General features: G+C 34.1%; 2 protein-coding genes and 2 pseudogenes across 2 annotated transcripts; 2 read left to right on the forward strand and 2 right to left on the reverse strand.

Annotated features, from left to right (window-relative positions):
* Window positions 1–18,560: 18,560 nt before the first annotated feature.
* Window positions 18,561–22,161, reverse strand: LOC117032832 (asparagine synthetase domain-containing protein 1-like; annotated as a pseudogene).
* Window positions 22,162–43,820: 21,659 nt separating this feature from the next.
* On the reverse strand, window positions 43,821–934,583 carry NAALADL2 (N-acetylated alpha-linked acidic dipeptidase like 2). The gene is made up of 14 exons (XM_033130693.1): window positions 934,413–934,583; window positions 717,203–717,704; window positions 566,710–566,980; window positions 555,836–555,955; window positions 494,252–494,402; window positions 376,261–376,404; window positions 353,619–353,711; window positions 350,820–351,025; window positions 347,055–347,174; window positions 242,620–242,766; window positions 194,880–194,975; window positions 103,758–103,851; window positions 89,505–89,703; window positions 43,821–47,402 (listed from the first exon to the last, which is right to left on the reverse strand). The coding sequence occupies exons 1-14, from the start codon at window positions 934,453–934,455 to the stop codon at window positions 47,204–47,206; spliced, it is 2,385 nt and encodes a 794-aa protein (XP_032986584.1). The 5' UTR covers window positions 934,456–934,583; the 3' UTR covers window positions 43,821–47,203.
* Window positions 155,568–157,292, forward strand: LOC117037619 (probable ATP-dependent RNA helicase DDX5; annotated as a pseudogene).
* LOC117036086 (heat shock protein HSP 90-alpha-like) lies at window positions 904,662–907,375 on the forward strand. Its single transcript, XM_033130705.1, has one exon. It carries the CDS (start codon window positions 904,707–904,709, stop codon window positions 906,906–906,908), a length of 2,202 nt encoding a protein of 733 aa, XP_032986596.1. The 5' UTR covers window positions 904,662–904,706; the 3' UTR covers window positions 906,909–907,375.
* Window positions 934,584–1,153,433: the final 218,850 nt, after the last annotated feature.

Genomic DNA, 1,153,433 nt, shown 5'->3' on the forward strand with positions numbered 1-1,153,433 from the left:
CATGTAGTAACAGTCTTAGTTACATTTTTGTTACAAGTAGATGGTCTCCTAACAAAATATCTTCTGGCCATAAAAATCGGCTCAAATGTGTTTTATTGGAAACAAGCATTCAACTTATCTTTGAAAATGATCAATCCTGCAAAGTATTTTTATTTACAATTTACCACAAAGGATATAAAGGCTCAAGACGGAAATTATCTAGTGATACAGGGATCACATATGGTCTAATCAGGGTTCCAACTTAAATCTGTTTGACTTAAAATCCATGTTCTTTTCTCAGAATTATGCTGCTTTTCCTGGAAAGTGAGCACCATGTAGGCAAATATTATACCTGAATTTTTGTTTTTCTTTGTTTCACTGACATCTAAGAAAGTAACATATTACAGACACTCATTTGGAATTTTGCTGAAAGAACAAAATGAATGAAGCAATGAAGAATTTCAGCGGCAAAAAGCTCACTGCCTAGAACGTATTTATTCCATGTCCATACATGTTCAAAATTTTCTATCATGCACTAAAGTAAATCTGTATTATGAAATTTATCTTTAGCTCCCTGAGGGGGGGAACCATGTCTTATTTTGCTTTGTTTCTACAACTATAGTGACTGGAATTTCAATTAAAATTTCCTGAGTTGATGAATAGTTTTATATGTGGGTCAAATGGAAAGCCAAGTATGCATAGTGATGTATTGTGCATTGGGGACATTATATAAATATTTTCGGATGCAAATGTGCTGTATATGTTTCTGCTTATAATGCAGAAAGTCTTTAACATAATTATATATTAACAACCACTAATAAACACGGCAACATTTATGGGCTACTTAATGTCTACCGGTAAAAATAAAATGTATCATGTCTTTAACTTCTATTTACTACCTCATAATTTATTCAGATGATATGATCTTCACTAAGGTAGTTGTCACATATAAGTAGCTTTTAAATTAAAAAAAAATAAACTAAGGAAGAAATATAGAAATGCAGGGAATGATTTATCTCTTTATCAAGACCATTATAATAACTATTTTCATGTGATATGTAATCTTAATAAGACTAGTAGCCTGCAGTTAAATAATTACACATTTAGGCTGTAAGCAAAAATACAAGTATAGGTAAAATCCATTAATGTATGAATTGCTGATAGTCTCACTTTATAATTTAAATTGAACCACAGGATGTTGTGATACTTGGCCATTGTTTTTCCTATGAAACCAGCAATTTCATGTGGCTGTACAGAGAAGAATGAAGGGTATTTTGTTATTGTTGTGTTGTTAGTTAATCTAAACTTAATGTCACTTGGGTTCAGAGCTATGACAAGTGGGATCTCAGTTTTGTTTTGAGGATTAAAAGACTGTTGGAGAATAGTGAAAATTCAATAAGTGGTGGTTTTATTATTTTTATTGCTAATAAATTAGAATTTTAGCTATCACTTTGTCAAAGAATGATTTTCTTGTGTTAAGGAACTAGCCTTCCAGTACTGGTCTTTTTCTAAAACATACATTATGCCCATATTGTTCTTCAGCTGTTCTGAATATGAACTAGCCCAGATGAGGAAAATATGGACTTTACCAAAGGTTTAGTGTTTGATTTTCATTTCTAAATGTCACATCGACACACGCAGAAAAGATTTTCTTCAGGAAAATTCCTAAGAAGAAGCCCAAGAGATTTATTGCTCAATTCTTTGCTAAACAAAACCTCCAGACCTTTCAAAATTCGTTTCAGCTGTACTCCCAAGGACTACAATTTTCGGATCTGCACCTTGAATGGGTTATAAGCCATGCTGACCAATATTGTGTGTGCTGAGTGTGGATCTTTTGGGGATATCAACAGAAGTTTTGTACATCACACAGGTTCAGAATGGACAGGAGAACTCTCCATAGTAGAGAAGGGAAATACATTTTTAATTTAAAGTGATGTTAATACCTCTAATTTTTCAAGTGTCAAGAAAATAAAATAATGAATGCAGTATGAAGTATATTTTTGCAAATGAATTTAACTGAAAATCAGTTATAAAGCCCAACCATAGAAGACAAATTTTCAAGTGTGAAATAAGCAAAAATGTCTTTCACCTAAAGAAACCATCATTGGTATAATAATTTAGAGTTAGTTTTCTACTCTGTTTTTCTCTGTGTTTGCCGAGTATCACTCAAAAGCATATTCTGGGTTTATTCTCCAAGCACTGATTTACATATATTCTGTCTTGTGCATATGTTTTTTTTTTTGTTTTTTTTTTTCCTTCTCCTTTTAAAACATCTGTTTTTTCCTCAGTACTGGGTGCAACAAGGCATGTGGAAGATACCAAACCCAAATACTTCTTTTGGCATCTGGCTCCACTCTGCCAAAGAAAGTTGTGCTGGGAATTATTTTTAAGTTCTCTCTTTTATGACTCTTCACTTGGTTATTTCCCAAATGTCAGCCTTTCCCTCCAAACCATTTCCCTAATGGCTGTCAGCTTCTGAAAGGAATGAGGAAAGGGGCGATTAATGCCATCCTTACCTGCATGATCCCCGAGGCCAGACAGGATCAGGCTTCAATTCCTCGAGCTTTCATTCAGTAAGGGATGGCAGCTCTGTTGCCTGGGTCACTTGCTAAGGACAGAAAAGAAAAATAGTACTTGAATAGTTCCATGGCACAAGGAAGCAAAGCTGTCAAGTACAAACAGAACTGAAAATGGCATTTTGCAGAACCAGAAATCACTGCTTGAAAATGAGATGCATGGCTGTAGGCAGGTGATACGACTAAGTGGTAAGCTGTTGTCACCTACAAACTGGAATTACCTGCACGTCAGACAAGCCAAGACCATGGAAACTGCGGCATGGCAGACTGGAATGAACACACAGGTGAAATTTTTAAATTGTTAAGTAAGGGTCATAAAATACCTTAAGCATGGAAGCGACTGTCTTTTTTTTTTTTTTTCCGATTTATCCTCATTTTAACCATATTTGTATGTAATATGTAAACCTTAGTTGAAGGAACTTATTGGGTTAATCCATTATCACACATTATCACTAAAGTAGAAGTCTGAACAAGGATTCTTAGGACTGTTATATTAACCTAAAACCAGATTGTCAGTTCTGTGATGTACAAGCTTCATTTACTTGATGTATGAGAATGATTAAATGTTAGAACAGATGGGGGCCTAAGGGACTCTGGACTCCAGTCCTAGCACTTTTTTTCTTTTAATAGAAAAATTGAGATCTGACTTGAAATGACAGGATAGGAAACAAACTGAAATTCCTGACCCTAAGGATAATATCTACTGCTCTTTCCATTTTTATAGTCAAATTTTAAACTTCAGCCTTCCAAAAGAGTTTATGTTTGTTATTCTGTTTGTTATTTTAAGAATCACGTAGAGAGAAATGTCAATTGTAGTTAATATAACTATAGTGTATTAATTTTGTTTATTTTATAAACATTTGTAGGTATGTATTATTGTATGTAATTATATTTTCATATATAATTTAATTACTATATTAATAAAATATGCTTTAGGGTTTTAAGCTTTATTTATAAATATATATGTATATATATAGTTATAAATATTTATATATTTATAAATATATGTATATTATCCCTTTATAAATATATATACATACAAATATACATATACACATAGGGGTGTGTGTGTGTGTATGTGTGTGTGTGTGTGTGTGTGTGTGTCTGTGTACAGGACCTTGGAATTCCCAAGACGTTTTGAGAGGGTCCATAAGGTCCTTCCATTTCCAACATTTCATCTATGTGAAGCTAGATTTCCTTCATATACATCAATTAAAACATTGTATACAACAGATTGAATTCAGAAGCAGGTATGGGAATCCAAGCAATTATGGAGATTTGCAAAAATGTAAGATGATGCCATTCTTCTTATTAAATATGTTGTTTTGGAAATTATAACTTTTTAAATAGAAAAATGCTAGTTATGTCAATGTGCAATGAATTTTTATTGTTACTTTTCAATTAGTAACTATTTTTAAATTTCTTAGTTTTAATATCTAATACAATAGCTATCAATAGATGCAAGCCATATAAACAAAACGTCTTTGGCATCCTTGATAATTTGTAACAATGTAAAGAGGTCCTGAGACCAAAAGGTTGAGAACTTTGGACTAAAACATCCATGAAGTGACCTAGAGTGAGAGTTCTGGGTATGAGAGTGTCCTACACTGAATAGTAACTTGTTACTCATCAGATCCTTGGTTTGGAAGGGTTTGAGAGAGGCCAGCTAACAATACAGAATGCAGAACACAAATGCACACAGAGAAGCAGTAAACAAAAGCCAGGTGGCAATAAAGAAACCATGAATGCACCAAGCACCTGAGTGGAAAATAGATTCCAGGGAGAGCTGACCCGGAAGCAGCACAGGTACAGACAGGGCCTCTGAGTCAGTGAGCAGTGGCCACACCCTTCCCACGATGAGATCCCTAGACACACTGAAAATGAGCTACTATGTTCCCTTGGGGACAATTCCACTTTCAGGGAAGCTTGCATATGTGGCCACGGAGACTGTCCCCAGCTCTTCCTTATTTTCTTATGTATCTGTGACTCAAGCAAGACTTGACGAAAGCACATTATAAAAGTCAGTTTACTTTTGTATTCCACACAAACATTTTTACACTTGCTTTGTGGGAATAGTCACTCCTCTCCTTCTGCATACAAATGCAGGCAGCCCCATGATTTCTCTTGTCACTCTTAAGTAAGAAAGTGTCTTATAATCACTTTAAACTGTAAACATAGTGTCAACGAAGTGGTTGAAAAAGGAAATGTTTAGTTACATGGAATAAGCAGACCTACAACTAGATTTAAAGTTAAGTCTTCTTCTCTCTCACTTGCTCACCAATTTGAAACCTGCACAGAACCAGTTTCTTGCAGTGGAACAAGCACTGTGGTCTTTCTCTCTTTACACACCTAGCATCATTTCTCCTTGCCTAGTAAGTAAATGCTTGTTTCTGATCTCTCCATGTTCCGGCAGGGGTACCAATGCCAAGGGATTTTCTTTTCTCTGGGCTGGCAAATGTTTAAAGGTGACTCACATGGGAACGCTTTTGTGGATGTGTTGGAGACTTTTCTGGCTGCGTCTGTCTAACTGTGACTCGTCATGTAGATAGGATGTCTTCTTAAGTGGACTACTATCAGTACCTCCTCAAGCTCTGCTCCCAGGGCTTCACTCCACATCCCACTGGGGTCACCCCAGGATTTAAAGGGGAAAAAAAAATGATTCCAAGACTGAAATTTCTGCCACAAGTTGTGTCTATTCCCTTGGGCCATTTACATTTGACCCGTCATCAAAGTGCAGGTACACTCTACCATTACAGAAGGCTTCAGATACATTATGTGTGTGCGTATGGGACGGGGAGGCTTCAACTGCAGTGGCTCCTTCCAAAGAAATCCTCTCTACTCTTTGATCTTTGTGTACTGCTGCTAATAGTAACAGGGTCCAAAGTCAAATAACTAGTTTCTGCTTATCTAATCTGAAACTTTGCTTTTGATGCACACCTCCTTTGCGAAGAAGCATCTATTATAGATTGATGCCTTAGTTGAAGCTTTCCAATTTAAGGCTCTGTTGCACATTCTGATAATGAGTTTCCTTTAATTGAAGAAATCTGCTTTCCTTTGCAACATGAAAGAACCTTTTAACATTAAATGCCTTATGACATTAAATATAAGTAATGTACCTAACATTATGACCCAGTACATAAGCATAAGTATGTATGCACACACACACACACACACACACACACACACAACACACACACACACCCCAAAAGTTTCTCAAAATCTTCTCTCTCAAACTTTATTATCACATCTTTTCTTAACATTCATTATAATTATTCATTTCTCATTTGTTTTCTTTTTTCTCTCAAGCCAACAGTGGGGGGAGGGGCATCAGGAAAATTTTTCCCTCCTTGGGCCAAATCATAGTTACCAATACAATGGACGATATATTTGGGGGGCTTACTCTTCTCTTTTAGAATTATGAGAGTTTGTAGCCAGGAACCAGCCTGAAACAGCATTTTTAAACAAGGTTTCTGAGAGACATTATTTTGAAGCCTGTAAGGAACTTTTAAAATGATAAAACCCCCATGGTTTTTTTCTTCCAGAGTAGGTAATGGAAATTTTTTTCAGCTAGGCTTAAATAATCGCTGTTATATATCTTAAACATCTCACTCTGAAAGTATTATTCTGTCTCCTCTACCAACCATCCAAATTATGCTTAAGTATTTTGACAATATGTGATATACTTTCTAGGGAGCAGCTGTGTGTGTGTGTGTGTGTGTGTGTGTGTGTGTGTGTGTGTCCTCCTATGTCCAAAGATGTACCAAAATAAATGACCCATGAAAGTTAATGTAAAGATAAAGCTCACCTGCAAAGAACAAAAAATTCAGAAGGCTGGGAAGTGGGACCCACCAAAGCTGCTATTCTTACTTTGTGATTATCCCTACAACTGATTCTGCTTAAATGCAAGTGTGGGCAAACAAGAACTGATGTATTTACCCATGTCCTATTCACTGTCAAAGAATTATTATAATATTTTGACCCTTAAATAGGTATCTCTTACGCCCTGTATTCGTTTTTAAAGGCCGCCGTAATAAGTACCACAGACTTGGAGGGTTAAAAACCAGAAATTTATGTTTTCACAATTCTGGAGAAGTCCCAGCTCAAGATGCTGGCAGGTTGTTTTGTTCTGAGGTCTCTCTCTTTGGCTTGTAGGTCTTCTCCCTGCATCTTCACATGGTCTTTCCTTTGTGTTCTAAACTCTTCTTCTAACAGTATCAGTTATATTGGGTTAGGACCTAATCTAAAGACATTATTTTAACATAATAAAACTTTATCTCCAAATGCAGTCACATTCAGAGGTACTGGGGGCTAGAACTTTAACAGGAGAGGGGGTATAATTCAGCCCATAACACTCTCCCTTCAGTTACAGACCTCTACTAACATTTTGCTCATACTGCCCTACCTATCAATGATGTTGGTTTGTGGATAATATAATAATCTTTATTTCTTCTATCCTGGCATCATCATGAATGACTTCAAGATTCACGTAAACAATGGCTTCATCCCAATGATCATCATATGTATGTCACATTAGCAGTTCACTTCTATTGCCAACCCCCAGTGGTAGCATTGCTATCCAGTCACTGCTGCATTCATGCATTCTAAAACCTACTGTCCAACCAAACCTTCCCACCCTGCTAATTCTCTCAAACTTTATACTTATTCCACCTTTTCTTCACCTTCATTGTATTATTTCTTTCTTAACTCTTCCTTTTTTTTTCTTTCAGTATAAATCTCTTTTAATTCCTTCTCTCCCGAGCCGTTATTTTGTCTTCAAACCACAGGAAAAACTAAATTAGATCAAAATTTCCCACCTCTTCTCCCACTATAGGCTGTTAAGTACGTACATTTTTTTTTATTGCTGTGTAACAGATTATCACAAATTCTGTGCTTAAAAGAACACAAATTATGAGATCACAGCATCCATAGGTCAAAAGTCCAGGAGAGCATTAGCTGTATCCTCTTCTTAGGGTCACTGGACTGAAATTAAGATGTTGGCCAGGACTGCAATTTTATCTGAAACTCAGGGTTCTCTTCCAACCTTACCAATTGTTGGCAGAATTCATTTCCTTGTTGTTTTCTGATGGAGTCCCTGTTTTCTCGCTAGGTCTCAGCTAGGGACGCTTCTCTGAACCTACAGGCCTTCCTCAGATCCTTTCCATGTGGCCTCTTCCTCTCAAAACTGTCAGTTTACTTCATCTTGATACAGGCTGGAGCATGTCTCTCTGCCACTTCATCTTCTTTCAAAGTCTGGACAATAAGGTCCCTCATGTGGGATACATTTTCTTTTGTTTAAATCAAAGTCAACTGATTAACAACCTAATGATGGACATGATATCTCATTATATTCACTCTTCTGTCCACCCTAAAGGGATTTTATAAGGTGTGTACATCAGAGGATATGAATCTGAGGGACTGTCTTAGAATTCTGCCAACCCCAATGTCACCAGAAAACATCACAAAACTGTGACCAGAGACACTTCAACTACATTATATACAGAAATGTATTATATCCTACCTTATTCAAGATAAATTTATATTGGCTGGGGACTGAATAAATATTTGTTTCGATGAATTAATGAAGAGATGAATGTTGTGATTCAGAAAAAAACAGGTCTCAAGACTTTATTTTTCCTTCAAATCCTCTCCAATTCTAATATGAAATGATATGATTACCTAGCTTCAATTAAAAGAAAAATGTTTGCCTTTTGAAACAATAAAATACAAATAATACCCTTTAAAGTTAGTTTATACAGGTTGTATAAGTTTTCTTTTGTATTTACAGTAAAAAATATATACATGAAAAACCTAGATCTCATTGCAAAATAATAATTGGAGAACAAGAGTTAGTATTTATAAATTATTTCTTGGCTTGTTATGTTGTAGTGAGAGAAAAGCAGTATACAGACATTCAACCAATCTGTAAGAATTCATTAATCCCCTTACACACTGTTTTGTAATTTATATTTTGAATATATACGTTATTATTATTGGGGGCGAGGTATATATCTTAGTACCAAATAAATTATCTAGAACATGAAAATTACTAGTTGTTTACTGAATAAAATAATGAATTAAGTAATGAGTGAGTAATTTATGTACAGAAACTAAAAAAAGTTTGTAAAGCTAAGATACATTCTTAAGTCATGATTTTCAGCAGCATTTGGAAATGTAGAAAAAGAGTTCCAAAAATAACTTAGTGCTAAAGATAGACTTGTGGTTTATCCACAGATAGTTTTGCTTTATTTTTATTAATTAGTGCTAATATTATGAATAATTTTTCTACCCCAAGACCTGAACATATCATAAAAATATCTGTACACATACCTTCTTGTTCTGTTTTATCAAGTGGAAATGGATTCTCTCATCACCACATTAAGAAATTTTAGCCTTTAAACCTTTTTAAGACCTAACGCATATGTCACCTCTTTCTGGACATCTCTTTAAAGTTAATAATGAGACGTATGTTTTTCTTCTCTTGTCTTTTAAAATGTATTGTTTTCAACTTTCTTATAGCACATTTTATTTGCTATTATGTGCCATAGTTTTTTATACATTGTAAAATTTTTCTATTGAATAGAAAACTTTTTTTTTTTAATCAGGGATTTTGTGTTTTGGAACCCACATTTTCATGAGGTGGTATGAAATAGATCTAACAAATTATATAAATACTCCAACACACTCACTGAGATGGTGGTAGAGAAGGTTAGGTAGTCGATAATGAGCCTGGTGCTAATGAACCTCCCCTCCCTTAAGCTGTCAGAGGAGACCACATAGGGAGCCTAGGCTTCTATCCCAACCTGGTAGTAATAAAAAGCCCTTCCTTTTCTTCACTTGGGTGATGTTAGAGGAAACCTAGAGAATCAGAACTTTTACCATTGTCTAATAGTAATAAAGCCACCTTATCCTCACTCACAGAAGCACCAATAGAGGTGATACAGAGAGCAGTAACAAGGCAACATTATCCTTCCCAGTCAGGGAAGTATCAGTAGTAGGGAGGCAAAACTCTCACTTCCATTCATTTGTAATAAGGAGCCCCCTGCCCTCCATCAAGTGTAAATGGAGGTCTGGGGGAAATGTGGACTTCTACCACCAAAAGTGATAATAAAGCTCTACTCATTGTCCTCTGTAAGAGCAATGTCAGAAAACTAGTTAAAACAGGAGGTTTAAATAAGATTCAGCCTCATAACAACAACAAAAAATGTAGATTTTATTATTTTTTTTTAAATCACTCATTATCCCAAGAATCAAGAAGATCTTCAACTGAGTCAAACAAATAATCAATAGACAACAATGCAGTGACAAAATATTAGGATTGTAAAGATAAAGCAGCCATAATAAAAATGCTTTTGTAGTAATTACGAACACGATAAAAACAAATGAGAACAATTCTCAGCAACAAAAAGAACATGTCAGCCAAAAACAGAAGATGTAAAAAAAATGTAAGTTTTAGAACTGTAAATATAATAACAGGGATGTATGAAGAACAATGCAAGGAGTAAACATATGAGTAAATAAAATAACTTCCTCCTTGAGTACCTAAACCATGTTTGATTGACAGAGTAGTTATAACACAATCTAACATGATTCTAAATATATTTAAGCTGATTGTATTATAAATGGAGGAAAAAGGCTATAAAAAAAGGTAAGGGTTCTGCACATCCCTTGAACTGGCATCGCCAGTAGAATGTGATAATTTTGTATATATAATAAAAAACTAGAGAAATACTAAAAAAGGTACACAAAAAATACACTGATAAATATTGTGGGTTTACTATACATAAATTAAAATTGAATTATAAAAAAATATTCAAATAACCCAAGAAAGTTAGAAAAAAGAAAACAGAAAAAAATTTAAAACAGAAAAAATAAATAAAATGGCAGATGTAAACCCTAACATATCATTAACTACATTAAATATAAATGGTCTATATATACCAAATAAAAGACAGAGATTGACAAGGTAGATTGAAAAGCATGACCCAACTCCACAGAAACTCACTTCAAAGATAATGTTAGAGACAGGTTGAGATTAAAAGGATGGAAAGGATATACCATGCAAACAATAATGAAAAGAAAGCAGGTGTGGTTATATTAATATTAATTGCAGACAGCAGAGCTAATACAATTATGAGAGTTAGCATGCTACATTATATAATGGTAAAAGGGTTAATTCTCTCAAAATATATGTAACAATTCTTAATATGTATTCAACACACAAAAGAGCAACAAATCATGTGAAACAAAAAACAATAGATTTGAAAAGAACAATAGACAAATTCATAATTCTAGTGGAAATTTTGATACTCCTCTCTCAACAATGGTCAACCAACTAGACTGAAAAAGTAAACAAGAATTTAGAAGAACTCAACAATACTATACACCAACAGAGAATAATTGATATTTTTAGAACACTACACCTCACAACAGCAGAATGCACATTTTTCTCAAGTGCCCTTAGAACACATACCAAAATAACTCACATCCTGGGTCATAAAATAAATCTCAACAAATTTCAAAGAAGTAAAATTGTACAGACTATGTCTCCGATCATCCTGGAATCAAATCAGAAATTAATAATGGAATGATAACAGGAAAATCTCTAAATACTTAGAAACTAAATAACACATTTCTAAATAAAATGAACTAAACTGAGAAAAAAATGAAATAAAACATAATTTTTTGTGGATTACAGATAAAGTGGTGCTGAAAGGGAAATTTGTAGCAGTAATGGCATATACTAGATAAGACAAAAAGGTCTCAAATCAACAATCTAAACTCCCACCTCAAAAACCTAGAAAAATAATGAGGCAAGATAAACCCAAAGCAAGGATACAGAGAAACTAAATTATTCATAAAATTCTGGTGGCAATATAAAATGTTATAGCCACCGTGGAAAATAATTTGGTAGTTTCTTAATATATTAAACATTCAGCTACCATACAACCCAGCAATTTCACTCCTGTGCATTTACTCCAGAGATGGGAAAATTTATATTCACACAAAACTCTGTACATGAATGTTTATAGCAGCTTTATTTGTACTGAACCAAATTTAGAACAACACAGCTGTGCTTCAACTGGTGAATGGTTAAACAGACTGTAGTACATTCATACCATGGAATACTGCTCAGCAATAAAAAACAAACAAACAAAAAAACACAATGAACTATTGGTACATAACATGGGTGAATCTCCACATAAAGACACTTAGTAAAAAACAAAAATAATCAATCTCCATGAGTTAAATACTATATGATTCAATTTATATAACACTCTTTAAATGGCAAACTTAAATAAACATATTTGTGGTTGACAAAGACCACAAGAGAGGTTATTTCCCTTATGGTGAAGGGAAATTCATCATCTTGATAGTGCAATGTCAATATCTTGGTCGTGATATTGTTTTATAGATTTAAAATGTTACTATTGAGGGAAACTAGGTTAAGAGTTTCTCTTTGTGTCATTTCTTACATCAGTGTCATGGGATCTCTTTGTGTCATTTCTTACATCAGTGTGTGAGCCTATAATTATCTCAAAATGTCATTTTGTTTGATGAAAAGCTGTATTGAGTTAGTTCTCTCAGACACTGACTGACAATAAAGGGATCAAAAGAGTAATTCATCAAAGTAGTGTAAGGCTTTCTCTGCATTATGCCAGAATTCCAGATGAAAGTCCTTGGTTAATTTACTAAAGCAATTTTCAATGGTGTGAGTGATGTTTTGATAATATCTATTTGGTTAGAGTACCTAGGAATACCCAAATTCTGTTTGGATAGTCACTTCTTATCCTCATAGTGTTTCCAAAGAAATGACTCACACATAGATAAAACAGGGCAAATTTTATCCAGAAGTGAAGTGCTTAAAATCTTTCAATTCAGAGCTTAGGTAAATGTGGGCGAGCTAGTACAGTGGTCAGTTCTTAAAGAGAGTGCAGTTCAAGAACTCAGGGAATGTCCTCCGGTGATAGCCATGCCAGAGGCAGGCAGTGTCCTGAAAACCCATGCCTGAGGCCTAATCTCAGCTGTGCATGTCTCCTTTTCTCTCTGCCCATTCTGAAAGCTGGTTCTCTAGAACTTCCATTGACATTCTCACCATTCTGTAGTTGCTAAATGTGTTTATAGTTTGTGTACATTAACCAGACATGTTTCTGTTGTTCATAATCAAGAACGCTGACTGGTACCATAAGTACATGACCAGCAATGGATTCTCAAAAAGTCTGGAATTTGTTATCTTGCTTATTTGGGTGTGAAGCTAAGCAAAGTCCTGCTCTATTTCAGGAATATGATTCTGGCAGAAAATGACTTGTAAAGATGATTTTTCTAATTAAATTATCAACTGTGTTCTCCTGAAATAAAGTGTCATTTGAAAGCAAGTCTTTCTAAAACTGAGTGCCCTCTGCTTTAGCACAATAATAAGGAAAAGATGAATTCCAGAACAATAGAGTCAGCTGGGTATTTTTGGACAACAGACAGGTTTTTTTTTGTTTGTTTGTTTTTTTGTTTTTGTTTGTTTTTAAAGAGAATGGAAAGCTCAAAAACTTAAATTCTCAATGCATAGCCTGAAATCCCAAAATTTTCTATGAAAATATTACAGTTATGTTTGTAGGCCTTCAGGAGCCAAGAATCAAATGCAAAATTTGACAGTATAGTCTGCCAAATTACACCACCAGTTTAATTCACTTTATCACCAGATCTCTTCTGGGAATGCTAGAGCTTTAATTAAAATACAGTATGAGTCCAAGAGCTGATGTTGGGCCTATATGGAAACACTCAGAGAACATTGTATGTCCTTAATCCGAAACCCCATAGAGCTTCCCTCGCTATTTGAAACAATCCTTCTTTCCTCGGTTGTGACTGCTTCTCTTTGCCTGTAAATGCTGTACCCCTTAAACTGAAGAAATTATTTAGATAATTTAATAATTGAAAATAAATAGATAATTGACTTGAGTTTCTATCTTTTACATTTCATTATCTTCAGTTTCTTTCTTTTTTTTTTTTTTTCCCATTAACTGAGTTTGTAGACATGATAGGACATACTATATTCTGGAATAATTATGTTAGTTCTAACAGCTGGACGTATTTTATTTATACGGCTTGCTGTTCAAAACCTGGACTCAATGATAATACACACTAAATGAAATTGAAATAAGATATTTTTTATTGATATAATGGAGTTCAAAGAGTTAGTAGTTAGAAATGCGAGAGAACATTTGTCACTTGTGACCTACTCTTTTACTATGTTCTCTAAGATGTACACGACAGAATCTTTGCAAAGTGCTTTAATAGCTTTTTTACTTGCATTGTTTTTGCTTTGTTTTTAAAGCACCATGCATTAGTGGGAAAAAAGACAGTTGAAGTGAGCTTCCTAATAAGAATCCTCAGAGTCAGAGTGGTCATGGTTACCATGAGATGAAGAAAGTAATTGTGATAATTAGAATGGTCTGAGCTCTTTGATGGTAGCTATTTGATCATGGAGTTTCATAGAATCACAACACACGGACAATACACTAAAGCTTGCAGTACTTAGGGTAGGTCAAACTGTGAAAATATGTACCAAATACACACACACACCAAACCTATACCCAAATATATAATGTCTTAACACCTTAAAAATTTATTTCTTGCCCAAATAACAATCCAAGTTAGTTCTGAGCTGGAGGATGAAGGAAGAGGATATGGGTGTCACAAAGCCACTTAGTGATCCAGGCTGATGGTTCCTCTGCAAACCTAAACATGCAGCATCCATGGGGCATCCTGGCTTGCTCTGGAAGGGAAGGGAATACAAAGGAGTCCATGTGCGGGATTTACATGAGTCAGGCCTAGAAGTGGCAGAAACCACTTAAGGAAATATTCGGTTGGCTTTGATTCAGTCAAGTGGCCACAAGCAGTCACAGCGAGAGCTGTGACCCTGCTGTGGTCCAAAGGAGAAGTCAGAGTCTATTTTGTTGAACAGCTAGCAGACAAAATTAAAAATAAAAAAATAGAAGTTTAACGAGAGAAGGTTGACTTGAATCACAATGTTAGACTGTTCCTTCCAATGTTCACATTTGAAGGAGTTCTCAAATCCAAAGTCCTTTACATTATAAGGAAGCCAGAGCCTTTGGCAAGTCACATCAAATATATACTTGGTGAATGTTCCTCCTATTGTTCCTTAGAAATTGGTACATTTCCATAGGAAACTCTCTGCTGGGAAATAGAAAATATCCAAACCTTTTGGAAATTATTGATCACTAGCAGAGAACTAACAGAATTTTCCCAGAGCAGATACAGAAAATAGCTATCTTTAGGAATTATCTTCAGGGGACAGGAGAATCCCTGCTTTGGCTCCTTGAGCTGTGAAATAAGGGAGGGCTATTTTGGTAGAAAAGATGAAGTGGGAGTATCTGGTAGGAAAAAAAAAAGTCCAGTGGAGTCCTATTTACAAAAAAATAGTAAATCAAAAGCAATTTTTAATACCTTCATTAGTGACTTGAAGATACAAAATAGTGATTCCTATCACAGTTCCACCTTACTCAGACGTTGGACTGAGTCCAAATTTAGATGTGGCGTGAAAAATAATACTAGATTATAGTTATTTAATCAGGAAGTGAATCTGATTATAGCTGCTATTCCAGAGTTTGTTTCCTAACAACTCTGGGCAAATGTTATTCAGCTTTTTATTTGATATTAGTTTTATTCTATCCCATTAAGTGAAAAATACCAGAAACATTATGCGTTTACTTAGAAGGAGGTTTGTCACACCTTCACCATCTTGCCTCATTGTGTTCCATATCATCAACTCTGGAGAAAATTTAACCATTTAATAATTTTGCAATAGAATACACTGGTTCCTAAAATTAATGTCATCATTCTGATAGGAAGAGTAAAGCAGGTCATAGAAGCATCCTGAATGATGTGGTGTGGCGTATATATAGGCAGATAATGCAAGGTAAATTCTACGAAAACAAATTCAAATAGTGAAGTGATGGGAGGGATACAGGGACTATCAGACTATACCTCAAAACACAAGAACCAACTCACACATTTTGCATCCCTTTCCTTATTTTTTTAGAAGAAAGATTTGTTAATATTGTAATATTTTAACTATTGAGGCTCCAGCTTTGAAAGGTATGGTGACCTATGTGTAGTTGCATTTGTATAGCTTGCAAAGCCATTTGTAAATAATGCTCATTTTTTTGTTTGTTTGTTTGTTTCTTTGTTTCTTAATCATCTGAGTATAGATCTTCCCAGGAATAGTGCCACACTTGTTGTGATTCTGAAAGAAAAGGGATAAAGTAATCACCACAGTGATGTTTCTTTGAAAAGTATACAGTGTGTGTGTGTGTGTGTGTGTGTGTGTGTGTGTGTATGTGAGTGAGTGTGTGTAACATATTCTATATACATGTTCTATACACTTCTATACACTTTTTACTAGAAGGAGATGTGGCCTGAATTAAGGATCCTTGACAGTTCACAAGCAAACATTGATGGTTTGTCCAAAGTCAAGAGACTTGGAAGGATTAAGATAAATGGATGATTTACAAAAATGTCTGAAGATAGATATATGACTTTAACTTTTAGAACAGGCCAAGGAAGTAAGAATATTTGAGGCCCATGTAAATATTCTATTTTTAAAAATTCCTAAACTCCAGGAGACCTTGTTCATAATCTGAGTGGAACAGTAAATTGTTTTATGGAGGTCAATAGGCTTCCTTTCCCAGTTTCCAACTTAGCCCCTATGCTCACTCAATAGGCTCATGAACAAATGATCAGAAATACCAGGGCAACAAGTTCAGAGATCCATTGTCACCACCAAAGAGTCCTCACTTTGACAGCTGCAGGAGACACCTCTGATTCTCCAGAGCAATGCCACTTCCCATGGAGATCAGCCTGGTGATGATGATGTGTTTATTTGATTCTACTGGACTTTTTGGACAGTAAAACATTTTTTCTTTACTGAAATAGACACTGGATTTAAATTTACTTTCCCTGCCAGTCAGCCTTCTGCCAACCTTGCAATATGTGAACTGATTCATCGTCTTTATAACTTCATCCAATCTATCACAAAATATTACTTCCAAGAAATTAATTTTAACTATGAAATTAAAAAGGCATTGTTTTTGGTGTAATGGAAGTCATGGTCTTCTCTTATATTTCCTAGAAATAATGACTTACAGAATGAGAGAATAGCTTATTGCAATTCTGTCACCTGCTTTGAGACAATTACTTGAATAACTGTCAAGATGAATAAAACATATGTTCTTAACCGGGAAGTAATATATGTTGTTTTTTCCAAAGTCAAAATGCCTATCTAGGAATCAAAGGATGGAAGTAGGAGTGTTATCTGTCATGATTAATTAATGACCTACTTGAGGAAATTTTGCTCTCGGTACCTAAGACTGGGTTCTGCTTGTGATAGGTCTAAGTACTGTTGGCATTCAGCTTCTAAGATGACTCCCTATGATCCATGCCTTCGGATATTGAACCTCTGTACAATCCCTTCCCTGTGAGTTTGTTCTAGACCTAATGCCTTGCTTGTCATGAACAGAACTCAGAAGAAATGCTGGGATGCCACTGTCTAACTTAGGTTACAAAAAGACTCTGGCTTCAGTCTTGCTTCCCTTTCTTGCTCCCTCCCTTGCTCTTGATTGAAAGTGGATAATCATGTTGTGAGTCCCACATAGCAAGGAACTGAGGCCCTCAGTCTAGCAGCCCATGATAAATTGAATTCTGCTAACAACCGCATGAATTAGCTTAAAAGTGGATCTTCCTCCACTAGGTACTTCAGACCTCCCACAACCCAGCCAAAACCTTTATTGAAGCCTTGTGAGATTGTCAGAGGACCCAACTCCGTTCTGACTGAATTTTTATGAAATGTGGGATAATAAATGTTACTCATTTAAGTTGCTAAATTCTGGGATAAATTTTAAGTAGAAATAGATAACTAATATAGTACCTTAAAGAGATATGCTTTTGTCAGGGTACATAACAATGGTTATTGAATACCAGTTTGAATTTCACATGCTCCTGGGCAAACAGACAAAAAAAAAAAAAAAAGAAAAAGAATAAAAAAGGTGTGGTTTTAGCTGGGATGATGTGAATGTGAAATTGGTAATAGAGCAAAAAGATCATAAATACTAATTATGATTTATAATCAATTGTACTACTATTTATAACCAATTCTTGAATATGAAGCTAGAGCAGGTAACTATTTTCTTTCTTACTAAAATGTGCATGTTTACCTATTTTATACAGATGATTTTACTTGTTTTTTTAAAAGCAGCAGTGTTCTATTTTTATATCATCGTTATTCAGTAAATATTACTATGTTATGATGTCACAGCCTGCGCGACAAGGGTTGTGGGGACTGAGAAGGGCGGTTAGGAAAAGACAGTAGCCATGAATAGAATTTAAGCGGAGCCAAGGGACCTGCAGCCTCAACGTCTGGGCTGGGCGCATAATCGGGCCTACACATTAGCTTTTATTAGTTAGGTGAGGAAGTAAAGGAGATAAAGCTTGTCAATCTCAAGATCTGTGAATCCTATACATCATAATAGGAAACTGATTTAAGCCAATCACCCTTGCCTGCAGGCAGCTGAACACAAAGTCTCAGGATGTATGAACTTCCCTGAGGGACAAAACCTATATGCATATGAATAGATGGAGAGCACACCATTGAATCTCTTCTCTAGCAGGTTTTGGGAATGAATGCAGCCACAGAGGCAGAGGCTTTCCTTAGCCTGGGGAAGGTGGGGGCTGTGCCCACCTCTATGAACCCCGTGGGTGCTCCTGTTGGTCCCCACTCAACTGCGCCTGGCTTGAGTTGTCCCCCACACCTCCCCCCACCCCCGTGGGGAATCTTACTCATCATTTGCTGACCAGCCATCTTTTTGGGGCCAAACAGGGAGACATAAGGTACAAGCACAAAGGTGAAGCAAAGTCCCTGAAAGGATCTGTCTCACAGACTCTCCTTTCTTTGGGGACAGGTAGAAGGAAACAAAACGGTTAAGCTGTTGCATGGCAACATCATGAAATATTATGTTCTAATCGCCTTTCAATAGAAAGGTTTTCTAAGGAAATGACTTGGAGCCTGCCACATTTATCAGCTACATTTTCATTATTCTTCTCCATTTTTGCAATTCTGGATCCAAATTGCTTGGCCTGTTTGGCAGAAGAGCAGAGTTCATAAGACCAAGTTACATTGCTTTAAGAAGTAAAATTAGTTTTTCACCAATTACACAAAGTAAAGTCAAGTTTGCCTTTTTCCAAAATGGTAGGGAATTTAGAAAGAAGACATCATTCAGGAAAGAAAATCTTGCTTCTTTTCCATGATCATCAATAACCCTGTCATTACAATCAAGATTTTTATAAGAAATTTGACCCAGCTCCATCTCAATTTCCTTATTCAATCCTTCCAGATTATGGATCTGAAAGGGGACACGATGACGAGAATAACCTTCACTGTGTTCAGCTGCACCACTTCCAGTAAGAACTACTTTTGCATTTCTCTGATATGATTTCACTTCATCCAGTCACTAACCAACCATTTCCTCTAGAAGCAAACCAGACTTTGCAGCCAATGCTATCATCCAGCCCTGTTGTATCCAGGGCTGAACTAAGTGTCATCATCGACTTCTTAATTTTTGTGGTTCGCGCAGAGAAGCATTAATTTCAAGAATATTCCAAATCCAGACAGATTAGCAGTTTGTATTTCCTTCAGTCGCTCTCTTTCTGTGATTCGATCTGGCACACTGAATTGTCTGTCAGGACCAGCAGCAGCAGCAGCAGCAATAGCAACAACGACACTTTTAGAGGATACTTCAGAAGATATTTCGCCTTTTTGTTGTTGTTGTTAAAACTAGTTGGTATGATTTTCTCTTTAGTCATGAAAGCCACGTTAAGATCAATTAATTGGTTTATCTAGAGAAATAAGAGGGTCAGCAAAGATTGTAATAACCATGGAATTGATATCCCCAGAAAACAGGCCTGCAGTATTTGCTTTCCTATGACAAGTTTTCAAAACTTCACTTGATGTCAGGTTTTCATCTCTAGGTAAACACAAGACACATCTTTTGACTACAATACACAGGACATCAATGAACTGCTGAACTCCTGCCTTCACATGTCCATCATTAAGATAGACCTGAAGTGTCTCTCTTGTAGGTGGGATGCTGGAAACGTTACTGCAATGAAAATCAAATGAAGCTTGTGGTAACATCATATGTTAAGGAATGACAGGTTCTTCTAGACATAGTTTGGGTTCATTTGCTATCACCAACACAAATCTTGGCAAGTTTGATGAATTTTGCATCAGGCTATTAACATGTTCTTTGATAACATTCTGCTTTTAAATATATTTCCAAAGATATAATTTTAAAACCACAGATTTGGAAATGGAATTGGATTTGAGATCAATTCTGAAGATTCTGGAACTTCTTGCCACAGATTGGCCACTTTGGATGTTTGCACGCTGACTGAAAAGAGGCAGAAACTCTTGCCCAAATACCTAAAATGCCAAAGCAAGCTATGGCAACCCAAAAACATCCCTGCAGAATCATAAATAACGACCTGATACTTGATAATATATGAAAAACCAAGGACCTTGGACTCCTGAGAAAAGTGACAAAATATAAGATACATTTTTACAAGAAGACAGATAATTAAACATTATTTGAGTATTAGTAGTCTTTTCGGTTTCCACCTCTATTGCACTAGGAACACATTGTCTCTTTCCTCTTCCATACTCAAAGCAGTCAAAACACCTCTTAAGTGAAAGAAATGACCAGAAAATAAACACTGATAATCAACAACTACGAGTTAACAACTGTTGGTTCCCCATCGTGTAAGATTATACCGTAAGTCCCCTTTCAAATCTTAGCTAAAATATTTAGCAGGAAAACTTACAGAAAGAACAACAAATGCCACACACATTGTTATGTGAAAACAAGTTGACTTATGTCTTGATTTTAGTCTCCTGCTGCTTTTCTGTTTCTTGGTGTTATTTTTTCAGCTCATTCAATATATTTTTGCTTTTAAAAAGCATTTCTGTTTGATTTGCAGGAAAGAATATGTTGTTCTGTTGTTGGCTATATACTTTCCTGTTTTTCAGGTTAGAAAGTTAATCCACAGAATTTTTTTTTGTTCTTTAATTTTGCTGTGAAGATCTTCTTTATGAGGAGCTAAGCTGTCATTAGGAACCAGCCTATAGCCATTCTCTCGGCATGGCTCTGAGAAATGTATGGACATGGAATGCAGCATACACAGGCTGGGCAGCCTGGCTGGCGCCCCAGCAGCCCCCTGGCCCCAGCCTCAGCTTGTACACGCTCCCTGATAATTTTACTTTTCTTTAACCCTACCACTATAGGAGGTTGGTGGTGGTTAGCTTTACGGGTTTGTTTGTTTGTTTGTTTGTTTTCCTACACAGTTTTCAGCATCTTCAGATGGGAATCACAACAGATGTAGGGGGAAAGAAAAAAAAAGGATGTTAATCAGAAGTGAACTATTAAGTGCCCCCCTCTGGGAGGAGTGTAAATATACATAAGACATAATAGCCTATGCTTGAGTCTACAATTATTATTATTATTATTATTTTTAATACGGTGTGAGAAGAAAGATATTGTGACTATACAGCAACTAAAGGAGTAGATTATAGTGGACATTTGCTTTAGTATGTCCATCATCCAAACATCCTTCTGAATTGATTGGGACCGTAAATTTAGTGGAAAGTCCTTGCTTCCCACAATGGAAGACGGAAGGGGACAAACAGTCTCTCTTTCAGTTCTCTAAGTGTGGTGGTAGGGCTGTGACCTCGGCTCAGTCTATCAGATACTCTAGTAAAGGACCTTGAATCTTGAGGGTTTGAAATGAGGCTCAGAGGAGAGTTAAAAAATTATTCATTGAGCACACAGGCCTGTGTGAGTCAAAAGCCAGTGAGTTTTGCTAGAATTATTAGAGACTGTTTCTGACCTGATTTGGTTGTACATTTCTGCCCTCATTTTCTGACTTTGATTCCCCAACACTTTTGTCAATTCTGTGAGTGCTTCAGTGTTTCCTGAATACATTTATTTTCTTTTTAAATTGTCCCGGTATAGTTTCTGCTTCTTACAAGTACAAGGTCTCATTGATTAAAAAAAAAAAAGTTTATTCATTTATTCATTAGTCGGGATGAAAGGATCAATTGGAAAACATATCTGAGAGGATGGATGTTTCTAAAAAAGATGACCAAATAACTGTAATATCTTGAAAAACAGTATAATGATGATACATGAAACAAACTAAAGGAAAAATTTGAAACTCTACTTAATAAATATTATGAAAAAATAAAATGGAAACAACAATCCATTATTTTTACTTAGTTTTATATATATATATATACACATATACATTTATATTTATACTATATATGTATATATATGTGTGTATATATATATATGTATATATATATACACACACACTTTTACCTTTTGTCACACACACTGCTGTGCAGTTACTGTGGTATCTTATGTAATAGTCTTAAGAACCATGAGGTTTATACTAACACTACTTTAAAGATTAACACATGCTTTTTGATTCGCATTTCCCTAATAGCTAGTTAAGTTGAACATTTTTTCATACATCTGTTGGCCATTTGTACGTCTTCTTGAAAGAAGTGTCTATTTATTTATTGCTTATATTTGGGTATTCTAGTTAGGCCTTTGATCCATTTTGAGTTAATTTTGGTACATGGTGACAGATAGCAATCTAGTTTTATTCTTTTGCATATGGCTTTCCAATTTTCCCAGCATGATTTATTAAAGAGGCTTTCTTTTCTCTATTGTATGTTTTTTGGTTCCTTTGGCGAAAATTATCTGCCCATATATATGTGGGTTTATTTCTGGGTTTTCAATTCTATTCCACAGATTTGTGTGTCTGTTTTTTGGCAAATATCATGTAGTTTTGATTATTGTCACGTTATAGTATAAATTGAAGTCAGGGAGTGTGATACCTCCAGCCTTGTTCTTGTTTCTTAAAATTGCTTTGGCTATTCACGATCTTATGTGATTCCAAACAAATCTGATGATTTTTTGTTCTATTTCTTGAAAAATGTCATTGGTATTTTAATGGGATTGAATTAAATCTGTATATTGCTTTGGGTGATATGGCCATTTTAACTATGTTGATTGTTTCAATTCATGGACATGGAATATCTTTCCATTTTTTTGTGTCTTGTTCAATTTCTTTTAATAATGTCTTATAGTTTTCAGTGTAGAGGTCCTTCAAATCCTTTGTTAAGTTTATTCCTAGATGTTTTATTCTTTTCATTGCCTCACACCTGTTAGAATGGCTATTATACAAGACAAGTAATGACCTGTGTTGGAAAGGCTGTGGAGAAAGAGGAATCCTCATACACTGCTGGTGAGAATGTAAATTGGCACAGCCACTATGGAACACAGTATGGACGTTTTCAAAAAATTAAGAATATAATTACCATATGGCTCAGCAATCCCTTTTCTGTGTATCTACCTCAGAAATCTAAATACATTTATCTGTAAAGATATATGTATCCCTATGTTCATTGCAGCATTATTCACGGTTGCCAAGGCATAGAAACAACCAAAATGTCCTTCAATATGTGATTGGATAAAGAAGATGTGGTACATATAGACAATGGAATATTACTTGGCTGTGAGAAAAGGTGAAATACTACCATTTGTGACAACATGGATAGATACTGAGATTACCATGCTAAGCGAAAAAGGTCAGACAGAAAAAGTTGAGAACCATATGACTTTATTAATATGTGGAATATAAAACTGAAAGCAACAAACAAACAAGACAACTAAGAAACAAAAATTCATAGACACAGACAATAGTTTAGTGGTTACCAGAGGGTAAAGGGGGAGGGCGGTGGGAGATGAGGGTAAGGGGGATCAAATATATGGTGATGGAAGGAGAACTGACTCTGGGTGGTGAACACACAATGCAATATATAGCTAATGTATTATAGAAATGTAAACTTGAAACCTATATCATTTTACTAACCAATGTCACCCTACTAAATTTAATAAAGATTGAAAAAATAAATAAAATATTTTTTTAAAAAGATGAACACATAATTCTGATAATTTTTATGGCTTTGTTTTAACCATCAGGGTGAAAATGAGTCAAGAGCATGATCTTGACCTTAGCTCTTAATCTAACTTTGTTTTTGTATAAAATTTTAGAAAACCTCCAAAGTGAGATATTTTGCCACAATGACTAATGTGGCAGACTAACTGAATTGACTATCCCAAAGAATAGTCTCTCTATATACTTTGAAATAATATATTTAAGCAATTTCTATTAAAGGTGAAGTCTATTTCTCACCCCTTAGATCTAAACTAAACTTACAATTTCTTTTGATTAATAAGATATGGCAAAAATGACATTGTAGTAGTCATTTTAGTCAAGTTATTAGTCATTTTGGCTAAGTCATTAATCTCTACCAAACCTAGGTCAAGAGACTTTACACTCTTTTCTCTCTTTGGACACCTGTGGCCACTATTTGAACAAACTAGGCATATCTCCTTGTCCTTGAGGCAAGCCGTTCCAGCCGAGGCAAAACTAGAACAGCCAGACGATCCCTCAGCAACCCTCCAGCAGACCACAAATGTATGAAGGAGTCCAACCTAAATTAGCCATGTTCAGCCTGAATCAGATCACCTAGCCAGCTCACAGATTCTTGAGAAATAATAAAATGGTGGTTGTTTTAAGCCAGTAAGTTTTAGAGTGTTGTGTTACATAGTGGAGGGTGAACGGGGTCTAATATATGGTGATGGAAAGAGAACTGACTCTGGGTGGTGAACAATGTGATATATAGATGATGTATTACAGAATTGTACACCTGAAATCTATGTAACTTTACTAAGAATTGTCACCCCAATAAACTTTAATTAAAACAAAAAGTTAGTTAATATAAGCAGTAATATTTAGTATTCATAAAAGTGTTCTTAAAGTGCTAATATGCTTACTGGATCACCGAAACTAATTTATGGCCTTTGCAATATGAATTAAACACCTCGAATTTGGGTATTTTATGGAAATTATCTATACTTACATAATATTGTGATTAACAAAAACTAATTTAAATAGTTTAACTAGTTTAGACAACTAAAATATTTTCATATGTTCAAGATTTAGGTTAAACATCCTATACAGTATTGGTTTCCTTGGGTTGGGATCAAGGGAAGAAGAATATATGCAGTCCATCCAACAACAGAAATATTAATAATTGGCAATATTTATTGAATGTTTACTCTGCATGAGGTTCTATGCTAAGTACTTAGTTTTCATTCCTATTTTTAACCCTGGGTGACACCCAGTCTGTACTTTCTACAGGGAATCCTTACATCCTCAGGATCTAGTCTCATTAAGGATAAACCCACAGAGCGTGCGCTGTCACATCTCATCAGAGTCAGTTTGCAGACTGCCAGTACCTAGAGCTGTTCTAAGATTTGGCAGAAACAGCTGCCTCAGCACCTGTGAAACAGAAATTCAGAGAGCATCTAGACATAGAGACAATAGGACAACCTTTCTGCAGTGACTTTTGCTTGGAGGAAATAGCATGGAGATGTCTGGGGTCCATTGGAGAGGTTTCCAATTTTCCTAATAGCCCAAGGAACCAAATTCGGGAAAAACATTCGAGTGAGAGTCTTCTATTTAGGTACAAGGAAGGTGAACTATTGCTTAATGGAGTCACAAGCTCAGACAAGTGGCCACTGGAGGAAGCAATTGTCCTAAAACAGATAGAACAAATTGATTTTACTCTCTGTTCATGGTGCTCTTACTTACCTTCCTCAGAATCATCTGGGGAACTTGTTTAAAAATATATTACTGAGCCCATTCTTTACAGTTTCATATTCAGTAGATCTAAGGTTGGGCTTAAGAATTAGTATATATTTTTTAATAAGCACCTTCATTGAGCTTTAGAGTTAAGCATGTTTGGAAAACACTGCTTAGGTAAGAGGATCAAGATTTCTTGAAGCAGGAAGCAAGGAATGAGTTAACTAAGTAGCAGGTTTGCAAGGCTGAAGCAGTACAACCATAGATAAAACTGGACAGGCTAGGTAGAGGAGATTGTGTGAAACAAGGGGCAAGTATTTCCAGACCAAGGAATACTGAGAAACAACTGGACTCATACTTCTCTGTGTGGCCTATGTTAATAGTTCACTCATTTATTTATTTACTCTTCATATACCGAGAGTTGTGGATCAAGCACAGATCTGGGTTTTCCAAATTAAAACATTTTGTTATAATTTGCCCGTGTCCTCAAGGGTTTCACCGTTAATAGGAGAGAGAGAGAAACATAACCAAGCAATTGAAATACTCACGGCTTTAGTGTTATTATAAGAGTATAAACAAATTGAGATAGCAATAGAAAGGGGAGTAATTAACTTATTGGGAGAAAGGAGAGGTCAGAAAATACTTCAGTGGGATTTGGTCTGAATGGATGAATCAGGATTTATCTTAATGCAAAGGGGAGAAAATGCATCTCATGTAAAGGGAACAGTACGTGCAAAGGCATTGACAGAATCAGACATTTTCAGTGAAGGGTGAAAAACAAATTGTGACTAGAGAGTAGATGCTAGAAAGGAGGGGAGTGGAGAAACCAAGTAAATTGGGGTCAGGGGTCAGATAACAAATGTATTTTGTTATCTTATGCTATGAAACTTGGAAATTATCCAGAACTACACAAAGAATCAATTCAGCCATCTAGACATTTTTTATCAGAACATTAATTGTCAGTTTTATTTTCAGGAATATTTTGTGTTTTACATTTAATGCAATGCATATAACCATATATATGACGTAGGTATACGCTACAGATTGAAGTGTTCCCCTAAAATTCATATGTTGAAGCTGTAACCACCAATGTGGCGGCATTCGGAAGTAGGTCTTTTTGAGAAGTAATTAGGCTTAGATGAGGGTGTGTCTCTAAGATGGGAGTAGTGTCCTCATAGGAAAAGGAAAGGAGACCGGAGCTCCCTCTCTTGCCACCGTAGGAGGACACAGCAAAAAGACCGTCCGCAACGAGTCTGGAAGAGAGTGATCACCAAATCTGCTGGCACCTTGATCTTGGACTTCCCAGCCCCCAGAACTGTGAAAAATAAATATCTATTGTTTAAGCAACCCAATCTATAGGTTTTTTTAATAGCTCCTTGAGCTGAATAAAACAGCGTAGAGATTGGCTCTGTTTATATTTCTGCGCAGAAGGTGGGTAGGGAGCCAGAAGAAGAATTTAGAAAGTCAAAGAATGCCTTGACCCCAGAAGACAGAATTTGAAGCCTATTATTGTATCCTATCTGATTACAGGAGATTGTAGTATCATATTGGGAGCTCTAAAAGATGCCACCATCCCGCCATCCCTTACCTTGCCTAATTCATAGGTAAACCCCATTACATGAATGACATGAAGGAATATGTGAAAAATCAGGGTGCCACAGAGTAGGGAATCGGGGAGAATTAAAGTTGAAAACAACATTTTTTGAAGTGGAAGAAATATTGAAAATAATGCTGATAAAAGAATAGACAATTACATGTTGGGTGAATCAGATTGTTGCACGGTGAGGATTAGGATAACCGGTGACACACCCATTCCATTTTTATTATTACTCTTTCCATTATTTTCATTTTTACACAGACATTTTCATGTGAATGGCCATCTTCCATTAAGGGCTATATCTATTCTTACAGTACTCTCAGTGTCAAGATTCATGAGGTCAGATGTGAAGATGAATTTGATGGTTAAGCTCTTCTCTCCTGAGGGCAAGATGCTTAATCATTTTTTTTTCCCCTTTGTGCTGACCTTGTCTTGTCTGGAGATGAATCAATGAATCAAGTTAGGAATGATAAATCATGAATAAATGATTTATGCTTATTTTGATCAAATATGATAGATTGCTTGGGTTCCTGACCATTGCTGTATATAAAAATTTATATAATATACAAGTGACTGTGGATTGGAGGAAAACTGAGATTTTTCTCCCAGGATGTAGTCCTATGTAACACCGTAAATGTGACTTCTAGTGAGCTAGTCCTTGGGAGAACAATGGCTGGTAAAATCAATTCAATCATCAGTTGCAATCTATATCAATACATTGTGTTTTTTCTGATATTATGGCACCACTGAGTATAAACTCTGGTTCTCAGAACCCGTCTTGGTCCAGACGGGCTGATCGCTCCAACACTGTACTTTCCTGGTTTTCTCACAGGATGCCATCAACTAGTGACCTGGAGCTTGTCATATTTTTCTGAGCTCTGCCTCTTTTGAGTCCCCTGAATAATCTTCAGGCCTAGTCTCTTTCCTTCCCCTGTGCTTAAACTCCGCTCCACCTCAGCAGAACTCACAGACTTGCCTCTCTGATAGGTCTTCCTACTTTTTTGAGTGTGAATATTTTCTAGAGATTTCTGAGATCATCCATTGATTAGACCCCTTTGCAATCCCTTTTGGTTCACAGTATCATTTCAACTTCCTATACGGGCTTCCTGCCAGCCTCTGACTTTGTTCACTTGCATGCAATTTGGACTTGTAAGTTTTCTTCAAATTTAAATGAACATATAATTGGCATTTGCTTTCTATGTGTCTTTCTTTTCTTTTTTTTTCCCACAAGAACACAGGGATATTAAAATCTAAGCTATTGCCATGTTCCTATTGTCAGCACGTCTTAATTAAATTTTATGACTGCAATATCCTCATATATCTCTTAATTTTTAAAATATATTTAATGTAACACTCCAATCTGCTAATTTTGATACCTGAAATTCTCTTTCAGAACCTGTTGCCTCTAAATTGGACAGACTGGAGTGGCAGAGATGGACAAGAAGGTGAGTTTGTGAGAGTGGCAGTGTCTCGGTGTGCAGGGGTAGACCACCTTGGTCTTTTGAGCATGGGTACTTTCCATATGTCCAGGGTGTGGACAATTTTCTAGAATGTTCTTACAGAATGCTCTGACTCAATTTCCTTCACTTATTGCTTAAACATGGAGATGGATACCCCAGAGGGGCTGTACGGACGGACGAGGGAGAGATAGTGCGTATGGATGTTGACCCACCTGGATGCCGATGCCGTTGGTTCCGGTTTATACCCTCTTAGTTGCTCCTGGCTCTCCTTGAGCTCTGCTTATCCTCAATGAGGCTATAATGCTGACTTATTTGATATTGCTATTCTGTATGCACTCTTGGAATTTCTGGAATTTCTTATGGTTTTTTGGTCTACTCAGGGAACATCTTCCAGCTTGGGGTAACTTTGTTTTCCTTGTTTTGTTATTCACTTCTTTTCTTTCACTTTTTTGGGATACAAGATTGATCAGAAAGGCTACAATGTATCTTTAGATCTCTACCTTTGGCTGGGAAACAAGGTTTCCTTCAGTTTTCAACATTTGGTTCATGTTTCTCTGGATAAAGTCCGGTTTATCAGTGTTCTTCTTTTAAATTTGTACACAGTACTGAATAAAACAAGTCTATTTGCTATCATGAAAAGTCGATTTGCTCCATCATGTCTCTTGCCCTGCATTATACTTCTGTGAATACAGTATAAGATTAAATTAACACGTTTTGATAGCCATAACACATTTGCTCTTATACAAGTTAAAATCAACTAACACCATTAGATCTTTTTTATTTTTATTTATTTACTTTTTGTAGATATAGTGATGCTAAGCTAGATATCCTATATGTTATGCAGTTAAATTTTTGACCTATTTCACTTTTTCATTCCAGTCTTTGGATTTGATTTGTAATCCAACTTATCACTTCCTGTTTACATATAAATTATTATCAATATGACCAAAGCAAAAACTATGTTTTTAGAAGACAACTGTATTATATTTGTTGAACATGCAACTCACATATTACGTTAACTAAATAAATATTTGTGGGGATGGATTTTTAAATTTTTGTTATTTTCAGCACTTTTGAAAGAAACTTTTATTAATTCAATAACTATTTAATGAGCACCAAATCAAGTTCTAAACCCTGAATATAAGATAGGTCAAGTAGACCTATCTCATGGATCTTATTGGTTAGAAGTGTGAGTCTATTTACACAAACACACACACACACACACACACACACACACACACACATTTCAAAGAACAATATCAGTGAGAGATTATTGTTCTGCCGAGAATTAAATAAGATGATTTGAGAGATTCGCTATTCTAGAGAGTACTTGTCTTTCTGTTTTAAAGCAGTGTTATATACTCATAAGAAGGCTTCAGGTACACATAACTTGAAGAAAAGTCCCAGAATAATTTCTAGCTACAGCCTTTCACATATCAGGACACCCTGAAGAGACTAAGGCTTCAAAATAAAATTTTATCAAGGATCCCTAGCCACGGGAACCCTAGGTAACTTAGAGAAATTAGAATTATACTTCCCAAATCTTCTGTGTTAAGTGCATCATAAATTTAGTTGTAACCATTAAGCAAATAGAGCCAATATGTTTTATGCTTACTTTGTTTATGATCAAAATAACTCCTGTTTTATCTTGAGTGGTCAAAATAATTTCATGTTAGAGAAATTGAGGCAACATTTTATCTATCTATCGTCTATCATGTACGTCTTTTATGTAGATAATTAGTTTGCCTTAGGAGAAATTGAGAGTTTATAGCTTCAAATCTATTTACTTCCTACTTGCCTGAAGTTCTAATATTGTTTCAGATTATGTTGCCCAAGATTTGTTCATAGGTGGTCTTGGTTTAGAATTCCTCATTTACATTATTTTTTTACCCTTATAACTTTTTTTTTTTCCATTTTAGTATCTCCTTAGAAATCTCCTCTTCCATAATTTTCATTCATTGTTAGGTATGGGGAAAATATGTGTTTTTATTCACTGTCAGTTGCAGTAGAAATTGGTATTACTTTGTAAATCGACTTGAAAATAACTGTTGAAATTTAGAATTCATGGATCTGCATTTCAGGATGGCAGATTAAACATGAGATTTTCCACCTTACCATTGTAAGACTCTATTAAAATGATAAAAGCAAGTTAGAAGCAAGTAAAATTTTATAGCAATAAATAGACTAGGAGAAATGGACTCCCGGACAAGTGTTTTCTACGTGTTTCTTAAAGTAGCAAATGGAGTGATTTCCAAGGAAAAGGCACAGACGCATGTACCTCTGAGGATGGAGGTGACATTGTTCATGATTTGAAGAAACAAGTACATACACACGTCCCTCTTACCCTTTGCTTCTTAGCACTTCTCGCCTGAGAAGGAGCATTACTACAGTGCCCAGCTGAATTGACACTTAACTGATAATGTGAGACACACATTTTCCTAGGGCTATTGAAATGTTCAAGCACATAGAACTCTCTTTCTCTTCCCTTCTCCAGGCAGGAGGTGTAAGGACACCCAGACTTCTCCAAGGAACTTCTTGTAATTATTTTTTCTTTTCATCATATATTGAACAAATATATACTGGGTCCTCACTTGGTGCCAGATCCATGAGGCATTTGGGATAAAATGGTGAGTAAATAAGACACCGATGCTATGTTCTTGGTACCTACTTTCTAGTGGGGAAATCAATCATAAAAAAGTAAAAAAAAAAAATACTACAATAATTTCTATGACAGAAAAGACAACAATTTGTAGTGTTTGACATGTCCTGACACAATTTCACTAAAAGCTGCATGTTGTACTGGCAATCTGATGAATGAACAGGAGGAGGTAAGTAGAAAATAGAGAAAGTAAGAGCATCCCAGCAGTGACAACAGTATGTGTAAAGGAAGGTGCTGAGAAAGTTCAAGATTAAACAAAAGGCTAATGAGTCTAGAATTTGGAAACATGAGTCTAGACATGTAGGTAAGTCCAAAATATACAGGGCAGCGTAGAACTTAGTAACAATTAATTTTATGCGTATATCACTTTAACTGTGCCGCAATGCTATGTCGATTAAACATTATTTCTGATGTGTTTGTGAGGGTGGTTCTGGAAGAGACAAGCATTGTAATTGGTGGACTGAGTAAAGCAAATGGCCTTCCACCAGGTGAGTGGGCATCATCCAAATCCTGAAGGACCTGAAAAGAACAAAAAGACACAAGAAGGTTGAATCACTCTCTGCCTGACTGTGGGGCTGGAACACCAATATTCTGTCCTTGGTGCTCCTTGTTCTTAGGCTTCTAGACCCAAACTAGAATCTACATTATCAGCTTTCCTGCTCTCAAGGCTTCTACTGAAATGAGCTTTCCTACGTCTGTACCTTGCAGATGGCAGATCATGGGACTTCTCAGACTCCATGATCATATTAGCCAGTCCTTATAAGAAATCTCTTTATATGTATCCTATTGTTTATGTTCCTCTGGAGGACACTCATACAACATATTAAGAATTAATTGCTCATAGAATTATAAATTTTCCTTATCGCTTGGAAGGTGTCATTGATGAGAGTCAATGAACTATAGATTATTATTCATTCCTTGGTAGAGGACCTGTTATGATTTGATTTTTTTTAAATGCTTTTTCTTGTTTTACATTCTGGAACTTTTAGGATTTTTGTTTGTTTGTTTGTTTTTAATTAAAGTTTGTTGGGGTGACAATTGTTAGTAAAGTTAAAAAGGTTTCAGGTATACAACTCTGTATTACATCATCTATAAATCACATTGTTGATTCACCACCCAGAGTCAGTTCTCCTTCCATCACCATATATTTGATCCCCCTTACCCTCATCTTCCACCGCCCTCCCCCCTTACCCTCTGGTAACCACTAAACTATTGTCTGTATCTATGAGTTTTTGTTTCTCATTTCTTTGTCTTGTTCTTTTGTTGTTTTCGGTTTATATACCACATATCAGTGAAATCATATGGTTCTCTGCTTTTTCTGTCTGACTTATTTCGCTTAGCATTATACTCTCAAGATCCATCCATGTTGTCACAAATGGCCTTATTTCATCTTTTCTTACCACCGAATAGTATTCCATTGTCTATATATACCACAACTTCTTTATCCATTCATCTATAGAAGGACATTTTGGTTGTTTCCATGTCTTGGCCACAGCAAATAAAGCTGCAAAGAATATTGGAGCACATTTGTCTTTATGGATAAATGTTTTCAGATTTTTTTGGGTAGATACCCAGGAGAGGGATTGCTGGGTCATATGGTAATTCTATTCATAATTTTTTGAGGAACCTCCACACTGCCTTCCATAGCGGCTACACCAATCTGCATTCTCATCTTTTTCTCCAGAGCCTCTCCAACACTTGTTACTATTTGTCTTGATGATAGCCATTCTAACTGGGGTGAGGTGATATCTCATTGTGGTCTTTATTTGCATTTTTCTGATGATTAGTGATGTTGAGCATTTTTTCATGTGTTTATTGGCCACTTGTATGTACTCTTTGGAGAAATGTTTCTTCAGGTCCTTTGTCCATGTTTCAATTGGGTTGTTTTTTGTTGTTGAGTTGTATGAGTTCCTTGTATATTTTGGATATTAGCCTCTTATCGGAGGCACTGTTTGCAAAACTCTTCTCCGATTCAGTTGGTTGTATTTGTATTTTGGCAATGGTTTCTTTTGCTGTGCAGAAGCTTTTAAGTTTCATATAGTCCCATTCATTTATTTTAGCTTTTACTTTCCTTGCCTTTAGAGTCAAATTCATAAAATGCTCTTTGAACTCAAAATCCATAAGTTTAGTACCCATCTTTCCTTCTATGTAGTTTATTGTTTTAGGTCTTATGCTTAAGTTCTTGATCCACTTTGAATTAACTTTGGTACATGGTGACAGATAGTCCAGTTTCATTCTTTTGCACGTGACTTTCCAATTCTGCCAGCACCATGTATTGAAGAGGCTGTCTTTCTCCATTGTGTGTTTTTTGCTTCTTTGTCAAGAATTATCTGTCTATATTTATGGGGTTTTATTTCTGGGTTCTCAATTCTATTCCATTGGTCTATGTGTCTGTTTTTCTGCAAATACCATGCTATTTTGATTATTGTTGCCCTCTTGTACAAGCTAAAGTCAGGGAGTGTGATACCTCCAGCATTGTTCTTTTTTTCTTATGATTGCTTTGGCTATTTGGAATCTTTTGTGGTTCCATACAAATCTGATGATTATTTTTCTATTTCTTTAAAAAATGCCATTAAGAGTTTGATGGGGATTGCATTAAATCTGTATATTTCTTTGGGTAATATGGGCATTTTAACTATGCTGATTCTTCCAATCCATGAACACAGAATGTCTTTCCATTTTTTCGTGTCTCCTTCAATTTCTTTTAAAAATGTCTTATAGTTTGCAGCATATAGGTCTTTCACACCCTTGGTTAAGTTTATTCCTAGGTATTTTATTCTTTTTGTTGCAATTGCAAAAGTAATTTTTTTTATTTCTTTTTCTGAGATTTCATTGTTAGTATATAGCAATGCAATAGACTTTTATATGTTCATGTTTTAGCTGGCAACTTTATTGTATTCATTTATTGTTTCTAGTAGCTTTTTGGTAGAGTCTTTAGGGTTTTCTATATATAGCATCATGTCATCTGCAAAGAGTGACAATTTAACTTCTTCATTCCCAATTTGGATGCCTTTTATTCTTTATCTTGCCTGATTGCTCTGGTGAGTACTTCCAGCACTATGTTGAAAAGCAGAGGTGATAGGGGACAGCCCGGTCATGTTCCTGAACGTAGAGCAAAGGGCTTCAGTTTTTTACCATTAATTATGAGATTAGCTGAGTGTTTGTCATATATGGTCTTTATAATATTAAGGTATTTTCCTTCTATCCTTATTTTATTAAGTGTTTTAATCATAAATATTGTATCTTGTCAAATGCTTTTTCTGCATCAGTTGATATAATCAAATGATTTTTGTCCTTTATTTTATGTGATGTATCACATTGATGGATTTGTGTATGTTGAACCATCCTTGTGTCCCTGGGATGAACCCCACTTGATCATGATGAATAATCTTTTTATTGTATTGTTGCATTCGATTTGCTAGAATTTCGTTTAGGATTTTTGTTACGGTATTCATCAGAGATACTGGTCTGTAGTTTTCTTTTTTTGTGTTGTCCTTACCAGGTTTTGGTATTAGGGTAATGTTGGCCTCATAAAATGAGTTAGGGAGTACTGTCTCTTCTTCAATTTTTTGGAAGAGTTTGAGCAGGATTGGTATGAGATCCTCTTTGAAGGTTTGGTAGAATTCACTAGTGAAACCATCTGGTCCTAGACTTTTGCTTTTGGGAAGGTTTTGGATGACTGATTCAATTTCCTTATTCTTGATTGGTATATTTAGATTTTCCAGTTCTTCATGATTCAGCCTAGGAAGGCTATATGTTTCTCAGAACTTGTCCATTTCTTCAAGGTTATTGAATTTGATGGCATATTGTCCTTCATGGTATTCTTGGATGATCCTTTGTATTTCTGTGGCATCCGTGATAACTTCCCCTCTTTTATTTCTGATTTTGTTTATTAGTGTCTTTTTTCTTTTTATCTTAGTGAGTCTAGGCAAGGGTTTGTCAATTTTATTAATCTTTTCAAAGAACCAGGACTTTGTCACATTATTTTTTTCTATTTTATTTTTGTTCTTTATTTCATTTAGTTCTGCTCTGATTTTTGTTATTTCTTTTCTTCTGCTGACCTTGGGTTTCATTTGATCTTCTATTTCTAGTTCTTTAAGGTGTAATGTGAGGTTATTTATTTGGGATTTTTCTTTTTTCTTCAGATAGGCCTGTAATGATATAAATTTCCCTCTTAAAACTGCTTTCGCTGCATCCCAAAAATTTTGACAGCATGTATTTTCATTGTCATTTGTTTCTATGTATCTTTTGATCTCTCTAATGTCTTCTTTGACCTGGTCTTTCTTTAAAAGTATGTTGTTTAATCTCCACATACTTGTAGGTTTTCCTGCTTTCTTTTTGCAGTTGATATCCACTTCCAAAACCTTATGATCAGAGAATATACTTGGTATGATTTCAATGTTCTTAAATTTGCTGAGGCTAGTTTTACGTTCCAATATATGGTCTATCCTTGAGAATGTTCCATGTACACTAGGAAAAAAATGTGTAGTCTGATGTTTTAGGATGAAGTGCTCTATAAATGTCACTTATGTCCATTTCATCTAATGTGTCATTTAGGGCTGCTATTTCTTTATTTATTTTCTGTTTGGATGATCTATCCATAGCTGTCAATGATGTATTTAGGTCCCCTACGGTAATTGAACTTTGGTTAATTTATGCCTTTAGTTCTGTTCGTAGTTGCTTGGTATATTTCGGTGCTCCCTGATTGGGGGCATAAATATTGATGATTGTTATGTCTTCTTGTTGTATAGTCACCTTTATCCTTATGAAATGTCTATCTTTGTTTCTTGTTACCTTTTTTATCCTGAGGTCTGTTTTATCTGATATCAGTATGGATACACCTGATTTTCTCTGGATATCATTTGCTTGGAGTGTCAATTTCCACGCTTTCACTTTGAATCTATGTTTGTCCATGTAGCTGAGATGTGTCTCTTGGAGGCAGCATAGGGTTGGGTTTAGTTATTTGATCCAATCTGGTACTCTGTGCCTTTTTATTGGTCAGTTCAGTGTATTTACATTTAGGGTGATTATTGATATGTGAGGATTTCCTGTCATTCTATCTTTAGTTTTCCGGTAAAACTGTGTCTCCATTGTTTCTTTGCCTTTTTGTTGTTGTCCATTATTTCTGAGTGGTGGTTATTCTATGATTTTCCCCTCTGTTTCTTCTTTTATTACGTTATATATTTCAGTTCTGAACTTTTTAAATTTTTTTTTTTTGAGTGGTTACCATTAAGTTTACGTAAAAGAAAGTTTGATATTTAGAATATTCCATTTTCTTCTGCATGCTTCCTTTCTCCATTCCTGTATTCCAGTTCAGGCCTTTACTCTCCCTCCCCCTGTTATGTTTTTGGTTGCCACAATTTATTCCTATTGATGCTGGTCAAATAGCGTCCTTTAGTATTTCTTGTAGTGCAGGTCGTGTGTTAGAAAATTCCCTCAGCTTCTGTATGTCTGGAAAGATCTTTATTCCTCCTTCATATCTCAAGGATGTCTTTGCTGGATATATTATTCTTGGCTCATAATTTCTCTTTCAATTGTTTTAATATATGATTCCACTGCCTCCTGGTTTGTAGAGTTTCTGCTGAAAAATCTGATGATATTCTAATGAGCTTTCCATTGTAAGTTACTGTCTTCTTTTCCCTGGCTGACTTGAGGATTCTTGCTTTGTTGTTGATTTTTGACAGATTCAATACAGGGTGACTGGGAGAATGCCTGTTGGGGTTGAGGTAATTAGGTGTTCTATTTAATTCTTGGATTTGAGGATCCGGTTCTTTCCACAAGTTTGGGAAATTCTCATCACCTATTTGTTTGAATATATTCTCTATTCCTTTCTCTCTTTCTTCTCCTTCTGGTATGCCCATTATTCTTATATTGCTCTTTCTGATGGAGTCAGAAAGTTCTTGTAGAGTTCTTTCATTTCTTTTAAGTCTTAAGTCTCTTTCTTCTTCCATTCATATCATTTCCAGATTTCTATCTTCGGTGTCACTGATTCTTTCCTCCATCTGGTCAACTCTACTACCTAAGCTGACTATTTCATTCTACATTTCTTTTATTGAGTTCTTAATCTGCAGAAATTATATTTGGTTCTTTTTTAAAATTTCAATCTCTTTGGTAAAATGTTCATGTTGTTCTTTGATTGTGCTTCTGAGTTCAAGAAACTGCCTGTCTGTTAATTCAATCAGTTTATTGAATTAAATTTTAACATAAATTGACAAGTTTAAACTATACATTTGATGAAGGTTTTGCAAATTTACACAGTTGTGCAACCACCACCACATTCAAGATAGGGAACATGTCCATTACTTCAAAGTTGCCTCTTTGCCATTTTGCGATAATTCCCTACCCCCTACGTCCAGCCCTTAACACACTCTGTTCCAGTTCAGTCACTATAGATTTTCTTTTCTAGAATTTCATGTTAATGCAATTTTACATGATATAATTGTGAAGAACTTTCTAAGCAGTAATACAGTGGTAGAAGCTGCTAAATTTTCTTGCCACTTGCCCTAATTCAGCTGGTAAGGAGACAATGCCTTAACTGGATTTTAAAAGTTTATTACACACAGCATTGTAGACTGTATAAGTTTCATGTCCTCATCCATTCACTTGCTCCCCCCCCAAATTCCATGAGGTGGCGTGAAGGAGGGTTGAGGAGGGTGCTGCTCACCAGTGAATGTTAACAACTGAGAAACTCTGAGTTTAGGATACCTCCGATTTCTTAAACAGGCTGTGAGCAAATGTACCCAAATTTTGCCCCAAGGAGAGACAATATCTTTTTTATACAGGTTAGGAAACAAATCTCTTCTCTGACCTGGAAATAGATACTGTGTCTTGCTTCTAAGGACTTTGAATAGCAAACATCGTTAAAAAGAGACTTCTCAACAAAAGATATCACAAAATATGTAGAAATGCTACGGGGAATCGTCTCCCAACACTATACTTTTGACATCAGTTTATTTCACTTAGCTTAAAGCTCGTGCGAGTCATCCGTGTTAATGTGCATATCAATTTTCACCTTTTTATCCCTGGGCAGTGATCCACTGTATGGATCTAACACAATGAGTTGTAACATTTTAACAATTCACAAATATTTGGGTGGTCTCTAGTTCATAAAGGTCAAACAATTGTGGAAAGTTTTGTTGTTCCTGCTTCTTGTAGGGGAAGCAGAGGGAGGGCAGGCTCCCAGACTTCTGATTGATCCTTTTTGCTAGCCCTGTGAGTAGTGGTTCCAATAGCAGCAGCAGCCAAGTTTCTGGATGTGTCAGTAGAATCTTGGCTCCTGGATTATCACAGCTTTCCTCTTTCATGCTTCTCCCGCCCTAAGGTCCATAGCAGCTTCCTGCAGTTACTAATCTCTGTGAAACGTTACCTTATTTTGTTTTGTTTTTCTTTCTTACATTAGCCTTTTCAACACTTTTATAATCACTTTCTTGTTTTAAAATCCCTTTTGCTTGAAATACTGATGCCAAGTGCAATGTAGGCAATGAGTAGGATGGTTGCAGTGGCGATGGAGAGACAGGCAGGTTTGCACTATATTCTGTGCAAAGCCAAAACAACCTGCCGTTAGATTGGATGTAGGGACCGAGGGAAATACAAAAATCAAAGGTGATTCCTAATTTTGTTTAAAGTATTCGGTCTATTTCCAGAGATAGGGAAAAAATCAAAAGGAACAAATTGGGCAAGAAATATAACTGCTGACATTATATCTGTGAGCATTTAGGATGTCAAAGAAGGCCTTGTAATAGTATATTACTATTCGTGGATAATATATAATTTTGTATATTGTTTTCATTTTACTTCATGGGTAGAATAACATATATAATATTATTCTGCAGACTGTTTTTCTAAACTTTTATGTTTCTGTGTGTGTGTGTGTGTGTGTGTGTGTGTGTTGTGTAGCTGATGCAATGGTAAGCTGTCAGTAACTAGAAGTTATCTTACATCAAGACAACTGGAGAAAACAAAACAAAACAAAACTAAACAAAAAAACAAAACACTCTTATTTAGTTTTAATGAGGCTTAAGGAAGGCCCAGTTGAATCAAAGTGTTATCTCATATTCAGCTGTGGAGTCCTAGAAGGTAAAACTGTGATAATCATCTTTGTATCTCTAGCACTTAATACAGTAACTGGTCTAGAATAAGCTCTTAGTAAATGTTTGCTGAATGAATAAATGAGTAAAATCCACTACATCATGCAAATAGACATCCCTTCTGTGTGACACATAAATGACAGCATTTTTTTAGAGCAAATTTGAGAAACAAAACTCCTTAGCACTGAAGTTGATACAGATGCTGTTACTTGATGCGGAACTTGGCACAAACTGCAGCTCTAAATGGCCCAATGTGAGAACTGCATGTTTGAGAAAAGAATAGAAGGCAAAGAAGAAAAAGATGATAAAGCCTTATAGAACATTTCCTGAACAAGGCTCATTCCTGTTGGGGTGTAAAACACATTACATAAAGATAATTCATTAATGATACATAGTAATAACTAATTCATTTTGCATATTTAAAATAATATATATCTTAGGACAAAACACAGTATGGCAATGATTTTCACCTGTATTTAATATTTTTTAAATGGGTGTTTTAAACATTACCATTTCACTGTACATACTCATTGCATTTAGAATTAGAACATATTTCTTAAAACATGCCTTCATTTCATAGTACTATGTTTGTAATTATGTGCAAATATTTAAGCAAGTGAAATATAAAATACTCACTCATATTCTTAATGCATGTGGTATCCCAGTACAAATTTGTCACTCCAAATCACAACATACTTTCCTAAATAAGCTGCATATTGAGTCATTTGAGTAATACATAAAAAGTTGTAAAATAAATTGAGATCACACTTAGCCTAAACATAGAACACACTAAATTCCTGATGGGTATCCATACATTATAGAAATTAGACATTCAACTCTATAATTTAAAAACTACAGACACATGCTTCTAAATCAATGTCATTAAAAATCAGTCACAACACAGAAAATAACCATGAAAATATTTTTACAATAAAGATTTCCAAATCACAGATGATAGTCAAATTATTTTGAACAATATTCGACACTATAACAATTCAGTGTGATTTAGTCATTGGGACACCCCTTGAGAGATATTTGGTTTTAATCAAAGCAAATTTAATTGGTGAGACTGCCCTCCAAATTTTATCCCAAGTTAATTTATATATCTCCTGATCATCATCATAATTTATTTTATGTCTTTTTAATTTTTATACAACTGAGAAATTGTATTTATTATATAATTTTATATGACTAAATATTGCTACACTGCAGACATGATTTTAAAAATGCATGGTTTATATTAACATCCCAAACACATACATGAAACTATTATTAAAATTATGTGTTGATTTTTCTAGATGTCTATAAAAACAAATCAGCCCTTCAAAATGACCTAGAAAACTATTTTTCTTTTTGGAATACAATTCTATTCATATTCTCCAAGTAGCAAGTGAGAATGCATGAGATGTATCTGCCATTAAACCTTGTGTGAAATATAAATACTAAATCACCTAACAGAGTCCTACCTCAGCTTCTAAATGGAATAATTTATAACATCTTTGAAGTCTAATCATGTGGGCTACACTTAGCCACCTGGACATTTTCTTTCCTGCAGACAATTTGCAATGGTGTAGGAAAATATTTTGTTTGTTTATTTCTTGTTAAACAGATATGACAAAATTATCTTTATAGAGTGATAGCATTTTTTATTTATTTTTTTTTTTACTTTCAGAGTAAAATAGTCCATTTGCAGCACCTTGATATAAAGGTAAACAAATAATTATTATTAATATTAATAAAACACTATGGCATATACTGAAAGCATGATTCAACAATGACTAAGAATTTCAAAAGAGAAAACACTCCAAGTAGTGTCCATCTGCATTGTAACATATTGAATAAAGATTCTTGGAAGAAGTTGGAGAGTTATACTTACTGAGCAGTCTAGACAATTAAGTAATTACACAGTTTGATTGAAAAATATATGTGGTTCATTAAAATAGAGACTCTAGCTCCACTTTTCTAGCTCAGCTTCTATTCACATGCCAAATTTATACTTTAATTAGAACAAAAGATCGACATTAACTTCAATGCAACCTAATAATTCATAATAATGACTGTATATTAATCTCTTGAGCTTGCTGGAATATAGCACATGACATATGGTATAGTACAGGCACCTGTGTGGTCCTTTGAGGACTGAGGTGGTACATACTCATTAGCCCTTGGAAAATAAAATCTGTCTCCCTCTGAGAAAAGCTACCTCAGTGTTTATTGGCTTAAGACATCAAAGGAATTAGACATAATACTGTTTGGCTCTGTCTATACTCATTAAAGCTTTGTCTAGATGTAGGCACTGTATCAAGTGCTCCTGAGTTAATTCTTGACAGAATCCTGCTGAAGAGATTAGAGTAACCATGCATTTCTTTGGCTTCAATGATTGAATTTTGGCAAAAACATCAAAATTACGATTTTGGTTAAAGAAAATGATATAACTATATACTTCAAACAGAAAATAATCTAACCAGATACATTATTAAAATTTGAAGCAGCTTCTTTTTCTTGAATGTTACCTAAAAGTGCCTCAATTTAATCATTTGCTTTGTAAATTCAGATACAATCTGAATATGAGATTGTAAGTGTCATTAAGAAATAGGTCGCCTCACAACGAGCAAGCTCTCTAGATTCTTGGCATTCCCAAGTATGCTAAAGTTACCTCCATGCACATCTTCGAAGGGTAATGTAAGGTATTATGGAAATAAGACATTGGCTGATTTACAGATAAATGAATATTGAGACAAATAGATCTTAAAATTATTTTATCAGGGAAAAAAATAAAAGTCAATTTAAAAAGCCCAATCCCATAGCTAAAGTACATCTAGTAAGAAAAAAACAGAAAATTGAGTGGCCATGGTGATGACCAAAAGAGGTTAGATTTAAAAAAAAATTTCTTTGCAACTGTTCTTTTAAATTCATGTCATTTGAAACTTTGAATTGCATAAAACAAACCGACTTAACTGAAAAATATTTGCACTTTAAATAGAGTGCTTAGAATTCTGTGAAGTTTTTTAAAAAATCTTTCAGAATAGCAGATTCTAATGAGGCTCTTTGAAGCTAGCAATTTAAACTCAGGGAAGAAATATAGATTCACTAGTGCAGCTAGGCAGAATATTTTTCTCAAATATCATATTGCTTGTTTTTATCCACTGAGTGGCCTCTGTGCGCCTATGATGGAACTATTCTGTTGTTGATATATTTACTGGAATATGCGGACCCATTTCCCTTCTGATAAACACATGGATTGGCAGTTTAAAATAATTCCTTTCTATTAAGAGACATAGATGGATGTTGAAATCATCATGCTAAACAAAATAAGTCAGAAAGAAAAAGTCGAGAACCATATGATTTCACTCACATCTGGTATGTAAAACTGAAAGCAACAAACAAACAAGACAAACAAAAACTCATAGACACAGACAACAGCTTAGTGGTTACCAGAGGGTCAGGAGGGAGGGAGGGTTGTAGAAGAGCGAAAAGAGGGTCAAATAGATGGTGATGGAAGGAGAACTGATAATGGGTGATGGACAGACAATGTGATATACAGATGATGTATCATAGAATTGTACACTTAAAACCTATATAATTTTACTAACCAATGTCACCCCATTAAATTTAATAAAAAAGAGAATGTGTGACTAAAACACATTTAAATAACCTAGTAAATCAAATAGATGACAATGCATTACTCTCAGAGAAACCTTAATTTTTATAGCAATTATACATTACACATACCACATGACGTCTCCTGAGAACATTTTTGGCTATGTCTACCAATTTATTTATCACAGTTTTTCATTTGAGGCAAAGATGCTGATTCATCATTAGGCAGATGATAAATCACCATTTGTTTTTGTAACGTTTATCTTTCCAGTGGGGAAACCTACTGTATGCTCTCTGTATATATCTATTTAATTTAAAATGTGAATTAGCTATTCAGAGTTTTTGAGGCTGATATAAAACTGTGGTTGTCAATCCCAGCGCATGCTTTTTTTTTTTTTTTTTTTTTTCAGTGAAATTACACAGGCATTTTGAGGAGGAAATTGTGTGACATGTGGCTTCTGTTCTCTTTTTACTATTTTACATCTAGTTGCCATGATATTCTACAAAGGTGCATTTATTTTTAGTGCTCTTATAGGTATCTTCTAATTTATGTACATATGTACACCATTGTTGGGGTAGGTCGGCTACTATCATAATGAATGATGCAATTTCTTTCTTCAAACTCCTTCATTAACCAGTGAAGTGGCAGACTACACTGTCTGATCAGTTATGCAGAAATACGTTAAATTGTCAATTCTATCACTTTCTATAACTAAACAATTCTTCTGTTTTCTGCAGCACTTGTTGTGAAGTACATGGGACTTGATACCAGAGGGCCCGGCAGAGAAATATACTTCAGCCATTTTTATTAGCTGTGGAACTTTGGATAAGTCACTTAATCAAGTTTCCTCATTTTTTAAAAATAGATTGTTGTGGGGTTTCAATCAGTAAAAAACAAATATGTGCAAAAATCTTGAACAATGCCTGACATGTAGCCGGCACAGATATTAGCTTTCCCTGCATCCCCTTTCTTTGAGAAATACAATGGTTATTCTCTTTCTCTCTCTCTTTAATGGTATTATTAATAGCAAAGCTTTAGGTACCTCTTGTTACTGTGATTACCTACTGTGTGTTACCTAGGATTAATGTATGTTAGAAATTCTTAAATTTCAGTGTTCATAATGATCATCTGGGAAATCTTTCGGCAGATGAAGATTCCTAGGCCTTACTCCCCAAATCCACATTTGAGAAACATTGATTTAGATTGCTGATTTAATACTGCATTAAAATATGCTCTCATGAAAGCATTTAACTCAATGCTTTCCTTCCTGACTTCTGGTGTCATGTAGAAACTCTGCCCACTTCCCTCTGCCCCCAAGCATGCAGTCCTTTGCCTGGATTTCCTGGCACAGTTTTTATTGGTCAGGTACAGTCAGAGAATGAGCTAGTCCTTAATTAAAGCAGTGATTCCAGCCCATACAGCATTTGATAAAATGGTCGGTTGCATAGGATGCACTGGAAAAGATTATTTATAACCATAGCATCTCAGGGAGAGAGCTGGATTTACTGCATGAGAAAGCAGAGAAGCTTAAATTCCAGTAGTGCTTTTGCTACTATGGTACTTAAATATGTGACAATAGCCAAGTTTCTTAATCACTTTGGCTTCAGTTCCTGCATCTGATGGGCTGATGATGTTTTCCCTGGTTGAAGGTAACGTGCTAGGGCTTAGACTGGAATGTCTCCTGGGCTTCCTTTTGACTCCAGAATCTGTGCTTTTTCACAAAGGACAGTGTCCCATGTGTAACCTTCCTGAACCTAAGTTCCAGTGGTATGAATTTGCCACATTTTCTTGGCAGAATAACCATTTATGAATTATGTCTTGATATAATTCTACATACCGTAGGAAGGATTATGAGAATTATCAGACACTCAGATATCTCATCAAGAATTGAAACCTACTACTAGTTCACCAAAAAACACTTGTTATTAACTTGCATAGTATTTTATTTACTTGGATCTATTGGGAGGGAGAAATTAATTATGTAAATTTGGAGGAACCCTGAGGTATGAGACCATAGCAGTAATATTCCTAGTTAAGAGGTTTGTTGCAGACAAAGATGTAGAACTACATCTATTGAACTGGTGGACATTCGTTGCTTCACATAATCTCTTCAATAGACTAATAAAAACATGTTAATCCACAGTTAACTTCAGTTTTCAAATATCAAATACCATATAATTTAGAAGTGAAGAATACATAATACTGTGATTTTTAATTTGCATATGTGGTAACTAGGTAACTAGGTAACTACGTACATAATCATTAAATAAAAATGTACAAACAAAAATATTTTGTGCTTCAAAGCTCTTATAGACAAAGGGAGTGAATTTACCTAGGATTTTGTTCTAAACTGATAAACTGTCAAACTGATAATTATTTATCTTTGCTTTAACTTCAAGTCCAAGTGAAAAACTGGAATTAACCCATAAAGCTTGATTAAATATTTAATATCCTTTGGAAAAAGGTAGTCTATTCTTTGGCCAATACATGTCTGTATGTGTACTCCCACCTCTTTTCTGTTGTTGGTTTCTATGGAGCAAGAAGGGGCACTAGAGCTGAGGTATGCAGGAGCCTTGTCCTCTTAGCTCTTTTCTGTAGGCACTCCTCAACATGGCAAATGCTTTCAAACAAACAACTATATTGGAAAAAAAAAATAAAAAAGAAGAAGAAGAAGAAGAAGAAAAAGAATAAAGAAGGAAAAGTAAGGTAGTTTCATTTCCTATGTAAAAATATGTGCACACAAGCAATTCAGATGAAAATGGATTTCTGCTTGAATTATCTAGCTAATTTCCTCAATTCTCTTATTTGCTTTTAGCAAATAAACATTACTTATGGTAAAAACATCTGACCCTTATGAATCAATTAGTCAATACTGATTCATTTCTTCCCCTCAACTTTAGGTTTCCTTTAAACTAAGATTAGGCTTATACTCATCCATGATGAAAAGCAAAGACTAAGATATACAAGAAACTGTCAGTACGTTGCTCTGGAGGTGTATAACAGGAAAACATGTTTGAATGTTGTGTTAAGTAGAGGGGAAAAAAAATCATGTGAAATAGTCTGAAGATATATTTCCTAAGGCAATTTGCTTTATCCAATATTAGAAGAAAAAAATACCAAATCAATTTCTAAGGGCAAGCTAAAAGTTTAAACTGTCACTTAACAGAATTCTAGGGTTTCCGGGAATAATAAATGCCAGAGCCATTCAACAACGATGTCAGTGTGAAAAGTTTCATTTTCCTCATGAGAAAAGAATTGAAGTGTGGGAAAGACATGTTCTTATGTTAACACTATCTTATCTGCATACAATTTGGAACCTGAATATCATCTACATTTTCATCATAGTCACAATTAAGGATAAAGAAGGAAAAAATATCAAAAGTTTCCCCATAGAATTAAGAAGCTTTTTTTATTGACTAAAACAACTATTTCTTTCATAAGCCTTTTTGTCAGTGGCAGAAGTGGCAATTTAATGCTTTTTAAGACATTTGGGATTTTCAAAGAAAAATCTTTGCTACTTTCCTGTGGAAATTATATGCCTTACAGAAAAGAGTTTCTGTGAAAAGTGCCTCACAGAAAAGAGTTTCTGAAAAGATACAAGAAGGAAAAGCAATGTGAGATGCTTTAATTTTAGAGTAGCTCTGTTTCAGTGCTTCCAAAAGAAACAACACAAAAAGAAATAAGAAATATTTTTTCCCTCATTAAACATATATCATTTCAGAAACTTTTAAAAAATCAACTGAGGCAAATTAGAGGTTTCAAAGCAAGTCACCTTTTAAGTTGTTAGGAAAAAAATTTGCATTTAAATTGCTCTATACAGCTACCTTGAGATTTTCCCCTGGAATGTTTATGGCTCTTTTTTCATTAATACTTAAAAAAAAAATACGATTTCATAACCAGTGTATTACTACATCTAGTTGTGTTAAGGACAGGCACTTCATTTCATAAAATAGAAACATTCAAAGTGGTTTTGGTCAACCAATCATTCAGTCAGAATACTTGAATTCTTCATATTGAATACTTAATAGTGAAGTTAATCTGAAACCATATCAACTCTCCATTTCTATTACAGAAACTAGGTCATTAATAGCTCTAACATAGGGAACAACTTCTGTTCCTACGTATTTTATCCATAGGAGCAAAAATTGTCCAAAACTTCTTGAAACTTTTCCCCCCAAATATTTTATATATATAAAAATACAGCAGATTTCTTTTCAATAGATAAATCATAAGCATTATTTCAATAACTTGCTTTTACATATTCAGAAATGCAAATATAAGAAAATATTAAATGTGCAAAATGCTCTGTTTACATGTCCGTTAAAAAATACAATGTGATATAATAGCTGTAGATTGGTATAAAAAGCCATTGGGGGAAAAAGTCTTCAATGTCTGAAAATCTGGTCATATTAGAGCTTTTGCTTGAGGAATTGTAAACAAACTTTTTAAAATGCCGAGAGTTTTCTCAGTTCTTTCCAACCAAGACACTCTCAAACACATCAAGTCCTGCTTTGAAGTAAACCTGAGCTGAATTAATGCTGTGCAACACCTCTGACACGGCTTCTTGAAGGGTCTCATTTGATGCAAGTGACTTGCAGTGCTCCCAAGCCTCCAGGAGTATTGAAAACTGGCTTGTCTTCTCATCAAGATGGTATAGGATGTTTCTAAAAAGAAATATGACATTTGTAAATGGTTGATGCACAATGCCATTTTCATATCGAACATTGTCATGAATATTTCCAGTGATGTTTGCAATACAAGTTATAAAATTATAGCATTTTTCAACCTCTAATGAATTAATGAATATAGACATTGATCATCAAAAGTTTCCCATAGTGATGAGAGAGATAATCAGACATTATGCGCATCCTAACTACTTTAGCAAAAAATAGGTTGTTTAAAAAAAAAATTCAATCTGAATCTGATGAAGCTTCTAAATCTAATTGCTAATAAATATAAGAGACAGAGAAATATGTAAACGATACCAGAGTGTATCATCCACAAAATACAGACTGTGGGAAACTCTACAGGACACCTGATCCAGTTTATTCAACAAATATGCATATATTACAATAAACACAGACAAACAAACAAACAAAAAAACAGGTGAAGGAGGATCTCCTCTACACCAGGATTTCTTATCCTTATGCTATTAACATTTGGGGTTGGATAATTCTTTGTTGTAGCAGCTGTCCTGTGCATTGTAGGATATTTAGCAGTATCTCTGGCCTCTACCCACTAGATACCAGTAGCACCCCTCCTTTAATTGGCTCAGTCACTTTGGGCTGCTATAACAGAATACCATACACTGTGTGGCTTAAACAACAAATATTTATTTTTCACAGTTCAAAATGTTAGAAACTCGAGATCAGGTACCACCACAGTCCTGGTCACCAGGGTTCTTTGTGAGAGGATTCTTCCTCATCATTGTCTCCTATGGCATTCCTTGTTGCATTGAGAGAGAGAGAGAAAGAGAGAGAGAGAGAGATCCTGTCTTTTCTCTTTTTCTAAGGGTATTACCCATCATGAGGGTCCCATACACATTACCTAATCTAACCGAATTACCTTCCAAAGGCCCCAACTCCAAATACCATCACATTGGTGTTATGGTTTTATCATATGTACTTTGGGAGAATACAAACATTTAGGTCCATCACAGTTATAAAAACCATACACGTCTCCAGACTGCCAAAATTGTCCGTTACAGGGCAAAATTGCCCTCAATTAAGAACTATGGCTTTAGACTAAACGAAACATAACAACCAATCACAAAATATAGGTTCTACTAGGCCTTCAAACAAACTCTAAAAATTGGAAGTTGTGTAAAATTGAATATTAATTGAAGATCTGCTAATATTATAAATTGTTTGTGTTTTAGGTGTGATAATGGTATCAGTACATTTTCAAAAAGTGTCAGTACTTTCTAGAAATACATACAGTAACATTTGTAAACGAAAGGTTATTATGTCAGGGATTTGCTTCAAAATATTTGGGAGGAAAAGGAGAGTGGAGCAATGGACAGAATAGTGGAACAAGATTAATCATTAGCTAATAATTGTTAAAATTGAATAATGGGACTCATTATACTATTCTCTATTTGTTGTCTATATTTGATATTTAGAATATAATCTTCTCATAAGTGTGGAATGTGTAATAAGATGATGTCCTGAAATTTATCCAAATTTCTAAGAAAGAGGAATTTGGCCTTGAACAAGTCTAATGAGGTTACTTTTATTTATTGATAGATAGAAAGAGGTGCATTTTGGTGGAAACATATGGATTATTTCATTATTTGACTTATTCCCAACCCAAATTAGCTGAAATAGCTGAGATTCCATGACCTAATAAAAGAGGTAAAATACAGTCATCAAATTGTCATATTAGAAATGTAAGGTCTCATGATAACAAATAAGGATTTGCTACTGGGAAAGTTCAGAAAAAAGTTCATAATGGAGAATATTTGAATTTCATCTTGAAAGATGATGAGAATTAAAAGTTATACATGTTGGGGTGGCCGGTTAGCTCACTTGGTTAGAGTGTGGTGCTAAGGTTGCGAGTTCCATTCCTACATGGGCCACTGTGAGCTGCGCCCTCCTTAAAACAAACAAACAAACAAACAAAAAAGTTACAAATGTTTGGGAAAGGAAAGAAGCTAGAAAGTAGTGACAGCATCCCATGTAGGAAGAATAGCATATGTGAGGGTCTGGATTTATGAAACACCTTGGTGTTCTCAGTGGATCAATGTCAGTGTGTCTTCATGACCAGAGTGCAAGGCAAGAGTGGTCAGCTATGGAAAAGCCAGGAGCGCAATCCATGGCCGTATCACATAGGGCCTTCCGTACAAAGCTAGGGAGATCACACTTTTTCTTATGGACAATCTGAAACCAGAGAAAGGTTTTCAACAAAAGAAAGAGAAAGGTTATAGATTTTATTTTGGAGTAATTGATTGGTTATAATATACAGCATGGAGAATGATTTAGTCCAGACGAAAGGTCACAAAGATGTGAGTTATACAGTGACACTTAAGTTTAAGAAGATGGAGTAAGGGCCACAATATAAGATTTCATTGGTTTATACTTTTTCCTAGCATTAACCTCAGTTTTATATGGAGCTCTAGATCATCTTTTTCTATCTCATCAAGGCTCCTCTACCTCAGGATTCCACTGAAACCTACCTAATGACACATGCCAGAACGCTGTAAGTCATCTCTTTTCCTTACATACCCAGCTGATTTCTGATGAAATTCACTTCATCTTTTCAGTGTCTTTTCTTCTATGTTGTGTGACCCTAATCCCTATAACTTCAAGGATATGCTATGATATCCTTATATAATATAAGGCAGGGTTGAGAAATATGTTACTTTTCTTATCAGGTCTAATTCAGTGTTGTGAACAGAGGAGGTCTTCAATCATGGTGATTTAATGTACTTACATGTTTGTGAGGCTTAGTTCAGTGATGGGAACTTAGTAGACCCTTGATAATGCCAGCATAGTTACATAATTTCAGGTTATTTTGCATTATAAGCAATAACAACAATAATAATTTAAGAACAACAGACATATCTTAAAACAAATCAGTTGACGAGTACATGGTGGGTGTCAGTGGGGTAGAAGATCCTTAAACTCAGAGGTGATTTCAATTAATTTTTCTCCCCCAAAAGTTTCTTTTAAAAGGGAACTGTCTCTCCAATATTCCAATATCATCGATCTTTGTGCCTATGAGTAAACTTGGCATTGCATGAATTAAATAGAGCACAGCAAGAAAGATACTCTCCAGATTGCAAATATTCTTGAATTCAACTATACACTTTATATTGAGAAACATATATGCCCTGGATGTGGGAGGGGAAAGTAATCCTCCAAATGAAGTGGCACGTGGATTATAAGCGATGCTCTGGCCATGGACTGTATTTTGAGGAAAAATTCAATCTACTTCCAGGAGTAGAACACTCTTTAAAATAGAGACTTCCCTTCTGCTGTTCCCACATTATTTATAAAATTAAAGGGATCTTCGGAAGCGATTCAAGCATGCTAACGTAATCAAATAAGCAATTCTATATCTATATACATATACATATGTATATATGTATTTTATGTGTAAAAGTTGCTTTGATTATATCAAAGTGACTTAAAGTAGTAAGAATTAGCAAAATAAGGAATGGAAGTTCCTCTCAATGTTAGTTTTATATCATTAAAAGGGAAAATACGAAAGAAACCGAATAATACAGGGAAAGCTTGATACAACCACAGAATTTTCCCAAATGGAGGTGAAGCTGCCTCAAATAGTCTCGCGTATTCTCTTCTGCATGACCATACCTACACAAAAGTTACTTTTTTCATGTTAACATCATCTTTCTCAATTGTCTTTAAAAAATTAATAATAAGGGAGTGGGTTTTTAGTGTCAGGATACAGATCAAATATGTTTAAATTCATAGTGAATCATTTAAACAAATATATGTAGTAATGGAAAAAAATGGTTTAGTAATCAAAGTACTTCGAAGATAAAAAATGTTTAAAATATAAATTTCATTATTCAATCTTTAAAAAACTTTTAGACAAATGATTTACCAATAAGAATAACTAAATTAGTACAGTAACTATACTAAATCATCTTTAATGATATTTATAACTTTGAATTCTCTCCCTCCGCTTGCTCTGTTTCACGTCTAACTATAAATCGTTTCATGGCACATGTATTTCCAGAATTTAAGAGTGCAATACACATTTTCAAAAGCTATACCACATACTTCCATTCCCTGAGGGATTATTGCTCAGCATGCTAACAAACAAAAATATAATCTTTGTTATCCAGAGTTTCCCCTTAAATGAATTGTCAGAGTGCAATTAATATATTATGGGGTGCATGTTTAATGATTTTCAGGCTGTTATAGTGACTTTTCTACACTTTCAAAACCCACTGGCATGAAATACATTCCCATCTAACATTCTATGATTATTAAATGTTAAATGTTATTAATATTATTAATATTCTATTTAATGATCAGATTATATTAATAAAACATGCTCATAAAGGTTACAGGATTAATCTTTCAATGATAATTCATTTAAGCATGAGCCCGGTCTCTACTATATGCATGTAAAATTTCAACCATAACTATTATAAAATATCTAGAAGAGAGATAAAATGAAAGAATAAAAATACATCTTAAAAAGAATGTTTAGTTATAAAGAACAAGAAGTACGATTAGTGCTTTTTTTTTAAAAAAACTGGAAAGCAATACATAATTTCTTAAAGACCAATGAAATGGAGTCTGCAGTGTGACAATATTTGCTTTTTCTAACTAGTAAGAAACACGGTAACATACTTTTAAAATGACTGTAAACAAACCATGTGAATCGAAATGAATCCTTTTTTGGTTTGTGAAATTCTACAAGGAGCTAAACACATTTTCCATATGCTACATGATTCAAGTAGTAGGCTGTGGCAAGCTATTATGTAAGATAAACACTCATATCCATTTCTACCCAAATTGGACACAAATCAGAATAAAACCACAGATACTAAGATTCTAGTTGAAAATAAGCAACCAGAATTTTTCATCATAATTTAAGAGAAAAACATTCATTTTGGGTAGCTGCTGATATAACTTAAGTTAGTTGATCTTTAACTATAATAGAAGCTTTTCACCTTGATAGATTTCTTTACCTTAAAACAAATTGAATACAACAAAAATATTTTCTTTACATTTTCATGAGAAGGATAATTTCTCCTATTGATTTTCAGACGTAGCTCATCTTTTCCCATTTCTGTTTTGTGTACTGAAAACCATTTAGTTTCCTGCTTACATAAAATACATTCCTGTATTTGGAGCCCTTTTCCATATTGTTTTAATATTGAACAGAAAAAAAAAAGACAAAACCCAGCCATGTTTTTACATTTCATCACACATATTTCCATATATTACTTAGTTCTGAGAACTTTCTTACATATTCAATCATTAACCCTAAGTAGTCCAGAATCATTACCGGGAAGCAAAACTACTATTGTACCATTTTTTGACATACAAATACTCTGTCTTCTAAAATATTTCAGTTAGGTCAATGCTTCCGATGGAAGTTTCTAAGCCCCAAATCTTTTTATTCCTACGTAATGTCACCAAAATTGAACCTCGTTTAAATGAGGTAAGATTTCTAAAATATGTACTATATCAGAGGATCAAATGTGTCTCTGCTTCTCAGTTATGCACCCATATTTTTCAGATTAGGGCAGACTGGGAGTGAACCACTAGGTAGTCAAAAAGCACATTTATGGTAGACAAAAAAAGTAGGTGGAAAGAAACTGAGAAAATACATTGAAGAGTTTCCAAATCAAGAGTCTTTTTCAACCACAATGAATTATTCCTTAGTGAACCACTCCTGGTCTTACACACACCTGCTTTAGTCCAATTCAGAAAATTTCCTTGCAGAAAGAATGGACTATGTTATCAATTCAATAAATCATCATTTTATTTGCATATACACAACATGTACCTCAGTATGGCATGTAGAGACATCAGACCTAATTAATATAGTATTTAATAGAAATCATTTTAGTAGTTATCATGTTTAAAATAACATTAATTCCACCCTCATGCCTATCTTCCCTCATCTGTAACCATTTGGATCTTATAAATGTAATTCATACAGTCATCTTGACCCACACAAAACACAGAGCCTACTAGAAGGAAAATGTAATACATTATTGATGACACTAATGAAATTACAACACACATCACTCATTTTAATGGGTCTGTTTCAATGACACATCACGGTGACCAGGAAAGAGCAGCACCAAATTCAGAAACCTAATTAATAACTCCCGGCAGCATCAGTGAAGGAGATGAAGTGTCTCTACTCAACTGACAAATCTTCTCCACTCAGCTAATGCAAAGGAATACTGAAGAAAATGTATTTTGAAACAAAGGTATCTAAAGTCTTCATGAGTCATTTCCTTGTGTGTGAATTAGCACATTGATGATGGGAATGATGACTCTCTTTTAACTGTTCCTTCTTATATTCATAAATGGGCACAGGATGCCACCCATTCTAAACTTGAATTAACATTCGTTACACCCCATGTTGAGAAACTCCAGAGTGCAATCACACTAAATAAGGTCATATCTTTCAAAATTGACTGGATATACATGTTGAATGCAGAGGAAAAAGGTCAGCTCAACTTACAATCACTGCTAACTCTTCTCAGGGACTACCTAAATGTACCCCATAGTTAAATTGGATTATTTATATCAACATTAGAAAATATTATTTGATACTATCTCCATGAGAATTCACAAAATATATAGCTGTACTATGTATAGTACACGTTTTGAGCTAAATTTGAATTTGGTCTATACTAGCAAAGGCAAAATGAGAATTAAGATCATTGTTGATATTGTCAAGCCATCAACTCACTCTGCAGACAACTCTGAGGCAAAAAGACATGCGTGGTAGATTGTTTGCAAAAATGGCTACAATGTTCTCCTTATATGCAGATCAATTCAAAATATGACTCTACAGCTCTTTCTATAAAGAGATGGAATTTATTTCCTGACCTCTTGAATCTGGTTTGGCCTTAATATTTGCTTTGACCAATAGCATGTGGCATACTTGTATGTGTTGAGCCTATGCCTTAAAAGGTCTTGGCATGTTTCCTCCCGTTCTGTGGAACCTTGCCAAACCACCACGTGAGCAGTCCTGTATTAGTCTGTTAGAGAAAGAGAGAACACAAGGAGCAGGGAGGAGCTATTCAGCTGAGGCCTTCTTATCCTAGAGCCCCAAGCCAAGTTGTCAGGAGAAGCATTGGGTTGCAGACATAAACACAGCCAAGAGATATCTAGCCTGAAGTAGACCAGAAGAATCACCAGCTGAGTCCAGCCTAGATGGTCATATTAAAGAATTATGAACAAACTATATAGTTGCTTTAAGCCACTAAATTCTGGGATGATTTTCAATGGAAGAACAATTGATATAATTTGGTAGTGTTTTTCTTTCCTGTGGCAAAGAAAGGACTTAGGTTGCTATAGGCATCAGTTCTCTCTTTCTATTAATATCATTGATACAGTGCAATGCATGATGTGGATGTGACAGTTCTTTAAAAGACTGGATAAATTCAGAATACACTTTTGGAAAATTGTGCCAAACATTTCTCATGAAGTATGCATTACAAAGTTAGAATATTTACATTGATTCATTAGAAGTTGAAAAATAATATAAGTTTGTAATGGTAGGTGGGATTTTTACCACTAAACAGAAATATAAGTTAACGACCACAGCATCATATATTTTTTTTCAATATGGATCATCTTACTGAGTTACAGCCCAAGAAAGGGATAAAATGATTGATTCTGCCTGTTCCTATTATGAGTACATATGAAATAAAACAGACAACAGTAGACAGAGTAAACAACTGTATTGTATACAGTTAATGTCTCAAGACTTCTCAGTCCATCCAACTACATTTTTCCTCAAGAGAAGTTTGCTGAGAAAGAGAATATCCCTTAAGATATTCAAGGAAGACTCCTCTTGAAATCACAATACTTGATGGTTTATAAACAAAGAAAAAAATTCCATTTCTACTCTCACAACTTTCCATTAAATCAAAAAGGGACACATAAATCAGACATAAATAAATAAATAAACAAACAAAACAAACAATCAAACAGACAACAATCTTTATCACCTTCCAGAATTTGGATAAGATGATAATACAGTTGACAACTTTTTATTCACACTCATGTAATTGTTTTCTCGTTTTATTTCAATTTCATCATTGCTGTTTTCTTTTATCTTACTCTAACTATATACATGACCTAAATCTCAATATTTAGATCACTTTTTTTTTCAGCTTATTTGGAACTCACTTTCTTTTGGTATTTCAGATTCTACTCAACAGCAGGTAGGATCTATCACCTTCCAAGGACAACTTTATTTGAATACTCTATAGGCACTTGGCAATTAACACAATTTATTTTCATCTATATCCCAAATATTTGCATTATTCTGTCCTTACCTCATTACCTTTAGTAAACAGCAGTGGGAAGGTCACAATACCAAACAAACTTCAGCTTTTTTAAAAATTTATTTTCTGATCCCACAATGAAAAGGATGTGAGCTATTTGTTTTGAAAATACAAAAGCAAAAGTTTATAACCTAGTCTGTGTCTATTTCAACAAAATGAGTAAGTAAGCCAATATTGACCTTTTTTGCTTTATTCTACTCAACTGCCCTTATTAAACATAATATAAGTAAGTCATTCTGTTAGTTGTTCCAGGGATAGAAAACTTTACAGTCTATGTTGAAAGACAAGTACAAGTTGAAAGACAAGTACATAATGAATATATTAAATAATATAATATAATGCATTTAGAATATTACATGGTATAAAATTATTTAATTTTATATTTTACAAACCTTTCACTTTATTCTCTTCTATATACATTAGAAAATACTGCTTTGTAATAAGTGTTTTTGTGTATCTTGTCTCTATAACTATATCATTTACCCTATGTGCATATAGTGCAATATTCTGTAAATATTCTATGCCATGTTTACCATATGCCTTGTGGTTTGTGGGTAAAGCTCCAGGAGTAGATCCTAAAGATATCAATTTAACTTCACTCATCTGATTCCAATTAACATAATGTTAATTTTGATAACACAGTCCCAATTAAGTCAGAATAATTATTAAACCAAATTGATTATTTCTGCAATGGGCATATGACCAAATCTTGGAAACAAAATTTAAGGGAGATTTTCTGCAGGACTCTAAAAGCAGTAGTTTCTTGTTTTTCTAAGACAACCATTGAAAGTTAATCATTTTTCTCCTTTTGAATAGTGTGGGTCATGGACATCAAATCTGTAAATGCAATATCCATTTTTTCCTATTGGAAAAAAATCAGCCTTGATATGATACCATGGAAGGCAGAAGAGAAAGACAGAAAGAAACTTGTTTGGTCATATGATAGAGATGGTGAATCAAACCAATTTAAACTCTGCTCTGCCTCTTGACTTTCAGTTATGTGAGTTAAGCTACTTTACTCTTTAAGCCAGTTTAAGTAGGGTATTATTATATTTTCAATCAAATGTATCTACATATAATAACTATATAATCAAGTGATTACTAATATATTTGATTATATATTGATTATATAGCTGTTAACTGTATAGTTATTAACTACACATATATTCTCCTTAATAACTATAGATTGTTTTTTCTTTTGACCAGAAAAATTTAGATAATACACTTAGCTGACATTTCAAAATGACTTTCTTGAGGTAATAACTGTATGATTTCTCTTGAATAGCAAATATATTATTCAAGATGATTTTATAAGTTCAAAATCAACAGAATGTTATATTTGTTTAATTTTACCTAGAATGAAAAATAAGTACAAAGTAGAATGATTGACCTATTGAAACTATGAACATTGATCACAAAGGATAAAGGTATTTAATAAAATTATGTTTAAAGGTAAAATTACTCTCAAAAACTAGAGAGATTACCTTTCACATTTTACAGAATTGTTACACATGTTAAATTACTAAATATTCACTTTTAAAATGTAACAAAAATAATGTTTTAGAGGCACTATGTGATGCTCCTCTTTAACTCAGTAAATTTTCTCACAATTTATTTGAGTATTACTATCTGTAACTATTTTTGCTACATAAGGAAACAAAATGTAGTTACACCTGTAAACAAATGGATACATATACAATTTACTAAGCAGATTAAAAGGAAAAACTAAAATCATTTGACTTTAGAAGTCCTATTAATTTTTTTCAAAATGTAAGTACTGGGTAGGCAAATTGCTATTGATTATGTTGAAGCTTATGGTAAAAAAAAATGCAGAACAAGCATTTGACAAAAATAATATCCATTTGTGATTAAAAACAAACAAAACAAAACAAAAAAACTGAACAAAATGGGTATAGAGGGAATAGACAGATGTACCTCCTCAACATAATAAAGGCCACAACTGAAAACCCCACAGTTAACATCATATTCAATGGTGAAAAACTGAAAGCTTTTTCTCTAAGTTCATGATCAAAACAAGGCGTTGACTCTTGCCACTTTAATTCAACATGGTATTGAAAGTCTTAGCCATAGCAATTAGGTAAGAAAAAATAAATAAAAGGCATTCTAATTAGAAAGGAAGAAGTAAAATGGCCACTGTTTGCAGATGACATGATATTACCTATACAAAACACTAAAGACTCCATCAAAACACTGTTAGACCTAATAAATTCAGTAAAGTTTCAGGGTACAATATCAATACATAAAAATCTGCTGGGTTTCTTTATGTTAATAATGAACTATCAGAAAGAGAAATTAAAGCAATCTTATGTACAATTGCATAAAAAAGGAATAAAATACTTAGGAATAAATTTAGCCAAGGAAGTAAAAGATATATATATATATATTGCACTAATAAACAAATTGAAGAACCAGCAATAAATGGAAAGAAATTCCATGCTCATGAATTGCAAGAATTAATATAGTTAAAATGTCCATATTACACAAGCAATATACAGATTCAATATGATCCCTATCAAAATTCTCAACGGTATTTTTACAGAAGTGAAACAACAAAAAAATCCTAAAACTTGTTTGGAACCACAAAATACCCCACATAGCCAAAGCAATTTTGAGAAAAGTGAAAAACAAAAAACAAAGCTGGAAGCATCACATTCCCTGATTTCAAACTATACTACAATACTACAGTAATTAAAACAGTATGGTGTTGGCGTAAAAACTGACACATAGATCAATGGAACAGAAGAGAAGTCCCAGGAAAAAAAAAATCACATATGGTCAATTAATTTATGACAAAGGAGCCAAGAATATACACTGGGGAAAGAACAGTCTCTGATAAATGGTGCTGGGGAAATTGGACAGCCTCTTGAAAAAAAATGAAACTGGACCACTATTTTCCAGCAGACACAAAAATGAACTCAAAATGGATTAAAGAATTGAAGAAATACCTGAAACCATATTTTATGAAGAAAAATAACATAGGTGACAAACTTCTTAACATAGATCTTGGAAATGATTTTTAAAATCTGACACCAAAAGCAAAAGCAACAAAAGCACTACCCCAAACTAAAAACCTTCTGCAAAACAAAGGAAACCATCAACAAGATAAAAAGGCAACATATTGAATGGGATAAAATAATTACAAACCATATATCTGATGCAGGGCTACTATCCAAAATATATAAAGAACTCATAAAATTCAAGAGCAAAAAACTCCACAAATTATTAAAAATTAGCAGAAGATCTAAATATACAGATGGTGAACAGGTACCTGAAATGATGATTAACATTCTTAATCATCTGAGAAATGCTAATCAAAGCCATGCGCTATCACTTCCCACCTGTTATACTGGCTATTATAAAAGAGACAAGAAATAAGAAGCGTTGGTGAGGATGTGGAGAGAAGGAAAACCTTGTCCACTGTTGTGGGGAAGTATATTGGTGTAACCACTATGGTAAACAGTATGAAGTTTCCTCAAAAACTTAAATGTAGAACTCTCATATGATCTAGCAATTCCACTTATGCGTATTTATCTAAATAAAACAAAAAACACTAAATAGAAAAGATATATTCACCCTCATGTTCATTGAACATTACTTACAATAGCCAAGACATGGAAGAAACCTAAATGTCTACTGATGGATAATTATGGCATATATATATATATATATATATATATATATAAATATATATATATATACCATTATATATACATATATATATATATATATATATATACACACACCATTATATATGCATATATATATGCGTATATATATATATATACGCATATATATATTCATGTATAATGTTATTAAGCCATGGGGAATAATGAAATCTTGCCATTTGTGACAACATGGATGGAGCCCAAGGGCATTATGCTATGTGAAATGTCAGACAGAAAAAGACAAATAATGTATGATCTTATATGAGGAATCTAAGAAACAATGATCAAAACCCAAAAATATTAGCTCATAGACACACAGAACAGATTGGTGAATGCAAGAGTGGAGAAGGTGGGGTGAGAGACACAGGTTAACATTTTTATTTTGTTTCTTTATTTAGTTTAAATAAATTGAATACGTTTTTAAAGTCCGGAGTCCAGATTGCAACTAAATAGTGAAAATGTAAATTTTTTGCCTTAGGAATTCTAAAAGAAGATTCATTCACTTGCCCTCTCAGCCATGGGTGACAGAGTGTTGAAGAGGGTCACATTTACTCAATTCAAAGTAGGTGTAATTTGCTTAACCTAACCATATTTAACTTAAGAAAAAAAACAAAAACTTACTCTAAGCATGTACACTGAATGATCTCACTTATAAGAGGCATCTAAACAACAACAACAACAACAACAACAACAACAACAACAAAACCCAAACTCAGACACAGAGAACAAGTCGGTTACTTGATAGAAATAGAAGCAAGAACATCATAACAGTTATGCTAATCTCATCATATTCAGAAAATCTAGGAAGAAATTTGAAGTAGAAGTCCATAGCAACCAAGGGAAAGTAATTACTTTGAGAGCTCATTCATGATTTATTAAGTACCAAATACTACGTGGGATACAGAAGAATGAGAAAAAGAGTCTCAGTTCCAAAGAGACTTTTGAGTTTTCATTAAATGGAAAGAGTGGATAGTTTCAGAGCTACTGTTTTCTGCATATGTGGCTAACATACTTAAAATTAAACAAAACCTTGAACTTAAAGAATTCTATCAGTTTTTCTTACACCGACTTCAAAATAGAAAATACATTTCAAATAATTTTGTTTTATTTTCCCTCCCTCAGTAAGAGACAATTTACAGATGGTGGAGATTACTTGTCTAAAATGTGAAGATACTGAAAAGTGATAGACTGGTAAAGATTTGAATGCATATCATAGCTTATTATGCAATTTCTATTATTTTATTTTACACAATCACATTAGATAATTTTTCACTTTTATATAATTATTTGAGTAAGATGTAAATATTGTTTTCAAAAACATCTTTATAACACTAGCAATAATTACTACTATTAATGGCTATAGGCTTAAAATTAAATTATAATGTATATTTACTTTTTCCATTATTTTAGAAACACTCGTGAATATCAAATTAAAACCAAATGAAAATAGTTTATACATACATATATATGTGTGTATATATTTCTACTAATTTGAGAAATAGCTGGAATATAAGAGGATATTAATTTCAAACAAGTGCATAATAGATTTTATTTAGGTTTTTTAGTTTTTAACTAAATTTTTAGGTATTTCCCCCTTTAAAATTGGCATTGACTATAAAATTCAAATTACTTATTTCAAAGGAAAGAAAAAAATCAGAAAAAAGTATGCTGGAACTTGCAGTCAATGATTAGCTTCAACACTAATCTCTCATGTATCTATAAACTATAATGAAGATTTTGAACACTTGAACTCAAAACCAGGTAAATACATGGAAAGGAAAGAGCAAAAATAATATTTTAATCCTTAAAGTAAACCAAATAATTATGCTATAGATACATTATCATGGAAGTTTTTAAATGATGTCTAGTTTTATTCTTAATCTTGCAAAATTTTGACATTACATTAGTTTTAAAAGACCTCAATGGACTTCTCTACCAACCCCCATATAGCCAGGAAAACTTTGCTTTTCCTTTTAAATGGAATTTGAAAATTTTTATTCACTTTCTAAATGGAGCTGAGGAACAGTGATAACAATTGTTATTGCCACTATTGAACAGCTGTGAATAAATGAAAACTTTGAGGATAAAACATACCAGCTTTGCCCTCCTGTGGTTTATTAACACATAAAACATCAGCTCAGAGAAAATCCTGTCTGACTGTATTTTGGAAACATTTCTTTTTCATTATTGCTATTTAAGTAATTATCACTTGCCTATAAATGTTTTAAGATACATGTATATGTACATATATGTGTATATGTAAATTCATGTATATGTAAAATTATATGCATGTGTATATAAATAGATATATATACATATTCATACATGTGTATATATATTATATAAATACATATATATTAAATACATACATATATATGTAGAACAGATTACATAAGCCTCTCTCTATATATATATATCTATATAGATATATATAGATCTATATCTATATACATATACATAGAGAGAGAGAGAGAGAGAGAGAGAGAGAGAGAGAGAGAGAGAGAGAGAGAGAGAGAGAGAGAGAGAGAGAGAGAGGCTTATGTAATCTGTTCTACACTGGACTGTGAAGACAAAAGTCTAATTTTATGTTCTCCTAAATTATATAACTGAACAGTAAGCTGCTTGTTATACTGTAAAACATTACATGTATTAGTAATACAAATTGGTAAGAATAAAGGACAAAGCAGACTAACCAAATGTATGATGTTCTAAGAAATAAAGGGCTGCTTATAATATTTTATGGGCACAAAAGTAATTATGTCAAAATAGAAATCCCTGCATTACACTAGTCATGACTTATCTGCACTTTCGCTCTCTGCTATTTCAGTTACCTGTGGTCAACCACGGTCCAAAAATATTAAGTGAAAAATTCCAGAAAAAAATAATCCATAAGTTTTGAATTGCGAGCCATTCTGAATATCCTGCCATCTTGTCCAGAAGAGGTATCATTCTTTGTCCAATGTACCCACATTGTATAGAATACCTGCCCATTAGCAGCTGTCTCATTTCTCAGATCAACTGCTGTGGTCTCACAGTGCTTGTATTGAAGTCACACTTATTTTACTTAATAACAGCCCCAGGGCCATTCACATACCTTTTACTACAGTTTACTATTATAATTGTTTTATGTTTTTAACACTTATTGTTAGTAATCTTACTGTACATAAGTTATACATTAAACTTTATCGCCTGTATGCATGTCTAGGAAAAACCATAGTATATATAGGGTTCGGTAGTATCTGGGGTTTCAGGCATCCACTGGGAGTCTTGGAACCTATGCCCCATGGATCAAGAGAACTACTGTACTTGCAGGCTGCAGCACATTTCCACTTAAGCCTGTCTGGATATCTATTCTCAAATTACCACACTCTTCTCTGCATTTCAAAAGTAATGCCCACATTTTAACTCTCATGATACTTGCTTTATCAAAATAGGACTTTGTTTACAGAAGTGTAATTCCCTTTAATCTTCCTACTTGACTGAATAGTGTGAGGTTCACCTGGATACCTAAGTTTATATGCTTAATGCTGTAAAGGACCCACTGTGATCTTTGCTGAGGAAGAAAGGATAATTTAAGAAAGGGAATTGTTTGAAAAGAAAACAAATTACATCTAAAAACTAGTTACAACAATAAAGATAAATGGAAAAATATGAAGGAAATAGTAAATGGTCAGTGGCAAAATCATTTCTATCTGAGTCTAAAATCCATGTTCGAATTTCCCACAACACTAAGCTGTTTGACCTTTCAAGACCTATTCCTTGTTCTATGATCTGGAATACATTATAGTTATTTAACTTCTCTGAAACTCTTATTTCTCACTAGTAAAACAAGAAATATTACAGTGCTGCATTGTTTAACAATGAAGATCTGTTCTGAGAAATGTGTTATTCACAACTTTGTCATTGTGAGAACATAATAGAGGGCACTTACACAAACAGATGGCACAGCCTACTGCACACCTAGGCTACACCTATTGCTCCTAGGCTACAAACCTATACATATTGTTATTGTGCTGAATCCTGTAGGCAATTGGAACACAAGGGTAAGTATTCATGTATCTAAATGTAGAATAGATACAGTAAAAGTACAATATAAAAGGTACAAAATGGTACACCCGTGTAGGGCAGGAACTTGTGGGAATGGAAGTTATTCTGAGTGAGTCAGTGAGTGAGTGCATATGAAAGTCCAGGGCATTGCTGTACACTATTGTAGATTTTATAAACACTGCCCCACAAAGCCCTCCCCCTGGTTCTTTTGAACAAGTTCAGAAAAAGAACATGGAAGCTGTCAGTACTGATCCATGATCAGGGATATGGGCTGGATTGATTGGAAATATTAAGGAGAAACTGGCTGTGGGTAAGGCATAGATCATCATAATAGTGACTGTCAGGAAGGAGTGAGAGGTGGCCTGAGCATCAGAAATAAGAAATCAAGGTGGAAATGTAAAGGGAAATAGGGGATCATTGAGGCAATGGAGTTTTGGCTACTGCATATCGGAGCAGTGATCAGAATCAAGGAACTTTGTGCTATTCATAAAAAAAATAATAATAATAAAAAAAGAGAAAGAGGGTGTTTAACATAGACAGGATGTAGAACTGACAACTCAATTATTGTGACTTTAAAAATATGTGTTTCGTTCTATTAATCCTGTCTGGCACAAAGGGCTCTCTCTGGCATTCAATTGTTGAAAGAAATACAACTTATCTATGCTTTATGTCATTTCAACCTGAAGAGATTTCCAAAGTACAGGGACAGGCCGGCTCCACACTATCACAGAAAACTTATTAAAGTGGCTGTCGTACTTCATATTTGTTAAGGGAGCTTCTGTGAGCCTGTGTCCTTGTACAGAATCTTAGGTCCTCAACAAAGAATTTACAACAATATGCTCTGAAGACCATCAAGCTAGATCTGGGAGGGCTGTAGTGCCCTCTCAATATGTAGCCCTGAGGGGACAGGCCCTTCTCTGCTGAGACAGGTCAGTGGCTGACAGGCTGGAATGTAATCTGGGCACTCAAAATCGAGGTGCTGTGAGTGAGAGGGAACCTATTGCTAAGCCCACAGATATTGCTCTCATCACAGGGGGCAAAAAAAAAAAACACAAACAAACAAAAGAAACCTTCCTGAACCACATATCCTTCCATTCCTCAGGAAATTCAGCTCCATTATAATCTTACGGGATTACCGTGGTGTATGTGCTCCATCATTCACTGAAATGTCATTATGAGGCACATGGCTGTATTTATACTCTAGAGTTTTTATAGTCATTAAATGAGGTAAACCAGGTAAAGTGCTTTGCCAGTGCCTGGTATCTACAGTAAACATATTATGAATGGTAGCTACAGCTATTATTTGACATTTCTGGGTTTTTCTTCCTTGGGCACATACCCCTCCCCCATTACCTTAATTTTCAACTGACTTTCTCTCCTCAGTATCACAGAGTTGTGAGATCATCAGATGACTTTTCCTTCCCAGGAAAGAGTTCATCTAAAAGGAACTTCCAGAGAACAAGGAAATGACCACATCTAAGGATTTGCCAAGATGTATCACCCCCTACAAGAGTCTGTACCAATAAAACCACCTGCTCTTTTACATTTGACCATACCTTTCACTATCAAAAATGCCACCCATTCATTTTTGTTATAACCATTGTATTTCCCCAGTGCTGCTTCCCTCCCCTCCCCAGAATGTGTATATATAGAAAAGACTATTTTAAAGGTATATGTGCAGGTAAGAATAATCGGATGACTGATAGGGATGATGCACACAGACTCTTGTACACACGTGTCTGAAAATATTTTGCTAAACTTTATTTTAAATTATTAGGGAAAAGATATCCTGGACCATTGTTAGACTGATAAAAGCAGATTCCTATTATTTATAATTTTTAAAAGATTACGGGAAATTAGTGAATAAAATTTCTTTATTTTCTAACTTGGAGTATAGAAGGAGATCCAGCCACTGACTCTGAGAGATACCAATGAAAAGACATGTTTCTTATCATCTGGATGAACTAGACCATAAAGTTGATGAATCTCAGAGAGGAGCACAATTATTCATGTTTTGCCAACAACCCAAGGCAAACTTTGTTGATTTTTCCTCAGTGCGACCATGGCATGTGGCCAATGGTTTCATCATAGCACGGATCACACAGCACTGTTACTCTTCGATGGATACTTGTCTCTCCATAGGCAGAACTCCTCAAGAACAGTTTCTTTTTCATTATGTATTTCCCCATGTTTCTCAAGAGTAAGTCCAAACTAAATTTGATTGCTACATGTAGGAAACATTAATTATGAACACAGAGTGGACTCTAATAATTCTGATAGTTATGTCACAAAGTGACAGTCATGACAGAGGATCACAGGAAAGGTGTACCCAGGGAACACCCTAACCAGATAACTTCGGACACAGGGTGGAGTGTGAGCATTTGGAACGCCTTATCGGGCTGCAGATGGGTGCACTGCACCCCGTCTTGAGCGTAAAAATCAGAGCTCTCTGATGGCTCCTGGCTCAGGCCTCAGCTGATGAGCTGACAGCCACATCTGCACTCCTCCCAGACAGACCCATTGAAGCCTCACCTCCTGACTATCTCACCAGCCTGTTCAGATGCTCAACTCTAGGCACCATAGGGACTCTCGCTGAACACCAGACTCTCTCTCATTCTTTCTAAGACTCTGTTTCCTTTGTCTGGCCCTATTGCTTGCAAACCTATGTGACCTTCTTGTGTGAAACCGCTTTTCATATATTTACCTTGCTTTGGGTTCAAGTGTTCAATAATCTTCATTATTTTTAACAGATACATGAGAGATTAGTGTTGAAACTAATCACTGACTGCAAGTTCCAGCATACTTTTTTCTGATTTTTTTCTTTCCTTTGAAATAAGTAATTTGAATTTTATAGTCAACACCAATTTTAAAGGATGAAATACCTAAAAATTTAGTTAAAAATAAAACCACAAAAACTAAATTAAATCGATTATACACTTGTTTGAAATTAATATCCTCCTACATTCCAGTTATTTCTCAAATTAACAGAAATCAAATTAGTATAAATATATACACACATATATAGCAGCCCTTTATTTTTATTTGGTTTTAATTTGATTTTCATGAGTATAAAGTATATATACATTATATTTTAATTTTAAGCTTATAGCCATTAGTAGTAGTAATTATTGCTAGTGTTATAAGTATTTTTTTGAAAACAATATTTACATTTACTCACATAGTTATATAAAAGTGAAAATGTATCTAATGTAACTAATTGTGTAAAATAAAATAATAGAAATTGCACAATAAGCTATGATATGCATTCAAATCTTTACCAGTCTATCACTTTTCAGTATCTTCACATTCCCGACTATTGGAGACTATCCTCTGCTCAGAGCCTTGGTTAATACCCGTGGTAAACTGAGTCAGTAGGACTATATCCTACTGGCTTTATTCTAATAAGATCTGATATTGTGGAAAGACACAAACATGTGTGAGACTGCTACTTTGAGTCACGTTCCGCCCACGACACTCCATTAATAATATGATAATAATTTTTAGTATTTGTTGAGCATTTAATATATTGTAAGGAATATGTCACCCCAAAACATGCTACTTTGGCATAATAAGTATTTTGAGCAGCAGATAATTGGGAAACTGTATATACAGACAAGCTCTCCATCATCCCTCAACTCGAATCACTGGACAGGAATCTAGACTCTCATTAGCCCAGAGATTGTACCAAGAGGAATCTACATAACAAACCTTACCGAGACAATCTTTATCATCCATTTGTTTGCCCCACCTATTTACCTTTCCATAGTTGGCCACCCTTGGAAACCTAAAATCATTTTTTTTGTTGTTTCTTCTCACTTCTCTACCAATTTATTATTCTTTGTTAAAATGCTGTATAAGTGCAAGTTCTAACAAACCTTTTGAGTTATTCATCACTGAGTTTCTCGTCTCTCTCTGTGTGTGTGTGTGTGTGTGTGTGTTTCATGTGTTAATAAACACCTTTTCTCTTATTAATCTGTCTTTTCAGTTAAATTTGCAGGGCCCCAGTCAGAGAACCTAGGAAGATACAGGAATAAGTTGATTTTTTTCCTGCCTTACAACGTGCTTAATAATATTCTAAGCATTTTGAATTTTAACTCATTTAATTCTCAGAACAACTTAATGTAATAGGTCCTACAATGATACCCATTTTATAGAGAAAGAAAATGGCTACAAAGAGATTAGCTTATCCAATATCACACAGCCTTTAAGTAGTAGAGCCAATATTTAGAAAAATATATGGTTGAAAGGGTTTTAATTTGAATTTCTGTCTCTGTTTTTGGATTGATATCAAAAACCATACTCCAACAAGTACTAAACTTGAAACTCATGGCTAACAAACAGAAAAAACTTCCAAAGGAAACATGATAGACTTTTCCGAACTGCCAGAATATACTAGCAAACGTCAAACTTAAGATATTCAGAGCTTTGCCAATAGAAAAACAGCAAATAAACTTGTCTCTCTATTCTATGGCAATGATTCCAGTTCAGAATCAAGTTAGATGGTCAGCCTGAGGATGTTGTCCAACAAAAGGGGGAGCTGATCCAGAGACTAAGCACTTTTCCACCCACCCTGGACACTTACGATCTGCGTCTCTTTTAATGTAACAATAGTGCTGGACCAGCAGGTTTTTTAGAGCATAATAAAGACATTGTTCTAAAAGCAAGAAGAAAAATAAATATATAATTTTTGTGTATGTGCTTCGTAATCTTTGACTCTATTCCCTTCTTACCCACTGTATGTCTGTTAACAATGCCTGTATCTTGTGACGAAGAAGGAGAAAGAGGAGAAAGAAGAGGAGAATCAAATAATTAAGATTTTATCACTGAGAAATTTTATAACATAAAATGTTTTAATGAATTTGTCTCAGTACAATTGAGATCTAAGTCCAACCTGTAGACTTTGGGATAACTGTTTCTTAATTTAAAGATAACACAGCAGGTAAATTGATGAAAAAATTCTGCTAAAATACAGTAAGCAATTGAAGACAGAATGGGAAAACTGAGACACCCAAAGCTGTGACCACTCTACTAGGGAGGACAATAGTTTCCAAAAGAAAGGTCCAAATAAATGAGGACTGAAAAAGAAGATTGTGTTTTCTAAGTGGAAGTCACTGGTGATATGGAGGAAATAACAATTAGAATGCCGCAGGGGTAAAGTCCATGTGACAGGGATAAAGAATAAATGGGTGGCACAGACAACAAATAAGCATGCCTGTGGGAAAGCATGTCAGATGAATGGAGGAGAGCATGGCAGTGGAGAGTTGAGGGGGGCTTTTTTTTTATTTGTTTTAAGATATGTCTTGGGAGTATGTTTTCAAAGCAAAAGGCAGAAATCACCGCAGCAACTAAGACTAATCATAAATAGGAAAAATATGAGACTGAAAGGATTTGTGAAAATGGATGGCGCAATGCTGGGAGGTAGGAGAGAAACGGATCAAAAATAGAGGCTATCAGGTTAGCTTTGGAAAGGTTTGGAAAGGTCAACTTTTTAGCTTAGACAACAAGGAGGGAAGAAAAGATACATATAGTAAGAAATAATTAAGATATAAACAACAGCATTGGAAGCAGCTGTGTTAATTCAGTTAAAATACTTTTGCACTCGATTTTAGCACAATGCTTGTGTTGGGGCCTAGGGAATTCTGCCCCAAAATATCCCACGAAGGAATTGATGGCATATTGTATTACTTTGAATGAAAGTTACTTGACAAACAGCTAGTGCAAGAAGGGCACGTTGACCCTCTCTTGTCTCTTTGAATGCAGGAAATAAATCTTCCCTCCTTGCTCTGGGCATGGGGGTGGGGTGGCGTCAGTAGTTAGGAGAGACACCCTATCACTGAAGTTAAGGAATCCAGGACAGAGAAACTTGTATAAACAAACCTTTTTGCTTCTTTACTAAGTTACTATAACAAGCCATCTTTCTATTTAGATTCCTCACTTTTGAGCACCCAAACCTAAGCATCTTTGTCCTGTCAATTCTTCAAAATGTATTGTTTCTTTGTCTAAAAAGTATAAAAAACTGGCTGGTTCATTATTTCTAGGAGAATCATTTATGATCTCCCATGTGCATTTATTAAATTGCTGTTTCTGCTATTAATCTGATTTTGTGCCAATTTTATTATCAGTCCAGCCATGAGAACTCAAGAGGGGCGAAAGAGGGGATTGCCTTCTCTCTCCCACTTACTATTGTTTACTAATACTCCAAGAGTGGTAATGCCCTGCCCACCCACTGCTGCAACTCTTGTACCACAGGGACTCCCATGATGCTCACACTTCATTTCTCAATTGACCTTTGTGACATTTTCGTAGGATAACATATTGAGGTTAGGTGTATATGATTCTTTCTGACAGAGTGTCCAAAGCAATTTCACTCATAATTATAGAGTTGAATGAATTCAGGCTAACAGACATTGCAAATTAGCAGAAGAATGTGAAAGAACTTTCCAAAGAGGGTCGCAAGAAAAAAAAAATACTTTATCTTTGGATCTTAGAGTTCCAAGAGTAATGCCCAGAACAGAATAGGCACATGAATGTTTTCTGAATTATTGAATTTAAATAATGAAGCAAATAGCCAATTTTAGTGAGATTCTAGAGAAATCCGATTACTGTTTTAAAAGTTAAGTAGCTACAGGTGAATTTTGAATAATAGTCTAAATGTTAATATTACTACAATTAATTTCACCTGAAAATGTATTTGTATTATTCCAAGGTAAACTAAATATTCTTCCATTCTGTCTTATTAAGCATCACAGATGAGTACATTTACATTTAACTACAATATTTTCAGATTATCTGAATTTTGTTTTGTTTTGCTTAATACCTTATATACTCCTATGGTCTCCAGTATGTAACTTTTCTTCTTGTATTTTCCTGGTTCTATATTTGTCATCTACCATCACAGACACCAACAGCATCACCACCATAGTCAGAGGAGGGAGAATTTCTGAAGATAAAATGGCCTTACTACTATCTTGAAAGTTTGATAAACTATCCTGCTGTAAGTCAATTCTAATCATCTAGCCATTTCATCTACAAGAAAAGATGGAGAATCCTTGGGAACATCTAGAGTAACATTGTTCAACAGAACTATAATGAGTTACCTATATAATTTTTAATTTAGTTACACTACACTACACAAAAAGATAGGTGAATTAATTTTACTATATTTAGTCGACTCAGTACTATCATTTCAATATGAATCAATATAAAATTATTAATGTCACAGTTTTTACTTCCTTCTTTTTATTGTAATAAGTCTTAAAATCCAGCATGTATGTTCTACTTTTCATATTTCAATTTGAACTAACTACATTTCAACTTATTAATAGTCACATGTTGCTAGTGGCTATCTAATGGAACAATATGGATCTAGAGGTTCAGATCACATAATTAGACACTATTTTTAAATTAAACAGCTAATTATTTGATTTAGAAAACTTTATTCAAGATGTTTTTGTTTTCCTATGAACAAACCGATGAGTCAAACTTGTTTCTACTTTACTGTATTGTTAGACATCTGATAAGAGAGTAGAAAGAAGCCAGACATTAAAAAAAAATGATTAAAAATAGTTTTTAGCTTGTCTTTTAACATGAATATAAGTAATAAACTGAAATCTGAAATAACAGTTTGTTAACATTCATGTGAGTCAAGCATTTGGGGATAAAAATATGTGGCCTATTTGTTGTTGCTGTTTTTGAGTTATGACACTGCTGAAAGCTAGCTTACCCTAACTTTTATTTTTTTAGCACTTTAATAGCTAAAAGAAGAAAGAAAAAAAAAAGAAACAAGAAATAAATATCCTATAATCTTGTTGAAAGAACTTAAAGATGTCTTCTCACAGCTGAGGCCTTGCATCAATCACATAATTCAAGAAAGACCACATTATCAAACCCTGAAATACTGGTGTATGTTAGAAATGTTGACAGATTTTTAATTGTTGCAGCACAAAGTGCACTTCTATATGTACCATACTTCATCAATAAACAGAAATTTAGGATCTAGTTTCTGCCTTGACCTTCAAGCTCCAACTGTGTTTTCATCATCAAGAGTCCATAAATAATATAATTTACAATCTCTGAAAAAAGACTATGTGGACACAATAAACCACATAGGAGAAAGGGAGATATATAGGTGGCCTCACAGCCTCAAATTCAGTCAACCTTACTGGCAAAATTCACTGATGTTAACACATCACTTTTCGGTCAGCATCAAATAGCTAATGTTTATCCTCGGTTCTTTTATTTATGATCTTAAAAAGCAGCAGGTTCATTGTAGAGAACCTTAGATATCGGCCTCGTCAGTTTACAATATTTGGGTCTTAAAGGTCTCTCAGCAAACTTTTTTTCCCCTGAATATCACTATAAGATTCATATTCTTGAGCTACATAAAATGAAAAATTGTACTCTCCTATTGTGGAAAGAGACAGCAGAGATGAGATAGGGATGAGTTTATTGATGTATAGAAATAGTCCTACTTACTCTGAGGTCATACGTCTATAACACAGCAATCAAACTAAAATAAGCTAAAAAAGCATCGGGGTGTGCAAACAACTGTCACAAAGCACGACAGATGATGAATGGAGGTGGAAGTACACTGAATAAGTGAGGCTGTCACCAGCAGATTCTACCTACTAGACAAAAGGATATCAATTTGAAGTAACCAATAGAAACATAGGAATAAAACAAAGAAACAACAAAACACTGAACTGTTCACTCAGTTTCTTAGTTTTCAGCAGCATATCATGTATAGTTATTTAGTAATAGGCACAAATGACTCATTAGTCTTAAAGGGCTTTGTTGCATTACAAAAGAATCTGTAACTGATGACTTTTCAATCAACAAGAGAATGTTAAATATTATTAAGTAGATTTTGAGAAACATAAATGATACCTGTTAGAAAGATTTTCTTGAGAAATACCCTTGCATTCTCCCATTCACATCTCTCGTAGACCAAAGTCTACTTATTTATAAGACCCTACTAAAGTACGAAATGACCACATCTCTCACGATGATGCTTAGATCCTACCCAGCTGAAAATAATTAAAAAAAAAAAATCCTTTTATTCCTCTGAATAATTGTAACTATATGTTTCTTTCGTAGGATGTATTGCTTTTAACCCCATTCAACATTTATTTTTGAAGATATTTTGTATCTGTGTTAGATAACAAAGTCAGAGGAAACAATAAATTACCACAGAGATTATAACAGCAGAAGGGGCTACTATCCCCCGGGCTGGGAAATGGAAAGATCGGAATAATTTAAACTTGGAAGTTTGAAGGAGGTGTTCTATGAAGCTGAAACTCAGATCGGAATAGGGGTCGTTGCTCAGCTATTATTAATGTCTCTGAGCTCAGACGTTGAACCCCATGAAACTGTGAGTCAGACCTATGAGGACGGGGCTGTAAATCAGTAGGTGTGATGTCTCTGATAAGCATCTCGAGGTTGGTTTAGCTATTGTTTGAAAAGTGCAAATTAGAATTAGCAGCTGCTACCAATGTGAACTGTCACTACCTGGGTGAAGGAGCCTTGTTAGAGGGGCAACAACAAAAAACTAAAGTGGAAACAGGAACAAAATGCAAACAGGAATAAGATTCATGTCTTCCTCCTCCAGGCTTTTGGGTTTCCTTTAGTGCCTCCCATAAGAAAGTCGAGTGGGGAGTTAGACGGCCACGTGGAAATGTAGTTTGTGGAGTCCCGGGCCCAGGTTTACAGCATAGTCTACAGAATGGGATTGATATGCAAAGACTAAATCTTAATAACTGTCACATAAATGAAAATAAATCTATTGTCGAATTCATATCTGTCATGAGGAGTGTCATGCGGGGTGTCATGCGGGGTCTCTGGTCCCGCTCCCCACACAAGAACACAGGATATGGTGAGGCCAAAAAGGAACACCCACGGAGCCATAGATAGGGGAGTCATACCACTATATTCTCGCTGGCGGCTGGGTTGGAGACACAGGAAGCAGGAGCCACACTATTCGCAACCTGCCGTCCACTTCTCTCTGCCAACCCACCTCACTTGCTAGCTGCAACCCGCCGTGTTACTGCAATCCACTCTTGCTAGCTCAGACATCATCTTCCTTCTAGCCCCCATTTCCTGCTATCGTAGCCAAGGCAGTTATATTAGTGGCTAATGGCTCACTGGTTACAGCTGACAGCCAACTAGCCACAGCTGATGGCCATCCAATCACAGTTGATGGCCATTTACTACCCAAGTGAGCACCTTTCCACGTGACGGCGAGAGCCTGGAAAGTGCACTCCTGGCTCTGTCCCCACAATATCCATATCCTTTATATTGTCTGGTGCAGTAGGCTGAGCGGTGCCCCCCAAATATTCCACGTCCTCATCCCTGGGACTGATAACTGTTCCCTTACTGAGAAAAAGTGTCTTTGCCGATGAGATTAAGGATCTGGATAAAGGGAGATCATTGTGTATTGCCTGGATGGGCCCCCGAATTCAATTGCAAGTGTCCTTACAAGAGAGAGGCAGAGGGAGGCGACATAGATACACAAAGAAGAGAAAAAGGTGATGTGGAAATTGCAGTAGAGGTTGGAGGGATGCAGCCACAAGCAAGAGAATGTCAGCTGCTAGCAGAAGCTGTAAGCGGCAAGCGACAGATTCTCTCTCCCTTAGAGCCTTTGAAGAGAGTATGGCCCTGCTGACACCTTGATTTGAGACATCTGGCCTCCAGACCTATGAGAAAATAGATTTCTGTTGTTTTAAGCCAAGTTTGTGGTCATTTGTTACAACAGTCACAGGAAACAAGTAAACTTAATTTATGCCTTCTATATAAGACATACTACAATTTGATGAAATAAAAAACATGGTAATCATAAAACTTCTGATTTACTTCATTAGAGGAAATTTTATTTATTTAGAAAATTTACAAATATAAAATAATGAACAGAGATTGATGAAATTTGCCTATACCTTGTCTAAATTGTATGCAAAATCAAATCATTTAAAGGTTTGAAAAAACCTTTTGACTTTATGGACTATCAAGCTTTTCATTTGAGATTTATAGTAATAAATATATAAAATAGAAAACAAATATTTTTTTCAAATAAAATGAAAGAAAAGTATTCATCTACTTCCAGAAATTTAACTAGAAAACTATTTTACTATATTTTTAATTCTTAATTTTCAATGTCCAGAATGATTTTCTGTTCATCCATTTTATATTCTATTTTAGGCATAAAATTGGTACCATGAATTAGCTTTTAAAAATATCTACTCTTTATTTTTTCAGAACTGTCTATTTAACTTCATAATTAATAGTTAAGAAAAGGACAAAACTGGGAACAAGGGGGATTTGCAACAACTTACAGAGAGAATAGTTAATATTTGGTGAATGTATTACTTTCTTTCCACCTAAACTTTGTATGTGACATGGCTACATTTTATTGGCTTTTCAGTGATATTCTGTAAAATTAGATTGAGTTAGCATATTTTACCAACTCCCTGGTGGAGCATATGTAAACTTTGATTAGAAAATGAGACCTACTATGATTAGCAGTGAAAAAAAAATAGAGACATTTTAACTGGCACATTTGAAAGCTATTCGTTCCAAAAATATTTGGCCATGTTTCCTCCCATTTCACATGACTGTGTAAAGAGCTGATTACTATTTGCATGTAATTATTTTTGGGTGTGAAGGAGAAGGCAAGGTGAATTTTTAGTCTACAGTTAGATTATTCAAATATAACTGGAAAGATACAAACAAAATTTTTCCCCAAATTATTTAGCTATTTAAAGTGCTTTTGAAAAGTAATCTTAACTTGTCAGATTACTTAAACCGAAATCAGAAGAATCTCTATTACAAAACAGAAACTCATTCGGTCCATACCATAGCTATTAAAATCCATTGCTCATGAAAGAAATTGGTAGTTTTTGATTTCTCTCCTGTTTCACCCTCACATCTAATCCATCACTAAGTTCTATACCTTCTATCTCTAACATGTTACAAATCTATCTTCTCTTCATTTCTAGTTCCATAGTTAATTGTATGTCAACTTGGCTGCTCAGTTGTTTGGTCAAACACTAATCTATATGTTGCCATGAAGGTCCTTTGTAAATGCAATTAACATTTACAATCAGTTGACTTTAATTAAAGGATATTATCTTTGATAATATTTGTTGGCCTCATTCAATCCAATTGAAGTCCTGAAGTCCTGAAGTCCCATTCAATCCAATAACAAGAACTGAGGTTTCCTAGAGAAAAGGAATTCTGCCTCAGGATGGTAATATAGAAATCCTTTCTGAATTTCCAGCCTGCCCAACGAATCTCAGACCAAAAACTAGAACATCGACACTTCCCTGAATTTCTAGTCTGCTTGACCTGTAGATTTTGGACTTGCAAACTTCCATAATCTCATGGGACAATTCTTTAAAATCTATCTATCATCTATCTATCTATCTATCTATCTATCTATCTATCTATCTATCTATCTATCTATCGATCTATCTATCTATCGTCTATCTAATCCAATATAATCTATTCTATTGGTTCTGTTTCTGTGGAGCACTCTAACTTTTTAAAATATCACATTATTTTTAATCTCTGTTTTTTCAATTACCTCTATAATCCCTTCTCTACCTAGGGGACAGAGATAGATAGAAGATGATAGATAGATGATAGATAGATAGATAGATAGATAGATAGATAGATAGATAGATAGATAATAGAGAAGGAGAGATAATTAGGTTATTTTCTGCTTAAAATTAGATTTCAAATGTAGTGAAAATAACATCTAATCCCCTCTTCATTGTCTCTATGTCCTTTTCTAATTTTCCAATCTCAACCCAGATTGCTCTACCTCAATCAATTTGGCCATCTTACGAAAAAATCCTATTTATCTACATCTAGACACTTTTAAAGTTTGTAATTACATATTTGTTTGTTCATTTTTGTCTGTCTATTCTCTGTACTTCCTACTAAAGGTGAGGTCTACAGGGGTAGGGTTGATATTTATATTTTTGAGCATTGCATTCTTAGTGCCTGGCATAATTCTGGCATTTGGTGGACACTAAAGTGTTTGCTAAATTAATAAATAGAATCAGTAACAATGGAATCAGTATGGATTACTCCTAGATAAGTACTTGAAGAAGTGGCACCAATTTCTAACTCACAGAAAAAAAAGACAATAAGAACAATATGAGAATCAGAGGAAAAACAAGAAACAAAATGTCACTCAATCCATAGGCATTCCTCCTACAGCCCAGGACTGAGCAGTGTCAAAGGATTAAATATCCAGTGTGTGTGTGTGTGTGTGTGTGTGTGTGTGTGTGTGTGTGTGTGATAAAATATATTCTGTGTCTGCTTCTTATTGCTTCTTATTGTAAATAAAATAGGATCATTTTATTTACCTCAACTTTAAAAAAAACACACCAAAAAAAAAAAAAACAACAAAAAACTTCTTTGTTTTATCCTACTCCTGTCTGTGAAGCTACTACAAAAATGGCCATGAATTTGCTTGAAAAAATAAAACTCAGAATGGCTGCAACCAGGTTTTATTGCTCACTAATTTATGTCAATTACCAGTTCTGGTAACTCGGGAGGAAATTTTAGTTTTTCTGAATTCAGAGTTCTTATGTGCAAAATGGGGAAACAAAAACAAAAACATGCACTGGGATGAGTGATTGACAGATCAGAAAAAAAAGTATATTATAAAGCATCAAGGAGAAAAAGGAATATTCCATAAACACCCCTGGAGAGTATAGCAGAATAAAGAGAGGGAGCTTTGAAGAAAGAAAGCCCTGTGTAGAATTCCTAGCTCCAATTATTATGCATGTTGTTGTGAAGATCAGAGATCAGCACGAAGTATATTAAATGCCTGACACATGACTAATATTTCATTTTTTTTTTTAAAAAAGTTTATAGGTGGTATCCTTGAGTCCTTAACATGTCCTTGACAGAAAAAAAAAAAAGGAACATAAATTGAACATTCCCAATAAAACCTGGTGTGGGATACACTTCCTCCTCACCTACAACCATCACTACCGCCACCATCACCTTCACCACCGACACAAGGTAAATTCCCAGTTCCTTTAAGATCCAGAGAGAACATGATAAAAGACCAAGTTTTTTTTTCCCCTGAATAATGTAGTCAGCAAATGTTTTCAAAGCATAGAAAAGGATACACACAACTTAAATCATTCAGGATTGGGAAGGCCGAAGAGAAAATGAAACTGCACTGTTCGGCAATGGTTGCAGGCAGACAGGTAGAGAGATGGCAGAAATGAGATTCACAAAGTTTCTCAGAGCTCCTGGAAATTGCTTTCTTGAGAGGAGCAGGCACGTGATTCTGTCACTGAAGGTTTTTCTCTCAGTTCTGCTTAGTTCTTGATTCCATGAATCTTAGAGGATGCTTCCTATTCGTCTCCAACACTTCTAGTGGGCATACAGACCTCCAATTCTCTTTATTGAAATGATTCCTACTTTGAATAACTAGATTGCCTTCTAGTTTTATCTTTGAAACTTGTCTGGTAAAGATATATTAAAAGGAAATACGTGAGTTGCACCATATGTAATTTAAGAGCTTGTTTTTTTGTTGTTTGTTTTCTAATTAGGATTACATACATACATATTAAATTATATATTATATTTAGTTCTAACTATAGACTGTGGCGTGAGTATTTCCATTTCATCCTATTGTATTTATAAATCTCCAAGTTGAAATCATCTCAGTAGGGTTATGAATTTACAGCCTCTATTTTTTCCTCCATTAGTTAAAATGTTATAGTCTTGGGACCTTAGTAAACAGACTGGATAAGAAGCACCACTAAAAGTAGTGGTTGGCAAACCATGAAGGCCGTTTGTGTAATCAAGGAGTAGAGACATCTGTGTCTCTTTCCTCCATGTAACTCATGTAAGCTTTCATTTGAACACAAGATTCCACTGGAGTGTGGTATAGGGATACTATGTACTTTACAGAATCATGTCTATCAGCTGTCAGTCCTTTATATGTGTGCCTTCTCAATATGTTATACCTGTTCATAGTTTGTGTGTGTGTGTGTGTGAGAGAGAGAGAGAGGGAGAGAGAGAAAGATCTACTTCTGATTATAAGAAGAAAATGTTGGTACTACTATCTAGATATTGACAAACACAAAATGATTTCTGAACATTCGGTCTGCTAAACATATGATCTATATAGCAATCAAGTACTTTCGTTTCATTATGTAGTAAAATGATGTGCTAGTTAGGTGCTTCAGTGGGTGCAAAGACATTACCAAGCATGATCCTTTGTCTTGATTCTCTTTGCATCGTATTAAATCAACAAGATATTTATATACACAGACACTCTAAACTCTGTTGTATCGATGATAGATAAAATTGGCAATTAGATAAAGTAGAGAGAAAACAGGTGATAAAATATTTAACATGGTATCATGGAGAACCTAGATTTTATTAGTTTTCTTTTCATTGAAATAATTACTTCAATTATTTTTCAAAAAAATCAGGTCAATTCATGTTAGGTATAAATACTTCCTCAACTAATATTTCTATTATCTTAGAGATCTGCCAGTTTATCTTTCCTTAGTTAAGAGAAGGAATGTTATGGAAGTCAACTGACTTGTCGGATACTTGATCAGTGTCCCTTTTAGGTGTTAGGTGCACATCTCTAAATTCCCAGTCTAGTGACCTTCTGCTATATCACACTATTATTTATGGAAAAACATTTCTAACTGATATGTGAGATTTAGCAGATGCATTTCCCTCTCCTTTTAATTACATTTAAGAGTTATAGAAACATGAAAGGGTAGGCAACATTTTGGGATAATTTTATTGATTCGGCACAATAGGGCATATCTTTTTTACAGAAATATGGATACATTTGGTGCCTCACAGATGTACTTTTGCAACAGTTAGGGTTAGTAGAGGTAATTCTGCAAAATTGGAACAAATGAAATTTACCCAGCCCTTGTGAAAATTGACCTATTGGATTGTATTTGCACCACAATCTAAGTAAATTTATTGGTGACTTATAGCAAACTATGAATAATTTGGATCAAATGTATGTAGCACTGTCTAGTAGAAAGAGCAGGGTTGTTTTTTTTTTTGTTTGTTTGTTTGTTTGTTTTTGAGAAAACGAGACAGTTTCAAATCCCATTTGTGCCACACATTCACCTTTCCTAAGCCTCAGTTTTCTTATCTGTATAAAAGGGATAATAAAACTAATCTTGCGATATTTTTAGAAAGGTTACAGATAATATATAAAAATGTACAACACAGTGCCTGATACAAAGTAAATCCTCCTCTGTGAGACATACTGTTATTATTAGTCTTAACATAATGAAGCACACCATAATGTCACAAATTACCCTCAGACTGACTCTGTGTCTTGACTTGTAAATATAATAACAGTAATTTTTTCTCACTTTAGATGGAAAGAAACGTCAAACCTGAAAGAACTATTTTTGTAAAACCCAAACAGTTGTGCACACATGGATTTCTGTTTTTATACTACCAGACTGGATCTCAGGCTAATTAGTCTGATAAAGTGATCATGTCAATTGAAACATTTTAAACAAATATTTCAATGTCTTACCAAATTGCAGTGAACATTACCTGTCACAATAGGATACACTCTTTTTTTAAATATTAACGAATAGCGCTAAAGAAAAAAAAGGAACTTGGATTTCAGTATATTAAATTGGTTTCTTTTAAAATTTGGGAGCTATTTTTTGTTCTTTTTAGAAGAAGAAGCCTTAAAAATATGAAAGGGATATGTAATTATAAAGTTGATGTATATGTTTATTCATAAAAGCATAAGAGGGAATGTACATAATGGTCAGCATTATAAAGATTTTGTATATGAGCCAAGGTCTTCAACTTTCTTTTCGAAATTTTACATTGTGTAGATTATAGAACTCTGTATTCATACATAGATTCTTTTGTGCAAGTGGCCGCTATTAAAAATATTGTAAAAGCATTATGGTAATTCTTAATTACTAGTTATTTTTTTATAGTCTAAGGAAATCAAAGGCATTGCTCATAGAATTAATGACAAGAGAAACAATGGTGGGATTTTAGCTCCATTTAGACCACCCACACCTCTCTGAAAGAAAAAAGTACAACCCTAACAAAGTAGTCATTATCCCAATCAAACAACTGAACATGAGTTGTTATTAGTACTTATATAACTAACTCTAATTTAAACACCATGAAAACCATGTAATGAGATCACTGTTATGCTGAAATGGTTTAGAGGGTTTGGGATTTAGTCTCCTGTAATTCTTAAAATCAAATGTCTGTATGGAATCAAATGTATGGTCAGTGGGAAACCTGACTACAGGGTATCTATGAAATTTGTTTTTAATAGTTCTGTCTAATGTCTTTGCTTGCCTAAGTGTAAACTAGTTCCAACATCTTTCAAAAGCAAAGTTTGGGGAGCTTATGTGTTTGAAAAGTACTTTTAATGGATTGTTTGTTTTGTTTATTCTTGGCTCAAGGCAGAAGCATCTTGACATTTACATTGCTGTTTTCCTGCTTTCCAGGATGCTAACAAAAAATTGTTTTGGCCTGAACTGGCTTGAAATTGTCCTCTGAACTTCCACAAGGCCATTCCAGGTATCTTGGAAAGGACTTCCTTTATTATGAATCTGCTTTCAAAGCTTTCATAAGGACACAAGGCCAGCGACCCATACCCACATTTACTGGAAATTACATATGCTGTCCCTTGGCTCACAAACGAACTGTGCTCCTAAAACTTCGGATTAAGGCATTGTTTGTAACTCAGAAGTATCTTGCCAAAGAAACAGTGTTATAAATGTAGTTGCTTAGATAGCCTCTAACAGACTATTTAACCACAATGTAGCAGAAATATTATATATTTGAAAGAACAACAGGACAATATTGCAGCATGACCAGTAGTTTTATTTTAAAGATAATAATGAGACTTCATTTTGAATGGTGGAGCTTCAGGATGTTCACTTTCCCAGAGTCCTTTTTCTATCTAGCAGACAGTACTAAACTGGCTCATTCTACACTGGCTCATGGTTGCTTCCCTCTCGATTTCCCATATCCTCAAATCAAAACCTTTGCAATACAAATGAAGTGGGTGGATGTCTGATTCTCCTCCCCAGAGCAACACTAAATTTCCTATTCTTTTGTAAAATTATCCCATAATCCCATCTAACTACAGTTAATAGAGCAGCAAGGGGTACGTATGTGTATCTCATAAAGGGAAGGGAAGGAAACCCTTATTAGCTTTTACTGTTTGACTGCTGTCTCTTTAAATGTGTAGAGACTAAAAAAGCATTTTTATGCAGATATTCTCTCCCAATATATAAATGTGAGGTCATATTGATACATTTTGCTCTCAGATATGGGAGTTGCCGACTAATAGAAAACCTTTGCCAATCAGATTTTTGATGAGAGGAGTTTTGAAATTCCATAGTTTTTCTATTTGTACAGTAAAGGTTTAAAATCAAAGACCTTTCCATGTCTGTGCAGTTTTGTTCAGTCACTTAAATAAAGGGTGTGGCAACAATGAGTGTTCTCCCTTTTTAAAGACTCTTTAGTCTGGTATAGGGGTAAGTGAGGAAAGGGACAGAACAGCAGCCTCAGGAACTCACACCCTTAAGCATTGCAATGATTTGGGACAAGGCCAGGAAATTTTGCTGAAATTTGCTAAAATAAGCTAGGAAAAATACATATTCATAAGATATTAAGTTTTAAGCATGAAATGGTTAGTGCCAAAATTCTAAAAAGTGGTTCAGACTTCAAAACTTAAAACATGGGAGAATCTGCCCCAGAAGACTATGATGCTTACAAGAGTGTTTCCTGAACACCTAAAAAGTGGTTTGAGAGAAGGCTTACCTACTGGTTTGAGGTTTATCATTTAGAGTGCCCGCAATTATCTGGGAAGCTCATGCTATCTAAATATTACATTTACTCCTTTAAGCACTGCACATCTACTTCCATGACCCCCCATTTTCTATGGGATGTTGCAATCCCTCATTATGCAACCTTTTAACAAATGTTTAAGGGAAGGAAGGGACTGTTTATTGAAAATTAAAAATGAAAGAAATTCCTCACTGCAGTGACCCTATGGAAAGAGTACTTTTTGCATTTCTATACTTTAAAGTATTTCTCCCTCTGTTAAGAGAGATATGGGGAAGAAGCTTTCAAATCCAGAACAGCATCATATTTTGAAGTAAAATAGCAGAATGGTATAAATATTACTTTTATTTTCTAATATTTGTATGAAATTCTGTAGTTTATAAATCACCTTGTCACATTTTATCCAATTTTATCTAAACTTATCCTACTATTAATAGCCCTTTGAGAGTTCCTATTTTAGAGATGAGAAACTGAGTGGCTAATTAGCTTGCTCCAAGTCATTCAAGTAGTAAAAGATAAATGCTTCTACTCACACCTCATTGTCATTTTTATAAATCCTTAATCCCATGGTCTTCCTAAAATACCATTGTTACATAGCATTCTTAATTCTGAAATTTATTCTATTATGGACAAGTGAGATGCTGATAGTAAAAGGCAATATAAAAATTATATTTTATGACAAAAGACGAAAGACAATCCAATGGAGAAAGGATAGACTTTTCAACAAATGGTGCTGGAACAACTAGACATCCAAATGCAAACAAAACAAAACAAAACAAAACTTAAGTTTGATTTCATTGCATTTAAAAACTTCTGCTTTGCAAAAGACACTATGTAGGGAATGAGAAGGCAGGCCACAGCCTGGGAAAAAATATTTGTAATATACATATCTGAAAAAAAATCCATCCAAAATATAAAAAAGAACTCTTAAAATTCAACAATAAGAAAACAACTCAATTTAAAATACAGGCACAGTATCTGAAAGATCACTTCACCAAAGAAGATATACAGATAGAAAATCAGCATATAAAAATATGATCAACATCATATATCATTAGAGAATTGAAAATTAAAACAAGATAGCAACACACATCTATTAGAATGACTAAAATACAGAATATTGATAACAAAAGCTGGTGAGAATCTGGGACCTTACTAGTGGGAATGTAAAAAGGTACAGCTAGTTGGGAAGACAGTTGGATAGGTTTTACAAAGCTAAACATAGGCTTACCATATGATCTAGGAATTGTGCTCCTTAGGATTTACCCAGGGGAATTAAAACTGTACATCCGCATAAAAATCTCCATACAGATATATAGCAGCTTTATTCATAATCGTCAAAATCTGAAGGCAATCAAGATGTCCTTCTATGGGTGAATGGATAAACAAACTGTGGTGCATTATATAGTGGAATATTATTTAGTGATAAAAATAAATTAATATGAAAGAAACTTACATTCATATTGCTAAGTGAAGAAGCTAACCTGAAAAGGCTACCTGCTGTATGTTTTAAACGATATGACATTCTGGGAAAGGCAAAACTCTGCCGACAGGAAGAAAATCAGTGGTTGTCAGAGGCTCAGGGAGTGGGGACAGAGGAATGACCTGATAGAGAAGAGGTTTTAGGGCAGTGGCAATACTCTGCGTGATAGCCTAAATGTAATGGTGGGTACACGCCATTACACATTTGTCAAAACCCGTAGGATACGCAACACAAAGAGTAAACACTAATAGTACCTATGAACTTTAGTTAATAATAATGTTCAGTAGCGGCTCATCAACTGCAACAAATATACCATACTATTTGCAAACTTAATAATAGGAGCGGGGGCTGTGTGTGGGAGGGAAAACTATGTGTGAAGGGTTATAGGTTATATGGGAACTCTGTAATTTCTGCTCAATTTTCCTCTAAACCTAAACTTGCTCTAAAAAATAGTCTTTAATTTATTTTTTTTTTTTAAGAAAATATACTGTAGTGGAGAATACATAGGTTCTAGGGATCAGACTGCTCAATCTGCTTTTGCAGAATAGTAACTATAGAGAATTAAAAATAATCCAATAACAAAACACAGATGCCACAAGATCTCTTCTCCAGACACACCCAGTCCTCACGAGTAGTAGAGCAGTACCTACTTGAATCATAGGAAAGGAAGGAGAGAGAAAAGACTCAGAGTTCTCAAGAAAATACATACTACCCTTCCTACTCAGGCAACAACTCAGATTTTACATTGCTGCATTTTGGTAGTAGCAATATTTTTGTGATGATTTGTAGTTTTCAACACATTTTCACTTATATAGTCCCTGATCATATATGTAGAGTGTCATATGCTGCCCATTGCCTACCAAGCTCAGTAAGTCGGGAGCACTTTGAAGCTTTTCAGTATGCTATCACAGTCTATCACTGTGCTTTTCCTGTTCCATGTACTCAGAATTAGAAGAATTCTTCAACTCTTAATACAGGGAGTGTCCATCCATTGAATCAGATTTTTTTTAGCGCAGTAAGGGACTTCGAAAAGGATCTTTAACTACAGATTATCATATAATTACATGGAGACCCAGAGATACTGACACGCTTTAACTAACTGACTAAATAAATGGACAGAGAGAAATCTCTTTCCACTACCAACCCTGCTTCATCTACCTAGCCCCAGAGGCATCGTAACAACCAGAAATAAGACTTCCATGGCCACTCAGTAACTAAATTCAGCAATTTTTCCTTAATGCCATCTCCCCAAGTCAACCTTTTGCTCTTCTTTGACACCAACATTCCAAATCATTTTCTCATCCCTCCATACTTTCGCCTTCCTGAAGCTTTCTGGTCTCTCTCAACTGCAGTGCACCCTATCTGTAGCATCAGATAAGTTTCCCAACAATGCAGATTTCTTCATGGCTTCTTTTGTATAAAACACGAAGCCCAAACTTTGCAACAGAGTGTTTAAGGGACTCCATAATTTGATTCCTTCCTGCTCTCCATAACGATGAACCTAATAACCACTCAGACTAGTTCCATTTCTTGTTCCCCACTCCCCCCTACATATCACAGGCAACTTTTCCTTTGTATCTTTATTCACACTGTCCTCTTCTGAAATTCTCCCTGTCTTAGTCAGTTTAGGCTATTATTAAAAAAAAAAAAAAGAAAGAAAAGAAAAAGAAAAAGAAAAAGAAAAAGCTGTAGACTGGCTGACTTATAAACAACACGATGTGTTCCTCACAGTTCTGGAGGCTGGGAAGTCTAAGAGCAAGTCACTGGCAGATTCAGTGTCTGGAGAGGGCCTGTGTCCTTGTCCATAGATGGTAGGAGGGCTGAGGGAACTCCCTAGGGTCTCTTTCATAAGGGTACTGATCCCATTCCTAAGGGCTCTGCCTTAATGACCTAATCATTTCCAGAAGGCCCCACCTCCAAATATCATCATATTGGAGATTCGGTCTGAACACATACATGTTGGGAGGACACAAACATTCAGCCTATAGTACTCCAGAATTTATTAGACGTCTTCCCATTTCCTCAAGCCCACATACATTTCTGCTTTTCCCTATAAAGTCCTTCTTGACTGCCACAAGATAATAGTTTCTCTCTTTACTGAATCCCAACAGTACTTCTTGCCTATAGCACTCTTTGGGTATTTTGCATAAATATATTGCAGATTTATTTAAATTATGATTTATGTATCTTATTTCTGGAATTAGTGTAAATTCCTTGAAGGTAGGGATCTTATACTGCCAGTTTTCATCAGTATGCTTGCACAGAGCAATGTTCAATTAAGGTTTATTTATAGGAATGTCAGTCAGTTTTAGACACAACATCATAGGATTCAAAATCTTTGAATAGTCTTATGCCAAATTATAGGGAAATTCTGTTGCATATTCCGAAAAAAACATATGTCAGTGTTTAGTGACACTTTTGTTGAGGCAGTATCCTTTGGGACATGATCAAAATTCCAAATGCAATATTTTGTACAATGAACTTCTGTCAACAACTTTCTTAAAAAGCAAATCACTTTTGACTTCCTCCTTGTATATTTGACGAGAATTGTCATAACACCATCAGGTTGAAGGGTAAGATTCTTACTTGAATGCTATCTCTAAAGGTTGTTTAACATTTAAAACAAAAAAAGACCTCTGTTCACTAAATGTTCTTTGGTACTATGTAATTAACAATTTTATCTTTTCTCTGTATAGCTGTCATTATAAGTAATCAACTTTCCCATATTCTTAAACTGCATGTCATTCTGTTACACCCATCTTTTTACTTTGAACATTTCCTCTCCCATAGAAAATGAGCTTAGAAGGATAATGAGTACAAAGTCTATTGCAATTTTGAATTTTTTTGCACCAAGAATATTTAGAAATGTGACTTTTCTATCCAGAAAAAAATGAAGTAGAATGATTTGTTATACATTTCAGAAATGAAGTAAAATTCATGACAATCTTGAGATAAAGTTCAGCCAGATATCAAATCAAAATGAAGCTATTGAATGTATTTGCACTGTTGGCATATACATGAATTAATACAGCCAAGGAGAAGAATAGCATACATGTATTCCTTCAACAACTATAGTAATAGTTTAAAATAATGCTAGAATATTGGACCATAAGCTTTCAATCCTAAAGTTTGCCATATGAGTTAGAATATTATTATAATCAACATTTTCAGTCTTGTACACTGGAATACAAGGTATCCTGTAATAATGTTATTAACAGGAATAAAAATCACTTGCTTAATCATTATGAACTCAAAACAAGACAAATTTTACTTTTCGATTCAAAATGAGTTCATAAATATTATTGAAGTGGTAGTACAAAATTTACTAGACACATAAGTCAGACCACAAAGGGTCTTCTATATCTAGTGTAAGTGGCAAGAGGGCAAATGGAGAGTTTACTATATCATAGCATTCAAAACTATATATATTTAACATATAATTTTATTAATTTCTGAATTTTCAGAAATTAAAAGTAAAGAAAATAAAATGATCTTGCATTTTGTATTCCATAAATATACATCATATATTCCAAAAATAGAGATGTTATCTTAAAACATGTATACATTTTTTTGGCACTCTGTACTTTACTCTGATTAAGACTTTTTAGTAATGCTAGATTTCATATGTGGTTTAATTTTTCTCTTTAGCTCTTATTATATCATATACTAATATCTTACTTAATTACCTTGATCATTCTGCTTCCACCTCCCCACCACTGGTATATAAACTCATCAGGGCAGGTGTTTTTAACTTGAGGCCACTTTTTATGTCTCTGATGATTACAAGAGTACATGGAGCATACAGAGTGCCTTAAAGATAGCTATTGTAGTAAATGAGCATTTCCCAAAGACTTACGACACAGAGTCACAGTATTAGAAGCCATGATATAAAATAAGGATTTTAAATGTGAATTTGGGTTTGAAGTCATGACAAGAAATCATTAAACATCATAAGGAGACAAAGTTTCTTACTAGAAAGGGGTCTCATTCCATCATCTCATTTTATCGATGTAGAAATTAAGGTGTGAAGAGATCAAGTGATTTGTCAGACAACTGAATTTTTGTACTAAAAGATACCTTAAATCTCATGTACTCCAAATATTCAGGTACTTAGGGCAACTCAGCCTATGTTTTAATATCTGCAGTGATAATGGTTTCACTACCCTATTAAAACATCATATTTAGTCTTTAAAGAACACTACTTGTTAGCAACTTCTTTCTCATATATAATTAAGACTTCTGTTCCTATGTTTCAAATCTTTAGTTCTTGTGATATCCTTTGGTAATACATGGCATGTCTAGTACAGCATATTATTTTATACATAGAGATAGATGGATAGATAGATAGATACATACATACATACATACATACATACATACATACATAGACGTGGTGTAAAGGCTAAATTTGAGGCCCTTTATATATGACAGTTCTGGGCCAAATAGTCTTCTTGCCTTCACTCTTTCTCTAACACCTCTTTGTCTCCTGACTTGTCTCATGATAAACCTTGGAATGAATATACACATATATATGTGTATACACACATATGTGTATATATGTATATATATACACACATACATATATACACATACATATATAAAAGAAACACATACACACACACGCACACACACACAGAGGGTATAAAAAATGCATACACATTTTAAGAAAGGAAAAAAACTATTGTAATTGTACTACTCAATACAAACTGATAACAAAAGATGAATACAAGTCACGATTGACTTCTGCAATTACAAGAGGTGCTCAAAGTGGTTACCATCAGTGTTCAGACACTTCTGATTACGGCAAACTACTGCGTGAGCAACGTTGATAAAAGTGTCCACTTGTTTACATTTTTTCGGTGTCCCTGGTATATATAGGTGTGTGTGTGTGTGTGTGTGTGCGTACATATATACACATACATATATATATATAATATATATTACACATACACCCATTATATAAGCACAGAAAAGTATGTATATTTATATTTTGTGTCTTATAGAAGAATCAAACAGTTAAAAACATTTAAAATATGTAATAATCTTTTAAACTACATTCTCCCTCTTTGTTTAGTTGCTGATATATCAGGAACCTCAAAAATAAAACCATGTCATATTCATCTCATCCTTTAAAAGTCTAAAACGAATTTCCTTCCAAATGAAAATTGTTTGATTAAAATATTTGTTAAAATGTTTAAATGTTTTTCAAAAATCACTCCAACTAAATAATCCCATGGTTGCTTCAATATTCATCTAAATACTACTCTCCCTTCAATATTAAACTTTGTGAAAGCCCACTTAGAATGAAATTTTTAGGTCCTACTAGGACAGAATGGCATGTGTTTATATCCTGATTCACTCATGAAAGTGTATTTCTCCCAATATAACCTACAATACCATTTTGTTTTTTAGTATCCATATCATGTTCGACCCATTTTGTTAATGTCAAAAAAATTCTTAATCATTTTCTATATGATACTGCTACACCAAGTTTCCTTTCTTGTATATTTATGCAGTTGAACTTTTCTTTGGGGGAAGAGAGTGGTCCTCAAACTGGAGCTATAATAACTGCTTTACATTTAAAATAAATAGTGTTTTTTTCACAGAGGATACATGTTCTGAAAGTCAAACATAAAAAAAAGTGTAATTGAGGGGTATAAAAATATAAATGTTGAGACACATATCCTACCTATAAAACCCTGGTGGCACTTGCTGTACCAGGAAGTTCTTCTCCATGTCTTGAAGAATGTCATTTAGCATTCTGACCCGGACAGGGTCTCTCTCCTTTGGATCATTAGCAGGACGCATCTCGTCCGACTGAAAGAGTTCAGCACTGTCCCGCAGGCGTGTGGCCTGGGCTAACAGTTGATGAGTGTTGGGTTGATAACCTGGTGAAGATAAATAAGCTCATTTCAGAAGAGATGTTTTCAAAGGAGTAAAATAATCATTTTATAATCATGATGTATTCATTTCATCAAAAATATTCTGTATAAACATATTATATCCTACGAAGAGTATCGGATTTATTACTACCACTAATACTACTACTAATAATTACCTCTAATAGTAATATCAGTAAATAGGTACAAATAGCTGAGAGACTGCTATGTTCCAGACACTGGGTTAAGCACTTGATATAATTATCTCACTTAATATTCACCAAACCTTGTATTGTCATGTCCATCTCATAGAAACAGAGAATTAATTAAAGTAAGCAAATTGCCATGAGTCATCAAGAAGTAAGTGACAGGCCAGAATTAGTAGACTGATCTTTCTGATTCAAAAATCCATGCTCATGGTGGAGTACCTGTATTTCTAACGGCGGAGGGGGGATTCCAAGAATAATTATCATTGTCTTTTCTGAGAACATGAGATATATGAGAATGTGTTGCTATGAGTCGATTGGGCCCTTTCTTCTTTACTAAAATTCTGTAATTTGAAGTTAAAATACATATTTGATTTGCACATACACTGAAATCTATCCTGTATACTGTTTGCAATGTTTCGTTTTGATTTTGAGATGATTTTTGTCTGTTTATTCGTTTGTCTAACTTACTGGAGTAATCCTGATGTGAATGGTGATAGCAAAGGGACTGCAGGTCATTCCACTAACTAAGAGAAAGGTAGCATTAGTATAATGATTACAGCCGCCAGATCAGGGAGCGAGACCACTGTAGTGCATTCCCTGCTCTACCACTCAGCAGCTGTGTGACACTGGGCACGTGTTCTCATTTGTAAAATAGACATAATAGTAACACCTGCTTCATAGATTTGTTATGAGGATTAAATGATAAATACTTAGAAAACATTTGCCTACATATAGGCAGTTCCCAGCTGATGTGGTTTTATACCTTATTTAAAAAGCACTCTTTTATTACACTATAAGAGGGGGCATTCCCTCATTATCTTCTTCCAGATATCCCCACCATTAGAGTCAGTCCTTGGGTGAGGCAACAGTTAGAGGGTCATTCTCAGGAGATTAGGTACAACTGACTCCAATAAGTTCAGCACATCATTACAAAGGATTACTTCAAATCAAAGTGATGAAATGAGATGTACTTAGTAAGTCTAAGCGGGCAGTATGTCATTGAGATAAGCAGATAGAGGAATAAAAAGAGGCCTTATAGCATCCTCATTTGGGGATGTCTTGGGCAAAAGGGAAAGATCACAAAGGGACTCTTTCTCCAAGTGAAGTCCTAGGGTTACCAGTTCTCAAAACACCTGGTCTTTGCGGAAATGCAGATTCTCTGATCTTCTGACTCTCTCTAGGGGTTGAGCCTAGGAATCTCCATTTCAACAGGGTACTCAGATTATGCCATACCATTTCAAGTTTAAGAAGCACTGCAGAGAGGTGATATAGCTAAGAAAAGGAAAATTAGGTTAGAACTATAGCTGATGTATAAAATATGTCTGCGGTAGATTTACCAACCTCTAACACAATCGTCTTTTTGTCTCTCATCTTCATTTGATGGGGACCATTTTACATGTCAGTGTTTTAAAGCCTAGCATAGTTCTGACACTCAGTAACTGCTTACTGAATAAACAAAATCAATTTAATAAAGTCTTTTTAGAACAAAATTCAACAACAGAAGAAAACCATATACAGATAGGTGTTTTTTATGAGGGCTACAAAGAGATAGCCCTCTTTGTAACTCTCTATTCACTGATATTAACAATATAAATAAAATCAGTTGTAGGAGTTCACATTTTTTGGCATTTTGATGTTTTTATCGTGCATTTCACATCCATTAATCATCCTTTGATTTCACAACAAAACTTGAGGTTGTGTGAGAGGATATTTTTGTTCATTGAGAAAACCTAGCCTCCCCCAACCCCCGAAATCAATAAGAAAACTAATGTTATATTAGAAAGAAATGCTTTATCTTAAATTATTATGGTTCATTAAAGTTAATATATGGAGAACTTTCAGGGAACACTGTGGCACAAGGAAAGAAAAAGATTTAGTTCATACTGGAAGTGAAAGACTGAACAACAGAAAAAACAAGTTTGACATCCTTAAGAGTCTTCCATTTAAGAAAGAAAAATCTGTTCTGATGTAACATACACTACAGAATTGAAGACATTACTACTGAATCAAGTGAGACAAATTGTACCATTCTACCTTATTTAGTTTAAATGAATTTATCTTTCATGGTGGTGTGGACGTTGAGAATTGACAGCTTTAGGACCTGGCTGGACCCAGAAAGGACCCTGATAGTGGAAGCCTGCCATCCATTACATACCCTATGTATTACTTTGAGGATTTGAAGCTATAAATTGAAAAGTAGCTTTACTCTCAAAGTTAACACAATCATTCTGATACATAACTAATGTTCCAAAGATTCCTAGTAATCATTTCTGTGCCAATTAAAGCTTGTTTTTCCCTTTAAATAAGGCCCAGAAAGTAATGTCACCATTTTCATATAGGTTTCTGTGACCCCCAAATGATCGGTCCTTCATGATCCTTAGCAACCCTATTGGAATGTTAGCTCTATGAGGGAAAAGATTCTTCTATTTTGCTCACAACCATTTCCCCAGCACCTAAACTGTGCCTAGCATATCATTTAATGAATGAACATGTAAATTATGTATGTTGATCATAGTGTCATAGCATTTGTAATATTTTAATCATTATCTGCCTTGTCTCGTTCCTTTCCTTGACTGAAAAGAACCCCACAAGATCAGCAAATATGTTTTATCTCTATTTGTATCTCCAGATCTTAGCACAATACTTTGCCTATGGTAGTCATTTATGTATTAACATTTTTGTTGAATTATAAGATGTCTTATTTAAGATATATTAAATAATGCATATAAAATAACTCAGGCAGATGTTTGGCACATAATGAGCCTCAACAAACATTATTTCCTTTACTCTCTTGCTGAAATCAATAACAGTTGCAAAGGAAAAGAAAACAAATAAAAAAGAGAAGAAGCTATTTTAGGGTAATGGTAAGTTAAACTGAACTAAAATTTGGACTACCAATAACCCATAAAAAGTAAGAATATATAAAACTTCATTGAAGGCACAGTGACTGTCAGAAAACAGAGAACTAACTGATGCTCTTAACAGTTCAGATTGAATAAGTAATAAGTCTTAAGAAAATAAACTAGGAGCTAGAGATTTCTCTCAGAGAGGGTTAATACAATTGTCTTGAAGTAATATGTACATGGAGTCTAAAAACCAAGGAATTGATATCAAAAAACAGAGAAGAGCCTGCTCTACTTAACTACCATCAGTATGGTCTTGAAGAGATTACTTACTATTAGTGTCCTTCAGTGGAAAATGGGAAAAATGGTTATTTCTAAGCATTCAGATAAATGCAAGTTACTGTCATCAAAGTGCAAAAACTAAACACAAATTACTACCAACTTATTTTTTTAACGGCATGCCAAAAAAGAAAACAAAAACAAACAAAAAACAACTGTAACAACTTCACTAATGATTTTATTCTTAGAAATGTTACTTCTTATCACTTCCTCCAATCCATGGCACCGCCCCCCCCCCCCCCCCCCCCCCCCCCCCCCCCCCCGCCACCCGGAAACTGTATCACACTCCTCTCATACAAACTAATCAGGATACCCAATGTATTTTACAGTGTCTGTGAATCTGGAGCCATTTTTTTGTTTTGTTTTGTTTTTCTTCCCATGGGCTGGCATATCAAACCTCTGAAGAATAAAGGGATAATATAAAGCGTAAAGGAATGAAACAATCTTTAAAAATGATCCATCTGCATCTTTGCTCCCGATGAAAAGCCAACCATTAATAAGTCTTTATAGTATGGCAGAACAGATAGATTTGTGATAAATATTTAAAAAATCAACCTTCACACAATACAAAATAATTGAGACTGTCTAGTGAAATTATCTTGATATTATTCAAGAGACAATTGAAATGTACTTCTATATTTCCAACAAAAAACAATTTGTATTTTTTCCTCCATCTCAAAGCAAAAAAATAAATGTGTTTTTAGTAAGTACTTATTGAGTCCTATTTTTTGTGTTATTCTGTAAGTACTGGGAGAGAGACAAAGACATATAAGGTCAAGTCCCTAACCTTAATAGGTTTCTAAACAAGTTAGAAACAATACACACACGAAGAATAAATAGCGTCAAATACAATAAATGTTCATGAAGATGACTGAAGAGTTCGTTGTATATAAGACTATTCCAAGTAGATACCAAGAAAAAAGTAAACTTGAAAGACAAATCATAAAATTACCCAGAAATCAAGGGCATCTCAAATGGAACACTTGAAAGTTCTGGGACTTTATTTACATTAAAGCAAGTTGAGGTAGGTGTTCCACCTATAACCAGTAATATGATTAGTCTCCCCTTCCTCTTCCCTCAGTCCTCACACTTCTAGAGTTTGAATCTACTTCTAACTTAAACCCATTCTTTTTTTTTTCAGCTTGTTATGGAAAAGACAGAGATGGATATTATACGCAGTGTTCATATTAATTGAAGAGGAAGGAGAGAGAATAGAAGGAAGCAATGGAGGGAGGGAAAGAAAGATTGTCAGTCAGTAGATATTGAGATGGATTTTGAGATCTAAGCAAGACAATTCAGGAGAGGCTTTAAAATACACTGGAGTAATCATATTACTACTACTCAGAGCATCACCTGTCTTCTAGCCAATCATCACTCTATAGCATCCTCCCCTCAAGATAGTGTGGTGTAGTGGAAAGCTCAGGGGTTTTGGAATCTGCCAGACCTATATTCAAGCACTAAACCTCCAATTAAATATATACACCTGAGTAACACACACATATACACATACAGACACACATGCACATATCTCTGTCAGGAGGTCCAGAGGCTCAGTTTCTTCATCTCGAAATTAGTTTTAACAATACCCAGCTCAGCTCATGGGGCTAGAGTCAGGTTAAATGTCACAATGAATATAAGGCATTTAGCACAATACTTGGGCTTCGTGGAGCGACTGCTAAAGTGCCAAGGTGTTTCCCAGAAAACTTGTTCCTCCTGAGGACCTTTGATACAGGACTCTAAAACACCTTCCGATAGTAAATCAGAAGCTCAAACTGACTTTATACAAGTCCTTTTCACAAGGCCTCTAAGACTTCTGGGTAAGACCAGTGATTACAGTGCTGACTGCACCACTCTATCTACACATGTTCTAGCCTGCCAGGATCTGGGACCTGCACAAACTACTTCTTATCCTGAGACACGTCATAAATTGATGAGTTTCAGCTTGGCATAAATCTGCGTGTATTGTCGGTTCTACAATTCTTGGATGCAGTCATAACTGTCTTATTTTAAAGAATGAGTTTCATATCTGTTATTGTGGTCCCTCTTAAGAGTTTCAAAATCTGAAAAGTTTTAAACTTTAGTTTATTTCCATTTTTCTACCTTTTGCTTCTCTTTTCTGGCTATATTTTTAAAGACTCACTCAATTTCATTTCAAATTAAGAGTAAAATGTACTGGTCATACCCTAAAACTACATTTTTTATATCAAACAAACACAACCTTTTACTTTAATAGTATTTCACAGAACCTATTCTTATATAGATGAGCTTATCACAGTTTCAAAGGTGCGAACAACCGTACAATCACAGTGAAGAGTTTACTGATTTATAGTGACAAGAAAAAGTATGATTTATGTTCCACAGAACACAGTTGTTAAAAGCAGAATAGAAGATTATTTTTGAGGAAAAAATGTATGTCAATTAATGCCATCTTTAAAATATCTTGTGGTATCACTAAAGGGAAGAAAATAAATTGCCAAGGGAAACAACAGTCCTTTATTGTCTTACATTTTCTATTCCTTCTACTGCCTTTTTAAATATGATTCACAGTGAATCATCTCAGCTGGTTATTTAAAAAAGTTAAATAAACATTGGTGCATGTAGAGAAATGTGGGAGCTAGTACACTATTGATACTCAAATAATCTAACATTGATTTTACAATGCATAGATAAAAATATATTATTTAAAGATGAAATACACCAGGAGACAGTGGATAATTGTGTCTAAACTGAATACAACAATTTATTTATTTATTTATTTATTTTTTGCAAAGATTACAAAGTGGTATGTTTACAAGAATCAGGTTGGCCACTTTTTTAAAAAAATAAGCATCGCATTCTAAAGATTATCTAGTATTCTGCAGATTATCCAATGATCCAGCTAGCCAAGGAAGATGAAAATCTAGCAAGACTTTCAACATATTGCATGGAATGGGTCCATCTGACTGGTGCAGAAATTAACCCAGGGGCTCTTTTTATGGACCACAGATGCTGCACTGTTTTATGTTTGCAACTGCATGATCTGGTTATTAGCTGCTTTGGAAGAGTGAGCAAAAGCTTTCTTGAATGAATTAAATTCACATGGGGTTTATTTTTTTATCACTCTCTTCCTGAGGCAGAAAATTGGAGTTGTATATATAATAACACGTGTGAGTTTAATTATGTTTGACCAAACCAAGAAACTGAAAAAATAAAAAGAAAGACTTGGATAAAATGAATCAACGTGAGGGCAAGGGGACTCTATGTTCTATTGCAAGCCAAGATTAAAAGTATAAAAAAACAAACCAAAAAAAAAAAAAAAAAAAAAAGCAAAAAACAAAAACGTTTAAAAGGATGGCCAGGGAGGTGATGCTCATATAATAATGGACTCTAGTGCTATCTTGTCATGGACACAGGGTTTATCCCGGAAATAACACTTAGGAAAAAAATTCACCACATAATAAATCATCACTCTGTTGGGAAAGTAGGAAACCTTATGTCACTAATACTTCAATTACTGTAGCCATACATAAATTGTAGGTACTGAAAAAAAAAAAAAAACACTGAAAGAATTTGGATGAAGTACTTGGAATAGGTAAGGAAATAATGATCACCAAAGGAAGCTGCATGAATTGCAACAAACTGTGAAGATGGGAATAAACAAAAGACAATGAAGTGTAATTCTGAGGAATACAAAAAGGGATCATGTGCTTAGGATAATAATTAAGGGATATTATACAAGAAAAATATGAGTTCAGAGAGAAATGTGAGGGAAAAAAATAGTTTGAGGAGACAAACACTGACAAAGTAGAGACAATCAGATTTTATTACAGACACAGCTGTCTCAAATCCTTTTTTGAGACTAAGCGTAGAATATCAATAAATGAAATACAATCTTTAGCACAGTCAGAATCCTTACAAAAATATAAGGGAAATTGATACTAAACATATTGTGGGGACAGAGCCCCAAAAAGCAGTTTCCAGGCTCTCGGCCTCACATAGAAAGGTGCTGGCTCAGGTAGTAAATGGCCATCGACTGTGATCAAATGGCCATCAGCTGTGGCTAGTTGGCCGTCAGCTGTAACCAGTGAGCCTTTGGCCACTAATATAACTGCCGTGGCTAGGCTAGCAAAAAAAAAAGGGGGAGCTAGCAAGAAGATGGTGGCTGAGTCTGCAAGCGGCGCAGTGAGGGTTGAGAATTGTGTTGCTCCTGGTTCCTGTGTCTCCAACCCAGCCACCAGTGAGAGTATAGTGGTGTGACTCCCCTACCTATGGCTCCGTGGGTGTTCCTTTTTGGCCTAGCCATATCCTGTGTTTTTGTGTGGGGAGTGGGACCAGAGACCCCGCCGGATGCCCCGCACGACACTTGGCGCACGACACTTGGCGTAGTCGGCAGGACCCCCTGCACTACAATATTTTCAGGAAATTGTACTCAAGGGTTGGCCAATCTATCAATTTGAGCAAGCAATGTAAGATACTTCTCAGAGAATGCTTTTGGGTTTAAGTTTTTGTCACACAAAAAGGTCAGTTCCAGAAATGTCAGTTCAGGTCAAACCACTAGAAAACTAGCAAGATTCAGAACTCCGACAGGAAAAAAAACCTTCCCTTAGAATGTTTGGATTTTTAGATGGACTGCTTTGCATTTCTTAGGGAAAGCACAGAGCCAGGTATCTAGTGTACTCATCCTTTACTCTCTCAGGCCGCTCTAGAGTTGGAATTGATGGTCATTAAAACCAAGATTGGAGACAGATGAACTGAGGACTAGACTCATACAATGTACACAGTCACATTTTTAATTTTACCAACTGGGTAATTTATCTTATATTTCTCAAAAAGAAAAAAAAAATAGACAGGTCTCCATCACTTGTGGTTGTAGAAAAGAAGCAAAGTGATGTTTGAAAATATGAAAGCACAAATCTAACAGAAAACAGAGTACTTTCCTCAGTGGTATTATCACCTTGAAATACTATCCTTCCTTCTAAAATGAAGTGATTGCTTCTACTGCATTATCAGAGCTAATAAGAAAAAAAAGTCAGATAAAATCAGCATTGCCGGTTTTTCAAAGAACCGGAGGAAACGCTGCCAACAACCATTTTACGTTTAGTGAGACAATTGAGAGGTGGCAACAAGCCACACAGGTTGAAATTATGTTTCCTGCTGAGTCTGGCTTACACTAAATAAATGTGTACATAGCCAGATCAAATGAAAATGACTTGTACTTTATTTGTTCATTTGTAGATTTTATAATCATGCTAAATAATTAACATCTAGAACTCCGACAAAGAAAAATAGCAGATTAACAAAAAGCATCAGAATTACATAGTCATTGATTAGTTTGTAGTGCTGTTTTATACATTTAAAAGTACATAAATTGAGAAACAGTAAACCTAGTAGTTATTAACTGCTCACTCCTTAGTCTGCTTCAAGGGTCAACGGTGTGGTGGTATTCTATTCTTGACACCACCTTGTGCCCCTGCAAACTAGTCCCATTGCCTTGTATGTGAATTTTTTGGACATAACGTTTGTCACAAGTACATCTGAAGCATATCAGTTATCTTATCAGTCACTATTTACAGTACACCTCCATGCACTGCATATAAATATTCATTCTCTAACTATTATGTGTTTGGCATTGAACACATATTAAGAGCCAAGGTCACTCAGTCAAAATGAGTTTTCAAGAACCACCCAATAAATCAACTCAAAGAAATTATTCACTTGTAAATTATCCTTCTTTCTGGTGGTTGTGAGAATGGTAGAGAATGGTCTGCTGCTATCGTAAACTAGTGTAATAAATAAACAAGATGGCCCCTTGTCAAGGGGTAAAAATTACACCATTGAAAATGCAATTGGGTTTCAGAGACCTTCATACTTAAACTCTTTGCAGAAAGGAGAAACAGTATTTTATAGTTCAGCCTTGAAGGTCTTTTTTTTTTTTTTTAAACTGTAATTGAGAACTGAAGACTAATCACTGTTAACTGTCATACAAAATAGAAAATATATCCACAATTAAAGCTTGTATTAAGCAGTAAAATTATATGTTTCATTTAGCTACAGGAACTCTGTTTAGCTAATGAAATAATCTATCATCGTAGACAAAACTGAAATTGAAATATTTACTCAGTTGTTAAGAGGTGTCCATTATTCACACATTAGCATATTAAAGTATTCATTTTAGAAATAAGGTTATAACCAAAATAGCCAAAATAGAACAGCTAATCCGAATTGCCTACAATTCGGCAAGCATTTGAATAACCTGTGACTATGAGACAGAGAAAATAATTTTAAATCATGATTACTAAAATACAAAAAAAATGTATAGCTTAAAGGTGACATATCATATACATTTGATCAAATATACCTAAGCCATGATAAAAGAAAAAAAAATCGTGCATTTTGTTTATTTATTTATTTATTTATTTATTTATTTATCATCATCATCATCATCATTTTGTATTGGGAACATCTCAAGCCCGGCTGCATCTTTCTGAGTGAAAAGTGACAGGAAGACCCAAGGAGATTCATATCAAAAGAAAACAAAACTGAAAAATAACCAACAACCAAATAAAAAGCTCTTCACTTAAAGCAGAAGTAATGTGATGATAGAGCAGCAAGAAGCCAAAATTCCCCTGGCTCCTCCACTGAGAACCTTGGGTTTCAGGGAGAGGTTCACATATACTTAGAGGTATCTGGGATTCAGTAAAATCTCCGTAGAATGACTACAGTTCCCTCAACCCCATGCCCTGTGTTGACATGCTTTTAGATATAACTATTAAAGAAAGGATTAATAACCCGGCCTAGTCTCAGAATATTTTCTTTTTACCTTGTTGCTTTAACTGAAATATGGCTCTCCCCTAATGACATTGCTTCCACTGCAGTCCGGTCAGGCAGTGGTTCGTTCACTCCTATGTCCTTTCTACCACTAGCCCTTAGAAGAACAATATGAAATATGAAATATTGAGGTCACTGCTCATTTTCTGAAAATTTAGCTCTTGGTTCAATTACTCCCTCTTACAAGAATTACTCCTGTGTTAATTCTTGGCGATTTCAGTATGCGTGTAGACATACACTGGTTTTTCTTTTCTTTAGCCTCTTTTCTCCAGTGATCAGCTACCACACTTCCATGGTCATAACTAGCCTGCACATTTTCATTACCAATATCTGCACTCTTCATATAATCACACTTTGAATAATCCCACATGCTGGCCACTGGCAAATAAGTATTCTTAGCTCACTCCCTCTCAATTTTTTTGATCTCATGGAGAAATAACGTCTATTCACCCTCTTTCCTTCTTTTTTGCTCATCCTTATTCCCATCATATCTTCATTTTATTCCATAACCCAGTTTAGATACTCTGGTCTATCACTCCTTTTTTTGCATGCAACTTTCAGTTTCCTGTACTTACCTAGTTCATCGTCCATCTCCTAGCAAAGACCTAGCCCTGATTTAGTACACTTCTTCCTGTTCTATGCCTGAATTTCTATCTGAAGGTTGGAAAACAACAGCAACAACAACCAAAAAACCCCAAAAAACCCCACAATTATGCTGAATATAGATATATGTATATACATATATGTGTATTATATGTGTATTATATTAGAAATAAGGTTATAATATATATATACATATATATGTATATATATGTCTACATATATACGTATATATGTACATGTGTATATGTACGTATATATGTATATATACATACATGTATATATATACATATATACGTGTGTGTGTGTATATATATATATATATACACACACACACACATATATCTTCTGAGCTCTTAATGCTGTTCAAAATACTTACCACATTTTCATAATTCATTACTCTTCCTCCCTCCTAAAAAAGTACTGTATTGTTTTCCAATCTAAAAATGACTTGGCATATGATCTTCCTTCCTTCACATTTTCATGGATGTCTTAATATCTAAGGTAAAGCCCTTTTCCCCTATGCTGCTGTTACTCAAGAAAATCAGGCCAGCATTCCCCCTTCACTCTCTTTGATCAAATCTTGACCCTCTGCGGGATCATTCTCATCAAAATAAGAACATGCTTATCCTTCTCAACTCCATACTTACCACCTACCATCACATGTTCCTAATTTATCTCCTCCCATTCTCTTTGGAACCCCTCTAATTGGGCTTTTTCTTATACCACTTCTCTAGAATTGTTGTTGAGGAGATCACCAATGATCTGTAAATTGCTAAATCCGATAGTCAATTCTAAGTCCTCATTTTTCTTGACCAATCAGCAGTATTTGACACAGTGAATTATTCTCTTCTCTTTGACAGATTTTGTTCTCTTGGATTAAAAATATCAAATTCATCTGTTTTTTTCTCTTACTTTTTGGGTACTCCACCTCAGTCTCCATCTCTGATTTCACCTTTTGGCCCAGTTTCTGAATTTATGAGTATCCCCCTCCCAATTCTTAGACCCTTTTCTTTACTTTATCTATACTAAATCTCTTTGTTATCTCATTTGGGACAACTCCCAAATTTATATTCCCAGACCAGATCTCTTCTCTGTACTCTGGAGAAAACTACAGTCAGCTCTGCTATAACACGTATATTGAGAATGCAAATTTGTTCCAATTACTTTGGAACAAATTAAACTAGAATAATGCTAATTTAAAAATTGTTTTGACTTATGGCAATTTTGTTCCACCATGTATGTATGTTTCTTAGGTTCAGGGATTTTAATTTTGTTTTATGTGTTTATTTAGCTGCTTGATTTTTTGTTTGTTTATTTGTTTTATCATAGAACTGTACCAGGAATAGAGTACATGGATACTCAAAAAGTATAAGTTAAATGAATGAATTAGTGGATTCAGGAGGTCTTGTAATGTCAGTGAGAACTATATGCACATTTTTTTGTATATAAGTAATTCTCTGGGGAGAGAGACTACACTAATTTTTAGATTATGAAAGGGATCCCTAAATACCCACAAAACCAGAGTCATAATTCTAATAATGACTCATTAAGACATTATTTGACTTTCAAAGTAGCTGATGTTACTTAAAATGCTCAAATTATATGTAATTATAATGCTAAAATACTGTGTTTACTTATGGATTTTAGAAAGTAAACCCAATTGTTTAAAAAATAATAGAACTTATTATTTCAAATGGCAATAGTGCTAATACATTTGTTTTTGTTGATTTTATTTCTTTAAATTTTTTAAAAAAACTTTTTATGTCTTTATTGCAAACATAGTATACATTTATCATAGAACATTTGGACTCAGAAAAGCAACTTGTAAATCATTTTTAATTCTATCATGCAATGTTAGTATTTTGCAATATACTTTTTGAGGCTCCTTCTTTGCATGCCAGTTATTCCTTTATAGATGAACTAATCTGTTACATAAATAATGATATCTTCCTTTTGTTCTCTGAAAAAAAATTAAATGTTTACACAGTACCAGCTAAATTTTCTTAACTATGAAAATTAGAATTAAAGAAAAAGCAGAACAGGCTATAGAACCAGTAAAATAGATGCTTAAAAGAAAGCCTTACAGAAAAGGATAATCCTTAATATTCCCAGAACTTTACAGTCCTTTATTTATACCAGCTCTATTCTTTTTTTGCAAAATGTCATATACTTGGTGACTCTGTCTCAAAGCGCAAAATATTCTAGATATAATAAATTAGAAGTGGAGGACACAGTGAGTGCTACAAGTAGTCACGTTGAGAACAGTAAGATAGAACTTTGACAAAAGTAGAAAAGAAGAAAGCTATATAGAGACTGACTTAAATAAACCAAAGCAGAGAAATATGAGATCATTTAGTATGGGAACAAATAGAACTCAATATTAGCTCAATTGTTCCCAAGATCATGGTTTTATAGCCACTATAATAAAAGTCAAAAGAATCACTGGGGGATTAAGTATTACACTTCCAGATACTGGAAATCTTTGGATCTTTAGAGTGATCCAGTTAAAATATCTGCTTTGGTTTTAAAAAGTACTTGTCTACAAATGACTCATTACAAATCTGACAGTAAAATGTGTGACTCAAAGAGAAGGGGGAGGGTACATTCTTTAATGACAATACTGACCTGTGTATTTGGTTAATAAAGGCAAATTATAAGCTTAATTAAAAGATTTATATGTAGATAAAGGGGAAATGAAGGTAATTATTTGGGTGGTATCAGAATTCTGCAGAAAGAGATATATTCAAATATGTAGGAATTGAAATAGAGACTATGAAAATAATCTTCTTCTTGTCATCCTTAATCTAGGATGAGCCAACACTTCACTGAAATGGGTCGGACCCATACCTCAGAGAAACCAATCCTCAAGGAGAATATTCTAAGCAAATCTTGATTAACTGACTAAATGTTAAGTACAAATGTTAAAAAAAAAAAAAAAATCCCTGAACTATATTTTTCCATATGGAACCTGTAAATAATAACAAAGGCTTGAAATTATAAATCTCTTTGATTAAAAAAAAAGAATAGTAGAACATCCTTTAAAATCTGATACGTGACCTTACGCTTGCTGACACATAAGCACACCTCATTCCTGTTGACATGTCAGCCAAAATACTTCCCAGTTCTTCTCATGATAACCCTCTGTAGGAAGTACTTCCATATTGGCGTAGTTAGTATAGCAGATAATTTTATCCATTCTTGTTGAAAATTAGTCAAACAATTTTTCATTTGCTGAAATTACTATAATTCAAAGAAAAATTACCTTTAAGGCTGTTTTGAACTTCTATTGCTATATCGAGAGCATTAAAGGGCAGAACGGGCTCATTGGCAATTTGCAAAATCACCTCTCCTGAGAGCTGAAAGAAATAAAAAAAGAAATGCAAGCATTCAGTGTTAAGGGTTTTAATATGTTTGTTTTTTATTATTTCATACACTCATACATCCAGAGTAGCAAAAACACAAAGGGTAGAATAGACTTTTATAAAATCTCTTGTTCTTTTAAACCCCATTTATTTTATTTTTCTAAAAGAAAAACAAATGTCTCAGTATCTTTTTCATGTCTCAGAATATCATGGAAATATAAAATGCTATTGCTTTTTTAGCTAAAGATTAAGAAATGTCTTCTCTAGTTGGAGTTATAGTATTTAAACTTTAAAACAATTCCTCATAAAACAGTTCAGAATGTCACGTGATAAAACAATAGAGAGGAACTGAAAATCAATATCTGGTTATTGAACTAAGCAGAGCTCAAGACAAAATTAATGATCCATTTATTTCATTTAAAATATAATTTAATCTAAAAAAATTCCTTTAAAATTTTAGGTACTATTTCCCTTAATACTTTACTATATTCCTAATTACTTTTCTAAAATTTATAGAAACTAACACCATTTACATATCTCTGAGGGCAATGTTTAAATTAATTTTTTTTAAAAAAACTTCTAAATGTCATCTCCAAAACTCATACCTGGAATTTTCACATATGAACCACAGCACTCCAACACTGTGTTTGAAAACCAGCATGTGCACTACAGCTGAACTAGCATCTGCTTAGTAGATTGAATAAGTCATGTGCATTCATATACATCTCAAAGGATCTCAGGACTTGTAGCAAATGCTATTGTTACTCTCCCTCTCTTTTAACTGATCTTTAATATTTACCAGGGCTTAACAAATGTCCCAATATATCTTACAGCCCTCAGCTGGCACACAGGGAAATGTGGCCATGTTGATGTTATTAATAAACTATGAAACATTAGTGAATGAAAATATTGTTTTGTGAAACTACAGGGGAAATTAACACACTAACTTGAGATAGGACAGAGCACATAAACAATATAACTTACAGGGAAAATATATTAAATATTCAAATCTACATATTCAACTAGGGTGAAATTCCATTTAATATTTTAAAAAATTATATTTCCCAGTTGTTTACACAGTATGTATTATGATAAAAATACAATTCAATTTGATTTTATTCAATATGCTTGGAGAAATACATTTCTTAGAAATAAAGAGAAGAAAAAAAACTTTGATATCCCTTTATTTCTTTCAGATATTTTTTCTCCCAAATGTAACAACCATTTCTCCCACAATGCCTAAAGTATCTTTGCAGTTTTATCCCCAGGACAGTGATCACAAAAATCCTGGGAAACTGCCTACTCGGATTATGTTTTTTCAGGGGAAAAAAACATTATCTGCAATAGGTTGATATGAATCCTGTTTCTATTCCACCCCACCCCATCCAAATCATGCAAGGAATACTGATAACACTGATATTTGGAAATAAATTATTTGCAAAAAGGAATTTTTTAAAGAAGATTAAGAAGCATTACAGTTTATTTTTCCAATTTGCACTAGATAATAGAAACTACAGAACGGACATGTTTTGTTTACACTTTTGGAATCTGGAAAACACATATTACAAAAGATTAAAATGAAAGAATGGGGAAGGAGGAGAAAGGTGACTTTTCTGTGTGCTGCTGGAGAAATTCGTTTTGTTTTGCTTTTTTAGTCATTTGGTAACTCAAGCAACTGAAATATAAGCCAGCTAGCCACCTTGCTATTTCTTTCAAAAAGAACCTGGCAACACATATTGGGATTTCTAAGTCAGCTGGCACACAATAGACTGTTTAGACTAAATCGGCTTTATTTGCAGCTTCATAAGGAAAAGGGAGATTTGTGTAAGCTTTGCCATGAAGTGAGAAGAGATTAAACATACTGCAAACTCTTCTCACCCGGTTTGGAATTCACTCTTATTCAGTCATGTCAAAGCAACCTTTCCTTATATTTAAATAAGGCCCCATTCTTTTCAAAGTGTTTTATACCTAAATGTCTCATTTCATTGTCTTGACAGGCCTAGAAGCAGGTTGTAAGGGAATTAATCCTGTGTTAAAAACCATTGAATATAAGACTTACTGTTCCAGTCTAAGGTGACAACATAGGGGACTCCTTAACTTATCTCCTCCCAAGGACACACTGAGTCTATGGCTACAAATGGAACAATCCCCTCTGAAAAAATCCAGAAACTAGCTGAATGCTTCCTATACATTGAGCTAAAGAGAAAAAGCCCACATCAAAATGGATTATAAAGTCTGAGATATACTCTGACCATAAAAGCCACACAATCATAGGAATATACAATCAGGAGGGAGCTCACAACTCTCATCTTCTCCCTGAGGAGAGAAGGGTTTGGAACCTATCTGCATATCTTAAAATCTGTAGTCAGAGTGTCAGGCTTCTAATTTAATATACATCTAGGTGCCAACTGAAATCAACTTTGGAAATTAGGGAGATTGGCAAGTGCCATCTTTGTGTTCTCCCTCTACTCTACTCACTTGTGTACCCCTGAAAGGAGCTTGTGCACATGTCTGGTGCCTGCTTTTGTGGCTGACACCCAGGAGATGCATCCCTTGATAATCTGGTTGTGGTGGCCAGTGGGTCTTGCATTCACAGGTTCCACAGGATATAGCAAACAAATAAACATTTCTTAACTATGTTAGCCCTCCAGAGCTCAGAACAGAGGTAGCAGAGAGAAATACTCATATCCTAGTTTTTCCCTGAAAGAGGTTTATTTACATACTTCAAAAGTTTCTTCCTGGGGGTCTGATTTCCAATCAGCCTACACCTAGGTGCTGATGGAGATTCTCCCCTTTTGGACACTGACAAGTCTTGGCACACCCTCAACTACTGGGAGCTACCAGAAACAAAAAGGAGGTTTGGTCAATTACAAAGATTTGAGGGACTAGGTCCAGGCTGAACAATAAAGTTCATCTTCTACAAGAGATCACTCCAACGGGAGAGATAGCTGTTTTATCTGATGCACAGAAACCAACACAGAGAAGCAAGGAAAATGAAGAAAGAAATAAGTTTCAAACACAGAACAAGATAAAATCCAGAAACAGACCCTACAAAAGTGGAAATAAGTGATTTAACTGATAAAGAGTTCAAAATAATGGTAATAAGTTTGCTTACCAAGATCAGGAGAACAATGCATGAACAGAGTGAGAATTTCAATAAAGAGATAAAATATAAGAAAGTATCAAACAGAAATCACAGAGCTGAAGAATGCAATAACTGAACTGAAAAATTCAATAGAGGGGTTCAACAGCAGAATAGATCAAGCAGATGAAAGGGTTGGTGAACTCAAAGACAGGACAGTAGAATTCATCCAATCAGAAAAGAAAAAAGAAAAAAAAAAAGGAAAAAGAGTGAAGATAGCTTGAGGGAATATATGGGACACCATCAAATGGATCAATATTTGCATGATAAGGGACGTAGATGAGATGAGAAAGAGAAAGCAGCAGAAAACTTATTCAAAGAAATGATGGCTAAACTTCCAAAATTGGGGACAGAAACAGACATCTAGACCCAGGAATCCTAAACAGTTTTAAGCAAGATGAATCCAAAGAGACCCACACCAAGACACATAGTAATTAAATTGTCAGAAGTTAAAGACAAGGGGAACATCTTAAAAACAGCAAAAGGAAAACAACTTGGTACATACAAGGGAACCTCCATAAGACTATCAGTAGAGTTTTCAACATAAACTTTGTAGTCCAAGATTGGGATGATATACCTAAAGTGTTGGGAAAAAAAAGGCCAATCAAGGTACTCTACTTGGCAAAGTCATCCTTCAGAATTAAAGGAGAGAGAATTTTCCAGACGAGCACAGGCTGAAGAAGTTCATTACCACTAGACCAGCCTTACAAGAAATGTTAAAGGGAATTTTTCAAACTGAAAGAAAAGGACACGAAATAGGAAAACATGAAATTATAAATTTTACTGGTAAAGGTAAATATATGGTTAAATTCAGAATAATCTTCTATGATGGTTTCAAGGAACTCACTTATAAATGTAATATAAACATTCAAAGCCAAAAGTATTAAAATGATAATTATAATATTTTTAATGGATATACAAAGTTAAAGACGTAAATTGGGACATCAAAGATGAAATGTGGGAAAAGGGGGAGAATTAAAAATGTAAAGTTTTAGTATGCATTTGAATTTAAGTTATCAGCTTAAAATAGGCTGATATAAATAAAAAATGTTTTATAAAAACTTCATGGTAATCATAAAATCACAAGCCCTTAAAAAGATACACAAAAATAAAGAGAAAGGACTCTAAGCATGATCACTAAAGAAAATCCTCAAATCATAAAGGAAGAGAACATGAGAAGAATAAAGGGACAAAGAAATTGCAAAACAGCCAGAAGACAATGAACAAAATGGCAATAGTAGATCTATCCTTATCAATAATTACATTAAATGTAAATTGACTAAATTCTCCAATAAAAATATGTAGAGTGGCTGAATGAAGAAAATAACAAGACCCAATTATATGCTGTCCACCAGAGACTCACTTCAGCTTTATGGACACATACAGACTGAAAGTAAAGGGAAAACAGATTTAATGCAAACGAAAACCCAAAAAATCAGGGGTAGCTATACTTGTATAAAAAAGGGATTGCAATAAAAGACAAAGAAGGTCATTATATAATGTAAAGGGATCAATCCAGCAAGATACAGGATTTGTAAATGTTTATGTACCTAACATAGGAGCGTCTACACATCTACAACAAATATTAAACAAACCTGAAGGGAGGAAATAGATAGCAATATAATAATAGCACGGGACTTCTATATCTCAGTTTTGACAATGGATAAATCACCCAGATGGAAAATCCACAAGTAAACATTGGACTTAAACGAGGTGTTAGACCAGATGTATTTAACAGAACTTTTAACAGAACTTTTATAGAATCTAACAGCAGAAGAATACACATTCTTCTCAAGTACACATGGAACATTATTCAGGATAGATCACATGTTAGGTCACACACACAAGTCTTGATTTAAGAAGACTGAAATGATATCCAGCATCTTTTTCTGACCACAATGGTATGAAACTGAAAATCGGTGACAAGCAGAATTGGACTATTCACAACTATGTTGAGATTTGGGGGGTGAAGTGTTTCATTGTCTTGTGCAGGTCAGGTCCATACCATCAACAATTGCATGATCCTTGACAGTAAGCATTGGAGGGGGTTCTGACTGGCTGCAAGGGTTATTGGGGTCCTCAGAGGCAAGGTCCTAGGGTCGATGGTGGTGGTGACCAGAACCAGTGGTGTACATATGAATGCTTGGCTGTAGAGCTGGCTGAGTTGTCTGCATGGTGGCAGGGGGCATATACACATTGGCAAGAGCCTCATGCAGGGGCAGGGGCTGGGGCCAACTGTGGGCACGTGAGCAGCCATGGGACCTAAGCTGTGGGTGTGCACTCATGTGGCTGCAGGGGCTAGCCATGGGTGCACACACAACAGCAGAGACCAGTGACAGGAGTCAGGACCAGTAGTGTGCAGGTGCATACCACACAGTGGTTAGCTGCTGGTACACATGGAGGTACAGGCCAGTGACGGGGGGTGGGCCAGGTCCTTTGTGCAGTTTCCCAAAAGGCTGGAGAAGCTAGTCACTCATTCTGTCCTCTGTTTTCCTGCAATTAGAACTCTCTCTGGCCAGGAAGTTCCCTCTTGGCACTGAGCTGTGCTGTCATAAGGGATGGGATGAGGAAGGCAAAACAAAACTGTTTTTACAACTGTTTTTGTGTGGTTATTTTAGGTTATTATGTTTTGCTGCACTGTACTGTTCAAGTTGCTTAGGGGGTCTCCTGAGCACCCCAGAGCTATCTTTGTTCTTGTATAGCTGTGTGATTGTTGGTCTTTGTGATTCCTACTGGAGGAGGAATCACATTGTGGGAGGTTGTGATTTCTCCTCTGTCCTCTTGGTGACATCACTTCCCTGAGCTAGCTGAAACTCCATTATAATAATTTTACAAGTACGCAATCTGCCTCAAAATCCCTGTGTCCCTCTTTCTACTCTCGTCCCAGACCATCCTCGTCTTGGCCAGAGAATAAAGGAAGAATACATTAGAACGAGAAATAACGTTTTATAGAAGTAAAAGTGTTAAAAAAAAAAAGGAGTATTTTATTGAACAATGAATTAATGAACAGCATCCATTGCAAAGGCTTTCCTCTCTCACTGAATAATATTGATAACTTTAGAGTTAGTGGTTTCGTTGGTGTTAGGCTAGATCATAATACAAATAATAAAGCCTTCTAGATTTCAAGGTTAATAAAGGTTAATGATAGTTATCCCATATAAAAGATTCTCTTTCTTCAGCCTGATATAATTTTAGTTGTAGTGAAAGTTTTAAAAGAATGCTTTTAGAAACTTAATAAAGGAAAATATCCAGTAAGATATTTTTTCTTAAATTTTGTACATAATAATCTGTTGCCTCGTTGCCTGTATATTCTCTTTGTCACAGTCTTTCCTTTACCAGTCTAGAGAAAATATATATATTTACTAAGGACCTTGCCTCTGAGGACCCCCAATTGTTGATAAAAATATATATATATTTACTAAGTTATGAATATCTAGAGTAGGAATATCCAACCCCTCCCCAAATAATGTATCTCATTGACCAGTATGGTGACCATTACTGCGATAAACGCTTTCACTGGATTTATTAGTTCATGCATGAACAATGCAGTTGGCCGTAAATAGGTTCACTAAAGCAATACCAAACCATGGTTCTGTAACACATTTTTTTTTAATTACAGACAGAAACACTCAGTTTCTTCCATTTGTATAATTCCAAATTGAAATAATCATAGTTTATACCTCGTACTAAAGCTGTCAGTTAAACTATCATACAGGGATTGTTTTTATGTCCTCAGTCAGACTTAAAATGTAATATATCCCCACTTTAGAAGGGAAGGCTATGAGATATTCATAACACCTGTTTTATAGGTTAGTGTGAGAAAGAAATTGAGAGAGATTGGGTTGCTATGGCATGGTGTGACATAATATGACAAGCAGTGGATGAACCAGGAACCATCCCACTAGCATCTATTGAGCCTTCATTGTGTGATCACCACAGTGCTACGGGAGACGAAAGAGAAGGATGAGACAGTTTCTTCTGTTAGGACTTATGTGACTGATAGAGACAAGTCATACCACTGTCGCACAATTGGAGAAGGAAGTTAACAGTAGAAAATTAATAAACAGGAATCTGCTGTTTCCTAGAAAGCATTTTTTTTATTCTACATTAAACACACCATGTGATTATACCCCATGTATATATTTTTGGCTCAAGAATCTAGAGTGTAAAGGGGAAAGATATGCCAGATGAGGGGAACAAAATGAGCAAAAACCTTGGGGTAGAAAGAAACATAGACTTTTTAGAGAAACATGAAGAAACCAGTGTGACAGAAGTGGAGTCCTTGAAATGGAAAGTAAGTTCGTATGTGGGTTGTAGGGTGGGGTGTCAGACAACCTTAAAATTCAACCAAGGCATATACCCATGATTCAGCGATCTGTAGGGAGCCCTTCCCCCTTCCTTTAACGTTCAGAGCAGAGGCATTGCCTGCTACATTATGGTCTGGTGAGAGTCTCCCTTCAGGCTACTGTATTCCTCCTGAAGTGACCTGATTCTGATTTGTGTCACTTTATAACAGAAAACTCCCAATTCAGCAACAAATGCCCTGTGGATAACAACCCTCAGGGCAGCTAGCCATGGGCAAGGGGACTTGGGGACCTTGGAGATGAACAGAGCAAAAAGCAGCATAGCAGACCTCAGGATTGCTTTCTAAAGATGGAACATAGACAGAGGAGAGGAAGCACGAATATGAGGCTGATATACACAGACTATTTTCCCAACAAAAGGAGATATTAAGTGGCACTACAAAAAATTCATGCACAGAATCTATGTACCCCTAAATCGTACCCCTAAAATTCAGTATTAAAACTTTCATTCTCTCTCATCTGGAACACTCCACAAACCCCTTAATTGTTCTAAACATCTGACTCTAACCCATTCCCCATCTTGTAGCTGAACTATAGTGCAATTACTTATTCAAAATATATTTCTTGTGTACCCCAAAAAGCAGAACTGACTCATGTCACTTTCCTTCTGTTGTTCTCTTTAGCTATTAAAAAAAAATGGTATCTAGCACTCAACTCAAAAACCTATAATCTGGCAAGCTTATGGAAAAAATTGCTTGAAAGTAAGACTGTCGTAGAAAATTAAAGACTTATATATCCCCCACAACTACCAGAACATATCACTTCAGGCCAAACTCACATTACAGAAACCAGTGAGCAAAACTCAAATGCCACCACTGCTCCCTCAGTGCTCCTAGGGATTGCCTTGGAATAGTGGCATGTGGAAGTGGAGACACCAATCACCTTGGAAGGGAGACCCAGTTGTTGCCAGTGAGTGGTGAAAGGGCTGCTTTCTGTGGAGAGGTTTTAATGGCATGTTTAGGAGGTCTTGTGTCCATTGTTCACACATATCTGTGAAGCTCAATAGCAGAGGGATAAAGAGATAAAAATCAGTAGAGAATTACTAAGCTTCCAGGAAAGATGAGTCAAGACTCCTCCATTGGGAGGGAAAAAAGACCCCCATCCTTTCCTGCTTAAGATTTTAAAGATATCAGAATAGTTTTGATGGACTTAGGAAGTCTCAAAAGAAGTTTCTTGATAGCAAAGGGTTTAACAAATCATTGAAGAATTCCGAAAGCTACCGAGAGTGAAATTCATTTAAAGGAGGAGAAGGATTCTATCCATGGGGGATATACAGGATGTTTGGTTCCTAAAACTTGTTACCATTAATAGGAACTTCTGGCGTTGGATCCTCTGGCCCATGGGCCTACTACAGGGAAAGTACTGTGAACTTGTGTTAGCACACAGGGGTGAACTTGGGAACCCATCGCTGTGCACAGACATCCCAGGATGCCACAGACATCAGTGGAGGAAAGAAAGTCCCTTTTACTCCAGCACCCTGAGAACCTGATGTTTCAGGCACCACCATGCCTCCTACAGCTGCCAAGGGCTGAGCAAGAACTCTGGGACACAGTTTGTGGGATAGCACAAGCCTTCATTGCAGAGTTGCCACAGCTGACAGACCATACAGAAGCTCACTGGACACCTTGGACATTGATGGGATATGGAGTGAATAAAGGAGGTATAAATGGAGTATGTTTCCACAGTAATTTAACTTGATTATGAAAGAGATGAGCCTCTACTTTCTCTCCCAAACTGATAAATGTGTACTTTTTTACAAACACACACTAACCATCTGTGAATGCCAAGCCATTCAAGAACTGAGACAACCTCTGCTGCCAAGAAACTATCCCTCAGTGCAAGCTCCCTGATTCAAACCCCGCTTTGAGCCTCCGTTCCTGCTATAAGCCCCATCTCTTCCCTGGGTTCTCAGCCTAAACTCTGACCGCACAACCTGGAGTTAACCATGAGCCTTCCTTTGGGTTCCCTGTGAAACAGATCTTGAGACAACATTTGAGTGCAAGTAGTTCGTTAAGAGGTGAGGATAGCATAATGAGGAGAGACAAGACAGGGAAGACAGCCAGTAGGAGGCATTTTATCAAGCCAGCTATCAGTGTGGGTGACTGGAACTCAGGGCTGCTGGGGAAAACCTGAGGGCCACTATAAAGTAGGTTGCTGAGAATTTTTCTTCCACCTGGCAAGGAAGCTGGGTGTTGACTCCCCAACTCCCATCAGGCACTGGGTGAGAGTGGTTTCATGGAGGTGTTAAAATTTGAACCCTGGGCTGTTGTATATTGGCAGCTCTCCATGGCTGAAGAAAATCTAAGGCAAAGAGATGCAAATCTCTTGGTGAAATAGAATCCTTACTTTCTATTCCTAGACCACAAAAGTAACTGATATAATTTTTTTCAATGTTAAGATATCTTTTCTTTTTTAGTGACTGCCATCACCCATCTGTTAGTAATATGTAGCCGAGAAAATATATTTACACATTAAATTGGAAATAATCAGGTTAGCTTATTGGTATTTCTTTATGATTATTTTTTTAGTGCATGTAGTCATAGTTTTGACTTTGTAACACAGTTGTATCTACTGTTAGTCATATTGTTCTTAGAGAAGAAACGCAGTAAGTTTGTATTTCCTAGCATATTGGAAAAGGATAGCTTAAGATGCCGACTTTCTTTTTGTACCATGGTTAGTAGTAATTTGCATAGAAGTATATATGCATTGATTGACAAATAAAAAATTAAGTATTTTTATTATGTTTCACTAATAACTAACTTTTCAATACAATGTTAATAATAATAAAAACAACTAACATTTATGAGTTATTTCCATGTGTCAGGCATTATTCTGAATCCTTTACATTAATTAATTAATTTAATTCTTACAATAGCCTTATTCTGTTTTGCAGATGAGAAAACGGAGGTATGTTCAGTTAAGTAACTTTCCTAAGGCCATTTAGGTAGTACAAGGCAATTCTGAGATTTGAGACCTAGCATTCTCCCTGCAGAATCTGGACTCTTAGACTGATATGTATCTTTTTCTTTCATTTCCAACCACTCTCCGAATTTTAACAAATCAGGAATACCGCTGACCACTAAGGCAACATTTACCAAATGTGAACAAATGATAATTACAGGCTGATTACACCTATCAGAGATATTTAAAATCAAGAGCACAAGTAGTCCTATCAGGGATTATAACTGTTGGGACTGAGCCTAGAAAAGGGATGTAGAGATTTGTAAAGCAAAATAATTCTCTAAGATGTCCTTAGCGAATAAAGTATTTTTCTCATTTTTCTTACAATAAACTGCATTGATTCAACAAATCTATAATACAACTGGAAGAGAGAGGGTAATAAACTAGGAGGGTCATCTGGTTTGCATAATGATTGGTATTTTTCTGTTTTAGTGGACTGTAAGTTATTATTACTCCAACTTGAGGTTCTTTGAACAGGTTTATGAAAATACTTAAAAACTAATATGAACATTTACAAAATGGTTATCAGTGATCACCCATCCATCCATACTCATACTGCTTGAGGGCATTTCTATGATTAAATACAGTTTTATAGGGTACTGCTATATGTCAGAGACTATTTTGGGGATTTCCAGGTTTTTCTCATGAGAGGAGACAGATACTATCATTATTAAAAAGTTAAATGCTACAGGGTGCTATGAGAACATATACAGGGGTCCTAGTGCAGCTGAGGGTATCAGGTTAGACTTCTTTGAGAAAATTCTTTCTGTGGGAAGGCACAGCACTAGGCTGCATGTCATACAGGAAAGAATCAGAAGCAGATTTGGTGCCAAGCATTTGCTCTTACACGAGTGTACACAAAGTTTCTTAGTTGGGTATTACATATCTTTATATAACCATAAACTTAAAATATTAAAAATGTATTTTATTGTTTATCTACATCTATTTCATGAAATTCGTGTGTTTGGGTGGACAGACAGAGCTAACTATCCTCCCCTCAACACACACACTCCCTCCCATCACTACCACAACAGAAATCAAGTTCTCTGTCATTGCTGATACCACTACAGGTCTGGTGTGGCGAACAGTAGGGGTTGTTCATTTTTAAAAGGGTGATGGTATGTTTAGCAAATCATGCACTTGGTATATTATCCAAAGTAGTCAATTATGGAAAGAAAGATTACAGAACCGATTTAGCAAAGTTTATAATAATGCTAAAGAAACATACATAAAATGTACATAATGCAGGAAGAGAAATGAGGCCAATTATTTTCTATTTATAGCTTATTTTCCGAGATTTTATTTTCATAGCATAACACCAGATATCTGTACATGCAATAGAACACTGTCTTAGTTTATCCTTGAAGAATTTAATAAAACAGTGCTTTAGTAAAGGATAAAAGTTACATTTTTTTCCTAACATGCAATCATTAAACAAAGGAGTATTGATCATAATGAATTCAATAACATACAAGTCAATTATTTAATTAACACATTAATGTTATCATTTTGATATAAATTGTTCATATAATTATTTCCTTCTGTATATCCTAGTTGAAAAACCAACAAAAATTAATTAAACCTCTGTCCTACTATAGATTTGATATCAGGTAAAATTTTGTTTCTCTAAAAATAATATTTTCAGAATATTAATTATTTTTTCACAAAATATTAATATAGAAAAATAATATATCACATCTATAATATATTCATGGAGGCAACGAGGGCAATAGAGAGGGGCTAAGATATAATAAAATAAAATAAAAAACAGATTGTTCTTCTGAACTTGTTATTTCTACCTAGAGCTCCTTTGAATAATGGCCAAACTATATGTGATCCTTTCTGTATGCAATTATATTGTTAATGCAATTATATTGTTAAAGCACACTGTCTAGCTCTAGAATTTCCATGATTTCTCTTTCTTCCTCACATGTTGCTGAGTGATAGACAGGAATCTTACAGCTCCTTTCTTCTCAAACATCCCAGGATGCCCCATAGAACAACATGACCAAAAATTATAGAAGTTTGTAACATTATCAGTTACAAGTGTGGCATGATCCTTATATTTATAATTTTAGAACACTTTATCTTAGTGATATTGACTTTGAAGAAGTGCTTATAAAACACCTACAGACCAAGAGTCCTAGAAAAAAATGCTAAAAATGTGCAACAATTTTTGTAGTTAAGGGGTTTATAGGTTGGAAGCCAGTATATTAGCAAAGAAAAACAGAAGAGCACATATAATCGTGCATCCAAATGGTCAAATGAGCAGGGACATGGTCACGATGGGCAGCAATAGCACAAGAACACTTCTTAGAGATTCCCATTCTGTTGGGCCTTAAAGAAAGGATGCAATTTAGGAAGGCGGGCAGAGTTTAGGGCAGTACTCTCAGCAAGACGAACAGGCAGGCACAAGTTCTGACTTCAACCACTGGGAAGTCAGTTTTGATAAAAGGATAATTCTTTTAAAGGAACAAAGGAAAATAAAGTTGGAGAAGAAAAGTTATATTGTCAGAGGCCTCTTTCCTTGTCAATGAGTTCCTTATAAAGGGGAATGATATGCTATTTATATTGAGATGTCTTGATAAGCTACCTGATTATAAATCAATTAACCTAGAGAAAGGCTTACACCATTCCACATGTAACAGGTCAAAGCAAAGCCAGATCTGGAAAGGTAAAGATGATTTTTTTCATTTCTTTATTTCATCTGGTAATGGGTCATTTGTGTTTCCATGTTACCACTATCACCAAAAATCATAATGTCTGCACGCATGTTGTTAAAAATACAATGGGTTCCAATTTAGAATGTATAGATTTCGACCGGGCACCTCTGTGGGCCTGGGTTTCCTTATCTCCGACCTTACTCTCTAAAACCTGATCACAATATTCTCTTGTATTGTTAATTTGTGATTAGTTATGGAGGAATCCTGAGAGTCCTGAGGGACTCAGTCTAACAACAAAAGTTGGGGCTGTCAAAGAGCTTCATGTCACTAGTTTCTAGAAACTGAAGTAGATTTTAACCAACTGCCGTGTTTGCCATGACGAACTCCATGTTTTGTAGATCGATTGCTTATAAAGATGCTGTGAAAGGAGCAGTCTCTCCTATGTGGGAAAAGCTTGTGTAAAGGCCAGGGCTCTGCAGAGCCTGCCACTAGTGGCTGACTGAGTGAGTGTGCACATTCTCTCCATAAACTTCAGGAATCTTTCTTCCTTTGCTCTCTAAAGTTTGTGTGGCCATTGTATTTTTAGTTCCTCAAGGAGACTAGGAACAGTATTCTACCCATCACATATATAACTGCTCACTCTTTGCAAAAGCTCCAGGCCAATAAAGCGGTGATACGGTAAATTTGTCAGTTTTGCCTGTTCCGAAGGAGAGTAGAGGAACGGAGCAAATTTTAGCTGAAAATGTACTCTGTGTCAGAACTTTCATTAGAACTGTGAATACATGATTTCATTTATTCCTACCAATAAACTTGCCAGATCACATTAAGCAACGATGCTAATCACCGGAGCCAGGCAGACTGGAGCAAAGCTGTGAAGGGTCTGCTAGGTTACAGTGAAGAATTTGGGCTGTGTACTGCAGACCACAATAGCTCAGTGTCTGGTCTCTGGACTATCTGCATCAGAATTACCTATGAAACTTTTTAAAATAAAATTTTCCAAACATGAATCCTCCCTACCACATGTAGACACATGATTCTAACTCAGCTGATCGGCATAGAGAAGCTGGAATTAACCATTTTAAAATAAGCACCCTTCGTTCTGATGCAGGTGGTGGAGGGAGCAGACTGGAAATTGACACTATAAACAAAAGAATCTAATAAAAGGTCTTTGTGTGGGGAATTGACGCAAACAGATTTACATATTTCTATAAGTATATACTTGAAAATGTTACCAAATTTCTGTGTAGAAAGTCTAAAATGCAAGTATGAATATGATGTCATTACTGGATTGCAGCCAAGTACATATATAAATAAGAGGAAGCATAAGAAAACATTCAGCAAACTTGAAGAGAAAGCAATTCTGAAAAGCTTATCAAAGCATTCAGGTGAATTTTAACAATGGAAAAATGTATAAATTAATAGAAATATAGTTTCCCCACTTAAATATATATATTAAGTGGAAAACAGCATCAAAAGAGGCTATGCTTAGTAATGTGCCTGTTTTATTTTTCATTCCGTATATGATAAGTTACTAACAATACGTTATTTTTAAAGGGGATGGGGAAACCAGTGCCTCTCCATTCAATTTATTTAGAAGATTGGGCACACCAACTGGGTCATGCTGTGTGAACTATCTCATTTAATTAGTCAGATTAAGAACTGCTGGGGTTTTATTATCTCAGATCTATATTATGGCATTCATGCAATAAATAAGAATACTTTATTTGTTCTCATCTCTTAATGGAAAATAATTCATTGCTAGGCAATATGCCATTGTGAAATATATAATTCAAATATACATTTATAAGTCATAAATCTAATCACGAAATGGTCAACCATTTTACATAAATTTATGGAGCAGCAAATGATGAAAGAAATCTTGGCTGCCTGATCTTATCACCTCAATTTGCAGATAAGAAAATAGAGGTTGAAAATTGAAATGAGTTGCCTAACATCACACAGCTGTTTAGAGGCAAAACTAGAACTGGTATTAAGATCTTAGAACTCTCAGTACATTGCTTTTTACACAACAAAATACTAGAAGTAGAGTCCAAATTGTGTGTCTGTGTGTATGTTTTGTGTGTGTGTGTGTGTGTGTGTGTGTGTGTGTGAGAGAGAGAGAGAGAGAGAGAGAGAGAGAGAGAGAGAGAGAGAGAGAAAGAGAGAGAGAGAGAGAGAGAGAGAGAGAGAGAGAGAGAGAGAGAGAGAGGGAGAGAGATGAAAATATGACAGAAGAATGGGAAATTTGGTAAACACGTGATATACACCAAAAGAACACAAGCGATAGTGGGCTCTGAAATTTGCTCGTTGCATAATTATGCTGCAGTCAATATAAAACATTAAAAATAATCTCCTGAGTCCATTATGTTCTCTAACTTCTCTAGGAGTAAGTCACAATCCTCCCTAAGGCACCAACATCTCTTTTCTAGGTACCCTGCCCTATCTAGTCACTTCTGTTTTCATCTTAGCTGTTGCCCTATACCAATATATCCTTAGTTTCTCTGTACTCTTTAGATAATTTCTGATCTATCACTTTCTGAGAGAAATATATTAAAAATCCTACATTATGCTTCTGGATGTATTGATTCCTTCTTATAATTTGATCTTTTTTTTTTTTTTTTAATTTAGTATATATGTTTGTTGGTGCCCACATATTCAGAATTGCTATATCTTCCCGAATAATTATTCCTATTATCCTAATGAGATAATCTTCTAATTAAACTTCTAATCTAAATTTGAGTTTTAAAGTCTATTTTGTCTGATGTTGATAATCCTACATCAGTTTTCTTTGTTTGGCATTTGCATGACATATCATTTTTTAATCCCTTTACTTTCAGGTTTCCTGTCTCAAAATATGTTGTATAACTTGAAATTAGCACTTCACTGCATTTCTTAAAATTGAAATATTGTCTGACAAACTTTCTTTCAACTCATTTGACCTACTTATAATTGCAGATATAGTTGCATTTATTGTATCTTATTTTGTATTTCTAGAAAATGAGCTCTTGGCTTTCTTTTTCTCCTTTTGAAGTTTGAATTTTCTGTTTCCTTTCCTAATTTCCTTCTATTAAAACCTCGCTTCCCTTTGCACTCACAATGCGAGCCAGCATCCTAGAAGCCTATGGGCAATCTGATCTTCAAGCTCAGTTTGAGCCACTTGCCCTCCCAGTCACCTTTATTTCCCAGAACATGATAAGGTTTTTCCTGCCTGTAAGGATTTGCATATGATTTTCCCACTGATGAAAATGTTCTGTTTCCAATTCTTTGAAGAGCTGACTCCTTCTCATTCTTTAAGCCTCAGTTTAATTTTGAGCTTCTTAGTCAAGCTTCCATGTGGACCATAAGGAAACAGGATTTCTTTCTACTTTTCCCAACATTTTTCTTTCTTAAAACTCTCTGTATATTACTTTCATAGTGCTTCTATTTATGTGTGTGCATATTTACTTGTTTGTTTTTGTCATCATTTAATAAATATGAGTTCTTTGAAGGCAGCTATCTTGCCTGTTTGTTGATAACTCTACACTCAGTACCTACCACAGCTCATTGCTCAAATTAGGTGTTAAAAGTACATTTATTGAATGAATAAATAAAAGATTTGCAAAGCAAGTCATTTCTACATCTTCAAATATTTGCATGTCCATCATATCGTCATTTGTTAAATGTTTTGACTCCCCAACCTTCTATGATAATTATCATCATATCCCAAAGACATTGGAAAATATATGTAAAGGCATCTAGTAAGAGTATTTACCATGTGCATGCAAAATAAATAAATATATTATATTGATAAATTTGGTACTTACACATAAAAATACCAACTAGAGATAGATACAAACAAAACAAAACAAAACAAAAAAACAATGTGATCTTTTGAAGACACTACTATTGCATTAGGCATTTTACACACCACCCAAAGAGTTTATACGTATTGAACAGAACAGAGTAGAATGAACTCGGGGGTAGCAGTCAGTGAAAATGGATCTCTAACCCTAGTTCTGTAACTATCCATGTGGCTCTAAAACTACTTCTCAAGGCTTTGGTTCTTTTACTTCTTGACGGATGATGTGAGAATAACTTACGTAATACTACAGAAATGATCGACTTATACTTAAGGCGTTATTGTTATTAAAAATAATGTAAACGGTATTGGGGAAAATCTGATCTTTCTTAAATATTTGTACTTATAATGTGAATTCAGGAAAGAGAAAATACTGATTCTTTTAAAAGTCTGAGTTACACAAAATGTCAGTCATTTAGGAACGCCTATCAATTAAATAACATCACATGTACTTGATATCTACAATTTTGAATTGTTTTCCTCAAAAATCCCTATACTAGTACCCATAGAATACTGTTAAATATATTTTCACAGCCAATTCCATATACACACTATCATACTATTTGCATTTCAGGGCAGTAGAAGACATTCTGAAGAATTAATTGGATTGGCTAGTCTAAATAACAAACTGTATATGAATTGTATCACAAACTGCTGTGATATTTTATTCTTTTCTCCCAAACAAAAACAATATGTGTACTTAAAATAAATTGAGTTCAAAATTGGTGATAAGAAAAATAAGGGTTGGATGGGCAAGTAAAAGCTTGCAAAACTATCACACTCTAAATTGTCATAGATTTTAACGATTAAGCATTTTACCAATTCAGAGTAACATTGTGATCACATATCTGGAATCTTAACTTTGTTATTACCACCTTACAGGAAATCTACAAATTCAGTTTATATATGAAAATGAAACCACTGTTTGACTTCTAATTTCAGACTGTAGGAGAAATAAAATAAAATATTAAGTTGTATTTGGATTATTTTCCTATAAAATCACAGCAACTATTACAGCATTTAGACCAAGTACATAGATTTGGAGATTTTATTAATTACCTCATGAGCTAGCGTTATGGACTAGGTTATGACGCAATAATAAATTAACTCCCAAATCTCAGCGGCATAATGCAACAATATTGGTAAATGGGGTTGTATCCCATATGGTCACTTGTGGCCTCAGAACCCTTTAGAATACACCGTTGGGAATCTTGTTGGTTGCCATGGCATGTAAAGTGAAAAAGCTGGAGGATCATTAACTGATAATAATAATTTTTAATTATTATTTTTAAAATAAATAATATTGGGATGACACTGGTTAACAACATACATAATTTTCAGGTATACAAGACTATAATTGGGCATCTGAGTACTCTATTGGCCTGCTCACCACCCAAAGTCTAGTTTCCTTCTGTTGTCATATATTTCATCCCCTTTACCAACTTGACTCTCACCATACCCTCCCTGCCCTCTGGTAACAACCATCTATTGTCTGTATCTATGAGTTTGTTTTGTTAGTTTATTTGTTATTCTTTTATGTTACACATATGAGTGAAATCATGTGGTTTTTGTCCTTTTCTGTCTGATTTATTTCGCTTAGCATAATACTCTCAAGTTCCTTCCATGCTATTGAAAAAGGCAGTATTTCACCTTTCTTTTTTATGGCTAAGTAGTTAAGTGCTGTGGCTCAGACTGATATAATTGTCTTATATTCATAGCACATTAGAACTAGTCATAGTACTCAAACTAACTGCAAAAGACCTATGCAATACGCAGGAAATACACAAATATGTGATCAGCAGTAAATGTTACTACCAGTAAGTCCTGTGTTTATGTACCAGCGATGCTAATTGTTTGCTATGCCAAAGTTAAATAACTCAACAATCTATGTAACCTCGTCAAGCTCCAACATTCTCATCAATGACTAGAATATATGTCTTTAAAAAAAAAATAAATACATGAGATAATGTATGCAACACACTTACTTTTGTACCTAGTGTTATGATAGCAGTTTGGGCAGATACAATATATATTTTCCATAAACTATTAAAATGTAGAGAATCAGATGTATCTATTATATATAATAAGTATATACATATATATGAATATATATGTATATACATATATACACATATTTGTTATCTAATTTCTACTTTTTAAAAGAGACAGTAAGGAAAGAACTTTATTTTTGCTTTCATACAGGTGATCCAAGGGTCAATGTGGATTTTAAATTATGTAATAACATATATATATATATATATATATATAGAGAGAGAGAGGAGAGAGAGAGAGAGAGAGAGAGAGAGAGAGAGAGAGAGAGAAAGAGAAAGTATACACATTTTAAGAAGGGTACACTGATGGTAACCACTTTGAAAACCTCTGTAATTGCAGAAGTCAAATGTGACTTGTATGCATCTTTTGTAATCTGTTATATTATTATAATTTTACCACAGTTTTTTCCTTTCTTAAAATGTGTATATATTTTTTTGTCCACATATATACTGGGGGTGCAAAAAAAATGTATACACATTTTAAGAGATGGTAACACTTTGGTCAACGTTGCTCAAGCAGTAGTTCGCCATAATCAGAAGTGTCTGGACGCTGTATTCATCTTTTGTTCTCAGTATATATTAATACAGATTTTTTCTTTCTTAAAATATGTATGCATTTTTCTTTTGGAGCAAAAATTAATATAAGACCTGGTCTTATTTTACTATAATATAAGACAGGGTCTTATATAATATAATAACAGGGAAATAGGGTATATGCATGCATATGTACACTCACGTACACACACACACACAGACACACACACACACACACACAGACATGGTCCCAGAATTTATGCAAATATATAAATATTAAGTTGTTTCTATGCTCTTTTCTACATTTTTTCAGAAGTCAGCATAGTACTTAACATAATGACTTTTCAGCAAATGTTGAACTTAAAGCTTTGTACCTTATATACAGATGTCAGTTATGTAAATGCAGAATGCAGTGATATACATGTCTATAAAACTGTATTAGAAAATTAACATCTTTCCCCTGACTTTTTCTATTGTTCCAAGAGACTAATGCTACTTTCTTCTTTATTGAACATATTAGGCTCTCACATATTTCAAAACTTATATTGATTTGAGTTACCTGCACGTAAGCAAAAAAAGGGTCCTTTGCTTACAATCTCTTTAACTTTATATCCTTGCCTCACTCTGACATTTCCTGCTTTTAGACTGACTTAATCAGAGCAAGAAAGAGATAGGGACTACAGTTTATGTATCCTTTTTACAGTGATTACATGATAGGCAGAATGTGTATTTCAGCATTGCCTGGCAGACTCATGATGTAAATATAACAGTGATCTCAATGAATTGCCAATCAACAAGGAAGAAAGGAAACAGTTTAAGTCATACCTTTAAACTAGTTTTTACATATTTTTTAATATAAACAATTTGATAACAGCTGTAAATGTGTTTTTATTTTTAACTATAACTTCTGATCTAGGCAAAATACGTTTTTATATGTATTCTAGCAAAAAATCAGCATTACTCTATAAATTCAAATACTGTCTCAATGCAATATCCTGTTATCATTATGACAAGTAGAACGTAGTGTATGTTTTTCCTTAAAAAAATATATAGTGTGACTTTTAAAAATGTAAACCTCTTGTGAATGTATATTTCTCTAAAATGAAAGTCACTTGTATATAGTTGAATATTTTATCTATGGTAGAGATAAATGTATATTGAAATAGCATTTGAAATAGAGTTTAAAATTTAGTACTAACTTCTATTTAAAAAAATACTAAAAGCCTTGTGTTCTTGATGACAAGTAAAGGTATATCATTTTACCCTGTAATACTTTATATATTTCCATAACTCTAATCATCCTGGTTTTTTCCTGGAAGAGAACACAAGAGCAACAATAATTTTATTCAAATATTATCCAGTCAAATACCTTAAATATATATATATATATATATATAGAGAGAGAGAGAGAGAGAGAGATACACACTAATTCTGAAGCTCATTCCTCACTAATTATAAGGCTGACTGGCAGAGATGGCTGTCTTTTGTGAATAAATAAAAATTCCTTAAATCCAACAGTAACATTAATTCGTAGCTTGATTAAGACATACAATTTAATCATTCTTAAAATCCTTCCATTAATTTTGAGCACTGTAGTCATGTAGTAAATCATATTGCAGAATTTTAAAAATAAAATAGATTCTTTGAATGATGACTCAAAGTATGATTCTGATAGCGTATCACTAATCACTCACCATTATTGAAATGAAGTTGATTTAATTTAACCTGTAAAAGAGATTGCATTTTCTAATCATACCTCATCTGTAGATGCTTATTATTCAAAGGAAGCCATATGTATTTTCAAGCATCCTTAATTAAAATAATACATGTAATCTTAGCTATCTTTTTCCCTTGATAGTTATTCTAGAGTGCTTCTGGTCTATCATTTTTTTATTCTATTTCTTCTTTATTCTATGTAATGCATGATCAATATTTCATTTTTATCATTGAACAAAGAGAAATTTGATAATAATTCATTAATACTTACACGGCTAATCATTTGACTAATATATTTGTATATTAATGGTAAACAGTAACATTGTGTTAGAACATGAGTTCATAGAAACATCAAGAATAATTCTGAGCTGTATTCATTCTTGAACAATAGAAACAATGGAATCATGGGATAATTTTTCTTGATCAGCTTCATATAGACCAAGCCTTTTTTTAAAGAGTACAACTGTATAAAAGACACAATAAATAATATACTTTAAAAGAATGGTGAGGGTACTGAAGAGAATGTATATATTCATCCCATAGAAACTGTTCATCATTTACTCACCCCATAGAAACTATTTATGCAGAACATATTATTTGCCAGGGATTTCTTAGTTTTTGGAGTTTTTTTTACACTTTATTCATTTATTTTGACATTCAATATTATTTTATATTAATATCAGTAGTACAGTGTAGTGGTTAGACATATATATAATTTAAGAAGTGATTTCTCTTACTAGTCTAGTACCCACCTGGGACTATGCATAGTTATAACCATGTTATTGACTATGTTCTCTATGCTTTATATCCATATGACTATTTTGCAAATACCAATTTGTTCTTCTTAATCCCTTCACCCTTCACCCTGCTCCCCAAAGTCTGGGACTTCTTTTAGGAAATTATTAATGTTATATTAATTCATGATCACCAATGTATGTCTGACCTTTTCTTCTATTCAACATCATACTATCCACTGCTCCAAAAATATTACCTAAATATTAAAACCTTGATCATCCTACTTCATTCCTCTCACTTTTACCTATTTCATAATAAAATCTTCAGAGGAAAATTATCTTAACTGTCTGATGCCTGGCCTACAAGTATATCTACCATACCATATCTTTCATACTTCCCCATTATTTCAATGTAAGCAAAGGGTGTTCATTTTGGAAATACACCTTTTTATCTATTTCCTAGATTTCTTTCTCTCCTGCTTTTCCAGTGATCTCTATCACATCTCTCCACAAATCAACATCTTTTCCTGTTGGCTCTTTTTTTTTTTTTTATCACTACTGGAATATGTTTAGTTTTCTTCCAACTTTTAAAAAAAAAAAGTACAGAGAAACAAGCCCCTTTCTTATTCCCTTAGTGGGACAAACTTCTTGAAAGAGCTATTATACTCACAAGCTGGGTTTCCTCCTTTCACTTATTCCTTTCCTCACTGCATCCGAGTTCCAATCATACTATCGATGCCATTTTGGATCAGTTTATATAAATCCAATGGCCCTATGTGGAGCTTTTGTCACAATATACGTTCTTGAAACAAGTTTTTCTTGGCTTCTGGTACTGCCAGCTCTGGATTTACATTCTTCCTCTTGCACTCCTCAATTCCTTCTGCTGATGTTTTGTTTGTTTGCTTGTTTGTTTGTTTTTCTCCTCATCTCTCAAATGCTAATACTTGTCCAGATAATTTCACTAGGTAATTTTATTCACTGCCATTGTTTCAAGTGTCATATACAAAAAGAATAATTGTGAAGTCTATTATTTCCAACCCAAAGTTTATTCTTGAGGATCAGGTAAGTATATACAACTGCCTAGAGAAGATATCCACTTCGGACTTCATAGGCACTTCAAAAAAGATCTCTCTTTGCTAAGTGTCTCTGTTCACTTAACTAGTATAATTTATAATGACTCCACCTCTAGCTCTGGAGTATATGGGAAATGCTATTTATAAATATGATTTTATTGTATGTGACAAGCATAAAATATAAGGCTATTTGTGTTAGTCCAACTTCACACACACATTCAAACACACACACACACCATCTATATTCAACTCTGGAAACCACTTACATTGATGGCAGGATAATCATCAGCTAAAAAATTGCTGAAGTTGAACTATATTTATGGGTAAAATGTCATTCTGAGGAAAATTATCTGTAGTACTGACTATTTTCAAATGATCCCAAAGTACAGAAAAAGCAGATAGGGTGGTCCTTGTTAGACTGGCGAAGATCTTGACAGAAACCACATTGGATGAAATGTCACCCCAACAACCTAAGTTTCTAACTGTCAATGCGGTCAATTCAATTAGTATATAAAGCTCCAGGTAAATCATTTTAAATTAGAACTGCTGCCACCTTAGAGAAAATGTCTATTTGGGGGGATGGGGGAGGAGACATAGTACATGAGATTTCCTCTGGTATCTGGTCCTATCAGACATGTCTGCTCTTATGTAACTCCAGTCATATATTCCATCTCTTCCTTTTCTTTTTATTCTCTGGTTATAAAAGGAGAAAGCTGAAAGAATAGTAAAGCCATTGTAGACAGCCATAAGCCTACTGTTTCTTTATTTTTGTTTCTGGTCCTAAATAGCCTTAGAGGGAAAAATGCACTAAGAAAGAACTATAAAGAATTTTAGCCAGGGTTTTTAATCAATACACACCAAATCTGTTTCCTTCTAATTTTTCTTATCCAAATTCATGTTATCACCATCCATTCAGTTAATAAAAGCAAAATCCTGGAAGTAAATTTTAACTCTACATTGTCCATCATTCTTACAATAGGGCAGAGATGTTGGCTTGTTTTGTTTATTGTTATAATCCTCACACCTCAAACAGTGGATAGTATAAGTAGATATATGATAAATAATTTTAAATGAATCAAATTATTTACTATTTCTTGAATCTGATCATTACTTTTAATTTCATCTATCATTACTCTAATTCAAGCCACCATCATCATTCATCTGGACCATAGCATTCACATTTCAACTGGTCTCTCTAGACCCATTTTTGCCATTCTCCAAATTCCAGTAGAATTGCTTTTTCAAAATGCAAGTCTAATAGTATTTCTCCATTGCTTATAACTCTTTAGGACTGTCCTTTGTTCTTAAGATAAGGTCTAAACTTATTAATATGTCTTTTTATGCCTTTTGCATCTCTAGCATTATCTCTTGAACTCTTTTGTTTATATCTTGATCTTTATGTTGTAGTCATATGGAACTTCTTTTATTTTCTTAATGACCAACTCTCTTTCACCTCTGGGATTTAACCATAGGATTGTCCTTGCCTGTAATACTTGTTTTGTTTTTCTTTTTTTTTTTATTTCAGTAAATCATTTCATGAGTCCATTTGTCACCATTGTTTTCCAGAAGGCTTTCCCTGAAAACTGGGGTTAGCACCTGTGGTGTATATTCCCCTACACCTATATTTTTTCTATCAAAGCATCAATCACATTTATTACAATTTTTAATTGACTATATATCTTATAAACTTAATTGGAAGCTTCATGTGGACAAGGTCAAGGTCTGCTTTACACACTATGTATCATCTAAACTTTAGTATTTCAGGGAAGAGTCTGAGACTAGGAATAATTTAATAGTGCTTGAATAAGTAATTTAACTTAATCCCTAGTATATGTGATTATAAATAGGAATATTTCTTCCCAGTTTACATATAAAAAAAACTAAGACTTAGGTCAAGAAAATTGTCAGAGTGTTGACAAATTCACTTGCTATGTGATGTTCAAGCCATTGTAATGTTCCTGATACTTAGTTTCATCACCTATGCAATAGAGATAATAAATCTTATCTTTAGATGGGTGACAGAGATTAAAATGAGAAAGGTAAATTTCTGGGACATTGATGGGAAAAAGACCGACAGGTAAATCCAGCTACAACCTGTTTTTGTATGGATCATGAGCTCAGAATGTTTTTTTATTTTATTTTTTTTTAATTAAAGTTTTGGGGTGACAATTGTTAGTAAAGTTACATAGTTTTCAGGTGTGCAATTCTGTAATACGTCATCTATATATCACATTGCGTGTTCACCACCCGGAGTCAGTTCTCCTTCCATCACCATATATTGGATCCCCTTTGCCCTCATCTCCCACCCTCCTCCCCCCTTACCCTCTGGTAACCACTAAACTATTGTCTGTGTCTATGAGGTTTTGTTTTGTCATTTGTTTGTCTTGTTCTTTTGTTGTTTTCAGTTTTATATACCACATATAGGTGAAATCATATAGTTAATTGAAAAAAATCAACAGAAGAGTGATATTTCATGATATATAAAAGTTATATGACATTTAAATGTTACCTTCCATAAATACATTTCACTGGAATAAGTCACATTGATTCAGTTACATATCATTTGTTTGCTTTTGTCCCAGCAGAGTTGAGCAATTGCAACAGATTGTATATGGCTCACAAAGCCAAAATATTTACTTTCTGCCCCTATTCTAGAAAAATGCCTGTAGGCACTTAATATATCATACTTAAAATGTTTAGTATTGCTTTTAATAACAAAAGCAATCACTAGTGACTTCTTTGTATGAATGACTTATAGCTCATCTACTAGCAAAATTTCTAGTTAATAAAAAAAATTGACAAGTTTCTTTGTTCTTATTCTAAGTAATACATTATATATAGATGGTTTAGGAATCAAATATATTTGCCTTTAGTAAGATAAACTACTTATAAATACAGAGAACTGAATATGGTCTTTATTATGAGTGCTCTGGAGATGGGACTCTTTTTTTTTTTTTAACTGACCTCACTTTCCACCTTTGTACATTAAATATTTATTACACAAAAATATTCCTCTAAGATTAGGATCCCGAAGAAACATAACTAAACACTGAAGAATCAACTTAAGTATTCAAGATTTATGGAAAAGCCTCAAACAGGGATTAAAGCCCTCTTTCTTCGATGGTGAGCACTCACTCAGACACTAAAGGATTCCAACCTAGGAGCTTCAATGAATAGCCTCCTCCAATGAAGTACCAAGGTGTTCTAGAACTTAGCTTGGCTAACACTGATAATTTTAAAATGTTTAGCTGTTTGTGATTCTGAGACAGAATCTGACTGTATGAAACACTGATTCTTTGAGAAACTTGAAATATTGGGTGTTGGGTACATTCACAAATGAAATATAATTTGTAGGCAAATGAAGACATTGAAAATCAGATATTCAACATCCCCTGTTCACTCACTGTTTCATCTTCATGCTTCTTCCTGTCTTACATGTCATCCACATGCTCCCCTGACTTCATCATTCTTTTTGTAAATTTGGAATCTAAAATCATTCAAATGCCAGGTACTTACATGATTCACTTGAATACCCTGTTACTTTCTTTGTCTAAGTATGTCCTTTCTTGAAGACATTTTCCTAAAACTTTTCCTCCACCAATGTTTTTAGAATATCTAGTCACCTTGTTCTGAGCATAATGTTGAACTCATTCATGAGGAACATATTGGATAAGTTCATGAGATGAGTTTGGCCTGGGCAAGCAGACCAAGATTCCAATCTTAGCTTTTCACTTAACTGGCTGCATGACCTTGGACATGTTACTTTGGAAAGTTTCTCATATCTCAGTTTCAGAGACTTCATTTGTAAGAAGTGGATAATAATATCTAACTTAAAGAACTGTTGTGAGCACAAACATAATATGTAAAACATCGAGCATAGTCCCTGCTTACAGGTAGACAAGCAGTATTACTTTCTTTCCTTTCTTCCCTTTCTCCTCACTTCCAGTTGTTTAAAACATCAAGATACATTCAAGAAAATGTTCCTTTATGAGTAAATGGAAAATTGGGTCATTTGTAAAAGAAGCTTTGTCAAAAACATGCCTTCAATATATGTAGGACCAGAGTATAATATCTTACGTCTAAATTAGAGATGTAATACTTCATTAAGACAATTCTAACTAGGCATATAATGCAGTAGAAAGAGTGCAAGATGGTAGTTGGAATGAGACCTGGTCTCAAGTTTGTGCTCTACTGTTTACTTTCTATGTCATTTATGCTCAGTGAGTCTTATTTTCTTTTTCTGCAAAAGGAGGATACAATCAACCCTACATGCCTGGCAGGTTGGTGTGACATCCTTTTATATTCTCTCTCTTTCCTCTTCTCCAGTCTTTCTCCTACTGCTCTCCTGTCAAGTCACAGCAGACAGTTTTGTAAACTAGTAAGGTTTGTGAGCAAATGCCTCTGAAAATTTTGTTTCCTTTATTTGTATGGCTTTCCACCTAAGACTCTGATTCATCTTTCAAATTTTCCTCATCTAGATGGTGGCTATAGATCTCACCATTTGAAGTAGAGTTGCTCTTTCTTTTTTTGCTCTCTTGGCTTTTTGTGCACAATACTTTCACATATTTCTTCATGATTCAATAAAATTATCAGTTACTCCTGGGAGGCAGATTTCAAGGATGGATTCTAGAGCTCATTCAGCTTTGATACTTCGATACATAGGAGAATGTCAGCACATAAATCTCTTGTTCAAATAAAATGGGAAAATGTGAGCATGCTTAGTAATCTTTAAAGTCATCAAAATATCCCAAGTTTAAATATTTAAGGGAACACAAGTATAGTTCAGTGCAGAGCAAAAGGTTGTATGAGGAAAAAGTCTATGAGTAGTTAGGACCAGATTATATTCTACAAGGTCTTTCAAATGTTTGTATTTAATGACAGAGGACAGAGGAAACTCTTCTTCCCGCAGCAGAGCCCCACTTTCTACTAATAATGGCTAATAATTGTGGAGTGTTTGGTTTATTGCAAGCATTGTACTTAATATTTTATATGCATTAACTATTTCCATCCTCACAAGTCCATGAAGTAAATATGATTTCATTCTCATATTATAGAAGAAAAGAATGCAGAGAGGCAAAATGTCTTGCCTAGTTCATACAACTTATTCATGTTAAAGTCATGATTCAAGCAAAGACAATTGGGTTGAAGTCTGTGCTTTTAAACTCTGTAACAGTGGAATTCGCTAGAAGTCTTGTTAAAGCACAAATTGTTGGCGCCATACCCAGAGTTTTAGATTCAGAATTTTAGATTTGCATTTCTAAGATGTTCCCTGGTGGTGCTAATTCTGCTTGTTCTCAGACCATACTTCAAGAGCCTTGAGACCACTGCTCTATTCTAACTCACCTAGGTGAAACCGTTGTTTGAGACTCTCTCACTGTCTGACTTTCATATCTTACATATGAAGGAAAAGAGGTGACAAAGCATACTGTTTAAGAAATGGGCTTGGAGACAAATGTTGAGGGTGAATTCTCACTTCCCTATTCTGTAACTCACTAGTTGTGACCTAAGCCTCAGTTTCCATATCCATAAAATGGGTACAAAAACAGCCACTTCATAAGGTTACTGTATAGAAAAAAGTGAAATAATATATGTGTATAGTAAACACATAGTACATAATACAAAGGGAAACATTTAAAAATGCATCCTTTGTTATGATGTAACACTCCTGGCATTTCCCAAAGTGTGCTTTTCCTGGGCTCCTGCGGACAAGTGATTTGCTTGAAATCAGCCACATGATTCAGGGCTAAAACTGCAGCAGGACACTATTTCATAAAAGACCAGACATAATTCTAGAGAATCTTAGGGATAAGAGATTTGGAAAAAGAATAAAAAAAAGGCAATTTTTCCTCACAGAACCACTACTTATCAATATTATTTTCTTCCTTAAGCCAAGAATCCAATGCTATTTATTTATTGTTTTTTTTCCAATAATAACCGGATCAGAATTTCATTCAAGCCTAGGCGTGAAGTTCCAAAGGAAACTCAAGAGTTAATTAAGTATTTAGATCAATTCATGTCATAATACTCCATATGAATGAAAACATTTAAAGAAAACTAATATAAAAATGAAATGTATTCATCACATCAAGTTGAGATGAAAAAAAAAGGCAAAATGTATATCGGTTGATTTATTTAGTTCCCAGTTAACAACTTAGGTTAAATAATAAAAAAAGAAAGGTACTTAAAGAAAACATTAATTATAGTACATGTACTGGGGACTCCCCAGTTTCTCCTTACACTAGGAAAAAATGCCAAAGCTGTTAGATTTATAGCACCTTGGGGAATCTCTAGACAGCTTGATGGACCTCCTGAAGTATTTTATAATTACTCTGCTTGTTCCCAAGTTTTAATGATTCAGTTACCAAAAAAACAAGACACAAAAAACAAAACAAAAAATCCATTTCTGTCTACATTTAAAAATAATCTGTTTATGAGCTGAGAAAACAGGACTCCAAGAATGCTTTACATTTAGGGTTATTTGCAAGAGAAATGCTGTGAGTGCTCGTGCATTTTGATCATTATTCTAACCCTAAATTAGATCTCCAATGGAACATTTTTCTAAGCTTCCAGAAGACATGTCAATGATGAGGCTAAGTTTAATTAAAATAATTTATTCAGCAGATAAAACTGCAAGCATATTGCATAGCACATTCTATAGTACTTTGGTTGAATTCCCATCCTCTTCTAGTTATGAGAAAAAAATCTCTCACCTACCTCTGTTTTCTATTCTTTCTTTTTTCTTTTCTTTTCTTCAATGTCTTCCTTTTCAGATTTAAATACATAATCTAAGGATCTACTCTTCTGACCCATAATAATATTTTCTTCCAGAGATTCTTTTGCTGATAATTTAATTCACAATACATATTTAGCAGGTAGGGGAGGGTCTTTAAGTAGGAACTAAATTGTTGCTTTCCTTTTCTTCGATTCATCCTTTTGCCACTAAGAAGTTTAATTCTTAGAGTGTTTGCTCTAATTCTTAGAGTGTTTTAATTTAGGAACATTTGATAACTTCTATTAGGAACTTGCATGGGCTGGAAGACAAATTCCACTTATTTATTTGACATTTTTAATATACAGATGCTTTTTTCTTTTTACTTAAGTACCCTTTGTTATTCTGTATTTTTGTGGGTAGTGATAGGTCTTGTCTTCCATAAAGTCCAGTAAATCTTAGATATAGTAGATCCCTGTATAGATATTTCGATTGAGTGATTTGGTAACAAAAGTAAAATTAACACTATTAAGATAAGCTATTTTGAAGGAAACCTCAACATTAACCTAATTTTCCATATTCTTCAATGAAGATTCCTTTCAAAGATATGTGGACAGATTGTCAGTTTTGAATAACAGTATATTTTGCACTTTGTGACCTGCAGGGAAGAATACAAAACTTTGACTTCAGACCTCTATAAACTAATGTTAGAACAGAATTACAAGGTTAGCTTTGTATTTCTTTCCTTTAGTACAGTTTTATAATACTATTTATTATCTTATTAAATGTTTGAATTAGCATGTTTGACGTATTCATAATTTATTTTCCCAACGTGGGGGGAAACTTCAGAGAAAACTCCAAATAAATATTGGAGATTTGGAGGGTCTAATAAATTTAGCTGAATACATTAGCTCTGATGGCAGCTAAAATCCATTATTCAGGAAATTGAAATTTGGATAAATTAGTGCGGTATTCATCTAGTTTTTAATAAGCATAAAATAAAATTGAAAAAAACGTGCAATTTGAAACAAAAAGACAGAAAAATTGAATGTGTAGTTAATATTACCTAAATGTAGAAGTTGACTTAATTACCCCATCATGTTAGTACAGTTTTTGAAATATGAAATGCAAATGAAGACACCACTTAGAAAAACTGGGTTTTGGAAATAATTTTTGTGTTTTTCTTTTTATACAAACAAGTACAGTCATGATATTAATATAATAACTTTTACTTATAGAGTTACATTGGTGTTAGCTTCTGCTGCTGTTCAATTCTGCTTGATACATCTAACATGGTAGAATCATAGTCAGTTAGCCAGTTGGTGCAATTTTTTTCTCCTATGTCCAGAAGTGCAGTTTCTCAATGGAATATATCATATTTCTGGGAAACACATATGTGAAGTCATTGGCTAATTATATGTGCACGTGGGAAATCAGAGGCATGTGTCTATAGAAAGAGACTGAATATAAAGCAATGACCATGGCCAGACCATACATAAAAATAGACAGTGACCCACCAATTAGTCTAGGAAGTCAAACCACAACTTCTATAGCCGTCAAGCCCCAAACAGCCAGATTTAATCAATAACTGACATCTTCTCTAATTTTCGCCCTCCACTTCCAACCCAGGACCTATCAGAAAAAGTGAAATATGCTCCAGTAACCTATCAAGAATACCCTGCTTCCATGAAGCTCGCCTCCAGCTTCTCCATGCCTGCATCCTTCAGTCAGGGCATACCTGAAGCCTTCCTTTTTTTCTACTACGAACCTTTCCTATTCCTCTGCTTGCCTTTGAGGCTCTGCCAAGGGCTACTGATAATGGGTGGCTCCCTTGGTATAGCGAGCTCCGAATAAATAGCCTTTGCTTGTTCTCATTTGGGTGGTCTTCGTTTATTTCCACAGTGGTAATCTTTCATGGTCAATGCTGCTTAGCCTGGAGCACGCTAAAACCAGGATGTCTCCTTTTTCATGCTGCCTTTCCATTGCCACAAAGAAAAACATTACCGCTTGTTGGACTGATACAGGCAATGCTTCAATTTAAAACTCAGTAACTACTCCATTGCTTTTACATACTTTTTCAAGTTAAATGTGCATTTCATATAAAAATTAAAATATGCATCAATCACAACTGAATTAAATGCAAAAATACAAACAAGGGTGAGTTTAGAAAGGACAATGAAACAGATTGAAGCTTATTTTATATTGTTTGTAATAATTCACATAGTAAGTCAGGAACATTGATGAGATTTCAAAGATTGCTCCTTAAAAAACTGTGATTCCATACTTTCTTTTTATATAGTCTCCTGTAAGCAATTCTAAATCGTAACAGTTTTGACTTTTAAAATGTCATATATATTGCAAATCTCATATTCATTACAAAGAGCAACACGATCTTTAATATTTATATGATTCTTCCATGAGTTTCAGAACAGTCAGTTACCTTTGTTAGAACAGCTTTGGATAACTCTTTTCCTAAAGGAAAACCTCTGTCTTTTAATTAAATTTTCTGCCATAGCCTTTTCCTCAGAACATACAAAATTTTATAGTCTTAAATTTCATTCATGGAAGTTTTCTGTGCTTTTTCAGAACTCATATCCTATTGGCCTGAAGGCAATATTGATTCTTCTCAATTTACTCCAATCAGTTGAAACTGGGGGAAACTTATCATTTAGCATTTTTTTAATCGAGGCTTGTTTTTACGCACAACTGAAATGTTTGAGTAAACATAATCCAAAAATATAATATGTATAATAAAGCCTCACAGACACTATCAGTTCTCTAAAAAGAGCGCTGTAGACATAGTTGATTACAAGGAACATAAATCCTACTGGACATGGAAAATTGATATGACAAAATTTATCTTTAAGAGCAAAATCCCAAAATTTAACTTGAAAAATCATAAAAATTCACTATCTCTGGTATTCTAACTGGACTATGGAATGCCTTTAGGTATGCTGTTAATTCTTTGAATCTCTTGTCCTCTGACATAACAAGTGCAACATTGTTTAAAATGTCTTGAAACTAAGGATTAAAGGACTTGGCATTTATCAATTATTTAAAATGACCTATTACAATAATGACTATGCTGAGAAAAAACTCCTATGATTTGCTTATAGCATATATAAAAAAAGTCTTTCTAATTGTCACTCAGTGGCACTCAATAAATACACGTGTGTGTGTGTGTGTGCGTGTGTGTGTGTGTGTGTTCTATCATAACCCTACATTTAATTCGTCTACTTCTGCAAAAGGTAAATAAATACTTGTTGAATAGAATTTTTTTGTAATAGACCAAAGTTTAGGTTTACGAATCTCCTGACAGATTATTATAGCAGATATGAATGTCTAGCCCCTCAAGTAGACATGAAAGATAGAGGGCTTATGGAACAGGAACACCTTATAGAATGTATATAGAATGAATGGGAGACTTTAAACATATCCTTGAATGTAGAAGTCAGGTCCTACATTGTTCCTGAAGAAAGATCAGGATAAAAGCTAAAGAGTGAGCTTCATGTATGTTAGCAAACAAGGCAGAGAACTACTGCAGGAAACAACTTCTTTACTCTTACACACTTGTTGCCTGTCATCTATATGGGTAATAGGAAAAAACACAAAGACTGGATTCAGAACAATTATACGTATGGCTTTATGTTAACATTTATTGTCCTCAGGGTTTTTTGAAGATCCTCTGATTTCCCAAATGAGTAGCTAATGGATTCAAGTCAGATCTTTCTAGCATAAATCTGCAAAGTTGGGCCTAAACATTTTGCCAAAACATTCCTCACTTGAAATGACCCTGGCTTTTTAATCACATAACTGAAAAATATATTATAAACAATATTTGAAAATATAAAGACATATTGTTCTTTGGGGGAGACTTTATGAAGTGGTTCTCTACAGAAAAGTGTTGAGCTCAAAAAATCAGAAGTTTTAGAACCTATCATATGTTTGAGCTTCAAAATTGTATATTTCTGAATGCTGTCAGATAATTTTATGTGTGCCTAATACTCTTTTTAGCATTTTGATTTCTATCTTGCTTTGTAACTGTAAGTTATGTATTTGATGTAATATTTGAATTAATGGGAATCTAGTGCTCCATGGTTTCTGAGACCAAATATTATTTGACCAAATTCTTGGTTTTCATGAAGATAATGAAACTAGAGATTTTCATATTCATGTGGATAAATGGTTATAATGTCATATGTTAAATAAGTATAAGTCATGGAACCAGTCAGAAAATACTCAAAGGTCCATGCATTTTAATTTTTAATGAATTTGTCTACTGAATAGATAATATCAGAAAGGCTGACTCTACTTAACTCATAACGGATATGAAAATCTCACTACTCTCTCCAGGTACTCAGTCATCAGAATCAATCTCTTGCAATCTATTTTCACAGAATTTTGCTTGGACTACATATACACCTGTCTGGCTTGTCTTATTCTATCACTGATTTGCTATCTTTCTTTCTTTCTTTTTTTTTTTTTTAATTCAGTTGAGAACCTGGCCTTGGGACAGTTATGATTTACAAAATTATGAGATTAGATGGTGGGCGGGTTAGTTTTCGGAGACTAATCTTACTCTCAATTCCAGAGGTATCTCACAACTTTGACTCAATTTCTACATCTGAGAAACAAAAATAACACTATAGCTTTACGGGCAGTTTTTGCACAATTTTAATACTAGCATATTGCAAGTAGTTATTCAATAAAGTGGCTAGAAAACCCTATTCATAAGACACATATTGTGTGAAAATAGGATTTTCTATATCCTCCTTTAAGGCATGGGAAGAATTACATCTATTAGCTTTCCACAGCTTCTACGTTCTGCCTGCACAAGCTCAAGAAGGCAGGCAGAGTTACGTTGCTACACATCTAGTTTGAGCCTCTCTATGCGACCCAAATTCTGAGGCTCTCCTGACTGAGGTTGTCTTCAGATTGACTGACACCTCCAAAATGTCCCTAGACAGGGTGGAATCCATTAGTGAGTGACAAGTAGGCCACCTCCTTAAAAGAATATCTCGAACACACAATCTGGCCCTAGCCAACACTTTTTCAATACTGTCCCCTAATGTTCCCCTTCATGTCCCTTACAGTGCAGTTAACTCACGTTTGTGTCCCACAAACACATCCTGTGTATTTACATCTCTGGGCTTTTGTTTACAATTTTTTACAATTGAGTGCCAATTACCTCAATTTTTCTCATAAATCTTTTCTCCCAAGCCTAGCTAAATAGTACTTTCAAACTATCCCTCAAGCTGGGAAACAAAAAGAAATCCTCCCCTGAAGTCTCATTTATTTTTATTTCTTTCTTAACACTGATTTATTTCTCATCTTATGATTTGGTGTGTATGCCTCTGCTTGCTTCAAGGATACTAACTTCATCAAGGGAACACCTATGTTTGGCTCATTTTTATCCTCATAGCATCTAGCAAAGTGCTTTGTATATGCTAGATGCTCAGTAATACCGATTAAATACATGCTTTGGGATACAAATTTTTCCCTAGGAACACTGTAGATCAAACTGATTTTCTGAGAACATTGGAATTAATCTGACTATTTGTCACTCTTGCTATAAAAATTAATGGCCAAACTAGAAAATGTTCCAACATGTTTTTCTTTCAGAGGCAGGCTTGCAAATATCAAGATCAGAGAATAACAAGAAGAGTAGTGTCATTTATTTTCTGTTTTACATACCTAGTGGGACAGTCTATTATTAGCTTCATCCTTTTTAATTTTTTTTTTAAGTAGGACATGATATTATCGTTTTAATTTCAACAGGGACTAACCATTATTAATAATGGTTAATCATTATTAATAAAATGTATCAGCATCTATGGCATCTTGAGCACTACATCATATTAAGTTTACTGATTACAAATAACAGAGACATTATATAGTTGTTTATTCCTCAAAGGATACTCTAAAAATATCTCCTGTGCATTTAAACCTATTTTTGGAAGTATTATGCATATCTAAGGAAACCATTTTTTAAATTATTTTATCCTTTTTTTTAAATACTTTTGCTGAAAAGGATGGTGTCTGCTCATTATAGCAGCTTTGATACTAAAAGAACAAATGACACTAATTGCACCTGCACAGAACAAAAAGGGTGACAACTGTGCCTACTAAAGCTCAGCATATGTCACTAGACTCAGAACAAGTATTTTTTTAACAAGTATTCTTTTAAACATCACTATGAAAGTCACTAAAACAGATGTTGGAAAATAAACTTCAACAACAAAATTACAACGTGAAGTCAATAATCTGAGAGTATTTTGATGGCAGGAGTGGGAAAATGGAAAAGTCCCTATTCAAAACCTGAAGGGATCTTGTTGGAAACCATAGTTTATATATAATTGAAAAAAGTCACTCTAGATAAAATTGCAAGTGTGTATTGTACAAAAATGCCCAATTATCCCAGAGATTGGATATTTTTTGTGTAGGCATCTATAAGGCTCTCATCACAAGTACATCAAATTAGGCAATGCAAACACAGCAAGCCCCAGAAAGTCTAACAGCACTGAAATCAAAACTGCTCGTTAACAACAGAGCACTGAATCTAATTTTATATTTACTGATTACATTGTTGAAAATCCCCTAAAGCTTCCCCGTAACACTACTGGGAAGGCCTAACATTGGATTAAATCATTTATTTACCTGAGTTTCTGTTTTTATAGCCTTAAAAATAAGATAGGTGAAATGAAAGAGGACTAATTATTTTATTAAATACTGACAAAGGATTCAAACGTGATTCCAAACGAGAATCCCTAAAGTCAGGGTTGCGCTTTTTGTTTTTACCATGGACATCTCACAGAGGTTAGAAGCGCTTTCCCTTTTCTCTTCAATGTTAATTCCTTCCTTATCCCCAGGGAACCACTGTGGCATACAAAATAGACACACTGAGAGAAAGTATATAGCACTGCAGCTACTAAACAATCCATTGACTGTGCCCACTAAAACTCACTTTTCCAAGAGAACGAGAACAATGAAACACTACAGCCTGTGTTTCGTATTCTTTTACCTATCTTCAGTCAATAAGTTTACACCAACGATTCGTTACTGCCCTCAAAAACTTGTATATAATTCTGTATTTTATTTTATGATTTATTTATTATTTATTTTTGACTTCTTAGATGTGATTTCACTGCTAGAAATAAAACAATTTCCCTATTACAAAATGACCTGTTATTTTTGAAATGAAGACTTAGATAAACTGTAAAAGTGGATTGGTTTGCAAGTTTACATTGGGTCGTGTTTGCTATGTCTGTTGGAACAAGTGAAAATTCAAGAAAGATGAACCACAGCTAAAGAGATTATTATTTATTTATGGAAAATAGATTTGAATTTATTCATTTAAATTTATTTTCTTTAACTCACCAAGATAATTAGACATATATACTTTATAGGTTTTTAAAAATTCCTGCAAGCCCCTATAGAAAACATGTTTCTCCATGATAATGTTTTTGTACTGCATTAATTTGTTTTTATGGTTTCAGATATTTTTTTAAAAGCAAAACAACATGATTAAAATACTGGTTGTCATAATACACATATTAAATAACTGATATTGTTATTGTTTCCTCAAATAATTGAAAATTTTGAAAAAGCGTATGTCATGGGCAGAAGACTGTTTTATAAAAAGATACAGAGAAAAAGTGGTAATATATGCAATATTCATTTGTTTCAAGGAACAGAAACCCACTTTTTGTTTACATGTGGTAAAGAATTTAACTTTGCCTGCCTGTTTTTTGCCCTTGGGTTAATGATAGATAGGTAATATCTAAGTCCTTGGAATGCCAGGCCTTGTAGGAACGTCTTTGCTTGTGTGGGCACCTTGAGTCATAGCAGATCATCTAACAATGTGTGTTGGGGTAGAGGTGGGCATACCAGATAGTGGAGCATTGTGATGTAGGGTGGCGTTTTTAAGTCTATGGTATCAACTTAACCTCTGGAGGGTCTAGAGATATCAACCCCAAGGGCAATCTGCCATGTCTACATAATAGAGCCTCAATAAAATCTCTTGACACAAGGCTCAAGTGAGCCCCCCTGGTTAGCAACACTCCATGTGTATTCTCACACATCATTATTGGGAAAAGTAGCACACTCTATGATTCCAGTGGAAGAGGACCATAGAAAGTTTCACGCTTGGAAATGTCCTGGACTCTGCTCCATGACTCTATGCCCTTGGCTGATTTTAATCTGTATTCTTTCATTATAATAAACTATAACTGAATATAACAACTTTTTGTGAGTCTTCTAATAAGTCATTAAACCTGAGCTCGGTCTTGGGGACACCCAAATATATAATTAATATTATGGGTAAAGGAAATGTTGGGACCCCCAAATTTCTAATTGGTGTCAAAATTCAGGGGGTCTTTTGTACTACTACCTAATTTTGTACCCGCCCCCCCCAAAAAAGAACTAAGTTAAATAAAGATTATTAGCAAATATTAATGAAAAACTGAAGAATAAAGGGAATTTCAGGTTTATTTTGTTCCCATAGTTCAATTATGATTCCAAAAACTTATTTTTTCCCCATATTTCCACTTTTTCTCCAATTTCTTAGCTCCATCCTAAGCCTGACTTTTCCTCGTGACTGCAAGGTGGCTGAAAACTTTCTATGTATAAAACCAGAAAGAGGGAAAATCTTTCCTTCCCCACCACTAGATTGCTAACCACAAATAAAAATCTGATTATGTCTATTTGGGTCACATACCTTTCTTTGAAAAGAAAAAGCACTATGGCCAGGATAATGCCATACCTTCTCTAGTTTGGACCAATTAGATCTGTAGCAAAAATAAATTGTGAAACCAGTCCCATGGAAACCTCAGGCTTGCCACACAATGGGAGAGGGCTACAATGAATATTGGAGAGAGGACAACAACGCCCACTATAGAATTCCATTGTTTATCAAAAACTCATTTATGAATAAAGAGAGTAGGTTTTGTTCTGATAAAATTCCCCTTCTAGGCCCTGGTTCTATGTCATTGAAGATGGAATTCACAATGATTTGTAGTTTTAAGAGACTTCATATGTAGGAGAATCCCATATGGATGTGTCAAATTGTCACAATAAGTAAGTTCTCCACATCACAGAAATGCAATAATGAGGAAAACCAAACAAATATACACAAAAAAACACACAAACACCATTTTCAGAAAATCCTAGATACAGATAAAATTTCAGATTCTAAAAATTCATAGATAGGTTACCAAAACTGAGATCAGACAGAAGTGACACAAAAATAAATGAGAATATAATTATGAAGAGTAGTGAAAGACCCAGCTACATCATTTCTCAGAAAGTAGCAGCAAACTATAATTCTTAAAGGTGAAAGATTTGCCTTGAAATGCACAAGGTATACCCTTTAAATAGCAGAAAATTCCACTATTTATCAACTGTTTTAGAGCAATATATATAGGGGAAACTTCTGAATTATTTTTGATACATTTTAACACGGATCCTAAAACTTAAAGGGAATGTATTATAAAAATGCAAGCCATTCTAATTTATGAATGTTATTGCAAAAATCCTAACTAACATACTAGCAAATACTAAAATGTATAATAAGGATACACGAAAGGCATTCACACTGAAATCAGAAAGAGGTCAAAATGTTTAGTATCAGCACTATTATTTTTATATTCCTGTAGGCACTAGCCTGTACAATTAGGAAAAAGATATAAATTAATGATATAAAAATTGACAAGCAAAAGGGATTTTAAATCTAAAAAACCCGATATCAATTGAAACAAAGAATGATAAAAAGTGAGAATTTTAGTGACACCTTTAACTACCAAGTTAATAGTTTCATAATACATGAAACTCTATAGAGGCAGAGATTATACAGTCATACACTCTAGACAAGAGGGGGTTTCTAAATCTGCTAGCATTTTAGAATAACCTGGAAATTAAGAGCTAAAGAGAGAAATACTTTTAAGACTGGAGTAGACCTGAAGTGTGGCCCAGGAAACTAAATTGAAAATCTCCCCATGCAGTCTGCAGTTTTCTTTGGGGTGAAGAAAGAGATACAGATAAGAAACTGTACAGCTGTAACTTACTGCTAAATCATTCAAACCAACGTAATACTTATTTCCTGAGTTCCATATCTCTGACCACATTCATATTGTAAGTAGAGTGCCTAAAGTTATGAAGCCATAAAGTCTTACCCATCTCAGAATCTCAAGTGGTATTTTGCATTTCACCTTTTCAACAAGTTGAAATATTCAGCCCCTCTATTTGGTGTTTTCCCCAAAGTTGTCAGATCACTCCCCCCAAAAATTTGTCATTCTTATCATCTGCAACTGGTAGGAGGAAAGGCGACATTAAAATCCCCAGGCTACGAAAGAGAGCACAGAAGCACACTGAGAGCAAATCAGTTCTTGGGGTTCCCTTACTGAACACTCTTCATAAGGTTTTCCAAATAAACTATATAGTTTGAGACCAAAATGCATACTTTTAACCCCCTTATATTGCTCATCTATTTATTCTAAATTGTAGTCGAGAGGAAGGAAGTGTACCCGAGTGGTATAAGTATTTTGGAGTCGATGTGCCTCAAGTACCAATCCTGTGACATAATCTACATGCCAAATGTGGGCAACTACCTTAACTTTTCTGACCCTCAATTTCCTCATTTGTTAAATGCGGATAATATTTATTACAGAAGTATTTAAGTCATAACTCATAAATATAATTATTACAAAGAGGTTCAAGCACAAGGATAAAGGCATATTTTAAAGGCAATATGTGGAGTGATAACAGGCCTCTCTCAAACGTAAGAGTTAGGATCTTGAAAAATTACTAACATAGGAGAACTGTCAGTGGGGGTATTTAAGATTTTACAAAGAAAATAGAGTTTGAGGACTATGATAATGAGAAAATCCATTAAAAAAAACCTTATCACTATTTTTACACTGATATAAAACAATAAAATAAAATAAGCTTTTTAAATAAAATGTTATGAATGATATTTTTTTACACCCTAAATTATTAATGTAATTAATTCCCGTTGATCATCCTTCAACTAGTAGAAACTTTTCTTAATCTCCTCGCTCTGTAATTCCAAAGAGATTTTTAAACATCCATTTCCTGAAGTTTATAAAGGGCTGTGCTATTAAGAGATTTTCCTCATGCCATATTTGGCAATTTATCTGAATTCTCACTACCTTTCTAATTTTATGATTCAGGGTTCTTGAATTCTGTCTTCTAGGTCCTATCACAATCCAGGAAGCAATGTGATTTGAATGGTTGTGATGAAATAAAACAACAAAAAAACAGCAATAATAAAAATTTGGGGTGATTATTAGAATTTTCTCAAGTTTGCTACATGATAGTAAGATTATATAATTATAATACATGCCTTCTGACTCTCTTGCGATTTATCTCCCTCAATTGGTAATAGATGTGGGACTGTTGTTCGAAAGCCCTGGATATTTTTCTCCACTTCCTGTATCCCTCTAAAGGCAAAATACGTTTGTGTTTTACCTTGTATATTCACAACCACATTTTTAATTTGGCCAGATATGGGTGACCCACAAATCATAGTAGGAGTTCTGGAATAAAAATTATCCCAGGTGCCATGAAGGACTACACAATCAATCCTTCTATGTATGTTTGTATAGTCACTATATCTGCATTCTCTATACATTTTGTTTACATACTAAAATTCTTCCTAAGCATAATTTTCAGTGCAGGAAGTATTACTAAAGGCCCAAGGTGTTTTAAAGAGCATTTCAATATATTTGTTTAATAATTCAATTAAATTCAGTTGGTGATAATTCTAAAGATAGAATTTAGAATTGGAAAGAGAAACAGCTAAAAGTGATAGGAAAAGGTGTAAATACTCTTGAAATTTAGCTAATAATGCCCCCTGGGTAAAAGGGTATTTCAAAGTCACAGGTTCTTTTAGCAGAAAGCTTGTGGAAATTTTGAAAAAAAAAAAGGCTAGAGTAAAGAATATGAATGTCAATGTCAGAATGACAATTCTCTAAATATCAGGGACAAGTACAACTTTCCTCATCAAAAAGAAAAGAGACATTTAAGTCACTTTATCCTGCAAGTTGTATTAAGTTGCAGCAAGATTCATTAGGAATGTTTGTAGTGTCTAAGAATTATCCTGCATTTACCAGATAACCATGTGATAGGTATGGTTTGACCAATTATATATTTAAAGTCATCTGTGAGGAGTTCAGTCCTGGTTAACAACAACAAAAAAATATTGTGTGATTTTTCAGGCCTGGACACAGGCAATTAAAAAATGCTTTCTTTGTCAGGCCTCATGGGGGAAGCTGCCCTTCCCACTTGGGACTTGGTGCACAGCCATTGGCTGCAGTCCCTGGAGGGAGTTGCTCCCTAGAGGGAACTCAGGCCCATTGTCAGTCATCCTCTTCAGTATTTGCATTCTTAGCCTCCGTGCCTTCATTCCTAGGCCTTTTTTTTTGACCTTTTTTTTTTTTAATTAGTTTCAGGTGCACAAAACAATGTAATAGTTACACATGTATCATTTATATCCCTAGGCCTTTTAATCTGAGGATCTGAGCACAGGTCCTCTTCAGGAGTCTCTGCTAAGGCTGCCATGTTGGAGGGATGGGTATGGATGGGGAAGACAAAGGAGGAAACTTGGAGAAACTTCCTCACTCTAAGTGCTCAGAATTTACCGCTCTAGTCATTCCTTTTCATCCTCCTCTCTCCCCAAGGTCCATAAAACTACCTGAGCCTTTTGTTCTGTACTTTCCCAACAGTGAGACATCTGTGCTGATCACTTGACCCTTGACTAGTGCACCTTTCCATGGGGGAAAATGGAAGCCAGTGCTTTCTCTGGTTTTCAGCTCTTGCTTATATCATCACAATAAGTGATTAAAGGCTTAAGTCTTTCATTTTCAGCTTGTTGCCTTAATTGGGTATTCCCACACCTGATAGTTCAGCGCTGTCTCTCTCATTTTATCTAAGCGCCTGACAATAAGTTGACATAAGACTCTACAATATTACTCAATAACCTTGGCATTTTTTTAACATAAAAATACAGTTAAACTCTCAATATGATTTATAATTACTCATAGAAAATGCAGTGCATATTGAGAAAACAAATACTGAGAAAAACTATTATTTAGTTACTTTTATAGCCTCAACAAGAAGTACTCATTAATTTCTCATCCTAGGGAACCCATAAAATCTTTGTGATAATAAAGTTATTTCATCGTACATCACAGAGCTTTCATAAAGCATCCTAACCTTAGGATTACTAAAGATGCAGAGTACTAATTTGTGCTTTGAGAATCTTTGTTACTTTTCAGTTTCATATAGTATAATAAACACTAACACAGTGTGGGGCATGGAAGAGTATAAGTTCTGGACCTGATGCTCTGACTCTGGTACTTACTAAACCCATCAGCCAGGACCAGTCAGTAATCACCTCTGACTCTTCTACCTCCAAGATTGTTAGGAAGATTAGGTGGAGCTACTATGTAAACTGCTTTACGTTCGCATCAGAATTTATGATACTCGTAAATATATGCATAAACAATAAAAAATGTAATGGATATTAGCAATAGTGCATTTGATCTCTCTGGGGGCCATACCTCAAAGATATGTTATCAGATGAAAAGTGCTAATACACATATGGTACTTAGAAGAGTGAAAAGAACATAGCTTATTATGTTCCATATATTGATCTTACACCATCATCGGCAAGATTTCATTATCAATACATATGTAGGGTAAATGGAACAGACTGGAGAAGAAACGTAATTTAGAAGAATCTATGATCAGTGACCATAAATTAATAAGATTATTTTTGCTTCTATAAATCTCTACAAATTTTACAGTTGGATTACTGTCATCCTTCAAAGTATAGTTTACCCTTCTGGAAAATAGTGGTATTGCTCAAAATATTTTTGGAACATGCTACATTGAAAATGCCCTCATAATCTAGAAATGGAAGTTATTTTATTAATTTATAATTACATCTTACTTTTAATAATTTAATTTGTAATACTCAATTTCATCTGCTTTATTTCCAAAATTACAATTATGTATTTATTCCAGATTACTCGTCATTGTTTTCAGAATCAGATTAACCATTTAAAGATACCGTTTTGTAACTATTCAAGAGTTTATGACATATTCATTAAAGAAAGTTTTTATCTGTCGCAGAGCAAATCATTTATGTAGAATGAGATTCAAGTTCAGGCTCTGCCATCTCATAAGTCTGTAACTTAGACCAGTTACTCAAACTTTCAGATTTGATGTCTTCATATGATAATGGGAATAATAATCGTTTAAATGCCATAGACTGAGATTAAATAAAATAATATGTGCAGAATGTAGAAGAGGATCTGTTCAAAGTAATTATAGCTATTTTGGTAACTTGTTTTATTTTGGTCTTTTTCTAACATGAGACACCCTTCAAATAAAGGTATATTTAAAAATACATATTTTACAAACAGTCATGGAAATACTGATATAGTTTTTTAAAGAGTAAACATGATGGGACAGACATTTGAGACTGTTATATAAATCTTCATAAAGGAAATGACCTAAAACTAAAATATAATTACATTATTTAATCAAAGTAGGACTTTTAATACTTTACTTAAAATTGTACTTAATATATTTATTTACAAATATCTACTGATAGTCATAGAGCAGGAAGTTTCATTAAAATACAGATTAATTTAAAATTACTTGCTTCCTGTTAGATCTAATTATTTGTTAGCCTTTAAATGTTTGCACATTTACTGTACATTTGCAAATGGCTGCAATTTTGAAGTATGCAAGTAAATTTGATCAGGGCCTCTTTTATATTTTATAAAATGGTCTATATCCAAATGAGGAATTAAGACCTACAGTTATTCTTTTTTTTAAAAATTTTATTATTAGTAGTATTATTTTTTAGGATTAGAAAAGGGAATGGCTATTGAGGTGCTAACAACAAACCAAATAAGCCAACATCTCTACTCTCTAGGAGCTTACATTCTACTCAGGAAGACAACTATGTTAACAGATATTTTCAACATGAGATGGTAGATGTTGTGATAAAAGTTTACAGGTTAGAGGGACAAGTAAATTTAAGCTGGAGGCCAGGATAATGGCTAAGGAAGTCCCAGAAGAAGACAATGCCTCAGTCTAGAAAGATTCATAAGTCTTTATGAAGTATAGGAGAGGGCTTAGGGTGATGTAAGGATGTTTCCAAACATCCTTGACTTATTAGACTTGATCCCCTTGAAGGTAGGAATCATGTCTTATACTTGCTTCACCGGAATCCAACCTAGCGTCTGGCATCAAGAGGTTGCTCTATAAGTATAAGTGTTTGTTGAATTTAGTAATATTCCCTAATTTTGTCTTTAACAAAAAATTCTGTGGGAATCTGTAAGGTCAATATTTAACCTCACTGTTCAGAGGAGGAAACTGTGATAGAAAGGTTAGATCATCCAAATCATGGTGCCAGCCAACAATGGTGCCAAGGTAACCCTCATAGAGGCAGGGACATATCTGAACCAACTCCAGACATGAAGAAAAACACCACAAATTCTGGCCTTGCATTACAGCAGTAGAGTGAGAAATAAAATAAAAGTTTTAGTATGGTTAGCAGTTCTTATAAAGCCCAAAACACCAAATTTTCTTCTAATGATTTCAGATGTCAAGTGGTAATAATTTATTTTGCAATGTCCTTGAATAAATAAGGACTGGGGGAAAAATTGAACGGGAAACATGTTTGTTTGAGTGGGTTACTAAGCAACCCCACACATGTCAGAGACTTCTTTTGAAGATGGAATCTGCAGGACAAGCAGTTTCTTCAGCTTGTGTCTACTTCATTGGTTTACCCCGGAAAATAAAAACAAAACAGGAAACAAACAGGCAATTCTAATTATACCGAAGTGAGGTGTGTGGAGAACATTAAGTATTAAATAAGACTGGATTGTTTTTAAAGTTGCCCTTTAAAATGGCTTTTCTGAGTTTGCACCATGGTTCTGAGACTAAGAGGTAAGGTTTATAGGGCATGTCCCCAGAAGAACCTACCACACAGATGAAATAAAACCAAATAGCATCCAGGCTTTGTTATCTATCCAACATGGTATTTCAAGTCCTATAGATTACTGAAATTTGTAGTATGACAATAGGATTGCAGCATCCAAATGAAGAAAAATATGAGTTTGCACTTCTGACTTATGTAATAAGGGAAAACTTCACATGAGAAATAGGGTTTTAAGATGGGTATTGAAGGAAGGCGAGGGTACAGAGAGAAATTGATAGCCTCAAGGCCTGCTTGAGGAAAAGCTAGGAGCTCTGAAGGGGGAAAATATGTCAAGGTAAAAGCACGAAAGAGAACATGAGTAAGCCAGAAAGAATGAATAGGTGGAGGGTTTATGACAACTAAGATAGAAATTGGTAGTGAAACTCCTAGAATATAAGGTTTAGAACAAAACAGACCAAATACTATTCAAGTCATATTACACAAATTGCTGTGGATTTTTTAAATCACATTTCTTGCAATGGTTTGTGATTAATATTTTGCATCAGCACACATCTAATTCTGAATTAGGTATGTGTGGACACATTTTCAAGCAACCTGAATTCTTTTCAGAATTCTTTTCACATGCCTGTGCTCCCGACCCACCAGCCCTGCCTTTGAGAAGCTCACAGTTAAGTGAAAGATGGACACTTAAAATAGATAAACTGCAGTATCCGGTACTAGCCATGGTTACCTATATACAAGCAGCATGTTATGAGCGCACAGGTAACCAACAAAGGATGCTGCACTGGGATGTACAGGACAATGGAGGATAATCACCATCTATAAGCCAAAGAGAGAGGCCTCAGAGGAAACCAACCCTGCCAACACCTTGATCTCAGACTTCCAGCTTCGAGAATTGTGAGAACGTAAGTTTCTGTTGTTTAAGCCACCCAGTACGTGCCTTTGTTGTAGCAGCCCTAGCAAACAAATACAGAAGCAGATTATGAAAATTTACTGAGCCAAATTATGGAAATTAAATTTCATCCCATAAACTGTCAGAAGTCCCCCAGAGGAGGTATCTAAGTATCAATGTGCCATGAGCAGCTTCGGTCCTGGAATACAATTTTTCCAGTTATTCTTTAATAACCTGTTAATACCCTTCATAATTAAAAAATGTATGTATATAAACCTAATTATTAATTTTGATTATTGTTACGTTTGTAGCGGTTAGCCATCATTTCATCTCCACAACTACTGCATATTATTACAGCATGACAAACGCCTAAGATATTTTTTAATCCGTTTTTAATAAACTGAAAAAAAAAGTCATTGAACATCTAAGAATAATGGGACACAATCTTGTGGTGGAAAAGCAGTGAAGAGAAAGGAATGAAGAAATGGTGGTTGGGAGAATTACTCCTTTGCCCATTGTGATGGTTAATTTTGTCTTGATTGGGTCACAGGGTTACCAGATATTAGCTCAATTATTACTCTAAGTGTGGCTATGAGGGTGGTTTTTAATGAGATTAACATTTAAATGAGCAGACTGAGCCAAGCAAATTGCCCTTCCTAATGCCAGTGGGCCTCAGTCAATCCAGTTCAAGGCCTGATTGGAAGAAAAAAGCTGAACCTTTTTTCAATGAGAGAGAATTATTTCCTGCCTGACGGCCGTTGTTCTGGGACATTGGCTTTTTCTCTTGTCTTCACACTCATACTGAAACACGGGCTCTTTGCAGTCTCAAGTCAGATGCCCTTCAGATAGGAACTACGCCATCAGCCCTCCTGGTTCTCAGGCCTTCAGATTCAGACTGGAGCTAAACAATCAGCTTTCTGGGCCTCCAGCTTGCTGACAATTCATCCAAAAGATCTGGGACTTAACTACCTCCATAATCATATGAGCCAATTCTTGATAATAAATCTCTCTACATAGACAGATGATATAGACATAGAGATAGTGACTTATATATAGATGCAGAGAACAAACTTCTTATTGCCAGATGGAATGGAGTTTTAGGGTTGGGTGAAAAAGGTGAAGGAGTTAAGAAGTACAAATTGGTGGCTATAAAAATAGTAACAGGGGTGTAAAGTACAGCACAACAAATACAGTCAATAACATAATAACTATGTATGGTGTCAGATGGATACTAGACTTACCAGGGTGATCATTTCATAAATTATATAAATGTCTAATCACTATGTACACCTGATACTCATATAATATTGTATGTCAAAGTAATTGAAAAAAAAAAAAAGAAGAAAAAAGAACTTGGTCTGAAATTCAACAGGCCTGGATGTGAATCCAGGCTTAGGCATTCTCTAGCTGTGTGATCTTGGCTCAGAATTACAGCCATTTTGAACCTCAGTTTTCTTCTTTGTAATATGAGGATAATGGCAATAGCTACCGCCTAAGAATTTTGTAAGGGCTAAATGAAATCAAATATGTAAAGCACATAATACTGTCTGGCACAAGGTTAGGATCAACAATTATTATATTGAGAAATGGGACAAATTAACAAACAATTTGCTCTCCATTAACATAGTGTAAACCTTTACTAGCATTTACATTTTGACTTTTAATATGTATATATACAACTATCACTGGCACTAGACCATGCGTTCTTCAAGGAAAGGCCATTTTTGAATCTTCAGTGCCCAGCACAGTATCTAGAACAGATTGAAGGGGTTCAGAACAGGCCTCTCCAAAACGTGCCACTTTAGCATGTGGATTATTTTGAGCAGAAAGCAATCAAGATCCTGCAGGCTCACGAGAAACTTTAACTCTCCCTTAAACAATTTAAATTAGGGGCCTTGCCCATAAAAAGAATGATCATCAGAAATAATTTTTTATGACCTATCTATAGGACAGGGCAAACTTCTAATTATTGAATATCTGCTCTTCTTATCAGCCTGTGAACGACCTTTTCTCCCCCCTGAAACCCCTAGTACATTACTTCATTCTTAGCTCAGAATGCCATATATACCTCATTTTCTCTTTCTGCCTCTGCATTTCACATTTATGTGGGGATCTCTGACTCCGATTCTGTCATGTCTGTTCCCATACATATGTATGTATATTTTCTCTTGTTAATCCGTCTCATGTAGATTTAATTATTAAACCAGCTTAAATAATCTTAAAAGGTAGAGGAAAGTTTCTTTCTCCCCTACAGGATAAATAAAGGGAAAGCACAGATACATTCTTTTAGAGAGTTCTCAAATAGAAAACAAAAAGCTATTTACTGAAACACTGGACATTTCTTATGCATTAAAAATCACACTAGTACATTTTTTCAGTGTATAGTACATTTTAAAGATACTGAATGATCAAAAGAGCAAGGCTTTCCTGAAACTTGATGTTAAGGTTAAAATACATCTGAACCTATAACATCTCAAAGCAATTGCTGTAAAACTCAGGGCACTTCTGAGCTCTTCAAAGCTCCCAAAGATTTGATACCAGTGATCATAATTTCATCCAAAGGTAAGCAGAATCTTTTTACCTCACCATTTGTTTCTTTTTCCTTTTCTTCCTTATGTTTTACTTTTTTCAGGCAGGTGAAAATATGCATGAAGTCATCCTTTTTTTCTCATCATTTTCCTCCTATCAATTTGATTCTATACTTTACTATCTTGAGTGTCTGAGTTCATGTTCCAAATTCTGTTTCTGCTTATTTATTATACTCTTCACTGAGAAATCTTTGCTCAAATCGAGTCTCAGAAATGCATGACATAGGCAATTTTCATGGTAAGAAAATCACTAGCAAATACAGCCTTCCCTCACTTCTCAGGCACAGCAATCGCTAATGTTAATGGAGCCAGTCATTTACTTATCACGGGTAAAATGGATTTCATATTGAATGGTTTGACTCAGGACTATGGTATTCCAATTAAGATTGCTAAAAAGAACTACAGAATTGTCAAAAAAAAATAATATGAACGGAACCGCGATGAAATAGAGCTGGAGCTGCCATCCCAGAGGAACTGTGTAGCATCATCTTACACCTTAAACCTCAGTTAAAAGTGGGCAAACTCATTGTTGGCCCGGGTCTGAAAAAGCATTGTGTTACAAACAACTGTGTGCAAAGCTAACAGGGAAGCAGATAGTATGACTACCTGATTAAAGACAATGTAGAATTAGCACTGCTATATTAGTGTATCTGCACCTATAGAAATGCCTCCCATCTGTTCAGTTTATCCCCTTCCCTTTCTCATATATACCCCTCGCCTCCACCGCATAATGGGAACACCACTTGGGTTTCTGCCTGAATCATTTCTATGTTATTCTGTGTTTCCTGAATAGTTATTCTTTTGGATCAAAAATAAATACTTTTTGCCTTTCACTTCGGCCTTTTATTTTGAGGTTAACAACTAAATCCCAAGTTAAAACAAGCAGTGATGCATTGACAGACAGATATTTATACTCTGATACAATTCACAAGCAATTTTACACTATAGATGATGTTCAGGTTCATTTCCAGAAAAGACTAGAGAGGAATGACAGTGGATTTTAGATTATAAACATCACATTTTACTGCTGTGATTTCCTTTCTTACTTGACAATCATTGTGTGTCAGCCATTAGCCTACACCTCAAATCTTACTTTCTTTTCTAAAAGAAATTGTGTTTTATCAAGTGCATTCCTTCAAAAATACCTAATGGCCATAGTAGCAGACATCAGCAGAAAACTCTCTTACAGCTGATTCTGAAGTTCTCCCGCTACAGCTCCTGTTGTGTTTTCCACTGTTAAATAATATCACAAGGTCATGAGTACACAGACCATGTCACCAGGGTCAGGGAGCAGGTGACAGCAATAACCCACTCTTTTCACTTGTACTCATTTATATTTTGTCAAATATCAAGTTTAAGCAAAATATTGTGTTTTCTGCTTTAAAAAATACTTGTTTTCATATTTTTAATGATAAAATCACACTTTTTAAGAGATTAAAAGAAGCCACCAAAAAGGAAAGAAACAAAAGAAAAAATAAATAACCTAGATGGGAGCACACACCTTAATGAAAACAACAGTGCTGCTATTTTGTTATTTAATGGCCCAGCTACCATGCTCTGTCTTACCCTTTGAACCTTCCAAATTCCTCATGAAATCCCTGAGCTTCTGAGTCTTTTGGTGAGGTCTGATTTAACTATGAATATATAGAGACAGCTGAAGAACGCCTATTCAGGTAAAGTGGAGACCTGAGGCAATTATCAGAGTAATTCAAGCAGAAAAATTTCCTACAGAGAGAGAGATAATGTTTGCTTGAACTGTTCAGTTTGGCCATCTATAATAATTAAATTCATTAACGCGCTCCTTCATGTCACTTTGCCTATGAAGACACAGCCTTGTTGCCATTAAAAATACACACACGAGTCATCTCAAATATTTATTTGTGAGTTTACAAAATACTCTATTGATTACTTGCAAAATAAGTTTGCAGGTTTAATGAACTATAGTTCCCAGAGAATTAGAGGACGGCATTTCCAGAGGGGTTATAAAGATGGAGAAAAGGATAAATCATAACAATAAGCTGTTTCTAATTCTCTAAGATCTATCCCCCATCAAAGCGACCCAGCTCTAGGTGAATCTTGTGTACACACACACACACACACACACACACACACACACAATTATTCCATTTGTCAGCCACCAGAAATCCATATTACAAGTTTAATAAGTTCAATGATTTAATAATAATTATGATAATAAGAGAGTCAGTGACCCTTCAACTTTAAAGGTAACAGGCAGTCTTCTTTAGCATAGAAGAATTTAAAGACCAAAATACTTATAAACCCTTTTTAAAACAATAAAATAACCTCATATATTTTCACTGGTCTCTGAAGCTCTGATTCTTGTCTTTGCTGTTCTTCAGGTATCACAACACCCAATCCTTCAAGACTTCACTGTTACTTATCCCATCTCAAGGGGCTCATCACATTAGATTCTCTCTAGATTTTTCCTCACTAACTACAACCATTGACATTATGTTTACTTACTTGGGTAACCAAGATTGCACCCAGGATATAGAGTTTGATGTAACTTTATTAGGAGGAAGAAGAAAAAGGCTCCTATCTAGAAATAAGTATGGAAACTGAGGAGAAACTAGTTAAAAAGAAGGGAAATCATGATGAAATGCCAAAATTTGAAAAGTTTTTCTATCAAGAACATACTAGTTTGCCTAGAAATAGCATAAGAGTGGGAAGCACACCAAAGAAGCAAGGAAATTATAGTGAGAGGTCGTAAGTGTCCAAAGCCAGTTCTGAATTTCTATGAAGCAACTACCCTGAAAATGTCATGGATGTAGCTGCAAGATATACCTTTACATTCAAGCTCAGGAGCCTCCAGTTGCTCTAACCAGGTTGGGCAAAACTGGAGTAGCTCAGATAGATTTGATCATTAGCCACTTCTAGAGAGAAAGAGGATAGGCTTATTTTCTTGGTGTTGGTGCCAACTTAGGAACTGACCACAGGTAAAGCAAGTAGTTGCCGAATACTGTAAAACATAGCTTGTAGTCTAAACGCATCTGTGGTGATGCTCCCAAGGAACCAGAAATGTAATTTGGAGAGAGGTTTGGAAATCTGTTTTGCTGCACCAGGAAACCTGATTAACTTTTAGTGTGTGAGAAAAATCCGTCTGAGAAAAACAACCTACTTTTTCCTTGATGAAGCACACAGAATGCCTGTATATGGGATTTACCCCATACAAGATCATGTAGCAGTTAAGACCTGATAGGCAAATCCTAATATAGAGTGCAACTTGTCCGAAAGAAGAAAGACAGCTTGCTGAAGACTTCCTAAAACATTATATTTGTATAAACACCAGTGCACTGAGACTAACAAAAAACAGAATATTCTTCAGATTGTGGATGTACGTAATGATGTACGCAAGAAAGAAAAATTTAATGGAAACTAATGGAACAGATCTTGAGGAGAGGAAAAGAAAACCATAGTTTCTATGAAACCAAATGAATATGTGATGAACTTATCAGAGCAATGAGAAGAGTGGCCTTTCATGGGTACCCACGGTGACAAGAGTAAACAGGAACATGACTGGGCTCTAAATTAACCCAAATATGGAAAAGTTCCCATCATGATTGCTATAGGTATGGTTTTCAAAGGGCTCGATGTGGAAGATGTAAACTTCGTCATCAATTATGACTACCTAACTCCTCAGAGGGTTATATTCATCTAATTGAAGAACTGCTCACAGCAGTAAAATACTTTCTTAACACCTAGTAACATAAAGCAAGTAAGTGTCCTTATCTCCGCTTCATGAAGCCAATCAGGCAATCAATCTCAAATTGCCTCAGAGGTTCAGGTCATTCTAGGGGTAGAGGAGGCATGAAGGATGACCCTAGGGCCCATTATTCACACAAAAGGGGTGGATTTAATACCTTTATATACAGGGAAAATTATAACAGAGGTTACTTAAGTCTGCTGAAGAGAGATTTGGGGGCAAAAACTCAAAACGATGTTTATAGTGCTTCAAATTACATCAGTGCTTTGAAAGTCATTTTGTGTGTGTTGGTATATAGACTGGTTTTAGGACTGGTAATTCAACAGACACCAGAATGGTTATGATAGCACTCAGCAATATGGGATTAGTGTTCCAAATATGCACATGGTATGAACCAACAGGCTTATGCATATGCTGTTAACTGTGGCTGCACCTGTGATCAGTGTCTAGTGCCAATAGGATGTGCTCAGTAAGGCTGGTGAAGTAGATGTAGATGTCTGTTTTTCATAACCACTCTTTATAGTGAATGTTATCACATAAAAGTTATTTAATAAAAGCAGAAATGACTGCAGTTTATCAGTATTATAGTTTACTTTTTGCTATTTAAGTTGGACATATTCCAACTTAAATAGCAAAAAGTAAACTATATTCCTGAAATGATTTTTAGTGGATTTTTTTGTTTGTTTTGTTTTTTGGTACTAGAAAATACAGTTTTTTTTTTTTTACAAAAACAAATATACAGTGTTTTGAAATAAAATAATTTACAATGCCTAGCTTTCCAAGAAAAAAATATTTGAAGACTGAATTAAGTGGATATTGCATGATATGTGTGTATATATATATATATATATATATATGTATATATATATATGATGTCATGTAAAACTTTGCTTAAATTATCTGCATTTTTAAATGTAAAAAATAAAATAAAATGTCAAAATGTGAAACAAAAATCCAGCCAAATAAGAAACTACTCAAATAGCACTTAGAAACGAAGCGAATTTGGTAATAAAATTGTTATTGAGCAGTTAATCCATTTCAATTAAAAAACAAACTGATAAATAATTGGAAATTACTATTACAAAACAAAATGTATACTTGAAAATATAAATTACCTAAAATAAATATTGGCTATGAAGGTTTGGGGCTCAATGGAAGATATAGTATGTATGGCATTTTTAACATCTTACAATCAAGAATTTAATGGATGTCATCTTAAATTGAAACAGGTGGCAAAAAGTGCATAATGAATCCAAGCTCTCACCATTTCATCAAAATGTCGTCTATTCATCTATTTTGATTTTCCAACTGTATACCTGAATCAGGGTTATTAAAACAGTGTTCACAAAATATTAGCAATGGCTATTGGGAAGGTGGGATTTGTGTTAACTTAAAAATGTTAATCTTTATACTTCTCTGTATTGATTGAAATTATTATAGTAAGAATCTATGAGAAGATACTGGCAACACTGGTTTCCATGATAAGAGAAACTTGGTGAATAAGGAACATAGATATGAGGAAACTGTTCATAATCTTCCCTTTGGTAACGTTAGCATTTTGAATCTCACTAATTGAAAAAAGCAAATTGAGTTAAAATTATTTTAGAGATTTTATAAAATTCACACACACAGAGATTTAAAAAGTTAAAGTCAATATTTAAAACCAGTTGAAATTTGAGATCCAACTCTACTCCAAAAACTCTATGGTTGTATTCATATGTATTGATATGTGGGTGTATCAGTATCAGTAAGTTTTGCCCTTGGCAGAACTTACTATAAAATAAATTCCCATGACTGGTAGAAGTATAGAAACATTGTTTTTCCATGGAAACATTGTATAATTATCCATCTCCATTTAGTTAGAAGATGATGCTCTGATCTCCCCTTTACTCAGCAGGCAAAGCAACGTCAAGTTCAAAACAAGATGGTTTGCAATGTGAAGATGATGTAAATTGTTTACAGACGTGTACAAAAGTCTTATTCTTAGAAGAGAGAATATAAACGAGTCTACTGGCTAAAGGAATCTTGGTGTGAGTAAGATAAAGTTAAAAGTTGATAACAGAAGTGACCAAGCTAGACACAGGATGGGCAATAAAGAGGTATCAAAAGGTAAACACCTTCTAAGGCCAGATTCCTGCTCAGTATAAACAAATACAAATATTCATACAAGATTCATTAACATTTTTGATAAAGTCATTATAACTTGAATTAGCAAATTAATATATAACTGAGAGCTAAGGAAGATAACTCATGTTTGAATCCCAGAATTTTAAGAAAACAATTTATATACAAAATAGCTTATATACCTCAGAAAAGCTTTATAAAATACATATTAAATAAATTTTAAAAATTTTGCTATATTTACAAGACCATCGACAGATTTATAAAAGCTAGGAGAGTCACGAATCATGACAATAAAACCTAAATTAAAATTATTTTTGATTTACACATCTTTCCTGTGTACCTTGAGTATAAAAATGACAGATGTATAAGTCCATGCTTCTGGACCCATGACATTTTGATTGAGTTTAAGTCTTGCTCTCTAATTTTAGTTCAAAGTTTTGATTTATGAATCCTAACTGGCTCTTCTACTACTAGTTCAGTTTTTTGAAGTTCACATTTTGCAATGAGCTTCATAAGAAGTTATGCAATACTTTCCCTGTCTTTTCCTGAAACTAAAAAAAAAAAAAAAAAAAAAAAAAAATCACCCTATTTCTTTTGTCTAGGTGCCAAGAGTAAGCAGTCATGTTCAGCAGGATTTTAGGGTAAAGGTACGAACAGATTATTTTTTCTCCATATAACCCACAGGGTAAAAGGATCAACTTCCCATCATTAGAAAGATAACTCTGCAGAAGAAAAGCAAAATAAAGCCAGGGTTATTATTTATGCGCACTACCCATTATCTGGCACTTGATTTAGTCATAAACCGATGTTCCTGGATGGGGTTAAGAAGAAAATGTGTTCTGGCAGTTCCCACCAGGCACCATTAAGAAGCCAGCACAATTTCTAAAAATGATTAACTCTTGACTCTGGTTCAAGTTCTAATTCAGCAACATTTTCCTCCCTCAGTAACTCCTGTTCCACCAGGTTTTGGTAATTACACTTATGTTTAAATCCTGGTGGGAAAAATGATCTCTTTTGGTAACATTTTAATAAAAGAAATCATAGATTAAGAGTTTAGCATTGTAAAACATTGCCTTAGACATGGGAAAAAAAAGTAATTTCATGAGAAATTGTCTAAGAATAGATTGTTGCATTTTAATAATATTGTAACAGAAAAGAATTGAAACAATTTAAACTCATTAAACAATCATTGACGTTTTCAACCATTCATTCCAGAAAAATGAGAATAAAAACATTTCTTTAATATTAAAATCACCCCCATTACGGATGAGAGCTTAAAGTAGTTTCAATTTTGGAGACAAATGATTTTCTCTTTAAAATAAAAAATAGTAATTTAGTATACATAATTTGATTTCTTCCAACAAAAATTTCTTATTCTTTCTAAGTAATTATAAAGGAGTTTAGCTATTTATTTGTAGCAAGCTGACAATTAAATAACAGTAAAAAGTAGCTTAACCATTTAGAGTCTTGTTTGAAATCGTTTGTAAAACTGAGACACAAAATCCAGGGAAAGGCTCATGTAATATATCTAGAGATTAACTCCTTTGGGCAAACAAGAAACCAAGCCAAAACAGGTTTAAATTTCACTCATAAGGAAATCTAAATACATAAGCGTTATTAGTTTTATTATCTCAGCATATAACAATATTTCATGTTAACATTACTTAAACAACAAATTACAGTATATCAGAAATTATTACAAGTAAAGATAGCAGATAGTAGCAATTTAAAGTGAAAAGTACTAGGTTAAATTTGTACAAATAAATACTATTGCTGACAAGTATAAACTTTTTCTTCAGATATTTTGGAAGCTTAGTCAAATTAACCAAATTTCAGATATACCCAGCAAAGTAGTTCACAGTACATTTTAATTTTCCAAAAAATGGAATTAACGTTTGACAGAAACTGATGGAAGACATGAAGTAAGGGGAAAATGCTGAAATTATTATTTTAATGTCCTCAGTAAAAGCTTCCAAGTTTGCAACTCCTAAATCATGGGTGAACATTATAAATTGATGTGTTTAAAACAAAACTGAAATAATGTTTTCCTGGGAGACACATTTAAAATATCTTTTTGTTGTTTATAGTTTAACTTTTGTTTTTGTTCTTCTTTTATAAACTAGTTTACATATGTACTAAGGATATTCAAAATTGCTCATCAATTACATTAAATTCCTCCGGTAACCCAAAAATTATTATGTTTGTCAAAAGTATGTTTTGAATTTTGACAAATAGTCTTTTATTTATAACATTCTTCATGTATATTGCACTTTAAAACAAGATTAACAAAGAAACATAGTTTTTAAAGTGCTGGACCAATTTGCATGGATATTTTAAAGTGCCATGAGTCAAGAACAACCAGAGATGTTTCTCTATTATTCCATTTAAACAAAACTTACAGGTCTTGAAAAACTTTTAAAATTCCTGTTAGTAGGCAACAGGAATATTATATTGGAATTATATGAAAATAAAATCTAACTAAATGTTGTTAATTTTGATTAAAACATAAAAACACAATTTCAAAAGTTATTTTAATGAACTGTATTTAATTATTGTTAAACTTTATTTCATAATCTTTGTAAATCAGCTAATGAGGCCCTATTCTACTTTAAAGTGGTTGTTGCTGATTTTCCCCAATTTTGGTTGTGAACATGGACTCTGTAGCCAGACTCCCTAGGTTCTAATATTAACTTTGACACTTACTGACTCTGCTCCCTTATTCAAGTTACCTTTGAGCTATGTGCCTTTCTTTCTTCACCGGTAAAATGGGGATGATAATAATTGAGCTTATTCATGAAGTTATTGTGAGGAGACAGATTGGTGTAAATAAACAGTGCCTGGAACACAGTATGCTCTACCTAAGTGTTTGATATTATGATTACTTCATTTTTATATTAATGATTGTAAAATTATTATCAAGCACAGAGCAGGGTGTTTGCTACAATAGACTAGGCCTAATTATTCAGATGAATAGTGTCCTGCATTGTACCACTTGGAAAATCAGGCAGTTACCTCATAATGCCACTAATCAAATAAATTTTAGATTTTTCTCCTTTGGAGCTGTCTGCAGAGTCATTTCAAAACCAACTGAGAAAATCAATCTTACCACTCCCAGTACTGCAAACAGCATTTCCCAATTTGGTCTTTCAACGTAGTTATCAGAATTATCCTCAAAATATTAATATTAAAAATAATAACAAAACTTCCATGTACTAACTAATTTATATGCCAAGTATAGCACTGGTGATTTTGTAGTTATAATTTCATTTGATTAATTTTAGCCAGTTTGAAAAATGTTTTCATCCTCATTGAATAAAGATGCATATTATTGGGTACATTCTAATAAAATTGATGAAAGCTTTGGAGGTGATTTCAACAGAAGAGGCCACAAACAGCTTTGCATTATGATACAACTTACGTCATAAGTGACCAATGGGGCTAAGAAAGACACTACTTTCAGGATGTTGTTGTATATTATTGTATTTTGGTAAAAATAGATTCTCATATGGTTTCAAATTGATAAAGTATTAATTACCTTTAACTCACATGAAATTCACAACTGGCAATGAATAGAAAACTAAAGTAACCCATACTTAAGTTAGGCTACTTTTTACTCTTATTTAATTGCTTCAAGATGTTAAAAAAGCATGAAGGAATATACGGTAATAAGATATGCTTTGGTTCTGCTGACTTTCAGTGGACTATAACAGGATAATCTGTACTCTAAAACTTTGGTTAAATCCCCAAAAATAGATTTTTTTAAGCCTCTGTTTACCAGTGGTTAAATGGGGAGGATGCCCAACAAAAACAATGAATTATAAGTCACATAATACAATGCCTGGCAAATAGTAAATGCTTAAGAAGTAAAAGTTGTTTTTAATAAATATTTTTAATAAATTTTGGTTATTAACAGTCACAAAATTTGAACCTGATAAAGAATGTCATAGCACAAAGATATAAGACTTTATTTTATTTTATTTTTTTACTGCATTCAAATCCTTCTTGGTCTTTAGCTATTCATTATACCAAATGGAAAACTGAGGCAATCTGGTGGTTTTGTCAAAAGAAAAAATAAAATAAAATAATGCACAAACACCACTGACATTGCTACCAAGGCAAAACCTGATGAATGAAGCAAAATTACTTGTAAAGGAGACAGCTGTGGTGAGAATGGAAGAGGAACCTTATTAAGATCTGTATACAGACACAGATTGAACATAAAACTACAAAAATGGCTTCAAGTATCATTTTCTTTCCCCTCACTAATGTTTCCTTCTATTGCATGATTGCTGTTATTTGTTTTGTGGTCACTTAAACAAGACCAAGACTCATTTACACATAGTACAACTGCAGGTTTCAGACAGTCTCATTTTTGTGCCTGAAAAATGAAAATATCTGAAAATGCAATAAATGCAGTCTGTAATACTAAACTCAAATTACAATGCTATCCTAAGGTTATCATAATAGAGTAAACAATGGCTCACAAAAGAGATTCATGGCCATGGCCTAAAAACTTATCAAATACAACAAGGGTCCTCTCTTGGGTGGCCACATCAGCCAAACTGAACGGATATTGTAGCGTTTTAGTAATTCTAGCCCCACCGAAAGTTCATTGTGAAGAAGAAAGGCACTAAGAAGACTAAGGCAATCAGGTTTCTCCATCTTACTGGGTGATTATTAGAATAATAAGCTCCAACTAGAGGTCACATATTGCCTAATGAAACAATTCATCTGAAGAGAGGGTACAGTAATTTTACTGAAGGAGAGTGTGGTATTAAACCAATCTAATTACCTAGCAGCACTAGTATGATGAGGGTGCACTTTCCACACTGCAGGCTGGACAGTCCAGTCTGCAATGAATGCCCAGCAATTAATCAAAGGATAAATGAGCTATATTAATATACATTGTCTTCAAATAGAAACCGTGGTAGATTTCAAGGATACCAAAACCAATCAACCCAACACTTCAGACAGATATTCTGAATGTCCCTTCACAATAGACTCACAAGTGGATGGAGAAGCACCTACTCAAGTCTAACTTCATCCTTTTGCAACCGAAAATAAATAAATAAATAAATAAATAAATAAATAAATAAATAAATAAATAACAGATGTCTGAGGTTACATGAACACCTGAAGACACCAAAGAATGTTAAGGACAGGTTAAAGACCAACCTGTATATTTCCTAACTTCCAGTTTAGTGTTCTCTGGCTGCTCAATCTGATACTATTTACACAGAAGTTATGTTAGTGGATCGTTGTGACCTACTCTCTCTGTCCTAACACCAACAAAATAGTAGTCTAAGAAACAAAAAGAACAACTCCTCAGCAACAGAGTTCAACATCGTCATGGGACTTCAGTCATCCTTTCCATTCCTAATCTCCAAACCCAGGCAGAAAATAAAGTTTTCCAGTTGACAGACAAGGAGATCTATTGAACTGTTAACATGAATGACACTTTGAATCTTTGTTCATTTTTTTGTTCCCTGAAATATTGGAATTTGAAGCTTCTGACTCAGAGAAATTAGCCAATTTAATTCCTACAGATATTTCCCCCTTCTTCCTTGCTAGCACAGACATAAGTTCCACAATTTCTTCTACATAAACAGGAACATTTGAAAAACTGGAACTGAGGAGAGGTACCACACTATCTCATATTATAAAAAATGTACCCTATATTATATTTGTATGCAACTTAAAAATGGCTGTTACAGGAATAAGATCAATTGACTTGAGTCCTATTATTTGAATTAAATGCTGATATATTTAAGATCTTATCATCAATATTAAACTTTGATTTCCTAAGCCTACCTAAAAAGGGATTTGGTATTTTTATCCAACTACTTATTTATATTAAAATATAGTCTACATTACCAAGGTGCTGAAACTTCCAATTGTAAGCTGAAATCAAAATTTAAGGATTTTGTGTTCACCTGAAGTAATACACCTAAGACTGTGTAGTTATGACCCAGGGACTAATTCTGCTATCTACAAAGCTAAGACAAAGAGTAAAAGGAAATTTGGACTCATCCAGTGGGTTCATGGTGTGTAAGAATGATGCTTTTCATTTAAATTTCAAATCAGAAGTTTTTCTTGTTAGATTGGTGCCTGGATATACACACGTTTTGAAGGTAGGCGCTTAAAAAATCATCTATCATATCCTGGTTAGAACAGTTTGCCTGGAACATGGCACCTCGATAAGTGCCAAAATAGAGACAATTACTTCACATAGTTCAACATGAGTAAGTACCATACCAAGTATTTGAGGAGAAGCTTGTTTTAGTAGAAAGAATATCTCATGGATGAATTTGGGCACCTGAGTTCTCTAAGATCTATGCTCTCACTCTGAACTTAACTTTTTATTTGTAAAATCAGATAGATTAAACCCGATGGTCTCCAAGGTTCATTTCAGCTTTTTCTGAAACATATAAGTGCCACAGAAGGTAGACATGCATTGTGGGGCGGGGGCGGGGGCGGGGCGAGTAACAGTACTAGTTTCAGAAGATCTAGATTCTGCTCTTAGTATTTTCAGTAGTCAGTTTTGTGACTTTGCCCAAGAGTTTCTTAACCTGTCCAAATTTCAGTTTTCTCATCTGTAAAATAGGGATATCATCTGTCTGCTTCAAGTACCCATTCTGGGGAATACATTTTTGAAAATAAAATGATATATTAAAGCATTTTAAAAATGTTAAGATGCTACCATAATGAACAGTAAAGGTATCAGTGATTATTGTGCTAGGACTGAATAATGTTACCATTTATTCTAGCATTTAAATTCTACAAGAACATGAAAATGTGATGGAAACACAGAAACACAACAAAGATCTCTATTTGCAGTCTGTCTTTCTATGTATCTAGGATTTAACCACCATGCTTATAATTCAAAATTGAAAGATTGTAAATATTTTTAAGTGTTTCTACAAATTCATGTTATTTTATTGGAAAATTATATTTAAAATCCGTAAAAATAATGTGTTGAGGTCATAATGTGAAATATATATTTCAAAGGATATTTATTTTCAAATTCACTTGACTATTTAGATGTTGACAAATAATTGGTTTAAAATTTGGCCTTGTAACTGTGTACTCTATGTCACCTTGCATATAATCTTGATTACACCAATTTCATTTTCTTATTGTAAGTTTCAAATTCCACTGAGCTTAGATCATGAACTTTGATGGATGAGCTAGACTGTTGTGTCTGTCTGGGCAGGTGTGAGATAAATTGCTGGGCAGGCTATGATCTTTGGGCAAATTACTCTCTTTGACTACAATATATATCGATGAGATGTGTCAGTGCTCATATACAAACTTGTCAGTTGCATTACTCAGGTGATGAAAATACAAGTTAAGGGACAATCAAAATGAAGAGGGAGAAATTCACTGTGTCATAGGAAATTAGTAAGAGAACCATTACCTTAAGCTGGAAACATAATGAGGTAAAACCTTTGGTAAGTTTTGATGGGGAAAAAAATTCAAGCCACTTAGTCAGGTATAAGTAATTATACCTTTTCATTTCTATCCCAAATTAGTTTTACTTAATACAAATTAAAGTAAACACGACAATAATTTAGGATGCATTAAGTGGGAGGGAACAGGTAAAAAGCCTTATAATTTTAATTCAATACATGTTGACAACTCATTCAAATTAAGAACCACTTTGTTACTGCTTGTCATATAATACAAAAAACAAAACAAAACGAAACATTGATTCATTAGCTCTATTAAAGAGATCTTTAGAATATATGGATATTTTGTTTAGAATCTTTTCAGCAGATGTATCATATGCACTCTGGAATAAGGCATTGTTCAAAGCAGTGAGGATTAATGTAGGAGATTAAAAAAAAAGAGACAAAAATGTCTTCCCTAATGAAGTAATTATATTTTTAATAAAATAGTCTTTGAATGTTTCTGCTCCTTAATGAAAGCATGAATCAATGTTAGCTTCAAGATACAGAGTATTAGATATGTCATATACAAAATATATCTAAGAAAAAAAGCACAATAAGCACCATTCGGGAGGAAGCCAAATGTTTCCCAACATTTTGTGTTTCACCAAACTAACTCCTAAATGATATTATTGTACCCCGTAAAGCCTAAAAGGGTCATCCGATCTCTCCCTTAGACTAGGCTACTTCAGACTACTGAATTGATGTAGACAGACAAAGACATAATTACTTTAGAGAATGAGTATTTAGGAGAAGGAATTAGAAGCTGCAAGAAAATTCTACAACAGACTTAATAGTGGAAAAATTTCAAAATTCTCCAAGAATTGCTTTACCTATCCTCACTGTTGTTGCTTAACAAACTGTGCACTTCCTTATCCCCCATTTTTTTCCTCCCAGATAGACCACATTCCTAAACACTGGTGAGCAATCTAATCTTAAAAGGAGGTTCACTACCCCAGGAAACATATCGTGCAAATAATCACTTTACTTATCTATGTATATTCTTTAGGTCTGATACTCAAGTCAAAAATAAGGTATTTTTTTTCATATTTTTCTGAAATTGGATATTATTTTATATTACAAATACCAACACCCCAAATTAACAAATTTCAGATTTAAAAGCTATATATACATATATATGTGTATATATATATATATATATATATATACACACACACATATATATATTACTATAATAATATGTAGTAATTTATTTCAGTAAAGCAAAAGTTCTAAATCTGCTCATTTTAACTTGAAAAAAAAAGTTGGATCTCATTTTAATTATGTCAAGATTTCTAATGCATTAGATCATTCATAAAACTCTCAAAATAATTTTGTAAAGAAATATTGTATGTACTTCAATGCTATATTACTCTTTTTTCATGACAAATAATAGAATGTTCCTTTTCCTGATTAGTATAAAAGTTTAGCAAAGAGTAATACTTTTAAAATGTTAAGAGTATCTGATAGTCAATAAAAGACTGACTTTACTTGAGAAGAATAATTTACAGTATGAAGACCGCTGATTCTAGCATTACACGAAGATTAACAGGAGCTATATATCCCCAATGCCACCCCTTGCAATTCATGCTTTTGATAGATGATAGATAGATAGATAGATAGATAGATAGATAGATAGATAGATAGACAGATAGACAGACAAAATTAAAATTTCTATTCTGATCGTCCTGCAAATTTCTTACATCCTAAGTTTCTAGAAGCTTACAATACTATTTGGTATCATTTGTCCTGATGATAAACAAGAATAATATAGTTATTTCTGTCATGCAAATCACCCCCAAATGGAATGTTTTAAAAGAGTCTGACATAATATTATCATGCATTTTTTTTCAGTCATTAAAAGATTAATATTGTGTGTCGTCTTGATGCAGGCACACCCTAAGCATAGCCCAAATTTGTCTTTGACAGTACACAGCTGAAAGCTGAATTCAGTTTCCTTGGAAACATGCTGAATAACACAGCATTGAAAGACAAAGAACCCAAATGCTACCTATAGAAATGTAGCTCCTCTTTAGCCAGCTAGTTGTGACACAGCGATCTTAAAATCAAATTAAATTTTATAAATAAATTTATTTTAAGAATTTCTTAAGCATCTAACAAAGACTTTATTAACTGAATACTCTAAATTTAATAGTGAATTTAATTAATTATATTGTACAAAGTTAAATGTTTGCTTTTTAAAACTATAAAACACTGATTTTACCAGTGAGACCTAGTGATGTCTATGCTTTTGGCTCAATAGTGATCCAACATTTCAATTACTAGAAAAGCAAGTAATGGGAGGTCAGAGAAATTTAAAGAATTACAAAATGGATTGCAAGTTGATAATTGTCAAGAAACAATGAACATTTTAATGAATATACTCCTATAACATGCAAGGAATGGGATGGCCTAGTTTAAAAATCTAAACTAAAGTTTGAATTCTCCTTGAAATGCCATGACGAATCTGATGTCCTATTAAGAAAAACCATGGGAAATATTAATCACTGGAAAATATTAATATTTCCATTATTATTATTGTTCTTATTTTTATTTACAGTCAGACTTTGGAAAAAATAAAAATATTAAAGGCTCTATCAAAGAATATACAAAATTAACTAATATTTATTATTTATTTTGTGTGAGGCTGATGAGCGTCTCGGCAACCCCATCTGGTAGGTATTATTACCACCAATTAACATATAAAGCACCAAAGATTTTGAGAGTTTAACTAAATTTCTCAAAGTGGCATAGTAAGGAAACAGTGGACTTATTTTTAAAATCATGTCTGCATCCAGAGCCTTAACATCTACTCTTCAGCTGAGCTTGGCAAATGTATAATATAGCAAATACAATGTGTGCATGTTGTGTGTATGGACCTATTGTCTTTGGTTAAGTAGAATGAAAAAAATGGTAAACCCTATGAAAAATAATCATCTGTGGGATACTCTGGGAAAGATTGATTTGATAATTCTGAAGTTAAATAAAGACAAGCATGCAACTTTATTTAAAAATAGTTATATGTTCAATTCAAATTATGATGAACTTTCAAAATCAAAATGGTTTGGATACATCCATACGTTTTCTAGTGTCTATTTTTCTTATTTGTGCATACTAAAAATGATATATATATAAATCAATCCTGACACTGTAAAAAACATTTGTGGGTTCAGAGAATTTCTGATTGTCTCTTGTTCCTTGTTTTGCAAAGGGCAACAAAGCTATCATGTTTAGTTTCTACCCTGTTGTATAATATGTTTTATCTATTCATCTACTAAATCTTTCCATATTCCTCACTACGAGCTGACAACCATCTCTACTTGAACAGAAGAAAGCAAGGCAAGGGAGCACCACAGTTTCAATCTGAAAAATAATATATCACTCTTAATGTTCAGTGAGTTTATTTCAGGTTATTTTCCTTAAAGTCTCATATTTTTCTATAGAGTAATTAGCAATGGGAACTCCTATGAAAATCTCAAGAGACTGTAGTATGGGCCCTGTAATTTGGGTTGCATGACCCATAGCAACCCTTGGATTTGGAGAACCTAACCTACAACAACTGCGGTAAGTATGGAATGCATACGTGAAAAATAGCTCTTTGCTGATGGTGACAGGATCAAAGGTTAATTTTATTCTAGTGGGACTTAGGATGAGGAAACAAAAGGGCCTACCTCTCACTAAGAAAAATAAAAATACTGGCATTCTGAAGTAGTTGTCTCTGAACGTCCACTCACATACCTTTGTATAGTGGGCCAATGCCTGTATCTGACAGGAAACAAAAGGGATGTACTCAATCTCTCAGCTGACTACCACCACTAAAGAAAATTCCCTTAACTAGTATTTAGGTTGAGAAGGTAGCACACTGAGTAGTTAATAGTATGTTAGGTTAAAATAATTTTGGGAGTTGATTAGCTTTGCGATTTTAGCCAAGTGACTTTAGACAAGCCATTTCAAAACTCTGTATCTCAACAAAACAAACACACTCATACCGTGTTTCCCTGAAAATAAGACCGGGGCTTATATTCATTTTTGCTCCAAAAGACGCATTAGGGCATATTTTCAGGAGATGTCTTATTTTTTCATGAACAACAATCTTTATTTATTCAAATACAGTCACGTCATCTTCTTCTGGAACATCATCATCATGTAGTAAATGCGTCCGTCTGGCTGACAATCTTAACTGGGGCTTATTTTTTGGGGAAACACAATAGATACAGAGAAAAAATTAATGGTTGCTGGATGGGAGGGGTTTTGAGGGGAAGAGTGAAAAAGGAGAAGGGATTAAGATGTACAAATTGCCAGTTATAAAAACAGTTACAGGGATGTGAAGTACAGTTTAGGGAATATATCAATAATATTGTGATAACTGTGATAACCCAACCGGTGTCAGTTGGGTACTGGAATTACAGGGGTGATCACTTTGTAAGTTATATAAAAATGTCTAATTATTATATTGTACATCTGAAACTAATATAATATTGTATGCCAACTGTAATTAAAAAATAAAAAAATAAGCCCCTCTATATATCAGCTACCTATATTTAAAATTAGGGTGTTGGAATGGACAATTTCTAAAGCGCCTTTCAATGGACATAAGAATGCCAGTAGCAAGCTATTTATGATACACAAAAAGACATATTATTTGCTTTCCTTTTCCTATAAAATTTTCTTCGATAGGGAACCAAGTATAAATTCCAGTATCTAGACCAGGCATCAGCCAAATCTTGAAAATAGAAAATAGGAAAATAATAGTAGTCTAAATCAATAAGGCAACCTGATTTAAAACTTTGAAGTACTTTAAAGGCTTTTTTTTTTTTTTTAATACAGCTGCAGTGCCCTTTGTTTTATAATGCTTAACTCTGAAGTATTGCTACACATCGTTGGGGTAAGAGAAAAATTCTCTTGCTGATGAATGTTTCTGTGTTTTTCAAAAATGATTTTCCAGTGATATTTCAAAAGACTTTTTCTTCAGCAACTACAAAGAATACACCGAGCAATCCGAGACTATAACAGCATATGTGTTCTTCATTATTTAGGAGGAAACACACATAAACATTATAATAATGTTGCATAGTTTGACTAACTCAGGGTAAGAAAAACATTTGGATATTTACATATGTATGAGTAAATTATATGTAATATAAGTATATATCTGTAATATGCAAATATTTTATGAATATGTTATAGATACACATAAATGATCTGATGAAATACTGAAAAGTAGCGTCATAAGTTCAAATGATGGTTTGTCTTTCAATAGAATGGCTTTTCTTCTTATTTTTTCTTCTTATTTTTCTTCTATTTCCAATAGCAAGAATGGCATGCATTTGTCTATGTACTTCCTCACCAGTTTTGATACTTATGTTTATGGTACTTGATGTAAAACTGTAATTCTCCATGTCACCTTGATCACAACTCTAAACGTTTGTGGCAAAATATTTTGTCACATATCTACTGCTGACAGATACCTCAGGGAAAAAAAAATCACATTTTTAAGTGTATAACATCAGAAAAATCGTATATATATGTGTAGCATATATATCACATCTTTACAATCATATATAAAGTCATTGTCTAGATACAATTTTTTAATTTCAAAGAAGAAAATAATGTGAGCATGGTATATTATTACTATGGCACATTTTGATGGTTCATTTCATCAGTGAAGTCCAAAATTCTCATATGGGATTTGTGTTTGGGTGGGGTTGGGAGGGAGGTTTGCTGCCAAAAAATCTTTAAAAATCTCAATGTAAGCTCATGTTAAAAATGAAGAACAATGTCTTAAGCCATTCATCCATCCTGACATCTGCTTTTTCCTTCACTATCTCCCCATATAAATAATTAAAGGCCATGGTGATGTTTGGAAAAGGGATAGTAAAGAAACTAGGCTTTATTGTTCAAAACAGTGGGGACTCCTTAAGATTTGTTTACTCTTTCAAAACGCTTTTAGGTACAAGAGAAGTTATACAGTTATTTCCATTTTATTATTAGGTTATTAGAATGAAAAAAAAAGACAAACAGGTTAGATCACATTAAAATTCGACGTACTGTGTCTCATCGCATAATTTTTGTTCAGGAACCATGAACTTTGATAGAAATAAGGCTTTTATGTCATGAGCAATCATGGCAGTCAAAATCCAGAATGAAGTTTTAGTTAAGAGCAAGCTTCTCTTTTGTTCGTTTGTTTGCTTTCCTTTGTAAAAGGCATTTAAAAGTCCATTGAATAGAAAATGGTTGCATACATTGTTTGTGCAGTCCTTTAACTTGCTGAAGGACTCGTATTTAAATATTTGACACAAGATTAAGAATATGATAAACAAGAACCTGAACATATTATAGAACTTTAGCAGAAAGCTGAGAAACAGATTGGAAATATTTCATTGAAATTATATGCATTATGACAAGTTTAGTCTCTGTTATTGAAGGAATAAAAATATATTCATACCTAAACAAATCTAGTGGGATGTGGCTAAGAACTTATATAAGCTGTTAACAATATTTGAATTAGTTATGTTGTTCCTATAAATCCCAAAGGACTGTTGCTATCCTATTTTTAAATAACTGAACTCTCGTTTTCTTAGGATTAACTGTGATAAGAACCTCTCTAAAATGAATTAGAGTGAAACCAGCCAGTCACTTCCCACAAAGTCTCATGTTAATAGATTGTATCATTTAACTATTAAATGCTATATGTTCATTCAAGCCCATAACATTGACCAAAAAGACTTAAATCATATGACAAATACTTGACTTAATCTGTCTTTTTACATCGCCCTTAAAAAAGGTTTTTTTGATGTGCTCATTACACTCAAAATAATGGTTTTGTTGTTGATTTTGTCACTATACTTTTTCACTGATTTAATACTTTTCTTAAATTATCAAGAGAAATCCTGTTAAGCTAAAGACAGTACAATTTTGAATTAGTGAAATATATGAAGTATGCAAGTATTAAAGAAATATTTTCCGGAAACGAAAGAACACACATTTAATGCTCAAGGACTATATAAACTATGCTACAGACATTGTAGTAAAAACATCTACCAATAATTTTTAATTTATATTCCCAGTAATACTGATAATGTCATCCTTATTTTAGAGATGGAGAGAGAAACTCAGAATAGTTAGGTAAGTTAGATGAGGTCACTCAGCTAGCATGAAGTAGACAGAGCCAAGACTTGAATCCAGGATTTTACAGGCATTTTGATCTATACCATCTTTCAACACCCAGACTCTCATAAATGTTCTCTTTGGTTTTACATCTGTCGGGTGATCTGAATGTCAGAGATCTTAGATAAGAGAAGAGAACAATGTTTCACATAAAGAAATACTAAGAAATTGAAGTCCTCTATGGTAAAATAATATTTAGAGAGGATAATTCTTCCCTGAAAGCAGAAGGGACAGAGAGAACACTGAGATGGGTTTCAGAAATCAAAGGTCATTTCAGAGGAATAACATGACTGAATCTTATTGAAAACTGGTAAGAATTTGACTTGATACTACCGATATGATACAGAGACACGCATTTATATGAGAGAGCTTTAATTGTTAACAGCTTTATTAAGGTATAATTTACACATCATAAAATTCACTCATTGCAAGCATAGAATTCCATGATTTAAGTCAATTTATAGAGTTGTGCATCCATCTCCACAAACTAGTTTTAGAATATTCCCCTCATCTCCCCAGAAATTCCCTGGAATACCTTTTGTAATAGTCCTGCTCCCACCCTCAGCCCTAGGCATCCTTTTCAAAGTCCATTGAATAGAAAATGGTTTCCTTTCTTTGTTTTTTCCTGAACATTTTATATAAATATAATCACGCAATAATATGTAGCCTTTTGCATCTGGTTTCTTTCTCTTAGCCCATTGTTTCTGAGTTTCATCCATGTTGAAGTATGTATCAGTATTTCATTCTTTTATACTAAAATAGTACTTACTTACTCGTATATGGATATACCACATTTTGTTTCTTCAATTGCTATACTGATAGAAATCCGAATTGTTTATAGTGGAAGGCTCTTCTGAATAATGCTGCTATGCATGTTTGTCTACATGACATTCTGTGGATAAAATTTTCATTTTCCTTGGGTAGGTTCCTAGGATTGGAATTATTGGGTCATGAAGTAAGCTTATATTTAACTGTTTGATACACTCCCAAACTATTTTCCAAAGTACTTGTACCACTTTACATTGAGAGAGCTTTAATTTTTATCTTTGGAGATAAATACACAAAACTCATGCAAACCTCCTTTGGATTTCTAAAATTTAGATGCCAACACTGTTATGAACTGAATGGTTGTATCCCCTCAAATTTTATTTGCTGAAGCCTTAACCCGCAGTGTACCTGTATTTGGAGAGGGGGAATCTAAGGAAGAAATTAAGGTTAAATATTGTAAATATTGGGACCTGATTAGATGGGATTAGTGCCCTCATAAGAAGACACCAGATAGCCCCCTGCTTCTCTCTCTCTCTCTCTCTCTCTCTCTCCCTCCCTCTCTTTCTCTCCACATGTACCTACAGAGGAAAGGCCATGAGAGAGCACAGTGAGAAGGTAGACTTATGCAATCCAAGGTGAGGCTTGCACCAGACACCAGTGACTGACACTTGGTTCTTGGACTTCCCAGCCTCCAAAATTATGAGAAAATAAATGTCTGGTGTTTAAGCCATCCAGTCTGTGGTATTTTGTTATGTCAGCCAGCACAGACTAATCCATACACCAACAATTTACTCAGGGCCACTAAAGGGACAGTTGAGAGCTTGGCAGTTATCTAAGTTCCAGGGGAAAAAATCTCTCTTCACTGAAGGTCTCTGAAAAAGCCAGTAGAGTTTTGGAGTCTGGCAATTCCTTTGAGTAGCTGGACTATTTCATATGTTTTCTTAGTCACATTTCTCTCCTAGAATCATCTTAACTATAAAGAATTATAAGTAGTCTTAGATTAAAGAGACAATGGTACTGAGGTTGGAGAACAGAATACAGTGAGTTATAAGGCTATGAAATACATTGCTGATGTTATATCTGGAATTGTGAACCATTTGTAGATATATATTTTTTTTTTTTTAGAAATTATCTTGTTCTTACAGACATCCAACTTACCAATTATATGCAAACAATAAGAATCAAGCTTCTGCCAAAAGAATTAACTCTGTAACCAATAGTAACTTACTTCAGTAGGACAGATGTATTCACTAGCATTCAAACACTTAAGTTTTTTCCCTCCTGAATTAAATACTTATAACTAGTTTCCAAAAGGGACAACTGAAGATATGAAGAGAGAAGACTAGTGACTCTAGACAAAATATTTGATTTTTTCTTATTGAAAAAATAAAAGGTGAGCCTTATTATTTCAGGAGTTGGAATTTATAAATAGAAAAACAAATACTTTTTTAAAGCTGCACTGCTTTCATGAGATAATAAGTTCAGTATCGATGTTTTTCAAATAGAAAGTGTTTGGATCTAAAGAAAATTCTCTGAATTACACATGGAATGGACCAGATATCCAAGAGTAATTAAGAGTCAGTTGAAGTGAGAAATACTGTTTGGAAGCATTTCTGGTAAACTATAGAAGTTTAAGATGTATGTGATATTGGCACATATTCGAAAGTAAAGTATTCTTTATAATTCAACAATGATTAAAGTATGGAAGAAAGTAAGGGAAATACAATTACCTGAATTTTAGAATGCTTCATTGGAATCATTGCCAACAAGAGTACTATGGCTCCAAACTCTCATTTAGTTGTGTATTTTACATATGAATAATATTCATTTTTTTAAAATAGCTTTTACATCTAGGGCATATTCATGCCATTAACTTTTATATAAATTATCTAATAAATTCTCCCTAAAGAACCCTGTCATGTCTGCATTTTATGACCATTTCTTACAGATGAGAAAGCCAAGGGAAATAATGAAAATAGAGAAACTGTCATAACACAGTGGAAGTAGAATAAAGATAAGGTGGAGCTTATTATAAACATGTGTAGTTCTTTTGTCCCACTCCCCATGCTTCGATTGTTCTCTCAGCAAAGTACCTAAAGCATATGCTTAATTTCCAGTCAGTGACTTAGGATATGATAATGCAGCACCAGTGAGACAGAATGGAAAGACAAAGGGTGACTTTAATGCTCACCACTTTGTGTTGAATGTTATTACAAAGCTCCACCAGATCTAGACGAAATCTACATTGTAACCTAATTGCTTTGTCTCTGATTGCTCTAAAGGAAATTTATAGACAATAAATTCAGAGCACTAACAATTGCAAGAAATGAGAGCTGCTGGTTAGAGCCTTTCGTCTGGCCATGATGCCATAGTAACTGTCAAAGAAGTCCTCTGTGGACAGTTAATCTAAGTGCTGCTAAAGCTCATCTTTTTACTTGGGTACTTCTTACGTTTTTACAGTGCTCCAGGTACAAAGCACTTCACAAACATTACCTGGAATCATTTACTTCCCAGTGAATGGAGCTTTCTTCTGAAGCTTAAATAGCAAACATATCAACTAAAAATCGCCTGTTAGATCTTAATCCTCACAAACTATTTAGGATTATAATTTCCAGTCCTCTATCTAAGTGGATCCTTCGAAAATTATAACAGGAGATTCTGTAATCATAGATTCAAAGTGAATTTAATTGCCATTAAGATAAAATAGTAGGAAATAATCTAAATATAATATTTATGGTCTGATAGAAAGTTATAGAAATCTGCATCTTAATGAAAAACTCTCAACTGAAAAATTGGACTAATAAATATCCTTGTGTTTTTCTATAAAGTTTATTTTTGAGAGCTTAAATAATATTCTAAAGAAAGATATCTTCTTTCCTTTATGTCATACATTCAAGACTTTTAGAAACACTTTTTTGAGGTGAAAATACTATGTTACATTTAGCAGTAACATATATGTGGGTTTATATATTTGAGCTTTCAATAAATTATATGCAAAATCAATCTATTCCTATTGAAAATAAACTTAACTGCCAATTGCCTTAAATAACAAAACATTTCAACATAAATTTTGAAGATTTTTAATGAGCATTTTACAGAACTAAGTTCTCAGCATTTTATAAACCATTATATAATGTAAAAATGTGTTTATAATCACTACACATGATTTTATATTTCAAATGTATTTTCAAAAATATATATCAGACACTCTTTGTGGTGATTCTAAGTGTAGGTACACATTTTCATTTTATATGGATGCATATGTGTGTGTGTGTGTGTGTGTGTGTGTTTATGTGTCCAACTATATGTATGTCCGTCTTCAGAAAACATTGTTTTAATAAGAGAATAGAATCACACATTATTGACAATATAAGAAACTAAGTTATTTCATATAAAATTAATCCATAGATATGGATTGGAAGTTTATTACACTGCAAGAATTTTTCTATAGGTAAAATTATAAATTGTATACTTTCAGCTATCTTTTTAAAAAATCTGTTCAAAGACACAGAAAGCAATGTTAACATCTATTTATAGTGTCCTTTCACTGCAGAGTTCAAAAAGCCTTATTTTATATTAGCAACCTCAATCTAATAGAATTTTTATAGTTTTTTTCTTGTTGTTATTGTTTTTCTAGGATAGAAAAGCATTAAGATAGAGGGATTTATTTTTTATGTGATTATGAGACATCTGATTTATGTATAATAATAAAAGATCTTAACTTCAGTGTACAGACTGAATTGTGAAGGAGAGCCTTACCCTTAAAAATGACTGTACACTAGTATTTTCCAAAATATTATCCATGAAAAAAAACTAGTGTAATTTTGGAAATACTGGTCTAAACAAAGTTAAACAGTCATCCTACATTACGGCTTTTCAAAGTCTCTGATTTGATAATACGCTTTGTGAATATCCAACAGTGTGGGATATGGCATGCAGCCTTTTCAAAAATTAATTGACCCTAGATTCTCTTTCTTTTTTTCCATAGAGAATCTGAACTGATTACTGTGCTGAAGGGTCCACTTTGAGACTGTAACTATAGGCTTTCATGATTGGGAGTTCTAAAAGTCACTATAATAACATTGCCATTACAATTTTCAGTATAAAATTAAAAAAAAAGGATATTATTAAAAAAGTAAAACCTTGTGATGTTTAAATCAAGCTGGTTACACAAATTTTTAAAATAAATATTTTCTAGATCTACCCATTTGAATTCTAAAAGTAATATCACTTCATTATTAATGATCACCTTCAGTGGCCAGTTATTACTCGCTTTCATTTTTTCTGTGCCCCACTAGAAGGAACCAGATATTATAGAAATGGCTCATTTCAGATCTTGGGCAGAGAAAGTAAATCTGGGAAACCTTGTGCCAAAAAGCAAGGATGCTGTCAAAGATTAAGGCGGTCATGTCAAACAATCTTAGGAGAAAGCTTGGAAGAGTTTTCTCTTGTCAAAGTTGTGACAATTTGAGCATCTAATACAAATTATTTTAATTTATGGAGATACATTGATTCTATGAAAATTTATTAATATGTAAAAACACCTAAAAGGGAGAAAACCACAAACACTTCTTATTTCCATTCAAGGCAGCTATTGCACCAACTCCATGAAAATTTGTTTTTAGAGAAAAAGAATTAAACACATAACCTGTCTCTCAATAGAAACAATATGTCAGGATAACCAAATAGACTGATTTTATATAAGAGTATCAGGTAATAATGACAGAGCATATGGATAGAATTAGTAAATCATCATTTAAAAATCTTTAGCAAATCTTGTGATTCAACAAGAATCATTGATCATCATTAAAATTACTAGGTAAATGGATGATGGATGTGATTTGTGCTGATCACAAATACTTCTGTTTGTTTTCTGTCGGGATGCTTTTTCTAGTTTCTTTGCCATTAGGCATAGCCATGTGACTCGCTTTATCCAATGACAAATGAGTAGAAACAAGAGGTGTAATATATGGGCAAAATCATTTAAGAGCCACTGCATACTTGCCATTTCATTTGGTGATTATAAAGAATGCATTGATATGAGATATATTCTGATTCATTATGCAATGAGATATTGCGGGCTTTAAATAAATAAGATTTTTTTTTTTTTTTGGTCATTTTAAGCCCCTGAGATTTTGGAATTTTTTGTTACTGCAGTATTATCTACTTTTTCATGACAATTATAATGGGGAATTGAACACTTAATTGTGACAAAGTGATATCATAGATACAATTTTCTGGTAAAAAGGGAAAATATAACTACAATGGAGAGATCATTATTATCCTCATCAAATGATTAATCTTGCAATCATTGATGTTGCCAGTATGTAAGACATGTCTCTGACGGAATGTGATATGATGTATACATCCTCTACGATGTAGTCTAGCCAAGAAAAGCTTAAAGTTAAAGTGTGATCAGGACTTCAAATTTAAATTCCCGTTTATAGGAGACTGTGTTTCCCCGAAAATAAGACCTAGCCAGACAATCAGCTCTAATGCATTTTTTGGAGCAAATATTAATATAAGACCCGGTATTAGACTTTTTATTATATTATATTATATTATATTATATTATATTATATTATATTATATTATATTATATTATATTATATTGTATATTATAAAGGCCCAGTCTTATAGTAAAATAACACCGAGTCTCATATTAACTTTTGCTCCAAAGGACGCATTAGAGCTGATTGTCGAGCTAAGTCTTATTTTCGGGGAAACAAGGTAATCAGGGGATAGAGAAATGTGCTGACACCACAAAACCAGAAGGTAAAACTAATAATGGGACAATTGGCCTCTTCTCTATACCAGGTCCCTGTTGTGGGGAAAGCTGAAGGGCTGCTTTGCATAAAGAGGCTTAACCCAGCGCACTGTGTAGTCTCACACTGAATCCAGGTTTAGACAAATCAGCTTCAGAAGGTATAAGAAAGACAATTAGAGGCATTTGAATATGAAATAGGTATCAGCTAGTATTGTGTGATTGCTGAGAATTTTGTTAGATGTGATATTATTTTGAGTTCTTAGGAACAAGTTCGTATTTTTGAAATAGTGAATCTGAAGTGTTTAGCAGTAAAGTCACTTTTAAATACATCAACCTATTAAAAATAAGTCTATAAATATCTCAAACAAGTTCAACACAGGGCAACAAAAGTGTCATTTTAAAGGTTCTGAAAATAAACATGTGAAAGAAAAGAAAACAAAGTTGAAAACGGCAACAAAGATTAAGATATAAACAGATGATTTATATTTGCATCTATCATTACATTTTGTAAATTAATTTTAAATTATTATATATTTCTAGTGTAAGGTTTTATAGATTTAACAAACATTAATTATTTTACAGTGGATTCTCTTTCTGCACATCCTTGTCCTGTTTTCTTTCTTTAATCATTGTCAGAGCATCGAATCAGTTACTGCTCACACTAGTCAGCTCTACTGTCTGAGGCAGTTTACTGCCAGATGAAAATCAATAGAATCACCCATCATTATTCCAAAGAATATAAGTATTGATTTTGAAATCTCCCATATACTTGGTTTTGGAAGGCTTCTCCTACTGCCTTGGGCACTTCCTTTCTCTCACAAACAGTACGATGCATCATAACGTCCCATTTTATCAACTAACACTACCCTGCAGTCTGACTCATACCATCATTACTCTAGCTTTCTGGTTTCCAACGATTCCTTTTCATTTCCGAGAATAAGCTGCACTCCCACTTTCTTCAGAGACTGCAGTCATACAGGTTTCTCTGCCGGACTCCTTTTCCGTTTCCTCTTTAACTCAATTCTTACAAACACTTTAGATCAAACACTCAAAGATGGTTTTTCCAGGAAAAAGTTCCTCGATACCCCATTCTAGGTCAGTACTTCCACAGTCCTGGTTGCGTTCTGATCGTACTTCACACTGTGTCTCAGAGACTTAGCATAGTTTGTATTTGTACGTATATTTTTCTGATATCCATTTCCTGTAGACTCCATTTCCTATAGATGAACATCCCTCTGTTATTACTGCTATGTCTGTTACAACTGAAACAGTGTCCAGCACCTAGAATGTGGTTAATAAGATTTGCCTGAGGGCTTCTGTGCATTTTGGTGGGTAAGACAGGATGATGCAGTGAAACACTGGGCAAGCACAGTTCACTATTGTCTTCATTGCAATACCCCTGGACATATAGAGATGCTGAACACATATTTTTGTAAGAATGAATGGGATTGGAGTTTTGTCTGAGTCCTATTTCAGCTACATACTTGCTGTAATCTTGATCTTCACTTCTACGGGTAGTAGTTAATTATCTATAAAATGAGTTTTCAAAGGATGAATTTTAAATATATTTTCAGCACCAAACAAGCTTTAAAACTAGGATATTCAATTATTTACCTTGTTATTACCATTACTACATTGGTGCTAGTAATCGTGAAACAGGGCCCGGTTGAGACCCCCAGGAAAGAGGCTTTGCACTGTTCCTGGCCTCCCCTCTCCCTGCCCTAGAGCTTAACAACTGAAAAACTCCCTCCTTGCGGTTTGAGCTCAGAATGTCCTCTGTCCAGTTCCTTGCTTTAGATAATTACCCTGAAACTTGTGCTTGCTTATGATCACAATACCCCTTGCTTATGATCACAATACCCCTTGCTTGCGATCACAATCTCTATGGCCTAGCGTTCTTTCCAGGTTACTGTCATCACTGCTTCTGGGTTGATGACCACGTAGGAGAGCCACATCGCCTGAGGGGAGACTCCATGCAGACTTCCGGAACCATCACATGGCCTCTGGAAGAATGTCCAGGTTTTCCCTTAAATATTCCAGGCTGGTCTGAGAATGTTAAGGCCATTTTTGGAGGTGTTAACCTGCTGCCTTCTCAGACCACCGGTGCTCTGATAATAAATGATTATTGTATGGCCCAACTGCTGTGTCGCAGGCAGCACGAGCCCCGGACTCATTTGGACTCTGGTTTCAATAGAATATCCCTCTTAGAACAAATCAACATTATTGGATCAAGCAAATATTTACTAGACAAGTATATACTGCCTTTAATTCTAATCAAATCCCAACAAGGCTTTTGTGGAATTTGACAAGCTAATGTTTTACATTTATAGGGAGGAACAAAGGGTAAGAGCAGTCAAGGTATTCTTACAGAAGAATTCAGCAGGCGCCATAAACTACCAAAAAGGAAAACTTATTTGAAAGACATAAGGCTAAAACAGTATTCTGTTTGTCCACTAAGGGACAAATAGATTGAGAGATAGAAAGGAGAGCCCAGAAATAAACCTATACAGAAACTTGATATATAACAGTTTTAGTATGTATTATTGGGGAAGGATGGAATTCTCAATAAATTAGGTAGAAAAATAGAAACTGTACCCTCTAACTGAATCATCATCATCATCATGGTAAATTAAATATTTAAATGTTAAAGAAAAAAAAATTAAAAATTATGAAGTAGTACAAGAATATTTTCTCAGGGTATGAAAGAATGTCTTAAAGCCTGAAAAACATTAAACATAAAGAAATATATTGCTAACCTAGATTACACCGAAATGAAGACCTGAAGAAAAATACAATAAAAAGAGTGAAAAATAAATGTCAAAATCTGGAAGAAGATATTTGCAACACATGTAACTCACAAGTTCATGGACAGAATAACTAAATATCTCCTATGAATCAATAAAGAAGACAATAAAAAAAATGACTTTACCTGGAACTTAGAAAACATACACACAAACAAATATCTAGAAAACCCAAATTGCCAATATGAAAAAGCACTCAAATTCATTAACAATCTGAGAAAGGCATGCAGTTTAAACCAGAATTATGCAGCATTTACACATATGAGATTGGCAAAATTGAAAAAAAAAAAGACTAAGTTTGGTAGAGTGTTGTATAAAAGAGATTTGTCACGCATGGTTTCAAAAACTGAGACTACATAAATTCACTTAGTTTATCAGCACAGAAAATTAACGCCACCTGTGTCAACATAACTTTTTTATTCCCCAGGAGAGTCTTATGAAGATAAGGCTTTAAACTAATAAATAACTTCACCATTTACTTCAAGAAATTTCTATGAACCAATATATCCAGACAAATAGCTTGCTCTTCTGTGCAAATACTTCTCCTCTCTGGAAAATACATTGCTTACTTGGATAAATTGCTTGTTTATCAAACAATCCTCTCTTTACCATGTCCACCAATCTTAATAAGTTGTCATAAATTTTTCCCGTTAACAATCATTTCTCTGAATTAAATCACTTACCGTAAAACTTGAACCTCAACACTCAAATATTCTAAAAATATTTTCCTACCTGGTACTCCCTCCTGAGCTACTACTAAGATTCAGTCAAGGAGTTGTCCTCCCTTTGTGAAGCCGCAGTAATCAGCTTTGACTGATCAGGAGATTATTCTGGTGATTTTGGGGGACTTAGCATTCAACCATCCTAGCAATTTAGTACTACCTAATAAGGCTAAAAATATTCATACCCTATGAGGCAGTAATTCCATTCCTGGGTATATATCCTAGAGCAACTCTTATACATGGAGGCATACAAAAATGTTCTAAATAGTTGTTGAAAACATCCCAGATGCCCATCAACAGTCATATAATACATAAACAAATTTTGGTATATTTATGCAATGGAAAGTTATACAGTAATAAATATAAACAAGCTACAGTTATACCTATCAATATGGATGATGAGAGAAATCAGTTTCCCTTCATTACCAATCAAACTTTATGTTACTATTCTCAAACTTAAAACCCTGCTAACATATCTTTAACACTTGTTCTTCAAAGGCGCGCACACACACACACACACACACACACACACACACATTACCACTCTGATAATATGCATCTAGATTTCCTATCAGAGATATATATTTCCTTGTTTGCTCTCCTTCTTTTGGTTTCAAAATACCTATATATTTGGATCCCTTTTCATAAGTATATCTGACATCCCATATTGTTACTCTCTCTCTGCTTTCAAAATCTATACGTGTGTCACTTTTCAAATGTATGAGTATATTAGCAGCCATTTGACACTGGTTTACTTTTAAGTAGGGCTGCTCTCCCTTGATGATCCCAAAACTGTTTTGTAAAGGCTGTGGGATGGTGTATATCTTAGATATATTTATGCATAAAAGAAGACTTGAAAATTCAGTTAAGTTTGAGATGCTGATATGCGTAGTGGTCCATCACCTTTACTTCTATTTGTCTACAGATCTTAAATAACAAATAAAAGCATTATTTCAAATGCTTGAATCTGTAGTATGATGCCCACATGGTAAATCTGGTGGAGCAAATCACAAAAGAATACATACTCTATAATTCTGCTTTTAGAAATTTAAAAAATGGGTAAATCTAAACAATACATTGCTTAAGAACACATATAGAAGAGATGAAACTATAAAGGAATACAATGAAAGAATTCACAAAAAACTAAACATAATGATGTATCTCTCTCCTACGATGACTGAAGATGGAAACCTAGGAAGGGACTGGCATTGTTCTATTTCACTCTTTTATTTTTTCATCTCCTGTCCCCTTTCAGGTGGTTATAATGACTAGACATACCAGAAATACAGCATTTCTTTTAGCAGAAATTCCTCCATTGTTTAGCACTGGTTTTGCCTTTTCCAAAATACTGGTTCTTACTTATGTGTGGATAGAAACATTGTTATAATTGGTAGCAGATTGGGTGGTTGTCTCTAAAATACTATTGCTACTTTCCAATTTATACTATTTTATAGCAGTCACATATTATGAATGGGATTGACTCCAGTTTCAAGGAAAACATGATTATTCTACATTGATTAGGATAACTATAACTCCTTCACCAAGAGATTAGTTCAACTAAACCAGGCTTAACCCAATCACCACAGCTATTTCCCTGGTCACAGGAATGATACAAATTAAGCATAAGACCAATTCAGAATAATAATATGGGGGTCCATTTTGCTGGGGCTTTATAGAAATCAGCATTAAATCTCGTTTTGACAGAATTATGTACAGTATGATTCCAAGGTCTGATAGCAGCATTTTTCTACAATGGAAGAATTCCACTGATTAAAAGTCCAACAGTGAAAAGGGCAGAACTGAGAGGATAATAGGTAAATAGCTCTGGGACTGTGTTTGAAGCATGCCTGGAGTGTGCCTCATCCAGACTTTTCAGTTACATGAGAAAAACAGAATTTTATTTTTATTAAACAACTTTGCATATGGCTCTTTATTAAATAGCAAGCAAAAACATCCTAACTGATATATACATTTTTCACTTTTGAAAGAAATGTCTCTAAAATGGTTTACAGTCTTCCTTGCTTTCTTAAATGTCTATAATTATAAGGATCATAATTATTTTTCTTCATGACTTGAAACCATAATTATGATTGTTTGCTATTGTTTTATTTCAGAATACAAAAATATTACTATTTGACCCCCAGTAAATAGTTCCAGAACATTTTAATTTCAAATATAATGATGTACTAAATATTAATTTTATAAAGTTAAATAGATTAATAAATAAACCCTAATTGAGTCAAAATAAATATTGCTTTTCTATTACAATAATTTTCAAGCAAAATTTTGTTTGATTTCTTCTAATCTAATTCTTGATCAGTTCCTAAAATTCAATTTAATATCATGTAACCATTCATATTTTTGGGATACACTTATTCTATCCTAAAATACAATTTGCTGTGAGCTCTTTAAGGGAGATACTGCAAAATTCAGATGATTCCTATACTAGATGTTAAAAAATACCTGCAATTTTTAATATTTTCTATGTCACTCCAACAATAGCAAAATATACCGGTCTAAGGGTTATAAAAACAAAACAAAACAGTATGACATTTAGACATTTCTGAAAAAGAAGACATGCATACATACATACTTACTGAATTATATATAATTCAGAGTTTTCCAAGGAATAATACTGACAGTGATTAGCACTGAAAAATCTGTATCATTGATTAGTTCACACCACATGATGTGTGTGTGTGTGTGTGTCGTGGGGGTTTGGGGGGCGGATGTTGTATTATATTCACCCACAGGGGCAGTGGGTACTGTACCTGGGACATTCAGGCAGCAGAATCAAAGTCCAGCAGAATCAAAGTCCATTATAACATACTCCAAAAGACTGCCCTGATTCTTCTGCTTTGTTGTGTTATTGTAGATATTTTGTAAATAAGTGGTTACTGCATGGGGTTTTTTGATTTTTTTTTTTTTAATACGCAGAGGCATTGTATAAAGAGTATTTTTAGAAAGACAATTTGACCTGCCTCCCTGAAGCTAATCTGCTATCCGTTGACTACTCTGCCCTTGACTCTGTACTTCTATAGCATTTTGCAAATGATATTATCTGAGAATGGTATAAAAAGACAAAGACTCTCTTGTTCGAAGTGAGGAAAAAATGCATAAATTCACATTTAAATTCACTTTCAACTTATCAAAAGATCCCTGAAATAAGAAGAAACACTTATATTTAGAGCACACAAAATTCAGTTATCACCAAAAATATTCCTTTATGAGATGAGGCTACTGCTTCCTGAATTAGACATGGACTCTTCGTGAAGCAGGTTGACTGTGCCTTTAAAAGATTGTCATGATCTATGGATGGTGTAGATGCCTGACCACTGCAGTGTACACCTGAAGCTGAAGCTCAATAATATTGTATGTCAACTATAATTTATACACACACACACACACACACACACACACACACACACACACACACATAGTCACGGGATATGGACTACAGCATAGGGAATAGAGTCAATACAATTGTAATAGATATATATAATGTCAGAAGGGGGGAGGAGGGTTATCACTTTGTGAGGGGTGCCAATGTCTAACTATTTCATTGTTTTGTACACCTGAAATTAATTTAAAAAAAGAGAAAGATTGTCATGTTCTATACAGGTGATCATAGAGCTTCTGATGCTGATTTATATCACTAGTATATTTATATTCTGTAACAAACACATGTTCAAATCAGTCTTTTTGTACATATAAAAAAAAGCATATGTTTAGAGAATAACAACCTCTCTACTTATTCGTATCTTAATATGCAGTAATAATTCTTTTAATATGTTGTAGTAAACTAGTTACTGTGATGATTAACATCTCTTTAAAACGGGAGTCAGATTTTGACAATCTTATATTGTGTAATAATTCACTTTTGAGTAATAAAGACCAAAAAAAAAAAAAGAGAGAGAAACTGATAGTAAAAGGCATGCCTTTAGAATGTATATTTGTGCCATATAATTAAAAACAATAAACCAAACCTCTATAGGCAATAGAAAATATAGTCAGCACAAGCTCCAATTTTAGTAAATGGAGATATTGTGTTTAATTATACATTTATGAAGAAAGTACGCACCTATAATATTTTCTTTTCAAAGTGTAAGAGGTTGGTTTTAATATCCCATTAGCTCCCTTGAGTAGTTTCAAACAACATTCTTTATTACAAAGTACAATCTCTGCATTGTAAATACCTATTCGGGATATTTTCTGGTTTAGTTCATGTCATGAAAACAGAGTGTAGATTTCTATGGAGACATTTTGCATTGAGGAACAATAATTTGATATAGCAGGAAAAAAATTCCAAGGTGTTTTTAACAATAAAAACAAAAGCTTTAAGTATCCATCTTCAGAATAACCTCAAATGTACACATACGTAGGTTTAAAGAATATAATTAGCCTTGCTTTGCTAAATAGAAAACTGTATTCTCATATTTTATCCAAACAATATATCAACTTTAGAAATACTTGGAGGACACTCAGATTTGCTCATTCAGATTAGAAATCATAGATGGTTTTTGTAAGCATTTCAAAGACTGAGCCAGAAATCCTATTAGCTCATGAATACAACTTGCCTTTGAAATTCAAGAAACTGAATAAAATATATTTGGTCTCTTCCCTTTTTTCTTAATTTATTTATATAAGGCTACTGAGCTGAGAATGCTATCACAAGAGAAATTTAAAAAATATGTATTTCAGTCTGCCTCTCTATTATGTAGTTATGAAATGAGTAGGTTGTTTCAAGTTTTCAATTACCAGGCTCTATGAATCTTAATATTATAACAACTAGTACAAACATATTTTAATAGTGACATTTAATAATAATCACAGATTTATATTTCACAAGTCAGATATGTTTAACATAATACATTAACAGAACATGACTCTTTTAATCAAAGTGATCCTGGTTAATCATTTCTAAAGGATAACTGACAGCCAATTGCAATTAATATTAACCGAAAGTGTTAAAAACTAGAATTATTAAATATTTTTCATCATGAAGACACCTCCACTAGCCTTTATTCATACCATGGCGAAATTGGGTTAACACTTATAGCTGTAAGTAAGGGCAGATATAACTACATTGCTAGAATACGAACTATAAAAGAATCACTAGCCTTGATTAATAGGCTTTACACAAATACTGTCTTATTGTGCAATTTAATCTCATTGTGACACTTTCTCCGCACAGATAATGGGAATAAATACCACATTATTCCTACTACTTTCTTTTTGGTGTATGCTGATATCCAAATAAATTTAGTAAAAGATCCCTATTTTGACATTGGAAAGGAAAGGAAAACAAATGTATGTCCATTTAAGAACAGCATTTTTAAAACCTTATATTAATACTAGTTAAAAACATATGCATATCCTATAATATTAAAAAAAACATATTTTTATTCATAAGGTGAGGGGAAAAAAAGAAAAAAAACAATGAAAGGACTAAAACTGACATTCCTTGAAGAAGCTCTAAAGCAGAATTAGGTAATTTGCTGGTTTCCATGGTAGCACATGTATAAGGTATTTTTTGTTTTACTGGATGCACCATTCATACTCAGAAATGGAAAAACACAATATAGAGCACTTGGGATTCCAGAGGAATAGTACTGTTAATCCAATTATATGGTAAATAATACCTTTCCTCTGCTACCCCAAGAGCTCCATATTCACATCTGATTTTGCAGCCCTTTCCTTCTAAAACATAGCCACAATCTTTTGTTTTGCTTAAAATACAAGTTATAAGTCTTCGTTTATTGGAAAAAACATTTAACAAGAAAATGCTAATAAATACATTAAATCCAAAAACATATAAAATAAATACCATTTATTGTATCTATCAAAAGTAGAACAAAGAAGTGGGTAGCAAGCCATGTGAAGCTTTTTATAGAGAGTAGCAAAGTACTAGGATCAGGCATAGATGAAGAGAAAAATGATTTAAAAACCTGAAATAACTGTTTCCAAATTTATAGTGAATGAGCTGTTGTTTGGGTGAATATATTTCTTTTTTCCAATTAAAACAAATTGTGGTAAAATACACCTAATATAAAATTAGTAACCTTAACCATTTTTAAGTGTACAGTTCAGTGGTATTAAATACATTCATTATGTGTAACCTTCACCATCATCCATCTGCATTACACTTTTCACCTTTCAACATAAAATCTCTATGCCAATTAAGCAACAACTCCCCATTTCTTCCTCTCCTAGCCCTTGACACCACCATTCTATTTTCCGTTTCCATGATTTTGACTATTCTCAGTAGCTGACATATGTGGAATCATACAGTATTTGTCTTTTTGTGATTGGTATATTTCACTTAGAAAGAAGGCCTCAAATTTCATTCATGTTGCAGTATATGTCAGAATCCCCTTCCTTTTTTAGGCTGAACAATATTCCATTGTATGCATATACCACATTTTGCTTATCCATTCATCCATGTATGAACAGTGAGGTTGCTTCCACATTTTAACTATTTGAATAATGCTGCTATCAGCATGGGTGTACAAATATCTCTTCAAATTCCCTCAGTTTTGTGGGTATATACTCCGAAATGGAATTGGTCTATTGTATAGTAATTCTATTTTTGTTTTTTTTAAGGATTTTACATACTTTTTTCCACAGCAGCTGTACCATTTTGCATTCCAACAAATGATGCACAAGGGTTTAAATTTCTCCACGTCCTTGCAAACATTTGTTAGTTTCTGTTTTGTTTTGATTTCTAATAGTAGCCATTCTGTGTAAGGAGTAAATAAACTTTTGAACATTTTCTTCTTTTTATAATCTTTTCCTGTAGATTACACGAACCACTCTACCCCAAGTCTTTTGTCCTCTCCTTTTTTGCTCTCCCTCCTCTGCATAAATGTTGCCAGGGTAACATCATCTGCTAATCGGTGATGGTGAAAATGTTCTATATTCTGTGCTTTCCTCTGTAGTAGCCACCAGCCACCTGTTATCACTAAGCATGTGAATTGTGGCTAATGAGTTTTAGGAAATGAAATTCTAATTTCATTTTTAATTTAACTTAAATCCACCTGTGACTAGTAGTTACTATATCAGATAATAGATTTCTAGATCCTACTTCTTTCTGAGATCCAGCCTCATGTATCAAACTGTCTCTTTGACAAATCTGCCTAGATGTCCTATAGCATTCAGAGTTCTACATGTCTAATGTTGAACTCATTGTGACTTTCTCCCAACCCTTAATTTGGTTAATTTAATAATATCAACTTTGCTCAAGATAGAATTGTTGAAATTATCCTTTACTTTTCACTCTGCTTTATGTCCTATACCCAGTAAACCACATATCCTGCCATTTAATCTCCAAAATGTCTCTGAAACATATCTTTTGTTTTTCAAAATACACATCACCATTTCTTATACACTACCACCAACAATCTTCTCTTTTTAAAGAATTCTCAAAGAATTTTCAACTCGTTGACATTAAAATAAAGTTGAAATTTCTTAAATTTCTCAAATGTCACCTCTCCAGTAATTTTGCGAATCTCCTAGTTAGAGACAAAAGCTCCATCTTCTTCCCTCCTATACCTTGTCCATATTACTGTCATCTCTTTTTAGTATGTTATATTAAAATGATTTGCTTACCTGTTTACCTATTCCTGTGTATTAATTATGTTTGTATTTCAAGTGTTTTTCTTCATCCTTGGCTTATAGTAGGATATCAGAAAGCTGAGATAATTAATAACAACTTATGATGTAAATGTTGAAGATTTAAAAACATAACTAGACAATTCCTTGGTGGAGAAGGAGAAATAAGCCTATTTCAAAACATAAATGCATTGGGATTTTTACTCACTTATTAAAGGATTAAGCAGTTAAGATTTATATTGGTATTTTATTCATGTTTAGATTTTGGAGGAATTAGTTAGGTTTTTATGATAATTTTTAAAAAATGCTATTTTTAAAGGTAACTATAGAGGATAAGGAAACATCTCAAACATTGATGCTGCATGTGTTGCCCTCTGGCAACTTTATACTATACCACCTGGCTGACAGTGAAGCCATGATAAATTACACATTCTGGAATCAATATTGAGTCTCATTCATTACTTTCTTTGGTTCTCTGCTTTATATCAAAAAGACAAATGCCAAGATAAATTTAAACTTCGGAAAAAATTTCTCTTAAAGAACTATAAGACTGCATTGGAAAACTATTTAAAAGGAAAAAGATTCACAGGTCACATTCCATGTATAAGTGTGGTTGATTGATTAATTGATTTTTTAATTCAGAAAAGTACCAATTATACTTGTAAATTATTCACTTTGGATCCTTAGAAATTACAATTTAATTTAGGACATAAATCATGTTTGTGATCTATAATAAAAGGTCGAGAACGTAAAGTTACTAACCTGGAAAAGATGATGGATTGCATTGCATGAATAAATATTTACATTAGATGTATATATTGTACTTATTTAATTAGATAACATAAAATATAGCATGATAGTGTGATGGTGTATATCCATTTCAAACTTTTATTGGGAGAAATAAAAAAAAAGTAATTCTAATTTATTGAAATATTTTAGTATTGGTGTAATACCAATTACTTCTGATTTATTGAAAATGTTTTAATACTGGTGTAATACCAATAATATTTATGGTTTGTCATTGTACAAAGTGCCTTTCATATTTCATAACATTTTTTACTAAATGACAGTGGCAGAATTTATACCTAGGTGGGTCTTGTTATTCATTGTCGTGTTATTTCATAATATCACAATGCTATGTGGCACAGGAATGTACTAAACTTGTGATACACTGTGATAATACCACAGTTATCCTTATTGAAACAAAATACTCAAAAGACCATAACCCTTCACAAATTAAATTGTATGCTCCAATTGTACACACTAATTTATCAGTGTATTTTCAACATTTAATTATTGGTTTAGTTGTATGCTTTCATGTCTTTTTTTTTTTTTTCCTTTAAAGTGAAAACAGAATTTCTTTAAAGTGAAAACAGAATTCAGAAAATGCAGGTAAGGGCTTACTTTGAAGACTTTAGCACTAGTACTGTGCTAACAATTACTAGTACTGTGTTAACAATTATACTCAATTAAAAATATGGCATTTCTAGAGAAAATGTATACATTATCTTTTCAATCTCACAGAATCTTGGTAAGGAAAGCCATTATGAGTATACTCCTTTTTGTTGTAGAAAATGAAATTAATTTATACTAAATAATAAAACAAGTTGGTAGTCAAGATAGAACTGAAATTCATGCTCCATATTTCTTAATATATACTCTATTCAACCCCTCTATGTTTACACGTTTATTTTGTTCTTGATCAAAGAAAATTTGACTTTAAAACACTGTATCTATTAAATATCTAATTTTATGGTTCCAAAAGTTTTACTTTTGGTGAAATAAGATTAAACTCTGAAGCGCAATATTTTCCCTTGGCCTTTGTCTGCAACATGAGTGGTGAGCAAAGGTAAAACGATTACTGGGATAACAGAATCGACCTTGGATAATTATAAGTGGTCATAAAAAATGTCACTGAACTCTTGCTCCTGCTTTTAAGTAGGTTTTATTTTTCCATAAACATAGAATTCTTCCAACACCCACTTAATATATATTATACATATACACACACACACACACATATATACATATATATATATATATATATATATATATATATATATAACTATATATTATATACCGTGTTTCCCAGAAAATAAGACCTAGCCGGACCATCAGCTCTAATGCATTTTTTGGAGCAAAAATTAATATAAGACCCAGTCTTATTTTAATATAATATTAAGACCTGGTATAATATAATATAATATAATATAATATAATATAATATAATAATATCGGGTCTTATATTAATTTTTGCTCCAAAAGACACAGTAGAGCTGATGGTCCGGGTAGGTCTTATTTTCAGACCTACTTATATATATAATGGTATCTCTAGCTACATATATATATCCAATGGATATATATAAAGATATCCATTTATGGATAATAATATATATACATATATATATTATATGTATATATATAGCCTATATATAGACACATTTATCCAAATGTATATAGATATATGTATTCATTCAAATAGATATATAGATCTACCTATCTATCTATCTAGCACTCTATCATCTCTTCAAGTATTAGAAATGCCACTGAAATTTTGAACACCAAGGAGTTATTTTCCAGAGTCACTTCTATCTTGCTACATCCAAATAATAAAAGAAAATCAAACGATGGAGCTATTGAAAACTAAATCAAGAAGCTGGAATAGATTAGAAAGTAAAATGTTATAAATGTTGTTAAGATTTAGCTATTTTGAGCTTAAGGGATTTTAAGTAAAATGGGTCCAAACTCTTCTTATTTCAAAAGTTCAGAAAAAAGCCACACAGCTCTTAAATGTCAGGGATAGACCTGGGATTCTAGTCTTTGTCTTTTGAGTTCATTCTATTGCCATTCTTTGAGTTCAGTTCCTTATACTACATTTCCTGTGTCTAAAGAAGAAAACCAGCCTTGTAAAATTTCTCTAAGATTTAACAATGATTCAATATTTCAAGTAAGCATTTATAAATATAGATTATTTTAAATGTTCTGAAATGCTAATTTTCTCTACAAACTTTATCCTGAAAAGGCAGGTTATGACAGGTTAAACAAATATTTGATAAATGTAAGGTTAAACAAACAGTTGGTAAATGTAAAAATTCATATGACATCAGGCATTAAGTTTATTTGCTCTGTATTGCAGAATTTAATATCCTCCATATGATAAACTTATAGCTAATGATACACAGTAAAAATATGCATGACAATCATAGAGTAATAATATCTATTATGCATGCAGTCACATTTTTTATTAAACAAAGGAGCTTTTTTTTTTAACTCAAACAACCAAGTGACTTAAATACTGAAATAAAACTTTGAAGATACAGAAATTCAAAGACTCATTTTGTATTGCCCTTAATCAAAAATGAAGGGCTATGCTTGAGAACATACTGCAAATCTACTTTCAGATTAAGATAAAAAAGCTGGTTGTTATATCCGACTTTGTATACGGATCTTCAGTTACTGGTATGTGATCTTGATTGCATTGCTTATCATCTTTACTGCTCAGTAAAATAATAGGAGTACTTAAAATCCTTTCTAGTATAGTCTACAAATAAACATATATAGATTTCCCTCAATTGGTTACTTTACTTTCCTCCATCTACCAACAAAAGGGAACACAACTTTCCCCACACTCATGAATGAATTCCTCTCCTACCTTGGTAATGGTTTCATGAAGGCTGAAAAAGGGATCCATTTCTTCAATTTTCATTGCATGGTTAGGGAAAAGAGCCTCAGAGAGAAAACTTGGACCCTGTGGAAAATCAGAATAGAAACACTTAAAACTCTTCATTGATTTTGTCTTTCAAGTGCTTATTGGATTTTCTTTAAAAATTAAAAAGAACTCTAAATTGCTTTAAGGTTTCCAATGATTGTTGGACTTCATTATACTTATCTAATTATCAATTACTTTATAATTATAAATTAAATTGAGTAGAATTCTATAACTCTTGACATTTGTAATATTTATAAAATAATGTTTTCTTACTTAGAAGAGATAATTCTTTGATCCCCTACCATTTTTTTAATGATTACTTACACGTAGAGTAAGATACCTTGACTATAAAACCCATATCTGAAACCTCTTCTCTACTTTATATGCCAAAATCCATGTTTTAAGGCGAGTAGAATGGAATGCTTTAAGTAAACATGATTGCCGACTAGAAAAGCCTAGGCTAAATGTATATGGTACTTTAAATATTTCAAAACTCACTTCAAAACAATAGTAAGATATATTTTGGCTAGGAGAGTATCATGTCTTTTCATGCTACTAATACAAAGGTAACATGTTACATCAAAATCTTAGTTAGGATGGTTGAAATGAAAGATACTGGAATTAGGCATTTTGTACTGGCAAGTGTAGACAAATTTCAGGATGCAAGAAGACATGGGATGCTAATAATATTTTTATCTGCAGTGGTCTGAATATTTATATCACCCCACCCCCAATTCATATGTTGAAATCCTAATCTCCAATGATTGGCATTAGGAGATGAGCCTTTAAGAGAAGGTGATTAGGTCATGAGCACTTCATCCTCATGGATTCATTAGTGCCCCCTATAAAAGAGGCCCCACAAAGCTTCCTACCCGCTTCCTCCATGTGAGGATACAACAAGAAGTCTGCAACTTGGAAGACGGCCCTCACCTGACCGTGCTGGCACCTGGATCTTGGACTTCCAGCCTTCAGAACTGTGAGATATAAATTTCTGTTTTTTATAAAATACTCAGTCTGTGATATTTTGTTATAGCAGCCCGAATAGACTAAGACATGATCTAAAACAATACTCTGTAAGTATCAGCATTATTAGCATTCTGTGAAATGATTATTATTTACCACACAAGTATAGCTTTTACTTGAAAACCTGAAGTAACTAGGATGATTTGTCTAGAAAATAGAAAACTTGAAATAGGTATATGAATGTATGTAGATGATTAATGGACAGATACATACATACATACATACATACATGCAAACATACATAGATACATAGATATATAATCTTTCTGAAAGATAACATGGAAAAGACTCAACCCAGTCTACACAACAATGACCACACTAGGGTAACAGATTTAAGCTGAATTTTATCAGAACTATTTATTAGAGCAATCCAACAGCAGAACAGAGTATTTTGGGATACATTGATGGTGGAAAAGAAAGTAAGATGATGTAGTTGATAGATTCTGAGTCAAACAGATCAGAACTGAAACCAACATAATTGCAATTCCCTCTATATTAAACAATTCTGTGATCAGGCCTACTCTTCACCCCCTATTTTGAGCAATACGGCAATCAAACAAAAATAATTCAGTTGTTTGGTCCAGCTGTATGCTCTGGCATGCACCCACTTTTGGATGATAAGACTATAAATCAACCAAACAGCTGACCTATCAAGGTTAACAGCTTATTTACCAAAACTTGTGTTATGTTCCTCTCCTCATTTTGTCTGGCAATCTAAACTAATTTGTTAGAAACTCTGCCCAGCCCAAACCAGTACTTCACTTTGTAAGACTTACCATAAAAGCTAGTCAAGAAGATTGAAACAGATGCCCTGGCATAGCCCTCAAAGGGAACCGACCTTGATAACACCTTGAACCATCCAGACAATAAATTTCCGTTGCATAAATCTCTCAATCTGTGTGCTTTGTTATGGAAGCCTAGTAAACTAACTCACTCAGTCTAGGTGGTATTCTTCCTTACTGCAATAGGTCTTTAAATAAAACTTAATTTTGTTTAGCAACAGGGCTTTTTGGAAGTATTTTGGACAGTCAACATAGAAACAGGTTAAAATTTTGGTCTTGCCACTTAATAATTGTGTCATCTTCAGCATCTTAATCTCCAGAGGATTAGTTACCAGATCTAAGAAATTTGGAGAACAACATAATTCACAGACATGTTGTGAGCTGTCCAATGTCTGCCGCAAAGGAGACACAATGGTAATGGCATTGATGGTGTTGTTAAAAACTGTAAGTATCATAATGATGATGGTTAGGGTGGTAGTGACAGGATGGTGATTACCGTAGGATGCTGAACTAAAGGAAATCCAAAAACTTTATTTATGATCCTACCAGAAACAGTGCACAGGTTGCATTTCGATTGGTTTATTTTTCCAAATGGAAATATCTTTGAATCAACTTTAGGTAAAATATGACATGGATAATTTGTGGTGCTCATTTCTAGTTAATAATGAAGCTTAAAGTTCTTAAAACGTTTGCATCACAAATAGTTTGAAACAAACTCCTTGGATAATTTCATCTTACCGGTTTACTTAGCAAATCAAAACTTCACAAATAGTGCAAAGGTAAAATGTCAGCCAGCCTCAAATTATTAGGTTGGTGCAAAAGTAATTGCGGTTTAAAAAGCTAAAAATTGTACATACTGCAATTACTTTTGCACCAATCTAGTGATCACATAAGAACATAAATTGGAAGTTATAATTAATGAGGTTTTTATTGAACTTTCAATTATTCAGTAGCAGAACATATTAAATTATCCATATGCACCTTATTCTCCAATGTAATCCCCTTCTTTCTCTTATTCCTTCAGCTCTCTCTTGCCATGTCGTTCTTTGTTTCTAGTACCTTGTTTATTTTATCACTTAAAAAATACCCATTTAACAATTACCAAATGCTAGGTGTTGCATGCCCTAATTGCAACATGGTCCTTAATCTCAGGGAGCTTAATCTAATGGGGTTTAGACACATAATATATCAAACATTATTAATACACTACCATTCTTTTTCATATATACATAAATATAATCATCATAATTCATAAACAGGTATTTATATATCCTGACTTTAAAATAATGAAAAGATTAAAAAGAAGGACATATGCTTTGTAAACGTTTCTACTGCTATTACATTACTCTGAGTGATGGCTGCTGAATAACAGCTCCGCTCTGCAGCTGAAGGACAGGAAGTAAAGCACCATTAACCATATTGAAAGTGCTTTGGTGTAGAACAATTCATTGATAGATTGAAACCAAGTCTCCTTGAGTAAATTAAGATATTAAAAATAATACTGTTTGTCTGCCAGTTGGAGATCACAGTTAGACTATTATAGAAGACATACTGATAAGAAAAGTCTATTTAGGATCTAGTCAAAAATTCAGTTTGTCTCCCTGGTACCTAGTTTACTTGTGTTTCATGTAAAATTTAACAGTATTTAGCATACCTTCCTTCTTTCAAGTTCTTTTGCCTAATATCCATGATTTCACTCAGCTGCTTCTCCATTTATATATTATTCTCTACCTGTAACTGGTTGTTCTTTTCCTTTTTGAAGCTTCCTATAGTTTCTAGATGGCCTATCCTCATTTTTTCTCCTAGTCATAGGCTATCTATGTGGTTTTATCTACTATTCTGGCCTTAAGTATCAACTTCAGATTGATTGCTCCCAAATAATTATTTCTAGCCTTGATCCATATTTTTTGTTCATCATTTCTGTTTATCTATGAGATCCTCCAGATACATCAACTTTTATTCCAAATCTTGATCATATGTCCCCCTTGTTACCTTCATTTCTTAACTTGGATAATAACATAATACCTATATTTTGCCCAAATGTGGAATCTTAGGCCATTCTTGACTCCAATGTCTCTCATCTTTAGTCCCACAGAACTGTATTAGCCAATTTCCTTCTAATTTATATATTTAGGCAATTCTCTACAAGTTCTTATCCATTGCCCTAGTCCAGTTACTTATTACCTTCACCCAGTTGCTCCTACTGTCTATAGACCAAAGTCCAACCTCCTTAGTATGGCATTTCACAAACAAGTCCTAACCTATCTTACCTCTTTCACCTTTAAACAGTTATTTCTTTCTCATAAAGTCATTTAAACCATTTCCATCTAGCTTCTGCTTATGTCATAGAAGGCTATTCACTAAACTCTGAATCTGTACATACTTTTACTATCTCTGTCCCTTTATTTTTGCCATTTTGTCTGCTGCCTGGAATGTTCTTCCTCTATCTGTTTACCAGTCTTCTTTCTATAATTACTTTCCTTTACCCTCAACAACTCATTAGTTTATTGTTATCTTGTCAATGTTTCTGTATCACTTTATATTTACTTTGGGTCATAATTTATTAGACAACATTTTTGTTATATTTCTGTTTTTCTCATTATGTCCTGAACCTTTTAAGACTTGGGATCATTTTGTTATTAAAATGGTCTAAAATTGCCAGACAACCTTGAGGAGGTCATTCATCTCTCTGTCTTAGTATCATCATCCATAAAGTTGAAGTACAAATATCAACATCCTTCTCACTTCAGAGAGTTCATGTCAGGATCAAGCAAAGAAACAAAACACGTAAAAGTGCTCAGTAAGGAGGAAAGGACTACACTAATACTGGATGGTGTTTGATTTTTATCACACTTGCTGGGAATTGCTTTCCTGTGTAACCAAGAGCTGTAGTTTTACAATTTACATTGCTAGAAATATGTATTTGTACACCAAATTCTACGTGTTATTTCTCTTTTAAAATCTACAACTGTTAAAACAAAGTTTGAAAACCACTGTTGTAGATGACAGGAAGACCTTGGGGGGTTTTGAATAGAGCAAGTGATACTTTCCAGTATGTATTAGGATAGCACACACTGACACATATGCGGGGATAAATTTAAAAGAGACATCATGAGAAACAGAATGTTTAGACAGAAGGCTATTGCAATAATACAGTAAGAAAGAGTGAGAGATTAAACCAGTACTGTGGTAGTAGAAATCCTTGTTTTCCTGAAAATAAGACCTAGCTGGACAATCAGCTCTAACGCGTCTTTTGGAGCAAAAATTAATATAAGACCCGGTATTATATTATATTATATTAATTACATTATATTATATCTGGTCTTATATAATAGTAAAATAAGACTGGTTCTTATATTAATTTTTGCTCCAAAAGACGCATTAGAGCTGATTGTCCGACTAGGTCTTATTTTTTTGGGAAAAAAGTAGATAGGAGATGAGTTTGATAACTGTTTGAGACAACATTAATAATTAATTGGATGTGAAAGTCTTAAAAAGGAGTCAAGATTGCAACTATTTCTAGATTTGATAAACTGAGTGGATACACATTTCATTAACTTAGAAAATGTAGAAACTCATGAAGGTTTAGAACAGAAAATAAATTAATCTTTAAACATTTGAGGTGAGGTGTTTGTGGGACATTTGCATGAAGTTTTCCAGAAGATGAGTGACTATATTGTTTAAGACTGATTAGGTTGAAGACCTAATTCTGGGCTGGAGGTATAACCATAATTTGAGAAGCATGTGGATGGGAGGTAAAATGTGAAGGGGACCATATGTAGACTTAGAAGTGTATTGTAGGTAATACAGCTCTCAGAGGGACAGGAAGCTCTCTAAATGGCACTGCTATTTAAGGAGTAGAAGTATTGAAACAAAACCCATGAAGACATTATAGATGGGAGCATCAGAGAAACGTAAAGAGAACCATGTGAGTGTGGTTTCATGGGAGTCAAAAAGGTAGAGAATATCTGGGAATGAGTATTACATGCTTCAAAAGATGTAAAGAAACACACTAAAATGGAAACTACCCATTGGAAATAGTATTTCAGAGATTCCTGGTATCTTTTTGTCAGAGGGGTCTATGTGGATTCGTGAGCACAAGAGACAGAATGCAATCAGTTAAGGGGTACGTGTGAGGGGAAGTGAAATGTCAGTTACGAACTATATTATTCTGTCTAGAGATCAAGATTATGATGAAAAGTTAGAAAAACTAAACGCTTGCTAAAAAATGAAAGAATCAAGGAGAAGTTTATTTGCGTGTTAGATATGACTGGTAATAGATACAGTGGTAATGTGAGAGAAAGCATCCAGAAGATTTAAAACAAAAATAATTTAAAAATACAGGAAAATTTGGGGAAAATAAATGGATCATAACTCAGTCAAGTTTAAAATATGTAGTTTATGTAGGTTTCGTGGGCATTGAACTAGTCCAAAACATTCTGCACATGCCTTCGCTACATAGTTGTGCACCCAGTGTTTATTCCCTGAGACTCGAAGGGAGACTTATTCCTCGCTTCGTCCAACTTCTGGTGGCTCCAAGCATTTCTGGATTGTGCTACATGACTCATATCTCTGCCTCTGTTTTTGCATGCCCTCGTCTTCCGTGTCTTCTGTTGTTGAGATAGTTATTAAATTTAGGATCCACCCAGGTATTCCAGGATCGTTTTATGTCAAATGCATACTTTAATTACAGCTGCACAGACCCTTTTCCCACATCTGGTCACAATTACAAGTTCCCGGGGACATATTTCTGGGAGTCCATCATTCAATACTAAGCAATCCCCATGTCTCCAAAGGGTATTCTATACTATAGCCTAGAAAGGTTGTTTCGAACAACAGGCATCAAGATTTCAATTACAATTCAGACTTGATTCTTGCTTCCCTTTTTAAAAATTAACTATACAATTGAAGGATTTTCCATTTGTAAAAGAACATTTACTTGAGGCGCGTGTACACGCACACACACATGCACACACAAAGCTGTTCTAATTAAGTAGTTGTGGATTAGCTACAAATTAGAGGTGTTTTCTAGTTTGGGAAAGTATTTACATTGGTATTCAATTGTCAAAACCTATTTATCTTAAGATTTGTGTATTTTATTGTGTATAAATTATACCTTAAAGGAAAACAATCTTCCTAGATAAGGGACATTATTATCATTCCATAGAGATTTTTCTTGTCCGTTTTTTATTGTGAGTTTTGGTAAGTTCCTTTACAAATTTATTCAATGTTTTAAAGTTTTCTATATTGCTTTAGAACTAACATACATTACTTTAGAACATCCATGACTATTTAAGACCAATAAAGTGGTGTTATTATTACCCTCGCTTTATGGATGAATAGACGAAGATTCAGAGACATTAAATGACTAGATTCTGCTGGTAAGTTGTATAACCTGGATGAGAATTCAGATCTTCATCTCTACTCTGCTGCTACTGACATTTCATAACCCTGCATCTCAAATGCTCAGATCAAGAGAGACTGGCAGTCAGTCCTAGATAACACACAAGACATGATCAAAATAGCAAGACAAAAATAATAAGTGTTCAAGCTTGTGAAACTAAACTGAATACAATAAGGATTGTTTTATGGTTTAAAAATCCATGATAAAGATTTGCACGTAAATCACTGATTGATGACTTGTTTTGAGGTAGTTGTTGAGTAAACAGAGCCATAGACAAATTCTTTCGGTTCCATTTCTGGTCTCTATACTTTTCCAAATTAAGCTAAGTGAGTATTATATATATGAGGCTTTTATTAATGAAATCAATGAAGTCCTTCTTAGTATCCACAGGAAAGGAAAGTAAATATAGATAATCTCAAAGAATAACATTTTATAAATTTAACAAGTGTTAATTACTAATAATATCAAAAAAATTCAAGGATTTATAAAATGAATGCATTATACATAATATTCTCATGTTTAATTCTCCTGAAACTGCAAATGAACATAAAAGCTGAAAGCTTTGGTATGCAGGAGGAATATTAAAAAAATTAAACAAAGTCTATCTTGCGTTGCGAGTTCAATAATAATGATTTGTATAGGTATCATTTACTGAATGTCTACTATGTACTATACCGTCAGGAAGTGAATATTTCTGCATGGTTAGGATTTTCTGAGCAAATTTGTATTAAATATCACCTTTGAAGTTATATAATGACTGAATATATAGTTATAGAAACCTGGAGAGATTTATCTCTCTGGAGGTATGTGTTTATTTGAAAGAGGCATAAAACCCATAACCCTGGAAACATAACATTATACTGCATTCAGCACATTACATAACATATATAACCACTGAAATCCAAAGGATAAGAATCCCAGACCTTCCCCTTCTGTTTCCAAGGAGAACTTGTTTACCTTAGGGAAATTGTGTTTCTCCCCTTTCTTAGAAGGGGAGGGGACCGATGGGTGTATAAACTCTCAGATTCCTATTTTCAGGATTCCTGTACTTTGTTACTGCATACAGGTCTGCCTGCCTGGATCTTACTGCCTCACACCATAAGTAGAAGAAAATGAATGTAGGGAACAAATGAGGTTATTACTGTAAATAATAACTTTGATCTCTGCTCAAGAAACCTCATGTTTCCATTCAGGATAATGTAAATAAATATAGATAATAAAAACAGATTGCTACTAGGTGCTTTAACAATTATAGTAATGTTCTTATTAAATAACATAAGTAAATATAATAAATGTATAAACATTAAATAAATACAATAATAGTTAATTTTAAAATACCAATATTAATTGAATGTTTATATATTTGAACATGCAATATTACTTATATTAAAACAGAAATGCATTTATATTATATAGAAAGATATACTATTTATACAATAAATATACAATACATATTTGTCTATAACAAATAATGATAATGAATTTTATAATATCTATATATAATAAATACATAAGATTTATAAATATTATTGAACGTTTAACAATATTTATTAAATACTTGGTATCTGGCTAGTTACCTAAATTCCTGTGCCTCAGCTTTCTCATTTGCAAAATTAGTACAATAATTTTACCACTCATAAAATCATTGTAAGGATTTAATAAATTAATATATATAAAACTTTTACAATAATGTCCAGAACTGTTAATCCATATAGCAAATATGTCACAAAGGTATTATTATCCTTGATGTGCAGATGAAGGAAATTGAAGATCAGAAGGATGAAGAAATTTACCTAAGGAAACACATTTACTCATTTGCAGTGTTTTAATCTAAGCATATGACTCACTCACTCTCATTTAATCTCTTGATCTTTAAAAGTCAGTCCATAAAGTGGTGCTGTAGTCTAGCCCACAACAAAATGAAACAAATAATATTGCAGAAAGTTAACATTTTTCATAAAATTAACTAATTCCAATTAAAGAGCTGTACTTTTGTATAAAATTGTGTTCTTTCAACTGTCTTTTAATATTAAAATGTTTTATTTTATGAAATGAGTTGAAATAGCAGTTTTTGTTTTTTATTTGTTTTGTCTTAACTTACTTACATGGTCAATTTAAAGTTGGCACTCTAGGTCAGTCTTAGCATTTTTATTTTATGTTTCATGTTATTTGTCCTCAAAAAATTTAACATCTGAAAAACATTGACTAAATCCTTTAGATTCTTTCATTGTTCCAGTTTTAGAGATAAAAAGATTGATTGTTTCACTGTATTCAAGTTTTGCATGGTTGCATACCTTGTGTCAGAGCTGAAATTTCAGTTTTGGTCAGCTGAATCTTACCCCTATGCTTACATTTACAACACTATATCCAATTATACAATTCTATTACAGTCATGTGCCACATAAGGTTTCATTCAAGGATGGATGGACCAGGTATATGATGGTGGTCCCATAACATTATAATGGAACTATAAAATTCCTATCTCCTAGTGACGTCATAGCTGTCCCAACATCATAGCAAATGTATTGTTTGTGTGTTTGTGGTGATGCCGGTGTGAACAAACTTACTGAGCTGCCAGTCATGAAACAGTATAGCACATACAATTAGATATACAGTACATACTATTTTACAATGACAATGAACAACTATGTTGCTAGCAATGTGTTTACTATACATTTTATTATTGTTTTAGAGCATACTCTTTCTACTTACAAAAAAAAGTTTGCTGTAAAACAGTATGCCATGATAAGCTGGCAGCGGCCTCATACATCACCTGTTTCCCTCATCTCTCAATTGCATCATTTTCTCTTGAGCTTGATTTCATCTGGTATCGATTTGTACAGTAACATGCTGTACAGACTTGTAGCCTAGGAGCAGTAGGCTATACCACGTAGCTTAGGTAATGTAATGGGCTATCCGCCTGAGTTTGCTTAAGTGCACTCTATGATGTTCACAGAGTGGAATTGCCTATTGGCATATTTCTCAGAACATATCCCTGTTGTTAAGTCATGTGTGACTGTACTGCAACAATACACAGCCTCAGAAGGTTAGTAGGCACATTCACGACTTCGAAATAATAAAAATAATTAAATTACTTACCTGAAACACTTTTCTACAGAAGTAATAACTACACAGCAAAATCTCAAGATAATACAGATTTTCTGATTGGTAGGAGGTGCAACAGAATTTTTAATATAGATGCTAAATACTACTTAGCAGAAGGTCATAACAATCCCAACACTTAAATATAATATGCTTATAACATATGTTTTATAATTTAAGCCAGAGTTCCTAAACATATCTAAACCAAGTACAACTTAAAATAAATATTAAATATTTTAAGACTCTTTCAGAGATTCTGGCATGCCTACTCTGTGTGGGTATAATATTACACTCCCCTTGAGAATCACTGATAAGTAAAAGCATATCCATATATAGATTTTCTCCAAAGTAAATATCTATAGAAGGTTATACCCTAAAGTACAGGAATTATATCAATCCCTGTGTTCTGTAATATATATTGAAAAAATGTTTTATGTATTATGAATAATATCTAATGCTAATAAAGCACACTGCAGGTATTCGTTCAAATAATCCTCATTAAAAAACATATGAAGTAGGTAATATTATTATCTCACTTTATAGGTAAAGAAACTGAGACACAGATAGTTTTAAGTATCTTGCCCAAGCAGTAAAGCTATGAAATGAACCCATGAAGTATCTGTGCTCTTAACCATTATAAAATAAACTGTCTATAGCATACTGCTTATAAATTGTAATATTGTATTAACTTATACATTTTTGAGAATCTTTGCAGGTGAGAAAAAATGAAATCCACGTTTACCTCATATACTTTTTATATATAAACAAAATACACAACTGTATATAATATTGTAATTTAAAATCTTTGCTTACCCTGAACTTCTCTTGGTCTAGAAATTCATCTCTTCTTTAGTAGTTGAAATCCATGCACTATTCATCATATTTTAGTTTTTAGAACAGAATATATGAAACTAAAGCTCCCCAAAATACGTTGGATCTTTATACTAACTGAGTTAGGCAATAGAGATGCTATCTCCATTTTCATATGAAATTTAAATAATGGTTAGCTGAGTGCTCTTTTCTTTTCAACTTGCTTCCTTTCTTTTGGGAGATAGATATTCTCTTAAATATCAGATGCACCAATAAGTGATTATCAATTATTTCACAGTCGGGCTGGAATCCTGGAGGAGCTGCAATGGACAAGGGACAGAGACTTATGGAGCTCAGAGCAGCAGTTCTTTCCCAACTGTACTAACATATTTCAGTTATAACTGATTCACCTCTAGCAGTGCATACGGGCGACCTGTGGGGGTAGGTTACCCAATGGCATTGATGGTAACACAGTTAGCATTCAATATGTCACTGAGAATGCAGGATTTATAAAAATAAATTTGCAAGGTAGAAAAAGAAAAACAAATAAACAAACAGGTACTCTCAGATCTTGAAAGGAAAGATGTTTTCTCAATAATGAGGAATCCAAACTTTAATATGGTCTTTAGTAAAACATTATCTTTCTGGTTAGGTCTCAAGTCAATTTAGCAATGACATTTCTTTGCAGTCAGAGCCTGTTAGCCTCCTGAAAAGCTTTCTGTGGAACAGTCAGTGTTTTTCTCAGGGCTGTATTTAATCAACTGTGAAAGAAATGAGGTATTTAAAGGTCTTACAGTTAAGGGCAAACAAATCTAAACATCAGGTTAATAAGAAACATGTACATTATTGAAATCCTGGGAGAGATGTTGTAGTCCTTCCAAGTCCTTTTGCTATATAGGGAGAGACTTCCTTTATAGTCATGACCTCATGTTTCATAATCTTGGCGAAAACACCTATGGGAATTAAACCTGAAACATTAACCTATCTGAAATTTTACCATCCATTGTATTACTCTGATTATTATTTTTAAATCTTTTTGTTTTTGTCAAATATTAAACCTAATGTAGGTAAAATTGTGGAGAAAGCAGAGGAGCAGAATTCTGTAAATGATGGGTGTTTAAAGCCCTCAATTTTCCTCCCCATTTTCTTTCTCTTGGCCTATCCCACTGATATTTCATTTAACAATATATGAATAACTTTACATTAATACAGTCATATATCCATGGGCAAATTTTGTATTTCTTTTCCTGTTACTACTTACTAAAAGCTAAATGAAAGTCTTTATTTCCCTGTATATTCCAGGGTGCACAGGTAGATTTATTTTAAAGGAATGGAAATGACTTTGGAATATCTTTAGTTTGGGGCACTGGTTTCATTTAGCTAAATGCATTCATTTTAATCATTCATTCAATTTATTCATTTGGAAATCAATAAAGACATCCTATTAATTCTGCAATTCACTAAAGCAAAAGTCCCAGTTAATTGAATAAATAAGCATTAAAGAAAAGAGCCTCGGTGTATAAAACATGTATGGTTATATTTGTCTCTTCATAAAAGTCTCTAAAAACTATACTAAGCTCCACTTCAAAAAATTATCCAACCTCCAGCACAGAATAGACAACTTCCTTTGTGAATTAAAAATATTAAAAATATGGTTTAGCTGATTTCTGATATCATCTTTTCTTAATTTTCATTTGAGCATAATCAGTTATCTCGATTTTCCTGCATCTTCATTTAAAGACAGTGAAACTAAAAAGACATTGATGTTCTACCTTTCAAACAATGGGTCACTTCTGATTAAACTTCGATTGAACATTAAACTTTCAAACTTAATACAAATTGCTTCCTTTTCTGTTTAATTTGAACCCAATTTCACACTGCCCTCAGGTCACTCAATGCTAATTAACTGATTTATGAATCAACTGAAGGGTGATGCAAACTGAAAAAAAAGGGGAAACTAGAAAAACTGTATATATTTTTTTAATTTATGAACAACATTTTAGAAATGGCTCTATCTCTTTCAAGTTATATATATTCGTGCTTTAACAAATTTCACATTCAGAAGGTATATTTAGGAACACTGGATGCTCAAATTTAACTTCATGTACGGTTATTTATTACTTTCCTTTGGGGAAGAGTTCTAACCAAGATTACCATGTCACACTCTACAATCATAAAGTTATTCCATTGTGATTTGATAGACTAATCAAATCTGAAGAGTAGAAGTAATTCTCATCAATCTTTCAATATAGGTGGGATGGTCTACTAGGTTAAGTAGGGATTTTGGATCTACATATTTGAATTTTGACTCTGATATTTACTGTGGTGACTTTAAACAGACACTTTAGATCTCTGACACTCGGTTTGTTATGTGTATCATTGGAATCTTCATATAATACACTCAGATTATCACTGTGTATTACTATTATATTTATCTACTAATGATATATTTTAATAAAACTTATATTAATAGTTATATGTTGTTATTTGGTATAATTAAATGAGATAACATAATAAGCAAAACAGAACGGTAATCGGCACATAGCAAGTGCTCAATAAATGCTAACATTTACTATTTTTATATTAGTGGATTTTATAAAACTGTATCTCCAGTGCTTATTATGACTTCAGATACATTAATAAATACATCTTTATTTAAACTTCGTATCTTTGAATCTTTATCAGAATTATAAATGATCAAAAATTACTTAAAAGCGAGGAAAAAGTGACCTTTCTATTACTCAAAAATATCTAGACGATTTTAGAGAGTTTTTTAAAGCATCATTTGAGGATTAAGAGCTCAAAATAGCAAATAATAATAATATATTGTTAAGACTAATAAGCAGGAAGACAAGGGCTTAGGATGTGTGAGTGAACGATTACAGCCACCCCTGTGGTTGTCTTAAATATTTCCATCCTTTCTCCCTCATCTGTAACAATTAAACAACTGTTTACTTTGCTACATGTTATTACTCATCCATGTACAAAGAAGACTACAGCAATTGACACTGAGAGGCAGACAAACAAGAGAAGAGAAACATAAAGACATAAATACACAAAAATGTATATAAATATGTGTATGTGCATGTTCGTGTGCGGAGACAGAAATAAAGAGAAGATGAAATCTACTTAAGCACACAATTTAGAGAGAAAGACATAGGCACACGTGTGAGTATACAGTAACAGAAGATTTACATGTACATATGTTATACAAATATGTGCATGTTTGTTTATGCATTTGCGAAGAAATAAGCTTTACATAAAGTAAATGATAAAACAGAGGTATGCATAGATGCTAGTCCCAAATGACAGACTAGGGATTCAGGGAAGGCATATTGAGTAAAATACTTTTAAATTTAATCCTGAATGATAAGATGTAGTCAGGAAGAAAGGAGGTTAGCATAATTCAAGAAAAAGGAAAAGCATGCTAAAAAGCAGACAGATAAAGAACTCCTTGCTCTGTAGCTGCATATTCTGAGTTGGGTGTTAATGAACTAAAATATTCAATTTGGCCAGTGGCAAGGAAATAAAGTAATGAGATGTCGTTCAGGATCTTAATACACCAGCAAGAGGTTTGGACTTTATTTTGAAGATAATCAGGAGAAATCTTTAAAGTTTTAAACAAGGAATGGGGAAGTTTGATTAGATTGTTTCAGTGGTATCTCAGTTCTAACATTCTATGATTTTATCATAGGTTATATATAGTACTTGAAAGATTTTTTTTTTCCAAAATAGTTTGCGTATATAAACTCACTCTAAAAAGTACAATAGAAACTTATAGCCATATATATTTACCAATTTTATATATTATGTCTTGGCCACAGTGTGGTTATAAAGTGAAAAATAAGTGTTATTTTTACAGTTTTTATGAGTGTATGCTGGAAAAGACACTAGTTACACAAAGCAGTAACAACTATGAAAGAAGTCATATTTTATTTTAAAATTGTCAAAATGTTTTTATGATTACAGTTCAATAATACAAACTATTACCAACACAATGTGAAGATAAAATATATTTATAGAAAGTCCTCATAAATTACTTTGGACAAAATAAAGCTCTTTTCCTATGTTAGCCCGAGTGCAGAAACATAATTTTCTTTAAATAGTTGTATTCGGTAATGTACAAAATATGTAATCCAGTTCATCAATGATTATTTTAGTCTTTATCCATATAATTATCCATCTTCCATAATGACATGGAATCAGATTTTATATTGTTTGTAGAACAACTCTCACTTTTTAATTTATTAAGAAAGAGGGAAAGCTGACAAAAATCTGCTTTCATTAGACGATCTTCTGTTTTCTCATTTTAAATTAAATGGGATAATGATAATGTATGGTTATGTCCTAACATGTGAAAGGGATGACAGTAAAATCTCAACAAATGTAAATTTATTAACAATTTTTAGAAATCATTTTTCAGCTGCCTATCTTAATCTTTGTGCATATATTTCAGAACTCAAGAAGAAATTAGGAAATAGGTAAATCTCTCTTTTTTACATTGGAAGAAACTGTAGCATAAGGAAGGTGACAATTCGCCCAGTAAAAAGAGAACTAGTTAGTGGGACATCTAGAGATGGACTCTAAGGCCAGCACTGCAGGAACAACACTTACTCCAGTCATGATACTGCCATTACACATCACCAGGTAAGTTTTCTAAGCTGCCCATCACAACTAGTCATTCACAACACAAAATGGCTAACCACTTGCAGCGGAAAGGGAGGTGGGTGAGTGAAGGAATGTGTAAATAAATTTTCTCTCAGCTGTGCCATACAGCATCTACACTTTTATTCATTTTTTGTTCATTGCTAAGTTCACACACTTTAATGAGGAAAAAAAAAGAAAAAGGAAGAAAGAAAAAGGCTGAGATAGTAGAAACATAAACTCTAGCAATGTACTTATTGTTAACAGTATTCCTTCAAGTGGAAGAATCATTTACCAGTAACAAACACGCATACAAGTTCTGCCAATTAAGTTCGTGAACGCATCCTAGAAAAAGTGCTACATACTTCATTGCTGAATATCACTACCATCACCTTCAAAGTACTCCCCTTGGGAAGCTCTGCACCAACGCCAGCGCCTAGTCCACCCTTCAAAGCAATTGTGGAATTCTTTTTCTGGAATGGCCTTCAGAACTGTCATTGTATTATCCTTGATGTCCTGAATGTCATCAAAATGTCTTCCTTTCAACATTTCCTTTATCTTTGGGTGAAGAACAAAGTCAATGGGGGCCAGATCAGGTGATTAGGGAGGATGTTCCAGTACAGTTATTTATTTACTGGCTAAAAACTCCCTCACAGACAGTATTGTGTGAAGTGGTGCATTGTTGTGCTGCAAAAGCCATGAACTGTTGGCAAAAAATTCAGGTCGTTTTTGTCTAACTTATTCACACAGCCTTTTCAGCACTTTCAAATAGAAAACTTGGTTAACTGTTTGTCCAGTTGGTATAAACTCATAATGAATAATCCCTCTGATATCATAAAAAAAGGTTAGCAACATCCTTTTGATGCTTGATTTGGACTGACAGAACGTTGTTGGTCATGGAGAATTGTCTGACTTCCATTGTGCATTTGACGCTTTGTTTCAGGGTCATATTGGTACACCCATGTTTCATCGCCAGTGATAACACCACCCGAAACATCGTCTTGCCTCTCCAAAAGGTCTTGGCAAACTTCCACTCTCCTTTGCTTTTGTTCATCAGTGAGCTCCTTGGGACCATTTTTGCACACAGGTTTCTCATGCCAAGATTTTCAGTTAATACTTTCCTATCTGTTTCTCTATCAATGTTTACTTGGTCTGCTATGCTTCTCAGTCAGCCAATGATTTTGACGCACAATTCGACAAATTTGTGCAATGTTTTCATCAATTCTGCTTGTTACTGACTGCCCTGACCTTCCTTCACCAGTGAAGCATTCTCTCCCCTCAGAAAAAATGTTTAATCCATTTGTACACTGTCATTATCTTCATGGTATTATCCCCATAAACTTGCACTACAATATCCCTGATTTCACTTCCACTCTTTAACAAGGAATTTAATGTTTGTTCATTGTTCTAATTCAAACTCAGACATTCTCGTGACAGGACACAAAAACACGCAACAACAATAATGAACACCACTCAGCAATATACCACCACACATCAACACGAACACAGCTGTAAGACACTGATATACCAAGGTTATGAAACCTCACCGAGCTGTTTGTACAGTGCTGCCAATGTAAGCGCAGGGTGACAAGTTCATGATCTTAATGGTCAGACCTCTTATACATATATGTAGAGTACAGAGATAAAAGAGGTAAGCATAGAAATGAATTCCATTTCTTTAATAAAGTTAATGTCATATTTTAACTTTATTTAATGATTATCTTTCCCCATGCACCCTTTACTGGTGCATTCTGGAATCATTCTCATTTTGAAATAGAGGTCTTTAGTTATATGAACATCCTTGAAACTTTTTTTCCACACTTTTCACTGTTCACAATGTTCCAAACTATACACTTTTTTTCCCTACTATCTGCTAGCTCTGATGGACTGTGAGGCTGAGGGGAAAGCCATGGTTTGATCCCCATATGGGCTAATAGGCTTGTCACTGAAAATATTTCCTTTGTGAGTCTTCATTTTTATCCTTCTTAGCAAGCTTGAAACTATGCACTGCTGTCCAAAGGTAAACTGGCTCAACACAGAAAAATAACTTAGTACCAAGCATCATCACTACCATGAGAAAACAAATCCCATGGGGCTTAGGTCAATAGGGTTATCTTTCGGTATGTATGTATTATGGTGATGTCAGGGGAGAGTGGTACATGTTAGCATTTGTTTTGATTTGTAAATATTTTAGAAATAATAAAAGTCACTGGTATAAACAATATCTAACTTAGACATAGTGGCAAAATGTTAATATTTGTTATTTTTAATATGATGCCACTCTGGAAGTAATTTACAATTTGTATAGAACAGACATTTATTAACCTATGATGGAAAAATAAAAGATCATTAGAGTTTCCATGAATTCAATCCATTATAAAACCTGTAATATTATTAAATAAACCTGTATTTAAAAGACATATTTAAAAGACAAATTTCACACAACTGCTATAAAAACCCTTAAAGGATTGTCTCATTTTGCATTCAAGGGGTATGCCAAAGTCTGTGCAAGCATGAAGTAGAAACACTGGGAGAGAAAATAAAAAGAAAAGCAGAACAAAAATACTTGTGTCTGCACAGGGGGCTCTTTAGAAAATGGATTTCCTTTTCAATAAATAAAGCACTGGGAAAGGGACTTATCTTGCAAATAAACTTCTTGCAATAAATAATATATCCCAGAATTAAATAAAAATATTATATATGTACATATATGTATGTATATATGAAATGTAGATTTTGGAAAAAATGAAACTAATATATCTTATTTAAGAGATTAAGAGGGAAAATACTTTAATATAAATAAAATTTTAATAAATTAACCCATAGCCCACAATCTGAAATTACAAAGTATTAGCTTCTGTTAAATGAAAAACAACAACAAAAAAACCTATTAATATTTTGCAGAATATGACACATAAGAGACTGTACATTTTGTCAGCAATGGGGATATAAAGATAGGATTCTAATCCAGGCTTTGCCATTGACATGCTCACCTTAGTAAAGTTCTTAACATTATTGCACTTTAATTTCCAATTTTTGTTGGGCTCCTCTTTCTCTAAATTCTAAAATTCTCAGATTTTAGACTCTATCACCTTTTCCTCTGACTCTAACCATTGTTTCTTGATACCATCTGCACATTAGAATCATCCAGAAAGTTATTAAAAAGTCATTGATGGCTGGCCCCCCTCTAGAACAATTAAATTAGAATAAGATTGACCTTGAAAGACATCTTTTAACAAAATCCCTATTATTGGGAGTCAACTTCTTCTCTCTTTTGGAGGTGTGATGGAGAAGAAAGACTTAACCACAGGTTTTTCATAGATGCTAGTTTATAACAAATTTGAACTACATAGCAGCTGTTACCTGATTTAATAGCATTTCAAAGTACTTTTACTTACCCTTGGGGGGAACATATAAAAAAACTAGTAAATAATGTGTTGAACTCTCTATTTCTATAAACTCTCTATTTCTATTGTCTTTACCAATATTAAAATAGAGATGAGGTTCTATTTGGATTATATATGTGAATCTATTGAGGAGTACACAAATGTGATCCTTTCTCCAATTATGAGTGGAAGAAAGTTTTCAACAACAACAAAATGCTTTAATTTAGCAGAGCGGAAGGGGAAACTGTAATTATAATTTAAATATATACAACCAACATCCATGTGAAATACTGAGAAAACATCTGAAACAATATAAGAAAATTTAACAATGGATATAGGATTATAGATGACTTTTTTATCTTTATACTTTTTTCTCTTTATACTGTTATTTGTTTTCCATTTTCTCGACAATGTGCGTGCATTACTTTTATAAATAAAAACACTTGAATTGAGAAAATGCATTGCCTAAGTTTTTGTGGAACTCTCACCTGAAACACATTTGGCTTAAAGTTAGAATTTTCTTCATGCTCAGAAAAGAAGCCACATTTCACAATATACCTGCTTCCTCTTTGTGTAATTTCTTTTTATAGTCACAGAGTGAACTGCAATTCAATAGCTTTTGTGGTCTTCTTCTCTTTTCTCCCCATTTGGTGTGACATGAAAGACATTTCAAAACAAAAAACAAAAACAACATAAACAACTCAATTGCTTGTTAAATTTTATGTTAAGGATATGCACCGACCCAGAAAAATCACCATAGACGTCGTGGCATGCTGCTGAAATTGAAGCATCCCTGCCTATCTACTTGTTTACAGAGAAAGCAACTAGTGACCTGAAATTACTTTGCTCTTCTCTGACATTTGAGCTAGAGAAACCAAACCAAGAGAAAGGAATGGAAGTATGTTAGACTTTCCCTATACTATTCTATTTGTGTTAAGTAGAGCCAAATTGTAAAAAGTATTGAGAACAAATTCAACAGTCCATTCATGTATCTTAATGCAAACCTGGGGTTTAATGACAGTGGGGACCAGACCCATTGTGTCACAATGTCTTGCCCTACCAGGGAGACACTTTAGTGAACATGCAGTGGTTTCAGCAGTAACATGTTCTGCGATGTTTTCTCAAATATTATGAATATTTTAGCTAAATTTACATTAAAGGAAAATATCTTTATCCTGAATGTGACCAAAAAAAAAAAAAAATCTCTTCCTTTCATTAATCCCTGAACCTCTCAGTTCTTTTCTGACATCCCAGAAGCAAAGTCTTTGTATAAGAAAAATAATACTTTCCAGTTACTCTCATCGTGCTTGGACCATCAGAAAAGGGAAACCAATACTCCTTTGTACTCCAAACATTAGGATTTCTCTTCCAGTGGCTTTGCTTTTTTGCTTTTCTATCCGGCAACCCTCACTGAATTCTTAGATACAGTACCTGCTTCTAACCAATGTGCTGGTGCATGAAATATTCATCTGTATTGTGAGGAGTTCTTTCTCAGATTTAAATCCTTGGCACTTTAAAAAGAACTATCTCAACACCCTTTGGAGCTACAAAGCGTTTTTTTTTTTTCCCCGTTCTATTGGTCTTCAGCCTGTTCTCTTTGTCCCTTTAGGAAACATAAAATATAGTGGCAGTGGAAGAAACAGTTGATAAAACTTGCTGAGAGGAATAGATGGCTATGTTCCTGGCTTAGAAAATGTGGTTATGGGTTTAAGCACTCTTCCTTGCCAGCCTTGTGAGAAGAAAAAAAAAAAAATTTCCTTTGGGTTCTCTCTCACCAAGAGATGCTGAGCTATAAGGCATTACTCTGAAGAGAGCAATGCTTTTGTTCACTTTGATGACATGCTCTAGTGATAAGCTTTGTAATTCAATAATTTAGCATAAAACATAGAGACAATATAGGCTGCAACTGATTACTCCATAACACCAAACTGACAGGCTATGCTGTTTAATTATAGTTCTACGTTGGTCAAAAGAGGTGAAAAGCAAGCAATGTACGTCTTAGGTGTTCTCTGGCTGGGGAGCAAATGACTAATCAGCTACCTGAACAGAAACTCAGAAAGGAGGTTGGGTAAAGCAGTGATCAGAACTATGCTAAGATGATTAAAGAAGAAGGTAAATGAACCTGGTTTTTGCTCCTGACTTTGAATCATCTTTTTTTCAACCAACCAAGTTACAGCAGCAAAGTCATCACTCTGCATTATCCATTCACGTGCAACATAATTTCTTCAAGAAAATTTCCCTACTTCCTATTGATGCATCCCATTTATTCTTAACGGGAATAAAACCTTCCCTGTCCATACCTAGAAGTACTGGCTTAGAAAACAAATGCAGATTTGACAAATACATTAACTAGAAAAATGAGTTTCACAAAATTTCTAGAGAGTAGCACCAATGACTCATCAGATACCTGAACAGAAAATCAGAAAGCAAGACACTAAATAGTCTGCACTGAGGGAGGAGGAAGCAAACAGCAAAGGCTCTAGTGGCATTGATGTCACAAGTAGATGATTGACTTCACATCTCTGCTGATTCTGACAAGAGGTTGGAGACTAGATAGCATGAAAAGGAAGGGGTTTCTCCTTCAAAGAGTACCAAGGAGAAAAAATGATTTCATGATTTGAGGATGTGTGACTTAGCTCCATCTCAGTATCTATAAGCAGAACCTGCAAGTCTGCTTGAGCCATAGCTTTTCCAGAAAGCTATGTGCCTCATGGCAACCAATGTTGGCACCATATTCCCATCATCACTACTGTAGGTCTACCTTCACTCTCTCTTGTCTGGAACATTGCACTAGCCTTCTGACTGTTCTCAATGATTCTAGTCTGTCTGCTTTTTCACCACTGGAGTCACCTTTCTGAACTGTTGATCTGATGAGGACGTTTCCATGCTGAAAATGTTTTAATTTTACCATATCATATAAAGAATCAAACCCTACACGTCATGTACATAAAAGTTTAGCCAGAAATATATAACTCAAACTTAATTATAAGGTAGTGTCAGACAACCCCAAAATGAGGAAGATTTTATTGAAAACAGTGGGTTGAGGGAAAGAAAGACTGAGTGTTTCAAAAGTTTCAATGTCATAAAAGATGAAAAATAAATTACAACAGCCTAGCACATTACATCTAGTAGGATGGCTACTATCTAAAAAAGAAAATAACAAGTGTTGGTGAGAATGTGGAAAAGGTCAACAATGTGAAGTGTAGAAAAAATGAACCCTGTGAATTCTGGCAATGTAAGATAGTACAGCTCTGGAAAACACTATGGAGATTCCTCAAAATATTAAAAATAGAATTACCACATGATCCAACAATTTCATTTCTAGGTATAACTCAAAAATAATTGAAAGTGGGGTCTCAAAGAGAAATACTCATGTTCATGACAGCATTATTTACAACAGCTAAAACATGGCAATGACCCATGTCCATAGGTGGAAGAATGGAAAAGATGTGGCATATACATACAATAGAATATTATCAGCCTTTAAAAAGGCAGGAAATGCTGACATATGCTACAACATGGATAAATCGTGAGGGCATTATTTTAAGTGAAATATGTCAATCACAAAAAGACTGTATGATTCCACTTATATGAGGCTTCTAAAGCAGTCAAAATCATAGAGACACAATGCAATATATAGATGACGTATTATAGAGTTATATAATAGAAGCCTATATAGTTTTATTAACCAATGTCACCCCAAGAAATTTAATTAATAAATAAATAAAATATTTCGCAACAACAAAAATATCACAGAGAAAAAGCACAATGGTGGTAGTCAGGGAAAAAGGGGAAGGCAGAATGGGAGTAATTGCTTAATGGGTGTAGAGTTTCAGTTTTAAAAGGTGAAAAGCATTATGGAAATGGATGATGGTGACGGTTGTACAACAATATGAATGTATTTAATATCACTGAACTATATACTTCAAAATAGTTAAGATGCTAAATTTCATGTTGTGTGTATTTTACCACAATAAAACATCTTTTTGATGTAAAACAAAACAAAACCAACAATTAAGGAATGTGCAAATATTCCAGATTGAGACTAAAAAGCATAATGAAATGCAACACCTGATCTTTTAATGATTCTTGTACTGGAGAAAAATAAGGCTATAAAAGATATTATTGGGTCACTGAAAAAACTAGAATGTGAAGAGCAGATTGTTTTAAAAAATATTAATGTTAAATTTACTGAAATTGATACTGCATTGAGCTATGTAGAGAACATTTCTATTTTTTTTGGGGGGGATACATAACGACATATGGTAAAAATGACATGATACATATAACTGATTGACTTCAAGTGAATTCACCCCCATTTGTGCCTAAAAACCAACAGAGACTGAAGAAAAATAGAAACATAATTGAGAAGATAAAACTAAAATAAAATTGAGAAAAAAATCTTACATACATATTAATAAAGTTCAGGTCTACATGAATACACATTAACAGACATCAGTGTGTGTGTGTGTGTGTGGGTGGGTGTGTCTGTGGGTGTGTATGTATGTGAATAAATAATCTGGTTTATAAAATTACTTGTTTATTATTGTGTTTTACAATTGATGGGAATTCAAGTAAATACTAAGAAGTTCCATGGAACACAGAACTTAATTCTGTTAGAGTGAAAATGCTATTTCTGTAATTACTTCTGATAAATACTCTTCAATATAACTATGGCTATATATACCTTCACTGAAATCATGTTTCATAGCTACAGAAATTATAAAACCATAATCGAAGTTAATGATTTGATTTTTAGTTTTGGCGTTTTCTATTTCTGGAAGGTACTGAATTTATGTGTTAAATTCTTGGTTCAGTTATTGTGTGGGTATATACCTAGCCATTTTATCAACTAACTTCAAATTTTACATAGAACAATAAATATTTCTATGGATGATAGCATGATTCATTCACTGTGTTCAATCAATTCAAGGTAATTTAAGAGTAAGAAAATCTAAAATTCCAGATTCTGACACTCTTCATGTCAGTATATTGCTGTGAACTTATAAATTGCCCCAAATCACTAGATATTCTGTGCTCCTGAAGCATATATTATATTCAATCACTCTATCAAATAAAGTGGGACTTTTCATATTGTGCCCAACATCACAGAGCTAAAAATAATATATATTATACATATTATATATATAATATATATTATATATTTTATATATATATATATATAATATGTATATATATATAAAAGTAATGAAGAAAAACAGTCACTTTGCCAAGTACATAAATAAGACCTTAGAAATAACTTTTAAACAGAGAGGGTGCTAAAAAACATGTATACACATTTTAAGAAAGAAAAAATAAACTATTAAAATCGTAATACTTAATATATACTGATAACAAAAGGTAAATACAAGTCACAATTGACTTCTGCAATTAGAAATGGTGCTCAAAGTGGTTACCATCAACGTCCAGATACTTCTGTTATGGTGAACTACTGCAAAGTTGACCATCTCTTAAAATGTGTATACATTTTTTTGGCACCCCTGGCATTTTATTTATTTTTTTTGGCATCTCTAGTACATGTGCCCACGTGCGCGCGCACACACACACACACACACACACACACACACACACACATAAAGATCTGACAACTGAGTTCACAAACTTGTCACTATGCGCTTAATATGGCAGCACTGTACACACAGTTCAGTAAGGTTTCATTACCTTGGTATATCAGTGTCTCACAGCTGTGTTTGCGTCTTGCTGAGTGGTGTTCATAACTGTCGATGCGTGTTTTTTTGTGCTGTTGTGAGAATGTATGTGCTTCAATTAGAGCAACAAACAAACATTACATTTCTTGTTAAACTTGGCAAGAGTGGAAGTGAAATAAGGGACATCTCAGTCCAAGTTTATGGGGATAATGCCATGAAGAAAAGAGCAGTATACAAATGACTAAACATTTTTATTAAACATTTAATGAAGGGAGAGAACAGATGACTGATGAAGAGAGGTCAGGGTGGCCAGTAACAAGCAGAACTGACAAAAACATTGCAAAAATTTGTTGAGTTGTGCGTCAAAATCATCGGCTGACTGTGAGAAGCATAGCAGACCAAGTAAATATAGACACAGAAAAAGTTAAGAGAATCTTAACTGAAAATCTTGGCATGAGAAAAGTGTGTGCAAAAACAGTCCCAAAGGAGCTCACCAATGAACAAAAGCAAAGGAGAATGGAAGTTTGCCAAGACCTTTTGGAGAGGCAAGATGATGTTTTTGGCTGTGTTATCACTGGTGATGAATCATAGATGTACCAGTATGACCCTGAAACAAAGCATCAAAATGCACAATGAAAGTCAGACAATTCTCCACAACCAAAAAAGTTCCATCAGTCCAAATCAAGAGTGAAAACCATGTTGCTAACATTTTTTTATATCAGAGTGATTATTCCTTATGAATTTATGCTAACTGGACAAAAAGTTGTCCAAGTTTACTATGTGGAAATGCTGAAAAGGCTGCGTGAAAAAGTTAGACAAAGATGACCTGAACTTTTCGCCAACAATTCATGGCTCTTGCATCATGACAATGTACCAGCTCACACAGCACTGTCTGTGAGGGAGTTTTCAGCCAGTAAATAAATAACTGTATTGGAACACCCTCCCTACTCACCTGATCTGGCCCCTAATGACTTCATTTTTCACTCAAAGATAAAGGAAATATTGAAAGGAAGACATTTTGATGACATTCAGGACATCAAGGGTAATATGATGACAGCTCTGAAGGCCATTCCAGAAAAAGAGTTCTGATATTGCTTTGAAGGGTGCAGTAAGCACTGGCATGGGTGCATAGCTTCCCCAGGGAAGTATTTCCAAGGTGACCAAAGTGATATTCAGCTATGTAGCACATTTTTCTAGGATGAGTTTGGGAAGTTGTCACACTTTATGTGTGTGTGTGTGTGTGTGTGTGTGTGTGTTACATTTGTATATTAAATAATATTATGTTATTATTTTAATTTTAGTTATTTTAAAACATTACAAATGCTTATGTAAACTTTAAAAGTATACTTTAGGTACCTAAAAGAAAAAAAATCAATAAAAAATGATTAGAAGGCATGTTTAAGGTGTGAAATGAAAATGCTGTCCTTCATTTAATCATATGCCTAAATTTGTCCTTCCTGAAAGGGGAAAAAAACAACAACAAAACACAAGTCTTTGTTCAACACAGGTTTTTCTGTATCGTAATTAGAAATGCAGATGGCAGGTTTAAATCAGGCAATGGTTGACAGGACGAAAGGCATTTGCTTTAAAACAAGTGGGAGTGATTTCAAGTTCAAACTCTTTGAAATGAAATAAGGTCCATTTGTCACAGAATATAATACACTGACACATGGTCTGGTTTGTTGGCTCAAGCTTGGTTAAGACTAAAATGCATTTGAAGGACAAAAGGCAACTGAAGAACAGACACTGGTAAGGGATGCTCAGAAAAATGAATTGATTTTAAGTTTCCAAAAACTAACATGTTAACACTTTCGAAATCTCTCCAAGAGCTCATCTAAACTTCTCTGTGATAGTTTTCTCCTTAAAACAGGAAACATCTGCTACACAATGAGATGCGATTCTTTAGGAACTTAAGATATGTGTGTGTGTGTGTGTGTGTGTGTACACACACACACATATATTTATAGCTGAGAATCTTGAGATGTGGGGAATTGAGGACTGTATATATATAATTTTTATATAATTTATATATATAATTTTTATGTAAATATATACATATATATTTTTAAACCAGTTTGGATTTCTCTAAACTTTTCTTTCTAGCCAGGGACATACAACTGAGAATCGTATAAATAATTATTCACAGTAATTAGAAATACTGGTGTAAACCTTTAATATTACATATATATAATTTAGTTTACTTTTCAAAATATTAAGTTGTGTATGATATACCTGAATTTTTAAAATTAAATATTAGGAGGTATGGACTATGACTTTGTCATACTCTTATGCAGCTTATATGGACCTGAGATTTACATCCATTAAAAAGTTAGATAATAAGTGTTTAATATAAATGTTATTTTTTGTTATTAATGTTTTAGTAAAAGAAGGCAACTATCTTAAATGTGTGTAATAATGTTGATTTACAGATACAGTAATGGGTAGTTCTATCATAATAAATATACCAGTTTGGTCAAATTTAGCGTAAACTACTACAGAAATACTGTTAGTATATAAAATTATGTTTGTTCTGCCTTCATTACGTGGAAACGGAATATATTTAAGGAATACATTTCTAGATTTCCTTTCTGTCTTCTATGATGGTATTCACTAAGTTTCTCAATTTCTGATTTTGCTCAATCAGTGACAAGATAAATTATCAAAGAATCAGAAAACCTAGAGCACTAGCTTTGCTTAAAAGGTGCACTTTAGTAATTACTATCTGGTTTCTAATTCCTGCTTTGTGACTTGACTAAATCATTTTCTCTTTGTTACTAAATTAACTTTCTTTTCTTATTTCTTACTCCTTTCCTCCCTTCCCTTATTTCTGCCTCTCTTTCTCCTTTCCTTCCTTATACTTTATTTACTCATATACCATCAGAGTAGTAATGAGTTTTATTTATTACCCATATTAGCTTCTGTTTTTAGTTATCCCAATGGTTTTACCTATTTTCCTGAATCATTTGCTATCACTACTCTTAATTAATTTATAAATTAAAACAATAATCTACTAACATTGTGCTATAAAGATTGATTTTAGTTCATAAATAGCCATCAATTTCCTACTCCTTTCCCCCATGGTTTAAATACTGTTCTTAGTTCCCGCATATTTTATAATATTTATCTTTAAAAATGTTTAATTACTTAAATATCTGTTTTAGTTCCAACTATTAGGTAAATTCTTAGTTGTATCTTAATTTCTCTCCATGTAAAATTAATATATTAATGACTTCCTTCACCTCTAAAATTGCCATGTGTTATTTTTACTTTCATTTTGACAATAATCCTATTATTTAAATTCTATTGTATGACCGTAATTAAATTATTTGTATATAGCTTTATTCTAAAGTTGAAAACCAATAAACAATATGTATAATATTTTGACTATGTAACAATTGTAGAGTCAAACATGTTGTCAGTATTACATATGTTTCTGACTAACAAGACATATAATGCCATTCCACTAAAAAATGCTTTCATACAGATTTTCCTTTCTTATTTATTGATCAAAATTGATATACTCTTTACTCAGCTTCTTATTGTGATCATGTTTTATCTTTGGTTTTGGTTTTCTTTTTCCCATAGAATTTCTGATAATTGGGGTTTTTTTGTTCATCCTCCTTATAACTGAAGAAACATTTTCTGTCTTCATGATATTCCAAACATCTGTCAGCTTATTACTTTCTCCATCCATTGCCTGAAATCCATTCAGGCAATTTATTTCATACTCTATTAAGTGCACCTATTTCATACTCTATTAAGCTGAACATTTCATATTTGAACTATAACTTTCCTACATGAATTTTCAGTTTACTTAAGGTTTCTAGGAAACACTTTTGATTTTTCTTTGTACCCTTCCAAATGCCTCTCTCCTTCTGCTTATAATTATACCATTTGGTCTTTTGAATCAGAGTCACTATTTCCTGGATCCCATATCACCCTTTTACTTGTTTTTCTCCTTATTTTGTTGAGTAACATCTTAAAATAATTTCCTAAGAACACATACATGAGAGGTAAGCTTTGTGAGCCTATGCAATAGACAGGTCTTGAATCTCTTTGCACAGTTGGTTGATAAAGTTTAGAATTCCAGGTTGAAAGTACTTTTCTCTAAAAATTAAACGTGTTTTCCCATTTTCTGCTACTATCCTGAGTTGCTGATGAGAATTCTAATGTCAGTCTTGTTCTCATCCCTTTGTAGATATTATGCTTTTCATTACTTTGTTACCTTGTTTATTTTCAATCTTTGGAAATTTTTGCGTTCTTTATTATTCTCGTGATAATAACACAACATTTTAGGGATAATTTATTAGACTAGGATTACTAGAGAAGGACAAGAAAACTTCTTATATTAGGATAAGAAAACTTCTTATATTGTGAAATTTCCGGTGTGCCTAAAGGTCTGTGTACTCTTCCACTTTTACAAAAATTTTGAGTACTATACAAACATGATACATAAAATGTCCATAACTAGGTCATTTACTTGGAATAAGACACAGATATTTTTGAACTTTCCTGCTAATACACAAATCGGGAAGAATAGGTTAATTCATTAGCATTTATTGAGTGCGTTATCCACTGCATTAAGCACTGGAGATACACAGATAAATAAAACATATATTTCCCAGTGAGAAGCAATTTAGAACATCTATATTTATTAGTTTTTTTTAGTTTGTAAAAAACATCAAGGTTACATCAAGGTGTAACTTGTAAAACACATCAAGGTTGTGAGAAACTAGTCTATATGGTTAATCAACATAAGATCTTAGAATGTGGGAGACAGACACATGAACAAACTGGAGGCAGAAGAAGTTGAAGGACTTGACTCAAGGTCCAGCTCTATGCATGAAGTATTGGGAGGAAGTGCGGGATGAAAGTTAAGGGGATGAACTATGAAATCAGACCACTTGGATTCAGATTCCTCCTTAATATTTACATAGCCATAAAGGTGTTTAACATAATACCTAGTACATACCATGTTTCCCCGAAAATAAGTCCTAGCCGGACAATCACCTCTAATGCGTTTTTGGAGCAAAAATTAATATAAGACCCGATATTATATTATATTATATTATATTATATTATATTATATTATAAGACCCAGTCTTATAGTAAAATAAGACTGGGTCTTATATTAATTTTTGCTCCAAAAGGTGCATTAGAGCTGATTGTCCGGCTAGGTCTTATTTTCGGGGAAACAGGGTAGTAGCCACTTTATAAATATGCATATTAGCACATTATTACTATCATTATTATTATTATTATTATTATTATTACTATTACTACACTATTATTCCCCGTTAGTAACTGTGAAACCTTGGCCAAGAGACTGAACCTCTGATAATCAATACTGTCTTTGGGATAGTGGAATTAATATTAATTTCTACGCGACAGGATTGCACACGAGCATACATAAAATTCTTAATAATTGCTTGTTATCATATAGCACCTATGTGCCAATGTAAATTCATGAGCAGTAATTTTTATAGCCCGCATTTCAGAAACACTGTTAGAGCAGTGCTAGGCTCATCAATATATTATTACTATCAATACCACAGCATTAAGGGTACAACAAAGACATTCCTCCAAGGCTATAAGTAAAACCTGTATTCAAGGCCGTCACTTTGTTGAATAAAATGATCCAAACAATCAATTTAACCTCAAATGTGTTTCAACTTGTAAAACACTGAGTCATTAACCTTAACAATGTCATTGTGCTCTTACTACAAAACTCCACTAAATGAGTGTCCAGGGGAATATTTAAGAGTACAATTCATGTAGAGTAATGTACTAAAAGCACACCAGAGCCTATTAGAGGGAATAACCCTTGAGTGCACTGTGAAGGATTAAGTAACTTAAAACAGTGAGAAGAAAAAGGTAGACATATATAAGAGCCAGTGAGACATCATGCGTGTTTCTCAGAATAGCAACTTGCTATTGTAGTAGAAATTGCGCTTAAACTTTTGACGACCTGTGGGGTAATGGAGAAACTTTTATCCTTTGAGTTGTATTTGTGCCATATCTGTCACTTAATAGGAGTATGACCTCTATCTCAGTCTCCTTGTCTATAACAAGGTCAAAATAATCCCTACCTAAATAGCACAGCTGAGGTAATTCCATGAGACAAGAAAATAAAAGGCCTTGGAGTATATAAAAAACTAAACAGATCAAGGTGTCACTATTATTAACATTAAGAAAATGGAGTTACCTGATCCAGGTTTTACATTTTCACACACTGCTCCTCATTTCAGGATTTCAGTGTTTCACGTTTTAGGCTTTTAGGTATCAAGTAGCATTTAAAAATATATCGTAGGATGCTCTTTGGACCTGATTGTGGTTTTAGAGAAAAAAAAAAATCCTTTCTAGTCACAATCCTTATAATGTTGTATAATAGATAACAATCTTTTCACTTTACTGTATACCATTTCCTCTGTGTGTATCTTACTGTTAGAGGGTCACATAGTAGAAATATAAATTTAAGTCCATCTCTTTTGCAAAGTTTTGGTAATTTATAAAATATTTATTAGTGGCAAAGAACATAAACAAATGAGGCTTGACGGTTATCTGTAGATATTGCTATTTTGCTATGATCATCATTACTTTGAATCATAGTTGGCAAATAGATAATAAACATTTACACATATAAGTGCATATACACATGTATTTATAATAGATATATACTTACGAGTACATACACATGCATATGCATAGAGAGAATAGAAATAGTGATCCTGTTCTTTAAGAGTATGGCTCTTTAGAGAAGATATTATAAATGCCTTTTGGTTATATGATAATCATAGCTAAAGTTTACTGAGCACTCATGTGCCAGTAACTGTGCAAAGCTTTCTCTCTATAAATGTAGATACTGATAACTCATGTAATTTGGTGATTCTCAACTGGAAGTGATATTGCCCTCAAGGTGGCATTTAGCAACATCTGGAGGCATTTTATGTTGTCACAACTGAGGGGAGGGGGCACTATACTGGCATCTAACAGAGACCAGCGATGTTGCTAATTATCCTTCAAAGCCCAGGACAGCCCTCTACAACAAGGAGTTATCTGACACAAAATGTCATAGTGTGGAGGTTGAAAAACCCTGATATGACACTCAATGTAATCATGAGCTAAGTATTATTATAGTTCTCACTGTATAGATGAGGAAAGTATAATTTTAAGACATTAACTTGTAAAAGGCTACAAGCAAATAATAATAATAAAAAAAAAGGATAGGATTCAAATCCAATCAGCCTGACTGCAAAAGCCACACTCTTATTCACAAACTCATTCCCACTAACAGATCTTAAAGCATTCCATAATTTAACTAGAAATTACATATGTGTTTGTGTGTGTGTGTGTATTTGTATGTGTATATATATGTGTGTGTATACACACACACACACGCATTCTTGCAATGCTGACTAGGTATGAGACTTAATAGATATAACAGTTAAACCTCAACTTTTATGGACATGGTAGGGTTTTTCCCTCACAAATTAATGAATTGAAAGTTTCAAACAAGTGGGGAAATGACTGAATTATTGATAAGTAAACAATCTATTCAAAGTTCACATATGTTATACCCTTTGCTTTCGCAGAGATGGGAAAATTGCTTTGAAAATTGCTAATGAGAGTTGAAAGTTACCTTCAAGAAGTTATGCATATTTCAAAAGAAATAAAAGTCATTACGCATTCTCTCTAAAGAGGATTCAATCTCAAACTGTCAAAACCCTAAAATCTTCTACATATATTACATATAAATGCCATCTTTTAAAAACCTCTTTCCATTTTTTGTTCTAAATTAGCTTAGTGGGCCATGGTATTACAATATCTTGGTCTGGCCCGTGAATAATGTGACAGGTAATTTTTCCACTTCTTCTTGCCTGTAGTTAAATTTGACTGAAGATATGGAAAACAACTTTTATGACTTCGATGGTAAAAATAAATGTTCTGTACATTGTACAAAGCTAGGTTCTCAACAGCTAATATAAAATATTGCATACTGGATTTGCATCTGCTAATCAATAATTTAAAAAACTAGGGACATTTTATACTAATATACACTGAAATATTTTCTCAAAACAAATTGATGACGTTAGTAACAATGTCAACATATCTGTTATGTTCCTAGACAGCAGGCTTGTCAACATTGAAACAATATTCTACTTGAATGTATTCAAAAAATGAATAGCAAATAAATAACATTCAAAATTGGGATGCGCTAATGTTAAGGATTAAGGCTTTATAGTAAAGAGAATGACAACGTTCAAAGAATGTCATAGAGATAATAATCTATTCCTGTCTCTACAATGGATGAGGACATGCCTGTTGCAAGAGCCTATGGTTGCAAATGACATGAAAATTCTCTCTAAGATAGTGTAATTTGGCTTCATTTAGTTTATAATGATCATAATTAAATCTAAACTATTATAAGCAAACTGCCATCTGGAACCATAGCAAATCAAGATTCTATTTTCTATGATGACCAATCATGGAAAGCTTACCCAGACTTCTACTTTGCAATATCGTATAGTAATGTGATTAGACAATAATGCAAACCAATGAACCCAGCTAACTGGAACATAAACAAATGTACAGTGTGTCACTTGGAAATACTTCAGTATTTTATCAGGGCCTCCTAACACAAACTGCTATTGTAAAAGAACAGGATTGGAATTTGATATCAAGTGTTCTGAATATATACAAAAATATATTAAAACGGGAAGTGGAAGGATCCAAAAAGTTAGACATTCTATGCGCAGTTTGTAGAATGAAATGAACTCTTTCAGGAATAGAATGATAGCAATATAATCAAGTAAGAACCTACAAACCATTTTTCTACAAAAATAATCCTCCGTAGTCCACATTGAGGTGGTATATGTTTGTTATGGGTTGAATTATGTCTCCTAAAAAGATGTTGAAGTCCTAACACCCATACCTTATTGTGAAATAGTGTCTTTGCAGATCAGTTCATTAGGATGATCCCTAATCCAATATGACTATGTGCTTATAAAAAGGCGGAATTTGGACACAAAAATAGAGAGAAGGTGAAGGCCACGTGAATACTGGAATTATGTTGCAACAAGACAAGGAATGCAAGAAATTGCCAGAAGACTACCAGAAGCTAGGAGAGAGACATGGGACAGATTTATCTTCACAGCCTTCTGGAGGAACCAAGCTTGCCAACTGACGCCTTGATTTTGGACTTTTAGTCTTCAGAACTGTGAGACAAAAACCTTCTGTTGTTTAAGCCTCCCAGTTAGTGGTACTTTTTATGGCAGACCCAAGACACTGACGCACTGTTTAAATAGGGGTTGATCTACTTCAGTAGACTGTACTGTTTTATGGGCCTACACTCTAGGCAAAAATGCAGTAGATGCAGATAGTTAGGACAAAATCTGTAGCCTCAACTAACAATCACACTATAGGAAAAAAAGAGAATACAGACGACTTCAAGGCACCATCGTGTTAGATGTCATGAGAACGATAAAAACAATACTTTGTTGGAGGGAAAGATTATACTACTTATGAAACCATTCAAAACTATTAACTGGAAAATGTGGGAGATTGTTAAGCAAGAGAAAGGAAGGGAAAGAGGAGCATAATTAAAGCAGCTTTTTAGGAGGTTTGTTTTCAAGCACTTTGCAGGAGTAAGTAGTCAGTGAAAAGGCTACCAAATTAGGAGACCAAAGTCCAGATATGAGGGGATAATGAACGGCCTGAATTAGACAATGATTATTGATTAAAGTATAGCAATGAGATACTTTATAAGATAAAATAAATTGAACCAAACAGTAGAGTAACCATTAAAAAAAAAAAAAAAGGAGCTAGAAGAACTGACGGGGGTGTAAAGAAGAAAAAATTTGACAATTTAAAAAATTAGAATTTGGGTAGATAGGGCTATGTTCTTGGTAGTTGGTGTTACCATAAGTCTGGATTCTGAATTGAAAGGACATTATTACACCTAGATACTTTTATAAATGACTTCTACCAGTAGTCAATCCCTGGATAATTCCAGAGACTGACCCTAAATATTGCTAGGGAAGAACAGCAGTCATGGTGCTACCTGTTATTTCGACCTCCAGAGAGGCACAGGGATTTGTAGATTTGTAAGACTTGCTCTCTGCTGAAATTTCTCTCTCTGATTTATGATCTGACAGGTACAGTCTCAGATTTTATTTTTCCCCTATAGTGCCCTGGAGATTTATTTTATCAATGGTGTATGCATCTGTATTTCATCAAGTATCCAATAACCTATGGCGATGGTAAATTTTAAAATCTATACGTAAATTCTAAAAAATAAAAATAATTAAAATTTAAAATGAAACATTGTTGGCTATGGCCCAGATACCCTTATTGTCGTAGAAATCACTTGGCACTGAGCCTGGGCTTCCTTTTATTGCCATTTATTTATTTATACTCAGCCTGGATGCTCTAAAGAGCTTATAAATCCCTTGAGTGTTATGGATTGTATCATCGCTTTATCTGTTTTTAATGCATAGTATAGTGTTCTGCACATGGTCTGTGCTCAATTAAACTTAACTGATGATTGTGATTAATATTTTTAAGGAAGAGAAAGATTAAATTCCTTTCCTGTTACCATAATACATGTGTTCTTTTCCATAATTTCCCCCTTGGGGAATATTTTTCACACACATAAAAAAGTCTAAAAATGTTTTTAGGACATCTTTAGGCTTATGAGTCTGGTACTTATTTTAGCATCAGAGTTAAATCTTCTGTTTAAAATAAGCTAAATCCCATTTTTCATTAAAAAACGTTTTATATTATATACAAAAACATAGACAGAATCTAATGTTAAACAAAAGACATAAAATACAGCTATCATGAATAGCATTGATATTTAGAAATCTGTATCTTCCACCTCTACCATAACCCCCATTCACCCACCCACCCATGATGAAGTGTCATTTTTCCTATGGCACCTCCTGAAAAATGACATTGGGGAATGATAGAGTACAGTGCGGTACAAGTCTATTTTTCTGTTGCCGTACAGGTGAATCATAGTGTAGTAACAGCAGCGGCTATTCTGAAGGGGTGGCATGCCCACTGGACAGAGACGTTAATCATGACCTGGGCCTCTTAACACTCTGCAGGCCCTTCACATCCCCAGGCATACACGTATACCTTTGTTCAGCATTGAAAGCAAATATCTATAATTTCAAAATTGTGACAACAGAATCATTAAACACTGATTTATATACATGTTGAACTCCAATTCTTTTCATTGTTCCCTCTCTCCCACCCTCTTAGAAATGATTTGAACTTGTTGAAGGGATTCTATGTATTACTTCCTTTAGTAGTTTGGAGCAATACATTAGGACTTTCATAAGGCAATCTCTGACACCTGTCTACACGGTTGCCACACAGTTCCTATTTTCCAGTTTCACAGCTTCAAACGCTTTAAATTTTCTTGAAGTGCAGCCTTTAAAATGTGAGCATGTTGATTTGCAGAAGGATTCATGCCTTGGTAACTTGAACATAGATTAATTTATAAATGTCATCCTGGTACTGATTATTCAATTACAAATTTATAATTTTTTAAGGTGTATCCTCCAGTTAACATCTGTGCTATATTATATCTATTTTTATATGTGGAATGAGATTTAATTATCTTGATCTCTACCAACATATCCATTTCCAAATGTAAACTCTATAATAAATGCCCGTTCAAAATATTTTAATAAGTAAGTTAATACTGAAAAAGTTAACAGAAGAAAAAATCAATTAAAAAAACAGGGTATCAATTTTATCTATCAGACTGGTAAATATTTTTTAATGCATACTGCTGGTAAGAGTGAGATTAAACAACATACTTATGCTCTGCCTTAAAGGTTTTAAAATGTACCACCATTCAGAAAGGTCTTTTTCAATACGTCGAGGGGCTTAAAATATTCACACTTTGACACAAAATTTATCCTTAGGAATTTTTCCCAGAAGAACTAGAGAGAGGAAAAAATATCAACTCTAAAAATGTCCCACAAAAGATTATCTATAATAATAGAACAATGTAGGCTAAGTTAATATCCAATAAAAGATGAACAATTACATCAATTATGATACAACTATATCATGGGTTATGTTTTAAAATAAAATAAAAAACCATTAATGTTCACTGAAATGAAAAGAAACAACATATACACAGCATGATCAAAATTTGATTAAAGATGGAAGGAAGAAGGGAAGGAAGGAAGGAAGGAAGGAAGGAAGGAAGGAAGGAAGGAAGGAAGGAAGGAAGGAAGGAAGGAAAGAAAGGAAATAATGGAAGGAAGGAAGGGAGGGAGAAAGGAAGGAAGGAAGAGAAAAGGAGGGAAAGAATTAAGATTTGTATGCACACAGTAGCATACAAATCTTAATTTAAAAAATGTATTCATCCATTCATTCACTCATTTAATAAATGTAATATTTCCAATAACTGTTTCAAGCAAAGAGTAGACCATTTTGATTTCATAGTAGTATGTAATCATAATCTGTAAAACTGAGTAGATAGCAGAGAGCTAGCATTTGAAGTTTGCCCAGAATTTCTTCAATGCTCCATCAAGTATTTCTTTGTATAGAAAGTATATAAAAATTACTTTAAAATACACCTCCCAGACATTCTCCTTAACTGAAAAATTTTCCTTTTGATAATTTTTTATTTCTTCTCATGCCTCCTTAAGTTTGAAATTTTGGAACATGTTTTCAAACATATACTAGAAGTGATTTGCTGTGTTGAGTATCTCACTGCTTCAAGGTCTCAACCACTGAATTGCCACACCTTTTAGAACTGAGGTTAGGCCAGCACCCAGTTGATATTTCCAACGAGTCTATAAAAATTGGTTCAGTCTCAAATTTTCTTAGTGGCAAAACTTAGGTGATAAACTCAAGGCATTTGAGCAGGTTTATTCAAGAATACTTACCTGTCCTACATCAGGACTCTCCATAGTTTGGCATACCTAAATTTCATGTTCTAGAGTTTAGTCTTCTTTTTTCCCCCCTAACATCTTTAGATGCTAAATCAATACAGATGGATGCGTCCCCTCAAAGCCCATTAGTCCCTTTATAGATTAAGTTCTAGTTATTATGAGTTCTAGGATCTCAGAATTCCCTGCTCAGATGGCCCCATAACTGCTTCCAATGAATGGGCAGCCCTCTTCTCCAGGCCCATCACCTCCAGCAATTATTATGCCTCCAGTGTGCAACCCTAGGTCCAGAGAGTAGGCTAGGAAAAGCTGTCTATAGGTGCTATAGACCTTGCCCAAAAGCACAGACCACATATCCACATACATGTATACAAGGCACCTCACAGTGTGGGACAGAGTCAAGAGTGAGCAGAAAAAGAAGAGCAGGTCAAGAAGCAAGAGTCAGGGACAGGGATCAGTTCTTCCCTTGGCACCGCATTTTGATATAGGAGGCTCAGGCATCTGAGAATATTAAATTAAAACCTTCCTTCTCAATGATTTTAAACATGTATTTGTCAAATCAGGAGGTAAGAACATTTTTTATTCAATATTTGTTTAATTTACAACATTCAAATAGTTAGTATTTAGCCATGTGGTATAATGGCCTCCATTTGCACTATTGCTTGGACCCTGAAATGTTAGGGGGAAGCCAGGCTACAGCTTCACCTGTGAGCAAATTAAAGGCACAAAGTCTGTTGAAAGAGACTAAATTCCTGAGTCAACTAAAATATTAAAATTAGAATAGAAGGGAAACAGAAAGGGAGTAGAAAATTATATAGAAAAAGCAGAGGATGAAAAGGAAAGAAAAGATATGAATAGTATGGCCATATGTGCAGGAAAGGGTAAAATAAGCCAGACAAAGCAGGACAGAGAGAAGAAAGCTGAGAAAGAAGCAAGAGAAAGAGTAGAACATACAGAATAGGAGTTTAGGAGAGAGCAGCTATAGATAGAAGCATTGAACTGGGAGTAGGAATAATTAAGTCTGTACTTCATGTTAACTTCTTCACTCAATTTTATGAATCTCTTAAGCTTCTATTTCCTTTTACTACAGAGGAATGGATTAAGCTACCTGGATTCAATGATCAATGTTGTTCTAAAGGTCAATGAATCTATGAGTCCATGAGAGAATATCTGGGCCACACACATCTGTGGACCAACCATTCTTAGACCAATCCTTTAACCAAAGAAGACTATAGTCTTATTTTGACCACTAGGGTTGCCCAAAATCACCCCTGAATTGTTGAGAGTTTGCAAACTAATGATAGCCAATGGGCTACCATTCTTAACCCTGGACCATGTGACCAATACAAACAGAAAAATTGCCCTAAATTTAACTTCAATATTTTGCCATGTGCAATGTCTTACTCTGATTGTATTATGTCTAAGAATAGTTCCCCGAGTTATTCATACAAAAGTTTTAAATTAAAATTCCATGTATATATTCCTGAGTCATAAGGTAGAAATGATCTCTAAACATGGAATACATGTAAAATTCCTAATGCTCTGATAAGAGTTACAAATGAACAAAAATAAAGTGACAAGATGTTAATTTAAAGAAGAATGGAACATGACCTTGTACATAAAGCTATTCTTTATTTTTTCCTACTTTTACAAACTTATCAGTACTACATAAACAATACACTATTTAGACTTAAAACATTCTCTACTGATAAGAGAGAGTTGGGTCAGAATAATTTCAAGGCTAAAGCTATTGACAATAAACTATAGAAATCAAAATACTGATACATTGTTCTCCTTCAGAATTCTCTCCATTAATTTAAAATCACAGGAACAGAACATCATGAAAGGAGACTGAAGACAACTGCAGCTCTCTTGAGACTAATGAAAAAAGCCAGAACTTACGAGAGGAAGCAATAGTGATCTTTATAAGCCAAGTGGCCTTGGCTTCAATCCATTGCTATTTATTTATTTATTTATTTATTTATTTATTTATTTATTTATTTGTATTTATGAGACGTGAAGGCCACTGTTGTGTCTCTCACTGTAGTTTCTATAGAAACCTTTGCTTATTAAAAAAAACAAACAAGCAAAACTATAAGTTCTGTGTGAAACACTATAAGCTGTGAAACAGATGTTGAAGAACTGCAATTCCAGATGCAAACAAAATAGTATAAAGAAGTTGTGGAGATTAGGGAATGGACAAGAAAGTTTACTCAAGTCCTTTGTCGTCATCCACAACTGCATGAACTCCAGATATGTCATTTCCTTCTGGAGTTTATAGTTACAGCATAGGGTTACCAAAACGGCTCTTAACATTTTAATTAATCATTTAAAAATGTCATATAAACTAGTACCCAAAATGGTTTTAGATGTCAAAATATTCTACTTAAAGAAACGTGTCATTGAAATTAGAAGAGACCAACTTGTCCATCTCCTCATTTTATAAAAATTAACTTGGAAATAAAATTATAGATTCTATTTTTTTTTTGTAAAAGAATATACAAATTACTGTAAGAAAACATTAATATCAGTTTTGTCATATATAAATCATGGGCTCATTTTAAATTTAGTTAAGTAATTGTATCCACTCCCAGCTATTGCTTAACATTGAGAATTTTCAAAGTTGAAATATTTAGAACATTTGTATAGGAAACTAGGAAAAAAAAGAATTCAGCACCATAGCATTACACCGCACTATAGTTGTAGTGGGAGATGGAAAGCATTTTAGAACCACTTTAGAACCACACATCCGGTGCTAGTGTGCTATGTCTGAAACCAGATTCTGTAATACCACTTACGAGATGTATAATGTTGGCCATATTGCTTGACCAATTTGTGTCTCAGTTTTACCTTTAATGGAAGTATACTAGTACCTTCCTAGTAAGTACTAGTTACAAATACAAAAATTAAATGACATTGATTGACACGTTTAAAGGACATAGAATCACAACCAAAAAAATGCCTCCCAGAAATATATATGAGTGTTTGTTAAATAGAACTTTCCTTTATACTACCCTGCCTCTATTACTTTACATTTGAAGCTCTTTTAGCCAATATAATTTGTCCCACTAGTTGGCATGCTAATAATTTAGAAGCTGGTTCAATTAAATAATCAGTAAAAAAAAGAAAACAAAACAACAACCAAGAAACACAGAAATACATATGTAAAATATTTATATGTTAATTTAAAACCTGTGAGTGCATGGGTATTGGCCAAAATTTTGATGTAAAACCTTTTGATGTAAAGTCTTTTAATCTGAGCATTAGCCTCTGAATAAAGGTTTATTATTTCTTTCTTGTCCTAGTTATCATCTACATTTCAAGATGCCTTTTATTTAAAGTGGACTTATTATAGATATTTGTGAAGTTTACTGAGTGCATAATGTATCTAGAGTCCTACAATTTTCACCAGTCTTTACGAGTTGCCTGGTCCATTATGCATCGATTCTTTATTAGAAACTCGCCTTTTAGAGTGTTATCACTATAGGTTTCTTAGAAGTAAATTTGTTTTTCATTCTTATTATTCACATTTATGTAGCAGTTAAAATTACCTAGTTATTCATCACAAATAAAATGGGCATATATAGACCTGAGAATATAGCTGACTATGGAAAAACTTACCACTGATTCTGAGAGAATACAAGTATGCAAGATTTCAGAAAAAGGCTTTCTGTGATGAGCTTCAAAGGGCCTTGGTCACTGATCATTGTGTTTTAAAGGAAGGTAAGTTGCCAAGGAATCCCACAAGTTGGTTAAGTGGATGTCAGTTAAAAGAACTTTAATTGTACTTTATTTGATTGTGTATATGTCTGAGTCCCAATCTAGACTGTAAACACTTGAGAGAAGGAGGGAGTGTTTTATCCATCTTTATATTTCACCTGTAGTGTTGGATTACATCATATGCTTAATAATTGCTGGCTAAGTAAATTTGAATTGAATATCTGAATAAATCACATCGAACAGGGTATCTTAAACCTATGATCTTAACCTAAATGTAGCCAAATTTACAACATGGTTGATCACTAAACCCATCTGTAACTATTACTATTGAAATTATCAAAAACTTCATTACAAAACAAGTTGCCTCATAACAGGGATGATCACAAGATAATCCCTGAAAATAGTACTAGAGTTAAAATATAGTGCATATGCCATATATTTTCATCCAATGATGATAGGCATTTGGAATAAATGTTCTTATTTAGAATTCCAAGAAAGGACAAGAGTTAGGGGAAATCTGTCCTCCTTGCAGCCATTTCAAAATATTAGGCAATTTGAAGTATGATCTTTTGAATTATCCATTTGAGTCTTAAGAGTTTCTCCATTCTTTGTTTTTTCAGTATCTGTCTCATATTTCAATTTCTTGTGTTTACTCCTCAGGCTCTTGCAAGCATACAGCAACTTTAATAGCACTCCCTCTGTGACAGGCATTTCATATACTGTACAATCAAAGCTTTTCAAGTCTGCTCTATAACTGTTGATTTGTTGATTGGGGTTTAACCTTCTCCTCTAAAGAAAAGCTTCTAAGAAGTGGAATTCTTTGTAGAGTCACAGTTTATGAGAGTGTTATATTTCCTACTTCATGTTGTTTGTCAGGTGAATGGGATGGTGATACCCAAAGATGACTGAAAAAGACACACACAGGTTTATGTAGCATCACAGTTCAAATCTTTGAAAAAGAGCGATGTTGAATATTTTGTCAGATATTATAAAGAATGAAGTAAACTAGTTTAACCAAAAATTTTTCTCCAAGTCAGCATTTCTCAAAGTGTTGTCCAGAGAACTTCAAAGGTCCCTGAGATCAACACTATTTTCATAATAATAGTGACATGTCATGCCTTCACACTCTCATTTTCAGTCTGCATTCACAATGTGCAAGGTAAAAAAGTTCATTCATGTGGTTTTACTTTCACAGTGAAACTAACCTTTAGGAAAATAATACTTATCAAGTTTCAGGGCAGTAACAAAGAAAAACATCTGTAATTATATGAAAAGACTATTAGACCAGATTTTCTTTATACATTTCAACCAAAACAACATACAACAGACTAAATGAAGAAATAGATATGAGACTCCAACTATCCTACATTGTCTCATTAAAGAGATTTGCAAAAAAGTATAATGCTATTCCTCTAATTTATGTTTTGTAGTCTTGGAAAATACAATTTGCTTTCATAAAAAATAAGTTATTTATATTAATTTGTAACAAGTTTATTATTGGTATTTTATATGGATTAATAAATAAGCATACTTTTTCTTAGTTTCAAATCCTAATATGGTAAATATTTGCTTATAATAGCCACATAAATAAAAACCCTTTTGTTTGGAGTCTCTGATACTTTTAGAGGATAAATGGGTTTTTAGAACAAAATGTTTGAGAATCTCAGCCCTTAATGAAGCAAGCCTGATCTGAAAATAATAGTACCATAAAGTTTGATTGACATTGAAAGTACTTTTTCTAAAATAAGTTACAAAGATCAGTAACGAACTAGAGAAAACACTATGAATCCCTTTCTGTCCCGTTGCCAACTGGAACATTTTTCTTATTTCTAAGTGACATTTTGTAAGTTTCATAGCTATCAGCATGAAACAGATTCTATCAGATACTGCAAAACATCAGTACAATTATGCATAGTTACAAATACTATCAGGTTACTTAAGCCAAGAGCTTTCAATCGATGTTTGAACTGTTATTACCTGTTAAAATAACAATAATACTGACTAAATTCCAAACTGAAAATATAACGAAAAAATGATGTCTGATACAAGTTTGATAAGTTCTTCTTCTACTTAGTAGAACAAAATATGAAGAATCAATATGTAAACTATGAGTTACTTTGCTCCAAAATGTATATGTGTGTATTGTAGTACTGTATCTGCATTGTATCTGCATAAATTATTTTTAAAGTACACAAACACACACTCATGCTGCTGTACATCAGTTTAAGAATCAGAATGGATATCAAAGTCCTCTAACTTAAAAATAATAAGAGTTTCAAAACAACCATGCTATTTATTTTTCAGTCTCCAGTTTACTCAATGATATGGAAACAATTATGCATAAAAACCCTGTTATACAAAAGTTATAATACCCCTGTATCTCATTATCATTTAAATGTTAAATCCTTCATTATAGAGGTAAATTGGGTTTAAAATAGAATGTTTTGAGCAGAAGGGCAAAAAATAAAAGGTTAAACAGAGTGAGGAACCAGAGCTTCAATTCGTGGTATAAAGCTTGCTAGGGCATGGGCTAATGTTTTGCTATACTGAGAAAGCCAGACCCTCTGACATGCCCTATAGAGAGTAAATATACTGAGCTGGAACGAAAATTATGTGAAACAGATGTGAAGTGACAGAAGAAATGTGCATTGGACCACCAGCCTGTCATAAATATCGCACTCTTAATCAGAAGGCATCTGTCTTTCATTTCCTTTTCAGCAATCTCTGCATTACATTTAATCTGCACAGAATGCTTCTCCTAACAGGTGCAACAATGTTTACAAATTAGAAACCTTATTTAAATGAAGCTTACAACTAGAGACCTTTCAATTAACAGGACAATATTTTATGACAAGGGATTTTTCTAACATATGGCAAATCCATAGATTGCTTTGCATTTGTGAAATTTAATTATTGGAAATATCATAGTATAGACCCCAGGAAAAGCTAAAGTAAAAGGTGCTTCAAGCAATCTTCCACAATACATTAGCATCCAGAGAAGCCAGAGGGAAAAGGTATTGATGGGGATTTGGAGAGTACAAAATATTTGGGATAGAAATTATAAAATGTCACATTTAATCAAAAATTAATTTTAGAACTAATAATGTCCAGTATGTCCATAAAAAGTGGTGTCTATGGCACTAGTTTATTTTCCTACCAGTTAAATTTTCCTAATATTATTATTCATTGTTGAATTGAATATAACAGCTTCATAATCAATCTTTCTGGATTAAACAATGGCAGAAATACTAAGATTTGCTTTGTAATCACCTAAATAAATTTTAACTACGTAATTGCTCAAAAAATACCATAAAAATAGCTCACTTAGAACACATACATAATTTTTAAAGTAAAAGGGACTGTAGAATTATCCACTTTAACTATTTTACTCAAAATGAGTACAGACATAATGAACTGGGTCAGTAGGGGCAAAGCGCATAATATTTTTAACACAAGTTTAGTGAAACATGTGATGCTTTCAGTTGATCATTCATTTACCAATATTTGATAGAAACAGGTTTTGAAGAAATATTATTCTTAACTGCACTATAGGAAAAACAGCATGGCAGATTCTTTAATAAAGAACATGGCAAGCTAGTGAGTAATGCACAATTTAGCTGATCATGTCCATGGAGAAAAAGAACCCAATGTTTCTAGAAGTCCAATTTTTCAATAAAGCACAGGTAAATAAAATGTATTTGTGGACTGGATCTTGCCCTTCAGCTTCCAATTTGCAACCTTTAGTGTAATAGTTTGAAAATACGAGCTTACTGTTCAAAACTGTCTTGGCAATTTTTTATTTTTATGACCTTGGATAAGCTACTAGATTTTATGTTTCATTTCATTCACAGCAAAAAAAAAAAAAAAAAAAAAAGGAAAAAAAAATGTGTTAATAATAGCTGACTCATAGGGAGGGATATTGGAAGTATTAAATGAGATGAAGTAAAAACACATAATGTAGTAAGTACTCAATAGGTGGCACATATAATGTTATACATTATATGTATAATATATATAATATAATACATAAATATATGTGTTATATTTTAAATCTAATTTCAAATTCATGAAAAAGCTCTAATTTCTTTATCTACTTTACTAATTGATATAAGATTGATCTTTACACATCATGGATAAAACTGTTCAATGTTTATAATTCCTATTAATATATACACACATTTATTATAGATTAACACAGAAAACAAAGATGTTACCTGTTCTTTGAAGAGTTCAGCACACAAAACTATCTCACATCAACCTTTCATATTTTGTAAGGGACAAGTTTATTTTAAAAAATATTCTGTACTATAGGTATATAAACAAAGTTGTTTCTTAGAAAAACATAGGGGATTGTCTTTTAATTACTCTTCTGGAGATACATATAGTAGAAAATGATTTTGATGGTGGAAGTTAGATAGTCTGGGTATAATTTGGGGGAAAAAATGACCAGCTTCTTTAGAGTAAGCTGGTTCTAGCAGATGGACTAGCCTCCGGAGTTTCACAGTGATGAGAGTACCTTCTTAGAACTTCACTGGTACTGGTTTCCAGCCCTTCTTCCTATTGACACCTCATATCCTTCAACTGATCCTAATCAAATGCCGCCTCATATGCCTTAAAGGTTATTGTCCTTAACAATCAATAAGCTCCTCCCTTCCACTAATGTGTTCCTGTCTAAAATATTTAGAAATTCTCCCACTAATACGTTGGACCTACTAAGCAGACAATAATTGTGATGATAGCTATAGTTGACAAAGTCCTTGTTATATGCTCAATGTTAGCTAATCCCTTTACATGCACAGTCTCATGCGCTCTATGAAGTAGATTTCATAAGTACACCAAGTTTCCTCCTCTCTAAAATAATTCTGAAAGAGGTTAAAGAATTTCTCTAGTAAGTATCAGAGTCAGGAGTCAACTATTAGCTCCATTCTTAAGGCTATACTATACTTCCTCTTTAAAGTCTTGGCTTAAAACTCAACCAAGATGAACAGACATGTATTGAATAAAAGCTATCATTCAATGAGTTAACATGACAGGAGCTGGATGGGCTGAGATGGGGGAATGATGAAGAGATATTAAGAAAGATCAAGCTGAAAATTAAAAATGAGTTAATTTCTTAATACATGGATTTCATTCTGGTGCATATATAGTGGACTTGTGTAAAGGGAAAGATACCTCTACACATGTACCTCATTTTCAAACAATAGCACATGAAAATCCAAATGTAAAAAACAGATAAATCATAATGATTACCTTCATATTATCCAAGAATTTATCTCATCACAGTAAGATTCACCCAGAATTTCTCCCTCTATGAATTTAAGTCCTTAGTGATTATTAGTTATTTACAGAAGAAATGAGGGGTGCGGGGGTGGGGAAGGGGGCAGAAGGGAAAGAGGGGGAAGCTGCAGAGAAACATCAAACTAAATATTGCTAAAACCTATCAGAAATTAAGATTTGCATATCAGAAGCTCAGCTTATAAACATAAAATTTAAACACAGCATTTCAGGAATATCTATGATTAAGAACAAAGCAGTCTTTATGTTCCAGCCACTATTTTGTTAATGTAATAATTATCAAGCAGGCCACCCTAAAGGCTTTTAAGGAGCTCCCCGAAAGGCATGCACAATTTGTAAAAGAACATAAAATATTTATCTACAGAGAAAGTTTCCTGTGACACAATATGAGAAAGATTAAAATGCTTGAAGTCCAATAGATGGATGAACATAGACTTAATTAAGGTGAATCATGCCTCCGTGATAATGCTTTGGAAAAAGCCTCTTATCTTCACACAAATAAAGTATCTTTTTAGGAAGAAAAACTATTGACAAACTTTGGGTAGCTAATCCACAAGACAAACATTAATAGACAGCACACGAAATGCATTTTTCCTTGGGCAAGGAGAGGAGAAGCTGTTGCACATGTCATCTGTTTCTGTGAATACTGAAGATTGCAATTACGTTTTGATGTCAATCCAACTACTGCAAATTTCTTGTTGCAAAGCACACTGTGAAAATGTGAGTGACAGTATAAATCTTTTTTAATTGAATTCAACAGTATTGAAAAGAGCTGATGTTTTCAAAGCCTCTGAACAACAAGAATAACTCTAAATAAAGCAGCTTCCAGTGACCTGTTTGGTAAGAAAGACAAATAGCCTAGATAAAATCAAATTCTGCATGTCTGCTATATTGTGTGCCGATGTGAAGGTTTTGCATTTTTAGAAACAATCACCTGTAATGCCTTGATGTCTTCATAAGCAAACTGCAAAGCAGGAACTCCAAGATGGTTGATGAAATAATTGGCATCACCTTGTATCTGCACAGAACTGACATTTGTGTCTGGGCACTGAGCTCTTCTGGAACAGTTGAAATTATTTTTCTGAAAAACATGATTTAAATTGTTAGCACTGTATGAAGGATGTAGACGTCTAACTGTTATGTTGCTTTGTACACCTGAAACTAATAAAATTAAACAAACAAATAAATAAATAATTGTTAGCACAAACTATGCTCCACGGCTCATCCCTAAAGCAAGGCTATTCAAAATGTGGTCCATAGATCGGCAGGATCATTGTTACCTAGGAACTTATTCAAAATACAAATGCTCAGGATCCACCCATGTCTTCCAGAATGGAAACCTTCAGGAATGGAGCCCAGGAATCTGTGTTGTAACCCACCTTTATGATTCTGGATTCTGATGCTAACTGAAGTGTGACAAGCACTGACCTAAATCAAGCTTTGCTTGTTGTTGTCGTTTCAAAAGCATTTTTATCACAGAATTATTATAAACTGTTTAATTTGAACTATTGTTAAAGAATGTGAGTCCCTAAAGATGTTTAGTTTTTTCGTTTTTGTTTTTTCCCCCCATAAATTTAAAGGATGTCTTGGGAGGACATAATTCCATTGTTCTAAAATGTTTTACGAAAAGCACAGAAAGAATTTTCTTCATTTCTTCTTAAAAGCATATTCCCACCTGTTAAGAACATATGTCAACATCTACTGTGGGCCATTTAAGAACCACAGACCAAAGTCCAACCTCTGGGAAATATAAGGAGATAGACTATTATTTCTTAAACTAAGAGCTGTCTAGCACATGGAACAAACAACAGTAGATTTACAAAAATAAAAACATACTCAAAAAGCAAGTAAATTAAGAATTTCTAAAATTAACATTGATTCAAAATGTCTTCTCTACTAAAATTTCCCCAAACCTAGAATCTTTCTGAGATGCTATTGCCTCGAGTATGAAACATGGAAGATTATAAATCCCCTCAGCAGCAATCGTGAGGGAAATAAGACGATAGCATGAGAATCTCACACCTAACAGCAGAATGTATGTACTCAATACACATTTGCCACTGAATCAAAAATCAATAAATTCTTCCACCCCCTCAGCTCACCCCATGCTTCTTTAGCATGACACAACTTCAAAAATACTTTTTAAAAAAATCTATTAAGGATTTGGAAATAAGCCGTTTAATATTCAGAAAGCAAAGTATTCTGACTTTTTTTCTGACTACAGTGTTAGAGTTTTTAAACAGATAATGTTGTTTTGATACCTATCCAATTTTCTTTGAGGACCTAATACAAAGATCTTTGCAACAACGTTAAAATCAATTAAATTGGAGAGTCTTGTGAGTGTATATAAACAAGGCCAGGTTTCAGCCTAATTTTATTTACAAATATCTTGGGTAATTAAGCTCTTTGGACACAGAAAGTAAAAAGAGTACTCCACCACACAGTCTAATCAGCAGCAACCTGATGCTACCTATGGTGACTCCTACCACTCTGCTTCTTTTGAAAGGCCAATTTTCTGAAAAGAGAATTAATCCTCTTTCACTTCTTACATCCTCCTGGGGTGAAGATTCCGGAAGGTTTTATACATGGGACAGTTTAGGGAAGGTACTGAATATTCCCAAAGAAGATCTATCTTAAAGTTCTAGATCATGAATAGCATAGAAACTACTTTATATCATATAAAAATTCCCAGTGTTTTTGAGAGACTCAGGTGTTAAAAACTGGAAATTGTGAAGCTATTTGTTTAGCCAGAATATACACACACATATGTGTGTGTGTGTGTATACACACACACATATATATGTATATGTATGTATATATGTATATGTATATGTATGTATATGTATATACATATATACATATATACATGTATATATATATATATTTTTTTTCTTTTTTAACTGAAAATGTATGTCTTGAGCAGGCACGACATTGACCAATGTCCCATCACTGGTTTCTCACACTCAGCTGCTTTACTCATTCAAATTGATAGAAGGGTTTCACATTTGAATTTGTGAAACCTAAACTGTTGCACTCTTTTATGCTAATAATGATTTCACAAAATCTAGTCTTTTCTTTCCCCAGATGCCTAGCCAATGACATTAAAAATCATTTAAGTGATTTACTTTTCCTTTACTGCAGCAACATCTATAAGTTGTTGAGACATCATATGTATCCTGATCCATCTCAGAAAAAAATACAGTTTTAACTTTAATTTCATTTTGCATACATAATTCTAAATATCCACTTCAAATATCACCCACACTCCTTAGATTGATATTTTTTTCCCCTCAATAGAACAATGGCATGGATCAAAAATTGACCATTCTAAAATTCACAATATGTTTCTCTGCAAGAACTACATTTTTAAAAATAACACATAAATGCAATATATATAAATAAATACATTTGATATTATTTTCATTCATCCATTACTGTTAAATAATAGCATCCCCCTGACAAAGTGTTAGCTTCCCACATATGCAAGCTCCTAAGAAGGCACACATGACCCCACTACAACCAATCCTTGCATTCTTCCTTTGCTTTCATAGTTAAAGCCCAGTTCTTGTTTAGCCTCAGATGTTTATTGTCCAGGGCATTCTTTTTGAAGCCAGTACAAATTTGCTTCTAGTTTCTCTGTTCTTTCCATGGCTAGATATTTGATTGTATTCCATCCCCACGATTTCTTACACATTAAGTAATGATTCCTACATCATTACTTCCATGTTTTGTATTTTTCAAGCAAAGCAAAAGGACAATATCCAACCTTCAGGATTACATTCCCTGAAATACTTCTGCATTCCCTACTCTGGCTCACTTTACTTTTTGAAAACTTTTTCCTAAAAAGGTTTTTTCCTAAAGGTTTTTCCTAAAGGTTTGTATTGCCACCTTGTTTATATTTAAACTGCTTTTCTAAACCAACTAATATAGCAACAGAGCGAGCATAATCTAGATATGTTTTCAAATTATATTTTGAAGGTTAAATGCTATTCAATCACATCTGTGGTGCTACATATGGACTACTATTAATGGAGAGAGGATAGAGTACAGAACGATAGGGTTTGTGGCCCAAGGGATAGCTGGACCTATACTTGGGAGCACTTGGCCATCGACCCTGTGTCAGAGTTAAGCCCAGAGGAAGGCTAAAGGCTTCAAGAAAATCAATCCAAGATTGGAGGTTTCTGGGACAACCCAGGGTTCCCTAAGGAGCTTTCCTGAGGCCTGTTCCTTACCCACTGAGCCCAGAGTTTCCCTGTAAAGTCCTGCAGAGCACAGAGCACTTATCTCACCAGCCCACTTTTCTCTCTCTCTCTCTCTCTCTCTCTCTCTCTCTCTCTCTCTCTCTCTCTCATCCTCTTGCCACCTCAGTCTCTACTGCCTATTCTCTTGCTTTAACCAGTCATGATAGGAGGAAACATGTGACACTCAAGCCTATGTTATTTTGTTCTTTTGTGTTTTTGTTTTTAACTAGTTTCAGAATAAAACAGTCAGGATAAAAAGAACCCAGTTTGAAGACTGGATTTTTTCCCCCCAATTCATTTTATCTAGGGATTTCTCTTAAGAGGAGAACATTCTTGGCACAGAAACCCTATCCACTAAATCTTTTTTTATTATTCATTACTTTAAAATCTAGGATAAATTCACAGACTTTAAGTGATCCTAAATCTATATTCTATCCTAATGTGAATTGTTTTCCCACACGGCACTTCAGTGCAGTATAATGGATACATATCAGGTAATAGATACTGATCTACTCAACCCCTGTAAGCATTAGTATTTAAAAGGGAAGGAGAAAGAAATTTCAATTCCCTTCCTTTTACTAGAAGTTAGACACCACGGGAGAGGGAAGGTTGGTAACAAATTTGTACAGGTCAATTAATTTTTAAAATCTATTTACAAGGCTGAGTACATTCAAAGTAAGTATTCCATCCAATGAATTCAAAATATTTCATACTTAATGTCTGATAACAAGCATTTTTATTTCGGTTCACAAAGTAAGCAAATTCAGGCAAAGATTGTAGTTATGTCACTTGTTTAATTTCCTATGACAGTCTGTTGAAGATATGAAATGAAATCATCTCAGTCCTAAAGCTGTATGCTCTTTGTAATTATACTTTTAAGCTAAAAGGCAACACCTTATAAGAATTTATCATGTAAGTGAAATATAAAACTCAATAAATAAATAAATAAATAAATAAGTCAAATTGGCATTAGTTGAGTAGAGATACCAAGACACATTGACAAGTTTCTAAGGTATTTAAAAATCTATTTAACATTTCAAACATTTTATTTCTCCCATACTCTGCTTTTTCCTGTACACGTAAGTATTCACATAATATACATAAGAAATGTAGATTGAGTACCTATTCAAACAGTAGAAAAAGTATAACATTCAAAAATAGAAGTACCACATTCTACACATTAAAGTAAATTAAATGTTTTTTTTTTTTTCTTTTCACTTCAGAAGTATTCTTGTAACTTCAGTTGTTTAGAAACAATTTATCTCCCCCATTTTCCTGGTTTCCACAGTACAGTAATGTTCCAATTGTGATAATGATACCTATGTTATTTGAAAAATTATTTCTCATTATAGGCATCCAGATCGTTAATTTTATGCGTTGACTGAGCCAGCATAAGTACCCAGATATTTGGTCAAACTTTTTTTTGGGTGTCTCAGTGAGGGAGTTTTTTGGGTAAGATTAACATTTGATTTGGCAGACTAACTAAATTAATGTGGGTGAGCTTTGATTCAATCAGTTTAGGGCCTGAACAGAACAAAATGGCAGACCAAAGAGTAAGGGGAAACTCCTCCTGCCTGATGGCCTTCAGCTGGGATACAGGTCTTTCCTTTGCTTTGGACTCAACTGAAACATCAGTTCTTGGGTCGCAAGTCAGCCAGTTTTTAGAGTGAACTTACACCATCAACTCTCCTGGGTCTCCAGCTTGCTGGCTGCACATCTTGGGACTTCTCAGCCTCCTTAACTGCCTAAGCCAATTCCTCATAATAAATCTCTTTTATGTACTTTATTGGTTCTGTTTCCCTGAAGAACTGTGACTAATACAGACACTCATTGATGGTAGACCACTTTGTTGTTTAAGAAATTTTCCTCAGAACTGGTGAAAAATTAAACTTTAATTTTTAAGTAATGGTAAAGAGGAGCTGTTTTTTGTTTGTTTATTTAATAGGAGGTAATTTGAGATAATTTTGTAACAACATTTTTCCTTTAGAACTTATAAACATGATCTCAGGCAATGTGAACAGTTGAGGAATCATGGAGAAATTTAATTACATGTTGAAACTGTACAGAACCTAAAAATCCTAATACCCAAGGTTTCTTTTTCTGAGGCCCACAGGGAACAACAACAACAACAACAAAAGAAGGAAGGAAGAAAGGAAGGAAGGAAGGAAGGAAGGAAGGAAGGAAGGAAGGAAGGAAGGAAGGAAGGAAAGAAAGAAGGAAAGAAAGAAAGAAAGAAAGAAAGAAAGAAAGAAAGGAAGGAAGGAAGGAAGGAAGGAAGGAAGGAAGGAAGGAAGGAAGGAAGGAAGGAAGGAAGGAAGGAAGGAAGGAAGGAAGGAAGGAAGGAAGGAAGGAAGGAAGGAAGGAAGAAGAAAGAAAGAAAGAAAGAAAGAAAGAAAGAAAGAAAGAAAGAAAGAAAGAAAGAAAGAAAGAAAGAAAGAAAGAAAGAAAGAAAAAGAAAGATCTATGAACATGGTGGGGGAAAAAAACCTTCATTTTTACTTGCTTCTAATCAGAAGTTAATATTTTATTCAAATATGAAGTAGGCCACAAATCCAGTAATATTAGCTGTGCCTGTGACTTTGTAACCAAATAAAATCAGGCATTTTCATGTCATATTTCAGTTGCAGTGAATAAACTTGTCACTAATTTGAAAACGTGGCAGTTTTGAAACACTGCTGAATTTTCTTGCTTAATGTGTTAATTTTAAAAAGCTTACTTATTACTAAAATAAAAAGGTGTGTGTTTTAATACTTAGATAATCTCAAACTGTTATCATTGGTTTCCTTTTTAACCCTGTGTATTTTAATTAAGCATTTTAAAACATTATAAATGTTTTAAATTAATAAAATTGATAAAATTAATTAATAAAATTGATAAATTAAGGATTTATCAACAGCCAAAGTGGTCCAGAGGGGGGAATCTCTCCCATCAAAACAGCTACATTTTACAAATCAGGAAACTGAGGCCCGAATCAACAGGATTAGCATTTTATTCCAGATATTTTCACTCTAACTGCAATGCTCTTTTCTTTCTGCCATGCTGATATATCCAGCACACAGAGCACATTAGTGCAATTGAACAACTTAACCTTAAATTTGTTCTTTCTAGGATTCTATTTTTTTTTTAATTTAATCATGTTAGATCACTGGATATGGTTGTAACAAACTGCATGTCTGTGGCAGTTCAAAGTTTATTTAGTCTCTGTGTCTGTTATGTGTTCTTCATTTATTTAGCTATGTTTTTATGCCAGTATGCCAAGTCGTTGTCCAATTCCCAATAGGTAATAATACATTGCAGACCTCCTCTAATAACATTTGAGAAGAAATAAGTTTTTTACTGTAGTCCCCCTTATCAGTGGTTCTGCTTTCTTCTGTTTAATTTACCAGTGGTAAACTGTGGTCTGAAAATATGAAATGGAAAATTCCAGAAATAAACAATTCATAAGTTTTAAATTGCATGCCATTCTGAGTAGCATGATGACATCTCATGCCGCTCCAGCCCATCCTGCCAGGACGTGAATCATCCCTTTGCAGAGCATATATACCAAGTGTATATCGGCAACCAGTCATTATTAGTCAGTCACTCAGTAGCTGGCCTGGTTACTAGATCGAGTGTTGCCATATCACAGTGCTTATGTTCAAGTAACCCTTATTTTACTTAAGAATGGCCCCAAAGAATAAGGATAGCGATTGTGGAAATTCATATATGCCAAAGAGAAGCCATAAAGTGCTTCCTTTCAGTGAAAAGTTATGTACGAGGTCAGAAAATTAAGTTTGCGAACTTCCCATCGTGTAAATACATGGTGGGAAGTTTGCAAAAGTAATTGTTCGACCTCGTTTGTATAGGAAACTACATAGTATATATAGGGTTCGGTACTTATCCGTGGTACCAGGCATCCACTAGGGCCCTGTCTTGGAATGTATCCTCCGCAGATAAGGGGAGACTACTATAGTTTCTTTAATATTTAATCTAGAATATTTTTAACTTATCCTTAACACTAGCATCTGATAATGAATTTCTTATACATAAAATATACTTTCAAAATAGTAAAAATTTAAAGAAAAATCACTGTATATCTTGGAATGTCTTTATGAAAGATTAACTTGAGTAGGGGAGAAAGCCAGCTTTTATCTTATTTTAAAATGAGATTTTTAAAATCTGAAATATCTCAAAGTTTCTGCAAAGGTTTAGTAACGTACTTACAAAGTGTTTACCAAGTGTGGGGACAGAGCCCCAAAAAGCAGTTTCCAGGCTCTCGGCCTCACATAGAAAGGTGCTGGCTCAGGTAGTAAATGGCCATCGACTGTGATCAAATGGCCAGCAGCTGTGGCTAGTTGGCCGTCAGCTGTAACCAGTGAGCCATTAGCCATAAATATAACTGCCGTGGCTAGGCTAGTAGCAAAAAGAAAAAAGGGGGAGCTAGCAAGAAGATGGTGGCTGAGCCTGCAAGCGGCACAGTGAGGGTTGAGAATTGTGTTGCTCCTGGTTCCTGTGTCTCCAACCCAGCTGCCAGTGAGAGTATAGTGGTGTGACTCCCCTACCTATGGCTCCGTGGGTGTTCCTTTTTGGCCTCACCATGTCCTGCGTTCTTATGTGGGGAGTGGGACCAGAGACCCTGCCGGGCGCCCCGCACGACACTTGGTGAAGTCGGCAGGATCCCCTGCACGACACATGGCACAGCGAGCAGGGTACGGTGCCGGCCAAAGCTCTCCGAAGGGCGGTGGAGCACTTTGTACGTATGAACACGCAGTTGCAGGAAGACCAGGAGGAGCAGCTGCCTGAGAGCCGGATCCCCGTGGAGGGGTGGGAAGAGGTGGACGGTTCCCCAACCAGCAGAGACCGAACAAAGCGAAGGTCCTTGCGGCCCTGTGAGCTGGAAAGTGCTTGCTGAGGCAGCCCGGATGCAGGACTTGTAGTCCCAGGAGGAAATGCTTGCTGAGTCCTCCGTGGAAGCTGAGGGTGAGGTCAAGGTCATCCCTCACCCCCAGGACAGCCCTGGAGAATGACTATGGACTATGGGGAATTGCCTTCCATCCCTAATTTAATGGGCCACTTGACTGTTTGGGAACATACCACCATGTAGAGGAACTGGTGGATGTTTGCTTTTGTGTCTTGACCGGCCGCCATTGAGAATATGTAAGCACCTTGACTGTGAGCCGCTGTTGTTCCAGCACGGTACCCTGAGAAGCCCAGAGAGAGTGGCAGTGCCCGGAGAGCCCTGGCTGAGTCCAGGAAGTCTGGCTGTGTCCAGAGAGAGTGGCAGTGCCCTGAGAGGCCCTCGTGTGCCCGGTAGACTAGTGGTACCCTAAGAAGTCCAGGAAGTCTGGCTGTGCCCAGAAGTACTGGTGGTGCCCTGAGAAACCCTGGCTGTGACCGGAGAGCTTGGCTGTGTCCAGGAAATAGCATTCACCTCCAGGCTCCTCGCACAGGGCCCCTCGCGGAAGAAGCTTGTTGAGTAGATTGTGAGGCGAGACCCTGTAGGGGTGGAGTGTGGGTTCAGAGCCCCAAAAAGCAGTTTCCAGGCTCTCGGCCTCACATAGAAAGGTGCTGGCTCAGGTAGTAAATGGCCATCGACTGTGATCAAATGGCCATCAGCTGTGGCTAGTTGGCCGTCAGCTGTAACCAGTGAGCCATTGGGCACTAATATAACTGCCGTGGCTAGGCTAGCAGAAAAAAAAGGGGGGAGCTAGCAAGAAGATGGTGGCTGAGCCTGCAAGCGGCACAGTGAGGGTTGAGAATTGTGTTGCTCCTGGTTCCTGTGTCTCCAACACAGCCGCCAGTGAGAGTATAGTGGTATGACTCCCCTACCTATGGCTCCGTGGGTGTTCCTTTTTGGCCTTACCATGTCCTGCGTTCTTATGTGGGGAGTGGGACCAGAGACCCTGCTGGGCGCCCCGCATGACACTTGGCGAAGTCGGCAGGATCCCCTGCACGACACCAAGTATGTTCAGCTTTAAATAGTATAGAATTGTTATTCCTCTAGTATATGCAAATAGAATTGCCAAATTGAAAAACATACCCTAATTCTGTTCTCATTCTTTAATTTTTAAAACTTCAGTCTTGTTCTAGAATGTAGAGATATATTACTTCATAATTGAAACACTTCAAGTTAAACTGTATTTATACACTAATGAATGCTTTAGAGATCACTCTCTGAGGGTAAACATGGAGAGGAATGAAGACATTTGCCCTTGTTTTTGTTCTAACTTCTGATATCACCCACGACCACCCTCATCACCACCACCACCAACAACAATAACAACTCTACTTCATTTATCCTTCCTCTTCCTGACCAATTTAAGGTTCTGAACAATAGGCACATGATGGCAGAGGACCTATTTCTTTTTAATTTCTCTTCATGTAAAACTTTGTGTAACAATAAAAATAGATGCCTTATTTTAAACCTTTAAAAATATTAACATTTCAACCAAACAATGGGGTTTAAATAAAAATCTCCACTAATATAATAAAATAGTATCCTCCTGATAGTATCCTATACCACAATAAATTCCAAAGAATCCATCTTTTAAAAGCAAAAATCTAAATCATAAAAATATAGAGGAAACAATGGAAGGTAATTTCAATAATCTTAAAATCGGAAAGACAGTTTTGAGTATGATAACAAATCCAAAAGACAAAAAAGATTAATTAGTCCAACTACATAATATTATAACTTTTCTGGATGACAAAAATTACAATTAACAAGGATAATTAAAAACCTGGGAAAATAGTTATAACTTATTTCACAGACAAATGGCTAGTTTCTCTAATATGTAAAAGACCAACAAGCCAGTAAAAAACAGTCAATGAATATGAACGGGCATTTCACAGAAAAAAAAAATTTTAAATCACTTGTATACATAAAATACATAGAAATGTCTTTTTGTATTTACAAAATCTTTGGCCAGTTTTATTATAGACCGCTTTGTGGATGGGGTAATTCTGGTGCCTCATATATAGCTGAGGGGAAAACAAACAAACAAACAAACAAACAAAACGCTACCCATTCTATGAAGGTTAAATAAATTATAGTATATCCATAAAATGGAACATTCAGTCTTTAAAAAGAATGATAATTTTTATGCACTGATAATAAACAATTTCTAAGATACATTTTACATGAAAAAAATAACGTGTAGAAAGATTGTATAAGGTGTTATTTGTGTTTAAAAAAAGATAAAAGGATATGGGCTATAATATATGCAAATGATATTTGCCTAGTGGGAAGAACAGGCTTAGAAGGAAGACATTTCATTGTCTACTTGTTCATTACTTTTGGAATTTAAATATGTGACTGAATCACTTGACAAAAATCAACATTACCTTTTTAAAATATCCTCTGAACTTTATGTTCTATGTTCCCAATTCCAAGACTCCCTTGATCATAGGTGTAGCATAAATTTAAAAGCAGCATTTGTTGGATGGTAGGAAAGAAACAAACCATATAACAGATACTTCTCAGTTTCAGAAATGTTAACATTTTACAAAATGCCCAAGAGTAGAGAAATAGGGTATTTAGAGTTGAATTAGCCACAGCCATTTAATCTAAGAAGGTCAATTTAGGACCATCAAAAATGTATACACCATTGAGTAGGGAACAGATGAAAGTAACCACCTCTTTAGTTTACGAGGGAAGAATAGATTCTCTTCTAGAAGATTTAGGAATGGATACAATAGCATGATGCCCTGCTGGGGTAAAGGTCACTGAAGTAGGCTCCCCAAGTAATGAAGAGGATACTGAAAGAGAACAGAGAGGCAAGAGGTGGTGGGTGTGGGGAAAGAGCCCCAAAAAGCAGTTTCCAGGCTCTCGGCCTCACATAGAAAGGTGCTGGCTCAGGTAGTAAATGGCCATCGACTGCGATCAAATGGCCATCAGCTGTGGCTAGTTGGCCGTCAGCTGTAACCAGTGAGCCATTAGCCATGAATATAACTGCCGTGGCTAGGCTAGCAGAGGAAAAAGGGGGGAGCTAGCAAGAAGATGGTGGCTGAGTCTGCAAGCGGCACAGTGAGGGTTGAGAATTGTGTTGCTCCTGGTTCCTGTGTCTCCAACCCAGCCGCCAGCGAGAGTATAGTGGTGTGACTCCCCTACCTATGGCTCCGTGGGTGTTCCTTTTTGGCCTCACCATGTCCTGCGTTCTTATGTGGGGAGTGGGACCAGAGACCCCGCCTGACACCCCGCATGACACATGGCGAAGTCGGCAGGATCCCCTGCACGACACATGGCACAGCGAGCAGGGTACGGTGTCAGGCCAAAGCTCTCCGAAGGGCGGTGGAGCACTTTGTACGTATGAACACTCAGTCTCAGGAAGACCAGAAGGAGCAGCTGCCTGAGAGCTGGAACCCCATGGAGGGGTGGGAAGACGTGGACGGTTCCCCAACCAGCAGAGGCCAGAGAAAGCGAAGGTCCTTGCGGCCCTGTGGGCTGGGAAGTGCTTGCTGAGGCAGCCCGGATGCAGGACTTGTAGTCCCAGGAGGAATGGCTTGCTGAGTCCTCCGTGGGAGCTGAGGGTGAGGTCAAGGTCATCCCTCACCCCCAGGACAGCCCTGGCGAATGACTATGGACTATGGGGAATTGTCTTCCATCCCTAATTTAATGGACAGCTTGACTGTTTGGGAACATACCACCATGTAGTGGAACCGGTGGATGTTTGTTTTTGTGTCTTGACCGGCCGCCATCGAGAATATGTAAGCACCTTGACTGTGAGCCGCTGTTGTTCCAGCACGGTACCCTGAGAAGCCCAGAGAGAGTGGCAGTGCCCTGAGAGCCCTGGCTGAGCCCAGGAAGTCTGGCTGTGCCCAGAGAGAGTGACAGTGCCCTGAGAGCCCTGGCTGAGTCCAGGAAGTCTGGCTGTGCCCAGAGAGAGTGGCAGTGCCCTGAGAGCCCTGGCTGTGCCCGGGGAGACTAGTGGTACCCTAAGAAGCCCAGGAAGTCTGGCTGTGCCCAGAAGTACTGGCGATGCCCTGAAAAACCCTGGCTGTGACCAGAGAGCTTGGCTGTGTCCAGGAAATAGCTTTCACCTCCAGGCTCCTCGCACAGGGCCCCTCGCAGAAGACGCTTGTCACGTAGATTGTGAGGCGAGACCCTATAGGGGTGGAGTGTTGGGACAGAGCCCCAAAAAGCAGTTTCCAGGCTCTCGGCCTCACATAGAAAGGTGCTGGCTCAGGTAGTAAATGGCCATCGACTGTGATCAAATGGCCATCAGCTGTGGCTAGTTGGCCGTCAGCTGTAACCAGTGAGCCATTGGGCACTAATATAACTGCTGTGGCTACACTAGCAAAGAATGGGGGCTAGCAAGAAGATGGGGGCTGAGCCTGCAAGCGGTGCAGTGAGGGTTGAGAATTGTGTTGCTCCTGGTTCCTGTGTCTCCAACCCAGCCGCCAGCGAGAGTATAGTGGTGTGACTCCCCTACCTATGGCTCCGTGGGTGTTCCTTTTTGGCCTCACCATGTCCTGCGTTCTTATGTGGGGAGCGGGAGCAGAGACCCTGCAGGCTGCCCCGCATGACACATGGCGAAGTGGGCAGGATCCCCTGCACTACAGTGGGGAAAACAGAAAACAAAAATCCATTTCTTTATTAAATCTTTGAGGGCCATTCTTGTTTACATGGATTGTGTGTGTATTTCCTAGGCACATATCAAATTGCTAACAAAATATGCTAAATATGGGATACCTCATTTAAGACACAGTAGACGCTTACATAAGGATATACCTCTTACAGATATCATAATGGATCATGACACAACCCTGTCAGATGGGTAAAATAAGTATTGTTATTCCATTTTACACGTGAAAAGCTTTGCTATCTTGGGAGACATAACCATAGCCAATGGCATGACAGGCAGGGATTTTTAACTTAATTGTTACATTGTTGGCCTCCACACCCCCTGACCACCTTCACTCCTGGTCTGAAGATTCCCCTCCCCCACCATGTTCCCACAGGCAACTAAGGAAATGAGGAACAGATTTCTCAGTTTGTGTAGACAGAGCAAGTAGCCTGCTGAATAATCAATTAAATTAAAATTACCTTTTAATTTAAGGGAAATTGTGACTTCAAAATAATTTATGAGATAAAAAGACTCCATAGATCCCTTTGCCACTTTGGCACTTCTTTAACATGTTTGGTCATTCCAATAGCTCAATCTGTGTCTTCCTGAAATGCAAACTATATATATAGAATGAGAACCACAGAGCCCTTCCAAAAACTGTACTCTGATTATATCAAAATGTAACTGTGAGCATATTGAAAAGGTAAAGCAGAACCATCCAAACTGACCTTCGGTCAACACACTGGATGAAAGCACACTGCCCCTGGGTACAATTCCTATACCACAGGATCAAGATATAGATTTTATGTCTCAATGAAGGATAACAACTCTGGCTTCACAATGCTGTTCCATGCTGAGGAATTGGCTGACATAACATAACTTCAGCTATTATTTCAGCAGTTTTTTTGAAGTTTGTCTTAAATAGCTTCCCCTAGCCTCACAGGCAATGCTATTTTAAATAATACAGTGTCAGCATTTCAGCGTTGTATTCCAGCTGCCAGGCATTAAAAAAATTAACTGAAAACCAAACTGGTTTTCAATTCAACGCTAACTTTCTCAGGCTGCAAATATTTTTAATGAAATATTTAAAGAGAATCTTCTGTAGATGAAACAGTTTAGTAACTTCCCTTAAAAAAAAAAATCAGACATTTCAAAAAAAGTAAACCCATAAGCATGGAAACAATTGGAGTTAATTTGCATATGTTTAGCATCATTCAGTAGACAGCAGGCAAAAGTTTACTGTCCTCTCTATGACCAGAGCTACAGGGCAGTTGTAAATCAGGTGGGGGAAACTCAGACTTTATAAAGGTAATTCATTTAATTTCAGGAGGGCAGAGGGAGAAAAAGCTGAAAAATGCAGACTTGGCAAGCAGGAGGAGAAAAAGATGTGGATGGCATAGGATCACACATTACCATTTCAAGCAAGTTTAATGCTGAGAGTGAGAAATCAGGCAGAGGATATAACACCATCAGCAGTACTATGTCTAACTCTGACAGATGACAGCACCATCGCATAACCTTAAAGCCCTGCCAGCCTAGGGGTACCTTTGCTAGAATGAATTCATCAGAGTTTACTAGTAGGCGATTATTGTATCTCAGGAGCACTGTGCATAGGAGACCCAGACGCTACCCATGCCTCACACCCGGGCGACAATCCTCACATTAGGTTTCTTATACCAGACCTAAGACCATTATTTTAGTCAGAAAGTACCAGAAGTCTTACTCATATCACTTGTTTTAACTTAATTCTCCTTTGTATTTTTTCTGCATCTCCTATGTGTTTTGCAAGGGAAGAGAATGTGTTTGATCCATCTTCTTATTGGTCCCATCGTGATTATCACAGTAAAATAGGTACCGTAAAAGTTTGTTAAAAATGAAGTCAAGCCAATGGAACCAAGTTTTTGTTGTTGTTGTTTTTGTTTTCGTTTTGTTTTTGTTTTTGTTTTTTCCCAATGAGAGGACATGGTAAGGGAGACGAGAAGAAAAAAGCTACATAAACATCATCTGGCTTAATCTAGGTGTAGACCTGAAAATTACTGGACTCAGAATGCCAAAGATGCTGCAGGAAGTTTGAGGATGAATACAGGTAATTCGATGAGTCGTAACTATTCCAGAAATAATTCCCTTTCCTAATTCCTTGCTGAGCAAAATCTGCTCTCATGTAAGCTATGCATCCCGTTAGGCCCCTGTAGGAAGTCAGTGAGTGTGTACTGACATCTCAAAGTACATTTTGATAAGTAGGTACTTGAGATAAATATTAAAGAATAATCAAAGCATGACTCACAAACAGACTGAAGACGAGATAGATGATTTTGCATTCTCCCTTAAAAAGCATTGACGTTTCTTTTCAGCAATATGACTTTAGGGCGATTATTTAACTTCCGGAAGCCTTGAATTTCTCAATGTAAAAAGAAATATGTGTTACAATATTAAGAGATTGAAAGGAGTAAGTTAAATAATGCATGCAAAGCCCTCAGCACCAAGTCCATCATAAGTACTTAGTGCATAGCTGATTAATATGAATTGTTGTTACTACTAGTGGACACACACACACACTCACACACACACATCCCTCCTACATTTTTGGCAATATCTTCCTACCAAATTTACTAAAAACTATTTTTTCCTGCCTTCTAAGGTGTCAAATGCTCATATTTAGAAAGCCAAATCTTTCTCCTAATGGACTCGTTTTTAAAGGCGTTTCTTTATATACATTTCCCCTTCTATTATGTTAACCTCTTTGGATTTTATGAGGTAGTTTATGTGATAGAATAGTATTTCTCTTCTTTCAATACTCTTGATAGGTGCATTAAGAGAATATTTTAAGATGTTATACAAACATTAAATATTGTAAAATGTATTCCTTTTCGATTTCCTACAAAAAAAAAGGCTTTTATTTTTCCTGGGTTGGGGTAAGGCTATGTAAAAGATGATTATCTATACCTGAGAAATGATAGGATATCATTACATATTTTTCATTCAATATCAAGGAATTTTAAGCTATTTTCTTTTTCTTAAAATTGTCCTTAATAAAATTACCATTTTCTTAAAAAACTAATTCTTAACACTATGCAATTATAAAGTTGTTATTGTATACAGCCTATATAAACTCATGAAATTTTTATTAAAATATAGATGGGAGCAAGATAAATCTATGATGTGAAACCAGAAGAAAAATACATTAAAATAGTATAACTAATGATAACAAAGTAACAGCAGAGCAAATCAGTAGTGATCTAATATTTAAAAATATATATAATACATATTTATATAAAAATTCATATTTAACTCATGTGTATTACATATCTACTATATGCCAGTTGTTTTCATATATAATATCCTATTTTATCTTTATAACAACACTTTGAGGAGGAAGTCATTATCCCTAAGCTGTTTTAAAGCCACCGATGCTAAGAGAAATTAAGCAAATCATCTCCAGTTACTCAGATAGTGACAAGGCCAAAATGCGGATCATGGTTTGTCTTCCAGTATTCTCAATTCTTTAACCCCAATGCTGGGATTCCAAAGAAATCAGCTTTCAGAATTGACCTTGGAAATTCCCTCTTTCCCACGTCTGGAACTCAGATCACTTTGAAATGGAGACTTCTCTGAAATGACACTTTGTGTTGGATTTGATATTTTGCAGGTAGACACAAAAAGCATATCAATGACCATTTAATACATCCTCCTGCCATCTGTCTGCTTGCCATCTTTCTTGGATATAAAATCAGTACTTTAGAGTTAACTCATCAAAGATTAAATTCTACATTACACTAAATGAAATAAGCCAGTCACAAAATGACAAATACTGTATGATTCCACTTATATGAGTGTAATGGACTAGCTTACATTCCCCTCAAATTCATAAGTTGAAGCTCTAACCCCCAATGGACATTATTTGAACTTAGGGACTGTGAAGAAATGATAAGAGTTAAATGCAGTCCTAAAAGTGGGGTCCATAGGGCTGGTACCCCTGGGAGAAGAGGAAGAGGCACCAGAGTTCTCTCTCTCTACCATGTAATGACACAGCAAGAAGGCCACTGTCTGCAAGAGAAAAAGAGACTTCTCATCAAATAAAAACCACAATGAGATATCAGCTCACCCCAGTTAGAATGGCTATCATCAACAAGACAAATAGTAACAAGTGTTGGAGAGGCTGTGGAAAAAAAGGAACCCTCATACACTGTTGGTGGGAATGCAGACTGGTGCAGCTGCTATGGAAGGCAGTGTGGTGGTTCCTCAAAAAATTATGAATAGAATTACCATATGACCGAGCAATCCCTCTCCTGGGTATCTACCCAAAAAATCTGAAAACATTTATCCATAAAGACACGTGTGCTCCAATGTTCATTGCACCTTTATTTACGGTGGCCAAGACATGGAAACAACCAAAATGTCCTTCGATAGATGAATGGATAAAGAAGTTGTGGTATATATACACAATAGAATACTATTTGGCAGTAAGAAAAGATGAAATAGGATCATTTGTGACAACATGGACAGATTTTGAGATTATAAAGCTAAGCGAAATAAGTGAGACAGAAAAAGTAGAGAACCATATGATTTCACTGATATGTGGTATATAAACCGAAATCAACAACAGACAAGACAAACAAATGAGAAACAAAACTCATAGCCACAGACAATAGTTTGGTGGTTACCAGAGGGTAAGGGGGGAGGGAGGTGGTAGATGAGGGTAAAGGGGATCAAATATATGGTGATGGAAAGACTCTGACTCTGGGTGTGAACACACAATGTGATTTATAGATGATGTAATACAGAATTGTACACCTGAAATCTATGTAACTTTACTAACAATTGTCACCCCAATAAACTTTGATTTAAAAAAAATAAATAAATAAGATCCAGCACTTGGATCGTGGACTTCCCAGACTCCAGAATTGTGACAAACAAATGTCTGTTGTTTAAGCTATCCGGTCTACAGTATTGTGTTATAGCAGCCCATCCAGATTAATACAATGAAGTAACTAGAGAAGTCAAATTCAGAGATGGAAAGTAGAATTGTGGTTGCCAGAGGCTAGGTGGAGGGGGAAACTGGGGCGTTGTTTAATGGATTCAGTTTTGCAAGATGAAAAGGTTCTGGAGAATGGTCGCACAACAATATGAATCTACTTAACACTATTGAACTATACACTTAAAAATAATTAAGATGGTAAATGTTATGTATATTTTACCACAATTACATTTTAAATAAAGATAATCAAAATAATAAATTATTGATTTCTTCTCTCAAATCAGCTCTTTTGCCTAGTGTTCTTATCTCCAAAAATGGTCCCGCCATTCACCCAGTTGCTCACATCAGATGTTTATTGTGATTCTCGATTTTCACTGTCTTTTGCCCATTACTTATAATTCGTTTCTCAGACTTCCTCATGCTAAGATCATCTGGAGGGCTTATTACAACACAGATTGCTGGACCCCATCCTCAGACTGCTGATTCTGTAGGCCTGGGGTGGGGTTAAAAAAACAAGTGTACACTTAAGTATGGATTAAAAGGAATTACTACTATTACAAAAACAGATTTTTATAATATAGAAAAAGTTCACAAGGTAGTTCTTAAAGTTCAGAAAAACAAGAGGTTTTTCACAAAAATGCGTTCATTATTGGCTCCATAAAGAAACAAAAAATAGCATTCCACATGAAGTACCATTTCTGTCATTTGAAATTTGAAAAAAAAAATTTCTTTTTTTAAACCCTTGGTTCTGATACCTAGGTTTTTAAAAGTATGTTACCTTATTCTTTAAGTGCTTTAAACACTGTACAGAATTTTTACCTAAATACTCTTCTTATATTTTCATAGCACTTTGAGGTAATTGGGGTGTTGCAGCCATCTGACTGATGACAAAATTGAGCTATAGATAGATAAGCAATTGCCAGCAATCATGTAAATAATAAGTAACAGAGACGCTAGTAGACTTGACTCCTGTTTTTATCTTTTTGTGCCTTCAGGGCTTGTCAAAAGATATTTTTTCCTCAGTTGCTGTTTCAAAATTGTCTCCCCTAGTTGAAATTAATTAACTTTAATTAATTAATTAATTTATTTATTTATTGTAAATATTTGTCAAGAAGGAAGCAGGAGATGAACTGCTATCACTACCTACTCTTATTATGTACTATTCTGGTCACATTAATAAAAGCCAAGGTGATTGGCTAACCTCAGCCAGTGTTCTGAGCTCTGGAGTCCACTGCCCTCTGCCTTGGTTGCATCAAGAAAACTATCCTTTAAGATGATTGCTCAGAAGTTAAATTTAAAAATAAAATTGAGAGATTTTTTTTTTCCAAAAGTAAATTCAATTTAGATCTCAAACATTCAAGAAAATATCCATTAAGCATCCTGGAGCTCAGAATCCATAAACCTAGCATGACAGTAATAATAGGGTAAGGAGATACTAGTATCTCTAATAATGACAATGATTAGTCTTAATCTCTCAGGGTTGTCTATGATATGAATGCCATTAAGTAATCAAAGAAGTTAATAATATATAATTTATCGTATTTTATAACCATTGCACAATCAACAAGTATTTGCTGAAGAGCTACTAAGTGTGGCATCTTCTAGAGAACACAAATTATGCACAAAATACATAATTTATAAATTCAAAAAGTTTGTGATAAGGTTGGGTAGGAAATCTTCCCCATACAAAATGCTTAGATAATAGAAAGAAAATATTGTTCAAAGGGTGCTTTCAAGGGTACATACAGTACATTGATTTGAAAAGTACTTTTGGAAGATAACATAATCAGTAGAGTTCAGTAGAGTCTATTGTAAGAAATCTTTGGCAACAGCACAGAGGTTAGCAAATAATGCAATAATATGTACCTAGTGCTATTTGAAAGAGAGATAGTGAGTTTCCAACAATAGATGCCGCTGGCTAGAAGATTCTTTTCTGATAGCTGAGCATTGTGGTGGACAAATTACTAACATGATCACTCGGTCAATTAAGTTGGGTTTCTGTCTCAAATACATGAAGTGAAACATTAGTGTATTATTTCCTTGTTCTGACATGAAACAACTTAAAAAAATAAAATAAAAAAATAAACATTAGAACTCACCAACAGATGGGCTCTGGGATCAAAGGAGCTAGAGTTAGAAAGTATTTGAAAGCTTCTATCCCTAAAGTGACTAACTTCATGCCAAACTGTATTGCTTGTAAGGCTTTTAAGAAAATCTGGAAAAGGCTTATATAGATATGCATCACAGAACTTCAGTCTGCTTCCTAAAATCTAAAAGCAGCATGTGTGTGTTATGTGCCATCGAGTCGACTATGACTCCTGGCAGCCCTGTGAATGAGGGACGTCCACAATATCCTGTCTTCAACAGCCCTGCTCCGCTCCTGTGGACTCACACCTATGGCTTACTTGCGGAGTCAGTTCATCTCATATTTGGTCTTCCTCGTTTCCTGCTGCCTTCTACATTTCCCAGAATTACTGTCTTTTCCAAAGGAACCTGCCTTTTCGTGACGTTCCCAAAGGAGGACAGCTTCAGTTTTGTCATTTTTGCCTCCAGCAATGTTTCAGGCTTAATTTGTTCTAAGACCCCCTTGTTCGTCTTTCTGGTGGTCCAGGAACTCCATAGAGCATTTCTCCAATATCGTATTTCAAATGAATAATTTATGTTTCCTATCAGCCTTCACTGCTGTCCAACTTTTGTATCTGTACATAGTCATCGAGGATACAAGGCTATGGATGAGCCACGGTCTCTAATGCCACGTCTTTGCTGTTGGTGATCTTTCCTAATTCTTTCTCCACTCCCCTTCTGAGTCTCAGCCTTCTCTTGAGTTATTGGCTGCAGTCTCCATTTGAATTGATGACTGAACCAAAGTAAGCAAAATCTTTAACAATTTTCATGTCTTCATTGTCTAGGTTAAAACTGTACATTTCTTCTGTAGTCACGATTTTTGTCTTCCTACTGTAATGTTCAAATGCAGTCCTGCTTTGAACTTCCTTCATTCATTTTCATCAGAAGTCATTTCAAATCATTGTTCCTTCCTGCCAGTAAAATGGTGTTGTTTGCATATCTTAATGATATGTCTTCCACCAATTTTCACTCCTCCTTCCTGTGAGCCTACCCAGGTTTTGGTATGATATGCTCTGCATACAGATTAAACAAATAGGGACATATGATGCCACTTGTCTGACACCTTTGCCTATAGAAAACTATTCTGTCTTTCCATGCCCTGTTTAGACAGTGGCTTTATGTCCATAATACAGGTTATGCATCAGGACAATCAAGTGCTGAAACACATTCATGTCTTTCATAGAAACCCATAATTTTCATGAGCCATGCTATCAAAGGCTTTATTGTAGTCTGTGAAACATAGATTGACATTCTTCTGAATTTCTTTGGAGCACTCTAGTATCCTCCAATGAATGTTCACAGTGAGATACCGAGTGCCTCTTCCTTTTCTGAATCCAGCTTGAACATCTGGCATCCCTTGCTCCATGTAGGGTACAAGGCTTCGTTGCATCACCTTGAAGATGACTTTCTTTGTGCAGGAAATGAAAACAAAGGTCCTATAGTTACTGCACTCCTTGGCATCTCCTTTCTTGAAGATTAGGATGAATATTGAATGTTTCTAGTCTGTAGGCCATTGTTTTATTTTCCATATTTGCTAACATATTCTTGTTAGGATTTTGACAGATTCAGTCTCTGGCTTGAAATAATTCTATTGGTATCCTATTTACACCTGGTGAATTAGTTCTTCCCAATACTTTCAGGGCAACTTTCACTTTGACTTCCAAATTGCTGGTTCTTTCTCATAGGTGTCTTTGTCCAAAGTAGTTTGTCATCCTTTTGTTATGTTTGTATAGGTGTTGACTATTCTGTTTCCACCTCCCCTTTATTGTCTCCTGGTCAGATAATGTGTTTCCTCGTGGGTCATACAGGGTTCATAGTCTAGGTTTAAATTCCCTTTTATTTCTTGAATCTTCTGATAGAGATCTCCTGTTCTTCCTTTTTTTTTTTTTTGTTCTCGTCTATCTCCTTCCATTGACTATTGCATTAGTTCTTTTTATCTCTATGGGGTAGTCATTGAAAAACTGTGTTCAGGATTCTAACCCTGCTTCTGTCTCATTTAACTTTCACCTCTCGCTTGTGTTTAACAATTTTTAGTGATTTTTCCATCATCCATCTTGATATTTTCTTTTCTTTTTACTTCTGACACTGTCTTTTCATATTCTGCCCTAATAATGTTTCTAATTTCAGTCCACAGTTCTTCTGGTTCTCAGTCAATGAAGTTTAACAGCGCATATTTTTTATTTTTTTAATGGGGACTTTAAATCCACCAGGAATGCTATTTACATTATATTTAGCACTAGGATTCTTTTACTGCTTTTTTTTTCAGCTTTACTCTAATCTTTGACCTTAACAGCTCATGGTCAGTACCACAGTCTGTGACTATTCTTGTTTTGGCAGAGAGAATACAGCTTCCACATCTCCTATGTAGTCTGTATGTTTTCTATGTTGGCCCTTCGGTGATGAGCATGTATCCAGTCATCTGTCCAGTTGTCTGGAACGTTTTGTGATAGACAAGTTGTGGGCTTCACAGAAATCCATGAGTAGGTTTCCTGCTTCATTTCTGACCCCAAGTCTAGAGTTTCCGACAACATTTGATTTTGCTTTATTGTCTGCTTTTGCGGTCCAGTCACCTATGTTGACCGGCAAGTATTGTGTTGGTGTGTAATCAGTTTCTTCTTGGATAATTTCATAAAGCTTTCAGGTTCATCTTCTTCAGCCTCTGTAGTTGGAGCACAGACTCGAATGATGGTTATGTTAAGAGGGTTACCTAGAAGTTTGATTGATATTATTCCGTCAGACCGTGCACTGTAGTTCTTAACAGCCTGCATTATGTATTGCGTCAGTATTAAAGCCAATCCGTTTCTTATGAGTTTGTCACTTCCAGAATAGAACACTTTGAAGCTGCCTGATTGTAAATGTCCCATTCCAATCCATTTTAGTTTGCAATATTTAGACATTCCATTTCTTGCTTTACAAGTTTACCTTGGTTCAAGCTTTAACATTCCATGTTCTGATTGTATGTGTTGCACAGCATAGTACTTTCCTTTTGGCTTTGCACATCAGCCACTAGACATCCTTCCAGCTTTGGCTAGTTGCCTCATTAGCAATGATGTTATTTGGACTTATTCACTGTTCTTCCCCAGTAATAGATCGCTTTCCAACCTGGGAGTCTTATCTTTCAGGACCTATCTCATGTTTCACTTGGATTGTCTCATCAGAAGTTTTTAAGATAAAACAAAAGAAAAAAAAAGAGAATAAGAAAATGCAGCAGTCGTTTACCATTGTCTTCTGCTGCTCAGTGTTTAAGTTCAACCCATATGTGCATGGGTCCATGGTGTTGTAATTGCCATATGCCAACAAAATATAAGTGTCCCTTCAGGCAAAAGCAGAATGGTGTGTTCTAATTAGAGCAGGACAGCAGATTTAAAATAAGGTGAATAACAATTGATATCACATAAACTGTATAAGTTTAAACTGAGATAAGTTATAGTTTATATAGAGGTGTTTGCTTTTTAATTTTTTAATTTAAGTAGTTTTTTCTTTTATGCAAAGTATGTAGTATATGCAATCATTTTGGGTTTTTGCTTATTAAATTAACATAATTTTAAAAAATTATTTGGAAAGTTTATAAGCCTACAGCCAACTATATTCTCCTATGCCATCAGTGAAAACACAAATTGGTACTAGTCTTTTAGAAAGTCAATTAGCAGGATGTAGTAAGTACTGGAAAAGAATATATTCTTATTCTTTGGTCAAATTATATTGTTTCTGAGAATCTATTCCATGTAACCCATCTAACAGAAGATAAAACTACGTAAAGATATGCACTATGTCATTATTTATATTATAATAAATTATGATTTTTGAATATATAAGTAAGGAATATTAGGAGTATCCTAAATATCCCAAAAGGTAAATGTTTAAGTTACACCTCATGATATATTACATAACCATTAAACATGATGATCATAAAGGCTAGCACAATGAAAACTGATTTGGAAAAAATAATGGTGCTAGACTCATCTTTAAAAATGTAAAACCTACCATGATTTCCTCCTCCTACTGTAAACTTTCCAGAGCTTCCCATTGCACTCAAAATAAAACCCAAACACTAACCTTGGTTTGCAAAGCCCATCCTGGTCTGGCTCCTGGCTACTTCCTCACTCTCCTCTTTAACCACACTCTCCAACAACCCCTAACATCCCGTATTAAGGGCTACTTGATTTCATCACTTGGAATTCTTACCCCTTGGTCTTTGCTAAGGCCTGCTCCTTAATTTTAATAGTGTCTCTCTTCAGATGGCTTCTTTGATCATCCAATATGAAGTAGTCAACCAGCCACTCTCTATCATGTCCTCTTGCTTCAGTTTTCTGCAGAGTACTCATTCTAATTTGATAATTTCCTGTTCACATCTTTATTTTTACACTGAGAAGCATACTTCTTAAGAGCCTAGATCTTATATCATGTGGCTGGTACATAGAAGATGATTGACGAATACATCCTGAATGAATATTAGGGGGTTCAGAGCTCCCACCCCTAAATATGTTATTTTGACATAAGGGTTGTTTTGAGCTGAAGGCAATTGAGTGGAAGCAGATGCAAGAAAAAACTTCTGTTCTCCTCTTCTCCACTAGGAAGGGAAAGATGATTATTTAATCACCAGATGCAACTCTAGATTCTTATTGGCCCAGAGACAGATGGTACCAAAGGAACTTACATAACAAACCTTACTAAAATAACTTTTATTTCCTATTATCCCCCCCACATTTATATTCTCAGTTTTCCCAATAAAAGCCTAAAACTCTTCTTGTCTTATCACTTTACAAATTATTGTTCTTTGATAGCATGCTATACAAGCAATATAAAGTATTTAAATACAAACATTCTTTAAGAGAAAAAAATGGATATATTTAAAGAGGACTATGTGTAAATCTTTAAATTCTCACAGTTTGCCTAATTTTGAGGCTACCATACCCAGCTACTATTACCACCTGGAAATAGTTTCTGTAATTGAAACATAAAAGGACTACCAAGGAAATTAATCACATTTTAGAGTTGTGCTTTATGAAGCAAATAAAATTTCACAATGTCAAACATTTACAAAAACACAAAGCGACACATAATTAAGACATAAACTATTTAGTTCAATGTCTAAGAACAAGAGCTATATAGAAAAAGAAAAGATTCATTTGGGATACAGCTGTTTGGAAAGGTTTCGTGGAGAAGACACAACTTAATTCAAAGAATTATAGAAGGATTTGGATTCAAAAGGAAAAATGAAAATGATTTCAGAAACATTTGGGAGGAACCTTTTTCAGGGAACTTTAAAATATTCTTATACCTTATGTTCTTTTAAAGCAATCTAACCATAACTTATCTTTATTTCAGTCATTTGGTTTGGAGCCAAGATGATAGAGGACCACTAGGAAATTTTAAGTCCTCAAATTCTCAGGTACTGTATAAAGTATTATTCAGTTTAGAAGTTCAAAAATCTCCAAATGGTATGCAGCTGGTCAGAAGATATCTAGAATTCATAGGCTGTTCTTAGCTTTTAAGCACATTTATTCAGCATCTACCACATTAAAAGAATTATAGATGACACATGTTACTTTTATTTACTTTCTGGGGTCTTAATGTGCTTAGCAAATATACACTGAGTTACCAGAATAAACAAAGTATATTTTTCTGATATAAACTTAAATATTCAATATGTTGGCTATAACTTCTTTTTGTATGTTGAGTGTTTTGAAAGGCAAGGAAATAAAAGGAAAGCTTACATCTTTAAGAGTAGATATAATTTAGTGGCATTTGATTCAGATCATAAAATTAAAAAGTAGTGATGAAATACAAATAAACAATTTCTCTCCACAGTACCCCTTAAAGTGCACCCACTTAAAATTAAATGGGATTATACTGAACTTTATCCCCCACTGAATTAGCAATGAATTTGGAAATTTCTGACATACCATAAGTGTATATTTGTATCCCCACCTGTGAAAAATGTTGTAAATCATTATTTTCATCAGTGTATGCTTCTAAATAATAAAAAAAGGTATAAAAATGCAGCATAAGCCAAGAAGAAATTTTAATATATTATGTTATGCATGCTTCACATCTTGTTATATTTTTATTAAATAGTCAGTTGCTAACATAGCACTGTGAGATTGTGCAGCAAGAGCACACATTAATAGTACATTTCTTTAACAACTTATAAAAAAGAAACATGCAGATTTTTGACAAGCACATAATATGGTAAATCTCAGTAATATGAAAGTATAGCTGTGTATTTCAACATAAATGGAATGTTCAACATTTTAAAATACCAGTAGTGGGAATAAAGTAATTTAATAGGCAGAATTGTCCCTAGTCATTTGCAAACTACTGAAAATTTGCATGTAAAATTTAATACTCTATTTTCTTTTTCACTAGAGGCTGTATTGAATAGAGGAGTAAAGAGAAATATGTAGAAATCATGTATTGGTGGGTATATTGTTCTTGTATAAGCTTCAAATAAAGGAATAGCAACATTTTATCCCACAGTATTTCCAATGGACTTCATATTTCTACATAACAAACATTGTCTTTACAATCGTTCTGATATTTGCTATTGACTTACACCTACAAATATTTTAGTTATAAACAGTTCTTATTTTTAATATATATGTATATATATATATATACACACACATAGATATATATATACACACACATATATATATACTGTATATACATATCTCACATGGTTTTACAAATTTATACAGTTTACATACACATATAATTTTAAGCCAGTGCATGATATAATTGTTAGTAAAATGATCTATGGTTATAAGAAAGTCCACATTTATCACAAAACAGAATTATTATACTAGGGGATAGCTAGGAAAATAATTCTCTCCTGTACAGATTGTGTCATATATAAAGTGGTACAGCAGAAAGTAATTCACACTTTAAGAGGGATGAAACTTCCCAATTTCAATGAGACCCTTAATTTAATTGTATGGAGAATTATTAAAGACTATATAAGTTGTTAAAGAAAAATGTGAAGCCAGAAAATTCTGTCACTCAACAGCTCTTTTATATCTCCAAGTGACCAACAATAAGGGCTCTGGCCAGGAGGTGACAGTTACTATGTTTCAGTTATTGTTGTGGTTACTGTTGTTTCTATTGTTACTGTTACTGTTATCCATTAGGTGAAGTCCTCCCAAGGTACAATGCCTACACTCCTGTGAAAGCCTGTGCTGCTAGGGCCTCACTGGCCTGTTTCAAGTACAATCATTCTTACAGTGTCTGTCTCCTCTCCTGATAAACTTTTCTGGGTTACCCTTTCAGATCATTAACCTTTCAAGTATCGCCTCCAGCTAAGCCAAATTCACTACCACCTGACTAAATGCACCATCCACTCAGTGGCAAGGACACACACACACACACATACACTCTCACGTGTGCATCTATAAATGCATTCTATATCAAAAGTGTTTTCTCACATCAAATCTCTAATTATTCCAAATGGAAACTCTACAGAAAAATCCATTGTAAGACAGCCTGGAATTCTTTAATACCATCTCTCCTCTGTTTAGACATGCTGTTCCCACTAAACTAATCTGGTGTCTGTGTTTCTTCCAGACAAGGTGGCACCAAGTCCAATGCTTTAAAGTGTGTGAGTTTCCACCTAAAATGACCTATCTAGAGATCCCTGCTAACAGAAAGTTTCTTTATTTGCTGCCTTATCTAAAGTTCCCACTTCAGAAATACTGAATTAATAACCACTGCATGCACAATTAGAGATTCTTACTTCATTGCCTCTCATTGTTTATTCCAAATATATTATTGAGGTCAGAATAATTTATTTTGCCCAGGCAGATTAAGAATAATATTAAGATCTTCCCTAATCTGTCCCAATATAGGGCCTACATTCACAGTTTTCTTGTAGTAAGGAATTTAAAGGAACAATCAATAGCCTTAAAATATCTTTATTTCATCAGTAAAGAAACCTGGGCAAATATGCAAATATGTATATTTATATATCTGTATATCTACATGTATCTATGTCTATCTATCTATCTATCTATCTATCTATCTATCTATCTATCTATCTATCTATCTCAGGACCTATAAGCAATACATGTATACTATTTGCCTTCATGTTTGGTCAATCTAATCAAGCTACTATTTTGCTTTAGAATGCACCTAATGCCATGTACCTTGAAGTAGAAAATTGATGCTCCTCTTCCTTTTCCATTGTTCTTTTCTGAAAGCCAATTTTTACTTGCCTTTTCATATCCAGGTCTCTGGTATAGTTGAACCAGCTACCTTAGACTAAGGTACACTAAAAGCCTTAATATGTTTTCCAGAGTCTTAAACATACTTTTAAAAGATCATGTTGGTAACATGTTTCCTAACCACTCTGCCCAAAACATCAATGGCTATCTGATCTCTCCTTTAACAAAATCTCACTTTGTAGAATGGTAGAATCAAAACAAGACTTAGGATTTGAAACCATATAGGTGATATTACACTTAAATAATAATAATACCAAAATATGATGCAATTTAATGAGAAAAATATCTACAGATACATAATTTACAAAATATTTTTAGCAATATAAAATATTTATTATGCGCTTGGTAGCTCCATTATTATTGCTGCTATGAATGAAAGAAAGAATTTGTCCTATAAGTACTTATTTTAAATTCCTTAGAAAGAGATCTTATGTCTGTGGTTCAACATATGGCTCAGTCTCTAAAATGCAATATGAACAGGGGGACCAAGACCACTCTGAGCTTAGATTAAAATGGACTTGAAATCTTCTGAATCCCTGTAATTACTTGGAGCTACCCTGTCAAAATGGGAAACTGCTCTTATAGAAACAATTTTGAGAAGTTCAACTAGATTTTATGGGATCACAAATGCCGTAGTGCCATGGGTTTAGACAAGTGATTTTCAACTAATTTCACACTCCAATACATCTATTAGTAACAAGGACTCACTATGCAAGTAGAGAAAAGCTTTTCAGAATCTGCAGAGAGAAAGAACAGGAATAGTACAGATATACTTACAAACACCATACTGTTACAGTTTTAATTAAACCCCTTAAAGATGGCACCTCTCCTCTAGTCGAAAATCACTGTCTAGACCCCAGAGCTGTGGAAAATATAGCAAGAAACAGAGTGCTGTGGCTAACATGAAAATTTGTTATTTAATAATTTATATCTTCAACTATCGCTGATGAAGCCAACTGGGATAATAAGCCCATTTGGCAGGAAGAGTTAAGACAAAGAGCAATCAAAAGAGATATCCACACTATTATGGGAGTAGGAGGTTAGGAAATTCTGGGGTACATTTAGGTGATATAGAGAGCTGCATTAATCATTTGTCAAAGTCTTAATAAAAATCAAATGTGTTAAACTAGAAAACCTTCTTCAAATTAGACACATGTACTATGTAAAATAAATATCTAAAATGGAAATAAAAGATAACTATACTCTATCAAAAAGAAAGCTATACCCTAATTTCTGTCAAGGATTTCCATAGAAGCTAATATCATCATTTACCTCAGAAAACCCCAAATAGTAAAATAAATTTTCATTACAAATGACATTTCTAAAATTTCAATAGCTACTGGAAACATAATAAAATTTTCCTGATCTCATTAACCAAAGTAAATGTATATAATGTTGCGTTCCACTGAATGAAAATTAGAATTAATTTGGCAAGAGGGTAGTGTTTAGATCATTTGGGAGTGTTCTTAAATGACTCTTCGAATTAAAATAGCCTCTGTTATTGCAAATTTGGGTGAAGTGCTTAAACTATCTATGCCTTACCTAATCACTAAAGTGGATTAATAATTGTACTTACTTATAATAATAAAATTTTATAATTTATAACAATAAAATATCTACTTCTCAAATGATACCTGTTATAATTGTTCTTATTTTTAAAAGTAAAATTAAATACTTGATACATAACCCCTTTCTTGAAAAAAATCCTGTGTTTCTGTCACACAAAGAAAAAACATGATTCAGGGCTCCAAATGATCACTGTAGTTCACAAAGCTCTGTATAGACATCATGTTGCATTCAATAACTTTCCTAGATTATTGTACATCTTAAAAGATGCTGTGTGAGAAAAGGACAATTCAGGGGTTAATAGTAATGAATAAATTTCTTTAAATTGCATTTCAATTATTCAACAGTTCAGAAATGTTAAAAGCCAGCTAGTTTTCCTATACTAATCAGAAAATCAGGACAATAACTTACTTAGCACCTCCCATCTTTCAATGTGCTTTCATGTTTATTATCTCCATTGAGTGCTATAATAACTTATGAACCATAATTCTTGAAGGCTTAAGGTCTTTGAAGACTTTCTCTGTGTTGCCTACACTGAACATATAATAAGTATTCAATAAATGTGTGAAAATATAATAAGCTCTAATTATGAACATTAGTTTACAATAAGAAAAATTAGAAATTGAATATTCCGTGTCTTATGGCTCTTGGTGGATCAGGGATTGATTTTCAATACATAAGATCTAATTCTCTCTGAAAAACTGCATTGTCACTGGACACAAAATAAGAATTCCCTACTATGACGACAAATCAGATAAATTGTATGGTGAACACAAATTTCATAAGTACATATTTGTAATTAGATTACAAAGAGAAATAACATATACAGAGTGTATTTACAATGCTAAAAATACTTTTAAGAATATATTTAGTGCTCAGAGTAGTGTACAAATCAAATATGAATAAATTGTGATGTCAGTTAAAGGAAAATAACACAATGGTTAGATGTATCAACAGAATATTACATCCAACTTTACTTAAGTTTTCTATTTTGGCTTTTCAAATCTTAATAAAACAGATGGTGTAAGTATACTTATGAGTAATAAAAATGGTTTTAAGGATCACATCATATGTAGAACTACAGGACAAAAGAAAAAACAAAAATGTGCAAAGAAAAATAAATAATAATCTCCAAAAAAATCATGTACAGTGGATCAAAAAGACTTTTTCAGCTATACTATAAATTAAATAAGAAAAAAATTAAAAACCTAATGATATATTAATTCAGGAGAGCCCAATTTTCCTAGGTTGTAAGACAATCCAAATAGCTAGACATCTTTGGCAACGTAGTACAGGCATTCCATTGTCACGGGGGGTTGGGAGTAATGAAAAGTAAAGGCATTAGAATTACCCTACAGACCCTTTGATCCTGTTAATTCCCATCTAGAAGTCACCTACTCATCCTTTAAAACTCTAGCAAAATATCATCCTCTCTGTCGGTATTAATCATACCTTCCTCTGCACCCATTCTTCCATTAGACTTCTCATTCATTACAGTGTACCACATACCAAATCACCATGGAGTTTGGATCCTGAAAGGTGTAACAAGGACTATTTATATCTGAATCTCCAGTGCCGAGCACTGTGCATTCTCCTCAGTAGGCACTTAAAACAATCACTTACCATGCAATTCAAATATCCCAATGACATCTGTGAAGCCTTCCCTTATCCATCTAGTTGGAAGCAACACCTGTCAGATCTCACTGCCTTCGGGTATCATCTACCAGCTACCGCTCCCCTGCGTCCCCCTTCATTTAAATCTCTTTATGCTGTATTATAGTTACTACATCCATGTTCGATCTGCCTTACCAAAGCACTAGCTACTTGAGAGCAGAGGCCTGTATTATTTCTTCGTACCCTGTGCATTATTAATTGCTTTGTCTTACAGATAGTAAGTGCATAGCATAGATTTTGTTAAATTCATCACTCAATATATGGTGATACATAATACGTACTATATAAAATAAGGGATGGAAATGCAAAACCTACATTACAGTGCTTAAATATCAAAGAAGTAAATGTTTTTATGTCCATGTCTTTCAGAATGTGGACATATTCAAAGCACGAGTATTTTTATTCAAGAAAGTTGGCATTTAAAAGTTTGGTTCCACTTTTATTAAACTAACAGGCCCTAGAATACAAAATACACTTTAAAATATATACTGAGGTTTGCTAACATCAGGAGAGCATGACAATTAATATTTAACATTATAGTCATGCAGGGTGCTTTACATTCCAGATACAATGCTTTTATCAGTTTATGTCTTAGTAAGTCAATAGAAAATCAATGATATTTGAATAACTGGAAAGTATCTGCAAATATTACCAACAATGTGGAGTAACTAATAAGGAAAACACAATGGGAAAAGCACACATAGAAACTGTAAAAATCATTCATTCCTTGATAAGACTGAAAGTGTATTCACTTTCAGGGATCTGGTTGAAGAAATTTACCAACATTATTAGATATTTAAAGACCTGAAATTAATGTGATAATTGAAAAAAAAGATAACTTCACCAATCAGGGCTCCCAGGACATAAACAATCAGCTACTCTAGAGCTCTTCGTATCACTGGACTTGACCAGAGGATTTCCTTTTAATACTGGACTTTTGCTACTTACTAGCTAACTGAGGTTGTATAGTCATGTAAGCCCTTTCTGCCAAATGAGTATAATAGTACCTGCTTGACGTCTCTCACAGAAGTGTTAGGGAATCAAATTGGCATATGGAAACTTCTTGAATATTATTATTTGACATACAGATACTTGAAAATATTATTAATACTATATTATCATTATTCTGGAGTGCTAGGAAAAAAAAAAAAACATCCTGCCCCAAAGAATTTCATAATGTTTGGAAATTTGTCCTTCGGTATTAATTTGATTGGAGAAAAGCTTTTCCAGAGATGATTTGGCTGAACAAGAAATTGTGCATATACCTTCGATGGGGACCAAGCAAAGAGCTAATCAGAAGATCGACAGGCTAAAGCATAGGCAGAAATGACTTGGCTAAATAAGCACTGGATTTTCAGGCACAGTAGAGTTAAGTAGGACATGATTGGGAAGAGGAGGATAAAAAGCCTGAGAGGGTGTAAAAATTAGAAGGGGATGAAAGAGGGAGACGGGATGAAGAGAGAAGGGAAAGTGAAAGGATATTTTGTAGGTAAATACGAGAGACAATTTTGATTTCTTCAAATTTGAAGTAGAGAATAGGGATAAGACAAGTCCACAAATAACATTTACGAGAGAAAAGTTTTAACACATCACACAATTATTACAGAAATTCAATAGTTCAGTGTCTAGATGTGGTAGAAAGGGGAGCTACAATTTCATAAAGAAGGTAAAGGAACGTTACTTTTGAAAGTAAAGTACACCTTGTCTACATATCTTAATAATCAGTTCTCAGAACTGAGGCCGTCCATTTCAACAAGACAACTGTTTGTTCCAGAAAATTCTTGCCAGGAAGATAAGATGGTAAACAGATAAATTAATGCTACTGATGGCATTAGGACTTTCCTGCAAACCAATTTATCCAAACAAATAATTTGCTCATTAGGGCACAGAACTTGTTTAGCAAAAATAATTTACTCATTAAGATTATCAACACCCTCACCTTGCTTTGTCCAGCAATCTTCAAGTTTTCACAGTTTGCCGAAAGCCAATCATTTCGCTCCTTGAAAGAGCTGCCGTCACTCACTTGAGCCCAAAACTCTGACAATGTTGAACTTTAGCTGAATCCTGTGCTCCCATTCTTTTCTGGATACCGCCCCCTTAAATGTGTTCTGAGAAAGAGCTAACTACAAAAGATTGCCCTGCCCTCAGGTATTCAGAGAACTCACTCTCTGGACCCTTCCAGTAAGACCTCCTGTGGTTCCCTTCTTTATTTGCTTGTTTTAAACCCCAGGTTTCCTCCCTCTTCTTTGAGATGTTCCTCATTAATAAATGTTCTCCATATTGTAGTAGCCAAAATACATTTGTCCCCTTAACTCCCTGGGGCATTTTGTATTTAACATCCCCAAACTCCCCTGACATCCACATTTTGAAACAATACTAATACTGTCAAGGTGGGATTTTTTTCCTATGACGGTAGGTCTAATAGACTTAGTTTTGCTTAATCCACAAGTCACCTTTGTGATATGTTTGTGGTTAATCTATTAACATTGTTAAGGTAAGCCTTGAAAGATGTAAGAGAAATTTGGGTCCATAGCAATAAGTGGTAGGGAGAGAGGTGGGAGGACAGAAGGAAACGGAATGTATTAGGCAGATAAAAATGTATGCGAAACTGTGAATAGCTTCTCTTTGGAAATTAAATATTGTAGGTAAGCTGGATGAAATTAGATACAGCAAGTTCTTGAATACTGTTTTGTTGTTGTTATTCAATGTCATTGCATTATAACATTGTTTTGTTATGACATTGATGACGTGCCATAGGAACTTAAATCATATTTATATTAATTAGCCTATCATAAAATTGGTTTCATCATATGTCACCGTTTCTAAAAACCCACTAATGATGTTAGGTGAGGACTTATTGTACATATAAGAAATTCTCTGTGATAGAGATGGAAACATGGGTTACCACAACATCACAGAAGGCCTTGAACAAGACCAGGAAGAAGACTCTGCAAGGGAGTAAGGGACTATAGTATTTTAATAGGAATTTTACCTCTGTCTAGTACTGTAACCCATTTTTTCAGGTTTATCCATTTTTCCACTTCATTTCAAGAGTAAGGCATTTGAAGGCATTTCAAGAGCATGATAGAATTGAATTGGCTTATAAAAATATGTCAGAGTTCACATACAATAAATTTTGTGGGGTTTCTTTAGCGGTGTTAACACCCTGACTATATACATCTGGGATGTATTATAAATTCTGTGTGAATTTATCTTCCTCTGTCTAGAAATTCCCCCCTTAGTTAATTAAAACTTTAAAATAACTAAAGATCTTCCCTCTTGTCAAGAGACCATTCATAAGTTGATGTTGCTATTGGATGGCCTTGACTTCAAAGCCATGGCACAATCACTTCCTATGGCTAGTCTCCTATACCTCCCTAGTGTGTCCTTAAAGCTTTCCTTTGAATTACAGATGGCTGACAATGGTTTCCTCTCAAAACGGAGTATAAATACTGGCCTTAGGGTATCTGGAAGGAAAAGAGACAGAGAGAGAGAGAGTGAGAGAGTGAGAGAGAATCAAGTCTATTCTGGCCTCTATTGTACATTCTACTGTTTGGAGGTTAGGGAGAAGTTAATTTAGTTAAAAACATAGATTTGGCTATTAGAGTTGATTTTTGCAAATTAACTGGTGATTAAGACTGAAGGGACTGAAGATATTTGAAAGACCTCTTAAGGCCTTTGCCTGCTTAGTCAGGTCACTCTGGAGTGCTTCTCCCTGTCTTCACAAGCCTCACTTCTTGAGATCATTTCATCTGAAATCAATGCAGCCAGTGATTTGTTATTTTTATTGCGTTATTCTCTCTTATTTTCTTTATATTATTTATCACTAAATTATCTTATCTGCCTCTTGGTTTGTTTAGCTAATCTATCTGCTCCCATTCTTGACCTACTATACACTCTGAAGTTTATTTTGTCCTTAATACCTTGGGATCTTTGATTCTATCAAAGTAACACAAATGCAGCTGAGAGATTGACACTTTTACTTCAACACTTGCCCTTGCTTAGTACAAATGCCACTACCATTCATTCATCTTGTCGTGCCATCTGGAAACCTTGGACTCTTCTTTCTCTTACATTTTATATCAAATTTTCAGCAAAGCTGGTCAACTCTACTCTAAAAATGCATCTCACCAGCCCAGAAATATGTGTCCCTAGCCCAAACAACGATTGTTTCTCCTGTTCCTACTGCAATGGACTCTTATCAGGCCTCTTTGTTGCCACTCTTCCCAGAACCTCCTATTCTGAAGTGATCTTTTAAAAAATTATATCAAACCATGTCATCACCACTTCTCCCACTTCTCATCCCTCGTAAAATATTATCCAAACTCCACCAAAGCCTCTGAGGCAGTACACGGTCTGTCCTCCACGTTCTCTCTGACCTCATCATTTACCACTACAGGCATTTCGGCACTCTGTTCCAGGCTTACTGGCCTTCTTGTTCTTCCTCAACACACTCCCATTTCAGAGCTTTTGCACATTGTTTCCTCTTCCATGAGACATATGCACAAGGATCATCTGCTCAATGCATTCAAATTTCTGCTCAAATATCACTTCCCTAAAACAGACTTTCCTGATGATACTAGAATACTACTTCTTACTCTCTATTCTCCTGGCCTACTTTATTTTAGTCCATAGTACTTATGCAATGTAACCAATATGACATTAATACATTTCTGCCAGAAACCAAAATAAGTTTCAATTTCTCTGTTAAACATTACAGGGAATAGGCATATTTTCCTATCCCTGTGTTAAATAATACTGGAATCAAACTTATTTCCCTGATAATTCTAGGGTGAAGTATACTTTTCTCTTTTGTTTGAGAATAGCAAAATAACATAGCTGCTTACTTGAGGAATCACCTGCTCATGATATGACAAGATATGAGTGAACCTTAAACAGATTAGTTATTGAGTTTTGCTTTAAGACCCTCACCTCAATGTGCCCTCCGGTTCAAGGTAATTCTGTTATACATTCTCCTGAATGCCGAAGAGTTTCCAACATTCTAAGAGCCACGTGAAAATCACCCAGTCCAGTCCTAACAACCTATAAATATTGTAGTCCCCCTATATCCACTGGGAGGGGGTGTGTTCCAAGATCCCCCAGTGGCTGCCTGAAACTTCAGATAATACCAAACCCTATATGTAGACTATGTTTTGTCCTTATGTGCATATCTAAAAGTTCAAATTACTCTTGCATTTTGGGGCCATTATTAAGTAAAATGAGGATTACTTAAACACAAGCACTGCGTTGCTACAACAGACTGATATCCAAGACAGCTATTAAGTGACTAATGTGTAGGTAGCATATACAGCACGGATACGCTGGGTTAAAGGATGATTCACATTCCTGGTGGGATGGAGCAAGATGGCACAAGGTTTCATCACAGTACTCAGACTGGCATGCAATTTAAAACTTATGAATTGTTTATTTCTGAAATTTTTGATTTCATAATTTTGGATGGCAGTTGACCATGGATAACTGAAATGATGGAAAACCACCTATGATAAGGGGGGAGCTACTGTATCCTGCCCCACCTTCCCATTGTAAAGTCCTATTAGGACCGTCAAGTTGGTGCTCAACCATAGTGTAGAAATCTAATGAATTTAGCTATGCTCAATCAAAGTATTTTTTCTGGTGGCATTTTTGGAGAGCTACCAGTTGTCAATGCTGGAGGTTCCACCAAGATCCTAAAAATACCTCCTCACTACTTGCGACTCAAGGCTCTAGACTCAGAACATAATGCTTCAGTGAGGCCCCTTGCAGTTCCCACTGGGGGATCTCTCCAACTGTGACAATGAAGTAGGTCCCACATTGGGCCTGAGTTCTAGTTTTTTTCATTGATCCTCCAAATACTATGTTTATTTTGTTTCCTAGGATTGCAGAATAATTAAAAATCTTCGTTTATCTAATTCAATTAGAAAATTGTTATTCATAGTAGAAAAATATCAACTACTCTTTTTTATTTTATTTATTTATTTATTTATTTATTTATTTATTTATTTATTTATTTATTTTTGCCTGCTCTTTTCACTTTTGGTTGTGAATCTATGTAATTCAAATAATTCTGTCTGAATTAGGAAGTCAACAGTCAAAATGGTTTATTGTTTCCCTGGATAGGAGAATGGAAGCTCCTTTAAGGTTAGTACCTGGGCTGACTTGTTCACCCCATTAGCTCTGGTACCCAGAGCAATGCCTGTTACATAATTTCTGCTCGATAAATATGCATTGACTAAATGAAGATATTTTCAGATATAAAATATTTTAGAGTTAAAAACATTTTTTAAAATGCATACAATGCACATTCTTCAATTTCTCAAATCAAAATGTGTGACCAAGAAATTATTTGACAAATGAGTGAAGAAAAACGAAAGGAAAAAATTACTTCATTTATATCTATCTACATATTGCTATATCCTTTAATTTCAATGTTAAAATATAAGGCTTCAATTAAGAATATTTGAGAAGCAAGGGTAAACAGCATAGACTCTATCCTACAGAATTCATATTTTGTGTGTGATATAGCACATTTCTAAATTTTTCTTAAAATTAGTAAACTATCTTTCCCTGTCTGATAGCTGAAGCATATTTTTTCTGTTTCTTCAAATGCCTGTTTTTAGCTAAGGAGGAAAAATAAAATGTCAGTATTTCATACTGCATTTTAGATTTTTAAAAAATACATTTGTGGAATATTATGTTAAAATAAAAAAGCATACCTTAAAGTAAAAAAAAAACATTTTAAAGTCAGAGGATTTTATCAACATACACATTATATTATAAACAATAATCAATGTGTATCTAACCTAGGATATTTTCTATGTACAAGTTAACACAATATTAACTCTTCAGAAATTCCCCTGGATTATTGTCACTGACATAACTTATTCTATGTTCCATTTCCCAAAATAGTTTAATAAAGCTTAATGGCAACAACATTCTGATCATGCTTTTTAATGTTACACAATAAATGGGTATAAAAAAACACAATTCATGGCTTGAAGTTTCAGACATATCATCCTTGTCAACTTAAATGTCTTATTATTTTTCTATACGTTTACATATACAAAAGGAATCAATCTGCTAAATGGAACTCACTAAATAGACCAGTTGGGTACTTCGGATTTCAAATATTAACATTATCACTAGCATTTCCCCTCCAATTTTGTATATGCCAAACATATTCCTTCAAATTTGTTTAGACATCGACAAGCAGAAGGTTAAACTAGTTAACCTTTCATGGTTTCTCCTAACCTCACCATTGATGCCATGTCTTCCTTCAAAAAATATGGCAAAATCAGCTGCTGAGATCCTGCTCACAGCATCTAAATTTTCACTTTGAGAAGCTGATAGCAGAGGGTTTTCCAACGTATGTTTCTTTGGCTGGTTCTTTGTATCTTAACCAAGTTAAAATTCAATTTTTGATATGGTTTATTTTGAAAACTGCTCCTATTTTATGATTGCTAGTTAATGTTCCCAGTTGTATACTAGAACACTGAGGCATAGCTGTAAAAGTCAATATAACATTTAATTCATTATCTAATTGTCCTATAGTTATTGTAGACATAGACGAAAATATGACTTTCCTAAAATTAATCCCTGCTGTTCCCCTCACACACACAAAACAAACAAAAAAAGATCTCTATTCTAACAGCGCAAGGTATGATATAATAAACTGACAAATGTATAGGTTCTCTGTATCGTCAAAAGTATTACTGATTTATTTTAATATATAAAACATAGTTGAGAAGCATCAATATTCAAAGAAAGTCCTACTTTGCTACTGAGCTTTATATCCTTGAACAAGTTACATATTCCCTCTGAATCTCAGTTTCTTCATCTCTAAGAGGATAGTATAGTGTCTATTTTTCCAAGAGTTTTATACAAACACAAATGCAAATCACTTAATTTAGTGTCTGGGTCATTAGAGCAGCTCGATAAATAAAACACATTCTTATTTTTAACAAAATAAAATGAGTGAAAACTGAAGTTTATATTTTAAGTCTGCTATACCAAGGCACCTCAGTATATACTCTTTAAAATGCCCATCTTTTCAAGTGTATTACTTTTTAAATATTAAGCATTTAACATGTATTCACTATATGTAACTACCCCAATACCAGCTCTCCACTAAAATTAGACTGGGTAAATACGACTTTCCATATATTATGTCATTTAATCATCACAACCATCTTAAATACAATTAGTATTGCTTTACTTTAACTGGTGAGAAAATTAAGACTCATAAATTAGGTAACTTGCTTATATTCAAAAAGCATCTAAGTGGCAACTACACAATTTAAAACTATGTTTGTCTGCTCTTTCAATTTCAATGTATTTTCCTAAAAATATTATTCCGTTGGTTAGATGGAACAGAAAAAAAACTCATATTTCTTGATACTGTACTATTTGACAGATACATGGCTAGTTACTTTTGATTTTTTATTTTAAGTACTCTTCAAGGGCACCCTGTTGTCCTCAGATTTTTATAGAAAATGAAATTGAGGTTTACACTGGTCAGTAAGTAATACCCGGCCGATAAGTGGCAGAGCTAAAATTCAAATTCAGATCTGCCTAGTTCCAAAGCCCATGGACAGATGGTGTTGGCAGTGAATAAAGTTGGGGCTTTGGAATCAGATTGATCTGGGATACAATATCAGGTTTGCCATCTGTCAACTCTATTAAACTTCGACAGGCCTCAATTTAGGCTCCTAAGAAATGGACATAATTGTGCATTTCTCATAAGTTTGTTGAGAGAATATCATGCTGCCTTATGAAGAAAAGCCATAGGACTGATGCAAATAAAAAATGTTTCCCAGGTTTCCAACTGAAAAACAGGTGGTTCCATTTTCCAAACTTGAAAATTATACTTCCATAATATATAAAAGTGTCATTTCCTTCCTATTCATATCCATTTCTCATCTCTGAAGAGGGACTCATATATCATGTGACATTCCATTATCTCCCAGAGTAACTAATGTATTTATATCCACCAGAAATGGACTGGTCAGTTATCTTTATCCTGATAATTTGAGACTGAGACATCAAAAGTGTGGCCAGTTACAGTTATAAGCATGAGAGGTGTGAGGCCTTTGGAACTATATTAAAAGGCTTGTGGCCTTTTTGATTATGTAGTCTCTGTTAAGGAAGGAGAAAAAGGCAACTGTCCTGGAAAGTAGCAGGAGAAGACAACAGAAATTCAGAATTAAGTTGAGATGACAGAACATGAGGCAACAGAAGGAGAGACAGAGAGTACATGGTTGATAAATTGTCCACTTTCTGAGATGTCAGTCTGTATTTCCTAAAACTGAGATCCTTGAGATTGGTCTATATTCTTTTTTTTTTATTATTTATTTTTTATTTTTTATTTTTTTATTTTTTTTTATTTTTTATTATTATTATTTTTTTTAATTTATTGGGGTGACAATTGTTAGTAAAATTACATAGATTTCAGGTGTGCAATTCTGTATCACATCATCCATAAATCACACTGTGTGTTCACCACCCAGAGTCAGCTCCCCTTCCATCACCATACATTTGATCCCCCTCACCCTCATCCCCCCCCCCCCAACCCCCCCACCCCTCCCACCCATCTAGCAACCCTCAGTTTTTCCTCTTTGTCTCCAAAACTGTTTCTGATTAGTTCATTCACTTATTCTTTTCTTTAGAATCCGCAAATAAGTGAGATCATATGGTACTTATCTTTCTCTGTCTGACTTATTTCGCTTAACATAATGTTCTCTAGGTCCATCCATGTTGTTGCAAATGGTAAGATTTCTTTATTCTTTTGAACAAATATTTTCATTTATGGTAATTCAAGGTTTCTTTTTATAACCAAACAATCCCTAAAACAATATATAAATTTTTTTGGGGGGGGATGAGGAATAGTATAGATTGTGGTTCTTTCCCCAATATGCAATTTGTTTTTCTTCATTACATATAGCCATGTGCTCGGGTGAGACTGCTCAGGCAGAGTTCTGGGTGTGGATCCTGAGTAGTCTCAGAAACTGCCACAGTGACTGGTTAGGGAAACAGGCTGAAGTCAGCAGTGAAAGGCCTTCCCTTGGCTAAGAAGGTTTTGGCACCAGGGTTTCTGAGACGTCTATTGCTCTACAGAAAGAACTCTGTAAGAATTGTTTTCTTTATTTTTGAATAATGTGAATGAAGAAATAAAGCCTGAAAATACTGCAACTATTGTGTAAATTTTAAAGAAGCCAATTTGGGAACAATGCTGAGTGTCAGAGAACCATAGAGCCCAAAGATCCTGAGAAAAAGAGAGCTAAATCAGATTTTACCAGATCGATAGCCCTAATTACTCCTGAGCCAATGTATCTCCTTTATTGTTTAAACAGTTGAATTGGGTTTTTTTGATAGTTGAAAATGACAACAATCTGCCTGATAGAGGAGAAAGGGAAAGAGACGGGGAGACAGAAGGCAATGAAATGAAATCATTTCGGGGCATGTTGAATTTTATAATTGTAGAATAACCAGGTGGAGATGTACAGCATGCAGTTGGAAACATAGCTTTGGAATCCAGAGACGAGATCAAAGACAGCGATATACATTGTGAAGGTTGTCAGCATCAAGGTGGGCACCGAAGCCCAGGGAATAGGTGAAGTCATCCAGAGAGGACACATTTAGGCCTAATTGTGTAATTTTCTCTTTTAGTCACTGGCATCATTTGGCTCAGAAAATGTTATTTTTTTTACAGCTTTGCTTGCACTTAAAATGTTTCAGAACCATTTAAAAATTAAAACTTTTGGAACTCACAGAAATCCTACTGTATAGCAATAAATATGCAGTGTTTGAATGCTTTGCAGGATGATATGTTGAAATTTCAATGCTAAGGATTTTCTCATATGGGATAGAAGGAATGAGTATTAGATTTTCCATTATTATATACCAGAAATACAATTTGAGTATAACTTTTACCTGGCATTCCTTTCTCCAATTCACTCAAGTCTGAATTCTATGCTAAATAAATATACATGTAAAAGTATTAATTCCATTGACAAGTTTGATACAGATGATTATACTCCCATAATGTATAAAAATATATGTGTGTGTGTGTGTGTGTGTGTGTGTGCACGCACATACATATGTGATTAATGGGACTATAGATTTGATGTTAGTTACTGCAGTACTTATTTTGGAAGAAATGCTAATTTGTGCTTGATTCTTATTATCCCTAAATGTGTATCAGGAAAAAAAAAAATGTTTCAATTGAAAGAACCCAGATACTTTATGTATTGCTAGTGTGAGTGCTAGATCAGAGTCAGGGGATGCAGCACTATAAACACTGGAGAAGAAATTCAAGAAACAAAACAAAACACTGGAAGACAAAATGGAGTAGGGATTAAAATTAAAAGGTAAAGGGAAAACAGTTTATGAGAAATATAATTACTTTCTCATAACAGGAATTCAGGTTATGTCTTTATCAAAACCAAGGGATTCTGAACAACACAGAAAAGCAATATAATCAACCCTAAAAATAACCATCTACTTTGTGAAGTTCTTAACTTTGAAATAGAAAATTGACATTTTAAGTCATCCACTTGAATATCTACATACCAGACATCTTGTCATCAACTTACGTGGAACTTGCCTGAATAGAAAGTGAGTCTCCTATGTAGAAATTCTAAAAATTCTGTTTCAATTTCCCAAATAAATATTGCTTGACTTTTTGGATTGTTATGTTTTTGCTTCTCGTATAAGCTCCACTTGGAGTTGTTACATGATCCAGGCCCTCGGGAAAATAATTAAATCTCAGAGCCTCAGTTCTTTAATATAAAGAAGAAATTATATTAATAATTTTAATTCAAGGAGGCTCTCCCTTGATAATCAGAACCTCCAGAGGTAAGTGAATAGATGCAGTTCTTTGAGAAATCCATACAGCATATTAAAGTATAATTATATTTTTTGGGGGAAAAAATACAAAAAAAAAAAAACCCTGACATTTTCATTTTATAAACTGTAAAAACTTTAACTCAGCAAAATCAATTTTAAAAATATACTTTGATTTGTAATTAGTGACTACCAGATGGAGAAGGAATGTGTGGGGGGAATGTGATTCTGAGGGGCAAACCCTATCGGAATCTCTCCCCAGTTGGGTTCCAGAAGTGGCTTCCAGTCTGTACATTTTTCGGTTCTCATTCTCCATCTCCTTTGCCTTCTGATGCAGTTGTGCATAGCTCCATATGCACCATGGCCTCCCTACAATTGTATCTGCTTCTAAAGTCTCCTGACTAGACCACTACATCTCTCATATGTTCTGCTAGGTCTTAACACTCTCCTTTTTGAAGAACTTGCTCTGCATTTTTTTTTTCACTCTCTTTCCCCCATACTCTCACCAACCAAAACTGCTTTCTTATGAAAATGTGAATATACCTTTTCAAACTACACACCCATCGCTGTACAGAAAGCCATATTCTCTCTTGAGAATCAACCAGATTCTGAACTTGTGGGTCTTCAATTCCTAAAAGAGACTATGTAATAATAATAAGTCGTCCTAGAATATGAATACAACGACTTGCCTGTAGAATAAGTCAGTCTATAACGTGTATTACTAATTTTCAAATGAATGATATGTGCATGTAATATGATAAAAATGTATGTATACTACATGTAATAACAGAAACAATGTTAAATGTGGAATACTACAAAATTCTCGAGATTGACAACAGTTAGTTTTATTTTTAAAATGTCACTGAATTCAGTATATATCATGTGCTATGACAAGGAGATATTAAAATACGTCTTCTAACTCAGTGATTTGGAATTAATGCACCAAATCACTCATTAGAGTATTATTTGTACACTACCTTAGATCAACTTTTTTATTGGTGAGGTCAGAATTTTAGAAGAAGGTGGAAAGGGATTAGAGTCCAGCTGATCTAATATTCCTGATCTATTATTTAATTTCTCAAGTTTATTTTGGCTAGCTGATTAACTAACAGCATTTCATTATAAGAAAATTTGGGTGGGCTACCTAGCATTCAAGAAGGTATTACCTATCCATCATTAACCTAGATTATAACCAGGTAATTGACTATCCATCTATAACACTGCATGGGTTGGTAGGCTTCATCAGCTATGAAGAGAGGAAAATCTGCCAGGTTGAAAACAGGCCTCAGTAGTCTTCAAATCAATGTAATAGGAAAGACCTAAGCATGATTTCAGTTCAGGGGCTTCACAGACATCAAGCCGGAACCAGAATCCCTCTTACTTAAGTCAGCTGTTCTGCAGGGCCCTTTTCTTTCTTGAGCAGATTCCACAGGATCCTCCGTATGTGGCAGCTCAGTTAACAAGCCCCTCAGACTCTTTTCATTTTAAGCTTTTTTACTACTAATCATTAAAAAACAAACAAAGAGACAAACACTGGGAAACAGCCTAAGGAAAGGGACAAATGGGGAAAAAGTAAATATTAAACCTTTGGACATGTGAAACGCCTAGAAAGTGTGACTCCCTATTTGCTATGAAAATAGAAAAAATAGAAATAGAAAAAGTGGTCTTGACTAAATGCTTTCGGTTTTGAAAGTGGATTCACCTAAAAGCTACTTAAGAGTGAAAGTAATAGTATTCATATTTTCTCTGAAAAAGTTTCCTCATGTCTGTAGGTGGGCCCCCAAAGACAAGTAAGACAAAAGAACAGTAATGTTTTTGTTAGAGTTTTCTAACTCTGAAGACTTCTATTTGGAGTTCCTGTTTCAGCAGGACTCTGCCTAGCCAAGGAATGATGCCCCTTCTGGCCAGTTCCTCATCCAACCTCCCATTTTTGATACATTTTATACTTTATGCATTCCTTTGTCCACTTAGGTGATCTGAAATAACATTAAATACATAAACACACTTTGGCCTACAGATGCTATGGAAAGAAAAACATTTTTTAACAGTACAGGTTTTATTTCATTTTAATTTTAGCTCTAATTTTAAGCAAAAGCCTAAATGATTTAATATGTGCAAATCTGTCAACTATTTTTGGAATGCCTAAAATACTTAACAAGCAGAGGGAATAATGATTGCCACTGCCTCCTTCCAATTATTTAACTGTAAAATAAGGGTCAATTTGAGTCATCTATACACATACCTAAAGCTATTGTAAAGTACCGCTGCACCAATTGATGAATGTTTTCTTTATATAGCCATGCATATGTATATATAAAGATCAACTGAAATTTACTAAAAATTGCATGAATCACTGTTATGTTGTTTTCCACTGTACTAACAGTAGCTGCTGTTGCAAAAAAAAACAAAAAAAAACCAAAAAACAAACAGTAGTTAAATAGTTACAAGATTAGCATTTGACAAGAGTGTCCTCATTTTCAAAAAGGCTGATACTTTACATTTTAAAGATTCTGGTTGTGAATTGCAGATTATTCTTTTTTAAAGGCTCCAACATTCTTGTTCTATATCATACAGTCCTAATAAATATTAAAATCTACTAGGTTTCTTGGAATACTTTCTCCACTACCAACAGAATCTGATCAGGGTTGGCTTTGATATATATATAACCCTGTAGAGAGAGGCTAATACTAAAATTCCTTTTTTTTTTTTTTAGAGTAATGATGATTAATGACTATGTTATTGCCATAATCATTTAAAAAAACACCACAAGTTGAGACTTTTCATGGATGACATCTTTTTGATTAGGATTTCTATAGTCAAATGGTACAGCAAAAACACTTAAAATCACACACTTTGAGGAGTGCTCATTAGCACAGTGAAGACCCTGAGAAGTCCACCCGTGTGTGTGTGTGTGGGGGGGGGGGCACTCACTTAATTTTGATGAATTCAGTTTTCTCACATGTATTTGACCAATACTATCTTTTTTATAATCATTGAGGTATAAAGTTTGAAAAACACCAGACTTGAGGAAGTCTCACAGATTTTTTAATTTTAAACGTTTTGATTGTTAAATGGACACTTATTAATAAGTTATGAAACTGTGCTGTAGTATGCTTTCAAATTAGATGTGTCCATAGTAGGCTAGATTCAGAGAATTGATTCTGGGGAATTGGTGGGTAGGTAGAGAAATGGGAAGTGACGTGGGGGAAGGGACTGAGAATAATCAAATCCTTGGGGTTTACCCAAGCTAACTCTGAGCTTTGTCCTGCTAATTTCTATTAAAATGACTTGGATGAGTTTCTTCATTAAGTGGATGGATTACATGTCACCAGAACTAAGGTAGTTAACAGGAATGTTAAAAAGCCATGGTAAATTGGATAACTTATCAAAAACAACCACAAAAATTTTAAAAGCAATTGGAAATTCAGTGAATCTATCTATCTATCTATCTATCTATCTATCTATCTATCTATCTATCTATCTATCTATCTATCACCTATTATTTCTACCTTAAATATTTTAAAATGAAAAACAAAACAGAGAATGTCCAGCTGTATGCTCCCTTCTATGCCAATTAGCATCGACTGGATTTGACCACAGCAAACTTTTGCCACCATACACTTAGAGTGTATTCCTCTTTCCTAACACCATAAGAGTTAGCATATTCTCTGTCTGTCATTATCAATTTACATTAGCTATCTTCTTTGTTAACCTAGAAAGCTCTGTGAGAAAAAAATATATATACCATGTTTCCCGAAAATAAGACCTACCCTGAAAATAAATACCAGTTAAGATCTCAGCCAGACGGATGCATTTAGTACATTATGATGATGTTCCAGAAGAAGATCACATGACTATAATTGGATAAATGTAGATTGTTGTACGTGAAAAAGAAGACATCCCCTGAAAATAAGCCTTTATGGAACAAAATTAATATAAGACCCGTCTTATTTTTAGGGAAACACGGTATATATTCATATTTATATGTGCAGTGCCTTTTAGCACAATAGATACTAAAAAGTTTTGGTTAAATAAAGGGAGTAAACTAAAGAGTGCAATCATAGAAGAAATTTAAAAAAAAAAAAAGGTATAGGCAGGTTCCTAACCTATAACCTAAATATAGATGGCAGTATGAAATGGCACTGATGTTAAAGAATAAAATGGTATAAACTGTATGTAGAAAAGAAATCACGTAATATTTGTTTTTTTCTTTGTGATAATGCTATGATTCAGAAGATTTATATATTTATTTATTATTTACCTCATCCCAAAGGTGGGGGTGATGTATATTGTATAAAAAATTACTATGATAAAGGAAACAAACAAAAAATTTACAAATTAGTATGCAAAGGGCCTAGGAAAATTAGATATTAGGATATTGAAGTGAAGCCAGAATCATACTATTACCCAAAGTGTACACTAGAAAATAGTCTTTAAGTTTATATCTTTCTAATAACCAAAACAAAAAAGAAAGAAGATCAATTCCACTTCAAATTATCCATTGAAGATATACCAGAGCTCATCTTCCTAGGACTGAGGCCTGAAGATAATCTGCCGCTAGGTAAAACAGTCATTGTGGGATGCACCGGTCACAGCGTGATAGCATATAAAATCCCTCCAGGGACAGTTTTAGAACATGCCTTGAAACTGGGCGCAGCATCATGCCAGAAACAAGACATTTAATAAATCAGAGAGAAACTGAAAGAATTTAATTTGAGCATTTCACATTCTCTCTCTCTCTCTCTCTCTCTCTCTGTCTTAATTTGAATAGGGAGGTGCAAATATTTGATGATCTAGAGCAAGGTTTCTCAAATGATACTAACAGCATTTTAGGCAGGTTAGCTTTTTGTTGTGGGGGGTTGTCCTGCACATTGTAGAAGGTCTAGCAGCATCCCTGACCTCTGTTTGTTAGATGCCAGTAACAATCCCTCATACTTTGGTTAAAACAGAATGCAAATATTTCCTTGGGGGTCAAAATTATTCCCATCTGAGAATCAGTCTAGAGCACTGATGCTCACCTTGTGGTGTAACCACAGAAACCTTTAAGGCTCTGTCCAAAGCTGTGGATTCTTTAACCAGAAGAAGATCCACACACATATGTACACAAGACAAAAAGGCACATGTGACTTTAAGGATTCGTGGATCCTCTGCTGTACCTAGGTTAAGCACATCTTATTTAAAGGAATGGTATAGTCTTCAGGTCTTTCAGGAAAAGTTTCATGAATATGTATTTCTTGCAAGTGACGCTTATATAGAACTGGGTAGCTTTAAGGGACAGAAGGAAAAGTTGAAAGAATTGTCCTATATATTCTCTCAAAGGCTCTAGGCTAGGATCCTTCTTTGCTTCTTCATAGCTTCTGGTGATGCCTGAGATCCTTGCCACTCCTTGGCTTGCAGACACATCAAGAAATCCCCATGTCTTCACATGGCCTTCTCCCAGTGTGTTACTGTGTCTAAAATCCCTCTTTTTACAAGGATATCAGTCATTGGATTAAGGCTGCCCTAATGTACTGTGATTCATTTTAATGTGATTATATCTGCAAAGATCCTAATTCAAAATAAGGTCACATTTACCAGTACTGGAAGTTAGGATTTGAACAGATCTTTTTAGGGAAGACAAGTCAACCTACTATATGTTTTATAGATATTTAAATGTTAGTAGCAAAAATATGTAACAATATGCTCACTTACATAAGGAAAAACAGAATTACAACTAATTAAATGATGCATATTTGAACAAAAAATCTATTTATGTTGACACTTATAAACATATACAAATGAATGTCAACCACAGAATTGCTTCAAAGATACAATGGCATTTATTTGAGGCAATTAAAATAGCATTGTTACTTTATTGTATTATAAAAATAATATTCACTTACAAAACAGTTCAAAAAGTATAAAAAGGAAAAAAAACTCATAATCCCTTGAAATAAATATATTATAAATATTTTATCATACGTCCATATATATCTCTCTAGTTGTATTAGCTTTTAATTTATAATGTGTCCAGATTTTTGCACTGTTAATATTCTAAAACAGATATGTTTAGATTTTATTTGTTGGAAAAATTCTCAATCTGTGTAACCTAGAAGTTATAGGAGACAGTATTAAACTTTTATGTGACAGACAACAACCATCTTTCTATGAAAAATTGCTGACTGACCATACAATTTTAGATTCTCATCCTTGATTCTCATTTCAGCTCCAATGGGTAGACACCTTTTTTAAAGTGGGCCTTTCTTATTTTGGTCAACTCTAAATGACAGAGTATTCATAGTTCTTTTTGGCCAAACAACAAACACTCTCTTCTAATGTTCCCCCTTGGTTCTTGTTTTGCCTTCTTAAACTACCATACATTGACTCTCTTTGCCATAAGGAGGGCAGTTATCTTACTCACCTTAAGTCTTTCCTTCTCTAAGCATAATTACTTCAATTACATTTCATATAATGTAATGTCAGATGCATTTACTACTATCTTTCTCACTTTCTTCTGGTTATGCGTCCCTTTTAAACTACATTATTCAGAACTCATACAAATTCTCCAGGGATGGTGTAACAAGTGAGTGGAAAGTGGAGTGACGACCATGCCCATTCTTTTCTCTAAAGTTTATTAATGCAATTTAAGGCAAATTTAGCCTTTAATAGTAACCCTGTTGATTCATACTTAGCTTGCTGAAAAATAGAAGCTCTAGAGCTTTCCACAAGTGCTCTTAATAAGACATGTAGCCCCCAATTATATATTATAATGGGAACTAGCAGTGGTAAGAAAATTAACATTCACAGATAATTCTCCAATTACATTTGATCTATTAATCTAACCTCTTTATGCAACTAAACCTCTACAGAATCACACACAAAAAATATTAAAACCGATTGGTTTGGAACTTGGTGTCTTTAATTGCAAACCTAATAAAATAGAATCTCACAATACAGAGGAGAAATTAATAAAGTGATCATAACTTATAGTAAAACAGCATTCAGGCTTTGTGCATTTTCAAATATGAAGATCATCTTCAAGGTTTTTTTCATTCTCTTAACTGCTATTCAATACAATGATTGGCAAATAAATTGCTTAAATAATAGTTTTCCTTTATTATTTGAGAATTTCTGGTTCATGGCTACAATCTCAGGAAGACGATTTGATCATCCAATCCCAGACCTTCAAATGAGAAGTTCACAACAAGGCTGCATATTTGAATCACGCGGGCACCTGCAGTAGTTTGCATAGCTATCAGAAACACTTATCTCACATATATCCATCATTTACTCAAAAGCTTGATGTTAGCTCTTCTCTACTCTTAAGACAATACACTCTCCTTGTCCGTGTAACCAAGGAAACATCCTTGTTTCTCAGCCTGAAGAGATGTGGCCCAACGTGTAAACAGAAAATAAACTATAAGAATATCTTGTTGCCCTAGACACCTTTCTGTTTGCCGTTGTTTCTTTACTCTCAACTCTTATGCATTTTGGTGACAACAATCAATGTTATGAACAGCCTCAACAAATACTAGACCTTCCCTGCTGCTCTAAGATTCAGTTTCCTAACTTTCAAAAGAGCAAATGTGTCACATGCTCAATTTAACCAATGAATAAATGGCCAAGGGGCATTATGAGTGTTCCCTTTAGGCTACACTTCACCTAAAAAAATGGTCTAACTTTAAAAAATTTTGAAGTGAAGTTGTTTCTCAGAACTTCAACTTTACCCATGAAAGGTGAAGAGACTAGATACTTTTCTTGCTCTTATACCTAGGGCATAGGCGTACAACTGAGGCTCAGTCATCAGAGGATTCCACCAGGGACTACGTGTCTTGAGGGAAAGAGTGGAGAGAGCATAAATGCAGTGATTTCCAGTTGGAAAATCATTCACAACAGCAACGAGAAGCTGTTGGTAGAGTGACCCAAGGGTACCCGTGCCAGGGACAGCAGACCAGCAGGGCTGTTTCAGCAGGGCTGAATTTGATCTAGCCTGCATATCTGATGTCCAAACTTTGATTTCTGAGTCTTTCACCTTTCCTATAGATTCTTTGGGTAATTGTATATTATCTCTATGTTCACTTTTGCTTAAATTTGACATAATTTTCTTTTGTTGTTTGCTACCAAGACCATGTGTAACAGAACACTCTTCCTTCCAGTTTCACAAATAGTATTGAGCTAATTTAAGTCAAGAATTACTAGGTCAAGAACCATAGGCTTCATCAGCAAAAACACCAACCTCTGAATTGTCTTTTTTGGATGCATTCCGAAGGTAAGGTGTTAACTTCTCCATGCTTGTGGAGAAATGGTGAAATGCAGGGTATTCATTGGCAAGACGATCTTGTTGAGATCCCCACAGACCAGACAACCGCTAGCTAATGTTAGCTACTCCTGCTGTGGCAGAAATTTTTACTTTAATTTACAGTCTTATTTTTTTTATATGACAAGTTGTTGGCAATGCTACTTTTGCTTTCTGTAAAGTCATGAAGAGAAAGTGATCTCACATGATCTGAAGAAGAGAAAATAAGTCAAATACCATGATAAGGGATAGAATCCCTTGATAGTTTTACAAGTTAGGTAAAAAACAAAAACACAAACAAAAACAACAACAAAACCTGCTCTTTAAAACACAGGTGCCTCTAGAGGCCTAAACAGGATATAAGGTACTGTATAAGAATCTCTTGAAGGTGGGGCTGAGGCGCATATATATATATATATTATATAATATATATTATATATATATATTTACATATATGAAAATATATATATATAATAACATATAATATATGTAAACATGTAATATTATATATAATATTACGACTATTGGTAGAGAGACCCAGAAACTCCGCTTTATATATACAATATTATATATTATATATGATATTTCCACAGGTAATTCTCATATTTATCCTTAGAGAAGAACTACTATTTTATAGAAAATGAACACTCAGGAAAAGCCTGTTTAGAAAATTTCAAAGTCCTAGCTGCTGATATCTATCTACATGAAAAGAACTAATACGAGTATATACAACCTTTTTCATTCCTTTCAGTACTAAAGCTACCTCTCATTCTTGTCTGATTTTTCTCCTTTCGTTTATCTGTAATCTTGCCCCACAGTAATTGCTACAGAATATGTGTGATTTTGTGACAAATTTTTTCATTAACTTTCTCCCTTTACCACAGTTTTTTGGGTAGTTTTATATTATCTAGTATACATCCCTAATTGCCCATCATAGAAATCCACCCTGAAACTTTGCTTCCATTTACAATACCCACACCCACACCTATACTTTGCACACATTCCCACCAGAAGAGGGGATTCCTGAGAAACAACAAGGTAAAGGAACAAGATCGAAAATCAAATTTGATAACCTCAAGACACTTGCCAAATTACCACCTCATTGTTTAACGCTGAAATATCCATATATAATGTCCGCTGAATTGCCTTCGTACTCATTCAGAAGAGAAAAAAAAGGATAAAAAGGAAAAAAAAAAAAATATACATATATATGTGTGTGTGTATATATATATACACACACATATATATGTGTGTGTATATATATACACACACATATACATATGTGTGTGTGTATATATATACACATATATATATATACATATATATATATGTATATATATATATATGTGTATATATATATACACACACACATATGTATATGTGTGTGTATATATATACACACACACATATATATATATGACACACATATATATATATATATATACGGTGAAAGCCCGTACATTTTTAGAGTGACAACAACTATTTTCTCTTTTATTATATCATAGTTAATGGCTTATGAATGATAATAAACTTGTACATTTCCCCCAATTAGTGATAATATTAAGTCATTTCTGAGCAATATAACTTACCATTTAAAATCCTCAAGTAATGAATTCATAGGTGTGCAATCAGGAAATTATGGGAAAGCAATAACTACAACTGTTTATTAAGAAATTAATTGAAAAAAAGAAATTAATTGAATGGCAACAGTGTCACAGAAGCCTTCGATGATCACGCTGCAGTTACCACATTAATCTTGAGTGCATGATGTTGGATCTGCCGGCAGTTTCTGAGTGTGGGCCGGGACCTTGTCTCATGAAACCGAAGAATGGAAACATGGACGAGGCAAAAAGTTTTAAAAAAGGATAGTTTATTAGAGGCAGGAGAAGGGGTTGCAGCTCCCGAGGAAGGAGGGCGTCCCGAATGGGGGGTGCCCCATGACTGAGGCAAAAGCTCTTACTTTTATACCTACCCTTGCCTGCTTGGGGGAGGGGAGCTGTTTGAAGAAGGGAACTTGTTTGAAGAAGGGGACTGGTACCTTCTAATGAAATTCTTGTACCAGGTTTGTTCTGCTTGCCCATCCTAAAGGAATTAGCAAAGTAACCTACTCTTATCTATCAGATCTGATCCGTTTGTCAGGCCAAAATGAATTTCATGATTAACCTCAAGGCTTTGTTATGTCCTGGAGCGAAGGAGTGATTTCAAAACCTGGAGTTTTAGGATATGGCTGTCTTTGTTTATTCCACCAGGGACCTCCCTGTCTACCTAGGGACATACTAACTGTCCTGTATCAATCTTACACTATGAACACACACAAGCCAAAGCTGCCCACCTTATTTCTGAAAGAGAGTGGCATGGCAGTCACTTACACATTCTCGCAATCAATATATTTAGTACAGGCCGCAAGGTATCCATGCAATGAAATCCATCTGGATTGCCCTGTGAATGATGTATCGCTCTTATTTTGTTCTTAAGACTAACTTTGTCTCCCGAATTTGTGTCTTTTGTTCTCACTCTTTGGAATGGCTGACTTCCATGTGAGCACCTTTTATAAATGTATCCGCTAACCCTGACAGGCCTCTTTGACCTTGGAAAAACACTTTGTGTGATTCTGTAACTGTGTTGACCACGGATGTCCATCTCTGTGAAGCCCTGGGATCTAGGATGCCACACTCTGCTGTCAGTTGTTCTACAACTTTGACATCTTCCGATGCCTACTGTAAGTCAGATTTCCCTTGTTGAAAAGTACAAGAGCAATAAAAGACACTTGTTTTTTACATGCATTCATTGATTGTTTTTGCCCCACCTTGGCTAAAATGCGTTGGTTGTTCTGTATTATTTATTACCTATCATGAACAGAATTAAACTATGCTTTATGAGAATATGTAAATGATTAGAGTATACTAGTGTCTGGGGCAGAATAGAACTTCTGGCAATGATGAAAATGTTCTTCTGCATTGTCCAGTAGGGTAGCCACTGTCACATAGGTCTATCAAGCACTCAAGAAGTGGCTAGTATGACGGAGGAACTGAATTCTTCATTTTCTTTAATTTCCATTATTTTAAATTTAAACTTAAAAAAATCCACGTGTCTAGTGGCTACATAATTAAAAGGTCCAGCTCTAGATTGGCTTCTTTTAGGACTATTACCTTGTTCTTTTTATATCTAGGATTGTGCCTGGCACATGTAATGAACAGGTTCCACTAATAATGTTTATTGAATTAGTAAGTGAGTGAATTGTGTGCTATGAAATTAGCTTCCAACTTCCAGAGAAACTGAAATAATAAGCATGCAGAAACTAGGACAGAGCATTGAGCTCAGAACAGTGCATTCAATAAGTAATAGCTACATGCATATTTTAGAGTAGCTTCTTGTAAAGTTGCTTCTGAATGTGTTCTTTCACTCTGCAATGCAAACAGGAATGTCTGAACAATAGATGAACTCAGCAAACTAGACAACAGCACTTCAACTTGAATTTGAAAGAATGTTGAGTTCAGGGGCTGCTGATCCAAGAAAACAAAGGCAAAATTGTTTGCTTCTAGGAGCCAACCTTTTAGGTCTCACCCAGGAAAACTGTTCAAAGTAGAAGAAACATGCAGAGCAGGTGCTATATTTGTCATAGAACTGACAACAGATAATATCTCATTTGGAAGACTACTGGTCCTCTCAAGAAAACTGTACTGTAGTTCAGCCCCTGCTCAAGACCATTTGTCACCATATTGACACCAACCCATCAATTCTTGCTTTATCTTCTGTCTTCTGTCTTTCATATGATACAAATAATTGTAGAAAGCAGATTTGTTGTCTGCAGTTCTTATTTTTCTCTCTTTAAAGTACTAAAAAGTTGGATTTTAACTTAGTTTTTCAGAAGATTGGCTTTTCTCATACAACCTCAAGTAGGAGAAATGAAAGACTTGGGGAAGGTAACAATGCAGTATTTTAATAATTATAATTATTTAAAAGTTTCCGTTATTCTTTTATAAATCATTGGTACCATCCACCCTGTTTCCAGTTTCCATAGACTGTATCCAGAATCATTAACATTTAACAAAGGGCCTAATTGCTCAGAAGATTTCCCCTAATTTTAAGGAAACTGTTTCTTAAGCCAATTAGTGGACAGAAACCCATTGATTGAAACTTAATCCAGACACAATTGAACGTATCCTGGGTTAAACATGCTTGTAACAAGGACCTAGCTCTTTGCACAGTAGGTTTCCTGACATTTGAATTTCCTAGTGCATTTGAATTAATTTAATGCAGAAGCACTCAGTCCCTGGGGTAGTAGTAGCTACATTTATGGCTCTGGCAGAATCTGTGGGATGTGAATCAAGTCATTAAGTCTTTCAGGCCTCAGTTTCTACCTGATAAACCTCTGAAATGATAATGAGCAAGAACCATGTATTAGCTTGCTAAGGCTGCCATAATGAAACTGCAGACTGGGTGGCTTAAACAACAGAAATGTATTTTCTCAGTTGTGGGAATAGAAGTCCAAGGTCAAGGGATCAGCAGGTTTGATTTCTTCTGAGGGATTTCCTAGGCTAGTAGATGGTCCGTGGTATTTCCTCTGCGCATGCCCATTCCTGGTATTTCTCTGTGTGTCCAAATTTCTTATAAGGCCCACCATCAGATTGCATTGGGGCCCACCCTAATGGTTTCATTTTAACTTAATCACCTCTTTAAAGGCCCTATTTCCAAAGAAAGTCATATTCTAAGGTACTGGGGGGTAGGGCTTCAACATATGAATGGAGGGGGATTTCATCCCATTAAGCCCCTATTAGTCTATCCTGAGAGTTTCATGAGACAAAATTATGATAAGTTTGGGTCAGGTCATCCAGAAATCACCAATGCAGGACTGATAGGCCTCCTACCCATAGGACCACATGACTTTCCTTATTCCATCTATTATCATCTGGGATATTGCCCAGCTCACATGCTCTATTCAATTTATCCTTTTAAATTAATTGTTGAGAGGGGGGTGAAGAGGGAGAGCTGGAGAGAAAGAGAGAGCTTCTAGCCATGATACCCAGTCTAGTTTCTCTTTATCAGAGAGAACCTATGTCATAAAAACAATAACTAACATTTGTAGACTACTAACTAAATGGCAGGCACTTGGCTAAGAGCTATAGATATATTAAGTCTGTTTACCTTTCACAAGAACCCTCTTAGGAAAGTAACTGTACCATCAGGATTTTAGGCCACAAAGAAAGAAGGCATAGGGCTGCTAAGTGGGGAGACTGAGATTTTTAAACCCAAGTAGTTGAATTCATAGTGCAAATAGTACAATTTAGTGTGAAATCCTGGGTGATTTCTTAGTTCTGTCAGTTTCTGGCTGTTTTGTCCTTGAAAGAGTCCTTTTAACTTCTGAATGCCTTCCTGTAACAGAGCGTATATTACAAAGTTGTCACAAGAGAAGTGAGTTAATATTTAGGAAAACACTTGAAAAACTGCAAAGCACATTACAAATATTAGTTATCTTTTTTCACCATTTCCAAATTGTTGATACAACTGAGCCAGCAGGTGGTGGCTTTCTTATTTAGCGACTTGCAGATTTACTTGGTGCTGTCACTGAGAGACCTAGTCATGGCAGAGCAGACTGATATGTCCCACGCATGTGGGAATGAACGACACTGAAGTATAAACTCACATTCTAATTCATTCATTCATATACTCATTCATTCAATATTTAAATACCTGATCTATGTCCTCAAAAAAGCTAATGCTGTAGCAGGAGGTTCAATAGATAAGACCTATAATTAATGCAAAGTGATTGCTATTACAATGGAGCTCTTTCTAATATACACAGAAAAGCAGCAGTTTACTTTCATCCGATGTTAAAGAAATGAGTAGTGAGGGCATTGAGAAAGATCTCAATGAGCAGGTGACATTTGTAGGATGAGCGGTTTATCTTCAGAGGGGAAAAAGTGAGAGAGACGTTCACAGTAGAATCACTATCTGTAGTGTTTAAAGGGCAAAGCCTGTTCCTGAGCTAGCAAGCCGCTTATGCAAGTTCAACCACAGGATGCCTGGATGGTTCAGGTCTGGTGGAAGAACTGGGGATTGCGAACTTTAAAGCTGTTATCTAGAGCTAGGATATAAATGCCATGATTGTGAAAAGAAATATTACCCTATAGGAATAGGTAAACAACAGGGGTTCTGCTCACAGTTCTCTGTTCTTAAAGACAGTCTAATGTCAAGATTTGGAAAATCCTAAAAATACAAGAGAATAGACTCAAAGGACTAATGAAGATAATTTCACAATAGGGTCCTGAATTATGGCAGTAGAAGTTGAAGAATGAATAGATTTAGAGGCACTCTGAAGTAAAATAACAGAACTTTGTAATGAATTGGATAAGGAAGAAGTAAAGAAAATGAAAACTATTAAATTGAACCGTATGAAATGGCTGATTTTCCATGTGAAAGAGTTGGATATTGTCAGTGTTTCAATAAACTATGATGATACATAGATTTTTAGCTATTGGGTAAGTTAATTAATAGTTAATTAATGACCGACTAACTGAGAGAATATATATATAAGTTTGAGGAGTGATGGAAGAGAAATGGACGTTAATTCAGTGGGAACTCAGTTAACTGGCAATATTCAAGCAGGCAAATTGGCACTAAAGAGACAGGTTCAGGTAATCTCCAGGTGTCTATGGTAGTTGACATCATAAAAGTTACTGAGATCACCCAGGTAGATGGCAAATAAAAATCTAAAAAAAATAAAACCTGAGAATAAAACCATGTGTTTGTACATGTGCATAAGTGTGGAGGGAAAATATTTAAGGGATAAATATGAACATGATTGGGGACACTGGAAGAGAAGTTATATGATCAAAATGATAAGAGAGATTCTGAGTCATCTAGAAGGGTAAGACTGGAAAAGAGAAACCTGGATGTTACTCATTGACTGTGGAAGTCAAGATGTTCCTGTCATTCCTTTCCAGTGCAGAAACAAATTCCATGCAGGAACAAAGAACAAATTAGATCACTATGGGAGAAAAAGTGGATCAAGGACCTGAAAATGACCACAGAACACTTTAATTCCTTCAGGTGTTTGGAGGATGAGAGAGGATAAGAAAGGACAATATACACAGAGAGAGACAACACAGAAAGAAAGGTTTGTTTCATTTTTAGCTTGTATGTTTATTTTATGATGGTGGGGGGGAAATGTCTGTTTACAGGCTGATAGAAAAGCACTACAAGTGAAGATGGAATGACTAAAGATATGGGTGGAGAGGGGATTGTGAAGTCCCAGTGGATGAGGGAGTAACAACAGAAGCTATTATCACAGCAAGTGGGGTTAAAAGTATCAGGGACCCAATAAACATGAAGCAAAACACATGAATTACAAAGTAAAGACCATTTTTTATAAGACCAAAATGTTTATGCATGGTGGCTATACCTTAACATATACCTGTGAAACAGCCTAAGAGATTATAACTAACGAGTCTCTACTTCATATAGTTTTTAAAGAGAGCACTTTATTTTTAAATTTGGTTACTTCTTAACTCTAACTTGAATATTCCTAGAAGTGTGCTGCTTTATTTTCACCCCTCTTCTATCTTAAGTCTAGTGAATTAAAATCTATTAAGGAAAAGTACGTAGAAGAGTTTACCTTTTTCAATCCATATGTGAATATGAGTTTTTCACAGCAAGGGTATACGCTCACAAAAGGCTGCTAACATATTTTATCCTTAAAATTATTAGATCAAACATTTAGAGAATGAAAGTTGATAGTTCCTAAATGTTGTACAATATTATCTAAAATGAACATAAATTGCATGAACCTTCAAGTTTTCATCCATTATAAGATGACCTTCGGAAATTACTTCTGCAGCAATAAAACTAAGTATTCAGAATGATGCATGTGCAGTGCATTAAGTTAGAAGTGTTTACACGGCGCACACTGTAAGAGATAAATTGGCAGGCTCTGCAAAAGCACCACTCTGTATCTACTTTCTTTCCATTTTACCTAAGTGAAAGCAATGAAATATCTGATTTAGAGGAAACTTTAAGCACTAGAGCTTATAATTTTTTTGTGCCTTGAAGTAAAAGAAGGTAATGAGAGCAGTAGCCAGAATTCTTGGGTCAATAGAAGCCTGGTACTAAATGACCCAAATCCTGCAGTGGCCTGTTTAAGACCTTCAGTTTTCATGTCTCCTGATTGGCCTTGGAACCATTCCAATCACCAGGACCTCAAAGGAGGAGGCAGCAACCATATGGAGGCCCTGATACTTTAAAAATTTCAAGATTCAAGTCTATGGGGGTAAAGTGTAAAACGAACCAAGAAGATGTGTTATCATACTCAGACATCTCTCCTATTCCTCACTCTGCACCTCAGATTTTGCTTTATCTCTTCTCACTTACTCCTTCTCAGAGGAAGAGGTGTTCATCCTGCTTGCCAAGGTAAACTCCTCCCCCTAGGATTTTAAGTACATTTTCTAATGTCTCTTCCAGGTTTTGCTATATTCATTATCTGATGTCTTTCCTGTAGCTCCAGTTTCCTTCTTTTTCCAGATACAAATCTGCAGCAAACGTAAATCTCCAGTCTACTTTCTAAGTAAAACAAACTAAACCACCACAAAAAAATAAGCATCTTCCTTAGACTTTGCCATTTACACTTGTGATATCTGTTCTCTTAATCTTTTGCGAGGGAACAGACCGTAGTATTTTAAAACAATAATTATGATTATCATTCATGGTCTATGGGTTGACTGAATTCTAGTGGGCAAATTTCATTCAGGGTCTCTCATATAGTTTTACTCAGGTAGTGGTTGGGGCTGGAGTTATGAGAAGTCATCTTCACATGCATTTCTAGCCTGGCATCTTTCTCTTTGTGCAGGCTCTTGTCATGGCTAGCTAGAGTTTCCTCCCAGATGTCAATCCCAGGATAACTGGACCTTTTACATGGTGACCTGCTTTCTCCAGGGCAAACATTCTGAGAGATGGGATGTGGAAAGCATCAGGATCTATCTCTAAATAAGAGGAGTGTCAAAGAATTTGTGGCCACCTTAAATCTGTCATATACGAGGTCTGACAATTATGTTTGCGAACTCATCCTAGAAAAATTGCACATACCTCATTGCTGGATATCACTATGGTCACCTTTGAAGTATTCCCTTGGAAATCTATGCACCGATGTCAGTACCTACTCCACCCTTCAAAGCAATTTTGGAACTCTTTTTCTGGAATGGCCATCAGAGCTGTCATATTACCCTTGTTATCCTGAATGGCACCAAAATGTCTTTCTTTTAACATTTCCTTTATCTTCAGGTAAAGAAAGAAGTCATTGGAGGCCAGGTTATGTGGGTATTTCAATACGTTTATTTGTTTATCGGCTAAAATCTCCCTCACATACAGTGCTGTGTGAACTGGTATATTTTCGTGATGCAAGAGCCATAGATTGTTGGCAAAAAGTTCAGGCCATTTAACTTTTTCATGCAGCCTTTTCAGCACTTCCAAATAATAAACTTGGTTAACTGTTTGTACAGTTGGTCCAGATTATAATTAATAATCCCTCTGATATCAGAAAAGGTTAGCAACATCACTGCAATAAGTTCGTGAACTTAATGGTCAGATCTTCGTATATCTCTTTCCATCCCTTCACTGCAGAAAGTCTTGCAACAATCCTAGACTTTAGCTGCTGTCACATCCTCCCTACTCTTTGTGCCATCCCCACACATATAGCTAATATTTACTGAGAGTTTGTAATTGAGAGTTTAAAATTTGCTAGGCACTATATCAAGTAATTTTAAAATATAACCTCAAGCAAAATCTATAAACTAGACACAATAACAATTATAATTTCTGTTTTAAATATGAACAAATAGAACCATAGAAATTTTAAGTTTCTGGTACAGGGTCACATAGCTAGATACTTGGCAGACTGGCTAGAATTTTACCCTGCTCGTTCTCGTTTATTCTTTAATTCCTCACAATATGCTGTTGAGTTACTTGTAGTTTTCTTCAAGATCATTATTGATTTGCTGTTTTTCTAGACCAAATGGCTTTTATCAGCCCTACTTTGATTTACCTGTGGCTTTTGATTCTGGTGACTAATCTGTCTTCTTGGGATGCTTATCTCTTGTTTTCAATGATAGCATTTGACTTTGGATCTCCTTTTATATCTGTGACAATCTTTTTTCTTAATCTCATTGAAGTTCTCAGTTTCAGCAACCATTGCTCTGCTCACCTGACCCCTAAAATTTTATATTTCGCATTCATCTTTCTCCTAAATTCAAGTTTCATAATTTCCAACTCTTCACTCCTCATTTCTACCTAAATGTTCTGCCAGTATTTAAACTTAACATGTCTCTGAATGATTATTCTTTTCATTCTCAAACTTGTTATTGGCCTTTTTCTCACATGCCTTATTTCTGATCCAGGGAATAAGGAATGTAACACCCTCGGTCACAAAGACTCAAAATGTTGGTGGAGAGAATACTTATTTTTCATCTGTCCTCTGTCTCCTTTTGCAAAACCCTTCTTTTCTCTCAGTCCATGGGATTTAAAGGAGGTTGACCAAAACTCCAGCTTCTGTGGTGAACATCTGACTTAAACTGAGCCATTGAGAGTCATACCCTGCTTTCCAGCTGAAACATATGGACTGTTACTCCCTTTTCAAGAAGATTTTCTAGCCTGTAAGACACAGTGATTCTGGAGGCCAGGAGCCATTTTCACCACCACATGTATGGAACTGGCCAGGAGATGAAGCCAGCAAGGAAAAGCAGATCTGAGAAACAGTAAAAGACAGAATATCTTGATTCAAATATATGAACCCATAAATTCTCATTTTTGTTTAAGCAAGTTTGAGATGGTTTCCTGTCACTTGTAATGTACAAAATCCTGATTGATGGATTTTGCCATTATATTTGACTCTTGTCCTCTGATCCAATTCCTGTTAATTTTACTTCCATACATTTCTCTTCTGTGTGTTATCACATCCACCACCCGTACTCAAATCTTCATCATCTGTCATCTAGAGTAAAGCCATAGCCACCCACTAGCTGCAGAACTTCACTGTTCCAATCAATCTTTTTCTGTGCTGCCAGAATGAGCTTTTTAAATTACAGTTTTGATTTTGTCAACCTTCTTAGCTTGTCATTCAAGGCCATTCACAGTCTGTCTGTATTTATCTGTAGAGACTTATCTCCCAATTCACTATATCATGTAGCAAAATGCAGTGCTTAAGAGCAGAGACACTGGAGTCAGATTTCTGAGTTTAAACCCTGGATCTGACACTTCTCAGCAAGATAAATTGATCAAGTTTCTTAACTTCTCTATGCATCATTTTTTCCATTTATGAAACGGAAATAACAGGACCTATCTCATAATATTGTTATGAAGATTAAAGTAATTAATATAAATAAAGAACTTTGAAAACATCTGACACATAATAATTATTAGTTAAAGAAAGTAAAATGCTCCAGTGGAGGGATTTTATTTTCTCTCTTTTTTATTTTAGCCCTTGTGCCTAACACATTCTAATTCATGGGCGACTCTGATTAGAAGATTGTTGAATGAATGAATGAAAGCAGTTGCTGCTTTCTCCAAACAAAGTTTCTTTATCCCCAAGAAAGTCCACATTTATGTTTTTGCTTCTGTCCCTTCATACATTCTGTATCTTTGGTTTAGGAAATTCTTTCTCACCAGTATTTATATGGAATACTGCCCCTACTTCAATACTTTACTCAAATGCTACTAAGTGAATAATTGTTTTAGACCCCTCTAGGAGATATAAATAACCCCCCACACCGCCTCCCACTCCCCAACCCCCACCCAAGAAAACAAAAAACAAAGAAGACCTCATTCTGTTTTGTCTAGACTTCTCTAATGACGCATATATTTTCCTGCCTTTCATTTAGAGTTATTTATGTATATGCATTACCTTCTTTCTAAAGAATAATGACTAGAGAAGGTGGAAGACGAATTATTTTTGCAGTATCACATGACACTTAGCATAGGATTTTGCATGTTGTAGACATTCAATATTTTTTTGTGTTACTATATATGACTATAATTCATACAGAAACAAGTGATTATTGCTAGTAGGAACAAATAGGGATATGTCAGAATTGAAGCTCTAATTGGATTATGAGGAAGAAATGTTGCAATATCAGTAAACCAAATAGGCTGAAGGCTTTATTTAGATTTAACTAAACCAGATCAGACCCCACACAATCCAGCACCTGGAACATTGGATTTATATTTTACAATGAAGAAAAGACATAGCACACTTACTACAAATAAGATTTTTTTTAAAAGTCAAGCATCATTTTCAGGAAATGATTAATGTCATAATCAAAATATTGTGGATATATGAGAGTCAGTAATTTGGATGGTAACTGATGAAGTAGGCAAAATTAAGTAAATGGGACCAGATCATCTGGAGACAGACTCAGTTAAGAATCATCTTGGAACGCCCACTTATGGGCACATCTCAGGTTCTCAATCATGGACTTGTTGCATCAATTGCACAACTATGAGTCTGTAACCCTATCTCTCTAGTTAGGTGTGAAACATTATCTAAAGAACTGAGACATTAAATAAATATGTCAATAAGTCAAACTCATAGAAACAGAGAAGAATGATGGTTACTAGGGGCTAGGGGTTGGGGAAAATAAGGAAAACTGAAAAATGGAACAAACTTTCAGATATAAGATGAATAAGATCTGAGGACCTAATATAACACAGTCACTATAGTTGATCACACTGCTGTATAATAGAAATTTGTTAAAAACAAGTTAGCATGTAAGGCAATGGATGTGTTTATTACCTCAGTGGAGGGAATCCTTTCACAATGTGTACATGTATTATATCGTCACATTGCACACTTTAAATATCTTACAATTTTGTCAACTAGACTGCGATAAAGATGAAAAAAGTAGTTAAAATATTGATAAGAATAGAATTTAGAAACAAATTTAAAGATACAGATTTAGCATTCTGTACCCAACTTTGAAAAGAGTAATGACCAGAAAGTAATGATTATATTCTTATTTGCTTAATGTTTAAGGTGGTTAAAGCATTAAGAGTTTCTTATGTTAGAATTATTAAGGATTTCAGTGTTCAAGTTTGTAATTAAAGTTTAAATATTTGATGGAATCTCATCAGCTTTATGCACATTTTATTAGTCTTATTAGTGTATTAATACTTAGAAACTGTTAAAGTAAATTGGAAAGTAGACAAAGTATAAATAGTAGTAAGTATATCTGTCTTTGCACCAAGGTTGCTTGAATATAAATGAATCTATCATAAACTGAAGTATAGATTTTCCAATAATAGATCAATTTGAAATACCTAATGTTAATCTGAATAAACCTTATAGTGAAACATTAAGAAAACACATAGTAACCAGTTAGAGAAGTCTCTCTAAATGGAAAATTCTCTTGGAAATAAACAAGTGACCTAAAATTTTTAGGATTGTGAATTTAAGTTGTATAACAACTAAAAATAAAGTCCTTTTGTAAAACCAATAAAATATTCAAAGAAAGCCTCTGAGAGTCTAAGATATTAGTTTGCTAGGGCTGTGATCCTAATAACCTATATTAAGTTGATTACCTCTTAAAGACCCTGTCACTAAATACAGTTCCATTCTGAGGTACTATGGGTTAGAACTTCAACATACGAATTTGGTGGGAGGGACACAATTTAGCCCATAGCAATGACATATTTTATTTTACTTTAATGGTGAAAAATCACTTTTGATAATGTTTCTAAAATGTGAACCAGTTTTAAAGACAATTTTACACACTATTTTAAAAGAGGAAGTCTAGCCCTTATGTATATCTATTCACCATAGTCATATAAAGGTGGGAAAGCAAAATCACATATAAATACCCAGATGATCCTAACTCAAGATAGACCCTGAACTTTATATCCCACACTGTACCACAAATGAATTCCAAGATTGTTTCATATATCGTCAAGCAAGACAATATTCTTCATAAAATGATAACCTGGATCAGTCATAGACAAAGTTGTATAATATCAAAATGTACTTTCAATAATCTTTCACTTCCCATTTATGCAGCCTTCTTAGGATATTGAAGACTCATATTTGATAATTTGCCTCCCTATCAATACTTTCCCAGTTTCCACTCATATCCTTAGTAGTACAATTTGGCACGCTTCTCCAGATAATTTAGCATAATTTATATAAATTAAGTTGAATATTCCCAAATATTCTACTTCTGGGAATTTATCCTATTGATATACTTGCCATTGAATGAAATGATGCAACTACAGAGGCAATTATTTGTAATTGTTTGTAATAGCAAAAGATTGAAATGACCTAATAGTCTACTAGTAGGGGACCAATTAAGTAACCATGTTATAGCCATATACTGGAATACCATATAGATGAGAAAAAAGAATAAAGAATTAATTTTTGTATCAATACAGAAAGATACTGTATGTATTTTGCTAAGTGAAAAAAAGCAAGGTACAGAGGAGTTTGTATAAAAATATATATATATTTTTATACAAACTATATATATATATTATATATATATATATATATTTTATATATATAATTGTTAGTGTTTGAATTGAAAATCTCTGGAAAAATATAGAAAATATTGATAAAGGAATTATCTGTGAAAGAAGGATGAAGGGAAGGGATAAGACCAATATTTTTAACAAAGAACATTTATACCATTTAATTTTGAATCATTATATATATACATATATAGTATTATATGTATATATAATTATATATAAAATATATAATTATATACACATATAATTTTATATATGCATAATTCTATATATAATTATATATATGTATATATAATTTTGTGAAGAAATATATTTTTTTTTTAATATGCTTCATTTGCTGATTTGCTGGTAGGTTAGGAAATTATATTACAATATTTAGGTAGTATATATATATATATCTCATTTTTCCCAGAGAATCCCATTTTATATCTTGAATCCTTGTGTCCTCTATAGCTTAACACTTGCCTGGGAAGACACATACTTGTTTAGACAGAACGTTATATGGTGATCTTATTTATTGAGCATCTTCCTATATGCCAGGCCCATTGTTGAGGCAATGAAGCCCACTTTGGTTGGCTGATTTAATTTTTATTGTGGTAAAGTTCACACAACATGCAATTCATCATTTGAACTGTTTTAAAGTGCACAATTCTGTAGCATTTAATACATTTACAATGTTGTGCGACCATCATCGCTACTTAGTACAAGAACATTTTTATCACCTCAATGACTTTTTTTTTTAATGTAGGAACTTTTTTTTGCAATAATATATGTCTAGAGAGAGCAAAATTGAAATAGCAGAGTTTCTTAGAGTCCTTGTATGTGAAATCCATAACAGAGGGACTAAAAATATTTTGACATGAGCTGATAAAATGGATATAGTATTGTGGTTATTTCACTAAATTTTCTTATGGAGGTTAAGTCCATGCCAGTGATACAGCATCATTAAGAACTAGAATTCAAAGCTTTCATAAGGGACATCACCAAAGCCCCTGTAAATGGAATATGATCCAATTCAATACGTAATAATTTTCATTATTGGTATTGAGATTCAACAGGGGAAATGGAAAGGAAATTAAAAATTTTGAGGATGTACAGTGTTCCAATCATTTGTGGCAGATTTTCCCCATATGTTGTCTAGTCAAATCTTCACAATAAACAGGTAATGTAGCTATTATGAAAAACATTTTATAAATGAAGAAACAAACTTTCATGAGACTTATTTGTCAAAGGTGATAGAGTCAATATGATGGAGTTGGAAGTCAAACCTGATTCTCTCATTGTATGTCCAAGGCTCTTTTCACTGATCAGACATAAAATATGACAGCAACCTGAGACTCAGGTCATCTTCGATGAAAAAGCCATACATACATGTATACTACTTCTTATTTCAAAACCATTAGGAGCTGATATAGAGGAGCTGATATAGAGAGGATTTAGGTGATATCTAAGAAGGAAAATATTGTTAAAGTAGAATCAGGAAAGTCACATTAGACATTCCCCACTACTTTATAAAGTGTTCTTTTAGGCATGATGCTTAACTTTCTTTTATATGATGCTTATGGCATGAGGGAAAATGTTTTGAAAACTTATATTTATATATTGGTATCTTTATTCCTAAGAGAGGGAAAATGCTTCTTATAAATTATATCTTAATCATTTTTCCTTTCTCTCATAATGACATTATACATTAATATCTTCAATTAAAAAATAGTAAAAAATATTTTTAAGATTCTTAATATTTTTGCCATATAATTAATTAAAGTTGCATAATTACCACCCCAAAAATTCAAGTATATTTTTGGATTGATTTTAATTCATTTTCATACAGTAATAAAAGATACTAGAAAAATACTTGTGAACAGTTAGTCCAGATAAACTCATTAGAATGGTTTAATGAGGCAGTCTGCAACTTTTGATATTCATTAGAAAATAACTCCTAGTAACTCTAAGGAGACAAAGAAAACACTTGGATTTAAATTAACCTGAGATATGTTTTTTCCTTCCTTATACTCAATCAAGATATACTGCATTATTAAATATTATATATTACTAAATCATATTTTAAAGAATACTTCAAGTGTCAAGCTGCTATATACGCATGTAAGAAAATCACACATATATGTGATAAGCTAAGACAACTGAGATGGAAAGTCATGTTTCCCATCTAAAAATAAATGTGTTTAAAAAATCTGAGATAAGGACTTATTTACTGAAAAGAGAAATTCCTTTTGCAGGACTGACTAAAAGAGAAATTGAAGAGAAAAATGAGTAAGGTAAAATATTGTTTTTTAACTACTAGGTTATTTGGAAGTTCTAAATCCTATTTCAAGTGGTATGATGCAGTTCTAATGTTCAGAATCCTGGTTTCAGAGCTAAATTTTTGCTAATAATATAACATGCTAAGCTAGTCATTAAGAAAGGACTTTAAAATTATGTATATGCATCTATCTCAGGGAAGAAATGCCATTTTTGAAATGTTTGAATGTTATTCTCAGGTATAAACTCTCCACTAGTCCAATTAACAGCAAGTAACGGAATTTATATTGTCAATATTATCATAAGATCCACAGGATGCCCAAATAAGTGAAAGATTTCTTGAATTCAAAGCATCTCAAGTTTCTCAGATCACAAGCTTCACCTTTACATTTTTTTTTCTAGTCATGAAGATCTAAATAAACCTCAATATTATAAAGATATACTTAAAAAAAAAAAAAGTAAACTTGCATTTCTACTGGGAAGTCAATCTGTAGGTTTTGTTACATTTTACAGAATTCATAAAAAGCTGTTTTCATATATATCATAATGTGCTAGGGAACCCATTTTATTTTCTCAAACCACAACTCTCATGAAATTTAGATGTGAAGAAAATGTAGTAGGCTAGTTTTCCCTATATTTTTTTCTTATGACATCTAATTTTAGCCACAGACTAACTCGATATGAATGATAAAATATTTATGTAAAAAAATAAATGAAAGTTTTAGATTTTTGATCTCTATAGTGTATTTGTTCTTCTGATGATCTAAAATAATGTTATATACCAGTACTACTAGGAAAGCATTTTGGAGTTGTAAATTGCCAGTAAGTAGAATCATGGTTGGACTAAGACAAATATAAGGAAGCCGGAATAGTCCTATTAGAGGTTATGATTATGAGGTATTTAAGTCTAAATTTTCTCATTTTAAATGTTAGGAAACTGAAAGCAAAGAGAGAAAAAATTACTCTTGAATTCAGTTAGCCAATTAGTAGCAATGATTGGAAATTGACCCCAAATCATTGAATATTCAGCCCATTTTTTTTCCCTTCTAGAATTCTAGAAGGTAAAGATCCTAAACTCAAGGACACAGAGTCATGGTAAAGACTAATTCTTGTTTTTTTCCCTCATACTTCATTATTCTTTTCAGCTTGTGTCGGCCACTATAATTTTACCAGACTTGAAACAGAAAGGAGTAGATAGATTTTTTTTTCATGCTCTTGATACTTTCAAGTATCTAGTATCTAGTAAATAATTTGCACATGATATGCAATGAATTTCAAAAGATTAAGCAATTATATTTGCAAAAGAATGTATGTGTATGAAGGATGAAAATGGTGCAGACTAGGATAGATTGTCAGTTTATGACAAACTTGCCTGTTTGAACAGCAGTTTTAAATACATACTAGGAAAGACCAATCGGTTCTTTGAAAAAATAAAGTCCCTCCTGTCACCTTTCTAGATATCATATCCACATGAACATTAATTGAACGCTTTCTGTGTGAGAGGCACTATATCAAGTGCTTTCCAAGTATTTGCAGTATTGCATTTGATAACAAACCAATTTTATCTCCGATTTATAGGGGAGTAAACTCAAACGTAAATATGGATTGTACCTAGGCTGTCTGACTCTGGAGCCTATGGTTATAACACTCTTCTACACTGCATATTCATTTTTAAATATAAGGTTATACTTTATCATTAAAATCGTACTTTGAGCATCATCCTTATAATATGTTAGCTATTCCCACAAAATTAATTTCAAGGAAAAAAAACAACAAAACAAAACAGTACTGGTCTAGGGAATTTAGATTAAGCACTTGGATAATTATTCATTATCAGCCATTTGCTCTAATTGTACGGTTTAATGACCACTCCTATCTTGAAACTATTTCATAAGCATTCACAATTTGCAAACAAACAAACACTCCAAAGATGATATGAGATGGACTTTTATAAGGACGACTGCTATCTAAAAACCCGTCATTAAAGATAGCTTTGTGAGTATGGCCGGCCTAGTGGGCTTGGCCCTACGCCTCTGCTCTCAGTGATAGCAATTTGGAATATCCTTCCAGTGTTTTTTCCTAGTGAAAAAAGCATGTATTCTTGCAGTTGGAATATACTGGGCCTATGTTGTACGTTGTATGATTTTAATGATAAAGTATAACCTTATATTTAAAAATGAATATGCAGTGTAGAAGAGTGTTATAACCATAGGCTCCAGAGTCAGACAGCCTAGGTACAATCCATATTTACGTTTGAGTTTACTCTCCTATTTCATTATTTCGTCGAAATAATTATTTCGTGGAAATAATGAAACTGACCTTCCATTCATCTCTGGCCTGCGAGTGATCACAGAGCTGGGAATCCAGTAAGTCCCACCAGGAACCAGAGTCTTAAGAGGAATTTACAATATCCTTGATCTTCTAAAGCTACAGGCTTTTTTAAAAATGTATTAAATACCTAAAAATGAACAGGCAGAGCTACTCTGCCTTTCTAACTAATTCCTAGAAATCAGATGAGGAATCCACAAAAACACATATATAAAAATGTTTACCACCGTAAGTAATAAAGAAATAAAAATGATTTAAATGCTCTAAAATATGAATATATTACAAACTATAGAGAACAAATTAATAACATGGGGAAATGTTCACTATATTAAATGAAAAATCAGATTATTAAACAGTATGTATACTATATAAAAGATTTAAAGAAAGCAAAATATACATATAAGTATACATTTGGACTAAAAACTAGAATAATATCCAAAATAATGGAATTATAATTTTTCTTTTTTGTGAGTTTATGTATTTTTAAGTTTGTCTATAAGAAGTATGCTTTTAACGTGACTTTTAAAAATTATTTTATGTTATATAATAGATAATAGAGAGAAAGAAATTACATCAAGAAATCCATGTTAATCATAATTCCAAAATTTTATATCTGAACTTCCCAGCTACTGGGAAAATGAGGAAACTCAACAGACTGTACAGCTTTCGCTCTGTGTCTATGTATGTATGTATCTCATAAATACATATGGAAGTTTAACCATATTGTAATTCCTTTAAAAGGCATTATTTAGAAGTAGTATACTAACCTTTTTATGCAGCAATATATTTATATGTATATATCTAATATATTTACATGTGTACGTCTACATCATATTTTACTAGGATGGACATATATAATTTACATCTCTGTATGAATATGTATGAATATTCATATGTGTCTTTTGCAATTCACATTTATGTTTAAATTTATGTGACCATTCTTTTAATGTTTAAAATTATTATGGACAAACCAGTACTCAGGCTTCCCTAAGAATACTCCTTCCCTGCTAAGGGCACTGGTATGTTGGCACAACAATTAAACATTCACGATCATCATCTATTATGTGGGTATCATCTTTCCTTTTGAATGGCATTTACCATCTTACCTGATTAGCACTTTCTACTCAATATGTCTTAATGTCTTCTCTTATTTCTATGACACCTTAAGGACAAGGATAAAAAGTGGGAATGCAGATGGAAAGTATCTTATCCATCAAAGCTGCAAATTCAAATTCAAGTGCTTTATTTTAGCACATTTCAGAGCTGCCTGATTGACTACTCCATACACAAAAGAATGAATGGCAATTGAGGCCAATTATGCTGCACTAAAAGGAGTTGTGGAAGGAAAAACTTTTGATGTAGAGTTCAATTGTAAGAGACAAACAGTATTATTCTACATTAAGCAGCAACATTTTTCTCATCTCAAAGCTCAAAAGAAAATTTTCCTGGAAATTCTTCTGAAAAATTCTTATTATTCTGCCTGCAGTAAACAAGTTCTGTAAGTCTGATACTTGGTGTACTTTTGTAGCTATTCCGTAGCTTTATTCAGCGGTCCAAATATGACCTTGCATGGGGGACCCACTCTGGGCAATGGATAATACTGCTGATCAAAAAGCATCAAACACATCATTTCTGAGTTTTTCTATAGTAGATTTATTTACAAATTATTTTGATCATACTTTTTAGGCAGGGGGATCCCTAACCATTTATTTATATTATGGCACACAGTTAAAATGATAATATTTGGATAACTGCCATAAATGTTGTTGGCTGCCCACAGTTGGGACTTATACTGAAGGTACTGATGGCTGTAGACCCTTCCTGACCACTCAGATAACCCATGTGCAGCATGGCAAGTGGCATGGCCCAAAAACAGGAAATTGTGGAGTACAAGGATCTTTATATTGCAGTGAGTAATATATTATGCATATATATATGCCTTGTTCACAGCTCATCAGCATAATGGCAATGTAGAAAAGAATTCCATTATTTAACAGAGCCAAATTCATATAAATGGAACTATACATATTTGGGATAATTGTTAAACATTGGCCTCTGTAAAAGGTTTACAAAGTTTAACCCTAAAGTTAGAATCATATAAAGGCAAAAATGAAAAAGCCCAACTACTTAACAATTTAAAACTTATATAGTTCAAATGGAGGACAAAAGAGCATATGAAAGAGATAAAGTTTAATAAATTTATATATTAGCTTGTAAGACAAATGCACTAAAAGAAAAAAAAAGTTTACCAGAGATGAAACACAAATAAGATATAAGGAAAATGAAAACAAGTTCAAATTAATTAATGATCCAAGAGGAATACACAGAACAATGAGTTACTTCCTACCAGCAATTGAACAATTAGGATACTACTTAATATAATCAAAAGTGTTGGGAAACATATAGTCTCATATTTTATTGCTAAAATTATAAATTGTTAGTCTTCAGGAGGATAACATATATCAAAAGTCTTCAGTTGTACACCGTTTGGCTAGCCATTTTATTTACAAGAATTTTAATCTGAGTGGGGGAAAATACATACTGTCATTGACATTTGAGAATGTTTATTAAAATAAAAAATATATAAAAATAAGAAATTGGTTAAATAATATATGCTATATCCATAGGTTGGAATATAGTTCAATCATTAAAAATGATCATCCAGGGGCGGCCGGATGGCTCAGTTGGTGAGAGCGCGAGCTCTCAACAACAAGGTTACTGGTTCAATTCCTTCATGGGATGGTGGGCTGCGCTCCCTGCAGCTAAAGATTGAAAATGGCGACTGGACTTGTTGCTGAGCTGCACCCTCTGCAACTAGATTGAAGGACAATGACTTGGGGCTGATGGGCTCTGGAGAAAAACACTGTTCCCCAATATTCCCCAATAAAATTAAAAAAAAAAAGGTGATCATACAGAATTGAATTTATAAATATTGAAAAAATATTATATATTTAAAACTAAAATATCTGTTTTGTAAGAAAATGCATTATGTAATTATAGAGATAAATATAAATAAATATAAAGATAAATAAATATATAAATAAATAAATATAAAGATGTAACACTCCTAAAATAATCTAGAAGTGTATATATCAATATTTTAATAGTTGTTAGGGTGGTAGAATTATTTTCATCATCATGTTTGAGTCGCTAATACATATTTGGTACATGTACTACTTGTGTAAAATAAGCAAACTAATAAATAGCAGTTGTTTCTTTCTTCTTGAGTAGTACATGATGGCGAAGTAGTAGATTATTTTTTCTAATAGGCTCCTGGACATTATTCATGTTATTTTGTTAATTGCCTCAGAACTTATGTTTGGCCATGACTTAATGAAACAGATCGAAAATCAGATTTTGATTAGCCAGAGTGTATAATTTAACCATGGTTATTTCTGACCTATTCTTATAAGCAAGAGGCAATTTCTGAACCTAAAATATTGCAAAGTTATAATTGAAATTCATAATGATCCCATTCAATATTTATGGAGCATTTATTACATCTGAGGTATTGTGTTATTTATTACAGGGTGAAATGAAGATAAAGACATGGTCTCTGGCCTCAAGACATTTACAGACTGGCAGAAAAAATACTACACGCATCACAAATATGTGACTTTCAGAAATCACCAAATTCTCATCCAACACAGAAATGTCACCTATCATCACAACGTAGACTGTGATGAATCCCATGTAAAGTTTCCAATAAAATGAGTTTACAGAAGCTACAGATTATTTTCTGAAATGAACTTCAAGAATCACAAAATAAAATTATTTTCAGTAATTTATACTTACTAAGGCAAGAGATAATAATCACTTCAGGAGCTTTGGAACAAAACGGGTTATACTAAAGGATTTTCTGTTTACTTTCCATTATTCAAAAAATTATCAGAACACTTCATTGTCCAAAATTCGAGCTAATGAAGGCTTTATTTCTAAAGGCATGGGAAAATATTTTCTCCATCAGTGGGTTGAATTTTATTATTCTTAGTTTCATCTCATTCTCTAGAGCAAGATGAGATAATAGTGTCCTATATGATGACTTCTATATATTTTGACTAACTAAAATTTTTCCAATACTTTGATTTTGTCATATTCTTTATGCAGAAAAAAATTCGCTCAGTGCCACATAATGAAAATGTTAGTAATTTTCCCCAGTATTCCTTTGTCTAACCATATCGTCCACATAAGAAGAAAAAAATAATATCGCCCTCCCCCCAATTTTTTTACAAGTCCAAGTAATAAAATTAGAATAATATAATGGGAGAACTCAAGCATCATCTTTTTCATTTGTGTGTGTGTGTGTGTGTGTGTGTGTGTGTGTTACAAATGTAGAGGGAGAATGAGTTAGTTCTGTGAGCTATTTCTGTGAGTACATCAAGTTTCTCCTTGAAAACAGAAAAAAATAAATTTGTAACCTGGTAAATATATATAATAGTTAAAACACTATTAGTAAAAACAAAACAAAATGCATTATTTTGACATAGAGTATCTGACTTCTTTTTCAATTATTGGTAGTGACTTGGTTAAAAAGCTCACATTGCTTAGATGTAGTTTGTTTTAAATGTGAATCTTTTACTATTGTACCCTCGTGAAAATTAAGAGCCAAAGACATATAACTGGTAGTATTTCCTCAGTACATGAGGATGTTAATAGTAGGGGTTTTTCAATAAGTCTGAAATCCTAGAAGTGGAACGGACTTTCAGAAATCACCAAATTCTCATCCACTACAGAAATGTCACCTGTCACCACTTCATTGGATAATAAACACTGACAAATTCTGGGTCAGGATCTGGAATATAACAAAATAGGTTCAGTGCATTTAAACACATTTATGAAAAAAGAGTTATTTTATTCACTAAGATAAATTCCAGGTCCTAAGTGAAATGGCCTTTTTCAGGTATCCTTCTCATTATGTAAGAGATAGCATTTGTTCTATAATTTCCAGTTTAAAGAACCTTCCATTTTGTGAAGGTGATATAAACAAACAAAAAAAAGACTATGGAATAGTTTTGATTTTATTTCTTCTCCATTCATCTTCCTAGATTATTACATGCAGGGCTATTATATAGGGATCATTTTTCTGATTTAATGAACCATAAGGTAAAACTGTTTCTTCTGAGGTTTTTCAACTGGTTTTCGAGCAAGTAGGCATTGGTAGCATGCATAATCACAGTATCTCAGACAGAAATAGGTGTCTAGCACTGGCAGGCGAGTGTTTCTTTATGAACACTCTTTATGAGTGTTTCTTTAGACACTAATAAGTCCTGGCTGGAGAAGACCTTACTTTATTGAAGGTAATGGAAAAACAGAACTCCTGCATTTAAGGATAGGTTTCTGTTTCAGAAATTTTAAAATAATGCTTACAACCTTGCATTACTTTTTAGTTATTATTTCTGCTCTTGTGTGAACTGAAACCTTCAGGAACAATTCTTCAATTCTAAAGCAGGAGTCAACAAACTATAGCCAGCAAGGCAGATGACCCACCATCTATTTTGGTAAATAATGCTTGTTTTGAATGCGGCTGTTACAGTAGGCAGAAAGAATAAGGCCACAGGGAGAGAGGGGAAGGAAAAGATGGAGGTGATGAGAGACAACGGGGGCAGGAGATGAGGTCATCTTAAAGAAAAGTGCAGCTACCAGACCAGCTAGATTTCAGAGGCCAAGAGCAGACCCAGGACACCAGCTTGTCACTTTAGGTGAACTTTAGTTAATTATAACAGGTTATAATATTATTAGCACGGCAGCCAAGAAATCTCGCTCCTTGCATTGCCATGACAGTTCCAACAAGATCTAAATAAGGACAAAAATCCCACCTCCTGACGGGAAAGAGTGATCAGCAAGGACCTGCCTAGGACTATTTGAGTATTTTGTACCCTCAGTTTAAGAGCAATATATTCCTAAGCCTCTTTGCTCTTCAAGGCAGCTGTTCTTCTCTGGGCCTGTCCACTCTCACCTTCTTGAGAGTGTAATGTCCACTTTTCATAAATTCACTGCTTGCTTGGCTTATTCAGTGTGTCCTTGAATTCTTTCCTGCAATAATACTAAGGATCTGTTTTCCAGCAACACAGCCATGCCCATTTCTTTATTTTTGTCTATGGCTATTTTCCTGGCAACATAGAGTGGTAGTGACAGAGATCTTATAGCCTACAAAGCCTAAAATATTTATTCTTTGTCGCTTTACAGGAAGCTTTCTAATTTCTACTCCACAGTCAGATCACTATTTAAATAAAAAAGTAGAAAACTTGTAAAACTCTTTTTGCTTTTATTTTTCTCAGGATGTATAAAATGTAATATATACATAATAGTAATATATGTTTATATATTTAAGTATGGACAATACAAAAAAGTGACTACCTTAGTTAAAAATTAGTAGTTATATATCAAACAGTATTCATTATTATTAGTTAAGGACTATTTTGTTAAATTGTTGATTATTGAGAATCTCTAAAAAAACAATAGGGGATTGCAAACTTGTTTTTTGCTTCAAACACTATTTAGAATATATATATTTTTAAAATATCTGAGGTAACAAAAGAATGATGAGATACAGCAAGCTCTAAGTATTATTTTACAGAAATGGGTTTTCTGTGCTTATATGATGGTATATATTCAAAGGATATTAGCATGCCTGATATATTTCCCTACACAGACTATTAGTGGGAGAATGAATGTAAAATTGAGAAGAAAGGCTAGTTTCTCAGATGAGTCATCAATATTACATGAATGATAATAGTTACTGAAGAAGATGGAGCAGTACCTTCTACAAAGAAATAATAAGACTGCAATAACAACAGGAGAGTCAAAAATAATAAGAAAAAAATGTTTTCTTTTCAATCTTTTCAAAGTTTTACCTGAGTGGAGTACATTTGATGAATGTTAATGCTTTAATAGGGAAGAGGAAAAAGAAATTGATAGTGGAGGGAGATATTTTATTATCCAATCACAATGCTCTCTTACTCTATTCAGAAAGAACAGGTACACTTGAATTAAAGGCCATTTTCTGTTCCTCTTTTTGGAATTTCCATTTCTATGAAATAAAATAAATTCATTTTCTCCACTTTGGAGCAGAAACTGCAACTTATTCATTTGGCACATGGTAAATGTTTGATAAGTGTTCATTGATCTTTTATATAAGCTTATTCTTTTAAAGAAACATTTTGAGAGACAAATTTAACTTTTTTCCTGTGAATGTACTAGCATTTAATAACTTTATGGTTTCAACATAGCAAATGATACCCTACTGAACTGAACTGGAAATTCACTGCTCTGTTCAATATTTCTTCCTTTGTTAAAAAAATAATTGAGCCCAGGGAGGTGATTATTTCTCCAAAAAATGTTCAACCTTACCCACGTGGGCAAGTAGAAATACTGGTTTTTGAGCCTAGAAGTCAATGATAATCACTAACTGTGAGACCTTTGGCCTCAAGGCCTCTAAACCTCCTCATTAAATGGGGGTTGGAATATATGGGCCATCGGGGTCCTTTCAATTGCCATGAAGGTCATTTGGAGGCTTTGCAAGTAAACTGAGAAGGAAATCGGTTTGGATGTAAAAATAAACATCACAGTAATAAGATGAAAATGCGCATGGAAAATTATTAACAATAAGAAATATGTAATTTTCAGTGTCAATAATTCTTTTAAAATAAGGACTATTTTCATTATATATATCTATCTATATATAGATAGATAGATAGATAGATAGATAGATAGATAGATAGATAGATAGATAGATAGATATAATGGTGGAGATGTTTAAAATACATTTTTAAATTATTTAAAATAATTAAAAAGACTGATATTAAACAAATAATGTGTGAAATATGTTTAATCAATTAGGCTTCTTAAGCTCACAAACAACAGAAACTTACTCTGGTTAATTTCAGCAAAAGGAAATTAATTGGAAGAGTACCTGGAGCTTCTAGAATAAATGGGAAGGGCTGAGGACAAGGTCTGGACAGAAGAAATAACTGAGGCTTAGCTGGAGTGCCAGGAAGTGGCAGCTATAAAATGTTCTCAAAGCTTCAGCGGATTTCTCTAAATGTTGCTGCTGGAAAATAATTCAATTGCTTTCAAAAAGTCTCTGTTCATTTTTTTCTGTTCAATTGTACTTTAAAAGTAACTTTATGTCATATAAATGTTTTGAAGGCTATAAGATATAACCATCATATACTGACAAACTGAAAATATTTTAACGAAGTATCTTAACTGTGCATTCTTGATTTGAATCCCTACATACAAGGTGATAATTTACTCATTAATTCAGCTATGACGGAACAAGAATTACCTCCCTCCCTGTTTGGCTGGGAAGGAGAGGTCTGCATTGCTCTTCCTCACACTTTTCCAGTTCACCCACTGCTACATTTAGGGTCTATTATTACCATCTTGCTTCTGATAGCACTTTCCATATAAACTATTACGTTTTGAATGAGAAAAAAGATCCAATCAAAGCAAGAAAGCAGATTTATCACTTTCTTAACTGAAAGTCTAAACATAGGCAAGAATTGATACAGCAACTTAACCATTAACACCAAGGACCTGATTTGTCTCTGTCTCTCTGATTTCTCTTCCATGCTATGACCTTACCCCAATCCATACTGTTGTCTCTTAAAACCTCCTGGCTTCCGTGCTGTGGTAGTAAAACGACTGTCACAGTTTCACCAAGCACCATCAAAGGAAAGAAAAGTGGTCTTTCCCAGCAACTTACAAAGGAAAGAGAAAAAGCTTTCCTCAAATACAATTAATGTGTCACTGCCTCATTGGACCTGTTTGTGCAATGTGTCCACCTATCCATCTATAAATTGACCACTGTTATAGAGATGGGTTGTGATGATGAGATTAAGTCAATCAAGGTGACCTCTACAGGTGTGGCTCAGGACAAGCCCAGCTAGAACCACGTGCTTGAGAATGGAGGAAGATGTCAGCCCCAGCAAAACCTGGGTGTTACTGCCCTCAATGAGAGGGAGTGGATGGAAAGCAAAAATGACAATCGTCTATTACATATTAATTTAGGGACTACCACATCTTCTTATAGTAGTTTTATAAAAAATAATGTTCCATTTCTAAAATGTGAATTATATTTGATTTTATAAAAGACTAAGAGACAGGTTTATACCATCTGACTTCATTATTCTGCCTCAACAAAGTTCCTTTTCTAGCTTACTGCTAATAATGTATAGTACATAATCATTTCCACTCTTAAAAAAGAACTGAGAGAATTACCTTATTTCACAAAAGATCCTATGGTGATGGCTTTTGGCCCCTGATGATGTGGCATCTGCTGGATTCAGGCCAGTGACACAGGAAAAAAAAAATGTTCTACCCAATATTGACCAGTTTTTAAAATTTCATATGCCAGCAAATAATTTAGAGTTTTCTAATCCTTTGGACTATGCATAGCTCTATATCTATACATGTCTGTGACCACTATGTGTCAATTTAAATATCTCCACTTACACTGTCTATATGAATGCATATTAAAATACGTGGCTTGATATCCATCATTCTGCTCTAACAATAACCCATTCTTCCTTGAGATACGAGGGCTAAAATTATTTTTGTAGTATCATTACTTGATTAAGTTGTCAAAATATTCATATGATGTATTATTTTCAAAACATCTGTGTAATATCTTTTTATGCTACGCTTAGTGTTATCAGAAATTTGAGTCAATTTAAAGATTTATCTACAATATCCAATCACTTCAATAAATATTAATAGAATTTTTCATTATTCCTCAATGATAATATAAATATAAGAATTTTTTATTTTACCTCTACATGCTAGGATGAGTATCCTGGTTTGTAAAACCCCTCCCACTGGACCATGGAGAAATCCCGGTGATTTTATTCTCATACCATTAGCCATTGTAACAGCAATTCAGGTTGGTTCTTCATTATATATCCTGCTCATTACAACAGCAGTGACATGACTAAGTCCTCCAGCTCTCTCGATCCAAGCCAGAGATATCTGCCAGTGAGTTTGGTCTAAGTACAAAAAAAGTTATCATAAAATTTATGTTTTATTGCACCCTTTCACAACATTTCAGTAGTAGAAAAATATAATTCTGTGTAGCTAACATGAAGAGTAAGGTCTTAAGCACATCACATAGGTAAATATTTAATTTCACAATGGGTCCAGCTTCTCTGGCCTAAGAGCTGTGCAAAAGTAAGATTAGAACATGTTAAAAGAAAAAAAAACTTTATTAGTCATGAATTTGCTGTTTTTGTGAGAAACTTTATAGATTTAATCTAAAGAAAAATTATTTTTAATGTTTTATTTACACATAGATGAATAAGCATGTGTGTACATATACCAGTCAAGTAATAGACCTGGCACGGAAACTATTTCTGTGTAATGTTTAGCATATTCGACAAACATTGGTCAAATAATAGAATGTCACTTTGTCCTCATATTGTCTAAGTATTCTGGATTATAGCCAGATTCAACACTAGTGTAAAGAAAGGCCTCAAGCTTTAAATTAATTCATGCTCGTTCTCTAATTCACATTATGCCTGTCCACAATCTTTGTTCAATTTCATTTGAAAGAGTTACCAAAACAAATCACTAATTATGTCAAGTGTTCAGAGAAACATGTTTGATGTAGACTTAAACAAAAGTTGAAGTATTTCAGTGAAGAGCAATGGTTTCTGACAAGTGAATATCTCAGCTATTCGTGTTATTTAAACATTACACCGTCTTCCATTTCAATAACATCAGTTTTATCATGTCACTTTTTTTCTTGGCATTTTCATTTCAGTAGTGTTTGCTTTGGTTTGGCCTATTAAACACCTTTACTTAAATTGGTGCCAATTTTTCCCAGACTACAAACGTATTTGGTAGAATATATTGATAAAGGGTAAAATAAATAAAGGAAACAATTTTAAAACATATACTAACAATCCTAGGAATGGTAGACATCTATAGCTTGTCAATAAATTATTTACTGTATCTGTATCAGACACATTTTCTGCTAAATTCACACCGACTCCCAAGTAATCTTTTCTATCAAAGTTTGAGTAAGTTGTTTACACACTGTTTAAATTAATTTAGAATGTTGTGCAACTAATTCTGAAAATAGTAATGAGATGTGGCGTAGATTCCAGAAAGGGGCTTTATCTTTTTTTGGTCTTCATAAACTATTATCCATCACAGAAACGGCAGCTGCCAGGAATTCTCTTGTTAAAAAAGTTCTACAGCTATATTGAGGGCTAATAATCAAACATGGAAGTGAGGTATGTAGAGGAGGAAGAGCACACTCTGCCTTTAATTCTCGAGATAGTGCCCTGGATGTGCAAAAAATTATGCTTCATTTTCGTAGAGCATCTCTTGGAAAACATATTATGTATAAGGCATTGATTTAGATTCCAGGAAACCATCAGTGAACAAAACAAACAACTGTCCCTCCCTGGCCTTACATTTTAGAGAGGAGAGACTGACTGTACACAGGGTCCATGCATAGATTACATAGAATGCCATAAGTGCTAAGGCAGTACAGGGTAAGGGGCTCAGTAGTGCATGGGCGGGTTGGAACTTTAAATAGGATTGACAGGGAAGTTCTCTCTCTGAAACACTGTGACTGTAGCAGAGTAAACAAAGGGGAGAGTAGTAGGAGTTAAAGTCAGATAGTTAAAAGGTCAGATTCTGTAGGTCCTTTCAGGCCATTAGAAGGTCTTTGGATTGTACCCAAAGGGAAACAAGAAGCAGATCACAGTATGGTCTGACTTAGGTTTTTAAGAATAACGATGGCTGACATTCTAAGAACAGATTGTGGGGGTAGAGAGTGGGGATAGAGATGGAGCAGGTAGTAGGCTACTGAAAATATCTTAGATGGGACAAGAGTGGAGACAGAAAAGGCAGTGAGATACAGATGGAGTCTGACTGTATGTTTACAATAGAGCCAATGAGATTTCCTGATGAAGTGCATGAGCAGTATGAGATAAAGAGAGGAATAAATGATGACTCCACCATTTTTGGCCTAAACAACTGCATGAGAGGTAAGATGGCCAAGGTTTGACAAAAGACATATTACAACTGACTACTGACAATTAAGGAGTTTGGCGAAGTAACTTATGTTATGTTACTCACATTATTTCTAAAACATCCCCAGAGCAGAGATAACTTGGCCACATCTAAGAGTTTTTATTCTAGGAAATTATACAATGCTAGTGAGCCCTCATTCATGGAAATCTATTTAAGAATTGTTGCTCCAGAGGTTGGAGGTATCATTCTACACACAGCTAAAAGTTGCTGAAGACAGATCAGAGTATGGATGTAGACTTTGAAAATCACATCAAATGTATCATTGTATTGATACATCAAATGTATCAATAATGGTGAAAGAGTAGGGAGAGATGCCATCTGGGCAGCAAAAGTCCTCCGAGTCACTGATACGTGAGCCTTGGAGAGGAAGAGTAGAATAGACAGTGCATGGTGGGGATGTATGCTCTATGAGCCTTAAAGAAGAACCTTCTCTTTAGCTTTGCTCTCTAAGAACAAAGAGACTTGGATAGGCTAAGACTCTGGCACCCGGTTCTGAGGAGCAGGGTAAAAGCTAACGTGTTATAACCTTTTATTGTACCACAATCTGATCTGATATGGTTTTGTTATGGGAAAACAGATTTACATGTTATGCAATTTTTAAAGATGATTTTTGCATGTCAGTTAATTAAACAAGATGCCATGGGGTTGATAGACTTTAGTAGCCTACATAAGCAAACCAAAATCTAAGCCTGTAATGCTTCAAGGTTAAGAAATTAACATGTATGGAAAACGAAACACAGCACAAACAGTCAATTCTTCATTAAGGAATGTAACCACTTAAGCCATGGCCAATCAAATAATTTCCTTCTTTTGTTTCTGCCCCTTCTCTATAAGAATTTTCCCTAGCTCCTGTTGGCAGAGTGCTCCTAACCACTTCTAATTTGGTACTACTGTGTTTCCCCGAAAATAAGACCTAGCTGGACAATCAGCTCTAATGCGTCTTTTGGAGCAAAAATTAATAAAAGACCTGCTCTTATTTTACCATAAGACTGAGTCTTTAATATAATATAATATAATATAATATAATATAATATAATATAAGATAAGATAATATAGTATAATATAATGTCATGTAATGCAATATAATATAATAATACCAGGTATAAATCTAATCTAATCTAATCTAATCTAATCTAATCTAATCTAATCTAATAATGGGTCTTATATTAATTTTTGCTCCAAAAGACGCATTAGAGCTGATTGTCTGGCTAGGTCTTATTTTTGGGGAAACAAGGTACCTGATTCGAATCAATTTTTGCTCAAATAAAACTCTCAAAAAGTTTTAATATGCCTCAGTGAATCTTTTCACAGACATAATATATTTTGATTTGCACAATAGCTTTTTGAAGTAGGCAAGACAGTATTATTATTAATATTATTATTATTATTATTATTATTATTACTATTATCCTTGTCTAACAGATTCCTTGGTCTCATTAGTTTTGGCTCTTTTCAACACCTAATGCACACACATACACACAATATTTATGAAAATAACCTAAATCACAACATGTTTCTGTTTTTATTGGGTGCATGATAATATGCATCAATATTATACTATTTTAAGAATTGTTTTTATATTGTCAAAATATAATTTGTTTTCCTTACTAAAGAAAGGAAATTGACTTAATGTTCTTACTTTTCTTAGAATTAATAGCAACAGTAATTGAGTACATAGGATTCTTAATTTGGAACATACAATATCAATACAGTGGCATTTTAGCTGTGATGACAGCTGTTTTATAACATGCTTAAAATATACCATGTAACATCATTTATGTTACTCTCATAGTATTTGCAAATAATTATGTCTTGCAAGAAACACTTTGTGATTTAAAAGTATTGACAATTATAATGTTGCTCAAAGCAACTGTGAACCGTTTTCATAAATATGTGTATTTTATGAATGCAATTATTAATTTTTTTTCTAACTGGGTTTTCCTGAAAGATGAACTTTTACAATAACAGGAAACATTTTACTCTCTCTGCACCTGTGTACACTATTCACGGTTAAGGGACATTTATCTGTATTGTATTGTCCTTCTAACTCCATACTTGCCAAAATAAAGCATTTGGCTGGGAAGTGGTCCTTCTGCTGAACTACGCTGCTTTTCAATACATCTGTTTGACTGAGAGACCCAGTTGGCTATCGTTTTACTCTGTTTCCAGGACTAGCTGCTTCAAGAGTGTGAAGCAAGCCTGGCTGCAATTTACATTCCTGCCAGTCTAATCTCATTACCAGCAAATATTAGCTGCAAAACTAAATATATTGTACCTCCCCTATCTGAAGTTCCAAGCTTGTAGAGTTGTTCAGAGGACACGACACAATAACTAATAACATATAAGTATGTACACAATACAAAAGCTGGCACATGCATGTTCAATAAAAATACTCATTTTCCTTTCCATTTTGCTTAGCGAAAGAAGTCTGCACTGCTTTCAGTACTCAATGCTAACTTCCATCACCCAAGTGCATATTCAGTTAAGCCTTAAGTCCACTAGCCCGTCACTCTCAAAATAGGGCACCTGTGTTTGAATTAATGATCATAAGCAACCTACTCTTGAAAGACCAAATGCATTCCTTTGAGATGATTTTTAAAAAGTGAACCATATTGAAGTACTAGCCCTGAGGATAACTGAGTTGAGATCAATTACAGTTATAAAATGAAAGCGATAAAAGTAGGGCATTTTTTTAATGATAGATGAAGGGACACTTTAGGAACTTGATTATTCCTTGAAAGAAAGAAAAAGACAGAAAAATGCGAAAAGAGGGTTAATGGAGAGGCATGGAGAGAGGAGGTATAAAGGGACTAGAGAGAATGAAAGTGAAAGAAAATGAGTCAGAAAGAGAAATTAACTCTGAATTTGTTTTATGCCTGGTACATAGCTTACCATGTGAATGCATTCAGAAGAATGATTGACTATCTTTTTTGCCATTTCTCGATACAATTATTAGGATACTGAGGTTGTGCTATATGCTATACGTAGCACAGCAAATTGATCTATAAATACTTTGCTCAACTGGTACCATTTCCTAGGAAGGTTTATTTCTCAAGTAATTATTTTGTGTATTCATAAAGTTCTGATTTCTTGTTCAGGTATGTTTATATTAAGGAAACAAATGTATGAATGAAGTGCACTCACCCCAACTTGTGTTGTCTATATCCAAAAGATGTTATTAGAATGAGCAGAGAAGTTTACAGATAAAATTCAATTCTATACATCCAATAAAATATTTTAGAAAATTACAAAAGATCCAGAAAATAACTAAAAGTACCAAGTGTCAATCTTGGAAAATGTATGTTACATCTTTACCTATGCTTCCCTCATAAATTACCTAAGACCAACATCAGAATCTCATCCAGATAAATTGTGAGCCTGACTTAAATATACTGTTTATTTTTTTAGGTCGAAAGGGATCAGTGCTCTCCAAAAAGCTAATAGGTTAAAAAAAATGTAGACAAGAATAAATTGCTTTTAATGAAGTAGTGAGTCTATAAGAACAACTACCTTTTTAAACATGATGAAAAATCTTTTGAGAAATTTCTGAACACATCATAGGACAACTTACATAGAACTCTAAAAGATTTTCTCAAAGGGAGCTGAAAGTTGTATTGCTATAATAAGAGCTCTTCAAGACCCTGACAGATTAAAAGACCACACCACCCACCACAGGGCTTCGTTGCCAACTACAGAGATTTCCTGAGGTACTTAAAAAGCTTTTGGCTAAATGAACTCTATGTCTGCATACTATGGTTACATATTTGAAGTTAACAATTTTTATGATTTTATCTTTTGAGATACATTTGGTGATTGGAAATTTAATACTGAACAGTAGCCTCTTGAAAACTTCAGATTTAAGGAGCCTTCTGCACAAATTGAAGCATTCACTGCATATAAAATTATTGCAATTTTAACAGACTTAGAATCTGATGATTACTTTAACATTCATGCTGAGATTTTCTAGATGTTGGCTAATGTTAGCTAATATGTGTCCTTAGATAAGTATATTTTAGTTTCTGTAATTCTTTCTTATTGAAAAGTGAATAACTTAAAAGAAAATTTAAACAGTATTTTAGGCTTATGCTCAGCACTCTTATTTTAGAAATTTCGCATCTCTACAGCATGAGATAGAACCTTTTGAGGATGACTTTTTTTGTTGTTTTTTTTTAGGATTTACAGTGAGTACATATTTACCAAAGTTTATGTACAATATCACTTTAAACCCAGAGGTAAATACTGTTCTGACTTCTTTCACAACAGATCAATTCTAGAACTTTGTATAAATGGAATCACGCAATATGTATGCTTGTGTCTGGCTTCTTTTGCAAATCAAAACATTTTGAAATTCATCCATGATGTTGCAACTGTCAATAGATTGGTACTTTTTCTTTTTTTTTTTTTTTTTATTGCATCTGGTTCTTGCACTTGGTGAATATCTGGTACATTCTGGAGGGATTTCGTGCAGTTAACCTGTCCTGCCTGCAGCATTTGGTGTGCTACCCCTGTGCACTCAGTGAAGATCTATGGGGAAGAATCATTAAGTTCATACTACCTCTGTGGCCAGACTATTGGAATTCTAAATCATGATACCATCCCAGGAGATCTGTTAAAAGGTTATTAGATGTTTTGCTGATTTCTCTTCCTACGTTTTTTTTTCCTACATTCCTTTTCATCTTTTTTTTTCTTTTTTCTTTTTTTTTTTTTTCTTCTAGAAATAATTTATCACTTTCTGGATTTTTCTGGATTTCAGGTTATTTAGGCTTATTTGTTTGTACCCTCAGGTCTCCAAAAGATTTTTGAAAAAACTATGATATTGTAAACTATCTCCTTTGTTCTCATTATAGGGTTGGAACAACAGTCCTCTTGGAGCAATGGTCCTCTGCAATGTTTTTATCTCCTGACTGGAAGCAAAGGTCTCACACGCAAGCTTTATTTAATAAAATCAGAACCTACAAGAAAAACAATGCCTATTCATTTATTTATTCATTCAGGAAACACTAAAAAATAGTGTCTATATACCAAACACTAGAAATATAGCAATAAACAAAACAGTCTGAATTCTGTCCTCTAAAGGAGTTTACATTCGACTGAGGGTAAGAGATCACAAAATTAATAAGTTATATAATACGTTAATGATAACACTAAAGAGAAAAAAAATAAAGCTCTAAAGGAAATATACAATGTCATGATGGTGTGTCACATTTTAAATATGGGGGCCAGGAATTTCTCACTCAGAAGGTGAGTTTGAGTAAAGATCTGAAGAAAAGACTAATACTTTAAATCTGTGACACCTTTCAATCAGAAACCTGGATATCGGATAGTTGTATCTGCCTATGTCTTAGGAACCGCTGTATGGTGTACAAAGTTGTTCACCCAACCTTCCGAAAATACAACCCTCTGCTCCTATAACCAGGCACACACAAATATAAATTAAGTAGCAATATAGACACCATCATATTTGACTATCTTTTTTGCAAATAGTAAGAAAGAGAAGTTAAAACACAACGTTATGAAAGAGTACTCCTATATACAAGAATAGGCACTCCAATATACTGCTGTGATATTATAAACTAATATTATTTGACCCAGAAATTCATATTTCAGAATTTATTCTATGAAAGTATAAAAACTGCAGATTGACTACTGCATAGAGATTGGAAAGTTAATGACCACCTTACAACTTTCTGAGAGCTGGCTGACACCAAGTCCAGGGACCTGCATGAGGTTAGTAAGGTGAAAGTATGTAGCATTAGCTGCTTCTGCTACAACAGGACAGCCGCGGAGGTGTTTACAGGCACTGCATGCATGGTAAAGGAGTCATGACCTGTGGCTTTGTGGGCTTCAAGATGCAGGTTGTGGGGCACATCTCCCTGTGTATTATGGCTGAGACAGTGATGCTCTAAAGCCAGTAACCATGGTGATAACTTTGAGCTCACTAGATCTTAACAGAAGAGCTAGGGTTCCAGAGTCAGCAGTCAAGCCAAAAGCTTCTTAATCTCCAAGCTTCCTACACTCAGAGGTAGCAATATCCTTGGAAGGCCTCCATTATCATGTTCTATGAGTCATTCCTGGAAGACCTAGGGGAGGCTCTTGAAGTCCTTTCAAAGATTTTGTAACAATTAATTCCATATCAAAAACTGACTTCTTCTTAAAGAGAAAGGCTCATTACATTCAACTGTCTAATCACTGATAAAAGACCTAGTTGGAAAATGGCAAGAGGTCTGTACAAATATGTGCATAGTGTTATTAGCAATAAGAAAACAAAACAAACAAAGAAAAAAGAAAATAAACTTTAAACAGTATATAAATGCTCAAAAAAGGAACTGGTTAACAAATGGTAGTACAACTATAAAATGAAATAATCTACTGTATTATTTATTTTGAAAAACAAACATTTCAAACCTATAGAAAAGCTGTAATTACAGTATGATGAATTTCCCTACACTTTTGTCTAGATTCACTCATGTGCCAATTCTATTATAACATGTATTTTTGAAATGTAATCTATTTATAACATATTGAGAGGGAAAAAATGCAGATCATTATTCTATTTTGGTAATAATATATGTAAATGCATTAAACAAATAAATATTTTCTCAGTGGTTTTCTTGGATAGTAAAATTACAGGTTATTATGTTTTTATATTTGACCACATATAGTTTATAACTTTCCCACAAAGAAAATAATAAAATAATAAGAGAAACTAGATTAGTTCCCAGGGAGCCCTTGGAAATGTATACCTCTTTTTAATCTAAATTCCTATTTCTAGGATAAAGTGAAAACATCAATTATCGTATGAATCTTTATCAAGCTAGAGTATGTCACCTCATTTTTGGATCATGCAATAGATTATTAATTTCTGAACCTGTGATCACCTACTGGATATTATTTTATTTACTTATTTATTTAATTTTTAAATTAAATAGTTGACAATGGTTAATAACAAAATTACATAGGTTTCAAGTGTACAATTCAATAATACATCATATATATGATATATATATATATATATGTATATATCATATATATATCACACTGTGTGTATACCACCCAGAATTAGTTCTCCTGCATATTGTTGAAACTTATCTAATGTTTTGGATGATACTCCATATGTAACTTGAAAAATATGTCATTTTTCTTCAAAGATGACTGAACTTCATGTAAAGCATAATTTATAAATTAATATTCTTCATTAAATTTGAATGTATATAGTACTCACCATGTTTATGTAGCTACACTCAAAAACAGTTGTAAACATCAACATTGAACCTAAAATTGTCCTGTCTCTTAATATTCGTCAACTGTTATTATGTATGATTTATAGATTTACAGCCAGAATTTGTAAAGCACAATATATATAAATAAACAATAAACATGAAAGCTAACAACCTAGAAACCATAAGAGCTTAGGAAACCATTTGCACGATCTCTTATACATTATGAAGCTAAACAAGTAAAAACAATAACTAAACACGGAAATAAATAAAGGATGAACTCATGAGTGACTTCCTATATGAATGAAGACTGGCTGGACCAACCACCCATAAAAATGTTTGATCCCTCTTCACAGCATCTGCTTCTCTTCACGTTGTTCAAGATAATTCTTCCTATTTGAAAATTCTTCCTTAGGCTGAATTGAAAGGATTTCTCTACTCCTTGTAGACATATAGAAAATTGCTATAATGGCCCTCAGGAAGATTGTTGTTTCAGGGTCAATACAGCTTAAATTTTTTGCTGTTCAATTTCTTTTAACACCTTGCTCTTAAAATTATAATTTTTCAAGAAAAAATATAGTTAACAGTAGTAACTATGGATGGATTAGTGATAAGTCCCAGGACCCTGAAGGCTATACATTTCCAGGTGAAATTCCGTATCAAAGGGAAGGAATAATCAGTGCCTTCAAGACTTATCAGCACTATAGATAGAGGTATATTTCTGAAAAAAGTGTTCACATTGTAGATCTTGCCATTGGAAGAAATCCATTTTCAAAGTGAAGTGATTGAACAGCTATTTATGTTTCCATAAAAATTCCAACTTTTAGGTGCATATAGGGTTTGTTTAAAGTAGCATTTCTGTGGCCATTTTCACAGGATACCTATAGGAAAAGGATTCCAGAATAAAACAAGTTTGGAAAAGACTACATGTTCTATTTACCTCTGGATTTTTGCCACACAAAACTGAACTATACTGAAGGTTCTACTTAGTATACCTTTCACATCACACACTGGGCAATACTAGTTTAAAGCAAGGTTCATTTACATATTTACATGTTTATCAATTTATTTGACATTATTATATCAACTTCCTTTTGTTTCAGAGAACAAATTTCTTTTGTCAAAGTATTGATTTCATTTGTTACTTTTTCCAAGAGCCCATTTAGATTTTTCATTTTAGATTGATTTGTTTTCTTCATTTTATTAATTGTATGTATTTAAAGTGTATAAAATGATGACTTGATATACATACATGCTGTGAAATGATTACCAAGATCAAGATAATTATCACTTATCTTTTTTAATAATAGGCATCCTAATAGGTGTGAGATAATACCTTACTGAGGTTTTCATTTACATTTTCTTGATGATTAGTGATGTTGAAAGCCTTTTCATATATCTGTTTGTCATTTGTATGTTTTCTATTAAGTTGTATGAGATTTTTAAATATTTATGATATTATCTCATCAGATAATCCCCAACTTATGATGGTTTAACTTACGATTTTTCAACTTTATCATGCTGTGAAAGCAATATGCATTCAGTAGAAACCGTACTTCAAATGCTGTATTTTGATATTTTCCCTGGCTAGTGATACATGGTATGGTTGTCTCTTGGAATGCCGGGAAGTGCAGTTAACCACAGAGCTCAGTCAGCCACTTAATCGCTAGAGTAAAAGACTTGTACTTTAGAGTGTATTCATTGTGTTGTCTGATTTTGCTCAACTGTAGGCTAATTTAAATGTTCTGATCACATTTGAGCTTAGGATGATAATGGAAAAGTTAGGTGTATTAATGCATTTTTGATTCTTGTCTCTTCAACTTGTAATGAGTTTATGGAGCGGGGAGGTAATTCCATTATAAATCAGAGCATCTGTATGCGGTTTACAAATATTTTCTCCCATTCTGTAGGTTTCCATTTCCAATTTATTGTTTCCTTTGTTGTGCAGAAGCACTTCACTTCAATGTACTCCCACTTGTTTACTTTAGTTTTTGCTGCTTGTGCTTTTGATGTCTTAACCAAGAAATTACTGCGAAGATCAATGTTAAGGATCTTTTGCTCTGTGTTTTCTTCTAGGAGTTTTATGGTTTCAGGATTTAGTCTTTGATCCATTTCATGTTGATCTTTGTGAGAAGTGTAAGATAAGAGCCCAATTTCACTGTTTTGCATTTGCATATCCAGTTTTCCCAACTCCATTTATTTAAAAGATGGTCCTTGACACCCTTGTCAAAAATTTGTTGGATGTATACACATGGGATTACGTCTGGGCTCTTTATTCTCTTCCACTGGTCTATGTTCCAGTTTTTAAGACAGCACCATACTACTTTAATTACTATAGCATGGTAATATAACTTGAAATCAGGCTGTGTGATGCCTCCAGGCTCATTCTTCTTTTTTAAAATCACTTTGGTTATTTGGGCCCCTTTGTATTTCCATACAAATTTGAGGATAGTTTTTTGTTTGTTTGTTTGTTTGTTTTCCTATAGCTGTGAAAAAATGCCTTTGGAATTTTGATAGAGATTGCACTGAATTTGCAGATTGCTTGGGTTGTATGTCCATTTTAACAAAACTAATTCTTCTAATCATAGAACATAGGATTGCTTTCAATTTATTTATGTCTTCTTCCATGTTTTTAACATATATATATATATATATATATATATATATATATATATATATATATATATATTTCAATATATAAAGTGGGAGTACATTGAAGTGAAGTGCTTCTGCACAACAAAGGAAACAATAAATTGGAAATGGAAACCTACAGAATGGGAGAAAATATTTGTAAACCGCATAGAGATGCTCTGATTTATAATGGAATTACCTCCCCGCTCCAATATATATATATATATATATATATATATATATATATATATATATATATATATATTTCAATTACAGTTGACATACAATATATCGGGTTCAGGTGTACAACATAGTGATTAGACTTTTACACAACTTATGAAATGATCACCCCAATATATCTAGTACCCATTTGACACATACATAGTTATTACAATATTATTAACTACATTTTTTATTCTATATACTTTATATCCCCATGACAATTTTGTAACTACCAATTTGTATTACTTAATCCCTCCCTTTTTTTTTTTTCACCTATCCCTAACCCCCCTCTCATTGGGCAAAAATCAAAATATTGTCTGTATCTATGAATTTGTTTCTGTTTTACTTGTTCATTTACTTTGTGCTTTAGATTCCACGTATAAGTGAAATCATGTGACTTTTGTCTTTCTCTGCTTGACTTATTCCACTATGCAGAATACCCTCTACGTGCATCCCTATTGTTGCAGATGGCAAGATTTCATTCTTTTTTATGGTTGCATAATATTCCTTTAGATAGATAGATAGATAGATAGATAGATAGATAGATAGATAGATAGATAGATAGATAGACAGACAGATAGATACCACCTCTTCTTTGTCCATTCATCCATTGATGGACACCCAGGCTGCTTCCATGTATTGGCTACTGTAAATAATGCTCCAATGAATATATGAATGTACATGTCCTTTCAAAGTAGTGTTTTAGGTTTCTTCTAATAAATATCCAGAAGTGGGATTACTGGGTCCTTCTTTGTCTCTTGCTATTACCTTTGTTTTATAGTCTGTTTTGTCTGGTTTAAGCATGCAGCCACAGTATTTTTTTGATTTTTTTTGTTTCCATTTTCATAAAATATCTTTTTCCATTCCTTTACTTTCAGTCTGTGTGTGTCTTTTAATCTGAGGTTAGTCTCTTAAAGGCAGCATACGTAAGGATCTTCTTTTCTTGTCCATTCAGCAATCCTATGTCTTTTGATTGGAATGCATAATCCATTTCCATTTAAAGTAATAGTTGATAGATATGCAATTTTATTATTCATATTTTTTACCTTTTTTTTTTCTTTTCTTAAAGAGTCCCTTTAACATTTCTTATAATACTGATGTGGTGGTGATGAACTCCTTTAGTTTTTTCTTGCCTGAAATGCTCTTTATCCATTCTTTGATTCTAAATAAGCAGCATAATTTTGGTTGTATGCCCTTGCTTTTAATCACTTTGAATATTTCCTGCCAATTCCTTCTGGCCTGTATTTTCTATTGAGAAATCAGCTGACAGTCTAATAGAAGTTCCCTTGTAGGTAACTAACTGTTTTTCTCTTGCTTCTTTTAAGATTCTCTCTTTGTCTTTAAACTTTGACATTTTAATTATAATGTGTCTTGGTGTTGGACTATTTGGGTTCATCTTGTTGAGACTCTCTGTATTTCCTGGGCTCGTATGTCTGTTTCCTTCACTCAAGTTAGGAAAGTTTTCCATCATTATTTCTTCAAATTGGTTTCCAATCCCTTGCTTTCTCTCTTCTCTTTCTGGTACCCCTATTATAAAAATGTTGTTATGCTTGATGTTGTCCCAGAGGCCCCTTAAACTCTTCTCGTTATTTTTTATTTTATTTTTCTTTTTACTGTTCTGATAGAGTTTTTTCTGCTACCTTATCTGCTAAATCACTGATTCTATCCTCTGCTTCATCTAATCTACTATTAATTCACTTTAAATTATTCTTTAATTCAGTTATTGTAGTCTTCATTTCTGACTGGTTCTTTTTTATGTTTTCTGTCTCCATTTTTATGTGTCCTATCTCTTTGTTGAAATTCTCCCTGAGATCATTAAGCATCCTTAAAACTAGTGTTTTGAACTCTGCATCTGGTAGATTGCTTGTCTCCATTTTATTTAGTTCTTTTTCTGGAGGTTTGTTCTGTTGTTTCATTTGGGACATGTTTCTTTGTTTCCCCATTTTGGGTGCTTCCCTGTTGTCATGGACCAATTTCAGCCATATCTTTTGCCCTGCCCAAGGCCATCTAGAATGAGCCACAAAGCAATCCACAGATGACCACCACCCATCCTGGGCTTGGGGGTGCCTAGAAGAAGCCAAGCATCGAATTAAGGTCAGCTTTCACCAATGCAGGGTATGCTCAGCAAGAAGTATGGGGCAGGCTGAGGCTTGATGCTGCTTATTTGGGGGTTGTGAACCTTTGATAGAGTTTAAGAAAGTCTGTACCACTAGCCAAGACAGGCTGTTTGTATAGAAAAGCCACTGGAAGCAGATTGGTCCAGCCCACAAGTTGGCTGGGGCAGGGCCTCAGGGAATCACTGGGTTGGGGTGAATGGTATTAGACAGGTTGATGGAGATTCAGATATGCTAGGAGGTGGGAAGGCTCAACAAAGAAACAATGGTTTCTGCTAGCTCTTCTGTTTGGGAGAAAGCTACCCCTTTATATCTCACCTTGAAGACAGACAACTCAGTTCCTCCCTGTCTGTCCCTGGCAATTTTGGAGCTGCTGCCCCAGTGCTAGCGCTCAGAGCAAGTGAGTTTGCCAGTGAGAAAGTCCATGTGTGGGCCCTGTACGAGTGATGTCTAGGACTCCAGCCTCCCTCAATGTCACTTAGCCATAATCTCCACTGGTTTTCAAAACCAGAAGTTGTGGGAACTTCTCCTCCTGGCACTGGAACCCTGGGCTGGGGAGCCTGGTATGGGGCTGAGACCCCTTGCTCTTCGGGGTGACTTCCACAAACAAGACATTCCTCCACATTTTTAACTGCCACATGCAGGTGTGGGACTAGCCTGTTCCACATCTCGACCCCTCCTACCAGTGCCAACTGGTTTCTTCTTTAGTTATAGAACTTCCGTTCAAATAGATTTCCAATAATTATCAATGATGGTTGTTCTGTAATTTAATTGTAATTTTGATGTGGTCATAAGAGGATGGAAGCACAGGGTTTACCTACTCCACAATCTTGATTGGAAGTTCCTCTTTCATTAATATGTTGCAGTTTTCAGTGTACAGACCTTTTACCTTTCTTGTTAAATTTATTCTTAAGTATTTTACTGTTTCCATTACTTTTGCAAATGCTATTGTTTGTAAATTTCTCTTTCATATAATCCAGTTAATACATAGAAACAAATTATTTTGTTAAAGAAGTGAGCTATTTGTATCCAATATATCAACACAAATGTAAATTGCTTGATTAAGATACCATACTTAAAAAAAACACACACAAACAAAACCACAAACAAAACAACAACAACAACAACAAAGGAGCCATAATTTATACAAATTATCAAAGGTAAGCACATGGCAATAGATACTAAAATCACCCCAGTACTTTTACTTAAAAAGGTGATTTCTTTTTTTTTTCCTAAGGCATAAAACTATGTCTTTTAAAATTAATTTCATTACTCATAAAAATTCTACCTTTCATATGTCATAAGGTTACAATATTATTATTGGGTTGCTATGTAGATAATTAACTGATGGTATTATTGATAGGTTTTTTAACCAAAACATATCAAAGATCAGGTGGGGAAAAATGACAATTAATTAATCAGAGTAGGTTTCATTTTTTTAATGGTAAAGTGTATAGTGCTGCATTAATGATGCTGTGTAAATGAAACAATTTTATCTAACCCGTCAACAATGATGAGTCACCGATACTTCTCTGGACTAAATGGTCATCTTTTCAGTCCTGTAGAGATTGGTGTGCAATATACAATCAAAAAGTCATAGACAAAAACTAACTAAGCTAAATCCATTTTAATCATGTGACAGTAATTTTGGTTGCATGTATGAAACCAAGACAAATTTGTTAATAACTCAAATTGTTTGCAGTGCTCTTTGAATATATAGTCCAAATATTTAAATCAGCTGTCTTCTGAAATTCAGGGTTTTAACCAGAATCTCCCTAAGATTTCCCTTGATATGTAGATTTACATAAAAAGGGATTTACAAATTGTCAGTGTATACTCAACCAAAAAACCTTGTAAAACATTAATAAACTGTAAGGATTGCTTAGTTTTAACAGAAAGCAAAGCCTTGAAAGCCTAAGAGATAGATAAACCCACCAATAGAATCACAACTTTAAACATAAAACTTTATTGAAGTGGTAAATTAATGTTTGGCAGGGTTTTAAATCAGTTTATTAGTCTTTATGTTCACTTCAATTGACTACTAGAAGAAGAAGCAGAAAGAAAGATAAATTAAATAGAATACACTGAAGAGAGTTGGACTTCATAATGAAAAGGAAAGTGAAGAGAATTTCTCTCCTTAAAAAGCTAAACAAAACAAAAGATAAAAACAAGCAATCAAAACCTATGTCATATATCATGGAAGATAAGTTAGTAGAAGAATGTTTCAAGTCAATTTTACTTTTATATTTTATAGCAAACAGATTTTAAGCTTTGCTTTAGTTCCCTGCATTGAAATGATCAACAGAGAGAGATAAAAAAACAGACAACTATTTTAATTCTGCAGTTATACATTCTGTAGTCTACTACTCTGCATTTGGATAATATTATGGACTAAATGTTGTCCTCCTAAAATTCATAGGTTGTAGCCGAACCACCAAAGTGACTGTATTTGGAGGTAGGACCTTTAAAAATGTAACTAAGATTAAATGAGATCATAAGGGTAGAACCCTAATCCAATAGGACTGATGTCCTCACAAGAAGAGGAAGAGATATCAGGATGAATGTAAGCAGAAAAGAAGACCTTGTGAGGACACAGTGACAAGGTATCCACCTGAAAATCAAGTACAGGCGCCTCAGGAGAAATGAACAATATGCAAGTTCTCTTGGACTTCCAGCCTCCAGAACTAGGAGAAAACAAATTTCTGTTTCTTAAGTCACTCAGTCTGTGGTGTCTTGTTATGAATGCCGTAGCAGAGTAGGGCTACTATTTTAAATTCTACAGTGCATAAACATAAAATCAAGAAAAAAATGTTAATTTAATAACTCCGTTATTTGAAAATCAGGTTTCTGGTAACTCAAGAATTTGGACTAATTAGCTTCTGGGGCTAACATACCCCACATGTTTTGTTTTGATCTTCTATAGAATAGTGGCATAGTCAGACAGAATGAAAACCAGAACTGTGGTTGTCAGTAGAAATTGTACAAGTACTATGACAGACATAGCTGTGGTAGATCTGTACCCTTAACACAAGAGGAAAAGAGCAGAAGCATAACTCCGTGGCACTTTACTTGAACAAGGAAATGGAAATGGTCATCGGTTTCTGTAATTTCGAAAAAAGCATTAGTAGTTCAATAAGAGGAGTTTGTTTTCAATATTGAAGGACTGAGCTTTGAAAAGACCAATGGTTAAATTTCTTCAAGATTATGAGTACATTCAAACTTTCTGTCACTGTTCTACAAGGCATGATTTTAAATTAAACCAATCACATTGTCTTCTTTCCTGTGAATTCCAGTATAGCACATATTACACTTACCCCTATATTTTGCTACTTAAGTATGTCTTATGTTCACGGTAAAATATAAACTCCTGGGAAATTGGGGCATTTCATGTGCTTATTGTATGGCTACACACCTAAAGCAATGTCATATACAGTTGTGTTCTTTATAAATATTTTTCACATAATAGAGCTCTGCAACAGATGGGGTATTCACAATCAAGTAATACTGTAGTCTGGTTCTGGACTCAAAACTCTCATGCGTGTAGTTGAAATGAGCTATATGTACTGTATTTTATGGTGGGCAATTCTTGGTATATAAATAAAAAAACACAAAAAATACACCCTATAAAGCAAATATATCTTTGATAAGTTTTAGGCTTAAAAAAGAAAAAAAAATACGCCATTTATCCTGTGTACATTTTTACAATATTGACGCAATTGTTTGGTTTGGTTTTGGTCAGGCGTGCCAGCTTCTGGCAGGTGCTTCAAGAGCAGCATTTAAGCAGAATATAGCTATATTAACTACTTTCATATGTACAGATGCTTCAGGCTTCCCTAAAATAATGTCTCAGAAATTTCATTACTACTTACTTGAGACTTACTGGGCACTTACTAATATATGGATGATCAAATTCTGTTTTTCTAAAGGGAAAATCAATACCTCTGTAATCTATGAAAGATGATTTCAAAAAATAAAGGTGAAACAGCAATATATGTATATATATATATATGAGAGAGAGAGAGAGAGAGAGAGAGAGAGAGAGAGAGAGAGAGAGAGAGAGAGAGAGAGATATGTATTTGTATTGCACCCTAATTTGTAAAACTATTATTTGGGAATAAATTTGATTTTATCTTTAATTTCATAACTTATTTTGCATGAAGGCAGCTGTGTTTTATTAACTAAGAGACCACTGATCTATATATCCTTTATTGTACAGTCAAGAGGTCAATGAAAATTATTTTTAAGAAAGGGCATTTTTTTTCCCATTTACAAAGGCTTTTATTCCCTGCTTATTTAGGGGACCTAGATACTCCATTCATCTCTACAGAACATCCTATAGTTCCCAATAGAATAGACAGCATATGTATAGTAAAAACTCAAATGTTTGTGAATGAGAGAAGAGAGAATAAATAATAAAGGTTTATAATGCTTCTTAAACATCAATACTAGATATATTTAGTTCAACATGTCCTATATAATAAGATACTGAAACAATAAATGCCGTTTCGAAGACTTCCATAAGGAAGATCAATAATTAAAGATAGTGTTGCCACCAGAAAGAGAGTGAAAAGTCGAGCCACGTACTGTGGGAATTTACAGTATATAACCACCAAAAGATGTGTATTGGGAATATATAAAGAACTCTTAAAAAATGATTTAAAAAAAATAACAACTCTTTTTTTTAAAAAAATAGGCAAAGGTTTAAATAAGCATTCACAGAGAAAGATATCTAAATGGCCAATGAGCATATGAGTATGAGAGAGGTACTCAGTATTATAAATCATCAGAGACATTAAAATAAAACCCAAAATAGTACCACCATCCATATGTCTATGAGAATGATAATGCCAAATGTTGGTGATGATATGGAGCAACTGACACATTCATACATTGCTGGTAGTAGTGTAATTGGTACAAGTACTTTGGAAAACTCTTTGGCAGTATCTACTAAAGTTAAATATGATACCCTGTGACCTAGCAATTCTTCCAGATAAATACACACAAAAAATTAGTGAACCTATTCTACCAATGCACAAGAATAATAACAGCCACTATACTCATTATAGCTAAAAACTAGAAATAAAAAAAAAATCATTCAAATCCAAATGACCACCAACGATACAGTAAAAATTAGATAATTCACATCTGAATCTCTTATGGTACCATGTAGACATTCAGTTAATTTTAAAATATTTTGCTGAATTTTCTCAAAAATCCTTTTTTTAATACAGTTGACATATATTTTGTCTATAATGCACATATTATTATCATTACCATTATAAAAAAAATTAAAAGTTTTTGACATTTTATCAGTAAAATGTAAATATGAAGTAAATATTAATATGAAATTAACTTTCACAAAGAAAAGTAATTAATAATCTGAAAATATACATTAATTTCTTAAAGGTTTGGATTTTTTTAGAAATATCAATATTTATTTTATAGTTTTTGGAATTGAGTTGTTTTCTAAAACTTAGAAGTTAATTTTAGGCCAACTTTTTAAATGTTACGTATATGTTATATATAATATGATATATGTAACACATATATACATGTTATATATATATATATTATATATAACATATATGTAACATTCAAAGGAATGCATATTCAAAAGGAAAAGCATATTCAAAATACTAACAAAAAGGAAAAGCATATTCAAAATACTAACAAAAAGGAAAAGCATATTCAAAATACTAACAAAAGTAAAAAGTACCAGGAAAAAAAATCTACTATAAAAAGCCTTGGTCATTACCTCTTATTACCACTCAATGTTAAACAACTCATTGGTAGATTGTTGCTACTTTCAGAGGAGAAACTAAGTCATTAGTTATTAGCTTTTAACTTAGAAAAATTAAGTTTTTTTGAATTTTTTTAAACTTATATTGAAAAATTTCAAGTAAACCAAGAAGAGAGAACAATACAATGAACTCTCCTGTGTCTATTACACAGCTTAATAACCGTCAACTTTTCACTATTTTTCACACTTTTTTTTAAATGTTAATCTTTCATGAATTCCAAGAAAAACCTATAATCACAAATGGTGGATTCAGATTAATTCAACATTACTGAATCTTCTAAACATTCCATCCTCTCCATTCAGGATGATTTAGTTCAAATTTAGCAGACTAATCTTAGGGAAATAGTGTCTTTTCTTATTCAGTGGTTTAAATTCTCTTCATTTTAAAATCGAAGTTAGAATATCAAACTAGAGGGAGACCTCCAAAGGTATTGCACTCATCCCAGTCACAATTGACTGTTCTCTTAGTGGTCTTGAAGGTGTTGTAAAATTGTGTTGATAACATCAGTAAATGTAACAACATTTGTTACTGATTTAACAAAATCAGTAAATTTTAAAAATCGTCATAAGCAAAATAAGCCACACAACAGGGATATATACTGGATGATTCCTTTTTTTTTAATCATATTGTGAAAGACAAATCTATAAGGGCAAAATCAGATCAGTGTTTGCTAGAAACTGGGGATGAAGTGAGGGTATTGAATGCAAAGGGGTATGATGGGAATTTGGGGGGTGATGGAAATACTATACATCTCAACTGTAGTGGTATTTACATGATTGTCTAAATTTGCCAAAATGCATTGGATTATATATTTAAAATGGTAAATTTTTGTATAATTAATTATATCTCAATTTATTCTTTGAGACTAACTTAATAAAAAGAATACCATTCCAAGGTCTGAAAGAGCAAGTATAGTGGGCTACTATCTTCCATGATTGAGATAACACACAATCACTGAAGTTTTAACTGGTATTTGATTTAGGGCAACCATTTCACATTTTTTGTTTTTTAATCAAGCTTTTAGTACGTTAAAATATTCTATATGTCCAGTTTTTCTCATAAACGAAGTACTGTATATTAATTCTTTGAAGATTTCATCTGATATATTTAAGTATACTAAATGAAATTAATAGGATCTTTTGGAATCTGCACATTGCTCTATGAGTATCTAATATTCTGTGCAGCCTCATGTCATCTACAATTTAGTAAGCATGTCTTTTTTAATAGAAAATATTGTTCTATGTAGAAAAATAATTTTGAATTTGTTTTTGTTTGTTTTTGCTTGTACTGAATTGTATGGGCCATGTGATTTGCATATGGTAACAATCTAAATAAATGTAAAGATATTGAAGACTGATAAAATATACTTATCTTTGTAAGTGAAGTTACATATGTTCTGATGTTATAATTAAGTTTTTTTTTGATAAAAGAACAACTTTTAAATGTTTTAATGCCAGTAATGATAAATTATTTTAATTAAATAATATAAATTACTATAGGATTTTATGTCCTTAAGTTATCTTAACTTTTATATTAAGAGTTTGTATATTTTAAATAAAAATATGTGATGTTAAACGTTTGCATGTAATGTACTTAAATTATCATACACATAATTTAATATACAGAGATAAATAATTCTCATGTTTTAAAATTTCATGTACTATTTTTTGTTTGAACCTGTGATAATCCACCCTTCTAAACTGTCCTATGGAACACACATACATACACACACAATCTCAACTGAAAGAAATTTCCTTTCAATACAGATTCCAGTTTATTTTTAGTTTAGTATATAAACATTTTCACTTACAGAACAAAAAGTTTCCTCTCCCAAGTATATAAGGAGGTACATCTCCCATGGCACTAATCATTACTGAGAAATCATGCTGTACTTTCAGATACTAATTAGGTTTAGAGACTATATTCTATAGTGCTCTATTATAAAATGTGCAAAGACACTTTAAAAGGCATATTCTCAGACATTCATATAAATTTGATATTTCTATAGATAGATATTTCTATAGATATAGCACTATTAAAAGTTTATTTTTATTTACATATAAATTTCTATGATTACACATCTTCAAGTTTCTCAAAATAGGAAAATTGTAACTCATAAGAAGGAAAAGACATAATTTTTAAACTAACCTTCCCCAATTTCTGGATACTGGAGCTCCTACTTTCTTCTTTCTAATCACCCATCTATTCAGAAATATCTCTCCAAGAGAGGTAACTGCCCTAATTTTCCTGTTTTGAGGTTTTCCCAGGCAAATAAGAGAGTGTCGTGCGGGGCGGCCTGCGGGGCCTCTGGTCCCGCTCCCCACATAAGAACGCAGGATATGGTGAGGCCAAAAAGGAACACCCACGGAGCCATAGGTAGGGGAGTCATACCACTATATTCTCTCTGACAGCCGGGTCAGACACAGGCAGTAGTAGCTACAGGATCTGCAGTCCACCATTCACTTCCCTGCCTGCCAACCAACCAACCAATCAACGCAGCCCCGCAGTTACATCTGTAGCCAATTGGCTCACCAGTTACAGCTGATGGCCAACCAATCACAGTTGATGGTCATTCACTACCAGAGCCAGCACCTCCCCACACAAGTCCGAGAGCCTGGAAACTGCTCTCTGGGACTCTGTCCCCACAGAGAGTCAGAGATTTCAAATCAATATACAGAGCAGGAATAATTTACTTTCTGATCTGAATATAATGTAGGGCATGCACATTAGAGTTTGGCTGATTTTAAATGTACAGATGTATCCATTTCATCTTTCATAATGTATTATTTATTATACTACATATGGAAATGTCAATGAAAATTATTAAACTAGAAAATACTTTATGAAAGTCATAAAATGTTAGTTTGCGTTGCATTTCAGTCAAGAATTATAGCTAATCCAAAGCACTGTTCATTATCTCTTCCTTTTTCTAATTCAGTTTCTGTGATACTTATTTGAAATTCTGTGGGCGAAGAAAGGTCATTTTTTATATACTAATAGCCCTTGGAGTTGGGAAGAAACCACCCCCTAGTGGTGGCATGATTGCTTTCATTCTGAGAAGTAACATATCATTTTATCTGCAGTAAAAAGTCATAAAAAGAATGCAGAAATAAAAGTATCAATTCTACGAGTAAACAGAAAAAATGTTCTGCATAATTCTTTGAAACAGGAGAGAAGTAACCAAATTAAAAAAAAATAATAATAACTCTAGTGAGACATTATCACAAACTACATTTCTTTGAAGTTACTTTGTACAAAAATGCATGTTTTCCTTTCCATGGTTCTTAAAACAATGTTTTCTAAATACGTTGAGTTTATTCATCACTCAATTATACACATCCTGCTCTTGGGGGTTTTACAATTTAATTGAAAACATAGGAACGGTCCTAAATTTACTCAAAACATGAACGAGGGGGAAGAAATCCAAAAGCAACAAGTTTACCCTAAAATGCCAAGACTGGCAGAATTGGGTACTTGAGAGCTAAAATCAATTTTTAAGAAATAAATTTACAATTGACATACATTCTCTGTAACTGCATAATTCATACCTACAACTATAACCATAACAGAATAGAAAGTGAAAAATGTCAGGACATAAGAAATTGGTTAAAGGCATATTGAAGAAAATTCTATACTAGATCATTCCTTAAAATACTTAGATGTTTTTTATGCATATTAAAATCTATCTATCTATCTATCTATCTATCTATCTATCTATATGAAAATATCAAGAAATGCCAAATTATAGAGAATAAGGCTGTTTTGCATAATCATTTTATAAAAAGGTGGTTCATCTTACCTCTGCTACCAGTTGCTGAAGAGATGGTGAAGCTACAGAATATAGACTTAAGTTACCCCTTATGGGACTATGGAGACTAACATAAGCCACAACATTTTTCTGCAGAACCTTCTTGAAATCCTAAAATTAAAAAAAAAGAAAGGAGAAATCTATCTCTAACATAAATAAAAACAACAGATTCTATTTAATCAATTTATATTAAATAATAAAACATTTTCTACTTAAAATCATTGCATTGCACAAGTACTTTAAAAAAAAGCAGTATCATACTCTTTAATAAGCATATGCAAAGACATAAAATAATTTTAAATAAGCGTGTTGAGGAGTTACGTATAGCATGTATAAAATATTTTAAAGCATGTTCCTGAAAGAAGTCAACTTTTAAGAGAAACTATTCTTAAATGGCTAACATATTATGAAATACAGAATACAGAACGGAATATTTGGTCTAGTGACAGCACTTAATTTTATAGTCTTTGAATTATAGAACAGACATGGGAAAACTATTTCAGTGATTAATAAACCGACCTTTTCCTTTGAAGCAATGAGCTGCTTTTCACACAAAGTGGCTCTTTATTCTGAGTAAAATAGGGAATAATACAACTGTGTCCCTGCACATATTACCTGAAATAAAACCTGATGCATTTCCTGCACATTAGTAGCATAAAATGATTCAATAGAATAGTTTTTCCACTTCTCTGCTGAACCCTATTCCCCAAAATGGCATTATTTCATGTCTTAGGAACATCTATTTCTTCTTCCAACACTATCACATGAAAGACTGTGAGGACTTGTATACCTAGCAAATCAACAATGTTACTCCTATTTTATGTTGAAAATTCAGCTATATCTCTGAAGAGAGGTGAAAAGACAACTTGTTTAAATCTAATTATTATTATATTTTTAAATGAAGAGAAATTATAAACTTTAAGCTCAAGTACTCTTCTTTACACATAATATTTTTAAAGTCCATTTTTAAAGTCCATTGCTACACAAGTACAATGCAGAAACAGATTCTGTTTACACAGTAGCACACGGTTACTGTCTATATGTTAGTCCACTTTATTCCCGAGAGACCCTTACGTTACAGGCATTTGTGTACTCATTTGAGACATCAAGTCTTAGGGAAGTTAATCTTGCTTAAGACCACATGCTTTATGGTAGAGATTTGAACTCAGACTTCTTTCACTGAAATCTATAGTATTTTCACAATATCCTGTGAAAAATGAAGATTACTCACAGAAGAAATGGTATTTTTTGAAAAATCTATTCAGCAAAATAATTGTCCCCAAGAATAAAATCAGTATTAAGTTAATTGTGTAATAACACTATCACTATAAACTTCATTTTTAAGTGTATTGACCAATATCACCTAATCCTTTTAATTACATCTATGGGTTTCCAGGGGTAACTGTGCAAATAAAATTAAATAGGACAATATAAAATGTCATCAAGTGCTTTCCTCACTCATCTTCACTAGGAAATATTTTCAGAGCATAAATTGGTTTCAGTACAAAATGTTTCATTCTCTTAAAAAAAGTAGATTCAATCACAGTACATAGAACAAAAAAACAACAGTTTTCTAAACTCCCCAACTAGGTAGTTACACAATAGTTTCATAAATTGTATTGAAATTATTTTCTGAGATAGTATTTTAAAATAGTGTATTTTTAAAGCTAACAATCAAATCTATATATTTTTCACCATTTTCTTTACTCATACATTGCTGTCCAAAAGTCACGAGAAAAGCCAGAAAGTGCCTGAATGCATAATTAGTTGTCAAATACACATATATACATAAATACGTATTCTAGGATACAGGTCCCTAATCTTTGTAACATAAATAATCTTTCCTATGGACTCCCACATTATAGTAGTTGTAATAATAAAATCTGTTGATTGAGAAAATATAAAATCTCCAAAAGTTACAACAGCTTCAGTGAAACTTAAGAATGAATTTGTATTTTATTAATCAAAAAAATATCTACTTAATTTAAAAATATAATTATTTAAATATATGCAAGGCCACATAATTGAGTCAACTTATAAGCTATGATGCTTGATGCTCAAATAAATTCAAGGACTTTTTTGTAATAAATTTCCCCATGCACAGGGGTTCAGGATATTTAAGTTAGGAACTAATAATGTTAGACAAACCTGCTTTTAGAAAATAATTTAGAAATATGCATATTAGTTGAGGATTAACATAAATTGATTGTGGAAGTTACTAGATAGATATGGAGAAGGCTGTATGATATAGAGGAATAAATTTTTGGAATTTGAAAAGAATCTTCAAGACATCTCAAAATGTGCCTTACTGTTATAAGGAAAATTAAAACCTTGTTTTCTTTATGATAAATATATTGTGAATTATTAAAGTCAGCCAAAATCACAAATATGTTCCCTAGTTTTTTTTTTTTAAACTTATTTACATCTTTAAAGCAAGTAATTTGGAACTGAAGTTTGAGAGGTTGTTTTAGCTATTACATTTTCTATCTTACTAAAAAATTTTCAATTTAAAAAGTTTCTTTCAGCAGAGGAATTTATTTATTTGAATTAATTCTTTTGAATATGGAACAGGCATTCACACCATTAATTTACGTGTGGGAAAGCATTCCAATTTGTAATGTGTGAATTTTGATAAACTTTATACTATAAATTGTTTCTCAATTTTGACTTTTCTCTCCATCAAATTAAAGACACTGCTATTTTCTTTTATATCTTTTTGATATTTTCTTTGATAGTCAATAGACATTTCTTTTTTTCTGTTTGTTTTGTTTTGTTTTGTTTTTGAGGGCTTAAATAGTAAAATGAAACAAGAGACTTTCCCATTAGATAGCTAGGGTTGTTTTCTCCAAAGCTGAGGTAGTGAATAAGCTAAAATGGTTTTGCTTCCCTAGCTAAAACTACACAGTTTTCCCCCACCACATATTCCATTGTACATCTTTACAAAAAATATGTAAAAGTCAATAAAATATCCAAGAGTTTTACAATGTTTTCGTTGTCATTAATATGGTATCAATCCAATTATCCCTTGTCATATCCCTTTAAAAACAGTGCATCTGTGAATTGTAGGCATATCAAAAACATTTGAAACTTAAAAACTCCAGTTGTTTTCTAACCATGACTCTTTCATTTGGACAAAATATTCTTAAGGTAGGTAGGCAGGCAGGCAGGCAGGTAGGTAGGTAGGTAAGAAGGAGCAGGGAGATAGGGATGCAAGAGTAGAGGGAAGGAGGGAGAAAAATAAGTAGGAAGAAAGAAAACCACTATTTTGAGTCCATTCTCTGTATTACATAGCTAAGGTATAATGCTAAGATTATAAACATTTAACATAGGAGATTGCTTCCTAATTGTAGATAATTGTTAGAAAGTTTTAAAAAGAAAGGTCATGATATGTATCTCCTTTCTTGTCCTCTACTTGTCAACCTGTCTAAGGAGATACACAATAACCAGGTAAAAACTTTTGTGGGTGTATCAGAGTCTGTAGATCTGGAAGCAACGTGAATAAGACAGTTGGTCAGTCACATACCATTCACTGCAGTCTATTTCTAATTCCTCTTCATTTTCATGAGTGATGTCAGCAACCTAACACGTATGACACCCTGGTTGAAATGCATATTCTTGTCCTTGGCTTCAACAATTTAATTTGTCTACTACAGTCTGCGAGGGGGCAGGGAGTGAAGGGAGGACGGGAAGGGGGCGGGAGGGAGAGAGAGAGAGACAGAGACAGAGAGAGAGAGAATGGTAACTAGTGTACTTTACCTCTCCCCATTCATATGAGCCAATATTGCCAAAAGCTGTTCCTCCCCAGGAACAGAAAACAATACTGCGGTTTGGTCTCCACCCTCTCTTAACTCTTAACATCAAGGACCGGATAAAAGCTGTGATTATGGCAGTGCTACTGGCCCATTCTTGTCCACTATAACTGTATGCAGTATGATGGTGGCTGCCAACTATAATATACCGGTCTGGAAATAGAAGGAAACAAGAGCCATTAACAATCAATTTAATGACATTTACATAATCCTATTGCACAACTGAGCAATAATTATGCAAAATTGTTCTAATAATTAAGACTACTTTACATTTTTCACCCACTGTCTTCATTCACACATCTGTGTATATCAAAGCAGAGGCAGCTGCTGAACCCAATTATGAATCCAAAGATTAGATCCGTATTACTGTCCTTTGCAACAAGCATATTAATTAATGAGGTATACAAATATGTCACAATGAAACCTTTATCTAACATTTTCCCAGAATCATAGTGGGAAGTGTCCTGTAAACAGTATGTGTATGCTCAGTAAATATTAATGAACTATTAATACCTTTGAGGGAGTAGTTATTTAGTAGCTGTAAATATTAAAAACTGTGGTAGTCATTGAATGGATTTTGTAATAAATGAAGTATTTAGGGAATTAATTATAGCTTCCAAATCATAGTTTTAGCCCTTCTTTCTCAGAAGAAAAAAAAAAAATCTGTGACATCAAGAGGCTTCCAACTGCTGTAAAAGTTTCCTTTTCACATATTTTATTTTATATAATCATATAAAGTCTATTAGAAAGGTCTCAGTGACACATGGATATGGCTGTTCAATGTACATTACTGACTTGTCGTTAATAAGGAAAGTTAAAAACATATTTCTGGAATTTTCTCTGATTTTGTTGTCAGTAAATATTATTGGTAGAGAGCTAAAATTATGTGACTAAGTAGCCCTTTACATTTGCATAAATAAGACATTTTTGCACAGTGTAATTTCAGTAGGAGATGTCCCATAGCTCAATGGTTAAGTGTGCAGACTCTGAAGCCTGCCTGCTTGGGTTTGAACTCAACTTACCAGCTGTGTGAACTTAGGAAGCTTACTTAACCTCTTTATATTTTAATTTCTTCAACCATGAAATGAATAGAAACAGCACATACATCATTCAATTGTTTTGAGTTTTAAGTTAGTTACTATTTGTAAGGCCCTTTGAACAGTACCTGACACATAACAAGTACTGCATATATGTAGAATGAATTAATCTCCAATTAACTCATAGTATCAAAAAGCTACCTTATGGGAAAGAAACATGATTCTGTAAAGCTATTTTAGTTGTCCACACTGATATTGGTACCAGCAATGTATTTGATCTGCTGACATTTTATCAAAATTTAATTAATAGTATATATCCTGTGTCTGTAAATATTGGAACCCTGAGGGTTCCCCAGATATGTGTGAACATTATGTTTGGAATTGTCTTTATTCTAAATAAACCACATCTAAAAACTTTAATACTAATTGATGATTGTTTCTAACTTTCAAAGTCATTAAAAAAATTATGTGAATAAACAGCCAGTATTTTTGTATAGAATTTAAACAAACAACATTTGAGAAACTTTGTTTATGCACTGAAGAATACTACTGGTAAATAAATTATATATTTTTTTTTCTGGATTGAATTTCAATATGGAAAGTGTTTAACCTAAAGCTAATATAATATTATACAATTTGTTTATTTTTGATAACTTGCAAATACATGAATGTTGACATATACTTCTAGTACTTCAATTATAGATTCTTATGGTGGGAATTTGTTGAAATGGTTGAAACACAATGGGAACAATTTTCAAATTTCTTTATATCTTGTTTGATGATCAGTTTTTCAATATTGCTTCTGCAATGAATTTTTGTGAGAGTTGGCTGGCAAGAAACTTGTGGGATCTAAAACTTGATCTCATAATTCTCTGGGTTAGCAATTGTGAGATCAATTTGACTAAATTCATGTAGAATAAAAATTGTCCAAAGAAAACTTGAGTAAATGTTCCAACCTAATTAATAGAAATGCCACAAGTGTAGTAAAAATATTGTTGCATTTTACGCTGCATAACCAGCGTATCAGACAGTAATATGTGATTCAATTTCCCAGTGTATTTGGAAGTGTTGCTATTAATCTCTTATTATATGTGTCAGTTATTTTTACTTTTTTATCCAGTGTAATATCATCTGAAGATTCCATCAGCATCCTATAACAAAGTGTAAATTTATTTAAAATTTAACCAGGTGATCATTTTCATAAGCATCATCAAAGCCTAAAACCATACAAGTATTAGTCAGAACTGTCAGTGAAACAAGGTTCACAAACGGGATGTAGATTAACAGTGGAAGTTTAGATCTAAAGACAAAAAAATATTATTATTTTTTTTAAAAAACACACCATTAAAACTAAAATGTTTTCGCTTAAAAACAATAATATTTTCTTATAAAATTGCCTTCAATGGTGTTATAGAGAATAAAAAGACCAGAAAAGAAAACATTGAATTTCATAACTTTTCTTTGCTAGGTAGGCACATGCCTAGTTTAACAAATCTAAACTCTGTTTTCTATGTTTTGTTTTTCTTCCTCTCTTACACTCCCTACTATGATTTATTTTTGAAGACATATGGTAAGAAAAAGCATAAAGATCCACTTCATAGTTTCACACTGACCCACTCTTCAAGTGGTATAAACTTCTGGTTATATCTAAAATAGGATATTTAGCTATGCTATTAAATTATTATAAAGCAATACTTAACCCTACTTACCTGGAGAAGTCAAGCCCTTTAAATATCCAACAACATTAGTAACTGTTTTGAATTTTGTGACTGTCTGAACTTGCATGTTGATAATTCTTTCTTCTGGAAAAAATAAAAAAAAATAAAAGATGCTTATTTCTCTATATTTAATATGTCTTTTCTCAAAACATTCAATTTTATTTATCCAATATCATCAGTAAAAAATTGCAAGCAATTACATTTTTGTAGATAACTAAACTTACATGTTTTGACAAATATTTATTCAGTATTTTGTGTAGAATCTATGTTAGGTTATGCAATGATGGCTAAGATAAAATTGTTAGCCTCATAGAAATGCAGAGCCATAATAGACAATTCTAAATTTCACATTTAGGCTACAATGGGATTCAACATGAGAGCACACAGAAGCCAACCCTGGAAGATGGGGGCAACTCATATCTTTTAAAAAAGAAAAAAATATATATCAAACAAAAACAGTTCCAAAGAATTTTAAGTACTTTTCTAACATCAGAAAAAGAGCATGGGGAAGGTAATTTTAAATTTCCTATATGATTCATTGTTGCAGTATCACTTTGAAAATTGTAAAAACATTACAAAATTAAAAGAATAAAGCTTGTTAAAGCTATACATTTCTTCAAAAATAGGAGTCTTCATTTCCACCTGTGTGTGGGTCTCTCACCTGTACTGGTATTCTAAATTTCCTCCAACTGCTCTGCCTCTTTGAATTTTTTATCCATGCTTGATGTTCCAAAATTGTGATAACAAATAAGGCAAAGACACCAATCAGGAAGGACTCCAGTCACAGTGCTAAAGTGACCTTTCAAGGTCATTGGTGGTAATGTGTTATTCCTGTATTTAATGGATTCTGGACGTCTGTGGGGATGGTTCTAGGAAGGTTCCAGGGTAGCCAGGTGGTAGTGTCGGGATGGAGTGGGAGTGGGTGGCAAATATAATACAAAGTAGCCACTTCCAAATAGACATGCTATAGCGCTAATAGGCCTTCAAATGTTACGTATGACTACTAGATGAAAATTGTTAGGATACATGAGTTGCTTCTTCCTTGAATGCATCCTACTAACAATTTAAGTGGAAAATCAGTCCCCTCAATCTGTTAAAAGTATAACTAAAACAAAAGTAAAGAGGAAGCTGAGATAATGCCTGAGAGCTTCATGTATGAAGACAGGACATCTCTTTAGAGTCTAAGTATTGTGGTTTTAATTTAGGTGCTATACATTTTTGTTGGTTATAAATTAATATAGTTCCTTTTTCAGAGCAGATTCAGATTTACAGAAAAGGTTACAGAAAGTACAGTTCCCAAATCCCCTCTTCCCCCCCCGCCCTCTTATTAACATCTCTCATTAGTGTAATGCATTTGTTACTACTGATGAGCCAATAATAATACATTATTACTACTAAAGTCCATAATTTCCATTAGGGTTCATTCTTTGTGTTATATAGTCTATGGGTTTTGACAAATGTATAATGCCATGCATCCAACATTACAAAAATAGTAATTGTATACATCATACAGAACAGTATCATTGCCCCAAATATTCCTGTGCTATACCTATTCATCCTCCCCTTCATTCCTCCTTCTTGAGGCCCTGGCAACCACTCATCTTTTAAATGTCTCCATAGTTTTGCTGTTTCAAGAACATCATATAGTTTCACTCCTACAACTGTTTTTAATGTTTCCTTAATTCCCTATTTTAAGTTTGCTCCTAATAGTCTAGATAAGTAAACTTTAGATAAGAGACTCATTAATTTATAGTATTTTTAAATATTCTTTCCAGCTTATTTTTGACTTAGATATGGATAATCTTCTCTGGTTTTGTGAAGGTCAATATTTTTTTTTCTAATTCCACAGTAAGAAAAACTTAAAATATATACAAATGTACAATACAATTTATACAAATGTGCAATATACTGCTTGAAATGTTATCTTACATTAATAGAGTGCATTATAGTTTATAATTTTAGAGTGCATTTTCACAAACAGAAACTAATTCTCATTGGATCTCAGTGATTCCTGAAACCACCAATTAAATAGGTTCAATTATTTTTGTTTATTCAATGAAGCACATAGGGGCAAAATTGGGGCTCAAACTCAGGTCTTCGTATGAATAACATTTTTATCTGGATAATAAAGTATATCTCACAGGAAATCTCCATTTTTTTATTATGAGATACTCTTCATGTATAAAAGAATAAAAAATATATATACTATACAATGATGATGTACATCAAGTTTTAACACATTATTTCACTATATTTCTTTCACCAATACCCTTTTCCAATGAGCAAATAAATACAATCTTACAGATTTAGTTCTTACTCTGAGGTTCACATTAATCATTTCCAGTTTTTTTATATAGATATAGATAGATAGATTGATAGCCAGATTGATAGATACAGGCAGACAAAGGCATAGACACAGACATAGACATGAGCATATTCAATACTTTCACAGGCCACGACATTTTAAACAAATTATGTATTTTTTCCCACTCTGCATTATATTTTTCATAATTTTCCATGAAAGTAAATGGAGATCTTGATCATTCACTTTAACTGCTAAGAAGTATGTGATTGTAGAAGCCATCCCAGTTTATTTTATAGTTCTATAACTGAGGATTAGTGAGGTTACTTACACATTTTCAACATCACATTGTGGCAAAGAACATTTTTACATTTCTTGAGCACGTGTGCCATATACTCTCAGATAGATAACTAGAAGTAGAATGTCTGAGTTATACTATGTGTAGCTTTAACTTTATTTGGTATGGAGAAATTGCTCCTCAGACTTTTCCATTTTGACATTCTGACATGTATGAGACTCTCATTATCATTTTATTTTGCATTGCCTTGATTACTAGCGAGGTTCAGCAATTTGTCATAAGTATATTCATAATTCCAGTTTCTTAGTCATATTCTTTGACTATTTTCCCTTGAGTTGTTTGTTTATCATTATGGGTATTTTTGTGGGTATTTAAAGAATATCATGCCCTGATTAATTATATGCATTATAAACACTTTTCAACCTGTGATTTTCATTTTCTCAATATTTATTATGTTTCAAAATATTAATTTGTTCAAATTTATCAATATTCACCTTGAATATTGGGGGGCATGCTTGTATTGTATTATTTTGCTTAGGAAACACTTTCTTATTTTGATCTCAGGAAAGTGTTTTTCCATGTATAATATTTTAAAGCTGAATTTTCAAATTTGTGTCTTTATCTGGCCAGAATCTGTTATGAAGTAGGCATTCAATTTTACCTCTGCCTCATGAATAGTCAATTTTTCTCAACACTTGAATAATTTTTGCCAATGAAGCATTAATAAAGCTGCTGTCATATGAGGAGATCTAATCCACACATACATTTGATTTTTGCCCTGCTATTGCATTTTATTTTAACCAATGCCATACTGTTTAAATTAATATTGATGACTGAAATGGTGGTTCTTTATCATCATCATCATCATCATCATCATCATCATCATCATCATCATCAAAACCATATAATTATTATTCAATTTTGGGGATATTTATGGACCATTATTTTCATATGAACTTGGAGTTTGCCATTTATCAGGAAAAGGCATTTCAGGATTTCATTAGGATTGCATTAAGTTAATGGACCCATTTGAGGAAATTATATTGAGTCTTCTATCCATGAACACGTTGTGCTTCTCAATTTATTTCAGTTGACTTTATATTTTTTAATAAAGTTTTATTTTTTTCTCCATAAAAGTTTTGCACCATTGTTATTAAATTTATTTTCACTGTTTCTCAGCCATGTTAGCAAAATATAGCATGTACCACTTATTCTATTGTGTACAGGGGTGCTATTTGATTTTGCATCTTGGTCTTACAATGAGCCTTCTTATTAATCTCCAGTAGGTTCCAATGGTTGATCTATAGGATTTTCATTTTGTTAGTTTCAATGTAGACAATTATTTACCAAAGAAAAATAATGATAGTTTTGTTTCTTTCTTTCACACTTTTGTAGCTTTTACTTACTGTCCTCATCATGTTGTCTAGGACTGCCAATGCAATGTAGAATGCAGGCAGTGACAGCAGCATTCCTGGGTCTTTGCTTTATGTTCTTCACATAAAAAAAATAAAAATGTTTCTGCGGTTTTATTATTTAAAAAGGGTGTTTGCTACAGGTTTCTGGCAAATTCTGTTTATCAGATTAAAGATCATTTCTTACTTTTCTAAGATATTTTATCATAAACAGATGTTAAAATAGCTTATGGGATAATTGTAAGACTTTTTTTTTTTAATTTACAATGTTAAGTAAATTGTACATATTCCTGAACTAAGCTCTGCCTAGTCATATGTATTCTGTGTTTTGTTATTAATATTTTTAGGGTATTTCTGTATACATTTATAAGTGTTTGATCATTTCACTTCTCATTTTCTTGTATGATTTTGATATCAGTGTTATACAATGTCACACATATTTAGGAATCTGCTTCTTAGATTCTGTATGAGTTTAAGCAGCAAGGGCATTATCCATTTTATAAAGAACTGCTAGGGCTAGAATTGCTGAATGAAACCAATTAGATCTTCAAATTAAATGAAAACAAGAAGTGCTAGGATTCATACATAAAACTATTTGCTCCAGGAATTTTCCATGGGAAGAGAGGTTGCATTTCCTACATGTTTAATTAATATATATTTTCATTTCATTTCATTCAATATTTTCAAACAAATATTATTAAAATGGTTATAAGCACATTCAGATTTTTAACATTTTTTCTAGTAAATTTACTTGCATTTAGTTATTCATTCTCTTCTTATGCTTAAAAAAAAAAACAAAAAAAACCCCTGCCATTTAAGCTGTTATTTCTTCCCCTTTTCTACTTCTAACATTAACTGACTTATGTCTTTTTTTTTTAACCCATCAGTTTGGCTAGAAGTAAGCTAATTCATTAGTATTTAAAAAAACAAAAAAAAAAAAAACAAAACAAAAAAACAACAACAACAACAAAAAAGTTTTGGAGTGAATACTCAATATTATTACGTTTTCTTTTTCACGTCAATATTAAGTTTTGTACTTATTATTGGCTTTGGTAAATTTTACCTGAATGTATTCTCATGTTTTGTTTTAGTTTTTTTTTCTTTTTTACTTGACTTCTTCTTAAGTTTTTTTAAGTTAACTTCTAATTCAGCTCCTCCTTCTCTCTCTCTCCACACACACACACACACACACACACACCCCCACACACACACACACATATACACAGACATATGTATGTAAAGCTATGGATTTTTATATAGCCGTAGTACATTAATTTTGATATATAGTATAGATTATTATCCTATAGATTCTAAAATGTTTAATTTCTATTGTAATTCTTTCTATAATATACGCATTAGTGAAATAGTTTTTAAATATTCAAATATAACGTGTGTGTTACTGTTTTGATATTGATATCTAACTTAAATATGGACAGAGAGAAAAGTCTATATGTTACTGATATTTTAGTATTAGGTAAGATTGGTTTTGTGACTCTATAAGCTATCACATATTAGAAATAGAGAATAAACATTTTTGTAAATGCTCCACAGAAAGACTGCATTCCCTATGATATGGGTGCAGCATCCATATATGCCCAGTAGATCAATCTTGAAAACTGTATGGCTATGACTTTATTAATTGTTCTACATATTTTCTGTGTTAATTATTGATATATGTTAAAGTTTCTCATATGATGTTAATTTATCAATTTATCCAGGCCATACTATATAATTTTTCTTTGTATATTTACACTAGTTTCTTGTACACAAGTTTGAAATTGCTATGTTTCTGATTTCTATATAAAATACGCAGAAAAAATTACTCCATATATCTTCTCTAGCCCAATTTTTTTTTAAAGTCCTTCTCCCCTCCTTTGATATTAATATAGAAGGTGCCAAAAAAATGTATACACATTATAAGAAAGGAAAAAAAAACTATATTAAAATTGTAATATTTAATATATACTGATAACTAAAGATGAATACAAGTCATGTGTATACATTTTTTGGCACCCCCAGTATTTTCCCAGCATTATATTGACTTTGCCAGGCATCCCAGGGACATATCTGGATTGGGGACAGTTTTTATGATAGTTTCTTGGCTTAAACTTTCTATACTACAATGGTAATGAAAATTCTGAGCCAAGGTTTTTGATTTCTAAGGCAGATTTTTTTTTTTTCCCCCATCAAGATCTCAAGCAGAAGAAAGCTTTCCTTCACCCGTGGGTGGATTTCTTTCTAACCTTCCTATTCCCACCTCACAGTTCTGGTGTTAAATAGTAATGGTAGTCATAACTCCCTGTTCCTTATAGGCACATAAGCATGTCTTTTGCCCCATCGTGATTGTTATGTCCCCACCCTGATTTACAAGGATCCATAAACTCCCAACACCAGGCAACCACAGTGTCAGCTCTCTTGCTTATTTATTTGAATTTTTTTTTTTTTTGTCCTGTCCTCATTTTGCTTCTGGATATTTGGCAATCTTTTTTGATAATTGGTTTTTAAAACATTTTTTTCTTCTATATCACAGAGTTCCTAGACATTTGTTTGGAAGGATCCTACACTATTTTACCCTGCCCTCTTCTACATCCAAAAATCTAAGGCTCCTATTTAAAAGAAACACAAAAGTCTGAGAAAGTGAAGACAACATCTTGCTCTGATAAAGATGCGATATTTACACTGGATCTTTCCAACTGACAGGACTCCCTTATGTATCACGGGGTAAAGACCAAGTCCACATACTGACTTATAACATAGCAAAAACCAGCTTTTCATCTATTTATCTATATCCCAACACATATGTTGATCCCAATATGCATCATTTTCTATTCTTCCATATCCATGGCTAAAAACACATACGCATAGAATTTTTTTTCTTCCTTCAATAGAAGCAACACTACAATCACATTTTCAATTTTAATAATGAATGTCAGTAAAATCTGGAATAAACTTGCACTCTCATAATGCATCTATTGCTGTGTATTGCTAATTTGAACAACTCATCGGTGAGGTGATATTTCTCTTCATAGACATAACAGCAGAAATCCTGTACTTTGAAACTTATCCTACAAGATAAATTGAACTCTTTGTAGTATAGTCTATAATATCAATTACAGAAAACAACATAAATATCCCAAACAGGGAAATGACTTAGAAAATTTTGCTAAAATGTATAGCTGTTAAAATGTAAAAATAATATTTAGAAACATGATATATTATAAGTGAAATTAACAACATAAAAAGAGATATACATAAAGATTAAACTTAGGTAAAAATGTATATCTTTATGGACAAAATATTAGAAAGGAAGGATTAATACATGAAACTGAAATTGGGTTGGGGAGGCCTCACTCCATCTGCTGGGCTGAAATACTGTTGTAAAGAGGCTTAAGTAAACCTGAACCCTTGGTTGCGTATTTATTACTCTCTTCCACATCCCCAGGGGTGGTGGAACTAAAACCTAAGAAGACTGTCTCCTCCTCTTGCTGCATCTTATAACATTGAATCCCTGAAAAGTAAGGCTACCTGGTTAACTGGCTGAAAATAAGGGTGGATTAGAAGAGTTCCAGAGTAACTGGGAACACGTTTACTTTGTCAAACTATACAAACCCAGGATGACATACATTGATTTCAACTCTGTCCTTTTATAAGTCACAGGAAGTGGAGCTGATCCTTCTAAGACAACATAAACTTCCAGACTGAAATACATTCCTACATGTCTGAGGTCCATAACCACATAAAAGATAACACGATGAACACATACACTACCCAAAGTAAACGTATTGAAACACACAGTATATGAATTTAAAAGTAAGCATTATAATTAAACTCAAAAAGAGAAGGGACTGCGTTAGCAATAAAAAATAACTAAAGAACAATTTTAAAAAGAGGAAACAGTAGGTATGGAAAACAGAATAATTGAAGGAAATAGATAGAATAAGTAGAGATAGTAAGTAATAGATATAACTGAAAATGAATTTGAGAGCTAGATTACATTGAGAATTCTTTTTTCCGGGGAACCACAGATTAGGATAAAAAGAGAAAATTAAAAGTATAATTAAAAATATGGTGCATTAGGGCGGCTGGATGGCTCCGTTGGTAAGAGTACAAGTTCTGAGCAACAGGGTTGCTGGTCTCATTCCCACTTAGGCCAATGAGCTGTGTCCTCCACAACTAGGTTGAAGACAATGAGCTGCCACCAATCTTCTGGAGGGGCGGCCAGATGGCTCAGTTGGTTAGAGCATAAGCTCTCAGCAACAAGGTTGCCGGTTCAATTCCCCCGTGAGACGGTGTGCTGCCCCCCCTGCAACTAAAGACTGAAAACGGTGACTGGACTTGGAGCTGAGCTGCGCCCTCCATAACTAGATTGAAGGACAATGACTTGGAGTTAATGGGCCCTGGAGAAATACACTGTTCCCCAATATTCCCCAATTTTGAAAAAAAGTATAAAAGTATGGTAGATAGAAATAGGAGTTGTAGAAAGAATGCCAGAAGAAGAAAAAAATAAATGGAGAAGAGAAAATAGTTGAAATGATGATGATGATGATATTATTTTGCTTGACATCATATGATATTTGATATTTGACATCATATAACAATAATATGATGATATTTGACATCATATAACAATAATAATTATTACTGACATTATATAACATTAACAACAATAATTTTTCCAGAAGGAGAAAAACATGGGTATGTACTTTACAGTGAAATTTAAGATCATCAAAGATGAAAATAAAAAATTCTGAAAGCTCCCAGAATGAAAGAAAAAAACACAAAAACAGATCAGTTATAAGAAAAACAAGTACCAGATTGATACTGAGCTCATTAAAAAAAAAAAAAAAGATACAAGAAAACCATAAATTCATGTTGTTAAAGATATATAAAAAAAAAAAAACAGCAAGAGGAACTTCGAACATATAATATTTGGTAACACAGAAGTATCTAAGTGTGTATCCTTGGGGTAATGGACACATCAAATGTAGGAAAGCTACACTTTAAAATACTATGTAGAACCTAGAAGCAAGGGAGTAAACGCATGTATGACAGCATGGGTAGAGATTAACCACAGAATGCTAAATGAAAGTAAAATAAATAAATAAAGTACAAGAGAATGAAAAACATTGCTTAATGATATTTTTATAAATTAAACATTCATATACTCAAAAACAGTGAATCTTTCTTCTTCCCTTTTCCTTCCTTTCTCCTCCTAAATGAGTCAGTCTTAAAGGTATTAGGTGGGGTTGGCCAAGTTAATGCCTCTGACAGTGGCAGAAAAAGATAATACCAACCCCTTGGCGTGGCCCAGAGCAAGGGGTTGCAGACCATGTGAGGCAAGGATGGCACTCAAATAGGTTGGGATAGTCCAGCACAGGGCATCAGGGCCCAGGCATGATGGAGACAGGGTGTGTGTGTGTGTGTGTGTGTGTGTGTGTGTGTGTGCGCGCGCGCGCGCGCGCGCGCGCGCGCAAGCCTGAATATGGGAGGAAAGCAACTATAAAGGGGGATGATGAAATGATCCACTGGAATATGCTAGGACATCCCCATTTAAGAGCTGAACAACACATACTGATGGAGGTTGAGTGGGGCGAGGAAGTTCACTGCATTGTGGTTGGGGGACAGGCAGAGCATCTGACGTGGGGTGAAGAGCCTATGTGGTCCTGGCGTGGTTGTCAGCCCTAATGGAGTGAGAAGACATTCTGGTGGGGGAGGGAGTAATGATATCAACTGATTATACTTAAGGGAACTGAGCACATGAGTCAAATATATTCAGGATAATGAGAAGCAGATTTCTTACTGTTAGAGAAGGAATTTACAGACATGAAAAGATTAGGAAAAAAAACAAATATGCTAGGTATTGATATGTATTCACAGTTTCCCATATACATAGACACACTCATAAATATGGATATACATTTGAGTATTTTTATATTCATATTTACATCAAAATACATGATAAAATATGACTGTATTTTCCTAGCTTTGTTTACTAAGCGGTCTTGACAGCAGTAAGACTCCAATCGCAATAAACAAATCTAGAATGCACATGTTGTTTCCTATACATCATTTTCCACTCAAAGGAACTAAAACTCTTTGGAGCAAAGGCTAATGGGGCAGGGAAAGTGCAAGATGATTTGGTACATCTTTCTATGTCAAAAACTAAGGAAATGCTCTAAGAATAACGAGGATATGCCATAGGACACAGAAGCCAGGTTGAAGTTACTAATCCTGGCTTACCTGTGACAAGTTGAGTATCAAATTAAAAATAGGATTGGGTTATGATCCATTAAATAAATTTGGAATATAAATCAATTATGTAATAAATTGATACTCATGTATGAATACAGAAACATACAAACAGGAAAAAGAAAGCTCTTGTTTACAGTAGAATGCCAACTAATAAAAGCAGCAGGAACGATGGACTTGAAAGGTGACCACTAGCATAAACTTGGTGATGACTTATCGGGCATCAACGGACATCGAAACTAGTGGGTGGAGGTAGGAGTGGGTGGGGACAGGATGTTTGCATGATTTCGAATGCTTGTTGATTATAAAAGAAAAGTAAAAATAACTTCAATGAGGAAGTTGGGCAGATACCACCTTAATCAACTGATCAAAGTTAGCGTTACTAGTAATGGGACAGATTGATAACCAGTCTCACTTTTTGCAACCAAAGGCAAAGAACCTGAATTTATTTATGAAAAAAAATATCAGATAGCTCCAGACAGGGGGACATTCTGAAGATAACTGGCATGTAAACTTCAAAGGCATTAAAATAATAAATGTTAAGGTAAGATAGAAACTATCCCAGGTTGAAGGAAATGGAAGACCTGACATCTTGCATGACATGATCCTAATTTAGATCCATTTGCTGTTTAGGACATTATTGGGACAATTGGCAGAAAAGTTCAATGGTGCCTATGGAGTGTATGGTAGTAATGTACCAGTTTTTAATTCCTGGTTGTGATGGTTTGCCATTTGTGTAGGAGATGTCATTGTGGGAGAATTCAGATGTGATGGTTCAGCATGTCTGTAGCTTGCTCTTGGGTAGTTGACCGGTGGGAGGGGGGGTCTTTGCACTATTCTTGCAACTTTTCTTTCTTTTGTTTTTAATTAAAGTTCATTGGTTGACAAGTGTTAGTAAAGTTACATAGGTTTCAAGTGTACAGTTCTGTATTACATCATCTATATATCATGTATGTTCACCACCAGAGTCAGTTCCCCTTCTGTCACCATGTATTTGATCCCGTTTACCCTCATCTCCCACCCCCCTCTCTGCTTACCCTCTGGTAACCACTAAGCTATTGTCTGTGTCTATGAATTTTTGTCACTTCATTTGTTTGTCTTGTTACTTTGGTGTTTACAGAAAAGATGAAATAGTGCCATTTGCAACAACATGGATGAATCTTGAGGTTACTAGGCTAAGTGAAATAAGTCAGATAGAAAAAGTCGAGAACCATATGATTTCACTGATATGTGGTATACAAAACTGAAAGCAGCTTTTCCATAAGTTTGAATTTATTTCAAAATAAAAATTACTTTTGAAATTAGAAAAATACGGAGAACACTTAGATGCAATTTATTATTCAAATAGTCAACGCATGTTTATGTATATATGCATTGCTACTTTGAGATAATATTTCCTGCTCACATTTACCAAATGTTTTCTGTGTTTCATGTTTCAACGTTTGATGGAATCTTTAAAGTTGACATGCGGAGTTCAAAAGATTTCAAGATGACAAAAATGTGCTCAACTCAGAGAATGTTCGTATTCAAATAGTGTGAGGAGTGTCAGAGCTAAGAGACATAAAATTAGGTGCCTCTCTCTAGTCCCTAATTCTGTTATGTGCAGAGAAAAATATCTGCTACAGAAATTATGTGCCAGAGTTAATTCTGTCTTGCATTTTTCTTGATATTATAAAGGGTCAACTAGTCCTCAGTCTTCTTCTTCCCCAATAGCTAACAAAGCTGAATCTCCACCTGCATTGTGAGTAAAAATACTCAAATTTAAGAAGAATAACAACACTGACTTAGAGAGATTTGAATATTAACAGTTGTTGCCAATTGCCAATTCCAATAATTATCTTTAGTTAGTTTTCTAGACAAGTTCTTCCAGGGCTTCCTAATTTTAATTGAATATTTGTCTCATTCTGTGTAAAGGAAGTCCTAAGGTTGTGAACAGGTTCTTAGAAAGTGCGATTTTAAGCAAAATGACATATAACAGAACAAATTTTATCACGGGCTAATTGGTATGAACAAGCGTTAAGTTCCTAAGGCATAGTTCTAGCCAACGCCCTCGCCCCCTCCCAAACACACACACAGACACACACACACACACACACACACACACACACACAATAAGCAAAACATGACCAAACTTCCAAATAAAGACACAGAATAACTTGATAGTGGTCCCATGGGAGGGACGTTGGAGGGATGGGTGAAAAGGGTGAATGGCTAGTTCAAACAGCGAGTTTTAAAAGCAGTATGGGATGTAAAGTACACCATAGGAAATATAATCAATGATACTGTAATAGTTACATGTGGTGTCAGATGGGTATTAGACTTAATGGGAGTAACCACTTTGCAATGTATATAAACGTCTAATCTCTAAGTTATACACCTGAAACTAATATAATATTGTGTATCAATTATAATTGAAAAATACATTTTAAAAATTCCCAAAACATTCCTAACATTAAATATTAAAATAAATGTTATTTATGCAAACATTTAAGAAAGATTAATAAAAACAAAAAGATGATTATTTTCCAATACACTTATTCTAATTCAGGGTCGAGGGCAGTTGGAGTCCATAATGGCAGTTCAGGGTGCAAGGTGGGAACCCACCCTGAACAGAATGTCCTTCCATCTCAGGGTGCATCATGCCCACACCCACACTTATCTTAGACTGGGATAATGACACATGCCAATGAGACTAATGTGCACACCTTTGGGATGTAGGAGGAAGCTGGAATACCCAGAGAAAACCCACACAGACTTGGGAGAATGTGCAAAGTTAACATAGTGACCCAACTGGAATTTTTTTTTTCTCTCATCAATATTATAATGAAACAATGTTGAATAAAACAATGCTATTTGAGAACCTGCTGTACGTGAGTCTCTTTCTTGGCTATCTAACTCTAGATAGAACTTCTATAATTGGGACTCTTAACTTTTTTTTTTTCCAATGTCCCTGTACCCCAGAGACTCAAGAATCTGCTCTTTAATCACGATTTTCATGATTTGGGCTCCATAATCTGCTAACACCTTTCCTAAATGACAACTGCTTGCCTAATTATATTAATATAAACTGCTTCTGGATTCTATACCATCATAACTTGTATAGATTTCTATGTGCTCCATTTTCCTTGTTGGATCTACCTATTGCCAAATGTTTTTATGAACCAACATAATTGATTGGGCATTACATGCTTAACCTCCAGGGTCTTATGTAAAATATCAACTAATATAGCATGCACACTGCCTAATCACAATGGACTGGCAGCCAGTAGCTGGAGTCTTCACACTAACGCATACAAACTGATGTTAGAGCACTAGTTTCTTCCTGCCATATTGGAATCTTCTCAGAAATAGCATTTCTGTTTATTCATCAATGAATGTTTCTTTACACAAGAGGATAGTTCTAGTCTTAAGACGTGTGCTCACTATGACTGACCTCACCTGAATCAGTAGGACTGTTTTACCATATTCTGTATCCTGGCAATAATATCAACTGCAAATAATTTCCTTTAAAAGTGTTATACACTAATTATAATTATGAAGTTTCTAATACAAACCTTAAGGACTAATATATGGTTTACTGGAAATACAAGGGAGAGAGAAATTAGTTAAATAATATCACAAAGAAGCATCCCGTAAATTGAGAAGGTAGACCACATGCAGTATAATTGACTTGATCCCATAGGCATGTGTCAAGAGAAGAGAAAAAGGATCATCTTAGATTACAATAAGTTTAATTTGAAGGCCTGGATTGGATCTTGGTTTGGATAAATCCACTGTAAAAGATTGGAGTGACTAGTAAAACTTAAAGTTTTCCATTATTAAAAAAATAGATATAGTTAATTAGACAGACACATCAAAATTATATATATAATTTTGGTAATACAATACCTGTATATATGTACATATGTGTATATAAATCTAAAACAATTTTTATGAAGATGTTGATAGAGATAATTACTGGGTGTTAGGAATGTATTTTGGAGTGAATTGTGTCCCTTCAAAATCCATATATTGAAGTCCTAACCCCCATTTTGGCTGATTTGGAGTTAGGGCTTTTAAGGCGGCAATTAATGTTAAATGAAGCCTTATGGGTAGAACTCTAATCCGATAAGAAAGCTGTCCTTACAAGAGAAGAAGGAGACACCAGAAATCTCTTACCCTGTCAATGTGTCCACAGAGAGGCCATGTGAAGACCCTGAGAGAAGGCAATGAGTTGTCTGCATGCCAGGAAGAGAGCTATCACCAGAAACCACATTTTCTGGAAGCGTGAGCTTAGACTTTCCAGTGTTTGGAACTGTGAGTAAACAAACATCTGCTGTTTATCTAGTCTGTGTCATCTTGTAATGGAAGACAGAAATAACTAATATGAAAGGTGTTGATTTTTTTCATATTTTTTCATCTATATTTTCTCACTCTTAGTAAACATTAACTGCTTTTACAGTAATAGTATTATATTTTAGAAAGAAAAGTACATATTAATACTCCGCAAATCTGTTTTGGTACTATAAAAATTTGGTTCTGAAAAAGTGAGAATACAAACATTGAACGAAAACTGTTTGCTTGACCTCTTTCACCACATTCATTAGGCAACAGTAGTTATCCCTCGACTCTCCAACACATACATACACACATACACATGTGCATGCACTCTTGTGAAATTGCATGTGTTTGGGAAGATATTTAAAGTTTAATTGAATATTATTCTTTTCAATTAGTTAGAATATTGAAATAGAATGATATTGTGAGAAATATGAACCCCAGAAAAAAAAATAATGTTTACCCTCTTTGTATCTCATATAAGAGTGAAAAATGATTAATTTATTTCCCCCATCTCTCTACCAAACCATTGTACAAATTTCACATCATCAAATTAGTCAGATGACTGATCAACTGAGACACTATCTGTGTGGCACATGTTCCAGTTGTCCATCTAGATTTATTTTCACCCTTCACCTAGTTCTGTGCCCCAGGAAGCTGACCTCTGTGGAGTACATGTACCTGGCTCCTTGGGTTTACTCTTGGCTTTAGACAATGAAGGCATCAAGAAGTGATTAGCAGGTTATGTAACAGAAACATTGTTTATTTTTCATCACCCTGCTTGGGTAGTGATTTGCTGGCACTCACTGCATTCCTTGACTAAAAGTCACAGCTCCTGTTAGACAGCCATCTCCTACAGTTCAAACACATGTCAGTTCTATAATCACACTTTCTTGTCCCCTCAGGTTTAGGGGTAGTAACAATTACTATCCTTATGGTTGTCACCGATTCTTTTCTGTTTCCCTTTATCAAACTGCATTACGCATCAGGCTGTGACTAAACTCCCTTGAATTGAACATTTTTAGTGTATCATTGATTTTTTGATGGCAACTTGATTTATATGTCAACCTATCTAGGTATATTCACTGACTCATCCATAATGTATTTTCAGGAAAGAAGAAGGCTTCTTTTTTAGTAATGTGGTGGGCGAGGATATTCAGACCAACCCTCCAACTGATAATAATTTACGATGCTGAATACCATGCAAAGGAAATTTTGCAGACATCATGTAAACACTAGCAAGAAAATAAGGAATTGGTAGGTAAAATTTAAGTTGTGATTGGAACCCAGATAAGTAAAGCAATAAAGCTGCTTTCAACCTGAGGAAAATTAGTGAACCTGGAGGAACTTCCATCTTGATGGTCTTATGGGATGCAAAGGTTCTAAGAACAAGGTCTGGGCCTTCCCAAGTTGGAGAGAAGAAAGTAGTCTCAAAAGAGTCTCTTCCTTCACTAAGTAGGACCCTAAAGAATTGTATTCCCCACTCCTTCCAAGGGACTGCAAAGAAAGTTACCTGGCACCAAAGAGAGCAGGAACAAAGAATCCCTAAAAAGCTGTAATTCTGGAGTAACTCTAAAAAATACAAAAATAATTTATAACTTTTGAAATAGTAAAAGGAGGAACATATTTACAAAATATAATCTAAATCCAAAGAGAAAAAATAAAACAAAAGAAAAACATATGTATATAGGGAAGATACCCAAATTAAGATGAAAAATATAAGCATACATACATCAGTAACCACATTAAATGTAACAGACCAGATGCTTCATTTAAAAAGATCAAATTGTATTTAAAATACAAATTAGTTGCTATTAATAACACATGTAAGGAGAAAAAGATACAGAACCGTTGAAAGTTAAAAAGATGTAACAAAGATACTATCTCCTCCCCCATAAAAAAAGCTAGTGTAGCTAAATTATTATCAGGTCACAGAAAATTTCAGACAATCATTATAGATATAAAGGAGAACCCTTCATATGAGAATATGTGAACAACCTGATTAAGGAAGTTAGTCTAAATGGACATATACAAAGCTCTACACCTGATAATTGCACACTTCATAGTCTTTTTAAATAGTCATGAAACACTGATCACATCCTGGACCATAAAGGGGACCTCAAAGATTGAAACCATGTAGAAATAAAGTGGAGATAATACGTTCTAATAAAAACCCAAGTTGCTTATAGTCTATCTCAGAATCATATCACAATGCAAAATAGCATGTAAGTGCCTAAAACATGGCAGAGAGAGTCAGGACAGGCTACTTCCAACTTGAATAGAACCCTAAAGAGTTTTTTATGTAAGAAATGGCATTTACACTGAGCTTTAGAGGATACTGGGGCTTTACAACATAGAAACAAATGTGTAAGACATATTTGGATAATACTGAATAGAACAGTGAGAAAAATGTTATATGAAGGGAATGCAGGATATAGAACCGGAATGTCACTGGCAGTTTCTAGGTTAGTTAATGGTAATGTTAGCCCATTGTGAAAAAAAAATCATTAAACTATGAAGATAAGGTTATGCTCTAGTGGATTTTATCACATACATAAACTACAATGTTTAGTTGGAGCTTCCGTAATTTGGAAGGAGTGACAGGTACCTGAGAATTGATGTGCAGAGAATATAAGAAACTGTAAAAATTGCTGAGGAAAATTGGATGACACTTGTAAAAATAATTTTGCTTAAAAATGTACATCTCACGTTGTCTTTAGGTCTTTTCCCAAACAAACAAAAAACACTCTAGATTGAATCTGAGCTGAACCACTTTCTAAAATCAAAACTGTTAAGACAGAAAGCTGTAAACTTAAGAAGTCCTGGCTGAATGACAGATCTGTGTCACCCTCAGTAAACCCAACCTATACTTCCTAGGACACAGAGAATTGACTGTACTTTCTGTTGACTTTGGACAATAGGTTTCCCACCTACGTTCACTCAGTTTAAGACCCTTGATGAATAGTCCTTCAAAGTGATTTCTGAAGCTTTTTTTTCCCCTTTGTCCGAGGACTTCAGACTGGCAGCTCATGAAGGCTGATCTTTAGTACTACAGATACTCTGTTATCAGCTTCCAGCTCAGACTCCTAGGTTCACTGTGCAATTGACTGCTTGAAGAGCCATAAAATTGGGGTGTCACCACTACACACTCTAGTGACTGCTGACATCTAGCTTGCATTTCGCATACCGATCAGTCTTTCCTAAAGCATTCTAACTCACTGTGTTTTTTTGTATAACGAGTGGCCACCATATCTACATGCATGCTATATACAAATTGTCTGAACAAATTAAATGTTCATACCATGCTCTTCTGGAAATTTATTTCCATGTTGATGGCTGGAGTCTACTAAAGCACACCCTGCTCAAAAACAAATTTTCAATTTTCTTATCTTTTTTTTTAGGCCTCCTCAGGAATTCTCTCTTGGGCTACTCGGAACAAGCTGATAAGTAACATTGCTTGCTAATGGATATTTCCTGAATAGTTAAAAGGTACTATTTTCCAGTAAATTTAAGTATAACTACAATTTGAGGATATATGTTCAATACGTCATTTTAAATCTCTGCTCAAGATATGATAATAATGTGTACTTTTAGGTAGCTATTAACAAACGAGAAATACAAATCTTTGAAATACATTTGAAATGCGTAGAAATTATAAACAATATTATCAGTGGACGTTATGTTATTCTATGTAATTTCCCATCAAAATATATACATTTTATGAATAGGAAAATAGTAAATATATGTATAAATAATATGTGTATTTGTAATATATATTACATACATTATGTATTATATAATATATCTTATATGTAATATATATTATATACATCCATTTGAAGAGATATGACCCAATTTATTTAAGCAAAAACTTGTCAATGCTGATGATGATAAATTTTATGCATGCAACATTAAAAACAGTCATTTTTTATTCATCAAAAATGATTCATGAAACATTAAAATGTTTCTTTTAACTTGATGCATTTATATTTTTCACCCTAAATTACATTAATTACTTTTTATACTTTCTCCTCCACTTTTTTTACTATATTCATAATTTTTAACAAGTTCAGATTGATATCTGAAAATTCAAATTTCCATGTTTTGGTTGATTCTCAAGGGCTAAGAGTGACAACATTATAGACTGATGGGTAAGACCTACAAAAAGTAAAATGATGGAAAATGAAATGGAGTCAATATTTAATTACCTGATTAACAGAAACTATACACACACACACATACATACACACAGATATACATATATGTATTATATGTATATATTATTATATATTATGTATTATATATTATGTATTATATATTATATATTATATATAATATGTATTATATATGTATTATATATTATATATTATTATATAGTATGATTATATATTATGTATGTATATATTATGTATTATATGTATATATATACATATAATACATATATGTATATGTGTGTATGTATGTGTGTGTGTGTATATATATATGTGTGTGTGTGTGTGTGTGTATACATATACACACACACACACACACACACACACACACACAAGACCTTTTCTCCTGCTTCTGTTTTCTATGCCACATACACTTCTTAGTTCCTCCAGGGCTTTTCATACAAATGCCCTGCTCTCTAATTCTCTTTGCTGAGCTTATTTCATGTATATAGGTACTTTATTCCTTTGTTCCATTTAAGTTTTATGGTCTGTATTAATTAGGTATCCTCTGGTTGCAAGAGACTGAGAATGCAACATAAACTGACTGAAAAAAAGGGGTGGGGATATTGACTCATATATGTGGCCAGTTTAGTAGATTTGGCTTCAGACAAGGCTTTACTTATGACTCAGATGATGTGGAAAAGACTGTCTCTCTCTCTTCCTCTCTCTCTCCTCTCTCTCCTTTTCTCTCCCTCCCTTTCTCTTTCTTTCTTTCTTTCTCTGTCTCCCCATTATTCACTTAAATCTTCCCTGTCGGCTCCATTTTTAGATTCTTAGGTAAGGTTACACTGTCTCTCACGGTCCCAAGGAAACTACCAAAAGATCCCAGGTCTACATACCTTCTTGTTCAGTTCTAGTATTAAAGTGAGTCATTACTCCAAGTCCAGAAATTGAGTCTAGGCCCTATTTGGCCAGACTTAGATCACTCTTTTTTGTTGTTGTTGTTGTTAGTTTCAGGTGCACAAAACAAAGTAATACTTGGATGTATCCCTCACACTGTGTGCACCCCCCTCCCCCCATCCACTACCCCTCTGACATCGCACACAGCCATTACATTTCCACTGTCTCTATTCCTAATGCTGTACTCCACTTCTTGTAAGTATATACATATACATATACATACACACACACACACATATATATACACACATATGTATATATATACATATACACATATATGTATATATGTATGTGTATATATATATGTATGTATGTGTGTGTGTATATATATATATACATATATATATATATATATATATATATATATATATATATAAACTTGTAGTTGACATTCATTATTGTTCAACTTCAGCTTCAGGTGTACAGTGCAGTGATCAGGCATCTACATCATCCCTGAGGTGGTCTCCCTAATAAGACAAGTGTCCATCGGATACCATACAAAATCTTTACAACATTATTGATTACATTCCCCAAATTAATTTTCAAAACCCCATGGCCAAGATCATTCTTGAAGTAACCGTTATATTATGGTTGATGTGATATGCCAGGCGACTTGAGCTAATCAGGATATATTTCTAGAGCTTGGGATGTGGTCAAACCTACTCATACTATATTGCTAGGAAATGTTGGCAACAGTTTAAAAAGGAAGAGAGGCAAACAGATGCTAAGAAAGCAAATATGATAGGCAAACTCCAGTACAGATTCCACTAGTTGTCTGGACTTTAGAGAATTCTGACTCACTGCGTATGTAGGGTTAAGTGGGTAAGATAAATAGTTGATTTACACACATATTTAATGTACTCCTGTCTAAACTTCTGAGTGAAGATTTTTCTACAATAATGCTCAGGGCTATATTTAGAAAATTCAACAGCATGATATAATTATGTTGTGCTTTAAATTGTTTTCATAATCCATAAAATATAAGCATTGCTCTTATTGACCCAAAATAAAGCATCTCATTCTGTATTCTTTTCATGTCTCATCATGCTATATATCATAGTGAACAACTCATGTATTTATGTGTTTATGAGAAAACTTAAAAGTTAATTGTTTTGGCTGTATCATGAGTATTATTGTTCAAAACATTGGGGTAAAGGGTCACGATCCTACACTTAAGATTAGTTTAAATTTAACAACTCACTCATACTGTTTAATTAGTATTTGGAAAATCTACATGTAATACTTTGTATTAAAAAATGATGACAGAAGGACCCATTATAACATGAAATAGCTTCTGGATTTAAATATATCTCTGAATTCTCCTAAAAACAAGAATAACTCTTATTCTCCTAAAAACAATAATTACTAACCCATGAAAAAAGGCTGATATGGCATAATTCTTTGGAGAGCAGGCCTATCTTGTTGCTTCTTTAAACTAAAGTTATAAACAGGCTTCACTATGTATCTCAATATTTCCTTTAAGCCTCATACATGTTGCTAAATTATTGGGGAGACACAGCTGGAGAGTGCTATTTTGCCTAGCTATGCCATTATTACACATTATGTCTATTCAACATATTGTGGAGGAGATTGACGTACGTATTTCATAGGGAAGATACTTGCTTAGCATAACATTTTACAGTATACAAAAGTGTACTCAGATATATATCGTCATTTGATTCTCAGAACAAATTGAGATACTAGAAGGTTAGATATCTTTCTGTACATGCAGACACAGAAGCTCCCAGCAGGGAGATGGTCTATGAGCAGTCATGGAGCTAACCTGGGGACTGTCAGCTCACTGAGGATTAATTAATTAATTAAATCTGGGCTTAAGTCTTTTAGAAGTCCAGTGCTTTCCTTACTACCAAACTGTTATTACAGTGTTCTTTATGTATTTTAACAAATACAGCCCAGGATCAATTTGCGGTCACAGACTAGAGGACAGAAAAAAAACAACATCTCCTCAAGGGCTTGTCTCTTCATTCTGCTTTGAGGACAGAGGCTTATCATTGCTATCTACTATGTTTCCCCACTTTGCTCAATCGACAATCAGTTTAGGAGTCTCTCAACCTACAGGACTTTTTGAAAAGTGTTTGTCCTACTAGAGGGTAATTCTGAATGTATTCAGATATATTTTTTAGGCTTCTTCAAAACCTTTTTTTTTTTTTTTTTTTTTTACCTTTAATGCTTTTGTTGTCAAGAGAAAAACAGATGCGATAAAACAAGAATAGTCGAGCCTCCAGGTCTGGACACAAAAACAAAGCCCTTGAAGTTGAATTTCACAGTGACTAGCTACAAATTTAACCATATGTAAAGAAAGTCTCCTCTTTAGAGCTCTAATGCTGAGGCTGGAGGCAGAAATAAGAGGCAGCCCGTGGCTTTCATCCCACTGCAGGTAGCTTAACTACTTCAGTTTCATCCTATGCGGTCCAACAAGGCCTGACAAACTACACTGCAGTACAAGAAGCATCTCTCGGGCAATGATGCGTAAAGACAGAGGGATTTTTAGTCAATTGCAGGAATTAGGCTTTAATGCTTTTTACTAAAAGACTTCATACCCCAGATAGCTGACTGCTATCCACTGAATCTTGGCAGGCAACAAGACTGCTGAAGCTGAAACCGGGAAGCTACGTTAAGCAGATTTTCATGAAAGTACAAAATGCTTTACTTGTAAAGCTGCTTTTCTTTGTTGCAGTTCAAAGTGTGTTTCCTTTTTTTCAATCCCTCAGTTTAGCCAACTCTCACTCTATCAAAATTACTTTAAAAAATGTCCCTTAAAGAGCCAGAGAAGAGAAATAAGTGCTCCCCTCATGTTTCTTTTTTCCTAAATGTTTTTTTTTTCCTAAACGAACAATCCTAAACATGTTAATTTAATAGATAAAAAATGATCATGGTTATTACAAAAGTTACAAGACACACAGAAAGACATTAAATACTTTACCATTATTTGGAAGTTCTAGAGGGCTACAGACCCCATTTTTGGTTCTGTCATTTGGGGAAGAGATCAGTTTTGCAACGAGTGATGCTGAGATGGGTTGCACTAGTAGAGAGGTGAGGTTTGATCGGTTTTGTCTAAAGCTTCCATCTGTATTCAAAAGAGAAAAGACCAGCATATTTAGTCAAGATAAATTAGAAACACTTGAAGAAAATACTTTTGTATTAAGTATTTAAATTAAGTAGCAAGTTCATTTTAGTTAGTTTATTCCTTAGTTATACTCTGTTTGTTTATTAAAAATGATTTGAGGTATTTCATAATAAAAATTCAGTCCAACTACTATTGCGTATCCTAGTTAATCATAGCAGATTGTACACGTGTACTCACCTCCATTCTCACTGAAGTGACAATGCAGAAATAAAAAAGCATAAATTTATAGGGACCAAAAGAATAAAAGGTATAATAGCAATAAGATTCTTCAAGCTGGAAAACAGATGAAGAAGTGTCAACTGATAGACCAAGGAGACCAAAACCTGAGCTAGCAGATAGAAGAAGCTGAACTGCAAAATGATTTGTATCATAGAACCCAGAAAGGCATAGGGATTGACGATACCAGTTACCTATTAAAGTAGGGGTAAAGGAGGGAATCAGGAGGATGGGATGGAATTCTGGTTGTGAAAAGGTCTCTCCTCCTGAGCCCCTCACTCACCTAGTTAATGTGGACAATGCCTGTTGTTCCCTCCGTCCCTCCAGCAGAAAACTGAAAGTGGGACACTGAGCAGAGAGACACCAGACACAATGAAGGATGAGTCTCATACTTAAAACGGGATGGTGTTATGATTGCTGAGACTCTTCAGATGATTTACTCTCTTGGCACCCAGAATCCTTCCTTCCAGTTAGGGCAATAGAAGATTCAATTCTAGTATATACGGCCAGGTCATTGGAGAATGAATATAGATTAGGTAGGTAGACAGATAGATAGATAGATAGATAGATAGATAGATAGATAGATAGATAGATAGATATGGGAAATTGGGAGACCTACCAACAAAACAACGCACCTATGTTAAAACCCGTAAGTGAATAAATCCTGCCCATATATAGAACGTCAAATCAACTTAATTTTTTTTTTCATTCTTAAGTATGCACTCTCATCCAAGGACAATGCTAAGATGCCACACTCTTAGCAGACCTAGTGAGGATACGAAAAGGAAGTCAGGAGGCTTGGGGAGGGAGGTCTCTGGGAAGATAAAAATAATGGAAATACCATATATGTATTCAGAGAACATTTACAGTGAGATCAGAGAGTTAGAGATCAAAGAGTTTCTAGATACACAGAAATCTATAAAATGAGAAAATTATTATCTTCAAAGGGAGCAAAAACTTTTTCAAGAAAGACATGTAACTGTCATAGGATCTGAATGATAGTTACATAATCATAATGATATAAACAATGAACTTTTAACACAAAATTGGTTATCATTCTATAGGAAAAAAGAGAGGGTTTACGGTACATGGAGATTTGTGAAAGAAAATTAAATTTTTACCTTCCATAGTGTTTAGTCAATATAATAGATAAAACTGAAATACAAATTCAACTCTTAAATGCACTATTGAGAGACTGAGAGGTAAATATAAACAGCAGGTAACAATTAAAAAGGTTAAAAGCAATTAAGTATTTGCCTTTGGGAGATAGAAAGAGGAGAGAGGATGAAAGGAAGTATGGAGAGGAAGGTGACATTTTTATAAAGTAAGCTTCATAGGAATATTGGACAATTTATATATATATATATATATATATTTGAGAAAATAAAAATTAAATAAAAAGGAAAAACAGCTATTGTAACATGAGTAAGAGAAAAATACACAAGTACGCCAAGTTAAGAGAATGGAGAAAAGAGAAAAAAAACTGTGCTTAAGGAAAGAACTAACGGATACTAATTTAGTTTATATATTTGTCCTGTCTCAGAAAAGGAAATACACAATGGAATGACTCTATCAGACAGCCAATAATGTTTATGGACACAGAGCTATATTTTTCAGAACTTTTATTAGAGAAAATAATTGCCAAAGGTTTTCTCAGAATTTAATTTGATAGGACCGCAGGGGGTATAGAACTCTACGAAAGTGGAATCCAGGATCCAGGAGGCAGATTATAAATGAGAAAATATGTCACAGAAGTGTTTCCTTAATTTATCAACTAGAAAACCACAAGGCTAAAAACTGATATTCAGCTTAGGCCTATGGCAACCATAGAAGCCATTGCTTTGAAAAAAGCAAAATGAAGATTCAAGCTTAGTATCAGTTTTGTTATATAAGCACATTGATGCTCTCATAATTTAGTAACCCCTATTATATGGATATATTGCAGTGCATTTTCACTACAGTGTAGTTCTTTCCTTCTTAACCATTTTCTTGTCATAATACCAAGACTGGCTGTATAATAGGCAGGGCCTAGAGCAAAATGACAATATGGGACTTCTTATTCAAAAAGTATGAACATTTTCAATATGGCAATAGCAGAGCATTACAGGAGGTGTGGGTCCTTCTAAGTGGGGGCCCTGAGACAATACAGGTTGCATGGTCTTGGTTCACACAGAAGATGCTAGTACCTATATAGCTTGCTGAGGACTGAAGGGGATTTTCAAACCACAAAGAAATTGCTCTCAGCCATAAATGACTAGCCCTTAGTATGCTGTTCTAGGCTACACCTGGAATCATAGTGACAAATATCTCAAGGCATAAACAGTGTGCTTCAGCACACCAGCTGGGAAGCCTTAGTATAGCCATCTCATGCTGCTTCTCCCAGCATGCATTTTCTCCCTCTATCATTACCTTTGGAACTTTTAGTGTATGTGAGACAATGAAATACGCTAGTCTCCCCTTATCCATGGTTTCACTTTCCGAGGTTTCAGTTACACACAGTCAACTGCAGTCTGAAATATTAAATGGAATATTCCAGATATAAACAATTTATAAATTTTAAATTGTGCACCGTTCTGAGTGGTATGATGAACTCTCTCACTAACCTGCTCACCACCATCTAGGACATAACCATCGCTTTGTGCAACATATCCACACTGTGTACGCTACGCACCTGTTAGTCACTCGGTAGCCATCTTGGTTATCAGATCAGTTATCAGAGAGAGAGACCACATTCATTTAACTTTTCTTACAGTATATTCTTACAATGGTGCTATTATATTATTAGCTATTGTGAATCTCTTACTGTGTCCAATTTATAAATTAAACTTTATAATAGGTATGTATGTATAGGAGAAAAAGATAGCATATATAGGGTTTGGTACTATCCATGGCTTCAGGAATCCACTGGGGGTTGGAACATAACCCCTGAGGACAGGGGAAGGACTACTGTAGCATTTAGGAGAAACATACATTCTGTTATTTTGAAGTTTTTGTGGATGCTAGATGTTGACTCATTATCAACACAAAATGAAACTTCTTAAAATGTATCATTTCACCTTTCCCCAGTTCAAAATATTCAACTCTTTTAGCTCGCTGATCAAAGCTCCTCACAATGTCAGACCCTATATTTTCCACATTATATCCCATCATTCCTCTCAATACATTTTATACTAAAATTTAAGCTAAATAGAGTGATTTACATCTTCCATGTTTTTTGTTAAGCCATTCCTTCGCCTGCACTTCCTCTTCTCATGAATCCCACGACTGAACTATTCGCTTCCTTTAAAGTCCAAAACACAAGCCACTGTACAAGAAGATTTTTCTGACACCCTCAGCCCTATGTGATATCTGTACCTTTTTTGTAGTGCTTGCCATTTCTAATTAAGATTACCACTGTGTAAAAACACTTTGTTTTCCCCCTCTAAACCTTAAATTTCTTGAAGACCAGGACAAAGTCTTCTACCTCATTGTATGATACTCAGTGTTAGCACATTGCCAGGAACATGACAAGAGCTCAATTAATTAAAAGGAAAAGAAAAGAATCACAATTCTTTATGAAAAATAGATGCAATGATTATATTTTACTGTGTTTTGAATACCTAGAAAATGGAGCAGAGGTACAACTGAAAAATTATCACTCTATTAATCCCATGCTTGCTGCATATTTCTGTTTTCTCCTCAGCTAATTAGTGTACCACAGCAGACATGTCAAACAGGTTTTCAAAACTCTTACATCCCCATGAACTCACTGATTAACTTTGCTCTAAAGTTACTTTTTGTGGGGAGAAAAAAAAACAGTATTTCTATACTATAAATAAAATCATTTGAGATAGATTTACCTGTTAATAAAAAATAAATAATTGGATTCCTTTTTCTCTAACATGCTCTATTAAGCATATGAAATAATGCATTTAAAAGCTAAATATGAGTGAACCCAAAATGGTAATTGAACATACCCAAATCTTTGATTTGTTGTGCTGCATGACTAATACACTTGCATTAGTTTTGAAATATCTGAAGTAAGTGGTTCATTAATTTTTCACCTTCAGCTAAATGGAAATTTGACAAGCAGTTCAATTTTGAGAGCAGATACTAAAAGCAGGACTTTACATGACACTAAGGTTAAATTATAGATAAAGTTTTTGTTTTGTTTTGTTTTTTCCTTAAAAACTCGTTTATTGAAGAAAAGCTTAGAGAAAAATTTCATTTTCTTACATTAAGAGGCTTTTAATAAAAGCAAACACATGCAATTTTTATTTAATTATATTTTAAAACACATTTATTAAGTATAACAATCCATTAGATATTGGATTAAAATCAGGAAGACTACATGCCTTGATGCAAAGGGTACCTTACAGAAAAGATTTTGACATTACATTTTAGTACTCTAACTTTTAGATTGCAGTGTTTATAACATAACTTGTACATTATGTATGCTCAGTAAAAACTGATTGATACCAACTTTTATTTTAGTAGATAGCTAGTTCTTTCTTCACTTTAGGCACCCTTTGTAATTCAGATAAAGATCTAAACTGATCCATCCCATTAATAATCCAATCCCTGATACAATGCCACATGCATATAGTAAAAAAGGAAATTGGTATATAGCTTTCCAAGTTTGACATCAACGCTGACTCACTATTTGAAAGGTAACATATAAATAATTTCATTATGATATTTCCATCCCCTCTACTATACCTGAACAACCAAGGTGACACAGAAGGGTCTTCATTATGCTGATTTACTGAAATAAAGAGTACATTAGCTCAGAGTTCTAGAGCCTGAACCACAGTGGGTTAAATTTAGAAGCAATTAGGTTAAAAACAAGTAAACTGTTTTCTAATTGTACAACTTTTGCATTATACTTTTTCAAACTGTTATGGCCACTTCAATCATATCTGATTATGTGAGTAATGAAAACATGAACTCTTGTTAGCTGCCAGCACTTTTTATGTGACAAGATGGAATTATTTATTAATAATACTCAATTGAAAAGTCAGTGTATAGAGCAAATATCATTTACTCAGAGTATCAGTAAAAAAATAAAAATAAAAAATAAAAGTAAATAAATCTAAAGAAACTAGATATCTTAGTTATTGGGGTCTTCATAATTAAGGCATGGAGAAGTGAAATAGAGTAAAAAACGTGCCGGTAAATAAAGCAAGGGTCTTGTGTGTATCAATGATGATAATATGCTGCCATTGGGGAGGATAGCACAATTTCTGAACTGAGTAATATAACTCAAGCCTCAGCACCTGACTCTGTGTGTTTGTAAATATATGTGCTTTCTTTATATTCACTGTGTAACCCTTGGACAAGCAACATTGACACGACCTGGGAACTCATTACAAATGCAGAATTTCAGGCTCAACCCCACACCTTCTGGATCAGAATCTGTAATATAACAAGATCCCCCAATGATTCGTATGCACATTAGATAAGCACTGGCCTAAATCATTACATATTTTTCCATAGCACAATTAACTTATTTCTTTTATAGCAAAGAAGATATAAAAAAACATGAGGAAGGGATGAAGAATAATAGACTGTGTTTGCTCATATTACCCATAATTAAAGATGTCAGAACCTTTGATTACGTCAGTAAACCCCAAATCAATAGTTTTCTCAGAGTCTCCTTCACAATGGGTAACAAGTCTGTTCATATGCTACTAAATACTAAATAACAAGTTTAAATTGGACGGAGAACATATATTTTTGCTTTTGTCCTTTCCTCAAAAGTAAATTTGGTGATTCAAATATCAAAGTTATATTTAAACCACTATTTCAATCATGAATAAATATTGCAATAGCTAACTGATTTGACTTCTTTTTTTTCTATGTCTTCAACTATTGTAATTAATTATAGGAAACAAATGACAAATGTAAAGTGTAAATACTTCCCATTTGCCAGAGAACCAAGCAATCAGAGACTTTTGAAAACACATTTTGTGTCACACTTTAATGAAAAAGACCCAACTATCAAATGAACAAGTTGCTATCAGTGATATTATTCCAGAGTATTTGATTTGACTTTCTCCAGAGGACTGACACTTTGACAGAAATCAGACCATTAAATAACTGGCACAAATGTTGCTTCTTTTTTGTCTTAGCTCACTAAATTTACGGTTATTTCCTTGAAATGACCAGTGCACTAAATTGGCCAGTCATTTTGTTGTCCTTGTAAATACCACTAGCTTATCCTTTATTATTTCAGTATTCCCTAACCTGCTGTTTACAAATATCACCATCTTCCTTCAAGCCAGTCAAATTCAGCACTGTGTTGTTTAGGTTACTATTAAAAATGAAATACTTAATACTTAAATGTGCTTTGTGCTATACAGTCTTCTCAGAGTTTTTCTATACTCTATCTCTATGTGCATACACACACACACGTATACGAGATCTGACAATTAAGTTCATGAACTTGTTGCAACAATATTGCTAACCTTTTTTTGATATAAGAGGGATTATTCATTATGAATTTGTACCAACTAGCAGACAAACAGGTAACCAAGTTTATTATTTGGAAGAGCTGAAAAGGCTGCGTGAGAAAGTTACATGACCTGAACTTTTTGCCAACAATTCATGGCTCTTGCATCACAACAATGCACCAGCTCACAGGACACTGTCTGTGAGGGAGTTTTTAGTCAGCAAACAAATAACGGTATTAGAACACCCTCCCTACTCACCTGATTTTGCCCCCAATGATTTCTTTCTTTACCCAAAGATCAAGGAAACACTAAAGGAAGATATTTTGATGACATTCAGGACATCAAGGGTAATATGACGACAGATCTGATGGCCATTCCAGAAAAAGAGTTCCAAAATTGCTTTGAACGGTGGACTAGGTGCTGGCATTGGTGCATAGCTTCCCAAGGGGAGTATTTTGAAGGTGACCATAGTGATATTCAGCAACGAGGCATGTAGCACTTTTTCTAGGATGAGTTCGCAAACTTAATTGCCAGACCTCATATATTTTTTAGCACATAGGATTTTTATTACTTGTAGCTATTCTCATAATTAAAATGAAATGTACTATTTCTTTAAATAACATTGCCCACCTCCCCTCAGCCTAATTTAAACTGTAGGTTTAAAAGCTGGCAGATGCCAGTTTACTCACTCTTAGATGTTATTTATTCTGGGAAGCTTAGTCCCTGTATTTGCCCCCACATAGATCATTGCTTACATATTTAATAAACATTGTTCTGTTCTAATTTCCTTTTTACTTTCTGCTTACTGACCAGAGTGTAAGCTTTGTGGGGCCTCATTCACTGCTCTATAACCATGGCTTAGCACACTGAATGATAAGAAGTAGGTGCGCAGTGACTGTTTTTGGGTGGATGATCATACCAATGTTCAAGTGAATAATTTTGTTTTATCTAATCAGAAGCCTAAAACTCATGACTCATGATATAAAACTTATAATCACAAAATCCTTAAAAGGAAGATACAGACGGTCTCATCTCCTCATTTCAATGGTCCTCTCTTAAGCTAAAGCATCCTGCCATGTACCCTAGTAAATATTATTTTAATGATTAGCTAATGTGTTGTAAAAACATTTAGTTTTACTTTAAAGGGAGTAGAAAGTAACACACTCATTAGTAAAGCAAAATGTTAATATATTCTGCTATTAAAATAGCATACAGATTATGGAGAGTACAATTTTATTTTAAAAATGTAGGGCAAAGGAAAAATCTGTTAATATTTGTATTGATGTTTACTCATTTATTTTGGGTTCTCCCTTTCTAATTAGCTTATTAAAAGGTCTTGATCGTGATTATGACAGATGCTCAGAAAGAGCTAGACCACTTTTCTCATGACTAAAAGTATTTCTGTTTTATGTTTAGACATATAAACTCAAGATTTGTATGAGTAAAGGGAAATCATTTGGGGCAAAGAAGCTTAAAATATAAATTACCATCATTTTCTTCCCTCAAACAAATGAACTCTGTATATTTGTAGCTATGCAGCCTTGGAATTTGTTTTAAACCTGACAAATATTCAATTAAAGAACATTTTTTATTATTTCATTTAAAAGTTTTGATTAATAGAGAGGTGTATGCTCGATTTTGGTCATTATACAGAAATATTCATAGTATTTAATTACATTCTTCATTGAAATCTGGTATGTCCTATAATTCAGTTGATTATTATTTACAGAATTATGAGAATGCATTTTTATAAATACTTTAAATTTTTTATGGCTTTAATCACATTAATATAATTACTTCAAAGAAAAAGTCCATTCCTATGTTTCAGGAAGATGATGGTCATGATTAACCTGTTCTCTAAAGACATCTTTGTAGTCTGATCTTTTCTACTCAAGAAATAGGCCTTCCTTTGGCATAGGTTTTTTTTTTTCTCTCATTGAATTTGTATTTATATAAATTTGTCATTTTAAGTAAAAATTTATATGTACAACAGGAGTAGTAATATTCAGATATTGACAAATGCTTTCTTAATTCTGTTTCAGAAGAATTTGTTATATGAGAACAGATCCCCTATTTCATATAATTTTAAATATCTCTCTGTTTTTGTATTCATCATTTGTCTATGCCAAGACTATGTTGGCTCCTAAAGCATTGCCAGAACATGAATATTTGGAAATAAACCATAAACTCTATCGGAAGAAAAAGTAACTAAGAGAGGGATAAAATTTCTAGTAGGTTCTCTACTTTGAAGAAAGTAGTCTAGATTCATAACTGGAATAATTGGCTGTCTGCACATTACATATATTATAAGCAAAGCAATCCTCTTGAGGGACATTCCCCCGAGAACCTTTCCATCTCAAACTCGAAGGGTATGAACGTTGGAATGATTCGCAAAGTTTCTCGTTTTAGAGAATGAGTAGCTTGCAGTTTTTAAAAGATAGGAAATGAACTGTATGCTTGTGTTTTTTGTTTTGTTTTGTTGTTATTGTTGTTGTGAAAATATGTAACCATTAATTCAAAATAAAATTAGCTGTACCAGATTGTAACGAGAACACATTGTTTTAAGAAACTGATTAGATGAACATGCTGAAAACCAGCGCATTGTTCATACATCTACTTATTTTTTCAATTGTTTTCTAATAATAAAAGTGGAAAATAATTAACCCTTGTTCTCCTGATCTAGATGTTAGACTAAATGAGCTCTCACATGTGAAAGGCTTCCCAACTCTTCATACTGTCTTGTGTATTTTCTGTTTTGGGCATGGAAACACTGACCCAATAAGGGACACCGGCCTGGAGTCCAGAGACCAATGGATATCTGGCACTTACTGTTTCTAACTGGGAAGTGAATCTGGGAAAAATGTTCTCTCTTTTGTAGCCTTAAACTCATCATACATATAATCTTTAAGAATTTCCATTTCTAAGATTTTTATTCTAAATTTGTTCATGGGTGATCATTTAAATAAACTTATAGTTTCCTTTCAAAAATGTGTTTCTAAACATCAAATAGTACTTTATAATCCTGACAGGAATTTCATATAAATCTTTCTCATCTTGATATTGAAAGAGGCTGTGTGTATATACATGGTTACATCTAAATTTCAGGTGAATACCCCACTCTAATTACAGAAGAGTTCCTCATATTTGGAATGGGTCTTATGAAAGAATTCAATAAATTCCCCTCCTGGCTTATCATCTTTCTTACAATATCATTAAAATTATGTTTCACTATTAATCACAGAAAGAATTGTAATTTGAAAAATAGCACTTCAGTATATTTGCTGTAGTGATAGTGTATATTCGAAGATACACTTGGAAAAAATAAAATAATGGAAAATTTTAAACATGGGTCAGGGGGGTGGGGGGGTTTCCCTCAGTTAATAATCCAAGGATTGTTTGTGCATAGAAGCCTAGTTAGAAATATTCTACTATTAATCTGTCTTCTACATTTATACATATGAGAATTTTCTCACAGAAAAGTCCTATACTGGTAGTTTGTTTAATATAATTTAGAAATTTGTTGCGCGTGTATATTTCCTCCAAGTAGTTTATAAAATGGGACCTAAATTCACATTAAAAAAAAAAAAGACTAAAATAATGCTTTGACTAAGGTAATGTTTTAGTGTATCAAAACTTTACTTCACTAAATAATAAGTCTCCTTTGAAGTCGCAGCCAAAGCGGTAATGGCACAGTGGGAGACACGGCTGTGTGGCTGTGCTCAGTGCAGTACTGATGGTGCAGTTAACAAGCAAGGGTGTTCTCTAAGGTTAGGGATGGTGTCTTTGTTAGTTCTTGTGTGTAGGACTTCAAACAGCACCATGTTCAGTCATCTTTTATAAGCTTTTCTATGATAATAAAGCGCCGACAAAATTCAAGATTATTCGTTTTGCCCTAATTTTTCTTTCCAGTTTCTTCATTGAATCTCCCTAACAATTCAGTGATGTACCCCCTGTACTACATATCAAGAATCATTGGCGTTTTTCTTAGTCAACATCACGAATGTTTCTTAGAAGAGCTAGGCAACGAGTAGGGTCTTACATAACTGGAAAATAAACAAGTCTATAAAGTTATTCCAGAGCAAGAACAGACCCCTGTCTGTCAACTGTATTTAATTGCATTATGTGGCCGTTGGGTAGGGAGGGGAAATGGAGCCCAGCAGAAGAGCTGTGAGGGCACAGAAGATCCAAAACATCTCGCTTCGCGAAACTATTCAGTCAATGAAAGAGTTTCCGAGTGGCCAGAAAACCCAAGGTTTTTCGCCAGGTGTGTGTGATATGAACCAGCAAGGCGAAGAGACTTCGGCAGGCCTGAGAGAATAGATTCCAGACATAAGGGAGTTACACATATCTGTAAAGGACAGTGTTGAATTCAGTGGGGAAAAAATAAACTGCTAATGGGTGAGTGCCCCAAGAGTGTCCTGTGACTGGTTAGTGGTCAGAGCTTGGCTTCCAAAAGCAAGTTTTCTGGAATCCTCACAGGGAAATAAGAGATGCTGTAAAAGCAGTGGCTAAAGCCCGAAAACACGATTACTAGAACTATTCTCACATATCAGCGGTGTGTGATCTTGGCTTTGACAGAATTTTTTATACAACTTACATGTTTCAAAGTATAAAAAAAAAATGTGTATAAGGGAGATGATTCCAGGCAAAAGAATCCATGTGATTAAATGAGCTGTGGTAGGAAAATAAAGGTGTGAAAAGGAAATGTCAAGTAGCCATGGTTAACTGGAGATTACCGTATTTGTTGTAGATTAAAGTAGATTTATAGTCCTTATCGTGGTGGGCCTTGTATCATAGATTAAATAGTGTGGAGAATATTAAGTAAGTACCAGGGACTTTTGTATAATTTTTAAGAGGATTGGTATCATAAAAGTCGATTTTAGAACTAGTGCTCTGAGGGTGATATGCAGAAAGGAACAGAACTGGTATAGGGAATACAATGAAAACAAAAATAGGTTCCATTTGTGGCAGACACAGAGCTTGGTATTTGTCATATTATCTCATTCCATTGTTACACAACATACTTGATGATGTGACTTTTCAAACTAGTTATTGTGATTTCCATTTTACAAAAATAACTACAAATCTCAGACACTTTCATCTCATAAGCAACAGAAGTGGACCCAGAGTCTGCTTCTTTCAGACTCCAAAATTAAGGTTTGGTGTCAATTACAGTTTCTCACCAGAAGTAATAGGTGCATGAACTAGGATACCTGTGGAAGCAGAAAAGTAAAGATCCATGTGAAAAGCCAGGCAAAGGAGAATTGTCAAGACTTGGCAACCCATTGAACAGAGTAGTAGCAATGAGGTAATAGAGTAAGAAATTAAGATTGCAATCTTGGATGTGTAGAGAGATAAAAGTCCTATTAACACAAATTCAGTAGGAAACTGTCTTGGAGGTAAAGAAGAGTCAGAATATTTTAAATAATTACATTTAGCATTTAGTGTCATTGGACAATTATTATTATAAACCTTTTACAGATAAAGTAAAAAAGTCCTTCTCAGTTAATCCCATTGGTTGTTTTTTGAACACTTTGCAAATACCTGCACAAGTAAGTTCCTTGAAACTGCAGGCCATAAAGTGAGGACAAAAGCTGCCAAATACCTAGCTCACAGCAAGCCTTTAGGATTAATGAGAGTGCCCATAAAGTGCTTTGAGCTCCACAGAGAATAGGGACAATATAAATGAGCCACATTATTTCAGTGACAAATACTATCCATATACTGTCCAATAGAACTGAAACAAATGTGATCTCCTGTTGCTACTTCTGATCGTGCATATTGTCTTGCTGTCACCTCTTTTCATTCTCTTGAGGTTCCCATGGGGGAAAAAATAAACATTTCTGCTTCATGCCCAACTTGTAGAGTGTACTGAGATACACAAATCAAATGGATAATAGGACAGTCTATGTCCACTTTCTCATCGTGCCTTTGGTATAAAATGAACTAAAAAGAGCAACACACTTGCAAGGTTGCTTCAAAGAAAATATAAATCACATGAAAGCAAGATGGCTATTTTTAGAACGTGTTATGTTAAAGTCAAATTCATTTTTCAGTCCAAAAGAAGACAGTTAACTACTTTCTGCATGCATTCAGGATTTATTTCAACTATTCAAAATTTCAAAATTATTTCAAGTTTCAATGAAAATATCAATTACAGGCTAGATTTATAAGATTCCATATAATAGCTATACAAACTATACCGCCCCAGTGTTGATATTAAAATTGACTAGCTCTCCATCAGCAATAAGAAATTCTAAAAACATTAACTAATGTCACACCACTGCCATGCTTTCAACAGTTTTAATCCATGCTTTTGTTATTAATAGAAAATGCATAGATTTTAAAAATATAGTCACAAAAAACTGTCATAAATACTCCTCTATGTTAATTTTGTATGTTTAGCAATTTAAATAATACTGAGATGTAAAAAAAAAAAAAACTCAGTGGGGAAATAATGCGCAGAGAAAAAATGTAGTTCTTCATTGAGCCTACCTCTGGATAACAGAGATGTAAATAAGATGTAAGTAAGATCATATCTATGAGACTCATCCTACAAATTTTAGTTAGAAGACAAATTAGAGTTATATATAAATTAGGTAAAAATATGAATGGGAAGTAGAATAGAAATATGAAAAATTCTCTTTAATAGTGAGATTGAAATCTATAATTTCTGTATGGAATACTTTCAATTAGGGCATATATCTATACACTAATGTGTATATATATATATACATTATATATATATAAACATATATATATGTACACTTATATAAATTATATACATATATAAATACACATATGTGTGTGTGTGTGTGTGTGTGTGTGTGTGTGTGTATATATATATATATATGTATTTGTATGACCCAGAAGTCTTCTTTACCACCTCTAGTTTTATTGATCTCGCTCCATTCCTCTCCACAGGGAATCAATATCATGAATTTGGTTTGGTTATGCTTTTTTTTTTTTTTTTACTTTGTATTATTTTAATATGTCATCTTAAGCAATCAAAACATGCTAAGTGGGGAAATGGCTATATATATATATAGATAGATAGGTAGATAGATAAATAGATACACTATATATGTATCTATATCTATATATACATAGATATGTATAGATACTATATACATATCTATATATATACAGATATGCATATAGAGACATATCTATATATTTCTATATATGAGTATATCTATACATATATCTATCTGTATCTATATCTATATCTATAGCTATCTATATATCTATATATATATACATATATATATATAATTCATGCAAAATAAAAAAATAAAAAAAACAGCAACACTAAAAGTTTTACACAAAAGAGTGTAGCACGATTGGATTTGGAGTCCTAAAAGCTCATTTATACTACATCAAATAATTGATTTGAAATTGTGAAAGAGGAAGCAGTGAGATCCATGAGGTGGTGGCTGCAGTTTTCCAGGTGAGAATTACTATTGGCTTTGACAAGAGTGGACACAGTGGAGATGGAATACAACAGGATTTAGGACATATTTAGGAGGTAGAATCCACAAAAGTGATAGAAAGTTGCTGCAGTTAAGAGAGTGGTAGGACTTTAAGAAACTTCTAGCTTGACGGTGCTGGTCAATTTTTTTCACCCTCCACATGATTAGTTAATGCTGGGCTGAACTCCTTAATCCCACACTCCAATTGTCCCTCAGGTATCTCTCTGTCTTTCTGCTCCAGTAGGAAATTTCTGAACTGAGGGAAAGTTTTGTTTTGCTGGTGACAAGCAGTATTAGATGGTCTATAGACTGGGCATTTTGCTCTTCTGAAATGGAACGAAGTCTGAGATCTTTGAGAAAATGCATACTTAATTGCTATATCAATTTATTATTTCCTTTCAGTATTATAGAGCAGATAATTTGTCCGTCTTGTTTTTTCAAAGAAGCTTTTATTGAACATCTCTTATATTCCAGCTATATGCTAACGATACAATAGTGACACTGAAGTCAAGCTACGTGTCATCACGGAGACTATGGTTAAGTAATCAGGTAGTTTCTAGAAGTTTAAGATACTTCTAGGGATTAAATTTGGAGGGGTGCTAGAAATGTTCTATACTTAAACATGGGTAATGAATACACAGCTATAACCATAAAACATTTCATGATATTTACCCTCATGTTAGTGTTCTTTATGCTCTTCATTGTGTATGGTTTTCAAAAGGCCGGTGGGGTGGGGGGAGATTTGGTCTAAAAAGGAATGTTCCATATAAACACAGATGAACAAATAATATGTGAATGAAAAAGAGATTACAAGTCCATGTTTCTACAATTTTCACTCAACAAATCCAAGAATTTATTAATATTATAAAAGAGTGTGAACCAAATAGCATGAAGAACACTAAGCAATATTTGGGAAAAGATGAAAGTAAACTGAATTATTGAATGTTTTCCTACCAGAGAAAGAGAGGTATAAAAGTAGACAAAGTTAGAAAATACATCTACTAGAAAAGACTAAAAAGTGTCGGTCATTTAATTTTGAAAATTCTAATGTTTTTAAGGGTATGGAATGTACAACAAATAGAATGATGAGCTACTCAAAGACAGAAACACAACTATTTCAAGTGATGGATATCAAGTAAAGTGTTAGCCACGTTTAGTTAAAATTTGTCATGGCCAAAAGCTTTTCTGAAAGGAAGAGTTTATTAAGCCAAATGCTAGCCAGAAAAGGTAGTGCAGTCTGAACCACCAGCAGCAGCATGTAATGGAAAAAAAAAAAAAAAAAAACACTAACATTGCCCACTGTCCTGGAGTTGGTAGGCTCTTTTATGGAAACAGTGTGGGACAGAAAGATGTAAGTTGTTTTGAAAGAATTTTCATTGGCTATACATAAAGGGAATGTGGGAGGAGGTGAGGTCAGACTAGTTCTGAGATAGGTGCATAGTCGATAAGCAAGAAATATTTGCTCATTTGGATTGATGGTGGGCATCACTCCAGAAATTTCTTGCATAAGCAAGAAGCAGTGGTACCTAGTGGTCTATGGAATCTGGCTGTTCTCTCTAGATAATCACTAAAATAGTCACTTGGAAGTTAATTAAATTTTCGGCATACATTCAAGAATGTAAGCAGTCTTTTGTTGGTTTTGCCCTGCTGTTGTTAACTGATTTACCTTTCATGTCTCTTCCTTCCACCTTCTGACCTGCTATAATTAATTTAGGGCATCTTATCAGTGTTTCTTTGTCAGCTGACAGTGTTGTGAAATTGTACTTGTGTTGCCCTGAAAGTTTGGAAGTGTGCTTTAAAAGGCTCTTCTCTAAAAATAATGTTTTAAATATGTACATGAAGTATGTCTACCTTAGATCAGCAATTATAATAGTATGTGGAGAAAGGGTAGGGGATCACTTCATGAGCATATCATTATTTCAGAAAGAGTATGAGAAAATATGTTCATTAATGTTTAGAACTTTTTCCATTTTCCATTTCCTTAAGTGTAGGGTATTCAGAGTGCTGACATATTGGAAGCATAGATACCTTAGCAATATGTTGTGTGAGAAACAATACCAGAAAACTTTGAGAAATAATCTATTTATTTCATCTGTGTTGTTAATTTTTTAAAATAGGCTTTCAGAGTTTTTTTTAAAGTAAATTTAGCAAGTTGATCTTTTCTGAATCCGGAAAGTGATAAAGTAACTGAAGAGCATCATATATTCAAGAAATGACCTAACCAGTTGCTCTTTTTCTTCTGTCATTAAACCTTAGATGACCAGAAGTGAAGTTTTTTTGGCCTTAAATGCCTGATAGAGATCAAATCCAGTCTGACAATCTTTCAAAAACAATCACCTACTAAAACTCATCATAAGTCTGAACAAGGTGTTATGTCATCAAGAGGTTGCTCAAGTCATTTAGTCAGCATATTTTATTTCTACTCAACATAAAACCAAGGACAGACTTATATCTCCTACAAATGTGGCACTTTCCTTGACACCCTGTCAGCTGCACAGGTGTCCCTGAAAAGATTCAACTGCTAATCAGTTAATCTTTTATTTTTAAAGAAAATGTGTATAAATACATGAAGCTGAATTTTTAAAAAATGGTGTTTGTAAGTAGAAATGATAAACATGTATTTATTATACCATGTTCCCTGAAAATAAGACCTAGACAGACAATCAGCTCTATTGTGTCTTTTGGAGCAAAGATTAATATTAAGACTGGGTATTACATTATATTTTATATTATATTACATTACATTACATGACATTACATTACATTATATAATTTATTATATTAATATTAATTTTTATATTAATTTTTGCGCCTAAAGATGAATTGGGGCTGACTGTCTGGCTAGGTCTTATTTTTGGGGAAGCAGGGTATCAGAAATTTTATACACTGAGCTCTGTGTGTGGGAATGGTTAGGCAGGGATATAATTTTATCAGAGCAAGAGTTATTTTGTAATTGCAGCTATAGATTCAAACATGAATTACCCTAATATCAATTGCCATAAATATTAACACTACCAACCTGTGTGCACTCTTGCAGATATTTGCATGGCATATATATGGATACATTTATTAATAGTCTATGTGTATGAATGCGTGTGGAAGAATCTATATATGTAAAGGAAAAAAAACATGATTAGAAGGAATTCATAAACAACTCTGTCTTTAAATGGGACTAATCTTATAGATGTGTAAAAATGATGAAATCTAAGTCATAACTGATCCACAATATATTTTGCCTTGCCATTGGATATCAGAAGTAGTACTTCAGTTCTCTATGTCAGCCTCTATGCACTCTTATAATCCATGAAACAAAATCTGAGGTTGCCAACCCTCAATACTTTTTGGTCAATTGAATGTGTCTCGGGATTCATCTCCACCAAGAACTAACTCTTCTTTCCTCAGCTACAAAACAAGGGGTTGCGTCAGAGATGACTTAAATTAATTTCTATTCTAATAAATATATAATTTTTAGTATCTCTATATATTTAGTCACCATATGGATGATCCTAAGTCTCTGTTTTGTTTTCAGCATGGGATAAAATTATCTAAAAAGAGAAAAAAAACAAAAACAAAAACCGAAAACAGTATTATTCAACACAATAAAAATCATGCTATGTTATTTTACAGGATTTTACGTGAATTCCTGTAAGCTTTCATTCTAAAATTATAGCTACATACAGAAGTGAGGATCAGAAGCCATGGACTTTAGGCCTGTGTGGCGAACTGATGACAAAATGTCTCTACAGGACTATGGGAGATGGTGCTGCCTGTAGCAACTCAAGTCCCCAAACCCCACTAAAATATTCAAATTCAATTTCAATGCCATAGCAACAACAATAACGGGATATGGACAGTCAACTGCACCACAGTGATAGATTTGGTTTTTGAAGGTGTCATATTTTTCTAATGTATGTGTTGCTGGCAGTTTTCTTGGAGTAAATAAACACTCAAAGCAAAAAGGTGCCCTGAGCAGCTGGTCATTTACACTGCTCTGCAACAGTCCTGACTGTGGGCTAGTTCTTTTATGATACAAATTGTCCAATATTGTTTCTGACAATAGGTTTGTGATTTCTTCACCTGAGTTGACGGTATTTAACAACAGGAATTTATATCCAAGCTGTTACAATCATGGACATCACTTTCAGACAAAGGACTGAGCTGAAAAGTTACCACAAAACAGATTATTGAAAGAATGTAGTTACCAAGACTTAATGAATTATTTGCTAATTATTCAAAGTTTCACTGCACATTCAACCATGGGGGTCACCATTTCTGAATACCAATGGGATTCATTTTCACATTTATCTCAGTTATAAGAAAAACAAACAAAACAAAACAAAACAAAACAAAACAAAAACATAGCAGATGTTTGTTTTAGGAATATATTGTATTGTCATGATGAATAAACTGTTTCATTTCCAGTCATATTCCAATAATGTAAATCCAGAAAATAACACTACTTCCTGTAGCAGAGTGAGGGAAGTGATAAAGTCGTAAGGTCAACACAATTGCCTGTTTAAAATAGACCATCTTAGGCAAATTGAAGTCATAGGAGTCCATTCTCATATTTATTAGTATGTCCTATAAAAATTCTCATCAACATATTTAAAATCATATTTCCTTGCTCCCCATGTTGAATCTGTCCCTCTTCCTCTACTGTTTCCATATTAGTGAATGGCTCCAAATGCTCTTAGCTCAAATGACTTCCATATCATCATTTGATCAATGACTTTTTCTCATCCTTTACATCCAATCGTTTCCCAAGTCCAATAGATTCCATGTCCTAAGTATATCTTAAATCTGTTTACTTTTTTCCATCCCGAACTTCCTACAGTTCACCACCATGCATCAGGTTGATGCTATATAATAACCTCCAAATTTTAGGTTGCAAAAGAATCACCTTGATTTCTTCTTAAAATTATAAGCATTCTCCTACACATATTAGTGAAGGAAGATGAGATTATTTTGTAGACACCCAGATACTTAAGTGGCAGGTCTTTCTACATTGTTCTACAATTAAGAATATAAACATAAATAAAGATTAAACATGAATAATAAATACTCCCTAGTGCAAAAGAAAAGAGAGAGAGAGAGGCTCCCCTTCCATTTCTCAGGGTATTTACCTTACAAAACTTATGGTTGTGCTTTCTCTGTCGTTTTGAAATATATGTAAGTATTTTCAAAAATCTGAATAAGCCTCTTGCTGGTTTTACAACCCTAGAATATTTTTCTCAGGGGCCTGGAAGCCATTTCTTTGAAATACAGTTTTCAAGGATGGTAAATCCTCAATCTTCCAGTTTCTATGAGAGGATAGGCGCCTAACTGCAACAGGCACCTGGCTCCAAGTTGCAAATGTACCATGTATTTTTTTCCTTTGAATAAAGGCAATTAACAAACACAGGTGGCCATCCCAATTACCAGGTGAATTTAGGATGAACTATGTATGACAAATGGTGCTGTCAAGTTCTTCTACCGGAGGACTAGCTATTATTTATCTTGAACAAGTATATGCAAAGTATTGTATCTGTTCAGCTTTATAAAAATATTAAAATTTCTTTCTGTCTTTGCAATCTCTTTAGCAGGTTGCCTGTAATGCACCTCATATTCTGGCTTAATGCTTATTTGATAATACAGCAGTTTTCTATTCTATTTTTGTGGAGAGGATTTCTAAGTTGGCAGAGGATTTTGTTTTCAATTATATTTCCCGCCAAAGAGAAAATCTTATATAAGGTAATTTTGCTACTTAAAATAGATAAATTAACTGAAGGGCAAGGGCATTACATTGTTATGTACAGTGGAAGGAGATTGTAGTTTAGTGTAGGTCTGTTGCATATGTTTCAAGATTATTCGTTCCACATTTCATACATTCCTTGCAAGAATACGTTTTAAGGTTTGGTCCTCAACAATTATTTCCATCCCCTCTTTTGCCCACTCCTATTACATCTTAGTGAAGGCTTGTCTAATTTTACTACAAAATATTTTCAAATTTCTCTTCTGTCCTCATAACTCCATAAAGTCAATAACATGATTTGCTGCCAAACATGATTTGTTGACACGCTCAACTTAAATTCAAATTTTTATTTTAGGGTTAGAGGAAACTTAAAGATCACCTACACAAACCCTTCATTTTACAGAGTCCTACAGAGGTTAATTGACACGCAATAAAATCTAACGTCCTCACCATGATCTACGATGAGTTATATCCTTCCTTCTTTGACTTTATTTCCCACCACAGCTTCATTTCCTTCAGCCTTACTTGACTTTTTGCTATTCCTCTATCTCAGCAGACAAGCTCCTGTCCCAGAGTGCCTGCATTTGCTCCTTCAGACCTAGAAATGTTCTCTTTCCATTATCCGAGGGTCACTCATTCATTTCCCTCAGTTATTTCCTCTCATGTTATCTTTTCTATCAATGGCCTCCTCAACAATGCAATAAAAATACATATACCATCCCCCAAACAAAACACACTCTATCCCCTTACTCTGTTTTAGCTTTTTCTAGTACTTATCAAAATCCTAACTTGTATTTATTTTCAAATTGATAAGTAAGACTACCTTTAGGGTGTGACTATCCCATAGTTACTTTGAATGTTTGCTTGCATTCTTTATTTTAATTTGTACTTTTGTGTATTCTTTACTAACACATAAAATTATTTCAATTAAAATCAAACAAGAATCCAAAAGTTAATCCAGAGACAAAGTTATGTCCTCAGATTGTAATTAAGGCTATAAAGAGAGATGCTCTAGGGAAAAAAAAAAAAAAAATCAATGCTCCTGCTACAACCATTCAAACTTTATTCACTTCAAATAAATTCTAATGGATAACAAATACCAAGAAATAGACTTGGCCTATTCTGTCCCCCATAAACTACAGTGGTGGGTTTCAAACTTATTGTGCATCATAATTACCCGGAGGGAATACTAAAATACAGATTTCTAGGCCCTATCGCTAGATACTGACAATTTACATTTTTAGTAAGCTCCCAGGTAATGTTGATAATGGGTGCTTTATGAGCTACAGATTGAGAATCATTTTAAAAGTAACACACCTGTAACTTGGTATTTAGTATTTATGACCACCATATCTTCCCTAGGAGATGAGTCTTATGTGGAATGGATCCCTATGTCTGAATTGTATCTGGATTCAAGCAAAAATAATATGTATAAAGTGATTTGAAGATACATCCTTGACATTTTAAAAATATAATTTGTTTTATTATGCAAAGAAAATTAAAACAATAACAATGCTGAAATGAAGAAACAAGGTAAAATCTACTCCAAATTTGTTCCCAAGTATACTATACATACTTTCTTATTAAATACTTATGGCTTTTAAGTACAATCAGAAAATTTCCACTCTTAAATTTTGTGTGAAGAAAAACAAGTGAATCATCTTTTTATGTGGGATGCAGACAGACAAGCAAATATATTAGAAATGAAATGTATATTTGGTATCTTAACAAAGGTCTTTCATTGACTTAAAAAGAAACCTCTATTGAGTTACTATTGGTACACAAAAATTACACATATTTTAATATATACATCTTGAGGAGTTTGGAAATATGTATATGACTGTAATACTATCACCATAATCAATGTATTAAATATATCAATCACCTCCAGGTATTTTAGAGATTTTATTGCCAGTCAGAGTCAACCCCTAATTCTTGTGTTTTTTTGTTTGTTTTTAAATTTCTTCCTCAAAGAGATAACTGTGGAATATTAAAATCCAAAGGAATTATAAGAGATCATATTGTCCTCCCACTTAATGTCCAACTTGAGAAAAAGGGGATGTTCAACTTTACAGTGCTTTTCCAATATAAGCATTAAAACTGGAATGAATATTGAGTTGCCGTTAGAAGTAAATTACAGGTGGCTCTCCGTATCTGTGGAGAGCCACCTGTAATTTACTTCTAATGGTAGAAGAATCTGTGGATTCTTTTGCGTCCAAGAATTTACCCAATTGCGTATCAAAAATATTAAGAAGAAAAAGTTATATTACTGCTGATGTGCACTAAATAGTTAGGCCTATAATAGTTGAGTCTGTACTGAATATGTACATACTTTTTTTCTTGTAATTATTACCTAAACAATACAGTATAACAACTATTTATATAGCACATTTTATTAAGTATTATACGTAATTTAGAGATGATTTACAGTATACGGGAGGGTGTGCTTAGGTTATATGTAGATACTATGCCATTTTATGTAAGGGAGTTGAGCATCCAAGGATTTTGGTATCTGAGGGGTGTCCTGAAACCCCACAGATACTGAGGACAACTGTATCTTTTCAAAAAAGGCTTTAAAAAAGTTTCTATTGATTATCAGACAGAGGCTTTTAAATTTAAATTCATCTATTGTATGTTCCAACAGAATCTTCAAATTATAAATATTAACCAAAACTGTATACTTATCACCTTATCATGTTTTAATGAATATTTCAACTCTGAAATAGTCAACAATTTTTAAAATTAGTTTGCAATTATTCCAAATGCTTTGTTGTGTCCCATGACCCTTCACTTATAGAGGCATTTAAGCTCAGGTACCCAAAGAATATCATCCAAACAATTTTCTCTTCATCAGAGATAGAGGATAAACGTGGTACAGTAAACAGGGGTGTGTAGTAATCAGGCTAAAACAAGAAGAAGAGACAAGAAATAGGTAAAGAGGATGAGAATATGGCATCCCAAATATGACACTTTGGCATAAGGACTGTCCTGAGCTCAAGGCAATTATCTCTCCGCCCTCCCCTATTTGTCTAAAAGCAGGACATCGATTTCCCTTTGTAAAGATAACAAATGTCCATTTGTAAAGGTGTCCCCCTCTCCCATAGAAAGAAAAGGATGATTGAATCACAAACTTGAGTCTGTGTTACAAACCTTACTAAATAACTCTTACTTTCCATTAGTTTGCCCCCAAAACTATTTGTCTTCCCAAATTTACCATTCCTAGAAGTCCAAACATCCCTGTTTTCATTTGTCTAGTTACTTCTCCATAATTTATAACTCTTTATTAAAATGGAATATAAATCCCAGATTTAACCTCATCTTTGGGGTTTTTCCTTTTCTGTGAGATCCTTGTGTGCATACAAATAAACCTTTCTTCTATTAATCTCTTTTCTCAGTTTGATTCATCCACCCTAGGCACTGAACCTAAGAGGGTAGGGAAAGAAGCTTTTCTTCTTCCCTTATATGCAGTACTTCAGAAGAGGGCATTTCTTATTTTCATGATAGTAAAGCTATAAGATATCTCAGGAATCATCTAAATGCTGGCATTTGTATCTTTATAAGACTCCATGGATGGTGCAGGTGAGTAGCTGTGGATGAAAAATATTCACTGGGTTAGGTCAATGTCTCTATTTTGTACATGAGAGAACAAGGCCAAGAGTGTCTACTCCAAATCTGATCTTTCATTAGTAAATTCAGAAGGCATTTATTTTTATTTTTCAAATCGACTTTACCTGGCTCATGGTGGTTGTGTCAACTTGGTATGGGAGTTTTCACTGTAACTGCCTACTGCTTTATTATTTTATTATTTTATTTTTTTGCCTTTTTTAAGTGTAAATATTACCTCCTCTATAAAGCATACGCTGATTCTCCCTAATCTTCAAACACTTAGACAAGTTCATTTTTCAATAATGCTCTTTTCATATTTCTATATCTTATAAAAATGGTAGTAATTTCTTAAAAATAGCAGATCATTCTGGGGAAAAAACAAAATTCAGATCATCATTAAAAAAAAAAAAAAGAGAGAGAGAGAGAGAGAGAGAGAGAGAAAGAACAGTGATAAAAACAGCCAGGAAAGGCATAGAAGAACAAGAGGGGGTTATAAGACATTATAATTTTTCTTAATCTTTGTGAGACCTGGTTGAGAATATATTTGAATTAAAACAAATGTTACCTAAGAGTGGTACACTTGCTAAAGAGTTTATGTTATACTAGGAGAAAATCACTGGATAATTTTCTCTACAAACCTTTCAATGCATGATTCCTAGAGAATAACTTCATAATTTAACTTGCCTCTAGGCTTTTGTGGAATTTGTTTCTTGTTTGTTTGTTTGTTATTGAGAAATATGAAACAGAGGACATATTACTAAATTACTGGAGTACTTGCCATACTGACTTCTTTCCAGGATAAGTCTAATTCAATTAATCTATGGCCTTCCAAACAAGCATTCAAGAACCCTCTTCACACAAAACAGAGAAGGCTCCTTGATCAGAGATGGCCTCTCTCCCAGCAAATTTATTCCTAGAGGCAACATGCATAATAGTTAGGAGAATTCACTTTGAAACAAGGATGCTTGGGTTTAAATTCAAACTCTGACACTAAATAGCGGTGTGAATAGAGTTAATTATTTAAACTCTCTGTGCATTGAAACTCCAAATCTTTAAAAATAAAATAAAAAATATTGATCACTAAACATATCAAAGTTTAGCCCATTTAATACAGGTGAGCAAAGGCTTTCATTACCTGCTGTTGCTCTCAATAGCGCAAACATTTAAGTGTCTTTGAGTCTTCACACAAGCTCAAAACTATAACAATTTAATTTTAGGGCCTGAAGCTGGACTAGTGTAGAATCACTCCTTTGTCAAAGCAATATCAAACCAAGTGGAAAAATAGACTACTCTGAACGATGTTCCGCTTTTTCCAATTATCCGCCCACTCCACTGTGAACCTCTCTGCCACTGACCCCACTGTTTTTGTTTGTTCGTTTGTTTTTTTATCAACCAATACCAACTAGGCTATTATGTACCAATCACTTCTAAATTCAAAATGAAGGCTGGTATGTCATTTTCTTGAGAAAGTAAACACCTAAGCAATGTTACAGAATTTACACATATACTTTTAATGTGTTGCATTACTCAGAAGGAGAAAAATAATGCTTGCCATTCAATCTCAAAGTTTCTACATCTAAGAACACTAGTGAAGGACATCAGCATTTAACACACTTTAAAAATACAATCCAATCACATTTTACTTGTACTAGAATATACATTGAATCCAGCAATAACGCACTGGGCAATAACCTGAGAAAAGTGAAACTCTTTTTCAGCCGAGTAATTCAGCATAATGCCCCAAATTAGACAAGGTATGCTACTTAGTAAACGATTCTTGCTCCTGTCTTGATTAGTTGAAGCTTATGTTCAGCAATTAAAACAAATGAACAAACAAAAATGAATCTTTACTTAAAGTCTTTCTGATATCAAAAAAGATTTTATTCATAATTTTAAAAATGCATCCTAATACACTCTTTATATCTGTTTTCTTACCTGATACACTTCAGCTCTCCCATACTCCTGATTTCCCCCAAATTCTCCCTATCAGTGCATAATTCCAATTACCTTCTCCCACCTTTCTTTTAATATTCCCCATCAATTTTAGTTTCTTTCACCATAACTCCCTACCATTTGCAATGTAAATCAAGCAAGATTCTAGGACTTTACAAGTACTCCAGTTCATTTATTAAGCAGATCGGCATAATAAATCTCAGGAGCCCATAAGGGAAGAAACATTTTCCATATATGTTGAAGGGTAGCAGAATATGGCACCCCAAATTATGCCACTTGGACATAAGGATTATTTTTAGCTCAATGCAATTGAGAAGAAACTGATACAAGAAAAGCTCTCTGGCCTACCCTTATTTGTCTAACAGTAGGACATAAATTTGTAAAGATGCCCTCTTTCCCCTCTCTACCAGGAAAAAAAAAAAAAAAAGTTTATCACCAGAGTCATCTCTAAATCCTTCATAGCCTGGAGATGGTGCCAGAGAAATCTATGTAACAAACTTTATTAACTAGCCCTTATATTCCATTAGTTCCTCCATGTATTTACAGATCCTCAATTTGCCACCCCCTAGAAACTTAGCCTTTTTCCTTTTTCACTTGTCTACTCATTTACTGCTCTTTTGTTAAGATGCTCTAAAGCCATAATTCTAACCACTCCTTTGAATTACTCATCACTGAGTACTCCCATATACATGCAAGATATGTGTGTCAATAGAAGTATATTTGTTTTCCTCCTGGTAATCTATATTTGTCAGTCTAATCTGCACTGCACCAGGCAAACCTAAGAGGGTGGAATGCAAAAGTTAAGTGTTTCCTTCCCTACACTCACTTTGAATACTCAGATGTTGTGTACAGACAGTGTTAATAAGTTCTTATTACTAAATATCAGGATTTTCATAACAGATAAAACTACCATTAAACACTAGACATTTAACTTTTTTTTGTCAGACAGCTCTAAAATGCCTTTATAAAGAGCTAACATCATAACCTCATTTTATATATGTTCCCTATTCCTTATTTCAAGAATCTATTTAGAATTTTCAAATAAGTGCCCATAAGCTAGAGAGCTAATGGGTTCACGTCTAATAGAAATTCTAGAACTGAGATAATTATTGAATTGGCTTTCCTAAACTCATTATCTTGTTCAGTAGTAGTTAATGTAATCTCATGATATTAATTGAACCAAAACTGTTTCTTGTTTTTTTTTTTAATATTTGAAGGCATCATACATTCCAGTTGACAGCATTTTGATGATGAGTTTTAAATATAAAAGTGACTATAACACTAATTTTTCTTCCAGGATTCTTATTGAATTAAATATTTTATGTCTAATGATTAATGGTGCTAATTAAATCCACTTTCAGAATTATTTCACTAATTATTTATTCTCTTCTGCTTCAGAGTAATTAATTGGATTAGATGCATTTTCGTTTACATTGCCTTGTCTCATACTTCTATGAACAGTGCATACCTCAGAGACTAGGGTATTGTGGTCTTTCCAACCTGCCTGCACCTTATCCTAAGTCATCAACCTAACCCATTTCTCTCCTCCTTGCTTCTACCTATGTGTTTTAAATTGATTTAATAAAACGTGTGATGGAACAATTTAATTTGATTTATGAGTCTGTCTGTTTCATGATCTCTGGGATAGCTTGACTGGTAGCATAACTGGAGGCTACCATGAATTTCTAAATTACATTTCAGTTAGTGAGTGTACCCTCAAAATTAGCACATATCACATGCTCTGAGTTTTCAATTAAAAATAAATTGTGTGATTACTATGTATACCAGGAATTAGTTGTGTCCCAAAGTGTCAACTACTTAAAGTGATCATATGGAAAATTTCAGGAATGGCTGATGTTTATAAAGAATTTGACAAAAGAAAAATAAATAATGCATCTATATTTCAACAAATAAATTTCAGTCTTTTCTTCTATTATTGAGATAAGCACTAATTTGAGACTTGTGTGGTAAAGAAACTGATTCATCAATAGGAATATTCACAACACCGTCTGGGGATCTTTGCCTCCACATTTTAATATTTAATAATGATAATGCCAACCAATGAGGTATTTAAAAATAGCTCATTTCTTGGAAAGGATAATTAATGTCTAAAAGATCACCCCCATCCTAAAAATAAGCAAAATTATCACTCCACGTGGCTGAATTTCTCTTTAGTGACTAGTTATCCAAATACTAAACATTTATTTTGCCTCCTTTATCTTATACATTAAAAACCTTTCCTAAAAGAAAGCCCAATTAAAAAAAAATGTCCAATATTCATTTATCCATTAAATATGTTGCTTATTTAGAGCAATGTAAATTCCAGCACAACATAACAAAATTATATAAATCACACACACACACACACACACACACACACAATCTTTTGTATCAAACTCAGCATGAAAAGAGAAACAAGACTGTAAGGATTAGTAAAGGGCATTTTAATGGTTGATCAAACATCAACTTAAAGTACAAGTTGAATCTGGTTTATGACCTCTGGGATAGCAAGAAAAATGTTGAATTCCAATAGTCATATGGCTTTTACCAGAATCAGGACTCAGATTTTGGGTGGAGCCTTGGGCATTCAGAAGAAGTTTGTTATTACAAACTACTATTTACAGAATTTCTCTAAGCTTTTACAATTTGCCCATGTTAACTCATTATTCAACTTCCATTTTTTTCTGCACTTGGGGTTTGCAGACAAAAGTCTGGTTTCTTTTCTACAATCTCTCATAACTCCTGAGCGGTTAATCTCCCTGTGGCTCTGACAATTTCTTTTCTTACCATTGAGCAAAAACACTGACTAATTAGTCAGTGATTTTACAGAGTTGTTTTAAAAATAACTCATTAGCAAAGAAAATTTAACCACTTTTGTTCCTGATTTTTGGGCATATTAGCTGGTAACTGCTTTTCAAATGGACACATTCACATGCCACCCCCCACACACCCCACTTTTTTTTTTCTTTTCATCAAATAAAAGTGCTTCCCATAAATTATTCTCTAATCCTCAGCACTTCTCCTTCAGGTTTGCTTACTCAGCTTCTCTCTTATACATTTTTATCACATGTTGGAGATTCTCCAATTTCCTGTCTTATGTCTATGTTGCATTTGGCTTTATTTTTCTCCTTAAGACATCTGATCCATACTCAGTCCTTTGAGTATAGATGGAGTTGACTCCAAATGTTTCCTCCAGTATTCTGCTCTGAATTTCAGATTGGCATAGCCAACAAACTATTTAACCTCTTTCCTGAATATTTGCAAGTATCATACTAAGTGTCCAAAGCAGATGAATGGAGGTAATAATTCAAAGCTGCTCCTCTTTCAATAGTCCCTTCTTAGTGCAATACCCTTTCAGTTGAACTACTTATGCATGCTACCGTGTTTCCCAGAAAATAAGACCTAGTCGGACAATCAGCTCTATTGCGTCTCTTGGAGCAAAAATTAATATAAGACCCGGTATTATATTGTATTATATTATATTATATTATATTATATTATATTATATTATATTACATTAATTATATTATACTAGACCCGGTCTTATATCATATAAGACCAGGTCTTACATTACTATATTACATTATATTTTATTATGTTATATTATATTATATTGGTCTTATATTATAGTAAAATAAGACCGGGTCTTATATTAATTTTTTGCTCCAAAAGACACATTAGAGATGATGGTCTGGCTAGGTCTTATTTTCGGGGAAACACGGAATTATGTTTAGTTTTTCAACTGGTTTGTTTTTCTACATTTCAGCAGTATCCCCTGAATTTTCCTTTTGAAAGACGAATTTTATTTTTAAAACTTTGCAGTTTGTGGTTGTACTATCATGTTTTGCATTTTCTCAGAAAAGGGTATGTTAACAATGAATAATCTGATTAAGTCATGGTATTCTTTCTGTAAATTTACACATTATTTAAATAAGCCTAGAAACAAGAAAAAGAATTTCTCACAAAGTAAGTTAGTTAAAATGTATTCACTAGCTCATGCATATTTACCTCTTTTTATATAAATAATTATGTTGAACTATGTAAATTAATAAATTTGCAAGTCATTTGAAACAATTTAGTAGTTTCTTGGTGCAGGGAAGTTGAAATAAAAAAAGGAAAAGCTTTTTCCTCATTAAATAAAGCTATATAGCACCTTGGTACTACAGTTTTATATGTATACATTACACTCCAAATAAATAATTAATAATAAATTCCACTTGAATATAAATTTAACATAGATATAGGATTTTTCACATGCAAGATAACAAGATTTAGATCAGATTCACCCAACCTACAAATTCATTGAGGTAAATTACTCAAAGTGATGGTTGCAAATATTTTTAGAATTAAAAATAGAATACATTTATAAATCAATGAAATTTTAGATAACTTTTGCAAGAAATATATAGGTGCTTAGCTCAATTCACATGTTCTCTCTTTTTCTATAAAGTAACAAAATGAAAAAGAAAATTCTTAATGACTTTTGGAAATTTATCCATCAATACCTCCACAACTATAGATTTTAAGGTTTAAAAAATTCAGTATTAAAATTAAATATCAAAAGTTGATATTCAGAATATACAGAAAACAAATGGAATTCATATGGAAAAATGTCTTCATATATAACTAAGTTATTTAAAAAAATGGAACTATATATATGTGCATATATATAATTTCTTTTTTTAATAAGAAATTTAATGTAAACCAGATGGAAAATTAAATTTTGATTGACAGAGTTATATGGGTATGCTGTAAATATCTATAAACATCATCTGAGAAAACAAATGAAGTTTGATTCTAGTTTATGAATAAATCTACTAAGCTTCTATAAAAACTCATCAATCTGTTAACCTCAGTTTGACCAGTTCTTATCATCTGTTTTACTACCTATTCTGCTACATAATTATTTGCTGCTCAAACATAAAATCTCCATTGATGGTTATTTATTCAAATGAGGGGAAAAAAGAGGAGCACATTTTCAAATTTTGATAAATACATGGTCATTGGGATGATGACAACATATTTTATATTGAAATACACAAGCCAGGCCAATCCATTTTACCATAAGGCAACCTCTATGATTGCTCAAATGGCATTATTGCCCTATTCATTCTGGAACATTCTATACATTCTTAGTTTCTTTAATCTTTAACAATGTATTAAAATGGGTTTCAAGTGTTGTCTAGATCCTTTATTATTTCAACAGCGTCAAAGAAAACGGTCACCCATGGCAGCTAGAATGCTGTTCCAGTTATGAAATTGAAAAACATTTATTAGTTTTAATACTTCTTAAGGTTTTCTGATTGACTTCACAAAGTTGAGGGAAAAGTCATAAATTAGATATTATTACAATAATGTTCAATGATCAAATTACTACCAAGTAAATGAAAAATTTTGGCAGACCACTACCAAAGCAGCATTTATGACAATTTCCTAACATACCTCTTTTAGATTTCCATTACAATATTAAAACTAGCACTGACAGACAACCTATTACTAGGCTGTAAAGATAAGACCAATGGAATTTAGTCATGAAATTAGTCAGAAACTTCACTATGGTTTATTGGCAAAAAAGAAAACAAATTAGTCAATTTTATTCATTTGAGATTAGAAATAAAACTTATATCATCTAAAATCCATTCATTGGTTGCATGTCTGACTACTGCCTTCTAAAGCAAACATGGTGCTTTTACCATTTTCTTCCTGTACTATGTATTTTTTCCTCTCTATTTGGAAAACATAATTTATAGAAAATAAGTGGATAAAACAAAAGGGGACATACATTGAATTATGGAAATACATTGTTTCCCGGGTAAATATATATAAAACATAGGGAAACATCATAGAAACAGTACATATTGAAGTTAGTAATGCATAGGTACAAATATAAAATATATAGAGTGATTTCCTTGGGATCAGATTATGTAAAAAATAGTAGATACAATATAATATTTTTCTTTAAAATGAATGTGGATATGAACTGGGCATCATTCAGCTATCATCACATATTCTAGCTTTGTTTCAGTCTAAGTAAAAGGAAAGAATGATTTGGCATAGAAATCAGTAGAACATGTCAGAGAACTAGTTGACATCTTAATAGAATATAAAAATCTATGATTCTGATGGGGAAACTGACCTTAAAATGGTTCCCTGCCATGTGGAACTGACCTAAAATGGTGGCCCGAATGGAGAGAGAGGTCCCCAGCCTAAGCCCCAGCCCACTTCCACATAACCCCCTCCAAGCCACACCTTGAGCCAATCACCAGAGAACACCTACCCCTTCCCCAACTCAAGAAAGTGCCCAACCCATAAAAACCTGCTCAAAACCTTGTTAGGGGCTCAGTCTTTTGGGAAGGATCCCACTGAGCCCGCTGGCGTAATAAAGCTGACTCTCCTAACTCTCTGAGTGCCGCTTGGGTTCTTTCCGGTCTTGGATTCTGCACAATTCATATTAAACAAACAAAGAAATACAAACAAACAAACAAACAGAAAGCCATAACAAAATAACAGAAAAAGAATGCACAAAATGTGAAGAAGGTGGGTAGGATAATTAAGAGTAAGAAATAGTTTCAAAATGCAACAGGTAATTAATTAAAAAAAAAAAAAAGACAAGGAGATCAAAGCAAAGTGAGGTTAGAGAAAAAGGAGACCCAATATTTATACAATACGTGTTTAAGACATAGAACCAAATCATTTGTAAAAAAAGCAATAATTAAAACATATTGAAAAATAATGGTACTAATAATTTGTGCTAAAACAAAAAGTAATGGAGAATTTCACCCTATCAGATATTCTATTTAAGTCGCAGCCTGGGAAGTCCTGTCTTTTTACTGGACAGAGAGAATCATCTCACCTTATCAGGTTTCTCTACAGTAACTTCTAACTTTACCGAGTTGTTAAATAGTGTGCCTTACTCAGAAGCGAAAATAATCAAAGATAGTCTACCTAGAAGTCATGCTGCTGTATTTAAATCCAAGTTTTGGGTAATTGTCCTTAACAGGTTAAATCCAAACTTTAAAGCTAAAATTTACAAGTTACTGACTGATTCACTTCCTGCCCTACTCAGACCACATTTTTTATCATTCTCTATCTCAGTCACCATGTTTAAGTCACAGTGGCCAATTTTTTTTGCTTTCTTTGTTTCTGGAAAATAACAAGCTCATTCCTACTCAGGGTCTTCTCCCATGCTGTCCCTTTGGACACCCCTGTTAAATCTGCTTCAATGCTACTTCCTCAGATCATCTATCCCTCACCCCTCAACACTTACTCCCCATTGTCATTCTCCAACAATCACCTGGCTTTATTTTCTTCATGGTGGTTAGTAATCACTACCTGAAATTATCATATTATTTGTTTATATGTTTCGTGCCTCTCCTGTAATTCTAGGATATAAGCTCCATGAGGGCAGGCACCTGGTATCTATTCTATTAATTAATACAGCCTCAGCACATGCTATGTCCACAGCACTTATAGAACTGCCTGACCTTAGCAGACACTCAATTAAAAAAAATACATGTGAATAAATGAAGACAACTGCAAATAATCTCTAGTACCAATAATAAACTGTAAGGGAATGTTCCCCATCATACTGAGGTTTAAACTCACTAAAATAAATAAATAATTAAACAAACAAACAAATAAATAAATATTGATTACATTATAGTACTTACCTCATAGGATTATTGACAGATTAAATGAGACACTTCACACAAATTATTTAGAACAAGATCTGATAGCCAAGCCTTTAGAAGTTACTTAATGAAGGTTCTATTATTGTCAGCTGTTATTTCCCTAACAAAATGTGTATAAAGAAGTGACTAAGGCATTAGGATTGATAAATATTAATGTATGCAAAAGAAATTAGAAAGAAAATATTATCACATTTAATCATGCATAAGAAATTATCATGATAAAAGTCCACAACGTTTTTTAAATACCATTAATAATTTATGGCACAGTTCCATATTTGCAAAAATGTTATGTTATATAAAACTTAATCTCACTAATTTAAGAGTTTGGCATACTCACTAGTAATGAGGAGAGACATACTACTGTTACATGTCCTACTCAAAATGAGTTCAAAAAACTATGTGTGGTCCCCCCTTTTTTCAATTCAAAATTATGTATTTCCTTGAACATCACTTAATAATTATTTATTACATTAAATGATAAAAGGGTCTTATAAAAATAACTTCTCATATGAATCAAATTATAAATCAAAGGACAGAAAATGACACAAAAGACTGATCTCTAAATTGACTTTATTTTTAAAAGGTGCTTGAAGTTGCATTTTAAATTTTGAAAACTATTACTTTATATAGCTATTACAGACAAGTGGTACAAGCCTAAAATGAAGCAAAATGTGTGTAGCTATGTATGCGTGAGTTACAGTAAAATTAAGCCTCACAGGATAAAGTTGGATTTAGGTGATTGTGTAGCGTGCAGTCTCAAGTAATAACTTTTTTGAACATCCATTTTCTATTTCAAGTCATCTAATTTGCTTAGTGAAATTATAAAAAGGCACAATAAAATTAAAATATTTTCCTGGAAACACATTTCATTCAAATACAAATGGAAGTGATTAATTGCTATTCTCAGTAAATATGATGTTCCCAGAAATGTGTGTTGTCAAAGTAATTTATCCTACCACACAGATAGGAGTGAAGTGCTGATGGTGATGGTCCTTGATATATGAGGCCATTTCTACTTGGTTCAGATGTAGCTTGGAATGAAATTCCATTTAGAAGTGTAACCTTACTAGATTTACTCAACTGTTTTTAGAAGCAAGGATAAAGGGTTTTGCATTATACAGTTCTCTCGCCAATGATACATATTGCTCTTATTTCTGTATCAAAGTTTTCATATGAACAGCCGCTAACAGAGCACATGTTCTGCCAGCTAACTTACAGACTCTCTAACGCTCTGCTTTACTTCGCCTTGGCTGCGCTCTTGTTTGGAGGTTGGCTGAAATTCTCATGGCTTTTGAAGTGACCTTCCTAGGTAAGTTGTGGCTATTAGATGTTTGGAAATAGGGATCAAGCAGCACTTATTTACAGGTTAAGGGGCGGTTACCATTATCAAATTATTAGATTCTATAAGAAGAGTCATAGGGAAGCACATCTGTAGAAAATCTAATTTTATCCCCTGAACAAGTGTGCAATCCAGTCACTAAACCCGAATCCCACCACCAGTTTCTGGCAGAGATAGTGAGGATCCGTGCAGAGGCATACGCCCTCCAAAGCTGAGGTTTGCTGCTTCCACGACACTGTGCCATTCCAGGTATTGCCAGAAAATGGCTCACAGGCAACTGCGTGAGGAATTGTGATCTTACATTATTCAGACTGGGTCCAGAAACAAAATCAAGATATTTTAATTTATGCCACCTATTCTCCAAAATGATTTCAGAGTCTATAATTAAATGCATGGCCTTATGGAACTCTTACCAACAAGGCTGAGGGAGACTGTACTTAGTAAACCAATAGGCTCTTCTGTTATCTCTATTCCTGGGCCTGAATGAACGTTAGGTGCATGTTTGATACTTTATAAAATTTGTTCATAAATAAGTAAATGGAATTTAAAAATTAATGAATTCATAGGATGACCTCCAATTCTGGTTCAGTTCTCATATTGAATGAGTTTAGGATTTCTGCATAACTAAATCTTTGCAGCAGCTGATTTTTTATGTATGTCAATAATGTCTGATGTATTCTTTAAAAAAGTGCTCTTCACCAAATTTAGTAATAGTTAAAACAAAATAAAACAAAAAATCTCCATCATTAGTTATTTGAGTAGACATTTCTTACTTTATTTTTGTAAAAAAATAACTCAAGTATTTCCTATTCGTTTCTTTCAACTGTACTACTGTGTTTCTCCGAAAATAAGACTTAACTGGGAAATAAGCCCTAGCATGGTTTTTCAGGATGACATCCCCTGAACATAAGCCTTAATGTGTATTTTGGAGCAAAAATTAGTTAATATAAGATCCGGTTTTATTTTCGGGGCAACAAGATAATGATTATCCGGAATTTTAAAGAAAGCCTATTGACTAGTAAAATAAATAGGAGATATATTTATTTGGTCATCAATACATTATTCATTTACTGATGAGATATCTATTTTAGTACCAAAAGTTTTAATGTTATTTTTTTTTGTTTGTGTATTTGTTTGTTGGCATAGCTACCGGATACCCACTCAAAGGATTAAATGCATTTCTACACACTGGACTCACCTCACATTTTGTGGCAACAAAATAAAAGTCTTCTACCTTCTACAGGAAGCCTACTGACCTTCTATTATACAAAACCAATAGTTCATCTAGCTCCAAGGGATGATTCTTCTAGCATGGCTCTACTGCAGAGCTTCTGAAGAAAAGTCTTTGAGCCTGTACAAGGTTTGGCACAGGTCAGACAGGATGGAGAGGGTTGGGAATTATACACAAAAGACTGAGAAAGGCAAACAAGAAAGGCAAAGAAAATCTCACAGAAACCCCCTAGGGAAAGAATTTATTTATGCCAAACCACTTTTATCCTGCTGCCCCATTTAGTGTTATGAGGGCACACATACACACGTGAGCCAAAACAAAACTAAAATAAAATTAAAGCTCAAACCAGAAAATAGAATATGAGGTAACTTTGTAAGAATGTGAGCTCATTCATTGGTAAATTTCAAATATATTTATGAAGGATTTATAAGTATAAGGCTCTTAGCTACGTGTTATGGATATAAATACAATGCTGTCCTTTTCTCAAAGAGCTCATAGACAAAGAATAAACCAATCATTTACAGCAGAGTAGTACGTCCAGTCAAAGAGGAATGCACAGGGTTTTGGGAGAACTAATTTATTCAGAACTGAAGGAGAGTGAACAGCATATTTCAAAGGGTTTCTCAGAAGATGCTCAAACCTGGTTCTAAAGAAGTGGCTATTCTCTGGTATAAACTTGGGTAATGTTGGGAAGAGTATGTTGGAAAGGCACTGAAGAGAGAAACAGCATGACATCTTTGAGGACTACACATACTACAGATACAGATATTAATATAGACTGGTCTATATAATTATTGACTATTTTCATACAGATGAGGCTAGAGACTATTTTCATACAGATAATGCTAGATTGATTAACAACATCTACCATGGGTGTAGTAGGAGACAGTCGAATTATTAGCCGACCTAGACCGTAAGGTTGATTGTACAACAATATAAATATTGTTGCAACACTTTCTATTATAAAAAGGACCTTGTTTACTAACTTTAGAAGTCTGAGTCATTCTAGTAAGCAGTGGGGAGCCATTTAAAGATTGAAAGCAGATCATTCACAATGATTACCCCAAAAGCAGTTTCTCAAAAAGGATTGAAGGACACAAAGACAAGAGATTGGAAGAAATATTAGTCTGCTTGTTTCAAAGAATCAGCTCATTTTTATGATGTAAGCATGATTTGCTTTCTTATAAAGTAATCATCTGTCACATTAAATTAATTTTGTCAATTTGCTTTTTATTGGCTTTGTAGTTTTGTTTGTATTTAGTATGTAAATTACATTGTTTAACGTTTCTCAGCTGGTTTTCATTCAGTGTCTCATATCACTCACACACCTGTAGGTTAAAGATTAATACCCACATACTTTGTATATCTGAAGAAGATACAATATATTTCTATCAACATATTAATTCAATTAAATGTAGCAACATAGTTATTGGTGTCCAAAAATCATAGGATACATGTTAGGTAGATTTAAACGAGAAAGATAAGTCATTACATGAGAAGCTTATTTCAGTTAGGTTTTATAATATCTCCTGCCACCAAAATAAACTAGATTATCAAATGGTACTCCTTCAATACTCATGATTTTTTACTGCAATTTTAGGCTAGAATGCCAGGAGCTATATTAAGAAATAGCTATGATGCAGGAAAATGCAACACATGATAATGTATTCCTATTCCAAGTACAATCAGTTCGATATTAGACTGCGATAATGTATGACATACACATATTTATACACATATATGTGTGTGTGTGCATATATATGTATCAAGCGATATATATATATGTACCAAGTGAAAGTGATATATATATATATATATATATATAATTTTCAAATATCAATCTTCTCTGAAAATCGAGCTCCTTATTGTGATGATTTAAAAAAACATATCTCTAACTTTTAAAGGTAAAATTAAGAAAAAAACAAACAAACAAAAAGAACCACTCAGGCACTAATAAATGCCTCTGACTAGGGCAGGATTGGTTGGTCCACTATTTAAAGCAAAACCTTTCATCTTTTGCATAATATGTATGGAAAATTTCAACTTTGGTACAGACGTAGCTGCTTATGGCCAGAGGAGACAATGGAGGATTTCTGGCATCTTAGGTTCTAAGTGACCTTTTGAGAACTGGGACACCAATAACTCACACATGTATGTACCCATTTTGACCAACTGGTATGTCTGGGTATGCTAGTTGGGAAGCTCTGTCGTAAGGCACATTTCAGAGCTGAGAAAGATGGCCATGCCAGGAAGCTATTAACTTTAGGAAACGGATCAATTTGTTGCATATAAGCAGAATGGTTTTTCTAACTCTAAGTTGATGAAACTGTACATGCCTCTAGCAGATGAGTCAGACACTGAAATGACAATAATTTTCCATTCATATGCCAACTGCTTGATTGATAATGGCCACTTGGAAAATTTTGTTGAAAAATAATCTAAGGCTTTGTCTAGGGCCAGTTTAAAAAAATAGAAAAAAGCTGGATTGATTAACGACATCTACCATGGGTTCAGTAGAAGAGAGTAGCATTAGTAGCTGACCTAGACCATAAGGTTGATTGTACAACATAAATTATATATTCTGCAACTCTTTCTTTAAAAGTGCTTATGCTCATTTATTCAGCTTTTAGATTCCACGTATAATCAATAATGTTGTAAAGATTTCCACATATAAGTGAGATCATATTGTATTTGTCTCTGTCTGAGGGGAATATAATCAATAATGTTGTAAAGATTTTGTATGGTATCAGATGGGCACTTGTCTTATTAGGGAGACCACTTCATGGACTGTGTAGATGCCTGACCACTGCGCTGTACACCTGAAGCTGAAGCTCAATAATATTGAATGTCAACTATGATTTTATTTATTTATATATATATATAAAATTTAATATATTTATATATAATTATATATACATGCATGTGTATATATATACACACATATATATGTATGCACATACATATGTATATACATATATACATACATATGTACACACACACACATATATATGTATATATATAGTCACGGGATATAGAGTACAGCATAGGGAATAGAGTCACTGGAACAGTAACAGCTATATACGGTATCAGAGGGGTAGTAGATTGGGGGAGGGCAGTATCACTTTGGGAAGCGTGTAAATGTCTAACTATTACATTGTTTGTACACCTTAAACTAATTTTTAAAAAGTATGAATTGAGCAACAGGCTTTACATTCTAGATTTTTTTATATTGTTTTTGATTATAAAAAATTTAGATGGCAACCTAACTTAACTGGTTGTTGTAATTCTTTGTCTGGCTCCATGCTTTCAATGTATTAGCCTATCGATCAAGTAATACCTAGCTTATTTTATTCCCATGTATCTTTTACTTTTCAATGGAGATTAAGAAGCAACCTCAAAAGAGTACATGAATTAACACAAGTCCTGGTCCTAGAGGAAGCTGGATACTTGTACTTTCCCTGTGAGTTCTGGATAGCAGGTTCTGCCCATAAGAAGACCACAAGCCCAGTGTGGATGAACCCATGGTCCTATGATCGCTTGTCAATTCAAAAAGATTGACAGTAAAACCTTGAAAATCACTCACCTCTGTAACTTAGGAAAAATGCATCAAATTATCCATGAGAAAATGTACCACAACAATATTGTGGGGAAAATGCAGATTAATCAGATTTCCCTCTTTTTCAAGTTCACATATGAATATTTCTTTCAAGTATTTATTTAATAATAACTCAGTCCAGTCCCCTTTCATGTAGAGAAAGGGAATAATGTTTGATTGGTTCAAAAATGTAAAAAAAAAAAAAAAAAAAAAAAAAAAAAAAAAATTTTCCCTTTTATTTTTCAAAATAAAATAATTTTGCTTCTAACATACTTGATGTCTGGAACTTATCAATTTGCAGCCTGGAATACCTTCACTTTACAGATTTATCCCTTTTAATGCTTAGTTATCTGCTAGGGCATTGCTATAAAGAGCCAGGTGAAACAGTACAAAACATGGATACGCCAATTGGAAAATGGGCAAGGATATGAACAATCTACTCATACAATAAGAAACATAAATGGCTAATAAACATTCCATCTTGAAATCACCAAAGAAATGCAAATTAAAATGAAACATTTTTAGAAAGGTTTAAAATAAAAGTATTGGAATTCAGAGAAGCAAACATTCTCTCAAAGGGGTATAATCTTCCTGTAAGCTAATTTTTTCAACATCTATAAAAATCTTTAAGTTTCTTTCCTGAAAATATGTAAGAAAACTTTTTGCTTAAAAAATGTTTTAGCTGCCTCTTTAAATGTATCTTAGCTTTAAAGTAGGTAGTAGAGTTTGAAAGCAATACAATGTGAGATATTCAATGCTTTCCTCATATGAGTACTCTAGCTAAGAAGGAAAAGTAGAGCATTATGGAGGATGCGGCAATGACTCCTTGGAAAAAAAGAAACTGGAAGAATAGCAGAAGCATCAAGAATTAGGAATACAGATTGATGCAGCCACTATGGAAGGCAGTGTGGAGGTTCCTCAAAAAATTAAGACTAGCATTACCATATGACCCAACAATCCCTCTCCTGGGTATATAACCAAAACATCTGAAACATTTATCTGTAAAGATACAGGTGATCCGATGTTCATTGCAGCTTTATTTACAGTGGTCAAGACAGGGAAGCAACCAAAGTGTCCTTCCATAGATGATTGAATAAAGAAGATGTGGTATATATACACAATGGAATATATTCTGCAATAAAAAGAGACAAAATAGTGCCATTTGCAACGATATGGATGGATCTTGAGATTATTATGCTAAGCGAAATAAGTCAGATAGAAAAAGTCGAGACCCATATGATTTCACTGATATGTGGTATATAAAACTGAAAACAACAAAAAAACAAGACAAACAAATGAGAAACAAGAACTCATAGACACAGACAATAGTTTAGTGGTTACCAGAGGGTAAGGGGGGTGAGGGGTGGGAGATGAGGGTAAGGGGGATCAAATATATGGTGATGGAAGGAGAACTGACTCTGGGTGGTGAACACACAGCATGATATATAGATAATGTATTACAGAATTGTACAATTGAAACCTATGTAACTTTACTAACAATTGTCACAATAAATAAATAAAATTATGTATTTTAATTAAAAATAAATAAATGAATTTAAAAATGTGTATAATAATATTCATCTTATTAGAAGAATTAAATTTTATGGCTCAGATAAAGCAAAAAAAAAAGAATTAAGAATGAAAGTGTGCTGGATGTCAACTTCACAGTACTGTTGAGGGTCAACTCTGGTGCTTTTCTTCTCTTCTTTGTGTCTAATTAATTTGTATCTTTTTCTTGTTGGCCACCTGGAAATCTAGCTTGCATATTTTTTTGCTGCACAGAGAAGTGGTAATCAGCTTCGCCTATGTCACTGCTAAACAAGCATCATTGGTTATATACTTCTCATTCCAATTGAACTAACTCTTGCTGATATATTTAACGAGACATATAATCATAGGTTTGTTTGTTTTTTGGGGGATGATACCTTTAAGAACATCCTGTTCAACACTTCAATTCTGTAAGTGAATAAACAAGACTAAAGAGGTAAGCTGGCTGGACTGTGGTTACGTAACTGGTTGTTAATAATATAGAAAGGATTACAACCTGAGTGTTTAAAGAAACTCTTAGTCAAATCCCTCTATGAACAACAAAAGCCTCCTAATCTTCACCATAAAATTAATGAATTGCCACTTTGTCAGAGGACTTGAGACTGTAAACAGGAAATTGTAACAGTTGTCCCTTATGTTTATGTAAGTCACATGAAGATATGTGTGCATCTTGACCAGGAAGAGCCTATATAACAAATGGAACATGTAATGCCCATAGAATTCTCATCTCTATCCAGAAATTACACTTACTTTATGTTTTAATGTTGTTCTTAGAGTATAAGGAGGGACTTCTCCTGCACACTGAACCTGATGTGAACTAAATGTCATTACTGCTCAGCATTTCTGTCTCTACAGGAAATCAACGGGATCAGAAATCCACGTGCATCTCACGAAGCTGTGACCCCACCGTGAACTCCAAGGCTGGCTGTGGGTTGTGGGCAAATATTTCTGTTATAGCTACTATGTCCCACAACCCCTCACAGACCTCTCCAAAGCAGAGAGAATTTAGAACTGTTTAGAAATGGCAGGAGAGAAGAAAGGATAAAAGCATCTCACCAACAGACGATTGAAACTAGGGTGAGAAATTAATGTAGTTTAGCACTGTCTTAGATAAAGAATAAATAATACAGCCTAATCTTTTGACTAGGATCTAACTTTTTGTATCCCAAAACTCTGATCTCAGTGCTTACTAGAAGGTTTCAAAAGTAGACCTATTCTCCTTGGTATTTATAGTGTGTTTGGGTCAATAGATTTGGAAAAACAATTCAAAATGTCGTTAATTCAGATGGAGTTTGAATGCCTTCTGAGTTTTGAGGACTCCGCTATGGTATTTTCATGTCCAGGTTTAACCTTAGCACTGTCACAGCTGCTCATCAAGTTCCAAAATTTCTTTTCCTTTCTGCTAGGCACAGACACTCATATGAAAACCTCAAAACTCAGGGGGGTAAGAAAAGCAAGGGCTGCAAGTAGGAAGTGGCTCTGATAAAATAAAAACGCGGAACTGGACTCAATAGATAACTGAGGTTTCTCCTTCATGAATTGTCGTCTCTCATTAATGAAATAATAATATGAAAATGCCACTGGGTGGCAAGGCAGGCAAGGCCATATATATATAACTTTATTTTTTCAATGTAAGACAGGTCTCAAATGCAGTCAATAAATGTAATTACAGCCCTGGATATCTGGCTCCCCTAGTGCATGACAACACTTGCTTTGGGATTTAGTATAAGGAAAAAAAATCTACTTTGTGATGCTTGCTTCATTCCATCTGGTCTAATAACTGTGTTTCCCAATGGAAATTCATACTGAAGACGTATTATGCAGAAGAAAAGAAGATAATAAAAGGTTAATGATGTATCTCTCAATAAAAACAAAAGAAGACACAGAATTTACACATCATGTGTCTTTGGTATTTTTTTATGCACTGAATATTACTTATCAAATATTGGTCACATTAAAATTTGGCATTTTGTAACAAGATTGCAATACCTAAGACATATGAATCTATTAAGAGAATAAGAATCAGACACTGAAATGTTTCTTAAATCAAAGTTCTGAAAATTATATTATGAGATATAATTTGGTATATAGAAGGCAATTGTTTCAACCCAATACTTTTAAAATAAACAAATGTATTACAAAATATTAATTTTAGGTGTTTTTTCTTGATTGCCTGTAGCCCAAAGAGTTAACCTTCAAAATGGAAGTCTTCCCTAACCTTTTATTTGGGGTAAAAATTGAACCCTATTTACCCAATTTTGGGGAGGCACAGAATTCAGTGGCTTCTCTTCCTTTTCAGAAGAGGACATTCCTGGCAGATGACACAGAGATAAAGTTGTTCAATGAATAGTTTCATCATCCTTAAGTTGAAGATACTACCCTTTAGACTACAGTTGTAATGCTGAAATTCATAAAATCAAGTGAAATCAATTTGAAAACCATGTATTAACCTCCTACTGTGCATCAAATAATGAGCTAGGCCTTAGTCTAAAGAAGAGTGGCCATAGGCTCAATTATTAAATACTATTAAACTCTGAAAATAAATAGACCTCTTCAACTAATTCTGGAAATAAATAGATCACTTCATCTATCTGAACTTTATCTGAGCTTCCTTAAAATGTTACAGTTTTCATGATAGAGATGATAGAGGAAAGAAGAAAAAAAAGAAATGTTACATAGATTAAAAAAAAAAAACGTATTCAGCATATGCATGACAAAATATAGAAAATCTCTAAAAGATAGTTATTACCGAAATTACGCAGTGATGATGATTGCCAATACTTTTTAGTATGTGCCACATAGTGGGCTAAATGCTTTATACAATTTATTTCATTTAGTCTCCACATTAACCCTTTGAGTAAGATAATATTAATAATACATATGGCACCTAAAATAATCTGTAGCACAGAGGTTTTTCTTTCAGTAGTAAATTGATAAACTATCCTCATTTAAAAAGAAGGAAACTGACTTAGTTGTCTCTCTTGGTTAAAGTCACCGGACTAGCAAGGATGTAAGCTTTAATGTAGTGTGGTAAATACCATGATAAACACACACACATATTCACATGAGAGTACAGAGAACGGCTCCTTAACCTAGACTGGGGAGAAGGAGGAGGTTATAATGCGGATGGAACTTCGTATTACTTCTTCCCAAATCAGGGAATCTGTGCATTTATCACACTGCGTTTTGATAGTCTGATGATATGTCATCCTCCCTAATTAAACTGTCAGTGCCCTGAAGGAAGCAATATGTCTCAATCCATCTTTATTTTTCCATTGCCTTGAATCATATCTTGTACCGCATAGGCAATGGATAAGTTTGTTGACTGAATAAATGACCAGAGACAATGCCTTTGATTAATAGATTAAATCTGCACTGAAAGGTGGCCTAGTCTAGGAAGTATTTTCTAACAATTTACTGAAAATAAGCTACGTTGTACGAAGATCATGACTTACATCATCCTGTGTTTTACACTGTAGGCATAAGGTTATAAGAAATATACATTTTTCCTATTATATGATTACCTAGGAAGATGTTTATGAAAGGAAAAGTATTATGAAAGGAAAGGAAAGGAAGGGTATGGGTTTTATTTTATGATTTAATGCAAGATTCCATTGCTATTCATCAGCAGATAAAATTTACCCATCTATGCACAGTCAGTTGTTTATTGAACACAGTGAAATTCATTTCAGCATTTTGGCAGTTGAAAATTAAAACCATGCTTGCTTTGTTCCAATGCTTGGTTATATGCAAAGTAACAAAGGAACGGCAACAACACAAATAGTCCATATATTTCTTGGGAGTCAGAGGGCCATTTCATAGCCCATGAAATATAGTATAATACAGAGAAGCCAGTATGAGGCTGGCAGCAACTTACAATAGTTGGAAACAGTGACCTGTCTTCTTTACAGATGGGTTTAGCTGTGATTGTCACCTTGTGTAACCAAAGCTTATGCAGAAATTAGTGATTTATATTTAACAAGATTAAATGGAAGTGGCATCTGAGGTTCTTTGATCTTTTCTGAATTTCGATCCCAGAAATGTGGCCATCTTGAATTTTTAACTCAAAATAATGGAACAGTTTTGTAGAGACTTGGAGCTATTGTTTGGATCTGGAACTCCCTAAAGAAACACATCCTTAATGTATTACCCTCCCTTTCTATTACTCTATTTTTCAGGTACCATAGGATACCTACTGATAAATCTGGCTACACGTATCTACAGTATGGCATTTTATAGGAATGAACACCTCTTCAGTACTTAATGAAAAAGACGAGTACAGTTCAATGTCGGTCTCAAGGCTATGGAAAGCATCAGATAATACAACTACCGGTTTATAGACATGTGCACAAATCTAGTTTCTGCTTCTTACAATGTTGAGTAAAACGCAATGGATCTCAAATTGACGTCATCGTTCATTATTTATTTGCTTTTTTTTTCTTTTTGTTTTTGTAAAAACGCCAAGAGCTTTCGACAAGAACCAAAGTGAAATGGAGTTCTTAAAAAATCCAAAGAAATGTACAAAACTTTTCCTTTTCATCAGGAATAGCAAAGAGCATATTGCCTATCCACTTCTTATATATACAATGCCAAAAATAGACTTAGAACCCTCTTCTAATAACTTTTTTGCAGATATGTAAATTAAGACCGGACAGACAAATTGAAGGATAGTATATGGGAGAATTAACTTGTACTTTTAAAATATAGGGGGAAAAAACTTTTTAAAAGGCTGATACACCCCTTCAAAAGAAAGTTTGCAATGGAGCAATAGCTATAAAGGGCCTTTTTAGGACAACTGTCAATATTTGATTATGGTCAGTGAATTCAATCAAGAGTATTATATCAATATTAAATTTTCCGATTATGCTCATTGAACTGTAGTTATGTAAATCAATTCCTTTGTTCTTTGGAAATACACCCTGAAATATATAGGATAAAAAGCTGTTGTCTTCACCTTACTCTCAGATTGAGGCAACTAACTCAAATAATTCAGAAAGAAAGTGTGCCTGAGAAAGTTCATAGAGTGAGCATAAGTTTATTAAATAAATGTGACATAATGTTAACAATTGGTGAATCTAAGTAAAGTGTGTGCATTTTTGTGATATTCTTGAAACCTTTTGGGATTGAAAAAAATATTTTTAAAATTTAAGAGAAATTTAAAGCAATAAAATGTAAAATAGTATTTTTCCAAAAATAATCATAGTAACTAAGGTGATGTTTTGTATTTGTATTTTATTAACCATTAACAAACGTCCAAATATGCTAATTAATCTGACCATCATTGGAAAAAAATCTAAGATTGCAGATATCCTTATTCCCATTTTAAAGATGGAACAACTTGGAAATGGAACTATTTCAATCTTTTAGTTTGAAAGATTATGATTTGTAGTCCTTTCTGCAGTAACTATACCACAAACGGTGCAAATTGCCCTCATTTAGGTCCTGAAGGCAAGCCTGTGGTTTGTCCTGTGCTCACTAACCAGCTGTCAAGCTGTAAGAATTTGGGTGGTTGCAGATCAGTAAGCAGCTCTATAATTTAGAATCAATCTTCTAAGCTGTCTCGTCTCTATTTTCATAGCATGTTATTGGTTTTTATTCTAAAACTGTGCTAGTTCTCTTTGGCATGATCGATGGCACGTGTGCACAGTTTTGGAAAAGAAACAATAGGAAACCCTATTGGTTTATGCTGCATTAAAAACAGAAAGAGGGAAAAATCAATGTTAGACAAGTAGAATTGAGAAAAATCATTAGGGAAATGAATTTTATATTTATGCTTTCGAGAATTGCATCAAAGTGTACATATTTTATTAGAAAAGGTATACAAGTGTTCTTTTGGGGAGAGAAGAACGAAACGAGGGTCCAAAAATTCCTATTTCCAGAATTCTTATCATGAGGATGTGAGGGTTATCTTATAAATTCATAATATTTTTCTTTATTTCAAATTACTTAATTTTTTCTGATTCTTTGTGTGTGAAGGCAGAGGACATGAGAGAATGAAGTTCTCTAGCGTAACACCTTTATAAATGGGTTACTACATTCTATTAAGCAGTAGTCTCCTCAGTTAAATGCAACTCAATGGCTATATAAGATCAACCACTGAGTTCTATGTTAAAAAAAATCTATCTATCTATCTATCTATCTATCTATCTATCTATCTATCTATCTATCTATCTATCTAATCTATCATCTGTCTATCGAGAGTTTTTTTACATAATATGTTAATATAATGGTACAGTACTACTGGTATATGAATTATTTACTAATGTAATAGAATGTAATTTTTTTAATTTATTTACTAGATAAGTATACATATATTGAAGACACTTGGGCATATATTTTTAAATAAATGGTATATTCACAAAAAGAGTTGGGAGACCACAGCTTTAGTATTCCTAAGTAGTGCTTGTTATATATCAAATGGAAATAAAGGACACTAGAGTTAAATGTTAAATATGTAAGTCTAAATGTTATATATAATCAGGTAATGTGTTCTTTTGTTGAGGAAATATTCATCAATTCATATAGAAGCAGTGAAACATGGCAGCCAAAATTATTGTATTCTGAAGTTAGACTACCTGGGTTCAATTATCAACTCTGCGACTTAGAAACTGTCATCTTGGACAAGTTTCTTACCCTCCCCACACCTCAATTTCCTCATTTGTAAAATGGGGATAATGATTGAACCTACGTCCAAAGACTGTTATGATATAAAAGGGTAAATACATGTGAACCACTTAAAGATGTTTGGTACATTCTTAGCGTTCAGTAGATTTTGATTTTTATTATTTTTAGGATTACTCAGCAAATACTTTTTGGGTATAGAGTATAATCCAGCTACTGTGGTAAGCGTGGTGTTATGTGGTTGTCACGTACAAGGCCCTGTATAAGCTCTATGAGGAATAAACGGATGACTCAGGAAGACTCTGCCTTAGCATGTGTTTTAGTAATTTATTGCTGTGTAGCTTGAAAGGGGTTCAAAATAGTCCATCCCAAATGTGTTGCTTTGGCACGTGGATTATTTTGAGCTAAAGGCAGTTGAAACCCTATGGTTTCAGGAGAGGCTTGTGTCCCTCCTTCAACTACCATATCTCGCTGAAAATAAGACCTACTCCAAAAATAAGCCCGGTTAAGATCATCAGCTAAACGGATGCCTTTAGTGCATCCATTGCAACATACGACAGATGTATTGAATATAAAATAGTAATATTAATATATTATTAAATATAAATACAAAATATTATTGACATTAATACTTAAAATAAATGGTAATATAAATTATAATTAAGTATTTGCAAATACCCAAGTGGGTGCCTTTGGATGAGAGGTAAACGCCTATGTAAACAGATGAACTTGAGACTTATTGCCAAATGACCAATTGGAGTACAGACACAACTCACGAATAACGTGCACACTTGATAACGAATGGACATGGTTGTGTCTAACATGAATCTTCATAATTCAATACGCTGTGTGTTATAATGGATGTACTTAATGCATTTGTGGGAAATAAAGAAATGTTTTCTGAGTTTTGGTGCCTGCAATTTTTCATCGCTTTTGTGTGGACCATCATTCTTAACTGTCATCATTTTTATTGCCACTCCTGTCTCATAAGTCTTCAATTAGCACTTGACTTAATGGTAGATTTAAATGGAATAATATTTTGATCCCCAGACAAGATGAGTGCAAAAAGAAAGAGCTATTCCGTCGAGTACAAGAAAGGAATCGTGGAGGTCTCCCAGGGCAAGAATCTTATGGCTTTCTGCAAAGAGAAGAAGTTGGATCTCCAAATGGTCCAAAAATGGCAAGCAGAGTTCGATAACCTCAGTCAACAGGTGGATGAGGGAAATGCTAAGAAGCTCAAGTGTGGATCAGATCAGCAACCATTATTTCCTGAGCTGGAAGACATCATCTGTGAATGGGTTGCTGACAGGTGAACAAAGGCTGTGGTTGTGTGCAGGGCTGATAATCAAGCATTTGCCTTTGCAATGGCACAACAGTTAGAAATATCCCCAGAAGAATTCAAAGCATCACAACACTGGCTTCCTTCAGCAATATGACCTGTCTCTAAGATTGACAACACTGTTCAAGGTGGAAGATACTAAAGTTATTAAACGTGCACTTGCATTCAAGTCATTTATTGATGGCATCCACTTTTCTAAATACTAACTTTCCAACATGAATTTCAAGGATGAAATTGCAGTGTTTATGGGCCAAGGATCTCAAATGACAATTGATCAGAGGGGTACCCCATCAATCTACATTCCCTCCACTGGTTACAAAAGTGCATGCATTACCTGTATTTTGGCAATTCATCTGGATGGAAAGAAAGCCCCACCTCTAATCATCACTAAGGGCAAGAAAGATACGGTTGAACATGTTTTAGGCATTTATGTTCTTGAAACTGAAAAAGCCTGGTGTACACAAGCAGTTATAAGGAAGTGGGTCAATTTAATGCTGCCACTTGTTTTACGAGGTGGCCAAAGATGTCTGCTAGTTTGGAATTCAGCCAGTACTCACTGTGCAAGAGACATGAGGAAGTTCCTTGCAGAGAGAAGAATAGATCAAATAATGATTCCTGCAGGAAAGACTGCCTATCTCCAGACTCTTGATATTGAAATAAGCAAGCCATTCAAGGACCATTTGCACATGGAAATCAATGACTACACTGAAAATAGAATGGAGACAAATCAGCACCGAAACTTTGTGAAGCTTAGCCTGCAAGAGGTCGTGACTTGGGTGAAGAATTCATGGGATAAAATCACTGATGGCTGTGTTGCCAATGCACTACAAGCAGGCTACACGGACAAGAAGTGCCCATTTAAGGAGAGCTTTATTGCTAGACATGACAGATTGGGGTCACTTGTTCTACAGGAAATGGAGTCGCAAGAAATTCAAGTCGGAATTCAGGGTTTGGAGAGTTACGATGATGTTCCAGAAGAAGATGACCTGGCTGTGTTTGAATAAATATAGATTTCTGTACATGAATAAGAGAATAAATGTAGATTGTTGTAGGTGAAAAAAATAAGACATCCACCGAAAATAAGCCCTAATGCGTCTTTTGGAGCAAAAATTAATATAAGACCTGGTCTTATTTTCAGGTTGAATACAGTACCTAGAAGAGTATGATCTGTAGCACCTTGCCCATTACAGGAGTTGATGCCAGAGATAACCTTCTATCAGCTGTCTACAGGGCAGAAGGAACTTTGAATTGCTCTTGTTATTCTGAAATTTATCCCCAATTTCATATCAAACAGACCTTCCTCCCCGCTGAAGCCCCAAGGCATCTTACCTTTTTCCTTGGCTCAGGATGCCATCTATACCTCATTTTACCTTTCTGTCTCCGAATCTCTCATGTATGTGGGGGTCACTGACTCTCTTACGTATGTGGAATTCCCATAGGTATGTACGAGTATATAATTAAATTAGGTTCTTTTCTCTTGTTAAACTGTCTTATTTAGGTTTAATTATTAGACCAGCCAAAAAACCTAGAAGAGCGGACAGAAATTTCTTCCTCCTTCACAAGCTTGAACCATAAACATTTATGATATCACAATTTCTGTGGGTCAGGGATTATGACTTAATTGAGTGCTTCTATCTCTAAGTCTCTCATTACTACTTATTTATATGTAATGAATTGAAAAAACATTCCGTGAATTCTACTAATTAAGACTCTCCTGTTCTTTCTCAATACTCAAATGGTAATAAATTTTTACCTCTGCAATTATAAGGTAATAATTCTGGTTCTGTCCAAAATTTTACTTCGTGGTTCAACATATTGTCCTTGTTACACATAATCCTGTTTTTACTTGGATGGCTGCCTCTTGCTTCAGGCTCTTATAATTAATCAGATATTTTTATTCTTTACCTATTTATTTTGGTAATGGCGCAGTGATGTTGAGTCTCTTTCCTCTCCTGCCTGAGTGCTCTGTGGTTGTATCTATGCTCTGAGAGCTTATCCTTAGGGAATGAATGTGTTCTCTCCATGGGACCACCAACAGCATTCTTCCTTTTACTATAATGGTAAATAATCCTATTCTTTGCAGTCTTTTTTTTTTTTTTTTTTTTTTTTTTTTTTTTTTTTTTTTTTTTTTTTACTATAATGGCAATTTCCTGTTTTAAATCTGAAATGGAAAAAGGCCTTTGTCAGTGTCCTAAACTCTGCTAGATTTTACTGATTACATTGATTTTGTATTCATTTGAGTTATCTTGGAATGTTATATTGCAAAATTTGAAGAGTACTTGCAATTAGGGAAGGAGCTTTATTTTTTTCTTTGATTAATTTAACATCATTATAAATTAGGTTTTCTGTCCCTTTGGTTCTTCAGTTAACAAAACAATGAGTAGGGAGGTATACTTTAGCCTTATATTTTGTACATGAACTTTTCAATGAATGCACTGCAGATTAAGTAGGAATTATTTATATCCCCACTGCTAAATCATAACCCCTTATAATTTGTTTGTACAGCAAAACTTCATTGTTGTCACCAAACGTATTTTCCATAGGAAATTAGAAATAAGTATGGGAGCAGGAATGTAATGCTTTGTTTTTCTTTCTCAGTATGTAAGATAGATAGATGATAGATAGATAGATAGATAGATAGATAGATAGATAGATAGATAGATAGATGATAGATAGATAGATAGATAGATAGATAGATAGATAGATAGATAGATAGATATAGATACATAATGAGCTACTATTCTCAGGCCTCATCTAGGTCATATCAAACAGACCAAGGTAAAGAACAGTGTCCTTTGTCAAGTGGGGAACCTCCCACTTTGTCACATATATTTATAATCAGGAATACACTTTGAGTGTGGTCACTGAATGGCCATTAAGTCATCTGATTAAACTAAGTGTTCAAATGCCAAACTCCTATTTCATCATCTTTCCCAAATGCATATTAAGACAGAACAATAATGTATCCTGATATACTACATTTGTATAAATGAAGGTCCAAAGAACAAATTTCAATTCAAAGCATAAGGAAAAGAAAATACAACATGGAAAAGAGATGCAACTTATCATTATCATAAGTGTCACTCAAATTGCCCCAATTTTGCTGGTAAGTTTAATTATTGTCTAATATACCTTAAAATGTAAAGAAAGCCCTCAATAACAGATTCTATTTTGGAATTCTGTATTTTTGTGTCTTTCTTTACTCTTAGTTTTTCTCATTTGCAGGAATATAATATAAACATTTATGTATTATAGTCACCTCTGACTTTAGCTAAAACATATATAAGATAATATATATCTAAAATGCAAGCATATAGATTGTAATTAGGCATATAAATAAAAGATATTTATTATGCAGACTTATTTACCTTACAATTTCTTTAAATTGAGTGTTCCTTATGGTTATTTATATGTTATTAAATGGGAAAAATTATATAAACAATTACTTCATAAACCAGGTTCGCATATTATTCTGAATAAAATAAAATACAGTCAATAAACCAGCTTTGGCAATCATTCACAGAATAAAACAAGTCTATATCTTGATCATAACTCACAAATTAATCTTATCTTAATGGCATAAAAACATGTGCTTCGATACACCATAGTAAACGTTACTGACTCTATGATGGGAATAATATTTAATGTTATTTCATTTTTATAAAATACGTATTATGAAAAGTTTCAACGTATAAACAGGGAAAAAGTTAATAGAATGATAAAACCTCAGGTACCCATTACCCAGTTTCAAAATCTCATCTATTGTGGGGCATTCTGTTTTTCATTCACCCTACCTAACTGGATTATTTTGAAGCAAATCCCTGTTATTATTTTACTTCAGTTGTAAATATTTCAATATTTATCTTTAAGTAAAAAAAGATATTTTTCTGTATTATATCTGCAACACTATTAGTCCAGTGTGAAAAATTTAAGATAATCTGTTTCTTTCTTTTTATTTTTAACTGTTAGCTTCATTGACTCAAAATAATGGAAATCAGGAAGATACAGTACATTTAGTTTATTGATAATTTGTCTCTTTTATTCCATAGGTCCCATACCGTCTTTTTTTGTAACAGATTTGTTTCCTAAGAAGCTGGTCATTTATTTTGCAGTTTTTCACAGTATAGATGTTGCTGCTTCCATTTTCATGGTATCATTTAAAATACTCACCTGACATCTGTGTACCTTGGTAATTGATAGTTTACAGATCCAGAGCCTTGATCTAATTAGATTTGGATTTTTCACAAGAACACTTCATGGGTGTGCTAGGCACTTCCATTGAGAGCCACATGATGTGTGTATCTTTCTCCATTTCTTTCTCTCTCTCTCTCTCTCTCTCTCTCTCTCTCTCTCTCTCTCTCTCTCTCTCTCTCTCTCTCTCTTCCTCTTTCTTATTACTGTCTTTTGTTTCTTATTGCCTAGATTCATTATTTCACTGGGGGATTACAAAACTGATTTTTTAATTTTATCATTCCTTCTTCATGTGTTAGCTAGAATACTTCTACAAAGAAGAAATTTCCCTATGGTACAGTTTTTATAGGAAAGTTGAGTTAAATGCTTAATTATTTCTTCCATTTACCCATTTTCATACTAATGAGTTGGTTCTCTACCATCCTCCTATGATCCCCAATGGATTTATAGTTTAGTATCATTACACACTCAGGGATTGTTTCACTTCTGAATATGTGAAAATTATTTAAATTTAGTTATTTGGAGGTAAAGAAAAATATTAAACCAAGACCATACATACCGTTGAAAAACATAATAAAATAACACAATTAAAATACTAGAAGATTTGCCCAATATACTAAGAGTGTAATTTGTGTTTAAGAAGAGACAGTTCCTAGTTTTTAGAATACTAATAGTGCAGAAAAATGGGCAATAAATAAAATAGAATAACATAATTCCATTAAATTTTACTACTAAATATCTACAATGTGTTGTCTGCTTACTATGTGCCATCATCTATTCCAAACATTTTACATGCTTTGCCCTGACAAATACTCATAACTTTATGAAGACTGGATTATTACTACCATTTAACACTTGAGAATACCTAGCCTTGATTGAAAAGCTGAGTGACACTTAATACAGTAGTTATGCCCTGTTTAACACTGGGGCCCTAAAATCCCTAGGGGATCTGTGAACAGTTCCAGGAAATCCACTATCTTGAATTTATCTGTGTGCATGTATATTTTTCTGGAAGGACTCTGCATAGATTTAACCAAATTTTGAAAGGAAACCATAATATCCTGTCTTCCACCAAAAGTCAAGAATGGATGTAATATCTGAGTTGATCAATGAAAGTATGACACAGACAGTGAGACCTGAGAATCTGGTCATTTTTAATTGCATGCACGTTCCATGTATCTGGTATTAGAAGCACTAGCTACCTGATATTAGAGGCACTAACTAGCTTCCTTCATTTGGATGTATTTTTCCAATATACATCACTTTATATCTAAAAACTTACAGAATCTCAAATATATCTCCTACTTAAGTTTCAATATGTTTTTTGGTGTCATACAAGACTTAGGCTTAGACATTGCTAGATGGTATACACTCTGATACTGAAGTATCAGTAGGTATGCATTTGTCAATGCCATTAAATACAAACGTCTATGTTCTATTTAACTATAAAATATGCTTAAAACTATTTCAGAAAACAAAGATCTTTAACAAAAACTCACCATCATTATATAAAATACATAATTGCAAAAAAATGCCATTCATTTTAATGTATGCACAAGGCAAGAATACCGGGAATGAACCTGACTGACTTCTCCCCACCATCCCTAACAATTAATTTATTAATAATTGTAGACAGAGTGTAGACTGCCAATGATTTTCTCACATAACTTGCTACAATATTCATATATATTTTAGTCAGTTTTGGCAATATTGTTGGCACTATTTGGCCATTTTTTTTAGGATAACTGCATCCTTTATCCTAGACTCTACCTCTAATGGTTACAAGTAAATCACAATATCAGATATTTGCTAGTGATAGAATTTCAGAGATACATTCCTCAACTTATTGATAGTTCTAATGCTGTGTTTTAAGCACAGATAATTATTTTATGGAAACAATAAAATGAGACCTTTTTTGCCCTGATGGGTATTCTATTTCATTTCTGTTTAATGGTAGTTTTCATCACTGTGTTCATTAGGATAATCATCCTGGAACCATAAACACACTAAATGAAATGTTACAGGGGACAGATTACCAATATTTCTAATTAAAAATACTGTTGACCATACACTAATTAGAGTAAGCAACATTTGAAGCATGGTACAGAAACTATAAAATATAAATTACTGGAATTAAAGATAGTGTGATAGTTGAAATTTTATCAGGCTACATAAGGTATTTTAACATTGAATTCAAGATAATTTTGGGTTGGATTTGTTTCAATGGAATTTTATTTTTAAAAAATTCTCTAATTGCTTGCAAAGACCACAATTGGCAGAGTGAATATTTATATTTAAGAAGGAATAGACACTGTATCTGCAATTCCTCCAACCATAATTCCCACCACACACAGGTTTTTTTGTTGTTGTTTTTTGTTTTTTTTTTTCCTCTCTGACTCTGCAAGTTAAGTGGAGAACTGAAATATCACCTCATTGATGTAAGTGAAGTTTAAACCTTCACTGAAGCGGAGTTTTTTGTTTGTTTTTGTTTTTTTTTTTTCTGCTTGAATTAATCTACTTTGTTTTGTGATGGAGATGCCGTTGCTAATGTCCAGAGTGAGAGGAAACCTGCGCAGATGAATGAATTTTCATCTCTTTACATTTGTGTAAACAAGATAACTGAATAAATCTTTCCTATTTTACTGTGAGAATGCGATGTATTAAGTCTGAGGCTGGAGACTGAATGTTAACCCTTTGGCCTTAAGGGCTAGGTGACAGGCTGTCCTGGCTCTGGGTGTCGGGTCCAAGACCAGGCTTTGTTTGTCAGGATCATCCTCTGTGACATCAAACACCGGCTCCAGGGAAGAGAAAACATTTCCTACAAAACACTGAAACACTAGGAAGAATATGTTTGTCTGAAGATAAAGTCAGAATGCTTTAACTGAATTTGAAGCAGAATGAAACCTTTGAGATTTAAAAGAAAACTCAGAACTATATAAAAAGCAGAACAGAAGTGGTTACTAGTCATTTTTAAGTAATTCTCAAATTAGTAGGGAATTAAGGAATGAGACATTGAGTTCAGTCTTTTATACCAACGTATAGAATATGGCACAGGCAAAAATTAGAATTTTTACCTAAGACAGAAAAAAGTGTAAGTAATGAATAATAAACCGTATGTCAACATGATAGAGGACTATTTGGCCATAAAAAGGAATGAAGTACTGATATTTACTACCACATAAATGAACCATGAAAGTATTACATTAAGTGAAAGAAACTAGTCAGAAAAGAGAACATTGTATTCTATTCTATTCTCTCATTTATATGACATGCCAGAAATAGAGAAATTTATAGAATCGGAAAGTAAATTAGTAGTTGCAAGGTAGCCTTCCCTGACCCTTCTCCTAAAATGTGGGTTAGTTTCTTCTTCCTAAGTGATCTCCTAGTCTCTATATTTACTTCTCGTGTGTTTCTACACAGTGCTACAAATGCCTGTTAATTTCTGAGTAATTTGAGTACTGAGACTATTTGATGTTATACTGCTGAATCTATAGTGTTTAGAACCATTTATTCATTCAATGTATAGTTTTGAGTAGCTAATATATGTCAAGCAATAGACACACAAAACAAGCTTTTGCCTTGCAGAATTTATATTCTAAATGGATACACAGCAAGTTCTCAATAAATATTTATTTAATAGATGAATAAATGGACTTGAAAAAAAATAAATCAACTCACAATCCATAAAAGAGTGGCTATACTTAAAATGCTAAACGAAAACGAATGCTTTGTCTTTTTAATTTATACTCATGAGGGTTTATCAGATTCAATAATAATTTTGACCAATACATGGATGTCAACTTGCTTACTAAATGTATTCCATCACTAGTACTAAAAGCATCGTTCTCGATTCAATTAATCCTATTCACAAATAGTGGTAAGAAGCATTCAAGCCATTGAAATGAAAGTAATATCCCAGAGGAAAAATAAAAATCTACTCTGATTATCTGCATGATCAAACTTATATCACCCCTAAAATAACACAACATATAGAGGATGTATTCAATGCTTAGTCCTAAAGCAATGTGGAGGTAGTTGGAGACCGATAAATATCCTATTAAAATTAATTATAGCACTAACCGATGTAACGCGATATGAAAAATCACAGTTGTTTATCATGGCATAATAATGCCTCTCATCTGCAGTAAGTGAAGCTAACACACATACACAGTCCAGTAAGTGCATTTCGTTACACGTCGAGGTACTCATAATTAGCTATCTCTTATACAGTAAAATAAGATCCGCATACTTGAGTTATCAAGTGTATTATTTCTTCAGCTAAGATTGGATTAAATAGACGGCATGGCTCCTTAAAATCCACAACCTATGAATTCAGTGGAGCTACTTTGACCTATATGTCTTCAGAGTTTAGAATTACATATTTTTTTACAATAGCATTTTTACCATTTTCTTTTGGAGAACACTAACATCCTTCAAAATGTTAAATATTGGCTTATGGTGGGAGAAGGCAAGGCCTGAGACATTTAATAAATGATAGATTAAAAAATAAATAAAGTGATTAATTTATTTAATGAATTCTCAGATTCTTACTATTCTGACATATTACTGATTCTCAGGAAGGGGAAAAATAGTATCTAGTTCCTAATCAACTACAGAATCCTTTTCTTTTTCCCCCAAATATACCACAAGTTTTTCACAAGATTCAATTATGCACACTGTTATTTATCTCCAAAATTTCTAAGTAAAAAGATACTGAACATATATCATTTACAATACTCTTTGTCTTAAGATTATAATAAATTTGAGCTTCAACAGCTATGGTTTTGTGATTCAGACAGGAAGTTATCAAACGTTTTCTGTAAATGCAGGCAGTAAATATTTTGGGGGGACATATGGTCTTTGTTATGACTGCTAGACTCAGTTGTATAATGAAAGCAATCACAGACACTAAGTAAATAAGGGCAAGTATATGTGTGAATAAAATGTATTTTCAGAAATAAGCAGTGGACCATAGTTTGCCAATCTGTTTTAGACAGTGGAAATGGATTCCAAAATAGAAATTTAAATCTGTTATGAGAAACTACATTAAACTGTATGCTGATAGCTAAGAATGAATTAATTTTGGTTCTATTCAATTCAGATTTCTGGCCTTAGAATATCTTTTTAAATCTATCAATCTTAATATTGCAATGTTTTGCTCAAAGAATGATACATTATTATAAACAAGGGTCACTGTGTTGTTGGGCTGTTGGTCTTTTCTGAATTGAGGAAAGACAGATGGCAAAGTTCGATATTATATGTTAATACATTCTAAATAAATTGTACACTAGATATAAGAATTCCCATTATGTTTTCAAAAAAATTGTATTAAAAAATATTCCTGTTTACAAGTGCTTATTTCACAAGCATCAGGATTTTGTCTTAGACCACCTGGCATGTGTTTACCCTTCAAACTGTTTAATTTTTAAAGAAGTGTGAAATAATGTCATATTGTTTCATGAACCTCTTGAAAAGATTTCTTAACATTAACTCTATTTATTTATCTGTTTTTATCTAGGACTCTTTGCTTGAACAATTTTCAGCTTTTATCCAGACAGCATGCTTTTATCCTAGAGAGTGGAAAACTATAACAGTACTTCAGTTCTCTAAGCATTTCCTTCCCGTGGTACTGATATCCTAAATTAAGTGCTTCCACTGAAAGCATTTAATATTCTGTATCAAAGATAGCACAAGACACAGCAGTTAGCCCAAGATATGGATAAGTGAGCTGTGTGGTAGTAAGTGAATTAATAGGGAAACTAGAGCACTAAGGATCATCCTTCAAAATAGAGCAATCTCATCACACTGACAGGTGGCATCAAAATTCTGACAATCGAACTGTTGCTGCCAATACATGCTGCTGGTCTCACTGTCCCAAGGCTGCAGTCATCTGTTGCTCCATAAATGAGACATACATCAAACAGAAACGTACACGCTCTATTCTTTGAACCTTATTTACACTAAGTTTTACCAATCAATTATCTCCTATGACAAAAAAAAGTAACCATATAAGTCGGACCATTTATATTTTGATGAGCTCTTATTTAAGAGATTGAAACACTACCATGCTACTTACAGCTTTAGAATATTATTCTTAGATACATTCAGTAAACAAACATACTAAAAAAATAAAATATTTTTTATTAAATAGAGCACTTGAACATATTGATTAAACTAGTTATTAAAAATGTTATATTTATTTATGTTGGAAGATTGTTAAGTATAAAGATTTACATACCTGAGAAATTACCAAATGCTGGAACTATTTTTAGAAAATAAAAAAAACCCACTAAATCTATTTGTTACTAAATTTATTTAAATGGGAGAAATATGACATGCATTTGTCTGCTTTTCTTTCTCCAAAATATCTAAATTGTAAAATAGAACTAAAATAATTGTTTCACATAAAAAACGACTATAAACATGTTAATGTTTTAAGTCACTACCTGGGAAAATAACTTCATCACCGAAAGGACTTTAAGAATGCATAAGAAAAAAATGTATTTCACCCTTTTAATTATAGTAAGCTTATAACAATGAATACCAAATTATATTTTAATAAATTGACCTAAGCTGTAAGATTCTGACAAAGTATTTCAATTCTGCAATAAAATATTTTTAAGTTGTTCAGTACAAAATTCTGTTTTTACCATTACATATAATGTTAAAAATGAGATACATAACTAATTTCTTATTTCGTAAAGGGTAACTTTTATTAATTCTTCAACATCTGTTTCCTCTCATAAATAAGAAATATCTACATAAAAAATATTGAAGATTTAAAAATTAACATGCTTAAAATTTCATAATTTAATAATATTAATATTTCATTGTATTCCATTTCCTGATATAGAGTTGCTATACTCTGTAAAATGGAAAACATGGTAGGCAAACAAACATAGTTAAATCAGGTCTGTATAACCACAGACAATATGCCTTCAGCAGTTTCATAAAACATGTAAAACTTTATATAAAAGTCTATAGTGTATTATTAAAATGTGATTTCTGAATATCTGGAAAGAAGGGGCTGATTTCTAAAATACAAGATGAACTCACAATGAAATAATCTATTTTTTATTTTCACAAGCCTAATCAGGTGATAGACAGAAAGGATGCTGCAGATATTGCTTATAGGGGTTTCAGCAAGAAATTTGACATTTTTTGTCAGGTGATATCTTTGCAGACAAAATGGAAAAATGAAACCCAAATGATAAAACAGTAAGGTAAATAAATATCTTACTGAATGTTAGTGCTGAAAAACGTCAAGCTAGAGAAAAACCTCTGTTGCTGTGGTTCTTACATTGTGAAGAAAGGGGGGAATGTGTGTCAGAAACACATGAACACAGTTTTCAAAATTATACATGCTAGGGCTACATGCTTGTTGGGTGGATGAGAGGTACATTGATGAAAGAATGAAAATGGGTATGGACATAGGTATTTTGAAAAACCTTTCCAGGTGAATATATACAACACTCCAATTACCCATCTGCCAGCTTATTGTGCTATCCAAAAAGTTGAAGTCCTGGTTTTCTTTGATTATGTATGTTAATCAATAATTAAGAAGAAAAATATAAAGCTCTCTGGATCATAGCCTTTGTGGTGTTATATATCAGATACACCTTTGAGGAAGATTCATAAAAATAGGGACTGATGACCTAGTTTGTGAGGAATTATTACTGAAAGCTGTATGAGATATGCAGAAAAACAAACTAAGTCAAAATTAGACAGGTAAATAAGAGGTCAAATATGGATAGTTTACAATTTGGATCAGAATTAATAATAAAAATAATAAAGAGTGTGTAGCAGAGACTGTTCTATGCACTTTATCATATACAGTGTATATATAGCACATATATCAACTCATTTATTTCTCACAACATCCCTATGAGCTGGGTTATACTTTTCTTCTTTTCACAGATAAGAAAAGAGCAGTACAGAGAGGTTAAGTAACTGAAGGCCATAAGCTATTAAGTGGTGGGTACAAAATTTGGACCTAAGCAATGAGTCTACAAAATCTACACTCTTAATCACATTTACTTTGGGACTCAGCTTGGTCATTGTTTATGGGCCTGTTCAAGTTGGACACTTAAAAACATGTCGCCAATAAACAATTTGGAGTTAGCTAACAACATGATCAACAAAATAGTGGTACTTGTTAAAAAGGTGTATTTAAATCTATACGTTTGAAAATTATTAGGATTAAATGTGAAGTCCTGCATTTAAGTGCCTAAAAGATACCCACTTTTAACCATGGTAAAGTAACAAGAACAGGATTAGTCCTCCTATATAAACAAATAGAAAAAATGGGACAACTGTTATTTTCAGGCACTGAAATATTTTGAACTCTGAAGAAAGGAAACAAACAAGACCTGTCTTAGTATTGCCCAAGCTTTCTGCCTGGACACACTTCCCAGAAAATAAAGAATCAGCAGCGGTGTGCTCAGCTGTAAAGACTGATGCCAGACTTCGAGGAGACTCAGGCTGCTACTGTTTGCAGGACAGGGTACAGGGAAGGAGGGGCTTCACACAGAAAGTGATCCAGGTATCTGTATAAAAGTGCCCTTGAGATTTCAAATGCATACTAAGCTGTGCATGCGTAGGATGAAAACTGGACAAGGCCAGGTAAAGAATCCTTATCAGGAAACAAAGTGAAAGACTGCTGGTAGTCACAAATAAATGAATTGGCAGCAATTAAAAAACACAACATAATTTAAATAAATACAAGGGAATTCACATATGCAGCCATTTAACAGTCAAGAGCTCAGCCTCTAATCAAAAATATTAAAAATGCGAAGAAACAGAAAAATCTAAAATATAACCAAGGGTTAAGATAACAGAAACAAACTCGAAAATGACAAAGATGAAAAAATTAGTTGACAAAGACCTTTCAAAATATATTAAACTGAATTTAGGATTTTAAGATAAAGATGGGCAGAAGAAAAGAAAAAGAAGATACAGAGAGTTGCGGTGGCGAGAGGAGATAATAGAGAAGAGAGGAGGGGGCGAGAGATTAGAGAGAGAAGAGATAGAGGGGGCGGGGCAGGCGGCATCGCAGCGGAAAATCCTAAATTCATATATATATATATATATGTATGTATATATATATATATATATATATATATATATATATATATATCTTCAAATGAAACTCCTAAAATAAAATTAAAAAAAAAATCACAATGGAAAACTTACTGCAAGGGCTTAATAGTATTTTGGAAACCACAAACGAAGAGATCAGTAAATTTAAAGTCATAGTGACAGGAATAATCCAAACTGCATTCTGATGAGAAAAGAAAGGCTGAAATAAAAGAGCAAAGACAGAATGAACTGTGGGACAATGTCAAGCTATTTAACATATGTAAATTGGAGTCCCAGATGTTTGAAGTAGGGAAGGAGAAAACAATTTGAATAAAAAATGGCAGAAAACTTTTCAGATTTCATAAGAAATAATAGTCCACAAATCCAAAAATCTTAAGCAACACAAAGTAGGATAAATATAAAGATAACTATATGTTAGGCATAGCATCATCAAATAGCTTAAAATCAATAGTAAATAGAATCTCTTAAAAACACTCTGAGGAAGAAAAATACATTATACATACAATAAAACAAACTTATGAATGACTTATAGGAAACAATGTGAGCTACAAGTCAGCAGATGATGCCATTAAAGAGATGAAAGACAATTAAGAGGGGAAAAAGACACTTTGTAGTTAAAAAAAAAAAAAATCCTTTAAAATAAAAGTAAAATAAAACAATTTTCCAAAGAAAAACAAGGCAGAATTAGTTAACAGTAGACTTATGCTGCTAGAAATGTTTAAGTACATTCTTTATGCTGAAAGAAAAATTTACCAGATTGAAATTCAGATTTACAAAAAGGAATGAAGAGAACTAGAATTGATAAATATATGAATATATGTAAAATTCATTTTCTCTTTCCAATTTCTTCAAAAGATGGTTGTATAAAATAAAATTGATAACAATGCTTTTTCTGGTCTAAAGCAATTTCAGAAGTAAGTATTCTATAATAGCACAAAGGATGGGAGGGGAAAATGAAAGTATATTATTTTAAAGTTCTTATATTACATATGAAGTGACTTACTTTTACTCGAATGCAGACTGAGATAACTTAAAAAATGTATATAGTAAACCAGAAATCAACCACTGGAATGGGGGAGAATGCAAAACAAAAATGTATAGCTAATAAGTTAAAAGGGGATATAAAATGAACTCTATAAATAATATAAAAGAGGGAAAAGAGAACAAAGAACACAAGGGAAAAGTAGAAAACAGGAATATGGTAACTGTAAGCCAAACATATCAATATTTAGGTTAAATACAAATTGAAACAACATATAAATGAAAATTTAGAGTGGATAAGGAAGCAGAACCCCTATATATTATTTAAAACAGACTTTAATATAAACACAGATTGGTTAAAAGTAAAAGAATGGAAAAACCTGGAGTGGCTATACTGATATTAGAACAAATACTTAAGGACAAGAAATATTAACAGAGATAAAAAAAAAGGGATATTTTTATAATGATAAAGAGAGTAATTTATCAAGAACCTATAACAGCCCTAAATGTGTATACACATAATAACAGAGCTTTAAATTTACATTGTTGAAAAAATTAAAGATATAAATAAATGAAATTTGCCAGGTTGAGAGGTTGTCAGACAGTTAAGATTTCACTTCTACCCAAATCACTTTATACATTTAACACAATCCTAGTCAAAATTCTAATTCGCTCCATTGAATAAATTGGCAACTTTATTCTAAAACTTATATTGAATTTCAAAGGGCATTAGAAATCCAACATAATTCTGAAAAAGAAAAAGAAATTTGGAGTACTAATATTTCTTGATTTCAAGACTTACTACAAAGCCAGTGTAATCAATAGGGTATATTGCTGTAAGAATAGGCAAATAGATTATTAAAACAGAATGAAGTTCAGTTAATAGACTCAATCTTATATGATCAATTAATATTAACAATGTTGCCAAAGTGAATGAATAAGGAAAATAAAATGTTTCACCAAATCCTGTTGGCTAACTTGATATCCATAAGGGAAAAAAATACACACAAAAACAAACAAGCAAAAAACAACAAAAACAACAACAACAACAACAAAACAAAGAAAATAGAACAGTTATTTTTTTCCTTTTTACTTATTGTACCAATAAGCACATAAATAAATTCTCAAAATCACTGGTTATTAGGGAATTTGAAGTTAAAACTACAATGAGACACACAGACACATATACTACCATATTAAAATAAACAAAAACTAACAATACAGGTGTTTTAATGATGTGGAGCAAGGGGACTCTCATTTATTACTGATGGGAGTATAATATGGCACACCACACTGGAAAGCAGATTGACATTTCTGATAGAGTTAAACATATACATAGGTAATTTATAACTCAGCAGTTGCACACCCCAAGTATTTGCTAAGATAAATAAAAACCCGTGTTTACAAAAAAAATTCATATAAGATTCACATCGAGTTGTTTTATGACAACTCCAAACTGGAAATAATAAAAATGTCAATCATCAAGAGAATGAATAAGTAAACTATGGTGTGTACATAAAATGGCACACTCAGCAAAAATCAAAAACAAATTAATGATACACACATCAACACAGACACATTTTTAAAACAAGTACAAATGAGGCCAGGCATAAAATAATATATTGATCCAATTTACATGAAGTTTTAGACTAAACAGAATAAATCTATAGTATTGGAAATTTGATCAGCAGTTACCTGTAACAGGTGGTAGTGGGATTGACAGGAAAGCAACATGAGAGAACTTTTTGGGTGATGAGAATGTTTTAAATCTTGGTCATGATGATGGTTAAACAATTGTTTACATTTGCCAAAGCTCAACAAAGTTTAATTTAAAACAGGTGCATTTTATGACATATAAATTTTACCTCAATCAAGTTGATTAGAAAATAAATATGAGATAGGGTAACCCTTGCTTTGGTTTATTCCATGTGAAAAATTTCAGATGGCTTTGGTTGGTTGCATGTTCAATTTAAGCCAAGCAGTTACCAAAAAGATTTATCAGTGTGAGGCTGCCTAAATAAAACTGCAGTAACTGCAGACAATAGAATCACCACTGTCTGACCACAAGTATAATATTAGTCTAGATCCATGTGCCCCAATTTAAGAAGTGCTTCACTTTGTGAAGATGACAGTGATCTTAATGAGGGATTTCAAAAAGTATGTTCAAGGTAGCTGGAATTGCTTTCAGCTTGGAAAAGAGAAAACTTGGGATCTTATAACTATCCTAAAATCCTCGAAGGACATTAATGGCAGAACCTGTCTGATGCTACATCAATTTTCTCCTACTTCTTCATTAACAGAGTCTCAGTTTTGTTGGGTATGGCAATGTGCTCAGGTATTAAAATTCTTTTCTCAAACGCCATTATAGCTAAGGCCAATGAGATAGAAGCAAAAAATGTTGGGCATGATTATAAAGAAAAACCCTTAAAGGTTCAGGCCGACTTTGTAGATACGAGTCTGTCTTTCTCCTCCCTCCAAATGGAATACTAAAGGAAAAGCTGTAGCTTCAGCCTCTATCAGCAACTATGAGGAAAAGCAGGGACTTTGGGTCTAATACTTTTGAGACGCTGAATTACTACCATGTCTTCTATCAGACTCTCATTTTGTGAGAACAATTCCCTATTTGGACAAGTCCCTTGTTGATAATTTTTTGTTTGTTTGTTTTGATGTTGTTGTTGTTATACACAGGAAAACACAAAACCCCTGAACTAGGTAGATATGAAGACTGCACAGATATATTTACTCTGACTTCAGGTGTGGTGTGAGTGAGTTATAGAAAAACAGCTATTTGGTCAATATAAGGAAAAATGTAATGATAGAGCTTTACTGCAACTGAATGCGTTTCTGACAGTGTAGCAGCTTGGGTACTATGGCTGTTCAGCAGCATCTGTAGGGCAACATGGCTATATGCAATGAGGTCTGTCTCTAAAACAGTGGATAAGAAATGATGTGAGCTAATTCCTAAGGGTCTTCCTTTCAACTGTAAGATACCATGGCTAATTTTTTTTAGACTAATTGCATTTGCTTATTTCGTGTTGTAATAGGAATTTGGCCTACGGAGGTAAAATTATTTTATCTCAGCATGGTGATATTTCTTCTAAATATTATCAGGAAACTGGAAGTAACATTTTTGTGGATGGAGTTTTCTAAAGGTCACACAGAACTTCCAGGTATTACAGATTTTGAAAGATGAATGATAGCCATTTTAGTGGTTATCAAATCATTTTTAAAGGACTTGTGCAGCACACAGAATGGTTTCTAAATAATAGTATCCATAATATTAGTTGATAGCCCCTTCAGAATTCTCAATTCAGCATCACAAATGAAGGGGAATTTTTAAGATAAAGCTAAATGCAGAAAAAAATAAGTGAATTACCCCAAGTGACTGTACTATCCTCATTGTACTATCATCAAATGACTATCGTCGTTTGAACTTTTGTTAATACTGCCTACATCAAATCATCCTTATGGAATACTTCATGCCATGCTTTTCAAACTGCCCTTCACCTTATAACAGCAAATATGGCCCAGTGATTCTTATTTTTATCGAGAGCCTTGTCAAATATTTCAGTGACTCTAGACAAGGCATAACAATATTATGGCATTCAGGTCCAGAGAGCAAGGGTTCTCTCCTTGATTTCATTTGAAAGCAAAGAGGTTCTCAAAGCTGTCAGCCTTTCTCTTTTATGTTCTGAAAGTTGCCTGAACTTGTCAATTTGCTTTCTCTGGACTTTTATTGAAATGATACAAGAAAAAAAAGTTATTACGGCATTCACACCTTTAAATTATATTTCTTTTGTAATAGGGTAGAGATGCCATAGGACCATAGAATGTTGGCATTGAAACAGTGTTTGTATATCATTAAGCCCAGTAACCCTGTTCCTTGTGTTTATGAGTAAAGCTGGAGAGGCCAGGAGACCTCTCAAATCCGCACATGCAGTCAGTAACAGAGCAGATCTAAAAATAGCATGTGACTTTAAGGGCCATTAGTCATCTTACTCTTACCATGCCAACAGATAAAGCTACTTTTATATAATCCCCTCTTATTTATTGGTGACAATTGTAAATTGTCATTTTTGTAATCCTTAGAGCATAAAATTAGAAACAGCAGTCATTAATAATGATAATTCCAAAATATGGAGAGTTCTATGGTTCACAAATAGGTTTTATAAAACAAGTTTCCAATATTTCATTTTCTTATATTGGATGTTTTAAAAGGAAATAAAAACAAAAATACATTTTATTACAATTTTATATTTAAAATCATAGGTAAAAATAATGGAAGATTTATGCCATTATTTTGCTCTCCTTCTAACATAGTGACCAGGTAAATTACTACCTGAGAAAAGGATCAAACAACATAATAATAAAACACTTTTTTCCATTTGTTCGGTGTTGACAACGAATTATTTCTGACTACTGGAATAATCATTCTTTTATCCTTTTTTATTTTTTTTTCATTCTTTTATCCTTTGTAGTCTAGCTTAGTATGTGCAGTGGCAACATGATCAAACAAGCTGCTCACAGATGTCATGTGACAATATTAAATTCAATCTTAGCAAGGAGCTCTGCAATTTCACACTTGTGGTAGCTGGCTTAACACAACTATCTTTTTGGAGGTTAAAGGAAACTACATTTATGGAAGGAACATCATCCTTCAGAGAATAGGAGGTAGGATTTTGTTATCTCTTATGAAAGCTAAACTATCAGTTAGTTATTTGTCAAATTTTAGCACACAATCAGATGGAGGGTTTTAAAGAAGTAGATAATTCTTTAGCAGTTTAAGAGAAAGATTATTTCTCTTAAACTCACTAAAAATATCGTATTTTCCAGCAGATATGTATTTTCTCCACGTTATCAGATGGAGTCATAAAGAACAGTTGTTAAAAATTGTCAGTTTGATTTTTTCTCCCCTCTAAGATGTCTCCTTGTTCCATGCTAATATGTGACATGCCCTTTGAAAGTACGCTTAGGCTCTTTTAATTGTAATAAATACTTTAATTACAATGACACAAATATAAATTTATAATTTGTCCCAAATGTAGGACACTACATTCACCTTCCATTGTATACTTGGCTCAAAACAAGACCCTCTTTGCTGTCAGAAATAGAGATTAGGACTATCACTTTAGGTAAGAAGGAACTGGTGGGGGGGGCACGCATGCTGTGGGGACATAGGGCACATGTTTCAGCTGCTATATTCCAAAAGTAATTTCCTCCACTATAGACTGTGTGTTATTTGACTCAGAGAAATATTAAAAACTTTGAATAATATAAGCAAAAGTTTTAAAGGACAGTGGATAACTGGTGATATCAATACCAAATCCACAACCCAAGGGAATAATACAGCTATGAGACTTCTAATCAATTTCTCAGAATTTGGACTATGCTCCATTTCTCTTGTCATCTTCCCTTTTGTCTCCTCTTCCCTTCCCTATTATCACATTCTCTTCCTTCCATTTTCAATCTTCACCATCAATGGTGTTAAAATGGAACCACTTTTTGGTTTTGTTTTATGCATGGGAATAAAGATTTATATTCCCTTATCTTAACAAAAAATGATGAGTCAGCCCTTTATACTTTTCTAAAAAGAAAAAGATGAGAGAGACAGAGAGAGGGAGAGGGAGAGAGAGAGAGAGAGAGAGAGAAAAGAGAGAGCGCCCACTGATTTCTTTTTTTTAAAAAAATTATTGGGTTGACAATTGTTAGTGAAATTACATAGATTTCAGGTGTACAATTCTGTATTACATCATCTATAAATCCCATTGTGTGTTCACCACCCAGAGACAGCTCTCCTTCCATCACCATATATTTGATCCCCCTTACCCTCATCTCCCACCCCCCACCCCCCTTACCCTCTGGTAACCACTAAACTATTGTCTGTGTCTGTGAGTTTTTGTTTCTCATTTGTTTATCTTGTTCTTTTGTTGTTTTTGGTTTATATACCACATATCAGTGAAATCATATGGTTCTCTGCTTTTTCTGTCTGACTTATTCGCTTAGCATTATACTCTCAAGATCCATCCATGTTGTCACAAATGTTCCTATATCATCTTTTCTTACCACCGAATATTATTCCATTGTGTATACATACCACAAGTTCTTTACCCATTCATCTATCGAAGGGCATTTTGGTTGTTTCCATGTCTTGGCCACTGTAAACAAAGCTGCAATGAACATTGGAGCACAAGTGTCTTTATGTATAAATGTTTTCAGATTTTTTAGGTAGATACCCAGGAGAGGGATTGCTGGGTCATATGGTAATTCTATTCATAATTTTTTAAGGAACCTCCACACTGCCTTCCAAAGCTGCTGCACCAGTCTGCATTCCCACCAACAGTGTATGAGGGTTCCTTTTTCTCCACAGCCTCTCCAACACTTGTTACTATTTGTCTTGTTGATGATAGCCATTCTGACTGGGGTCAGGTGATATCTCATTGTGGTTTTTATTTGCATTTCTCTGATGATTAGTGATGTTGAGCATTTTTTCATATTTCTATTTGCCATTTGTCCTCTTTGGAGAAATGTCTCTTCAGGTCCTCTGCCCATTTTTCAATAGGGTTGTTTGTTTTTTTGTTGTTGAGTTTCATGAGTTCCTTGTATATTTTGGATATTAGCCCCTTATCGGAGGCACTGTTTGCAAAACTCTTCTCCCATTCAGTTGGTTGCCTCTTTAGTTTGTCAATGGTTTCTTTTGCTGTGCAGAATCTTTTAAGTTTCATATAGTCCCATTCATTTATTTTAGCTTTTACTTCCCTTGCTTTGGAGTCAAATCCATAAAATGCTCTTTGAACCCAAGGTCCATAAGTTTAGCACCTATGTTTTCTTCTATGCAATTTATTGTGTTAGGTCTTATGCTTAAGTCTTTGATCCATTTTGAATTAATTTTGGTACATGGTGACTGTTAGCAGTCCAGTTTCATTCTTTTGCACGTGACTGTCCAATTCTCCCAGCACCATTTATTGAAGATGTTCTCTTTTCTCCATTGTATTTTTTTAGCTTTTTTGTCAAAAAATTATCTGTCTATATTTATGTGGTTTTATTTCTGAGTTTTCAATTCTATTCCATTGGTCTATGTGCCTGTTTTTCTGCCAATACCATGCTGTTTTGATTATTGTAGCCCTGCAGTACAAGCTAAAGTCAGGGAGTGTGATACCTCCAGCATTGTTCTTTTTTCTAAGATTGCTTTGGTTATTTGGGGTCTTTTTTGGTTCCAAACAAATCTGATCATTCTTTGTTCTATTTTTTTAAAAAATGCCATTGGGATTTTGATGGGGAATGCATTAAATCTGTGTATTGCTTTGGGTAATATGGCCATTTTAACTATGTTGATTCTTCCAATCCATGAACATGGAATGTCTTTCCATTTCTTTGTGTCTTCTTCAATTCTTTCAAAAATGTCTTATAGTTTTCAGCATATAGGTCCTTCACATCCTTGGTTAAGTTTATTCCTAGGTATTTTATTCATTTTGCTGCAATTGCAAAAGGAATTGTTTTTTGTATTTCTTTTTCTGAGATTTCATTGTTAGTATATAGGAATGCAATGGACTTTTGTACGTTGATTTTGTAGCCAGCAACTTTACTGTATTCATTGATTGTTTCTAAAAGCTTTTTGGTGGAGTCTTTAAGATTTTCTATATATAGCATCATGTCATCTGCAAAGAGTGATAATTTAACTTCTTCATTCCCAATTTGGATACCTTTTATTTCTTTCTCTTGCCTGATTGCTATGGCAAGGACTTCCAACACTATGTTGAAAAGCAGAGGTGATAGGGGACAGCCCTGCCGTATTCCTGAACGGAGAGCGAAGGGCTTCAGTTTTTCACCATTAATTATGAGATTATCTGAGGGTTTGTCATATATGGCCTTTATTATGTTAAGGTATTTTGCTTCTATACCTATTTTATTAATTGTTTTAATCATAAATGGATGTTGTATCTTGGCAAATGATTTTCCTGCATCAATTTATATAATCATATGATTTCTGTCCTTTATTTTGTTTATGTGATGTATCACATTGATGGATTTGTGGATGTTGAACCATCCTTGTGCCCTGGGGATGAACCCCACTTGCTTGTGATGAATAATCTTTTTAATGCATTGTTGTATTCGATTTGCTAGAATTTTGTTTAGGATTTTTGCATTTGTATTCATCAGAGATATTGGTCTGTACTTTTCTTTTTTTGTGTTGTCCTTACCAGGTTTTGGAATCAGGGTAATGTTGGCCTCATAAAATGAGTTAGGGAGTACTGTCTCTTCTTCAATTTTTTGGAAGAGTTTGAGCAGGACTGGTATAAGGTACTCTTTGAAAGCTTTGGTAGAATTCACTAATGAAGCCATCTGGTCCCGGACTTTTGCTTTTGGGAAGGTTTTGGATGACTGATTCAATTTCATTACTGGTGATCGGTCTGTTTAGCTTTTCCAGTTCTTCATGGTTCATCCTTGGAAGGCTATATGTTTCTAAGAACTTGTCCATTTCTTCTAAGTTATTGAATTTAGTGGCATATAGTCCTTCATAGCATTCTTGGATGATCCTTTGTATTTCTGTGGAGTCCGTGATAACTTCCCCTTTTTCATTTCTGATTTTGTTAATTAGTGTCTTCTCTCTTTTTATCTTAGTGAGTCTAGCCAAGGGTTTGTTAATTTTGCTAATCTTTTCAAAGAACCAGCTCTTTGTCACATTAATTTTTTCTATAGTCTTTTTGTTCTCTATTTCATTTAGTTTTGCTCTGATTTTTGTTATTTCCTTTCTTCTGCTGGCCTTGGGTTTCACTTGTTCTTCTTTTTCTAGTTCTTTAAGGTGTAAGAGGAGGTTATTTATTTGGGATTTTTCTTGTTTCTTGAGATAGGCCTGTAATGTTATAAATTTCCCTCTTAAAACTGCTTTTGCTGCATGCCAAAAATTTTGGTAGGATGTATTTTCATTGTCATTTGTTTCTATGTATATTTTGATCTCTCCTCTAACTTCTTCTTTGACCCAGTCATTCTTTAAAAGTATGTTGCTTAATCTCCATGTATTTGTGTTTTTTCCTGCTTTCTTTTTGCAGTTGATATCCAATTTCAAAGCCTTGTGATGAGAGAATATGCTTGGTATGATTTCAATCTTCTTAAATTTGCTGAGGCTGATTTTATGTCCCAATATATGGTCTATCCTTGAGAACGTTCCATGTACAGTAGAAAAGAATGTATAGTCTGATGTTTTAGGATGAAATGCTCTATATATGTCAATTATGTCCATTTCATCTAATGTGTCATTTAGGGCTGCTATTTCGTTATTTATTTTCTGTTTGGATGATCTATCCATTGCTGTCAATGATGTATTTAGGTCCCCCTAGTATAATTGTGTTTTGGTCAATTTCTCCCTTTAGTTCTGTTAGTAGTTGCTTGTTATGTTTTGGTGCTCCCTTACTGGGGACATAAATGTTGATGACTGTTATGTCTTCTTGTTGTATAGTCCCCTTCCCCACTATGAAATGTCCATCTTTGTTTCTTGTTATCTTTTTCATCCTAAAGTCTGTTTCATCTGATATCATTATGGCTACACCTGATTTTCTCTGCGTACCATTTGCTTGGAGTGTCAATTTCCACCTTTTCACTTTGAGTCTATGTTTGTCCTTGTATCTGAGATGTGTCTCTTGGAGACAGCATATGGTTGGGTTTAGTTTTTTGATCCAGTCTGCTACTTGGTGCCTTTTTATTGGTGAGTTCAGTCCATTTACATTTAGGGTGATCATTGATATGTAAGGATTTCCTATCATTCTCTCTTTAGTTTTCTGGTAAGGCTGTGTCTGCATTATTTCTTTGCCTTTTTGTTGCTGTCTATTATTTCTGTGTGGTGGTATTCTATGATGTTTCCCTCTGTTTCTTCTTTTATTACAGTATATATTTCAGTTCTGGATTTTTTTTTTTTTTTGAGTGGTTACCCTTAAGTTTCTGTAAAAGAAAGTTTGATATTTAGAGTATTCCATTTTCTTCAGCATGCTTACTTTCTCCATTCCCATATTCCGGTTCAGGCCTTTACTCTCCCCATTTTTATGTTTCAGTTGCCACAAAATGTCCCTGTTGATGGTGGTCGAATAGCCTCCTTTAGTATTTCTTGTAGTGCAGGTCGTGCATTAGAAAATTCCATCACCTTCTGTATGTCTGGAAAGGTCTTTATTCCTCCTTCATATCTAAAGGATATCTTTGCTGGATATATTATTCTTGGCTTATAATTTATCTCTTCCAATAGTTTGAATATTTGGTTCCACTCCCTCCTGGCTTGTAGAGTTTCTGCTGAAAAATCTGATGATAATCTAATGGGCTTTCCTTTATTGGTTACCGTCTTCTTTTCCCTGGCTGCCTTGAGGATTCTTTCTTGGTCGTTGATTTTAGACAGCTCTAATAGAATGTGCATTGGAGGAGGCCTGTTGGGATTGAGGTAATTAGGTGCTCTATTTGCTTCTTGGATTCGAGGATCCAGTTCTGTCCACAAGTTTGGAAATTTCTCGTCGACTATTTGTTTAAATATACTCTCTGTTCCCTTCTTTCTTTCTTCTCCTTCTGGTATGCCCATTATTCTTATATTGCTCTTTCTGAGGGAGTCAGAAAGTTCTTGTAGAGATCTTTCATTTCTTTTAAGTCTCGAGTCTCTTTCTTCTTCCATCTGTATAATTTCCAGGTTTCTATCTTTGATGTCACTGATTCTTTCCTCCACCTGGTCAACTCTACTACCTAAGCTGGTTATTTCATTCTTAATGTCTTCTATTGAGTTCTTAATCTCCAGAAATTCTATTTGGTTCTATTTTAAAATTTCAATCTCTTTCGTAAAATGCTCATGTTTTTCTTTGATTGTGTTTCTGAGTTCATTAAAGTGCCTTTCTGTGGTTTCTTGCATCTCGTTGAGTTTTTTTCAGAACTGCAATCTTGAATTCTCTGTCATTTAAGACATGTATTTCCATATCTTTACGTTCCTTTTCTGGAGACTTTTCACTTTCTTTCTGAGCTGTCTTATTGCCTTGGTTATTCATGGCAATTACTGATTTATTATTTCTCTTCCTAGACATCTACAGGAGTGGCTTCTGCAACAGGTTGATAGGAAGAGGTCTTCTTTTATTTTCCAGTACTTGTTGGTAGAATGTTTATTTTCTCTCTGACTGCAGCCTTTTCTTTCTCTCTCACACGGTAGTGCTATGTTTTCTCTGCACTATTCTGGCTTCTCACACAATGGGTGATTCCCTGGGAGACGGGCTTCTCCTGTAGTAATAGTTCGCCTGGGTCTCAAGGCGCATTGTCCGTGTGGGTATGCAGAGAGCTTTTGAAGTTCCAAAGCTCTTCCTGCACCAGATTCAGAGCCTGTATGTTTCAGCAGCTCTGTTTACTCCTGCAGGGATCCGCCCAGATAGGTGGGGCCAGGGGCGAGGTGATTTGTAAGAGGTGGCCCAGAGTAATGGCGGCAACCACCACCACAGCCAGTCCTGCTTCCACAGCTCCCTCCCCTTTGCCGGAACTAGTTGGGCTGCGAATCTGTGTCTGCGGTCCACAGTTCTCAGAACAGCAAATATTCTGTTCTTTTGATCTGACACTGCTACTATTCCGCTTCTAGCACTGGGCAGGTGGGGGTGAGGCGAGCTCTGGGAGGGTAGGGAGAGGGCGGCTAGTCTCAGTGCCTACGGCTTCCGTTCTCTGCTCAGCAGTGAGGGCTTAAAACACCGTTTTCAGCCTTCTTCCCTCAGTCTTTTCTCTGAGGTCTCTGCCGTGAGTGTTGGGTTCAGCCGTGTTATATGCTGTCTCCTCAGCCCTGTGGGTCATAAGAGAAGCCCTAGCAGTCCGAGTTCTTCCCTCTCCCACAGCTGCGGTATTTCCGGGATGGAGCGAGCTCGGAGCACTGAGCTAGGTCTGTGTCCTGTGCCCGGGCGGCTGTGTCTCCGCACTTCTCCCTTCGCTCCTCCTGCTCGCGATTCGCCCACCTTTAGGTGAATTTAGTAGTGGGCCTCTTCGTCTTGCCTGCCTGCTATGCAGGGAGTTCTTTGTGGACTTACTGTTTTTCGATTAGTTGTAAATTTCAGGGGAGCTTTAAAGAGGCTCACCTCACGCTGCCATTTTGATGACGTCCCAATAACTCTGGCCCACTGATTTCTTTTCCCTGTCTTTCTTTGAATCAGTAAACTATTGCATAGAGTGGTGAGGGGAAGGCACTGCTTATCTAACACACAGCAGATTTCCCCTAGAAAAATAGTTAGGAAAAACAAACAAACAAACAAACAAAAATAACTGCTTCTAAGCACAAGAAACATGAAAATGCATTTGTATTAATGTCCAAAAGAATCAAGTCAAGTGTCAAATCAATATTCAACGTACGTTCTTAACCAAGGAACTGATTTTTAACAGAACATTTTCATATGCATTATTTTCCATGGCTAGAGTTTTATTTTCTGAATATATTTGAAAGATTAGACAGCTCAAGAAAATATTTTGAGTTAAAATTACGGCAATATTCTAGTTACTGACTGAGAGACTTGTTACAGATTATTTAGTTTATTTTATGAGATTCTCTAGTGCTCTTACTACATAGACATCTTAAAGAACAACAGCAAATGAAATGTTAATTTAATGAGAAAATAAAGAGATCTTTGGGACAAAAATAATACTTTATAAAAATAACAAAAAAGAGAATGATTTCATATTAAGGAACATATGTGCGTATATTGAGTTTAGCATGGGCAATTAACATTTGATATTTTGAAACTTGCTAGACAGCAAATATATACATTATATATATATATATATATATGTAGTCAAAAATGTATACATATTTTAGGAAAGAAAAAAAAGAAATTGTAATAAAATTGTAATAGAATGAATGATGCTAGCATTCATTCATTAATGCCATCTTTTGAGGGAACATCATACTACACATTGCTACCATAATTAAATTAAACTTTGAAAAGTAATATGTAATACATAGATAACATCTCTTAAAGTGTGTACAATTTGTGGAATCCCCGATTTTATATATATATAATTATATATACATAAATATATATATAGATAATTATATATAAATATATATAATAATATATAAATACATAAAAATGCATATATAATTATATATAAATACATATACAATTATATATATAAACAATTATATATTATATATACACACACACATATGTGTAATATATATATATACACATATATATATATATATATATATATATATATATATAGAGAGAGAGAGAGAGAGAGAGAGAGAGAGACGATGTTCTTTATCAGAAAGAAAAAAAAAAATAATAACACTTGCCAACACCTCTTCCCTTATGGTCATGCACAGATTCTAATTATATTTTTGGTATTTACTTTTAAATATAAAGGTCATCATAGGGTCAGCAGGTATTTTAATTTTAGGATAAACCACAATATAAATGAAAAGTCTAACAAACAGAAGAAAATGCACACACACACACACACACACATGCACACTCACAAAGGCATTGCATAGAAAGAAAATAACAAGAAAAAAAAATGCAGTTTTAAATAACGTTATAGGAAAAAATCTATATCCATTAAAATACTTAGCGTATTTTAATAAATGGTATATCAGAGTTCAAGAAACAGCTCTAAGAAATTAAAGATATGATAGCAGAAAACAAAAATTAAATAAAAAGTTGAAACACAAAGTTCTGGTATATTTTAGATATAGAACCAAACAAGCAATTATAGGAGAGGGAAAAAAAAGAAAGTTAGTGGTCAGTGTAGGTAGGTGGTCAAACAACCAAAGGAGCATCAGAAAATGGAAACAAAGAAAATTAGGCAAAGGATTTAATCAAACAAATATTTAGGAACATTTCCCTCAAATGAAGAACATGTGTATCCAAATTGAAAACACCCACTGAAAGGTATGAGAAAATTAATAGGAAAAGGATCCATACCAATGCACATCGTTATATACTCAAAAACGATACTAAAAGTTTTCTGGAGTAAGAAGTGGGAAAATAGGTTATCCCGTAAAAAGAATGGGTGATTATAATAATACTGAACCTTTCAATAGTTATACTATGAACTGAAAAGCATTATAAAATTCTGAGGGGAAATTATTTCTAACCTAAAATTCTATACCTCATCAAAATACCACCCAAACAAAACATATGGCTGAATAAAGACATATTCAAATACGCAATGACTTAATACTTTTACCACCACCTACCAATTCTCATAAGTTTCTGGTATATATTTTTCTTTAAAATAAAGAATTAAAAAAAGAAGAACACATAGGATGCAGGAAGAAAAGAAAGGGAAGAAAGGCAAAATAAATTATTATGCTGTCTATAAAAAGGAAATCATAAAGGCAAAAAGAGTAAAAAAAGGGAAAACAATTCCAAAAGCATGTCTCCAAAAGAAATTAATGGAATTAAGAAACCATCTAACATATCCATACATATTCAGAGATTTCACAGGATTGAAGAATTTGGGAAAAAATTTATGACAGACACTTTGATAACCAAACAAATTAAGAAACAAAGCATCTGAAAAGTCACTCAAGAAATTCATGTAGAGAGTACCACATGGCTGATATATGAACAATGTTTACATAGTCATAAAAACAAAAACACTAAATGCCAATGTATTTGAAAATTGAGAAATAAATGAAATGGGAAAATAGGAAGTGAAGGGTGGAGTGTATTGAATGTTAGTCATGTATAAAAGCCCAGTCATCTACTTTCTTAAGAAGACATCAGTTCAACATTCACAAAATAGGAGTATAAATACAGTATTTGGAAGCAGAACTAAACGACAAATGACCCAATTAAAATAATTTAAAGTGATTCCTTTAGGGAGTGGGCTGGGGGATACGAGGGGGGATGGTTCAAAAGAATTAGGACAACTAACTGCTTATTCTCTTTTTCTCCTTCTTGCTCTCTCCTCCCTCCCTCCTCCTGTCCCACTCCCTTCCTTTCTTGTCCTACGTTTGATAATTCTAACACTTTTTAACCATATACATCTATTAATTCAATTAAAAAATAAAAGATAAACTCTTACGATATTTAATTTAATGATATATCTCTATTTAATTACTGTTTATTTTTTCAAGCATTCTTGTGCTGTATCATTGAACAGTTACGCAAAAGGAATGGAAAATTTTTATTCCTACATTAGGCACTGGTGAATGTTTTCAATGTTAAGACAGTAAATACAAGGCACAGAGTATGTACAAATAAATATTTCTTGACTTGATCAAATTGAATTAATAGTTTCATTATTTCAATCTCCATTAGTTAGTGAATACATGGAAGGCATACACTAAATTTAAGTTATTACCACTCACTGTGTTTTACCCAGTTATACTTAACATAGGAGTGGTTTGTTGTTATTTAGATTAAACTGGATAATCACAGTATATATTTCTAGGATGATCTTGGAAAAAAATACTAATTCAAATGTCCTCGGCAAAAACAAACAAACAAACAAACAAACAAACATGTAATGTAAACATGTAATTTTGGGGGAGGTCATTTTAGTAAACTGGATAATTGTTATTTATTTTAAATGATGATTGTGTAATGGCAAAGATTGAATATTTAAAAGTAATGAGTTTAACTGATAGTAGGAGATTGCTACTTTGGAGGTTATACAATAACTGCTGGTGACTATTTACTGCTTGCAATAAGTACGGGTGAACAGGAATTAAATCTGCATTTTCAATATGTTAAAAACAAAAAATGACTATTTTCTCCTGTGAGAAGTGTTGTGACAGCATTTAGAACCCTAGAGCAGATACTGTTTTGGCTGTTTGACAGGTCCATGGGTTGTCACTTTAAGGAAGCTGCATTCCTCACAGCTCTTGATCGTGGGTGAGGCCCATTCCCTCCCAGGACTAGTTATCCCAAAGGGGGATAGTTCTATATCTTTTTAAACGACTGTGCCAAATTTGGGAGAAGAAATGTGATCCATACTGTGCTCAATCTTCAATTTACCCATTGAAGGTGGGATTTAGGGTAGTTACTGTCAGCAATAAAAACTCTGTTTGCTGGACTATCACTTTGTTTTATCTGTGAACTATTGCTTCAGTGTGTTGGGCGCATACCAGAGTAGGGTAGTAGAATAAAACTGAGCATATCTCCAACCTTTGGAAAAATTCTAAGATATCGCTATATCTTAACTCACATCAGAGAGAGTACTATTCAGTCAACTTCATAGGTTAAAAGAAAATAGTTCAGCTCTGAGCCTCATTAATCCTGTTTGGGGCCATTTTCTTTAGCTTTTGTTAGGACATTTTATCTTGTAGATTTACAAAAAAATAAATAAATAAAATAAACTGACTTCCTAATCCAGTGACTTAATCATAGTCCATAAGTCAGTAATCATTTCTGTAAGAATAGATGAAAAATCCAAAATGCTACCAAAATTACACAAAAACATACATTGGGTCTTCTGAGTCAAAGTAATAAAGCTAGAAAAACAAAGAAGAAAATAATTGCATATTAAAACTAGAAAACAAAAACAAAAAAACAAAAAACGAAACTGTGTGTGTTTGTATGTACCCAGAAAGGAATACAGAGAATGAGCACACAGGTAGGGAATATTACACAAAATCAGTAATTCTTTTCTTCTATTGCTTTGTTCTAAAACTTTATGAAAATCAATTATTTGAAAATTTCCTTCACTTGGGAATATTGTGGTTTTCACGTCAATGGCATGAATTTCAATTATCAAAGTTCTGTTTCCTTTGATAATCCCATAAACTGATCCCCTCTGCTGGCCCGGGGCCAGCTTTTTTCCCATTTTCACCAGGCTCTGACAATGTTGCAGAAAGCCCTAGCCCCAGCCACTTTAGCAGTATTTTCCAGGCTTCCATGTAAGCTGATTTCTGGCACTAATGGTTTCCTGCTGTTGCTAAACTCTTGATTTTCTCACCATCCCACCATTGGCTTTTCAGCTGTGTTGGTCTCTGTAAAACTTTCATTATAGTCCTTTGGTATAAAATACTTAAAGTAGATCCTCCCACCGCTCACCATTAGACCTTGATTGATACAACCACAATGTCGTCAATTAGGATATTTTTAACGTGAAAGATAGAGAATGCATCATCTTTAATATTGCTTTACTTCTGCGACAAACTAAAGTGGGACTCAGAACTATGAGCCACTCAATATCTGGTTGCTTGTTTCAAATACTGTACAACAAACTTGTTAGTGGGAGGGATTGCATGTTTATAAGGTGGGTGCTGACCATGAACAATAAATTTCAATCAAAATATGATATCCAACAGCGAAAAGGGAAACATTTGTGGAACTATTACATCTTATAAGAAAGAAATAATTTTCTTTTTAATTGTAATTTCCAACATATCTACAATTACAGATTTCCAACATAAAGCTAAGGAATGATCCATATATGGGATAAAAAAATAAAAAATATCATAGTAACAATGTTGGCAGTTTAAGTTTGATTTTTCTATGAAAACTCCCTTTCCCCAATAATTTCTTATTTTTCTATGATAAATGTCTCCAACTTAAGATGAGTCAAGCCTAAATAACGTAGCAGCATAGCCTGTCACTTTCCCTCAATTGATCTTCGTGACCTATTTCTTAGTGTAGGTTACTTTCCTCATTTTTCAAAGAGTAAAGAGAAAATGGATTCCATATGGATGCAATATGTCTATTAAAGCAAGCCAAGTGGAATAAAAAAAAAGTAGTAAGGAGAGGATATAAAATATTTAAAGGATTATTTTTCATCTTAAAAAGAGAAGAATCCATTACTCAGTGAGAGAAGAGAGTGATTGACTGGGGAAGCAGCATGCACGGTTTGAAAATACTGTAAGCAAAATACTCCACAGATTTTGGGAAGGGATACTGTGGTATTAGGACCATTTAGTTCCTCCAGAGGGTCCTCACACCTTCACCTTCTGCCCTGAGAAAGGAAGAATAACAATAGGAATAGTAATAATAGGAACATGTTCACAGCTCTTCCACATGTAATAGATCATTTCAGTAGCAAGGGGCCCTGTTAGAAATGAAGATAGTGGTTCCAAAATCATGCCTGACTAAGATCTTTTTATTTTCTCTGTGTCTTCCATGTCACCTGACTAAGATCTTACACGTGTCACGATTCATATTGCATGTCCACAGTCACTTTTTCATTGTGGCTTCAAATTCTTCTTTGTGACTCTACACTCTTCTTACCTTCCTTCCATTGCACTTTCTGCTGCCCAGTTTGTCTTAATATAACACCACTTATAGCTTCTTGAGAGTCTCTTCAGGGGCCTTGAGCCTTTAATTCAATGTGGATGCAATAATATTTTCTTTCTTTGGGGTGGAAGGTTATATATGCAACTGATGTTCCTTAGAATTCTAATATCCATTATTCTATGTATTTCTGTCACATCAAGTGTCTTAAGGACTTTGTTCTTTTCTCTGGGTTTTACAGCCCACTCTTCCCATCACCAACTTAGTGCAGAGATGAGAAGTCACTTGGTAAATACTGATTAGGTTCTTCATTAGTTGCCTAGGTTCTCTATCAAATTGATCTTCTATCTCTATTACAAATTTCGCTATGTAAAATATGGCATTTTCACTCCACTCCAGTCAAGCTATTCTCTCTATGCTCAAATATCTCATGCTCTTCCTACTTCTGCTTATAATTTCCATCATGGGAACAATCTTTTTATTATAACCCATAACCATTTGTCACGCTCTTGTTCAAGTTTCATTTGTCATATCAGGTTAACTCTCTAGTATCTACTGTCCTCATCAGAATTAAACTGCTAATTGTTCTCTATTCCGTTTCTGCTAATACCAGTAAGAGTTAACATTTATTTACTGAACCCACACTGAACCGTGGGGTTCAACATGGTTTAAGGAAGCATTATGTTACAGTTTGGTTTACATTAAATTTGCTTGGGCACGTTCTGGAGTAGATGTTGGTGTTGTTACTACCACCACCTCAGAGATGAGGAAATCGAGGATTACTGTGTTTTAAAGATTCCTAATGTCATAGTAAGTGGCAAAAAAATGGATTGTAATCCTAGGTTTTTGATGTCTAAGCTAGGACACTGAAACATTGATACGTAACCTCACTAGACACTTGAATCAACCTGAAAAGTCAGCAAAGATAGTTACAATGGATTATATTTTCTCTGTGTCTTCCATGGCGCCTACAATATCGATCCTCATGTGATCACTGGCTGATGGCTCAAAATGCACATCTATCTCCTTTCACAGTCAACATTGTATTGTGCTCTAGAACTCAATTAAACTCAAAAGTAATATAGGTGAAATTTAAATAGTTCAAGTCAAATAAAAAAATAAATGGATAAACCAGTTTTCTGTCTTTAAAAACATGTCTTACGATAGAATATAGGAAAAAAATAGATATGTGATAGGATTTTCCCTTAAAAAAATTGTTAGTTTTTTTTTTTAGGTGTCAATAACTCTTTAATGAAGTGAGATCCTATGTTTTCTTCTTACTAGTCCCTGATTATTATTAGTATTATTAAGGTTTTATCATTTTCCTACTATCAGTTGTAAGTTTATAAGTTAATTCTGTTTCATGCATTTAATTTTCACCTGAATTTTTGACAATCTACAATAAATTTCAGTATAGCCTTCAGTTTGTTAACAGTAATGATTTCTATATACTTTAAATTTAAGACTGGGTTCTATTCCATCACTAATCATTTCCTATTTCAAAGTGTCAGTCATTATCAAAGTGTTGTTGATAAGATGCATTACTGTATCTTTTGTTGGATATTTTTCTTTTAAAATGATTTATTAGGCTTTTATCAAACTGATGGAAATGAAGGCTGGAAAATGTAAATGCGACAGAGGTCTAGAAAGAGCTGCAATGATGAGCAGATTTATAAGAGTGAAATACCTCCCTGCTTTTAATTCTGGATACAATTTATAGGTATGCAAGCAATCAATGTTTTATATACATGATGTCAACTTCCCAGAGGTTGAGCAATTCACAGTGATGGCATTCCCATGATTCTTGGTAATCATAAAGGCACATCTTTGGTAGTTTTGTTTGCATTTGGCTATTTTACAGACACAGACGTTATTTTTATATACTGAATAGTTTGATAAAATATGTTGAGTGAAAAATCTGCTGTATTTGAAAACCAGACTGGAGGAAATTAGAGGTGTCAAAATAAGTGGTTGTTAAAGTTCAATAATTTTTTTTCCAAACCAACATACAAATCAAGAAAACCTAAATTTCCTTGGAAATATTTTAAGTTACTGTGACAGTGAAAACAATGGTAAAATAACAACTGACTAAAAAACAGCTCTATCGCTTTATAGCCTTGTGATCTTGCGTAAATCACTTAGATTTGACATAACGCAGTCTTCTTAATTTTTGACATTCTTTAAAGAATGACAGTCTATGAAACAATTATTTCTATTGAAAACTATGCTGTTTTATCTTTAGGTTTTCAAGGAATTTTGAATAATTTGGTGATCGGGGAATACCAAAAACATGAAGAGATTATGCTTATATTCTTATTCAAACTTTCTGAAATTAAGAGGAAACAAACACAGAATCAGATTTAACAAGGAAATGAAATACATCAGGATTGCAAGTGAGTAAGAGCATAAAACCACACACACACACACACACACACACACACACACACACACACACTGTCTTAAAAGAAAATAACAGAAACTCCACAGCATCATCTTTTGAATGAGTGTGAATGGCCTATCTTTCTGAGTTCATTGATTGGAAGAAAACAGTAGCTGGAGAGATAATGAATACGTATCTGCTTGAGTCCGGCATGCGAAGAATAAGTGGCAGGTTTAACACTCAGTTATCTGTGAGAGCTTATATTGAACTAAAACTTCTCTTTGTCTTTTTGTTTTCTGACACAGACATATGCACACAGATGTAATTCAACAAAATTTTAACAAAGATAAAACTTCTTTTTTTTTTTCCTTTTGACTCTTCCTACCATGTCTTTGTACCCTTTCTTTCAGTCGCTTCTCAATTCTCTCTGCTCCTTCTTAGTCCAAAAACAATCTTGGCCTTCATTCCTTTGTTAAAATGTTCCTTATTAAGGTATTATTTATTGAGAGTTGTGCTTATTTTCTTCTCTCAAGACTCTGAAGGCAATAGGGATAGATCTTGAATGGCAGCACTTCACATCCTATGACTAGCAGAAATGAAAATATTTGAGGATTGATATACTTTAACTGACACGATGAGAAACATGAAGGGATGCTTTAAACCTATTTTAACTCTAGACTAAATTTTCTGCAATTGGAATTTTGGGGTAGTGAATTTGTCAGATGAGGTCTCAGTAGACTGTACTTTAGGTTCCCTTTGTGTGATAAAAAAATCTGTCTCCAGTTTTATATTTTTGCTGACCATTTTTAAGCCTTACGCCTCCGTATTCCCATCTGCCCTACATATGGACAAGCTAATAAAAAAAGACTGGTGCTTTCTCCTTTGTTGTTAGAAGTTCAACCATGTGCAGGAACTCTCAGCCTGGCTCTATTTCCAAAATAAATAAATAAATAAATAAATAAATAAATAAATAAATAAATAAATAAAAAATAAAAATCACCAAGCCAGTCTCCTTCCCCTGCTCTTAAATCCATTTTAGACCCACTTGTGATCTAACTGCTTTCTGCAGAAAGCCCCATTTATATGAGTAATACGCTCTTCCTACCATCTCAGTGTATACCTGGCAGCATGAGTCTAGACCTCCAACCAGATATTGGGTGGAGGAATCCATACTGTTATTGCAGAGTGGACACCACACCTTGCTATTTCTGAAAAAAATGATGGAGGGTTAGTGGAATATCTCATTTACTTCTACGATGTAGTATCTTTAAGGTCAGGTAAACACATCCCCACCCCAAAATTGCTGACTGTGAACATTCTGGAAAAATCCTCATTATTATTTCCCCTCCCTTCTTCACCGTTTAGCCCATTGCCATCATTCCCCAAATTTGATAGTTTGTTTAGATAAGTTGTCCCAGATTCAGTGATATCTGAAGATGTCTCAACTCTTCTTGTGATCTCCCTGATATCTTTGCAAACATATAAATTCATAAGCATTTCAGCCAGTCCAATGTGGATAAAACCTATTGCAACCAATGTTTTCTTTATCGTCCTTCCTCATACCTATATTCAACTTTTCTTCTGTTGTCCAAAGAAAAGACCGAAGTTGTGATTTATTCGACATTTTAAATCTTTAGAACTAGTTAATTGTACATGAGAATAAAAGTATTGACATATAAAAAAATATCTATTTTGATGTGGACTGCATATGTATATAAACTTAAAATTATTCACGTACAAACTTATAATTATACATACATATATGTATTTCTGATTTTTCACTATACACATGGGCTTACACAAACTTTGCTAATTTATATGGTTATGAATATTTATTAATTGAGGAAAAATGCACTGCTATTTTTAAACAAACACTATCATAGATGACATTAATAAAATGAATGGTGTTCTGCTAAATAGAATCCAATAATTATTACGTTTCACCCATGTGGCCTTGAAAAGTAAGGTTCACTGAAGACATTATGTGAGGCAAACAGTACACTTTACAGGTTTGGAGTACATTTACTGAACATATTAAATCACACTCCAAAGTAAGTGCAGTTCACATTTCATTGTTTCAAAGCTGCTTTATTTTTCTCCTTAGGAAAACTATTTATATGCTAAATTAGTTATTCTAAAGCTGTCTTTTTTCCATTTATAACTGAAAAAATAAAAGAGCACCAGGACTGTATGTGTGTGAAAATACTCATTTTGAGGAAAAAAAGATTGGATTTATAACTGAGATAATTTTATTTACAGTTAACTTTATGATTTTAGAGTGTCAATAAAAAGCACGCTAGTTTTGAAATATATATATACACCCCAGAGGCAATCGAGTTCACAAGAGGAAGAAAGGGTAGAGGCAACAATCTAGTAGTATAACCCTTGGGTCTCCCACACAGATATCTTAAATTGAGAGATTTTCCTCCCTCGAAGAAATCCTTGATATCATCATAATTTTCCCACCCCTCTCCTTCTCCGTTTATCAGTCACAACTCTCACCTGAAAGCTCAGAAGGAGGAAAAGAGACCCATGATGTGGGTACAATGAATAAAGGAAGACTTAGTAGCATCAGTGCTCTGATTCTACAATCTCCCTCCCCAATCCCTGTCAATGACCCCTGTGGAATGACTGCTCTGACTGCTACTGAGCCCTGTAAAACATGTTTACTCATCAGAGTTCTAAGGGCTCAGGTGAATTCACAACACATCAATCAGACAAGCAGAAACAAGTAGGAAAAGAGCCCTTTGTCAACCTCCATTTATCCTTTTCCCCTTAGGAAGATACCTGTTCTCCCTGCAACTCTCCCCCAAGGTAAGCGCTTAATTAAGTGGGACTTGATTTCCATTGGTTTATAAGAATAATTTGTTAGAAACAGGAGCATATTTGTATTGAGTGTACTGATTTATCTTGTCTAATATTTTAATAAATAAGAAGCAACATAAAGAGAGGTCAGGGTTAGCAAAGCAAAACAAAAATAAGAAAAGAAAGTATACCAACCTATTAGAATAAGGGGAAAGGGTATTAACAAGAATATTCTTTTCTAAATGAAAGACTTTATTAAAAATTAATATATATATTAATAAACACACACACACATATATATATATATACATTTTTTTTTCTTTTTTCCAATCAAGCCTTAGGTGCATAACCAGAAAGTATGAGAAACTATAAGGGTGAGTTTAGTGCTTCTTGGGAAATCAAAAAATATGGAAAAAGGCCAAGAGATAAATGATACCATTATGTCTTTCTGAGAGTATGGGTGATCCATCGTTTCATCCATCCAGTAATTATGTGCCAGACACTGTGCCATGCACAGGGAACACAAAGAGAGAAATCAAAATTCAATCCATGACTTTAAGTGCCTGAAAAGTTCGGCCATAATTTTTCCCTTCTACTTGGCTCCCGCACATGCTAAACAGCCCCTGATTTGAAAGCAAATCAAATGAGTAGATAGGAAGTTCTCAATTATTAATCATGAATTCAGGACTCACCAGATTCTTGACATAGTTTAAAATAAAGTGGTACACTGCTACTATGGTAGCAGTGCAAACAGAGTGACATTTGGGCTCTCCAGCCTTCCTGCTCCAAATAAGGAAATAATGAACCTCTGTATTTCCAGACTTTCTTTACTACACATTCAAAAACATTTTTACAGAGGAAGAACAAGAGAAAAATAAGTTAGAGCAAGTGGTATTTGTTCTCTCAAAGGAAGAGCCGTATTTTCTAAAAGCAAACTCTTCGTATAAGGTTCTGGTTACTTGCCACAGATTTTGGGAGGAAGAAAACATGTTTTCCTAAAATGGCCTACAAGCATTTTTACATCTTTAACATAGCTTGTGCCTCACGTCTTTCTCAGCACACTCCAGTCTCACTGGTCCCATCTGATTCTGTCCCTTTGTCATACTACCTTCTGCCCCAGGGCCTCGGCTCATGCTCTTCTCCTACCTGGAAGAACTTACTGTTCCTTGTTCACATAGTCACATCGAAGCATACTTCAGATTCAGCATCAACTTCTACCATGGATCTCCCATCACCAGCTCTGAAGCACTGGGCATCTCTTTTGCAGCCCTTTCCCACTAGTTTCATTGACTGATTTGTGTGATTGAAATTTTCTTTCTTAATCTCTAAAGTTGAGGGCCATGATTTTTTTTTTTCAATTATCCCTATGCATAGAAAAATAAGTATTAAGGAAAAATATTTGGTAAGATTAAAAGTATGCTTTTATTTTGTTTTTATGTTTTCTAAATATTATAAAGAATTTATCTGTAAAAGTACTAAAAAAATTAATAAGAAAAATAAATAAAAGGCTGTAATGAGTTTGTGTCCCCTAAAAACATGATAGGTTTATAGCCTAACTTACAGGGCCTCTTAATGTGACCTTATTTAGAAGGCAGTGTGGAGAGTCCTCAAAAAATTCAAAATAAAATTACCATATGACCCAGCAATCTCTCTCTTGGATATCTACCCAAAAATCTGAAAACATTTATCGGTAAAGCTATATGTGCTCAGATGTTCATTGCAGCTTTATTTACGGTGGCCAAGACATGGAAACAACCAAAATGTCCTTCGATAGATAATTGGATAAAGAAGTTGTGGTACATATACACAATGGAATACTATTATGCCATAAGAAAAGATGAAACAGTACCATTTGCTACAACTTGGTTGGATCTTGAGATTATAATGCATATTACTGAGAAATAAGCCAGACAGAAAAAGTAGAGAACCATATGACTTCACTGATATGTGGTATGTAAAACTGAAAACAACAAAGGAACAAGACAAACAAATGAAGAAACAAGAACTCATAGACACAGACAACAGTTTAATGGTTACCAGACGGTAGGGGGGATGGTAGATGCGGGTAAAAGGGATCAATGTATGGTGATGGAAGGAGAACTGACTCTGGGTGGTGAACACACAGTGTGATATATAGATGAGGTATTATAGAATTGTACACCTGAAACCTAGTATGTAACTTTATTGTCACCCCAATAATCTTTAATTAAAAAAAAAGAGAATCAATGTCCTTGCATTTGTAATTAAGATGCAAGGTAAGACGAAGTAATATTAGGTTAGTGTGGCTTCTAAATCCAGTCACTATAGAGACAGATAGAGAGACACAGTCATATATGGAAGGAAACCAACCACGTAAATATCGAGGCAGAAATTAGAATGATGAAGCTGAAAGCAAAGGAACACCAAGGGTTACTGACAACCACCAGAAGCTAGGAAGATGCAAGGAAAGATCATCTTCAGAGCCTTCAGAGGGAGTATGGTTCCACTGACTTCTTGATTTTGAGCTTCAGAACTGAGAGAGTATACATTTCTATTATTTTAAGACACCCAATTTCTGTTACTTTGATATGGCAGCTCTAGGGAATTAATGCAAAGGTCTATGATAATCCTCTACAAATATTATTTTTGTAATCAAGAATATTGCTGAATAAGGATATGGATTTTGTATATAGAACTGGCCTTTTGAAATCTGCACTCGTCTCATTAAGCCATCACGTCTTTCTGTGTACAGTTTGTGTGTTAACCTAAATTTATTTGCCTTCTTTAATGAAACCTTGACATAAAGTCATGATCAAGCAAGCATACAGGCTAAAACAACAACATCATCATCATCATTATTACTATTATTATTATTACATGTGTGTGTGTTGCAGATGGAGTTACCTACCTAAATAACAGTGCCTGCTTTTTTTTTTTTTTTTTTTTTTTTTCCTTTTCTTCCTGAAGAAAACTTTGTGGTTGTGTGGTATACCCAGGTAAAAACTGAAACCAGTTGATTCTATCACTGTTTCCCCCTCTCTGTGCTGAGTATATGAAGCCTTAGGGGGTAGGTCTCCCTAGTATATTTAGTTTTAAATACTCCACTTAAGGGCATACTCAGTAGTCAATTTACATAGCATCAATTCTGCTTATAAAATACAAAGCGTAAACTTGCTTTACCAGCCAGCAAATCCTGGGCTAGCCAACTGGAAAGAGATCAGACAATCCAAGGCCTTTTTGGCTGAATTCATCACTTGATAAAGGGGAGAGATGTCAGCAGTATCAGTTGAAAGCTGAAAATTAATGCTGAGGGGAACTTAACAAGCCCTGAGTCACCAGCCTCCAGGTTCTGGTGTTGCTGCTGTTGGAAGGAAGCCCAGTATAACAGCAGCAGCACAGACTCTGGAGTCAGGAGTTGCTTCACATCAGCAAATGACATGCTTTCTGTGCTCCTTATTTTGCTCATCTATAAAATTTTAAAAATAATACTTGTGTTAAGAGTAATTACTTGTGCCCACAAGCAATTATCACTTGTTAATTATTAATAAATACTTGTGTTAAAATTCAGCGAGTCTAAATTCGTATAAAAGTCCGACATAGTTTCTAACATTTAATAAATACTCAATAAATGGTAACTATTGTTATGGTTTTTATTTTGTTTTGCAAGGTGGTTGTTCAACTAATCAAGCCTGTTTAGTTTCTTGCATGGATTCAAAAGGAGTAGAATGCTTCCTGCTTTTCACATACTATTTAAACTTAACTCTCTCAACCTCAGCTTCTTCATCTGTGAAATGAGAAAACTGAAGTAGGCTTCTGCCGGCCCCCTCAGTCTATGATTTTAACCATACCACAGAAGAACTGAAAAATGCCAGTTTTCTTTCTGTCATTCTGTCTTGAATTAATTGAGCCATCTTGATAGAATTTTTTAACCACTCACATATATAATATATACATAAAGTTTACTTAACTAGAATGGTTAAAGTACAAATTTAGTTTTCACCAGGCATCTTTTGTGAGGTGAATACTTTTTGATTAAAATGTAAGAAAAAAATCTCATTTTCTATGATGGAGTGAGCGAGGGTAAAGAGTTTTGGGTGTGACATCTGGGTAGATGGGCAGAAGAGGCAACATATTGAATATATATGACCCCACAATATAATGGGGTCCCCACAATATAATGTATACCTCGTAATACATATACGAGGTATGGCAATTAAGTTCGCAAAATCATCCTAGAAAAAGTACTACACAGCACATTGATGAATATCACTACAGTCACCTTTGAAGCACGTCCCTTGGGAAGCTATGCCCGATGCCAGTGTCTAGTCCACCCTTCACAGCAATTTTGGAACTCTTTTTCTGGAATCGCCATCAGAGCTGTCATTGTATTACCCTTGATGTCCTGAATGTCCTCAAAATGTCTTCCTTTCAATATTTCGATTATCATCGGGTAAAGAAAGAAGTCATTGGGGGCCAGATCTGGTGAGTAAGGAGGGTGTTCCAATACAGTTATCTGTTTACTGGCTAAAAACTCCCTCAAAGACAGTGCGGTGTGAGCTGGTACATTGTCGTGATGCAAGGGACATGCATTGTTGGCAAAAAGTTCAGGTCGTCTAACTTTTTCACGCAGCCTTGTCAGAACTTCCAAATAGCAAATTTGGTTAATTGTTTGTCTAGTTGGTGCAAATTCATAATGAATAATCCCTCTGATATCAAAGAAGTTTTGCAACATCATTGCAACAAGTTCTGGAACTTAATTGTCAGAAATCGTACACATATATGTGTATGTACAGACACATATATTTATATGTATTATAAGTGTATTATAAAGATGCATAAAAGAGTTGTCATTAAATATAAGTGGGAGTTATTTCAGTGTGGTAGAATTTCAGAAGGCCATGACTTTCTTCTTCATATTTTTATATACTGTTTGAATTTTTATAATAAATACATTTTATTTATATTTTCAGACAAATACAATATAATTACATCCTCGAGATAATCGAAAATAATGTACACACTACACTGAAATACAAAAAATAAAACAGAAGCTTGATTTATTTCATTGTATTGCAGCCAATACACACTTTCTCATGAATTTCCTTGTCCCCGGACAATTGAAAAAGCAAATTTGCCAGTTAAAGAAACATCAATCTGTGTCCTTTATGCCATTTTGGGAAGGATAAATTTTCAAAGGTGGTATTTTGTTCCATGAGCAATTTTTATTGCCCTTATAGGAAAGTGGACCTGGTGTCCATATCAGATCACATTAGGGTCTTCTAGCATTTTTCAAGACTCAGTGGCAATTTCACTTGTGTCATCTAAGTTTCAAATGTGCAGTTGGCAATTGCTATGAAAGTCAGTGTATGTCAAAAAATTATGTAAACTCTTACCCAACTCTCCTCATATCTCATTTAAGAGTGGATCTCACCCCTCTTCTACTAGTGTAAATGTTTTTCTCTCAGTCTCATAGTGCAGGCTGCCCATCTAAGATTCTCTTTTATGGTGCTTTCGGTTCACAGGGTGTCCTGTGCCAGGTCAACAGATCCGAAGCTCTCCCATTCCACATCTCACATGGGTTCCATCCCATGCCACATAAATGCTGAGGAAGACTCCTCAATGCCACAGAGGGATTACTACTCTTTGCCAAACACAGCACACTGCCATTACACTGTGATAACCACGCAGGTTCGAGTTGGAGTGGTACCTCCCAATTGATTTCTTTTTAGAATCCAGGGGCCCAAAAAGACCATCCTGGAACTTGCTCTCACTTTAGCTCTTTAGTTTTTCTCCTTAACCCAGAAAGACCATTTCTGTCTGAAAGAAACTTCTCTTATGTCATATGTTCATTTTCCAAAAAGTAGCATTTGACATTCTCATGTCCTGGATCTAATATGAGTATGGTAGAGAGGGTACTGGGAGAGAAATTGATCTCAAAAGGAAGATACATCAGAAGGTATTTTAAAAATATTACACCTTTAATATTTCTTGTTAATATTATTGAATTCATCACATATTCACTGAGTACTTCCTAAGGGACAGCTATGGTATTAAGCAGCTATAGTATTAGTAAAGATTCAGTGTAATACTGAAGAACAGAAAGTATAAAATACTAGTATTTTAGTAGAGTTACTCAATGTACCTGAGCTTCAGTATTGTTTTTTGTACAATGATGACAATACTATCTGACTAACTAGCTTATTTTGGATGCATAGACTTTGGATTCCAAATACTTGAATTTAATCTCAACTCTTCCACTTATTGCCTATGTAATTTTGAGGAAACCTACTTAATCTCTTTTGGCTTTGGTTTCCTCATCTGTAAACTGTGGATTAATACTAGCAATAACAATGAAAATACCTACCTCATATATTGTTGTGACATTCAAAAAGTAAATAATTGTACAATATTTGTAACAGTGCTTGGTATAAATAATAAGTGTTTGATAATTGGTTTATTTTTCAGAATCGTTTAAGTGTTAAATGACAAATATGAATATGAAAGAATATAGTAATTACTAAAGTGTTTTCTAAATTTAGTTTATTAAACTGCCACTATTAATAATATATTATCCACATCTATTTATCCAATATTTCTGGTTAAGCCAGGAAAAGTTTGTAAAATTTATTTTCACAATAGACTCATCCGGCAGTAATCCACGATTATCAAGTAAATCATACAAACCAGAATAAAAACACAAAAGCATTACCAAATTTTTAAAGTCATATCTAAATTATTTTCATAGTTCAAATAATCTATTGAAGTAAAAGGGAAGGCAGAAAGGAAATGTTTTTAGCAGAAGATGTGTTTCTCATAACCCGGGTTATAGAGTTCCCTTGGGCAAAATGAGCATATTTCACTAATTAAATATGATATTGTGTGGAATGTATTGGGTGTGGCTTCCTGCCTTTCCACTATTGAATTCCAGGTGTGCTACAAAGTTGAAACAGATTAAGTAAACCAAAAGAAGTGCTGTGGAAAAGAAGTTGTTGGGGAAAGTCATCAAGAAGGTGTGAATGCTGGTTTGACTCGTGAGCTTGACCTGGGCAACTTGAGGTTCCTCCCCCCACCCCCACCCCCGTTTTTGGAATGTGCTTCCACTTGTGTTCCCCACTCCCAGAAGCTGCCCCAAAGATACAGCCTTGCGAGACTAACGTGGTATTGAGACTTTCTGAACTGGATACATGACTAAACGCAGTTAAAGCCCCTATATAAACGTGTAAGATTTAGAGGGCAGGTACAAAGATCTACCTGCCTTTCAGCTGCCCAAGACAAACCTCGTAAATTCCCTTCCATCTTGTACTTGCCACCTATCAATCTGAAATGGTCTGCCTTTTTCTCTGGTCTTTCCCCACCCTCCGGAAACAGGCCAGTTCAGACTACACCAGGAAAGCTCCCAAGGAGGCTACCACCCAACAGAATTGCTGATTTTTATGAACCTGGTAAAGGAACCACCAAATACAATGGGATCTGCGTGCTAGCACATAAAAACTATGACTCTTTTCTTCAGCACTAGTAGAACTACTGAGGATTTTATAAACTCTATTCATGATTATGAGTGATCCTGGCAGAGAAAATAACAGACAGCTTGTCACTATTAAACTGGTGCTTTTGCAGAATTGGGTTTTAAGAAAGAAATGATATTATTTCAGAATTAAGATAAGATCCAGAATCTTGCAGCACAGGTTTTCTTTTTTAACCAAAAATGGTGCAATCGCCTTCTCTTTCCCTTTTAGAGATGAAAATGTAGGTCATTCTGATAATGTCTCCATTCATTATATCTTGTCATTCAATTTGTTATTCTCTCTCTTTCGTGCCCTTCTACTGCCCTCTTTTACTTTTAATAATTTTTATCTTAATTTTTATTTTTATCATTGTCCTGCATATATGGCATATTTTCATTGTCAGTTCCTCTTTATAAATCTTCCCCCACCCTTACTTTTCTAGTTTTGCCATTAGGGGGAAAAAGAAGAAGAAGAAGAAGAAGAACTTAATGGACACACACAGCCTTCAGGCAAGCACATAAAAAATGCACACAGAATGCATGAAAAACCAGGTGACTCAGTGAACTAAGCACCACCAAAGAAACTTAGGTTGTAAAAGGTCTATCTTAGTTTCCTTGCCTAATTTCCATAATTTAATCTTTTCGTAGTTCCCTGGCTATCAAATTGGATCGTCAACATATTTCAGAAAGTTACTGATGCAATTGTAATTTATAGCAAAGACTTTTTTTAAAAAAAATAGCAATGCAGAATTTGTTTAAAAAAATAAAATGGAAACGGATTGTAGGTAGAGAGAAGCAGTATTCTAATTTATCCAACCTCAGTTTTTGTTTATTTGTTTATCTGTGCAATGGAGAAATTCTATACACCTCATACATTTATTGCTTTGAAAGTTATTTGGCTTGAGTAAACTGAGAGAGTGAAGAGTGGTTGTTATTTATTATTAACACATTTCTACCTCTCAGATTTTTCATGCATATTGCAAGAGATTTGCCGTTAAAATTATAAAGCTTTGAACTACATGCCAGCCCATTCATATGTAGATAAATATATTTATAGATATATAGATCAAGATAGATGTAGATGTAGATATATCTCTCAAGAGAACTCTAACATTTCACAAGTATAAGGAACAAGTATTTACTTTACCACTGTAAGAACAAAGAAAGATTGCCATCAACTTTAGTGACTCCCCACTGCCTACAGGATAAAACACTCCCTATACGATCAAATGTGTGTGGTCTGAACCTATCTATCATTTCATCCTCAACTCATACAAGTCGGTATCCTCTGTTTCAGCCACACACAATCACAAAGTGGCTGTTTCTCCTTTTCTCGGAGCTTATTACTATTCATCTCTTTACCTGGAATGCATCTTATATTTCAACTTTAGATATATTTCTCTCTCTCTTTTTTTTTTTTCCTTCTGACACTTCTCTTCCCAGAAACATTTTATTCAGGAAATTTTCTCCTGTCTGGCTGGGCATCTACCACTCACCTTTCAAAATTTAGTCCAAGTTTCATATGGACATGTAAGGTACCCAGAATAGTGGGAAAAAGAACAACAAAATTTAATGACTGACATTTCCCAATAATTATAAAAACTCACTACAAAGTCCCAGTAACTAATCAGTGTCATTACATAAGACTAAACATATAGATCAACATGAATGGAGTTGAGAATGCATAAATGAAGTCACACATCTACGCATAATTGATTTTCAATATGGATGCCAAGATGCACTATGGAAAAATAACGATCTTTTCAACAAATGATACTAAAAAAACTGGACATCTACAACCAAAATAATAAAGTTGAACCATTATATCACAAAATTCCAAAAAAAGAAAAGATAAGAACTCAAAATGAATCAAAGACCTAAATGTTAAAGCTAAAACTATAAAGCTTTTAAAAGAAAACATACATGAAAATCTTCATAATGTTGGACTAGCCAATTGTTTCTTAGATGTGTTATCAAAGCATAAGCAAGCAAAGAGGGAAAAAAAAGACAAGAAGGATGAATTGGATTTCATCAAAATTAAAATCTTTTATTCATCAAAGGACACTATCAAGACAGTGAAAAGAAAATCTACAAAATAGGAGAAAATATTTATAAATGAATACTGATAAGTAACTTATACCACTCAATAGTGAAAACATAATAACCCAATTAAAAAAAAACACAAAAAACAAAAAACAAAACAGGCAAAGGATCTGTATAGACATTTCTCCAAAGAAGATATACAGATGGCCAATAACCACATGCAAAGATGCTCAACACCCTTAATCATTAGAGAAGTGCAAATTAAAACCACAATAAGCTACAACCTTATGCCCAATAGGATAACTATAATTTAAAAAGAAACAAACAAGCAAACAAAAACAAAACAAAAACAGAAAAAAAAATAACCAATGAAGGCAAGGATATAGAAAAATTGGACACCTCATTTATTACTGTTGAGAATTTAAAATGGTGCATGTGGTATGGAAACAGTTTAGCAGCTCTTCCGAAAGTTACACATAGTTACCATTTGACCCAGAAATTCAACTACTGGGTATATACCTAAGAGAACTAAAAACACATGTTCACACAAAAACATATATGAACATTTGTAAAAGCCAAAAAGTGGGGGAAAAAAATAAAGCAAAAGTCCATCAACTGATAAATGGGTAAAAAATATATATTGTATATCCAAACACGCACAAAAAATCATACAGCCATGAAAAAAAGAACGGAATAGTAAAAGCATGTCAGTGTGAGGCATCACCCTTGAAGTTACAAGTTGAACAACTACAATTCAACACAGGATTCCCTGTGCAACACACAAATACATCTGAGAGATCCACCCATATAATCATCTGAAGGTGGGTGAATAGGGATGAACAGGGAAAGAGGGAAGGAAGAAGTACAGAGATAGGGGCCACAAACATAGCCCAGAGATCACTGAGATCCCAGGAGAGGGGAGGACGGAGACTGCAGGTGCACTTTCTGTGGCTCTGAGCACTCCAGTCTGAGGGATCAACATGTAATACAGCTGAACCCAGTGATTGTAGTGGAGACCTCAGGCCAGAGACCAAATATAAAAGTATGACAGCTGTGGTTTAACAGCCTTCACTGCCAGACAGAAAACAAAGCCATGGAGCCAGGCCGTCTCCCCACCCCCTCCCAGAGTTGCCTCCCCGGCACAGGGCTAGCAATGGGATCCAGAAAAAAAAAGCTGTAGCAATGTTGGGTTAAAGAGCAGAATATCTATGGCTCTGAGAACTGGAGAGACAGTTCCTGAGTGGCAGATACACACTGAGGCTAATTCCAGTGACAATGGAGGAGATACAGGGGCTAGGCAGCTCAGGTCTGACAGTCACTCTTACTTGCAGGAGAACAAAGCCACAAACACACCAGCAGCCTCTCCCAACCCACCCCATCACAACCTTTTGTGACTGATCCCAGTGAGTGTACACACGGCTGCTGAGACTCACAGCTCTGCATCTGGCTGTAGGGGCAGCACTTGAATTTCAGGGACTTAGAATCCCATCACTCACCACACCCTCCCACCAGGGTGGTGTCCTGAGACTAAGGCAACCTGATCACAGAGGAGAAGACAGCCTCCCCAGGGAATCTTCTACTCCAGAAGCCGGAACAAGTCAAGACAAAATAAAATGCTCAGTGCTACCAACTGGAAAACAAAAGAAAGACTTTTTCATATCAACCTTTAGAGAATTCATTCCCAGAGATGCCCAGGAAGAGAAATAATTCAGCAATTACCATGAATAACCAAGGTAATAGGACAGCTCAAAAAGAAAATGAAAAATTTCCAGAAAATAAACTTAAAGACATGAAAATATATGATTTCAATGACAGAGAATTCAAGATTGAAGGTGGGTGAATAGGGGTGAACAGGGAAAGAGGGAAGGGAGAAGTGCAGAGATGGGTTTTGCAAACATAGCCCTGAGCTCACTGCGATCCCAGGAGAGCAGAGGACTGAGACTGTAGTTGTTGTCTCTGTGACTCTGAGCATTCCTGTCTGAAAAAAAAACAACAAGATGCAAGAAAATTCAGACAGACAGTTTAATGAACTCAGAGATAAGATCAATGACAAAATGAATATTTTACCAAAGAAAATAAACTTTTTTTTTAATAGAAATTTTGGAGCTGAAGAACTCAATCAAGAAATGAAGAATGAAACAGCAAGCTTAGGAAACAGAGCTGACAATATGGAAGAAACAGCAATATTGAAGATAAACATCTGAAAATGATGCAGATGGAAGAGAGAACTCTGAGAGTTAAAATAAATGAAAGAACTCTCTAAGAGATATCTAACTGCATCAGAAAGAGGAAAACAAGAATAATGGGTATACCAGAAGGACAAGAAGGGGAGAAAGGCACAGAGAGCTTATTCAAACAAATAGTTGATGAGAACTTCCCAAACCTATTGAAACAAATGGATCTTTGAATGTAAGAAGCAAACAGAATACCTAATTACCTCAATCCTAAAAGGCCTTCTCTAAGGCACATTATACTGAAGCGGTCAAAAATCAATGAAAAAGAAAGAATTCTCTAGGCAGCCAGGGAAAAGAAGACAGTAACCAACAAAGGAAAGCCCACTACATTATCAGTTTTTCCAGCAGAATCTCTACAAGCCAGGAGGGAGAGGAATCAAATATTTAAACAATTGAAAGAGAGAAATCACCAGCCAAGAATAATATATACAGAAAATGTATCCTTTAGATGTGAAGGAGTAATAAAGATCTTTCCAGATATACACAGGCAGAGGGAATTGTCCACAACAAGGCCTGCATTACAGGTAATGATGAAAGAGGTAATTCTACCCAAAGAAAAAGACAAAAGAATAAAAAAAAAATAATAATAAAACTAAGAGTAATATTACTAACAGAGAGTCAGAAGCAGGAAATGTCAACCCAAACTCAGAATAGGATACTATACCCTTAAATATAATGTAAACAGTAAAGAAGATAAAACAGAGGTGTGGGGGGAGAGAGGGAGGGAGAGAGAGAAGAGTAAAAATTAATGGATTACCACCAAACTAAAATGACAGCTAGAAACACAAAGGCAAATAACAATGGAGACACCAAACTATCAGAAAACAAAAGATAAAATGGCTATAAAAACTCCTTACATATCAATATAAGTGGACTGATCTCAGCAATAGAAAGGCACACAATAGCAGATTGAATCAAAAAACAAAATCCAACTATATCCTGCCTCTAAGAGACGCATCTAAGCTGCAAGGACAGATATAGACTCAAAGTGAAAGGGTGGTAAACATACTTCAAGCAAATGGCATCCAGAGAAAAGCAAGTATATTCATACTTATATCTGATGAAATAGACTTCAGGATCGAAAAGGTAATACGAGACAAAGATGGGCATTTCATAATGATAAAGGAGACTACACAACAAGAAGACATGACACTTATCAATATATATGCTCTCAACCAAAAAGCAGATATATATATGTAATATTAACAGAAATAATGGGAGAAACTGACAAAAGCACAATTACAGTAGGGGGCTTAAATACGCCACAGCTATGGCTACATCATCCAAACAGAAATCTATAAGAAAATAGTTTTAAATGGCACATTAGACCAAATAGAAATAATTGACATTTACAGAGCCTTTCATCCTAGAACACCAGACTACACATTACTTTCTAGTGTAAATGGAACATTCTCAAGGAGAGACCATATGTTGGGACACAAAACTAGTCTAAGCAAATTTAGGAAGACTGAAAACATACCAAACATATTTTCTGACCCCAATGCTTTAAAATTGGAGATCAAATGGAAAGAGACAGCAGGAAAAAACACAAATACATGGAGATTTAACAACACGCTACTAAAGCACAACTGAGTCAAAGAAGAAATAAAAGGAGAAATGGAAAGATACACAGAAAGAAATGAAAACACACTTTATCAAATTTACCGGGATGCTCTAAACACAGTTTAAGAGGAACATTTATATCATTAGATATGATAAGAATTTTCTCAAGAAACAAGAAATAGCCCAAATAAAGAACCTAACATTACATTTTAAAGAACTAGAAAAAGAAGAACAAATGAAACCCCAAATCAGCAGAAGATAGGAAATAAGACAGGTTAGAACAGAATTAAATGAAATAGAGAACAAAAAGACAATAGAAAAAATAATGAAATAAAGAGCTGGTACTTTGAAAGGATTAATAAAATGAAAACAAAACAAAGCAAGAAAACCCAGCTAGACTAAGGAAAAAAGGAAACGACAAACAAAATCAGAAATGAAAGAGGATAAGTTATAATGGATACCACAGAAGTACAAACGATCATACAAGCAGAATTTTTAAGGACTATATGCCACCAGATTCAATAACCTAGAAGAAATGGACATGCTCTTAGAAACGTATAACCTTTCTAAACTGAATCATGAAGAACTGGAAAATCTAAATACACCAATTGACAGTAAAGAAATTGAAACGATCATCCAAAACCTCTCCAACTGCAAAAGTCCAGGAACAGATGTTTTCACCAGTGAACCAAATATTCAAAGATGATTTAATACCTGTCCATCTCAAAGTCTTTCAAAAAATTGAAGAAGCAATACTTTCAGGTCAACATTACCCTGATATAAAAACTGGTAAGGGTAACACAAAAAAGAAAATCACAGACCGATATCTCTGATGAATACAGATGCAAAAATACTAAACAAAATACAAGCAAACCAAATACAACAATACATTAAAAAGATTATACATCACGATCAAGTGGGATTCATTCCAGGGGCGCAAGGAAAGTTCAACATATACAAATCGATCAGTGTGATAAACCCCATTAGCAAAATAAAGAAGGGAAATCAAAGGATCACGGGAATAGATGCAGAAAAAGCATTTGACAAGATACAACATACATGTGTGATGAAAACACTCAATAAAATGGGTATAAAAGAAAATTATCTCAACATAATAAAGGACATATATGACAAATACTCTGCTAATATCATACTTAATGGTGAAAAACTGAAAGCTTTTTCTCTACGGTCAGGAAAAAGACAGAGATAGCCCCTCTCACCACTGTTATTGAACATAGTATGAAAGGAGAAATAGGGAGTGATTACTAATGGGTGCATTGTTTCATTTTTGGAATGATGAAAATTCGGGGGAATTAAATAGTGGTTATTGTTGCAAAACTACAGGACTCCACTAAAAAAAAAAAAGTAAATTGTACACTTTAAAATGGTAAATTATATATGTAAATTATATCTCAATAAATAAACACAAGGGAAAAAAAATAACGTAGTTGAAGCCACACCTCTGTAACTGACATTTTAGGCTGACGACAGTGTCCATTTTATTCCTATTTAAACTTATTCTTTTCTGGACTACTGTTACATATTTTGTAATCAGTTCTCATGTATCTCCATCCTTTCTGGATCCTTAACTTCTTGAATAAGGAGACTTTCTTATGCCTCCTGTGCTTCACTTATAATAGTCACTTGAGAAATGCTTATAGATTGAATAAAGAAGGGCACTCTTAGAGTGTATAAATATATCTTGAGAAAAGGATGAATCCATGATCATGTGTATTTCTTTTACTTCAGCAATCAAAAGGCTATTGATAAGTATCTTGAATAGTGTGATACAAGTTTGCTTTCACAACCCTAGGGCCACTTGAAGAAGCTGAGAGGTGTGATCAAACTATATGGCAAATGTTTAAATTTAAATATATATACATATATATATTTAAATATATATATATATTTAACATATATAAATATATATGTAATGCATATATAAATATACATATATATATTTATACATTACATATATAACAGCAAAAGACATATTGTCATTAATCCCTCTCAAAATACACCCCCTCAATCCAACACATTTATCCCATTGTTCTTGCCATTTTCTGAAGCTGTTCTGTAAGTCCTCTTTCATGAGTGTCTTTAGTTGCACTGTCGTGGCTGTCTCAATGTCCTGAATCATTTTGACTTTGGGGAAGAGTCAGAAGTCACATGGTGCCAGATCCAGTGAATAAGGTGGATGTGGAGACAGCGCGATGTTTTTATTTGACAGAAATTGCAGTACCAGAAGCCATGTGTGACACAAAGTGTTGTCATTATGTAGGATGATTTATGGCATACATTAAAGCACACCTTCTCTCAACCGTAGCTCACACCCGACTGATTGCACTGAACAAGGTGAAACTTGTCACACATTGTTACTAAGGTTCCACATGCCACTTCCTATATTGAAGATCCCTGACTTTCTGTTTGATGGCACTCGGCAGCAGCATTCACCATATTTTGTGATCACAATGGAAAGGTGCTATGTCACACATCAAGTCAGGTGTGGCGATTTCTGTCAAATAAAAACAGTATGGTGTGACCTCATCCATCTTATTCACTGGATCTAGCACTGTGTGACTTCTGGCTTTTCTGCAAAGTCAAAATGACAAAGAAAGGTAAATGTTTTGAATCATTTAAGGCAATGTCTTTTACTGTAATAATTTTTTTAATTTAAATATTCTTGATCACACTTCGTATTTGCTATAATAACAATTTGAAATTCTGCAATTCTTTCTTATGACAACTTCTAAAATATTTGAATTGTATTCTAAATGTTTTAAAATATGTAAATGTACAGTTTAACATTTTTTTTTTTTGACTAATAGACTAAGAGTTCAAACAGAAGTATGTTTCAAGGACAACATAAAATGCCAACAAAATTATACAATTTCAACACCAAGTCAAACATCCAAGACAGCTAAGTTATGGAACCATAGTAGCAAGCTTCCAGATACCCAAAAGAGAATCTGAATTTTCACATGGCTATCTATAGTTTTAATGAAAATTAAGTAAATGCCTGCAGTTTATGTTGCCACAAAGTTACTCCTAAAACTTCCAGGTGACAACTACCTTCTCTACATAGAACTAAGAAGGGGCCCAAAAGTTGCTCAGTTGCTCTAGGTCCCAATAGGAATTCCTCAACGAAGAGAGGGTTGGAAAATACCAGGAGGCATTACCCTGGCCACTAAGGGCTGCTCTGTCATGTGGGCACAGTAAATATAGAACGCATTTTGAGAGGCTGTACTGCTCTGGCCTTGCTTATCATCTTAATGTAAATCACCTGTCTTAAGGCAAGAGAGTCATATGTCATCATCATCTACCACATTATATTCAAATGTGATTTTATACCAGTCCTAATTATATCACAGTTACTTCACGTTTAAGAAATTGGCAGAATTTCTTCTGTGTTTTATTATGGACTACACCTATTAAATGGCAATATACATTTTTGAATTATATTTACCAAAATGATTCTTATCCTATGTTTTGTTCTGGTTTAGAGAAGAGAAAGTAAAATGATTAGAGGTTTACCAGTAATTGCAATTATCATGTGCTACACACTTGGAAAGCTCAAAAAACTAAAAATAATTGTTCTTGTAACTTAATTACAGACTGTTAAATAAGGATGTGTTGAGGTTACCTTTCTTTCAGAAAATGATACAACTCTGCTGAAATATCACCTTGCTGTTCAGATTTTTAACACATTTCCTTATTAGTTTTAAACCTTTTTCTTCCAAGAAAATCTTATCTCTCAAATTATATTCTCCTTCTTTTACCTTTGAATATAGGGTATATCCAGATAGGTAACAGATACCTGAGGAAAGGAATTGTTAATCTGGTTTTCATGAGTCCACAAGGGAATTTATCTAAAGACTGCTTTTTTTCCTAGGGGATCCATGAATCCTCTGAAATTATAGGCAATTTTTTAAACTATGTTTTTTGGGCAGTTCTTTGAAATGAAGGTACATTTCTCAAAGCTGTCAGCACCTGAGGGAATGACCACCACTTATTTTTTGTGTCCACCATCATTAATAACAGTCATTCTTTTGTTCGGGAATAGTATGTCCACAGTATCAAGCTAGACAGTATAAGGAATTAAAGGCAAATACAAGGCATCATTCATAGACTCAGGTATTCAATCGTGCAACTAAGAGACAAGACATGTCTTCTACTTCTTCATTTTTATATAGAACAAAGTGCATTCATGACCTCCAGGATCCCTTCCAGGGCAAAAACTCTAAAATCGTAAATCATTATTCACATACAGCAATGAAGTTAAAAAGAGAGAACAGAACTAAATAATGCAGGAACTTTGGACCTTCTCACACTGCACTCAGCCAACTGAACCTTACAATTTCAAGCTGAAAGATGTATAAAGTAGGAACATCTGGTCCAACCCCCTCATTTCATACAGGATCTCTGTCTTTCTACTAGTGATTGTAGTGTGTATGATGTGACAGGCAGTATGTGCAGCATTGACTTCAAGATTTACCTTTATCCTCCTGAAGTCTGCTGAAAAAAAAAAAGGCTTTGCACTCACTCTGCCAGACTAGCATGCCAGGGCAGTTTTTGCACACTCCTGCGGGGTTCCATTGTGTTGCCAGAGGATGTTACAGTGACTCTTTCAAACTTCTCCTGCCCTGTTCCTAACTGCCATACTAAAAATGTACACAACACCCATGTGATTACTTTGCCGCCTTCCCTCTTTCCTCTGCAGCTACTCATCCAGCGTAGCCGAGGCAGTGACTCACTTGGGAGCACCTGTCTCTTCATCTCTGTTGACATGACAGTGCCCCAAGAACAGGTATATGACCAATACAAACCTTGTTTCAGGGGGAGGCAAGAGTGTCTTGGACTTGAAGGGGACCTGAGTTTTCCCTTTAGGGGTATTGATTTTAAACTGGTTATTAAGAAATAAAAGACTCAGAAAGAACTTTTGATCCACCCCCTTTCCTTCCCAAAAGCTTCAGGTGGAAAGACCTGTTCCAGGAAAGAAATCTTGGCTTACTCAGCTTAGCCTAATTTGAATGGAGTTTGGTAAATACGAAGGTACTAAGCAGAGGCCTAGTAGCTAGATCACCCCTATGTCCCATTGAGGCCAAAATGTTCGTGCCATATACGTTCTGTACTTCCTCTACCACCTACAAGTTGCCTACTTCCTTTGAAATCTCAGATCCCATTCCCCCTTTTCTCAGCTGTCCAAAATGACAAACATAACCAATTTTACCTAACTTACATTGGAATTTTCATGTTTATACAAATTCCCCATGCATGCATATTAAACATTTGGTCTTCTCCTGTAAATCTACTGTATACTGTTTGAATTATTAGGGCAGGTAGTAGAATTTAGAAGGTGGGGACTTTTTTTTTTTTTTTTTGTAGCCTCCATACACGCCTGTCCACATTTTAATGACAGGGATTATCATACCTGAAACCTGAAACTGTTTATAGCAGTTCCAGAAACTCAGTCTCTGGTTTTTGGTTCCTCTGCCTCTTAAATTGATGACCTGCCCAGCACCTCTGTTGTTATATAACTGGGACCCTGTTACACTTTTGATAATTTTCTAATGGGAACTGGGTTCTGCTGCAGAACCCGGACCCTGAGGTTGACCCAAACTCCCAGTTTCTTACCATCTACGAGGGCTGCCCTTTTCCTATTCTGTCCCCCAGCAACTAAACATGAAGCTGTTGCTTTTAGCAGGAATTTAAAGAGGATTTGGGATCACACACGCAAAAAAGAAACAATTCAAAATTAAATATTAATCATCACTATCCTTAAAAATGGATTGTATATTTCTCATCACAGGGACTTGATTTCAAGTCATGTCCTCCCTTAGAATCAACTGAGTACAAGCCATTGTAACCTCTCTGTTCTTTTACGAAAAGTTTTTATTTTCCATCTCCAGCTTCTACTACAGAATCATACTCCTCACATAGCTTTGTGTATCTAAAAACTCATTTATAAACTTTACTAGTACAACAGTTGCATAAGTCTAGTTTCTTCCAGCACTCTAAGGTGACTGAATAGTAAACCAGTCTGTGCTTACTTTATTTAATATTGATTATGGATTTCAAAGCTTTCTTGGAATATTGAAATGATGGAGACTTTCAAAGAGATACCATAGTTATCAACGTAAGGGTGTTTATGGAGCAGGTGAAAATTTGTGTGAGATGTATTCTGGCAAAAATTGCCTGAAGTATATTATATTTTTGCCCTATTGCTTGACAATATACATATCTGTATTATTTTAAAAACAGTCTCACTTTATCATGTTTCAAAAAATAAAATTTTATCTTCTATTCTTCACAGAAATGGGAAAAATCACATATGGGACTAGTTAGAGAAGGATGTTTAAGAATTTTGTTCGAATTTATGTTTCAACAAAGCAGATTTTTAAACATGGTTAGCAATGAACTGGCACAGATCATGCTGAGTAAAAGATTAGTTGAAATACACTGAACACTGATTTTGTAGACTGTACAGATTTTCTACACCAAAAATTCAATTATAAATCTAATTACAACTTTACCTGTTAAACAATCAACTAGATTATTATTTGTTGCTGGATGTCTTGTTTCCTGCTGACTCAGAAGCAGGTGCACCTGCAGATGTTAACTTTGCCATCATCATGTGACCTAACAGCCCTGCCTTATCATGTGACCTAACAGCCCTGCCTTTTCCTACTTTCTTTATTAGTATATTTTCCATCATTTATTAAGTTTTAAAAAATGTACAAAAGCTGAGGTACAAACCACACATCCCTACGTAAACGTATAAAACTAGGTAAGGATTTGTGGCAGGAACGGAAAGGGGGAGGTGCCGTAGACCAGCAATCCATCCCACATTACTTTGACTCCAGAAGAGTCCTCCCAGATGCTCCTCTAAAAATGAACTCCATGGTCAAGCAAATTTGGGAAACTTTCCAAATTGCAGTGTCTGGGGAATTTTGAAAAACACATCACGATAATAATTGGTTTAGAAGTTCTGTAGTAAAAAGAAGAAGGAAAAATATTTAGCTTAGTTTAACCCTCCATTTCCTTAAATTTACTGAATATACTTTTGTGTTATTAAGTCAAAAGCTTGAGGAATTAATCAGAAAGTTAGGGAGTAAAGAAAAGAAAGGCTTTTAGGAGTTCCTGTGCCCAGTAGAAAGACAGAAGGGTATTCAATAATCACATGGGGTATATGCCTGCAAGTCACAATCTTTGTGAATATACAGATGGTATGCATCATTTTATGTTTGTCAGATATCATAGAAAGTTCATTACCTGACATGTTTCTACTAGACAGTTAATTTTGCATGCAAAAGAAATAATAAAGCCTGGTGTTTGGCTTATTACGAAAGCAGTCCACGTTTATATTCCTCAAAAGTTTCACACTGAGATAGTTATCTCTCAAAAAATGTAATATTCCCAAGACTTAATTTTTCAATTCTCACTGAAAAATTTAGGACTGAGAGGCTGTTGATAGGCAAAAAAAAAAAAAAAAAAAAGTAGAACACATTTTTTTCATCTAGGATGCATCTTTCAAGTGAAATTGTATGGGACTGAAATTTACAAGGCCAGCATCTTGAAGCAAATGCAATAACACTTTAAAGTAGCATTACAAGATTTATTTTTTACATACTTAAAATTCAAAAACTCTTTAGAGAATACTGGAAATGGAAAATGTTTACTTTAGGAGCATTCAACTATGTTTTGGTTCAACACTAACCTGAAAAAGAATACACGAAGCATACCTAACATGTGGTTCTTAGAGTCTGCTTTGTAAATAGATTTTAAATAACTGAAGTAGTAAAAAAGACAAACACTCTTTAATTCTGCAAGATTACATATAGAAAGTGTCTCCAGGATGATATAAACCAGTAGAGAACCACCAAATTTTGTATAAAATCACATTGTTTTAGGCATTTACTCTGTAGCACTCATCCTATACAACTTCCTTAATGATGGAAATGCACACGTCACTATTGAACACTTGAAATGTACCTAGTATAACTAAAATTTTAACTTTATTTAATTTTAATTAATTTTTTTTAAAATTAAAAAGTCGCATATGGCCAGTGGCTACCATATTAGTGCAACTCTAGTCCTTCTAACTTACAACCAAGAATGAAGTTAAAACCAAATTTCCATACTAGACATAGAGATATCCCATTCAGATGTTCCATTCTCTCAAGGGAGAACTGAAAATTAGGTAGTTCCAAAAATAGCTTATTTAGCTATTTTTCTATTTGAAGTTTAGATTCATTTTATAATGAATTTGAAATAAAGCTATAAAGAAACGGCACATCTTTACTGTAATAGGTTTTGCAGAAGGAGAAAATTATACAAAAGTCAAATGTCGTGTGTGTGTGTGTGTGTGTGTGTGTGTGTTTGTAACAAATAGTAAACTTTCATATGGATAATCAGCACATTTCAGCTGACATCAGATGATACCACATTTTAGCATTTTATAGGTATATAAAGTAAATTAATTGTAAGTGAATGATTGAAAAAAATATTTAGTAAATAAATAACTATGAATAAAATGCAATATTATATTATTGGGTACTACTGATTTAGAGGGTAAGGAAAGTTTGTTGGAAGGAACAAGAGACTCCTATGAACAATTCTATGCAATAAATTAGATAATATAGAAGAAATTGACAAATCCCTAAAAACATAAAAATCTACCAAGACTGAATCATGAAGAAACAGAAAATCTGAATAGACAAATTACTAGTAAGGAGATTGCCAGTAATCAAAAACCACCCAACTAAGAAAAGCACAGGATCAAATGGCTTCACTGGTTCATTCTACTAAACATTTAAAAAAGTAATACCTACCCTTCTCAAATGTAAAAACCAAAGAGGAGCAGGGAACATCTCCAAACTCATTTTGTTAAGTCAACATTACTGTGATACCAAAGCCGGACGAGTACAACACACACACACACACACACACACACACACACACACACACACACACACTCACAAATTGCAGGTCAATGTCCCTGATGAACATAGATGCAAACATTCTCAACAAAACAATAGCAAACAGAATTCAGCAGTACATTAAAAGGATCATACACCATGATCAAGTGGGGTTTCTTCCTGGGATGCAAGGATGGTTCAGCATATGCAAATCAATGTGATTCACTACATTAACAGAATGAAGGATGAAAATCATGTCATCACCTCAATAGATACAGGAAAGACATTTAACAAGAATCAACATCCTTTCATGATTAAAAACTCTCAACGAATTGGGTATAGAGGAAACACTTCAATATAACATCAAATATGACATAAAAAAAGAATCCCATTTACAATAGCACCAAAAATAATGAAACACTTAGCAATAAGTGTATCTAATGAGGTGAAATACCGAATACTGAAAACTATATGGCATTGATAAAAAAAAAGTATAAAAGACACAAAGAAATGGATTAGTAGAATTAATATTGTTAAAATGTGTATAATACCTGAATTGAATTACAAATTCAAAGCCATCCCTGTCAAAATTCTAATGACATTTTTCATAGAAATAAAAAAAACACTCCGATAATTCATATGAAACCATATGAAACCATAGCCAGAACAATGCTGGAGGCATTACACCATTTGATTACAGATTATATTTCAAAACAATAGTAATCAAAATAGTATGGTATTAGTGTAAAAATAAACATATAGATCAATGGAACAGAACAGAGAGCCCAGAAATACACCCAGTCATATATGTTCAATTAATTCAGGACAAAGAAACCTAGAATATACATGGAAAAGGGACTGTGTCTTCAATAAATGATTTTAGGAAAATGATATCCACATGCAAAAAAAAAAATGAAACTGGACTCCTATCTAGCACAATCCACAAAAATCAAATCATAATGGGTACAGCTACTAGCAGAAAACATAGGAGGTAAGTCCCTTCACATTGGTCTTAGCAATGAGTTTTTGGATTTGACACCAAAAGCAAAGACAAAAAAAGCAAACATAAACAAGCAGTATTGCCTCAAACCAAAACACTGCTGCACAGAAAAGGAAATAATTAACAAAATGAAAAGGTAACATATGGAATGAAAAAAAAATGCAAATCACATATCATATTAGGGGTTACTATCCAAAATATACAGATTCAAGAACTCATTAGTAAAAACATAAAATAATACAATTGAAAATGGCCAGAGGACCTGTATACACATTTTTCCAAAAAAGACAAATAACCAGTAGGTACATGAAAAAGTGTTCAACATCACTAATCATCAGGGAAATACATATCAAAACCATAATTAGATATTGCCTTATACTTGTTAGAATGTCTATTACCAAAAAGTCAATAGACACAAATGCTGGTGAGGATGTAGAAAAAAGGGAACTTTTGGTGGGAATGTAAACTTATATAACTACTACAGAAAATAGTATGGATATTTCTCAACAAATTAAAAATAGAACTACCATATTATCCAGCACTGCCACTTCGGTGTATATATCGAAATGCAATGAAATCAATATCTCAAAAAATATCTGTACTCTCATGTTCATTGCATCATTATTCACAATTACCAAAGCATGAAAAGAACCTATGTGTCAGTGAATGGATGAATGGATAAATAAAATGTGGGATGCATATATTAGTACAATGGTTATTGTTCAACTTTAAAAAATAAAGAACCTGCCAGTTGTACCTACATGGATCAAAACTGAAGGGTATATACTAAGTGAAATAATCCAGACAGAGAAGACAAATACTGCACGGTATCACTTACATGTTGAATCTTAAAACAAACAAACAAACAAACGAAAAAACGTTGAACATATAGTAACAGAGAGAGGGGAAGAATAGTGATTTCCAGGGACTGGGCTGGAGGAAACAGGGAGAGTTTGGCAAAGAGGTACAAACTTTCAGTTGTAAGAAGACTAAGATCTGAGGATCTAATGTAGAACATGGACTACAGCTGACAATACCGCATGGTGTAGTTGAAATTTTTTATGAGAATAGAACATAACTGTCCTCACACACCCCACCCCGCCCCACACACACACACAAATGTGTATGGTGATGGATGTGTTAATTAATTCAATGGCGGGAATCCTTCACATTTTATACATCTATCAAACCATCATGCTGTGCACCTTAATTATATTGCGATTTTACTTGTCAAGTATACTTCAATAAAGCTGAAAACATTTTTTAAGAAGTTAGAAAAATAAAAGGAGTTCATGCAAGCCTTAATTACCTTGACCTACTTGGGGAGAATTAAGCAATAAATAGAGCTTCACATTTAACAGGGATATAGAAAATCTTTCTATGGCCATTGTATAGCTAAGTACTAATTTTCAGGATGTTTGGCATAATATAGATTATTTTCTGCCACTAACCAGAAAAGAAAAAAAGAAAATTAAGTCAGAAAAACCACATCCTAGTTTCTGAAAGATATCAACAAAGGATAATTCTGAGTTGACTAAGTGATTTGGAAATCAACTTCTTAAGACATTGAGACTTTATATACAAGGCTATGAGAATTCTGCAGTATAATTTGCCATATACTGAAAATTCATTCTTCATAATAAATAGTTCAGAAATAAAAAGATTGCTATTATCTTTATGTTGCCTTTATTATTTATAATGAATGTAAAAAGCAGACTATATTGACTTTTATAAATTCGTATCTGACATTAGTTCTACTAATGATATTTTCTCTAAGAAAAGTTCATAAATAGTAAAATCTCCTGATATTTTAGTTTATAGGTTCTGACCATAGCAGATAAGAAAGCATAAACACTGCTTGAGAAAAGTGAAATTAATTGTGTTGATCAGCATGATTTATTATTTCTCAGGCTCATTCCTGTTCTTTTATGCTATTTCAGCTGATATTTTCTGCTCAGCTATTGCCAGTTCCTTGAAAAGGTGGGTTTATTCTAATGATGGAACAATAACTTGAGTCTTTGCAAAAGATAATCAGATGATTATATTTTACACAGTTTAAAGCTATTAAATAAAAAGATTAATAAAGATGGGGATATGACAGGCTCTGAATATATTCACTAAAATAATTTACATAATTTTGTGACTGAAAAAATAAAGCAGTCTTTTGTGTTTGTTTTCTCTCACACTTTTTGGTTAGTTAATTAATTGTTCAATCTATTCACTTTATAATAGGCAATTTCTATTTTTTATAGATAAGGGTAAAAAACTGTACTCTGGAAGAGTATTGGTAATTGGATATAATTCAATCTAAATTTATTCTGATGTCATATTAATACAGTCTCTATGCAAGCTTTATAATTTTACCATTATATTTCACCTTCAACATACCCTCAATGTACTGAAAGTAGGAGAAAAACAAAATGGAAGCTAAACTTTTTTCTGACTTAAATTTGAATCTTTCATCATCACACCAACTGCAACTCTTATCTTCATAAATCTCATTTACCTAAGTTATATGGTGGATTCAAAATAATAGTGGGATCCTCATTAGGATAGAAGTTAGACAACTTGAGATTTAAGTGCTAATTATGTTAGTCAAGTCACTTTGATTAAGGATCAGTTTCTCCAAGGATCAGTTTACTTATCTATAAAATGGGACAGTAAAAGATGTCCAATTGAAAGCTCTACTAAGACAAAAAACAAGCGTTATAAAAATGTAAGATAATTCTATTATTGTTTCAATTAGCTTCTCATTGTTAAAAAAGAAAATAAATAAAAGAAAGAAAGAAAAAGAAACAATAATCCTAAAGTGGAGTTACTTGCCCCCAGGACAGCAAACCAAGACTTACTTGCAGTTTCAGCCCCTCCAGGAATGTGCCTTAAACTCATCAGATTGAATTTCCTGATGAACACTAGTAAGGTCATGTACCTGATAAGAACACTGCCTCCTCTCCCATCAAAAAAGGTGTCCTTTCCTGAAGGAAACATTTCTTTGTGTTTTTTTTTTTTTTTTGCTAATAACTTTCTTGTCCTTCCCTATAAGGTTCTGCCTATAAAAACCTTCCATTTTGTACTTCTCAAGCATCTCTCTATTTACTAGATGCGATACTATCCAATTTGTGAATCTTTCAATAAAGCCAATTAGATCTTTACATTTACTTGGTTGAAATTTTGTTTGTTACATTTTATTCATTGTGATGGAAAAGTGCTGATGGATTTTTTTTTTTAAAGCAATGGATTTGATCCTCGTAGAATCACCACAGACTTGTGTGAAAACTGATTCTTAAACACATTGTCTCTATTGATAGAGTATGTGTTTAATTTAAAATAGAGACCTCCCAGTATAATAATAAGAACACTCTGAGTGACTAAGAGTGTACTATATGACACATATTTCCTATGAACAATAATAATTCAAATATGTTTTCTAAAAGGATGTAATCTTAGACATTGCAACAATCAATTGGAAATTTCTCTGTTTGGGACAAAGAAAACTTATGCAACCAAAATTATTTTTCAAAACAAAATTTAGATTTGGATGGAGGAATTTGAGTTTAAATAACCTCTCTTCTCAATATGTTGTGAATTAAACTTTCTGAAAAAAATCAAACAGCTTAACAATGAACAATTCTTTAAATAGTTTAAAGACTCACGTTGAACAACATTACATGTAAATCTGAAGGCTCAGGACACATACAGGAACCACCAGTTACAGTCGAATAGTAAAACTACAGACACTTTTCTCCCCCAACCAATTGACAAGGCATTTCATGCTGTGAATATCCAACATTCGCTTTGACAACAAGGCATATATTTATATTCCCTGCTATCCCAGTCAGGGAATCTTTTAACATTGTCTCAGTTGATTTAGTGCCAACTCGTCAGTTTTTTGACATTCGTCCAGGTAATTGGACCAAGAACCCCTGGTGAAAACTTGTCACAAATTATAGTGATATTCTTTATTCTTTAAATGGTTTTGGTTGGTAGAGGTGATGTTGAACAGACAGTAGGTAAACAACACACTGATCCAATGAATTGTAACACTGGGGATATTAAATAAACTGTATCATTTCATACACTTCACTAGAGTGTATGAAACGACTGACTTTCCTCTCTGGAATTTAAAACAGAGAAAAAGGAAAAAAAAAAAAAACAAAAACAAAAAAAAAATCTGGATTATAACAAATAGTGAGAGGGATTTAAACACAAAGCTTTAAATCAGGATGGATTTCAGGAAATAGGATATAAGAAAAATTAAGTCTAAGTCATGATAAAAGAAATATCTTGGATTTCAATTAACTAGTAGTTCATAGACTAGCCAGACAGATATTTAGAAACGGTACTGAAATTAAAATCAACTCTGTAGCCAACGGAGGTTTCAAAAGATAAATTATTAAAGCAAGTATATGGAAAGGATTTCTAACTCCTATTACTATATATAGCCCTTCAGATAACAAACAATCTTAATGCTTAGAAATTAGGAAAGATATTTCCATTTTTCAACATATGCCACATGTAATACTTGGTAAAGTGTCAACTTCTCACCTCCCTATTTTTAAACTCATCCCTTAGCCTTCTGATTACCTCTTTGTTTTGAGCCTTAACCTACATAGCCAATTGATAATTTCAGTCTAAGCACATTTTGATTATAACTGATGGCTAGTATTATAATTATGACAAGTTCCTGTAAATGTCAGTTCTTATACACCATTTACGTGAGTCCCTAGTTAACATGTTCAAATTTCTTGTGCTTCAAGGTTGAGAATAGAATTGTGCTATATGTCTCTTAGAATTCTATAATTATATGGTTCTAGGGAATGAGATTTGCTTGGATCAAAATTTAATATAATCGAAATACTAGTAGAAAGTTGGTGAAAGCAGTTATGATAAAGTTTTTGATATTTTAGACACTTAATCTATGAAATATTCAATAAATTATCAAATGAATTAAGAAAATAGATTTTGATATTCTAATATCTTAATTGGAATTTCAAAACTTTTTGAATCAATGGATTTTCTGCTATTTTGACTGGCAGAAGAGATGTGAGAAAATTGACAGAAGCATTTAAGGAGAGGAAAAAAATGATGTGTATTTTGTAAACAAACCCGTCAAAGTTAAGTGTTTATAGTCCAGGGGTGTCCAAACTTTTTTCAACTTTTTTCACCAAGAACCATATGTGGTAAAATACACAAAGAGCCGGGCCACTCACTTGAGGTGAAGTACTTATTGCCTCACCTGATTTATTTAAGTAAACTAAACATATTTTTGGAATTTGCCGCGGGCCAATTAAAAATGGATTGCGGCCCGCAGTTGGCCTGCGGGCCACAGTTTGGACACCCCTGGTTTATACAGACTTTTTAAAAAATTAATTTTACTTAGGTGAAATAAAATCAAGGTATAGCCTGGGATCCAAATCATCAAAGACAAGTAATCATGTTAACGAATCCAGTCATTCACTCAACAAATATTTACTCAGAGCTCACTGAGCCCAAAACTTGGGTTGAGGATCTAGAACACATATGTTTCTCAATCCTGATTGTTGTAGAGGCAGAAAAATGAAAGGCAGCGATACATGATGCTGAAAGAACAGTAACATGAGGTCACAAAGTTTAGGTCAGAAGTCTCAGTAGCCCAATTCAGATGTGGTAGATGATAAATAAATTTCTGCAATTGACTGGTTCTCAAAATTCAGTTGCATCAGAATCCCCTGGAAAGCCATTTAGAAACAGATGATGAGACCCACCCTCAGAGTTCCTGTTTAAATCTGGGGTGGAACTTGAAATTTTGCATTTCCCTACTAACAATCTGTGAGACATACAGATATAGATAGACAGATAGATAGATAGATAGATAGATAGATAGATAGATAGATAGATGATAGATAGATAGATAGATAGATAGATAGATAGATATATGATACTCCTTCCTATTGTGACAAAAAAACTCAGAGAAGATCATTAATAAGACAAATGAAGTTAAATGTTAGTTTTTGTTAAAGCAATAAGACATTCTTTTCTTTGTAACATAAACAGACAAATAACACAATAATAATTGTAGTAGACAAGAACCATTGGTGGATGTATGATAAGAAAGAGGATGTTTACATAATCTCATAGTACCTCTTTAGAAGGCATTCATCAATTTCAAAGAAAAAAAAAGTAACTATACAATGGAAAAAAGCTGGCAGACAGCAGCATAGCCAAAGGATCAAAGTTATCATTATGAGAAATGAGACATATCCACAATATGTACATCCTCATGTGACGCACTGAGAAGGGCACAGCTTCTCTGCTGCAGTATCCCTTCCGAAAGTGAATAATTACAATCTAATCATTAGAAAATATTGGGCAAAATCAATGGAGGGATATTTTACAAAATAATCTGCCAGTATTCTTCAAAGAGTCAAGGTAATAAAAGAAAGACTTTCCCACATTGGAGAGGATTAAGGAAACAAGGCAACTAAATGTAGTACTGAATTCTGGATTGGATATTGGAGCAGAGGAAAAAATAAATAGTGCAAGAATTGGGGAAATTTGAATAAAGTCGATAATTAGTTAATAGCATTATAGTAATATTAATTTTATTAACATTAAAAACTGTACTATATTATGTACGATGTTAACATTAGATGATGCCGGGATAAATATATACAGATTCTCTATATACTATATTTGTAATTTTTTTGCAAGTAGAAACTATTTCAAAATAAAAGGATAAATAAACATTCAGAGATTACTCAAAACTGGCCAACATTTTTCTAGATACGACTGATTTGTACAATTATGAAATGATCTGAGTCAAAATATACTAAGAATAAATGTTGCTAACTGGGCAGTTTACCAATTTAAGCAGAATATCCATCTGCCTAATTATCTACTTTTTGGTAGTGTTGCAGCCCACTGATTTGCTACCAAGTGTTACAGCCACCTGCAACCACCTCTAAACTGAGGCATTACAACCCAAGAAGTTAGAGCATTTGCAAATAAGAGAGCTGGAACGATATTTTCAGTGATGCCTGGAAATTATAGATGAACACCTCTAATTTTACTTTCAAAATTGTAATAATGAGACAGTAGACTGTACAAATTACAGATCTATAAGGTCCCAGATAAAACTCTTACATGGATTATTAATAGGGTATTTTAAAAAACAAAGTTGTGATCAGATTTCACCCCCACCACCAAATGACAAATTATAACTCATGTTTGACTCAATTTACTTCTTTCTAGGAGAAAGTTATTGATTGATTGGTGAAGTCCAGAACAGCAGGGCTTCAGAAGATAATTAGTAAAGTCCTTTGTGATATTTTGTGGGAAACAAGGAAAATATTGGCAGAACACTTGGATAATTACATGCATTTTATGTTAGTTTAATTAGTGGTTGAAGTGTCATGGTTAATGGGTTAGTGTCACACTGGAAGAAGGTCCAAAGAGCTTTTCTTTCAGCCAAGTCTATAATTTTGTCAGTGACACATTGGACAGAAATTCAATGATGTAGTGAGCACCTGCCAAAATCACATTGTCTTCTTTTCTGTGACATGACACCCACTACCATGAGCACAACTTATTGGGAAAGAGAAGAATGTTAGATACAAAGATGGCCATCTCTGTGCTTCCAGAGACTGGCCAAACCAATAAGATCCCTTCTCCTAGGGGAGTCACACAATTTGACCATATGAACTCTATTCGTTCCAAGCATTATTTTCCACCACTTTAGTCACCTAACTTGACTATGTGTACCTCCAGACTCTGGACTTAACTTTATTACACCTACCCTAATGCAGAAGACATTTCACATGTCTAGGTATCTATATGTGTTTTGCGCCTACAGGGAGTACCCATCACACACATGGTGTTAACGTATCTTTTCATTCAATCAATCATACCACGTAAAATTTGTTTTCTCTTTGTTCGTTATACTGCAATTTATTAAGACCAGAAAAGTCTATTATAGACTTTTTAAAAGTTTTATTCCAACCAATGAATATTCTAGCATTTGAGAAGATACAAATAAAATAAAAAAAACTTTTTAAAAAATGAAGTGGTAAGAATTCTTTGACTTGACTACCCTTTGATTAATTTAGGTAGCATGCACTTATAAGTTGCAAACTTGTAGTGCTTACAAGAATAATAAAGATTAACTAGGAACTTACTGATACTTGGGTAACCAGGCGTTGAAGGGTCTCCTCCTGGATTCAGTGACACCATGAAGGTATCATAGCTGAGATTGGCAGTCTTTGGTAAATCGCAGGGATCGATATATAGAAGGACACCTCCAAATCCAGCTTTTTCCAATAAGGAAAGCTAAAAGAGGAGAACAAACTGTTAAAAATAGTGTCATATGCATTGAACATTCATATACTATCATTTCATGAATGTGACTAAGATGACTCCAATTTATGAGGTTATTTTTTTTTCTTTTAAAATAAGCAGACACTTCAGATTTCCCCTTTATCAAGCCCAGCCAGTTATTCTACCTGCCTTGCCCTTTCTTCTCTATGTCAACAATACTTAAGCAGCATTCCTCTAATTTCCATACTTGATTTCAGTTGTCTGACTATGAAATTTCTTCCTCTCACTTTTTCAGTTGGTTCCTGCCCTCTGTAAGTGTGGTATCATGCTGATCTCTACCACTGATGCCTTACGCTTAGCAGGCACATGGTAGGCATTTAAGAGTATTGCTAAATTAAAGAATGGATGAGGGAGATGCTGGTTTGGCACAGCAGCAACACTTACAGAAAAGAGATCTCCGAGAAAATATTTAGGATGCACTTCTATTCGGAAGAATAAAGCGTGTATACACAACATGATCTGAACCACATCAAGGAAATACAGTGTAGAAAAACAAAAATTGATACTTGATATAAGTATTTCAAACTATAGCATATTTTCAACTCCTTTAAAAGTGCTTCGTAGTTTCCAACTTTTTTTGTAAAAACAAATATGTATTATTTTTATAAAACAAAACAAACAAAAAAAACAACTGAACACTGAGAACCTAAGCACAGTATAATTGACTCATGTATCTTCTATAACAAACTACTCTGATCAGACTAAGGTCATTTTTTCCCCAGCAATGTTTAAAGAAGAGGGGGAAATAATTTAGTGCGAGTAAGGAGGAGAGAAGGAAACAAAGAATATGAGAATAAAAGGGCCGGATTTAAGACTGACTCTCCAGTGTCACAGTGAATTCTGTAGCGAAAGCTTCTATTGTTTCAATGCTGAAGTTGTTATTCTTAAAAACAATGGTCAGTGGGATGATTTTGAATGTTCTGTTCATTATAGGAAAATATATGAAGAAAAAATAAGAACTTTAGAAAATAGTCTTTTAAATATGAAAATGTACTTTTATTATTACTAAAGTAGTTTATGATAATTAGAGAGAAAAATAAACATGACAGAAAAAAAAGCACCAAATTATCCTATTTGTCAAGAGGTAGCAAATGTTAACATGTTAAAGTTTCTAGACACTCTGATTAGGGCTTATGCACATAAACACACTTACGAAATATGACCACATATCAACAATAGTATTTTGCAATCTTTTTTTTTCCAATTAATAGTACATATTAAATGTTTGTTTATGTTGCTATGCACACCTTCATATAATTTTAATAACTAATATATATTATAAATGGCACTATATAGGAGGCCATCAAATATTATCTAAGCAATCCCTAACTGTTGGTTATGCAAATTATTTCTTTCTTTTTTTTTTATATTATACTTCAAGAAACTTCCTTATAGTTAACTAATTGCACACATATCTATTTTCATGAAATACATTTCCACAGGTAAAATGTGTAGGTCGAAGTAATTCTGTTTTTTATGATTATTGATAAACATTTTCTTTTGAGAATCACTTGCATGTGAAAAAACTATTTTTACAATTCATGAGCCCCTTATCCATTCACAACTATATATTGAGTATCACTTTATGTAGACATTGGGATATGGAGATAAGTAGGAGAAGGTCTCTGCTCTCAGGAAGTTTAGTTTCCCAGTGGAACGATGAAGTGTTTTCATTGAGTGCTAAGCCCAATTAATAGGCAATGAGTGGCTGCCTAGAAAGGACTGTGAGGCCAGGTTCAGCCTCAGTGGAAGGTGGAAAATGGTTCTATGAGAGATGTCTGCCATGGACACAAGACAGGGATGGATTGATTCACTTTTTAAAAATTTTTTTTTTAATTTGCTGACCCTGCTTTAGTGGGATAGTTAAAATATCTTCGAAATCTCTTCTAAAAAGGTCAGTATAATAATTGATATTTATGAAACATAGTAATTTAGATATAACTTATTCAAAAATAAGATGCTAGAATGCATGTTTTGTCTCGATTATATTCAGTAACACATTGAGACCCCTTTTGTTATCTACATATGATGGCATTTTCATATACCTGATGGCCTACAGTGAAGCAATGTGTTTTAGCAGTATACTATCTTTGGCCAAACTTGATTATATCCCCACAACCCTGAATAGATAGACCTATATGCGATTTGGCCCCCTCTTTCCATTCTCTGCCTGCAGTGGTTGGATCTGAGGTAGACACCTCTTGAATGTTGTCAAATCTAGTTCCTGGTTCAGTGACTCAATTTCAGAAATCATCTATTGCTAGATTTCCAGTTAAGTAGGCAACAGATGAAACTGCCTATATTAAATCAAATAAAAAGTGTCCCTCTGCATTTTTCACATTGCATTTTGAACATGGTCAGGTAGGGGTTCCTCAAAATGTTCAAAAGATCTAGTATTCTGGTAAGATACATATACATACATACATACCTACACACACACACACACACACTTATATATTCAGTCAAGGCAAGCCAGTGCAAAAAGGATGAAGCCAGTTGTCAACTGGGCTGTCTGCTTTGGCTGGTGATAGACTATCCCTGGGTGCACAGGTGAAAGTTGTTAGCTTTGCTCAGGTCCCCTCATAGCTTGAGACCTAGGATGACAATTATACTGGGGGCCTATATCCTGAAAATAGAAGGTAGATGTAAAGCCAAGATTTCCTGACATCACATTTCAAACATCCTTTTCTTCTCCCTCTTAAATATATGTGTGGTAAGTGTGGGGTTCTTCACCGTACTTACCACCTTATAAGCTAAGACATTTGACATAAGTAGGGCCAGTAAGAAACTAGAATTGAAACATAACAACGAGTCAGGCAGATGATGTTGGACCCAAGTTTGGTAAGGTCATGGAGAGACAGGCCATGGCTCCTGGCTCGTGTGGTACACAGACACACTAGGCTATCGCCCTGGAGGGGCACCATTTCCCAATTCACACAAAGTGCTGCATGAGGAAGTGGGTTCTCCGTTCAGAATGAATTACCTGACACCCACAAACTAGTGTTTTCAGGACATGAAAACTATGAGCCTTGCCTAGAAAACTGATGACGAAAAAGGAATTCAGAAAAAACAGAGGGGAGTGGGCAAGAAAGGGAATACCACACATGGACTTCATGTCCAGTTGTGTTCCTTTCAGTCGGACTGGCTGAAGTCTTTCTCCTTTTTTTGAGAATGTTGTGGTTACTTGCAAATAAACCAATCCATACCCAAGACAAGTGAAAAAATATTAGATGGGGAAATGTTAGTAGATTTTGGTACCAACCTTGACACTTAAATGACTATGTGACATATAATCTTTCTAGGCGTTGGTTTCACCATCCACAAAATACAAAGATTGAACAACATTACCCTTAAATATGCTTTCTGCTTTAAATGAAAAATGATGTAGTCTGATCCTATGATTGAAAAAAATGTTATGGAGACATTAATTGTACTTTTAAATATATGGTCACACATGAAATTTGCTTTTACCTATTAGTAAGGAATAGTTTTGAAAGATAACAATTTCTATGCCTAAAAAAGACCTTTCAAATAATTTTATGATATGGTTTCTTATAACGTATAGTATAAATATTTTAATCTTGCATTAAACTTTTATTGAGGACAAAACAAAGAAAATTGAAATACATAGATTCTATACATTAAAACTGTTCTGAGTAATTGAATCATTCCTCCCTTCCTTACTAAGTATAATTTAATGGTACACTATGAAGTGCTAATTTCATCTTTCAAAACTACTTCACATGGCTTACATGCCAAATCATGTTGCATATATATGAAAATTGCAATAAATCATGCAGGGTTAAATTAATACTATTTTAATGCAGCTATCAGCATTTTGCTTATATTGGGAATATTTCTACTCTACTAAGTACTTCAAACAGTATTTTATTTCCAGGAAAAAAGTAAATATTATGTAAAGTTACTGAGCATGTTTATTCAAAACGCCCATCAGTGATAATTATTAATACCCCATAGCTAAGGATTCCTCCTCCTCAAAAAAAAGAAAGCCACATTATGTTTCTCTGAAAACAGGAATCATTAACCAGCCTCCGATACAATGCCTCCCACCATCTTTTATTGCGCAGAGAACCACTAAGTGCTGAGACAAAATGATCCTTGCCCACGTTTTCATGAGTGCTAAAATCTCAAGTGCCTGAGATAATGTAAGATAGCTGCTAGATTAATAACAGAAATGGTCCTTAGTCATCCTGTGACACTTTTCTGTTTTTATACACAGTCAGTCAACTTTCTTCAAGCTATGCCATGGTTCCACCAACAAAAAATACATTATCTGAAGCATTTACAAAGGTCCCAGTCCCCAAAGTGAAATTTTATTTTTTTATCCCCAGGAATTAAAAAGGATTTAGTGGGTAACTTTGGTAGCACTATACTGTGACCTGATTGAAAACAGAAACACTACAGCTTCATTTTATATTCCCAGTGCCTAATATACTGCCTGGTACCAAATGATTTTTCTATTGTTGAGTTAATGAATAAATTAGTATATGTATCAGTGAATGAATGAGGGTATAAAAAACAGCATATATGGGTACAAGTATATTAAGTGAATGTTATTTTGCTCTACAGTTCACACCTACTGACTGAAAAAAAATACTTATGCAATATATGTTGTTGTAGCATCATATATCTATATTGCTTAAAGTGTGAATGTAAGTATTAAGGCAGCTTATTTCTGAAATTAAAAAAAAAACACATTCAACTAAATATGTTATGTTGTCTCCTTATACTTTTGTAAAAATACATAATTAAAACAGGTTTATTTTGTTTTGCTTTTTGTTTTATGTTTTATCTAAGAGTAGAGTAAGAATGGTAGAGATCAGCCCGCTGGTATTTGATGTGAATTTGTCTTGATAGGGTCTTGTAGCTAAAATGTCTTTGCCAACTTCAAGGTGGCTAATCCCAAACTTATTGCTATGAACCATATTAATACATTTCTCCTTGTCTATAATATATAAAGCCAGCTTTTATCAGTTGCCAAATAATCACCTCTGAAATAAATGGGACTATAAATTTATGGACAGGATACAGCAGTCTTATTGAGCAGACCTTAGAAAATTCAAAACTCCTTGGAAATTATTCACTCGGGGAAGTAGTCTGGTAACTGAAAATAGTCCAACATACGTTTACATTCCCATTGCCTTGGGCAGGCAGCATATGGGCTGTGAGTAGCTGCATTGTATTCAGATAATCAGAAAAAAAATCATGAAAAAAGCAAAGAAACAAAAAAAAGCCAAGGAGAATAAAAGAGAAAGGACCCTGCTTCACTTCCTGCCACTTAAATTTTCTCCTTATTAATTTCTACTCTTACTTTTCAACCCAAACACCTGTTTCTATACCAGAAGGAAAATAGTGTGGTTATTGTCATTTAGGCATTCCCCTTTTTCACAGTATCCAGCGAGGGAGTATCTGTTGAATTCCACAACTAGGCTTTAAGCCATTCACAGATGCTCCTAAATTGTCAGCTTACTCATTTGAACCCATTGAGTGTCAGCCTCACGTGTTTCATTTTCACTGGTCACAACGCATGGGATCCCTGAACTGCTTCCTGAAATCAAGAACCAGAGGAAGCTTGTGTTTTTCTCTGTCATTTAACTTCTTCAAAATATTAATCCAGCACTAGCTTCCATAGCTAGAAATGTTTTCTGATTCTTCATGTGGAAAACAAGAGCAAATGAACATAAGAAGACCTCAGTGTCACAGATAAAATTGCTATGAGCTTAACTGCATCCCCATGAGGTTTATATGTTTAAGCCGCAACCCCCCAGCACACCATCAAATGTGACTGTAAATGGAAATGGGGCCTTTCAAGAGGTAACTAAGGTTAAACAAGGTCATACGGGTGGGCTCTAATCCAATATGACTAGTGTTCTTGTAAGTAGAGGGAGAGATATAGAGATGTGTGTACACAGAGAAAAAGCACATGAGGACATAGCAAGAAGGCAGTGATCACAAGCTCAGAGGAAAGGCCTGAAAGAACCAAACCTCTCAATATCTTGATCTTAAATTTTCAGTCTCCACAATTGTGGGAAAATAAATTTCTGTTTAAGCCACCTGTGTGGTTTTGTTATGGTAGCCCTAGCAAGCTAATACATCCACATAAAGTTAATATCTGCCACACTTTACATGGAGATTCAAGAAAATAACTGATTAGAATCTAGGTGTTCTGAATAATCTTTAAGCTAAATCATCAAATACTAATTGCACATCTACTACGGGCCAGATACTATCTCAGAAGTTATTTGTTGATTTTTATTCAGAACATTTGATATGTCATTTCAATTCCCATTATAGTTGCAGAAGTGTGATTCAAAAAGGTTAAGAGCTTGATCTAAGGTCAGACTTAATAAGTGGTAATGCCAGGGATCAAACTCGAGTTTTCTAAAATTATGTCTGGAAATCTTTCCACTAAAGCACACCTTTCCTTTCAATTATACATCCATCTTCTACAAAAACAAATAGACTGGCTAGAGGGTGAAAAAAAAAAGCATTAGATGCTTTTTGCTGTGATCTGCTTTCTGAGAAGACACTGAAATCAATACTGTGTGAATTATATATCTGTTTATTTAGATTGCTAAAAAAACCTGGATTTTTACAAAATACTATCATGGGGGTTAAAACGTATGAAAACAACAAATTGAATACATTTTTTAAAATTCATCACTATAGAAACAGAAAAATTAAAAAAAATCTTCTAAAAAGCATGGATCTACATTTCATAATACATTCTTATTCATTTAAATAGCTATGGTATATGTAAAAAAAATAATAATGGACATGTAATAAGCAGTCATTCCTTAAGCAGAAATGTTGTCCGGATGGCTCAAATTTTACGTTATTCTTTTTTCTTGAGATTGTTTTCCTTTCAATAGGTTTTTTTGTTTGGCCCTTTAATAATATATAGTATTGTTAGGATACCATTAAAGAAGTCTGTAGGATTCCAGTTTACTTTGTTATGTTTCATAAATAAACTCACTTTGTTAAAAAAACAAAAACAAAAAAGACTTATTGTGAGGAATATTCACTGTAATCATTCAGTATATCCAAGACATAGTCACAGTATTCTTTTTCGATTTCACTGAATACCTTTACTTGACTTTCAAAATTGCTTTACTTCATGTATCCAAAGTTATTTAAATAATTCTGGTGAAATTGATAAGAAGCAATGACCTTCTGCTTTTGGAAAGAAAAAAGAACTTATTCAGAAAGTTAAGCCTGTTGCCAGAGTTCTAGAACGAATCTTCATTATAGTTCAGGAAAGAGGGAAGGAGGGAAGGAAGGAAGGAAGGAAAGAAGGAAGGAAGGAAGGAAGGAAGGAAGGAAGGAAGGAAGGAAGGAAGGAAGGAAGGAAGGAAAGAAGGAAGGAAGGAAGGAAAGAAGAAAGGAAGGAAAGAAGGGAGGGAGGGAGGGAGGGAAGGAAAGGAAAATTTCTTATTTTATAAGGACTCATTACATATAATTTTTAAACCCACTTTAAACTAATATCTTGTTGTGGTCTGTGGAATTATTCTTTTTATCACAAGTGAAGTAATCATGACATAAGAATGACTACCTAAAGACCACATAGTTAATTAATAGCAGACTTTAGAGAAATATGTCTTCATAATTGATTATCCTATGCTTTTCCATTTAATTATATTGCTTCCAAATAACAATATTAAAAAATAATAATAATGTGATTTTGCAAATCTAAATTTTTAAAAATTCATATTATTTGACAAACTTTGCAATGTTTGCTGTATGAAAGAAGCCTGATATTAAAAAGAAAAAAAAAAAGAATCTTTAAAAATGTGATGTTATGTTTCCACTGTAGCTTCAAAATATGGAAGAGAATGCTTTGTTTTATTTCTCTACTCCTTCTCTTTCCTATCCATGGATCCACTTATGTAGTATGTATCCATTACTCTAGGTTCTAGGTTGAGAATACAATGATAGAGTGGGGACCAGAAAGTATTAACCTAAATCCTTTTATTTCAGCGAGAGCTATTTGAGATTGGGATAGGAAACACAGTGGCCTGGGGTCTTTCCCTCTGTCGAGGAGGTTCATTAATTGAAAACATTAAAGGGTATTTGTCCTTAATAGGTTCTCTAACATGATTTCCTTACTTATAGCCAATATTGGGGGGAAATATAAAATTTCTATTAGTAAATATATTTCTGACATTACCAACTGTATGCATTTCTCTTTCCATTTGTAGAAATTCTATTGCTTTTAAACCAAGCAAACCATGTTCAAAAAGAACAGAAAAGAATATTAGCATTAAATACTGGGGAGCCAAAAAAATGGATGTACATGACTTGTATTAATGTTTTGTTATCAGTATTTATTGAGTATTACAATTTTAATACAGTTTTTTTATTTCATAAAATGTGTGTTCATTTTTTTGGCACCCTCTGTGTTATGTGTGTGATATATATATGTATATATATATATATATATATATATATATATATACATATATATATCACACATAAGAAGCATGAAATGTTACATAATGTGTGAGGTATTTTGTTTTGGTTGTTTGTTTGTTTGATAGTAAGAAAAAAGAGAAGGAGGAGACCCAGGTTAATAATTAAGGGAATGTAAATTTTTTTTTCATATATATATATATATGAAAAGTCAATAAGACAAACTTCTGATTTACCAGCTTACTATTTTTAGTGCTTATACATGTGATGGAGAAAATATAGCTTCACATAACCACATACATGAGTCTCTGGGATTATGTAATTTTCTAGTTCAATAAACAAGATCAAAGAAAAAGCACAGAGTTCTTCATATCATTTAGTCTTTGAAAGTTTACTATTTTTAAATTTTTAATATATGTTACCAATCCTTTTAACTAACAGCATATTTAACTAAAGTCGTAATGAATGGGGAGAAATCCATGGATAATACATGATAGAATTATCTCTAGAGGTATATCCAAAATTAGCTATTGTTGAGGTTTATTGCCATTGTCTGATTTTTTAATGTGTTGACAAGAATCAATATTTCTATTACTACTGCCTACGGAATTGCTTCTATAACAGAAATACTAAACCGGGTTGCCAATTTTGTTAAATAAAATAAAACAAAACCTTGGTGACTAGATATATATTTAATGTGCAATCCTTTCTTAATTTATAGCATTATGAAACATCATATAAATGTTAAAAAAGTCAAGTTAGCAGTGTTATTTTTTCTAACTGAAATCTTTATATATAACTCTTCTCCAAGGTGAATGGATATGAAGGGAACAGATGAGGGAAAATTAAATGGATATTAACATACCAAAGCATATTATCAAATTACTTTTAAAATTTCACTATAGGAAAACTTCAAATCTTGTACTACTTGTAAGTATTATACTACAGCTGTTTTAAGCTGTTAATAATACAACTGAATTTATCAAATTGTTTTTCTGCAGCTTGGCTTGCAAGTAACATGGCAGATAAAAAAAGCACTGGACTAAGAGTAAGAGGTCTTGAACTGGACCAGCCATTAGGCAAGGGATGCTACGTAGGCCACTGAAAAGCTGTACAATTCAATTTCTCATCCATAAAAAGAAATGGCATTTACCCTGCCAGTCACACAAAATGACTAGCAGATTCAAAGGAGGTAATATTTCTTAAGGATTTTAAGAAGCATGAAATGTTACATAATGTGTGAGGTATTTTGTTTTGTTTGTTTGTTTGTTTGATGGTAAGAAAAAAGAGAAGGAGGAGACCCAGGTTAATAATTAAGGGAATGTAATTTTTTTTTTTTTGCATTTATCTGGAGAGTGATATCACAGAAGAAAAAAATAACAACCTAGTTATCCTGAGGAAAAAGAAACAAAACTGTTTCTCCACATAAAAAGGTCCCATGTGTTTATTTCCAAAATTAAATATTCATATAACTTAAAGGTACTCTTCCATTGTCATTCACATATTACTAGACTTCGTTTGCTTTTGTTACATTGGAATAAGCAGGAATGAAAAATGCTAAGATCGTTCAAGTCATAATTATTTTCCTAATCTGCATTAGGCTTTTTAATTTTTTATAATTCTATTACTTAAAATATTAGCTTAAGTCCTTTAAAATTTGGACAATGATGATTACTTTTTCCTTACCAATCAAGGAATCATTAATTTTGTTACCTTATTATTAATTTTTCTTCATTAAAAAAAAACAATCTACTTCACTGAGACATAATTTATCAACCCCTCCTGAAATTAATTTATTCAATTATATACAACTTGAGATTTTAGTCAGGCATTGGATAAGTAACTAGGCATGAATAGCTAAGGAATATTCTCACTCCCAGGCATGTTAAAGGATTACTCATACATGGATATGAAGTATTTGTAGCTTCTTTATTAGAGAACTAATACAAACATCTTGCAGAAGATTTGATCAGAATAGAAATAACTTCCATGTTATCCTTTCTAATGTTACTAATAAGAAAGATTTATAGTTGCCAAATAAGAGTCAGAGTGCATGTATCTTGTCCCTGTGGTTTATAGATCATCAGTTATGGTCTGCAATTCTGTGTGGTTGAAATTGATAAGGGTTTTTTACAGTACAAATACATCAGATGTCATAGTCAGAGTTCTCAATTCCCTGGTCCAGCAAGGCTGTTGATTTATTTTCTTGAGAAGCACTATTCTCTTCGGGAGGGTGAAAAAATATCTATAGGTATATTTTCATTCAGATTTTAGATACATTTAACTAGATTAGGTACCAAAGGTTCATTCTGACTCTGAGCTATCTTTTGAACATGTATTAACTGTTAAATCAACCTTCTATACTTTTCATTACAGATGTGTAGGAACATAGTTCAAAGTATTATTTTACTGGACTGTATTCTAGGAGACCAAGTCATCCACAGCAAATATCCACCATTCCTTTCTCTCCCTTCTAGTACTGTATTAAGGCAAGATGCTGGGCAGAGAACACCTCCAGTTTAATGTCTGAATACACAGAAAGGAAGAAAAAAAGCTACCTTAGATGTACAGTTCTCAACTAGCCCCAATGTGATGAACAGCATTAGAGTACCAAGGAACAAACAAGACACACAATAGAAATGGGTATGAAAAACTGAAAGAGGAAAAACACATTAGCACAACTGATGTGTTTTATGGCTTCTTTCCACGTGGCTTCATCTCAATAGAAAATAATTTTCTCTTCTCTTATGAGAGAATGGTTTCCTATAAATAAATGTCTATTCCATATGAATACGCCTGTACATATTAAAGCAATAATCTTTAAGCAAAAATAATTTTTAAGCCAGCATATCTACCTCTTCTAGGCATTTCTAAAAGCTTTATAAGCTATTGTGCACATCAAATGGGAGTAAATAATTACTTTGTTTTCTTGTTTGATTGAATGAGTTTTGTTCATGTTGTGGTAACAGGTTTATTTGAAAGTGAAAGTAATTTGCTATAGAACAGCAGCTTTTATAAATGGAAATTTCTACAACAGAACATTGTGAGATGTTTAAATATTAACCAGACATATTGTTCACTCTCTACACTAAATTTTAAAAACTTAATACAAATTAAGCACATACTTTATTGCTGGATCTTGCTTACCAGAGCTAAGAAATCCACAATGTTCAATTTTAATTAAAAATGAAATTGAACTACAATTCCCTATAAAACAAGGGCTGATCAGACTCAATAAGCTTTGCTTAATTTACTTCAGAAACAAAATAATTGAGTTGCTCAGAGACAAAGAAAAATATGCTTACATTGTTAAAGAAATACATGCTTCCAAATCGTTTGCAATTCTATTATATTTTCTAATGTTCACAGCTGATTACATATCACATATATATTTTTAAGGTATTTAAGGGTCCAAGAATAACTTTCTCTTATCTTCATAACTTCTGTATGTATGCTTACTAGGGCTGCATAATAAATTACATACTTGGACAATTTTTTACTTTAAAAGAGATATTTAAAAATATTAGTCTTTATTATAATTTTAATATCACACACATACACAGAGGGTGACAAAAAATGAATACACATTTTAAGAGAGGAAAATATTTATTAAAATTGTAATTTTAAGATTAGGACTTTTAAAAAAGAATATTCCCAAATGTTTGACTAATATCTAGCATTAATGTTACAACCACCCTAGAAGATTTTTAAAATTACTCTTATTACTTTTCTTGTTTATATTTGCTTTTAACTTAAGAAAACTGTGGCTCAACGAGGTGATTTTCCATGGTTATGTAGCTTGTGACACTGAAAATGTGAATATTGGTTTAAAATAGTAGGAAAAACGGAAAAATAAGCAGGAATGAAAAGTACACTGTTGACGAAAGAGCAGAATAAATGCTTTCTTGCTCTCCTGCCTTTGTGTTTTCAGTGGTTTAACATAAGGAATCAATTTGAGATCACAATGGTTCTAACAGGTCTGAGGCCAGATGTTCAGAATGAAATGACTTCATCTTCAGGAAGTGTTCTTTGGATACGAGGATGAATTAAGGAACAATGTTTCTAGAATAGTCCTTTAAAGTATCTCTACAGAGCTCTGGACTTTCATATATGAACAAACGTTGTAATAAATTGAGTTGCCCAGCAATGAAATAAACATGAATACTTCCTCAAGAGATAAGATTTTATGCATGAGAAATGTCCATCTGTCAAAAAATTCATAGAAACCACCCAGGCACTGGGCAGAGATTTTATCTACGTCTACTTTTCTACTAGTACTTGTTTTGAAAAGGACAAATAAATATGATAAGGTAAATGAGATATTATATGATAATACTTTGAAACAGACATCTGTAAAATAATATCAGTGTCATCATTAATTCTGCAATATACTTTTTATTAGAGGATCTCAAAAATATTTAAGATAAAAAAGTATGCATGTAATACAGTTGGATGAACACATCAAATTAGAAAATCGGGGTGAAACTTAAGATAAAAAATGAACACTAAGTAAAGTAGAAGAAAAAAATTGGCTAATACGTTTTTACAATGAAAGAAACAGATGAATTATCCCATTAAAGTCAAATGTTTTAATTGAATAGAAGGGAGTCAAACCCTAGAGATATGTTTTTTTTTTTTTTAAGAAACTTTCTAGAAACAAAATAATGAAGATTTTAAAAATGATGAGCAAATAGACACCTGACAAATAAAAGTAAAGGGAGAGAAGAGGCAAATCCATATATAATATAGCTGAAATTAAAAGCAATGAATATTAAAAATATATACTATAGATTGATGAAAACATCAAAGAACTAGATAAAGGATATCCCATAAACCTGAATTAACTAAACAACAAAATGGGAAAATAAAAATATGTTAGAAATGAAATATAGAATCCTAAACATAAAATTATGTTAGAGGTCTACTTCTTTCAGAACTGGACAATTTCTGAAAGCCAAAAATTATAAGGATATACAGAAACTAAAAAATGAAATAATGAACTTAAGATAAAGAACTACGTTTCTTACACAGCATACATATACCAGCGAATAATCATTTGACATAAATTTGCCACAATGAAAATCTTCAAAAAGTTCTAAAAACTAGAATTTTATTGGCCATATTATTCATCGCAATCCAATCAATTCCAAATTAATAGTAAAACCACAAACAAAATTAATTTATTCCCAAATAACTGACTCACAGAGCAATGGAAAAGAATCTGGAATGCAATGAATAGTATAATACATAACAATGAAACTTTTGGGATACAGTGGAACTTATGTTCAGCTTAAAATTTATAATTTATATAGTTCACATAAAATTTACATAGAAACATAGTTCTCATTTTAATAAATTAAAAACATAAACATTAATTAGGAAGAGGAAATCATTTAATATAAAAGAAGAAAATAATGAAATAGAAAACATAAAATAGAGTAGCATACAATTATTTAATGTATGGATCAGAAGAACTATTTGCACATTATAACATCTGCAAATGTTCAGTATGAAACAGATTCATCAGATCTGACAACAAGCTGAAGCAAGTTAAATATTTCGAAAGCAGCCTGACCATGTCCCTAGACTCAAGTCAGACAAAGTCCTCAGCAGTGGAGCATCTGGTCCAGCAGCTGCTACACTCAACCTGTGAGTAGAAATGAGCACTGGCTTCACAGGGAAACTAAAAGAACCGGCTGCCAAGGGAAAAGGCCTTTAATAGAGCCAACAATGGGCAGACACAATACCACATCAATATAGAAATTAGTACAGGCATGTGTCATTTTGTCTCAATTACAAAAGTCAAATCTGCAAAGAGGGGAGTCATATCAGATTTTAATAGAGGCTTACAATCATGGAATGTTTAGTTCAGCAACATTTGGATGTACTTGCATGTTTGGAACCCCTCAGGATAGGAGATAATGGCAAACAAAGGTGGGCCAGTTTCTTCTCTATCTGCTCAATGGAAGAGAAGGATATTACACACTAACAAGTTCATTTCTGCAAATCGAAAAGCTCGTGACTCCTGATGGTATGGCTGACACTGACACAAGAGGAACCGGATAAGTGATGATACTCACATAGGGCAGCATTTTTTTTTTTTCCCTGAGCGTCCCCACCTCTCCCATCTTGGACAAATAAATAGTAATGTTTTTTCCTCATCAAACTCGTAATCTTATAAACTGAATACTCATCCTTAAATTATTAAAAGTAAAATAAGACTAAGAAAAATTGCTACCTGCATTTGGTTATGTAAGTCTATTCTAATTTTTCTCTTATATTAATGTAGAAAAATAACTCCTAATTCTGTGAAGATATCTAGTAAAACTTCCTTTTGTTTGCTCACAGATAATTTTATGATATTTCAGAAAGAGAACAAAAAGCTCCATATTAAACCACAGCCCGCTAACCACTGCTGCCCTGTAGGCTTCATAACTAACATCTAGAAAGGAGTATAATAAAACAAGAAAATAGATAAATCAGAAAATCAAAGGAATGAGAAGTCACACCATTTCAGACTTGAAAAATTTTTTATGAAACCTGTTGTAATAGTCATGTCTAATCAAGGAAAACTTTATATCAGAATCAGTGATATTATTTACCTTCCCTGGGAGTCCGATCCCAAAGGAGAACTTAAAATGAGGATGAGGTACAAATCATTGTGCTAGAAATACTGTGTGGGGTAGTTTAAGAGAAATTATGATAACCCCATTTTTATACAAAATCTTAAAGGAAAATTAATAACATATGGCCATGAAGTTATCTGATTGACAGACTCATGTCAGGTCTTGACATACATTTTAGGGGGTTAGAAAGCAGCAAAAAACAGTTAGGATCTAAAATATGGGGAATATTTTTCTTGATAGTATTCTTTGTTCACATTATGCAGATCTCAGAACCTTCTTTAAGCATGAAGCTAGTTCCAGCAGCCTTAAAAATTACATATTTGTTATACAATCTATTTATTAATGATTAGCTTTTACCCTTAGAAAAAATAATAACCACCATGTATTATTTACCTATGTTTTGACATATACTTTGCAGGTGGATTTAAACAATAATGTAGAGTAAATATGAGTGTTATTAATTTCCTTTTACAAATAGGGAAATTGATGCCAAAAGTTTAAGTAACTTGTCTAGTTTCTTAGCACAAAGTAGAGATACTGAGAAAATTTGTCTGTCTTCAAAACCTATCTTGTCCATTATGCCATATGACATAGGGCCTTTTAAAAAAGTATTCCAAAAAAATATGATTCCCACCTAAAGCTAAGTCTATAGATTAGTCATGGTACCTGTCTGCCCGTTAAAGTCTTTTATTCTCATTAATTTTTGTACTGCTTTTAATGTTTCTTTTCAATTAATCTTTGAAACATACTTCTTTTTTCCTGCCCCCTGTAAATTTGTCTTATATTCTTTCATTTGTTAATTCTAGTCACAAATATTTATGAAAGTATTATATATAAATAGAAAGAGAGAGAGATGATAGATAGATAGATAGATGATAGATAGATAGGTAGATAGATAGATAGATAGATAGAGGCTAAATTGAATTTGGGTAAGTACCAGACTTCCTGCCCCAGCATTTACAAAACATCTCTCTGCTACATATCATGTTCTATTAGATTGGTGCAAAAATAACTGAGGTTTTTGCAATTATCTTTAACTTTTTAAACCGCAATTACTTTTGCACCAACCTATAACATACTGTGTCAGAAAAGCTCGTGTTAAAGTACAAGGTATTTTAGAATACAACATATTTAATTATTAAAAATAATATTTGCCTTTCTACAATATATGTTGTATTAAGTTTGCCTAAGTATGAGGATTAATTTAAATAGTATTTGCATTTTTAAAGGAGGTGTATATTAAATATTACATATTTCAAATAGCAAGAAACATTTACTAAAAAAATTTACTATCTAGAAGAGTGGTAAATCAATTACTGTTATTATTCTAAAACCCCTTAAGCCTCAGCTGGGCTATTACTAATTAAAATGGACAAATAAAAATGGCCTAAAATTAATCCACTGAAATACATATGTCAGTAAAACAAATGTTTGCCTTTGATTCATTCTTGCCCACTATTTACCTAAAAAAAGAACAAAAAAAATAATTAATTTACTCCTTTTTCTTTAAGTATCACTTAATTCTAAAAAAACAAAACAACCAAAAAAACCCAAAAAAGTATTACTGAATTCTTATAACATTATATAGTCCAAACTATACTTTCTTGAATATTGCAGTAGTTAATAACTTAAGCTCCGCGTGGGGGGCGGGATAATTAAAGGAGAATTATAGATTGGATAACTCAGTGTGCTTAAATAATTACCCACATTAAAACATGAGAAATTATTTCTTGTTCCTCTTACCTTAAGATCGATTACTGCTTTCTGCATCCTCATGATCAAATTCATTCTACAGTTTATCTTCTTAAAGTAAATTAAACCATCCCTCATGCTTCCAGCTAACAGCTGGCCAGTCACAAGAGTAGATTTAATCAGTTCACGGTGTCCCCCACTGGAAGGACGACTGGATTTACCGTATCTGCACATCATTCTTGTATTTTGTCTCAATTCAGATTCAAAGCAAAGAGCCTCAGATGCTCAGACTCTGAAAGCATCAACATTATTGAGTAATCCACAATGAATATCCACTGTAACTGGTGCTATAATTTAGAGCCAGATGTCATTCTTCACTTAACAATAGGGGAGGATTATTTTGGTCCAGCAGAATTTCATCATTCACATTCTTTCTGGTATACATCAGCCATTATCAATCCATCCAAAATTCTATATTTCAGTAATTATTTTCTTCCTATTTGCTGTTCTTTACCCATCCTCATTACATCAATAGACTAAATCACAGCTAATTGAATGTGCTTCCGTATGAGTTTTCATATTCAGTGAGTCAGAAATGTGTAATAGAAAAATTGGAATTAACAGTGTTTTAAGAATGCACAGCAGATAAAACAGCTGCATGCATTTTTGTAGTGGTATCAAGCTGTTCCACATTCTTTGGTGATGCTTACATTGCTGTCATTACTTTGATAGGATCAACTTAAAAATTAATCTCAATAAATAAATGCATAACAATGTGCTTCATTTTACTTGTACTTAGAAAAATTCCAATATATAGTCCCAAAGGTAGCTTAGAATATACACAAAGATTTAATAAAACGATAAGGAGAAAAAAGTGACTTGCATCTCATTAAGATATAAGGAATTCCACAAAAGTGCATTTTCCATATATATGAAAGTTGATCTTTTAAGTCCTAAAACTGTTTTTCTAGTGAAATTCAAATGATTTAGCTTTATCCTGATTTAAATGAACCCAGTATAGAAATGCACAGCATATAATAGAAAGGACTCTACTGAAGGTCAAGCCTTTAGAAAGGAAATGGGAATACTCAGCTAAGAAACAGTTGTTTCCCAGCAGAACTGGGGGTGGGGGGGGGGTTGGGTGGAGGGCGGGTTGAGAAGCAGAGAGATTTGAAAATTCAGTGGCTTCTTAGACTTAAGATTGGACAACATGAAACCAAAAAATGTGGAGTTTGAAAGGAATGATAAGATTTATTTTTTTTATTTTCTCTGTGAGATTCTTGCTTTCAGCTTAAAGAAAACTAATTGTTAGAACACTTGATCAAATTTTATCAAGTTCACGAAGAGTGATCTGCATTCTCCATACGGCTATTACTAAGTCACATCTGAGCTCAAAAGCAGTGAAATGAATGAAAGTGTTTGCTCAGGAATATCATGTCTAATAACTTATACTAATAAAATAAAACAAGCTGCCAAGTCCATCCAGTCCATTCATTGCTTGTTCAGATGAACACAGAGAGACAACAGTTTAGTGGTTACCAGAGGGAAACAGGGGAAAGGGGTGGTAGAAGAGGGTAAAAGGGGTCAAATATATGGTGATGGAAGGAGAACTGACTCTGCGTGATGAGCACACAATGTGATATATAGAGGATGTATTATATAAATATATACCCTTGATACCTATGTAATTTTACTGACCATTGTCACTCTATTAAATTTAATTTAAAAAAAAAACAAAGATGGAAACACCGAGGTGCTTTACCAGAAGTTAATTTTGAATGAGCACCAGTTTCATGAAAAACCTATGTAGAACCAAACTAAAATGGAATAGTTTATGTCAAGGACAAAACAGAAAATGTCAGTGTAGACTCATAAAGGAAACTTAACTTTACAAAAATTTACAGCTGTTCTCAGAAATCAGGAGATGATACCAGCCAATCCCAGACGCCAAGTCTGTACTCGCCACCTCTGGATTTCTTGTTCCCCTGACTCCATCCTGATCCAAATAGAGAAGAAGACCACTAGGCAATCAGTCAGTTGAAAAAGCCAAATAACTCCCTTGTTACCCCATAAAAATCCCTTAGTCTGTGAGCATATCGGAACTAATTGTGCCTGTAGCCCTGAGTTTCTTAGTTTGCAAATTGAAAACATTGCAATAAATGTATCTTTCTGCTGTGTTTTATTCAGTGTGCAGAGTTTGGTTTTTGACACATATTTAAAGCCCAAAAAGAAAATGTGGAAAATTCAAAGGTATATATTCATTCCTTATATTCAAAGGATATAAGTATTTTGCTGCTTTGTTCCCTCAAGTTTTATCTGTAAAAATTATAAAATAAAAACACATCACTCTTTTAGTTATTATTCAATATGTACTTACTGAGGGCTTCCTATATGCCAGGCACTATTCTAGGCTCTGGGATACAACAATTAGCAAACATGAATGTGCACCTACTTTTTCAAGGGCAGAAAATGTGTTCCTAGGCATTACATTTTAAAAATTCATCGTATGAGGCAATGCCAAATTTTAACGTAGAAGAAATTAAAATAATACACGTATTTTTTTCATATAAAATGGCATATTAGTTCTCTGTAAGATAAGTTACCTGACCTACATCACTATGAATATGTATCACTTACAAAAATACAAAATCAAATCCACAAGTGGATAACATCAGGTATCAGACTGAAGTAAGGGCTGATATGATACTTCATAAGTAATACAGAGCAATTTTAAAATGTGAATTACCCACAGTTAGTAATAGGTTACATATTTTAAACAAATGTAACAAAAATGACTAAAACTCAGCGATAATGTGACCCAATAGCTGGTTCACAAATGTTGTTCGATAAAGTAATTCATGAACAACATAAGAAAGTTTTTAAGCAAGACGTGGTGAAAACTGCAGCTTAAGATACAACATTTTTTAGGAAAAACTATTTATTTATTTATTTTTTTAATTTGGAGATTTTGTTCCAGTGATTGTAGCTGATAATTTGTTTTGATGCACTAAAGTATTGAAGTATTTTGAACCCTTAATTGGTCTGTCATCTTTTTGCTGCAATCCATTACTTTAAAGCAGAAGTCTGCAAACATTTTCTGTAAAGGGCCACGTAGTAAACATTTTAGACTTTGCAAGCCATATGGTCTCCAATGCAACTACTCTGCTCAGCTGCAGTCTCACAAAAGGAGCCATAGACGATATCTGTGGGCCAATGACTGTATTCCAATGAAATTTTTTTTTTAATTTATTTTTAATTTATTGGGGTGACAATTGTTAGTATAATTACATAGATTTCAGGTGTGCAATTCTGTATCACATCATCCATAAGTCACACTGTGTGTTCACCACCCAGAGTCAGCTCCCCTTCCATCACCATACATTTGATCCCCCTCACCCTCATCCCCCCGCCCCAACCCCCTTACGCTCTGGTGAAAAGGACATACAGATGGCAAACAGACATATGAAGAAATGCTCAACCTCACTAACCATCAGAGAAATGCAAATAAAAACCACAATGAGATACCACCAATGAAATTTTATTTGAAAAACATGCTGAGCTAGATTTGGCCCATGGCCAAAGTTGGCCAACTCCTGCTCTAGATCCTCCATGTGGCCTTTTGTCTAAACCTGGCTGGGGGATTATTCAAGAGCTCTAATGGCCATTCTGAGTCATCTGCTCTGGCTCCCCTCCAATTGTATCAGCCTACCTACCGGTCAGAACAGGAAGCAGATCATTCACTGAAAGGTAGAGAATGAAGTCACTTCTTTTCTCTTGGTAAACCTCTCAGAAACAATAGTGGGCCCAGTGCACACCCTCACTCAGATTCTTAATAAAATCTATTGAGATTATTTTTATGATTTGGCATTTATGCTGTGAGCACGTTCAACATACATTGTGAAAACTTAAGGGAGAACCCCAACGGACATGAGAATAAATAAACCTTCCAAGAGGAAGGTGGATATATTAGTCCTCTTGGACATTAAATCTGAGCTTCTTGTCAGCCATGGTAAAATAAAAAAACATAGGGCTATATCGGTGATTTTTAAATAGGAAGGTAGGTCAGAGTTACTTGGAAACTGTTTAAACATACACATGCCTAAGACCAAGTTGTCTGAGATCTGGTTTATCGAGTCTGTTGTGAGACCCAGCTATGTATTGAGCCCGTTGAAATAAATTGTCTCCATGACATATATTGTCTAAAGCAGAGCTTCTTACAGGAGGTATTATTGCCATTTTCGGCAGGACAACTCTTCTACTAGTAGGATTGTCCCATCCAGTGTAGAACGCAGGCTGTCTGCCTCTGGTCAGTGAACACCTGTAGCGCCTCCTCGTCACTATGACCGTTAAACATGCTTTTTCATATTTCCAGGGGGATAATGGCTGTGCTCCATTGATCTAATGACTATAAAAAGAATGTATTTCAGAAAGCTTATGGTAGATTTAATGTCATTCAGGGCAGTGACACAGATATGATCAGGCTTTTTATGAAAGAAGACAGAAATGATCCCTAATCAGGAAGATCACTTAAGGAAAGCCTCTTAGGATCCTTGGAGCTGAGACTAAACCAGTTGGAAAGTTTGTGGTCACTGAGAAAGTGCATTCCAAACAGATGATACAGCATTAGCAAAGACACAAAGGTGAGACCAGCATGGGTTTGCACAAAAATTATAATCAGTTAGGTTTTGATTGATGAAAAAGTATGAGACAGGGCATGACGAGTGTTAGGGTTAAACAGGTCAAAAGGGAACAGATTATAGAAGTCTTCCTATAAATGCTTTAGGACTTCAGGTATTTGTCTGGACAGTGTTTGAGAATCACAGAAGCATGTGTGTATGTGTGTGTGTGTGTGAGTGTGTGAGTGTGTGAGTGTGTGTGTGAGTGTGTGTGTGGGGGGCAGGGAATTGATAATTTAAGCAGGGAAGCATCATTGTTAGGCTGTGTTTCTGGATAATGCTCTGACAGTAGCATAAAGGATATATGCGAATGAACTAAGACTAGGGCCGTGGGAAGCTGCACTTGTGAAACAGAAGCACAGATCGAGAGGGCAGGAAGGATTAAAGACATACTCGTACGCTTAAAAGTTGTAAGCCTTGGTTCTAGAGTGTGAAGGAGATTTGAAGAATCAAGGGGGACTTATTGATTTCCAACTCGTGTAAGGAAGTATATTGTTGTACTACTTACTAAGGAAAAAAAAAATAAAGAAGTGGAAATGGCATGGGGAAAGAAATGAGTTCAGGTTTGTCCATGTTGATTTAAAGTACCTCTGAAACACCTAGAATTGTCCAGCATTCAATGGGTTGGACGGTGGCAGACAACCTTACTTCGCAAACTTTGTTATAAAGTCAAGACTAGTCCACTGTTTGTTGAAACATTTGAAATTCCCCTTAAACTTGCAGAGACCGCAGATGATCAGATGATTTATTTTTCATAGGATATTACTAGTGAGAATATAGTCTATGGATATATGTATTTTTATTATCCCTAATTTCTTGAAATACATAATGATGTTAACATTTAGTGAACACTTACTCTGTTTCAGGCACTCTTCTACAGGACTACATATATTAATTCATGCAATCCTCACAGCAACCATATTAGGAAAATTCTTTTATCATTCATGCCCATTTTAAAGATGGGTAAACTGAAGCACAGAGAGGCTAAGCATATTCTAACTTCTACTCAGTCACAGCTAGTAACAGGAAGTCATGCTGATCCAGGCAAACTACAGAGGATATACCACACTATAGGAACTCACATGCAGGACGTCCACTGATCCTAATATTTAAGTCCCCCCCGAGTCATTTTTCTGCCAGATAAAGAGCAAACAGCATTGAACACTGCTAATAGTGGTGACACAGCTGTCCTTGCCCATGCTACTTTACGCATGACTATTACAAGTTTCTTGATAAAGTTGTCCTCAGAAATCGTCTTTACTCTAGTTCCATAAAAAAATATATATATTTTTTTAAAATCACAGATTGCGATATTAATATGAACTTTAGAGTTAAGCAGACTTAGGTTTGAATTCTGGCTCTGAAACCTGTACAAGCTGTATGATCTTTGACAAGTTGCCACAATCCCTCAAAGACATAGTTCATATCTTTTAGTGACTGAAAAGGATATGTTTCAAGCAACAGACTCACCGCATTTTTCTTTTTCTCTGAGCTTCCTTGGTGCCCTTAACAGCTTTTGTTCTACCATCTATGTTTAGGCCTTTTGGGAAGTTCTCCAGAATCAGATCCCACACATCCCCACAATTTCCCTGGGAAGCATTCCATTTTCCTGGGTTACTTTCCTCCTTCCTAGTACCTCTGGCAACCTCCTTGCTCAGTGTATCTGAACTGAGCTGCTAGACACGCTCTACCTGGCATGGTCTGTTTTTTTCCCCTAAAGACCTTCTTTTTTGACCTCCTTTGACTTCCTTTGACCTGAAGACCAAAGGCCAATCAAGTCTACCTCTGAGTACCGCTTGAGCTATCAGGCCCCGGGCAAACATGCGATGTTCAAAAAAATGTTCTACCCTGGAACATTTATATGTACTCAGGATAAAAACAAACAAAAAAAGGTTGCTCATTTTTTTTCTACATTAAGAGTGAGATAACAAAAGCTACTAATTATGAACTGCTTTCTATGTTATATGCAGTGGGCGAGGTACTTTAAACACATCACTTAAACTTCGAAATACATCTGTGGCAATATATTTCATGCACGCCATTCAGAAGACACCACGGAAGCTCAGAGCTGCGTCTGGATAGCTATGGCTATCGGGTATCTACCACGCAGCTCCTCCGCTGCAATACTCACCTACCCTGTTTCCCCGAAAATAAGACCTGGCCGGACAATCAGCTCTAATGTGTTTTTTGGAGTAAATATTATTATAAGTTCTGTTCTTATATTATACGACCCGGTCATACAGTAAAATAATACCGGGTCTTATATTAATTTTTGCTCCAAAAGACGCATTAGAGCTGATTGTCCGGCTAGGTCTTAGTTTTGGGGAAACATGGTACTTCACAGAAACAAGCTCCACTCCAAGATAATTGATTGGGATTAGAGTCTTGAAAGGATATATCTTCCCTTATTAGACTCAACACAGATACAATTAGACTAAATTATTTCATAGTAGTAACCGATTCCTCTTTATTTTTATATTTCTGAACTCTTGCACACGGCCCACCACACTAATGACCAACGGGCATGCGTTGAATAGATGACTGAATTATCAGAATGACTCCAGAATAAATCTGCTTAGAATCTCCACAGGTGTCAAAAAAGATTAAGTCCCAACTCACAATAAAATGACTGACCACACATTTGCAGAGGCTCCATTTATTGTGCCATTGACAGATAGTGACAATCAGTGGAAATAATTATCTATGGTCCAAATCAAAGAGTTAAGCATTTTGTCGCTAGAGTTTACCAAGATTAAAAATAGCAGCCCACAAAATCACTCTCTACACATATACATACACACCGAGTTTCTGTCATTTAAAGTGCAGGTATATTTTAAAGCTGCCACAAAGATAAATACTAGCTTATATTCCCATAACTTAAAACTATAAATCAGAATAGTCCTCAAAGAGTCGAAGGCAAAAACCCTAGAGTAGAATTCTTTATAACGCCTAAAAGTCATTTGCTGGGCTTTGTTTTTCATTTTTGTTCATTTTCATTTAAATTAATGTTGGAATTTGTTTCTGGTGGCACACTCAATATATACATAGCCAATAGGCCAAAGCCTTATCTAATAGGGAAGACGGAAGAAGCACATTTCAATATGTGTGAATGAAGTCTATGCAAATTCTTTGTACAAATAGCATTCTCTGAATAATTTTGTAAAACTATCTGCAAGACTAATGTATAAAGTGTACTGGAGATTAATAAGATATAAGAAAGCATCTGCTGTATATGAGTAAAAAGCCATTATTAGTAAACATTCTTAAAGCATGTATAAATAACAATTATCCTCATTTTTTTAATCACTAAGGCACACTTACTACACTGGATAATTGCAGCTTTGGAATTCGGATGTTTTGAATGTGATTGTTTTCAGCAGTCTTGGTTTGTGGATTCTCTTTTCTCTCTCCATTATGTCATTGAATAAATGTCATTGCATTAATGGATATCCTATTCTCATGAAATTCTATGAATACTCAGGACTCTTCATTCCTTGAGATGAAGTTCCTCGAGGTGAAGTTCCAAAGTAGCCTAAAATGATCTTATTTCTATGGTATTTCATATATATTATTTTATGTAACATTTAAACTTAGTTTTATTTCCAGCTTGAATAATATATGTAACTCCAGGCATGGGTAGGTATATATGAGTTGGAATAAATTGATCCATTAATTAATATTTTACATTCACTCACAAAATTACATATGTGATGTTTAATTACTCGGTGAAGCTTATCTTTAAGTAAATTGATATTGCCAGATGAACTCATTTCCCATTCTAATTAGGAAAAATATATACAGACAAGTAATAAAACATATTAAATGGGAAAATGTCTAATTTAGATAAAATCCACCACATTTAGGGAACACTTAAAAGTTTAGGGGACTACATGTCTTAGGATTCAGAGCAATTTGACATTTTTGGCTCTGAAAGGAACTCACATAAAATTATTTTCTATTCAGCTACTGGTCAATGACATTTATGTTGATTAAAAAAACAGATATACCTAGAATTTACTTCCAGTCTAAAGGAAATTAGCAGTAGAGGGGGAATGGCAGAATAGTTCATTACAATTAATATTTATTCTCATATATCTATATATCTATACATCTACATATACACACACATTATATATGTAAATCTATCTACATTGCATGTCTTCCCGAAAATAAGACCTAACCAGAAAATAAGCCCTAGCATGATTTTTCAGGATGACATCCTCTGAACATAAGCCCTAATGCGTCTTTTGGAGCAAAAATTAATATAAGACAGGTCTTATTTTCGGAGAAACATGGTATGTATGCATATATGCCAAAAAATGTATATACATAACTTGTATTCATCTTTTGTTATCAGTATATATTATTACAATTCTAATACACTTTTTTTTCTTTTCTTACAATGTATATACATTTCTTTGGCACCGTGTTTGTGTGTACCAGGAGTACTGAAAAAATGCGAACACATTTTAAGAGATGTTAACACTTTGGTCGGCGTTGCTCAAGCAGTAGTTCGTCAGAATCAGAACTGTCCGGATGCTGGTGGTAACCACTTTGAGCACCTCTTGTAATTGCAGAAATCAAAGGTGACTTATATTCATCTTTTGTTATCAGTCTATATTGATGTATTCTCTTCTCTTAAAATGTGTATTCATTTTTGGCACCCTCTGTATAATATATATATATACATATATATATTTGAGAATAAGTCACACCAGTGGTATGCCCAAAGAAATTTATAGTGCCACTTTATCTAATAAAGTTATTGTTTTGAAGCAATAGTCATAATGGTAGAGAAAAAGCTCTGTTTCTTCCTATTGACATTGAAGGCACATATTTAAGTTTCGTTTTACCAAGAAGACAAGAAGATGTGGAGATTTTTGAAAAGCCTATGTGATTTAACATCATATCTTCTGGTTACAGTTGGGTTTGCAAAGCCACGTTTTATTTTATATTTTAAATAAATTATATTGATGTATAATTTCCATAACATAAAATACACTTATTTTTAAGTGCGTATTTCAATGAGTTTTTAAAAATACATATATTCATGTACCCACCACTACTATCAAAGTATGTAGAATATTTATTTCCTTCACCCCAAAAAGTTTTCTTATGCTCTTTTTCCATCAATCCCCCAACCACTAATTCTAAGCAACCACTGATTCACTTTCTGTCTCCACAGATTAATTTTTTTCTCTAAATTTTGATATAAATCTGAAGTTCAGAAAAGGCTTCTCCAAGATGTACTCCTTTGGCATGTGGATTATTTTGAGCTATAGGAAATCAAAATTCTGCAGGCTTAGGAGAAACTTTTACCTCTCTCTTAAAGAATTTAAATTGGAGCCTTGCCCATAATGCGGTTTATTATCAGAGATAACATTTTATGACCCATCTATAGGCAGGGCAAACATCTAATTACTACACATCTGTTCTTATCATCCTGCAAATGACCTCCCTCTCCTCTGAAGCCCCAAGGAATCTTAACTCATTCTTAGCTCAAAATGCCAAATATACCTCATTTTAACTATGTCTCTGAACCTCTCCTATATATTGATTTCTGACTCTCTCATGTTTGTGGGATTCCAATATATGTACAAGTATGCCATTAAGTCTGGTTATTTTCTTGTTGATCAAATCATGTTGATTTGATTATTAGATCAGACAAAAAAACCTATAAAGGTAGAGGAAAATTTCTCCCACCCGCCACAAATGGGATCAAAATGTGTGTATACTTTCAGAACTGTCGTGTTTTTTACAGCATATTATGTTTTCACATTTATTGTACTGCTGCATATATCATTAATAGTTTGTTACTTTTTATTGTGGATTGATATTCCATTTTTTCTGGACTATATCCACTTATCTATGTGTCTATCCTTATAGTAGTATCACACTTACTTGATTATCTATAGTTTTATAGAAATTTTGAAATCAGGTGGTGGAAATACTCCAAACTTCAGTCTATTTTAATGTAATATATATTTGAAACTTAATAGACTATTGACTTATTTATTAAAATCTAAAAATTTCAAATCAATTTGTATTTCAGAAATAATTAATATTTATGAAAAGAGATGTCTAAATATTTTAACTTTCTTGCTAATTATTACACACCATAAAAGATTACAAGTATACTACTTAATGTTAGAGATGAGGGCTAAAAATCTTACATAAACCCTTAGATAAAATAATTATCTAAGTCACAATTTAGATAAACTCACAAATAGATGAATCTTTAACCATATCAATTTTTACTCAGTTTTCCACACTATCCTTATCTGTTATGCTTGCTTTCAGGAGACCTATAAATCATCAGTTTTCTCTCTTCGGACCTCCTAAGTAACCAGTTTTACCAAAATGAAATAGAAAAAGCTTCTTGGAAGACATCCAGAGTTCAAATGTTTGACTAGAACAGAGCCAGTAACTGATTTAATTTGGCCAAAATATAGTTCAGCATCCCACAATAATGAAATGATGCTACTAGACTATATATAGGTTATTTTCAGGAGGAAAATGAAAAAAAATATATTTAACTCTCGTGCACTATGGGAACTGACCAATCGAAATAGATCCTAAGCAACTGTCTCAGGTACATTGGAGTGTATTGACTGTGTAACCACCTGGGTATCGACCTACAGAAACATCCTTAATTAAGGAACAGCAAGGAAAACCATGGATAGAGAAATAAACTGAATAGTTATGCAGTTTCCCACAAATATTTAAGGTTTTATGATGTTTAATTTTATGTGACAACTTTACCAGCCTACACAGTGCTCCAACTTTTGGTCAAACTTTACTGTGGGAAGTTTTTGGATTAACATTAAAATGGGTAGAATTAGGAGAGCAGATCACCTTCCCTACTGTGGACAGGCTCATCAGTAGTTGAAGTCTTGGATAGAACAAAAAGGGTGACCTTCCTCCTAGTAAGAGAACTGATCTTGGCTGACAGCTTTCCAATGGGGGCTTTTTCCTGCCTTCACATTCCAACTGAAACATTGACTCTTCCTGAGTCATAAACCTGCCAGTTTGGGGACTAGAAATATATAATCGATTCTCCTGAGTCTCCAGCTTGCCAAATCACCTTGCAGATACATCTTGGGACCTTGAAGCTTTTCATCCTCAATAATCATGTGAGCTAGTCCCTTATAAGAAATCTCTTTATATATATGTACGCGCGTGCACACACACACACACACACACACTATTGGTTCTGTTTTTGTGGAGAACCCTGACTAACATAGGTACAGATATTCCAGGTGAGACAAAATATAGAATTTAGGCAGTTATCTAATTTCTAAAGCTATTTTGAAGATGTTGAGTTAATAATAACTATTGATTATACTCTAGAAATCTCATTTACATTTTTTCCTAAAATTTGTGGTAAATACAGGAGTGCATCATGTCCAAATCTTGGGGAGTTAAACATTAAAATCAGTTAACTTTGATGTATCATGAGATGCTGTATGATTAAACATATAATGCTAATATTAAAAGAAAACAAAAACAAATGGAGTTGATAATATAAAGATATCAGTAGTAATTTCTGTGAAAAATTTTAGGGATATGGATCAAATTGTTTATCTTTCTTGTGTTCATTTGCTCTGACAAATACAGATTTATTCAAACCACATTTACTGAGAATGCATTTTGTCCTAGGCCCTCTGCTAACCATTGGGGATTCAAGGACAAATGGCTCTACTCCATTCCTCGGGGATCTTTTACTTCTTCCCAGTCTGTCCCACAAGATGGGGACATGTATAATAATCTCAAGAGCAAGTGAAATAAGCCAAACAGAAAAAGTTAAGAACCATATGATTTCACTGATACGTGGTATATAAAACTGAAAACAACAAAAGAACAAGACACACAAATAAAGAAACAAAAACTCATAGACACAGACAATAGTTTAGTGGTTACCAGAGGGTAAGGGGGGTGGGGGGTGGGAGATGAGGGTAAGGGGGATCAAATATATGGTGATGGAAGGAGCACTGACTGGGGGGTGAACACACAATGGGATTTATAGATGATGTAATACAGAAGTGTACAACTGAAACCTATGTAACTTTACTAACAATTGTCACCCCAGTGAATTTTAATTGAAAAAAAATTAAAAAAAGAAGGAAGAAAAATGGGGACTTGCACTACCAGATGTGGCAAGGCTTTTTAGATATGGCATTAGCTCTACCTATAACAATTCAGTTACTTAGAAACCCATAGCACTGGAGCAAACAGCATGGGCTTGAATTCAACTCCCACAGTCATCAGTTGTGTAACCTGGGAAAGTTATGTAACTTCTCTCTGTCTCAGTTCCCTCAACTACAAAGGGGGGATATGTCTACCTTCCCCAGTGTGTTGTTATGAGGGTTATTGAGTTAATACATATTAACTCAAGTTAATACATATTAAAAAGCATTTATAACAGTGCCCGGTGTATAATAAGCAGTTAACAGTGTTTGCAGTTTTTACTATCTGAGGTAGCTGAATGTTGTCTCTTGCTGAGTATATAGCTGTCATTGATGTCATTATTATACTTTGCTGGATACTTGAAATATTTTTTCATTAAAATTTTTAAAGAAAAATGCAAGATAAAATAAAGTACTGCTTACAATAAAAATCAAACCATAAAGTAACTTTGAATTAATTTGAAATATACTGCATAACACTTTTATGCAGAAATAGTTAACACTCTATTAAAAGACCTGAAGAAAGACTAGAGGAAATGAAGAAACAGGGATCATGGATGGAACAAAACAACACTGTTAATGTGGCAAATTTCTATTGACAAGTTGTAAGTTAAAATTAATTTTAAAAAATATGTATAAAACTACATATAAAACAATTTTGAAACACAAGACTATCATTATCAAATATAAATACATATTGCGAAGCCATAAACATAAAAGGGGTGGCACTGTTACAGAAACAAACAGAATAAAATAGAGAATCCAGAAGTAGAGCCATAAGCAATATAGAGGTAGCCTCACAAAAAAACCTGGAGAAAGAATGGATTTAATATATTGTGCTGGGAAAACTGGCTCACTATTTTGAACCTCGGAGACACAAGTCTTCAAAACTCCAGTTCTGCGGAGTCTCTACTGTGAAATCCTTTCTCACTGCCTGATTAGACCCTGTGTCTTTAGAGAAGTGCCTCTGATAATGCCTTGACTTACACCACACCCTGCAAATAACAACTTCGGCCACTGTGGCCGCTAAAGGCCCATGAAGAAGCTGCATAGAATGTCTCCCTGTCAGCCCAGTCTTCCTACTTTTCCCACTGCTAATCCCTATGGTGTGAATGAATTTGTCCTACTTCCACTGAATTTTCCACCATTCAAGACCAAAGTTTATATCATTTAACATAGCAACCTGCTGCCGCTAAAATTCTCATAATAAAGTTATTCCTTCCTTTTAATGTCAGTAGATAATCTGCATTTCACAATTACTTTCCATAAACCTACTTGTTTGTGCACTTCAGCTCAGTTTCTCTTTCTGTCTAACAACCAAACAAACTAACAAAAACAAAAACCTCTTAAGCTTTCGAACAAGTTTATAAAATTATTTAGAAAACAGTAAAATTAAAAATAAAATGTGCAGTTTGGATCTTCAGTTCACTTTGACAATATATTTTGTATAATGGGTTTTCTGAATACATAGCTCTTATTTCTCAATCAATTTTAATATTGTCAAGGTTAGAAATCATTGGCATGATAACTATATATTAGTGATTTAACACAGGAAATAAAATATTTCACAATACGATGATCTGTTATAAGAAACATGTTAATGCTTTGTATTTTAAACACAGAATAATAAACGATTATTAAAAGTACAGAGTAAATAGCATGGTTTATAAATGACAGACTATAATTGCTTTACACTTATAGTAAAGTCAAAAATGCAAATGCCAATATTAAGGAGAAAAAAAACCCAACAAGTTGAAGACAAAACAAAATAGGAAAAAATCGAATTACACCACTTATTTGCTTTTCTTAGTCAATTTCCTCCCACCACACTGTCACATGAGTAAATCACACTATCAGATTGCATATGAATTGGTGTATACTACTTCTCCATCTTGGAAGGTCATAAAGTTACTCCCCCACCACCCCAGAAATAAGATGCTAGTTATTTAAGAAACTTAAATGGTTTCTATTTTAAAACAAAAAGTAAACAATATCATGAGTACTTGGTTTATATTTTTTAAAATCCAAAAGATCTAATAATGCTATTTTAAATTTGACAAGGAATGTGAGGTTTTCCTATTCTAACACTATGAAGTATTGTGTAAAATGTATCTATTGTAATATATGGTACAGGCAGTACTATACATTTAAATAACCAATTTCTCTAGAAAAAAATGCCCCTGTTGATCTGACTTGACAAGCTATAATTGAAATGTTCTGTAAGATTTTAAAATATGACCTGTGACCTCTTATAAATTCTATATTAATGCATATTTTTTCCAGTAAGAATAAAAGATCAAAAATATAGAAAACAGAAATATCTCAAGTAATGAAGAGACTGTTTTGACACCTGTAATTAGCTATATAGGTAGACATACCATAGGATGCAAAGCATCCAACACAAGATGGAATTATCTTGATACTATGGTTTTGAGGATATACTTCCTCTACTTATGAACTGCCTGGGAGGAACATGAAAGCACTCTCTAACCTGAGTAGGGAAGTTTGCTAAGTCTTGGAAAACACCTATGATTACAACTCAGAAAAAACATCTTACTTGTTCATAAGCTGATACGGCTGTGTGAGATTTTAGCAGTGCTTGGACTCTGTTCTTCACTCTCAAAAGGTCCATTTCTGAGAAACTACCACTGCCACCAACTGTTCCAGTCCAGTGCAATATTAGAAGTATAGTAACTGCATAAACAGGAATACTCTAAACTCCAGCAAGCCTACTCTTAAGTTTATACCCAATAGAAATTAGTATACAAATTCATCAAAAGACACGTACATGTACATGAATGCTCATAACAACAACATGCATAACACTTCCCAAATGGAAACAACCCAAATAACAACAAACTATAGCGAGAATAAACAGATCACGGTACATATTTGTACAACAAAAGACTATACAGCGATGAAAATGAGCAAAACTACAGTGACACATAACCACATGTGGATAAATCTCTCACCAATGAAACATGGAACAAAAATAGGCAAGCACTAAGTTAGACACTATTGATTCCACTTAATGTACTCCTTCTTTGCTGACTGGGATGGAGGTAGCTCAAAAAGAAGACAACATTACAGTATGATGTGAGCTGTCATGGTAGTTTTTATTCTTGGGGCTTTATCTCTAATCATTAAGAGAGGGTATAAAGATGACATCTGGGGTGCTGTCCACACAGGCATATAAACTTTATTATTCACTTAGCTCTTTTAATGTAAATCACTTAATTATGCTTTAATTCCATCCCAATCAGAAAAGAAGTAGTACAATTGTCTCTGTTTGAAGATGACATGATATTACAAATAGAAGACTTCCCCTACCGCCCCCCCCCCCACAAAAAGGTTAGAACTGATAAACAAATTCAGTAAAGTTTCAGGATACAAAACTTAGCTGTGTTTCTATACACTAACAACAAACTATCTGAAAGAGAAATGAAGAAATAATCCCTTTGCAATATTATCAAAATGATAAAAGACAATATATTTAACCAAGGATTTGAAAAATCTGTAATTTAAAAACTATGACATTAGTAAAATAAAGATGACACAAATAAATGGAAAGATTTCACATGTTCATGGATTAAAAGAACTAATATTGTTAAAACACCCATACTACCCAAAAAGTGTTTCATAGATTCAATATGATCTCTCTCAAAATTCTAATGGGATTTTTCACAGAAATAGAAAAAAAAAATCCTAAAATTCATATAGAATAACAGAAGACCTCATAGCCAAACCGATCTTGAGAGAGAGAGAAAAAAAAAAAAAGCTGGAGTCACCTTTCCTCATTTCAAACTATATTACAAATCCATAGTAATCAAAACATATGTTTCTGGCATAAAAATAGGCTCATGGATCAACGGAATAGGGATCTCAGAAAGAAATCCATACATATGTGGTTAAATAATTTTTGACAAAGGGGCCAATGATATACAACGGGCAAAGAATAGTCTCTTCAATAAACGGTGTTGGGAAAACTGGACAGTCACATGAAAAAGAATGAAACTGGACTCCTACTTTACACCATCCACAAAAATCAAATCAAAATGGATTAACAACTTATATAAATATATACTACAGGATATTATTTAACATAAAAAAGAAGGAAATCCCATCATTTGCAACAACATGGATAAACCCGAGGAGCATTATGCTAAGTGAAATAAGCCAGACAAAGACAAATGCTGTATAGTATCACATATGTGGAATCTTAAGACAAAACAAAACAAAACAAAAAAAGTCAAACTTACAGAAAGACTACACTGGTGTGGGTTGCCAGCGGCTAGGGACTAGGAGAAATAGGGAGAAGATAGTAAAAGGGTATACACTTTCAGTCATAAGATTAATAAGCTCTGAGGCTCTAATGTATAACATGGTGATGATAGTTGACGAGAACAGAACATAAGTGTTCTCACACACACAAAAAACAAACGTGAAGTGAGTTCACCTCGATATAAACTGTTTTTGAGGTTGGTGCCATTATCAATCTAGCGAAGGTTCCTAATGAACATATAAGCATTTATAGAATGTCAGAATAACTATCAGTTCAGCTAAAAATCTGGAACATTTGCCTAAATAGCTTTCTGTATTAACTGACTACATATTTTGACATTAATATGTGTATCTTGCCTGTTTTTACGTGCTATTGGTCTTATATGCAGGTAGAGGACTTACGTTTATTTTAAATGTTAACAAACAAAACCAGAGGAGATGACTCAGGCTTGAGGAAAAAGTTTCAGAACAAAACAGACATTTCTGACTTTTTTCTGTGTCCCCAGAGTGAGGCTCTTTGTGTTACATTCTTGGAGTTTGACTGGCAGCCAACAACAAAGAGGCTACATCCCCAGCCTGGCCTTTACATTATTCACACACCTGAGTCCAGACAACAAGCTTATAGGAATACCTTTTCATCAAATACAAGGACGATTGAGTTAGTGCCAAGTTATACATTATACAAACAGGTTTTATTATTGTTATTTTAATTTAAGGGCTTCTACCCCTCGTTTCTGTTAAGAAACGTTGTTTATTCTATCAGATGGAAAAATCTGATTCTTAGAACAATCCAAGAACAGGCCACTGAGAAATGATTGTAAATTCTAAGTCATTATACAAATTTTAAGAGAAAAATAAAACAATTGGTGGAGTTGATAAGTTAACTAATTAGGAAGTCTGCGTCTTTTATTAGGGCCCCACACAAATAATCCTGGTACTTAGGAGTCATATACTGATTCTTGCATACAAGGAACATCAAAACATATTTTTTTTGTGTGCGTGTGTGTTTTTTTTTTTTTTTCCCAAATGGGAAACAGAATACAATAGTATAAGAAAATAGAATATTTAGAAGTGCTACATTCCATCCCTGAAAGTATTTAGCTTTCAGGTGCTGAATATTTCATGACTATATTCTCCATCTCTATCCAACTTCTAAAAGCAGGACCAAGAGAATTGGTATAAGTTATCCTTACATATGTATCCTCTGACACACATATGCATACACACCAGAACAAAGACAAATTAAAAACAAATAAACACAAACCCTAGTAGAAAGAGGAAAATAATATCCTTTGCCATTTTCTTTCCCATTCCCAAGGCATTCTACTTGCATTTACTTATAAATATGTTTCTTATACAAATTTATTTTGAGGGGAAGAATTCTTTTGTTTCAGGATGGACATGAGTTGTTTGATAGTGGGGCTGTAAGGTATTGGGAGTTCAAAGATGAAATTAAAGAACATTTATAGACTATTTTGCCCTTTTCCCTGTCTTAGTGTGTTTACCTGGAGACACAGTGAATCTGAGTCCTTCAGGGAGGATTAGAAAGTCTGGGAAAGAGATAAATCTCTAGAGATTAAATATAGTCTCTAATTGGACGACGTAAAAATAGCTCCAAGGTGGCAACCAAATAACCACTAAATATGTTAAAACATACTCCCAGAATAAGCGCAGGCGTCTCTAATGAGATGCCCAAGAAACTGACACAAGGTGACTTTATCCCTCAAGCAGAAGTTATTGTTTTTAATTCTGCTTTGCTGTATCAAATGTGTGAGACTTGTCCTAACTTTGTAGTCAATTTTGTGCCAACTTACATGAAAGTAAATCACTTAATGCTTACAGAATGACAGACTACGTTTTCTCTTTCTTTAACACTGGTACAGAGGCCTCTTTTTGTTGGCAGAATTGTTTTATTTCTCCAACAGATGGAAGAAAATAAACAAAATGAGTGCCAACTGAATGTGAGAACTGTCCAATGACACAAAAACTCTTTGTAAAGTATATTGAAGAAATAACTTAGTTAACATCACAAATTTTGTTATTTTAGGTAGTCTAGATGATAGCATCAAATACAACGAGTATCTTGCAGGTAGAAAATGTAAACTGCATTTACAATTTTTTTGAGATGTATGCTTCTTCATGCTTCCTATCTGCAAAAGCATTCTGTAAATGTGAGGGGAAGAAGTAATCATGCAGTTTTTAGTATATTGTAAACTGAATCTTAAAACATGCATCAAATGGATATTGAATTCATTTGAATCCTTAGAAGAGTATTATCAGTATATTTTTTAATTGAGTCCATTTCTCTTAGCTAATTATTAATTGTTGAGGCCAAGTTTGTGTCTATGTCTCCATGTACCCACCCCCTTTTTTAAGAGTTAAAAGTTTGTTAATGATCATTGCAATTGCTGATTCTGTTACTTCTAACAAGGGGAATTTCTGCTAATGAACAAATCCTGAATAATTGGAGCATGAAGTAAAAAGTAAGGGAAACATCAAAACAGAGATAATACCCTATATCACTTTCTTGAAAGTAAAGCCACACTCCCGTCCGAAAAGGAAAAAAAAAATAAACATAGTTGTGTTACAAATAACTAAGGACATTGTGGACAGAGGCTAAAAGGAATCAGGATTGTCTTCAGAACTACAGCATGACCCTTCCCTTCTCGACCCAGTGACATGTCCTTTTTATTGAGAGCTGCTGAGTTGCTGAATAAATGAAATAAACATTATACAAACTTTCCTTATAGGAACTACATATTCATGTTTCTGGTGACTCCTTACGTGGCTAGGGCTTGCAGAAGTTTGTGGGGTAGGAGATGGGTTAGAGGACATGAAGCACTATTTACAGTTAATTCATGTTTATCCAAATGTTTTTCCTTTATTCACCTCTTGTGTCTCATTCTCCCTGAGATATTTTACAGAATTTAAAGCCCATCGTGGTGGCTTTAAAGTTGTAAAAGCAGATGATGTCACAGGCTATCAAGTGATAGAAGACATCTAATAGCCTTAGTCTGTTAAGTGTTCTGTAAAGCAGAATAAAAACTGAAAAATTTTCCCGACTAGCTCTATCAAGTAATAGAACAGAACAAGACAATTTTCTGGTAACCTCAGTCATGCCATACTCATCATAGATTGATTTGGGATGTAATTGTAGAAACATAAGTCAGGTTTAAGGCTTCTAGTATATACTTAAAAAAGAAAAACGCTTCAGTATTTTCATTTATTTGTTCATTTGTAAAACACATATGGATATCAAATTTCTATTATGTGTTAGTATTTACTGTATTATAAAATCAATCATAAAATATTTCAAAGTAAATTTAGGTGTCTATTCCTTAATTGTGGTGGAGGAAAGGAGAGATTAAAAACAGGTATAAAAGAAGTATGGAATGTGATCCTTGTATTTGTTTTGCAATGATACAAATAATGTGTATCAAACAACAAAAGTAACATGGTTGCAGTGGATTTTAAATGATCCATCGGAGTCAGCTTGAATACTTAGAGAAAGGCTTACAAAAGAACTAAGACTTGAGAACCTAAAATGACTTATAAGAGGCTAACCATTTCAGACGGAAATTGAAATAAAAAGTATCTGTGAAACAAGAGAAGAAATGTATTCTTTGTCTGAACAAAATTAAAATATCCACAAGAATAAATTAAATCTTATTTGGGGAGAAAAAAAGCTTAATTACATACTAGACTGCTAGACATAATATGTGAAGTTCAGAGCAAATAGGGTATTCAACTCAAAGATGGCAATTGCTTGTACAAATACATAAAGATTTGAGCGTATTTAAATTATCTAATTAAAAATCGGTTTTAATATTCTTTTAAAATATATCAGGTTTATCAAATTGGTCAAGAAATTTAGATAAAACAGTTGATTTTGAGAAAATATAAACATTGAAAAAGATTTTTTAACCTATGATCAAAACATGTAAAAGTGAGGCAGCTTACAGCCTTCTTTAGGGACATCATACTGTGTTTACCTGAAAATAAGACCCACCCACCCCGAAAATAAGCCCCAGTTAATATCATCAGCCAGATGGACACATTTAGTACGTTATGATGATGTTCCAGAAGAAGATGACATGACTGAATTTGAATAAATGTAGATTGTTGTACATGAAAACATAAGACATCCCCTGAAAATATGCCCTAATGCATCTTTGGGAGCAAAAATTAATATAAGACCCAGTCTTGTTTTCAGGGAAATATGGTACATAGAAAGTAATACTAGAAGAGGCAATTAGACCTTAACTTGCAATAACAAATTATATTATTACTTTTCTAGGAAAATGACGTGTGTATTGTATACATGTGTATATATATATATATGTATATATAAATAGATATATATGATATATATGATATATATATAAATATATATATGATATATATATGATATATATGATATATATGATATATATGTATGTGTATATATGTATATATATATATAGAGAGAGAGAGAGAGAGAGAGAGAGAGAGAAAGTTCGTTTTTTGTTTGTTTTGTTTTGCTTTTTCAGATTATGCATATAAGTGATACTATAAAGTATTGGTCATTCTCTGTATGGTTTATTTCACTTAGCATAATGTCCTCAAGATTCCATCAATGTTATCACAAATGGTAGAGTCTCCTTATTTTTAAGGCTGAATAATCTCTCTCTCTCTCTCTCTCTCTCTCTCTCTCTCTCTCTCTCTGTGTGTGTGTGTGTGTGTGTGTGTGTGTGTGTGTGTCACATTTTCTGTATCCATTCATCCACTGACAGACACTTAGGTTGTTGCCATATCTTGGCCATTGTGAATAATGCTGCAATGAACATGGGAGTGCAGCTATCCCTTGGAGACCCTATTTTCATTCCCCTTGGACATATACCCAGGTGTGAGCTTGCTGTATCATATGGAGTTCATTTTTAATTTTTTTGAGGAACCTGAATATTCTTTTCCATAGTGTGTGCATCAATTTATATTCCCATCAACAGTGCAAACGGGTTCTATTTTTTCCTCTACCAAATGATACATTCTGTGTTTATATGGTTGAAGTTGATTAAGTGTATCAGGAAGAGGAAAGGCCAATGTGGTTCTCTCAAACAGAAGTTATTTTTCCATTTCATAGAAAGATTCTTAAGCAAATAGTGATGTTTTCAGAGGCAACAACATATATTTCAACTAGTATCTTCCACAGCTTTCTCTGAGGTGCAACAACCTGCCTAAATCTTATTCCCTCAGTATTTCCTAGCAGGGAACAATAAGATTTTTTTCCAAATACAGCCCACCATTAATGTATAATGCAGAAGAGATAGGAGGTTAGTCACAGGCTAACAACTTTTGGTCTTTTTTGTTTCTTTTCTGAGTATATGAATTTCTTCACAAAACCTTTAATGGTTTTATGGATTCTGGTAAGGGGTGGGGGTGGGGGGGTACTGTCTTTCACCTTGTTCTTTTCAAACTAGAATTTAAAACGCAGAAAATTGTTTCAAGGATGTAAATCGAGGTAATTGTTAAATGCAGAAAAAAGAAAAATCGAGATCAAATTGAAGAACTAGAAATGAGTAAAAGTTGGATAACTATTGGAACAGTAAAAAGAAACAGAAATTCCTTATCTTTCCAATTCCAGGAAGATCAGATGCTTGCCAAAAAATAAATGGATGACTGTGAGTGCTGTTTCCTAGGATCCTGTCTAAAGTTGATATTTAAAAGTATCTAAAATGAAGAAATGATAACAAAGACAACATTCTAGTTTATTTCATCAAGACAGAAGAAAGAGGAGTTACATCACAGAAATGGCATTGTGAGGGGTGCTTCTTGAAATCTCCCCTGGAAGTTACAATAAATTGAAGAGCTATAATTCAACACAGCATAAGAAAAAAATAAACATGTGGGATTACATCAAACTAAAAAGTTTGTTCACAGCAAAGGAAACCATCAATAAAACAAAAAGACATCCTACTGAATGGGAGAAGATATTTGCCAATGATACATCTGATAAGGGGTTAATACACAAAATTTACAAAAAATCTATAAAGCACAATACCAAAAGAACACACAACCCTTCAGATGACATGAAGAGACATTTCTCTAAAGAGGATATACAGATGGCCAATAGACATGAAAAAGATGATTAATGTCACTATTAGAGGAATGCAAATAAAAATCACAGTAAAGTACCGCCTCACTCCAGTCAGACTGGCTATCATCTATAAATCAACAAACAACAAGTGCTGACGAGGATGTGAGAAAAGGGAACTCTCGTGCACTGTTGGTGGGATTATAGATTAGTGCTGCCACTATGGAGAACAGTATGGAGGTAACTCAAAAAATAGAAAATGGAACTAATTTATGACTCGGCAATTCCATTCCTGAATAACTATCCAAAGAAATCTAAAACGTTAATTCGAAAAACTGTATGCACCCCTATGTTCATTGTAGTGTTTCTCACAATAGCCAAGACACGGTAACAACCGAAACGCCCATCACTAGATGACTGGATAAAGAAACCATGGTATGTTTATACAACGGAGTATTGCTTGGCGCATAAAGAAGTATGAAATCTTACCATTTTCAACAACATGGATGGACCTAAAGAACATTATGCTAAGTGAAATAAGTCAGATGGAAAAACACAAATACCATATGATCTCACTTATATGTGGAATCTAAATAACAGAATAAACAAACAAAACAGAAACAGACTCAGAGATATAGGGGAAAAAAAACTGATGATTATTAGATGGGAGGGGAGTGGGGATGAGGGAGAAGATAAAGGGATGTGAAATCACAAATTAGTGGTCACGGTATTGCCACAGGGATATGAAATACAATTTGAGGAATATAATCAATGATGTTGTAAAGATTATGTAGGGTGCCAGATGGGCACTGGACTTACTCAGAAGACCATTTCATAGACTGTGCAGATGGCTGACCACTGCACTATACATCTGAAACTGAATAATACTGAATGTTAACTATAAATATATCTATATCTAGCTATCTATCTGTCTGTCTGTCTGTCTGTCTATCTATTCACAATGGGTGCCACAAAATGTATACACATTTTAAGAAAGAAAAAAAAAACGTATTAAATTACACTAATGGTAACCACTTTGAACACCTCTTGTAATTGCAGAAGTCGTACATGACTTGTATTCATCTTTTGTTACTGGTATATATTGAGTATTACAATTTTAATATTATATGAGTGACCATAGTGTATGTGTGTGTGTACATATATGTATATATATAGAGAGATAGATTGATCTATCTATCTATCTATCTATCTATCTATCTATCTATCTATCTATCTATCTATCTAATCTATCTATCATCATGGCATGCGGAGTACAGCATAGGGAATATAATTAATGGAATTGTAACATATATATGATGTCAGATGGGTAGCAGATTGGGGGTGGTTATCACTTTGCGAGGGGTGTAAATGTCTAACTAGTACATTGTTTTGTACACTTGAAACTAATTAAAAAAATGTTGATGCAAAAAAAAAAGAAAAGAAAAAGAAAGAAGGAAGAAAAGTTCCAATTTCGTAAATATATATGCACCTCTTTTTGCTTGGCTTTTTGCTTCTAAAATTCTAGGAACCTGCTTAGTTCTTCAGTGATTAATTTTCATAAAGATTGGTTTTGATATTTGAGTGAAGCTTGTGGTATACATCTTTATCTATAATACCTACACTAAATATAGAGGACATTATTTAGAGATTGTTATAAAATTCAGGACTGTTTTTTATCATGTTGGCCTTCCTGACAACATCACACTAGATCACTCTTCCTTCTTCAAATTTCAGGAAGTAATAAAATATTATGTAATATCTTTTGCCATAAAAAGCCAAGATTGTTTGAACTAGAAATTAAAGTAGGTGGCTTTGAAGAGACATAATATATGATTTTATGCATAGAATATATTCAAGTAACAGATTTACTATGTGTTTTAACTCAAATGGGAAGATACTGCAAAAGAAACAAAAAAACCTCATGCTTTTAATTAAAGGTATATTTTCAATCAAGAGCATCAGCACATGAATCTAAAATAAAAAGTAACATTAAAATCCACATTAAGGAGGTTTAGCTTTCAGGAAGAATTATGAGCAGTAAAATCTTTTAGATGGTAGGATGGGTTTTCTTTTCCTAGAGCTGTTGCTAGAATATTTTAGTAATTTCAGTGAGTGCATTGGCAGTGATAAGGAGAAACTTCTACAGTTAGCTTAGATTAAATATCCACTTGCCCTAGGGTTCCATATAAAATGAATCCAAGTTTGAGAATTCTTTTTGTATATAACTTGTCACTGTCAACGGTGCATTACTTGGAGGGAGTGTGTCTGGTGATCTATCTACTTCTACGAGTAAAATAAAGCTCTACTTGCAACTAGTAGATTTATTCATCCTTGAAGAGTTAAACTCTTCTGAGATGAAGGACACTGTGAATTTTGCAAGAGGAAGGAAATATACGTTCACTCTATTTGTAATGTAGAACCGTTGTATAAAATAGTACAACAGAAATAGAATCTTACCTTTAGAGAAGTTACATTGTAAGATGACAGCTCCTACCTTATAGATAAATATTTCATAAGCTTCCTGGATTTTCAGATGAAATTGTTACAATTCAGAATAGAAGAAAAAAAAAAGCATGAGTTTTCCAGTCCTGGATCCTGTAGTCTAAGTTCTACCACGTACTAAACTGTCTAATCGCAAGATAATTAATCACTGAGGGCCTTGGTTTACCTGTGTGTACAGTGACTATAATATCTTAAGAAGTGGGTTGTGGAAATGATTGAATTTAAATGAAGTCACATAAGTATATCATCTGCTACACTGCAGTCACCTTCTCATCAAAAGAGATACTTAAATTGGATTTTTCAAAAGAACACGATCAAGCAAAAAGGAGGTAGAGTGCTGCAAATCTATCAAAAAGTTGGTGCACCATAGATAAGTTTCTATTTTCAAAATTATTCTCTCAGGGTTTAGCTAGTCATGCATTGGCTAAGACTCTGCTTGTTCCTTTGAACTTGAGCAATAAAGATTGTTAGACTCACCTATACAGACAGCTAATGTGATTCAGTTTTAGAGCTGAATAACAGAGTTAGGTGTGAAATTTCTCTCCGACATATTAACTAAACACGTTCATTAGTTATTCACTCCTTAAACACATAATTTTTGAGAAACACATAGCATGTATCAAAAACTAGGCAGCATGTTAAAAGTTGAACATGTAATAACACAGAAAAATAACGTCTTTTCCTTTATAACTTTATCATCTTGTAGGGAGGTCATCATATTCTAAATAACATTACACAAATATAGTAAATTATAAACAGTGATATTTTTAATAAAAAAGTGGTTATTTACCTAGAAAGTGTGACATATTCTTTGGGATCAGGGAAGCATTATCTGAAAAATGTAGTATTATGTGATCTGAAGGTCAAATAGATTTGTGTAGGGGGAAGAAGATTCAGGAAGGAAAAACTAGAAGGAATAAATGTTTGGAGAGGAGAATAAACAATATTATTTTAGGAAGTAAAAAAAAAGAAAGAAAGAAAAAAGAAAAGGTGATAGCTAAGAAAGTTGTACGACATAAGTTATGCAAATGTCAGATTATTAAGAGATTTGTAAGTAATACTAAGCATTTTGATCTCCATGTCAGTGGAGAATTTCTTTATGTCAACGCGAACCCATGGGAAAGTTTTAAGCATGGATTGATTTGACCACGTTTGTGTAAGAAAAATATCACTTTGACTGTTGAATGAAGGATAGACTGAGAAGGAAGAAGACTAAACATCCTTTTGAATCTGGAAATATGACAATTTTACTAGATTAACATACATATTGGTTTCATTTCTTCAATTTTCTCCTGTAATGGTTTGTTAATCTACAGTCTTGCCATAACCTTATGATTTTCAGAAAAGAGGGAATACATTGGGAACTTTGTCTTGATGATCATCTCATAATACCTTTTATTGCCTGTGTCATATATTTCAGTCAAAATACGGGTACTTGTTGGCACAGCAGAATTAAAATTGTATTTGCTATAATCAAATAAAACACAGATTTCAATTGGTAGTACAACACATGCCAAATATATGAAAATGTATTGCTTTCAGTGGTTGAATGCCTTTGGTCTTTGAGTGAGTATACTGGAAGTCTTATTTTGCACAATTATGAATGTTTGTTTTTTGCTAAAGTGCCCTAAGACATTCGTGGATTAGAATTAACTCCAGCCACTAGTAGTTAGCATACCTGGAAGGGAGGTTGGGGACTGGATGGAAAAAAAGGTAAAGTGAGTTGGTAAATAAGAGGATTAGTCAAATTAGTTTGTTTGCACTATTAAGGTTAAAAGATTAAAGACCTGGATTTCATTTTAATGAAAACAATGTCTGCATTACTCCAAATATATAATCTTTAGAGTTATATTTTTATGTTATCCAACTATAAAATTATATTTGAATTTTTTTTCCATATTTGCTTAGTTATTTTCACCGGAGTAGCCAAAACTACTTTCTTGCTAAAAATTGCTGAAAGCTACCAGGTTAAAGTATACATTTGCAAAGGGATCCTCAAAAGCCTTGTTAGGGCAAGAATTATTTTTTTTAATTATATCACAAAGAGAAATAGAGGCCTTGTTTGACAAACAAACTCAACAATGAACTAATTTATTTTGTTCAAATGATAGATAAAATGTATTTTATGATCTTTTTATGTTGTTTCTTATGTTTATTCATAAAAAATTATCTAATGAATACTTATAATAAATAAATATTTATAAGGTATATATTTGTATAAAAAAGCAAATTTTCCATGTGGATTCATTTTTATTGAAATTCATTATTTATGATTATAAGGAAAAACAAAACAAAACAAAAAGCATTGGAACGGTTTGCATCATGTAATTACCATACTGGTGGACACCAGAGTTGCAATCATAAATTTTAGAAAAGGAAATGGCCTTCAGAGCTTTGTTATTATCATCATTATATTCTTAACGTTTTCTTCTAATTACTGTTTGTGATAATGAGAACTGAAAGAGCTAATAGATTTGGTTGAAAACAGGCATAGTACTTAGAATTTTCATGTATTACCCTATTTGTTCTTTATAATTTAGAATTAGAACATGTCATAATTTTCAATTGGTACAATTTTGAGCTCTTACTGATAGACATAAAGATGACATTTGGAAAGACGTACATAGAAGACAAGTGTCCTCAAGATAGTTGATTTCCATCAGGCTAAAATTTGTCATAATATACTTAACTGATTTTGTTAAAAGTAGACATTTTGCTGCTGTCTGCCAGAAAATGGTTGTAAAAAACACACAAATTCCTTACTTCTATGCTGTGAATGTTGCCCATGAGATATAAACTGCATGACTGGCACTACTGTGTGAAATGGACCTGGTAGATGCACCCCAAAATTGTGTATAAATGGAAAGGCCACATGAGACTTTAGTTTTTGTGTAATTATACAAGGAAAAAAAAATTGAGAATCTTCAGATCTTCCTGAAAAATATTGAGAGTAAACTACCTCTATATGAATATATATATGTACACACGCACACAAATACATATATACTTATATATGTACTCATACATATGTGTATATACATATATATCTACATATTATGTGTATATATGTGTGTGTGTGTGTGTGTGTGTGTGTGTGTGTGTGTGTGTGTGTGTGTATTATCAAGCTATTTGGAATAACATTCTCAGAAATTGCCTGAGTTTTCGCTCTATTCAGATTCAGTCAGTCAACACCTGTTTACACACAATGAAATTGGAATGTGACCTTTAATTTCCACATTTTATTTCTACTACCATTGCACTCTGAATGCTTTCTAATGCCAGAAAAACATCTACTGTGCTAACATATCTTCACTGCCCCTATTTCTAAATAGGGTAATCTATAGCCAGTAAAAAGTACATGAGCATTGAGAAGCTGTTTGGCTAAAGTGAAATGAAGGGTCAGAAACAGCTTCATGTTATAGCTCTTAGAATTTCATAAGGATTTATTTCTTAGTATTTATAACTCTGACAATTTATTCTCAATTAAATGAACAATGTTTACTTGTGAATCGTCTATAAGAGCATGGAAAGGATAATTATGTCCAATGAATCCAAATATAATTCTAAATACATGAAAATTATGGGCCCAATTTACCTATACTCACTTGAGAAAATGGGCTTTTATCATCTTGAAGTTAGTGCACCCACAGTTCACTTAGTGAATATATTGTGGCATGTATATTGATTTTATAGATGAATAGATGGACTTGTGGGTGAAGTGACTTTTCTCAATGTCATAGGTTGAGCTAGGATTTAAGCCCCGAAATATCTGTTTCCATATTCCGTGCCATTAAGCACTAAGTTTCCCTGCCTCATTGGTTAATTTTGTGATACAATTTTAAATGGGAGAAGGCCACTGTGCCATGTTAAAACAAAGGAGTTCACATAGCTTACTAATATTCTGAAATGTGACCATGTAGCCTCTGAGTAGTAGAATAAAATTCAGTTTGAAATTCAAGATACTGTCCATGTAATATATATTCATTTATTTTACTTTCTTTTGTTGTAATGTTATGGTATTTTGAGTATTTTGGAAAACATTCCTATTTATACTTAATAAAACTTGCATTTATCTACAGCCAGTTTATATAAAATATTCAAATAATTAAAAGACATGCCTATTACGTACGCATTTTAATTTGTAGAACAATTTTAAGATATAATACTAACACATATTCATTGTAAATTACTTTTAATGAACATAAGTTTCTAAGTAAAAATAATAAAACCACATGTAGGTCCATCACAGATGAATATCTAAAAAAAAAAAGTGGTGGAAATACCCATCCTTTACCACACAACACACACACACATACACACAGACGCACACACAAAATATTCATTGTGAAATACTCTTACATTGGGGATAGAAAGGAGAATAAATAATCTCCTTTTGATGTATGCAACAACTATTTGATCTATTAAAGTTTTTTATCCTGCTTGTCTCTCATCATAAAATTAAGAATTTATAATAGGTAATCTTTAATGACAATCTTTCTTAAATGAATAAAAAATACAATGTTTTAATGTGGAAGATAACATAGTGTAGCAATCAAAAATCCTTGGCATTGGTTTGAAATTAAATATATATATATATATATTTTTAATTTGATATTATATTTGCATTTATCTTTCTATAAGTATTTCATTTTAAGGTATTCAATTATAATATATATACTTATAGAAAGATAAATGAAAATATAATATCAAATTAAAATTTGGTGAATAAGGAAGGTGGATTTTTCATGTCTATAGACACGTGTGGAGATGAATTGTAAGAACACAAAACACAGTAACAGCAGCATTTTATCAAACATTTACATTGCAATCTGCAATAATCATTAATGTTCATATATATTCATGTAAAATGTAAATTCGTATTCAGGCAAAATGTAAACAATGTGAAGCCTAATGCTTTGTAATTAAAATAAAAATACACTAAAATCATATGGGAATCTAATACTGAATTATATAAACCATGATTTTAAATAGACTAAATATTTAGAGGTAGACCTGTGAAAAACAGATACTGTATAAATGAAATATAAAATATAAAGTATAAGTCAAATATCATTCCTTTTCTTATTCTGATCGATAATTTATTTGTATATTATTACTGTTACATTATTGCTATATTGCCATGATTATGTTTACATTTGTCACATTTTTTTAATCACAGTGTTTTCCCCTATTAGAAAAGAATACACTTAAAAGTAAAATATGAGTGTCTCTCCTTAAGTCAGATAAATAACCCAAGAAAACTGAGTAAACAATTTATAGCATTAGGTTTCTATGAATCTAGACTTACAGGTGGAATAACACATTTTATATGAGAAACGGAATGCATTTTAGTGTAATTTTCAAATCTTCTCAGATACATTTTCCATGTTAAAAAGTACTTTAAACTGTTTTGTGGGATAGAGAGGGCAGTACCAGGGATGACATGTTTTAGCAGAAGTGAACCTCTCAACCCTGGATATTTATCTCATATCAAATGCAGTAGATTCAATGCATCATACATTTATGTGATCAAGTAAATTGCTAGAAACAAATTTGACATTAAGATGATAAACATGGTTATTAACAGAAATCATGGTCTACAGTAATCAGATCCAATAAGCTAATTAATCTTAGCTCTGTCACAAAGATTCCTTAAAACTGGAATGACGTAAAGCTTAAGTAGTCCATCTGATATGATTTGGCCTTTTATCTCCTTTGTGTTAAACATCAGATGGACAGGACCATGGTGACTAAGATTAAATGTTGCCTCTTCTTTTTAAAGTCTACATTGGGAATATGCATAAGAATGCATTCTTAGGCCAGTCTCTTTTCCGGCAGTCAGAATCATGAAATTATCAAAGTGACTCACTGTTATCATAAAATTAAATATAGTCAATTTTTACTCTAGCAAAGTTACATGACTTTACAGAAAAAAAGGAAAAAATCAAGTCTGGGCCGCCTTGAAATGGTCTCTGTAGATCATGCTAAGAATATAGCAGTGAGGTGTGGCAGCATTCTTTCCCTAATACCAACATCGTCCAAACATGTTGGGATTTTATTAGCCAGAGTAGCATAGACACTGGTCAGCTTCACAAATGAAAATAATTCACCCACCCGCAAAGTCCTCTTTTTACACTAAAGATTAATACTTCACACAATTTGATCAAAAATAAGTTAACACATTTTCTTAAACATAAAATACACAAAAAGGATCCTTTGGTTTTTAAAAATGAAGACACATGCTAAGGTGATACTTCCTGGAACAGATTTTTTTAAAAGTATAGAATTTGCCATAAGTCGAATGAAAAGATCCAACATCTTACCATCTTTTATTAGAATGAATTAAATGAGTTTATACATGACAAGTTCCTTCGTCTCTTAGACAACAAAACCACTACCAGAGTGTAGTAACATTCTGGGCCTTATTTTTTATTTGAGTTTTCTTATTAGGGGCCAAAGTGGTGTGAAGAGAAAGGTAGACAGTATGCAACATACTCTTATATCATAAACATTATATAAAACATAAGACGTTCTAAAAGTTCTAGAAGACAACTGGGACAACCATCTTTGGAAGCCTTTTCTAGTATTTCATCAGCTTTATTTGTAAAAATGATTTATGTATAATGTAAATGCATTTTGCTATAATTTAAGCCCATATTTTATGTCTTTACCCTCTGAAAGATTGGAACAGCTCTTAATTTTATGATGCATGAAAACTTTTTCATGTGCTTAAAGGCTGTTTTTATTTTTCTCCTTCTCAGCCTTCTTTAGTTCAGATTAAGGAACTCCCAATTAAATAAACAATCCATCACATTTTCCTGATTTACCAATTGTTTCTGAATCTATTCCTCAATTTCTCCTATCCGTTTTAAAACAAGACAAATTAAACTGAACCTGATATTCTACTAATTAACAATGTTTGGGGCAAATTATTTTTCTACTTTTGTGTACCTTTCTCTTACTAAGATTAACCCAGTAAGGTTTTGTTTGTTTTTAATGGCATTGTTCTGATATCTCCTGGTCTTTGAACCAAACTATTCATATTCCCTTGTAAGTGTGACATTTTTCTGGGATTCTAGGAATCAAAGCAGCAGGGGAGTACAATTATAGAGGGCCCCGCCTGGGGGAAAAAAATATGTATGTGCCTCCTCATTAAGATCTACTTTGCTCAGATATGTATTTTTAAAATGTGTTTTAATGAAAAAAGAATAAATCACTGATGCTTCCCCCAAACCTTTCTTATGGCCTAGCTAGTGCAATAAAATCATCCTGTCATTTTAACTCATTAATCGAAAACTATTCATTTCTGTGAGGATTTTGTTAACAGCCAACAGAAATCAGTACAATACTGGAGGACGTTCACAGCAGCCCAGCAGGCACTTCTCACGTTTCCATTAAACATTCCATATGCATCCATCAAGTCATTATAACATTCCACATATCTGTCAACCTTTACCAGACTATCACATACAAGCATGCACGGTAAGACGATTCTTATGAAATATTCATATACATTTTCAAGTTACAAATTCTTCTCATTCAAGATAAGATTTAAGGGCAACGCTTTCCCAAGGAAGTTAATGAGAATGCTTCTCTAATAATAAACGAGCTCAGATATACAAGTGCCCTATGATTTCACCAGGTCCTCTGGTCAGGATCAAATTTAATACCAATTCACATTCAACTTTCTTTTTTCAGGTGCCTAAGGCTATGTCTCCCTGGCTGTCAGTAATCGGATAAAAATACCAAAATTCAGTCAATGAGGATGTAGAAAAATTTAAGTCTAATGATGATATAAACTCCCCCCGCCCACGGTTGATTTTTACTATACTATGCATGGAAAATATCAAGTGACATTTTTTTACCCCTTAAATCGAGTCAGATTTTGGACAGTTAAGTTGGTAAGTCTGAATCCTCTGATTAGTATGCTTTATTGACTAAGGGCAAAAGCTGACTGAATGACTCTCCACATAAATGGGAATTCTTGTCCAAATGGAAAGCATGTCTCGTAACCACTCAAACAGCTCCCAAGGGAGGGAGGATAGACTAAATACCGAAGCAGAGGCGTTTTCAGGCACCTATTGAGAATGCTGGTTAAGCACAACCTCAACGCCCCCCGCCACACACACTTTAGTTTGAATTTTTTTATTTTTATGATTTCAATAGAAATGACGATACCGTATGACTAACACTTACATGCTAATCGTCTGACTTCTCCAGATGTTATTTATTTTTCCACCTTTGCTTTACCTTTCATGTGTATCTTTGTCATTCAGAACCATTTGAGAGTAATCTAAAAAATTCTTTGTTCAATTGGAAAGGACCATGTTTAAAACCACAGTGGTGCTACTGTCTGAGAGAAGGTATCTTAATATAAAGGTCCTTCCATAAACCAAAATAAATTAAGGAGCTGAGGGGAATCAGAAAGTGCACAGGGTTTGGAATAAGAGCTCTAGCTCTCCTGTGTCATGCATGTACGCCACTGAGTAAGACACTCAGACACTCGGGGACTTAGTTACTCACTGCAGAGCAGTGGCCATCCCTACTTCATAGCAATTTGGTGAGGATTATGCGTGTTTATGTGAAATCATGTATCAGAAAGAAAACTACAATGTTTCACAGATATTGTTCAGGTAATTATGTTTTTCAAAAGTCTCCAGTGAAAATAAAAACCTTTCCTTTACCATGGTTGCAATACAAAAACAATACTAATGAAGGTTTAGTGAACGTTTACTGAAAGCTAGGTGATAAAAAGACAACACTATTATCATACTGGTTTTACAAGGAAGGAAACTAAGTTTTATAGAGGTTAAAAGCCTTGAAGACTGATGCATAGCGATGAAGTGGTTAAGCTGGGATTCCAACCTCATATAGTTGATCGGATTCTATATTTTAGCCATAGGATGTGAGGTAGGAAATATATTATAGTTACAAATAAACAATGTATGCAAATATATACACATAGATTATTGGGGTCAGAATTGTGATGCATTCAAATCTGTCTTTAGCCACCCCTTCTAGAGGCAGCCCCATCGACCAAATATAGTATTCCTGTGCTTTTTTCTATTCTAAGGATACTACATTGTTATTATCCTATTAATTGCCTTTGAATAAAATCTTTGTAACTTATATTATTTATAGTTACACGTTAACAAATTCCCCATTAAATATAAAAAGTAGTAACTTCTATTTCCAGTATTTAATAAATGTAATATAAGCCAGAGAGGCTATCCCAAAACCTCTCAAATCATGTAAACATGGTCTCATACTTGATTTGTAAACTGTCATCTAGATGTATGCATGTGTTTCTCAGTTTCGGGGCAAAAGACTTTAGAATTGAACTTTCTAATCAATCAGAATTTTAAACAACCTCAAATTAATTGTAAAACAATATTTTTTTCTGGTTTAGAATTACCTGATCTGTATGCTAATTTATTTTGAAAATGGATTGTATCTACCTGTTTTATGATCAAAGCACACAAATGATGAAGCCAGACCAAAACAAGAAAAAAAAAAAAAAAAAAACAAAAACAACTACATATATTTAGTAAGACATACTAGGAATTTTTTAAAACTTAAAACATTTTCATATAGGAGGTCTGACAAGTAGGTTCATGAACTTGTTGCAACAATGTTGGTAACTGTTTTTGGTATCAGAGGGATTATTCATTATGAATTTGTACCAACTAGAGAAACAGTTAACCAAGTTTACCATCTGGAAGTGCTGAAAAGGCTAAAAAAGTTAGATGAAAACCACCTGAACTTTTCACCAACAATTCATGGCTCTTGCATCACAACAATGCACCAGCTCACACAGCACTGTCTGTGAGGGAGTTTTTAGCTGGTAAACAAATAACAGTATTGGAACACCCTCCCTACTCACCTGATCTGGCTCCCAATGACTTCTTTCTTTGCCCACAGACAAAGGAAATATTGAAAGGAAGACATTCTGATGACATTCAGGACATCAAGGGTAATAAGACAACAGCTCAGATGGCCATTCCAGACAGTTCCAAAATTGCTTCGAAGGGTGCACTAGGCACTGGTGCAGGTACATAGCTTCCCAAGGGGAGTACTTAGAAGGTGACCATAGTGATATTCAGCAATGAGGTATGTGGCACTTTTCCTAGAACGAGTTTGCGAACTTAATTGTCAAACCTCGTATGTTTTATAAATTATGTAAAATATGCCATTTGTAGCCCTGTTTCGTTTTCCAACACAAGTTACTCTGCTATTTTTCTCCAGACTTCTTTGTCTGATTTAGCATTAAACACTTTCCGTCATTTAGCTTTATTTTTTTTGTTTTTTGTTTTTTGTTGTTTTGTTTTGTGTTTCAGAATGACAAGCAATAAAGAATCCAAGATGTTGCATTTTGAAATTTTAGAAATATCATTTTACTAGTGATCCTATCAATAAATCTTTTGATCATATACTGAAGTTACCCATATTTTTGTTTTATTTCAAAATAGGCTGTTGTATACCAAAACAAGTTGAAAGAAATGACTACAAATATGAAAACAGAGAATATGTCAGCACATGTAAAACCACAGGAAAAATGTGTGGGCTGATTTGTTTCATTTTGTTTACTATTCTAAATTAGAAAGAAAAATTTTATGATGGCATTTCACACATATATGAAAGGCTTAGATAACCTCCTATGGAAGCCACATGAAAATTCTCAGTAAAGAGGGATTTGAATTGGGTCGAACAACACTTGCCTATCTGTTACATAATAGTAACTGGGAAGACAGGCCAATTTCATTTTAACCTGCCAACTATTACAATTTTTCTTTACCAGTTCTCCTCTTAAGTTAAAGAATCCTTGAGCTTCTAAAGTATATAAAAACTAAGAATACAGTTTGATATCACCCAAAATATAAGGCACAGTGTAAAAATTGTCCTTATGTCATAGATGTTTCAATATCCATAATACCATCACCAAGTTGTACTAATGTATAGTTACAAATATGCTATGATTTATAGGCAAAAAAATTGTATCAGAGCAATCAGTTATTAATTTGGATATTGGAACAACATCAAGTAAACATGGCATGTTAGAACTATAAGGGGCTCCCCCTGAATTTCATTTAATGACATTCATTTTATATATAATGAAATTCATCCTAAGATTACTTGAAAATTGTCTTTGTATGAGAATTTTAAAATAAGTCTGATATGGGTTATTTATGTACTATGAAAAACAAGCATGTTCTTTGTTGATAGGTATGGATAGTAATTTTAACAACCATATTTAGATTAAAAAATAAAATTATAAGTACAAATTGAAGACAAACACAATTTTATTTGAAAATTCTTCTGGTATTTCTTTCATGATTGTCAATATTAGTTCAAATTGAAGTCTGCTATTATACTTCATATATTTCTGGGATTATAGAGACTCTAATTTTTCTAAATTATCCAATACAAATTGATTTAAAATATGGCATTATTCCAATAATGACTGAAATTATTACTGCAGTAAGAGTTTTAATATTTTGAAATGAGGTGACTGTAATATTCAAATAATATATGCATTACTTTTTTAACAAATCATAAAATATTTATTATACTAAGTGAGATTACTACGTGTAATATAAAATGTAATACAAGAGAAAGTACATAATATTGATGTAAAGATTTAATGAAATTTGGAAATGCAAATCTAATAAATAAAAGCAACTGTTTTTTTTTTTTTGTGTGTGTGTGTGTGTGCCTGTAATAGAAACGCTTTTTTCAATGTACATTATTAAAATCACAAAACCTTTATTCTTAACTATAATATATATTAGGCTATAAAACCTTCCCAATAGCTTTTGCGTAAACATAGTAAATATATTTTTTCAGTTTAAAAGCAATTTATAAATATTTATGAGAATAAATTAACTTATGTTAATAATTACTTATTAAAATAATATTTTATTGAGTATATATTATTTTCAAAGTTCAAGTGAGAACATTTTAAGCTTGTTTAGCTATATTAAGGTTTCATAGGATATTAAAGCTTAACTTACTAGAAAAATAGAAAGTCTATTGAATTTAAAACCAGAAACAGTATACTGTGTAGCTGTAAGTTTAATTACATAAATTTTAGGGTATAGGTGCTTTTTCCCCCTCATACAGATATTAAATATTTTTCAATGATATTTCTTTCCAGAAGTAATTTAACTCTGTCTCCACATACTTTATAGAAAGAACAGATATTAGAGTAACACAAAATATATAAAGAGAATTTTTGAAACATATAGTTTTAGAAAGTAAAGTAGAAAGATCAATTGCTGTCTTCCTTTCTTCCTTTCTCCTTTCTTCTTTCCTTTTTTCCTTCCTTCCTCCCTCTTTCCCTCCCTCCCTTCTTTAGCTCTTGCGTTCTCTCCGTTTCTCCCTATTTTTCTCTCACTGTGTCGTCGTCTGTCTCTCTTTCTTTCACTCTTTCTTAGTTTTCTTAACTTATACTATAATGCTTAGTTAGAAGGAACACAATGCTTTGCATCCTTTCTTGTGGTGCCAAACTTACATGGATACATAGGGATACATGTAATATGCTAACCATATTATGATAAGATGTATGTAAAAATCAACAACCCTTCTAATACATTCTGTCACTTGTTATGTCTTCATAATATTCAAATAACCAGTAAATGTAATTTAATTATACTATTATGTAGGTAAAATACAGGCATAACTTCCACATTTTGGGATTTATTCACAACAGACTTTGTAGATTTGTAAATACATCTTCATTTGGTTTTAAGCCATGAAAAATATGTTAATATTAGGAGTAGGATCTGAAGCATTCAATTAGTTTTTCTTGTTCTAAATTCACTTTCTTAAAGTCTGTTTGCTAACTGACAGAATAATGACACAGTCTAACATTTTTCATACAATTCCTGATTAAAGTTGTAGTTCAACTAATATATTTTACTTTTTGTAGATATAGTAACATTTGGTGTAAGTCATTTAGAAAAATAACTAAAGTCAGTAAGTGAAAAATGGAAAGTCTTCTGATAAAAAGCAAACAAACAAAACAAACAAACAAACAAAAAACCTAGCAAATTTAGGTTTTGAATATACTGAACCACTGTTTTCTGATTTTGTGTTCTAGTCCTCATCATGTTTTCTGTGACCAGTGGAGCAGCTCTGTAGTCTTACAATTACAGAATATGGAGCATTGGTCAATTGTAATTACTTCTGAGAACTGAGTATGAAGTGCCTCATTAAATTAGTCAGTGAACAGCATACAATTTCCAAGTAGCAAGAGAGCGTTTGCTTTTTTAAAAAACTTTGCTCACAGAATGCCTTCAAAAATTGCCCCCAGAAAAAAGAAAAAGTTGGCCTTTATATACAAAACCATATCTAAAAACATCATGCAATCACACTGAATGAAACATTTTTTTAAATCTGAGATATTCATAGAATGTCAAGTGAATAGGTCTGCCAACTTCATATATAACAGGGGAAATTCTAAAACCTGAAAGTTTCAACAGGATAGAGGTCTTTGTGTTCTCTCCTTTCTTCCCAGTCTCACTGCCAAATCATATACAAGGTTACACAAGTTTGTATATAAATATACCATATACACAGGGCACATATGAATATTTTATCTTCAAAAAATATTGAATTCCTTTTTTATACGTAGTTGCATTATTTTACTAGGAAACATATTCTTGAGGCTAATTATTAGTCAAATGCATCATATTTAATTTTGAAATAAAGGAAACAAAATTTTAGTTCAACCATCTTTAATCGTCCACCATGTAAAGCACAGCAAAAGTTGCTTTCTGTAAGATAGGATAAAGAAAAAAATAATAATTCTTTTGAATGCAGTTATCATAGGGATTAAATAAATGTCATCAGAGAAAAAGGGAGACTAGAGTAAATGGAACTTATTGTTTAGTGAATATGAAAAGCATGCAAATGTTTCATGTGAAGTTAATATTCAAAATACAGTGTTTCTCAGCATTTGCATAAACTATGGGATTTCTTGCTGATCTTCCAATTGTCCATTCATTGAATATTGATTGGTAAATCACTAGTATCTATACATATTTCTTTCTTAACCCCCAATTCAATGTTTTAAATTTATTTATTTATGGATTAATTTGGCTCTGAAATTCAAAGCATATAGCATTTTCTTTTCTTTAAATAATTCTACTCTTCTTTTAATTTGTGGGAAACAATTTAATCAAAAGTACAAACACCTAACAGGTATTTCCTACCTCTCAGTTCCCTCCAGGCTCCTCCAAAAGGCCTACCTATATAAGCATGAGTATGGACGTAAGTGATGGTTGGTTAAGTTATACACTGGCCAAACAATACACAACAGATATTAAAATATAAACCTTATCTAATCAATAAATACAAAACTTTTAATTTGTAGGAAACTACAACATTATTTGGTTTCCTGGATCATTAAAATTGTAATTATAAGAATAAAAATGTATATAAGAAAAACATTAAAACCAACTAATATTTACTGATATCATATAACAGTGAGTACTAGGGATGTGTTGCGTATTACTTCATTCATAAAAAAAAATTGCAGCAGCATTTGTGGATTTTTGTGTGTAATTTCTCCATGTACAAAGACATCAGACATGTATTCATTGTAATTTTACTGCATATAAATTTGACTCCCAACAAGATGTGAGACTGGTAATTGGTGAGAACCTAGACAATGGCTCAGCCTCCATATTTCAGTGGGATTTATTGCATGTGTATTTGTCATGAAATACACAGTGATTATTATTATTTTTTTATTATTGATTCTTGTGAAAAGGGCTTTAAAAAGAAAGCCAAATACTTTTATTACATTTTATAGAATAAATTTCATACTGGGGTGCTATTCAGCAATTTGGGAATTTGGGGAAAAAATTTAAATCTCCTTTACTATGTCTCAGATTGTCACTGAGAGAAATGTAAGCAAATCCATTATGACATATAAGAGAATATTTTATCTTAAAGCCCGAAGAACTAAAGCACTCCCCCATAAAACAAACTGCTATAAATGCAAAGCTGAAATAACATTTTTTCTCTAAGGTTTAAGCTTAAGGGAACTATTACAAGCTAGCTCTGAGAACTTGGTTTGCTCTTTCCTTCAGCATACATCTAAAATCCTTTTATTTGCCTTTCACAGTTTCTGCAATATAATGTGAGGATTTTCTCATGAATTCCCTTCCTGGAGACTAAATTAACACGTACATAGTATTTACAATAAAACTAATGAGATCTATTCCATCTTGGCTGCAGCCTATTTTTTTCTACTCATTTAAGAAATAATTTAATATCACATTATGTTTCCCCTTTGCCCTCCTTTCCTTAGATTCAGAGATTCCCTCCCAAATTCATTTTTGAACTATGATTTAGTAACTACTGCACAGCTAAAATAACATTAACTTTTCTCTTTACTCACTCAGCTGCACGTTCCCGGTACAGATGCTCATTTAGAATCATGATTAATAGTTATGATTCACATAGAAAGTCAACTGGTCCTCTGATTTTTTTCAACCTATCTTCATTACTATACTTCCTCACTTTCAAATTGCAAGCCCAGAATACACCAGGGGTGTAAAATAAAATGTATACAAGTGAACACTTTGGTCAGCGTTGCTCATGCAGTAGTTCACCATAATCAGGATTGTCTGGACACTGATGGTAACCACTCTGAGCACCTCTTGCAATTGCAGAAGTCAAACATGACTTGTATTCATCTTTTGTTATCAGTATACTTTGAGTATTACAATTTTAATAGGTTTTTCCTTTCTTACAATGTGTATATATATTTTTGGCACCTCTGTATTTGATGGACAGGTAAAACAAGCTCGGCTGCAATCACTCTGTATAAGCTTGTCTAATTCATGCTTCCTTTTTCTGTATTACGTGAATGTTATTAAAAGTTACAGTATCAATGATTCCCTCAATTCTCTGGAATGATCCGCAAAAACAAAGAAGTGTAGAGTGGAATTGAAAAGGTTAAATAAAGGACGCCCTGTCTCCTCTACCTAAAAGATAAAGCCAGGTATGTGGCAAAGCTCTGTCTGGAGGAGGATTCTGCATAGAACTCTGAGTTAAATTTATTTATAAGCCTATGAGGAAGATGATTGGAGAAAAAATACAAAGTTCTTAATAACCATGTCCTATCCTAGATAAACCATTAATTCACTACTTTGTAAATATAGCCAAGAGTTTTTATAATGTAAATATTCTCTTTTAACCCATTATCTATGGTAAGGATTTTGAGTATTTGGCCTGTAAGCATTATTAGGGAAAAAAAAATTAAATGACTTAACTTAAATTTTTAAAGTTATTTGTTTGTTTGTTTGTTTATAAATGATATCCACAATCACTATAGAACATTTATAAATTCAGGAAAATATAAAGAAGTAGAAATCCATAATTCCATTTACCTAATGTATATAATTGACCCCTGCCACAGAGTTGAAAAAAGCAGGATTCGTGTAATGTACCCAAATCAATGTTACTTTATTTCTCATTGTCCTTTTAAAACATACCTAGAGAGGAGCATTCTTTTCCAAACACCAGAGGAAGACTTTGGATTATTGCTAATACAAAGTGCAATTTGATTCAATTGTCTTAAGTTAATTAAGTTAATAAGAATGACTAATTCTCGTATCATGATCAAAACTCTACCCTAGATTTCAAATGCCAGCTTGCCCCTCCACCAGATCATGTCTGTTGTTGGAGAAGGAGAGAACTTTATTTTATTTCCTTAGCCACGCACTAATGATACTCATCAAGGAATGGAAAATATTGTCCCTACCTCAATAATATAGTTAATGTGAAAATTAATGTGATGATACATAAAATGTGCTTTGAAAATATCTAGCCCACATTACTAAAAATATTACCATGGAACACACACATGTCCTTTTCTACTCACAGCTCGGGACACAGGCCAATCCCAAAACGGACACTCCTTTTCTGTTCATTTATTAGATGCTAAGCAAACCTCTCTCTCTCACCTTTAGAATTCTCAGGTGAGTCAGACACCTGTCTACCATGTCTTCCATATTACAAAGGACATACATTAAGCCCTCCTATGGTTCCATTGAAGCCTCAGTCACGAGCTAGCAATGGAATTTAAAATACATTTCTCCAAAACTCCTATTCATGAAATCCTGTCTCCTCAATCTCCAAGTATTTTATACCACATACATGAGTAAGGGGTTTAATAATAGTTCAACATGTTTTCAACTATTTCCTTTGAAATACAGCTGTCATGTAGCTCATTTTGAAATAATTTACTGTTATTTTTATATTAAAACCTCAGTTACAAACTGCAATTTAACATCTTCATTATCTATCTACCCATATGTCTGTCTCTCTGTCTATCTATCTACCCCAACTAGATCATACACACATATACACATACACATTAAAGGCTTATGATGTGAGATGAGACTGGATGTAAATCCCGATTGTTTTATGTAAGTAGCTGTTGATCTTTGAGCTAGTCACTTACCCTTTTTCTTCCTTAGTTACCTAACCCATAAAGAGAAAATAGTAGTCTTTACCTCAGCAATACAGTTATTGTGAAGACTGATGTGGTAACACATAAAGAGTGCTTAGAAAAAAATCTAGGCTATATTACTAACAAAGTTACCTTTACAAACAACCATAATATAAACTTTATTATAATTATTATAAATGTGCTCTTTATAACTTATTTGTTTGACTTACGAGAATTTCCACATCATTAAATATTCTTTTTTACATTATAATTGTTTTATAGTATTCAGCTGTACAAATGTGGCATAATTTTCAATACTTAATTGGACATATATGCAATTTCTACTATTTTGTCACATCGTTGGTCATCATTATATTTATCAACTCTCTTTTTTTTTTAAGTGGAATTACTGGATCAAAATGTGATTATTTTAAGGCATTTAATACATGTTGACAAATTGTCCTGCACAAAATTGATATCACTATATATTATATTTTCATGACTACCTCAAAATTTTGGCCAGTTACCAACTATCAACTGATATAAGCATAGGGCATGCTTGAAAGACAATGATACATAAATATAGGGTATTTTCTTATCTCCTTTAAAAGTGTGACAACAGATTTCTGGAAACTTTTTCAGGCTTGGAAATTAGCAAACCTAGGATTGGATGAGGAGAAATCCAATATATCTTCAGAATCAGAGAGTTCCAGTGAGATAAATACACTGACCATTTTTCTTAATAGAAAAAAAAAAATGAAGGAAGAATGAGTGGTAGTGGCTGTCTATTGTGGTGGCTCATTATGTGATACTTAGATCAAACTGCTTCAATTATGTAAATGATCTAGTGGATGAGTGTTAATAAACTTCTCTTTAAGTAAAATAAATCAAAATTCTGCTTCTTCTTAGCATATTATAGCTTAATTAAATTCCTGAGCACAACTATGAAGTTATACAGTTGACAAAATCAATCACTAAGGCGTGTAAATCATCTAGATACTAGTCTAACATAAAGTACATAGTAATTAGTCAGTTTTAATAAGAGGAGTTTCAAATATGTCATAAGAATAGGACACTGTGATTGTCACTTTTAGCATTCCATTGGTATTATTGTGAAGAGTATGACAATTTTATCAAGGTTCCATGAACTAACCAATATCTGGCTTAAGGTATCTCCCGTCTTACGTGATAAGGACATCCATTTCTTTTTCTTAAAGATCTTAATTTAAAATGTTCTCTCTTGGAAAAGCCATCTTCCTGTGACATTTTCTGTCTCTCTCTCTCTCTCTCTCTCTCTCTCTCTCTCTCTCTCTCTCTCTCTCTCTCTCTCTCACACACACACACACACACACACACACACACACACACACATACACTCCACACTCAGAGAGGCATATAACACCAACAAAGCAAAACAAAATATCCATCTCTACACCAAAAAACAGCCATTGGACCAACCTTATAAAGTAGTGGCAATTTTCCCAGTTTTAGGAGTGCAATCTGGTTTGTTGTATTTTTCATTTTTTTAATCCTTTTTAAATCATCTGCATTTCCATAACTTACATCAATGACTTCAGCCTGAAAGAAAAGACAAAGAAAAATGAAGCTTTGTAGGAGGAATGGCAGCTGATTGCTCATTTGGTATGACAAAAGCATTTGTAGTAATTTAAAATGTTCAAAGGAGAAATAATTCTTTTACCCTGTCCCAATCACCACAAATGTGACCTTTCTGTTTCTATCAAGTACAATTATTGTAGTCACTGGAGAAAAAGTTTGAGGGTCATTTTTGCTTTGTCCTCCCCATCTAACCAAGTTACAAAACAAGTTCATGACTCTAGGAGAACACTGAGTTTATTGTATTCTACATTTATATTTCTGGGATTTAAACCATTTTATAAAACACTGCAAGATGAATTTCCTTAAGGTTCAACTACAGTCCTACTATTCTCAGGCTTGAGCCATTCAAAGATTCTCTATTATTATCCAAATTAAGCAAATCCCATCATGTACTTGGAGGCTGTGCATTAAAAATCAGTAATTACAGAAGTCTCAATGTGCGTATAGTTTGACAGTTGATAATAAAAATGTATGTATTGCCTTCAAAGGATGCCTCGGAACTAGAGCCTCTCTGAATGTCTTTTCTATTTACCCTCAAGAAAGCTGAAAATCACAGCTGCAAGAAAGCACATTGAATTTTTCTTAGACACAAATCAATATACAATGATATGATAAAATGTCAAGCCATTTCTTTCCACACATTCTTGATGCTACAGTGAACCTCTTTTTATTGCATGTATTCTGTTGCACTAGAAAATCACCCACTCAGCTGTTTGGCATACTATGTTTAATTTACATCCAAATACCAAAGATTAAGTCACATCTGACTAGTCCCTTTGGGAACTGTCAAATGAGCAGGAACTTAAGTACCTGTTGAACTATTCACTGTGTACACCTGTTTTTCTATTGCGGACTTGCCTGACACATAGGAGAGAGTAACTGAGAGGTGCAGAGTAAAATGGAATTACTTCTATTTTTCTGTAAACATTGTTATTATTATTTTTTTTTTACCAGAGAAACATATACAAAAGTTCCCACATTAATTTTTATTTAAATTCTGTATGTTAACTTTGAATTAGGAACAAAGAACTTAAAACAACAGCAACAATTCAGACAGAAAACCAAATATTTTATACTCTGTTATAAAGTATTGGGATTACAACAGTGAGTGGTGGGCCTTATAGAACTAGCTGAAGGAAGGTGGACACACTTTGGAAACAAATGTTAAACATTAAAATATAATTACATTCTATGATAAAATATGTGATTAGAAAGAATCATAAACCAGTTAGCAGTGGCTAAAAATCAAAATATTAAAAAGTGACATTTTATTACATAAGTGATTCTGATATCGTACAAAAATGGAGACATATCCTGAGCAGAAGCAATGGAAGACAGTGAATAGAACTGAAGAGTGAATAGAACTGTTTTTTCCTGTAGTCAGCTAAATAAAATAAATAGGACAATCATAGAAAGTAACTAGGTTAGAGAAGTGTCCCTGGGGTCGTTACACATGGGTAGCCTAGGCTCCACATTGAGGAGCAATCCAGTGCCACGTTTCTCTTCTACCCTGAGGCAGCAAACATTATTCTTGCTTATGAAATGATATGTGCTTTGAAATTTTTTCAGACTTAACACTTCAACCAAATCCATCACTGAATCCTCCTAGTTCTCTCTAAGACATATTCTGAATTTACAAAATGTTTGAAAAGCCTGCTTTGACTAAAACAGTAATTTTCTACTCAAAATTAGAGATGGTAAACCCAAGCATTTCTCATACTGACAAAATACATTATCAGTAGTACCATTCATCTCAATACAAGTATTACTGTAGACATTTTCTATCTTATATAACCCACAGTAGCTTTTGAATATTGTTCAAAGTAAATTGTTTACTTATTAAAAGCATGTAAAGTCAAAATGATCTCCCATATTTACCTTTGTCCTTTCTAAAAATCATGACCATATTAGTATTTATGAAGGGCTCAAAATTCAAAGATCATTAGAACTTTATTAGTACTACTTTTTCGAGTTCAATCAAAGGTTTATATCAGCGACGTTATCATGAAAACCACAATTCATTGAAGCATGAAAACCAATGCCACTTCCTCCCACTCCTGTGGTCGATATCACTAATCAATCATACCTTTTCAAACTCCTTCTTGAAACAGTATTCTAGCTAATCAAAACCAATTAGAGATTAGCATAAGCAGGGAGCTATACACAGTTTTTAATATTAATGAATTGCTCATTTAAATAACTAATGTTTAAATTAATATTTCATTATTTACAATATTTAATAACTGGGACAGCACAAGTTCTAATCAGTAAAAAAGGACTCCCAATCAAGCACAAGTGTGTGAAACTAATGCATCCCAACTGAATTACTGAATTGAGCATTAAGCATGAGAAACACAATCCTTTTTTTTTTTCTTTTCATCTGGTTTAAATGATCAGATAAAGGGGTGGCTTGTCAATTTATTACTTTTTTATTTTTTATTTTTTACTGGAATATATACACGTGCTGAAAAAAATATTAGCTACAATGATATATGAAACCATGTTTTGATAGCAGAATAACAAAGGTAAGCCAGAATTATTACTTGTCTTGGCATGCAGTAATTATTTAACATATTTGCAAAATGTTTCATACTCCAGCATATTACACACATCCATCTAAATAATAAAATTAAGTTAAAATGATTGTAGTATAGAAATTTAACCAAAGTGCAGTTCGGTCAGAATTACATTTCCATGTTTTAATTCTATAATCTCCAAAGTCAATAGAAAAAACCATGTAAGTTTAGAATAAGATTGCATACAAGATTACAAAAATGCAGACTGTTGGAAAGAAACATATATTTAAGTTGTCCCAAATTAACAAATAGAGAATTTTTAAATATTCATTTGTATTATTTGGCCAACATTCAAAAATAACAATCAGCCAGAGTATCTGTCCCGTTAGCCATTTATGTTAAAGTCACTTTAAAAGCTAAAACTATATCTTTAAAAAAAGAAATCATAAAAATATGTATAGAGATAGGAGAAAAACCAGGAGAAAACAGAGCAAGTCTAAAGAAGAGAGAGTATTAAAGAGAGAATTTTTCCCCCCAACAAAATAGTTCAGGTCATATTTTAGTTTCTGAAGGTATGGAGGGAAGTGAATTTCACAAATGGCCTTCTGTGCTTACTTTATCTTGCTGAGATGTTGACAATAAAAAGTAAATAAAGAAATGAACAGTTCAGAAGACTTCCAGTTATGCTATGCCTTAATGACAATAAAAAAGGGATAACAGAGAATGATGCACAATTACATTAATAAAGAAGTTAGGGAAGGCATTGCTAAGGGGATCACATTCAAATAATGAGGAGCCATGCACTGACCTGTGGGGATTTTCTAGACTTAGGGAAATGCAAATTTCTTAAGAGAATGCACACCTCTATTGAATGAAACATAGATACTGAATATGTTAAGATATAAAACATGACTGCTGAATTTTGAAATAAGAAGTTATTGATTTTCTTATGGGGTGGGGATTAGATAAGATTGGAATTTTAGTAAATTTACCAATAAAGGAATGAGCAACAGTTAGGTGGTACTCCACAGAAGTAACAGCTAGCTGGTGGACGTGCAACTGAGAAAGGTGATGCTATATCGTTTGGCTAGTCAGCTTTTACCAAAACAAAATGTTTATACAAAAAGATAAGTGTTTATAGACTGAAACAAAGCTTTAGCCTGATTTGGTCTAAAAATCCTGGAAATAAAGTATAGCAAAATTGGATCTAGAGTAGTCTTAAAATAAGAACAAAATAAATTTGTGTAATAATGATTAATCCTACTTCATTCATATTTCCATGAACATGAGTGATGACTGAGTATGAGAGTTTCTGTAACTTGATCACTTTTCCTGTGTTTAACCCATTTACTCTGTAAATGAAGAATAAGACTCTTTAAAAAAATAACAGCTGCAGTGCTGGTTAATTGCTCCAGAGATAAGCATTCTGGAATGACTCAGTTATCTCTCCTGGGTGAGGCAATGGTAAATGGGGTCTCTGTCTTGAAAGTCTAGGCAGAGAGCTGGTGGACAAGTCCCAGTGTTTTGAGGACAAGAATGGTAGTTCAGCAGATATTTTGCAAAATGTTCTAGGAGCCAGAAGTATCCCAGAAAAGTATACATGTAACAGATAATTTGAGGAAATTCTTGAACTTCTCTCTTGATCTTCCATTACCTCAGTCTAGAAGGGAAACTCTATCTGACCATGAAACTTTTGCTTTCAGAGAGAAACCTGAAGGATATCGCCTGACCCTTACAATACTATTAACTTTTGAATGTCCCCTGTGGCCCTAAATGGAAAGCGTATGGAGTTAAAGTGGAATCTGAGTGCATTCTTACTTTCTACCAAATCACATTGCTCTTGGCTCTGTCCAATATACATAGTGGCCCTTATATAGTGGCCATGCTGTAACTGGTATACCAGTCTCTGGCTGAGTGCTGAGTGCTATGAAGTTGTATGCTAGCAAAGCTAATCTCTGGGACACACACACAAACACACACACACACACACTTAAAAATAAAAGCTGATGTGTATATTTGAAAATTTCTGTGGCTTAAATATCAGACCACAGTTAGAAAGTTTCACAGAATCAACTTTCACCAGCAGGAACAAGCTGGCCTGTGCCAATCCAGCATGCCACTCAGATACTTGAACCTGACCTTTTAACGTGGTAGGACAATACGTTATTCAGGGCTTTGCTAGGTGGCTAAAAACAGAAATACATATACATTAGAGATATTGGTTGACACTCTTGCCTAGGCCTTGGCAATGTGGGAAAAGCCAAGACGTATCAGAGGGCAAGATGTGGGTAACAGCAAGAGAGAACTAAGGGCAAGAGTAGCATCATAGGTAAGCCCGACTGTTAGAAAACTGGAAATTGAATATGGAGCCTTCGAGTGTGCGTGCGCACATGTGCATGTGTGTGTGTGTGTGTGTGTGTGTGTGTGTGTGTGCAAGTGTGTATGAAAATAAGGATTAAATTGAACAGAACATGAAATTATATAAAGGAAAGAGAAAATACTTTAACATTTATGTTGTCTGTGCTAGGCATTTTACTATGGATATAGTATAGTTTTTCAGTCTATCTTCAGAACATTCATATTTGGTAGATATTTCTGCCAACTTTTTAGATGAGGAAACTGAAGTTTAAGATAAATAGCTCACTAGTGTTCATAGCAGTACTGAGTTTTGAAATTGCTGACTTAACTGCCAGTTTCTCCTATTGGACCATCAGCAATATATGGGCAGCGTCCATAGCCCTCTTATTAATCACTTTGTCCCCTGTGATTGGCATATAAAAGGCACTCATTATGTATTTGCTGAATGTTGAATGTCCTCTGTTATATTAATGAGGCCCAGCTGTTTAAATTCTATATTATTCAGTTAATCTTTCAGTGTCAAATTAAAATATAGGGAAATATTAATAATCATAAAACACTTTATTTAATAAATGATACTCAACTTACTAAGATAAGGATATCGAAGGAGTTGACGATTCATTCAAGAGAATTTTTCCTGGAGGCATTGAAAGTACTATGACAGAATTCTGTTTCTTTTAAAATCAATTAGATTAGTTTATCCAAGTAGTGCGTAAACCTAAGGATCAACCTTTGCACAGATCCCTCCAGCTCTGAAGTGTGGTAAATCTTAATTGTAAACTGCATATTCAAATACTGGCATTTTTATGGAAGTTAAAATATAAATTAAATCTGTTAAGAAAGTTTCATTACCACTTAACTTTATAAGTGGCATGCTTTAAATCATATTAAAAGTAAAAATAAAAGGAGTACCACAGAATGTTCTGCCAAATAATATGTAGTTATGCAGACTCAGTAACTTTACAAATAACTTTAGCCAAATTAGGAGTCTATAGTCAAACATTTTCTCACTAAAAATGCTATGTTTTTTCTAATGGAGACAGGAAAAGGTCCTTTGCACTTTAACCACTTAGTTTAATTTATCTATGCTTGTTTTAAAACTTTTATTTTATAAAATAAGTTTTTGTTCTCTTCCCTAGGTAGAGTATGTAAACTCTCTAACAAATATTTAACTATGGACAATATGTTGTGATAGATTACTTCTTTTTCTGTAAATGCTTATGTCTAAATTTCAAATACAGGAAAAATGTGTGTGTGTATGTATGAATATCATCCTCAAATAAAAAGGCAGAAATATGGAATTGTTTTGTTAATACAGTTAGTGTGCAGAGCTCATGAAATCAAAAATAGAAACTCATATTGGACAAGGGGATTTTATGTAAATTAAAAAAAAATAATAATAACTTTATATACAACTGCCAGAGCCATTTGCCTCGCGATTGTTCACTGTTGATGAAATGATGGCTCCCAAGAGGAAAAAAAAGGAGATGAATAAAATGCAAAGTAATTTTCTACATTGAAAAACTACTGCAAGCTCACTTTTCTCTGTTGATGAGACAGTAGCTTCATCTTCATACTCAGTTGATAACGCAATTTCATTCCACTCCTTTAGCTTTGTGATATTTTTATCTATGACGGAATCCTTTAGAGCGAAATGCATATAGCTTTGCTTTTGCAGTAACACTGGTAAGTTTGTTTTTGTTTGAGAATATTAAAGAGAAACACAAATTTTTCCTAGCCATATAAAAATAGACATCTGATTGTAAGTTACTCAAAGATACCATACAGTAGTTATAGTTTTCTCTCTTTAAGATTTTTTTAACAAAATATTTGATACAGTTTCATATGTCATATGTTAAACTATATATTGCTATTTTACAAAAAGAAAAAAAAAGAAAATGATTTTGAGGTCCAACATGGTGCAATTTATCATCTGCATTCAAAAATAAAATAGTTCATTCGTAGTTTCTTTGAGCTTTCAGTTTTCAACTAAAAAATATGATCAGGGAGTTACATATAGTTTATTCTTTATTCATACTTATCAAGGCATTTTCCTCCCCAGTGATTAATATTTGACATGCTAAACAGAAGACACGGAGATTATATTCAGACAACAAGGTAAACACTTGTAATTTCAAATCTTATGCTACATAGCTATGGCATTTTCTTAATTTCTCCAATTTAAATGTGTCTACTTTATACCAAATAATAACAATGATAATAGCTAACATTTACTGAGTGCTTTCTAAGCGCCAGGCACTTTACATGGTTTATGTGATTTCTTCCCCATGACAACCGTTTGAGATAGTATTATTATTCCCCTAATACAAATAAGAACATTGAGGCTTACAGTTGTGCAGCTGATAAGGAAGGGTGCTAGCCTGGGCTCTCTGAGTAATGGAGTGATGATAAATGTGTTGATAACAATATTTTATCCACAGTTAGTGAGTTGGTGAAAATTAATTTCTCCATAAAATCACATTATTTTGCTTGTCATTCAGACACAAAATAATGCTTAACAGAAAGAAAACTCCAAAATCCATAAAAAGTACAGGAATAAAAACAAATCCCCTGTTCAAAAATAAGAACATAGATAACCCAATATGACCAACATATATTAAATATTAATTGTTCCCTTTGTGTTTCTGCATCCATGTGGGTTTTGGAAAGGGCAAAAGAAATAACTGCACAAGGATTACATGAAGCCATATAGTCTATTTATAAAACTGACTAGGACAAAAAACAAAACAAAAACAAAACTGACTCGACATTGTCAGCACTCAGTACCAATGTCTTTAACATTAGGATGATATTATAGTGGATAGTCACCTTTTAATAAAAATAGAAATTACTGTTTATTCCCCAAAGCTAACTTCATTCATGCTAAAATATTTATATATCCATTTTAATATGTATTTTGCATCTGACAGGACAACTCTCCCTAGGACCCTTTTGCTGACCCACCTGTCATTATGATGGGGTAAACAATGTCACCTTTCCAGCGCACAGTGAATTACAAAGAAGTTGCCAAGTACACCATCCATCATGCTGGCACTAAGTAGGTTTTCGAAGTAGATCTCAGATATCACAAATGCTGTTTAGACTGTTACCAGAAAGCAAAAATTGGAAGCTTATACAAAATGGTCATATGATGAATGGACATGACAGCTCTTAAAAGAAAAGGGGCACTCCTCTTCTACAAATAACCTTGTCAAAAGCAAAAGTAGAGGGGCACTTCTCTGGCAGTCAGACTGGAATAATTTAAGAACTTGTTAATGGCTCTGCATGATAGAAATTCATGCAAACACAGTGTACTCAAAATCAAAAATTAGGTATGCCTGAATCAGCAGCAGCACCCTCTCAAGCTTGATTTGAATTAGAAAATGATCTGAAGGGATACAGAAAAATCACCAGTGTCCTATTAATTAGAATATATGAGTTTCAATAATATATCTGTCTAAAACATGCATATAAGATATATTCAATTATTCTATATGCATATGAAATAGTCCCCTACAATTTGTTTTTGAAAATCATAATACTAATATAGAGTTTAAAAAATCAATATCAATAACATATTATATATTTTATTGAATAGATATTTAAATTAATATGTAATTATCATAATAGAGTTAAATTATTAATATAATTCTAAAAAATAGTTATTGTCAGTGTTTTCATCTAATTTGACTGGTTAATTTCTCAAATTATGTTCCTCAGATAGAGGTGTTTGTTTTATCCATAACTGCACTTTAGTTCCTTTAATAGTACCCTTTTTATTTAGGCCTAATATTTCAAACATGGAGTATATTTCTACACCTACAGCTAACTTTAATTCTCTCGTTTTATAGCTACACTTTATAGCTACTTATTTATTTAAAAGTGTAGTTTTTATAGCATTTATAAATGGTAGGAGGGTCTCAAATGACTTATCACTTCATGGATGTTAAGGTAATTCTATGATTCAGTAGTAGACCTTGGTTTGCTTTTATATGAAAAAAAGACAATTTAAACATCTATAACTGATAAAAATAAATGTGTAGAAAATTCTCAGAGGTATGGTCAAATAGGAACAACAACAACAAAAAATTTCAATGGGCCCAGCAGATTATAAAAGAGGGTCACACTAATGAAAGAGGGACGCAAGTTGTAGTGTCATGTCTTTTCCATTTAATAACCTCAGTTAAGGAAGAATGAATCTTCACCACAGGAAATTGAAAATCAAATAAATGAGGAGGGTTCCAAGGACACACTCAAACTCCTCCTGGGATTCTGTCGTTTTGTGCTTTGGACATACTTCTGTATAGCGGAGGAGATGGCTGTATTAGAGTTCAATTAACTGGGATAAGAGAAGGCCGGAAATGTGTGGGCTTCTGCAGGATTGGGAGTTTCAAAGAAAATATATTGGGTGACTTTAGAATCTTGAGTTGAGACCTAAGTTTCTGAACCAAAGAAAGAGTGCTTGTAGTGTCCCTCTATTTTTACTAATACACAGATGTATTTCTTTTATTGCCTTCCATAACTGGCATATATTAATCAAATCAAATTATATGAGTCCTATACTAGAAATACTACAGACATTAATATTATGTTAACCTTTAATTAGTGATGGGCTTTTCAAGGTGGTGCTGTTTGTATGTAGGCCTTTTGCTAAACCAGAGAATAATATGACACAGAACACACATAATGCTAATCCACCCGCAAATTTACCCGTGAATTGCCTCTCCCCACCTCATCACCCCTGCCAAAAAAATAAATAAATAAATAAATAATTATACACACACACACACACACACACACACACACACACACACATACATGTTAGGAATAAGCATGTATTTCTGCAAAGTAACTTTAAAGGTTTTAAATATTTCATGTATTAATCAGAGTTAATAAGAAGTTAGATTCTTAATAATCTGTGCCAATAATTAACAGCAATCAGAAACATAACATTATTTCATTTGTATTCAATGAGGGAATCTACCGTCTCATAAAAGACTAAAACTGTTTATTAAATTGATACTTTAAATAGACAACTTGCTATTTAAGAAAACTAGTGGCCAATTATATGTTGTGTCTGACTGGTGCTGTCCTTACCAAGGGCTAGGCTTTGTCCTCCAAAGTTTACATATATTAGTTAATTCAATTCTCACAACAACCTTGTGGTTTTAGAATTATTATTATCCACATTGCAGAGATGAGGAAACTTAACCCTAAATGGGTAAGTAACAATGGAAAATTGGGGAGCTGAGATTGAAACTAGTTCATGTGTCTGTAGAAGCCATGCCCTTAACCACAATGCCAAAAAAGCAGGACACAAAAAAAAGAACAGCTAACCCAATCGTAAAGCAATATTCCTCGCCTGGCCGCTAGCTCATGTGTTTTCCATTAAGAAAGCAGCAACACAGTATTTCAAATCCTAAATGTGTGAATAATCACATCAATTTCCCACTCTATTTCTTGCATGTATGCATAGCTTCAAAACACAACCATCTCCATTTCTATTTCTGTCCATATCAATCTACGTATTGAAATGTGCCTTTTTAAAACCAAAGAATGAAATGAACATGCACTATGTGAACTAAGCAAAATGTGAATGACTCAGTCACACATTCAACACTTTTGAATTAAATTCTTCTAACACGTTTTCGCTTTCAAAATATGACAAGGAAAGGGCCAGGGAATCCAAATCTCCCTTTCCCTTTCCTGGCACTTCCACACTGAGAACATTTAATGGTTACTTTTGTATATTGCATCATGCCAGTTAGTTCAATTTAGATGAAAGCTGTTGTTTTCTAATTTCATTTCACTATAAATGACAGAGACAAATGGTCATATTACCTCGAGAGTTCCTTTGGCAGAATAGGCTGCGTATGAGTAGAGCAGATCTTGGCTGCTATGTTTTCTGGCTTCACTGCAAGGCTGGCCATTAGGATGAAAGCACTGGCCGCTGCTGCTCAGAGTCACAGAGCTGGGAGAAGGGCCTGGCAGACTAAGCAGGACTGAGTAATTGACAAACTGTATATCTTCCAGGCCCAAAGACGTCCACTGAGTCTTGATCTCCTTTGAAATCTCCGTGTCATCTTCACTTTTGTACAGCTGTACCAAATTTCTGAAAGAAATTTAAAAAGCATACTGTAAAAAAAAAATCTCTATTCTTTTGAGTTATGACTGTTCAATATATGTACAATTATTAATAGCCGTGGGATATGAAAGATGAATGAGGCAGGACACTACAAAAGAAACTCATAGGTAGAGGTGATGAGTTTGAATAGAAATTGGCCTAAATCAAAGAAGAATGAATTAAGTTCTTAAGAACTAATAAAGCACTATGGGACTGCAGAGAAGAGTATGATTAATGCCAAATACTTATTTTATTAGTCTGATCCTTCTATCAACATCAACACAATACATTTGAAACTCAGTTCCAAAACTAGGAGTCATGCTGTTACGGTGGCTCTGTCTTATAGTTGCTATGATTCCATGTAAATCCATGTAATTAATAGATAGCTACTGTTATATAAAATGACACAGACAGAAGTCTTTTAGATACAAATTGCATGCCAAATTACATGATGCTATGACCACAATGACATGAAATAAAATCAGTATGCCATGGTAAAATCATGGTTAAAGATTATCAAACCAATAAGGAATTAAATTTTTTACATTTACCGAAGTCTATATAGTTTTCCTATACCTTTTCCATAATCCACATGATACTATCTATTTTTGCTTATGTTATCCTAGAAGCCAGAGAAATCTGTTAAAAATATGTATAGAACCTGGAATAGAATCAGACATAGGAAATTAAATAAATAAGTAAGTAAATCAATAAATAAATAAACAACAATTCAATAAAGGTTTTTTTGTTTTGTTTTGTTTTGGGCTGGTAGGCAAAAGGGCCAGATTCTTTTATTAAAGGGAAAAAAAAGTATACTTAAGTATATATACCTTCTTATGAGAATTTTACTGCAATTGAAACTATTACCTAAGTGGATATTTTGATATCATTGTAATTTTTTTTTTTAAGATTTTTATTGGGGAAGGGGAACAGGACTTTATTGAGGAACAGTGTGTACTTCCAGCACTTCTTTTCCAAGTCAAGTTGTTGTCCTTTCAATCTTAGTTGTGGAGTGCGCAGCTCAGCTCCAGGTCCAGTTGCCATTACTAGTTGCAGGGGGCACAGCCCACCATCCCTTGCAGGACTCGAGGAATCGAACTGGCAACCTTGTGGTTGACAGCCCACACTCCAACCAATTGAGCCATCAGGGAGCTCAGTAGCAGCTCAGCTCAAGGTGCCGTGTTCAATCTTTAGTTGCAGGAGGCGCACTGCCCACCATCACTTGTGGGACTTGAGGAATTGAACTGTCAACCTTGTGGTTGAGAGCCCAGTGGCCCATGTGGGAATCGAACAGGCAGTTTTCGGAGTTAGGAGCGTGAAACTCCAACCGCCTGAACCACCTGGCCGGCCCCTCATTGTTATTTTTGCCCATCTGATTATTTTTCTCACACATACTTGTTTCTTTTAGAACCCTGTTTATTCAAGAAACCCAAAGTGAAACACATCTGAAAAAGGAATACAAATACACACAATGGAAAAAGAATACATACAATGGTTTAGGAAGGCATTTCTGAACACAAAGGGTAAGTCTATTGACAGCTTAAAAGGACACAATAATAAACAATTTGTGAGTTATTTTCTTTTTAAGGCTATTTCTATTCTTTTTAAATGTCTAGTCTGACCAATCGTCAGTGCTATATACATTTTATGGAAGATCTGATTAAATAATTCCATTTTTTAAAATTCTGAGTAAGACTGTAGCCTGGCTTCTATCCTGTTTTAGTATTTTTGGTGGGGGAGGTTTTTTGAGGTATAATTAACAAATGAAATTGCTTATATTTAAAACATACAGTATGATGGCTTGATATACAAGTACACTGTGAAATGATTACCACAATCAAACCATTTAATAACACATCACCTCACACAGTTACTTTTGTGTGTATGTTTGTGTGTGTTTTGAGAACACTTAAAATCTCTCAGCAAATTTCTGGTATACAATGCAGTATATTAACTATAGTCACCATGCTGTACATTAGATTCTCAGAACTTATTCACCTTATAATCAAAGACTTGTACTCTTTAACCAAAATCTCCCCATTCCCCTTCAGCCCCCAATCCCTGGCAACTATGATTCTACTCTGTTTCTATAAGTTTGACTTTTCTTTCTCTCTTTTTTTTTAGATTCCACATATAAGTGATACTATGCAATATGTGTATTTATTAGTCTGGTTTATTGCAGTATTGGACTTTATCCCAGTGTCCTCAAAGTTCACCTATGTTGTGGCAAATGGTATGATTTCCTTTTTTAAGGCCGGATAATATTACATTGTACGGATATATCACTTATCTCTGTCCGGTCTTCCATCTTTGAACATTTAAGTTGTTTTTATAATTTGACCATTGAGAATAATGCTGCAATAAACATGAGAGTGCAGATATCTCTTCTCGATACTGATTTCATTTCCTCTGGACATATACCTAGAAGTGGTACATATGGAACATATAATTCTATTTTTAATTTTTTGAGGAAACTCCATGCTGTTTTCCTTAATGGTTGTACCAGTTTACATTCCTACCAACACTGCACGGTTACCTTTCCTTCATATCTTTGCTGGCACTTGTTATCTCTTTGATAACAGACATACTAACAGGTGTGAGGTGATATTTCATTTTGGTTTTGTTTTGTATTCCATGATGATTAGTAATGTTGAGCACCTTTCATGTATCTGTTGATTATTTGCATATCTTTATTGGAGAAATGTGTATTCAGGCCCTTTACCCATTTTCAGTTTGTGTGTGTGTGTGTGTTCCCTATTAAATTATATAAGTTCCTTACACATTTTAGATATTAAGCCCTTATCACATATATAGTGTGTGTAAATATTTTCTCCCATTCTATAGGTTGCATTTTCATTTTGTTGATTATTTCCTTTGCTGTACAGAAGCTTTTTACTTTGTTTATTTTTTCTTTATTGTCTGTGCTCTTGTTATATCCAAAAAAATCATTGCAAGACCGATGTCAAGAGTGTTCCCTTCTGTTTTTCGGTTTTTTGTTTTTGTTTTTTTTTTCTTGGGAGTATTTCAGTTTTGGGTCTTACATTTAAGACTTTAATCCATCTCAAGTATTTTTTTTTTGCATGTGTGAACACTATAAAACAGTGGTCCAATTTCATTCTTTTGCATGTAGATATCCAGTTTGCTCAACAACATTGATTGAAGAGACTACTCTTTACCAATTTTGTGTTCTTGAATCCTTTGTCGAAAATTAATTGACATATATACATGGGTTTATTTCTGGCCTCTCTATTCTTTTCCATTGATCTATTTTTGATCATTGGATCTGTTTCATTAATCATTTTCAAGTAAACAGATTATTGACCAGTTTTTATGTCAATGCCACAATGTTTTAATTACTATGCTCTTATAGTTTAAAATCAGGAAGTGTGATGCCCACAGCTTTGTTCTTCTTACTCAAGATTGCTTTGGTTATTCATTTGTTTTGTGTTTCCTTACACATTTTAGGATGTTTGTTCTATTTTTTTGAAAAATGCCATTGGAATTTTGATAGCGATTACACTGAACTTGTAGATTGCTTTGGGTAGTGTGAATATTTTAACAATATTAATTCTTCTAATTCACGAATGTGAGATTTCTTTTTTTCCATTTATTTGTATCTTTTTTCAATTTTTTCTGTCAATGTTTATAGTTTTCAGCGTATAAGTCTTTCACTTCCTTGGTTAAATGTATTCCTAAGTATTTTATTGTTTTTACTGTATGGTAAAATGTATTGTTTCTAAATTTTTTAAAAATATAATTTGTTCTGTGTAGAAATACAACTAAATTTTTATACTAATTTGTATCCTACAACTTTACTAAGTGTGTTTATTAGTTCTAATAGTTTTTTTGCAGAAGCTTTAAGATTTTCTGTATATAAGATAATGTCATGAGCAAATACAGATACTTTTACTTCTTCTTTTCCAATATGGATCACTTTTATTACTTTTTCTTGCCTAATTGCTCTGGCTAGGACTTCTGATAATAAGTTGATAGAAGTAAAGAGAGTGAGTATCCTTGTCTTGCTCCTCATCTTACAAGAAACATTTTTAGCTTTCATTATTAAGTATGATGTGAGCTGTAGGCTTGTCATAGATGGCTCCTATTATGTTGAGGTATATTTCTTCTATACTTAATCTGTTGAGAGTTTGTATCATGAAGGATGTTGAATTTTGTCATATGCTTTTTCTACAGCTATTGAGATGATTATATGATTTTTATCCTTCATTTTGTTAATGTGGTGTATCAAATTTATTTATCAGCTTATTTTTAACCATCCTTGACCACAGGGATAAATCACACTTGACTGTAGTGCATAATCATTTTAATATGTTGAATTCTACTTGCTAGTATTTCAATGAAGATTTTTACACCTTGGCGAAGCAGGGATTGTGGCCTGTAATTTTCCTTTCTTGTGATATTCTTGTCTGGCTTTGGTATCAGGGTAATACTGGCCTCATAAAACAAGTTTCAATTGTTTTGGAAGAGTTTGGGAAGAAAATTGGCATTGATTTTCTTTTAAATGTTTGGTAGAATTCACCAGTAAAACCATCTGGTTCTGGGTTTTCGTTGCTGGGAATTTTTTGATTATTAATTCAATCTTCTTTGTAATTGTAGGTCTATTCAGAATTTCTATTTTTCTCATGATTCAATCTTGATAGGTTGTATGTTTCTAAGAATTTATCAATTTCTTCTAGGTTGTCCAATCAGTAGGAATATAATTGCTCACAGTGGTCTCTTATGTTCCTTTTTATTTCTGTGATATTCGTTATAATGTTTACTGCTTTATTTCTGATTTTATTTGCATCTTCTCTCTCTCTCTCTCTCTCTCTCTCTCTCTCTCTCTCTCTCACTCTCAGTCTAGCTAAACGTTTTCAAATTTCTGTATCTTCAAAAAAAACTCTTAGCTACATCAATCTTTTCTATTGTCCTTCTAGTCTCTATTTTATTTTATTTATTTCTGCTCTGATCTTTGTTATTTCATTCTTTCCGCTAACTTTGGGCTTAGTCTGTTCTTCTCTAGTTCTCTGAGGTTAAAGTTAAGTTTCTTATTTGAGATTTATTTATTTTTTAATTTATTTTAATATAGGCATTTCATTTTATAAACATCCTCAAGGAAGGGTTTTTGCTGCATCTCATAAGTTTTGGTATGTTTTGTTCCTATTTTTGTTTGTCTCAAAATATTTCTTTGATTTCCCTCCTGATTTCTTCCATGATAAATTGGTTGTTCAGGAGTATGTTGTTTAATTTCTACATATTGTTTAATTTTCCAACTTTCTTCCTACTATAGATTTTTAGTTTCATAAAATCATAGTGAGAAAAAAATATTTGATATGATTTCAAACTTCTTAAATTTGTTAAGACCTGTTTTGTGACAAAACACATTATCTATCCTGCTTGGTACATGCTGAAGAAATATGTGTATTCTGTTGCTGTTGGGCAGAATATTCTGTATACTATATTTGCCATGCATAATGAACATCCAAGTTTTTGGCACAAACTTTCAGGGGAAAAAATATTTTGTTTTATTATTTTAGTACTACCCATGTATAATGTGCATCATTATTTTTCCCTTCCAAATTGGGGGAAAAAAGTTCATATTATAGACAGCAAAATACAGTATATCTTTTAGATCCATTTACTCTAAAGTGTAATTCACCTCCAATATTTTCTTATTGATTTTCTGTCTGGATGATAGATCCGTTGTTTCAAGTGGGGTATTGAAGTTACCTACTGTTACTGCATTGATATCTATTTTTGCCTTCAGATCTGTTAATATTTACTTAATATAGAGGTCTCAATGTTGGGTGCATATATATTTACAATCATTATAACCTTTTGAAGAATTGACCCCTTCATAAGTATATAGTCACCTTTTTTGTCTCCTTACATTTTTTGACGTAAGTCTGTTTTGTCTGATAAAAGATTGTAGAGTTCCTCAGTGACCAAGGCTGTGGTGTACACAGTACTGGTGAGGGTAGTTGGGTTGTGGGGGTTAGGAGCCACACTGGCATGCAGACTGTTCAAACTGAAATCAGTTAAAGCCCGAAAAACTCAAGAAGAGATTTTACTTCCCCTTTTTCTTAAAAAGATTCAGATAATAAAAACCTGTTTTGTAAAGGGAACCTTGGCATAATCACCTTAAGAATGTTCACCCTAGAATTAGTTAGGAAGACTCCAAACATGTTAGCTTAGGTACCCTCGTCTGTCCTATTGTTGAGGTGCCTAGCAAGAATCTGTCTGCCTTATATTTTCTGTTCTTCCTCAACTATCTGAAAATCACCCCTCTCACTTCTGAAATCTAATACCTAATACCCCACTCCTCCTCTTTCTTCTTGTCCAAGATGTTATATGGACATATTGGAGATATATATATATATAACCAATGTCAGGAATTTTCATGCTTTTGTGAATTCCCCACGCAGACATATTCTTTTCTTTCCTAAATTTTCTCCTGTTGATCTGCTATATGTTGTTTGAATTATTTGAATGAGAGAAGAACTAAAGGGGTAAGAGGATCATTTCCTAGGCCCCAACAGAGTTTTGGGAGCCAAAGACAGCTTGTGACTTCCTGTATGTGTGTGACAACTACATATATATATATATATATATATATATATATATATATGCGTATATATATATATATATGCATACATACATATGTGTGTGTGTGTGTATATATATATGTATGTGTGTGTATATATATTTTTGTTTGTTTGTTTGTTTGTTTGTTTTCCCTCTGTCTCAAAAGGGATGTTGTGGCCTAGGGGATCCCTCTTGGTGCCTGGTCTCTTTCCCTTCTTTTTATAGATTTAACATTTATGCATGCATATGTCCTCAACAATTAATTCCTTAGCATTATGATTTTATTTTATTTTTTAGCTTTCTATAATTGGTATCTTATTGTTATGTGGTATCTCAGTCTATGGGTAGCAATGTTGTCCATTAGAAATGCCTGGGGGCACTCACCTGAGCCTTGGTGAGTTTCCCACAGACATTTTCCCTTTCTAAACCGATGTTAGGACCTACACTTGTGGCTCTCATTATGATTGCAAGACACCCTTCACCAATAACAATTTGTAAACTTTGAAGAAACCAGTGTTTACTACTTACATGCTCTGAAGTGTATAAGGCACAGCAGGGGGCACACAGTGAGGTCATGAGCGAGAGGAGAGAAAGGGCATGGATGGGCCTGGGGTTCCGCTTTTATTGGGGTTGAGGGCAGGGCCCAAGGGTTCACTGGCTCACTCTTTAGTGTTGAATTTAAAACTTAACAGCAGTAATTTACAGCATGGTAACAGACAAAAACAAGTAATCCAAGTGGTCAGTTATCAAAGTCAACTAAGGGCTTTAAAACAAAGGAGCCTCAGTGCGGAGAGGCCGCCTGGCTCTTTCTCAAGTGTGTGGCTGGCACTGTGTTTAATTAGGGATACCCTTCTTTGAAGCAGATGCCTCTTTGACGTGAATGCCTTTATAACCAAAGCTTAAATTGAGCATTTGCATCACAAAAAGAAACGCAAACTATCAGGGCTTACACTACACTTATATATGTATTCTTTTTTGCAGCTTTATTGATATATATTTGACACATGACGTTGAGTAAGTTTAAGCTGCACAATGTGTTGACTGGGTACACTTACATATACTGCAAAATGATGACCACCATCGCATTGGCTAATACCTGCCACGCATCACAAAACTATCACTTCTTTTTTGTGGTGAGAACATTTAAGATCTACTCCCTTAGCAATTTACAGCATGGTGATATAATTACTATGTGTATTCTTCTGTGATTTGCTTTTTGCACTCAGTATTAGGTTTCTGAGATTCCTGCAGGTTTCAGATTATTTAATAAAGACTGGTAGTGGACATCCATGGTGTATTCTAATTATCAGGTTAAAGATCTTCCACTAATTCTTATTTTGATAAGGGACGTTTTATGAATGGGTATTGAATTTTATCAGAAATGCTGATGCATTTATTAAGACAATCATACTAGCACGTCTATTGGGTCATCTAGCACATTTGAAATGTGAATAAAGGCAATGGAAGAAACATGAAAGCTTATAAAAGACAATCATATTATCCTTTTCTTTGATATAGTGGATTACATTAATTGATTTTTTTCACATTCACTCAAACTTGCATTCCTAAGATTAACTCTACTTAGTAGAACGCATTACTGTTTTAGCTATTATGTGATTTATATTGCTAAGATTTTGTATATAACTTTCATGTCTATTTTTACAAGTAAAGTTGGTATGCAATGTTTCTTTCAGGCATCATTTTTGTCTGATTTTGGTCTGAAGTAATACAAACCTTATAAAACGAGATAAATGTTCCCTCTCTTGATCTGTTCTCTGGGAGAGCTTGATTATTATAATTTTAGAAAAATAGGAATCATTCTAAACTAAAAAAAGTTTATAGTCAATGTTCTTAATATGAAAGAACTATGAACTTCTGATTCAATAATTTACTGCTATAAGAATTTTATTATTTCTTCTTTGAATCATAGCTCTTTTATTGCTCCCTGTGCAACCTGCTATTAGTCCTCAAAGTTCTAGGTTTGTGGTTTCATTGCTCGCTACAGTACTTTCTTTCCTAACTTTTGGTTCCCTTGTGGATTTCTCTTACTATACTGTTAGCTTAGGATAGAGGTGTTGTAAAGGAGTTTTATTAAAATGAAAACAGCATCTATGTGTTTTTCAGAAAAGCTATTTAAAAATAATACAAAAAACAAAACAAAACAGAAATTCACTAACTTAAGCATCTAACCCCTGTGTAAGACATGATTTCCTTGTAAATACTGATTGCTATTCCCACTGAATCCAAGAGAGAAAACTCTAGAAATGCAGCTAAGAATTATGAACTAAGTTCCTATATCTTCTAGAGACACATAGAAATGTGTTCAAAATTTATTGATATTATATCATTTTCCACATTATCTCTACCTGATAGAGAGTATACAAATCTTGTATATTATGTGATTGATTGGATTTAAAGGAGTATGAGAACCCCTTTATAGTAATCTGAAGACCAGTACTATATGAACATTTAAAAAATTTCAACCTAAAAGATGTAAAAGTTTCACATACACATGGTTATAAAAACATTAGTCTCTAAAAAATGACAAAAGAAACATTTTTCCTTAATGAATATTGCCTAACATTCCAAGTAATTAGTAAGTTAATAAATACCTATTCAAGTCCAGTCTTCCTAAGATTACATTTTAATTCTGCTGCCTTTTAAAATAGTATTTTAAATTTATAAAATTTTCTATTCTGATATTGCTGCTTCTTCCAGTCCCCCCCTCCCCCACCAACAAAAAATATTTAAAGAGGCCATATGAGTTCTAGGTTCTGAATGATGTAACCTTTAAATATAAATTGTTTTACATAAAACAATGGTCATTAAAATAAAGTCTTATTAATACAAACGGTTTGGTCAAAAAGACTCTATTCATTAATCATTTCACATCACTTAGAATATTAAAATGCCTAGATTTTATTGAGAATTTCCAGTTTTCTGAACATTTTTTTCCCCCATCACAATAAATATTTTGGGATTTTTATGGTGAACCTTTTTGTTCTAATTAGTCACTTTGCTATATTCAAAGAGAAATGTTATTAAGTAATTAAATGCAAGTAATCTCAATTTACTAATTTCAGAGAAAGCTACAAAACTAAAAGTGTGTCACCTAAAATCACAAGGTATTTATTTGACAAAAAACTTACTCTGCCTTAATTTTTAAAATCAGAGTTTCCATGGGCTGGTAGTTTTGGCAGACAGCATAATAAACTGTCATGCCTGAGACTTAAATTTGGAAGTGAGTTTGGCATTAGTGTTCTGTTGGCCAGTGGAGACTGGGAATTGGCGGATTTTGGATTTGGTAGACCCAATTTTGTGTATATCAGTGTTTAACACCTGCTACTGGATAAGCCACAGAGCAACAGGGATGTTAGAATTGAAGAAGTGATGCATGTAGTATTCTTAATACGAGGGAGAGTGCCAAGATTACACTCTAAATGCATAGGAAAATGACACATCTAAAGAAACATATTAGCATTACCCTCCCAAAAAATAGCATATTTACTAATGTCTACTGAGATTTTCTTATGTGTGTATACAATAACATACACAAACTCATTCTGTACTAATTGACATTTCTCACACATTAAAAAGGAAGAAGTTTTTCTAAGGTCGCTATTTGACTTGGTATCCAATGTAGTAAAATTCTGTGAATCGTGTACTCTGTGTGTGCAGTGAATTTAAAGACTCTATAGCATGATCTGACTTTTTATCTCTTAATTTTACTTTGGAAATATGAAGACTAAAATGCATGATAAAACCGTATCCTACAGAACAGCAAGAAATTAAATGGTTAGAGGGAAAGACAGCATCCCTTCACCTTCCCTGCCAGCCAACCACTAACGCCATGCCAAATAAAAGCATGATTACTTGCTCAACTGTCTCTTGCTTTCTAAAATAATATACTAACTGTAAATTGTATATGAACTGTCTACTACACAGACTGAAAATAGTGTTCACAGTCATTGCACACATGAAAAATACCTTCATATAAATAGTGTTACCATTCTATAGATAGATAAGAAAATTGGGGTTTAGGTAATATAATCAAGACGCCAAAGGTCCCTGATTAAATAGGTCAGATTTCTACTATAGCACATTGTTTTTCAACTTTCCACAATACTACACTGCTATTTAGAAGGAACAGATAATCTTCCAAACATAGATGCTTCCCAAAAGCAATAAAAATGTTGATTATTAGAAAGCAAAGTGACTGAGTCAAATACAGCCAAATGGTATGAGGTTCATGGAAAGAGATCTTTACGCTCAGGAGAAAATAAGACAGAGGAAAATCAAAGTGTTTCAAGAATACAAGAGACCAAATTCCAATGTTTGGGAACCATCTGAACAAGAAAGAAAAAAACAAAACAAAACTGCTTCTAGTATATTTCATTAAAAAAACAAAAAAAGCACTAGCACAGAAGTAGATTATCTGAAAGATTATATGATATTATCTTAATATCCCCAGTCTTTGTGATTAATGACAACATGGGACATAGCTATCTGCTTTGTAAGTTATGGAAGGTGTGCTGGCAGCTTTGGTGACCTCCAGCTAAGTCCCCAACATAAAGGTCAATACATATTTGTTTAATTAATTCAATATTTCTTTCAACCTATGTTGTACAAATAGTAAAATAAGCTCGATTAAAAAACAGGACACAGAGAAATAAAATAAATTGCCAGCACATCTGTTACTACCTGAATCAGAAAAAAATAACAAAATAACAAAATAAAAGAGTCCATTGGTATAACTCTGTATCTTTCACATTTGCACGTATTTGTATAGGGATCATTTCATCTCTGATTAATATTAGAGTGCATATTTGAATTCCAAGAAAAAAAGCCAGTAGTATCTCATGATGAAGCATTTAAAAATACATTTCAGGGGCTGCCGATGGCTCAGTTGGTTAGAGTGCGAGCTCTGAACAACAGGGTTGCCGGTTCGATTCCCACATGGGAAAGTGAGCTGCACCTCCCCACAAGTAAAGATTGAAAACAGCGACTAGAGTTGGAACTGAGCTGCGCCCTCCACAACTAGATTTAAGGACAACAACTTCCAGCTGATAGGCCCTAGATAAACACACTTTTCCCCAATATAATAAATAAATTAATTAATTAAAAAAACATTTTAAGAAGAAACATGACTGAACAAAATGAGGCTATCCAAGACATGGAGGCTAATAAGATTTTACAGCATATACCAACCCTACACAAGAGTACTACACTAACTGTTAATAAAGTCTGACTTGTGAGACTCTCTTTATCTCTGGTTTTCAAGAACAAGTTGTCAAAGGCCACCTTTCATATGAAGTCCCTTTAATTTATCTAACTAAATCTAAAAGGAGACTCACAAATGGGAGAAGCTAATCCAATCAGTAAGACATACATTTTCAATTCCATCTGTTGAATGATTTCCTTGCTCTTTAAAGCAATGAAAACCTTGGATGGAATGAAAACTACTTATAGGGACTTTTGATTTCAAGAGCTCCGACTCCATGATGCAATGTTCCTTTAGGTAACTGAAAGATTGCTGAGTAAATATTGAGAGAAACATTTTCCATTTCGATAAAATTGTAAGAAAAATGACTGATTTCCATCATACACTCCCAGAGTAAGCATATTTACTAATAATTTATTCTCAACTACCTAAAACAATAACACAATCCCATTTTCTTTGTATTAATATAAAACGGTTAACATATTTTACTAGTTTTCAAAAATCAACTTTTTAAGGACAAGTTGTAAGTCTTACCCCTTTTACCACATTCTGAAACACCAACTATAGTGTCTTTTACCTCATAAATGGTAACCATAACAAATACTGAGTAAATATTTTTCACTACATATACATTGAAGATTATATTGAAAATATAATTTTAACATGATGTGTAGGTTTTTAGTTTATTTTTCAATATAGCAAATTAAATCTTGAGTAGTACTATAGGTTGACTAAAACAATGAAGGTGCTTATTTATAATAGGGAGAATCAATATATTTAAAAACAATTATTTAAATACTATCTCTCTGTGACATTGCAGAAAAGTTAAGGCTATTTTCAGAACAATGTATGATAAAGTCTGTCAGGACAATAATCAACGTTAGTAAGGATTTAAATGTTACTCATCACTTGTTAATCAAGACTAACTTTCTTCAGGGGCAGACTCATTTCAGCACCCAAGAGTGAAATCTTCTCTATTACATCATACTCATTACATGGCAAGCTGCATAAATCATGAGCAAAGCAACTTTAATACACCACATTTTATGAAATGCATCAAAATCAATCTGTAGAAATGCCTGGTCTTTGGAAGTCATGACAGTATGGAAACAAAAATGAAAACTCTAAATGCTAAAAATATGGAAGACAGAGTTTTGACAAGGAGAGCATATTTTGCAATTGAGATATTTGAATAAGCTATCATTTAAGTGCTTCATCTCTATTGTATACATACAGGAATAAAAAGGTCTTGTTGCTAGTCAGGAATGAGACACATTGATGTCGGTGTGTTTCTGACATATGCTATTCCTAGTGGGCCAGAACCTAATCTACTGCATTTAATGAATAATCCAGGATACTTGGACAGCTAACTGACAACAAAAGATTGGCATAGAATAAGGGGTGGAGATGGTGGGGGAATGGGAATTCTGGAAGGAGTAGGAAGTAGAGTGAAAAGATGTTGGATTTTGCATTCAACAAAGGAGGGCTTAAATTCTGGTTCTCACATACAAGCTCGATGACCTTGTCCATATCAATGTTTTGAGCCTCAGTTACAACATTGTAGTATGTTAAATTCTAACGTTTTATGTTTTGGGTTTTTTTTGTTTTTTTTTTTTTTAAAGCATTAAAAAAGATAACATAGGTAAAATATTTAGCACAGTCTCGAGCACCTTCAGGAACTTAATCATGTTACTTTTCTTTCTTTCCTAAATGACCTGTCCCAAGCACTGAAAAAGAGGTAAAAACATCAACTTTACTATAAGGACTGCACTAGAATACACACATGAATTTAACTTTGATTCATGGTGAAATTATATAGCCCTATTAGCAAGTTTTCCCTCCTTACTTTTGAAATTGTCCATGATATCTGAACATATTGACACATATTTGAATTCTATATGTTGGATTCAAATTTTTATATATTTTCTTTCCTTCCTACAAGTCATTAACAGTGAAGGATAAGAGCACAGTGGTGAAGTTAAGTTTAGAAGCAAGGATCTCAGATTATTGAGTACTTATTTTGCATTGAAAAATTAAAAGCATCTCCCTTTTAAAACATCATTTGTGTTTTTTTAAATTTCGTAAGTAATTATATTACCTGTATATAAATAATAGAAAACACAGATCAGCAAAAAGTTTAACTGAAGAATGCAAGAAAATGATCCCAACACGAAAATGCCCTACTGCTAATTAAAGAACTGTATTACTAGTGGCAAAATTGAATTTATAATTCAAACACTTTTGAAAGTAAATATCCATAATAGTTACTGCTACTTACACTGTCATCATTACCAACATTTTCTGAGTGTCTGCCTGTGCCAGCCATTGTTTTAGGTGGTTTATATTCATAAGCTCAAATTCTGCACACACAATCTTAAATTAAATTAAAATGAGCCTAGAAAAGAATAATTCCTAAGTTTTAAGAAAGGAGATTATAAATTTGCTTCTCTGCCCACACCGAAGCCAAACAGCTGAACATCATGAGGTGGCTGTCTTAATCCAGTGGTTCTCAAAGTGTGGTCAGAAAATCCCTGGGGAGCCCGGAGGCCCATTCAGGAATCTATGAGACCAGTACAATTATTTTCATAATCATACTAAGACATTATTTTCTGTTTTCACTGTATTGAAATGTGAACTGATGGTGCAAAAGGAATGATGAATAAAACAGCTGGCCTTTTCGCACAAAGACAGTGTTAACAAATTTAATAGTTATTGAATTCTCCACTATCATCCATTTGCAGAAAAAAAGAGGCAATTTTATTCAACACTGATGTACCTGTAACACTTACTAATTTTATTAAATTTCAAACTTGGGTAAATGTTGTTTTAATAATCTTTGTTATGAAATGGGAAGTATACATAAAGTACTTTTGTGAAATACAGAAGTGTAATATTCTTCAGAAAAGCACTTGTATAACTTGTAAGCTGATTTTGTATTTCTTTTAGTTTTTAACTTGAAATACCATTTTTAAGTTGACATAATTATGGATAAATAAGTTATGTTAGAGCAGATTTGGTATTTAGGAGACACTTCTCAAAACTAAGCAAATTAGGAATTCAAGAATAATATGACAATTGTTTTTATGACAATGAAAATATTTAAGTTTTGAGTAAAACTTTAAATTTTGGAAAACTTGTATGTGTTACAATGAGCTTTTCAAGTTCCTAAAACATAAAAATGTTTATGAGGAGATCAGTCGTAATATGAAAAAATGTGATCTTTTTCTTTTAAATTATAGGGAATTTTAACACTGGGAAGATCTGCATTAGTGAAACAATATTTTCCAAATAGTAAGCAATGTATGGTACAAAATCATGCATGGAAAAAAGACCCAATTAAAATGTAAGATTGGCCATTTTATTTAACTATAATAAAGTATGAAAATTTTATTGAAATAGTTTCAGATTCCACATCGCAACTATTATGAAACTATCACGTGTCGAATTTGGGTAAAATTTTGATTATCCACAATTACCTGAAAAGGCTTTTAAAATGCATCCCCTTTTCCAACTATATATATATGTATAAGGCCATATTTTCTTCCTAAAACAATTTAAACTAAAATAACATATTGTGACTGACTGAAAACTTAAGCAAGTGTGAGAATCCACCAGTCTTCTATTAAGTTAGCCATTAACGGATGTGAAAAAATATAGAACAATGACACTCTTTCCACTGTTTGCTTTTTTTTTTAATTTATTTTTAATAACATATTTTATTTTTGTTAATGTGTTATGGGCATTTTATTATTTTTACATAAATTGACAAAACTTTTAAATTTTTCTCAGTTTTAATCCTGCTATAATCAACGAGGACATATATAACTTTTATAAACTTAAACTCTTAGGAGAGCTCAATAATGTTGAAGATTGTAAAACAGTTCAGAGACCCAACCATTTGATAACCTCTACTCTGGTCCATGCTTAAATGCAGATAGTAATGAGAGATGGCTGGAAACATTTTTGAATATAATAAATAATAGGCATTTTTCAGGTCCTGAATATAGAGATGTCAGGTAATGAAGGCTGGCAGAGCAAGTTAATAGCATCATCTCTGGAGAATAGATCAATAAGCAAAGTTTCAGAGAATTGTAAGTTTTCCAGTAAGAAAAAGAGATGGTGAACATTTCTTGAATCTAGGTCAAATATGTCTTTTTTGCATATGGGTGTGGGTGTGGGTCTAGGTTCATTCTATCCACTGTATATATCAGTGATGGTAATCCAATTGATGAAAGCACATACAGAAGGCTAATATGCTACCAGGTGGAGGGAAAAAAAATAGTACTCTCATCATTGACTATCTACTATGTACGGGAAATGTAAAAACTTCCATCTAGGCAGAATCTAGGCAAACCATTTTAACTTATTGGACAATTGGTTAAATTTCACTTTATGCTACTTAATGCACATTTTCTGGAATTTACCATTGGATACCTTTTCTCACTCTCACATTCATTCATTTCACACCCCCAAAAATAACCACAGAATATGTACTGTATAGCAGTCACTGGGTGGCTATTGGGGTAAGTGATTAAACCAAACAGACAAAACTCCCAGATCTCTAGTGAAATGAGATAGCTTTCAAACTTATAAAGTAAAAACTGAAAGTACAAAGAAATATGTAAATTCAGACATAGGTGAAAATTTTGAGAAACCCCTTTCAGTAACTAATAGAATAAGTAGAAAAAGAAACATAAGGACATAGATGCTCGAATAAGATAATTTTAAAAATTGACCAATTTGACAAACACGGAAAACTATACCCAACAACCTTATAAGAGCACATTGAACATTTACTAAAATTGACCATATGGTAGGCTATAAAGCAAGTCTCAACAAACTTCAAAATATTAAACTCATATAGAGTCTATTCTCTTAACACAGAAAAATTAGGCTAGAAATCAATAACACAAATATAAGTAGAAAATCCCAATTGCTTAGAAAGTAAATGATCCTTCTAAATAACCAATAAGCCAAAGATAAAATTAAAATAGAAATAGAAAATACTTTTAAATGAATGGTAATGAAAATATGCCACAGCAGTACTTACAGAAAGAATCTCAAATGCACTGTCTTAAATGAGTATAGAAGAATGGCAAAAGGTCAATGATTTCCCTTCAGTTTTAAGAAATTAGAAAAATAACAGCACAATAAACTAAAAAATTTAAAAAATAATACAAATAATAAAAACAAATGAACTAGAAAAAAATACAGAAGAAAAAATCTTGTGGACGCCCTGATATGCATTTTTGGCATGTCTTTTTTATATAACCCGTGAGTTTTCAATAAATATTCTTTAAGTATCTACTGTGGATCATTTATATAATGCATGAATATTATATATGAAATATAAGGAATATACTTACACAATATATTAATTATATGATACGTGAAATAATTAAAAATTATGTTTCATTTTATCCTGAAAATTTAGCTGACAAAAAATTGAAATATACCAAAGTAATTTCCAGAAATTTGGTCAGGCTATTCATTAAACATAGTTAAAATTAACACATACATCGACCATTGGTGTCCGTTGGCCCTTTCCTTAGCCTCTGCCATTTCTGTGGCTCTGTATACACAAACTATGATTCAATTCCTCTTATGAGCTTATATGTTTGGATTTTGCTAACAAATATAAACTCCAGTGAAGACAAAAACCAAGAGATAACAGATGAAAAATATAAGGAAAATGAACTAATTCTTAAAATTATGGGCAGAAGCTTCTTTTCACATCGGTTCACATCGGTTCTCACATTGGTTCTTTTCACATGGTTGCTCAAGGCCACTAATGCTTAAGTTGGGATATTTAAGATTAGAACACCAATTTTTCTTATAGTCAGTCACAGCTCTTTCACGTGCATAATAATGTTATATAATTATACTGAACTCTGTTAAGCTAACTGTGAAAAATAAGTGCCAACTAAGCAACATCTGTTAATTTTCACCTTTAGGGTAACTTTTCGTGGATGGCCAGCAGATTACTTTTAGAGTCTTTAAAAATATATGCACATATTTCAAAATTAAGTCATGCCATTTGGGAATACTTCAATTAATTTTTGGTCCCTGTGGAATTAATAGAACAAAATCATTTGAGTCCTAAGAAAGATGGTGCAAAGCAGACTTGCTTTTTTTGCTTATTACTATAATTATTGTTTTTGTTTTTTATTTTTGTGGTGGGGGGACAAAAAATAAAAACACTTCTGTGGGGACTGCAAACTGGATATGAGCTCATGCTGAGCAGGCTTCCCTCCATTTTTTGTTATTTTTTTCTCAAAGAACTCAAGTGTCCTTATCTTTATAGTCTTCTACACTTCCTCTGTAGGTTTTGGATATATGTGCCTAGCTGGGCTGTACTTATATATACTGAGAGATAAATGAAAGAAACAAAACTGTTATGATTTTTAAAAATTCAATTATATTGTAAACATAATCTGAAAACAATAATACAAAAAAACACCTATAGTGCATGTGAGTCAACGTTTTAGATACATTCCAGAGATTGAAAATTGCATTTGGTATTTCCATATCTTTTGTTTTACTAACATTTAAAATTGGGAATTTTTAAAAATCCATAATGTTTGGATATTCTATTTCTGCCCCTTCTTTTCTGGTCTCATTTTAAAAGTTGAAGACCTGACATCACTGGCCTGGAATTCTTACTTCCCGACAATCTTCTGAAATGGGAGATTATTTGGCTATTTTAGGTAGGGTATAAGCTCTACAGTTCACTACATAGCTCCATCCCCAATAGTCTAGCACTTACCTCTCATTATTGTATATTATTATCTAGTTGGCCCAAGTAGGCCTTTAAGTTTTTCCTTTTTTTTTCAGTCCTTATCCTTACAATATATACTCTAGAAAGATATAAATTTTAAATAATTCCATGAATTTGTTGCAACTATTTTCATCTATCTTAAATGAAGAGTATTTTTATACTCCCATGAGGCCTCATTAAGCCTGAGGTAATTTAACTTATTTCCTAAAAGCTGAAGGAAATAACAATTATTCTAAAGAAAACAACCAGGAAAATTTAATTTTCCTTTAATATTAATGACATTAGTATATGTGAATAGATGAAGAAATTGGGAATCAGGATATGTAATAGTCATAATTGGTCATCTTTTTTTCATATGACTGCTTTTATACGATTTCTTGTCATACGGAAAGTCAAAAAAGAACTTTACAAACCAAACAAGAAGCCAGGCAGTACATTTGTGACAGATTATTGGCAGGCTGGAAAATGCATTTAAGTTATCTTTGGGAAAAAATGATTACAAATTGGTGCTAAAATTATTCATCCATTAAGGATCTACTGACATGTCATCGTGTCACAGAAATTAATGGAAAAGAAATCTTTCTATTTAGAGATAATTCCATTTAGTCCTACATTTTTCTCCAGGAATATGTTTATTACCACCTAGCTTGTCTGCCTGATTAAACCAATCCTTAGAGACTTACTTCCTGACCCATCCAAAAGAATAATTTTAATTATAAAAAGAGTCAGGCCCTGAATGATAGATCATTTTACACTTGCTCAATGGAATGAGTTGTGGTGGCAAGAAATCAAGAGCTGAATTAATGAGTTAGGTGTGGAGAGACAACCAAACCATTTCCAAGAATGATGAAAGTAATTGACTAACATGACTTCTGACCCAATGGTTAAGGGGCATTACTTGTAGAATTCCTGGGGCCAGGATTCTCAAAGGGATATTAAGGAAGCCGTAGAAGTGGCCTGAGAGATGGCGATACTATGGTGATGAGAAATCTAAGACCGGACCATGTGCAAAATTCCAGGTAAGCAGTTAATTGGCAGATAATTAGGTAACAGATAAGCAAGACTCCTGCATAGGTTTATAATTCTTGGGCATATCTTCAATCCCTGGGCAGAGAAGAAAAAGAAATGCCAGGCAAAGTGCCATGAGGGGAAAGATCAAGTGATGCATCAGGACTGGGATTCGGAAATTGGTATCTTGTTAGAGGAAAAGAGACATAATTTTAACATGGGAGTAAAGCAAAATTTTCTTGGAGATACTTCTTTGTTATTGATGAACTAGCACTAATAATAATGATGATTTATCAATATGCACATCAACCCTGAAAAGTATTTGCACTGAAACATAGAGATGAGGAAACAGGTTTGGAAAGATTGAGTTAGTTAGTGACTCCCCTATCTCACTGTAACAGTAACTAATCTCAGAGGCTATGATGGTGATTTGGCTACATGTATGTAGACATCAAGTAACTTCAGTTAGGAAAGAAGGGATCCATGATCACTGGGAACCACTAAATGAGCTCATATGCAGGAAAGTGATTTGTATTATCTAAAGTACAAAAAACACGTAAAAAATAAAATAAGTGAATGTTATTAATTGACAGACACATGTTGCAGTATCTGTGCACTGTAAAGTAACCTCCACAAGCAGTTATGCATAAGACATTAAATTAATGCATAAGAACATCTATACTGCTGAATTTCATGCCCTAATGGTTAGGGCTTAAATCAACAAGGAATGTGTGCAAAAGAAATCTTACCCTTATTAATTACATTTAATTTTGAAATCTACATAGTTTAAAATTTCCAGATAAGTAAAAGCAAACAAAACTGGCTCAAATTTTATTCTTAATATTTCTATTACCTTCATAGTTTCGTCAAACAGCACAAGCATACGTTTGTTGTCTTTTAAAGACTCGATAAGAAAAAAAAAATGGTTTTCTCATGACATCTGATTTTTACTTTTCATGGGTCAACCAAAGAAGACTGATGACAAGTAATAACTTCACTCACCTGAAGCTCCGACAGGACTTATATAGATTTATCAAAACTGAATCAGTAACTGACATTTTTACAAAATATGCAATTAATACAAAGGTTTAGAGTCTCTCAAGATAAATAACTGTCAGGAAGCCATCCCTTATTAAAAAAATGTTTCATTTAAAAGACAGAACAATTTCCAGCTCTGCTGTGAAAGCCAACACAATGGTGTTGACTGGTTTCCAAGAAGTGTGTCTAATATTCTATGATTTTTATGAAAATTATAAATTCGATACTTTGATTTATTAGGTAAATATGTTGTCAGATATATGACAATAATAAGTAAAACCACTACAAATAAGAGCGATGTCAGTGTTTCCAAAATGTCTTAATATTTGCTTTGAAAAATAATTTCAGTATTTATATAAAATAGATGTCGGCTTATATCCTGTATGTATTGCTTGCAAAATACAACAATGAAGTTCCATTTTCATATTTTCACAAAGCTCTCTTCCTGTTATTTTTATAAGACCATTTGGGGCACTGAATTTTCATTTAACCTTAAGAATTCCCTCTCACAGTCCATAGGTATAGAGTTGTAAAGTAAATGGGATATTCTACTTCATATGAGAAAGGGGAATGTAGGAGGAAATGCAGTGAGGGGAATTAAAAATGTGGTTCTGGAGACAAAATGTGCTCAAACCTCTAGTATGCCACTTACCAATGAAATGATTTTGGGCAGGTTATTACAGATTTTAAACCTCAGTTGCTTCACTGGAAAATGGAGATAATAATAGTACATACATTATTAAAAGTTGCTATGATTAAATATGATAATTTCTATAAAGGATTTAGTTCAGTGACTATTCAGTTCCCATTCACTGCTTGATCCATCATACTCTGTCTCCTGTACCTACTAAACTACATAAATGCATAGTACCTATCTAGATTGTTTTTGCCCAGGTATAGAGTAGATATGCATAGCCATGCATAGGTCTCCATGCCTTCAGTAGCACTGGGTATTCATTTGATTATGACATATCACTTAGCTAGCTTCTGGTGACTATCTAATTATCAACTAGCAGATAGCACTAGCTGTTTTGTGACCTACCCCTATAACCTTTGGGAGCAGAGGAAAGATTCCAGACATGGGAAGTAGGTATTTTGTTTTGATGACATGATTTTTCTTCAAGGACGTATGCATAACCTCCCTTATTATCTACATGACAAAGCCACAAATCTATTTCTCAATATTTAGTTTTGGTTACAGCCTGGCCCCCACTTCCAGTTCTAAGTTGATCTGCTGCAGTATTCCCCGCTGTTGGATTAAGCAGAGGCAGCACACCAGGGTACTTAACAATAGGGAATGGGAACCAGCCTGGCCTAGACCTTCCTACTATCCCGATTTGAGACCTTGGACAAAATATTTAGCCTCTTGGAACCTCAGATGTCTCATAATGATTCCTACTTCACTGAGCTGCTGTTAAAAACAAAAAACAAAAAACACTATCTGTAACCTGCTGATTAGCACAGTGCAGGCATACCATCAGCACTCAATCAGTACCTTCTGCTTCAAGCTTGGACTTACTTCTGCCAGGGCTGCCCATCACGTGAGGCTGCCACACTGACTGCCACTGCCACTACCTGATCCCATCACCCGCTCCAGGAAGCCACTGCTGCACGGACCAGTCACCTCCATGTGCTCTGTCTTTCCAACGTTTGGCATCCTGCTTATAAAGCATTACATAGACCGCTACAGTTATTTAAATATTTCCCATAACTTTTAAAATCAGCAGTTCTTTTCTTATTTATATAAGTGTAGAAGTAAATAGGCTTTTAAATTTCTTTTACAGCAGCTCCTTTCTTAGAAAGCTGACTTAAACTGATCCTCCTAGTTGGAAATCAATAAATCAATCCTGGCTTAAGGGAGAGGACAAAGAAGGGGGATGGGGAAGAAGGGAGAGAAAGAGGAAAGAATGAAGTGAGGCGGGAAAAAAAGGAAGACATTAATTTACAATGTCTTCTGCCCATTATTCAAGTTCCTGTTCCCTAAGAACCTTTCTGAGCATGTGCGTAAAACATAATAAAGACTCTGGAATATCTGTGTTTATTTGGTATTGTTCCCAAGGATGTTTCAATAGATTAAATTAAAATGTGTATCACTCTAGATTAAAGCACTCTCTCCCTCCCCACAGCTTTAAATTGCTCTATTTTAAGCTAAATTTCTCTATCTTAAACTTTTAATCTTATGGCCTAATTAAGGGGTTTCTATCGTTGTTTGAATATAAAGGAAGCTCAGAGATAATGGTCTTTCTGTTTAAAATGTTAGATTCAATTCACTGTGAATAAAATTTTACAACATGGAAAACAGTAGGTCTTATTTTTAAAACACTAGTCAAATACGGTAATTATGGGAAATGCCAATAAATTAATAAATCTTGCTTAGCTTCTATAGTCAGAGTAATATTAAAAGTGGATAAGTTGCAAAAAATATTTCAACATTTGTAAATATAAAGATATTTTTAAAAATAATATAGTCAGTATAGCATAATAAAACAAGGTACTAGCAACATGGACCTGAAGCTAATACTTGATTTTTTACCTTTTTCTAGTATACATGGAACATTCTCAAGGATAGACCATATATTGGGACATAAAACTAGCCTCAGCAAATTTAAGAAGATTGAAATCATACCAAGCATATTCTTTGATCACAAGACTTTGAAATTGGGTATCAACTGCGAAAAGAAAGCAGGAAAAGCCACAAATGTGTGGAGATTAAACAACATACTTTTAAAGAACGACCAGATCAAAGAAGAAATGAGAGATAAAAAGATACATAGAAACAAATAAGAATGAAAATCCATCCTCCAAAATTTTGGGGATGCAGCAAATGCAGTTTTAAGAGGGAAAATTATATCATTACAGACATATCTCAAGAAAGAAGAAAAATCCCAGATACATAACCTCATGTTATACCTTAAAGAACTAGACAAAGAAGAACAAATGAAACCCAAGATCAGCAGAAGAAAGGAAATAATAAAAATTAGAGCAGAACTAAATGAAATAGAGAACAAAAAGACAATAGAAACAATTAATGTGACAAAGAGCTGGTTCTTTGAAAAGATTAATAAAATTGACAAAGCCGTGGCTAGACTCACTAAGATAAAAAGGAAAAAGACACCAATAAACAAAATCAGAAATGAAACAGGGGAAGTTATCACAGATGCCAAAGAAATACAAAGGATCATCCTCGGATACTATGAAGGACTATATGCCACCAAATTCAATAACCTAGAAGAAATGGACAAGTTCTTAGACACATACAATCTCCCTAGGCTGAATCACGAACAACTGGAAAATTTAAATTGACCGAGCACCAGTAAGGAATTTGAATCAGTCATCCAAAACCTTCCCAAAAGTCCGGGACCAGATGGCTTCACTAGTGAATGCCACCAAAACTAATACCTGTCCTACTCAAACTATTCCAAAAATTTGAAGAAGATACAATACTCCCTAACGCATTTTATAAGCCAACATTACCCTACTACCAAAAACCTGGGTAGGATAATGCAATAAAAGAAAATTACAGACAATATCTCTGATGAATACAGATGCAAAAATCCTAAAAAAAATTTTTTAGCAAATTGAATGCAACAATGCATTACAAAAAATATTCATCACTACCAAGTGGAGTTCATCTCAGGGGTACAAGGATGGTTCAACATACCCAAATCCACCAATGTCATACACCACATAAACAAAATAAAGGACAAAAATCATATGATTATATTAATTGATGCATTAAAGCATTTGACAAGACACAACATCCATTCATGATTAAAGCACTTAATAGATATAGAAGGAAAATACCTTAATATAACAAAGAACATATATGCCAAACCCTACGCTAATATCATAATTAATAATGAAAAAGTGAACCCCTTTGCTCTATGTTCAGGAACACGACAGGGCTGTCCTCTATCACCTCTGCTTTTTAACATAGTGTTGGAAGTCCTCGCCAGAGCTATCAGGCAAGAGAAAGAAACAAAAGGCATCCAAATAGGGAATGAAGAAGTTAAATTGTCACTTTTTCAGATGACATGATGCTATATATTGAAAAACCTAAAGAATCCACCAAAAAGCTATTAAAAACAATAATTGAATACAGTCAAGTTATTGGCTACAAAATCAACATACAAAAGTCCATTGCATTCCTATATACTAACAATGAAATTTCAGTAAAAGAAATTTAAAAAACAATTCCTTTTGCAATTGCAACAAAAATAATAAAATACATAGGAATAAACTTAACTAAGGATGTGAAAGATCCATATGCTGAAAATTTTTAAGATATTTTTAAAAGAAATTGAAGAAGACACAAAGAAACAGAAAGACATTCCATGCTCATGGATTGAAAGAATCAACACAGTTAACATGGCCGTATTACCCAAAGCAATATACAGATTTAATGCAATCCCCATCAAATTCCCAATGGCATTTTTAAAAGACATGTAACAAAAAAATCATCAGATTTGTATAGAATCACAAAAACCCCGAATAGCCAAAGCAATCCTAAGAGAAAAGAACAATGTTGGAGGTATCACACTCCATGACTTTAGCTTGTACTACAGGGCAACAATAATCAAAACAGCATGGTATTGGCAGAAAAACAGACACAAAGACCAATGAAATAGAGAGCCCAGAAATAAACCCATATAAATATGGACAGATAAATTTTGACAAAGAAGCAAAAAACATACAATGGAGAAAAGACAGCCTCTTCAATAAATGGTGCTGGGAGAATCGGAAAGCTACATGCTAAAGAATGAAACTGGATCACTATCCATCATCATGTACCAAAATTAATCCAAAATGGATCAAAGACCTAAGCATAAGATCTGAAACAATAAAAATACATAGAAGAAAACATAGGTACTAAACTTATGGACCTTGGGTTCAAAGAGCATTTTATGAATTTGACTCCAAAGACAAGGGGAGTAAAAGCTAAAATAAATGAATGGTACTATATCAAACTTAAAAACTTCTGCACAGCAAAAGAAACCATCAACAAAATAAAGAGACAACATACTGAATGGGAGAAGATTTTTGCCAACAGCGTCTCTGATAGGGACTAATATCCAAAATATACAAGAAACTCATACAAGTCAACAACAACAACCAAAATAAAAAAAAAAAAAAAAAAAACAACCTCATTGAAAAAATGGCAGAGGACCTGAAGAGACATTTCTCCAAAGAAGACATACAAATGGCAAATAGACATATGAAAAAATGTTCAACATCACTAATCATCAGAGAAATGCAAATAAAAACCACAATGAGATATCACCTCACACCAGTAAGAATGGCTCTCATCAATAAGACAAATAGTAACAAGTTTTGGATGGCTTTAGAGAAAAAGGAACCCTCATACACTGTTGGTGGGAATGCAGATTGGTGCAGCGGGTATGGAAGGCAGTGAGGAGGTTCCTCAAAAAATTAAGAATAGAATTACCATGTGACTCAGCAATCCCTCTACTGTATATCTACTCAAAAAATCTGAAAACATTTATCCATTAAGACATGTGTGCTCCAATGTTTATTGCAGCTTTATTTATGGTGGTGAAGACATGGAAACCACCAAAATGTCCTCCGATAGATGAATGGATAAAGAAGTCGTGGTATATATACACAATGGAATACGATTATGCCATAAGAAAAGATGAAATAGTACCATTTGTCACAACATGGATGGATCTTGAGATTATAATTCTAAGCAAAATAAGTCAGACAGATAAAGTAGAGAACTTAAGATTTCACTGATATGTGGTATATAAACCAAAAACAACCAAAGAACAAGATAAATAAATGAAGAAAGAAAAACTCATAGACATGAACAATAGTTTAGGGGGTACTAGAGAGTAAGGGGGTAGGGGGCTACAGAAGAGGGTAAACAGTCTAATATATGGCGATGGAAAGAGAATGGTGGTGAACACATAATGTGATACATAGATAATGTATTACAGAATTGTACACCTGAAATCTACGTAACTTTATTAACAATTGTCACCCCAATAAACTTTAATTTAAAAAAAGAAAATAAAAGGAGAATGCTAGATTTATTTTCTAAAATTGTTCTAATAATTATATTTTACATTTTGTGCATAGATATGTTAATCTTTTTGGAAATTCATTTGTTCAGGTTTACGTTAAAATTCCACTTTATTTTGAAATGGCTTTCTTTTTTTACAAAAGTCATTTATTAACACATTTTCTATTAGCCACCAAATTAAAGCATTCTATTTATTGTAGGGAAAAAAAATTCTTATTTTTATAATCAGATTGTACTGGATTTTCTATTCGGTTCTGTAACTTTTTATCGTGTTGTTGTTTTTTGTTTAAATCTGGATTCATTTCAGTGTGTTTTTTATAATGTTTATTAGTAAGGAAAACATGAAATATTATCCTGCTTCATAATTTCCTTGCTTTGTTCAGGTATTTATTCTCCCTTATAAAGTTTAGAAAATATTTTTCAATCAATTACAAAACTGTAAGTTTTTTAACTAAATCTGCATTAAATTTATATATTGATTTTAGGAAAATTTATACCTGTTTGATGTAAAATTCACCCATAAATTAAGAAAATATATCTTTCCATTTGACCAAATCTTAATTTATATTCTTCAAAATTGTTGTGTTCTTTTTTTTTTTTTTTTTTTTTTTTTTACTATTGAGAATTAAGTATCACCCTGATTCTAGGTGTCAATTGCTTGTATGGAGAGATGTACCTGTTTTTCTCTATTTATCTTGTATTCAGCTACATCATCAAGTTCATTGCATTTTAAAAAATCATTTGGATTTTCTTAGTGTGTGTTATTATCATGAACAAGAAGGGTCATTTTTATCTACTCTTTTTAATGTCTAAACTATCATTTCTCCTGTCATTAAATTTGTAGTGCTTAGTTTATATTGCTTTAAAATTTTATTTTAAAATAACTTTCGTTTCTTTCCAGTTTTGAAGTCTTTTTGTATTTAAGTATTTTCCTTATGTTCTCATTCTCTTTGAATTTGTTAATGCTCATTTTGAGCTTAATTATTCAGAGAGTAAATCTACATTTGTTGAAAAGGTTACAAAAGAATTATAAGATACATGTCCGCACTCTACAATAATTGGTTTAATGTACGTGCAAATAGAACTGAGAACATACAGAAGCTGATTTTTTGTTGTTGTTTTTCTACCGTTGTACCACAATATCCACAAAGTAATGAGACAGGTTATTATGACATCAGGCAGTTAGGAATTCCCTGGTAGACTGAGCAGAAAACTGAACTGACCATGTCTTCCAAGCCTCAAAATAATCTCCTCCTACAGAGCAAAGACCTTAATCGTGCTCTGGGGCAACCAGAACATTTCAAAAGTCTCCCCTAGGCTGAAGCAGCACAGCACATCTGATAAACATCATACTGCTAGACACCAGTATTCCAACATTCCCCTGCTGGTTAGAAATAGAAATATATAAGTAAAAGCTTTTGCCTTAGCTAGTGGGCATCCCAGCTTTGGGTACCCCCTCCCTCTCGGGAGCTGTAACTTTTCTCTTGCTTTAATAAACTATCCTCTCTTGCAACTTGTTGCCTCTCCCTGGTCCGTGTGTCCCTTCTTTGGCTTCAGGAGACTTCAACTGGCACAAAGAAAACATTCCTACATCAGTAATACAGTTGAATTAGTAAATGCTACTAGAGGAAATAGATTTTGAGGCCAGTATTGAGAAAACATGTATCAGGCTAGGACTTATATTAAATGAGATGTGAAAGGAAGGCTTCCAAAGGTAGAAAGGGGTCTGCAAATCCATAAATTTAGATTTTCAGTCCTTTGTGATTCAGTCTAGAAGGGTTATATATTTCTAAGAACTTGTCATTTCTTTTAGGTTGTTGAGTTTGGTGACATACAGTCCTTCACAGTATTCTCATATGATCCTTTGAATGTCTGTAGTATGTGTTGTAATTTATCCTCTTTCATTTCTGATTTTATTTGTGTATTTTCTCTTTTTTCTTTAGTGAGGCTAGCCAGGGGTTTGTCAATTTTATTAATCTTTTCAAAGAACCAGGCCTTTGTTGCATTATTTTTTCTATTGTCTTTTTGTTCTCTATTTCAATTAATTCTGTTTTAATTTTTATTATTTCCTTCTTTCTGCTGATTTTGGGTTTCATGTGTCTTCTTTTCTTAGTTCTTTAAGATGTAGTATTAAGTTGGATTTTTCTTGTTACTTGAGATAGGCCTGCAATGATTTAAATTTTCCTCTAATACTGCTTTCGCAGCATCCTAATAATTTCGATTTGTTATATTTTCATTCTCATTTGTTTCTATGCATCTTTTGATCTCTCCTTTTATTTCTTCTTTAACCCAGTCGTTCTTTAGTAACATGTTGTTTAATCTCCACTTATGTATGGTTCTTCCTGCTTTCTTTTTGCAGTTGATACCCAATTTCAAAGCCTTGTGATCAGAGAATATGCTTGGTATGATTTCAATCTTCTTAAATTTGTTGAGGCTATTTTTGTGCCCCAACATATGGTTTATCCTTGAGATTGTTCCACATGAATTATAAAATAATGTATATAGTCTGGTGTTCTGGGACAAAAGACTCTGTAAATGTCAATTATTTCCATTTATTTTAATGTGTCATTTAAAGCTATTTCCTTATTGATTTTTCTGTTCGGATGATCTATCCATAGCTGTCAATGGTGTATTTAGGTCCCTTACTATAATTGTATTTTTGTCCATTTCTCCCTTTAGTTCTGTTAGTAGTTGCTATATACATATCGGTGCTTCCTGATTGAGAGCTTATATATTGATAAGTGTTATGTCTTCTTGCTGTATTTTCCATTTTATCATTATGAAATGTCCATCTTTGTCTCTTTTTACCTTTTTTTATCCTGAAGTTTGTTTCATCAGATATAAGTTTAGTAAACTTGTTTTTCTCTACATGCCATTTGTTTGGAGTATCATTTTCCACCCTTTCACTTTGAGTCTATATTTGTCCTTCCAGCTGATATGTGTCTCTTGGAGGCACAGTTTTTTTGTGTGTTTTTTTTTTTTTTTTTTGATCCAATCTTGCTATTTTGTGAGTTCACTCCATATAGGATGATTATTGATATAGGAAGATTTTTTTTTTTAACTGGTGAGTTCAGTCCATATAGGATGATTATTGATATAGGAAGATTTCCTATAGCCATTTTATCTTTTCTATTCTGTTAGCTCTGTGTCTCCATTGTTTCTTTGCCTTTGTGCTTCTGTCACTTATTTTAGTTTCTTGGTATTCTATGACATTTTCCTTTATTTCTTCTATTTTAATGTGATGTGTCTTAGTTCTAGATTTTTTTTTTTTTGAGTGATTACCATTAAGTTTATGTAAAAGAAAGTTTCATATATACAGTGGTCATTTTTATTCAGCATGCATCTTATCTCCATTCCCTTTTGAAAATTCAGTCACTGACCTCCCCCCCTTTTATGTTTTTGTTGTCACAAATTATCCCTCTTTCTGCTCTGAGTTCATTTCTGAATTGCAGTAGCAAATTGTCTTCTGTTTTTCAAGTTTTATCTTCTTTACTCTTTATGTTATGTTTAAGTGTATAGTGCCCTACCTGAGTAGGGGCTGCCATTTCCTGCTTCTGTCTGTCTATTGGTCATCTTACTCATAGTTTTTTGTTTTGTTTGTTTTGTTTTTGGTTGTTTGTTTGTTTGTTTGTTTTTTAATCCTCTTGTCTTTTTGTTTCAGGTAGAATAACCTCCTTCAGGATTTCCTGTAATTCAGGCCTTGTGGAGGAAAATTCCCTCAGCCACTGTATATCTGGAAAAGTCTTTATTATTCCTTCTTATCTAAAGGATTAATTTGCTTTATATAATATTCTTGGGTGGTAATTTCTCTCTTTCAATAGTTCGAATATTTGACTTCTCCCTCTCCTAGCTTGTAATTTCTGAGGAAAAATCTAATTATAATATGATAGGCTTTTCTTTGTAGGTTACGGTCTTCTTTTTCCTGGCTGCCTTGACAATTTTTCTTTGTCCTTAATTTTTGACAGTTTCAATATAATGTGTCTTGGAAAAGGCCTTTTAAGATTGAGATAATTAAGTGTTCTGTTTGCTTCTTGGATTCGATGATCAAGTTCTTTTCATAGGTTCAGGAAGGTCTTGTCAACTATTTGTTTGAATAGGCTCTCTGCGCTCTTCTTCCCCTCTTCTCCTTCTGGTATACCCACTATTCTTCTATTGTTCTTTCTGATGTAGTCAGATAGTTCTTGGAGAGTTCTTTCATTTCTTTTAACTCTCAAGTTTCTCTTCTTCCATCTGTGTCATTTCAAGATTTCTATCTTCGATATCACTAATTCTTTCCTCCATCTGGTCAGTTCTGTTTCCTAAGCTCTCTAGTTCATTCTTCATTTCTTCTACTGAGTAATTTAGCTCTAGAATTTCTTTTTTTTCTTTTTCTTTCCTTTTTTTTAAAATTCAGTCTCTTGGTAAAGCATTTATTTTTCTGTTGATTTTATTTCTGAGTGCATTAAACTGTATCGACAGAGTTTTCTTGCATCTCATTGATTTTTTTCAGAACTGCGATTTTGAGTTCTCTGTCCTTTAAGTCACATATTTCCATATCTTTAATTTTATTTTCTGGAGACTTTTCATTTTCTTCTTGAGTTGCCTTGTTAACTTGGTTGTTCATGGTAAATTATGTATTATTTCTCTTCCTGAGCATCTACTTGAATGAATTCTGCAGCAGGTTGACATGAAGAGGGTTTTCTTTTGTTTTATAGGAGGTAATGCTAAAACATTTTATTTGTTCTTGCTTGTTCTGGCTTCTTGAGTTGGAAGTATCCGTGGGGGGCAAGGGTGTCTAAGTCTCCTCTGTGACCAGATCACTTTGGTCTCAGGGCACCACCCCTTGTGGGAGAATGTGGGTGATGGGGTTCTGAGCCCCTGGAATCCAAGCACTGCCACTGCAGACAGATGCAGAGCTGTGAGCCTCAGCAACCAAAGTGACACTGCTGGGATCGGGGTGGGTTGGGAGAGGTCACTGGTTTGTTTATGGCTTTGCTCTCTTCCATGTAATGGAGACTCCCAAACTACAGTTGCCTCATCCCTATATCTCTACCCTTCTCACTGGATTAACCACAGTGTTTGTTCCCCTCTCAGGAACTGTCTCTCCAGTTCTCAGGGCTGTAGATGTTCTGCTCTTTAACCCAACAGTGCTGTACTTTATTCTTGGGCCCGCAGCTAGCCCTGGGAGGGTGCAGGGAAGTGAGCTCTGGAAGAGTTGGGGGATGCAGCCAGGCTCCGTGGCTTTGTTTTCTACCTGGCGATGAGGGCTACTAGGTTACATCTGTCACACTTCTGTATTCAGTCTCTGCTCCTTGGTTTCTGCCCCAATCACTGGGTTCAACCGTATTATATGCTGATCACTCAGGCAGGAATGCTCGGTGCCACAGAGAGTGCATCTGCAGCCTGAATCCTCCCCTCTCCAAGTATCGTAGTGAGCTCTAAGCTGCATCCATGGCAATGAGCTCCAGGCTGCGTCTACACATCCTCTCTGTTCTTCTTCCTTCCCTCTTTTCTGTTCGCCTCAATTTTCCCAACTTCAGACGTTTCAATGTGTATCTCTCAGACATGTTTGTGTGTTGCACAGGGAATCCTTTGTTGAATTGTAGCTATTCAACTTCTTGTAATTTCACATGGAGAGTTCAGGAGGACCTCTCACGCCATCATACTTTTGACATCACTCTATCTTGAAATTTTTATGGAGTGTAGCCACTACATTATCATCAAGTATCTTTTCTGTGGCTTTTGATGTGACCATCCAGATTTATTTTCTTCAACCACCCAATAAAATGGATCATGATGTTAATTTTCGTGATTCTGGAGTGAGCACTGTCTGATAGAATAGATTCAATTTTTGATGCACTGCTGGCTGTCACCTGTCATGGTATTTAGAATTTCTGTATCTGTATTCATAAGTGATACTGAGTTACAGTGTTACTTTTTTTTTTTTTTTACTATGTTTACAGGTATTGTTTTTATATGCTGGATTTATAAAACAAATGGAAATATTTTTTAAAGTTTTTCCTTTGTTCTGGAATAATTTAAATAACATGGAAATTACCATTCTTCAAGTCTTTGATCTAATTCAGCTATAAATATGTCTGGTTGGGGCCTCTTTCATGGAAGATCTCTACAGATATTTTCAATCTCATTTAGGACAATTGAACTATTCTCTTTTTAAATATTTGGTAATTTTTATTTTGATAAAAACAACAACAAAAACATCAAAGTCCTCCAGGTGTTAAAATGTGTTGCCTTAGTTTTATGTTGTATTTGTTATAATTCGTTATTTATGTACTTATTTATTTACTTTGTATCTCTGGTTACATCTCCTTTTGTGCTGCCAGTCTTACCTTTTTTCCTAAATTGATTTTATGAGAAGCTTAATCGAATTTATTTCCATCTTCCTTCCCTCCTTCCCTCCCTCCCTCCTTCCCTTCCCTTCCCTTCCCTTCCCTCCCCTCCTTCCCTTCCCTTCCCTTCCCTTGTCTTCCCTCCCCTCTTTTTCCTTCCTTTCCTTCCTTTCCTTCCTTTCCTTCCTTTCCTTCCTTTCCTTCCTTTCCTTCCTTTCCTTCCTTTCCTTCCTTTCCTTCTTTTCTTCCTTTCTTTCTTTCTTTCTTTCTTTCGGAAGGCACAGCTCACAGTGGCCCATGCGAGGATTTAACTGGCAACCTTGGAGTTATTATCACCATGCTCTAACCAGCTGAGCTAACTGGCCACACCTATGGATTTTTTTTCAAAGAACCAAAATTTGAATGTACTTATGTATAGAATATTTTTCTTATTTCATTCATTTTTTTTCTTCCTTAATTCATCTACCTAGCTCACTGTAGTTTACTTTGACATTTATTTTTAATTAGCTAAGATAAATAATGGATTCATCTATTTATCTTCTTTCTTCTTTAATAATGAAAGCATTTGAAAATGATTGCCCCTTGAGTTCAGCTTTTGCCACATCTTCCATAAATAATAACTTCCCTCTTACTTTTTTCAGATAATTGTAATTCTCATGTCAGTTTCTAGTTTAAAGAAAATGCTGTTTAAAAAGAATAAATTTGGGGGAGATTCAATTTTCAATATTTACTTGTAATGTTTTTAAATTACTGAATGTATTATGAATGGATAATAATCAAATTTTAAAATGTTACGTTTGAATGAAATATCTGTTTTAAAAAAGCAAGGTATCTTTAGTGGCCAAATACATGATTGATTTTTTAAAAATATTTTATGGGCACTATTTTTGTTTTGTTATATTTGAGGTTGATAAGATTCTCTCCTTATTTATTTTTTTAAATTTTATTTTATTGGGGAATATTGGGGAACAGTGTGTTTTTCCAGGGTCATTGTCCTTTAATCTAGTTGTGGAAGGCACAACTTAGTTCCAAGTCCAGTTACCATTTCCAATCTTAGTTGCTGGGGGCACAGCCCACCATCCCATGCGGAAATTGAACCAGCAACCCTGTTGTTAAGAGCTCGCGCTCTAACCAAGTGAGCCACCCAGCTGCCTTCTGGAAGCTCAGCGGCAGCTCATTGTCTTCACTCTAGTTGTGGAGGTTGTAGCTCACTGGCCCATGTGGGAATCGAACCAGCAACCCTGTTGTTCAGCGCTCGTGCTCTAACCAACTGGCCACCCAATTCTCTCTATATTTCAAACAAAATCTCCTCCTACAGTTATTATCAAGTTATACTCTCTTTACGTATTTTATTGCTATATCGATAGGTTCTGAGTTTATGCCATTGTTAATTTGTAAATTTGAAAGTGCTTTCCATTGCTTTGATGGCTACCTTCCCCTTTGTTAATCTATAAACTCTACTTTATTCTTCTATTTTCTTGACGATTACCTTCCCATTTCCAGTGATCATACCAAGATCATACCAATAATTCTGCTCCAATTATTTCTTGATTTTATATGAACATTGTTTTCACCACGATGATCTGTGCCACCAAAATTTATACTCATAGTATCAATACAAATGCACTTTTGATCAATGTTCAACTTTTTAACTGAATATGCATTGTCATTAACATTGTGTGAGGTTTCAACTCGGCCAGATTTAAGACTTTGACTTCATGAAGTGAATGCAAAGAGAACCTTTATTAGAATTAACTGATTTTCTCTTGAAAGCTCAGATAGCACAGGTACCAAACTGTCAACATACCTCACTTAACAGCTGAGGTTAAAGAACTCAACAATTAACAGCTATCACTTCACTTTTCATGGGAATACACCCACACAGTCACACACACACACACACACACACACACACACACACACACACACACACAACAAAACAAAAACAACTTGGAATTAAAAACGAGTACCTTTGATTTAGAAGAACCATCATTTGATCTATAAAAGCTATCATTTTATTTGAAGGAAATGATCACATAGTGATAGGTAAATAAACCTTAGTGGTTTTAAGTGTGAAATTCCATCAATCTCATTAAAATTAATACTAACTTTTGAAGTAAATAGTTTTTTTTTAGCGGATTTGTGTTCTGTGGTTTTCGTGAGATTATCATAATACTAAGGCTCCACAGTACTAGATGGTAAATGTCAACAAAGAGGTTGTTCAAGTTACATAATCGTCTTTTAAATCAACTTGTGAAAAGGAAAGCCACTGCTAAATTTTTCATTAAGTGGGTTTCTTCATTTTTTAACTTATTGTTTCTAAAAAAGTCTATTGTAAAATATTACCAAACAATAAATTATTAGTTATAGGTTTACAAAACCACTGAAACAAAAGTGTTTATATTACTCTACATACTCTGGAGATTGACAGCTCAGTCACATTATCCCTACTTATTTCCAAAACCTAGTCTGCAATTCCCCTCTTTTCTTTCCCCCTGATTCTTCTGACTTGTAGCTTGCTGGCTTTGCACAGTTTACAAACCTTGGCCAGAAGAAGCATCAGCTTAGACTCTTCCTCTCACTACCACTGTGGATCAGAAATCCATCTACTCCTCATCTCAGGGCACATTTCATATTGCCTGGATCTTAATGGGGTGAAGAAAAAGAGAAATGGAATGCCATGTTAACCACTTCACATGATCAACTGTGAAGCTAGGAACTTGGTTTAATATAACTTGATAATATTTTATAAAAGAAAGAGAGGAAGGAAGGAAGGAAGGAAGGAAGGAAGGAAGGAAGGAAGGAAGGAAGGAAGGAAAGAAGGAAGGAAAGAAGGTAGGAAGGAAGGAAGGAAAGGGAGAGGGAAGAAGTCAAGAAAGAGAGAAAGAAAGAAAATAAGAATGATTTAGCATAAGTACTAAACTTGACAAGACGACAGGTCGACAGTTGCACAAATGAACATGTCTCAGACCAATGAGTATGCAGAGGTCACTGTATTATATTAGCATATAGCGTAAGCCTCTACGATCGTACTCTCCACATGGTTTCGTTAAAGTTTTCCTGACTTTATTGATTGCACTTGTTGAAGAGAGGGGGATATTGTGATATTTTCTATAATCCTGTAATTTGTTACAGATCAAGCAAAGATGATTGAGCAAAAGAATTAAGGCAGTAAATAAGGTGTTCACCTGGATATTTATAGGTATTCAACGACTTAAATAAAAGTGTAAAAGTTGGCTCGGGTTCTATGGCACATATACTCATTACCATAAGTTATGAGGACTTTGTGTTATTTATATATAGCCACCAAATATGTATATCCAAATAACTAGTACATATGTCAGTACCATGGCACTGAAAATTGGCTGTCGTTTTATTCACTGTGTGCTTAAGTGTGCTTCACCTTTTGTTTTAGTATATCATTGCATCACATGATATATCAACATGCACAAAACATCAACCCATTTTTCTATGGTAGATCTTCTGATGCTACAGAAGTCTCTACCAAAGCACTGTCTTCATTACATAAATAGCACCATTACCTTGAACATTTTAAAAGACTAGTAGCTATGTTCAAGATAAAATTTTGTCTTTTTCAAGAATATTTGTTAAGACTGTAATATCACCATGTATTAGCTCTGCTTCTGCTCTTTAAAGAAATAAACTTCCCCCTAACTAGTTTTATAGTAGTTGGATAGAAGATAGTATCACTTTCAGACTCTCTGTATTGAACTAAATGTTTTTTGTTTGTTTGTTTACTGATGCTTTTATCAATACCTTTTATAGCTACAGAATAAACACAGTGCATCTAGGCACACTATTTTGAAAAAAACAGAAAACTTTTTTTTTTTTTTTTTTTTACCATTTTAAATTGATTTAGGAACAGGCAACATGTTTTCTTTGATGTTCTGTTCCCTACTACACTTTGTATTTAAGAACCAGTAAAAGCAGAGAAAGGAGATCAAACATTCAACAAAATAATGGCCTCTTCTTCAATTAAATGAAACTTTGCTTTTAAATGGCAGAACAGAAGTCCCTTTGTAAAAAATATAATTTTGTAGAAGGCAACGGATTAAAAAAAACAAATTTAAAAACATTAAACGATTTATCTATAACTGAGAAGGCAAAACATTCCAAAATGCGACCCAGCTAATTCAATGTATGCCAGGAGTGACCCTTATAATCCTCAAAGAACAATTTATTCCTAAAGCAAAAAATGATTCATGGCTGTTCTTCAAAAAAAATATGATCTATTGAACTTGTTCTGGCATTAATACACTTCTCCATTTTCCATATTATTTATTTCCTTTCTATATAAATTGAGTTTTAAAGTTCACTAGGCTTATGTGCCTTAGTGAGAAAATGCATTATTGGGAGAAGATAATATGAGTTGCATCTTTAGGAAGTGAAATGAAATTATATTCAACTTCATTTCAGCCAAGTCATTAGGATTGTTGAAATGCTGATGACATTTCACTTTATAACAGAGGTGACTCTTTAAGCAAATATTAACTGAGTAGCTAGTGCAAAGGGCAGAAGCAATGGTGGTTATGAAGGGCAGAGAGAGTAAAAACTTTTCTTAGAAACTATTCATGTTTTGAATGGAAGTACTAAACAAAGCACACACAGAGAGTCAAGACAGAAGCTTGTGCATGCTACTATATTACAAATATCCAGATGCCTGTGAAAAGTAACAGAATATGCCGCCCAAAAATATACCACTTTGGCACCAGGATTATTTTGAGCTGAAGGTCACTGAGAAGAAGCAGATTTAAGAAAAGCTCTCTGAACTCCCCCTATTTGCCTAAAATCAGGATATAAATTTTAAAGATATCCCGCCACCCCTACCCCCCAAACACCCCCCGTGCCTCCACCTCCTCTCTACCAGGAAGGACAGAAGTTAATCAGTAGAAACAACCCTAAAACCTTATCGGCCCAAAGACAGGTACAAGAGAAATGTTGATAACACACCTGGCTAAAACTAGCTCTTATCTACCCTTAGTGTCCCCATACTGTGTATTTACCTTTCTGCAATTTGCCATCTCTAAAAACTCAAAATCCTGTCCCTATGTCTTGACACTTCTCTACAAAATTACTATTCTTCTGTTAAGATGCTACATAAATCCAAGTTCTAACCATTCCTTTCAGTTACGCATCACGCAGTACTCTCATTTATGTTCACGATGCAAGTGATAATAAACGTCTCTTTGTTTTCTCTTATTAATGTCTTTTGTCAGTCTGATTCGCAGGGCCCTAGGCAATGAACCTAGAATGGATGGAGGAAAAATTATTATTTTTTTCCTCCCCAGAACCTGGCATATCCAATGACAGCAGTGCCAGCAAAACAAAAGAGAAGTTTACAGAGAAAAAATGAGTCTTCACCTAGACTTTTAAAGAATTAACATTCTCAAATTGGTGGAACAGGATGAGAAATCCAAACAGGTTAATAGCAAGAATACAAGAAGCTCTGGGCAGAAAAAAGTAAGTATTGGTAAGATAAGGAGATTAGTTTTACGAAGCTGAGGATAGGTTTAATACTTGTAATTCCCTAGAGAACAGTTAGATGGAGGACATGAACAAATAAAAGAAAAAGTAGACTTTTTTCTTTCTCAAGAGATATGTTGTCTATTTTTGCTTCCTTTCCCTTCATTTAGTTTCTGGAGCACTTTATATTTCTTTCCAATAAGAGTTTCTGTGTTCTTGTTCAGGTTATATTCCCTTAAGTAAATCTGCTCAAGTCATTGATTCTGTGGTTTCAAATATATACTATCCCATGCGTGGCACAGTTTCCTTTTCCTCCAGAACAAAGTCCATCTTTTCATTTATAAAACGAAGGACAAAATATCACTGCTTTTCTAGTGCATCTGATTCTGGATCCCCTTAGAGTAGCCCCCTTTTTTTCAGATATGTTTAAGCACTTAAATCTAAACATTAGGTAAAGAGAGATTTAATAAGTCTCATCAGCTTAATTTGCCTGCAACTCCCATAATTGAAGCATTAAACGAAGGAATAATCAAATAAAGGAAAACATAAGAGATGTGTGGATAAGCAAGGAGGAGATGCAGATGTCGAGGAAATTACAATTAAGCTGAAAGGTACCCCCCAGCAACACTGTGTTCTAATGCGCAATCACCTGAATTGCCAACCAACATATACAAATGGCCTGTGTTGCTTTATGAATGTTTAATCCTGAAAAACAGATGTGGAAAGCTATAGTTGTATGGTAAGAAGAAATTAAGGCAATCCAAAAATACAGCATTACCTCTTTGGAAACTAAAACCAACTTGTAATATGATACTTGGCACGACACTTCACATCTGGTTTTGTTTGTTTATTTTTAATAAAAAAGTCACTTATGATCAAAATTCAAAATACCTATTTTATATCTTTACCCACTTGTGTGATTTACCGACCTGTAATGCCAAAACATCTGAACCCTCTAGTAGTTTTTGAAAACATTGTTAATATTAAGACTCAGCCTGATAAATACATTAAATTAATTAGATAGCACTGCCTTGTTCAACTAGTTACTCAACCATTAATTCATAAATATTAATTGAACACTTCAGTTCTATACACTAGGCTGTGTTCTCAGATGCAGCACTTTTAATAATAGTGCCTATTCCAGTAGTTTTTGCTTTCTATTCCTTTGAAATTTTTCCTATTATTCTTTTATTTTATCAGTGAATTGTTTTTTAATTTCTCTATGAAGAAATTAAAATTTTCTTCATTAAATTAAATTTTCTTAATTAAAAAAATTAAGAGATTTTTTTCCCTATTTTGTTTTCCTCATTTTGTCTATATTGCCTCCATCTTTCCATCATACATCATTTATTGTTTTCTTTAATATATATCATTTTCAGAAGTTTGCCTTTCGACTTTCACATTCTTATTAATTTATTCTTTATGCATGTTTTGCTATTCTCCTCCTGCATATATCAAGAAAAACTTCTCATTAATTTATTCACATACTCATTTACTATCTAATATTTTCTCTTCTGTTTCTATGTATATTTTCCTAGATATGTTCTGAAATATATATATATATATACTCATATATATATATATGTATATATATATATGCTCTGATGCTATGTAACACCTATTTTCAATCCACATGGCTTTATAAATCTCACACTATATATATTATAATTATATGTATGTTAATATATATATACATATAATTATAATACAGGTTTCCCCCCATTATCCGAAAGTACAGCATTCCTATAAAACCTTTCATAAGCTAAAATGGCATAAAGTGAAGAAGCAATTTTACAGAAAACTTTTTCAGCATTCTTAGACCGTAAAAATAAAGACTAACCTACCAAATTATACCCAATGCATTTGAATGCATCCAGTTTTACACTAAATGTTATACCTTTAAAAGCTCTCTTAGGTTTCTGTGATACCTTAGGACACATCATGCCCACATATGCACAAAATAAATTGAGATACAGCACTGATGCTCACAGACACAGTTCAAAGCTATGGCGGCTTGATGCTGAGATGCTGCTGAGTGTGAATCCCAAGGAAGGAGCTGGGGATGCCACTCTCGCCACTCCGGGTGTGTGCTGCTTCTGTAAGGGCATGCTGCAAGGCAAATGCTGAATGCTATCTTTGCTTTTTGCCTTCTTCATAAAAGCAAAAATTCTCTTTGAGTTTCTTTCTGTTTGCAAAAACAGGTACTCATGTAAGTCTTTTGTACAAGTGGTGTAAAGCAAACTTTCAATAACCAGGGATTTACCTGTAACTATATTAGTATATTTGTGTGTGTGTGTGTGTGTGTGTGTGTGTGTGTGGCCAGTGTTTTTACCTTTTGTTTTTCACTTTTCCACCTATTTTTCCTCCTTGTTTTCTCATCTTTCTTCCTTTTAATCAGGAGCTGAACATTTAAATAACTATGTAGTTTTACTGGGTGTTAAAAGGAAGTGATTGAGCTGGGTATGCCACTTCTAAATATGCTGGAAGAGTTAGCAGACCAAGCTAAAAAGTGGTCCTAAAATAGTGGTCCCAATCATCTACTCTGCTGCCAACTGTGCCTGGCATCATTTCCAAATGGTGGTTCTCTCTACACCCCTTGAGTTCAGCCACGCATGCTAAAATTCCTTTTCCTTGAATCAGTGGAAAAGCTGCTGGCATGTTGGATGAGATGATTCTTTCTTGTTCCAATGCAGAATGTCAGGCATTCCTGAACTCACTCACCTGCCCAGCATTAAAAAGCCATTGAATAACCCAACTTATCCTCCCTAGACATTTCCTTAAACTAAGGGAAAAGATGGGTCAGAGAGAATGGAAAAGGGACTTATCATGGCTTATGGAACACAAAACACTCTCCCTCCTGGGGGAAGGAGGAAAGAGCTGAGACAAGTACAACATGACGGCTGTGGTTGGAGACTACAACCATCACCACTTGGCAATGAAGTCCAATGCTGAAAGGAAAACTGCTTGGCAATGAAGCTAAGTAGCTTCAAACCTCACTTCCTTGTGAGAATTCACTTCCAAAGGAAGCATCATGGTACAGTAATTAAGAGTATGAATTTGGAGCCAGACTGGTCATATTCAAATCCACAGCTCTGAAAGGAAAGTTACAGAGAAGTTACTGTAACTTTCTGTGTATCAGCATTCTTACAAAAAAAAAAAGTGAAAATAACAACATCTCAGTACTGACAATGTAAGAACTGTTGTGCGGATTAAATGTTTATATTTTTAGGTGTTTAAAGCATGTTAAATATTATACAAGCGATAAACAAAGAAATAAAAATGATAATATCGAGTGCATCCTTTCTGAGGAAAAGCAGATTAATGAGTCTTTCGATTTATCTTCCTACATCCTCTAACTCTTCCTCTCTGCCATTCACTTTGGCAATCATTAAAAAAAAAATTATATATATATATATATATATATATATATATTTCTTCAATTTAATAACTAGCTATCTAGGCAAAGCAATGATGCTTAAATAAGAAAGAGACACACAGCAGATGGTAGGAAGCATACAAAATAAAATCAGAGAATAAAGTTAAAAGAATGGTTATTTAAAGAAGAATTGGAAAAAAAAAAATAAGTAGAGCTCTATTTGTAGAGACATGGTAATGAAAAGAAAGTAATGTCCAAAATGATTTGGATTTACTTTCAAACTTTGTTAAAATGTTTTATTGTTTTCCATATGTACAATCTGAAGCTGAAAAGTTAAATTACTCCATAGGACTCATGATAAGTTAAATGATTATAACAATATTAGATAAGAAACAATCTATGGTTTTAATAGTCTTTATACAGGAAAAAATATTACTTAATAAACTTGTGGAAAATCTTTAAATTGTTGGGGCATATTTTAGTTATCGATGGGGGTGTGAATCTTATAAAAGTTAAAGTGTAAATATACTATAAAAGTAATTAAATGAGGCCCTAGATGGAGTCACTCATGCTAAACGTCATGTAGGCAAACCAAAACTTAACTAAAGTTCTATGCTTGGCTTTACCAGAAAAGGCAGGCCTAGGTCCACCAATCAATCCTTGCTTGCTCATCAAGTTACCTAACCCAGTTCTAAAACTTCCCTTTGCTCCATATAAGTAAGGTAACCCTGCTAAAACCAATGAGCAAATGAGTAAAACTTACTTATCCCTGCTCACTTTGGTCTATAAAAATCTCTCACCTATACAGCTCTTCAGAGCTCCTTTCTATCTGCTAGATTGGATGTTGCCTGATTCATGCATCATTGAATGAAATCTTACTACATTAGTAAATTGTGGAAATTTCTCCCCTCCCCATGGAGTAGTGACAGAGAAACTTGGGTTTACCTCTTATTTCTCATTTTTAGTTTCATGTTTCTTTTGTTTTTTAGGCACAATCTTTCATTCACTTTGGCTAGGAAGTTCTCTTCTAGTTCACATTTCACTAGTTTGTAAAAGAAATGAGATCTTCAAATCAATGGTAAATCGTCTCTTGTCTGTCTGTCTCTGTCTGTCTCTGTCTGTCTCTGTCTCTCTCTCTTTCTCTCTCTCTCTCTCTCTCTCTCTATATATATATATATATATATATATATATACACACACACACACACACATATACACACACACACACAAATGTATACACATTTTAAGAAAGGAAAGCTATTAAAATTGTAATAATATATACTGATAAAAAAGATGAATACAAGTCACATTTGACTACTGCAATTACAAGAGGTGCTCAAAGTAGTTACCACCAGAGTCTAGACACTTCTGATTACGGCAAACTACTGCTTGAGCAACACTGACTGAAGTGTCCACTTGTATACATTTTCTTGGCACCCCTGGTGCCAAATGAGGAAGCTAAGCTTAAGCAAAATTAAAACCAGCTTATTATATATAGGTAGTTTGATGGTGATAGGATTTGGGGAAGGTGGGCGGGGGATTGGGGAACCTTCATGAGGGACAGAGTCACTTCCCCTAAGCCAATGTGTAGCTGCACTTTGGAAAGCAGTGATACAAAATCTTATCTATTTCCATGCCTACAAGTTTGTTTTTGTCTTAACCTGTGTGACGTTTCCCATGGTCTCCTGGGAATAGCAACCTTCCTTCAGGTGGACTAAGGGGAAAACATATTTTTTTTTCACACACAGAACGAGAACTGGAGACTACAGTTCTAAAGCAGTGAGTCAATCAGTTCCCTTGGCCAGAGAACTAGGAAATACAGTTCCTAGAGGAATTGAGAGTAAAGCTAAAGCCTAGTAGAGAGCCAGGCCATCTGTGATTACTGATCTGCATGTAGGGGAAAGCCTTTACTAAACATGTCTTCATTAAGTCATCCCTGCACTTAACCAGTACCTACTGGACACTTACAGTGTGCTTGCAACTGTGCAAGCAGATGGAATTTATTACAATATTGAATGATACCTTGACCTTGAGAGCTTTTGAACATTATTTATGTATTATATGTAAAGAGAACATTGCAACCTAGTACAGCATGAAAAATTTAGATAGGAGTAAAATGTGGTATCGAGACGTACTGGAAACATACTCCCCATACCACTCCAAGATTTCTTAAATTTAAAATGTGAGAAAAATGGAAAAGATGGAAGATGCAAATATAGATATTCCAAAAATAAAAATCATTGCGTGGTATTTTCTTCCTAATACTTAAAAGAACCATCTCCCAAAGAAAGCAAAGAAAGTACAAGGTGATAATCAGGAAGGATAAAGATCATAGGAAGATGTAATATCAATAGAAATTGGTTTTAGAAATAACATATTTAAGATAAAATATGAGAAAACAATATCAACCGTGCAAGAATGTTGTGAAAATAAACTGCACGACATTTGAAAGCACTCAAAACCCGAAGTGTGGGGAAACGTCTATATAAAATTATTTAAAAATAATTTCTAGAACTGGGAACCTCAGACACTATAGGTGACAGTATAAATTAATGTAATCTATCTCGATAGCAATTTTTCTTTATCTATCAAAAGAAATAAAAATACGCATGTCCTTTGACCAGTATTTGCTCTTCTACTCTGAAAAAATGGAAAGTAGACAAAGATATCCACTTTCGTGTTATAAATGGCATACCAAACAAAACTACCCAATGATAAGGAGGTAATTAAGTAATGGGACAATATGCTATGGATTTTGAAGTCGATATTTGTAACAACACAGAAAAGCGGTGAAAACATAGAAAAACAATAAAATGTTAAGTGGAAAATTACTTAATTCTATGCCTTTTATAGATGAGTGTATGTGTTTGTATAAATACACACATGATTTATAAAGATAAAATCGAAGTGCTTCAAAATCTTAATTTGGGGTTGGCTAATCTAAGCTGAAGGATTGTGAGTTATTATAACATTTATTTTATAATTTCTAAATTTTTGGCAATGGACATATGCTAATTTTACATTAGAAAATCTGATTATACATTGAGTAATTTGATCTTAAAATACAGTTTAGGTAAGGATATCAGACAATACATGCAAAAAGAGAGAAAGTCTTTGGGGGAAAATGAAAAATGGGAAAACAAATATTCAAGCTTATGGGATTTTGTAGGTGTTGACTTTGGAATAGTAGTAATAGACGCTTTCCATTATTACTTCATTTTAAAGAAAAGGCTATTGAACAATTTCATCACAGAAAAACAGAAACTCTTTCAAAATGCAAAGTTTTGAAAATGTTAGCTGATTAAGATATATTGATTTGCTTAAGAATTACTCTGCTACAAGAGCAATTTATTTTCCTTTGCTGCAAAACCCACAAAGAAAATACTTAATTCACATTTATATTTAAATATTAGACTGAGATCAGAATGTCCAGCAAGAGCTATTGTGACTCCTAAAGACAGAAAAGAAACAAGATGTTGAGCTCATAATCTGCTTTCTATCTTCAGACACACCTTACTACAGTTCAACTTGCCTCCTGCTAAATGAAGCATAAACCCAGAGGGAACAGCCCCATTTGAGTTGGGAACTATTTCACCTTGAATGTCATTCAGAGAGTCCTAGGAACAAGCTCTGTGCTCTTTTGCCAGCAGCTAGCTCCACTTTTATCTTCAGACTTAAACAAACACATATTAGGCAGTCTCACTGGCCAACACAATCCCCTTTTAAACGGCAAAACAATTGTATAGCATCAAACAGAATGCTTGACCTACAACTATTTGTTGAAAGATTTCTTAAAATGTAAGTCTAGAACGTCCAGATATAAATAGGCATTAAATAATACTTAGTCTCCGTTCTGAGTTTCCAATGATAACATACATATGTCCTATTTATGAGATGTATGAATCAATGGGCCTAAGGTTTACATCCAATATTACCTATTTTCCAAGCTCACTGTATTTCTTTCACAAAAAAAAAAAAAAAATAGACAGTGACCTTTAGAAAACCTCTAGAATATGGATGGGGGGGGTGGTATGAAAGTACGGGCCCTTAAAATTATTAAAAAAAAAAAAAAAACAAAAAAGCTGAGGAAGTACTCTAGGAAGTACTCTGGGTTATGGGTAAGGTCCTATCAGTACAACCAAAAATTTCTGTCTAAAGAGGTGTGAAGTCCTTTTGTTTAAGTCTCCCTCACTCATCATGCTGGTTTGTCATGAAACTCTTCTCTAACATTGTCACATCAAGGCTAAGTGAAAGAGCTCAACCACGTAGAGAAGTTCCTGACCATATTATGGAATCACATGAGTGTATAAATCCTATGAATATGCAGGTGTACTTCATATATTTGTATACTTATGTACACATACATAACTAATATAGATAAATTTATACATCACTTGCAATTTTGGGGGGACTAATATTACATGAAATATTGTACTTTTGCAAATAGAATTTTATGACAGGTAAAGGTTATCAGGTATGAGGTGATATGTAGGGATAGAAAAATATACATTTAAAGTATAAACATTATTTTTAAACTCCATTTTCCCCATTTATATATAATTCAAGTTCTCTGTCTAGGAAAACTATTACATTTCTAGAGTTTAAAATTTATCTTGAGTATAAGGTTTCTTACACCCTTGCTAGGAGTGGAGCATGGAAACAACTCTAAAGAATATTCTACATCAGTGTTATTCAAAGTATTCCCTAAAAATGTTTCATTATTATTATTATTATTATTATTATATTATTATTGATTTATGATTAAGTAAATACAGAAACTGAGAGCAAGGGATTGAAAACTTTGTAGCAATTTTACAGGATAATTTTATATCTGTTGGATCTAGTAATAAACAATAAGTATCAAAAAAATCTTCCACAACAGATTAAAATTTTATTTAAAAACTGTATTTCCCCGTAACTTCCTACAGAGTGTAAGAAACACTGTTGTATACTGTCTTACAGAGACTTCCAACAAAATCGAACAACAGTTGACCTCAGCAGCAGTCTTCTCAGTATTATGCCTCTGTTGGCTTTGTGTCTTTCCTCTCACTTTCACACTTCTCTGCAGGGGCTTCCTGAGGTCTCCTCTCAAATCAACCACATGAATTTATATGTTTTGTCTCAGGGTCTGCTCTTGATGTCACAGAGTTTGGCCTACTCCTATATCTCTGACATCTACAACAATGCCTGTTCTACCAATTTTAATTAACTAGTTAATGTTTATTATTACAGGTTGGGTAACCTTGGACAAATCAGTCAACTTCCCTGTACCTCAGATTTCTCGTGTGTGTGTGTGTGTGTGTGTGTGTATATATATATATATATATATACACACACATATATATAAATTGTTCAGAAGGGATGATCCCGAAAATACCTTCTGGTTTCCATCTCTATGATTACATAATTTGTTTTCTGAAGAATTATTATGGCCAGTGTTTTATAGATTCAAAGAAGAGACAGATTCCAGTGCACTGAGGTAGGTGCAAGTGATACTGATGAGAAGCAGGAAATGGAGGACACTGAGAATTAGGACAGACAGAGAGGAGGGAAGTGTCCCTGTGGAGACACATTGATGTTTAGTGATGAGAAAGCACAAGACATGTTGAGAAACCGGTGTGTAAACTTGTGTTGACCACAAGGCAAATTTTTTAGGAGAGTGGAAAATTATTCCAGAAAAGCATTTCAAGACCAGACTAATGGATTCCTCTGGCAGAAAAAGCTTGCAGTATACAGTATACATAGAAAACATTATGGGTCTACGACTAATATTATTGGAAAGGTACCAAAACAATTTAAATCCAACTCTAGATGCAGTTAGTTTCAGTAGAACACACTAAGCACTAAAAGTTCATACAGATAATAATGACAAGAGTTAATATTTGAGTGCTGACTATGCCCTGGGCACTGCACTTTAGATACATAGCTTCAATGAATCCTCACAACAACCATGAGATAATTAATTTCTATTCTCATTCTGCAAATAAGGAAACTGAGGCATAGTATGACCAACACCACACAATTTGAACCAAGGGATGTTTACTTCAGGGCTAGCGGGTGGTTCATTATCTTCAAACAAGAGCCATCACACACACGGCACAGCTAAGAAGCCACTCTCTATCTTCAGGGTTGAGAAGGATTTGTTCAATGACTAGTAGAAGGCTCATGATGGGTTACGCAAAACAGAAGTGGAAGCACCTGGGACACTGTTAGTGTGATGATTTGAGAAGAGTGAGGAGTTTCCCAGAAAATATATCTGAGAGCTCATGTCAGGGAATAATAGAACGAAGGCTGGCTGCAGCATAAAGGCAATATAAACACACACCTAAACTGGGGTACCTTTAAGAAAAGGTGAGGGTGTGCCCAAATTCTGGTCTTAAAAACATGTGGGAAAAGAAGTTAGTATCTTTGGAGCTTCTTTATGAGATGTTCTCATCATTATCTTCTTTAATCATAATACCCGTCAATGAGTTGGCATTATTATTCTAATTTCCAGATAAGGAACATATGAATGATTTTACGTAAAGCCAACAGAGTCGCAATCCTTCACTGACTCCTAACCAGTTTATATCTTACTGTCTTGCGCTTGAGAATTCTTATTTGTTTCCCCCAAATAGAGTTCAGCCATGTTGAGGGAGGGAGTGGGTATCTATGTTTTTGTCTCCAGGGTCTACTATGATTTTAGAATGTAGTAGGTATAAATAAATAAAATAAAAAATTTTAAATGATATACAGGGTTTCCTTTTTGAATGTCTCCTCCCCCCAAAATGAAAATCCTATTAAAGTATTTCAGCAAAGTAATCAAGGTTCTTCATGCACTAAAGTAAGTCCTTGAATCACAAACATGTCCGTCTTTAAAACATAAACCAAAACAAAATTGTCTCCAAGAAAGTTCTTCTTAAAACAAGCAAACAAAATTAAATGAAAAGCCAGTTCACCTTAGCAGTCTCCATCTCATTTGTAAGTTCCTTATCATCTCCTCAACTTGTGAATGTTGGGGTGCCCTCGCTCTCCAGGTGACGGATGTTATCCAGGCTCATGGCTAGACGATGGGCCAACCATAGCTAATCATTCCTACCTTTCTATCTCTAGTCGAGAACTCCTCTCTTCAACTTCAGATGAAACTATCTAACTTCATACTCAACATCTCCAACTGGATTCATAATAAGGGCCTGAAAATCAGTACAGCCAGAGCTCAGGAACAAGCATCCCTTGTGCAAACTTGCTTTTTCTGCAGTCTTCCCCATTTCAGTTTTGTGGCCATGCCAACTTTCCAGTGGCTCAGACCAAATCTTTGGGTTAACATCAATGACTGTCTTTTCTTTCATTCCCAATTTATAATCCACTGACGACCCTGTTGGCTTTAATTTTAAAATTAATTTAGAATGTGACCCTCCACCTCCAACATTAGTACTATCACATAAAGAATCCCCATCATGGACCAGGGTTTCCACAATAGCCGTATAATTAATTGGTCTCTCTGCTGCTATTCTCCTTGCCAAGCTGGTATCTTCTCCAATAAGTACACAGAATGCTGTTCTTAAAATCTACCACATAATTCCTCTGCCCCAAAGTTACCTAATAGCTTAACTTTTCATTCAAAGTTAAAGCCAAAGCCCTTAAAATGCTAACATTTTCTGTCCTCCTTCTTTTCACCCTTTGGCTTCATCACCTTTATGCTCAGACACCACCAGTCACTTATACCAGCCCCCCACCCCCCCGCCCCCACCCCGTCATTGACACAAGTATGGTCCCATCTTGGGGTGTTGCTTGAAATACCCCCCAGTTATTATTTAGTCTATGTTCAAAGATCACGTATCAGAAGAGACTTCTTATGTCATCTTATAGGAAAAATTATTCCATACCCTCCCCTCACCACTTTATCCATTCCAAAATGCCTGCTTGGTTTTTTTTTTTGTAACATCATTTTTTCATTGCTTTGCACCATCTGACATACGAGTATGAAATATGCACTAATTTATTTGTTTATTATCTGACTTCTTCTACTGGAATGTAAGTGCTACAAAGTCAGGGAATTGTTTTACTCATTACCCCTCCTAGAACAGTGCCTGGAATAGAGTAAAATCTCTAAAATACGTATTTGAATGAATAAATAAACGAGCAAAAGAGAGACATTATCTAACTCTCTCCTGTAGTTATTATCCAAATAAACTACTATTACTGGAATAAAGCAGTTTTCCATGCAGTATTAACATATTTTCATGCATGCTGTGACTTTATAGTAAGGAATAACTTTTAAGTAATAGTGCATAATCATTTATGCTGGGGAACTATATAGTCTTGCAGAAATGGAGACAGGAGGAGCGTGGGAGGGAGAGAGGTTGAGAATAAATTAAAAACAAAAATTTTACTTACTTCAAAAATTAAGGAAATTATACTACATTGTTTGAATTGGTGACTCCAGTTAAACTTTACTCTTGTATAACAGCAGCTTCCTAAATTTTAATCTGTTGCTATATTAACACGGTTGAGGGAAGAACTTCATTATTGAATGATTTGATGCTGTTAATATTATGACTATTTCAGAGTTACAAGGATACGGTCCCTTAAATAGAAAAAAAATATATATATATATATAATCTGAATAACTTAAACTAAACAAGACTTTTGAACATATATACAATAATAATACTGTTACTTCACATTGATTAAACCATAATCTCTAATGTCCTGGCTTTAAAAAAAAAAATCTTATCTAATCTGTGTAATAAATTCCTGACTAATAATGAGTTCACCTTTGTACAAGCTCACCTAATTACAAATCAATATTTATATGGGCAAATATGTTTTAAAATATTCAAAGGGAGTTTTTCACTTGAATTTTTTTTCTTGACACATCGTTTCTAAGTTGCTGTAGCCTACCTTTCATTAAAAGTTGATGTGACAGACTGCGGTAAGTTTCAAATTACTAAATACTTCTGTCAAGCCCCTTAAGGCACTTTCAGAATTTAGTTCTTGGGTTTGTTGGGATGATTTCCAGGCATTCCTTTTTGGTGAGGATGAGGTGAGCAACAGCTTGAAACTATGATTCATTTCTGTTTGAGTTTCTGTCAGATACTTGCAAGAAAAAGAAAATGACTAATCATCTACTAAAAATGGCAACAGATGCCAAAAGCAAAATTTCATTCAACCTGTTAACTTCGGTTCCAATGTAAAAATCATTTAATTAAAAGTCTCGGTTTTAAAATATATATTTTTTAAAAATAGCATCTGATTCTAAAATGAGGTAATGAAGTTTATGTTCAATATTTTAACAACTTTCTTTACAATGACCTTCCTCTGCACTTCAGTTTACATACACCAATAGTTGTTACATATAGGATATATTCTGCAGTCACATGAGGATATACATATAATATATATGATTCAAGAAAGGGCTATCATCACTTTATGCAAAATAAGCATTTTTGACTTTTAAAAAGGCCTAATGGTATCATGTTTATCACATTTGGTTCATATAAAATAGTAATTAATGTTTTTATTTAATATTTTTCTGTCTTTTCTATTCTATGTAAATTTTGCTTCAATACGTATCTCTGTGACTTGATACCTGAAAAACCAGGACAAAGAAATAGAAGAACAAATTTGTGATTCAAAACAGCACATTGACAAAATAGTAGAAGGATTGAAAACTCTTCCAAAGCCAAACAGTGACCAAAGAAGGTTTTGAGGGTTTTTTTGTTTTGTTTTGTTTTGTTTTCATGAAGTACTTTTGGAGATTTTGCCCCATACTTGAAGTAGGTATGGTATTGAAGAAGTTTAAGACAGGATAAAACTAGATACTGAAAAAGAGAAGACAGAAATAATGGCAAGATTGTTTTCTTATCTACCCCATAAGTCAGAGGAAGGAGACTCTAACAATATAGAATGAGTCCATTTCTATGTAAGATAGTCATAGAGACCATCACTCTTTTTAGCCTGAAGGCAGGGCTAATGCTTTTCCACCTCTTCTAAACATTGCACAAGCATCAAGGCCCACATAGAATAGCTCTGCTGTCATTGAGGGAAACTAAACAAAACAAAACAAACAAAGAAACACTCTAAAATTAACATTTTCACACTTGTGATTACAGTTACACTTAAAATAGTTCTGTGAGCTTACATGCCCCTTTTTGCAACAAGGAAACCAAAGCTCAGAGAGGATAAACAATTTGACAAGGGAGACATTAATCAGCAGTAGAGCTAGAATCTACCTAGGGCTTCTGGCATTTAATCCATTGTTGTTCTACTATACATTCACAAACATGTATCCCTGACATTTTGTAAATGGAAAATATAAAGTTCACAAAAGCCAGGTGACTTTCAAAACATCAAAAATCTAAATAGGTAGCATTCTCCTATTCTTTCAAATCTGGTGATATATACGTAAGTTTGAAAATGTCTCTTGGTATTTTTGAACCACATTTTACCTGAAAAGTAAAAGATACAAACCAGGTAATTTCCTAGTTCTCTTCCAGCTCTAAATTGCACAGATTTTTTAAATCTATATTGACTATAACTAAAATCTTAAACTGATGGATATCATCAGGAACAACTCCTAATCACCTTAGAAAATGTTAAATATTATTAACATGTTGATCAGAGCATTGTTTAAGTAAACAAAAAACTGTTTACTTGGGGAATCTATACTGGATAGAAGCCAATAAAAATGGTGCTAAAATGCCTGACTAATATCAGTGCTAGTCATGATTCAGAAAAAAAATATTAAAATAGTGACTTTTGCCATAATTAACATATATCCAATGATTATTTTAACTTAGAAAAATAATTTCTCTTCTTCTTTGATGGCCAACTCATTTGAAACTTAATAGGCAAATTAATGAATATTCTACACTTATTCTGAACCAAATTTTAGCAGCTAATCTAGGACATGATGATAAAATATATTAAGCAGACCTACAGTAAGTTATTTAAATGTGGCAAGGTAAAATCTTTATGTTCAAGTGATATAACAAAATAAATTTATGAATGAAATGATAGAGCACATAATCCCATTCAGGGCACAGGGATTATAATTTTAATTATTCAAAAAATCACCCCTCAGGATCTTGAATACCTAATGCTGTAAATTTAATTTTCTGATGGTAAAGCTGCAGTTTTGTTCATTGAATCACTATTTTGGAAACTGGTTTTATGTTTATTTATAAATACACATGTACTAGTTCTGAGATTTTTTTTTTTCTTTGAAATATGTCTTCCCACAAGATAGAGTACACCCCTTGCAACAATTCCTGGACCACTACAGTAAAGCCTGATGCATTAGCAATATTTATTGTACCTATTTTAGGGACAATAAAAGAGGTATCAAAATATGGAAAAGCTAAGTGAGATTTATTACCAAATACATCAACTAATTATGGAACTAATTGCCACTTTCAGTCTTTACTTTTAAAATAGATTTTTAAATTATTTCATTTTGGTTGAAAGAAATGTGTTTATTTGGTAGACCACTGATTACACAACACATTAATTATAGTATCAGGGAAGAAGCTTTCTATCAGGGCTCTCTGATGCCCTCCCTTTACTGAGAAATGGATAAGAACTATCTTACTTCAAGCAGATTCTAATAAGTGGAGGCTGAAATAGCCTTGTTGTTTTCATCTACTTCTTCAGCAAAATCAATGAGAATATGTGTTATTTAAAAGGTTTAACTTTACGCAGCATCTCTGCAAAATGATGCTTACTCTCAAGTAAAATCAAAATGCACAGAGTATAACTATCATTTGTGGACTCATCCAAAATTTACTCCTTAATGAAGCCTTTCCTTACTTTCCTCACTTAGGCCTCTCTTCTCTCTGTACCTGTAAGAGAACTTCATCCACACAAACATATATTGTTTCATTCAGGGCTTGCTTTCTTGGGTTATTATTGTAAACACCCCATGGAGATGAACCTATGACATCATTTTGACAACTGCCCCTCTGTTCTTTCAAAACCCTCAAAATCAGAGCACTCTTATAACCAACATGTCCTAGGTTACCACTCATATAATTATTAATCAAACTCCGAGTTGTGCTGAATTTATAATGCTCTCCATAAAGGCAAAGGCTTCCACTATTCCCAAGTTGCTTTATTATATTCACTCTTTGTTACCTCAACTATTTGAATGCTACAAAATCTGCATTTTTATCATCATACCTAGTATTTTCCCTTTGTTTCTAAGTGGTTGGTCTAGCATCATCATTTGCATTATTTCAGTCAGGTATTATGGGTCCAAATTGTCTACCAGAGTACAAAATTACTACCAGAAGGAGAGTTCATAACAGAGTCAACAACACATATTGCAGAACAAAGAGAGCTTTTTATATGTGGAGCATTAATCTTTGCTGACCTAGAATCGGCAGCTCAGTTTGATGCATTAACCCATGTTGGGTGAGAGCATACGGATACACTCAGAACACAGGGCAAATACATATTAACTAAGAAAAATATTTAAAAGACAAATGGAGAAGCAATGCGTTAGCCCTACAAGTGGCAGTGCGCAATTAAAGCACTTACACTTCACACTAACATTGTGTTTAGGTGTTTTTCTCCTCCTTGAGAGCAAAAACTATGTTTACTCATCTCTACAGTCTCTTCAACTCCACTCAGCGTCCATAATGGTAGCTGGCACATAATATGGATGGTAATCAATGTTTACTGAATGGGCACAAATCCTACTGATCAGAGCAGTCTCATATATCCTCATGGGATAGCCATACAAGTATCAATGACTCATAGTTGCCTGACATACTAAAAATACTAATTAATAATAATAATAATAATAATTCGTAAAAAATTAGTCTTTATATAATAGAAATTACATAAGCATATATAGTAAAATAATAATTGGTATAATCTCATTCTATAAACTACAGTGTCCTAGGGCTAATCAAAGACTCATTGAAAAAATTTTAAAAAGATAGAAGAAAACAGAGATTCAAACCTAAAGCTTACAATATTTGGTGAGTAAAAGAAAAGTTAGAACACATCAAAAATTGAAAGCTAAATAAAAACAAAATGAAATAGTAAGATCCATAAACAAAGAGAAAATAATCAAGGTTGAGTCTTCATACCATTGCCTCAGTGTTTCTGAGACACTTGCTGAGTACTTGGCTGTTATCAAATTGTTTATATCCATGTTTATTTCCATTCCTGCTAGTTTCTGCAGGGCAACAATTACAAGATACACAGTAGAGGTTTACAAATGTTTGTGAAATGGATGACCAAATGCGTGCATGCCTGAACGATGAATACCTATCAGTGAAAGGGAGAAAGGTATCTCTAAGGTTAGTAACCCAGCCATCAAAGCCTTACCCACTGCAGTAGCCCCGGTGACATACCAGAAACAGCAGCTCTTAGATGTTACCAAGCAGTGTGAATCTAAATTTTATGTATTATAAAATGAAAAGTCAGAAAACAAAATAATGGCCTAAAGGACTTTAAATGATCTTTTTGGTCAATGAATCATTTTTCCTTCCCCTGTCCCTTGGGGAAATTCCCCCTCATTGTTCTTCTATATAGCATGAAGAAATCACTTGTAGTGCTATGACTCCTAGCAAGAGGCAAAGGCAGGACAGTTTTTTATTAGTTTTAACATAATCTGTGATGTATAAAAAACTACTTGTGGTGGCAGAAAGATGGCAAAGACAACCAATTCTTGAGGTAACCAAAGGGTTAGCGTATTTTGAAAGTTATCTATATTTGGTGCTAAAACTTGGAATAAAGGAAAACCAATTTATGTTTAATAAAGAAACAGCTTAACATATTAGTTGTTAATTTATTTATCTCTTTCTGTAAGGTAACATTTTAAAAATAATGGACCTTCAATGTTTTATAACCTTAGTTATTTTTTTAAAGATTTGAACAAAAGGGGCACTTGGATTTTTTTTTTTAATTAGTCAAACAATAACTATTTTTAAGTCAAAGGAAAAGTTAAGAATAGCTGATGAAGGTCCTGCAGTTAGTTCTTGACTGGTGCCTGGGAGCCCTGTGTGACAACAAGGTCAAAGTTGCAGCTGGAATGTCATACCAGAATTTTCTCAGAACACAAAATGGTCATTGGCAAGATCACTGTATAATGAAGACTGACACTAAAATTAAAGTAATTTTCATTATTTTAGTTCTCTTAGTTCATCTCTTCAACATTTACAGTATGGCAGACATCACTCAAATGGTCAAATATTTAAACTTGTGTCTTACTACTAAGTTATCCCTTTCAATATAGCAGGCTGACACCTCCAGCTGTTTAATAATTAAGTTGAAAGGAGTACAAAGATAGGTTACTACAAGTGAAAGTTACATGACTTTTAAAATTTGATACTGAAATCTCACCCAAAAAGTACAAAATAGTATTTTTATGTTTTCAAAATAAAAATAATACATTTTTGAAGGTATTTTTTAAAAAGAAAATGACAGTGAAATGAAGAACAGAAACAATTAGCAAGTTACAAGGGCTTATTTTTGACTGTATATTTATTGTGGACATAGTGCGCTGTATTATTTTACTAAATATTTCAAATATACAAAAGGCTTAAAATAATTATTTAATACTAGCTTAAGAAATAAGACATTTTCCAGTTTCATGATCACACTCTTGCCTCCCCAAAGAAAACTTCTGTCATGAGTTTGATATTAATTATTCCCATGCACAAATGTATACTTTTACACATGTGATACATATCTATAATTGATACCTATGTAATATATTAATATACCTTGATATATTAAAGCATTACATAAATAAATCTTTCTGCATGAATCCTTCTGAATATATATATATACACACACATATATACGTATGCATATATGTATATGCATACGTATATATGTGTGTGTGTATATATATATATATATTTAATGCAGTCTCATATTTATAGAATTCATAAAGACTAATACCAAAAAGTTACTTCATACATTTTTACTGTTATTGTTTGTATATACCGACATAGCTAGAAAGGGTCATTTACATTTTTTTTTACATTTTTTCCTATTACAAATTACACTGTTAAGAATGTTCATGCACACATCTCCTTATGCATATGTGTACAAGTCTCTCTAGGGTGTACAACTAATAGAATTGGGTTATATTATAGAACATGCGTACCTTTAGCTTTATAGAAAACAACAAGTATTGTCCTAATCTACCAACATAGATAAGGGTTTCCGTGGTCTCCGTAGTACACCGTTTAGTAGGCCTTTATGTATTTCCTTTTTTTATAGACTCTCATTCTTCTTTGTCTCAGAGCCTCTTCCCACCATGACACATGACAGGTAATAACCGTATGTTTCAAAAACGAACATCACTCCACAGAGTCAAGAAACACCAAATAATTTTCCTATCCCTCACCCTAAAAATGCCCAGAAAGAAAAGGAACCAGAGTGCTAAACAACAATCAAAATATATAAGCTACTGTACACTAGTTAAAATGACAACAACAGCTATTATTTAGTGTAAGGCAATTTATTCGCTAAGCACACTAGTAGGTACCCAACGGGCATTATCTTTTCCAGTCCTTAAAATAAAGGCTGGCAATGTCAGCATTCTTATCCTTGTTTTGTACAAGAAAAAAATCCAGAAATTGAATCAGAAGTTCAGTTACTTACCCAAGACAACATAGCTAGTAAATGACAGTCAGCATTCGACTAAATTAGTCAAGCTCCAAAGCCAGGGCTTTTTCTATCATACCCTAGCAGTAGGCGGTAGCTTAGAACACAAAGCATACACTAAAATAATCCATTAAACGCTGTGAAGAGCAAGTAGCTTTAATTAACTTCACTTATTTAGGGACTATTGTATGCACAAATGGGATGTTTCCAGCTGCCTGTTGTTGCTTTATTTTAGGTAATAAAATTTGAGTACTCTCAGGACTTTCAGAGGAAGAGAAGGGAATCACGAAATAAAACAACTTAGTTAAAATAAAACTTAGTCAATTGTATTAAATAGTCACAACATTGCAGAAAGCTGTAGCAGAGAGTAAGCAATTAGTTAAAATAAGTTTGGGTCATTATACGTGGATTTATCTTCTTTATAACATCCCTCTCTCACATTTTCTTAGCTGACAACTGCTCAAACAGCACTTTCAGATTGGCTTAATGTTAAAGGGAAAATAATTCTGAGACTGTAAAGGAGAATTAATCTAACAGAATTAAAGTCATTGGCATGCAAACTCTATTCTACCAGATGGCATCAGTTCTATAACTAAGAATTTTAAGAAATGGGGTACATAGGCAACTACAAGTAAAGAGGGTCAAAGGGACTTCCTAAGAAAGTGTAGAGATAGCAGCAAGTATAGTTCCAGCAAGCCTTCTGGGAATTGACAATGGTAGAAAATTCGCCAATCAGAGGTATAATAACAACACAGTGTAAAGGCAAAATACTGAAGAGTTTGAAAAAAAGGATAGAAAAATGTATATTCTCATTTTTAGTGTGGGGAAAAAATGGCCACTTGGTGACTAAGGTAGCACTCTCAAAGTTAGCCTCTTTCAAGATAATGGATAAAATGTAACTGACATATGCTGGACTTCGTACTCTATTTATAAAGTAAGGAATAATTGGACTCAGAACTCTATTAAAGTAAAAGGCCTTTCAGTCTGGACAAGAGAACAATTCAAGATATGTTAAATTAGCTGTTTTCAAATATATAATTTCAAATATATAAGCTTTTTTTTTTTTTTTTTTTTTGGACTGTGCCACATAGGAAACCTAAGATCAACAGCTCTAGCTAGCAGACGAATCTGTTTTGGTCCAGTGCCATATCACTCCGCCCTCCCAGCAAAATGCAAATAGACAAAGGTCTTAAAGAGCATGGTGCTTCCAAATGTCAGAGATGTTCACTTGGTCAGGTACATCACTCACAGGCAGGTATATAGCATAGTAATTCAAACAGCTTTATTGTTCAATGGCCTGGCCTCATATTCAGCTCAATATTTTATGATCTATGTGACTTTGGGCAAATTATTTAACTTTTTTATACCTGATATTCCTCATCTTTTGAAAATTAGGATAACAAAAGCATCTACCCGATAGATCTATTGCAAGGATTAAAGCATTTATAAAAGTGCCTGTCACATAATAAATAATATATTTTAGGAACAATAACATTGCGCATTATGATTTTATAAGTCATAATTAAAATAATAACATTCATGGTGATGATTACTAAATAGTGGTTGAAAAAAATGACAAGTCATCTTTCTCATTCCATGATTAATGATGCTTATTTAAATATTCTCTGTCCTTCCTACTTGTTAACACACGTTTACTAACAGATATACCACATGGGAGCTGAACTAAAACATTTTCCAGAGGGATCACTTGTGGGCTGGATTTCACTATTTCATTAGCAATAATTAAGCCTTGAAAATTCTTTTATAACTTACATGCCCAATTTTTGTTTCCTTTTTTTAAAAAATTTATTGGGGTGACAATTCTTAGTGAAATTACATAGATTTCAGGTGTACAATTCTGTATTACATCATCTATAAAGACCATTGTGTGTTCACCACCCAGAGTCAGTTCTCCTTCCATCACCATATATTTGACATGCCCATTTTTAAATTGGGCTTTATTAATGACAATGAATGTCCAAATAATGCAGAGAACAAGGAAAAGGTGGCATTGGAAGGTATAGCTATAATAAAAATAACTATCCTACAAGGTATTGATGTGCAATTATAGTAGACATTTTCTTATGGCAAGAGAAAGGACATCTGACATTCTTTTCACTCTTTATTTTAATGCATCTAAATAATCAATTCTCACTACATATTGTTATGAATTAAAAGCCTAACCCTCAAGAGTGATACCTTAAGGAAGTAATTACTTTTAGATAAGGTCAGGAGTGTGAAGCCCCCATAATGGAATTAGTGCTCTTAAATAAAGAGGAAAAGACACCAAGGCTTCTTCTCTCTGCCATGTGAGGCTACAGTGAGAAGCAGCTGTTTGCAAGCCAGGAAGAGGATCTTCACCAAGAATCGGACCTGCCACCACTTCCATCCTAGACTTCCCAACCTCCATAACTGTGAGAATAAATGGCAGTTGTTTAAGCCACCTAGTCTGTGGCATTTTGTTATAGAGCCCCAGCTGAAAACGATACATACTCAGAGCATGATTATAATTAAGCAAAATTCAGTTATCTAAATCAATGAATAGTTGATCCTAAAACAACTAGGGTGTGAATTGCACTGGTCCACTTGTAGGTGTTTTATTTCAATAAATAGACCATCAGTATTCCATACCCCCTGAATTTGTATCTGGGATTTCACCAAGAGTGGATCAAAAATAGTATTTTTAGTGGTTAGGAATCCCTGGATGTGGAGGGCTGACAATGTGCATTGTTCTATGCCATTTTAAATAAGGGATTTGAGCGTCCGTGGATTTTGGTATTTGTATGGGTCTTATAATCAATCCCTTGCAAATACTGAGGGATGACTGTACTTAAGTTTTGGGGAAGTCAAAAGTTATATGCGGGTACTTGATTGGGGGTGTGGAATCCCTAACCCCTTTGTTGTTCAAGAGTCAACTGCATTCTAATATATTCAGTCCTTGTTAACTATAAGCCAAATACTTTCATTTTGTTAATTACAACTACATTTTCCTGGTCCCCCATCAGCACCTATAAACAAATACCTTATGTCCCGCTAAATGACCCTCACAAAGCTGATCTAAACAATCAACAGAATTGTAGAAATTAAAATGTACATAAAATCTGAGTTACTGCTGTCAATGAATGTGTTTGAATGCAAATGAGAATCTATATATACCCACACTGTGTCAACATAAAGATGGTCAGAAATTGTTTTGCGAGGGTCAACCTAAATCAAGCTAAAGTAGCTGATAAAATAGCCTAAATGCAAGAAAATAAACCATGATAAATATAAAAATAAAAATGCAATTGCTATACTTTAAAATGCTAACGATTCACACAAAATCCTTTAACAGTGACAGTAGCTACAATTTAGTTCTCTCTAAAAGTAGCCATGACTAAAGAACATACAAATCACTATAAAGTTGTACAAGTACCTAAAGGTTTCCAGGCAACCAGGAACACTACAAGATATGCTACAAAAGAAGGAAATATGCAAGTATTTTGAATTTCTAAGAAGAACTCATGAACTATCTGGGGCTATTGGTTTCACAATGAGAACCCCATTAATGTGAGATGATGTTTCTTGTGTAAATAATATTGAATAGTGGTCTTGGTCTTGATAAACAGCACCCTGATAGCTACCTATCCCCCCGCATCTGGCGGTCTGTCTGTCTCTCTAATATATATAATATATATATCATTATATATATATTATAATATTATTATATATATGTGTGTGTGAGTGTGTGTGTGTATATATTTATTTACATATATAATTTCAACATATTTATAAAACTCGAATATATTTATATATAATCTCTATTTGTATATAATCTTTATATACATATATATTTATTTATATAATTTCTATATATTTCTGTATAATCTCTATTAATGTATAACTTATATTTATTTTTATATACATAATCTCTATTTTATGTATATAATTTGCACATATAATATGTCTATAGAGAATGATATATTTTATCTATCTATCATCTATCTATCTATCTATCTATCTGTCTGTCTGTCTATCTATCTTTCTATCTATCTATCTTTTAACAGAAGTCAAAAGTTACCATGATTCACTAGGTATCATTTATTTACTTAGTCATTCACCTAAGGTGTATTTAGTACCTGCCATATTTTGGGCATTGACTTAGTTGCTGGAATTGAAGACAGAGAGGGACAAATTAACAAATTAAAGGGGAATAAATGTACAAATTAACAAATTAAATAACTATATGGTCAGTGCATAAATGTAAGTATATTTTATGTGTTAGAAGTAAGAAAAGGAGAACTTCTTGTGTATCAGAGAGCTACCCCAGAAAAAAGTAATATTAAAAATAATTTTTAAAGAGTGATTAACAATCACTAGCTGATCGCTAGCTGATCACTAGCTGATCAGGGAAGGTGGACACTTCTAGACAAAGGAATAGTTTATTGAATACTGGTGGAGAGTACCTAATAAAAATTCATAATCCTTTTTGTTTTCAATCAATAACTTAACCAGGTGCCACTGAAAAGCAATCCTTAATGTCTCACAATACGTGAGAGATTAAACCTATTAAGTGTATAATCTTGATATCCTGGTAGGTTTTAATCTGTCCAAATCTTCTAATCTAATACAACATCAGCTAATCTAATCAAGGACCACTAAAAATAGAAGCCAAAAAAGAAAATTAAAAAAAAAACACACCAAAAACATATATATGTATGTCTTTCACGAATTGGTTCTGCTATGGATTAAAGCCTTAAAGCAGTATGTCTCAAAGTATAAGCCGTGAACCAATAGCATCATTGGTTGGAACTTCTAGAAATGCAGATTTGCAGGCCTCTCTAGACCTACTGAATCAGACAGTATGTGGATGAAGACCAGCACTGTGTTTTAACAAGCCTGCTAGGCCATTCTCATGTAGTATTTTAAAGTTTAAGAATCACTGATTTAAAACATTGTTTATTCCAGCATTAAATGTTCATTTCTAATATGAGTCTCCTGACTATCTTCAAAGGGGAGGAAAACTCAGCTCTACAATAACCTGACTGGACCATTTCCACTTTGGAAAAAATTGTAATCTTGTTGCATATAAATACATAATTGACCAGATTAGTTTACCTAAGATTATTTTATTTGACATTGACTGATGATGGTGGGGACCAACATATATTTTTGGTACAAATGAAGTAAATGATTTAAACAAAAATACATGTATAAGCATTTTTGTTATTAAACTACACATGCATATCAGATAATTTTACTTCAATTAAAATAATAATTATAATAGCTAATATTGACACAGTACTTAATTTGTTCCAAAAGACTTTACATACATTAACTCCCCTAATCTTGCTAACAACTCTTTGAAACACACTTTATTATCCCAAGCAACTGAAGCACAGTGTACTTAAATGACGTGTCCATGGTGAGCCAGGCTTTAAACCTGAGCAATGAAAGCTGGGAACTGAATACAGACAGTCTGGCTCCAGAGCTCATGTTCCAAATTACCTCATTATACTGCAACCACTGCAAGAGTTATTTTTAATATTATATTTAACTAAATTAACAATCTAATTCAGAGGATACCTTATAGCACTAGTAACTAATATTATTGTCTGTAGGCTACTTTATGAGTACATATGTCACATGCATGAGTGTGTGTGGGGATGCAGACATACACACACACACACACACCACACACACTTTGTCAACTCCACCTATTGCTAATTGTATTACCTTGAAAAAAATCACCTAACTTCTTTCCTGCTTCAGTTTCCTCTTGTATTACATGGGGGAAGAGTTGTTGCAAGCATTAATTAAGTGCACATTGTAAGTTATTTAGAATAGTGCTTGGGACACACTAGGTCATATTACTATTGTTTTTTATTCCTGAAACAAAAGGCCAGAGTACATTATATAACAGATGTTCTATCCGTATTTTGTATATAAATTTTTGTATATAAATTTTGTATATAAATTTTGTATATAAAGGTTTGCATTAAGAATTTTAACATTTCAATTGTTTTTTAAAAGTTTTAATCAGTTGCTTCTAATAGCCACCAACTACTGTTCTTTCAAACTATTTCCTCAACTAGTTGTAATAGTTTCACACTAGTGGTAAAGTGAGTGATATAGTAGGGTCAGAAAGGCCTGCTTACTCTAAACATCCTTTCTATGACTACGTTTGAATTACAATACTATCTATATGTAAGTTTGAACTATCTTAGTAGTAGGTTAGAGAATAGGTATGAAGAGATTGACTGCAACAAAGACATGATCATGGAAAAAAAAATAGAGATCAGATAACTATTGTACAAGTTACAGACAACAGAGAGCAAACACACAGCTATGGTGATGAGGTTGGGGAACAGTAAGATGTTACAGGAAAATAGAAGAGGGAAGCTGGGTAGGCAGGGAAGGTTGATTTGGGCAAGATGCTTGTGCTAAGGCATGGAGGAAAGGTCCAAAGAAGCAGTTCATCTCTCAGTAGAGGGGAAGGGGATACCCAGGAATGAACTTCATCTGCCTTATAATTCAACTTTACTGTCCTTTCTTTCCAACATATATGAACGATTGTTGTATTAGTTTCCTATTTCTGTGGTAACAAATGACTACAAACTTAGTCATTTGACTAACAACTTATGACTACAAACTTAGATTTGAAACAGCATAAACGTATTATCTTACAGTTGTAGAGGTAGAGTCTGAAATAGGTTTTCATAGAGCGAAAACTAAAAGGCATCTATGGGAAAACCCATTTCCTGGACTTTTCTAGTTTCTACAAGTTACCTACAGTCCTTGGCTCATCACTTCTTACTGTATATTCAAAGTCAGCAGTGTAGCACCTTCAAATTCATTCTCTCTCTCTTTCTCTCTCTCTCCTGCTTCTATCATCACATTTCCTTCTCTGATTGCTTTCCTCCTCTAAGAACCTTGTGATTATGTTAGGCCCACCCAACTAATCCAAAAGAATCTCCTCACCTCAAAATCCTAATCACATCTACAAAGTCCAGCTTGCCATGTAAGGTGACATATGCAACGGCTGCAGTAATTAGAATGTGGCCATTTTGGGGGTGAGGGTAGGGGCAGCATTCTGTTTACTAGAATCATGTTCTAATATCTTCTCAAACAATGACTGATTGAAGTGCAAACCTACCAAAGGGCTAGGGCCTAAAGTATGTCATCTTGTAAGACTGCTCCAAGACACAGAACTATTCGTCAAGCTTATGCAAAGTTTTTCTGTTCTATTTATTAAACCCACATCTTGGTCTTATAACATAATAACTAATCACTATGCATCTGTCTGATAAGAAATACTTTATTAAAATGTAGAGAAATCTAAGTATTTTATTTTTTAAAAGGTATTTTCCAAGGCAGCAGTGAAGAGTTACGGCTCTGTGGCCACAGGACATATATTTACAATTATTTTACCCATTTGAAAACATAAAAATCATTCGGTATGAAATGCACAGTATCAAATAAACAAGTTCTTGATGAAAATGGGCTTTATAAAATTTGTCTTTTATAACATCAAAATAGAATGTTGCCTTTTCAAAACAATTTCAAAATGAATAGTATATCATAATGTATATTTGCTAGCATATAAATAACTGCCTGAATACAAAAAGATGACAACCATAGATAAAATTTGAAGATATGTGATACAAATAAACCAGATATTTTATGATTCACTGCTACATTCAATTTTGTGCCTATATGTATCTCTTTCCAGTATGACATCTGAATATTAAGATGATAATTCCTGTATGTTTGGAACCCAATGTTAGATCCACTAGTACAGACTGAGTGAACATATGAACAAACTACATCATTGACTAAAAATCAGAAAAGATAATTAAAGTATTGAAACTGAAGTAGAAAAAACAAAGGCCAGCTCAATTATTCTATAGCATTTGATTAGTTGTTGATACAGCAAAAGGGCAAAAAGGGCAGTAAGTACTTTAGGTGAAAACAAATTTTTATAACCCACATACATGTACCTGCACTACCATGTGATGTAAAGAACATACAATTACTTGAAATTGACAAAGAAAACTGAAAGAAAAAGAAATTTAAGATGATTAAGACAGTGTGGAACTATTAAAAAAAAAAAAACAAAGCAGTTAAAATGCCAGTTATTAAAAGACACTGTTAAGAAATAGAAGCAAAAACAAAGAATAAAATTCTTAAGAAAAAAACGATTTTCAAAAGTGGCAAGAGTAGAATGTAATCATTGACTAGACAGGAAGGGGCAATGATAAAATTGCTTACATATTAAAAATATGTATTCAATTGTCAATATCATAAAGTTTAATTTGGAGAATTAAAAAAGGAAAAAAATTATGTTTGAAAAATATGACTCAAAATGAAAGGCAAAATGATGTGAACAAGTCTTCTTTTCCAGATATCAATGTCCTATCAAAGTTCTTACTAAGCATGCTTATTTCTTAGGAAAAAAAACATAATTATTTTTAGCTCTGTAGATTTATATGACACTGTATCCTATTTACTATTTAATTAAAAGCCAAGACTTTTCCTGGAATTTTACAGATTTCATAAAACTGATTTCTATAATATAGGGTCATAAAATTTGAGTGATACAATAAAAAAAAACAGAAAAATAAGAAAAATTATAAATTGGAAAAATAGCACTGCTTTTAAAATTATCTTTATTGAATTTTCAGTTGCTTAATGCCACAGTATCTTCCAAAAATTGTATAAAAAAGTTAATGTGCAAAATTTGAACATTAGTATCAGATCTATTTTCTAGTCCCAAATTTAAAAAAATATATCTATTTTGTATAAAATTATAAATATATACATATATATGGTATATACTGTAATACACCATATGTATGGTGTATTACAGTATATACCATATATATGTATATATATGGTATATAATGTATATATGGTACACACACACACACACACACACAAACACACACACACACATATGTATCAATGTATTTATGTGCAAACTCCCAGATTGTATTTCAATTTTTAAACATAACCTCTATTAATATATTACCAGATTTTCATGTATGATCTTAACTTTTTTTTTCATAGTTAAAAATGCCTGTCATTTGTATAAGTCCAATAAGTATCCAAATGAGCCTAAATATATGTCACCCTTGGTATGCTTAATTATTTTAATCTTTGTTGTATTTTAGTAAGTACAAAAATGATTTTACTTACTGTGTCAGCAATGCATTTTTTTCAATTTTCACATTGTAATATAAAATGCTGAGGGTACTATGAAAAACGCATAGATATTCAAATAATTGCACAAACGTTGCTTTTTAAATAAGATGGAAATGCTGCAAAAACTTAACTGTCATCTATCAAGATGTGATAACATGCAAGAGCTAAAAATGTTTGAAACAACAAATTTGTCATACAAAAAGTTGTTTAGATAGCAATGTATATGGTAGTGAGTACAATTACTAGTTGAATGAAGGCTGGGCTGTTAAACACTGATTAACTTACAGGAATAAGATTAAAAAAAAGAAAACATTTGTTATATGGATTGGTCAATAATTTGAAGCACAAAATAATTTAGTGCATTTTAATATGTCCACAGTTTATAGTAGTTCTTATGCAATAAATATATATGTGGGCCTAGGGATATGTTCCTGCAATCTGTACATTTTTCTAAAATGTACTACGTTCTATAAAGGTTTTAAAGATGACTAAGTGTACAGTGATATAATAATCTCCACTAGAGAATCATAAGTATATGCAACTGGAGGGCCAGAGATGAAAAAATAAATAAAAATAGGAATTATCCTCAAAAGTACAATATATTTGACAAGTCTGTTATTATGGTATTGACCATTTTTCTTAGATGAATCAATATCAAAGAAAAAAAAATGTTTTTAAATCCATAGACCAAAGTTTCAATTCAACACATTTACTGATCCTATATACTAAGTACTACTAAATACAACATACTCTGCTGAAAAGATGGGAGACAGAAAGATGGATACAACTTTCATTGATCAACATGCTTGCAGCTAGGAAGCTTGAATGCACTGAGAAGAGAAACACTAAACTGAACAATAGGGAACATAAAAATGAAGCAGTGGTACTAATCAGTTTTTACCTAATATAGGAGATCAGTAAATAGCCAAGAAAGTTGGAAAACAGGAGTACCAAACATAATGTGGTGAATAAATAAAAGTTAAGGCTTAAGATAAAATCACTCTGGCTTGCCCCAAACTTTTCAAAAATCTCACTGAAATAGTTTTACAAGGTGCCAGTGTAGAATGGCTAGATTTGATAGAGTACTAAAATTTGGCCCTTTTGCTTGAAAATTTCTAATTAGCGCCACATACAACATCAGAAAATAAGACTGAATCTCAAACAAGATCCCTAAGTGAAAACAATTAGTATCAGGTCATTGAGTAATTCAGGAGATGGTTCCCTGCCTCCTTTTCAATAACCACATCCTAAATGCCCAAATGCTAGTTAGAACTCACTGCCTTATTCCTTCAACTATATCCCTGTACTATTCTGAACTTTTCATTCCCTTTATTCACAATTCAAATTACTATGTTATCAGTACAGGTCATAAGCAATTTTGTATCTTATTCATGATGCTTTTCATATTTTTCCTGTAAGATTGAATGCTTTGCCATGATGAATTGTGAAACATTCAATTCCTCACATTTCAATAGTTCTTTACAAAATGGTAGGGGTAGTAAAAGTGTGTAACTATTATATTACTAAATTCAAATATTTATACTGTCTTTCGAACACTGAAATGTCATATTAAACATAGAAGAACTATAAGTGTTACCACTTGAATAACTGAAGGTTACCAAAATGATTACTTAGCCAGGGATGTGTACACACATTTTGCCTATGCATGAAACTAATTTTTTTTAGGATAACTGACTGCAAAGATAATTCTCAATAATCAAAGCAGTTATTGGGTCTAATGGTTTGAATAGTAAAGTCAGTGGTCAACTGATAAAACATAATCTTTCATCAAAATCACTTTATTAGGTTATCATTGTAACTTAGCTTCCATTTTCTTAATCAAATCAGGGAACTGGAGTTCTTAAAAGAGGAATCAGAAACAGGGAAATATGCATGTTTGCTTATTTATTATTTCTGAAACTCAAAATATTGAATTCTTTGCTGGACTTGGCATAAGCGTTTTTTTTGTTTGTTTGTTTTGTTTTGTTTTTCTTGCAGGATTTGTTCTAAAAATAGGGGCTGTAAAATATATATACAATAAAATGAGTTTTGTGGGGTTTTTTTCTTTTCTGTTTTTTCAGACAGATACACTTGAGAGCCTTTATTAATCTTTTTTCCCCAGCTTTATTGAGATGTGACATAGAATTTATTCATCTCTTAATTATTCATGGAAGACCAAAAAGCCAGGAAATTAAAGTGAGTTTTATTATTCTAAGGTCATTAAAGCATTTAGTTCCCTCCGAATAGTATAGTAAGCAAACTAACAGACTCTGCATTTTTGTTAAGATGCTAACTGAATGTGCCCCTCCCCCACCAAAGACAAGGAACTTTTATCAGGTAAAAATGTTCATTGGTACTTCCCAACATCTTGAGGCAAAACATATATATATATATATATATATATATATATATATATGTTTATATATAAAACATATTGTGTGTGTGTATATATATATATATATATATATACACACACACACACTATCTTTGACCCAGCATATTCACTATAGTGGGGATTATGGCTTCTTTATAGTATTTTGTCTTGTGTTTCAAAAGCCAAATTTAATGTAGCTGCTTACTCAGGACCCAAATACTGGACTTTCATATTCCATTTAGTTATACTGTCTTGAAATATAGTGGTCTCCCACAAGACAGATTAGGGTCATAAGAATTCTTTTCTAGACATGTGTAGAAGCATCCTATTTTTTTTCTTTTTTGGTGTGGGGGGTGCAGAAAGTGGTAACAATTTTTCTCTAAAATAGATATAAAATCTGTTTAAAGGTAATTATCCAAAGGGAAACAAATATGCACTATAAATTTATTAACAGATTAACCTCCAACCTCCCATTAGACTATAAAGACCCTTGAGCAGAGAAATATCTTTAATTTTGCATATCATTTAGCAACTATGATAGTGCGAGACACATAACAGGCTCTCAATAAATAAATTGTAAGTAAATGAAAAAAATAAAATGTAATAATTTTACATTTATTTAGTTGAATAAATAATAGTTGAATGTCCATGAAGAGCATATTTTCAAGATCAGATGGAACTCTTGTTTAAAATATCTTTTTAAAAAATTAACTACAAAAACTAATTTATAAATTAAATAAATGTAGTCATCCATTTTGTCTTACTTGCTTTAAGAATGAAACTATAATAACATCCATACTAAATAAATTATATATGGAGTATGAGGAAATAAAACATATAGTATATATATGATGTGCCTCAAGATGTTGATAGATTAGTAAAATAATGAAAAGATACAGTGTAGTCAGAAGAAATAAGGACTCCTCTTTGAGTCAACAACACAGCAGCTAAAGGGTTACAGATACATGTTTCTTAGAAAAATAAAAAAAACTAAATGAAAACACCAATGCCGCCTGTTTGCACTGAAGTATTTCTAAGTGTACATTTTCTCTAATATGACTAAAGTACAATTGGTGTATTATACATAAAACTGCATTTGGAAGGTAATGCACAATCATTCCAATTTGAACACCCAGAGGCTTAAAGCTGCTACTCATTTGCTACATGTCATGGGACATCTCAATCACTTTGGATAGCAATGTGTAACTTTACAGGAGTATCATGACAACTTGCTTAATTACTGCTCTATACTCTAGCCTCAAAATGCAGTCTTTTGGTTTCAGTACACACTGCTATTCTTTAACATATGTTTATGACATAATAAGGTAGTATAATAAAAATGCAGGGTAATATCACCTAATCAAGTTATAATTGTAGTCTTTGAAAAAGTATCATAATATACAAGAGGAAAAAATCTAATCTTTGTTTTTATGTAGGGATTTTTGTCTTTGAAAAAAATGTATCATAACATACATGATGAAAAAGTATGTTGACTACATATTATATTTTAACCAATAATAAGTATTCTGTTTAAACTCTTCACCTGTTCATTATAGAAATTAAGAAAGCAGGAAAAATATAAATAAGAAAAAATGCAAAATTATCGGTATTGTCATTCTCTGATGGTATCTATCCATCACTAGCATATTTCCAACCAGTCTCTCATATACATTATACTTTCCATAATTGAATCATACTGAATATATAATTCTATATCTTTAATGCCTTTACACTATATTTTAAACATGTACCAATAAATAGATGTTTTAATGGCAATATAACATTAAGGTACAGGACTTTTCCATAATTTATTTGCCCAATATAGACTATTGATTTTGTTTCCAATTTACCTCTATTGTAAATAATATTGCAACGAATATCCTTGTACACGAATCTTCATGTGAATTCTTGCTAACTTTCTCAGAACAAATTTATAGGATAGTCGTGACATAGTCAAAGAGTACACATTATTTACTGTTGAAGTGACAAATAAGAAAAGGGAACCTTTCATCTCTTTTCTAGGCAAACACTGTATGTGAATGATACAGTTTATTTTATCTTTAAATATTTCGATAGAAAATCCTCTTGTAAAGCACCAATTTATTTTCATGTGCTGATGTAGAAATATAGAAAATTAACAGGAAAATAGCATAATTTTGAAATTATTATTCTATATATATATTTGGTTCAAGAGGAAAAAAGAAATATAATTTGGGAATAGGAATTCATTTCAATTACATTATATAACAAAATTGCCTATAAGTTACTTAATAAAAACAGAGCAATGCAGTATGAAATCTAAATGGAGTTAAAGGTTGTCAACAGAGTAGGATAATCAGAGCACCTCTGTTGAGTGAAACCCAACCAGGTTGTAAAAAGGTAAACATAAGGGAATAAAATGTGTAGAACTCACTTATGTCAAGGAAACGCTTTGAAATATTCTCAACCAGAGAGTTGAAAATGTTAAACTGTGTAAACCACCACCTGCAACCGCAAGCTATATCAGGAAGTTAACAAATACGTGTCTCCAGGTATCTATTCCTATGCAACATGTAACAAATCAATGGAATAGCCCTCATCCCACAAAATAGCTATCATCAAAGTCAGGTTGAACCTACGTAATGATATACTCTGGGATATTTCCAAGCTGGTAGTACAGAAAATGACAAGGGATACATCATGAGCAGAATGCAAAAAGCAATAAAGAATAAATAAAAAGAAATAAAAGCTGAGCATTGGGGGGAAAAATACTTAGAAAATGAGAATATCGCATTGAACCAAAAGCAATGAAACATTTCCACCGTTTTTCCAGAGTTACAAAATCATTAGGCATGATACTATCATCAATAATAGCAATATCATTTATATAAGTGAAGAGATTATATGCATATTATCTAATTTGGTTCCTAAAACCACCATCTCAGCTATACAACCATGAAATTCCAGGGCTGTTGCATACAGAAAACTGAAATTTACAGAAACTAAATTACCTGAATCATGGTGACAGTAGTATGTAGCAGAACCAGAACTTTAACCCAGCAGTCCTAACTCCTCATGTGCCAGTTTCCAAAAACAAACAAATTTTTTTTTTTAATTAAAGTTTATCGGGGTGACAGTTGTTAGTAAAGTTACATAGATTTCTGGTGTACAATTCTGTAATTTCGATGATGCTTACTTTAAAAATATCCATAGCACTACAAAAATCCCATTGTAATGTCTGTTTTTCCTGAATATATCAAAATGCTTAATCTTATATAAGAACAATGATAAAATTCCAGCTCATAAATGCTGATAGAAAAATGCCCAAAACTTTTCATGGGTTTGTATCCATACATTATATTATTAATTATTTAATAAGCAATAAATATCTATAAGCTCATGTTGGAGAGAAGAATCTAATGAAACTGTCCATTTTCTAGATCAACATATTTAAATGCTAAATTGAACCATTAAAAAAAATCTGATTTATTATATTATCTGATTATTATCTCATCTCTTCTTGGAAACTTCATGAATGATTTCGAAGTTAATAAGAAAAAAATATTAAACTTAATAAGGTATTTTCAGACTTTGTATTATTAAAATAGGTGTATTACATGCTAACAATAATTTTAAAAGTGCTTTTAAAAAGATACTACATGCTATATCATAAAGTATGTTCAGGAAGTAACACTGTATCTTATAAATTTTGGAAATTTCTCATGCTGTCTTTGCAGAAAAAATTTGTCTGTAGGAAACTATATATGCCTCCTGTTGTTAGAGAAACATTTATATAGTCTAGGTTATCTACATAAGTAAAATTTTGCATTTGTTATAAATGGTCTGATTCTAGCTTTTAAAAGCATTGCCTTTCTAATTTCTGAAAATGTGTTCTGTTTTGAGTTTATCTTAAAATATATCTGTTTTAATTTTAGCACTGCCATAAATCCTTGTAAAAATAATATACAAGGGATTTATTAATTTAAATTACTTGTCCAAGATCTCTCATTATAGAGTACAATTTACTAATTTAGTACCCAAGGCACGTATCTTGCGTACATCCCCCAAATAATAATGAGGAAGAAATATGATTTTGAAAAAAAAAATTAGTTATCACCCCAGATTATTTTCACTTCTCATAGTAGCTGTTTTTTTTGTTTTGTTTTGTTCTGTTTTGGTTTGTTTTTTCTAATACAAACTCATAAGTATTTATTTTGGGTCACTGGTATAAGAGTCAGTGATTATTATCATGTCATCATAATTCATTCTATAGTTCAAATAACACTTCATTTAAAATAAGGACAATTGCTATAAAATAAATGAAAAGTATACTGTGATAGAAAATAAAGGAATATGATGTGGTTATGGTGAAAGCTCTTAGGCAGAATGGTTATAAAGGCCTGTCTGAGGAAATATTTTTAAATTGAAACTTAAAAACAGCAGCCGTGACGTGGGGGGAGGGTATAAGGAGTATATATAGTTCAAGGCTCATGAAAGCACATTCAAATACAATTATAAGATGGAAATGCAGGATTCATAGCTGTGCAACTTGTGTATTTGCACATGGTCCCATGGTCAGAAGAGTGTGCTTGGTTTAATGCTCTGTTGCATTTTGTAATTCTTAATTTTTGAATGAGCGTCCTGCATTTTAACTTTTCACTGGACCTTACCAATTATATGTGTCCATGCTGAATGCTGTCCATGCTTAAGAAACTTAAAGGAGAATGGTAACTAAGGAAGATATGATAAAGTAGTAAGAGTAAGAAAGGGCCAGTCATGCAGTGCTTTGAAAGCCACATAAAAAGTTTGGATTTAATGTTAAATGTAGTAAGAAGTCACTGAAGGTAGGTATTTGGCAAAGAAGTGACAAGATAATATTTACATTTAAGCATTCACTCTAGCTGTAGCATGGCATCTAGATGGCATCTAGGGCTAACCATCTGTTTTGCAAATAAAGTTTTATTAGAACACAACCGTATCCATTCTTTCATATAGTGTCTGTAACTGCTTTCATGCTACAAAGGCAGAGTTGAGTAGTTACAACAGAGAGACTGCATAGCTAAATATTTATCCTAAAATGTTTATGATTTGTTCCTTTATAGGAAAAGTTTGCTGACACCTGGACTATAAGGGTACAAGAATGGAGGCAAGAAGCTTTAGCACAAAGAAAGCTTAGGTGTTCCCAGTCAAGATGTGGAAGAAGATGTTGATATAAGGCAGCAGATTCAAGACATGTTTAGTAGACTTAATGAAAGGATTAAGTGGTTAATTAGACTTGAGTTCAGGTTGAGCAGCTGGGTAGAAGATAATGTTATTATTAATATTAGCACAGGTAATATTGGACACACATTATGGGATTGCAAGGAAAACATTAAGAGTTCTATTTCAGACATGCAAAGTTTGAGATGCTGTCGGAGAGTTAGAGAGCTCAAGAGGTAGTTATATTTATGACAGTAGGAACTGAGTTCTGAGGAGAACAAGGGCAGACATAAATATTGGAGTCATCAGCAGAGATATAAACTAAATTCATGGGGATGGATGCCATCATCTAGAGAATGAAGAGAAGGACAAGAGTAGTGGAAAATAAAGAAAGTATGATGTCTTAGAAGTCAACAAGACAGAGTTTCTTGATATTCCTGGAGGAGGAACCTGGGAGAGCAGACGAGATCAGAGAGCTGTAAGGGCCAGATCACACAGGCCGTGGGCTGCACGAAGAACCCACACAGACTTTGCAAACAGGTGTTCAGTGTCTCACTCTTACATATAAAAGAACATCAAATGTCAATGGCTATTTAAGAAAACCTAAATTGGACGAGCAGGGGAAGAGAGAAGGGAATGGAGTGGAGACACAGCCCACATCCGCGGCTGTGGGGACGTGGCCTGCACCTTCGGCTGTGGAAATGAGGCTGGCATCTGCAGCTGCAGAGACGCAGAGGATCCCAGGACGGAACAAAGAACACAAAAGCCAGGAGGTGGGATCTTTCCCTGCGTCCCAAAGCTGATCTCTCCTGCTGAGGGGGCAGCATATCCAGCATTTCAAGCAATAACCTCAGCTGAGACCTCCAGCTGGGCCCTAGGACAAAGGACACAAACTCTATACCTGGTCCCCTTTCCCCACTCTCCCAATCCTACCCCCACCCTTCCAGAGACTTAAACTGGCCCCTGAACTGAGGAGTAGTGTCAGATTACAGAGGAGCCATAGTAGTGCTCAGGCTCTGGGAAGACTGGCATGCAGCACTGACCCAGGGAAGAGGTTGGGAACAGTGTGATTTTTGCTGGGCTGGGAGAGAAGAGACACCTCCACCCAGAGCCACCACTTTTCTGGCCTGCGGGAAGAGGGTGATGTGCGGCTGGGCTGGGAGAGAGAAGACACCTCCAGCTCCAGCTCCCACCCTTTCTGGCCTGCCTAGGGCGGGGCAAATACAACTGCGAAGGCACTCCCAGGGATCAGCAGTAAGCGGCAGACGCAGCTCTGGGCTTTCAGCAGCTCAGAAATCTCCTGCCACACACACACACACACACACACACACACACACACACACACACACGGAAGAAATGCCCTAAGACTCAGGAGAACTGGGCACAGGGCTGGTGGTGCTACTCACGGTGCACATATGTGCAGGCAAGAGCAGAAACTGCACTGACTTTGTAGAAACTACCATCCAAACCCCTCAGCCCCACTCATCTAAATCTGTAGTCCCAAGGTCACTCTGGGCACCAGGTGACCGGCTCTGCCTGCACAATAAAAGAGGACTCTGGTATGGCAGAGAACAACCTGGAGATTATTTGGTGGGCTTAAGCCAAGACTGGTGCTGCTTTTTTGTTTTGTTTTCTCTTTATATTTTTGATATTTTTGCCTGTGTTTAATGTGGGTTGTCGATTGTTTCTACATGTAAATGTATTTGATTTTTTCTTTCTTGTTGTTGTTGTTGTGCTTGGTGATTTGCTTTATTCTAAAACTGCCCTACCAGGGCCCAGCTTAAGAGGCACAAAATTCAACACACCCAGAGGCCAATTCCAGAACAAACCAGAGTACTACCGGGTTTGACCTACAAGTGACACACCCAGAGGGAATTCTCTAGAGGCACAAGAGCCCATAGAGGCCAAAGCACATTTAAGTGGTCAACCCTCATGCAGCAGAACGCCCTGCGGTGGGCAGAGCCAAGTCTCACAACTAGTCAGCCTAGGAGTTAACCCCACCTACTCACAAGCGAAAAGCTATTAAAGATCTTCTTTAACAGGACAATATACACAACACAAGAGTCACCTTTGGAGCACACGCAGAAGAGAAGAAGGAAGTGGTGCAAGTCAAATATAAAGGACACATACTACATAAGATAACCCAGCAAGAATAAAGAACTCTAGGGGATTTACCTAATACATCGAAGCAAACACAGAGAGTCAGCCAGATTGGAGAAACAAAGAAACATGTCCCAAATAAAAGAACATAAGAAACCTCCAGAATTGGAACCAAATGAAATAGAGGTAACCAACATATCAGAGACAGAGTTCAGAACACTGATGATAAGAATGTTTAAGGAGTTTAGAGATGACATAAAGAGGGATGTAGAAATCATAATGAACAACCAGTTAGAAATAAAGAACACAATTACTGAAATAAAGAACTCAGTTGAAGGAATTAACAGCAGGTTAGATGAAGCAGAGGATCGAATCAGCAACTTAGAATACGAGTTAGCAGAGATCACCCAAACAGAACAACAGAAAGAAAAAAAGAATAAAAAACAATGACGATTATTTGAGAGACCTCTGGGATAACATCAAGCGCAATAACATGAATAATATCATAGGAATACCAGAAGGTGAAGAGAGGAAGAAGGGATTGAGAACATATTTGAAGTAATAATGTCCGAAAACTTCCCTAACCTGATGAAGGAAACCAACATACAAGACCAGGAAGTACAGAGAGTTCCAATCAGGATAAACTCAAACAGGTCCACACCAAGACACAATATAGTTAAAATGGCAAATGTTAAAGACAAAGAGAGAATCCTAAAAGCAGCAAGAGCAAGAAAGAGGTTGCATACAGGGGAACTCTCATAAGACTATCAAATGACTTTTCTACAGAAACATTGAAGGCCAGGAGGGAGTGGCAGGAAATACTCAGAGTGATGGAAAAAAAAGGCCTACAACCTAGATTGCTTTATCCAGCAAGGCTATCATTTAAAGTTGATGGAGAGATAAAGAGCTTTCCAGAAAAGAATAAGATAAAGGAATTTATTACCACTAAGCCACCATTGCAAGAAATACTAAAAGGACTTCTGTAAATAGCAGAAAGATGAAAACAATCTAACTACAAATTTAAAAATGGCAATAACTATATACCTATCAATAATCACTTTAAATGTAAACGGATTAAATGCTCCAATCAAGAGACATAGGGTGACTGAGTGGATAAAAAAGCAAAACCCTTGTATATGCTGTATATACAAGAGACTCACCTCAGATCAAAAGACACACTGAAAGTGAAGACAGGCTGAAAGTGAAGGGTTGGAGTAAGATATTTCATGCAAATGGAAATGAGAGAAAAAGCTGTAGTTGCAATACTTATATCTGACAAAATAGATTTTAAAATGAAGAACATATTAAAAGACAAAGATGGGCACTATATAATAACTAAGGGATCGATCTGACAAGAGGACATAACCCTAGTAAACATCTATGCACCTAACATAAGAACACCTAAATATATAAAACAGATATTGCCTGACATAAAGACAGAGATCAACAGTAACACGATCATAGTAGGGGACTTCAACACACCTCTGACAACAAGGGTCAGGTCTTCCAGACAGAGAATCAATATGGAAACAACAGCCTTAAATGACACATTGGACCACTTGGATTTAATCAATATTTTCAAAGCATATCACCCCAAAGCTGCAGAATACCCGTTCTTCTCAAGCGCACATAGAACATTTTCCAAGATAGACCATATGTTCGGCCACAAAACAAGTCTTGATAAATTTAAGAAAATTGAAATCATACCAATTGTCTTCTCTGACCACAGTGCTATGAAATTAGAAATGAACTACAGAAAAAAAAAATCCTGAAAGACACACCGATTCATGAAGGCTGAATAACATGTTACTAAATAATGAATGGGTCAACAAGGAGATCAAGGATGAAATCAAAAGATATCTCGAGAAAAACGAAAATGAAAACATGACGACCCAAAATCTATGGGATGCCACGAAAGCAGTCCTAAGAGGGAAATTCATAGCATTGCAGGTCTACCTAAAGAAACAAGAAAAATCACTAATCAACAGTTTATCTTCACACTTAAGGGATCTGGAAAAAGAACAGCAAAATAAGCCCAAAGGGAGTACGAGGAAGGAGATAATAAAGATCAGAGCGGAAATAAAATAGAAACCAGAAAAACAATACAAAAGATCAATGAATCCAAGAGTTGTTTTTTTAGAGAAGATAAACAAAATCGACAAACCTTTAGCCAGACTCACTAAAAAAAAGAGAGAGAGGACACAATGGAGTATTACGCAGCCATAAAGAAGAAAGAAATTTTATCATTTGCAACAACATGGATGGACCTAGAGAACATTATGTTAAGTGAAATAAGCAGACAGAGAAAGACAAATACCATATGATCTCACTTATATATGGAATCTAAAGAATAGAATAAGTGAATTAACTAATCAGAAACAGTTTCACACTATCATGGCTGATTAAAGAGTATATTATAAGTTATGCATTTATGACATGCCATATATATACATACGAGGTCTGACAATTAAGCTCATGAACTTTGTTGCAAAGATGTTGCTAACCTTTTTATATCAGAGGGATATTCATTATAAATTTGTACCAACTGGATATACAGTTAACCAAGTTTATTATTTGGAAGTGCTAAAAGGCTGCGTGAAAAAGTTAGAGGACCTGAAATTTTCACCAACAATTCACAGCTCTTGCATCATTACAATGGTCCAGCTCACACGGCACTGTCTATGAGGGAGTTTTTAGCCAGTAAACAAATAACTGTATTGGAACACCCTCCCTACTCACCTGATCTGGACCCCAATGACTTCTTTCTTTACCTGAAGTGAAAGGAATGTTGAAAGGAAGACATTCTGATGACATTCATGATATCAAGGGTAATATGATGACAACTCTGATGTCCATTCCAGAAAGAGTTCCAAAATTGCTTTGGAGGGTGGATTAGGTGCTGGTGTCAGTGCGTAGCTTCCCAAGGGGCATACTTCAAAGGTGACCATAGTGATATTCAACCATGAGGCATGTGGCACTTTTTCTAGGATGAGTTCACAAACTTAATTGTCAGACCTCATATACATATATAAATATTTCTAATGTATGTACATATGATATATATATATATATATATATATATATATATGCATATTTAGCTTCCAATGTAGAATAAGAAACTGAACTATTGCTTCTTTTCCTTTCCTTTTGGCATGGCTGTATTATTGCAGTTTTCTTTAATGCACATGTATTTATTTATTTTTTTAATTAGAAAATAATAAAAGTTTATTTTAAAAATGTTTTAGAAGTGGATTTAATATTAGTTCTTAAAATTGATTGGACTTAAAAAGAAAATGTCACCACACATGGTAGGATATGCAATCATTTGTTTAACTTTCCATATAAAGCTGGTGAATATATATAGTGTTTGCTTTACGGACTTCAACAAAACTAGAGATGTCTGGCAAAATGCCACAATGAGAACCTGTTTCACATTGAAATACCTATATTATTGAGAGTGGAATCTTTGCACTACTCCCAAGAATAAAACACATTCCTTTCTCTTTCTTGTGTACCTTCATGAATCATTGAATTTCCTTCCCCAGTGTGTGAGCTGCTTCCTGTCTGGTTCTCACCCAAGGCTTGAACAAACCAAAAGGTGCAACAACGTATAGAAAAATAACTATGTGATTCTACCACATGAGCCCAAACTGACAGATTGAAAAATAAATCAATTCACAATATAACAGGAAGTGAAAAAAATATCAATGCCACGGACCTTTGAGCTTTTTTATACGAGTCCAGTATGGATAGTTAAGTTTAACAACCAAATGGAGAAATGCGACGGCCTGCGTCTCCCCTACCCTCACTACGTGGGTACAATATTACATTATGGTGTAGACCCTTAGCCTTTTCCTGGCTCTCCTCCATCCTCACATGTATTTGTTTCTATTTGGCTATATCAATTTCAGCTCATGCTACATTTTCCCACCCATATAAGCTATGTAAAAGTCTTAATATATCCACTCTTCTTCTAATTTAAGACAATATCACATAAAAACAAGCTTCTGTGGAAAAACAAAATAAAATCAGCAACTACATTTGAAAACAACTACAGTACATCCTGAAGGTTGTCGATAGGTTCTGAAACTTTAAGCAAAAAGATGTCTAATGAAACCAATTTTACCACCGACAGGTTGATATAAACAAGTTAAGTTCCTAAGGCATTTCATCAACGTTATAATTAAACTACTTTGAATGAAACCATGTTATTTGAGGACCTGTTCTGCTTCATAACTTTGCACCTAAATGTCTCAGAATGATGTACCATTCATCATTTGAAAAACATACAGATACTGTCCAACAAATTTATGTGATCTGGATATAGAAAGAGCACACAGTCATTCTGAATTTTTCCGCAGCATCATGGACACACTTTTTTAAAAGTAGAAAACTAGCTAATTTTTTTAGTCATTCATACCTACTCTACTATATATTCTGGTTGTAATATCAGTTTCATTTCATATACACCTTAGGCATAACAAAGATTCACCTGTCATTTGAACTAAGTGAACAGAATAGTTCACTTCAGATACTTTTCAAAAACAATGTCATAATGATCAAATCACAGAGATTCTTTGTGATAGATATCCTTCCCCAAGCCCTGAAAAAAGAAAGAAGTGGTCCATTCCTGGCCATATGATTTCATCTAAACTTTCTTCACATGTAAACTTCATTTTCATACTTGAAGAGGAAGATCCTGTATATTTATATGGTCAGAAACTGTTCTAAAAAAAAGTGACAGTTTTCTTTTATTTAAAATATTTATATATTATACAGGTATACCAGTTTGCCTAAGGAGAGAAAAGACAAAGAAACATACAAATTAATATGAACAAAACATTTCAAGACATGCCTGTCTTATGCCTTTAACTTGACAAAGCTTTCCTTCAAAATGAAATCAAATTAAGCTATTTGAATATCCAGGAATATTAGCTTTCCCCTTGAGTGCTGGTTCCTGGCAAGAATCACTTAAAGAGTTTGCAAACAGTATGAGGATGTAGTGCAACTTTTGGCTCATATTACATACTCAAGAGGCACAAATAACTTGAATTAACTATGTAAGAGAAAGAGATGCAATCAATCAAAACTGAAGTAAACAGAAACCTCTGGTATTCCTTCATAAATGTGGCAAAATGTGCCCTCTCCAGCCCCTCTGCCCATTCAACATTAAGATATGATTTCAATCTGCAGTTTACATTCTTTTTGATATCTATGCAGACCCCACATCTCAGTGAAATATAAATATCCAATATGCTAGGGTAGGAGGTGGGGGCACAGGGCATTTTGGATACATAAATATCGTCTCTTACAGGAAAAACGAAGATCAGGCCTTTTAATTTAGGGAACAAGTAACACGGTGCTAATTTCTGGTTACAAAGCGGAGGAAAAGGGAAATTTAACATCCTTTTTCCCAAAACTCAGTTTACGCTTTATACCAAATCTATTTGAACATCAGGATCTTACAGTGAATATTAAAATTAAATGATCATAGATAACATTAACCTTTTTTATGGTTGGGTATAATTAAATTTCTGTGTTTCTATTTGCTTTTTTTCTGTGAAATCCTGCTCATATTTACTCTTGATGAATTTAACAAGTGAAGAAGCTTGTCTCCTTGAACAAATTCTACTCAGGTACCTCTGAAGTTTTTTTCAGTGAGTCCTTGGCTTGTAAGCTTCGGCATTCCTCTCTGTGTCGCCCAATTTCGGCAGGAATTCTGCGAAGTCAGTTTAGCTAGAATCGCCCATCCTCAATAAGTCATCACCTTCAATATCTAATCAGGTCCCTCATACTCTACAAGCTCCCAAGTGACATCCAATCACCTAGGCCTACCTTCAGGAAGAATCTTGTTAGGTAGGTTTAACTAGAATGGTCCCTTACCACTGTTGTGTCTGCTTAACAATATAACCAGCCCTTAGTATCCACTGGTTTTGCATCCTCAGATTCAATCAACCATAGCAAAAATATTCCCCCAAGAAAGTTACATTGTTTTTGACATGTACTATGTACAATCATGTGCTGCATAACCACAGTTTGTTCAATGATGGACCATGCATCAGACTGTGGTCGCATAGATTACAATGGAGCTGAAAAATTCTTACCACCTAGTGACATCTTAAATGTTGCGATGCACACATTACCCACGTGTTTGCCCTGAGGCTGGTGTAAACAAACCTACTGCAATGCCAAGCGTATAACAGGATAGCACTCCCAATATGCACAGTACATATAACACTGGATAACGATCATAAATGACTAGATTATTGGTTTATGCATTTACTGTACTATGCTTTTTATTGTTATTTTAGAGGGTACTCTTTCTACTTACAAAAAGCAGTTTTCTGTAAAACAGTATCTGCATTACCTGGACAGCAGTCTCATATATCTTGTGTTTACTATACCTCTTGATTGCATCATTTCCCTTGTGATCGATTTAACCTCCTGTTGTTTGGTACAGTCACATGCTGCACAGGCATGGAGCCTGTATATACTAGCCTGTATAGCTAGTATATACGACCTCATCTCCAACCCTCTTTCAGGACTAACCTCACGTCAATACTAATGCTGTCCTGCAATAAGGGACCTTACGACCTACCACAGCCATTCTGAGGCCAAGCTGCAGTGTAGCATCACTTGGAGGTCAAGTTAAATGCTGATGCTTTGTCCCTACACCAGCCTAATTATATCAGAATTTCTGGTGATGGGCTCAGACATCAGTATTTTTAAATAGTTTCCCAGGTGATACTAATAGGTTGAGAACCAGTGATGTAGTACAAAACATTCATTTTATAGACGAGAAAACACACCTCGAGGAACGTACGTTTCCCTGAAGTCAGTTATTAAGAGGCTGTGTAAAGGAGCTTACCCACAGTCTTCTGATTTAAAACAGTGCTAAACATGGAAACAACCTTTACTTTTTCTCACTGTTCTATTGGTGCTGGGACACTCTCTCAACTCTAGTCATTTTCACTGATAAAGCCAAATATATCATCTCTACTCCTACTTCACTTGTTTTTCTTCTGATATGTTCTGAAAACAAAACAATTCTTCCAAGACTATAGAGTAAACCTGGTGTATTAGTCCAGAGAAACAGAAGCAACAGTGTGTGTGTACATATGTGTCACATATAGATAGATATAGCTAGCTAGATAAAAAGGAATTGGCTCATGTGATTGTGGAGGCTGACAAGTCCCAAGATCTTTAGTTGGCAAACTAGAGACCCAGGATAGTCAACAGGTAGTTACAATCCAAGTCCAAAGGACTGAGAACAGGGAGAGCTGATGCCTCATGTTCCATAAGTCAATAGCCAATAGGCTCAAGAACCAAGGATCGATGTTTCAGTTCCAGTCCAAAGGTCACAAAAGACCAGTGTCGAAGCTCAAGCAGTCAGGTGGGAGAAATTCCCTGTTACTCAGCCTTTTTGTTCTATTCATTCACGCCTTCACTAGATTGGATGATGCCCACCAACACTAGAGACGGCGATCCCACTTTACTCAATCCATTGATCGAAATACAAATCTCATTCACCCTCACAGAAACACCAGAATAATGTTTCCCCAAGTGTTTGGGAACCCTGTGGCCCAATCAGATTGACACAAAAAATGAACCATCACACCTGGAATCCAGAAATTATATCCCCCAATTCTCAAATAGGCCCAACACACCTTCCTAGCTCATAAATATACAGTGCCATCAAGCTCTGAGTTAATAGTGTTCGCTTTGCCTATTGAAATACCAATTCAGAGTAGTGTAATATTTGTGCTAAATGAATTTGATAAACCACAATGAATGGTCATTCAAGTTTGTGTTCTCCCTTCTTGTGCCTGGGTGAAAACTGCCCTTATTTTGAGACAGACACAGCAAGGATTTCCCTTCTCATCAGATGAGGCCCCAAAATCAGTAACCCTACTGACATGTGCCTATAGTATTGGACTGTGGAAAATTAAAGTGATAATGCAGCTGAAAGCTGAACATGCCTTGCATATAATAGGTACACAAACAATGTTTGATGACTGAAATAATAAAGATTTTTTTGATTAATCATTAAATAATAATGATTCCACCTGAATCTGGTTCTATACCTAAAGAAATCTCTAAATCTAAAGAGATTCAGGTAAAGAGAGACCATTTTCTTAGACAAGGTAGGTTTTCTTGTTTGTTTGTTTGTTTTGTTGTTGTTGTTTTGTTGTTATTCCACAAAAAGGAATACGCCTCTTCTATAACTTTTGGCTGTTGTGGGTGGTGTATTAGGTTGAGATATCAATTTCATTTTTCAGGAAAAGTGGATTTTGATTAATTAAGTTAATAGCACATTCATGACTTGGGAAAGAATGGGTTCTATATGCCGATCAACTGCATACCTATGAGATGTTTAGGAAACTATTAATCACCACTGGGAATTGTATCAAATTGCATCCACTCCAAAGGATAGAAACTAAGATATGAAAAATCCTTCCAGTTAAACATGGAGACATTACAGTAATTTTTGAGAATGCTTGTTAAGATGTGATTCCTTGTTTCTCTTCATTTTCAGCTAGCTAATTGTGGATAGAAAAATGCTAAGTGACAGCAGGCTGATCCTATGACAAGCTATACAAATGTAGTTGAAGTAATAGATATCCAGATCAAGCTGAGACCCTTCTAGCCTTCCCTGATAAAGAGACTAAATCAAAATTGTGTATTTGTTAGTTTTCCATATATACACAAAATGAAAACATTAATAAAATCCATTTATTACTCAATGTCTTCTGTGTGTCAGTTTATTCACAAGTATTATGTTATTTAATCATAACTCTAATAAGTATTCTTTTCATTTTACAAATGATAAAACTAAGCCTAAGAGAACTGAAGGATATACAAAGCTAGACCCAAGATTTAGATCAAAACTCCAGCTTTTACAACTACACATACTGCCTTTTGCATTTCATACTGTATTTACCAAGATGTACAGGATTTTTTATGTTTGGTAATAGAACTCACTGATGTTAGAAAGGAGTACAAATGTATCAGTTTCAGTGTAACAGTTGGAGGTAGGCAATCCCAAGGCTAATAAAAGCCTTTTCTTTGTCTAGATTTGACTAAAAATAAATAAATACACACACACACACACACACACACACACACACACACACATTTATACGCACATATAACTCCCTAGATACTGAAATTTTCCAAATTTCCTAGAATGCTAACATAACAGGTAGTTTGACAACAATTTCTAGGTATCTTTCTTCTTCTTTCTTTTAATGACAAAGATATATGGGGGGGGGGGTCAGAGAGGCTAAATATAACACTTAGTGGTTGTGGCTATGTTAGGTAAAGAAACTCCATTATAGTGTTAAGAATATATTAATATCTTAGACCTGACTTAATTAACACTGTCGTAATCAATGAAAGTTGCTGAGTAGAATGGTTAATTTTATGTGTTTATGTGTCAACTTGACCAACATGGCCAAGGGGTGCTCTGAATTTTGGCCAAACCATAATTTCTCTGTGTGTCTGTGAAGGTTTCTCTGGATGAGGTTAGCACTGGAATTAGTAGACTGGGTAAGGCAGATTGCTCTCCCCAGTGGAGGGCCTCATTCACACTCTGACTGATTGAGCTCTGACATCAGACTTTCGCTCAGACAGGGGATTACACCATTAGCTTTCCTGGTTCCCCCATCTTTAAGCGTGGACTGGGACACTACATCCAGTTTTCTGGCCCTCCACCTTGCAGAGAGTAGCTGTAGGACTTCTCAGCCTCCATAGTCATGTGAGTCAATTTCTTATGATAAATCTCTCTTCTCTCTCTTTCTTCTCTCTCTGTCTCTCTATCTCCATGCACGCACATACACACACATGTGCACACACTCACTAAACGTGTGATCAAAGAAGACAATGAATATTTAAATTAAAAAAAAATTACAGTAAAAGACACATTGCCATTAATACCACTCAAAATACTCCCCCTTGCTTCAAAAACGCTTACCCCATTGTTTTTGCCACTTTCTGGAAGTATTCTTTTGGGAGTATCTTTAGTTGCACTATTGTGGCTGCCTCAATTTCCTGAATTGATTCAAAATTCTTTCCTTTCATGGTCATTTTGACTTTGGGGAAGAGCCAGAAGTCACATGGTGCCAGATCGAGTGAATAAGGTGGATGAGGACACACTGTAATATTTTTTTTTGTATTATTTTTATTTGACAAAAATTGTCACACCAGATGTTATGTGTGACATGGAGCACTGTCATGACAAAAGATGAAGTAAAGACACTCAGGAAAGAGGACTTCCAGAACTGCTTCAGAAAGTGGCAAGAATGATTGGATACCTGTGTTCAAAGCGAGTGGGAGTATTTTGAGAGGAATTAATGGCAATGTGCCTTTATTGTAATACACTTTTTTATTTAAACATTCACAGTGTATTTTGATCACACACACACACACACACTATATATATATGTGTATATATATATATATATAATTTATATATATATAAAATTATACGATTTTATATATATATATATATATATATAGATAGATAGATAGATAGATATATTACCGTTATATATATATATATATATATACGGTAATATATATAATTATACTATTGTCTTTTGCCCAGGAACCCTAACACAGTGGGATATAACAGGTCAACTAATTTAAAACATCTATTTTTCAACTTGCACACAGTAGTTCTGGATGTATATCTCCACTGCTTCTCTTCAGGTCAGCTGTTCCGAAGTAGGTATGTGATACTTGTGGTTACATGAGAAGTTCTACACTGTTAAAGTTAAGTGAGAGCTAGTTCCAAAAGTCCCTCATCCAGTATTTTGGAAGAATAGATAATCTACTACTTTTTCTACTACAAATTGAGTACCTTATTGAAAACTGAGTTTTGGTATTTTAATCAGTATCTCATCATTGTATGACATTTTAAAATCACACACAAAAACACAGGTTACCCCAAACCATTACTGCACCAGATTCTAGAGTCCCTCTCTTTTTTCACACCTTGCAAAACCAGTGGGGAGTGTAATTTCAAACTAGTACTCAAATAAAAAAGCAATGTAGGAAATAATAAGCATAATCAATCATTGATTACATCATATGTAATTCAATATACACTAATCACATATTTCATTTTCGAATAATGAACTTCATTCATGCAGGAAATTATTACTACTTTCTTCACTGAGGTAGTAGAACTATTCATCTAAAGATTTGCCTGAGAATAAAGAACATGGAGTCTAACGTGCATCCAATGGATTATGGTCTCATTTCAAATTTATTTTTCACTTCAGTATTTTACTCAGGTGTTGTGCTAGTGTCAAAATTCTGAAGAATAAATACTTACTCCTGACAATTTAATCTAGAAACAAGAACCCTTACTCTAACAGCAACCTCATAGGGTCATTTATTCCACTTCTTTGAACTGGCATAAATTTAAACTCACTGCTTATTAATAATCACCTCCAAGAGAGTCTAGAATTTTTCTGTAACAATATATTTTACTTCTTTTCCTCAAAAATGTTGCCAGATTTTAAACTGCATTGTTTTCTTTTTCTCTTAGCATGCATATTTTTGTTTTTCTCACTTATCATTTTACCTATATGTCTTAAATAAATGGTTCTTAAACTTGGGTCACATTCTTATTTGGGGCACATTTTAAAACAATTTCAATGTCTCTGTCTTACTAGCTACAGATTCTAATTCAATTGGTCTCTGGTGAGGACCAAGGATCTGTATCTCTTAAAAACTCCTCAGATGATGTGAATGTACAAACATAGGGAAACATTGCCTAGATATTCTGAGTACAATGCATATAAATATCTATAGAAACTTAATTTATTAAGACATCAGTATGCACAGTAATCACACATGATTTAGCTATATTCAAGACCCAGCATAAAATAGAAAAAGACATGAAAACAAGGATGAAAAAAACTCAAAAAAACAAAAACAACCTGCTATACACTTAAAGTAACATGAACTAATAATATCCAATATAATATCATCATTAATCTCACTTTCCTCTTCCTGTATTACCAGAAGCTTCCTGAACTAATTTTTTTGTAGTCAAGCGTCCATGGCTTCTGTCTATAGCTAGCCAGATTTGTTCCTATCACTTTGAGCCCTACAGCATCAGGTGCTAGACTTCAGAGAAGCAGGTTGTTACCTGGTAAAGCAGCAAATGTGAAAAGAACAATTGCTGCATCTGTTGCAAAACCAGACACCCACCAGCCAAGAAACACGTAGAACACTTCAGTGAACCTCTGTCCTCGTTACACTCTGTATTTTTCTGGGGAGCTTTGAAAAACTGCTCATACCCAGGCCCCAGTGCCCGAGCGATCTAAGGTGAGCCTCAAAGTAACTCAAAGTTTGTTCTTACTATTTTTTGAATTTCTTTTAACTTTGTCAATATCCAGACATTTGAAGTTAGGAGAGTACTCTGATTTGCTATGGATTCTCTAACTCACAGAGCGGCTTTCATCAAAGGTAAACAGATATTTGGGACTTTGATCCTTTTGTCATATTTTGTTTATCTTCATTTTAATTTCTTCACAGTTTATGTGTCAAAGATATCCTACATTGTTCCTCAGAAGTGAGACAAATATAGTCAACATGATGACAAATTGCAAATCTTCTTCCCTTTCTTCTCAACTACCCAGATGCAAAATGGCTTTATTTTTTTTAGTCTCTGATATTAATAATAATGAAAGCAAAATCACACACACATGCTATTTTTATATAGCACTATTCTGTTCTAGACTGTTCTAAATACTTTTCATATATTAGTTAATTTAATCCTAATAACAACCCAATAATAAAGTAATATCTTACCTCCACTTTACAAATGAGAAAAGAGAGACATAGAGAAATCAAGTAAGTTTCCCAAGATCATTTATCAGGTAGGTAACAGAAAATTTGTCAGTTAAGCTCGGTATTCTTAACTACAAGTTTATGCTATCTCTAAAAGAATGAAGATTTAACTTTCCAGAGTAGACCAGATGTCTTACCATATTATTATGATTAAAATTAACGGATTCAATCTTCATAGTCTAGTGGGATAATGCAATGGAAACAAAATTGATGTTTTACAGTGTTTTTGTTAGCTATAAAATTACCAGAAAAATCACCTTGAAATCACTTAAGTCCCCTCTCATCCTCAGAAAAATAGGTATATGGTGTTGGAATCACCTAAAAACCATCTATTGGATAAGTAAGTCACTTTGGATGTTTCTTCAGATAAGGAGTCACTCTGAGTAAACTCAGGCAAATCTCAGACATTTTGGTATAAATAGGGTGAAAAGTTCCCTTACTTAAGGAGAGAGGAGCACTAAAAAGTTTCCACACTTGTAGGAAATGTCTGATTGTTCTACAAGTTAAGACTGGTTTTAAAATTATAATCTATCCATGACAGTTCACTTCAGTGAAGAGCCTCTCTCTGAAAGCCAACCATTAATGACAATCCCTCATTTTAAAAGCCAGCCAATCAGCTTCTCCAGTGGAAAGGCTTCTAAAGCCTAGTTAACCCATTCCTGTATCTTTCATCCACATGCCAATGACTAAATGAGATCAGAAGTTTGCCTTGCTCAGCAAGCCTGTGCCTGACCAGCACAACTCTTTTTCTTCACTGTTTTGCTTTCAGATGTTAAGTTTTGATCTCTTCTCTCATAGAGGATATAATTAAGTGCTTTTGTTTTAAATGTTTAAAATATAATGCTACTTGAGCCCTGGAATGCATCCAGTGATAGTAGTTCTATGTGTATGATATAGAGCAGGTTAGATACAGTGCTGACAGAACCCCTAGGTTAGAATGGCATCCATGGACACAGCTTCATACGTGAACCAAAAAAGCCACATATGAACATGGGTCCACCCTGAGGACCCGGACACAGGGCGATTTCTGCTGTTAGACTGAGGAGATGCAATTATTATTTTGTGGAATCAAGGAAGCCCTTAAATGGTTCTAGGTGAGGGAAGACCTATCGTGTAAGAGAATATCATTTGTTAAAAGGACGAGCCAGTCTTTAACATGGAAATTACATGGAAAAGCAACAACAACTGGAGAATGGGCAGATCAGGCTCCTATTTCTCTCCCTATTTTGGTGGAAAATTTAGACACTCTTTAAATTATGTAAACGTTTAAGGTTTGGGGAAATTCAGCAGAAAGGGGAGCTTTAAGAGGTAAATTGTATATTTCTTGTTAATAAGACATGTAGTTCTCAAAATAACTGGAAAAATAGAGATATTCATATATTTGTATCTCAAGCTTGGGAGGACACTTAGGTCTGTGAATGTGTAATTTCTATTTCATAATAAAATCATGTAGCTCCTTTGGGTACTTTCTAAAATTTCTTCTCAAAGAGAACTTACTTGGGAACCTATTTAGACATATTAGAATTTCACTTAATGTAGCTATTTTTTTTAATATCCATATTATTTTGCCCATCACTAACAAATACATTTACTTGTATACATTTTTATATATCAATTTTCTTTAATCTTTCCTTAAAAACTATGTACTCTATGAGTATTTCAGTCCTAGTTTCTCAGAGTGCTGACAGACCCCCTACCATTGCAAAAGGAAATAATCAAACGTTTTCTAACTTTTTATTCACAATATTTTGATAGCTTAAATTATGATACACATTTATATTAGGTTACATTTATCTTAGGATGGCCTTCTGCAGACAAAGTAAATAACAAGTTCCATTATTTTAAAAACAGTTGAAGGTTCTTAGGTATATTACAGAAACTTTGATCTCTTTATCATGTTATTTAAGCCAATTTTTCTGTTCAAAAGTTTTGGAAATTACTGGTGATCACTTTCTATAATATAGCCATGCTTATAAACTCTTTAAGAACATTCAGCTTATATTAGGAGACTAATAAGGCATTTCTCAATTGAAACCAGCTATTAAAAACAAATACAAACTGTAAGGAGGACATTACTTTCAATCTGCTAAACAATGAAAAAAATGGCAGCAATAAGAGTAGACATTAACAATTTTATTTTATACTATAATGCATTAAAAATGAATTTGGCAATTACTTTACTCCATTTCTCTGATGTTAACTGTGTCTAGAAAGTAATGAACACTTAATAAATGTTAGTATTTGTTGTTTTATTATTGTTGATACTATTTATTATTATTTTTTTAGCCTTTGATGTGTTGCATATGGAAGACAATCATATAAAATGTGCAAATAAAATATTCAGACATTTCATCATTTTAAAAATTTATAGTTTTTGCATAGATTTTATAATTCACCCAAGATATGGTAGAGTGATATACGCATACGTTTATAGTCAAATCATTACACTTTGTGTTTTGTTTATTTATTTTATTTATGTATTTATTTTTGCTATGGGGTTCAATCAAAAATGTATGGTAATTTATGGCCAACAGGTAGTCCGACCTACATTCACATTAAAATAATCTTATGATAGTTCACCCTTTGGAAAACAAATGAACTATTTGCTATCGATGAAAAGATCACTCCCAGTTTATAGGATGATAAATAGGATGTTGATAGAAGAAAAGCCACTGCCAGAAAGCAACTCAGCATATTGACCAGAACTGCTGAATATTACCAGAGCAGACAGCAGTCCCACCTGGCCAACATGAAGCACCAGTCGGCGGTAGGCTACAAGTGCCTGAGGTAGCTGCCTACTCAATTAGGTAAAATGCACTTGCTCTCTGGATAGTAACTTGAAAACTCATCCTGGCCACTGTAGCTAATTTCTCCCAGGGTCCTAACAGCAATAGTTGATTACATGGTTTTTCACCATGTAAATGGGAGAACCAGCACACAAAAGCGAGACACAATTCTCACAGTTGCTGGGACAGCAGGGACTTTGATTCTCTACCACAGGTTCAAACTCAGGAGCAGAGAGCCACATAAGGTGTTCAGACTCCAGGTGTGTCTTTTTATTTCCACCCCCAAGGTATGACTCATTGTTCAAATACATTTTGAACTTGAATTCTGTCCAGTAGAATATTCACTCTTTTTTCGGCCACAGCCTCCACCACTAACTATAGGCTTATTGAAAGCCTCCTTCATTTTATCTTTCTGTCCCTGAAGGCATTTGAATTTGTAACTCCTGTGACTAACCAGTAAACTACACGAGGGCAGGGATTATGCCAGTTTCATTCACTAATGTGCATTTGACACCTACCAGAATGCCTTACGCATTATAGACTATCATTAATATTTGATGAAGCAAAGAATGTATAAATTGATAAATGACAGCCTCATATTCATATTTTCCAGAGTGAGCAGCACATAAATACAATTTATATTTGCCCACCCTGATCATCTTTATATTCCTTAGAACTAACCATTACTCGGTCCCATTAACTCTGGCAAACAAATGTAAATTAAGGCAGACTATCTAAATAGGTTACTAGGCTACCAAATAACAAATTTCAATTTTTGAGGCCTGGGAGTAAAGATTATGAAGAGATTCCAGACCATTATTTTTGTGTGTGCACTCAGCATATGAGATATTTCTTCTAAAAGACAAGCAACATATAGATACACTGGCATCTGTCATATCCTTTTTAATAATAATCAGTCTGAGAGAGAGAGAGATAAAATGGGGGAAAGATATTCTTAACAGGTGAGCTAAACAAAGCTAAGACAAATTTCTCATTGGTACAATATCTGACAGTCTTATTTATAAGTGGCTCCAGGATAGAGTGTGAAACCAAGAAAGGTTACTATCATCAACTTTTCTTTGAATAAGCTAGCCTATGAATTGTTGGCACCCAGCTCAATGGCTTTTGAATAGGAACTTGGAGACAACAACGCATCTTCATCACATCCTTTATGCTCTTTTGAAACCTTTCTATTGCTTAAAAATACATAATGATTCTTAATCTCAATATTGTACATGATCTAGAAATTTCATCTCTAAAACTGAGTAAACATATGCTGGCAGGTAAGTACAAAATGATTCTTTCTTTCTAACACCTGTGGTAGGAGCATGATAATACCTGTGCAAGACAACTTCTCCCTTCTCTCAAAATAATTATGGATCTCTAGAATCAGCATCTGTGCCACCAGATGTTATTGTCAAACACGTAAGCGATAGGTTTGAGCATCACACAAAGCTGGCTTGCTTCCAAGAGTCTTTGTCTGACTACCTTAGCAGAAGTAGGGGGCTTTCTGGAATACAAAATTTTAAGTACCATATCGCACTAATCCAGTTTCACAAGGAAGCCATGGTTTTTTCTAACGATGGATGAATCTGTTCATGTTCAAGACACTACGTTTATGCTACTGACAGACCCTTTCATATATAGTGTATATTTTTTAAATGAAAGGATTAAAAAATCAAACATTTAATACCACTGATAAAAAAATGAAAATATTTATAAACTAATGAGGCAGAAAAGGGTTAATAAAAGTGAGCCTGAAAGGGGATTGTGTAGGCCTGCATCCTCTCCTCAGGGACTGCCCAGGATCATCCCCTAAAAATAAATCAAAATGTCCAAACACTCCTCAAAAGAGGAGATAAGACCCAACTGGTATTAATTGGTTCTTCACACATGCACAAACTGTTAAAATCTGTTCGTTGTTTGAACTCTAGCCTCATCATAATACAATTAAAATAAAATGAACATTAAGGCTTGCCTGCGTCCGTCCCCTGCTCCCCCCACCCCCATGGCTTTTTCTGTATGCCAGCATCTTTCTTCTTGAATAAACTTACTTCCGTGCTCTCCTCATTTCAGGTTGAGTCTGTGAATTTGTTCACTTTTTGTGAATGACCAGGGGTTAATTCCAATTGCACAATATAAACCAAAATACATCACCATTTTCCCTCAGATGAATAGTATCTTGCTGTCATGGCAACTAATCAAATGATTTTGTAAGACTTAGAAGAAAATATTTTTTTTAGAAAAAGATGCAAAGTTAATATTCTAGGTAGGCTGTGAAAGGTTTGTTCCATAATGCAGTCAATGTTAAGATGACATTAAAATGTTGATTGGGAGATACAATGAGTTTTAATAAAGTGTTTCATAAAATCAGATACATTTCTTAAAATTTGATATTGTCCTTTTTATTTAAAATAGGCTTAAAGTTATAAAATAGTGATAGTAGATCAGTTTCATTCTTCTTGTTTTTACTTGAGTAAATGAAAAGTTGATAACCATAAAAATTTTAAAGAAATGATATGTAAAATATCTGTTGCATTAATATTTAATGATAAGTTTGCTTTTCTTAACTCTAAATTTGCTTTAGAATATATATTAACGTTTTCCTAAAAAAATGAAACAGTTGAAATTAGTCCTAACAACATCTGCTCAAATGCAGACAATTTGGGAACCATATTAAAATGAAGCTACTTACTTTACGTACATTTTTTGTGATTAAATAAGTGATCCATTTCAGATTTTGGAAAAAGAGTATTATCTGCATCATGCCAGAAAATCATAATTTAATTTAGTAAATAAAGAGAAAATGAAAACACAACTTTTTGAAAAAGGGAAACATCAAACTAGCACTTTGCATACAGAAAACAAAATAGTTAAGTGATTTGTTTTCCTAGTAGTATTTTGTTATCAAGCAGTTACAGAGACAAACACACATACATGTAAAGAAGGAAAATAGTAACTTTGAATCTTTTTCATTATTTTTTTCTATTCAGTTCATGTGAGTGAATCCATTCATTCTTCCAAATCTACTTCATCCTGCATGCTGTCGGGAATACATGTAGTATACCATGTTTGTAAAGTAAGATAAGTAAAGTTCTGTGAATCTCATTTCATCTCTGATTTATGCATAATTTTCTTCTGCATCCTCTCACTACCTAATGATTTTAGCTTGTCAGTTACTTTTTTAGTAGCCCCACCAGAGGGCAGACAGGGGAAAGATCAGACTAAAAACTCAAATAAACACAACACCTATATTTATTTTCTTATCAAAGTTGGGGGAGGCATATTTGAGACCACTTTGCATTGTATTTCATAGTCCTCTCCTCCAGAGGTAAACCAGAGACTCTCTTCCTTATCTAAAATTATCTAAAATAAATTCTAATGAAACTGAGTTTATTTTGTATGAAGAAGATTATTTGAGTCAACAGACACACAAGAGCCAAATTTAAAATTCAATACAGTTCATAATAATAAGCCAATAGGGAGACTTCAACTGGTAAGATTTTTCACTATCCTGTGGGAGCCACAAATCATACCTATTACCAAATATAGTATGTGTTACATTTTCTACAATGAGAATTCTGACAAAGGTGAAAACAGAGAATTATATTAATCTAATCTGTATGCTACAAAACATATAAAACAATTTCCACATCCACAGGTGTTAGTCAGTACTTGATTCTAGCTATATGTCTGAAATGATAAAAAGGAGATTTAGTAACAACTTTATTATATTTATCAAAAGAGACCGTACCCTTCAAACAGCTTCAAGATTCTTTGAAATGAAAGGAAGGATTATTCTAGAATATCTTTTAAAATAACGTTAAATGCTCTAATTATTATATGGAACAGCAAATCATTATTGTCAAAATATTATGTGTATGTGCAAAATTAGTGGGAAATACACATTTTTGTAATGGTCATAATTCAGGTGAAAAACCACAGAGAAGTGTCAAGACAGTTAACATAAAATTTAATGCTTAAGTTATCACTAAATTAGCCAAGAAATAATTTAAGTCCCTTAGACAGTACTACGCATTAACAGCATTATCCTTGAGCCAAGATTTATACATCTAAGCTCAAGAAAGGTCAAATTAAAGGAAAAAAATATTGTTTTCTTTCTGGTAAGTTTTAGCCGTTGCTCTTCAAACACATAGAAATTATAAAACAAACTATGTTAATATTGAAGGTAACCTGTTTAAATTTGTTAATATCTACATCTGTTAGTGGTTTATATTCATTGAATGCCATCACTAAGAAGGTACACTGGGAAAGAGAAATTTCTCTAAATCCAATTGGAGAAATAAGAGCAATTTAATTAAAAATCCAGACAGCTAAAGGGAGTGATATAACGGTCAGCAGGCATAGTACCTGATATTGTTATAGAGCGCCTGAAAGGACAGATTCACAAGAGTCATCAAAACATGGTATGCATTGGCTACAGACATTTTACCACCATCTAAGTGAAGAGTCAAGTATCTGTGGCAAATTACACTGCCTCTATTGGCAAATACTCAAAAATCCCCTATCCAATGATGATTTACAATATTTGAAATTTGATATGCACACAAAATGCAGTACATTAAGGGGAAAAGAGTATGGTGGTAAGTAAAGAAAAAGAATTTTTTCAAGAAAAAAAAAAGCAATACCAGTAAGCGAACAATTTTGAAATCATTGCATTAAAAACACACAAGATTGTAAGTTTTCTTTGAAATCATGTAATGTTGTATGAGACCAGGCACCAGCTTGAAATTCAAAGAAAGCTTCTCAAAATGAGTAAACATTATTCGAAATCTAAAACACAATGGGAAAGTTAAAATCAGCATTTGAAGCATCAAATACCAGAAGTGGTGCTGAGGAAATCAAATCAGGGATTTAGAGAATAAATCTGAGGTGCTCTCGAGAAACACAAAGGAAAAACAAACGAACAAAAAAAGAATGAGTGAAACAAGCAGCACATTCAGTTCTGCATATGGCATGGTTTTGTATGTGGGGATTACATCTGCTTAGAATACACAGAAATAGTCACAGGAGCTAACATAGGCTATCTTAGGACTGTAACCATGGGACGGTTTCACTCTTTATGTTTTCTCAATATAAAGAGTTTTTAAAGCTAGTATATTTTATCATCAGAAATATCAGAAATAAAAGTGAAAACATACACCATGGTTCCCGAAAATAAGACCTAGCTGGAACATCAGTTCTAATGCATCTTTGGGAACAAAAAATAATATAAGACCCAGTCGTTATTATATTATATTATATTATATTATATTATATTATATTATATTATATTATATAAGATCTGGTCTTATATTATAGTAAAATAAGGCAGGGTCTTATATTAATTTTTGCTCCAAAAGACACATTAGAGCTGATGGTCTGGCTAGGTCTTATCTTCGGGGAAACACGGTATGTATATATATATATATATATATATATATATATATATACACATATATCCATAGATATATGTACATATATATATAGATATAGACACATACAGTATGTATATATATATACACATACACATATATATTCAAATATATATATACATTCAAATATATATACATTTAAATATATATATATACACATTCAAATATATATATATATACACATTCATATATATAATTAGATGTATCCATTGATAATAACCAACCCCTGTTGTCTGATTAGTGTTATATCAGAGCCTTGTAAAACTGTTACTTTTAAATTGAAAGAATAAAGCTGAATTAACCTAGTCTCTATTTTTACCTTTCAACTTTGCATACTTTAAAATTCCATGAAGCTGAAATGTAAAATTAACTCTAGCTAGTAATAGTGCAATCCTGGTGCTGTGAATAGAATTTTTCATGAAAACAGAAAACAAAATCAGTATTGTTTCTAATAATCTATTGCATGCATGGTGTCGTGAAGGGAACACCAACTCTGAGGTCAAATCTCAGCTCCACTATTTCCTAACTGCATGTCATTGGTCAAGGAGATAATCATTCTGAGTATAGCATCCATATCATTAAAAAAAAAAAAAAAAAACCACAAAAAAACCGAACTTCGCTTATTCCCCAAATGCCAAGGAGATCCTCCCATGTGTTAGACACTGTTCTATTCACAGGTACTTTGAAAATTAATGAATTATTTTCTTTAAAGCGCATATGCCAATTTTAAAAGCACCACCCTTATTTAATACTATCTTCTGTACAAAAATGACTTTTAAATGTGAATGCCAGTTGATTATATTCTCTTTCTATTTCCTAACATTGACAATTAAATTACTGGAACAACTAACGTATAAGTTATATTGAGATGCCAAAGTAAGTCATGCTGTTTTTGTCAATTGTTTATGATTGGCACAGAGTAGAGTTAGCAGTTCTGAAACAAGTCTGTTTTCAGCAAGGGCAAAACACATAACCTGATTAAAACATTTTCAGTGAAAATAACTGATTTTTAGAGTCAAAGAGAATAACCACTGCTATTGTCTAATTTGTATCATTGCCATTTATCTTTGCATGAAGTAACATAGCTGAATATTTAGGTGTGCTAAAATGTGGAGAACATTTATTGGCCAAGTACTACAGGATGGACACTTATTCGATACATACATACATACATATATATATATATATTCTGTGTGTGTGTGAGTGTGTGTGCACGTGTGCATGTGGTTAATTATTTAATTCTTGTGATCCTTCAAGGTATGTATTACACTTTTGTGGGAAGAAATTGAGGCGAGTACCTCGCTCAGTCATATATTTGTGTCCACTGTCAAACTTCTGTGGGCAAATCTCCTAGGCTCCAAGACCTGTATTATTTCCTCTAGAAAGAATAAAATTATCCAATTTAAAGATATAGTTTAAAACTAAGACTTTGAACATATACATAATCATACATTACTAAAAGCTAAAATGTGACATAAAGTACAAAAATATTCTATTGCACAGATGAAAAGATATACTAATGACATATCTCTCTTCATATATCTCTACAAATAGAATTTGACAAGTTAAAATACCTTTTAAATAGCCAAAGTCATGTAAAATCAAATATTAACAGAAGATTTATCATCCTTGTTGAATGAAGCAAAGACCTATCCATAGAACCGTCTCTTTAAAATACTGAATGAGGGATGGCCGGTTAGTTCAGCTGGTTAGAGTGTGCTGTTGATAACACCAAGGTTGCCGGTTTGATGCCTGCATGAGCCACTGTGAGCTATGCTCTCCTTAAAACAAACAAACAAACAAACAAACAAACAAACAAACAAAAACCTGAATGAGATATAACTGCAAGTGTTACTTGACATAGGTTACAGTTCAAAAACAATTGATTCTAAAGAGACTAATAGAAAAGAATGTTGACTCTGGACAGACTCTTGGGTTTAAAACCTGGTTCTGCTTCTTACTAGGAGCCTCGAGCAAATTACTTAACAGCTCTATGCTTCGGTTTCTCAATTTTGAAAATAAAGATAATAATGCTACTAATTTATAGGGTTGTTGAGAGGATTAAAATAAAATATATAGTAAGTTACATAGCAAGATCTCAGTCAATCTTAAAAGTGTGGTGTGTCTATATATATAAGCACACACATAATATTTAGGAAGTAATACATGATTGCTGCAAAAGGTACACAGCATCATAAATGACACAAATCTATAGCACCTTAGATTCAACAGTGGTAATCGCCATCTTGTTTAATTCACTTCAGAAAATTTCTCAGATTTAGATGTGCAAATGAGAAAGGATTAAATTTATTCAGGGAGAACAAATATAGTACTAGACTAAATATATTGCCCTAGCTACAAAATATTGATTTAGCAAACAATATTAAGACATTAATATGTGCGATGTGTTGTGCTAGGCACTGGGGGAAGGGTCTAAGGATAAACAAAACTTCAGGAATTCACCAGCTAATACTGTAGATAAGAATTCCATACCATAATTTTAAGTCTTCAGAGAAAATGACAACATATGAAATGGTCTCTGAGGGACGTTGAATGTTCTCCTTACCCCCTGCACTGCAACCTCATATGGTTCCATCAGTGCCTAAAATGCCTTAATCCTTTGAACAAAAAGGTGATGTCCCCTGTTATATCATAAACGCTCTCTGGAAACAGAGTACATTAAAGCATTAAATGTTTAGCTCAAATGAGTTTATGTCATTGCTTGGCTAGGCTCTGAAAATTATTAGTGTAGGGAAAACAGGATGAATATTTCTAATATTGTAGTATCAGGTCAGTACTTACATATAATAACATCTGTTACCCAACCTGAGCACCCATATTTTTAACCAACACAGTAGGTCTGTCCTACTTTTTCATGAAGTGTATATATTTCTACATTATAATAAACACATAGGGGCGGATGGGTCGCTCAGTTGGTTAGAGCGTGAGCTCTGGGCAACGGGGCTGCCGGTTGGATTCCCACATGGGCCAGCGAGCTGCACCCTCCGCAACTAGAATGAAATAAATGAGCTGTTGCTCAGCTCCTGGGTGGCCAGATGGCTCAGTTGGTTGGAGCGCAGGCTTTCAACCACAAGGTTGCTGGTTCAACTCCTCAACTCCTGCAAGGGATGGTGGGCTGTGCACCCTGCAAATAAGATTGAACACAGTTCTTTGAGCTAAGCTGCCACTGAGCTCCCGGATGGCTTATTTAGTTGGATCATGTCCTCTTAATCACAAGGTTGCCGGTTGGACTCCAAGGAATGGTGGGTTGCGCCCCTGCAAGTAACGGCAACAGGACCTGGAGCTGAGCTGCACCCTCCAAAACTAACACTGAAAGGACAACAACTTGATTTGGAAAAGTTCTGGAAGTATATACTGTTCCTCAATAAAATCCTATTCCCCTTCCCCAATAAAACCTTAAAAATAATAAACATATAATATTTCATTGAATAGTTCATGTTGGATATCTTTGTTATTCCCATTGTTACTTCTAGTCCATGAAATCATCCAGACCTCCTCTCTCTCTCTACTAGATATCTCCTGTCATCTCTATGACCAAGTGACTGCATATTCATCACTTGAATCTATCGCTTGCCTATATACTCAGTTGTTTCTCTGCCTCACCTTCTTGATAAGTCCCTGACACTAAACTACAGGAGCCATCTATATAATCTGATTGTGGCCAGTTGCAAACTGCCAAAAAATGACATGCAAATTTTAAGGTTGATATCACTGTATTTTGCAGCATGTGTTGTCCAGAAGCAAGGAGAATCAAGATGGTTTTCAGGAAAGTATCATCCTGGAACTGAAGCAGACTGACATAGCTGATGACGAGAAGCAATGTGCTACACACTCCCCTTCACCAGACAGTGATTCCTCCTTGAAGGGGAATCTGGATAAGTATACCTTCACATCCACCAGACTACATATTACGGACACTAATTTCAAGTTTATCATCCATGATTACCTGAAAGCCTTCTATAATATCTCAATCAAGTCACACCTCACTTCAGCTGTTGAGGAAAATTCTCCACACTTCTGAAACCTACCTACATCATGATTCCTTACCACCTTTATGACCCATCCTCAGCAAATAATTTACTGCAAAAAGAAAATGTAATAAAAATGGTGGCGTGAGGTGAGCCTCTTGAAATCTTCCCTGGAATTTACAACAAATTGAGCAACTATAACTCCACAAAGGACTCCCTGCACAACAGACATGCAAGACTAAGTGGCACACGACTGAAATAACCTAAAGGTGGGCAAACTGTCTGAGTGGGAGGGAGGAAGGAAGGGAGAAGTAGGGAGATTGGGCTGCGTGGGCGCAGGACACAGATCTAGCTCAGTGCACCGAGCTCGATGCATCCTGGATCTACCACAGCTGTGGGAGAGGGAAGAACTCGGACTGCTAGGGTTCTGCTAATGGCCCACAAGGCTGAGGGGCAGCGTATAACACAGCTAAACCCAACGGTCACAGCAGAGACCTCGGAGCAAAGGCTGAGGGAAGAAGGCTGAAAATGGTGATTTAAGCCCTCACTGCCAAGCAGAGTACGGAAGCCTTAGGCACTGAGACTAGACGCTCCTTTCCTACCCTCGCAGAGCTCACCCCGCCCCCACTGCCCAGCGCTAGAAGCCAAACAGTAGCAGTATCAGATCAAAAGAACAGAATATTTGCAGTTCTGACAACTGTGTTCTGTAGACAAAGATTCGCAGCCCACCTAGTTCAAGCAAAGGGGAGGGAGCTGTGGAAGCAGGACTGGCAGTGGTGGTGGTCGCCGCCATTGCTCAGGGCCACCTCTAACAACCCACCCGGCCCCTGTCCAAACCTATTTGGGCAGATCCCTGAACAGAACTTCTGAAACACACAGGCTCTGCATCTGGTGCAGGAAGAGCTTTGGAACTTCAAAGCTCTCCTCATCCCCACATGGATGTAGCGCCATATGACCCAGGCAAACTGTTAACAGAGGAGAAGCCCATCTTCCAGGGAATCCCCCCATTGTGTGAGAAGCTGGAATAGTGCAGAGAAAACATAACACTACAGTGTGGGAGAGAAAAAAGGCTACAGTCAGAGAGAAAATAAAACATTCTACCAACATGTACTGGAAAACAAAAGAAAGATCTCTTCCTATCAATCTATTGCAGAACCCACTCCTGTAGATGTCTAGGAAGAGAAATAACAAATCATTAATTACCATAAGTAATCAAGGCAACAAGACAGCTTAAAGAGAAAGTGAAGAGTCTCCAGAAAATGAAATTAAAGATATGGAAATGTGTGACTTAAATGACAGAGAATTCAAGATTGCAGTTCTGAAAACTCAACAAGATGCAAAAACACAGACAGGCAGTTTAATGAACTCAGAAACACAATCAAAGAACAACATGAACATTTTACCAAAGAGACTGAAATTTTAAAAAAAGAACCAAATAGAATTTCTAGAGAATAAGAACTCAATAGAAGAAATGAAGAATAAACTAGCCAGCTTAGGTAGTACAGTTGACCAGATGGAAGAAAGAATCAGTGACATCGAAGATAGAAACCTGGAAATTACACAGATGGAAGAAGAAAGAGACTTGAGACTTAAAAGAAATGAAAGAACTCTACAAGAACTTTCTGACTCCATCAGAAAGAGCAATATAAGAATAATGGGCATACCAGAAGGAGAAGAGAGAAGGGAACAGAGAATATATTCAAACAAATTGCCGATGAGAACTTCCCAAACTTGTGGAATGAACTGGTCCTCGAATCCAAGAAGCAAATAGAACCCAATCTCCTCAACCCCAATAGGCCTTCCCCAAGGCACATTGTATTGAAACTGTCAAAAAAAAAACAACTAAGAAAGAATTCTTGAGGCAGCCAGGGAAAATAAGATAGTAACATACAAAGGAAAGCCCATTAGAATACCATCATATTTTTCAGCAGAAACTCTACAAGCCAGGAGGGAGTGGAACCAAATATTCAAACTATTGAAATAGAGACATTATGAGCCAAGAATAATATACCCAGCAAAGATATCCTTTGTATATGAAGAAGGAATAAAGACCTTTCCAGACATACAGAAGCTGAGGGAATATTCTAATACATGACCTGCACTACAAGAAATAGTAAAGGAGGCTATTTGACCACCATCAACAGGAACAATTTGTTGGCAACCAAAACATAAAAAGGGGGAGAGTAAAGTCCTGAGCTGGAATATGAAAATGGAGAAAGTAAGCATGCAGAAGAAAATGAAATACTCTAAATATCAAACTTTCTTTTACATAAACTTAATGGTATTCACTCAAAAAAAAAAAAAAAATCCAGAACTGAAATATATACTGTAATAAAAGAAGAAACAGAGGGAAACATCATAGGATACCACCATGCAGAAATAATAGACAACAACAAAAAGGCAAAGAAACAATGGAGACACAGCCTTACCAGAAAACTAAAGATAGAATGACAGGAAATCCTCACATATCAATAATCACCCTAAATGTAAATGGACTGAACTCACCAATAAAAAGGCACAGAGTAGCAGATTGGATCAAAAAACTAAACCCAACCATATGCTGTCTCCAAGAGACACATCTCAGCTACCAGGACAAGCATAGACTCAAAGTGTAAGGGTGGAAATTGACACTCCAAGCAAATGGTATCCAGAGAAAATCAGGTGTAGCCATAATGATATCAGATGAAACAGACTTCAGGGTGAAAAAGGTAACAAGAGACAAAGATGGACATTTCATAATGGTAAAGGTGACTATACAACAAGAAGACATAACAGTCATCAATATTTTTGCCTCCAATCGGGGAGCACCAAAATATACCAAGCAACTACTAACAGAACTAAAGGGAGAAATTGACCAAAACACAATTATACTAGGGGACCTAAATACATCATTGACAGCTATAGATAGAGCATCTAAAAAGAAAATAAATAATGAAATATTAGCCCTAAATGACACATTAGATGAAATGGACATAATTGACATTTATAGAGCACTTCATACTAAAACATCAGAGTATACATTTATTTCTACTGTACATGGAACATTCTCAAGGATAGACCACATATTGGGACATAAAACTAGCCTCAGCAAATTTAAAAAGATTGAAATCATACCAAGCATATTCTATGATCACAAGGCTTTGGAATTGGATATTAACTACAAAAAGAAAGCAGGAAAAACCATAAATACATGGAGATTAAATGACATACTTTTAAAAAACGACCGGGTAAAACATGAAATTAGAGAAGAGATCAAAAGATACATAGAAACAAGTGAGAATGAAAATACACCCTACCAAAATTTTTGGGATGCAGTGAAAGCAGTTTTAAGAGGAAAATTTATATCATTACAGGCCTATCTCAAGAAAAAAGAAAAATCCCAAATAAATAACCTCAGGTTACACCTTAATGAACTAGAAAAAGAAGAATAAATGAAACCCAAGGACAGCAGAAGAAATGGAATAATAAAAATCAGAGCAGAACTAAATGAAATAGAGAAGAAAAAGACAATAGAAAAAAAAATAATGTGACAAAGAGCTGGTTCTTTGAAAAGATTAATAAAATTGACAAACCCTTGGCTAGACTCACTAAGATAAAAAGAGAAAAGACACTAATAAACAAAATCAGAAATGAAAAAGGTGAAGTTATCACAGAAGCCACATAAATACAAAGGATCATCCAAGATACTATAACAGACTATATGGCATCAAATTCAATAACGTAGAAGAAATGGACAAGTTCTTAGAAACATATAGCCTTCCTAGGATGAACCATGAAGAACTGGAAAATCTAAATAGACAGATCACCGGCAACGGGATTGAATCAGTCATCCTAACCTTACCAAAAGCAAAAGTCCAGGACCAGATAGCTTCACTAGTGAATTCTACCAAATCTTAAAAGAGGATCTAATACTTGTCCTGCTCAAACACTTCCAAAAAGGTGAAGAAGAGACAGTTCTCCCTAATTCATCTTATGAGGTCAACATTACCCTGATACCAAAGCCTGGTAAGGATAACACAAAAAAGAAAACTACAGACCAATATCTCTGATGAATACAGACACAAAAGTCCTACACAAAATTCTAGCAATCAAATGCAGCAATACAATAAAAAGATTATTCATCACGACCAAGTGGGGTTCATCCCATATGTAAATCCATCAATGTGATACATCACATAAACAAATTAAAGGACAAAAATCATATGATTATATCAATTGATGCAGAAAAAAGCATTTGACAAGATACAACATCAATTTATAATTAAAACACTTAATAAAATAGGTATAGAAGGAAAATTCCTTAACATAATAAAGGCCAAACACGACAAACCCTCAGCTAATCTCATAATTAATGGTGAAAACGGAAGCCCTTTACTCTACGTTCAGGAACACGACAGGGCTGTCCCCTATCACCTCTGCTTTTCAACATAATGTTGGAAGTCCTCTCCAGAGCAATCAGGCAAGAGAAAGAAATAAAAGGCATTCAAATTGGGAATGAAGTAGTTAAATTGCCACTCTTTGCAAATTACATGATGTTATATACAGCAAACCCTAAAGACTCCACCAAAAAGCTATTAGAAACAATAAACAAATACAGTAAATTTTCCGGCTACAAAATCAACGTACAAAAGTCCATTGCATTCCTATATATTAACAATAAAATCTCAGAAAAAAGAAATTTAAAAAAAAATTCATTTTGCAATTGCAGCAAAAAGAATGAGATACACAGAAATAAACTTAACCAAGGATGTGAAAGACCTATATGCTGAAAACTATAAGACATTTTTAAAAGAAATTGAAGAAGACGCAAAGGAATGGAAAGACATTCTGTGCTCATAGATTGGAAGAATCAACATAGTTAAAATGGCCATATTACCCAAAGCAATATACAGATTTAATGCAATCCCCATCAAAATCCCAAAGGTATTTTTTAAAGAAACATAACGAAAAATCATCAGATTTGTTTGGAACCATGAAAGACCTCAAATAGCCAAGGCAATCTTAACAATGCTGGAGATATCACACTCCCTGACTTCAGTTCTTTTTTTTTTTTTTTTTTTTTTTTTTTTCCCCTACAGGGCAACAAATCAAAACAGCATGGTATTGGCAGAAAAACAGACACATAGAACAATGGAATAGAATTGAGAACCCAGAAATAAAGCCACATAAATGTGCACAGATAATTTTTTTGACAAAGAAGCAAAAAACATGCCATGGAGAAAAGACAGCATCTTCAATAAATGGTGCTGGCAGAAATGGAAAGCTCCGTTCAAAAGAATGAAACTGGACTGCTATCCGTCACCATGTACCAAAATTAATTCAAAATGGACCAAAGACTTAAGCATAAAACCTGAAACAAAACACTGCATAGAAGAAATCATAGGTACTTAACTTGTGGACCTTGGGTTCAAAGAGCATTTTATGAATTTGACTCCAAAGGCAAGGGAAATAAAAACTAAAATAAATGAATGGGATTTTTTCAAACTTAAAATCTTTTTTACAGCAAAAGAAACCATCCACAAAATAAAGAGGCAACCAAATGAATGGAAGAAGATTTTTGCAAACATAGCCTCTGATAAGGGGCTAATATCCAAAATATACAAGGAACTCATACAACTCAATAACAAAAAAAAACAAACAACCCAATTGAAAAATGGGCATAGGACCTAATGACACATTTCTCCAAAGAGGACATACAAATGGCAAATAGACATATGAAAAAATGCTCAATGTCACTAATCATCAGAGGTGATATCATCAGAGGTGAGGTGATATCTCATTGTGGTTTTTATTTGCATTTCTCTGATGTCCCTCTGTTTGCCCGTGCTAAAAATCTTCAGTAACTGTCCACTGACTTTCACCCCAGTTAGAATGGCTATCATCAACAAGAGAAATAGTAACAAGTGTTGGAGAAAAAGGAATCCTCATACACTGTTGGTGGGAATGCAGACTGGTGCAGCTGCTATGGTAGGCAGTGTGTAGGTTCCTCAAAAAATTACAAAAAGAATTACCGTATGTCCCAGCAATCCCTCTTCTGACTATCTACCCAAAAAATCTGAAAACATCTACACATAAAGACATGTGGGCTAAAATGTTCATTGCATCTTTATTTACGGTGGCCAAGACATGGAAACAACCAAAATGTCCTTCGATAGATGAATGGATAAAGAAGTTTGGTATATATACACAATGGAATACTATTCGGCGGTAAGAAAAAATGATATAGGAACATTTGTGACAACATGGATGGATCTTGAGATTATAATGCTAAGCGAAATAAGTCAGACAGAAAAATTAGAGAACTATAAGATTTCACTGACATGTGGTATATAAACCAAAAACAACAAAAGAACAAGACAAACAAATGAGAAACAAAAACTCATAGACACAGACCATAGTTTAGTGGTTACCAGAGGGTAAGAGGGGTGGAGGGTGGGAGATGAGGGTAAGGGGGATCAAATATATGGTGATGGCAGGAGAACTGACTTTGGGTGGTGAACACACAATGGGATTTATAGATGATGTAATACAGAATTGTACACATGAAATCTATGTTACTTTACCACCAATTATCACCCCAATAAACTTTAATTTAAATAATAATAATAATAATAAATTAAGTAAGTAAATAAATAAATAAGTTAGTAAATAAATAAAGAAAATAAAATAAAGAAAATGTAAGACATAAGAGAGGAATTTTCTCAACTTGTGCCAGCACATGTATATATGTATCTGACCCCACTTTGTCCCTCTGTTTTCCTGTGCTAAAAATATTCAGTAACTGTTCACTGACTTTCACAGAAAAGCCAAACTTCTTCCCATGGCTGACATCCCCACTTTGTTACCAGGCTTCTGTTTAACTCTCCATCGACCATAACATCACTCCTTTTTCTGTTTATGCTTGTGCTCCAGTCAAGCGTATGCTTCAGTTTTTAGAAATTATTGTACTATTGCACCTCTCCCTTTGGCATATGTTTTTTTGGTTTTTTTTTTCCTCTGTGCTAAACACTCTTCATCTGCTTTCTTTGCTTCATTAATCCCCCCAAATTTTTTGGATCTCAGTCAATTTGTCAGACAGCTAAGCCTGCTCCCTGTCAAGATGGTGTTAGGCTTCCTTTCAGCTGCATCAACAGCACTCTGTCTTACCTGTCATACACTTATGATATGGAGTAGTTGTACAATTGATGTTCCCAGTAGACTATAAACTCTCTAAGGACAGGGAATTATTTTATGCTTAGTTCATCTCCCAGTCTCACTCACCATGTTTCCCCAAAAAAATGACCTAGCCGATCAATCAGCTCTAATGCGCCTTTTGGAGCAAAAATTAATAAAAGACCCGATCTTATTTTTCTATAAGACCGGGTATAATACACTATATAATATAATATAATATAATATAATATAATATAATATGGCCGGGTCTTATATTAATTTTTGCTCCAAAAGACGTGTTAGAGCTGATTGTCCAGCTAGGTCTTATTTTTGAGGAAACACGGTAAACACCTGGTACTTAATAGATATTTAATATTTCCTTCAACCAATGTAGTTACTTGTATAAAGTGTGCCTGAAACTGAGGGCCAGAACTGAGTTAGGAACCTGGACTGCATTATCTCATTTAATCTTCACAAGGATTTTACTAGATTTTTTCACAAGTATCACTCAGAAATGAGAAATTAAGGGCTATAGTCCTGTGCCAAAAATTCTAATGCAAATAAGAGATGGAGTTAATTTTTAAACCCAGGTTTGTCTGAATTTAAATTCTTTTGTTTATCCATATTATCTCCTCTACTAGACTGTAAACCACTAGGGGACAAGCTCATGTCAGGTCAATTAATGTTATTTACTTTATTGTTTTGTTTACTGATTACCATACTATGACTTATCACCTAATTAGCCCTAGATAAATAAAAGTTGACTGAATGGTAAATTTCCACCATTTTGTCATTATAACCTCTTTATTAGATTTATATGTTTTGCTTTTGACCCAACTACAAGGGGCACAGAAGTAATTTAAATGCATAATATTTTAAAGAAATGTTTTTTACTGTGGAGAAATCAAAGTTGAAGATTAATCCAACCTTCAAACAGGATAACAAATATAATTTGGTGATAAGTACCTCCTCTTTGTTGCAAATGAAAACAGGGTTAGAGGTAATGAATTTGAATTACAGAAAGAACGATTTAGGTTAGAAGTTGAACAAAATTCTCTAAATATGAAGAGTAAAATGTGATATCAAGGGAAGATATATGAATCATAACTATACAGCATTTGAAATAATATAGGTAGCAAATTATCTGTTTGAACAGAAGAGACATAGGTGGTACATTACCTCTCTAGGTTTATGGTTGTATGTTCCTGTCCTTCTTATCTGAAAATGATGACTTTTGTATTTCTACGCAAGATCAAGTTGTATTTGTAAAGAAGGGAAAAATAACATTTCAGTGACATAAATTACACAGCAGAAAGAAATCCAATTTCTTTCTCTAGTTGAGTCACTTTTTCAGGTATTACAGAAATATTCAAGGTCACCTTTTATGTTTTGTGATTATCAGAACTAGTATACATTTTAAACAGGAAAAAAGAAGTAATTGCCAAGAAAATGAATAAATCCAAAGGTAAATCTATCTATCTTTTCCCTAAGTATGATAATTTATGTCACCTATATATTTAATCATAATATATGTTTGGAAAATCTAATTTCTACCAGGAGAGATTTCAGACAAAGCATCCCTGATGGTCAAAACGTAAGCTTTATCTTTGTAATGTCTCACGAACACAAATATTCAGAGAGAGAAAAAAATATTTCAATTCTTAAAACACACTCAAAATACATACTTTTCATGACCTTTGAACAAGTATTTGTAAAAAAAAAAAAAAAAAGGAAACCAACAATAAAGACTCCATTTTTTTCTTTAGAAAAAATAAGCTTAAAAATCTTATCTGGACCCTAAAGTGTAATTTATCCACTTATGCATTGCAACTCTAAAAGCAAACTGCCAGTAGCAACACATATTCAGAATCTTTACATGCATTTCCTAAATCAAAAATTTCCTGAAAAGCAAAGGCACTTTCTGTAACTGCAGCAAACTCACTTGGTGGCAAAATCTCACCTTTACTAACATTCGGCTATTTAGAATCTTAAGGTTTATCACTAAGAGTTAAATGTTTGGCGGCAAGAATATCAATCTGTTTTATTACCTGTGTTACTGTTAGGTCTCCGAATGTTAGAGACGTTGACTTAATGTTAGGTCTCTAAATGTTAGGTCTCAGGGACCTTGACTTACAGACAAAGCCATGTCTGCAAGAAAACAACAAAATGTCTGTTGGCCTGTACCCTCAGACAGAGCCAAACTTGTGATAACAGAAAAAAGCCACAAAACAGCTACTGGTTTGCAGGCAGTCAGCATTTTCTGTTCAAACAATTCTACCCTGTCAACACAGCCCCTATAAAACCCTCCTCACCCCTTCCTTCAGGGCTGCAAGTCTCCTTTAGACGTGCAGCCCGGACTGTAGCGGTCTTGACTCATCCAATATACTTTTCTCTTAGAATAAAAACTTTCTTAACTGGCCTGACCGTGCATGTCCCTTTACTGGCCAACCTATCATTTGGTGCCAAAACCCATGAGGGTTTAGGCCAGAGAAGGCAGGATCACCCCTTCTCTTTCTCTTCTCCCTCCCCCGGGGCTTCCCTCTCTGGCTACGCTCCCGGACCCACCTTAAGGATACACTTCGGGACTTTCTCCCTTCCGTTGCTGACATCCCAGACAACATCAGGCCAAATGTTCCACGGGTGAGTAAAACCTCCTATTCTCATCTCGGCCCTTCTGACTCTCCCTGTTTTACGGTTCCACGACAGTCCTAGGCCAGAAGGTTCCTCTCGGCCCCGGGGGCTCAGATCCTCCCAGTATTGGGGACACCCAGTTAGCAAGTGATCTCTAGTACTCGTGCTTGGGGGGGTTGAACACCAGGATTTGAGACACCTCATCCCCTTGTTCGCCCCTTAATAGGAGGCTCCCTTCTCACCCTTCTCACTCCATCTATTCGGACCATGGGGACCTCACTTTTGGTCCCTGCCACATCTACCCCTCTCTGTTGTCTCCTCCACAACTTAAAATCCCTGGAGCTCAGCTTACAGGAGATCTGACCCACATGACTTATCTTTTATTATAACACTGCCTGACCCCAATATAAATTCTGTCACCACAACGGGAAGTGTTCAGAAATTCCCTAGGTCCAGGCCTTTTTGACTCTTCGAGCTCGACCCTCCCTTTGTCAAACCTGCAACACTTTCCAGATTCTCCTAGCCCACTCTAAGCCTTCTCCTCCCCCAGATACAACTGCCTCCTTTGACCCAGCTGATGATTGGGCCCCTCTTCCTTCCCGCCACGCCCTACTATCCCCTCAGCCTAAACCTTCTCCCCCGAACTCCAGCTCCTCATTTGAGGAGGATTCGGTTCTGTAAGTACTCTGCTTTATGGAACTTATTTGTTTTATTTGCCTCTGGCCTGTGTATTTGTTTTACTTTTCTATTTGTATCTTAGGCACCAAGCTGATGGGGAGCTCTGTATCTATATCTCCTGTGAGACCCCTAAGTCATGTCTTTAAAATTGTTTGGTACACCAACTCTATATTCAGGAACTTGACAAAAATAAGTCTTAAAAGATTTCTCGAACTCTTAGTAACTTTCAAGGTCGCAGGGATAAACTCAAATGTAAACAAAGAGATGCCGCAACCTCTGCTTGAGGCTGAGGCAACTGAAGGATAAAAAGAGGCACTTTTAAACAAGCCTCCCACTCCTTATTACAGGCTCCTGAAGTTATAAGGACAACTATAAGATATTAGGTCTTCTCTACAATTTTTGGTGGTTCTGTTTATAGTCTCTAAGGTCTATATTTGTCTATGTTTTATATATAATGATTTTGCGTCCGGATGGCATGGCCAGTTTTTAATATTTGATTGGCTAAAAATAAGAGATTAGGTAGTTATATTAAGATAATAAAAGCTAACTCAGCTACTTCTCAGGATCATGTGATCTAAGGAAATATTTGATACTAAGGCTTGTTCCTTGGTTTTACTAAGTTGTATTAAATGATAAAAGTTATTAACTATCTAGGTATTTCAAAATAACAAAATACTGAAATATCAATTATTAGGTACATCTGAATTTATCTATTTCTGGCTTCTTGTCACAGGAACATTAAGAGATACATTAAGATATGTTAATGAATATATCACGTACTTCATTACAAAACACTATGCTTTTGAAGGTTACAAAATATATTCCTCTATTTACCAGGGAAAGTGCTCATTACTTGCTTTTGGTTATCACTAAAAATTAAGGTTGTAAAGCTAGTACAAAACTCAAGTTCAGTTTTAGCTCTCTCATAATTAAGACGTTTATTAGACTATTGGTCTACTATTAATATAATATAAAGTTTTGGTCTACTATTCATATAAAAAATATTTCAACCTAAAAAACAAAGGTTATATACGGCATCACAATAATTTCTATACTCTAGGACTACTGATGTTCATGTGCCCTTCTCATGTCAGATATAAACAACTATAAAAAATAACAAATAATTTAACAGTTTTTACCAAAAACCTCGATAAGTTAGGGTAAATTCATTAAGTTTGGCCTAATATGTTCCCTCACCTGACAGCAAATTATAGTAATTCTGACGCATTGTTGTATCTTAATAAAAAGCCACAGAATCTATAAAAGGCCAGAAAATTAGTGTAAATATCTTTAACAACCGAGGCAGAAAAAAACAAATAATAAAAGAACAGTGATACTAGAGACAAGACCAGAGACAGGCCAGACTTTTAGCCACCGTTATAGACAACCCAGGGCTGATATAGACAACCCGGGGCTGATGCCACTACAGGGCACCCCAGAAACCCCAGAAGAGGAAATGCCAGGCCACTGGAGTAATGAGTCTCCTAATCCTCCAAAGCAGACGTGCCCCATGTGCAAAGTAAAGGGCACTGGAGGAGAGATTGCCCCCAGCTCTGAAGGGAGCAGGGACCAACTCCCTCACCACAAACGGCTGTGATCCCTGCTAGGCCTGAAGTTCCCAGCTTTTCCCAAGCTGCTCTCATCATAGGGATAGAACTGTGGGTGACCCTTGACGTGACAGGTAAGCCTGTTAATTTATTGATTAATATAGAAGGCATTTATTCTTTCTTGACCTCTCACTCTGGACCTATTTCCTCTAAAACCTATTCGGTTGTAAAGATAAAAGCCCTAAATTTGGGCTCATTTTACTCAGCCTATTCCTTACCATTAGTCTATGCCTCAGGAAAAATATAAAATAAACAAATCAGACTTAAAATGGACTCTAGAAAATGTTTTGTCAGGAGATCTCTAAGCCCTAGCTCTAATTGCTGCCCATTGCTTTGGATTCTGACCTCAATTCTGTTATTTTCTATATTATTAACTTGGGAAAAGAACAACAGGCACTCAAAATATAAGGACTGGCACCTACTCCATGCCGACTCCTCTACACATTACAGCCCCTTAAAGTCATAAAGCTGTACAGTGGGAACCAAGTACTGTTAAAAGCCTAGAGGGGGAGGGGTCTCTAACAGCCCAATTAACTCCTAAATGGAAGGGACACTTTCCATTTCTCCCAAGCGCCCTGACGACTATCAGGCTGCAGAGAGATAGCAGCTGGGTCCCCTTCCCTTCAAATCAAACCTGTTTTATTAAAGTCTCCACAGGACTCCCCCAAAAAAAAAAAAAAAAAAACAAAAAACTATTGCTTCTGTTCCTGTGAGCCAACTGAAGACCTTAAGCTCCTCTTTGAACAGACAGAACAAGTCACTCTGCCAAGACTGATAACTAGTAATAACTAACCCCAGACTCCTGGAGCTGCTCTTAATACCTTTAGCTTAAGAGTTCCAGTTTTCCTCTTTACTTACGCCCCCCTGGGGTGCCCTTCTCACTCTTAGGAACCCTAGTTATTGGCCCTTCTCTCACCTTTACTCGTTCCTCTTCTCATTATCCTTGGAGTACTCCTGTTTGGACCTTGCCTTTTTGACTTTCTTGTCAAGTTTATCTCTTCCAGAATCTAGTCTATTAAGCTACAGATGACTCTTGTACAGGCTTCCAGCCCATCCCCATGTGCGACTCTATAACCACCTTCAGACCCTTGAATCAGAACATTAGCTTCCAGCTCAATGCCCCTAACTTAGTTTAGTCCATAGACGAGGCTGCCCAAATTTTGGGGGCCTACTCATTCCACCATCCCCCATTCCTCAGGAGGATCTGACCTCACCCTTCGTTGCCTTCCTGGATTAGCCACAGAGGACTGATGGAGCCCAGAGCCCCCTGCTCCCTCCTCCATCACAACAGCAGAGCCCAGGGTAACTCTTCACGTGCCAAATAAGCCAATCTTCTTAATAGACACAGGGACCACCTACTCGGCCTGCTCTGAATTTTCAGGGCCTACTCATTCCTCCCATATCCCCACTGTCAGGATTGACGGCCTTATCTCAATCTCTAACTACCACAGCCCTAACTTGCTCACTTCATAACTCGGTTTTTACCACTCATTTCTAGTACTCCCCAGGTGCCCCACTCTCCAAATTCAGAGTCTCCTTTCAATTACGTCCCAATTCCTAAACCCATGCTTCTCCTCGTGTTCTCCTCCTCCAACACTGGGATACAGATCCCCTTACCTCCATCTCTTGTCAATCCTGCTGTTTGGGACACTTCCACGCCTTCTACGGCTACACATCACTGTCCTGTGAAGATCAAGCTGTGTGATCCATCCTCATTTCCAAATCAATTCTTTCTCACATCACCCCCTAATACCACTCACTTCATTGTCCTAGACCTCAAAGATAACAGTCCTTCCCAAGAGTTCAGGAACATCCCCCTCCACCCTTTTTTCAGCCAGACCCTAACAGCTGACCTAGATTCTCTCAACCTCACTCCCAACATACCCCTACAATAAGTGGATAATCTCCTTTTGTACAATCCATCTCACTCACTCTCTCTCTCCCATACTGCTACCCTTCGTAACTTCCTCAGTAACAAGGGCTACCAGGTATTCCCACACAAGACACAACTCTCTACCTCCAAGGTTGTCTACTTGGGAGTCCAACTCACTCCCACCCTCAGGGCCCTTACGGTCGACCGTATCTGCCTTATTAAGTCCATATCACCCTTCGGGCCCCCATCTTCCTCAATCCTTTTGAGCTCATGGATGGTAGACCTTTCCTACTAGTCAACCTCCTTCCTAATAGCTCACCAATGGGAGACTACCTCCCAGCTCTGAACCTCGTTCAGCAGATCCTTAGGGAACATGCAGACCACATTCTTCCCCGATCCCAAGACACTTCCTCTCTTTCTCTCTCCTTCCCTAGCCCCAGGAGACTGGGTCCTTCTCAAAGACTTATGACAGTGGGGGAATGGGCTCTTCCAAGTCCTTCTCACCATCCCTGCTGCAACCAAGCTGCTGGGTCACCCCTCCTGGTTTCACTTCTCTAGGCTGAAAGAAGACCGCTGAACCGCCTGTCCAGCCAGTCTACAGGACGGCCCCGGCTCCTTGATATTGCAGCTCAGTCCTGAGCCCCACCTGGCTTCAACTTGACAAGATCCCTGAGGATAAACCGGGAGACTCATGAACGGTGACGCGTGCCCCTGTCCTCGCTGCACGAACCAAACATCCCCAACCTCACTGCCGGCTCCTTCCCTCCCCTTTCAAATCCTCTCAGTTATCTCCACTTTTCCCCTTAATCTCCACAGGTCCATTTTAGAACTCCTTTTCTATGATTCCATCACCCATCTTCTCAAACCCAAAGGAGACCTAAGCCCCCCCATGGCTGTCTTCATAATATTAGTCTTCTTATAACACTTTCCCTACCGTTAACCCTCATCTCCTCCGGACCCTCAATCTAATTTATCATCTTCCACATACGCCTGCCTCCCCACCAACTGGACAGGCACCTGCACCCTAGTTTTACTTTCTCCAGATATTCAGATCACCCCCAATAATCAATCTCTACCTGTCCCCATATATACTCTCATGCACCCAAAAAGGGCTGTCTCCCTTATTCCACTCCTAGTGTCGCTGGGCATCTCTGCAATGTAGCGACAGGAACAGTAGGGCTAGGAGTCTCCTTACACCACTTTAAGGCCCTATCATAGGATCTTGCCCAGGCCCAGAAAAACAGAGACTGCCACAAGAACCAGTGGAGCTCCTGGTTTATGGGTATCTGGTGCCCTTGGCCTCTCTGCCTCTTAGGGCCTCTAATTATCTTTTAGGTCCTAGCCTTCGGTCTCTGCCTCCTCTGCATTTTACCCAGTTCCTGCAGAACCGACTCCAGGTGTTCACAAATGGAGCTGTCTGTAAAATGCTTCTCCTACAACATCATTACCAGCCCCTTTCACAATGTCACCCTCCTCTCGCCGCCCCTGTTCAGCCCGAAGAAGCTACAGAAGAGACACACGATGCCCCCTCTCCTTTTTAATAACAAACAAGGATGGAATGTTAGGTTTCTGAATGTTAGAGAAGTTAACTTAATGTTAAGTCTCTGGTTGTTAGGTCTCAGAGACCTTGAGTTACAGACAGAGCTATGTCTGCAAGAAAACAAAATGTCTGTTGGCCTGCCCCTGCAGACAGAGCCAAACTTGAGATAATAGAAAATGCCACAAAACAGCTACTGGTTTGCAGGCAGTCAACATTGTCTGTGCAAACAATGCTACCCTGCAAGCACAGTCCCTATAAAATCCTCCTCAGCCCCTCCTTCAGGGCTTCAAGTCTCCTTTAGGCATGCAGCCCGGACTGTAGCCGTCTTTGCTCAGTCCAATATACATTTCTCTCTTAGAATAAAAATTTTAACTTGCCTGACCATGTGCGTTCCTTTACCGACCGACCAATCAGTTACGCAAAACCCTGTGCGAGTGTTATGTACTACAGGGCTATAATATTTAAATATAAAAAAATAAAAAGAAAGAAAGAAAATCTAAAAGTCCCAAGACATCTGAATTCACAACATATCTGGCCCCAAGCGTTTTGGACAAGAAATTGTGAATCTGTACCTTTGGGTGACTGCTCATGATCCATGGTAGCTCTTCTCAGTATCAGTTCAGTTTGGTAAACACTCTCAGTCTCCGTATCTCTGTATCCAATCTTCTGGGGCAAGCACTGTGACAATCTGCTGGAATCTTTTTTTGACTTCTTGAGCTTCAGTGCCCCAGTCTTCTCTCAGATTTACTTTTTGTTTCTGGTTTTTGCTTCTCACTCCATTCTCTGCCTTGAGACTGCCTCCCTTCACTACCTCTAGCCATCTTAATCCTAGGCATGGTACCTTACCCACACGAACAGACATTTGAAGAAAGAAGAAAAAATATTTTCTAATTGAGCAAAATTAATAAAGTGATAAAATGTTCTTTTGGAAGATGATATATGACATTTTTATCAAGAGATTTAAAAATTGGGTCAACCTTTTAACATGTTAATCCTACTTGTGGGAATCTAGTCTAAAGAAATTAAATATGGAATATATTTTATACATAAGGTTCTTTATAATTATTTATAAGGTTGAAAATGAGAGATAATTTGCATATATGATAAAATAAGGGGTTAAATAAATTAGGGGATGTCACTTTATAGTACAGTGTGCAATTGCTATAAATAATAATTACCGAGAATAAGTAAAAACATAATTTAGAAGAATGTGTTATAACAATCTAACGATATAAAGTTAAGCTAAATAAACAGGGTAAAACAATATATAATATGGATGAACTTTTTTTTCCTCAAGTATGCATAACTGTGCAAAGAAAACATCAATATGCTCTCTGTGGTGGGACTAATGAAGGTATCTTTTATTTTCTATATTTAGGCATTCTCAGTTTTTCCATAATGAGAGAGAGAATATTATTGTATAATGAGAAATATTTTTCTTTAATATAAAAGAGATATGCTTAAGATTATTAAATTATACAATGCTGATCTTTAGTACCGTTTATCATCTTGTAAGGGGTCAAATTTGATGAATAATATGGTTATATTCCCCAAACAAAAGCTCAACTGGGGGTTTATGGATGTTTATATTTGCCAACCAATGATGTAGCTACATTCTTAAAAAAATAATATTAGCTTACCAGGAGCTCTTTTTAAAACCAAAGCCTTATTTGATAAATCATTTCAAATACGCATTATCCATTGTGTTGACTTATGCAAACACAAGGTCATTGTGACCTCTTAACTGCCAAACTGGTAGTCACATGAGCCTCTTCAGAAAGCAGAAATCTGCTAAATAGCTTGCCCTACATCAATCAAGCCTTTAATTGGTAGCAGATTTTAAAGTATGAGGTCATTTTTGAAGAACAGCCTCATTACTGTGAAAATCTCATTTAGCATCTCCAGACCAAAAAAAAAAAAAAAAAATCTTGATTTTGATTTTTTTTCCTTCAGTCATGCTTATAAAAATGTGCATCACAATGTCTGCAATAATAGATGGTTTGAAATGGAGCAAAAAGAGATAGAAGTTCTCTCTTACCCTCTCTCACCAGCCTGCCTGACCTTAGGTCCCCTAATCAATCCTTCAATCTACATGCGGGGCCACTCACCTGTCACCTGCAGCCTCAGTGCCACCCTGAACAATCCGTCCTTCTGGGAGGAAGTTTAAAACATCAGGGTAGTTCAGCTTTATCCATCCTGTAGAATGGTGTCTAAGGACCACTTGAGCTAGACACAGGCACACACCAAATACCCGTAAGACTGTAATAACTGCTTCAGAGCTACCTGCATCCCCTCAGCTCGACGCCGCACTTTTGGTGCCACAGCCTGGCTTATATCCTGCCTCAGCTTTGTGTTTGTGTTTTTTCAGCCTTCCTTCCCTTTTGAACCGAAATGACCTACTTTGTCTCCTTCAGAACCCAGCAGCTCCGGTCTCTCAGATGCTCTGGCTCTCCACCTCACCTTACCATTCTAGTCCTCACTCTCAGCAGGTGGTTCACATTGGTCATCAACCTAAAGGTGGGCTATTCAGCCACCTTGCTTTTGTTCAGTACCCCTGTTCCTTCTTCCACGATATTTAAACTTTGGGTCTGCAAATAATTTTGAGCACCTTCCCCTTTGTCAGTGTTCTAGTTCTTATAGTTAATACACCACTGCAATGAGCTTCTCAGGACTTCAATTCTTAACATTTTTCTCCAGGACTGAATTTCTGTCTGATTGCCAAAATTGTGCTCTCAGACCAACTATCAATTTTTCTGGTATTTATTATCTAAATATGTACTCATTTTCTGGACCCCAAATTTTTTACTAAGGAATTTTCTTTTCCATGGCATTAGTTTTTTTTTCTATCTTGCAGTTAAGAACTGGAAATTTGTTAAGAACTCTCAAGACTTACCTGCTGAGCTCTGAGAGATTATCGTCTCAAGGTTCTGGACTTTATTGCTATGGACTACTTGTTTCCAGTTGAATTTTGGTTTTGAGAAGTATACCTTTATTTTTAATTAATTGTTTTTACCAGCAAGTTTAATCTCTTCATTTCACTAAAATGATCACTAAGTTATTATATTCGTGCAAAACTCCTACTGTACAGTTTATAGTATGAGTTATTTCCTTATGTTTACTATACTGATCTGTGTTTACATGTGCTAGTAGGCATATCTTTTTTTGAGAAGAGCCTAGGGATATTTGCAAAGGAATTGCAAAGATTTCTCCACATTTTCATTCCATAAAGTGAAATATATGCCCTCATTCATCTTCCCAACACAATGGATTATCAATTTTCTTGGCAAATATGTTAAATGATTTTGAAGCAAACCTCTCACAGGTAATGATGATGCTCTATTAGAGTTCTTCTCATTAACTGAGAATTAACTCATTCCTCCCAATGGATTAATCTGCTCTCTAGAACATTTATGGTGATTATAATCATAGAAATTTAAACTGTTGAGGGATATTATTTGTTGAGCAAAAACTGATTATTTGCATTACTAGGATGGGAGCCATATATTTGTTAACTAAATAGCTACAGACAGCATATGGAAACAATCACTCTATTTCACAATGATAGGAAAAGACAATAAAAAGAGAAAAGGGCAAAACAATTATGGCTTAACATAGCATATCGTATTTTTACTATACGTGCTTATATTTTATGTCTTATCAGAGGTCAAATCATAGGTTCAAACCTATATAATCATTACTTTTGTTAAAGATTTGATGACACTTAAGGTCATTTCTACTTCTAACTTTCTGTGATCCTATGAACCTATAGAAACCATAAAAAATTCAAAGTGAAAAGAATGCACTGGAGTTTTATAGCTAGTTGTCTACTGAAAATAAAAAGACACTATCAGGATAACATTTAATGAAGTTTCATAACAGTAATTGTACAAACGAAAGAAAGACCCCTCAGGCGTATCAAAAAAAGAAATTAAACAGTCAAGTAATAAGCAAAGAATGTCAGTCTTCTCACACTTCTTTTTGTGAAATTCATTGATACCTAAATCTTGATGTTAAAACTGTATTTCCTCCTTGTATTCCCCTATACTTGCTGTTCAATTTCCAAATGAACTAAATAATATAACAGGACACTTTCCCCCGCCCCCCAATCTTCTGTGCACTGGAGAGAATACAGAATAAAATCTAAGAGAGGAAACTTTGGCAGGCTTCATCTAGGGTCAAGAAAATTGGGGGTCAAGAATATAAGTATATATTTACGTTATAAATACCAGAAAAATATTGGCAGTTGGTCTGAGAGCACAAGAGAGGGAAAAGGGTAAAATAGGGAAATTATACTAATAATCAAACAATCCTATGATTCTTTAAAGTAGCCAGTCTTTCACTGTTGACCATTATTTTATTTTTTCCCAAAGGTTGAAAAATTAGACAACTGTTCTCTTAATATATCTAGGAACCTGGTAGCCTATAATTTTCATTCTAAAGAAAGATTAAAATTAGTTTTACTAGCAAACACTTCCTTTGCAAATTAAAATGTCTTTTAAATGTAATATAGTTAATATATTAATTATTTAATCTATTCTCTAAGACAGTCCTGAGGTTATGTTTTGCTCTCCAGTAATAATATAAGGTCATCATCCAGGAGAGTAATCCTGACAACCCTCTACATTATCTAGCAGAAGGATGATTATAATAATAGATGTATACTCCCCACGCAAAGTCTATTTCTATACATGCGTTTTGTGAGTATAAATACAAAGTTATGGCATAAAAAGGAGAAATACATGAAACTATTAAAAACTTAAACTGATTACCTATAATTATGCCATACCACTTTTATTATTAATATTAGCTGTTTTGATTTCCATCATTTCATTTGCATATATTTCATATTTATTTTATAGTGTAAACATAATAGGAAAATTTTACGTAATGATGAAGCAAATTATTGTATTTAGTGAGTGCAATCAGCATAAATATAACACCATAAATGGAGTTTAATAATATTTCTAAATAAGAGTCACTAAAATGTACAATTAGAACACAATCTATCTGTAAGAAACACAAATTACATTTCTTCCTCTTTGGATTCAATTAATACTGGCCAATAATACAACTGAAACAGGACTGTCCTTGGCACATGAGCAGGAGCCCTCCCATGGACCAAGGGAACACAGTGCGTAATGTCGAAAGGTGTCCCATGTGAGTCCTGAAGGCAAGTATTTCTACTATTCATGAACTATGTAAACTTCATGCTATTTGGAAATTTCCACAGTGATACTTTATTGGAGAAGGACACGCTCCAGAGCAGTTTTAACTCATTTGAGATAACACTGCTTGGGATGAAATCTATGACCTCAACCAAAGTGCTTTTTACAGGGGAGAGGGGTGATGAAGTGAAACAAAAATTATTTATCATATTAATATTTATCTTTCCTGAATGACACACCATCATGTCCAGGAATGTGTTCACAAGGTAAGAACACCTATGAACACAATGTGGTTCCCAAGGTGTTCCTTGGGACAGTGTCCCCAAGCAGTGACCAACAGACACATTTCTGGAGATTTAATTCAAGAAAGGCCACGGTCAAAGTAATGGCCTTGGGATTCCTCAGGCTGCTTTCAGCAGTTTCACCTGAAAATGTTCTTTCTTCTTATTATTAACTGAAGATTATTCTACTTTAGATCATCACGACATTACCCATGATATTTTAAAAAGACCAACAACTCACATTCAATTTTCAGGGTGCTTACTCAGAAAGAAAAAGAAGTGTTCTTTGAAAAAGTTGAATGTCCTTGGGCATATTATTTAATCTTTTTGAGTTTTGATAAGTCTAGACTATATATAAGATTTTAGTTACAAACATTTATGTTTAACCTCTAATATTTAAGAGACTTCATGAATTCATGTATTAAATACATTTTTCTTGATGAATTGCTCTGCTTAGCACCTGAGGGAAAATTTGTTTTTATTTAATTGCAATAAAGCTCTTTATTATGATACAAAATTATTTAGTTTTTCTCAGAAAATAAGATACAATTCTTAAAATTGAATGAAAATATTTCCCTCTAACATGTCTTTGAATTGATATTGAATTTAAAAAATGGAATTATTTAGTTACTTTTAAATGCCAGTTTGATAGGCTGATAACATAACAAGACAGCTCTAAATCAGTGAAATTTTCAATATTGGGTGCAGTAAGTGAGACAGATCAGCTAATGCAAGAACCACTAAAAGAAATTATATCTGCTTTAAACTGTACTTTCCCTTTACCTCTAGCAAATTAAGCCTGTATCCTGCACAGTCAGAATGTATTACTTATAATTTATTTCTAAACTAATCATCTCATTTATCTATCCTTATTATCACTAATTCCTTTCTTCCAGTGTCTCTTGAATCCATTCCAATCAGGCTTTTGCACACCTACTCCTCAGAAACTATGCTTGTTGCAATCATCAAACACCCCCACTCTCCACACCCCCATACACACAACCCACATTGCTAAATACAATAGTCAGTCACTAGACCTCATTTTGACAAAGTTGAACAATTCACCCTCCTTAATTACTAAAACTTTCACCATCCTGGATTTCCTCCTACTTCACTAGCAGTTCCTTCCAAGTCTCCTCTGCAAGTTCTGCCTCATCATATGCTGTGGACTGCCACAAGATTCAGTCCATACATATCATCTCTCTTCAATCCACATTTAGTCTTTTAGTGATCTCAACTAGTCTCTTGATTTTAAATAACACTGACATGCAGACAACTCTAAATATTTTATCTTAAAACTAGACTCTGCTGAATTATACATTCAACATGTCTTCTTGGATGTCTAGTAGGCATCTCAAACTCGCCAGGTTCCAGATTCAAGCTTCTGCTCTTCTGCAGAATCAGTGCCTTCTTTGGTCTTTCTCATCTCAGTTAATAAAATTTAAATTCTTCTAGCCACTTAGGTCAAAAAGTGTAGAATTATTCTCTATTATTTTCTCTCACAACCCACATCAGAGAATTCTGTTGATTTGACTTTCAAAACATATGCAGAATCCAGCCTTTCCAAACCACTTCCACTCACATCATAATACTAGTACAAGCCACTACCAGTCTATCACCTAGATTAGTGTAATAGCCTTTTAACCCTCCCTACTTTGCACTATTTTCAATAGAGTAGTAGAGTTAGCATGTGAAAACACAGTTTTGATCAGGTCAGTCCTTTGCTCAATAACCTCCAATGGCTTCTCTTAATTTCTCAGAGGAAAAATGAAACTCAACTTACAGAGATCCACAGTGTTCTATCCTGCACTGTCCAGTATGGTAACTACCATCTGCAGGTGTCTATTTAAACTTAAATGGAAACTGAGTAAAATTGAAATTGAGAAGTTCGTTAGTCACAATAGCATATTTCAAGTGTGCCCCAGCCATGTGTGGCCAGTGGCTACCCTACTGTACATCACAGACATAGAACATGCCCATCACCGCTGAGAGTGCCAGTGGACAGCGCTGCTCTGTGTAATCTACTACTCCCCATCACCTTATCGATTCACTACACCCAGCTCTGCAAGTTGCAGACAGATCTCTAAACTGACTGATCTCTAAATACAAAGCTTTACCGCTCCTCCCTCTACTTCACTATATCCCCTCTTCTAATTCCTGCCTGTGGAAATCGTATTACCTTTAAGTTCCGTATCCAACAACACCATATCATAAAGCTGCTCCTGAATACAATCTCTTCATTCTCAGAACATCCATATTGTTCTGTTTGAATGTGTCATGACACATTCTTATTCTCTCACATATGATAATCATTTAAACACCTGTCTAAATCCCCTATTAATATGAAGCACACACTCAATATTAACTAACATATCACGCTTTCTCACTTTTTCCCCTCTTACACAACTCTAGAAAGAGGCTGGGAAAGCCTCTCTTGCAGCTGGGCAGTGGGGTGGCCGAGCACGTGATGGCAAACTGGCAAATGTGAAGACTTGCTGAGGGATTCTGGAAAAGCATTTCTCTCCCTGATAAAAGTGACTCATGTGTCTAGTGCTGTCTTTTCTCCCTTATCTCTCCATAGACGACTAAATACGCAGTGGCTTTTCTGTGACCATGAGGTGAAAAATATGAGGAGGAAGAAAGCCAAGATGTTGACATTGGCAAACAGGATATTACAATACTTGAGCCCCGGATGTCATCACTGAGCAGCTGAACCAACAAAAGCAACCACCTGGTTCCAAACATCTTGTTTTGTTTGCTTAAGCCACTGCCAACTGAATTTTCTGTTACTTAAAGCTAAAAAAACATAACTAACTAATACATAGATTGTAAGATTTACTTATGCCCTAATCATTTCTGTACTTTTATTGAACACGGCAGGGACCCCTGCACAGGGAAGGGAGTAAAAAATTAAACTGAGTGGGACTGAATTGGACAGTCCACTTAAACACATGGCCACAAACATACCGAAGAGATGGGCAAAAAGAACACAGCCACCTGCAATCTGATCTAGAGAATACCATGGATGGTTACTCTTATGTTGTTTTTACTTTCCTTGAGAGGAAACATTATCCTTATATGAGAAAGCATATTGTACTGTTTGACAAAAAGTGAACAAATAAACAAAAATTGGATAATGCATAGTCCTTACTCTTAAGAAACTTAAAATCTGGTAAAAAAAAAAACATAATAAAGAATGTTGAAGTGGTCAGTACTATTATACTCTAAGTGCACAAAACTCAATATATTCAATGCCATTTAATATAAGATTGGTAAGGGTTGAAAGGATTAGCAGAGGAGCAAATGCTTGATCTGACTTTTAAAAGATGAGTTGGTATTTACCAGACATATAGACAAGGGTTTTTGAGGCTAAGGCTGCAGCTTGAACCAACGATACAGGATGGTAAACAGTAGGATGCATCTGGACAACTGCAGGTAGCCCAACTGAGAGGCACAGTAGAAAGAGAAAGTCAGAAGCAGAACATAAAAACAAAACAAACAAAACAAAACAAGCAAAATGCAGGTCATGCTCTGAAGTGGTGATCAAGGCTTTGGACAGCCCTCTAAGCAACAAAGAACAATTATATTACTAAGAACACCGTGAAGAGCTGTCATTATTTGGGCAGCTCACTCCAGCACCAGTGTGGACAAGCACTCTGCTGAGCCTTGGGAACCTAAAACGTTCTCATGACAGAAATCAAGACTTGAGACCACTGCCTTAATATTTATTAACACCATCATCCATAAACTTTAATACATGTCCTGAACTGCGTTAGTCAATGAAACAATTCAAAGCCTGAGCATCTCATGATCAACAAATATCTCCATATTCTAGATTTTTCTCTGGGATTAAGAGCTTTTCCAAATTACTTCTGTCCTTTCTATTTTAAACATTTAAGAAGCAATTTTTAAAGATGTCCATACATTTTTCTCTATCTGGATAATGCAAAAAGTGTGTGTGGTATGTGTGTTGGGGGTGGGATGGGTCATAGAGGAGGATAATGATAAAAGAGAAATCTACTCTGTGTCAAACCCCAAACCCTAGAGGAAAGCAAGCCAAATTAAACAGAAAACTTCTGATTTATAACCTAAGTTATTAACAGATTGCAGTTTCTAACAACTCTCTGGTAGTGGTACTTGCTCAAGCCTTTTTTTTTTTTTTTTCTTTTTCCTTTTGTCTAATGATATGACAACCAGTTTTCTTCTTGAAGCCAACCTTTAAAGGCATTTAATATATGATGGCACACCACACTTATTTGTAAGCATTTAGAAGGACATACTTAATAGTTTGATGTCTCACCACACCTTTCAGAAGCATTTAAAGAAAAAGAAGACATAGGCAAAAAAATAAATTAAAAATCAATACTTGGTCCCCAGTCAAGTGTAATCCAGGAGCCTCATCTGGTATCCATGCAATCAAATTTTTCCACTGCATAAATCACTCATCACATATCCTTAGCATTGTTGATTGCTGTGAATGAGTAGAAATCAACGAGGGTGCAGAACGGGCATACGTTTCTGTCCTGAAGTAATCATGAACACACGTTTTTATCTGTATAGTCAGGGGCTCATACTTGACCAAAAAAAAAAAAAAATCATGTGTAAAACTGGATTCACAAGGTGTGTTCCACCTCTTCACTAACTTCGCTAATAATACAAAGCTGAGTTTAATCAACTATCAATTCAGAACAGCATAATTATTTTTTATTCTTATGTCTTTTCAATTATTGCAATGTGTCACCATTGTGATGATAAAGAAAAAAACAGGAAAAAAAGAAAAGCAGACATCACAGACAAGAGAATGACACCAGTGAAAAGTAGCAGGGGTTAGTCCTGTCCGTCTTTTATGTACCTAAAATCCTCTCCCCAATGCTGGCCTCTATTCTGAAGAAGAACAAGGGAGAGTACATTCTCGTTAAGTTGAAGAGTCAAACCAACCTGTGGCCAGAGGGAAAGAGCAGATAAGCCCATCTTCAGGTACGAGGTCCTGCATAGAAAGGGTGCCACATTATTAACTAAAATAGTAAAAGCATGTCAGACCCGAATTATAAAGAAAAGTGTGATGATCCAAATCTAAGTTTGAATTTTAAGTGGATGTTGGAATGCTCTGGACCCTGTCCATAGAGCAGAAAATGATTTTCATGCAATCTCATAAAAGAAGGTGTCTCTCAGCTTTCTGAATCTGGAGGGACATTATAGGTATAGCTGCAACCACTGGAATCCGATAATAAAAGTATTGCCTCTTCTCTGTCCAGAAGAGGTAACCACCATAAATTCCTGCCTTTCTTCCTATCCAACCCCAAGCTCTGGTTATGAACCTTCCTACGCCTTACTTTGTAGGCCAAGGGGAAACCAGGGACGGCAGTAAAGCAAGCTTGATGTTTAATCAAAAATGCACATATGTCCATTCTTTGTTAAAGTGTAGAGTGAAAGAACTTAAGACAAGTTAGGGGCCAAGTATGGAACCGGAGTGATGACCCAGCACTCCCTAACATACTTGCATATTCCTATGAGCGCATCTAGCCAAATTCTTAAGATCAGCCTTAGCAAATCTCTCTTCCTCATGCTATGTGAACAGGTTTAATCTTATTACTCATGTATACTAGGATTAGAGAAAATATTAACCTAAAATGGAAGGAATTTGTTCTTAGTAACTATTCACAAGTATGTTGGATTATCACATTAAAAGCTGACTCAAAAAAAAAGGAGAACTATCAGAGACACAAGAAGGGCTGTCCATAACTCCATCAATAATTACTTTAATGGATTAATTTATAGCTTTATGAGAGACTTATGAATCACGACACCATTTGGCGGACTACTGATTTTTTCTTTTTTATTAGTCCAGATTAGTCCTTCTCTATTTGTAGACTACCTTCTTAAGGTTATATGTATATGACAACAAAAGAAGTGTTGGTTTAAACAGTTTTATCAACCAGTTAGTTAACTCAGTTTTTGTTTGGAATTTGCAAAGGAAAAAAAAAAAGTCAAGTGATCAGTTTACAGCTCAGGTGTTAAAAATGGCTACACTTTTCAACCAGTTGTGTTACAATCATGTAGACATAGCTTAAATGAACTGAATTGAAAATAACAGCCTTTTTATTGCAAGACAATTGTAACACACAATTATTAAAATTGATTAATACTTGGGCGAATGCAATTTAATTATCTCTGATCGATTTCAAGCATTACTTTTTAATGGCCTTCACTCTTGTCATTTTAGTTAGAACTGCATGAACACTAGCTTAGTGGAACAACACACAGTCCTTTTTTAAGAGATTAAGCTCTTGGCTTTAATAACAGGTCCCAAATGAATAAACTGCTAAATACAAAAGATGCTTATACAAACAACTGTTTACAAATCATGTCTTTTAGAGGATTTGTTTTGATAATGTTTTATGTTTTTAACACCACTAATAATTGCACATTAAATAGGGGTTGTGATTACATTAGAGTTCATAGCATTGGTCTTTGTTTGAAGTAGGCAGCCAGGAAATGGATGTTAAAAGATTGCATGGAAAAATTAGAAAAGAAGTATTATCTAACTTAAATCATTTTTTCCCTCAGAGTCAGGGAAGTACAATCAGGAAGAACCAAGCTCCTTACTTCTTTATGAATTGCTAAAGCAGCAAATTCTTTTGATGCTACCTCTAAAATGTCATCTAAATCTTTCTCCATGTACTTTCCATGTACTTTGCTTTGATTCAATCTTCAATAGCAATCTAAGCAATAATGTGAATTATTGCAATAGCTCGTTACCTTCTCACCTGGTTTAATGTCTTCCTCATATCATCTACATCCTCAAAATTGTTTCCCGTTCTTATTTTAAAATATGCATTTCATTAAGTGACTCCTCAACTATCAGATTAAAAAATAAAGCAAAACAAATCCAAAACATTTTAAGATGGCATACAAGGCCCTTCGTAATCTGACTGCAACCAGTGTCTGCCTATCATCTTATCTATTTATCTGTCCATTTTATCTAGCCTTTCTCCTCTTCCCCCTCTTCCTCCTCCTCCTCCTCCTCCTCCTCTTCATTCTCCCCCTCTCCCCCACCCCTTCCTACCCCTCTTTCTCAAATCACCTTACTTTTTACATATCCTACATTCCAACTTCATAGAACGAAAACTATTTCTAAATACTACATATAACACTGTACTTTTTCTACCTTACACCTTGAATAGACTTTGTCCCTTTCTCTGCCTGGAGAATGCCTTTAAAACTCATTCCAATTTTTATCACCGCTCTGTGAAGCTATCCCTATTATTTAAAATCTTATTATTAGTTCTTACCTCGATATTTCCATAATGCTGGTCAGGTCACAATTTATTCAAATTATATCATTTAATTGAACATTTCCATGTCCTAGCTCCTATAATCTCTGAGCTTTTTGAAACCAAGAATCTTAACTTATGTATGTATTTTTAAATTTTCTGTGTCCCAGTATCTCCTGCATTGTAAAAATATGCTTAATGATGTCCACTGAATAAATGCATAAATACACACAATTTAAGAATTTGGGTTTATTATTCAATTAACACAAAATAAATATATTGTACTTATGAAAATTCTCAAGTGTTACAATAAGCAATGATTTAATTTCATGATAGCTATTGAACAGCACATCTTGACCAAGAAGGTAAAAAAAAAAAAAGAAAAAGAAACATATTAAAAACATACTTTGAAAAACTGATTATATCTCTGTACCTGAGCTATAATCCTGAGTCTAAAAGAAGTCACAGAGAGAATCAATATCATCAAAGCAGTAATCTTAGAAGATAAATGGCAACTGGTGTCATTCTCCATTCATCATGATACCTTTATAGCAGAGATTGTGCAGGGCTGTAATCTATCCTGACAATGCTCACTGATCCAGAACACTATTGCAGATTTTTATAACTCACATTTTAAAAAATGCATTAGAAACTTTGATTTAGACATTATAGAGTATTGAATACAAGTGACAACCGAGTAAGTCATGCTTCTCTTGTGTATGGCACCCCTATGCCCCCACCGACTGGTGTATTCACAACTTGGTTTGTTTACAGCTTCCCGCCTGCTGTTGTCATTAAAGTGTGTCATTTGGTGATTACAAAGTGATAATTCATTGTCTTCCCCAAGGCTATCTTTATTTTATTATTTTTTTATGTTTTATTAAATTATGTTTTTGATGATCCAAGCTCCACTAGTATACTCATTATTGATACACAACACAGGCAATTCATTTTAGTTTTGTAATCTTTCTATTGCTACTACTGAAATTTGGAAAGACATTTTGAGCTATTCAGAATGTTAAAATTCTTAAACATGACTTGGGAGAAGCCAAAAAAGCAAATCTTATTGAAGCAGAAATATCATCCGTGTCTCTCACTTAAAGACCCGAGATTCTCACAATCCATAAGACTAACAAATACTTTCTAAGTGGATTATTTTTTATCCATCACAATATAGAATAAATTTACATTTGCTGCTGAAAACTTTTTTTTTTTTTTTTGCTAACATTATACTTGTGAATTTGGTATGAAAGTATTGTTAGGACAAGCATGTTATCTTACTTGCAAACATTCCAACTTTTACATATAATTTGTAAAAATGTTTTTATGGGGGTATTTTATTTGAACAAATAAAAATAAACCTAACTTTATATGCTAATCACCATGTACCCTGAAGAGCTTTTGGTGCTATTACATCAAAACACTATATCTAACCTTCGGCACATATATGATGAAGCATGAATGAAAATAAATAAACAAACAAACAAAAATAACCAAGCGTAACAAATGGGATGCATCTACTAAATAAATAAGTTTTTGTTTATTGGTTTGTTAGGGCTATAAGCGATCAGGCAAGTATTTCTGCCAAGAACTTAAACTCTGTATTTAAAACTCTGTATTAAACTCTGGAATCAAAGTTAATTTCAACAACTAATTTCTTTCTGAAAATATAATTCTAATATGTAAGATACGAGGACAGGTTAAGTAACATCTTTATTTTTCATTAAAAACCAAGTTTATAGATGCTTTAGTTTCAAAATTTCAATTTAGTTTAAAATAAAAATTTAGAAAGAAACACAGATCAGTTAAACTTGTAAACTAAGTGTTAAAAAAAAGCTATAAAAAGTTTTCTCTGATTCAAATAAGCTGAAATGAATTACTATGGCAAACAGATTTTGCTATAGAAATTTCATCAACCCTTATGTATAATAATTGGTCTAAGGCTCCTACCCCACAAAAAAATACTACCTAGTGAATAACATTTCAATCTTTTCAAAATTTAGGCATAATTTTTTCGTTCTAAGAACTTCTAAATCCCAGTACATTATTGTGACACTCCAACCACGGCTAAAAGATTTAAGTTTTAGAGAGCATCCTAGATGTCTATTTAGTTCTAACACTCTGTCTTCCTGTTTTTAATTGCCACATGGTGATTAGTAATGCCTCATCAGAGTACCACAAAGCATAGCTAATTAGTTTTTCAATGTCCGGAGTGAAGCTAAAAAAGTAACCGAGTCTAAAACATTTATATGTGTAGTATACATTTTGAAAACAAATATGTATTGAGGACAATGAAAGATAAATCTGATTCACTTTGGCCTAATAATATCATGTTGCCAGTCAACTAAAAAAGGCTACTGCATGTCAAAATCCTATTTCCAACTCTGAGTATTCCTATCCTTTCCATACCGTCCCAGGTTTTTCCTCAGCTTTGGTTTGACTTATCCGAGATCTTCTTTATTTATTCATTTATTTTCCTTTAAAGCTAATTCCAAGTGTGGAAAGCACTATTGCCAAACCCACGTGATTTAATATTCCTTTGATGAAAATCCTTCTCTCTCCTGATGGCACTTTGTCAATGTCTGTGTTACTACAAACATGACATTGGCTTCTATTGGGATGTATTTTTCTCTCTATGCTTCACAAAGACTTTATGCTCTTCAACAGTAGAAACTACGCTATGTTCCTCTGAGGACTTCACTTCTTGTACTTACCTAGTACATGAAGCAGGTGTTTCATATATTTAAGTGCTTGGCTAAGACATAAAAATTTGAGCCACAGATGAAACCTGATTCTTCGTGAGACTCTCTCTTACATCTTTGCATATCTTGTAAGCAGAGGCACAAGCTGCCTTTGCTCAGAATGATTTTCCAAGTATGTGTATGTAACAGTCTTGGAAGATAGAAAGAGATAGTGTTGTCTCCGGAGAAAAGGTTTGTCTTGAACCTTGAAAAGATGAATGCAGTGTCTCCCTCTGTAGCAATACACAGGCATGCTTTCTGTCCAGCAGAAGAGATGTGGGGTCTCTAGGTTCAAGGTTCCTCATCTGTAATGAAACTCCTGCATATTCAGGTGTCAACTAGCGCTCTTTTCATCACCCCATGGGAAGTTGGGCTCGAGGAACTCATGCAAAAATGATGCTTATGCTGCTTCTTGTGCTCTAATAAGCTATCTTTCTTCTTTGACCCAGGGGTCTCGTATCTTCAGCAAGTATCCATGAAACTATGACAGACTAACTTGTTAGCTTGGTAGTTCAGTAAAATCTTAGACCTTTTAAAGATATTGGCAGATTCTTAGCAAGAACAACTGTTAAAATGCTATAGTCTGAGAATTTTAGTTTTAAACAAAATTGGGCAGGAGATATAAAATCAATTTTGTGTATTGTGTTTCTCAGTTTAGCATTTGTTTTTGTGCGTACACTTCTTCGCTAATGTTCCACTAGCACGTATCTCACTGACAACACATTCGACAGACATTTATCGAGCGCCTACTATAAAAGTGATACCTGTAACAATTTCTGCACTGCTCTTCCTGTTATCCGTGCCTCCCTATCTCTAATCCATCTTTCAGAGAATGAAGGATAGCGAAGACATATCTGCTTTTGAAATTCTCCTACTCAGAATCCTTTGATGATTTATCATTTTATGACAACAAACTTCTATCAACTTTGTTTCAGTGCCTTCCGTAGCATTATCCTAACTTACTTCATGAGCCTTATAGTTTATAAACTAATCATTGTCAACAATGCATACTCACTAACCACTCTCATTTCTTTCTTTCTGCTACTTACCTCCATGCCTTTGTTCAAGCTTTCTGGAAGTCATGTCTCATACCTATAAATTTACCTAAGCCCTCTCCAGCATTCAGTGCCTATTTTTCTGAAAGCCCTAATAGACACTACCCCTCCAGAATACATTTCATCCTCCCACACAGTCTTTGCACCATTCATATCCATTTTATTTTGCCTGATGTTATACTTATACATGTATGCATATAACTATCCTCTGTAAGAGTGTATGTTCTAAAGGATCTATTCAGCTTTGTTTCATCTTTGTTTTACATTTAACAGAATGCCACGTATAGAGTAGGTACTAGATACATTTTTTTTAATCAAACCAAATTATTTATAATTCCATATGTAGAAATTACCTGTAGATAACCTCCAAATACGAATGTGCCTTTGCAGTATGATTTAATAGAAATGAACTTCAACTTATTACCTACCAACTGCTGTACTATGTTGTAAAATAAGAGAGTTAGGGAGGTTGTATTTTTCCTCCTCATATGGTGAAACATTAAGGTATTTCATTTTATGTGTAAGACAGAATAAAGTTTACTTTGTACTTTACAAATATGATCATGTAGTTGGTACAAAAAAGTATTATTTTGGATGACAAAAAATTCTCAAAGACAGAACTGTTTCAGGAAAGTACTTAGAAAATGGAAGTTGAGACTCAAGTGGCATGACTTGGAAGAAGGAAAGAAAAAGTACCATGAATTTTGGAAGAGGAGAGTTCAGTTGAGAGGAAAGGAAAGAGATAGAGGAGAGACGTGGCCAGGCCACATTTTAAGAAGCCAGCCTATGAAGGATAGTGGTCAATGAGAAATCACCAGTGGAGAATGGCTAAAGAGCTCTTACTAACAAATGTAACACTAAAAAATAGCAGATCATATTGTTTCCTACATGCTAGGCACTTGCCTAAGTACTTTTTAATGTATCTGTGCATTAGATGAAGATAAAACTACTATCTGATAATGAGGAATCTGTGTCATCATAAATTTAAGATATTGCTCATGGTCATACCGTTAAATACAGTGGAGTTGGGATTTGATCCCAGACACACTGATTCTAAGTACATTTCTAAGTACATATTTGTTTTGTGTTGCTATGATATAAAGTCCCCTGAATCCAAACCCTCAAAAAAGCATAATATGCCCAGACAGAAATGTAGTATTGCCACTGCAGGAAATAATGATATGTGTGGAGCGAACCTAATTTACCCTTTGCCAACTGCCTGACTGGAGAAGGCGGTAGCACAGAATCCTGAGAATCCTGTCTAAATGTTCCAGAAAGTGACTTGTGTTATAGTTATCTATAGACCACAGCTGAGTTGTGAGCAATAGCTTCAGGGTTAAACTAACTCAGGAGCACACAGAAGCAACTCTTTATTTTAATTACTTTATTTCCCCAACAACTATTAGTAGCTACCTACAAAAGATAATAGATACCTAGATTGCTACTGTAAAACCTGAGTTGGTATTTAACTTCAATAATAACCCTAGGTGTACATTCCTATTTCCCAGAACTCCAGGTGATGTCAGAAACAGTAGACCTAAATACCTCTGTTGCAGAATTATATTAAGTAATTTAATCCACAGAAAAATGCTGTTACTTCTATCAAATATTGAGTGTTCAGTTTTGATATAGATTCTGGAAATTACTAGGCAACCTTCCAAGGTCAAGTGAGACCTAGAAGTGCATTTGGTATTCTGCTGAGTATCGCAGCTTCCTCTGGATTCCTCTTCACATGCTTATTTCATTTCCCAGACTCAGACTGGATAAATATTCCCTAGGGCAAATTATCACCTTCTTCCTAGTGCTTGTACATGAGATATGGGAGGGGGACCTTTCAGATCTGAACAGCTAAGTTGCCAGATTTCCACTGCCCTATTGTTGACTCTTCCTCACACTAGCTTATGCTATAGGCTCTTTTCTTCCCTTTTAAGAATTTTCTAGATTAATCCTCACAGCGCTGTTGCTTTTCAGGATTACATTCCAACTAAGGTTTCTAATTCAGAAACTCTCTCTTGAATAACCAGGCAGAAGGAAAACTGGATTCAATTTGTTGGTGATTGTCATCTTGTTTCTCTCACCCCAAATTACTGTCTAGCTTTCCTAATTTTTCTTATTATCCTGTGTCACTTTCATAACTTTCTTCTCCAACCAATCTGTGAGTTATTTCCCAAGTAACATTTCTGACAATACCCAAATTTCTGTTTACAAATTATTGTAGTAACATTTCATATCTATACTGCCTGTCATTCAGTTTGTCTCTATTCCCAGCACAGGAAAAGGATTTTACTTCTGAAATAAAAATTGCTAGCAGCAATCAGTATCTTTTCTACCTTCCTTCATGATTCCCACAGAGATGTTATTTTCTCAATTCTGAGAATCCACTCCTTGAGTCTTATCAAATTCTCTAGTCCCAACTTCTTTCCTCTTTGGACATTTACTGCCAAAAGGGTAACTAAAAAAGGCTACTGCAAAACACCTTCCTATGCCCTGTCCTTATTAACTTGAAGGACTAAAATTGTAGTACCAGTAGATATTAAGAAAACCCATATTAATTTTTTGTTTAATTTCCATATCTGTCAAGCAACTCTCCTCACTGATATTGCCTGCAGTAAAAAGTTAACATACACCACTGGGTGTCAGACCATAATTGCATATAATTAACAAGCTGCAACTCTTTCAAAAGATTGCAACGGTTTAACAAAAACTAAGAACTCAAGAATCAAGGATTAACATATCATCCTTCAAATGATTATTTCAGAGTAAGACTGAGCTATAAGAAAGATTTTTCTCTTACTGCTCAGTATCATATCAGTTCTGTGTGTAATGTGAAATTTATGAAATTGAAAACAACTGGGAATGATGAGGCAATCCTTAGAAATGAGGCTATTTTGAGAAGAAAAGCAGAACGTTAAATAAGTTACTCTATAGCAACGAAGCACAGTGTTTCTTATTTGGATGAGCTTAATTCCATGTTGACTATTGCAAATTAATAGAAATTCGAGAGAGCCCAGAACTCACTATCTCTTCCTGCCTGCCACTTCCTGTTGGACACACTCTTTAGAAATGGGTTTGTTTTTTGCTTTTTTGTTTGCAAAGGTGGTAGCAAAATGCAAATAAATTAGTAGGGAAAGAGCTCTATGGCAGTGCCAGAGCAAGGGTGGGAAGGAGGCTCTGCCAAACAGTTAGTTGCTCAGCAATCTTCCAGTTCCATAGGTAGCCTGGCTTAGGGTACATAGTGACTGGTCCATCCTTCTGGAACACAGTAAGTGTTCATTGGACATCAAACTGACTGCTTTATCCAAAATTAACCTCTTACTACCATGTGTAATTCTGTGTCATTATACATAGTATACATAAACCAGCATTGCTTCTGTCTGGCCAGTGGGAACATAAATGCCCTAAGTACAAATATCTTGTATGTCTTGTTCACCATTTTGTCTCTAGCCCAACATTCAGTAGGCCCACAATAAATATTTGTTAAACAAACACCTGCATGAATAAATGCACTGGTTTTAAAAGGCATCTTGTATAAGTCTTGTGATGTTAGGCTATCAGTGTTATTTTTGAATTGGAATATAAATTTGATTAAGAACAACACAAACCCTTATACTAGAAAGTTGAGGTGTCTCCTTTACCCAAATCAGTCTATAGCGTTGGCACTGCCTCCAACTCCCTAGTTCCTTTCTATAGATAACATGGTTATCTTTGTGTATAATTTTATTTGATTGAAATATAATTTAAAAATTTTAAACCAGGAGAAACAGATGTTATAAGAATTTAGGTTCTCTACTTAAAATAAGGTGGAAGGGGGGGCTTAGATCTGGAATGTGTGTTATGTCAAACAGCAACTGATTCAGATCCAGCTATGGTGTGCAAAAGAAAGATGCAAAAAAAAAAAAAAAAATCTGCAAGGGGCTTGGCCACGAAGAAACACAAAGGAAGACACAGTTAGCAGCAGTCTGTGATACCCTGCTTCATTTACCTTGGCTGCCCAACTGGACTAAAATAAACATTTTCTCCCCTTGTTTTTTACCCATATGAAATAGCAAGACACATTTCGAAACACCCAGTCAAATTCCAATATATCAGCCAGACACAACTAAAGCGGCTATAATAAGGGAATATCTGATGTGTTTCATTGAATTATAAAAATTATCAGGCTAATAAATTAAGAGTTTTTAAATCTATGTAGCAGTTTGAACTACAATATTAGTACAAACTGATCTTACAAGTTGTTCCCTACAGAATAGAGTTAATATGATGAAATCAAGTGAAGAAATAGAAAGAAACGCCCACACTTATTTTTATTGAAAGTAAAAACCACCTGCACACATTTCTGTTCAAAGAAAAATGTTCAGTTTCATTTTTCTCTCACTGATAGGACTGTACTCCATAGAAATGGAACTATTTCCTTTGTTTCTTGTTCTAACAGAATTTGATTTGCATATTTTGGGACTTTTAAGGTACTCTCTGTGATTTAGAGAGTTTCTAAAAAGGTAATTTGATCTCAAATCATACTTTTATTTCTTTATTTCTAATACTGAAAGCTGCATACCCTTCTGAGAAGTGAGCCATGAGAGGAAGACATTAGCTTGCCTTGTATTAGATAATAAAAAAAGTTCCACAGGGGATGAGTTACATGTTATGACATTGTGAATATAAGGCTCATTTGGATTTAATTCATTACTATATCATGTTGCACAGGAAAGCAATTTTTAAGCAATAGAAGTGCACTTCATTTGTAAAGGACCCAGCTATAACACACAATCAGTTATTGAAGACAGAAACTGATTTCCCAAATCAGGCATATAAAATTTAATATATTTGCTCCAGTTATAATGAAAGGAAAGGGAACTTCAGTGCCATTTTTTTCCCATAAGAATGACATTTTTTAAAAATTTGGAAAGTGCATTTTTGCTTGGGGACTTGACTACATTTTGATGTCACAATATAATAAGTTGAAGAAAACGATTAAGCATCTTTAATAAAATGTTTGAAATACTTGCTGGACACATAGAATATAATTTCAAAATTCTATCCTTCCATAAATTTAATATTATTACATTAAAAATAAGATCTGTAACATATTAATTAACAAAATAAGGTTAAAAATGGGCATTGAGGGGCCGGCCCAGTGGCTCAGGCGGTTAGAGCTCCATGCTCCTAACTCCGAAGGCTGCCGGTTCGATTCCCACATGGGCCAGCGGGCTCTCAACCACAAGGTTGCCGGTTCAATTCCTCGACTCCCGCAAGGGATGGTGGGCAGTGCCACCTGCAACTAAGATTGAACACGGCACCTTTAGCTGAGCTGCCGCTGAGCTCCCGGATGGTTCAGTTGGTTGGAGCGCATCCTTTCAACCACAAGGTTGCCGGTTCGACTCCCACAAGGGATGGTGGACTGTGCCCCAGGCAACTAGAAACAGCAACTGGACCTGGAGCTGAGCTGCATCCTCCACAATTAAGACTGAAAGGACAACAACTTGACTTGGAAAAAAGTCCTGGAAGTACACACTGTTCCCCAATAAAGTCCTGTTCCCCTTCCTCAATAATAAATAAATAAATAAATAAATACATAAATAAATCTCTTGAGTTCCATTTAAAAAAAAAGAGCACTGACTTTTTTTTAATTTTAGTATCAATGTTTCATATTATTAAATTTAATCCTAACACCTGAATAAATTATTCTATAGCAAAAAAAAATAAATAAATAAAACAAAAACAAAACAGCAGCCAAATTACGTTGGTTTATTTAAGTTCCCTAAATCAGCACGTATTTTCAGTTAGGGTTCTCCAGAGAAACAAAACCAACTGGAGATATACAGACGGTGGCCGGGGGGGATTTCTTTTAAGAAATTAGCTCACACAATTGTGGAGTCTTGGCACGGCCAAAATCTGTAGGGTAGACCAGCAGGCTGGACATCCAGGAAAGAGTTGCTGTTCAAGTTCAAAGCCAGTCTGCTGTTAGAATTCCCTCTTCTTCCTAAAAACGTCAGTCTTTTTCTACTAAACCTTCAACTGATTTGATCAAGCCCACCCACATTATAGAAAGTAATTTGCTTTAGTCAGTCTACTGATTTAAATGTTAACATCATTTTTAAAATACCTTTACAGAAACATCTAGAATAACAATTGAACAAACATCTGTGCCCTGTGGCGTAGTCAAGTTGATATACAAAATTAAGCATCACACTGTGGTTATATAAGCATCTACAATTACGAAAATAAAATCACCTGTTTATTCTGTGATAATTTCCCAGGACAGAGGGCAGTAGGGAGAAAACATTCATCATCCATTTTTTAGGTATCTGAATTATGAGCCAACTGTACTTTCTCCCCCATCAGCTAGAAACATCGATTTCAAGTGACTGTAACAAAGTACTTAATATGAGTTGATAAATATTGAATAAATAATCTATTTTCACATATATTTTAATTTACATTTCCCCTATAAATTGCCATATGAGATTATGAAATTAATACTTTCAGCTGCCATATTCAGATATCTTGCTTAATTTCTAAGGCATGGATTAAGATTTTCAATTGCAAATCTCAAAAGGTCATGTCGGCCATTTAAACCTTGATTTCATTGACACTGAAAAGAACATGAAAAAGTATGTAATAATTTTCCAATCTTTCCATATTTAACTTACACTTTACTAACTATGATCATTACCAACTTTTCTATCACAAGAGTGTCACGGAGTCAAATGAATCCACAGGAAACTGTCACACTTGATCCTCAAATGAAAAGGTTTGTTTTTCCCTTGTACTACATCTGACTGATCTTGTTCCTTTCTTGGAATGAATAAGATCAAGAAGGGAAGGCATGAAAAAGCATATTAAAGTCAATGCAGCAAAAGATATAAGAAAAACGTGACAAGCCTTAAGGTTGAACAATTTTCAGGATAGGCAGCCAGTAAGCACAGATGACCTTGGTATATCTGATGGAAATATTTCATTGACTGTAGAGCATAGGCACTGCAATAGAGTCAGCTAGTTATGTAAAATATATTGTTCCCACGAAAAATTCAACAAAAACCGAATCTGAAAAACTAAGATTTCCTGTATTTTAATCCTTAACAACTTATGTTATGTCCTAAAGTTTTACATCAGATCGATTCTGTAAAAATGATTTAGAAAAGATAATTTGCTTATTAGAAAAGCACGTAATTGCTTTTCACAAAGATGGCACCGAAAGCGAAGAAAGCAGCCCCTGCCCCTCCCAAAGCTGAAGCCAAGGCGAAGGCTTTGAAGGAAAAGCAGCAATGAAAGGCATGCACAGCTACATAAAATAAATAAATAAATAAATAAATAAAATATATATATATATATAGATAGATATAGATATAGATATAGATATAGAGATAGAGATAGAGATAGATATATAGATATAATAGATATACATATACACATCACCCTTTTTCCAAAGCCCTAAGACACTGCAGCTCTGAAGGCAGCCCAAATATCCTCAGAAGAAGGCAGCCCCCAGGAGAAACAAACTTGACCACTACATCATCATTAAGTTCCTCCTGGCTACCGAGTTGGCCTTGAAGAAGATAGAAGACAACAGTACACTTATGTTCATTGTGGATGAATGTCAAGACCAACAAGCACCAGATCAAACAGGCTGTGAAGAGAATCTATGACACTGACATGGCCAAGGTCAACACTCTGACCAGGCCTAATGGAGAGAAGAAGGCATATGTTCAACTGGCTCCTGACTATGATGTGTCAGATGTTGCCAACAAAATTGGGATCATCTAAACTGAGTCCAACTGGCTAATTCTAAATATAAAACGGTTTCACTGAAAAAAAACAAAAAAACAAAAAAAAAAAAAACAAAAAAAACAAAAAAAAATGAAAGTATATAACCTAATCTTAGTATATAACTTTCAGGACAAATAATTTGTATGTATGACTTGGGGGGGGGGGAATGAGAGAATGAGAGAGATTGAGAGAGAGAGGGAGAGAGAGAGAGAGAGAGAGAGAGAGAGAGAGAGAGAGAGAGAGAGAGAGAGAGAGAGAGAATTCTTTGAATTCATTTGACCACTGAAAAAAAGCAAGCCTTCAGGCAGAGCTGGCCCTAGACTGAGACAACACTTTCCTGAAACTGGCAGGGCATAAAAACATCTGTGAGGGGATCTACTTTGTACTTCCATAAAACCTATAACCATGGAAATACATGTCTGTGAAAATTTTACTTTCATTTTCTCTTTATAGAAAGGGAATACCCTATAAATTAAACATCATTTCACTAAAAACTAAACAGTGACTGACAGAGTACCTGGGATATAGTTAACATTCAGCACATATTTACACAGGGAAAAGAAAATCCTCCACCTTCAAAATCAACATTTTAGCACATGCTGATATGTAGATAAATGTATTTAAAAATCTCATATATATATATATATATATATATATATATATATATATATATATTGCAAGACTTTAACTTCAAATTTCAATAACATGCAGAATAACTGTAAGTATACAGATGTTCCTCAACTTACAATGTGATCACTTCCTGATAATCCATCATAAATTGAAAATATTCTAAATAAAAAATACATTTAATACATTTAACCTACTGAGTATCATAACTCAGTCTGGCCTATCTTAACATACTAAAAACACTTAGACTAGCCTACAGTTGTGCAAAACTATCCCACTACCAAGGACCAGCATCACGAGAGAGAATCATACCACACATCACTAGCCTGGGAAAAGACTAAAATTCAAATTTCAAAGTATGGTTTCTCCTGAATGTGTATCGCTTTTGTACCATCACAAAGACAAAAAATTACAAGTCAAACCATTGTAAGTCATGCACCAATTTACATTTTGTATTACAATGGTCTTGAAATAAAAAGGCTGCTACAGTGGTACCTCGGATTTTGAATGTAATCCACGAGTTCTGAAACATTTGAAAACAGCCAACAGCTAGGCCTCAGAATATTGCACTCAGAGGAAACTGTGTGACATGTTCCACTTCTGAGTCGTGTTCAAAAACCGAAGCATTTACTTCCGGGTGTACGGCGTTCATAAACCAAAATATTCGCCAACGGAGACGTTCGAAAACCAAGGTACTAGTGTATTTTCAGTTCATTTAATTTAAGCCATATCTACATGATTGTAACACAACTGGTTGAAAAGTGTAGCGATTTTTAACACCTGTAATCTGATCATTGACCCTTTTTTTTCTTTGCAAATTCCAAACAAAAACTGAGTCAGCTAATTAGCTGATACAACTGTTCAAACCAACATCTGTTTTGTGGTTATATAGATATAAAAATAATTGATAATTCACAAGGGATTGAAGGCTTTATCAAGAAGGTCTGTATTCTGAGTTCATTCTCTCCTGCGGTAAAGATTTACTGAGTGTCTATGGACTATAACTCAAGCACTGTGCCAGATTCATAGTTCTTTTTCCATTGCAAAGTAAAAAGTGATCCATGCCAACAAAAAGAGAAAAAAGGAAGTACTGAGAGTTGCAAGAAAAGAGTGAGAGAACTCAACTGGTGGAAGATGAAAAAGGGCATGCTGGAGGAGTTGGCACCTGTGCCAGATCTCAAAGGTCACACAGTATTTGAATAAGTCAGGATTGAGAAAGTCATTGTAGTCAAAGGTCCCTTCATCAACAACCCTCATTGATCCTGTTGGTGAGTGTTGCTCTTGCTCTGGCCAATTCTTAAGGATTGTGATGTGCATAAGTTTGCATCTGTGAGTTGATCCAGTCAGTTAAGAGAATTAATGTCATTATGCATAATACTGAGAAACCCTGAGTGAAGCAACTGCTTTATCTCAAGTCTAGAGCAATAAAATACTATGCAGAATTCAATAAATCTTATCCTATGTATTCCTTTTGTAATTAAATATAAGACAATGTACATTTGTTATCTGGGGAGATCAATGATAGAATAGCTAATTACTTCCTTTAAGAACCATCACTCTATTACCGTTAAATTCATTCTGTGTCATTTGAACAAATTGAATTATGTGTACTTTGACTATACATTTACATCTTTTTCTTCAATTAAAATGCCCTGCTTTATTTCCTTATTCATTTCTCCCAACATTTCTACTCCCATTCACTTTAATACTGAAATAGAAGAGGAACAAAAAATACAAAGGGTAGAGAAGACAGATGAAACAACAACAAAAAAAAATACATAAGACAGAAGAGGAACAGAAAGATGGTTGCAAAGTAAGGCTGAACACTGATGAGAACAGTTCCTGATAGCATCACCATCATCTTAAATAAAAAAAAAAAGAAAAAAGAAAAAAAAAGCAGTAAAAGACACATTGCCATTAATCCCCCTTAAATACTTCCCGTCACTTCAAGCACACTTATTCCATTGTTCTTTCCACTGTCTGGAGCAGTTTTGGAAGTCCTCTTTCGTGAGTGTCTTTAGTTGTGGTGTTGTGGCTGCCTTGATGTCCTGAAGCATTTTGACTTTGGGAAAGAACCAGAAGTTGCACGTTGCCAGATCCAGTGAATAAGGTGGATGAGAACAACTGTGATATTTTTATTTTACAGAAATTGCCATATATCAGAAGCAATGTGTGACATGGAGCATTGTCATGATGGAGGATGATTTACAGCACACTTTAAAATATACTTTCTTTCAACTGTAGCTCACACCCGACTGACTGCACCGAACAAGTTGAAACTTGTCACACACCGTTCATGCATGCCTTCACATATTGAAGATCCCTGCCTTTCCATTGGATGGCACTTGCCAGCAGTATTCACTATATTTTGTGATAACAGTGGAAAATCTCTGTGTCACACATAGCTCTGGTACAGCATTTTCTGTCAAATAAAAACATACAGTGTGCCCTCATTCACTTTATTCGCCGAATCTGGGACTGCGTAAATTTTAGCTCTTCCCCAAAGTCAAAATGACTATGAAAGGTAAATGTTTTGAATCAATTCAGGACATCGAGGCAGCTACGACAGCATAACTAAAGACACTCGCAGAAGAGGACCTCCAGAACTGCTTTAAAAAGTGGCAGGAACTATGGGATAAGTGTTGAAAGTGAGGGAGACTATTTTGACGGGGATTAAAGGCAATGTGTCTTTCACTGTAATACATATATACATATATATATATATATATTATTTATAAACATTCACTGTATTGTTATCACACATCATATTTCTGTGGTATTGGAGGAGAAAAAAAATTATTGATTTAAAGGAGAATTTCTAGTGCTCTGATAATCATAAAACCATCCATGGGTCTCCATGAACTCCACCACTAGGTTTTCTGTAGGCAAGGACATACTTTACTCTGTTCAGCAATGTGCTTATGATCTTCAGTGTGTGTGTGTGTGTGTGTGTGTGTGTGTATGTATATATATAGTATCTATAGTTATATCTATATATATAACTATATATAGATATATATATATAGATATATATCTATATATCTATAGTTAGATAGGTGTGTGTGTGTGTATATATATATATATATATATATATATATATATATATATATAAAAAATCACTCATTCAACAGTATGTATGCTAAAGATTTGGTGACTTTTTATATAATAGGAAGTAAACATTGTACTGTGATACATAACTTCTAAGTTAAAGAACTCTCTCAACAGCCCTAGTAAGCACATTTTATACAAGCTGACCAGCATCCCAACTGATGAAAGCTGAATAGACTAGGGATCAGTACATGACACTGACTCACAAATATCTCTGACCCTCAAAAGGATGATAACCATATTTCATCCTTTGGGGAATAGGAATGGGAGGAATAATATGTTGGGTAATACATACAGCAGTTGGTACTGGGAAAAGAAATAGTAAGGCAAACAAAAAGAAAATCAGAGGACTATGGCTATGGAGGTCCCTGGAATGAATTGGATCCAGATTCTGTATCTTAAGGCCCTATTGCTATCCATAGATTACTGTGTAAGCCTACCTTCCAGTTTTCAAACTTAGAAAAAACTTGAATTATTTAAGTAGTTACTGTTCCAAGGCACCAAAAGCATACATTAAAGCAAATTTTAACTGCCTATTTTTGGTCTGATGCATGTGGAATATATCTGATATACATCTGAACACTGTGTACCCCGTCTGCTTATGCAAAAGATGTATGGAAGCAATAAACCAACGACGTAAAAGAGCATTTGTCAAATAGCAACATGTTAAGCATAGGTAGAACTGACCAAGAGAATCTTATTTGAAGATAGATTCACACACACACACACACACACACACACACACACACACATACACACACACACACACACACACACAAAGACATGTACTATATGGTCATTGTATTCTTACGCTAATCTTGACCATGCCTACAAATGAGATCAAGTGTAACTGAACCTCTGATTGATTTTATTTTATTTGGCAAACATAATACCAAGTACTTGGCTTATGTTAACTTAGTATGTGGGCTTTCTGATAGAGTAACTAGGGTCCTAAACTGGGATATGAAGTAACTATGTCTACCAATGAATCAACACATTTAAGTCTGTATGAATTGACACATTAGTCCAATATGTTCTTTACTAAAATATTGCACATAAAAATAGCATGTATGTGACCTCTACATTGAGCAGGCATGAATCAGGGAATATAACCATAAAGTAATTTTTTTTTCCTTCCCATTCACATTCACTCCTTGGAGCTAGTTTTTGCCCTGTTCCTTGATAACAAACAGTGGTAGTCCTGGTCACATCTAAGTGACTTGAGTTTCTCCAGCGAGTTATTACAGTGTTTAGCATCATTTAATAGAGAGAACTTTGAACTGTTCTCCATTTTTAACCACCTCTAGATAGGGAAACTTCCATTTAAAAAAGGGAGAGTAATCAGCCTGTTTGCTTTAGTGTTTCTACACCTCCTCCCTCAGAGCTCCTGAGACCTCCAGGATTGACAGAGCAAGTGAGAGTAGATAGACTGAGAACAAAAGGTTCTCACTTGACACTCTCATAACTGGCATGGTGCTCTCTGAATCTAAAGAGTGGTCAGCTTAATTTTCCTCTTGTGCCTGCTTTATGGGTTCTTTGGTCCCTCCCTCTTCCTCCCTCTCGCCTTCCCATATAGTCCACAGAAATAAATTGCCATATGCCGCCCAAAACAACCACCTCTTCCTTTGGCACTTTTATCAACAATTAGCCAGTCCATATCTTATCACTTAGATTTCTCAGGTTGGAGTCAGACACTCTGTGTGAGGTTAGTATCAAATTCTTCCAAGTAGTTCCTTTAAACCCTTTTTCCATTGGATTTTAGGCTTCCTCCTTAAGAAGAGATTGGGATGTACAACACCACTGCAGATTTTTCCAAAAATCTTTTTCCACTCTGTGTCTTAGCTTTTCCAATCTCTGATAGGATAAGCTAAGACACAGAGTGGAAAAAGACGTGGGTGATCATCTCAGGGTTTTATACTATTGTTACTACTTTCTTCTTTTTTTTTTTTTTAAATCAAGTTCTGCCTGGTGGTCTTAATTAGAAATCAGTATCAGTTATCTTCAAGCCTCAGCTGAAACTGAGACATCAACAATGATACTTCAATATTTTTACAGTATCTTGTTTTATATGAGTTTTCACTTATTTAAAAGCAGAACGTGGCATATCCTCTGATTAATTATAATATAATTATAAAATAGAAATAATATTTTGTAATTACATTATAAATAAGAATTATGTTCATAATATTTTGAATATAATTATATGAAAAATCTAAATGGCAAGTAAAATAATTTTCAAAATATATATTTTATACACAATTACAATGTATATATTTTATACAATATATGTATATAATATATAGTATGCATATTATATATGTATATAATATAACATATATAAATATAATTTATATAATATATTTTATATAATATATTTGATGAGTTAAACACAGACGTTTCTCACTTATATATGCATTCATTTCCTACCTTAGAAAACTACTGAGGCAATAGAAGTCTAATGGTGGGCAAAGCAAACTTGGTCCATTCCCTCATGGAATCTGCAGTCTAACATTATATATATATATATATATGTATGTGTGTGTACACACACACACACACACACACACACACACACACACATTGTATTTCACAACTATTAAGATGTTTGGCAAGACCTGACATAGTTATAGAGTATGGGCAGAAATGGAGACTTGGTAGAAAGAGAGATAGCAATTGATCAACAAAATAGTGAACCAGTGAAAGCCCAAAATTAATAAATTAATTAAAAATAACAGTAAGAACTTGTCATGTACAGAATTAATGCTACGATGACTTAGTAAACATAGAAACTCATAGAAAAATGTGGTTAACATAACTATTGGGGAACAATAGTCCTTCAATCAAGAGATGGTTTTCAGAGAAAATTATTGTAAACATATTGTACCAAAAATATTATTTTGTGAAGAAAAAAAATGAAAAAAGAAAAAAGTATGGAAAAAAATTGTGGCTAGTAGACAGAGCAGAATTGCGAATCTGTGCCCATTCACTGAATACTGCCTGGAAGTATAACTGTTGGTGGTTATATTTTTGTAGCTAACTATAAACTATAGATTCTGTTGATGTTTAAGAGGAGAACATAAGCCTTACTGTCACACAATTCCTATTCTGAGGAAAATGAATGTTTTTATTTAATTATATATTTTAAATTTTAGAACTAGCTGCCTAAGTTGAAAAGAGGAAATAAGTCAGTCTTTAAATATGTTTACAATGCTGAAATAATAAGACAAAGAAAGCCAAGGAATGTAAGGAGAGAAAATAAATGCATTGACTAGTTAGTACACAAAACACACATCATTAAGGTCCTTATTATTTCCATACAAATTTGACTTTGAGCTTACTAAAAGTAAAAGTAAAAGGGAAGCAGCCTAGGTTATGCGAATCATTGTGTCCATAAATTAAGAACTAAACAGTTGCTCAGGAATCACATAATCATTTTTAATATTACACAGAAATTAAACCCATGGGTCCTTTACTAGAAGATACTTTTGTAGTATAATGAATGTCCACAATGAAGTTATAGTAGACAGTTTTATAGAGTTCTTTTATTTTATTTTCTCCTCCGTCTTTGCCTTCATCCCTTTTGTCCCCCGACCCTCTGTCTCCCTCCCTTTGTTAAATAACACCTCTGTGGCAGTTAGCTCTATTTTTAACAGACCCCTCGCCCTTCCTCTTCTCCAATGAACTGAACCCTTCAGGATGAGTTCCCCGGCTCTGAATCAGCAGTCTTTCTGCTGGGTTCAGCCAACGGGACAACTGGCAGGACACTGTAGGGTAGGAAGATGGGACAAGTTGTGGTACTTTTTATTCTCTCTCTCTCTTTTTTCAGTGGTGTCTCTGGCTGAGGTTACATGCCCTGACCCCATACACACACATACATACAATTGTGTATGCAGAAAGTTCCAACTTCCACTAAGTTACCCCTAATTCCCTTTGCTCCTCCCACCTAGATTTAATAATGGCTTCATTGTGTTGTTAATTTCTGTGCTGCCTCAGTGTCATCCAATTGGCTTCTCAGCTGTTCATCACAGATGGAATAATTTCTTTGCTTTAAATATTTAGCAAGTTTTCTGTTGTCCTGGTGGGATCCTGAGTGATACAATCACTCAGTATAAGACAATAGGCATCTTTCAGCTCAATTCACTATCACTGATTTTACATTAGGAAATACCATGGAAGTTGTTATTGTCTACATATTGCATGTTCAGGGATGCTTATGCAACCCTGCATAGCAGACACAGAAGGAATGAATTCCCAGTAGCTATTCAGATGTGATATTCAGGAGAAGAATTATCAGTTACTAGCATCAATACATGTGATATTTCAGCACACAGATTAAACAATGACATTTTCAGTGGGCATATTCCCTAAAAGATTCCTAGAAATGAACAGACACTCCCATCTTGGCTGTGATAAGTCAGTGTAACCCAGAAAGAATAGCCTGGAAAAGTAGCATTCCTCTCTTTTATCTACCTACAAACAACATCCACATGATTTACCTAGGTCTGTCTTTTCTCAGCAAATATGGAAAATGTATGTGGAAGCTAATATCTAATCTTCCCCTTCCAGTTCCTCACTTAACTAAATACATAAACTTAGGAACACTTTACAACAACATGTGATAATACAACAAACAACAACATTTTCAAGTTACCCATTAGTTACATGACCTCAAAGGAGCTTTTTCCAAGAACTCATAAATGGACTGATTAAAAAAATAATAATACCTTATCATTTAACTTAAAAATCAACACATTCTTGCTAGAAATGTCATATGCAAATTTACCTTGAAAAGAGAGATGAGCTTTTAGAATTGCCTGATATATGGAACCCAGTGTGTTTAAATAAAAATATGCTCATTGGGAAGTCCAGGGGTGCAGGGGACCAAATACTGTCAGTGACTGTCTTAGCTCCTGACCATAAGAGATAGTCACTTCTGTCCATAAAGCAGGTTTATTTTATTCTGATACCATTAAAAATTCAATCACATGGTTAATGCATTAGTTTTTAATTACACATTTATCCAATAGTCTCTGAATTTCAATTTAGCTTACCTGGGCTTCCCAAGAGAAAGAAAATGCAATGACTGGCTCAAGTCTTTTAGTCTCAGTAGTAATTATGGTTCTTATTATCAATTAATAAAACAGCATCATAAAGTTGTATTACAGTATCAAATCTCAAAATGTACACATCCTCTGTAAAGAATGTGCCGGTAACTTACGTTTCTCAGCTTGCAAGACTAACCTTAACCATGACAAAATTACCCGTTTGATACTCCCTGTGAAACGTGTTTCCCAGGAAACAAACCCCACAAACACGCATTCTTTGTATGCCTACCTGAAAGATTTCTTAATGTCTTCTGCTTGGATTGTCTTGAGAATCTCTTGGTATAACTGAAGATCAATTGTTCCTGAAGATGTAGCATTTGAAGGGCAATTTTCATGTGCATAATAGCCTATCAAAATTCCAAAAATAAATAAAATGATGGCCATACAAAGTATTTTTAAAAGGCAGCAAAAGTTGTAGTGGTTGCTCTTTGGCGCAGATCTTGAATAACGGGTAGCATAGTCAGGCTCTTCTTGAAGTCGCTGAAACCTGCCTTTGGGTGAAGTTGCTGGTTGAATGGAATCAAGACTGAGGTCCACAGTCTCTGAATTCTCCAGGTTCTGATTCTCAGTACTGTCTAGTTGGAACTGGTCAAAACCAGGCTCTTCCAGTTCCTTTTCCATGTCCCATTCTAAGTCAAGGGCAGTAGCTTGAAGGTCATCATTGTCTAAGTATTGTGAATGTCCTGGACCTCTTTGATCTGCATTGACCTTTTGATAGGCCATCTTTTTACCTGTGAAAATAAGTATAGCTTCTTAAAATAAACAATAAAGAAAACCTCAAAGATGAAAACAAAACAGTAAACCACATTATGAGTCCATAAAATTTTAGTGATTAAAATCATCAGAAATGCATTACCCCTATAGAAAAATCACACGTTAGTTAATTATGCATGTTTTGCTATTCATGTTACTGTTGAAAAAGAAGACAAAAAGTAAAAGTAGAAGGTACTTGTTGAAAAAGCTTATGAGAAAACAAAATTATTAAAAAAAAACTATTAAGTTTGAAGCTGAGAAGAAGTAAAAAAGAGTCACAAATGCACAGTTGCATTGAGGATAATGTATTAAAACAAAGGCAAAAATCAAAGCTTACATATTTTGAAAATCACTTTTAAGAGAAAACTAAGATCAGAGCAATAAAACTGCAATTTGGTACGTTAAAGGGGTGGGGTAAATAAAAGAACCTGGGTATGATTTACACTGCCAGAGCTAATTTAAAAACACAAATTCAGGATAAGAATTTGCAGAACAACTACATGAAGCAGCAACTCTATAGAAATACAAGAAGCAAAATATGATGCATTACATAGTCATGAGTAATCAAAAGGATTAGAGAAATTTAAGGCTACAAACAAAGGACCAGGGTAGTCCATGGAATTAGTTACATGAATTGGCTTGACTCATTAAACTTTAAATACAAGTCTGGAATAGCATCCACCCAAAGAATGAAGTCTTCTGCCAGGCAAGGAGAGTTTGGTTCCATAACTTTGTTACAGGAGTAGCAGATGGAGGTTTTTCTCCCTATACAGTTTTGGATGACAGTTTGTTGAATCCTGCAGAGTGGTATTAGGATAACTAGGCTAATTGACAAGTGGTCTCCAGTCCATATTCAGTAACCTACTGGTACATATCGTTGCAGATTAAGAGTACATGTAACTAAGTTTTCTGTGTATTAGATACGTCACCCCAGGTGGAATCTAAAGTCCCTCATTATGTTTTATGAATTTTCTATGTGCCCCACTGTGGGTAAAGAACAGAGCTCACTTGATACATGATTAGCCAACTGCCTTAGGGCCAGTGGTTGACAAGTGAACACTAATGAAAGAATCAAACAAGGACTTCATGAAAAGTAGTGGGAGTATGCAAGAATTATGGGTATACACAGCTCCAATCCTGCCTGGCAGAGGCCCATATAAATTAAAATGTTCTGAATGTTTAAGAAAGTTCAAATAATAAGCCCACATGTATATGGGCAACTAATTTTCAACAAAGGAACAAAAAGGAAAGGACAACCTTTTCAACAAATAGTGATGGGAAAATTGGACAGTCACATGCAAAAAATGAAACTAGACTGCTATCTAATGCCATGTATAAAAAATTACCTCAGAATGCATTGAAGGCTTAAATGCAATACTTGAAAAATTGAAAACATAGGTATTAGACATATGACCTCAAAGATGTTTTTGTGAACTTGACCACAATTGCAAGGGAAGTAAAAGAAAAAATAATGAATGGGACTACATCGAAATAAAAAGCTTCTGCACATCAATAGAAACTATCAACAAATTAAAAAGGCAACCAACCAAATGGGAAAAAGATATTTGCAAACAACACCTCCAATAAGGGGCTAATGTCAAAAATATATTAAAAAGTCACACAACTCAACAGCAAGAAAACAAACAATCCAATTAATAAATGGGCAGAGGACTTGAACAGATACTTTTCCCAAGAAGACATACAAATAGCAAACAGATATATGCAAAGATGCTCAACTTCACCAGTTATTAAGGACATGCGAACTAAAACCACAATGAGATACCACTTCACACCTGTTGGAACAGCTATTATAAACAAGACAAGAAATAACAAGTGTTGTAGAGGTTGTAGAGAAAAAGGAACCCTTGTACATTGCTGGTTGGAATGTAAATTCATATAGTCACATAGGAAAACAGTAAGGAGTTTCCTCAAAAAATTAAGAATAGAGCTACCAGATGGCCCAACAATCCCTCTTCTAGGAATCTACCTGAAAATTTTGAAAACATTCGCCTATAAAGAAATACACATGCTTATGTTCATCTCAGCATTTTTGATGGTACCTAAGACATGGCAACAACCAAAGTGTCTTTCAAGGGATGATTAGATAAAGAAGATGCGGTACATATATACAATGAAGTACTATTCAGCCATAAATAAGGATGAAATAATACCATTTGCAACAACGTGGATGTATCTTGAGAGTATCATGCTAAATAAAATAAGTCAGACAGAAAAGGACAAGAACCATATGACTTCACTCATATGCGAAACATGAAACAGAAAGCAACAAAAAAAACCAAATTCATAGACACAGACAATTGTATAGTGGTTACCAGAGGAGAAGAAGGGTAGGGGGAGGATGAAAAGGGTAGAGGGGTCAAATACATATATGGGTACTGAAGGAGACTAGACTTTAGTTGTTGAGCACACAATGCAATATACAGATGATGTATTATAGCATTGTATACTTGAAACATATATTATTAACCAATGTTACCCCAATACATTTGATATAAAAAAATCAAATATAATTAAATATTAAACTTTACAAAATAAAAATTTTAACTCTGACTAGATTTCTCATCTGCTACCCTATAAACTAGGATTTGTTCTTACCCAGAGTTGACTCAATAAATATGAGTATCTAATGCATGTCAGGTACTGAAATAAGCAATGAAGACAAAGATAAATGTTCCCTATTCTTCAAGTAAGGAACAATCCAATCAGAGAGACAAATGCATTTAAAAAAAAAGCCAAATAAAATGTTCAAAGTGCAAAGGAGACTCAGGGTTGATTGATTCTAGCAGAGAATATGGGAAAGGATTCCCCAAGTGACCTCTGAGGTATTTTTGACAAGAGAGGAGGAGTTAACTAGGGCAGACCAGTAGTGTGAGAGGAGGGGAAAATCTCCAAGCATACAGAAGAATGAGAACACATGGTGTGTGGATCATCGGAAAAACCCAAATGGATATGTCATAGCTAAAGATGGAGCACACAGGCCAGAGACGCTGAGAAAAATCTAGGAAAAGTGATCTTGGGCAAATGGCTTAACTTGTTTGCAACCCATGATCTTATCTGTGAAATGGGCATAATAATAATGTGAAACTCATTGTGTTGCAATTGGGATTAAACAAGACAATGAACTTAACACATCCATTAAATGTTGCGTGAGTTAGAAATGTCTGGTATTAGAGGAGGGAGGATGTTAAAGATTGTTGGAAGAAACAAAATGAGTTCAATAATGCAGAAGAAATTATATAATTTTGCAAGACTGCATAAAATTGATGTACCCCCCCACACATACATATATGATAATTTCTGGTTTGTTTGATTTCTGTTAACATTTAGCCTATATGAATACATATAGGTATGGATATATAGACATATAGATATATAGACTGTATACAGATATATCAGCTGTGATCATGCAGGCATTTATTTGGTACTGTGTATGAGAAAGCCTCGAGGATAATTCTGCAGACCCTTTTGTTTTCCTGCCTTCTTTTCTTCCCCAGCTCCATTCTGCTTGGCCTCATTTACAAAATGATACAAAATAGTACAGTGTTTGAATCCTGTCTTTGGTCAGATCAAGATAAGCAAAAAAAGGGAGTAATGTATGAAGTTAGTGATAATTATTCAGATTGGTTAGGGGAGGGTTGATTAACTGGTAGAGGAAAAATCCAAATCACACTTGGTTTAAAAAATAGAAGAAAATCCTAAAGGATACAAAAAACCTAAAGAGGGTAGAAATAAAGAATCTCTAAAATCCATGACTCTAATCCTCTCATATTATAGTGGAAACTGAGGTCCAAAATTGAGTAACTCTTTTAAAACTGCAAAAGTGATGTTTGAGTACACACTTTTTAAGGTGACTGGTTTTATAAAAATATGAGACTGAAAAGTTGGTGGTAAACTAATGTTAAATACTCCGCGATTCAATTTATTTTAAGTTATATTATAAAATACTGCAATTTCTTAGCACTAGTCAACATTTTTCTTGTTTGGCTTAAACATCAATAAATCACTACTATCTTACCATGATACTATGATATTTACTTCTTTGACTGTTCAGTTCATGCATTATTGATTAATTTACTTAAACACTGTCCCACTGTGCTTTTCTTGGTTTTTTCCCTCTCATTTTAATGAGTCAGTCTCTCTTTCTAAAGGCTTTTTCAAAAATTGAATTATAGAACATGGTTTATGTTGAAAGAATATCTGGCACATAGGAGTTACTACAAAAATGTGAGCTCTCTAATTCTGACCTCTACTACAAATACCCAAAGTCATTTCTCTACAAATCACTTAAAAACCAGTGCAGCGATGAGCCAGGGCTTTCATTTCTAGCCTGACTATAGTCATTCCTTCACATGTACATCAGCAATTTAACGCTTTTCAAATATCAGACAGAACCATCAATTAGAGTGTAATGCAGATACAGATATTAACTCCTCATCATGATGGATATCTGCCTGACACCCTTAGTACGACTTTGGATTCATTGCTCATTTATAAGTTTTCACTAAATCCTATCTTCCAGAAGAGATATATCTGGGTCAAAGGTAGATGGAGCCTCTTGATGTTAAAAAAATCCAAAGTAGTTTACGAAAATTACCAAGGAAGTAAGTACTGTATGTGATAACATATACAACGAAGAATATTAACCATTTACTACTTACTCCTATATATATATATATATGTATATGTAGATGTATTTAAAATTATATTGTTTTAAGGAAATAGTATAGCGTTCACAAAAATATAACATAAATCTCTGCCCTGTCAGTTTTGTTTCACTTTATCTAAAATGAACTCTTCAAAAATAAAACTGAGTAATAAACTGTTAAGTAAATAAAACATTGAAACATATTCAGTTTTGAATTACCACAAATTATCACATGGGTCTCACAAATAATTTAGTTTTCTTTCAATATCTATGCCTGTGAGACAAGTAAAGGACATATTCATTATTTCTTTTACCAGAATGTTTCAATTCCCAAAAACAATGAAAATGTTACTTTATAAAAATAAATCTTCAACAAATTAATATGTATCATATAATTATGCCATTCAAACTTCATATATTTTCTATTACTAGTGTACAAGATTAATTTAATATACACTGTTATATAAGTTTATAGCTACTCGATATGCGTGATTAAAAAAATACATGTAGTAGATTTTAGAATCTATCACATAAATCTATTTTTTAATTTAAATTCACATGTACAAAACAATGTAATAGTTAGACATTTATACCCTTCACAAAATAACTCCCCTCCCCAATCTACTACCATTCTGACATTGTATATAGCTGTTACAATTCCATTGACTCTATTCCCTATGCTGTATTCCACGTCCTGTGAAAAAAAATATATATATATCTATATATATATAGATAGATAGATAGATAGATAGATAGATAGATAGATAGATAGATAGATAAATGATAGTTGACATTCGGTATTATTCAGGTTCAGCTTCAGGTGTACACTGCACTATTGGTAGTTTTAATGGTAATATGACTACCTTATGACCAAGCAATTCCACTCTTATTCCACTCTTAGGTATCTATCCAGAGAAATCCAAAACACTAATTTGAAAAAATATATGTACCTTATGTTTATTGCAGCACTATTCACAACAGCTAAGACATGAAAACAACCAAAATGCCCACCGGTAGACGACTGGATTAAGAAACCATGGTGCATTTATACAATGGAGTATTACTCAGTCATAAAGAAGAATGAAATCTTACCATTTGTAACGATATTGATGGACCTAGAGAACATTATGCTAAGTGAAATAAGTCAGACGGAGAAAGACAAATACCATATGATCTCACTTCTATGTGGAATCCAAAAACTGAATAAATGAGCAAAAAACTGAGGGTTGCTAGATGGGAGGGGGTTGGGAAGGAGGCCGAAGGTGAGATTAAAAAGCACAAATTGGTTACCACAAGATTGTCACGGGGACACGAAAGACAGTTTGAGGAATATAAGCAATAATGTTGTAAAGATTTTGTAGGGTGCCAGATGGGCACTTGTCTTATTACGGAGACCGCTTCATGGATGGTGTAGATGCCTGATCACATGAATCTTTCTTTAAAAGAGATATACTTTGGTGTAGGTCAGATCATAGAAACTTGTGACATTTCTTCAAATAGAAATATCTGTAATATCCTTACATTCTATGTTGTACCACTTGGTCTTTTTCATAAAATACAATTTTTTATGAAATATAGACTATGTTCTTCTTGTTTTCAACATCTTATTCATTTATGTGAGATCCTTTCCCACCCAGGCCCACACAAAATGCTAAACTCTTTTTAAAATTCAATATACAAAAACATTTATCTTTTAGATAGAGTAGTCCCCAATATCTGCAGGGGATATATTCCAAGACCCCAATGTATGACTGAAATGACAGATAATACAATACCCTATGTATATCGTATTTTCCTAAATATACATACTTATGATAAAGTTTAATTTATAAATTAGGCATAGTAAGAGATTAACAATAACAAATAACAAAATAGAATAATATAACAATATGCTGTAATAAAAGTTATGTGAATGTTGCCTTTCTCAAAAGTTTAATTTTTGAAAAATTTCCCCAAAATTTCCACCCACAAAGTTAGTGCCTTTTCCATTTTAACTAAGAACGTATCACACACTGTGGTCACACTTTTGCATTTCTGAGGTGCTACAGAAAAACTACCGTGTTTCCCTGAAAATAAGACCCAGCTGGACCATCAGCTCTAATGCGTCTTTTGGAGCAAAAACTAATATAAGACCCAGTCTTATTTTACTATAATATAAGACCAGGTCTTTAATATAATATAATATAATATAATATAATATAATATAATATAATATAATATAATACCAGGTCTTATATTAATTTTTGCTCCAAAAGACACATTAGAGCTGATGGTCCGGCTGGGTCTTATTTTGGGGGAAACACAATACATGGTTCAAATCTAGCTCTGCTATGTAATTTGGACAAATTATTTAATATCTTTATGGTTAGATTCCACATTTGTAAAATGGAAATCATAATGGTATTGTATTTATAGCATTACTATGAGTACATGAGATAAATTATTCAAAGCACTTATACCAAGTTCTAATACATCACAAATGTTCCATTAATAAAGGATCACTCCAGAATTTCTATAGAGCTTAAGAAATTAAAAATATTTGGAGCTTACAACTTTAAAGTACAGCCTTGATTAAATTAAATTATGACCAGAGGACTTAAGTTTCAATAACAAGAAGCTGGAGATAATGGAAAATGCAGTGGTGTACTCAAGCAATTTGAAAAGTCGGAAGCATAGATAAGAGGGAAGTGTGGCTAATGTTTATACAAAAGTTATTATATTTGGGTTACAACCATCACTCCTATATCTTGTTATTGCAGAGTTGAGTTTCTTTCTCATCTATTTACAACAAGAACAACACAGTTTTTCCATAAGGCTGAAGTGTTCAGTTTAATAATTCCAGGAATCAGCGATATATAATCACGAACAGGAGTTACATGTGTCTGATGTGGAAAGACATGTTTGTCATAGGGTTGACTTGATCCATCGATGATGATGATGCCAATAGTATTTTAACGTAAACAGTATAAAACAATGTAGATCATATCAGAATCAGAAATACATCCAAACACTTTCCTATTTTTAAAATTTACTTTATACCTAAAATAAACAAATGAATCTGGTAGATTAACTTTAAAACATAAGGCAGAAACTCAATTTCCTATGACAGTTCTATGATTGAATCTTTAATGTACAATGGGGAAAATATTCATATAGCATTTCCTGAAGCTTTGGATGTCAACTCATTTGCTGGTTTGAGTGGATTGATCTGAGGTAAAGACATTTCTTAGAAATGTCAGTGCATCACCAAAAGTCATTTATTATGCACATCCGTGCTGCAGTACTTTAGATGCTGTACCTGTGAACTGTATGAGTGCCCAGAGGAATTTTCAAATTTAAGTGTAAGAATATTCCTTATAGGCTAAAAACAGTTGACATAAATTTTTCAATATGAAACTAGTTTGTGCAAATAAAGCCTATATTTGTGGAATATATTTTTGTTGTTGGAAGCTTTAATGGCCTCAATTTGAGAGCAGGGCAAAAGATAAAACTATAAAAACAGTAATTCAGAAGACTGTTCCCTGACTTAATTTTCTAGTATAATGAGATTATGTTTTTCCATCTGGTTTTATGAAATGGTCTTGGCAATTGCTATAGTGTTGGTAAATGCATTAAATATTTCTTATTTAATTGTAATTTTGTATGTCAATTGCATACAAGAAATGACAATAATTATTTGTTGTTCATGCTTCACTAATTGAATAAAGACTACTTATAAAATAAGAGGAAACTATTATCAGCGCTTTATTTTTAGGAAAAAAAAATAGTCAAAGCCTACTCTGAAATGGGTATTAGTACATTAAATTTAATAGATAGTCAAGCTGGAGAGTATAAAATTCACTTTACTCTGAGGCCTGAGTTAACCTCGATCGCTAAATGATATATAAAAGGTATGCTTATAGGATGCCAAATTAATGAGCTATAAATTGCAAACTGCAGTCAAGCCATTTGAGGAAAACGTATTTGATGAAATCCAGCAGTTTTCTGAGAATTTGTTTTATATTGCTTGCATATGTATGACCACCTGGCCAGTTCCCTTAGTGGGCTGGTCTTTCTTTAGGCTCCTGTGTATAATCACAATTACTGCATGTGACACTCTAACTGAACGGTTAGTTGGGCCCACCTGAGTTCCTGTATTGATGGTGATGTTTTTCAGTATTAGAATGATATAATTTAATTTACTATATGGCCAACAGAAGAATTAATTTAAATGAACTAAAACAATACAGAGTACATTTTATGTGTTTCCTGAATAGTCAGTTTGAGCATTTAGTATTTTTAGAATATCTATCATGCTGGTTGAAGTGTCACTGACATCACAAAACTCTTTCTACTTCAGGATGTTCCGGCATGGGCTCCTTTCCTGGTCCTCTTTGGTGTCGTGTCTGACTCTATCTAGATTCTAGAATATATTTTTTTTGTTTTTATTTATTTATTTTTTTTGCCTGGTCATCATTTCTATTTATAGCAAAATCACTATAGATATTTATTTACTACTACAGTATTTGCATTCTTTCCACCTTCAGCGTATTTGAGGCAACTTACATCACAATTTACACACACAAAAATAAATGAAACTGCAAAAATACAAAATAAAGAAGGGTGGAGGAGAAACAAATTTTAACAGTCTAGCTAAAAAAAGCCACTTTAATTGAGTTTTAATGTAGTTCTGAGCTTCACTGCAGTCAGGGAAAAGGGAGTCTGTGGGGTCTTTTAATACACCAGCCTCTGCCTAATCTCATTTGTTAATGCGTAAGGCTGTCAATCTTAGCTGAAGAGTTCGTTTTTAATTTTATATTTTCTAAGTCATCTCTTTTTGTAGTTGCAGATTTATATGTTAGGAAGATACTTTTCTCTATCTAGTAAGAGAAATCTGCGAGTCTCTTTATTATCTCTTATACTTAGATTTTGATACACAGAAGTAACAGCATGCCCATTTTATATTATCCAAAATTCTGTGCTAAGAGATTATTTATTGAACCCTTAAAATGAGCCAGGACTTACTATGAGATTTGAACTTTCCATACATTATTTATGTAACCAAACAATCCTGTATGCTAAGTACTATTATCATTCCCATTTTACAGATGAGGTATCTGAGACTAGGCGTTAAGTCATTTCCCCAAATTTTCACAGCTAGTAAGTACAAGCAGCTACAGTATCGCACATGGCCTGTCAAATTTCAAAATCTAAACTTTTAAAAATTACAGAGTTCACATTCTCTCAAAGTCCCCAAAGCTGGCAGGATGTTAACAAATTCGGAATCGTCTTGGTTTATTTATCCCTGGTTATGTCACAAAGGTGACCACAAGCACGAGGATTCCCAATGGCCGTTTAATCTGAATGGTTCTGCCTTGATCCTTAGATCTCTAAGGGCTGCTCTGACTCCAGGACCTAAAAGATCTCTGTTTGCTCTCCACAGCACCCTGGAAGGCATCAAGGTTTCCCCACACTGTGGTTTTGAATAAGGGAGAATTGCTTCCAAGTACATTGCTCTGAGGAAAAGACACAACCTCTACTTTATGATCTCTTCTTAGCAACACTTGGCACATTTCTCTTTTCTCCTGTTGCTAAGGGACAAATAGCAAAACAACTCTGCTTAGAACTTGAAAGCTACAGTTCACATCGGACCTACTTCTGACCTGTTTTCAGCTATTGAAACCATTTGGTCCATCCTGTCCTACTCCCCACTAGGTGTAGTTTAGACAGGCCTGAGAGGTCTTTGAGGGTGTCAAGAGTTAATATAGCAATACAATCACCACTTGGCTCGTTGAGAGCTGGCTGCCAAGAGAAGTCTCTTAACTTGGTAGATACACTGCAATTTTTTATCCTTTCAGTCAGCGTGAATGATCTTAAATTGTTGCTTTTTGACTATGGCTTTCGGATTTCCAGGAACAGATGAAACTTTTATCTGCATGAAACCACTGAGCACTGTATTTTTCACATTTTTCAAAGGTACTTTATTAGCTTACTTTTAAAACATATGTATTCTTCAAATAGCATCAAGAGGTTTCTACAAACTGGTAGTGATTTTTTTTCTAAAATTAGCATTGCTATGTTTCCTAAAATAATAACACAGAAAGACTACTTGACGTGCAGAATGGTAATCCAAGGAATGCCAGAATTTGTGCTTTTTATTTTCTGAAATTGTTCTTTTCATACTTGTTACTTAAGGATGTTATTAGGAAGAAGTGCTAATATGTCGTGATACTGTGATTAACTGATGGGAAAGGAAGTAGCCCAGAAAAATACATTGGTGCAGTATATTTATGTTGATTTAAAATTCAGTTAGTAAGAAAACATGTATCGTACAAACCATCCCAAATTTATATTGGGCACATTCTGGAAATCTATTCTTTAGCTCAAAATCCAAGTGTAAAAATTTTAGTATCCAGCTTTCAAATTGTTAGATCATGAGCTAAAGAAAATTAAAATTGGTAATTTAACTGAAAATACAATGATAGGAATCCATTATAGTTAACAACACGGTATGCTCCTTATAAGACAAAGATCATGTTTATTAGTTCACCCAATGTTAGGGCTTAAAATTAGTTTAAGTGAATTATTATGTTTTCCCAAGTAGAAGGGATACATTAATATAAGAAAACTAAGATTTGTGAAGCTTTTGATTGACAACTGATGACAGAATCAAGATTGAAATACTATTCAAGAATTATCTCAAGCAACATAAGAATAGAGGGAAACAAATTGCCAAGATCTTGCTATCCTTTCTTACTTCTAAAATGCCATATTAATAAGCATACATATATCTGAAGCTAAACAAGGACATACTTTTACAGTATTTTCTTAAAATACTGTATATTAAAATGGAATTTTACTGAAAGAAGGTGACAACATTTATTTTAAAGTAGGAAATTCAAGTGCTTTCTATAAGTGACCTTTCTTTAACTATGATTCTAGTAAGTGTTAACCTTTTCAATAAAAGACAATGTATTAAATAAAACAAGATGAGAAATACTACAGCAATATATTACATCTGTATGACAGTTTGACATTAAGTTAATTTTTATTACAAATTTACATACATGCATACTAATAATATTGGGTAAATTAAAGCAACTAAACAATTTACTAAAACTTACATTGGACACTGTTTATGTTATTTATATTTTATTTATGAACAAGAATATTATGAAAAAATGAAAGACCTCCTATGGCACATAGAAGCAATGCTGATATGAAATTAAATGTCAGGCAAAAAGCTTGAAAATGCAATATTCACAAAGACATTAAATGTAAAACATTTAACAGAACTTTTATATAATTGACACCACTGAGCTACAAAAATTTAACATTAACCTAGTGCTTCAAGTTTTAATGTCAAATATTATTACTTTACCAATATAAATTTTAGCTTCTTTTCCCATTCATTTTCTTTCTTCCCATAATACATCCTTTATCTTTTTCTTTATATTTTTGCCTTCCTTCACCCTTTCTTATTTATTTCATTTTTACTTTTCCATTCTTACTTATTTCACTGCTGATTTCTCAAGAATTCATTGAAAAATAATAAAATAACTGACGAAAAGAGTCCATTTCATTCTTTTCTATATGTCATAATGCTATATCTTGAACTATAAAGAATCAGCAGATTTTCTTTTTATTTTTAATTTGACGTGATGACCTGGTGACAAAACCGAAGATTATATTTTGCTCTACCATTCCAAATACAACAAATCTTAAGCCTTCAAAATAATAGTAAAATTCAACGTATCCTTAACATGGTGCTTGGGAATTCTGTTCTCTGACACTCTGTGGGAAGAACTAAAGACCCTTTCTTCCTAACACCTCTACACAGCTCCCTTCAGCTACGGTAACTAGTGACCCTTCTCATTCCAATCATCCTGCCTAAAACTATAACCTGCATATAACCCCCCAAGTGAAATCTCTACGTCTCAATCATATCCTAGGAACCAAAGCATTCTTTTTATTTCCTTTATTTATTTAAAATACTGTAAATTGTTGAAGTTTTAATCATTCCCCGAGTAATCTAAAAACACTTGAGAGCCTAAAATAATGGACATATTACATTTTCCACCTGAAAAGGTGCATAATCTTTAAAGATGTGGAAAACCAAAATTAAGTTCAGAAAAGAGAAACAGACATTGCAACACAAGTTGTACATAGTAGATGACCTTGACTAGTTCAACTGTGCTAAAGAGTATAACATTGGAAAAAATAGCATATTTATGTACCACTAGGCACCCTCTATTTATATTATTTATTTCATTTAATCATTAGAACAATAACATGAAAAAAAAAGAAAACCATGAAAGATAATCCCATGACCATTTAAAAGGTAAACTAAAAACCTATGAAACAAATGGAATAAAAATAAATAAATAAATAAATAAATAAATAAATAAATAAATAAATAAAATAACATGAAGTTATCATCCTCATTTTACAGATAAGGCCACAGAAGAGAGAGAGTAGACGTCTTTTCTCTGGATTACACAGGATTTAAAACCAAGTAGTGTGGTTCCAAACTCTGTGTTCTTAACCACTGCTATAATGACAGAAAAGAATTACATGAAGGCATATTCTGAATTACGCCAAAAAGTAAAAAGAAAAAAAAAGCATATAAGAACATCACTCAATTTTCTAACAGTAAAGACCTAACAAAATGTTGTAGTATGAACTTTTCCCATAATCCCCATCCCTATGTAGCTTCCTTCGAGTCTTTTAGGGAAAAAGTGTGGGGTTGGGAGTGAATAAACTCACAATCACACATAGATATAAGCCTTTACTCTCTAACCACACTACACTTTCCCAAATGCACTTCACATGCACCCTTATGGCTACCAACAGCCTATGCTTGTGATTTTAATTCTTTTTTTTTTTTTCCTTTTCAATAGACTTTCCCTCTTTGGTTCTGCTTCCAAGAATTAGGTATTGCTTATATTTTTATTGTCCCCAGTTTTCATAATTTTTTGACCATGTAAACATTTGTTGGACTAAATTCATAATTGTGACAGCATCTGAATAACTAACAATCACCTAACATTTATAGCTATGCTTTCTCAGCATATATATATATATATATATATATATATATATATGTATATATACATATATATACATATATATGTATATGTGTGTATATATATATGTATATGTATATATGTATATGTGTGTATATATATATATCATTTAACTTAAATGTGGCAGCTCCTGAACAGATCAAATGATAGTGCAATATGTATTTGCTAAAGTGTCTTATGAGAATTGTAGTTAAGGCATGAAGGGTTTTTACAGAGAAGGAATCCTTGGAGCCCTGAGCACCAACAAGTCCAGCTATCCTGTTGGAGAGACCACGTGGTGAGGCAATGAGACCATATGGTGAAGCCCAGTCATCTAGACCAAAATACCAATCATGTGAAATCAGACCAGCCACCAGCTGATTTCTACCAAGTGACGAGTTTGTGCAACAAAAAAGCTGACCAGCTGAGACATGCACATTTTCCTAATCAAATAATGAGACATAATAAAATGGTTGTTGTTCAAAGCCTCAAAGTAATGAGGATACCAGTTCATCTATTTTTCCAAAATACAACTCTGACCATATCACTTGACAGGTTAAAAGCAGAGGAGATGTTTTATTCTGCACTACCAGGAATTTTACAGTCTCCTTTTCAACGTTATAAGACCTGTATGCCCTTGGCTAAACTTCCTTTCTGATCCTTCTCTCTACTTCCTGCTGTCAAGCACACATTACACATGCTCTTCCTCTGCCTGGTTTGTTCTCAGGTTCAAATTCTTGATTGTAGTCAGTTTGTCTAGTTATCACTTATCTTTGTAGTCTAGCACAGTATTTGGAAATTTGTAGCTGCTCAATAAATGATAGTCTTCAAAAATGCATGGCATCTTGAAGAGTATAGGATTTCACTAAGTGCCATTTTACCAGCAACAGGTCTTACAGCAAACACTTCAGCTCACTCAGCCTTTAAAGGAGGATGTGATGCCTATTCTACGTACTTCTAAGAATTGATTGATGAATCAAGTTAAATATTGTAACTAAAGGCAACTGATAAACTGTGAAACCCAATATAACTTCTATTACTTTAAAATTATAAACTATTAAGAAACAAAAGAGCTAGATTTGAATTCTGGATCCCCAATTACCAGGTGTCACTACCAGGGCAAATCACTTTTGTACATAGGTAAAATTAGATTTCTGTGTGTGAAAACCAAATGAGATAATCCATAAATGCATGTTTTAAGTCCTGTGTATCAATACTATATAATTAGTGAAAGATTATTAATGATAAGTAAAAATTGGTTAATACTACTTAAATCAATCGCTTGTATATATACCACACCTAGCCATCCCGATACCTGAATAGCGCTGATGCAGAAAGGAAATCCATCAGTGAATCTGCACCAAAAGTGTTAAAGACTTTCTCTTATTCCTGAACAAGACACACAGCCTGGAATGATAGGATGAAACAGGAGACTTCTGGGCTGTGTGTCATATGTGAACATTATATGCAGGGGAATGGGGCACACAGGAGCAGAAAGAGGCAGGAAGCAGCCTCTGGACAGGTGACCTCTGGAAACACCCATCCCAGAATTACAGAATTAGAGTCCCTTAGACTCATTATAAAGTCATATCTGAAATATATACATATATATCATTCAGAACTGATGTCTGTAATATGGGCATATGCAGAGTTAAAAACAAAATCAGGTCCCGTATCTTAAGGGGGAGAATGTGAAGAGATCTATGGGAGAAGATTAATCCAACTCCCCTCCCGCACATAATACATTTTGAAAGGAATCTATCCAGAAAAATCCATTTAGCTATGCCCAGAACAATCAAGGCTGACTGCGTAGAGATTGAAGTGCCTCAGTCCATCTGCTGAGATATTTATTGCTTTTTGGCACCTTCTACATATTTACCAAGCCTATGTAAAAGAAAGCCATGCTTCTTATTTCTAGGATAAAAACAGATGGTGCTCCAGCAGGTAATAATTTAATTAAATGGTTCCTAAAGTATGAGCAAATTGCTCCAAAGAATAGAAAATAGTTTTATTTATTCTTTAAAAATAGGGAGGGGAGAAAAAAACTAAATCAAGTTTGACTTTTTTAATGCAACAAAATTAGGGTTTACTAAATCATCTGTTCTTAAAAACAAAGTGATTTTCCCTCTCTGCCTTCTTCCTAAATTGCAATCAAAATCACCATAAATAATATTGATGCTGTTTCATCTTTTAGAAATGAGTTCAAGCTAAAATGAAACATATTTTAATAAAGTTGCAATCAGATATTCTTGGAATATGACTAATTTTTATGATATTCAAATTAAATTGCATAATGCAGTTTATGTACTCAGCAGGACAGAAATAATAAACTACATATCTAACGTGCAGACTCTAATAATCAAAAACAAAGTTTTCCATTCCACTTAATGTGAGGAGGCCCTTTGAAGCCCTCTGGAGTATATGAAGTAAAGGTGTCATAATAGAAGAAAATAACAATTTTGCAGCAAAATACAGTAAAGAACATTCACTTGGGTTAACAATTGAAGTGGGTATCAAACTCAGTACTGCTACTTAACTGACTGTGTGACTTTAAGACAGGAAATTGACTTTTCTAAGATTCTGTTTCCTAGCCTGTAGATACATACACACAAAAAACACAGAATGACTGTAATTATAGGGCCACTATGAGATTTCAATGGATAAATTCCAAGCACTTAGCACAGTTCTTCAGACAAAGCATTCTATAAATGGCTGTCAATTGTCATCTTTAAGATTCATTAAGCAACAAGAATATGTGTAAGTGTTGGAACTATGAAAATATAAACCAAAATATTTAAGAAATTGCTTCATGTAAATTACAATCTATCTGCAAAGATAAAATGAATACACACACACACACTTAAAGCCTAATCAAGTATACTGTGGGGTCTAAAATAAGAATTTAGGTACGGTGAAATTAAAGAGGTTTCAACAAGAAGTAAAACTGTGACTTGAAAAATGAATAGGGCTTATGAACGAAGAAGTCACTTAAAGAAATAATGAAGATAAACTCAAGCAGGAAGTTGGGAATAAGTATCTGCATGGAGGAGTCAAAGCAGGGGCTCTCTTAAATGAGAAAAAGGTACATAGCAGGGCCTAGTAGAACACAAGTGTAGATTGATGGAATAGGAAGGGGTCCACATATGGAAAAGGAGTCGACTGCAGGTTCTCTAGAATAAAGGCACCATGAGAGCTGTGCCTCACAAAATGAAGATACAGAGCAAGGAAAGCTAGCATCAAGAACAGTACTACAGTGAAGCAGGATAACTGGATAACCCAGAGAGATATACAGATAGATAAAAGTGAGGATTGAAACAATTTATACTAAACAATGATGCCCTTTACCAAAGTTGGCTTATTTAGAATTCAAAATGAATACATTTGGCTTAATAATTTTATGATCATTTATAATTATAACATGCTATGTTTATCATATGCAATATGTTATATTTAACACATACTTATACTAAATAAACATTACTATGTATAACTAATTTTACACTCTAGTAGTTTAAAATTATATATATATATATATATATATATATATATATATATCTACAATTTGCCTTGTGCTAAGTGATAATGATGACAGCAATTCATTTTTCACATTCATATCTTCGACCATCCATCTGTTACCAAAACATTTATTGGCAAAATGGCTGCAAAGAAAGGAAGTTATGTATGGCATTGCTGTTATCCCAGTGGAAACCATTTGACGTTGGCTGATGTCCCACTTCCCACCTATAGCAGTGGATCCAGAGAGGAGTTAGAGGACATGAAGTATGTTCATGACACTTCCATTGTTTTTACACATTTCATCTCAAGACATGTCTTCAGTGGTAAAGAACTACTGACTCCAATTCCAACAAAGAAATCATTCTGAAGGTATAAATCCAATCTTATTTTTTCTCCTCTTGAAAACTGCACAGCATAATTAAGTGGAAGTTTCTACAGTGTTTTTTTTTTTGTTTTGTTTTGTTGTTGTTTTAATTCTAATAACAAATGTTAGCAGAGTTTAAGGCATAGATGAGATTTATTAGGCATTGGACCAAGTCAATACCTGGTCAAAACATATAAACAGGTTTCTGAAGGTGTTGAAGCCCATTTTCATTTCTTTCCAGCCTGATAAGCAGTAAACCAAATGTTTCCATATGTAAAAATGAACTTCTGATTAAAAATTAATTAAGTATAATTAATTTTTAAAAATCTGGTCTCCTATAACCAAGAATACCTTAGATTTCAATGCTTTATCTTCAAACACCATAATACCAGGCAGCCATGTCTGGATAACCATGCCTGGATAAGTGTATATTGTGATGCAAGTTAACCTTCTGACAGCACAGGGGTTAGAGGCATCACCACCGGCACAGTCAAAAATGTACATTTAAATTTTGACTCCCAAACTTAACTACTAATAGTTTATTATTGACCAGAAGCTTTAGCAATAACAAATGGTAGATTAACACATTGATGCATTCTACATGTCATATTTATTACATACTGTGTTCATAGAATAACGCAAGCTAGAAAAAAGAAAATTTTATGAAGAAAATCATAAGGAAGAGAAAATACATTTACAGTACTTGTACGTATTTATTGAAAGAAATCCCCATATAATTGGACTTACACAGTTCAAACCTGTTGTTTAAAGATCAACTGTCTAAGCAAATGCTGCTGACTTTGGGAAAATAGGTACTTTATGAAGCAGAAACATACTGTAGTCATTTTACTGGTACAGAAGATCCTCACCAACTTGAAAAAAATTGGGTTAAATTAAGGTAAACATAGAAACCTGAATACTATTTTGATAGAATATTTCCAGTTTAAGAATTTAAGACCTTAAAGAAAAATCAGGGTTATACGAATTATAATACCCACAGGAAGAACCTCTTAATAGTTATTTTAAAGAGAGTCTGTATATTTCTGGGATATGTGAAACGATGTCTTCTTTGTATAACAGTTCTTATAGTTACTAAAAATAAATTATTAAAGACAGGAAGCTCAAGTAAGAAAATATCAAGAGCATCCCACAAAATTTAAATGAATAATAATAGTTATTTTGATGTTGGCTCTTTTTCACCCTTTGCTTCTTCAGGGATCCCTCCCCTAGAGTTTCAGAAAGAAGCTTATATATTCATTTACTTCGCTCTGGAAAATATGCATATAAAAAGGCACTTTGCCTAGCCTGTTCCTTGTTCCAAAGTTCAAAAACCCTCATTCTTTGACTTGGTGTTGTTGATTTCAACCCTCCACATCCAATTTTAGACACAGATACTTAGCAAAATCTGGATGCTTATATTAAAGAACAATTTAGAAAACATTTTAAAATATACTTAAGGCCCAGTGTACTTTTCTCAACATTTCTGTACATTGGTACTTTATTGCAAAAAGCACAAGTGACAAAAGAAAAAGATAAATAAATTGTACTTCATCAAAATCACTTTGTACTTCAAAGGACACCATTAAGAAAGTGAAAAAGACAACCCCCAGAATGGGAAGAAAATTTTCAAATCATATCCGTTAAGAGAGTTTATCCAGAAAATACAAGAATACTTAAAATTGATAATATAAAGACTAACCAATTAAAAAAAATGGGCAAAGAATCTGAATAAACGTTTCTCAAAAGAAGATACACAAATGGCTAATAAGCGTATGAAAAGACGCTGCATGTTATTAGGGAAATATACATCAAAATCACAATGAAAGACCACTTCTCACACATTAGGGTAGCTAGAATCAGAAAGATATCAAGAAGTGTTGAGGATATAGAGAAATTGGAACACTCATTTTACTAATGGAAATGTAAAATTGTACAGCTTCTTTGGAAAGTATTCTGCCAGTTCCTCAACAGGTTAAACATTAAGTTACTATATGATCCAGCATTTCTATTTATAGTCCAGAGAAATGAAAATATATCTACACAAAGATCTATACATGAATGTTTCAGAGCAGCACTATTCATAATAACCACAAAGAGGAAACAACACAAATTGCCAACAAATGATGATAGAATAAATAAAAAGTACTATATCGATATAACGGAATACTATCTGGCAGTGAAAACAATGTACTGATACATACTGCAACACGGATGACTCTTGAAAACATTATGTTTAGTGAAAGAAGGCAGTCAGAAAAGATCACATAGTGGATGATTTTATTTGTACAAAAGTCCCAGATGAGGCAAGTCTATAAAGGGAGAAAGTAGTGATGGCATAGGGTGGGGCAGGGAGATGAGGGATTGGAGGAAATGGGGAGTATCCACGTGACTGTTAATGAATGGAAGCTTAATTTTGGGGTGACAAAAAAGTTCTAAAACTGGTGTGATTATAGTGATATGTAGTTGTACAACTCTGAAGGCATTGAAGTCTATTAAACTCCATACTTCATATGGGGGGCATATTATGGTATATGATTTATGTTTCAATGAAACTGTTTTTGAAAAGGAAGTTTTTTGCAAACTCCAATTATTCTTCTATGCCTTTTGCCACAACTTCCTTTTCCTAAACTCCAGCCAAAATTTCTTTTTAATAACTCCCATTAAGAATGAAGGAAATCTATACAGGTTAGGGGCAAAAAAATTGCCAAAATGTATAGAAAAGTCAAAGGATATATTCCAGATTTACACCAGGGAAACTCAGGTAGGGAAATGTTTTGGCTTCAGGATCTGTTGTCCATCGGTAAGGTTGATGATTTCTCCCTTCCCTATCCACATACTCATGCTTGCTCCTAAAAGAAACATGTACTTCTATATTGGTGTTTGATTGTTTGTGAAAACTAAAGCTTTCTATATATGGGATGTGCAAATCAGAAACTTTTTTCTTTTTTTTTTAAAGAGAAGCTGCCTCTATTAGTAAATATTCCTGTGCCAGAGAATCTGATTGCTGAAATTACATTTCTAATAATATTACTAAATAAACAGCAATCCTTATCCAAATATTTAATGATGGTATTAGAATGGCAAATATATGAGAAAGCTAAAATTCATTATGTGTTTAGTATTTTAAATACATTCTTGACACTTTTAGGAATAAGAATCAAAGTTAAAAATATTCCCATCTGTAATTTTCTCTGACTTCCCATTCAAACTTTACAGCGCAACTCTTTTATTTTAGAAATATAAATGCTGGCTAATATGAATGGAAAAACACTGGGTGTTGCAGATATTTTGTCTACCTCCACTGCATACATTATTGTCGTTTTCCTTTCTGCTTTGCTTTTCCTTTCAGACACTAGAATATTAAACACACACACACACACACACACACACACACACACACACTGATGTAGAAAAAGCCAAATTCCCAATGTTCTCCACAATTGTTTTATACATCTAAAAGCTCAAAATGTTAAATAAACTGTGAAAATAAATGTTTTGTTTTTTTTTTTAATTTCTTAAAATACTTCAAAGAGTTTAGTCTAGATTTGTCACTTGAGAAAACACTGAAGAACAGGTCTTAATAAATCCATTTAACTTCACAGTGCATCTGCCATTTGAAAATATTTTTTTTCTTCTGAATACAACTTAATGAACCTTTAATTTACCTTCATTCAGTATCCACTGAGGGTAGTTAAAAGACAAAGTCTTAAGTCAATGCATTTAATTACAGTCATCATATGTTATTATGTACTGTTATATAATATCATGTGCTAATTATCATGGAACTTTGATACTGATAATTACCACACACATATCCTTTGTATTACAGACCTACATTTGAACAATATCTTTGAAAATCAACAGTTCTTTTAAAAGTTATGTGCATTTGAGACATTGACTTTATAGGTTTCAAAACTAAATACTGTGTTAAGTGAAACAGCATCAATTGTTCCCTAGTTATATCTAAATTTTAGATTATGTTCCTTTATAAACAAATCTCTAAATAAAATAAACCTCTAAACAAACTTACTGCATTTAGAAGTCAAAACACTTCAGGGGTCTAAAGTAATTTAGTTTAACATTTTATTCAATAATTTATTTAATACTTATTTTAACATTAGACTTTGAGAAAGATGAGGTAAGCTACAATTTAAGATATGCCTGGTATATATTCATGAAATTTTAGAGGATTTTTGCCATTCAACCAGTTCCCTGCCCCACTTTTGACAGTAACCCAAATTCACCTGTGCTCTGTCCCCTGTGTTTCTCTTAGTCCTTAACGCAGCTCCCAGCCATAATTAGTCTACATTTCACATTGCTATCAGAGTTCTTTTGAAATTAAGCATATTTTGTTTCATCTCTGCCTTTCTTAAGAATTTTCTTTATATACTCATTCTCTAAAATAAAGTAAAAATCTCTTTAGCATGAAATATAAGATTCAGCATACGTATGCATATCCCAACCTACCTTTCATGTGTCATCTACTCTTTTGTTATTCTGGTATAACATTGTTGGTTTGTAAATTGGCCCCGATATGTAGAGGGCAAGGAAAGACCGAAGAAAGAGGCAGACCAATCCAGATTGGTAGATGCCAGTTTTAATAAGCAAGGAAACTTACATACTAGGCTTGTCTTGGGTGGCTGCAAGACGAGTAGATTTCTACACCTGCCCACCAGAATCATATTGTTTATTTAGAAGTCTTAACTCTGTTCAGTCATGTTTGCCATGCAGATGGTCTCAACAATATATTGCTCTCTCAAGGCTGCTCCTTGAAAATGGGTTCCATTGTAGGAACGGTGGGCAGAACATGCATTCCGAGGACAGGGGAGGGGATTAGGAGCCTCCAGCTTGCAGGACAACTAGGAGTTACATCCCCTCAAAGACTTCCTCCAAAAGACATATTTTCAATATACATAAATGAGCACCTATGCATCCATTACCCAGCTAAGAAAACTACCTTATCTAGTCTGAAATAGTTACTCCCCACTCCAACATTATAATATTTCTAAATTCAGAGTGAGTCTTTAAAATCAGCGTAGTCCAGGTGGCACTTGTGACATAAGATACCAAAAAAATGTATATGCATTTTAAGAAAGGAAAGCTGTATTAAAACTGTAATACTAAATATATACCAATACCAAAAGATGAACACAAGTCATGTTTGACTTCTGCAATTACAAGAGGTGCTCAAAGTGGTTACCATCAGCTTCCAGACACTTCTGATTACAGGGAACTACTGCTTGAGCAACGTTTATCAGTGTCCATTTGCATACATTTTTTTGGCATTCCCGGTATTTTCACTTGTTTGTGCAAGTGCTAACTTGGTTCTTATTCTGGACCTGACAAGATAATTGCATTCCCTCTAGGTTTCAAGTCATTAAGCCATTTAAGGATCATTTTAGGGAAAAAAATAAAAAACAAAAAAATAATAGCCTAGTCATTGCTGAAACCCTCATCAATATCTTTTAGTAAGTTCTGGAAAATTTGAGCATCAAAACGCACATAATGGGTGTATCTGGACTGGAATAAAGTCCCAGAAATAATAATGATGCATTCTTTTAATGAATATTGTACCATTACTTCCCTTAATACCACAGAGGGCTATATTGCATGGAGAAACACAGGCATCAATAACTGAGTCAAAAAGAGATTTGAATGAGTCATCCTCTAAAATGTAAAATATTTTAGAAAGATCTTATTTATTTTCTTTATATGTTCTGTTATATATATAAAGAATGAAATAAAATTTTTAAAAAGTGCAAAGAATACTAAAAATGTTCTTTCAATGTTTAAAATAAAAATTCTAATTTTTTCTTCTTAGAGATATAAACAATAATATTGCACTTTGCAATGATTCAGTGACATGAACAGTTTTATAGCTTCACCATTTATATTTTGGATAGAGATAGGAAGTGGGAGTGTAAATGAAAGGGGTGGGCTGGCAATTTCAAATAGGTGGCCAAAGTCCTAATTGCAGTTTTCTTTTTCGTAACTGCCATTCCATTGTAATCCGTCTTATATGAGGAAGATGTCCACTAATGACCAGTATTCAGTGGCATAATAACCATTAGTTTCCATTCAACTCTTGGTAACAATGAACATAAACACTGAAATTTAGCTGTAGGTCAAGCAGGCCATCTAGGATTTATTTAAAATAAAACCACAGAACTGACTTCAAATACATTGTACACAATGCTTCAGAATAAATAAAAATATAAGGCATGCCACTAACAAGGTTAAAAAATAGCACTACAACATTTTCACTTCAATTCAGACAAGTAATTGTATTAGCACAATGAGCCTAGGAAGAAGTCTCCTGTTGGATTCTCCAAGTTACCGTAGTAACCTCTCTTTAAAGCTACTGAATTATTCTATCTGTATGATTACCTTAGACCTGACTTAGGATAACGTTTTAGAAGAGAAATACAGAGCTGCTCTGTATTCCCATAACTGATCTCAGAGCTGTAAGATCACCACTCTTGCAATTACTTCTTTGCTACCGGACCCATGAGCCTTTTTTCAAGACAACTCTAATAATAAACACGATAAACTTTGATCATGTTTAACCCTTTCAAGTATAAAACGAAACTAATTTTAGCTTTAGGAAAAGAAAACCGAATGACCAAATAGTGTCTCATTAATAGGCCTGAAGGCAACTGTGCTATTCAACTTACAACTTTGGCCTGAAAAAATATGTAATGGTATTTAAAAAATCACAGAGTGCTGTGAAGAGGCCAGCACTCTCAAAACACTACTGATAGGAGTATAAATGAGCAAAACACTTTTAGAAAACAATTTAAGAAGGCATATCAAAGGGCATAAAATATTTACATCAATAGTCGACTTCTTAATTCCTGTCGCCTGAAGAATTAAAAGGAAATGGAACAAAAATACATGTATAAAACGGACATTGTTGCAATTATTTATAAAGAAGTAGAATGACTTTATTTTTTCTTTTTTAAACCTTTATTTACTTTTTCAATTTTCAATAACTGACCTATATTACAATTATAATCAGTAGCAAGAGAGGCAATTGGGAACCTTTTCATGATACATTGACAATCAGCATTGTGGTTGTGGTATCCCTCCAAGATGGACAGACTACCCCACTTTTTAAGTTGCAGAACAAACACAGACAATAATACAGAATCAAATAAAGAATAAAATTCTTCCCAAAGATCTGTATGACCATTTTTGTTTTTTTAGATATGCCTAGATACTTTGACATGGCCTCAAATGTCAACATCCAATCATTTGCTATCTAATAAAATTAACTATAAAAATAACAACAGCTAGAATTTATTGAAAGATTACGTGGTGCCTTTAGTCTCATTAAAACCCTTTGAAATCTATTCGTTAATGATCCTCACTTTCAGATGAGGAAACCAAGACTTTGAAAGGTTAGGTCACTTGCACCTGGTCCCAGTTACTAAATAGCAGGATGAGAATGCAAATTCAGGACCCATGATTCCCCAGTTCCTAATCACAGCATTACACTGTCATTGGTTTAAAGGCTCTAGTATTATTTCAGTACTCTTGAATGGCAATTGAAATAAATTCTCCATGGCAAACTCTACGGCCTATTTTGATGTTGTGGCTTTTACACTGGGATCATATTTTCAGAATCACAAAACACACCTACATGGTCTGACGAGTTCAAGTGTTCTTACAGGGACAAAAATATAGAATATATGAAGTGGAAATTGTCCTGAAAAAGAGAATATACAACTGTATTCCATACAGCTGAAAACACAGCAGTTGATATGAAAAACATCAGAAAGTTATTGCTGAAACACTGTGAGGACCAGACTTAAGAAATTACCTGGGACTTGAATAACGAGTTATTTCATCTCTTTTTATATGTTGCATTGCTCAAATTTCCTATTATTTTTATCACTCTTTTGTTTCTGTTTCTCTCCTTTTTCTCCCACCTGTTTTAGAAATCCCATTTCCTTTAAATATATACCTTATCAAAATGTCACTATCAGGCTTTGAGGGCTGTGTATATTTGGCCTGATGATATTCTGTAGTCAACAAACATAACCAATTAATTAGTGCATGTGTATACACACACACCACACCTGACAAGCCTGTTTGGTACGAGATATAGTTTAAAGATTTTAATCATTTTATACAGGTGCATTATAAATATGTTACTTTCCCATAGAGGTATGTAAGTATAGTATGTGTAAACATTTATAAATATGAAATGTGCATATGTACATGTATATGTAATATGTAAATATATAAATAGATTTTATATAAAAATAATATGCACACAAATAACAGATACAAAAAGAGAAAATATTATTTCCTTATTAATGGATAATTGGACACACACAGATGGAGACATTGCTAAAATAGCATTTAAAAGTCAAATGATAAGATTTGATTTCCAGAAATAAATGTACAGGAATTTATGATACACAATGACATGTGTTTTTGAGGCTTTAACCCAATTCATAGAATTAGAAATAGAGTTGGAAACATTATTTACACTAAAGCAGGTCGTACTCACTCCGTGGCATTAATTAGTCTGTGGTATTAATTAGGAACTTTAGGAGGCACTTACATTTATTTAGAAGATGAGAGATTGTATATTTGTCCCTGCAGTGCACTAAATGGCACGGCAGTGACCCAACAGAAGTCTCCTTCCTAGATCTATTGTGACATTAGAAGAGGCCAGTTACGTCCTCAGCACAGGCACAGTTCAGATCTTAGACACATTTTTGACCCACTGAAACAGCAATCTTCTTCGATGCCCTTTGTTTCATGACACTGAATTTTATACGACATTGTATCTTCTTAAACAAGATCTAGAGCAATGGTTCAGCATAAATCAAAAATTCCTAACAGGGTAGTAGAGCCATTGCAAGAATTATTTAATCGCATATATAATATATAGTATACTATTAGTATATATAACATGTACTAATTTTTCAAATAAGTATAAGTGCTATTTGAATTAAGAAATACATATTTACTTTAAACCAATTCTGAATTCATAGTAGCTCTTTATCATGCACTTTCATAATCAACAAATATTAAAAGGTCAATTATAATAATACGGGTCTATAACAAAATGACTTATATTAAAAAGTGTTTTCATACTAGAAATATTTGAGACTCACCTTACTAAAGCATGGTTTTCTTTGGGGGTAGGAACTCACTTTAAATAGCTTAGGTGAAATGAATATGCTACAATTTAATAATTATACAAAATTATTGATTTTAAAAAGCCAGCCACTTAACTTCATCAGTGAACTGAAACAACACTAGAAGAAGGCTTATCAGTTCAAGACACTTGTCTTAAAAAGTCCAGTGGCTGTAAAATTAATTTTTAATGATTTCTACACCATCTGGGAGATTCTCATTATGTATTATAAAAGCTAACTTAATAGTGTTTTAAAATCCTCCATTTCACCTAATCATCACAGAGGCCTAATAATTTTATGTTTAAGTCCTAATGAAAATTTATAGATTTGGGTAAATTATGTAAAATATTTAAGATAATATTTTGAAAACATAAATTTAAGACTTTTCTTAATCAAGTGCTTGATAGTTCTCCTCCACTCCAAATCATTAAAACATATGTGGCATATGGAGAATTTAGCCAACAAAAATCCACTGGCAATTTTCTTATTGGCTGATGTATTTTAAAAGGGTTCATGATTCCAGTGGAGTTTTGCATGGAAGATACCAAGTACATACTTTCCTAAAGGCATTCTGATAGCAGTTTTTCTGTTTCCACTGGATGGTAACTTGCCAGTGTTTACATACCAAGGAATCATAATTATCTCCAGGTCTGTTTTCTTCATAAATTTTCCCTTTCAGTTCAAGTATTAGAATTACTCTCTTTGATGCTAAAGTTTTTCCCTCCATTACCAAGTAGACTTGATAACAAGTACTGGATTAAATTTTGAGTCTGCCCTCAGTCACAGAGAAACCATGAAAACCCAACTTCTAAGTTTGATGGAGGTAAGTAACACTGGCAGCAAGAATTTCTTATTCCCTCACAACCTTCACAAATGTGTATATTGTGGCATGTCCTACTGCTACTTTCAGTGTTTGTTTTTTTTTTTTCTTGTGGTTTTGAATACTACTTAAGAGTAAGTTCTAAAATTTCTTTTACGATGTTATCATTCACTCTTTTATTTCCATAATTTTTTTTACCATTATTTATTTCCATTATTTATTTCAAATAGTGTCCATCAAAAATCGTTTTTTATTCACCTGTTGCTCTGAAGAGTTAGGCATGAAAGTATGCACTTTACAAGGTAAGGAAAGTGTAAGCATGTTTATATCAAGATCAGTCAGCACATTTCTATCAGGATCTTTCTTTCTCCACCCAAAACAGCAGTCAACAACCTTTTTTGGCAAACCGATAATTCAATGTTGAATGTTGCTTAGGTTAACAGAGTATAAAATCAAAGAGAACTATATCAGATGGGCCTCATTATTCACAAAGATTTACAGGATCCTAGCCAAGTTGCTTTTGATTTGTTTGATTCTTTGTTCAATGAAAACACAGCTTCCAGGAGGACTTTTGGCTTTGTTGTGATTCAAGACTGGGCTGCCTACAGCTGAGTTCCTATGAGATCTCTGACTTGTTCTTGAAATACTGCAGCCAAGTACTGAAAAGCCTGACAAGATCTTTATCAGGGGCATACATGAAGAATAAACTACAATGACATCATAAAAATGACGGCATGAGGTGAGCCTCTGGAAATCTCCCCTGGAATTTACAACAAATTGAACAACTATAACTCCACAAAGAACTCCCTGCAGAGCAGACAGGCAAGATGAAGAGGCTCACTACTGAATTCACCTAAAGGTGGGAAAATTGTGCGAGCAGGGGAAGAGGGAAGGGAGAAGTACGGAGACAGAGACGTGCAGGCACAGGACACAGACCTAGCTCAGTGCTCCAAGCTTGCTGCATCCCGAAACTACCACATCTGTGGGAGAGGGAAGAACTCTTACTGCTAGGGCTCTGCTTATGGCCCACAGGGCTGAGGGGGCAGCATATAACACGGCTGAACCCAACGCTCATTGCAGAGACCTGGGAACAAAGACTGAGGAAAGAAAGTTGAAAATGGTGGTTTAAGCCCTCACTGCCTAGCAGAGAATGGAAGCCTTAGGCACTAAGCCTAGTTGCCCCCTCCCTACCCTTCCAGAGCTCACCCCGCCCCCACCTGCCCAGTGCTAGAAGCGGAACAGAAGCAGTATCTGATCAAAAGAACATAATATTTGCATTTCTGAGAACTGTGGTCCACAGACATGGACTCGCAGCCCAACTACTTCCAACAAAGGGGAGGGAGCCATGAAAGCAGGACTTGCTGTGGTGGTGGTCGCCACCATTCCTCTGGGCAACCACCTCTTACAAACCACCCTACCCTTTTCCCCACCTATCTGGGCAGATCCCTGCAGGAGTAAACAGAGCTGCTGAAATACACAAGCTCTGAGCCTGGTGCAGGAAGAGCTTTAGAATTTCAGAAGCTCTCCTTATCCCCCCATGGAAGTGGCACCCTGTGAACCAGGGGAAAAGTTCACAGAAGAGAAGCCCGCCTTCCAGGGAATCCCCCCATTGTGTGAGAAGCCACAATAGTGAAAAGAAAACATAACACTACATTGTGAGAGAGAATAAAAGGCTGCAATCGGAGAGAAAATAAAACATTCTACCAAAAAGTACTGGAAAATAAAAGAAAGACCTATTTCTATCAACCTGTTGCAGAACCCACTCCTGTACATATCTAGGAAAATAAATAATAAATCATTAATTGCCATGAATAATCAAGGCAACAAGACAGCCCAGAAAGAAAATGAAAAGTCTCCAGAAAATGAACTTAAAGACATGGAAATATATGACTTAAATGACAGAGAATTCAAGATTGCAGTTCTTAAAAAACTCAACGAGATGCAAGAAAACACAGACAAGCAGTTTAATGTCCTCAGAAACACAATCAAAGAACAAAGTGAACATTTTACCAAAGATATTGAAATTTTAAAAAAGAACCAAAAATAATTTCTGGAGGATTTAGAACTAAATAAAAGAAATGAAGAATGAAGTAGCCAGCTTAGGTAGTAGAGTTGACCAGATGGAGGAAAGAATCAGTAACATCGAAGATAGAAATCTGGAAATAACACAGATGGAAGAAGAAACAGACTTAAAAGTTAAAAGAAATGACAGAACTCTACGAGAACTTTCTGACTCCATCAGAAAGTGCAATATAAGAATAATGGGCATATCAGAAGGAGAAGAAAGGGAATGGAGAATATATTTTAACAAATAGTCGACAAGAAATTTCCAAACTTGTGGAAAGAACTGGATCCTCAAATCCAAGAAGCAAATGCCTAATTACCTAATTAGGTATTTGCAAATACCTAACCCCTAATTACCTCAACCCCAAGAGGCCTTCTCCAAGTCACATTGTATTGAAGGTGTAAAAAAATTATTAACAAAGAAAGAATCCTCAAGGCAGCCAGGGAAAAGAAGACCTACAAAGGAAAGCCCATTAGATTATCATCAGGTTTTTTAGCAGAAACTCTACAAGCCAGGACGGAGACAGATCAAATATTCAAACTATTGAGAAACATTATGAGCCAAGAATAATATATCCAGAAAAGATATCCTTTAGATATGAAGAAGGGATAAAGACCTTTCCAAACATACAGAAGCTAAGGCAATTTTCTAATACATGACCTGCAGTACAAGAAATACTGAAGGAGGCCATTCGACCAGAATAAATAAGAATAATTTGTGATAACCAAAACATAAGAATAATTTGTGGTAACCAAAACGTAAAAGGGGGAAGTAAAGTCCTGAACTGGAATATGGGAATGGAGAAAGGAAGCATAATGAAGAAAATGGAATACTCTAAATATGAAACTTTCTTTTACATAAACTTAAAGGTAACCACTCAAAAATAAATAAATAAATAAGTAAATCCAGAATTGAAATATACAACAACATAAAAGAAGAAATGGGGGGAAATCGTAGAATACCACCACACAGAAATAATAGACAACAACAAAAAGGCAAAGAAACAATGAAGACACAGTCTTACCAGAAAGCCAAAGACAGAATAATAGGAAATCCTCACATATCAATGATCACCCTAAATGTAAATGGACTGAACTCACCAATAAAAAGACACAGAGTAGCAGACTGGATCAAAAAACTCAACCCAACCATAAGCTGCCTCCCAGAGACACATTTCATCTATAAGGATAACCACAGACTCAAAGTGAAAAGGTGGAAATTGACCCTCCAAGAAAATGGTATCCGGAGAAATATTGTGTAGCCATACTGATATCAGATGAAACAGACTTCAGGATAAAAAAGGTAACAAGAGACAAAGATGGATATTTCATAATGATAGAGGAGACTATACAACAAGAAGACATAACAGTCATCAATATTTTTGCCTACAATTGGGGAGCACCAAAATATATCAAGCAACTATTAACAGAACTAAAGGGAGAAATTGACCAAAACACAATTATAGTAGGGGACCTAAATACATCATTGACAGCTATGTATAGATCATCCAAACAGAAAATAAATAAAGAAATAGCAGCCCTAAATGACACATTAGATGAAATGGACATAATGGACATTTATAGAGAACTTCATCCAAGAACATCAGGCTATACATTTTTTTTCTAGTGTACAAGGAACATTCTCAAGGATAGACCATATATTGGGACATAAAACTAGCCTCAGCAAATTTAAGAAGATTGAAATCATACCAAGCTTAATTTCTGATCACGAGACTTTGAAATTGGATATCAACTGAAAAAAAAAGGCAGGAAAAAACACAAATAGGTGGTGATTAAACAACATACTTTTAAAGAACAACTAGGTCAAAGAAGAAATAAGAGGAGAGATCAAAAGATACATAGAAACAAATGAGAATGAAAACACAATCTACCAAAATTATAGGGATGCAGTGAAAGCAGTTTTAAGACAGAAATTTATATCATTACAGGCCTATGTCAAGAAGCAAAAAAAATCCCAAATAACCTCATGTTACACCTTCAAGTACTAGAAAAAGAAGAAGAAATGAAACCCAAGGTCAGCAGAAAAAAGAAAATAATAAAAATCAGAGCAGAACTAAATGAAATAGAGAACAAAAAGACAATAGAAAAAAAATAACATGACAAAGAGCTGGTTCTTTGAAAAGATTAATAAAATTGACAAACCCTTGGCTAGACTCACTAAGATAAAAAGAGAAAAGACTGTAATAAACAAAATCAGAAATGAAAGAGGGGAAGTTATCATGGATGGCACAGAAATACAAAGATCATCCAAGAACATTATGAAGGACTACATGCTAGCAAATGCAATAACCTAGAAGAAATGCACAACTATTTAGAAACATATCGCCTTCCTAGGCTGAATCACGAAGAATTAGAAAATCTAAATAGACCGATCACCCGTGAGGAAATTGAATCAGTCATCTGAAACCTCCCCGAAAGCAAAAGTCTGGGAACAGACAGCTTCACTAGTGAAATCCACCAAACCTTCAAAGAGGATCTAATATTTTTCCTACTCAAACTCTTCCAAAAAAATGAAGAAAAGACAATACTCCCTAAGTCATTTTTTGAGGTCAACATTGCCCTGATCCCAAAACCTGGTAAGGATAACACACAAAAAAGAAAACTACAGACCAATATCTCTGATGAATACAGATGCAAAAATCCTACACAAAATTCTAGCAAATCGAATGCAACAATGCATTAAAAGATTATCAATCCAGACCAAGTGGGGTTCATCCCAGGGGCACAAAGATGGTTCAACATATGCAAATCCATCAATGTGATTCATCACATAAAATAAAGGACAAAAATCATATGATTATGTCAATTGATGCAGAAAAAGCATCTGACAAGATACAAAATCAATCTATGATTAGCACACTTAATAAAATAGGTATAGAAGGAAAATATCTTAACATAATAAAGGCCATATATGACAAACCCTCAGCTACTATCATAATTAATGGCGAAAAACTGAAGACCTTTGCTCTACATTCAGGAACACGACAGGGCTGTCCACTATCACCTCTGCTTTTCAACAGAGTATTGAAAGTCCGCGCCAGAGCAATCAGGCAAGAGAAAGAAATAAAAGGCATACAAATTGGGAATGAAGAAGTTAAATTGTCACTCTTTGCAGATGACATAATGCTATATAGAGAAAACCCTAAAGACTCCACCCAAAAGCTATTAGAAACAATCAACGAATATAGTAAAGTTGCCAGCTACAAAAATCAACGTGAAAAAGTCCATTGCATTCCTATATACTGACAATGAAATCTCAAAAAAAGAAATTAAAAAAAAAAAAATCATTCTGCAATTGCAACAAAATAAAATGCCTAGGAATAAACTTAACCAAGGATGTGAAAGACCTATACGCTGAAAACTATAAGACATTTTAAAAAGAAATTGAAGAAGACACAAAGAAATGGAAAGACATTCCATGCTCATGGATTGGAAGAATCAACATAGTTAAACATGTCCATATTACCCAAAGCAATACACAGATTTAATGCAATCCCCATCAAAATTCCAATGGCATTTTTTAAAGAAATAGAACAAAAAATCATCAGGTTTGTATGGAACCATAAAAGACCCCAAATAGCCAAAGCAATCCTAAGAGAAAAGAACAATGCTGGAGGTATCACACTCTCTGACTTCAGTTTGTACCACTGGGCAACAATAATCAAAACAGCATGGTATTGGCAGCAAAAAAGACACGCAGACCAATGGAATAGAATTGAGAACCGAGAAACAAACCCACATAAATATGGAAAGATACTTTTTCACAAAGAAGCAAAAAACATACCATGGAGAAAAGATAGCTTCTTCAATAAATGGTGCTGGGGGAATTGGAAAGCCATGTAAAAATGAACGAAACTGGACTGCGATCTGTCACCATGTACAAAAATTAATTCAAAATGGATCAAAGACTTAAGCATAAAACCTGAAATAATAAACTCCATAGAAGAAAACATAGGTACTAAACTTACGGACCTTGGGTTCAAAGATCATTTTATGAATTTGACTCCAAAGGCAAGGGAAGTAAAAGCTAAAATAAATGAATTGGGCTACATCAAACTTAAAAGCTTCTGCACAGCAAAATAAACCATCGACTAAATAAAGAGGCAACCAACTGAATGGGCGATGATTTTTGCAAACAGCGCCTCTGATAAGGGGCTAATATCTAAAATATATAAGGAACTCATACAACTCAACAACAACAAAAAACAAACAACCCCATTGGAAAATGGGCCGATGATCTGAAGAGACATTTGTCAAAGGGGACATATAAATGGAAAATAGACATATGAAAAAATGCTCAACATCACTAATCATCAGAGAAATGCAAATAAAAACCACAATGGGATATCACCTCACCCCAGTTAGAATGGCTTATCGTCAACAAGACAAATAGTAACAAGTGTTGGAGAGGCTGTGAAGAAAAAGGAACCCTCATACACTGTTGGTGGAAATGCAGATTGGTACAGCTGCTATGGAAGGCAGTGTGGAGGTTCCTCAAAAAATTACGAATAGAATTACCATAAGAGCCAGCAATCCCTCTCCTGCGTATCTACCAAAAAAATCTGAAAATGTTTATCCATCAAGATATGTGTGCTCCAATGTTCATTGCACGTTTATTTACGGTGGCCAAGACATGGAAACAACCAAAATATCCTTCGATAGATGAATGGATAAAGAAGTTGTGGTATATATACACAATGGAATACTATTCGGCAGTAAGGAAAGGTGAAATAGTACCATTTGTGACAATACAGATGGATCTTGAGATTATAATGTTAAGCAAAATAAGTCAGACAGAAAAAGTAGAGAACCATATGATTTCACTGATATATGGTGTATAAAATTGAAAACAACAAAAGAACAAAACAAATAAATGAAGAAACAAAAACTCACAGACATAGACAATAGTTTAGGGGGTACCAGAGGGTAAAGGGGTTGGGGGGCTCTAGAAGAGGGTGAACGGGGTCTAATATATGGTGATAGAAGGAGAACTAACTCTGCGTGGTGCACACACAATGTGAGATATAGATAATGGATTACAGAATTGTACACCTGAAATCTGTGTAACTTTACTAACAATTGTCACCCCAATAAATAAAAAGGAAAAAATAAATAAATAAACTGGAGTGGATACACTTCCTTCCTGTCAGAATAAACTCTAAACTCATCGATCAGTTCTCCAAACAAGCATTTATTAACAATTATCTTCCAGGAAGTGTGTCCAAACTAACCACAGAACGTCTGTGCCTACCAAAAACTAATCATGGTGAAAAGGATAGTCATATCAGCCTCCTTTTCTGGCCTTCATTTCCAGTGTATGGAATTTTTTTCCTCAGCATCAAGCAATTCTCGGAATCCAACTGGATGTCCTATACTTCAACTCAATCCTGACACTGTTAACCTGAAGATAGTGTCATATCCCACAGGGTAAGGGCTCATTCCTACAAGACTGCCCCCTCACTTCAGAATTCAAGTACAAGTCCATGTTGTCATCTGTGATTCTGATAGACTGGCTATAGATTAGAGGTTCCAAGGAACCCCCTCCTTGGATTCTACTAAATTGCTACTTCTACTAAATTGCTCAGGGAACTCAGAGAAACATTTGACTTACAAGATTACTAGTTTGAAAGGGTACAATTTAGGAACAACATTCAGATGTAAGAGACACATAGGGCAGGAAGGTATGGGGAAAAAAACTTGGAGCTTTAAGCCCTCTCCACAGTGTTCCACTCTCCCCAAATCTCCATGTGTTCACCCCCGGGGAGCTCTAAAAATCCCACCCTTTTCTGTTTTTAAGGAGCTTCATTATACAGTGGTACCTCGGTTTTGGAATGTTTCAGAACTTGAACGATTTTCCGGAAGGGATTATGTTTAGAAAACCGAGGTACCACTGTTTAGGCAGGACTTATTAAATCATTGGCTATTGGTGGAATGAACACAACTTCCAGCACCTCTCCTCTCCCAGACTTCAGGGGATTGGGACTGAAAGTTCCTGCCCTATAAACACTTCATTGGATTTCTTGGCAATCAGCCCCCAGCCTTCAGTGAGACCTAAAAGTCACGTCGTTAACATAACAAAAGAAACCTTTATAGTTTAGGAAATTCCAAGGGTTTCAGAACCTCTGAGCCCAGAGCAGTGGATAAAGAAAATAATATCTATCCCTTATTATAAATCACAATATCACACAGCCCTAATTGCTCTTCTGTCTTTTCCAGTTACAGAAGCTTTGGATTTTTTCCCACAGCTCAGCATACATGTACTTGAACATTCACTTTGTCAGCGCCAGATACTAAATAAAAGACAGAAGAGACAGACAGCCCTGTCCTCCTGGAACTCCCAGTCCAGTGCAAACTTGAAATAACCACACACCGCACAGCATGATAGTGATATGGTAGCACAGGGAGGTGTGAGCATACTCAGGAGAACAGTGTAACCCAAGTTTAGAGGGTCAGGAAAAACTCTTCAGAGGAGGGGACAGTTAATCAAACTGCTATTCTCTCTCCTAATGGTGGCTGCAAGGCTTCTCTTTGTGATAACTTTCCTTATAATGTGGATATCCTCTAATCAACCTCTCCTCCCAACCTTCCAGCGCTGGAGAGTGGTAGAAGAGCCATCCTATTTCAGCCATTAAAGCTGACTACATTTCAGAATTTCCACTCGTTCTCTGGAGTGCAGTGAATATAGAAGTTCAAGGAGATTACTGTGGTTGAATCTCAAAGCACGTTCTGTTACACTGTTGTAGATGTCTTTCTGACTTTCTTGATTCATCTATTTCTCTGTTGCTCTCTGATACATGGAAACTTACATTACTAAATTCAGATTCCACTTTCAAATCACTCTACATTATTGATAAAAGAGGTCATTTTTCTCTGGTTCAGGGAATATAGATTATAATGGTGCTGTTTCCTGAATGTTCTTAGGAAGCACCTAGTAGTCACTTCTGACTTTATGTCTTTGTGTCTCTGTGACCTTTGAGAAGGACTGCAGCCAGCTGCACTGGAGGAGCTCACCATATGCGGGAAAGTGCATTCTGACACCTGCTCTGACATTCCTGTTTCAAACATGAACATGTGTCAAAAATGATTTGAATTGCATCGCCTTGTTCTCATCACTAGTGGTGGAGATGAGGCAATCATCCTTTTGAACTGGGATTACCCATATCACATATGCAATTTTGGAATGTGTTAATGATATCAGTGAATCTGATCATAAAAATGTGACAGAACTATACCCTCTTGTGAATTCTATGTAGATTCACTCAGTGTTTTGCTCTAAAAGAAATCTAATCACAGGCATTAACACTTTAAAGCGAGATTACAAGACTCAGTGGTGTACTAAAACGGATACTGTTAGCATTCACAGTGATTTATAAGAGGGCCTTAGCAGGGGAGACCATAACAGTAACAGCACTAGTTGTGCACCTACTGCATGCGAATCCCTCAGGCAGCACAGTTCCCGTGATTAAGGAAATCACATAAGGTCTCAGCAATAATGCCCTGTCAGAATTCAAATTCAGCTCTCACATCAGAATCACTCTATTTCCCAAGTCTTCTAGCTGCCTTCATAATGACTCTCTCTTCCTGTTAAATGCTGATTAGAAGATTTATAATTTTATTCTCACTTCTTACTCCAGTATGTATTATTAATATATATTATAACTGTTGAACAGGAATCTTTAAATCAATAAATGATTAGCTGAAGTACTTTTTTCAGGCTATGAATTATAAATCATATTCTTAAATTAACAAAAACCTTCTATATACTTAAAGCTGAGCCAGTTTAGCTTGAATTTTCCACACAGCTCCACCATAAAATGTGTACATGTAAAATGTTCATTGGCTTTCCAGATTAACATTACACCTTTCTCCACCCGGCTCTGTGCCCAGAGAGACTGACCTGTATTGGCTACATGCTCCCTTGACCTTTGGCTTTTACTTGGACTTGGCCAATGGAAGGCAAGAGTAGATCACTGAGCAGGAAGAAAGACAGATCACGATATTTATTCCTTAGCTTCTGCCCTGCCTGTCACAGAAGGTTGGCCCTGTCCGTGGACTGAAGGACACAGCTCCTTTGGCAATGTCCTCTACACAGCTCTCTCCTTTCTGACTACCGCTCCCTGTTCCCCTTGCCCTCTAGGCAAAGGGTAGTGAACGCTCCCCTCTTGCAAGCCCTGGGATACTTTCCCTAAGCCTGCCTATGTCTTTACCCCTGTTTCCTGATGGATGTGGTTGAAAATAAATAAAATATTCTGTACTGGATCCTTAGAAAAATGAATGGGACTAGCATCATCAATAAAACTTCTGAAAGTTTGTGAAAGAGAAACTACATTGTTTGGGCTGGTTTGTATTTTTATTTTCCCCAAGTTTCACTATTTCTCTCACGGCAAATCTCTATCCTAACCCCAAGAACAACGCCATCTTTACAACACAAAATCCATCACGACTTGTTGTTGATTCTTGTCTCTAGAGAAAGTCCATGTAAGATTCAGACAACTTCAGGGTGATGAGACCTGTGGTGAATTCCTGGGGTGATCCTGATTCCTGGGTATACAAGAGTTCTGACTTTCATGCTGCTTTAACAGTCAAGAAACTTTGACTATTAAATGGCAGCTGAGCTATTGAAATAAATATCACCGAGTAACTCAGCTTGACTGAGGATTATGAAAACATTTGGATCACTCATTATTTAAAAACTTTGACTATTAAATGGCAGCTGAGCTATTGAAATAAATATCACTGAGTAACCCAGCTGGACTGAGGATTATGAAATCATTTGGATTACTCATTAGTTTTTTTGTTTGTTGTTGTTTTTTGACATTCTAAAATATACTGATTTGGATAAATTTGATTATAGTTGCTTAAAATGGATGATCCTATTCTATAGTTATTTGTTTTAAACTGCCGAAAAGTTTGAACAAACTCCTAAAAAACAAACTATTTACCTTAACACTATTATTCTGTTATCTCCTTTTCTTGCATGGGTACCTATTAGTTTGACTTTTTTCAGCATTGTTTCAACAAAAAAAACTATAAACTGTCCCATTTCACAAAAGTATAGATAGAACAAAATCATTTAAAATACATATATTTTAATCACAAAGTAAAAAAAAAACAAAACAAAAAAACTATTTTGTAAATCAAGTGAGTTTCCTAGATTAAAAAAAAAAAATGTGACAACTAAATAGATTTTGCCAAATGGTTGGTTAAAATTACGCCTATAAAACTTTAAAAAATAGCCTCATTGTAGTTAGAGAGAACTGGTTCAATACATTTTCTTACCTGAAATAATAAACATGCATTTATAGTTCGATGATAGTAATTCCTAGCCACCAGGTGGGAGACATTGTTAAGGATTTCAACTGTCATTCACAGTTGGAAAAAAAAAAGACACACACATATTGCCAAATTTCCTACCCTCCAAACAGGATGGAGAGACACTGATAACAATCATTATTACAAGTTAAGTGGTGTCACAAGCCCAAGTTCAAATTTATCTTCCCAGCATCTATAGCTAAGAACTAGCTGAGCCAACAATCTCCAGAAATAAGATTACCATAGAATGAGCAAAACATCAAAGTCTATGACCTTGAGTTTCTTTCGCTATCAATAATCCTTTCAGGATGGCAAAAGTACATTTTGTAACTTAAGCAAGCTCCTGCTGTTTTCCTTTAAGATGAAGTTGCTATTTCTATTACTTCATCCAAAAGTTAGGTTAAGTTACAATAGATTCAAACCACAAGAATTTGATCCTCTTTCAACAAAAGTTAACACAACACCATCTTGGTCTATGGTTCTAAGAATTATTATTATTTTTTTAATGTTAAATAGAAGAAAATGAAGACTCCCTTTTCCACTTTTTTTTCTTAAACTTACCAAGAAAGTTCTGTGCCTCTCTTGCACCTGTGCCCGACCTCCCCTGCTATTGTGATGTATGAGGTTGCATTCCATCTGTTTGAATCCAGTTGGAGACTTCTATATTTACCCAAGTGCTTTTATATATCTTCTTTAGTTCAAAGCTTTCATTAGAACAACTTAGAAAGGGCCAAAACAGTCAATATTACACGGGCACTAGCTCATGGATTTACTATAATATATGCTTTTGTGGCTTAAAAAAAATATTTTTCCACAATTGTCCAGATTAAACTGAACTGCTAACTTTATTTCATACCGATGGGGAATGAATAGAAGATAAGATACAACGCTCAGGTATCTTGAGGCTAAAAAGGTCTAAAGTTCAGATGTCTCTTGATTGCCATGTGAACACTGCTAATATCCTCCTTTGTTCTTACATTCTACTTCCCCAAAAATGGAACAATCCTAATGCATTTTGCTACCACTGTCGGTAGCCCTAGAAGAAGAATATGAGGCAGTGCATTTGAGGTGTTTATAAATGAAGACTTTAAATAGGAAAACATGTATAACAGTAATAAACATCTGGAGTAGAATATTTCTGTTTAAAATCCAGTTTAGATTTGTTTTCTCATACTTTATTTTCACTGAATAATAAAACCAGCTAATCACAATCCTGCTCATAAAACACTTTCCCTGCTGTTTAATATTATCATTGACTTATGAAAAGACCATTAGCGTTTTCATCTGCGCATGAACTAATTCCAATTCATTTAGGCTTTTCCCATTGGGAATATTTTCCGACATTTTAATGAGTGCTATTGCCCTGGGCTACTCCTTTCTTACGTATGTCATATCCCTAAATTAAAAAATAATAATAATAATAAAAGAAAGGGAAATGTATGATGACTGCATGACTATCTATAAAATTTCAGAAATATTATGCTTTTTTTAAAGTATTTCTTTATAAATTCTCAGGTAGCCTGCGGTCTGCCTTGGCGTCCACACAGACAATGTAGCTAATATAATAGAAGAGCTGGTGTAAAAAAGCCGTATGTCTCATGCCCATATTTTAAAAATCATTTTAGGTTATATGTGTATCATTTTTTTCTCTTATATTACATGCATACATATCAGCAATATTAATGATAATCGCATAGAGAGCATTATAAATATAACTGACTAATTTCTAAGAACTACCTAAAACAAAATCATTAATTGAAAATCTTTAAAACTACACCGTATGTCAGATCTAGCATCTTCCAGTTGCGGGGTAATTTGACAGATTGCTCACACATTGTTAAGTGAAGTCTACGAAGCAGAGATCATGTCACAGCATTTTGAGAACAAGTAGATGAAATACTATTTGCAATTACAAAGTTTTCTTCTTTGTGTTCTACAGATACCTTTATAACTAAAATAATTGGAGTGAAGAGGAGTTTAATATATTGAACCCTGACTATGATTTTCCTTGTGGCTAATGAGCATCCATCTTTCTCTTGAAAAGAGAGCATACGAGTATTTCATTCATGCACACATTTTTAAAACAAACCGAAGCATTGAACACAGTTCAGAGTCCTCTACTGAGAATATAATCATCCAGAAATAAATAATTATACAGATAAAACAGAATATTTCATTTCCTCCTCAGAATTGAGAAAAAAGAAAGGTTTAATAAAAGATGTCTGAGGGAAAAACAAACAAACAAACAAACACACACACACACAAAACAAAAAGCAAATGCAGAAAGAGGCAAAATAGCTTTGAAAAGCTTTATCTTCACACAAGGGACTATTATTTTATTTTAAAGTTAATGCCAAAAAGCTGTTTTTGGCCCAGGCATTTTGAAACACTACCAGAAAAGACCCATGTTAAAGTGAGGTCACTGACAACTCTAATTCACTATGATAATTATGCAAATGTATCATATTCCTTATTAGTCAAGAATGATAGTTGGGGGATAAAGCAAAACTGAGCCCACTACTCTAGTAACTTCTTTTTCTTTTAGTGAGAGGCAGCTTGAGGAAAATAGCACAGGTCCTAATGTTAAGGATACGCCTGGGAGGTGATTCAATAGCTGGAATAAATTAAATAGTTTAACAATCTAAGTAGACTCAGGGAGCCTCATACATTGTAATTACCAATTCTTTCCGAACCAACTTTATTAGCTGTCTTTCTGATGTGCCTGTTCCCCTAATACAGGGTATCTGCATGTGTTTTTTTCTCTTGGAGAAGCCCCTCTCTATCTACCCCCCTAAATGTTACCTCGATGTCCCCAATTTATCATTCCTATCTCGTCAGTTCAAACATAATTTCAAAATATTTCTCTGTTCACCAAATTTAGTTAATTTAACACTCTAAATTATGAGATCTCATGGAAGTATGTTTACTTATTATTGTGATTTTATTTTGTTTTCATGGTTATTTGATAAATAACTGTGTCCTCCACTAGACTGAAAACTTGTGCTTTGTCTATTTTGAGACACCACTTAAATTAATAGCACAGGCCCTAGCCAAAAGTGAAGGATCAATAAACATTTGACAAATGAATGAATCACATTGATGAATACTGAACTCAGCCAAAAATGGACTAGAGTTGGTTGTCACATACTTGTAATGATCCCATCCCTAAATTTGGCAAACCCTGACTTGACACATTTTGTGTAATGACTATTTTCACTTTTCTTCAACTAGTGATGATTACAAGATGTTTATTCAATATTAACCAAAACATTCCATTGAGAAGTGTTTTTCTTAAAACAGAACTTCACCAAATGGGCATTTGAATAGGATACCATTTGTTCTACTTAAATCAAATATGTCTGGAATGCTAACACTTTCAACAATCTGTCTTCAGACAATTTAATTAATTGGATGCATTTAATTATGGCACATATAGTAATCTCAGTATTGGGTTTGGACAGTACTCTACAAACACTATTGACTAGTTTTGACAAGAAGGTTGGCCTGACGGCCAGTCCTGATGACCCAAGGGTTAGAATGTTGTCAAACAACACAGTAGTGACAGCTGTGAATTTAGTGGAGGACAGCTTACTGTGTCAATTAACTATGGAAAGTTCCCTTTAAGGTAAAGTCATTGAGAATTTGGAATTGGCAGCCAATGATCTGGAGGCCCTTTCTTGCGTTGAGTATAAACAGGAATCTTAGTGACCTTGACATCTGAAATGCATGGAGTCATGGATTTGTTACACAGCCACCTAAGGCTCTCGCTGCCTGAATCCAGCAGACAGCCTAATTAAACAGCAAGAGTTCCTGGAGGGGAATGTTAATGAGTCTACTTGGCAGCCAACAGTCTGTTCCCCAGATGGTGTAGGGGTTATAAATTGTCAATAGGGTAAGAGTAGTGAAGGAAGTCAGAGAAAATACAGAAAGACTCCTACATTACTGGAACTTTCTGAGATACTAGCTATACCATGAACATACTTGGAGATTTGGCAGCCAGGCATGGATAGAAAAACTACTAGCATATTTTATTTACTTTGAACTGTAGGAATACAACTAGAGTTGCTTTGGCTTTTCAAACAGACAACACTCTGTCTATATAAATAGAACGTAGGGATGGTTATTTCAGGCATTTTTGTAAGATTGATAGACTGTTAAAAAAATGACAACACCATTAAAGTCCTACTAAGTTTGTAGTTTTTATTTATTATTTTCTGCCTTTTTATTTTTCCTAATGGCTAACATCTAGAGCACAAGAGCACTTGCCTTACTAGGTTGTTTTTGAATGAATAAAATACCTTGATGAGAAACAATCCCCCATGACCTTAAAGTCATACCCTGACTATTCCAAAGTAATCAGTGTCACAGTAACCTCTATTAACTAATATTAGGAGTGAAAACGCCCCTTCTGCTTTTGTGAAGCTTCTTTGTTCGATTTATTCTTAATTAAGCTTTGAAAGCCACAGTCAAATTTAACCTTCACTGTACTTCAAAAGTTAATTCCAAGAACCATCTGTGGTTGACAGACTCTAGGGTGACCACAATAATTTTCATCTTCCAGTTTCCACAACTTTGTGCAATCTTGTTTCCATCTGTGTGACTAGCTTCTAAATAATGTACTATGACAAAGGATATCACTCTCATGATTAGGTTGTTACATAAGACTGTGTTCGTTACTGCAGTGAGAGTCTCTCCTGTTGATCATGAAGAAGAAAGATGCTATGATGCTGACCGCCAAGTCAATGGAAAGGGGACAGGGCAAGGAACTACAGGTGACCTCTGGAAGGTTGAGGATCTCAGCTCTATAAACACAACAAAATGGATTTTCCCAATAACCACTCTAGAGAACCACAAGTTCCAGAAAGAAATGCAGCCTGGCTAATTTTGATTGCAGTCTTGAGAAATCAAAAGCAGTGGACACTGCTAAGCTACGCCTAAACTCCTGATCCATGGAAACTGAGGTATTAAATTTGTATTGTTTTAAGCCAAAGAGTTCATGGTAAATTGTTATGCAGCAACATAAAACTAGTATGTTATTGAAAATGATCCATTGTTGTCCATGCAATTATTAATTTTGTGTCAACTTGACTGAGGTACAGGGTTCCCAGATATTTGGTAAACCCTTATTATGAGTGTTTGTGTGTGGATGATTTTGGATGAGATTAACAGTTAAATAGGTACACTGAGTAAAGCACATTACCTTCCCTAATATGCATGAGATTCATTCAATCAGCTCAATAGAATGAAAAGGCTGACCATCCTCCAATAAGAGAGAATTCTTCCTGCTTGATGACCTCCAAAGTGGCTTTTTTTTGCCTTTGGACTTAAACTGAAATATAGGCTCTTCATGGATCTCAAGTCTGCCAGTCTTTTGACTGAAACTACATCATCGGTTCCCTTAGATATCCAGCTTGCCGACTCACCCTACAGATCTTGGGACTTACAGGCCTCCATAATCATGTGAGCCAATTTCACACACACACACACACACACACACACACACACACACGTGCATGTACACTATTGATTCTGTTTCTCTAGGGAATCCTTACTAATACAGGCCACAATTATAAATAGAAAGAATCAGCAAATTTTAGAGTTGGAAGGGACTGTAAACATCATTTATGAGATTCTCCCATCCTCAATCCACATGACTCAATAGATCGTTAGTTCATTTTTAATTCAACAGGAGCAGAAGTTTACAGTCCTATTCTTAGGAAGTTCTTTTATACGGACTGAGCTAAAATCTGTCTTCCTCACTGGTGCTAGTTTTATTAGCCCATAGTAAGTATATTTCCCTTTCAAATATTTGAATGCTTCTTAGGTCTCTATGTAAATCTTACCTTCTCCAAGTAAAACAACACTACTTCCTTCAGCTCTTCCTTTCATGATATAATTTCAACACAAATCATATTCTCCCCACATATTTTTGAAAGTACCTTAACTGTTATATGCATTCAAAACTAAATACAACATTCTCAATTAGATATGGCTATAATAAAATATAATGGCAATATTAACTCCTTTAACTGAATTAATACTATTTCTAGAACCTCAGTATATTAAAGATATTTTATATACTATTTAATCATAACATATTTTATACATTCGCTTAATCAATACCCTTTCAACCACTTTCTCCCCTTTCCTCTATTATAGAGTCCAGAAAGGTAAATGTTTGATTTCTTGTCTCACTTGCAGCTAGAAGACATTAAATGACACAATTCTGGCTAAACAGATACAGGAGAAGTCTGCTAGGGATGAATGTACTTTCTCAGTAAAAAAAAGCAAACCTCATTAGGAGGAAACAGTTATCTTTCCTTTCTTCTTGCCTGGAAGGCAGACATAAATCACGGAAGTTTAGCAGCAATCTTGTGACACTGGGGCCATGGCCACAAACAAAGAAGAAATGTAGAAATAATGGAGTCTCTGATAACAGCATTAAGCAGCTACACCAGCCCTGGGTTCCTGTCTTCTAGTTATGTGAGAAAAATCAACCTCTATTTTTAAAACCACTATAGCTAGGTTTTCTGTTACTTGCAACTGAATGCATTCCTAGCTTACACTGTGATTTTTCTAATACAGAAACTAAACTTAGGAGCTAAATTGTTTGTCAAAGGCCACTTATCTAGTAGAAGAACCAAAAATTCCATATTCACCTTTCTTGCCACCATATGGTTCTGCCATTTAACATAATGCTGCCACTGTCAGTGTATAAAATGAATATTCCATTTTAAATAAATCACAAAGAGAATCCCAATGTTACGGTTGTCAAAGATGTGATTAAGAAACACATGCTCTGGCACCGATATGTCTACAAATTAAAATAGAAACAATATGTGGCCATACATATATTTCAAGATACTCAAATATCAAGTGAAAGATTCAATTATGATCATCAAATTCAATTCTGTAAATAAATCAAGTGACACATAAATGGTTCCTAAGAAATGCCACTTCTAACCTAACCAAAACTGTCATTTCTTTTCTTCCTTTCATCACATTGCCTACATTGACTCCTCCATAAAAGTCGTGCTAGAAGTTAAATTTCTCCTTTTAATGGTGGCTCTGAATGAACAAACAATTTTAAGATACTGCAGCAAGCACACTGAAAAAAGATATTATTTCACTGTCATCATGAAATAAGCTTCAGGGGGCCCTTCTCAACTTTTTTTGAAAATGCAATAATAAAAAGAAGAATTTTTGCTTTCTTCTCCACAGCCATTTTCTCCTGTACTTCCTTTCCACAATAGGTATAAACTTGCCAATTTGATTTTAACTGTAAAAGACATTTCCCTGGCACATAATCCCCAGTTTGAACAAATATCCTTTACCTGACATTTTTTGCCATTTTAAAAAACACACACACACAATGTATAGCTGAAGGGAAATAAAGAATATAGCCTTTAATTACATTTTATTTCCAACTTATCAAAAAGTCACAGGAATTAAAATACAAACCCCACTACCAAAGACATACTAAAAGGTTGGAGGAATATTCTAAAGGTCACATTATCTTAATGAAGTGCCACTTCCTGACAACATGGCCATGATATTGGAGTAATATACTCCATTTAGTGGGAAATTCTCTGTGAAACCCATGCCCTCTGCACTCTAAACAAAGACATTGGTAATTTTCTTAAAAGGTCACACACAAATGTGTTATTTAAAACTAGGTATTTGCCAATTGTGAATATATAAAAGGTGACTATCAGATACATGAACTGGGATAGTCTGTTTATGTATCAAATGCCAGGGCTTTTCACCTATGCTTTTATCATCTAAAATTGTGTCAGTTAATTTCATTCTTTGACCTATATAATGTTATCAAAATATTAAAGGGAAAATTATGCTGAAGATTCTAATAAGATTTTATCTAAAACCTATGATGAACTCAAATTTGAAAGTGAGTTTGGGTAAATTGACAAAGTTTATTTAAATTTTGTTTCAGTGTAGATTTTTCAGGGAGGGATATATATATATATCATATATATATATATATGATTTTTCAGGGAGGGATATCTATCTTTCTATATCTGTATCTATATATCTATACCACAACTTATAAAAGGCACAGTATTTTTGGATAGTGATTTTTCAATATTAGGAAATTCCCCCAGTGTGATAGCATTCATTTAAGTACACTCTCAAGCAATACTTGAAGAATGAAATTATTACAGACCTATCAACCAGAGAAGGAAACAACAGAAATTTACTCATCAAAGTCACTAGCTAAACAACAACTACTGTCACACTGTTAATGAAAATACATATTTTTTTCCATAACGCTCATTTAGCATGGGAAGATTAAAAGGTTAAAACAATAAATTCATAATGGCATTTAATTTTGTAGAATAAAACAACGAAAATATGGCCAAAGAAAAATGCTGTGATAATAATATGATAAAGGAAATATTTTAAAACTTGAAAAATAAGAGGTCTATTTAATAACTAAAAGCTGGAAAACTGGTAACATCAGAAATATATTTTTAAAATAATCATCTTAAATATTTAATTTACAATAATTATGAACATAAATACAAGCTGGATCAGCGTTTTATATATAATATTACATACACTTATGTTTAATAATAACCCACAAAAGAACAAAATATAGAGAAGAAAAATATACAATAAACATATACTAGAAGATACATAGAATAGAGAGAAAAAGAGAACAAAAGACATTTAAAAAGTGGACAGATTTGGTAAATCAAAAATTGTCTACATGCCAAAAAAAGGTAAGCAAAATTAAAAGTCAAACAGGATTAGATAAAATATTCATAGTAAAACTGATGAACAAAAGATTATAACTGTATGTTAAGAACTGCTATAGAATCAGAGGAAAAAAAAATGCAACAAACCAATATAATAGACATTTCATTCAAACAGAGGATTCACAAAACAAATACAATATTAAAACCTACATATGGAGAAATATTCCATCTCATTAGTAAACCAAGAAATGGAAACATAATTTATATCCACTGATGCTTTGCTTTTATCAAACACACAGAATTTTAAAAGTCATAGAAGACTTTGGGTTAAGATGGCAGAATGAATATATGCTTCTATATCATTTTCTTCTTAAATCCCCGTGAAACAGAGAAAAAGCAATGAAATAATACAAACAACAACAAAAGAAACTGGGGCAGAAATGATTAAGAAATAATCGAATTTCTAGATCTGAAATCTTGCAGAAACTCAGATACAATTAGATTGATAGAGGAAAAAAAAACATATCTTAATGAATTTACTCTATATCCTTCGTTATTTCTAGCATTTTTTTCCTTAATGTGTATTTATCTGTTAATACACATACTACACCTGTGTTTTGGTTATCATTTATATGGAATATATTTTCTAACCTTTTATTTATTTACAGCTTTGTGTCTCTCTGTCTTTAAATTCAAAGTCTCTCACTTGTAGACAGATTATACTTGGCTCATTCTTTAAAAATCCATTTTGACAATTTTTTTTATTATTATTATGATTTGAGGGTTAAAACTATTTACATTTAATGTAACCTGATAATTACTGATAAGGTATGATTTTTCTGCCATTTTGCTATTTGTTTTATATCTTATGCCTTTTGTTCCTCTGTTCTTCCATTACTGCTTTCTTTGTGGTACTGAATGTGTTAGGCAGAGAATAACATCTCCCCTCCCAAAGATATAGATATATACTAATTCCCTGGAATCTTAGATTTCTAAGCAAAATATTAAAGGTATGGTCTGCCTTCTGCTTCTAGTAAAATACAAGAGAGAATAAATTTTAAACAGAAAGGAAACATATATTGATGATTTGAGAAATCCTCAACCTATTCAATTTGCAAAAAAATTCTAAAATTAAGGGATTCAATGTTAGGAAAGCATGTTCTAGAGAGAAAGCCAGGATGTGCCTGTGGGGTTTTATGGTAATACCCTACACCTTAGAATGAGCTAAATCTTTTCTCTTTCCTCTGGGTGTCTTGTAATCTTTTATTGAAAACAGGATCTTTTAAATCATAAATGTAGCAACTTTGGAAAACTGGATTTGTTGCCGATGTTTGTTTAGAGACTTTTCTGAATCTATAAAGTTTATAGTCTTTGCCATGTGCAGCCACTGGAGTTTGCTTGGTTACCTTAGTGGTCATGTAATGGTTATAAAGAGATTTTCTTAAATGCCTGGAACTAAGAAGTTCCCCAGATTTAGCCAAGGGGTTATATGTGCATGTCAGGCCATGCCTTTAACACTCAGGCAGGTTGTTTACGGGGCTGCCTTTACCTTCACTTCCTGCTTACACAGAAACTTAGAGGCATCCAGAGGTGTAAGTATGATATTTCTCAGGTTTTTCTTGCATATGCACACAGTCTTACACATGCGCATAAACTTGTAAATTCCCAGAAATAAGTCAGAGCTTCCCAAATCCCCCAATCTCATTCCCTATATTTTCCTTTCAATTCTTTTAATTAAGCCTCTTGTTTCTCAACCTTACTGTTTCCTTGGGCAGCTTTGATATTAAACAATTGTTAGTGATTGTTTCTGAAAAATATCCACATAGAAAAGGTAGTTTGCACTGATCAAGCTCTGAGTGCAATTAAATGAAGGTATGCCCTGCAAATGCAGGTTTCCAGAGATGGCGAGAAAGATCACATGATGACAATTCTCCGAGATTGTTGCTTTTGGAAGCTCAAAAATAAGTCCTTCTCCTCCAGTTACTGCTAGACTGCTGGCTTTCACTGTGTTTCAGGCCTGGTGATTTTCAAGGCTATCACAGTACAGGAAAGAGGGAGATGAAAATAGGCCAAATCCAAATAACACAAAACTTACTAACGTTACTGAAATTCAGCTGTTTTTCTTGAATAAATGTTCCTTAGATTGTTGCAAGACTTTAGATATTTTCAGAGTTTTGAAAAAGTTGATTTGGACACTTTTAATATTTTCCTTACTGTTCCTATGGAGAAACAAATATTTGGAGGTCGTTACTCCATTGTTCACCTCAAAGAAGCTTTTCTTTCCTGAGAAGAAATCCTAAGTCCATTCACCCATAGAGACGGCTTTGGGAAAAAGTCTTTCACTGGGGCTTCGGTCAGCCATGATTTATCTGAGACATATATTCAGAAATATGAACAACTCAGATTTATACAGAAAATCAAAAGTATGAAAATCTAAAATAAGGTAAATAAACAAACTGACACATGAAGAAACAAGAATAATAGATACCTGATATTCAAATTGTTGCTCAACTACTAACGACATGGCATCTCCAGGATTTTGTTAGGAATTAGAACCTCAAGCCCTACCTTAAACAGATTAATTCAGAATCTACACTTAAACAAAGTCCCTAGGTGCCATATATACATGAAACTTTAAGAAGCACCAACACAGAAAACAGAAGATAAATCTTAAAAATTACCTGAAAGTATTTTGAGATATCATGTTTCCCCACCCCTCAAAAATACAGGTTTGTACAAATAAATCTGGCAGAGAACTGCCATTAGATTCTGAAAAAAAAAAATATTTTCAAAACTGAAAAAAATTAAAGGATAAACAAAATGATGGATGAGAGATACTTGAGTTTCTCATATTTCTGCATATCTTGTAAAGCACAGTGCTGATTTCCTTTTGTTTTGGAGTATCTCTATGGATATTTAAATAGTAAACCTTGTAAAAATAATTATAGTGTTTCTTTCCAGAGCAAAGGGCAGGTTTGCTTATAGCATTGGAACGGAGAGATGGTGTTAACCTCTGGAACAGAAGGTAGGCATGCTTCATGCTCACTTTAAAAGATTTCAGTTCTCTGAGTTCAGGATTTATCTCTTATAATGTTCGATAAGTCATCCCACGAGATTTAGAAACAAGGGAACTGACACAAATATATTGATGCTCATGCTAACTGCTATGCTATGAGTAATACATTTCTTTGTCTCTAATACAAGAGTTTCTTGTATTCGGCCAGCATCCATGAAACTGTGGCTGGCTAATTTGATAGCCTGCAAGGTGGTTAAAATCAGACCATTCACAGTTTTGGACAATAACAAAATGGACACCTACATAACTTAAAGACAAATAATAAAGGAGATCATTCCATATGTTAGGAAAAATCATAATGTAAAAACTGTGTAAAAGAAAGTTAAGAGATTCTAAAAAACATGATAGGAATATTAGGAGATAACAAGGATAATGGCGAAGAAAACACATGAACTAATAGAAAATTTCTTGAAAAGTACATTCATGTCTTTAGAAGCAGTATGCATGAAGAGCGCTATGCTGTATGAAAATGAGACACACAGTTAAATGGTTGTGAAATTTCAGAAGTTCAGAGGAAAACAGAATATTCTAAAAGCTTTTATGGAAAAACAGATTTTCTACAAAAGAATGAGAACCAAACAACTTATAAAAGTCTTATCAGCAAAGTTTTATGTTAGAAGATAATATTTTCAGGGTTGATGTTCAATGGGGGAAATAAAATACAAACTAAGAATTCTATAGAAATCTAAAACCTAGTATTTAGAAATCTAAAATCTAGTATTATGAAGGGGAAATAATCTTCAAACATTAAAAAAAAATCAGAAAGTTTAGCCTTTGACCTTATGTGACTAGAATCACTCAAGCATAAACTCCACTGAAATAAAAATGAACTACAAAAAAAGAGAACAATTTGGTCTGTAAGAAGTGGTGACACTTGATAAGACCCAGAAATGAGAGATGCTGGAAAGAAATTAAAATCTGCTCAACTTTTTAAGATTATCTTTCTATCAATATTTTTACAGATCCAACGACCCACCTTTTCCTACATGTAGAGCCAACCTACATGGTCCTATAATTATATAAGTTATATAATTTATATAGTATCATAAAGTCTCTTTATTAGTTTTCAATAGTTGAATACACAACCTATTAATTTTACCTATTTAAAAGTTTAAAATTATAGAAGCACGGCATCTAGGGCATTCCTAGAAACCAAGAATATCTAAAGCTATCATATAATAGATACGTTCCTTTAAAACTGTCAACAATCAATGTGTCACTTGGAATAATACCATCAGCACCTGAAACTAGAATTTCTTCTCTTCAAAAATGCTCAATGATGTCACATTTTATGTTCTAAAAGTTACCGGTGACAAATGTATGCAGCTCATTTTCTAGTTTTAAGGAATATATGGATGTTGGTAAGTGTTTTAATTGAGTTTTTTGGTGGTAGATCAAAACTCTCATGATTAATGAATCAGCATGAAAATAACAGTTGCTGTGCATTCTCACAAAACACAAGATAGGTAATGAGATAGATAAGAAGTGCATTTATGGTCTAAATATATGAACAAATATGAGGTGACAACAAAGGCAACCCAAATATCAAAATGGCAGGATGATCTTAGACTGAAGATGAGGGACTGCATTCTCCTTATTCTTCTCACCTCTAACATTTTTTTTTTTTAAAGTGTGTTTTTCTAGGACCCATCAGCTCTAAGTCAAGTTGTTGTTTCAATCTAGTTTTGGAGAGTGCAGCTCAGTGGCCCATGTGGGTGGGGATTGAACCGGCAACCTTATTGTTAAGAGCTCACAATAAGGTTAACGCTCTAACCAACTGAGCTAACCAGCGGCCCCTCACCTCTAACATTTGATTCCTGTTCAGGATCTTATACTGAGCCTAAAATGAATAGAAATAAAAACTCAATGTGAAGCAACTGTAAAACGATAGTGCATTCCTTACCATCAGTTCATATGTACCTCTACAGCTGGCATGTCTTCATTGGGCCAGAAGACATGAAGGGAGTATCTAACAAAAGCTTCAGTGTCATTGGGTAAACATGTGAGAAAATGCATAGAAACCTTACTTCTAAGAAGGCTCATCTCTTTCTGTTTTAGAAGGGTGCTTCCCTGTGTGTTATCTATGAGCAAAGGATTACTAAAATTCACTAAATAAATGAGTTATGGCTCTGGCCTGATATTGTCTTCCAACAATCTTAAAATTCCAAAGCCCTCCAAACTTTGTCTAGTTGATGACTATTTAGAGAGGGTTTATAGAAGAACAAAAAGACTTCTCTGAGGAAAACTTCAAGTCATTCTGCAAACATGAACCTTAAAAACAGCAAATGTTGAACGTGGCTTCCTCAACCTCTGGATATCAAATGTAGATTTTCTTACATGCCAACATCTTAGAGGTGCCAAAAGTATCAATTATACAGTATATATTTTGAAGAATCTTGAGGATCAAAAGTACCAAATGAAAGCAGTAGACTCCTAAATGTTGTTGATAGCAATGTATTCCTGACACTAGACCTAGAAAATATAGTATCAGCACGAAAAGTGAATTTTCAAACTGATGTGTTATATCCATGATATGCAAAATGTCGATAATAATACTTTCCAAGAGGCAGTTGCAGAAAATAAGGCCATGACATGAATAAAAAGCAACTTTTTGGACTGACAGAAGAATTAAGCCAGGAAAGAGAGGATTAATAAAATTGTATTGTAAATATGCAGTGGCATGCAGAACACTATATGTACAGTTACTCTGTGTGTGCCCAGGCATGAACATTTCATGGGCCTTGAGTTGATGCATTTTTTTTGTTTGGTTGTTTGTTTTCTCTTTAATATGGAGTTCTACATATCTTAGTGCAGAATTGATATTGCATATCTTGAAAAAAACCGAAGAATGCACTTCCTACACAGAGACTGAATATTATGTTGTACACTTGCCTATAAAAGTACAATGAAGGATTTTATAAATAAACATATATATATATATATATATATATATATATATATATATATATATATATGTATATCTTCACAGTTTATAAAACAGTTCCAAATTTATCATCACAAGTGATCCTTAACATAATATACTATGGTGGATGAAAGGAAATTATTATTGTATAGAGGTGTAAAATGATAAAAAAAAAATGCTACCAAGTTAAGAAGTAGAGGTTGAGATGGGACAGAGAGAAAAACAAAACAGGTCTTCTGACTTCTAATCTAGAGCATTTGTCTCCAAATCACACTCATACACGGAGGAAATGCCACCCTGTAATTATACTGCCATAGACTAGAAGCAGTTTAGGATAAATGAAATTACATGTCTAGCCATTTATTCCACAAATATTGAGTGCCTATTTTATATTAAGTACTCTGCTAAATGCTGGAAATATAATGAAGAAAAAAACACAAAAAACATGGCTTTGTTCTTATGAAGGTTACAGACTAGTTGGGAGCAATGACATTATTTCACTAATTAATGGGTTTGTCAAGATTGGGTATTTGGATAGACAACGGGGCAAGTTTATTAAAAAATGGTACACTGGAAGAGGAGCAGTTTGGTAAGAAATGATTATAAATTGAGGCATAGACATGTTGATTTAGGAGTCTTTGAAACATCCAAATAGAGATGTTAAATAAACAGATTCGCAGAGGTCTAGAGCTCATGAGAGAGAGTGAAGCTGGAATTGAATGTGTGTGTGTGTGTGTGTGTGTGTTCACAAGTATGCATCTTTTTATAAGTGTAAGATCTCTACAGCTTTGTAAAGTAAAACTGAAATGTCTGCTGTTTGTTATAATAGAAGGGAGTGTTAGGTATAATTTTGCACAGATTTATGTAACTATAAAACTAAAAGAAAAAATACATGAATAAATGAATGAAAGAATAAGATATATATGTATATATATGTGTGTATATATATGAATATATATATTAATACCACACTTTCACTTAGGTGGGCATTGGTCATAATAATCTGGTTCAAACAATAAATTTAAGTCTGAGGTGAACTGAGTTTTATCTAAAATATCAATAGACTCACTTTTTCTTGTTTTATTTATTTTCTCAATATATATATATACACATATGTACATATATGTGTGTGTATATATATAGATACTTATGTATCTATATATATCTCAAATGCAGGGATATTTAAATGAAAGTGGTATGGGAAAATGTAATATAGCTTTCCTGCTCTGCATTAAACTCTTGGTACTCTATAAACACTTCATGGATAGAACTTCCTATAGTTTGGTGCACCATAAACTGTTTTCTTCTGCTTCACCTCTCCAGTAAGTTTAAAATTAGCAAAATAATGGTAAATGGTCAAAATACTCCAGCACAAAGAATACAAAATAGAACAGCATGTTACCTACTTTTTATGATTCATAACATTCAACATGTGAAAGAGCCCACATGAAAAATATGCCACATTTCAAACAAAAATCCTAAGAACTCTATGCAGTTCCTTTCAAAATGTATCAATAATATACTATAAGATATCTGTGTGAAGGAAAGCAGATTTTTTTTTCTTTCTTTAAAAAGAATGGTCAGTATGTTCTTTGGCCAGGAAAAGGACTGTTCCCAGCTCATAATTGCATGCAATTTCATCATTGATGAATTCAACTAATAGAGACTTCTTTGTTTGTTTTCACTAGGTAGCATATTACAATCACCTGTGGGTACAATGGCCGAAGTTCTGGCTGGGACAATCCCGATTTACACCTCTTGTCGCAAAACAATTATTAATACCACACTTTCACTTAGGTGGGCATTGGTCATAATAATCTGGTTCAAACAATAAATTTAAGTCTAAGGTGAACTGAGTTTTATCTAAAATATCAATAGACTCACTTTTTCTTGTTTTATTTATTTTCTCAATATAGAGGCAATTATCAAAATAATTCCATGGAGGGGTGGCCGGATGGCTCAGTTGGTTAGAGCGCTGGCTCCCAACAGCAAGGTTGCTGGTTCAATTCCCGCATGCAATTGGACTAGAATTGAGCGGTGCCCTCCACAACTAGATTGAAAGACAACTATTTGGAGCGGATGGGTCCTGGAAAAACACACTATTTCCCAATAAAATTTATATTAAAAATAATAATAATAATTCCATGTAAACATTATTAATCTTTTTCTCTTTAAAGGATTGTTTTGTTTTCTAAGAATATAAATATCCAACTCTTATTTAATATCTTTCTCACTAAATCTTAAAACAGAAGTATTCCATGTCATTTTTTATTTAAAGATGTTATCATAATATGTATTGACCTTTGCTCTAAAAATCGAGATTCATGATTTTGAACTATTCTCACAATCAAAACCGTTTGCTTGTTTTCTCATCATCTGAGAGCAGCCTCTTTCCTATAATGAAAATCCATATGCACTATTAATCAGTGATTGAGAGTTAAATGGATACACCAAGAAAGGCTTTACTATGACTTTTCATCCTCTCTGGCCTCCTAACATTTTTCATCCCAGGCAGCAGAAGCTTCCTTTATTCCTGATTCTGATTTGGCATCTCTGTCTAGCGTCCTGAGGGATCTTGCAGGCATATATGTGGTTATGTTGACCTGCTGACCCAAGCTCTTTGCAGACCCTACCCATACCACTGCTTGGTGGCCCCTTGGGATTAGGGCATGCATACCCACATAAAGTCTACCAGGGGATGACAGAACTAGGAAGTCTCCAACAAGATGCAGAAGCAGGCATTTGGACGCTGGGTCAGGGAATTCCAGGTTTAGGTACCCCAGAGCTTTGTCTTGGGGTGGGGAAACAGATCCAGGTGGCCAACTGTAGAGGAATCAGTTGGCCATGGCACCCTGGTAACCTTGCTCCTTTTTATATAGGCCACGCAGACAAAGCTTAACCCCACCTGGCTGATCTAAGTTTTGGCTGAACACACTGTGATTCTCTGACAATGTAAAGGCATAGGAGGCTTCTGAGGACATGCTACAAAGACCAGTTCCTTTCCATCTCCCCATTGTCCAGGGATGCTGTCACGAGACAATTTCTTACCATTTCCTGGATTCTGCTGACATACGTGGCTTTCCTTCCCCCACCCCCTCCACCTAGTATATAGCTACAGGCTATGAACTGCTTAGTTGCAGCATGAAAGTGGCATCTCAGCAAGAAGGTGCCCCTACACTCATGTTTTGCCATCACATCACCCAGCCCCTTTGGTTTCAGAGCCTTCCTGGGGGGCAAAGCAAGCAGGGGGCCTTGTACCTTCCTTCATCTTGCTTTCGTTCTTTATGTAACTAATAAGCTGTGTGAATCTAAAAAGAGCGTGTTGTTTCTTTACTGTCTGAGTCTTTCAGACTTGTTGAGTCCATTAGTGAGGAGTGTGGCGAGAGGACACCAGAGCAGAATCCTAGGGCAGCGCCCCTGCTGTCAGGTCTTGGGAACTGCTGCCTGCAGGTGTACTTGCAGCTCTGCAAAAATGACTCAGAGCTGGTAAGAGGGAGTAACTGTGAGCAGAGCACCTTCAGAAAGAGACCTAAGGAGACAGCAGGACTTAAGACCAGAAGAAAACAGGTATTATCTGAGGGCATTTATGTTATTTTCGTTGTTGTTGAGTAACAAGTAAAGAAAAGCTGAAAAAGAATGGACTATGAAATATGATGTAGCCAGGGAGGACATTAAGGAGATATTTACTATAACACACAAACATACTTTAACATGCAATAAATGAAAAAAAAATCAGGTTACAAAATAGTTACGTCCTATGTAACCCAATTTTGTAAAACGGAGTAAACACAAGCACAGATCAGAAGCTAGTATTCTTTTTTCCTTTTTTTAAAAAAAATTTCTATACTATCCAAAATAACCATAATTAGCTTCATCATTAGAAAAGGGGTAAATATAGAATGGATAAGTTTAAAAGGGATAAATATAAATACACATTAAAAATAATCAGAAAACACGAATAGACGAGGATAAACAAGGTAATATTTAGACAAAATGTTGAGAGCTAATTTAGTGGCATGTTGATTCAAATTAAGATTTTTAACATTGAGTTACACAGGTGTATTTTACCATAAATGAAGTGAAAAATAAATTAAAATAATTTATATGCTTTCCAAATCACTGACCTAGTGAAATTGTGGAATATCCCTTCATCTCTTAATTAGCTTCCTCTTTATATAGGGCTACCTGCTTCACATGCTCTATCTCAACAAGTTAAAGGCTTCCATTCTTGGATTTTAGTAAGCAAAACACATGCTGGAAGAGATGAAGGGGCTTCATAAAAGATAGACACATGAGCTACATCTCAGGAACTCAGAATTGGTCAGTCTGCAGTAGGACCTAGGGATTTGCTTTTTCAGTAAGTATTCCAAGGGATTCTGATCCTGAAGGTCTGGGGAACACACTGTTGGTTCTCCAGATCCACGGGCTCTGCATCTGTAGATATAAAGGGATGACTAAGGGACTTGAGTATCTGCATATTTTGCCCATGAACATAAACTACTTCTCAGTCTGTCATGACTTGCCCTTTTTACTACTAATCTGTTAAGAACCACTCTACTTACTATTCTTCCTCTCCGATAGTAAAGTCTTGATGTTTTTTGTTCTATTTCTGCTCACATATGCCTGTTGTCATTCACCTAGGAGAGCACACCTTCCCTGCAGACTTCTAAAGCAACTTAGAAGAATTCATCCCCAATACATGTCAGTGAAAGTTTTCTTGTCAAGGTCATTAGTCATTTCCAGGTTGTCAAATACCATGTCTATATTTCAGTCTTCATGTAATTCAACCTATTAGCAGCATTTGACACAACTGATCTCTCTCTTTTTTTTTTTTTTCTTGAAACTTCCTTCAGCTAATATCTTGGATGCCACATTTTCACCAGTTATACCTTGTCTTTTTTTCTAACATCGAAATGCTGGAATATCACAGAGCTCACTCCTTGGAACTCTTCTCCCTTTTCATTCAATCCTCATATGACTACACCCAGCCTCGTGGCTTTAAGTCTTTAAGTGTGTGTGTGTGTGTGTGTGTGTGTGTGTGTGTGTGTGTGTGTGTATGAAATGGGGGTGTTTCTCTGCTTTCCTTTCCCCAAAAGCAACTGAAGAATATTCTAAGAGACTCACTCAAGAAGACTCGAGGTGTTGGTATAAAGGGAATATTCAAAGCTTGTCCTTAGCTGGTGATCAATGCTTCATGAAATATGGTACCCACCAACCTGCCACCATAGCAGAGCATGTTGAGGGTGTTTTCAGAATAATCGCAGAGCACAAAAACATGGTACACTGTCATTTTCTGTTTATTTCTCCCAACTGCGGTGACAAAGAAGAACAGTTCCTGAAATGTGGTGAACATAAATGTAGACATTATATTCATTTATAGCCCCGAGATTTCTTAGAGCTTAAAAGAACTGGATGAAAGGGACCCAGATTAAGAGTACTTCTATCCTCTTTCTTTGGCCTTCTGAGGGTATAGAAGTGGTTCATGTAGCTCCACATGATAGAACATGGGGTTAAGGAAGGGGCTGCCCAGGTGGCCACTAGATCAAATAAAGGAACAACCAACCAACCTAAAAGGTGGAGTTTATACATCACTGCTGAAGTTAAAGAACATTTAAGTGATAGTCATATGTATCTCAGAAACTGAGGAAACTAAGGTGAAACTACTAACACCACATTCATGGCAACCTTCATATCATCACAGCCTTACCATGCGATGGAGCCAGAACCATGGGCCTTCCCAGTCACCTCTTAACTTCCTATCCATCCCCTCTTCCTGACCTCAACTGTAGAGGAAGGAAAGTGGTGGCACATGGCATGATCACATCACCACTATTTCCTGTAAAGAAATGGTGGGCCAGGTCGTAGCCTGTGCTGATTGGGAAGAAGCAGGCAAGTCTTACACACCAAGACTGCATTAAACAACTGAAGTGACAGGAGAGTTATGGAATCTTTTTTAAGGGACTGTCGGAGGAAATAGTAGAGTTTAAAAGCAGTTGATTAAAAAAAAAAAAAAAAAAAAAAAAAACTTTATCCAATTTACCTCCAAAGAAGTTTAGATTCCTAAATAACTTGGTGTCACAGTTAAAAGAATATTCACATATTTTAAATAAAATTTCTGGTAGTGAAAGTACTATGATGAAAATATTGAGTTAGAGGCTAGATAGATCGGAGGCATTATTTTTTCAGTTTTGTAGTCAGGAAAACCTTGAAAGAAGAGAACTTTGAGCAAAGATATTTGAACACAGTGAGGGAATAAAATATTCAAACATCTGGGAAAGAACATTCCTGGTAAAAGATCCAAAGTCCCCGAAATAAAAAAAAATAAATAAATAATTCTAGCTTTTGGTTGGTTGACTGATTTGAATTATATTATATTTTATCTGTGATATAAATCCCATACGTGTGATGCCTGTGTCCTGATAACCACAAGGTGGAAATGATGTCTGTTTAGTGAGCCCTCCGTACATTGTAGATGTTCATAAATAATGAGCAATAAAATGTTCGGTATAAGAATCAGAAGCCACCAAATTTACTCAATCTAATAGTATCCTCATCATATGTATATCGCTATCACATGTTTTATTAGAAATTAACTTTTGCAGACTATAGCTAAGAATTATAGAAATATTAATATCCTCAATATAAAATGACATTTCATTTAAAGTCTTAATTTTGTTCGTTAGCATTTAATAGGCTAACATACATAACTTTTAACTACTTAAAATTGTAATATTAATTTGATGGAATATTTTGAAGTCATTAAAATCAAATATTTGGAGCATAGTAATATAGAAATAATATTGATAATATGTTTACTGAAAAATTAGGACAGTGAAGAAAATTAGTAGTCATTACCTCTACAGTTTGGGACCCTACAGAATTTTCTATTTTATTCTTTATACATATCAATACTTTTCAAGTTTTCTGTTATGAATTTGTATGACTTTTAAGTGGGGGAAAGCACTGTATATATATACATACATATTCTCAATTCCATTAACTATTCACACACAATCATTTAATACTTTAGCATAGCTAAATACATTCAACAAGTACAACAAGTTGGTAATAGCAGACTGCAATTTTATGCTTTCTTACAATAAAGATTTTTACTACCACATTTAAGATTTCTCTAAGTTTCTTAATTAACGAAGAATTATTCACAATTTACAAATTAATTTTGCAAATTCTACACAGTGGTAATTGTAAATCTGTAATTCTTATCTTAAAGGAAGTAGAAGCAGGCTATTTTAACACTTTGCCTTGCCCTTGGGATGTAGAAACTACAATCCCATCAAAATGCCCTGAGGCCTTTTAAACTCACTTTTATTTTTGGCTTCTTTTTTATCATTTGCTAGTGTACATGATACATAACTGTCAAAGTCAGTGTCTATACTTCAGATTGGTTGTTTGCCTCATTGTGAAATGTATGTATAGGAATCAAATGCAAGATTAAAAACATAGCATTAGTATATATTTTAATTTTTAGGAAAGCAACAAAATTTGTATATAAGCAACTTATTCACAAAGATAATACCTATAACAGAAACTTAATGGACTGAAGTACCATTTTCCTTAAAGATACATTTTTAAATCAGAGGAAAGCACAGCTAGCAACAAACATCTTATTAAACAACAAGTGTGCAAATGCAAAAGGCAGAAGCCTCTAGGGCCATGTTAATTATCTCAGGGTCAGAAGCATTAAGAAGACTGTCTGGCAGTTTCTAAGGCAGTCAGATGGCAGTGCCAACACACAAGCATCCCCAAGGTCTTGCAGTTATAGCACTGTCATATTTCAAATGACAGGTAATACTTATGAACACGCCGACACTAACCTCTTCAATTATAGTCAATGTCAAGGTTTTACAACTGGAGGAACTGCTAATTTCTAACATATATATTGCCTGACAAAAAGTACTTTATAAAAATAAATGTTTAAAGCATCTATTACAAGATGCTAAAAAAAATCTTTGGAAGGCTCATACAAAGATTCTTTGGGTGTTTTTCCTCTTGGAGGAAAAAAACAACAACATGCATTTTCTTTTATAATAAGGATAATTTCTGTGGTATTTATACCATAAGGAAGCCTCAGAGCAGTTTAATGAGTTTTAATTTCATTTGTCGTGCCTATAGTCATTTTATCACAAGATATTTCAAGTTAGATTTGTTTCCTTTTCCAGTAAGGTCTACATATTAAATTACAAATTTATACTTATACTTTATACCAATTTATACAAATTTTATACTTTATATAAATTTATACTTATAGTCTATACAAGATTGGTGTTATTTCATCAAATTACATCTTTTCCTACTTAGGATGATATTTTTCTGTTTTTCAGTTTGTTTACACATATTTGCAACTGATGTGCTGGTTCCATGTCAACACCTTTCTAGTTTTTCTTTTATTTGTAAGCCTCCTAAAAAACCACAAAGACACACTCAGATGTGTTTTTAGTACACCTTGCAAGGTGCAACCTTTGACAAGAAATCAAAAGTTTCACTCAGGATCAAGCTTAGCATTTCAAATTTTAAAATTAAAATACTATGTCTAAGAGATTAAGTTCTAGTGGGAATTTCAGCTTTACCTGAATAGAGATGAGAAACAATTGGCCAAATGAGAGATACATGGGAAAATGAGACAGAACCATGACTTATGGGCCAAGAAGGCCAAACTATTAAAACAAGAGTTTTGAAGGTCTGGATTAGCTCTTCCACTAGACATCTGTCATCTTTCATAAACAGTTCTCAATCATGGATTTGTGGACCAATGGTAGATTTCACAAAATGAATGTTGTTTGAAATTGCATGCAAATTTTCATTTTACATACAATGTCTATTTTTCTGAGAAGAGTGTACAATATACATCTACTTCTTAAAGGAATCTATAATTCCACAGTTTAAACGACCAAAATATGCAATCTATGGGACTTCTTATTCCCCCAAAATATCCATTTATAAATGGAAACACATTGAAGTGAGAGACTCATTTAAAACTCAAGTAAGAATTTTAATTTGCCAATAATAAAATTAAATATTGATTTTTATTTTCCAAATGTTGTTTTCTGACAAAAAGATGTTGAGAGTTGGAATAGCTAAGGGTATAATAGTTAAGTATTATATAACAGTTAAGTGTAATACTTAATCATTAGATTTAGATCCTGGATATACATGATTTTGTTCATTTATCTTATGAATTTTAAAACTATTTAGAAGATATCACCAACATTCCTTTGGATATTTAGAAAACATTCTAATGTTTTAAATGTATAGAAAATTTTAGATAATAGTGAAAACACTGAACTTCTGAGGTATAATTTTCATGCAGATCTTTAATAATACTTATTAATGCATTTAAAATGTCTGAAACACTGGTTTGAATTAATACACCTCCTACAATTACTTCTGGTCATGAGAAAACAATGCAAAATTAGCTTCTAAATACAATTCTGTCAAGGACATGTTAGGAATCCTTATCCTTATTTTGATTCTATATCAGAAGTGTAACAGTTACGCTTGGGCATGTATTTATGGATTTTCACATTTTAAAGAGAATAAAAATATAATTTTTTAAAAAAAGAGGGAAAAGATTAAATCATAGCCGTATACCTGCGATTTTTGGCATTAAGTGTTTCTACAGTGTGGTACATGTTTCAGACCAACTTCCCCTCAGAGTAAAAGATGCTTTTAAAAGTTTTAGGTTTGCTGAAGCAGAAGGAATCAGCAACTCAAACACATCAAGTAAGAGGATGAGCATCACCTCACTTTGTTTACTTTTGATTGGCATAGGAAACCTTTTCCTCCAGGTAAGTGATAGCTGCTCTACTTGCTGATATGAAGCACCTCACATATGGGTTGCAAAATTTCTGAAGATTTATTTCAGCTTCTAGCCAAAATGCCCTTGTCTGTATTGACTTGTGTTGCCTTCTTACAGGTGAATAATTCCAGATACAGTTTTAGGTCAGTTCCATTTAGATACAAGATAAAGGGTTTAAATACAAATAGAATCCACTTTTCTTTAGTTAGGTGTTCGAAATAAATGCCTGCTCTGACCTGAAAACTATGAAAGAAAAAAAAAGCAATCAACCATTTGCCATTTTAAGGTATTGCACATGAGCCTGGGTCACGGCCAAAAATATAAAATTCTAGGTGAGTGCAAGCAAATTACTCCCTACCATGTTCATATCTGTCTCAAATCTGTGTGCATTTTTGTTTGTTTGTTTGTTTTGCCTAGAAAACACACTGTATTAAGACTACGTTAACTTTCAACAGCATATATCTTCTATTGATGAAAAAGAGAAATTGTGAAGCCAAAGAATTTGGAGGTTATAATGCATGCCCAAGTTATTCTAAGTTGGAATTAACATGGCCTCATGTTATCAGAGCTAATCTTTTCATTTGATTTAAGCATCTGATCGCATAGGCCTTTTCAATTGAACTGATTATATTACATAAAACCATACATTGTTTCCCCCTCAATGGTTCTGATTGGGTAAAACATTTGTGGGAAGTTGCATTTGCAGTTATAACTGGAATGCAATTTTGCATTTCATACAGAACCGCTTCACCTGTGTTCCTTTGGATCTGGGAACATTTAAGAAAGGAGGGGTGCCTAATTTCATTTTTCATCCATCGACACTGATTTTAATTTTTTATTAGATATATTACCACCTGCTATAATCAAAGGCAATATACATTAAATGAACTAATGAAGATTTTGTTTCATGGAGGAGTAGGCTATGTGTGTGTATGTGTGTGTGTTTGCACACATGTGTATATCTGTGAGAGGGTGGCGGAACGTTAACATTCTTTCCAAGGGTAGGCAGCACTTGAGGAAATAAAGAATACACAAGTTTAAACTCATCAAATCCATCCTCACTGAACTCCTTGTTACTGAAATAGGCAGCGGAGATAATGCTGAGGAGTGGAGGTTCCTACCATGACTGTCGCCCTATGCAGAGGATCCCACAAGCTAAGGACAAAGGGAAGACTAAAGGCCAAATTCTGCCCGCAGAAACGTTTTTTTGGCAGGCTCATAAGTTTTCAAAATAACCTACTGGAGTCTCTTTAGATGCGTCCCCCAGGGTACCACAGCTGCCCCACTCTTTATTGCAGTACACCCAGCCCCATCCCTTACCTGAGCTACCTTTGGCCTGAAGACACTGGAGCTTTGTACCTCTGCTAGGCAGTCTTCTCCCTTACTTTAAACCACAGATGTCTTTTCATCTTTAACAGGAAGATACTACTTCCCAGTTGGTCAGCAATTGGAACTTTCTGGATACACACTTTTGGCCTCCTGCCTAATTGTGTCCAAATATTTCTGTCTTGTCCACTCTTCAAAAAATCCACTGGCCTCCAAAATATATATTAATATAAGAGAATATGCCTAGAGATGTGTATTTTCTCATCAATATTACCTGGAACTTTATAAACCCACTTAGTCTGCAGATTTTTCTTTAGTAGAGAATAATGTTTCTTTTATTTTTAATTTAATAATTCATTTCTTAGAATGGACAAAGGAAGATAAAATGAAGATGAGGGTAAAAAAGACTTGGATTTTCCACCCAAATATTTCAGATTCTATATTTCCCTATTAAAATAAATGCTTCTAGTATTTTCCATTAAAATATTTTTTGACATCTTATACACTCTACATTTATGGTTCCTTCCTTTATATGTTTGAATATGTCTCATGACAAAGTTTGGAAATATATAGTTAAAAAGGTTTCAGAAAGTTTCCACAATCGTAACAGCAATTGCCAAAATTATGTGTTTTAAACACTTTATTTCATTTAATATATTAAATGACTCTATGGGGTACATGTTATTATCTCTTTCTGACTGATGAGTAAATAGAATCAGAGAGGTCACGTAATTTGGCCAAAATCACATGGTTAGGATATGGTAGAGCTGGGATTTGTGCATGTTTGCTCTTAAAGGTGATTCTCTCAATCATCCATTATCCTGTCTCATTTAATAGGTTTCCAGTGGGTAGTGCTGGCAAATCTCACCCAGCACTGCCAAGATAAAACACATACATATGAAAATATTTTTCATTTGCCTGCTGAGCAAATGGGGGGTCGAAATCCCCATTGCAACCTAGATTTGAGTGCACACATTTTGCTACCCTCCATTGGAAATACTCTTAACACAATTTAAAAAGTGAACCACCCGAATATAGTTTGAATATTTAGAATCAAAAGCAATCCATTACTACCAACCAGAGCGAAATAGTGAGAATTTGATACAAATTCAGTTTTTGAAATGCAGTGTTTTAGTTATACAAGTTAAATCATCTCAAACGGTAGCAGATGCTTTTAGACACCCTCATTTTCTCTTGTTTTTTTTACACCTAATAAACACTTTTATACATGAAATGCTATTTGTATGCCTGGTGCGGATGGCAATACCACCCTCAAACTCATCTCCCCTAGTGCTGTGTATCACTTAGAATCTCAGAGACTCCATTACATCACTTGATTCCCCGAAATGTATATGTTGTGGCTCAACGACTGAAAGCTGCTACCCTCTGTGAGTGGATGTAATTTTGTCCAATTGCGTTCAGCTTATTAAAACCTAAAACTGCCAAAAACAGGATTACTGCTGTTTTGTACTCTAACATCTTGTTCTCTTAGACTACTAGAGAAAATGTCTTAGATTTGTAAAAAGTTTAATCCTTTTGCACTATAATGCTTACAGTAATATTCTGATAAAAGCAAAAAAAAAAAATGACATAAGAACTGTTCAGTTTTTCTCATCCCCTCTTACCTATTAGAACTAATAAAATTTATCCCCTATAAAGAAACACAACAATTTTGTGTTTTTGCTTTAAGGCATCACTCATCTATCAGTCATTTCCTATTTCAGGTTAATGTACAAAAAGTATCCATTTTGGCCTTTTTTGCATTTTAGTCATCTACTCTTTGGTGCTATTTAGTTACTATCTCCTTTTCTTTATTTCCATTTATTTATTTATTTATTGCTACTTTCTTTTTTATTACTTAAGATTTTCACTTTCTATGAAGCATGAACAGATTTTTATAATTATAGAATCATCATAGACTACTTGAGCAGTCAGAATTTTTAACACAGATGGGTCCAGTTTAATGATATTTTGTCACATGAAAATATATTTATTTATATTTATTTTATAATATAAATAAATTATATTTACCATCAAAAATATATAAAGTTTAAAATAGTGTGTGGTTTACAAAAAACTTGCATACACATGTCTTCAACTTCATAAAATTATATTACAGAGAAAGCTTACATTATTGTCCTCATGTTTGTATAGGGGAAAAAAACTGAAAGAGGGAAGAATATAGTAGTTCATATGAAAAATGTTGGAAACAAGTGTTTTCTGACATTAAATAATCTTTCTACTGCTATCTCATAGTCTCACAGAATTTTATAGCCTCCAAACTCTGTTACCTTTACAAGGTAAACCTTATATAACTAACGTTTTATTACCAACCCCTATCAATGAACCGGCTAAGATAAATTATATTTAGGAGAAATAGGAAGGGATATGGAACCCAAACACACTTCTAAGAAATGTGAGTTATGTGCCTCAATAAAGTTGTAATACCAGAAAGAGCCATACTCTGTCCACAGTACCTTGGTCTCTTGTTGAATCACATCTATTATCTTGCATTCTAACATGAAACTTTTCATTTTTATCACTGATGTCAAGAAACAGACACATTTGTTATAAACTTATTTTAGTTTACAATGACTATTATGTCATACAGCATCTCTTCATGATAAGGTCTAACGTATTTCTAGAATTTTGTGCCAGGAAAAAAAACAAAAATGAAAACAAAAAAACTAAGAAATTGACAAGTGTTTTACTTTCTAATGAAAGCTCTGTAGCCAATTATGTTTTTTTATTTTTTCATGGCTGACAGGAAGCTCCAAATCAGATTAATTTCTCAATAAAGATATGTCTATTTTTAGACAGACAGAAAATATATATCTATCATAAACTTTGTATCATTTTCCACTAGTTCCTTTATCCCATTTCTACTAATTTTTGTTTGTTTGTTTTTTGTTTTGTTTTGTTTTGTTTTTTTCCCACCAGTTTCTTTTCTTCCTTTTCCATTAGTTTCTTTTTTCTCTTATTGGATGAATGCTTTTTATAAAACACCCTCAAATAATTTTCTGAAACAATGAGGCATGAATTTATATATGATTATACTATAATCAAGGAAAGTCTGTTTGAAAATTTAAAAATATCTTGTATTTTGTGTACACATAATTATTTATTCTGAATGGATTCAACTTTATGACTTGAGTGCTGAATTAGATGTGTCTTGAAGTTGGGAAACTAAATTTTATTCTCTATTTTCTTAATGCCCAGACTGGTATCTTATACATGGAAATAATTCAAAATAATACTTCTGTTGATTATTTTATCACTCTTTTTTGAATATCCATCTGTGAGAATGTACAAAAATATTCTACTTGTTTATAAATAGTAGTAAATTTTCCATATTATTGTCAGCCTTCTCAAAGCTTCAGAAAATTTACAAAGTTCATATAGGATATTTATCTGAAACATTAAAAGTAATTTATTTCTTTATGACTGGAAACTGTTTTGACAGGGCAAAAGATTGTATTGTGAGGCTTTCAGGTAAAAATGGTGGCTTACATATATCTTTTAACCAACCAACTAAAGACAGAGAATGTTACAATCCTCCTATCAGTCAAAACAACCAACTCGAGGAAACTTGAAGTCTGCTATGGTCTGAATGTTTGTATCCCCTCAAATCCGTATGTTGAAACCCTAATGTCCAATGTGATAGCATTAGCACGCGTGGCCTTCAGAGGTAGAACCGGATTAGTGCTCTTATGAAAGAGACCCCTCAGAGCTTCCAAGTGGGTAGGACTAGGTGTAGCCTTTCACCATGTGAGGATACAACAAGAAGTCTGCAACCTGTAAGAAGGCTCTCTCCCAACCAAGCTGGCACCATGATCACAGATTTCTAGCTTTCAGGACCGTGAAAAATAAATTTCTGTTGTTTATAAGCTAAGCAGACTGTGGTATTCTGTTATAGCAGCCTGAATGGACTAAGACAAGGTCGTAAAAATAAATCTGAGAGCTCTTCCAGAGCAGATATAGTGTCACACTAATCTTTATATCCCCAGGGTCTAGTAGAGAGCTGGATCCTAGGTAGGTGCTCCACAAATTTTGAATGAATGCATAAATGCATCATTTAAGATGATGCTTGTGGTATATGTACTTTGAGCTGCTTTTCCCTAGTAAGATTGATTTCTGCTGATCCATCAATATATTCTCAGCCAATCTCCTTCAGCCAAAGTATGCCTTTGAGAGTTAGCAGGCTAGAATTTGGTGTTTAGTCTCTCACCAGAAACAGAATGAACGGTAACTGGACCGCAAAGGGTATTAATCTCTCGACCTTGGCCTTAATAACATTATGCTTTAACTAACTGAGTTAACCAGCCATGGCTATAGGGACACAGGAACATGCATAACCTTTAATTGCGTCATTCTCTCTAACTATCCAAATATTATGGACTTGCATGAGAGGCACATTTAAAAAGACATTAGTGGCATAGCATATGTTACACTGTAGGTATGTAATATGAACCAAAATCAGAACCATTTTTCAGATAATTATCCCATGTTCTACATTCTGAAACCAAGTAGACAATTAAGGTGCTTGAAATTTCTGTATTAGAACTTGTAGCCCCCAATCCAGGAAGATTCATTCCTAGTTACAAAGTATTTATCAGTACCCTTATAACATCTAACTTTTTTAAATGCAACACTTAGTATTTTGCAATCTATGGATTTCACTGCATTTAATTTATCAATTAAAAAGCAATGATCATATACCTATTATGAGCAAGGTTCTCTTCAACATTCCTCCAAAGATACAAATAATGACAAATAGTTGCTTTTAAGGAATTTACAACTTAAGCTAAAAAAAAAAAAAAAATGAGATGTACATACAGAAATGTAAATATCCCCCTCCCACTCCCCACCAGCCCTTCACTAAAGAGCAATGCAACATACGAGCGGGCACAAAAGGAAGTTTTATAGATAAGCACGGGACTCTGAAAACTGCAAATGAAAGGAAGATTATGTGGAAGAGACTCGACAGCTTTATTTATCCATAAGTTCAATATGAAACACTTGAGGGGAAAGGCTATGAGACCACCGAATTCTGCACACACCTTTATTATAGCACCTGCATTGATTTTTAATTATTCTTACCATGTGTGTTATCCCTAATATCTTGTGAGCTATTTGAGGATCACGGTTGTATCCTTTTTATCTTTGTATACACAAGATGTAGCATACTACTGAGCACTGTGTTAGTTCACAAAATATTTGTTCATGCAAGTATTTATTGAACACATGTGCTTTGCACCAGGCACTGGGAACACAATGTTTAACAAAAGAGACATGGTCCCTGCTCTTATGGACTTTACAATCTTGTGGATGAAGAAACGAATGGATGAAGGAAAAAAAAAATGGATGAACTGGGAATGTCCAGTGAATATCAACGTACTGCTTCCCAACCCTTTTTTGTTCCCTCTTGATAACAAATTTCTTTCACTGGCTGGAGTTTCTGGTATACCACCCTCCCAATGATAATTACAAAAATGTAGAAGAGATTGTCTCCTGCTCTTCTTTTTATTCCTACCAACCAAGGAAACTCTATAAAGTTTTATGTTCTGTAGTCAGTATTCAGAAAATGATAGTGTTTTTTCACAAAAGATAAAATGCATTATAATAACGAACATGTTGCTGTAAACCACGTAGCTTGGTAGTGCAAATCTGTTTGCTGGGGGTAGGCAGCCGTAGCTAGTCAGGAACCCGAGGTAGAGGAGATGTGGAGAGTTTATTAGGCATATAAATTTTGGAGTCATCTAATTGAAGCCACATTTATAAATATACTGAGTAATATTTGACGTGGCAGAACAGACTCTTAAGTGTTTCCAATCATGGATTTAGGGAGCCCAGATTAATGTAATTCTTAAGTAGGATGTATTTATGCTCTGCAACTGCTTCACAAAGTTCCGCAGGGGATAGAGAAAGAGGAAAGAGACTGAAAATGGTAAGTGAAGTGAAATTAGATCATTGGTAAGTTCATAACTTAAGTTTATACCATTTGGTCAGTTTTCTAATAGCTATAGCTTAATGATTCAATTAGTTTCCTGGGAACAAGGATAAGTGCATGTTCAATGTTTTATATCATATTACTGATTACAGTCTGCCAAAACCATGTCTAGCTGAAGCTTATGAGCAATGAAACAAACAAAAAAGAATTACGTATTCATGGTTCCACTCTGAGTAGTTAGATGAATACACAGTTGCTGACAATAACAATAAAAAAAGACTAATTCATTCAATACATTACATGTCTACCACATGCAAGGCAGACGCCATGCGAAGCTCTGTAAATGAAACAAATATGAACTGTAGGGGTGTTTTACATGAACATCCTTGACAGGCAATGTGGTGTAGTTCAATAAATAGCAGGATAGGACACATCATTTATCTAAACATTATTTTAAAGATATAAATCACAATAATAGGGGGTTGTGTAGTATTATGCAATACAATAATGGTAATCATCAACAATGGTTGAGAGCATGGTGGTACATTAATTAAACTATGACATTTGATAAAATACAGAGGAACTCAGGAGACTGCCTCCTTCCAGAAGATAAAATAAATAAATAAATAAATAAAACTCCATGAAGACTCTAAAGTTTCAGGGACCAGTCTCTATGTCGTTCTTTTCCTATGTAAGGCTAACTATGCCAATGGGTATAAAACGTCTGCACAGTATCTGGAATGGAGGCACTGTGTAAATGTATTATGCTCTTTTGGAGTGTCGTGACTCTTAAATGTGAGAAATCAGTTTTCTTACATACAAGGAAGATCCCATAGAAATGTAACACTTGTCACATTTAATAAGTTGAATGGCATGCAATCTCTATAGAAACAAACAAACAAACAAACAAATAAACAAAAAACCCAGTTGATAAATTACTTTTATAATCCTTAAGGCATTTGTGTACTTAGTAAGCTGGAAATAAGCACAATTTTCCTTAAATTATTTAACTCATCATTTTTAATAAGTAATCAACCAACAAGTATTTCAGATCTGTTTATGAACAGCTTCCTATGTTTATCATGTCTGATAACAAAATGCAAGTATCTCTGCCATTTATCAACATTTGTAGTGTAATTTGAAAATTAAGAACTCAAACCTCTGAACAGATATACTAATAGAGTTCTTAGGCCAAATCCTGTTATTTTTTGTATTTTGTTTACGAAAGTAGCCTGGCACCTGCCAATGTGTCTGTTTCCAGGGTGTTTGAAGAAGCCTAGTAAAATCCCAAATATACACGACTTTGTAAAAGTCATACTCAGTTCACCTTGTGTATATATTTGATGGATGCTCTATATACTAATTCTGACATTGATACAAGAGCCATGAACATGGAAGAGTCCTCCCCGTACATCTTTACTGCAAATGGAAATATTGCTATGAAAAGACAAGCTTGAGTCAGTATTTAGAATGATTGATTTTTTTTAATATAAACATGGAGACCTCTTATCCAAAAGGTGTCATGACTGCGCTGGATGCTGATATTATTTTTGACAGGTTTTATGAGACCCTAACCAAGTGAAGGATGGTGTTACATGAGCACCTTTCATATACTTGCCACTCTGATTTCTTGAAGTAATGATCTTCAGGAGCTTGGCTTAGTAGTAAAAGCCATGAAACCAGAGTAGTGCACATGTGTCTCAAAAACTCCCCAGAGAAGACAGACGGAGATGGCAAATGCTCTAATCTGATTTTGTACTTATTCTGAAGCAGAGAGGTCAGTAGAAATCTGCTTTAGTGCCAAAAAAGGATAGCAATTGGAAATATTATTTAATAATAATCGGACACTACCCAAGGTGGGGGAAAAAAGAATATTAAAAGATAAAATTATTTTGGGAAAAGACTGATGTATTTTTTACTCTCTGTTTGAGTCCTCATTGAGAGCTCTGAAATCATTTTATTTAGATGAGAGTATTTTCAAGAGAACATAGATTACCAATCACATGAAAATAGGCCTGCTGACACCTGAGAACTTTGGAGGATAAACTAGGACACACTGTCAATATAATAATGTTCCAGGAAGGAGGATTTCTTGTATATACAGAATTGCGTGACCTTCCCCTGTTCCTGCTGACATCCACACTGTGCCGAATTAGACGGACAGATTCAAATCCCTAGTCTGCCACTTAGTGAGTAACCTTGGGCAAGTTACCTGCCTCTACCTTGCAGGATGGCAGTGAGAATTAGCAACAGAATACATTACATATTTATTTTGATGCCTAAAACACAACAGGTACTCAGGAAATAGAGACTGGCTATTTTGCTTAGTTTAACCTTACTGTGGTACAAATCAGTTCCACAGCATATAGGGTATAAGTTATGTGTTTAAGTAAATTAATGTGACCAAAGTATTCAAAATCATTCAACTAAGTTATTTCTGCCACATCTATTCTATGAGGTAAATACTTTTCTATCTCTGCAACTAAAATACTCTATGTAAGATACATAACTCCATTATGATTCATAGCCATTCATATAGAATAGCTATTTGACTTTTCCAGGAATCAAATGTAGCATTTGATTATTGAAAAACAATAGTCTAATGATACTAAAAACTATATCTCTCTTGTTAATGAGGTTTCAAAAAATACATACATATATATATATATATATATATATATATGTAATAGGAATTTTATTGCGCTAGTTAAAATGAAATGAAGAAGGGTTCCATAGGGATGCAATTTTAAGCTGAGATTTAAGAAATAAAGAGATGCTCTCTAGGCAGATGGTAGATATGAATTATCCAGCCAGTGAAAAAATGGGTACAATAATGAAAACTTAAGATACGATTAACAATGAAGGAACCTAGGAAAACCTAGAATGACTGTATCATAGGGGACACGATGAAGAGTGGCAGAACGAGAATATGGGAGGTAAAAGTTCATACAGGTCTTTGTAAGTCACATTTAAAATCTCAGACGTCATCTTTAGGATACTGGAAATCAGTAAACGGTGAAGGTACATCGCAAGGTGCCAGACTAGAGAAGCAGCAAGACCAATTAGGAAGAAGCTAGTACAGTGGTCCAGGTGAAAGATATTGGAGCCAATGGGGATTGAAAGAAGTAGAAAGATCCATGAGATACTTAGACCAGAGAGCCGAGAGTTCTGTTTGTGGATGGTCCATTTCACTTTGTGAGTTACTTTGACTTCAACTACTGTTTCGTAAGGTTAAAAATGGATTATTTTTAATGAAGTTTATGCTCCAAGAGGATTTGCTTCATTTTTGGATTTGTTGGGTATGGCAGAGACTTCTGGTTGTCCCCATATCCATTCTCCTTTCCTTTATTAGCAATAGGGAACCCCTGATTTTTAGCCCAGTATATACCTACAGGGAAAGAAGACTCCAGCTCTCAGCCCAGCTTCCAGCAAAATGTGGTCATTTGACTAACTTCTGCTCTATGAGGTGGAAACAGAAGGGTAAAGTGTGGCTTCTGAAAAGTATCCTTAAAGGGAGAGGGTGTGACCTTCATGTCCTTTCTTCCAACTGACAAATGCATATGTGATGTCTGGAGCTTGACCTAGAGTAGAAGCCATGTGAAAAGTACAGTGGGACAACAAGAAAAATGGAGCCTCACAGCAACTCTTGACTTCTTTCAGTAAGAGTGAAATTTCTATTCTGTTGAAGTTACTGTTATTTGATTTCCTGTCTTATGCAGCAGTGCCTAATCCCAAATGTTACTGGGAGTGCCTATTAATTTTATAAACTTATCTTACGGCTAAATTTCCTGATATAAGAGAGACTCATGATTATGTCTTTTGTGATTTTCAGTATAAATTCAGTTAGATCCTTCCTTAATTGGCCATAAGGGGATTTCTTTTACAAATTAAAGACTTACTCTGTTAACTTCCTAGGGCTACCATAACAGTCACCACAAACTGGCTATCTTAAAACAACAGAAATGTATTCTCTCCTAGTTCTGGGGGCAAGAAATCTGAAATCAAGGTATTGTCAGGATTGGTTCCTTGTGGGTGCTCTGAGGGAGAATCTGTTGTAATCCTCTCTCTTAGCTTCTGGTAGTAGCCAGAAATCCTTAACTTTTCTTGGCTTGAAGACCCAGCATGACTACATTCTAACTTGATTACATCTGCAAAAACTCCATTTTCAAAAAAGGTCATGTTCACAGATATTGTGGTATAGAATTTCAATGTATCTTTCTGAGGGATTCAACTCAACTCACAACCCTTGCTATAATTTAAAGATACACAGTTTATAAACATCTATATTTCACAATCTTTAAAAAAAACTATTTCCAAATGCACGTGATATATGACTAGTGTTGATTTTCTTTAATAGAAATTATCATACCTTTATCAAATATTTTGATTAGGTTTCTGGGGGTAAAATTCAAAGCAGAAACATTTTTTTTTCCCTAGAAGTTCCTGAAATGCCACACACAGATATTTCTAAATTAAATTTGCATATAATACGCACTATATATATAATTATACTATTTTCTATTCATTCTTTTATTCACTATATATATACTTATATACATATATATTCACCATATATATATATATATGTGTGCATATATATATGTATATAAGTATATATATAGTGAATAAAAGAATGAGTAGAAAATAGTATAATTTGGTATTTCATTTATTAAAATGTATAATACATGTTATCCTTTGTTTCTGCTTAATTGGGAAATATTAAATAATCTTCAGGTGACTACTATATTATTCATAGCAGTTCCCCTATCCCCCAGATATACATATATTATTGATAAAGAAGAAACATAATATAAAGAAAAGTCCCCTGCCTCAAAAAAAGGAAAAGAAAAGAAAGGAAAAATTTGGAAGACTAATCATCAGTGGATTTATGCCAACAAAATTGTAAACTAAACGTGAATGTATGATTTGTGATAACTATTTCCAGTATTATCATTGATATATGTTATCAGAATACTTTTCAAAGCCTTTAACCCATAAAAAAATGTTTTTAAAAATTTTTGCCACCAAAATATTTGGAAAGGTATTAATGTTCCTGCAGTGATATAAAAGAGGTTTCTTCAAAAAGAAGTTGACCATTCTATTTAATTAGCCAAATTAGACTTTAGCATATATTATCAAAAATTTTGGAAATTTGTATCTAATTGACTTTAAACTACCACTGTACAACTGAGTGATATATTATTTTCCTTCTCCTGTTTACTGAAACATATCTTACTTTATGATTACAGTAGGGCAGGAAAAATCACTGACATGTCTTAGCGCCAAAGCTGTGACGAATAGATATCATCGTAAGTGCTTCCTAAATTAAGTATCTTTATGCTTTATCAGGCCTCAGACAAAGAAGATAACAAAAATCAGCACTAAAGTGAGATATAAGAGCGACCACTCAAGCAACAACTGTTTAATGCAATGCTCTAACTGCCAGGGAGACTTTTCCCTCATGTTCAAGTGGTTTTACTTGGAATGAACTTCTCATGTTCTTGTAAGGGCTTTTCAGAAATGCATACACACCTATACAGTGATTAATAGAAAAATATAGAAAAACGCCTTTAAATGTTGTCATGGTTTCATTTCACAAAGTAAACAGTGAAACTGAACATGATACTGAAGTGTTAAGTTCACCAAGTGGTGGGTTTTTAAGCCTAGTCTCAGAATATAATGGTAGGATTTTTTAATTCAGTTTTTCCTTTGTACCAAATTATGACTGGTATATATCTGTGCTTCCATGAGATGATATACAATCAATTTATTTGTAATTACACATAATGTTAATTTATTTATTTTTATTTTTTTTTATTTTGATCAATTTTATTTTCACTAAATTTGACAACTAAGATGAAATAGACAAATTTCTTTTTTTTTTTTTAATTTATTTTAATTTATTGGGGTGACAATTGTTAGTAATAATTACATAGATTTCAGGTGTGCAATTCTGTATCACATCATCCATAAGTCACACTGTGTGTTCACCACCCAGAGTCAGCTCCCCTTCCATCACCATACATTTGATCCCCCTCACCCTCATCCCCCCCCAACCCCCTTACGCTCTGGTAACCACCAAATTACGTTCCCCAGATTAATTTTCAAACCCCGTGGCCATCCTGTGGTCACCGACTGCCCTCCAATCCCCTCACCCTCCCCCCCACCCCCCACCCCTCCCGCCCATCTAGCAACCCTCAGTTTTTCCTCATTGTCTCCCAAACTGTTTCTGATTAGTTCATTCACATAATGTTCATTTATTTACATACTTTATTATTGAAAAAAATCTAACACGTACATGACTAATATTGTATGAACAAATAAATTAGTCTTTGAAATATAAAGGTAGCATTCTTAACCTATATGCAGAATGCAAAATCCATGGCCCTTACCACAGTGAAGAGGAAAAGAGGGAGACAAAGAGATTAATGGAAGAAGAGAGGGAAAATCAAATGTGCAAAATGAGCATTATACTTCCGTTACTGAGAATATTGTGGATTTTAACTCTCATAATAGTTGTCCGCTACTTTTATTCCATTGAGCTACTCTAAAGGGGAGACATGTTAGTAACCCTCGGAAAACCAAGTGATTTAAAAGTATTTGCAATAAACTGGAATAGAAATATGCTATTTTACAATTTTACACCACTTGGTGAACTTCGCACTTCAGTACCATGTTCAGTTTCACTGTTTACTTTGTGAAATGAAACCATGACAACATTTAAAGGCGTTTTTCTATATTTTTCTATTAATCACTGTATAGGTGTGTATGCATTTCTGAAAAGCCCTTACAAGTATACATTATACTTAATGTATAACATCTATGACTTATCCGTATGAATGAGTGACACATACTATTTCCAAATGGTTCGTGTCATTTATTCATTTGTTAAACCGATATTGTATGAGAACTTTTCATTCTAAGTACTAGGAATACATCAAGAAGCTAAGCAGTAAAAAAATGTCTGAAGTCAAAGTCACAAATTTCTAGTAGACAAATAAAATGGAGCAGTAAAATACACTTTATGCCAGATGATGATAAATGTTAAGGAAAAATAAATAAGAAAAATGAATAGTGAGTGTGCGTATTGCAGGTGGTTGAACAATTTTCAATACAGTTGCCAGAGGAAGCATCAGGAGTACTCAGTATGAGAATAAACCGCATAGATATCAAAGAGAATGCATCCCAGAAAGAAGGGACATCATGGGCAAAGACAAAGAGGTGAGAGTATTTCTGTCAGGTGTGAGCAGCAGCAAGACCACGATTATACACATATGCATGAATGTTTCTCATTATGCAGAGCCCTGTGGGCCATCATAAAAGTTAAATAGCTTACCTAGTAACAACACTCTGGTAAATGACAGAGATCAGAGTTTAACTTAGATGTCAGAATCTGATCCAATTTTCTTAGAGGGTGTCACCCAGAGCTGATACAATGTGTGAACCTTCAATATCATGGGATTAAAGCCTATACCCTATTATGCGTCACACTTGTGGGAAATTTTTAATCTTGAATTGGCTCTCAAGACTGATCAAAACAAGGAGTGGAAATCAGCATAGGCAAGAGAAGGGATTTAGGGAAACCTCTGATGGTCCTGGAGAGTTTTACACAACAAGGTGACGTGTAACTTGAAAGTTAGAAAAATTCAGGAATGTGGTGCCAATTCTCAGAATATTTTCAAATGGAAGACTTAATCAGAACAACTCAAGTCACAAGAATTAGGCAATTTAGTAACTGATCCATCAGATAAATTTGCCCACATAGGATGTACTGGACAAAAGGAATACAAAATGTATGCATGTGTTTATAAATTTATAGTGTTTTTTTTTTCCCTAAAAAGTTGAGTGTTTCAAAAATATATTTAAATCAAAGTATATTTAAATCAAAATCCTTTTTCACACATGTATCAGAAAATGAGTTTTTAGACTAGGGTTTGGCAAACATTTTCTGTAAATAGCCAGCTAGTATATTTGAGGCTTCGCAGGGAATATGCCCTCTGTCACAACTACTCAACTCTGCCATCATTGTGTGAGAGCAGTCATTGATGGTACTAAATGAACAGCATGGTTTTGTTCCAATGGGCCAGATTTGGCTCAAGGCCTGAGGGTTTCCAATCTTTTTTCTAGAAGTACAAAAAAGATAGCAGCAGTAACACATCAGTACGAATAAAAAACAAAAAATAGTTAACTGAAGAGAGTGACTATATAAAATGTTTATTCAGGAATAAATATTTTATTTCTGAATTAACTCACAGAGCCTCAAAGGATATTAGCCATGTTCTCTCCATTGTTTCTGATATAGGGATTCATGCTTGGACACACTCAGTATATTCCAGACACAATAGATTCATTAATCTTACTGACATTGCCGTACATTCTTGTCACATGTTTTTTTTGGTGTTTGTTTGTTATAAAGAATAGTCTTTTACAAATGCAGTTGATAACCTCCATATTAACTGTTATAATGATAGCGTTTTACTGTTTCTCCGTGTTTTTAACTTGTTTTCTAATTATGATGTTACTTAATTTAATGAAAAGCAATCCGTAATAAACACATTGATTCACAAAAGCATAGTCTTAGAATATCCAAACAGTGTAGTCTGCTGGGAGGATGCTGGAAGGAATAGTTCAGCGCTGTACCCCAAGTGAGGTAGACCACTTTCTCTGGCCCACGTAGCTCAGGATCTCTGCTGTCCCCATATATTACCACGTTTCCCCAAAAATAAGACCTAGCCGGACCATCAGCTCTAATGCATCTTTTGGAGCAAAAATTAATATAAGACCTGGTCTTATTTTACTATAATGTAACACAGGATGTTATATCATATAATATAAAACCAGGCATAATATAATATAATATAATATAATATAATATAATATAATATAATATAATATAATATAATACTGGGTCTTGTATTAACTTTTGCTCCAAAAGACACATTAGAGCTGATTATCTGGCTAGGTCTTATTTTCTGGGAAACAGGATAGTTAGGATTTTCTTATCTATAATCAGCAGCAAGCTAACCCAGATTTGATCAAACAAAATATAAACTTTTAGACGAGTACTGGAGTATCTCAATGAACAATCATCTGCACTATAGTCCAGAATGCACCAAGGCTTCAGGTACAATTAAAGCTACAGATTTGGACTCCATCAAGATTCTCCAACTCCTCCTCCGATTACCTTAATATTGACTTTATTCTTCTCTTTCTCTACATATCACATTTCTCTATAGTCAATGGAAAACAAACTTGTTGAGAGTGCCTCAGTTTTTATATGAGAAGTTGTGCATTGACCGATAAACTGGGCCAGTGAGGCCACTTCCTCCTGCTATGAAATGCAATGATCATCATTAGTTTCTCTTTAGTGGCTGAACCAGTAAGATTATGATAGAAGCCCACCTTGGGTCCATCAACTATGGCCAAGAAAACAGGGCCATGTATAAACATGGCTTTCCCCGAGTGTGCTCCTTGAATCAAAGAGGAAAAGTCGGTTCCAGAAGAATGAGAATGATACATTATAAATTAAGAAATAGTGTAAATCTCAACAGCCAAGGCATTTTAGGAAATTAAATCTGGTAATTCTGAAATTAGCACCTGCATATTTGTTTTAAAAATGGCAATCTCTTTATTATTTTATACTAAACATTGTATAATCAAATTGTGTAGATGTAATTTTTAAAGTGTGTGAACGTGTAGGTTATAAGTGGGAAACCAGTAGGAAGATGCACAATCTAGTGGCATTTGAGAGCCCTGAACTATCCTGTATTAAAAGAACACCCTTGCCTTATGATACCAGAATATCATTAGACAGGTCTTGCTAAAACTAGAATAAATAGCTAAGGTACAGGTTGCTCAAGGACGCACAAAATCATTCCACTAAAAGCCACTGGAGAACATGATCTCATCAGCAAAATTTGTTTCACTCTCCCACCAGCTGGACAAAAACTATTTGATGAACGCTGGTGAATCAATGACATCCCACAGACAAAGCCATTGGGTTTCTCCATTTTTATCCTTTGGGATAAGCATTCATTAAGCTCATATAGAAAATGGCACCACTTAACAAAGCTATATTAAGAAAAATGTTCTGCCAAAACAAACGTTTTGAAGCAATAACACAGAAGCAAGATGGTAATACCAGAACAAGTTATGGGAACAGACAGGAGATGCCAAGTGAAAGTCAAATGCTTTAAGGCTCTTAGAAAGTAATGTTATCTCAGCAAAATATTCCCCAGTGTGCACTAATCCCCTTGGAAGATGTAGCACAATTGACTTGGAGTAAATAAAAATAAAGGTAAATAGTTTTAGACCATATGGTTGTTGTCTAATATTTTACTTATTTGGACAACAGATAGCCAGTAATATCTCTTCCCAATCTCTCAGTTTTTCTGTAGGTAATAAAGATTAAAATAAACATTATTGACCAGCTTACAATTGTGTGTTACATAACATTAACTCACAATAATATCCAGTATGGTGTTAATCAAGATCTATCCCTGAACTATAAATGTGCCAATTCTAATTATCATCCTTTACATTTGGAGGGTGTAAACTCCCATCCATTAGATATGGTCACTGTGTGACTAAATTCAAAGGCAGCCAAAAAACATTTTAGCCAACAAATCAATTTCTTAAGTTCTATTTTATCGACAGTTTATTTATTTTGCTTCTTCTGCTACACATTCTATAAATATATTATTTGCTTATGAAATGAATAAGCAAATTGGAATAAAGATACAAATCAAGAAAAATCATTTGTTTTTTAAATCTAGATTTTGCATTTAAAAAACAATTAGGTAATTAATATTGCTCTTGAATTCTTGGCACTGATAAATTAATGAAAAAGTTTTTTGAGACTTCCTAATGATAGCCCACTCCTTTTGTTTATCATTGAGGAAACATAAAGTAATATAAATATAGGCTATACTTAGAACAGACAAAATAGACCTTAAAACAATAACTGTAATAAAGAGGCAAATAAGGGCATTGCATAAAAATAAAGGGGTCAATCGAACAAGAGGACATAACATTTGTAAATATTTATGCACCCAACATAGAAGCACCTAAATAAATAAAGCAAATATTAAGGTACCTAAAGGGAGAAATAGTAATACAATGATAGCAAGGGACTTTAATAGCCTACTTACATCAATGGATAGATAATCCAGATAGAAAATCAATAAGGAAACATTGCCTTAAATGACACATTAGACCAGATGGATTTAAAAGACACATATAGGGTATTCTATCCAAAAGCAGAATATATTATTCTCAAGTGCACATGAAACATTCTCCAGGGCAGATCATCTCTTAAGTCACACATCAAGTATTAACAAATATATGAAGATTAAAATCATATAAAGCATCTTTTCCAACCACAGATTTGCAATGGTAAAACTAGACATCAATTACAAGAAGTAAACTGGAAATTTATAAATATGTGAACATTAAACAATATGCTACTAAATAGACAATGAGTCAATGAAGAAATCAAAGAAAAGTGGGGGGAAAAAAAACCTTGAGACAATAGAAATACATATAGCAAAATTTATGGAATGCAGCAAAAGATGTTCTAAAATGTAAATTCATAGTATAAATGCCTACCTCAAGAAACAAGAAAATTCTCAAAGAAACAACCTAACATAACACACCTTGAAGAATTAGCAAAAGAACAAAAAAGCCCAAAGTTAGTAGAAGTAAATAAATAAAGATCAGAGCAGAGATAAATTAAATAGAGACTACAAAGACAATACAAAAGATCAATGAAACTAAGAGCTGGTTCTTTGAAAAGATAAAACAAAACTGACAAAACTTTAGATAGTTTCATCAAGGAAAAAAAGAGCAGGCTCAAATAAAATCTGAAATGAAAGAGACGTTATAGCTGCTACTATAGAAATACAAAGGATCATGAGAGATTATTATGAACAATTATACCCCAACAAATTAGACAACCTAGAATAAATTAATAAATTACTAGAGACATTCAAACTTTCAATATTGAATCTTGAATGGAAATCCTGAGTAGACCATTTATTACTATGGAGATTGCATCAGTAATCAAAGACCTACCAACAAACAGAAGTCCAGGACCAAAAGGTTTCACAGGGAAATTCTAACAAACATTCAAAGAAGAATTAATACTAACTCGTCTCAAACTTTTCCAAGAAATAGAATAAGAATAAACATGTTCAAACTCATTTTATGAGGCCAACATTACCCTGATACCAAAACTAGACAAAAATGCCACAAGAAAATTACCAACCAATATCCCTGATGCAAAAACCTCAACAAAATATTAGCAAACCAAATTCAACAATACACCATGCTCAAGTAGGATTTATTCCAGAGATGTCAGGGTGGATCCATAAATCAACATGTTACACCACATTAGTAAAATGAAGGATAAAAATCATATGAGCATCTCAATAGATGCAGCCAAAGCATTTGGAAAAATTCAACATCCATTTTTGATAACTCTCAATAAGGTAAATGTAGAGAAAATATATACCTCAATGTAATAAAGGCTATATATGACAGGCCCACAGCTAACATACTCAACGGTGAAAAGCTGAAAGCCTTTCCGCTAAGATCAGGAATATGACAAAACTGTGCATTCTCAACATTTTTTTTCCACATAGTATTGGAAGTCCTAGGCAGAAAAATTATGAAAAAGAAATAAAAGGCATTAAAATTAGAAAGGAAAAAGTGAAACCGTGACTATTTGCAGATGACATATTATATATAGAACACCCTAAAGACTCCACACACACAGACACACACACAGACACATACACACACATGCACACAAACAACTGTTATAACTAACAATTTCAGTAATGCTGCAAAACACATAAATCAATATACAGAAGTCTGCTGCATTTCCATACACATCATGAGAAAGAGAAACTAAGAAAACAATTTCATTTATAATCTCATCAAAAAGAATAAACACCTAAGCATAAACTTAATCAAGGAGGTAAAAGAAATGCACACTGAAAACTATAAGACATTGATTAAAGAAATTGAAGAACACACAAATACATGGAAATATACTCCACGTTCATAGATTGGAAGAATTAACATTATTAATATTGTTAAAATATCCATACCATCCAAAGCAATCTACAGATTCAATATGATCCCCATTAAAATTCCAATGGCATTTTTCATAAAAATAGAACAGTCCTAACATTTGTACGAAACCGCAAAAGATCCTCAGTAGCCAAAACAAACTTAAAAAGAGCAAAGTTAGAGGCATCAGTTTCCCTGATTTAAAACTACATAAAAATAAAAACAAAATAAAAGCTATAGTAATTAAAACAGTATGGAATTAGCATAAAAACAGACACATAGGTCAATGAAGCAGAATAGAGAACCCAGGAAAAAACCCATCGTCAATTAATTTACAAGAAAACAGCCAAGAATATACAATGGAGAAAGGACACTCCTTTGAAGAATATATGATGCTGGGAAAACTATATAGCTACTTACAAAAGTCTGAAACTGGACCAATCAGTATCTTACATCATGCACAAAAATAAACTCAAAATTGATTGAAGACTTGAATGTTAGACCTGAAACCACAAAACTCCTATAAGAAAATGTAGGCAATAAATTCCTTGACATTGGTCTAGGCTATGATTTTTTGGTTGACTCCAAAAGCAAAAGCAACAAAATTAAAAATAAACAAATGGGACTATATCAAAGTAAAAGCTTCTCCAGAGCAAAGGAAATCATCAAAAAAATATAAAGGCAACCAGCTGAATGTGAAAAAAATTCTGCAAATCACAAATCTAAGAAGAAGTTAATACTCAAAATAAAGAACTCATACAACTCAAAAGAAAAAAACAAAAACAAAAAACTTCCAATTAAAAAATGGGCAGAAGATCTGAATTGACATTTTTCCAAGGAAGACATACAGATGGCCAACAGGAACATGAAAAGATGCTCAACATCACTAATCATCAGGAAAATGCAAATCAAAATCACAATGAGATACCACCTCATACCTATTAGAATGACTGTCATTACAAAAACAAAACAACCACTGGGGAGTATGTAGAGAAAAGGGAATCCTGATGTACTGTTTGTGGGAATGTAATTGGCGCAGCGAGGATGGAAACCAGTTTGGAGTTTCCTGAAAAAATTAGAACTAGCACAACCATATAATCCAGCAATCCTACTTCTGAGTATTTTTCCAAAGAAAATAAGAACAATAATTCAGAAAGATATATGCACCTTCATGTTCACTGCGGAATTATTTATAAAAGCCAAGATATGGAAACAACATATGTCCAATGATAGATGGATATAGAAAATGTGGTGTGTATATATACATAATGGAATATTGTTCAGCCATAAAAAATAACGAAACCTTGTCATTTGAGACAACATGGATGGACAATGAGGGCATTATGCTAAGTGAAATAAATCAGACAGAAAAAAGACAAAATACCTTATATGATCTCACTTATATGTGCAATCTTAAAAACTAAACAACAACAAACAAGCTCAAAGGTACAGTGACTATATTACTTGGTCCCTGCTTTTACTTTTCATTAGTATTAGAAAACATGGTTTTCTTTTATAGTGATGCATTACCAAATTAGCATTTCAATATATAATGATTGTATGTAGTTTTCATCCTTTAGGCAATACTGTCACAAAAACGAAGAACCCTAGGAAAATGATTCTCAAAGATGGTCTCAGAACCAGGAGATCAGTATCACCTGAGAATTTATTAGCAATAAAAACTCTATATCCACCCCACTCTGAATCAGAAACTCTGGGAGTGAGGCCCAACAAACTGTTTTAATATGCTCTCCAAGTGGTTCTGGAGCAGCTAAAATTTGGAAACATTGCTTTAGAAAGACACAATTAAAAAACGTATTGATGTCAGTTTCTCATCAGATTCATTTTATATATTAGAAGAACACCACACAAATGTTGCATTTGACTTACCTTTGTTCACAAAATACTTAAATATAAGGAAAAAATAGACACAACATTAAAAACAAAACAAAAAACAAACAAACAAACAAAAGTTTCCTTTATTCCAGCTTTTACTGAACTGGAAGTACTCAGTTTGCTCAACAGAAGAGTATAATGTGGTAGTTACTCTTTATAAGTAATGATGGCTTGCCCAGACATGAGACTAGATGAAATTCTAGAAAGTTGGATAGTTTGAAACCTCAGTCTTAATTGGGGCTTTCTTTCCCCTACAGCATGAATTTCAAATTCCTCAAAATGGAACACAAAGCTACGACCACTACAAGAGTCCGGTTTTGATTGGGCGATTAGTATGTTGGGAGCCTACCTGATTTGCTTTAGTCTAAGAAACCTCTGCCTGGTTCCTGGTTCCAAAATTGGTCTGGAATCGGCTTCCTGAAGTCTGAGAAGTCAGTACTTCTCAAGCATAGCTGATGACCTGAATCTCTTGGGGGACTGTGTCTAAAGTAAAGTTTCTCGAATCTCATCTCAGGCCTCCTCAACCTACAGCCCCAGGAACCTTTTTTATGATGATCAGCTGGATATTATTTCTTGGACGTATCAATAAATGCACTAGGATATCCACCCAATATCTCTTTCTTCATCTCCCTAACTCTATTCAGCTGCGTTTAGGCAGCTTGTGTGCTTGTTCTTCATCTAGGTCAGGGGTGTCCAAACTTTTTTCAACGTTTTTCACCAAGCGCCATATGCGGTAAAATACACCAACAGCCGTGCCACTCACTCGAGGTGAAGTACGTATTGCCTCACCTGCTTTATTTAAGTAAACTAAATATATTTTTGGAATTTGCTGCTGGCCAATTAATGGATCATTGGCCGCAGTTGGCCCGCGGGCCGCAGTTTGGACACCCCTGGTCTAGGTTTTTCTACAATCGGGTCAGCCTTATATGTTTTCCTCGAGCCTAGTAGGTAAATCTATTTTTAGCCCCTCACTTTTCCCAGCTTTTCTGGTCTAAAACAGCATACTTCTAACTCTTAATCTGACACGTGTTAACTTGCAAGTTGATCTAAGTTTTACTAGCCATGCAATAGGTTACACACACATCATTTTTTCACGCACCTACATTTCTTACCAGGGTAACATTTCTTATCCTGGAAAATAAATAAACTAGGCACATGTAAGACTTGGAAGGGTAAAGAGGCATCACAGAATGCTTAATTTCCATTCATAGATTATTTACTTACTTTTGGAATCTAATTTTCTATCCAAGATAATGGGTTGTGCACAAAGTTAATCTTTTTAGTAATTGTGATTTAATTGAAAAAGAAATTTTACCCTGGTGAAATTAATTTTGCCAAAAGAAAATAAACATGAATAAATAAGAAACTGATATACTCATCCTTTCAAAGTTATACACACATAAGAATGCGTAAGTCATATGCTCACAGCATCCAAATAATACAAATATGTCCAAATATGTTTTGGGTTTTGTTCACTATAAAATGCAAAAGTAATAACAACTTGACAAATAAATTTTTCAATATTTCAGAAACTGCATCCCATCTTTTAGTGAAAATATCCATTCAATTGATTTAGAGGTGGCTGTTAAAAGCCCCAAGGGCCCTATACACTTAGCGGGAAGATGAAATGGTTTCTCTCTCTGCCTCCCTTCTACCTCAGACCCCCAATCATTCCCAAACTGTGTTCTATGAGGAAAAAAAAATAAACACAAACAAAAAAGATGCCTTCCACTAGCTATGTTTGAGTTTACAAGCAGGTTTAAATAGCTTCAAAAAGCCCTGGAGTAAACAACATTCCACATAATGGCAACAGAAATGACATATGTGACTTTTCATCATTTTCAAGTCAAATGAAATACTCAACAAGCATTCACTGCACATCTAATATGTGTCCATTTCTGGGCTTGGTAAGACTCAGAGACGTAAAAGACACAGTTCATGCAGTCAGTAAAGTCTGACCCATTTGTGGAGAATTACTCATGACAACCGAAAAAGGAATAAGGAAAGACCACTCACCCTCCAAAATGAGGTGTCAGAGACTGTGGCAGAGGCAAAAGCGCCAGAGGGCAGAGGAAGCAATTGTCAGGGCCCTGGGCATCTTCTTGAAAAGCTCCATAGCACTGGGGAACTCTCGGTAGGCCTTAAATCACTTCAAGGTTTCTAATAGGCCTAATCAAAGGGAAAGACATTCCACGTGGAAACTAATAATGGCGGAAGATAAACAGGTGATGATGAGCAGGGAGCCTGGCAAGCTGGAAGCGCAGGATTTATTTTCAGAGCAGTAAAAAAATATTTAAGGCTATTATTATCCTGAACATCTTAATCACAATAGTTTTCAATCTGTACTGCAAACTCAGTTTACTACTTTTACCTAAATGTTGTTGCAACATCTTATAATTTAACTTGGAAAGAATGATTTGTAAATGCTCTGAAGATGCCTTATGACGGAGATATTATTTCCAAATAATCCCCAAGACTACTTTAAAACAAAAGCAAACATGACTATTCTGATTTCTTAAAACTAAAATAAAATGAAATATATAGATATATGAAATTATATATATAAATATGGAGACTTATAATTATCTCAGATGGAAGTTTTACTAATAGATGTTGTGAAAGTGTCAACCCAGCTTCCAAAGTCACATTTCTCAGTGGGAATGTTTTAGGATACCCCAACTCTCCCAGGCTGACTTCTGTCTCTCTTCTATGGTCCCTTACATTTTGCATGTATATAGACAACAGACTTTAAATATTTTGTGCTTTATTCTCTCATCTAACAAATATTAACTGAGCACCCAGCATGTATCAGGCGCTTGAAATATAATAGGGAGCCAAACAAACATGATCCCTTTTCACAAGGAGGTTCAATTTTGAGAAGAAAGCAGATTGAAAGTGAAAATAAAAATTGGTAGTTACAAATTCTGGTCAATACTATGAAAGAAAGAGACATGAGGCTGAAACACAGTCAACACGGAGTATAGTGGTTAAGAGCACTTATGCTGGACCTGAACTGTCTGGATCCACAATCCTGAGTTGACTACTTAAAAGTTATTAGTCTTTTTCTGTTCAGTTGTTTCACCTGATAATTGGAGATAATAATAACATCTACCATATAGTGTCATTATGAATATTGAATGATATAATTAAACTATTTGGAACAATACCTAGCATGTAGTAAGAAACATGGAAAGAATAACTGACATTATAATTTCTACAATCTTTCATTATACTCAAGCAGCATCTTGGCAAGAGAAAGCACTTATCCCAAATAAATTGTATTTTATTTTATTTTTCTCTGGTGCCACAGGGGAGTAATTCTGAGACAGTAATTTACTATTGTCATAATTTATATACTACCGTGTTTCCCCAAAAATAAGACCTAGTCAGACAATCAGCTCTAATGCATCTTTTGGAGCAAAAATCCATATAAGAACCGGTATTATATTATATTATACTATATTGTATTATATTATATTATACCGGGTTTTATATTATAGCAAAATAAGACCAGGCCTTATATTAATTTTTGCTCCAAAAGACGCATTAGAGCTGATGGTCCGGCTAAGTCTTATCTTCAGGGAAACACGGTACATTCTGATGGACAGTTTTACAGTGGAAAGTAAATGACTATAAGACCCCTTTTAAAGCTGAGCATCTGATTTTTTTCAAATGGAATGATGTTCTGTTGTAGAATAATAGCCACAGAAATGAACACTCAACATCAAACTTAAATAAATGGCTTTAAGAAAGTTACAGGGTATTAGGAAAAATAAGGAATCAGCCAATAGGTGACTATGCAAGAAAAAAGATACCTGGACTTTCAGAAAGGTGAAATAAGGCAGATTGGTGAAAGGAGCTGTGTGAAACTTTGGCTAATATTCAGGAAGGCTCCTGCACACCAGGGGAAATATGTACAGGTAAAGATTATTTTACTCCACTCAGATATGGATTAGAACACAGCTCCTTAAACCTGAATGTGTGAATCACCTGGGGAATCTTGTTAAAATGCAGATTCTGGTTGATGAGGTCTGTGTAAGCCTTGAGATTTCACAAGGGTACTTTGTTATTCGGAACAAAATTTGAAAGAGCAGCATCAGCATCACCTGAAGGCTTACTGGAAAGGCAGATTCCCAGGCCCCATCCAGCTCTACTCCATGAGAATCTGAATCAGAATCTGATTAACAAGATTTCCAAGAGATTCCATGTTTAAGAAGCACTGAAATCAGAGCCGGGGCTATTGATAGTGACCACATTGTCCTAGCTGGCCCAGAATTTTCCCAGGTTTAGCACTGAGAGAATCCTGTTGGGAAGTCCCTTGGTCACAGACATACCAAAACAAGTAGGTTGGTCACACTAGCTATTGATCTCATAAGTGGGACTGGAGTTTTCCGTGTGTGCTGTCTTGTTTTAAAGGGCATAGCTATGACATAATACAATTAGCATATTGCTTTATGTCTTCTGCCAGCTGCCTAATCTTGAGCAAATCATAGCCCCTTTCTAAGGCCTACTTTCCTTATATGTAAGATGAAAATGATATCTATCTCACAGGGTAGTCTTAAGTTAATGAGTTGTAATAGAGCTTGCTCTGCGTACAAAAATAGTTTAAAAATGTTAGCTCTTATTATCGATAGTTTTATCATGAAATAAGGAATTGAAATCTCTTTATTTTCTGTGCTATACAAATGAATGAAGATAATTATGGATTCTGGCTTGGACTCAGCATAGAAAATAATAAAAGAATGAGAAAGAAAACATAGAAGAAGAAAGAAAGTGTGAGAGATGGGAAAGGTACGTAGGTCAGAGGTACTACACTAGTAGCAGGCATGATCATTTGTACCAGGGGCTTAAAGGTGGCTGATTTTCAATCCTTTATATACGAGGTGTGATCAACAAAGAGGGTGAATGTTTAAATTTAAATATATATATATATATATATATTTATATTTATATAAATATATATAAATATATAAATATATATATTTATATATTTATATATTTAAATATATATATTTAAATTTTAATATATATGTAATATATATATATTACACTAAAAGACATATTTCCATTAATCCCCCTCAAAATACTCCCCCTCACTTCAAACACACTTATCCCATCATTCTTTCCACTTTCTGAAGCAGTTTTGGAAGTCCGCTTTCATGAGTGTCTTTACTCCATCCTTCATCATGACAATGCTCCGTGTCACACATCTCTTCTGGTATGGCAATTTCTGTCAAATAAAAACATTATGGTGTGTCCTCATCTACCTCATTCACTAGATTTGGCACCGTGTAATTTCTGGCTCTTCCCCAAAGTCAAAATGACCATGAAAAGAATATGTTTTGAATCAATTCAGGACATCAAGGCCGCCAGAACAGCGCAACTAAAGATACTCATGAAAGAGGACTTCCAGAACAGCTTCAAAAAGTGGCAAGAACGGGATAAGTGTGTTCAAAACAAGGGGGAGTATTTTGAGGGGGATTAATGGCAATGTGTGTTTTACTGTAATATTTTTTTTTTAACATTCACTGTATCTTTTGATCATACCTCATATTATACGTCTGTTCTTGAGCTTCAATGGGAAAGTTGAGTGATTATGACAGAGATTATATGTCTGGCAAAGTTGAAAATATTTACTCTTTGGCCCTTCATAGAAAAAAGTATGCCAACTCCTGATCTATAGAATCTTAGGGAGAATTGCAAAAAGATCACATGGACTATTTAGGCTGAGCATAGGCTTGCATATCCTTTTATTGTATTACCACACTGTACTGACATTATATGCTTATGGAGTCATGCCTTATTTATCTTTCTTTCTCCAGAGCCTAAAAAAGAAACTGGTTCATAAAAGGTGGTCAATTAATGCACGTGAAACCGCACTGAGTTACAAGTCGAAGTTTAGGTATAGAACGTATTTCAGATGTTAGGGAGGTCTGTGAACTAGAAGATTCATTTACATTTCTTTTAATAAGTACTAGATCTGTGGGTGAAAGCTGACTTCTGAGCTAACTGCTAATTTACTATTTTGATATTTTTCAAATATACCTCCCTGGCATACCAGTGAAAGGTAATTAAGTCTAAAACAAAAAATTCTCCATTTGGAGTGAGAAAGTATTTTTGCAGCCTCCTGCAAAATCTAGTAAAGCCTACAAAGAAAAAAGTTGTGTATAAGAAAAATAGTTTGATAACTTTAAAATTGAAAAGTGTCTGTGCCCAATGTTTGAACTGCCTTAGTAAACATCATGCATGTACTTCTAGTAGCTAGTGAGCCAATGGTACTCCAAGTACTTATCAGATGCAGTTCAGAAAATCGACCTCCAAATGTAAAGCTACCAAATTGTTTTAATATCAGAGAATGTTAAGACCAGTGACACTAATGAAGGGGTTAGTCTATGAATAACTGATGAATTTATGAGTAAACATTGCAAGAGATATGTTTTCATCAGTAAATTCGAGTATATAAAACCTAAGATATTTCAAATAAATCTACTGAATGTCAAGACCAAGACTCCTTAAGAAAGCATGTACAGTGTAAAAAGACAATACTATAAATAAATTTCTGTAGAGGTAATTGAAAAAATATTTACCTATTAAACATAAAACGTTCTCCCTATTAGCTACTGTCAATGTCTGCTTTTTGATGTTAATAAAGTAGACGTATTTTTAGAAAACTCTTATAATATCAGACCAGTGGACTGGAGAAAAATATATCACCTTTATGCAAAATCCCTCCATACAAAATAAAGTAGATGCTTTATTAGCTATATTATTTTGTTCCAATTCAAAAATAAAGAAACTATGGAATGAACTCCTTAAACACTGAAAAACCAGTAATAATTTTTCATCAATAACTGTGTTTACAATTATTTCCAAAAATTTAATTAAATGTTTTGGTCTTTAACAGTCATCAACAAGTTACAGTCTCTAAACTGATATTTCTCAGGCAGGATGAACTCTACAAATACTAGATTTTCTTATAATCGTTCAATATTTCTATAGTTGATGAATGGTTTTACTTCTTCTAATACATGATTATTCTTTATTGCTGCTAGTATAAGTACATACAATTTGATGATTGTTTTGAAGACACAGTCTTAGTCATGACTTATATACACAAATAGATTAAAATATAGGTTTTGTCTTGAATGGGGAGGTAATGTTTAATAAAAATAATTTGTGCTTTCTCAGACATGGGAAAAGTTCTGGCCAAAGATGAATCTCCATGTGTTGAAATGCTGCTTCACATCTAGTCCAGTAAGCAGATTACTTGTAGGAGTCATATGAAAATGTGCAAGCTGAAAATGTGCAATGATTATGTTGGTTTGAATATGAAGTTGAAATGTAGCAAGGCTTTGTTTATGGTTCTATTAACCTTCCCTGAATTTCAGTGATGGAGGGCACTGAACTACACACAGATCAGGACATGTATATTAAGCCCCAGGATTCACTTTCTGCAAGCCTATGTATTGCAGGTCCTAATGGAAGTCTTCTTTCCCTTCTTTAAACCTAAGTTTCCTCAGGTGTAAAATGAGGTGTTTGGCCCAGAAGATAAAATCTGAAACAGCATATTGTCTGCATTTTGAAGCCTCCAAAAATAACCTGAATTTTTTGAGTATTTGGTGGGACAGGGATACAGGTTTCCAATAAATAGGCCCCAGTGCTTGGCTGCCTCACTTTCCTCAACTGTAAAATGGGATAACAATAGAGCATCTTCACAGGTTATTGTGAGGATCAAATGAAAGTATGTACGAGGTCTGACAATAAAGTTTGCAAACTTGTTGAAACAATGTTGCTAACCTTTTTTGATATCAGAGGGATTATTCATTGTGAATTTGTATCAACTGGACAAACAGTTAACTAAGTTTATTATTTGGAAGTACTGAAAAGGCTGCGTGAAAAAGTTAGATGAAAATGACCTGAACTTTTAGCCAACAAATCATGGCTCTTGCATCACAACAATGCACCAGCTCACAGGGCACTGTCTGTGAGGGAGTTCTTAGATAGTAAGCAATAACTGTATTGGAACACCCTCCCTACTCACCTGATCTGGCCCCTATGACTTCTTTCTTTACCCAAATATAAAGGAAATATTGAAAGGAAGACATTTTGGTGACATTCAAGACATCAAAGGATACGATGACAGCTCTGATGGCTATTCCAGAAAAAGAGTTCCAAAATTGTTTTGAAGGGTGAACTAAGCACTGGCATTGGTGCATAGCTTCCCAAAGGGAGTACTTTGAAGGTGACCATAGTGATATTCAGCAATGAGGTAAGTAGCACTTTTTGTAGGGTGAGGTCATGAACTTAATTGTCTGGCCTCGTATAATGCACAAAGCATAATGCCTGGCATATAGTTAGTACTATATAAATGTTAGCTATTATTATTATTATTATTATTATTATTATTATTATTATTATTATTATTGAAAATAAATCAAGTACTTTCCAATGCCCAGATGCCAATTTACTTTTGGAGATTAGAGATAAAAATAAGAGATTTTTCAAATGATATCACTCATAATGACTAGAACTTTATGTTGTCAAAGTAAAAGGCATGAAGATCATTTTAATCCAAGGAAACATGACTGAACACACTGGCTCTGTCATCTTCACTAACTTTTAGCATCTTTTCTGTTTTACTCCTTTCTTCCTTTTTTGATTTTTGTTTCTATCATCCTTTCTTTTGTCTTTTACCCTTTTCTCAATTGAACTTCTTTTTTTTTTCTTCCTTTTTTGCTATTAGTAATCTTTACCTGCCTGCCATTTCTACAGATAATTGCTTAAGGGCACAAATCAAAACCAATGGGGTGTGTGGGGGGGTCCGGATTTAGAATAAGCTCTCTTAATTAGTAAGGCTCTGCTGGTTTTCATTAAAGTGGGTCATTGAAAGGCAGATGACTCAAGAAGAAAGAGCATCAGTGCCCTGGTAGGTAACTCTGAAAGCACTCTATGTGCCCTAACCTTAATTCAGTATGGTTTTAGAAAAAGACTGGAAGTATAGGTAAATCAAGCTATCTGATTAAAGAAAGATTGGTCAACAATTTATATTGCATAAAAAAATGTAATATACATCTGGTTTTCCTAGAATTCAGTAGGCCTTAATATGAAGAAAGTTGTTTGCTATGTGCGCTAATGGGATAGACAGCCGCATCTTCTGTGTTCTCTTGTCTTTCCCAATTCTGTGTGTCCCCTTGTCCCAGGACACATAGTAAGCCAAAATGTCACCAGTTCAGTATATTTTATATACTACCAATAATCATGTAACATTACCTCTTTTCTGGATTACTCAATCAATCCAAATAGGGTTTATTATTATATTTTGACATAAATCACATCATCACTATGTTTCCACTTTTTTTTTTTTAAGTGATAGCTTATGGAGCAATTTACCCATTAATATTTAAAGCATCGTTTTTTAAAATTCCAATTGATATGCAACCTTGCTGAATACAAGATATCCTAGTAGAAAATTCTATAATATGTTGTTATCTCATTCTTTAAGAGCAACTTTTAAAAGCCTTACGAACAATTACATTACTCATTACCTGTTGTATTCTGAGAAGCATAATTGAGGTCAGAAAATTATGTGATGAAACTATAAGGTCTGCAAAATCTGCAATTCATCAACACAAAAGAACAGAAAAGCCAACACAAACAACTTTCCCTAAGTGAATGATGCACTTGTTCATTAGGAAAGAAAAGGTTAGTGGAAGTATTTTTTTATTTTGAAAGACAAAGGCTGAATTCTTTAAAGCTACAAGCTTGATTTTCATGCCGTAAGTTTTTAATTTTTTAAACTAATAAAAATATATATATGGAATTAAGGAGATTATTTCCATTACAACATTGGAGAAAGAAATAATAATCTGACTAATTTTTTTTCTTTTTTACTTTTTAATCAATTGGCTTATTGTATAAATTCACCTAAAACGACTTATCTGGTGAATATTGACTAAAAGGAAAATTATGCAATCTAGGATATCCTGTCATCATTTCTTTTTTATTTGCCATTCTTTTTCTAGTTTATTTATTTTTTTCTTCTCCTCTGCCTTTTTACTTTGTTCCTAAGCTGCTAGCGTAAGTAAATGTTATATTATAATATAGACCATTAGGTCTAATGCATATTTTGGAGAAAAAAATTAATTAATATAAGACCCGGTCTTATTTTAATATCATATAAGACCGAGACTTATATCATAGCATATCATCATATCATATCATATCATCATATCATATAACGCTTGGTCTGATATAATATAATATAAAATATAATACCGGGTCTTATTAATTTTTGCTCCCAAAGATGCATTTGAGCTGATGGTCCGGGTAGGTCTTATTTTTGGGAAAACATGGTAGGTGTCTTCTTCAATTTGCTGGATATCATTTGACCAATTCTATTCTCACTGACTAAGAAGCATGTTCAAATATGCAGAGAAGAACTGATACAACACATGAAGCTTAATCTTCAGAGCTCCTATTGCACAGGCCCCAGAAGTGCTGGAAGTAAGCAGGAGTCAGTGATCTAGGTGGGAGGAGATATCAAGAAGCATTTCCATGTAAGCATTCCTGGTAAAGAGATTGTGAAAGAAAAACAACCAAATCATTTAACTGAATCATTGAAATAATTACCTTTGTATCTAATTTTGTATTCATAACTTTTTATTCTCTTTCTTAAAGATGACCCCCTCCCAATTTTATAAGCTTCCAACAAAATCTGAATCCACCTTTATACAAGCAAAGATGTGTAAAAGTATTTGTCTAGTTTGTACTGTCCATTGCTCAAGTATTTAACCTATAGGGAAATTACTGGTTTTTTAAAATAAAAATTAAAGGTGGGATACAGAGTGAAAATAGATTTTAAATATACATCTTTAAGATTGTTGATTTCATTATGATTTCCCAATACTGAAATATAAAATAAAATAAAACCTGCAGAAAAAAGTATATAATTTGTGGTCACTAAAATACACACACACTTATGTTCATTGCAGCAATATTTACAGTAGCCAAGATGGAAAGGCAACATGGGTGTCCCTGAATGGATGAGTGGATAAAGAAGAGGTGGTACATATATACAGTGGAATATTACTCGGCCATAGAAAAGAATAAAATCTTAACCATTTGCGACAACGTGGATGGACTTAGAGGTTACTATGCTGAGTGAAACAGTCAGACTGAGAAAGACAAATACCTTATGATGACACTTATATGTAGAATCTAAAGAACAAAATAAATGAACAAACAAAACAGAAACAGACTCATAGATTCAGAGAACAAACTGATGATTGCCAGAGAGGAGGAGGGTTAGGGATATGGGTGAAAGAAGTGAAGGTATTGAGAAATGCAGATTGGTAGTTACAGAACAGTCACAGAAATATAGGGTACATCATAGAGAATACAGTTAATGATGTTGTAACAACTATGGAAGTGACAGGTGGGTACTAGACTAATCGAGGGGATCACAGCATAAATTATATAAATGTCTAACCACTATGCTGTACACCTGAAACTAATATAAAATAATACCGAATGTCAACTGTAACTGAAAAATAATAAATAAATAAATAAATAAATAAATAAATAAATAAATAAATAAATAAATAAAATTTTAGAATGCTGAAAAGCTGATATAACCAACCCTGAAATTCATTCCATGGTCTAACATTAAATAGCAAAACTATCAGTCAATATGTTTCATACCTCAAACAGAGGTCAGTTTACTGCAGGTGCTTTAGCAAAACACCTCAGGTTAAATGAAGAATTGCTGGAATTAACCCTCACAGCAAAATCCCTCAACAAAGCTAGAATCAACCCCATCTCTATCAAAATCCTAGCAGATATTTTTTGTCGAAATTGAGATACATTCCTAAATATATACAGAAATTCAAACAATCTAAAATACAATGATTGAAAAAAAATGAAGTTAGAAGATGACATTGATTTCTGATTTCAAGACTTATCATACAAGTATAGTAATCAAGATACTACAGAGTTGACATAAGTATAGATGAGTAGATAAATGAAATAGAATGGAGTTTAGAAATAGGCCCTCACAAATACAATTAATGGATTCCTGACAAAGGTACAAAGGTACATACTTTTCCCAAACTATCCTGTTAGGTATAGTTAAAACTATTTTAAAAACAAACAAAAGGGAACCAAAAATTTGCCACCGTAAAGCTGTTTTTCGGGATGCTGATTTTGAGCTGTTTATTAAGAAATAAGACTCAGAAAGAACTTTGGCCCTCCCCTCTTTCCTGCCCAAAATATTCAGGCCAAGAAACCTGTTTCAGGAAGGAAAACCTAGGATACTGCCTTGGCTTACTTTAAATTAAGTGTGGTAAATAAGAGGACATCAGACAGGTTCCTGTCAGCTAGATACCCACCCTGTGTCAATTTCGACACTCTTTCTGAGTTTCCCAGCAACAATGTTCCTGCCATGTCTGTTCTGCTCTTCTTCAACTGTCTGTAAATCTCCCACTCTTATTTCTGAAATCTAATACCCCAAACCACCTTTTTTACCCTTTGTCCAAAATGTCATAAGTACCCATTGTTGCCTCAGTTTTTTTTTTTTTTTTTTGGAATTTTCATGTGTATGTGAATTTCCCATGTGCATGTATTAAACATTTGATTTTCTCTTACAAAAAAAAAAAAAAAAAATATATATATATATATATATATATATATATATATAATTGGTAGAAAAATAAGATCTGTCTTTAATTCAAATTAATGTTTTGATAATTTAGAAACTGAAATTAACTCAGGTTAACAGAATCATAATCTGGGTAAGAAAGTCCATATTGCATTCTTTTGTATTAACCATAGAACAGCTGAAAAATCTATGCAGATGAGATCTTGTTATTTTACATCAGCAGATCTACATTTTGTGGTTTTCCCCACCCCTTTATGAAAGAAATTCTAATCAACTAGTCTCTATTGTTATCCATTTTTGTTATACTTTTATATACTGATCTGTGTCTTTTCAATTTTATGATCCTATGTATTATTGATACCTAAATATTGGCAGAGTTTAATTTGTAGAGGTAAAACATATAATGTTAATAAAAATCAGAAGTCAATCAGTTTCAAGCAAAATATGGTATATGTGTACATGTCTATGAGGTAATTATTCTAAAAATTATCATCGCTACCTATGAAATATAATTTATTTGTTTTGTTTTGTTTGTTGTATGATAAAGTGTTAAGAATGTATAAAGATATGGAATGCCATGGAGAGGTAAATACTAAATAATGGTTGCTACTGATTTTATGCCCAGGGTATTTTTTTTCTACTCTTCTTCTGAGGCCCTTCTTATTACCTGCTAATCTTTAATACCTACATAGTTGGAATCAAGTATTCACAAACACCAAACCAAATAGTATTTCCAATTATGAGGACACCCAAATTAAAGATCTGGCCACAGGCCCAATAGAGTAGGTAGGAATGCAGACATGAGCAGGAGGAGGAGGAACTAGGAGGCCCCCACAGGTAAGGCAGTGGTGTCACCTGCGTCCTGTTACAGACCCACTGAAGCAAGTAGCTAGAACAGACTTGGGCTAAATGCAAACACACTAGGATGAAGGAGACATGCAGAAGGGGGAGAAAAGCAGGAAAAGGGAGGAGGATAGCCCATCTAAAGCATATAAAGCCAGGGTGCCAGAGATGCCAGCCTGCTACTCACCCTCGGTCAGCCCTCGCCATGCTCGGAGTGTACTTGCTTTGCAAATCAACTTTGCTGTCTACCGTTTGCTTGACTCCTGTCTTTTGACTAAATTCTTTCTTTCAAGAAGACAACAACGGAGGAAACCTGTTTTGCAGGTGACAGACCTGCTATTTTTAGCTATTTTCTGGGCTTCGCATTGTACCAAATAGTCAGAGAGAGAGAGAAAAAGAGAGAGAGATTTATGTTCACTGTCCACTCAGAGCTTGTGAATGTGATTTTATTTGGAAATAGAGTCTTTGAGATGTAATCAAATTAAGAGAAGGTCATAATGAAGTAGGGTGGGCCCATAATCTAATAAACCTGATGTCCTCTAAAAAGAGAAAAAGTTGGACACAGAAACAGAGACATACTTGGAGAATGCCATGTAATGACAGAGACAGAGATTGGACTGACGTGTCCACAAGTCAAGGCATGCCAAGGATTGCCAACACACCAAAAGCTAAGAGAAAGGCATGGAACAGAGTCTCCTCTAGGGTCTTCAGAGAGAGAAGGCCTTGCCCTCACAGCACCTTGATTTTAGACTTCTAGCATCCAGAACTGTAATAGAACAAGTTTCTATTGTTTTAAGCTACCCAGGTTGTAGTACTTTGTTTCAGCAGATCTCAGAAGCTAATATACATATTATTTTTTAAACTCCTTTTTTTCAATCTCTTAATAGTAATGACTTATACATTTCTTTATCTATGCAGGCTGCATCCTAACACTTATCTATACAAACAACGATCCTCAGCAGAAATGGAACTTTCTCCACGAAGGCCATTGAGTCCCCTCCTCTGAGAACTCTCCCTTGATCTCCGTGACTGGGGCAATTCCCTTACCTCAGTATCTCCTCTGTATCTACCCCCATAACATTTGTTACAATTGCAAGTTTATATTTGTTTGAGTCGGTCTCACTCACTTGAAGAGAAGTCCCATGAGAACAGATACTTGATCTGCTTCCGGTTTGCCCATATTCCCAGCATTCTGGCTCATAGTGGGGGGGTAATGGTGAACAATGAACGAATGTTAACATCTTCTGATATCTCCAGTCATAAATCCTCAGTTTCCCCTTGAATCCTCATAACTCTTTTTCAGAACTTCTCTTAATTTATTTCCTTTCTACAGCTTTTATTGTTCCTCATCATAGGGATTCTTAATAAGAAAAGTTAAAGCAGGGTTTGTTTTTCCCAAAGTAATTATGCTGAATTCCTATTTTCCTAATCCAGTTAGAGTCTCCTGAGAGAAGAGAACACAGATGTGTGGGTTTTTTTTTCTTTTTTTCTTTTTAGTTCTTTCATGTTCTTTATATGCCCTGTTCTCTTCCTTTCTGGTAGAGGAGACTGGACTAGGGGAAAAAAAAAAGAAAAAAAAACAAGACCTGGTTGAGAGCCCCAGATCTCCAATACTTCCTAGCCAAATAAAATTACGAAGAATGGTTTATTTACTACTTTTCTACATGTCCATCTAAAAAAACATTGTAAGTCCCACAATTCTATGTTTAAAAAGATACTTCTCTGTTATGTGATACTTGGCGGCACAAATGACTAGATTTTGATATAATCCTCTTCACTGTCATTCCAAAGTGGACTAATATGCTCTTCAATCAGTACATTTTATTCAGTTTCTAAATAGCAAACTATTATAAATTTCCGTACTTTGAATATCATATTTCCTAAGAAAAATTTTAAGAACTTGATTATTACTTTAGGGCCATTAGAAAATTGAAGTACATATTTATAAATTTAAGGAGTAATCTGAAAGAAATGAAGTGGAAATGACAAAATCAAGTGTTCAAAATAAATTTCATTTTTTTGTTAAAATTAAGTATAAAATACACTGAGTTACTATACATGGAAGTAAAGTAATAAAAATGCATAAGAACACCTAACCCAATACTAGGTAGTATCTGTACCCCCCAAAATGCATTTACCTTGTGAGTTTAAAATATTAATCGGATTTGGAAATAGACACAGAACTTTCCTAAGCAATTTATTGTTAGTAAGCCAGGAAACTACATCGCTTCAAACCAACACTGATCTTATCACAACCAATCCTCACTTTTTTTCCAGCTCTTATTCCATGATAACAGAAAATTCAATCTTCAAGTTTGTCTATAAAGAGCTGTAGGTCAAACTCAACAAGTTTGAAGGATTCTCAAAGCTTAGACTAAATATAGAAGTGATAAAATCATAAGTCCTAATTGTTCTTAAATTAATTTGCATCATATTCATTGTCATATCCTCAGGTGTATTTTGTTAAACCTTGAACTAAATTTTAATAGGTCACTAGGTATCAAAAGTAATTGTTCTAACAGATCATTCTAGGAAACCAGTGCCATTTCAGCCATGATATTACTTAGTAAACAATCATTCATTTTATAATTTGCATTTACTTAGGTCAATTTTAATACTTTGCTTTCCACTGACTCAGATCTACTTCCAGGTAAAAAGTTACAGAAAAGCAAAATTGAAAGATTTACAGAAAAAACACTGCATTCATACAGACATTGCCTTTCCTGGAGGTTTTATTTAGTCATGTGCAAACACACACAATAATCTTACACATGGCACTTAATGTGAATGCTAATGTTTCCAAACATAATACTAACTGATAACAGAGATCATTATTCTCTGAAGTGAACAATAAGGCTTGGTATCCAAAGTTTCAAGTCAAGGACAGCCTTTATCACTTCTATCTCCATAAAGAAGCATATTTTAATTGCTTATTTTCTTCTGGCTTCCTTCTCCTTTATGTGTCTTCCATCTTTTTGTTATTTTGCATATAGGGTGATGAGTTTCAGAATAGAGTGCAACGCATATCTGATTGTGCTAAATAGCAGTTAATGTTCTTATACAAAGTTAAAATGAAGCATATGCTGAATGAAAAACATATATAAATGATTGTAAAAAATATGTTCCCATAAATATAAGTAAAGCTTCCAACTCTATTTTCTCCTACATCACCGAGCAATTAAGCTATTTCAGGGTTCACATATGGATATCAGAAATGTGGCCAAGTATCTGCCATCACGTACCATTTTCAAAAGTTTGCCATATCAAGGTATGACCTGGATTATTAATGATTTTAACTATTTTATTAGACTCAATTTTAAAATTGAAATGTTTATTTTAAAAAGGAATTTTATACCATTATACAAAATGTAAATCTGTAGGTAACCTAAAAAAGAAATACACAAACAAAAAAAGGGAAACAATGATATTAAAATTCAAATGAATTTTAAATCCCTACAACTAGAATATAAGCTCCATGAAGGTAAAGATTTTTCACTCTTTTATTCACTGCTCCACATAGTTGTTACCCAAGAAAAATGTATTGAATGAAAGAAGAATATACTAGAAGGTAAATTGAAAGTATTAATCAGTTTTGTGCTTCTCTGCTAAACAAAAGTAATTCCCTAAATATCAAGGTTTTCTTTTTTTTGTTTTTTATTTGTTTTTCCTCTTCCCCAATAAAATTCTCAAGGAAAAGGAAGTTCTTGTAAAATATGCCATAAAACTGGTATTTGTAAATAGTATGTACATAAATGTTCTTACTTTTATTCATTGTAATATGTTAATTATTGATAACGAATAGGATTCTATAATGTTATTATTTAATGCTATATTGTTCTAACATTATTGTTAAATAAAATTCAGTAACGCAGTTTCCAAATTGATAAAAGCTCTAGGGCAATACGTACCGTTCACTTCTGACTACAAGTAGAATTACTGCAGAGATTTAAAAAATACTCATCCCTGGGCCCCATATACCCCAGGCCAATCAAATCAGAATCTACTGGGAAGAGGGCCAACTGTCAGCATTGTTTTCAAAATCTCCCAATTGATTCAAATTTGCAGACAGTGCTGAGAGCCACTGATTTAGGAGGACAGCAGTGAAAACTCATTTGTCTATGTAGAATATGATCCCTATATCAGTCTTGAGCTGTTAAAATTTATCCTATCTTTATACAACCTAGCTTTGAGAAGTTTCTCTTGGCTTTCCATATATACAACTTTAAAAAGCTACCTTATTTAAAATTGTCTTCCAAAAATCAATCCCTCACTTTAATTTGTTTTATAGAACTTCTATAAAAACCTCCAGCTATATCTAATATTTTTGGAACTGAAATCTTCTGAATTGACTTAGAAAATGATATTTATTTCCTTAGAGACACAAAGCTTCGTTTTTTCATCCCTCCTCTTTGGTTCAGGATTGGTAACATATACCATGTAAATTGCACACTGCATAACATAACTGATAAAATATATTTCAGACGTGACAATGTGACAGCAGAGCAGCCCAGTTGTGCCAACATGGTCAGATGACACAGCAAAAATATCTTAGGTTTCCAATAACTTAAGAAACACTCAATCAATAGTTTCAATTTTGAACAAAGTGGGTATGAGCCTCTGATGGAAGTGTCTATCAAAGGGACAGAGTGCTACATTCACAAAAAATAAAATCTCTTAAATGAACTCCAGCATCCGTCAGAGAGATGCTTCTTTGTGTTCTATCATCATTCAAATTGATTTGCTTACATAAAAATTTGCATTTGTGGTTTCCATAAGAATTTATCAGCAATGTTATTTAAGGACACCTAAAGAATCAGAAAATAATTTTATTATATTAGGACAATGAAGAAAATCCAAATATATAATTAAAATCAAAAATTAAAAACAGAAAATAAAATGCCCTCACTAAATATGAAGGATACTATTTTCCTTGGTGTCCAGACATTAAACCCTACCATTCTTGATTTCTCTATTTCCATATGCAACTAACAACCAAGTCTTAGGAAATATATCTTTCAACAGTTTTGCCTATCCCAGATTTACGTCTAACTGCACTGCCTCTTTTAGGCCTTATATCTTCACGCTTGTATTTTAGTGAGAGCCTCTGAACTCCTCTTCTTATAAATAGTTTTTCCTTCCTCCTATCCATCTTGTATATTACTGGCAGATTAATATTTTTTAAAGTCCACTATTATCACCTTGTCTTGCTAAAACCTTTTCCTACCTACCAGCAACATAAAAGCCAAAATCCATCATCGGACATTGCAAACTTTACATGATTTTGTTCCCAATAACTTGCTCATCACAAACTTTCCTTCCTTCTCTTTTCTAATTTATTAAAAATAGAAATACCACATTATATGGTCTTTTATGGAACAAAGTCCAAATTTATTTCTGCCATCAAATAATGTAAAGCCAAATGTGAAGCCAAAAAAGTTAACAACTCAATGCTAACTGCACTACCAACTTATTAGCTGTGCCCCCCCCCCCAAAAAAAAGAAAAACACACACAAAAACACCTCATATGTGGAAATCTTCATTCCCAGTACATCAGAATCTGACCTTATTTGGAGATAGGGTCATTGCAAAAGTAATTAGTTAAGATGACACACTGGTGTACTGTCCTTCTAAAAAGAGGAAATTTTAATACACACACACACACACACACACACACACACACACACAGAATGCCCTGAGGGTATTGAAGTTATGTTGCCACAAACCAAGGAACTACCAGAAGAAAGGAGAGGTGTGGAGCAGGTCTTTATTACCTTCAGTGGGAGCATTGCCCTGCAGACCCCTTCATCTTGGACTTCTAACATCTAGAACTATGAGACAATAAATTGGTGTTGTTTAAGCCACTTAGTTCGTGGCACTTTGCTACAGCAGTCCTAGGAAACTAATACATTGAGTAATATTTTTTTATATTTTTTAGTTCATATTTTTCAAAAATGGGGATTATAACCTCTGTATCACATGATTGCCATGAGGATCACGAGGCGCTATTTGTAAAGTAATACAGGTCCTGCCTATAGCGGTTACTTTACTTCCTCTTTTTTCCATACTGTTTCTAATTTATGTGAACTATAGGTACCTGGAAAAATTAAAGCTTCTCTGGATCTTAGTTGCTTCCACTGTAGAATAGTAAAAAAATACTTCATCGGACAGCAACCCATATCTGAAGGTTTCTTGAGGTTCCTGCTAGCTGGAAGTTGTGTGATTCATGATCAGAACTCAGATTACTGATCTTGCCTTAACTGCTTTTCTCCTCTAATAGTTTATTTTTCAGATGCTCAGAGATGATATAACTTGGACCATGACTGATATTAATAGTTTTGTTCTTCCCACTCTACCACTTAACTTACTTTACAGTTTACCAAATACAGCTTTATATATAGTCTAAAATATACCAAAGGTGCTCTGTGATAATTATTACTTATTATGGTAGAGAAAACCCAGATATTTATTGGAATGAAGGAACACTCACAAATGTGTATGATCATAACATTTTAACAACTAATGGTCAATGACCGAAATAGCCAATGAATAGTGCATTAATTTTGCAAATTTTTAATTAGATAATCAAGTGTTTGGTCTCAAGTAGTGAAGTAAACTCTTCGTTTCCACTTGGAGGGCTAAAATAATGCTAACTCCTGTCGTCTGAAAACACATGAAGGATGCATCATCTTCACTCTCTGAAGAGTCCTACTTTTGTACGAAGTGTGCTTAGAATGCATAATTTGTCTATGAAAAAATAAGTATCCCTGTACTGGTCTTTGTCCACTGCTACTCAAAAATGTAAAATCCTTTTAGTTAGGAAGTAACTTACAACCAAATAATTGAGAATTTATAATTTCAAGCCATGTTGAAACATTGTAAAATAAGAAGTTTTAGGAATTAATCACCACTTAGAAAATAATCCTAGCTCAAAAAACTTTAGAGAAAAATCTATAATATTCAAACTTTGAATGTCCATATTAATAAAATTATGCTACCTAGCATTAGCAAATAACAACTACTTCAACCTGAACATAAGATGATTCAGCTTCTAACTATGGGCTAGATTTCACCATTTAACAGTAAAGACAATATGCTAATGATTTATAAAATGAGATAAATAAATGAAAGAATAGAGCTTCACAAACTTACATCAATGGACAAATGAAGATAGAATAATAATCCTTATTAGATAAGGATAAAATGGAATATATATGCATTTTATTTTATATAGCATACACATATTTACATGTTAAACAGGTGATGTATTTTCTAACAGTAATCTATATAATCTGAAATTCAAATATATGCATAAAGGTACATTTTTTAATAACTAATAATATTGATATATAATCTGCTAAGTATTCAAACATTATTTTTGTTTTCTTATCTAAACAGGACTCGATTTCATGTATACAAAAATGTATACATATTGTTACTGGTCGGTTATCAGAAATTCAATACGAATACTAATGTTTAAAACACTGCACTTTCTCAAGAACTCTGGGAAGTATGCTACATTTCAAATCCAATTCTAGATAATATCATTAATAGAAGCCTTCTGCATTTATTGTAGCAACATAAAAAAAAAAAAGAAAGAGCCTACTGTCATGAAGCCTTATTATCCAAAATTTAACCATATAGCTAGAAATTTCAAGGCCACATTTTGTGTCCAAGACTCCAAGGAAACTGAGTCTACTTGATGGTCACAGTTCATGTTTACCTCAAAAGATTTTTTCTTGAAACTAGGCCACAATGGTATACAAGAGAACAATTCTAATTTTGTTATATTTGTAATCAAAGATGACCAGAGACACAAAAAATGATCCATATTCACCAACGTCTGTGTATCACTGCTAAAATCATTATACTGTCTCATTATCTCCACCAAGTAGCAATATAGGTCCTCAAAATCTATAATTCTGTTTGACTCACATCTGATCAGCAATGAACATGGCCTTTAATCCTCATTGGCTTAATTAGAATTTTCAGTATGAGTATGGATATCAATGTTCTTGTTTTGTTTTTTGTGTTTTTTTTCCCCCCTGAATTTCCAAGTTCAGTGTGCTCAGGTGTCATGACACATCTGTATGGAAGTATGATCTTGCGAACCATTGGTATTAGGCAAATTGGGTTCTCTGAACACTTTTTACTTTCAAAAAGTCCATAATCTGAGGAGGCAGCTCAGAAATTTTCTGGAAGTTTCTAACATCTCACCAACTGTCTGAGTTAAAATAAACTACATCTACAAATATTTCCCAAATATTCACTGAATGTTGATGGCTAAAGGTACATTTAGAAAGATTTCTTCTTCTATTACATTATATCTTATAAATTCTCCAGGGGAATAATGTATGGAGTCTGGGTATGCAAGTCTTCACTTTGTTTTTGAACAATCTCTCTCTCTTTAATTATAAGTGCTTGACCTGTGTTGAGTGCATTGAACTTTTCCACGTTCAAATTTCTCAAATTTCTTACAGGCAGGTGTGCAAAAGCTTACAACTCATTTGTGTTTGCCATATATATATATACACACACACACACACACACACACACACACATAAACATACATACATACATACATATATACACAATATTTTATATACTATATGTATTATATATACAATATATGTACAATCTATTATATATACTATATGTATTTTATATATATTATACAAATTATACATTATATATTATATGTTACATATTATATATTATATACATTTTATATAATATATATACACACTTTAAAACAAAACAAAAAACCCTGCATATTAATTTTTATTTCCCTTTATTTCAGTGGCTTTCAAACTTTGACATTTATCAGAATCAGGTGAAAAAGTGTTAAAAAATGTTGCTAGGTCTCATAATTAAAGTTTCTGATTCATTAGATCTGAGGGAGAGTCTTGATAATTTGTATTTCTAACAAGTTCCAAGAAGATGCCGATGCTTCTGTTTTTAGAAGCACACTTTGAGAGCCGCCATTCTACTTATGACAAAAAAATTTCAAGTAAGCTACATTCAAGAGTAAGCCAAATTTGATACACTAGTAAACCATTTTGGGTGCAATTCTAAAATTACCTACAAACATATGAGGTAGGTGCAAAAGTAATTGCGGTTTTGCAATTATAATATTTTTAACCTTTTAAACTGCAATTACTTTTGCACCAACCTATTACACACTAAGGCAGTCCTTTGCTACCATTTGATCTCTGTTGGAACAAGGAAGTGTTACAATTTCCCAAAGTAAATTTATATATAAAACAATTAATTAACATACAAAATGCAGTTTTTTACCAACATCCATGTTATATCTTGAAAATGTATTTGCATTAAGTTTCCAAAGGGGTAAATTGACTAATCCATTTTTTTTTAATCGCAAGCTCTTCTAACAAGTTATTGTACACATTACTATCATTACAGAATGTCCTATTGAGAACTAACTTGAACAGGATTACAGTAGTTTAGAGGTGAGGAATAGATTTGAACCTAGTTCTATTTGACTATAATAGTACATTGTTGCCCAGATATAATTAGTCTATTTGTAATCTATTAACTAAAGATACTGAGGACCTACTCTCAGGTAGGTGTTGTATTTGATGCTGGGAATACATAACGAAGAAAACAAAATCTTACACTTAGCAAGCTTATAGCATAATAGAAAACTTATACACATAAGTAAAAAGCTTCAATGCAAAGTGATTAAGTGCTATAAGAATAATATAGCTATTATAATGAGATCTAATTTCAGAACACATTTGCAAAAAACAATATAACCTAATCTTCAAAACTCCTTGAGAGAATTGACCAGCTTTTTTTTTTTTTTCTTTCAATTTGATTGATGAACCAGACAACGGACAAAGATTGTGCTTTCCTTCCTTTCTGTTCTTTAGATCAATGTTTCTCAAAACATATTTAGCAGCATACAAGCACACTATACCTAAATGATGCTCAGAAGAAAAAAAGTGTTATATGAGTAATTCTGTATTCCTCCTTGGTAATCCATAATGCATATATATGCTTATTATCATTTTAACAGTGCCAAGAAGATCTGAAAAAAAAAAAAAATATATATATATATATATATACACACACACATATTTATACATACATCATATATACATATTATATATATACACACATTATATATATATATATATATAACTTTGCTTAATCCAGTGTTACTCAGATTTATGAAATCATAAAACTCTGTACGAAACTTTTGAAACATTGATGTGAACCTTCAGCTTTCTAAAGATGTTCTGCAGAGACCTAAAAGCTTCCAGAAGATTGTGGCTTTGGGGTGGGGTGCACTGAACTGGCCCCCCTTGGCTTCTTTCATATTTCCCTACCAGCCTGGCTTCATTAAGAACCATTCTATTTTTATCTATATTCTATACTAAAGAATGTGATTATACAAGGTGAATCAAGAATGAAAAATCTTCACTTTAGGTGAATCATCCGGAAAGAGGTTTGAATAAAACTTTATCTTGAAATATAGCTAAAGTTTATTTTATATTAAAAAATGTAGGCTATAATTGTGGCCATGCATTAATATTTACATTGAACAAATAATGAATCAAGTCATTATAGTCTAAAAAAATTTTTTGAAAAAATTTTGATACCAGGACACATGATCTTTTAATGATAGATTTTTGCATCATGAACATAAAAAAAGCCTCTTAATAATATTTAAAATTCTCATTAGTTTTTTTAAAGGCCTCTCTTAATTCTTTAACAAATGTACATAGTGCCTTTTTGAAACACTTACAGTACTATTATCTTAAATCCTTTTTCCAGGCATATTTCATAATCACCACACAGAAAAAAAAACTTTAAAACAATAGAAATGCAGACTTGCATGAGAATTAGGAGACTAAATATTGGAAGCAAAGTGGGAGGGAAACAGTAAAGACTGCATGATGTGGTAGTGTGCATTAATTATGTTTTTATTTTCTGTATTTTTATAATGCTTTGACACCTCGGGGCCTTGCTAATCCTAGAGAGACTGCTCCTCCCAGGGCCAGCTAATTCTTAGAAATAGTAAACAACTTGCGGCCAGCATCTCTTTATAGGCAAACCAACCAATCCAAAGCCTTATCTCCAACTAACTCCTTATCTAACTCACACACCAAGGCAATATCCCCTCTGCCCCCATCACGCCAGGGCTAGGTACTGCACAACTAGAGACCATTTCTATAGCCCAGAGCCCCCGAAATTATTCAAACTAGCCAATTCTAAACTGTTTATGCTGCCCTGACTTGCTTTTCTCTTTCAACTGTAATGGAGGATCTGGGGCATGCTGTGCACTCACTCTTCTACCTCCTGAACAAACCTAGTACTTCCCCGCGTGGCCCTGCATAGTGTGGTGTGCCTCCTTCTCTTGGAAACTGTGAATAATGAAACTTCTTTCGGTGGCATTAACCTGCTCAGGTCATCACTTATTCACCCCTGTGAAATCCCAGGCGTAATCAAACATGGTAGAAGCATTCTCTCATATAAAAGATTTGTGTTAAATTGGGAGTGTTTGAGTAGGGATTCAATATATAATTATTTCATAGAAAAATCTTTTATGGTATAATAGTTATTTCCCTACCTAACTCATAGTGGCAAAATCTTTAATAATGACTCCTCAAATAACCAGGAGCTTCTGAATGCACTGTACCTATCGAGGAAATTTATATTTATAAAGAAAATGTCCATTTGTAAAGGTATGTTCAAACCAGGAAGAGAGCTACTCCTAGAGACAACTCTTATCACCTGAGAAACCCTTATATGCATAACAAGACAAACCTTATTAACCAGGTATTTCCTCCACTCACCTTCTCATAACTTGCCTCCCCCACTCCCCCAGAAGGCGAAAACTGCTTTTCCTTTGTTTAGCTTAAAATGGTATAAAAACCTCAATCACCTGTCTGCCTCCTGTGTCTCATTCCATTGTGATACTCCCACATATATGTAATTAAACTGCTTTTTTTTTCTCTTGTCAGTCTTTTATTGTTTTGAGTTAAGCTCTCCAACCATTGAACCTAGAAGGGTAAACAGCAGAAGATTTTGTCTCCCCTATAGTCTCGGTAGTATGGGGATAACCAAGTTAACATTCTGTTATTATTTACTATTTTGAATGTTTAAAGAGAAAAGTAAGTTTTTTGTTGTCATAATTTAGGACTTGTTTATAGAATCTAGAATTTACCCTAGGGCTTTATTTTTATATTTTATGAAATAATGAATACAAATTTCAAATAAATATTCAGTTTTAAATACGATATCAGTCTATTTTGAACTAATTCTTGAGAGCTCTGGCAATTTTGAGGATATAATACCTGTGATTAAAATTGGAATTAATTAATTTGAAAATATAGGACATATAAAATATTAAATACATTGTATTATATTATGTTATATGTCATATATTAAATCCATAGTCAAGTAAAATGGCATGATATTTTGCCATTTATATATGGTGTGTCTGTATATACATATGTATGTCATTCCTATCCATTACATTTGCAAAATTTTTCTTTGTTTTTTTTTTAGGTAGAAAAATATATTTAAACTGGCTGCAATAGATTGCTATATTATCATGCATTTTATATATTTATGTAATTTTTAAAATGCTTGTATAAGACAAAAACAAAATTTCAATCATAGTAGGTTGAAGCAAGTCTTTTATTACAATACTGTGATCAGTTGAAGAATACACAGATTTGAACAAAGAAGAAAAATTTACAAGACTCCAGAGGAGAGCATAAAACTTCTTTAAAGAAAATTAGAGCTATAAGAAAAGGTCAAGAGAGCCCAAACCAATTTGCCGAGAAATTCTGAAGAGTGTCTTAGAAATTGTCTTAATATACACTTTTTCTTTTGTGGATTCAATAGGCAACATCTCTTCTGAGAGATTATAGTCCCCCTATCTGTCTCCTTTCACTGAAGAAAAAAAAGAAAAAATATTCCAATCATCCATGTGAATTATATCCTGACTTGCAGAGATAGAGAGAAAGTGAAATTATTAATCATCAGACACTTTCTGGTTAATATTCCTTTTTAAAATGCATTAAACATTGGTCTACACAAAATATATTAAATACAGATACCTCCAAAGAAACTGCTGTATCATTTTTCAGGGTCTTCTTAAATTTCTTGGATGCTAAAATGTAATTGGTAGCTTTTTATGAATTTTTGGTATAATGGGGTCTCATAATATACTAGGACACTATATAATTAAATGCTTAATTGTATTTAAATACTGATGTTAATTTTTAAGTAATTTATCTTGGCCATATTAGGAAAAATAAATTCACCCTCCAAAGTTGATTCATGACACAGATTTTTGTTGTTGTTATTATTGGAATATATATGTTGTCTCCCTGAAAATAAAGCCAAGCTGGACAATCAGTTCCAATGCGTCTTTTGAAGCAAAAATTAATATAAGACATGGTCTTATTTTAATATAAGACTAGGTATAATATAATATAAGGCTTGGTCTTATATTAATTTTTGTTCCAAAACACGCATTAGAGCTGATGGTCCAGCTAGGTCTTATTTTCTGGGGTATATATATATATATATATATATATACACACACACACATATATATACTTTCCATAAACATTCTGTTAGCTATGAATCTCTAACAACCAACATTTCTTTAAAAACATATATTATCAAAAAAGAGAGACTAAGCTCTGAATAAATTACTTTAACCAAGAATAAATAATTAAAAACTGACATTAAAATTGATTAAATAATTTTAAGTTATATGGAAATGGAAAAGATGGGAGAGAAATGTTCAGCTCCTTCATAATTTGCTAAACAGATCACCATGTTTGATGCTAAAACATAGCATAGGATAGCATTAAGTGTCCTAATTCTAAAGTAAACTTCCTGGTTTGAATTCTGACTCCACCACCTACTACTAGTATGTCCTATTGTGATTTTATTCACCTCTCTGTATTTCAGCTTTCTCTTTGCCTCAGTTTCCTCATCTGTAAAATGGGCGTAACAAAAGTACCTACACCGGTTGTTTATGAAGATTATGTGAATTAATACATGTAAAGCATTTAAAACAGTGGCTGGCACATACTAAAACTACATAAATGATAAATAAGCTTTACTTGGTCTCTTACTATTTCGCAGAAGTCTAACTTTTTGACCATATATAATAAAATCATTGCAATATTACAAGAGTAAAATCCCTGATTATAGCCAGGGCTGAGTTTCAGCCCCTATGCACCAGTAGAGCCTTACAGGATGTTTAGAGCTGGCACATGTTCTGAGTAGACAGTGCTCATGCCCTATTAGTGGTTAAACATTTTGACTATCATCCTTGGTTATGAGTGGTAACTATCTTCCAAATAAAACTGGATTATCCAGGGCCAGTATTTTTCACCCAAGTTTTATAGATCCCGTGGGGCTTCATTCTGGTACAAGCTGAGGGTAGGAAGGGGAGAATGTTGGGGCAGGTCAGTGTCTTTTATTTTATATATAGTATTATTACATATATATATATATATATTTATATATTGTATATATATATAATATATGCTATATATATATATATATACACACACTATATATATAGATATAGATATTTCCAATAAATGACTTCACCTAAATGCATGGCTTCACCTAAAAAGAGGGTCGCACAGCCTTAAATCAAGCTGAAATTCACTCTACTACTTGTTTTGGAAAACCATTTTGTATAAAATTTGGCAACCACTCTGTTGCATTTTCTTTACAATACCACCATTATCTTCCCGTACTGATAAGCTCAAATTCTTATTCCTTGACCTTAGATCTCAGATTTTTCTGCTATAAGCATGTATACCTATATATATATATGAAAAACCATTGTCAGCTGAATAGTGATTCAGACAAGCATCCATGCATGTTTGGGATGCCCACCAGGTTAGTAGTTAAGTGCTCCATAACAGATAGCTATATTATTTTTACCACGTTATTTTATTTACTTTTCCTAATGAATTTTTAGGATATTTTCATTTCCATTTTACAGAGGCTTTAACTAAGAAGCTGAACAAGTATCGCGAGGTCATACCACTAGGATTTGAGGCCAGCAATCTTCTCACTACACTCTTCCCATGCTACTTCACCTGTCACGAATAGGGATGGAAAAGATTCCCAAAGACACGAGACAAATGGAAAGGCCATAGAGATTACTTAAATGGGTCTTCATGAGTTGTACATTCGTAACTTATCTCTCCTCCACTGAGGAAAATGCTTGCTAAAGCCCAAAATGTACATCTTGAAAATAAAAGCCAACATCTTTTCGTGAGTTTATAAATTATTTTGCCTTGATATCACTTTTCACAAAGCAAGCAGACATATTTACAAAAGATGTTTCATTAAGTCATCTCATTTAAAGTTGTCTTTAATACAGTTTTTGCATCTTGATCCTTATTAAAAGAGGATGATTTTGAGTGTGATATCCATCATTCCATTGCTACCAATAAAACCAACAAGTAGCACTAAATGATTACATAAGATCCCCCAGACACTGAGCTGCATCCTTAAAATTACCATTTCATTTAATCTCTAAAACCACACTAGTTTACAGATAAAGAAACTGAAGTAGGAAAAAGTTAAGTAACTGAATGAAAGTCACAGATGTAGTAAAGCTTCACCTGGGATACAAATTCTACTGATCTCTCTTTTGCCACGTGTTTTTCTTACTTCTACCTGCTCCCATCTCCTTCCCAACGTAAACTATACTCAAAAGTATGCACAAACACACCCACAGATACAGTGTGCAAATTGTGTAAAGAGTAATATACATGAATATAAAAATAAGTGAATATAAATAACTTAGAAAGTTAAAATGCTCTTTGAACCCAACTTCCATAAGTCTAGTACCTATGTTTTCTTCTATACAGTTTATTGTGTCAGGTCTTATGCTTAAGTCTTTGATCCATTTTGAATTAATTTTGGTACATGGTGACAGATAGCAGTCCAGTTTCATTCTTTTGCACGTGGCTATCCAATTCTCCCAGCACCATTTATTGAAGAGGCTGTCTTTCCTCCATTGTATATTTTTAGCTACTTTGTCAAAAATTATCTGTCCATATTTATGTGGTTTTATTTCTGGGTTCTCAATTCTATTCCATTGGTCTATGTGTCTGTTTTTCTGCCAATACCATGTTGTTTTGATTATTGTAGCCCTGTAGTACAAGCTAAAGTCAGGGAATGTGATATATCCAGTATTGTTCTTTTTTCTTAAGATTGCTTTAGCTATCCAGGGTCTTTTGTGGTTCCAAACAAATAGCAATGGAAGTAAAAGGTAAAATAAATGAATGGGACTATATGAAACTTAAAAGCTTCTGCGCAGCAAAAGAAACCATCGACAAAATGAAGAGGCAACCAACTGAATGGGAGAAGATTTTTGCAAACAGTGCCTCCGATAAGGGGCTAATATCCACAATATACAAGGAACTCATAAAACTCAACAACAAAAAAACAAACAACCCAATTGAAAAATGGGCAGAGGACCTGAAGAGACATTTCTCCAAAGAGGATATACAAATGGCAAATAGACATATGAAAAAATGCTCAACATCACTAATTATCAGAGAAATGCAAATAAAAACCACAATGAGATATCACCTCACCCCAGTCAGAATGGCTATCATCAACAAGACAAATAGTAACAAGTGTTGGAGAGGCTGTGGAGAAAAAGGAACCCTCATCCACTGTTGGTGGGAATGCAGACTGGTGCAGCTGCTATGGAAGGCAGTGTGGAGGTTCCTCAAACAACTACGAATAGAATTACCGTATGACCCAGCAATCCCTCTCCTGGGTATCTACCCAAAAAATCTGAAAACATTTATACATAAAGACACGTGTGCTCCAATGTTCATTGCAGCTTGGTTTACAGTGGCCAAGACATGGAAACAACCAAAATGTCCTTCGATAGATGAATGGATAAAGAAGTTGTGATATATATACACAATGAAATACTATTCGGCGGTAAGAAAAGATGATATAGGAATATTTGTGACATTGGATGGATCTTGAGAGTATGATGCTAAGTGAAATAAGCCAGACAGAAAAAGCAGAGAACCATATGATTTCACTGATATGTGGTATATAAACCAAAAACAACAAAAGAACAAGACAAACAAATGAGAAACAAAAACTCATAGACACAGACAATAGTTTAGTGGTTACCAGAGGAAAGGGGGGTAAGAGATGGGAGATGAGGGTAAGGGGGATCTATGTAATTTTCTATATAAATCTATGTAATTTCACTAACAATTGTCACCCCAATAAATTAAAAAAAAGAAAGTTAGACAGCTATAGAAAGAAAGATCACAATATATATGCAAATATATATTCATCTATATATGAGCATATACAAATGTTATTATTAGTTGAAACTAGCAATGGGATTATTTATTTCTTAATATTTACCATTTTCAATTCTCCTTTAATGAGCATATGTTACTTTTAAAATTAGAAATAGGTATTTGTAAATTATATTCTTGTTACAATGTGTGATTAAGTTTTATTCTACTCTACTGGTCTTTCATGATTTTTTCCCAATATTATATACACCTGTTTTCATATGGACTCTAAATTTTATGTTAAATAAGATTCCATTCTCTCTTTATATATTGATGTTATTAACTCATTATCCTGATTAGAGCCTTAAGAACAAATCCATTTATTTGGAACGAGTATTAGAATTCAGTTATTTTATTCAACAAATATTTATTGAGTGCCTGTATATCCTAGAGCTGTCCTGAGCCCTGGAAATACAAAACTGAAAACAATTGGCACGGTCCTTGCCCACTTGGAACTCAGTCTTCACCTTTGTCTTTTTGTTCACAATTTGGTAAGACCATCAAAACTCTGCAAGAGCAATAAAACTGCTTGTCTACTCAGAAACTCGCCTTATATCTGGATTAAAATTTTGGTTTCTTTACATCCTTTTGTCCTGGTAGTCCAATGTTTAGTCTACAGAATTGCCTCCAATCGCATGCATGCGTATGTTTTCTGGATCGCTGCCTCAAGATTTTTATAATTTTCACAGCTTGATACTGGTATAAATCCCCAAACAAATGAAAACAGTACCTGATGGACCCTCCAAGAACGTTTGCCACACTCTGGAGTTCACCTGAAGTGACAATTGTATAAGCTGGGTTATCTACTTGTTTTTATGTCTTCATTGGGACTGGAAAATGAATGAAAATTTCATTCTGGAAATTTCAATGTCACACAATGAATTTCTGCGGCCCTCTAACAATGACTTGCTATACTTCATTTAGGATTATGCCACCGACATACCATTTGGTGAGTGCACACTGTTGGTGATATCCCTGAGAACAAGAGTGGAGTTTGAGTGTAGCTATCCACTCACTTGCATTCTATATAGTACAGCAAATTGAACTGGCACAGACATAAGGGCTAGGTATTATTTGTATTACATTCTAATAAATTAAGACAAACAGTCATTTTCAGCTTTAGCAGCTGCTTTTATAATCAGTAGTAGTTCAGTCACTGAATCCAGTCAAACACAGAAAATGCTACTTGTTCATAGTGCTCTCTCCCAGGAACATATGACAACACATACAAGAAAACACACTAAACAAACTGGACTTGTAGTAAAATAAATAATTCTAAATATGACTAAAATACAACATATAGGCTCAATTGCTTTTAGTAATTCATAAAATACAAAAATATCCTGCTATAAATTGTGATCAAGAGCTATAAGATAGTTTTAAGAAATCATGACGAAAAATCGCTAATTATTTTCAAAACTCCGTTCAAATCCTACAAAGAAGAAAAAAGCTCTTCTTTTCATATTTTAAAGAATACTAATTATAGAAAAAAAGCATGTATCAAATTAAGTATAAAAGTATAGGATCATTTATGTCTATCATATTTATACTACACAATAGTATTAGTTTTCTATTACTGCATCTTACCATAAACTTAGTAACTTAAAACAATACACATTTATTATCTATGTTTCCTTGGGTCAAAAGTCTGAGTTTTGCTTAGCTTGACCCGCCCCTCAGGGTTTCACCAATCTGCAATCAAGGTGTTAGATACACTGAGTTCTCATTTCAAGCTAGGGGTCCTCTTCCAAGTTCATTCACCTTGTTGGCAGAATTTAGTTCCTTGTGGTTGCAGGCTGAGGCCCCCAATTTCTTATTAGCTGTTGGCCAGGGATTGCTCTCAGCAACTAGAAACTGCGCACATTTCCTTCTTGCATGGCCACCATAGGCAGTTCCCAACATGGATGTGTGCTTTCTTCCAGGATAACAGGAAGAAACACAACAATGCTGTCTTATTTACAAAATAATTGGCAATAATGTAGCCCAGATGGATGCCTTTTAGAACTTTATTCCATGAACATTTTATAAAAAGTATTAGTAAACTTAATAATATTACTGTCATAGTCAATAATCAGTATTAACCCCATCTAGCAAAAAAAGTGACAGAAGCAGAAATACATCAAATCAGCTTCAGAGAGAGCTGTTAAGTCACTGAACGAAGGCAGTGGGAACAGAACCCAATGTGTTGGTATGTGATCTGTTTCCCTCGCTGTGTACTATGGTACAATTCCAATATTAAGTAAAGGCAGATGGCAACCTGATGCTAGCACACCAGTTCTGAAGGAAACTGGCAAATACTTTTCTTGTAAAGGGCAAGTAATTCATTAAAACTAAATTGACTGTAAAGCAAGTTTCCATAATTTCACAAATTGGCAAAATATCAAAAATAAATTATATTTTGAAAACTAATGTGTCTTTTTTTAAAAAAGGTATAGAGGTAAATAGATAGATAAATAGATAGATAGATAGATAGATAGATAGATAGATAGATAGATAGATAGATAATTAGATAGAGAAAAGCTAAAGCCTGAATAATTAAGACATCTGGACACATCACAAAAGTCACAAGAGAAATAATGCCAATATACCTGAAACTCTTTGTCTCTCTTTTTCTCTTCTCTTTCATTCCCTCTTTCTCTCTCTCTCACCATTCTGTCTATTTCTGCAATGATCAAGGAAAATGTGGGGGTCAAATTAAACAAACATTTTCCAACTGAACAATTTTATCTCCTGAATGAGTCAGCTCCATTTTCAAGTTCTCTAAAAAGAATAAGGGGAACAACAATATTGTAAAAATATCCTCTAACTTTAAACTTGTAAAATTCTATTGCTGAAATTTAAATTTCAACAATCACCAGTCAAGAGGTAGATTCAGGGAGCCAGATTGGAAGGAAGGAGCAATAACAGCGGGGTGAGCCTTACCACATGCCCAGCCCTTGTTCCAAGAGTTTTCACACATTAACCCATTTAATATCCTCAAAAGTTCTGGAAAGTATCAACATCCCCATTTAACAGGTAACAAAACCAAGGCAGATTAAGGGTTCAGTGACTTACTCAGGTCACACAACTAATAAAGGCATTTCTTGTACTTAGGAGGCTCTTGATAAATGTTTGTTAGATAACTAAATTAACAAATTAAACAAACAAACAATGCAAAGCCAGTATAAATTTAACTGGACAGTAAAAAGCTGAATGTTTACAGCTATTTCAATGAAGTTGTTTTATAAGTAACCCTGCAAAATACCAACAAGGGATAGGTATGGTTGACATAACATTCAACAGTCATTGCTTTGCTCTTAAAGCAGTTTCAGCAAACAGAAAATTTAAAAAAATTAAAAAATTAAAAACTACGCTTCCACAAATTTTATCTTCTTTATGCGATTAAATCAGTTTGACAAAATGTGTGAAAACCTCTATGACAAAAATAGGTCAATGACAAATTAAATGTATCATAATGCCTATACATATTTAACATTTTTTTTTCTTATGCGTACTATGGAGAAATCCACTAGGTCGTCCAATTTACTTGGATGAAGGTAAGACACCATCCCTATTTAGGTTACTAGAATGAAAAATTAAACCTAAAATACGTTTTTCAGCTAGGCAAAACATATATAGCTTAACATGTTTTTTCTATAAACATAATTAAACGAAATAAAATAAAACTTTTAAAATTTATATATCTTAATAACAAATATCAATTACAGCTATGTTAGCCTTATATAAACATAATCATGTAAAAATAATTTGTTATAAACACATGCAATTCATTGAAATCAGATATACTCAATTTTGATGATTGACTAAATCATATACTCAGTTACTTTCTCAATATTTTAAAATAACCATAATTCATTATGATTTGATGTTTAATTTGTTATTTTTTTATTCTGAAATAAGTAAAATTGACCAAAAATGTTAAATCGAGATTAAAAGTGTTGTTTTTTAAATCAAATAATTACTTCTTAAAAATATACTCTGTAATGGACATAGTGCTATAATTTTTGCCCTCAAGATATCTACAACCTTTTAACAAAGATAAAACAAGTATGTAAATAATTGTAATACAAAGCAGTGCTCTAATGGAGGTAAAAAAAAAAAATAACACAATGGGCTTTCTAGGGAAGGGGAAGGTCCAATCAGTTCATAATAACATTTCTTATTCATTCAACAAAAACTCTGCTATGGATGAAATCGTTTCACCCCAATTCAATTAATATGTTGAAGTCCTAACTCCCAGTAATTTAGAATATAACTATATTTGGAGGTAGGAACTTTAAAGTGAGTAACTAAGCTCAGAAGAGGTCACATAAGTGGATCCTAATCCAATATGACTGGTGTCCTTATAAGAAGAGAAAGAGACACCAGTGATAACACATGCGTAAAGAAAAAGCCATGGAGGACACAACGGCACACAGGCAATAATCTGCAAGACCAGGAGAGGTCTCAGGAGAAACCAATCCTACTGGCATCCTGATCTTGAACTTCTAAGCTCCAGACAGTAAGGAGAAAAAAAAAAAAAGAAAAGAAAAATAAAGAAATCATGTTGTTTAAGCCATCCAGTTTACGTATTTCGTTATGGCAGCTCTAGCAGACTAATACACTCATGATCACAGGGGCGGTGTGGGGGGGGGGGTAGTTGTAAATTTAATAGACCAAAAGTTAATAAACCTTGGACCACAGATTCTATTTTCCCCTATAGAGTTAATTGATTTACAGTACTGACAAAATCTCCAGATTAGGTGTCACAAATATAAGAGCTATAGAACTAGGCAGATTTATGAGTGAAAGTGTCTGGGATTAACAAATCGGGGAGTGGTAGGGATTGTAGCCAACAGAGACAATGATGCTACTCAACTTAAATAAGTTATGTAGGTGGGCGTAAGACATGTCTCTCTAGATACTACATAAGGGCTGGCACTAGCAACTTCTGCCTAAATCTCAGTTTCTTCATATAAACTCTTACTTCCAGCTTCAAATTTTTAAAAGTCTATAATAACAATCTTTTTTCTTTCTCTTGGAGGGATTAAATGGAGGACAAATCAAGCATTTCCAAGAAAAGTTTAGCCTGATTTTATTAGTACTGCAAACCACGTAGCAATCTATAGTTTAATCAAATTATTTTCTAGAAATTAATTAATATTGAATGGCATGAAAAAAATGAGGGACTTTTTAATAATAATGTTCCACACTTGGTAGCATACCTCAGTTTCACACTTTCAGATGTATTTAGATAGCTATCATTATTCACACATCACAAATTAGCAAACCCGTATATTTCACAGGTGTTTCAAACACAAATGGTTTGAAATTGACTAGATGGAAGGCACTGGAATGGAAAGAGCACTGGCATTGAACTCAGGTTGAATCTTCAGCCTGACATTCATTACTTTCATGACACTTAGCAATGTCATTTAGCAATACTTAACCTCACTGAGTCTTAGTTTACTCAGAATAAAATAAAGATGAACAATCATCTCAGGTTTGTTGTGAGGACTGCAAGGAAAATACACATAGAGTAACTTATTTCAATACATATTGGAGAAAAAGCATTCAAAAGTGACAGGAAAACCAGCCACAGCAGTGATGGCAGTGGGAACAAACTATAGAAACAACAATAACAACAGAAACAGGCCCATCACAGCACAGGAAATACTCGGGGTCCCTTTCAATCTGTCCCCTCACTCTTAAAAAGAAATACAAATCTGATTATTTTCTACTTCCTCAACTTCCTTCTCATCATACATTCCTTGCTTCAGTGAACAGCACAGCATCCAACCAGGTAACCACGCCACAAACAGATTTTCTTTAACCCACTCTTTCTCTCACTTACATTTCTCCTCATTCCCATCTGTGTCTCTCCTCACTCCCATATTTGTCCATCACTGACAACTAATGAGTTCCTCTTTTTCAACACGTCTGGAATCCAGTCTTTTCCTTCCCCCTTCATATTCACTGTTACTGCCTTCTAACGTTTGGCTATGTGAGCAATGGAGCTTCCTAGTACTCAATCTTAACCAGTATCTCTCTGTCTCTCAATCCCCCTACCCCATTTATACCATCCTCTGTCCACATTATAAAACAAACAAAAACACAATATATATGACACCTGTTAAACTTCAATAGAACCAGAATGCTGTTGTTTTTAATGAAGTCCAAATTTCTTTGAAATGGCTGTGTGTTTTAATAAGAAAAGCACAGACTTCAGTCCTTTGCATTAAGTTCAAATCCTAGTTCTGCCATTTATTAGTTGTATGAGTACCTCATATACCATTTCTCCAACTAGACTGGGTTCTTTTTTAAAAAAGGGATTTTGTCTGGTATGGCATCTCCAGATTTGTCCTTAGTGCCCCCCACAAAGAAGGCAGTAAAAGTTTGCTCAATGAATAAATGAGGTGTTAAGTGACTACATGTCCACAGATCCAATAAAGGTGGATTCAAGAAGTACCCTGATCCAGATGTTGTTGTTTTTCTCTTTTTTGTTTTTGTATTTTTATTTGTTTGTTTTGTTTTGTTTCCCCAGTTAGGTGAGGTTTCCTCTGCAATAAACGTATTTGTGAAAAAAAAAAAAATCTCCTAATGAGGATGACTACACTTCTCAAGTAAATAGAATAACCTTCTAAGATCCAATCTAAGACTCGCTTTTTTATACAAAAGGACAATGTAGTGTATTATAGATTCTAAGATCAAGCAAGTGTCTTTATGATTCATTATCTGAATAAGCACCACTTACTCAGAAAAGAATACAGTTAGTCACTCTTGTATTCACCAGTAAATATTAATTGGGCCTAACAATATGCCACCCAATGTGACAGAACCTGGGGATATGTCATGGTTCCTGTCCTTAATTTGTTTACATTCTGGAGGAAGAGAAAGTAAAGAAATAATCACAAAAAGAAATATCAACTCTAAAATTTAGTGCTAGGAGGAAAAAAATAAAAGTTGAGATCAAGCCCATAAAAGGAGGACCTAAGTTAGGCGGTATTCTCAGGTCTCTCTGGGAATGTCTAAACAAATAGGAAAGATGAAGAGGAGAATCTACTTGACTTTCAGATATAAATAACAATTTTAAGGATATTATGAACAGGGGAATTTTTACTTTGAAATTGCTTTTATATTTTGAATAATAATATCAATTCAATCCACAAGAATTTTCTGGACTGGGGTCTCCTGAAACACGGATGTCTCTTAATTCTTTTGCATTGTGCTGATATACCTAATTCCAAATTGCATGAGTGACTACTCCATAAATGCTTGTGGACTTAACAGATGAGAAAGGGTTAAAGGTAATGAGACAAGATAAGTATGTATGATTAAGACCACAACACAGCAGTCACTTAAATGAAGAGATGAGTATGCATATTAACCAATCTGAAGAACCATTAGCAATACAAAATAAAGAGAATGAAAATAAGCATTGAGGAACAACATATTACAATTAAATTAATGGGGTTTAGGGAGGATCCACAAAAGTTCCTACAGCTTCTGCCTCTTCTTTATAATGTCATGGTTCTAATTTACCTCATTTATATTAATGAACAGAGGACTGCACAACTATTAGCCTGATTGAAAATTACACTAATGCTCAGTAAATCTACCCTAATTATTATAATAAATGAGAAGTTGATCATCTTGGACCAGATTAACATCCTAAAAGAACTGAAATCGAGCAAAAGAGTCTTTTTCTTGATAACCCAGGTCTTTAGTCTTTTTTATTTAATGAAACCCTGAGCAATATTCTATACTAATTCATTATAACCATCTATTTACATATATTTACATAAATTATATTTTCCACATTTATGTATTTATTTGAAATAATTATTTCTAAGTATATTAAAATGTTTTATAAAAGGCTTTATGCAGTGTTAATGTTGTAGTATGAAAGAGAATAATAAAACCAACCATATTTTGTGTCTACCTGATTCCAAGTCATCTGTCGGTTACCTCCTCCAAAGGAGAAATTATTAATCTTGGTAATCATCAGAATTAATAATTAGAACATTAAGAGACATAATCTTGACTATTTATTTAAATATTGCTATTTTACAAAAGAGTTTGAAGTGATAAGAAATTATAAAAGAACTTCAATTTATTTTAATCACTTCAGTATCACACTTACTTTTATTGATTGGAACAGATGGGCTATTTTTATGCACTTTTCTTTAATTCTGTCTTTATTAAAACTGTAATATAATGTCAATGCCTTATGTTTTGGTACAGTTTATTTTCTCTCTTCTGCTACCGATAGGTGTCCATGGAAACAAACCTTTAATCAATGCTAGATTCCTTGAGAGCAGTGGTCTAAGATGTGCCCTTTGAAAGCACAACAAGAAAAAAAGTGTCAAATATAATATTTCTGTGGATTCCATGATGAGCTTTTAATGAAATAGAATTTCCCATTAGCACAGCCTTTCTGCCCGAAAAGTGTTGTCCCATCTCAGATCTGTAGTTGTTCTGCTCTTATTAGCAAGATTTTCTCACTGTATTATGAGATCTCAAGTTATATTCAATTAAAATGAACAAATGTCATTTCACTAGGCCTGCCCGTAGTCTAAAAATTCACAGATTAATTCACAAAATATTTACTGGGTGACTGCTCTGTACCAGGCTCTCTGCTAGGACTGAGGTTTTAATGGTGCATAAGCTGAAATGTCTTTCTCTTCAGGGAGATTCTAGGCTTAGTGAAAGAGACAGAAATGGAAACATTTTACATATGAGGAGTGTTGCATAAAGGAAAGGACAAGTGCCTTTGATAGTATGCAACAAGGGAAACCAAGCTAGTCTGCGAGATCAAGAAAGGCCTCCCTAAAAAAAATGACATTTAACAGGAGAGCCTAAAGGATGCAGCAGTTGCCAGCAGTTTATCCTGTGAAAAAGAACTAGGACTCGGGGAAATAAAATGGAGTTATCAATAGATATAAATTCAAAGAAACAGTCAGAGTAGCATAATAGGAATATTTTGAAGTTTTAGGACCCCACAGACCTGTGTTAAGGTATAGCTTTATCAGTTCCTAGGTTATATAACCTTTGGGAAATTATCTGCCTTCCTGTTTTATGTGCCATCAAAATAGAAATGATGCATACCACGTAGGATAGCTGTGAGGATTGTATGAGATAATATACATGCAAGTGTACTGACACAATAGCAGGTACTCAAAGAATATTAATTTTCTTTTCCTATATTAAAAAACTGTGGCCCCAATTTCTCTGTCTTTCAGCAAATTCACACAAGGAAATTTGGGGAGCATATCATAAAAGTGCTTCCTATGTAGAACTAAACGACTTCTAAAATTAGTTATGGAGACAGGCCATGCAGTCAATAAACTTTCTTCCAGTCACTGTCAAGCCACTTACTAATTGCGTAGCCTTGAACAAGTTACTTTATCCCTTCTGAGCCTTGGTTTCCTCATCTGTAAGACATGATATAATAGTGATCAGGTCACAGAGTGTTAGAATAAAATGAGATGCTAAAGGCCAATCTCATTGGAAGGATTTTTGAGAAATAGTGAAAGTTCAATAAAGTTGGTAATTCATATTACTGTAGTGGCTGTGGCAATGATAGCAGCAGCAAGAATAACCATCTCTCGCTAACTTCTTTTATTTCTATATAAAAAGTAACAGGTGAAAAATAAAGTTGCAGGAACAAATCATGAGAAAAATGCATCAAAGTAATAGAATTAAAAGAGTTCTAAACAGTAGTCTAAAAATACTCAGTGTTTCAGAGACAGTATTGATATAAGGTTAGGTTGGTCAGGGAAGATTTAAAAGTAGATTTTGCAGGAAATATGAAAATAATCTGTTCATGAAAGGATTCGCAACTGATTGGTTGGCCAGTTATATCTCAAGATTGGTCATTGTTTCTTACGTAGTTTATGAATTATCTATTGCTGCATAAAAACCATCTCAAAACTCGGTGGCTTAAAAAATTATTTTATTTGTTCACATGTCTACGGGTTAGCTACTTGGTCTGTGCTAAGCTGGGAGGTTCCTGGGCCGGTCTTGCCGGAGGTCACTGTTGTGCTAGCAGTCATCAGGTGGTTCAACTGGGGCTCAAACACCCAAAACAGCTCCATTCACATGTCTGAAGGATGGGACTGGCTATGAGTAGGGTCCTCTCTCCATACAGTCTCTCTCCCTCAGGAGAGTATCATGGGCTTCTATGTAGCGTGGTCTCAAAAAGTCAAGAAAATGAAAACAAAAGCTGCAAAGTCTCTTGAGGCCTAAGGACAAAACTTTGGATATATCATTCCTACCACATTCTATTGGTCAAAGCAAATCAAGGCCAGCCCAAATCATGGAGATAGAGAAATAGACTGAACCTCTTGAGAGAAGAGCAGCAAAGTCAGATTACAAAGGAGAGAACATACAGGGTTTAGAGAAATTTCTAAAAGGAATTTTTTTGTTTCATTTTGTTTGCGTGACACATAGAGCTAGCTCTTATCCCCTACCTCCTGGTAGTAACAGCACTATCTAAGTTTTATTGTCACATGAAACTTAATCTTACTCCATTTACGCTTGTCCTATTGAATATAATATGTGAAACATGCAGTCAAATCACTCTATCTCAGTAGGTCTCTTCGGTTAATCTGTAACAGAATCATCGGAGAGGTTCAAAAAGAGATCTCTATGTCCCACTGCGTAGGTATTCTAACTTAATTGATCAGGCGTAAGACCCAGATATTGTTTTGTTGTTGTTGTTGTTGTGTGTGTGTTTTAGAAGGTCCCCAGATGATGCTAACATATCGTCATGATTAAAAATCACTATGTCTAACTTATTCCAGTTTTTTAAAATATAAATACTAGTGGACTTAAAAAGTTCCTCCCCTTACCTTTGTAATATTACCGATTATTTTATTTCTTCTAACCCTCTGGCTGTCATTAAAATATAAAACAGCTACCATTCAACGGTAAATATTCCATGGTTTGCTGTGGTTGGTGACACAGTCTAAAGACATATTATGATAGACCTAATAATCAAAGTCCCACCATTTGAATTTCAAGATCAAGAAGAAATAAAGTGTTTGGCCTAAAGCTTAACTTCTGCAGAAAAGCGTTTTGAGAAGATTGATGTGGCAGTAGCAGGATAAATCTGGGGGAATAAAGACGAGTTGGGTAACTATTGTAATATTTCAGGCATGTGGTAATAATGGTCCAGCCTAAAACAGTCATAATCCCGCAAATGTGCTGACTGGACTCCCTTGTATTTATGATCATGAATCTCAAATGGGCAATCACAAAAGCCAGACAGTCCTACTATACCTTTCATAGTAAATTAATTTTCCTACTCTCTGAGCTAACCAGTATTTCTCATTTCCTTTCTTAAATCCCCAGTACCCTCCTCCTTACCCTTCATTCTCCACTACTGCATTTGCCTACTACTTCCCAGGGACAATAGATTGTATCAAAAAGAATAACTCTATCTTCCCTCCACAAAATATCCTACTCCACCTGTTTCTGTACCCACCATACTCTGCCTTCCCGCTGATTTCTGGGAAAGCAGCATTCCCACCCTTTCCTTTGTGTGGATCCCTTCCCACATCAAACCTACTCAAGATCTCCATGAAGTATCCTCTTGCTTGCCTCAGTGTTCATGTCCCATTTCTATAAACACAAAATATGGCTTATTATTATTATCTTAAGATGAAAAACATACATATTTCATATCACATTTCGTTTCAATTACTATCTCATCTCCCAGCTAACTTTCTCAAAAGAAGGTTCTCAAAATAATTGCATGCGTATGTAATCTTCACTCCTTTACAACTGAAGGAGTGGTTTAAAATATGTCCACAAATTCTTTGGCATTTGCTTCAAAAGGTGGAGCATACATTTCTTAGGAATCCCCTCTTGGACACACTTTTCATGAACAGAAAACAACAGACGTGATACGATGTAACTTCTGAGAATGTCATAACACGTATCACAGCTTTCCCCTCATGTGATTTCTTGCTCTGTGGGAAATCCTGCTGCTATGTTGGGACCAGCCTTGTGGAAAGCTTAAGTCCAAGAAACTCTTGTTTCCTGCCAATAGCCTTGCAACTGAGCTATCTTACAAGAGGACCTTTCAGGCCCAATGCAACTCCATCCCAACATCTCAACGGCTACTTTATCAGACACTGAGGAAGAACCAGATGGTCAAATATATCTGAATTCCTGCTCTATAGGAATGATAAAATAAGAAATGTTTGCTGTTTTCAAGCCATTGAGTTTTGAGGTAGTTTTTTATTCTTGAATGTAACAATAGATAATTAATACAACCACGTGCTATGTTCTTTTCAGCCCACTCCAATTAGATATTTGCAATCATCACTCCAGCAAGATGGTTCTTATATAGTAAATTAAATTGCTTAATACCTGGTAAGCACATAAAACAGTGTCTATGCCTAAGTGCTCTGCAGGTGTTTGTTATTAAGGGTGGTGTTACTACTATTATTACAAGTAGCAGTAAGAATACATGGGTCAAGAGGATCATCATCTATAAAACCCAAAGGCTAATTTTCTGTCCTTGTTCTTTCTACCTCTCTCTCTTCTTTTTAAAATCATTTCCCTTACCCAAATTTGGCATCTTGATATCATCCTACTTCATGGTCTTTTTCATGGGTTATTCTGTTTCTGCTCTGCCAGACCTCTAAATATTAAAGTTTCCATGGATCTGTTTTATTCCCTCCTCTCCTTCCTCTTCTTCCTATTCATTGACACAATCTCCCTAGGTGATTTTATCCAGTAGCAGGGCTTTATATACTATTATTTTTACACATACCAATTCTTTACCTCCAGCCCTTGTCTCTCTCCGTTAGGCTCTATCTATCTATCTATCTATCTATCTATCTATCTATCTATCTATAATTTATTTCTCAACATTCCTATGTAAATCTACTAAACTTCTTGAATGTAGCATGTCCAAACAAGAAGGGACATGATTTTCTGCATACTTTCATTTTATATCTCCCAATACTAAAATGTAAGCTCTATGAATGCAGAAAGTTTTTCAGATCAGGCACTAGGTTATGAAAATTGTGTGCTTAGAATAGTGCCAGACACATATTAGTCATGCTAGAAATTTGTATAAACGAATAAATATATGAAGAAAAAGGGTTGAATCATTTAAAATATCCTGAAAAAAAGTAAATAAATAATTATTTTTAAATTATATTTGAAAATCTCATAAAGGTACTTTTTTTGTTTTCTTTGTTTGCTTGTTTGTTTGTTTGTTTTTGCCAAAGATTTAAATGACTCGTAAAACACTATGTAGAATCAAATTATTATGTCACAGTCCATGCTTGAGTTCCTTATGGTAATTTGGACCTTTAAAATCATTTGTATTGTTACAAAAGAAAATAAAGTATTATCTTCTTTCTTCATTTAAAATTTTAAAAAATATATTACCAAACATTTGCTTCCCTGCCATTGTAGATTTCTACCAAACTTAGCAGTTTCAAATAGCAGCCATGTATATTTGAAATAAAAACTTATTAATCACTATCATTATTTGTATTTATTTCAATTGTCTAATATTCTGTTGACATACCAATATGTGCTAAGTGATGCACATATGGTGCAATACAAAGAAAAAAGTTTCCCAGGGAAGGAGAGCAACAGTGAAACCAAAAGACAACCTACTGAATGGGAGAAAATATTTAAGATAATATCTTATAAGTGGTTAATGTCTAAAATATATAAAGAACTTATACAACTCAACATGAAAAACAAACAATCTGATTCAAAAATGGACAAACCTGAATAGACATTTATCCAAAGAAAACATACAGATGGCCAATAGGTATTTGAAAAGATGATCAGTATCATTAATCATCAAGGAAATGCAAATCGAAATCACAATAAGATATCACCTCATACCTGTCAAAATGGCTATCATCAATAAGTCAACAAACATACGTCAGTGAGGATATGGAGAAAAGGGAAACTCATGCACTATTGTGGGACTCTAAATTGGTGCAGCCAGTATGGAAAACAGTATGACGTTTTCTCAAAAACATAGACATAAACGTGGCCCAGCAATTCCACTTTTGGATATTTATCAGAAGAAAACAAAACCACTAATAAAAAAGATATATGCCCACTATGTTCACTGAAGCATTATTTACTATAACCAAATATGGAAGCAATCAAATTACGGAAGCAAGGTGACCGTCGATAGATGAATGGATAAAGATGATACATTCATTAAATTTTCCATGGATCTATTCTATTCCCTCCTCTCCTTCCTCTTCTTTCTATTCATTGACACAATTTCCCTGGGTGATTTTATCCAGTAGCAGGGCTTTATATACCATTATTTGTATTACAGTATGTATATATACACATACATGCATGATAGAATATTACCCAGCCATGAAAAAGAAATGAGATCTTGCCATTTGCAACAACATGGATGGACAAGAGGGTATTATGCTAAGTGAAATAAGTCAGATAGAGAAAGACATGCCATATAATTTCACATATACATATAGAATCCAAAAAAACAAAAACAAACAAACAAACAAAAAAACAAAACAAAACAAAACAAAAAAAACAAAGTAAAACAAAGAGACTCATAGACACAGAGAATCAACTGGTGAGTCCCAGAGGGGAGGAGATGAGGGGATCGGTGAAAAGGATGGCAGGGATTAAGAAGTATAACCTTCCAATTATAAAATAAATAAGACACAGGGATATAATGTACAGCATAGAGAATATAGTCAATTTATCACAATAACTTTGTACTGTGACAGGTGATTACCAGACTAGTCATGGTAATCACTTCATAAACTATATAAATGTTGAATCACTATACTGTACACCTAAAACTAATATAATATTGTATGTCAACTATACTTTTAAAAAAAGATTAAATAATACTTAATTCTTGCCAGCTAACAATATCATGACAGATACGGTCAGAGATAGATGAAACCAATAATCATGTCCTAAGAAAGTCTAAAGATATGTGCATGGAGAGGAAGGTAATAGGGAAACTAACTGTGTCAGGGAGTCTGGGAAGACTTCCAAGATATACAGCATACCTCGCAGAGTATGACTTCTATAAGATCTGCCCAGTGGAATTAAAAATGCATCTAATGTGTCATAATATTTAATGTGTTTTTTTTTCCTAATTTCTCCCTTTTTTTTCTATTTAGATAAAACGTTCAATTCAGGTATAAAGTAGTTCTCATTTTTATGCTAATATCCTTGATACAAAATTTTAAATATCTTTTTGAAACCATCCCAGGTATAATGTGATTGAAGTATTTATATCAATCCTCTAAATGTTCCCCATGAATTCTTCCTCAAGGTCATTCGTTTTGAATCTTTTTTTTATATCTAGGTCACATGATACACACCACATTTTCCAATAGCTTCAGTTGTTGAGTATCAGTGATTCAGGCCAGGTAATATGCTAAGCTTGACATCACCAGAGTCATATAAAGAGAATATATCAGGACAGGGAAAGCTTGTATTTTCTCTTCGCCCACTCAGCTATAAAACAAATACTCTTGAAACTATTTTAGTTTTGACTATTGAGCATCAAGTCCCCTGTAACCAAGGAAACAGGTTTCAGCTCCCATTTTAACAGACAGAAGACAATTATCTGTCTGAAGTAAGGGTCCATCCTCAGCACCCTTCTCAGCTAATGCATCCCACTCCTTCACTTTCCTTTACCTTCTGTGCATCAGTGACTTACATCACAACTCTTTTCTGCCTCATATTTTTCTGGTCTACTTGTGAGACTTTTCTGTCTTGATATTACAGACAATAGAAAAATTTCACAGTTATGGCAGACTCTAAACTGCAGCCTTTAAAAACCATATGTAAAAAACCATACGTAGTAATTGTAACCTATGAATGCCATTAAAAACAAAACCAACTACAGCAACAATAATTTGGTATTAGTACAGCTGGGACGAGTGGCCTAAATATAACACAGGAATCTCCAAGCTGCTTAGCTGGGTGGTTCTGGCTCATAACATCTCATGAAGTTTCAGTCAAGCTAGTGGCTGAGGCTGCAGGCATCAGAAGGCTCAGGCTGGGCCTTAGCACCCTCACTCACAACGCTGTTAGCACAAGGCCTCCCTTCCTTACCACACAGTCCTCTCCATAGAGTTGCTCATGATATGTCAGTTGGCTTCTCCCAGAGTGAACGATCCAAGAATGTGCTCCCAAGACAGAAGCCTCAGTGTTTTCCATAACCTAATTTCAGAAGTGACGTACCATCATACATCACACAGACCAACACTGCTACCGAGTTGTAGGAGACTACACTGCATCTGAACACTGGAAGGCAAGATCTGTAGGTCCAGGGTAGTTGTAAGAACAAGATGAGTTAACCTCCGTAAAACTGTCTGGTTCATAACAAATGTTATACACATTTTACATATGTATCATAATCATGATCAACAGAGGCAAAGTGAAGATATAATTCTCTCACTGGAAGGTGGGGAAAAGCCTGCCTGATAACCTCTCATCCTCTCAAATTCTCAATAGTGCATAGAATTATAATCCTAGCACTGCCACTAACTATGGAATGTGAGCATGTTACATAATCTTTACCTTCGTTTCTTCATCTTGAAGATAGGGTATTAGAATTAAAATAAAAGCTAAACTACCAATTCTAGTTCAAGTAACCAATGATTCCACCATTTCCCCCTTCCCCTCTCTAATGTTTCAAAATTTAATTAAAATAGGAAAAATACTTTTTTCTCCCCATCTCGCTCAATACTTTTAATCAAATTATTATCATTTCCAGGGCTCTCTTGGAATTTCTGCCTTTAAGATTGCTTTTCAAGCAACGTTACAAAGAATCCAGATTCTTTCTCAATTTAATATACAAAAATGTGTTTTAAATTGGGTTTCCATCTAAGAGATTTTTCACGTTTTATAATAGAAAACAATTTTCATGATAATTTCCTTACTTTTTCTGAACACTTATTTATCCTCATCTATTAGGCTTATTCTAAGCATCATCTGCAAACATTGTTTGTACATTTATTTTTATAGTCTTCATGTTTTTCCCCCTTTGGTAAAGTAGTATACATCCTTCAGCCTCTTCTGATATCCACTGTATATGTTATTGGATTCAGCATCTTATAAATACTTCCTCACACCATCCATTAAACTCTGCTGCATAATAAATGAGATTTACAAATAAATCCCATTAAATCTTGCTCTGTACCTTGCTGAAACTAACCATGCATAGTTAAATTAATTAAAATATATAGTTATGAGACTTAAATGAGTGGTAGTAACCTAGAACATTCAATTTTATTCTTTTAAAATGCAAGTCTGCCATCTAGGTTATTTAGCTAGAGGTGCTTGTAACACCCTGCACTATAAGTAGTTTTCAGGAAATCTGTTGAATATTTTAGAAAAGGTAGATTTTTTTTTGGGGGGGGATAGCATTTGTTTCTTGAATACCATCAAATAACTATGTTTCCAAAACCCCTATCTATTCACTACCTGTAATGTTTTACTATAAAGGAAGCATTAATATGTAAATGGTTTTCTTTCTTTCTTTTTCAAATGTTTTATTGTTGTAGTTGTGTATAGAAACACAACTGTTTTTTGTGTATTTATTGTGCATCCTACAAGTTTACTGAATATGTTGATTCGCTTTAGCAGTTTCTTGGTGGAATCTTTAGGATTTTCTATATGTAAAACAGAGAAGACTCCCAATTGACACATTTTCTTATAGTTAGATCATCCCAAATTATTAGTTATGTATCACTAGTTACTATAATAATTTATCATCAACACTCAAATCTCAATTGCTTTTCATTCACACTAAGTTCAAAACAGGTATTTTTGATCAAAGGGTAACTCTTCCCCCAAATGGTTATTAAGGATCCAGAGTTACCTCCATCTTGTGATTATGCCATTTCCTTAGCTTTGTGGTCACCAGCGGAAGTAGAAAAGCAGACAAAAGGTATACCTGCTTCTTAACCACCCTGGCCCGGAGGTGACACACATCAGTTCTGACCACATCCCACTATTAACATTCAGTCATATAGCCACTTATTGTGAAGAAAACTGGAAATTATAGTCTAGCTCTGTTCCCAGAAAAAGGAAGAATCAGAGTTGTTCATCAATTATTGAAGTATCTATGCTAATACCAAATCACAGAAGAAGAGAGCTTAAAACAAAACAAAACAAAACAAACAAACAACAACAACAAATGCCCCAAACTTTACAATCTTCCAAGCACATAATTTTATACGTGAAGATCTTGAGGACTGATATAATTCAGTAGCTTACCAAAAGTAAATAATATGGTTAATGTAGAATATAGACTCGCCACTTATTGCCTCATAGTGTGTCTCGTTAAGTTCATCTTAAAACAGACCTTGTGGAGGTGATTCCAGTGATTCCTCGTTATCCACTACAAAGTCTGCATTACTTAATAGCCACCCTCAACTCCTCAGATGTCCATCATCATATCAACAAACTTAAAACCAATCATGGAACAGTCAGGAAACTCACTTAGAATGAGCAGGCCTTTTGAGGGGCAATTAACCTTAAGAATCTGATGCAAAAACAAGGACAAATCTTGTCAAAAGCAATGAATATCAACTCAGGAAGTAGCACAAGATACCTCCAACACATCTAAGTGATTAGTTGGCCTTTTCAAATGACATAATCTCACCAGAGGATGGGTGCTAAGTCCTATGTTCAATTAAGTCATTTGAACTAAAGGCAAATGATCGCTAAAATGTATAATGTTCATTCTCAATGCTTCCAGGACTTCACTTTGCCTGGAGGTAACAAATTATCACTCACCATGCAACAGACAATCTTCCAGAAAAAAACACGATAAACTTTTTCAATTCCTTTGCTTTCCCTAGACCACCATTTAATGAACATACCCACACTGCATACTTTGGTATCTTTGCCAGGGACCCATTGTATCATTGGCAGAGGAATTCCCCAATGTATCAGGCCTCTCCATCTCATTCAAGTGTAATGAATCGCCACTTTAATGCCCCTCTGTGATCTCATTTCTTAGAAAAATTGCCAATTGTACATTTCTAGGCCCTGTGTGCAGCAGGCAGTAAAACAGATTCTGCTTTATCTACAAAATAATAAGCACTAAGATTTTTATCTATTTTTACTTGATTTCAAGGCATTTACAATGTCTATTTTCAGGTAGTCTATGTCCCTACACGGCTTTGTGCATAGCTCTCAAACAGTTCACCAATAACATCATTCCAGCTGACTCTCTAAGAGCTCCAAACAAACACATATGCTACTGCAAAAGCAGTTGAAAATTGCCCTGGTTTTCACAAACTAAAACTTGCTGCTTGCCAGTATCACTAAGTATACCACCACGAAACAATTTTTAAGAAACTGTTGTCACAGTTATTCTCAAGGCAGATGTCCAACAAATTAATTTCTCATTTTTCCTAAATTAGACCTTTCTTTCAATATTAAAACACAAATAGAAGGAGATTGTGTGTTCTATTTCAAGAGAACACACCAACACTTTGGAAATAATTACTTTTTGACAGATAGCTACTACATAAACAATTGATTACAATTGCTTATAAATGCCTCATATAACAAACTGAATATAAACAATTATATTATCTACAAGTAACAACTGATATAATTAAATTTACTATGACTGTACAAGATAGTCTTTACAAACTTCTCAATGATTGAATGTAAGTAGTCCAAATATTGAAGGAACTCATCAAGAATTAAAATTTATCCCAGTTTCAACAAACACATTACCCTATTTGTAATGTGAGAAGAAAAAGGAAAACAATGAACAAAAGAGACATACAAATGTAGTAATTTTGTTATTTCAACTACATAACTGCTTGTGCTAGGATTTGTTTTACATAAAAGGTTCACTGAGGAAAAACAAACTAAAGATAAATACATTTGAATGCACATGTAATTAGTAACTGAATCACTCTATTTAAATTTAAATTTCTATAACTAATAAAGCAATAGAATCTGCAACTCTGGGGAGAATTTAAAAAGGTAATTATCTAACAAATGTTGGAGTCTGTTGGCAAAAAATATACGAATTTTATCTTTGTTTGGTATTCCTGACACTTTGGACCCCCTACCCGGTCTCCTCTCAATTTGGGGAAAAAGCAACTCTGCATTCTTTCATTTATTCGATAAACAGTTGTCGAACATCTAATGTATTCTAAGCATGGTATTAAATTTTAGAAATACAAATAAAAATGGCTAGGTCTCTGCCCTCAAGGAACTCACACATTAGAGAAAGACAGAATTGTAAATAAACAGTTGCAATAAAGCTATAAAGGGATTCTGAAAGAAGTCTGGATATTGTTCAATGTTGAAACAAAAAGCAAGAAGTCAGTTCCACCTGGGACGAGAGCAGACTGTGGTATGGTGAAAGGTTACCTGGAAGATGTAATGCACAGGTTGAGTAGGTGTTTGTCATGTGTCAGGGATGTAAAAGTTGTCCCAGAGAAAGGAAACTGTATTAGCGAACTACATCCGCAATGGAGAAGAAATTAGTTTGTCAATGTTCATGGAGACTTTACAAGTTGGGGCACGGATTAATTAGACACAAACCAAATCTGGGCCCTCCTACCTCACTCATCACCCCTCATTGATCTAATTTAGACACACTGATCCTCAAAGCCTCCTTTATTCAATTCATGGAACTTCTTTATTTATCTTTCCACCCTGAAAACAGCCAGTAGAATGAAACTATTAATCTGTTACCTCTTAAAGTTAGTATGCTACTCATTTAAATATTCCGAAGTAATCCAAAAATAAATAAAAAAATATATATTACACTGTCCAATGGCCTACTTCTTGGGATGAACTCAACAGGTACAATCAAGGAATAACTTTATTTATTTTCCCCATCACATTTTAAAACTTTTCCCGTTGGGTCTTCTTCCTTAGCCTCTCAGTGGTATCTTGGACATAACTCACAGCTTAAGGTGCTTTAGAATTGTGTAACCATCTCTTTTTAACTATTGAAAAGTTCAGTTTAATTAAAACCAAAACATGTATCTCACAAACAATAATCAGCTTCTTGTCTTTCCCTACCTCAGTCCTGGTGTCGCCTTAGCTACCAGCAGGGAGAAAGAGGGGCTTGGTCTTTTCTTTTACTCTCCTTAGCCTCCCTCCTCACCTTTTTCAGACTCATCGTGCTGTCTCTTGCAGCATGAAGGTGAGAAAGAAAGAAAGAGAAAAGGCTGATGTCATTCTCTTCTGGCTGTCAGAGCAGTCCACCGAATAGCCCAAGTCTCAGGGTTGCTAGCCCTCTTTCAGCAGGACCAGTTGCTGTGACTAACACTATTCTTCAGAATGAGGAAAAGAGGCTTGTCAGCTCTATCATCATCAGTTCTTTGGCCCAAACTGATGCCATCAGAAAAGAATCTTACTAAACATCCTATATATGTAAAGTAACAGAGCAAAGAGAGACATAGCAGAGAGTGACCGAAGTTACAGAAAGAAGAACAGAGGTGGTGAGTACTGATAGAGAGAGCTAAATCTTGAAAAGGAGGAGAAATGGCTTGTGTTCAGAAAAAGGACACATTCCCCTTCATCATTTTTTTTTTAATTCCAGAGAATCACTACCAGATATTATTCTGTTTCACCTCAATATCCCACTTGAATCCTTGTCTGCTATGCATCTGTGTCGAAAGATGCCTCTTTCACCCCACACTGTATCAAAATCTGTAATGGAAAAGGACCTCAGCTCAATGAGTTTCCTCACTAAAGTTGGAGAAACACTAGACAAAACAAATTGCTATTATCCTCAAGGGCAACCTGCCTGAGAAGCCACTTACCTCAGGCTCTGATCTCAACACTCTGGTCAACACACCATCCTCTCTGGCAAAGGTGTGTATGAGTCAACCAGACAAGCTTTGTTCAGTCACTGTCTGTGTTTAGGGGTGCCATGATTAGTTCTTAAGGTAAACTGAAGACAAATACTCAGACTTGTTGGCTGATCTCTAAGTAAATCCCTCTTGCTAGGTTCTCAAACCCTTCACTGCTTTCCAAAATTTAATGACAAACTTGAAGGGAATATCCAAGCAAGCACGATGAGAAACCCAAAGAAACCTCAGAGTCTTCAATGAGTAAATAACTCTGGGAACCTCCTCTGAAGTTGTTTAACCTGTCACTGAATGTGAAAGGGATTGTTTTGTAAGTAACTGTGGAAAATGGTAGAATCTCCCAATATGGCACACTTGCGAACTTTTAAAATCTGTAGTGAATTGTATTTGTAGTTGTGGGGAATGAAAAATGATTTTCCTTCTATACTTCTGCTCTTCTGGCTAAACTAATAATCAAATTAACATGAGACAGAATAACAGGAAGGAGAAAATGACTATTAGGTATGTATATGCTGGGATTCCATAAGCATATGAGACAGAGAACAAATCTGGCAGTTAAGTTGTACATATTATCTGAGCTCAAGAGAAGGGGGTGGATTATGGTTTGGGCCTTAAGGGAAGAAGGTAATGCACATGGTGATGGAAAAGCAAATGTTTGGTAAATAAATGTTTGCTGGGCCTTCTTTAATAATGGGACACAGAGATGACTTTCATCAAAAGGGTCTTGCTGAGTTCCTTCCTGCAAACACTAATTCATAGCAAATCATAGTTACCTATGATGATATCTTCCTTCCTGAAGCAGATCCTCTATTTAAATTCTTTTAAAAAGTTAGAATAAAGGCCAACGTTTTTTCCTGACTCTGTCTTTTCTTAAAAACATCCAGCTTAAAATAATCAATATTCCAGAAGGCATATTTTGGGGTGGCCTACTCTGCTTCCCCTCATAGTTTTATTTCAAGAAAAGGTTATGTATAAATAGAAGATGGTGCCATAAGTCTGAAGAGGCCATAATTTTTCAATGTTCCATTTTCATTACTTAAATAACCATTTAAATATTCTAGGATTAAGAACAAGTGTTTTCAATCATATTTTGTAAAGACAATTAATTTTATTCTTTGCATTACATTTAGATTCTGGAAGCATTTTTATAAGAAATCTAAAAAAATAATAATAATAATAAATAAATAAATAAAGATAATAGTATGTTATTATTAATGGATGTAAAAAATTCAGAAATCTACACTAACCACAATTGAATCTGCAAATTCAGTGCATGATCTAGAAAATGCATATCCTAGCTCTTAAGTTAGAGAAACTTTAATTACACATGTAAATGTTTTATGAACTTCTCTTATTATGTCTTAAGTCAGCAGATTCTGGTGATAGAAGAGTCACGGCAGACCACTCAGGTCATCGAATTTTCCCATTCATATTTTACTAGGCTAGCCTCCTTGTTTATATCATTTTAATATTCTCTATTGTGTCCTTGGATCTTCATTTTCATGGTTCTTAGTTCCATTCAGAGGTTTATTTACTGAGTATACTGAATTATACCCCATTGGACTAAAAGAACAAATACACTGGCAAATATTCTTCACTGTAGACACATACCATATACCGTCTTAGGTGAACTTAACCAAAAAGTTAATATCCAGATGGCTCAACCTCCTCAACGTTTTGGTTCTTTTCAATAGGGTCTCCTGATATTTATTTTTCAATATTATCTAAATGCAACTAAGTCTCATTGTCAATCTATGAAATGGAGTTTTTGTCAATCACAATGTAATGCACCCTCAATTTGGTACAGTTTTCATTTAATGAATTAATTTTTATGCAAATTTAACCTTTAATGGAGCTACAAACAGTCGCATTCAAGTTACATCTGCATAACATGTCCCAAGTTGTTTAAAAGTAGTGGGAGTGGAAAACAACCAATTGTTTTTTTGTAATTAAAATGCCCAAACATGGCATGTCAGGCTTAGTAAAATTCTCCAGTGCCCTTATTTGTTTTGTCAGTGTTCAAATTGCATGACTACAATAGTGGGCTCGATCCCCTTCAGTGCAAGTGGGATGTTGCAAACAAGAATTCTGCTAAGTGGACCCCAGCTAACGGGGTCAAAACCCCTGGTAGAATATGCCAAGGCCATATCTAAATAGACTCCCAGGAACAGTGACATTAAAATCTACCTGAGAGTGTTTCTCTAAACACAATTAAGGCTTGTGAATAATTTAGCTTTAAGTACCTTAATTTCCCTGAAACCTAACCACTGGGAACAGGCTGTGTGTTTCTTTGTGCATTTGGTATCCATCAAGAAAAAAAACAGATAATTAAAATGTGATTAATTTCACTTACAAATAATATAAATACAGAGTTAGAGATGCACCTCTCTTCTTGCTGTTCTGAAAGCAATAGGGTAAGACTATCATATTACTAGAGGAAAGCTCACCATAGAGCCTGGCACCTGGTGGACACTTTATAAATGTTTCCTAAATTAAATTACTGCCCAGGAACAAGGTCCAGGGGAATGGACACTGTTCATCAACTATGTGTAGTGTATCCATGGCTACATCTGCCCTTCTACTCACCCAGCCAAATGTGTTTTTGTTGTTGTTTTACATTGTCTATAGGAGGTAACATCGACTTCCATTAAAATATCTGCAGGGCGGTGCCATGAAAACATAGTATAAACATCCAATTCCTGAAATGTGTGCAAACTCCGTAACAGTGGAGATTTTGCTTTCTTTGCTAATAAGTTCCTAGTACCTAGGGCAGTGCCTGACACACAGTAGATAGTCAAAAAATATTTATTGACTAAATGAAAGAATAAAATAATGAATGAATGAATGAATGAATGAATGAATAATATGGATCCTAATAACCCATTCTCCAAATAATTTTGCTACATGAATAAAATTTTTTTAACTAAAAGGAAGTTTTGTATAACAGTTGAGGTTATAAATTCTGAAAATACACCTCATTTGAATCTTGCCTCCTATACTCATTAGCAATATGACTTTGGGACATTTCAGAACTTTTATATGCCTCAGTTTCTTCTTCTGTAAAACGGTAGTTACTATAATAATGGTGCCTCTCCTCAGGACTGTTGTGAGGATTAAATATGGAAATATACTTAGCAGCCTCCTACCATCATGGGCTCTTGTTATTAATACCCCCTAAGAAGATGGCTCATTTCTAATGTCATGTATTATTTATCATTCTCACAGGGACACTTTTGAAAGTGAAAGGGGAGGCACTAAAATGATTAAAAATCATCAGTTGACCTACGTCAAGTGTAAACTTGAACAGTACCATATAGTCAGTGACATATGGTTCTCCTACTCACTGGGCAAACCTGCTATCAGGCAGGCTTCTTTATACCCAGACCTAGTTAGAAATATTTAGCACAGACTATGGTTTTATCACTTTCACAAGCAATACCATAGGCTCTAATTTAGAACGTTAAATTCTGTGGGTGACAAATATAACCAATTCAGCAACATCCTTAAGTGTCTTCACATTACTGTGTTTCAATCAAATATCTCCCTCTATTACCTGTGCAGGTCTGCCTTCTTCACTAGATTGAGGGCATGACTCATCATCAAGACAGTAATTGTAGCTCAGAGCAAAAGCAGCCCTAATGGATGGGCAGCATACCAAATTCAGTATTTAGGAGCAAACACACCCCAGCTTTACTCTTTATTCAATTATCTCTGAGATGATAAGGGAATTACTGTCACATACAATTTCTGTGTAAAATATGGGGATAAAATAATTGACTTGAGCTGTATGCTGAGAATTGTGTAACCAGGTCAGAATGTTTAATGTCAAATGAGTTATGAAGGGGAATATTGATTGTTTCAGGAGACAAACATTTATTGGGTGCTTACTAGGTCCTGAGAGCTAGAGATTCAAACTTAAAGAAGACAAGAACCTTCTTCAAATGTCATAGAGAAAATGAGTGTAATGCAATGTGATAACTACCATGTTAGAGAGAGGAACAAATTATAACAGTGTTACTGCGAAGCAGGATCAGTAAGGTTAGTGGTACCAAAAAAGTAGTATCTGGAGGTTCTAAAATTTTTACAGAGGAAACGTTTGCTCTTTGGCCTTAGATATGAAATGAGTTCACTAAATGAATTAGGTAGGAGAAGGGCATTCAAGATAAGAGAAAAAATATGGTGAAAGGCATAAAGTTATGGAAAATTACCTTAGATTCAAAAAACTGAAAATAGTTTGGTATGCCTGAAACAAGGGATTTGAAGCAGGTAATAATGAGAACAAGATTTTGAATCAATCTTGAATGATATTGGACATTACTAGTAGTTTAAGGAAGAAGAAACTATGACAGTAAGAATGCAAAGGTGATAATAAAGATACCAATTAACCAACAAATATTTCTAAAAATCACTTGCTCATTTGCTAAACACTTTGAATAATGTTACACAAGTTTATTTTGATTACATTTAAAGTTGAAGATTATCTTTGTACCAAAAAGTAAAAAAGAAAAGGAAAAGCAATTCTTCCTTCATGACCTGAACTCTTTATATTAATTTTATCTAAAGATATGTAGCCTTCTCAATTAAAATAAAATAAAATGCATGTATAATAAAAAATAAATAAAAATGTAGGGGAGGAGGGAAGGAGAACACAGATGATTTACTAGTATTAACATGAAATATCCATTCAAGCATAACCTTCCTCCATACCTTTGGAGGCAATAAATCCAATCAGACCTTTTTTTTAATGGTGGGGGGAGTGTCATTTCAGTTGTGTTATACCTGTTAGCATCCTAGTTCATAATGAGCTCGGAGGTTGACTCTTACCGTACCATTTAGAAGGCTAGCCCTCGCTTGTTTTTAATTGGAAAAGATAATTATTACTACTTTAATACAGTCATTTTAGTCTTACCTCCTGAAAACCACATTCACACTTCAACTCAAAGTGACTCATGAAGATATTTTTTACCCATGTTGAATACTTATTACCTAAAATAAAGGTCTTCAACTTAGAAAACTATATAATTTGAAATTGTTTTCTTTTTTATATAATATTATTTTTCTTAATTACAGAAGTAGAAGTTGGCAAATTTGCTATTAACACTTTGGCATATTCAGTTATGTTTTTGTTTGTTTGTTTTAATATCCTTTTCTCTATTCTTCTCTCCTTTATCTAAACAGAAAGGTGGAGAGGAATGTAGATAAGTAGGTAGATGGATAGATACATAGACACGTAGATGTATTATACATAGCTATTCGATACATGAAATTATGTTACATATTGTTTTTATAACCTACTTCAATTTTACTTTCAGTATGAACATCCTTCAATTTTATTAAAGATTTTTCTACAGCACCATTTAATGACTGCTAAGTATGCCATATAATGAAAATAGTATAATTTAATGAATCATTTGTATTTTCATACTAAAATTACTTCAAATTGTTGACAAAAACAAAGTTGTGCACAACCTTGATATTTTAGGGAACTACTTTCTACAATTTACTACTAACTTAAAAAGGACTTTATAATCTTTAAGAACACTACAAATACCTCGAGAAAAACATCAAAAATGTCAACGTTCAAGTTTAAAAAGGACCTTTGCTCTCAGAAAAAGAAAGCTCACTTAATTTTCAATTTTATGTTTTCTTGGCTTTGACACCACAAAATCCACTGTGTTGGAACTGTGTATACAGCAATATAAAAGGTAAATCAGTTCATTGGTCAAATTAGCCAAACCAAACACGTTCTTAAGTACTTGTGGACAACAAAAATTAGTGGTTCTCAAAATTTAGCAGACATCACAAAATCTTTTTAGGAACTCTCAGAGATGCAGGTGCCCAGCATCTACCCCGGTCCCCACATTCCCACCCATGTCCCACAAATCAGATTCAGTACATCAGTGGTGAATTTGAGTTATCCACATTTTTATCAAGTATGCTAGATCAGGGCACCTGGTAAACCTGCTCTTTACAGGGCCAGATAGTAAATAATTTAAGCTTTGGTGGACTCTGACACGTTTTTTTCTTTGTTTGATATTGTTTTTGTTATTGTTTGTGTCGTTTTGCTTTTTATACATCTTTCAAAATGTAAAATTAATTCTTTGCAAACTGTGCCATATTGGTACCATGACCAGATTTATCCTATTAGCTGTAGTTTGCTGACCCTTGCCTTCAATGATTCTGATAGAAGTAGACAATGGATAATAAATTGAAAATTGCTGCTTAAAACCAGTGAACTAGGAGAAGCCCAGAAAACCTGTGATTGGGATAGCTAACTCAATAGGCTATTATTTGTTGCAAATAAGTATTACTGTTGCTCCACAATTCTCCTTCCAGATAGCAATGAATACTTATTCTTCTGTTGGCCGTTTAGCTACTGTAGCTAAGGGTGTTTTTGTTTGTTTTCTTTGGCCAAATCCTAAAGGATAATACACTGGTCATTTGTCTACAATGAATTTTAAGGTTATATTAGCCTCCATTGTGAAAGGCACAGCACAATGGCATTGTATGTTGATTCTATGGCTCATTTATCATGACGGTCTTAGTCCAAATTTCTAGATCACCGATGTAATAGAATTCAGTGTAATGCAAAATACATTAAGAACAGCCAATAACAGATGATTATAGACTTTGTTCTTTTTTATATCAATGTAGAAGATTGTATTTTCCAATGATGGCTGCAGCAATATCTTCAATTGCCCATGTTCTTCTTACAGTGTGATTTTGTCACTCATATTTCAAGATGGTTGTTAATGACAACCTTTCCTATCTCTTGAAACCAGGCAGGCTTGTAACAATGGCACAAGTGACATTATGTGACTTCTGAAACTAGTTCATAAAAGACAATGAAGCTTGCAACTGACTCTCGGGGGACACTTGTGTCTGGCACCCTGCTGCCATGCTGTGAGGAAGCCCACATAAGAGGCCATCAATGAGTATTCTAACTGACAGCCCAGGACAGACTCAACCTACAGCCAGTGTCAGCTGCCAAAGATACCAGTGAAGATGGCTCTAGATGATTCCAGCCTCCAGGTGTTGAGGCACCCTAGCCATCAAATTTTACTACCTGAAACCTCAGACATCATGGAGGAAATAAAAGCTATTTCCACAGTTCCCTGTTCAAATGCCTGACCCACAGGAACCACAAGATATAAAATTATTTTTGTTGTTTTAGGTACACAGTTTTCAGGTGATTTGTTAAGCAGTAACAGTAACTGGAACAGCAAAGCAGACAAATGTTACGTAATGTGATTCCCAGAGGCTTTGATAAGTTTAACAGTCATTTAAAAAATAGAATTCCACATGAGCATCCATGAATATGAATGTGTTCATGCATACTCCAATGATATTTTAGGCAACCCCAAAATAATCTATGTTTGTTTTTTCAAAGAATTAAATTTAGTTGAGGGTTTAGCTGGCAAAACCTAATAGTATGCCAAGTCCCATATGTTAAAGGTGTCAGATATCTAACTACATAAAAACATCTAAAATATAAAAAATAGCATTCCATAGCTATGTCTATATAGATATATATGAAAATTGAGTAATAATCACTAAAATGGCAGTTTACCAAAATAAAATACATCTATTATTTGAAAATAAAAATCAGCACAAATCTTCATAATAATTACTTAGACAACTGACAGCAGAATATATATGAATACATAATAGTGTGTATATATAGATGTAAATATATATGTACATGTACATATATATCAGGTATTACTATTCATCTGCAATGATAATAATAATAATAATAATAATAATAATAATAATAATAAAAGATCTAAAAACTAGAACACCAAAAAATATATATAAGATTTAAAAGTTCTCACTGAGACTTTTTCTCAGAATGGTAAAATTATAGAAAAAAACCATTAACATCATTTTCAAATTCCATTTCTCAAATTCCATTTTTATTCCATTTGATTCCACATTCTGCTTAAAACATAGTGTCCCACAGGGAATTTTTAAAAATTCAAATCACAACATGACCATTCCTTTCCCTGGTCAGCATTTAAGGAAGGAACTGCTAATCTTAGAAAAAGGTCATATTCAGATTATGCCTATAAATTAGATCAAAGTGAAACCATAACATAGCGATCTTTAACTCTGCTTTTCCAGGAAGACTTATGAAAGTTCCCTTGCGAGGGTTAAACTAAATATGTAATCATGTGCCAGGAAAGCATTTATGTTGCATTTGAAAGAAGAAAATGTTGAGAGTTGCTTTTCACCTACAACCTGGCCAAAATAGCTATAATATAGAAAAATCAGCACCGCATGGTAGAGAAATTATACATTTGACCCTTCTGGAGATAAACGCACTGCAGATAACTCATGATGCTCTAACTGTGCACCAGCAATTACCTTATTTAAGCACAGTTATATATCAGGGATTTCATATGGTCTGAGCTGAGGTGAAGGGTTAGGAAAGTGACACTTCTACCGTCACAATAACATTATATATGTATTTTTATTAGTAAGTAGCACATTCCTTTATTAAGTCTCAAGTTTCATTACTAAATCAAATTGCCTAAGCAATATCTATATGTTCAATATGAATCAATATGAAATTGCAAAAGAATATACGGAATTTTCATTGCATGTCAAACCATGTTATAACTAGAAGAGATATAAGTGTGCTCCTAACCTGCCCTCTTATTTCACATTGATCTCCTTTCTACCTTCCTCCTCCCTTCTTCCCTCTCTTTTTTTCTCTCTCCCTGATTTCTTCACACACTTCTTCCTTAACTGTTTATTTGTTTAAAAAACAAAGATGAAAAAACAGAATCGCTAAAAATGTTTCAAATCCATACAAATTAAACCCGTTAATAAAAGTAAATACATACAGAGCTTACTATAATCTATACCATGCCCTGTCTTAAGTGTTTTAAAAAAACACTCCCTGAATTGAACCTCAAAACACTCCTATAAGACAGGTGCCATTATTATACCTATTTAACAGATAAGAAAACTAAGGCCCACAAAGGTTACAGGTTGCCCATAGTTACACAGCTAGAGATCAGGAAAACAGAATTCAAATCAGTGTGACTCCAAAATCTGCCCTCTTTACTATAGCTTCTATTATGACCTTTTTTTCAAGGATTTTGTTTACACTGGCCAAACATACAGTATTTAACAAAATGGCATTCAAATTGATACACATTAAAATAAGAAAGGAAGTACTGAGGGGCTCAAATTCTTGTAAGGCTTTGGAAATCAGGAAACAATCCAAGAAATACATGTAGAACAGATCCAGACAGTATTTGTGAGATTGCTACTTATTTTTTCTAACTCACTCTCAAGAACATTTGGACACGAAGAAGGAAGTCCTTAAGGGACTTCGCCAACTCCGTTCTTCTAATAAAAATGAAAAATCCTCACTGGCCATACATTTCAGGAATTTTAAGGATAGGTCACCCAATTACTTATAGAACAAAGCCATGTTCAATTCCCATTTATTCAGCCTTGAATGTGCAGAGAATACAAGTTCTCCAAAGGCTTGAGAATTCTATTAAAGGATATCTTTGGAAAACCTCGGTGAATCTGGGGGAATTGGACACCTCACACTTTTGCTTTACATTCTGCTGTCATGTTTTTGTCTCAGAGGTTCAGAATTAGAATTTTAAATAGGGGAAGAGGCTCACGTGACGGGTAGTTTTTAGTATGGAAGAAAAAGCAGAAAATATGGCCTCAATAGATCTAAGGGAAAACATCTGCTTTTCCATTCACTATCTCTCATGCAAGATGGGTTTTGTAAGCCTATTTCTTTTTCTGTAAAATGATAACACCAGTATTAACCTTATAGGTTAGTTATGAAGATTAAATGAGATTATGTTGAAAAGGTGACTGGCCCATGCCTAGTATGTATATGTAAGATTCTCATCAATGTTGTTTTACAAATGGAGAAATGGTGACATCTACACCTAATGTTGGTAAGTGTTGCATGATCTTTCGAGATCCATTTTATGGAAATACAAAACCCCCCAAAACTAGATGATTTGTTTTTACTTTACACAATATATTACCATGAAAATTTACATTTAATATGTGTACTCTGTGAATAATTCATAGAAATTCATTGTTAAAGAAATATATTAACTTTTTAGAAATAGTTTTATTCAGCAAAAAGCAGGATATATCTACAAAACAAACATTTGTAATATACATATAACCTGAAAATTAAAATACTTATATAAAGAGAAACTTTCTCTGAATTTTGCGAATATTGCCTACTATACCATTTTAGCTTTTTCTAATTAAATGACTCACATATAAGAAAATGTTTTAAATCCATCCTTTAGACAGGAATTACAAACCAAAAGGAGATTAGAATAGTCAGTAAGTACTATATTCTGGCAAGTTGCTTAGCAACTCTGGAACTGCAATTTTTCAGGCTCTTTATTCAGCTAACATATTTATTGAATACCTACTACCTATATGTTGCCGAGGAGAGATACAAACAGCTTCATGAAGGGAATATTATTTTTATGGTTTCTTCCTATGACAAACTGACTATAAGCAGTTTCATAACTGGAAAATGAAAGCTGAGTTTGAATTCCAAGCTGATGGCTTCCAAAGACCTTGTTGTTTTTCATTCTTTGTCTATAGATAAGCGTTAAATTGCTGTCTTTGGAACCGTAGCATAGCCTGTCTCACAGCTATGTAACTATTTCATTTTTATATAAACTATAATCTCTATGAGGAATAGGGACCCTAATTCAGCTTTCTTTTGTATCTCCTGGAGCAGTACTACTCAAAGAATGTTTTGTGGGATGGCAATTGCTCATGAAAGGTTTGTTACTAGTTCCTAGTGAAATAGGTACAGACATTGAGACTGTTAAAATTTTTATGGTAATTTGATTGAATAATTTTATATCTGTTGAACTTAATAAAACATTTGCATGGGAATTCTGCACGTTTTATTTTTTAAAACTGGATTCCTATATCGATACCTCTATTTTCTTTTTTCAATTTCAACTTGTTGGGGTATAAATGAAGGATACTAGACTGCACCTGTTTAAAATGAACAATTTGATCAGTTTTGACATATGAATGCATCCATAAAATCATCACAAGCAAGGTAAACATTTCAATCACCCCCATAAGTTGCTGTGCACCCTTGTTCAAGCTATCTATTGCACTCTCTTCAGCTCCGTAGGCAATAAATAGCAAAGAGGCATGACTATGTTGCAACAAAATTAATTGACAACAACAGGCATCGGGATGGATTTGGCATGTAGGGTGTTGTGTGCTGCTCCAAAGGGTCATTCCGTTGACTTTGAAAAGCACTTTTAAGTAAATTAAAAACAAGAAATGTGACAAACAAAAATTACTGGATTTGGGCCCTAAAACCATGTGGAACCTGATTCAAGTATTGCCAAAGCAATCCTGATGATAATCAGTCATCTTCCATTTTGAGATGGGGCTTTACTTCAGAGAAAGAGAGAAAGAGAGACTGTGTATATACATCACAAAAGTTAAAATTTCCCCAGGCTATTGCCCCATATCACCTCCACTACTACCAATAGCACATTTTGCAGTAGGGGGCTACAAAGGTAAAAGACAGATCAAAGTATTCTATAGAAGATAATATAAATAGCCAGTATATCCCAGAGCTTTTGTTTTTCTTAATTGGTAACAGTTTATATCAAAAATACATAAACCAGAATTTTTACTATGAACCACATTTTCATTCTACATAAATGTGAGGAAGTTTGCTGCATCTGCCTGCCATAGGCTCCCAACATCTAAAAGAACACCCAGGCAACTACAAGATAGTCCCTTATTAATATTTTTTTAGAGCCACAACATGGGACACATGTTTAATCAGTTGGAACAATATTAAACATAAAAGTGAACATCTTTTGCAGTGGATTTTTCAACCTTTATGTGAACAATCATATCAAATTAACTTTGCGGAAAACCCTTTGAATGTATGGAGCTTTTCAGTTTTACAAATGTCTGAAAGACATTTGTTGAATAAAAGTTGAATAAGCTAAAGCCCTAGAAATGGAAAAGCAAGACCTTAATCACTGCGAGGCAGGACAGTGCATTTGCGTATCAGTGTGCTTGCACAGTTTATAGGTTACATGACTTTATGTGGGCATGATTTTCATAAACCTATCAATGCCTTACCAAAAAGGATGTCAGGTAAGACTTAAGATAATGCAAACATAGCCTGTACTTCGCTATTGTAATATTCTTCCAACTTTATTTTTTATTGCTTTTTATTGTCTTTTCCACCCGATTCCGTGTTCTTGATAACAAGGATGAAGTTTTCCTTGCTGAGTACTACTTCCTTAGTGCCCACCACAAAACTTGTCACATAGTTGGTATTAAAATACATAGTTCTGAAAGACTAAACTTAATGTGTCATAAAAACTAACAGAATGATACCTGAAACTTTGTGAGGCTTTTATTATTAAATAGAAACCGAAATGAAAGCTTTCATTTATTACTTTAGATTCTCAGCTTTCCAAAGTGAGAGTTGAGAGTTACAAATATAAAGTCATCAGGATTAATAGGTTAATAGTTTAAAATGGATAGGATACTTCTTTACCCATTTTAAATGTAATCGATCTGAATAAACGTGGTTATGAAATATCTCTCTCTCTCTCTCTCTCTCTCTCTCTCTCTCTCTCTCTCTCTCTTTCTCACTCTCTCTCTCCATATATAGACATATCGGGGTGCCAAAAAATGTATAATGTGGATACTTTGGTCAACATTGCTCAAGCAGTAGTTCACTGTAATCAGAATCAAAGATGTTTGGATGCTGAAGGTAACAACTCTGAGCACCTCTTATAATTCCAGAAGTCAAAGGTGACTTGTATTCATCTTCTGCTATCCGTATACTCTGTGTGTGTGTGTGTGTGTGTGTGTGTGTGTGTGTGTATGTGTGTGTGTGAAACAAACAAACTCCCAAGAGATCCAAATGCACAGTAAAGGCTGAGAAATGAGAAATCCTACTGTAGGTACAAAATTAGGAGGCAGATTATTGTTTTTGTCAGTAGTACTAGTACTCAAAATAGAAGTAGTAGTAGAACTAAATACATATTTACTGAAAAAGAGAGTGGATGATAATTGTTGCAGCTTTTGTATCAGACATAATACTAAGTAGTTTAAGACACATTTAGTTAAGATAATGGCTTAATTCCTGTTTCATCTGTAATGTGTATTTATCATGATTTCAAGGATTAGGAAGCTGAGATTTAGAATGGTGAAGAAACTTGCCTAAGCTTACGTGTCATAGAAATGTAAAGAGATTTAAATTATGGTCAAGCCTACAAAACCTTTTAAATGAGAGCACCCAGTTCTATCTAGTTCCCAAGCCCAGATGCTGTTCAATAAAGTATACATCAGAATAGGGGCACTATATCAATTCAGTGCATTTATCACTGAAATAAAACATATTCATTGACTATGAGAGTTCATTTCCCTTTAAAAATTAAAGATACCCTAGCATAAATATCTGGATATCCTATAGCAGATAACTTTGAATAACATCAGTTATTCCTGAGGCAAAATGGTTGTCTATTTAGAGGAGATACACAGCAAACAATCAAAATTTTAAATGAACTATTCTAATGGCTTCTCCCCCTAAGGATTTATTATATGAATGTCTTTACTGGAAGAAAGGGGGGGGAAAAAAAACAAAACAAAAACAAAAAACCTCTGTGATGAAGCTGTGATAAAGAACTCTATAGTTGGCAGAAAACCTATAAAAATGAACTGTGTCAGGATCTACAATGTGCAAACATGACTCATCGTTTCAAAAATCTGATCTGTTTAATAATTGAATGCTCACAAGATCATGAAGAAATTCCCAGAAGAAACTGGAAGACCTGTTTGTAACACGAAAGAAAGAATAACTCCAAGTAGAGAAAAAAAAACAAAAAACCTCAATTATGAAGGATTTGAAAGGAAAAGTGTTTCCACGCCATGGGAGAAAAGGGCTGATTTTACAAAACTAAAATTCCAAATAATTTCTTCTTCAAAGAAAAGCTACTTTATTATTCAAAAGAAGTACCGTTAAATAGAAGAGCAAAAAGCCAACCAAGGTTCAATCCAGCCACCAGGCAGATAATCTTTCCTATTACAAATTTTGAACTAATGCTTTCTAAGTAAAACATTACTCTAAAGGTGATCTTGAATATAGCACTATAAGTCAGAGTCACAAAATTAAATCTTGGGAATTTTACGCAGTGCTAAAGTACATGCAACATTCATCAAAACTAGAGAACTCCACAGTGTTTTCTTGCTTACAAACCATGCCAACAGGGTATCAAAGACACTTCGGTATCCAGCAGGATTAAATAAGTCAGAAGCTAAGGGGGAGCTCAGCAAAGAGAACTGAAGTAATAATGCCCAATGACTGTTCATTTTCATATCATTGAATTTCAGTCGACTTAATTTATATCACCTCTGCACATGTTTTACTTAGTCAATGGTTCCCACCTGAAAAGATACTGACAATTAAGGCAGGAGGAACAAATAAAGTCAATAATCTAATGTTTGGAAGTACAGAAAATTAGCCTGGGCTTTCTGTGCCATTGCCACTGTCTTGATTTTGTATAGTGTCACTATGTTCATTATTTGAGTGAGAACATCTAATTCAGCTTCAGCAGTTTCTTTGTTTGGATGATCCGATGGTGCCTGGTTAATGATACGCTGTTAGACAGACCCTAACTGGTAATGCAGTAACTCCTGTGGAGACGGCAATGAAACGTTAGACTGCATTTCTGGTGAGAGACACTGGAAGTTGCACTGCTTGCCTCCATCAGCGGTTGAAATTACAAAAATCATTTTATGTCTTTAAAGATTCCAATAAATTGTGAAACTTTGACAGTGGTGAAGATGTTTAAAACACCAGAAGAAAAATTCATCTTAATACAAAACTCTGCCACCACTGAATTGATCTTAAATATTAAAAAAGACATAAAAAAATGAAGTTATTGGAGTTTACTTAATCATTTGTACATGATAAAATAACTCTAAACTTTTGAATTACAAAATTGAAGGTGAAAGTAGATAACACAGTAGATGCAGAAGTCACCTTATCTCACAGGCAAGTGATTTGTTCAGGTTTCAATTCCTCAAAACTTAGAATCAAGTCAACCTGGTTTCCATACCTCTTCTTTCATTATACACTTGCGAGAATCTTCCACTTAATTCGAATTAACAATTTCATCGAGTCTCAAAACTTTCTAAATCTCCACCTCTTGATTTTTGCTGTTATAACCTAGCAAACTTGAATCTTATCTATCTACCCTTATAGAGATGGTTAACATTCTAGTACTGCCATGAGGATGTTCTCTGGTGATTTGTTTCTTTTCCATGAATTCTGATAATAAGCCACTCTGTATACTCTCCATTTCACAAAACCAAGTAAGTCCTTAATTATAACAGCAAATGCTACAGGACCGTGAACTGAGTACCAGAAATTCATCGAACCGCTTTACACAATTCAACGCATTTACTCATCATAATAACCTTGCGATATAGGCACTTGTAGTATTCTTCTCATTTTACGTGTGCAAAAGTGAGACAGGGAGACATTCTGTGGCTTGCTCAGGGTTACAAAGCTCCTAAGTTGTTAGAATCAGGAATCAAACTCAGATAGTATGGTCCTAGAACCCAGGATTTAATTTCTAGTCTTCTTTGTACTGTATATTATCTTACATGAATTATCATTTTATCAACTAGAGAGTATTTCCCAAACAGGGGATTGGTTGATCATTACACGGTTTTAGGTGGTATACAGGCATGGCCTTATAGTCAACAAATGTACTTTATTGAGCTCCCAAAATACTTATTTAATGGAAGTAGTACACCTCATTTGTGGAAAATTATGTCCCCTTCAAAGTGTGAGGAAAGAACTATCTTTCACTAATAACACAAAGGCATGTCTGGTATTTAGTTAGATTAAAAGTAATTCTATTTAATTCAGAATTACTCAAATCACTCTAAGTTAGTTATAGTCCACGTATGTTGCTATACTGGATATATATTATACAGATGTTTTTTGTTTTTCCTCACTGCCTCTTTGATCAGGTTTTTATTCACAATTAATTGTCCAAAGTGATTTGACCTTTACAGAATAAACAAATTTCACTTTATGCCATGATCCTTTCTTCTTGGTGGGTTTCTTCTCTGCAGGCTTCATCTCAGCTGTTGGTTTCTTGGTAGCTGCGGCCCTTTTGTCCCACCAAAGGCTTCTTCTGCTTCATAACGCCAACAGCCTTCTTTCCTTTCTTCCTACCACTGGCTTCTTGCCTGCAACCCCCTTCTCATTAGATTTGGCGTCTAGCACTGCTGCGGTTTTATCCAACCAGAACTTCTCATTCTTGGCCTGGTGAAGAATTGTGATCCAGCTCACGATCTTTGCATGTGTGTTTAACTTCAACATGTTTCTCAGGTTTTTCAGTGGATTTTCAGGATTCTAAGATGGATCTTCTTGTGTGGTGCTCGGAGGGCTCTTTGGATCTCTGGGCTTTTCAAGATTCTGCGGAGGTCTGTATTGAGCATCTTGTGCATGGGAAGGTTGTAGTTACTCTCAAGGAAGAAGCTTTATGCCAACTGCCATACACGCCATCTAACTTGCAGAAAGCCCGTTCAGTCCAAATGTAGAAATGGCCCACCAGGAGCACGTTTCAAAATGTTCTGTTTGCTTACATTAAGCAAAGAACTCCTGGGATGTTTCTGAAGGCTTTGCTTATGCCATTGTCCTCATCATAGATGATGCAAGGTCCCCTGTGCGGGATACGATGATGGTTTCCCATTTTGCTCTTGCCAGCTCTCACTTGCTGAAAGGCATAGACCTTTCTGATATCATGCCAGGCCTTATGCGTCTTAAGCAAAACAGCCTCCTTGGTCTTCTTGTAGCCTTCAATTTTATCTTCAACCACCAAAGGATGTTCAGGAACTTCCTCAATATGATGTCCTTCAGATATGACCAGCGCTGGCAAGGCTGAGGCAGCCAGGGCAGAGCAGATAGCATACAGCTTCTGTGTCATGTTCACTCTGTGGTGCCAATGGCTCCAGGTTTTGGTTGGTGCAAATATGCGGCCTCCATTATTTTTAGAATAATCTATGATATATATGATATATATTTCTATAATCAAGTATCATGTATGTCAAGTATCATGTATACACAAAATATATATATATACATATATATATATATATATATATATATATATAAATACTGTGTACTTAAAAGGATGATCTAAAGTCATGTAATTCTTCAATCACAATTCTGTAAGCATAATTCTACAATTTTTAGAAGAGAAGAAGGATAATAAAGATAGAAAAAGTAAAAAGGTGGAAAATATATATCAGAGCACATTTACTAGCTATGTCATTTATCATTACCCCCAATATGGCAGTGAGAATAATTATTTAAAAACAGGAATAAAACTCTCACTAAAATCCTTCAGTGATTTCCAATTACACTTAAAATCCAAAATCTTCTAACTTGACCTACGCAAATCCCTCTCCCCTCTGCTCTCCGCGTTCCTATGCTCTGCCCTCTTTCCAGTCTTAGTGCCTCAGTATAAGCCGCTGCCCTCATTGGGATGCTCTGATCCAAGCTTCCCATGTCTCATTCCTTTATTTTTTCAGTCAATCTCAGCTTAAATATCATCTCCTAAGAGATGCGTATCTTCCATATAATAGCTTTTAAAAATAAATAAAACTAAATATTTAATGGTCTGTCTCTTATTAATTTTACTCCACTTGACTGTAAGTTCTGGATGGACAGAGACCTTGTAAATTCCATTTTCTGTTATACCTGTGAAATAATCAATGAATCATCTGTGAATAAAAGAATATCACAGATAATGACATTCAGACTTTAGCATTATTATTCCAAACTGCAACACTCACCAATAAAATATATTTTCCTCACAGCTACCTATTTCTAACCCTTTTTATAATTATAATTTTATAGTAAGCTATGAATACTTTAACTATGCCTTATAATCTGATGAGCTAAACATTAAAATCAGCTGTTATAAAACGATTATTAGTTTACTTGTTAATTTCTGTTTGCTAATAATTGATTCTGGAAGTAAAGGTGTGCATTCCCTCTAAACAAATCAAACTCCTTTCATCACGAGTAGATCACTACAAATTTCAAAAAAGGGTGAGACCACAGAAAATCTTATAAATTCCTTAACCTCTGTGCTATAACTGTCACATCTGTTAAATTAATTTTGTGAACTGAATAACTTCGAGCATCATTCAAATTCTCACATTTTGTCAAAGTTTTAACTTATATTTCTGAGTCTTTCCTCTTTAATTGCATTTACATTCCCTTAATCCTATAAAAACAAATAATGGAAAATTATGAGGATGGCTATATTTTTTGAATTTTTTACAATATGTCTACCTCCTCTATCCAAAAATAAAAATATGTAACAAAGCATAGAATATTCTAAAACAAGATATCATTATGTATTTTTCTTTGTTTATACTGTTTTTACAAATCTAGTCCCATGCTTCCATCCCACGTGCACCTGGTTAGATTTATGAATATCATTACAACATGTGTTTCCCTAACAATCATTCTGCCAGAGAACAGGGCATGGGCCTTTTTGAACTGGTGAACTTCCAAAAGATAGCACAAATTGAGGTTTTTGTATTTTACACCTGCAGTGCCACGCTAATAAAAATATAGAACATATTGTTGAAAGCACCAAGGAACCTGATTTTTTGTTGTCGTTCTATTCCTCTGCCTTTCATGTAGCCAGAGACTACATTAAAACAAAAACAAAAAAACAAACAAAAAAAAGTTTGAATAATTTTCTCTCATTATTTGAAAATAGGGTATTGCAAAATGATGACATCTGGATAGGCAGTAAGAAAACTGCATAAATAGAGAAGGAAACACTGGTGTTTTACAAAACTATTATTTATTAGTTTCATAAATGAAAGATACTATGCAAATCTTGTTTCTCCTCAAATTTTTGCTCACTAATTTTAATATACATTGGTGGACAAAAATCATCACTATGCTGTTTGCCTAATGGTGATTGTTTATGTCCCCCATCCCTCTCCTTTTAATAGTCGGAATTCCAGTGTAAGGAATACCTGTAACTTCTCCAATAGTATGGATTAAATATTTCTTTCCCCCAAAATTCATTGGTTGAAATTCTAACCCGCAATGTGATAGAATATAGAGGCGGGGGCTTTGGAAAGTACTTAGGTTTAGATGAGGTCGTGAGAGTGGGGACCTCATGAGAGGATTAGGAACCTGATTTAGAAGTGAGACACAGAGCTGTCTCTGTCCTTTATGTGAGGATATAGCCAGAAGGCAGCTGTCTGCAAGCTGAGAAGAGGGCTCTCATCAGAATGAAACCATGCTGGCCACTGGATCTTGGACTTCCTAGCCTCCAGAATTATGAGAAATAACTGTCTGTTACTTAAGCCACCCAATCTATGGTGTTTTGTTAGAGTAGTCCAAGCTAAGACATCCACCTTGAATAATACTTATGTATTCAATTACATATTTATATCAGTATGGACTCGTGTGTGTATTTAATTCTGTGGGTTAATATGTAAAACAATCATTTATTTTGCATTAAAATTGTACCTGTTTTGGCCATCAGGAGCTTCTTCTATTTGGCTCTTGTCCTTTTTTGACAACTCCCATCTTTTTTTTAGCACTTTCTTAAACTTTCTCACTACAAGATACTTCAGGTTCATCTTGTATTTACCTGGTCCATTTGGAGTCAACCACTTTTCCAAGGAATCTGTGTTCCTTTTATTGCAGAATGATGTTTAGGCAGTAGGACCTGGGGTTGCATGTCTCAAAGTACTTCCCTGAAGATATTTGCTAATTAAAAATGGAAAGATAATAACTTTATAGTGGAGAATCCTTGCAGACATCTGCTTTACCAAGTGATCTAGTTAATATCACAAGCAAGAACTCATATTGACATCATAAACCCCTGTAATTAAGTTTATTGAGGATGTATTTTCTGCCAAATATTCCTCTAGAGATAATACTGAATTGCTAGATAAGGAGTATAGTATATTGCAAAAATGGCCACAATCCTTTATCCCTGCCTTTATCCACACACTTTGCAATGAAACCCTATAGCTACTCCCATCAAATAGTCCGTTCCACACGCCTTGTATATAGCCTGGTTTTGTGACTTTCTTTGACTAAGAGAACACAACACAAGAATTGATCGTATGCCAATTCCACGACATCTTGTGTGCTTCTTCTCACTCTCCTGGACTCCCTAGACTCCACTTATAAAATTATTATATCCAATTACAAGTAATCTATTCTGAATAAACACATGCTACATAATGTTCTGATTAGAGATAATTATTATACTTTCATAATCATTGCATGTTCTTTTTTAACATGAAATCAAATATGCTACATAGTAATAATTATCAAAATGGATGCTTTCAAAATATGCTTCTTTCTATTTATTTAAGTAGCATATTTTATATTTACATTATATTGATTTTACAGTATAAATGTAATTATATAAACATTCTTAAAGACATTTGACACAATTTTATTTTTTATTTTAAAATATACAAAGTAAATTATCAGTTGAGCTTAGAAAATTTTGATAGAATCTTTATTTCAACTGTCTGTTATATACAAATATATTTAGAGCCAGAGAGCAATTGATACTTTTCCTTATTTTTAATTCCCTAAAGTTGATTGTTCGACAGAGAAACAGATTAATAAATAGATTTAAAATAAACAAAAGTGAGAATAAATTGCAGCTTTCCTTTAATTAAAACATTAAGTACAAGTTCCAAAAAGTTAATCTCATTTGATTTAGGAAAGACTTTCAAATATTTAATAAACAACTTATAATGGACAGGATAGTTATATACACTGTCTCTAACCAAGTTTCTATTGTGCTGGAGGTCTTCCAGTAAACAAATAATAATATCTTGGACTGACTGAAATGAAACCTATGGAATATATTCTGGGTCATATGTTACCACAATTAAAGAACATCTTAAACAACCAAAGCTATTGTTAACACTACATTTATATTAAGTTTCAAGTATTTGTTCAATGTTATTAAAGTTGTGACCAAGCATTTTTAAGAAATATTTTTTGCCTGAAAATATATAATGTACTTTAATACAGTAAGCATAATGTGAACATGTTCCCATTAATGCTGTTTCTTTTCATCAACATGTTCTTGGGTTCTTGATTAAATTCCTGACCAGTTAAGAATTAGGAATGAGGGATTGAATATATGGTGATGGAAAGAGAACTGACTCTGGGTGGTGAACACACAATGTGATATATAGATGATGTATTACAGAATTGTACACCTGAATCTATGTAACTTTACTAACAGCTGTCACCCTAATAAACTTTAATAAAAAACAAAAAAAAAGAGGAAGAAAAAAGAATTAAGAATTAGGAATGCAGATTCATTTGAAGAATACCTAAATACTTTTCTTTTTTTTAAAGACCATGTGAAAATTCTATCTCCTGTGCTCCTCTTATGGATTAATAATAATATACATTTGGAAAATTGGAAGTAATTGCTGGAACAAAATTAAATCAAATTGTTAATTTTAAAAGAGCTCCCAGAATGTAACAAGTAAAGTTTCAAATAAGAACTATTGCCTAAAACACTTTACTACCACAGGTGTACCAGGGATGGTAAACAGTCAGAAAGAGTGTTAAAAATATCACATATAATATCTAATATAGGTAAATATACTAGACACTATGTATTAGACTCTATATTATTTGGTGTTTTTGACCTCTCTCTAATTTAATAATTATTTCATCTAATATATAATATGCACTATAAGATCTGTACATTGATTAGGCCAAAAATTTGGTTACATTTTTTTCTACAATTGTTAATGTATTATATAATATGATTTAATTTTTAATCTATTGAAATTATTGCCCTATTTGTTTTCCCTTTCTATAATTCTAATAAAATAATCTGAATGTACTCTTTTTAAACAAAATACACTTGAACATCTGACATGGAAGTCAGTAGCATGAGTTCTAAAACCAGAATGCTTGGATTCAAAAAATATACTCTACCACTAACAATAGCTTTATGAAGTTGTCCCCACTTTAAAATTGGGAAAACTAAAGTTTAGAAAATTACCTAACATTCCAATAGCAAACTCTGTTAATTGATAAGGGTGAGATAGGAACCTTACTCCAATTCCAGAACCTGGTTCTTAATTACTAATCCCTAATGCTTAACATTACCTGAATAAGATTTATTATCAAGACAGCACAGAAGACAGTATCTGCAATGCCTCCAAATATACCCCCAATACATACACTAACTCATATTCTATCCATCTTGCTGGTTTAAAATATCTAAGCTTTACAATTAAACCATTCACATTTGAGAAACATATCTGATAAGCAAGGAATTAGATACTGTATTTTCAATATTGACTTATTTCTGGAATTCTTAGAACTTATCAACAACTGGTAAAGTTATTTTAGATTTAAAGTATAGCAGAGCCATTTTTATTTCTTATTTAACTCCATCAATTAAGCTTAACTCCATTTATCTTTGCCTATCTCAAACATTCCAAAAAAACTAAAATAAAACTCCACTAAGTCCCAGCTTTTTCATCAAAACTCATACATAAAAACATCCAAAAGTGAAGAATTGTAGGGTTGGAGTATGTATGTATGATAGTTTACCTTTATTCCCCTAATGAATTCAACATCCTTGACACTCAGCTACAAAGACTGGGTCACTTGTTTTGTTTCCAAACTTCTGCAAACTGGCCTAATCATCCTCCAACGAATTCATCTTTAATAAATTGCATTTTAAAATGTCCTTTGAAGTTCGTTGTAACCGAATTTTACCTATATGAGAAAAAAACTTCCTGTCTAAAAAAATTTCTGTGATATTAGAAAAACTTACCCATATTTACTAGCTATTCTCACGGGTTATGTTTAACACTGTACATATATTATCACGTTTTATTCTTCCAACAATATTGTTAGTCTAATTTTACCTATAGAAAACTGTGGCTCAAAAAAGTTAAGTAACTTAGTAAAAGTTTCATAGCTAAAGAGATTCAAACTGATATCACAGATTCAGATCTATCTACTCAATAAGTTTGTGCCCTTTGCACTCCAAATGGCACAAATATCCATTATCTAATGTGAATTTTAATGCAACAAACATAAAACAAGAAAGAGTGTACCCTGCATAAGAAATGTGTAATGTCTTGCTTATTGAGATTCTGAAATTACTTTGAAAACTAATTCTAAAACTTTACTTTCCTCAGGACTTCATGAGTCAACTGCTTTGGTTCTTTAAACCTCCAATTTAGACAAGACTAATATTTCCTAGTTACAAATTTTTTTCATATTATAAAATATTAATATTGTAAGAATAATTTCAAAATTGCGACACATAACACTTGGTATTTTTCCATCCATTTGGTACAAAAGAAAAATTAACTCAGTCGAGAGGTATAGAGAAAAAAAAAAAAAGGAAAAGGCCATTTATTGACTACCAGTGATGGTACAATACTATATTATTTCTTTTGGTTTATACTTGAACAATAACCAAATGGGAATATGAGTTTGAGAAAGTTTAACTGACTTCCCAGGTGACACAGCTAGTGAAGGACTTGGTTGGGAGATAACAGCTTTTCCAAGCTCACCACCAGCCTGAGCTTCTATCCCAGGGTAGCTATCCTATAAATGAGTGTTACTTGTTAATCAGATGCCAAGGCACAAGGCACAGGCAATATCAACAACACACAAATTACTAGCAAACAGCTTTTCCTCCCTAGTACATTTAGAATGAACCCATTTTGTTCAGTTACCCAAACTGGAACCCACTTTGTACCAGTTACCCAAAATGGTAACCATTGTTTGCACAGGAAGATAGTGAGAGATGATTCTGTGATACCTGACTCATCCACCAGAACACTTGCAGATGAAAACATTTATATTCACAACACTGCTGTGATAGCTGGTTTCACTAGAGATGGGTCTAGAGACGAATAATGTTTTGGCGATAATGTACTGCTTGGTAAGACAAGTTGAAAATAGTTTATGGGGAAAGTTTTACCAAAACTCTTTCAAACCAATAAGTCAATGCCATAGTTCACCCAGTCTATGATATCATCGGTTACCATATGCAGGACAAGATACAAAATACTTAAAAAGTAAAGAAGTGACCAATGGCCATTTGTAAGGTACCAACAATTGGAGGACACATCCTAAATTCAGGGATATTAAAATATACCAAAATAGGCATCTTAGAAACCATGAAATATGATAGATACTATCAATATGTTTTAATGTCAAACCATACTGGAACATTTTGAAAGCAAACACAAGGACTGGATTATCATGTACAAATCATTAGTCTCTCATTCCAAATATTTTCATAAATAATCCGGCCAACGGAGTGATAAGAGATTAATGATTCTGCACCACAAGGAAGCCCCAGGGAATAGCAGCAACAGGGAAATAGCAATACATAACTCTACATTTATGCTGATTATGAAATAGATCATTGCCAACAATTAACCTTATCATATTTTATTGCATCTAAGTGTTTTTCTATCCTGGGCCTTTTTTTTAGGAACATTGACAGCCATTAAGCTGCATAAAATTATCAAGGGGAAGGGAGGCTGTCAAAATTAGAAAAGGATGGGTGACTACGATTTGATCCATTTGCATTAAATCTGTTTGCAAGAAACAGATCAGATCAACAGGAAATACATCTTTTAGGTGACTCGCCCCTATAGGTTACCTAGGATTCCAATGAACCATTTAGCTCTTGCAGCCTTAGGGCATCCATGTATTGACAATTTACAGAAGTTTTCTTCACCTAATTTGTTCTGCTATTCCTAAGGAGGAAAAAAAAAAACCCAGTTACCTTAGCAACTGCAAGGTTACATGTTATCTTGAAGCTGCAGAGCTTTTTCGAAATAAGAAGAAAAAAAAAAGAAAGAAAGAAAGAAAAAAAATGCATCCATGCTGCCATTCCGTGCTCACTAGGTGACGGCTTTAGTAATCAGGTTGAGAATACCACACAAACACCTTTGTCTTCCTGCTACCTTACCCTCAATGACAGCGTTTTGCCCTGATTGTCTTCATGTTTTTCTTTTTTTTTCTTTTATGGGAAATGAGGGAATTACCAACATCGAATATGGATATATAGGGATTGTCAGAGAGAGGCTACAGAGAGTGTAGTTCATCACAGCTGACCTTTGTTATTTCTCTGAGAAGAGAAATTGGTGGACAATTGGCAATTGTTATAACGGGAAAATAAACATCCTGTCAAGTGTCAGTGGCCAGAAAGTCAATTTCCAGCCCTAATAGAAGATAGCTGTAAGCCTGTCTGCAGAAGAATAGATTTTTCAGAAAGTACTAAGTTAAAAACACATTTTAACAATTTAATTCGAAAATCACTCTAAAGGCTGTGGTTCTTGCAGCTTATATACTTGAGGCTACATAGCAAAGGGCACTTGTCAGATCTTAGCATGTGACTTCAGCCATGCCTGAGGTATGACTGACTTTAAAGGGAATTCAGGGATAAGGAAATGGACAGGAAAATGAAATGTAAGAAGGTGCCTCGGGTCTCCTTTCCTTAAAATGACTTAAACTGAAAATGAAGTAGCTTAATAAGAAGAAGGAATGTAAACTCTCAAGACCCTGGCTTCTCCAAACTCCCAGCTCTATCTCCTCAATCAAGGCTGGAAGATGACCCCACCCTGTCTGGGTTCCTTTTCCCAGCACTGTCGTCTGGAATCTTCCGTTAGAACAGAGCTGGCAACCTCTCTTGTTTCTAGCCTCTCAGGGATCACTTCCCTGCATTGCCCGATGACCAATATCTTGGGTGTTGATGCTTCATATGACGTGTACAATGTTTATTTGTTTCAAGCAGGAGGGTATTTCCAGCCCTTGCTATTCGATCTTAACCAGATGCAAAAGTCTTTTCTCTCCCCTAACATTTAATACCACAAAGAGCTCTGATTGTTTGCTCCTGCTTTGTTCTATTCGCTTTTGGACAGTCACTATGTCCAGGCAAAGGGGGCAATACCATTAGAAAGAACTCACATACACAAACCTCAACAGATCTACTCTATTTGTTCTATTGCCAGTTTCAGGAAAACTAAAACGATTTGCCAGATGACCCAAACTTATGGTGATCAGAATCCACTTCAGAAAACATGTTCTTATCTTAAAAAATGACTTTTGGGGATGCCAATTCCACTCTAATCTTATTCATGGTCTATCGTCTCAAGCATCCCCTGTGTGCCCAATGACATGTGGCAGCCATGGAAAACACTAAGATGAACAAGATATGCGTGTGGACCTGATAGCTTATGGTCCACAGTGTTACCTTTACACAGTGCTTTCCAGGTTTGTGAAAGCATTACCAGACCCTACCTCCTCTGCTCCACACGGTGACCCTGGGACAGATCTGGCTTAGAATGGCACATTAGCGATTTTGGACCCATCTTTCAAATGTCCCATTTTAAACATGAATTAACAAGGCAAAGGGAAGGTCAAGCCACATGTCAAAGGTGAAGTGATGATTCAGTAGCAAACTTGATATCGTTGAAAGTGTTGAACACTTAATGTGGTATGAACCAAGGCCTCTCCTACACTCCCCACGGCTCTGTCCACTACACAAAAGAATGTCATCCTGTCTGGACTGGAGATAGAATTGTATTTTAAAATTTTATCTACAAATGTGGAATTTTATTTCCTGCTGTTTTTAAACCAAATAAATTACTCCATCCTTTACTGAATAAAACCCATTTGCTATTTTCTTAGCTTTATTACCTATCCTTCAGTTCCCACCTCAAAGCCAAGGGGTGCCTTTTTCTTATTGTCAATTCACTCATAAGATCCACATTGAATAAACTGTCAAATTTTTATAAACTAATGTTGAGTGGGGAAAATAATAAATTTCTATATACTTAAAATAGTATTTTATCAATAGTTTTTTCAACGGAATTAGCATTTTACTGATTTTAATGTATATAATGGATAAATCCAGGAGCATAATCTGTATGTCTGCTATCTGAGGTCTCTTTCTGTAACAAAAGCCCAAGCATATTGCTCTCCTGATTAAAAACTTTCCGTGATTCTTATTAGTCAGGACTCTTGGTTGCAATTGTCAGAAACTAATGGGACCACTGAAGAATTCCAAATAGCCAAGTGACATGAGCATATTTGCACGTTAGAAGAATCACTGTGACAGCAGCGTTGTGATGAGGATGAAGGAGAGCCCATCTGCAAATAGAGAGAGACTGAGGAGCCAATATGTGTCTCAGTCTCCAGGATGTAGAAATGTCCCTTCCCACTGACCTAACTTGACCTATACTTATTTCTAAATAATTTAATTTCTATGATCAAATACTATTTTAAAATATATGTTGCACACATATGAAAACCATAAGATAATATGCCAAAATATTAATATATTTTATAAAAATCTGGTTTACCAGTTTAAGGGTGATTTTTACTTTAGTCTTCATACTTTTTGGTGTTTTCCAATTTGTGATGGTTAGCATGTTTCATATATAAATTTATTCTTTAAAACCAAGCTCTAAGAAAATCTCAGTTGAAATTCTTCCTTGATTAGTCCAATTAAAATGGGATTACTTTATTTGAATTACAGAGGTGTATAATGTGTTGCAAATATTATGATACATTTTATGTGATTATTTATTATTTCAACCTAATTATATATTTGATGGCAGAAAAAGAATGTTTTCATTTTTTATTTAAATCGTATAAGTTGCTCAATTAAAATAATTAACCAAATGACCTAAAATTGGGCATCTCTTGCTTGTGAATCTTGAAGAAGATTCAAATAATAAATAGAGCTGACATTTATGGACAACATACTATGTGTTAGGTTCTGTTCTCTACAGTTTGATATGTTTTATCTCATTTAGTCCTCAGAATTATCCTTTTACAATTTTCATTTTATATGTCAGGAAATGCAAATGTCAAGCTAGATTAATCAATTATCTATGGTTTCATAGCTCGAAATTATTAATATTAGAACCAGTATTTGAAACCAACTAGGTGAGCCCATAGTCTATGTTCTAAACTACCATATAATAAATAGTTTCCATGCTTCGATGCCATTAAAAATCTCTGCGGGGCAGGGATGAAGTGCCAAAGGAGGGGATTGTAGGGGATGTTTAACATTCATTTCCTCAGGTGACATGAGTAGCTGCCTCAAAGCACTGTTTTAGAAATTAAATAAATATATGATCACAATTTAGCAAGATTGCCTAGTACATAGAATCCTCTATAAATGATAACTACTCTTAATTGTTACATGCATGTGCTAGCTAGTGTGAATTCAGTTAGGTTGAAATAGCTGCAAGGGTAAGCACACATTTTTTACTAGTAAGGGTGAATGAAAGACACGCCTCCACTCTAAGGACCTCGCTTTACCATAGGTTTTTCTGCAGAGATTTCTTATGCCAGTAAGGTAGCCGTGACCATTTCTCTTTTCTTAAAAACCAGAGGCTTTCAATTTACATTTTTATTTTGAAAGAAACATACACTGCCATAGGATTATGAATTGATTGCCATGATCATAAGAGAAACATACCAATTTTTAATCTTGTTTCAAAGAAATAAAAACATAAGAAAACCAGGTTCTAATCTTGCCAGTTTTAGTAAATAGGTCAACATAAAGGTAAAATATGAGAAATTTTAAGTTAACTTCAGACCCTACTATTTATGCAAACAAGGGCTTACTTTTCCAGTAACTACTTTGACCTTACTAGAAAATCCTCCTCTCTCTCTCTCATCTCTCTCTCTCTCTCTCTTTTTTTTCTTAGTTCCTTAGATATACCCACATAAGTGTCCTCAAATTCAGCCTACTTTGAAAATAATTTTCTAAGGCTTAGTGAAAAAAAGAGTAATTTCTATAGCTACCTGCCTATTTCTAGAGCCATGGTTGATTGATGGCTTATAAAACCCTTTTATACAGCTCTGACATTTTAAAGATACTGGATAGTCTGAATTTTCCATCTGGCATGCCTGATTTCCTTTGTGCCACTGTTCCATAGTGACTTATTCTGTCCTTGAGCTCTGAAGCTATTTTGATTTAATTTAGGCCGGGGGTTTTGGGGGAAGTTTATGTAAACAAGATATGAGAATAACGCCTCCAATGGTGCATGGTGATGGGGAAACAAATCCCTGACTCCCTGGCATTTATTTGCTTAGTAACCACAAAGATATTCTAGAACCTCCGTCAAGTACAACAAAATATTCCAGAACCTTCCACGCACTTACATAAAACTAACAAGAGAGGTGGTCAATGCTTTCAAAATAAACAGGAAGATAGAGGAAATTAATTTTATTTCAAGCCAAGAAAAACCCAATTTCTATCTTTTGAAAAGAGATAATTGATATAAATAAGACATATATTACTTAGTGCTGGGGAATCAGATAATGCTTTTTAAAACATTCTCTTACACATGATGCCATTAAATTTTTCTTCAGCAAAACACTGTGACATAAAATAGTTTCTCAGAGTTTTGTAGTGAGTCCACTACTAAAGACCCGGCTATTTATGTAGGGAGTTTTCTACTAGAATAATGTCTCTGTCTCAATCTTCTTTCTATTTTGTTTATCCAAAATAAATCCAAAGCACCTTCTATATAATAGACCCAAAATACAATTTTATGTATGCTATTAATTAACACTATAATGTGTTGCTGTGCTTTAAAGACCGACAGCACAACACCTTTATAGATGTCATCATAGAAAAGGCAGACACTGGGTAGATGGTTAAATGTTTAGCAGTGAGAAATACTCATAGGTAATTATAGATATAGATAGATACAGATACAGAGAGAGAGAGAGAGAGAGAGAGAGGAGAGACAGAGAGAGAGAGACAGAGAGACAGAGAGAGAGGACAGTGCCTCTATAGTATATAGAACCATAGGAAATTTGAGAACAGTTTCAAAATATTAGTACAAATGGGCTATCCCATTTAGAAGCTATATATGACAAGGTTTAAGTCACAGGCTAGATATCTATTATCTTCCAAAAGGCTTCTGAGCATTTCCTTATATCACCTAGTAAGTTTATGGTCAAAGAATCAAGGAACACTAGAAAAAAATTATCAGATCTCAGTTTCAAGCAGTAGTTTCATCTGTCGTAAGTTCATTTTTTTTTTTTTTTTAGCGCTGAGTACTCATCTATAAAACAGAAGTGCTGATTGCCAGAATATTTAAAGTCTATTCTACTGCTAGTGTTTATGATACTATAATTTTTGGTGTAAGCACTAGAAAGATATTTCTTCAGAAAAAGAATTGTGACAAATTCTCAAAAATAAATGAGTTTGCAATTATAATTCTGAGTGATAGAAATTGTCTGGACAAGGGCTGCATTTGCTAGGCACTAAGAATCATGAGTTATTTGTGTAAATTCTTTTTTGTTTGTTTGTTTGTTGGTTGGTTTTTTTACTCTTAATAACACTTTTATTTTTAAAAAGTGTTTTTAAAAATTTAGAAATTTAAAATAAAAACCTCTGGTAACTCATATAAAATTATTTTTAAAAATGGTCAGAGTTCACACAGAAAGCAAAGAAAGCATGATACTAGAGGTGATTAATGAAATTCTGAGCTTCTGTATTGTCTCCTATTGCAAAACAAATCACTCTAAGACTTAACAACTTAAAATACCAAACATATATTACCTCTTACTTTCTGTGGGTTAAGAATCACAGCATGGCTTAGCTGGGGGCTTCTGACTCAAGGTACATTAAGAAGTTCAGCCAGGTGGTATTTGGGGCTGTGATCTTCTCTGAAGCATGACTTGGGTTAGTTCTCCCTCCAAGCCCACTCACATATTTGCTGGCGAGATGCAGTTGAAGGAAGGCTGTTTGACTGAGGATCTCAGTTCCTCACTAGCTGTTATTTGGAGCCCTCCCTCAGTTCTTTGCCATGCGGGCCTTTCCATGGGCCAGATTACAAGACACCTGTTGGCTTCCTTCAGAGCAAGTGAGAGAGAACAGGCAAGATGAAAGCCACAGTCTTTTTATAACCTAATGTCAGAAATGGCATTCCATTACTCATGCTGTATTCTGTTAGTTAGAGGCAAGACCATAAGTCCAGCCCACATTGAAGGGAAGGGGATTACAAAAGTATATGAATATCAAAAGGCAGGGATCACTGGGGACATTCCTAGATGCTGCCTGACACCGCTCTGTATATTCAAAGCAAAAAGATATAAAGACACTGATTATACAGGTCTCATTACAGATGAAATGATATTATTCATCTTTTATGAAAATCTTCACATCCATGGTTCTAAAAGAATTTTAAACGCATTTCTATTCAAAGACTATTGAGAGATGTAATGTATAATGTGATGAATAATTCCTGTGTACAATATTCAGAAGTGTCCTTCATAGTTTTAAATATCATACTGTTAAAGTATGAATGAGGTTATTTAAACAGGGACGGATCTAATGTTACTTTCTAGGCATGTAACATGATAAAGATTTTGGAAACAATGGAGAACTAAAGTCAGTGTTTTTCAAAACATTTGTGTGTTTAAGATTAAATTATGTATACACAAAATTAAATAATTAGGTACACCTCAGTTGTACTAAATTAATTCTCTGGAGAATGGGCATAGATTTTTTTTTTTTATTTTTTTTTACTTTATAATAAGCACTCCAGATAATTCTGATCTACCAGACCCAGAAACCACATTTTGAGAAACATTCCTTATATGGTCTCTCTCATTCTTGGCAGATAATACAATAGAGACCTATTTTGGTTCTGTATCAGCATTTCCCTCAAGTTGTTATGTTCTCCCACATGCAGATTATCTGATCAAGTTGGTGAAAATTTCCATATCCATATCAGGTAAAACAAACTCTCAGAATGTAACACTGAGAAAAAATGCTTTGCTTTTTAATTGAGAGAATTCAAGAAATCAAGAGGAATTGCAGAGTTACACATTTAGTTCCATGTTTTTATTTTAACATTTTACTTCTCATTATGCTTATGGTGTTTTGTATCTTATTGTTTCCCTGAAAATATGACCCAGCCGATCCATCAGCGCTAAGCAAAAATTATTATAAACCCGGTCTTATTTTAATACAATATAAGACCAGGTCTTTAATATAATATAGCATAATATAATATAATATAATATAATATAATATAATACAATATAATACCATGTCTTATATAATATAATGTAACATAATGTAATATAATATAATAATATAATATAATATAATATAATATAATATAATATAATATAATAAATATAATACTGGGTCTTATGTTAATTTTTGCTCCAAAAGACGCATTAGAGCTGATGGTCTGGCTAGGTCTTATTTCTGGGAAAATATGGTATGAAAAAGTTTATCCATCAATACAATCTTTAATACCTGTTATCATTTCACATATTGCTACCAATTAACTTAGGAATACGCAGTAGAAAACACATGAATTGTAAAATGTGTGCTCAAATTTGTCAAAGTTCTTATTTAACTATAAATTTTCTAGGTAGGGGAAGTCCAGAAGAGCACCTTTCAGGACATCCACTCCATGGCTTTCTGGAAGAACTAGAATTAAAGACATTACAGGCATACCTCATCTTATTGTGCTCCATGTATTGTGCTCCACAGGTATTGCGGTTTTTACAAACTGAAGATACAACCTCCACAAGCAAAAAGATTACAACTCACTTTATTGCTATATCTGCGTTATTATGGTGGTCTGGTACCAAAACTACAATATCTCCAAAGTATGATTATATAGTAAATTTGAAACATTGATCATTATTATTAATATCTATTATATATATGTATATTCAACTGGACTAATATAAATTCTATTATTATAAAGTAAGAAAACTGCTAACAAAAAATGACTAATTTTGACAGTCTTAAAAATGTCCACACAATCCCATTAAGAATGTAGACCAAACTTTTAATGTTAAGTATGTGACCTATCCTGAATTTAGATAGTTTAAAAGTAAAAGTACCTTTATCCTACATAATGTAGAGAAAACAATTCTAATTAAAACATCTTCACCGAACCCCATGAATATATACAGAGCAGGAAAACTGGTGATGCAACTAATTCACATAATTTGAGTGAAGTATTGCCTCAGGCTATAAAGAGTATGGGAAAAACAAAATAAAAGTAACAGCAGCACTAGCCGTTAAGATAAATAGAAATACGAAGTCTTTCATTTGTAAAAGGAAATGACAATTGTGTTTTCTGGTCTCTAACAGAAAAAGCATGGGGCATTTTCCCCACTTAAATATTTATAGTCTATTACTTTACTGTTATGAATTACACTAGTAGTATGTCCTTGCTGTCTTTAACAGTAGGTCTCTGCAATTAGCCAAACAATCTGGGATTGTTCGTAATGTATACAAAAATTTGATTACACAGTAAATGAGTGGATTTTGGCAATAACTCGCCTAGTAAACAATGGTAAACTGTAGAATGCCATACTTTAAAGTAGACTTACCCTCTGAAAAAAAAGTGATGACTGCTTTGGCCAAATATACACAGAAGTCATAAACATGAAATCGATAAGGATAAACTCTTGGAGATTCTTAAGAAGTTGGGACCATATCACCTAACACAGTATTCTATCCTCCTCCTCCTCCTCCTCCTCATCATCATCATCATCTTCATTCGATGCAACTTTCAGTGAAACCTCTTCATTTACTAAATACATTTGGTTATTGGAGACACAAGTTGAATAATTTCAATAAGACACAGGCTGGCCCCCTGAAGAACTCACAGATGAGGTGGATTGTTTATTTTACATTACTCTATAAAATTGCATTTAGATTACGAATTTTTAAACGTGCATTAAAAAAATTATACATTATATTCTCTTGTAGACCCAGAAAGGATAACACACACACACACACACACGCGCACACACACACACACACACACACGATTCTGACAACTGAGTTTGCAAACTTATTGCAACGATGTTGCTAACCTTTTTTGATATCAGAGGGATTATTCATTATGAATTTGTACCAACTGGACAGTTAACCAAACTTACTCTTAGGAAGTGCTGAAAAGGCTGCATGAAAAAGTTACACAAAACAACCTGAACTTTTCGCTAACAAATCATGGCTCTTGCATCATCACAATGCACAAGCGCACACGGCACTGTCTGTGAGGGAGTTTTTAGCCAGTAAACAAATAACAGTATAGGAATAACCTCCCTACTCATCCGTTCTGGCCCCAATGACTTCTTTATTTATCTGAAGATGAAGAAAATATTGAAAGGAAGACATTTTGTTGACATTCAGGACATCAAGGGTAAAACGACCACAACTCTGATGGTCATTCCAGAAAACAGAGTTCCAAAATTGCTTTGAAGGATGGACTAGGTGCTGGCATCAGTGCATAGCTTCCCAAGGTGACCATAGTGATATTCAGCAATGAGGTATGTAGCACTTTTTCTAGGATGAGTTTGCAAAATTAATTGTCAGACCTCGTATATGTATGTGTTTATATATATGAATGTGTGCATAATATACATACACGTGTGTGTATATATGTATATACATATGTGATATATATATATGTATTTTTTAAATTTTTGACCACTTTAAGAATTAAATATATAATATTCCAGCAAGTAACAACTAGCTGAATTTTGACCTATTTATTCATTACCATTTTCATGCCGTCACTCTAATATATAACACAATAATGAACACTAGGGAAATCCTATTAGGCCACCTCAAAATATGCCCTTTTGGAATACTGATTATTGTAAGCTAGATATTTTTAAGACACAAAAGACTCAGGAAAAACCTTTGACCTTCCTCTTAACTTCCTAAAAAAAAATTAAATAGAGGACCTGCTCCAGGAAGGGAGCTATCATCATAGATAACTATGGTTTAATATAAACTAAGCGTGATAGACAGGGGGGAACCTAGCAAGGCTCACTGGATGAAAGTCCAATCTGTGACCCATTGTTAAAGATGGCCCAGCAAACATTTGTTTATTAAACATTTGCCTTTCCATTTCCATGTGAGTTGCCTTTGTCCCTTTTGAAGTCCCAAACCACAACCCCCTTTCTCCTTAGCTCAAGGTGGCATATAAGCTTTCACTGCCTGCATCTTTTCTGTCTCATATTTTTACGGAAGCCCCTTAAGTACGTACATAATAAATCTGGTTATTTTATCCTGTTAAGCTTTCTGAGGTCAATTTGATTAGTAGACCAGCTAGAAGAATTTAGAAGGGAAGAATAAAAATTATATTTCCTCCTCCACACCATATATTCATGAAATTTCACAACACCTTAGGGATATTCTATTAAGATTCCCAGTAGTGGAATTATTGACTCAGAAACTACAATATTTTTAAGTCATCAATGTGGGTTCCTAATTGCTAGCAAACACTTGTTCTGGTTATACTTCATCAGCAATGTATGACCACATACTCTTGTCAGCATTGGGTTTTATAGTTTTTGCTCACTTAAAATATATTTTTTAAATGATACTTTCTTGCTGTTGTTATTTGCATTGGGTTGATCACCAACCAAGTTGCAGAGATTTATATCCTTTCCTAACTCCTTATATGTTCTCCTTTGTGAATCACATGTTCTTAGCCCTTATGTATTTATTAGTTGGGGCATTTACTACATTTCTCACTGATATTTTTCAGAAAACGTTAATTTCTCATATATATATATTAATCCTTTTTGTCATATATATTAAATTTTTTAGTCATTTGGTTATCTTCTACTTTTTCTACATTCTCAGAATTCAAATTTATTTTTAGTCTCTTTTTCTTTTTCTAATGACTTCTTATATTATTTCTGGCTTTACAGGTATGTCTCCCATCACCCTTCCTCCTCCATAATTTCAAAGTACATTTCTATTGATTGCATTTTAATTTTTCTAAACGTTTTAGTAAATTTTTTCCTGATATTAAAAGTAACATAGAGTAATTTCTTTTAAATTTTACAGATATATGACAATGTTGTGTAATTAAAAAAAAAAATAGCCAAGGATTCCACTACAGACGTAATCTCTGTTACAATTTAGTTATATTTCATTCAGCTTATTTTCTAGGTTTTAATTTATTTGAAAGCATATAGTATATAATATCCAGATTATGTTACAGATAATTCTGTGGTGTGAAAATAATACTATTCTATATGTGAAAGTTTATTTCTGAATCAGGATCTTTATGTAAATCATCAGAAGTTACTGGTTAACATTATCATAGAATTTTAAAGATTTTGATGTACATTGTAAAATTGCTTTCTAAAATGTATATATGAATTTACATTCTTTCTAGAAACCTGTGCTGTTTTATTTATCATAACTCCCACTGGTGTATTGCATCCCCTTTAGTCAGTAATTTGATAGGCAAATACGTTATTTTATTTTGGTTTCTATTTCTTGAAAAGTAAAAATATACTTAACTCCTTAATAAAACTAAAATTATTTTGGTAAACAATGAATTAAAATATTAATTTCAAAAAGCTAACCAATTTTGTGATCCTACTTTTGTGCATTTGATCTATAATAGCATCTAATTCTGAGTAGCTTACTAAATTCTACTTGTTTGACTGCTTTTGTTCCAATTACATATTTTAATTGTTAGTGCTTTGCAAATGCTTTACTATCTGGTAGAATTATTTCTGTCCTCAATATTATTTTTTTTCTCCTTAGTGTTTTATATAATAATTCTGTCTGGTATGTGTGTGTGTGTGTGTGTGTGTGTGTGTGTATTTTTTTCTTTTGTGTGTGTGTGTGTGTTTTGTTTTTGTTTTGTTTTTTTCAGACTTCTAAATACCTATTGATATTTTGATCGAAATAAATCTATATATTTTTAAAATTTATTTAAAGGACCAATACATATCTTGCTAACTTTATTTCTAAATCATTACGTTTATTTTATTTTATTTATTTGTAAATAGAATGTTTTTAACATAAAGATTGTAGAAACAAATGATTGCGAACTTTGATTTTGTGGATCTTCTTTTCTTGCCACTTAAGCATATGCCTTTGGACTAACTACAAAAAATTATGTTACATGCAAATAATCATACTTTTATGTTTTTCTTCCAATATTCATTATTCATTTCTCATTCACACCTTATTTCCTTAATAAAACCTATAAAACTATTTTTATTATTAATAGTGATAATGGGCATCCCAGTTTAATTGGGGTCCTTTATATGTAATACCTTTAAAGTTGGAATGTTGGCTGAATATTTAGCGTATATCTTAACATACCAAAATATTATTTTACTATTCTCAATTTTATTCGGAATAGTTATCAGCATTAGTGATTTTTTTCCCAAAAAGTTGAACTATTGCATTATAAGAGTTATTTATATTTAAACTGCCCTTATATTTATGGATAAAACTCTAATTGATTGTATAACGGATGTCATTCATAGTATTTCTAGTTTCTATTTACTAGTATATCTCCAGCAGCTTAATATCTACATTTAAGAGAGACATTTTCTCATGACAATAGAAAGAAAAAATAATTTTTTTTAATTGTATGTCTTAGTGGCTCTAAGAGATAGTATCACTTAAGTAATGGTCAGAAAACACCTTTTAAATACCTGAATTCCCTGAGTGGTGATTTCTACATATAACAATATTGATCTTTGTATAATTCTCTTACCTTATATTTACTTAGTAATTACTGTTCACAGAATCAAGATAAAGTAGTTAATATACCAGGTCGGACAACTAAGTTCATGAACTCATCCTAGAAAAAGTGCTACACACCTCATTGATGAATATCACTACGGTCACCTTCGAAGTACACCCCTTGGGAAACTATGCACCAATGCCAGCGCCTTGTCCACCCTTCAAAGCAATTTCGGAACTCTTTTTCTGTAATGGCCATCAGAGCTACCATCGTATTACCCTTGATGTCCTGAATGTCATCAAAATGCTTTCCTTTCAATATTTCCTTTATCTTCGGGTAAAGAAAAAAGTCATTAGGGGCCCAGATCAGAGTAAGGAGGGTGATCCAATAGACTTATTTGTTTACTGGCTAAAAACTCCCTCACAGACAGTGTTGTGTGAGCTGGTGCATTGTCGTGGTCTAAGAGCCATGAATTTCTGACAAAAAGTTCAAGTCATCTTTTTCATGCAGCCTTTCCAGCACTTCCAAATAGTAAACTTGGTTAACTGTTTGTCCCGTTGGTAAAAATTTATAATGAATAATCCCTCTGATATCAAAAAATTTAGCAATATCATTGCAACAAGTCCGAGATCTTAGTTGTCAGACCTCGTAAACTATATAAAACCTGCTGATCGATATATAAACAAACACTATCCTATATTAACTACATTCTAGCAAGGATATTGTGGCATATAAGGGTTTTCACAACTTTGGTTTGGCCTTTTCTTATCCACTCCTTCCAAGGCAAATTAGTTTCAGCCACACTGGACAATTTGTATCCCGTAACCACTGCATTCTTCTACATTTCTCCGCTTTTATTCATATCATGTCTCATTCTGAAGTGTTCCTTCTACATTTTTTACATGGAATCACACTCCTTTTGTCTTTAACAATCTACCTTCATAGTTACCTTCAGCATTCCCAATCAAAATACTTCTTTCATATAGCTCCCTTTTATGCTAATATTATTTACATGTCTTTGCCACTAGATTTGGAACTCATGAAGGATGAGAAAAGTGTCTATTTATTTGGGTATGTCCTGGAACCATATAATAGGAGCTCATTAACTCTTACCACTCACTGAATGAGTGGTATGAGATTCTTTACCCTGCCTCTCATATTTCTAAATGGGTTGTAATTTCAATAAAAGAATGTCTACTTTAGAGGGGAAGTTATTTGATTTGTTCATGTATATCTGTTTTTCACTAGTATTCTACAATAAAATGTTAGAGTAATTGTCTTAGTCATTATAGACAATGTTCTAGAAAGTAATGATACAGATAATATCTTAAGAACATTCATGATCTCTAACACACCTGAAATATGAATCCGTGGCCTGGACTCATAGGGAGAATTGTACAGTGAACTTCTCTCTATTTACTTCTTTTTAGAAATATTAAGGGAAAAGTATCACACTCCTACACTTGAGTTGTCAGTCCCCAGAAAGGCTTACTTTTGCATTTGCATAGACGAAAAAGAAACTTTGTTCACAGTTGCTTTAGCATTAAGAAGAATGTTCTTTCACCCATTTGACAGTTTTGTCATATAATCACCTAGATGTTGATCTTAATTAAATATAGGTATACAAAAGGAAGAGAATCACAATATCAGAAAAACAATTAAAAGGATCAATTGAATTCCTAGGAGCTTGCTTTTCTTCTTTCATGGAAATAAAAGGTAATCCTGTCATGTCTTATCAATCATTAATGCAATATTTTTTTTCTTTAACACATGAATTATAAAATAAATAGTCTGTGCCTTCTGGCTCTGAATGTTGGAAATCTGATTTCAGATTTGCCCTTTTCATTCACTAGAGGCAGAGAGGCAAAAATGGAGATGAGAGAAATAAGGGCACACACGGCAAACAATGGCAGACTGCAGAAGAGGAGACAGGAAACTAAAGTCAGGTGGCAGATTCAGATGGCTAGAAGAAGCGAGAAGTAAATACCATATCCTCCTGTTTGTGTTTATTTAAAACCCTGGAGAAGAAGAAAAGAGAAGCAGTTAAAGAGATTATAAGACAGCAAGGTTTATAAACAATTGTGGTACCTAACAGACTAACAGAAGTTTGAAGTATAACCGGGTTGCCTGATGAAAATTCAAAGTAAAGAAACACCATGAGAAATGCTAACTTTTTAATTAAAATACCTGAAGTTTTCTAAAGGTAAATTTGTTTTTGTGTATGCTGGAAATGTCAAAGGTTTAGGCAAAGGAAAACATACTTTGGAATTTAACACAAGTTATAAAGTATAAATAAGCCAGAAGTCACTATGGGAAGTATAAAGTATGTTTAAATAGTTATGTGGGGCCCTTTCATGATGGTATAGAATATACATATTGCTTCTCCAAAAGTTGTGCCTAATATGCTATAGAAAATAATTACAAAGTTTTTCGAGGTTCAAGCCTAAATAAAGGATATCAAATGGTTTTATTGTCACGCAACATTTTGAAACTGACAACACTGTAATAACTTGTGGTTTGCAGTTAACCAAGCAAGTAATTTGACTCAATTTATATGTTTATATTGATATAGTAAACACAATTCAAACAGCACCATAATAATAGAGTATTTTGAAATCTATTGAAAGAAAACAAACCATGTAATTATATATTTATGTTAGTTACTGCTAGACAATAGAACATGGGCACAGAATATAAATGTTGGTAAGCTGGACAAAATAAACATTCCAAATGGTAGTGGTCACTACTTCAGATTCTTCAAATGCCAGCTTTTCTCTTAGGATCACATCCTAAAAGAAGCAAATCCATCCTTTGCTCTTATATAAATTAATAATATCGGCTACAATAAAAACTACAATAAGCAACTTTGGAAGAAGCAAAGAGGGATGGCATTTGATCAACTCTGAGTGAAGTGAAAGTCTGTTACTTGAACTAGAGACTAATGCATTCACTGATAAAAGTAGCCACTTTACTACAATAATTTGAGCAATTTCCTATTTTATCTTTCTACTCTTTCTGAGTCTATCATTTTCCTCAGTCCTGCTTCAACTGGAACTCCAAATAGCAACCTGATTGGTATTGTTTCATATGATCATACTTTTGAATTTAAACCCCGTGAGCTGATTTAACAATAAAATATTAGTGGAAACAGACAAACAAACAAACAAACAAAATGTGGTGCTGTGCAATGTGAGCTTATATATACTTTATAATCACGATAAGCCATAAAAGGAAAAATAACAAATTTTAATAATTCAGCGAATAGTACAGAGTCCTGATAGATGAAATGAAATCAGCCAATTTCCTAAATGATTGATTTTGGATGCAATATCCTCACCATCAAGCTCTGCAGATATGCAGTTCTCACTGTACCTGCAACATCAGTTACTCTTGCCTGAAATTACACTTTGAAAAATAGGAAGTCACAGATAATCAATATATTCTTAAACAGTATTTTCTTTACATTTGGTATCATTTAAATATTCACATACTGACCATTCACAAGAGAAAAAAAGTGTGATGCTGCTAGGTTTCATGAAATATTTCTGAACATAAAAAACAATATTTCTAGACTTTACCATACCACTTCAATATTTTAATTGGATTCTATGTTAAATTTAATGCAAACATATACATTAGACTATTGTGCCTCTTGCTGGATTTTTAATTTCAAAGTTTATATTGCTAAAATTAATTCAAACTGGGACTTTTAGATGTTGATATATGTACACAGGTGTCTATTCTCCCCTGACCCATTAAAAATCAATGCTGGTATATAAAAATGAAATAAATCTTACATGTGGTATCACAATCAAGACATGTTGCTATTCCCAGGACAGAAACATCAAAGTTTTTGTTGTTGTTTTTTGTTTGTTGTTTGTTTTTTAAAGTAGTGGAACTACACTAAACATAACACTGAGGGTCAATTTTCAGACCCCCTTATGAAGTAAAGTTATTCTGTTTGAGAAGTGGAGTGGCTTCTGGTTGATTCCCACAAAAATCTCTTCACTCAAAGAGTTTGGAGGTAAGAATAGACAGAGACTGAACCAACCAAACCCCACACAAATGGATAATTTTTCACTTTTGACTATTAGCTCCATTTGGAAGCAGCTATTCAGGGAATTATCAAACATCATTTCAAATGACAGTGTCTACAACAAGCAAAAACTAGCATGGGGTTGGTAACATGTCACAATGCAGTAAAGTGCCATTGGAGGTATCATAGAAACAGGCACTGAAGCATCTTGTCTCTACCATGATAAACTCATCATAATATGAAGGAAGAACATCACAGGAAATCTGAAGAAGTCAAAAGAAACAATTAAGAAGAAAAATTTCTATTTCTGAGTTTGCCCACAGTTTTAACTCTGTACTCATTTCTGCATTATTCAAATTAAAAACGCAATGTGAGTGGGTAACACTCCAATCTTTGACCAAACTTACTAATAAAAGACATATGTTTGAGAAGATTCTGCAATGTAAGAAACTGCAAAGAAAGAGTCTGCTGAGTCAGAGCTACTGGGTGAATCTGAAACATTTACATCAACAAATAAAAGGAAAAATAATAAATATTTTATTCATTCTTAAAATAATACTTAAAAGAATATTGCATCAAAGAAAGTAAAACAAGCAGTAAAAGAAATGATCAGAATAATACGTGATCAGAAATAACTGATATAAAAATATGCTTTTCAAATGTAAAATTGGAATGAAGGAAGTGAATAGCAGATTGGTTACAACAGAAAATCACATCCGTGAACCAGAAGACAAACTCAAGACATTCTCACAGAACTAACAGAAAAAACAACAAAAGGATAATGATGTAAGGAAATGATCAGGGATTTGGAATGTATCAAAAAAGATCAAATCTACTTGTAATAGAAATTCCAGAAAAAAAAAAACAAAATGTAAAAATCAATGAAATCAACCTTCCCCAAATTTAAGAAAGACCTGACTGTACTGAGTTAAATAGCCATGTTTTCCCCAAAATAAAATAATGAAGAGTAACACCCAGACATAGCATAGTGATTTTTTTAAAATTTCAAAATGAAAGAATTATCCTTTTAACTATTTATGCTTGAAACAAAAAGCAGGCTTACCTAAAATTTTGTTTCTGTGTTACTAAATACTACAAAGCAATTGATCATTCTATTTAATGTTTCTTTGGGAAAAAATGCATCACCTAGTTAAAGTACTTGTATGTAAAAGCAACACAGTATATTTGTAACATGCAGAATATCTTAAACACATTTCTATTTGGAATAATTATTTAAAGCTATTCTCTAAGTACTTGGGGGATAAAATAACGAAGCCAAGAAAACAGCCATCATGATACAAAACTATAAATTGCTTGATATTTATACTACAATAAATGTGAAATAATATAGAAAAAATGCAAATACTTATAGGTAGTTACAAACCCTATGCAAATCTCAAAATTAATTCCTATAAGAATAGATGTGAATATGAAAAATAATAATTCAATAAAGAAGAATGGATATAGCAATCAAGACTACATAAATAAAAACTGAAAGTAATATAAGAAGGGAAGGGGAAAGATTCTAACATTTTTATATAGATAGGGGATAATCAACATATTCAATGCAGAAAATGACAATCAGTATCTAGCAAAATTGGAGCTGAGATCATCCATTCAAGTTTTTTTTTAATAATTCCAAGCATAAACATTATGTAAGAAAATAACTGCAAAGAAGTGAAACATAGGAAGAGAAAAACAAATATCATCACATTTTGTTATAAAATAATAAAAAGGAGATTAAACAAATTGAGGGAAAATTAGTAGAACTGGTCTGAATTGTCACTTAAAATTGAACTTGTCAAGGAATTACCAATGGAAACATGAAACAAAGCAGTACCATGGAAACATGAAACATCTTATGTCTCTAAATATACTTCAGCAAACTTTCATGACTATGAATAATTAAATTGTTAATATTGATAAAAATATATTTTTTTTCAGAGTCATGCAAACATATAGACTTCTTTTTGGAGACTTTAAGCTTTAACACAAGGTTTTTAAAGGGAATATTCACATCTGATTTATTTTTACAATTTGCCAGAAGTATGTAGCACATGCTAAGCACTCAAGTATTTGAGGGATTGAATTAAAATGCCTTACAATAACCATTTAAATTCATTTCCACATGCCCTTCTTTACAAAGGTGAGGTTATAATTGGAGAAACATCACATTTAAATTCATTTACAAACTATTTGGTCAGGCATTTGTTCAGGGCACATTTGCTTTTTTTGGTTTTTTTTAAAGCCAATTCTGTGTTGCATTTATAGACCATTAGTTACATTTATTGAATGCTTACCAAGTGATAGGACAAGTGCTAAAGGCTGAATCCCAATGAGTGACACAGATAAAAGCAGGTCACTGTGCTTTCAAACACATTACATTTCAAACTATAAACATGACAAACTTTTGTGGGGAAAAGAAACTGTCCTTTTTCTTCTATTCTCCACACAAAGCCAGAGTGATATTTTCAAAACATAAATCAGCTGAGGTCACTGACTCACTTTTAAAACCATCTAATGACTCCCCATATACTTAGGATCTGGTCCAAACTTCCAAGGCTGCAAAGCCCTCGATTACTGCATACTCTTTCACCTCATCTTCTCATACCTCTTTTGTCCTTCTTCACAACATTCCAGACTCCCTGACATTCTTTTTCTTCATTAAAAGTTTTGGAGTCTTGAAAAAGGACTCTCTGTTCATCATGCAGAACAGCTAAGAGACTCGTGCAAGGAACTTGAAGGTGGGCAAATGGGCGAACAGGGGAAGAGGGAAGGGAACGGAGTGGAGAGACAGCCGCATCCACGGCTGCAGAGATGCAGGGGATCCTAGGACGGAACAGAGAACACAAAAACGAGGAGGTGGGCTCTTTCCCTGCGTCCCACAGCTGATCTCTCCCACCGAGGAGGCAGCATATCCAGAATTTGAGGAAGTAACCTCAGCTGAGACCTCCAGCTGGGCCCCAGATCACACAAAGGACACAAACTCCATACCTGGGCTGCTCCCCCCACTCTCCCAATCCTACCCCCCAGCCTTCCAGAGACTTAAACTGGCCCCTGAACTGAGGAGAAGTGTCAGATTACAGAGGAGCTTTGTGCTCAGGATCTGGGAAGACCAGCGTGCAGCTCTCACCCAGGGAAGAGGCTGGGAAGAGTGTGATTTTTGCTGGGTTAGGAGAGAAGAGACTCCTCCACCCCCAGCCACCACCTTTTCTGGCCTGTTGGAAGAGTGTGACATGGCTGGGCTGGGAGAGAGAAGACACCTCCATCTCCAGCTCCCACCCTTTCTGGGCTGCCTAGGGCGGGGCAATTACAACTGCAGAGGCACTCCCAGGGGTCAGCAGTAAGAGGCAGATGCAGCTCTGGGCTTTCAGCAGCTCAGAAATCTCCCACCCACCACACACACACACACACACACACACACACACACACACGGAAGAAGTGCCCTAAGACTCAGAACTGGTCACAGGGCTGGTGGTGCTACTCTCAGTATGCATATGTGCAGGCAAGAGCAGAAACTGCACTGACTTTGTAGAAACTACCACCCAGACCCCTCGGCCCCACGCATCTAAATCTGCAGTCCCAAGGTCACTCTGGGCACCAGGTGACTGGCTCTGCCTGAACAATACACAGAGGACTCTTTGGTACAGCAAAGGACAACCTGGAGATTACTTGGTGGGCTTAAGCCAAGACTGGCGCTGCTTTTTTTGTTTTATTTTATATCTTTGATATCTTTGCCTGTGTTGAGTGTGAGTTTTCGGTTGATTTTACATGTGAATGTATTTGATTTTTTGTTTTTTGTTGTTGTTGTTATGCTTGGTGATTTGCTTTGCTCTGAAATTGCCCTATACCAGGGCCCAGCTTAAGAGGCACAAGATTCAACACACCCAGAGGCCAACTTCAGACCAAACCAGAGTACTACCGGGTTTGGCCTACAAGTGACACACCCAGAGGGAATTCTCTAGAGTCACAAGAGCCCATAGAGGCCAAACCTCATTTAAATGGTGAATCCTCATGCAGCAGAACGCCCTGCGGGGGGCAGAGCCAAGTCTCACAACGAGTCAGCCTAGGAGTCAAACCCAGCTACTCACAAGCGAAAAGCAATTAAAGATCAACTTTAACAGGACAATATAAACAACACAAGAGTCACCTTTGGAGCACACGCAGAGGAGAAGAAGGAAGTGGTGCAAGTCAAATATAAAGGATACATACTACATAAGATAACCCAGCAAGAACTAAGAACTCTAGGGGATTTACCTAATACATCGACACAAACACAGAGAGTCAGCCAGAATACAGAAACAAAGAAATATGTCCCAAATATAAGAACAGAAGATACCTCCAGAATTGGAACCAAATGAAATAGAGGTAACCAACATATCAGAAACAGAGTTCAGAACACTGATGATAAGAATGTTTAAGGAGCTTAGAGACGACATAAAGAAGGATAGAGAAATCATAATGAACAACCAGTTAGAAATAAAGAACACAATTACTGAAATAAAGAACTCACTTGAAGGAATTAACAGCAGGTTAGATGAGGCAGAAAATTGAATCAGCGACTTAGAAGACAAGTTAGCAGAGATCACCCAAACAGAACAACAAAAAGAAAAAAGAATAGAAAACAATGAATATGGTTTAAGAGACCTATGGGATAACACCAAGCACAACAACATGTGCATCATAGAAGTACCAGAGGGTGAAGAGAGGAAGAAAGGGATTGAGAAACTATTTGAATTAATAATGTCTGAAAATTTCCCTAACCTGGTGAAGGACACCGACAGACTAGCCTAGGAAGTACAGAGAGTTCCAACCAGGATAAACCCAAAAAGGTCAATACCGAGACACATTATAGTTAAAATGGCAAAGGTTAAAGACAAAGAGAGAATTCTAAAAGCCGCAAGAGAAAGACAGAGGGTTATATACAAGGGAACTCCCATAAGACTATCAAATGACTTTTCTACAGAAACATTGAAGGCCAGGAGGGAGTGGAAGGAGATACTCAAAGTGATGGCAAACAAAGGCCTACAACCTAGATTGCTTTATCCAGCAAGGCTATCATTTAAAATTGAAGGAGAGATAGTTTCCCATTAAAGAATAAGCTAAAGGAATTTATTACCACCAAGCCAGCATTATAAGAAATACTAAAAGGATTTCTGTAAACAAAAGAAATATGAAAACAATCTTACTACAAATTTAAAAAATGGCAATAACTATGTACCTATCAATAATCACTTTAAATGTAAATGGATTAAATGGCCCAATGAAGAGACATAGGGTGCCTGAGTAGATAAGAAAGCAAGACCCTTGAATATGCTGTATACAAGAGACTCACCTCAGATCAAAAGACACACACAGGCTGAAAGTGAAGGGTTGGAGTAAGATATTTCATGCAAATGGGAATGAGAAAAAAACTGTTTATTGCAATATGTATATCTGACAAAATAGACTTTAAAATGAAGAACATATTAAAAGACAAAGATGGGCACTATATAATAATAAAGGGATCGATCCGACAAAAGGACATAACCCTAGTAAACATCTATGCACCCAACATAGGAGCACCTAAATATATAAAACTGATATTGACTGACATAAAAACAGAGATCAACAGTAACACTATCATAGTAGGGGACTTTAACACACGTCTGACAAAAAGGGACGGGTCTTCTAGACAGAAAATCAATATGGAAACAACGGCCTTAAATGACACATTGGACCATTTGGATTTAATCGATATTTTCAGAGCATTTCACCCAAAAGCTGCAGAATACACGTTCTTCTCAAGCGCACATGGAACTTTTTTCAAGATAGACCACATGTTAGGCCACAAAACAAACCTTGATAAATTTAAGAAAATTGAAATAATACCAAGTGTCTTCTCTGACCACAGTGCTATGAAATTAGAAATGAACTACAGGAAAAAAACCGGAAGACACACCAATTCATGGAGGCTGAATGACATGTTACTAAATAATGAATGGGTCAACCATGTGATCAAGGAAGAAATCAAAAGATATCTTGAGACAAATGAAAATGAGAACAGGATGATCCAAAATCTATGGGATGCCGCAAAAGCAGTCCTAAGAGGGAAATTCATAGCATTGCAGGCCTCTCTAAAGAAACAAGAAAAATCACTAATCAACAGTTTATCTTCACACTTAAGGGATCTGGAAAAAGAACAGCAAAATAAGCCCAAAGGGAGTACAGGAAGGAGATAATAAAGATCAGAGCAGAAATAAATGAAATAGAAACCAGAAAAAAAAAATACAAAAGATCAATGAATCCAAGAGTTGGTTCTTAGAGAAGATAAACAAAATCAACAAGCCTTTAGCCAGACTCATTAAAAAAAGAGAGAGAGGACCCAAATTAATAAATCAGAAATGAAAGAGAAGTGACAACAGACAACACAGAAATACAAAAAAATTTAAGAAATTACTATGAGCAACTATATCCCAACAAATTTGGCAATCTGGAAGAAATGGACAATTTTCTAGGAGCATACAACCTTCCAAGGCAAACTCAAGAAGAAACAGAAAACATGAATAGACTGATTACCACCAAGGAAATTGAATCAGTAATCAACAATCTCCCAACAAACAAAAGCCCTGGACCAAATGGCTTTACAAGTGAATTTTACAAAACATTCAAAAAAGAAATATCACCTATTCTCCTCAAGCTGTTCCAAAAAATCCAGAAGGAGGGAAGGTTCCCAAACACTTTTTAGGAGGCCACTATCACCCTGATCCCAAAATCAGACAAAGACACCACAAAAAAAGAAAACTACAGGCCAATATCTCTAATGAACATAGATGCAAAAATCCTCAACAGAATATTAGTGAACAGTTGCTTCTGCGTCCGGTTGCTGCGCAGCTCCTGCGGTCCTTTAGCCAAGATGCCTGAGGAAACCCAGACCCAAGACCAGCCAATGGAGGAGGAGGAGATTGAGACGTTTGCCTTTCAGGCAGAAATTGCCCAGTTGATGTCATTGATCATCAATACTTTCTACTCGAATAAAGAGATCTTTCTGAGGGAGCTTATTTCAAATTCATCAGATGCTCTGGACAAAATCAGATATGAAAGCTTGACAGATCCCAGTAAACTAGACTCCGGGAAAGAGCTGCACATAAACCTCATTCCAAACAAACAGGATCGAACCCTCACTATTGTGGATACTGGAATAGGAATGACCAAGGCTGATCTGATCAATAACCTTGGTACTATTGCCAAATCTGGTACCAAAGCATTCATGGAAGCTTTGCAGGCTGGTGCAGATATCTCTATGATCGGCCAGTTCGGTGTTGGCTTTTACTCAGCGTATTTGGTCGCTGAGAAAGTGACCGTGATCACCAAACATAACGATGACGAGCAATATGCCTGGGAGTCTTCTGCAGGAGGTTCATTCACAGTCAGGACTGACACAGGGGAACCTATGGGTCGTGGAACAAAGGTTGTTTTGCACCTGAAAGAAGACCAGACTGAATACTTGGAGGAGAGAAGAATAAAGGAGATTGTGAAGAAACACTCTCAGTTTATTGGCTACCCCATTACTCTTTTTGTGGAGAAGGAACGTGATAAAGAAGTCAGTGACGATGAGGCTGAAGAAAAGGAAGATAAAGAGGAAGAGAAAGAAAAGGAAGAAAAGGAGTCTGACGACAAACCTGAAATAGAAGATGTTGGTTCTGATGAAGAAGAAGAAGAAAAGAAGGATGGTGACAAGAAGAAAAAGAAGAAGATCAAGGAGAAGTACATTGACCAAGAAGAACTGAATAAGACAAAGCCTATTTGGACCAGAAATCCTGACGACATTAGTAACGAAGAGTATGGGGAATTCTACAAGAGCCTGACTAACGATTGGGAGGATCACTTGGCAGTGAAGCATTTTTCAGTTGAAGGACAATTGGAATTCCGAGCCCTTCTTTTTGTCCCAAGACGTGCTCCCTTTGATCTCTTTGAAAACAGAAAGAAGAAGAACAACATTAAGTTGTATGTTCGCAGAGTTTTCATCATGGACAATTGTGAGGAGCTAATCCCTGAATACCTGAATTTCATCAGAGGTGTTGTGGATTCTGAGGACCTCCCTCTCAATATTTCCCGGGAGATGTTGCAACAAAGCAAAATTCTGAAAGTTATCAGAAAGAATTTGGTCAAAAAGTGTTTAGAACTTTTCACTGAACTGGCAGAAGATAAAGAGAACTACAAAAAGTTTTATGAGCAGTTCTCTAAAAATATTAAGCTTGGAATACATGAAGACTCTCAAAATCGGAAGAAGCTTTCCGAGCTGTTAAGATACTACACATCTGCTTCTGGTGATGAGATGGTTTCTCTCAAGGACTATTGCACAAGAATGAAGGAGAACCAGAAGCACATCTATTACATCACAGGTGAGACTAAGGACCAGGTGGCAAACTCGGCCTTCGTGGAGCGGCTGCGCAAGCACGGCCTGGAAGTGATCTACATGATCGAGCCTATTGATGAGTACTGTGTCCAGCAGCTAAAGGAGTTCGAGGGCAAGACTTTGGTGTCAGTCACCAAAGAGGGCTTGGAACTTCCAGAAGATGAAGAAGAGAAAAAGAAACAGGAGGAGAAAAAAACAAAGTTTGAAAACCTCTGCAAAATCATGAAGGACATCCTTGAGAAAAAAGTAGAAAAGGTGGTTGTGTCAAACCGATTGGTGACATCCCCTTGCTGCATTGTCACTAGCACATATGGCTGGACAGCAAACATGGAAAGAATCATGAAGGCTCAAGCCCTAAGAGACAACTCAACAATGGGTTACATGGCGGCCAAGAAGCACCTGGAGATCAACCCTGACCATTCCATCATCGAGACCTTAAGGCAGAAGGCTGAAGCCGACAAGAATGACAAGTCTGTGAAGGACCTGGTCATCCTGCTCTATGAGACCGCGCTCCTATCTTCCGGCTTCAGTCTGGAAGACCCCCAGACCCAAGCCAATCGCATCTACAGGATGATCAAACTCGGTCTAGGTATTGATGAAGATGACCCCACTGCTGACGACAGCGGTGCTACTGTCACTGAAGAGATGCCGCCCCTCGAAGGGGATGATGACACATCACGCATGGAAGAAGTAGACTGAGCTCTGCCTGAAGGGTGGCTTGTACACGTGTTAAATATTTTACCTTCATTCCCTTCCATATATTTTCAAGGATTTTTTTATTTTAGTGTTAGTTTGAAAACGTATGGCATGACAACACATACTTAAAGGAAAGATAAGATTTCTTTCAACTTTTAAGTGTCTGCTACTGTGATACCTTAGGCACTAAAGCTGAGCTAGTTTTTCCTTTCTCGTTTCATGTTGGGTTTTTTTAACTGATGGAGACATAGCGTTTTGTTGTAAAATGTCTGACCTAAATGTTATGTTAACTTTGTGATCTAGGTAGTTATAAAGCGGATTCCCTAGTGTACCAAATTTTTTGTCATTGAAGTTCTGAGCTGCACCCCTGTTGAAAAGAGTATCGCTTAAAACAACTTGAATCTCCTAGGACCGCTGTAACCCTTCCACCCCTGTAGTTGTTAACTGCATGTACCCAACCCTAGAAAATAGTATATTAAGCAGAACCAACTTGATGGGAGTAACTATCCATAGGGTTTGTGTTCCAAAGAAAAGTGTTTAGAGTCGCAGAATTGTAAGCCTGCCTCTCAAAGGCACTTGGGAAGGAACCAGAGCAAGTTTTGTGAATGGAAACATTGTGCCCAGGTCACATTTTGCTTTAAAAGGTGACAAATACAGATGTATGAAAAAACAAAAAACAAAAAACAAAAAACAAAAAACAAAAAACAAAAAAAACAAAAAAAAAAGAATATTAGTGAACAGAATTCAGCAATACATTAAAAAGATCATACACCATGATCAAGAGGGTTTCATCCCTGGTATGCAAGGGTGGTTCAACATTGGCAAATCAATTAATGTGATACACCACATTAACAAAATGAAAAATAAAAATCATATGATCATATCAGTAGATGCAGAAAAACATTTGACAAAATCCAGCAGCCATTTATGATAAAAACCCTTAAGAAAGTGGGAATAGAGGGATCGTATCTCAACATAATAAAGGCCATATATGGTAAACCCACAGCTAACTCATACTCAATGGGGAAAAGCTAAAACCATTCCCCTTAAGATCACGAACAAGGCAAGGTTGCCCACTTTCTCCACTTCTATTCAACATAGTGCTGGAAGACCTAGCCACAGCAATCAGACAAGAAAAAGAAATAAAAGGCATCCAAATCGGTTAAGGAGGAAGTAAAATTGTCATTATATGCAGATGACATGATATTATATAGAGAGAACCCTAAAGACTCCACCAAGAAACTATTAGAGCTGATAGATGAATTTAGTAAAGTAGCAGGATACAAAATTAACATTCAGAAATCAGTTGCATTTGTATATACCAATAATAAAACATCAGAAGGAGAAATTAAAAAAAAAAATCCCATTTACAATTGCTTCAAAGACTATAAAATACCTGGGAATAGATTTAACCAAAGAAGTAAAACATCTGTACTCAGAAAATTATAAGACACTGAAGAAAGAAATGAAAGAAGATACAAATGGAAACACATCCCACGTTCATGGATAGGAAGAATTAAGATAGTTAAAATGTCCATACTGCCTAAGGCAATATACATATTCAACACAATTCCTATCAAACTACCAACGATGTTTTTCACAGAAATAGAACATATAATCCTAAAATTTATATGGAACCATAAAAGACCCCAGATTGCCTCAGCAATCTTGAGAAATAAGAACAAAGTGGGAGGTATAACAATACCTGACACCAGATAATACTACAAGAGTACCGTAATCAAAACAGCATTTTACTGGCATAAAAACAGACACATAGATCAATGGAACAGAATAGAGGGCCCAGAAATAAATCCATGCCTATATGGCCATTTAATCTACGACAATGGAAGCAAGAATTTACAGTGGGGAAAGGCAGTCTATTCAATAAATGGTGCTGGGAAACCCGGACAGACACATGCAAAAAACTGAAGCTGGACCACGTCCTTACACCACATACAAAAATAAATTCAAAATGGCTTAAAGACTTAAATGTAAGATCTGAAACCATAAAATTCCTAGAAGGAAATATAGGAAGAAACTTCACAGACATTACCCGGAGTAAGATTTTTACTGATATATCCCCTCGCGCAAGGGAAGTAAGAGAAAAAATAAACATGTGGGATTATATCAAACTAAAAAGTTTTTTTCATAGCAAAGGAAACCATCAATAAAACAAAACGGGATCCTAATGAATGAGAAAAGATATTTGCCAATGACATATCCGATAAGGGGTTAATATCACAAATTTATAAAAAAACTCACTCAACTCAACTCCAAAAAAACAAACAACCCAATTAAAAAATGGGCAGAGGACATGAAGAGACATTTTTCTAAAAAGGACATACAGATGGCAAACAGACATATGAAAAAATGCTCAACCTCACTAACCATCAGAGAAATGCAAATAAAAACCACAATGAGATAACACCTCACCCCAATCAAAATGGCTATCATCAATAAATCAACAAACAACAAGTGCTGGCAAGGATGTGGAGAAAAGGGAACCCTTATACACTGTTGGAGGGATTGCAGATTGGTGCAGCCACTATGAAAAACAGTATGTTGGTATCTCAAAAATATGAAAATGGAACTACCATATGACCTAGCAATTCCACTCCTAGGTATCTATCCGGAGAAATCCAAAACTCTAATTTAAAAAAAAATGTATGCACTCCTATGTTTATTGCAGCACTATACACAACAGCCAAGACATGGAAACAACCAAAATGCCCATCGGTAGACGACGGGATTAAGAAACTGTGGTACATTTATACAATGGAGTATCACACAGCCATAAAGAAGAAAGAAATCTTACCATTTGCAACAACACGGATGGACCTACAGCACATCATGTTAAGTGAAATATGTGTCAGACAGAGAAAGACAAATACCATATGATCTCACTTCTATATGGAATCTAAAGAAGAGAATAAGTGAATGAACTAATCAGAAACAGTTTTGGAGACATAGATGAAAAACTGAGGGTTGTTAGGTGGGAGGGGGGAAGGGCATAAGGGGGATGGTGAGGGGATTAGAAAGCACAGTCAGTAACCACAAGATGGCCACGGGGTTACAAAAGTTAATTTGGGGAATGTAATCAATAATGTTGTAAAGATTTTGTAGGGTATCCAATGGACACTTGTCTCATTAGGGAGACCATCTCAGGGATGATGTAAATGTCTGATCACTGCACTGTACACCTGAAGCTGACACTGAACAATAATGAATGTCAACTACAAGTTTATATATATATATACATACGGATATGTATATACTTACTTGAAACGAAGCACAGCATTAGGAATAGAGACAGTGGAAATGCAATGGCTCTGTGTGATGTCAGAGGGATAGTGGATGGGGGGAGGGGGTTCACACAGTGTGAGGGATACAAATGATAAACGTCTAAGTATTACTTTGCTTTGTGCACCTGAAACTAATAATAAAAAAAAAGAAGTAGAGGGAAAAAAAGGAAAAAAAAGTTTTGGAGTCTTACAACTTGCAATCTTCTCTGCTAGGGATACTTTTTTCCCATGATCTTTACATTGCTGTTTTATTTTCGTCATTGAGGGCTCAGGTCAAATATCACATCCTGTAAGAGATCCACTCTGACTATTGTATGTAAAGAGGTCAGACCCCCATACTCTTTCTCTGTGTCCCCTACCCTGTTGTATTTTTTCTTAACACTGATAACCAGTTGATATAATCTCAGGCTTGTGTAGTTCCATTTGTTAATTGTCTGTCTCCCTTGTGTTTCATTCCATTAAAATGTGAGCTCCATAAGAGGATAAACATTATATATATATTGCTCATCCACATATCCACACCTAGAAAAATGAAAGATGCTCAAAACTATTTGAATGGATGAATGGGGAAGTCATTGTGCTCTTCCAAATTAAACCGAGAAAATAAACGGCAAGGGTAAATTTCAGGAATGTATATGGTAGCCTACTAATGAAGATATTAATAACTTCAGTTTATGTCACAGTAATCGTATGTGCTTAAGCAGCAAACCTTTTAGTGGGCAGTTAAGTGATGAGGACACTGATCACTAAATTAACAAAGATCATCTAAATCACATTTAATCAAAGAGAAATGTATAGTGCTCAGTGCTATTGAGCAGCCAAACAAAAACGTGTTTGAAACAAACCTCTAGTCTTAAAATTAGTAACTTTTCCTAGGGCAGCATCAAAATAGCAACAGCAGTGGATCTCAGTATAGAGGGCTCAGGCAAAGGGCAGATGTCGAAACAGGCGCTCTTTATATAAACTACAGAATCTGGGTTTTGGTACAAATTGAAGACAAAGTTACAGCTTGATAGTTAAGGCAGAATTCCAGTTCAAAAATGTGTGTTTTTCTGTTGTTTATTTGGTTGGTAGATTATTTGTCTGCTTACCTGTAAAGGGAACGTAGAGGAAGTTGAGTACTTTTTGAAGACACTGACAAAGAACCCAGTAGAAATGGAATGATAATACTACAGGGGAAGTAAATCACTCGGTGTCAGCTAGAGTCCAACTAAGAGTTACATTTGAAATAAAAGATTAAATTTGCACCAATTTAACTATTATCAATATCAACATCACCTAGAAACAGTCATCTCTCTAAACAGTCTTCCAGATGCATGGGAAAAAATTAATATGGCTTTCAAATGTGCATTTGTGTTTCAAATCATTAAGGTAAAGTCTGGTACCTGGACAATATGGTTACCCCACTAAAAATACTGATAAAAAGGAGTCATCCTCAGTTGGTCTCCTTGGTTATTACCACATATTTATAATATGTAAGGACACCCCATAGTTAATTATTTTACAGGTTTTTTTTTAAAATAATTGTTTCATGGAAATTACTCTCTATAGGTAGATGATAGAAGATAGATAGATAGATAGATAGACAGATAGATTGATATATCCTGCTTACAACGAGCGAACAAACCTATTTTTAAGTTCTCTAGTGTTTTGACAGTTTTGCATTTTGATTAAGAACTTTCCACAAAGAAACAAAGAAAAAAATTGTGTTGATTACAAAAGTCAGTGACAAATTTAGGTTTAAAAATTCAGATGGCTTGCATAAATATAGATGAAATATCACGGGTTCTGTATCACCTCAAATCCAAGGAGAAGACAGTATTTTGTTGCTGAATTATTCCCAAAAACCTATTAAAGTTTTATGAAAAAAAAAAACTAAATATTGTTCTCATGCCTAAAATTCATCACTGTAAAGGGATTCTATGTATTAATAATTAGATAGTTCTGTTACATAATCTAGGGTTGCTTATTCGCCAAAGTACTTCCCCCAAATCTGGTATAACGAAAATGAAATGTGACAACTGATCTCAAAAATATATTAAACTTGATTTCCCCTTCTTTCTCTTTTTGAAATATTGTTTTTCCCTCTTGTTTTCTGCACGTTCTTCTCTGACCCAGATTTCGAGAGGAATATTCCTGAAGTAAGCAACACTAGAAGTTGTTCAATTATTTATTAAGCATCTACCATATATCAATGATTATTCCAGGAGCGTGGAATACATCAGGAATAAAACAAAGACTGCCTTCATAGAGTGTAAATTGAATAGATGGCAGACAAACCACACACACACACACACAAAACAAACAAACAAACAAAAACAGACAAGAAAAACAAGTAAATAATAAACAAAAAGAGTCAAAAGTTTTTCTGTAAGTTTGGCACATACTAATTGGGAACTAACCTGATCTGAACTGATATAAAGTTATGTATATACTTTATTTATCTCATCATATGAATAGCCATGTGTTTCACTGCCAAAGCACCATGTTTTTGATAATGGTGTGATGCCTAAAACCCCACTGAGGTTAGTGTATAATATATGACATGCACCATGTAATCTAACTAAAATGCAAAAAGTTCTAAATTCCAAAACACATCTAGCCCCATAGATTTTATATAAAGGATCGTGGACTTATGGTACAAAGAAGAGTGGGGAATGGAGAGATTATAATTTTGAACAGATCATCAGGCTATGACAAATAACATGGGTTGAACGGTGCCTCCATTTCCCCAAACATATGTCCACTTGGAACCTATGTCTGTGACCTTATTTGGATATAGAGTCTTTGCAGAAATAATTAAGTTAAGGATCTTGCAAGGAGATCATCCTGGATTTAGGGTGAGCCCTTAATCTAATGACAGAGGAAGGCAGAGGAGGATTTGAGGCACAATTACGCAGAGAGGAAGTCCATGTAAAAATGTTGGCAATAATTTAAGCAGGTACAAACCAAGAAATGTCAAGGATTGCCAGTAGGCACCAGAATGTGGGAGAGAGGCATGGGATGGATTCTTTTTCAGAGGCTTCAGAATGAACCAACTCTATAACCATAGATGGAATGTTTGTGCCCACCTCCCCAGCAAAAAAAAAAAAAAAAAAAAAAAAAGCATATTTTGAAACCTAACCCCACTATGATGGTATTTCAAGCTGGGGAATTTGGAAAGTGATTAATTAGGTCATGAGGGTGGATCCCTTATGAATGGGGTTAGTGCCCTTATTAAGGAGACCCCAAAGAAATGCCTTGCAAATTCTGCCATGTGAATACACAGCCAGAAGATAACAGTTGTCTATGCACCAGGAAGCCTCATCAGACAAGAAATCTGTCCATGTCATGATCTTGGACTTCCTAGCCACCAGAACTGTGAGCAATATTTTTTATTGATTATAAATCAGCTATTCCATTATATTTTGCTATAGCAGCAGAATGGACTAAGACACCTGTCAACACATTGATTTTAGACTTCCGATCTCCAAAACTAAGAATACATTTCTGCTGTTTTAAGGCACTCAATTTGTACTGATATATTATGGCAACCCTAAGAAACTAACGTATCTAATTAATAAAGTAACATTCAAGCAAAGACTTAAAGTAGATAAGGGAGTCAAGCCAAGTAGATGTCTATGAGAAGAATATTCTAGGCAGAGGGGAGAGTTAGTACAAAGCCCTAAAGTAGGAGCATGTCAGGCATATTCTAGGATGGCTAGTGTGCCTGTGTTGATGATAAATTGTGAGAGGGCCAAAAATAGAAGCAGAAAACCAGTTATGACAACAGCCCTCCCTTATCTGTAATTTTGCTTACCACGGTTTCAGTTACCCACTGTCAGCTGTGATCAGAAAATACTAAACAGAAAATTCTAGAAATAAACAATTCAAAAGTTTTAAATCATGTGCTGTTCTGAGTGGCATGATGAAATCCCGAGTCATCCAGCCTCCATCCTACGTGGGACGTGAATCACCCCTTTGTCCAGAATTTCCACACTGTATATACTACCCACCCGTTGGTCATATAGTAGCTGTCTGAGTTATCAGATCTACTGTGGTGGGATAGCAGTGTTTGTGCTCAAGTGGCCCTTATTTTGCCACAAAAATAAAAACAAAAATGCCCCATTTACTTATTTTTATTACAGAATATTGTTTTTATTGTTTTATTTTATTATTAGTTGTTAATCTCTTACTGTGCCTAATTTATAAGTTAAACTTTATCATAGTTATGTATGCATAGGAAAAAAACGAGCATATATAGAATTTGGTACTATCCATAGTTTCAGGCATCTCGTGAGGGTCTTGGAAGGTGTTTTCTAAGGGAGGACCACTGTAGTGAAATATTGCAAACAAGAGGTAATGGTAATTCAGACCACAGTGGTGTTAGTGGAAGTAAAGAGAAGCAGTCAAATTCTGGATGTATTCTGAAGGCATAGACATTTGCCTCTCCCATTGGACTAAAAGTAAGCTGTGAAAAAAAGAGAAGGTCTTATGTTTGTTTTATGTTTTTGTTCTTGTTGTTTCTTAGGCTGAGCAACTTAAGAATGGTGTTACTTACTATTGAATGTGGAACACAAAAGTAGGTTTGGAGGAGACTATCAGAAGTGTGGCACCATTTGAGATGTCTATTCAATATCCAGGTAGAGATGTTGAGTACATAACTCCCCCTGTGAATCTAGGATTCAGAAGAATGGTCAGGAGTGGAAATGGAAAGTTAAGAGTCCTTAACATGAAGCTCATCTGAGATCACTAAAGAGGAGAGGAAGACAAAGAAGAAGACCAAGGACTGACTCCTGGGGCATTCCAACATAAAAAGAAAAGGTATAGTGGGTGAACCAGCAAGGGAGATTGGCAAGGAGCAACTTAGTAAAGTAGGGAAAAAACAAGAAAGTGTGGTACCCGAAGGCCAGGGATGAAAGAGTAAAGAGTGACCAATAATGTCAAATGCTGCTCCTAGACAAAGGATGAGGATTAGAATTTACTAACAGATTTGGAAACAAAGGTAATTAGTGACTTTCTTAAGAGTCCTTTTGGTGGATGGTCTGAGCAAACACCTGAGAAGCATAGGCTTCAGAAAAACATAGGCGGAAATAAGTAGGAGGCACCAAGGAAGGACAATTATTTAAAAGAGTTGTACTACAAAGAAGTAAGAAAAAGGGGGCCAGAGTTGGTGGGATGGAAACAAAGCCTAGCAAATTATGACTACTCTCTTATTCCTTTGATATTTATAAATACAGATTTTTAAATTCTTTTAATGCAAGCTATCATCATACAGAATACATTGCTAGATCTTTAAAAAATTAATACATAGAAATCTAAAAATTATATAGAAAGGAAAATAATTTATATTTCAAAATTGTGAATTGTTTACTTCAAGAAGAAAAGAAACAAATATATTTTAAAAAAAATCATGTTATGAGGCCGTAACCAAAAGCCACTGAAGTATACATACATGTTAAAGACAAGGTCCTTGAAAATAAGTACCTAATTCTGCCTTTAGGTGGGAGACGGTAATTGTGCTAACCTACAGTAAAGGGAATTAGCCAGGAACTCTGGTTTTGACAAGATTAAGAAGGAGCAAAATCGGGTTTCCTCTTTATCTGCAATTAAAACTGTACACAAGGTGTTGCTTAGTGAAATAGACTTATCTTACTAATTCTGCTTGCTACATTATCAAAGATGAATAAAGTAAATACATAAGGACATATACTTAGTAAATATATTAGTAAAAACGGGACATACATAAAATACCTTGAAAGATCTACTTGTTTGCTGGAAAGCTCTTTACTCTTCTATAAACTCAAAAACAACAACCACAATAAGGCTATTTTGGCTTGTCCTGTGCTGGAAATGATATAAAATTTTTCTCATTCATGGCTACATAAAATAACTTTAGCTAAATATGCTTGTTGAGATTGAAGAAATACGATAATAAAGAATTTTGTATAAACCATGAAGGCCACAAAAGGCCTACAGGAAAGCATGACATTTGCACTATATATATATATATATATATATATATATATATATATATATATATATACTTTTTTTAGCGTTCTTTTATTAAAAAAGGACAAATAGACACACGTTTCCTCTTTCATCTAAGTGCCCATTTTTATCTTATGTCTTCTGAGAGACACTAATTATGAGAAAGAAAGTCAGACATCATATCTGATGTCTTTAATGAATATCAGGAGAGGAAAGTACAGGAAAGGTGAGGGAAAATCAGAATTAATCTTTCTTTGCCATAGTGTACAGGTGCAGAAAGAAAAAAAAAATTGAGGAGACTAGAGTCATTTTATTGTCATAAATGGATTAAACAATTATAATAGATAATAAATGAAGAATAACATGAAACACTTAATTCCACGAAGCAAAACCTATAAATTAAGGTGCTTTTAAAAACCTAATCCAGAACATGTAGGTTTTCGTAATGTTTTAGTTTTATTCATAGGAACACGCTCTCTCATGCAATTTTGAGCAGTTTTAACTGGCTAGACCATATATGTGTGTGTGTGTGTGTGTGTGTGTGTATACATGTATATATCACACCATTTTTCCTCAAAGTACCTTGTGAAATTTATTTTTGAAGATCTTATTAAATTGTACCTATATACCATATTTCTCCGAAAATAAGACCTAGCCGGGCCAGGCAATCAGCTCTCACGTGTCTTTTAGAAATAAAATTAATATAATATCTGGTAATATTTTATTTTATATTATATTAAAGACCCGGTCTTATATTATAGTAAAATGAGACCGGGTCTATATTAATTTTTGCTCCAAAAGACAAATTAGAGCTGATTGTCCTGCTAGGTCTTATTTTTTGGGGGAAACATGGTAGTTATTACTTTTATTATATATGCAGAGTTAATTGCTAAGCCATTTCAAAATCAGATACTAATTGACCAAATTTGAGGGGTCCAGTATATCATTTGTTCTTCTTTAAGTTTATTTCATTTCTGACATATAGGCAGACCCCAGGAACCCTCATGTAGCCTCCAGAGGAACGCCCAGAATTTTTTTTTCTACTTATAAGAAAAAAATAATTTACTATCATAAGACAATGAATTCCTTATAAACAGATTTAGTCCAGCATAAGTTGAATTACTGCTAGTTAGGGATAATATAGAGGAACTCATAGGGTTATATACTCGTATGATTATATTTTAGGTTGCTTCTATAACTGTCAATTAAAAATATTACAATGTGTCCTCATCCACCTTATTCACTGGATCTGGCATTAAGTGACTTCTGGCTCTTCCCCAAAGTCAAAATGACCATGAAAGGTAAACATTTTGAATCGATTCAGACTAATTTCTGTTTCTTTGTAGAAAAGTTAACAAGTCTTAACAGGAATATATTAGGACATCAAGTTAATTACACAATTTGTGATATAGAAAAGATTTTGGAAATAATCTTAATGCTGTTGGGATAACAGATTCCTTTGAAAATCTGACTGCATTCATTTACCTTGTCTCTTAAAAAATGTACATGAACACAAAACTCATTACTCTGGGGTCTGTCAACTGGTGGTTCATGAAAGGTTTTTGAAGATCCATATCTCTCTTGAATTTATACACAAATATTTGCATGTGTGTACATGGTGAACGATTATTATTTTTTTTGTTATCTACCATCTACTTTTTTCACACTTGCATTTTGATTATTTCTGAAAATCAGTGAGCTAGGCAACGACACTCACATTATTTTGTTACATGTGAAAGAAATCAGGCATCCTAGAAGTGGAGAGTTTGATAACAGATTGCACATGAATACATGTGCACATTTCAAAGATGTTAACCACAGTTTAGGTGAGCTGCCATTGTGCAAACTATCAGATTTTCTTCAAGAATTTGTTCATGTAGTGAGATCAGAATATCAATGCCTCTTGACTCCAGTCTCTCCTACCAATACTTTAATGTGCCAAGCTAAAATACTTGCATGGTGGACAAGAAGGCATCATGGGGATTTCCTGGCCCTCTTTCCTGCCAAATTGGCAGGCTGCGCTATAGCAGGTGCACAGCAAAGTTGTTAAGAGTGTACAGGTTTACAAAACATGGGTGATATAACTGCAGGCGTTTTATGTGAATGACATGTCATGGTAAATATTGGCCTCAAGATATTTTTACCTAGGGTTCTGGAATGTGAGGATAAGCTATATACATATAAAAGCATCATTGAGAAGGTGCGTGCCCAAGGAAAAAATAACCATGACTGGACTCTCTATATATAAAGTACATTGTAATGCAAGGTATATTTTTGCTGCTTAAATATTTTACAATGTGCTATTTATGTGAATAGATGCAATAAGCATCTGCTTGGGTGAGGTGATTTTTTTTTGACTGCTGTACAACGCATTCAGCTGCCAGGAGGACAGAGAACCCAGTTTGTTAAAATTCATGATGGGGTAAAAAATCAAACATCATCCAATTCATTTTCAGAACACATTTAACCCCTGGTATCAACCTCTCCACTTCTAGGATGCCTGGACTATATACATACACACGTGCTGAGATGAAGTAAAAACAGGACACTATCATCCACTCTGTTTAAAATTTAGCTAGCCTTAAAACTCAATGGTAATCAGTGGGCTGGAAATATGTTACATGCCAGCCCAGAAAAACAAGCCAGTAACTAATGTTTATTGAAAACGTAGTATGACCTAATGTTTAAAATTCTCTGAACACACTAGTCATGACAGCATTTATTTGTACACCCAGTTTATTATCATCTTTGAAGTAACTTTTCAAATTATTGAACTGGAGAACTCTCCATTCTTTAAGGAGGAATCAAGTATCACCTTTCTGCTTAAATGTCCCTCTTTACTTTCATTTGCTTCTAGGCAGGAAGACTTGCACACATATGGTAACTTAAAAGGTAGTAATAGCTTTAGATAATGTTATAAAAATGAAATTAGGTGACTTAAATAAAATCCCCAGGACCAGTATGTTGCATATAGTAGCTTTCCGAAATCTCCTTCAAAAACATGAACTTTTATAAAATGCCTAAATCTCATGACTAATGTTTGTTCAAAGGCATAAACTGACTAAGGCACATTATCTCAAATAATTCTAAATATATCTTCATAGAAAGTTATCATGTAGATGAGAGACAATTTGCACCTATCATGAGCTTCTCTTTCCATGTTTATGATTAAAACAAAATTAAAAGGGGTTTGAAAATTTTGCTTATATCTGACATGTCTAAAAATTGATTGCATAGGATTGCATAGGATTTACCTTTGTCAGGTTATATCCTCAATATATGCAAAAGTTTCGATGGAAAGTGCATGACAGCCCTCAAATAACAGCATAGTTTGAAAACACTGCTAAACATTGCAATTTTCTTTACAAAGAAATACAGACTTGCATTAGGTTGATGCAAAAGTAATTGCAGTTTTTGCAATTATTTTTTAACCTTTTAAACCCCAATTACTTTTGCACCAACTTAATATATTATATTTCAAAAATCACATGTTGAGTTTTGGTTCTTACAAAATTAATAAGTGCAAACTACTACATCTGGAGCTACTATTAAGGGCATTATACACATGGAACACTTTACAGATTCTTTGTATTATTATCATCAGTTTCAGGTGTATAAAATAACATAATGATTAGCCATTTACACCCCTCACAAAGTAATAACCCCAATAAGTCTACTACCCCTCTGCCATTGTACATAGCTATTACAATACTGTTGACTACATTCCCTGTGCGGTACTTTACAGCCCATGACTACACACACACACACTCACACACGAGTTCTGACAATTATGTTCACAAACTTGTTGCAATGATGTTGCTAACCTTTTTTGATTATCAGAGGGATTATTCATTATGAATTTGTACCAACTGGACAAACAGTTAACCAAGTTTACTATTTGGAAGTGCTGAAAAGGCTGCGTGAAAAAGTTAGACAAAAACGACCTGAACTTTTTGCTAACCATTCATGGCTTTTGCATCACGACAATGTATCCGCTCACACGGCACTGTCTGTGAGGGAGTTGTTAGCCAGTAGACAAATAACTGTATTGGAACGACTTCCCTACTCACCTGACCTGGCCCCTAATGACTTCTTTCTTTACCCAAAGATAAAGGAAATATTGAAAGGCAAACATTTTGATGACATTCAGGAAATCAAGGGAAATACGATGACAGCTTTGATGGCCATTCCAGAAAAAGAGTTTCAAAATTGCTTTGAAGGGTGGGCTAGGCGCTGGTGTAGGTGCATAGCTTCCCAAGGGGAGTACATCGAAGGTGACCATAGTGATATTCAGCAATGAGGTATGTAGCACTTTTTCTAGGATGTGTTTGCGAACTTAATTGTCAGACTGCACACACGTGTATTTTATTATAGTTGACATTAAATATTATTTTATATTAGTTTATATAAGTATACAGCACAGTGGTTAGGCATTTATATAATTTATGATGTGGCTTAACAGATTCTTTAAACAATGGATTTAATTACAGTGTGGGTTAGAAAGAGATGGGTAGGGAAGAAATGATTACTACTCATTAGTTCCCACTGTGAGGAGGTAGGGGATGCCTTGTCTCAAGAAAAGTCAATACTGACTCCCTGCTGATGCTCTCAAAATAGCATCTTTAATGGATGGAGTCATAATGATATTAAGGCCCCCAAACTGACTGAACAAGGCATCACAGTATCAAAGTTAAATGATGATACATTTAATTAGATTCTGAAATTCAAGAGGGAATAATTATAGAATGTTTATCAGAGAATTCTGAACCTCTGTAAGATATCTATGTAAACATTTTAATGTCTCCCCTGAGTTGCTGTGGTCTATGAGTTGCTGGGTTCCATGACTCCCTGAATTTAGCTTCAGTAGCTCCTAATACTATCTTGTACATAACCCATATGTCAATAAATATATGTTGAATGAACAAGTGCATAATACTAAATTTGGTATGTTTAAATGTAAGTCTACTTTAGTTAAGTGCTCTAAACTTGTGAAGAATTTCCAAGGTTTTCCAACTTGTTGAAAACGGCAACTGAAGGAGGCTGTGTCTATTCAAGAAGACCTAATTACCTTAGTCCGACCTACTTGGGTTTTAATCCCAGCTCTACCATCTAGTTCCTAGATAATCCTGAAAGAGTCACTTCACATAGCTGAGCCTTCTGTAAAGAGGGGACCCATTCTCACTTGGTGGATGCAAGGCTTAAGTCTGGCCATACAGATAAAGTGTTTAAAGCAATGGTTATCCCCTATAAAAGCTCAGCATATAGTAACTGTTCTCTTCTTCATCTTCATCATCATCGTCATAGATGTGAGATATCTATTTAATTTTAACAGAATGGAAATTTTTACTAATTTCACTGATTCAAGGATGAAAACTGAAATAATCATTTCTAAAATAATAATCAGAATGTTCGTCATCCTTATATAAGCTATGGAGAACGTTAAACATGCGAGTTTTGCAAAAAGGTTCCTAATCAGGCCCTTGTTTTTTGTATTAAAATGTTAGAAATAAAAAAATACCATTACATGACAGCTTTTTATTAAGACAAGATAATATATTTCTTAACTCAAATGTGTGTTTCCAGCAGAAAGTTGTTTAGAGGAAATGATCTTTAAGTCTTCTAACAGTTAAGTTAGTCGAGTTCAAACAAAACATGTCCCTTACTGTACATCTACTACACTTTATGCCTTTGAAATTCTTTATTTGTAGTCTGTGTGGCATACTTTCACCAGCTACAGAACAAGAAAGCAACAACTTTCTGATGCCAGATGCTGAAGATCAATAGCTATTTCTCCCAAGTTTATAGTATAATTAAAATGTGTAGCAGAAATAATTTTCTCTTTAAACCCTAAGGGTAAGTCTAAAATTATTGACTAAGTCAAAGTTAGGTGCTGTAACATTTTTTATTATGTTTATGGATGATATAAAGGAGTTTATGTCTTTTACATGTAATTTGTTAAGTTAGAAACACTGAGGAAATATCCTCTGCATCAGCAGAGCGTCAACTGTTTCCAAACCTCTTTAAGGTGTAGTTTGTAGAGGTAAATCTATATTCCTTTACATCAGTTTTGGTCACCTAAAACTTCAAACTGAAGGTTAATGGTCAAAACATTCCTAAATTTAGTAGAACCCATTTACTTCAAAGTATTCCTCAGAACTTTATCACCTTCAATAAAAGTGTCACAAATGTAAGTATGATGGAAATGTCAGAAGGATGTGAGGGTAGGTAGGACAAGAGAACTCATGATGGACCCAAACCTAAAACTATATGTTCATATAGGAAGTTATGTGCGTTGTTATAAAATACAGCATGCACAGAAAAACAGATATATCAACTATAGAATGGACTATGAATAAAACATTACTCTTTCCAGTAATAAATATTAAGTCATTGATTTTTGCATATGGATATAAATGGTAATTATTTGAAACACTCCTTGAAAAACCTTTTTCTAATGTAACTAAAAACGGTACATCTGGGAAATGCAGAAGTTAAGAAACAATTAAGTCAGATATGTCCTAGATTTAAATCCTAGCTTTGACCCTTAGTGGTATTTAGTAAACACCCAATTATATTAGTTGTTCTTTTCATTAATAGTAATAATAATAATAATAACAGTAGTAATAAAATCATATAAACCCTAATGTTAATCACTAAATATCCTAAGGTCTTGAAATTTTTAAGTGGATAAACATTGATCCCAACCTTATTTTGCTTTCTTCACTTGAAACAGAGTCAAATTGAAATGCATCCCCATCATCCCAACGTCTCATTCATCTGCCACATTCATTCTGTATGGCCAGTGGTATATATGGGCGCTTTTCTAAGGTTACAGAGATGAGAAGATACCACTATAAAATCGTATTGGCAGTGAAGAAGCCTCGGTGTTCCACTGTTTTTCAAAAGCTGGATCAACTTGTAATGAAATGTACTCTCTCCTCTAGTCTTGCTATAGTCCAGTGGCATGCAATCTGACGATAACTAGCTGGAATAGGCTTATTGAGTAGTGCTACATGTTAAAGCTTAAGTATTCCAGAATAACAGTCTCTAGCTAAATCTGCAGACAAGCCAATAACACACACACACACACACACACACACACACACACACACTTTCACACACACTTATTCATGCCTCTGTGAAAACTGTCCTAATAATTAGCCTGCCTGTCTTTCTCTTCCTCCCCACCCTGTTGCTTTCCCACACTCACTGGCACTAATCTAACTTCACTGAGGCTGCTTCTGACCAGTCCTTTGATGTGTCTTTCATGGATTCAACACCCCACACACAGCCCCACCCCAACTCTTGGCTGGAATAAACTCAGCCTTTACCGCAAAGATGCATGCCATTTGGCATGAGCCTCAGCACTCACTCTTCTCCGAAACTCAGTCAGTCTGTCATTACACTCACCGTTCTTACTCTTCCTCGTAGAAAGAAAGCTGCCCTCCTGCCCCTTAAAGTTACTCCATTGATCCAAGTCCTCAACTTCCTCAGATACTCCTTCTATTCTAGCACCTTTATCCTCCTCTCACTGACACTGGTTCCTCATTTGTAAAAAGCAAAAATGGTATTTACGTCATAGAACTGTCGTGACTACCTCCTTTGTTCATTCTTCTTTCCCCCGCTCCCCGACTATGCTCATTGCCCCTGGCACAGTTACTGAACTTCTACTACTTCAGGTTTCTTATAGCTTGATGTTATAACTGTGTTCCTTTCACCTCATTCCTGATCATTTCCAAACTGTTTCTTCCTAAAGCCTCACCTTAATTCCAGGGTTAAACCACCAAATCTATGCACTCCTTTATGCTGTCATTTAATATTTTTCACCAGTTGAATATAGAAATCCCTATTACACATTCCCCCACAAACTCTGTTATCTATATCTTCTCTTTCTCCTGCGACCCCATCTCAGTTTCTTTCATTTCTGCTCAGCCTTTAGATGTCAGTGTTTTCTAGAGTCTATCATCAGTCTTCTCTTCCTACTTACATCTATCTTTGTATAATCTCACCTATGCAACATTTCATCATCTATGACTTAAATTTTAATAATTTCCAACTCTTTCATTCCATCCCAGTTCTCTTTCATAAGGTCTAGGGTCAATTTTGCAATTTAAGTCCTGGACATGTTCATCAATACCTAACACATATAGTTTAAAATTATTGTGTTTAAAGCAGTCTCATTATATTTATCTCCTATAAACTTCTCGCCATCCTCCATTTCCTAAATCAGTTAAAAATACTATTATCTCAGGTCAGAAACATAGTTTTCACAACCTCTCCCTCCTTCCACACTTAATAAGCAAACACCAATTTAACTTCAAGTATCTCTCAAATTGATTTCTTTTTGTTACATCTCACTGTTATCACATGAACCCAGCTCTCCATCACTATGCGACAATGGATAGAGATGAGGATGAATCTGAAATACAGCAGGAGGGCAGCTTCTTTCTATAAAGAAGATATAGTCATATAATTATTTATATTTGTATTTATTGAGCACATACCGTGTTTCCCCGAAAATAAGACCTAGCCAGATCATCAGCTCTAATGCATCTTTTGGAGCAAAAATTAATATAAGACTCGGTCTTATTTTACTATAATATAACACCCGGTCTTATGTAATAGAATAGAATAGAATAGAATAGAATAGAATAGAATAGAATAGAATAGAATAGAATAGAATAGAATAGAATAGAATAAATATAACATATCGGGTCTTATATTAATTTTTTCTTCAAGACGCATTAGAGTTGATGGTCCAGCTAGGGTGTTTGTGAAGATTAAATAAATAATATATGTTGAACACTTAGAACTATCCCTAACACACAGTACACACTTAATAAATATTTTCTCTATCATTCCCCCTACCACTGTCATCATTATTTTATACTTAGACTCTTTGAGAGCTCACTGAGGTAATCCCAACAGAAGTCACTGCAACAGAACTAGAGGAAATGACGAGGAACAGATTCTCTAATTCTGATTTGCAATGCATTACTCCCAATTACCTACAATAGAGACTCTATGTCAACTACTATTTTTCTATAAAAATGTCTCGTTCAATTTTAAGACATTTTTATTTGCCTTTTTTTTAGGCTTCTTGTTTTATCTTCTTTTATATTTTAAGTGACTGCTACTTTATGCTCAACTAATTTTCATGTTAGAATAATTGTATGTAGCATTTTATGTTTGTTTTTTTCTGAACATATTGAACTTATTCTTGAAAATATACTTACTATGTGCGAGCTGTGGTTCTAGGCACTGGAAATAAAGCAATAAACAAATGAGCTATGGTCTTTCATCTCAGAGAGAGAGCATTTTCTTGCAGGGAAATAGGTAATAAACAAATATACAAGAACAAAAAGAAAACGACTTATAGTGAGATACTAAAAGAATTAAAATAGGGCATTAAGATAGAGACTGACTGCTTCAGCTTGACAGGTTAGACAAATTACTACTGACTTGAGAGTTGATCTGACAACTGAATGACAAGAAGGAACAAACCATAGGAAGTTCAGCAAGTACCAGTAGTACATAGAGGTTTTAATAGAAGATCAGCTTGGTGTTTTTGTTGGAGGAAGAGAAAAGGCCAAGATAAGCTTAGTAAATTTCTGCCTTGAATTAGTATCCAACAAATACTAGTTCTTTCTCCTTTTTATTCACATGGTTATGAAGATAAATTATTTACTAACTAATCAATGTAGGCAAATGCAAATTTCACTAGAAGACTGTCTTTCCAGAACTTTCTATTAACTAAATATCAATGTTCTGGTGGATTATATTAAGTCACATAAGAGTATTTTGATAAATACAATTTTGTAATTACTAATAGAAATATAAGCAATAATATACGTTTTCTAATCTAGAAAAAAAAAAGATAATGCCTAAAAGAGGTCAAATACTAAACTGAAAAAATAAAATAAAATACGAACCTAAAACTGATGAGAACTCAAAATCAAGAATGAAAATATTACTATTTTCTTATTATTCTTTCTCTTTTTCCCCCTAAATTCCTATGTACCTTTGTCAAAAATAAAAACATCACTACCTCATTGCAACTGAAGTGTATAGATTAAAGTCTCAAAAGTAGGGTTATAAAGCAACATAAGTATCATTAATATCAATATGCTTTTCTTTATTCCTACTCTCGTCCCCTGCCCTGCCTATTTTCCCTTCCCTACCCAATTCTGCCACAGCGATAGTACTAAAACTCTTAGGAACCAAAATGATCTAAAACACCTCTATAAAATCCAGTAGAAACTTCAGGGAAGACATCTGAGTGTTCCACATGCTTATAAAATATATATATAGCAGCCTAATTTTCAAAATAACTTATTTTATATTCTGATATTTTAAGGGTGAATATTTTAGTCATGTAAATATTTAAATTAATTATTATTTTGTTTTATATACCTTTCTGTTTTTACTTTCAGATTAATTATATATCTATCTATATCTATATCTATCTATCTATATATATATATATATATATATATATATATATATATATATATATATAATTTCTTTTTCTGACAAATGTCTGGTACATAGGATTGTATAGCAGCTTAGGAGCTGAAAAGAAAACTGCCCATATCAAGATTCTGAGATGAGTTAAATAATATTATCTTCTTTACCTCTATATATTTTCCAATTTTACTTCTCATTGCTGCCTAATAAAAATTTATCTTCTAGTTAGGACTGTTTCTTGTGATGTATAGAAATTATTCTGATTTCTATCACCACGTCTAATGCAGAAATCTATGCATCTCTTGAATAACATGCATTTTTATATCATTTGAACACCATAAATCTCAAAACCAATTTCAAACTTTTCTTTTGGTTGCTATGGAAGCTAGAAAGCAAATGTCTGACCTGTTTAGTAGCTGTTTGGAATGTCTGGCATATATTTTTGATACAAATTTTAACTGTTATATTATTTTAACTTTATTTTCTATTATGTTTACTAATTTGTAGCCTATTTCAAACTAGGAATTCTTGGAAAATCTTTTTGTTTGTTTGTTTCCAATAAGATAGGAGACTAAAGCAAGTAAATACTTGGATAGATTCAATTTCTACGCCTTGGCTCTGCTGTTCATTTGGCCAGGACACACTTTCCTCTTTCTGGCCACTTATTCAAATTTACCAGATCTGCCAGTGTCAGTTTACATCATATCTCCTCTATGAAACTCTCTATAAATTCCTAGGCTCTCTATCAATTGTTAGATACCTATCTGTGTTTATAATAGCCAAGAACAATATAACAATATAACCAAGAATTGGCAAGAGTAGAAGCAAATTTTCCCTTTAGTAGAAAAGCTTATTTCTCCATCTCTGAAACCTGACACCAAGAAATGTGATGTATGTGATGAAGAATTTTTCAAGATTTACCAATAATTTAAGAAAGATAGGACTTGACTATGATTACATTACTGATCCATAAACAAAGAGGAAAATAAAGCAAGGTGACCCTTTCAATCTCTCGATTTCTCATGTCCTGTTTTCAAAGGAACTTACTTTTGATAAAACAGAATAATCACAGAGATGGAAAGGTTTTAAGGGTTTAATCAGTTATCAAAATGGATCATTGAGCATGGTCTGAAGTCACAGCAAATTGATTTTGCCGTTTAACAGGTGTACGTACATGCACACCTTTTGCTGTTTATATGAATTATATTAACTTCAATATTTGACTTTCAACTACTTTTTTTTAGTAGATAAGATTTTATACTTATCTTTTAAGTCACACTCCTTTTTCTGAGTACACAATACACGACTCATATTACCATAATCAAGGATTAAAAGAGGACAGGTGTATTGCACTACAATATAAATTATAAAGGCATTTATGCCTGTACCTTCCAAAGTGTTCAACTATGGAGATGGTTAAACATCTATCAACAGTGCACCAAAATCTCCTTGGTCAAATAAAACCAGTTACAAATACTTTTCCTGAAGAGAGATTAGAAGCTCAAGGGATCAACTGAAGCTCAATGCCCTTTTAAGTGTTTTCATCCTAATCACATTTTATCTGCAATCCTCTGAGTCACCTGTTTCTCCTTCACTTAGGTTTCAAGTGCAACACCTTCCAATAATAAGTCAAGTATATGTTCGGTTAATAATCTTTCTCCCCCCCCAAAACAAACTGTGATACAACGTAGGTTGGCTTACTGTTTTACTCAGTTAGCTAAATTTGTTTAATCTCTTTCCAAAATCTAGAGAATAGGCATACAATGTAATAATTATACATATATATGTATATATGTATAATATATATATGCGTAATAAATATATATATATATATGTATAAACATCAAATTGTTACTGCACTCTTTATTTTTTTCTTTAAGAAAAAGAAAGCAGATTCAAAGACTGACTCAACCTCTTAAATATACGACAAAAAGGCAATGACATTATTGATAATAATGTTTAAACAATCAAGTCATCCTGTAGGTATGTATCACCTTTTCTTCAAGAAGATTTTAGAGTGACTTTAAATGTCTTCCTTTAAAACAATTTCAGCGCCATAAAATGTCATTTAAATCAAAGAGGATTTAACTGTGCTTTTAGACAATTTTAAACTATAAGAAAAAACTCTAAATTTCACAGGGCTTGAGAAATGGCTTTTCCCCAAGCAGCAGGTTTGAATTTAGAGCCATGTTTTTAACCACCTTTAACTCATGTTCCATTCAAGTACATTGTTTGCTATTTTATTTCTAATAAAGTAGAGATCATATATCTACTTAGAAAGACAAGAGATCAGTTATGCTGTTTTCAATAACTATTGCTTATATATTATGTCAGAGATCATTACCTAATCTTATTTGCCTGGTCCAAGGATTCTCCGTCTTATATCTGAGAAAAGTCCCCATGCCATCTTCACGTACACCTTCGCTTAGCCCATTTAGGTCAGACTCACCTGAGATTTCATGCCTTGACATTCTCTGCAATTTTACTTGCTCCACGTCGGCTCAATTTTGTCCTTGGATAGTAAGACCTTTCCAGCAGACCCTTTGGAAGTTTCAATCAAAATGTCCTATTACCTCAATATGTAAATTTCAACTCCAAAATGTCTCAGGTCTTCAAGTGTTCCACCTATCGCTACAAGCTAGTGAAAGTCTTCCTCCTGGAACAAGAGGTCCCTGCACTTCTCTTAATTGAAAATGCTGTTAGGGAGAGTCACAAACTGGTTAGTCCTCTTTGGAGTTTTAGAAAGATTTCAAGGCACTCACAGGCATGGTTTACCATGATGAATGCAGAGATGTGTTTTCACCACAGAAAGTAAACATGCACACCAAACCAGTATAACAGGTTGGGGTATACAGTACTGCTACCCGCCGGCTGCAACTTAGAAGCACAGACACTAAGGCACCTTCCTGCCTAGATTGTTTTTTTTTTTTTTCCTTTTACTAGTCAAATAAAATACGTGTAATTTCTGAAAAAAATGGCTGTATCATGAGAAACATTCAATGTATGTGCTTAGGGGTTTTCAAGCTGACTTCTCCTGGTTGTGATGAAAGTTAAGTAAATATATTACAAGTCAATAAAAACTATTATGGAGTCAAGATAAAACTCAGATCTTTGCGGACCAGGTTTCAATAGCTTGACTGAATACAGGACAATTATTTCCAGGGCATTACAATAGAAACTAAAAGATGTCAATACAGAAAACATTTATGAGCCTGATTTCCTCTTTTGAAATAGGAAAGTAAATGCCTCCAGAAAACATTATGCCAAATTCCTCTATAAAATTACAGGCTCTGGGACAGCTAGGGTGGGGACCTGGCAACTGCTTCAAAGAAATCAAGGACAATTTTCTTACCTTCATAGGATCTCTGTTTGCTACTGTACAAAGTAGAAATGCTGGACTTGAGGCCCTCTAAGCTCCTTTCTACATTGAATATGTTAATATTCTACAGACTTCCACCCCTCCACCCCCGCCCCAGTTCTGGCAGCGAAACTCTCCTTTAGTGAGTTGGTAAAGAGTTCTGTCCTCTCGGATGATTGGTGTCTAAAGTTGGCTTTGCATTCCATGGCCTAGCCAACTCTTCTGTATTTAGAAATATTTTCCCCTCAACTCTAGTCTTTTGTAAACTGTAGAGTAGGGGTGTCCTACTTAGATCTAGAGAACTAAGAAGAACTGAGGTAGGAAGGAGGGCTACGACAGACGATGATCTCTGACAAGGGTATGTGAGCAGCCCAGTTGAAGACCCTCGCTGAAAGAAATTTCTCACAAGGTCATTCTTCCATTGAACCCAGAGCTACCTTTCATTCAAATAATTCCAAGGATGAAATTGTATATCATGTCCTTCAAAAAAGAGGCAGGTGGCCTTGGACATGCTTTGACCAAGGAGGAGGAGAGGAAATGTTAAAAGCTCATGCGGACTGAGTTTTTGCAGTAGGACGGACTCAGTGGATGAGGAGCACAGCTGGATAAAGTCTTTCTTTCTCCTTCTCCTTCCTTCCTTCCTTCCTTCCTTCCTTCCTTCCTTCCTTCCTTCCTTCCTTCCTTCCTTCCTTCCTTCCTTCCTTCTTCTTCTTCTTCTTCTTCTTCTTCTTCTTCTTCTTCTTCTTCTTCTTCTTCTTCTTCTTCTTCTTCTTCTTCTTCTTCTTCTCCTTCTCCTTCTCCTTCTCCTTCTCCTTCTTCTTCTTCTTCTTCTTCTTCTTCTTCTTCTTCTTCTTCTTCTTCTTCTTTTTTTTTTAACAGTTTTGACTCGGTTCTGCCCTGCTATTTAATAAGAATCCTGGGAGAAGTAGAAAACACATGTCCTTCCTGACAGAGAATAGGTAAGGGGACCTTACGTGCCCAAGGGTGGCCTCTAGAGAAACCTTAGATTAAGGCATTTCCAGGTAGCTGCCTGTCAGGAAGGAAGTTGTCACCCTCTTGTCATTCCAGCCATGGCCTTTCAATAGTGTCACAGACGGACCAAGTGCCACTCAGTGGTACCTATGAATTTGCAGATATTATGCAAGGAAACAGTGCTTCCTTTCCTCAGCTGATAACAATGTCCCAAAAGCACTTGCCCTACTCCTTTTGCCATATTATGTATACATTTTATTTATATTTTCAAAAATTAGAAAGACAATTCTAGCATTCTATCCTGCTCTAGATAATTCTATTTTGTGAGTTCTTAGACTATTATAATCCTTCACGTGTAAAATCTTTACTTAATGCCCTGTGGGGTTACTTTTCATTGGGAATGAAAGGAAAAGCTTGCTTTTTATGTTTGAAAAGATAATTGAGATCTGTTCACAGTAAGCTGAAGATGACTTTAGAACTACTTCACTTTCATTTTGGGGAAAATAGGTTCCCAATGCTGTTGGAAACATTAAATGTTGCTAGCTATGGCCTCCCCTAACCAGGGAACCCTCAGCCAACTACCAGGATATAAAAATGGGTCAGAGACCAACAGGAAATTGCACTAAAATGAATGATCTTTGACTAAGTCTATGTCTAGCCTTCCAAATTGTGACTAGGGATGGTCCAATGAAGCTAGACAATGTAGATACATGTTCTTAGAAAATCATTATTCAAAGCACATGATGGAATTTTAACAATAATCTACTGTAATTTATTATTTTTATAGCCAAAACACTTAAATCATCCATATGTTTACTGGACAAAACATAATAGTTGAATATAGTCATTTTGGTTAGAGAATACTCATTTATAAGTAGAGCTGATAATAACTAGGATTGTTTCAGAGAACTTCAGAATTTTTATAAATGTTGTTAAGTCAAGGCAAAATTAAACAATATTTAAAAATGCCTTTTTATTTACTATGATGATTTTTTAAACTCAAGCTTAGATGTAGGACAAGGTATGGCACAAAAAAACAGAATAATGTCAGAGTATTCCATAAATGAAGATTCCAGGATATATCTTGATTTCTTTTACAAAATATCAAACACACTTATCAAAATCTCTGACTTTCCCACATACAAATAAAGCTGCAAATTGTCCCCACAGTGCTTCCCTTTATAAATTAAAAAAGTCCAGAAATTAAAACCAACAATCGAAGTACCTTCGCTTCTAATTAACTCTCATCTGATTAATAGGTTCAATTAATAATCTTAAGGTGATTACAACTGGAATGGAAGCATTTCAATCCTCCAAGAGATACATCTAAACTTTTGTAGATCTACCAAGGATACATTTCAACTCAGATAAGATCAGAAGATAACATATTCCTTATTGAAAAGTTTTCACAAGTGCATAAAGGAAAATACCTTGGGTTAGAACTGATCTCACAAGCATTCCCCAGCTCCAGATTTATGGATCTAGGGACATCATTTTCTAACTCAGACCATGGCATTCAAAGTATTTGCTATAGCTTTTACTTTTGCTTGTTTGGTCATTTTTACTGATATACACTGATTACTAACTCTGAAAAAAAAAATATATATATATATGAAAAAAACAAAACACACACACACACACACAAATATATGAAAAACAAAACACAGAACAAAAATACAAATACTAGGATTGTAAAATAAGAAGTAGCACCCATGATCCTGACACATAAAGGGATGATATGGAGAGAGGGGAAAGGCCCGGTCACTCCTCAGTTGATGTCAGTCCCTTGAACACACACACAGGTAATGCCCCCACACTGTCTAGGGCAAGTGGTTACCAAACAGTCATGTACTTTTTATACAAAATCATCATTATATGAACAACTCTAACAACGTAAATGTCTTCATATACTTTTTCAAGGAAAGATATTACAGAGAGAATTATAGTATATGTTATAATTACATACATAATATCATCTGTGTCTATAAAACACACAAAATATAATTTCATGGAATAATGCTGAAACTTTCACCTTATTGATTGTTTCTTCAGTGGAATGCATTAAATGACATTTTTTAAAATTAATCTTTAAATAAAAATGCTTTATAATAGCACTTTACGTAGTATTTCAAAAACATTTTTAGGAAACCTACAGAAATAAAAATAAGATTCTCAGGTTCTTAAGCAGGTTAAGTGCAGAAAGGATTAAAGAAAATAAAGAAAACACACAGGCATTCTGGAAACTCTATAAACCAGAGGCTATGTACTTCTATCACCAAGCATGCCTATGATCACCTTACTTTTATGCTTGCTTGTGTTATATTTCATAGATTCGGTTTTATATGTTTGACTATGTGTACTTAATGGGAAACTGGGTGGTCTAGGAATTTTCTTGTTGGTAGCTTCAGATGAACATAATTAAACAAAAATGGCATTATAAGTACACTTTTAAAAAAGATTGATCAAAATGTTACATGTAAAAGTGGTAAATAATTCATAGGAGAGCAGACCACCAGGTTTCTCCGAAAATAAGACCTAGCTGGACCATCAGTTCTAATGCATCTTTTGGAGCAAAAATTAGTAAAAGACCCAGTATTACATTACATTACGTTATATTATATTATATTATTATATTATATCATATTATATTTGGTCTTGTATTATATTAAAAGAAGACCTGGTCTTATATTAATTTTTGCTCCAAAAGATGCATTAGAGCTGATGGTCCAGCTAGGCCTTATTTTCGGGGAAACAGGGGACTGAAAATCATGGCAACAAATAAGCATTAGAGTCACTTTCTATTTTTTTCTTTAAAGAAAGAACTTTTCTTACTCAAAGAAGTGAAGTGTGAGCAACCTTGTATTTGTTTCTATCAACAAGCCTAACCATGGAAGCCTAGTCAAGCCAATGTCAACAAAGCCAGTCCCTTCAAAGGACAAAGGTACCTGATTAAGTAAGACATGTAAAATAAACCGCTGTCCCCTACAGGATCTCTTAGATCCTGTTTTCTACCTTTGAAAAATAGTTATGTTAATTACAAGGACACTTAGATAGTAAACCCCAGAGATGGCAAAACTTGATTACAAATTACAAATTGCACAGGGAGAGACAAAAATCAACATTCTGTCAATATTGGAAAAGGTCGAACACAGCAAATGCACCAGAAATGTGTCGCACCATCTCCCCACCACTACACTGGCGAGTAGGATAAGGCTCTCTCCATGCACCATAAAATGTGTTTCTGTGTTGGTCAAGTTGCTGAGCACAACAGAGACGGCCAGCTTCTTCTGAAACAACAATAATTCCTACATTCCCTCAAAGCACACCTTGAAACTTGGTGGGGACACACACACACACACACACACACACACACACACACTGTAATCAACACTGCTTAAATTTCTGATTGCAGACATTTCCGATGCTGTTGGCACTTACCTTGCAAGGATGTGTTAGGTAAACCTGTTTCATTCTCTCCCATTTTATTATTTCTTTTTAAAGGGGGCCAAGCAGTTTCAAGTTGTTTCAGTTACCCTGCTCGCTCTGTGACCTTCTGACTTTCTACTGTAGTATTGTAACAGTATACTACCTGCTTTCTTCTGTGAATAATTACCATTCTGCTTCCTGAGTTACCTGGGCTTGCAAGACCTGTTTTACTATGAAGTGAGATCACATCCTTTGATCCAATGTACTGCTATTAATGTGTGCTTCACAAAACGTGGCTTTGTTTCCGTTCTGATATTAACTTGTAATTCCCTACTTTCACTTTAGTCCAGAAATGGATTTACATGTTATCCCCTGAAAGAGTGTCGATACTACCAACACACCATAATGCAGAGCAACTTTTGTTTGCTTTTTAGTGTCCCCGATCAGCTTCTCTTACAGAAATAAAATACAATTTAAAGTGAATTTTGCAATGCCTCTTTTAAAACTACAGGGAGATAAGGAACAGCATGGAAATCAGCTTTGTGCAGTGGTGGAAAGGCAGGCTCTGGAGTAACTAACTCTAATACTAGTTGTGTAGCTAAAAATGAGGAACGTAACTTCTTTGAGACTCAGCTACTATAACTGTCAAATGGGGTAATATCTATTTCTAAAGATTATTATGAAAATTGAAAGCAATAATGTATGACTGCTAAACATTGTAAACGGCAGATAAACACACAAGAAGCAAAATTTCCTCCTTCGCCTCTCTGCCTCCCCTCCCCTTCTTTCTTTTCCTCTTTGTCTTCCTTTACTCCCTCCTCTTGTCCTTCTCCTCCTGTGTGACCAGTGAAAAGGATACCAAACTACAGCACTGATGTCACTATGTTCTGACATCAACTGTGTTACTTAGTAACTGAAAAACCTTAAAAAAAAAACAAATCATTCAATGAAATCTTGGAGTGCTTCAAGGTCTTCATTTAAAAAAAAAAAAGATACATTTGCATTGCCTTTTTAATAGGAATGTAGTGAGTATGACTTAAACTGCTGTGCCTCAGAAAAATATAATCTCTACCAAAAAATGTGACAAATTAGAGATTTATCTTTATCCATTTGTAAGAGAGAAAGGAAGTAGATCACAAAAATAAGTCAACTAATTTAAGCTCTTTCTCCCATAATACATCAAAAAAACAAAACAAAACAAAACAAAAAAAAACCTCTACTTTCCCCCTCTAAAAAATTCCTTATCTTTTAGCTTTGGTCAAACTAATTAAAAACAAAACAAAACAAAACAGAAAAATCCAAACTCAAATGTCTCTTTATTTAATAATTCTTTAATTTTCAATTTGAAAAGAATTTGTATACCATGTTTGCTAGCTTCTTAATTAAAAACAAAAAACAACAAAAAAACCTGATTATATAAGGTATGTAAACTGTAGAAATAGTGAACAACTAGATCATTTTTTTCCTCAAAAGTATTAGAAATAAAAACAAACATGACATTTAAAAAATTCCTTATCACAGTTTATTTAGAGTTGTCTCTTTCATTACCTCTCGGGGTCTCAGTTTTCCTTATCTGTAGAATGAGGGAGGTGGACCATTTATTATCTAAGACCAATTCCATCATTTGTCTGATTTAAAATCCACAAACGTCTGATTTAAAATACAGGTTGTGGTTTGTTTCAAAATACAGTACTCCTTTTCCTAGTACAATTGCATAATGTAACATATATACTGTGTTACATACTTTACCAAAAGTAACCTGAAATTGAATGTTTGCCAATAAAATACTATAATCATCACATTCTGACTGACTTGGACATAAGAGAACAAATACTTACCAATCCTCACTCATTATGACAAACTCAGAAATGTATTTTCATACCTGCCCTTGGCACCTAAAATCAGTCAATAGAGGGATAACAGGAATAAAACACCCATTATCTACCAGCTGAATTATGGCATGTAGGAGTCATTATGGAAGTAGAATGGAGAAGTCCTATCTCTGAGCTGAAGAAAAATGTAAATATAAAACGCCAGAAACCTCAAAAGTTTTGTAGCTGCACAGAAAGTAACATAAATATACATTCAGTTATACTGATATAGTTTCAACATTAATAAAATGACATGGACACACATTCTCTCCTCTCTCTCTCTCTCTTTCACACACACACACACACACACACACACACACACACACATTGAATGCCTAGAAAAATTCTTTATCACCTGCTTTGCCTGACTCATTCATATGCAGCAATTCTTTAACCCAGTCTTGGTTGGTGTTTCTTCTATGTACTTTCCAGATGCCTCTTAACAACTCAGAAGTTTTCCTGTCACCATGGCTCTTACCACATTGTATCATATGTACTGCTAATTATTTCTGTCTCTGCAAGCTGTTATGCCAGATTCCCTTTCTGTGTACATCACTGTATCTCTAGCACCTAGCACAGTTAGTACACATACTATACCTCCAACTAATTTTGTAAAGATGAATAAAATTACCATCATCAGAAAGGATGAATTAAGGATTAAAACAAACAAAAAAAAGTGGCAGCGGTACATGGATTAGCAAAGAAGATACTGGGAGATATTCCAGAAGGGAAAAATGACAAATTAAAGTTTAAAAGTGAAAAGAGATGGGAGAAGGAAAGTAGGTAGGTTTATCTGCAATAGCAGATAATTAAGAGCTAGAAGGATAAAAGAGATGAAGATACTAAAGAGAATTTTCAAAAAAGACTCAAAGATAGAAGTAAATGAAAGAGAAATAGTGCATTGGTTTAAAACACACTGTTAAAGAGAAAACCACAAGCCTAAAGTAGAGTCACTTGTGCTAAAGCCTATGATACCAAAATTAGATTTAATATCTGACCTAATTGTTGTTTCAATTTCTCCCAGAAACATAATCTTAATTAACCAGTCTGGAATTTTCTGGTCAACACCAAAGAGGTAATCTGTCACATGTGCCCTCTCCTTCCCCCAGTACAAAACAGAGGCAATCTGAATGATAATAAGTATTAACTCTCCTGCCTCCACAAAAAAGATGTCCTTCGCTAAAAAATATTTTATTTTCTTTGTTTATACTGTGTTTCCCGGAAAATAAGCCCTAGCATGATTTTTCAGGATGACATCCACTGAACATATGCCCTAATGTGTCTTTTGTAGCAAAAATTAATATAAGACCCGGTCTCATTTTCAGGGAAACATGGTAGCTCCCTTGCCCCACCCATCTTCCTGCAAAAACCTTTCATTTTGTACAACCCCTCAGAGCACCCTTCTGGTTGCTAGATGGGATTCTGATCCATTCATGACTTGCTTAGTAAGGCAAATTAGATCTTCAAATTTACTTGATTGAATTTTGTTTTTTCAACAACACACACAAACATACACACACAAGTGGCATGCGTGGTATTAGGCAGAATAGGTTCATTGAATGGTGAAAAGGAAGTTCACATAATTATTAAAATTATCAAGATTTTCTGAATATTGGAATGGAAGTCTATAAGAGTGAATTCATCTTTAATGCATTCTGAGACTTTACTATAAAAATTACTGAACACATTTTTTTAAACAATTCAGATGGCATAATAGAAATAGAAAATATTCATAATAGAAAACATCCAATCACATCACCTATTTGTTTCCAAGATTCTATTTCTAAAGCAAACTACAGGAAGAGTGTGGGCAAAGGAGAAGGTTATAAACGCTGTCCTTTATCACTCAGAAGGGTTCTATTCTACCTAGAACTACAGAAGAGGAAGAAACCACTGTTGCAGTTAAAACTTGTTGTGGGTTAAGTGTTTAGTTCTGATTTTCAAGGGATGATATATGTGAAAATTTGAAAAAAAAAAAAAAATGAAGTGGTTATTTGAAGTTCTGAATGTCGGCATTGTATATTATGAAGCATGGAACACTGAGTATGTAAAATGTCACAATACATTTAATAATGACATAAATCTGGTACTCATTTTCACAATGAAACATGTAACACAAAGAGAACAAACAACTCTGTCAAAACCATAGATATCCATGGTGAGAAAAGGGTAGGGAGAAATAAATTAGAAACCTCAAAACTATAATCCTACAAGCCATTACTAGAAGGAAATTCCATGCTTAGCAAACAAAATGGATCCTTGAGATTACAGTTTCAAGAATTAGCTGGATGCGATGGAAGACACCAGAATATGCATTTGCTACCCTAAAAATATACCTTTTGCCCATGTTTATTAATTGAGCAGACTCAGGAAAATCTCTTTATCTCAACTGCCTAAAAATAGAGTATAAATGTCCTGTTCTGTGAAGGAAACTTACATTTAGAAAGGAAATTTCCATTTGTAAAAGTGCCTCCTTACCAGGGATAGAACAACTCCTGGAGGTAACTCTTATCACCTGAGAATCTCACATGTAAACTATAGCCAAGAATTCCCAGGGTGGAATTTTCTGATCCTCAGAGCTGCCAAATACTTTTGAGTCCTACCAAAAACAAGATAACTAGGTATGCTAGGAAAGGGGGTAGAAGGGGGTAGGGTGGGCGAGAGTACTATACAAGAAGAATGGGTAGAGGTAAATTAAACTAGCTTTTCTTAGGCTTAGGAATGCTGGCCCAGCATATTCTACTCCGCTTCTGGATATGAGTGTTACCACTCGTTTCCTTAGAGTGAAACTTAGGATTTATCCTTGGCTCTACCCTCCCACATTCCCCAAATAGTCAGTAAGTCCTGTCAGTGTCATTGAAATCCACCTCCTTAACTTTCCATTTCCTCCACGTGAGGCAATTATCATCTTTTGCCAAGACAGTAACTCCCTAAATGAATTGTTCCTCTAATCCACCCTCTCTATACTATCTACCCAAGTGATCTTTCTAAAACAGTCATACTATTTCCATGCTTACGTGTTCATTGTTCCACAGCCTACTCAATAATGTCACTATTTTATCACCACAGTTTTCCATCTTGCTGACTCTTAACCTTCCAATAACATGTAGTTCATTTACTCAGGCTTCTCTGACATCCCAAGCACAACTGATATTATCATTCCACATAGTTGAAAGCACATAATCATGTTTACTTTTCTACATATGTGAACATAATAGAAAAAGGTGTTAAAAAAATTAAGACCTGCTCAATGCTTTGTATTAGGATTGACTGGTGGGTAAAATATCATTTTGATACTACAAACTAAAGTTTTACTTCTCTATCATTTTTTTTTCCATAAAATTGCAAACAGAAAATTAAGAAAATTAATATTGATAGGGAACAAAGAAAGTAACTACTTATTTCAATAGTAAAAAATATCTATTGACAAAGAAAAAAGATAAGTCATAATAGCAAAAAGTGTATTTTAATGATCTTTCTACAGCTTTATTAAACAAAAGGAACTATATTAATTATATGTTAACACACAGGCACACACATTCACACACACCAGAATTGCTTAACAATTACTGATGGTGTACAGGTTATTTCACATAATTAACAGACACTCAGAGGTGCCAACTTAGAAATCAGGTAGGAGTGACACTACTGACAGGGTTCAGGGCAGGCCACCACAAAATGTGCCACTTGGGCAGGAGGATTATTAGAACCCAGGGAATTCAGGAGAAGCTCTTCACCTCCCCGTCAACTGCCTAAATGTATACATTGGAAGTGGGACCTGCACCAGGAAAAGAGTTATTACCAGAGATTTCCTTTAACCTAAGAAATTTACCGGCATAACAAGGCAACCACTGTTTCCCAAACGTTTCCTTAGCCTTTTTTTTTTTTTTTTTTTTTTGTGAATCGCCTTCCTCCCCTTTGTGTCTCCACCTTATCTACTTTCTTAGCTCAGGTTGTTATATAAGCTTCAGTTACTTGGCCACCCTACAGGTCTCATATTTTTATGAGGATCCTGTAGGTATGTAATTAAATTTGTTTATCTCCTGTTAATCTGTCTTATGTCAATTTAATTATTAGGAAGGCAAAGAACCTAGAAGGAAAGAAGGAAAACGTTTTTCTCCTCTTCACTACAAAGCATTCTAATTTATTGCTGGGAACAACACTATTCAAGATTACGGAAGAACTGTGTAAAAAACATTAAATACAAGCTTGTAATCATAGTGTATATTGATTTATGCACTTTTATGAGAATCCCATGAAATCTTGGCTTAAATGCTAGAAACTTTTAAAGTGGTATACTCAGCCTCATCAATGTGAGGCTGATCGTGGGAAGACTAGTGATAACCATCTAAATATCATCTGAAAAAGGGAAAACAGTACCAAAAAATTTAAATGTGTATTTAATACTATTATCATGGAATTACAAAATGAAGTGCACAAACACACACACTTGACCAATTTACATATAACAATCCATTGTTTAACAAACCCTAGAAAACTCTCTCAAGAGAAGCCCAAAGGAAAGCATTAAAGGAAAGGAATATGTGTGCTAACAGGCTGATACAGCATAGTAAACGTGAGAATTTTAGGACAAGTTAAAAATCTACAATAAAGCTGGAAAAAGTTTATAGCTTAAAATAGAACATCAAGGTTTAATGGGAATACAAAGATAATAGAATGATAATAGAATTTCACCTTTTAAAAATGCAATGAAAATGCTTAAATGGTATAATTAGCTTGGAGATAAATTTATTTCCTCAAAACATCCTGAAATAACCAATCCTAAGAACGGAAGCTCCATCTCCATGAGAAAGAATGATATGAAAACAGCTCTGATAATATTTTGCAAGTATTATATAAGACCGGGTATAATGTAGTATAATATAATACCGAGTCTTACATTAATTTTTGCTCCATTAGAGCAAATTAGAGCTGATTGTCCGGTTAGGTCTTATTTTGGGTAAAACATGGTATCTTTAGAAACATCCCATTCCTCTCTCTACCTTAAAATATTGATAATAGATGATAATGTCCAAAATAAGCACAGTAACTATAACAATCCTTTATTACAATGAACACTAAGTGTCTTAGTTTCAATTCATGAAGTATGTCACGTTTAGTTTTCTTTAATTTTTTATTTTTATTTTTCTTTCTTTTTTCTTTTGTCCTCTTCCTTTTTAAAATTCCAATCCTCCTCCTTCTTCTTTAAATAAGTCAAAGTATGGTATGACAAGCTTTCCCAGAATAAAAACGATTACAGGAGAACTACTTTTGTTCAATATTATAACGGGTCACTACTTTCTCCTAAGAATGTTTTCTTTCTGAAAGATCCTCTTCTACTTTTACTGCTGACTACCTGGGAGCTAGCATTGTTATAGAAAAAGGAGATGAAGGATTGAAGTCTCCAACCTTTTCCCCCAAAAGCAGCTGGTACTTAAAATAGACTTTCCCTAAAGTGAATGGTTGCTGTCTTTCCTCTAGTAACCAGATTTACAAAATGAGAAGAAGAAAAAAAAAAGAAAAAAAAAAAAAAAAAAAAACTTGAGAAAAAATGAGGAGAGATCAACATAACTTCTTGGGATAGATTTTACAAAATAATGGGCTTAATGGTGAGGAACTGTTACTTTAGATATAATAGAAAGAACAGGCCATGGGGCCAGAGCTGGGAGGAAGGAAAGGAGGAAGTGTGGGAAAACAAAGGATAGAGAAGATGAGATCATTCTTTAGAAAAGGTGCAGCTACCAGACCAGGTAGAACTTGATTCCAATGGCCAAAAGCAGACCCAGGATGCCACCTTTCTCCTCAAGGTAAACTTTAGCTGATTGTAATAGACTATTATATTAACATTACAAGGAAAATCTCTACAACCTGTGTCGCCATGACAGTTCCAACAAGGGCCAAATAAGGGGTGGGGGGGACTCCTTCCTCCCATGGGGAAGGCGTGATCAGCAAAGACGCCTGGGAACACCTGTAACACCATCCCTAAGTCTTGAATATTTTGCACCCTCATTTAGAAAATAACAAATCCCCAACCCCCAGCCCTTGTCCGAGCAATGGCTATTTTCCCAGCCTGTCCACTCCTAACTCTAGAAGGGCACTGTCCTATCCTCTTTCTTTCAATAAATTTACTGCTTGCTGGGCTTATTCAGTGTACCTTTGAATTCTTTCCTGAGACGTAACCAAAAATCCGCTCTTCAGTAACAAAATCTATGAAAGAAAAAAATCCCAGAATGACATTGAAAAATATGGTATCTGATCACCTTGGGCAATGAGGGGATAACAACAGTGAACAGTTTTAAGAAGGAATAAAAATAAAAAAACATGCCATTATTAAAGTCAATTTTAAATACTTATTTCATGTCCCTCACCTCTCTTCCTATATCCTAACAAATCAATTAATTTATGTGTATACATATATATACATATATGTGTGTGTGTGTGTATATATATATATATATATATATTTAATATGCAGGGAAAACATGGTCCTGTCTTCCAATTCTCAAGATATATATACCTCAAGGTATATGTATATATATAGAAAGAGAGAGAGAGAGAGAGAGAGAGAGAGAGCATTTCTTAGATGCCATTTTTAGATCTGCCAGATTCATAAGCATTTAATAAATACATGATGACTGATTAATTGATAACATAACACAAGTATATTTTATCTGTGATCTAAAATATTTAAAGTTAATCAAGAACATAAGGAAGATTATTAATTCAAACTATTTCTGCTTCCCTCTGAGGAGGCCAGACTACACCACCCTAAATATTCCACTTTGCCATAAGGATTGTTTTGAGCTGAAATCAATTAGGTCCTTGACTTTCCACTTTCTTTTTAAAAGCAGGATATAAGTTACCATTTGTATTTATGTCTATTCCTTCCTTACTAGGAAAAAAAAAAGTGTCTCCTTAATCTGGAGACAACCCTTAGTACCTGAAATGACTCATATCTGCATAGAAAAACATGCTAAAAAATACGATAATCCCTCCCCTCATGTTCCCATAATTTTCCTCTCTCCCCTAAAAGTCTCAAATTCCTTTTCCTTTGTTCAGCTTAAGATGGTATGTATATAGCCTCAGATTCTAACTTCCTCCTGGAATCACTTTCCTTTGTATGCATGTACATGCGTACATACATATGTATGTACATACATCCAAATCTGTTGTTTTTCTCTTGTTGATCTCTTTTGTGAGTTTAATTTGCAGGGTCCCCAGCCTCTGTACCTAGGAGAGTAAAGGAAAAAGAAAAAAAAAAGTTTCTTCCTCCTCTATACTTCTTTCATAAAGTGTCCTATACATTACCAGACCTTCAGTTTGAGAGAGCTATTAACTTTTTTAGTTTTCTTAAAATCTAAAAATGTCATTATTTACTTCAGATTGGTGACAAATATAAAATTAAGATATTGTAAAGTCACAATAGTTCAAAGAAATGAATTAAGGTTTAATAACCCTATTAGCACCTAATGAAATAAAAGTTAAATAGTGAAAACAAAGATGAAAGTGTAAAATACCTCAAGAAACTTGGAAGGCGATTTAAATTATTGAAGCTAAATTTAAAAGAACATTCTACTTTCTAAGTCAATGATTATTTTATGACATCACAAATTCTGGACTTATCTACCCTCAGATACTTTTGTTTGCCTGAAACTAGTTTTTTTCAAAAGTAGAATCTGAAAACTTTTAGATGAGTTATTCACTTTCCTGTGGGTCCAATTCTCTCTGTACAGTCTTGTTTGTGGTATGTTACTTGCCTATCCTCTGAAACATTTGCATATGCGACTACTGGCTTCTTAATAATCAAGTCACTAGAGCTTTCTTCCCAATTTCAATGTAAACATGCAAAATATATAACACAGTAGTCCTTCTTTTACCATCAAATTAATATATTAGAATTTCTTTATTTGATTTCAAAATTTTAATGAGCTGAAGATGATTCCATTAAGTGATCAATCTCAAAAGTAAATTCAGAAAGCTTCTGATTTAAAGAGAAACTTGTGTTTTGCAATGTGAGGAAACACTTTTTAAAATTTTTACTCTCTTGCACTATTGATGACAATAAAACTTGGCATAATCGTGTTTCTGTATTCAGGTAAATTTACATGAAATAAAATGAACCCTCTTTAAGTGCATTGTTAGATAAGTTTTGATAAATGTATTGAAGGGTATCCATATATGCCTCTTTGGTTTATGGATTAGTTTTAGCTATTGGCCATTGAGAACCAGCAGATGCAAAGAAAGCTCTAAAAACAGGGCCACATTTTCTTTTTGGAAAGGAAATTTACATTGATAAAGGAAATGTCCTTCCATTTGTAAAAGTTATCTCCCTCTCCCCTACCACAAAACAGAGGATCCCTAACAACTCATAAATGGAGAAGGCAGGCACAGAATCTCCATTACAAATCTTATAAGACTACTTTTACTTAAGATACTTTTCCTTCTCCTCTTCCCATAACTGGCCTCCCCCTCCCAGAAGCCCCAATCTCTTCTGCTTTGTGTAGCCTAAAGTGCTACGTATAAGTTCTATTCATCCCTGTGGGTTACTTATCGCCGGATACTCCCATGTATACACCACATATACGTGTGCAATGTACATGTTATTAATTTTTTGTTTGTTTTCCTATTGTTAATTTGTCTTTTGCCATCTTATTTGCAGGTCTCCAGATGAAAAACCTAACATGGGTAGAGGAAAAATATATTTTTTTTCCTCCCCTATGGTACTCATCCTTGCAACTGCCACAACATTCAAGATATAAAACATTCCCAGCATGCTAAGAAGTTCTCTTACAACCTTCTGTACTTAATCCCTCCTCCCACCCCAATTCTGGCTCTTGTCACTGGGTACTAAATTTTGGCAATGTTTCATGTTTGCTTATTGAGATGAATGGATGTGTTTTTCTTTAAAAATTGATTCCCTAAATCTACAAATTACACTGATTTTCAAATATTAAATCACCCTTATATTTGTGAAATAAGCCCTACTTGACAGGATGTATTAGCCTTTTTTATGTATTGCAGGTTAAAATTTGATAATATTTTGCCAAAAAATATTTGTGTCTATGTCTATACCATGTTTTCCGAAAATAAGCTCTAATGCATCTTTTGGAGCAAAAATTAATATTAGACTCGGTATTACATTATGTTATATTATATTATACCCGGTCTTATAGCAAAATAAGACCCAGTCTCATATTATATTATATAAGACCCGGTCTTATTGTACTATAAGACCGGGTCTTATATAATATAATTTTTGCTCCAAAAGACGCATTAGAGCTGATTGTCCGGCTAGGTCATATCTTCGGGGAAACACAGTAGTTTTCTTTTCTGGTAAAACATTTTATTTGCCTAGTTTTGTTATTAGAATAACACAGGCCTCATAATATTAGTGGGCAAGTTTTCCCTCTTCCTTTATTATCTAAGAACATATTTTGTAGGACTGGTATTATTTCTTTCTTAAATGTTTGATCAAATTTACCAGTGAAGAAAACTGAGCCTGAAATTTCCTGTTGTGGAAAGGTTTTAAACTATAAATTCATTTTCCTTAACTCTTATAGAGTTATTTAGATTTTCTGTTTCTTCTGGAGTCATTTTGGATAATGTGTTCTTCTAAGAATATGTCCATTTCATCAAAATTGTTAAATGACTTGACATAAACTTGTTTATAACGTCTTACATTTTTATTTTTAATATCTGTAGGATCTGTGGTGATACTCCATCATTAATTTCTGATGATAGCGATGTGTACCTTCTTTTTTGTGTTGATCAGACTAGATAGAGGTTTATCAATGTTTGTTTTTTAATTATGTATTTTTTTCCTCTATTATTTGCCAGCTTTCTATTCTATTGGATTCTGTTTCCACCTATGTTACGTCTGTCCTTGTACTTAATTTCAATTTAATTTTCTCTCCTTTTATCTTATTATATTAGAAGCTTACTACATTGATTTTAGCTGTTTCTTTTTTTTTCTAATGAAGTATTTAAAGTCATTTCCTCATAATCTCTTTTGTACCTGCATTCCACAAATTATGACACATTGTGTGTTAAATGTAATTCAGTTTAATTTTTTTTTGGTTTCCCTTGTAATTTACTCTTTGATGCAGGCATATTTAAAAGTACAGTAACTGAGTTCTAAAAACTTGGAGATTGTTCCCATCGTTCTCTTATTGATTTTTGTTTAATTCTATTGATGTCAAAGAATATACTCTGTGATTTCAATCGTTTTGAATGTATTGAAATATGTTGCGAGGCCCTGAACAAGGTCTGTCTTACTGAATGTTCTGTGTGCATTGAAAAAGTATAGGCTATTTGATGTTCTTGATTGCAGTGTTCTAAGTATTTTGTCTATTTATACTATCGATTACCAAGAGAGAGGTGTTGTCATCTTCAACTATAATTGTGGATCATTTCTTTTTGTTTCTTTTCAGTTCTACAAGCTTTAATTTATGTGTTGCTTTATTATTAGGTGAAAACGCATTTAGAATTTTTATGCCTTCTGGTATTGACCTCTTTCTTATAAAATGCCCCTTTTTTTATCATTTGTTAAATTTCTTGTTCTAAAGACTACTTTATCTGATATTACTATAGCATTTCCATAGGTCTTTTCCCATCCTTTTACTTAATGAATCATTATTTTTAAAGGAAAGTGTCAAATAGGATATAGTTTAGCCATGCTCTTTTTCTTTTTTAATTCAAACTAAAATTATTTTCTTTGTAATTGTAGTATTTAGACTACATGGATATTATTATCAACAAGTTGGTTTTAATTCTACCACTTAGCTATTTTTTAAAATCATTTGTTAATATTTGTCCTTTTTTCTTCTTTTCCTATATTCTTTTGGATTCTGTTTTATACTATTAGCTTCTTAGCCATTTTTCTGTTTATCAATTTCTTGATTTTGCTCTCTCTTTCCCTCTGACTCTCTTGTCGCTTAAGGTTTTAAAATATTCAACTTTAAATTATCCCAAGTTACCTTCAAATAATATACAATTTCACATATAAGAAACTTACAGCATCATACTACCCTTTCTCCCCCCGTCCTTTGTGACACTGATATTATACATTTATTGCTACATATGTCATAAACCACACAATACACTGTTATTATTTTTGCTTTAAATAGTGAATTATTTTTAAATATATTAAAAGTGAGAAAATGTTTTTGTATATTAACCTACATATTTTCCACTTTATGGTCTTTGTCCCTTTGTGTAGATTCATGTTTAATTTGTCTACTGCCTTAAAAGTGTGCCCTTGAACATTTCATTGTAGTCCTCGTCTACCGACAATGAAATCTCTCGTTTTTTGTTTGAAAAAGTATTTAGCTTCATTCCTGAAAGATATTTTTGCTAAACATAGAATTTTAATTCAACATGTTTCTTTTTCTTTCGGCATTTTAAATATGTCTTTTTCCCCTTATCATTTGGTTTAGATAGTTTCTGAGAAGTTGATGTTTTTTTCTTATTCTTTATCTTCTATATGTCATGTATCTTTTGTTTCTTGCTGTTTTTACTTATTATCTTTCTTACTCATTTTTAGTCAGTTTGATTATTTGTGACTTGGTGTGATTTCTTTGTTATTATGCTTGGAGTTTGTTGAGTTTCTTGGATTGGTTAGTTTATAATATTTACTAAATTCAAAAAAAATTTTAAAAGTCCATCATTAATTGCTATCTTCAAACACTTTGTCTTTCCTTCCTTCATTCTTCTTTCCTTATGGCACCCGAATTACACATATTATAAATACGCAGAGAGATACAGATGTAGATATAGATATCCAGCAGGTCAGCAAAGCTGTTAAGTTTTCCAGTCCCTTTTCTCTCTGTTTATGTTGACATATTTCCTCTTTCTATGTCATTCAGTTGATTGTTTCTTTGGCAGTGTCTGTTTCATTGTAAATCTAATTTCTAACATTTTATTTTTCATTTCTAGAAGTTTATGTGCAACTTATAACATTTTTAACATTCTGGCATTCTAAGATTGTTTATATCTTCCATTTTTTCCTCACTGGGTCCATGATTGCCTTTACATCATTGCACATATTTATAATAGTAACATTAAAGTTATTTGCTAATTCAATCATTCTGGGTCTATTTCTATTAATTACATTTCTCCTGAGTATGAGCCTCAATTTTCTGCTTAATTGCATGTCTAGTGACCTTTTATGGGATGCAGAACATTTGACTCTGTGACTTGTACATTGTTAGCGATGAGTTTTGTAGTATTCTATTAAAGATGTTAGACATTATTTGGGTAAGCTGTTATTTGTAGATCAGCCCAATCATTTTAATAATTTTTCTTTGTTCGTTTGTTTTGCTTTTTGGAAAGCCTAGAGTGGCCTTTCTAAAGAGTTAGTTTAGCCACACCACTAAGATGAGTGATGCTGGATGTCATAGGAATGGTGGCAGTGAAGCGGTCTTCTTGAGTTCTTCTCTGGAACTTACCACAAATTGAACATCTATACCCATCAAAGGACTCTTTGCTCATCACACAGAACAGTTAAGACACTCGTATGAGGATTACTTGAAGGTGGGCAAACTGGGCAAGTGGGAGAAAAGGGAAGGGAGCAGAGTGGAGATAGGGCCAGATATGGAGATGCAGGTTGTCCCAGGACAGAACTGAGACCGCAAGAGCCAGGAAGTGGGCTCTTTCCCTGTGCCCCACAGCTGATCTCTCCCACCGAGGGAGCAGCGTATCCAGCTTTTGAGGCAGTAACCTCAGCTGACACCTCCAGTTGGGACCTAGGTTGGACAAAGGATGTAAATACCATACCAGAGCCCCACTTCCCACTCTCCCAATCCTACCTCTTCCCTTCCAGAGACTCAAGCTGGCCCCTGAACTGAGGAGTAGTGTCAGATACAGAGGAGCCGTAGTGCTCAGGATCTGGGAAGACCCAGCTTGCAGTTTTGACCCAGAGAAGAGGCTAGAAAGAGTGTGACAATCCTGGGCTGGGAGAGAGAAGACTCCTCTATCCCCCACCCCCACCTTTTCTGGCCCTGCCTAGGGCAGTACAATTACAACTGCGGAGATACACCCAGAGGTCAGCAGCAGGCAGATGCAGCTCTCGGCTTTCAGCAGGTCAGAAATATCCCACCCTCCCCCCGCAAACACACACACACACACACACACACACACACACACACACACGGAAGAAGTGTCCTAAGACTCAGGCGACCTGGGCACATGGCTGTCTGTGTTACTCTCAGGGTGCATATGTGCAGGCAAGAGCAGAAACTGCATTGACTTTGTGAAAACTACCATCCATACCCATAGCCCCACTTATCTAGAACTGCAGTCTCAAGGTCACTCTGGCACCAGGTGACCAGCTCTGCCTGTACAAGACACAGAGGACCCTTTTGTACAGCAGAGGACAACCTGAGGAATACTTGGTGGGCTTAAGCCAAGACTGGCGTTGCTTTTCTGTTGTTTTGTTTTGTTTTTGTATTTTTGATATTTTGCCTGTGTTGATTATGGGTTATTGGTTGTTTTTACATGTGAGTGTTGTTTTTTTGTTGTTGTTGTTGTTGTTGTTGTGCTTGGTGATTTGCTCTCTTCTGAAATTGCCCTACACCAGGGCTCAGCTCAAGAGGCACAAGATTCAACACACCCAGAGTCCAACTCCAGACCAAAACCAGAGTATTACCAAGCTTGACTTACAAGTGACACACACAGAGGGAATTCTCTACAGGCACAAGAGCCCATAGGAGCCATTTGAACGGTCAACCCTCACACAGCAGAACATACACTGTGGGCAGAGCCAAATCTCATAACTATTCAGCCTAGGAGTCAATCCCACCTACTGACAAGCCAGAAGCAATTAAGATGAAGGTAATAGGACAATATACACACAAAAGGATCACCTTGGAGCACACGCATAGGACAATATGGAAGTGGTGCAAGTCAAACATAAGGACACATACTACATGACATAACCCAGTAAAAACCAAGAACCCTAGGGGATCTACCTAATATATCGAAGCAAACACATAGAGTCAGCCACAATGCGGAAACAAAGAAACATGTCCCAAATAAAAGAACCAAAGAAACCTACAGAATTGGAACCAAATGAAATAGAGGTTACCAACCAATCAGAGACAGAGTTCAGAACACTGATGATAAGAATGTTTAAGGAACTTAGTGACGACATAAAGAAGGATAGAGAAATCATAATGAACAACCAGTTAGAACTAAAGAATACAATAACTGAAATAAAGAACTCACTTGAAAGAATTAACAGCAGGTAGTTGAGGCAGAGGATGGAATCAGCGACACAGAAGACAAGTTCTCCATCCCCACCTGCCCAGTGCTAGAAGCAGAACAGTAGCAGTGTCAGATCCAGAACAGAATATTTGCAGTTCTGAGAACTGTGGTCCGCAGTGACAGATTTGCAGCCCAACTAGTTCTGGCAAAGGGGAGGGAGCTGTAGAAGCGGACTGGCTGTGGTTGTGGTCACCGCAATTGCTCTGGGCCACCTCTCACAACTCACCCCGCCCCTGTTCTCACCTATCCGGGCAGATCCTTGCAGGAGTGAACAGAACTGCTGAAACACATGGGCTCTGAATCTGGTGCAGGAAGAGCTTTAGAACTTCAAAAGTTCTTACGCATCCCCATACGGAACACGGTGCCCAATGACCCAGGCGAACTGTTAACAGAGGAGAAGTCTGCCTTCCAGGGAATCCCCCCAATGTGTGCGAAGCTGGAATAGTGCAGAGAAAAACATAGCACAACCATGTGAGACAGAAAAAAAAGGCTGCAGTCGGAGAGAAAAAAAGCATTCTACAAACACATACTGGAAAACAAAAGAAAGACCTCTTCCAATCAACCTGTTGCAGACCCACTCCTGTAGATGTCTAGGAAGACAAATAATAAATCATTAACTGCCATGAATAACAAGGAAACAAGACAGCTCAGAAAGAAGGGAAAGTCTCCAGAAAATGAACTTAAAGATATGGAAATATGTGACTTAAACAACAGAGAATTCAAGATTGCAGTTCTGAAAAAAACTCAACAAGATGCAAGAAAACACAGAAAGCAGTTTAATGAACTCAGAACACAATCAAAGAACAACATGAACATTTTACCAAAGAGATTGAAATTTTAAAAAGAACAAATAGAATTTCTGGTGATTAAGAACTCAAGAGAAGAAATTAAGAATGAAATAGCCAGCTTAGGTAGTAGAGTTGACAAGTTGGAGGAAAAAAATCAGTGACATCGAAGATAGAAACCTGGAAATGACATGATGGAAGAAGAAAGAGACTTGAGACTTAAAAGAAATGAAAGAACTCTACAAGAACTTTCTGACTCCATAAGAAAGAGCACTATAAGAATATTGGGCAAACCAGAAGGAGAAGAAAGAGAGAAGGGAACAGGGAGTATATTCAAACAAATAGTCGATGAGAACTTCCAAACTTGTGGAAAGAACTGGATCCTAGAAATCCAAGAAGCAAATAGAACACCTAATTATCTCAACCCCAACAGACCTTCTCCGAGGCACATTGTATTCAAGCTGTCAAAAACCAAAGACAAAGAAAGAATCCTCAAGGCATCAGGGAAAAGAAGACGGTTGACCTACAAAGGAAAGCCCATTAGATTATCATCAGATTTCTCAGCAGGACTCTATAAGCCAGGAGGGAATGGAACCAACTATCCAAACTATTGAAATAGAGGAATTATGAGCCAAGAATAATATAACCAGCAAAGATATACTTTAGATATGAAGGAGGAATAAAGACCTTTCCAGACATACAAAAGCTGAGGGAATTCTCGAATGCATGACCTGCACTACAAGAAATACTAAAGGAGGCTATTCGACCACATCAACAGGGACAATTTGTGGCAACCAAAACATAAAAAGGGGTAGAGTAAAGTCCTGAAACCGGAATATGGGAATGGAGAAAGTAGGCATGCTGAAGAAAATGGAATACTCTAAACATCAAACTTTCTTTTACATAAACTTAAGGGTAACCACTCAAAAAAAAAATCCAGAACTGAAATATATACTGTAATAAAAGAAGAAACAAAGGGAAACATCATAGAATACCACCACATAGAAATAATAGACAACAACAAAAAGACAAAGAAACAATGGAGACAAAGTCTTACCAGAAAGCTAAAGATAGAATGATAGGATATCCTCACATATCAATAATCACCCTAAATGTAAATGGATTGAACTCAACAATAAAAAGGTACAGCGTAGCAGACTGGATCAAAAAACTAAACCCAACCATATGCTGTCTCCAAGAGACCCATCTCAGCTACAAATATAAACACAGGCTCAAAGTGAAAGGGTGGAAATTGACATTCCAAGCAAATGGTATCCAGAAAAAAATCAGGTGTAGCTATACTGATATCAGATCACACAGACTGTAGGGTGAAAAAGGTAACAAGAGACAAAGATGGACATTGCATAATAGTAAAGGAGACTATAAAACAAGAAGACATAACAGTCATCAATATTTATGCCCCCAATCAGGGAGAACCGAAATGCACCAAGCAACTACTAATAGAACTAAAGGGAAAAATTGATGAAAACAGAATTATACTAGGGGACCTAAATACGTCATTGACAGCTATGGATAGATCATCCCAACAGAAAATAAATAATTAAGTAGCAGCCCTAAATGACACATTAGATGAAATGGACCTAATTGACATTTATAGAGTGCTTCACCCTAAAACATTAGACTATATATATTTTTCTAGTGTGCATGGAACATTCTCAAGGATAGACCATATATTGGCACAAAAAACTAACCTCAGCAAATTTAAGAAGATTGTAATCATACCAAGCATATTCTCTGATCACAAGGCTTTGAAATTGGACATCAACTGCAAAAAGAAAGCAGGAAAAACTACAAATACATAGAGATTAAACAACATACATTTAAAGAACGACTGGGTTAAAGAAGAAATTAGAGGAGAGATCAAAAGATACATAGAAACAAATGACAATGAAAACACATCCTACCAAAATTTTTTAGTGCAGCGAAAGCAGTTTTAAGAGGGAAACGTAATATCATCTAACAGATACATGCTATATCAATCAAGAAACAAGAAAAAAATCCCGAATAAATACCTCATGTTACACATTAAAGAACTAGAAAGAAGAAAAATGAAACCCAAGGACAGCAGAAGAAACAAAAATATAAAATCAGAACAGAACTAAATGAAATAGAGAACAAAAAGACAAAAGAAAAAATAATGTGAGAAAGAGCTGGTTCTTTGAAAAGATTAACAAAATTGACAAACCTTTGGCTTGGCTCACTAAGATAAAACGAGAGAAGACATTAATAAACAAAATCAGAAATTAAAAAGGGGCAGTTATTACAGATGTCAGAGAAATACAAAGGATCATCCAAGAATACTATGAAGGACTATATGCCACCAAATTCAATAACCTAGAAGAAATGGACACGTTCTTAGAAACATATAGCCTTCCTAGGCTAAACCATGAAGAACTGGAAAATCTGAACAGACCGATCACCAATAACAAATTGAATCAGTTATCCAAAACATTCCCAAAAGCAAAAGTCCAGGACCAGATGGCTACACTAGTGAATTCTACCAAACTTTCAAAGAGGATCTTGCACCAATCCTGCTCAAACTCTTCCAAAACTTGAAGAGACAATACTCCCTAACTCATTTTATGAGGCCAACATTACCCTGATACCAAAACCTGGTAAGGACAGCACAATAAAAGAGAACTACAGACCAATAACTCTGATAAATACAGATGCAAAAATCCTAAACAAAATTCTAGCAAATCGAATACAACAATGCATTAAAAAGATTATTCATCACCACCAAGTGGGGTTCATCCCTGGGGCACATGGATGGTTCAACAACATCTGCAAATCCATCAATGTGATACATCAAATAAACAAAATAAAGGCCAAAATCATATGCTTATATCAATTGATGCAGAAAAAGCATTTGACAAGATACAACATCCCTTTATGATTAAAACAATAAAATAGGTATAGAAGGAAAATACCTTAACATGACAAAGGCCATATATGACAAACCCTCAGATAATCTCATAATTAATGGTGAAAAACTGAAGCCCTTTGCTCTACATTCAGGAACACGACAAGGCTCTCTGCTATCACCTCTGCTTTTCAACATCGTGTTGGAAGTCCCTGCCAGAGCAATCAGGCAAGAGAAAGAAATAAAAGGCATCCAAATTGGGAATGAAGAAGTTAAATTGTCACTCTTTGCAGATGAATGATGCTATATATAGAAAACCCTAAAGACTCCACCAAAAGCAATTAGAAAGAATCAACAAATACAGTAAAGTTGCTGGCTACAAAATCAACGTACAAAAATCCATTGCATTCATATATACTAACAATGAAATCTCAGAAAAAGAAATACATAAAATAAATTCCTTTTGCAATTGCAGCAAAAAGAATAAAAACCTAGGAATAAATTTAACCAAGGATGTGAAAGACCTATATGCTGAAAACTACAACATTTTTAAAAGAAATTGAAGAAGACACAAAGAAATAGAAAGACATTCCATGCTCATGGATTGGAAGAATCAACATAGTTAAAATGGCCATATTACCCAAAGCAATATATAGATTTAATGCAATCCCCATCAAAATCCCAACGGCATTTTCTAAAGAAATCAAACAAAAAAATCATCCTATTTGTTTGGAACCACAATGGACCCCGAATAGCCAAAGCAATCTTAAGAAAAAAGAACAATGCTGGAGGTACCACACTCCCTGACTTTAGCTTATACTTCAGGGCAACAATAATCAAAACAGCATGGTACTGGCAGAAAAACAGACAAGTAAATCAATGGAATAGAATTGAGAACTCAGAAATAAAACCATATATACATGGACAAATAATTTTTGACAAAGAAGCAAAAAAATGCAATGGAGAAAAGACAGCCTCTTCAATAAATGGTGCTGGGAGAATTGGAAAGCCACATGCAAAAGAATGAAACTGGCTGCTATCTGTCACCATGTACCAAAATTAATTCAAAATAGATCAAAGGCAAGCATAAGACCTGAAACAATAAACTGCATAGAAGAAAACATAGGTACTAAACTTACAGACATTGGGTCCAAAGAGCGTTTTATGAATTTGACGCCAAAGGCAATGGAAGTAAAAGCAAAAAAATGAATGGGACTATATCAAACTTAAAAGCTTCTGCACAGCAAAAGAAACTATCGACAAAATAAAGAGGCAACCAACTGAATGGTTTCTGCAAACAGTGCCTCTGATAAGAGGCTAATATCCAAAATATATAAGGATCTCATGCAATTCAACAACAAAGAAACAAACAAACCAATTGAAAAATGTGCAGAGGAGTTGAAGAGACATTTCTCCAAAGAGGACATACAAATGCCAAATAGACATATGACAAAATGCTCAACATCACTAATCATCAGAGAAATGCAAATAAAAACCACAATGAGATATCACCTCACCCTAGATAGAATGGCTATCATCAACAAGACAAATAGTAACAAGTGTTAGAGAGGCTGTGAAGAAGAAGGAACCCTCATCCACTGTTGGTGGGAATGCAGACTGGTGCAGCCACTGTGGAAGGCAGTGTGGAGGTTCCTCAAAAATTAATAGAATTACCATATGTCCCAGCAATCCCTTTCCCGCGTCTCTACCCAAAAAATCTGAAAACATTTATCCATAAAGATATGTGTGCTCCAGTGTTCATTGCAGTTTTATTTATGGTGGCCAAGACACGGAAACAATCAAAATGTCCTTCGATAGAAGAATGTATAAAGAAGTTGTGGTATATACACAATAGAATACTATATATACACAATGGAATACCATTTGGTGGTAAGAAAAGAAGAAACAGGACCATTTGTGACAAATAGATGGATCTTGAGATTATAAAGCTAAGCAAAATAAGTCAGACAGAAAAAGCAGAGAACCATATGCTTTCACTGATATGTGGTATATAAACCAAAAACAACAAAAGATCAAGACAAACACATGAGAAAAAAAAACTCATAGACACAGACAATAGTTTAGTGGTTACCAGAGGATAACGGGGGGTGGGGGTGGTAGATGAGGATAAAGGGGATCAAATATACGGTGATGGAAGAAGAACTGACTCTGGGTGGTGAACACACATTGGGATTTATAGATAATGTAATATAGAATTGTTCACCGAAATCTATGTAACTTTACTAACAATTGTCACTCCAATAAACTTTTATTAAAAAAAAAAAAAAGAAAAAAAGAAAAAACAATGAAAATGGTTTAAGAGACCTCTGGGATAACATCAAGCTCAACAACATGTGCATCACAGGAATACCAGAAGGTGAAGAGAGGGAGCAAGGGATCGAGAACATATTTGAAGTAAAAATGTCTGAAAACTTTCCTAACCTGGTGAAGGAAACCAACATACAAGCGCAGGAAGTGCAGAGTTCCAACCAGGATAAACCCAAACAGGTCCACACCAAGAAACATTATAGTTAAAATGACAAAGATAAAGAACAGAAAATCCTAAAAGCAGCAAGAGAAAGACAGTGGGTTACATACAAGGGAATTCCTACAAGACTATCAAATGACTTTTCTACAGAAACATTGCAGGCCATGAGGGATTGGCAGGAGGTACTCAAACTGATGAAAAACAAAGGCCTACAACCTAGATTGCCTTATCCAGCAAGGCTACCATTTGAAATTGAAAGAATAAGCTAAAGGAATTTATTACCGCCAAGCCAGCATTGCAGGAAATGTTAAAAGTACTTTCTGTAACAGAAGAAAGATGAAAACAATCTAACTTCAAATAAAAAAAATTGGCAATAACTATGTACCTATCAATAATCACTTTAAATGTAAATGGATTAAATGCTACAATCAAAAGACACAGGGGGGCTGAGTGGATAAGAAAGCAAGACCCTTGAATATGCTGTATACAAGAGACTCACCTCAGATCAAAAGACACACACAGGCTGAAAGTGAAGGGATGGAGTAAGATAGTTCATGCAAATGGAAATGAGAAAAAAGCTGGTTGTTGCAATATGTATATCTGACAAAATAGACTTTAAAATGAAGAAATATTAAAGGACAAAGATGGGCACTACATAATAATAAAGGGATCAATCTGACAAGAGGACATAACCCTAGTAAACATCTATGCACCCAACATAGGAGCACCTAAATATATAAAACAGATATTGACTGACATAAAGACAGAGATCAACAGTAACACTATTGTAGTAGGGGACTTCAACACATCTCTGACAACAAAGGACAGAAATTCCAGACAGAAAATCAATATGGAAAAAACAGCTTTAAATGACACATTGGAACCCTTGGATTTAATCGATATTTTCAGAGCATTTTACCCCAAAGCTGCAGAATACACGTTCTTCTGAAGTGCACATAGAACATTTTACAAGATAGACCACATGTTAGGCCACAAAACAAGTCTTGATAAATTTAAGAAAATTGAAATCATACCAAGTGTCTTGTCTGTCCACAGTGCTATGAAATTAGAAATCAACCACAGGAAAAAAAATGGAAGACACACAAATTCATAGAGGCTGAATAAAATGTTATTAAATAATGAATGTGTCAACCGTGAGATCAAGGAAGAAATCAAAAAGTATCTCGAGACAAATGAAAATGAGAACACGATGACTCAAAATATATGGGATGCAGAGAAAGCAGTCCTAAGAGGGAAATTCATAGCTATGCAAGCCTATCTAAAGAAACAAGAAAAATCACTAATCAACAGTTTATTTTCACACTTAAGAGATCTGGAAAAAGAACAGCAAAATAAGCCCAAAGGGAGTACACGGAAGGAGATAATACAGATCAGAGTGGAAATAAATGAAATAGAGACCAGAAAAAAATCAGAAAAGATAAATGAATCCAGAGTTGGTTTTTAGAGAAGATAAACAAAATCGACAAACCTATAGCCAAACTCATCAAAAAAAAAAAAAGAGGACCCAAATTAATAAAATCAGAAATGAAAGAAGAGAAGTGACATACCACAGAAATACAAAAAAAATAGAAGAAATTATTATGAGCAACTATATGCCAACAAATTAGACAATCTGGAAGAAATGGACAATTTTCTAGGAGAATGCAAACTTCCAAGGCTAACTCAAGAAGAAACAGAAAACATGAATAGACTGATTACCACCAGGAAAATTGAATCAGTAATCAACAAGCTACCAACAAACAAAAGCCCTGGAACAGATGGCTTTACAGGTGAATTTTATGAAACATTCAAAAAAGAATTATCACCTATTTTCCTCAAGCTATTCCAAAAAATCCAGAAGGAGGGAAAGCTCCCAAACACTTTTTAAGGTCCACTATCACCCTGATCTCAAAATTAGACAAAGACATTACAAAAAATAAAACTACAGGACAATATCCCTAATGAACATAGATGCAAAAATCCTCAACAAAATATTAGCAAACAGAAATCAGCAACACATTAAAAAGATCATATACCATGATCAAGTGGGATTCATCCCTGGTATGCAAGGGTGGTTTAACATCCACAAATCAATTAATGTGATACACCACATTAACAAAATGAAAAATAAAAAGCATATGATCATATCAATAGATGAAGAAAAAGCATTTCACAAAATCCAGCAGCCATTATGATAAAACTCAAGAAAGTGAGAATAGAGGGAACATATCTCAACATAATAAAGGTCATCTATGATAAACCCACAGCTAACATGATGCTTAATGGGGAAAAGCTAAAACCATTCCCTTTAAGATCAGGAACATGGCAAGATTGCCCACTTTCTCCACTTCTATTCAACATAGTGCTGGAAGTTTGAGCCACAACAATCAGACAAGGAAAAGAAATAAAAGGCATCCAAATTGGTAAGGAGGAAGTAAAATTGTCATTACATGCAGATGATATGATACTATATAGAGAACCCTAAAGATTCCACCAAAAAACTATTACAACTGATAAATGAATTTAATAAAGTAGCAGGATACAAAATTAATATTCAGAAATCAATTGCATTTGTATATACAAATAGCAAATATCAGAAGAAGAAATTAAGAAAACAATCCCATTTACAATTGCTTCAAAGACTATAAAATACCTAGGAATACATTTAACCAAAGAAGTAAAAGATCTGTACTCAGAAAATTATAAGACACTGAAGAAAGAAATTAAAGAAGATGCAAATGGATGGAAACATATACCACGCTCATGGATAGGAAGACTTAATATAGTTAAAATGTCCATACTGCCTAAGGCAATATTCAGATTCAGCGCAATTCCTATCCAGCTACCAAGGACATTTTTCACAGAAATAGAACATATAATCCTAAAATTTATATGTAACCATAAAAGACCCCGGATAGCCTCGGCACTCTTGAGAAATACGAACAAAATGGGAGGTATTATGATACGTGACATGAAATTATTCTACAAGGCTACAATAATGAAAACAGCACGGTGCTGGCATAAAAACAGACACATAGATCAATGGAACAGAATAGAGAGGCCAGAAATAAACCATGCCTATATGGTCATTTAATCTACAACAATGGAAGCAAGAATTTACAGTGGGGTAAAGACAGTCTATTCAATAAACGGTGTGGAAAACCCGGACAAACACATGCAAAATAATGAAGCAATACCACCTCCTTACACCATATACAAGAATAGATTCAAAATGGATTAAAGACTTAAAAGTAAGATCTAAAACCATAAAATTCCTAGAAGAAAATATAGGAAGAAAGTTTACAGACATTATCCGGAGTAAGCTTTTTACTGATATATCCCCTCAGGCAAGGGAAGTAAGAGAAAAATAAACATGTGGGATTACATCAAACTAAAAAGCTTTTTCACTGCAAAGGAAACCATCAATAAAACAAAAATGCATCCTACTGAATGGGAGAACATATTTGCAAATTATATTTCTGATAAGGGGTTAATATCCCAAATTTATAAAAAACTCACTCAACTCAACTACAAAAAAACCAAACAACCCAATTAAAAATGGGCAGAGGACATGAAAAGACATTTTTCTAAAGAGGACATACAGATGGCAAACAGACATATGAAAAAATGCTCAACTTCACTAATCATTAGAGAAATGCAAATAAAAACTACAGTGAGAAGGGTTCCCTCCCTCACCCCAGTCAAAATGGCTATCATCAATAAATCAACAAACAACAACTGCTGGCGAGTATGTGGAGAAAAGGGAACCCTTATACACTGTTGGTGGGATTGCAGATTGGTGCAGCCACTATGGAAAACAGTATGGAGGTATCTCAAAAAACTGAAAATAGAACTACCACATGATCCAGTAATTCCACTCCTAGGTATCTATCCAGGGAAATCCATAACTTTAATTTGAAAAAATGTATGCACCCCTATGTTTATTGCAGCACTATACACAATAGCCAAGACATGGAAACAACCAAAATGCCCATCAGTAGATGACTGGATTAAGAAACTGTGGTACATTTATACAATGGTGTATTACGCAGCCATAAAGAAGTATGAAATCTTACCATTTGCAACAATATGGATGGACCTAGAGAACATTATGCTAAGTGAAATAAGTCAGACAGAGAAAGACAAATACCATATGATCTCACTTATACGTGGAATCTAAAGAAAAGAATAAATGAATGAACCAATCAGAAACAGTCTCAGAGACATAGAGGAAAAACTGAGGGTTGCTGGATGGGGGGGGGGGGTTGGGTATAAGGGGGAAGGTAAGGGGATTAGAAAGCACAATCAGTAACCACAAGATGGCCACAGGGATACGAAAGTCAATTTGGGGAATACAATCAATAATGTAAAGATTTTGTAAGGTATCCGATGGACAATTGTCTCATTAGGGAGACCACCTCAGGGACGATGTAGATGCTTGATCACTGCACTGGACACCTGAAGCTGAAGCTGAACAATAATGAATGTGCACTACAATTATACATACATATATATATATATATATATATATATATATATATATATATATATTATTTTTTTTTTTTTTTACAAGAAGCGCAGTACAGCATTAGTAATAGAGACAGTGTAAATGTAATAGCTGTGTGTGACGTCAGAGGCATAGTAGATGGGGGAGGGGGGTCATCACTGTGTGAGGGTTATAAATGAGAAATGTCTATTACATTGTTTTATAAACCTGAAACTGAAAAAAAAAAAAAGATGAGTGATATTTTTGAAGTTCTACTGGATGCTCTCTCCAGTCAACAGGTCTCTTTACTCTCGTTGGTGAAAACATGAATAATTTCAAGGCCTGTGTAAGCTCTGGAAATTGTTCAACGTAGAACGCTCTGGTAATTATGCATTCCTAACAGCTGTTCTTTGCTCAACATCATGGAGTTTCACGCTTTGCACTGATTGATATTCAGTTAAAGACTTCCAAGTTCTCTGCAAATATCTGAAACTCTCTTTGTGTGGTTCTCTTAGCTCTCATTTTGTCTCCACATATACAATACTAGTGGCATATTCTCCCCAAAGCATAATCTTTATGTCTTCAACTCAGGAAATGTTTTGGTTCTCCCTTACTTCATCATATTCTGGAAATGACCTCTGGGTAACAGGCCAGGACAATTATAAAGCTCACCTTATTGCACTCCCTTTTCTTAAGGATTACAATGATGAGCTTACTGTTGTGTTGACCAATGTCCGAAAACAATTGTTTTAGATATTTTGTCCTGTGGACTAGTTCTATGTCAGAGGGCAAGTCAAATAGAATGTATCCCTTCATATGCAGAAGAGAAATGGTACAATATTTATAGAGGTCAATTAGGCAAAATATATCTAAAGTATTTAGTAAAAGTCATACCATTTGAAATTTTACTTCTAGGAAATATTCCAAGACAATAATCAGAAGTCTGCAAATGAGTTTATGTAACAACATTTATCAACAACATATTAAAAAATAAGCAATTAAATGCTAACACTAAGAGATTTTTACAATCAATCATTGTATACTTGGGTAATTGAATAATCTGCAACTATTAATGCAGAACTATTTATTCACTTACAAAAGTCCAACACATTTTTGTGTTGTCTTTTTGTCAAGATATATACATATGCTAAACATATTACAACGATTATCACTACATTATAGGATTACTGGTGATTATCTAATTTTTCCTTGAATTCTTCTTGATTTTTGATATTTTAAAAAGAAGTTATGCATTACTTTATAATCAAAAGAAAGATTTATTTACTATTTTGGAAAAAATTAAGCCTTATTTATACGTTTTGACTGTGCTTTATACCAAATTGGAACCTCTTGTCTTTTTGGAAGGCAAACTATGCTTCCAAAAATACGCCAAGGATAGCCATAACATTTAACCTATACAATTTTATGTGTCTGTGATATTTCTAAATTAGAAGCTTGTGCTTGTTAGTGGTTAGTATACGTAAGCTAATATAAAGAAACATATTTGTAGTGTATGAATAGATATTCAGTAGGTATTTCATAAATTTAGTATATAGAAAAGACATTTTTTGTAAACTTTAATAAGAAATCCTTAAAGGGACCTGGAGGAAAACAACATAGAATATAATTGCAAAAGCTACAGCACTTGATATTCTATTTGGGGGGTGGGGCAGGGCAAATGTCATTGAGCAGCTAATTCACAGTTTTGTTTTTTTAAACCCCATACGTTTACAAAGATAGTACAAGTGTCTTAGCCACTATGTTGATTGGAAAGATTTTAGTTAGAAAAAGGAAACAGGACAATTCTGTTTGAGCTGTGGTAGAAAGAAGACAAGAAGCCACCTAAAGAAAACTTTCACTCTCCAGAAACCTAGCAAAATAAGAAAAGGAGCTCAACACACTTCTTGTTCTTTCTAACACAAATAAACAAAATTATCTTCTTATGATCATTAATAATATGTGATCATTTACAAATAATAGACAGAAAATAGGATTTGAATAACAAATGATTCCATTATCAGAGGTAGCCAGTATTAACTTTTAAATATATATCCAGAGAGAAAGAGAGAGAAGGGGGGAGTGGTATGGGTAGGTATATACATATACAATATAGATTTAGACAGATATAGCAATACAGTCATAGTTATAGGCATGAAAAGAGACATAACTTGTAAAAATGTACAGAATATTTTGAAACATGGCATTTTTGGGCTAAGGTATTATTCTGTTTACATCTTGTAGAGGGACTCTGGAGTCAGAGAGATGTGGATTTAGGTCATGGCCGCTACTTACTCCCAGTGTGACCCAGAGCAAATTATTTCACTTCTCTGAGCCTCAATTTTTATTTCATTAAATCAAGAAAATTCTGAACCTCCACATGGGGTTGAGGTGATATGACAGTTCCATATAACAATTCATGCAGGGCCTGATCATAAAAGGCTCTCAACAAACTTTGACTACAATAATGATGATCGCTTTTTTATTGCTGTTATAAGATTTATAAGCTACTATGATACATTGTTTTTTGAGATTTTTGCCAAGTCACAATGATTCTCTCTTATCTATTTCCCAAATCCATAGGGGTGGGGCATTTTGCTCTTTGTAATACAGCTCATTTCACAGGCTACAGTTGTTTGGACAAGCATGTACATAAAACTCCAACTAGGGGGATCAGAGATTTGCACACAAGAAATTTGTTTTGGGACTGAAAGAAAATTCAACTTAGGTTTGTAACATGTAAAGTCAGGAGGTATGTGCATAGCCATGTTTACCCATGTGAGACCAGGGAGCTATTCACAGAAGGGACAATACTTAATCTCATTTGTAGGAAGAAGCAGACATAAGAGGTGAAGAGAGAAATTAGTTTTAAATCACTCATAGCTTTTATGTTAGTTTCAGTTTTTCCTAAGGCCTAGCCTTTGGATTTCATGGTACAGTGGCTCAACCTTATGTACCAGGATAAATGGACCTTTTTGCCTTAAAATGTTAGAAATCACCTCTTTACCCTATAACCAATTGAATACATAAAGAAATGCTTTCAAGAACCTGTTCCATTACTCTCAGACCCCTTAACCTGAAAAACGATACAGATATTGATCATAGAAAGTGTAAGAGAACATTAGTAAAGGAAGATGAACAGCTTACTTTGTAGAGAGCAACTGCTATGCTGTGGGACTAACATCCACCTGAGGGTGAAGAGGAGAATGGTAACTGAGTCATTAGCCTGAACAGAGGGACTTTTCCGGGGACCACGTGGAAAGTTTTTAAATGTAAAACAGGTTTGCTACCACTGGAAAGTTAAAAGGAAGTGTATTGGCTCATGCCTTATGAGCTTATCTACAGAAAATCCCAATTCACAAGGTTGAATTTTTGACTATTCGGCCAAAGTATGGTAGGCAGGATAATGGTCCCCAGGCCATTAGGTATATGTCCTAATTCCTCAACCTGTGTACTTATGTTATATGACAAAAGGGAATTAAGGTTGCAAATACAATTAAGGTTGCTAATCAGATGACCTTGAGACGGACAGATTATTCTGAATTATTCTCATAGGCCCAATTTAATGACATGAGTCCTTAACAGTAGAAGAGGAATAGATAGAACAGAGGGTCAGAGAGATGTGATGTGAAAAAGACTCGCTCTGCTATTTTTGTTTGTAAGATGGAGGAAGGGGACCAATCCAATGAATTCAGGTAGTGTCTAGAAGCTGAAAAAAGCAGATTCTTCCCCAGGCCTCTAGAAAGGTACAATCTTATACCGGTAGATCTTTTGATCCTACCCATGTTGCACTTCTGATCTATAGAACTATAAGAAAATGAATGTGATTTGTTTTAAGCCATCAAGTCTGTGTTAATTTGTTACAGCAACAATAGAAAACTAATACACCAGTATATTCTAATTACTCAATTGAAATTACGTTTGTGATTTAAAGTAACTATAAGACTGTTCTATTCCAGAAGACTAAAAACAAAAATTGTAATATCACCAGGGTTTTCATCTAGGAAAGGGGAAGACTGCATCCATGAAGTTTAATGGGGCAATGGAAAGCAACAATAAATTTAGGTTGTGAACATATCATGAATGATTCTTATTCAATTTGGTGTATTATAATAAATGTGCTTTCATTAATTTCTTAATTCATGTAGGCTAAAGTTACCCTCAAATTGTTTTTGTTATTTATAACCAAACAGTTTTAATGACTAGAACTCTTAAAGGTAAATAGTCCAACACAGGTACAAATGGGCCTCAGATAGGGCTGTCAAACACCATAGTTTCTAGAGTGGGAACAATATCTACGGCTTCTAATTATTTTTAACAAAAGTAAATCATAAAAACATACTATAAAGAGCACATAATTTCAATCTTACAAAACCTCAAAAAGTCAACACAGTATTATACACTGAGAAAGTGAGGTTCGAAAAAGTTACATCACTTGCCAATGTCAAAATGGAACTTGCGTCAAATGCCAGTCTTTCTGACACCAGAGCTCTATTACACACCATTCATCATTCAGTAAATGTTTAATGATTACTTACTATGTACCAGACACTGTGATAACTAGCTTGCTGACATTTAATAAGGTCTAATTATATGTCAAGCAATTTACATACATTAATTCATGTAGTCCATGCTGTATCATTGCCCTTTTTACAGATAACACCCAAAACGATAAGAAACCTGTCTGATGTTTTGCAAATGGCAGAGCCCAGATTCAAACCAGCCAGTGGGGTTCTTGGTGACTCTTAACCATTTATCTCTACTATTGTCGGTCTTAGGTGCTGAATATATAGTCACTTTTCTCATGGAGGTTGCATTCTAGTTAGAGAGACAGATAAGAACAAAGCAAACAAACAAATAAGTACCAGAGGTAATAGGGTTATGTTAAAAAAAAAAAGGGACAGGATGTAATGTGAAAGAATAATAAAGCGTTCAAAGAATTTTAAGAAGTAACATTTAAAACAGATAAAATGAGAGGAGCCAGCCACAGGAATGTTCAAGGGGAAGACAGCGGTGCATACTGGGCAAGATGAGAGAAAGCCTAGAGGTAGGTAAGAGCTTGGTCCTTTCTTTTCAATTCAAGGAAGGCCAGTGTGCCTGAAACAAAAGTTCAGGTAAACAGGATTAAGCCATGAGAACTGTAGCAACAGATGGACAGATCTAATATTGGTTTTATAACTTTTTTTTTTAATTACTTGAAATAAAATTTCCTCAAATATTAAGAATTATTAATAAAAAAATCTTACTTTTAAAATGAATTATATACATCTAATAAAAGAATTAATTTGATTGTCCTCCATTTATGTATCTTGCAAAAACAGCATTGTTATTTGGTTTGATAAGTGACCAAAGCACGGCCATTACTGAATGGCAGCTATTCCATACGCAGAATCAAGGTCTCTCTACAGCATAAATAATAATCACTCGGTTCACTCATTCATTCACTCCTGATTTACTGATTATCAGGTCAGTTTAAGCTCATGGTATAAAACCTAAACTGTCTTTATCATTTCATTTGGGTTATAGGTAAAATCAATTATGTGACATAGTGCATATTTCAGAAACTTGCTTTATTATGTTTAAACCCAGTACTTAAATTCATAGTCAGAATCAGAATGTTGCTCTGAAATTTTGTGAAAAGGAACGAATTAACAGTAATATTATTTTCTTAACAAGGGTACACATTTAGAATGTCTGCTTGTTTGAATTAACTAAAATTAATTAATAATTTCTATAATAAATTACTTATTACTAGTAATTAATTACAATAATTAGTAAACTAAATATTGAATTATATATATACAAACTAACTTTACCCTTTAGTTTTAATTTCAATGTAACATGTATTATAAATAAATGACATTATGAAACAGATTATGTATAATTATTAAAATAACCATAAAAGAGTAAGAAGTAATTTATGAAACATAACCTAATAATTAATTTAAATTAGTATGATGAGTATCCCCCTGTAACTGTTTTCAAAGAAAAATAGGAAGTGTTAACATGGAAAAAGTAATCAATGGCTTATAGATAATATTAAGAATCGATATATATTTTAAATAAAACAACTAGATTTTAAGTTTATTTCATGCAGAAATCACTGAAATTTGTTGGTGTCCTCTGAGATTAAAAATATGAAAACACCAAAATGGCAGATACTAAGATAATGTTGCAAAAAAATAATTTGTATTACAGAAAAAAAACTCTTAAATTTTCTTATGATAAAGAAGACCAGACAAGTGAGATAGGATTGTTCTTTATCTACTGCATAGGAATATTCTTGGTTAAAGAATATATTAAAGTATCATTTCACTTTTCCAAAGTGATACATATAAAGTCTTTTGACCAATACATCCTATTAAAAATTTTTGTCCGTCTTTTAAGATGTTGGAATAATATATGTTGCTGTGTACTGGATTCAATACTCTTGCAAATTTGCCCTCTAGGAATACTGCAGCTTTATATTCTAGCAAGGAATATAAAGCATTTGCTTAATGAGAATTTGTGTTGGAAAAAGAAAAAAAATCCTCCAAATGGAACATTTTAATTAGGGTCTCTCGATGAGAAAAACTACAATGCTTTTTTTTTTTTTTTTTGGTAAGGAAAAGAAGTTGTATTTTCTCTGTTTTTTCCAAAAATAAAAATACAGAAAATCCAGAAACTGGGGAGGAAGAGCAAACCTGGTTTTAAACTATGGCAGTAAATTGTTCCAAAAGCATGTGTTTATAAAGATATAAACTACTCTCATCTTTCACACCTTCTTCACAGCTTTAGCAAAAATGACTTTTATAAAGTGTGTCTAAATGTTATCGTCATGTGGAAAGACAGGCACACAGGAATTCTGTGTGTTTTTGCACTTTCTTTTTTGTCCTATTTATTTTGGGGGAAAAAGTCTGTGTGTCTGCTGTAAATATATAAAGAAGAAAAAAATTAAGTCCTTTGATAGAGAGACAAGGACTAAAACCGAATTGCCAGTGGAAGGAAAAACAAAGTAAGAGTCCACGTTGTACATTATCCAACCAAGCAGGCCATCAGTTCACTCGCCAGACCCTCACAATGCCCATAATGACAATCTTGGTAGAGCATCTGAGAACAAAATACACCATCCACAACTCTCTGCCTCTGCACATACATTTTTCTGTACCAAAGATGCACCTACACATACCACAGGTAAATATATCCACATATACGTGGTATTCCACTTATCGTTCCAGACCCATTCAGCCCAGAAGTCACTCCTCTGAGCTGACTTTCTCTGGCATTGTCCCTTGCCCCTGATCTCAGCTCCATCTGGGCTATGTATGCCTATAACAGTTTGTGCAGCTCATTTGTGAGCAGAGATTACAAATATCTATGCAGGAGTCAGATCAGCCCTGGCTGACTTTTATTTGGCCCAGAAAGTGTTGTTTTCCTTTTAAACTGGTTCAATATTTTTATGTTATACGATTTACCATACAATTCCAAATTTCCATCTTTGCTGGAGAAGAACAAAAAATCTGCCACATTTTCACATGGCAAAAAATCCTTTGGAGCAGGGCAAACTCCCATGCAACAGGCAGGAGCTGTCAGGTTCAAAACCCTACCTCTTGTCTCCCAGTTCTGCGTCTGTCAACTCTTACATAGTAGTCTACTAGCTGTGTGTGTGTGTGTGTGGTGTGTGTGTGTGTGTGTGTGTGTGTGTGTGTGTGTGTGTGCGCGCGCGCAATTTTATTACACAGAACTATTTCTCTGTAGTTAGTCCAATTATCTCTTTTAGTTTTGTCATTCTAGCCTGTACATTTTTGACGTTGATATTCCTAGGCCTTGGGAACATGAATATCACAGACAATTTATATACATACATTTTAATATACATGCATAATTATATCCATACATTTATACATACATCTCTGTTATTTCAGCCAATTTTAAACCACGACTTCTTCATGCCCCCACTTCCAGTTCATTCTCAATACTACTAAAAATACCCATTTATCCTTAACAATCCACCCCCTGCTGTTCTTTTTCTGTTTAACATGTTAAACATGCAATGACCATAAGAGAAGTTGTCAGAAGGTAAAGTTATTGATGATTCTTAATCTGGAAAACTGATCCATATATAGAGAAAGTAGCTAAAGAATGTCCCATATTCTTACTTCCCTTTTAGCTTATTGGCTTCCTGCCCAGGATGAAACACAGAAAGCCCAGAGAAGCACCAGAAGTTCTACCATAAGCTTCTGGAATCAACTGACAACCACAGGGTCCTCAGGGAAGTCAGAATTCTGTATAATTGCCCAAAACTCCTGCAGGCCTAGCTAGGCTTGATTTCAACGTCTAGTGGTTCATTTATTCAATCTGTCTGATAGCTCACCAGGGGAAAACAGGCTTTTCATCACTTGTAAAATGAGAAACATTATGTTTTTTAAAAATGTAATCAAACTGTCTCTAGTCTTTGTGACAAGTCCAGAAAGGAGCATGTGCTTTTGTTTAAAAACTAGTAAAAGAACAGCAAACATTACCCAGTCATCTACTATATGTCAAGTACTCAAGTACTGAACTAGGTGACTTATATAAAGTTTTTCATTATACTACTCAACCTTGAGCTAGGTATCATCATCCATATTTTTATAGATGACGGATCAGAATCTTAAAGCAAAGGTGAGATATATTCCCTAATATAATACGATCAATAACTTGATATTCTGGACTGCAAACCTACAAGGTTTGATGCTAAGCATGTACTGAGTTTACTAAGCTTGCTGCCCCTTCTCCCAAGCATTCAAGTCTAGCCATCCCCAGTCTCCTCAGGGGAGTGGGGCCTTAATAGCAAACGGGCTGTTAATCAGTGCTTGATGAGAAGTCTGGAAAAAATGATCATAAAATACTGGAAAGTACGTGAGGATGTTTATTTACCTGGGGAAGAGGAAAGTAAAGATCTAACCTGCTGTTTTCTGCATATTTGAAGGAACCAATCAGTTGTTTGGGGGCTTAAAGTTCATGAAAGATGTTGTTTTGTGTTGCCTTTGTTTTTTGTTGTTGTTTTGTTTGTTTTTAAAATGAAAGAAACACAAAATAACAAATGAAAAATTAGTTATTAAAGTGAATATTTATTGAGAATGAAAAAATGTCAAAAAATCTAAAATGCCAACAAACATTTTCCACATTCATGAAAAAAAATCCCGGGACAATCTATAATGTTATTTTTGTTAATCCACTGCCTGGCACATAATTATATGCACTCTTTCCCCTACAGTTTTGGCTGTATATTTTTCATTGCTTCCTTAATCGTTCTATAGCAATGATTTTATAGTATTTTCTGCAGAGAGAATAGGTAGTTTTTTTTGTTTGTTTGTTGTTTGGTATGGTTGATGAAATTTGTTTTTCATTAATAATATTTTAGAAAAGTTGTTTCAGTGTCAACCATTACTGGAAATACAATGTACATTTTTTAGGTTTGTTAGCAAATTAGGGAAAACCTCTGTCAAGTGTCTTATTTATGAGCTGTCATAGATGTATTCCAGTGTTTATAGTATCTATAGTTCTACACACTACAAACATAGATATTCTGAAAAATGACATGCTGTGCCATTCCCATAGAAAATAAAAGAATATATATGATGTATTTTCTAATTGCATATGCTTCAGTACAGAATCTGTTCTTGAGAACAGAAAACGTTGGCTCGAGAAGCTTCCACTTAACAATTTTACACATCTGATAATTAGACAAATTTTGATTAACTAGCGTCTTGGTCCAAAATTCAGACCTCCACTACACATATCATAGGACGTGTTCATATCATGGCATGACCTCTGGCCACACATCTTTATGTCCCACCAGAATTAGCAGTAGCAATTTTCTGGGAGCCCTTCTTATGTATTAGAGTGGACAGCAAAAACTTAAATATACATGAAAATCAGTGCAAGCCACTTAAACATTACCCATTAAATCAAAACTAAATGCATTCCCAACTGAAGCTCTGCATAACTAGATCCTAAAATCACCCCAAATCACTCCAACATCACCTAACATGAGGGGAAATGTAACAGAGGAAAAGTTGGAATGAATTTCTGGGGCCCTTCCCAGGGATTTGGAAGTGGTTCATGCATATGAGGGGCTTGAAGCTTAAGCATTTTTAATTTCACACTAAATCCACCTCTGTTGGAAGGTTATTTTGTAGATAAGGGGCACTTGTGTTCTGTGCTTTTTCTGTAAAGTAGGAGACTATACAGCTTAAGGCAAAAATTACAGGGAAGACATTTGCCATTCAGTTTTAGAAAGAACTTACTAACACGGAGAGGTGCCCAAAAATACAATGGGCTGCATCAAAAAGCTGTGAACTTCCATTACTGAAAGAAGTTGAACAGAAAAGCTAGATGACATCTGGCAAGGATGGGACTGTGAATGAGAAGTCAGGCCTAGAAGACTGCATGACTCTTACAGCTCTAAGGCACTGTGATACTTAGTTTTTTATACATTAGTTCCTTTTTGCTCGTTGTTTATAATAATTTTGGTTGAAAAAGGAGTCAATATCATGATAAATGCCTTAAGAATAAAGAAGTTTTACAAGAGCTTCAAAATCTTATGTGGTATTACATTCTTTAATTCAGAATCTCTCTCTTTTTTTTAAAGAAACAAAAATAGAAACAGTAAAGTTTCTACAAAATAAAATCTCAAAAGAAAAGCACATGGGAATGAGCTGCTCGGTTGGAAGCGAAGGGTAGACCTTTTTCCTTCCCCTTCCTCTTCATCCTGCAGTGACCCTTTAGACTTCAACAGAATGTAGGGTCCTGTGAAATTAAATGCTCTAGCCCATAGAACAAGAGCCTCCTAGTGAATTTATATTATCCATGCGAATTTCTGTATCTTAAACATTTTATAGTCAAACTTAAAGCAAAGAGACTTTTGTGAAAACTCTCACCAGGGCTTCTTAAACTGGGGCATGAATGTTCCAGGTATGACAGGTAAACGAATGAGATAATAGGATCTGCAAGATAAGGCAGCACTGCTTCCAGGTACATCTGTTTTACTTGATGTTAAGCATATGCAATGCCTATTTTTATATTCAAATACATACAACAAAAAAATGCAATGTAATGTATACAGAATTTTTTTTTTTTTTTTAAGATAATGACCTAATGTCAAAGAAATTTCAGCTGCCATAGACAATTGCTGTAGGACCCCAGGCCCCGCACAGTAAATGTGTTTCAGTCATGTCTTCAGTGAGGGGAATTTCAGGGAAAAGCCCTGCATTAAGCTAATAGGTTCAGAAATGGGTTCAGACGTTGGAGAACCGGCACCTAATCTCTGCTCCAGGAGTATTTGACCATCTTAAAGTTAGAGGAAATGGCACCTGTCTCTCCTACCTGGCTGCAAAGATAAAAATCAATCCAAGTGGTTTTTATTAAATGACTTCAGAGTTCTTGGCATTTCAAAGGACACTATGGGTTACAGATGTATAACAGTGCACAGTCTGTTTCTTTTAAGAGCCTGCAACCTGATATTGACAACAGAGACAAATCAATGACTAATCCAAAATGGTTATCAGATGGAGGAAGCCAGGGAGTTGCATTTTGAAGAGCAAAATTCAATCAAAATTTTTCTGTGGAATAAAGTTACTATAGAAATATACGGAACTGGTTTATCACTAACAGTGAGCATGTAGCTATCCACAATCTGAAGAGCACAAGTTTCCTGATAAGAGTATTTTAAAAAGATAAACATGACTGAAAGCTAGAAATAATTCTAAAATACTGATTGACAATGAAGGTAAACTGAGAGTTTATGAGAAGCTAAACGCTATGTTTTTAAAATTAAAATCCTAAATGCATTACTCTAAGGATGGTGATAAAATATTTCTAATCCTCTTTTGGAAAGTATTTGTTTTTAATTTTATTACCATGCAGTTATATCAATTTTTACATTAAAGAGCTTCTGATAAGAATCACATTATCATATTTTCATGTAAGTTGTTTGCAGTGATATTTTGCCAAGAACCCTATAACAAAATAACCAATTAGCAATTCTGAGACTTATTGAGATTATAGGTGATTTTGTAATTTTATTTTATTCCTGTAGATTATTCAGTCTCTCAATTTGTTTCCTTTTTTTTTGGATATCTCTTTGCTGGATATCTGTAATTGCCACCAAAAGAAATAAAAAAGAGCTAAAGTTAAATTTATCAGCTTTAAGTTTACGTCCCTTGTAAAATGTCCAGTGACTAAAGCAATGGACTAATACAATATCACCACATTTTGCATTATCCATGATGGTTTTCTCCTCAGGTGTATGAAGGGCCTAAGGCTATTTCATTGTATGGTTTGCTACCAGGTCATTTAATACCACAAGTCCTGTAGCTTAGGCACACCAGTGTACTCCAAATCATTGAGCTGGGTTCAGAAATTCTAGTGCTGCCATGCAACAACAAATACTATAAAATCTAAGCCAAGGAACTGTCAGGGCTAGGAGAAAAGCAGCATGAATAAGACAAAATCAAGAAGGGCCAAATGAATAATGGTTAAATGCAAGAGATTGGGGATCCAACATACCTGGATTAGAAATCAAATTCTGCTGCTTGGGTTACCACAAGGGTGACCCTGGGCAAATTAGTTAAACTAAGTCTATATATACAGAGGATGCCAAAAAAATGTATACATATTTTAAGAAAGGCAAAAACTGTATTAACATTGTAATACTCAATATATACCAATAAAAAAAGATGAATACAAGTCATTTGTGTATATATATTTTTTTTCTGGCACTCATGATATATATATATATATATATATATATATATATATATATATATATATATATATATATAGAGAGAGAGAGAGAGAGAGAGAGAGAGAGAGAGAGAGAGATCTCACCAAGGTGCATGTAGTATGCTATACAATCTAAAGGCAAATATAATCACAATCTATAGGCATATATTTTGACAATGAATGGGGTAATTAATAGGCCTAACTTTTTAAAAAAACAAGTTGGGGTCTAAATGTCTGTTATGGTTGAATGTTCAATTATATTCCGAAAAATGCATATTTTAAAGTTCTAACTCTCAGAACCTCAGAATGTGACTGCATTTGGAGACAGAGCCTTTCCGAAGGTAATTAAGTTAAAAATAAGGTCATTAATGTGGGCCTTAATCTACAATGACTGATGTCCTTAAAAGAAGAGTAAATTTAGATACAGACTTCTCTTCTAGATGAAGAATTGTACAAATTATTTAAATACTGGGCCCAGGGCAAATTCAGTGGTTAATGGCCGAGCCAGGACTAAAATCAGTTCAGTTATCTTCCTTCAGCTTTAGGGCTGACTTTGATGAAATGATTGGGTTTCAAAACCTCTTTTAGAGACCTTAGGGACTTCTACATAGTGTTTTAAAGGTAACAGAAACTACTCTGGAAAATGTTCTCATTATTTAAAAATGTTCTGAAAAGCTGGAAAACATAACCATAGCACAAATTTTTCATGAGTGAGCATAGATGTTATGGGCTGAATTGTGTCCCCCCAAACAATTCATGTTGAAGTCCTAACCCTAAGTATCTCAGAAAGTGACCTTAATTGGAGATAGGGTCTTTACAGAGGTAACTAGGTTAACATGCAACTATTAACATGAGTCTAAATCCAATATGACTGTCCTTATAAAAAGAGGAAAGACAGAGGGCAGACTAATGTGAAGACGGCCTTAGGATGAAGATGGCCTCTGCAAGCCAAGGAGAGAGGCCTGGAACAGATCTTTCCCTCGTAGCCCTCAGAAGGAATCAACCCTGCCATCAACTTGATCTTGGACTTCTCTAGAATTTGAGAATATAATTTTCTGTTATTTAAAGTACCCATTCTGTGTAACTTTGTGATAGAAGTCCTAAGAAACATCGTCTGAAGTGATACCATTGCTGAATGGATGGCCACTTATAAAGAGGTGAGACCAACAATGTTGTAAAACTAAGACCAGGACTCTGAAAATAGTTTGTTTCCCCTCCAGCACAAGTGAAGGAAAACTCAATTTTGTATTTTTTCATCTACTAATGACAAATTACATGAAACGTATCTAACGTAATAGAAACGCATGCTATGAAACGTCACAGGGCAGGTGCGATATTGATTTGGATAATTATCAAAGCTGGAGTTATCAGACATTTATCTAAGGCTTAAAATTTTTTGAACGGTGTACCCATAGACCACCTCTATGAAAAACACCTTTGCAGTCAAAGTTCTAGGATCAATTAATTGCAAAGTATACCTACAAGTAATGTAACAGAAAGAGTTGGCCTGCTATATTTTGGAAGATATCTTCCAAATGTAGTCAAAAGTGACTTTTTTTCAAAAAAAGTCAAAAGTAACTTTCTTTTAAGGTTTTTTGTTCTGTTTTGTTTTGTTTTGTTTTTAATTTTATTGTGGAATATTGGGGAACAGTGTGTTTTCTCCAGGGCCCATCAGATCCAAGTCATTGTCATTCAATCCAGTTGTGGAGGGCGCAGCTCAGCTCCAAGTCCAGTCGCCATCCTCAATCTTTAGTTGCAGGGGGCACAGCCCACCATCCCATGCGGGAATTGAACCTGCAACCTTGTTATTGAGAAATCCTGCTCTAACCAACTGAGCCATCCGGCCACCCCAAAAGTAACTTTTGTTTCAAATGAGTCAATCTTAAAAATAATATTTCTGATAGTAGTTAAACGACATTATTATTTGGGTAACTCGTCCCCCCCCCACACACAAATGACATCATTAGAGTATAGGAGGACACATACCTCTTACTGATTTATGGTAGATGAAAATACTCTTATGTTAATAAGGTTCACTTTGAGCCCCAAGATGGACTTGCTAGAATTGCCATGCAAACTAAATCAAAACCCCTAAGGGAGCACAAGATTAAGTTTAAACTCAAATGTTGGTAATGTCCCCTCAGGGAACTTTACATGAACTGGTGCAGTCTTGGGAGTTCTGGAACTAATTTAAAAGTCTAGAATCTTTTGATTCACTTCACAAAATGGCCTTTAATTGTTCCATTAAGTAGATTATTAAAGCTTTCTCTAAAGCAAATCCTGTGTTTCCATCATCTTCCAAGAAATAATCAGAGATGTTTCCTCTCTAGGAGAAAAGAACTGACCAAGTAAAATGTATGATGATAAAGGCATTGAAGTGGTGGCCAGATTCTTGGAAATATGGGAATTTTAGCAAGCTCAGCTTGTTAAATTAGGGTAGTTACTTTACTGACTTTCTTTGCAGCATTTTCTCGATTCCATGATGCAATATAGGTCGAATACAATATCTGTCCCATATATTTTCATAAATAGAAATATTCTAGAATTCTTTAATGTCCCCTAGAAATTAGATTCCCCAGTTTTGCCTTATTTTTATTTACTTATTTATTTTTGTTTCGTTTGACTATTTGCATCTGGGCATACTGCATTAATAGAACTGAATAGCCATATAACACAATGTGAGGAAGCATTAATAAGATATAGTGAGGCCTTGTTTAATGACTTTTTTAACATTTAATATTCATATTGGGGAGAATACATTCATATTCTATTTCATTATTTCATAAGTGTTAACATTTCATAATAAATTTATCATATCAAATGATGCCTGTATGTGGGAAATTTGACTTTCACTTTTTTTTAATATTAAGTGATTCAAAATGTCAAATTATTTATTCAACATTAATAATGCCTCCATAATTCTGAAAACATTGGAAATTTCAATTATATATATATATATATGCATATATATATACACATATATATATATATTTATATATATATAAAGGGTGATGTGCAAATATAAAAATTCAAAAGCAAGATATCATTAGTGGACAAAATATAAAATTATGTGCTTTAGAGTAGACCAAGTAGTCACTTAGTTTGGAAATGTAACACTGGAATATATGAAATATATATATATATATATATATATATATATATGAAAAAATAGAAATAAAAGTGATAAGTGACAAGCAAAGTTTATTTTTAACTTTAAGGCTATATAGAAATTTAACTCTCCTTTTTAGATTTATTTTAAACTGCAGGTATCTTTAGATGAATGTTTCCAATCTCAATAATTACCTATAATCTAGCTAAAATGAAATAAAAGTAAGGCCCAATATTAAAAATAATATGTAAAACAGAATAAGGAAAAGAAATAAAGAATTTTTATTGTTAAAGTCTGTTCTGTTCATTTCTACTTCTAATATTTGTACTACTTATATACTTAAAAAATATAAATTCATACAAGAAAGACTTAGTGAAGCTATCAGCATGGCCACATTCCAACTAAGCAAATTACAAAGAAAAATATGTACAGAGAAAAAGCAAAACAGAAAAGAATATTTTAGCACAGATTAAATCTGTATCTAGTGAATGTCTTAACTGATAAAAGAGGTCGCTATTGTCATTGTGCTTCAACTTGGATACAGTTGAATGCATTGTATGGGCTAGAACCAGAACCTACTAGTAACAAATATAAGTCCCATCCTATAGAGTTATCACTTTGTTTAACTTCACTGTGCAATTTCTTTATACATTTTTGTTAATTAGAAGAAGTTCAATATTCCGAAGGATGACTATTATGGTATTCATGAGAAGAAAAAAAAAAAGTAGGTTAGAAAAATGCTGATGTAAGAAATAGACTCTTATCCAATTAAAATAGAACTTAGTAAAGACGTAGTACGAGAGCTAATAAAATTTCAAATCCTCTAAAGGCTGAAACACTAAAATACACAAGCACATTCTAATGAATGAATTCTTAATGAAGAGTATTGTATCCATACTCTGAACTTAGAACATGCAAGCCCTATTTCAAGTTTTCTACACTTTTCTCGTGACTCTGTAAAATCACCTAATCGCTTTTGTGTCTGTTCTCTAATCTATAATTGAGAATAATGGTGCTTATCCTGCCTTGTTTACCTGCCTCGTTGACCCATAACTTCATCTGATTATATCTGAGAAAATGTACTATAAAATGTAATGCAGAATAAAAGGGCTATGCAAATTAACTACAGTGAGATCAGTAGGAAGATACGTGGACAAAAAAAAACAAACAAAAAGAACAACAACAACAACTAGTGTCTTTCTGAAAATTCTATCACGACACAAAAAACCTGAGAAAGCAATGAAGTACAGTAGAAAGTACAGGGCTCTGGAGTCAGTCAATCCTAGGTCCGAATCCCATTTCAGGTAATTATTATCTGTGCAGCTGGACAGATCTCAGTTTTGTTCTTTGTAAAATGCGGATAAGAGTATTTTCCATTCAGAATTTGCAGATTGTTAGATCTCTGATCCATTCTTAAGAAAGGTCTTGTTGCCCCCGCTCCTAAGAGTTCTGGTAGCAGAAAGCCTTCATTTAGCAGTGCCTTCAAAGGTTACAGTGGGGCAGAGAACCACCTAGCTCAAGGTGGTATCTTGGGTGTTCAATATCAAATGACTGACTTACATGGAAATCAAAACTTGTGCCTCTCAGGCCAAACTCAGAACAACTATCAAGGGCCATTCTAGCTCCAGATCTTGCTGAGGTATTGGCTAAAGGTTTCACCAGGACAATGGAGCAGTTTGACTTCTCCTTAGGCCCACCCTTGCTTCCTTTCCTCTCTTCCACAGATATTAATCCTAAGGGCACTCCATAACAAGCATGCAGTATGCTACATAGCATGTTAGAGTCACGCTATGGGAGGAGGCCAACCTATCACAAAGAATTAGTGATAATAAATAGAAAGGGTCTAGTAACTAATTTGTCATTCAATAACTAAGTGAATGCTACTATGGTTAGCCTCAAAAAACTATTTTGAACTATAAAACATTACGGTTAATAATTGCTACTGCTATAGAGGCAGCGAAGGTACTGGCACATAATAAGAAATAAAGTTAAAGTACTGTGACAGTTAATTGGATAATCCAGGCCCAATAACAAATATAGAGAACTAGGGCATTCACATGGATAATTTAGGTCAAAATATACTTTCACATAAAATGCCTACATACCTGAAGCAGGATTTTTTTTTCTTGGATAGTTATGAATTGTCTTACATTATCATTTGTTTTCAACTTATGAATATAATCTAAGATGGCAAACTTTGATGAAATACTTCATTGGGTTCTCCAATGGTCACCTCTAGACAGTGGTCTCTATTTCACAGTGAGTTCATTATGCTTTTGTAACAAAATGCCTAAGGAAAAATAGTGAGTAAAGATTTTTTTTTTAAATGATACAATAGAAACTTGACAAAATAGACTCAAGCTATACATGACAATTCCTGAAATGTTAACATGACTTCTCACTACCAAAGCAAGGAAAGTCTTGATAGGTTCCATCTATTAATAAGATACTATAAATAACACTAAAAATTTATGGTTTTGTGCCACGTTGTTCCAGGCAATGCTGGACAGCAATCAAGTCATATTTAGATGTGCTACACTAAAACAAACTAACAAACAAAAAACAGTTAATCACCATAATTTTAGAGCAATAAGAGATCCATTGAAGTATATTTTTTTTCTTATCAATATCCAAGACGGAAAGAATGCTAATCAATGAAATACATGACACTTCTCAAATCTCATTTTGTCCAATCCTAGATTCATTAATAGGGTAGGAAACAACCATTCATGGTTTTACCTTTCTAAATTTTCCCATTTTGACAGCCCAAAAAGATCATACAAACTAATGAGTAGTAGAAGTAGCGAACATTTATTGAATCCTAAAATGTGCCACATGCTATGTGAAATACCTATATGATTATCTCATTTCAACTGCAACAAATACACTATTAGGGAAGAACTCTGATTAACACCTTTTTACAGAAAGGGAAAAAAAAAAGAAACAGAAAAACAGAAATGTTACCTAATTGCAACAATGACAGAATTTGAACATCTCTTATATATGATTAGAGAATTTAGAACCTAAACCAAATTCGGTGAGCATAGTATCTTTTTTAATCTTCATAATATATAAATTAAATATACATATGAATATAATGTAGTCTTGATATCAAATAAAAAAAGTGTAAACCCTTCAGGAAGGCAGAAATATTTTAGAATTCGCTATCTACACTCATTTTATCCTACGAATTGTAAATTCTTTGAATAGTTATAATATCTAAATATAAATTTCCATTTTATTCCTTTCTTTAGTCTAATTCAGAGCCCATATCATAAAATTTCTGTGAAACCTTATATACAGAAGTCATGTATATCATAATTATAGGCCACTAAGAGATGTTCATGGGTAATCACAGATGATAAGCAATTTTCACTCCCTCTCCCATACTCAATATGATTTAATTTCATTTTCCTACCTTATATTTTATTTATAACACTTATCACAATCAGTAATTATACATTCAGTTTTGTGCCATTTGTTTAATGTTTGTCTCCATGCTATAGTGTCAACTTGATAAACATGTAAATCCTGTTGGTTTTGATTATAGTGCATCCTCAACACCTGCCATGGGCTTGTAACAAAAGAGGACAAATAATTACTTTTTAATGTATGAGTAAAAGTCAGAAAAGAAGGAGGTGTTCACATTGTAACTCAATTAAAGTCAGTTCCTGAATAACTGAAAATTCACTGTGCACATGATATATATATATATATATATATATATATATATATATATATAGATAGATAGATAGATAGATAGATAGATAGATAGAGATAGATAGATAGATGTATTTTAAAGAATATATTATAGGTGTGGATATAGACTTTGATACTGAAAACTTCAATAGAAAATTTTAAGAAAAGTATGATCTCATTTTTGAAAATGACAATTGAAATAATATTAAATATGGGTAAAAATTATTCTCAGATTAAATTATGAATTGGAGGCAAAGATAGGTGTTTATAGAATTAATTTCAGCATTAACTTCTAAAACACCAGTCACAATAAATTACCCAAATTAGAGATGTCAGAGTGTAGGTGCAGCTTTGGATGACCCCCTTAAACCATCTTGATAAACAACTCATCAAAAAATATACTTCAAAATGATAGTAATTCTAAAAATTAATTAATGCAATACACCATATAAATAGGATAAAAAACAAAATTATATGATTATATAAATAGATATAGAAAAAATATTTGACAGAATTCAACACCCTTTCATGGAAAAAATGCTCAGAATACTAGAATGAACACAAAGGAATTTCCTCAACCTGGTAAAGGCATTTATGATTAAAATACAGCTAATATCATATTTAACAATAAAAACCTTAATGTTTCCCCCTAAGATCATGACAAGATGTCTACTCTTTCTACTTTTATTCAACATTGTAATAAAGGTTCTAGCCACAGCAATTAGACAAGAAAAAAAAAATGCATCCACTTAGGAAAGGAAGAAGCAAAACTAATTCCATTTGTAGAAAATCCTAAGGAATCCACCAAAAATCTATTACATCTAATGAAAAAGCTCAGCAAGATGGCAGGATACAAGCTCAAATATACAAAAATAAATTATGTCTCTATACATTAATAATTAACTTTATGAAAATGAAATTAGGGAAAATATTTCATTTAAAATAGTATCAACAAGGATAAAATACTTAGGAATGAATTAAACAAAAGAAGTGAAAATTTTATATACTGCAACCACAAAGCAATATTGAAATAATTTTAAAAAGTTATACATAAATAGAAATACATCCCATATTCTTTGATCATAACCCTTAATATTGGTAAGAAGACAATACTCCACAAATTGAACTAAAGTTTGAAAGCAATCCTTATCAAAATTGTAGAAATCAACAATATGATACTAAAATATATGTGAAAACTCAACAAACCAACAATATCCAAAACAATTTTGAAAATGAAGAACAAGTTTGTAGGACTCACTCTTCTGAATTTCAAAACTGACCCCCAGTACACCGCAAATAGTGTATTTAAAGAGGTAATTAAAGTTAAATGTGGTCATATGGGTGGGCCTTAATCCTATGACTAGAGTCCTTATAAGAAAAGGTAGCATCACCAAGGATGCCCACTTCTTTTTTCTGTCTCTCTACTCTCACACACCAAGGGGAGGTCATATGAGGACAGAGAAAGAAGATGGGAAGGCCACAAGGAGAGACCTCAAGGAAAACCAACATAGTTTCAACTTTATCTTGGGTTTCTAGTCCCCAGAACTATGAGAAATAAATTTCTGTTGTTTAAGCCATCCAGTCTGTGGTATTTTGTTATAGCATCCCTAGAAGACTAATATATCCCTCATCAGATATATGATTTGCAAACTTTTTATGTGCTGTCTTTTTACTTGCTTCATGGTATTGTTTGTAGAACAAAGAGGTTTTAATTTTTAAATAAGACTCTCTCTTTCTCATTCTTGGTATTATATCTAAAAAAAAAAAAAAAAATTGCCTGATCCAGATCATGAAGACTTACTCTCATGGTTTCTTCTAACAGTTTTATAGTTTAGCTCTTACACTTAGGTCTGTAATCCGTAATGAGATAATTTTTGTGTGCTGTGTGAGGTAGGCATCCAACTTCATTCCTTTGGATATGCATATCCAGTTGTTCAAAAACAATTTGTTGAAAACACTATTTTTCCCCTATTGAATTCCCCTCATAAAAAAAGTCAATTGACGTATGGGGTCATTTCTGGACTCTCAGTTCCTTTCCATTGGTCCTTATAACTATCCTTATACCAGTGCCAGACAGTTTTGTGAGACAATGCCCCCCCTAAAAAGAAAAAAGTATGAAAAAGAAAGAATGACAGAGAAAGAGAGTAGTGAAATCATCTCATGGATATCCCATGCATAGCTGGTTTTTTTGTTGTTTTGTTTATTTTCCCTTTAGATGGAGGAATGCCTATTTTTGGTATTAGTTATTCTCAGCATATAATCATATTTAAGAAAATTATACACGTGCTTAACCAATTAGCCATACTATTATAGCACATATTTAAAAATGCTGGCTAGTAATTTCAATTTTTAAATTAAATGATAAGATGAAGTTCCTTCTCCAGTGTTATGAAAAATCGATTATTTATTCTTTTGTAAATTCATTGTTGAATTTTCCATGATTCAAATTTTCTCATTAGAAAAGTGCTTTTTTATAAATCATAATTTTGGCTTTATAATAAGTACAGTCCCCAAATCAAGAGATAAAATATTAAAGGATCAGAAATCTTAATTATAATTCCAATACTATCAGATATTGACAGTACCTTATTTCTCAACAACTCGAATATACATTAAATTTTTGTGTTAATAAAAATAATGAAAAATACAAATCTTTTTAAAATGAAAAAATTTAAATTGGATAGTAAGCTCCATGTGGAAAGGACCACAGTGCCTTATATTTGATATCCTCTATGCAGGGAATGTTTTTCTGAGATGGTTAAACTGAAGTACTACAGAAACAATACCCTGGGTTGGCAACCAACCAATGACTCAGGAAGACAATGGTAACCAGCCTCTAGCAAATGAGTATCAATGGATGTAGAAAATTACTCATTTTTCTTTATTTTATTCTTATATTTTATTTATTATTTCCCATTCCTCATCCTTCATTAATAGGGCTAAAATATAAAGGATAAACATAACAGAAGATTATAATCATCGATTGGTTTAGATTTATATTATTGATAATTCTATTTTGTAAAATCATAAGTTTGTCTAGTACTTCTAAACCAAAGAAAGAAAAAAGTAAAATAGTTAATGTTACTTGACACAATATATTGAATAAATATTAGAGCAATCACATTGGGGAGAAGTTTATCATTCTCTGAATCTAACCTGTTGGCCATCAAATAGTAAATATATTTTAAAGTCTCACAAAATCAAGTTTCCCCACATACTTTACTTTGAAAAAGATGAAAATGAATGCAAAGCTACAAAAATTGGGCTTCCTTCTTCTCTGGAGCTTGGACTTCTCATAGTCTCTCAGTTGCTCAGCAACTGTAATTGCACTAGATCGTTTCTATTAGACATTAGATACTTCCAAGCTTTGTTATTTTATCTTATATAAAAAAAAGCTATTGTTAAACCGGATAATTTCTTTGAGGATAAAGGTAATATCATTGTGAATCTGAATGGGTTCAAGTATATTTTTCAACTTGCACAATTTAAATCATTTTTATGCAGATATAAAAGCATACAAATTATGTATTTCGTGTCATATCTGATAAGATCTGAAAAACTCAGGACTAGTATCTTCAAAACAACAGTCTTAGTGGATAAAATTGTTTAAATTATGCTCTCTTTATGAAAAAACTAGCCACTGAGTGAATTCATTATAAAACAAGTTTTAATAATACTTACATTTTTATTTATTTATTTATGTGTTTTGTTTTGTAATTGAGAAGAACGACTATCTACACATATTAGTAAAATATTGTACAAAACAGCCAATGATTCTGGTTGACTTAATCGAGAATCACCATCTGACTTATTACTACTCAGCCCTACAAATGGACACATGCTTTGACCATAGCTTTGATGGCGATTTGTGTCTTATTTACAGTTTCCCAAGCACCTATCAAGGTGTCAACCCTATATTATTGCCCAATAAATAACTGTTTTCTGAATCAAAGTGAATAAAGTAATCAATAGAATATACTGTGAAAACATAGTGTTAATAACCTGAAGGAATCCAATTTTGGCTACAGGTTATTCACTATGACTATTCTCTAACTGGCTTATGTTGTTAAAAATTAAAAGCCATGTCAATTCAGTTTTTATATATCAGTAGAGAGAATTTACCTAATAAAAATCATAAGTTACCATATAATACATAAGATTATTATGATAAATCACTTTATATCAATATAAATAAATTAGAACATAGCAAGAAAAAACAAATCGGAATACTGCTTATTTCTCTAGAAACTGGTCCATCTTGATGCACTGAGGGATTGTGTACTTAAAGACACTGTTATTCTTATAAACACCTTATAAATGCAGTGGTTCTATTGACCCAAACTGAACTTCACATTTTAATGCTTATGACATATTCTGTAGGAAGATAAAGTGACTATTTTTGTCTTACATAAATCAATCCAAAACTCTGCTAAGTTAAAAAAAAATGTACATTGGCAAAACCTTTAAACTGGCAATGAGAGATATTTATACTCTAGATAAAGACGACTTATTTTAGGAAGGACAACTCAAAATGAATATGCCATCTATGCTTGTTACTATCTCCTAAGAGTGATGAATCCAGAGTTGATAGCATCTTACTTTTAATACTGCCAGATTTTGTATTTGAAAATTTAGCTGCTTTTTTTTTTCTTCCCCCCGAAAAGAATGAGTTGCATATAACAGATAATCACTTTAAGGCACCAAGTGAAGCTATACTATAATGCAATGCCAACATTATGAAAGATCCCCAAATTTGGGGAAAATTATAACTGTACAAGGCATGGAGCTAGCTTTCCTGTTTTTAAAAAAAGAAAGGACCAAAAAAAAGATTATGAAAGATTGGTAAGGTCAAACCAAGGTCATTTGCTATCTTAGACAGCTTATCTTACCTTGGGTGGATGTCTCAAAATGGGGCGAGAGGGCAGTGTTGAGTGGGGCTATACTGTCTCTTCCACAGCCGGATTAAAAGGGATTGAACAAGCAAGAAAATTGGCATACAAGACGGGTCATTCACCATCAATCTAACCAACAGAAAAAAGCGAAGAAACATAATTCTTAGCTCTACACTCTCATGTAGTATTTGGTCCTGGGAACACTCTACCAATACAATAGAATTTGAGGGAGAATATGTTTAAGTGTTATAACGAAGAATCTTTTGGAAGAAGTCCCTCTGAAGCTGCCTATGGGCTAAGGAGTCTTTTAAACTCATGCAGTTATGGTTTGTGGATTCTGTCAGATTTTCTGAAGTAGATGCTCTCTTGAGGGTCTCTGTTCAAGACTTCTCAATGTCAAAATCTTTGGAAAGAACGCATATCTCCATTCTCCAAATGGAGTAAGAGTTGAGAGGACAATCGGAACCTCCTTAGGCATTTTTGTGAGCTTCTCTTCATCACTGCTATTTATCTGTGTATCATTCAGGGTCCTGGGAGACAGCTCAGGCAAAGGAGTGAAGTGACAGTTTAACTAACAGATAATGTACGGAAGTATGGGCAGGGCTATTGGAATCAACAGGGAACGGTGAAGCATCCCAGACCTACCACGTTTCCCCCAAAATAAGACCTAGCTGGACAATCAGTTTTAATGCATCTTTTGGAGCAAAAATTAATAAAAGACCCAGTCTCATTTTACTATAATATAAGACCAGGTCTTATAATATAATACAATATAATTATAATGTAATATATACCAGGTCTTATATTAATTTTTGCTCCAAAAGATGCATTAGAGCTAATCGTCAGGCTAGGTCTTATTTTCAGGGAAACATGGTAGTTTTATTCATTTGATTAATAATGGGTCTCTACAATTTCCTAATTATTCAATGGATGTAAGTATTTACAACTGGCAAGTAAATACCATACTCATTTGGACATGAATGTTTTAATAAGGAAGAATGCTATTTGAAAATTAAACTAATTTACTTTTAAGAGTTATCTCATGCAATCTTAATTCTTTTTCAAAATCAGGTTTGTGATTAATACTTAATCATAAACAGGTTAATGTTACTTTTGATCCCCAAATAACTATGATTGTTTTTTTGTTTTTCATTTTGTTTTTATTTCAGTATGTTGACCCTGCTAACATTTGCAAGGCGAGGAGCAAAATTACACAGAGTAAGCCTCATTACCTTCTCGTCCCACACCTGGCTCCATGTGTAAAAATCAGAAGCCTGGTGCTATCGTGGAGACCACAAGCTGCATCTGAGCCCTATCTGCCCCACCCCCTGCCTTGCCCTTGGCCTTGCCCCACCCAAGACAGATACTGAAAGATCCTGAGCAGGCCCAGGAAGTGTGATAGGAGTACATTTGGGGCAGACAATTTCCAGCACCCTGATACCAACTGTACGGTATTGGTAGTGGGAGGAAGGAGACACACAGGTCCCATTTGGGTATGATCTCAGAGGCTGTCCCTCTGCTTTTGACAGAGAAGCTGTCTCTTAGTGGCAGCTTTCAGCCATAGCTTCCATGGTTTACTTCTCTGAGCAGTTGTTGCTACGTTGCGTGTTCCCTGCTGTTGTTATAACACTGGTTGCTGGGATAAAGTGGTTTCCTAAAGCCATCTTTCTGGCTTTCATTTATGTTTTGCATTTCAGGTCTTACTCATGTCCTTAAATACTGGTCTCAAAACATCTTGTAGGTTTTTTTGTTTCATTTTGTTGTTGTTTTAAATGAATTAATGAGTTTCCTGTTAATCCCCAGCACCATCTCGAGAAGGTTTTTATGATGGGGTTCTTGGTGAGAGCTATAGACATAGTTAGAATGCTTCACAGCTTTTTCAAATAATTGCACTTCAAAATAATTAACTTATTTTATTTATTTAATTTTTTTAAGTCACAGTTGGGCAAACCCACTCAGGAATACTTTGCAGGGTCTGTTGACTCTCCTTTCCCTCCTTACCCCCCTGTCTGGTGATTTAATGTTTCTTGTTGGCATCAGAGTGCAAAGAGAGTAAATGAAACAGTACAAAGGGCCACAATAAGTAGCAACTCCAGCAATCCCTAGAAGCCACCATACCAATATCATAAGCTGTGCCCTCTTCTAGTCCTGGGGTCATGTTCATGTATTATTGGCCACCAGACAGAACAAATGAAGCAATATGGGTTAATTAAAACTGTGTGCTTACAATGACAAAGATCTCAGTAGTACAAGAAGCAATAAGTCTCCCATACCCAAGAAGTTCCGAATTTTATAGGTACATCACAATTTCTCTACTTAAGACCTAGTCTATCCTTTTGAGATCTTCTCTGTTCCCTCCAACACAATTCTCTCAAACTCCTCCCAAAGGCAGGATTAAGAAAAACCTGTTTCTTTCCCTCTATTTGCTGATTTTGTTTCTTTTTTTTTTTTTCACATTAGAATACCCTGAGCTTGAGCAAGGGGCCCTGTAATCTAAGTAACCAGGAGCAATGCCTGTGAAGATTTGTCTCAATTGGACCCTCTGTTCAACTTCATAGAACTCTGCATTTCATTCACCTCTACTTGGTAATGTTGAAAATGTGAGCACTCTATAGCCTCCTTTTCTTATCCCCATGCCTTTGTCTTTTCTTAAATAAAACAGATTTGGGTGATCAACCACCCAATAATGTTACCATCCACGGTGCTTTGTTGCTGTATTTTGCTGGATCTAAAATTACAAAATCCTGTGGCTAAAGTCAAGCTATTAGAATCTCTAATTGTTTTTATGTCCCTCAGGAAGCTAAAAAAAAAAAAAAAAGCACATCACTCTTTCATGAGAGGACCTGAACTCATATCAAAGATTTAGCAAAAGACAATTACCACTTTTTCAGTCTACTCTGGAGAGCAATAAGGATATCTATCTATATGGACCCATCCTCTATCTATTCATCTATTATATAAACTTTGTGTGACAGAAACTCTAACTGTGATTTTGAACTACTGATCTGATTATCAAACAAGTAAATCTCCTTCTCCTTTTCCAATTCAGATGGAAACAAACACTTTAGAAAACTGTATAAAAGTTATTAGAAAGCACAGGAAGTTTTGGGTTATGTACTGAAAATTAATACTCACGTTTATCACTGATTTTATAAAAACCCAGGAAGATGTATTCCCTATCTGTCATTAATATATCTCTGTGCTGACCAGGTTTTCAAAGTACATTTAAGCCCTAATTCAAAGATAAAATGGACATTAACAACTACAGTTGTCTGACAATTCTTAGTCTATAATTTTGTTCAGTGAGCTATTTCTGAATGACCTGAGCTGAGAAGGGGCAAACATCTTGAAGCATTTAGTCTTTGCTGATTTTCTAATATAACTTACCTATTCATTTATAGCGATCATCCTTCTATGCATCCTCTATGTGTTTGCTTCTAATGCCGCACTCCTGTTGCTATAGCAATCCTTTCCTTCCATTAATGTGTACATCGGCTTCTCCTGTGGTTTTTAGGCTACCTTCCCAGACACTTTTGCTCATGGAAATCTATGATAAGTCACCTTTCTCTATGGTGCTGTCTAAAGTTAATGTTTAATGATTCTTAAATCTACAAATGCAGTATACTTCTGCTGTGCCATTTATTTCACCCATTCTTCATTTATTACTAGAAATAATATACATTACTCCAAATCAATTTAGCAATTAAAGGAAATCAGATTGATCACAGACAAGCCTAGATAAGCTGAGTTCCTTAATATGCTAACATACTCCAAGGCTTTGAAAACGTCAGGCAGTTAGAATACAATGTACTATGATTTTGTCCCACAAATCACTGAGCTAGCCCCTTCCCTCACTCCCAGTCAATATTCATTAACTCAGTTCTTTCCAAGTCCACAGGTTCCCTTATGTTTTCAACTCTTTTTTTCGGAGCTAGGGCTGAGGATCAAGTCTCATCTCCCATGTCCTTTCTCGTAATTACACACCAGTAACTCTTTCAGTGCGTAATATGCAGTCCTACCTTACTTCACAGTACTAAGCCTTCCGAAATTCTTCAAAACGCTATAAAATCTGCAATATTTCTTAATGTTTACTGAATTGAGAGTACACTAACACACATACACACACCCATCCCTTGTTTCCTACCTCAGCAACGTACTTGTAGATGTGTTCTACGTGAGGCCACACACAATAAAAGAGTTAAATGCTGCACAACATAAAAATCCAAGAGAAACATCACAAGGTAGTGCATGATTAATTGCTTGAACAAGGAGTATAGACAATAAGGTTCATGGCAAACAAGAGAGTAATCATTTAGCAATTCTGAGTTAAAGAATTGTTCTCCAAATTGAATGAAGAAATGTCTGCCAGGGCATAAAGAATTTATCACATTTTGTCCAGTTGATAAAGAGATTTCAGAGAAACCTGTGATTCTCTACTGAGACCTTCAATACATCGAACCCACAAACATTTGCTAAAATTGCTCAGTGACTTAAATTTTGATGTTTTCTTCCCCTCACAACAAACATCCAACATGACTTCTAAGTTTATGATCACAACTTTAATCCATTTATTCAACAACAATTTATTTCATTTCATCCAGCACTATGGTAACTATCAGGGTACATGGTCTATATTAATCAGATCATAAGTGACTCTGTTTAAGTTAATATGGTTTGTGACACAAAAAAGAAAAAGCAGACATAGGCTATTTAACCAAGAGCTGAGTTGTACTGCAAAGATTCATCTTCACATAATGTGATTGGAGTTTTTTAGACAAATAATCTCTGAGAGCATTATCAAACCTGCATGTCCATATGTATTCTTTCTAAGTCAACATCTGATTCAAGGCAGAGAACCTTTTATTATAGAATAATAATATAAGTGGGTGATATTATTTTGCATGAATATAAGTAAGTTAACAATATACCAACTAACCAAGCAAATAATTTTATACACCACAGAACAAGACAATAGTTAGCTGCATAGTGATTTATTTATTTGTAAAGATGTAAATATTTATCTAAATATATATGGTGATACATCTCCATCTTCTGTTGAACTATTTTAAAGCTGAAAAATAACAGATTAACTAATATTTAACAAATTTTGAGGTCAAGATTGAAAATCACATTACTGGCAAACCCTGTGTTAAATGAAGCATATTTCTAGCCCTCTCTTCTTTCTGGTTCCAGATCTAGTTAAAAGCACATAAAATAATTATTAAGTTAGTTTAGCATGGCTCTGTCAAAACCACAATGAATTTCAATAATTTAGCTTTGCAAAATGAAGAAATGTAAATAAAACAAGATGCATTATGCATTCTTGGGCATAGTGTTTTCATTACACTTTCAGTGTTTCCCTTAACTTGTGAAATATTTTGTCAGTTTGGAGGGAGGATTTAAAACATCTAAAAATTTCATCATTTCTAAAGAATTCAAATCCAACTCTAACCCCCAAAGATGCCATCTCATCTCTTTGTGGGTCTTTAAAGCAATATAAAACCACATATTTATATTAACTAGTTAGTTAAAATTGAACTTCATTTTTCTCTGATCCGTAGAGTTATTTTTATACAATGTATAACAATGACATGGTTAGACAGATGTTCTAACTTCCCATCAGAATGTCTATATTTATTTGATAATGCACTGAAGAAGAAAGAAGAAGCAAATTTAGTTTTTGTATCTTGAAGGTAGAAGGAGAAAAGCTCAGTTATTTTCTCTTGGTCTTTATAACTATAGCAGGACATAACCCTTACCTAATCTTTAAACAAACATTATGTTTCTTCAACCCACAAGGACCTGTGCCACTTACATAATTTTACAATTCAATTTTATACCTGATTTCTCCTCATCAACATGCCTTATCTTTCCCTAAATTTGTTACTCAGTATTGACAAAAAAAAAAAAAAAAACTAAACAAAAATCCCAGGGCTATTTCCTATAGAGGGAGGGATAAGTGAGGGTATAGAAGGGAAATATGGAACAAATAAATCATTCTTCTGCACAAAAATAACAAGCATAATTTCACTTTGTCTGTAAAGCTTTCTGCCAAGCAAGGGATCATGCAAAAATAATCAGATGGGATCTTGATGCCAATTTAACTAGAGTTCCTCTCTGTGCCCTCCCCCTGTTGGTACCAGTTCACTAACTAGAAGTTGGTATAAAGATACCCCAGTTCATCATGTAATCCCTGTGCTAACTTAGGAAAAAAGGATCAATATGCACTGAGAAGAGCCTGCTGTAATCTACTGAAAACAGTTGTAAAGAGGTAATGAAGGGGCAAACTTGAATAGGGAAGTAGAGTACGCTGAAGTTTTACAGCCAAAATTCACATTTGGAACCCATTTGAAAAACCATGAAAACTTAGTTTTAATTTCAAAACTTCAAACAGCATAAGACAAAATAAATAAATATGGCAGGAAAACATCATGACTGTATTCTGTGTCTTATTCTCTCAGAGCCAACATCTTAATATCCCCTCAATTGAAATGCAACAAAAGAAATCATGTGTAAGAGTCACAACAAAAGGCCAAAACAGTAGACCCAAGTCTACATCTGTCTGGAAAGAAAAATGTCAAGAATCAGTAGCTTTACATAAAAGCATATTGAAAGGACAAAATAAAATCTATCATGTCAACAAAGCACTAAAATAACCTGTATGTTTTACAGAATGAGCTACCTTTGAAAAGAAGAAATAATATACTATGCATTGACCATTTATTATACTTTCACTTATTGAAACAAAAAGTGAAGGGCTATAGTATCTGCCCAAACATAAAAGTAAAAAGGGGACTAGGATCTGGCATGTGGTTTAAGGGGACAAGGGCAAAAACAGCAATTTATCTGAAAATTCAGGATAAGTAAATAAATAACTCTAAACTACAAACGCAATTTGCCTCTTCACCTTTAAAATACACTTAAAATAGCAAGGAAAATGTGTTTTCTCCCACATTCCAGCTGCTTTGTAAATGTTAATTAATTAATCTTAATAATACCCTTGCGAATGTAAATAGGTATTTTCTCTTTGTGGCCACAAATGAGAAAACTATAATACTAATTATGTGTATTTATAGAACTATTTTTCCCTTAGGGGTTCAGGGTGCCTTACAATTTTGAAATTACTAAACAGACGTTAATCATAACAATACCTCTGTGAGGTATGTAACGCTACTATTAGATACGTGTGATTGAAAGTTTAAAAACACGAAAGCAATTTTATCATGCATTTTATTCTTCTGAAAATCAACCTTGTATAACAGGATAATCCAGTTTGGGTGATAATAACTCCAGTAATAGTGAGATACTATTTTGGAAATATGAAGATGTACAGTTATTTTTTTTTCATTAAAAACACTAATACACAGGCTTCAAACAAAGTCTTAGAATTTTCTAATCAAAAAGAAAGACAACAGAGGAGACACAAAAGAAGATGGGAAGTTAAAGAGAATGATAAATGAGTAGACATTCATTAATTTTAAAATATCTACTCAGTTCTAATGATGAAGCAGGTTCATGGACTATAGAAATGAATAAAACTAAGAGCTGTCCTTGTAGAGCTTACATTCTAGAAGAGAAGAAAGAAAACAAAAAAGTAAACAAGTAAGTAATTTAAGCTGAAAAATAAATTACTAGGAAGCAAATACATCAGTGTAAGGAGGCAAAGAGTGAGGGCCTTGGTATGTACACAGTGGAAGCGGTACGTAACAGAGATCAAGGTCAAGAAACCAAGAAGAGGAGAACAAGAAAATGTCCCATTACCAGGAAGACTAAATAGCATAACGTACATGAGATGCTTAGCACATAGTAATCATTAAGTACAGGGTTTGTGATTTTTATTTATTGAGGTTTTTTTTTTCCCCTTGATAACTATTCAAACAGTGTAAACCTTGAATTAGCATATATTTAGTTAATATGTTTATGTTTAGTGAGGCAAACTTCTCCTTTTATCCAGGGGAATACTATACAATTGTTCTCATCCCTGCCTGTATATCAGAATCACCAAGGAGTATTTTTTAAAAGACGGATACCCTGAAAACCCTCTGAAATTTCTGATACAAGAAATCTGAGGCTAGGATTGAGAATGTGTTGTCACTCCTACAGCCTTCTCTAGCCACTGCCGGAAACTCAAGCACCACTGATTTCAGGGCCTGACAGATAATGTTGATGGCCCCAAATATGGCAGTTTAAAACAGACATGGGAATTGTAGCACTGACGAAAGTACTCAGAATAACAAAATATGAAAGATATGAAAGCCCCGTGGAGATTTAAAGAAACAGACCTGCAGGCTGAATTTGGTCTAGAGATTGGCAGTTTGCAACGGCTGCAAAACACACACTATTTGCACCAAGGACAAAGGACTCTAATCCCAGTGATGAAGCTCTGTCAAGGGTCAGGATTGGTTAAGATTTAACCATAACTCTTTAGTGCAGAGTGTTATGCCCCTCAACTCTGGAACAGTGCCCACTGGGCTGTTCATGCTAAGGAGTAATTCTCATTTTCATCAGGTATAATACACTTATAGCAGAAATTCAGAGAAGTTTACAGGAGACAAGACAGGAAAGGAAACAAAGACTACAGCTGTTTTACAAATGCTAGCATATCTCCACTCAGCTGAGAACCTTCAGGTGAGAAGTCACAAAAAGTGGATTTTCCATTTTATACTTAAACATGGCAGTTTCAAAGGCATACATGTTTAAAATAATGAAAATTATTTTAAAAATAGGGATGAAAAACAAAACGTTGACTCAATTAGACAGCATTACCAGCTTTTGGCCATCTATAAAAATGTTAGGTCAGTGCAAAAGTAATTGCCGTTTAAAAGGTTAAACATAATTGCAGAAACTGCAATTACTTTTGCACCAACCAATTACAATATGGTTGGACTCTAAGAAATAACAGGAAACCAGAGACATCAAGCACCTTCAACTTACATATGATAGAATGCATTTATATCATTGCTTGATTTAACTTTATTATTGCTCGATTGGGTGAGTAGTTCACAAAAATTACCACATATGCATTTAACACATGAATATAAACATAAATATATATAAACACAGAGATTTCTAAAAGCTTTTATCCTCTTATGTCATTTGTGTCACTGCAAATATTGGAATTATTTTTGCCCGTTATACAACTTTGTCAAAGCCAGATTAACAGTAAAAGTACCAATGAAAATCAAGAGAATTAATGTATTAAACACACACACACACACACACACACACACACACACACACACATACACGCACCCCTTTTTCACTACCATATTTCCCTGAAAATAAGACCTAGCTGGACCATCAGCTCCAATGCATCTTTTAGAGCAAAAATTAACATAAGACCCGGTCTTATTTTACCATAAGACCTGGTCTTTAATATAATGTAATGTAATGTAACGTAATATAATATAATACTGGTCTTATACAATTTTTGCTCCAAAAGACGCATTAGAGCTGATGGTCTAACTAGGTGTTACTTGCGGGAAAACACGGTAGTTCCTTCGCTAGCCTCTATTTGAACTGTGCTTCCTTTAGAGAACTGAAGTGCAACGGTGTGCCCAAGAGCAATGCTATTCTCTGGATCTATTTTTCACTTAACCCCTCCTTTTGATCAAGTACTTTAACAGCTTTAATAAGAGTAAACTGTTATCTCAGCAGTGAACCCAAAACAGCAGCTGATAGTGAAAAACAATGAAATATCTATTCTCACACTTTCCCACAAGGAGAAAAGACTGAAGTATATCTAAAATTTTAATGATGCTGGTAAAAGGAAACAGTGACCCTGATCTGTCTCCTAGGGCATAAAAATCTTGTACTGAGTAAAAATGAACATGGGGGGTATTCTTTTCTTTCATCAATAAAGAAAAAGAAAAGCATTCTCTCTCCATCATGTAAAAACCCTGCCTGTTTCTCTAGCCTGTCCCCGTTATTCCTCTACAAAAATCATGACTGTGGCCAGGGTGCTAATTATTAGTCCTCCTGAACACACTGAGCACTTGTCGCTTCAACTCTTCACTCATTCTGTTCCCCTTTCTGGACCATTTAAGTCCTTTTACACAAAGTCTAATCCACCCTTTAAGGCTCACTTCAAATCCTCTTTCTATTACTATACAGCCTTCTGACATTACTCTAAAAAGGAAGCATTCGCCTCTCCTTTAACTCCTATAGAATTTATTTTTATACCTCATCGATGGTACTTCCCATATACCGCTTTGCTAACTATTGTCTATATAACATGGGATCACTGAAATTCAGCACTATGAGTGCTGACAAGAGACAGCTCATCCAAAGCCTAAGCAATGCAAGAAGCCATTCTCCACACCGCTGGCTGACTCTCATCTTGGTTTACTTAGCTCCCCATTCCCCATCTGCTTACAAGGATGGAAAGTGCACATTTTCTTTATTAAATATAAATATACCGAAGAGAACTTGGTGCAGAGTCGCCCCAGTAAATGTCTGTTGAATGAATAAAAATACTTCATTGTAAAGTTGAACAATTCTAACTTTGTACTAAATTAGTTCTTCCTCACACTTAGCCGAAATGAGGTGCTCTGCCATTTTAACTCATGACATTTATTTTATGGTTCTTCTTGTTTCTGTATACAATACATATTACATGCTTCAAGACAGATTGTATGATGAATTTTATCTTGACCATGCTACAGTTCCCCTTTAATTATCTAAGACCAATTCCAGGTCCTCTCTTCTTAGGCACAATTAGAACTTAGTCTACAGCATTCCTTGGAATGTGTAGAGAGTGTGGGGTGTCTCTCCACTTGGGACATAGTATAATACCCAGCACTGTATCGATATGCATATATTAAGTACTCACTTAGTGCAGGTTGACAATCTGTCTGTGTGACTGGGACAGAATTAGAAAGCCAGTATCATACCATCCTTAATTTACATATAAATTAATGTATATCAATTCCTAATAATACTGTAGTCTATGTACATTTTTTGAAATCACTTTCTGGCACTCAAAAGACCACCTTGATTTTCCTTGTAGTCATCAGCCAATTTTTGACAAGAAAATTGAAGATGAAAACTGTGGAACTATGGAAGGGAGATGGAGATTAGTGTGCATATGCACGCGGGTGTAGAAGGAAGTGGTTCAAATTGCAGGAATAGTAGATGGACTGAGCACCTCATTGAACAGACCATGTTCAGAGTTGAGATATCTTTTGCTCTAGTTTTCATTCCTTTAACTTTCAATCTTTCAAGAAATCAAATCTTTCATCAAGACAGAAATAATAGTTGCTATTTAACAGCCAAGTTATTGTTTTCTCACAGAAAATATGCCGTGCTACTCAGGTCTACATTAGATATTATTTGGTACATTTACTTTCATCATCTACAGGAAATGTACTTTTGTTTTCTACCTCTGACATTTGTCAGTCTTTCAGGTATAAATACTTATGTCCAATACTTTCAAATTCTTTAATCATTTGAGGGTCTTGAATTCCAGTTTTATTTTAACTTCCACCACATCCTTGTGTCAGAACACAGGAAGGAGGACACTTGATGGCAAACAATGTGTTGTATCTTGATTTTGTTACACACTACCTATATTTTAGCAAAAACAAACTATGAAATGCATGCCTTTCTTGGCCAAAACATTCCTTTAATTCAATGTATATTTCATAAAGAGATAGGTCCCTTACAAGGAGGTAAGACAGTGGTTTCTACGCTGGTGTACAAGTAATCAAGGAGACTGCAGTATTCTATCCCTTGCAAATATTATGATACGTAGTTGACAAAAGCACATAATCACGTTACTTATTTTTATTGTGATTGAAATTGAAGTGTATGAAGGAATAAACTTTAGCTAATTAATTCTTCATGATGTATGGCTTTCTACTATTTTCCAAAGCCTTTTCCATTGCTTTTGCCTCAAATTCATTTAAGGGTAATATTTTAAAATAGGCTTTCTCTATGATCACACAGTGTGCTGTGCACTCTGAAACGGATTGTGTCCTTAAATATGTATATTGTGTGCAAACAATGATGCAGGCTTATTGTGCACAGTGAGCAATGAAGCCCTTCATAACTGAATCAATGGGATTTCTTAATTTTATGACACTGCCGCCATGATTCATTGAAAGCATATAAAGATCCATCATAGAAATGAAAGAAATCTCTTCCACCTTCAATAAGTAAAACCAAAAGCAATATGTACCTAGAGATTAGGTCATCTGTCAGTTACAATGCATCAGTATAGGTTCCCAAATTATGGATATGTAGTTCTCTGGGTGGCAAATCTCATAGCTGAGGGCACAGAGATTAGCTTTCCAGTTCACAATGAGGTATGGGGAATTCGGGAAAGTTTCAGGAACCTACGGACTGGATGCAGCATATGGTTTAATGTTTTTCATAAGAAGATTTCAATAAGAAGTGGCTCCAGAGCTGTGTTGCTGTGGTGTTAACAAAAAGGAGATTTTAGGTCCGAATAAGAGATATTTGTCTTGCTTGTCTAGGTCTGTCAATCAACAGCATTTATTGAGCTCCCGTGGTATATACAGATTCTTACTTGAAGAAAGCTGACTCAAAAAGGAAGAAGGTAAGAGCCTCTGTTTTCTAACTGCTGAGAGAGGAAAGACAATGAATGAATATGTAGGGGAGGCTTACCTTTAATCCATAATTCTCAGAGTGCACTGCCAGATAACTGAAGCACTTCTTTTTAACAGATGCTTGTTTGAGCCACATTAGCTACAGAGATGTGACACTTAGATGCCCTTTAAGAACGGACTTGTTTCCCAGTTGCCAGGAGAGTGGTCAGCTAACAGCCAAAGGCTCTGGCTCTGCCTCAGCATTCCAGCTTATTCTCAGGACAGCCCCTGGCCAATCACCAAGCAAGGCAACGGTACAAGAGCATGACCATTTCCTCCAATGGGCAACCTTAGCTCTTGGGGACCCTGTGGGAGACGTGCATCATGGTCTGACAGCCCCCTGTACAATCTTGCTTCTGCTGTCTTCCTTCCGCAGGTGTTACTCACCAATCAGCCTTTTGTATGCCTAATTCAATCTCTAAGTTTCTTGGTAGAGAACCCAACTTGCAATTGATAATTTTTATAATACATTTATAATTATATTCCACAGTAAAATATGAATGAGATACTGATACATGCAACAATGTGCATGAACCTTGAGAACATCATGCTAAGTGAAACAAGGCAGTCACAAAAGACTGCATACAATATAAATCTATTTTTATAAAATGTCCAGAATCGACAAACCTCTAGAAGCAGAAAGTAGATTAGTAATGCCAGGCCTGAAATGATGAGGAAATGGAAAGTGACTGCAACAGTATGGGATTTTTTTGGGGGGTTATGAAAAATGTCTTACAATTGATTGTGTTAATGGTTGTACAACTCTGTGAATATAATAAAAGCTACTGAAGTATATACTTTAAAATAGTTTATGTATATGAATTATTTCAATGAAGCCATTAAATAATGTTTTATATACTTTTTCTGTTTTCTTAAAAAAAGACTATAATCATAACAGTGGTGCTAGGGGACAGTGAGAGGGCTTGTGCCCATTATTTACTGACAGTTTGCACTTCTCAGTGTATGAGCATAGAGTGGCCCAACTCTTCATCTGAGAGAACTGAAGTGAAAACCAAACAACCAAATTTGTAAAATCATTAAAATAAATTTGCATGTAATTTAAAGGTTTTAATTTGAGATTGAACAAAGTGAAATCCAAGGCTCTCAGATAGAATGCTCTCTTATTTAGAAGTTTACTTTTCTATTACTTTTTTGGTTAGGATAACAAAAGTTGTCCAGACTCCATTTGTATGTAAGAGTGTTATAAGTGCGTACCTGCAACAGGATATTATATGATAATTTTTCTTTGGGTACATAATTATCAAAGATGCTATGTACGCAATGCTTAAAAGAGAAGGGTCTATGAACAACCTACAGTAGGGACGAGACATGAGCTTACTATAAGGAGGCAAAACTCGCCCTGCTGCCACCAACCATCACTTCATCACTTCTGAAGGAGCAGGGTTGTCAGCAAGCCCTCTGTCTTGTGAGGAATATGGATTTATAATGAGAGGCTGCTGTGTCTCCTGAAGTCAAGAGTAGGACTTTGAGGTAGTATTGAGGGAGGGGGCGCCTCCCTCCAGAAAGAGATTCAGGCATTTCATTTCCTGGTTAGATGTCTGTTGGGCTAGCTAACCAGTAGATCTGTCTCAGAGCCTGCCTAAGTAGTTGGAAAATAATATTGGAGAGAGACTGACAGAATAGCTAAGATAGGGCATACCAGTGCGTCAGCCTATATTTCCACCATTTGGCATGGCAAGGATATATGAGTTTCTGATGGACCACCTGGATGCCACAGAAGGTAGCTAGAGTTGTACCTATTTGTTGCACTCCATAAAAAAGGGCCACTTGTAGGGCAAAGAGTCCAACTGCAGGCAGTTGTGAGTTAGATAAACAGTAATAGAAGCAGGGGAGGAGCGATAGTGAAATGGGTACAGAGGGCAGATGACACAGAGGCAGAATTCAAAATTCAGGTCATGTAAGTTAATGAGTCAATTTCTATGAAATACACCCAGAGTCGGGTCAAAGATATCATGTATTAAATTTGGTAATTATGACAGCCATTTAATTCTGGTTTCCAAGAATGAAGCCTGCAGTCAAACAATCAAAATTGCTTATTTTACTCAATCAGTAGTCTCTACTACTTGGATCGCTGCGATTAACAACACACTTTTCAAATCACATTTCCTTAAATTCATTCTTTAAGGAAAACACCAATTAGCTACCTATTATAGACAATTAAAAAATCTTCACACTAATTAACATCCTCTCTACTCAAATTGAATCTACAAATATTCAGAAGCAAACTGCAATGAAAATCTGGGGGGTGACACATTTCTATTTCTCTCTAACACAGCAATAAATTATTCTTGAAAAATCTTATACACATATTTTCATTCTCTAAGTGATTTAGGAAGAAACAGAGCGTAGCATACCAGCCCAGTGACATCAAAACACTGAAGAGGAAAGGTTTAAGACTTCAGGAAAGCAATCAGACTTAATCCAATGATTAATTTATATATATTGGGAAAGCTTAATCTTATCCTATACATCAGAAAAGCACTCATCAATTCATGTCTCACTAGAAGAAACACTAAGCAATGAGGTTTGTTTTTGTTTTTTTTTTCTCTTTTTTTAATTAGTACTAAACAATGTAATAGACATTTACACCCCTCACAAAGTGAAAACCCCCTCCCCCAATCTACTACCCCTCTGACATCGTATATAGCTGGTACAATTCCATTGACTCTATTCCCTATGTGTACTCCACATCCTGTGACCATATATATATATATATATATATATATATATATATATATATATATATATATATAATATATGTGTGTGTGTATATATATATATACACACACACACACACACACATATATATTAAATTATAGTCAACATTCAGTATTATTCAGCTTCAGCTTCAGTTGTACACTAAAGTGGTCAGGCATCCACACTGTCCATGAAGTGGTCTCCCTAGTAAGACAAGCACCCATCTGATACCTTACAAAATCTACAATATTATTGTTTATATTCCCCAAAACTGTCTTTCCTATTCCTGTGGCAACCTTGTGGTTACCAATTTGTACTTTCTAATCCCCTCACCTTCTCCCTCATCCTCAACCCCCTCCCATCTAGCAACCCTCAGTTTTGTTTGTTTTTCTCTATATCTCTGAGACTGATTAGTTTGCCCGTTTATTCTATTCTTTAGATTCCATATATAAGTGAGATCATATGGTATATGGTATGCCCATCAGTGGATGACTGGATTAAGAAACTGTGGTACATTTATACAGTGGAGTATTACTCAGCCATAAAGAAGAATGAAATCTTAACCATTTATAACGATGTGGATAGACCTAGAGAATATTATGCTAAGTGAAATAAGTCAGATGGAGAAAGACAAATACCATATGATCTCACTTATATGTGGAATCTAAGCAATCAGTTTTATAAAGCCAAATTTTGTGTCCAATTTGTCTGTGTGTCCCCTATACCTAAACCAATGTCTAACCATGCAGGTTTAATAAGAGTATAGATAAAAGGTTGTGTGTGCTCATGGAGTGAATCATATTTTCCTTATTTCTCCATCACTCTCTAAACTCAGTCGTGAAAAGTTGTCTCTTTTAGTCTAAAAATGTCTCTGGAATTTTCTACTTTTCTTAAAACTCCCTCCAAAATTCTATAATAGCTTTGTTCTCTCTGATATTCATACAACAAACTCTCTAGTAGTTTCTTCTCTTGTATTATCATTGCAGGTCCCTTTCTAAGTAACAACCTCCACTGGCTCTGTTTTTGAATAAGATACAATCTAAACATCTTAGTGAAACATACAAAGCCCTTATGATCAGTCTCCAAGCTACTTCTTCATTTCTGAATGTTCACTCCTGGTACATTCCCCCACCAAATCTCATGTTCCTATGTATGAGCAATACATATGTCGCCCTACACCTGAAACAAGCCATGTCCTTGTACGCTTTTGTACATTAGAACATCACCCTCCCTGTCTTTTCTTCATTTGGTAACCACCAAGTCCCTAGTATCGCAATGTGTGTTGGGTAGAACCTTATATCGCACTCAGTAGACCTCGTTCTTTTACATCAGTATGCATCTCTGATTGTTACCTCTATCTTAAAGCCGTAACAAACTTCTTCACACACAGGTAGGGGGTGTTCCTAGTATACTTTGGTTTTAATTTTTGTCTTTCAATTATATGTGTATGTTTGTAGATCTTAAACTAGATATCTAGGGCTTTGCCTCTCATCTGCATCCCTCACACCCAACGGAGTGTAGGCTTGAAGAATGCACGTAATTAAATAAAAAAGTACAATGAATGAATGATCAATGTGATAAAAATAGACATCTGGATATTTGAACAAAATAAACTCAATAATTTAGACTGTGTAAATTCTAAATTAATGCTGGTTTGGATAAGGCACAGATAGAAATTTATCATCTTTAAAAAATCATTTTACCATTTATTATTTTTTGTTGAAAGTTTATCATATTTTAATTAAAGGGTTGGATTACCAAATGTTCCTTGGAAAAAGGTGGAAAAATAATTTTAAAAGTACTTGAGGAAATCTGAAGAGGGTAAAGGGTCTCAAACATATAGTGACAGAGGGACACTAGATTTTGGGTCGTGAACACACAATGCAACATACAGATGCTATAGAATTGTGTACTTGAAACTTATATAATGTTTTTAAAAAATATCACACGAATAAATGTAATAAAAATGAAAAAGTACTGGAGTTAAACATTTTAAACGTGAAAAAACATAAAAATGAAAACATTTATTCTCCATAACTTATTTATTCCTTAATACAAAAAACCTACTAAATTATATTAACTAGTATTGAAATGCCTTTTCTCTAATACATGCAAGCCATTAATCTATAAAATATTACCAATCCTACCTATTCACAAATGAGAAGTAATGGAATCACCCAAGTTCACACAGAATTTCATTCTAGGCTTCAGACCTCCAATGCAGCACTGCTTTTTTACGAACTTCACATCTTAACATTTGTAACCCTAATCAAAATTAATGATTACACATCATTCTTTCATCACATATTTGATCCTAGTCCAAATTGGCATGCACTGTGAGTATAGATAAAAATCCGGTAGCAAGTTTCTGTTTCCTTTATTTGAACTCACAGTGAAAACATTCCTCAGAGGCAAGCTTGTATATTATTTGCACAGTACCTTTCTTACACATACATGCATGTGTATAATGTTTTTACATATTAGTTGTGATTTGACTGAGTGTCCAGATAGATACGGCATAACAGATTACTTCCTGTTCTATATATGAATTCAAAGAAAATGTTATCATTTATATGTACTTTCTAAAGACAGACATCCAATAATTTTTATTGTGACATTTATAAAAAAAGATAATTTATGTCTTATGGAAAAAATATGGAGGCCTTTACATTCTAAAATTGGGAAAAGCAAAAGATTTTTAGTGTCAATAGTAAGAGACAATAGACAACACGATTTAGATCTGGAATAAAGACTTTTAGCTATTTTAAAGTAATTTTTCAAGGAAAGAAATGAAATAAAACTAAAGAAAATATAAGCTATCAGAGGAAAAGTATACTTGCTTTTAAAAGGTTGAAATGGAGGTTCCCATAGAAGGAAAAAATATGTTACTAGAGAAAACTGAGAATATAGAAACATCCAATTTGTACTTTCTGTGCTTTCCTTTGCTGTGTCTTCATGGTTAAGTATAAATCATATAAAATGTAAAAATTAAAAGTATAATAAAATGAAAAGAAAAATAACTTGGACTATTCTAATGTTTAACCTTTGGTCCTACTTCAAAATATTTACAATATTAAGGAAAATAGATGAATAGATATAATAATAATATCCTTAAGTGCATATTTTATAAAAAAGAAGCTTATATATAATTTGACTTATGACCTACGATGGTTAATTTTATGTGTCAACTTGAGTGGGTTAAAAGATGCCCAGATAGCTGGTAAAACATTTCTGGATGTGTCTATAAGGGTGGTTCTGGAAGGAATTAGCTTTGGAATGAAGACTGAGTAAAGAAGACCCCCCTACTAAGGCATCCTTCAGTTCCTTTAAAGCCCCAGATGGAACACAGAGCAGAAGAAAGATGAGCTGGGACATTGATCTTCTCCTGCCCTTGAACATCAGTGTTCCAGGTTCTCTGACCTTTGGCCTTTGACAAGGACTTAAACTATTGGTCCTTTGGTTTTGGGACCTTTCGACTTATACCAGAGCTTATTATGTATCATCGGCTTCTAGTTCTTAGGCCCTTGCGTTTATAGTAGAACTATACCATTGGCTTTCCTGGGCCTCCAGCTTATAGGCAGCGGACTGGGGGCTCCTTAGCCTCCATAAATGTGTTAGTCAATTCCTCATAATACACCTCATTCTATATACGAGGTATGATCAAAAAATATGGGGAATATTTGAATTTAAAAGAAAAAATATTACAGTAAAAGATACATTGCCATTAACCCCCCTCAAAATACTCTCCCTCACTTTGAACACACTTATCCCATTGTCCTTGCCACTTTCTGAAGCAGTTCTGGGAGTCCTCTTTCGTGAGTGTCTTTACTTCATCCTCCATCATGACAATGCCCCGTGTCACACTTCGCTTCGGCAATTTCTGTCAAATACAAACATTACGGTGTGTCCTCATCCACCTTATTCACCAGATCTGGCACCCTGCGACTTCTGGCTCTTCCCCAAAGTGAAAGTGACCATGAAAGGTGAATGTTTTGAATCAATTCAGGACATTAAGGCAGCCACGGCATTGTAACTAAAAACAGTCATGAAAGAGGACTTCCAGAACTGCTTCAGAAAGTGGCAAGAATGATGGGATAAGTGTGTTAGAAGCGAGGGAGAGTATTTTGAGAGGGGTTAATGGCAATGTGTCTTTCACTGTAATTTTCTTTTTTTTTTTTAATTTAAACAGTCACCATATTTTTTGATCACATCACATATTCCTATATATTCTATTAGTTCTGTTTCTCTGGAGAATCCCAATACATGACTTCATTCAAACAATAGTGGCAGGAAATTCTTTCACCAGTATGTTAATATGTTTCTAAGGTTTAACCTTTATCACATCAAAGAGATGAAAAAAATATATACCTGAACAATGTTATAGTCAACATTTTCTAAAAGCAGCGTAATAGAAACCAAATTTATAATCCATTTAAATAACAAATATCAATGACAATAATAATAAAACAATGGAAACCAAAACAAACAATCAAAACCATTGAGGATTTAATATAGAATATTTAGGAAAAAAATAAAATTAAAACATTATCTTCCAAAAACCCATCCAAGGAGCTAAAGCAGTGGTTGGATGCTATTTCATAGCTTTGGTTGCTTTTATTTAAAAATAAACATAAAAATAAACCTATTTCAATCATTCAACCCCAAATTTCAAAAAACAAATCCAAACAACCCATAGGGATAAATCGATGAAACTAAAGGAATACTACGTACTGTATTAATTTATTCAAAATATGGTAGCATTAAATTGTAAATCTAAAGGGGTGGGTTATTTTTGGAAAAATATACCAGCAAAATTAAAAATGAAAATGGAGATATCATAACCAAAGAATTTTAAAAGTTTAATTATATGATAAGGCAATATACGTCAATCTAATTTATGATTTATCATAGCATAATACAATAATTTATATAATGTGTTTTCCTGAAAATAAGACCTAGCCAAACAATCAGCTCTAATGCGTCTTTTGGAGTAAACATTAATATAAGACCTGGTATTATATTATATTATACAGGGTCTTATATTAAAATAAGACCGGATCTTATATTAATGTTTGCTCCAAAAGACACATTAGAGCTGATTGTCTGACTAGGTTTTATTTTGGGGGAAAAAGGGTAACCATTAAAAAAATTATTTCCACCAAAGAAACCAAGGCTTTTTGGATTAACCAGTGGATTTTTTAATATTTTTTAACCATAATTCTATAATCTGCTCATGTCACAGATAAAGATGTAATAATCTGCTTAATTTGTTTTATGAGCAACATAGCATTATTAAAACAAACAAGCAAGCAAACAGAAAAACAACACTAAGTATATTTCCAAAAGATTAAATAATGGTAATAGCAACAATTAAGTGCCTCATTTGAGTCAAGCACTGGAAAAGGTGTTTTACAGTATCTGACTTAATCCACATAACAATATCCCTATGTTAGTTGTTATAATTTCCACTTAATAATGGGACGGGGCTCAGAGTTGACGTTACATGCCCAAGGTCATGAACAGTAACTATCGGAGCTAAAACATAAACCTAGCTCCATCTCACTGAGAAGTTCATTTTCTTAACCACTAAATGATAGAATTTTCCAGCTAAAGACATTATTATATTCTTATATTATCTAATTATGCTTACTTATAAAAGTATTCATGATTTCCTCACTGAGTGTACTGTCAGGAAAAAATACTGCCTCTCCAGACAAATTAATCATTCTCTGACTCAAAGAAAGAATGATAAAACTGCTAAAGCTGAAGTAAATAAACAGTAACTTGCCAGAAAGCTTTTCTGTGTACTGTGAGACTTCTCTTTCCTCCACTTTCACCAGTTTGTCGAGGTGACTTGCTTCCCCTAGGACTGTTACATGACCTATATCAAAATAACCCACAGTAAAACTGAGGTAATGGTTTCTAATAGGTCTCTTTACTTCTGTATTTCTGTTCTAGTGGCAGGTACTTTATTTGCTAGCCCAGATTGAAACCACAAACTTTTCAATTTGATCAGAGCCAAGCCCTTTGCACTTCACTGCCAATGCATTCTTTGCTCATTCAATTAGTTCTGCATCAGGAACGCCACAGGAAACAAATATATGTATATATAAAAGAGAATAAGGAAGTTATTCTGAGTTTAGATATTACTGATAGTCCATTTTTTGAGGATTAGGAAAACAGAAACAAAATAAAACTCAAAAAGAAAGTCAACCCTGGACACTTGTATAAACATGACTCAATGTCAGGTGCTATCTCTTGAGTAAATGGCAAAGGCAGCCAGGATCAGCTTTCTTGGCATGCGAAGGCCAGAGCATGGCTGACATTGAGCATTACACCAGTAGACAGTGACTGGCAAGAGCCTATCTAGGTGACGCTATGTAATTTGGGGGCAATGTAGCAGAATGGTGCTAAGTAGACAATGAGAAATTCTACTCAGAACTTGACCATTGTTAGATCCAGGTGACATGGCCTGCAAAAGGCAGTTTTTGCAATTTAAAGTAATTATGCCAAAGTTTCAAGTGATGTGTTTAGTGGGGGAACTACAAAGAACTCACATTAGACAGGAAAAATAGCTTGGACAACAATTTGACCAGGTCTCTCACCAGGGTATGCGGAGACTTGAAAACTCTGATGTCCTCTCATATCTTTGCTATCATATAAATTATTTCTGTTTAATTACAGTCGATTCTATCTTCTGTAAGTTGCAACCACTGAAATCCTCATTTGTGCTTATTTCCACCAAGTTTAAACTCACTCCTACAGAAAATTCAGGCCTATCCACTCTCAAGAGACCATGTGGGACTAGACTAAAAGCCGTGGCCTAACAGCAGGGCTGCCAACCAAGGATGCACAGGTTGTATATGGTACAAGTCCAGAGCACATCAGCCATGTGGAGAGTTAGGTGAATGGCACTCCCAGGAGCTGTGCACCAAATGCCTGGCTGTACGTGCTGGCTCTGCTTAAGATCCACAGATAGTGAGGCAATTTCAGCCTGCTCAGGCCTAATATAGCACTTTATGTTCTCTAACCCCTGCTAGGATGTAAGCTCCCAGAGGGCAGGGATTTTTCTCAATTTTGTTCCCTGATATATATCAAGTACCTAGAACAGTGGCTGTTCCAAAGTAGACATTTAATAATGTTTGTTAAATGAATGAGTCAAAAGAGGACTCTAAATCTAATAAGGTTCAGCTAGTATCTAAATAATGATGATGACAGAAAGAAATCATAATGAAAGGAGCCATGATAGTGGCCAGAGTGGTACAGACATTTATTAAGGCTCGTTTGAAGGGGGTGCCTTTTGATGGTGCCTGAAACCGAAACTATTGAGTTCACATCTACATAATGTGGACACCAGACACCCTCACCCACCCTTTACCTTTATTTCTTTCATACGCACACCTCATGAATCAATTGGATAAACTGAAGAAAGCAATGGCCCTCAAGGATTCAGTGAGAGGTTAGGTGAAAAGCAACAGGATCCATGGCTATGAGGACACTTTAAAATGATGGGTTTAAAAGGGCCACCTCAAAATCCCAAGCCTCCTGGGCCAAAAGCCACATCTAACAAATAAATAGTGACTAACTTTTGCAAAGCAAAACAGAACCAAGAAGTTACCATGATATCAAAACTGAATGCAAACGCTGTATAATAACAGCCAAATAGGATGAGAAAGAAAAGGATAGTATAAAGAGTCATTCCCCAAAGAAAGCAGAAGTCTCTTTCCTTTCACCTGTCTCTAAAGTAACATCGATAGAATAAAAATTTGAGGACAAATGCCTAAACCTTTAATACTATTGAAGGGTGTTTATCTGTAATGATCCTGAAGCAGACCCAGCAGTGGAAGTAAGGTTGCTGTTCCCAAGAGTCTTGTGTATAAATATCATTCCAACTGGCAACAATCATTTAGTTTGGTGCACAGAACCACAATGGGTTTCTCTCACCCTGATTTCTTTTTTCACTGTCACTGTTAGGTGAGGATATCACATTCCTTGCGGCTGGCAGGTGTTGTATGGTGTGAAAACTCAAGTAATAGAAAATAGTACAAACATAGTCTCATGTTATCATTTTGCCAAAAAAATGTCATTCTTCTATGAGTATTCACTTCTACCCACACTTTTCAGCTCTTATAATAAAAATGACAAGTTTCTGAAAATTTCAAGACCATAGAAAACGGCCCACCTTTCAATATAAGACCAAGTGCAGAGCAATGAGAACATTGAGGGAAACAGGTGTGAAAGGAAGAAAATAATACTATTATTTAATGTCAAAAGATAAATCTCAACATTTTCCTTCCATGTTGAGAATAAAACTTGTTCTTTAGATGACATTCTAAGTATTTCAAAAAAAAATATATTTCTATATTTAAATACCTTTTTTCCATTTGGTATAGTATCTAATATATTGAAGTGGGTTCCAATACTGAATTTGTGAATAGTGAATCTGTGTGTGTGTGTGTGTGTGTGTGTGTGTGTGTGTGTGCATGTGTTATCTAGTCCAAATTAAATCACTCAATTGTTTTTCCTGGCCATTTAAGTGCTTTCTTGTGTTATTTTCATGCTCTCATAGAAATAGAAGAGAAATACAGGCAGGTAAGAAGTAATTTATATGTATAACTTCCAAATTCCTCATAACAATTTTTGTGCCCATTTGCTTCAGATTCTCTTTCAGCATACAAGTAAGTTTCCCCTGATTGCTCCTAGTTATAAGACTCACATTATAATAAGATTGCTACATGTACTTCTATTTGCTCAATCATTGGTCTTATTTCTCTCCTCCTCTCCATTCCCCCAACTACTGCCAGAGCACATGTCCTTATCCTCACCTAAAGTTACTGTTGACCAGTTTTATTAATGATCAAAATTTCTATGATTTCACCCTTAAAAACTAACTGTAAACCTTCATCTAACAGCACTATGATACGTGTTTTTTATTTGTTTTCTGTTTCTAAGTCTTGGGAAAGGGAATTGCACATGTGGTACACAAAAATTCCCTAGCTTAAAACTGTGGATTAAAGCGAAAGATTATGATCTGTGGTACATATAATCACAATGATTACCATTTGGTAATTCTACTTAGGTTCCAGTAAATGAGTGAATAATAATGTTTAATAAAAACTTTGATAACAATAGTACACAGTAGAAATGGGGAGGGGAACAGCAACGGATATACCTGGCTCTGGCAGTAATTACCTCTGTGTTCCTGGGAAATTTTTTCAACCTCTCTGGATCACAAAGAGCAGGTTGGATTAGATAGTTTTAAAGGTATGTTCTTTTTTTAAAAAAAATCTATCATTCTATTTTGTCTTTCTAAGCCTCCATTTCCTAGTTTAAAATCAGGGGTAGTAGCAAGTTGATTAGTTAACTTTAGTCCCAAACATCTCTAAAATGTCATGGCTCTAAAACAGTTTGAGACTTTATTTTTTGAGTTTTCCAACCAGAAGGGAAAACAAGAAAATTGATCTATAAACCACTAAAAAACTTCAATTTCAAATTATTTTCACCCTACAATTTTCATCAACTTGACCATTTTCATAGGTATTTTTCATTTTCTACCCCATTAACACTAGATACATTTCAAATTCATTGAACTTTCTCTGTTGCAGTCAAGGAATGAATTTGTGATAAATGCTACTTCAACATTTTTCTCTCTTAATAATCTGCTTCAGTGCATAGAATCCTAAGATTTCATTACATTAATTATTATAGTCACATATTCCTCTCAACAGAACTGGAAATGTAAATTCATAGATTATATTCAAGATATAGTCAAATCTATAGGTCAATGTATAACATTTAATATAAAAAAACGAGGTCAAGCCAATGTTTTAGTGAATTTTTGGAATAGGATCAAACAGGGTACTTCAAAAATTAGAAACACATTTAGAGACATAATAACTGTTTATTGCTTAATGTTCATGAAATCTTGGCTATGTGTCTTTATTCACCATCATTATTTGGAACCACCTTCTTACATCAAGAAGCTTCACATAGTATGTTGTAAATAATATATATTTATTATAAACTACACATTGCAATGACACAGTTAAATAATTAAGAAAATGCCTTTCAAAAACTGTTGTTTTATTTTTTTAAAGCTATAACTATAAGATGATATATATACGGTTGGACAATTAAGTTCATGAACTTTCCACTGTGCATTTACACAGTGCACTTACTTCGAATATTTTTGTTAATGGCAGTGTATTACAAATATGAAGGTTACTGTTTGGTATCTAATGAATGGCACACACCAATCTGATTTTCTAAATTAATTTCAGTACGTTAGGGACCGATGTTTCAGAATTGCCAAAGCATGACTCCCGTAGCAATGTCTAGCCACCCTCGGGTCCCGATTATGACTTAGAACAGTCTGAAATTAAAAAAAAAAAAAATTACAATAAGTTGTTTTCTACTCCTGTTTCTACTTTAATATCTGAGATTGAGCAAGTCATAGCCAAGGGAAAAGGAAAAGGAGCTATTTTAATGAAGACAGCTGTTCAGTGTCAAGTTCTGGTTTAGATGGTGACAAAGTAGAGGGTATCTGTTAAGGATGCTGAGCTCAAGAGTTAGCCAAACTGAAGTTAGAATCTGACCTCTGCCACTGTGTGATCTTGGGCAAATTAGGTAAACAATAAGCTTCAGTCTCCTAATGTGAAAAACGGAAACAAAGCAGTACATTTTCACAAGATTGCAGACAGAATGAAAATGAGATAATGTATATTAATTATTTAATGGAGTACCAAGTAGTCAGTAACCAGGTCAGTAAATGATGGCTATCATTATGATAATGGTATGCTTTAATTGACTTATTATTTCTTAATAATTACCTTGTGAGCTCTCATTTTACAGATAAAGAAATAAAATAAAAGGTTTATGTGAGTTTTGTTAAAACTTAAGAGGCAGCATAAAACCACAGAGGCTTGCCATAACTTGCAGTTTCACCTTCTGCCAAGTTTCATACCCACAAACTGACCATGAAATACCAAGAACTACTGTGGCAAACTGTATAAGTTCTGATTCAAGAGAACAACATAGAAGGCTCCTGAATTCACCTCGTCCCATGGACACACCTAATCTACAGTTACAGATGAAGCAATTCCACCTGAATGAAATTCAGAAACAATATGACTAACTCCTATACATTGGGCAAACAAGAAAATGCCCACATCAAAATAGATCTTGACACACCCTCACCTCCTGAGACCTACTAAGAATAAAAAGTCAGCTGGGAAAATCACAAAGGTTTGAGAGATGAACGAAAGCTAAGGCTGGGCTGAAAAGTAATATTGATCTCCTAGTTGAGACCATTCCATCAAGACTAGAGTGGTGGCTGGTTTATCTCATGCACATAAACCAACAATGACAGCCAAGGAAAATAAAGAAACAACAAAAAATATGTCCCAACCAAAAGAACAAGATAAAAATCCAGAAACAAAACTTAATGAAATGAATATAGAGATTTACTTGATAAAGAGTTCAAAATAATGGTCATAAAAATGCTCACTTAAGTCATGAGAACAGTGTATGAACAAAGTGAGAATTTCAACAGAAGACAGAAAACATAAGAAACTACCAAACAGAAATCAAAGAGCTGAAAAATACAATACTATACTGAAAAACACACTAGATGTGTTTAACAACGGACTAGATCAAGTAGAAGAAAGGAGCAAAGGGTTCAAAGACAGAGCAGTAGAATTCATCCAATCAAAGAAGCAAAAAGTAAAGAGAAAGAAAAATAGTGAAGATAGCTTATGGGACTTATAGGATAGCATCAAAGGGATCAATATCTGCATTATAGGAGGCCCAGAAAGAGAAGAAAGAAAGAAAGAAAGAAAGGGGCAGAAAGCTTAATCAAAGAAATAGCAATTGAAAACTTCCCTAACTTGGGGATAAGAAACAGGAAACTTACAGAGATTCAGGAAAGTTACAGAGTTCTAAAGAAAAAGAATTCAAAGAGACACTCACCAAGACACATTATAATTAAATTCTCAATAGTTAAAAATAAGGACTACTAAAAACAGCAAAAAATAATGAATAAATAATAAAAACTTGTTACTTACAAGGGAACCCCCATAAGACTATAAGCACACTTTTCAGCAGAAACTTTGCAGATCGGAAGAGAATATCATAATATATTTAAAGTGCTTAAAGAAAAAAACTGCCAAACAAGAATATTCTACACAGCAAAGTTGTCCAGAATTGAAGAAGAGATAAAACATTTTCTAGAGAAGCAAAAGCTGAAGGAATTCATCATTACTAAATGGACTTACCAAAAAGGTTAAAGGGACTTCTTAAAACTAAAATAAAAGAACACTAACCAGTAATGAGAATACATGTGAAAGTATAAATTACACTTGTAAACGTAAATATATAATTGAAATCAAAATATTCTAATACTGTAATGGTAGTGGTTAAATCAGTTATAAATCCAGTATTACATTAAAACACAAAAGTATTAAAAATAATTATAACTATACTAATTTATTAATGGATATATAAGGTAAAATGATGTAAATTATGACATCAAAAACAAAATGTGGGGGTGGGAGAGTAAAGAAATGTAGAGCTTCAACATGTATTCAAAGTTAAGTAGTTATTAGTTTACAAGTAAAATAGATTTATAAAATGTTCTATGTAAACCTCATGATAACAACAAAGCAAAAATCTATAGTAGACACACAAAAGGAAAGAGAAAGAAATCTAAGCACTATAGAAAAATCACCAAATTACAAAAGGAGAGAGTAAGAGAAGAAAGAAAGGAATCATAAAACAGCCAAAAACTATTATTAAAATGGTAATAGTTAAGTCAATGTCTGACAATAATTACTTTGTAAATGGACTACATTCTCCAATTAAAAGATATGCAGTGGCTAAAAGAATAAAAAATAAAATAGCATCCAACAATATGCTGCCTATAAAAGACTCATTTCAGATGTAAGAACTCATACAGACTGAAAGTAAAGTGATGGGAAAAGATATTTCATGCAAATGGAAAGCAAAAGAAAACTAGAGTAGCTATATTTATATCAGATAAAATAGACATTATGATAAAGACTAATAAGAGACAAAAAAGATCAGTATATAAAAGGGGTCAATCTAAAAAAGATATAACATTTGTAAATATGCATCCAACATAGGAACACCAAAACATATAAAGCAAATATTACAGACCTAGAGGGAGAAATACACAGCAAAATAACAATAATAAGGAACTTCAGTATCTCACTTTCTACATTGGATAGATCATTCAACAGAAAATCAATAAGGAAACTTTGGATTTAAATGACATGTTAGACCAGATGGACTTAGCAGATATTTGCAGAGCATTCCATCCAAAAGCAGGAAAATTCACATTCTTCTCAAGTGAATATGGAACATTTTCCAGGATAGGTCATATATTAGGCCACAAAACCAGTTTTAATAAATATAAGAAGATTGAAATCATGCCAAGCATCTTTGCAAATCAAAATGCCATAAAACTAGAAATCAATTACAAGAAGAAAACTGAAAAATACTCAAATACGTAGTCTTGAAACAACATGCTTCTGAACAGCTAGTGGATCAAAGAGGAACTCAAAGGAGAAATAAAAAAATCTTGAAACAAATAAAAATGGAAATATGACATACCAAAATTTATGCTATGCAGCAAAAGCAGTTCTAAGAGCAAAGTTCACAGTAACAAACATGTATATTAAGAACAAAGGAATACTCAAACACCTCACTTTATACCTCAATGAACTAGGAAAAGAAAATGAACAAATGAAGCCCAAAGTTAGTGCAAGGAAGGAAACAACAAAGATCACAGCAGTAATAAACGAAATAGAGACTAAAAAGACAATGAAATAAAAATAAAATGAAAAGCTGATTTTTTGAAGATGCTAAGTAACATAGACTAATCTTTAGCTAGATTCAAGAAAAAACAGAGAGAACTCAAATAAATAAATTAGAAATTAAAAAGAAGACATTATAACTAATACTACATTAATACAAAGGACCATAATGGACTACCATGAGTAATTATACATCAAAAAATTGGATAACCTAGAAAAAAATAGATAAATCCTTAGAAACATGCAACCTAAAAGACTAAATCATAAAAAGATAGAAAATCTGAAGAGATAATTTTTAGTAAGGATATTGAATCAATTGATTGACTGATTAATTGAATTAGTAATTAAAAACTTCCCAACAAAGAAAAGTCCAGGGCCAAATGATTTCACTGGTGAACTCTATCAAGTATTTAAAGAATTATTAATACTAATCCTTCTCAAACTCTTTCAAAAATAGAAATAGAGGGAACACTTTCAAACTGATTTCATGAGGTGAGCATTACCCTGAAACCAAAATTAGGTAAGGACACTACACGTAACGAACACTACAGGCTAGTATCCCTGACAAATATAGATGCAAAAATTCTCAAAAAAAAAAAGAAAAAGAAAGAAAAAAAGAAAGAAATACTAAATTCAACAGCACATTAAAAGAATTAAATACAGTGGTACCTTGGTTTTCAAACATAATCCTTTCCAGAAGACCGTTTGAGTTCTGAAATGTTCAAAAACAGCTGACAGCTAGGCCTCAGGATCTTGCACTCAGCGGAAGCTACCTGACATGGTCGACTTCCTAGGCGTGTTCGAAAACCGAAGCATTCACTTCTGGGTTTACGGCATTTGTAAACCTAAATGTTTATCAACGGAGACATTCGAAAACCGAGGTACTACTGTACCATAACCAGTGGGATTTATTCCAGGGATGTAAGGATGGTTCAACATTGGCAAGTCAATCAATGTAACACACCTCATTAACAAAATGAAGGATAAAAATCAGGTTTATGTCAAAAGATTCAGAAAAAACATTTGAAAAATCCGTCATCCATCCCTGATAAATGGTCTCAACTAAGTGGCTATAGAGGGAACGTTCCTCAACATAATAGAAACCATCTATAATAAGCCAGCAGCTAACATCATAGTCAATGGTGAAAAAGGTGAAAGCTTTTAGTCTATAATGAGAATGAGACAATGATTCCCATTTTTCCCACTCATTCAATACAGTACCAGAAGTCCTTTCCAGAGCAATTAGGCAAATTAAACATGAAAGGCATCCATATAAGAAAGAAAGAAGTAAAACTATGCATATTTGCAGGTGACGTGATATTACATATAGAAATCCTAAAGACTCTACCAAAAAACTATTAGAACTAAACAATTAATTCAGTAAAGTTCAAGATACAAAATCAATATAGAAAAAGTTATGTTAAATACAATAATAACAAACTATAAAAAATAGCAATTAAGAAAAGAATACCATTTAAAATTGCATCAAAAAGAAGAAAATACCTGGGAAAAGTTTAACCAAGAAAGTGAAAGACCAGTACACTGAAAATGGTAAGATATTATTGAAAGAAACAGAAGATGACAAAAATACATAGAAACATATCTGTCTTCATAAATTGGAAAAATTAATATTGTTAAAATGTCCATACTACTTAAAACTGCCTATAAATGTAAGTAATCAATATCAAAATTCCAAAGACATTTTTCACAAAAATAGAAAATACAATCCTAAATTTTGTATGGAACCAAAAAAGACCCCAAATAAACACAGCGATTTTGAGAAAGAAGAACAAAGCTTGAGGTATCACATTTCTTGATTTAAAACTATATTGCAGAGATATAGTGATCAAAATGGTATGGTATCGGCATAAAAACATACACATGAATCAAAGGAACAGAATACAGAGCCCAGAAATAAACTCATCATGTATGGTCAATTAATTTACAATGAAGGAGCTATGAATATACAATTCAGACAGAATTGTCTCTTCAATAAATAGTGTTGGTTATTTGCATGGCTATTATCAATAGCACAAGAAATAACAAGTGTAGGGAATTATGTGGAGAAAAAGGAACCCTCGTACACTGCTGATGGGAATGTAAATTGGATAACACACTATGGAAAACAGTGTGGAAGTTCCTCAAAAGTTAAGAATAGAGCTACCTTATGACCCAGCAATCCCTCTTTTGGATATATACTTGAAAACATTTATTTGTATGATATATGTATCCATATGTCCATTGAGCATTATTCATGGTACTTAAGACATGGAAACAACATGCATGTCCTTCAATGGATAAAGAATACACACACACACACACACACACACACACACACAGAGGATTCCAAAAAAACTGTACATATTTTAAGAAAGAAAAAAAAACTGTATTTAATTGAAATACTCAATATATACCAATAACAAAAGATGAATGCAAGTCACATTTGACTTTTGCAATTACAAGAGGTGCTCAAAGTGGTTGCTATCAACATAATTTTAATAGAGATTTTTCCTTTCTCAAAAATGTGTATACAATTTTTGGCACCCTCTGTATATCGGTTGTGATTAAAAAATACGGAGAACGTTTAAATTAAAAAAATATATATTACAGTAAAAGACACATTGCCATTAATCCCCCTTCAAAATACCACCCTCCCGTTCGAACACACTTATCCCATCGTTCTTGTCACTTTCTGAAGCAGTTCTGGAAGTCCTCTTTCATGAGTGTCTTTAGTTGTGCCATTGTGGCTGCCATGATGTTCTGAATCGATTCAAAACATTTACCTGTTATGGTCATTTTGACTTTGAGGAAGCGCCAGAAGTCACATGGTGCCAAATCTAGTGAGTAAGGCGGATGAGGACACACAGTAATGTTTTTATTTGACAGAAATTGCTGTACCAGAACTGGTATGTGACACAGAGCCTTTCTGTTGTGATCAACAAATACTGTGAATCCTGCTGCTGAGTGCCACCCAACAGAAAGGCAGGGATCTTCAATACACGAAGCGGCACATAGAAACTTAGTAACAGTGTGTGACAAGTTCCAACTTATTCGGTGCAGTCAGTTGTGTGTGAGATATAGTTGAGAAAAGGTGTTTTAAAATTGTGCGGTAAATCATGGATCATGAACAATGCATTAACATGAAATGGGCAAACAATTTCATCCTCCATCATGACAACACTCCATGTCACATATCGCTTCTGGTATATGGCATTTTCTGTCACGTGAAAACATTACGGTGTGTCCTCATCCACCTTATTCATTGGATCGGCACCACTTCTGGCTCTTCCCCAAAGTCAAAATGACCATGAAAGGTGAATGTTTTGAATTGATTCAGGACATTATGGCAGCCACGACAGTGCAACTAAAGACACTCACAAAAGAGGACTTCCAGAACTGCTTCAGAAAATGACAAGGATAATGGAATAAGTGTGTTCGAAGTGAGGGGGAGTATTTTGAGAGGGACTAATGACAATGTATCTTTTACTGTATTATTTTTTTTTAATTTAAGCATTCACCACATCTCATATTTATATATATCCGTTTATAAGTAAACATTATTCATCCGGAAAAAAGAAAGTAATTCTGCCATTCTGAACAACATGAATGAGTACAATAAGTAAAAAAAAGAAAGACAAATACTACTGCATTCTATCACTTATGTGTATATGTGAGATCTGAAAAAAATATAGAGTCAAACTCATAGAAACGGAGAATAGGAAAATGGTTGCCAGTGATGGGGAGTGGGGAACATAATGGGAGGTCGGCAAAAGGATAAAAACTCAGTTATAAGATGAATAATGTCTGAGGATCTAATGTAAAACATAGTGACTATAGTTGATAACACTATTGTATAACTGACTTTTGCTAAAAAAGTAGAACTTAAATTTTCTCACACTCAATAAATAAACAAATGTGGCAATGGATGTTCGAATTACCTAAACAGGGGTGAACCCTTTCATTATGTATATCAAATCATCATTATGTACACTTTAGACATCTTACAATTTTGTGTGCAATTATACCTCAATAAAGCTGAAACAATAATTGCACAAAAAATAAATTAAATAAAGTGAAATGAAATAAAATAGGGAAAAAAAGAGGTAGCATGAAAATTACCCACATTTTTTCAAAGCAATTATTACCTCCAAGATCTGAGCCAGCAATACCACGATGTAAAACCAGAACAAATGACCATATTTTTGCATACTACTGTCGATACATAAAATTATGTTCAAACTCTAACATTTGCCTGAGAATGAGGATTTCTTATTCTAAGTGAAACTAATCACTAAGCCAGATTTTTGGCTGTCCTTATTTGCAACTGACATATATATATATTTATTTATTTTTATATGTATTTATCTATTTTACACATATATATATATATATTTTTTTTTTTTTTACCAAAAATTAGCTGTACATCCAGTTAATTGCATCAATAAGTGACTAATTGGTAGGTAGCTGTGTGAGCAATTATCCGATTTGCACATGTAAGTGATGTTTATTTCAAGTGTTCTTCATGCAAAGCTTTAGAAATTTCCATCAAAAGGTCAGGAAGACAAACTAAATCAAAGCCATATTATGCCTTGTTTACAACCATAAATAAGTAGAGCATAAATAAATTACTATGATAAGCTATCTAAAAATATCCTTAGATTGCATTCTCCAGGTGTTTATAAATAAGGAAAACAAAAGACATTGTCTCATTTTGCCATGTATCAAAAGCTTAAACTGTACTGTGTCAGGTCATCTAGCCAAGACAAGTGGTAGTAATCCAAGAAAGTTTGGAAGCCTGAATAATCATTTCAAGATTTAAATCAAAGAAGAAATAACCCTCTATCCTGGCAGTATTACTACAATCATGTGACAGTTATCTCCCTCCGCATTAAATACTGGGCAAATTAAAAAAGAGAAATTTGACTTAGCTCCTAATAATTTTTAGGAAGGCACTTAATTTCAAATAGTCGCAATGGTTATTATAAGAATTGTTTCAATTATGAAACTCTTATCCACTCTCTTCCCAATTTGCCACCTTCTCCTTTGTTTACTACCTCTCACAAAACGGGGGAAAAGGCTCGTGGATGCCTCTTCACAATATACTGAATTACAAATTATTTTCTTTCAAAAATGTCTCAGTTGTTTCCCTTTCTCAATATCATTACATAAGTTTATTTCCAAATTACTCCATGTTAAATGTCAGACTTTCAAATGAAAAATGCTTTTCACATAACAAAATGACCTCACAGTTGTTTCAATACATGTATGTATATAAGGAGGTCTCAAATAAATTAGAAGATATGTGTATAGAAAGAATATTTCCTCCAGATTCAATATGCCCTTTCATTAAAAAATAGAAAAATTCAACAGGGCTTTAAAAAATACATGATGTAACTATATATTTGGAAAATACAGACTCAGTGATGTGAAATTTTCTAAAATATGAAACATAATATTTACCTGCAAAGCTCAAAACAGAACACAGAATTCAAATATAACAGGATTCTTCATATTCTGTTACACAAATCAAAATATATATATGGCCATTGACACATGTTCTAAGCAGCTGACACTCCTAAAATTTGTTTCTAGAACATTGTAAACAATGTATTTTACATGTTACGTAATAAGTTTTCATTTGCTATTTTTCTACTATGAGATATTAAAATATATTTTATTCCACATTAAGGGGTTTCTTTTAAAATAGGAGTTTACAGACTTCTAATTACATTTCAAACTTGCGGGATGTGAGTTTATCCAACTATAATCAATGTGAAAAATATCAAGCAGCTGTAATAAAATAATCCATAAACAGGGGTTTCGTGAAATTTTTCAAATGAGAATAACCAAATTCACTTATCATTATATAGCAGATACTGCTAACCAGTTGAAAATGGATTGTGGTATAGCACCAAACTTTTAGAACAACTATTTTCTTTAGAAGTGGGAGGGATTTAAGACAATGTGACATGTGAGACTACGTGACAGACTGCAGTGCACACTGCTGTGGAGAGGATTTAGGATCTGAGATTAGAAAGAGAAGGTTATTTTAAAAGACCCATGAAGAGCCATTGGGTACTTATCAGCTGTGTGAGGATCATTAAGAATTAAGAGATCACAGACTAGGTCCGCCTAGGAAAGAAATCATTTCTTTTCTCTTTGTCCCTGTTTACTGGACTTGAACAATTACAAGAGCAAACTTGGAAGTACATTTGAAAAACAACTTAGACAATAGAATAGAATTCAAAATTAGTATGTATAATTTAATTAGCCGTGATGGGAAAATTTCTTCTCAAACAGGAATGGAAGCCCATGTTCATAATATTTCCAACCTCAAGTCATAGCCAAAAATATTTTATCAATGGCTGCATCATCAACTTAACCTACACCAAGAAAGCAGCAATAGTGACAGCAAGAGCCTGGCAGAGGCCACCCAGAGTCCGTCCACATGTTAAACATGTAGCTGCCTTCCTGACAAAGCCTTGCGGCCTGTTCTTGGTGATGTTATACACAACTGCGTAATTAAATTTTCCACCACAAATAATTCAAAAAACGAATGAAGGATCACACTAAATCTGCGGCTCATTTATCTGTATTGCCCACAGCCCATATCATAGTTCCACACTGAATAAGTGAATGATTTCTCTGTGTGAGTGAACCAGCCAAGGTATTTACCCTTGGGTTAGAAATTTCACCTGTCTTTTATCTTGCACTGCAGAATTACTATGGCAGCTCCTGCGTGGGAAGGCTTCTTTGCACCTTGGCCGTGGGGATGCCATGTGTAGGGTTCCCCAACATGGAGACGTAGGGAAGACGTTGGAATGGGAAGGCTACGGGCTCCGATTGCAGCTCTCTCACTGTGCACTACAGCTTTACCCTTCAGAGAATCAGGTTCCTTGAGCGCAAAATAGGAAGAAAATTATTGCCTGCTCTATCCACTTCACAGGGGATTAGAGGTTATAAGAAGATACACTTGAAATGTTTTCTAGGCCATAAAGCATCAGTCAAATCAAAGTTATTAATGTATTTTATAGTATAGAAGAAAAAACATGTTACTAGCTTTGTCTGGTCCTACTTGTAAACTTCTATTGACAGATCTGTTCACTAATGATAAAAATTTGCTTTAATTGAAAACTAATCTTCACTGAAACTCTAAGCCATCAAAGTGTAATACACAGAATCCTGCTTCTCTAACTTTTGCATGTTCTTTTCTAAAACCTAATAAAAAATTTTAAGCAGTAAACACAAGCATCTTTATAACTGTATCTTGACCAATTAATAAGGCAACACACCATGTTCAAATCCATCTGAGTAGAAAAGGGGAATTTTGTCTCTTAAAAAGCACAGAAAGATTTTTCACAAACAAATAAATTTGTATCTGGATCTTTCATGCAAATTGTGAAAAGGATTCATGATCTTTTTTCCTCCTCTAAAAACAGATACATTTAAAACATCTGAATAAGTCCAGGTAAACTGACTGAACGCAAATATAACAACAGCATTGCACACATCCATTAAAAACATAATGCAAATAGTAGACTAACGCCAGATACCAAATAACACAAAAAAATTTGGTAGCACAAATGCAAAACAGATTTTCTAGTTAATTCTTACTTTCTTGAGAAACAAATCTAATGTTTTCTAATGACAACAGAAAAAATATGCGGATGAATTACTTCTACACTAAGTAGATAGAATGTTTGCTGGCATAATTATTTTCACACAAATTTTTCTAGAACCTGTTATAAATGATAGACATAAGCATTTTATTCCTAAAGAAAACAGTCTGGATAGGGCCCAGTAGGAAACAAGCAATTAATCTCATTGTAAAATGTTCAAATTTCTTTTTTGAAACTAAGTGAGGCAGCAGTATGAAAATATATATATACATATATGCTGTTTTATGATCCAAATGAGAATAACTTGTTAAACCCATCCTAGACAGACTGAATATTCATCTATATTACAAGACCGTTAAGCCATTTAACAATCTGGAGACATCTCTGTCTTACGCGTAGTCTGTTCAGGTTGCTGTAACAAAGTATCAGACTTTTTGGCTTAGACACAACAGAAATGTCTCATAGTTCTGGAGGCTGGGAACTCCAAGAACCAGGCACTGGCAGATTCACTGTCTGGTGAGGACTCTCTTTCAGCAATTATCTCTGTGTCCCCACATGGTGGAAAGAGCGAGCTAGCTCTCCTTGGTTTCTTTCATAAGGGCACTAATCCCAATTATGAGAATTGTACACTCATGACCTAGTCACCACCCATTGGCCCCACCTCCTAGTACCATCACCTTGGGGGATAGGATTTCTACAAGTAAATTTTAGGGGGACACAAACATTAAGTTGACAGCAAGCTACATAGTTGAGGCAGGGACTGGACAGACTTCCTTCTGCTATCAAGAAGCTGATTATAACAAGGCAAAAGTCTACGCCAAATGCAAACCTGAGGCAAAAGTGAGAAAGGGGGATTTATGCCTTCTAAGCCCGAGGCCCTTTCTCAGGCACTCATCCTGTGTACTTGATGCTATCTTGAATTGTTCTTGCTCCATGTACTTCACCCACTCTGTCCACATTTACCCTTGGAATATTACTGAGGACTTCATACTCCATGGGTATGGATGACAGACGAAGGAGGAAAGAGAAAGATCATTGAGCATCTACTGTATCCCTGGCTCGATTTAATTTTACATGTTATTATTCCATTAATTACTCTGAAGGTAATTAATGATGGTGAGAAAGTGTTGGCACAAGGATGCAGATATGACCTCCATTGTCTTCCACTAAATCATGCCACATCCTTGAAAAGATAGATATATATTAGATACACCCTGGGGAGATCGATGTTTCATCGAAAGGGAAAGACAAGATTCTAAAATGGGGAACTGAGGCACTGTGGTTGTCTCCTTTGGGGACCAAAATGGGCCAGGACAGGGGCTCTTGCTAGTCCTTTTGGGACTGTTGAGCTCTAAAGGTAGGTGGTCGGCACCCTCAGTGCCAACCTGTAGACCTCTGATTTCTGCAGCTACAAAGAATAATGGTAGTAACTCTTCAGGCTATATGTGCCTTTCCCCTTCCTTGCTAACTTTAAAGAAGTTTCAATTTCTGGGAAATAAAAAAGTTAGTATCAATTACTCTACTGTCTCCTCCTGCATTTTGCTAAGAATCCATCATGCATTCCCTTAATAATTCATTCATTGAGTACCATCATGTCCTGGGTATTCTGCTACTCATGAGATTTTCACTGTAAGCAGAAGAATATGTCTATCCCCAGACATATTATCTCTGCTTTTTCCCCAGGCCAGACTTGAGGAAAACCATAACATCTCTCACGTCCCCCCGCAAATCTCCCCGAGCAGCAAAACCACTGGTGAACAACAGATACTGAATATTTTGTAGAAAATCCAGAGAGAAGGTGAACATCTCAGATGCCATAAGCTCCCATTTCCAAAATACTCCTAATTCATGTCTATTTGACAATGTCTCTCTGGCTAAGCATCTAACCAAAGTGCCCGTCACCATGGCCCACTCGCTCCATTAAGCCCGGCCCTGCTCATTGGCTGTCTCAGCCACGGTATCATGATACTTGATCTCGCTGCCACCTCCTACCCCAAATCTTGCAACTATTTTTATGCAGAACAAAGGTGCTGTGTCATAACTTCTCTGGACTTGAGTACTTAAATCCAAGCACTTTGCAAGAGAAGTGGCCTCCAAGTATTGGGATTTCTCCTCCCTAGCAAAAGCAGTCGATGACAAGTAACAGTAACAATAACATTCTGTTGTCTTCAAGGAGTTGAGAATCTAATGAAGAAAGACAGATAGGTACACAGACAATCCCTTTGTGAAAAATGCTAAAACAGAAATGCATTGGAGGTGCTTTAGAGCATAGAGACGATACCTAGGGGTATCAGAAAACACATAATGGAACTGTCAAGGATCTTGAAGAATAGGACATGGGAGTTTTCCAAGAAAGCAAGGTTGAGAACGGGGCTCTAAGAAGAAAGAAGAAGGAAGGCCAAGAGACATGAGAGGTCAGGCCACGTCTGAGAACAAAGAACTCACTGTGGCTAAGAGATCAGGAACCGGAGCACATTGTACACTGCAGTACTGGTTTCATGTCAAAATTCACCTACTTTCTCTGCCCTTTTCTCCCTCCGTTTCTCCCTCAGTGCAAAGCAGTACTCTGTCTCCCATGGCAGAAGACTGCTGGCTGTGTGCATGTGAGTACAACAGAACAGGGTTAATTTAATAGCTTCATCTTCATTCTGCTCTGAGATTTCTCAATTTAACTAAATAACTTGAATGCTCTTTGGCACCATGCTTTTGACAAACGTCCTTTAAAAGCCATTATAAAAATAGTGATTTTGCTAAAGAGTGTACATAGTAAAAATGATTATTCCAGTAGATGGAGCAGAGGTGACATCAGAATAGCTGAACGTTGCCTGGCCCAGAATATACAGTACACGTCCAGAAACTCAGTAGGACCGTGAAATGGGAAAAGCACATCTGAGAGCAAAGACTGAACATTACAGAATACTGCTTTGTGAAACACTTAATTTGGACGTAAAAAAGGTCATACCCTATTCAAGTTGAAGGGCAAAGCAACCTTAAGGCAAATACAAAATGATTCCTTAAAGAAACACTTGTATTTTGGAATAACAAAGGTGTCACTTTGATTTGTTTAAAAGTCCTACTGCGGTGCTTCACAATCGTTCAGTGTGCCACAGACATGGCTAAAACCTTCAGGACAGCCTCCAAATGCATGGCTACTTCAGTCTCCCACTGATGGTAATACCTGTTTCTTCCCTCCCAGACCATTCGTGAATCGTGTGATTGCCTGATATGGAATTATTAAGAAATAGATCAATAAACACAGCAAGCTGCAGACTTAAAACCTCCGCCTGCACAATGGAACGATGAACAAAGTCCCTGCTCAGAAACTGCAACAGCAGAGAGCTGGCCGTGCAGGTTCATAGTTGGGACATTACCAGCAAGTGGGATTACAAGCACCGAAAAATAACTGTGAAGAAGCAGTATTTTGATTAGAAATTCTAACTGTTAGATATCAGGTAAATGTCTTAAATCTGATGAAATTCCTTAAGGATTACTGAAATCATGGATGAACTATTCAAGTTACGGTTTCATAAAATAAGTGTTGTAAGAAAGAATTTCTAATAGTCACTGGAAATAGGAACAATGTCCTGTTTCTCTCAAGAACCTACCATGTGTCTTGCTCTGTTATATTCTTTGGTGATATACAGAACTGGATCATTCAAAGGAAGACGATTTCTGTATTTAGGACATAAGCAAAATAGAGGCAGCTAATTTTTTTGTTGTTGTTGAAGATTATATTTGGTATTTCGCAAAATTGTATCGAGATGATCATTAGGAGAAAAACGGAAGTTTGTTGGATGTTAATTACACTGGATTTTTGATCCGATGGAGGAACTCATTAGTTATATACTCAAAAATTATATAAGTCAGTGGTTAAGGGCATAAACTAATTTAAACCTTATATTTGCCACAATCTAGTTATATAAATTTGGGTCCATCCACCCTTTCATACTTTCATTTTCCTTGTTGCAAAATGAAAATAACAAAACCTTTCACAAAGAATGGTAGTGAGGACTAATTGATATAAAACATAAAAAGGCTATCAGTATTAATGAGAATGTCTTATCCCCGGAATGGACAGGATTGAAATAAAAATTAAAAATCACAATTATAGGGGTTAGTCCCACAGTAAGCTCTTCAATGATATTCATAATTTAACCCATCCTATTCTGAAATACACTTTAATGTTAAGTAAGCAAATCCAAATTTCTAATCTTAAAAAAAAAAATTACTCTGTAATTTTGCATGTGTGGAAATATGCTGTCCTCCTTTCACACTGTGCAATCTTCATTCACACGGGAATCATGAATTTCTAAGAAGTTACTTAATCATATTAAGTAATAATTTCTGAATTGGAAACTTAATATATTTTAATTATATTTTCTAACCTCATATTTTTACTATACCTCTGTATGTTCTTCTTCGTATGAATTTTAAAAAAGTATACTTTAAAGAAATTATAAGAAAACCCCTCCATTTTCCATATATCAGCAATCTCCCATTAGAATGACTATCATGGTAAAAACTAATTTTTTTTGTTTTACTACTTTGAAAAAGACAAAACAGATAGCAGAGGCTTCAATAAAAGACATGGAATTCCACTGTCTTAGTCAGTTCAGGCTGTCATAACAAAATACCACAAATTGATTGGCTTAAACAACAAGAATTTATTCCTCACAGTTCTGGAAACTGGAAGTCCATGATCAAGGTGCCGGCAGGATTTGGTTAGAGGTCTCTCCTTGGTTTGCAGGTGACTGCATCCTTGCTGTGCCTCACAGGGCCTTCCCTTGCTATGCGGTGCAGTGGATGTATACTAGACAGAGAAAGGAAGCAAGCTCTCTGGGGTCTCTTCTTATAAGGACAATAATCCCATCACAAGGTTCCCAGCCTAGTGGCCTCATCTGAACCTAATTATCTTTCAAAAGCCCCATTTCCAAATACCATCACAGTGGGAGATAAAGCTTCAACTTATGAATTTTAGGGGAAGACAATTTTAGTCCATAGCAGTCACTTTGCTGGAACAGACAAAGGATAACCAATGGCTAGGAGAGGAGGGGTATAAACAACTCTAAACTCACACACACACACACACAGCTTTCTATCCTGCCATTGATCTCTTCTTGGAGCTGTATCTAAAGAGCAGAACCAGGATCTAATTTAAGGTGACTGTCTTACCCTCAAGGTATTAGGGTACATATTTACCCAGATGCGTTTCAGAATTTTTAGGGACCGCTGACTGCTATACGGCACTCATTATTCCCTTTTTCAAATTGCAGTGATTATTTCCAAAGGAAACAATAAAAATGGTATCGTGTTTGCATTTATATTCATAAAGATGCATTTGAAACTAATAAGTGATTATTGCTTTAGCCTAGCCTTTCCAGTGAAAACTGGAAAGACTGGGGACAAGGTGGAAACAGACAGACTTTTCTCCGTTTACCTTTTCATATTTATAATTTTCTTAAGCATGGAAAGACATTTCATTTTCAGAAAATAAAATGAAAAAGAATTTAAAATATGTCATAGGACTTAGTGAATTATTGGAAAAAGGGTTAAGAGAAAGAGTCAATATTATGATTTCTATGTTTCTGGTTTGAAAAATTTAGTGCAATATACCAAGATAGAAAAAATACTGTAAGCATGTATATGGGAAGTAAGACTAAGTTTTAGGTATGTTGAGGACCAATTATATCTAAAACTTTACTGGTGTTAAGGTGATGAACAATTCAGGTTTACCTGTCACTATTCAGGTTTAAGCACTAAAATTCTTACATCCCAGGAAACCCCTCTTCAGGATACAAAATTCCCCAGTTTTCAACAATGAGTACAGGAGTTTAGAGAAAAAGTACAAATTCCATTCAGCAGCCAAAAAAAAAAAAAAAAAAAAAAAGTAACAATTTATTTAGTTTTAAAAGGATATGGCATAGATTATCTACTTTTAGTAGCTGTTGTTGTGATTTTTCTCCCCCAACCACTGATATTGGCAAACATAATCTGTAGTTCCTAATAATGGAACATCCATCACTGCATCAATCTAAGTGATGTGACTTATGTGTGCAACCTAAGTGCATTATAATCATGAGCGTTAAAAGTTGTTCTTGACTTTGCCTGTGAATTAGCTGTGTGCTTTGTATTCAGGTAAAGCTAGTTTAATTTCAACATTGTGAATACTGTGAATGTGTTTTCTAAGACTTCAGATAATGAAATGAGAATGATTAAAAGACCAATGTCAGCATAACCCAGATAACCATATTATTTTAATGACAGATAAAAAGACACGCTCATTTGGATCAGGGATATTAGTAACCAAAACAGAGCATTCTACACAACAGGCAGAAAGGAATTTTGGATGGGGCATGGTGGAAAAGGAAATGTGAAAGGACATAGGGAGTCTATATACTGTAAGTCCTAGATGAAATAGGAAAGTACTGTTCAATCAGTCAAATGCTTTTTCATCTTACCAAAAGACGTCAATGCTTAGTCAAAAATAGCCATTGCATTAGCTTGTGGGCACACCACGAAAATAAACATACATCTTACATCTATTTGATTATTTGATAAAAATGAAAAAAGTTACGTTTCCAGATTCAGAGGTTGCAATGATGTAGGCAAACAAAAGGAGCAATTTGGATACTAGGTGTATTGTCCCATTATTGTGTAGACCTGATTTTGTTAGACCTTACTAACAGTCATGCTTTTTACAGTGTATCAAGTGAGGTATTGAATTACATCAACAATGTGAAAAATCTTCCCTCTAGTTGTTAGGTGATTTGAAAAATGGAGTTTCAAATCATCTTGTGGATTTTCATGAGGATAGTGGGAAACCACAGAAAACACAAAACAAAGAATGCTGTGCTGATATCTTGTCCAAATAAACACTAGGCTCTGACCATTGTAATTTTCTTTTGCTGCTGTAATAAATTACCAAAAACTTAGTGCCTTTAAATGACCTAAACTTATCATCCTAGAGTTCTGGAGATACGAATTATGAAACGGATATAAGTGGGTAAAAAATCAAGTTTTCAGGGCTAAAAGTCAAGGTACTATCTAGGCTGAGTTCCTTTCTGGAGGCTCTAAGAGAGCGTCTTTTGATTTTTCCATCTTCAAGAGGTGATCTCCATCCCTTGCCTGGTGGCCTACTCACATCTTCAAAGTGATCAATAGCTGGTCGAGTCTCATACATCACATCTCTCTGGCAGTGACTCTTCTGCCTCCCTCTTCCACATTTTAGGGCCCTGCTGATTACTTTGGACTCAGCTGGATAATCAAGGACAATCTTCCTGTGTTAAAGTCATCTGATTAGCAACCTCAATGTCATCTGCGGCCTCAATCCTCCTGTGACATAAATTATTCCCAAATTCCAGGGATTAGGACTTTAAGGTCTTGGAAGGCCAGTGGGGAGACTACAACAGTCATGTGTCTGCACACCTGGCACACAGTGTGAATGTAAACTTTGACACATCCCCATCAGCCGATAAACTTCTGACCAAGGAAAATGTGAAGGTATTACCTGCTAAATGCTCTGCACACCTTGTATACAACACTGCTAAAAGGGGTGTAATATGCCCACCTGTGATATTGAAAAGTCCATAATAAAAGTGTCTGATTATTTTTCAGTTTTCTCAGAAAGTGCAGAAGTACTTAATAAGACTTTGGACTTTATAGAAATGAAAAAATATATCCTCCTTAGCCATATGCCTACAGCATGGCTTGCCATCATCATTAGGCATAGAAATGACTGTTAAAATGTTGGCCTCCCATAATTTTTTTCAACGTAAGAAAAAAATACAAGAATAATGTTCTTCTCTAATTTTGAAACACACTGAAGATGAGAATGAAGAAAAGAATTAAAATAAAATAGACGTTCATGTATTGTTTCTCTAAATCTGTTTGATGAACTCTGAATAGCTATAAGGAATCTAGAAAAAAATGAATCGACTGCACCTCATTTGTTTGGTATTTAGGTTGGGAAAAAAACACACAACCTCAAAACTCAAAAAAATATCAGCAGAAAAGTGTAGCCATGTTAAAGAGGACTTTCTCATTTATTTACTAAGACTGTAACTTATTTGAAATACAATTTTTTTTTCTTATTCATTCCACATGGGTTCAGCCAGTTGAAGTCTTTAATATATACCATTTTTAAAAGAGTTGGGACCAAATTTGTTTTTGTAAGTACAAATCTCTGTACATTAAAACCATTATCTCTGCAAAAGAAAGATTTAACTCATGGTACCATAAAGTGTGCTGTGAAGTTTTAAAAAAATGATGGATATTTTAAACAGAAATAGCCTATAGGTCAATTTATAAAAGCAAATGACCTGGTTGACAAACAGCTGACCTACCAAAACAAGCTTGTAGATAATAAAGTAAATACAGAGATCTGAAATCTAATTCTAACAGATTTAAACACCTGCCACTGCTAGGAAGTGAAATCATAAGTAATTAGATCATTTTGTTGAGAGGATATTTAGCTTGATGGTACTGCATTGGGCTGATACCAGGAACCAATGTAATAAGGGCTTGTTAAAAGCAGATCTTTAAATCAAAATAAATTTTATATGTGACTCTATTCAGTTTTACTATTAAAAGTAAAGAAGGATGAACTAAAGACAGCCTGCAGTTCATAGAAGTGTTATTAGAAAAGGAAACAAAAAGAATAAAAATGTCCTATTGTACCATGGGATAGAAAGAAACATGCCATTGTTATTTTATAAAAAAATAGGTAATATTAGTCCTTTTGCATTTACATTCTCCACTTATAATCTCAAATTTATTTATCTTAGGAATGTGTAATATATGTAGTCTACAATATTTAAATATCCAATAAAAGTTCAAAAATCGTTAAAATAAGTTGTGCATCAGAGGAGAGAATGAAACAAAAAAGCATTATGAAAACACTATATTTTACATATATTACTTGTTTAATTAGTCCCGTTAAGTAGTACTAATTACCACTTTGAACTATTCTACTTCTGTATCATTTGAATAATAGCAATTATGTAATAGAAAAATAAATACAAATAATATGTAATTTCAAATAAATTTTGACCTGTTTTTCATATTTTAATGTTAAAGTACCAACACACATGACTATAAGAACTACATGTCACACTATGTTATGATACGTTGTTTGTTTGTTTTTTTGACTGGCATTGTAGCTGTCCAGGTTAGCTGTCTAAAAAGTTGATCGCCCTAATACTTAGATCTGAAATCAAAGGATTGATATGGCTTGAAAATACGTATTTGGGGGTTACAAAAAAATCACTTCCACCTTTGTGCTACGTTTTAAACGTTCACACTACAACTTCACACTATGTTGTTATCATTTCCATCCCCACTTAACACTGAACATCCTGAAGGAATATAATCTAGCATAATTACCTTTGTTTCTTCAGTATCTAATACAGCATCTGTCATATAATAAGCTCATCAAAAATGTATGTATGCAATTGGCTTTATAAAATTTTAAAAGTGCTTTTAAAAATCTTAACATGTTACATAGAGTGGAAATATTTGATATGTAAGAGAGTAAGAAAATTAAGAAAATCAGTTTTGCAGCCATACAAACAAACTTTCATTTAAAAGGTGAACATGCACCTTGAAAAAAAAATCAATTTTAGAAATAGTTCTCTTGGAATGATAAATATAAAAATAAAAAGATGTTTCAAGGACAAGAATATATACACAAGTATGAAATTCACACCATGTAAGTTAACAAGAGACCATGTGTCAAAATTGCAGAGAAATGTTACAGATTAATTTCAGTTGTATAAGGAAATGAAGCCATTTGTGTAAACATAATTTTCAGAATCAAGTGCTAAATAAATTCGTGCCAAAACTGGTTAATATAGCTAAAAATTGGTATCTTTGAAATTTATATCAAAAGCTATATGCAAAATATTCAAAAAACTTACGAAATTAGGCAGGAGATATCTAACTTTGATTTCTTAATAGAGCTAAAACATTGATGATTGGGTTCTTCCCTTTGTAATATCACTTACCTCTTTAATGACTGACTTTTTATGCCTTATATGAATAAATTTCTTTTATTTTATTTCTTAAAAAGGAAACTGTTTCAAGTTTGTCTTCTGAGAGAAATACAACATACATAAAGAAAATATAAAAAGTAACAATATAATTTCAGCTTCAAGGATAGATTTTAATAATACAAAAATTACCTTTTTACCAGAAATAATACTATACATTTTCAGTATTTATTATATTTAAATTGTTTTTATGGATTTTATATTAGTTAAGTGCATGATATATATATATATATATATATATATATATATATATATATATATATACACACATATATATATATATATACACATATATATATATATATATATATATATATATATAGTGTAAACCAAAAATATGTGAATGATTTTATTTAAATGTATTTTAAAAGAAATACAGAAAAAGTTCAGACATACTGTGGGTTTATCCCCGGACCACTGCAATGAAGTGAATATCACAATAAAGCAAGTCGTAATATTTTGGGTTTCCCAGTGCATAAAAAATTATGTAGTCTGTTATGTACGTATGTATGTACGTATGTATGTATGCATGTATATATGTAAAAGCTATGTATATTGTAATCTACTAAGAGTGCTATATTATTGTCTAAAAAAATAATGGGCATACCTTTATTAAAATATACTTTATTGCTAAAAAGTACTATCCTCTGAGTCTTCAGAGAGTCCTCATCTTTCTGCTGGTTGAGGGTCTTGCCCCAGTAACATCAAAGATCACCATCACATAATAATAATAATAAAAAAATTTGAAATATTGAAAGAATTACCAAAGTGTGACAGGAAGACATGAAATGAGCAAATGCTATTGGGAAAAAATAGTTGACTTGCTCGGCACAAGCTTTCAATTTATACAAAATGCCATGTCTGCAAAGCATACTGAATCCAAGTGCAATGAAATAAGGTTATGCGTGTAGATTATGAGTCTTTTCATAACAAAGCTAATATGCTGAGTACAGTAACTAGAAAATCATTGTGTAGATGAAATTACATTGGGGGAAGATGAAAAGTCCAAGACTCCACCATTAGCGTTCTTCCCTATTTCTCCCTTGTACAGGTATTATAATATCAGAAAAATTCTGATTAAACCCACTGGATTAGAAAGGCACAGCTCCTCAGTGTTCTAAGGATGTGTATGATAGTAGGGTTTTTTCTGTTGTTGAATTTCTTCTGTTAGGTCATTTAACTACTTTTTTGTTTGTTTGTTTTTGGTTATTTATTTATTTACTTATTTTAGTCTTGTATCTTCTTAAGGGAAATAAAATAGTAGAGAGTAAGTTCTGGGACAAATCACATTTACTAAATAGTTTAGAGAGAACCTTTTCAAGAAAAATAAAAATTGTGATAATTGATCTACTTTGGTTTAAAAAGACCCAAGAATGGGTGGCAAATCCTTAGGCAGTATAAAATGCCTTTAACAAGTTCCAGCATCCGGCCACTCACTAATTTGTGATTTCTAATTACTTTTGTAGTTTATCACTGGTTAACACAGCGAAATCTAATTGACTAGAAAATTTTGGTTAGATCGTACTAAACTATGGCTAAATTTTTAATGCTATTATTCTGGTTTCTTTGTGAACATCTCGACTTTACTGCTTCATTAAACCTTAAATTGGATTTTGATAATAAGAATATTTTACAAAGTTTTTCAAACAACTGCAATATTCACACAGGAGCTACAGTATTCCGGACTCCACGGTCTTATCGTGTTAAAAAAAAAATTTAGTTCATACACATTCTTTCTGCATTATTAAAAACAATGGCACTTTGATTGCAATTAAACACTTCATTTGAAAGCCATGACTACTAAGTGCCAAATGCTAAAGGTGAACTTATATTAAGTGCATATCAGAGCATCATTTTTCGTATGAAAGGAATTCAAGTCTGAAAGTTCTTAGTTTCAGAACCACTGATGAGGTGTACATACAAGAAAGGTGGCAATTAATTATCTCAATTTAGAAACTAACATTATTTTACTTTCACATTAGGAATTTGAGCTAAGCAATGGATCAGACATCCCTGTTATCAATTCTCTAAGCCTAGAAAAATAATAACTGAGTTTGTTTTTTAAATGTCCACTTTGTCCATATATTCTGTTACCAAAGCATTGAAGATAAACACATATGAATTTTTTTCTTAACAAGAATAAAGAAAATGCTTAGACACACTGTTTTTTTTTTTTTCCTCTTCTTACAACGTGATTCCCCAAAACAAGGAAATAGGACACACATAGCATCATTAGAAAGCCTCCCTGTATGGCTTACCTTAAATCATATCTACTAACGTCTTCCTTTCTATATTTATTCATATTTTCTGCAATATGTGGAGACTTCAGAAGGCACCATGGATGTTTGTAAAAAAGAGCTGAGACTTATGGTTAATGTCAGACACTGTGGGCCCATCAAGGAGCAGATGTAACCAGGTCTAATCAGTGTAAGCATGAAGATCCAAGCACTTTAGTTTTGACCTGGCTATGAAAGAAGTGGACAGCAAATACTTAAAATCATTACAACAAGGCTGGATTATAACATCCAATGCGAAGGCTCTGAAAACATTACTTAGAGATTATATATCTTAAGGCAGTAACAGTTTATAATCACGATAGAGCACACCTCACAAATACACCCCTTCTCAAACTTGGTCATACCTGAAGTAACTTAAATTCATCTACAAATGCTTATGCTCATGAAATGAAAAGCTACAGAAGTATAAAGAAAGAAGCTATTGGAAGGGCCCAAATAAAGGCATAAAAATTCCAGGTCCTTCTAATTCTCCATTTGTCACTGTGGTAACACATGTGGCTCTCTACAATCATGAGTTCAATTTTCTAGTAGACATAAATTCTGATTTAAATTGAGCCAAAGAGAATACAGAAGACCCCTAGAGTATATTGACTTGGCCCTCTTCCCATCTTCCACTGGGCTTGTTGCCTAATTGCCATTAGCATCTGATAAAATGCACTTATTGTCTCAGCTAAAATCACAGTTTGAAAGGCAGTGAAAGGTGATAAAAAGAAATAAATATATGTCATCACTATAAACAGAAAAATAAAAAGAGCTAAAACATTGTTAGAAAATACACTTCTTTTACGTACCAGTTTAAATTTTTTCTATATAAAATAGCCTTTGCATTAAAATATTAATCAAAAGAAACTAGAACTTTTAAGTGCTTTCTAAAGAATCATAAAAATAGTCCCAAACATTGTGTATGACTCTCATTTCTCTGCCCAAATGATGTTTTAGTGAAAATGCCTATTCAGTGAGAAAGTGCTAACTACTACTTTACAGGATAGATTTTATTCTTGGATTATATTACTAGAGTCAAAGTTCTCATTTCAGGTCAATTAATGAGAAAAGAAATATCTCAGAAGAAAGTATTAAACTGATGAATCGTATAAGTATTTTATGTTCAAAAAATCACTTTTCCCTCAATTCTACTATATACTTCTAAAGGAAGTTCAAACCAAAAACTACATGAAAAGGAACACAAAGAGCTCAACAGACTCTAAGCAATATTGTGTTTTATATGGTAACAAAATTGAAAACCATATATTGAGTTGGAAATGACCTAGAATTTATTCAATCCAACAGCCAAGTTCGGTCCACACGCCACATGATTTACCAGCTTCAACATGCTTGAATTTGAATGGCTTTACAAGGGACACAGTCTTTTCCCCACAGGTTCAACACTCCCTACTCTCTCACTCCCAGTCAAGTCATACATATCCATTATAAGCCTGATCTTCAAAGGACATGAATGTGTCACTCTTCCATGATTTACTCTAACCCCTTCAATTCAAAACCAAAGAAATGCTCAAAAAGTTAACCGGGTACATCCAAGTTCCTGAAGTGTGTTGGTGGCCATGCTGGGTCTGCACAGATGTCCTAGCTCTGGATTCTGTCCTATCTTTGGGACCTTTGTATCATCCACGCCATGTAAAGTTTTACAGTGAGCCTGAACCAGCATTTGAATATTGACAGCAGCTAGTCTCTACAGAAAAAAGTATTCTATTCACACACTGGCATCATCCTCCCAAAAGAGGAGAGCTTCAGAGAGTTTAAAACTCCCTTTAGAACATGTGTTCAAACTCTAATGCCTAAATGGAAGTTCACGATCTATGCGTGGCCATATACAAAGAGATGTTCCAAAAAGTCAACAGATCTCTATAAACTTGGAATAAATAAGCAATGCAAAGACCTGTAGCATCGTAGCACAAACTGCATTGTTGTTGTCGCTTTTAAAGAAAGTCAGTGGACCAACGTAAACTAAAAAGTGAGAGTAATTAATTTGATAACTTATAATAAAATGTATAATTTTATAAAAACGAATTGATGTCACAAAGGCAAGAAAATTGTACCAATGTCAACAGTCACACAGAAATTAACATATTTAGATAATACTCTCCAAAGAAAATGGGCTCAGGTCCATGAAATGTATGAGTAGAATTTGGAATACATAAGACTTTGCAACAGAATAATGCTTGCATTCTTTTTTTTTCCCCAGAATTAGCCGCTATTGACACATTGTACAGTTATGTTAACTCATCTTATTTAAAGTTGATTCAAGAGTAGAAGTCCTACATTCTAATTAAAGTAATTATGACTTACCTCAATCGAGTGAACCTAGTGTAACCAGGGGGGTCTCCGCAGGTTAAGACCTCTGACAAGCTGAACCCAGGGCTCCTCATCCAGGTGCCTAACAGTCAAAGCTCATTTCCTGTTCATTAATCAAAAAAACAGAGGTGATCAATTTAAACAGAGAGCTGTATTAGATAATTTATTAGTTGGCTACTGAATTTATGCTTTAGTTAATGCTTTTCAGAGTCACTTTATCAGTTCTTTTTTATTGTAAGCACCTGAATTTCTTCTTTCTTTTCAGAAATAAAGAATATATATATATGTGTGTATATATATATATACACATATATATATATATATATACACTTTTTTTTTTTTGGAAAGCACAGCATTTTATTTCAAGGACAATTGTATACAGAAATACATATATACTTTTCTCTCATCAGTTTAATACATGTTTCTGAGATGTTTCTTTTCTCATTAATTGACCTGGAATGAGAACTTTGATGAACCTAGTAATATAATCCAAGAATAATGTTTATTACAAGCGTATGTTTACATTTGTACTTTAGTTAGCCTAAAGGCACACTTACTTTGTGCTATGCACTATTAAACACAATAAAAGATAAAGAAGAAAACACTGACTGGACACAAAGTTACCTATTGTCTCTTTGGGGAGAAAGGGCTCACCAAAGGAAGAAATGTGTAGTAGAAAGAGCACGTCTAAGTTGAAAGCCTGGCACTTCTATCAAACACTTCTGTGACCTTGTGTAATTTCTGTAACTCTTGAAATATAAATTTCTTCACTTTAAAAGTTCAAGAACTATTGTGAGAATTAGAGAAATTGCATATAATGTGATTAGCACATTGCCCAACATGTACTAAGCACTCAATAATCGATTGGTATTGTTACATAGTATTTTAGGACATTGACAGTCATTCCCTCTTATTTTATATCTTCTATGCCAAGATTGGTTATTTATATTACTGGGCCATTGCAGAAACTTGTAACCAGATTAAAAAAAAAATATATATATATATATATATATATATATATATATATATATATATATATATATATATATATATATATAAAAAATTGCCCCTCTGTTAGGTTGGTTTACTTTCTCTTTGCTCTCCTAATTTTTTTCTCCCTTGTTTCCAAATCTCACGTCTCCCTTAAGCTTTATACAATAGGAACTAATATGTCATAAAGGACTCAACCACCAAAATACAGAGTAAAATAATATTTCTGAATGTTTGCCTTAAATTCTTTCTGCTTTCAGGGGAAAAGATGTTTAAGTTAGAACCTCTAGGTTTATTCAGTTTGCAAGTCCTATCCAACTCTTCTTTCTTTTCTCATACAATTTCAGAGCTCCTTGATAAAAGTAACCTAACTTGATTAATGCAGGAATTATACGCTTTCTGGACTCACTTATTATCAAGTAAAGTCCTTGGTTCAAGATTGGTGAAAGTACATCATTAGTACAGACATATGTACATATACACCCACACATGCAGCTCAGAACATTTTAAAATATTTCATTTGTAGGGAATACAAAGAATGTGAAATAGGAAGGATTGAAGTTCACTACTCACTTCTCAACTTTTGTTTACCAGTGCCTCAAGATTCTATTTATGGGCAAGGTTATGCAAAAAATCAATTATTGTCTTATTATAAATGTAGGTTTCTCCACTCCCTTGACACCGAAAATGAAGGATGCATAACAAAAATGGTATAGGCATTCTGACAAGGATTCTTAAGTGTTCAAGCTACAAATCACAGGGAATCTAAGTTACATGGGACTTGGCTCCTAACCTTTCTGTTGGTATTTAACTGAATAAAAATGGCATGCAGCTATCAGCATCCCTTCGTTTGATTAAAAATGAAACTCTAGATCAGGTTAGAGAGCTGAAAACTCATATGGCATCATGTCTAACATAATGTCTTTAACTAATCGTCGATTTTTCTAACCCTACGTTCAAGATTTTATTTACTAAATGAAATGAACTCTAGTTTCAAGTATGAAGATACATTATTCAATATGTGATTTCCTCAGATTCTTAGGGAAACTTGCTTGAATTAGTTCCGTGTGGATCTTTCAATTATTACCTAAAATCAGAATACCGGAACTAGATGGAAGCTTAGAAATTATCAAATACTCACACAAGCACCTACCATCATCCCCTACACGATGTTTTATTTGATCATAGATTTCACTCAGACCTTATATCCAATGCTTAGGCATAAAATCTCAGAAATAAAAAGCCCCATTTTTCTATGAAGAAGTTTTCTCTAGTCAGTCTTTTAAATGGTATGCACTTGTATCAAAGACAAAATGGTACAACTCTGAAAATTGCCTTTAGTTCTGATTATAGCTTGATGTAAACATATTAAAACACTAGTTTTGGATTTTCTTAAACAGAGTACACAAAACAAAAAATGAAAAACAAGCAAAAGTTTTTCGTGTTTTTCCGACACATACTAAACTAAAAGTTTTCCGACACATACTAATTTTCAATTTAGCAAGGTTTTTATGGGATTAATGTAATACTAACAAACATTCTTTATATATTATCATTTAATGAAATTATGGAGAATTATTTTCCCTAAAACAGTTTTCTTCAAGGCACTCAATTGATCAAAAATTAATAAAAATGCCCTGTTGTCAATCACATAAATTTCATTTTCAGTTAGACATCCGCTGAAAGCCTACCATGAGCTAAGCATATCAACTCCCAATACTTACATATGGCTTTGGGGTTCTTTAATATCATGATGCACCTCTGAGATTCTTGCTTTCACGCCTCGGTTCGTGGTGCCCCCAGGATCTATCACTGTGCTAATATTTACAGTATGCTCAATAAATCCTTTCAATGTCACAGATATTCTCACCGCCTGATGGAAGAAAACACTGAGTGTTTCCTCCATGTGTTTTCTCTAGCTGATCTCCCTTTCCAAGGAAGAGCCTTATTCTGCTCTCTTTTGTCTAGTTTTTACTCATTCTCCAAAATTCACTGACATCATGAAATCTGCTCCAGCCTAGGCATTTAATTTCTCTCTATTTTTTTCAAGTCTATGCTACACTGAACTCTAATCTCCTGAAGAAGAGTAGAAAAATCATATTCATACTTCGTACACATCCCCCCAGCTCCTAGTTCAATACTGGGCACACAGTCGCTGGCACATAGAGTTAGGAAAAGATACAAGTCTCCTTTTCATGAATCAGATCAGGGTTTAGCAAACTAGGGTTCATGGGCCAAATTCAGCCTGCTGTCTGTTTTTGATAAGTAAAATGTTATTGTTTATCCATGTGTTTAAGTATTGTCTATCGTTACTTTACTGCTATAACAGAAGAGATGAGTAGTTGCAACAGAGACTGTCTGGCCATAAGCCTATAATATTTACTATCTGGTCCACTGTTAATCAGTGTATTAGATCAGTGCTTCCCCAGCGTGGGCCCCAGACAAGATCTGGCCCATTCAGAGCCTTAAGCACTGCAATTAGATAATATTCCATAACCTAGTTGTTCTTCAAGTGTGGTCCCTGGATTGGCAGCACCAGCATCACCCGGGAAGGCATTAGAAATGCAAAATCTCAGGCCCCATCCCAGACTACAGATCAGAAATGCTATAGATGGGAGCCAGAAATGTGTGTTTTTTACCAGCCCTCCAAGAGACCCTAACGCACACGAAAATTTGAGAACTACCAGATTACAGCACAGGGACCTGGCCTGGGTGTGGAAGATGCAGTTTCTTCAACTGCCACTAGTGCATACAGAGATTTTAAGTGATTAAAAGATATCATTTATGTTTCACCAGCCCTGAAATGTAACACCTTGGGTGTAGTCTGAAAGAACACTAAGAAGCAGGATTACCTTGATACAGGAATTGCTATACTTTCAGTAAATGCTATTATGTACAGCCTCCAGCTGTATCCCCAAAAGAAAGACAATATACCAAATACCAAAGTGTAAAATCTATCAAGAAATAGATTGAAATATCAAAGCACTATAGCAGATAAGCTACAGTTTGTACAGGACTGCCTGTCAAGACAACCTTTGCACAGTGGCGCTCAGCAGGAACCAGGAGAAGTGGACTGCCACTCAGCCTGCGATTCTGCTAATCAAGGATTTGTTCCAACATGCATCTCCACAGCTCTAAGTCTCACTGTGGCCAAATCGCACTTTCCATGATAGTGTGCAGGTAGACATAAGGAATAATCACCAACAAGCCTTGTGGAAGATAGTAACCAGCTAGCATTCCCCCTAGGCAAAAAAAAACACAACCATGTAATCACATTGTATCCTATATACAATTTTCACAAAATTATATATAGTTAATCTTGATAATAATCCCTCTCGCTCCATATTGTTTCTCTCTAAAACAAAGACTAGCACCTGCAGTTGATGGCTATGTTATAAAAGGATTATAGTATACAAAAAATAATGGCAATGTATTGATAAGAGACAAGCATGATAAAGTTATTTCTTCTGGAAAGACCTTTACCTCAATGTATTATATTTAATACTGAAAGCTTGGCAGCTATATGAGGAAACAATAGTAAAATGATTTAACCTATTGAAGAGTCTCTAAGTAAAGCTTAAAAGAAACATGGGTCAATAAATAAGAATAAACCACTGACTGACAGCCTCTAGAAAGTTCACATTATTTCCTAGTCATAAGAAAACTTTATTTTTCCACCCATTATTTTAACCATTATTTCCCTTTTGACAATGGCACATTAACTCCATATTCCTAAAATCTATATAAACATTTTATTCAATATCCATTGAAAAGTGCTTTTATTTTGACACATATATTAAATAAAAATTTAAATCACAGATAACTGTTTATGTAATTTGGTAAAAATATGCATTACACAGCCCAAATTCAAAGAGGAAGAATATACAGTTATCCCTTTATATAAGAAATACCACCCATATAAAGATAAAAACTATGCTGCACTCAGAAATCATTCGCAGTGGGGAGATATAACAGCTATCTAGAAGGACAGTAGGTCACAAAGAACATGAAACAAGGAGGCAGCAGAGGTGTAGTAAGTTACAGAAAGTAATTAGAAGTCAGGCTATAAAATTTTAAGGAGTAGAAAATCAGACTAAATGTTAGAAACCTTTCATAGCAAGTCCATTAGTCTCTAGAATCAACCTCCGGCTGAAGTTTCTTCAACTGAGTCACTTAAAATTAGACAAGAGCCCAATTTTGCCAAAGTACCATAAGGAATTTTCAAGAGAATGACTATGGAGATGTACTAAATGAACAATTTTTTTTTCTTTTACTCATGTTTTGCATCTCTAACTGCCATGATTTCACACACATCAAAAAAACACTGAGAAAATGGAAATGCTGTGGAGAGTATCCATACTTCTACTATTGCCATATATATATATATATATATATATATATATATATATATATATATATATATATATACACACACAGATATATATCCCCCCCCAAAAAAAAAAAAAGCAAAAAGAAGATGGAAGGGATAAAACAAATAATTAAGGGGTAAAAAGTACTCCTGAATCATCCACTGAAAATATTAAATTCAAGCAAAAGATATGTTAAAGATAGCATGTTCATTCATAAAATTTGCATAGTTAATACCAGATTTAATTACCAGCAATGCCCCAGTTCAATGCTTAGCACGGAGTTGGTAATCCGTAAATATTAAATGAATGACAAGTGAACACCTCCCCTCTGGAGACCCTCTCTTCTAGGGTTTAAGTCCTTGACATGTAGGTAGTCTTATTGCAGGTAGTCTTATTGCAGTCATTAATTACTGAGACCCAAGTCAGACTGCCTGGGCTCAAAGTCTGGCTTTGCTACTTAGTAGTTGTGTGTCCTTGAGCAAGTTACTTAATGTCACTATGCCTCAGTTGTCTCATCCAAAAAATGAGGATGGATTATAATAGTAGTAGCCGCCTCCTAGGGTTATTCTAAATACTAATGAGTTAATAGCAGTAAAGCAGAGAACCTATTAAATAATAGCCATTCAGTTATCATTATTATTAACTGCTACTCATGTTTACAGTTGTCAACAAGGTAGGGGATTTTAGGAAATCAGTCTAGAAAATGTTGAAAAGGACAGTTGGAGTGCCAAGCCATAGATTCTTACTACATGTCCCACTTACCAATACACTATGAAAGATCAGTCAGTGCCTTCATCAGATTGATTATGGAATAGCAGTTATTCTCACCCAAGTTAAAAGAAGCCTGCAAATTCCTTCTCAGACCACTTGTGAGTTCACAGCCGTGAATTAGCCTTAGCCTTGGGGTTTGTGCTCTATGTCAAGTCCCTGATCCCATCCAGCAAGGCAGCCCAAAAAGTTATTAATAAAACTCAAGGTTACTTTGCTTTTTTGGATTTCACACTTACAATGCCACCGTCCATGCCAGCTGTTCATAAACATAAACTCAAATCTGTGGCTTCAGGAATAAATGCTGGTTGGTTAATTAACTAAAAAAAGGTTACAGATATAAACTATAAGTCAATTTTTCTGCACTTCAATTCTAGTTAAACCATTAGCTCTATGACCATGGACAAGTTACTCAAACTTTAGGCTTATTTCTTCATTTGTAAAATGGAAAAATTATTAATTATATCACCTCATAGTGTTACATTAAGGATTAAAAATCTGGTAATTCATGAAAAATGTTTTCAAGTGTCCTAGAGAAAGACTGTGTGGGTTCAAATCCTAGCCCTAATATTTATTATTGTACTTACTTAGCCTCATTGTGCCTTATAAGTGCATAAAAAGAGGCTAGCTACTTCTATTTTAATAGCTGTTTTGGGGATATAATTTATATAACATTCATTGTATATAATTCAATGTATATAATTCATTCAATTGTATATAATTCAATGATTTATAGTAAATTTATACAATAATGTAAACGGCACCATAATTAAGTTTTAGAACATTTATTTATCCTAAAAAGTTTCCTCACGCACATTTGTAGTCAATCCCTCCTCTCAATCCCAGCCACAGGCCACCACTGACTGGCTTTTTGTCTCTATAGATTGGATATGTGATATTGTAATCACACAATACGTGTACTTTGTTTCTGATGTATTTTACATCATCCTGTAATGATGAAAAATCTAAAGATTACTTCCTTGCCAGGCTGGTCTTTAAGATTATGTTTGATTTGAGGACAGTCTTAACTGTTAAATAAATAGGAGCAGTTGGGGCCTCATCTGTTCCCCTGTCAAATAAGATTATGGTTACACTAGTGAGTATAAACTGAACACATTTCCAGACTATCAATATGTTTCATGATGTAGATCATTTTTTCCATTCCTTCCAACTATCACTGCCATTTCAAATCTGTGACTCACTATTCCCTTTAAAGACCTGTCACAAGTAATTATTCCCGTGATGTTTTCTGTGGCTCCTTTGGACAATTAATATTCCCATTAAATATCTGAACAATATTAATGAAATCCAATAGTATGGGCAGAGGAGGATAGCAGGGATTCTAGGACCTGAAGAAACACTGAGAGTAGACATCACCTGTGCTGCATGTAAAGAGAGAAAACAGTCAATAATGGGAATCACAGGAACTTCAAATTTCAAAGAGAAAGATCCATGAGGGAGGCATGTAAAAGAAGTGGGAGTGATATCAAAAAAAGAAAGAAGAAAAAAGGGTCACAGTGAAAAACACTGAGGAGTCTCAACAATGTGCAAAACTTTAGGTAACACAGAGGTCAAGTAACATCACAACTTGGAGCATGTCCACTGGCTCCAAGGGAGGAGTATGCTTGAGACCATTTGAGGCAGGTAATGCAAGTGAATGAAGCATCTGGACATAAAGCAACAGACCTTCAAGGATTGTGATAAAGTGGGGTGCAACAGCTGTCAACTCAGGCGGAATGTTGCCATGTGGTATAATAAGCCCAGAATGTCAGTTCTTTTTAAGAAGCCCAAAATAAATTTGGAGAATGTCTCAATTTTTAAATGTTTTTCACAAATACTTCTTTTAAACCACACTGTATATAAAATCAATTATACAAGTGACATTTATTCTAGACACATTAGGCTGGTTCAACATTCAAAAACCAATTAATGCAATCCATCACATAAACAGACTAGAGAAGAAACATCACATAATTGTATGAAAAGATGCAAAACAAAAAGCATTTGTTAAAATCCAACATATATCCATTGTAAACCTCTTAGTAAACTAGGAATAGAGAAGAACTTTGCCAACTTGATAAACATGTGTAAAATCCTATAGCTAACATCATACTTAATGGTGCGAAACTAGGTAGTTTCCTGCTATGATCAGGAACAAATCAAAGAAGTCCCCTCTCACTGCTCCTTTTCAACATCACACTAGAAGTCCTAGATAACGCAATAAGACAGGAAAAGGAAATAGTATGTATATAGATTGAGACGGAAGAAATAAAACTGTCTTTTTTTCACAGATGACAAGATTATCTACATAGATAATCGGAAAACAAATCAACAAAACATTATTGGAACTAATAAGCAATTACAACAAGGTTGACATATAAGGTAAATATAAAATAGTCACTCAGTTTCCTATATGTGAGCAATGAACTGAAATTTCAAATTATAATTACAATACCATTCATATTAGCACCATGCAAAAATTAAGCAGTTAGGTATAAATCTAACAAAACATGTGCAAGATCTATATTAGGAAAACTACAATGCTATGATGAAGAAAATAAAAAAAAAAAACTAAATAGAGAGATTTTCCATTTTCACAGACAGGAAGATTTAATACTGTAAAGATGTCAGTCCCCCCACCCCGCCCCCCACTTGATTTATTAGATTCAGTGCAACCCCCATTAAAATCCCAGCAATTGATTTTGTGGATATTGACAAACTAATTCTGAAGTTCATAAGGAGAGACAAAAGATACAAAATAGCTAACATAATATTGAAGAAGAATAACATTGGAGGACTGATGCTACTGTACTTTAAGGCTTATAATAAAACTGCAGTGATCAAGACAGTGTGGTATTGGTGAAAGAACAGACAAATAGATCAATGAAACAGAATAGATAGCCCAGAAATAATTTCACACAAATATAGTTAACTGATCTTTGACAAAAGAATAGAGGTAATTCAATTGAGAAACAATAGTCTGTTAAGCAAATGGTGTTAAAACAACTAGATATTCATATACAAAAATAAACTCCAAAATAATCTAGATATAGAAATCAAAATCTTCACAAAAATTAACTCAATATGGATCAGACTTAAATGTAAAATGTAAAATTATGAAACTACTAGTTTAACATAGGAGAAAATGTAGATGACTTTGGGTTTGGCAATGACTTTTTAGATACAATATTAAAGGCATGATCTATAAAAGAAAAATCGACAAGTTAGACTTTATTAAAATGAAAAACCTTCTACTCTGCAAAGGTACTGTCAAGAGAATAAGAAGACAGCAACAAACTGAGGGGAAAATATTTGCAGGAGGGCATTTATCCAAAACATACAAAGAACCCTTAAAACTCAATAATAAGAGAATGAGTGGCCCAATTTAAAAATGTGCAAAATATCTGAACAGATACTTCACCTTAGAAGATATACAGGTGGAAGTAAGCATATGAAAAGATGTGCAATATCACACATCATTAGGGAATTGCCAATTAAAACAACAGTGAGATATCAATCCACCTATTAGGATGGCTAAAATCCAAAACACTGACAACATTAATGAATATGTGGAGCAGCTGGACCTCTTATTCATTGCTGGTGGGAATACAAAACGGTATGGTTACTTGGGAAGACAGTTAGGCAGTTTCTTGCAGAACTGAATATACTCTTACCACATGATCCAACAATTTGGTATTTACTCAAATGAGTTTAAAAGTTATGTCCACACAAAACCTGCCTACCGATGTTCATAAAGCTTTATGCATAATTTTCAAAATTTGGATGCAACCAAGATGTCCTTCAATAGGTAAATACAGGCATAACTCATTTTATTGCATTCCATTTCATTGCACTTCATAGATATTATGCTTTTTTTACAAATTAAAGTTTTGTGGCAACCATGTGCTGAGCAAGCCTATCAGTGCCATTTTTCCAGCAGCATTTGCTCACTTCATGTCTTGCAATATTTCACACTTTTTCATTATTATAATTGTTATCAAGATCTGTGATCAGTGACCTTTGATGTTAATATTGTAATTGCTTGGGGGTGCCATGAACTGTGCCCATATAAAATGGCAAACTTAATTAGTACCTATTGTATGTGTTCTGACAGCTCCACTGACTGGCTGTTATCCCATTTTTCTCCCCAACCTCAGGTCTCCCTATTCCCAGAGAAACAACAATATTAAAATTATGTCAATTAATGTTACAATGGCCTCTAAGTGTTCAAGTAAAAGAGAGTCACATGTTTCTCATTTTAAATGAATAGCTAGAAATGATTAAGTTTAGTGAGGAAGGCATATTGAGAGCCAAGATAGACTGAAAGTTAGGCTCTCGCTCTAAACAGATAGGCAAGTTGTGAATGCAAAGTAAAATTTCTTGAAGGAAATTAAAAGTGGTACTCCAGTGAACACACAAATGATAAGAAAGCGAAAGAGACTTACTGCTGATATGCAGAAAGTTTTAGTGTTCTCAAAAGTACATCAAAACTGCCAAAACATTCCCTGAAGCCTAAGCCTAATCCAGAGTAAGGCTCTAACGCTCTTAAATGCTAAAGCCAAGAGAGGTAAGAAAGCCACAAAAGAAAACAATGAAGCTAGAAAAGGTTGGTTCATGAGGTTTGAGGAAAGAAGTCATCTCCATAACACAAAAGTGCAAGGTGAAGCAGCAAGTTCTCATGTAGAAGCTTTAGCAAGTTATCCAGGAGATGTAGCTAAGATAATTAATGAAGGGGGCTACACTAAACGGATTTTCAATGAAGATGAAACAGCTTTATTATATTGGAAGAAGATGCCATCTAGGGCTTCCATAGCTAGAGAGAAGTCAATGCTTGGCTTCAAAGCTTCAAAGGACAGGCTGACTCGCTCATTAGGGGCTAATGCAGCTGGTGGCTTTAAGATGAAGCCACTGCTCAGTTACCATTCTGAAAATCTTAGAGCCCTTAATATCATGCTAAAGGTACTCTGCCTCTGCTCTATAAATGGAGCAATAAAGCCTAGATGACAGCACATCAGTTTACATGGTTTATTGAATATTTTAAACCCACTGTTGAGACCAACTGCTCAAAAAAAAAAAAAAAATCCCTTTCAAAATATTACTGCTCGTTGACTCTGTACCTCATTATCCAACAGCTCTGCTGGAGATGTTCAAGGAGATTAATATTATTTTCATGCCTGGTAATACAACATCCATTCTGCATCCCAGGTATCAAAGAGTAATTTCAACTTAAATTTAAGCACTCACCTTGTAAGGGGCATCAAAAAACCAGGCATCAACATAAACAATATGTGAATACATCATTTTAAAACACCAAGGCAAAAGTAGCCATGGTGGACAAAATACCAAACTTTTAAATAAAGACAAGATGCATGTGTTTGTTTCTTACCCTGCGTTACTGTGCACCCTGACGGACAACATGTCCTGGACTGGGCAGGGTTAGAGGTTGAAATGATGTGCCCGGATACGGGGCAGCATGGGGCTTTAGAGACAGTCATGTTTTCTGATTGCAGAATTTTTATTCACTTTTCCACTTGGGTTCAAAACATGGGCGGATATTTTAATAAGTGTATACAGGGGCACACCTTGTTCCTTCTACCACAGTTTCCCATAAACTTTGGCACAGCCCTGAATGAGACTTGGAAAGCTCCCCTTGGGTGTAGCAATTAGAAAGTCTTTGATGACTTAGTGGGAGTAGTTTCAATGTGATGGTGAAGGGAGAGGCCAGATTGCAATTGATCAAAGACAGAATGGCCAGAAAGGGAAATGTCTGAGGACAAGAGGGTAGATAATCCAAGAGGCAATAAAACTGATAAACTGCTCTTTTATTCAAAGGAAACACCTCAAATCTATTTGCAGAGAGGTAAAAATACAGTTAAAAAAAATGAAAAGAAGAAAAGACTCAGTCATTCCTACTGTCCTGTTTTAGAGAAAACCATCTACATGGAGGTACTACTTTGACTACTTATGCCTGAAGCTCTGTGAAAACCAACAAAAATCACCATGGTTTCAATCGGGTTACTTCTGAAATGTTTCTGACCACATATATGTTAATATACTTTTCTCTTAACATATCATATCCCAGGAATCACCTTTACAAAGACTTGTTTCCTTAAAACCTGGATGATTGTTACTAAAAAGAAAATCTAGTTTTGCAACAGTATTTAGATTTCATTTGAAATATGTAGTAAATCTCCAATTTTAATATTTTAGATGCACAGATATTTCATAGGAGAAACTCCAGACTGGTTTATGAATGTAATCTCAGGTACAGAATGATCCCTGAAACTTAACTATGTCTTTACCCTCAGAACTTTCTAGTATGCATATGCAAATACAAACATATTTATGATGATCCACAGAAAACTGTATCAATGTCAATGAAAATGAGGGAGTACTAAGTAAATAACAGTGAAAGATTCCTAATTAAAACAGAATTAAACGCTTCAAGGAGGAAACCATATTTTTAATTGTTTTGTGGTATTAATCTCAAAAGACTTCAAGTCTGATGAATTAGATTATAGTTATGCCAAGCTAAAACCATCCTTTCTAATGCATGTTTTTACCAACGGTTAAATGAGGAAAAGTAAGGAAGACACTTTACACTATGAATAGTGGAGCTGGAAGAGTATTTACAAGGGGAATGTCTAGAAAGATAAAATTAACATAATATGTGTTCCTTAGAAGGAAAAAAAAAACAAAACACGTTACCAGTTAGTAAATGACTTTCTCTTCAAAGATTAGAGAGTAGTACATTTCATTGTATGCTAAAACTACCTCTATGAATCAATTGTGGGTTTGTGAAAAGTCAGATTTCTGGTCAGAATCTGAATGGGGCGGGATGGGGCACGGGGGAGAGGGCAGAGTCTGCATTTTTAACAAACTTTCCCAAGTGATTCTTTAGGGTAGCAAGCTTTAAGAAGCACTGAAAATGATAAATATAAACTATCATTCATAACTATTCATACGTAATGGGTTTCATAGCAGAAATTTATTGCAAAATAGGTCTACCATTCCAACAAAAACATCACATAAATGTTGTGGAAATTACTTATAACAAAGTTAGTACAAAAGTTCCATGAAGATGACTAATAAAATATTGTCATAGGTATTTGTTGAATGTTTTCAATAAATGCAAAAATAAATCTATTTTAAAAAATCCCCTATCTATGGAGAGCTTGCAATATATACATTAAACATGACTTTTATCAATCCCTTTCTATTACTTCAGAACTCAAATATATTCTAATCTCTCATTTGCCTATTCCTAAAATAGCAATATTCTCCTAAAAAAGTAAAATATAGTTAAGTATGAATATGGCATTAATACATCAGTATGTCAATATTCAATAACTGAAGTATTCAAAAGGGCTTACAGAGCTTTTAGAGATTTTCTCTGAATTACGCAATTACTTGTAATAGTCTATTTCAAAATACAAAAGCACATAAGCTGTATCAGCATACAGCATGTCTTTAGAAATACAGTCATCTATGACCACACTGTGAGAAATACAACTTGTCCTGCAGCTATGAGAAAGGTGAATTTCCAAAAAGTTAATTCTTAATTAATAGCTCTTAATTGAAACTTAACATCTACCTTCCTTTATCTGAGCAAAACTTTCACAATGTAGTTTAATATGTGATATGTCAGACTCCCTTAAAATCAGTATTAGTGTCACAAGTTACAAAGACAGGTTCAGGGGAAGGAAAAGGGCCTGAGGAAATAAATTAACATAGGGAAATAGTCATCCCCAAAAAGGATTTTCATTGTTCTAAGGGAATTTCTTCTAGTATTCAAAAAGTGTATAATCAAACACATATATATTTCCTTAAAGACCTCATCAATTGATTGCATCTTTAAGCAATGAGTATGCATATCAGTTAGTTGCCAACCCTTTCAATTTTGTAAGACTGACTCTGATAAAAACATTTTTTCAACTGTTCATTTATCATAAATCATGAAAAACTCCAGTATAGTATAAAATATATGTCTGCTTAAGTGTTTCTCCTCCCTTTAATATTTTCTGATTTGTTTGGCCACAGAAACTTCCACTGTGTTTTGGGCCTTATTTTAAAAGACTAAATAATACAGTTAACATCTACAACAGTGACCATTTATTAAATGCCAAGTAGGAGTAAGGTGTTAGGAACTTGAAACTAATCACAAGTAATCCTCAAATATTCCATATTATAATCCCATGAAGTATTTATTATCATCCAAGCTTTACAGATTAGGGAAGAGGTTCAGAAGGTAAATTAACTTAACCAAGGTCACACAATTATTAGGAAGGAAAACTTCAAACATGAGGTTTCTCCAACCTTCTTCAGTCCTTTTAAGATAAAATCATAAGGCAATGAGTAAGTTTCTCTTTCTATCACTTTCTCTCCCTGGTCTTTCTCCAGGTGACTCTTTTTCTGGCTATCATATGGATTTTTAATTTTTCCCCCCATCCTCTCCACACACACACACACACACAAAGTATTAAATATATACATATATATGTGGACTAAAGAAAAAAAGTGTTCCTATTTAGGAAGACTTTCTGGCAAGGCATGGACTTTACACAGAACACATGTATAAATCAATAGGTAAAAAGAAGATATCTATTAGCCAGCTAAACCAGTTAACTTTGACTATAGAGTGTCATCTTCAGTCAGATGACTGCAGGCCAAGAATCCTTCTACTTAGGTTACTGAATTAATACCTGTTGTTCTTTGATTTTGAAAGCAAGTTAATTACATGCTTCTTAAAATTAAAGCCACAAGTAATAATTTTAACTAAATTTAGTTGTGTTTTATTTACATGTGCTACGTGATTTTATTAAAAAAAATTGTTAGAATGTGACTACACTGTTAAGAAAAGATATTTGTCAATAAATAAAAATTTGCATTCCCATTTTATCTTATCGATACTCTTTAAATAAAAAAAAATGTATGAGATTTACAGTCTAAAACAATCTTTAAAAAATTAGGGGTCCTTGGGAAGAAGGGGAGTGAAAAGATGCAGTGGATATTAGCAATGCATTGGGCCCGCAGGAAATGTTAAGGATTCCTCCATCCAAACCGTACCACCATGCCCCCAAAGAGAAAGAAGACAAATGTCAGTTAAGGACCGTGGCTTTCCTGAGATGATGGAGGATTCAGAGATTTTGCCTTTTTGGAGGATGTGATTGGAATGAGGTTTGGAGCAGATATTGTTACAGGTAAAAAAAATGGGAGGGAACACTGGGTAACAAAAGAAAGGAGAAAAGTGTAAGGGTGCAATCCACCAATAGGCCTCTAGTTCTCCTACTATTTTGCTAAGTTAACGGCCTTGCCTATTCTCTCGGGCCACTTTTCAGGGTTGTTTATGAAACTGGAATTCTGAGAAGTGAGCTAACATCACAGGAAAACATCAGGTAGTTCTGAGATGCACCTGGTCTCTTTCTGATCAAAGAACAGTCTTGCTTGCTGATTGCTGTAAAAGCCATGGGTCCTGTAAGCTCAGGTTTCTTCACCAGTGGTGTTCCCATTGCTTCCAGAGGGCCAGCTAGCACTCTGCATGATTCTGTGGTATTTTAAGATTGGAGAACCAGCAAAACTGCTTTGGCTTTTGCTTTATCCATGATTAACCCAAGGGGCCTGGGTCTTCTGCCAGCATCCATGGAACTGTGGTGGCTCATTGGTTAGCTTCTATCATCATTCCAGTGGGATTTTTGCTACTTCTAGCTCTCCTCTACACTGTCAAACTTGTTTTATACAGACACAAAGTTTATTCTATTAAGGAGAGAGGAATGCCAGCAAGTAGCCACATCTTCCTTTTGGGTCAGTTTTCACTCAAAATTATAGAATGAGCAGGGTCTTTGCCCACTCTTGCATCCTTGCTTCACAGCTATATCACCTCACTAGAAATAAACGTTGAGATTTCAAGGGAGAGGGGCTGTCCAGTAACCTAGATTTTAAGTACTCTCTCTCTCATCTGTGTGTTTGAAGAAGACAAACAGTAGAATGATGCTACATGTAGAAATACCCAATGTCATATCCCAAATGCTTTGGTTCTAAAAAAAAAGTTTATATTATTAAGCATTTCTTAAAAATCCTTTGAAGATAATTCTACATATCACTTCTTATTAACTATACTCACTATGCTTTATTACCACTCAGATCTAAAGTTACAGCCTGTTTCACCTAAATATTATTGAAGTCATAATTATTAGCATAGCATGTTAATATGGGGCACATATTCTATTATTAAAAAAACTACCAAGATATTGAAAGAAAACTGTACTCAAAAACAATACGCACAAACCCAACTCTCTCTCTCTCTCTCTCTCTCTTCCTCTCTCTCTCTCTCTGCTGTCTCCCTAGCTCTCTCTTTTTCTCAGTCTGGTTAAATATTTAATAATCATTTACATTCAACAACAGTCTGCATTAGTTGAAAATATTGAAATTAGTCATGTAAAAAATCGTTTTAAAGTCAAGCACTGGAAACACACATTTTGTGCACTTCATTTCATTTTATAGTCTCTAAGAACTATTACAAAATTTAATAAACTTGATTCTGGAATTTGAAGCCAAATACTTACACTCAAAAGGCAAGAATTTATTAAGCAAAAGACACCCAAAGTAGTGCTAAAACGTATTCCCCAGTGATGTTTTAAATGGGTTGTAAAAACTGCATTTTATTAATCTCGGCACAATTATCGAACACCAGCTGTCCCATCTGTATTCCCAACATCTACTTTTGTAATGATGATGATTTTTTCTTTTATGATATTGCTGATAAACAAACATGGTTGAGTTCCAAAATTTTAGTTTCAGCATTTTAATTGAAAAATGTTTTATTTTGCCCCAAGTTTTAAAATATATGGTGTTCCATAAATTTAAATTAACAATGTCCTAGATTATAATAAAATACTTTCTCATCTATATCCTTATTTATGTCTTTATCTTTATTTATGTCCATATCTGTATATGTTTATATATCCATATACACACATACTATATCTATGTATATCTACTTATATCTACATATATAGCTATTATATATAACTTATATATGACTCATTTATCTTGGATTATTTATCATACACAAAATAAATTAGTTCAAACATTTGTTGCTAGGAAATGTTTCATTAATAGTCATGTCAGTAACTTCCTTTAAAAATTTACAAATATATTGAAATCCATTTTAAAGAAAGATAATAAACAAATACCATTCCTTTAAAAAAAGTCACCATAAATTACATTTCATGTGTTACTTTAATAAAAGTTTATGTCAAAACGGATCCTCTGGAATCTTTTGTTTAAAGTAAAATGAAAACCGCACTTTCATACAGCAAATTACTTTTGGATATTTTTAATAAGATTACTGTCAAATTCAGTTGGATTTCTTGACAGAATGTACTAGCGCACCACTCCATTGTCTAAATGTAATATTGCTTCAAATATATCAAATTCAGAAGAATATTTTTCTTTTCTCTCACTTCATATGTCAAGATAGCTGCATGATAATATTAGGAGTAATACCTGAGTTATATCTTGATGTGAAGGTTTTATTAGTCACTTTACCTCCTTGGTTGCTAAGTCCTTCACTTAGAAAATACAGAAAACGTAAGAACTCGTGAATATGTAACACATAAGCATTGAAGTTATATACCTTTTTTTGATATCAAGAAAATCAATCACTTTTAAAATAACAATGGTAATAAATTTATAGCTTAAAGAAAAATAAAAACTGCATAAAACTATTTGCAAACAGAATTTATTTATTGATTGATTGATTGATTGATTGATTGATTGATTTCCAACATAAAAGTATAAAGAGATTGGGGAGTTTCAAGAGAAAGTTGCTACATATCATATCCTACTAATATTATTTAGTGTCACTGGTATGAGAAATAGCACAAACGGTAATTCCTAACATAACCTGGATATTTTAATATATGTTTTAATATTTTTATAGAGCTTTTTAAATGAATTGCATTATGTCATATTAAATGGAACATAACAGAAAATAAACTACCATTTTTAACAACTCAAGTCATCTTATATGGGACATTATACAGTAATACTGTCAGAGACTTCTCAGTTGTACAGGGTTATTTTCCTCTAAACAGAATGGTTTCAAGAACAACTAGAAGAAGGGAAATTTAAGGAAGGAAGGAAGGAAGGAAGGAAGGAAGGAAGGGAGGGAGGGAGGGAGGGAGGAAGGGAGGGAGGGAGGGAGGGAGGGAGGAAGGAAGGAAAGAAGGAAGGAAGGAAGGAAGGAAGGAAGAAAGGAAAGAAGGGAGGGAGGGTGGGAGGGAGGAAAGAAAAAAGGAAGGGAGGGGAGAGGAGACTTCATTAGAAAAAGTTCTTTCCCTCCTGTCACTTCCTTCAGTTTTCAGTGGATCTTACTACTATACCCTACGGACTTATTTTAATACTATAGTCTAAATTAATAGCTCTCATTTTCTTCTACCCATATTTGTGCTGGCTGCAGATTTCTGCATTTGAAGGAGAACTGGTATTCCACCGGCTCTGGTAAAAGAGAGACCTGGATTTAGACAGGGGATCTAATCTGAATTTTGAAATTCACCATTCTGGGAACCTTAGTTAAGTTACTTAACCTCTCTGGACATCAGTTTCTTTATTTTGTTAAGCAGGAATTATAAATCAGTCTTCCAGAGCAAAAATTGGAAACGCAGTGGAAGCCAGGTCCTTTTTCTTTTTATTTTTTGGAAGATGGCTTCTCATCCTAGTTCTGATATTAAGTACTCTGTTAGCATCATTTAACTATTTTCATTCTCAGGTTCTGTGGCACTCAGGGACTCTTTGGCACTAACTTTCAGCTAGCAAATAACCTGAGAGAACTTAATGGTAGAATGGTCTTGAAACAGGATGAAGGATAAAAATTACTAAAATTTTAATGATATAAATTACTAAAACTAATGAGCTGTAAACATTTCAATAATATCTGATCGCAAATCCAGACAGGCAATGGAAAAGATAACTACCCCACAAAAAAAAAGAAGAAGAAGAAGAAGATTCTTCATTGCAGAATTTTTCATTGTCATAGGTTATACGGATCTCTGCTTTAAATTCTAGATTCTTGTAAAGATTATTTTTTTAAAACAGAATTGCATGTATATCAAGGGACCCTGAAGAAAGTGTTCTCTAAATTTCTAAAGAAATGATTTAAAACATCATTTCTTATTACATATTTAGCACTCCATGAAGAAGTGTGAGCATTTGGCACCACTTGGATGGGACAGTTACTAATGATACATAAACTACAGATCCTTAAGTAATTACTACACTCAGTATATAATTTAGAATTGTGGGGTAGGGGAAGTCTCAAGCACCTTTTATCATAGGTCTCCGAAAAGGATATATTTGGCCTACTAAACAAAAAGATTAATTGGTTGATCTTTTCTCAGACTTCTTCTAATTAAGATAGGTTTTCTTATAAATAGAAGGTATTTTTAAATTTGTACATTGTTAAATGTGTGCAAAAATACTGGCATGTCATTTCTCCCTCCTTCTATCTTGCAGTCCACAGCATTATTTTCACACTTCAGCAGACGAACTGAAAGTCTCTGGTGCATCAAAACCAATATCAACCTTCCTGAATTAATTACTTACTTCAATCTCAGCTTTATAATGAGTCTCTCTGGGAATTGGCATAATTAAAAAAAAAAAAAATTGAGTCACCAGCAAGATGGGGGAAGACGCTGCTCTAAGCCCTGTTCTCTTTACTCCGTTTTTACCATTAAACTCTTCCGATTAGCATTCAGGAAGTAAAATCTCACTTCTAAGGATGATCTCGGCTTTAAATTCTAGATTTTGAGACCATTGAGGAATAAAAGTGATTTTCAACCCCCATCTTACAAAATCAAACACACCATGGTGTTCTGTGCTTCTATACAAAACAAGACCTTTGGGGGGAAAAAAGTCAAGAATCTCACACCCATTTTATTTGTGTCTTAGAGAATATTAATTGTCTCAAATATATATACAGAGGGTGCCAACAAAATGTATACACATTTTAATGCAAGAAAACTGTATTAAAATTGTAATACTCAATATATATAGTGATAACAAAAGATGAATACCAGTCACTTTTTACTTCTGCAATTACAAGAGGTGCTCAAAGTGGTTCCCATCAGCGTCCAGACTTCTGATTATGGCGAACTACTGCTTGAGCAACGTTGACCAAAGTGTCCACTTGTATATATCTTTTTGGACCCCCAGTATATAAAATCTTCCAACTTCTTCAATAATTCAGAGATGGCATTTTCTGAAGCTAGGTTTTGAATAACATTTTTTATTCTGTGCCCTGATAATGTATTATGAACAAAGTGATTCTCAAATCTACCTGCACATCAGAATCATCACTGGAGATTTTTAAATAAGTAAATATATATGTAAAATAGACTATAAAATATACATATATGTGTATATACATATAAATTTTTTCCAGGCTAATTCAGAGATTCTGATTAGGTAGACCGAGGAGAAGAATACACTTTTCTTATTAGATGAACATTTCCCTGGCTTTTTTTTTTTTTTTATCTCCAGGGTGGAGATCACTACATGAATTAATACCCATTATTTTGATGAAATGAAAAATATAGGCACCAATATTGTGGTTTAATTACTCTATGTTATTATACTTAGCTAGAAATATGACACAAATGTGGTGTTCTCTCTTACTGATATAGACTGTATTCATTTAGAACACCTGTCTAGCTATATCATCATGTTTAGAACACTGTAAAGGCCTCCTTCCTTAAAACTTGTGAGACTAGCCTCCTTTGGGGAAAAAAAAAAAAACAGCAAACAACAAATACAATGAATAATAGACTTGATAATATCGTGCCTTAGATATCTGCTCGGGGTTCACCACCAGGGTTAGCTGGTTGACACAGCTGGCTAAATGGGTATCCCTTTCTAGTTCATCTGCCTATAGGTCATCTTCCCAGAAATGTACCTTCTATCAAGGATATTCTATATGATGAGATTAAAAAGTCAATGAGGAAGTGAGGTCAAATGGAGAATAAAGGTAGAAAAAGTCAAATGCCAGGAGTAAGACTGGCAAATAAAATATCTGGAGTAAGATACATGTCAGTGATGGGAAAACTAAAAATTGGACTCTGAGCATTTCAGTAATCACAGGAAAAAAAGAAACATGAAGTATGCCATTCATAGTCTCCAAAAACAAACAAAAAAACAAATAAACAAAAACAGTAGTTAAGGAAAATTTCAGATCTTCCTGGAACTGACAGATAGAAGAAATACCTTCAGTACCTCCTCACAGAGAGGACACTGCCATGTGGTAAATCTTATCCGTAACACACCACCCTTCCCCACCCAACACCAGATCCTGAGTCAAGTCTGTAACATGCTTGATTAATCTCTATTATAATACCTTCTAACACAGTCATCAGAGAAGAATTGAGGAGCCAAAACAATACAACACAAAAGAATGTCTTCTGTAACCACCGATCCTCATCCTGAATTATATACAGAATTTCTTGAAACTAGGCTTTTGCTGATGATTGGGTATAAATGATCAACAGATGTTCCCCTGTCAGACAGACTGTGAGTAAGAAACCCATCCCCTAATGAAATTTGAGAATGTCTACCAATACTTAAATATCAAGCTTCTCAATACAAGGATAAGTTAAGAAAATATGAGAACATTGCCAGTATTTTCTTAAAGAAAGAATCCTGGGCTTTTTCCATCAATAGAGCAGTACCACAGATAATTTTAATCTGGTTGGAAAATATTAAAGCCCATACAATTAGCAAACATATAAAATAATCTCAGTATTGCACCCATACAATTTCTGACTTTATACATCATAACTTCTGATGAATCCTTTAAGATAAGTTTGTTGCAAAATGCATGTCTAAGTATCTAGAATAATTGGCTTGCTGCAGATACTTTGTGGGTTTAATTTTGTAAAACATTGAAGAACAGCTTCCAAAATTGATTTGGATTTGAGATAGGTTCATTTTAAATCATTTGTCCTGGACAGCAAGCACATAGCAGAGTCAATTGACTAATAATAGCCATTTCCAGCTTTTGACCTTATAAAGTTGTCACCAGTATGACGGCAAATGCATATATTTTTCTTTTAAGAGGACTGCTGCTGAGTTGGGGGGTAACAGTGAAACTGTTAATAGGAGCCATATTGGTAGAATTCATTGAAAAGTTTCATCATATCGTTATGGTATGTTAAGAAGAAGATGGACAACATACATACCAGTTGATCCCATTAGAAATTTTTAAACAATTCATCCAGAGACCATTTTGACCAATCCAGTTTCTCAAAGTAGTTTTAAGGTTATATTGAGAATCAATAGCTCATACTGCCTACCTAATAATGAATTTATGTCTGGGGATAAGGGTAAGAAAAAAGGCAATCAGACGTGTAAAATAGTCTTGTGTTTATCCTAAACACTCTATACACTGTGATAGAATAGAGTGATACAGCATTCTCATGCAGAATATTGGCCTAAAAAGCCGAGATTTCTGATTTACCAAGAAAGAAACAAATATATAGAGTCTGAACAGAATATCTAGTAAGCTAAATGGTCTACAATTTGGGAAGCATAAACGTTTGTCATTGAAAAATAGAATGGATATAGACTGTAATCAGAAGTAAGCACACTTTGGAAGTTTACACTTAGTAGGTAAACAAACTAGAAAAGAGGAGAACCAAGTACCATTAGAAATATCCTGGCATTTACTTGGAAGTAGAAAAACTGGGTATTTTACTCAATTCGCCATAATATATGAGAAAATATAGATAGGAAGCATCGTTCTACTGTTTCCATGGAATTAATAGAAAAATCAGGGTATTGTCATTAAGAACTACTTTTGGCTGTACTGAGGGGATAGAGAATAAGAAATTTGGTATAAAATTTGATATAATCTCACTTAAGTGGCCTTTTTGAAATCTGGCTTGCAATGTTGCCTCACCAAACCAGTGCCAGGTTTCCCATCGATTGGACCATTCTCCATCATCAAGGCAGATTGGTGAATAATATGCACTGATGTGAAGAGGTTCTCTCTTTACACCTGGAAGGTACAGGACTATATGGATTTGACACTGAAGCTGCTGCAACCAGTTTTTCCCCTAAAAGGAAAAACATAGGCACAAAACCATGAGAATTTCAGATGAACGGAACCAGAACTCTTATAAATCACATCTGAAGATCACCTTAACCTACCACGGAAATTTCAGTTGTGTAGCTGTATTAGTTTTCTATTCCTTCATAACAAATGATCACTAACAGCAGCTTAAAACAACACCCATTTATTAGTTCACTCTTCTGTATTTCAGAAGTTCACCACAGATATCATGTTGAGGATATAACAAGACTGAAATCAATTTTCTGGTTTCTAGCCAGACCAAGTTATTCCCTGGAAACTCTACCAAAAAAAAATCGATTTAATCAACAACAAGGTCATTCTTGTCATCAGCAGAATTGAGGTCACTGTGGTTGAATTTCTCTCAACTCCTAGAGGCTGCCTGAATTTTTTGCCATGCAGCCCCCTCCATCTTCAAGCAGGCAATGGTGCGCAAATCTTTCTTGTGCCTCAATTCTCTGATTGCCGCAACTAGCCAGAAAACAAAACAAAACAACAAAAAACACTACTTTTAAAGGCTCAGATGATTAGTTGAAAACCACCCAGATAATCTCCCTATTGTAAGGTGACCTTATGTGAGACCTTAGTTATATTTGCAAAATCCCTTCAAATCAGTACCTAGATCCATGTTCAACTGAATAACTAGGAGACAGTGTATGCCAGGGCCTGGGAATCTTGGGCTATCTTCATAGAATTCTGCCTACCACATAATTCTGCCTACCAATAAATTCACTTTAATATTTATACTGGTCTAAATCACATTTTTTGATATTGATACGTAAAAGCATCATAACTGATATACTCCTTGAAAAAAGAGATATACAAATTGAAGTTAATCACATTCAAATTGTGAGGACACAGATGCATTACAGAAAGGAACAATTCCCAGCATACAGGCGTCATGAGCTCGAGAAACAACTAACAGCAGCCATCTCATCTGAACATGTCCTGCTCCTCATATACTTCTTCCAGAGATGGCTACTGGAGAGTTCCAGGAAGTAAGTACAGTTGCTAATATCTAGGACTCTCCACAAACAAATAATAATAAAGCTTACCAGAATAGCCAACACATTAAGATTTGTAGCTTATCTGGCTCCATTCTAGAAAAGGAGTCTTGATTCCTTTGATAAAGTTGGTTTATAAAAGATGATTTGTAGAAACTAAAATCTAGCCGCTCTTCAAAATATGCTACATCATTTCCTTGGATCAAGCCAAATCACAAGACTAGAAATTTGGACTATATTACCTTTAGAAACTCAGAATCATCTTCCAGGAGTTATAATTCAGTGCTAAGCCTTCTTTAATCAATAACTTTGTCATTACAAAAACTCCATCACCATATCATTTGTAATTCCCTATAGAAAGTTCTCCACAAAAAATTTCATTGAAAATTAAGTGACAGAAAGAGATATACTCTTTAAATTATAACAATGATTATGATGGAAGAGATCAGGTTTCCTTTATTTTCACTGACAGAAAATTTACAGCCAAATTGCACTATCAACTCTAATGAATATGTATGACCTCGGGATGATGAGTTTGTGCTTTTATCTTCTTTTTATTTTCGACTCTACTAATATTCCTTGTTCTTCATGCTCTGTCCAAATCATGTCAAAACTTGTGACAAATAAGTCTGAATTTAAATAAATGAATAAATAAATCGCATATGTCAAGTACACATAACCTTGTACCTGCATTATGAATGCCTGAATTTTGTTTGGAGAACATTTTGAGTTGAGAGGTCAGATTAAGGAATAGATCTTCCTTACTATAATGATAAAAATATCTGATTCGATAAAGTGCTTTCTTATTTAAAATATAAACTTATTCCTATGTTTTATATATATATATATATATATATATATATATATATATATATATATATAGAGAGAGAGAGAGAGAGAGAGAGAGAGAGATTGAAAAATTAAACATGAAAAGTTCCTTTTCTACCTCAGTATTTCTAAGATGCCTCCATTAAAGTTTAAATTTTGAACCCTTTAAATTCATATTCCTAAACAGAATAAAACTGCAACAATGCTATTAATTTAAGAAAACCTGAAAAGGTCATTTAAAAATAATTCATATATGAGGTTAGTCAAACCCTGTTTCTTTTGAGAAACACAGATATATTTGAAGAACAAATCTATAAACAGAAAATATCTTTTCAGCATTTGACTCACCAAGTGTATAAACTTAACTTTTTACCATTTACAAAATAGCATTCTTTTATAATTATATGTTATAAACATAATGACCACTAAGGGATTGTTGCCAAGCTTGTGGAGAGAAGTAGTTCAGAGGACTGAAATTTCTCAGATCGGATTTACAGATTTAAATTTTGTACATATTGCATAAAATTTTGATTTAAAATGCAATAGTTTATATGTTATCCAACGGATAAAGCATGCAAACTTCAAACAAACATATCGGTGAGTGTTAAACTATGTGAGTGGCAATAGCTTAAATAATATTATGTTTGGCTTAGAGGAGTTTCCAAAGGGAAATACATTCACTTTGCTTAACGAACCAAATTTCCTCTTTGTCTCCTCTATTTATTATCTCCATAGCTTCCCACGAAAAGAAGAGGTGGAGAAGTAGGTAGAAGAGACAGAAAGTAAAATGAGTCAAACATTATTTGTAATCTGTGACTTACTATACCCCTTCCAATGGCAGTTGATAATGAATTGCCTACAGCTCCTCATATTATGGACAATTTTAAGTTCTTAGAAGGCTAAGCTAGAGAGTTTTTATGTTTAGAGTAAAAGGGAGTGATGCAGTGGAATGCAATTAAGTATGTTAGTTATCAGCTCACAGTATTACAGAATACAGCTAACATCCCACTTTTAAATATTTATTTATATTGTCATACATATATAAAATATATGTAAAATATTTATTTATACTCTTATATATGTAATATATTGTATATAGATATATATATAGATATAGATATATACTAGATATATTTGTATTTCCTTATCAGATATATCATTCACTATTCCCTTATCAGATGAATGATTAGCAGTTTCTCCCATTCAGCAGACTATCTTTTCACTTTTGTGACAGTGTCCTTTACAGGACAAAAGTTTTCATTTTGATGTAGTTCAGTTCTCATCTTTCTTTTGTTGTTTGTGCTTTTGGTGCCATATCTAAGAAACCACTGCAGCAACTCAAAGTCGTGAAGAGTTACTCTTATGTTTTTGTCTAAGTATTGTATAGTTTTAACTCTTAAATCTAGGCCTATAATCCATCCTGAGTTAATTTTTATATATGGTATGAGGTAAGGATCAAACTTTATTCTTCTGTATGTGTATATCCAGTTGCCCAGCACCCTTTGTTGAAAAGACTATCCTTTCCCTATTGAATTATTGTAGCATCCTTGTCAAAAATCCACAGATCATAAATGTGAGGGTTTACTAACAAAATTTTTATTGGTATTTTATATGTGTTTTCATTAACTAGCTTTTTACTAGTACCAATTATTCTCAGATAACAAGCACTTCCTTTGGCTAAATTGTACCTGTGAATTTATTGAATTTATTTATTGAACAAGTAGAGAGTAATTATAAAAGCGGAAGTGGGGGTTAAATAGGAGTTAGGAAGAAGAGTACTGTAATGGAAAGAATGCCAAATTAGGCGTCTTGAGACCTGAATTCTAGTTTTGTTTTTGTCAATTGCTATATACAAAAATCCACTGGGAAATTTAGTTCACCTGTCCGAAGTATAAGAAGGAATGGCCTTTCAAGCTAGATCACATACCCACTTCTCATCTTATTCAACATTGTGACAATTGAAAGGAGCCAGAACTAAAATTGTAAAAGAAATTCTTCTTTCATGGGAAACTTGTCCTGAATTATATTAGACCTCTAAAACAATCAGTTATTGTCTGAGTCTGTTCAGGCTGCTATAACAAAATACCAAAGACTATGTGGCTTATAAATAAAAGAAATGTATTTCTCATAATACTGGAGACTGAGAAGACTAAGATCAAGATTTCAGCAGATTCAATGTCTGGTTAGAACCTGCTCTCGGTTCACAGATGCCCATCATTTCGGTGGGTCCTTACAGGGCAGAAAGGGGTGAGGGAGTGCTCTGGGGCCTTCTTTACAAGTGCATTTATTAACCTCATTCATGAGGGCTCAGCTTCCATGACCTGATCTCTTCCTAAACGCCCCACTTCCAAATACCATCACATTAGGAATTAGGTTTTGACATATGAATCTGGGTGGGGGACACACCATCCAGTCTGTAGCAATATATGTGGACTCAGATATGTCACAGAACAAATTACACTATTCAGAAGAGAACTACTATGAAACACATGGGTCTGATGTTATCCAGTTAATCCATGATACATGAATTGGTAATATTCCTCCTATGCTCTGAAGTCTGGATTTGCTTTTCATCACATTGTGTGTGTAATGTGTTTGTTTATATGTGTGTATAAATATATGCATATACATATGTGTGTATTTGTGTGTGTTTATCTTGTCTCATTTATCCTCTTGCATGGTTGTTTTGGGTATTATAAAATCTATTTTGCATGATTTTATAATGAATAATTCAAAAAATTTCAATACTAATCAAAACATTAAAAATCTTGTCTAATAAACATCTCGCTTTTACTTAAAGTGACTATTCTTAATTCAGTTATAATAGAATCCCCTTGTCATATCAATATATTGTAGAATAGTCTCTTTTTATAAACTTTTTTAGACTATATTTGAAATTGCAGAAAATAGGAATTCAGAAAAGGAAAAGGCAGGTATTTATTTCTGTAGTTTGTTCTTCTAAGGTCCTACTTTTATAGTAAGTGGATATCGCTAGAACACTTTATCATATTACAAACACAAGGAAAGAGGAAAAGTGAAAAACAAAACAAAACAAAAAAATACCCATATATTAGTGAGTGAATGACCTCTGGCCTGAAGCTTCCACATCTTCTAGTCCATTCCATTAGAATAAGTATTATCCATATCTCATCAGCCATGTTCTCTGACTTACTGAACTGACAGAAAAATAAAGCAGACCCTCGTTTTCCAGAGAGTTTCTAATTTAAAGCACTTAGCTTTCAATTTAGCATAGAGCATGCACAGACTTAAAAAATTGTCCTACCCTACAAGTCCAGAGATCACACTTTCCCAGGATTTCAGAACATTTTGTTTTAGCTATTACAGGATAAAGCAAATGAAAAAGTAAAACTCGGAGAGCAGAGTAGAGCATATTTTAAAGATGTCTATATGGTTAAAATAAAGTTTCCATGGGATATTCAGCCCTTGTCTTCTTTACTTTCTATGGTGAGTACTATACCTTAAGTGAAGTTATAAAATTGACACGATAACCTTGTATGCCTAAGAATCCTATTATACACTAAAAACTGTTCATTTATTATCAAATGCCTATGGTCAGAATAACACTGTGCATCCTGAACTCTCATGATACCCAGGAACCTAGTCAGTCCAATTAACCCAGCATATTCTTTGTTCTTTAAAAACTTAAAAGAATTTTGCTGCTCTTCACCTCACTTACCTAATTTGTTTATATTACTTACCTATTAATAGTTTCTTATTAATTCCTAAGAACTAGAAGTCCAACTTTCTCCAGGAACTCCTCTCTGAATATTTACAGTGGCATTTATTTTTAGTGCTTTTTATTGGGAATTTACTTTCCACTACCATACTTTTCAGTATCTGTTCTCTTTCTCAAGGATAACGTGAGCTCTTTGAAATCTGAGGCAGAATCTGATGTAGCTTAACATCATACTTATCTCTTAACCGTATAGAAAGCATCCATATAAATGAATTATAAAATGGAAAACATTTTAAAATGGTTACATTTTAAAAATATTTTAAATTTTTTTCATTTTGTAAGAGTCTACTTGATTAAAAGACTTGCCTTGTTCTTTCTCTGCTTAAAACCAGCTGCTTTGAATTCTGTTACACCTGCTGAAGTAAAATTTAGCAAAACTTGTAAGATAGGCTATTTTTGTAACCCTTATAAATCAGGGAATGAACTTTGTGAAAGATTAAATTTTAAAACACATTCAGAACATATTTTTAATGTCATCGTATATTTATATTTTTTCCATCAGGTATGTGTAGATTTCAAATGAAATCAATTATAAAATACACAATTCTTTATCAAGAAAAGGGGAACAAATTCCACATACCATAGTTTGAAAAACCCAGATTGGTAATGAAGAAAACGTGTTTCTAATTCAAGCTTGTCAATAACTAACTAGGCATTTGTTGTTGTTGTTGTTTGTTTGTTTGTTTGTTTGTTTGTTTGTTTCAGGCAACTAAACCTGTCTGACTCCTAATTTTTTCAAACATAAAATAAAAAGATTGGATGTGGGTCAAAGGTCATAGTTTAAGTGATATTTGTATCTGTCATGAGTGTTTTCAACTGTAAGTATCAAAAAATCCAAGTAATAATAGCTTAACCAAAGGTTTATTTTTTCCCCACATAACATGAAGTCTAGCACTCATACAACAAGAAATGTTAGTTATGCCATACAGCAGACACCCAGGTGCTACCATATGTCTACTCTTCCAAATTTGGATGGTGGCTTTTGGTCTTCCTTATTGCAAGATTACTGCCATAGCTCCAAGTATTATATAGGCTTAGGTAAATAGCAAGTCATATCACTCTATTTTATGCCAGAAATATTATTTTCCTGAAGCATCCAATCATGCTCACCCTCTAGGATACTCCTCGTATTGCACTATCCAGAACTAGATCATATGTACATACTAATTAAAAATGAGGACAATATGATTAGAAGGATTTGGTTAAAATCCTTTTATTAGGAATCCTATGTTTATTATTAGGATTCCTATGGGTATTTTAGGCTGGGGAATTCTCTTTTATGCAGAACGGTTCTGCATATTCCACAACATGTGGCATCTACAACCCAAGGACACCGAATATCAATATTATCTATTAGTCCTTTTGACACTCTAAAACATGTTCATACATTCTAAATTCATACATTTCTAAATGCTCCTTAAAGGGACAGTACCTACCCTGCCTAAGAATCATTAATCAAATTTGAGCACATGTCCACCCTGAACAAAACTAGAATTCTGTTGCAAATTAAGAAGTGATGAATGGATATTTGGTAGACAATCATAGTGCTTACAATCAATTTTAACTTGTAGACAAGTTAAAATTGTCTACAATTGTATACAATGTCCACAGACATTGTAGTCCCAACGTCTATAAATCTATGAAGATACATTAGGCTTAGACGAACCCATTTGCTTATAAAAAATAGTTGGCTATTCCAACACTATATTCTCACAAGTAAAAAATACTATAATACTTTTTCAATATAAGCAGAAATATTGTTTTGAATTTCAGTACAACATTGTTTGTTATGCTACCCAGTGACACAAATTATAAAATTTGGAAGCATTTTATCATTTTTGTTTGAAATTCAGTGTTTCAAGCCATATGGGGGAATGGGAGAGAAATAAAAATCACCACAGAACCCAAAAGATCTAGCAGTCAAACCAACAATAGTCTTATGTGCGTGGTTCAAGACAAAGATGAGATCAGAAAAATCTGGACTCCTGAACTTATTATGTGCACTGAAGTATTTTCTAGTTCCTTGCCATTGATGGTTCTAACCATGTGGTCTATTTTTCATTTAGCATAATGGAATAAAAAATGTTCTCATTGGATACAGTTCAAGTGCAGACTATGGATACATGACAACTCAGATCCTGTCTTATTCATATTTTGATACCCAGCACAGGATGTAGCATACATGGCTCAGTAAAAGTTTATCAAATAAATGAATTTCTGTCTTTGAATTTTACCCCAAAGAAACTTGCAGCAATGGGAATATAACTATTTTCTATGTCTTCACAAAATCTTGTGCATCATATTTGTATGTAGCAATAAAAGTATAGATGTATTAAAACATTGAGCAAGTTAGATTAAAAGTTCATTGCTTCTAATCTAAAATCAGTGGTTCAAAAATCATCATCTCTGCGATCCTTGGAGTCCTAAGGAGTTGTCACTATGGTTGGGGGAGGGCTTTTTGGAGGATGAATAGAGCAAAGATGGTTATTGGGCAGTTTGGCCTTTTACACCTGCTCTAACCACGCACTCTATTTTTATAAATTTTATCTATTCGTGTTCTATTAAAATTTTAGCATAGATGCACTACTAAAAATAATGTGGGAATCACTGGTCTACAACTATGGATAAGTGGTACTGTCATTGTGCATCATTCCCAGGTATGGAACATGTCTTCAAACTGTGCTCAAAGAAGTCTACTTTCCAAAAAAAGGTTAACCATTGTTCCAAGGGAAGAGTTACCTTAATGGTATCCATCAATAAAAGAAGGGACTGGAATCTTTACTTCATTTGTGCCAACACCAATACCCCCGGAGGCAGAAATGCATATTGCTCTTAAAATGAAGGTCATTTTATCCATATTCATTTTAAAACTGTGCAAGGCGCTGGGAAAAGAAATTCAGAGTATAAGATCTCTTCCTTTAAGGAGTTTACTAGAGAGCACATGATAGATATTCAACTATGCCTTCTAGTTTCTTAGAGAACCAGTTCTACCTATATCCCTCATTAGAACAGCCCAACATAACACACTTCATCCTTTCGGTCACTGTAATTAGACCACGAGCAGATAACATACAAATTCAGTCAATTATATTTTCTCTACCTGGAGTTTGGAATTTGGTCACTGCTTCTGAGTCAATGAGCTATGGAGAAGAAGAGATGGGGATATGTGCAGCAAACAAGGGTTCAAGTTGGCACTTGGGCAATATAAAGAACCATGTGGACTAAAATTATGAAAGAGCACAGAACAAGAGCCTTGCAAAGATAACTAGATTGCGGACGTGAATGGAAGAGATGTGCAAAGAAAAAAAAAAAGAGAGAAAAGAAATATATGCCCCTGTAGACAGACTAGAGGTTTCTAGTCCCTGTGAAGCCCAATGATATTGCTAGCAAGTAGATTCTATACTTTTCCCAGGATATTTATAATGAACTTCTTTTTGTGTAGTTCGAGTGGATATGGGTTCTTCTTTTTTAAGCTAAATGATTCCTGACTAGGAGAGGGAGATTGAGAGGCAAACTATACACACAACACTCTGTAAACCATGAATGTTATCATTATGATCCATGCTACAATGACTTTGAATTTTCCCTCATTATCTTTCATTGCTTATTCTCTGGATCCCTTGCTTTCTATACCTCCCTACCCCCATACTAATAATGATCACCTTTATTCCCTTTCTTAATGCTTCAATTCCACTCCCCAATTTTGAATAGTAACTATGTCTTTTAAAATGCATAAAGGCAATTCAATGACATCATGTCACACTAACCTTTCCAACATAATTTCAATTGTCTTATTTATCTGTATTTTTGCCAGTAAAAAACAAATGCTGCATTAGCTTATCTGGTCCCAGATTCTGAATACTAGAGCTGAAAAATTTCTTAGTAGTGAAATAAGGACTGAAAGAGGAACAATTAATTTTGTAAATAGTATTTAAAACATGTTCTCAGAACTTCCAGATAAAATGTCTTTAACAAAGACTCAGAACCCTAGAGACTACTTCGACTAAGTAAAAATATTTGAAAGTTTGACATGAATTTAAAGTATGAAATGCAGTAAGTAAGCTCTCTATGTCATAAAAACAAGAGGCTTTCATACATTCAAGTTTCATGGGCTTTGGCTTTCAGTTCTAAATATACCCAAATTAGGCAAAAATGATTAAGGCCAAGAAAATCCTGGGGAGCAATGACCAGATGTGAAGACATGTTGTTTCCAAGGGCAGTGCTGGGCCATTATTGCCTACTGGGTCTGAATCCACTAAAGATATCATCAACTGAGGCTCCAACTTTGGTCACAGACTTAAAAGGGATGCAGAGGCATTGCTTTTTCATTTATTCTGGTTTCTACTAAGAATCTACTTGTTGAATTTCATGAAAAGCATTAGTTCACCTGTGTCTCTATGTACAGGACACTCTATACCAACAACTTTTCATCAGATTGAATTAAGGAACATATATAGAGAGATATAGATATAGATATAGATATAGATACATAGATATATAGATATATAATTTAAACCTATAATAGTAATTAGAGTATTTTACATATGATTTTAAAATTTAATATATACATAACAAGCATATGATATACGCATTTTTTAAAAGTCAAATTTAGTGTTAGTTTCTTATGTATCAAGAATGTTCATAGATTTATTTCATTTACTCCTAAAACTATTGTTTGAGACATGCTCATATATTATTATCTCTATTTTAAAGATATAAATTTTGGGATTCAGATAGGTTTGCTAACTTGTCCTAGTACAAAGGCTCCCAAACTCTCTCTGGTTGTGGTTCCCTTAGCATCTCAGTAGTTTTTACATGGTGTCCTCAGGGCACAGGGCACAGGTAACAGACAACTTCCAGAATGGCAGAATGAGGACTTCCACAGACCCTCACTCCAATGAGATAACCATGAGAGGTAACAATTACAAACACAAGCATTGAAAGTTAATGTGAATTGTCCTAAGGGTGTACAAAAAACAAAAAAGAAAGATTTATTTAAGAAAACCTACTAAATCTCAGTACAGACAGCAAGAGTCTGTTGCACTTCAACCATGACCTGCTTCCCCCACTTCCCTCCTCAGCTCAGTGTGAAAGAAGCTTCACTCCAAGTGGATGGCGCCAAGGAGAAAAGGTTCCCCTGTGTTCCAACCCTCAGCCAACAGCTATATAATATTATATAATATGTCTACAGGAGGACCCAGCCACCAGCATTTCTCACCATCCTCCTGGTCTGTGTTGCAGAGGCTAAATTCGAGGGAAGTGTGGCCAAGAAGGTAGGGATTCACTAGTTCCACCCAGCTCTCACTTATAAACACAGTTTTAATGACAGGCATGACAGGCCAAGAATACTGTAACCCAACTGCCCTTGATCCAGCTCACTTGTAGGGTGAAGTTCTATGCTGGCAAAGATAAAACAAGAATGCAAAGCTACTACCCCACACATTCTTGTTTGTAAGGCAAGGATGACACTCCAAGAGGAGCAGACCACTTTACCTGCCTATAATTCTTGAGTAGTTGTTCAGAAATTTTGTCTGGGGAAAGAAGCACACCATATATAAACAGAGAGGTCTGAAGCTCTCCCAAGGGAACGGATTTTATTTTTAACAGTGTGGGGAAGTTCCAGCCTAAGGCTACTCTCAAAACAATGGATACTTAGTGGCAAGCAATTAGGAGAAAACTGGTAGCTTTAAGAAAGCAACGAACTAAACCATAGGACAAATAGTTTATTAGAGAGAACCAGTGGAAATAACAGAGCTCCATCAGAATCAGAAGAGCTCCATCAGAATTAGAACAACTGCAGAGACCAGCCTCAAAAACTATGCCTCCAATTACTGGAGCCTAATAGCTGAGTGTGTCAGACAGACGGGAAATTGCTGAAAGAGACAGTCAAAGAGAGCCCAGCTAAAACCACTATCATCCCAGGTATATCACACCAGGTGGTAATGTGCATCTATAGTAACAAATAATATGAAAAGGAAATGTTAAAAAGAAGGTTAACATAACAAACACCATAAATAAATAATTGTTCTATCTTCATCTTTCAGCATCTCTAACAGCTAAAAATTTATAGAGTAATAATTATAACAATACATTGTTAGATTTGTAAAATGTATAGATGTAATATATATGTATACATAACGATAACAGCATAAAATGCAAGAGAGGAAATATAGCTTATAGCTCTCCCTGAATTAAGTATAAATTTGTAATAAATTACAATTAAGATGAATATAGTATTACAGCAATCACCAATAACTCAAAAAAACCAAAGTTATTCAAAAGTTTGAAATATTCCACAGAAAATAGTTCTTAATGCAAATAAATGAATGAAGTAAGGGAGGAATGGAGGAACAAAAAGCCATGCAATATGTAAAATCAAATTTAAAGGGCATAGGTATATCTGCCCAATTATATTTTAAAAAACTATATTAAAAACATTAAATATGAATGGATTAAAAAACTGAATCAAACGACAGAGATTGTCAGACTGAATAAAACAGATCCAACTACATTCTGTCTATAAAAGCCACGCTTTATATTTAAAGATATAAATTGTTTGAAAATAAAAGAGTGAAAAATACATATGTATTATGTAAACAGCAACCATAGGAAAGCTGGACTGGCTATGCTAATGTCAGACAGCATAGATTTCAAAACAACAACCAAAAAAAGTAACTAGAAACAAAGAGGGACATTTTATATTGAAAAGGTCAGACTATCAAATCAATGCGGGAATATATATACATATATATATTCCCCTAAAATCTGAATTAAAAACTGACAGGATTAGAATAGATAACTCAACAATAATATGTGGAGACTTTGATATCCCACATTCTATAATGCACAGATCAATTAGGAAGAAGTTTAAAAAGCAAATAGAAGACCTGAATGACAAACTAGACCTAACACACCTATATAATACTCCATCAAGCAACAGCAGAATATACATTTTTCTGAATGTTCATGGGACTTTATTTCCAGGATTGACCATATGCTAAATCATAAAACAAACCTCAATAAATTCAAGTGACTTAAACTACACAAAGTATGTTCTCCAGACAATGCAATAAAACTAGAAATCAGTAACAGAAACACTTGAAAAATTCACAAATGCGTGGAAATTAAACAGCTTCCTAAATAAACAATGTTTTAAAGAAGAAACCACAAGAAAATTACAAAATAGATTGAGATAAATGAAAATGAAGACATAATATACCAAAACTTATGGGATGCAGCTAGGTCAGTGCTTAGGTGGAAATTTGTAACCATAAACACCTATATTAACAAAGAAGAAAGATCACAAATAAAAAGCCTAAACTTCTACTTCAAGACATTGGAAAAGCATGAGCAAGCTAAATATATCTAATGGCCATTTGTATGTCTTCTTTGGAGAAATGGCTATTCAAGTCCTTTGCTCAGTTTTTCATCAGGTTATTTGGATTTTTTGCTATTGAGTTGAAGGTGTTCCTTATATATTTTAGATATTAACCCCTTATCAGATAAAAGACTTGCAAATCTTTTCTCCCATTTTATAGGTTGCCTTTTAATTCTATTATTTTCTTTGCTATGCAGAAGCTTTGTAGTTTTATGTAGTCCCACTTGCCTACTTTTCCTTTTGTTACCTGAGCTTTTAGTGTCATATCTAAGAAATCATTGCCACAACCAATATATTTAAGCTTTTCTCCTATGTTTTCTTCAAGGAGTTTTACAATTTTATGTCTTATTATTGTTGTATCATGTAAGGCAAGGATCCAGCTTCATTCTTTTGCATGTAGATATCCAGTTTTCCCAACACCATTTGTTGAGAGACTATCCTTTCCTCATTGTGTATTGTTGGCACCATTGTTGAAGATCAGCTGACCATATATTCAAGGGTTTATATAGAGGCTCTCTATTCTATTCCACTGTCTATCTGTCTTTATGCTAGTATCATAGTGTCTTATTTATTGTAGCTTTGCAATATATTTATAAATCAGTAAGTGTTGATGCCTCCAGCTTTGCTCTTTCTCATGATTTTTCTGAGGTATCTGTGGTCCTTGTGATTTCATGTGAATTTTACATACATATATATTTTTTTCTATTCTGTAAATAATGTCATTAGAATTTCAATAGGGATTGCATTGATTTCTCAGTATCACTATTCATTAGAGAAATGCAAATTAAAACCAAAAGGAGATATCATATCACATATATGTTAGAATGGCTATCATCAAAAAATCAAAAAATAACAAGTGCTGGCCAAGATGTGCAGAAATTGGAACCCTTGTATACTACTGATAGGAATGTAAAATGGTACATGAAAAACAGTATGGAGATGCCTCAAAAATTAAAAACAGAAAACACCATATGATTTGGCCACCCCATTTCATGGCATTTATCCAAAAGAATTGATGTTAAAAATCTCAAGGAGATATCTGCATCTCCATGTCCATTGTAGTATTATTCATAATAGGCAAGATATGAAAATAACCTAAATGTCCATCAGCAGAGGAATGGATAAAAATTGTGTATAGTCATACAATGGAATATTATTCAGCCTTAATAAGGAAGGAAATTATGGCACATGCTACAACATGGATGAAACTTGAGGATATTATGTTAAGTAAAATAAGCCAGTCATCAAAGGAACATACTGCATGATTCCAGTTACATGAAGTATCTACAATAGTTAAATACAAGAAGTAGAGAGAATGGTGGTTTCCAGGGACTAGGATCCAGGGAAAATGGTGAGCTGTTACTCAATGTGTAAAAAGTTTCAGTTATGCAAGATTATTAAGTTCTACACATCATAATGCCTATAGTTAATACTGTACTGTACACTTAAAAATTTGTTGAGAGTAGATCTCATGCTAAACATTCTTACTACAATAAAAAAATTGTAACTAATAAATGATCTCAGCAAAAATGTGGAGTATACAGTAAATATCAAAAAATCAATAACACATGAGCAGTGAACAATCCAAAAACTGAATTTAGAAAAAATTACATTCACAAAAGTATCAAAATTAATAAAATACTTAGGAACAAATTTTAACAAAGCTGGACTAAAACTTTTTTCTATGAAAACTATAAAAATTAAAATAAATTAAAGATCTAAATAAATGGAAAGACAATCCACATTCATGAATTGAAACTCTTAAGACTGTTAAAATGTCATTACTCCTCAAATTGATTTACAGATTCAATGTAATTCCTATCAAAATCCCATCTGACTTCTTTGATCAAAAGCTGAACCTAATTCATATGAAAATTCAAGCCCGCAATAGCCAAAACAGTCTTGGGAAAAAAAAAAAAAAAGTAGAGGATTCACACTTCCTGATTTCAAAACTTACTACAAAGCTACAGACTTTGTTTGTAAATTAAGACTGCATGGTACTGGCATAAGGATAAATCCTTAGATCAATAGAATAGAATTGGAAGTACAGAAATAAACCCTCACAGTTTCAGTTAATTAACTTTTGACAAGGGAGCTAAGACAACTCAATAGGGAAAGAAAATTTGTTTCAAAAAATGGTGTTGTTAAGCCTGGATATTAATCTGCAAAAGAATAAAGGTGAACCCCTTCTTCACCCAATATACCAAAATCAACTCAAATGCACCATAAACCTAAATGTAAGAGCTGAAATGCTGAAATTCTTAGAAAATAAAAGGGAACTTTTCCATGACCTTAGATTTGGAAAAGCATTCTTAAATATGGCACCAAAAGAAAAAATAGATGAATTTGACTTCATTAAAATTAAAAAGTTCTGTGCTTCAATGGATACCATCAAGAAAATGAAAAGACATCTCCACAGATGAGGAGAAAATACTTGCAAATCATGTCTAATAATGGACTTGTATTCAGATGATACATAAGTATCCAAAACACTCACATCTCAATAATAAAAAGATAAATAACTCATCTAACAAATGGGCAAAGGATCTGAATAGATTTTTTTCCAAATACATACAAGTTGCCAATAAGTACATTAGAAGATCATTAACCATGACTGAAATGCAAATTGAAACCACAATGAGATACCACTTCATACCCATTAGTGTGGCCATAACCAAAAAAAAAAAAAAAAAAAAACAAAGAAAGAAAAAGAAAAAAAAAATGTAATACCAATCTAAGAGAGGATGTGAAGAAATTGGAACTCTGATACACTTCTGGTGAGAATATAAAATAATGCAATACTTTGAGAAGCAGTCTGGCAGTTCATCAAATGACTAAACAGAGTTGTGTTTATTGCACTCCTAGCTACATACTCCTGAGAAACGAAAACACGTTTACATGAAAACTGGCACATAAATGTTCATAGCAGCTTTGCTCACAATAACCAGAAAGTGAAAATGACCCAAATGACCATCAAATGATAAATCGATAAATTAGATTAGATGTACCTAAGAACAACAGAATATTATTAATATAGATATATAGATATATAGATATAGATATATAGATATATATAGATATCTGAAAAATATTGTGTTGTTATTAGGTACATCTAATAATATATAACATATATGTATATAATGATATATATGTCATGTTACGACATGGATAAAACTAGAAAACATGCTAAATGAAAGAAGTTAGTCAAGAGCTAGCTACAAAAGACAACATTTAGCATGATTCCATTTAGATGGAAAGTCCAGAATAGGCAAATCAATAGAGACAGAAAGTAGAATAATTGCCTGGGGCCGCAAACTGGGGGGAAATGAAGAAGGACTGCTAATGATTATGGCGTTTCTTTTTTGATAAGTGGTGACGAGAATTTTGTAAAATCAATTTTGGTGATGGTTGCACAAACCTGTAAATATAGTACAAACCTGTAAATATAGTAAAACTATTGAATTGTATATTTTAAATGAGAAAATTATGTGGCTAAATAACCACAGTTACTGACTAATGGGATCTGTGTTCCTCTCGGGCTCCACCCAACTTCCCAAACCTTGAAATCACAGTGGACACCACACCCCTCATTTCTTGGCCCATATCGCTAATCCCATGGCCTTTGATTATATCAAGAAAACTTTTAAAATCCAGCTCTGTAAATATATAATGTCATCAAAAGGAATGAAGCACACTCTAATGCTTAAATGATAAACTTCTTTGAGCTAGTAGTTTGCACGGTGTCCAACAGATGTCCAACAGATATCGAGTATCTTTGTGTTTTCCTTGAAAAATGAAAATATATTTGCTTCTCTGTGACCCTCTTATGAGTTTTACTGTAGCATCCCACTGTTTGAAAACAGTTTCCCTAGTAGATAGACTCGGTAAATGGCAGAATATGGATTCACATGCCTAATTTTGTACATACTAATTCTCCACTTAGTTCATGAACCGGTGATGAGTATCTTAATCAAAATTATTTAATCTCCAAAATAGGTTGTAATGTAATCAAAATTCAGATTATAACTTTCGTCATATTCATATTCAAATTAAAAGATAAAAATCAGCTTTGGCTGGCAAAATGAAGAAAAGTGTTAAATTTTGAATGGAGAACTATTTCAGAGAGGACTTGTGTTTTGGCAAACAATTAGGTAAGTTATTAGCACTACCTTTCTAAGGACCACTTAGACAAAAGCATAGCTGTGTTTCATGTATTTCACAGAAGGTTTTGAACATTTAGATAATTTTGGATTTCATCCTTTTAAAATTAAAGTTTTTGGGGTGACAATGTAAAGACACATAGGTTTCAAGTGTACAATTCTGTTAATACATCATCTATATATCACATTTCAAAGCAGGCATTTGAAAGTTAAATCGCATTGTAGTGAGACCAAAATTAAAGCCTAAAATTCATTTCAGACACAATTCAAGAGAAAAATGCTGACGTGCGTATATGTTATTCTGTCACTGTGGTTTCTGGCATAGAATTAAGAAACAAATTATTTTTCCTGAGGAACCTGAGCCTATAGATTAAGAATACTAGAATTGGCTTTAGGCTAATAGGAAATCAAATCCCAGTTGGTCCATGTACTAGTTGTCTCCCTGCTTAAATTTCATATACTACAAAATAATACCATTGTCACATAGTTGTCGCAGAATCAAATTAACAAAACCAGCAACACTTACCCCCTAGAATGAACTAAAAATTCATAAATTCTGGTAGTAGTCATAGTTGGTATTTTTAAGAGAATTATTAATCCCTTTAAATTGCTCTTAATACCCAAATTCTAAATTTGGAATATCTATTTTTAAAAGAAAATTAAAGTCACACAAAGAAAGTCCTTTTCAATCATCCACATTAATATAAAGGAGCAGTGATGACAAACATGACATAATTCTCAAGACTCTTCTACTTACGGTTGTCATTACACACACATACTCCTTTTAGATGATCAATTAGGGCCTAGGTTTGTTATTTTTTAAAGTAATTTTAAATAAAAGTGGTGTTTACATTAAGAATTCTACATTAAAAATCTATTTCATGTCTAAAACGATAGGAATGAAGTGCTCAAACTCTCCTTTTATTAACAAATTAGTGAACACAAAATTAAACAAAAAAGCTTACAGGCATGATTCAAGTCTTTGTCACTTGCATTTCATAAAAAGGACATTTCCATTAAAATGGCATTACACAAAAAAAGAAGTTTTGCTGGGGGTGTTTTTTTTAGCAGATTAGTCGTCCTAATTACATTTTGTTTGGCTAATGTTAAAATTAGTTTCTGTTCCCTAATCGCATATCAGTTGATAGCAGGGATCTGCAGACTTGTGACTTTCTAGGCAATGGAAAGAAACCACTTACAATTAGAGATGGGCTTAATTTAATTCAACACAATTAGTGTATATAGACAGGTAAATTTGAATGAATGTACTCATAACCCTTTTAAAGTTTTGATGGAATTCTATACAAAAAAAACATCTTCTTAATTAAATTTTAGAGGGGAAATATTATAATTGATTTAAAATCATACACTGGAGTAGAAAATATCTTACAGTATAAAATTATCTTTAATTATAAATGAGAAACCCGTTGCTTATGGTTTTATTCAACATGTTATGGAAAATCAAGACAAATGATGAGTTGATCTGTTTAAATAATTTAATGAAATCATAACTTGATATTTACTAGTCATTTTTGATGCACAATGCCTTAAAGTTCTGTCATGACTTCTAATAGCATATTAAATATTTACAAGGATGACAAAGCAACCACATTTTGATTCAGTTATCTAAATGAATTCTTTGAAGGTGAAGGTTAGACTGAAGATCTTTTTTTAATAAGATCAAGAATCCATACTAATATTTTATGCATGAAAAACTACAGTAGTAGTTGATGACCAAGAAATATTGATTACTTGACACGGTAGCATCAATAACGAATAGCTTTTCTCTTGCTCTGATTTTAAAACATCTTTTCCCAATATTTGAGTTTTCTGAAACTGACTTTTCCTGACTTCAAAATATTAAAAATAAAATTCAGTTCAACTCAAAACCTATTATATGCAAAGCATTGGATGATGCAGACCCTTTTGGAGAACACTAAGGCAAGACTGAGAAGAAGCTCTGCCTTCACCATCTCCACACTACCAAGGAGTTTCTAATTATGGCAGTTCTCAAACTGTAACATGCATAAGACACCCAGAAATCTTGCTGTGGGGTGTGGCCTAGGATTCTGTATTTCTAACAAGTTCCCTGGTGATGTCCATCCTGTTAATTCACAGACTACTGTAGAGAAGCAAGGGATTCAGAGGCTGAATAGTATAATTAATAAGAAAAATGAAAGAAGCTCCATGATAGGCAGAAAAAAGAACCGATTATTTTAACTTGCAATGAAGGTGGGAGTGGGAAATTTCAAGACTGGTTCATGGAACAGTTAGTATTCTTATTATCTTGAAGACTGAGGACTATCTTAATGAACATAGATCATAGGAAAAGGGCAATCTAGATATAGGAAAAAGACTAATAAAAATGTGTGGGTGGAATGGGCAGAAAATGCAGCACGTCTGGAGAGAATACTAAATAATATGGAAGAGCAGAATGTACAGTTTATGAAGGGGAAATACAACGGGTTCAGATTTAATAAAAAATAAAGAATATGCTATTGTTTTCACTATTTATGTTAATAATCATACCAAATCTATTATTGATCTACCACTTATAAAGTGTTTTCATATCTGTTGCTCTCAAATGTTCTTGTAAAAATTTCTTGACATAGATTTTTGTTGTGGGTGTTTAACAGGGTTATAGAGGAAGATTCTGACGATAACAGATTATCTTGAACAAGGTTAAACAGCCAGTGCTGGATCCAAACTCCAAAATTATTTTTTTGTCCCACAAAACACTGTCTCCAGTAACTATTTATAAAGGCAAGAGCAATATTATTTTAACTAAAGGTAAAAATCTGCAAGCAAAGTACTCTTTTTATTGTAAGATCTACTTTATCACAGCAGTCAAGTGACAAGAAAAGCCTTATCATTTTTTTCTGATTTTAATGGTAGTTCACCTAATGTCTCAATGTTAAATACGATATAGCTTGTTGGTTTGAGTCAGATTCCTTGCAAGGATAAGAAAATAAACTTCCATTCATAGTTTTCTAAGAATTTTGATCAGAATGTGTATTGAATTTAAAGGAACCACAAATTTAATAAACAGATAACTGCTAATATGCCCAGGTATCATTGACAAACATAGAACACAATCATAAAAGATAGCCTCTCTTCAATAAGCTGCCATATTAGTCTTAGAAAGGTATAAAAAAACAACAACAGTATGATTATAGCTTATTGTAAAAATACAGAAAAACTCTAATCTAGGTTGTTTACTGTAATTGAGGATGTTTAGAATAACTGTGAACTCTGAATATTTTAAATAAATTCAATTATATGCATCATAACTGCATGCAGTTACTCAAAACTCATGCAGTTTTAGCTTACAAAACTTAAATTCAATTTTATAATAAGGTTAACAGACATCTACAGGAACAATGACAATGAATAGATGAGCTTAACTTATGAGTGGCATTTATATATTTATAAATTGATATTTTGCAAGGGCTTATGGATACTTACTCATTTTAGACTTTTGAATAACCATTCACTTGTGTTTAAACAGTTCATCTATAATTTATGTTGATCAAGTAAAGGCAATATTTATTAATCACTCCCATTGAATCTCCACAAATACTAAAAGAATCAATATATTGGTTTTATAACTGTATACGTAATACCATTTTTAAGTTAACAATCTTATTATTAGAGAGAAGAATGTGAATCTAGTATATACGAGTACAAAGAAGTTTATGTGTAAGGAGAGCGTGAGATTTCAATATGTAAAATTATTGGCTGAAATGGCAAACCTCTTTTTATAAATACCTGCAACTGAGAGAAAAAGATATTAAAGCCTATATATTTTCTAAATGAGATGTATTGAATACTAATAAAATAAAATTAAAATTGAAATTAATATAATTTTTTTTAAAAAAAAACTCTCCCTAATAAAATGTTTAAAAACCTAAACGGTTATGAACAACTCGAGTTTGGAACAAACTCTCTAGAGATCTGAAAAAAAAGGTTTATCATTTGCCCTTTAAATCGCATGCATAGTACGAGTATAATGAATATTAGATTCTAGTGTTAAACAAGATTAAAATTGTCAAGTTGAACTAATATGTCTTTTGTAAAAGTTATAATACTTATATTCTTTCAATTCTTCTCCTTTATATTACCAAGACAAAGTTCAGGAAATGCCAAATGGTTGAAAAATGTTAAAAATAAATATATTTTTATGATGTAATATATTTAGGAGAGCATGTGTAATCTCACGCTCTCCTTACACATAAACTTCTTTGTACTCGTATATACTAGATTCACATTCTTCTCTCTAATAATAAGATTGCTAACTTTAAAATGGTATTACTTATACAGTTATAAAACCGATATATTGATTCTTTTAGTATTTGTGGAGATTCAATTGGAGTGATTAATAAATATTGCCTTTACTTGATCAACATAAATTATAGATGAACTGTTTAAACACAAGTGAATGGTTATTCAAAAGTCTAAAATGAGTAAGTATCCATAAGCCCTTGCAAAATATCAATTTATAAATATATAAATGCCACTCATAAGTTAAGCTCATCTATTCATTGTCATTGTTCCTGTAGATGTCTGTTAACCTTATTATAAAACTAAATTTAAGTTTTGTAAGCTAAAACTGCATGAGTTTTGAGTAACTGCATGCAGTTATGATGCATATAATTGAATTTATTTAAAATATTCAGACCTCACAGTTATTCTAAACATCCTCGATATACTTGATACTTACATTGATATTTATTTAAAATATCGATATACTTGAATAATACAATATACTTGATATACATATAATTACATGTGTGCATGCACAAAAACACACACACCTCTACATCTATTGTCATCTATCTATCCATCTATCTATACCAGAAGCTATATTCATGTATCAATATATGTAAATCATAACTGTATTAGGGAACTAAAGTTTATATAGGATTTGGTAAGTTTGTACAGTATTTGGTAAAGTTTATATAATATTTTTGCAAATTTTAATTAGTTGTTTTTCCTTCTTATCGTGACATTTTTATTATATACAATTTTGAAATAGCATACTAAACTAGAGAAAATAAGATGGGTTAACAGGTTCAAGTAGGACACTCTTACCTCTGGTTACATTTCCATTTATCTTGAATTTATATAAGTGGACAAATCGGCTTCTTTCTGAGTCTGACACCAAGTAGGCATGCCATAATAAGTAAAATACATAAAATAATCAAAATTTAGTATTTTTAATGTTTTTACAATGATAAAGATAGAATTAAAAACAGGAAATAGATTTTTCATTCATGCATATTATAGAAGAAGCCAAAAATATGATTAAGACATGAAAATATCCTGAGTCTACTTGTTAAGTCTGCTATAATATCAACATAGGTACTTATTATCCTGTTAACTGAGCTTTCCCTTTGAGATTGTAAGACTCAACTCGTTGAATAAACATTTAAAATTTGTACTATGCATAGCATTATGCTGTACTGAGATTATTGATGGTGCTTCTAATTTTGACCCTGAACAGAATCAATAAACTGATGCTGAAAGACTTAAATGGTATACACCCTCACACAGGAGTATACCAAATTATCAAGATAACAGCTGTCTTCTGTTTCAGAAGGGAAATATCCTACAGGCTACAACTAATACCAAAGAGAAGAATAACAGGGAGGAGTTATTTTTAAAAGGAACTGAAGAATTATAATGATACATAGAAAGCATTCTGAAGCCCTGTCACCTGCTAAGTCTTGCTCCTAATATGCATGGAATTCTTTGTTCAGTAACAGGAGAGATTACTGAATGGTAAGTTGGTTAGATGTCCAATATTTCTTTATGAGCTATGAAAATTAATTACAGGCAATATTTAAAATTAAATGTCATTAATTTTGAAATGAGGAAAATTAATTTAATGCTCTACTATGATATCCAAAGTATAATCATATTGTTGATAGCATGGAAAGATAGCTCAATATTAATATAAAAGTAAGCTTTGAGTTCATTTTGAACTAGTTAGTTAAAATTCTTGTTAAATTTCTGTAGCATTACAAGGTATGTTTTTTTGTAATAAGATATTTTGCTTTTCATTATTCCAAATTCCCATTTAATGCAGGGGCTATTTAGAAAATGTTTTGTTACTTTGTTTTCCCTAAAGTTGATACATACATACATACATACATACATACATATATATATATAAACACACACATATATATGTATATATATATACATATATGTGTGTGTGTGTGTATACATACACACACACACACACACACACACACATATATATATTTTTTTCTTTTTTTTTTGGTGGTGGTTAGATTTTTTTTTTTCCTTTTTGGCCAAGGACCAAATTTTGTAGAGCTCCAAGGCATAATAGAAAATGTTCATATGCATCTGTGTGTTTCTGTGGTATGTGGTATTGACATCCTGCATGTAAAACTGAAGGTAAGAGCAAAGCTTGAGTTAGCAAATTATCACTATTTTTGAGCGCGCAATTTCAGAAATGCATACACCTTAGAGAATTATTATACCTGTTACTAAAAAAGAGCTCTGCAAAGTGAGTTCCAAGAACTGGTATTATCGGCATCCACCCAAAACTAGTAAGAAATGCAAATTCTCAGGCCCTAATCCAGACCTACTAAATCACAATCTCACAGGTGGGCCCAGGAATCCGATACTTACCAAGCTCGAGTTTGAGAATCACTTCAGTAAAAGACATAAAATCTATTCTCATTAATTGTGGATTTTGTGTTTGTGAATTCACATACTCTCTAAAATTTACTTGTATTATAACTAGCTTCGCTTTGTTGTCATTTAAGATGTATGCATTCACAGAGTGACAGAAATTTTACATCATCCTATATGCACATTCTCAGGTGAAATGTACATACATTCTATTTCCTGCTTCAGTTCTCATATTTAAACAAGTGTCCTTTTTATAGGCTATTTAATGCCACCTCCTTTGCATTTTTGTGCGTACTTGTGCACGTGTGTGTGTGTGTGTGTGATTTTGCTGTTTATAACAGCCCCTACATGCAGAGCTAAAGTTCTGCCCAGTATTCCTAAGTGCAAGAAGCTGTGAGGTGCCTTGAGGAGAAAATACATATGTTAAGTAAGCTTCAGTCATGAGTTATAATGATTTTGGCCATGAGTTCAATATTAATGAATCAACAATGTACATTACAAAAGTTGTCTTTAAACAGAAGCACACCTAAGAAAAGCTTATGAATTGATCCACTGAGGAAAATGTTGGTTACCAGAGGATCCCAGGAACCCAAACCTGCATTTCCCCTAAGGGCAATGATCTAGTATTGGCTAAGACAGTGTTCTAGTCAACTTTATTAAAATAATTACCGTGTAAATACTGAGAATGGACTGTATATAAGCAGTGCCTATATTAGAAATACAAAAGAAAAGAAACCAAAAAAAAAAGAAAGAAACAAACCAAATGCCACTGACAGGAGAAAATGTAAAGGTATAGTCACATAATGAAATACAACAGTTGTGAAAATTAATTAATTACATTAATTAATATGTATGACATGACATATGTATGTGTATGTACATTAATATTATGATATGAATGACAACGTGATATAATGTTGAATGAAAAAGAAAGTCCCAAGAGAGGAAATTCAACACGATCATAAAGTCCCAAAGCATGCATAATATTGATTTGGACACAAACATATGTGTCAAACCATGAGGGTTAAAAGCAAAGAAATGACAAATGCCAAATTCATGATAGAGTCACTGCAGGGCTAGATGAAGAAAGAGAGACATGATAGAGTACAAGCATCTACACAGATAAAAGTTGAATGGTGTGTAAAAAAGTATTCAGGGTATTATAAAAATATAGGAAAGAAAGAAAGGAATAATGGATAACTAGAATAAAGGGTATGCATGACAAATGATGACTGTATCATGAATCAAGAATTTTGATGAACCAAATTATAAATACCAGAGATTTTAAAAGCAATGGCAATGTTATACTTATTAAATTTTATTCACTGTTAGTTTGTACAAACATATTTCTATAGTGATGTACCACTTGATAAAAATTTTAAAACTAAGACACAAAAATGTCAAAATACTTTGTTTGGAATGAAAATGTAAGAATTATTAACTTGAAATGAAATAGTGGTATATAAATATTTTACTGAAAGTTAAAGACCATAAATATGGGCTAATATCATTGAAGAATTATAATATACAGAGGGTGCCAAAAAACGTATACACATTTTAAGAAAAGAAAAAGCTTTGTTAAAATTGTAATACTCAATGTAAACCAATAACAAAAGACGAATACAAGTCACCTTTGACTTCTGCAATTACAAGAGGTGCTCAAAGTGGTTACCATCAGCATAAATTTAATCGTTTTTTTTTTCCTTTCTTAAAATGTGTATACATTTTTTGGCACTCTCTGTATATGCCCAATTTAAATCTATTCTCAGGCATTGTTATTTGTAGGTTAAGAAAAGATCTTTAAGATATTAAAAAAGTCAAAGTACAAAAATCTAGGACTTCAGATTCCAAATCTAGTGGTCTTTCAATCATATAACAGCTGCAGTTATTATAGACCCTAATATATGTATATGTATATGCACATATTGTTTACAAAACACTTTGGGGTACGTTTTTAAAAATTGATTTTATATAGCTTAATAATATAAAGCTCAAAAGAGGCTTTGACGAAACTAAAAATAATATATGCAAATTGTTCACATAAAATGGTTATACTAATTCCCGAGATCATCCTTTTCCCCGTCGACTGACTAGAGCCTTACCACAATGAAGCCACCAATGTTCCCACTCTTATACTTTCTCTTTTTAAATATTTTTAAATCACCAAAGATTTCATTAGCCATGGAACTTCAATCCACTGAAGTGCACTTTGAGTGATCTTCACAATTGGTCAATTATCGAGAGTGAACCTTCAACTGTAAGTGTTTTATATGTGGTATAAATCTAAGATCAGCTTTAAAAATCAAAGTGGCTATCAACTTGATCAAATAATTGTACATAATTCTCTAGTCTGTCCTGAATCAGAATGCAAATATATTGCCTCGAAGACATTCAGTATGATGAGACCACTACACTTGAATAACATTGTGACCACTACACTTGAATAATATTGAAGGAAATTTTCATTTCTGCCTGAATTAAAATCAACATAACACAAAGGAAAGAGCCACACAATATTTTTTCATCCCTCCCTTTTCTGGGAGGTTCTCTGTGGACACTCGAATTTACTGTACTAAATAATAGTGTTCTAAATAAAAGCCTCTGTAAATTGCTGAAAACATTGGAACATAAAATGAAACTTAGCAGATTTACTGAAAATATATATATATTTTTTTCCTTCACTTACCATGGTTACACAATGTCAATTATCTAGTCACTTAGAATTCTCAGGAAGAAAGAAACAACTTTCTCCATAGAGAATCAGTTGGCTTTTATAATACTCAGAGAATATTTGCATAATAACACCACTACAGCTGCAAGGTTAAATCCATTAATTTATTGGGAACAGAACAGGCTGTTCTGGTTGGCTGTTGCAAAAATTGCTTTTTGCACTTGTCTTCTCCACCATCGAGTATTTGCTGCGAACACACAATTACTGCAGCAATGCCTACGTTGCCAAGTGAGGAACCTTATTTAACATGGAAAGTGGCGAACACTTCACTTTCTGAAAATGAAAAAAATTAATCTTGAAAAGCTCCCTAATTAACATTTTCTCCTTCACCAGTTGCTTCAAAACATAAAGTAGAAGATGGCAATTCGGATGAAGGTTAACAAGATGAACCCATTTTTGCAGCACCTCTCAAGTGCAAATGTCATCCCTAAACAGTCTTCCTTTATAACTAGAAATAATCTCCAAGCTTCCTTAGGTAGTTTTTTCTGTCCAAATGGTAAATTTAAAAATAGAATACTTAATTCCAAAGGTTGTTAAACGAACAAGCCATCCCTTGAAGTTCACTTTATATATTCAAGAACTGATGTGTAATAAAGATAAGGCAAATGTACAGCATTGTTACAAATTCATAGCAGAAATCAGTTAAACAAGAAAGGGGTAGACCAAAAGTTAAATCACATCTTGAAAACCAACTACATTGAGCCGACTATTGATATTGCATATAACAACCTCTAATAGAGCTAAATTGAGAGATCTTTCCCTGTCCAGGATTACTAAATCACAGGAAACAAAATTTAATGACCCCACAATTGTAAGAAAAAATAGAGAGTTTATAAAATGTTTACTTTTCAAAAAGGAATAAATAAAGTCAGATATAAACATAAATAACTTACAATCATGCATTACGTTCAGGCCATGCATTGAATTCTACGGTTAGAAGAGAAATTCAGACAAAATAGCAGAGACAAAGGAAGAGAGTGGAAGGAGATAGGAAACAGAGAAGGAGAGAAAAATGATTGTAGAAAATAAACCCTTTTCCTTTATCATCCTGATCATTGTCCTCTTCCAACACCAACTCTGGAACTAATAGGAAGGCAGATACATGAGTATAATTTAAAGGGAATCTTTTCAGTTTTTCCACAAAAAGCTAATATTCAATAAATATTTTCAGTATTATGTTGGAAATCCTCTAAAAAGTACAATGTCCATATAAATATATTGGTGGGGGGACCAGTAGGGCCGTTGGGTAAAACCAGGACATTTTCAGTTGAAACAAAGAAGCTCAGTATCACATTATTTGTGCAGTCAGTATCTTCAGTAACAAGACATTTTTGTGACTTGGTTTGGAATGCCTGTCTCTCCCCCTTTATAACCTGCCAATTTTCTATTATGTCTTCTTGGTTAAAATCAAATACCAGGGGTGCCAAAAAAATGTATACACATTTTAAGAGACGTTATCTATGCTCAAGCAGTAGTTTGCCATAATCAGAAGTGTCTGGACACTGATGGTAACCACTCCAAGCACCTCTTGTAATTGCAGAAGTCAAACGTGACTTGTATTCATCTTTTGTTATTGGCATATATTATTACAATTAATACAGTTTTTTCCTTTCTTAAAATGTATATATATATTTTTGGCATCCTCTGTATATTCCCATCCATGAAGCTATCCTAGATCCCCACAGCCTAAATTAAACACTTATTCTTCCAAATCCCCATACTATTTATTCTTTTATTATGAAACTGAATTTGTATTAGCGTTAAACTGTGAGTTTCTTAAAGGAAGATGACATCATTTACCTATTACCCCCAATACCTTGAACAAATTACTTACATAAAGTGGGCTCATAAAACATATTTACTGATCTGTGTTGAAATTCCTCCTGCAGACAGTATTCTGTTGGCCTGTTTCTCATATGTCAAAATGTAGCCTTTTCTTTCATTAAAATAATAATAATAACAATAACAATGTACATGTCATTAACTTCGATGGACCATCCTTTAAGGTGGCTTAATCAATACAGCAGACAGAGTGATTTCGTGAAAGCATATGTCAGTGTGTCGCTACTCCGTTGACAAGTCCACAGGAGTTTCCCATTTTACTTGGGGAACATGCCAGAGTCTCAGTAATGACCCACAAGAACCCCTCTCACTTTATTTACTTCCACTTTCTTATTTTTCCACTCTCTTCCTATCCCTCCATTGGAGTCACAGTGACCTCCTCACTAGGTTTCGCTCACCACAGGTCCCTTGCGCTTGCTACTTTCATTGCCTGGAAGGCACGTCTCTTAGACAATGACACAGGTCAGTCTTTGATCTCCTTTAGATCTTTACTGAAAAGTCACCTCAGTTAGACCTTTCTTAGACACCTTGTATAAAAATTTGCCCCGACACTTTATATTATTTTTCTCCACTTTTTTTTCTCTTTAATATTTCTCCCTGGCATATAATAAATAAACAGGCCCATCATCATCACCACCATCACAATCACCATCATCATCATTATCATCATCCATACTTATACGCGACATGGAATCAGAAGCTCCAGAAGGGCAGGGATTTTTTTTTTCTGATTTATTCACTGCTCCATTTCGAAATAATAGATTCTGACCCTTAGTAGGCCCTCAATAAATATTTACTGAATGTTGACTGAATCAGTAAAATTTCTATGCATCTTTTGATAAAGTGCCTTTAAGTAGATAACAGATTTTTATCGGCATTTGCAGACCTGTCCTGCTTTTAAACTTTTTACAAAAATGTCTATATTCCAAGGCTAGAGGATAGAGAACTAAAGTTTAGCCATTACCCAATGTGAAAGAGAGGAAAAGTAAACATTGAAATGTGTTGTGTTGGGGCGGCAGTGTCACCAAGGACAGAACATATCTGAATCATAATTGTCTCTTGGCATATCTTAATCAATAAGAAATTTTCTAACATTACTAAGAATCTAAGTAATGTATATACACATATCAGATAATTCCAAGAGATATTTGCACATCTATATTCGTAGCAGCACTAATCAAAATAACTGAGATGTGGAAGTAATCCATTTGTCCATGGACAGATAATTGTATAAAGGATATATAATATATACATACAATGGGATATGATTAAGCCTTAAAAAGAGAAGTCCTGTCACATGCTACAACGTGAATGAACCATGAAGACCTATCCTAATGAAATATGAGGTCTGACAATTACGTTTGCGATCTCATCCTAGAAAAAGTGCTACACACCTCATTGCTGAATATCACTATGGTCACCTTCAAATTACTCCCTTTGGGAAGCTATGCACCAATCCCAGTGCTTAGTTCACCCTTCAAAGCAATTTTGGAACTCTTTTTCTGGAATAGCCATCAGACTGTCATTGTATTACCCTTGATGTCCTGAATGTCACCAAAATTGTCTTCCTTTCAATATTTCCTTCATGTTCAGGTAAAGAAAGAAGTCATAGGGGCCAGATCAGGTGAGTAGGGAGGGTGTTCCAACACAGTTATCGTTTACTATCTAAAAATTCCCTCCCAGACAGTGCCATGTGAGCTGGTGCATTGTCGTGATGCAAGAGCCATGAATTGTTGGTGAGAAGTTCGGGTCGTCTAACTATTTCACGCAGCCTTTTCAGCACTTCCAAATAGTAAACTTGGTTAACTGTTTGTTCCTTTGGTACAAATTCATAATGAATAATCCCTCTGATATTAAAACAGGTTAGCAACATCGTTGCAACAAGTTCTTGAACTTAATTGTAACACCTTGCAAGCAAGTCACAAAAGGATAAATGCTGCACAATTTCACTTTTATGAAGTATTTAAAGTAGTCAAACTCATAGAAAAGAAATGGAATAAGGGTTGCCAAGGACTGGGAGATGGAAAATGGGGAGTTGTTGTTCAAGGGGTATAGAGTTTCAGTTTTGCAAGATGAAAAAGTTCTGAGAGATATGTTATACAATAATGTGAATATATTTAACACTACTTAACTGTAAACTTAAATATAGTTAAGATGGTAAATTTTACGTTATGTGTTTTTAACCACAATTAAACATTTTGTATAAAGAAAAAAAGAAATGGTGGCTATAGCACTTCAGTGGCAGATAAATCACATTTGTATCCACAATGAATATTTCTGCATTCAAAGGCTATTTCCTATTGGTTTATTTAGAGAAAGCAAATATTACATAAAAATGAAATAATTTAATGACAATTGGAAGCCACAAATTTTCAGCCAGTATATTCATGGGCAATTACCTATAAAGATACTGATATTCTTAAAAATGATAATGAATTTTATACTGAAATATATTTTTAGATTAAAGAATACATTGCAGTTGTTTCAGAAGTCATAATTCAATAACTTTAAGTATTTAAGACTTAAAATCCACTTTTGGTGCTTGCAAATAGTGGAAAATACTTTGGGTTCATTCTCTTACCATTGGCAATTACAGCACTTTTGTGATTTCTCCATAGACAGTTTACCGAGAGTGTTAATCATCAAAATCTATTTTTGACTTAAGAAGCATTTGGTACTTACATGCTATTTTGCTGTTCCATGCTAACTATATGCAAATACAAATGAGTGTGTGAGTACTATACATGTTCTTGTATGTGCAGGTTGTAGGTTGAATTGTGTCTCCTAAAAAGACATGTTCAAGTGCTAACTACTGATACCTGTGGATGTGACCTTATTTGGGAAAGGTAATCAAGTTAAATTAAAGTCATACTGGATCAAGGCAGACCTTAAATCCAATGACCAATGTTCTTATAAGAAGAGAGAAATTTAGATACAGACAGAATGCCATGTGAAGACTGAGACAGAAAACAGATTGTTGAAACTACAAGCCAGGAATTCAAAAGATTGATAGCAACCGCCAGGAGGTGAAGAGGGGCATGGAACAGATTCTCACTTAGAGGATCCAGTAGGAATTGATCCTGCCAAAACCTTGATTTTGTATTTCTAGCCTCCATAATGAGAAAATAAAGTTCTGTTGTTTTAAGCTATCCAGTTTATGGTATTAGTTATGGCATCTCTAGGAAACTAATACAATACACAAACGTGTGTGTGCAAAGGTGCAAAATCTGCATGAGCATGGGCATTGAAGTTTCAAAAACCTGGCTCCATTGATTATTTTCAATGTGATTCTTAGCAAGTTACTTATTGTCTCTGACATCCATTTTCTCCTATAAAACTGCAATAATTTAATTATGAAGATTAACTGAAATAATATACAATGACCAGAACTTGCCACATGATGAGTTCAACAAATAATAATAAAAGTTGTAACACCTGACATTAGAGTTAGGTCTCATGCAATACACTCAAATGTGCCAATACTTTTACTTAATTTCATGTCTTCTTCATGTAAATTAAATATAATAAAACCAGTTTCTCAAAGACAAGAAATATAAGGTCGTTTGCCTAAAATCTATATCCTATAAACTGTCTAATGCAAAATGAATATGACTGCAAACACCAGTATATACTTGTGTTTCCAATGGCCACTTTCATTCATTACCCACTTACATGCTATACTATTTCTAATAAAAATGGGCTCTGTCCTCGGCTCTTTATTAAATCATAACTTACATTTCTATACAATATTTTTCCTGTGTTAGCAGAGCTGTTTCCCATTAATTATAGTACTTATTCAACCTTGAAAATTAATAATTGTTTATAGATCACAGTGGTTGCAATTCAGCACTTTAGGATGATACATAGAAAATTAAGTGCAATTTTAGACATCACAGACTGGGAAAGTCAATGACAAATTCTAGTATGTCTATAGAAATATGTGTAAAAGAGTGAATGGTCTAGCAAGCAAGACAAACGCGAAATGGTTGTAAGAAGTAAATTTAGCCTTCAGACATACAGCCTAAAGAGCACAAGAGAAATAACTCTGCTCACATATGTAAAGGTTTGACAGATGGGAAAGAGTGTCAATTAATTGTGTTTCTCAAAAAACAGTATTTGGGTCATCAGAACAAAATTATATGATTGCAGATTTTGAATCAATATAAGCAATAGCTTCATAACAATGCGATCTCTCCCCAAACGGAATGGGCTGCTTCACTAACAGCACAGATATTTCTGTAAAGGTTATATCATCATCTGCCAAGAATATTGTATGATTAAGCTAGGGAAACTTTTGAGTCCCATGATTTCATGATATTTTAAATAGGAGAAATTAAACTCATTTTATAAAGCTCTTGTGGGAAAATAATCTTTCATAGAACTGACAAATATATTGCAGATTCATTGATAAAGTGTGGCTTCCTTGACTCAAAAGGTAAATTTGAAATGATGTCCAATAAATGTATGAAAAGTTGATCAAAATTATCAGTTATCCAAAAAAAAAAAAAATTAGTGATCATTTTCCCACCAGAATGGCTAACATTAAACATTATGACAACACCAAGAGTTTATAAGTAAGTATTGTTACTGCAACTGTCATGTATTGGTTCTGGGTATGTAAATTGGAACACCCATTTTGGAAAACTCACTGTTGTGTACTAAAGCTGAAAATACGCATATAATATAACTTAATAATTATACTCTAGGTGTATAACCCCCAAATTCTACAAATATTCATTAAGAGATATGTATACAAATATTCAGTGCAATAATGTTCATAGAAACAATCAAATGGCTATCAACAAGATAAATAAACTGACACATTCTTCCAATGGAATAATATATAGTAATGGAAACAAATACAATGCTGATTCAGCAGAAATATGGATAAATCTGAAAAACATAATTTTGAATGACATAAAGTCAAACAGAAAAAGAACATACTGTATGATTTCACATAATAAAGTTCAATAAAAAATAAATCTAATCTACAGTGTTAGGGTAGAAGGAGAATTTTTGGAGCAATTATAATATTCTACATTCTGATGGGTGGAGAATTAACGATGTAGTTTTTACTTTAAAATAATAATTCAAGCTTAATATTTGATTGGCACATATAGTATATATATATATACACACATGATATATATGTGTATATATACATATGTGTGTATATATCTGTGTGTGTATACACACACAAACACACACACAAATATATATATATATATATATATATATATATATACACACACACACACACACACACACACACACATATATTACACTTTGGTAAAATGTTTAATTTTTTTTTTAAGTTAATTTGTTGTCTATGAAATCAAAATATGTGGAAATCCAGAAAATGATTTCTATACCATCTCATCTAATTCCAAGAGATAATGGTGGGCAAAGACATTTAAATTCCTTGCACAGTGCTGCTGATAGAAATATACTATATTAGTCTGAAGGAGCCATAGAAATTACCTACACCAAATCCAGGAGTGGTGGTCAGGAGAAAACAGACAGGAAAGCAAATGAGGCCCAAAGGAGCTATCCTTCCTAAAGACAATCAACAGCTAGATGCAGAACCAGGCCCAGAACCTAGGTACCTGACTTCATGGCTAATGAGCTCCTGCTACCACAGAAATCCAGGGGTTTTTTTCAATGTCACTAGGCTATTTGTTTCTATTTTTTTCTCATAATAATTCAAGGAAAATACCTCTCCTTTAATTTATGGATACAGCAATTTTAATTTCCTCTTTCTTCTCAAGTCTGCTAAGAAGTGCTGCACAAGTGTTCAAGACAGGGACACAATTTCCACAAGACTAAGTTTAGAGTCTACCTTGAAATGAAAAATGTTGCTGATATTTAGAAAATGAAAAACAGTGAGCCAGCCTTGTGGCTCAGCAACCAACTGTTCCACTATGGCACAAGTTGCTTAGTAGGCTATAAATTCTTCTGTCTTAAGCTCTGAAAGACAGAATGAAGACCTGAGGGACTTTGTTGTTTCTAGTGATCTATCAAGTAACTTCAGAACCTAAAACATTTGCATCATTTAGCATGTATAATGCCTGATACATTCAACTCAGTAAGATAGTAAATCAATATTCCCTTAAATTATGAGACAAAGCAGCAACCACAGGAGCACAAAACCTGCCAGAGATAAGAGCACCAAACACAATTATCACTCAGTGCAAATATCAGAAACGAAACACTCAGACCATTAAACTGCCCGCTGTGACACACTAAATGGATAACATGCATGTGTAAGCTTATGTCGGTATACACACTTTAAAACAAATACAGTATTTAACTGATGCCGCAACAAAAGGGCATTCTATTTTAAAACAATGTATAAGAATGAATATTTATGATCATATCAATTGATGCTAGTATTTAAAATTAGTAATTAAAAACTCATTAATTGCTTATCAGTATGAGACTCTAGGCTTTTAAAAACCCCATTAAAATATTCTCATAGCTCATGATTTAAGTATTGAAAAACTGTTACAGTCAATGTGAGACTATTTGCTTAACCGCAATCTGGCTATCTTATGAGCACTATGTCAAGTGACTATAGGAATATATAATAGAAGACTATAATTTTTTTTTGAAATAAAATATTTTAGAGGTATGAAGAAGCAATGCCATTTTATTAATCACTTTCAACTTAGATTTTACATGTATTTTTCCATTTAATTAAAACTATTTTTTGCTTGTCACAAAGGGGTTGGTGAATTGCAATTGGCCAAAAAATATGGTAAATATGACAAACAAAAGTCTCTATTACTTTTTCGTGTTATTTTCATAACTGGATAAATATGTGTCTTCCAAACACATATATCTATAAACATTGAAAGCCATTTCATCTTATCTGTACTTCACTCACTGTTGAAAAGGAGTTACAATAACTTCAATGGGAAAATACGATAAAAATAACACTTTGGAAGCAATTGTGGTACTATTACTTAATACTAAAATCTGCTATAGAAAAGCACCTATATAATGGCACTCTAGCTTTACATTGAAAACTTCTCTTGCTTTATTATATGAGTGTAATCTTGCAAAACACATGGATGTCAGTACATAGTAAATACAAAGCTATGCATAAGGACATGAATATTGAGCCCTGAACAATTGCAAGGCTAATTCCCTGGCTTCTATGAATAGCCCAAGTGCAGTAGAGCAGAGCATATACCAAATGGCCATATGAAGTGGTCCTAAGTGCCATAGCAAATTAATTCAAATGTAATAAGAATAACACAGCCAAGCTAAACTTTCCATGTCTGTCACTTATCATAAAATTAGGTTCTTTGGATTGTTTTCCTGCAGACCATCTCATCATGTTAAATTTTTCATTTATCTATTCCCAACTTTTCTCTCAATAGCAATGTTATTAACTGCAGTCAAGTTACGGTGCCTTACTTCTCTCTCTGTCACGGCAAATACTTCTTTGCAACTCTATAGGCCTCAGGATACAACAACACTTCTGCAAAATAACTGATAGTGCTAATAACCACAAGTCAACTAGAAAAGGTTAGATTTTGTTTTAAGCTTTCGGATTAATAAGGAAAGCAAGTTGGTGATAATTCTGTTCAAAGTTTCTCCTATGAGTCCTCATAAAAGAAATATTACAATTTTGATGATATCCTTAATAACTTTTTTACAATAAATATAGAAGCAAATTCCATACTGTTTATACTCTTCATTTCAAGCTGAGATAAAAAGTTCAAGGGGTTCAGTAAAAGTGTTTCTAAAAGAACAGAGCTTTATCTGAGCTAAAGTTTAAAATAATGTTAACTATAAAAAAAAAAATCACTATTGATAGCATACATTTAATGTTTACCATATGCAAGGTACTGTCCTGGAAATTTTAGTTAAATCTTCAATCTTAAAAATAACTCTGTTATTTTATTTTATTTTTATTCCTATTGTAGAGATGAGGAAACTGATATATTTTGTTTTGCTTTGTTTTGTTTTTGAGATTGAGCGATAGCTTGTGTCATCCTAAATGCTATGTCTTCACCACTTCTCAACTTGACGGAGAAGTACAAATGCCACCAAGATGCATCAGGGATATTTGCAGGAACTCCATTTAGATATTTCTTGTCTAAGGAAGAGTTCCTCCCAATTTTAAGTCACTTTACTACATAGGTGCTAATTGGAAAATGTTCAATCCCCAATTAAGAAAAATGTTTAAATCAACAGCAATAATGCAGAAGAATTAATTAACTGCATACATTTCAAACAACTGTCCTTTAATACTAATTATTAAAAAAAAAACTATTCACAAAATTTGGGTATTTATGAGTTGTTATAATATTTTCTAAGATTGGAATATAATATTCTATGTTGATGAAAAATCTAGTAAGTGGATTCTAGGATTAACATTAAAGACTTTTAATCTAAACCCATCCTGACGAGATGGGTTTAATCTAAACCCACCCTGAGGAAATACTATGGACAAGGCCAAAATTTTCCTCAGAAAATAATTATAAGAATGTTCCAACCACAAACAAATGAACAGTTTAGGTGCCAAAGGCCTTAATGAAGCTGAATCTTTCAATTTAAGTATCCTTAATTGAGAGTGAGACCTCTATGCACATAGAGGCTGTATTTTTCCTTATCAAATAACGATCAATAATGATATACCATTTTTACCCTGCACATAAGTGTTTCAATATTGATTTTCCAGACAGTTTTAAATAATGCTTTCCTCTTAATAATCTTACAGAAATTGCAGGCTCAAACATAATACATATAGTTTTAAAGATAAACTAATCATATTTATAAAAAGGTCTCCGGGTCAATGGCTTTTTATTTAATACAGAATTTTAATGGTCCTGCTCCAAAAATGAATATGCTTTACTAGCTTTAATAAGAAAAAATTGTGTTCCTCTTGTTTATTATAAAAGTCCATTGCACTTTCTTCTCAATAGACCTGTGCAGAGTAAAATCACTATTTGCTTCAGATGAATTTCTTAGGATACAGGCAGAAAGAATAAAAAATATCCAATAAATAACTTTTAAAATTGTATGTGACATTTTTGACAAATCATTCTTGGACATCCTCAGAGATACAACATATTGTAATCATAATAAAATGAGAATAAAGATATTTTCAAACCAATATTCAAAACCAACCTACAAATTAACAAACATTATGATTTTGAACAAATCACTTCATATCTTGGTGACAACGTTCTATATTTAATCAATATAAATAATAACTTTCCAGTGTAAAAATGACCAATCATAGAGTATCTTAAAATTCTTTAACGAAAGAAAAAAAAGAAAGAAAAACTTAATGTATATATTAATACCAAATAAGATAACATTATTCAGTGAAAATTATATTCTGTCAGTCAAAAGAATAGCAAAAAATGTTGAGAAATCTCAGGCATCTAACAGCTTAACTAAATTCACAAATGTAAGCATTTAAAAAGGTTTTCTTCTTTTAATCTTTTTGAAAATAACAAAAACATATTCTATTATAAATAGTATGTATTTTTAATAATAAAATTGGAAAATATCCTAGAAACGTAGCCAAATATTACATTGCTAATGGCCTACAAGGCATGGCAGGCATTCTACCTTTTTTTTTTTTTTTAACAAATATGTGTATTGTATTTCATATATTCAGAGTCTTAACATTCATTTCAAAATTTTGTTTCAAATAACATAAACCGAATAATGTTTCAAGCAAAGTTCCAGAAGTTAACAGAGGGCACGTTAGAGAGAGGTAAGGGCAGGGTTAAGGGACACCTGAGTGAGACACCAGAGAACTAATGACAATAGGAAGCCTCTGGGTCATAAAGGGGCCAAGGAGGGGGGGCAGTGTTACTGGAACCCAGTAAGAGTGGGAGCTGTTGAAGAAGGGTCACATAACAGAAGATGTGGCCATAGGTACATAAGTTTGCTTCCATCTGTCAAACACAGCCCCACAGGACTTAGGAATAAATCTCCCTCTTACCACCTACCAAACTGTTGCCTGTGCCTGCCACTGGCTGAAACAAGTAGAGTTAGAAGGCTAGTGAGTTTGGATGACGCAGTTCACTGATATCAACCTTTCTGGGCATCAAGCTGGGCAGAGAGAATGGATCTAAAGGGGAAAATAGAGGATAACCAGCATATTTACTCTATGATAACCACTAAGCTGTGATCTGAGAATACAAAAATGAGTCTGCTATCGACCCTACGCTTGAACGATTCGGTCCTGCAAGTTCTTTTCGTATCTTTCAAATACACAGAGTAAAGAATCTGTACTAGACCTCAATTTAAATTGAAAACAAAATTTAAAAATACAAAATATATTCATGTTGAAAAATTTGGAAAGCAAGGTTCTGTTCCTTTTTGCTTCTATGTTAAAGAAAATAATATAAATTTAATAGCAACCCTACTTAATGATCGTATTATAGTTTTGATTTCAAGTTATAATCAAATTATTGCATCAAAAGCCTTACCGTAATTACCTCACCCCCCAGAGAACTTCACAAAAAAGAAATACATCAATTTGGAAACTATAGAACATACAAGCATCTTCACTAAAATGAAATCATCTATAAAAAATAGGCATAAAGTGCCACCTAGCCATTATCTTTTTCTCTCTAATCCTTCGGTCCCAGCTTTGTTTCTTTTTATATTATTGTATCTATACCTATGACCTGAAGGGTAGATCAATTTCAAATTTTAAATTTAAATAAACAAATCAAAGTTATAAAAAAAGTTTTAGTTAAAGTCCATATTCTTTTCTGCATTTATTACTCTAACAATTGTTCTTACTATCTCTTAGACAACAAATACCTTTGAGAGTATGATTAAAATTATATTTTGTCCATGAGTGCACATACACACAAAATTTGGCAAGGATCATACATGTACTGATTAATAATATAAAACAATATATTGGAATTGATCACTACCTTTAGAGTTTTTGAGAAACCTTTACAAATAAATATACATAGTAAAAGTTGATAGAAAAGAAGAAAGGAGATACCTGATTATTGTAACTTCAGCACAAGAGGAAGGCAGACAATTGAAGTACAGTATACTGAGTGATAATAGTGGATCTTATAACATGCTCCCTAAACCTGCATTTATAATTTTTATTATTCTTAATACTATATTTCATCAACTCAAAGATGTCATCTGTTGTAGATGAACCATTTCTTGTGTACCAGTATAAAAATGAAAAATGACTGTCAATGAAACCATAAAAAAAAGTCTTTGTACCACTCAGAATTTTTCATTTTACTTATTGAAAGAACTATCATTTAGGCATAATTTAAAAATATATCAGTATGTCCATAAAGTAAAATATAAGCTAAATAAATTTAAGGCATCCCTAAAATGTCTCGCATTTAGAGTCAAAATCCTCTGAATCTCTTTTTGTCTCAGAGTTGTCAACTTTCCTAATTTTTCACGCAATGTCCGGTGCCATCAAAAGTAATGGCAATAGAGTATTTCTTAAAAGAGTGCTCCATTTTTGTCTTGGAGATTTTCTTCCAAGTGGCTAACACCAATTCTGTGAGTTTTGGTTCTGATGTTTCCCTATGCACTTACATTTTCATTTTTCTTGAACTATATCATATATAGCTGGAAGTTAATCAGCTTCTGTTCAAAGTCAGTAGAAAGTCAGTTAAAATAAATTCAACAATTTTCACAATGCACAAATCACTCTGCTTTGAAGAGTTATATCACTCTGCTTTGAAATTTCTTTTACCTATTCTGAGAAATTTGGCAGTTTCTTTTTCCTTTAGTCCCATTTCTGTGAGCACAATGGCCCATCCTTTTACATAAATCTTAGTAATAAAATGTAATAGATCTTCATCTACTTCAGGGTATTTTCCTTTCATCCATGTAAAATATGTTATGGTTACTTTGCAAGAAAATATAAAGTTGTAGTTCTTCCTCCAATGACAGAAATTTGCTTCATTGATATAAAATGTGTGCTTGGCTATATTTCACCATACTTTTCTGTGTACAAAATAACCTTTCATTTCAATGCCAAATCCTGGTGTAATACTTCTGATAACATTTTAAATAATAATTAAATGCAATATTTGTAAAGTACCACTACTACACATAACTCAGTTGAAGTGATGTTAATATGAACAGCTATGGCAAGTTAGCATGGGCATCCCCAGTCTGGATGCTAGCAATTTTAAGATACCTGGATCATAGGGCATGTCCCGATTTCAGAGATAGCATAATGTGTTTTAAAACATTTATATTTTAAACTGGTAAAATACAGTAATTTAAATCCTCTTCATTAGTTAATGGCATAAGTTTAGTAGCCAAATATACAAAATGTAACTATAGCAGTTGACTATATAAAGTATGTTTCCAGTAGAAAGTAAATCTTACATTAAGTTATCTGAATTATCCTATTTTTTCACTTTACAGCAAGGTTATAGTATAGTTAGTTTTTATTAAAATTATCGAAATTTTAATAATGTAATATGAAAAAATATTGAGAAACATATAACTGAATTGGTAATACTCACTGATTATTTGCTATTTATCAAAGCACTTCACCATTAACTTTTCACCATATAGTATTTGTAGGATCTTTAGTATCATATGAGAAAAGTTCAAAATCATCTTTGAGAGGATGTCTTTTGAGATTTACTTAGTCTAAGGTAGCACTCTAAAGCAAATGTGACAGTGCAACAAAACAATTTAAATGATTGTTGTTACCCTTCTAAATATTTATCTAGAAATCTAAAAACTTACCTTTTGTTAGTTACTACTATTATACATCTTAACGTATACAGTGAATTCCTTTTATATTCCATCAATTTTGGATTAAAAAAATAATATGCATGTAATCAGTCAATATAATACTACTTTTCGACAAAAGTAAAGTGAAGATAGAATAGTAAAAAAAGTAATTTTACTACAAGGCTCATAAACTGGTGATGAAATCAATTCAAAAGGAAGCATGGCTCAAATGAAATGTTGTACAGCATAAAAACAGCTTCTCAATTGGAGCTTTCTTGAAGGAAAACTCTTGTTTAGATGCACAATTCTGGCAAGCTTACCAAAGTATCAAAATCACTTTTTTTTTTTTTTTCCAGATGTCATGTATCTGACAGGTTTCTGCCAATTATTTCTTAGGAATAATTATAGCACTTGAGAAAAAGGAAACTTAAGTAGTGCCAAGTTAGCCTTTTCCAATTCCCTACCAGACAACAAGATTTTCATTAATTTTAGGATGGTCACTGATTTCATTATCACAATCTCAGATTAATCTTGATTTTAAAAATCAGGAAACAACAAAAATCTTTGAAAAGTTAAATGGTATTTAAATACTTGTATTACTGCTAGTGGCAGTTTCTAACTATTATTGTGATAATATTTATTGAGCACCCAGGTATACTTTACTAACTGTAGAGAAACTGCAACACACACTATGACATCGACAGAGCTTTATAGTTTATCAAAAGCTTGGCAGATTATAATGAAATGAAAGGGTTCAACCACTTTCTCCTGTTCTGTATGTGAAGAGGAATTTAGCCAAGAATATAAATGATATAAACCACATACTTAACACACTAAAAGCAAGCCATGCTTCCACTAAATAGTTTGGCACACCAGGAGAGGAAGAACAGAAAAAATAAATCTTGAGGTAATCTGCAGCTGTTTTCCTGGCGATAAAAGAGAAAAAGGAATGTTTGTGTGTGGGTTCAATGAACTTAGACTCACAGAAGCTCAGAATTCTAAAGCATCGATGAAATTAGGTAATAGAAGTAGGAAGGAAGAACAAAACATGGATTTTATTTATAGACCTTAAATCAATACCTTCTCTATATTAATATCTCAATTTAAAAGTTTTTGAGTGTTTGGTTAATGACATTAAAAGCCTTTCAAAACTTTTCAAACCTTTTGTTGAATACTTCCTTCAACTCAAGTTTAAGTTCCACTCCGCTGTGCCCATACATATAAATGTTATTAATAATTCAAGAATCAGTTCATATGCTCCCTCCCCTATGAAATCTAGTGCCATCATAAGGAAAATCACTTCTTGTACTGAAATCACAAGGCACTAGTTTTTAGCCTCTTTTTTACCACTTAACACATTATACTTATGTAAAGTATTTCCTTTACATGTTTTCTTTCCTATGAATTTGTGAACTCCTGAGGGACAGACATCCTTGAATTTATCCTACCCCAATGCCTGCTCAACTGACTTAGGAAATAACAACATTGAAAGCCCAATAGACAAAACACATGAAAATGGGGAATAACCCAAAAGTGATAAACAAACTAAAAATGAAAGGAGCACTTACTTATATTACTTACAATATTCCGTTTTGTAAATTGTGAATTGTACCATAATTTATGCATTCTACTGTGGATGAACTTTTGGGTTATTTCCAGCTGAGGGCTATTACAAAAAATCCTCCTGTGAACATTTGTGTATATGAGTTTTAGAGCAAATATGTATGTTGGAACTTAAGGTATGTGTATGTTCACCTGTGGAGAGAGTGACAGTTTTCCAAAGTGGTCTTATTTATACTTCCATCAGTGGTGTATGAGACTTCCAGCTGTTCCACATTCATGCTGACATTTTTAAAATCAATTTTTACATGTAACCATTATGGTATGTGTGTGGTGGTATTTCAGTGTATTTCAGTGCATTTCCTTGATAACTAATGCAAATAAATACTTTTTATATGGTTGCTGGCTATTTGAATATTCTACTCTATGAACTGACTGTTCAAGTCTTTTGCCCATTTTTCAATTGGGTTATTTTCAAATGTTGTTTTTTGTTTGTTGTTTGTTTTTCCTATAAATCCTTTACATTTGCTGTATATGTTTTCTTTGTTGACTGTGTATTGCAAATATCTTTTCTCATCCTGTGGTTTTCCTTTTCACTCTCTCAATGATGTCTTTTGATTTACAAAAGTTCGTAATTAAATGTAGTATGATTTTTTTTTTTTTTTACCTTTATGACTGTTGTTTTCTGTGTCCTCTTTAAGATATCTTTGTCATGAAGATATACCCCATGGCACTGTAGTGGCTACAGATCCCTAACTCTAGGGAGTATAATTAACTGGTGGCCCCAGGTGTTGCACTCTAAAATCTATCACCATATTGAGAGACGAGATGCTTCCAACAGTCCCCTCCCAGCTAATGATTGGATTGAAAAGCAGACCTGCTCCTGGGAGGTGAGACTGCTCTGATGGATGGGTTTGGCTAGAGGACTCCAGTAACTTTGCTTAATTTTCTTTGAACTCTACTGCAGTCTAATACTTTCCCACCCAACTCTACTTCCTTATTTCCTTCTTTGAATGTTTCTGATAAATTTTATAATCTCAAAGCTTATCCCACCTCCCTTGATTATTTTTCCATTTCCCCTCAAAAGTATTTTTCTTAATAATTCTCTTCCATTTCTAATCCCATTTTAGTGTCTTTCTTAGATGATACAAACATATATCTTCTCGAATCCTTGCTGTTTTACAATTCACATTTATATCTGTAATCCATCTGGGAAAGATTTTGGTGTATGGTGTAAGGACGAGACAAAATTTATTTTTCCCATATGGATATTCAATTGATCTGGCACTATTTATTGATAACTCTTCCCTACTGATTGTCAGTTTCATCTTTCCATAAATCAAACGTCTTTATCTATGTGGGTGTTTCTGGATTCACTATCTGCATCAACATGGATGAAACAATGTAAATGAAAATGATCCAGAAATAAAAAAGTTAACACATAATTACATTTATATAAAGCTACTAAACAGGCAAAACTCTTTTATGATGTTAGATTTCAGGATAGTGGTTATCTTTAGGAAGGAAGAGCTAGTAACTGGGGTAGGTACGAAAGGGGTGCCTGAGTGCTGGTAACACACTGTTTCTTTATTTGGAAGGTGGATTACATGTCTGTGCTCATTTTGCGAAATTACATTAAGTTGTAAACATATGATTTGATTGCTTTTCCATATAAGAGTGTGTTACAGTTCATTAAATAAGTTTATTTTAAAATATCATTTAAAAATAAAGGAAGCAGAAGAAGCCACTAATTCAAACATTTAATAGGGAGAGATTAGAAAATAGAATATATACTTTTTGCATATGATTTGAAGGACATGAAAGCCTAACTTCAGAAAAAGCACAAACAGGAGGTTAGAAAACAATGTTCCAGTCTGAGCTCTGTCTCTTTATTCACCATGTGATATTTAGTAAATCACTTAACATTATCAGTGTCCCAGTTTTTCCTCTCAAATAATGGGAATAATAATGCCTACTTATTTCTTTAATTCAAAAAGAGAGAGAGAGAGAGAGAGAGAGAGAGAGAGAGAGAGAGAGAGAGAAAGCATTTATGTCACCAGATTTTAAAGAATGCTATACAAATGAAAAGAACTATAGACTCTGAAAGTCCCTCACAGCAATTTCAAAGGCAAGGATACGCACCCAAATAGATTCTTATCAACAGAAAATAATTTTGATTGTTATATTCTCCTTCCCAAACCCTGGATCATATTTCACTACCATCAGAAGGTGCAGTTCATTGCACAGTATAAAAAATAGTTTAAAAATGTTTGGTATCATAGCTACTCGTATTATTATTGACTTGCTGCTGCTATATTGAAACAGTCAGCTTTATCACAGTAAGATTTATAAATTATCCTTCAGCTATGTGCTATATAACATATCTCCAATTCTGAGAAAATGTGCAAGAAATATTGTTGCATACAAAACAGACAGGAATAATGTCTTGCCAGAGAGGAATAAAAAGGTATTAATATTCCAAAACAATGTCCTATTTATGCCAAAGAGGTAAGAGAAATACACACCCTAGGTCTCAGCTTTAACTTATATATGAACTCACTCTGTCACTTGAGAAAAACAGGACCACTTTATACTCCACTCAACCATCTGTGTGTGTGTGTGTGTGTGTGTGTGTTTGAGCATGTTAGGAAATGGTGTATTTCCTTCTCTGCTATTCTTCTGTTTCCCTCTATCCTATTTCCAATAAGAATATAATGGTACTCATAGAAAAGAAGATACACACGATTTACCAGGGAATTGAAATGAAGACTTAAATAATCAGAGTAGTCAGAAACTATGGAAAGCAAAGATTTTCTATACGCCTGGTATGCACAAGCATGTAATGGAAAGGTTTATAAATATAAAGGTATATAAAAGCATTTATAGATTTACAAAATCAGAACTGCAAGTATGCCCATCTAGTTACTTAGACCATATATCAAATTAGGCTCTGAACTCTCTGACAGAGGGCAACAGAGAAATACAATCACACGTTTTCATTATTGGACTCAGTGCAATTCATCAAATTATATAAAACACCTCTCTCTATATCTCTTTTCCTCCCTTCCTTCCTCCCTTTTTTTCTCTCAATCTCAATGCACACACACATACATACACACACACGTGTGTGTGTGTAATATCTACAGATATAACCATTCAAGAGTTCAATACACATCATTTTAATTTTTAATCTCTTATATAGTTTATACTTTCATATTTTCAAATAGCAAATATATCTTTGGATGAAGGTTATAAGTGAAGGAAGCCTTCTGTGGCATCAAAAAAGGAAAACATGAAAAGTATGGTAGGAAAATACTACATACGTTGTGAAAATCCATGTTGTGGTTCAGTATGAAGTCTTTAATCTAGTATTATTCTATCTGCCCAGAAACAAGATAATACAGCTCTAGAAACTCTTATTTTAATGAGGTAGCATTCTTATTGTAAGGTTGCCTACATGAGGGAGGGTGGTGTGGAACCACTTCTGTGTTCTCACACGTGTGGCCGTGCACATCCACAGAGCGCCCTCTAGCTTCCGTGTAAAAGGGAGTGTGGTGTTACATAGGAAACAAGAATTTGCAAATGCTACCTTCACGATGAGGCTTTCCCTTGTGCTTCCAACACCTCCTGTTTATAGAAATGTATGGACCACTGCAGTGTGTCAGGCAAATATTATATATTAATAATATTCTTGTTTGCATCACAGTGTCAGGTACATGGCTGGTATGTAATATATTTGGGCTGAATAAAGGAAATAATAAATAGTCTACTAAGAAAGTCAAGTGATAAAGATTGTCACTAAATACTTCCTTAGTTATAAATGCTGGGTCAATCCTACAAACGGAATTTAGGGTGATATCACCACCACCTTTCACTAGCTATATGAATAATCGGTGTCCTCCCCCACACACAAACACACACACTCACACTGCACCTAAGGACGAAGATCCACAAGTTGTAAACTGACTGTGGTATCAGCCCTCAGATTTCTCTTCCTTAGGCTGTTTTTTCACTTTGGAATTAGGTGCCAACATTTTTTTAAAAAAGCATATCACATAAAATTTGATTTGTGAGCATCTCTTAAAAAAATCAGCAGTCTGGCAAGCTTGTACGCAAAGAGGCTCAGGGTAACACATTTACGCTCAAACGCTGTGGCTCCCCTCAGACAGAGCAGGTGTCTTCCAGTTCACCACAGCATTCCCCAATGTCCCTGCTTATTCTGTTTCACGCAATTGCTTTCACTCGTGCAGGCATCTGATTCTGTAAACTCGGCTTTGCACAATCAGTGCTAATAATAGTGAGCCCAGGTCTTAATTTTGATAATTACTAGCAGTGCAACCTTGAGCAAGTAATTTATCCTCATGGAGTCTCAATTTTATCACCTCTAAATCTCTGAAAGTAATCTTCTGCCACATCATAGGGAGGCTGTAAGAAGTAAAGGAGATTAAATATGACAAGAAAAGCTTCAGTGAACTGTAAAGGCCATATGTACTTAAAGTATTATATTTTTGTTATTAAAGTTCTAATAAGTAAAAAAGTGGTCATATTTAAAGTATAATAAATTCCTAAACAAAATTTAAAGTTCTTAAATTAATAGGTAAGGAAAAAAAACTGCAAATGTTATCAGTGACTTTGATGTACAATTAATACCTGGTGAATATTAGAATGCAAGCAGAAAATACATCATCAGCATTGGGGTTATTTTTGTGCTGACTCATTTGTGCCAAAGATAATTTAGTAAAATGTAATGTTATTTTAGGAAAGATAATGTCAAGTTATTAAAATAAAAAATATAGCAGGTAGGATATATAAGTACTTTTGTTAATTATTCCCAGCTTGTCTATAAAATATTTGCATTCAACATGAGGTAGTAATAATAAATTTTAAACACATTTTATGTTAAGTTGTCATAAAGAAAAGCAACTATACTTATAGTAAGTCTATAATAAAGAATTACAGAATTAAAATCTAATGTCACTGCTACTTAAAATTTTGTGGTAAAAAAAGTCTTAATTTTAAATGTACCTTTGAATTCTATCATTATTGTTTCTGTTTCAAATTCTCTTTTGAATATGAGTGTGTGTGCATTCAACTTCAAAAACTGGACCCCTCTATTTCTAAATAAAACTTCAAAATATAATTCCTACTCCTAGAATGCAAGTGAAAATTACAATTTTGTGGTTTCATTCTTCATAGTACTTTATCTGCTATTTATTGACTTTGTTTCTCTTGTCTATATAATGATGATGGCTGCCAAATTTTGAATCCTTAATATCTGGTGCTTGCATATGTTTGATATTATACGGCTATTGCTATTCACATTATGCAAAAATACTATGCCATCATGTATTAATATAGTTCTATGCCAAAAAAAAAGATATCCTTTTGGCCAATTGTTTTCATTACTGAATACATATAAATGTCACTGGGGTTCCTCATTTACTTAATGGACTTTATTAACTTGATCAAAATCTATTGCTAGAGTGAACAATTTAGTTTTATGTAACAACAAATCTCTTATACTTTTTCTCTGGATCTTTACTGAGATTGGCAAGTATGATCATACCTATAACACATGCAATTTTTATATATATAAAAAAGGTTATTTTCATAGTTTGCTCTGATATATTCCTATTTGAGTACCATTAAAAACTATTGAATCTTAGAATACAAGCAGCTTATTGTTATTTTTATCTTTATTAGCCATAATAATTAACATGTATTGAGTGCTTATCTTGAGCAGAGGACTTATATATTAAGTCACCGAATCCATGCCCTAACCCTATGAGATAACCCTACGAGATACACATTACCACATTAATTTAAAAATCAGGAAAATGAAACTTAAGAAAGGTTTGCTAACTTGATCACTGCCTCACCGTTCATAAGCTAATGGTAGAGACAGAATTAAAACCCAAGACTTTCAAGTCCCAAAGCCCCAAATGCTTTCCAAGCTATTTTTACTGTCCTCAAGGTTAAATAAACTCCCTAAAACTAAAAATGGATAGAGATCCTTATATAAATAGCTGCTGAAAAAAATCTCTAAATATCAATGAGCCCATTTTGAAGGTGGGATAAATTATGTGATTTGAGATAAAACACATAAAGACTGGATTCAATGACTGATATGTGTTTCATTATCATTATTTACAAGTAAGATATAATACCACCTAATGTACAAATTTCTTCCAATTCATTAATTTAATTTAATCAAAAATAGGAAGGGGTAAATACAAAAATAGGAAGGAGTGATTTTATTATAAAGAGAACCACATTTACATCCTATTTAATTTTTCCTATGAGTACATGCTTATAGTAACAATTTGAATCTCATTTTGAAAACGAAATCCAAGTTATATTTACTATATTTGGTCTTAGATGCATTTTGTATATCATTTTATTTATTCATGAATTAAGAAAGAATAATGTTTCACTCAAGGATCTAACATTTAAGTTAGTCAAAAATACTATTCTTTAAGAGCTATACAACATTTACACAAAAGTGAAAACTAGTAACATTTTTCAGGAGTATACATTTTGTAAGATCACAAATTCTAATCCAAACACTGAAGCCTGACATATAAGGTTGTTCCTGAAGTCTCAGTTCTCCTTTTAGTCCTATGTGTTTAAGTTTAATCCAAAGTTGGCAACCAAGAGAAAAATACAGATTTTAGAAATAAATATTTCTGTGATTCAGTTTATTTATTCATTGCTTTATTAATTTTTTGATATCTTCTATTTGCCACCAAAAAATGATTTGTGATTCCAGATTCCTCATGTTAATAATAGGCATGAATGCAAGCAGCGTGCTAAAAAATTGGAAAGTAGTTACTGAGATATAATACTAAATTTGTCTTTGAGTCCCCTGGCACCAGCAGGAAAAAAAAAAGAGACAATAATACCTACTCCTATGCATCCATAAATATCTCTTCAGCTTTCATTGTAATTGAAAATATTTTCCAGATTTCTCTGTTTAAACATTACATCATTTTTCAAGGTTATTGGTAATTGCATCAAAACACACACAGACAATAATTAATGATATATAGGTGATGTCTAACAATTAGAAGCAGTCAACATTAACATAAAAATGCTGTAACAAAGGTGTTGGTAATAAAAATGCTCTAATTGGACAGTGATGGATGAAATTCACTTCTACTTCTTTCAGAATCATATTTAAATTCCAGTCAGTGTCCCCAGATTAAATTATTACACTTTAAGTTTAAATATTCTGCATCCAAGTGAAAGTAAGCAAGTAATAACTGCTTGTTAGTTTCTAGCCTTTGTGATGTGTTTAGTGTGTAGTAAACACCATACCAGAGCTTTAAGGGAAAAAACACAAGAGAATCAAACAGTAGTTTCCGCCATAAATTTGATGTTATTGGAGAATACTTGTTTCACCTTGTGCAATGTTAGTACGAATATAAAATACTGACACATGCTATGACATGGGTGAAATATGAAGGCAGTATGCCAAGTGAAATAAGCCAGGCACAAAAAGACAAATATTGTATAATTACACTTATATAAGGAACCTAGAATAAATTCACAGAGACAGAAAATAGAATGGTGGTTGCCAGGAGATATAGGAGGAAATAGGGAGTTATTGTTTAATGGGTATAGAATTTCAATTTTGGCAAATGAATAAGTTCTGGAAATGGATGGTTGTGATGGTTGCACAACAATATGGATGTGTTTAATGCCACTGAACTGCACATCTAAAAATAGTTCAAATGGCAAATTTTTTTCATATATATATATATATATATATATATATGAATGACTACAAATAGAAAAAAATTAAAAACACTTGGATCACTCTTCTAATGTATATTCTTTTTTCTTTTGCTTATATTATTTCTCATTCATCATTCACTAGCTTTAAAAGTATCTCTTACTTTTTGATGTGTTCCTTTGTCCAAACTATTTTCTACAATATCTCTATTGTATACTACCCCATGACTGAATATTGCAATATTTCCCCGAAATGATCTTATTCAAAAAGCACAGAGTCCAAGCCCACACCAGAACTACAGAATCAGAATTTTTGAAGGGTCCTACTAATTATTTTCTTAAACTTCCTAGTAATTCTGATTATAAACCTCATTGGGAATCACTTTAGTATTCTATTTGGTGTATGGTCTCAGCTGAATGCTAACAGATAAACTGATTTTGCAGGACTGTTGAAATACTACATTGTACGTCTATCATTAAGAAATAAACACAGGAATAGGAAAAGCTTCTCAGATTACTTTCCATACTGAGTAATATAACATGAAAGTTTGCATTATCTTTCATCCACTACCTAGACTCGTGTGGTTAGCAAAAAGAAATAATATATTCATTTTACACCTTTATAAGAACAGCGTGGTTCCAGAAAGTCTAATAATCTCCATTGATCCATAAAATTTGATGGTGATCTCATTATGAATCCATCCTGAACTGTAATTCCTGTAATATATGCAGGAATTGTATTTTTCAGCTACAGTATATAAGGTTGAAATTCTCTTAGTGTGATATTAGAAAATACACCTATTAAACGTATAATGGCCTTTCCAGAAAATATGTTTAAATCGACCCAAGATCTTCTAATATATATGTAAAAATCTTATATAAAACAAATTATCTTTAAAAGTTCTACAGTACATTAAAAAACTGTGTGTCTAAGGGGAAAATATTGCTTCTCTGTAAGGGGTAAATATTACCAATTACATGGGCTAGACCCTGAAGATTTTTCTCTTCCAAACCAATTTTTCACACAAAGATCAAATAAATGTTCTTAATATACAACTCTGAGCAAGTAATTCTTGTAACTAAAACAATATGAACAAACAGCACCCATTCGGCAAGCCCTTTACCTGGTAAAACAAAACCTAGAGGATTTCTGGTCAAGATGGCGGAGCAGGTAAACGCTGTGGTCACCTCATCTCAGGACCACGTCAATTACAAGTAAATCACAGAACAACCATTACTGGGAATCACCTGAAGTCCAGCTGAACCGAAGCCCTACCACTACAGACATACAAAAGAAGCCACCTCGAGACTGGTAGGAGGGGTAGAGACACGGAACAGGCTGGTCCCACACCCATGTGTGATCATTAAAAATCAGGAGGACTATCTTGGCTGCGAAAGTCGCTCCCAGAGGAGTGAGGGATCCCAGCCCCCTTTCCCCAGCTCAGCGTTTCAGTGTCAGGGAGAGAAGTCCCATAAATTCTGGCTGTAAAAACCAGCAGAGATTGTGGCTGACTGAGACGGAGGGCAGCTACATTCCCAGGTGCTCCTCTTAAAGGATCTCACATTAACTTACTTGCTGAAGGACTCACTCGCTCTGAGTTCCAGTGCTGGGGCAGCAGCTCGAAAGGTGACAGGGACATATAGGAGGACCTGAATTATCTAGCCTCAGGGTGAGGGCTGGAGAGGCAGATTTCTTCCAGATGGAGGAGAGGGCAGAAGTCATTGTTTCTTTGTTGAGCCCTCCCCTTCCCTGCGTGCAGACGCAAGTAGACGCCACGTCTTAATCTACATCAAACTGGCTATCACCTTTCATTAGCCCCACCCTAGTAATTCCTTAGACCCTGCCCCACCCAACTTTCAGGCACATTCAAACCGCTTCCAGTGGCTTTTTCATATAAACTGCCTACCTTGGCTCATGCTGCAAACTTTTATAAAATCTCTTAAAGATTGGTCAAACCCAAACAAGCAGCATCTGGCATCAGCATGCCTCATAACTCTGGCTGAGCAGACCTAAGCCCAGCACTAGCAACAGCTGTTGACCTGGGTTTGCAGCTTGGCCTCTCAAGGCACCACCTAGCACAATGTGGGCAAGGGACATCTCTGGATTGCTTTCTGACTCATGCTAGATGGCCCAGGACAGGGCACAGACTGTGGCTGAACTTAGCCTGCATCAGGTCCCCTCCCACGCAGGTAGCCCTGGGGCTGGAAGGCCCGATGGTCAGCTTCAGACTGGGCCAGAGCGTCACCTGGCCACCTCCAAGGACGAAACCAAAAGGCAAGACTGGGCAGGCAGCAGAGCCCTGCTAAAGCAAACCCTGCTCTGTAGGGTCAGCCCCTGCACAACAGCTCCTTCAGTGTAGTCACAGCTAGTGCCATAACCAATCAGCCAGAGGATCAATCCCTTCCACTATTGTGCAAATAGCAATCAACTCTCACCTAAAAGATAAGGGTACACACAACCCACACAAGGCACACACCTGTAGTACCTGGCTCTGATGATCAGGGAGACTGCACGACTGAGTACCACAGGACACCTACTATATAAGGCCACTCTACTAAGATTGGGAGACATAGCAGCTCTACATAGAAACAAACACAGGCAGGCAGCCCAAATAGGGAGACAAAGAAACACCTCCCAAGTAAAAGAAAAGAACAAAGCTCTAGAAAAAGAATGGAAAAGGAGACAAGCAATCTACTAGACACAGAGTTCCAAACACTAGTTATAAGGATGCTCAATGATCTCAGGGAGAACTTCAACAAAGAGATAGGAAACTTAAAAATGAACATAGAAAACATAAAAAAGAACCAGTCAGAAATAAAGAATACAATTACCAAAATGAAGAATACGTTAGAAAGAATTAACAGTGGATTAGATGAAGCAGAGAATTGAATCAGTGATTTAGAAGATAAGCTAGTAAAAAAAAAACAAAAAACAAAAAACACCCAAACAGAGCAGCAAAATGAAAAAATAAATAAATAAATAAAAAATAGGAGAGTTTAAGGGGACTCTTGGATAACATCAAGCTTACCAACATTTGCATCACAGGGGTACCAAAGGAGAAGAGAGAGAGCAAGGAATTGAAAACTTATTTGAAGAAATAATGATGGAAAATTTCTCTAATCTGGAGAAGGAAATAGATATACAACTCCAAGTGTAGAGAGTTCCAAACAAGATGAACTCAAAGAGGTCCACACCAAGACACATTGTAACTAAAAGGCCAAAGGTTAAAGACAATAAGAATCTTAAAAGCAGCAGAAAAAAAGCAGTTATATACCTACAAAGGAGCTCCCATAAGACTGTCAGCTGATTTCTCAACAGAAACTTTGCAGGCGGAAGGGATAGTCAAAGTGATGAATAGCAAGGACCTACAAACAAAATTACTCTACCTAGAAAAGCTACAATTTAGAATCAAAGGACAGATATAATTTAGAATTAAAGGACAGATTTAGCTTTTTCTAAAAGCTAAAGGAGTTTCTCACCACCAAAGAAGTATTACAAGGAATCTTAAAAGGACTTCTTTAACAGGAAAAAAAAAGTATATATATTCATATGTGTGTGTGTATATATATATGTGTGTGTGTGTGTACACATATATATAATTACTTTAAATATAAATTAATTAAATGCTTCAATCAAAAGATATGGTGGCTGAATGGATAAGAAAACAAAACTCTTACATATGATGCCTACAAGAGACTCAGTTCAGATCAAAAGACACACACTGAAAGTAAATGGATGGGGAACAGATATTTTATGAAAATGGAAACAAAAACAAAAGAAGCTGTGGTATCAGTACTTATACAAGACAAAATAGACTTTAAAACAAAGGATATATAACAAATGACAAAGAAGGACCCAATAATCCCACTTCCAATTATTCAAAGAAACTCAAAACACTACTTCGAGGGGATATATGTACCCATGTGTTCATTGCAGTATTGTTTACAATGAACAAGATATGGAGGCAGTCTGGATGTCCATCGATGGCTGAATAGATAAAGAAGAGGTAGTACATGTATACAACAGAATACTACTTGGCCACGGCAGAGAATGTGTTGTTGCCACCTGCAGCAGCATGGATGGACCTGGAGGTATTGTCCTGAGTGAAGTATGTCAGACAGAGAAAGACAGATGCAATGTGTGGAATCTGAAGAACAAAATAAAAAAAACAAAACAGAAACAAACTCAAAGGTACAGAGAACATTTTGATCATTGCTAGATGGCAGGGTGGTTGGGAATGGGTGAAAAGGAGGAAGGGATTAAGAAGTACAAATGGGGAGTTATAAAATAGTCATGAGGATGTAAAGCATAAAGGATATAATCAATGATATGGTAATAACTATGTACAGTGCCAGGTGGGTACTAGGCTAGTCAGGGGGATCACTTCTTAAATTGCATAAATGTCTAACCACTATGCTGTTCACCTGAAATTAATATAAAGTAGTATTGCATGGGGGATAAAAAGCCTCCTTAGTACAGCATTTAAGTTCAAAAATATGATCTCAAACATTTTAGGAATTGCTATGACCATACTATATTTTAATTGCTTATCACAACAAAGTTGAAATTACAAGACCCCAAGAGACTGAGATGGGTTCTATTCTGCACTGAGTCCTTCCTTTACGTGGGACCCAGTAATGCCCAGATTTTTCCTGTACTCTTCCTATCTGCTACCTGATGTTGCGGTTCTTCCCATGTGTGAACTTGGCCCCAGAGCTGGAGCTGCTCTCTGTGTAATCGGAGATGACAAAGGATTACTCTTGCTTCAGAATCTAGCCTAGCGTACGTGAGGCTGGCAGGATGAGAGAAAAGGAATCCCTATCCTTCCATTACTTTCCTGATGGCAAAAAAAAAGTGCTCCCATCATGGATTCTAGTCACAACTCTTAACTCAGGTCTCCTGTTGTCTCTTTTAGAAATGTAATTTGAAACATAATTTATATAGCAAGCATAATTTTTAAACCAAGACATACTTTCAATAGAGAATTTACAGATGACATGTGTTTGACTGTTTGTAGATACGCAGCTTATCTTTAAGAAAAGGCACACATCTCTTAGCAAACATGGCTTAAAAACAGCACATAATAGTAATAGTTTTTAAAATACTATCTGCATCCTATAAGAAAGAAAAACCATTATGTAGAGTCTCAGGCTCCATTTAGGATATTCCTGAGGTCTCCCACGGTACCAGCTAACCTTCCCCAAAGTCATTGATATAATTTCCCTGGAGCTCCAATAACTGCAGTCTCTGTTTCTTGAGCAGACTTATACCTTCCTAAATGAATACTTACACTCACTCTATATTTTGTACCTGGAGATCCTTCACTGTTTTCCCTGCCTAGTGATATGCTCCTCCTTTCAGGTCCTCCTCAGTCTCTCTCATCTGTGGTGCTTTCTTTTGTCCTTCCTACTGGAGGTGAGCTCCATCATTTTTGAATTCTCATTGCATTTTATTTATGCCCCTTTTAAGCCACTTAAACATGTTCATAAGCCAAAGAGGTTTAACTACAGATTGAATATCTTTGGTCAGATCATGAAATCAGAAATCTAGTATCATTTATCTTTGTTTAACCCATACTAATATCTCAATAATTTCATTTAATAAATGAATGAATATAAGCAAATAATTTACCACCAAAGGAGCTACTCTCATTAAGATCATTTTAAGTGGATCTCTTTGGTTAAAAATAGAACAAGACCTGTCAGGAGCACATATGGTAGTAACCTTAAATGTGATGCATTTTCATGAACTGAGCTAAAGAGAAGCCTCTGCTGTTTGTAGCAGAATAATATAGAATCTTTTCAACCTCTTTCAATCCTGTCCTATTTCCATACATCCTTTATTATATATTCTGCTTGCTTAACTACTTTGAAGTTCAGGGTCAAAAATCATTTGGCCTCCTGTGACTTCACTGTTGTATCTAAATAGCAATATAGTATCACAACACTTATATACCAAGCACTTGGAATTAGCTTCTTATTTTGACTTTGTATACTCGATAACAATAGTATCTCTGAAAGCAGTGCACAACAAGGAAACTAATCATCGATCATATAGAAAATGTTTCTAATGTACCAAAGTCAACATTTTGTGGTCATTCTGTTCTCCCTTCTTCAAGCCACTTCGGTATCTATGATTATCTTGATTACCTATTTGTTTACTTGTATATTGTCTCCTTCAACAATATACCCAACCATCCCATTGCCACTGGAATATAACTTTTATGAGAGCAGGGACTCCATTGCCTGGGCTGAAAACAGTGTCTGGCATTACACGAACCATTACATTAATCTTTAATGAGAACATACTATTATTAACTAACAATTTTATTTCTTAAAAATGTATTTTCAATACAATGAAGTTATATTTTTATTCTTAATTTTATTTTTAATTGAAATAACTCATCAGACATCAAGCAATCTGAAATGGTTTTTAACCCAGGGAAGAGGAGGAATTACAAGGAGCTTACAGCATACAATTTAAGTGATCCTGATTTAGGGAGTTTAAATTGTGGGTTGGATGTGCTATCTTTCAACATGTCTTTTCAATAGCTTCTCTTCAGGGGATTTTTTTTTTTCAGAATTCAAACCCAGAGTCCAAGCTTTCAAAAGATGAAAGTCTTCCTTTTCACTGAATTACCCCAAGATTTTAGTCTCCCGCTGGCAGCAAACAATACCATTCCCCTTAATTGATTTTGCTACATCTCAGAACCATATGCCAAGTCCTGCACATATACACCCAGAGGGTTGGCTCTGAGATCAAAAGAGCTAAAGACAAGAGGTCCGCTGAGGGCCAGACACCCTGGTTGACTCTTTCCGGGATCTCCTGGGACTCCTGATCCTGAATGGAACCCTGGGGCAGGCACCCCTGCCAACTTGGCTTGGCTGGCTGATCTCCATTACCAAGGCTCAGGAGGGAAAGGAGAGCAGAAGCCTACCCTACAAGACCCCTCTGGGTGGAGGTGGACCACCCCGTTCCTCTTCCACACACGGATCAAGCCTTTATGAAATGACCTGGGAGCTTTGCTTGTTGAGAGGTATCACGAATAACAGGTGACTAGCTCTCCAGACCCCTCTGCCAGAACGCCCTGGTACTACGCAGCCTTTGAGGGTTGGAGACTCCTTGTACCCCTCCTCTGAAGCAGGGCTAAAGAGGAGCCAAGTCTCTTTTCTGCCTGGGCACCCTGCAGGACACATTTGTCTACATGAGAGGCAGTTCAGGGCAGGGCAGGGACTAAGAACAGGGGTTCTGTAGCCAAGTTGCACTTAGGTGATTCTGATGGGCAACCATGATTAAGAAGGCCCCAAGGCCTTTGACAATTCTAGACTCGATCGGATTGTATGCCAACCTCTCCACCTCCTGACATATTTTTAAAGGTTTACAAGTAACAAGCCAACCTTAGGAAGGTTACAAAAGGACACTCTGAGAGTTAATGGAGGGAAGTTAAGTACATATGCTTCAGGACTTCAAAACACCAGTTGCCTGATATAAGTTCAAGATGAAAAATAAATGATGTAAATGTTCTACTTAATAAAGAACTTGCTCAACTATTTTTACACAGATGATGGTAGGTGTCAAATTATCATGATATTTAGATTCCACAAACTGCAATTAATGACAATATTAACAAGAAATTACATATCTTACAACAATAAAACTTATGAAAAGTTTAGATGTGAACTTTAAAATATGTAAAAAGGTACATATTTTTTCAAAATTATTTTAGGGGAACCATGTGCACCCCTGAGTCCTAGTTTGATTTCCTTTTTTACTGCATGATATGAAAAGCCCCATCATATGAAAGAACTCAGTAATATATACACTTACTATATGCATACGAACAAACTTTAAAAAACATGAAAATTATCTAGCATTAATGTATACTGTGATGCCACACAACCTTAATTAAGCCACCCAGAAAAAAAGTTGCAATGACTTTTATCTAGCCAAAGGAGTTGTCATAAATTCCAAAATTGATTAAGTCAAAGGTGATTGGTCAGAGGAACACTATTAGAAAATGGTACAGGGCTCCTTATTAGGAAGGAAACAAGAAAAGGTAAAAGATAACAATCATAAGAACTAAAAAATAAAGCAATCTGAGACCATTAAAGAGAAGACAGATAGTTCTATCTATCTAAATAGTCCAGGAAGAAACAACTCTATACAAACTCCAAAAACTCCAAAAGAAGTAAAATGGACAAAGGGGAACAGAAATGTTAAGCATAATGAAGCAAAAAATACGAAATATATTTTTATCAAGAATAAATAAAGTGTCCCTCCTTAAATATTTATTAGAAATTTAATTCACATGGAACAATCTCTTCATTATTTCTGAACACTGTGTTAATATGCAAAAGCATATTTTTAGTTACCTTTTTTACAGTCTTCTTAATTGATTATGCTCATACTGTTACGTATAATGATATCAGTATTTTTCTTTTGAAAGCCTGATCTTGCTTTTGCAATTTGTCCTAGTGTTGTGGTTATATTTTGGTTCATGTGGTCCTCTGTGTGGAAAATGCGCTCCACTCTCTTCCTTTATCCTTGAGCCCTATTTCCAGCCTGGGCTCAGATGCATCACTCCATTTAGGCTGCCTTGACAATCCCACCAGAGTTAGGTTCTTTTGTCCTTTAACTCCCTATATGGGCCTCTATTATATTAATAATGAAGTACTATATTATAAAACTGTTCTTCACTAAATTCTCTAAAAACAGAAAAAAATGTCTTCTTTTTACTATCTCCACGGCCTACAAAAGAGCTGATATAAACTTCACACTCCATAGTTACCTATTACATGAAGGGCATGCAGAAAAACCTACAGTCTTTCCATTGTGTTTAAAATAACGCAATAAGCTCACAATTTTGCTTTGAATAAGCAAAACCACCGTAAATATTTTTATTTAGATTTCATCTTACATGGCAATATAAGGCAGCCTGTTACTACCCTATTACTAGAATTTTATTTGAAAACACAACTATTAATGTGTTTTACTGATATTTATTTATTTATTTTACATAAAGAAATACGAGCACTGAATGTTTAGTAATTTAAAAATAGGCCACCCATTTTGATTATTCCTGACATACCACGCATAAAAAGAATCACCAAAATCAAACATTCACATATTCAAAAGATTACTGATATTTGGGAATAAATGTAAGACAATTTGCAAGGCAATATTATTTGTAAATGTGATTTGAAAACATAAAAATAGCATTAGCAGAGGAATTTAAGTAATATTTATTATTAGATTTATTAAATCCTGAAATATTATATACAAATGCATGTATCTATATGTGCACATGTGTATATTTCTATAAATCAAAACTGAAGTCAGAACAAATATATAGTTATGCATTTTTAACATAACATTATATTGTAAACATTTCTTCTGCCATAAATTAATCTTAAAAAATATTCTTAAAAGTCACATAATGTCCAATTTATGGATATGCTGTAAATTATTTAACTGTTTTTTTATACTTAGGTACTCATCACAAATATAAATATTCTTCAATGAACATCATATATAAAATTTGTGGTTTACTTGATGCTTTTTTTAACCACTGGGGTATTTTTTTCATAGCATTTTTTTTTATATATATAAAAACAAAATGCTTTCAACATAAAGAAATAATACTTACATTTTAATATTCTGCTGGCTGTACAGTGATGGTATTTATTTTATAGAGAGTAAAAGGGATGATTTAAAAATCTGTCCATTAAATCACAGAAACTTAATAGCAAGAGTTCTGAGGATATTATCTAGATCATTCTATCTATGAATTGTCACTCCTTCAGATCCCACATGAAAAGTTATCAACAGGTAAAGACTTCCTGAAGAGACTGCAACATATAACGTTCCTTGGTAAAATAAACAATAGCAATGTGAACATCAGACTCTAACAGTATTCCAAATAAACTGACTAATTTTAAATAACCTACTTAATTTAAAATAAATCTAGCTAATAACTAATAACTTGTAAAAGTAAATAAGTAGATAGCGCCAAAAAATGTTTGAATAACTAGGCACTTCCAAAGCCACAGCGAAGAAACAAATGTAAACCTTGCATTTTTTTGTTTGCAATTCCAGTAACTATCAATTTTCTGAAATTAACAATTTAACCTTATAACATAGGATCAATGAAGCCCCATCTCCACATGATGCTAATGAGTTTACACCTGATCTTCAGAATAGATTGTTATAAAAAGAAACATGCACTGGACATAAAATCAGAGACAATTATATATAAAAAATTAATTTAGAAATTTTCAAATGTTTACATGCTCAACAGATGAATGATGTTTGGAAATGTGTATGATAAAACAGTCTGTAGCAATGTCATATTTTTGTCAATAGTATTTAAAATACAAAAATAGAATTAATGAGGGAAATAAAAACCAGTTTAATTTTATAAAATCCTGATAATTAAGAACTCAAAAAGTGATAAAAAATCCCAAATAAAAACTGAAGATATAACACTGTGAGATCCTGTAACAATTGAAAGACTATTATAATTACTGTCAAATTTAAGTTCACAGCACATCGAGAAAAACGGTAAAATTATTTTGTATGGAGTAAAAAGTGGAGAAAGTAAAACTCAATCACCTATAAAAATGTACCAATCCACAATAAAGATATTAAAAAGTGAAGAACAGACAACCAATTTCATTTTCTATTTATCGGCCCACCTTGGCCTATTATCCTACAGACCAAAATAATAACGACCACTAGAAAGAGAAGATGAAAGCCTTTTATTTTGCAGTTATGATGGGGAAACTGTCATGACTACCGTCCAAAAGCAAGTAAACAATGAATAATATTATGCATAAGCATTGGAGAGTAGGGCATATTCAGTAGTATATTTTACACATCAAATTATAATTATTCAACTGAGCAGAAGTTGTATTTTAAAAACACCGGCACTCAAATAGGCCCAAACCCAGCCAACTAACACTTTAATGTGCGTAACAGTTTTAGTCTACAAGTTCTCTTATACTTGCCAGACAATGTTTTAAAACTGAAAAGATATTTGACACAGAACATTTGTGTAGGTTGAGGCTTAATATAAAGGCTTCAAGTAGAACATGACCTTCTGGGACAACAAACTATGACTTTAAAAAAAAAAAAAATCAATGGAAGCGCAGGAATGGGAAACAGCACGAATATTTCCTGGGTGCCTTTTGTAACAGGTTAGAGAAATCACAATACCTAATTCTTAAAACTCCACAGCTACACACCTATATGTTTATTTTGTAACTTAACATGTTTAAATTATCTGTAAGTAGTAAGTATAAGGTCCAGATCTTTACACACATTATTTAATGTAATCATCTCAGGAACTCAATTAAGTTTTTACAAGTAAGGAAACAGAACCCCAGGGCACTACGTTATTTATCCAAAATCATACTAGGAAGTAGTAGAGTGAATGCAGATAATTCTAGCTCCAAGTCTATGCTTTTATAATGCACCCCACTGCCTACCATATGGAAAAGCATACACTTGGCAACATTCTTGGTCTAATGATGAATGATGACCAGGAGCCTCAAAGGAAACTCTTCGCTGGTGTATAGGATTCAGTAGCCAATCATCACATATCAAACCTCAAAACTATAGCCTTTCACTGAGAAAAGCTTTTCTTCTGAGGGTAAGGCAGCATATCCCAAAGTAATTTGCTTCTAAAAGGAAGTAGTCTATTACCTTGCCTTAAATAATGCAGCATTCAGTTATTACTTCCTGCCAGGGTGACAGTTTAAGTACAAGGCATTAAAAAACTGTTTTCTCCTGTTCTAGCTGTCTGTTATTTATTGCCTCATACACTACTTGTCTGGAAATGATGGATAAATATTTGAAAGGAAAGATGCATCATTCTGGATGCTCCATGAAATTCAAGATGGATAAAAGTCAATGTTTCAGTCTCATCTATTATAAGCTTTCTTCTTATAATAAGGTAAAAAATAAGCTTTAAGTATTTTTAAAAATTCTTCTGAAGTAAGAAAACAAGGTCGAACTTGTCATTATCAGTTTCTGCATGAATTTTTAAAGAATAGTTTCTATTCCAATATTTTAAGGCATATTATTATTATTATTATTATTATTATTATTATTTAGTTTGGAGAAAAAAATAAATGTATCTGAAACATTATGTTGTCCTTCTGACAACAAGATTTTGAGTCTATGACTTATTCTTTGGATTATGTTTTCACTTAACAAAAGGAGGAGCAACCAAATACTGGTACCATGAATTCAATTGCATGCTATTTCTAAGATTACAGCATGAACCCCAAATTTCACATCAAAGATCTTTTTCTTAAAACCAAGATAATTTATTTATGACAATAATACTTGCTAAACCTGATTAAATATTTACCGTACATTGAGCCAGCAACTGTGCTAATTTTTTATATAAATATCACATTTAATGTGACAGTTCTTCCCCCTGATACCTAGTACCTCTCCCTCCCCTCCTTAATTCCTTGTATCTCCTCCGTGAAGAGTATCTCCTCCATGAAGCCTTTGCTCATCACTTCACTAAAAATGGCAACCCCCCCCTTCCTAGTACTCTCTTTTGTTCTTTCTTCCTTATTTTTCCATAGCATTTATCACTATCATACATAGTATATTTTTTACAGATCTATTTTTTTTATTGCCTATCTCCCCAAACTTGAATATAATCACTACGAGGTCATGGATATTTTAATTATTTGTTTACGATTTATTTAAACCTCTTTTCTTCAGTACTATACCTCCAGTACCTATAATAGTGCCTTGCCCATAGCTAGTATCTAAAAATACTGATTTAATGAAGATGTATAGTCTTTGTAAACAATCCTTTGAGATATTATTAACTCATTTTGTTGGGGAAAAAAAACGAAGGCTGAAAAAATAAAGTAGCTTACTGAAGTCATTGTGGATGCTCAAGTTCAATCCTCTCTACTCATTACACTGCTTCTGGAAAAAAGAAATATTCCCAACAAAGTGTGTCTATTTGTTCCACAGATTTAAATATCTTTGAATAAATTTTGAACATGCCTAGAAATTATATCAAGTGAATACGCCTTTTAAATAACCTTCTTTACTGGTCCTCTTTCAGAAGGTCATTTACTTTGGATTCGCAGGTAGCTTTGGAAGGGACACAAATGGAGTGGTGAGGGAGACCAGGGATCAGCTAAGACCATCTGTATCAACCCTGGGAATCAATGTGTTGACAGATGTCACAGCCAGTTTTCCCTCATATCCAGTAAACTGAATGTCATGAAACATTTGCTGAGACAAGAAAATAAGTTATACACATATTTAAGCTTATGTAAGGAGTGTATTTGAAAAGAAAAAATAGTGAAAAACAACAGATATTTGAAGTCTTCATACTCCTTACAATACGTACTTAATATTACATGCATTCATTCTGAAATATAAATTTCAGACTTCTTTATTTTTCCATCTATCTTCTTGTGGCCCATTTTGAAAATAAAATCAAGTTATTCAATTTCCTATTACATACAACACATACTCGTATGCACCTTTTATTCTTTTTTTTTTTTTCCTGCTTTCTAGCAATCAGTACCACAGGTAAAGATTAATCAGCATTTGAGGAACCTGATGAAAAGAATGGATTTTGCCAATGCCCAAACAGAGAAAGATTTTTAAATTCAGAAAGCATCTAATTTAAAAAAAAATCTTTTAGCGATAAAGAATGGGTGAAAGAATCAATAATCATCCAACTGCTCCTACACTCTCTACTGATTTCTTCTCACCAGTAATTATAATGTTGGTGGGGATTTTAAAATTGGAATTTTGTAGTTAATACAGTTGAATAACTTTCTAGAAAGAGTTTTCCTGAACCAGTCTGTCTATTCTTTTGTAAATAAATGCTTGTTTTACTCTTTAGGATACTATGAAATAAATCAGAAGAGTTGATCAGATACAGTAAAGAATATGTAATCAAGAGAAACAGAAAGAATCTGACCAATAAATGATGTTAATAATATGTAGGGAGTCTATGGGAACTGAGAATGACTACTCCCTAGATTTTATTAGTCACACAAATGAGTATCATTCCACGGTGAGCTCTTCTGGATTGAGGAATGCAAGATAGAGCCAAAATAAACCCAAACCTTCTGAAAGTGAAATACAGTGAAATGAACTGATTCTTTACACAGGGAAACTAAAAATGGCATAGCTGTTTTTACCCAGGGAAACTGGAAATTACATAACTGGACTCCAAGAAGTTCTACTAGAAAGACTCATTTAGCTTTATAAGCTGGTAGATCCCAGCCAAAGTCCAAGGGATCCGATTGTAAAGCACATAGCCTAAGAACATCCTCGAGATAAGCTACAGCTTCCAATATCGGTTGTGATTCACCACCAATTTCTGTTTAACAAATTCTTTATAAATACAGACTGAGCTACTGAAGTAATTAATGTAATAATTGCTGTCCATTCCCCTTTCCTCCAACTGACTTCTTTTACACTAAATTTGAAATAAGTCAAAAATCTTGCTAAACATACTTGTTGAGAGTGTCAAAGAGAAATATAGACTGTAAAAGGAACAGGGAATCATGATCAAAATATTTGAATATTTTCTTCCATTCCTATTGTTTTTGAATGTGAAAACTATCAGGAAAAGTGAAGATAAATTGTATAAGCATAAATGTATTACAACTTTATGCAGAATGATATTAGCTTTTAAATGAGGTGGAAATTTAGAACACAAATTTTTCTAAAACTTATTTTAACATGATATGAGTGATAGTAAAAATGTATGCTCCAAGTTTTCTCCAAAACAGGAAAACCAAAGAGCTCTTATACACTTCAATCAAAGAGCAATCCATTGCATCTTCCTGAAAAGGCAAATTACCCACTAAATATCTAAGTAGTAACTTCAGGACAAGTCACTAAATGATTAATAATGAAAGTCATACTTTAATGGTGTTTTATACAATATTTTATTTTAACCCACAAAATGAAAAATTACAATAATATTTGTGTTTCAGAAATATGTAGTTTGGTTTTTAAATGAATAAGCATTACATACATAATGCATTACCTTTCATTTATACTACAAGAAAATCTAATTAAAAAGTATCCACTACACCATAATATATTTAAAAGCTGCCCCAAATGGCATATTATATTAAAAGTTGTAGAGTGACAACCACCACATTCCTTATGCATAACGTTTTGTTAACAACTAGCTTTTCAACTTTAGAATTCCAGAAGTAATCAGTCACTTGTGGTCCAAGATGAACTTGCTCATTTTCTTGCCTACTTCCCAAGGACTACATGCTTATTTGAACACTGGCTTTGCGTGCGTAGGATTCACATAGTCTCTGTAACATATGCACATATAAATGGGTAAGAAGGGAATGCTAAGTCCCTCAACAAAGCCCACAACAGAGATGAGGGACAGTTCCTGTAGAAGAGAGCTACCCTGTTGTGTACAAAAATATAAGATGGTGTCAGATGTAGGATCAGAGAGACTATACCTTCTTGAAAGACTATTATTTTTAATACTTATCCTTTATTAAAAGTATATTATAAACACAGTACAGCATAAAATTACAAGTTCAAAAGTATTATGATCATAAAATTCACTTTCACATTCTTCTTACAATGTGTGCAAATTAAAAGAGTGCTTTTGTCAATACCCCTAAAGAAGTACTGAGAAGAATTAAACAGAAAAAAACCCAAAAGTCAAATGCTGAAGCCAATGATCAAGCTTCTCATTTTTCTCTATTCTGAAACATTGGTGCCGCCTTCAAAAGATTAACTGTTCTTAGCACTTCTTCGGCCCTCATCTGTAAGGCATTGTAAGTAAAGTTCATACTCTACTAATTAATCAACTGCCACCTCATTTAGGACCCTAAAAATAACTTGTCTCTGTTTCTAATCTTTCTTTCCACAGCAAAGAAGGCCAACTTGTTAAATATAAACATAAACTGCCCCTAGGTAATGTTAGAGCCTCATCTTTATGTTCATTTATTTCTGTGATAAAAATAATGGTGTGCAGTGCATCAGATATTAGTGATTAGCCAAAGACAGTTGCCTTTTAAGTTTCTTTTCTTTTTACTTAGTAGGACTTAATTAATAAGTTTAAAAACAATTAGTTTTGTAATCCTGTTTTGTCTCTTTATCATTAACATCATCAACCATGCAGATATTTTAGAACCAACTATCAGAAATCTTACAAATGCAAACAGAAGGAAAAAACAAAAAGAGAGAATCATCACTCCCCACACATATCCCTACAAAAGTTCTAAGTCAAGGACAGAGAAAGCAGAAGAATTCATCTGAGAGTGAAGAGAAGCAATATGCTAAAAGAGAAAACCATCCAATGATAACAGAGGGATGTGGGAGATGGGAGAAAAGAGAGTTCCATAATGCAAAATAAGACATGGTTAACTCTCAGAAACGCTGTTACACTGCTACAAAATGTTAGGAGGGAATAGTAATAGAACTGTCACCATGAACCTTTTTTTTCATTCCATGGAAATGTCTTTATAAGCCAAAATGCAAGGACCATTTTGAAATCCAGGTTTTAATTCAACCTCTGCAAATAACTCAAAATGTGATCTTGATCTAGCCATTTAATTTCTTTGGGTCAAAGTTTCCTTATTTGTAAAATGAGGTAGAAATATGACAATCTTTAAGGTCATTTTCAACAAAATACTCTATGATCTGTATCTTCAGATACTTGAGGAATGAAGGGTCCTTTTTAACAAGAATGTAAGGAGAAAACTTTAATCTTTACAAACTTTCTTGAAATAATTTATTAATCACTTCATTATTCTAATATTCTAGCACAAAACAGATTTCTGTGTGACATATTCACACTTGTTAATTTGCAGATGAATATAAATGGCCTTACTTTTGAGATATTTGAGGTCAGAGACTATGAACTATGATGATCTAGTACTGAGCAGACTCTTAATAAATCGGCACTGCATGAATGAAGAGTAAAAGAAGACGGATATTAATAGTTCCATGAATGAATGAATCACCTTTGTTAACTATTCACATGTTAGCAATCTGGATTTATTTTAATTACCAAGTATTCAGGGAAATTATATATGATAAAATTTGTCCTTGAGATCAGCTGGGATAAGACCATTATTCCAAAATTAACATTAAGAATTTCAGGGGCGGCCAGATGGCTCAGTTGGTTAGAGCACGAGCTCTGAACAACAAGGTTGTTGGTTCGATTTCCACATTGGCCCGTGAGTTGCGCCCTCCACAACTAGATAGAAGACAATGAGCTGCCCCTGAGCTTCCAGTGGGGCGGCGGGATGGCTCAGTTGGTTAGAACATGAGCTCTCAAAAACAAGGTTGCAGGTTCAATTCCCACATGGGATGGTGGGCTGCGCCCCCTGCAACTAAAGATTGAGAACGGCGACTGGACTTGGAGCTGAGCTGCACCCTCCACAACTAAATTGAAGGACAACTTGGAATTGATGGGCCCTGGAGAAATACACTGTTCCCCAATAAAGTATGTGTGTATATATGTGTGTATATATATATATATATATATATATATATATATATATATACACACACACACACACACACACACATATATACAAGTGTGTATATATATAAATACACACACACACACACACACACACACATATATAAAACAGTTGGGAAGGTGCATTGAAAAATAAAAGCAAAAGGTAGCACTTATCATTTCTAACTCTACTCATTCTAGTAAAACCAATTCCAGAAAAATAAAAAATTTCATTAAAGATATTCAACTTAAAAATACTAGAATAATTTAGTAGATATTCTGTATACTCTTTGGTAATTAAGGCCCCTCTAAGCCTGTTCCACAATAACGAACATATTTAACTATTATGATATATTTAACTACTTTAAAAAAATTGTAATGATGTGTGGCAATTGGTTACTATAAAGCTTTACAAATAAAAAGGGATAAAATGGGGGGAAACACTTGATAGAAAGGGTCTAATACACAAATAACTCCTGTAAAGCAATAGATAAAAACTCAACATACTAATAGAAAATCAGGCAAAGATATAAATAGGTAATTCATAAAAATTCTGGTCAATTAATTAAATGTAGTTCAATCTCATTATATCCAAAGAATGGAAATGAAAATATGATTAATTGCTCCCATATCAAGCAGATAAAGATGAAACCAATTACAACATTCAAAATTATTGAAGGTATGAAAAAACTCATACACAGTTGGTAGAATTTTCTGGAAGACTGCATAGTATAGTCATACTCAAAATTGACTTTAGCCTTTGACCCCAAAATCTCATTACTAAATCTTTTCTTGAGAAAGTTAGTCTCACAAGAGAAATGCCCATCAAAGGTGACTGGATAGTAAATTATAGAAAGATGCAATACAGTGCATGATCACCATTTTGGTCAGATTACAAAAATCAATTCTATAGTTGTACATATGAATAGGAATATCTGGTGGTACTTAGTAACTATTTTTGAATTAACCAAATTAAACATGTTTTATTCTTTTATTTTACATTTACATACCTTTAAATTATAGGAGCAGTGAAAAAAATAATAAAGGCATAACTGATAAAATGACTCAACCTCCATTCTAGCACTTATATACAGAGGGTGCCAAAAAAATGTATACACATTTTAAGAAAGGAAAACAGTATTAAAATTGTAATACTCAATATATACCAACAAGAAAAGATGAATACAAGTCACATTTGACTTCTGCAATTACAAGAGGTGCTTAAACTGGTTCCCATCAGCGTCCAGACACTTCTGATTATGGCAAAGTACTGCTTGAGTAACGTTGACCAGTGTCCACTTGTGCACAATTTTTTGGCGCCCCCAGTACATTAACACTGTGAGGGACAGTCGTCTAGTCTTTTCCAAATAAAGTGTGTGTGCAAGCATAGGTTTGTGTGTGTGTGTATGTGTGTGTGTGGTTTATGTATGTTTTTATAAATCATAATCACAATTAGCTGTATATATAGTTTTGCACTATTTCCAGTATCACATAGTTCACAAATATAAATATATTTCAGAGAATATGTGTAAACATTCTTGTATACATTTCAGATTGTTTATGTAGGATAAAATACTGGTTTCCAATGTTTAAAATTATTACTTTTTTTCTGACCGGTTTGAAAATTTTTTCAGGTCAATTTTGTTTTCTAATAATGAAATGCCTTCAAAAGTAAAACAACATTTTGATATCTTCATGGGCTTTATTTTTAGTCATAGTATGAATACACCCATGGACAGGAAAAAGAAATAATTTGAATTTTCAATATATAGCCATTAAATCAAAAATTGTATAACAATATAGTTCTGAGGATATTATTTAGAACATTCTATCTATGAATACTCTTTACCTCCAAATCTAAATGAAAATCTTATCAACAAAGACTTTCTGAAGAGAATGCCAATAGGTAAACAACAGCAATGTGAACATCAAGACATAACATTGTTTCAAAATAAACTACTTAATTTCAAATAATCCTACTTAATGACCAGTAATCTGAAAAAACTATATATAACATTCAAAAATGTTTGACCACTAACAAAACACTTTCAAAGCTACATATGAGAAACAATCATAAGTCTGCCTCTTAGAGATTGCAATCCAAGTAACTATTAAATATTTGGAAATTAATAGTTTAGGTTTATGACATAGATCAGTGCAGTCCGATGTCTACATGGTACCAACAATTTTATATATGATGTTCCAAGTGGAGATGGTCGTCATGGAATGAAATGTGCCCTGAACTTAGAAGAACAGAATTTACATAATAATTTTAAAATGGCCTGTGGCTCCTTAATCAGTTCTTATTTCTCTGCCAACTTAAAAAAAAAAATGTATAAACTTACAAATTATTATGAGGAAATGAAACATCATGTATATGTGGAAGTGCTTTATCAATTGTAAAATTTTAGACAAATGTAAAATATTTTTAAAAGATCTTGAAATAAGATAGTGACATGCTTCCTGAATATTTCAAACTACGCTCAGTAAAATGTTAGCATACATAAATTTTATTCTAATTTTCACTATTTTGTGTTAAACATAATTGTATTCCAAATTTACAACTAAATGGATGATCCTATTTTCCAAGTATTTGGTTGCATTTTAGAAAACTTATATAATTTGGCTCTTATTTACATAGTATGAGGAAAATTTGAATCTCTTTTTATTACAAAAACATTAGGATCTCTGAAGCAGTCAGAAAATTGATATAAGAATGTTAAAAATAAAAAAGTTTCTGATAACAAAAGCATCAACAATATTCAAGAAGTTGACTAGAGATTTCAAAATTAGAGCAATTTAAAGAGACTCTTAGTAGATCCTAAAGGATACCTTAAAATCTAAACATTAGTGCTGTTGCATTTGTTCAACGAATTATGACTGTAACCTTTGCATGTATAATCACATGGAAACCTCTCATCAACCCAAGAGAACAGATATTATTATAATCAGTTTAGGGGTGAAGACATAAAGGCTCATATTAAATGAGCAATATAGAGAACTTACGAGAAACCATGAGTTGCCCATCCTTCTCTTCATTCTAAGAGGGCCCTCTAACAGGACCTTGTTTAATTCCAGAAATACATATGCCCAGCTAAGAGGCAAACTTTTCCAGACTAGTTATGCCAAGTCACTAAGTTATAGCTAAATAAATGTAACAAGGTGTTGGATAGAATCTTCAGGAAACCTCATCTAAAAGAGCATAAACAGCTGTCACTTTTTTCCCCCACCTTTTCCTTCCTCAAATCTGAGTATGATGGTTAGAGCTTCTGTACCATCTTGATCCAGGATGAGATCTTGAAAGTCTCACACCAAGAATGGTGAAGCCGAAAGCAGAATACTAATGAAATTATGAAGCTACCTTACCAGATGAGGACTGCCACTTTCCAGACTTTTTTTTTTCAATAACAAAAGAAAAAAATAACTTCCTTTTGGTATATCTCATTAGTAACTCTTACCAGCAGTCAAACACGACTGATCAAGAAAAGTCGAGAACCATACAACTTCACTGATATGTGGGACATAAAACTGAAAGCAACAAAGGAACAAGCCAAACAAACAAAGAAACAAAAACTCATAGACACAGACAAGAGTTTAGTGGTTACCAGAGGGTAAGGGGGAAAGAGTAGAAGAGGGTAAAGGGGGTCAAATATATGGTGATGGAAGGAGAACTGATTCTGGGTGATGAGCACACAATGTGATATATAGATAAAGTATTACAGAATTGTACACTTGAAACCTATGTAATTTTAATAGCGTTGTCACCCCAATAAATTTAATTTAAAAAATATAAGGAAAAAAATGTGACTGATCAAGTTAATTATATACAAGGATCTGCCCTAATTATTTTACCTATATTGTCTCGTTTATTGCACCTTGCAATGCTCTTTTATAGTTGTGGAAACTAAGGCTCAACAAGGTTAACTAACAAGATTAAGGTCATATTTCCAGTAAATAAAAAGTTCAAACAAGGGTTGAGATCAGATATTCTGTTAATTAAAGTGGTAATTTCATATATTCATAAAATCATATATTTCATTAATGTTGCTTTCTCCTACACAGGTTCTCCCTAATGGATCATTCATATTTTCTTATCCTTCATTCCCTCACTTGGTGATATGAAAAGAATGGTTAAGTCTTAGCTGTGAGATAATGGGAGCAAGTCCCAGTGGTAATCTCTCTAATCTTCCAGAAAATGATCCAACTGCTATTTTTCATTGATTCTCTTTTTTATTCCTTGAAAGCAGACTTGTGCAATAAAAATTCTCCCCCTTGTCAACAAATCCTCTTAGCATCATATAATCATCTTTTCATGAGAAAGTAGCTAGGCGAACATTGTTAGCAATTTCAACATGCTGCAGGCCTCAAATTACTAGAGAAGCTTGCAGCAATTCAGAACTACAGAAAACTAGAAGTGTGTAGACATCGAACTGTCAAATACATCTCTCTCTCAGATTTACAGTTATTTTTCCATGAGATGTCTACCCATCCGCTGAGATGCTATAATCATACATTCTTACGGTGACAGCATAATATGCTCTTCCTATTCAGTACATTCAGTTTGCCTAAGGTTAAAAGCAATAGAATAAAGCATCAAAAAATGTCATGTTCAGATTAATAAGACTGATAGCCCATTATGTTTTTATTATTTAGACATAAGCCAAATCATATAATTAGACCACTAAAAGAAAAGCATTTTGACCTATTTCTTAAAATACTTTCATAATTTGAATTCAAATTAATTGTTATCCTGAAACCATTCAAGCTCATTTAAATGAGATTTATTTAAATATCTTTGTAAGCAAAATACACAAGTATTTCTGTGTACCCAATTGCATATCAACTTCATAATCAATTTCACAGTCCCATTTCGTTCTCCTGAATCCTGAGTTTCTACAATAGCTTCAGTTAGATTTTGTTTGTTGGATTCTTTAAATTGGTTTGATGGAAATTTCAAACTTCCTTCCATAGGTCAGAGATTCCAAAACTTTCTCTGTCCATGATGTTCTTGGTATTTTTTTTTCTAGTAGTCTAGGCCAAAAGCGATACTGAATAGTTCTAGTTATTAAATAGTTAGCTCTAAACGCCTCAAGAAATATTTATTACTTTAATAGCCATTTAAAACATACACATAAACTTAAATTAATTCATGTAACATCAATAGAAGTTGTCGTGTTTTCCATAAACTTGTATCATTTTGCAGCAGCCCCTGTGGATTTGCTGCAGCACCTGGGATGACTTGGTACACAGCTTGGTGTCCATTGTTCTAGGAGCTATTGGTATTTATTTACTTCATCTGTAAGAATTTTAAGGGCAGGGACTGCACTGATCCATGTTTGCATTCCCAAAGCCTCGCACAGTGTCCAACACATAAGTAGGTGTCAATAAATATTTGTCAAATGAAAGAAGATGAATGTGGATGAATGAGGAAGGGTATTCATGATGACTTAAGCAAAACGATTACCCCTAGATGGGGTACTTTATAAATACAGTGTGCCAATATAGCACAGTGATAGGGAATATGGACATCATTACATTTTTAAATATGATTGTGCTTCCCTCATTTATAAAATGGAAATAGTAGAATGAACTTCATAGGACTTACAACAGAATTAAATGAGAAATACATGTAATTCACCAAGTATAGTGCACAGTACACAGTAAATATTTTAGTAAATATTACTGTGATTATCTTGTTATTTTATGCTTTATATGATAAATGGGAAGACACTCACCTCTGGAAATGGTGGGCAGAAATATGAGAATAAAACCTGAAAACACGAAGAAGACAATCCAGGAAATAATTGTATTTAAAAATGAAGCTGCGGTTACAAACAGAATAAGAAAGCACAGTTGCTACTTGTTTGGAAAACATATTCAAAGAACAGACTCTTTGTGACCAGACTTAGAATGCAACAGTGTGACTGAAATTTACGGTCTGCCAAAAGTCAGACCAATTCAAATCCCTTCATTTCATGGCTTGAAATTGAAGACCAAACGCATCTCTTATTTCTAATCACATTCCTAATTACAGAAACACAGGCTAGCACCCCGTTGTAAAAGGGGCTGCCAGTATTTCCATTATCAGTTCCTATTTTCAGGGTTTATTACTAAAGCACCGGCTCCAGAGAGATTGTTGGCATAGAGCATCTCAGCATGGAAGAGAACGTGTTTTACAAAATTTGGCACCAACTTTTCAACTGTAAATACAAAGAGGTAGAAAGGCAGCAATGAAAAGTCAAGAAAACCCAGGGTGCTGGGATTGGAAAAGGTGTTCAAGCTAATTTCAAATGTAACGTATAAATGAAAAATGCATTCAGGAAATTTAAAGACAAAATACATATTCAAATTTAAACAGTATCACCAAACATCTGTAACGATATGGTAGAAGCAATGTGATCTACCCATTTGTGTCCCATTATTAAATACTGGCATAAATCTAATTTTAATATTTGTGAAGGACTGCTTCTGTTTCAATCTTGTCAAATTATTAAAACAGGTAACTTGTTCTTGTTCTGAAACAATTCTGCATTAATCTTTTAGAAAGATTTACTAAGGTACTATTATATGTAAGCTTTCTGTGATAGTCACTGAATGGTTAACGTAACTATTTTAGTTTCTCAAATATCCTTTGCTTTGACTTTAGATTTACTAATAATTATTGGCTTTTAAAACTGTTGTTAACAAAAAGAATAAAATACCTAGGAATAAATTTAGCAAAGGATGTGAAGGACCTATAAATTGAAAACTGCAAAACTTTATTAAAATAAATTGAAAAAAATACAAAGAAACAGAAACATATTCCATGTTCATGAATTGGAAGAATCAACATAGTTAAAATGGCCATATTACCCAAAGCAATCTACAGATTTAATGCAATCCCCATCAAAATCCCAATGGCATTTTTTTTCAAGAAATAGAACAACAACAACAAAAACAAAATAATCAGATTTGTATGGAATTACAAAACACCCTGAACAGACAAAGCAATCCTAAGAAAAAAGAACAAGGCTGGAGGTAGCACACTCCCTGACTTCAACTGATACTACAAAGCAAAGCAGCAATAATAAAAACAGCATGGTATTGGCAGAAACCAATGGAATAGAATTGAGAATCCACATATAAATGGGCAGATAATTTCAACAAAGGAGCCAAAAATACACAATGGAGAGAAAGAAGGCAGACTCCTCAATAAGTGATACTCGGGAAATTGGAAATCCATGTGCAACAGAATGAAACTAGACTGATGTTACCATATACCAAAATTAACTCAAAATGGTTCAAAGACCTAAACATAAGACCTGAAATAATAAATTGCATAGAAGAAAGCACAGATAATAAGAACTAATGGACCTTAGATTCAGAGAGAATTTTATGAATTGGACCTCAAAGGCAAGGGAAATAAAAGCAAAAATAAACTAATGGGACTATATCAAACTAAAAAGCTTCTGCAAGGCAAAAGAAAAGCATCAACAAAACAAAGGGGAAACCAACCAAATGAAAAACGATATTTGCAAACAATACCTCTGATAAGTGGCTAATATCTAAAATATATAAAGAACTCATACAACTCAACAACAACAACAACAAAACAAAATAAAAAAATGGGCAGAGGACCTGAACAGACACTTCCCCCAAGACACAAACAAATGGCCAGGAGATATATGGAAAGATGATCAACCTCACTAGCTATTATGGAAATGCAAATCAAAATCACAGTGAGATACCACCTCACACCAGTTAGAATGGCTATTATCAACACAACAAGTAATACCAAGTGTTGGAGTGGTTGTGGGGAAAACGGAAGCCCCATACACTGCTGGTGGAAATGTAAACGGGTACAGCCATTATGGAAAACGTTATGGAGGTTCCTTGAAAATTTAAGACTAGAATTATCATATGACCCAGCAATCACTCTTCTGGGTATCTACCTGAAAAAATCTGAAAACATTCGTCCGTAAAGATATATGTACTCCTACATTCATTGCAGCATTATTCACAGTGGCCAAGACATGGAAACAACCAAAATGTCCTTCAATAGATGATTGGATAAAGAAGATGTGGTACATATATACAATGGAATACTACTCTGCCATAAGAAAAGATGAAATAGTGCCATTTGTGACAACATGGATAGATCTTGAGATTATCATGCTAAGCGAAACAGTCGAGAACCAGGATTTCACTTATATGTGGGATATAAAACTGAAAGCAACAAAGGAACAAGACAAATAAAGAAACGAAAACTCATAGACACATACAAGAGTTTAGTGGTTACCAGAGGGTGGGGGTGGTAGAAGAGGGAAAAGAGGGTCAAATATATGGTGATGGAAGGAGAACTGACTCTTGGTGGTAAACACACAATGAAATATATAGATGATGCATTATAGAAATGTACACTTGAAACCTATATAATCCTACTAACCAATGTCACCCCAATAAATTTAATAATTAAAAAAACAAAACAAAACTGTTGTTAGTACTAGAAGTTATTACAATTACTTAAGCCAACCTATAGTTTTCTTTTAACAGTTGGTGTGATAATTAAAATAATACTTATAAGAATTAGGTCTTAATGTAGATTAGAGCACAAAATATATTTTTGAAGAATTATATTGAGACAGTCAAGGTGCTACTGAATTTATATTTTGTTGTGATCACCAAAGTATAAACTATGAAAAAAAAAAAGAAAAAACTTTAAAAGTTTTGGCTCAGAAAATGATGGCAAGATATCACTCTTTTTTTAGCCTATAACACTGCAGAAACTTTCCTGAGTTTCTTGGTATCTTTTAGTAGATCAATCCAAGGTTGAGTCCTAAACTTGTTGGTCCGTATAATCCTTAGGGCAGGAAATAACTGTTTTAACTAAAAACCTTTTGCTTTTGGGTACTGCTGTGTTGCAGTAAACAAAAATCATATTTATGTCTAGGATATCTAATTAAGCAGAGTCAGTGAAAAAAATTTTAAATTCTCAGTGGATGGAGATCAAGGAGAGTTGACTGAATTTAATACTTTGATACTTAACTCATACCTCTTTTCCACAATATAGCATCACTGAAGTTATGAGAATCTTTATTGAACCTTCTCTCTAAGACACATAGAAAATTAGTAAAAGTGGACAAGAAATTTATGGAACAAATTTTAAAATGGGTAATGAAAGCACAGAATTGAGGAACCGTACTGACCTCGGGAAATCATTTTGTATATACCCTTCAAGAAATGGTTATACCTAAACCATCCATGTTGAGTTACTATTACATTCTTAATAGGCACCCAGAAAGAAAAATTAAAACCTCTGTGAAGTCCGTTCTGGATTTAATGTTATTAAGAATTCCTTCTTTGTGTCTAAACTATTTTCTTTCTTCTACAATTTGAAGTGCTTTTTTCTTTTAACCTCAGTGAAGATGGAAAATAGCTAGTTATGATTCATTTTAGAGGACAAGTTCACATATCACAATGCCCCTCTTAGAGATTCTATAAACTACATCAAGACTTAAAAGTGTATAAACATACTTACACTAATTGATATTTCAAATTATATTATAAAGAAGAAAATAGATACATCCCCCACCCAGTTTTATAAATTTTCCTTGGAAAATCAGCCTGATTCCTGCACCTGTTAAATCAGTAGCTTTTTATGCAGAACCACAGATGCTTGTTTCATTTTACCTTTCAAGGAACAGGAGGCTTTATTAGTATCTATCAAACAAGGAAAAATCTACTCCAGATATAACTGTAATTAATAATTTCAGGATGAATTCTTTGGAATCTGATCAATTCTATTATTTATATAGTTTGTTTTTATTACTTCCCAAAATTGGATTGACAGGCCAAATAATCCTGTGATATTAATACATAAAATTTCTTTCCAGTAGTGTTTTTACTACCATACACTTTCGTACATTAAATTGTACAATTTTTCTGCAAATGTCCAACATTATCCCCACATAAAACCTGAATTGAAAATGTTTTGAATGAGATTTCAATGATGAAATTTGAGATTTATTTTCTTCTTTAGAGTTTGTTTTAAGGTGTGCAGTAGCACAGAGCTTGGCACCTAACAGACAATTTATTTTAAAAATGGTGAACACACAATGGGATTTACAGATGAGGTAATACAGAATTGTACACCTGAAATCTATGTAATTTCACTAAGAATTGTCACCACAATAAATTAAAAAAATAAAATAAAATAAAAAATAAAACAAAATGAAAAAAATGCTAAGTAAATTTTTTCTGTAAATATCTAAAATATTCTGAGTTAGATAAGAAAAAGTAGACCCACATTTTGTCAATCAAATTGACCTTTTTAATGAGCTTAAATGATTGACTAACAGACTTCCCCACTAGGTTTACTGGCTTAATGCAGAAACTATGACTTATTAATCTTTGTATTCTTATGGCTTTGCAGAATAGCTGGTCCACTAAAAAAACTGAATTAATTTTAAAAAGTTAAATCAATTAAAAATTTCTAATTGTATTATAGTAGTCATTTACCCTTGATCTTGAGACCATTTATACTCATTATTTTTCACATTGGGTATTAATATTCAATGACTAATATTAAAAACTATATCATATGTGGTATAAGTATACACAATGAAACACAAAAATCTAAATGTTTACATATTGAAATATTAACTCTCTATACAAGCAATCTAGAATACCAAGGTATCAAGAATACAAACCAAATATGTTTCTATTATGGGTAACATCTAATTGTCTCAGGAACCATTTTTTCATCCTAGGAGCAGCTGGAACTTACTTCTTAGGCTTTCTTAGTGGGAGCCTAAGTATCTACTTTTTGGCAGTCTCCAAACAGCTATACAGTTGATAAGGAAATGTGACTTTGGCATCAGATGTAATACCCAACCACTGTGTACTCTGGAGACTAACATGGAGAAGAGAAGGCTTCCTATTTATTTTATTTTTTTAAATTAAATTTATTGGGATGACATTTGTTAATAAAATTACATCAGTTTAAAGCATACAGGTCTATAATACATCATGTGTATATTGCATTGTGTGCTCACCACTCAGAGTCAAGTCTCGTTCTGTCACCATATATTTGACCTCCATTCCCTTTTTCTACCTCCCCCACTTTCTTTCCCATAGTAACTGCTATACTGCTGTCTATATCTATGGGTTTTTCTTTGTCTTGTTTGTTTGTTGCTTTCAGTTTTACATCCCATATATGAGTTAAATCATATGGTGTTTTACTTTTTTCATCTGACTTATTTCATTCTATGAGAGAGTATACACACAACTCTTGGTACCAGTAACTGAAATTACCAACTTAAATTCAGAATGGCTCTGAATGAATTATCCAAGAACTCCACAGAAATATTCAGAGATGGTATACAAACCATCAGCCATCATTCAGAGCCTGTGCAAAATATGACATTACTATTTCTAATTAAAGAACAATATTAAAGGTACAATATTACAAAATTAAAGGTACAATATTACAAAAATCTTCACTCTACTCCCAACTTCACTTTAAAGCTCCCTATATTTATGTGTTCTGCTGCATTCTTAAATGTAACCTAAAGTATTCAGATAAATCCTTTAGTAAAAATCAGTGTTAAAGTAAATGATCATTTTTTACATTTCCCAGCTGATGTATTATGCCTTTAACAAAACATGTGCTCCCATACCTTCTAACCTCAAGTACTGTGTTATGTACCCTGTGGACACTCCATAAATACTCTGAGACTTACACCTGGATCCTGGAGGTCAAATTAGATACTCTTTGAATGGAAACTAGCTCTCTTGTATTCATATGTAATTTACATTATTTTATTAAACAACTGGAATAAGTGCAACATAAATTGTTTTGATTTATTTGTGCTTTGGGTTTAAGCTTTCACAGAACGATTTCAATGTACTGTATAAGATTATGATTCCATGCGTTCCAGATGGTTTTTACAAGATTCAGAGCTAAAATTTGACCTAATAAAATAAAAACTATGGATTTGTCTACACAGTTATTCAGCGCTTTTTAAGTGCCTCCAACATACTAGGTATTTCTTCTAGAAATAAACATGGAGGAAGAAAGTCACTAGGAGGAGAAGAAATGGGAGAGAGAAAAAAAAGATCATTCACAAAGGTCAGTTATAAGTGGCAAAAGCTTTACTAATATAATCAATGGCAAAGATCTCTAAAAAAAACTAACCAGATTCTCCTGCAATTTTTCTTGACTCATAATATGATAAAAAATATTTAATGCCTCAAAAGATATTCCTCTGAATCCTTTCTGTGGTCGTGCTACTTCTTTGTGACTGTTTCTTGCATTCACTGACTCTTCTAATCTATTTTTATTAACAGAAGGAGTGGAGAGAGAATAAAACACCTCTATCAATTGCTGGCACATCTAACATTTTCCAAGTGAACCACTAGCAGAAAATCTTGAGGCAGAAAGATGTGTGGGATGCTGTCTAAACCTTCACTAGATGATGGTTTTGTAGTCACTGAAAAAAGGTTCCCATTCTCTTTTAAAAGGAAGGGTATACATTTTATTCTTTAAAGACACTTAATAGTTTCTTTCCAGCAGGACCTGTGTGCAAGCCTCTTCTGGGTCACTTTCTGATTCAACAAAAACCTTCATTTCTCCTACAATAATAAAGTAATTTACCTTGCCCTAGGAAAACCTTGCCAGCAAAATTGCCTACAGCAGGAAATAGTCACCTGTATGAGGTAAAGGTACTATTAGAAAGCACTAAGCTATTTGTAAGATTACTGCTTTTAGGTCTCTAATTGTTGGCTATGTTATTTGAAGAGTTAATGAATTCCATACTGGAGAACAGTTTTATTATAGCATAAAATTTCCCCAATCCAGTTGAATAACATTATTCCTCATTTTTAGAACATTAATTGAAAGTTTATATACTCTAAGACAAAGATAACAATACACTAAGGATTCCTCATATACACTGAAAATGCACTTTATCCAATGTTAGAGATCTAAAAGCTTTGGGGATAAGAGTACAACTTAATTTCCAAATCTGTATAATTATCAATATCTGCAAATGTGTTTCAAAACCAAAACCATACTTTTTGAATAAAGTTTCAAAACTTTATTATTTCACTGAAGTTCTGTTCGTCATAATATGTCTAATGAGGCATTATAAGAAGTCATTATATTACATTAAATATTAATAGAAATTAGATTAACTTAAAAAAAACAGAAGACTACAAAGAACATGAATATGTTATTCCTACATGCAATTTCTTTTAAGAATTCAATTCTTGACTTTGAAGAAGTCAATTCCTAAACTTCCATCAAAATTAATGGTCAACCTTGTAAACACTTCTTATTTGTCCTTTTCTAAGACTTACTCCATCATTGATAATGTCCAGTGATGACAGGTAGGACATTAAAGCTGCCTACATATGGAACACCAAGGCTTGCATGGGCTTCTCAAGCCAAATTTAAAGTATATGCTGAGAGAAGTGGCCTTTGCAACAGAAAAGAATTATCACATTTATACCTTTCCATGGAGAAAAGAATAAAGGAATGTGAGAGTATAATTTGGCTAATACAATGCATAAATGTAATACCACAGACGTGCTTACCTTTTAACATTTGGGGACTGCATCACTACGGACCTCAGAACACATGCTTTGTCCTCACACATTTAGCAGCAGAAGACAATGGTAAACCACTGCTGCATTTCCTCTTCTTATTCTTTCTTTTATTGTTGTTGTTGTTTGTTTTACCTTGAAAACCCTATGATGAGACAGTCCAAAATAAATACGAGATAGAGCTTAAAGATGGGACTCCCAGGTTAGAATGTGCTCAAACAGTTACTGGGAAAGAGCGAAGAACAAGTACAAATAGCATTGCTGCTAATGACGAAACTAAAACAAAGCAGGAAGAACATGTAGCAGCTGATGTGCACAAAGTTGAAAGTGAAGTACAATGCTGCACAACACATACAATGGGAACGTGGAACATAAGAAGCACAAACCAAAGTAAACTGGAAACCGTGAACCAACGAATGGAATGTCTAGACAGTGCAGTGCTTGGTGGTAATGAATTAAAATGGACTAAAATGGGACCTTTCCAGTCAGGCAACTTCAACGTGTTTTACTTGTTTTACTCTGGAAATGACAAACTCAGAAGAAAAGGAGTGGCTTTAATACTGAGGAACACATAGGAGAGGCAAGAGCTACAGTGCAAGGTCTGACTGAAAAATACAAATTAGGCTTCTAGGAAAATCTATTAACATAACCATCATTCAAGTCTATGCTCCAATTACAGAGGCTGAAGAAGATGAAACTGAAAGTGTTTACAAAACTATCCAAGAAAAAATTGATCACACACCAACACAATACATGCTGGTAAATATAGATGACTGGACCGCAAAAGTAAAAAATAAAGCAGAATCAAATGTTGCTTTATACTAGGGGTCAGAAATGAAGCAGGAAACTGCTTTGTGGATTTCTGTGAAGCCCACAACTTGTCTATCACAAAACGTTCCAGACAACTGGACAGATGACTGGATACATGGTCATCACCAGAGGGCCAACGTAGAAAACATATACACTATGTAAGTGGAAGCAGGAGATGTGGAAGCTGTATTCTCTCTGCCAAAACAAAAATGGTCACAGACTGTGGTACTGACCATGAGCTGTTAAGGTCAAATATTAGAGTAAAGCTGAAGAAAAGCAGCAAAAGAATCCTAGTAGAAACATAATGTAAATAGCATTCCTGGTGGATTTAAGGTCCTCATAAAAAACAGATATGCACCGTTAAACTTAATTGACTGAGAACCAGAGAACTGTGGACTGAAATTAGAAATATCACTAGGGAAGAATGTGAAAGGACAATGCCGGAAGTAAAAAGAAAAAATCACAAAGGATGACAGAAGAAACATTAAAAACTGTTAAACACAGGTGAGAGGCAAAAGTTAAATGTGACAGAAGCAGGTTTAGAATCCTGAACAGTTTTTCAATGACTACCACATAGAGATAAAGAGAACTAATATAATAGTCAATGGAAGGAGATAGATGAGAACATAAAAGGAAAAACAGGAGATCTCTATCAGAAGATTCAAGAAATAAAAGGGAATTTAAACCTAGACTATGAGTGCTGTATGACCCACCAGGAAGCACATTATCTGACCAGGAGAAAATAAAGGGAAGGTGGAAACAGTATACTGAAAACCTATATAGACATGACAAAAGGATGACGGCTACCTTTGCAGAAGATTCCAATGAGGAAGAACCTGTAGTTCTAGAAAGCAAAGTGGAAAGTGCCTTGAAAGTATTGGAAAGAAATAAATCACCAAGGGAAGGTTGGATAACAATAGAATTATTTCAAGCCACAGAGATCGAATCTGTCAAAATCCTAACAAGAATATGTTAGCAAATACGGGAAATAAAACAATGGTCTACAGACTGGACATATTCAATATACATCTCAATCTTCCAGAAAGGAGATGCCAAGGAATACAATAACTATAGGACCATTGCTCTCCTTTCCCTCACAAAAAAAGTCATGCTCAAGGTGATGCAATGAAGCCTTCTACTCCACATGGAGCAAGGAATGCCAGATGGTCAAGCTGGATTCAGAAAAGGAAGAGGCACTTGATATCTCACTGAACATTCGTTGGATACTGGAGCGTTCCAAAGAAAATAAGTCTATGTTTTGCAGACTACAGTAAAGCCTTTGATAGCATGGATCATGAAAAGTTACAGGTTTCTCTGAAAGAACTGGGCATGTCTCAGCACTAGATAGTACTGATGCATAACCTGTCTTGTGGATAGGAAGCCACTGCCAGGATAGGATGTAGAAAGACAGAGTGGTTTCCTATAGGTAAAGGTGTCAGACAAGGTTGCATTTTATCTCCCTATTTGTTTAATCTGTATGCAGGACATATCAAATGAAAAACTGGGCTAGACTCAGAGGAAGGAGAGAAAATGGGTGGAAGAAATATCAATAACTTATGTAGATGACAACATCTCACTGGCAGAAAGTTGCAAAGATGTGAATAACTTAATGAATGTTAAAGAAGAAAGTGTCAAAGCAGGACTGTATTTGAACATAGAGAAGACAAAAATCACGACTTGAGAAGAAATATACAACTTTAACATAAACAATGAAGACATTGAAATTATCAAAGATTTTGTGTCCCTTGGTTCAGTCATTAATTCAAATGGAGACTGTAGCCAAGGAATCAAGGGGAAGCTGAGACTCGGAGGCCAGCAATGGAAGATTTAGGAAAGATCGGCAAGAGCAAAAATGTGTCATTAGCGATGAAGGTTAAGATCATCCACACCCTCTTATTCCCAATTACTATGTACAGATGTGAAAGATGGACAGTGAAGAAGGGTGATTGGGGAAAAAAATGATTCATTTGAAATATGGTGTTGGAGGAAAACTCTACAGATATATTAACAACTAAGTCCACCAGAAATATTAACAGCTAAGTCCTAGAGCAAATTAAGCCTGAAACATTGTTGGAGCCAAAAGTGACAAAACTGAAAGTCGTCCTACTCAGGAACATGGTAACAAGGCAGGGTTCTTTTGAATAGATAATAATGCTGGGAAAAATAGAAGGCAGCAAGAAAAGAGAAAGACCAAATATAAGATATATAGACTCCATAAAGGAGCCATAGGTGTGAGTCCACAGGAGTTGAGCAGGACTGCTGAGGACAGGACATTTGAACATCACTCATTCAGAAGTTCATCAGGATTCAGAGCTGATTCAATGTCAGTAACACATATAAACGTAATAAATAGATTAAAAGAATTACTATGCATTTAAAGGAGAAAACAATTCAATGTTCTATTTTCCTCATATATTTGTAAACAACAAGGATATCAGTATTTCCAATTATCTGATTTTACCCAAAAAATCGAAGTTATTTACTTTTTTCTAAATTTGCTTAAACATATGTTCCTCATATGTAGCTTTCATTAATTCACACACACTTAAACGTAGATATAGTTACTAGAGACATACCCCTCCCATGTTTATATCTTTTGCACCACGAACCCGTGTGTAATTATGTGTTGGAAAAAAACCTATCAATCACTTCACCATCTAGAAAGTCAGTTTCCTCCTATTTAGAGACATATTGGCAGCCTAATTTAGAGCAAATGACTGCTAAGAAAATCTGCTATGAAATAAATTATGCCATGCTTATCATAGATATCAACCTTGTAACCACTCTACCAAACTATGAGATCTACTACCTGCCGATGAGTGAAGGCACTCAGTCGAGCAATCCACAACTGGAGAGGATTAGCTTACAACTGTTGCCACTATCAGCAAAACAGCAAGAAGCAGACAGTTCATTTTACAGAAACTTAATGGAGTGTATGGCTCTAGCTGTTTAATACAAGCACTGTCAAGGAATCTAAGCAAAAAGTCTCAGCTGTCACCACTGACAAGCTGAGTAGAATTATTTGTCACAGTAGACTAGAGAAGGCACCATTCAAATGGCACATGGCGCTGCCACCAGACGTCTCCATACCGCAGCCAAAGACAACAGCGTTATGGTTGCCACAGACATATAACAAAGGCATATCCTCAAAAGACTTTTCATCACATAATAGATAGGAGAGTTTAACATCCCACCTTTAGCATTCCAAATGTGACAGAGGCACACAAAGGCTAGATAATATCTTTATAAGTATATACATTTGTTAAACGATCTATATATTTATTTGATATTTCTATAGCGAAATTGCATATACACACTCACACACATAACCATAACGTCTGTGAGTCAACTTCTCTGTGTTCTTTTTTTTTTTTTTTTTTTTTTTTGCTATCCAAATCTCAGAGCCCTTAGTTTTATTATTAAGAACATATGCACAGGTTAATACTGAACACCGGATAAACACTAATAATTGTTTATCATGAACAAATTATACATTCTCATTATTGTCTTTATCAGGACACTGAGAGTATATATCTTTGCCTAACTGATAAAAATAATATATCAAAATGTCACTTGAGAGAACTAAATTTCTGATACCAAGAAATAATGCAGTGTTTCTAGCTGGGTAGAAGTTCACCATTTTCACTTAATCTTAAAAATACGCTCTGTGTATATAATTTAGCACAGCCCTAATTAAACAACAATTTCCACTGAAATGTGGTTTTGGAGGGATAAAATGAAAAATAAAAGCCTCTAACTACTTAAAAATTGATGCAAAGAGTAAAAACAAATTATGCACGGAAATTTAGTTCCACTAAATTGAAGTATATGAGTAGATGTTTTAAAAATAGGGACTTGTAATTAATTCCCACTTAAATATCCTACTAATTTCCTTATAGTTTATCAGGATTTTTAATCTGAATAACTTTTACAAATGGCCACTCATAAAATTAGATAAGTAACTTTTTTAGCATAAAGTACAGACCATTAGTTTTCACTTTTAGTCACTGAGTCACTCATTCAACATATTTATTGAAAGCTAACTAAGGGCTAAATATTTAACTATGGGGATTAATTTGAGCAATAAAAAGAGTAAGACATAGATCATTTCTTCAAAGAGCTCATAATATGGACATGAGGCATACACTTAAATAATGATAAAGAAAGTGATGAGTGCTATGAGAGGAAAACTTAAATTGTTAAAGCAGCTCAAAGCCAGCCAGAAGAGATCCACTCTGTCCAGAAAATGAGCAGTGGTCGTAACAGAGATTCCCAACCACAGCATTCAATGGGAAACTCTTATGAGTCCTAAAGTTAAAATAAGTGAGTGGATTTCTCATATTACAAAATCAGAGCACCTTAACTGCAGTAACAATTATGATCCCAAAGACCTCTCCCAATAAATTCCTTTTTATCCTGCTTATTGAGAACTAGAAAAAATACACTACGTACAAAGAGTTTTAAGCCAAAAACAGAAAAGACAGATTTAAATGGCTCCCTCTGCTGCAATGTGGAGATGGAAATGAGAGAGAAAAAGATTGTATACAGACAGCTCATTAAAAGGTGCAGAGAAAAGAGTTAACGTCACAGACCTGAGACAATGATCCTTACAAGGGTCTGCTTGCAAGGTTGGCCCTTAGCTGGCATCTGCAAACTTCTATTTCAGGAAAGTTCCCAGCATGATGAGAATACTGAATGTGCCTAAACTGCACAAATGGGAAAGTTTGTACTGAACACCACGGTTCTTTCTGAGAGACTGCAGTCTTGGCATGTGTTAGGCAGAGGGTATCTATGTGGTCAATTTCCAACAAAACCCCTGGGCACTGAGTCTCTAATGAGCTTCCCTAGTAGTTTTTCAATATTTCATCTTTGTTGTTACAACTCACTGTTGGAGGACTTAAGGACGTCCTGTGTGACTCCAATGGGACAGGACTCTTGGAATCGTGGGCCTGGTTTCCTCCAGACCTAGCCAATGTGCTTTCTGCCTTTATTGATTAGTTTGGAATCCTTTCACTGTAATAAATCACGGCTCTGAACACCACTATTTGCTGAGTCTTGTGAATCCTCCTAGAAAAACATCAGACATGGGGATGGTCTTGGGGACCCTGAAACAGAAGGCTTCATCTTCTCAGACATGAAGAAATTCTGAATTAATGCAATCATAAAAGGGAAGAGAGACCAATAAAAGTAAGTGGCTAAAGCAGGGGCATTTGATTCAGACAGACTAAGATGCAACTCTCAGCTCCATCACTAACTAGCCATGGGCAAGATACATTTTCCTCTGGAAAATTTAATAGAGATGTCTAGCACACAGTCAGATGTCCTAACTTGACGCTAGTCATGAGACCTGTAAGGGACAAACATTTTGCAGTCAGACATCATAAGTGTTGACACCATGAAGAGATGAGTTCACCTAGACAGAGTGGCTTTAGTGAGTAGAAGAGTAAGCCCATATCTAGTCACAGATAAAATCGACATTTAGGGACAGGAAGTAAAAGAGGAACCCAAGACAGAGCAGTGATCCTTAAAGGGCGATTCCACTTTAAGGTCAGCAGGATCAGCATCACCTGGAAACTTGTGAGAAATGTAAATTTTCATTCTTGACCCAAGACCTCTGGAATAAGAGAACCCAGAGTCAAGAGTCTGTGTTTTAACAAACCCGCCAGGTGTTTCTGATGCAGGTCAAAATTCCAGAACTGTGAAAATAGTGGGTAAAAATCTAGTGAGTAAGTCAGATTCGAGATAGACAGTGAGAAAGCTAAAGAGAACCGGGCCCATCAATTGTATTGTAGTGGATGAGAGAAGATAGTTGAAGGATGAATTAGCAATGTCAATGGCAGTAGAGAAGTCCCGTAAGCTAAGCACTTTGAGGTGCCCACTGCATTTGGCGATAAGGCTTACCAAGAACATTTCCATTAAAGTGGTAGGGGTAGAAGTCAAACGGCAGAGGGTAAAGAAAAAAGAATGGAAGGTGAGGAAATAAAGACACAGAGAGCCTACTACTCTTTCAAGAATTTTAAGTATAAAGGATCAGAACTGGATAGTAATCTGAGGGAGTCATGGCAGTTTTTATTATTGATATTGTTTTTGTGGTCTTTTCTAGGTGAGAGAGACTTGAACAAAGCACCAGACAGAAAAAGCTGACAATACATAGAGGAGGAAAATGGATAACTCGTAGAGCACATGATTAGAAAATGTAAAAAGGTAGCAGAACAATGAAGCAAGGAATTGGCCACAATGTTTACTTACTCTGGACTCCATCCGCAAAGCTATGAGAAAAGGAACTAACATCTGTATTAGGCACCGATAAACTAGTTCTCTGAAAGTTATATGATGTCAGCACTGGTAAGTGGCATAGGGATTCAAACGTAGATTTATGAACTCTAAAATGTACTCCTGTTTGCTATCCTTGCCTTATCATCAAAATCATCTGGCTCTCTGGTTAAAACACATACACACACCCGTGTTCCACGCCGGGTCTACTAAATCAGAGTCTCTAAAGAAAGCATTTGGAAATCTATACGATCTACATGATTCTTACAAGCAGGCAAATCTGAAAAATACTGTGCCATATGACACCGCCTCCGGCATGCCGGTCCCTGGTTTACTAGTCTGGATCACTGGTGCAAGAAGACTCAGAGCCACAGTCCAGTTCACAAATAAAAACTTGGCTCTAGGTAGTAGTGTATGCTGCCATCCTCAATAGCATGAAATATGTAAAGAACAAGGAGAAAGCCCAGCCTATAAAGTCAGAAGGAAGTTGCCTGGATTCCAGACTGTTCTCAGCATGATCCTTTGGTCAGAGATGATCAAGGCCTTGTAAAGCCTTCCAACAATGCCCATGAAATCATTTCTATTTAAAGCTGAGGAAAAGAAGACCTGGGTGGAGGTAAGTAATTGACTTAGAGTTGCATTAGAGGAAAGCAGGAAAGACAAAATTTAAACTGGATTGTCCCATATTCCAACCACTTTGCCAGGTTGCCTTTACATCTTTTGACAGACTACAGTTTTAGGAAACAAATTTCATTATTGTCAGTAATTATGCCAAAGCATCATTTTTGACATAGGTAGTAAAACTCATAAAGTCATTTTTCTCCTTTTAAGTTATACTCTAAAGTAGCTGACTAAATAAAGAAAAAAAAATCCTCAATCTTGTCAGTTACTTGCAATCTAAAATAAGTGAACCATTAAATTTAGACATCCATATTCTGGAACCATGTAAATATCACAGAAAAATCAAGAAATCAGTAAACTACTCCATGAACTATAATAGCAATGACCGTGTAATATATGATAGAGTTCTCAGAAATCTGCCAGCATCTGGTAGTAATTTTCATTAATCATCAGTATTAATTTCAATTATTCCTCATATGTAATTAGTCTTTAAGGTACTAAAATGCTGCACATAATGGGTATCTTAACTGGAGATCTGTCCAGTAAGACAATTGTCAGGTGAGGAGCAGTGTTAGTTCACAGGCATGAAAGTCCATCAAGAAAATGAGATTCTCTAAGACGGCCTTCTACCAAGGGTTTCTAATCCGTGAGTGTTAATGGTATAAACCAGTGGTGTCCAAACTGCAGCCCCCGCAATCCATTGTTAATTGGCCCGCAGCAAATTCCAAAAATATATTTAGTTTACTTAAATAAACCAGGTGAGGCAATACATACTTCACCTCGAGTGAACACCCCAGCTGTTTGTGTATTTTACCGCATATGGACCTTGGTAAAAAACGTTGAAAAAAGTTTGGACACCCCTGGTATAAACCATAGTCTGAGGGCAAATTCTTTGGCTTCCATCTCTAAAAAAGAAGCCAGTCTTACTTACTATTTAAAAACAGCTTTCTCCCTTTTTCCATGAAAGCAATGCAGCCATATTTGTTAGGAGTGTGGGCTCTGGAGACAGACTGTGTGGGTGTGAATCTCAGCTCTCTCACTTAATAGCTGTGTAACTTTAAGCAAGTATAAGAATATCTCTGCATTCCTCAATTTTCCCATCTGCAAAATAAGGATATGAATAGTGGTATCTTCCTCAAAAGTGACGACTGCCTTAGTGAAAACTCAAACAACACTTAGAACAGTGTCTGACATATACTAACCACAAAGAAAACATTTGCTAATAATTAACCTAGTACTCTTTCAAACAAACTATTATCCCTGGCCTAACTGTACTATATATGGATTAGAGCACGTATGCTGACAAGATAACATACTTAGCAATTTGCAGTTAAAATAATTCATTAGGAAGGTAAATAGGAAGAAGATCTCTGGAATATAATAAGCTATCTTACAAGATCTAAGGAGCGTATGTAATGATTCAGATTGTCCTACAGAAGAATTTGAAAACCTTGATTACAGTGAGTCGGAGCACTCATCCTTCTAGCCTTCTCACTTACCCTCTTACTGGGTTAGCTGGAGGTAGGACAACTGAAAGCTGGAGAAGCTAAAAAAATCTCTCTCTCTTTCTCTCTTGTCTCTCTCTCTGTCTCTCTCTCTCTCTCTCTCCCCCTGACACAAACGCACACACACACACACACACACACCTCATACACACAGCAAAGAGAGACAAACTTCAGCACATCACATTCAAATCTTTTGCTAAACAATTAAACCTTGCAAGAAAAAAAAAAAGGTCATAATAGATCCTACAGGAAGAATCTAGATTTAACTTTTAGGGATTATGAAAACTATTGTTTCAGGGGTGCTGTTATCCAGATAAATAATGTAAACAAGAGAATTTATCAGAAGCAAGGATCCCTATTAGTGAGGAACCAAATTAGAAAACTTTGCAGTTGTGCAATGATTTCTTCATATGTTGCACTTTTAAACATTCTCTCTAGATGAGATCAAGTAAATATATTCACTTTCAATATCAGATTAATCACCTAAAGTTGAAAAAGGCTCTAAGAGAAGATCCCTTTATATCAGAACTGCGTAGATCATTCCTGAGTGCTGGTACAAAACCTTGCCCAACTACTGATTCGACTTACTCCCTCAGGATGGCCTAAAAATATAGTCTACTACCATATTTTTTAAAAATAAACATTCCATTCCAAAATTAAAAATCAATTAGTCTGTAAAACATCAAACTGTGGGACAGCTTCCCACATAATAAATTGCTAAAAACTGCTCAATCAGGCAATTTTATAATGAAGATTTGAACGTGACTCACTATTATATCTATTTTATGCTGAAATCTCATTTAAAAAAATTACACAGAGAGGTATATCACTTTCCTTAAGGATCCCATTAAAGCAACAGTAAAATGTTTAAAAATCACTTCAGCTGAGAGAATAAAAATCTTGGTAATTGTTGAAAATTACACAGACTTATGCCTGATTCAGTATTATGACCAAGTAAAACAAACAAAAACAACAAAAAACAACACCCACCATATCAAAATGCAAAAACCAGCTAAAGAAAAAGACAAACAAACAAAAAAACTAGAGTACTCTTTAAAGATGTCTGTATATTCTGTGCTAACATTTCATTCTGACATAAAAAATTGAAAACATGACTATTAAAAACTGAAGTTTCTGAAGAGAAGGGAAAAAGTACAAAATATGTTATATTACAGCAATCCTGACATAGTGACCCAAATTCTTCAAAGGTCTCTTAAGTGTGCAAGGTGAACTTTGTACTTCTGTCTCATTCCATGTAATTCATCCAAGCATCAGGTGCTCTGTAGGAAAGATGATGGGAAGTTTTCATTGCCATGCTCCATCCATCAGGTGCTCTACCACCTTCAAATGGCAAGTTCTCCACACTTGTTACAATAGAGATGTCCTCTGAACTCACTATACTATGGCAGAGGGTTATATTGAATGTTTATACTAGCACACTACTATAGAACCATGAATTGGGAAATATTTTGTAGTCTGTTGTGAGTTTCTCTATCATGGCGTGTTCTTTTCTATTTGTCCAGCTAATCCAAACACAATTCCTTATTCACTGTTCTCCTTTGAGGGACCTAGGAAATACATACAGAAGACCAGGTTGAAAAATATAGTTTGTGGCCCTATTCTCAGAACACTGGAAAGCTCATGGAGCCGACGTTTCTCAAGATTAACAAGAAATATTATTATTGGTTATCTTTCAGTTTGACAATCCCCCAGAGGATCAGCCAAAGTTCTTAGTCTATCCATCTTTTCCACAGCCTTCAGATAATAAGTAATGTCTGTTAAATCAGGGGGTCCCCTCTTGAAGAGATGTTAGTTCTGCTTTCTCCTCAGTCACAGCTGCAGTTGCTATGGTTGTATTATTAGGAAGGGGAAATCAGTTCACCTCTCTGGATTCCGTACCAGCAGCAACTGTGGAGAAAGGAAACATGTGATACTAATGGAACCCTTTTTAAATTTTTAAATTTTTTCCTTTCATTTCACTGAAATAGCTATAGCTGGCACTTATTGAATATCTTTCCTGTCAAATAGTGCTAAATGTTGCCATGCATTATCTCAATTAATCCGCAATCCATCACCACTAACAACAAAACTAAAGAATGATGAGTATTGTTACTGTGCTCATTTTACTGATAAAGTCATTAACGTGTTAGAGAGGCTACATAGCTTGTCCAAGAAAACAGTGGTATGGAAATGGGAACCCAAAAGACTAAAACCAGAACGTAAAATCTTAATAAGTATGTTATACTACTGAAAGGAAAGTAGTCACTGCTCTATTCAGTTATGTAATTATGGGTTTTGTTTTGTTGACACTCAATAAGCCATTAACTCCTTTTTTATTGTTTATTTAATACTCAAGAGGTGGACACAATTAGTAAAATAGAAAACTTAATTGGCTTTCAAAATGACTTTTACAATATTTGGATAATTTACATTTATATTCAATTCATAATTTCATTCCAATT

This window comes from Rhinolophus ferrumequinum, chromosome 2 (assembly GCF_004115265.2).
Source record: "Rhinolophus ferrumequinum isolate MPI-CBG mRhiFer1 chromosome 2, mRhiFer1_v1.p, whole genome shotgun sequence".
Taxonomy (NCBI): domain Eukaryota; kingdom Metazoa; phylum Chordata; class Mammalia; order Chiroptera; family Rhinolophidae; genus Rhinolophus; species Rhinolophus ferrumequinum.

What these genes read in the sequence shown, in the direction of transcription:
- LOC117036086 (XM_033130705.1), top strand. Translation starts at nt 904,707, where the DNA reads ATGCCTGAGGAAACCCAGACCCAAGACCAGCCAATGGAGGAGGAGGAG.
- NAALADL2 (XM_033130693.1), bottom strand. Translation starts at nt 934,455, where the DNA reads ATGGGAGAGAATGAAACAGGTTTACCTAACACATCCTTGCAAG. An exon ending in TCTAGAACTTCCAAATAATG is followed by an intron (nt 353,712 to 376,260) that starts GTAAAGTATTTA and finishes TATTTTTTCCAG; the next exon opens with AAGAAAGAATTATCAACATG. An exon ending in GTGCCACCAGGGTTTTATAG is followed by an intron (nt 47,403 to 89,504) that starts GTAGGATATGTG and finishes ATTTCTTTTTAG; the next exon opens with AAACATCCTATACCATCTTG.